Source organism: Triturus cristatus, chromosome 3_2 (assembly GCF_964204655.1).
Source record: "Triturus cristatus chromosome 3_2, aTriCri1.1, whole genome shotgun sequence".
NCBI classification, from domain to species: domain Eukaryota; kingdom Metazoa; phylum Chordata; class Amphibia; order Caudata; family Salamandridae; genus Triturus; species Triturus cristatus.
Genome location: NC_140584.1, coordinates 195132346 through 196078349, shown reverse-complemented (window position 1 = coordinate 196078349; position 946004 = coordinate 195132346). Strand labels below are relative to the sequence as shown.

Sequence of the window (946004 nt, the reverse complement as noted above, 5' to 3'; positions counted from 1 at the left end):
TCCGCAGATGTGTCACGAGCGTCCAACCACCATCCTGTCGGGAACGGGACCGGCCGTCAGGGAGCCGGCGGTCGCGCCAGACAGATTACGATCCGACCACCGAGGGGGCGGTCAGAAAAATGCTTGTTTTAGTATTGAGGCTGCTTGTGCTGTGGCCCACAAATGGGCTGCAGCACAAGCCTCACTGCAGAGAGGCATGTTTGTAAACATCCCTGCCCCATGAGACATGCACCATGGAGTGCCTGCCACATGGTGCAGGGATGTTTCGGGGTGCACCATAGGTGCCCCCTAGAACCCATCGCTGAGGGCCAGGGGGAAAGGGGGACCTGCTAGGGGCCCCTAAAGTACCTTTTCTCCTTCCTTTTCATGGCCGGCAGACCACCATGAAATGGCAGGTGAAAGGGGCATTGTAATCCCTATAGTGGTGCCTGAGCAGGCACCGCCACTATTGTGGGGATTGCAGTCCCTCTGATGGTCGATTGCTGTGGGTGTGCTTCGGTCGGATGCATGGCAGATGGTCTCACTCCCATTCCTCCATCCGCCCAGCATCCTAATGCGGCGGGCGGTCCTGCAGGGGCCGATGGCAGTGGGACCGCCACTGAGTGCCTGGCGGTGATGGTCCCACCCCATCATAATCAGGCCCTACGATACTGGAAGAGAATTTGGAACACACTGATCTCCATGCACCAGCTCGCTGCCTGATAGGCCTTTTAGTCGCCTTACGCAGAACAAAAGTGTGAAATAGATTTTTGGGACGGTTGCTGCTGTTGGCGAAGAGAGCCATCACCATTTGTTCCTCCACAGTGCCACTGTTGAATCGATGGTGTAGAGTAGTGCAGAGCAGAGTAAATTCTAGTAATTTGTAAATGGGCTAAAAAATAAGCCATTCTCGAGGGGACAGTGAGTACCACATGCCAAGTGGGTCGAATATATTAAAACACTCTACACAACACCAAGAATGGGCAACTACCCACCACTAGCTAGTCAAGTCATCAACGTGAGAATGATAACTCTTTTCCTGAATAGGTTACCATAATGGGCACAACAAGAGCAGTAACATCGATAGGAGAAAATGGGGCGCTAGGTCCCAATGGCTTTCTTGAATCCCTGGTTACAGTAGATATTGAATTTTGGACAGAATGGTTAACCCCACTGCATGAAGCATCATTCCAGTAAACAAAAATCCCACAATCCATGTGAGAGTCCATTAGTCACCCTATCTATAAGAGGGAGGATAGGCTGGTCCTGGCTAAGTACATACTAAAAGCCTTATTGGATGTTGAAGCACAAGCCTTTGCAAGAATACTTTAAGTGAACTAGAGGACTGTGTGGACAAAAACAATATCATACCTTTTTACCAAACATAATTTAGACAGAGGTGTACCACCATTCATAACATCATTGCACTGTCATATATGACTTATAAGTCCGACTTGCCTGCTGGGAACCCATTGTTTCCTTGTTCTCAGTGGCTTTTAATGCAGTTGATTGCCGCATACTATGGGTAAATTAATTAAATGGGTTTATCTCCTTTCCCTGATTAAAGCCATTCATTTACTATATTTAGAGCCTTGGGTGAAGATGAAAGACTCAGAACGAACTGTCGGAAAGTATAAACACCAACAGGGGACTTATTGGCCCAATGTTATTTAATAAGTATACTCAAGATTTAGGCGAGGCCTTGTTGAAAGCTATTTCCTTTCCTCCCAGGATTCGTCAGCATAAAGTCCAGAGCCTTCAATACTCTGATGATCTGATAATCTATGTCCAGACACTATGAGCTGTATTCAGATGAGTGCAGTCCCAAGGTGAGCTAGCAGAAGCAGCAAAAATCCAAACAGTCATCCAGTGAAAACATTTCTTATGCTTTTATTAATTTCTTAAATGGTTTTCATCACTCCATTGACAAACTCAGTTCATTCATTTATTATGCAAATCATTCGCCTCCTATTTATATCTACGAAGGATTCATTTTAATTCTGAGAGGAAATGTGGAGAACTGGATTGTTTTGTGATTAAATCAATGTATTGAAGCTTTTTATTGGTTTTGGTTTGATTTTTGTTTGTATTGTTGATCATATTGTGCTCCTGATGAAGGACCGGGGTGGTCTAAAATGCATTGGGTCGTAAAAGCAATGTGGTAATCTGATAAAATGTTCTAAGAGATTGACTGATGGATTAAAATGTGAGATTAAGTGAACCCAGCCCACTGTGCATGCTGATTCAACATAAACCAGCACATTCGAGGAAAGATTAGTTTATTGTTTAAAAAAAAAAAGTAAGTTAAAGAGGTAAACTAGACAAAGTCACGAGAATAAAGCTAGTTCTGTGTTTTGGGGAAATTGGCATAGTGGCAGAGTTCAAAGAAGAACTGTATATGCAGCATATGTGAGCAGGCAGTCAGAGAGATGCACATCAGCTCTTCTTCTCTCCTGGTAAATGGCTCAGCAAGTTCCTTTGGTGATCGGCATTGGCAAAGTCCTCCCTCCTCCCACCCTCTATAATTTCTGGAGTCACCCCAGGTCCTCTTGTTCTTACTTTTTACAAGGCCCTGAGGCTCCCTCTAGCTCTCACTCCCATCCTTGCTAGGCCTCCTCGGACTTGTTGATGGATGCAGGAATACACAACTTCCTCAGCTGAGCTTAGAGCACACCTGGTACTTGCTCTCAACTTGGAAGTGGCCCTTGGAGGAGCAGTATGACTGCCAGTGCTTGGGTATTAGCCACTTGGTGGTGTCTATGTGGTCAATGCATATTTACTTGAGACTGTAGAGGTTCCAGAGTTCAAAACTCTGAACCATAAATAACAAACAAAAGCGTGATTTATCTACATTGGGTTTCCAAATAACATGTAGGTGAACTTACATTTGAATAAATCTACATGTGTAAGTTTACTCTTACACTTTTGAGTAATTATACTACTTTGGACTATTCTCCATTTACAAGTGTAAAGAAATCCAAAAGTGTAGACTTACATGTCTCCACCCCTATTCCAGAGGATGGAGCCAAATTTATGAGTGTAAAGTTACACAGTAGTATAAGGACGCCCAAGAGTGGACAAAGAAATACAGATTAAAATGGTAGGAACTGATGAAAAAGTCCTTAATAATATCCAGACTGGCGCTATTTGTACGGCCGATTCCTGGAAAGTGAATCTGAGTTTCCTCAGGCGCAATCTCCATGTACTGCATTATCTTAATTGTTTTTCTTTTTTTTTTTTAAATAGTTGCCATTTGCTTTTAAATCATAACAAAGCATATGAGCACAGTATAATTAGGCACCTTCATAGTACAACATTTGCTTCAAATGCCCATGCAAGGCTCCAATATCAAATCTAATGTTTGATAGCATGTACTTGCATTATGGTTGCACAATGGTGCACTAAGGATGTAATCGACCATGCATCCAAATACGACATTTCATCATAAACGCTAAAACAATGAACTAGAATTAGGCATCTATTGAATAGGAACAAGATAGATTTTCTGTTTGCATGACTATCAATAGACATAATCACATTTGGAAGGCCATTGGGTGGAATTGTGGTCGCTCATCTCATTTGCTCAACCGCCATCCTTATCTCCACAGTTCCCTGTTTTATGAATGTTTCAACATTCAGTGGTTTGTCGCTCCTATAAAAAAGGTTAAAATGTTCGTCCATGTATCTGCAATAGTTTTTTTTTGTGGTCCTCTACTTTCCTCTGCTCTAAGAAGCACACCCACAGCAATCGGCCAGTGCTCCACATATCTCTTCCACCTTCTATGGAACAAGCTTTTAGGGGATCTCCACTGCATTGCAATGACACAATTAGCCAGTACCAGAGCAAGATCTAGACACCTAGTGTTCACTTTCGTAGCTTTCAGCTTAGGGTAAAAACCCAGAAAACACATATCTAACTCTAAGAGGCCTGTTTGTATCAGAGTGCGTTCCAGTTTTGACAAAGTAGGTAAGTCTGCCTGAGTTCGGTAGGACATACATGACCAGCTCTGGATGGCACTGTTCTAATCCTATGCTTAAAAACTTTGATAGAAAAGCAGACATTTGAGGTGAGCAGATCTAGAGTGTCGCTGGTGTTGAGAGTGCTCTATACAGGAGCTGTTTTCCACCTAAACTTGAGAACTATACTATAGAACTACTATATATATATATATATATATATATATATATATATATATATATAGGGCCTTTGGGTAAGCTCTGTTCTGCCATTGGTCTGTCTGATTGTCTGCTTCCATCCACAACGGCATACTGCATGGGATAATGGTTCAGTCCAGATCAGTCATTGTTTATCTTGCCACTTGAATGATGCGTTTTGTGATCACATGTGTACATTCACCTGAGGAGGAATACACCTCCGTGTCAGGGCTGGTTGGCCAACCCTTTTGTTTTCAATTTTCTCCTTGTTTAATTCAACTTTCATTTCTTTCCTTCTTTTTTTATTTTTATGTTTCTTAAGTGGATACTACAGCTGTCCAGGCAGGGCTAAAGGATCACTTGCTTGCTGTATATTCCATCTGTAAATGCGCCACATAAGAGGCGGCTAAACAAGACCATTTTGGAATGTTGTTGTCCATAGTATATCATTGTTTTACCATTCCAAGATGGCCTACAATTCGTTTCTAAATGTGGCGGCCATGCTGGAACTTTAAAATAACAATAGACTATTTAAAATACCTCTGAAAGATGGACACTCGGTGCTATGATTAGTTTACTTATTGCAAGCACATGCCCACCATTTTTAGACAGTAGTAGGATTTCTTTTTTATACTTGTATTTTGTTAATTAATTTTGCATATGTGTGTGTTTTATTACAATTGTGTCAGCGGGTGAATGCAAGTATGAGTCAGTGAGTGGATGGATGAATGAACGCATTAGAGAAAAGATGAGTGCCAGAGTGCATGAATGATGACTTATTGAGTGCCAGACTGTATAATCTTTATTGTAGGCTATCTGAAATCTTTGGTGAGAACCAGGGCCTGCCTGGAATATTAGTTATTTCAGGGGGAGGAGGTACTCATAGTTTTAAGGTATGTCTCTTATGTGTTCTCTATTTTTAGCACAGAAACGTACTTATTGTACCTGCCATATTTTATTTGTAATCTTTTATGGCTATGGACTGTAAATTATTTTAATGTACTTTTTTATGGGATGTGTATATACATTGTGACTTTTATGGTTTTCACATTGTAAAACCGAATAAAGTTTTATGAAATGAAATGAAATGAGTGCCTAAAAAACATCCATGAGAGAAAAGACACTTTCATTCAAAGGCCAGACCCATTGGCATTGCCAATACTTTCTTGACACATTATAGGGCATTTTGTGACAATTTGGCAGTAAATTATCTGTCACAATGCTTTACAGCTACACCGCTTCCCTCCTTTACATTTGGAGTGATCAAGAACTCACTCCAAAATGATTTCCCTTGCTCTGCTTGAGCACCTACATATCAGAGAAGCATCCAGCTTGCCTGGAGAAAGTTCAGACCCAGGATCCTAAAAGATAACAGCAGGAAGAGGAAATGAAGATAAAAGCCTTGCCACTCATCCAAGGAGCAGCAATTTCTGGCATATGATCTTACATACTCGTTCCTGTGCTCTTAACAAACAATAATTGTGTAGTGAGCAATTAGGCAATGGATATAATTAACAAGCAGTCATGCTGCAAATTACAGCCTGTCTAAACTTGTGCACCAAATGTGTTGGCTGCACGTGACCACGAGCTTGTATTGGAAACGTGAGAGGCATGACAAATTCTTATTCTATAGGTCACACCACCATACACCTGGGCCAGCTCGGGTACAGCTGCACCTGGCGCTGGCCTTGGAGGGCGCCATGTGTAGAAATAAACGGGTTTAACATGCACCTGCTGCAGAGTTCCTCGTGTTTCTAGCAAGTTTTCAGGCAACAATAAAAGTGTCACAAAAACTCTGGTGATTAATGTTCCTGCTGGAGAGAGAGTTTTGTCTAGTGGCAGTGTCCACTCATAATAAAGTAGCACATAGGGTTAATATGCCCACTGCGAAGACCGTGTACCACCCAAATCACCGAAATGTATTTTATGTTAATTGCTGACTAGATTACTACTCTCATTACAGGTATCCTTTTGTTACTTGCAATTCATAAGTTACAACACTAATAGAGCACAGTGAGCTATGAGCTGCATACAAACAGCATGGTGGAGGTTAGAGCGTTTTGTTGTTTCCCCCCAGTCTTTCATTATCATAATGTTGATAAAAAGGGTGAATCTGGGTATTAGTAAAGTGAACCACTGTGGTAAGTTTTAAATCCTGAGTTTGTGCTTCTCCAGTCTTAAAATATACTGCTGACTAGTATCAGTGACATGTGATTCCTACACCTTGTAATCCTCATTGTCTTTTGTAACATTTCTTACTGACTGATTAACACACGTATGATTCATTGGTTCTGTATAATGTGTGTGTGCTATAAAATACTCTGACACACTACACTGGTATCAGCAATGCTATCAAAGAAATGGAATGCATATGCGAGAAGGGCTATGGAGAGATGAGGCGCACCGGTGGAGTATGGTAGTATGGGAATTCATGGAGAAGTAGGATTTGAGAGGGGGGTGGGCGCTAACAAAGACTGTAGCACTGGATGCCACCAGCGCGAAAGCAGGTGCTGCATACAAGGGTGACAGTGATTGTCAGGTGTGGTTCCCAAAGATCAGTGTGGTGTACCTAAATAGCCCATCGACGAGCATGGGGAGGACTGGGCATAGTAAGGTTAGGTTAAGTGCTGCTGCAGTGATACGTGTGTAACCTGCATATTTTGGATTCTTATGCCTGCAAGGTTCATGCATAAATGTGGGGTAACTTTAGGGTCATTTACAGTGGCGGCCACCGCACAAAAAAAGTGGGCTGGGTGGGGGATGAGGGGGGAGGACAGGACAGGAAATTGAGAGAAAAAATAATAATTTTTAAAACTTACCCATTGCTGCCCCGACGCAAACGGCCGCCTCGGTGCTTAACTCCCGGAGTCTCTGGAAAGGCACAGGCTCCCCACAAAATCCGGACAGCCTGGTCTGCCGCTCAGACACTGCCTCGGAGCCTGCGACTTTTCTCTACCACGGCTGTGAACACAGCTGCGTTGGAGAAACAGAAGTGTGCATGTCTGTTTGGCCGGCCTAAAGCAGCCGGCCAAACTTACATGCGCTCCTATAAGTGTCTGCCACTTCTGCCTGTCATTGCCTAGCCCCCACACATGCACCGTCAGCTGGAGCCCATCACAGAAAAATATAATTATATTGTTGTTTTAATATCATTTTATTTTTCTGTCACTAACTCTGACCAGTGGGGCAAAACTCCTCCGCCATTACGCAGGAGCCGCCCCTGGTTATTTTATTTCATGTTAGGTATTTGATATGGTTTGAACAGAACTCCAGAACTCTTTATGCAGAACATTTTAATGGGGGCTGGCACATCTCAAACCTGTAGTGTTGTACATACAACAGTATTTTGTCTGCGTGTGGGTAAATCTATTTAAAGTCCGATTCACCATATAGAGATGCAAAATAGCAACATGTTATTGGGACATTCCTCAGACTGGAAGGTATGGAGCGAGAGGCCGTGGACAATTATCATTCTACCTGTTTCACTGCTCCACTCTCCAATAATAGAAGTAGTAAATGAGATTTAAAGAAAAAACGAAGAAAACCACACACACGATGACAAGTATAGAGTTTAAATTCAGGGTTATCTTGAAAAGAGGAATAAATAGGAAGTGCAGAGCTATTACGCTTCTCATTTTCATTCACAAGTAACTCTATGAATCCAGTTTTATTTTCAGTGTATTCTAGTATTTGCAGCCTATTTATCTAATTGTAAATTCAGAACTATGTGTCACAGAATACAGAGATAAGACCTGGACTGTCTAAGTTATGTTTGTTCGAAATAGGAAAGTGTTAGACTTCCCTATTTCTGGGGTGGTCGTCCCACAAACATTATGCCTTCCTCATCCATTTTTGCTGATCTCTTTTTTGCTGGCCTTAGGAGTCTGTGCATTTTACCAGTGCTAACCAGTGGTAAAGTGCATGTGTTCACTCCTTAAAACATGATTACATTGGCTCATACCCAAATGGCATATTTTATTTACATATAAGTCCCTAATGAAGTTGAGCTACATGTACTTAGGGGCTGAACATTAATTGTTACTGAGGAGCCTACAGCACTCGTTGTGCCACCCACTTAAGAAGTTCTTTCAAACATGTCTCAAGTCAGCTGTTGCAGCCTTTGTGTGCAGGTTTTTAAACTGCCATGTCGACCTGGAAAAAGAAACCTTTTGCCAGGCTCGAACCTTCCTTTTTAATACATGTAAATCATCCCTAGAGTAAACCCTGAACAGCTCACAGGGCAGGGTCAATGTATTGAAAATGTTGGGCATGTAAATTAAAGTTGTGCATGTCCTGGTAGTGAAAAACCTTTAAATTCGTTGTTCACTACAGCAAGACCTACCTCTACCATAGGATAACATTGGAGATACCTTGTTACATTTAATAAGCTGAAATTTCCAAATGAGAGCATGTAACTAGTTTATGATTGGTGTCTTTGTAATTTAAAATCCGCCTTCACCATGACAGAGGATTTTTCATTACAATTTCAATTATGTAAATTCCACTTTTAGAAAATTAGCATTTTCTTGCCTTAGCTATTTAGTGCCTATAGCCTGACACTGGGTCACGACTGTGTGTAGCTGACAGGTGGGCTTTGTTTATTCTTTCTAGACAGCCACACACAATAGAGAGCTTAGGTGTGCCTGGTTGGACCATCACTGGTAGGATGGGAGCGATGGGCTGGGCACAGCCAAACTTACACTTGAATAGGCTGTGTCATGCCTCCACACAAAGGCCTGCATACCCCATTTAGTTAGTCTACAGCCAGGACAGGGAAGGCAGGATGCCTGGGGACTTTAAAAGAAATTTGTAGAAGCTTCTAGCACCTCCCAGAAGAAGGGTACCAGGTATAAATACTGGACCTCAGGCACCACCTCTTCAGTACACTTCTGGACCTATGGATACTCTGCCAGGAAGAAGGACTGCTGTGTTGCTGAAACGACTGCCACTCTACTGGACTGCTGCTCTGAGGAACTGCTGCCCTGCTGTGCTGACCTGCTGGCTGCTGCCCTCCTGCCGGTGTGTGAAGGTCTTGAACCCAGAACCCCAGCTAGTTGGCTGGCCTCCTGATCTGAAGTCTCAGGGACACAACAGGGTTACTACAACCTAGCACTTTGCCATCTTTGAGCGTATTCTGCCAAATGGTGCCACCCCAGTCCTGGACCCTTGAAAGTGTGACTAAGATGCTCCTCCAGCCTCTGTGGACTCAGCGGAACCGATGCATCTCCTCTGCTGAGTGGCACAACCAAGAGCAAAATGCTGCATTGCCGCTGCTGAGTTGATCAGACCATCACAAAGACCCACATCGCCTTTGCAGCCCGCAGCCTCTTTGGAATCACAGCTGTCCAATGCAATGGCTCTCGCATCCCTCATCAACTGTAGCCTCAACGGCAATGCTCCTCGGAACCCATCGACCCCCCGACTGCATGACGCACGACGCATCCTCAATGCCAGTCTTCGCAGCACAAGCCCTTGTTGACGATGACGCAAAAACTCTCATCGCAGCCTTGCCACCCCTCAGAACCGATGCATCGCTTCAGCTGTGCGACTCATCTTTGACGCGGCTTATTGCAACGCTCAGCAAACCAGGATTTAAGGTACTCTGTTCAGAGGGCCTAACTGGGTCCCTGTTGTCGGCATATGGTGCATCGCGGTCAGCCTGAACTTGTGACTTTGTCCGGGCCTGGCGCAACCAGATATTCACAGTTGCCGCTTTGTGCTTTTTGGCACTGCAACATGGCATAGGTCTGGTTCCAATGTTTGTATTTTTGCCGTTTTGTTCTTGTTTTACTTATTACAAATTACTCTATTTTTCTAAAACTTTTTTGTGCTTCGTTTTCTCTGTATTACTGTTTGAAGTGTTGCACAAATAGTTTACATATTGCCTCTGAGTTAAGTCTGACTACTCTGTACCAGGCAACCCAAATGTTGAGCACTGGCCAATTTGGGTTTACTGGTGACTTCACCCTAAGAATAATTGTAGTTGCTGTTTGAGAAGTGTTTCACCCTCCGCAACCATTAACCCCATATTTTACAGGAAGCATGAATTTGGGAAATACTAATATATGGTTTAAAGTGATCTAAGTACACTCCTTAGTCTTCTCGTAATAAAAACATGAAATGCAAAGAGCTGTGTTTTGTACTGTTGCCATAATCCCCCACTCTGCCTCCTTCCTTCCTTCCCTCCTTTGAAAAAAACAGAGGCATATTGAGCAAGGTCTATTGAGGCCTGCCCTTCTTTACTCTTCATGACATAGATATTTTGAAACTGTGATTTTGAACTCAAAAGTGGTGAGAAACATAGTCTTTTTTGTTTTTTTAAAATTTATTTTTATTAAAGTTTTAGTAGAAAATAAACAAACATTACAAACAATAATAACAAAGCATAGACACAGTCCAAACGTAAGCAGCCTCCTACAGCAAATCATATACATACATTCAAAGCATATGTCATAAAATAAGTCAAGCAGTAATAGGTACAGAGTATTTAGAATGAAAACAAAAGATTGGTCCCACCAACTAAACAAGCCATAGCACCCTATCCTGCGTGTCGCCATTTAATGGAGAAAGAGAAAGTGGGCAAGGGCGAGCAATACATAACATAGGTTGTACAGACCTGTCGGATCCTAAGGGTTGGAAGTAGCCACCGACGGGGGTGCGTTATCTCCATTCTCAGACATAGCAGGGGGCGGTTTCTGGGCAAGATATAGGGCCCAGAAGTTTTTAGGCCTGTTACGGGGCGGCAACAACTCGCTGTAATTTTCGGTTTGAGTACAACAGTAGAGCATATCTCTAGTCCACTGAGACAGAGTCGGTGTTGGGCCTCAAAGCCAACAGACCGCTACACATCTCTTCGCAAGGAGCAGCGCCATATCAACAAGGCGTCTATGTTTCTTGGGGAGTGGTTGTGAATAGCCCATTAGGGCTGGGAGCGGGTCAGGGGACAGAGACATGTCCGTAATGCGATTAATTTCCAAGAATATATCACCCCAGTAGTGGGCAATTCCCGGGCAGGTCCAGGCCACATGCAGAAAATCAGCTGTAGACTCTCCGCATCTATCACACTGGGGGCTGTCACGTAGACCAAAGCGGTGTAAACGCTCCGGGGTGTGATAAACCCGGTTGAGGAATTTAAAGTGGACCAGTCTATGGTGCCCATTAAGTGAGATTCGTTTGGTGCTCAGGCAACAGTATCGGCACTTATCATCGGTCAGGTCTATCTGTAGATCCCGTTGCCATGCCAACCGTGGTGTCGCATATGCACCGTCTCTAGCAGTTAGCGTGGAGTGGTAAATTCTAGTAACCAATTTAGCCGATGACTGAGCTTTGATAATGGCGGTCAATATCAGGATCTCTGGAGGTTCCGCCATGTCCTCTCCCAATATTTCCCTAAGGGCGTGTCTGACTCTGTGAAATTGAAATAACGCCAGGGGAGTACAGACTGTGTCCCCCTCAGAGACATCCCTCAAGGAACGGGCAGTACCGTCCTCAAAGAGGTCCCCCATGGTATGTATATTGAGTGACTGCAGCGCAAGGAGAACCCCTCTGTCCCTGCATGGCGCCAGCCAGCTGCACCAGTCCAATCGGGCTAATAGGGCATACAGAATATTACTGGCATGAGCAGCCAATATATGGTGCCAAGTGTGTACGACCGAATTAAGAGAGTCCATTATGCCCGTACGCCTGTCTCGAGGCGAAAACAGCAAGGCGGGCAGAGGCCTGGGATCAGCGACGATAGTCTCAATCATGAAGTGGGGTATGTCCGAAGGTCCGTGTATCCAATAATGTGCATGTGAGGATTGGGCGGTTCTATTGTACAATTCCAAGTCTGGAGCACTAAGGCCTCCCATCGCATATGGTAGCGTCAATATCCTCCAGGCAACACGTGGTTGCTTGCCCCTCCATGCCAGGCGCACCAATAGAGAGTGAAGACGACTAAAGAATGCCTTGGACAGAACCATGGGAATGTTCATGAATAGGAAGAGAAATCGCGGTAGAACTATCATTTTCAGGAGTGCCACTCTGCCCATCAGAGAGACCGGGAGGGCAATCCATCTGTCCACATCATCCTCCAGTTTGGAGATGGCAACTCCATAATTTTCCCGCAGAACAACCTCCAAGTCAGTGTGTAGCCGGATACCCAAGTATCGTACCACCTCTGTGGACCATAAAAGGCGGTATTTTGGCTCAAAGCAGACCGTGGCCGGAGTAAGAGGGAACATAATGGACTTGTTCCAGTTGACCCCTATGCCTGAAAGAGAACCAAAGAGGACCACCTCCCTTAACACCAGAGCAAGGTGGGTTTCAGGCTCCCTAACATAGATTAGCGTATCATCCGCATATGTTGATACAATTAGGTGATAATTTGGGAATCGTATGCCCCTGTGGCCGTGGTACTCACGAAGTGCACAAGCCAGGGGTTCTGCCGTCAGGGCATACAATATTGGTGAGAGAGGGCATCCTTGCCTCGTGCCTCTAGAAATATGTATGGGATCGGTAAGTAGGGACCCAATCCGAATGCGCGCCGTGGGGGAGAAGTTGAGTGTCGCAAGTAATTGCAGGAAAACCGGCCCCACTCCCATATGGCTCAGGACATGTCGCATGAAAGGCCACTCAACAGAGTCGAAGGCCTTCTCCATGTCCAAAAACACCGCGACCGCCGGGACCTCCGAGCGGGTATGTTGTAAAGCAGCGAAGACAGTTCGCAGGTTATAGGTTAAGTTACGGCTGGGAACAAAGCCAGCCTGCTTAGGTGCCACCAGGGTGGTGACCAGTGGGCTAAGGTGATTGGCAAGTATCTTCGCAAAGATCTTAGCATCCACGTTCATGAGGGACAACGGACGGTACGAAGCACACTCCTCTGGTCGCTTCCCAGGTTTGAGCATGGCCACCAGTATCGCCTCTCGCATAGTTGGAGGCATACTGCCTGAGGTGCATATATCCTCAAACAGTGTGAGTAAGTGGGGAAGTAGGAGATCTTGGAATGCCTTATAGAAGGCCACTGTGAGACCGTCACTTCCCGGAGCACTACCGGCCCTCATCTCCGAGAGGGCTAGCAGCACCTCTCCACGTTCGATTGGCCTCATCAGGAACTCGCGGTGCCAGTCGGACAACCAGGGGAGTTTAATATGCGACAGGTAGTCCTCTATACGTTCATCAGAGCAGTGACCGCGGGAAGAGTAGAGACCAGCATAGTATTCCCGAAATTGCTCCTCTACCTGATCCTCCGTAAGCGGAGGGTCACCTTGCTGTAACCTAATATCTGGAATTGCGGTTCTGGCCCTCCGCTGCTGCAGAATCTGTGCCAGCACCCTACCAGGCCTCTCCCCTCGCCATAGCTACGGGCAGTGGCATATTTCCCGAGGTGTTTTATCTCTGCGTCAGCTTCCTTATGGTATTCTCGTAGAGTTTGCGCCAGGGCCCGGTCGAATTCCTCACTATGTACTGTTCCACGAGAGGATTCAAGGTCCTTCAGTTTTCGCTCTAAAGCAGTCAGTCTAGTGCGTATCGACTTTAGGACCCCCGCATGCTTGGATATGGTCACCCCCCTAATATATGCCTTAAAGGCTTCCCAAACAGTCAGAAAGGAGTCCACTGAACCTATGTTCGTCTTGAAAAAGGCCTCAATGGACGTTGCGATCTCCTCCTTAAAAACAGAATCAAGAAGGGAGTATGGGGGAAAGCGCCATGCAAATGGAGGGATGCGTTTCTTTGGGGAGGCCAGCGTGAGAAGCAATGGAGAATGATCGGAGTAGGTGCGGGGGAGGATCGTGCATGCCCGAATTTGGTGAGTCAATTGTTGTGAGGCAAACCAGTAGTCTATTCTCGTATGTATGTTGTGGGGAGCAGAATAGTGTGTGTATTCACCCTGCTGAGTGTGTCTACGGCGCCATACATCATGCACGTCCAACTTCTTCAAGGACATCTCTACCAATCTGGCAGAGGCCGAAGGATGTCTATCTGGGCCATCGGAGCTATCCAGAGCTGGGTGTATGACAAAATTAAAATCCCCGCCCCACAGGATATTGTCCAAAGCGTATGGTTGGGACATCGCCGTTAAGTTAGCGTAAAAATCAGGGTGGTCATAGTTAGGGCCATATACATTGAAAATGAAAAGTTCAAGCTCCTTACCACAGCATTTAGACAGAACAAATCTACCGTCTCTGTCCGTATCCAGGGGCGTCAATGAGATCGCTGCCCTCGGATTCACCCACGTCATGACCCCCCTGGCGTGCGATGTGTAACCCGCAGCATGTATATTACCCACCAACCCTTTGGTACGTAGTATGGGACTATCCGGGTGAAGGTGGGTCTCCTGCAGGAGGGCCACATCCACCTTGTGCCTATTCAAGTAGCTTAATATTTTGCGAACCTTACGGAAATCATTAAGGCCGCGGACGTTCCAGGTCAACAAAACCAGCGAGTCTAGGGTGCCATCGCAATGAAACTTAGGTATGTCAGTCATATACGGTAAGACAATAAGGAAAGGACGAGGAGGGTACAATCCAGACCGTGTCATGCCATAACAACAAAACAAATAAAAAAGCAAGGAAAATAGGACCATAAACATCCCCATCACAAACCCGCCCCCCTAATCGTACCCAATCACATATACAGCATCCAAAAGTGAACATCAGCCCTCCCGGGGCAGTGAAGCCCATGCCAACATTCCACAATAGCAAACCTCTCAACAGTGCAAGAGTCAGACCCTTCCCGCCCCCCTCCCACGCCTGCCCAACCCCAACTAGGCTGCGGAACCAACCCACCCACCCAATGAAAAGAAACCCCACCCAAATCCAAACATCCAAAAACATCCCAGGTGTAATACACGCGGGGGGGATGTAGCCCACTCAAAAGAAAAAGGTGTGTGATCAATTAGATAACTGCTCCACACCCCGCCATAAAGAAAACTTGCAGCTGTGATTAGATGCAGAAGAGCGTATTTCCCCCGTGGTCTAAAGGGGAGCGACAAAAGCAAGTCGTATTTCTAATGCCAATCCAACAATGAACACATAGCAATAAATATAAAGGAGAACAGTCATGACCCCCAATAAGAAGACATCGAAGGACTGAAACAAATTATTGAATAAGAGAAGCTGCCTGTCTCCCCCAAGTTGCAAAGGCGAGGACCCCCCACCTCACAGCCATGAGGGTAAAATGACCCAGCAGCATACAAAGCCACAGACATGCCGGCCCAGCCGAACCCCCGCACAGGCCCACAAACATGGCGAAAAGAGGGGGGACAACACGCAACCATAAATGTCAACAGTTCCTGACGCCAGGAGCCGGTCAGCCCTGCTCATCCAAGGGACCCCCGGACGCATCATCCAGGAGCTGCCGATTCGGCGGTGTTCGCGTCTCCCTTGTCCATTCCTTCAAGGCCTTCTGCAGAACCTTCGGATCAGTAAATATATGAGAGTGGTCCTGCCGATTCACTCTTAGCTTAGCAGGATAGAGCATGGCGTAATCCGCACCCAGCCCCCGAAGCTGTCTCTTCATGGGAGCGAACAAGCGCCTCGCCTCCTGAACTTTAGCAGTAAAGTCTGGGAAAAGTGAGATCGTCGACCCCTCGAATTGAAGCGGTTGTTTCTCGCGGGCAAGTTTAAGAGCAGCATCACGGTCCCTATAATTTAGGAGTTTAGCTATGATTGGCCTGGGAGAGGCACCCGGGGCCGGCCTAGGGCCAAGAGAGCGGTGCGCCCTCTCAACCACGAACATGTTTGAAAAGGAGGAATCACCCAATAATGTTTTCAGAAGAGTTCCATGCTCCCTGTGGGTGCCGACTCCGGCAAGCCCGTAATGCGGAGATTGCAGCGTCGTGAGCGGGCCTCCAGGTCTTCTGTCTTGTCCTGGAGGAGCTGCACCACCCTGCCCAGCTGCTTGTGTTGCGCATCAAGGGCAGTCTGCGCCTCCTCGGTCTCCGTCAGTCCAGCTGCTCTGCATGTTTGTCCAATCTTTCGGCCATGCGGTCCATTATGCAAGTCAGTGCGTCCATTTTGGCGCCTAAAGAGGTTATCCCACCTTGGAGGTTCTTTTCCATGGAGAGTAAGAGGATGCGAATATCCTGGTGTTGCTCGTCCGGGTTCTGGACCCGGTCTCCGACATCTCCCTCCGTTGCGGATCCACCAGGCTTGGGTCGCCTAGGGTCAAATGACAATTTAGATTGCGATTTATCCGTGCGTCCCATCGTGTCGTCATGTAGGGCACGGCGCCCTAAGGGGTACCAACCAGAGCAGGGCGTTGAAAGCAGCGATCTCGTCACAGTCGCCAGGCCTCTCACCGCCCACCGCAGGCCCTCAGTATCCTCCTAGACAAGGGCATACCACAGCTGCGATCCAGACACTGACCCAGGATGCCAACACTGCACAGGACCCGCAGCGTGTGCGTTGCACGAGAGCTGGCACCAACCACCTCCAAGGATAAAGCCAACCGTCCGAACCAAACAGAGGAGCGAAGGGCTACCCCCAGCGGATCCGCCCCACTCAGCAGAGGCCAGGGTGCAAGGGGAACTCACAGCTCAGTTGACATATCGCAGCCGGTCAACATTAATTGCCCGTGGGGCACCGCGGGGGAGAACCGCGCACTTCGGGGAAGCGACTTAATGGTAGGGGACACCAGCAATAACAGTCCTCTCCCCTGGGAACCAGCCACTCATCCACAGCAGGGGGCCTAGGTCGGATGCTCCCCGTGCACACGAGAACAGGCCAGCCCCAGGGGCCGGCCGGACAGCCGAGGTGCAGATCAGCTTATACTGCCAGGGGGGGCCGCCGCCACCCGTAACATCATCAGGGCACTGCGAGCAGAAGAGGCAAGTCCACGCAGCCAGATCCAGAGTCCGCTCACCAGGTTCCCCACAGGCACTCCACAGTACGTGCAAGCAATGGCATGGGGCTCCCCCACCCCTCGGCAGCACAGCGACAGGGCGGTTCCCAGGAGGGGACACAGCGCAAGCCAAATCAGTCTGCTTTCGATGGCAAGGGGGGACAAGGAGCAGGCCGCGCACCTCCCCCAGCACAGAACAGCGGCCTCTTCCTAAGCAACCCGTCGGGGGTCGCAAGGCCCAGCAAGCCGGCCGATGCATGGGGCAGGCCCCGTGTCGCAAGGCCCGGGGCGCCCCCGACCGCCCCAAACCTCCAGCAGGACAGTGAAGCGCCGGACGGGAACAGGGCACAGGCCGCCCGACACCATCAACCGGATCTCCTCGCTTAGGAAGCCCAGCTCCCCAAGGGCAGCTCATGCGTAGGTGCGCAACCGGGGGGAAAGCACCAAACCCCCCGGGCTCCGAGGCTCCAGGCGTCCCTCCACTCACCGAGCGCTGCCAAAACGGATCTTTTCCACCAAGTCCACGAGGCGCCGTTCGCTCTGCAGCAGCGCCTCCTTCACCGCGGTTGCTCTGGTTCCCCTCTCGCTCCGGAAGGCCAGGGTTCGCTAATCCGTCGATCTCAGCCTCCAGCAGGCCATGCACGCCGCGGGCACCGGCAGCACCAGGCCCCAGCCGGTGGTAGCACCAATGGCCGGGCACCAGATCTCACCAGACGAACCCCTCGTCAGCCGGCCCCGCAAAGCCGTAGAATCCAGGCGCCGCCTCCACCGCATCGGCAGCCCCGCCGCGGGAGTTCACAGCGCCCGCCTCAGCGCGGCCCCGGCACCCAGGGCCCGAACCGCCCAGCGCCGATGGAGGCCCGCTCTCCGCACAGGGGGCAGCTAGAGAGTCAGCGACCAGCTCCACCTCCGCCACACAACCTCGGGAGTCAGGGGGTCCCAGTGTAGCGCTGCAGCCACGTCACAGGTGCAGGATAATTTTCGGTTTGTAAGGCGGGTTATCGGAGCTCTCGGCTCAAGCGGCCATCTTGGTCGCGAGCTAGCTCCGCACCCGAGAAACATAGTTTTAATGTTAAATTCTTTCATTTAGTACATCGTTAGTGTTTTCTCAATAAGGGTTAATCACTGTCCTATTGTTTGTCGGAGGAGTTGGTCTCAAATAAATGCCAAAAAGGGTCAGTGGGACATACGTCTTTGTCTCCAGTGACCCTGGTAAAAGACAATGCGGATGCTGTCCAGCATCTGTGCACCCCACTACAAACCAGTAGGGTAACACAAAATGGTGAGGCCCCCCTGCAAAAGGTGATGAGGGGCCCCAGAGTCGCATATCTCATGGATATTCATTGGCCTTGGGCTGAATGGGCTCCCCTTGAATGATTGGGACCCCTATGAAGAGAGGGCCTCTCTGTACCGCAGAGGCAGCATGGGCCTACGTTACACCCATGCTACAAACCCAAGAACGCACATCTTCACAGGGCGTGGCATCCCTGGATGCTATGAATTCATCATAGCAAGGCAGCTACCAAAATGTAGACCTGCCAACCGTAGAACACCTTCCACAGTGTTATCCTGTATCATATTTGAAGGAAGGGTGAAGGAATTGGAATTATTCCAGCTAGTGAGCGCAGAACTTAATGGGAAGGTGACAGGATATTTGAAATGGTTCTCCAACCCTCTTCCCTGGAATATGTTAATGAAAGGGATCAAATGAAGCAGTTTACAGCACTATATTTTGAAATATATTGATTTGACAGGGCCACTGTTAAGAAAAATAGTCCTTTTGCATGATACATTTATGTTTCTGGAGATTACTCACAGCACAAGAGATGATTCTCACCACACTGGTGGTTACCTACATCTGTATATAACGAACAAGGTACAAGCAACTCAGACATGGCATTGCAAAAGAAAGTAATGTATTAACTGAATGACAAGCTGGAAATATTCAAGGAGATTTTGAGTGATTTCATCAAGAAATAGATGGTGGAGAATATAATAGAATAAGGTGGATGAAAAAGATAAAGCACTGAGGAAGAGCGCGTGATTACACAGACTAGAGGGGAAAAGTTTACTTGAGATAAGCCGGACAGGGCTGGCTACACAGACTGAGCTCATTAAACGGGCATAATCTTTAATTATTATCTTTTAACTTATTTTGCTACATGTACTTTTATTTTTTATTTTCTTATTTGTTTTCATTCTCTCCAATTATTTCCATATTTTCAATTTCATTGGAAGATTATACCTATTATATCAACCTAGATGTGTAATGCTGCTGGATATAAAACCTGAAAATCTAGGACTCAGAATGCCTATATAATTAAAAAGGATAATGTTTGGAGTTTTGCTAGACTTGGCATGTTTTGGCGTGTTTCCCCTGTCTTTTGGCTTTCTGACCTCCTAGTTTTGACTCTGTTTTTGCTGGTTTAGTGTCTCTGCGCACTTTCTCACTGCTGTTCAGTGTTAAAGTGCAAGTGCTCCTGTCGTAAATTGTTGTTATGGATTGGTGATTCCATGATTGGTTATTGGTTAGTCAGTCCCTAGTACAGTGCACTGTGTGTGCCCAAGGCCTGTAAATCAAATGCTGCTATAGGCTTGCAGCACTGGTTGTGCCACCCACCCAAGCAGTCCTTCAAAGGTAACTCAGACCTGCCACTGCAGTGTTTGTGTGCAGTCTAGTACTGCCATGTTGACTAGGCAAGTGCACCCACTTGCCAGGCCCTAACTTCCCTTTTCTTACATGTGAGTTACCCCTAAGGTAGGCCCAAGGTACCCCTGTGGGCAGAGTGCAGTGTATGTAAAAGGTAGGTCATGCCCTGGTGTGTGTGGCATGTCCTGATAATGAAATACTGCCAATTTCGTTTTTCACTATTGCAAGGCTACCTGTTCTCATAGGATAAAATGGGAGTTGCTTATAACATCTTATAAACATAACTACCACTGGGAACAAGGTAGGAAAATAAAGTTTATTATGCCTGAACTCAGAATGTTAAAATACATCTTTCAGTGAGGGTGATTTTTACATTCTGTGTTTGAAAATACCACTTTTAGAAAGTAGGTATTTTCTTGTTTAGCCATCCAGTGTGCCTCTGCTAGGTTTGTGGATTGACTGTCTGGCTTTGGAGTGGCAGGGACTGGGGATGTGTAGTGGCTGCAGAGAGTCTAGATGGGTCAGGGCTGGGCTGAATAGGCCTGGACTGCATTTAGAGTAGGGAGAGGAGATTTCCTTCCAACTGAATAGGGCCTGGTCTGCCTCTGACAATGCTGTCTCCACCGCCTGCCAGGAAGCTGCACCAGGGATGACATAACTAGTTCTGGCTGGGCCAAGACACTCTCTGCCTCCAGAGAACAAGGGATTTTGGGTTATAAAAAGTGGGGCCCAAACCACTAAACTTTAGAACTCACAGGAATCGAGGAACCTGCCAAGAATAAGAGCTTGAAGAGCTGCCAGGTGGAGAACTGCCCCTTTGCTGTGTTGTTGGGCTGGCCTGCAGTTGCTGCCTCTGCCTTGGGCAGTGAAAGGACTGGGCTGAACTTTCTTTACTTGTGCTGAGTATCTCCAAGGGCTTGAAATAGAGCTTGCCTCCTGTTCTAGAGTCACAGGGACAGCAAAGACTTCACCAACCTCTGGGTACTGCTTCTGGAACTGCTGTTTGAGTTGCCACAGAGAAGGGAAATGCAACTGACTCTGTCATCGACTCTGTCGCTGGTCATCGACTCTGTCGCTGGTTCTGTGTCCTGATGGCACCGCAGAAGGCACCGTCCGCATCTCACACCGCAACCCTGGTCTCACCGACGATAACAACCTACGCTGCTGCCACCAAGCCTCTGCTTGCACCGTGAGCTGTGGGCACTGCACTCCACACCATCTCGCTTCACTTCGCCACCCTGGTCTCACCGACGCTGTCGCTGCTGCTGACTTCTACACCCAACGCCAGCTCCTGTTAACCGGCTCTGTCGCTTGCTCCACAACCTGCCAGCACCGCATCGAGCTCCGCCTCGCCCTGCAGCGTAAGCCTTGGTCTCATCGACGCTGTGTCACTGAGCCACTGCCAGCACCGCATCAAGAGGGCACCGCACCTTGCACCGCTTCCATTTTGCAACGCAACCGCAACGGTTGCCACGATCAGCTCACACCAACATGCCAGCCACAACGAGAAAGGTACTGTTACCAAATCTGTCCACGCTCTTGCTGGCCCGTACAGACGCGGTTGGCTGGAACTGTTAGACTCTGTTGTTTTCAGCGCTGTGGTAACCCCGCAGGGCCGGCTCTAGGGCGGTGTGATCGGTGCCACAGCACCGGGTGTTGACTTAGGATTTTTTGAAAATATATATTGTCATTTTAGAAGCCCCTGCTGCCACGTTCCTGGCCTCCAGCAATTTTCAGACATCCATTAAAATTTCAAGATAACTCCGTTGATTACTCGTCTTTCTGGAAAGAGAATGGAAGTTTATCTGGGAAGTTTTGACTCGTCCTAAGGTAGATTAGAGGGTTAAAATGCCTGCTGCTAAGAACGTGTATTATGCAGATAACGTAAATAATCAGTGTGTTACTGCTTCTGTAAGAAAGCTCCTTTTGTAACTTGTGGTTTATAAGTCAAAATCCTAATATAGAGCATTTTGCTATTAACTGTCATCAAAGAGCTGCATGCAAACTGCAAGATACATCTTAAAGCCACACTTTTTTTGCCCAGTCTTTCATTAGTTTCATTAGCCTAATCTTGTGAAAAGGGTTCATTTGGGTAGAAAACAATTCTTATTATTAAAGAGAACCCCTAACAATGATGTTATGTTTTAAATTCAGAATTTGTGCTTTTCCAGAATAAGGACTCAAACTATATTGCCTACCAGTATAGATGACATGTCACTCCTACACTACACCTTGTAGTCCTGTCTGATGTCACATTTCCTATACACTTATTTACACTTGTATGATTGTCTCTGTGCAATGTGTGTGGGATGTAAAGTGCTGCAACACCTTACACTGGTATGAGGTGCGCTACAAAACTAAATGAATCTGAGAGACAGAGGTTATGGAGAATTGAAGGGCACTGTTAAAGGGTGCTAGTGAGGAAATCCGTGGCAGAGGTGATCATTGGGGGGGACGCCACCAGACATTGTCGCACAGGGCGCCACCAGCGCTAAAGCCAGCCCTGTAACCCCAGACGGAGCTACGGACTTGTACAAACTGTGTTGTTGAGGTATTTCTGCAATTTTAAGGATATCTTGCAAAGTAATATTTCTAAAGTACTGTGTGTTGGATTTTTTTTAATCGTTTTTGGTCTTGTTTTGGATATAAAAAAATATTGGATATTTTTCTAAACTGGTGTGGTGTTCTTTTGTAGTGCTTTCACTGTATTACTGTTGGTTATGTGAAAATGCTTTACACACTGCCTCTATGATAAGCCTGAATGCTTGTGCCAAGCTACCAAAGGGGTGAGCAGGTTTTTTTTAGGAGTGTAACTCCCTCATCCTGACTAGAAGGAAGTGTCCCTACTTGGACAAAGGTGCAAACCCTTGCCACCTACAGACCCCCATTTCTTTCAGTTTAAAAAGAAAGTTTATTTTGAAGAAATGCAACAAAACATACATAATTAATAAAGACTACAATGTGCTTATTAACAATAAATGAGTTAATGGCTTAATAAACATTCAGAAAAATCCAAACAGTTGCATGTGTGAAAAGGGTACACAAACTATTAACAGAGGGAAAATCAAAGGGAAAGTATATAGTAGTGATATAATTATATATCTAGTAAATGAGTAGGAGAGCTTAATACAATATAAAGAAATATGAGCATTTTAAGGAGTAATGGCTGCAAAGTAGGTGTAAATAAAGGAAGATAAAATAGTCAGACTGTTCGTTCATGGAGGTTTGGGGACTTCTTCCAGCAATGGACGGTGTTGGGTACATTTTCAAGTGGAAGCATCTAAGAAAATAGTGATAGGGGACCATATATGTTCTCTTTTGATGAGTAGGGATAGAGAAGAAATGTATGCATGATCAAGTTGATGGTTGTATCAAACACTATACCACAAAGCTTGAAAAGACAGTTGTATGGATTGTTTCCAATTTTTGGTAATTTGTTGGAATGCAATTGCAATTAGTAAATCCACAATGCTTGTATTACATGTGATGGTTTGCCAATGTTCGGAGAGTGTGCCTAAGAAAATGTTCAAAGGAGAAAAGGGAAGATGAGTGTGAAAGATTGTATTGATTTGAGATCATATTTTCAACCAAAATTGATGGGTATAGGAACAGGAAAGGAGCATGTGAAATAAATCTTCATTGAAAGCATTAAATGAACAACAATTTGGGGCGACTGCAGGTGTAAACTTATGCAAAGATGTTGGAGTAAACATGAGCCTATTGTATAAAAAGGAAAGTGTTGTACTTGCCGATCTTACGAATTTTGTGCCATAATTTATCCCAAAACATAGTGGGCCATGAAGTGTGAAAATCGCGTTCCCACTGTAGTTCAATATTGGTTTTATTTCTATGTTCTGGGAGTTTGGTGAGGAATTTATAGATAGAGGAAGCACTTGATTGGGCACTTAATATGGGAAGAATATTACGTTGAGATGATAAGGGGGGAGTGAGATCGAAGATTGAAAGGACAAAGAAAGGAGTACCGAGTGAATCAATGCCTTAAATTTATTAGAATATGAATTTGGAAGGCCGTAGAGTGATTGTGCATCAGGAAAAGTAAGAAAGGTATCATGTGAATAAAGTTGGTGAACCCAAAGCAAACCTTTGTCTCGCCAAGTCTTCCAGAATATAGGATTGTTGTTAATTGTTATAAAGCGATTATGCCAAATCGAAGACTTAAGAAAGCGGTCAATATCAGAGAGGTGTGAAGTAAATATTGATTGAAATAGTTTAAGAGAAGTTTTATGTATAGGTGAGGATAAAAAGTGTGTCTTGTGGGTGAACGTAAGAGTGTCTTTGATTGAGAAAGGAGAAAGAAAGGAGAGCTCGACATCTTTTCATAGTGGAGATGTATCTGAAGTTGACTGATTTAAACATTTGGAGAGCTGTTTAAGAAGACATTTGGAGAGCTGTTTAAGAAGACAGGCCTTATGATAAGCCTGAAAATCAGGGAAATTAACTCCACCGTGAGATTTATTACGTTTAAGCATACCAAGGGACATACGTATTTTTTTTTATCCCGCAAAAAAACAGATAAAATAGAGTAATAAAAAAAAAAATATGAGGGAATAGTAAGTGGGATAGCAGGAATAATAAAGAGAATAACAGGAACAAACATCATTTTGATAGTGTCAAGTCTTTCCCACCAGGATAAATATAGAGGATACCATTTAGAAATAGAATTGGATAGCCTGGTAAGAACTTGAGTCATATTCAGTGATAAAGTTAGTTTGATAGAGGGAGCAAACCATAGACCTAAATATTTGATTTTTTTGGGAGTTCCATGCAAATTTAGTGGAAAGAAAGTCTTGTCTAAAACATAAACATTGAGAAGAAGGATTTCACATTTATATGGGTTTCATTTATAACCACAATGTGAAGAAAAGGCAGTAAACTCTGCAGTGATGGCTAGAAGCGAAATCTTTGGCTTTGATAGATATAGCAAGATATAATCTGCATAGACACTCATTTTAATATGGGTTTTACCATTTTGGAAACTATGAATATTTGGGTTTTGTTTAATTTTAGCAAGAAAAAGTTCCAATGGAAAAATAAAAAGAAGTGGGGAGAGAGGGCATCCCTGGCGGACACCCCTGTGCAAAGTGAAATAGTTGGAAATAGAACCCCTTAGCAAAAATAGAAGCTTTGGGTGATGTATATATTAAAGAAATATAAGAAATAAATTTAGGTCCAAAACCAGCAGAGTGTATGAAAAATAAAAAAACAGTCCATGCAATCAAAAGCTTTCTCCGCATCAAGCGAGATAGCCACGACTGAATGAGGATATCTGTTTGATTTATGTAAAATGTTAAAGAAAGTCCTAGTATTATCAAAGATGGATCTGCCTTTAATGAAGCCAGATTGTTCTGAACAAATGATAGATGATAAAAATGACTCTAATCTAAAAGTGAGTATTTAGGCAACTAGTTTATAATCGAAATTAACTAAAGAGTTAGTTTTTACAAAAATGAGGATCTCTTCCATCTTTAGGGATTAAGCAAATAAGAGGCCCCAGAAGAGTACCATTAGAGGCATTAGAAGAAAGGAAAAATGCAAATAGAGAGTGGAGTTGCGGTAGAAGCAATTTGGAAAAGTGGGAATAAACTTCTACGGGGAACTCATCTGGACCAGGTGCCTTCCCTGTTTTAATGAGATTTAGAGTATGGGAAATATCCTGAACAGAGATGTCTTTTTCCAGGGGTGAAAAGTCAAAATCAGTGGGGAGATGCTTTTGTGTCGAATCAAGATACTTCTGCACTTCAGTAGAATCTGGGGTAACATCAGGGGTATAAAGAGAGATATAATATTTTCTGAATTCCTCTAAAATATCTAGATTTTTAGTCGCTTTGGATGAATCAGAGTTTAGGATATAGTTAATGTTTGTACGGTCTTTCCTGACCTTAAGATATGAGACAAGAAGTTTGCCAGCTTTATTCTATCCACCATAGTAGCGAGCACTACCTCTAAGAAGATAGGAGCTGGCATTTTCAGTAGATAGTTTGTTATATTAAAACTTTTCTGCGATAAGGTTATTAAGATCAGCTTTAGAATTGGTGGCAGTGTAGAGTGTTTCTAACAACGTAATATTTTTAAGAATTTCAAGAGCCTTTTGGGAATGTAGTTTTTCTTTTTGAAAACAGATTTTATTTGTCAAAATAGCACATATGATGCAGACCTCTGAATCCCAGAGACAGCTGCTGCATGGAAGATACAAAAATTGACTTTGACTATTTTGCATATTTAAGGACAAGGGAATATGAAAGGCAATACAAATAAAATCAATCCCTGCAAACAACCAACCTCCTCCCCCCCTCCCTCCCCACCCCCAGCGCACCGTCTCCTTATTCCGGAACAACATATCACTGACCCAGACTGCCATTGACCTACACAAGAGCTCAACATCCACAATATCATTTTCTGTTGAGGAATTGCGAGCAACACATAAGGAAGTGCAGGGAACGGGAGAGGCCAACAGGTTACTCTGGGTCTCGGCTCCCGGCCCCCCCACGGCGGCTCCAGCTCCAGGCCTCAATAATCCGCCCAGCGCCTCCAGATCTTATAGTGCTTCTGGGGGCACCCTCTAGCGTCGAAGATGGGGATATCGAGGCCCATACAAAAGTCCAGACCATTCTTCCAAATCGAGACCAAGGGGGCCACCACCGCCTTCCAGGCTTTAGCTATATCTCTCTTTGCTAAGGTAAAGCCTAGGAGCATGAGATGTCGCTTATAGATGTTACCCCCGATCCCTTCCATCACATGAAGGAGGACAAGATTCAGTGAATGAGGGAGCTCCCACCCCAGAACTTCAGAAAAACATGCCAGAACCCCCCTCCAGAATTGTGCTAGCGCTGTACAGTGCCATATAGTGTGTAGCAGGGTCCCCTCTTCGTGCCCGCAACAGAGACACACCGGGGAACCCACCAAGCCCGCCCTCCAGAACCTAACCCTGGTAAAATAAACCCGGTGGAGGTATTAAATTGAATAAGCCTCAGGCTCACCACAATGGCTGCCCCTCGCGAGGAAGCCAAAGCTTCTATCCAGTCCTCTTCTTCCATGCGACCCACTTTGCCAATCCCAGGCCTCCCTCAGACGTTGCAATGAGGGGGAACAGTGCGTAACCAGGGACGGATACATTTTAGAGATCTTATGATCTAGGAGGTCCCCCATAAATATCTGAGCTTCTACTGGGCTAAACTCCGGCAACGAATCCAGACCCTCCAAGCTGGGAGAGACAGCATGCCTAAATTGCAAATATTTAAAGAACTGAGTCTTTGGCATCTGGAAATCCGTCTGGATGTCATGAAAGGATTTCAAAATCGTGCCCCACATAACGTCCCCCAGAGTAGATATCCCAGTGTTGTCCCAATCGCGAAACCGGGAGAGACTTAGCGGCCGTTGTGCCATAATGGGTCTCCCGAGTCAATCTATTCCACCAGCCCATCTTCCGCAATGCCTGCCTCCAAAGCTGAAAAACAATTTGCGTGACAGATGGTAGGAGACGCCTCAATGAAGCAGAATAAAGAATAGTGTGTAAGGACTGGTCACCCATGCAGCGCCGCTCCACGGTGTATGCTGGGTCTGCCCTGTCTCCATACCACCACTCGTTTAAGACAAGTAGATGCGATGCAACATAAGACCAAATATCGGAGGTTGTCAACCCCCCACAATATGTAGATAGGAAGCACTTCCGGACCACCACCCTCAATGCCCCACCATCCCAATGGAACTGACCCAAGACAGAATTCACCGGCCGGAACCACCGTGGGGGAATCGGATAGGGATGATTTTGTAATTGATACAGTAGTCGCGGGAGCGACACCATCTTAAAAACGGCTGACTGGCCGTAGATGGACAGGGGCATGTGGGACCAAGTCTTAATATTCTCGTGCACATGCTCCCATACAGGTGCAAGATTTCGCTCCCAAGCCGTGGTGGGAGAATCAGACAAATACACCCCCAAATATTTAATGCCCCCCTGCACCACCTGTACCGACGATGCCCAAGAACCGAGCTCGCCCGACCTCCCAACACCTACTGGGTGGACTTCCGAGGGTTCATATATAGACCCGACGTTTCCCCAAAGAGCTGCATGATACGCAACAACCGAGGGCCCGTTCATTCCAGGTTGGTAAGGAAAAACAAAACATCGTCAGCGTAAAGGGCGATGCGATCCGACAGTCCATGCGCCCATTCAAAACCAGACACCTGAGCGTCCATCCGTACCCAAGCCGCCACGGGTTTCATTGCTAGAGCGAAATGATATGGGGATAGCGGACACCCCTGCCTGGTGCCCCGCCCAATAGAGAATGCAGAAGAAACGAAGCCCGCCACTCGCACCGAGGCTGCCAAGTCAGTGTATAACAGGGTTAGGTAGGACAGGAAAAGCGGTCTGAAATTCAGCCGCTGCAGGAGCGCAAAAAATAGACCCAACTCAAAGAATCAAACACCCTGTCCATATCTGCCAGCAGAGGCGCTGCCCGTTCCCCCAGTCCCTGGACCGTCGTGACCGCCACATGTGCCCACCTAATATTATGGCGGGTTGCACGCTGGGGCATGAACCCAGCCTTGTCCGGATGTACCAGCAAGGCTATATGGGGGCGGAGGCGGTTTGCCAATGCCTTAGCTAATATCTTGGCCTCCACGTTCAGGAGGGAGATAGGGCGATACGAGGCGTGGTGTTCCGGCGGTCAACTGGGCTTATGAAAAACCACTATCTCCGCATGTCTCCAGTCACTGGGCAGACACCCCTGGTCCCTGGCCTCCTCCACCACCCTGCGGTAGTGGGGCCCCAACTGCAGAATTTTTTTTTTTTTAAATTCGCACGGAAAGCCATTAGGGTCTGGAGCCTTGCCAGAATTTAGAACTCCCAGGGCCGCCCCCAGTTCTTCTTCAGTAAGGGAACCTTCTAGTTCTTCCCTAACTTAATCTGAGAGTGCTTTCGGCGGAAGATCGTCCAAGAAACGATCAATGACTTCCGCTGGGAGGCATTCCGTGGGGGCATATAACTGAGCATAAAACTACGTGCCATAGCCAGACACAGGTAGCCCATCCGATCCCACAACACCCGGGAGGGCCTGGGGGCGAAGCAAACCCTGACACAATCGATGCAGCATTTTACCAGATTTGTTGCCCCATTGGTAGATCCTACTACGAGTAGCTAGCCTCATTGAAGAGGATATGAGAATATTCCTGCTGCGCTAGCAGTAACTGATGTCGAGCCAGCTGCCCATCCACTTCCCCGCCGTGCGCCTCCAGCTCAAGAATAGTAGCTTCCGCACGAACCAGGGCCTCTCTACGCAGCCTTCGGTCCGCAGCACAAAATGACATGTCCAACCCCCGAATGGTGGGTTTCAAGGCCTCCCAAAGAGTCCCAGCCCCCGAGACCGAACCCAAATTAATGGCCAGATATTGATCAATGGCATCCTCCATTCGTTCCCTGTAATCCTCCTTCTGAAGGTTTCAGACTGATAAGCGCCATCGGAATGGCCCACAGGCTCCCCCGGCTCGTATAGTAAGTGCCACCCGAGAGTGGTCGGAAAGTCCCCGCGGGAGAATGTCCGGACTCCACCACTCTGCTGTCAAAGACCCGTGGAATAAACAAATAATCTAGGTGGGAAAAGGAACCATGGACTGCCAAAAGATACGTATAACCCTGTGTACTACCATGCATCCTGCGCCAGGGGTCGACCCAATCAAGACTCATCACTAAGGAGTGCAATTTAGTAGGGTGGCGGGCCTCAGGTAGAGCCCCCGACCTCCATCTGTCTCTGGCCACATCCATCACATTGTTCCAATCCCCTCCCACAACCGCAAGGCCCTCGAGTATATCCGCCCACAGGGTCATGTATTAAGATAGCAACCCCTCTGGAACCACTCACAAACCCAGAATGAAAGACCTGTGTAAATCCAAAGCGCTGGAAATATAATGCCTTAGTCCCCATGAGGTGGATATCCTGCAACAACACTACATCTGCGCAGGCACTCTTGGCCGACTTCAGAATAGCCCCCCGTTTGATCTTGTCGAGTGCTCCTCTAACATTCCAGCTAAGGACTCTAATAAGACCACAGACATTCCTACTCCGTGCAGGTCCTATACAGTACAATGGCAGCATCAATAATCTTCCGCATAATGCAACAGAGTCCAGAACACAGGTAGACAGTGCAGCAACCACACAACCCCCCCCCAAACACAACCCAGCAACTCCCCCCTACCCTGTACCTCCAGAATGGTGAAGTACCTGTGGCGGCAGGCAGAGCAGGCTGACCCCAACAGGAGGTCCCACCCCTCACCCGCCAACGGATCCCCAAGTCACAGCCCAATGTCTATTGGCCTCCTCTCCTTCCGTGGAGCCCCACGGAGAGACTGGCCATCATACACGCTTCTCCGGTCTATGAAAAATACTCAAGTTCGGAAAGTTGCATGGTCATCCTGGTGTCAGTCCGCTGAAACGCATGGCCGAGAAACGGACCCCTCCCAGGCCATGGCACCTGCAGACTGTAAGCGATGCCTGGACTTGGAACGTCTTCTCCCTCTTCCCCTTGGCCTGTGCTGATTCCGGGCAGGCCCACCTGAAGAGGAGTCAGATTCCCTTCCCGGGGGAGAGTGAGGACGTAGTCGCACAGTTTCATCTGTCCAGTGGAACACCTCCTCCTGTGTGTCAAAGAAGTGGGTGTGGGACCGGTATACCACACGCAGGCTGGCCGGATAAAGTAAAGCATAAGGGAGCTTGAGGTCAAGGAGGCGGGCCTTGGCAGCTAGGAACGACTGCCGCCGCTGCTGCACTAGCTTAATATAGTCCGGAAAGATTAAGATGCGTGAGTTGTTGAATAGCAACGGTTCCTTAGCTCAGGATGATGTCCCTGTTGTGGTAATTGAGGAACTTGGCGATGACAGGCCACGGACGGACACCCGGGGGGGGGGGGGGGGCTTCTGCATCAGGGCTCCATGTGCACGTTCCACCAAAAAGCAAGGCGATAGTTCCCCAGCGGGGAGACAGCCCTCAAGTCAGTCCATAAGATACCGCTCCTTATTCCCCTTTTCGCAGTCCTCCGGGAAACCAACAAAGCGCAGGTTGTTGCGTCGCGCCCTCCCCTCCGCATGTTCCAATCTCGATGCCAGGCCCCATTGTGTAGTCTTGAGTGACGATACCTTCAGTTGCAGTGTGGCGACCACATCCTCTATGCCCGAGATACGTGTCTCTGTAATGCGGGCTACCGCATTCCTCAGGTCCTGGCGCAGAAGCATTACATCTGAGCCGACCGCCCCGATCTTGGCTTCCAGGGCATCTCTGGATTGGGTAATGGCGGCCATGAGGGCCGCGTTGTCTGGTACAGCATTTTGAGACCCCCCGGGCAGCGCCGCCGGAGCCCCTTGGCCCATGAATTTGTCCATAGTGCTCTGTTTAGTGGAGCCGCTGCCAGGCTTATCTCTGGTCATAGCTGCCCAGTCACTGCCACGACCCCGGACGGAAAACCTCCAGGAGGTGGATATGCAGCCATTCCGACAGAGGTCGGGGTCTCACTCCTGATGGTGTCCAGTTGGAGGCAGGCCGCCCCCCAAACCTCTTTCCGTCTGGCCGGCTCAGCAGAGCCCCTCGGAGGCACCCCCGATACGTGCACCCCCAATGGCCCGACACGACCGCTGAACCCCTGGTGGAGCTACCCCCGGGGAGATCAAAAATGGGGGGGTAAGAGGGGGAGAGAGAGGGAATGCCGGGGCCCCAACAATGGACTCAAGGGCGCTGACCCCAGTGACGCTCCCCATCGCGACCCGACTCAGCTGCCGAAGTCCCCAATACTCCTCACAGGCCATGCTAATATCAAGATAATTGCCCCCAACTAGATCCCTTGTGCTGTCCGGCCGACAGCCGGCCGAAATGACTGGATAGTCTGTGGGGGCTGGAGGGGCTGGAGGAGGGTACTCAGTGGACCACTCCAACCTCGTGGACATGCCGGTGGGCCACCACTCTGGGTCTTCCCCCTCCTAATGCCGCTCACACCGGATCTCCATGCTGCGGCAGGGGTGAAGGCTCCCCCCCGCGCGGCCCGACAAGACCACCGGACCCCCAGTGGGCTCAAACACTCAGAGGAGGAGGGGAGATGAGGGAGCAAGAGGCGCAGGCCGCCGTCGGGCCACCCTCCCAGGCAGCGCAGCAGTACTCACGTGCTGGATGCCTAGTTAGGAGAAACTCCGGCGGTCTGGGGGGCCCCCTCTCTGCCAGGTACCGCTCAGGCCGCTGCTGGGGTGGAGCTGCAGCACCAAGATGGTGGCCAGCCGGGCGTATTCCGCACTCCCAATACTTAGCACCGTGACCCGATCAGGCCATCGACAGTGTTTGCACCCCCGCAGGGGACCACCAATGTTTCAGGGCAAGCCCCACACAGCAAGTCTCATCTGAGGCCCACACAACCGCCCGTGCAGGGTGCGCTCCCTCTGTTACCGCGGCGGCCAGGTAATGCGGCAGGAAACCTAAGCGACACCGTGGCTCAGGATGAGGCCGCGTCGCACGTAGGCCGCCGCTGCCGCCGATCACCGCACCTCCGCCTGTGAGCCTCCGGCGGCTCCCAAAATTGGCTGCGGGGGTAGTCCTCAGCAGTCATTGAAGGCGGGGCAGCCCAGGGACCAAGTATAATGCCGAAGAGGCAGGATAAGTAATGGATTAAGGTGTGGCTGGATGGAGCGCGCTTAGCTCACGTCCGCCATGCTGGCCTACCTTGTTTTTTCTTTTTAGCGACATAAGAGATAATAAAGTCTCTGGCAGAAGCTTAAAAAGCATCCCATACCACAACGAAAGATGAAACAGACGATAAATTACGATTAAAGAAATCAGTAATAAAGGTCTCAAAAGAGGAAGTAAAAATCTGATCAATTAATAAAGAGGTATTAATTCGCCACCTTTTGTTGGTCACATTAACAGGGAGTAACTCCAGATCTAAGATTACTGGGGCATGGTCAGAAATCAATATAGAACCAATGTCTGCTTGTATTATGTGTTGTGTGAGTGATTTAGAGACAAAAAATTGTCTACGCATGATTGGGAAAGGTGAGTAGGTGAGAAAAAGGTGTATTCACGAATTTGCGGGTTGCAGAATCTCCAAGAGTCAACAAGAGACCTATGGGGAATTAAAGTATTGAAATGTTGGTGCATTGGAGAGGGGATGAAGGTTGCCTTGGAGGAATGGTCTATGTATGGGTCGGCAACTAAGTTACAATCTGCACCAAAAATAACATATGGTGTAGGAGTAGACATTAAAAGAGTGAAAATGTGAGGCCAAAAATTATTGTCAGGCTTAGTAGGATCATATACATTAAACAAAGAAATGGGAACATTATTAACCCTAAGGTGAACAATTAACCAATGTCCTTCAGCGTCTGAGTCCTCAGATAGAAGGGAAATGTTAAGTTTCTAGTGACAAAGAAACAATGTCCCATTCTTCTTGCTTGTACTGGGAAAGGAAAAGACAATCCCCACCCATAGACGTTTAAGTTTTAAAACTTCTGAAGTAATTAAATGAGATTCTTGTAAGAAAACAATATCCGCCTTTAGATTAGTTAAATGGGTAAGAACCCTCTGTCTTTTGATAGGCGTACCCAAACCTTTGACATTCCAGGAAATAACACTGAGCGCCATTTATCAAAAAATATAAGGAAATGAGAAAAATGCATAAAACTTTAAAGCAAACATGAACATAGTTAAAAATCTGCAATAATCAGAATAACCAACGACAAGGCGCTCAAATAGATATAAGAGAAGATATGAAATGGAAGAAAATGTAATGAACGGAGAGAAGTAAAGGATAGAAAGGGGAGGAAAGGAAGGAAAAAAGAGAGAGAGAGAAAAAGAAAAGATATAGAAAAAAATACCTAAAGAGCAATGAAACATACCAAAGGCTCAAACATGAATGGAGGGTGTTGAGACCACAAAGAGAAGGTGAACAGCCAGCAAAACAACTCCGGGAGAAATCACAAGGGGGAAAGTGTTTGAGACAAGACTATACAGTGGAGGGTGGAAACAGGAGAGACTGACACCTGGAAAAAGGAAACACAAGGAAAAAGACAATTAATGAAGTGCTGTCCTGAAAAGGAAATGGAAACAGTGTAAAATTACAGTTGGCACAGGAAAAAGGTGGTATTTTCAAGTAGAAGACAATCTTGCGAACTCCATAGATTCCTCTCTGCAATTGTCAAGAAAACGCTGAAGTAAAGCTGTATCCTCGTAGGTGGTTGTTTTATTTGTATAAGTCACTTTAAAGAGGCAAGGATGGATTAAACCAAATCTGTCATTTAAATCACATAGCGCTAGTCTCATTGCTAGAAAACTTTTCAGTTTGTCTGCTGTGACTTTGTCGTAGTCTTGTGAGAAAAACAGCTGGGAGCCTTGCCAGGAAATTTGACGTTTAAATTTGACTGCCTGCAAAACTTTCAACAAATCCGTATATTCTATGAAGTAGAGTATTACGCCCCTTGGTTTACGTTGAGGTGACGAAGTATGTGGAGGACGACCAAGTCTGTGTGCTCTATTTATATTAAATAAAGGAGAATTCGGAAATTCCAGTACCTGTGGAAGAAAAGACTGGATGAAAGATATTGGATTGGAACCTTCCAACCTTCAGCTAAACCATAGATTCGTAGGTTATTGCGGTACTACGATTTTCGAGGTTTTCCACTTGTTTTTGGAGTTGGAGGATTTCTGTTTTCATAGGAGGAATCTGCTGTGAAGAGGCTTGTAAAGATTCGACTTTACATTCAACTGAAGTAATCTTGTTTTGAAGAGTAGACCATTTATCCTCTAGCCCTCGTAGACAAGTGTTTGTCTCCTCCATATATGGCTTGAGAGCCCGTATTTCATCCAGAAGTAACTCCAAGGAAGCTGGTGGAGGAGAAGTGGTTGACGAAGGAGAGTCTTATTTGACTTGCTTAGTAGAGGACAGCACTAACGTAGTAGTTGGTTTAGACGCATTTTTGCCGCTTACTACAGGTGAAAGAGAACTAGAAGTAGGTGCAAACGTAGATGCACAGGTAGACGACTCTGCACGACGGGGCATTGTGGTTGGTGTTAAGTTCTCCATGTCGCTTTGTAATCCTGTGAAGGGGTTCGAGGTAGGCACTGCAGTAGACTTAGGACATAGAGTAGAAATAGACGATGAAGCACTGCCTCAACCAGATTTGATTCTCCCCATAGACATGTATATTCAAACAACAAAGTGCAGTCTGTGCGATGAAATGCAAAGAAATGGACGCAAAACAACATTATGAGGTATAGAAAATACCACCAATTGAAATTCCGATAGTCTTATGTGCTGCTATTAACTGCTTCAGTGACGTAGTACAACCAGCTGAGGTCCTAGCAATTCTAATGAAGAACTTTAGCTGTTGCAGTAAAATGCAGACAATGTACATTTGAAAAATATGAAACCTGCGACCTTGGAGGAAAATTATGCTGAGAGGATATGTAGTAACAGACTTGTAGAACATCCTGGTATACTTTGCTCTTCATAAAATGACTGTTTGTGAGGAGCCAGTCCTGAAAGGAAAACACTCTGAAGTAAACAAAATGGCGTTCGCGGTCCAGTCACGGAACCCGTCACAGGTTTATGATAAAAAGCGTGAGAATGCGAGCTTACCATGCTTAACAAAAGGCATCCTTAGATGCAAGAATGTTTCAGCCAGCAAGTCCTGTACTCAAAACAGGCGCCGGAAAGCATCCACCGGAAGGGAAATTCAAAATCCTCGGATTGCAACACGGAGCAGTGTCAACCAGTCACCATCTTCATCGGCGTCCAACTACGCACTCCCTCCCCAGAGACCCCCATTTCTAACAGGTTTATTATATTCCAAAAAAGAAACATCAAAGAGAAAGTGTATTTACTTAAAAAAGCGTATGTTTTCCGCACATTTGTGTGACAGAACTCTTGAAATAGTGTAAAACAGGTCTCTCTAACCAGTCCATGTAGCTCTTAGACACCTTCAGAGTAGCTCAGAGTTCATTTAAAAATAAGAACCGGGTCGTTTAAAGTTATGGGAAGGCTGTGTTTATTTTACATTTTTGTCATCAGGCTGCAGATAGCAGGGCCTGTTAATGAGCAGTGCTCAGTCAGATTTATGACCCAGCCTGGGGCACAGAGGTGAAGAAGGTATGCACTGAGGTATTTAGTACTTAAATAAAAGTTCTTGCCAACTCAATATTGGAGGTGAGAACAAAATTATGTTTCTGAATGCTTTTAAATGGCAGAAAATAAAAATTAAATGTTACCTCAATTATTAAGTTAATTCTTCATTTGAATTTTCTCCCACTTTAAAGTGTTGCACAAACAGCAGACCTCTTGCTCTCAGTGACCAGTAAACACTCTGCCATATTTATTACTGAAAAATACGATCATTTTATAAATGGGACAAATGTATAGTGAAGAAAAATATTTCTATGAAACATTAACTCTTAATGTTTTTCTACACTTTCAATTAAGCCAATTACGCCTTAATATTTTAGGAAACACATTTCTTCACTTTAAATTCCTCCCATTTAAACAAATGGCTGTATTTTTCTGTTCTAAATATAGCACCATGTCTACAGGCCACAGAGAGCAAGATGCTTGCTATTTGCAAATGTGACACTTGGATAAGGGAGACAATTTAAATGATGAGTTTTATGGAATCTATATAAACACAAAGTTAACTCCAGTTTAATTTGTGCCTATTTTGAAGTGTTGCATTTACACACAGCAGGCATCTTGCTTCCAGTAGCTGGTATGCATGGTGCCATATTTATAACTGAAAAATTAAGCCATCATTTTAAATGGGGGACATTTAAAGTACAGAAAAATTCTCCATATTGTGAACATTTTTGCAGAACATTTTTCTGCACTTTAAATTTCTCCCATTTAAAAAAAAAAATGGTTGTATGTTTGTTACACATATAACAGTATCACATATGGACAAAGTTATGTCCTTCGCCACAAGTGCATATGACACAGGCTCTCAGTCACGCATACATATGTATCCCATTCATACGCACACATGTATATACATCCCCAAAGACCACGCTCTCACTAACACACATGGCAGCCCTGTCTGTCATAGTGCCCCTAGTCAAAGTATTTTGTTCAAACCATAGTATCTGGCTATATAGACATTAGGCTTAAAGTCAATGAAGATAGATATGCGGATGTCTGCTAACAATGTGCAAGTTGCTTAGCCTTCAGTAGCTCACAATGATTTTCACTGATCCGCAGTAGCTCTCACTTGAGAAAATTTGGAGTCCCCATGACAAATGTAATTGTACATGAAACACCTATACCATCCTGGATACTCTGAACATTGAACCTGGTTGAAAAACACTATTTTATTTAATTGCAAAGCAACGTCATATCATTTGATTTATATTTAAAGCTAGGTAGAACATCACAAAATGTGCATACTTTATTGGCCTAGGATGGTGGAATATGTGAAATTTATATCTGTCATGCTATTGGCACTGTTCTACCACTTCTATTTTTTGGGGTATAAAACTCAAACCATTTAAATATGCACAGGTTTGTTTATTCTATGAGTGTAATAAAGTAGAATGACTGTCTGCTACACATCCAGTTCTTGTTTCTACAGAAAACAACTGTAATTGAAGACTCCACTGGTTGTCCACTCACTCTCTTTTCTTTCAATAATCAGATCCCTATGTTACAGCACATGGTTTACCTTTACTTTCCATGGTTGGCTAGCAGCTTCCTATGCCTTGAAATACAGTTAACACAAGGAGATGACGGAGGGAGTGCTGAAACATTTCAGTCACAGATCTGGGTGGAATCCATCATCGTTCTTTAGCTCACTTCACCACCCCAGTTCAGACCCAGCCATATGCAAATCAGTCGTGACCCTGTTCCTCATGGGAACAGTCCAGCCCAACTGCCAAGCCAGGTCTTCTCTGGACCGGAAACAAGCATCCTGAGACCAGTTACGGGGTAACACCCCTCATCAGCCAGGCTAGCTTGAATCCAGTGGCAAAGTGAGCAAGGGACCATGTCTGGGCATCCCCTGCGAACTTAGGAGGAACAAAGCAAACACAAGGCGATGACGGACAGAGCGCTGAAACTTTTTAGACACTCACCACCAGTGGCAAATCTGGGTTGAACACATCATCGTTTTTCAGCTCACTTCGCCACCCCAGTTCAAACCCAGCCATATGCAAATCAATCTTGACCCCGTTCCTCATGGGAAAAGCCCAGCCCGAACTGCCAAGCCAGGTCTTCCCTAGACCGGAAACAAGCATCCTGGGCCTGGTTTCGGGGTAACACCCCTCATCAGCCAGGCTAGCTGGAATCCAGTGGCAAAGTGAGCAAGGGACCCACGTCTGGGCATACCCTGCCTGACTGGGGGTGAGTGTCTGAAACGTTTCAGCGCTCTGTACGTCATATCCTTGTGTTTGCTCTGTTCTCCCTAAGTTGGCAGGGTATGCCCAGACATGGGTCCCTTGCTCACTTTCAGAAACTGGTCCCAGGATGCTTGTTTACGGTCCAGGGAAGACCTGGCTTGGCCGTTGGGCTGGACTGTTCCCATGAGGAACAGGGTCAAAACTGATTTGCATATGGCTGGGTCTAAACTGGGGTGGCGAAGTGAGCTAAAGAAGGATGATGGATTCAACCCAGATCTGTAACTGGGGGTGAGTGTCTGAAAAGTTTCAGCGCTCCGTCCATCATCTCCTTGTGTTTGCTTTGAAATACAGTTTAGCAAAGTCATCGTACCAAAGCCTAGAAACACTCCATGGAGGGCTTAATTTGTAAAACGATAAGTGCCAGGGTCTTCCGCAGAAGGCCCACCCTCTACCAGCGCTGCCCATCACAGTATCAACACAACTATTGACCATCACACTAATACAAGTGTGACAATTCAGACTGTTCAAGGTCTCCAAACAATAGGAATGGTTTAGCAACAAGTATTAGTTGTTTTAAATGCATATTGAAATAATAATCAACTGTTGTTCTGTTCATCTTTAAACTACACAAGCAATGCCACCATATGGCAGCTGTCATAAGTGCCAGTGCTGAGCACCAGAAACCACCAGCTCAAATTAAGCGCTGACTCCGTGGAAAGATTTTCAGCTCACATACTGCACCCCACGTGACACTATGAACCATTCGCAAATTGAAGAACCAGGTGGATTGTATGAATTGCTAATGTAAAGTCTTCATCCAGTATTTGCATACATTAAGGAATCATTTGAATAACCCAGACGAGTAGTTTGAGGTTTTTGCAGTAGAGGTGTACTGCTGAAACAATAGCTCAAATATATCTCTTGTTAGGGATACATATCTAAGGTAGCAAGAGGAAACTATTCACAAAACAGGCAGTAAATGGACAGAACAACTTTTTAGCAGGGCTGGAGGGAAAACAATTGAGCGGGGTGGGGGGCAGGTGGCTGGGAGCTTTGCCCCCCCCCCCCCGAGTCTTCAGGTGAGTGGTGCAGGCTGAGGAGCCTACTGAACATGGGTTGGTTGGAAGGAAGAGGGGGGAGAGGCTAAGGGGTTCCAGTGTTAAAGCCAGTTAGGACGTGGTCTCTTTCTAGGTGGGTATAGCCTGGCCACCGGACATAGTGACTGGCTGGGCACTATTTAGAGCAGGGCCTGTGATTTTCGTGGTTGTATGATCTCCTGGGAAGTTTCAGTAGCGAAGAGGTATTTCAGGAAGGACTTTATTTCCAACAAGAAGGTTGAGGTTCTCGAAGAATTGAGGGCGTTGCATGAGACAGGTAGGGTTGACCTATTGAAACAGGTGCTCTGGAGCAGGCCTAGGTGCCTCGGCCCTTGCATCTGGCGACCCGTGCCTCGAGTGGGAGGGAGGATGCGTTACTGGTTAGCTTGCCAAACGAGGCAAACATCTTAAAGGATCTCACTGTGAAGGGGGAACAAGGGAGCGATGCTGGGCAGCATGAGGGACAAACGCAGGGCCTTCACATGTCCCAGACAACTGAATGGGTGGACTTCCTGCTGGCTGGGAAAAGACCGGATGGCTCCAGTGACCACGTGGCAATTGAGGGTGCTTAACATGAGTATACAGTGTCAGTGATTTAGGCGACCTGCCAGGAGCCACTGCAGTGGAGCGTGGGGGCGGGTCGTGGTCACGTGCATGCCGGTGATGCGTTCCTCCAGAGACAGCGGACTGCTGCAGAGCTGTGGTTCAAAAGAGGCAGTCAGGTAGAGGATCGCAAATACCACTACGAGTGCGGACGCAATCGGCACCACTCAGCATTTGGTATTCCCTGCGGAGATGAGGAGTGTAGCCAATGTAAGGGAGCACGTGTATGACCTCACAAGAGAGGCAAAGGGGACAGGCAAACTGAATAGGGGACAAAATCAGGAAGTGTTGGAGCAGGTAGGAGGGGGCCAGATGAAGGGAGGAGTCAATCAGGTCTTGCTGAGGAAGATGGGATAGGCAAGAGAAAGATGCTGGTCATGAGGTACCAGACAGGTCACCGAAATAAAGGTGGGTTTGGTTGCCAGACCAGGAGTTGGAGGAACAGCACAGAGGGTTTTCCAGACAACTTGTCAGTGGTATAGCGGCAGAGGTAGTTGGTTGGCCTTGGCATGATGACAGCGACAGCATGCCGGGACAGTCCCATGAGGTTGCTTTCTCGGGCATAAAGAGAAAGCTCGGTATCGCGTGGCTGGCCTGGTGGCAGCGATGGACTTACAGGGCGGGCTTTGGGCTGCCAACTTACCCAAGCCTGCATAGTTCAAAAATCGGGATTTTGATGCTTTGGATGACAGTGGTGTAGGTGATGGCGAAAGGCCGAGCACCAGTAATGGGCAGAGTGGGAGTGGGTCTGGGAGGACTCTGTTGGATGACACAGAATTGGATTATGATGAGAAAGTTGAGGAAATTGATGATGGTGAAACTGTGGATAGTCAAGTGGAGGGCACTCATAAATGATTATGAGTGGCACTGGTGAGACGGGATGGACACCTGAACAAAAGGTGGGGGGTCCTAACAGGGAGAGAGTGGTGCTTTACAGGACGGTGCAGGACAACGGAAGAGACCACTGCAGTTGGCCAGGAAGAGCGTCACGGTGCAGTGGTTTTGGAGTCAGCCCGATCCTGCTGGCAGGTAAGAGACAAGTAGCACAGGCAGACAGAGCAGTGCACTCTGTGGATGTGAGAGGGGTGAAGACAGAGAGAATGGAGGTCTCTAATGGAAAGGTAAATATGTGGTGGAACATGGGACGGATTCGGAGGACAGCAGGATGAACAAGTAAGCGAACGCGTTGGTAAGTAGGAAGGTAACAAAAGGGAGGGGGAAAAGAGCACAGACACAGTGGAGAAGAGTCAGAAGGAGTCTGGGGTCCAGGATAAGAGCAAAATCAAATAAATTATACACAAGAAACTCCCTTATATGGGGATTCCAAAGCCATTGGGAGCTTATCTGATGGTGCTGACGAAGGAGAAGATTTGGAAAGGTGAATATATGGAGGTTTTTAAGATGTAACATAGGGAGGAGCAAGCTAAGGCAGGGTTAAAAGAGGAAGAATATGAGCAGGCAAGGCGGCCCAGAGTGCCGGTGACCATTGAGGACCAGACAGCGGCATTATTTTTCCTCAAAACTCTTTTTTTATTGAGTCAGCAGATAAAGTAATCACATACATTGCAAAGCAGTGAAAGCATACATTAATCAATATATTGGTTTCCAAGCAGGTGACTACTATATAGTGTTTATAAACCAATAAAGTAAGCCATTCGGATCTGTAAATGACAGTCCCTAGCATTCGTAACATCTGTGTCTTATACTGCATTTCAAAACACTGGTCATGCCCATCAAGCCCCTCCATGGACAACATAGCTGGTGTAACAATGTGGCTGTCCTGTGATATATCTCTATATGGTTTCAACTTCCACATGTTGTGGTGGAGGTGGTTTCAATAGCAGACCCCTAAAATCTGCCCATTGTTTCCATATTCTAAAGTGTTTCCGAGGGCTCCCTCGCGCTTTAAAGATAGGCTGCTCCTGACCCATGCACCAGTCGAGGCCTGCCCTCCAAGCGCCCAATTTAGGAGGAGCCGGATCCTTCCATGCCCTTGCTTTGTCCCTTTTTCCTAGGTGTAACCCCAAGAACAGTAAGTGCCTTTTGTAGATATTACCCCCAATTTCGTCTGTGATATGCAGAAGCACAAGCTTAGAAGAGAGAGATATGTCCCAGCCTAGAACTTCAGATAAACAACGAGTAACCCCCATCTAAAACCTGCCTAGTGCTGCACAACTCCAAGTTGTATGTCGTAATGTACCCTCCTCGCTGCCACATTGTAGGCACATAGGGGAATCTATCAGCTCCGCCCTCCAAAATCGAAATCTAGTAAAATATGCACAATGTAAATACTTAAATTGGATAAGTCTGAGACGGGATGCAATTGCAGCGCGTCTCGGGGATTCCAGGGCCTCTCTCTCCAATCGTCGCTGTCTAGGGAACACAAGTCTGTCTGCCATTTCTCCCAGAGTGGATCTAAAGACGTGGAAAGGTTTGTCACCAATGTACGGTAGATCTTTGCGGTTTTATGGTCACCCAAATCTCCCATAAAACTTTCGCCTCAATAGGGTTAAATTAGGGAAGGGAGTCTAGGTGTGTAATATATGGGGATAAGGCATGTCTCAAATGCAAGTATTTATAGAATTGTGTATGCGGCATGGCATATTCATGTCTGAGCTCCTGGAAGGATCCCATCGTGGTGCCATGCATAACATTTCTCAACATGGATATACCTATAGCATCCCATTGTTTAAACTCTACTAATGCAGATACTTGTGGCATAAGGCCGCTCTGCCAGAGGGGGGTCTTCCCCGTCAGCCGCCTCCTTCACCCCATCTAACGCAGTGAATCTGTCCACACTCCGAAAATTACCTGTGTAGCAGGTGGCAGGTTCCGTAGCCGTCGCCGCGCAGAAAGCAGTCTGTGTGGCAACACGTCCCCCATCAGCTCAGCCATCTCTCTACCGGATAGGCCGGGTCATTGCCAATCCCATACCACCAGTCGTTCAAGACCAAGATGTGGGATGCTGCATGATACGATTGAATATAAGGGGTTGCTATACCTCCACTGTAGGTTGATTGAAAGCATGTTTAAAGTGGTAGTCTAGCGGCCTGATCATGCCACAGAAAGTGGCTCAACCTGGAGTTAAACTGTCGGGACCAGGAGATTGCTATCTGAAAAGGGTGGTTCTGCAGTTGATAGAGAAGGTGAGGGAGAGACACCATTTTGAATATTGCTGACCTACCCAGTATGGAAAGGGGCATACGCACCCAAGACTCCATCTCTGTCTGATTGCCCATCCAGATGGGGGCAATGTTCTTATCCCACGACACCGCTTGAGTGTCTGTGATGTAAACCCGGAGGTATTTCAGTCCGGTTGTGGCCAGTGTTATTTCTGTTGTCCAGGTGCCCATTTCTGAACCACCACGGAGGGCCAGAGTATTGATTTCTTAGCGTTCATATATAGGCCAGTATGCTGGCCGAAAATCTGTATAATGCGCAGAATACGCGGTCCCGTGCAATGTGGATCCATAAGGAAAAACAGGACATCGTTCGCATAAAGAGTGATCCGATCTGAAAACCCGCGCGGCCATTCGAAGGCCCTTACCTGTGCATCGATTCTAACCCATGAGGCTAGCGGTTCCATAGCTAAGGCAAATAGATACGGGGAGAGGGGGCACCCCTGCCGGGTGCCGCAGCTTATAGAGAAGGGATCCGATAACGCACCGGCTACTCTAACCAACGCCGAGAGGTCAGTATATAATAGTTTAATATAGAACATGAGTCGTGGGCCTATATTCAAGCGCTGTAAAAGAGTAAACAGATAGGTCCATCCCAGCGAGTCAAATGCTCTGTCTATGTCGGCCAATAGGCCCTCCAGGTGATCAATTGAGGTTTTTGGTTGGGGTATGATGGGCCGAGGGAGGCACATTGGGCAAAGAATTTACATTCAGCAAATGACTTACCTGATGTGGTTTGGGCTATATTGACAAAAGATGTAAGTGAAGGTCAGTTGGAGGGACCGTTTCCGGACTGGCCTTTGCAGAACTTTATAATTTCACCAATTGGGGTGATCCTTAAGAAAGAAAAAGGTGAGTACATAGTGGAAGAGCTGGCTAAGGTGTCATATGCAAGACCACTGGAATTATGCAGCAGAGGAGCACCAAATTATGGGTTAAGGTTGACTAAATTATGCGGCAAGAAAAGGCAAAATATGCGTCATATTGTGGTACATTTTTTTATATTATTACTTAATTTTTTGTAATTTTTACACATGGTTATAATGTCTGGGAAAAGATTTCACCTCATTTATACTGGTTTAACAACCAAATACATAAATAAGCAACTGGAAGATAACCAGTTGCAATTTGTAGAGTGTCTTCCAACACGCATGAGCACATATTGCCATGGTTTTAGTAACTTTTGATTCCTTTGAGCTAGAAACAAAATGTTTTTGTTAAAATCTGCAGATTATGCAGCAGATGTTGGATTATGTGGCAAATCCAACGAAGCCTTAATTATGTGAAAAAAGCCATTGTGGCAGAATCACATAATTCCACTGGCCCTGATCATATGCTCCCATTGACATTTCTTTTAATTAATCGCTCAGGCAGTTGCAGTAGCTTACATAGCAAATTTGGATATTAAGTTTACTTTTCGGTTACTGCCAGTGCGCTGAATTATTTTGAACTATTGGAAATCCAGTTCCAAGGGCATTTCTTTGTAGACAAAGCACTGCCTATGGGGTGTTTAGTTTCCTGTACCCTTTTGAGAGGTTCAGTTCCTTTCTGCAATGGGCATTTGAGCATTACTCAGGGTGTAGGACAGTGACGCATTACCTGGACAACTTTTTAATGGTGGGGTTACCGGATATAGCTGTGTGCGTGAACATGCTGGATACTTTTCAGAAGGTGATAGTGGGTATTGGCAGTTCCTTGGCACTAGAGAAGACTGTTGGCCCACAGAAAGGTTTGTCACATTTGAGCATTGAGATTGATTTTGAAATCATGGAGGCTAGGCAGCCCATGGAAAAGCCAGAAGTAGCGCTGCACAGCCGTGGCCGCTGCAGGTAAGAGTGGTGGGGCGGTGGGGCCGGCTGGGGGAGGTTTCAAGAGATGACCACAAGGGAAAATTAAATAAATAGTTAATTTCCCCCCGTGGTCGTCTCCCAAAATCCCCCCCAGCCGGCCCCACCGCTCCTACCTGCAGTGCCGCGGCTGGTGCTGCAGCCTCTAGATGACATGTTGATAAAGAGAAAGGCTACAGTGAGAGAGATTCAAGTTTTGTTGCATCACCTAAACTCTGCGTGCAAAGTGGTGAAAGCCGGGCAAACTTTTTGCAGGAGACTGGGTTTTGCTTTCATGGGAAAACAATTACAGCACAATATAGTTTTAATTACCAGCAGGCATTGTTGCAGGGATTCTGCTGATACACAGAACTATGCGAAGAACCCCAGGACCTCAGTGAATTGTGGTGTACCAGAAACTCACCTCAGAACCCAGAACCCAGTATCCGGCTAGCATAAGTGTCCCATTCGTTATCCGAGATTTAGCTCGGCGGTCCCAATGTGTAGACAACCCAGAACAAGCGACTCAGTACATACTCAGGAATGGTGGGAATCGGAAATACCTGTTCGTATATTATTCTCACATCAGTCCACAACAGTAATCAACAGAGACACGTTGTAAATAAAAGGGATTTATTTTTATAGACCACGTGTCCTAAGATGCAGTACTTTGGCTAATACAAGCAGACAAATGATTAATATCAAAACCAGCAACATAGTTACAATACCATAGAATATAAAAGGGGTGATCATATTATAATGACAGTGGATACTACCACCTTCCCTTTACTAAGAAGCTAATATTATTATTATGCTAATAGAAGGTCTCTTAGGCTTGAATAGGAGACCCCATACCTCAAAGATCAGCTTAGTGAAATCACATCACAGGAGCATCAGGAGTCTTCTCGCAGGAAGGCTCGTCTTCGGTCTGAATAATAAACATGATGTCTGTGATATTAAAAGCACTAATTTTCAGGCATTTGCAGCTGCGCGTGTGTTATGGCTAAATAGTGGGCCGATCAACCTAGAGTGAAAAACATGCATTGTGTAATAACCCAGACTGTTTGTCACACCATGTACAGACCAAGGTCGCTGCGCAGAGCCTGGGATAGTAACAACAGATCGCGCTTGTGTGAAGCAAGTCTCGAGTCAGCAGTTTGTTTTAAGAAATAACATGTAAACGCAGTGCCGTGTGCAAAAGCAAAAAGATGGCTTTCTAACATCTAACGTGGGTATGCTAACTTAACAATGCCTGTACGTATTCAGAGAGAACTCACTACACGCCCCCTTGATCGAAGCACTATTTAGTAGGCAAGAAAAGAGAGAACGCAGAGTTCAGTTTCGTCAGAGCAGAACAAGGCGTAACCAATCCAAAGGTTCAGAATGAGTTAAAGTCCGAAACGAAAAAATTGAAAAGCAAAAAGGGGAAACTGTGGTGTCCGGAAAAAAAATATAATCAATAAAAAAAAACTCAAAACAACCATCAGGGAGAGAGCAAAAAGAAAAATGTAAATGCCTCGGCAGGGTGCTGTCCAGGAGCGACAGGCGCCAAGGACGATAGTGCAGTCAATCCATGAATGTATAGGCAGCATATGTGGCAACCGCTTCCAACAAAAAATCATTCGCAGGGCCAGCGAAAGTCTCAGCCATCCAATCCATCAACGAGAAGGAACACACGTGTTCGTCAAACAGCGGAGCTTCCAGCACGACCAGAGGGCATCCGGAATGTTCCTCCAAATAGCTCATAGCCAAGAAGTTGTAGGCAGCTGTAGAGATGTCCCAATTACCCAGGATCCCATGTGCCGCTCCGCAAGCCATTATCCGGACACCAGAACAGGTCAACTCGTGAGACACTAAGGGCCTCATTAGTCGATCGAAATCCGGCACCGGAGACACCAGGCTGGTCAAGCACAAATCCAAAGGCCATTCAAAGGGACAATCCAGGCAGTGAAGCACAGGCTGCACGCAGGTGAAGTAGCAATACCGGAAAGATAATCCATATGCCAGGCTTAACGTCGCCAATGGCAGAGTTCCATAAAAGTCAAGCATCCTATCCCGAAGAAGATGCAGGCGGGACAGGTGCACGTGTGGCACAGAAGGAGCAGCCATTCCGTAGTATGAAAAGGAAAAGCAGCACACCCGCCACTAGTGCCAGAAGCAGCGGAACACCTCCAAAGATGCTCGAGAAAAGTGAATGAAAAAAGCCCGGAACCACACCAAAAATAGTTTGGAAAGAGGTCACGAGACCCGAGCCCACAAGTTTAAAAAAATGAGCCAGGCCGGTCGTGGACGAGGCATTGAAAATAGTTTGGATCAAAGAGCCGAAATGCAGGGGGAGGTCAGTATTCAGAAGCGCCTGTACCTCAGTGCGCGTATTAGCAACGTGAAGGTCGAATGTTTCACGTGAGGAAGTCAAAGACACCTCTTTTTGGGACAATAGGGCTCTTATTCTGCTCAACTTGTTGAACTCTGCTTTCAAGGTTGGAATCGAAGGCCAGATGGAAGCATCCAGCCGCCCATGCGGGGGTGGAAAGAGAACATTATTGCAGCAGACCACTTTCTGCGAGACAGTTACAATATACGGGATTCCCACTAACATCCCACAGCAAGCTTCACTATTCAAAATCAAATAACTACCGTTAGCAAGCAGTGTGAAAGAAGGCGTAATCACAGGCACTGGGACACCCCGTAAGATGCATGCTAAGTTCGGTGCTTGTACATTGCATGCGCCGTGTAATTGAATGTGCCTACATACCAAGGAATGGTCAGGTGACGTGGTACATTCCTCGCCCTTCAAATAAACCTCAGTCCCGTCCCTAGTACATCTATACGTAAAGGGGAGGGACCAAACCTCATGTATGAAAGCGGTGCCCAGCGGTTCATATCTACCCAAAGCATAATGTTTCATACAAGACGTAAACTTAAAAAGTGCAAACGGGAGAGTTATCAATCCGTGGATTAACCACGTAGCTGAATTGATCTCCGCTACAGAAAAAGGCAATGGTTCTAATTTTTCAATATGTAACAATGAAAATGTAGCATCCTTCATGGACATAAATCGCTGCTTGTCAGTAAGGTTAAAGGGAAGGAATAACGATGTAGTGTTAAGATAGTCCCAAGGGACTCTCCCTGCCTTTAAAGTCTGCAATGTCCATGCAAACTGCATAACAGAACGCAACTGGTTTTGACCATGATATAACACAGACATATCATCATGCACAATATCAACAACTGATGAAACAATATTATCTAATGTATAAATCCTAGAAGAGAGAGTGCTAATGCTATTATCTATAACGGCCAAAACCTTCTCCATGTTTGCTTGGTCAATAGCTCGCAATCTGGAAGCCGCCTCAATCTGTGACAACTTCCAGACTTCGTTGTAAATAGCATACGCCCACCTCTTGGTTCTGCCACCCACAGGACCCTTAACAAAATCATTCAAATCTATTTTGTCATGTAATTGTGATAAATGAACTTTGACAGACGCCAAAGTGGAATGTTGCAGCCAAGATTGACATAACTTGCCCACAGAGTATGTAGTTACAGTATGTGACGACTCAAACCGAGGGTCTACGCGTTCCTGAGTATACCCCGGTTGCAGCCCCAGAAAACGTCGTTGACAGATATCTGAACTGCTTTGCCAAATTAACCAACCCTCACTATTAACTTTCGAAATATTGAAAGATGTATTTGAAACTAAGGATTGCAAAGCAGCAAGGGACAGATCTGTGTGGTTATTCCAATTGGGATAAGCGCCCAGATCTGGCACAGAAGGTGACTTTAATTGTTTAGAAGTAGCCAATCCAAAACAGGTGGTTTGGAAGATGGATGAATTTAAAAATAAAATATGATTTGGTATAAGACAGGCACGATGTAAAGCCTCTGTACCCTGTACCTGCCACGGCTTGGAACCCCAAACCGACTTTAGATCAATAGTAGCCTTCCATACATCATAACCTTTGATTGACAACTCGTCCATAAAGGACTTAGAATAAAGTAGCTTCGTGTGTGTCAGTCTAACCTTTGCGGCAGACTCAGGCAGCACCTTAAAATAAAACGCTGCCGGGTTGGAAACACTGAAATCGGTAAAATATGAATACTTGTTAATTAGTGTTTGTGAACTTCCGAATTCGGGAGTAGGACAGTGTTCCCATTGGGTATAATTTACAAAATTTCTAAATGTATTAGCTTTATGCAGGAAATGATTGCCATAATGTTGAAAACAATACTGTTCCGCATAATTAGCCGCATTTTCATATAAATCTTCAGCATCAAAAGCGGCATAATATTTTAAATCAGAAAACAGTGATTCAATGGCGTGTACATCCCAATCATCAGAACGTATGTTCTGCCTAACCACATCACCCATAGAAACACGAAATACATTAGGTACATTAATGACCTCTGTAGGCCCATGAATTTGGAATTTAACAGCATCCCATGCGATTCCATCCAAGACGGGCCAGGCAGTAATATTCACAAAAGTCTGGTCCCTCTTCATGATGTGGGACGAGGAGTGGGGGGCCAAAGTTCCATTGATAAGTCTAATTGTCGATCTCTCACTCAGATAGTGGCCATCCACAAGACGGAAAAAAACTATCACAAATCCAATGGACATAAACAAAAAAACACTGAAAAGCAACAGCCAAATGTATGTCCAAGGGGCAATCAAAAAATGTCTCTTAAACCAGCTGAAAAAAACTGCAATGTTCGATGGGGGGCTTGAGGGCAATGAGTTAGTGTCAAAGGAGAAACGGGACTGGCCAAGTGCCGTAGATTGTAAAACAGGCGAGGGACCACGTGTAGGATAAGCATACTCAGTTTCTTCGGGCAAACCACCTGCCGATGGCATCAACAAGGGATCAGTAACCGTTTGCATCTCGATGGCAACATCAGGCAAGGTGTTAGAAGCAAGAGTCAACATTGAATTTCTTTGCATCGTCTGGCATGAAACTGCTGGAGTCATGCTAAGAAGTATCGGCCACTCGCTGAAGTTTGACATTGTCAATAGAGATGTACCTGTTTTCTTTTCGACCAGGAAGTGGAGGTAAAATGACTGTTCTTGTACCCTGCACTCCAAGCACTGGAACTGGTGCACGATAAGAGGGGCCGAACTCCTTCTTGTTCTCCACCTTCTCACGGACCAGATCTCCAACTCGGGGTAGCCAGCCGACTACCGGAACCTGAACTTCAACTTCAGATGTGGAGGGCAAGTGTTCCTTCGATAGAGTGTCTCTGGCTTCTTGTAGAGTCTGTAAAACAGCACAGTGATCATCTACGTCAAAGGGTGCGGTCGACGCCGCCATGTCTAGACCATCAAGGTCTGGTACAAACATTCTGATTCCGAAGAGCATCATGTACGGGGTCCGCCCACCCAGAGACCTTCTAGGGAGATTATTAAGTGCACGTTGGACGTTATACAAATGGGCTAGCCAGTTTCGGCCTGTGCCTAAAACACGGGCTGTCAATGATTGCTTTAAGTCACGGTTCATTCGCTCCACCACACTATTACCCTCAGGTCGGTAGGGGGACGAAAATTTGACTAGGACCCCCAAATTTCTCATAGCCTCCTTGTAAGCCTTAGAGGCAAACGCAGGGCCCTGATCAGAATGGAAGGTACCACACGCAAAAGTTCCCACAAAGACACGCAAATCTCTGATGACAGTCCGCGAGTCAGCACTCCTTTGTGGCCATACCCACAGAAAACGTGTGCACGAATCCACTGCAACCAAGATGTACTTGTACGCAGTATCAGAAGAAAAAGGACCGCAGTGATCCAAATAAACACAACCAAATGGTTTATTGGATATGTACAACTGTGTTTGTGATGGGCGCGCAACAGTAGAAGGTTTAATCTGTTGGCAAATGTCACAATCGAGAACATAAGCGCGCGCTTGTTTATATAAACCGAACCACCAGTAACGTTGTTGTAGCAGAGATATAGTGGCTGACACTCCGGCGTGGGCTGACGCCAACCCCTCATGAGCAGCCAGAATCAGTGCGGGTCTGCAGTCCGCGTTGGGAATAATTCTGTCACCAACGTCGTTAATCCTCACTAATGGGACATTATCAGGACTTAAATGGTAAATGTAACGAGAAGGAAAACCCTTCGGGTAATCGCCTCCCTTTTCTGTAGCAGCAATAGCTGCCAAGATGTCATCATCAATCTTACTCTTTGATCTGGTTACTGCTGCCACTAAGTATGTAGCCACTGCTGTTTTTGCTGCCTCGTCAGCCAAGCTGTTGCCGACAGCATGGACACCAAGTCGTTGGTGACCAAGAGTGTGAATTACATTCACGAGTGGGAGACGTTCTTTAAAGTCCGCCACTCGAACCCAAAGCGTTTTATGCTTAATTGTGCCACCTTTTGTGTCTCGATAATCATTCTGAGACCAGAAGTGTAAATTGTCATTATAGGATTGGACACAGTAAAAAGAATCACTCACTATTAGAGTAGTGACTCGGGGATCAGCAAACTCCAGTGCAAGCACTAGAGCCCGAAGCTCCGCCAATTGCGCGGTACAATCGCCCAATGACTGCGTATGCACCGCATCAGATTGGAATTCACCATTTACGAAAGTACCTACGACAATTGCGCAAGCCGCTGAGTAGGCGTGCTTTGATCCAATTGCGGGCTGCGCAGACCCGTCAGTGTATATGACACAATGGTATTCTTCGAGCGGGCGCAAAGACAGAGGAGCCGGATGAACGAATTCATACTGCAAGAACTCTTGAGTCTGTAATGAGGCATCAAAGATGTAGGTGACGTCTGGCGACGTCAGTGTTGTGGCCCATTGTATCCACCGGGGATGCAAAGCTTTAGAATTTGGTACACTTGCCTTTGTCACCGCTTCTAAGGCGGGATAGGGTGTTACAACCAGAATCTGTTTCCCATGTGACAGTGCGCGTTCTTTAAGGATCGCCATCTGTACAGCAGTCAGAACTTTTTCGACCGCGGAAAAACGTAATTCAGCAGAGGTGTACAAGTGGGATTTGTACGCAATGGGGACTGTATCGCCCTCATTAAACGTCAAATACGTGAAACCCACGGCGCCTGGCACTATTCTTATTACCAGGTTGGTGCGGTTATCACGTGTCAGCAAATATTGTGAAGCAAGAAGGTCAGCCTGTAAAGACTGTAAAATTTTAGAATGTTCCAGCTGCCAGCTAGACTTCGAAAATGTGGGTTGTACCAAGGCGTAAAGCGGCTTGATACGCTGGGCATAATCAGGAATGTAGGTACGGCCGAAATTCAGAAAGCCCAGCAGAGATTGTAATTTCTTTAGTGTCGTTGGCGCACTCAAACATGCGCACTTCTCCAGAAAGTGGGGAGCTAACCCCTTTCCTTCATTATTGAGCTCGTAGCCCAAAAACAACACTGTATATTCCGCGATGTGAGACTTCGCAAAATTGAATTTGTAGCCATAGTCAGCAAAACTCACTACAATATTGTCGACTCGAGACAGATGCGGCAACAGCTCGTCATCCGTGAGGTAGATATCGTCAACATAGGAGTATGCCTCGGGGTCTATTCTTTCTAAGAGAGAAACCACGCGAGCGGAAAAGACGCCAGGGCTATTTTTGTAGCCCATGGCTAATCTCGTAAACTGTTTTTGTTTACCGCCCGAAGTAAACGCTGTCCACTGGCTACTCAGTGTGGACAGGTTATGGCTAAAAAAGCCATTGGAAATGTCAAGTGTCGTTTTAAACCGTTTACGCACGAGACTGTCGACTAGAGCCGAGCTATGTGTATTTTGTACTGCGCAGGTCCGGCAATGAGAGTTTAGGTGCCGGTAATCCAAAACTAAACGGTACGAGCCGTCAGGCTTCGTTACAGTGAATAAAGGGTTATTCATAGGGGACACACATGTTTCAATTACACCCTGATATTCCAATTGTTCAAGGATCGCCGCGACGTGAGGTCTAGCTTCACGACGCATGGGATATTGGGGCTGTGGCTGGGGCATAGACCGCAATGGAATCTCATGGCAGGGGGACAACCGGTCCCAACCCACCTGAGTACGATACACCGCTGGCGCAAGTGCCAGCGCCCACTCACCAGCGTACATTTCAGCTTGGTCCTTAGGCACCGTGTGCGCAAAGGACGGGAGGATTTTCTCCTCCCCTCTAGGAGCTTCCAAAATGAAGGCCGGGGGCCAATCTGCCTCCGCTAGGAGGATATCATAGGTGGTGGTCAGATTATCCCAAAAAATCCCTTTTATAGTACGTTGTATGTCACCCTCTATTAATAAGACTATTTCAAAAAGTCTATCAGGGGGAGCCACTCTGGTGTCAGCTGTTTCAACAGTAACCAACACATCAGTTGCTGTCGCCGCCAGAAATGGACGCAGTGCTTGACGGACTATGGTAATTTCTGCCGCGCTGTCCAGTAGCGTCAGCGCCCATGTCCGGTTCTGAAGCTGTGTCCGCACTATCTGAGGCATATTTTGCCGTCAGAGCCGCCACTTTCTTCTTCTGAAACGGGGGTCTTTGTCGAGCAAACTCGTCCTGCTTGCCTTTACCCTCAGTCTGTCGGGGTTGGTCACGCTGTTGTGGAGCACCCCGACCTTTGCCACCGCCTCCGCCACCAGACTGTGTAGCCGATGTGTCCTGTGAAGAACGAGGAGAGCGCGGTTCAGAAACCTGAAATCTATCAGGAGACTTAATAGTAGCACGATCTCGCAGATCATAAGTGCGTTCACTACTTGACTGAACGGGAGAGGCAGGCCGAGAGCCCTGTTTCTGCTGCTGCTTCCCCTGTTGTTTAGTCCGCCAAGGTTGTTTTGGAAAAATTGGCCGACCATCCTTACCAAAAGTTTCTGCCTTACCCTGCTGCTTAGAATCGGGATTTTTGATCACAGGCTTAACTCCTAAAGAGCTACGACCCAAATCACGATATGCTTCTGCAATTATTTTAGCAAATTCCTGCGGCTTGTCCTCTTCAGCAACTTTCTTCAGTTCATTACGAACCTGAAAGTGCAACGCATCACCCTTAAGGTTTCCCATTATCATGGTAGCCACCAGGCCAAAATCTCCGAGGAGCCGCATCCCCAATTCTATCGCAGACTCCGCTCCATGGTCCTCTTGAACCTGTTTAATGATGGAGGGCAGCTGTAACATAGACGGAGTGCCGAAGCACTGCGCGTACGTCGCAGCAAAAATCTTACCCCAGGATACACAATCATCTATATGGGGAACTAAGTCTTTAGGCAAACTAATGGTGAGGATCCTGTGTTTTTCCACAGGAGTTGTATGCGGATAAACCGCCTCTATTTGGTCAAATTTTTCAGCAAGCCAAAAAGGATAATCATCCCTTGTGAGGGGGCGCTTGCCGACAACAGAATTGACCATAACAGGACTAATGACCACCGCGTGACGATCACTAGGTTGTCCCGCACTAACAGGCGCCCCCGCCTGTACAGTGCGCGACACATACTGCACTAACGCCCTATATACCGTTATAAGGGCAGTGTGTAGTACACGCAATTCATCCACCGTCACCGTGAGGTAACGGGGATGAGGCGTAAATCCGGCTAGTACCGGCCAAGTGGCCCCCGCAATTGATAAAGGGCCCATTCTCGGCGGTATAACCACATGGGGGAGGGCGCCATTAAACCAAATCTGATGTTGCCAAGCAGATATTGGTATCTCCTGTGTCCTATAAGGTGCATAGGCGGCAGGCACGGCAGTGGCAGTGTAAGAATGAAATGTATTATCATTACCACTGACTGCCGGAATCGTCACCCAAGAGTAGAACAACTCAAAGGGGTGAGCCGCATCGGCTCCCACCACAAAGATGACGTCCATGCCCGCGTCCGGCACCCCATACTGCGTCAAGTGACGTTTCAGGGCCGCACGGCTATGCGCCGCAATATTAATTGCCATAAGGACAAGCTATACTTCAAGTATTCAGTAGCACAAGGGTCCAATAACCTTTTTAATGATCAAGCTTGAAGGAACCTATATCAATAGAAGTAGGTAGGTTTAAAATCCGTCAGACTTGTTATCCGGAAACAAGAATGAGGGTGCTGTGGACTAAATGTAAGCACTACTAAGGCGTTTCAACTCATAGACCAAACGTTAGGTGCGCCATGTTGCAGGGATTCTGCTGATACACAGAACTATGCGAAGAACCCCAGGACCTCAGTGAATTGTGGTGTACCAGAAACTCACCTCAGAACCCAGAACCCAGTATCCGGCTAGCATAAGTGTCCCATTCGTTATCCGAGATTTAGCTCGGCGGTCCCAATGTGTAGACAACCCAGAACAAGCGACTCAGTACATACTCAGGAATGGTGGGAATCGGAAATACCTGTTCGTATATTATTCTCACATCAGTCCACAACAGTAATCAACAGAGACACGTTGTAAATAAAAGGGATTTATTTTTATAGACCACGTGTCCTAAGATGCAGTACTTTGGCTAATACAAGCAGACAAATGATTAATATCAAAACCAGCAACATAGTTACAATACCATAGAATATAAAAGGGGTGATCATATTATAATGACAGTGGATACTACCACCTTCCCTTTACTAAGAAGCTAATATTATTATTATGCTAATAGAAGGTCTCTTAGGCTTGAATAGGGGACCCCATACCTCAAAGATCAGCTTAGTGAAATCACATCACAGGAGCATCAGGAGTCTTCTCGCAGGAAGGCTCGTCTTCGGTCTGAATAATAAACATGATGTCTGTGATATTAAAAGCACTAATTTTCAGGCATTTGCAGCTGCGCGTGTGTTATGGCTAAATAGTGGGCCGATCAACCTAGAGTGAAAAACATGCATTGTGTAATAACCCAGACTGTTTGTCACACCATGTACAGACCAAGGTCGCTGCGCAGAGCCTGGGATAGTAACAACAGATCGCGCTTGTGTGAAGCAAGTCTCGAGTCAGCAGTTTGTTTTAAGAAATAACATGTAAACGCAGTGCCGTGTGCAAAAGCAAAAAGATGGCTTTCTAACATCTAACGTGGGTATGCTAACTTAACAATGCCTGTACGTATTCAGAGAGAACTCACTACAGCATCAAGGCGGATATAAGAGTATAGAATGTTGTCCAGACATATTTAATAGTGTACCTCTTAGACTCATGGAGGAAGGAGAATGGTGATTTTTTTTGATGCAGCAGCTGGAGTGGCTCTTGGCTTAATTTGGCAGGGGGAATGGTGTATGGAGGCGTGACCATAAGGTTGGACCCATGTGAACAAAGAAAGCACCTTATAATGTTGACAACAAAGCAATTGTAGAATGGGAATAGGCTGTCTGCACGGGACTCAAAGGATCTTCAATTGTTCATTTTTTTGGACTAGAATGTTTGATGCATAATGTAATGTTTTGGATGAGCAACGTCCCCAGACTTGACATAAACATTGTGGATGCCTTGTCTCGTTCGCAGTTAAGGAGATTCTGTGGGCTCGCACAGGAGGCAGACAGGTAGTAAAACATACATGCCAGTGGAGCTCTGGGAATTAGGCAGTGCAGATTGCTAAGTCTGGTGGAAGCATGATTGCCACCATCAAGGAGGGGCACCTATCAGCAAGCTTGAATTGAATTTACAAATTGAGGAACATGCACAAGGGATGGAAAGGTTGTTTGGTTTGATAGATAAAGGGTTGTCTCCCATGTCCATAGCAGGAAAACTGTCGGTAGAGGCGCTTTATGGGAAGATGTGTTGGGGGTGCAAGCCATCAGTGGTGAATTGGGTAGAAGGGTACTAGAAGGGCGGACCAGGAAGGGTGGGGTGAGAGAAAGTTTATGCAGTCCAATCATGCTTGCTTTGTTGAAGAGGATCGTTCCAGGGTTGGGAGCTGTGTAAAACTGAGGATGAAGCTAGACTGGTTGCAGGAGTCATGGTTTGGTTATTCTTTGGGGCATTCCGTATTTCTGAGTTATTAGGGGGCAGAAGTGGCGTATGTTTACATGTTAGGGATAGCAGGGATTGAGTAGAATGGCTGGAAGTAAGGATCAAAAAAGGTAAAACATATCAATGAGGAGAAGGGAAGAGGGTGGTCATGCAGAGATAACCAGCGCAGGAGGTTTGTCCGGTGGAAGCTTGGGGGGCTATAAAAGGAAAAATTTGTCTGGTGTGTTTTTTTATTCAGGTACAGGAGATGGATTCCAGTTGATAAGTGCACACGTTTTAGCAATGCTGAGCGTTGAGAGTACTGAACCTGCCGGTGAATGAGTTTTAAACACACTCATTTACAATGGACGCTGACACATAGGGCTGTGGGGCGGGAAGGATTAAGGACATTGGGAATTAGATCAAACAGTTTTAAGTGGTATGTTTGCGCTGAGTAAGCGTTGTATTAAGATGTTACTGTGGATAACATATGTTTTTTGTTGTTTGTAGGATGTGTAGTAGGACCTTAGAGAGATTTCATCTCAGTCTGGATATTTGGTCACAGCTTTATAAAGTGTGCAGAACGGCAGGTTTTCGCAGCAGCGATATGGTAGTCAGTTGAGCTTTGACTATTTGATGGTCCAGACAAAATGGTGTGGAAAAGGGGGCATGCATTAGAGCGAACTGTTAAATACATTCAATATTTTGCACAAATATTTAGGGTGTACTGGTGTACTCATACTTAAATCAGATGAGAATGACCTTGTGAAAATGAAGGATCTGAGATTGCTTAAAGTGATCAAGAAGGACTTAAAGGAAATACAACATTATTGGTCAGGAACAAGGTTAATGTTTACTGAGCTGATGGCTAGACGGGAGTGGTGAGGTGCCCCAAAACAGAGTGCCATTGACAAAGCACACAGGAAAATTAACAAAGAGTTACAGCATTTTTGCTGGGAGCAAAGAATCTTAGAGCGGGCTGTTCATGCGGATGTTGGGTGTCAGGCAAAACCGTTTTGTAGGCATGAAGGAGTGCACTTGTCAGAGGTGGCCATGGAGTTTTATTTGTTGTAGTTACCAAATGGTTTGGGAAGCTTATTAGAAGAGAAGTTTAAATATGGAGTTGCAGTTGATAGTTGAAAGGGGGAGCTTTACAAGTCCTAAGTAGGATTTTTCTGGGTGGCATGTTACAATATAGGTAGGCTTTCCAGTTTTCAGTTTCTATTTTTGGTAAATTCTGGTGGGGTTTTTTCAAAACCTTAATAAAACAGTGGTTATCAGTGGGTACACATTTTCATGCCATTAAAAACAACAGAAACAGTGTTTTTCCGGTGTTTATGGAATTTTAATTTAATTTTAATTATTGCTTGCTTTCTGCACTGATAGTGCATGTGTATAGATATCGTGTGCAAAGAGTATGCAAGGTCCAAATATATTTTTACTGCACCAGAATTCACTACAAAGTCAATAGCATTCTTCACTAACTCTGAAGATTGTAAAGATGATGTCAGCATACCATCTAGCAAGTGACAAGGATCTCTTACAGGAAAGCACATCAGCTCCGGTATTGATTTTGACAGACCATCATACAACGTTTTCACATACATAGCTGAATTACTGCAAATACAAACAATATCACTCCGATCTTTATTGAACTTGGCAGGAACTTTTTCAGCAGCATTCCAAGTGACACTGCGTTCCATGTTTACCAAACGTCTGGTGTCATGTTTTCACCACTATCTCAGATGCTTGGTAACAACTTTCTTTTCACATATACCTGTCACTACATCTTGCATTGAATGTTTAATGCTTGGGGTGTTTGGCAATTCACTTACAGTCAATACTGACTCACTAGAAAATGGGGCTGATGTATCAAATGATTTCACTCATTCTCTGTCTGAGGGTAAATGTGATGGTACATATTAGGAAAGATTCTTATGAAACCAGCCATTTTATTTATCCATGAAATCAAATGTAACCAAAATATCAAATATGATTTTGATATTTCCCTATTCTCGAAAGTTTATAAAATAAGTAAATAATACCTAAAACATGCTGTTAAACACTGCATCTTTAGACAAAAGACCACAAAACTGAAAACAGCAGAAGGAAGACGGGACAATGTTTTGGTGACATCCCTAAACAACAAAACTCAAGCAGAATAATGTTAGCCCGGTCTTTCTTGATGCTGCCTTGTTTAACAAAGTTACATTGTATAGGCCCCTTCAGGATGAAATAACAATGTCTTTTTCACTCATCTTTTCCTTTCTTTGAATGGCACTTAGCTTGTGGTTGCAAAGGTGTTTTTCAATGTTTATATGTTTACAGCAGTGATGGCTAGTTTCCTTTTGGCGGGGTTTTATCAGTTACTATAGGTTTAAACCTAAAATCAGATAGCCTAATTATAGGTAAGATTTAACTGCGCTATGGGTAGATCAGGAGTGGAGGTCACTGAATTTACAGGTTTTTAGAGGTAAAGAGGTTACGTTGGCCAGAAGGTTATGAGACAGACCAAGAGTTAATTATGGCACTGTCGGGGATATGTGAGATGAACAAGAAGGAGAAATCTGGGTGAGGTAGTCATTCAGGAATATGATGTATTAGCGAGGTCTACATTTATTTTGTGATGCACACCTGTGTCATTAAAACAGCCTTTTTCGCACAGTTTTGGCAGCAGTGATGAATTGGTACGCACTGCCTCAATAGCATTATTGATGTCATGTCGCTGAGAAGTTGTCGCCACATTGGGCAATTGGGTCACTTCTCTAGTCTGCCTCTGACTCTCACAGGTAGTGAGGTCGAATGGCCAGAAAATGGGAGGGATAAAAAAACAAGGACGAAGAGGAATGAGGAGAACATTTAGGAGGATAGCTCCTTTAGTAGGCCACATGTAATTACTAGGGTTATTAGAAATAAAGCACCTCACCAGGAAAAATCCATCTCTGGAGCCTCCTTTCCATGTGCTGCTGCAGTCCTAAAACTTCACATTTACAAAATGCGTGTCACAGACATTGGTACATACTACTAGTGTAAAAACTGAAAACTGAGATGAATGGGCTGTGTGTGAGATTTGTAGCCCTGCACCATGGTCTGCACTATCACTTTTTTCTGCTTTCTTTATAGATGGGGAATCGACTACCTTTTCTGTATCCTTTAGTGACATGGTAAATCTCCAAACTGTGTACGATGATAATTAGTGACCAGTTGCCCATTCCAGTTTCGGAGCTGCCACGCCTTTCAAACTCAACTTCCAGTAACTCTAAAGCACTTGCAATAACTACTGATTGGCAGTTAGGGCATTGATGTATACATTTAAAAGAACATTTATTTCACAATGTGTTTAAAGCAAATGCTCATTTGTATCTTGGAGAAATTCACAATTCAAGGATCGCTGACTTTACTATAATTATATGCTTTTTTTCCAAATAGTATAAAAATACTGCAAACTGTTCTAGAAGTAAAACTGAATACATACCAATAATTTTTTTTTTGTTGTAAATTATTTGTAAAAATATCTGTAAAACTCCCCAAATTAATTGTAAAACTCCCAAATAAATAAGAAATACGTGTGGCAATTTTCTCACCATACATGCTTACTATTATACTATTAGTTGAACACTCAAAAATACTCCTTTCGTTTCTGTAGCTAGAGAGCTGCTGGCAGCAGTAGCCTTTGTACCAGTTTAACAATTAGAACTCTTATCAGAAACATATTTGCAAATATGTTACAATGTTGACCTCCAGAGCTGATCCCTAGACACCTAACATGTTAAAGCACTGTATAAATGTTCAGTGCTTCCAGTGCCGTTATACCAAAATCAAATGGGGACCACATAACATCTTGGTCAACTGAAAACATTTGCAATGCAACCAGTTCAAGTTAGATCCTTAAGAAAGAATGGAATCCACATACCTGACCTCGTGAGTGAATACATGCTGACTATCTGTATCATAGATACCTGGATGAGAGATGGGGCTCCAGCCATTCGATGCACTGCCATTTCAAACGGATACCTAACACTTAACAGAAAACAACCTAATTGCAGGAGTGGTGAAGTACTAGACGTGTTATACAAATTTTATCTAGCAACCACTTGATCATACACACTCAACACCAGAATGTTAATCTCTACTTAAACGCGTTTCACAAGTTCCGACTGTCACCACCTTATTTCTCCTAATCTACTGATCTCCTCTACACAACTTTTGCAGATGCCTCCTGGACTCCATCTTGGACATCACAATTGATCATCCTAATATATGTTTCCTAGGTGACCTCAAAACAAGGTTTTATAAACTGGACCCAAACTAGACCTGGTTTACTGAGTACCACTGAAACTCTTGATTACCACTAGCTTGTCACCAGGCTATATATGAGGCAGGCCATGACTATGATGCTGTATTTGGCTGTAAGCACTCTTCAAAAGGCGCCGCCATGAACACAAGCACCTAAGTTCATCTTCTCTACCAGACCATGGAAGAATTTCAAAATCAACACGTTCCAGAAAGAATTGTTAGTGTTTCGACCACTCAGTCCTTTGATATCAGTAAACCAATTTCTTCAATGGCATGCTGAATCTTTCGACAAAGTAGCCCCCATTAAAGCCTCCACACACCAGCAAACTTGTAAGAATCCAAATACAAACCTACAAAAAAAGAAAATCAGAATTCTACAATCGCAGTGAAGAAAAACACATAATGACTGAGAAAGATTAAACATAGAACAGACGTACAAAATCTGCAGCACTTTGATAAAAGGTTTAGGTAATCTCACTACTCTCAGCTCAACCACCAACCTGACCAAAGAACTGTTCAATATTATCACTGAAATCCAAAAACCAGACAGCATCCTATATCGCACCAGTCATTCAAATGCACTGTGGAACCCTCCTTCAGACATGTGACTATAAAAGTCAAGGATCTTTAGAGCCATTCCCTAACAAAGTCAGTTAGCAGCCACATTACTCTGTCAACCAGGCCAAATCATGACAACAATATCATGCAACCAAAACTTTGCTCCTTGAATCTACTATCCATAAAAGACACATAGAAGCTAATAGTCTCAATCATCATCATTGGATCCCCTGCTGACCCCTGACCCTGAGTATATTCAAGAACATTCTCAAAGTTGTCTCTGCAGCCATAGCAGCTAGAGCAATAATTAACAAATCACTGTCATCCGGAGAATTCCAGGAGCGAATTAAAATGTCTCACATCAAACCAATTATGAGGAGGCAAGGACAACAGCACTAGGCCCAGAGGATCCAACAAATTAGGCATTAATCCAATGTTCCATTTCTAGGAAAACACTTGAAATAGCAGTATTCATTCAGATCTCAGATTCCAACAAGATAAACACCTTACTATTCAACCAGTAAAGAGAACAGGCAGATGCACTGAATCAGCAATAATTGAAATATGGGATGACCTCAAGAACAGGGTGGAATGCAATAGCCACACTCCTACTGGACCTCTCAGCAGCCTTTGATACTGTACAGCATCACTTGTAATTAAAAGAGCATATAATGCATGTATATAAAGTTTGTCCCTAAAATTGAGTCACATCTCACAGATAGAACACAAATTGTTTCTCCCTCTCCTCATCAATCAGCGCTATCCTCACAATATGAAGGTTTTCTAGAAGACTCAACAATGCCCCCTCTTATTTAGTATAGATTTGGTATCACTCCCTGAGCTGATAAACTGCTTTAAACTCATGGCTTTCAACCAGGCTGATCCACACAAGTTATACTTAAACTGGATAACTCACCAGAGCTTGAACCATTTGGATTTACCAAAAGCCTGTAGGCAGTTAAGAATTGGCTGCAATAAAACCACCTGAAATCCACCTGAAACTGATAATTTAATCTGTGGTATAGGGAAAGAAAACCACCTGAAATAATTCTTTCTAAAATGGAGATCTTCACTTATGGACTATGGAACTTGTACAATCCAACCACACCCTGGCAAAGGAGATTGAAAAGGCTCCTACCATTTGACACACGTAAGGAACTTTTGGTTAATTATTGCCTTTAAATTCTAACTCAAAATACAGGTCAGCAATAGCACAAAAGTACCTTCGCACTGTGAGAACATTGTATTGGATTTTTCCATACCTGACTACCCTCATAGGGACTCCAAAGAGATGGGTGTGGCGAAGCGGCCAGAGCCGATGACTCAGGAGCAGAGGGCTCAAAGTTCGATCCCCGGTGCCAGCAGCAGCTCAGCATTATGAGACTCTGGGCAATAGCTCACTTAATCTCCCCGACGGCCCCCAGTACCTGGATACCCTTAGGGGTGGTAAGATAGCGCTTTACAAATGTGGAATTTATTTATTTATTTAAGCCTCAACAGCTCTAGCCCTATCATATTTAGACTAATCTAATGGGTTATTCATTAAGATGACAAAGTTCCTACTCCCCAGCCTTCACCTTATCCAGAATGCTTTGGCCTTAGAAGGTCTTATCTTGAACAGACGTAACCACATCCCCGTTGCCCTTTAAAGCCCAGCACCCATTACCACTTGCAAGAAGAATATCTTTCAGAACTCATGGTATTGCTCATGAGACAAGCCATAACACTGAACCAATTTTTTTCAAACCCAAATTCAAACAGTACACTGAAAAAGGAACTTTAATCCCAGACTTGCAACGGCATTAAACTTATCTCTTTTCGGAGGGAAAGAATTGTTCTTCCTCGGTACAATCCAAGAAACCCACTAAAGAAAATAAGGACGATCATCGACCACCTAGAATTCAGAAAAGCAATACAAACTTGGCTGGTTCCTGACTAAATAGTTAGATGTATATCAAATGGGTCCAAATGATTCAGAAAGATTCATCAATGACAGTGAACCACAGTGCCACTGTATAGACCAGAATTGTATTGTTGGGCTCCTGAGTTTCATCACAACTGCGTTCAGCCCAGTGTAGTGTTATAACAATGGATGGCAGCACCAACAACAAACCTGCCATAATAATAATATCAAGGTATAGTTGGTACCTACATGCACGGCTGTTTCTTACACCACCCATACCTATGCACTATTGAAGACCTACACAACAGTATTACCCTGCTTCCAAACCTCACTCATGCCATCAAATCATTTCCCCTCCATAAAGGTACCTCAAATAAAAACTTTTTTTATCATGTACCCAAAGGGATACCAGAATACAGATGAAAATCAGAATGCTTCATGCCCTTGCCTGGGCTATGAAGCGATATCTAAATTATTCATGTGGTGCAGTTAATCACTTAGTAATCGAGAAAGTACTCCAAAGGGGCGATTCTCAAACATTTTGCGCTGGGTTAGCCTCACAAAATTGTCGGTAACCAGCACAAAATATTCTTTTCTCTTTTACGTTGCAGTGCAAAACTTGTTTTGCACTGGAAACGGCCCTAAAAGTAATGCAAAGCAGCACAAAGCACTGCTTTGCATTACTTTGCATCTAGGGGGAGTTACATCGGTGGTACATGGGCATTTTTCCATGCAACCAACCATGTCTTTTGATGCAAAACCCAATCCACAAACAATAGTAGACAGGGATAAGTGCGAAAAGTTAATGCCATTTGAAAGAAGGTGTTGAATGGAAAAATGTTTTTATTTCTCCTTTCTTTTCCAACTTTGCATGTGTGCTGCACTGTGCAGCACACATACAGAGAGGCCGAATCCGATCTGGGTCGGAAGGGCACCGAACGCGAACCGGATGGAAAAACTACGAGCCTTACGCGTGTTTTCCGCCCGACTCGTACAGCTGTACGAGCGAGCCAGTACGATGCGAGCTACATGAAATTCACCGACCGAGTCGTTTCCGGGTCCAAGCCACTCCGTACGTCTTGGTCGTAAGCTAACCGTGGCGTGCAATGGATGCGATTCACAACCGAGCCAGTACGATACACGCGTCGAACAGCCTGTGCGAGCCGGAGTGTCCAGCTCGCAAATCCTCCCGGAGTCAGACTTCGGGGGTCTGCGTCGGACCCCCCCGACACCCGCAGCCATACGACTCGCACACAGGGGGACACATGGGTCTCCCCCACAGAGGCATGTCGGCGTGGATGGCACCGACGCGTACCCACTGTAGGGGGCGTTCTTGTTCGAGACATACCCATTCAGTCAATGGGAGCGCATGTACGCGTCGTACAACTGGCTCCCATTGACTTCTATGGGAGTCCGACCGAACCGAGTCCAACAGCATACGTGCGCATCGTACTCGCTCGGTCGGACTGTAGGGGTCCGGCTCGGTCGGAAAATAATCCGGATCCGACTCGGTCGGAGTGCGTTCCGACCCGGATCAGAATCTGCCCCAGAGTAGGAAAAGTTTTAACGTTTGTCTAACAGTACGCAGACATAATATCGATGTCTAAATATCGATATACCATTATATCGATGTTAAAATATCGATATGACAGAATATCGACCATCAAGAATATTGTCGACCATAATATCGACATGCAGGTAAGAAATATTGTTTTAATTAATATCGATGTTAGTAATATTGTTAGTACAAATATCGTTGTTAATATCAATTTTTTTTCTGTGTGTGTTTTGTATGTTAGTATATGTGTTAAAAGTATAGCTTATTTTTGTAATGTATGTTTGAATATTTTACAAGTAATTTATTGTATGTTAATTAATTTTTACGTATTTTAGTTCCGTAGCGGGTTATGGTTTTATAGGGGAATAGGGTGGGAAGTAATTTAAGTATAATATATTTATTAATAATTTTTTAGAAGTTATTAATATTTTTTAAAACATAAATATTGCGTTTTTGTTCTGTAGCGGGTCGTGGGTTTATAGGGGAATAGGGTGGGAAGTAATTTAATTATAATTCATTAATACATAATTGTATTAATTAATATTTATGTAATTAATATTTTATATTGTTAATTGTGATTTTTTTATTAATTAGTTATTAATTGGATATTAATTATTAATAAATAATTGGTAAATATGTTAATTGTGTAATTTGTTTATGAGTTGGTTGTGGGTTTATAGGGGAATAGGGTGGGAAGTAATTTAATTTTAATTAATTAATTAATAATTTTAATAATTAATATTTATGTAATTAATATTGTATATTGTTAATTGTGTTAAACATGTTATTAATTAGTTATTAATTGGATATTCATTATTAAGAAATAATTGGCAAATATTTTAATTGTGTAATTTTTTTAGGAGTTGGTTGTGGGTTGATAGGGGAGTCGGGTGGGAAGTAATTTATTTTTAATAACATTTTTATTATTTTTTTATATACAATATTTATTTAAAGTTATTTTATAGTGTTAATTGTGTGAAGTAATTTTTTTAACTGTTTTTAATTTGCTTGTTAATTGTTATTAGTTAATTAATTAATGGTTAAATAATTATGTTAATTGTGTAATATTTTACAATATTGGTGGTGAAGTTTATAGGGGAATATAGTGGGAGGTAAATTATTTTTGAAAAATTAATTATTTGTTAATTAATGTGAATTATTTTCCAGGAGTGGGAATACTAAATTATTCACCTCCGCTACACAACACTTTCCCTACTGTTACACTTGGTGGAGTGGGAATAGTAAATTATTCCCACCCGCTATCCAACACTTTCCCTACTGTTGCACTCCCTGGAGTGGGAGTAGTAATTTGTACCCACCCGCTATCCAACATTTTCCCTAATGTTGCACTCACTGGAGTGGGAATAGTAAATTATTCCCCTCCGCTATCCAACACTTTCCCTACTGTTGCATTTGCGGTAGTGGGAATAGTAAATTATTCCCCTCCGCTATCCAACACTTTCCCTACTGTTGCACTTTCTGTAGTGGGAATAGTAATTTTATCCCCTACGCTATCCAACATTTCCCTACTTTTATAGTTAATGTAGTGTAAAATATATTTTTAAAATACATATTAATTTTATTATTTTGATTTATTATATATATATTTTATTTTTATATTTATATTACAGATATATGTATATGTATATATGTATTTACAATGTTTCTTATGTTTCTAATATTTTATAATTAAATGAAATAATTATTTATTAATATTATTAAGTTAATATATAAAAAAATATATACTTTTTTTTATATTACATTTATCATTTATCACTTTTAACATTTTTTAATAATTCTAACTATGGTGCCGATAAGGCTGGCGGGCGGACTCTTGTCCGCCCGCCACCCTAGCGGTGCTAGGACCGGCCGCCAGTGGTGCGGCGGTCCCGCACCGGCATCCTGTATTCCCAGCATGGTGGCGGGCGGTGCTCACAGCACCGCCCTGCCACAATGCTGGGAATGCACATCGTGCATTGGCATGCACAGGGTGACAGGCACCGCGCAGCGCCTGCCACTCTGTCCGTGCCAATGCAGGGGGGTACCATAGGTACCCCCAATGTGCCCCCCCATGCCCCCAACATCCTGGGGGCCTGTAACGGGCCCCCAACTGCAAAATCCGCATGCCTTTCCGTGGCAGCAACGCCACCACGGAAAGGCTGCTTTCCGCTCCCATGGTAATATGGATGGCGGTGTCTAGCAGACACCGCCACCATATTCAACCCTTTTCTGCCCGGTCGACTCGTCGACCAGGCGGAAAAGCGGCGGACTTTCCGTCCGCCGCGGTACCCCCGCCATCATGATATGGTTGGGGGAAATGGGAGGCGGACTGGGGATGATGTCAGGCGGATCGTCACCACCATGCGGCCGGTGGCGATCCGCCCGACAACATAATAGACCCCAAAGTTCTTATTAATTATATTTATGATTTAATTATTTTTATATTATTTTTAAGACATTTAAAAAAAATGATATTTTAAACAACGATATTTTAAACAATGATATTTTGGTTTCGATACTTTTGTACTTACCATTGTAGAGGTAGGCTGTCGATATTCTGTCCATCGGTATTGTGGACTCGATATTCCTGTAGCTCGATATTCTGTCCGTCGATATTCTGTCAGTGATCCTGTCTAAGCATATCATTTGGTACTCAACGGGTACCCTTCCAGTACAAAACTTAAGGTAGACTCAAGATCAAGAATAACTTTATTTGGTTCAAAGAATTGACCATAAAAGTACATACAAAAAGAAATTAAGAAAATTTCACATTAAACTTGTTCATCAATATATCATGTGACTCAAATACTACATACTGTGCTTTTTTCTTTTTTTTTATAGTTCAAGGTTAAAATTATTAAAAAGGTCAAACAGTCATTTCATTTACATTTCATACCGTTTCCTTATTAAAAATGCAATTCTAATAAAATGTAATACTGCCGCACAAGTAACTTCAGAGGACAGAGATCGCAGGAGATCGAAACCTTCCTGGTAATTGCGGGGGCAACTTTCTCTTAATCCCTTCGCTGCTTGGCCTTTTCCCCCCGTGCTAAGCCTTTTTTTGGCTATTTGGGGTAGTGCGCGCTTAGGCCCCTGTAACTTTTTGACCACATAACGTATCCATGCCAAATTTGCGTCCTTTTCTTCCAACATCATGGGGATTGTAATGGTATCCAGGGTTTGTGGCTTCCCCTGGCGGGGTCCCAGAAATTAGCCAAAATACAGCTAAAATTTTGTTTTTTGGGGATAAATTGGAAAAAAGGGCTGCAAATGAAAGCGTCTCGGTTTTTCCCTGCAAATGGTATCAAAAAAGGGTTTGTGGGGCTGAAATCACCATTTTCCCAGCTTTTAGGCAATGACAGACTTTTGTCAGAAAACCAACATTTTATACACAGTTTTGGCATTTTTCTGGGACATAGCCTATTTTTGCTAATTTTTGTGCTTTCAACCTCCTTCCAGTTAATGGGAGAAATGGGTATCAAAGCAATAATGGATCCTGAAAAGCTATACATTTTAGAAAAGTAGACAACATTCTGAATTCAGCAAGGGGTCCATCAAGGTTTCTTTATCGAAACTAACAGTTAAATATAGGAAAAATTGAAAATTAGTTGAAAAAAGCAGCCTTTTGTGTCAACGTTTTCACTTGTAACTTCTTCTAATTATGACAGCTCTTTGAAAGCAATATACGGTTACATCCGCTGGACCTTTCTGGTTGTGGGGATATATAGGACTTGTAGGTTCACTAAGAACCTGACGACCCCAGAGTCAAAAACTGAGCAGCAATTTGCAATGGCTTTTTATTATGTACCGGGTATATATCAATTATTGAGGGAAAATGTATACATGGAAAAATTGGTATGAAAGACACCTATGTATTTCTGAAATGGGAACAAATTATAGAGTTTAGAAACAGTAGATATTTGCACATTTTTGAAATTGGGAATACTCATACTAGCATGAGAATTATCGGTCATTTTTCAAAATGACTTATTTTTTACACTGAGGTGCCGATTACGATCCGGTAAAAATTTTCCCCGTACGACTCGTATCCGGTCTTTTTACCGTACGAATCGTACAAGTGCCGTACAAACTGCCAATCACGATTCGCATGGTAAAAAGTCCATACGAACCGCATTGGGAATTATTCCCCACACGTCCTCGGGTCGGAAAATGTGTCCGACACGTCCTCGGACGATTTACCGTACAAATGTGAAAAGTGAAGTCTGACCGAGGAATCACGATCCATCCCGTGCGTCCGATGTTACAACCGTATGGAAAAAACACCGTCCGCACCGAACTCCCATAGCAACCATGGAGACATGTGCCCGCATACGCGCCCAACACTCCCCCCAGCCCCCTAACGTCCGAGACGTACCCCCCGTGTATGTACACCCCCACCCGTGTATGTACACCCCTGTACGTGTCGTACCCCCGTGTATGTACACCCCTGTACGTGTCGTACCCCCCATGTATGTACACCCCTGTACGTGTCCTACCCCCCCGCATGTACACCCCTGTACGTGTCCTACCCCCCCTGCATGTACACCCCTGTACGTGTCGTACACCCCGTGTATGTACACCCGTGTACGTGTCGTACCCCCCGTGTATGTACACCCCTGTACGTGTCCTACCCCCCCTGCATGTACACCCCTGTACGTGTCTTACCCCCGTGTATGTACACCCCTATACGTGTCGTACCCCCGTGTATGTACACCCCTGTACGTGTCGTACCCCCCGTGTATGTACACCCCTGTACGTGTCTTGTACGTGTCGTACCCCCGTATATGTACACCCCTGTACGTGTCGTACCCCCGTGTATGTACACCCCTGTATGTGTCGTACCCCCCGTGTATGTACACCCCTGTACGTGTCCTACCCCCCCTGCATGTACACCCCTGTACGTGTCCTACCCCCCCTGCATGTACACCCCTGTACGTGTCGTACCCCCCGTGTATGTACACCCCTGTACGTGTCATACCCCCGTGTATGTACACCCCTGTACGTGTCGTACCCCCCGTGTATGTACACCCCTGTACGTGTCCTACCCCCCCTGCATGTACACCCCTGTACGTGTCCTACCCCCCCCTGCATGTACACCCCTGTACGTGTCGTACACCCCGTGTATGTACACCCGTGTACGTGTCGTACCCCCCGTGTATGTACACCCTTGTATGTGTCCTACCCTCCCTGCATGTACACCCCTGTACGTGTCATACACCCCGTGTATGTACACCCCTGTACGTGTCGTACCCCCGTGTATGTACACCCCTGTACGTGTCGTACCCCCACCCGTGTATGTGCACCCCTGTACATCAGAGTCTTACCCCCACCCGTGTATGTACACCCGTGTACGTCAGAGTCGCACCCCCACCACAACCTCCTAAGTACGGTGCGCACCCCAGGCCCCAACATCACAACCGCATGTACGAGTCGTACCAAGCCACACACAAGGACAGCACTGTACAACAAAATGGCCCATGTACACCCCGTACACACGCTAAAAACGCACGTACACAACCAGGACAAAACAAAACGACACAAGAATACACCATTCGAATGGCACAAAGCCACTAAACATGTCCAACAACCACTAAAACAACACATTCACTGACCTGCAACTGCCAAAAACAAACAGAGGCCCAAAACACCACCACTCCTTATAACACACCCACCCAAACTTCAAACACAGCCACACCCACCAATGGACCAATAAAAAGGGCCCACACACACAAACCATGAGCCTTTGCAACAGACTCACTGCTGCCAGACCCCACAGACAACCCACAGCACCATACTACAAGCTTTACCACACCTTACACTTGCACACCTTCACACAACCACCTTCACAAACACCCCCTCATCACATTCACACACACACACACCTGCACAACCACACCCACACACCCACAACCATCCACACATCCCCCCATCCACCCCCACACCCCTCACCATGCCCACTAACAAGAATCCAAAGTTCAGTAACCGAGAGTTGGAGGTCCTTGCCGATGAAATCCTCAGAGTCGAGCCACACCTCTTTGGAACATTGGTCAGACAGACCAGCATGTCAGAAAAAAACGCCATGTGGCAGACCATCGTCGATGCTGTGAATGCTGTTGCGGACACCAGAAGGAACAAGCAGGAATGCCAAGCCAGGTGGTACGACTTGCGGAGGAGGGTCCGAGCCAAGATGACGGACGAACACAACCAGGCCAACGTCACTGGAGGAGGGCCGTCCCGCAGACCCGTACACTACCATCCCTGGGAGGAGAGGGTGATGGCCATACTGCCGGTGGAGGCAGTCGAAGGATTAGGAGGACTCCGAGACCCGGGTGAGTACACAAACAACGCACCTCACATGGGGGGAACGTCATCCACAACCAAACTCACAAACAGGCACGCAACCACCCCAAGCTATCGCATGACTTAACCACACTCCATGAACACACACATGCCACTGGCGCCACCATGCCCCATGCACCCAGCTGGACAATGTCAAGTCACAGGCCACAGAAGACACCCACACATGACACGATAAGCCAGATGGCGGGAGGGTGGGCCACAAAAATCACATAGTGCAACTCAGAAGCAGACAACAATGCCCTCTGCCCATATGGCCTAGGTCACAGCCAGACAAACACTGTGTCCCCACACAGGAAAGACTCGCCAGCAAATGGCGGACGCCTTGCATTAACACATGGGGGTGAAGGCACGTTTTTGCACATGACAGCAGCTAATGAACAGCCAACACTGTGAAAGAGTGGCAGCACACACCACCACAGCAGCAGCGCTGACACAGACACTACACCCAATGGGTGCCTGGAGATCAGAAACAAACTCACATCAACAAGCCAAGGGCCATTCAAAGATCTGCTAACAGTGTGTGCCCAGGAAGCTGGGCTGAGGTGACAGAGGGTGACACACAGAGGGAGGGAGAGGGGAACAGAGAGGGAGGGAGACACAGGGAGACGGACAGAGGGAGGAGGCTGACACACAGAGGGAGGGACAGGGGGACAGAGAGGGAGGGAGACACGGGAAGACGGACAGAGGGAGGAGGTTGACACACAGAGGGAGGGACAGGGGGACAGAGAGGGAGGGAGAGGGGGACAGAGAGGGAGAGAGACACAGGGAGACGGACAGAGGGAGGAGGCTGACACACAGAGGGAGGGACAGGGGGACAGAGAGGGAGGGAGACAAGGGAAGACGGACAGAGGGAGGAGGCTGACACACAGAGGGAGGGACAGGGGGACAGAGAAGGAGGGAGACACGGGAAGACGGACAGAGGGAGGAGGCTGACACACAGAAGGAGGGACAGGGGGACAGAGAGGGAGGGAGAGGGGGACAGAGAGGGAGGGAGACACAGGGAGACGGACAGAGGGAGGAGGCTGACACACAGAGGGAGGGACAGGGGGACAGAGAGGGAGGGAGACACGGGAAGACGGACAGAGGGAGGAGGCTGACACACAGAGGGAGGGACAGGGGGACAGAGAGGGAGGGAGAGGGGGACAGAGAGGGAGGGAGACACAGGGAGACGGACAGAGGGAGGAGGCTGACACACAGAGGGAGGGACAGGGGGACAGAGAGGGAGGGAGACACGGGAAGACGGACAGAGGGAGGAGGCTGACACACAGAGGGAGGGACAGGGGGACAGAGAGAGAGGGAGAGGGGGACAGAGAGGGAGGGAGACACAGGGAGACGGACAGAGGGAGGAGGCTGACACACAGAGGGAGGGACAGGGGGACAGAGAGGGAGGGAGACACGGGAAGACGGACAGAGGGAGGAGGCTGACACACAGAGGGAGGGACAGGGGGACAGAGAGGGAGGGAGAGGGGGACACAGAGGGAGGGAGACACAGGGAGAGCAAATCAGCCTTGTGGTGTGTGGGAATGTCTGCTCGTCAGCAGGTGGACTGCGTGCATGTAGACAAGGGTGGCCAGTGCCAGCACCCCCCTCTCCTCCATGGCAAAACACAGGGCCATGTCACAACCTGTGCACGAGCACAACAACAGCTACCTGCATTATCTAAGTGTGTGGAACCACTCCATATGCCCACGTACAGTGCAACACGGAAGGCGCCAATGCATGGCTCGCCACACCTGCCCACTCCACTGCTGACTGCAGTCACACTTGACGCAGCAAGTAAGACTGTGCCACACATAGTTAAAGGTGCCAAAGTGGTGCCCAAGGGACACACCCATGCACAAGTGCACTGTGAGTGGAATGCAAGACAGATCCTAATTCCCACAGGCAATGTTCCAACTTTGAAACTGATGAAACATGGATGTTGCATGGACCAAAATTAACATTGTCTCTCTCACACACAGGTCAACCTCGTGGTTCACCCCCCAACACTGGGGGGAAGACTCACAGGACCCGGCTCTGTGGGAGGCCGATCCCACCGGCAGCGACGACTCTCACCACTCTGTGGACGACCCCGACCAACCTGGCCCCTCTGGTGTCCAACGACCTGCAGCACCTGCGTCAGGTACAACGGGGACAACCACCACCCCCACTCCTGCCACATCCCAGGAGACACCCAGGATCCCTGCCCCACCACCACAAAGCAGCCAGGCTGGCCAGGAGGGACACGGTGTCCCGGGCACCCAGGAGGAGGCAGGCGACAACGCCAATGCCACCCCTCAGGGGTCCCGGAGACCCGATGTGCCCACAAGGGCAGGCCAGGTGCAAGTGGGCAGGGGTGGTGGGAGTGGAGGACGGCGGAGGCGCCAGCCTGACCAGTTGGCTGGGGAACCAGTATATTCCCATGTCCGTAACATCCTGGACACATACCGGCAGGACACCACGGGCATGGCCCAGGTTGTGTCCACCCTCAATGAGATGAAGGGGACCCTCGAATAGATAAAGACCCAGCAGGCCCAGCAACATGCCTGTCTACTGCAACACCAACGGAGGATGGAGGACAGACAGGCTGAGCTCGTGACGGTGTTCCAGGGGATTCACAATACACTCCGTCGTATGGCCGACAACATGGGCAACCCTCCCTGTGCCAGAAGGCGTAGAACATCACCACCCACAGGGAGGGACCAGGAGGAGGAGGAAACATCCGATGGAGCATCCCAAACATCGTCGCGGCCTGCTTCTGAGGGTCCCCGCAGGAGGCCGGGTCGTCCACGGAAAGGACCGTGAGGGTCGGCACTACATCACCATCTCCCAGGACACCTGGCCTGGCACCTGGCCCACTGGAGCAACAGCATCACAGCATCAAGAGACATTCTCTGCCACATGGCCTTGCTGGTCACTGTCTGACCAATGTTGACAAAGACTGTGGCATGGACTCTGAGGATTTCCAATGGCAAGGACACCAACTCCCCTACTGAACTTTGGATTCCAAACTCCCGGAAAGCCCCTCACGTCATACCTCCCCCGACCCCCCCACAAAAATAAAAAGTCACACCATGAAGAGAAGATGCCTGCTGGTTGCATTATTACCTTACATGTGTCTTGTAAAGTCTAAACATGCCTGAGTTCTCTTTTGACTTCAACCATCCACACCCTGGGGCCTGAGTCTGGCACAGGACACACGGGTCACAGTGTATTAGGCAAGACAGACATGGAGCACCATAGACACCCGTGATGGGCCCAACCAGCTGAGGGGGTGGCCGCACAACCGTGCTGACAGACACATTGAGTACAGCAACAGTCATGCGCAGAGGTCAGGGATCCTGTCCAGTGTCCTGGGGGGCACCCAGGTATGTGTAGACAGGTGGCAGAACCATGTCCTGCAAGCTTGAGTCCGGTGGATGCAGAGAATGGGGGCCTGCCCAACGTTGGATGCATGGGGATGGCACATGTCACAATACCCACACAGTCATGGACATCATGCACAATACACACTCTCATCCCACACACACAGCTTGCATCTTGCTACTCGACACATAGACACATAGCCACTATCACGGAAAACCATGCCAGGCATGCCGGATGCACCGTGGCAACACACCAGCATTGACTGAGAAGAGGCACCTTGGAGGCATAGGGACACCTCTATTAGTCATGCATTCCGGAATGCAGAGGCAACTTGAAGTACACATGAACACTTCATGTGGAGTAACATGTGGGTCCAACACTGGCACCCCCCTTCTGCAGCACAAATGCGTGATAGCCATGGAACTGGCACACAATTGTCGGCTAACAGCTAAACACCCACAGCTGCTCACGGAGAGACTGCCATACACCATAGATCCGCTGATGTAGAAGTCCCACACCATGTCAAGCCAATGCAAACCGTATGTGTCCGAGGGCAGTGTTACACACATTGATGCCATCATCACAATCCACTATCCCATCACTGATGACTGTCAACAAGTCAGACCATCTATTCAGGTGTACACAGCTGCATGTCATGTGTACCATGGTGATGCAACATGTCTGCAGAGGAACCAAACATCCACAGGGGCAGTGTGCATACATCGTGAACAACTGCCACACCCAATACACCCCTGATGCATCCCTTACCCTAAGGAGACTTCCAAACGTGTCCGTGCCTGTAACGCTGAGTCAGCACACGATGACGTGTCCATGAGGAATAGCAGTGCCACAACAATGCAAGCAGCAGACGGCATGCGCAAGTACCTGGGGAAGAGAGACACACAAGAAGTCAGCCACAAAAAGCACAGCCACTTGCATGTGCATTTACTCGACACATGTATGGATGACAACATGCTAGGTCACAATTATGACTGGCGAAATACAACCATCACTGGCACCATCACTCCAGTGACACATCCACACACACCTCTGACTCACGTGGCATACATGCAGATGGACACTCACATCGCAACACATGCCACACGGGGACCAATGCGTGCACACTCAGACACTGGTACTCACCACTAAGCAAAGAAGTCGCGTATGAGCCGAGTCCAGATGTACTCTTGCGGCTCCACATCCTCCACATCACTAGCCCCATTGCCAAGCCCTTCGTCCTCCACGGGTGGATGCTCCTCGTCATCTTGATCCAGGATGAGTGGCACAGCTTTCTCAACTGCCATGTTGTGCAGCATGCAGCAGACCATGAAGATTTTGCAGACCTTCGCAGGGGCATATGGGAGGGCGCCGCCGGTCTTGTGTAGGCACCTGAATCTGCTCTTCAGCAGGCCAAATGTCCTCTCTATCACTCGCCTTGTCCGGCCATGGGCGGTGTTGTAGCGGAGCTGGGCCGGCGTGATGGGGTTGCGGAGAGGTGTGATCAGCCATGGCATGTTGGGATAGCCAGCGTCCCCTACATGGGAAGCACATGGACATCGTTAGAACTGGAGAAGCGGTCGTGCCGGTGGTCTACGCAAAATACAGGACAGACGGACTGTACCCACCAACAACACATGCTCGTTCGTTGCGCAGCTGTGTCATCATTTCAGGCACCCTGCTACGCCTCATGATGTAGGCATCGTGTGCTGATCCTGGAAAACGAGCACAGACATGTGAAATCACCATGTTGGACAGACACACCACAAGGGCATTGATGGAGTGGTAGTGCTTGCGATTCCGGTACGCTACCTCCTGTGCCTGTGGTGGTACCAAAGCAACATGTGTCCCATCTATGGACCCAATGACATGGGGCATCCCTCCCAGGGCATAGAATCCACGCTTGACCCCAGTCAACATTTCAGGGGTTGGGAAATGGATGAAGTCATCCAGGTGAATCAACATGGCCTCTAAGAAATCATGCAGCACACTGCAGAACATGCTCTGGGACATGCCACCAACATGAGCTATGGTATTTTGAAAGGTACCCGTGGCTAGAAAATGTAGGGCTGCCATTACCTTCAGCTTGGGTGTCAGTGCCGTAGGATACCTGTGCAGCGGTTGCAGGTGTGGTGCCAGTCTCGCCGTCAACTCCAGAATCAACCGTTGGAGGAAGCGGTAGCACCGGATACGATCATTCTCCCGCATGGCAGCCAAGTCCGGAATTGCTCGGGCAAGAGGCGGCGCTCTGCAGTAATTTGGAAGTGACAAGGAAGAGTGAGTGCACCACAACAACAAATAATTTGTACTGAGCACATGTTAATCTGTCTATACACATATGCTACATACGGAGTCAGGTATGTGCCACATGCCCTGGACACGTATGGCTGCCAGGTGACACTCCTACCAAGAGCCAGCTACACACGGAGATTGAGAACCTCCACATGCCATGGCATGGGATTAGCTGTGTCCCAGTGCAAGTGAACAGCCAGACGCAAGACAGGAGTGACATACACCCACACATCAGCAGAAGTAGGATGCCGATTGCAGAGACTGGTAGCGGAACACTAGAGCCACAGGTCACATGACATTACACTAGGACAACCCACACACCTTGCCATGAAGGTGCACATGTCATGACTCACCACACATTCATAGAGAGGATGCAGACATGTCCTAGTTACGCTACTGCGTGTCCCATGCATACATACGCACCTCACATCCGATACCACATGTGGCATGGTGTGCGGAACAGTGTGCAATGTCAATCTACACACAGACACATGTTGGTTGCTGCAACAGCTACAGCTTTTGAGGGTGCTCCAACATCAACCTAATGGGAAACCCCCACACATATATGACATAGTCACATCGTGCACCGTGGTTAGTGACAACTCAGGTGTGGTAACCCCTGTACCGGGCATCAGGGGACACTTCCGTGTGTTGGTGTCCGTGCCATGCCAGTGTCGGTCATCCCAAGTGTGCAGTACGACATGCACACATGTCCAAGGAGTCAAGGGCATGCCTGGCACACATTGCACCGTCACACATAACATCTGTACAGATCTCATCATACATCTGGTGCCTTCTCGACTCAGGAGTAATGTGCCACATCACAGCCTGTCACACCTGTGCCCCACACATGTAGTACTGCACAGACAATGCCTTGATGTCCATCCATGGACAAGTATGTCCGCCCTATTCCTTCCTGTGTGCTGCCTGTCACCACTGTGATGTGTGAAAACCGCCGTACTGCTGCTATGAGGGCCTGTGTACGTTCCCATATCACTATGGGAGTGCTGCCGTATGTGTACCCATAGTGAAAGTGAGTGTACAGGCGTGTGTACGGTCCGTACCACTATGGGTGTCCTCGCGTATGCGTACTCGTACTGGTACGCCCGTACACACGCCTGTACGTTCACTATCACTATGGGTGTCCTCGCGTATGCGTACTCGTAGTGATAGTGAGCGTACAGGCGTGTGTACGGTCCGTACCACTATGGGTGTCCTCGCGTATGCGTACTCGTACTGGTACGGCCCGTACACACGCCTGTACGTTCACTATCACTATGGGTGTCCTCGCGTATGCGTACTCGTAGTGATAGTGAGCGTACAGGCGTGTGTACGGTCCGTACCACTATGGGTGTTCTCGCGTATGCGTACTCGTACTGGTACGGCCCGTACACACGCCTGTACGCTCACTATCACTACGAGTACGCATACGCGAGGACACCCATAGTGATAGTGAACGTACAGGCGTGTGTACGGGCCGTACCAGTACGAGTACGCATACGCGAGGACACCCATAGTGGTACGGACCGTACACACGCCTGTACGCTCACTTTCACTATGGGTGTTCTCGCGTATGCGTACCCATAGTGAAAGTGAGCGTACGCACGCGTGTACGGGCCGTACCACTATGGGTGTCCTCGCGTATGCGTACTCGTACTGCCCGTACACACGCCTGTACGCACACTATCACTACGAGTACGCGTATGCGAGGAAACCCATAGTGATAGTGAATGTACACACGCGTGTACGGGCCGTTGCTATGCATTTGGGGTGCCCTAGGGGCCCGGAACGCACCGTACCTGTGGGTGAAGCTCAATTTTACATAGGGGACACATGAGGGACAAGTATTAAGGCCTACATGCATGCAGGTTGTCATGGAGACCAAGTTTCAAGTTTGAATTTGTTCTGGAAGGTGCACAGCAGAAGTCAGTTGGAATGAATCTACTTTGTTGCAATGTGTTTGTGGGGTTGACATCATGCTGAAGAAAAAAACACAATGAGAACCCACTGACTGTGCTAGGTTTGAAGGGATTGGAGCAAACACAGGATGCAAATGTGAGTGACCAATCACTCTGTACTCCTGTGCATGAAACAGGCCAGCAAGGCAGATATAAGGCAGCAAGGTCCCATGAGGGAGCACTTGCCTGCACATATTTCCTATCTAACACACTGCTGCTGCTCGTGATTCCCTGGAACCATGTCAAGGTCTGTGGAGAGGTCACAGCCATTCACCCTGGAGGAGAACCTGGCATTGCTGGATGTGATCCTCCCACAGTACTCCCTGCTGTATGGGCGACCAGGGTATCAGGTGAGTGCAGAGCTACTAGCACAGACTGTGTCCCTTCTTTTGTGACAGTGACTTCTGCCATTGTGTCCAGGTGTGACACACATGCTATGTACTGTAGTGGGGGTCCCAGGGGGGGGAATGCCTGATGTCTCCCAGCAGTGCCCAGAGGCAGGAGGGGTGTGTGCAGAGTCCTCCCAGCAGTGCCCAGAGACAGGAGGGGTGTGTGCAGAGTCCTCCCAGCAGTGCCCAGAGACAGGAGGGGTGGGTGCAGAGTCCTCCCAGCAGTGCCCAGAGACAGGAGGGGTGGGTGCCTATCACTCCCAGCAGTGCCCAGACATAGGAGGGGTGTGTGCAGAGTCCTCCCAGCAGTGCCCAGAGACAGGAGGGGTGGGTGCAGAGTCCTCCCAGCAGTGCCCAGAGACAGGAGGGGTGGGTGCCTATCACTCCCAGCAGTGCCCAGACATAGGAGGGGTGTGTGCAGAGTCCTCCCAGCAGTGCCCAGAGACAGGAGGGGTGGGTGCAGAGTCCTCCCAGCAGTGCCCAGAGACAGGAGGGGTGGGTGCCTATCACTCCCAGCAGTGCCCAGACATAGGAGGGGTGTGTGCAGAGTCCTCCCAGCAGTGCCCAGAGACAGGAGGGGTGGGTGCAGAGTCCTCCCAGCAGTGCCCAGAGACAGGAGGGGTGGGTGCCTATCACTCCCAGCAGTGCCCAGACATAGGAGGGGTGGGTGCAGAGTCCTCCCAGCAGTGCCCAGAAACAGGAGGGGTGGGTGTGATGCACAGTGTGAGCCTTGATAATTGATTGTGTATTTGCCCTCATTCCACCTGTGTACTTTCACTGGCACGTACTGCTTTTGCCCTTTCCCTGAGGAGTATGTCCCTATGGCAAAGGTGCAATGCGTTGGCTGCATGACATCCCTTGTTGTAACCAGCTAATTTGTTTCCTTTTGTGTCTCTGTGACATGTTGCAGGTGTATTGATGTAGTGTCACTTGTTCATCCTCACAGGTAGGCGCCTCTGCCAAGGAGCAGATCTGGCTGACCGCCGTCAGTGCCGTGAGGGGTGCGGATGGTCGGAGGCGGAGCCTGTCCCAGGTGAGGAAACGCTGGCAGGATATCCGGTGCTGGACGCGGAGGATCGCACGGGTCCTGCTGGGGGACTCACCTGAGAGCCATAAGAACCGCGGGCGCCGCCGTCTCTCCCACATCCACAAGCTTGGCTGGCGGTGGTATTTCCAGACTTGGACAGGCGCTTACAGGAGATGCAGCAGCAGGAAGGGGGTAGGTACATGTGTGTTTGTTGTGTTTCACCAGCATTTGTAAGTGCACTGTTCCATGGATGCACTGCCAGGGTTTAATGGTGCTGTGCAGATCCTGTTACCCACAGTATTGCAGTGCTCTCCTGCCTCCCTTCCCCTCCTTGCAATGTTTTCCCTGGTCTGTGTGACGTCACTCCGTCACAAGGTTATGTAGCCTGGCACCTTCTCCGCGTGTACAATGCCTGCAGCATCATGTGTGGGGGTGGTGTGTAACATGTTTTGGGACCTTGCCTGTGCCCTGTCCAGTTCTGGTCTTGTGGGTTCCATGTCAGTTGGCACTAATGCTGAGTCCAGACATGGGAGTTAGTCTCTCAAGTGTGAGGCCTTACAGCACGCATGTCCTATGTGGTGGCCTGTGACATGATGTGCATGAGTGTGCGGTACGCATAGTGCGGGGATGGTAGCGTGTGTTGCAGTCCTTCCCATTCAGGAGCATGGAGTTGTGTGGCCACCACTGTCCCCAGGGGCATATTTTCCTAGGTATCATGTGTGTAGTCCGAATATGTTGACAATCTCTGTGTCTACAGCATAGGTTGTGCTCTGTGCCATTGTCCCCTGGCCAAATGTATATTGACGTGAAATGTAGTACAAGTGTCGACTGTACAGCCTGACCTGATTTTACTTGTTCATACTCACGGTGGACATTGCCTGTGTGTCTTGTTACAATCATCTGATGATGCCCATTTGTACATGATTATTTGGACAGGCGCACCTTGGGTATTTTGTGTGCAACCTTGATTTGTTGCATCCCATGTGTATTTCACCCAGACTAAGGGATGTAAGTGCTTCCTGTGTCTCCAAATAATAGTCTCATGTAGGGGGTGGGTGGTGCGGGCATGGCCTTCATGTCACAACCTGATATCTCCTTGCTAGGACTGGCCAGTGTGTGATGTTGGTCTGGACATGCACTCAAGGTGCAGTGGGCCAGTCATGGTGGGCATGTTTTCAGTTTAACCTATGCTGCATGTGCCTCTTGTTCCTGGATATGGTCCACGCTCATCCCTATTTCCTGCCACGCTGTGTGGTGCAGATGCAGTGCTGGATTGTCCCCAGGGCCGTGCTCCTCAGTCAAAATTCAATTCCCTCTCATTTGCTATTGTGTCAGGTTCTCCATAGTTTTTCGGTGGCATGGTGGGTCAAAAAACTGTGTCTTGCATGCCCTACATATGTACCTTGTTTTGTAGATGTAACTCTTCTTTTGTTTCAGGCTATGCACTGTGACCTATGTAGATTGGACTCATGTGACATATGTATACAGGTGTATGATTAATTTCTGTCTCTTCACCCTGCCCACAGCATCGTCGGGTGTTACGGAGGGAGACATGGGCACAGAAGGAGCAGAGGGACCGAGCACCAGTGCCAGCGGTGACATCGGGGCTGGCACATCAAGTGGGACAGAGGCGGAGGAGAGTGAACCCGGGGACCTGTCGACTGGCACAACAGAGTATGAAGCTGACGGGTCCGAGGATGATCTCTCCGAGTGGGCGGCGGCTGCACCAGCAGCTGACAGCGGCACTACATCTCGCCCCGCCCCCTCCATTGCCATCAGCCGCCTCCCACTTGCTCGTGTCCCTTCCCAGCGTGCCCGGTCACCACATGTCTCCTTCCTGCCAGGCACCGCACCCCCTGCCCCTGTCTCCACTGCTGCCGCCAATGCCGAGTCTGTGGACATCCAGCGGAAGTTGCAGGTTGGTCAGGCTGCGATCCTTAATGTCCTCCATGGCCACAGCCAAGTGCTGCACAACATGGAGGCATACTTGGAGGGCATTCATTCATCGCAGGCTGACCAACGCAGCTTGCTGAGGTCGATAGACTCGACACTGACTGCAGCAGTGGGTCTCCTGCAGCGCTACGTCCCACCCCCTACCCCTGCCCCATCCACACTTCCCACTCCCATGCCTGTCCCACGTACACCCAGACGTCAGCATGCACCCACCACAACACACACAGGCACCACACCAGCAGGGAAGGTCCACCGCACACCTCCTGACACGCACACACAGGGTGAAGTAGGCACACCCACTGGGTCGGGGGGCAAACGTGTGACACGCAGCCAGAGTGGGAGTCCGCATTCCACCCAATCCACTCCCTCCAAATCCCCTCCCCTCAGCTCTCCTGGCCACATCTCCCCCAAAGACTCCTTCATGGCCGCTCTGTCCCTGAGCCCCACAGTGACACCACCACGCAAGCGGTCAAGGAAGTCCTCGGTCAGGGTGGTTGATTCTCCCCCCCTGTCTACACCCTCCCCCAGTGGCGCTGCGACCCATCCCTCTGACCCCCCTCCCTCCTTGGGGCCTGTGGTTCCTTCGGGTGCAGGGGATTCCCTGGAGGACCTTGCTAAGGTGTGCAGCGAGATCCTGGCCTCCGCCTTTGGCCCTGCCCCACCCCCTGTGGTGGAGTCCTCCATCCCTGCACCCACGACGCCTACCCTTCACCCTCCTGTCCCTGCGGTGCCTGTTTCTTCCCCCCCCCACATGATGCCCTCACCCCTGTGGAAGACGACGGAATGTAACTGTGCAGGCAAGCTAGGGGACACGCATCCCACTGTGTCCCCCGTTCCAGCTGTGACTTCTGGACTGCCCAATGGGCTTTGTAAATATTGAACTTTCTACGAACATACAAATTTTGATCATGCTGATTAAAGCCATTTTTGTTTCCTTTGAACACTACTGCTTTTTTGATATTGCCGTTGGTGGGGCTGCTACATGATTTTGGGTGGTGATCATGTGTTGGTTGTGTGGGAAATGTAGTTGTGTGCTGGTCATAGGGGGGACCCTGGGATCTGTGTGCCATCACACGGTGTTAGCTAGGTTTCTGTGTTCATGTATGCAGTTGCTGCATGGTGAAATTGTCCAAAGGTGTATTCCTTCCTCTGTGTACCCTGACATCTTCCCTTCAGGGTGTTCCCAATATTTAGCGCAGAGCTGTGTGTACATTAGCTGGGTGTGTGACGGACTCCTTCTACTTTGCACATGCATGCTGAGCGATGTCTCCACCTGCATCATTCGTGGCATTCTTGGTAGTCATTGTACTTGTGTATGTGGACTATTGCCATGACTTCATGTGTACATGTTTTCTTTTCTGCGCTATGCATGCGTATACTCCCAGCCTCGCACACATGTGGTACATGTACTGCAGGGTCTTTGTGCACCTGACTGAAATGTGTGGGCATGGTATCTGTGGCTACTCCACCCTTTGCGTTTCATGGGCACTGCTGTGAGTGTTCGGCACACACCCCTCCTGACTCTGGGCACTGCTGGGAGGACTCTGCACACACCCCTCCTGACTCTGGGCACTGCTGGGAGGACTCTGCACACACCCCTCCTGCCTCTGGGCACTGCTGGGAGTGATAGGCACACACCCCTCCTGTCTCTGGGCACTGCTGGGAGTGATAGGCACCCACCCCTCCTGTCTCTGGGCACTGCTGGGAGTGATAGGCACCCACCCCTCCTGTCTCTGGGCACTGCTGGGAGGACTCTGCACACACCCCTCCTGACTCTGGGCACTGCTGGGAGGACTCTGCACACACCCCTCCTGCCTCTGGGCACTGCTGTGAGTGTTCGGCACACACCCCTCCTGACTCTGGGCACTGCTGGGAGGACTCTGCACCCACCCCTCCTATGTCTGGGCACTGCTGGGAGGACTCTGCACCCACCCCTCCTGTCTCTGGGCACTGCTGGGAGGACTCTGCACCCACCCCTCCTATGTCTGGGCACTGCTGGGAGTGATAGGCACCCACCCCTCCTGTCTCTGGCAACTGCTGGGAGGACTCTGCACACACCCCTCCTGTCTCTGGGCACTGCTGGGAGGACTCTGCACCCACCCCTCCTGTCTCTGGGCACTGCTGGGAGGACTCTGCACACACCCCTCCTGTCTCTGGGCACTGCTGGGAGGACTCTGCACACACCCCTCCTATGTCTTGGCACTGCTGGGAGGACTCTGCACACACCCCTCCTGTCTCTGGGCACTGCTGGGAGGACTCTGCACCCACCCCTCCTGTCTCTGGGCACTGCTGGGAGGACTCTGCACCCACCCCTCCTATGTCTGGGCACTGCTGGGAGTGATAGGCACCCACCCCTCCTGTCTCTGGGCACTGCTGGGAGGACTCTGCACACACCCCTCCTATGTCTTGGAACTGCTGGGAGGACTCTGCACACACCCCTCCTGTCTCTGGGCACTGCTGGGAGGACTCTGCACCCACCCCTCCTGTCTCTGGGCTCTGCTGGGAGGACTCTGCACACACCCCTCCTGTCTCTGGGCACTGCTGGGAGGACTCTGCACACACCCCTCCTATGTCTTGGCACTGCTGGGAGGACTCTGCACACACCCCTCCTGTCTCTGGGCACTGCTGGGAGGACTCTGCACCCACCCCTCCTGTCTCTGGGCACTGCTGGGAGGACTCTGCACCCACCCCTCCTGTCTCTGGGCACTGCTGGGAGTGATAGGCACCCACCCCTCCTGTCTCTGGGCACTGCTGGGAGGACTCTGCACCCACCCCTCCTATGTCTGGGCACTGCTGGGAGGACTCTGCACACACCCCTCCTGTCTCTGGGCACTGCTGGGAGGACTCTGCACACACCCCTCCTGTGTCTGGGCACTGCTGGGAGGACTCTGCACCCACCCCTTCTGTCTCTGGGCACTGCTGGGCGGACTCTGCACCCACCCCTCCTATGTCTGGGCACTGCTGGGAGGACTCTGCACACACCCCTCCTGTCTCTGGGCACTGCTGGGAGGACTCTGCACACACCCCTCCTATTTAACAATATGTACGCTTTGTCCATACACGTGTGTGGGTTCGCTCCATGGGGGAACGGGTCGTACTTACACTGTTGGGGTGGGGGTACGCTCCATACGTCCGCGGGTGAGGGTACGTGTCGTACTTACACTGTTGGGGTGGAGGGTACGCTCCATGCATACGCGGGTGGGGGGACGTGTCGCTCGTACTATGTTGGCATGGGGGGTACGCTCCTTGCATACGCGGGTGGGGGGACGTGTCGTACTTACACTGTTGGGGTGGGGGGTACGCTCCATACGTACGCGTGTGAGGGTACGGGTCGTACATACACTGTTGGGGTGGGGGTACGCTCCATACGTACGCGTGTGAGGGTACGGGTCGTACATACACTGTTGGGGTGGGGGTACGCTCCATACGTACGCGGGTGAGGGTACGGGTCGTACTTACACTGTTGGCATGGGGGGTACGCTCCTTGCATATGCGGGTGGGGGGACGTGTCGTACTTACACTGTTGGGGTGGGGGTACGCACCATACATACGCGGGTGAGGGTACGGGTCGTACTTACACTGTTGGGGTGGGGGTACGCTCCATACGTACGCGTGTGAGGGTACGGGTCGTACTTACACTGTTGGGGTGGGGGTACGCTCCATACGTATGCGGGTGAGGGTACGTGTCGTACTTACACTGTTGGCATGGGGGGTACGCTCCATGCATACGAGGTGGGGGTACGTGTCGTAGATACATGGTTGGGGTGGGGGTACGATCCATGCGTCCGCGTGTGAGGGTACGGGTCGTACTTACACTGTTGGGGTGGGGGGTACGCTCCATGCATACGGGGTGGGGGTACGGTCCGTACATATCCGTCCCCACGCTATGTGATGCTTGTGCGGCCCGTACCCAGGCCTTTGCCACGTGGGTACGAGCCGTCCCGCCATTGTTGGGGTGACGTAGGTGTGGGCATGGTACGACTCGTACCCACGCTCTTAAGGCGTGGGTACGGGACGTACCTGTCTGGTTGTGTTGCCGGTTCGCGTCGTCAAGAACTTCCGTTGTGGCAGTCGCAGGCTTAGCTGGACACGCCCCCACCCCCTCGTAGTGACCAGGGCCTGAGGGTCAGGTATGTCCAGGGCATGTGTGCTGTGTGACTATGGTGGGGGTTTTGTGGCCTGCCCTGGACCTGCCACCCCCCCCCCCCTTTCCCCCCTCCCTTTGTTGTTCTGACCTTCTGCGGCGTCTGCGTCGTAACCTGTAGAGGAGGTCGACTGCTATGAGGGCCGGGATGACACGTAGGTTCGGGTCCATGTCTGTCCGTCGCGTACGGGTACTCCTTGTTCGCGTCGTCCTGTCTGTCCGTCACGTACTGGTACTCCTTGTTCGCGTCGTCCTGTCTGTCCGTCGCGTACTGGTACTCCTTGTTCGCGTCGTCCTGATTTCCCGGCAGTTTTTGGCAGCCGGAAAATATTCACAGTGCGGGATGACGTCGGTGCGAATCGTAGTTCCTGGTTCGTGAATGGCAGGCTGCGTGCGTCCCGACGTCAGGTCGGCGCTTTCCCGGATCGCATTTGTATGTTTATTTTCATCGGTCGGGGTTTTGTACGATTCGTACGGAAATGGTGTTTCCGTGCGAATCGTAATTCCATGTTGGTATATTTTGACGACCGGGTACGCGTCGGACGGAGAATATGCTCCGTCCGACGGTTCGTACCCGGTTTTTACAGGATCGTAATCGGCACCAGAGTCTTTCATTTGGAAGGCAGAAATGCATCGAAAGTCAATAGGTAATAACAGTTGCTTTACACATTTGAATTACCCTAAGTCTCCCAATAAAAATGGTACCACACGAAAACGGGACACCAGGGGGCGCCTTACCAACATGGCCGCTTAACGGAGCGGCTCCGAGTGCCCGGTCCCTTCCGCTTCTGACCGATCCGCTCCCAGACGCCCTGGCCGGGAGCAGAGGGGCGCATTTTACAGCAGAGCAGCCCCGCAGCCTGGGGGCAAACTTTGACGCGCTCCGGTCCTTCCCGAGCGCCGTCAGCCGTGACTGAAGCGGGTCGGGGACGTGGACGCGGAGCACCTGGTGCGAGGTCCGGGTGTGAGGGCTGCGGGAGCCCGCGGCGCCCACGAGGTCTCCAGGCCCCGGGCCTCCGGGGGCAGCAACTTCTCCAACCCCGCCCCCCCCCCTCCTCGTTGCCGGCCGAAGCTCTCTGGATCCCTCTTGCCAGTTGGGGTGTGGAGCTGCCTCGGGGGGGCGGCCTGATGCCTGGTGAAGGCCGGTGACCGCGGCGGCATCGGCGCGGACGACGACACCGTGGAGGCGGTGTGGGGGCTTCTGTGGTAGCTCCAGGTTGGGAGTCGGCGGTTCTTGGCTGCCTCCCCCTCCTCCACCCTCCCACTGGATGCAGCCCCTCCTGGATTGCACGTCTGGCTCTGTGTGGCGGCGTTGTGGAGCCTGGGGCCGTCCCTGAGTGTCGGGCCGCGATCGGCGGTCGGGGAGCCCGGTTCCCTCATCTCTCCTCCCTCCATCCTCCCCCCCACCGGGCCCGTGGGCCCGCCCTGCAGTGCTGACTCTCTGGTGTGGAGTGAAGAGGTGCGGAGCCCTGCGGGCGGTGACCGCATCGGCTGCGGGCGGAGTGCGGTAGTGGCGTGTCGCTTTGGACCCCGACGAGCCGCGGAGCGGCGGCGGTCCCTGGCGGGGGCTCGGCTGTCATTTCGGGCGGCGCCCCGGGAGGCGACTTGCGGGGCCTGGATTTGCCGGCCGCCCGGGTGAGTGGACGCTTTCTCTGCCTTTCCTCCTCCTGCCGCCCTGGCCCTCGGTCCCCCTGGACTTGCCGGGATCCTCTGCGGGGCCCACCAGTGGGCGCGGGTGCCCCCCACGGACTGCCTGAGGCTATCATGGGCAAGGACAGGGCCTCCAAGCCGGCGCCGGCGGCCACTCAAACCAAAATTGACCAATTCACGTCCTCGGGGAGGGGGCCCGGCTCGACGGGGGAGGCGGCGTCGGCCACGGATCTGGCGGCCATCCTGCAGGCCATCCATGCATCCCGTTCCTCCCTGGAGGGCATGGTGGGTGAGGTCAAGGTGGACGTTGCCCTTCTCCGACAGGATCTGCGCAATGCTACTGCCCGCATTTCGGAGGCCGAATCACGAATCTCGACGGCGGAGGACGACATCCGTCAACTGCAGGATCAGGTTCGAGAGCTCACCACCCACTCTAGGGAGCTCCACCGCCGGGCCGAGGATGCGGAAAACCGGGCGCGTCGTGGTAACCTCCGCTTGGTGGGATTTCTGGAGGGGGCTGAGTCGGGCCGGGCCGACGACTTCTTGGAGGGCTGGTTCCGATCCTGGATGCCGGCGGACAGCCTCTCGGCCTGGTTTGTTATTGAGAGGGCCCACCGCTCCTTGGCCCCGAGGCCTCCGGGTGCACCACCCCGCCCCTTCATTCTTAAGATCCTCAACTTCAGGGACAGGGAGGCCATTCTCCGCGAGGCCAGGCGGGCCGACTCTCTCCACTTTCAAAATCATAAAATCATGGTCTTTCCGGATTACACTCGGGAGGTACAGGAGCAGCGGCGATCCTATGTGGAGGTGAAAACGAGGATGCGATCCCTGGGTCTCCAATACCAGCTACAGTTCCCGGCCCGCCTTCGGGTCATCTTTCAGAACAAGGCCATCTTCTTTGAGACGCCCCGGGCCGCATGGACCTGGCTGACGGAGGAACATCCGCTGCGTCGCCCTGAAGGGGACTCATCACCGGGTGGTCGCAGGGGACTGACTACATCCAGGCCGTCCAGGACCCGCCGTCGGAGGCGCACCGTGCCCCGAGGCCGTGCGGAGGGTGAGGTGGTGGTCACCCGCTCCATGGGACGGCCACGTCGGGCCTCTGGAGCCTCCCCTGCCTCTTCGGTCGCCCCTTCCAGCCCTGTTGCTGCGGACCGCCGGGCTGGATCCCCGGGGCGGTCGGGCTCTGTGGCCTCTCCCGCTGGACCAGTGGACACCTCAGACCTCTCTTGCAGTCCAGTTATTTGACTCGCTCTTGCTGCAGGTGGTTTATTTGATGGTCGGGGGTCTGGGGGTGGTTTACCGGGCTGCCAATGTTGGGACTTGAACTTCTGTGCTCCATTTTAGAGATAGCTCTCGGCCAGGGCGGGGGATTTGGTCACCATCCGGATATTTGGGGGTCCACTAGGTGCTCAAGCCCGAGCGTTTTAGCTTGGTTGTTGTACTTTACAGTTCGGGCGACAGATGCTTCCGTTCTCGAAGTATAGGGTGGGGGGTGGGGGGTTGGGGTGGTTTGGGGTTGTTTCTTTCTCCTATGGAGGATTTTGTTGGTTGGAGAGATCCTTCTCCGTGTTTTCGTTTTATGGCATCATCGCATTTCTGCCCTTCCTGCTGGCCTGCCTTCCCGGGATCTCCCCCCTGGGGGTGCCCCTGTGCCTGCGCCCCCCCCACGGCCGCCCTGCTGGGCTCATGCTCCGGGGGCGTCCCTCCTCTGCTTACACTAGACGCTTCGCTCTGGGGTGATGGCTGACACTAACATACCCAAGGCCGCCATGCGCATTTTGTCTTGGAACGTCAATGGTCTTTTGGACCGCTTTAAGCGCACGGTGGTCCTCAAATACGCGCAGCGTCTGGGGATTGATGTCCTTCTTTTGCAGGAGACCCACCTTCTTGGCAACAACTGTCCCTTTCTTCCTCGCTACGGGTACGACAGGGTGTGGCACTCCGGCTTCGTGAGGGGTTCCCGGGGAGTGGCTATCCTGCTTTGGCGGACTTTTCCCTTCGTTCTTGCCCAGGTTCACTCCGAGTCCCAGGGCATGGCGGTTGCGGTTTCTGGGGCCCTTGAGGGGCGTCCCCTGACCTTTGTCTCCTTGTATGCGGCCCCCTCCCAGTTGCAGCCCGCCCTCTCACACGCGGCACACTTGCTTCCCATGCTCCCGGCGGGCGCGCTTGTCTTGGGGGGGGATTTCAACGCGGTATATACGCCTAGTGCTGATGCGACTGGCCCGGTCTCCCTTGCCAGGGCAACCCGGTCGAAGCTACTATCGGGCTGGACTGAGGCTCAGGGTTTGTGCGATGTGTGGAGGGTCTGGCACCCGCGAGCCCGCCAGTACACCCACACCTCAGAGGCGCACCATTCGCACGCCCGGATTGATTTAATCTTTGTCCCGTCTACTGAGTGCGTGGGGGTGCAGGACGTCCGCATTCTTCCCAGGGGCCTCTCGGACCATTCTCCGCTGCTTCTGGCCCTCGGCCCACCTCCCTTCTCCACCCGCCCTGTGTGGCGCCTGAACGCTTGGTTCCTCCAGGATAAGGCCTTCCGAAAGTTGGTTGGCACCGAGATCTCTAATTACTATCACCATAATGTGGGATCTGTCTCCTCCGCGGCCGTCCTCTGGGAGGCTGGGAAGGCGACTGTCAGGGGAGCGGCTAAGGGCCTAGTGCAGCAACAGCGCCGGAAGCATCTCCAGCGACTTACGGAGTGCGAGGCGCAGGCCCTGGAGCTCGAGCGTGATCCGGAGGCCCTGGGGGACGCCGGGCGGGCGCGACGACTGGCCTTCCTACGGGACGAAATTCGCTTGCACTCCCTGGAGGCGGCAAAAACTTTATGGCGCTCATCGGTCGCACGGGTGTATGGGTGGGGAGACAAGAACGGTGCTCTTCTTCACCGGTTGGCCACGTACCCCCGGTCCAGCAGGATTATTCCGGCGATCGCGGGCCCCTCCGGTGAGATTCACACAGCCTCCGTGGTGGTGGCCCAATCCTTTGCTGACTATTATTCCACGCTGTACCGTGCTCGGGAGCCCGAGGTCCCCCTTGGGGAGCTGTTGGGATCAGGTGGTGCGGAGCTGCAGTGCTTGGGGTGGGAGGCTAGGGAGACCCTCGACTCGCCCGTGACCCTACAAGAAATTGACGACGCCATCAGTCACCTGGCTCCCGGGAAAACTCCGGGTCCAGACGGCTTCCCACAGGAGTACTACGCCCACTACCGTGAGACCCTTGCTCCGCAGCTTTTGGACCTTTATGCGGAAGTGATAGAGGGGGGCGCATTCCCTCCGGAGACGGACACGGCCACGATAGTCGTTCTCCCTAAGACGCAGCCTCCGTCGCGGTCCTGCTCAGGCTACGGCCGATCTCTCTCATCAACACTGAGATCAAAATCTACGCTACCATCTTGGCGCAGCAGCTGCGTCCTTACCTCGACTCGCTGATCCACCCGGATCAGTGTGGGTTTATGCCGAACCGGGGAACTCGACACTGCTTGCGGCGCCTGCATCTCGCCATGGCCCACCGCGAGCGCCTCTCTCCGTATCTGGCTTTGTTGTTGGTCGACTTTGAAAAAGCCTTTGACTCGGTGGGGTGGGTCTACTTGGACGAGGTGTTGGAAAGGATGGCGTTCGGTCCTCAATTCCGCGCCATGGTCCGGATCTTGTACGCGGCTCCACGGGCCAGGGTGTTGGTGAATGGGGCTCTCTCTCGCCCGTTTTCTATCGGGAGAGGGACGCGTCAGGGCTGCCCGCTCTCGCCCCTCCTCTTTGCCTTGGCGATGGAGCCTTTGGCTGTCCTGGTCTGCTCCGACCCTGCGCTTCGTGGGTGGGACTGGCCGGGCATGGTCCCTGATAAAATAGCTCTGTATGCCGACTACGTCCTCCTTTACCTCTCCGACCCCGCCACATCGGGCCCTATTGTGCGTGGGATTCTTCGCCGGTTTGGTCGGGCGTCGGGTCTCCGTCGCAACCCCAGGAAATCGGTCTTAGTTCCGCTGCACCCGGCCAGGGATTGCTTCGACTGGCAGTCCGATATTCCCCTCCGGAGGCTATCTTTCAAATACCTGGGTATCTGGATCACCCTTCTACCGGAGCTCTGCTGGGCCCTTAACGTGGCTCCTGTGGTCAACAAGGCCAGATCTGACCTGGCGAGATGGAACTCGCTCCCATTAAATCCGTTGGGGAGGATTGCCCTCTATAAGATGATGATCCTTCCCAAATTCTTCTACATGCTGCAAAACACGCCCTGCTCTTTCCCTCGTCCGTGGTTCCGGGACTTGGACAGTATGGCGACCAAGTTCCTATGGGGTGGCGGTAGGGCCCGTCTGGCCCTCGGCCTGTGCCGGATTCCATCACATGACGGAGGTATGAGTATGACCGACCTCTACTTATACTACCTTGCGACTCGGCTCCTGGTGGTCCATGATTGGTTCTCGGGCGGCTGGGGCGACCCTGCCTACAGGCTGGAGGTACAGATACTGGGGTTCTCCTCCATTCAAAACATGCTCTACGGGGCGTGGCTTCCGCGATCGCTTCCGGATGTTGTGCGGGCCCCCTTTTTGGCCTGGCGCGCGGCTCTATGGCATACCCGGTGGTCGGGGAAACTGACCCGTGTTACGCCACTCTGGCATGGGACCTGGCTGCAAGAGGTTGCGGGCCTGGAGGGCTTTCGAGCGTGGGACCTCCTTGGGATCTCCTGCTTAGGCGATTTGTGGCGGGGGAGTCGTATGTGCTCCTTCCAGGAGCTTCAGGCTCGCTTCTCGTTGTGCCCCTCACAGTTTTACAAATATCTTCAGCTGCGCCACGCGGTTCGGTCCCATGTCCCGCTGGATACGCAGATCCCTGACCACAGCCCGCCGGAAGCGAAGGTGATGTTGGGGTTTCTGGGTAGGGGGGGTATCTCCCGCATTTATCGGGCCCTGGTCAACAACACCCCAACGGACTGCGAGGTCACAAAGGCGCGCTGGGAGGCCTGGGTGGGGCCACTGGATGAGGCCGACTGGAGGGACGCCCTTATGGCACCTCGGTTGATCACCTCCTCGGCCAAATTGCGGCTCATCCAACTGTACTATTTGCACACTGCCTATCTGACCCCGGAACGCCTTCACCGTGCGGGTCTCTCCCCAGACGCTTCATGCGCGCGATGCGGTACGAACCCGGCGGACTTCTTCCACATGGTGTGGACCTGCCCGCGCCTGGGACCCTATTGGGGCGAGATTGAGGCTGAACTCACTGAAATACTGGGGTGGGAGGTTCCCCATGACCCCCGAATGGCTCTGCTGGGGATAACGGATGATCTGGACGGTTCCCGTCATGAGAAATTTTTCCTCACTACGGCTTTGGTGGTAGCGAAGCGCGATATTGCTGCCGCCTGGAAGCGGTCTGACCCCCCCCTATGTGCTGTGTGGAGGAGGGGGGTGGACTGGTGCGCGACGCAGGAACGCACGCTGTACTCGGCGCGGGGCTGCCCCAAGAAGTTTCGCAGAGTGTGGGGGAAGTGGCTGTGGGGTATAATTTAAGGGTGTCAATGCGGGTGGGGGAGCGACGTGGTTGGGGAGGGGGCGGGGGGTTGTGCTGCTGATGGTCACTAAATGTATCCAATGTCTTTTGATGCCAGTTTGTTTGGACGGTTGTCCATGTATTTTTGTTTGTTCATTTGCAAAAATAAAAATTTGCTTATCAAAAAAAAAAAAATGGTACCGCACTTGTGAGGGTTGGCCTAGTGCTCGCGACAGGAAACGGCGCAAACGCAACGTGGACACACCTCAGTTTCGCAGTGAAAAATGACCCTTTTTTGGCAAAGTGCCTAGCTGTAGCTTTTGAACCATAGCTCTGCCGGCACCTAGGGAAACCTAGCAAACCTATACATTTTTTAAAACTAGACACCCAGGGGAATCCAGGATGGGGTGACTTGACTGCCTCTCACCAGGTTCTGTTACCCAGAATCCCTTACAAACCAACAAAATTGTCAAAAAAAACACATTTTGCCCACATTTCTGTGCTGGAAAGCTCTGGAATCTGTGTGGATCCTCAAATTTCCACCCACTCCGCGTTCCTCAAAGTCTTCCGAGAAAAATGGTACCTCACTTGTGTGGGTCGGCCTAGTGCCCGCGTCAGGAAACGGCGCAAAACGCAACGCGGACACACCTCAATTTCGCAGTGAAAAATGATCCTTTTTTGGCAAAGTGTCTAGTTGTAGTTTTTTAAACAATAGCTCTGCCGGCGCCTAGGGAAACCTAGCAAACCTATCATGATTGAAAAATAGACACCGAGGGGAATCCAGGATGGGGTGACTTGACTGCCTCTCACCAGGTTCTGTTACCCAGAATCCCTTGCAAACCTAAAAAATTGTTTAAAAAACCCACATTTTCCCCACATTTCAGTGGTGGAAAGTTCTGGAATCCACGTGGATCCACAAATTTCCACCCAACCCGCGTTCCCCAAAGTCTTCCGAGAAAAATGGTACTTGACTTGTGTGGGTCGGCCTAGTGCTCGCAACAGGAAACGGCGCAAAACGCAACACGGACACACCTCCGTTTCGCATTGAAAAATTACCCTTTTTTGGCAAAGTGCCTAGCTGTAGTTTTTGAACCATAGCTCTCCCGGCACCTAGGGAAACCTAGAAAACCTATACATTTTTGAAAACTAGACACCCAGGGGAATCCAGGATGGGGTGACTTGACTGCCTCTCACCAGGTTCTGTTACCCAGAATCCCTTGCAAACCTAAAAAATTGTCAAATAAAACACATTTTTCCCACATTTCTGTGGTGGAAAGTTCTGGAATCTGCGTGGATCCACAAATTTCCACCCATCCCGCGTTCCCCAAAGTCTTCCGAAAAAAATGGTACCTCACTTGTGTGGGTCGGCCTAGTGCCCACGACAGGAAACGGCACAAAACACAACGTGGACACAGCTCAATTTTGCAGTGAAAAATTACCCTTTTTTGGCAAAGTGCGTATCTGTAGTTTTTGTACCCTAGCTCTGCCGGCACCTTGGGAAACCTACCAAACCCACACATTTCTGAAAACTAGACACCCGGGGGATTCCAGGGAGGTATGGCTTGCGTGGATCCCCCAACGTTTCCTTACCCAGAATCCCCTTCAAACCTCAATTTTAGCTGAAACAAATCACTTTTTCCACACATTTTTGTGTGGGAAAGATGTGGCATTACCGGGCTGACTCAAATTTCCTACCACCCAGTGTTCACACGGGTCTCCCGATAAAAAGGGTGCCTCACACGTGTGGGAGGCACAAGTACCCGTGACAGGCAAGGGCCCAAAACGTAGTGCGGCGACATCAAAATTGCCTATCTCAAAGGACTATAGGAAATTTGTGTCAGCCCGGTGATGCCACAACTTTTCCTCTCAAAAGTGTGTGAAAAAAGTTTTGGGCCCTTGCCTGTCACGGGTACTTGGGCCTCCCAGACGAGTGAGGCACTGTTTTTATCGGGAGATCCGGGGGAACATTAGGTAGTAGGAAATTTTTGTCAGCCCGATGATGCCACAATTTTCCCACACAAAAATGTGTGAAAAAAGTGATTTTTTTCAGCTAAATTGTGGGTTGAAGGGCATTCTGGGTAAGGAAACGTTGGGGGATTTTGGATAGTGGGCTTCTGCCCCTCTGGGGGGACAGATTGGGGGCTACTGCCCCCATCTGCCCCGGTGGGGGGGGGGGCAGAAAGGCTGTAATGGTGGCGGGGGGATGGAGGCATTGGCGTGCCCATTTAAAAAATAAAAGGCTGTCATGGTGGTGGGGGCATTGGTGTACCCATTTCGGGCTGCCACCACCCTAAATAAAATTGCGTGAAAAAAATCCCTGGTGTCTAGTGGGCTTTTTGCCCTCCCATGGGGGCAGATTAGGGGCCAATGCCCCATCTGCCCCCATGGGGGGGCAGAAAGACTGTAATAATTGCAGAGGTGGGCAATAATTGCGGAGTATGGGCATGCCCGTTTTGGGCAGTCCCCACCTTTTTTTTCTCTCAAAATATTTCCCGGGTGTCTAGTGGGCTTTCTGCCCCCCCCGAAGGGGGGGGGCAGAAACACTTGTGTCATTGCGGGAGGGGTGGGGGCATGGGCATGCCCGTTTTGGCCATCCTCCACCCTTATTTTTATTTCCCAAAAATTCCCTGGTGTCTAGTGGACTTTTTGCCCCCCCTGGGTGCAGATTGGGGGCTACTGCCCCCATCTGCCCCCCAGGGGGGCAAAAAGGTTAACTAATGCCAACATTATTTTGGGGGAGCAAAGGCCCTTGCCCAAGGGTCCGCTCCCCCCTCCCTGGTGTCTAGTGGGTGGGTCACTGCTTGGGGATCGCCCTCCTGTGGTGATCCCCAAGCAGGGATCCACTGAGGAGGGGTACCATTGGAAAGGGGAGATTCTCCCCTTTCCAACGATACCTCTCCCGTCTTTCTACGTGCTCAGGGGGCTGAGATAGCCCCCTGAGCACGTAGAAAGTGAAACTGAAATGAGCCTCTTGGCTCATTTCAGTTTTGGTTTCACGGTAATGACGTCGGCGCAACGTGTGCGCCGATCGTCATTACAGGGAAAGCAGGAGGGGGGGGGGACTTCGGGAGCTGGGGAAGCTGTTCCCCAGCTCCCGAGGCTCTTTCAGCAAGAAAGGCAATCCCTCTGGTGCCCGCACCAGAGGGATTGCCATTGCATGTTTCAAGACGAGCTGGACTCGTCATGAGCACACGAGCACTGTGTGCCATGACGAGTCCAGCTCGTCATGAGCATGCAAGGGGTTAAAAATCGAATAAGGAAACGTGACCTTGGCTCTTTGTAAAGTGCACAAAAAAGAATGAAGTGCAGAGTGCTTTGTTGTGTTAAACCGTCACAGGGGCAAGAAGTGAGGTTATTGCACCAACCAGCCTGTTTGGGAAAGGCCACTAAAAAGTGCAATGTGCAAAGCCGAAACCTAGTCAGTAAAAATGTGTGCTGTGAATTTGTGGTAAAGGACAAATAAAAATGTTGTTGAAAGAGGTGCTGATCTTGGTGGGGGTGCGCCCATAGTTGCTGTCTGAGATTGTTATGCTCAGCAAAATATGCGTTTTTTATGATGAGTTTCATATTTGTGTCAATGCTCGATGGATTATCATAGTAATGCCCTAGGCCTATTTCATTAAATTTTCGTTTCACGTAGTAAAGCCATGGAATGGCCTCAGCATTATCTAGCATCATACAATCCTTAATGATCGCTCTGGTGAGATTTCAATTTTCTGACAACCAGACTTTGGCCCAAAGGATCAATGGGGCAATGTTAATCACATCTGAGATGAAACCCATCCCTACCTCGCTGTGACAGAAAGCTGAAGATGCACTTTTTGGGATCATCAATATTCTTTTCAAAAACTTATTTTCGAGTATTTGCAGTGGAGTACTTTTGTGGACTCCCCTTACTCCTGCCCCGTAGGTAACAATAGACAAGCATTTTGCTTTATATAAGGTGATCAATTCCATAATTGGTTTGTGGTCTAGCTTGCATGCAAAGCAAAAAAGGCCTTTCACAGCGCGGTTAGTATTCAGCACCCTGGATGTGATAAGAGGGTCCCAGTTCAGTTTATTATTGAAAACATTCCCCAAGTAAGTGAAATTAGAGACCTTATCAATTGTCTAGCCCTTTACAGAAAATGTCCTAGATTTGGTGTGTCTTGGACCACAGACCATAACATAAGATTTACTTAAATTAACTTTTAGGTCCAAGGCGGACATAAAATCAGTAAAAACATTCAAGGGACTCTAAGCTATTTGCAGTTAAAGCCATTAAAACCGTGTCGTCCGCATATGACAACAACGGGACCGAGTAGCCACCAATTTTTGGAAAGTCTAAATTCTGTTCTATCAGGGCTGATTCTAGACCATTTGTATACACAAGGAAGAGAAAGGGGGCCAATATGCACCCCTGTCGAACTCCTTCAGAGGAAACGATGGATTTTGTCCTCTCTCCCCCTGGACCATATCGCATGGCTACTGTAGTGGATGCATGCAGCCTACGCAGGAGAGTGATGAGAGGTTCCTCGAAACCTATTTATCCCATCATGGACCACAGTTTGCCCCTGTTGACTGTATCTAAGGCGCTGGACAAGTCCATGAAGGCACGGTGGATTGATCCCTTCCTAGCCTTCATGTACTTGCCCATAATCAAGGCCAAATTGAGACACTGTTCATTTGTCCCCATGTCTCTCCTAAATCCATATTGGGTTTGTGATATTAGCCCAGATTAATCTGCCGAAGATTCCAGTCGTGCTAAAATGACCCTCCCCATCACCTTGACCGTAGCATCAATCAAGGAGATGGGCCTATAGCAGGCTGAGTCTTCCTTGTTACCCTTTTTGTACATGGGTACCACTATGGCCTCCTTCCATGAGGTTGGAATGGGGCCAATGATCGCCGCTCTAAAAACATTTGTTAGGAGGGGTGACCATAGTTGTATATTGCTCTTAAAAAAATCAAGAGGTACCCCATCCGCCCTGCAGCTTTGAGTTGTGTACCTTTCATAAGGGCATCCTCAACCTCTCTTACAGTTAGGGAAGAGCTCAGGTGGTATGCAGTCACTGGATTTAATGGGATGTCTAGACTTAATTCCTGGGTAGTGATGCCCTTAGGTTTAAGTATGTTTGTAAAGTGCGATTCCCATGCTTGCCATGGTATAAGTGAACCCATCCCCCTTGAATCCATTGAGAATAAGGAGCGGTTTATTACCTCCTAAAAGCTCCTCGAGTCTTTTAGCGCGCTTGCTCTCTCTAAGTCCGCCCAGGCCAGCTTTCTCAGTTCGTTCTTCCGCTGAGCCACTGCGCTCTTGTAAGCCTGTCTTGCACTCTTAATTAAAGTTTTGTCTCTGGGGCTTATGTGTAGTGCCTTTTTAAAATCCTTCTGGGCCCTTGTGCACTCTGAGTTAAACCATTTTGTCCCACTAGGTTCCCTTGATATTGTTGGCTTTGTCAGGTTTTGGGCCACATTCCTACAAATTCTCTTGAACACCTGTATTACCATTTCTAGGGGGAGTCATGGTCTAAACATTGCAGTATGAAGCTTAGGTTTGCTTTAACGATGCTCTCCTCAAATTGGGAAGGATTTATCTTGTTCCATTTTATTCTCACCCCTTTATTTCGATTATACTGGAGGGGGCGACCATCACCTTTCTCCTCTTGGGCAATTACGTATAAGGCAGCAGTGAGGGGGTTATGATCGCTAGCGTTGTTAGGCTCCACATTTGGAGCTATCCACCTGGAAGAAAAAATTTCTGGATATCAGCATGAAGTCAATAACACATCCGCTCCCTCTGCCCATGAATTTAGGATATTGGTTTATTTTGTTACTGACTAAGGTGTCAACAAAAAGTAAATCATTCACAATAATTACTTCATTTAAAGCATCTCCCTGAGGTGTGTGTATAAAATGCATTAGGGGTTGACCCCCGGTGTCTGTTAACCCGCATGCTCCATTTGTGCTATGCTGACATATGGAGCAATTAAAATCCCCCACCCAATAGATATACAGGGGCTGCCACTTCCCCGCGATCTTGTCAATTTCCTCTTTAAGATTTACAATAATGTCGCTACCATTTGAGTAAAAAACATTATAGTACCAATTAATTGAAAGTGTCTTGACCTGAATCAAATTAGAAATTAAAATCAATTGATACCAGGGTGAGTCTTTAACGGAATTTGCTTTGATTGACCCGTATTTAAGGGATATCAATGTCGCTAATCCTCCTTTCGCTCCCTCTGCTGGTGAGGCAATAGCATGGACATTAAGGGAACAAAGCCATCTAGTTTGATATTCTTCCTGGCCCATGTTTCCTGGGTACAGATGATATCAAAAGTGTTTATATATTCTAGCCACATTTCGTCTTCTAGTTTCAAGCGGATACCTGCAATGTTCCAGGAGAGAATTCGGAAAGGGAAAGTTATGTGATCTTGTACCTGGGTTCTTCCTTTTGCTAACAATCGAGAGGTTTAAACCGGAGCCCTGCATCCCTGGACAGTATGATGTTGAAGGACTAGATGAATCGATCACAGTCTCCCCCTCCTCAATGCTAGTGGGAGTATCAGGTAGTTTATATATAGTGTAATCCGAATTTTTTCCCTAGGTTGTTACCTTCAATTATAACCTCTCGGGAATTACCTTCATTTATAACCCCTCTGGTAGACTCAGGAACGCACCCTAGCATTATGGCACTAAATCTGTGTGCCTGACTCACGGCTGTGAAAATCAGCACCAGCGCTAGAGGGAGGGGAGGAGAGAGACATATCTCTGTAGGTATGGCGCTGTCCTGCTCCCTCACTGTCACGTAACGTAGCGCAGCGCAGCATTTCTGGCTGCTGCACTGCATTCCGTGATTCTTTTGAGTATCTGGGCTTAAGTCTCACAAGAAGTATGTCTTGTAAATGAAGTAAGGCCCTTGTAGGTAATTAGTCCAGTAGCCAGTGGAGTAGATATAAGAAGAGGTTTATTAAGACTCAGTTACAGTCAGTACCAGGTAACTGGTAAGATGGTAATTAAGCTGTTGAGTAAGCTCCTAAATACACCCCACTAGGGGCAGCATCCTTGCTGCTCAGTCTACTCTCTCCAACTGCTCTATCATCCAAGAACAAGCACACTCCACATTCTCGTGACCTCACACACTGGCTGAGCAGCAAGGAGCAGAGCAGGAGGGAAGAATGCATTGCAGAATACTCACGGTACAACAGTATGAAAAGCGCTATATAAATGCAGCTGTAATTCAAAAGAGTTACAGTGACACTTTCCTATTCATAATAGCTAACACAACAAAAACTCTTACTACCTGTAGATTTCTGGCTCAACTGGTTTATGGCCTCTAGAGATACAAATTCCTTTTCATGAGAAGGAATCACTTTTAGTCAGGCCACCTTAATTTTATTCCAAGGCAAATTAAGTGGCACAAAAGATGTATCTTTTGGCAAAACTGATAATGTCAATACCTATACCAACAAAACCTAATACCAATTGTAAAAATACTTTATTAAAAATATTCAACATTTTTTTTTTAACAAAGGAGTTTAAGCTGCAGGGGGGCTACCATTACACCCTGAATTGAGAACGTCTATATTTCAGTCCCACTGAAGATGCAGAATTATATTTGTAGTCACCACACTTTCTTGCCTTTTGGTAATCCTGTGGATAGGGTGACCAACCGTCCATAATTTTCACGGACTGTCCGTAAATTTGCCCTAAAGTCCGTTGTCCATGACAGAAGTCTTAACAGTCGCGGGCGGCATTTGTCTGTAACTTTAGCCTCTCCACTTAATGACCAAAGTTAATTCCCACAATTGTGATTTACCAGCTAAAGGGACAGAGTCTCCTGTGCTGCATTCTGGAGGGAGGGGCAGATGGCTAAAAACCAAAGAAGCCTTCTTGCCAGAGTGTGTGCTTCCCCAAAGAAATGCAAATGTGTACAATTAGCAAATGTAAAGGTTGATTTGGAGATGGTATTGTTTTAAATTGATGGAGTCACTTCCCACTTCCTGATAACAGGCCTTATCTGGTAGGCGCGAGCCCATTACTTTAAGATGGCTTTGAATTGCCGTGAGCCCTGTATTCACAAGGGTCTAACATTGGAGTAATATTCACAGGTAAAAAAAGATTTTCCTCAAGACCGCGCTTCTTGTCTTCTGCCCATCCTCAGAAGCTCTCTCTCTCTGATAGACAATAAGAAAGGGTGTTTTGAAAAGTTATGGGTTATCACTGCAAGGCTCAGTATATTTTGTGCGAAATGCCCAGACACATCATCTCAGGACTCCACCATTCTCTTGTCTTAAAGGGCCATGTAGTGTAGAGAACAAACTGTTCTCTTTGCCCAGTCCTTTCTAAAATATTTGATGATGTTGGCTGGGGTTTTGAGATCTATTGTGACATCCTTCACGATGGCCCGTTTAAGACTTACAAAGTGATATGCATCAAGGGATCACTGCATCAGTTCAGATGGCACAGTATGTTGCATGCATGGCCTTTCCTCTGTGTGTGTGAAGATCTCTGCAAATGTTCATTGTCTATGACTATATCTCTACTTATATACATCTGGATCTGCTATGATCTCTAAGGATCGGAATGCCAACATTTGTAACCCAAAAGTTAGTTTCACAGCACTTAGTTTATCTTTCTGATTCTTTGTGTTATGCAAGAATATATATGTTTTTTGCAATCTACAACACACACTCATGTGCTTTAGAGAATTAATGCTTCCAGTTTTGTTTTTGATGCTAGTTTTTATTGTTATAATATGGCTAAGAGAAAAAAAATCACATTTTCTAATAGATGGCAACGTGTCAGGAAATAAGTAGAGATTGGCGAGTCCCATTTCTGGAAATACGGGTTAATGACAAACTGATACGGGAAAAATCATTATAATTAGGGCTCCCGGTTTTATGTTTTTTTTTTTTTTTACATTTCCGTCTGTATTTATCCATATTTATTTTTTGCTATTTTTTTCTGTATTTATCCATATTTATTTTTGTTTTTGTGGAAAAACGAAGCTGAAATTAGTATATTACCACATTTATTTAACCGGTAAATATGCACTCATGTTTGAATGTCAACTAGGTTTTGATGCTGTAAACACCCGTAGAAGATAAATCAATGCACTTATATGAAAATATGCAAATTTCAGTATCAATCCTACTGCTGTTAGAGCCTCTGTAAAGCCTGTCTTTTTTTAGCCCCCTTACCTATCAATCCACACAGCTATTGGTCTGGCAGTCATGGCAGACAGTATTTAGAATTACTCAAAAAGCAACCCAATTTCCATTTTTATCCACATTTAAAAATAAATACGGATATGAAAATTAATGTTTTCTGTCTGTATTTATCTGTAAAAATCAGTAAAAACGGAAAACAGGGAGCCTTAATTATAATTGACAATATTTGTAAATGGCATTGTAGGAGCCTGCATTGATAGCCTGCAGATCTTTGGTGCAATCTTGCTCGTTCGTGCCCACCAAATTCCTTGCCTAAAGGAGAGGAAGATATGATGGCAACTATCTGAACAATAGTAATGGAAGAAACATGGGATGATATGATAAAGGTATGAATTGTATATCTATTTTATTTATGTTGCACTAATTATAGAATGTATACCTTTAGCGAGGAACTTCCTGTGACATCACCAGGATCAAAAGTCACATGGCATAACTGCCAGGAAGACATTAAAAGCCATATGATGTTACTTCCTGTGATGTCACTGGGGTCAAGGGGCAGGTGTCATCACTTGCGCTACCGCTGGTATTTTGGTGAATCGACATCCATGGCACTAGGTAACATCTGTATATTACTGAAATCTATAATTTGTAAGCATTTTTTTTTATATTTAACCCAAATTTATATATGCATTTAGTGGCAGCCTATATTAAACTTTGTGCACTGCTCATTTGAAATAATGACTTAAACATTCACAGTGCTTTCAGGGATCTCCTAGCGCAAAAAAATACAGAAGTCACTTTTCCCTACTACACCAAACAAGATTGAATTCTGTAGACCTCTAGTTGCACATTTATACATCTGCAGTGAGTGCATTAACCAATAGAGGTGTCATAACATACAATAGAACATTTTCTACTGATTAGTTTAACTTTTATTTATTTTTCAGTTAAGATGCACATTATTTTATGTGTAGTTACCTGACGGTGAGAGTGTTAGAAAATAGTCAGCGGCGACCAGCACAGGTAAACGTGGTGGGCGGGGGGTGGTACAGAATGTGCCACCTGAATGTAGCATACAGAGAAGAAATCACATAAAGACCATAGTGAATATATAGTTAAATGTAGAAAATAGTAAATAAATGGATTGATAAAATTGTGGGGTAGGGCCTCTCCTTCAATGTGTCTGTAAAACTGACCTTTTGTCCTGAGTTTGTGTCCTGAATTTTGACTCTTTGTCCTGAATTTTTTACAGCCCTGTCCCGAATTTGCCTCCATGTTAGTTGGTAACCCTACCTGTGGAATATTATTGCCCATAATGATTTCACACACAGCTCGGCAACAGCATCCTAAGAGGGACTGAAACCTGGACGGTTCTTATACAGGAGCCCCCTGGGAGTGACGGTGGCCTCCTGAAGCAAGAACTCCTTTGTTTTCATACAAAAAACATTTTTAATCAGTTATTAGGATTTGTTTGTATGGGCAATCCAGTTTGCCAACGATGAAAAAGTGGTGAAATCGATACATCGGTACATCTTTTGCTACTTAAGTACCCTTGAAGGCCAGAAGGGGGTGTGGTATTCTAAAAAATAAAGGGGACTTTGGTTAAACAAGATTCCTTGTCTCCAGAACAAATTTAATGTATTTTTCTCTAGATACTATAAGCTGGTTGGGCAGGGAATCTATGGGTGGCGACTTGGGGCCTTATTGTGTTAATTATCCTCAGCTGTTACTTCTCCATTATCTTCAATGGAGCGATAACCCGTATACGAGTGTACCTTTTCTATTGAGCGACCCTAATTTCCTTTTAACATACATTCCTGTTTTATTGCATTACATTAAGTGATATGTAAAGCATATGGTATAGATTTTCCAACTATAAATGTAATTTTTGAAAGTGCATATTTTTAGGTCCAAACTATCAAGGAGACAGTTGTTTGGAGGAACTGACCTGCATAATTTATGAGGATATCGAGAGCTTTATTTGATGGATGGGGGAAAGGAGGTGTTAAGAAATTAACTGCCAGCCTGCCCTTCACCCACTAGAAAAGAACCGGTGAGACAGAGGATATTTGTTTAGGCACAAAACAAAATATTCAATTTGTAAAAAATCTTGAAAATAATAGATCTTCCAGGCTCATCTTTCACATAAAAAATACATAAATATTACATTTAAGGCAAACATAGCAGGCTCCCCTCATTTTTCCTTAAAGCCACACACAAAGAAGGTAAATCAATTTCATTCTGTGGGTAGTGAAAACATCTAGTTGATCAGAATGTCTCTAAAAATGGCACCTGCTCTTGTGCTTGTCAGGTGAGAAGTCTTAATTTGTGTAATGTGTCTGCTGGAAAGGCAAAAGCATTGTGCAGAAACTATGACACTTGTGCAACAAATGTCATGCCAATAATGCTGAAACCGAGTGCTACCCACACATAAGGCTAATACTAACCATGAATGGTGTGATTGTTTCCTTGTATTGAGGATTCTAAGCTCCATTGAACATTTCATGCGAAAATACAAAAACATATGGTAAACCTGAAAACAGGTGCAGCGAAATAATGCAAAGCGAGTGACAGGTCTGATGCCAGAGGCACAGAATAAACACATGAGATGCTAAGAGCTATCCCTACTAATTATTCTAGGAACGAAACAGGTATAGATTCAGATAGAAATGCAAAATAGGAAAAAGCATATAAGAGGAGTAGAAGAACGAAAAAAGAAATATTTTGTTTGGTTTACGAATTTTTTATTCTGAGATCTTTCTTGCAGTACACTGGAGGCCACCGTGCAGATGGAGCTGACAGCCTGTCTCACCTTTGCCTGTTGGACATTAGCCGTGCCAGTCGTGAGTCCAATCTCTGGCTTCAATGTATACTCACTATACATAGATGTCAGGACACCCTAGAGTGGCAGGTGGGTCTTGGCTGTTCCTACTGATTTTCATTTGGTGTGGGCAAACAATGTACTGTAAAGCGCCTGGAATAATTACAACTGGCTGACATTTATTAAAGCATTCAAACCATCACTTGTTAGTTTTCCAAAGTCACTCTCTATGAGACACTACAAACGTCCTATTAGGGATTTAAAAATGGATAACTAATAGCTGGTGGTAGTTTAACACCCAAAAAACGAATGCTTATAATTTTCTCCTTTCGGCTCAAATGCGGACACCCCTCCAGTTCCCAGTCCCACAGTGCGAGATCAGTGCCAAATGATGACTGTGCATGTGCCTTTAATTTCTTTAAAAAAAAAAAAGGATTCAAAGGGATTTAAAACCTCAGTCAAGGATTTTTGGTGCCTAGGGGGACATTCCCCTTGGGGGGAGTGCTACTCAAGTTCACGCCACGTTCTGGTCCAGAGAACGATACCCCAGGAGCACCTTCCAACTTACAAGTAGAAGAGCTATTTTAAATATTTGCAACTCAGTAGTGCATGGGCCACAACTAGTTTTTGATTCATGTGCCTTTAATCCCATACAGAAAGTCGAAAACTTCATTTTTATCCGTCAGCTTATACCGCCCAATGTTAGGAGATATGGTTGGATCATCCAGTGGTCAGCTCAAAGCTAAATTATATTAATTTTTTAGTACAAGTCACATCCTAAGAATGCCATGATGAGATTTCTCCAGATTTAAATACGCCAAGGGTGCCAACGTGGTAGGTGTTCTCTCCGACCATAAAAACATATGAAGCGCTAAAGTCTAAATGGATCCATCTGAACTGAACAAATCATCTCAAAACCAAACTGCTCTGGCTAAACCCACACAGTTGCCAATCCAAGTAATATTAAGTACCTGGGACTTTTTAAAATAGGTGGTTTAGCTACAGAAAGCCAAAATATAGACTTAGGGCTTCAGTAAAGAAACCATAGTCCCAAAGATAAGCACAGCCTTCATTAACTTCCACATGAAACCTGAAACAAATGTAATTTTTTCTAGTTTATTCACAGACGCACGTCTGGTGAAATTGACATCAGATCTGCAGCAGCCTTCCTGCAAATCAGGAAGAACAGCACATCTATTGGAGGTGCATTACCACACACTAGAACAAGAACTGACTTGTTACTGGCCTCATTGTAAATAATTCTGAATCACAGACCTCTGCTCTTGCTTGCTGTGCAGAATGTTGTTGCTCTGTAGCTAGGTTTGTGTCCTATACATACTTTTACCTACACACATTCAGCTCTTTAAAAGGCAACATCAACAAATGTGTATATGTATAATCCTTGGATTTACAGATGCACCTGTCAGAGCCTGGTTTTAGGGTCACTTCTAAAGGCAGATGGTGATTTGATGCTAAAGGCTCAGCATTTTTCAATGTAGATCTACCTGGAGAAGAGCTGCAAAATGCTTGTAAAGCTGTACCGTTCCCTTCTTCTTGACCGGTTCCTCATCTCTCTAGATCAGGATAGGATATCCTGATATCAGATACAAGAATTAACAGAATTTTTAAATATGTGAAGTGGGATCTCGAATATTTACTCAGGGTCTTAGGCTGACGAACTCAATGATAGATTGGAAATTTGCCATCTCACTGATGTTTTTACTGGCTCCCGATTCATCAGCAAAGTTTATCCTGGTGTGTAGGCTCACTTTCTCTCCCATCGATACACTATAAGGAGGCATCAGCTGTGTCTGTTACAAGATTTATAAATGTAGTAAATGGACAAGTAATCGAGTTTATGTCCCTTCATATATCGTACCATAATATAATCAACAAACGTCTTCATCTTAGAATTGTTGAGCATTTTTAATCTTTATTCAGGTCATCTTTAGGAAACACATTTGACAATGCCTTACTGTGATGACATCTGTACAAACGTTGGTTATGTCTAGTGCAGGCACAAAGATGAGAGTGCTGAGATGGAGGTGAGGTCTGATTTCAGAAGGTGTTTTCGTTTCATCTGTTTGAAGAGTCAGCTGATATCCATGATCATAGTCTTTTAAACCTACATGCTTTAGGGACAATCTTCTTTCCATTTCAGTGGTTGAAGATACGCTATGATCCTTGTACCTTTAGTCACTAAATGTGTTTCACTACTGATGTGATTCTAAACATCTAAACAATCCTATATCATCACCTCTAATTAACGAACTAAATTTGGATCACTGTGCCCTATGGAATTGTAGACTCCTTGAAGGTCTGTCCGTGCTGTCAAAGATCCCTTAAAAACAGTACTACGGAAGGGTGCATCTTATTATATTGAGGTCAACGACATCGACCTACAAAAATATCACATCTACTACATTGCCTACCTCATCATCATAAACAAAAGTATATCTTATATATTGCAATGTAGTGGTTTGGTGGATGTAGCGGATCAATATTTTTGTCATGTGATTTAATGCTTGAGATCCAGCGAGGATTTAAAGATGGGAAATTACAAGAATTGTCGGAGGATAACAGACTGCTGGATCCTCCTCAGTTGTACGCCCATCTAGGAAAAGGAGCCAAGAGGGTTTTAGTGGGAACTAGTTAATGAAGATTACAGGGAAATCTCTCTGCTCGTTATGCCAGATTCATCTAGGTCATTTTTTTTTTTCAACCAATTTTATTGAGTTTTGTATGTAACAACAAACAGCACCATTCAGAGCTACATACGCATCATCAGAATAGGGAGAAAAACACATCTTAGTGACATCAAGGCTACAGAAGGAAATCACTAAAAGCATATCCACGTGTGCCTGAAGAGAGGACCACAACATCTCAACCATGGAGTACCCCGACCCATTTGCCCCACATACGGCGAAATTTCTCAGAACACCCCCTGGCTACATATAGAGGCCGCTCCTGCGCAGCGCACCAATCCACCCCCTGGCGCCAGCGCCCTAGAGTGGGAGGAGCATTGTCCAACCAATGCACAGCAATGTCCCTCTTGGCGACCACCAGTGCTGTGTTAAGGAAGAGCTTCTCAGCCCTAGAGCCGTCCAATCCGTCAGTGACTCCCAGCAGAACATGTATGGGATCGAGAGGCACCTCCCACCCCAGGACCCCCGTCAGGTCTTGGGTTAACAATTCCCAATCTCTCTGGATCGCAGAGCATGACCAAACCATATGGTAGAAATTGGCGTGGGGGTGGGCACAACGGGGGCAGTGGGCGTCAGGCCGAAGCCCAGCACGGTGAAGGCGCACGTCATCTAGGTCATTTACACTTGTGTTGGAAATGGCCAAGTGATTTATGGGCATCAGAAAGTAGAATCAATTTTCTCTCTTTGGAGATTGCTTCCTTGCTAATGTGCAAGCCAGTCATATTCTAAATCCACCTCTTCATATTTCCTAGTGTGTAAGGCTACTTGTGTGAGAAACTGGACCCTTGCATTCACGCATGTGGACTGCAGTCTGCTAAATCTGAAATTGTGAGTTGTCCCCAAAACAAGCAGCAAAGCAGAACAAATCTTAGGCTTGTTGCCCAGTCCTCGCAGTGATAGAATGTGCTTCGTTTTGAAGCTGGTTCTGACTTTGATTTGTCTCAGGACAACAATTAAAATGTATCTAATAAATGAAATACACCAGACAATACTTTACGGGAAATTACCTTTACAACGCGCACTGAGCCACACTTGCCGTTTTACCGCTATCATAACAACGATTGCCTGAACCACGCATCTGCCTTAACCACGCATATGGGTGGTTAAGACAGATACCGGTCTAGTGTCCGGATGGGCGAGGAGAGGAAGAGGAAGCATTGGAACAAGAATCTCCGGACGCGGACAAGTGAGTGGGGCTGGGGCGTGGGGTCGGTTTTAGGGCTCCGAGCGGTGGGGGGGTCAGGATAGTTTTTGGAAGGGGTCAGGGTTTTAGGGCTTAGGGTGGGGTAGTTTTAAGGGCTAGGGACGGGTTTGGGGGGTTGTTTCTAGCGGTGGGGGTCGGTTTTAGGGTTCAGGGTGGGTGAGTCGGGCAGTCTTTTTAAAAGGGGGCAAGGTTTTAGGGCTCAGGGTGGGTGGAGGGGGTGGGGTCGTTTTAAGGGCTGGGTTTGGTGGCGAGTTTTTAGGGGTGTGGGTCGGCTTTAGGGCTCAGGGCAGAGGGAGTCGGGGTAGTTCTTTTAAAGGGGGTTGGGTTTTAGGCCCCAGGGCGGGGCAAGAGGTAGGGGTTACAGGTCCCATATTTTATTTTAAGTATGTCACCTTGGTAAATTTGAGACACTTTGTGAAAAAAAAAATATTGTTCATACTAAGTCCAAACTGGATTCTAGAAACTGCATCTAAGCAGGGTGGGTAAATTCTCCATGGCGACCTATACTTATGAAGGAATCTCAACACAGAACGAGGATCAGGCAAATCCAAGGTCTATGCACATTCACAGGAATACCTGCAGTTTTGCTTCAATTATTGCAACCAAATTTTAAAATTAAGTCATCATCTAAATGTACTGTCCATTCAAAAAAACTGAAATAATCCCAACACATGCGGCCCTTTGGTATTTATAGGAGCTGCTAATAAGTAATTATATGATTACACGAATAAAAAATCCTCGGACACTTTGAGATTGGATTAATCCTGATTAGATTCAATGACACCATTAAAGAAGTATGTGCTTTAATTATACACAGGGAAGCACATGCTGCTTGGAATTCGAGAGGTGTGTGACACTCTAGAAACTTAGAATCCAGGCAGTGAGTATTCTCCTGGGCCTTCTGAATGGTATTTGCAGGTAGTGTGAGTAATCAGTGAACTGCTCTTTGTTTGTGGCTCTCCAATCATTCTCATCTGAGGCAATTGTGCTCGAAGAAAGAGTTTTCAGCCGTCAGCAGTTTATTAGGTCTTTGTGCTATCAGATGCAAGAATTAGCAGAATGTTTAAATATATGAAGTGGGATCTCAAATCTTTACTCGTGGTCTTAGTCTGATGAACTGAATGACAGATTGGAAATTTGCCATCTCACTGATGCTTTTAATGGCTCCTGACTTATCAACAAAGTTTATCCTGGTGTGTAGTCTCACTTTCTCTCCCATCAATGCACTCCAAGGAGGCATCAGCCGTGTTAGTGACAAGATTTATAAATGTAGTAAATGAACAAGTAATCGAGTTTATGTCCCTTCCTATATTGTACCATAATATAATCAAAAAACCTCTTCATCGTAGAATGGTTGAGAATTTTAAAGATGTATTCATGTCATCTTTGGGGAACACATTTGACAATGCCTTGCTGTGATGAAGCCTGTGCAAAGGTTGGCTATGTTCAGTGCAGGCACAAAGATGAGAGCGCTGAGATGGAGGTGAGGTCTGATTCCAGAACCACTACATTGCAAGTTAAGTCTAGATAAATAGTCTTCGAGTTAAGAGTTATAATATATACTTTTGGTGATGATGTAGGCTTGTAAGCGTGATACACGATGATGGATATAAAACAGTTGTTGTTTTTTGCACATTGACTGGTTTGAAACCCACTTTCACTTTGCCATGCCATCGATACACTAACATGTAGCTGATATACTAACCAGTTGCATCATAAAAATGTTCTGTTGAAGGAAGTCTCAAAAACACCTGCCATATTGCTATTTCGGAAGCAGAATGCGTTTTCTAACTCCCTCCCGTTGAATATAAATACAAGGACGGAAGCCTACAAGGGACAGCAGGCGTCCACTTTTGCATTTGCATTCACTGCATTTTGGCCTTTTTTTTTTTTAAAGCACCGCCTTTCCTTATTGGACATGTACTGCATTTTAAATAAAAATTCACATGCACATATAAAAAGTCACATATAGACGCCCCAGCGGTATCACTGTGGTACGCCCGGTTGTGGAGGATTCTTTCCTTGGAACGCTTGGCTGATATCTTTAGGGATAATTATAAAGGGTTCGAACTCAGTTGGGGGCCGTTGGTTGCTTTTCTGTCCCGGGGACTACCCTCTGCTGTCTGTCCTCCTTTGGTGCGGGCTATGCACCTTTTCCAAATATAGGTGGTCCCGGGGCCTGGTTGGGACGATGCGGCCCTTAAAACACAACTCTGGGGGTCCTGGGCTTCTCACATCACGCTGCGACAATGAGGCTTTCCTTTAGGTTTCTTGTTATATAAGCTTACCACCACCGGGATGGGGGGCGTTATTTTGTGGGGGGTCAGAGGGGGTTTGGGGGATGGGTGCTGGATTGAAGAACCTCCTTAGGGTTATGTTCTCTTACAATTAGCACCGATCACTTTGTTCGGGGGTGTGGTATGAACTGGGGCGGTTCGAAGCTGAACTCACCTTAGCTAATTGTTATGCAACCTTGGAGCCTGCACGCCCCTGAAATGTACTACTGTCTGTATTGCTGTTCTGCTTGATGCTTAATAAAAAGAAACTTAAAAAAAAAAAAAAGTCACATGCATTGAATGACATTTGAGTGGTGAGTGGGGAGCTCATAGTGGTCCGCTACCCCTGATGCGCCCCTAATGCTGGCAGCTGACATTCACAAGGTTGAAAACCATTGATACATTGCATACCGACTCCCCATGGCAGGGGATACCTGTCACGTGCCCTGTTTCCTTTGTAAATTGTTACGGGTCGCAGAGTATATTTTGTGAGCCAGAAATACATTTCTGACTCACAATGTGGACTTGTACATTGCAAACTGCATTTTTGTGTCATAAAACCTGTGGTTTTGCAAATTACTGGCACTATACCCCTACAAAATGCTCACATTTTCAGAATCGTAAACTTCAAACATTAGGCCAGATGTACAAAACCTTTTTGCGGTCGCAAATTGGCCAAATCGCAGAATCGGCAAGTTTACGAATGCAAACAAGCATTTTGGTATGCATGAATCCCAAACTGCGATTCGCAATTTGGAATCCCAAATACATATCGATTTGGTATTTGGAAGGGGCTTGTTTAGGAAGTCCCTCTCAAATATTGAATCTGAATGGGATGTATTAATGTTTAGCATCCGAATCAGGTTGCAAAATGTTAATATTTTACAGACCTCTTGAAGGAGGTGGTAACCCATACGTAAATGAGAAAGGGTCACCATGGGACCCCTTCCCCTTTGAAAATGTTAAAATAAATATTTTTAAAAGCAGGCAGTGGTCCAAGGGACCAAGCGACCGCTGCCTGCTCTTAAAAAATGAAACTTGAACGTTTCATTTTCTTTTTTGAAACACATCCAATTTTCCTTTAGGAAAAAGGGGCTGCATAAAAAAAAAAGATTGCTTTATTGAAAAGCAATCACAGACATGGTGGTCTGCTGACTCCAACAGGTCAATATCGCTGTGATGGGCATCATTCCTAATTGTTCGCAAACTGCCACCTACCTTATAAATATTCATGGGGGAAGTCGATTTGCGACCCACTAGGAATCGCAATTTAAAGGCATTCAATTGACTTGGAGCTTTTATGAGTAAAATTAAAACAAATGAATTTAGGAAAACATCTAATGTCAATCTTTGTTAATCAGCACTGAGAAATTGTAACACAGATCAGGATTGGTTTGTAAGGTCTGACATCTTGAAAGATCACTTGTAAATGGAGGTAACAAATAAATAGGTTTCCGAGCGCCCATTCTTTTGCTTCAGTAAATTAATGACCTGTAAAGATATCTGCATCAGGGGCGTAACAAAGGCCCCCGCAGCCCCCGCGGTGCGGGGGAGGCCCTGAGCTCCAGGGGGCCCCATCAGCCCAGTACCCTGTTAGCAGAGCTCCTGAGTGTGGTCGGGGGGCCCCCTTCATGCACTTTGCAGGTGGGCCATCTCAAGGTTCGTTACGCCACTGATCTGCATATCTTCACGATAAGGACATTGGATACGCTTATCCTTTTGTGTTTATAATGAAAACCTCAGTGGACTAGCCAAATTGTTGTCTGCTGTGGACAGGATCCCTCAAAGAATATTCTAAAGATTAATGAGGAAATGTCCAAATTAATAGTATGCTTGCACAAAGTACAAAAGCAAAAACGATACCGTTTTTATTACATGTACAAACACGCCCAATTCCAACTCCTCACACACACATTTAAGGCACTCATGCCTCACCTACCTGCGCCGTCGCATTTCCTTCACCAACCACCAAGACACCTCCACTCCCCAAATTTCCTACAGAACCTGATCAGGAATACTCATGTTCTCTTTCTTCGCTCTTAAACCATGGAACAGCCTCCCACTCCACATCATAGCCTCCTCCCCTCTTCTTGAAATCTGCAAGAAGATGAAGACCTGGTTTTTCAATGAACCAGCCTGTCATAGGCAGACACACTTGCTGAGCACCAGGATACCCTCGCAGGTGATAGTGCACTTTACAAATACACATAACATAACATAGCATAACATAGTAGAACATAGCACAGTAGAACATAGCATAGCAGAACATAACATAGAAGACGCAAAACATTCCATAGCAGAACATAGCATAGCAGAACATAACATAGCATAGCAGAACATAGCATATCAGAAAATAGCATAGAAGAACATAGCATAGCAGAACATAGCATAGCAGAACATAACATAGCAAAACTACTACTTTGTGGGGCATTTATTTGGTATCCTATGGAAGCAGGAAGTCCATAGAGAGCATTGAAAGAACATTCTGGAAAGGAAACTTAAATTAACAGAATTTTCGCCCAAATGTTATGGTTGATATCAGAATCACTCTGATTGGTAACAAAGTTGAATTTGAATCCATAATTCATGTGATCACTGGATTTGCTGAGATTGCAAATAATCTGATTGATGTTTGTTGTAGGAACAAACATTAGCTAAATATAAAGACTATTTAACTACCTAGACTATTTGGAATTACTACAACTAATCTGCAACTCTCCCTGCTCAAGAACAATCCAGATGCACAAAGCCAAAACAAACAAAACAAACTTGAGAATACTAAGGCCTTACAGCAATAGAAAATGTTAAGTTAGTCTAATTGAAAGTGGTATCCTTACTTGATTGCTACTCCCATATATATTTCCTAGACACTAAGGGGGTGAGGTACCCTGTCATCAAAATGGCAGTTCGCCTGCCATAGTTAGTGTCAAGAGTACCGTTGGCATTCTTTTGATTGAACTGATTTGGCTTCGTCGATGGAAAGCTTCCTCCAAAGGCCCAATGGAGTAAGGGCCGCTAAAGGATGGACATCACACTGGAAGGGCAACGTGTTTTTTTTTTTCTGTCATTCTCTCATTGCCGGGGAAAACCTGGCAATGGGGGACAGAAAAAAAAAATAATGACCTTCACCCAAAGGGAAAAAACTCTCTGAGTGTAGTGTGTCATTATTTTTTTGTTGTCCAAAATAAAAGCTGGCTTTTGAAAAAAAAAACGTTTGCTAAAGTTTGGTGGACATCTGTCCGAACCAACCTTTTCGTATCTTGCCAATAACTGCCATGATGGCTGTTCCTATCAGAGATGGCTGCTGGGCCAGCAGAGATCTCTGTATTTGGCAAACTCTAGTTTGTCAGGCATGTAGATATAATGTTCTCCTCCATCCTGATGGACAGAGCGGCATCCGCCAAACTCAAGATCTGGTCCTAGATTAATATCAGATGCCGACTTTTTATTCTGACTTGAAATAGTAAAAATAGATGGGACATCATACAGTTCTATCTGTGTTGCAGAAAGTTTGAAACATTTGTGTTCTTAAAGAACATAAGAAGAGATACCTTGATTGTTCTATGAGGAAATCAGACATAAGAATAGGATTGGATTGCTAGTGAAAACTACAATTTGAAAAGGTCCTTTGATTCTACACTTTGCAAACTTGCATAGGAATATAGAACTCGAATTTTGGATCTATGACGGCTGAAAGCAATACTTATTCAGAACATTAACTGCCCATACTGAAGGTGCAGGACATAGATCATCATAACTGGATACATTGGAACCAGGTGAGTTTCGTAGTTTCAAGACTGAGGGATGAGAAACAGAATAATCAAGGAGAGATCACTAGAAGAGGCCTTGCTGTTGACATGCACAACTCTGACATACAAGGTTGAGAGGTCCTCATCACTAGATGCAACCCTATGCCAACTTCCTCCTATAACTTCCTCCTCCTTTGCAGACCACCATCTAGCAATGCAACATTCCTAGACACATTTCTATTCATTGTTTCAAACCTTATAACACTGCACTCCAACCTATGCGACCTAAACATTTGGTTTGACAATCCCAATATGCCCCATCAAAAAACTATCATCACTGGTCTAGACACACTGAACCTACATCAGATCATTCACAGACCCACACACATCTCTTTACACATCCTAGATGTTATTTTTGCAAATCCAGAACTAGTTACCTTTCAAAGGCTTACTTCAGTCACATGGTCAGACCACCATTTGCTAGCTTTACAACATGATAAACTACAAAGCAACACGCCTAAGACCACCTTACATGCACCCACCTATCGACCTTGGAGCAAACTTAATTTTGAATACTTAGAAGACACAACTAACATCCAACACAGATCTCCACATAATAAATTCCGTTCAAAGAATTTATGACTGGCTACAGGAGGCTTTTGATGTCCTAATACCGCTAAGAATGACATAACAGGACAAAAGAAAACAAGCACCTTGAAGAAATGCAGAACTAAATGAGATAAAACAACCAATTAGAAAGCTGCAACACTCCTGGCTTAGTACAAACAGCAATCAAGACAAAACTCACCTACCGAAACTTAACAAAAAAAGCTAAAATTCTTTTACTATTAAGACATAATTCAAAATGTGAATTCTGCAAATAAAGAATTTATGAAATTCTCAACAAATTTTGCAAACCTAAATGCACAGAAGGAACTCATCCCATTACTCAAGAATTCACTAAGAAACTGGCAAATCATTACACAACCAAAGCAGACATGTTGAACTCTTATTTAAAATAAAAGGAAATCACCAGCACCAACCCATTTCAAAAATTCCCCTCCAAGAGTAGGCTAACCCAGCCTCTACAATGCATTCCTTTCAACAAATATCACAAAGTGAATTTATGGATCTGGTCAAAGCAAGCAGGCCTGCTGGCTGCCCTTCTGACCCATATCCACCACAAATCTTCAAAAACATGCTTTTAACTACCTCCGCTCCTGCACCAGTAAGAAGACTCTTAACTAATTCTTTAACTTTGGGAAACTTTCCTGGAGACCCAAAAAAGGCATGCAAACATCCATCATCAAAGAAAACACATTTGGACCCGCATGACCCCGACAATTAGAGAACAATTACAAATGGGCCTTTCCTGGACAAACTGATAGAAAGAGCTGCATTCCCCCAGATGTCACAATTCATTGAAGATGACTCCATACTTCCAGACTACCAAACAGGATAGCGCCCTGGAAGAGGCATAGAATCTGCCCTCATCGCCATCTGGGATTACCTTAAAAACACAATAGACCAGAAAGGGGTCTCTTCTTTACTTCTCTTGGACCCCTCAGATGCCTTTGACACAGTTGGCCATGACACTCTAATACAAAGACTCTACAAAGCCGGCATAGAGGGGACTGCTCTCGACTGGATCACATCCTACCTTCAAAACAGAACTAATGTCATCTATACTCCCCCTTTCTCATCCAAACCATACTTTACAAAAATAGTCCCTCAAGACTCTATCCTCTCACCGATGCTTTTCAACATCTACAAGAAGTCAGTACCAGCAATAATCAATGGATTTCACCTAACATACTATAACTATGCAGATGACATGCATATAATCAAATTATAAGTGTTTATATACATGGCGCTAAGCTGTACATCAGTGTTTGAGTATGGTGGTTATGTAGGAAAGAGCCAAGTCTTGAGTAGTCTTCTGAAGACAAGATAGTTATCTGTGGATCATATGTTGGTAATTTTTTGGCCTGCCACCCACTAAAGTTCAAACTGCCCCGATGACGAACTCCCTTAAATCAGCCAGCCCCTTCCTCACGTTCACTTTTAGTGTTCTCCTATGAATATTTTGAAGTTGCACAGACAGCAGGCAAGGTCACTAGAAAGTGGAACAATGTCAAGGGCAGCCAAACTCTGGTTCCAAGTGCAAAGAGCGCAAAGTGTGTCAGAGTACGAAGAGCAAAGATGGCAGCTTTCAGCCTCTCAGCATAGATTGGAATGCAATAATGAGATGACCAGAAGCAGATGCAGTTTTGACCTGCCACTTCTTGAAGTGCAAGATGGATCGTGATCAAGGCACCATGTTGACTCGTTTTGACATTTCCTTTCCACCAGTGCAAGGAAGGAGACAAGCACGGCCTGCCTCTGCACCCGGATCCCTCTTTGGTTGAAATGGGCCTTGAGCAGTTGCCTCTTTTCCCTCAGCAGCTCTTTGCAAGTGCTTAACAAGTGCGGCAGATCTTATGTGTCTTTGCCACATAAACGGCAGGCAGTTGAGGTAGCCTCCCTCTGCCAGTGGGGGAGGTCCAGAGCAAATGGCAGTAGCCCAGATTATATTTCAGAAATTGCTCCTTGATATTTTTTTTTGTTTAAATCTCTTTATTAGTATTTTTCTTTTTAACATGACTATCATCACAAATTCGTACAAAAATATTTAGATGTTCATATCAGAAATACAAATCCCATGTACTGAATAGCATTATCCATCCCGGTAGTATATAATCAACACTAATGCGCCATTCACTTTTACCAACAGTTATATCGTTCATGAGCTTCTGTTCTAGTGCCTCTGCGTGCTATTGCCCACTTTTTTTTTAGCAATATCACTATTGGTAAATTGGTAACATTACTATCCACTTCTTACTCTTAACACATCTTAACTGAGCAGTTATGACAGGATCTGGCATATGCGCACCACATACATGTAAATCTTTGCCATTCAGGCCTTTTCGTCAATTCGCTGCATATGAGGAGAGAGGGTTTGAATGATGATAGAGTGCAATTAATGGTCCTCGGTGAATACCAATAAGTCGCATTTTCAAGAATAAACATTACAAACTGAAACTTAAAACATAAAAAGAACTTCCGCCATCCTTTAAATACAAACAATATCAATTATGCATGATTGAGTACGAAGGTGCATTATCGGTAAATTTCCACCTATCCATGTTTCTAATGCGTAGTTGAAATAGTGCACATATCAGGACATACTAGCTTGCCAACAGAGAGGACCTTTGTGCCTGAGAACAGGTGTGGTGCAGGGGTCTATCCGTGACGGGCAGGGGTAGTGCGCCATATATTCACTCTGCATATTTTGAATTAGGTCAGCTCCACCCAACCGGGAAACGGGGGATTGAAGGGTTTATCCCTGAGTATCTGTTGGGGCGGTATCAACTGTGATGGAGTTGCCCGTCTGTAAAGCAGTGAGCAATGTATCCCAGCTCTGCGCAATGGGAAATTTACGAAGCCCGCTGTCTCTTCTCTATGTAGTGCTGTGCTTTCCGCCTGCACCCATATTATAAGTGAGCGCTTCCAGCTAAGTATCTCTGGTGGGACTGCAGCTTTCCATTTTTTAGTTATGCGGCGTTTTGCAGTAATGAGGCCCAGATCTCAGAACTTCGAGGTGACTTTAGTTTTTTGGGATCTAGTATAAAACCCGAGAAGGCAGACTTCCCATGACAATGGTAGCGCCGTGTTTGTGCATGAAGCTAGAATCGTGACCACTTCTTGCCAAAAACACTGAAGGGATGCGCAGGCCCACAACATATGAAGCAGGTCTGCATCTGATTGTTGACAGCGTGGACATGGAGAGGTGACGATGCGGAGGTATCTATTTATCATGTCTGGCAAAAGATATGCCCTCTGTGTAATATATGTTTAAATAAGCTTGAACCTCGAGTTCCTTGGTATGTTCCTAGCGCCCGCTTATATGGCCTCCCATTCCTTGTCCGTCCAAGGTCGGCCCCTATCCGCCTCCTATCTTGGTCTAAGCCGGTGCATCGGCCTCAGCGTGTGTGTGAGGAGTGCCTCCACCAACCAATTTACCACATGTGACCCGGCTCCCATTACGTGTAGATATTGTACTAACAGATGTGTCGGTGGCTCAATTGCCAAATCTCCCCAGGCAGTTGACAAAGCCTTAAAGAGGGAGGTGTGTAAGAGAAATTGACCTGCTGGCAATTAGTTGTCTTTAGCTAGATTCTCGAATGTTAATAATGCGCCGTCCCGATATAAGTCGCCCAATGTGTCAAGTTCTGCTGCATGCCAGGTCACCAGAGCTGTCTCCGAGGTACCCAGTCTACCCCTTGGTGTACCCATGAGCGGTAAAATCGGGGTGTATGGAAGTGTCTTGCGGGTAAGATATAAACTTTTTTTATAACATTTATGGGCTAATCCCAAATGCAACTGCGGTGGCCATGGAATTGGGCAATGGGATGGAACAAGTGGCAAATTTGGGAGTGAATTCAGGGCTGATGCATGGTCGCCGTGTCTTCTAGTCTCTTTCCGCTCAACCACTTCGTTGGCCGTTGAAGGTGGGCAGCTAAATAGTACAGTTCCATATTAGGGACCGACAGCCCTCCCTGAATAATGGGGCACACAACTTCCACAATGTAAACGCGCGGTCTCCCTCTATTCCATATCAATCCCGGAATAGTCGCTCCAGGTCTCGAAAAGTTTTAGGTGGGACATAGAGTGGGAGATTTGAAAAATAATAGAGCAGTTTGGGGAGAACAATCATTTTCAGTAAGATGATGCGGCTCATTACATTTAACGGAAGAATTGTATTTGAGCACGTATGGCTGATGTCGCTCTCGTTAAATTACCTTCCATCAAGTCTTCAGGTAATCGATATATAAAAACGAATGTGGTGGGATACCATGTGAGTGATGTGCCAGTTAGAGATACGTCCACCTCTGGTGTGTTAGCGCTGAATGAATAGATCCCTGATTTGGCCCAGTTAACCCGGAGTCCTGGCTTCTCCTCAAAGGTTTTAAGTATGTCCGCAATGGACGTCAGGATTGAAGTAATATCACAGAGATATAATAACAAATCATCAGCATACAGAGAGACAGCGTGTAGCTCATCTCCCAACCGTATCCCCCACTCCTCACCATCTCTCCGGAGCAACATTGCTTAAGGCTCCATAGCTAGGGAGAACAGTAGCGGAGATAGTGGGCACCCTTGACGTGTTCCCCGACTCACTCTGATGCAATCCGAGATTAACCGGCCAGTACGGACCCGAACAGTGGGCCGCTGGTACAATAAAAGAACCATGTTCAAGTAGTGTTCCCCTAGTTCATATTTACCCAGCACAGCCACCAGATAAGGCCATTCCAATGAATCAAAGGCCTTCTCCAAATCCAATACCAGGCAGCCCGAACGAGGCCAGGCCTGCATGGCGTATTGTTGCACTCTAAAATAAAAAATCTGCGTATATTAAGGGAAGTGCAACGCGCAGGAACAAAACCATTCTGGTCGGGGTGCACCAACGTTTTTACGAGAGGCGAGAGGCGCCTAGCTAATAGTGAGGCAAACATTTTATAATCTGTATTAAGGAACACTAATGGGCGATAGGAGCCTTAGAAATCGGGATTCTTATCAGGTTTGAGGAGGGAGACCAACAGGGCCTCATTCTGCATAGCAGTGAGGGGAGAGTCATCAAGCGCTGTTTCGTATACTTTTAGCAGTTGTGGTACCAAAATGTGTGTATGCCTTATAGAATTATAGTATTCAGTCGGCAGGCCGTCCAGCCCTGGTGACTTCCCATTAGACAGGGAAAAAATACTGTCTCGAAGTTCCTCTGAGTGGAGAGGGGCGTTTAGTTCTTCGCTTTGTGAGCGCGTGAGCCGCGGCAGATCTAGACCGTCCAGATATGTCTGGTTCTCTAGGGGTGTGACTTGCACGTGCAACTTATACAGATCCCGATAGTGCGACACAAACGCACTATGTATGTCCCGCTGTGTATACGTAGTTTCCTTGGTTGACTTCCTCACCGATGCTATGGGTGCCGACGACTCATTCTGACGGATGAGCCATGATAGCAGTTTGCCTGCTTTATCGCCCATATTATGGGTCCTTGCCCAATGTGCAGCATAATTCAGGCATCTCAATCGCTCTAGTAGTCATGCATGTACCTCCCGGAAGCGACCCACCTGTCCCTGAGTGTCATCTATGTCTGCCTGTTCCGCAGCAGTTAGCCTACGTTCTAAAGTAGTGAGTTCCTTTTCCAGCTGCATGCGCATACCGGCCTGCGTCCCCAGACAATGTCCTCTAACAACCACCTTAAGGGCGTCCCATTCCACTAACAGTGACGTGGCTGTACCTGCATTATCCTCAAAATATTGTACCACAGTAGTGGCCAATAAGTCCCGAAAGGGCGCATCCAGGAGGACATCTGGCTGAAGGCGCCAGATCGGGATTGGTGGTGACTCATCCTCCCACTGTATCTCTATGGTATGCGGATTATGGTCAGAGTGTGTACGCCCCATGTAGGTGGAGTCTGAAACGCATGGTAAAAAGTCACTTGAAACCATGAAGCGGTCTAGGCGTACATGTAGTCTGTGGGACCCGGAGTAGTAGGAATACACCCTATCTAGTGGGTTCCTGTGCAGCCATGCATCGGGGAAGCGCCACTGTAGTACCCAGTGCCCCAACGCTTTCGCGGCTGTGTGAGTGGCGGCACCAGGCAAGGGAGGGAAGGACCGGTCCAGGAAAACGTCCAGTACACAGTTATAGTCTCCACCTAGGATCATAGAGAGATCGTGCCATGTGGATAATTTCTTCGATAAAAGATCTAGGAAAGCTGCCTGCTCAGTGTTGGGTGCATAGAGTGATGCCAATACTACCGGTTTCCCATCAAGTACCCCTTTAACTATAACATATCTGCCCTCCTCGTCCACCAATGCATCTACCACCTTAAATGGAGTACCCGGTCTCACCCACACTAGGACCCCCCACGCATATGCAGAATTGCCTGTCACATACAGTTGCCTGCTCCAATGCCTGCAGAGTCGTGCAACTTCTGTTTAAGTTAAATGTGTCTCCTGGAGGAACGCTATTAGTATGTGATGGCGTTTCAGGTAGGAGTATATGTGAAAGCGGCATTCCGGGCTGTGGATGCGACGAACTTTCCATGTGCCTATTCTAATTGGTGCCATAACCAGTTGGTGTCAGGGGTGCATCTAGGCTTGTCCAGCCGAGTGCCGGGGGAGGGTGGCAGTAGGTGCATAGAGACCACTCTAGTGTGTGCTTCACTGCGCAGCCCTACCATACAACAATCATACCCCTGCAGAAATTCCTCCTTGATGGTTCTGTAGCAAGTGCACTGTAGCTATTTGGTGACATCCAGACATGAGTCTGTCTGAGAAGACATCTTTGTCTTCTACTAGCAAAATGAGTTTTATTGATTTCCATACTGATTCTTTGGCTAGTGGAGTCTTTCCAGACCTGGGTCAGTGCGGTATTTTTCAGGGATTTTTAAGGATAAGCTCAGGCGGTAATGTGTCCCTCTGTTGCAGCTCCTGCCATAGTAGTAGGTTAGAGTGCAGGGGGCTGCCTTCCTGTTTTGCTCCAGCAGATTATAAGCGCTCCTGGCTTGGCCAGAGACTGTTGCTGCAGACCAAACTCCAGCCGGATCTATGCTGGCGAGGTGTAGTTTGGAAGGCTGAAGATGATTCTGTGCGCTTTGACTAGGGTACTGTCTAATATGTTGTCATCCCTGCCACTCAGGAGTTTGCAGGCGTATGACATAGTTGGTAAAAGTTTGGCTTGCACTACCTGGAGAAGGGGGGCCACTGTTGGGCCCATCAGTTTTGGTTTTAAATTCTTAATGCATTACTGACAAAACAAACCCTTTCCTTTTAATTGCATCCTTCTGAGGTGCAAATTAACCCACTTTGTTGACAGTTACCCCTAAATATTTGTATTCTTTTGCTATCTGGATTAGTTTCTTAGCCCAGTAGCAGACAGGTGTCCTTTTCTTGTTGTCATTGATCGTCATAGTCTGTGCTTTGCCAAAGTTGGCGTTCAAGCCATCCTCATCAGAGTATTCCTGTATTGTGTTGAGTAGGTGTTGTAGGCCTAACCAGGACCACATCATCGACATAGAGGAAGCTGAACAATGCCATGCCCCTTAGCCTAAGGGCACTGGAGTTGCAAGCATTGAGTGCCTGCATAAGGTCAACCATAAAAAGGTTGAATAAAATGGGAGCCAGGATGCACCCCAGCTTCAGCCCTATGCCTGTTGGTATTCGTCATGAGAGGTGCGTTCTAGCACCTAACTTCACCTGCACCCACGTATCCTTGTGGAGCATTATTAGCAAGTCCAGCAGTTTATGAGGAATGCCCAGCAGGCCAGCTTACTTTATAGCCTGCCCCAATCTACATGGTGGAAGGCTGCTTGATTGAGTGGTATTATTGCATTCTCAGATGCCCAAGACGTGAGTTCCTCTAGCAACGTCTCTGCAAAGTATTTTGCCTAGTTGTCGATGAGGGCAACCAAGCAATAGTTTTTTGCCAAGGACTTTCTGCGAGAAAGTTTTGGGCGATTGTAGGTGTTCTCCAAGAGGCCTCTGTGGCGTCACATGCCGAAGGTATTTCAGAGTAGATGAACTCTATTGACAATGGATCGGTGTATCTAGATATGTGTATTTCTTTGTACAAACAGGTATAATAATTATATGCCAAATGTATGACCATGTCATTTTGCGAGTCGCAAATTGCGCTCAATTACGAGTCGCGGTTTGCGACTCCCAAAATGACATGTACCACAGTGTCAGAGACACTGTTTGCGATTCTCAAGGGGTTGAAAATTGCATGTCTCATCAATATTCATGAGGCATTTGCAATTTGCGACCCCATTGAGAATGGGTGGCCCTCCCAGGTATGGTGGCCTGCTGGGCTCAGCAGACCTTCATGTCTGGGACTGCTTTTAAATAAAGCAGTCTTTTTTTTTTAATGCAGTCCGTTTTCCTTAAATGAAAACGGGATGCATAAAAAAAAAAGAAACATTTTCGTTTCATGTTTTTATGGGCAGGCAGTGGGAACATTTTTTACCCTGCATTTGCAAAGGGGAAGGGGTCCCCAGGGGACCCCTTCCCATTTGCAAGTGCATTACCACCCTCATGAAGAGGGCGGTAATTTGCAAGTGTTTTGTGACCTCAATTGCGGTCGCACAATATTCTTACATAGGGTAGAAAGTCGCTATTAGGAAGGGACGCGTTTGGCATGCCCCTTCCTAATAGCGACTCGCAATTCCTAATTAGCGAGTCGCAAATAAATTGCGACTCGCTAATTAGGAATTGAACATGGCCCTGTAACATTTTTCATGCGCTAAAGGGTTGCAATATAGGGTCGTGCATCTGGCCCTATGTTTTTAAAAATATATAGATATACTTAGGTCTACTTAACAAATGTATATATTACTTATAGTTTTATATATATATATTATTCTATGCTTAAAATATATATAGGTCACCGCATAGTTTTCAGATAATTTATTTAAATGGATCCTTATGGGCCTCTGTTTTATTTATCTATCACAATATGTAAATATTATCATATTTTTTTCTCTACAAATGCTTCACTATTGGAATATCATGGAAAAAATAAATTGAAAAAACAAAAGTTTAAAAAAAATGCACAAATAAATTAGCTTAAAGAACAGCAGGACTTGAAACTCTGAGTTTATAAAATACAACTTTAAATCTCGATATATTATCTTCCTTGTACATGTATACCCTCTCAATGTACTTATGTATCTATATATTTGTTACTTTACTCCTACTGTAGAATAAAACGAAAAAAAACGAAAAAAACTGTCTCTCTCCAATGTACTACTTTATGTCTCATCCTATACCTATCATATCCTCTACCTCCAATCTCTAACTCATCCCAAACCTCATTCTACTACTATAATCTCCCAAACAACCCTTTCTAAATTCTTCCCTGTGTATCTATCCTTTGACTCATCCCAAACCTCATTTTACTTCCATGATCTCCCTAATCCATTTCTAAAGACTCTTCCCTCCTTTATCTCTCCTTTTACCTTTCCCACCCTCACCTTACTACTATGATCTCCCAAATAACACTTTCTAGACTCTACCCTCTTCTATCCCGCCACTATCCTATTCAAATAACAGACTTGCATGCCCACCGTACAAATTAACTCATATTTCCCTATATTAATCCACCACTAATCCTTTTTGGACTCCAGAGTAGCATGCTGCTCACCAAAAAGCGCTTTAATACCTCATCAGGGGTAGTAAGAGATAAATAAATACAATTACAATACAATACATGTAGAGATGAGGCTTGCTGCTTTGTGGCTCCATTCTATCTGGTTCTATGGAGACAATGGGATCCCATCTTCACCATGGTTTGGGACCTGCATGTCTCGCTTACTAAGCAAAGAAATCAGAGAGGTGGGCGAAGGGAAGAGAGGGCAGGGAGGATGATGATGTCTGAGGAAACGGGCCTTCTTTTCCTGATCTCTCTTCCCTGCCCATTCCTCAGCCATAGCCTTGGCAACAGCTTGTCAGCCGTGACACCACTGTTAGCCACCTGTTCAAGGCCTCATTTTATGTCTGACAAGAGAGGAGAGATGTTGTTAGTCTCTTCGTGATGAGGAGGTGGATGTATGTATCCCATCAACTCCTACCTTAACCTATGTCACTGCTCCTCAATTCCCATATGGGTATGCCAACACTCTCAGCCATTTTGGCACAAGCACTAATAAATTAACATAAGTTAAGAAATCGCTATGTCACTTTTGATTTTTTTTGTGCAATATTTGGCCTGCTCTTTGGCAAGCCCGGGATTTCTGTCATAATGCATCTATGCTTCTGTGTGCCTGCTAAATACCCAAACTCTAGCTACTTCTACTTCGAAGGCAAAACTGCGACACTATGGTGGGGAGAGCAGTGTCTGAGCTGTTGGACTTGGCAGCAGTATAGCCACACTGCCACACGGAAGTGCAGACATACTCTGAGCAAAGTGTACCTCAGTCCCACATTGTATATTAATTTCATGGGTGGGGGGCTAGAGAAGGACTCGCCTGGACATATACCAGAGTATATAAGCTTACTCCAGCTAATGCCCTAGTGCTGGAAAAAATTAGGCAGTGGGAGCAAGTAAAATGTTGAGGCTAAAAGGGCTTCTGAGATTCCCCTGGTGACATCTTGGACTATAACACTAGCCTCTAGTCTTCATTCCCTTCTGAGCCATGCCTGAAAGAACATCTCAGAAACGGTGGGGACAAGTATGCAGAGGTGTAGCTTCAGGGGGAGGGGGTGGGGGGCTTGAGGGGCTACACCCCCTAATAAATGTATTTTATGATGAATAGTTGGGTGTAGGTGCTTTCAGTCGGGAATGGTGATGTGCCTGTCAGATTTAACCTGGATTTTTGCATGCACACACTGACAAACACACACACTAGCTCTCATCTCTGTTTTGAAAGTCCTCAGAATGTTGGTTATTTTACAAAATATTGTGTTTCCTTCACTTAGTACTCCTATCAATCTGCATTCCTTTCCATTTCCCCTTATGTTCCTCTCATGCAGCCTGCTTGTCGTATAATTTATTTTAAAATTATATGCCAGCGTGATTGATGGGAAATCTGAAGCTTACCGCCCCAATATTACTGACCAAGCTACCCCCCTGCAAGTATGTCGCCAATGGTGCCCATCCAGTTGTGGGCCACCTTTGTGAAACGCACTATATAGTAGAACACATGTTAGTAGTAATTCCACCCTAAAGCTTTACATGGGGGCAAGGCCCATCTGTCAATTCAGATGCTGACAACAACCACTGGGGAATGAAATGAGGACCTGTTCAAAAAGGGAGGAGCAGAGATAACCTAAAGTAGAGCTGATAGAAACCATTAAAACACTAGCCAACTCTAAAGCAATGCCACACACAACAGAGCCACAACTAAGCACCATATATCATATCCTAGCACAGTGAAAAGTGAAAAAGTCTGGCAATGAAGGGTCCTGTGGAGGCCCTGAGACAAGAAAATCCCCTGAGTTATTTCCATCACTTTTTGAAATAACTAAGCAGATAATACAAGCCATGCTCTTCTTAAGCAAATCATATAGGGGATAACGGATAGAGGTTTCTTTTCACTAATACTGAAAACAGTATTAGTGAAAAAAAACACACAGGGAACAGAAAATATTTTACAACAAAGAAATAATAAACAGAACAAACGACCGAAACAACTCAAAAATTGACAACACAAATAACTCAAACTGATAAAACCACACAAACAACACAGCCTTAATCCAGGATATATTTGTTGCTATACCTTGATCAAACCACATTCCTTATACTTCTACTCCTCATGTTTACATGAACACCATCACTCTGTCTACCTCCACCTTCCTGAAGCCTGGAAGTCGAAATTTGTAAACCTTTATCCGACGCAAGGTAATTCATGTTAGTGCTCACAACACTGTCCTTATCATCAGGATTAACCATCCGAGCAGAACCACTCTCCACTTGAGTACAGACCTCGTTGTCAAACAAAAAACCATCCACACAACCTCCTCCCACACCATTTACCCCCTGGAATACTAAAGTCAAAACATACGTCAACACCTAGAGCAGACAACACCTTTGCAACATTCCTCTAGCTCCAGTATTTCCATCTTCCAACCTGAAGAGCTTGTTTAGAGACTTGAATTGCTGTGCTTTTTGGGTAAACTTTTGAACCTCCCAACTTTGCACCTAAACGTCGCCCATAATCTGACCAAATTTCCAAAATGGAAATCAACATCTTTGGCCATCTTTAATTCAGCGCAGTGAGTTTACTTCTGATCTGCAGCTATTTGGCCCATTGACTAACCTTCCTCATACCATGAAGATAATCAAGATTACCTGTGCTCTCTAATACCCAAGCAGGAGATGTCGACGGCCGCTCAACAACACAAAGGGAGCATCCCCTGTAGTATAATGTAGCATGTTGTGATAACTCCACAATCTATTTTCAACCACAGTTCGAACATCCTACCCGAACATTTAGCCAACGGAATGGTCTCCTTTATAAGTCTGTTCGCCCTCTCTACCATCCCATTACCTTGGGGACAACACAATGCAATGGTAAGATGTTTAATACACAGTGAAGAAAGAACACTTCTCATCAACTTAGATTTAAATTGTACCCCATTATCAGTAACCAAAAATGTAGGAATCCCTTCCGCATGAAGCAGGGATCACACAACTGCAATCAGAGCTATAGTGTTGAGCTCCCTCAGGAAATTGTGAAATACCCATTTAGAATGATAGTCCATAAAGCCAGGGCATACCCCATGTTCTCATTAAGAGAATGCATAGGACCAATAAAGTTTAACCCCTGCATTCGCAAGGTTTGGCAGGGAATTCCACAGTAGAAAAAGGGGTATTACATTTGCACAAAGACGTGTCAGCATTGTTATAACCTCCACAACTCAGACCGCTGACGGATTGGGTCCCGTCCCGGATTTTGAACATGCGGAATCGGGATTTTGACTTTTCTCCTTATCATTGGATAACCTTTTGACTCGGTGCTATATTAAAAAGGCGGGACCAGTGATTGCCATTTGTCTGACATATACCTGTACCCTAATCAACATATTCTCTATCTCAAGAATTGATGTTGACTGATGCTCTAGAAATTTCCAGAAAACAAACTTACACCGATTTACTGTTTTTTACGCCCTGAAGAAGTCCCAAGTTGGACGAAACGCGTCGGCTGCTTTGGCTGTTCTTAAATGTCACTTTAACAAATGAACAATAAAGAAGAACTTTTGAAAAAGAAAACATATTATGTACATGGACTAATTTGATATTACTTACATTTGTGGAAGTGGTGCACCTTTTGCTGTTTATTTCTCATTTTGCCCCAGTATCTGGGGAAGTATTGTGTCAGCGGGTACTACTCAAGAGCGCACACACAGGGTGAATTTGAATTATCACCAACTAATTTAATGGGTTAATTGACAATCCGGTGCTGTCCTAGAGGGATACCGCTGGCTTTGCTCCTTCTTGCCAATCAGAGCTATAGTGTTGAGCTCCCTCAAGAAATTGTGAAATACCCATTTAGAATGATAGTCCATAAAGCCAGGGCATACCCCATGTTCTCATTAAGAGAATGCATAGGACCAATAAAGTTTAACCCCTGCATTCGCAAGGTTTGGCAGGGAATTCCACAGTAGAAAAAGGAGTATTACATTTGCACAAAGACGTGTCAGCATTGTTATAACCTCCACAACTCAAGACAAAGAAATCTACCTCTGCATCTATTCCTGGCAACCAATAAAATTACCTCAGTTTCTTCTTTGAACCAGTTAAACCTACATGACCCTGGTGAGCAACTTTAACTAGTCTACTCCTTAATTTTATTGGCTGAATCGGCTAATTTTAGTAAAATATCGAATCGCCTTCAATAGTAAACTCATCTTTAACTTGCATTTACCTTATCTCGAACATCTTTATCCTTCAGCCAACTAATGTATTTTTTTAACAACACTTGACAACTATCCTTCTTTCCCAGACTCAATCATTCTTCCTGAGAAACTACACCATCAGCAGTCATGACTTCATCAACATAGCCTAAAATACACTCAACATCATCAAGCAAATTACTCATAACCACACTCAGTAGGCCAATGTGACAGAAAATCCGCCCTGCAATTCTTTCCACCAGTAATGTCTCACCCGGAAATTGAACTCCTGCATTTTAGACAACAACCTCACTTGTCTGGGACTGGATGAGTCGAAATTCTCATAATTCAAAAGATACACCCAGGGTTTATGATCCGTAACAAAAGAAAACTCTCTACCCCACCAATAAGTGGAAATTGATTAGTTTCCCACACATGCTAATGCCTCCCTTTTGTTGGCAGTATAATTCTTGTTTGCAGACGAGAGGCATCTTGAGGCAAACACCACTGTATTCTCCTTACCATCAACTATTTTACTGAGCACAGCACCCAGACCCACACCATTTACATTAACCGTGACAATAGATTTGCCAGTATTATTGAGGACTTGCAAACCTGGGGCAGTTATAATTAGATCTTTCAACAAATAAAGGTCAAGAGGCATATGAATCAAACGATTTTGTATTCGCAAACGCTGCGATTCGCAAAATAACAGCGTTTGCGAATACAAAATCTCAAAACGCGATGTATGAGCCATTTTCGCATCGCATCATTAAGGAATCACAAATTTTGTGATTTCTTAATTTTGCGTAAGCATTTAAGGAATCGCAAATTGCGATTCCTTAAATGCTATGTAACAAGCACCCAAGTTGTGCGATTTCTCCTTAAGAAATCGCAAATTACCACCAACGTCAAGTTGGTGGTAATTTGCGATTTCTTTGTAAAATGCACTTTTTGGCATTTTTCAAAGTGCCATGTGGCGCAGATACATGCCCTTAGGGCATGTATGTGCGCCATATGCGCACACATGCTCAATTCAGGGGTGCATCTGGGTGTCCTTTTGACACCCTTGCACCCTTGAAATTATTCTTAATTTGCGATTCTCTAATTGCGAATCGCAAATTGAGAATTACTTCCCATTCATTCCTATGGGCCTCCTGGCCCATAGGAATGAATGGGAAGGTATTCCTTAATTGAGATTTCGCAATTTGCTAATCGCAATTAAGGAATAACTAGAAATCACAAAATATTTGCGAATTTTTAAATACATCCCGTTTTGCGATTCTCAAATAGCGATTCTCAAATAATCGCTATTTGAGAATCGCAATAACGGATTTTGAAACATATGCCCCAAGCTCTCTTCTTCCCCCAACAATGCTTAACACTACCTCTCAAAGGTTTCCTTAAGGGTTTAGTTTGGTATGCAAAGATTTCCACAAAACATGAATAATATTCATACAGTCCAGTAACTGATCTTCATTGATCCATATCTTTACGTACTGGTGCATTCTTAATAGGTTCCAATTAATTAGATTTAGGACATATGCTTTCAAAAGAGATATGATGGCCCAAATATTCTACGTCTCTCAACAAAAATGGACACTTTTGTTATGAAACACGATGATGCAATGACCTCTTAAAGTAGCTAAACCTTTCTCAAGAGTGAGTAAATACTCTTCTTCATTATCAGAATAAGTTAAAATGTCATTAAGCATATTTCCTACGATTTGAAACATACATTTCTGGACGACAGAAGCAGCCGAGGCAAGGCTGAACGACATGTGGAGAAATTGAAATTGATCCAAATGGGGTATCAAAGTCAATCAAAGGATGGGCTTTGCACATTTCAATATAATGATATGCTACCCTCAGAAAACACGTTGGCACCTCCGATCCGAGTCAACATCTCTTCTATTTTAGGTAGAAGAAAGCAGTCAATCTTGATTTGCCTATTCAAAGACCTCAGTCAACACAAAGGTGCCGATTCCGATCCGTTAAAAATAATTTGCGTACGACCCGTATCCGTATTTTTTTACGTACGAGTTGTACAAGTACCGTACAAACGGCCAAGTACGATTCGTCCGTGAAAAATAACTACGAATAGCATCGGGAAAAGTGTACGAGAGTGCGTCGGAAAGTTTTCACGTCCGAATATCGTCGGGAAAAGTGTACGAAAGTGAGCCGGACAGTTTCACGTGCAAATGGTAAAACACAAGTCCGAGCGCGCAAGTACGATCCCGACCGTCCGTCAGAATACACAATCGCATGTAAAAAGGCCCGTACGGAGCCAACGCAGTAGCACACATGTACACGGGTAAACTCATGCCCGTGTACGAGCCGTACAGCCCCCCCACCCCCAAATATGTCAGCACCGTACACCACCCTGTCCGCACTGCACCCCAGGCCCGCAACTGTACACGCCGTACCCCCCCCATGTACGCACAGCACCCCCTCATGTACGCGCCGTACCACCGCATGTACGCACTGTTCCCCAGGGCCGCATGTACGCACTGTACCCCCAGCTCCCCCACCGCATGTACGCACCGTACCCCACCACCGCATGTACGCACTGTACCCCTAGCCCCCCACCACATGTACGCGCCGTACCCCAGCACCGCATGTACGCACTGTACCCCCAGCCCCCCCACCGCATGTACGCACCGTACCCCAGCACCGCATTCAGGCACTGTACCCCCAGCCCCCCCACAGCATGTATGCACCGTACCCCAGCACCGCATGTACGCACTGTACCCCCAGCCCCCCATCGCATGTACGCACCGTACCCCAGCACCACAAGCAGGCACTGTACCCCCAGCCCCCCCACCACATGTACGCACCGTACCCCTGCACCGCATGTACGCGCCGCACACCAACACCGTACCCCAGCACCCTCATCCAGCATCGCGTATGTACGGATCGTACCTACGCGAAAAAGACTCATACAGAACCAGGACACTGTAAAACAGCACAAGGAGGGTCAAATCGACTCGCACAACACAAAACACGTCTACACGACAAAATACATCTCAATGACTGACCTGCCACATCCAAACAGGCCAACAGAGGCCGCAAACAGAACCACCTCTTATAACACACCCACCAAAATTCAAACACAGCCACACCCAAAAATAGACCAATAAAAAGGGCCCACACACACAAACCATGAGCCTTTGCAACAGACCTACTGCTGACAGAGCCCACACACAAACAACCCCACATAACTCATACCTTCGATACACCTTCACTCACACACCTTCACACAACCACCTCCACAAACATCCCCCTCTTCACATTCACACCCACATACCCACAACCATCCACACCCACACCCACACCCCACACCATGCCCACAGACAAGAATCCAAAGTTCGCAACGGCGGAGCTGGACCTCCTTGTCAACAAAGTCATCAGAGTCGAGCCACAGCTGTTTGGAACATTGGTCAGACAGACCAGCATAGCTCAAAAATCCGCCATGTGGCAGAGGATTGTTGATAAGGTGAATGCTGTTGCGCCTATCCGAAGGACCAGGCATGAACGCCAAGCCAGGTGGTACGCTCTGCGCAGGGCGGTCAAGAGGAAAATGAATGAAGAACATGCCCAGACCAACATCACTGGAGGTGGGCCGCCCCGCAGACCCGTACACTACCATCCCTGGGAGGAGAAGGTGATGGCCATGCTACCGCCGGTGGGACTACACGGAGTCGAAGGAGTTGCAGAGCCTGATGAGTACACAAACAACTCACATAACATGGGGGGAATGGCATCCACACCCCAACCACAACAAATGCACGCACCTACCCCCAAGCACTCACCGCACACAACCACACTCAAAAACCATGCCCATGCCACTAACGTCACCATTCACCCTTCACAAATCAAGGCAAGGCAATGTCCAAGGCTACAACAACCACAAACACAAGACTGGATGTCCGGGAGGCTGGGAGGGTGGGCCCCACACAACACATTGTGAAAATGAGACGCAGACAACAATGTCCTCAGCCCATATGGCATAGGTACATACCCATGCACAATGCACAGGGACTGGCAAAGTACTGACAAGGTAGCTGACACTGGACCCTGCTGTATGCAGCACAAGGCCCTCCTGGGACCACTGTACACTCAAACACCAACTCCACAAGCACAGGTATCGAGCACAGGAACTCACATACACTGTCATGCCAGCATGCACCATGAGGGGACACACACATCACCTGGGAGACCCAATTACAACTCACACTACACACAACAGCACGCCCGGTCACACCCCCCCCCCCTAACACAAGCACACACCCCCGGGGCAGGCAACAGATACACACACTCCCACAATGGACATGTGACACAACAAGACCAATCCAGAGCCAAGTAAGCATCAGAGCCAACTATCTACAGGTCACACACTCAGGAGAACATCCCAATCTGTCCCCCGCAACATACCCATCCCCAAGTGGACACTGAGAGGAATGCTAGGGACATACAACTACCTGGGGGAACTGTGTCAACTTGAATATGTATGAAACATGGATGTGGCATGAAACAGCATTAACATTGTCTCTCTCTCACACACAGGGCAACGTCGACGATCTCCCCCCAACACTGGGGGGGAAGAATCACAGTCCCAGGCACCGCGTGAAGACGATCCCACCGGCAGCGACGACTCTCACCACTCCGTGGATGACCCCGACCAACCTGGCCCCTCTGGTGTTCAAGCCCCTGCAGCACCTGCGTCAGGTACACCTGTGCCAACCCCCACCCCCATTCCTGCCACATCCCAGGAGACACCCAGGAGCCCTGCTCGCACTGAACAACACAGCCAGTCTGACCAGGAGGGACAAGGTTCTGCGGGCACCCAGGAGGAGGCAGACAACCCTGCAAATGCCATCGCTCAGGGGTCCCGTAGACTCGATGTGCCCACAACGGCAGGCCAGGCTCGTGTGGGCAGGGGTGGTGGAAGTGGAGGCAGGCGGAGGCGTGAACCTGACCAGCCAGCTCAGGACCCCGGTATGTCACACATATACGCAACATCCTGGACTCATACCGGCATGACTCCAGAGGCATGGACCAGGTCGTGTCCAGACTTTCCGGGATGCAGGGGACCCTCGATGAGATCAAGAACCTTCAGGTCGAGCATCATGCCAGTCATCAACAACACCAAGGACGGATGGAGGCAAGACTGGCTGAGCTCCTGGCGGTGCACAGGGACGTGAGCCAATCACTCCGTCAGATCGCCCAAAGTCTGGAAAACCCTCCCTGTGCCACCAGGCGTAGACCAGCACCAGACACAGAGAGGGAGGAGGAGGAGGAGTATTCATCTGACGGAGTGTCCCTAGCATTGTCAAGGCCTGCATCTGAGGGTCCCCGGAGGAAGGTGGGTCGTTCACGGAAAAGACCGTGAGAGTCAGCGGACCATCCCCATCTCCCAGGTCACCTGGCTTGGCACCTGGCCCTCTGGCGCAACAGCAGCACCTCACCCAATGACATTCTCTGCCACATGGACTTGCTGGTCACAGTCTGACCAATGATGACCAACACTGTGGTCTGGACTCTGATGACTCCAACTGACAAGGATGCCATCTCCCCCTGTGAACTTTGGATTCTATTCCCCCGGTAGAGCACCTTAGCACATCTACCAAAAGACTCACCCCACCAAAAATAAATTCATATTGTTCTGCACATGAGATGTTGCTGTCATTTTGCATTATTCTACGACATATGTGTGTGGAAATGTCTAACTATGCCTGAGTGTTGAACCAACTCCAGCCATCCATACCCTGGGAACAGAGTCTGGTACAGGACACACATGGGTCACAAGGTATCATTCAATGTAGGCATGGAGCACAACACTCACCTGTGATGGCCTCTGGCTGCTGAGGGGTGCTTACTAAACTGTGCGGACAGACCTATTTGGGAGATCATCATCAAGGCGTAGAGGTCAAGGCCCATGTGGAGGTACCCGGGGAGGGAGTCCCAGGTATGTGTGGCCAGGTGGGAGAACAATATCCTGTATGCTGGAGTACGGTGGATGTGAAGAACGGTGGCCAGGGCAAGGTTGGATGCACGGAGAAGGACCAACGGAAATCTAGGATGACAGACGTACAAGGTTGGTTTGGGGTCGGGGTTGTGGACTGCCTCCTGAGTGTCGGTGGGGAGTGTGGAGGTCATCCTGCAGCAGACAGTGATCCATTGCAGCTATCTATGGTGGACGGTGAGGTGGCTGGGGCACAGGGTGTAGAAGCTGAGGTGTGCAGATGCCCCCTGGAAGTGGACCAGTTTCCTTGGAGTTTGGATGTACTTGCTCCGTAGAGGGCAGGGCAGTATATGAGACGGATGTTGTCATGGACCTGGGGGATGATCTGTCGTAACTTGGAGTGGATCTATCTGTGGATCATGTGCATAATGCAGAGGGTGTTGCAGCATGAGGTACAGATGCTGTGGACTAGCATGGAATATGTGAGAGAGCCAAACATGATGCACACCATCTTGTGTGTATGGCCACTGGGTGCTTGTGCAGGGCCCGCAGCAGCAGGCGCCATCTCCCTGAAAAATGCCCCATTTTGCACACAAAGACTAGGATGTCAGAAGGACAACTGCAACAGGCGCGTGTGTAAAGTAAGGAGTGTCCAGTCTCAAAAGGCACACCCAGAGACAATGCATGCACAATCACCAAAGAGCCAGTACACCGGATCAGGAAACTGAAGGGCGACCTGCGCACAGGAGACACACCCTCAGCAGCTGGTGATGGCCCATTGTGTGGTCGACCTTGCTAAAAAACATACACGACCATGTACTTCATGCCCAATAGAGAGCCTAATCCATGAGCAACTGCATGCATGTCGCTAAACTACACATGGACTCCTATGCATTATCTACAGCAAGTAGGCCAGAGATGCCGCATGCCAAGTGGCAAGAGACCTGCATTGACAGAGATGAGGCACCTTGGAGTGTGACGAACACCTTTATTACTCAGCCTCACACTAATGGAATTGCATCCATTGGAACAGAATCACAGGTCATTCGGCTGACCATGTGTGACCTACACTGGACACCCCCTGCAACACACAGATGTGGTAAATCCTACTGAGCTGGCACACAAGTGAAGGGGTTGAGCCTCACACCCCTTGCTGCAGACGGAGAGTCTACAATTCCCCATTGAGCCTCACATGGGGATGTCCCACACCATGTCCACCATTAGCATCCCGTATGTTCCTGAGGGACGTTATACACACATTGATGCCTTCATCAGAATCCACAATCCATGACAGATGACTGTCAGGAAGGGTGACTATCAATTCATGGGAGCCATGCAACACGTCACGTGGACCATGGTGAGTCGACATGTATGCATGGTAACACAACATGCACAGGAGCAGTCCCCACATATCACAAACACGTACCCCCCACAAAACGCCTTGCTGCACTCCTTACCCAAAATGACTTTTCACCATGTCTGTGCATGTAACTCTGATCCAGCACACGTTGCAATACTCATGAGGAATAGCAGGAGTACAATGATGACATGAGCAGACGACAGCCGCAGGAACCTGGGGAGGACAGACACACAACAAGTCAGCGAAGAGCTAGTAATCCGCAGACATGTACATGCACTCTACAGGATTGATGTTGTCACCATGCTAATAATAAGAACACACCTCCAAGTCACTTAGCACACAGTCAGCTCGACACACACATTGCAACACATGCCACACAAGGCTCTAAGCGTGCACACTCAGACACAATGACTCACCATCATGAGAAGATGTTGCGGATAAGCTGACTCTGGATGTCCTCATCCTCATCCTCAATTGCCCCGTGCCCAAGCCCTTCATCCTCCACGGGTGGATGATCTTGCTCATCCGGATCCAGGATGAGTGGCACGGCCTTCTCCACTGCCATGTTGTGCAGCATGCAGCACACAAGGAAGATTTTGCAGACCTTCACCGGGGCATATGGGAGGGACCCGCCGGTTTTGTGGAGGCACCGGAATCTGCTCTTCAGGAGTCCAAACGTCCTCTCAATCACGCGCCTCGTCTGCCCATGGGTGTCGTTGTACCGGTGTTCTGCGGCTGTTCTGGGGTTGCGGAGAGGCGTCATCAGCCATGGCAATTTGGGATAGCCAGCGTCCCCTACATGGAAACATCATGGACAGAAGTGGCTCAGGAGAAGCAGTAAGATATTAAGATACCGCTAAATACAGGACTAACAGAGTATACCCACCAACAAGACATGCACGTTCGTTGCGCAGCTGCAGCATCATTTCAGGCACCCTGCTACGCCTCATGATGTAGGCATTGTGGGCCCGATTCACAGAACTAACTTAAGACAAAATCCTAAACTTACCACCATTTTGGTATTCACAGAAGGCACTTACTCATTTCGGTATTCACAGAAGTTAGGAGTCCTAACTTTAGGACTCCTAAATGCCTTCTGTGAATACCGAAAGTCTTAAAATTAGGATTTTTCTCAGTTTAGTAGTAGTATAGTTAGGACTCCTAACTTTAGGACTCCTAAATGCCTTCTGTGAATACCGAAAGTCTTAAAATTAGGATTTTTCTCAATTTAGTAGTCCTAAGTTTAGGACTCCTAACTTCTGTGAATACCGAAATGAGTAAGTGCCTTCTGTGAATACCAAAATGAGTAAGTGCCTTCTGTGAATACCAAAATGGTAGTAAGTTTAGGATTTTGTCTTAAGTTAGTTCTGTGAATCGGGCCCCGTGTGCTGATCCTGGAAAACAGGCACAGACATAGGATATCATCATGTTAGCAAGACATACCACAAGGGCATTGATGGAGTGGTAATGTTTGCGGTTACGGAAGGCTACCTCCTGTGCCTGTGGTGGTACCAAAGCCACATGTGTCCCATCAATGGCCCCAATGACATGGGGCATCCCTCCCAGGGCATAGAACTCACCCTTGACACCTGTCAACTGCTCACGAGTTGGAAAATGTATGAATTCATCCAGGTGTAACAACATGGCCTCTAACACATCATGCAGGACACGGCTGAACATTGTCTGGTACATGCCACCTACATCAGCTATGGTCAATTGAAACATACCCGTGGCAAAGAAATGTAGGCCTGCCATCACCTTTATCTTGGCTGTCAGTGCAGTAGGATACCTGTGTAGCGGTTGGAGGTGTGGTGCCAGCCTTGTGGTCAAGTTGTCAATCAACGGTTGGGAGAAGCGGTAGCGGCGTATACAGTCACGTTCCCTCATGGCAGCCAAGTCTGACATTGGTCGGGGGAGAGGCGGTGCCCTGCAGAAGTTTGGAAGGAATAACGAAGCTTGAGTACAGAACTACACCACTGTCAATGAACTGAGCACATGTTCAACAGCTAATACACATATGCTACATACAGAGTCTGTACTGTGCAATGCATCCAGGACACGTATGCCAGCCAGGTGACACCCCTACCAACAGTCAGCTACACACGTGGGTGCGCAAGGTCAACATGACATGCCATGGAACTAGCTGTGGGCCAGTGTAAGTGAACAGGCAGACGCATTACAGGAGTGACAGACATCCACATATGTGCATAAGAAGGATGTTTTATCATACAGACCGGTTGCGGGACACTAGAGGCACAGGTCACATGTCCTTGAAATAGGACAGTCCACACACCTTGCCATGAAGGGGTACATGTCAGGAATGATCACACATACATTGAGACTACGCAGATATGTCCTTGTTTCGCAAGTCCATGTGCGATGCATACATACACCCATTACGTCTGATTCCACATGTGGCCTGGTGTGCGTAATAGTGTGCCATGCCCATCGACACACACACACATGTTGGATGCAGCAACTGCAGATGCATGTCACGGAACAACTACAGCAAGCTCATGGTAACACATGACACACACATGACATAGTCACATCGTGTAACGCCGGTAGTTACATGTCAGGTGTCATTATCCGTGTCCCTGGCATCAGGGGACAGTTGCGGGTGTAGGTGACTGTGCCATGCCAGTGATGCAGTGCTCGACTGTCCCCAGAGAGTAGCTCCTCTGTATCAATTGATATCAAGTAATTTGCTGTTGTGTCATGCTCCCCATTGTTTCCCAGTGGCATAGTGGGTAAACCAACTGTGTGGTGCAGGGCCTACATATGTTTGTAGTATTGTAGATGTCACTCATGTTGCTGTTCATGCTATGCGCTGTGTCCTATGTAGTTTGGACTCATGTGTCATATGTATACAGGTGTCTGATCATTTCCTGTCTCTTCACCTTGCCCACAGCATCGTCGGGGGAAACCGAGGGAGACACTGGCACGGACGTGGGGGAGGAATCCAGCACAGGGGCCACCAGTGCTGGGGAGTCTGGCGCAGCAAGTGGCACAGAGGCCGAGGGGAGTTAGGCGGAGGACCTGTCCAGTTCCAACACCGACTATGACGCTGCCGGGTCTGAGGCAGAGCTCCCAGAGGGGACGGAGACTGCTCCCAGAGCTGAAAGCAGCACTCCATCTCTCGCTGCACCCTCCATTCCCATCATCGCCCTCCCACTTGCTCGGGCCCCTTGTGTCCGTGCTAGGCGACAACAGGTGCGTGAGAGATGGCAAGGAGGTGTATTTAAAAGGTGAAGGGTGCACTTCCACTCCGGATCATTCTGTGGTGTGTAGGCACATTCAATTGCATGGTGCTTGTCATATGCACGCTCATGATTTAGCTTGTATTCTGAAAGGGATTAGTGTGCCAGTTATGACCCCGTCTTGTACGCTGCTTGCTAACCGTAATTATGTGCTATTCAATGATGAAGCTTGCTGTGGGATGCTTCCGGGAATTCCTCACATCGTGACTGTATCACTACGAGTGGTTTTCTGTAATTACGTCCTTTTCCCACCCCCGCATGGCTGGCTCGATGTATCCATCTGGCCTACCATTCCAACCTTGAAAGCTGAGTTCAACAAGATGAGCAGAATAAGGGCTCTATTGTCTCAAAAACAAGTCGTGTTGACTTCATCCCGAGAAACATTTGTCCTTCACGTAGCTCACACGCGCACAGAGGTGCAAGCGCTTTTGAACACTGATCTCCCACTACATATTTGGGACTCGGATTCAGACTATCTTTCATGCCTCGTCAACAAGTGGCCTGGATGTGTTTTTTCAAAATTGTGGGCTCCGGCCTCGTGACCTCCTTCTAAACTCTGTTTGGTGTGATCCACGCATTTCATCATTCGATTTTTTCTAGCGTCTTCGGAGGTCTCCCTTTGCTTCTCGCCCTCGTAGCTGGGGTGCTATTATTGATCTGCGTACTACGCTGTGGCTTCACAACTTGCGTTACAAGACAGCATGCACCGGCTGCTCCATCTTCGTAAACAGATGCTTGAATTCTACGGCACTCTGCCGCTGGCGACCTTAAGCAGTGCCTATGGATTGTCCTTCCGGTTTCCCTTCTTTACCTGCATGCAACCTGTCTTTCATTGCCTAGATTGTCCATTCGAATGGGCTCTGGATTTGTGCCTGTCTAACTCGGTGTCTCCTGACCCGGATTATGATCGACTGATGAGCCCCTTAGTGGCTCATGAGTTGGACTGTTCTGGCGTCAGGATTATGGCCTGTGCTGCAGCACATGGAGTCCTAGGGAATTGGGACATCGGAACGGCTGCAACTGAATTCTTATCCAGAAGTTATCTTGATGTCCCCACCTGTTGTCCACAAATGGTGCTGGATGCCCCGATTGTTGAGGAACACGTGTGTTCTTTCCCCCTGCTGAACTGGATGGCAGATAATTTTGCGGAACGTTCTAATGATTTCCTCTTGGAAACTGTTGCAACTTATTGTGCTTATACCTTGATGGATTGACTTTAGCCCTGCTCATTTCATGGTGCATCCATCGATGTTATATTTTTTCCCCTTTTACATGGTTAATTTCCCTGCAACATCGTTCATAATTGACATTTCTTTTCTGACTTTTTCGCTTCCCTTCTATGGACTTCCAGGTCATGCCCTTGGTTCCGTTCTATCAAACTTCAACTCTGCGTTCTCGAATTTGCGCCCCTAGTGGTTAGTGGTACGAACAAGGGGGGGGTATAGTGATGATTCCTATCTCCCTATGTACAATGCTAAGTTGGCACCACCGCGTTAATTGTTAGTAAGCCATCTTGCCAATTTTGCTGCTTTTGCACGCAACACTGTAGTTGCGTGTTATTAATTTTAAAATGCCTACTCGAGTTTGCTTCACATGAGGACTGTCTGTTGTTTGACATCCTTCACAGTGAGCAGCGAGCTTGTACTGTACATTGTGTACACAAACAGTCTGGGTGACTACACGGTGCATGTTGTTGTGTGCAGGTTGATCGTCCCACTATTTAGCCATTACATGCACGCAGCTGCAGATACCTGATAGACGAGTGCTTGCCATATTGCAGTGCAGCATGTTTTAGTTTCATTGTGATGGAGGACTTTCGCAGGAGATGAGACTAGATGATCCTGTGATGTGATTCCACTGAGCTGATCTGTACGGTGGGGGGGTCCCCCATTCAAGCCTAGAGACCTTCTATTAGTCGAATGATACTACTATTGGTTTACTGGCGACAGGAAGGTTGCTGTTTCCACTGTCATTTTCTTATAATTGCTCCTTTCATTGTCTATGATATTGCAACAATGCTGATGCTTCTGAACTTAACCATTTGTCTGCTTATGTTAGCCACAGTACTGCATCTTAGGACGCGAGGTTCATTGAATGAACTCTTTCAACTTTCCCGTGTCTGTGTCTATTCTGTTGTGGACTGATCTGAGAATAATGACGAACAGGTATGTCTGATTCCCACCATTCCTGAGAATATTGTCAGTCGCTTGTTCTGGGTTGTCTATACATTGGGACCGCCGATCTCAACCTCGGCTAACGAATGGGACACTAAGCTAGTCGGATAAGGGGTTCTGGGTTCTGAGGGGAGTTTGTGGTACACCACACATGTCTTCTTCGTGCCAGGCACCGCACTCCTGCCCCTGTCTCCCCTGCTGCCATCAATGCAAAGTCTGTGGACATTCAGCACCAGTTGCAGGTTGGTCAGACATCGCTGCTGCGTGTCCTCCATGGCCACACCAGACTGCTGACACGGATGGTTTCGTACATGGAGGGCATGTCATCAGCGATGTCTGACCAACGGATGTTGCTGAGGTCCATGGACTCATCACTGACGGCAGCAGTGGGTCTCCTGCAGCGCTCCGTGTCCCCCCTACCCCGGCACCATCCGCACTTCCCACTCCCATGCCTGTCCCATACACACCCAGACGTCCCCATGCACGCACCCCACCAGACACAGGCAGCACACCACCAGGGAAGGCCAAGCGCACACCTCCTGTCACGCACACACAGGGGGAGAAGGCACAGGCACTGGGTTGGGGGGCAAACAGCAGCCACGCTGTCACAGTAGGAGTCCGCAGTCCTCACGACCCACTATCTCCAAAACCACTCCCCTTGGCTCTCCTGCCCAACAGTCGGACAGAGAGTCCTTCATGGCCAGTCCGTCCCTCAGCCCCAGTGTGACACCACCCCGCAAGCGTTTGAGGGATTCCCCGGGCAGGGTAGTTGAGTCCCCCCCCCTGTCCACACCCTCCCCCAGTTGCGCTGCGACCCATCCCTCCGCCCCCCCCCTCCTTGGGGCCTGTGGTTCCTTCGGGTGCAGGGGAGACACTGGAAGAGCTTGCGGCCGTGTGCAGCGCCATACTGACCTCCTCCTTTGGCGCTGCCCCACCCCCTGTGGTGGAGTCGTCTGTCCCTGCACCCACGACACCTACCCGTGCCCCTCCTGTCCCTGCGGTGCCTGGTTCTTCCCCCCCACATGATGCCCCCCTTCTGTGGGTTATATGGTACAGTGAACTGTGCAAGCAAGCTAGGGGAGACGCGTCCCAACGTGTCTTCCCCCAGGACTTCGCATCTGGCATGGCCTATGGGCTTGTTGAATAGTGTACTGTAGCTACTTTTCTTCGAAATGCTGAATGTGGTTTTTTGTTTTTCGTTTGCACACTATTGCTTTTCTGGTATTGCTGTTGGTGCTGCTGCTCCCTGAGTTGGGGTGGTGATAATGTGTTGGGTGTCTGGGAAATGTTGTAGTGTTCTGCTCATGGGGTGGACCCTGGTATCTGCATGCCGTCACAAGGTGTCTGCATATATTCGTAGGTCATGTTAGCTCTTACTGCATGGTGACATTGTCCCAAGGTGTGTTCCTTCCTTTGTGGCACCTGACATCTTCCCTGCAGGGTGTTTCCCAATTGTTGTGCTGAGCTGTGTCAACATTTCCTCGGTGTGTGACACATCCCTTCGACTTTGGCCATGCATGCTCTGCAATGTCTCCACCTGCATCGTTTGTGGCATCCTTGCTGGACACTGTACTTGTGTAACTTGTGTATGGAGTATATTGACATGACTTCATGTGGACATTTTCCCTTTTCTGCACTATGCATGTGTGTACTCCCTGCCTCACACACATGTGTTACATGTTCTGCAGGGTATTTGGGCACCTGACTGACAATTGTGGGCATTGTATCTGTGTGTACTCCACCCTTTTCCTTCCATGGGAGGCTACAACTTGTTGGCTGCCCCGGCATCTGTACATTCCTATCATTCCTGGAATGTGGGTGACAGTGTGTGTTCCCTTAGACTCTCTTAGTTTAGTGGTGTTTGACATGAGGATACAGTCTTGTTGCATGATCTCAGTGTGTGTATTGTGCTGCCTCCGCCAGGGGTGGGTATGCATGTGTAATTTGTCATCACACCCACATGTGGTGTGTCATGCAGTGGGGGAAGGACATCCATCCTCATGGGAGTGGGACACTGCTGTCAGTGATGTGTTGTCATGGCACTCTCAACATTGTCGCACATTGTGGATGCCTTCATGCACCCATGGAGTTTTGCTCATCGGAGGGTTATGTACACACCCCCATGTCTCTGTCCACTGCTGGGGGTCCTCTACACCCACCCCTCATTTGTCTGGGTACTGCTGGGAGTGATAGGCACCCACCCCTCATATGTCTGGGCACTGCTGGGAGTGATAGGCACCCACCCCTCATATGTCTGGCCACTGCTGGGAGTGATAGGCACACACCCCTCATATGTCTGGCCACTGCTGGGTGGTCCTCTACACCCACCCCTCATTTGTCTGGGCACTTCTGGGAGTGATAGGCACCTACCCCTCATATGTCTGGGCACTGCTGGGAGTGATAGGCACCCACCCCTCATATGTCTGGGCACTGCTGGGAGTGATAGGCACACACCCCTATGTATCTGTCCACTGTCGTGGTACGAGCCGTACCCACACGCTGATGGCCTGGGTACGGCCCATAACCCTACATCACCCCAACTTTGGGGGTGCGGCCCGTACCCATGCCTTTGGGACGTGGGTACAGACCGTACCGCCATTGTTGGTGTGACGTAGGGGTAGGCGTGGCATGTGCCGTACCCATGCGCTGATGGCCTGGGTACGGCCCGTACCCCTACGGCACCCCAACTTTGAGGGTGCGGCCCGTATCCATGCCTTTGGGACGTGGGTACGGGCCGTCCTGCCATTGTTGGTGTGACGTAGGGGTAGGCATGGTATGTGCCGTACCCACGCGCTGATGGCCTGGGTATGGCCCGTACCCCTACGGCACCCCAACTTTGGGGGTGCGGCCCGTATCCATGCCATTGGGGCGTGGGTACGGGCCGTACCGCCATTGTTGGTGTGACGTAGGGGTAGGCGTGGTACGGTCCGTACCCACGCTCTGGGGGGCGTGGGTACGTCCCGTACCACCATTGTGGTGGTGACGGGTACGCGTCCACGTCCATTTCCGTTGTGACGGGACGTGGGATTGGTGGACACGCCCCCCCAAAGTGACCAGACCATGGAGGTAATTAATGTGCAGGATGTTTTAGTAATTTGTGGGGTGTGGGTTCTATTTCCTGCCCCTTGCACACACACACACCCCCCCTTTGCCCCTGGGGATTGTTCTGACCTTCTGCGGCGTCTGCGTCGGTTTCTGTACATGAGGTGGTAGGCTATGAGGGCCGGGATGACGCGTAGGTTGGGGTCCATCGCTGTCCGTCGCGTACCGGGGCTCCTTGTTCGCGTCGTCCTCAATTTCCCGGCAGTTTTTGGCTCCCGTAAAAACTGCTGCGTGCGGAGTGACGTCGGCACGAATCGTACTTGCTGGTCCGTAGAACGCTGCCTGACTTCGTCCGGACGTCGCGTATGCGCCATCCAGAATCAGATTTGTATGTATTTTTTTGCTGGTCGGTGTTTTTTACGACTCGTACGGAAATGGTATTTCTGTGCGAATCGTACTTGCGAGTTTGTAAGGTGTTTTTCCTGGGTACGAGTCGGACGGAAAAAACGCTCCGTACGACCATTCGTACCCGGGTTTTACAGGATCGGAATCGACCCCAAAGTATCAATTCCCAAGATTTCCTCTTGGCTACCACTGTCGGAGAAAGCCAAAGTGAGGAATCAATTGATTCTATAACCCCTTCTTTTCTTAGACCATCTTATCCAAGCGTGTTTTAATTCAGCTCTGATACTTAAAGGCACACTGTGCACCTTGTGTACCACTGGATTGCTCATAGTTTCAGAATTGGCTTGTGCTCAAAATGTTTAATGGAACCCAATCGATCCTTGGGCACAGACTCATTTTTGCACAGTAACCAATCTAAGGAAAAAATCCCAGGATCAACCAGATCAACTAGAAACGTGGGATGTTCAGCACAGACCTCAAAACCATAACAAATGCTCCTTGATCATTGATAAATACTTGAAACGGAAGAACTAGAATCAGCAGTGACCACAATCTCCACCTTGGCTATGATCACATTACAAATGGGGTCGCCCTTTTTAGTGTACAAGTCATGCGAGTTCACCAATTGAAAGAATAACTATTTACAGCAACAACTTAATCGGTTCTTGGTTCTTCATATTGTTGTGCATTGACAAATTAAACCTTCTGGGCACTCTTGGATACCTTAGCAAAATGCCCAACTTTTCTGCATTTCACACGTTTACCAACATTTTTGGAGTTGGCTAAATGACTTTTGGTTCTGCGCCTGAAGCAAGTTCCTTAAGGGAGAGGATTACTTTTGTCCCATTTCTTGTCAGAGGACTGTGAATTTGCAAGCATCATATTAACCCTCTCTGATTCACATGACAGTTTAAATCTACCCAGTTGTTTAGAAACCATAATTGGTCTCTGAATGCCTCCAGCAATGTTAAATGTTTCTTCCATTGTAGGGTTTCTGCACCACAGTAGGTGCTCTTGTATTCTGTTGTTAAAAAAATCACTACCAAGTGATTTCTTAGATAATTGTCCAAAATGTCATCAAATTCACAGGTCGATGGCAAAATGACTAATTCCACCAAAAGCAATCAATTAGGTTGCTGTCATCCTGTGAAAAACGTGTAGCTCTCGACAATAATGCTTAAATTACCCTTATAATAAGTTTCAAGTCTATTGACAGCCTCAGTAAACTCATCCCATACAAACAGTACAGGAGCTATCTGTGGTGGGAGATGGTCAAATATATTCTGCTGCATGGCACTTAAAAAATCGTAAAGAATACTCTCCTTTCTACTATTTTTATCCAGCTTTATCCCTAAATGATCATCAATATCATGGACCACAACGTCCATTTGTTCACATTATCGGTCTTTGGCATCTATGACTCCAGTCATTGACGCGAGGGAACGTCGCAGAGCAGTTGGTGCCCTTTCCACCTTACCTGTAGCCTCTCAGCTGTTCGCCTGGGCTCCTTTCGCCGCCACATCACAGCGCGGCCCCACAGCGGGGAACTACCGCTCCCAGGTGCCCCAGCGGCTGGTGACGCAAAGCACGCGCCCGGAGGCGCTTAAAACTCTGTTGCTCCCTCGGTGGAGCGGGGAAGCCAGTCATTGACGCGAGGGAACGTCGCAGAGCAGTTGGTGCCCTTTCCACCTTACCTGTAGCCTCTCAGCTGTTCGCCTGGGCTCCTTTCGCCGCCACATCACAGCGCGGCCCCACAGCGGGGAACTACTGCTCCCAGGTGCCCCAGCGGCTGGTGACGCAAAGCACGCGCCCGGAGGCGCTTAAAACTCTGTTGCTCCCTCGGTGGAGCGGGGAAGCCAGTCATTGACGCGAGGGAACGTCGCAGAGCAGTTGGTGCCCTTTCCACCTTACCTGTAACCTCTCAGCTGTTCGCCTGGGCTCCTTTCGCCGCCACATCACAGCGCGGCCCCACAGCGGGGAACTACCGCTCCCAGGTGCCCCAGCGGCTGGTGACGCAAAGCACGCGCCCGGAGGCGCTTAAAACTCTGTTGCTCCCTCGGTGGAGCGGGGAAGCCAGTCATTGACGCGAGGGAACGTCGCAGAGCAGTTGGTGCCCTTTCCACCTTACCTGTAGCCTCTCAGCTGTTCGCCTGGGCTCCTTTCGCCGCCACATCACAGCGCGGCCCCACAGCGGGGAACTACCGCTCCCAGGTGCCCCAGCGGCTGGTGACGCAAAGCACGCGCCCGGAGGCGCTTAAAACTCTGTTGCTCCCTCCGCGTCGCGGGACGCGCGCGGGCGGACGCCGGGCTAAGCCCGGGCAAAGGGCGGGCCCTCTGTGGCCCTCAGAGGACCGAGTGAGGCCGGGACGGGCCCCCCCACTAAACTGTAAGACTTTATAGGATTGTATTTTAATGTTTGTTTAATAAGTCTCATTAGGCATCATTATATATGTTGGCGCTGCCACATCTGTGAAAAGTTTAATTTATGTTTTAGGCCCTCCCAGGGTTATAACAAAATATGGCTAAAGCGAGTGCAGGAGGTAAATTAGCGACTATTTCAACACTGGATAACTACCTAGTTAAAGTCGTCACTAAAATCAACAGCGATAGATGTAAATCACTGGGTCAGGGTTCAAACTCATTGATTACTGGTCCTTTGTTAAATGATACAGATATTGCACTCTCTACCTCACCCCACGTTACAAACTGTGTAAATGAAAAGAAAGATTTAGCACACTTGGATGATCACTTCCCTAGCGAACAGGAACCACATGAAGTGAATAGAGATGTAGCAACTGACGTTAATGAGATTGTAGAAGACTCTCCGGACCGGCCATCCCAGAGAGCGTTAAGATCCTGTAAACGGACTCATCTTAAACAGGGTTCCACACGAAGTAATCATAAAAAGACGGGTCCTGTCCCAATAATTCAGGCCACTAAGGAACCAGTCACCACTAACCATCTTATGGCCAAGCTAGATCCCGATCAACTTGATTCCTTGTTAGGCCTCGTAGAGTCTAAAATCTTGAAAATTGTTGAACCCCTAGTTACCAAAATTGGCGAACTATCTGTTGAGATTGAAGGCCTACGTAATCTTTTGGCAAATAAGACCATTTCCTCTGTAAATCCGACTAAAGTCGCAGAGGGCCTACCAGTTCCTGTTGATATTACGAGGTCCCCAAAGGATACTCTAAACAGTATAGCCCCTTTGGTAGCTGTTCCACCAGTAAATGAGAAGAATATATTACCTTCTGGCAGCTGCTTAAGCGATAATAATGCAATAGCAAGTACCTACTTGGGAGGTGCAAAACCAGATCTTCCCCCTGACTGCGCCCCTTTTGTTATTGTGCTAAAAAATGTTCCCCCATTGAAGGACGTTACTCAGAACTCTTCTTTTGAAACCCATGAATCTCTTAAAAATAAATCAGTCTCGTGGCTAAATAAGAATTATGGTTTTCCAGCACATCTATCTCATCTGATTTTAACCACGAGAAGAGTTTCCTGGGTTGGGCGATCACGTAAGACTGTAAAGGGGGATTGTGTAATAATAAACTTTAGTAATCCCCATATAGTGCATAACATCTTATCAAAAGCCACCCTGCTCCCTCACACTGGCGAGGGTATTACCCTGCATTCACTGGGCTATTTCTATAAAGAACAGAAAAATTTACCCCACAGTGCTCCATGGGAGTTTAGAGCAAGTCATCCTGAAAGCCAGTTTTCTCAAGGTTTTGCCATCTCAAATCGCTTTCAGGCTCTGAGTAATTTAGACTCTAATGATTGACTGTACCCTGATGGAGGCACTTTAAGTCTTAGCTTGGAAAATTTAACCGTTGTGGAGGGAGAGGTTATGGCATCAGGTGATTCTGTACCAGCCACATGTGGAGAGACCACTCAAAATGATACGTCCGCATTGGGGAATGTTAATGATGATAGAGTGGATGCGACTGTCAGAGCCTCTCAAATGCCTCTTGGCACAAGTGTCCTTAGTTGGAATATAGCTGGACTAAATAATAAAATCCACGACCCTACCTGGAGGGACACTCTATTAGGCCATGAAATCATCGGCCTACAAGAAACTTGGGACACTGAAAATACCTTTATACTGGATGGATTTTGTGCTTTTTGGTCACCAGCAGTGGCCTCCAATAGGGGAAGGGCTAAAGGTGGTCTTTTGACCCTTATTGCACTAACCATTGATGGCAAATACAGTATAGTGGAAACGGGTTCGCCTTACTGTTTAGCAGTTGAAATTCATTCTAATTTAAATGGGATCTGGCTTATAGTAAATTTTTATAATTCATTTCTTCAGAATATGCCTAATGAACATTTACGCAGTCTATTTGATTTTTTACAAACGTATAATGAATTTTGTAAAAATCCGTATTCGGTTATTGTGCTTGGTGATTTTAATGTTCATCCATGTTTTAAAAATTGTTTTATATGGGACAGTTTAGGTCCACAAGATCAAGGTAATTTACACTTTGAACACACACCACAGGGGACTTTTTTAGATGAGCTTCTAGTGGGGAATCATTTGGTTTATCCCGTAAATGACATAAATGAAACCCCGACCTTTAAAGGAAGTGGAATAGGATCCACTATTGACTACATTTTTGTTACATCCAACTTAGCTGGTAATGTAAGTCATTATAAGGTTAATTGGTCTACTCTTAGTGACCACAATCCCGTCCAGTTAATTCTTACTGATGATCTTAAAAAAGGAATAGCGGATAAACCTATTGTCAGTATACTGGACATAAGGCCAACAGACCAAATGCGACGCCTGAAATGGTGTCAGTTGGTCCCAGAGGACTTCACCAAAAATTTGTGGGAGACGGTCGGGGATGAAATACTTCTATGTTCACAGGACGGGATTTGTAGTGATGCGGTCTTGACAGCTTATGAAAAAATCTGCTGTCAGGTGAACAGTGATCTTAAAAAAGTATGCAAGGATAAACCCAAAGTTGAGGAGAAATGGTTTGATCACAGCTGCTCATCCTCCCAACGGAAGCTTATGTTAGCTCTTAAAGCGGTTCCACCTGACAGAGCGGAAATTGCCATTTGCAGGAAGGCCTACAAAATGGCTCAGAAGAAACGTAAAACCGAAATTAGGGAAAATGCATGGAATGACCTCCTGTCTACTGATGTCATTAATAATAGTGCGAAATTTTGGTCCATTGTAAATAAACCTTTTTTTAAAGGTAAAAGTCACACCGAGCTTGAATGCGGCATCCAAGAGGATGTTTGGTATGCCCATTTTAAACAGGTGTATGATGGAGATGGTTTAAGGGCGGGGCCCTCACTTAACTTCGATAATTATACGTTGACCTTCACAGAATTAGAGGTGACAAATGCTATTTTACAGATGACAAGTAATAAGGCGCCGGGACCCGATGGAGTCCCGGCTGACCTTTTCAAATCAGATATTAAACTTTGGTCTAAAATTCTTTTTAATGTTTTTATAAATGCTTGCCAAAAGGGCCTCCCATCAACATGGGCAAAATCAGTCATCGTCCCTATTTTTAAAAAAGGGGACAGAGGCGACCCGAGCTGTTATCGACCAATTTCTCTCATAGACTCCTCAGTGAAAGTCTTGGGGAGGGTTGTTCTCGCCCAACTAAACGGTTGGCTAGAGGAATCTGGAAAACTCTCTATGGTCCAGTATGGTTTTAGGAAAGGGATGGGTACCACAGACCAATGTTTAAACCTACAACTCTTAATTGGTAAATACACGGTGGCCAAAAAAGGAACCCTGTTGGTTGCCTTTATGGATTTGTCCTCGGCCTTTGACCGTGTAAATAGATCAAAACTATGGCCTATGCTCCTAGAACTTGGTGTTGATAAAGAGATTGTTCATTTTTTGGCGGACCTACATAGAGAGTTAATAGCCACAGTTCGTTATGATCAAAAGGGAAATTGTACCAAAGATATACCCATTTCTTATGGGGTCAGGCAGGGGTGCATTTTGGCACCTCTCCTTTTTACTTTATATATAAACGATTTGGACAACACCCTTGTCGCCTCATGTAAAGATATCCCCCGAGCAGGGAAATATTCGGTCCCTGCCCTTTTATATGCTGACGATGCTGCTTTAATCGCCAGAACGGGAGTGGGCCTTCAGCGACTGTTAAATTCCTTCGCTGATTTTATGAAGGATTTGGACCTATCTGTTAATTTTGTTAAATCTCACGTCATGGTCATTGGCCCTAAATCTGCCAAATCTAAAACCTTTTTATGTGGGGGTCATCAATTATCGAGGGTCTCTTCTTTTCCTTATTTGGGTGTCCTCTTTGATGATCGAGATTCTGGGGTAACCCAAATACAGGCAAAAAAGATTGTGTTTTCAAGAGCTACAGTAGGAGTCCTGGGTTTTGCGAGAAAACTGGGAGCCAGACCATTGAAGGCTCTTATTCAGGTGTACAAGGCTAAGTGTCTCTCTATAGCCTTGTACGGAGCTGAGGTCTGGGGCATTAACAACGCTAAGAGCATTCAGACTGTTGAGGACAGATTTCTAAAAAATCTCCTCTCAGTACCGATTTGTACTGCTAATTATATTGTCCATCAGGAGCTAGGCATTGGTTATCTTGAAGACAGCATTGCCCTGGCCCCGATGCTGAAATGGATTAGCATCTGGCTTAACCCGGATTTACACTTGAATCACACCATTTTAAGAGATTGTCTCTCGCTCGATCATGGTTTGTATATACCATGGTTGAAATACATTTGGACCCTGGCTAAAAAACTCGGGAGACCAGAGCTGTATTTTTCTCCCGAGACCTTGGTAAAAGGCGACATCATCTGGTGCAAAGAAAGTTATAGTTGCATATCCACTTTGGCAAGGGAAGAGAAGGAGTTGGTCAAGGGTTCCGTTAGGAGCCACCAGCTCTGTAAAACAACACCACTTATGGAACCTTATCTTGAATGTGTAACAAACCCAAATCATCGTTTTCTTTTAACCAGATTTAGATTGAACCAACTATACTCACTGATCGGAGCTAAGAAAGACTGGAAAAGGGCATTGGACCCTGGCCCTTGCTCCTGTGATAACTTTTCCCCCCAGGACATTATACACCTTTTTTTCTTCTGTGAGCACTTTATTGACACCAGGAAACGTTTTTTAATCCCAATCTTAAAAGATAAAGGCTTTGTTCAAGTGAGACCTGCTTTTTTGTATTTACAGCTTTTAAATAATGTCTGGGAAACTTTTAACATTGCAAGTTTTTTAACTGTGGTAATTCGTACCTTGAGGAAATGAACTGTACCCTTTTGAATGTTGGTAATTTATTAATAATGAAATCTCTGTTTTTAACATGTATTTATTGTAGTATGCTTTTATGGTTTGCACTAAAACCGAATAAAGACTTTATGACTGACTGACTGACTGACTGACTGACTGACTCCACCCTCTCCAGGCTGTTCTCCTACTTTTCTGACCAATTCTACTTGTTATAGTGGTAATTCAAAATCTCTACTGTTAGCCATCTCCCTAGACTGTCCCCCAAGTCACTGTCAGTAGCCCTCATGCATTCTCTTTATATATGACCAGCAATTGGCATTATTAATTCCCTAATCAGCTGGCCCAATAATTTCCTTGGTAACAACATTAAGATCTTCTCATTCCCATTTTCTGCCCCCTTTATTTTACGACTGACTGTCTCTCCAGCATCTGGCACTGGTTGATGTTGTGTAACATAACATTTCACTAAGACACAGTTGGAGTTATCGACTTCCTCTCTTCCTCAGCTCCAAAAAGAAATCTGCTCCATGTTCGTCACATCTATCATCACACTAACCTAGAAGTCCAGTTAAGCAGTGAGAGATGTCCTTCTTTATTCATGTTTATAAGCGCCATTTCAGTTCCTCTTCATCTTAGCAATATCCACAAGATTCACATCCAATCCTCCTCTTATTCAATTTAAACCCTTATATTGCATCAATCTCCATCAAACGTGGTTACTGCTGTAGTTTACGCGTAGATTTTGCTTTTTTTGTCTTTAAAAAAATGGCCAAGGTTAAAAAACAACATGATTTTTTCCCTTGAGCCACCCACACCCAAGTAGCTACTTAATAAGGCGGCAATATATACATTGGAAATTCTGTCATAATGACTAATGCTTCTCATTCCAGACTGGGAAAAGACGTAGTTCACACATGAGGTCAAACATTATTACAAACTGCCACTTGGACAGTAACAGCATCTCACAGGTATGAAAAAGAATTAGTCAAACCACATGGGCCACATAACACAGGGCCACAACACTCTTCCAGAACCAGTCACAATCACCCAGAGATCACTCTGACACACACAACTCCAGCTTTCCTAATCTAGTCTAGGGTTAGACCGTAACTGCATCTTCCATGGGCACCTGCACTACTTGGCACCTGGTCTAGCTTGAGACTGTCCATCATCCTGGAGCCTCCGGGAGCTACTATATAGTAACCCGTTGTGTCCTCCTTTCAGACACACCACACACATGGAAAGATAATTTTGGGTAGGAAAAAAACTTTCTCATTTGCAGCACATTGTTGGACTTGAGATGCTTGGGGAATGATAGTACGAAAAGGTGAATAACCCTCCTGCCTTTGTACCTATCCTTCTACAATATGCTAGGACTAAGTGTATAAAACAATAAAATATTAGGAGAGACACAATAGTTGGAAACAAGGTTCCCAACAATCCTGACATCCAGGATGGCAGCAATGACAGCCACCTACTAAACCAATTATCTGGGGGACCTCCTTCAGCGGCCATTTTCATCTGTAGAGTGCATAAAGTCTGTGTAGTCTCTGACAAAGTTCCATTGTCCGCATCATTTGCTGGCATAAAAGTACAGCATGCATGTCCAATTTTGGCACATAGCCCTCCTTCCATGGCCATCATAAGGTCAAGTACAGAGCGGTGCTGCATTATCATAATTCTTATAGCATGCAGCTCTTCTTTTATGGCATTAAATACATCCTTTGTAGTATTGATGCACTTGAGCAATTCTCATTGAGTTATCTGCAGCCATCGAGTAGTTGCCTTAGCCTGAACAAACGGCAGAATACTTCCAAAGAAGAACTGTGCATTGCTGAACAATTGGTACTCTTGGGGAATATCGTTCCAGATATTGGTAACATACTACTCTGCAGTTCTTTTCCTTCGATGATGGCGTAACATAGTCTCATGGGGTGCTCATGTAAGCTTGCTAGATTGATTCCAGGAATTACCCAGACAGGGGTGTGCAAGCATGGCTGCGCCCAGTTTTATAGTAACTGAGCATACAGTAATTCTCCACATTGGCAATAGCAGTCCATGAGGTTGGACATGCCCCTTTGTGTGTCAGTGTTATCTATTGTGGTTCTGCAACCATTATTGCATCCTACATTAATGATGCCGTTTCCTCTGACACATAAAGAAACAGAAGTTAGTCTCATGACTGTCTGAGGACTTACTGTACTATTTATCCAAGTGCAACGTGCCAATTCCGTTCCAGATATGCACACATTTCTTTACTGCATCCTGACTAACATCAGTACCATTACATAAAGATATGACACTACAGGAAAATTTGATTTCAGAATGTCATTGATCATGGGCAAAAACACTGACTCTAAATCCTGGCCTACAAACGCAATCTAGAGGTAAAGGATTTACTAAATAACTATTACACTCAGTAGGCAGGCGTGTTACTCCTAAAAATCCCTAAATCTAAGACCATCTGAACCCATTCTATGGTAGTAGAACAACCTGTTTTCTTCGTGCGTGACATTTCATCCTTAATGTTCTGTCTAGCTGTGAGAATACATAAAAATTCAGTCATATTTTGTGGAATTGACTAGAAAGCATGCAACTTTGACAAGTGTTAAATCCATTTGGGTCTTAATTCTACACAAGTAGAGATACAAGAGACATAAAGCTGTGCTTGGGAGTACTTCTTTAGTCGAATGTAGCCTATCTGATCCTGTGGCATGAGGAATTAGAGAGCAGACAAAAGAGGATTCATGGTACTTTTTAAATCTATGTCTGACATATGTTGATGCCTAATAATCTTGTATGAACATTATGGGGCACATTAACATGAATAGAGAGTTCTCTTCGGATGTGTACAATGTTAGAACTAGAATCTCCCCTACTCTCTCACAAACAAAATTCATGATCATTAATAGGAACTACTGGACCCCTGCCAGACTATTTAAGCTTAAAATTAGTCCAGTCCCCACAATGCTGGAACTGCAACTCACAAACAGGTGACTTATCACACATGCTCCTATTGTGCCCTATGTTACAACACTTTTGGAACAAAGTCTTCAAATACATCACCCAGACATTCAGCATCTCACCAGTTAAAGAGTTATCATATATTTTAGCAGGATTCCTGGACCCAGACCTATCAGGAGAGGATGACCGCTTTCTGCTTGACTTAAGGCTAACTTTGGCGTATAAAATAGTCCTGTGTAACTGGATGAGTTTTGGGAAAATTTGATTAAAAAAATGGCAAGAAAGGCTAACTTTTTAAAGAGGTGCGGACAATATTGCCATAAATACCTCCCCTTGGAAACCTAAACACAGAAAGATATGGAATTTGCTTGACTCTGCATCTATAGTTTTTAAACCTCCTGAAATATCAGTCCCAAAAGTGATTACCACCATTCTAATTGCAGACCCTTTAGGAAAATATAAGCATCCCAACTAGGGATGAGTAATGGTTACCTATCAGAATAAGGCTGAATCGATGAACGCTCTAATGCTGGTTTATAGATGTGCCCCTTGACTCAGAGTTTATTCTTTCTCTCTTATTCTTACTCCCTCCCTTTACTTTACCTTATTTCATTAGTATTTATTTAATTACTTTTATCGTTTTCCTTCTCTCTTGATTCTATTCACACTGAAAGGAGGATAAAGGATATCCATCAGGATTGTTAAGTCTATGATACATGCTTCTACTAATGATATACTGGTACACTTAAACCTCGATCCCATCGATCACTATTTAGACACATGTAACAGACCTAAAGTACACTAGTCCGCAACTGTCAAACCAATATGAGCACTCAGGCATGACTATGTATTTTGTAATTGCTAACTCTTGTGTGATAATTGTATTTTGGCTAGCTTATCTACCAAACATATGTATTCTTGCCAATCCGGCTGGCCATTTCATTCATCGTCACTGTACCACTTGTAAATTATCTCACCTAATACATTTATCCACTGTGGCATTTGATGAATCGCTGTATTTTGTATTCCTTTACTCTGCGTCTTTTTTTATTTGTTTTGTGTTTGAAAAAAAACAATAAAAGTTATTGAAATCAAAAAAGAGCTATAAAATACATTGCCATATATAACAACAATAGAAAAGATAGCATTAAGAGTAACCCCGGGCAGAGCCCTCCGCTCCGCCCACGCAGTGTGCAGAGATTTGCCTACTCTGCGTTCCACAGAGAAAGTGGAGTAGGCAAACCTCCGCACACTCTGTGGCGGAGCGGAGTTGGCCAGCCCCTGCCTCCCACCCCTCCATTAACAATTGATTAAAACTTCAATAAAGAGACTTTAAAGTAAATAAAAACCACTTACCTTGGCTGCGGCGTCCCCGGGCTGCCCTCCTCCTCTTCATCGCCGTCTCTGGGAAAACTGCGCATGTGTGTATTTTATAGGATGACAATCTTCCTCCCCCCCTCTTTTTCCATTTACATTGTCTATGATGCTTAGTGTGATACTGGATTCAGACAAATATCGGCGTGATGATACCAAGGTTTTCTGCCATCTACCTTGAAATGTGACAAATCATTTTTTTTTAGGCAAATTAGACTGCAAATACTGGGTTCCATGTCAAGAGAACGCTGTCAAATAATGACTGTCTGGATGAAGAGGGATGCTAAAACAGGCATTCTTCAAATCAATAACAGAGATATGTTTAGCCTACTGAGGAATATTTGTCAAAATGATGGAAGAGTCAGGAACAATGGGGAATTCTGGTACCACTAAATTATTCGGGAGGTGCAGGTCTTGAACCATATGTTAAGTATTACCCTTGGAATTCCGAACTGGGTAAATCGGGGTGTTACAAGGAGACACTCCAGGGTAAATTACTCTTTGCTCCAACCTGTATAGTAGGGGTGATACCCTCATCTGCTTTTTTAAAAAGAGGATACAGCCTCATTTTAGGTAAAATATCACTGTCTTTTAATGTAATTCTGAACAGGGCTGCAGTATGTATAAGGCCTACATTATTGGGGCCCTTAGTCCACAAGGTGCCTGGCACTTGTGACAGAGCTGCTTCCCTAACAGAATCAAAAGCTCTACCTGGTGTAGGCAACCTTACTTCCATCACTGTTCTCAATGGTATGTCATCCTGAAAGTCTACAAATGTTTTCTTGGAATCATCATCAACAAGCAGTTTGTCATTTTAATATCTCTCACATTTTTCCTCGCTCAATGAATATAACACATGCCCATGAGACATAGTTATGGCCACTGGCTATCAGAGCGCCATAAGTTGGTCTTACGCCGAAAGCCTCCATTAGTAATATTAGTTCAGTATCAGGCATCCAAGAGATTTTTCCTTGTTGGCGGATAACGAATTCTTTAGGCAACTAAACCTCCCTTCCTAATAACTCTGGTGTCTCTGTTATTATTGTATACTCTGCTGTGCATATCAACAGGTCATGCTTTGATATGATCTCCAGTAGAGGATTCTACTGTTACTGCCATGATCTTGGAACGTGGAACTCCAGGGGTAGAACAAATCATTGGACCATCAGACTCAAAATGAATGGTCACATTTTAACTTTGCCATAAGATCTCTCCCTAGTAAATTAGCCGGGGCAGCTGGAGAACACAGTAAAGAGCCATAAATGTATCTCCCTCCTACTTAGATCTCCACTGATTTAGTAAATGGAACCCTTATTACTTCTCCAGAGAATCCCTGTGTGTCCACTGATCTGTTAGAAATTGGAAAGTCTCTATCTATATTACAGGATCGAGTTGCTACTGAAACTATGAGGAATGCATATCTCTTGTTATTGATAGCTACCGTCACAGTGGATTCCTCATCTGTCCTGTGCATCACTTACAATACTAGATACATATAATTACTCTGTGGGCACCATGATTGTGTATATCCTCCTACAGAATTAATCTGGAAAGGATTTCCTCCTCTCACAATTACACCTTCCTGTCAGCTTTGAGGTGGAGTCACCATTAGGGGTTTTTAGTCATTTGGCTGTCGCAGCACTTTTTGTGCTTGAGGCATTACTGTTTGCTGTGCAATTTGGAGTGGCGTTTGAGGCACATATATGATTTGTGTGTTTGACTGTGGCTGTACTGCTGTGTTTTCTGGCTGATTATAAACTCCTATCCTTCCATTTTACTCATCCAATCTATTAGTTCTGCAGTCTCTAATAAAATGTCAATGTCTCTGACAATAATGACATACTTGATTCATCCTCCAGGAACCTATCCTACCTCTTCTTCTTCCTCCTCGTCTTTCTCTATTTTTTCCTTGTGCCCTTACATTATCATGTTGCTGTGGTTGCTGAATGGTCCTTGGGACAGATCCCCGCCATCTGAGTGGTGGCTGCTACTACAGCTCCTTCCCTGACCCTTTTTCTGCCAACGTTTGCTGTACTAACGTTGATGCTTCTTTCTTTGTTACCTGCTGCTTGTTTCTGTCTTTCTCCTGCTTTTTCTTACAAACATGGATTATATGTAATTGTATTTCTGTCCAGGGTTTGGCTTCTAATGCCACTATGATATCTAGGTTATCCTGTACATCAGAGGGTAACCCTTTTTTCACTATGTTGTAAAATAACAGGGCATTTCCTCTTGTTAAGTCCCAACCCTGACCTACTTTTTGGGTCCATTTTTCTTCATTCTACTAAGAAACTGAGTAGGGTCCTCATTTGTCTGGCCTGTAGGATACATTGTTCTCAGCTGATCTCAAACTACTGTTATAACCAAGTTATAGGGGATCCATCATTTCTAGTCTCAGTGAAGGTAACATTTCTCACTGCAGCTTTTGAAAGACAGCGTCAAACCTCTAATCCATTTTCCTGCTCCCTCTGTAAGTGGTGGCAGCAATTTCATGAGATTCCCCTTGTCCATTTGTGGCCAAGGAACATAATGAGGTGCCCCAAGATACTTGAGGGGCATCTGATGTATTGGAATGGCAGAATGTTGGGGCTTGTCCTGTCTGGCATATTTCTGCCAAACGCGCAAGCATTTCTGCATGTAGGGATAATCTCCCTGACCATAAAGAATGCAATACTCAGCATTCACCATATCGCGTGGATCAAAGGACCCTTCTTGTGGCCATGGACTCATCTGTGGAGCTAACCTTTCAGTCCAATCTGTCAAATTATCCAGATATGGCACAACACTGCCAACTATTCACTCCTTTGGCAACTATCTCGCTAGGGGTGCAAAACTGACTGAACACTCATTTGCTGCAGTGGTCTATCATGTAGTGTTAATCCTAACGTAGCCTCACAAGATTCCATTCTGGGGTCTGGCTGGCCATGTGTTCACTGAAACACAACCACTCAAGATCTGTCGCTCGGAGTTTCCTAACTCTGGAAAACATATCCTGCTCTCCTTCTCTAGCATCAAAGTGACTAAGCAATCCCCTTGCACCATTTGTGTGATCCAAATCGATAAGGGGTCTTTCTTGAATGTTAGCATCATAAGGAGATTTCCTAGCTTTTGAGGGTTGAAGTATTTCACCCAGACTATCTACACGCCTATGTATAGATTCTATTCGATTTGTCTTCCTCCTAAAATTTTACTGAATCTGTTCTGAAAGGTTAACATAATACCCTTCTTTCCCTACTTCTCCCACATCTTTTCTACCCTCACTTTGTGATAGCCATTCTTGAAAACTTTCCAGTGAAACTATTATGTTACCCTTCTCCGACGGCCAGGGTGGTAAACTACCTTAAGACCTATCTCTTACTTGGGATACTGCCCATCACGCCATTCTAGCAGCCCTACACACATAATCACTCCATTTAGCATCATCAGCATCTCTTTGCTGTGGCTAGACATTCGCTCCCTAACTACCCTTCCTGTTGTGTCTCTTCTCTGCAACAAGTTTGATGTTTCTGAGGAAACAAGTGACTGGTCATCACTATCTTGTGGGCTAAGCTCTTCATCTCTATCCTACTGGGGAGAGGCTCCATGTCATTGCAGAGTAAACTGTGTTTCTAGTTGCCCTGAAAACTGGGAGTCACTCTCCCTTACTTGCTGTCTAGTAGTGCTCGTATGTTTAGGTTTAGACAACTGAGGGGCGACATTAGGAATTACTTTTGGGGATTGTGAAGGGGTCTCAACTTCGGGGTTCTCAAATCCCACAGCGGCTTCCTGTAGCTGCAACAGTGAATAAATACCAGGTGCTTTGGCAGACATACTCATAGGATCATACGAGGGTGGGGAATAGACTGGGTATCTTGGTATCAACTTTTGAGGAGCCCTTAGGCTTCTCACAAAAGACTCGCCATGAGGCTATGGTAGCTTCTTGCTTCTGTAGTTTAGCTCCTACATATTTACTTCTATAATGTATAATAATATACTCTACTATTTTATCATTAAATATCTCTTCCTTTGGCCAGGGATACGTGACACTTTCTACTGATGTTTTTGTTGTTGCACTGTGTTTTCACATTTCATATATCTCATAACAGAGGTCGTATTATGGAACATACACAGTCATGATTTGCATTTCGTTTATGCTTACACCCATGGAAGCTCTTGGTGTGATATGATGTTCTGTTTCAGTAATGCTAGTCAAAAGACCTCGGGTGTTCACATATATAATGCATCATTTTATCATGTGACATACCATTTATAATACTCATCAGCCTAGATGTTTTTCACTTTCTCACATCATATCCTGTTCATCTTGTTCCACTGCATCATTTTGTGGTTGCCGCTGATGGGTGAGGTCAACATGGCATTCTAATATTGTTTGTTGCGTTGCTCCTGTTAGCATGTAACACTTTGGACAATGGTGCTTAATGTCACGGTTATGACTATGCTTGTAAAGAAAAATTGTTTTATTGAGCTGTGCATGATTCATCTGGAAGCTCATGGAGTACCAATTGCCGCATAATTTTTCCAGTTTTTTTATTCATATTTAATCAAAAGTAAAAATCACAATACACAACAATAAGGCAGAAGAACAGTTGCAGTCAGAAATACTTTCAAATAATTAGTGATCAAAATAATGTAATTGGGTTATGTTAGATGGAGGCACAGTAGAAGCAATATTTCCTCAGCCAGAAACATCAACGTTAGCTAGTGCCCTTACAAGACTATACATTTTCTCTAGTTATCTAGATCACCCCTCAGTCTGGAGTGCAAATATGCACATTTCGGTTGACCTCAGCCATTGTTTTAATGTTCTCATAACATATATTAAAAATGGAGCCTCTGTTTTGCTTCCAGAGGATTACAATACTTTTTGTTTTAGCTAGGAGTAGACAAAGTGCCATTATTATTGCAATTTTAACCAATCATTAATGTCTAGGAATTCAATTAAAGGAATAAAGGAGCAAAATACCCTACCTTTTAAAAACCCAAATACTTTAGGAAAAACCTTCAACTAAAGTTCAACTTTTTGAATGGTTTCAATACCACAGTGGTACCACAGTGTATCTCAACTGATATCATCATCCTGGTTCTGACCAGTTACAAGTATGGAAGATTGTTTTGTATCCCCATTGAGAGGCAACTAGTAATGCTCAATACAGTATTCCGGTCTGTGGATTTTTGGAACATGCTGGTTCAAATCTTTCTTTTTTTGCTGGTAACTCACACATTCAATATATTTACCAATGGGCTTTCCACAATAATGCCAAGCTGTATTTGTGGATGTAGATATTAAGTTTAAAATGGAGTCATCGGGTCTTTTTTTATTATTATTATTAATATTTAGTTACATACAATGATAAACTACATCTTAAGTAACAGCAACCTACAGAGGCTCAATTATTCATCATTTTACTCTGGCAGCATTGTACCAATTATGCAATAATCATTGAAAGGTAGTCAAAAAGAACAATTAACTCCCAGATATCTATTAGTACCCCCCATAGGCACCATGTCTCCTCTAATCATAACACTACCCATCAGGTTAACCAGTTTTAAATATTGCGTTTAGCGCAACTGCCAGCGGTAGGGCATTCTCATGTGTTTCCCACCAGCCTTCCGTCCCCATGATCCATTGACTCCCACTTCTCACTCTCCCGACATGCCTCTCAACTTCTCACTAAATGTGTAGCATTCAGGCCAACATTTAAGCTATATCCTCATCCTTCATCTGAGATTGTCTAAATGGATCTCATATGTATCTTTAGATCGGGAAGTGGTGGTGGTGGACGACGACGCTTCAGCGTACGCTTCAAGTTGTTTATTGCAGTATGTCATTGCCTGTAACCATTGTTTACATTTTGGGTTTCAGCCCCTTCCTCAGTAGCAGGCTACCAAACACTTGGCCAGCAGTGGTGCCAATGCAAGGAGTGTTGTAATGGATCGTAGTGATTCTGTCAATCCAGCCTTGCAGGGCCACTCTGGGTTCTAATGAGATATGACAAATAAGCATTTGCTTCAGTGTGGTAATCATCTCATTCCAATATGCCTGAGCCCCTGAGCAAGACCACGCCAGGTGTAGGAAGTTTGTCTCTGGTGCTCCACACATTATAAACTTAGAGTTTACTCCGAGCCCAAATTGGTGCAGCATTTGTGGGGTAGAATATATGCCCTGTGCAAAAATCTTGAAATGGTTAATCCACAGTCTACTGCTGGAAGATGTCATGTTTGTTTGTGTACAGCAACATTTCCAGTCTTTAGGGGGGATTTCCATCCCCATTTCAATCTACCAGGCCCTCCTTGTTGACTTCTTCCTTTCTGGCAGATTATCGAGTGCATCTCAGTAGGAGTCATCACAACTTCAGTAGTGATTGCCAAATACCAAATACATCACCTCTAAGTCACTCTTAATATATCCATGTATGTTGCACATTTGAACCATTCAAGATATGTTGAAATTAAAAAAATGTCTACAAATGTTTGCCAAGAAAGAGAAAACTATGCAGCTTTTCACAGTGTCAGAAATCTGAACATAATGTTTGTGCAAAAATAATTATAAAGTTTAGAGAAGGCAGACAGTGGAAATGTGTCTCCACATACTGCCAAATCTGATGTATATATGTAATGGGGTTGTGTAACTTCTATTCTAAAACTAGGAATAGTCTTAGTAGCCAGTGAAATAAATGTATGTCAGGGAATAGGTAGCTGAATGTTGTAGTAGTTTTCACAAGAGAATACCCAATACAAACGTACCCTGGCAAAGAAAGAAACATTCAGTACTTTGGTGGACTAAGGGTGCAGTGAGTGTATTGTTTAGAGTCTGACAGTTATTCCATCACTGCAAGGTTAGAATGTTATAGCTTGTATTTTTCATCACTTAGGCAGTGGAATCTGGAGTTTTTTCAAGGGTAAAATAAAATGAGTAACAACATTATGGTCTAACTGTTCTAATCAGCACATCAAATGTGCCACTGTAAACATTAGAACATGCTTACCATTCCTATATGTCATTCTATACAATGAACATTGCAAGGCTATAATTTAGAAAATCACCTGGCAAAAGTGAATGTATGGAAACACTTGTTGGGAAATCTAGACATTCTAGTGTAACAGTGGAACGAAGGTGGCAGAATACAGTATACAGCAACACAACATATTCATATTCATATTTAATCAAAAGTAAAAATCACAATACACAACAATAAGGCAGAAGAACAGTTGCAGTCAGAAATACTTTCAAATAATTAGTGATCAAAATAATGTAATTGGGTTATGTTAGATGGAGTCACAGTAGAAGCAATATTTCCTCAGCCAGAAACATCAACGTTAGCTAGTGCCCTTACAAGACTATACATTTTCTCTAGTTATCTAGATCACCCCTCAGTCTGGAGTGCAAATATGCACATTTCGGTTGACCTCAGCCATTGTTTTAATGTTCTCATAACATATATTAAAAATGGAGCCTCTGTTTTGCTTCCAGAGGATTACAATACTTTTTGTTTTAGCTAGGAGTAGACAAAGTGCCATTATTATTGCAATTTTAACCAATCATTAATGTCTAGGAATTCAATTAAAGGAATAAAGGAGCAAAATACCCTACCTTTTAAAAACCCAAATACTTTAGGAAAAACCTTCAACTAAAGTTCAAAGAAAGCAGGTTGGGTCTAATATTTATTTCAAACTTGTAGGTAACAAAATACTCATTTCTCAATGCAACACATTTCATTGTTTTACTTTTTTGTCCTCATATTACCTACTACAAGCAATCGCTCTCCTGATCGCCACAGACCCAAATGCTTGTATCAGGGGTCTGTTCTCACCGATATTTACGCTGGATAATTCCCAGTGCCTCACACCACGAAGTGACCAAGAGGTTTAATCATTGGACTTCATGTTCTTCTGTTAGTGTCCAATAGATTCCCCATTAGTGCGGGGGACTTGATTACAGCATAAAGTATATTTAAGGATACTTGCCATAATTCCTCCAGCTCTTTGGTTGACAGGTATCGTTCCCAGACTAGATACGTGGGGGCTCATATTCTCTTCAGCTGCTGTAACTAGGTACCAAATCCACAGAGCTACCTCCTTCTTCCTTGGTCTCGGATCCTGTAGGTCACTCTCCATGGGATTTTCTCCTTGGGTTGATGACTGTTGTCCCCTGATCCAGGCAGATACTTAATAGAACTTAAACCTGGAGAGTCCGCCATCAGTTAAATCTCTCCATATCTCCCATGATTGGCATATACCCCTCTCCACCATCTCCTCCATTGTGTTATTCCACAGTTTTCAGGGATATTGTCAGGCTGTCCGATAAGCACTCCGGAGTTAAGGGGAATCCCATACTGGTGCCCACTTGCTATAGTAAGGAACACCTAACAGGGACCGACACTGACACCACATGTTCACTGCGGCTTTCAAAACTTTCAACCTAATTTTCTTGAAGAATTTTGGAGCCCCGAATTTATACATGAAACCCTCCTCCGATATATTAGCCAACAGAGCACTAAACATACAGCCCACTAAAGTATTATCTGGCCAGAGCAGGAGCATTCTTCTATTCTTCATCTGATATGTCCAGCAGTAAAGTCGAAAGTCCGGTAGCCCAAGCCTGTCACTTCCCAACCTTATTTTCAGCTTCTTCCAAGAAAGCCTAACCCCTTTTCTAGCCCAGATAAAGGAGGTGATTCTGCCTTTAATATAAGCTAAGCTCTCCCGAATCTGATGGCAGAGGTGGGCGTGTTTGGGAGGCTATCTGGCTATGAGATAAATGAAAGTAAAACAGAGGTGATGCCATGGAATCAGGCTGAGGGTGGTATAAGATCTACAAAGGAATTGAGATAACTAGGGTTAACAATATTACAGGACATAGAGGAAATCCCCAGGGCGAACCTTGTGAAAGTTTTTAAGGAGGTAGAAAAGATTTGTATGGGCTGGTCAACCTGGTCAAGATGTCTTTCATGCCCACGTTCTCCTATTTGTTCGATAATATCGCACTAGGATTTGATTAAAAAAAATCTTTCAAGAATGCAACACATTTCATTGTGATGTAGACGTCTTTTCTGTTTCCACCTCTGAGTAAATTTAACACAGTATTCACAATTTAAAGTTGAATTTATTTCAAGTGTGTGCCATTTTTGAGGAAACAATATGGCTTCTAGTAATGTTTTATGGACAATTTAGTTAGGAGATTCATGTTCATTCCATTTCTGCAGCATAATAAATGCTGCATGGAGATTGTATTGTATGAATTAACTCATGAAAATATATTATTAAAGCATCTCCTTTAATAATATTGTTGCAATGTGAACATGATAAACCTGGATAGATTCCCTTTTTGGATGGCAATAATGTTGCTTGTGTATCAGAGTAATGAAAATGTTCTGGACATTGCAACCTCTATTATAAAATATTTCAGTCTCTACACTATTTAAAGATACTAGTTGTCAATGTTTCAAGACAAATCCTATGTTGTTGAGAAGATACTAATGAAGGGGATATTATCAGTTTTAATCCTTCACTGCAGCTGTAATAATGGGACGTTTTAGATCTTCTTAATTCTGACAGTACTTCTGAATATTGCTACTGCTTAAACTTTTTGAATGGTTTCAATACCACAGTGTATCTCAACTGATATCATCATCCTGGTTCTGACCAGTTACAAGTATGGAAGATTGTTTTGTATCCCCATTGAGAGGCAACTAGTAATGCTCAATACAGTATTCCGGTCTGTGGATTTTTGGAACATGCTGGTTCAAATCTTTCTTTTTTTGCTGGTAACTCACACATTCAATATATTTACCAATGGGCTTTCCACAATAATGCCACGCTGTATTTGTGGATGTAGATATTAAGTTTAAAATGGAGTCATCAGGTCTTTTTTATTATTATTATTAATATTTAGTTTCATACAATGATAAACTACATCTTAAGTAACAGCAACCTACAGAGGCTCAATTAGTCATCATTTTACTCTGACAGCATTGTACCAATTATGCAATAATCATTGAAAGGTAGTCAAAAAGAACAATTAACTCCCAGATATCTATTAGTACCCCCCATAGGGACCATGTCTCCTCTAATCATAACACTACCCATCAGGTTAACCAGTTTTAAATATTACGTGTAGCTCAACTGCCAGCGGTAGGGCATTCTCATGTGTTTCCCACCAGCCTTCCGTCCCCATGATCCATTGACTCCCACTTCTCATTCTCCCGACATGGCTCTCAACTTCTCACTAAATGTGTAGCATTCAGGCCAACATTTCAGTATCCTCATCCTTCATCTGAGATTGTATTAGATACGGTCTAAATGGATCTCATATGTTTCTTTAGATCGGGAAGTGGTGGTGGTGGACGACGACGCTTCAGCGTACCCTTCAAGTTGTTTATTGCAGTATGTCATTGCCTGTAACCATTGTTTACATTTTGGGTTTCAGCCCCTTCCTCAGTAGCAGGCTACCAAACACTTGGCCAGCAGCGGTGCCAATGCAAGGAGTGTTGTAATGGATCGTAATGATTCTGTCAATCCAGCCTAGCAGGGCCACTCTGGGTTCTAATGAGATATGACAAATAAGCATTTGCTTCAGTGTGGTAATCGTCTCATTCCAATATGCCTGAACCCCTGAGCAAGACCACGCCAGGTGTAGGAAGTTTGTCTCTGGTGCTCCACACATTATAAACTTAGAGTTTACTCCGAGCCCGAATTGTTGCCGGATTTTTTTTGGGGTAGGATATATGCCCTGCGCAAAAATCTTGAAATGGTTACTCCACAGTCTACTGCTGGATGATGTCATGTTTGTTTGTGTACAGCAACATTTCCAGTCTTTAGGGGGGATTTCCATCCCCATTTCAATCTACCAGGCCCTCCTTGATGACTTCTCCCTTTCTGGCAGATTATCGAGTGCATGTCAGTAGGAGTCATCACAACTTCAGTAGTGATTGCCAATTACCAAATACATCACCTCTAAGCCACTGTTAATATATCAATGTATGTTGCACATTTGAACAATTCAAGATATATTGAAATTAAAAAAACGTCTACAAGTGTTTGCCAATAAAGAGAAAGTTATGCAGCTTTTCACAGTGCCAGAAATCTTAACATAATGTTTGGGCAAAAATAATTATAAAGTCTAGAGAAGGCAGACAGTGGAAATGTGTCTCCGCATACTGCCAAATCTGATGTATATATGTAATGGGGTTGTGTAACTTCTATTCCAAAACTAGGAATAGTGGTAGTAGCCAGTGAAATAAATGTATGTCAGGGAATAGGTAGCTGAATATTGTAGTAGTTTTCACAAGAGAATACCCCATACAAACGTACCCTGCAAAGAAAGAAACATTCAGTACTTTGGTGGACTAAGGGTGCAGTGAGTGTATTGTTTAGAGTCTGACAGTTATTCCATCAATGCAAGGTGAGAATGTTATAGCTTGTATTTTTCATCACTTAGGCAGTGAAATCTGGAGTTTTTTCAAGGGTAAAATAAAATGAGTAACAACATTATGGTCTAACTGTTCTAATCAGCACATCAAATGTGCCACTGTAAACATTAGAACATGCTTACACGCTTTTTTCCCCTCTCCTCGGCCGCAACAAACGCTCCATCTGCTCTTAAACTAGGACTTAGCCGAGTGGCAGAGTGGATGCAGGCGAACCTCCTGAAATTGAACGGAGATAAGACGGAGGTGCTCATTCTGGGCAAGCAAAAGCATCTCTGGAGGGGGCGTGGTCTGGCCACGCAGGAAGTTGGCCGCCTGACGAGTGAGCTCCGCCGCGGGATGGGCTCTTAACGGAAATATTTTACCCCTTACCGGCTTTGGAGTCCTCTTCACGTGCCCTGTGCTTGCCGGAAGGTGGGGGGCACGATTTGAGCGTGTTCCAGGGATGTGACGGCGCAGTCTTCCTGGTGTTAATCGTCTCGACGAGATTGTGTGGCGCTGCTTGCCTGACGCAGCCCGCCTGACGTGCTTCCTTCGGCTGCCTCATCCTCCCCCTGAAGCCGCGCCTCTGCTACCCATGGAGTGCGCCTGCCCCCTCATGAGGCCGCGCCTTTGTTGCTGTTGAGGAGCACTCGCTTCCTTACGAGGTCGAGCTCTTGTGGATGTCGAGCGCCCGCCTCCTCATGAGGCCGCGCCTTCGCTGCTGCTGTCAAGCGCCTTCCTCATGAAGTCCCGCCCTTGCTATTACTGCTGAATACCTGCCTCCTCATGTAGCCGCTCCTCCTTCAATTTTGTCTGCTTTATTTTCCTCAGCAATATTACCTCACAGGAGCCATGGTTCTTGTTGTGCTGCTGGTCTGCTACTGGTAGGATTAACTCCTTTTATAATCTTATTGTGGCGCTTTTTGTCATTCACCTCAGCCAGTCATTTTGCGCCACACCCTCTGCAAAGTTAACGATTTTCCTGCAAGAACAAGTCGCGATTTGTCACTCAAAACTGATCTTTCAAATTTAATTTTTTCACCCTTTTATGAGTGGCCTCACCTTTGTGATAGTTGTAGCTTCGCACCCTTCGACTGGTGCTGCCTGGAAATGACTCTTTTAACGCAACTTGGGTGACGCATATAATAGCATGTTTTAATTCAATGTCATTATAGTGCTTTAGTCAATCTTTTCAGTCAGGTTGTGTACTCTTTGCTTTGATATGGCTCATGATTTCCCTGTTCATTCTGCAAATACAACTGTGGTTATTAATGTCATAAGTGCGCATATGTTGTTTCATCTTATCTCAGTTCTATTTATGCGCCTTTGAGCATGGCGACAGTTACACTATCTTCATCAATGCTTTAACCCTTTGCTTGTGGTTTTGGGGATAACTAAGCAGGGATTTCCCCTTCATGTGATGTACTTTTACATTTTAGTGTCTGGAATTGTTGTATTTTTGTGTTTATATACAAGAATTGTCTACCAGCAAGACGCCTTCACGCATTTTCAAAGTTTCTGTCAAATATTCTCCTCAAATGCCTGCCCCTAGGCAAGGAAATAAGTCTTCTAAGCCACTTCTTTTTGCAGAAGCTCTTAAGCAGACCATTAACATGCCAACGAAAGGTACTGCCTCCTCTCCTCCCGCCTTACCCTCGGCTTCGACCTCTAATGGGGGGCAGACATCGGCGGCAACTCTGCAACGTATTTTACTCGAAATATCTGAGGTTAGCCGTCGATTAGATGACATGAACCTCACAATTACATCATTAGCTGAGGAGACTAAATCAATTAAAGCAGAATTCACCAGCTTTCATGCGAAGATTGAATCTCTTGACTCCAGAGTTCAGACGGTGGAGAACCGCTTGGACTCCCTTCCAAACAAAGACCGAGACCTCCTATTCTTCCGTAGCAAACTTATTGATTTGGAGGACAGAAGCAGGAGGGATAATGTTCGTTTCTTTGGTTTTCCAGAGCGTATTGAAGGGCAGAGTTCCAGTGCATTTCTGTGTCGTATACTTCCTCAGATGACTGGTATTTCTTTTACCCCACCTCTGGAGATACAGCGGGCTCATAGAATTGGTCCTCCACGTGGTGATCCTGCCGCGCGCCCACGGCCGATCATTGCTTGTTTTCTCCGACATGACCAAACTAGACAACTACTATCTGCTGCTCGACTTCAAGGTTCCTTCTCTTTTGAAGGCCATCGCATTCATATGGCAGCCGATTTCTCCAAGGAAACCAATGAGCGGCGGAAGGCCTTTCTCTCCATGCGACCTCAATTACGTCAGTTAGATATCAAATATGGTCTATTTGAACCTGCACGTTTTCGTGTTACCAAAGATGGAGTCTCTAAGGACTTTTTTGATCCAGAACATCTTCAGCAATTTTTGGACTGCCTTCAACCTCAAGATATGGAGGTTCTCACTGCATCCTCACAGCCAATCCCATCCCAATCACTCCCTAAATCTTCTACTTCAATGTCAGAACGTAACAGGCGCCCTCCCAGTAGCCCTAGACCTCGGGGCAGGGACCTCGAACGACTTCATCGCTCACAAGAAGATAGGAAGTCTGCAATACAATCGGTTTCGGCAGCCACATTCCCACAAGACTTACAAAGAGACAAGTCCCGCTCTCCTCTTAAAACCCCTTCAGATGCGGACTGAATAATACTTCCTCCTGTGGAAATAGTTACTTCCTGACCTATTGGCAGTTAATGGTAGACTCCTGGTCCTTGCGAGTCTTGTTTCTATTGTTAATTCATTATTATATTTTTGACATATTTTGCTGTTCTTATAATATTTGATTGCCTTTTTTCACCTCTTTCTCACTAGCTTCTTATCTTATTTCTTTTCCTTTTCACTTTGCCTTCTGCTATTTCTCTGCCTTATAATGCTATTCTTTTTTCTCCCTGCATTTATTACTCTCCATGTTACAATTTTATTGCATATTCCTAACTGGTTTTGCAGTTACTCGGGTGCCTTGGCGCCTAATTGTTTGATTATAGTTGTATTATTTTATTTGCTCGTATGCATATTGGTATAGGCTTTTTGATATGTGTATGATATGTCTTATGCACTTAGGCTACCTCACATTTAATTATTGTAAGATTTCTCCTCTTATGTAATGTCGCTTCTCAATCTCTATTTGGCTTTCTCTACCTTCTTCTGTTCTCTTTTATATTGCTCTTTTGGGTTTCCCTTCTATATTATTAATGCATTCCTAACTGTTTCTCTCTTTCTGTGGGGTCTTTTCCCGCGGCGGCGCTCTAGTGCGCCCAGACCCGCGGGTAACAGTTTACGGTTTCTTGTTCTTTACTCGCTACTATTTAATATTCTATAGTGTCTTTATTACTGTACTATTTTCTAAATTTTATCTCCTTTCGTCTTTATCTCTTTTATTGTTTCCTTTATGCATTTCATCTAGATTAGAAGTACTGCTTCCACCTATTTTCTTTCTGTTTCCCCTTCCTTTTGTCATTTCTTTTCCCTTTTTCTTTGTCTGGTTCAACACGTTGTTTTGTGCTTCATTTTCCTCTTTCTGATTTTTGCTCTATTCTACTATGGCACAGGCACATTCTCTTAATGCGATCACTTGGAATGTACATGGCCTCACCCATTACATAAAGCGGAAGAAAGTACTCTCCTATCTCCAGACCAAACATGTAGATGTGGCCCTGCTTCAAGAGACCCATTTGGATGCTCTAGAATCAGATAAACTTTGTAGAGACTGGGTGGGCAAGGTTATCCATAGTAGCGTTCAACAAGACGATTCCTCAGATACAGGCCCCCTCCGCAAATGTGGAGTAGCAATCCTCCTTCGCAAATCCCTCCCGGTCACTGTCTCTAAAACATGGTCAGATGTAAATGGCCGTTATGTATTTGCCAAACTTAAAATAGGAGAGTCTTACATTTGTGTAGGGTCTGTTTATGCTCCTACGGGTACCAAAAAAACATTCTTTCTTCAATTATCCCGTTTGCTGCTTGAAATTAATGCATCGCAATATCTGATTGGCGGAGACTGGAATGTAACGCAAGATTCCATTCTAGACAAAACTGGTCCATTAGATAGGGGCAATGCGTCAGACAGGGCCTTGTTGGGGGACATCATATCAGATATTGGACTGGTTGACCATTGGCGTTTCAGCCATCCAAAGGATAAGGAATATACTTTCTTTTCATCGGCCCATGGTACATTTTCTCGTCTTGATTACTTCCTCATTTCACATAGCACAGTACAATTCGTTACAGACTCCTGCATCCTGGAAGCGGCCTTGTCTGATCACTCTCCGGTTCTCCTCTCCCTTGATCTGGGTCTTTCTCGGCCTGGACGTAAACCATGGCGAATGAATATCCAACGCCACAGGACTCCTACTGGTAAGTCCCAACTGCAATCTCACCTTCAAAATTATCTTTCTACTAATCAGGGGTCTGTCACTTCCAGCAGGACTCTCTGGGCTGCGGCGAAGGCTACTTTGAGGGGGCAATTAATGCGTGATGCAGCAATTGCTAATAAACAAAATGCAAAGAGACAAAGTGAGCTCGAATCTGACATACAAACTTATTCTCGCTTATACACCATATCTCCGTCTCTACAAAATCTTAAATTACTCGAGCAAGCTCGAATGGCCTTAAATAGCCTTTTTACATCTAAAGCAGAATACGCTTTACAGAAAATGAAAGGTCGACATTACGAGCAAGGGGAAAAGGCGGGAAGGTTATTAGCCGCGCAGCTGCGTCAGAGGGAGGCGTCTATGGCCATTCCGGCCATTAGATCTGCGCAAGGACACCTGTGCACAAAACCTCAAGACATTGTTAATGAGTTCGCCTCCTTTTACGAATCTCTTTACACTTCCGATAATAGAATGGATTCGGATAAAATGACAGCATTTCTTGCAAAAGTGCATCTTCCTTCTCTTTCGGCGGAGGGCAGAGCCATCCTCGAGGTGAAATAACCAGAGATGAGGTTTCTAGTGCGATTACTGCCCTGCCTTACCACAAGGCCCCTGGAGAAGATGGATTTCCCCCTGAATTTTATCGCTGGGCAGGTCACAATATTATTGATACCCTGCATGCCGCATTCCAGGAGGCGGACAGTACATCTTCACTAGGACCCCTTTCTAACAAGGCTATTATTGTTGTGCTTCCAAAGCCAGGTAAAGACCCCCAGCTCTGCAGTAGCTATCGCCCCATTTCTCTATTGAACTCTGATATTAAAATCTTGGCCAGCATTCTTGCTTCGCGTTTGCGTAAAGTCTTGCCTTCCTTGATACACCATTCTCAAGTAGGCTTTGTACCGGGTCGTTCCTCCCGGAACCATCTGCGTTCTCTGGCCCATGCACTATGGTCGGCTCAACATCTTAAGGACGATGCGTTAGCCCTTTCACTTGACACAGAAAAAGCGTTCGACCGCATCGAATGGAACTATCTCTTCAAGGTGATGGATAGATTTGGTTTAGGTACGAAATTTATTGATGAGGTACGCTTATTATACGATCACCCTTCTGCTCAGGTAAATTGTGGTGGGTTTCTATCAGACACCTTTACGATTAAGAGAGGGACACGCCAAGGATGTCCACTATCCCCCCTTCTGTTTCTTCTGGCTATGGAGCCTCTGGCCGCTACCATTCGTCAATCTGATGAGGTCTCTGGTGTCCCCCTTCCAATTGGACATTCTAAAATATACCTGTATGCTGATGATATTCTACTCACCCTTACTCGTCTTCCCCGGTCGATTCCTTCTCTTCTTCACATTATTAATGATTTCTCCTCTTTTTCAGGTTATAAGATTAATTGGGACAAGAGTGAGGCTTTACCCATCTCTAACGGTACCACAAAAGCAGCCATTTTTGGATTTCCTTTTCATTGGCAGTCTTCACGCCTTAAATACTTGGGTGTCCTCGTTAATAAAGGATTGCAAGACATGGTTGCGGATAATTTATCTCCTCTTATATCCCAAATGCAACGGGATTTTGACAAATGGAAGGCTTTGGGTCTTTCTCTTTGGGGCAGAACTCAGGCGGTTAAAATGGTTACCCTTCCGAGATTTATATACATTCTAGGTATGCTTCCTCTGCAGATCCCTTTATCTTTACTTCGATCAGTAGATGCCCAGATTAAAACTTTTATTTGGGGTACTATGAAGCCTCGCCTTGCTATCACTAAGTTAAAGGCTCACCAGTTATCTGGCGGAATTGGCCTTCCATCTATTGAACACTACTCTTTGGCGTTACATATTTCCCAAATCTCATATTTTTTACCTGGCATCAAAGATTTACCACAATGGGTTCAAATAGAAAGACATCTCCTATCCTCAGAATCAAACCTCTCTCCTCTGTATGGTAGTGGCTCTAGTCGTTTTGACCCAAAAAACCCGATATTATCTGCCATGCATAAATCCTGGCAGAGAAGTCATAGATTATTAGGCTCAAACTCAAGAATCCATGCTAAGGCTCCCCTATGGAATAACTCGGGGATCCGTATTAATGGTCGTATGTTATCCTGGCCTGAATGGCGAGCTGCAGGTATTCTCTATCCAGATCAACTTCTGCATGATGGGGATTTTAAGTCATTCTCTCAGCTTAGGGTAGAATTTGATCTTCCCCTTCATCATTCTTCCAAATATCTTCAACTTCAACAATGTTTGAAGACCCATATGGGAACATCACCATGGCTCCTGCAAGATTCCCCTATATTATCCTATTTGCACATTTGGGGGAAACTTAAGGGTGTTACTTCTGGTATATACAACATTTTTTCATCTCATCTTTTTTCTAAATCTCTTTCACATGATCTCCAGCGTAAATGGCAATCTCGCCTCTCAATTTCCTTTTCCGATACTGAATGGGATTTGATTCTAGAGAATTTAAATAAGGGAGCCCGTGAATCAAGGCTCAAATTTTGTCTTTTCAAAATTCTGCATGATTGGCACTGGTCTCCTGTCAAACTACACCAAGCTGGCCTTCTCTCTCATTCTAATTGTTGGAGATGCTCCAATTCAGGTTGTGATATTACTCATATCATTTGTGAATGTCCTAGTATCCAATCCTATTGGACTTTTATCGGTGTTACCTTGAATTCCACTATGCCCCTAAAATTGCCACTTACATCTACTAACATTCTCCTGCATTCCCCAAAGCTCACGAAGCCACAACTCCGCCTTTTTCATACTTCAATTGCTACTGCCAAAATATGTATACTGCGTCATTGGAAATCAACTTTACCTCCTTCACAGGAGGATTGGTTGGTGGCAATGATGCAAACTGCCTCCCATGAACGTACAATCTATAACCTTCAGGATCAAACTGACACTTTTCTTCGAATCTGGTCTCCATTTCTTAAATCAAATGCTGCTGATTCTCCGGCCTCCACTTCTACCCAAACACATTAATCAGCTTTCACTTTTTCTGTCCTTTGTTTTTCTCTTCTCTTTGTTCCCCCCCAATCCTTTGCTTCCTCCGTTGTGGTATTCTTCTGCTTTTATTCAATTACCTTTTCTTTGTTTTATTTCTTTATATTTCCAGCACTCTTTATTCTTCTAGGTCTTTCTCCTCTTTTTTCCCTATAGCTCACTTTTATTACATGTCATTCTGTGTTTTGATCTCATTGTTGCATTAACTAGTATTTATCTATTTAAACGCATATTTATATCGTATTTATTTATTAATATCTTATTCCATGATTCCTTTTAACATGAATTTATTTTCTTTTATTTATTATTGCATATGCTCTAATGTATTCGCCTTATAAAACTCAATAAAAAATTTCAACACAAAAAAAAAAAAAAAAAAAAAGCATCTCTGGAGCCCTGCACACTGGCCGTCAGAAATGGGCCCACCACCCCTTCCAGTGACCCAGGTTCGCAATCTTGGCTTTGTCCTGGATGATTCGCTTTCATGCAACATCAAGTGAATAAGGTGGCAGCCACTTGCTTCTCCATCCTGGGGTGGCTCCGAAAAATTTTATGGATGCTCCCAGTATGGACTAGACGCTCGGTGGTCCAGGCTTTAATCACCTCTCGCCTGGACGACGGCAATGTGCTTTACCTAGGAGTTACCCGAGAGCTTCAGAAGAGACTTCAGCTTGTACAGAATTCAGCCGCTCGCCTCCTCTGTAAGGTCCCGTGGAGATCTCCTATTTCCCCTTTTCTTAGAAACCTTCGCTGGCTCCGTATCGTTAACCGTGTCAAATTTAAGGCCCTTTGCTTTCTGCATAAAATCAAGCAAGGGTCGGCCCCAGGTTACCTTAAAGCCCTTGTCCAACAATACTCTCCATCTCGCCCCCTCAGGTCATCTGCTCATGGCAACTTTCTGATTACGCGCTTCAAACTGATGAGAATGGGCGGATGCTCTTTCTCTTGCGTTGCCCCCAGGTTGTGGAACTCTCTCCCGGCTACGCTGAAACTTGAACCATCTCTGTTAAAATTTCGCAAAGACCTTAAAATCTGGCTCTTCTCTCACTAACCACTGCAATGCGTAATCATTAACTCTATTGGCGCCGGGAGACCCCGTGTGGGTAGCTGCGCGCCCTATAAATTCAATTACAAGTACAAATACAAATTACCATTCGTATATGTCATTCTACACAATGAAAATTGCAAGGCTATAATTTAGAAAATCACCTGGCAAAAGTGAATATATGGAAACACTTGTTGGGAAATCTAGACATTCTAGTGTAACAGTGGAACGAAGGTGGCAGAATACAGTATACAGCAACACAACAAGATGATGGACAAAATGCTGAATATTGTCAGACATTCAATCCCAGTCACAGATTTGGATTAAATCCATCATTTCTTTGCTCACCATCCCACTCCAGCTTGTCCCGGCCATCTGCAAATCAGTCTTGACTATGTTTCTCATGGGAACATTCTAGTCCGAACTGCCAGGCCGGGTACTCTCTGGACCAGATACCAAGCATCCTGGGACCGATTTCAGGGTATCACCCCTTATCTGCCAGGCTAGCTTGAATCCAGTGGCATAGCAAGCACGGGACCCATGTCTGGGCATATCCTCTCCACTTTGGATGACTATAGCAACACAAAAAGATGATGGACAAGATGGGGAACATTGTCAAACATTCAAACCTTGTCACAGATCTGGGTTAAATCTGTCGTTTCTTTGCTTGCTATGCCACCACAGTTTGGACCCAGGCATATGCAAATCAGTCTTGATCTTGCTCCCCATAAAAACAGCCGAGCCTAAACTGCCAGATCAGGTCCTCCCTGGACCGGAAAACAAGCATCCTGGCACCGGTTTTGGGCTCACTATGCCATTGGATTCAAGCTAGCTTGGCAGATGATGGTTGATACACCGAAACCCAAGATGCTTATTTCCAGTTCAGGGAGGACCTGGCCTGGCAGGTCTGGCTGGACATTCCCATTGGGACAGGGTCAAGACTGATTTGCATATGGCTGGGTCCAAACTCGAAGGGCATGGTGGGCATAAAAACAATAGATTTTGACCCAGATCTCTGTACTGGGGGTAAATGTTTGACAATGTTCAGCCATCTGCCCATCATCTTTTTGTGTTGCTAGAATACAGTATGTAATAAAACATCTTAAGTGAAATATGGAGGTTATAACACACTGACATAACTGAAAAATAAAAATGTAATTAGCAGTCAGTGATGCCTGCTGTAGATTAATCCATTCAGCCCTGTCTATACCATCATTATTGGGTGTAGAAGCGTAAAAATGGTTAACATATAATGTAAAGAGTATCATATAATCTTCTGGTAATTCTAAACCATTAACATCTTTCAGGAAGCTTTTCTGTATCCTGAATGTATGTCAGAAAAGCTTGATTCACAGTTTGGAGACAATTTTTAACAGGTGTTTTCTTTTTTTTCATTTTGCACACACATCACAACTATCTTTCGTATTAGACCATTATGTGACATTATCATCAAATTATTGGGGTAACAGGCAGAAGATTTCTTAAGCCGCTAAAGGAAAGTATGGACATATCTATCCAGAGATTAACCATTTTTCTCACTGTAAATTCTTCATGAGTTATTTGCTTTGGGGACATCAACAGTGTGTATTTGTCATTTGTTGCATTCACTGTGGAAATTGATCTGTTTGCAAAGAAGTAAAGTACCCAGAGGACCAACCTGATCTGCTGTACTTACCAGAGGTCCTTCTTCCAACAACCAATGTAATGGTTATGGGATTCCTACTGGAATAGTAATCAAGACCAATCCCAACCTGATTAAACCACCCCATTTCTTTGGGGTGCATCACTCAAAATCCTGTACTGGGACCAAATTATAGGTTGAGTCTCATTGACTTCATATATTAAGATGAAGTCAATTATAAGGTTCCATGGCTCTCTGTGTGATCAGGGCATCTTTAAGGAACATTACAATGCAAATATATGCATACATATGTAATGTTTCTTGCATATAGTTTTCTAATGTTTCTTTTTACAACTTTAAAGTAAATGACATAAAGGCTGAAACTGAATATATATATTTTTACAGCATTTTAATGTCTCCATCAATTATTATAACTGTAACTTAAATATTTTCAGTGTCTTTTTACCTAATCCTTCTTGCTGCTTCTCCTGTGGAACCCCCCGCCATTGTCCCTTGTATCAAAGACTGGCTACCACATCTCACTGCCTTGAACTGTACCTCTCACATCATTGACTCAGCAAAATCCTTAGGTATCATCATGGACAATACACTAACACAGAACTCTTATAACTATCCAAGGGAGGGAACTAGAGGCTACGGGGTCTTCAGGGTGAGCTGGCCTCCAAACTTACTATATACACATTGTAGAAGCTACCCTGAAGTAATGGTCACTTACGTCATGTAAACGAATCCCTACCAGCACTATACAGATAGAGTGCTAGGCATCTCAAAAAATGTTAAGGACTGTCCTCACACAACTCCATGTGTCATGCTTTATCACAGGCAGTCCTTGCTCTCTAAATACCCGGTTTGATAGAGAGCGGGCATACACCTGAAGATAGGGAGGCACGTCTAATCATTTCAGTGGGGGCCTGTGCGAAAAGTGAGTTAAAAACCAATGCATTACTCCAAATCACATTTAATCATAGGGTATTACTTGGTTTTAAAAGCTGGAGAGTGGGGACTAGGGGAACTATTACCCCATCACCACTATTATAGTCAACACGTTTCTAACATTGGCTCTAATAAGTCTGCGGCATTCTTCAGGACAAAATCGGGATCCTATCTTGTGAATTTGGTCTCAGATATTGCCATTATCTTAGGGCGACCTATGTCAACCTCTAACCTAACGCTGGTGTTCTCAGATACCCCAATGTAGGGTCCTTAATGCCCCATAGGATGAGGGTTCAGGCACCCCTGTAGTCACACTTGCCTCAAGGCACATCCCTTGCCGTACACCTATGAACGTCCACTCCTACCCACTACTTAAACCACAAAACTTTAACAAAAGGAAAACCTACAACCAAGCCTTTTCCGGATTTACCCCCAAAATCTGGAACTCTCTCTCTCCCAAGATAAGATGCAAACCATCCACATCTATTTTCATGGAAGAAGTAAATACTACTATCCAACAAATTACTCCCACACTGAAGAAATACCTCCCTCTCTTCATAAGCAACCCTTTCTTGGTTGTTTGTTGTTGCCTCTTGCCATGCTTTCGGACTTTGCTCATGCCCGTATTTATGATTGATCATGTATTCCTACCACTCTTCTCACTATTTGCTTATGTAAATTTTGCCCTCATGACTTATGCTTTGTATATTGCCCACCATTTTGTTTTGTATCATACCTTCCTTCGTTATTCTTGTAAACTGCCCTGTCACCCAAAAGGTTCTTAATAATGCTATATAAAACTCTAAATAAATAAATGGAATAAATAAATGAAATAAATAAATAATACATTTTTAACTGTGGTCGACAATCACATACTGATCAATTCTCATTTCAATAACCAAAAATGTTGTTTTACGTTCCTTATTTGCCCTATTGATACCCTGGAGTCACTCATTCAAATTTGATTGACAATCAAAACCTTCCAATCATTAATAACAAAGAAAGCTTGAAGCAAAAAGTAAAATCTCTCAATTCATTTGTAACTCAATGACACCACCTACTGGCAGTTTATTAAAATAAAATCTTAGTATATTTACTCCTGTACAGCATTATGCACATTCTATAGAAATGCATGCTAAATTTTATTTAAGTAAGTGCTTATACTCTGTCGATTCGACAAATGGTCATTTGTACTCGTTCGATTACTATAAAACAGAATGCCTGTGATATCTGAATTATCAAAGGCCTCTTACTCAAAAATCCTTTGTTATAAAAATGTTTTACATATTTGATGCCAAATTTCCGATGGCCATATGTATAAAATCTGGGGAAGTGTTAGTAAAGAAGATATTTCTGAGTGTTTGTTTTTATGAGACGAAAAATGTAATTTAACTAGAATATTACCCAATTTGATGGCTTTCTAAAAATTATTTGCGGCGATTTCGGAACAGCTAGCTCATGGGTTTGTGTTAAAAGGGACCAGGATTTCATGAAAGTCTTCCTAATTTGCCATCACTCAGTGCTGTATTGAGTGATCAGTCTCATTTCATTCTGCATATTTTTACCTTTAAACTGAATATACTGTTTAGTTTGTTTTGTTTCTCCTAAATGTGTTCCATGAGGTTCATCTTACGGCCTCTACTCACATGTGAACCCACCCGAGAGAGCTCCACCCGGCCACCACTTCGGTCCCTCCATAACTTCAATGGCACAATCTATGATAAAATAGTTTGCGCCAATAGAAGTCCGTCCACAGATACCGTATTCCTGAAGATAGATTCTGAATCCAAGCAGAACAAATTCATGTTACATTCTTTTCCTCCTATCTCCTTACAAGAAACATCTTCACTAATATCACAGATTAAAAGTGGCAGCCCAGATGATATCAGCCCAGCTAGGATTATGCCTGTCCTAACTGAACAGCTCTGCCCCACGATCGAAAGGTTGGTGAATCTCTCCCTTGGCTCAGGTACTGTCCCAAGAGAGTGGAAACGAGCTCTGGTTAGACCTATTAGGAAAAATACTACCATCCCATGGTCCGAACTAGCCAATCTTAGGCCCATATCCCTTTTACCTTTTCTAGGGAAATTGATTGAAAAACATGTGAATCACCATCTGTCCAATTACATAGAACTCGCTGGCGGCCTGGACTATTCTCAGTCAGGGTTCAGGCCGAAACATAGCACTGAGTCCACCCTTCTGTCTGTCACAGATGATCTTCATATGTACCAGGACAAGGGTTTTTCAGTAATCCTGGTCCTTTTGGATCTATCAGCAGCGTTCGACACCGTGTCACATACCATTCTTATTGACCGGTTGGCGAACGCTGGCATCAAGGATAAAGCCATTGGCTGGCTAAAGAGCTTTTTATCCGATCGTTCCCAGAGAGTCATCATGGACACGTATCGCTCAGCGGAGGTTGAGATCTCAAAAGGGGTGCCACAGGGCTCTTCCTTAAGCCCAACACTTTTTAATATCTATGTGGCACCCCTGGCAAGAGTGATGCGTAGCTACGGTTTCATCCCAGTATCATATGCTGATGATACTCAGCTCCTCTTCCCTTTTAAGACTCTCTCCGCTGAAGTAAAAGGCTCTTTCTCTGCAGGCATGAAGGCGGTGGCACATTGGATGTCCTCCAATTATCTTCAGTGTAATGTCAGTAAAACTGAAGTAATGCTATTTGGCGAAGCCAAAATATCATGGACCCCTGATTGGTGGCCACCCGATCTGGGAGTAGTTCCTGAACCCAAACAGGTTGTGAAGAATTTAGGGAATAGCCTAGATCAGGACCTACTGTTTGGTCAGCATGTCAACTATATTTCAGGAATATGTTTCCATACTATTAGCCTGTTACGAAAAGTTTTTCCTTTACTACCTGACTCCTTTAGGAGAACCCTGGTTCAAACTTTGGTTTTAAGCCACATTGACTACTGTAATGGCCTGTTGCTTTCTGCCAACGAAGGCGTGCTGGCTAAGCTTCAGGTCATTCAGAATACGGCGGCTCGCCTTGTCCTTAACGCTCCGCCGAGAACTGCTTCCAAACCTCTGTTGGAGCAATTACACTGGCTTTCAATCTGCCAGAGATCAAAATTCAAGATATGCTGCTTGATTCATAAATGTCTCAATGGACAAGGGCCAATTTATCTTCAAAATAAATTTGTTCCCTATGTTCCAATTCGTCCGCTTAGGTCCAGCAACAGTCTTCTTTTGGTGATCCCCCGTGCAAAAAAATCTAGACATGGGAGTAAAACACTATCAATCACGGGTCCTACACTGTGGAATAGACTTCCCCTCTCTCTGAGACAGTGTAAAGAACACCTCACTTTCAGGAAACTCCTGAAAACTGTACTGTTTAAAAATAAGATCTAGCTCCTTTTCATTCCTCTGTTTTACCGGCTCCTTAAAGCGCAGAGACACTCCTTTCGGAGTTGATTCCAGCGCTATACAAACCTGCAAATAAATAAATAAATAAATGGCCTGGCTGGGTATGGTGTAGGGAAAGAAGACCTCTGTTTCCCCTGATGAAATAGAAAGGAGACCTGCCCCGGAAGTAACCCCGGCATCCGGGTCAGCTTCCTTGCTCCCAATGTTTCATTATGTCACAAGGAGTGACCTCGTAACAAGTTGGCCACCGCAGCACCACAAGGTGAGCCGCAGGGCAGGAGGCCTCCATCTAGTGAAGCGTGTCATGGTCCCACAAGTGCCACAATAAAGGTCCCCAATGTGGCATTCCGGAGCCTCTGCACCCCCTCTCTCCGCCCCCTCCAACCCCTCAAGAAGCTGCTATCACCAGTCAGTGGCAGATGTTGGATCTGGTGAGTTTGTTCTGTCTTTTGTCTTTGCAGGGCATTTTTTAAAAACTTTTAGGGGATCCTGCAGCTCTCAGAGAAATATATTACCCATCATCTGTAAGTGTTTTAAAGTTCTGGAAGGGCCTGGAGATAGTACTTGAATTGCAGTTTTTCGAAAAGCCTTGTATGAGTTTTTTGACACTGATATTCTGTCTGTATTTGCTTCAACAATCACTTAGGGATATTTTCATGCTGCGTTTGTTGGTATAAGTGTAAAATTCAATGGGGAAAACACCGGATTATTTCCCTGTTTTTAGGTCTCGCCTAGCGGTGCAGCGCATGCGCTGCTCGCTTTGCGAGGCATGCAGTATACACTATATGTGAGGGAAGCCCCGCCCACTTTTTCTTGGGTTTGTGGCTTTCTCCTTTCTGAATGCTGCCTTCTGATTGGTTTAGAGGCTGCTAGTCCCACCTTATGACGCCATGTCGCCTTCCATGGCTATTGGCCCCTTTACGGCGTGTTTCCTGAGCACTACTTTGTCCCCGTGCCACCCCTCCCGCTCTCCGTGGCTTTCTCTCCCGCCCCCCACTCCCGTTGTTCGTGCCTTAACCACGCCTTCTTCAACAAGAGCACCTTTCGATGGTACAAATGCGACGTGCTTTCAATGCTATTAATTAAATGATACTGGTACTGTCTTTCACGGATTTACGTGATACATCCCTCCTGCTGTGTGTGCCTTCTCTTCCGCCCCCCCTACTCCCGTTGTTCGTGCCCTAATCACGCCCTCTTCAACAAGAGCACCTTCCGATGGTACAAACGTGATGTGCTGTCAATCCTCTTATTAATTAAATGATACCGATACTGTCTTTCACGGATTTACGTGATAAATATATTCTAGACTCACGTTTTCAGTTTTCCCTTTCGCAACAAAAAGGTTTTGTTACGGTTATGCCACGATGAGCGAGGCTTTTTCTTTTCAATCTTTATTGAACATACCCACTTATGGTTACCAAGCATGTGATTTTATGCCCATAATGTATGGCCGATTTGTTCATTCAAATATGGCATTGTCACAGCCCCTTGATATACCTGTCTTACGCTACATGCACGAGCACTCGGGTCGGGCAGGAAATTTGCGTACGTCACTGATGACGCTAGGGCGTCCCCAGCGGCGGATTGGTCCCGCAATTAGCAATTGTGGCGTGGGATTACGGTTTAAATGGGCAGGACATATACTTGCCAAGTTGGAACTATGTCGGAATGATAATCGACAGAAGACTACATGCCCATGACTTATCAAGGTAAGCGGGCATAATAGTTAGATTGGCCAGGGCTTTTGCAGCACGTTTTATTAATCTGATTTTGGTTTTGGGCACGTCGGTCTTTAATTATGATTTTCAGGTACCACTGTATCCTTATAAACGATTAAGGTCGCTTTTATCAGGGGAGCACTTTCAACAGAATTATTAACGGGACAACTATGTGGCACTCACGATAATTTTGCCAACACTACATGTTATGTTTTCGTTATCATTTGGGTGGCAGTGTGGGCCCCGGATGGACTAGCAGGCTGTGGGGCTTGCCAAATATGGGGGAATACGATTGTTTTAATTCGAACTTCGTTTTTACTCGACAAACTCCACTGGGCTATATCACTTATATCAGACGTATTACCATGTCGTCTAATGCTATAAGTGGGGCATTTGCTATAGATTTGTGACACCCTGAGTGTACCAAAATGATCGACGCTTAGTACCATTTTGGGGTGCCCCATAGTTGATGAGGCCCTGACATGTCACAGTGATGTGACTGATTCATGTGACACTAAATCCAATCTGAGTACCATTAATGAAGGGAAAGACAGACACAGACATTGTCTTGGGTAATGAACTGTGCTATAAAACTTTAAGTGTACAGAGTTTGGGGGTTCTCCCTGCTCCCCCACCACAACGCATGCACAATATCATCAATAAATTGCATCAGCATCAGAAAAGTAAAAATAGGTTTCAAGATTTTCAATATCAAGCGCGTAATTCAAAGCAGTTCCAATCTCTTATATACATGTCCACATGCCTCTAATAAGTGCAAAACCTAACAATATGGGGAAACCCTGTGCAAGGCAATATCTTAAAACTCAGAAGAAGATGCATTTAGGAACACTGGGGCCAACAGGGCACGTGGAAAAAGGTGGGACTGAGGAGAGAGAAACATGGATTGCCATACTTACGGTTCATTGAGTTAGGCGCTGCCGCCCACGTTCGGTGTGACCATTTATTCCCATACCTGGCGTGTCATGCTGTTTGGTGCTTACTTTCCCTTCATGTTAAAGAACAGTATATGTTTGAGCACCCACGCTAATATGCTGCATAGCTGAATACATATATGATACCAATAGCGAGACCGATTGCCATTGCCAATGCTTGCTCTATTTGTCTTGGAATGGGATTTCTGGCTAGATTGAATAAAATACTGTTCAGAGGGCAACTTTGTCCTCGTCCTGTCGATGCCCTGCTTGAGCTTGTCGACGCAGGCCATGAAACCACCTCTGACAGGCCTGGCCGTGATGATAGCTTGTAAGCCTCATCTGTAGGCGTGGCCTCCTTTACTTCTTCCATTGAAAGAGCGTTGTGACCAACTACATGCTCCTCAGTGTGCTGGACTTGAAACTTCTCCACATGCCTGCTCGGTCCCAGATGTCTGGATAGTTGGTCAGCCAGGTCCTTTATCGCACCTCAAGTTCAATGGCCCTAGAACTAGGGGTGCGGGAGGTGCTGCAGCCCCCACCCCCCATAAAACTTGAGAGAGTTTTGATGGACAGTGAACAATAAAGAGATGTTTTTGTGCAGGAAGGAGCACCTTCCTGCACAAAAACAATCCTGAGAGGCATATTCCTCTTTCTATGCGTACTGCATTCTGCAGCACACATAGAAGAAGAAACAATGAGGAGAAATAAAGATATTTCTCCTTGTTAAACCTCCCCTTGGGAAGACATACCTTCTTGACGCTTTCCTAGGTCTACCAGTCCTGGTAAGTCTGGGAATGCGTAAAAAAGTATGGAAGTTGTGTGGGAACGCCTACGCAACGCCCATGAAACGCCCTCCCAGGGCAGAGTAGGACAACGCAGCGATTTGCGCTGCGTTGCCTTACTCCAGATTTATGGAGCTGCTCAGGGCCATGCAAAGTGGCCTCGCATGGCCTCATAAATGTTACTTACATTATGAGTCACGCATGTACTACCTTGTTTGGTGCAAACACGAGGGAAACCGGGCCATAAATAGGCCTTTGAGCATTATTAGATGAAAATAAGGCACAGCTTGCAGTAACAATGTTACTAAGTTTTTGAAACATTTATAGCTATGCATTGCTCCTCTGCATTTTACTGGTGGAAATATTACATCGTTTTTGCTTGCTGTGATGCAGTATTACCATGTACAGTAAACATGCGTCACAAAATCTAGCTTCCTTCTAAACTTATAGTGCACGCCAACAGAGTACCGACTGAAATTGGGTTTCCACACAAGGACACGTAGGCCAAAAATACATTATGCAGTGATTTTAGGGAGTTTGCTGTTGTTAATTTTAAATGAAAATAAGATATAATTCAAGCATATAAAATATCAGTCACACAGAGTAAAATGAATCTGTAATTGTTAGATAATGTGCACATTTGTACTTCCCATGTTGTTGGAATATTTTGAAATAAGCAAACTAAGCAAATATGTTTTTACACGTATAGAGTCAACGTTTACACACTAACCTTCTCATTTTACGTTGTCTGGTACCCACACAAGAGTTGGGTTAAAGTTTTAAAATGCACTCACTTTACAGTCAATGAACTGAAAGGTAAGCAAAGATTTTCATGTAAGAATTAGCTACACTTAAAAATTACGCCTTGCAGCCACTGGAGAGAGCCCCCTACCTATAAGTTACACAGACTGCACTTTCGTCAGATACTATTTAACAATAGAATCCTAAACTATTGCTCTGCAATTTGAATTATTACAAGACGTAGGTAGTATTCGCCGCACTATCGATAATACTAGAAGTGCCCTGTCTGTTCAGCACACAGAAAACTCTTAACTTGAAAGAAAAATCTATGCTGGAAAACACAGCAATGGAGCAGGTGGTATGGTAACAGAAGAGTCTTTCTGCAGTAACAGCCTTACAAAATGGGGTAAAATCAGTCAGTCGTGTTATGTTCATTTGCATTGTTTTCGTGCTGCAGCGATAAGATTTTTACCAGAATACAAAATCACATTCTTGATTAATGGTGTAATTTTAAGGAATTTTACGTAACAAGCGTAACATGAAATTCTGGAAATTACATGAGATTATGCCAGAATAATCAAAATGTTGCCTGGATCTAGTTGAGTCAGCCTTGTCTCTGTGGGTTTTGTGGGCAGGGGAGCAGTCGGAACAGAGTCAGAGTTGGAACTGCTGGAGCCTCACCAAGTGCCACACGTCTCGCGTTAGAATAACGCATTTCCGGTAATTTTCGCGCATTACCGCAATGTCTGCGATTGTCCCGCAAAAGAAATGTACCTGAACCTGTTCAGTTTCTCTCGCTTTACTGGGAAGACCATCAAAGCTGAGCTTGTTTTTTAAAGGCCACAAGATGGCACTAATGTACAATGGGAGGTATAGGAATCTCAACATAGTATGATGTGGAAATATCCTGCTATCACAGAAATTCATATGCAAGCCAAACTGACTTCAGAGATTTGAAGACCAAAACACACAACCACACACCTGCCTAAGTAATATAAAAAAAGCAACCCTTGCTCAAACTGTAGTATCACACAGATGTCGATGTCCAGTCGCAAAGCGAACCTTCTAAATACATGCCAAAAACGGGGTCAGTCTAAACTACAGTAAAAGAGGGGCCTAATTGGAGAACTGTGCAGGGAGAAGATTGGCGCTAGGGCCCTGCTCACATCCTGTAGTCGGCCTGGTGGCAGAGAGCCTGGACCAATTGATCATGATCTGATCATGCCATTAATTTGATTGGTTGCCAGTCAGGGAGGAGCAGACTGGCTAAGGCAGGGAATCTCTGTTTAAGTTGTTCCTCTGTCACCCGCCCAGCAACAGGTGTCTGTGCCTGCTACTACTAAGTGTGAGTGACACTGTCTGCGAGAAAGTGTAACACATAGTCGTTGAATGTCACTCATAATTACACTGAAATTATGAAAATGTCACAAAGAAGTAATCTAAAACCTTGGCAGCTCTGAATCGAGGTGAATGGAGTCTCACTTACTTAAAGGTCTTCACTGGGAGCTGGAGGCAAGGCATTCCTAAAGCTCCCTGTTTCACAAAATAAACCTGTCCATGGCACAGGGCCGTTTATAAAGCTCTCTGTTTCACACAATTACCCTTCCATTGCACAGAACCATTTCTAAAGATCTCTGTATCAACCAGTGGGGGGACATACCAAGTTAGGCAGTATGCAAGTGTCATCATGGCCTGTGACATCACAGCACATGACATCATGGAGTGTGACATCGCATGAGGCCACTGGTGGCCGGTAATATTTGAAAGTGGTGGGCGTAAATGTTTGGTATAACGTTCATGTAGTGAGTGACGCGGGCAAGCTTAATGGACAAATGTAAGGTCCAGGCTGGATTCTCCTCCTGAAGAAAAAACAGAAAAAAGATCTACCCACCTTCAACCACCTCTTCTCTTTCCTCTTCAACACCGTCTTTTCACTCTTCTCTGAATGCACTTCCTTGCATCTCCCTCACTTTACCACTTCCAAACATACACTGCACTCACTCTCATTTAAGCAATTAATTTTACTTTTGCTTTTGCCCTGTAAATATTTTGCCATCTGTGCACCCCCTTCACACACATTTTCACAAAATTGCAATTGCAACTGGAATACATGACCATTGCTCTGTGTGTTCTGCAGAGAGGCCGCCCCACTTTGGCTTCAGGGTCAGCATCAGAGCTCTCAACCAAAGCCTCTCATAAACACCTGTACAGCTCAAAGTATGCACGGAAAAAAATACAGAAAGAAACACAACATGATTAAATACTATACTTAACTCTCGAGGGAGGAAAGATTAAGTAAAACTTGAAATAAGAGAGGAACTAAATCGCTGACATGCATTGCCTTAACATTTTTAACACTCATTGGTCATTAATCAATTCATGTTTTTGGCATTAATGTTGTTAGGGGCATGAAGATTGGGCCAGTTTTAATTTCATACAGTAGATAACAGTCTATTGTAAACACATATCTTGTCTTTGCCCTTGACTCTGATATTTGTATCAACTTCACAAGGGAACAAAAACACTGGCCTGCTCGTCTTTTGCATCCATTTCACGGGGCAACAAATGCTGTAGCTCCACTTCTAACGGAGCAAGCAAAATGCAGCCAGGGCCTGGGGTGTCACAGGGGGTGATTAGCATGACGAGGGGTCTCAGAACAAAATACATAATAGAAGGTTAGCATTCAAACACTTACCATTACCGAGGACAAGGCACCAAAACACACGTGTACCAGTGCTTGCATCCACTCCTACATGTGACGAATGGGAAAGGGTGGGATCTATGCCTGTGAATGACGGACGGCTTCTCTCACGCAGGGAGGGAGACTCCAATGCCCCAAACTATGACACTGAGAGCATCACTGGCCTATAGCAAATGCTGCCATAGACTACAATGGCAATAATTCGTTATGAAGGGCTTTAGAACAGTAAGCCATGTATCATACCCACCAGTTGAGAAATTGGATTTACTGCCTGGCTCCTGTCTCCTGATTCAGAGCAAGGAGGGGCAGGCAGCCTGGGACACACAGCCCAGACTTAAATACTTCGATTTATTTAGAGATACGATTGTATCTATAAATAAATTGATCTATTTAATATTTGTTCAGGAATGTGAAGGAAATTATGCCGGGGGTGGGGGGGTGCAGCCCCAGAGCCCTAATTGAGAATCCGCCCCTGCATGTGGCATCACAGGAAGTGGCAGCACAACTCATGACTTCTCAGGAAGTGACATCACCAGAAGTGACATCAGATCCTAAGACCTCACACATATGTTTAGCAGGTCTATTGTGAGTACATTTGAGTGCATTATATTATTTAACAAATACAATTTTGTGTCGGATTTGTACCAAAAAGGTGATGCAACCCTGACCCAAAATCTGAGCCTCAAATTACAATTTTTTGTTTTTAACTCTGCCACAAAGAAATTGGCAACAAGGAGAAACGTGGCATGAAATCTGTTATGCGCAATTTGTTGCAAAGCCTACATTTTAAAATATCTTATAGGGTTACGGCACCTGCTGCATAGATCTTTGTGTGCCCAGTAAATCTCGGAGTAATAATAATGGTAAGATAACTTTTGAGGTTAATGCACTTCCTGGATAGATCTGTGTTTTGACTGGTTCCAGTTTTGAATCAAGGTAGCATAGAGGGTTAATATGTCTCCTGCAAAGCACATCATTTGATACACAGATGAGGGATTTTTATTTTATATAGATGGGAAAGTGGGTTACTGCTTTTAACACAGGGATCATTTTGTTACATGCAGTTTATAAATTGTAATCCTTCTAATATAGCACAGTTAGCTATGCAGAACATTTGACTCCTTCACCTTGAAAGCCTCGCAGTCTTATAAGACACATCCTATACATTGATTTACACACATATGATTTATTGTCAATGTATAATGTGTACGTATGATGTAAAGCACTCTGAAACCCTGGATTGAGATGAGAAGCGCTATAAAAGAAATAAAACAAAATAGCGGTATTTAAACTGTTATTTGTGTACATACTAGGACAGACCAACACATCTGACATTCTTACAGTGCATACATGTGTCAAAAGCATGCCGCTCTTAAGTACCTGTGAAGTAATAACAAGCTGTGAACCTTTGTTTCACCTTCATAACATTTGCAGCTAGGTGTGAGGTTCCAGATAGCTCCCAGCCAGGATACTTAATGAAAAGGTGTCTTGATGGCCCCTTAACATTAGCCTTTGTTTTGGGTTCTGCTGGAATTTAAAATACCAAAGCCCCTTGCCAGCACTTTGATGGTCTGAATGAAAGGAGACAACATGCAGGTGCTGCTGAATGTGTCCTGGTGTCTGAAAATTACCCTGGGACATCTACTCAAATGTACCCTCAACCTGTGCCCTGGGCCTATCCATGGCATGGTATCATTTCTAAAGCTCTCTATATGACACAATGCCCCACCCATGTCATGGGATCATTTCTAAAGCTCTCTGTATCACACAGTTACCTATCCATCACATAGGATCATTTCTAAAGCTCTCTGTATCAGACAGTCACCCATTCAGGGCCAGACTGGCCTTAACAGGCACTAGGTGTTTCCCTGGTGGGCCGCCAGGGTGGGGGCCGGTTTGGGCCCCAGGGGGCTGTTTTTGTGACCAGGGAGCATCAATATTGGCCCTCTGTAACAAAATCGTCCGTAACCGGCCCTAGCAAACAGCTCGTGTGCCCCCTCAATACCCCCAGGAGACTGGCCAAGCAGTTTTCCAGGGTCGGTATAGGTTTCCAGTCCGGCCCTGGACCCATCCATGGCACGGGATAATTTCTAAAGCTCTCTGTATCACATATTGACCCATCCAATGCACTGGATAATTTCTAAAGCTCTCTGTATCACACAGTGACCCATCAATGGCACGGGATAATTTGTAAAGCTCTCTGTATCACACAGTGGCCTGTCCATGGCACTGGATCAACTTCCCTTCAACTCAAGCTTCACTCCTGCTGCCACAGAAGGACTCCTCAATCCTTATCGGCGACGTTCATGACCATCTCTTCTTCAGAAAAATTTGTATTGGCCGGCGATCATCCTCTGCACTGACAGCAAACGCCTGGAACTTATTAGAGAAAATAATACTACTGCACAGCCATATTGAACAGAAAAGAATGTTGAAGACGTGGCTGTTCACAAACACATGAGCTCTGCCCTCGTAAAGCCCTGCCAAGTATATAGTCCATACCTGGACAGTGAAACTCTCTCTGTCTAACACCTTTGTGCATCACTTAACTGCTGAGGGCAGCAAGCTCACTGTAAGAACAGCTCTGAACCCCAGTATGACATACAGCACTTTACACACAGGCCACACTTTCAACTCCATGCACAGCTAATGGGGTAGTGTCTTGTCCTATCCTCTAGAAAGTGCTTTGGGGGATCAATAGGCATGTGAAGCACTACAACAATGCTCCAATATAATACAAGATAGTGCACTGATAGCAGATCCTTGCTCCTGGGTAAATATAGTCTAGGTTCTCAGTAGTACCTAAGCACACTTTTCTGTGAGGGTTTGTAAAAAAATCCCCATAAGTCGATAGAGTATAAACGGAGAAACTACCTTAGAAATATGTTAGGTGTTTGTTCAAGGCAACAATTTGTCATAAAAAACAGAAGCACAAGAAAGACCAAAAAGAAAAAAAATATTCAATCAGTCCCTTTATAGAACACTACCTCTGGATAAACATGCTTATTTGTTTTTCCACATAGACCTATACATATAGATCGTTGTGTCATGCTCTTAACCTGATCTAACCAATTGGGTTTGAATCCTGTAAGCAGGCAACAATGCTTAGAAAAATGAACATTAATTAAGCTCTTTAAATCTGTAAACTACACTAATTAATTTATATATGATACAATGATACGTAATACTTATACAGATTGTATTTTGGGTGGGTGACTATGCAACTCAAGGAACAATCACAACCCTTGTCAGGGTTAACTAAGTTACAAAATTAACCTAAGCTCAACACCCTGGTAGCTATGGCACAATGCAGACAGGCTTAACTTAGGGCAATATTTTAAGTATTTATGCAGTACTAGAACCGAAGTACAGTCACAATGCAAAACAATAATAATCACAAACCAAATTAGAAATGTAGAGTAAAATGTATTAAATAAAATGACACCAAAATAAAAAAAATCCAATAAGTGAAACCAGAGATAAAATATGTAAAGTTTTCAGTAAAAATAGCACCAAGAAACATGAAGTGCTTATGATAGTCAATGGGCGTGGTATACTGGGACCTAGGCGCTGCTTGATGCTAACCGTAATGGAGTGTGATTTGGATACACCAACCAGGTTCATCCTGGTGAAAGATTATATCCTCTGACTTTAGTCCTTTAAGTCCCAATCACCACAGGACTACACTTCTAAGGCCTGCCAAGACCTCAGAGGAGAAACCAAAAGACTCACGCCGTTTGAGGCAGGGGCGAAACAGCAAGGCCCAGTCCAGGTCCAGTTGCCAATGGTCAGCTGGTTTGTTGCAGTAAAAGGCCTCTTGTAGCTTGGTGTCCATGTAGCTTTAACAGGCAGTCGTCAGGCTTTCTGGCCATTGGAGTCCACTTCTTTGTACAGGGTACAAGAGGGAGCAGGTCCAGTCCTTTAGGGCCTCCTCTCAGATCAGAGACACCAGTTCCAGTCCTCTTTTGTTCTTCCTCAAGTACAGGAGTGTTCTGAAGTGGGTGCGTGGAAATGCCTCATTTATGCCTGACAGAAGCTAGTGAGTGGGAATGACTCCTGGGCACTCCATAACCAATGTGGTAAAAGTTTCCAGGGCCAACCCTACCCACTTTGAGTATTTTCAAGATGGTGGAAGTCTTTGGCCACACTAATGTTTAGCTCTGGTGCTGTGTGTGGGGAGCGTATTAAGTTAACCCTCATGTCCTCACACATTTACCAGTAAAATCCAGTTTGAAGCAGTCATTGTACTCCCAATAGATTCAGAGATAGAAGTCTGGTATGACAAAGCAGTGTTTTCCAGCAACCAGACAGTGGATACACAATTAGTGTTTTGGTATCCTGCTTTCGGCTTTGGAAGTGTGCCTAAAATATTAACTGTAAAACCCCAGCAGACCTGTGGCACATGATTTGACAGTGTGCAATCAAACTAAGGCCCACTGTGATTGGAGCCTGCCTGGCTGGTGGGGACAAAGAAAAGGCCCTGCCAAGGTGTCAGGTAACATTTGCCAGTGACGGGGAGGCCTATTTGAAGTGCTCCTCAAGTGTTATATATAAACCCCAGCAGGATTTGACACTGTAATGACTAAAAAGAAGCCCACAGCTCTAACCTGCATATTCTGTCAGGTTCACATGGGTCCTCTCAGCCCATTCAATTCAGCCTATTTTTTGCTATCGGGAGGCATTACATACCCAGTCACACCTATTCAAATGCTAATTAGTGGCTGGTAGAAGTGGGAGAGCAAATGCTAGTGCACCCAGGGGCTCTAGGGAGGGAAAAGGTTACATTTGAAGCCTACCTTTTCCTTAATATTCATCAAAAATTGAACTTCCCCATTGAATTATATTTTTAATGAGTATTAAAAATTGCTGGTTGCTTTTTTCAGCAAACCTCTCGGAGCTGGCCCTCCTCAGGCAGCCCTGCCAACCCGAGGCCATGCATTCAGAATTGGACCCATGTGTATTAAGGTCTTTACTATTTGCATATTTAGAGCCTGTAAGTATTTTTTATAGGTAATATTTTATTTTGTCTTTTTGGGTACGGATATCTGTCATAAATTGATTTTGAATTTCTATTTTTAGATTTAGTGTTGCTCTTTGAATGTGTTTTGTTGTTGTTTATTTTTCGGAAATATGTCATCAGCTGTGCCAGTCACTACTGGGGCTTTGACCCCATGATTTCAGACACTGCATAGGGTTTGTAACCAAGTACTGCTGGCTCTATATGTGCTCATTGCCAGAGGACTTCTGTCCTGCCAGGAGGAACTACCATTTCACTGCCAGCTTTTCTGTGTTCAAAAGACACTTAGATGATGGACGGAATGCAGAGCAAATAAAACATTCACCCCCCAGTCAAGAGATCTGGGTTACATCCATTGTGCTTTTGCTCACAATGCCACCCCAGTTTAGATCCAGCCATATGCAAGTCAGTCTTGACCCTGTTCCTCATGAGAACAGTCCAGCCCGAACTGCCAAGCCAGGTCCTCCCTGGACATGAAACAAGAATCCTGGGACCAGTTTTGGGGCATCATCCCTCATCAGCCAGGCTAATTTGAATCCAGTGACGCAGTGAGCCCAGGACCCAGGCCTGGGCATACCTGGTGCACTTAGGGCAAGAAATCAAAAGACACACAGATGATGGACGGAATGCAGAGCAAATCACACATTCACCCCCAGTCAAGAAATCTGGGTTAAATCCATTGTTCTTTTGCTCACCATGCCACCCCAGTTTAGACTCAGCCATATGCAAATCAGTCTTGACCCTGTTCCACATGGGAACAGTCTCGCATGAACTGCCAAGCCAGGGTCTTCCTGGCCCGAAAACAAGCATCCTGGGACCGGTATTGGGGCATCACCACTCATCAGCCAGGCTAGCTTGAATCCAGTGCACAGTGAGCCTGGGACCCACATCTGGCATACACGGAGCACTTAGGGCGAGAAAGCAAAAGACACACAGATGATGGCCAGAATGTAGAGCAAATCAAACATTCACCCCCAGTCAAGAGATCTGGGTTAAATCCATTGTTCTTTTGCTCATCATGCCACCCCTGTTTAGACCCAGCCATATGCAAATCAATCTCAACCCCGTTCCTCATGGGAACAGTCCAGCCCGAACTGCCAAGCCAGGTTCTCCCTGGACCAGAAACAAGCATCCTGGGACCAGTTTTGGAGCTTCACCCCTCATCAGCCAGGCTAGCTTGAATCCAGTAAAAGACACACAATTGATGGACGGAATGCAGAACAAATCAAAACATTCACCCCCAGTCAAGAGATCTGGGTTAAATCCATCATTCTTTTGCTCACCATGCCACCCCAGTTTAGACCTGGCTATATGCAAATCAGTCTTGACCCTGTGCCTCATGGGAACAGTCCAGCCCGAACTGCCAAGCCAGGTCCTCCCTGGACCAGAAACAAGCATCCTAGGACCGGTTTCGGGGTTTCACCCCTCTTCAGCCAGGATAGCTTGATTCCAGTGGCACAGTGAGCCCAGGACTCACGTCTGAGCATACCTGGCGCACGTAGGGCGAGAAAGCAAAAGACACACAATTGATGGACGGAATGCAGAACAAATCAAAACATTCACCACTAGTCAAGAGTTCTGGGTTAAATCCATCATTCTTTTGCTCACCATGCCACCCCAGTTTAGACCTGGCTATATGCAAATCAGTCTTGACCCTGTGCCTCATGGGAACAGTCCAGCCCGAACTGCCAAGCCAGGTCCTCCCTGGACCAGAAACAAGTATCCTAGGACCGGTTTCGGGGTTTCACCCCTCTACAGCCAGGATAGCTTGATTGCAGTGGCACAGTGAGCCCAGGACTCACGTCTGAGCATACCTGGCGCACTTAGGGCTTATGGCTGGGTTCAAACTGGAATGGCATGGTGAGCAAAAAAACTATGGATTTAGGCCTAGATCCTGTCCATCAACTGTTGTTTTTGCATTTGTCACACCGAGTGGGACGGGTTTGCTCAGACGTGAGTCCCGTGTTCTCCATGCCACTGGAATCAAGCTATCCTGGCTGAAGAGGGGTGAAACCCCGAAACCGGTCCTAGGATTCTTGTTTCCAGTCCAGGGAGGACCTGGCTTGGCAGTTCGGGCTGGACTATTCCCATGAGGCACAGGGTCAAGACTGATTTGCATAAGGCTGGGTTCAAACTGGAATGGCATGGTGAGCAAGAAAACGATGAATTTAGGCCCAGATCTCCTTACTGGGGTGAATGTATGACATTGTTCTGCATTCTGTCCATCAACTGTTGTTTTTGCATTTGTCACCCCGAGTGGGACGGGTATGCTCAGATGTGAGTCCCGTGCTCTCCATGCCACTGGAATCAAGCTATCCTGGCTGAAGAGTGGTGAAACCCCAAAACTGGTCCTAGGATGCTTGTTTCCAGTCTAGGGAGGACCTGGCTTGGCAGTTCGGGCCATGAGGCACAGGGTCAAGGCTGATTTGCATATGGCTGGGTTCAAACTGGAATGGCATGGTGAGCAAAAAAACGATGGATTTAGGCCCAGATCTCTGTACTGGGGTGAATGTATGACATTGTTCTGCATTCTGTCCATCAACTGTTGTTTTTGCATTTGTCATTCGAGTGGGACGGGTATAATCAGACATGAGTCCCGTGCTCTCAATGCCACTGGAATCACGCTATCCTGGCTGAAGAGGGGTGAAACCCCGAAACCTGTCCTAGGATGCTTGTTTCCAGTCGGGAACAGTCCAGCCCAAACTGCCAAGCCAGGTCCTCCCAGAATCAGCCAGGCTAGCTTGAATCCATTGACACAGTGAGCCCGGGACCCACGTCTGGGCATACCCAGGGCATGGCGAGGAAGCAAAAGACACAAAGATGATGGATGGAATGCAGAGCAAATCAAACACTATTTCAGCATTCCGTCCATCATCTGTTCTTTTTGAATTTGGGAAGGGCTTGCCCAGACATGGGTCCTGTGCTCACTATGCGACCAGATTCAAGCTAGCCTGGCTGATGATGGGTGTTACCCCGAAACCGGCCCCAGGATGCTTGTTTCTGGTCCAGGGAAGACCTGGCCTGACAGTTCGAGCTGGACTGTTCCCATGGGGATCAGGGTCAAGACTGATTTACATATGGCTGGGGCTAAACTGGAATGGTGTGGAGTGCATAAAACAATGGATTGAACCCAGATCTGTGTGTGAGGGTGAATGTTTGATTAATTCAGCATTCCGTCCATCATCTGTTCTTTTGAATTTGACTCCCTAAGTGGGAAGAGTATGCCCAGACGTGGATCCTGTGCTCGCTACGCCACCAGATTCAAGCTAGCCTGGATGATGAGGGGTTTTACCCTGAAGCTAGTCCCAGGATGCTTGTTTCTGGTCCAAGGAAGACCTGGCCTGGCAGATCTGGCTGGACTTCTATGTGGAACAGAGTCAAGACTGATTTTCATATGGCTGGGGCTAAACTGGAATGGTGTGGTGTGCAAAAAAACAATGGATTCAACCCAGATCTGTGAGTGAGGGTGAATGTTTGATTAATTCAGCATTCCGTCCATTATCTGTTCTTTTGCAATTGTCGCCCTAAATGGGAAGGGTATGCCCAGATGTGGGTCCAGGATGCTTGTTGCTGGTCTAGGGAAGACCTGGCCTGGCAGTTCGGGCTGGACTGTTCCCATGGGGAACAGGGTAACACTGATTTGCATATGGCTTGATCTAATTTGGAATGGTGTGGCGTGCAAACAAAAAGATAGATTTAACTCAGATCTGTGACTGAGGGTAAATGTTTGATTAATTCAGCATTAAGCCCATCATCTGTTCTTTTAGCTTTGCTGTGTTGGCCTCGTGCCTGGTGGTTGCTGGGCTGCAGGAGGGACTGCCACTTTGCAACCTGACCTAAATGTGCTGACTTGCTGCTTGCTGCTTCTTTTGTGTCCCCCAAGTATTCTCCAATGGCTTGATGGCTTGCCCCCTGTTTTCCAATCTCAAGGCCATCAAAGATTGTGCTTGAGCATCTCAGTTGTGAGACTCTGTATCTTGTAAGTCCAGCAGCAATGTGCTACTTAAGGAACCATGATCTTTGGTACTTTGCTTCACATTCCAAATCCAGCGTGTGTTGAGCGCTTCCTGGTGCCCCCAGTTTACAAGGATTAGTTGGGCCGATTCACAGAACTAATCTGAGACAAAATCCTAAACGTACTACTTTTGGTATTCACAGAAGGCATTTAGTAGTAGTGAAGTTAGGATTTTGTCTTAAGTTTGACTTCAGACAGACTTAAGACAGACTTAAGACATACCTAAGACAGACTTAAGACAAACTTAAGACAAACTTAGGACAGACTTAAGACAGACTTAAGACAGAGTTAAAGACCCTCAGTGTCTTGAGCACCCTATAAACTGCCAAGAGCCAGTGAGTGTCGAGCTCTTCTTACTTTCAGAGACTGGCATATGTTTTCACGTCCCAGCGCTGAGGGAAGCCCAGCGGTTGTGGCCTTGCCTGGTTTCCGTGATGGATGGAGCCGTGTAACAGCAGCTATGAAGGGAATTCTCCAGTGCAGTACCCCAGCAAGAGGACCGTGATGTAAAACTCTTTGGCGAGAGGTGCCTTCCCGGGGCATCATCTCCCTGCCTTCAAACCTCACTGCCTGGCCGTTGGAAACCCCCGTGAGGCCCCTCCACTGTGAGAGACGTAGTGATCAAGGCTCGCAAGCTGTGCTGCCGAGGAGAGGACGCCGCTTTTGAGGGCCATGTCAGAGGCTCGCCCGAGTGACAGTACGGGCTACCTCACCTGGGGATAGGAAAACACCCGGCCTGGAGATCATTGCTTTTCTGCGGCCTGATATGCTGCAGAGCCTGCCCTGAGTAATTGAGGACAGTCAGCCCAGCCGGAACCTCGAGGCAAACCAGGAACAAGCATTTGCAATGCAATAGGTCTTGCATTTTAGAAACTTTGACCTATTGGTATTGTAAACGAAAATGCCTTTTATTATTGCATGTTTTTTAAACACACAAATACAACGCATTGTCATTTTCAATGCCAATAGCTCAAAATCTCGCAATTGCGAGACCTATTGCATTGGGAGGGGCTGTGTTTGTTGCACACAACGTTATACCTCAAAATGCACCTTTGGTTTTACATGCTTGCATTTTTCCTCAGGAAACACCTTTAACCCTAACAAGAATTCGCTTTAAAAAAAACTTTAAACAAAGAAACATATTTTCATGTTTGCATCATCAAAAATAAACAAATGTGTGTGTAATGCAGAAAAATAGCCCTTTAAGGCCTTTTAAGATTCTGGAATAATTACCGAAAAATGTAAGCTCTTGCTGTCTCAAACTTGCATTCATAAAAACTATTATATTTTTGGACTGTGTGTAATTTTTACTATGGGAGGGTGATCTGTTGTGTAAACCACAATCATTGAGCTAAAAGTATCTAGAAGCATTTCTTGTTTTACTTGCTGACTGCTTTTTCTCACGTTAGACTTGGTTGGAACAGACATCTCTTGTGGGACTAATGAAACTGCCAGTCGCTTTTTTGGATGTCTCGGTGCTGGAAGGACAAACTTTGTTACTGATATCTTGCAAGCTTTTGTAAATAAATGTTTACCCTGCGTATCTTTGTCTTATGACTGAATGGACCCTGGCTAGTAGCAAGAGAAACAGGAAATATTTTTTACTGGTAAACAAATGGTAAAAATGGAGCTCAGGAGATAAAAACTATTTTGACAGTCCCAATTTTCACACAGGTGCCCATCCCCGTGTACCACCTATAAAACCTGTAGTTTGTTTATGCCGAAAAAAACTAGGCAGCTTTGTCCATGCCTAATTTCACGTTAATAAAGGTCATGCCCCTTTAGACGAGCCTTGTATAAAGACAGGTCCACGGCCGCTATTAAAATGAAAGTGCGGTATGCAGCGATTTGACCCAAAAAAGTATTTTTTTTGTCAAGTTGACAAACAAATGCTTTTTTTGAATAAGCGCCCGGTGAAAGCGCGCATGGCACGCTGAATGTTGCAGGAAAGCATGTAGTGCCTGCAGTAGGAGAAACGCATTAAAGAAAATAGTGCTCACAGACTAAATAAGATGTATCGTGTAACAACCAAAGTAAAAGGGCAGTTCTTATGGGAGGTTACAAATTAAGACAAGGCGGTACTAAGGAGGGATTATCAAGCCTATAAATGAATCAGAAGCCAGCATTTACCAAGGTCAATGACACAAGCCAATGACAAATATGGGCGGAGAGTGGGCGGGGCTTCAAATCCATACTCCAATACAGCATGCTTCTCAGAGCTGCGCTTGCACTGTCCGGGCTTAACCTAAAAAGATATTGTGATGCCGCCTTCAGACCCGTGTGGCATCACTCCTTGTCACTGATTCCAGCAAACTTGTGGGGCCCAGTTCGCTCAGCCCCCTGTCAAGCGTTACTTTTGGCCCCTGTACCTAACAGATTGGGAAGGCTGCACTAAAACAGTATCCCCTTGGGAGTATTGCACTATCTCTCTCTGATGGGGACATTTCATCTGTCTGATGGTAACTCTACAGTACTGAAATTTGCAGAAACTACTAAATCTTTGCATACTGTGCTTACTTTATGCATTCACTGTGGTTACCTACATCCATTTAATGTGATACTTATTTAAGTTGTATACCTTGAAAAGTCCTTATGTATCTCATATGGATTTAAAGTGATATTTGTTAAAACATATGATTGTTATAGTTTTGGTTCTGTTTTGTGCAGAAGAACAAGGACTAGCCGAAAAGATGCCTAATTTGAAAAGCATATAATGTATTTATGTTGTTTTGGTCCTAATTTGGAGTCTCTTCTGTCGTATATTCATTGTATTGCTGTGTAAGTGTGTTGCACAAGCGCTTTATACATTGCCTCTGATGATCTGCCTGCCTACTCTGGACCAAGCTACCAGAAGGTGAGCACAGGTTATCTTGGTGTCCATCTTACGTGCCCGGACTAGAGTGGTGGGTTCTGCCCGGCTTAGGTGCATATCCTAGTCAACCGGAATCCCCATTTCTAACAGCCACAGTAAAGTAAAGTAATTTGTTAATAAAGCCAAACAGAGCAGAAAGACATGCATGGTTTAGAAGGTTTTACTCTAAAGAACCATGAGATTGAAAACTGCCACTTGGAAAAGATTTTCCTGTAGCAATAGGTTTTCACACTTTTAAAATGTAATTTCAACGTCAACCTGCACTTCAAGACTTTGGTGCTGATGCTATACATAGCTGAAGGCCAAAACAAGTGTCAGCTTCCTAACAGCTTACATAGTGTGGGCCTGATTTAGTTTGATGGACAGTGTCAGTACCGTTGCCATGAGAGAGTTATTTACATCCACCATGGCAAAGGTACTCTGCCCACCAAATTTAGAGATGTCAGCTGGCCCAGCAGACATCTTTCTCATTTATAGGTACTCCTGATATGGCGGTTCCTGAAATGCATTGAAAGTTTGCCATATGGTTCCATAAACATGATGCTGCCACACAGCACACTTTCATTTTATTATTTTTTATTTTCAAAAACAAAATTCCAAAGCGGGATTTTGTTGTTGAAAAAAGAAAAGAAAGGAACCCTGTGCATGGGAGTTTTCTTCCATTGCGTGGGGTGGGTGGAAGTCATTGAAACGTTTTTACATTTACGCACCGCCACGTTTTGGGTAGCGGTTTTTAAAAGTAAAAACTAGCCATGTGTCCACCCAGTCTAAATTGGGCAGGTGGTCACATGGTCAAATATCCACCACCGCTACTCTGTCAGACTGTCGGAGGAGTATGTAGAAGTCCAAGATGGAGTAGTGCTCGTTGTTTGCATAGTGAAGATCCACCCATCTGTAAATCAGGCGGGAGGACCTTCAGTTTGTCAGAAAGGGTACTCCGTCTCCTTTGCAACAGAGTACCCTCGCTGTTAAACTCTAAACAAGGCCTTATGTTCTTAAGGATTAGACCTACACTAAGCCTGTATTGCTAAATGCAGTATATTGATGTCTTACTTACAAACTTTCAACACCCATGAAAAAATCTGCATCAGATTAAAATTGTTTTGCCAGAGCAAATCTTTTTTTTTCAAGAAATAGGCGGTAATGTGTATTTAAGAATATACTCAACGTATGTCTTTCCACTCTTTGTGAAGTATGGAATTTAATTGATTGTATCAGTCTACTTTTCTGCTATGTCATCTACTAATCTGTTTCTGTCAAGTGAGGAAGCTATTACGCAGTATCAGCGTGCATGGATGCCATTGGCCCTTATGCAAGCAAGGATAATGTTGCCTTTTACTGATGTTGTGGTAGTGAATTCACCAATTATCAGTGTTCAATTAACCCCTTTGCTCTGGGCCCGTGTGCAACTGCACCTGTTGTACTAAGTGTAGCTATGTCCCTGTGTACATGAAATTAATGAATGGATAGCTGTAATTGAATACTTCTGAAATCAATTGCTTAATAGTCATATTTTATGCTTCACTTTTGATGGAGTTTTTAATGTTGTTTTCAATTTGATTTTACGCAGTAATAGAAGTATATATATTTTTTTTTTTTTATGAATCACGATGAGAAGTCACACTCCACACTGCTGAGCAAATGTATCTTTTAGTTTCTAATATTAAACACATTTCTCACTTCTTTTTTAAAGAGTCAGGGCCACACTAAAACGATTAAAATCAACTTGGAGGCTTGGATCAGTGGTCTGTTAGAATTGAAGCAAAAAGAACAAATGATGGACGGAATGCTGAACAATGTCAAACTCTCACCCCAGTACAGAGATCTGGGACTAAATCCATCGTTTTTTTGTTCACTACACCACCGCAGTTTGGACCCCTCCCAGGCATATGCAACTCAGTCTTGACCCTGCTCCTCATGGGAACAGTCCAGCCCGAACTGCCAAGCCAGGTCCTCTCTGGACCAGAAACAAGCATCCTGGGACCGGTTTGGGTATCAGCCCTCAGATTTCCTACCCGGTGCGGAGCATGAGCATTTAAATCGTTCCGATAGCAGGAGTCGGGGCTGTCAATGAGGGGAGATCTGTTCAGACGGCCGTGGCCAGTGAGAGGCTTACTTGTGCATTACTGTTGAGGAGGAGATTGCAGCCAAACAGAAAGTGGCTGATGCTTTATCATTGGAAATGGAGGAGACAAACCCAATCGAGTGGGTTAGGGAATACATGCCAGTGGCAAATGTGTACATATTTGTTATAAACTCAAGCGACTGCCACAATCTGAACTTTCCTAGATTGCGATATGTAGAACGCTGCTGCAATGTCTATGACTGTTGATCATATGCAAAGGTTTTAATGCGCTGTTTTACTGAGTTTATATGTTTTCACAGAAATACAACCTGGAGTGGGTGGGGGGGACAACAAGATAAGTCTTGGCACTGCACATAATATAATGTTACTTTCTTTCCAAATTAAATCATATACTTACTGAACTACCATCACTGAAATAATTGAATTTATGCTGAAAGCTAATTTTCCCAACTAAACAAGCTTTTAGCGTTTGCTCATTATTCAGACAGCCTATAATATATTTATTAGGAAGGAGTGTTGATAACCTATTTTGGCGTTATTACAGTTTTACTCTCCTTCCCTAAATTAACAATGAGCAGGCTAGACCACAGTGACTTTATGACTTGCGCTCAGATCATGAATGATAACACAGTGACGGTTTAATTTCTAGTTTGAGCAGGTTGCATTTTATACATTGTAACAATCACATGAAAATTCAATCGAAATGATTAATTTGCACATGGCAAGTTGGCGCTACCATGTATAAAGTCAGGCAGGCCTGTTGTTTATGGTTAGTGGTGGCCGACATCGTAACCCTGGCGATGGACGCTGAAACGTGTTGATGTACTTTTCCCTGCTGAAGATAAAATAAAGCTATTTTCTACACTGCCTGAGTGCCGTGCTCTTTCTGTTATTTGTAGGGGACAGGCTGCATTGTTCAAGCACTGGGCGTAGCGCTTTACACGAGCACCACTGATTGATCTATCTATCTATCTATCTATCTATCTATCTATCTATCTATCTATCTATCTATCTATCTATCTATCTATCTATCTATCTATCTATCTATCTATCTATCTATCTATCTATCTATCTATCTATCTATCTATCTATCTATCTCTATATATAACCTACCGGCTGTTGTCAGTAGGTAGTTATAGTTAGGACCTAGTTTCCATAGGAAAAACATGTTTGTCTTTTCCGAATAACTATTGCGCTGTTTGACAAATCTTCATGAAATGTTCAAAACTAGTTTGCCACTCACTTCAGCCGGTGTCTTGAAAGTTTCGTGGTGATTCATCAAGCGGGGGCCATGAAAAAGGGGGGTTCCAAAATGCCTTTTCATCATGCAATTTCACATAGGGATTTTAGAAACAACTACAGCCTGAGCTGCTGAACGGAAATACACCAAATTTGGCAGAAAGCTAGCTCTAGGTCAGAAAGAGCGCTTTCGGTGATTTGGTGTAAATCCATTCAGTATTTTTTGAGCTATTAAAGGAAAAACAAATTTGTATATCTAGGGGCAACAGAACCTCTGTAAATTGAACAGATCTCATGCTGAGATCTGATTGGCTGCCAACACTTCAACCAGGAAGTGTTTGCCAGGGATTTTGTGACTCGGACTCAGCCAAGTCCCAAAAAAGTCAGAAATAAAGAAAAGGGGGCAGGTTAGAATACCCTGACCCCTTAGTCCTGGTGCTAGAGTCCCCTAGGGACACTGCCAGGACCAAAATGCTTAGGCAGTCTCCCGCACTTCTTTGTATTTCAGCCCCTGGGTGGACCAGGACCCGGGAGCATATTTAAATATGTATTATGGGGAGGGAGGTGCATGCAGCCTGGTCCTCATGGTCGATGTGGGCCCCGGGGACTGCCACCTCCCCCGGGGCCAGGCTAAAGTGCAAATATGAGAGGGGGATGCACAGCCCCCCTCTATAGGCCTTTTACTACCCTGGGGATCGCCACCTCCTCGGGCCAGGCTGATTGAAGATAAAGGGGGAGAAGAAATGCATGGCCCCCTGCCGGGCCATTTACGGCCACAGGAACCACCACCTCCATGGGGCTTGGCCATATTTTGAAAGGGGAGGAGGGCTCCGTTGCTCTGCCCGGGCCATTTATGGCCCAAGGGACCACCACCTCCCTGGAGCAGGCCCTAGAATAACAAAAGTGGAGGGCCACATGGCCCGATTCTGGCATTATTAATGGGCCTGGGGACCACCACCCCACAGGGCTGGCTCCCTTTACCCCGAGGTGCCCACCCTCGGGACATAGCTTTTGCTCCCGCCAAGCAAAAGCAAACAGCAAGTCTGCTCCCAGCGGGTGGGAGCAGGAAAACTGCTCCCACTCACTAGGAGCTGACTTTTTATCTGTTTTCCTGCCCACTGTTAAGCAGGCAGGAAAACAGACAAAAGGATTTCTCCCACATCGTGGGAGCAGCATTCATTTTTGGCTGCTCCGTGCATGTGGGAGCAATACCGGCTTCCTCTGGAGGCGAAGAGCGGGCAGGGACCGCCGGGGTATTGAGCCCCCCTGTGGTCCCCAACACTGTACACTGGGTGCCCTGGGTGGGACCAGAGCACCCAGCATCAAGTGACCAGGCCCCTGGGGATGGAGTCCTTGGGGCTGAAATTGGCCCAGGAAGGGGGGCTGCACAGTCCCCCTTCCCCATCAATTCATCATAGATCTATTGGAGTGCAATCTGTCGTGACTTTAATGAGTGGGCTCTTTCTTGGCCTTTCCTGGTGAAAGCAGAGTCCATGGTTCTCCCTTTGAATTACTCCAAGTGTGCAAATGTGCAAAATTTCCTGGAAGCATCTCTCTTTTGGCCCGCCCCTTCCACCTTAGTAGTATGCAAAGGTCTTCCCGCCTTTTGCCAGTATGATGGGCAGCTTACCAAAAAGTCCTCCAGTGTGTTTCCTGCCACTTTTGGTGACGCCTTCTAGATACCGAAGAATATTAGGATATCTCCACCAAACAAAGAAGCACTTACTTTATATAGTTAAGAGGAAGTACCCTTGTTGGTGGAGATTCACCTCTTTGTAGTCTCGTCATCTTCTCTTTAGTAGAAATCATGTTATAATTTTCTGGAAGAAGTTGCATGAGGACAATCACATTGTTGAAACTGTCAGTCAGACACCCACTCACACTCCCATACAGCCACTCTCACATCCACTGAAAGACCCACACAGCCACCCATGCAGTCACCCACACACCCACAAAACCACTCATACACCCACTCACAGATACACACAGCCACTCACACACCCACAAAACCACTCAAACACCCACTTACTGGCCCTACAATCACTCACAGACCCATACAGCCACTCACTGTATGGGTCTGTGATGAAGGATGAAGTATAATGGACAACACGCCAATCTGATTACAAAGTCACACCCATCGTCCCATAAGGCTTCCGTGATACCGCGCAGTCCGTCCACATGGTTGATCCAGATCAATGGTGTGATGCAAGAAGACCCCCCAATCCCCACCCCTCTCCCTTTCGAAACTCCCCCAACAGAACCCCCCACCCCAACCACTCTCCCAAGCATGTCGCCAGCCTCTAAGTTGTTAAAGAGGGCAAAGATGCCTCCCATACCACCTGTCAGACTCCCCATCCCACAGGGTGCAGCAGTGAGTGGATCAAAAGCACAGGGGGAAGCTGCCTATCATGGTCCCAGTGTCCTCCCCTCACCCTGTACTCCCACAGGCAGGAAGGGTCTCTCAAGGGCCCCGTGCCATGTCCCTCTCCTCAAGAGCCTCTTTGTCTTCTGCAGTTGGATGTCTGAAAAGCTCCAGGAGTGCCACCCATGCCCGGGACATTTCTTGTGATTTCTCACTTCCATTATGCTGAGCCAAACGTAATCTATAGTTCCCTTCACTTTCTGCCCATTTCACCATCTGCCCATTCCAGCGCACTAGACTAGGCCCCTGCCTTGCCTTCCAGTGGGAAGTAATTTCTCGCTTAGCCAAGACCAACCCCAGGTCAATGAACCGGCTGGTGACCTTAGTCTTGGCAGTGTGCGGGAACCAATGCAACAAGCAGACCCATGGTGTCACCGTTAGCTCCCTCTCCGTCACAGTTAGCAGAGCAGTCGTCACCTCCCGCCAGAAGCCTCCCACCTGCAGGCAGTCCCAGAACATGTGGAGAAAATTCACCCCATCTTGGTCAGAACGGGGGCAAGTGGCCGACCCCCCAAAATACTCAGCAATTTTATTAGGCGTGAGGTATGCCCTATGGAAAACATAGAATTGGATGAGCTGGAAGCGCGCGTTTCGAGAACATTTCCATGGCCGCTCTAAGATCGCCTCCCAAGGTTTTTCTGCAATGGGTTCCCCCAGATTCGCCTCCCAGTCGCAACGCCATCAGGGGTTGGCGCATATCGCAAGTGATCCGACGGTAAAAGCAGGTCACCGCTTTAAAAGTACCCGCCACCATCACTACATATTGACAAGTGAGAGACGTATCCAGTTCCAACTGTCCCTTCTGCCAGTGCTTCCTGATAGCCGCAGTCAGAGCAGCAAGCAAGAGGAAGTCCCCCCGCGGGAGATCATGGTGCTCCCTGAGGTCGTTAAAAGGGAGAAGATTACCATCCTCATAAAGATCACCTATTGCCGTAACTCCTGCCTCTTCCCAGACCAACAAACGGCTCCAATCTCCCGCGTGAGGCAACACCTCACACATCCGCAGCGGGATCTCAGGCGCATAAGGGGTCACAACATGCGTCCTCCTGGCTAGGCGCGCCCAGCATTGTCGTACCGTCCCCAAATCTGGCTGCACTGAGGCGCCTCTCATCGGGGCTCGTAGCAGCACACAGGACAAAAGGTGCCAACTCGGATCCGACCCACCCTGGTCTTCCAGACGCCTAATATGACCCACCACCCACTTCGTAAACCATTGAAGCTGCACGGCATGGTAATAGGCCTCCAGGTCTGGCAACGCAAGGCCCCCCTCTGACCTGGGCCTCTGCAGGGTGGTTAACGCCACCCTACGTCTCCCAGCTCCCCAGATGAATCCTGTAATCAAAGTGTTCAGCTGTGCGAAGAGCTTACTGGATCCAAACTGGGAGGGTCCCAAAATAATAGAGAAACCTGGGCAAAATGACCATCTTCACCAAGGCGACCCAGCTGGCCACCGATAATGGAAGAGTCCCCCAGAAATCAAAACAGGTTTTCGCTCCGCACATTGCCCGCCCCACGTTGCACTCCAAAAGATCGTCGGGAGCATGATAGATCTGAGTCCCCAAGTATGGCAAGCACCGGCATTCCCACGGGACATCCCCTGGACGAACCATCCCATCAGGCCTGGTAGGAAATAGACATGACATGGTCCAATTCACCCGGAGGCCCACCACCCTCCCCAAGGTCTCCAGCAAGTCCCTCGCTCCTCGTAGGGCTTCTCCAGCGTCCGGCAAGAACATGAGAAGATCGTCTGCATACAATGCTATGTGTTGCACTCGTCCCTCCACTAATAGCCCTGGAAAATACCGTCCTGACCTGGCGTGAGCAGCCATGGGCTCCATCGCCAGGGCAAATAATAAAGGGGACAACGGGCACCCCTGCCTCGTCCCCCGAGCGACCGCACAGGCAGCAGAAATCAAGCCTCCTGTCCTCACCCTAGCAGTAGAAGCACTGTATAGCAGCGCCGTCCACAGTACAAAGCATTCCCCCAGTCCGCACTCTCGCAATACATTAAAAAGGTAAGGCCACTCCAGACTATCGAAGGCCTTTTCGATATCGACCGCAAAAATGCAGGCCTCCTCCTTGTCATTGGAGTCGGGCCCCAAGATCCGCATAAGTCTGCGTACATTCATCGCAGTATTGCGGGAGGGAATGAATCCGGCTTGGTCCGCAGGTATCAGTTTCGTCATATGGGGCATCAAACGACTGGCCAAGATGCGGCTTAAGATCTTGTAGTCAAGATTGAGCATCGCTAAGGGTCTATACGAGGAACGGTCCCAAGCAGGTTTGCCCGGCTTGAGAAGGGGAACTATGAGGGCTTCACGCGTGGAGGTAGGGAGGGCACCCTCCCGACACGCCGTGTTATAAAGCGCCACCAAACAGGGAGCTAGAACATCCGTGTAGGCTGCGTAAAATTCAACGGGGAGCCCATCAGTGCCCGGCGTTTTGTCCCTGGCCATGTGCTTTATGGCGCTGCGTACCTCGCCCGCTTCAATGTACCGACCCAGAGCCTCAGCGTCTTCAGCCTCAAGCTGTGGCAACTCCGCCTTTGGCAGAAATTCCTCATCCCCCGGGATCCCGGGACCCACCCTGCTCTGGCACAACTCGGTATAATACTGTAAGAAATAATGATTAATATGCTTTTGGGTGCGAAATGCCTCATCACCTTGCCCCCTCAGTTCCGTTATCAGGGTCCCCCTACGCACCAGATTGGCCAGCCAAACTAGCAATGTCCCCGCCTTATCACGTTCCACGTGCGCCTTATCTATGTAGGCCTTGTAGTCAAAGCAGCACAATCTCTCGATTTGAACTGCTAGCGCCTTCCGAGCCTCAAGCAACTCTGCTTGCCTGTCCGGATGCGCCGGGCGCTCCTTCTTCAAATCGCGCACCCGCTGTTCTGCCTAATGTACATCTTGCAGCAACACTCTGCGCGCTCCCACTACCTCACCTATACAGCGCCCCCGAACTACCGACTTAAAAGCGTCCCATTCGACCACCAGAGACGATGCCGTGTTGGCATTAAGTCAAAAATAATCGTCAATGGCCGACCCAATAGTAGCACGAAACACTGGATCCTCTAACGTGTCAGGTCGGAGTCACCACGTGGGAATGGCAGGGCAATCCCACAGCCAATGTAAGATTGTCAGCAGTGGGTTATGATCAGATGATGTCCTAGCTAAGTACTCACTATGTACTATCGCCCCGTGAACATCTGGGGAGCTAAGGATTGAGTCCAGCCAAACATGGTAACGATGAGAAATAAGAATTGTCCCTGTCAACCGGGTGGTGCGCCCTCCAGTTATCAGTCAACCCCCACTGTTGCTGCCAGTCTTGCTGCACCCTAGCCAGTCGATGTATCGGGGAATCAGCGAGAGGGGGATGAGAGCGATCTAGGGAGACATCTGTGATGCAATTAAAGTGTCCACCCAGGAGTACCGAGCCAGTCAACAAGGGAGCCAACTTCCCAGAAAGGTGTGCAAAAAGGAAGCCTGATCCGTGTTTGGTGCATAGACACTCCCTAGAACAATGTCCCTGCCATCCAGTCGCCCCGTCACCACAACATATCTACCATCAGGGTCAATCACCTGTCCAGTACTTTGAAACGGAACCCCCGCCCGAACTCAAACCAACGCGCCCCGTGCATATGCCGAATATGTGGTACAGAACACCTGTCCCCGCCACCTCCGTTGTAGTGCCAGCCCTTCCTGCTTATTTAAGTGTGTTTCCTGCAACAGTGCTATCTGCACCCCACGCCGTCGAAGATAAGCATGAATCTTGTGACGGCGAGCCATAGTGTGCATCCCCTTAATGTTCCAAGATAGACATTTAATAGCTACTGCGGTAGCCTCGACATGGTAAAGAAAATGCTGCGTGTCCTACCTCCCACTGCGACATGCTTGGCCCCACCCTCCCCTCCCCCTACCCCAGTACCCCAACTCCCCCAACTCCCACGCCCCAGGATAGGTTCCCTGAAACTAGCCCCCATCCAAACTAGAAGAACCATCAACCTTGCCAACATGGATAGTAAGACGTGTGCCGACCCAAAGGGACCCAAAGTCCCCTCAGCACTCCCCCGCCAAGTGTGAAAGAACCAGCAACAGTGCTCTGGGAGCCCCAATAATGACGTTCAAGTAAGGCCAACTCCCCTTTGCGCACTTTACAAATCCCCTCCAACAGTCAAACCTGGGCTGCAGTACAAGTGCGTCCTTCCCCGCCATCCAAACCCAGCTCAGCCAAACAAGTCCACCGTCTGTGGAGTTACCACTGGAAGTTCCGGTTCGGAATCCCCATTCGTGCTGCCAGCCGGAGAAGACCCAGAGCCCTCCAGCACTCGGTTAGAAGAAGCAGAAGCTGGGCTGGTACCACCCTGACTGATCGCTACCACCGCCTGCACAGCTCTGGCTCGTTCAAGTCGACGGTCCAGCAGCGGTAGAGCCCTCGACGGATTTGCAGCATCAGGGGATCGTCTCTCCGCAGCGCTAGCTGGCGAACTCCGCTCCGACCTTGCCTGTCGTGTCTCCAGCCTGCGCCACGCGTCCTGCGGGGTGGTGAAACAGAGGGTGCTGGGAAGAGCATTGCATAGGGAATGTGGAGTTGACGCAATTTCCACTTGAGAGCAACGAAGGAGGCGCGCTGTTTCTGAACCTCTCGGGTGTAATCCGGAAAGAGCATCACCCTGGAGTTATCAATTTGTAGATGTTGCTTCTCTCAAGCTTGCTGCAATAGGTGATCTCTGTCCCGGTAGTGCAGCAATCTCGCCACCATCGGTCTCGGGGGTGCTCCTGGCTTAGGAGGCCTAGCCGGTACCCTGTGTGCTCTATCGAGGGCAAAAAACGGGGACAGCCCCTCCGGAGCAACCTCCGACCGGAGCCAGCCTTCCAAGTACCAGACTGCATCATCCCCTTCTGCACGTTCTGGAACTCCCACTATGCGGAGGTTATTCCTGCGAGAGCGCCCTTAGCTGTCCTCTGCTCTCAACTCCAGTATCCGCACCCTGTTCTCCATCTGCATCAAGGAATGCTGCAAGTTGGTCACCTTGTTTGAGACCTCCTCCAATGTCCTCTCGGTCGCTTTCACCCGCTCTTTCAACTTCCTATGATCATCCTTTAGCAAAGCAAGGTCCACTCCAATAGTGTCTATCTTTGTTTCGAGGGTCTCCCGGGAAGCTGTGATGGCCTGCATTATATCCGCCAAAGTAGGGCCTCTCGGAGTCTCCACACCGGGGTTGCGCATCGCGACTTCCTCGTCCTCAGGCCGGTGCCCCCCATCTTCATTCTGGAGGACAGCGAACCCCCGTCACCTTGATGTTCAGCCCATCTCGGGCGCTCACCCAGGTCCACACCAGTCACCACCAGCCGCGAAATACCGTCCACCCCAGCAGCGCCGAAGCTTTGCAGCCAACCTGGTCGGCAAAGCAGATGCAGCAGAGTAAGCCCCAGGAAAAGCGCGGATGAGCAGGGCAGCTACACTGGAGTCAAACAGGTCAGGTGAGTCCAGGAACCTGCCCCCCCACCTCCCTAGTCAGAGCTAGGAGGATAGAAGGGGGTAGCACCGGGCAGCCAGTGCAACACAGGGGACAGCCAGCTACTCGCGAAGGTCCTTAGGCCCTCCGTGCCTCCAAAAGTCACCCTCGGTGCAGTAGCGTGCCACAGGGATCCAGCGGCCCACGGGTAGAGCCCCAGAGCCTCCACTCTAAGCAACTATTGCCTGCCCACTGGCGAAGAACACGAGGCAGCGAGGGCAGGACCTCCGGCAGCTCCTCCAATGTCCACCATCACGGCCAGAGCTGACAACTCCTGCACGTGGGCCCGCACTCATACGGCCTGCCACTCCCAAGGGCCTGTCAAGGGAGGCAATCTGAGGGGGCAGCAGTGCACCGGATCAATAACGAGCAGCACCGGAGGGCCCACAGCCGAGCTCTGCCGCCCGCAGCAGGGTCCAGCATCAAAGGGGGCACCGGGCCGGACAGTCAATCACCACCGTTAAGGCCACCGTGCCGCCGCAGGAGCCGCCCAGCAGGCACACACCACTCCACAATGGACCCACCAGCGCACCGGTCCGCAGCAGGAGGCAAGCAGCGGGTCCGCTCTGCCAGCCTTTCAGTAGCACCCTCCCATCTGCTGCACCATCAGGTAGGCCGCTCCTCTGTGTGCAGTCCGGGCCGCCATCTTAGGTCCAGGCAGCAGCGCCTGATCACGGCACTCCACTCACCCCGCTCTCTGCGGGATCGTTCAAGCTGCCACCATCCACCGCTGCAGGGCCAGCACCAAGGCCCTGTGACGCTCCTCAAGTCGATGCACAGCCCTCAACGTGCAGCAGGCTACAGTGGTCTCACCGGCAGGTCGCGGCCGCCATCTTGGGCTGCCATGGGCAGAAACACAGCAGGGAAAATAAGTAAGCCCCTCTCCATCGCCGGGTCACCCACGCCGTCAAGGGAGTGCCCACCAGGCCACCAGGTACGCCCAGTCCGGATGAGGGGTTAGGGGCCCCTGTAATATCGCAGAATCTGTGCAAACGGAGGGAGGCCACGGAGGAGCTCCGAGATCTTCGACCGTCTACATCGGCGTCAGGCCACGTCCCCCCTCATAAATCCACTCATGCACCCACTCACACACCCTCAAAACTACTCACACACCCACGCGTACACCCATACAGTTAGTCACACACCCAGTCACTGACTCATACAGCTACTCATACATCCACTTACAGACCCATACAGCCACTCACACACCTACTCACAGACCCATACAGCCACACACAAACTCACTCACATACCTAAACATCCACTCACAAACTAACTCACAGACCCATACAGCCACTCACACACTTACGTTGGGCATGACTTGTATATACCGAGCAATGATAACAAGTTCAATGGACAAACCTGGGGTCCAGGGTAGGGGTAGGCAGAATTTGCGTAGTCACGTTACGCAAAGTTCTGCGAAACGGTAAAAAATCTCTGCGAGCTACGCAGAATTCCACGAGCACGCGGAATTGCTTGTTCCGCCCGTTCGCGATGCGTTTTTCCTATCCGGGGACTCTGTTTGCGTGCTCGGGGGGAAATATCTTGCGAACTTACCCATGTGGTCGCCAATTGGCACGGCCATCTTGTTTTAATTGTCCCGCCTGCTCGCGATGCGTGTGTCCTGTTCACGACCGTGGATGTCCGATGGCGCATCCGAATGATGTGTTCGCGATCGCACACTCTCGAGGGTTTGCGCGGCCAGCTCAGAAAACTCGTTGCCGAACGCAGGGATCTCTGTAAGGAGCTACCGCGTGCGCAAACATGCATTTTGAAAGGGCGAACAAAGAAAAGATTCCGATACGCCGCGGATCGTGGAATTTCCAGGCCTAGTCCAGGGTAAGTCCCTCTCCCAAGAAAGAAATGAAAAAAAGATTGGCAAATGATGCATTTTAAAGCAAATGAATGTAGCGATAAAGCAAGGCTTATAAAGCAGTGGGAACATAGGGTCTTGAAATATTAAACATATTAAAAAGTGCCCCATATCTTCCTGCATTAATATTTTCAACAGTTACAGTAATGTGTAAATTGTACAGCATGACAACTTTAGCCCTTTAAAATGTATGCTTGCCCAGTGTGTTGCACTGCATGCAGCATTGACTTTGGAAAAATATGCTCTAACCAGACTTTGAGAAGTACCCACAGCTGCTGGCTGCAACCTGTCATATAGAAATATGAGCAGACAGGTCTTTAAGTGGGATGGAAAAAGTGGGGGCTCTCTATAAAGGAACATGTCAAATAAATTTCTGTAATTCCCATAGTGTGCCGGTATTTTGGTTCTCTTTGAGAAGTAATTGTATCCAGATAAATGACACAACAACTGACAAACACCTAAAGCCTGTCAGTACGATTGGCTTTGTCAATAGGTGTTAGCTGTTTAAGATAAATGAGTAACAAAAATTTGTTATAAAAAATTAACAATGGAAATGTTTAAATTCTGAAACTGTGATTCGGTGAATTAAATAGCATTGAGGCCTGTGGAAGGAGTTTTGGCCTTGAGTGATTTGTGTTAGATATGTATCCTCTTTTTTCTGCATATGTTGTCCATCTACACATCTTCAACCACCTCTCATTCCTCTTCAGCACCCTCTTTTCACTCTTACCTGAATGCACTTGCTCACATCTTTGTCACTTCACCACCTCCAAACATACACTGCACTCCCTCAAATTCAAGCACTTTAATTTCTATTACTTTTGCCTTGCACATATTTTGACATCTGTGTACCCCCTTCACAGACATATCCACAGAATTTCAGTTGCAAATGGAATACATAAACATTGTTCTGTGTGCTATGCAGAGAGCCCAACCCACTGACACGCACGTTTTGTAGCTTCAGCCTTAGCGCCTGCACACTCAATCAAAGCCCCTTATAAACACCTGGCATGACTCAAGCCTCAAAGTATGCACAGAAAAAAATACAAATAAACAACAGAATTATAAAATAGCTAACTCTTGGGGAATGCAAGATTAAGTAAAGTGTGTGAAATAAGAGAGGAACTAAATCGCTGAAATGCATTCCCTGAACTTTTTGTCATTCATTGTTTAGAAGTCAATCCATGTTTTTGGCATCAGTCTTAACTTAGGGGCATGAGGACACGGCCAGTTTTAATGTCATACATCAGAAAACTGTCCACTGTGAGCACAGATTTCTCGCCTTGCTTGACTCAGATATTTGGATCAACTTCGCAAGGGAACAAGAACCCTGCTCGTTATTTGGATCCATTTAGCGGGGAACAAATACTGGGTGTGAGTGAGAAAAACGTATATTTAATAAAGAGACATATGCACAATTGCTTTCACTGAAGTTGTAATTATGCAAGGATCTATAATTGACAGTAACCTCTATGCAGAGTCATGTCAGCACACCTAAAGAACTTTCAGAATAAATCCAAAGCAAAAAGTGCACATGGAAGTGGGAAAATATGTTCTTAATTGAACATCAGTTCGAATCTGTCTGAAGGTGGCGCTGTTACTTTCAACAATATCAATGCAATTGAGAATGCCTGCTGAAAATTATAAAGAGACATGCAAGCACGGGTATAAGACAAAATAGAAAAAATAAGAGGTTGCTACTACAGATGGCTAAAAAATGTAGTCGTATCCAAAGTAGCACTGGCATATGTCATTGTAAGAAAGGCTCAGCAATATATGATTCTAAGGGCCAGATGTACAAACATCCGGAGCACTGATTTTTTTATTGTGATCCTCTCCGAATCACAATTGGGAAATTGATATTCCTAATGTAGGAAACTCTTTTGAGTTTCATTAGTGATTCCTAGTGTGTCACAAAAATACCTACATCATGCATATTAATGAGATAGGTTGCAATTTCCGACGTACTAGGAATTGCAGCCATCACAGGGATGGTGGTGTGGTGGGATCAACAGACAACCACGTATGTGACTGATTTTAAAGAAAGCAATCTTTTTTAAGCTGTCCATTGTCCTTAAGGGATAACGGAATACATTTAAAAGAAGAAAAAATGTAACTATGAGACCACTGCCTGCTGATAAAAAATATTTTTTTAACATTCTCTTTGCGATTGGGTTACCACCAGTTTAAAACTGGTGCTAAAATATTACTGTTTTATAACTGGATTTCAGTTGCAAAACAGTAATACATGCCATACCAAAATGGTATTTGGCATGGAAGCCCCAAACATGCACCTTCCAAATTGCAAATGAAGAATGTGATTTGGTAACAAGTTACTGAATCACACTGTGTACTTTGTACATATAAAAAAGCATTTTTTCGGTCGCAACTGGACTGGAAAAAAGCTTTGTACGTCTGGCCCTATGAAACTAATTAGGGCCACAGTTATAAAAACCGAATTAATATGTAAATTAACAAATTTGCATAGTCCAACAGCCTTTAGGATAGGCTTCAAATGAGGCTTCCCCATGACTCACCTTTACCAAGCAACTACTCCACATCACAGTCACTGACGGGCAGTTGAGTCTTCAAGGAAAAAGTGAAGATGAACTGCGATAAAATTAACTGTTAGCACGTTTGTGTTTTGAGGTGCTAATGCAACAAGTACAGGGGGAAGCTCAACTCATCACGCAGGACTTAAGCAAGTGGTGCGCTGTCACAATAAATTCCACTTTTCCCCTTGAACCAGTGCTGCAGCCCCTATTTATAGGAATGAAGGGCTGTGCAAAGACAGGCCAGTCATTTGTACTTAGTTGCCCATCAGAGCTGGCTGAATGTTCGTGCTTACATTGATGGGCAGGCAGTGGTGGCTAGTGTCAGGGCAAAGTGGCGGGGTAGGCAGGGGGCAAGCAGATAATGAGAAAATAAAAAAAAATCCAAATAAACAATAAGAACTTACCAGTCACCCGCTGCATCACTGCCCTTCTGCTCCTCTCCAGGTCCACATCAGCACAGGCTTCCAGACTCCCCTGCGGCCAATCCAGACATTGCTCTCATGCTGCTGAAGCATAAGAGCAGCGTCAGGATTGATCTGAGCTTCCTGGATTCGCATTCTCAGAGAGACTGGAAAGCCTGTGCCTGCTGTCTCCAACCCGGCAACGCAGATCGGGTTGGAGCTATTTCAGTGCGCATGTCGGTTTTGCCGCCTTAAGACGGAAGAACAAATCTACATGCACACGGACAGCAGTCCCCACCACTCCCCCACCATGACTGACCCCCCGATGGCCAAGGCCACAAGACTTGGCCCTTAGAACTTGAAAAATAAAATGATAATAAAACTGTTTTATTATCGTTTTATTTTTCAAGTTTTGAGCCTGCTGGCAGGGGAAGCACCGCTGTGAGCAGTCAATGCAAGTATCTGTATCACAGTAAGCCAAGCCAATTCTGCAGATTGGCGGGGCGGGTCTCAAAGCAGAAGCCACCATGCAATCAAGATTGACTGGTACTCTTTCAATTGTCCAATCAGAGCATATCTGGACACCAATGGTCCAGATATGCCTACCTTTTAAACTACTTTATGCCCAACCCAAGCTCCTCTTTAAATGCTAATTTCAGAAAAACTGATGAACAGATTTACATCAAATCACAAAAGTACACTTTCTGACTAAAGTTCTAACTTTTTTCCAAATTTGGTGTAATTCCATTCAGCCATTTTTTCAGTGTTAGTGAGCAAAGTTTCCGATGGGAATTAACATTGGAAGTTGCACTTTTGGGGACAAAATGTGTTTTGGGACCCCCATTTTTCTTTTCTCCCCTTTGATCAATTGCCACAAACTTTACATCATCTGCCAATGTAGATGAATAAATAGGTCTAGAAAATTTGTGGAGATTTGTCAGACAGGCGCAAAGTTAAGAAGGGGCAAATAGAGGAATTTGAATTTTTGGTGACTCTAACCATAACTACAAAGTGGCTGCCACCACTCGGTAACGTAAAATATATATATATAAATAAACAAAGTATTAAAAACACCATTCCACCGTACAATTCATTAAATAATAATTCCTCATCAAATTGCCGCTGGTATCAATCTTTTACTCAAGCTCACATCTCAATTATAAAAACTCACTATACCAAAACAAATTAGTTGAGTATACATAGACTGGAGAAAAATAGTTGCTGGAATCCATTGATTAAAAGTTAACAAAATGGACTCCTAAAAACGTTCCGTGGGAATTTTATAAAATGTATGAAAAGAATAAAATGCAGTGTACACAGGGGTGGCAATCCATCACAAGTGCAAACTCTGCAGCCATGAAACAATTTACCCATGTTAGGAAGAGCCGCCAGGTAATGTATGATGTTCGGCCTAAAAGTAAATCCTAGAACTAGTCAAAATGAAACTATGTAGCTGATTAGGTACCAGACCGAGGTATGTCTGTATCCCCTCTGGTGATAAAAGTAAATAGTAGGCCGCAACTGCTGGTTTGAGAACTTCTATATCTTTCCATTCTCTTTTAAGTGTTTGCTTAAACTGGCACTTTTAATACACATTAGACAAAATATCTACATGGTATCTGGGCAATATAGGACTAGCAAGTAACTATTAGAGTTAATGTGTGGAAATCATGGGCTCGTTAATTGGTAAGACACCAATAAAAAAGGGTTACATGTAAGGTTTGGGACATTTCTTCAAAAGTTATTTAGGGAAGCAGCAGGGAGAACATCAGGGGATCTTGATCAAAGTATTAGGTAGGGTAGAGTGAGCAGCTATTCCCAAATCAAGGTGGCATTGGAAGAGTAGGGATTTAGGATCTCTCTCAAAGACACTATACAATGGGTTAGATCTGGTGGAGGGGGTATGGAGTGCCAGTCTCTAAGGCCACTCCTTACTGCTTAACCAATGCTATTATAGTAGTCTTCCTCACTATCTACACCTATGACCATTCTTTGTGCATTCTGCCTAAAGTGATTTAACAACGCTGATAAACATTGCTGTGTTACCTTAGTTATAGTTGGAAGTTCAGCTAAGTAAATACATTATAAATGCTTATCTTGCCAGCTTTTGTTTGTTTTGAAAGTGATCCTTTCCTGACTGTAGAAATGTTTTTGAAAAGCAACATTGACTTTTCAATTAGCTGTATTTGTAATCTATTTTTTTGCTTTCTAAGAATATCCATATCACAGCAGTCCAAATGACAAACAACTGCATTTCACTTGTAATTATTTACATTAGAAAGTTCACAGGAAGAAACAGATGCTTCAGGCAGGTGGTTGCAGCTGTGTAGTTATAGTTAGGTCAGATTTTCCATAAGAAGAGTGATTTTTGTTTTGCTAATAACTTTGTCCCCTTTAAAAAAAAAGTTCACCAACCTCGGCATTCATGGAAAGTTTTCAGCTGGTCTGTTAAGTGGGGGCCAAGAAAAAGGTGGGTTCCCATGCATTTTACATAGACCTTTTGTATTGGATGTAGCACCCAAACAACCAACCGGATTTGGATGACATTTGCCAGGATTAGAGATTATGGTGTGCAGATTATCCTTTTTGGGGTTAGAGTTAAGTAGGATATGTATTTTATAATTTATAAGGGCATAAATCTTAGTGATATCTATTGTTGTGGTAGTTTTACGGTAATTTCTTGAAACTAATGTGGTACATGCTAATGGCTAGGCATTATTTAATTGACTAATGACTGCCTTTACAAATGTTAAAGGCACCCATGTTGTTTTTGGTGCAAGTTGGCTGCTCTGTGGGTTAGGGTGCAAAATGCAGGTAAGTAGCAGGTTATAAAATGTTCCCTACCTATCATCACTGAGTATAAGTGGTAATAGGTAGGGAATATTAATTATAATGTTTTAAACTTTAAAAAAAATATTGTGGAGTACCGTCGCACTACCACAGTACCAAACATTTAAAAAAAAAAAAAAATATGTTTAAAGAAAAACAATTGAATACACTATATTTTCTAAGTTAGTGTCCTGCAGTGTATTTTCTAATTTTTGCATATTTAAAAAACATTTTTTTTAATTATGGTGGAGCGTGCAGATTGCGCTAAAATACTGTACAAGTTAAAAAATGAAAGGAAAAAGTTACATTTGTTAAAAAAAACAAGTACTTACTAGCTAACAGCGTGCCACACCATAAACCTTTTTACAGTATATAGAAAAATAAACGTTATTTTCTTTACCTATTAACACTTTAATTAAGTGCTAATAGGTAGGGAAAAATAAGGATACCTACTAGTTACCTATATATAAGGCCCTAACCCAAAATACAGCTAAAGTGTGGGAAAAATTATATACTGCTTTCCCATCGCCTTGTATCATGATATACCGCAAGAGTACAGCCGTATACTGTGGCACAATGTATCATTAACACCCAGATTTATTATTGTATTGGGTTATCCTTTCGTTATGAATGGTGTTGCATGGACAACGCAATACTTAAGAGAGTTTTAAAAAACAACGCAAAACCAACATGCATGGTCCTGCATTATTTGGTAAAGCTGGAGAAACACAAGGCAACACAAATCACTGTCTAGCGTTACTTTTCAGCCATATTCTACATTACTACCAAATTTCATATACATCCAAAAGACCACTTCATTCCACAGCACTCCACTGTACGTATCCCCACTCTACGGTATTACACTAAGTACCACTCTACTATACACCACTGCACTCTATGCCACCCCACTCTACACCACTATCATATACGCTATTCCACTCTATGCCACTATAATGTACGCCACTCCACCATATGCCACTACGCTCTATGCTCTTCCACTCTATGCCACTCCACTGTATGGTATTCCACTCTACCCCACTGCTGAGTACGTCACTCCTATATACACCACTCTAGTGCACGCCACTCCACTGTACACCACTCTACTCTACGGTATTCCATTGTACGCCACTACAGTGCAACTCCACTCTGCGCCACTCCACTGTATGGTATTCCACTCTACCCCACTCCACTGTACACCACTCCAGTCTATGCCATTTCACAGTACGCCACTCCAATCTACGCTATTCCACTGCATGACACCCCACTGTTCTCTATTCCACTGTATACTACTTGACTGGACGCTACTCCACTCTATGCCATTACAGTGTGCGATACTCCGCTCTACACCACTCCATTGTACGCTATTGCTTTGGACTCCAGTCCACTCTACGCCACTCCACTGTATGCTATTCCACTCTATCATACTCTATTGTACACCACTTCAGTTTATGCCAGTCCACTCTATGCCACTCTATGCCACTCCATTGTATGCTACTCCACGCTACGTTATCCCGCTGTATGCTAATCCGCTGTTCTACACTCTACGATATTACACTGCACTGAATGTCATGCACTCTATGCTATTCCAGTGTATGCAACTCCATTCTACGATATTCCACTGTTGACTATTTCACTGTATGTCACTCCACTGGACAGTACTCCACTCTGTGCCACTCCAGTGGACGCTACTCCACTGTACACTACTCCATTGTACACTACTCCATTGGACAACACTCCACTCTACCCCATGCCATTGTATTATATTCCACTCTACCCACTCCAGTGTATGCCATCCCAGTATCTGGTACTCCACTCCACTGGACAGTAATGCATGATACCCTAATCCACCCTACGCCACTACATTCTGCACTATTCTACTGTATGCCACTGCACTCTGCAACAGTCCACTATACGGTATCCCACAGTATGACACTCCAGTGTACGCTATTCCATTGCATGCCACTCCACTGACCTCTACTTTACGCTATTACACTGCAACTCCAAGTATGCCACTCCACTATATGTTATTCCACTCTAACCCACTCCACTGTACACCACTGCAGTCTACGCCACTCCACTCTATGCTATTACACTGTACACAACTCCACTCTAAGCCACTCCACTGTATGTTATTCCACTCAACATCACTGCACTCTACGCGACTGCGGTCTATGCCACTCCACTGTACACTACTCTACTATATGCTATTCCACTCTATGCCACTGCACTGAATGCCACTCCACTCAACGCTATTCCAGTGTATGCTACTCCACTCTATGCCACTCCACTGTTCACTTTTTCACTGTATGTCACTCCACTGGATGGTACTCCACTGTACGCCACTCCAGTGCATGCTACTCCACGCCCCACTCCATTCTAAGCTATACTATTGGACAACACTCCAATGTGTGTTACTGCACTATATGCTATTCCACTCTATGCCACGCCACTGTACACTGCTCTACTCTATGCTATTCCACTGTCTGCCACTGCACTCTACAGCAGTCCACTGTATGCTATTCCACAGTATGCCATTCCACTCTAAACTACTACTTCACTCTGCACCAATCCAGTGTACGCCACTCTACCCTACCCCAGTATATTGTACGGTACTCCATTGTATGCCATTCCACTGTATGTCACTCCACTGTATGCTATTCCACTCTACCCCACTCAACTGAACGCCACTACAGTCTATGTCACTCCAGTGTATGCTACTTCTTTTTACACCACTCCAGGGTACGCCACTCCACTCTATAACACTCAATTCTATGCTATTCTATTTGATGCCATTCAAGTCTATAGAACTCCACTGTATACTATTACACTCTATCCCACTACACTGTACGCCGCTCCAGTCTATGCCACTACACTGTACGCCTGTGCATTCTACACTACTCCACTGTACACTATTTCACTCTATACTACTGCACTGTATGACACTCCACTCTATGATATTTAACTGCATAACGCATCACTCTATGACACTTTACTCTACACCATGCTACCCCCACTGCAGTGTTTTCTGCTCTACTATGCTCCACTCTACTACACGTTATCCCTTGCATGCTACTGAATCATATATGCTATATGCCGCTCCAGTGTCCAACACTCTACTCCACTGTATGCAAATCCACTCTACAAGACTGTACTATACTCTATGTCACTCTATAACACTCTACTCTGGTGTATGCCCATCCACTGTAGGCCACTGTGGTACACTGTATGACTCAAGACACCACTCCACTGCTCTCTATGACTGCCATGACATGCCATTCAACTGCATGACACTCTCCTCCAATGTACTCCACTCTATGCCACTCCTCTTTCAAAACTCTACTCCACTCTATGACAGTCTACGACACCCTGCTCTACTATACCACCTTCAAATTACTAAAAGTTTTGAACCTCTGAACCCAGTGATGTCTCCTCACTTGCCACACTACAATAACTATAACTCACATCTTCTCCATGCACCGGTTATACCCTTCTGCATTACATCACTTATACCAGGTGAAATCATAGCATTCATAACAACACCTATGACATCTCAAATTACATCATTTGTGAGAACATAGTGCATGGTAGAGTGCCGAGTTATAGCTGTAGTGTGGCAAGTGAGGTGAAATCACCGGATACGGAGGTGCGTGACATAGTAATTTGAAGGTGGCGCATAAATAAAAAATTTAGGTTATAACTATAATTTCAGAATTTCTAATGTTTGTGTAGTTTAAATTGGGTTTGTATAGAACGAATAAATAATGTTTTCCTAATTTTAATCTATCACTTAACTTTGTTTTTTTCACATATATATATATAATATGTTACCCAATGGGTGTTGGCACTGGGCCGTTATAGATAGGTCAGTGTTTTGAAAGTAAATGCTTTTTGTGTTGCTAATAACTTGGCACCATTTGACAAATCTTTGATAACCTTTCCAAAACAAGTGCTCTATATTGTCTAGTTTATGCATGGAAGGTTTCGGAGGGATCCGTCAAGAGGGGGCTGAGAAAAAAAGGGGGTGCCAAAATGCAAAATCCCATGCATTTTCCATAGACTTCTTGAAGAAGCACTACTGCAAAAACTGCTGAATTACATCAAATTTGGCAGGAAGCTAGATCTTAGTCCACAGATTGTGCTGTTTGTGATTTGGTGTAAATCTGTTCAGTATTTTTTTTTGGGAGAAATTAAGGATAGAAAATATTTGTATATCTGAATGGTTGACTCCTCAAGAGTCTCTGGAGAGTCTTGTGGGATTGCCAATTTAAGAATAGAGTGGAGCTTCGTTCTCATTGGGCCAATTTGAGTGCTCTGATTGGCTGCCAGCAAATGAGTAAAATTTTGCTGGCAGCCATTACTGGACTCTGGGACTAATTCCCTGTCTCAAAGCCCACCTCCTGAGCCTTAAAAAGGCCCTGGGGACCCCATCCCCAGGCCCGCAACTTAAATTAAAAGGGATGAAGCTGCGCAGCCTCGCTCCCTGAGCCTTCAATGGCCCCAGGGACTCCATCCCCGGGGCTGGGTCACTTACTGTGTCGCTGGGAGCTCACCCCCGGAACACAGGTATTTCCCTGCCCACATTACAGGGGGCAGGGAAACGTGTGTTTACTCCCCTCTGGCTGGAGAATTTTTAAATCTCCTGCCAAAAGTGAGCAGACACTAAGGGGTCGATAACTATGTGGTTCGGTAGGTTCCGACCATCTGATGGAGCCTTCCGAACTGCATTATAATGTACCGGTCGGATTCTTTTCAGACGCCTCATTATAGTGGAGGTGGTTGGAAAGGAATCTGGCCAGTCATTTCCGCTGGCTTCCGACGGGCTGGGAGAGCCCCACCCCCCCCCAGTCAGAATGTGGTCAATAATTTCAAGGGTGGTCCTTTCTGCCCTTGAGATTACGATGATGGTTTCTGAAAGGGTTTCCATGCCGGCATGTCCGACATGGAAACCATGCCAGAAAGCAACTTTGGGGGCCCCCAGTAGGGCCCCCTCTGGTGCACAGCCTCCAGTTGGAGGCTGAGGGGGCGTTGATCCCTGCACCTTGTGGCAGGCACCTTGAGGTCTGTCATAAGAGCAGCTGTTGACAATTAAGTGCCAGTGCCGAGCACAGGAAACCACCTGCTCAAATTAAGCACTGAATTGGTGTTTCTCCTACTGACCTGTGCAGCCATCCTGTAACTCTTGAGTGCGGCCTTAGGAGCTACCGGTAGGGGGCCGGAGTGCAATGTGCGCCGCAGCAGGTACTGACACTGCAATATTGTGTGAGTTATACGGAAACAAATTAAATAAAAAACCAAAGCTGGCATTTTTCGTTATTTTTTTTTGATAACCAATTTTATTACATTTTAAAACAGGAAGAATACAGCACTGATCATTTAATTCCAAGCTTGATACATTGATTGGGCGTCGCATATGATGGTATACGAAACACACTGTGACCTGCACCAGTCCACATTATCATGCACAATGATGAAATCACCCTATACCACCTGACCCAACCATTTGCTCCACACCCACCCATGTTTGGCTGAATATCCCCTGGCTTCGTACAGTGGCCTTTCCTGCGCCGTGCACCAGTCTACGCCTTTGCGCCATTTGACTACACTGGGTGGGACGGGGTTTATCCATGCACCGGAAATGTCTCGCTTTGCCATCATGATTGCAGTTCCCCAGAAAAGCTTGTCCACTCTGGTCCCGTCTAGACCGCCCATAACTCCCAGGATCAGATGCAGGGGACTATGCAGCACCTCCCACCTCAGGATGTCAGTCAGCTGTGATATCAGTGTCTCCCAATATGGAGTGAGATGATGACATGTTCACATCATGTGGTAAAAGTCTGCCGGTTCCGAGTCACAGCGCGTGCAGGATGGAGTGGCCCTTAGACCCGCCTGGTTGAGGCGACTGGGGGTGAGATATGCACATTGAAGGTAGAACAGTTGGACCATATGGAGTTTAGCCAAAGTAGTAATGGTTTTAGCGGCCATCAATGCGTCCCGCCAGTCTGCATCCTCCAGCGGGCACAGCCATACCTCCCATCGGTGTCTAAGAGAATCAAATGTGGTTGGACTATTATTGGTCAGGGAGCTATAGATCCTCGATACCCTATCCTTCCCCAGATTACCCATCATGATTTGGGCATCCATCGGACTAAACTCCAGAAGCGTTGTGCCTGCTGGCACATGTGGGGTGAGAGCGTGGCGTAATTGCAGGTACTTGTAAAATTGTGGCGTGTGGAGGGAGTAGCAGGTCAATAGGTCTTGGAAGGAACGCAAGTGATCCCCATTCCATACGTCTCCCAACTGTGATATGCCAATGAGGTCCCATTTCCTGAAGACTTCTAATGTCCCTACCTGCCTAAGCCAGGCGCCGTGCCAGAGGGGTGTCTGCTGCGTTAGTCTGGTGTCCCAATGGATGTGGCGCAAGGCGGAGCGCCAAGCGAGCAAGACCCCCGGGTCACCGTGGGTAGTGTAGCAAGGTATTGGGTCTCCGTACAACATTGCCTGGATCTGTGACAGCCCCAGCTCCCCCAGCTCTACCCCGTAGGCCTGGTCAGACCATACGCCGTTGAACCAGTCGGGCAGAACCAGTAGGCGAGTTGCCAAGTAGTATAAGTAGAGATTGGTCATGCCCAAAGCTCAGTCGAAAGGCGGTATTTGGCAGTGGGCAAGGGCCACTCGCGGTCTTGTATCACCCCACAGGAACTTTGTGGCCAGACTGTCCAGTTCCCTGAACCAGTTTTCGCGGATGATGGAATGGGGTGTTCTGGATGATAAACAGGAAGCGGGGGAGAATCATCACTTTGAACAGGGCTATTCTTCCCTAGGGGTTGAGCGGAAGAGTCACCCATTCGCAGAGGTCTTCTTCAGCTTTCTTGACTAGCGGGGCGATGTTGAGCGACCACGCCAAGTCTGGGAGCAGCGCCACCCAAATACCCAGGTATGTAAATGATTGACGTCGTATGGGAATGGTGGACTGCCAGTCAATGCACTCCCTTGACATGTGAAGGAGCACTCAAGTTAATTTGGTGGGGTTGAGGCGCAGGCCTGATGCCTGCTCAAAAATGCAGAGGCTCTGGAGACATCTAGGTCCTGAACGTGCCAGGACGTCGCCCGCATAAAGAGCGATCTTGTCCTCGTGAGAGCCCCTCCATCTCCATCCCTGGATTTGTTCCTCTGCGTAGATGAGGCAGGCAAGCGGCTCCATCGCCAAGGTGAAGAGGAGGGGTGAGAGGGGCAACCCTGCCTCATCCCTCTTCTGATCGGAAACGCCTCTGATAGGGCTCCGTTGATGAGTACCCGTGCCATGGGTCTGAAGTATAGAGCTCGGACTAGATGGCGGAAGTGATGGCCTAAGCCCATTGCGCTTAGTACGCCTTCCAGGTAGTGCCAATCAACCGTATCCAATGTCTTTTCGAAGTTGATTAGCAGGAGTGCTAAGTAGAGGGAGGGTAAATGGCGGTTTGCCAGGGCTAATTAAAGACGTTGAAGGCAGTGTCTCATGCTGCGCAATGGCATAAAGCCTCACTGGTCTGGGTGAACAAGCTTACAAAGGGCTAGTCTCAGTCGCTGGGCTAGGATTGTGGCGTATATTTTAACCTCTGTATTTATGAGAGAAATTGGACAGGAGGGTGAGGGGGGTTGCGTTTTATGGATGACAACCATGGTTGCTGCAATTGTTTTGGGTGGGAATGCCCCAGTCTCCGTTACTTCAGTGAAAAGGTCGTGAATGTGGGGTGTTAGTATGTCTCAGTATGAGGCGTAATACTTTTGTGGGAAGCCATCTGGTCCGGGCGTCTTCCCTGCAGAGACCAGGGAGATGGCTGTTCCTATTTCCTCCCGCGTGATCGGGAGGTCTAGACTGGCCACTTCTGCTTCAGGGAGCCGGGGGAGTTGGATCGCCCCCAGCCCAGTCAATGCAGGAGCTGGGGTTTCGGACCGGTCAGCTGAGTAAAGCCGGGAATAGTAGTCGGCGAAGGCTTGGGCTATAGAAGTTGGCGCATGGTGATTTACTCCCGATGAATCTTGGATCTCGGAGTCTATGCAGTTTGCCGGGGGTACAATGCCAGTCAATGGAGCATCTTTCCGTTTTTGTCACCCCAGCCATATACGCGGGCAATCGAGGACTTCTGAACCAGTTTTGCTGAGTCCAGTGAGATTTGTTTGATTTCATCTCTCAGTAGAGCAAGCTGTCTCTCCTCCCTCTCATCCGCCGCCTCGGCTGAGGCCCTCTCCAGATGAGTCACCTGGGCTTCCAGTAGGGTGAGTCAGTTGTCCTGCACCAGTCGTATTGCCTTAAGTTGCCCCTTGGCAAATCCACGAATGGTGGCCTTACCGATATCCCAGAGAGTGCCCAGGGAGGGGACCGTGTTTTGATTAGTGAGGAAGTATTGTCGGAGTTCGTCTCTGACCGCCTTACGGAATTCGCCATCCTGGAGGAACCAGGCATTCAGCCTCCAGATGGGGCGCAATGTGTCCGCAGGGCCTCCTAGTTGGAGGAGAAGTGACGAATGATCCGAGATACCCCGGGGGAGGATGTTAACGTCTGAGATGCTCCGGCACTCAGGGGCGGGAATGAAGACAATGTCAATACACACGTGTGTGTGGTGTGCCACGGAGGTGTGGGTATAGTGAGTAGTTCTGGGATTACACAAACTCCAGACGTTGCATACACCCAGGTTGGTCGCCCAGTCTATCAATCTTTTTGCGTTTAGGGTCCTACTTGAGAAAGATGCACCTGTGATGTCTAAGTCTGGCTGCATGAATACATTAAAATTGCCCCCAATCAACACCAAACCCAGGGGTAGGAAGGAGGTGATGTTGCTAACTGTTTTCGAGGTGGATGCCAGGGTTCCTGGTGGCACGTATATTGACACTACGTTGATAATGGCTCCTCCCAGTGTCCCGGTCAGGGCAACGATGCAACCCTGGGGGTCCTTAGTTACTTTGGCGGGCACAAAGGGAAGAGCGCACCTAAGAAGGACTGCTACCCGCCGCGAGCCACTCGAAAAGCCCGAGTGCCAGGCTCTGTCAAACCCGTACCTCGTGAGGAAGGGACAGTGGTTACCCATAAGGTGTTTCTCTTTGAGCAATAGGACGTCGGGAAGACGTCTGTGGGCATATCACAGGACTGCTGTGTGTTTAACTCTGTCCAGGAGGCCGTTAACATTCCAGGACAGGATTCAAAGGGGCTCCCCCTATATGGTGTAAGTGTCACGATCGGCATATTGAGAGCCAGGAGACACGTCACGCCTCTGCCCCGGAGGGCCAGGTTGGTCAGCGGGCAGGTGTGCGATGAGGTCTAGTTGTCTGGTGTAAAGATCATGTGTTTGTTTAGTGTGAAGGATTGAGTGCTGCAGATGTCTAATGAAGGTGAACCCGAAATAGGGACAATTGTTCCGAACCCTTACCCCCACCCTCCCCCCACCCTCTGCTTCTGGAACTGAAGCATCTGTCACCCTAGTAACATTGGTATGAACAATGCTAAACTGTTGAGCTTAGTATGGAAGCTGCGTGGTGGACCCCTCCATTTATCAGGATATATACAGCTCATTGACTGAGACCGGCTAGGCACATCAACTCCGTATGACAGTTCGGCCTGGCTTCCGTGGTAGGTTCATCTCAGCCCTGGCCAGATTCAGGACTGCTTGTCTTTAGATCATCGGGCTTCGGGAAAGGTCAGTGTCTGTGGACCCAGCATCTAAAAGTGTGGGGGGGCCTACCTCGGTAGATGGCCTCTATGTGAATTGACCCGGCTGCAGGGCCTGAAGGGCTGACGGTTTCCTGGGTTATGTTTAACTGCGGTTGGCGAGGCAGAAGTACCTCTCCCAGCGTCTCGAGCCCTGCCGTACACCTTCTCCGGGACCTAAGGCATGTAGGCGGTGCAATGCCGGATCGGGACCCAGGCGGGGATGTCATCACCCGAGATCCAAAGAGGCGTTCCTCAGTCAATCAGATCCAGGCCGACTCTGGTGATTCAAAGAAGTGGGTTTTGTCAAGGAAGATGACTGGGAGACGGGCAGGGAAAAGCAGTCTATACTGAAGATTGAGGGCATGTAACTTCTGTTTGACCTCTGTGTAGGCGCGCCTCTGGGCCTGAACTTCTCTGGTGTAGTCTGGAAAGATCATTATATTGTGTCCTTTGTAAGTCAGGGTTCCCTGGGATCAGGCTGCCCGCAGGATACGGGCTCTGTTCTTGAAATTAGGGATTCCAGTGCTGATAGGAGGGTGGGGAGCGCCCAGCGGAGGCTTGGGTGCCAGCGATTGATGTGCCTGCTCCACCGTGAATCATGCCGACAGTGCATCATCTGAGCAAACACAAGGAGATGATGGACGGACCACTTAAACTTTTCAGACACTCACCCCCAGTCACAGTTCTGGGTTGAATCCATCATCGGTCTTTAGCTCACTTTGCCACCCCAGTTCAGACACAGCTATATGCAAATCAGTCTTGACCCTGTGCCTCATGGAACAGTCCAGCCCGAACTGCCAAGCCATGCCTTCCCTGGACCGGAAACAAGCATCATGGGACCGGTTTCGGGCTAAAAGCCCTCATCAGCCAGGCTAGCTTGAATCCAGTGGCAAAGTGAGTAAGGGACCCATGTCTGGCATACCCTGCCAACATAGGGCGAACAAAGCAAACACAAGGAGACAGTGCATCATCTGACATCCACATCTTGATCCAATTCTTTATGAGGGTCACCGCTTGGCCACGCTCAGCCGCCTCCGGGAAGCCCACTAGTCAAAGATTGTTGCGCCTCGATCGGTTTTCTGCATCTTCAGCCCTTTAATGCAGCTCCTTCATGTGGGATCAGAGTTGGGTGTCCTGCTCCTTCAACTGCTGTGCATCGTCCTCGACCATGGAGAGACAGGGTTCAGCTTCTGATATGCGGACAGTGGCATTACGGAGGTCCTGCCATATGAGATTCATATCAACTTGTAGAGAACAACAACTTGGTCTCGTCCCAATCCGGATTCCGCAGCAACCACAGCACCGAAACCGCCCTCATCGCGGCCACCGACGACATCAGGGCCCTGCTGGACATTGGCAAAACTGCGGCCCTCATCCTCCTGGACCTCTAGGCCGCCTTCAACACCGTCTGCCACCACACTCTACGCACACGCCTCTACAACGCAGGGATCCACGACAAAGCCCTGGACTGGATCACGTCCTTCCTCACTGACAGAACCCAGAGAGTCTGCCTCCCTCCATTAAGATCCGAAGCCACCAAGATCACCTGCAGCGTACCCCAAGGATCATCCCTCAGCCCGACGTCTACATGACACAGCTCACCAACATCGTCCGATCACACGACCTCAACATCATCTCATAAGCCGACGACACCCAGCTGATCCTCTCCCTCACCAAAGACCCCGCCACCACCAAAACCAACCTCCATGAAGGAATAAAGGACGTCGCCGAATGGATGAAGAACAGTCGCCTGAAACTGAACTCGGACAAGATGGAGGTCCTCATCCTAGGCTCCACCCCCTCCGCCTGGGACGACTCCTGGTGGCCAGCCTCGTTGGGAACTGCGCCGACACCCACGTACCACGCACGCAACCTGAGGTTCATCCTGGACTCATCTCTGTCAATGACCCAGCAAGTCAACGCCGTCTCCTCCTCCTGCTTCAACACCCTCCGTATGCTCCGCAAGATCTACAGATGGATCCCCGCCGGAACCAGAAGGACGGTCACCAGGCCCTCGTCACCAGCAGGCTGAACAATGGCAACGCCCTCTACGCGGGAACCACGGCCAAACTCCAGAAGAGACTCCTACGCATACAGAACGCCTCCGCACGCATCATCCTCGACATCCCCCGCCACAGCCACATCACCGCTCACCTGAGGGACCTACACTGGCTCCCTGTCAACAAGTGGATCAATTTCAAGCTCCTCACCCACGCTCACAAAGCACTCCACGACGCCGGACCAGCATACCTCAACAAGCGACCCACCTTCTACACCCCTAACCGCCAGCTCCGCTCCGCTGACCTCGCCACCGCTCGACACATCCACCGAACAACCACTGGTGGCAGACCCTTCTCCCACCTCGCTGCCAAGACATGGAACACCCTCCCCATCCACCTACGACAGACCCAGGACCTGCTGACCTTCAGGAGACTCCTCAAGATCTGGCTGTTCGATCAGTAGCAGCCCCGACCCGCTCAGCGCCTTGAGTGGTGAGTAGCGCGCTTTACAAATGTCTGATTGATTGATTGTAGTTCACCTATCTTATTTTCAACCGAGGCCTGTGAAGAGTGTATGGCCTGGAGGATAGCGTCAAGATCCCCCTCTGGGAGAGACGGTTTATCAGTGGTGCCTTCAGTGGGTCCGGACCCATTTGTAGTCTATTGGTCCATTCTGGTTGCGTCGCTGTTGGCTTTGTTCCTCTGTCTTTACCCAAAGTGAGTGGGAGTGAGGGGTAACAACTCTCCAGGCAGACCACTGTTCGGGGACGGAAGGCCAGCCACTGGCGCTACCCCTATCAGGCATGGGGATGGATACCTGTATCCCTTCGGGTAAGGAGGCGTACAGTCGGGTGGGCCTTTCGAATGGAGGCTCTCTTGATTTCATCACAGGGTGGCAGGCCTGGGCCTTGAGACCTGGGGTTTCCAGGCGTGATGCACATGCCTCTGGGAGAGGGGCTCCTGGTGAGTGACTCACGCATTTCCTCTTTTCTGTGATGATTCTATCATGGGCGCTGAGGGGGAGGCAGCCGTGTCACTGTGGCATCTCGGGTCCACTTCTGCGGCCCAGTTCGTGCCTTAGCAATATAGGGTATTTGTTTGTCTTGCGTGGTGAATAGGATGGTACCCAGCTAGGACTGGCGTCTCTCCGGGGGGCCAATTACATCACGCTCTCAGGAGGCAGGTCCGGATTGCTGTGTCTGATGTTGTCTCTCTTTTCCGTCGAGCTTGGTTTGGTCCCATCGGGGGAGGACTTCAGTCACCGGTTTGGCACTGTTGCGGGCGGGGACCGAGAGCCTCTCAGTTTATTGCTTTGCCTCTACTGCTGGATGTTCTGGGAACTCTTCCCCAGTGGGCCTTGGCCCGTCGCCAGTTCAGGGTCCTGCGTCGCCACCCTGGGGGAGGTGTGCCGGAGGCGGTCAGTGCTGCTGGTCTCTCTTCAAGGCCACCACCTCAGGGCGCATTGCATCTGCCTCCCTCGGGTGGGTGGACTTCAGGGTAGTGCACTCAGGGCCCCCACTTCTCCCCCCGGCCAGCCCTGGGTCAGGGGGGCAGGGCCCACGCTTCAGTTCGCGAGTGTCACTAGGATGGATTGCAGGTATGGTCCGGTGAGTTTGCTCACCCCTGTGGCAGTAGGGACTTGTATTAGGCATTGTGCCACGATCGCTCCCAGCCCGGTCACTCACTAGTGGACAATGGTGGATCGGAGGGGTTCCAGAGTCTCACCTCCCTTTGTGCAGGTTCAGTGTCACTCCTGGGGTGGGGTCCCTTGTAGCTCGTTGCTGTTGCTTGGGGCCGGGGCTGGCTCTGTAGCCATGCCAGCCTGTCCCCTTGTGGTCTCTGCTTTAGACCCCCTTCAAGGCTGCTCACAATGGCAGGTGGGGAGGGGGCCCTCCTCGGGGCCCCGGGTGCAAGCCTGGGGTGGTCACAAGGCAGTCTGTATGCCTGGCCCTCACAATGATGCAGTGTCTCTGAGGCTGATTAAGGATTCTCGGCGATCCCCCAGACTCAGCGCCTCACCTCCTCTGCCTCTTGCAGCCAGTCCTGGGGCGCTCACTCATCGCTTGAGTCTGGTGATGAGAGGTGGCTCCCAGGGCTCCTCTGTCATCTTGCGGCCTCTGCCTAAAAGAGTCTTCCCAGGGTACTGCCCACGTATGTTGCTGCAGTTCAGGATTCCAGGGAAGACAGCTTCCCGCTGTGGTGGCCACTGGAGGCCATGGTCCTCTGCTCCCCCCAGGTGTCTTCAGTTTTAGGTGGGGGAGGGGGACCGCCGCGGCCCCCGGCCTGGTCCAATGCTGGTCTCAGAGGGGGCACGGAGCCCTCCCAGGGCCGCGCAGACTCCCTGCCAGGGTGGGTCACCCAGCAGCCCCCTCACGGCTCCGGCTTCTCGCTGCTCTCGCCTCTCGTAGCCAGCCCCGGAGCGGTGATTACAGGTGCGGGAGTGGCTCCCAGGGCCCGTAGGCATCCCATCCCTTCAGCTCGTGCCGGACCCTCCGAGCGGGGCACTGGGCACTTCTCTGCTGACACACAGGGCCTCCAAAGGCCTACTCCGTAACTAAGCTTGTCTCCTCGCTGGCTGGGGCTCCGGATCAGCCATCTTGATTTGGCTTGCCACCATCACCACATAGCTGGTCCGTCTCAGAGCCGCCGCTCCGCAGGGTCTGTATATCACGCCGGCCCACTGCCAATTTCGGTAGACTGGTATCGGCAGCAGGGATTACAGGATTTGCGCCGATGGGCCAGTGGATTCAGAGCGGATGATGGAGGGGTCCGGAACAAGTGCGACCGCCATCTTGACGCTCCAAGCACCGCCCAGCATTTTTCGTTATTAATGATTTGTAGGGTGTACATTGAATGTGGGTTTGGTAGGTGTATGGTTAGTGTTGCCCATGCCGATAAGAGCGGTGGGGCCAGGTGGGGGGAGGGATTTCGACGGATGATGACGAGGGAAAATTATTTATTTAATTTTGTCTCGTCATCGTCTGTTGAAATCCTTCCCCACCCAGCCCCACCGCTCTTACCTGTACGGGCCACTGCTGGTCTTAGCACAATCTCTACATTTTGCACAGAGGTTTAGTTTAAGGACAAACAAAGGCCCTCATTTACAAGAGGCCTGCGCTGCCGTCGCTTCACTTTTACTGATGCTCCCGCGGCGCAAGCCACTCAATCATATCTACGAGGCTATGAAAACCACCCTGCGTGGCTTTTCATGGCCCTGTAGATATGGTGTAAGGCAACACCGCGCAGTTCTCTGCGTTGCCTCACACTGCCTCATAGAGGCATGCCATGGGCATTGTGATGGGTGTTCCCACCCAACGTCCATGGCTTTTGACACATTCCCAGATTTACAACATAGTGTAAATCTGGGAAGGTGTCAAAAACGTGCACTTCATCAGTGGTGGCGTAACAGTTGTTGTTGTGCAGGAAGGTATGCCTTCCTGCACAAAAACATCCTGATTTCAATGCAGGCACCCTTGTGCCATGGTGCAATTGTGCCTGTGTTGGCTTGGTAGCCATTTGTGCGCCAGCACGGTGTAAGAGGACAGGAATGTGTTGTATCGCATAGATACAGCGCATTCCTGCCCTTTTCTTTTGATGCAGGACAACACATCAATGTGACATGCAATGCTGCCCTGCGTCAAATGCTTGTAAATGTGGCCCATAGTGTAGTGGTTAGAACAAAGGTTAGGGTTTAAGGCTGGAATTATGATTCGCTTCATACTTTGATTTCTATTTAAGGTTAGAGCGTTGGTTTGGGTTGTTGGTTGGATTAGTGAGAGGTTTGCAGCTTTGCTCTGTGTTTAGCAAAAGACACACAAATGATGGGCAGAATGCGGAATAAATCAAACATTCGCCCCCAGCCAAGAGATCTGGGTTAAAGCCATCGCTCTTTTGCTCACCATGACACACCAGTTTAGACCCAAACCAACCTTGACCCTGCTCCTCATTGGAACAGTCCAGCCTCATCTACTAAGACAGGTCCTCCCTGGACCAGACACAAGCATCCTGGGACTGGCTTCGGGGTGATGTCATTTGAGATGTTATCAGTGATGTCTTCAAGGATGTCATTGAAAATGTCATGAGCAATTTAATATGTGAGGGCAGTGCAGGGGGCTCACAAGTTATAGTCAGCTTAAAATTGTATTTTAATGGACATTTTCACCTAACTATAATGTCACTCTAACCTTTTTTCAAGTGAATTGCAATTGTTTTTTATAACATAATATAAGATATTGGCATACCTAACCATAACGTTACTTTAACCTTGTTTTTTTCAATGAATTTCTACGTTTTTGTAACATAAATAAAGGAATTATTACCAGACCTAACTATGACATCACAATAACGTTTTATTTTTTTCAGGTAATTCATAAAGTTGTTTTGTATAAATATAAGTTTTGTTAACAATTTATTTTATTGCATTTTTATAAAACAAAATAATGCACTTACATCACAAAAAAGAACATACAATGTGGTACAATCTAGCTTAAGCTGTGGTGCTGGGCATTTTCCATTAGCATACAAATATATGTCACATAAGGCTGCTTATAGCAAGGTTATAAAATAACCCCTCGTATACAGAGCCATGGAGGCATTAGCGCCAACAAGTGGATGGTGGTCATTGTTTATCAGTATCCTGGGATTTAAACTGCTTCAGTAAGTCGTCCCGCACCATTGCTGTGGGTCTTCTACGAAGACCACAATATTCTGCCCTACGCAACAAATAGCTTTTGGCTGTGCCCCAGTATATAACTTCCTCCTTCCAGAATGAGTTGAGGGGGGCTCTAGAGGATTTCCAATATCTCATATTTTGTCGTTTAGCTAGAAGGAGTGCCAGGTCTCCAAACCTTGCCCCTGTCTTGAAGGTCTTAGCCCCAGGAAACAGGCCCAAGAGGCAGTGTTTGGCAGTATCCCACTGAGTAACGTCTTTGAGTGCTGAAAGTGTGTCTTTTATGTTACCCCAAAAAGATGTCAGTGAGGGACGTGCCCATGGCATATGTAGCAAGTCTGTAGTAGCTGCCTGTCATCTAGGGCAAGTAGGTGATGCTGTGGGGAAGATCTCATGAAGTTTCAAGGGTTTCAAATATGCCCTATGTAATAGTGAAAATTCAGCGCCAGGATACCCTTGGGTGAATGTGCGCTTTACAAATACACATGATATGTAATGAATAAATTTGAAATGGGAATTGCGGGATATTACACTTGGGTATTCGAGGAGAAATTGCCTTTCCTTATCATGTAAATCGCGATTCAGATCTCCTTCTCACTGAGCCCATAAATGACCTAAAGAGGTATGTAAATGGGTATGGAGCAAGCTGTAGAGTCACCTGACTAGATACCTACCAGTACCCATTTCATAAACCGCTTGAATCAGTGTATACGTTTCTGGTTCAGATCCAGCTTGTGCCCAGTTCCTGCAGATATAGCTTAGTATGTTGGCGTGAGTCAGGAAAAGGGAATTTGTGAGTCCATAGAATTGAGTAAAGTCATGTTGGGTCATCAATGCTCTCTCATCAAATAGATCCCCTGCTGTTGTGATCCCCTCATTCTCCCAGGGTGTCAGTCTAATCAATGTGAGCGTTCCCACCAGAGTAGGCAGGCCCCTCAGTTATAAATTATTATGGGCGTAATATGGAGGTAAGTCAATATATCAGAGAGTGCTTCTCCAGTATGTTATTGCATTATTAAGCAATAGTGAGAGGCAAGGGATCACACAACGCTACACCCGGCAGTAACATTCTATGCAGCTCACCCAATCGCGACATATGCAGAGTATAGCCAATTTCATCCAAATGGAAGCCCGCTAATTAGTAGGCCAGCCATTATAACTGTCCTGTCAAGCAATAGGCTTTGAAGTCTGGAGCAACCATCCCCCCTCTCCAGGCAGTGACTGCATTTTGTATAGACCAACACTATATCTCCCATGGCCCATTTTAGGTCAATCAGTGAAGTATTCAGTGTTTTAAAATTAGCCGCTGGGACCACGACAGGCAGGTTGACAAAGAAGTACAATAGCCGGGGTAGCATTGCCATTTTAGATAATGCAATATGGCCTGCTACTGATAAAGGCATTGTAACCCAGAATTGTATTTGGGATTTCAGCAGATTTCCATCAATTAGATCTACAGTGTATCTATAGATTTGGATGGCAAGGTATCGGAACATCTGGTGCGCTACTGGTATGGTCTGTGTGCCCCGAAGCAGTGTGTCATGGGGCACAGTGCCTTGGAACGAGAATGCAAGTTTTTTCGCATGATTGACAGAGGGACCAGATAGGTCTCAGAACGACCACAATAAGCTAGATATAGGTGTTAAGTCTACTACCAGGTCATGAGCATACACTATCATGTCATCTGCATGCATGGAAACTACATGGCTCTGAGGCCCTTGTGGAATGCCCGAGGCACTAGCCATTTGCCTAAGTCGTTGTGCCAGGCATTCCATTGCCAAACCAAATAAGAGAAGCGAAAGTGGGCAGCATTGCCTGGCCCCGCGGGAGACTGAGTATGGTGCTGAAATATATCTCCCTGTTCTCGCTCACACCGTGGGGTTAGCGTATAGTTGTTTGACCCAGAGGATGAAAGTGGGAGAAATATTACATTTAACCAGTGTGGAGAATATGTGATCCCTTACCAAGGTATCAAATGCCTGCTGGAGATCTAGCGAGAGACAGCCCGCGGCTGGCTAATGTTGTTAACAACCGCATAACCTGCTCGTCATATATTAAGTAGGTGCTCTGGCGCGAAACAAATCAACATTGGTCGATATGAATCAACTCAGGGAGCAAGGGGAGAAGTTGGTTCACCAACACTTTTCTCAAAATTTTATATTCCATGGCTAGAAGAGAGAGAGGTCTATAGGAAGAGAGATTCTCTGGGTTACGGACAGGTTTAAGTAAGGAGGTGACCAGTGCTTGACATGCGGTAGGTGGCAATGAGTCCTCTTCGAGGGAGGTATTAGAAAGTCGTTCCAATTGTAGGATTACCTGGGAGGCAAATGAGGCATAGAGTTCAATGGGTATACCACCTATTCCAGGCGTCTTGTTACATGCCATGTCCCTAATGGCATGGTGTAAGTCACCTGGTGACAGAGGAGCCCCCAACTCTTCCCTATGAATAGCTGAGACTTGTGGTAATCTCAAATCCTGAGGGCGGCATCAATGATGCTAGCAGACTGAGAGGGTCTCTATAAAGTCCTGCATAGTACTCGCAGAAGGCCTCATTTATATCCAACTGAGAGGTGCAACAAATAGGCAATGTCACAGGCTGAATCATACTGGCCAAGAGTGCACCAGCTTTATCCCCTTCTGCATGTAATTTCTGTGTATAGCCATTATAATCTATGACCCTCTGGTGTTCCAGGAGCTCTGAGTATTTGATGTATGTGTCTTGTAATTCATCTGCGCGTGTATCATCATGAACAACTGTATGTTCAAGCTGCCCTGGCTGTGTTTCGGTATTTAGAAGATCTCGCAGAACAGACTGTCGCACCCAGTGACAGTTGCAATGGACACCCTCCTGATCACAACCTTAAACACCTCCCATTCTATTAATGGGGAGGATACAGAGCCCGGTTTGTCTACAAAGTACCTATCGATGGTGGTAGCTAAGATGTCCTTAAAGACGATGTCTTCTAAAAGGAGAGTTGCTGGCGCCATGTGGGAACAGGGGGGGGACCCGGCCCCAAGCTATATATAATTCAAGAGGATTATGATCCGACAGTGTTTTTACCCAGGTAGGTGGCAATCATAATCTTCGCTTGCAATCGTGGAGGGCAAAGGATACGATCTAGACAGGCGTGTAATTTATGAGCTGGAGAATAAAAAGAATATTCCTACATACCTGCGTTTTCGGCTCGCCATACATCAGTCAAAGACCAACCGGTCATCCAGTCATGCAAGGCTCTGGCTTGATCGACCGAGCTAGGACTCCGTAGAGGAGAGTGGGAGAAATCCAAATCAATATCTATGACCACATTGAAATGTCGCCCGATTAACCACAGGAGGCCTGACCATTCACCCAGCACAGAGGACAGGGGCGACAGGAAGACATCCTGGTCTGTATTTGGGGCATAAGCACTACCTTCAGCATCCAGTAACCCTCTGACAAAAACATAGCAAACATTTTTGTCCATTTTTGTGTCGCCGGCTTCAAACGGTACTCCAGCCATCAATCAAACAGTTGCCCCATGGGCAAAGGCTAGATATGATGCAGAATAATTGTCCCCTCCATTTCATCCGGAGTTTAACTGCTTTGGAAGTGGAAAGTTGCGTTTCTTGCAAATAAACTATATTAGCCCTGGGGCGGTGTAATTGGGAAAGGATTCTGGGATGTTTGTGAACAGACTCCTAATCCCGCACCCCTGATATTCCAAGTCAAAATCTTGTAATGATGTACGACACTAGACATTGAGACAAAAAATAAATAGGTACAGTATTTAGATAATCCCCAGAGTACGAATATTTTATAACAGGAGACAAATGAACGAAAAGAAAAGAAAGGAACAATCTCCAAGTGCAAGGTACAGCAAATAAAGATAGTTCTAACAAATCTGCAAAAACATAATAACAAGTTAATAACGTGTGCAACTGCTTTGGGGGGAGGGGGAAGGAGGGGGGGGGGGTTGGGAGGTAGGCCACCTAGACCCGGTGCGAGACAGGGAACCTCGCGTCCGTGCCTCAAAAACAACCATGCTAAGCTAATATCATAGGAGGTAAGCGTTGCACAGAGCTGTTGAGAAAATATGCCTGTGTGGGGAGGAGCAAAGGGGGATAACAAATCCTCTGTAGTCAATATGATACCACGGAGAGCAATGCAAGGGGGAGCCCACAGCCACGTGTGCAGCGAAAAAAACAGACATTTAGGAAACACAGAGAAATAACTGTCTTGAATAGAATAACGTAAATCAGAGTTCGCATAAGAGGAGACGGAGAAATACCTCATGTGATAAAACCATTACAGGGATTCTCTCAGTGTGCACCCAGATCTACGGGGGAGGGGCACTCCTCGAAGGCAAGGTCCATCACCAGGGCTCATCAGAGGATGGTCGTCTGACCTTCCAATGAAGACTGGTGACAATGGAAGCAAGATCAGGCTTAAATCGCATTTTCTGCTGTTTGTGGTGTCATGGAAGGGAAAAAAGCCATGCTGGCATTGGAGTCAGCATTTGAAGCGGCACTCGCTGAAGAACTCGATGGGAGCAGCTGCTGTGGGGTTCGAATAGTAGACATTGTTGCAAGCATGGCCCATCTGCCCTCCAGGGCTTGCTGTGGGAAGGGGACCGCTCAAGATGTCATGATCGTGGGGGCTTCACGTCGACGCCGCTGAGGAGGCCCACGCGTCCCCTTGGATGGGAGCTCCGATGGAGGAGGGCAATGCACATTAGGGTAATGCTCCTCCAACCAGTCCCACACAGCCTCTGGGGTGTCAAAAACAGGGTGTGTTGGTCATGGACAACCCTCAACCAGGCCGGGAACATCAATGCATAGGTGAGTCCCTCTGTCTTAGGTTGTTTTTTGCCAACCAGGAAGGACACCCGCCAGCGTTGGACTGCGATGCTGTAATCCGGAAAGAGAGACACATTGGTGTTGTCCATAATTATTGGTGCACTCTCTCTGGCCTTCTGTAGAACCCTCTGAAATTGAGAATGTTCGCAACTATAGTTCTCGGAGCTGTCCCCAGGGGAGGCTGATGTGCCGGCACCCTATGTGCCCTTTCCACTGTAAACAAGGCAGAGAGTCCCTGCCGGGCAACTTCTGTCTTCAACCATTGTTCAATAAACAATGTGGAGTTGGACTCCTCAGCCCCCTCAGGCATTCCAAAGATGCGCACTTATTGCGGTGTGCCCGGCTTTTGGCATCCTCTGCTCTGTCCTGTAGGATGGTTAGTTTTTGACTGAGGACATCTATAGTGGTAGACTGTGCTGCCTGTTGGGGGGTTAGCGTAGTTAAGGTTGTTTCAGCAGACTTAACCCTATCTGACTCCATACAGTGATCATCTCTTAGCAGGCCTAAGTCTGTCACTAGTGTACCAATGCAGTGCTCAATGGACACTCTGGAATCACGCATTTCTTGAAGGATGATGTCCAGTTTATCAGGAGGAGGGCCCAGCATCGTATATGGGATACAATCTTCCAGCGTTTGGGTTGAGGAGTTTAGGTTGAAGAGCCATCATAAAGGCTATGTTGAGATGTCCCCTGGCCTGGCTGTGACGATAAAGTAGATTTGGTGTGACCTATGGCCAATGACAGTATGCTCGTTGGAAAACAAAAGGACCCCATAGGGAGGGGTCTGAGCTATAATAGATTGTGTCCACTGTGTGTCAGATGTATTTGCTAGTGAATAGCCCCCAGTTATCAGCAAGCCCCACTCGAGGTGAAGTAGAAAGCTGCACACACTACATATTATGGAACAGTTATTGGTGACAGGCAATATAGGAGGGCACTTCTGGGCAGCTGGAGAAGATCCCCACAAAGTCGATGGTCCACCCGAGGGAGTGGTGTGGTAGGAGGGCTTGGAGGGGGGGTCTAGATAGGCCCAAAATTACGGCAGTCTTACGGGCTCAGGTCGGGAGAGACCTCAAGCACGGCAATACCCAGATTTCTTTATGAATAGGAGTAAGCTCCTCGGCAGGGACGTTTTCAGCAAGGAGCATGAAGGTGCAGGAGAGGTCCGAGGTTGGGGAGGGCCACACAGCACCATGCATCTTAACCCCGTGGGCACTCTAGGTCAGGCTCACCTGGATATTCTGGGCCGCTAAGTTTGGGCCGCTATCGGCAAGAGCGCCCCAAGTAGCACCACCACTCAGGCAGGGGGGAAGGTGGTCCACGGGTTCAATCTGCCACCTCCAGCACTGCAACGGCTTTCAGTGAACCCATCGCCGAGTGAGGCGAATCACTCGGGACGGCTCCAGGCCACACCCACAATGGATGCTGCATATGGGCTCCCGGGGGTATGCTAGGTGGCATGACAGTCTAGGGCAGCTTGAGGGGGGAAAAACTAAAAAGGCCTTCTATGTGCGGTGCCGCTTGTGGTCTCCGATTAGCGCTGGGCAGGGGGTCTTGAGGGCAGAAATTTTTTTCTATACCTAACTATAACTTCAACCTTTTTTTTTTCAGTGAATTTCTATTTTTTTAATGGTCAGTACGATCTTGTTACAAGTAACAGGTCCACATATTGTCTCCTTAATGGGAACCAAGTACCCCACTGCAGCACTTTACTCTCAGTGTAGCAAAGTAGAGCAGTCTAAGGCCTACTCGGGGAGAGGGAAGGGCTAGCAATCCCTAATCACTGGCATGGAACAACAACATTCAATAAGTTATTGTCTAGTCAGTGTATTTTGTTTGGAAAAAGGAAAGGTAGATTCATTACACATGCACACTAGTAATTACAAATATGTACATCTGGTAGATGGAAAAACCTTTAGCGACACCCTCAAATCACATTTGACCTCCTAGTGGGTCATAACACCCGTAATAACAATATCTCGACAGATATCAGATGCAATATCACAGTAAAAAGGGGTGTCATTTTATATAAGGGAGGCCTAATTGATTTGTCAAAGGTCAGCACAATGTATAAAAGGCAGGCCTCTTGGCATTGTCAAGGGGTTACTACATTATTAGCATCAGTACCTACCTGTTAGGATTCATCATTAAAACCAATGAAGTCAATAATCCCAATAAAATACAGTCATTATGAATATAAACATTTCAATGTTTATCACTAGTGCCCTAAGTCGCTATAACTGGTGCCCCCACCATGCACAGTCTTGTCATCAACAGTGTAATTTCAGATGTTGCAGTCATGCTATCAATAATGCCATAGATTAGGTCTTGAGTGATGTAATATATGGGGTAATTAGCAGTGCAATGGGAATGCACAAGTTATAGGTACTTTAGGGCACATGTTATAGGTACTTGAGATAAATATAACTAGTGAATTTCAGTGTTGTTTTAAGTTTAAAATGTTACATTGTCGTTGAAGTTTTCACCTAACTGTAATGTTACTCGAACCTTTTGATAGTACCAATACTGTCATTTTAATCTTTGTTTTTTTCTGTGAATTTCCCAATTTTTTTTTACGTAAAGTAATATTTAATTACCATATGTACAGCCAACCCCACGCTATACACAACCTTCGTCCATGCACAGCTTGGTGTTTGCCTCCGGGTCTGGCTTGCTTCCAGGCCCTGCATCCAACCTCCCCGCAGGCAGTGCCCTATAATCTAATTTATATTTTAGTAATTCACACAATGTGCAATGTTTAATAACAATGTTTTTATAAAACTGTTTAATAAAGTTTTGATTTTAAAAAGTAGAATCAACATGTAATTTGGGCTTTTTAGGTCTCGCCTGCGAACGCAGCGCGAAGCGCTGCTGTAGCAAGCGAGATCTATTGTTGCTGACTTGCCTCGGAAGTGGGACAGGAGATGTGCACGCGCAGGCTTTTGGCGGATTTGAGTTGGTGTACGCGCCTACAGCCACGCGGCGTGCACATCTCCTGTCCCCCTTCCCTCGCAAGCCAGCATGCAGTTTCACTTTCGTCAACACGCACGTCCTAGGCAGCCTCATGCTATTTAATATTTTTTTAGGTCTCGCCGCCGCTGCCGACCCGGCTGCCTAACGCGAGCGCACACACCTCGTTGCTGACTTGCTCCACGGAGACGGCTTGTTGATCTTGGCACTGCGTGAATAACCTGGTGAGTTGATCACAAAGCAGTTGATCACAAAGCATAGTGCTGACCGTTACGTTTTTGAATGTTTGATCACCAGCCTTTGAAAACTGGGCGCAAGTTTAAAGAACTACTCTGTCTAACACGCAGTCAATACCATTTATATAACCCATGCAAAAGTTGCACACACGCGGCGGGGGTTATTCACAATTTGAGGCAAGCTGCGAGTAGAAATAATAGACGGCGTGCGAGTTATTTGGAGGGCCAGCGCGTCACAACGTGGGAGGCCTACAACGTCTTTAAATTGGAGTTCTTTTCCAACTACTTGGAGCTGTGTGGTAGGTTTCAGATATAGCACCCTGGGTATTTTGGCAGAATATTGTCTAGGGGCTGCAGACAGAACCCATCGGCTGTCTCCGACTCTCTGGGATGCTGCTCCTCCCAGCCCTCGCCTCTACGCTGCTGCCTTACCTTTGAACATCAACTGATGTGCCGTCTCTGCACGATTTTACCCCCGGGGTCGTCAGTGAAGGGCGATGTTCTTGAGTGATCGGCACACTAGGGCTTGTGCACCACAGACGAGCTACGCTGGCGTTTCTCGTGATGTACTCAGTGTCACAGCCTCGTCCCGGTGCGTCAATCCTGTGCCTTCCAGGCCGCTCACGCCCCCTCGAAAACCTCCGCATTGGGGCACTGTCAGCCCACAGACGCTCCAGTATGCCCCGATACAGATCACAATCGGGCAAGTCTCAGTAGGTCTGCTCCGATAATTACGTCCGTCCGGCGCTCTCCGCTACTTTATTTTCCGTAGCGCCCCCTCCTGCACTTTGTAGGCTGTGTTGTCAGGACTGTACCTTGCGTAGTCGGGCCAAACTTTTGCCCGATTCACTTAGTTTCTCGATTGGGTCACTCCAGACAGGCTCCAGTACAATTTCCGAAGGTCACAGAGGTATTCTCTATGGATAAATATGGGAATTTTGGCTTCAACGTGCGTGTTTGGTCGGAGCTGCTCTACTACGCAGGTCATCTTACTCAGCGGTTGGCCACGCCCCCTCTCATGCAGTCTTAATTAAAAGACAGAGATTGGTTTTGGAAGGAAAGCATTAGACTGGCTAAAGTATTTTCTGAGTGATCGCACCAGCACGGTGCAGTGAGAGTCCTTTGTCTCACCAACCATAGTCTTGGATTAGGGAGTGCCACAGGGATCTGTATTAGGTCCCACTCTTTTTAATATTTATGTGGCAACACTAGCACGAGTGATAAAATCCTATGGGTTTGAGGTCATCTCCTATGCAGATGGCACTCGGCTTGTCATCACTATGGGACCTAATCCAGAATCCACCAAGGAGCGGTTCTGAGACTGTATGAATGACATTGCCACATGGATGCAGCAAAACTGTCTGCAGCTTAACACAAGCAAGACCGAGATCGTTCTATGTGGTAAAGCCCACTCGGTATGGTCGGATGACTGGTGGCCGAATAGCCTGGGTGTAGTCCCAACTCCGAAGGTTGTGGGCAGAAACCTGGGCATCATGGTGGGTGAGGATCTTTCCATCAAAGAACATATTAACGACATCACTGGCGCTTGCTTTGGATAAAGCGCATGCTCAGAAAACTATCTGCGTGGCTACCACTTCAGTCAAGAGAATCCTTAGTCCAAGCTTTGATAATTAGTTGCCTCGACTATGGAAATTCGCTAATGGCTTCTATGAAACAAGCATTTGCAATGCATTAGGTCTCGCATTTACGCGAGTTTGAGCTATTGACATTGCAAATAACAATGCCTATTGGCATTGTCATTTACAATGCCAATAGCTTTAACTCGTGTAACTGCGAGACCTATTGCATTGCAAATGCTTGTTTTAATATAGTTATTATAATTGCATTTTGTGGGCTAAAAAATGTTAAGAGAAAGACTCAGATTTGTTTTTAGATAAAACAAACATGACTCTGAATCTTTGTTTTAACATTTTTAAGCTCACAAAATGCAATCATCAAAACAACTACAAGAGAACCTTACACTCCAGCTGAAGAGCATGGAGCTCAGGCTAGGACTGATTTACAAAAACATATGGTAAATTCTCCTAGGGTCATTGAATTACTGATCCAGGAGACTTACTGTTTATTTTAAATGTTGCTGGGGTCTGCTGCACACCCTGCAGACCTCCACAAACATTAAAAACATGCTTGGTGGTGCCCCTGCATCTTCTAGAGACATTATCAAGTTAAATAATAAATGTAAATAGCCCTCACAAGACATTGTAGGGCACTCCTTTAAGTAGCAGTGAATAATAAACGAGCGGCCCCTGACGATTATTTATTATTCACAAAAAAAAAAAATATCGTTGTGGTTGTCCCGATGCCCACCCGGGACACCCACATGCAGCCCCAGACATGTCCCCTTGAGGCAGCCAGCCATTTTTAACTTTTTGGTGGGTGCCCACCTTGGACACCCATCATGTAGAGGTTGTTGAGGACTGCGGGAGAGTGGGTGGGTTTTTGCGGGTGGGGTTTTGAAGTACAAGAGACCACGCTTGATTTTTTAAAATTGTACCGCAAATCCGCAGGTGCCTGCCCTGCCCCCTTATATCTTTCTTTTAAAAACATTTTTGATAGCACTAGATGGCCGCTGCCCCATCGCTGGCAGCCAATCAGATCACATCTTGAGATCTTTTGACTCTACGGATCCTTTGTGGTGAGAAATATGCAAGGTTTTTGCGCCTTAATATCTTAAAAACTGTTGAAGGATTTACACCAAATCATAACAAGCACGCTTTCTGGACCAAATATCTAGCTTTCTGCCAAATTTAGTGTAATTCCATTCAGCACTTTTTGTGGTATCTCTGTTCAATTTTCCAATGGAAAAATGAATGGAGATAACTCGTTTTGGGACCCCGCCTTTTCTTCGCCCCGCTTGACGGATCACCCCAACACTTTCGAGGAAGGAGCTGAGGTGGATGAGACTTTTTTTTAATGTTTCGTGAAGATTCATCAAATGATAACAGTTAAAAAGGCTAAGTTTACGAAGGCTAAGGTAACTATAACTTGTGCCCCCTCCATGCAGTTTTCTCAACAGTATCACAGCAAATGTTGCAATGATAATATCAATGGTGTCATAGAAGACATCATGAGTTATGTAGTATCAGGGGTAATTAGCAGTGGTTGGCGCGAGTTATTGTTCCTTAGGGCACGAGTTATAGTTACTTGAGACAACTATAACTGGTGAATGTCAGTGATTTTGTACATTTTAATATGACATACATGGGGGCTCAATGCACAAAGACCTTTCCAACCAAATACTTGCAATTTCTGCTGAGAATAGCTTCATTTACGCCTATCAGGAATTCACTGAAAGAATCCAGATAGATGTACATTCTTTGACTGCTGAGCATACCTCCACTACAAGGCCGTAGAAACCTGTAGCAGCAGGGCTTTAAGTGGGCCGGGTCCTGCCGGTGCTCAGCACCGGCAGTTCTAAAAATCAGGTTCACAGACGGGTCCCTTTCGGGCTCTCCATTTTTGCCCTCACTCTCAGGGTGAAAAAAGCAGCACCGCCCTTCACTGCTTTGAAGTAACTTCAAAGAGACTCGTTATAGTTCTTTCATAGTGTCATCATTTCAGAATGGAAGCATTTTCAATACTATATACAACAAAGTCATAGTTATTGCTAATTTTTATCTTATGCAACTAGCAACCATTGGCAAAGCCAATAGTCCTGGCTTGTTGTATGTGTAATGTTACCTGCTGTATTATATAGCTGTATGCAATAATAGAAACAGCAAAATACCAGACAGGCGGCACACTATGTACAGTACCGATTCTTAGCTTAGGTGTTTTTAAGACACACCCTTAATTACATTGGCCACGCCCCTTTGAGAGACCCCCCCCAGTTTTTTCATCCAACTTAAAGCCCTTTGTAGCAGTAATCCCTGATGAAAAAAGGGTACCAAGTGCACGAATCAAGGTATGGTTTGCCTTGAAAGTCTGTAAACACCCACAAACTTGTGAGTGTGTTGGTATTCACAAACTCTGATCCAACCCTTTCCCACCTTAAAAATGGTCAGAGTTTTACTCTAGCAAATGGCTGGAGTAACACCCATTCCAGTAAGATAAGCGGAATGGGTCAGCTCTCAATTTTGAAAGATTGCAGAGGTAGCAGTTTCACCAACAGGAAAAAGTTTTACTTCCATGGTGAAAAATAAATAAAAGAAAATGTGCTATGGCGTATTGTAATGCATTTCACAAAGACATAATAGGGGAGAGGATGTAGACTTCGGCTAGAACGGTCGACTTCGAAGCTGGGGAACCGGGTTCAAGTCTCAGCATCAATGCTCAACATCCTGTGATTCTGGGCAAATCACGTAATCCCCCCGTGCCTAACAAAAAACATGAATGTGCCAATCTGTAACGAAACTTGTGCTCATGTAAATGTTAATGTTAATGTTAAAATGCGTTTATATAGCGCTCGGCTACTCTAAAAGAGTGTCCCGGCGCTTTCCACATACAGCTGCAGTGTATAACAACATAACAAGAAAAACAAGAGCCCCGCAAAAGAAAGAAAAGAAAATCCACCTAAACAGAAAGATTAAAAAGCCAAGTCTTCAAATTCTTTCTGAATTGAAGCAAGTTGGGAGTACTACGAAGTACCAGTGGAAGCGAGTTCCACAGCTGGGAGGCCTTGAAGCTGAAAGAGCGCCCCCCAATCCGAGCCTTCTTCACGCGTGGAACCACAGCCATGAAAAGGGATTCCGAACGCAGTGAGCGGGCGGGGCGGTAAAAAGCCAATCTCTTCTGCAGATATCCTGCGCCTGAACCAAACAGAGCCTTATGTACCAGCGTCAAGGATTTGAACATAATCCGCTTTCGGATCGGGAGCCAGTGCAGCGTCTGCAGAAGGCCAGAAGCCCGCGCGCGTCTATGCAAACCAAAGATTGCGCGCGCTGCAGAGTTCTGTATCACCTGCAGACGCTGGACCAAGTAGTCTGGAAGACCCAGGAAGAGGGCATTGGCATAGTCTAGCCTGGATCCAATAAGCGCCTGCACCGTGATCCGTCTATGCTCCGCAGATAGTAGTGGTAAAAACTTGCGGAGCATTTTCAGAACACCGCTCTGATACCTGATATCTTCGGGTCTAGCTCGCGCTACATAAAACTAAAAAAAAAAGCTACAAAAAATTGTACATTCCCTACAATTTTAATACTGGGGAATGAGATTTCACAGAACATGTCACAAGGCATTCTCAGTTGAGCCCCTGGCTCAGCTCTCCCGACGGACAAGTATAAAAGGTTGTGAATTTCCAAAAGTATTAAATCTGCACCCGATTGGGAGAGTGTAGGGTCAGCGATCAGGTTGGATAGTCCTTTCATGGCATGGCTTGCAGTATAATTTGAGGCCAAGGGAAATTGATCCAGGCCAGGGGACCTGAACACAAGCCTACCAAAATATAATGAAAATATACCAGAAGACAGGAAAGTATGATCAAAAAAAGAACTTCCTAAAAAGCTACTGGTTGTAAATAAATATGCATACATCTATAGGTACAACTCACACGATATATAGGGTAGCACTATTAGGAGAGAGAGAAATATGTAAAATAGAAAACGAAAAAGAATAAGAAAAGGGCACAACAGAGTTGTGGACGAAAACCCTCACTCACCCGAGGGTGACATGCTTCATCATTGGGTTCCTCCAACACATGGGGACCGCAAGGTACCCCATGTGGGCTACGACTTACCCAAGAGGGAAGGAGCAGGAGTGCAGCACACGTGTTGGATCTACCAACTCAAAATGGCAAGGAGGGGCAGAGTGCAAAAAATAATAAACTAAAAGGTGAGTTAAAAACTACCTACATAGGGGCAACAACTTTCTATGTGGTAGTAATTAAAAAGCAAGTGAAAAATAGGGTTATGAATATATACCCTATCTAGTGGTCAACATGTTTCTGCCCTAGCAACAATCAAGTTCCGGGTATTCATCAGGACCTATATCTATCAGTCACTCTGCTAGTTAAAGTGCATAAAAAGAATGATGATGCAAGGGTGGCATCTAAGCCTCGATACTTGACCAAAAATCCATCAGTGTCAGTGGTCAGAAGGCCCTGTAAAACAAATGGACAAGGACACATGTTACCAGTATAGGTGCCCATTCATCAATCCATGTCATCACCCTTACTTCTGTGCCCAATAAGGTAAAAGCTCTTACCTCAACGAAAAAAATATTAATCCAACTCAACCTTCTACAGAGTCTCTCACCTCATCGGTTTCTCTAGTAGGGGTTAAAAATTGGATTTTAAAGGCTCAGTTTAGACGTATATGGTCAAACAAAAATTGCAAACACCCAGAGAATAAACCAAGTTTAAAAACATCTAACATACAGGCCTCAGGTATGTATGCCCATAGGTACAAAGATGGGCCTTCGGCCAGTTCTCTTCATGCATAGGTTTGTTTAACCGGCGTACACATGTTGCTTAGGCCCACTTTAGCCATTTGATGTCATGCACTGGGTGTTGCAGCAATTTACCTCATGACGTGCACATCCGCCTACAGTACAGAGCCAGGGCTTGGGAGCTAATACGTTGTCAATGTTATTTATCTTTACATCCTTTATTTTTTCTTTAAGTTGTTTTAGTCATCTTTGTGTGGCTTCCCGTTACAGAAATTCAAGCCATTATTGCATTTTCTTTGCACCAGTAAGAATCATGTGATGTGCTTTAAAATTAAAAAGGGTTTTATACTTGGTTTAAGCATACCTGGTTGCTTGGATACTGTTCTATTACATCTAGGTATGATGCTTACTTTTTATTGTATTTTATATTTTGTATATTGCAAGCTACTGCCGCGTTTAGAAGGCAGTTTTCATTTTTTTCTTTTTTTGACACAAGCTTGCAATAAAAAATAAATATCCCACTTACTTCACAAAGCCGGACCTATTGCTTTGCCAATTCTTGTTAGCAGTGAAAGGAGCAATAGTTTTCTTTAAAGGGTAGACCGGCTTTGTATTTGTGCTTTGAACGTTCTTTTAATATTTGTATCTGCAGTCAGTCTAGATTTCAATTCATCCTATCTCACTGAAGTTATGGAATCACCTTCATCACACAGGAGAAGACAGAATAATTCAAAGTTAATCATTAATGAGTTACACATTTCATAATTTTTTTTAACGTTTCACAGGCAATGAGTTTCAACCTTACTTAGCATTTTTATATTTGTTTTCCAATCTGGTATAATTGCCTTTTCTCGTTGGACTTTACTGTGTGATTTGCTTTTTACTTTTAAATTGCACACTTTTGTTATTGATGCCCTATCTTGGGCACAATGTTGTTCTAGCTGTGCTGTTTGTTACTTACTGGAATATTTGAAGACACAGGCCACCAGAGTGATGGGCCATGGAGCAGTTTGTAGATCGCAAGGGGCTTGTAAATAAGCCCCTTTATGCCTTGGGCCCATAGGTCTTGAATTAAAAAACATATAGGTGATGAAGGTGAAAGAGCCTAACTGCAACATTACTTCCAGCGGTGCGGCTGGTTGCCAGGCATTACTTGACTGAATGAACTTTCAAACACTCGCTTCCTTTGGCGATTAGTTAACCCTAGAAGCAGGCTCGGATGTCACCGGTACACCCTGCAGTTGACGGTTCTATTTTTGTATTTCATTATCCTTGTTTGCAAACGTGATCGTTTCGTTTTGATTAACAGTGCGGGCGATTAAAACCGTTATTAAAGCAGCCCGGCTCGTATTAGGAAGGGGCGCGCGCTCATTTACCCTAATCCGTTTTCACGCGATTGTATGACGGCGCTACAGCGTAATTTGCACTTCTCTAATTCGAATCTAAACACGCATTGGCATAGCGAATAGGTTTCGCCTTTAGGACCTTATAAGAGGTTAGCCAGAGATTTTGGTTTTGCCTTTGTTTTTAAGCTATGTTGTAGAGCAGTGTGGCTGCTGTGTAGCATGTTAAAAAATTATAATGTAGAAGACTGGCCATGTTATTTTGTAGGCACGTGCATGCATTACCATGTGAAATGACGCATGCGCCTTTTTTTACTACAACATGCGCCTTTTTTGACTACTTTTGTGATTCAAAAAGGAATGCAATAGCTCTCGATTTGCTTGAGTTAGAGCTATTGGCATTTTAAATGATAATGTGTTTTACCTATGTATTATGGCGTGTATGTATGTGGTTTGTAGTGGAATTATGTGAGTTGGATTGGTATTGTTAATTAAGGAATTGTGTGGCGTGGAATTGTGTGATGTGGAGTGGATTTGTGTAGTGGAATTATCTGGCTTGGTACATATTTGAAATATGTGGATAGTAATGTGGTATTGATCGTATTGGAATTATGTGGAGTGGGACAGGGTGTGATGGCGTGTAATTATGTGGAATGGTATTTTGTGTAGTGGAGTTTAAATATGTGCTGTACTGTTGAATTCTGTAGCATGGTGTGCAATTATGTGGTTTAGATTGGATGTATGTGGTGTTATGTAATTGTGTTGTTGAGTTGAATATTGGGTTTGTTGGTGAATTAAGTGGTGTGGAATGGAAATGTGTGGAGTTGAATTGTGTGGCATGGAACTGTGTGATGTTGAGTGAAAGAGCAATGTGATATAGAGATAAGGGAAGGAAGGGAAGAAAGGGGGAAGGAATTAAGAGAAGGAAGGAAGGAAAGATGAGAGGATGTGAGGAAGGAAGGAAGGGATGGAGTGAGTGAGGGAGAGAAAGATAAAACAAAGATAGGGTTTAGGAACCAAGGTGGGGGTATAGGATTAAGGAGTGATGAGAGGGATTAAAAAGGGCAAGAAAGAGGAAATGAGGTAATGACAAAAGATAGTGAGGTGGAGAGGAAGGATAGGCAGATGGGACAGTAGTAGTAAATTGGAAGGAAGGGTTTGAGGGAAGCAGGAACTTAGGAAGAGGGAAGAGATGGTTGAAGTAATGAAGAGTGGGAAAAGGAATTGGTTAGGAACGAAGGAAGGTAAGGAAGGTAGGAATGAAGGAAAGAGGTTAGAGGGATTGAGGAGGCCAATAAGGAAGTGAGGAACGAGGGAATAAGGAGGAGAGAGAAAAAGGAAGGGTGGGTCTGAAGGAATTATACAGGGGGGATGGGTGGAAGAAATCTTGAACGAGAATTAAAGAAGGTAGGAGGTTAGTGTTGGTTTGAGGGAAGGAGATCAACAACTATATGCTAGTCATAGGATCAGCACTTATTTATTCGGGTTAGGCTGCTAACTGTGCAAGCAATGAAAACAAGCACTAGCAAAGCCAACTGGTCCGGACTTTGCAAGCTGGAGTGATGATCATTTATTTTATTGCAAGCATATGCTACAAAAAAAGAAAAAAAATGCATCCACTAAGACAGGCAGGCCGTTTGATTGTAATAATACAATTTCAGACAGTTTTAATAAAGTACAGGTGCTTCCTAGAAGGCAGTTACACTTGGAACAGTTTAAAGAAAACCGTTTTAGTTTTAATGCACATTGGAGGATAATATGATTATTTGGGGCACAAAGGAAACACACTATTGGAATTCAATTACTGTCTTGATGCTCCAGCCAAATGCCTGACACACGTGTCAAAGCGCCTGATGTCAAAAGTGTGGCATTCGACCAGTGGGACGCTGCATGCAGGAACTTATAGAAGGAAAAACACAAATGTACTACAGGACCTCAAAGCGTTGTTAATTAGGAGCTGACAAACATCACAAGTGGCCACCTCGAAACTGTGCGCTTCCCACTGCTTGCCACCCTGATGCTAGGGTTCACAGATAAGGGTAAGTCTAAAAGCAGAAAATAGGTTAAGCAAACTAGGGGTTGGGCGCCGACCAGGGGGATGGGATGAGATGAGATATTAACTCGGGCTCTACTGGGGTAAGCTGTGTGTAGGAGAGTAGGGTCTGCTTCCTATGGTCACCCCCACTTTTTGCTTTTGCTTCATTGGTTTTCGACTTAGATGTGGCTGTGGGCCTGCTAATCAGACCCACAGCCCAGCTGTTCTCTCTCTCAATTCATACTATGTACTTTAGGTACATAACCCAATTGGTAAGGATCACCTTATAGGGCCCTGTACAGTGTACCTTAGGTACCCAGGGCATGGGTGTACCCTAGGCCTACCAGGGGCTGCAGCATGTATTATGCCACCCCTGGATGGCCTCCCATCATGACACAACTGGCAGATCACTCAGCTGGGGCAAGGTCATGTAATCACCCCTTGCTTAGGTATAGTATTCCTATACCTACCTTATATATAGACACATGGGTAACCTTTCAGCCACTCCTATGGCAGGCCTTAACAATCCTGAAGGCACAGTGCTTGGTAATATGTGAGATGGTGCTCTAACATGAGCTGAGACTGTCTGCAGCTTTCGGAACCATGTCCTTATAGCTGTTCTATGATATCGCCTACCATATACTCTTAAAGTGCCTTATAATCCTTGCGGTTATGGTAACTATGGTTTGGCTTTATCAAAACATGTCGTGTAAGGTGTCTAACACTTTGGAATACTACCCCCACACCATTTCTGGCGATGAGGATAGTATTCCCCCCTTCTAGAGGGAGAAGACATGTTAAAAACCTACTACCCGGTTAAAGTTAACCAGAGCCCCAGCATCACAAAATGGATGCTGCTGCCACGGACACAAGTCTGACCTCCTGCTGCTGGGAGTCCTTCCAGCGAGGGAGGCTTGGACAATAGGTTTCCTGCCTTGGGAGGTGCTAGCACCACCCTAGACAGGGCTTAGTGTATTGGGGCAGGGAGGGATGAAAGAAACGAGACACTGCCTGGGGCACACAAGGTGTCCCATGCATAGTCCGGTTCAAACAGGTGCTGGGACACTCCAGCCCCAGTCCTGGCACGAAACTGGACAAAGGGAAGGGGGTGTAACCACCCCCCTCCCTGGTCCCACCCATAGGAGGGACCTAGCAGGTAACCCAGCCCCCCAGATTAGTATAAGAGTGGGAGCTGAGTCCCTAGGACTTTGGATTATCCTGAACTGAAACTAGACACGAAACTCTGGACCTTCGACATTCGACGACAAGAAGACTGAAGAATCTCCCTTGTGACCAAGGAGTGGCCACCCGGTGCAAACAGGCACCAACAAGCGATCTGCCGTTTGCTTTGCCCAAGTTCTACGAGGAACCGACTGCAGAGCCCGACCAGTGCCTTGACCTCCAGACTTCTCTGACCCTGATCCACATCCACAGCCAAGCTGAGATACATGGAGGTGACGAGAGACGTGGGACCGGCTACCTGGGAAAATTGGCGAGTAGCTTCCAGCGCAGCTTCTGAGGCATCCTTGAAGTTGTGCTCTGGGGATTGAGAAGCCCCAACCCCGAGCACCATCTGCACCGAAGATCAGCCCTTCACACACCACGAGTTCTGCGTGGGGCCCTTCTGCATTTTCCTGCATGATGCGTCTGTCCGGTTGCTTGCCCATTGGCTAGTAGCCTCAGTGACGACGAACCCTTGAATTTTCACTGCTGGTTTGGCTCCTCCAGACTGGCTCTTGCTTTCCTGTGAAAGAGAAGCACCTCAGACCTCCCTGGTCTGCACCTGAAGTGAATTTCCTATTCTGCATGGGTTGCCTTTGCCAAGGCTTGTTGACTCCAATCGGGACGTCGACTCCGCCAGCAGCAAGATCCTTTGTGGGACAATTTGTACTCTGATTCTGGTTGTCCACGACACCTCCTGGTCCATGCAGCTGCAGAGACAAGCTTCAAGACATCACCTGTGTTCTGCACGACATCGCCTGGTTCCATCCTGGTTCCACACGGTCACTGGCTAGTGACCCAGACTTTGTCCCCTCTGCTTGCAGGTGTTCTTCCTTCAAGATCCATCCTTGGATCCACCGGACATCTTCCTCCTGGCCGCCTGCCAGCATCTGTTCTTCAGGCATCCATAGGATCCAGCGACGACACCTGACACATCTTCACACCTATGCACCCATCTCCTGTGGGTGTCGTAACGTGAGTACTCCGGTGCTCCAGTGGATATTGACTATCCAAGTGTCTAAGTCTTTAGTTGCTTCCTCCTAGTTACTTCGGAAGTGTCCTTATTCTTCCTATTTCTAACTGCTACCTTCCCATTGACTTTAATGTAACCCGCGTGTGTGTTTCCACACTGCACACGCTTCCCGTGGGCCTCCCACTTCCTAACTATTGGTAGGATAGTGTAGCCCCAGCGATTCCCTAGGCCCTAGGCCTAATCCCTGTTCGTGACGTGGTACTTATACCACTTTTTTAGTATATGGTTCGCGTGGCCCCTGGGCCTAACTGTATTTTTCCTGTGTAACTTAACGTATGCTACTTAAGAAATTGTTGTGCTTAGACCTCTGAACTCATAAAGAGTGCTGAGGGTATATGTTAGCATAAATACATTCTAATTTTATATATACCTGGTGTGGTGTCCTTTCATTTGGTATTCAAGGGGTTGTAATGGTATAACAGCTGGCTTCACATGCCATATAGAGTTTAGCCTAAGACTGCTCTTGTCCATGCTACCACTAGGATAGCTGGTCTATAAGGTTGACTTTACAACCAATCACCATAAGGGTTGTTTGGACTGATACAAGGTGTACACTAGAACTAGTGACATCATATATCAGGCCAACTTCTCAGATTGGTGAGCAGCGGTTGGGATCTGAGCTTGCTGTTGTGATACCATTATAATCTTGAGATACCAAATTGAAAGATCACATTAGGTACTGTAAGGTACATATAAAACAAAATCTTAGAATACTTAAGTTCTACTGAACTTAGTTGTTGTAGGTTGAAGGGCCTAGCACACCCTGACTACAACTACTAGAGAGGTTTTAGTAGATACAACTAGTGTAGGTAGGTGCACACACCACACCCTCACTTGATCATGTCTCTGAGAGGAAATCAAGATGATTCTCTCTCAGGAGGGGGATATCCTAGAAAGATACCCTCTAGATATGATACCCTAACTTTTCAGGAGATGAGACAATTGTGTACCTCCAGAAAGTTAAAACAGGGTTCCAACCCTACCCTCATTTATCTAGTGGAGATCTTAGAAGAGTATGATGCTCAGAGAGCCTCCCAGGATGGTACCTTGGGTACAAATGAGGGTCTGCCCTCTACAGAAGACTCCCCTCACAATACTGATCAAGATGAGTCAGAAGGGACTTCAGGAGATGAGGTAGACAGCCAGGTCCAAGTTGGAAGACTTAGTCAGGCTAACTTAAGCCTACATGGGAGTCAGAATGGGGTCCCCCCATTCAGACCCTCAAGTGGACTTAACCAGAGAAATAGGAGAGGAAGATCCCCTTCAAGGCAATCTATCCACTCCCATGTCTCTAATGGCTCCAATGCCTCTTCTCACAGGGGAATGACTTCTCCACAGAGAAAAGAGCATAAGGCCAGAATGAGGGAAGTCAATCTGAGGATTGAAAGGGAAGAACTTGTCCTTGCCAAAGAGAGACTTGCTCTGGCCAGAGAGCAAAAGTTAAGTGGGTTAGAACCCACTGGTGGCAGCACTATCCCTAAGGATAGAGACAGGACCTATGACAATAGAAACCTGAGCAAGATTGTCCCTCCCTACAAGTGTGGGGATGACATCCACAAATGGATAACTGCTTTGGAGAGGGCTTGCAAAGTACAGCAGGTACCCCAAAGTCAGTGGGCAGCTATCTTGTGGCTCTCCTTCTCTGAGAAAGGTAGAGACAAGCTCCTCACAGTTAGTGATGAGGATGCTGACAATTACACTGTCCTGAAGAGTGCTCTGATTGATGGGTTTGGCCTAACCACTGAACAATACAGGTTGTTGTTCAGGGATACCCAGAAGACACAGACTCAGGACTTAACTGACTTTGTAGATTGTGCCACTAAGGCTTTGGAAGGCTGGTTATTGGGTAGTAAGGTTAAGGACTATACAGGATTGTATAATTTGATCATGAGAGAACAAATCCTTAACAACTGTCAAAACCAGCTGCTGCATCAACACTTGATTGACTCTGACCTAACTTCTCCCAAAGAATTGGGAAAGAAGGCAGATAGGTGGGTCAGGACTAGAGTTAAGCAGAAAAACCAGAACCAGGGCGGTGATCAGAAAAAGGCAGACCAGAAGGGTAATGAGCAAAAAGCAAAAGACCAGAAGTCTTGACCAGGCCCCCAAAAGGCTCAGGGGGAGGGTGGTCCCAAAAAGGATAAAAAGAAAGATGGCCAAAAGAAACCTTGGTGTAAGTATTGTAAGTCCAATTCCCATTGGTATAGTGAATGCACCAAAAAGGACAAGCCCCCAGCCACCATTGCCCCTAAGGCAACTGTACCCCCTAGTCCAGCTGTAAGTGGTGGTTCCCAGCAAAAGGGTGTAATAGGGTTAACCCTGGGAACTGAAGTGGATTCTGGCCTAGTCAGAATACCAACTCAGGCTGTTCTGATCTGTGATGGAGACATAGCTTTGTCCTCTACTGTGAGCCCCAGTAACCTGGGCAAGTACAGACAGACTCCTTTAATCAACCATAGGATGGCTCAGGCCTACAGGGACACAGGTGCTAGTGTCACAATGGTGACTCCTGCCTTCGTGGACCCTGGACAGATCATGCTAGGTGAAAATTACCTAGTGACCAACGCTAGCAATGCCACTACCTCTCATAGTTTGGCAATTGTTAACTTCTCCTGGGGAGGGGTAACTGGCCTCAAGAAAGTTGTGGTAAGTTCAGACCTTCCTGTAGAGTGTCTGTTGGGAAATGACCTTGAAACTTCAGTTTGGGCTGAAGTGGAGTATAGGACCCATGCAGAAATGCTGGGAATAGATGCACATGTCCTTGCTGTGACTAGGTCACAGGCAAAAAAATGTAACACTGAACAAGTGCTGGATCCTGAGACAATGGACCAGACACAACCCAAGAGAAAGAGCAGTAGGGTTAAGGCTGTGCCTTCCCCCTGCCTCAGGTAGAGAATCAGCCCTCACAGGAGGAGGATTCTGAGAGCCCTGAAGGATCTGTCCTAGAATAACTGGAACCTGACCAGGTTGAGTTTCTTGGGACAGGGGGACATTCAAGGGCAGATCTGAGGCAGGCACAATTAGACTGTCCTTCTCTTGAACCCCTCAGACAGCAGGCTGCTGCTGAGGCTGCAGGGAATGCTCAAGGTACCCATAAAGTGTATTGGGATGAAGGGCTACTGTACTCAGAGGCTAAAGACCCCAAGCCTGGTGCTTCTAGGAAGTTGGTCATACCATTGAGTTTCAGAGGCTTCCTTCTTACCTTGGCCCATGATATTCCCCTTGCAGGACACTTAGGCCAGAATAAGACTTGGGACAAACTTGTCCCTCACTTTCACTGGCCTCACATGTCAGAAGATACCAAGGAGTTTTGTCGCTCCTGTGTCACCTGCCAAGCCAGTGGCAAATCAGGTGGCACCACAAAGGCCCCCTAATACCACTACCAGTGGTGGGGGTTCCCTTTGAGAGAGTGGGGATAGACATTGTTGGACCAATGGACCCCCAAACAACATCTGGGCACAGATTCATACTGGTGATAGTGGACCATGCCACCAGGTACCCAGAAGCTATACCCCTGAGGACCAAAACAGTTCCTGTTGTGGCAAGGGCCCTACTTGGAGTGTTCTCCAGAGTGGGGTTTCCAAAGGAGGTTGTCTCTGACAGAGGTGCCAACTTCATGTCAGGATATTTGACTGCAATGTGGAAGGAGTGTGGTGTTAACTACAAATTCACTACTCCCTATCACCCACAATGCAATGGGCTTGTGGAAAGGTTCAACAAGACCCTAAAAGGGATGATAAAAGGGTTACCAGACAAGCTTAGGCGAAGATGGGACATCCTTTTACTCTGCCTTCTGTTTGCTTACAGAGAGGTCCCACAAAAGGGAGTTGGCTACAGCCCTTTTGAACTTTTGTTTGGGCATCCTGTGAGGGGACCCCTATGTCTAGTAAGGGAAGGATGGGAGAGACCTCTCAGACAACCCAAGCTTGATATAGTGGATTATGTGCTTGGCCTCCGCTCAAGGATGGCAGAGTACATGAAGAAGGCTTCTAAAAACCTTGAGGCAAGCCAAGAACTCCAAAAAGCTTGGCATGACCAAAAGGCTGTGCTGACAGTGTACCAGCCAGGACAGAAAGTGTGGGCGTTGGAGCCAGTGGCCCCAGCAGCACTCCAGGACAAATGGTCTGGACCCCACACTATTGTTGAACAGAAGGGAGAAGTCACCTACTTGGTGGCCATTGGGACTCCCAGAAGCCCCCATAGGGTGCTTCATGTCAACAGGTTAAAGGCATATGTTGACAGGGCAGACATGGGCTTGCTCATGGCTACAGATGAGGGGCAGAAGGAAGAGAGTGACCCTCTCCCAGACCTGCTGACTCAGAACCCTGATGATGGTTCCGTTGATGGTGTGGTCTTTTCTGACAGCCTCACTAACCATCAGCAACAGGACTGCAGACAAGTTCTACAGGCCTATAGACATATGTTCTCTCTGACCCCAAGTCAGACAAAATGGTGCACCCATGAGGTGGACACTGGTGACATTCTGCTTGTGAAGAGTAAAATCTACAGGCAACCTGACCATGTCAGGGACTTCATAAAGATTGAGGTACAAAAGATGTTGGAGATGGGAGTCATTGAACCTTCAGAGAGCCCTTGGGCTAGTCCTGTAGTTCTTGTGCCAAAACCTCACACCCAAGATGGTAAGAGAGAGATGAGGTTTTGCGTAGATTACAGAGGTCTCAATGCTGTCACTAGGACAGATGCCCACCCAATACCTAGGGCAGATGAGCTCATTGACAGATTGGCAGCTGCCAAGTTTCTGAGTACATTTGACCTGACAGCAGGCTACTGGCAAATCAGACTAGCTGAGAGTGCAAAGGCCAAAACTGCTTTCTCAACCCCAGGAGGACATTATAAATTTGTGGTAATGCCCTTTGGCTTGAAGAATGCACCTGCCACTTTCCAAAGGTTGGTGAATCAAGTCCTTACAGGCCTGGATGACTACTGTGCAGCTTATCTTGATGATATTGCTGTCTTTAGCTCCACCTGGGAGGATCACCTGGTCCACCTGAGGAATGTTTTAGAGGCCCTGCAAAAGGCAGGCCTCACTATCAAGGCCACTAAGTGCCAGATAGGGCAGAGCAAGGTTGTGTACCTGGGCCACCTAGTAGGTGGGGGTCAGGTTCAACCACTGGAGAGCAAGATCCAGACCATAAAGGACTGGACTCCTCCAATCACCCAGACACAGGTAAGAGCTTTCTTGGGCCTGTCTGGGAACTACAGAAAGTTTGTTAATAACTATGGGTCCATTGTGACACCACTTAATGACTTGACCTCCAAGAAAATGCCAAAGAAAGTTCAGTGGACAGTAAGCTGTCAGAAGGCATTTGATGACCTGAAGCAGACCATGTGCACTGCACCTATTCTGAAAATTCCAGATTACTCCAAAGAATTCATTGTCCAAACAGATGCTTCTGAGTTGGGTGTGGGAGCTGTTCTTTCACAACTGAATATAGATGGTCAAGACCAGCCCATTGCTTTTATTAGTAGAAGGCTGACCCCTAGAGAGAAACGTTGGTCAGCTATTGAGAAGGAGGCCTTTGCTGTGGTTTGGGCCCTGAAGAAGCTGAGGCCATACCTGTTTGGCACTCACTTCAAGATTCAGACAGACCATAAGCCCCTCTTGTGGCTAAATCAGATGAAGGGTGAGAATCCCAAACTTCTTAGGTGGTCCATTTCCCTACAGGGGATGGACTTCACAGTGGAACATAGACCTGGGACTGACCATGCCAATGCAGATGGACTCTCCAGATATTTCCACTTTGAACATGAAGACTCAACTGGTCAAGGTTAGTTTAATATCCCTAAGTTTGGGGGGGGGGGGTTGTGTAGGAGAGTAGGGTCTGCTTCCTATGGTCACCCCCACGTTTTGCTTTTGCTTCACTGGTTTTCGACTTAGATGTGGCTGTGGGCCTGCTAATCAGACCCACAACCCAGCTGTTCTCTCTCTAAATTCGTACTATGTACTTTAGGTACATAACCCAATTGGTAAGGATCACCTTATAGGGCCCTGTACAGTGTACCTTAGGTACCCAGGGCATGGGTGTACCCTAGGTCTACCAGGGGCCGCAGCATGTATTATGCCACCCCTGGCTGGCCTCCCATCATGACACAACTGGCTGATCACTCAGCTGGAGCAAGGTCGTGTAATCACCCCTTGCTTAGGTATAGTATTCCTATACCTACCTTATATATAGACACATGGGTAACCTTTCAGCCACTCCTATGGCAGGCCTTAACAATCCTGAAGGCAGAGTGCTTGGTAACTTGTGAGATGGTGCTCTAGCATGAGCTGAGCCTGTCTGCAGCTTTCGGAACCATGTCCTTATAGCTGTTCTATGATATTGCCTACCATATACTCTTAAAGTGCCTTGTAATCCTCGTGGTTATGGTAACTATGGTTTGGCTTTATCAAAACATGTCGTGTAAGGTGTCTAACACTTTGGAATACTACCCCTACACCATTTCTGGCGATGAGAATAGTATTCCCCCCTTCTAGAGGGAGAAGACATGTTAAAAACCTACTACCCGGTTAAAGTTAACCAGAGCCCCAGCATCACAAAATGGATGCTGCTGCCATGGACACAAGTCTGACCTCCTGCTGCTGGGAGTCCTTCCAGCGAGGGAGGCTTGGACAATAGGTTTCCTGCCTTCGGAGGTGCTAGCACCACCCTAGACAGGGCTTAGTGTATTGTATAAGAGTGGGAGCTGAGTCCCTATGACTTTGGACTATCCTGAACTGAAACTAGACACGAAACTCTGGACCTTCGACATTCGACGACAAGAAGACTGAAGAATCCCTCTTGTGGCCAAGGAGTGGCCACCCTGTGCAAACAGGCACCAACAAGCGATCTGCCGTTTGCTTTGCCCAAGTTCTACGAGGAACCGACTGCAGAGCCTAACCAGTGCCTTGATCTCCAGACTTCTCCGACCCTGATCCACATCCACAGCCAATCTGAGATCCGTGGAGGCGACGAGAGACGTGGGACCGGCTACCTGGGAAAATTGGCAAGTAGCTTCCAGCGCAGCTTCTGAGGCATCCTCGAAGTTGTGCTCTGGGGATTGAGAAGCCCCAATCCCGAGCACCATCTGCACCGAAGATCAGCCCTTCACACTCCACGAGTTCTGCGTGGGGCCCTTCTGCATTTTCCTGCTCGACGCATCTGTCCGTTTGCTTGCCCATTCGCTAGTAGCCTTGGTGATGATGAACCCTTGACTTTTCACTGCTGGTTTGCCTCCTCTAGACTAGCCCTTGCTTCTCTGTGAAAGAGAAGCACCTCAGACCTTCCTGGTCTGCACCTGAAGTGAATTTCCCATTCCGCGTGGGTTGCCTTTGCCAGGGCTTGTTGACTCCAATTGGGACGTCGACTCCGCCAGCAGCAAGATCCTTTATGGGACAGCTTGTACCCTTATTCTGGTTGTCCTCGACGCCTCCTGGTCCACGCAGCTGCAGAGACAAGCTTCAAGACATCACCTGTGTTCTGCACGACATCTCCTGGTTCCTTCCTGGTTCCACACGGTCACTGGCTAGTGGCCCAGACTTTGTCCCCTCCGCTTGCAGGTGTTCTTCCTTCAAGATCCATCCTTGGATCCACCGGACATCTTCCTCCTGGCCGCCTGCCAGCATCTGTTCTTCAGGCATCCATAGGATCCAGCGACGACACCCGACACATCTTCACACCTATGCACCCGACTCCTGTGGTTGAGGTAACGCGAGTACTCCAGTGCTCCAGTGGATATTGACTATCCAAGTGTCTAAGTCTTTAGTTGCTTCCTCCTAGTTACTTCGGAAGTGTCTTATTCTTCCTATTTCTAACTGCTACCTTCCCATTGACTTTAATGTAACCCGCGTGTGTGTTTCCACACTGCACACGCTTCCCGTGGGCCTCCCACTTCCTAACTATTGGTCGGGTAGTGTAGCCCCAGCGATTCCCTAGGTCCTAGGCCTACTCCCTGTTCGTGACGTGGTACTTATACCACTTTCTTAGTATATGGTTTGCGTGGCCCCTGGGCCTAACTGTTTTTTTCCTGTGTAACTTAACGTATGCTACTTAAGAAATTGTTGTGCTTAGACCTCTGAACTCATAAAGAGTGCTGAGGGTATATGTTAGAATAAATACATTCTAATTTTATATATACCTGGTGTGGTGTCCTTTCATTTGGTATTCAAGGGGTTGTAATGTTATAACAGCTGGCTTCACATGCCATACAGAGTTTAGCCTAAGACTGCTCTGTCCATGCTACCACTAGGATAGCTGGTCTATAAGGTTGACTTTACAACCAATCACCATAAGGTTTGTTTGGACTGATACAAGGTGTACACTAGAACTAGTGACATCATATATCAGGCCAACTTCTCACACTGTTCTCAAAAAGACCCGCCAAAACGAGAGAGTGGAAGGGACAGGGGAGCCCTCCGCAATGAAATGTGAGCAAAATATCACGAGGCGTTGTCATGGAAAAGGTGCCTTTGGTGCACCAAAAACACACAGAAGGGCGCACGTTGTCATACAAGATATGGCACACACCTGAACCACATGAAACAATTAAAACGCAAGAGCAGACATTTGTGTTGACAGTGCAATGAGAAAAATTGGTTTGTACGGATTCGAGACTCAAACATGGTGGTGACGTGTTGCAGTGACAATATTCAAACCCAATAGAAGATCGTCTCCACTTTTAAGGATCGCGCACTTTTCAAATTAATTGGGGTTTCTGCAAAGACAACATGGGTTTGAAACAGACTGAATACACTCAGAAGATTATTCCATTCAGTGTTAGCCCACAACCAAGGGAAGACAAGCATTGGCCGCGCGCGCGCCTCGCGCTCAAAGTTAAACAAGCATTTAAAATGAATGCTGCTCTTGGAGGGAGAGGTTATGGTTTAGCGGTGAGAGCTGCTGACTCGGGAGCTGAGGACCAGTGTTCGAGCCTTGTTGTCGGCTCAACATACACAATTATTAGCAAATACTTTATATTAACAAGAAAAAAAATTATACGTGTGTGCTTGGCTTGAAGTGCGGGAATTACAAATAAACGGACGCAATTATTAGCAAATACAAAAATCATACGTGCGCGCGCTTGCCTTGAAGTACGGGAAACACACAAAGTCTGTCAATATCAGCGCTCAAAAAAAAATGAAGCTGACGAGGAGGGAGTGGGAGGGGGTAGGGGAGGGGATTCACGCGCTGTAGAAAGCCAGATGGCAGCTGTGCACGTCGCGCGCGCTTGTGCGCGTAACAGCAAGCTGGTGGCCGGTAAAAGCCTGTGGGTAGCACTTTGAAAACCCCCTTACTAAAAGTCGAGCAATCAGCGCATGCGCTGCTCTAGGCTCGATCTAAAAATGCATCTTCTGTCTTTGCATTAGCTGCATAACGATCTCATCAGATTGGTGAACGCTTAGCTTATGTCCCCATTGCTCTCTGAAGGCAAACACCATAGGCATCACTGCAGCCCCTCACCTTGTGGCTATGGTGCTAACAAGTTAACAAGCATGGGCAAGGCAAATAGGCCTGACTCATGACTGAAAAAACATACATGACCTATTGGTGTTGTCAATACTTGCTCACGTCCGTGGTGTAATAAGTCCACCCACCAAACATACCACACGGGATTTCTCTGTTGATCGACTAAATTCCTTTTTCACAGTTAAAGCTACATAATAATACTTCACAAGCCCAATGAAGTAGTATTGGTCGCTGCCTCCTAAAGGGCACGTACCCAAGAGAGAGAGAAAGAGTGATCGTCACAAAAGGCCTAATTTTCAAGCCCATTGCGCCGCCGGTGCGTCACTGTTTTTAACGCACCGACTGCGCAGTGTGCCTGCCCATATTTACAAGGCCACGTAAAGTCATTCTGCGTGACTTTTCATGGCCTTGTAAATATGGGCCCCTTTCACACATTACTCTGTGTGTAAGGGTCGCTCCATGCGTTTTCCTTTTCCATCAGCCTTTCGGGCAAGCAATCATTCGAAGGCATATTACTCAACCGCCCGCCTGGGTCCAGATCCAAATTCCTCAACAACCTTAATAGTTTAATCGAGGCCACAGCCGGAGCTCCACATTTTACCATACTGGGAGACTTCAATTTCCATCTTGAATCCACCTGTGACCCTGATACCATGGCGCTAACTAACGATCTATTAGCAGTCGACCTCCAGCAAACTGTCAAACAGCCTACACACAAAGCGGGCCACACCCTTGATGGGATATTCACCAGTAATCCACGCATTTTGGTCTCAGATGTGATCCCTCTTATCTGGACAGATCACTCAGCAGTCTGCTTCTCCAAAAAACTTAAATCCCTTCCATCCTCTATCGTATCATCTTCCCCTATCTCCTTCAGAGACTGGAAAAACATCAATACATCTCATCTTGTTTCTATGCTATCCGACAGCATCTTCACCACTGAACCGGATCTGTCACTTGCCTCCAATAACTATCTCAACAGCCTAAACATGGCTTGTCACAAATTAGCACCTTTAAAAACCTCCTATCGTACTAGAAAGCTCCCCTCGGCCCCTTGGTTCACGGAATCCCTACGTCTTCAAAGACAACACTGCAGAAATTCAGAAAGACATTGGCGCTGCTACTACAACCCCACCGACAAAATCGCATACAAAAGCGCCCTCTCCAAATATAAAGATCTTATCATCTCAGAAAAAAACACTTATTACACCTCCCAAATCAATCAGGCCAAAAATTCTGCAAGGGAACTCTTTCAGGTGGTCACTCAACTTTCTAACCCCCCCACCCCTCGCCCTGATGTATCTCAAGCCATCTGCAACTCCATTGCCAATTTCTTTGAAGACAAAGTCACCTCCATTTCCTCAGCCTTTACCCATTCTCCCTCCACTACCGTTACTAATCAACCGCCGCCCACTAATGAGTCAAGGAGGAACAAGTTCGACGACTAATTTCTGGCACTAAATCTGGATCACCCTCTGATCCTTGTCCTCCTGCCATTCTCAATCTTATCCCAGAAGCCATTTCCCCCTCTTTGACGAACATCTGTAATGCTATGTTTACCTCCGGCATATATCCCTCAGTTTGGAAAGAGGCTATCATTAAGCCTCTCCTCAAAAAACCTACTCTTGATCCCCTCCTCCTGGCTAGTTACCGACCCATCGCATGTCTACCTTTCCCAGCTAAAATAATCGAAAAAACTATGAACATACAACTTTCCACATTCATAGATAAAAACAACTTATTGGATGAAACCCAATTTGGGTTTAGACAGGGTCATGGAACCGAAACCGCTTTAATAAAAGCGGCAGACGATGACATTGGACTAAGGAGGCGCGGCAGTATTAATACTACTAGATCTTTCTGCAGCCTTCGACACGGTCGATCATGCCACCCTGATCGACCGTGTCTCAGTAATGGGCATTCAGAATAAGGCCAAAGACCTCATCGCCTCCTTCCTAGCTGACCGCTCATATACAGTAAAAATGGGCAATTTCACCTCCCATACCTTCACCCTTCCCTGTGGAGTACCACAGGGCTCCTCGCTAAGTCCGACACTGTTTAACATTTATGTTTCTGACTTAGCGAGGGTGATAAGGTCGTACGGCATCGCCCTCACGACCTACGCCGACGACATCCAATTGGTACTATCTGTACACAACGATGGTGCATCAGTTGCTGCAAACTTCCAAGAGGGAATGCTGGCAATCAGTTCCTGGATGTCATCAAACTGTCTCAAATTAAATTCTGACAAAACAGAGGTGATGACATTCGGGAAACTGGAACCTACTTGGTCCCCTCAATGGTGGCCGACTGAGATGGGAGTTCTACCAGAACCTGTCACTAAGGTTCGTAACTTTGGAGTTACGTTTGACAATAAATTGACCTTTCATCATCATGTCAACTCCGTGGTCTCCTCATCCTTCTTCGTCCTGAAAAAGATCAAAAAACTTCTGCCTTACCTTCCCACCTCAGCTGGAAAAACCTTAATTAGCACTTTGGTTTTTTCCAAAACAGACTATTGCAACGCCCTCCTTCTGAACGCCCAGGAAAAAGTCTTTAACAAGTTACAGCTAGTTCACAATGCCTCAGCCAGAATTTTACTAGGCATTCCTAAATTTACTTCCATCTCCCCCTATATCCATCAACTGCACTGGCTCCCAGTCAGGAGCCGTACAAAGTTTAAGGCTTTGTGCATTGCCTATAAAGCCATTAACAACTTAGACCCACAGTTTCTCAAAGATGCCCTCTGCCCTCTTGAAAATCCAAGAACGCTTCGTTCCTCCTTTTCTCATCTGCTTAAAGTTCCACGAACAAAAAAGGCCAACTGGGGTGACAGATGCTTCACGATTTCCACAGCCAAACTTTGGAATGCACTTCCCCTTTACATCAAAACGGCCCCAACGCTCATCAGCTTTAGGAAGAAATTAAAAACCTGTTTTTTTTCACAATAATTTTTCTGTCATGGCTATCGTTCTGTATACTGAGCGCCGAGACACCCCTGGGTAGTTGCGCGCTATAAAAATCGCAAAAAACATAAACATAAACATAAACATAAAACGTTGCTGTGGGTGTTCAATGGAACCTGACATACTCCCAGATTTACTAAGTTTTGTAAAGCTGGGAATGTGACAGAATCCTACGCCTCCCCAGGGGAGGCATAGGAGTGCTGCAACGAGGAGAAATTCTTTAATTTCTCCTAATTCTTTCCTCTTTCCATGTGTGCTGCATAGAAAGAGGAAAATGCCATTAATTATCGTTTATGTACAGGAAGGTGTCCCTTCCTGCACAAAGCAATCATCCCTGCAACGCAAGCACATTTGCAACATGATGCAAGGGTGCCTGCGCAGCTCACGGCGGCCAATTGTGTGCCAGCGCAGGAGAAAGCACATAAATGTGTAATATTGTTGTTCATATGACGCATCCCTGTGCTTTTTAAATGACACAGCTTGGCGCATCAAAAAGGCTTGCGGCGCCGCACTGCGTCATTTATTTGTAGATGAGGCCCAAAGTTTTTTTACTGATGCTAAGAGCCAAAGATCCTTACTAGTATTGGGTGGCATAATAAGAGAACAGACAGAGTAATCATGAATAATAGTCTTTCACAACATCCAAACTACGCTATGTGAAGAATCAGTTGGATGGTGGAAAGTGGCACACCATGGCATGTATGCACAGAACCATAGGCGTCTACCAAAAGTGAAGGGAAGATGGACGGAGAGGGAGAATAGTAGATAGACTTCTGCCTCTTATGAGTAACCTCAAACCAAGTGGCACAAAATGTATCCAGGAGAGAAAACAACGCCTTCAGAACTTGAACTGACTACTACATTCATATATGGAGAGATTATATGTTGATGTGATATTCTCTTGTTAGCATCAGCACGTAACCATTAATCGAGAAGTCGAATACTGTTATACTTATCTATTTCATTTTTTGTGCCTGCACATGATGTTTTGTAATATTGAGTTCAATGATTAAAAACCTATATATTAAGTTGTTAAAAATATGTCTTTTCAATATGGCCACCGTGTCTTATCACCTTCGGATAATAATGCCCAATTTATATCTTCTACCTTTAATTATTAAACTATTTAACTATTGCTTGATGACAGACGTGTAGTATGGCCACCAAGCAGGCATTGACATTCTTGGACATATCAGTGCAGTTACACAGTATGACCCAGTGCTCACCTTCTCCTATTTAAACTGAATTCCCACAATATGGCCTCCACTGAGGTCTGTAACATGAATCCCATTTAGGATCTCACACCAGGTTGTGCAGCATGATATTCCCGCTTTGCGCTTACTATGCTTTGAAATTGCATATATTTTTACCCTAGTAAGTCCATGCCCAATTATTGATCTGGTTGTGAAGCGTTCGTTACATTTGAGGTCTTTTGAACATTGGGGACCTAGTTTACAAGGCCCCTGCGCCATCAGAGTGTCACTTTGTGCGACACTTCGGTGGCGCTATGTCCTGCTCCATATTTACACACATTGATGTGTTGCGGTGGAACGCCCACTGCGACACCCTCCCCTTTCACGCTAAGCATAGCGTGAAAGGGGGCCTTATTTACAAGGCAGCGTTAAGCCATGTTAAGTGGCTTAATGCTGCCTTGTAAATAAGGCGAAGCCTCTATCGCCACAGGAACGTCATAATAAGTGATGCCCCCTATTTACAAGGGAGGTGTGAATAGGGGGCAGCGCCAGAATTAAGACCAGCGAAAACCTGGTCTTACCCTGGCGCAACGAGGAGAAATGTTTAATTTCTTCTCATTTTTGCTGTTTTCATGTGTGCTGCGTTCTGCAGCACACATGAAAACAGTAAAAGGCCAATGATTGTTTATGTACAGGAAGGTCCTCCTTCCTGCACATAAACAATCATTTTAAAAAAATGCTGTTTTGCAACTTTTATGTGTGCTGCATTAAGCACAAAACAGCATTTCAAGATTGTTTATGAGCAGGTAGGGGGACCTTCCTGTACATAAACAATCTTCCCCTGCATGCAGACACCTTTGCACTATGGTGCAAGGGTGCCTGCGTTGGCGCTAGGCTGTTAGGTGTAGCGCCAGCGCAGGGGGAAACGCAGGGCTGCACCATATTCTTGTAAATATGGTGCAGCCAAGAGTTTCTGAAGTGGCGGAGTGAGGCGTTAAGCCAGGAAGGCTAACGCTTCACTCCGCCACTTCCCTTGTGAATAAGCCCCTATGTGTGCTACATTCTGAAGCACACATAGAAGAAGCAAAACACCATTAATGATTGTTGTTGTGCAGGAAGGTGCCCCATGGTGCAAGGTTGTCTGTGTTGGTGAACAGCTGTTGTTTGTGTGCCGGCGCAGGGGTGAGTACATGAATGCACCGTATTCTTGTAAACACAGCGCATTCCTGCACTTAGGCAATGACGCAGCTCAGCGCAGCAAATTTGCTTGCGGCACCAAACTGCGGCATTGTCTTGTAAATATGCCCGAGTTCTTCCATGTTGTTTTTCGTTCTTAATTTTAGCTGTTGTCAAAAACCTCTATCCTTTCCCTGTTAGTTTATAGAGAAACATGGGTTTTTATGAAGCTTTGAGCATGTGAACCATGAAAATCCAAGAAAGTCTTGTTAAACCTACTATTCAGGCCAGATTCCTCTCGCCTTTTGAAGTTTACAACTGACTTTTGCCTCTTTTTTAAAATAAACATTTATATATTGGATACATCAGACTTCCTATTGTTTGAAGCCTCTGGAATAAATATGTCGTGTTCGACCATCAGTCTTTCTACACAGAAGTTGTTTCTTCTGTCATGAGTGATTAGGTGGCTATCTACATTGCCCGACTGTTTTTTAATGAAATGATAACACGCACCCGTTGATTTAAATGCAGGAATCTCCGATGACACATATAGATCAGAAGAACACGCAGGTAAGCATCTGTACATTCCACAGTTTCACCTTTGGCACAATAATCTGTAATTACGTCATCCCTCGTGCAATACACGTTTTGTCACATTTAAAATTCAACACCTACCTGAGGTCCTTCGAGATCTGCTCGACAGAAGCAGTACACAGACATCTTTATTCTTTCTATAGGCAGATGCACCAAAAACAACGTAAATTGACACAAATGAATTCCGCAAAACCAGCAATTGATTTTACATTAAAGTTCCCACAAAATATTTAAAAAACATTCTTTCAAATTTCACGAATGATTTCAAATGGCTCCATCACTGTTTTCTAAATGGGGAAGCAAAACATTAGCTCTAAATAAGAATAATAAATCGTTTGAAGAAAAAAACCAAAGGACGTAAGAAAAACTAGAGTATAATTAGCAAACACACTCATAAACTAATAAAGATGAATTCTTGAAGAGTCCCAGTTCACTGAATAAATACATTTGCCCCCATTCATTTGTACCGCTTTGATTAATCAGTCCACATGGCACCCAGGTGGACCTGTACCCTTCACCTCCACAGGGCTTTGTGCATCCTGGGATCAAGAAAGATGTCAAGAACACACACACACACACACACGCACGCGCGCGCGCGCGCCCACACGCATGCGCACACACACACACTCACTTTAAAGGGCCTGAAACCAAAATCTACTTAGCCGCATTTGTAGAATCAATGTCCTTACTTCTGTCAAGGGTTACTTTTCTTACTATAGTCTATCTTGCAGTGGCTCCCGCATTAATGAGCATAGGAGACATAAATAAGCATTGGCATAGCCAATAGGTCTCGCCTTTGGGACTTTATAAGTTTTTGGCTAGAGCTATTGGCTTTGCCAATGTGTTTAATTTAGTTGGAGCCAAAGAAACGGAAAACTGATAGGGTATAAAAATATAAGCTGCCTCTAACTGAATTGTACTCTAAATGTTGCCCTTTGAAACAAAAATAGGACGAAAAGCTAAAATAAACAATGGAAAACAAACGAGAGGCAAGCAAGAACTAAACTCTGAGCAGTAACCACTTTGGTTGCAGAATATAACCACCTAGAGGAAAGCCTATTTCCAAATATTGTATGAACATCTGGACTCCACCTGGTAGTATGTGGCGATAGAGTAGATACTGCTGCTCTCGCAGAGCAGCGTCCTCGGGGAGCATAAAGTTATTTTCGGAGCTGGAAAATGAAAGGATTTCAGACTTGTGCTGCACTGAGAACAATGAAAATAGGCATGTGCGTCTGGAAGAAAGGTGCATCTGGTTCACTTGAGGGCACTAGGAAATAATAATGACATAATTAAACAACCAACATCAACTGCTGCAACCAGAAGCTGACTGAACAGAACGTTCACACATAGGCTAAACCGCATGCCTCGGTTTTTAACCCTTACTGTTTGCAGGTTATTTTTATGCACCAAAAGCCTGTGTCACTGCCAGCAGGCTTGTTATCTGTTGGCAATTGTCTCTCGACCTTGGATTTTGGTGTAGGGTGGGCCATGATAGAGTGGGGCCTTTCATGGTTTTAAATCACAGTTAGTGGGATGGGTGCAGCTTATTTAGTCACCGTAGCAATATGTTATGTTATGTTATGTTAACCCAACTTGTATAGCGCAACAGCTGCCTCAACAAAGAGGCGTCCCGGCGCTGACTGCAACAAGACATATAGGTTAAAGCCTAAGCCGGAGGAAAGAGATGGGTTTTGATAGACTTCCGAAACGTCAGATAGTTGTCAAGACAGCGGAACTGGAAGGGAAGGGAGTTCCAAAGCTTAGCTGCTAAGCTGCGAAATGACCGCCCCCCGGCACAAACACGTTTCACCCGAGGGACGATAACCAGGCATTGTCCCATGGAGCGCAGATGGCGCATGGGTGTGTATGGCACTAGCAGATTGGCCAGAAAACCCGGGGAAGAGTACTTCAGAATTTTAAAGGCCAGGCAAAGGGCCTTGAATTCAATACGCTTGGCCATACACAGCCAATGTAACCGTCGAATGGCACCAGTTGTCGGGCAGCTTCTAGGGAGCCCAAGCAGGGCTCTGGCTGCTGCATTTTGGACCCTTTGCAAACGCATGACCTCTGCCTTATTTACCCCCGGGTAGAGCGAACTGGCATAGTCCAGCCTTGACAGGATAGCCGCTTGGACAATCATTTGTCGGGTGGATGGGTCAAAGTACCCCAGCCGGGGTTTCAGTCCCCGGAGTAAGCCGAAACATTTGCCAGTCACTTTCTTGGTGTGGTCCTGAAAGCTGAGGGTCGAGTCCATCCACACCTCTAGATTTTTCACCACCTACTTACGGGTGGGTGCACTCCCAAGGATATTCGGACACCATTGCTCACTCCAGAGCTCAACATCTTTCCCCACCAGTAACACCTCAGATGTATTGGTGTTAAGCTGGAGACAGTTGGCGGTCATCCACTCCGCGACTGCCGCCAGACCTTTCTTGAATTTGGGAGCATCCCACATAGAGTCGTAGGAGAGAACCACCACCAACTGCATGTCGTCAGAGTAGGAGACAATGGTGAGACCCAGTCCCTGGCCACCGCAGCCAATGGTTGAACATACAGATTGAATAATATAGGACTCAGTGCCGGGCCCTGTGGCACACCCTGTCCGATAGACTGGACACGTGAAAGAAAAGGCGGGGTGGACACCTGGAATGTTCTCTCAGAAAGGAAAGATCTAAACCACTCTAGCGCTGAGCCAGCGATACCGGCCTCCTCCAGACGATGTAGAAGAATCTGGTGGGAGACCGTATCGAACGTGGCACTAAGATCTAACAATATCAGTGCTGCGGTGTTCCCAGCATCCAGAATGGTCTGCAGATGTTCGGTCACCGCAAGGAGAGCTGTCTCCGTGCTATGACCTAGGCGGAAACCATTCTGCGAGAGATCAAGGACATCGTGGTTGTCCAAGAAAGCCATAAGGGTGGTATTAATATGTGCCTCAGCAATCTTAGCCGCCCAGGGTAAGCGAGATATTGGACGGAAGTTTTCCAATTTGGCTGGTCCCAATGAAGGTTTTTTAAGTAGGGGGACCACCATTGCCACAGCCTAGGAACCACAGAAGTGGAGAGAGAAGTATTAATCACCTGGCACAAAGGTGCCAAGAGCACAGCAGAGAGTCCATGAACTGGTCTGGCTTAAGAGGGTCTGCAGGAGAATCAGATTTAACTTTACTGCATAGCAGACGAAGCTCATCCTGTGAGACCAAAGGAAAGGCTGTAAGAATATGGGTAGTGGGGGCGGGGGGTGTATGGGACTGAGACAGGCAGAAACTAAAAGGAAGGACTTATATATGGTTTCCACTTTTTTGACAAAAATAGTAGCAAGGTCCTCACAATGCTGCTTAGACCTGATCACAGAAGCCGGAGGGGTTTTCCTTAGTTTAAGATCATTAAGTATTTTGAAAATACACTTAGCTGGATTGCTGCTTGACTTAATTTCATTAGCAAAGTAGGTAGCCCGCTCATATTGTATAGCCCGATGGTAGCTGTTAATGGCGGCTTGATAGCATCTCTTGGCTGCCAGGTCGTAATCCCTTGTCCAATCCCGCTCCAATTATTTACAGGTTTTACGCAATAAAAGGACAAAGACCCATAAGTGCACAGCAGGGACCGTTACGAGGACATTGTTCAAGTACAAACAGTGCTGTGACGAAATGCTTGTGGCATGCAGTGCTTTATAAAAATGTGAAGGGACCCGTAATCCACCAGTTTTGCAAGCCCCACTCTTTCAAGCATATTGTGGTAGGAGGGTGTAAGGAAACGGCAAAAAACTCTCAGTGTACTAAAAGCACGCTGTACAAAGAGTCCTTACAAGACACTCAGGATGAGCAGAGCAGGGGCTTCGCTGCCCCATAGATAGGCAACACTATCACTCAGGCTAGGCTAGTATTACAAATGGTCTGTGTCAAATTGATACCTATATTGCGCTCCCTAATGCCTATCCTAATCGCCGACCATTAACTAATCAGTGTCAACATTAAAGCTATTATGCATCTGGCCACAAATCTTGCTTTCAGTACACAAATACTACTCTAGGACCCCTTGATATCGCTGAAGAAACAAAACAGCAAGGCTCTCACCGGACTGTTGTGGCTCCCGCTGCCCTAAACTGGTGAGCATGCGCACGTGCTCCGTCTTCCCAAAATGAATACTGAAAAGGAAGCCTATGGACAGAGGAGGAGGCCTAAACATGGCTTTCCTGACTCTCTCACTCTCTCTCTCCACCTCCCACCGCCTCCAATGCCGCTTCCTTACCCAGGTTCTGTGTCAGGAGGATGGTGTAGGGCGGGCTGTCCTGTTGAGGAGCATCACTCTGGCACGCGCACCACCGCAACAGCAGGACGAGCAGCCACAGTACCTGGTACGGCCAAGCCATTGCCAGTCCTCCACCGGTGGGACAATGCAGCTCGGGTGAAAATAACGGCCGTCCAAATTGAGCGACATTGCCAGTGGCATCTGTAACTCTCCCTACCAACTACTGCTCCACAGAATAGACAGAGTAAAGCAGCAGCATTTTTTGGCATACTTTTGGTGCGAATGCGTACGATGTAAGGCATAGCGCATGTGAGTCAAAAAATGAGTGCGAATTGACCCACCAATCATACGACAAACAAGCATTTAAAATGCAATAGGAGTGGTATTTACGCAAGATCTATTGCATTTTAAACAGAATTGCGGGCGTCCAAGAAGGTACGAATGGGAGGGGGGTGGGTCGTGGACCGAAAAGTGAAGGACTGCGGGAGGGAACGGGGGGAGGCAGGAAAACAAAACAATTTTTTAAGTAAAGGGGCCGATAGCCATGGAAGGAGAAAAATTACGACATGGCCGTCAGGAGACAGGACCAACAGGCCGAAAACCAATCAGAATGCAGCATTTAGGATTTCAGCCAATCAAAATGGTGGGCGGAAAGTGGGCGGAGCTTCCCCCGCTATTCCGTTTACTGCATGCCTTGCAAAGCGAGCAATGCATGCGCTGCAACGCTTGGCGAGACCTAAAAAAGGACATCACACCATCCACTTTAAATAGGATGGGCGGTGTAGTGCCCTTCCTTCGAGGGCCCCTACTTAGACAATCAGAGGAAGTTGTCATCGACAAACACAATTATTATAACGATTTCTGGCTTAAGAGGGTTAGAGAGGGATAGAGAGGGATGCTTTTCACTTTATACACTTGTGGTTTTATATTAAATATTTGTGTGTATATTAATGCATTTTTGTCTATTTAACAGCAAAAGAAACAGCTGGGCATATTTTTTTTTACCTGGGAGTTTCTAATCCACACCACCTCATTGAGTAAACCTTTGTCTTCCCTGCCTCGTTATCCTGAAAGTGAAGTGCTAAAGAGGTGTACTTGGTGCTCGGTTTGTGTCCAACTGTAAGATGGCCCCATAACCTCAGAGTGAATAAAAAACTCTCCATGTGTCACAATTGGATCCCATTAACTCCCTGGGACAACCTTGGACTAGTTCCCACATGTCCACATGAATTGCAGCAAAGGTGCATTGACATTGCCCCAGGAGAAACCAGTCCTGCTAAAGACCATCTCTCCCAATGCACCTTGCTGTGGAACTACAAACTCCAACACCTGCAATGTCATTTGCCCCTGAGAAAACAGCAATAGCATGCCATGCCCCGTGCAGTAGCAGCTGTGGATTCCCTACTCTGGAAATGGCTGCTGCATCCAAACGTAATGCTTCAGAGGTATACGGAGTTGGCTAGTGCATATTGTAGTAAACAAACAAATGTCGAGCCACTGTGGTGTGCTCCATGCCTCTCCCCATAAGTGATTGCCATATGTATTGTTTTGACTATGGCTTCACTTTCCCCATAGCTGCTGCCTCTCCATTCTAATGGGTGATGGTAGAGGTGGGTGGCATCTAGGCTGTGATACTCTGGTTAATCCAGTGCACAAGTATGGTGCTGTTCGGGGCAAACGCAGTATAGTGATCCTGCTTGGTGGCGAGCCAACTACTCCCATCAAGCTGAATTTACTGCACATAAACCAAGTACATGAAGGGCACTTTGCTGCACATGCGCCCTATGGGTCGATGCACAAAGGGGCCTGAAAGTGGGAGTGGCTTTGGAAGGAGAGCAACTACAAGACGCTATTGTGGAGTTGTTCAAATGAGGTTAAAGGTAGAGAGTGAGTGTCTGTAAGCACTAATTGGTACATAGGAAGGGGGCTGACACTGTTCACCAGTCTATCTTCTATTTGGTAACACTATAAACACAACTGTTTGCACATGTGGTATAGTGCTCAGTGATCTGTGTGGGGGTCGGTTGGTGGGCAGCCTGGCTCACTAAAGCCCACCTCAAATTTTGAGCAGCCTCCTCACAAAAAGCAGACCATCGAGGCTCACAAAAGAAGCAAGAGAACTCAGGTTAGGAATGATCGCTGAAACCTTATGTCTAGTGTAAGGCTTGTCAACCATTAAATAATTATACATTATGGGGTATATTTATCAAATTATCAGGCAATGTAGCAAATCACCTTGCTGCACTTTGTGATAGGGAAAGGGCAGGAAAGCGCCATACTTAACAATATAATGCGCATTCTTGTAATTTCCCAGTGCTGGCGCACAAAGTGCTGCCTAGTGCCAGCGCAGGGACCCTTGCAACATGGTGAAAGGTAGCCTGCTTTATAAGCAGGAATGATTTTGAGCAGGAAGGGGCATCTTCCGGCACAAAACAATCCTGTGAGGCATTTTCCTCCAGCACACATAGAAAGAGGAAGTAACAAGGAGAAATATAGATATTTCTCCTTGTTACACCTCTCCTAGCGAGGCGTAGCATTTTGACGCATTCCCAGTTTTACCACTGATGGTAAATCTGTGAATGCACCAAAATCAGTGGGGTGGATGCGTGGGAACACCCACGCTCCACCCATAAAACGCCTTCCCAGAGCACAGCAACACAACGCAGCGGTGGCCTTGCGTGGCTTGATAAATCTAACTTATGAGTTGCGTCAGTCTTGTGCCCCGTTGTGTGGCGCAACCCTTTAATAAATATGCCCCTATGTCTCCAGGTATAGCCTCGCGAAAAGAATGAGGGGACCTCTTAATGAAAGCCCATGTGGTGGAAAGGCAGAACATCCTAAATACACTCGCCCAAGCCTCACAGCGGAGCAGGGACTCAGGCAATGGACGTAAGTGAGGGGCTGAAAATAGGGGTTACTCTTCTCCATATACGGTCAGCGGTGGCCAGCACAGATAAGCACAGTGGGGCGGGGCGGGGCGCGGCTCGGCGCGGTTGGAGGAGGAAGCCAACAGATGACGGAATAGGTGTTATTTATTTATTTAACTATACCTATTCCGTCGTCTGTCGACTTCCCGATGCTCGCACCCTCCCCTCCCCCGCCCCGCCTCTCTGCCCCACGGAACTCCCTCCACGGGCTGCGCTGGCTCCCACACTGCCCTGCCCCCACCCCACCACGTTTGCCTGTGCCAGCCGCTGTTGTATACGGTGTGCTTCACATGCACCTGGATTTTAAGCCGCAGTGTCCAGCAGTGCCCTGTTAGCATCAAGAAACTACTGCATCAGGGATTGTGCGTGAGAAAACATCAGTCCAACTCTTAGAGCACGTATTACAGCACTTAATAACCCCGTTTGTCGGAGGATTACAATTTTATCGTTTTTTGTGTTCAGTACATTTCCGTTTCTCATCCCTGTTTCAGAGGTCAGGCAGCTTGAGCCAATAATATGTCAGCTCGGTATGCTTAATAGGAACAGAAAGTGTGTCCTTGCCTGTTTTGTACAAAAGACTGCTTGTGTGAGAGTGTCTCCATGTGACATTCATCAAACACAGGCTAACTCGTGAGAGCTTTGCAGTGGGTTTTTCTTTCCTTTATCTCAAGAATAATATAAATTCCACAGCCGGTTTTTGTCAAGTTTCTGGCTGCATAGTTTCAAATTGTGAAAACCCAACTGGAAACTTCCTCAACCGAGACAAAACACCCAAAAATCAGTTTGGAGTTTTACTCAGTAAAGTGGGAAAACTAGGCTTGAACAAATGTCCTTTAAGAGCAAACTAACATCACATTCAGCTAAAGGTGCAGCCGTGCGCGTGCATATCTGCATTTCATATGTATGCATTGTTTTTTTCTAATGCACGACCATGACTGGCAGCAAATGAGCACTGTATTCAGTAGGATTTGAAGGCAGGTGGAGCTATTCCGAGTTTGCTATTTTCTGAGCTGCAAAGTTTTTGGCCCTTGCAAAATATTGTAAACACATTTTTAATACATCGTCACAATTATACAAAACTTTCCAAGAGTGCGTCAGTGCTTAATTTGTAAAAAAAAATGAGTGCCAGGGCCCTCGTCAGGATTTCACCACACCTTGCACCTCCCATTGCCGCTGCCGGTGCTGCCAATGACAAAACCTACACAACTACTAATTATCACACGGCTTCAAGTGTGACAGTTCGAGGCCCCCAGAGTTATAAAAATGGCTTGGGAAACAGGTATTAGTTGTTTTAATGCATACTGAATGAATAACTAACTGTTGTTCTGCTCACCTCTAACTTACGCAAACAGCACCACCATGTGGCAACTGACAGCTGTCATAAGTGCCGGTCCTGAGCACCGGAAACCACTGGCTCAAATTAAGCACTGGATTGTCTATAGACGAGGTTGAACAACTTGGCCACCACTTGTACATAGCATGGTGCGTGGCAGTTGTTTCAGAGTTACTGAGCAAGGGGAAGGAATGTAACATTCTAGACTGTACCATGAGTGGGGTTAAGGGGAGAGGGAGCAGGATTCCTGTTGCTGGTCCAGAGACCCGAGAAGGTGCCAGGGTCCCTGTTGGTGGTTGATGATGGTGTGTTCTTTAAGGAGGGAGTGGCTAGATCTTATCTGAACTAAACTTGTCGTTGCAAGACTGACATGCTTAGGGTTGTTATTTCAGATCCTAGGTGCATAGAAGACAGGGCACATGTTTATTTTTCCCCTCTTGGGTTCCGAAAATCTAAGGACTGTTAGAAAATGGAGGCCTTTGCGATGAAGGCCATCGAAAATTAGAGCGATGTGGAAATTATGATATGAACTGCCGGTGACTAATAATTTGCCGCAGTGCAGGTGTAAGGATGGGGTGGTTAGAAAAAAGTGTATGAATCAGGAAAAACATAGCAGTATTTCAACCAATCATGTAATTGTTTGGCCTCATCTGAAATAGTCTACATTGTACTGAAGCTGCATCTCTAAAAAAGAGAAACATTAATTGATGGTGATCTAGAAACTGGCTCTCACTACAAATTGTGCTAAGTGTAAACCACACGTCTTATGAAGATAGGCTCAATCTCTGTAAAGTCAGGAGTGAAAGGGTTGAAAGAGGATGCTGCTGAGATATATTTCCTAGGGAACATAAATAGTATAGGAGGCAAACATTCTGAAGTTAAAAACTTCTTATCGAAACATGGACTCAAACCACACTACTGTAACAAGTGAGTAGAAAAAGAAGAAAGTATAATTTCCTGGAAAAGTTACTGAATGCATGGAAAACCCTATTGAGTCATGGATGCAAATGCAGTAGCACAGTCATTATTCTAAGAGATATAAAAGTTCTTTACAGAGGGTTTAGGAAAAGGTACATTGGTTCATCACATAGCTGGTATACCACTTTACAGTTCATATTTACAATCACGTAGGTTGTGGAAATGACTATTGTACATATGTACATCATCAAATGGAGATTATGATTAACCACGTCATTTGAGAGATATATATATATATGGATGTATATATATATATGTGTGTGTGTTGATGCTCTAATTAACTAATGAAGTGGGTACATGGGAAAGATCGGGCCATCCTGATTCTTGGTAAGATCTTGTGAATCTTCATAAGACTTAGTCCAAGTCTAATGAACAATCCGGCGCTAGACACGGATTTCAGGTTAAATGTCATGGGTTTATTAAAAAATATAATCATTACTGAAAGCAAAAAGTAATTAGATAGTTAAGCATGAAATAGCTCAATCAAATTCGTTAAAGTCAGATTTTGCGAGAGGACTAACATAAAGTCAGTCTATGAAGCACACCTGAAGCCAGGACCGAATATAAAGCAAATAAACAGACTGACATAGATTCTGCCCACTTAGAAAGACCATAAAGAGTTTGTGTGAAAGATGTGCCTAGAAGCATGGGTTAGCAGAGTGGAAGAATGATTGAACACTGGGCTGGAGGTAAGGTAGCAGGTTTAGGACACCACCTACAACTGTGTCAAATTACTAAAAAAACATCAGAAGAGAACCATTTTCAGAGTATGAGGAGTGCTCGGGCTCTCAAAATTCTATTTTACTTGAAGCTCTGAATTTCCACCCAACATTCCCCTGATTGAGAAGTATGTGGGATGATCAGCACAACCTTGGCCAAAAATGATTGACATCCACTGCGTATAACTTGTGGAACTGTCCATTGAGAGTGCATCTAAAGCTGGGTTTTGTACAGTCGGGCTCAGGCAAAGGAAAACTTGCTAAGTATGGTGACCCCCTAATTCTGAAAAAGCATTACCTGTAATTATGCAACCATACAGCATATAGATAGTTATGTCATTAATGTGGATGGTTTCCACTAAGAGTTCTAACTGAAATCAGGTAAGCAACGGTTGTGAAGCTCGAGTTGTCTATGATGTCACTTTGAACCCAGAGGTGAAAAATGCCATGTGATTGACAGCTAACTATGTACAATATTATGTAATGTATGGCTACTCTAAAGTCCCTTCCTCTTTTCAGCTCATCCAGTAGATCAGTCGCCCCGGGCTGGAGGATTCGTGCGGGAACCATACATAATAACACTGTCTGATCTTCCTCAGGGGACCTTCCCCTCGCAGGAATATAAAAATAATATGCACCCGGTACCCTGCCAAAAGCCACCTCCCTTGCCCAAAGATTGACTAAAGTGGCATCACACTACCCTTCTCACCACTCTTATCAGTACCCTCCCCTCCCCAAGTAGAAAAATAAATAATGGTGTCTTGGTTCTCCGCTTCAGCTTCTAGCGCCGGGACGCTTTGTCGGGTAAATGTGCGCTCCATAAGCTTGACTTGATTTGATTGATTGATTAATTGAATGATTGATTGATTGGTATGTCCGAAGAAGCTTCAGACGGGGGATTTGCCTCTGTTTAAGAATAGACTATCAGAGGGCTACTGGACCCAGACTGCAACCTCAGGCTGGACCAAGCCTCATTCTCTGACATGAAACCCGATACATTTCCAGATACAACCATTCCTCCAACACTCCTTCAATGGCCCTCATTACTAACCCCTCTGAGCTCATTCTCAGCCTCTATAGTTGCAAATTCGAATGGGGGGGAACACGCAATAAATATTGGAAAACATACCCCTTACATATCTGGGCACAGCATGCGGGCACGCCAGAATACTGGAAATATTCTAGCCACGTATACTAGGTTTTACAATCTTCAGAGCCAATTGGTGGAGAGATAACAGTTTTAACGTACACTTTTTTCTCACGAGAGTGCCACATTCCTGTCTACCAAAGGTATGGCACAAGTGCAGTGGATACACCAGTGTGTTCACCAAAATCATTATCCTTATTTGAATGTACATAAAAATGAATAACTCTTATGTGTAATTTACAGAGTTTTTACAGCCTTGAAAAAGCCTCAAGCCCCCGCACCAGAGGAGGAGAATCACATGTTGGCTGCCTATAGCTTTTACAAAATAGTGCATTTGAATAAATAAAGGATTTTGAAAAAGAAAAATGTGTTTTCTCTGACTTTGACATAGATGATTAACTGCGTAATAAACGTGAAGATGTATCAGTATAAATACATAAAGGGTGTAAAGCATTCATACAGTTACACAAGTCCAGTTGTCGAGTAGTAGGCCCACACTCCCCCTAAATGCACAATCCATATCACTTAACAGGCATAGATAGTGAATCAATACTGTAGGGCCTTCTCAGATTACAAGTTCATAATAACACTTACCTGAACCACTTGCTTGAAGGTCCTCAGCACAGAAAACTAAACTTTATATGTCAACTAGAAGGAAGAGGAAGTCAGCCATCTTGGAGGGCTAGGAAAGATAGAATGACCAGAAGGTAATGTAAAGTTGCATTGCCTGCATTGACATAGCAACATCATTCAAGGAAACCAAGCGACCGTACGTAAAGGCAGCAGAAGCCCAAGGCAGGCTAATGCGCTCTGCTGATCAAAGAAAGCCATGGCTGACATCAAAGAATTAAAAAACAAGGATTGGCAAAGCTAATAGGTTTTACCTATGCGAGATCTATTGGCTTTGTCAATGTATTTTTTAAATGTTGCACAGCAGTGCTAGCTTAAAGTAAAAAAAAAGTTATATGACATGGCCAGACTGTGTCATAGTGCTTTTTTTTCTTTAAGCTATTCATATACAAACAAATTAAAATTGTTATTTTCCCTATATTTAATATGCAGTTTATATTCTTCAACAAATGCCTGTTGCACTTACCAGCATGTCAAAGAGTAGCTAGCTAGAACACTGAGCATGGAGAGGCTGTGGCGTTATGGCCAGAGCTGCTGACCTTGGAGCTGGGGAACCAGGTTTGAGTCTTGGCGCCAGCTCAACATCCTGTGATTCTGGGCAAATCACTTAGGGCCTGATTATTACTTTTGGCGCAGTGGGAGTGGGCGGTATCCCACCACCACACTCCCGCTGCACCAACGCTGTGGTCAGGCCGCCTGCCAGATTAGGAGTTTCCTCCTGTCTGACAGGCTTTTTTTGGTGTTTCCACAGCGGTGCCTCTAAAAATGGGCACAGCAATGGGAATGCCAAAAACAGTTTGTGCAAGGCATGGACAGTTAAGCCCATGCCGAGCATGAATTGGTGTGCATGCACAAAGGGGGGCAAATGTTGTGTCCCCCTGTGTGCATCTAGATGGCATGAGGCACCAGGTGGCCCTGTAGGGACGCCTTTGTTTCCTCTCTGCTATCCTTTTATTGGAGGGAAACAGCCATGAAAACCGCGGCAGAGAGGAAACTTGTAATATGCTTGGCGGAACCACAGTGGTCCTGCCAAGCATATTGTGGCGTCAGGACTGCTGCGCCATCGCCAGTGAACGGTGGTTCCCTGGCATCATCGGCAGTCCCTTGGCGGTCGGACCGCCCAAGTCATGATAGGGCCGTTGGACTACCGGTGCAGCAGTGGGTGGACTGCCACCGTTGTGCCACCATGAGCCTGGCGGTCCTTGGACCGCCAGACTCGTAATCAGGCCCTTAAAATCCCCGTGCCTGTAAAAATTAATGTGTGTAATGTAACTGGAGCTCATTTATAGTGGTCCAAGTCCTACGAGTTGACTTTGCGCTATATAAAACAAGCTATGATGGCGGTAGGAGGGAGGCAACTAGATACGGGTGAGGATGGGGCATGCAAGGATGGGAGCGAGGTGGTGGGATAGACAGGCCAGCAAAGAACGGGGAAGGGGTTTGCAGGGAAGGGGAATGCAGTGACGGAAGTGAGGTGGTGGTAAGGATGGGCAAGCAAAGAACAGAATGTGGACACTGGAAAAGTAGAAAGAAATGTAAGTATATTACAAGTGCATGGCCAGTGGAAGGACACAGGCCACTGGAAACAGTACTTGGTCCAAACTACACAGCGAGGACAAAGACGTGAAGCAGAGCAGGAAGCTGGAGGCAGGAGAAGGCACAGACCAAGAGGAAGAAAGGAAACAAGAGTGAAATGGGACCCAACCAATGGTAAGTAGAGCTAAGTAATGGGTGGGTTCTAAGTCCCTTTTAAGATAGTTTTGTTTAGTTACAAGAGATTTCGCAAGCACTGTGAAGGCGAAACCTAAAAAAGAGCAGCACACTTAGAATCAAAAGCTGACCGTAAACAGGATATCATGCCTGGCTGCACCACCACATGAAGCTTAAGAAAGAAATTAAGTGGCATGGCACTTTGCAGCTGCTGGGCACTCGCTTGTACAGCAGTCCATGCATGCTGGAAGCTTAGACTTGGAAGTTGGTGAGCAAGTCACCTTTTATTGACCCAGATTTCTAGAGATTTAGGGGTCTATTTACTAAATTCTCATGCAACTCAGCACAGAAGCCAAAAAAAGAAGATAGAGAGCATAGATATGGCACTCTCCTCCTCTCTCCGTATCGCTGGCTCACAATCAGGCTGCCGAGCACCACAAACACACCTTTGCACCATAGTGCAAAGGTGTCTGTGTGAGTCTAGTATAGGCTTTGTACCAGGAGGGTACTCTTCCAGTACAAAATACAATACTTAGGCTAACTTTAAACAGTTTCCTCCTTGGTACTTCTGCTGTTGAGTGCAGCACCCAGGCAAAGTCAGAAAAGTTGTGTTGCGCTACTCTCAAGTGAACTTGAAAACAAGTTTTGCGCTGGAAGGTAAATTGAAAAAAAAAGATTTTGTATTACTTTGCATCACTTTTGTGACGCAAACTTGATGAAAAATCCTAGTAAATAAACCCCTTAGATTTTCACAACAATAATGATGTCTGGAAGAAGTGTAGGTAAAATCAGTTCCAACCTGGTCACAAGAGATACAATTGGGGTGTAGGCAACTCCGAAGTGGGGGAGCAGGAGGATGTAAGTGGGAGTAGCACAAGGCGAGAGCAAAAAAAATTAACACATGCAGTCCCTTGGAGAGTTGCAGTGCTGAAAGCAAATGAAACAATAACCAGTTTCCTGAATGTAAGCAGAGGAAAGATACAATGAATCTTTTCAAAAACACACCCGTAAAGAAGCTGTGTGCCAGGGAAGGGACAAACACAAGAAGAGGAAAGAATGCCATCAAGTAAGATGCAAGCAAATAAAAATGACAATAAAGCAAACCAATTGTGAGCAATGGGCTGGTTCTAAACCCACTGTAAGTTTCTGCTATGGTCAACAAGAGGTCTTTCGAACAACAGACAGCTAAAAGGTGTAAGCAGGCGAGACCTCATAAATACAAAGGAAAATATAGTACCTAATTAGAGTGCATCTGCTTTATTAAATACATTTAGGGGACATTATTGAAAAGTGTAAAGCTTGTCCCCTTAACCAATCTTACATCATCAACAGTAATCAGCAATATATGCTCCAGAATGACCCCATGTTTGATGACGTCTGGTTGGGTTGCCAAAATCTAGTGTGACATAATTTAGTGGGTTCTCCTGACTTATAGCCTCCCCATTACTTCGATCCATCCAGAGTGAATATTTAGGTACACCTACTTTTTCATGTCACATACACATGCCGCTTGCAGAATTGTTGGCTGTGGACAATGCTTGTTCATATTGCCAATCACTTTCTCATCACCCCATGGAAAGTAAAAATGTGAAAAGACATAGCAGAAGCAGAGCAGATTAATATCAAAACTCAGGTCAATGTTCTTGATCTGAAAATAAATCCCTCTTTTACATAATCCCTGATGTAAGCTGTAGTTATCATTCACAGGCGGCCACAGAATGTGAGTTTAAAGTGTATTTACATAGGATAAGAACAGGTACAGTAAGGACAGCACAAAGAGCTTTAAAACATCCTGTGGCGGAGGGATAACTGTTTGAGGTGTCAGTATTTTTAATCATGTTGTGCCCCATCGTAACTCACAGTTTGTCTTAAAACATTTTTTAAATAAAAGTGGCATGCGAATTTGTAAACAGTTATGGGCAATTATCAGCCGACATTGCCTAATTTAAGGTTAATAAAGCTGATAACAGCCCCTGCCCATCACTGGACACCGTACCTGAAGACTCCCAGCTTGTTTTTCTGTTTCATAATCCCGGATAAAAAAATTCTGTTGCGTCACTTCCGCAGCTACGTTAGTGCCCCAGCCAAGTATGTTGCTTGTATATATTGAGAGGCTGTTGTTATTTTCTATATTCAGGCCGAGTTGATTTACCCACACACCTTTCCACCCACCCACCCATACGCACAAACTCAACAGGTCAATACACAGTTATTCCTGTGGGGCCCTTTGTCACAGGGACATGTGAGGGATAACTGGAGAACAGGCCTCATCTGATACTTTGGAATGCCAGATTATGGGTTCATCTTTGAGTAGCCAATGGAGGCTGCAGACAATGCTTTGGACTTCAATCAGTCAATCAATCAATCAATCAATCAATCAGGGTTGGTAAAGCGCAACTACTCACCCGCGAGGGTCTCAAGGCGCAGGGGGACATGGGTGTGTTGGCCTTTGGGCGAGGACGCCACTCCAAAAGGGAGGAGCTAATCCTACTTTAGTCCCACCTTAGACAAGTGGCAGGACTCTCCAGGGCCCAAACGTGAGACAGTTCAGCTCCCTAGACCCCAGACTCCGAGGTATAAAAGCAATTTTTATTGGTGAAACCTAGCATGCAGTCACGGAGACCACCACGGACGCAAACTTGGTCACCCAGCCACGAATGTAAAGCATGTCCATCTATTATGTGTATCTTGTCGGAAGTTTGATAACTCACATCTGTTCACATCACCCTGAAACACGTGTCCCTGCTTCCCTCCCCTGCGCTGAGCTGAGATGGAAACCCCCTGGGACGAGTGGAGGTGTCCTTGTCCCCAAACAGGGACCAGAACAAAACCTCATGATGATGCAGTCCCAGCGTTAGGGAGCATGCGGGCTGGCAGGTCCAAAGATGGGTGGGATGTAGAATAGAGACAATGTGAGAAGGAGAGAGAAAACAATTAGAAATATCGGTAAAGAGAGAGAGGGAATGAGAGTCAGAGAGAGAGAGACAACGCAGAGAGCATGAGTAAGTCCATTCGGTATTGACCAGGTTCCCAGATGGCTGCTGTTTTACCTGCAACAAACGGAATCAGTTTCTCCTGTAGCCAACAATGAGCCTGAGCGCGGCTGCTCTACACTTCTGTGCTATATTAAAGACCCAACTTGGATGCTCAGTCAGTCATGTTATTGTGGAAAGGAAGATGTAGTTTATGGGCCAGATAAACCATTAGGAAGCGTTTATGTATATGGTAAGGACGGGCATTTGGGTTGGGACTAGCTGTGGACTCACCTATGATACACATACAATTCCACCATATGCACGTCAACTGTACGCTACGTGTTCCTGTCCTGTAAGGGTTGGGGACGAAGATAGGCACCCAGCAAGGTAGGCACCTGGTGATGGTGATAATGAATAAGGGTAACATGTGGTTTTGGGCAGGGCATGTCAAGCTGCAGTGAATCCACTCCCGCACCCCAAAGAGTTGATTGTATCTGCCACTGTCACCCGCCAATTCTATTTTGGGATTTTCTATTCTAGCCATTTGGAGATTGTTTGTTCCTTTTCCCCTTCTTGATCAGGCCAGCATTTCCCTTCCTGGCCACCGTAGCCTTGTGTCTGGATAGGTGTTGGCTGGCTAATTTAAAATTCCAAAGACTTTATCATCAAGTCATGCCATCATCCTTCGGAAGCATGTGATAATGTGCTTATTAGGGTTTACTCTAGTCTGCCTGCTTCAGTTTCCCCTTGATTGGTGCAGCTACCCTGTGCATTATGCCAGCCGATAGGTAGCAAAATTAGAGAGATTTAGCACTTTATCAGGGCATAGATCAGAAAATGAGCCTGATGTAGTCTCTCGCGCAGTGACTCGGGAAGCTAAGTAACCAAATCGGTTGGAGAGCCGGTCATTTCTTGTATAGCCTGTTCAGTTAACACACAAGGTGGCAGAATATCAGCTCTTAAGATCTGTTAAATAGTAGCAAGGTAAGCATAAAAACTAAATTCGACAAGTTTTTTACGCAATAATTGAGTTGGTGTGATTTCAGTTGGCAGGGTTTACAGCATTAGTTGTGATATTTGTTCTGCAATTTAACATCTTTTGGTGAAGAATAATTATTCTTGTCGAGAGTTGTCATCTTTTAATCATTACTGTATAAATTGTGTGTGTACAAAGGCAATTGTAACGCAAGTTCTGCTCCATCCCCACACTGACAAACTTTATACCAAAAAGCTCATGAGGCGGGAACCTTCCATCCGGAATTGGACTCGGCAACCATAGTGATCATCCTGAAGACGGGTGACCGTGAACCTGCTTGTGAGGACTTTGCTCTATTTTCCAGATCAACACAGATCTTAAAATCCTGACTGAACTCCTTACTCAGATCATTGAGGATCTGGTCCACACGAACCAATGTGGCTTTATGCTGGGCTGCAGTACCTGCCACCGTATCTACCAAATACATTTACCCTTAGCCCGGACAATTATGTTCCGGGATCACTGAGCCCTGCTACTTCTTGATTTCGAGAAAGCATTTGATACGATTGACTGAACCTACCTGGAGGGGGTGGTGGAGCGCATGGGATTCGTACCTCGGTATCGCTTCCTCGTGCAACTCCTGTATACGTGGCCATTGGTCTGGGTCAAAATGAATAGGGTACTATCAGAGGCCTTTCCTATCAGCAGAAGGACCCATCAGGGCTGGCCCTCGCCCCCCCTCTATTCGGTAGGGACCCTGGACAATGCAAACTGGTGTGAGGCATGTATGGCACCCTGGGAATTAGCCATATCCTCATCGTCTTCGACGGATCCAACTCCATTACCTCCATGGTACCTATCTCACACTCTGGTGCCTATGGCACACAGGCCACATAGGGGTTCCAGCCTGTTCACAATGTGAATGGCCCTCTGCCAACTTCTTCCACATGGTGTGGCGATGCCCTGTGATAACACACTCCTGGAGCCGAATCAGGGGTACCTCTCCTGAGTCTTAGGACACACTATAGACCTGATGCCCAAGTCTGCTATTCTAGGAATTATAGAGGACGTAGGGGACACATAGGGGTAGAAAAGGCTGGTGGGGATAGTCGTAATTGGGAGAACCCACAACCCCCACGCTGGCTGCCTGCAGAAGAGGGATGGACTGGTGCGCACAACAAGAAAAGCCAATTTACGAGAAAAGGGGCTGCCCACAAAATCACCTTAAAATATAGGTCAAATGGTGGGAATATTATGGGCTGGGGCTCCCGTAGATGGTGGATCAAGGACGTGTAACAGATTTATCTATCGCTTATCTGGTATTGAAATTTACGATTGGGGGTAGGTGCCCCAAGTTGTATTATGATTTTATACCATGTAAAAACATTAAATCAAATCGGTAATCAAAAAACAAATGGTGCACATAGTTGAACAAGCATTGGCAATGCTAATACTTCTGGCTTTAAAGGAATGTTGTATGGTAATGTGAAGCATTACAAGTAAATAGCATGGGAATAGATATGTATTTGTGTGGAAGCAAAGAACTGTAGAATACTATTGGCATAGGTTAAAAGATCAGGTGACAGTTATACTGTCAAACCAGACCTAAAGATCTATGTAGGTTAATGACTGCCCTCCTCCAATCTGTGTTGCTGTCAGAGAAAAACAACATCAATCCAGTTATCTAAGACACTTTAATAGCATTGCAATGCCATGGGCATGCCCATATGTGTCCCTGTGCGAGCATAGGCAGCTGGACAAATTACTAAAATTATCACAACTGCGTGGAGGACAAGCACTTTTATTTTTGGAAACACACAACTTCTGCCAAATCAAACAATGTACTCTTGGCTCCCAAAATGTGAGCGGAACCAAAGTTCTCTCTAGTGATGCTCACAAAACTGTCTGGTGACAGCTGCACAGTCAAACCAGACCATAAAAAGTAGGTCAAACTTTTCTTATTATATTTGTTCGACCCTTCTTGCTGCTACTTTAACTTTAGCAAGGTACCCATCATGCAATGTTTGCCTCGAGTATCCAAATCCAAAATGACCAAGAAATCAACAAAGAACAGGCAGGAGTTTTGAAAACAGGAAGAGGAAGTTGCCACTGTGACTTGGTGCAGTGACGCAATCTCAGGCATTATGCGTCACAAGTATTGTGTGAAATGCAGATATTATGAAAGATTACCCTGGGCTTCACAACCCTGCACCCCCAAGCAAAATGTGCACTGGGTTGGTAATAGTATGAAGGATCGATTTAGTAAAAGATCAGACAAAAGGAGTCTCTGTATAGGATGCAAAAGTATAGAACATCTTGCTCCTCCACTGAAGAGGGGCATCTTCATTAATTTAATTCCCAGAGATCTCAATTCCACCCCTTATCCTATGAATAGTTTATTCAAATGTGCCACATGTATACCGGGCTTGCCCACAATCTCAATGATTTCAACATTTTCATTGCTTTCTTCCTTGCCAAGCCTTATGCTTGTCCCCCATTTTGGGAAACCGGTGTGTGTCTTATAGTTGATTATTAACAATTTTCTGCCAATTTAAAAAGCTTTTTGCTGGGGGCATTGGGTGTCATAGCCCTCTAGGAGCACTCAGATATTGTTGCTCACTTTTCCTTATATATTTTGTCCTTATATGTATCATTCATAGTACTTTTGTACAGGTTATGGTATGTGTACCTTATCACACTTTTTTATGTAATGTAATCCATTTTTTCTGCCTCTCCCTAGTCCTAGGAGTCCCATGTGCCCTAAAAGGACACCGGATATCAATTTCGATTTTGGCAGACATTGTCTTTGCCATTTTCTTCAGTCTTAATTGGGCACAAAGCCATGCTAAATATTTAAATGAATTTAATCAAATGTTAACAGCTTCCATCTAGCTCTCATGGAAGTCCCTGGTGGGGTTCCAGATGTTAGTTTCTATTTGTTAGAAATTATTTTGACGATTATTTTGACATTTTCTACCACGTGGATTGAGCCACCTCGCCCATAATTATTATATCTTATGATTTTAAAATCCACATTTGCCAGTTTTATCACATCGCCCATAATTTTTATATCTAATGATTTTAATACACATTTACCAGTTTTTTAATCCACAGCTGCCAGTGCCAATGGGGTCTCAGAAAGCCGCATGGACATTGGAGAGGCACCAGAGATTTATTATTTCTTTCTCTTGAACAGCAGTCTCTGTGTTTTTTCCCCAGTGGTGTTATCCAGCCGTTCTTTAAAACTAATTGTGTAATATCAGCTTTTCATTGATGTTTGCCTGGTGCCTGATCTAACAATTACTTTACACCAAGATATTATTGTTACATATTTTGATGACTTACACTGCATGCACTAGAATTGCCTACTCTCTGACTGATTTTCTTCTAATTTTTTATTGCCTAAAGGTGGATGAGGCTGAGATGGAGAGAGGTCTGTGAATTAGCTGACACAAGAGCCCTCTGTTAATCGAACAGAAGTTAGAAAAATCGCCCCTGAGAAGGATGCTCCTGTCAAGAAAGCATCCAGTGAAGAGACGTGTGTCACCAATGCTGGAAAGAGCGCTGGCATCAAACTAATTTTAGTCTGGCAGTGTGTGCAATGTGGTGTACCTGCTGCACCATTTTCTGGGCAGGGAGACTTCGGAATCATGGCTGGAACACCAACTGTGCCACCCCTCGATAACCAAAGCAGTTATCTCGCAGTGCTGCAGCATGGCTGCTTACTCTGAAACCTTACACCCCCTGCTTATGTCGACTCTCAAATATTGTACTTTTCTTTTTTCATGCAAAAGATCTTCTCTTCTGCAACAAACCTCTATGGGGCTTCCGCTCTATGGTTTAGCCCTACCGCCAAAACAGGCAATGATGGAATGCAGTTACAGCATTTGCGTGCTGTATTACTTTGACTTATTAGTATAATTCAACTGGGTGTGTCCTCCCTATTTTGCATTCCAGCCTAGGCATTTAACTTGGGCTGCTAAAGAATGGTTGAACTAAGTCAACATAGCTGTCATTTTCTTTCCATGACATATGTGCCACGCCTATGTCCATGGGATGGATGATTGCAGTATCTGTTTCTCTTGCTCTCTCAACCGTTCCATAAGTTTCCAAACCCATCCATTAAATGATTTCCTAAATCTCTTACTCCAGTTGTGAGGTATATTATGCTGTAATCTATTTCCACCATCAACAGATTTCAGACTTTGTGGGGGATATGCAGGGTAAGTAATGCTAAATCTCTCTGAAGGAGGTCCAAAACACAAAGCCACCCAAACCATCCTCTCCACCTTGCCCATGGGACATCCTGAAAGTTTTCACAGGTAGGCCAGCTAAAATGTACTATTCTTTTTTTTTGGCATGTGTTTATTAGCATTTTCTTAATTGCAGTACAAAAACAGCATGGGTCTCCAGAGCACATGATTTCTTTCATTGTTACATCGACAGTGTCATGCAATAGCAGTAGTATACAGGCAAACAGCAATTGAATTTGCGTAAAGCCAGTCTGGCACCCCTCCCCCTGTCCCCACCCACCATCCCACCTTGAGGCATCACTGAGAGTCAGTAAGCGTGAGACCATAATACTTTAACCCGGCTTCCATATTTTCCGGAACTTTGTGGGACAGCCCCGTGCTATGTATGTTGTTTTCTCTACCAGCATATACAAGTCCATTCCCCTCTTCCAGTCATCCAGTGAGGGACTCAGTGTAGCCCCCCATGCCTGTGCCAGGTCGCGTTTAGCCACCACTAATCCTAATTGAAGCAATATTAACTTTGGTCTGGGGAGGTCAATCTCTGTGTGTACGCCCAGCAGAATAAACAGGGGATTCTGGGGCATCGTCTCCTCTAAGATAGCTTCCAGCTCTTTTAACAGGGTTACCCAATACGTCTGTGTGCGGACACTCTTATATCGTGTGAAAGAATGTGCCCTTGGTTATGTGGCATCACAGGCAATTGGGTGCCTCCTCCCTCCCTATGCGGTGCAGTTGAACTCTATGGTAATATGCTCTGTACTTTGAATCAGTCTAAGGTGGGACTTGAGGGCCACCTCCCGGGGGTGCATCAACGCTATTTCCCAATCCAAGTCCTCAATCTCACCTAAGTCTGCTTCCCATTTCACTTTCAACTTTTGCAGGGAGTCTGACTTGTTGTTAATTTTGGTTTTATATTTCCAGGAAACTACCTTTTCCCCAATCTCACCCATCAGGAGTCGTCCCTCTAACGGGGCATATTGGGGAATGTCACCTGCGTCTATGCGCTGTGCTCTCCACGCATGCGTCAGCTGGAAATATTTATAATGTTGCGTCTGGCTCATATAGAAGTCTTTCTGGAGGAAGGAAAATGTCACCAACTCCTTATGGTATATTATGTCTTTAAGTTGTGAGATACCCAGCAAATCCCACTTCCCTAAACCTCTCAGTTTCGCAATTTCTTCAAGCCGGCTCCCCACCCAAAGTGGGGTTTCCCTGGTCACCCGATCATTCCACTTCATCTGTCGTTCCGCCTTCTTCCAGGCCGCGACCACGATCCGTGTGGCTGTTAGGAGCTTTGCGGTGCCCTTCCCTCCATAGAGGTAGTGTGTGTGTGGGCGCCCAACAAATTGCGTGCGCTCCAGTGCATATGTGGGGTGATCTCTCTCCATATGTTCCCATTAATTTACGATAATTAAGTGGGCCACCCAATAATATGCCCGAAGATCGGGCAGGGAAATGCCACCATTATATTGGTTGTGCTGCAATGTCGCCAGCGATATCCTTGGAGGTCTACCATCCTAGAGAAATGTCCGCAGTGTGTCATCGATTTTAGTGAAAACCTCATCTGGTATCTGCTGATATGTGTTTTGCAGAACATATAAAAACTTCGGGAGCACTATCATTTTATAAAGCGCCGCCCTGCCTAGCAACGTCAACGGCAAAGATTTCCACATTTCCACATCTGAGCAAAACTCCCCGAGCACCCTGTAAAGATTGCGGTCCAGCACCACTACTGAATCCATCGTGACATAAATCCCCAGATATTTTATGCCATCGGGGGCTATCTGAAGCTGGCTAGGGTGATCGCTGTACCCTCCCTCCCGGCCCACTGGATAAAGGCATGTGCGCCGTAATCTTCACAACTAGCCATGATAGTAGGGAGCGTCGTTTCAGGGTTTGTAACATACAGTAGTATGTCGTTGCCATACAAGGAGATGCGCTCGTCAAAAGCCTCGCTCCTACCACCCCCGGAAACCCATTATACACGGATGCGCTTGAATAACATAGGCGAGGGGTTGCAGCACCAGTGCAAAAAGGAGATGGGACAAGGGACATCCCTGTCCAGTACCCCTTCCTATTGGGAATTCCCACGACACCACACCGTTAATGTACAATTCTTTTTACAACATGCACCCTATTTGAGGATTAACTTGCCAAAATAATTCTGACTTTGGTGTTGGTTTATAATAATCCATACCATTCCTATATCTTATATAACTTTGATACATTTAATGTTTGGGCTAGTGTTGTATTAGAAAAGCATGGGTTCCTTAATTTGGTAAACGGCTATGTCTTGGTAGACTATATTGACTTATGGTGGCCTCTGTTTTGGATTCATCACTGACTCTGTCTTCTTTCATGTTGCAGAATGTTAATGCTGGTCCACCTTCTACGCTCAAATATTGTTTCCTGTGGCGTCTTCTCTGTTTAGGCCTGTTAGGTGTCAGGTTAGTCCTTGGATGAAAACCTAAAGTCTGCTCACAGATATGGATGGGGTTGACCAATGTCCCTGCTCATTTTCGGAAGAGAGAGAAGTTTAAGTGTGTGGGTGGTGGCGTAATGTGTCATGCATTTTATGGGTTATACTTATTATGGGTGACTTTATAGGCGAGAGCAGTACACAGCAAGTACTAATTGAAGGGGGCTCAAGTGACAAATTATGCAAGAGGGTATGGGCATAGTTCAATTTACCACACTAATTACAGAAGGGTGGTGGTCCACATTGGGGGTTGTCTGGAAAGGGATCTCTATTAAGGAAAGCTAGAGAGGGGACAATGGAACTTCTTTGGTCTTTGTGATGGGCCAGACTTGGGCCTAGGCTGGTAGGTAGTTTGACCTTCTGTAGTTTATCCAGGATGCTACTGATTAATACACAGTAAATCTAATCACTAAGCTAATAAAGGAAGAGATAATTATGCATAGGACATATCCATATTTAAAAAAATAGCCCCCACGACCTCTGCAATAGATTCACTCTCTTTTGAAACTCTAAAAAACAAAACGATCTACTCATTCCCTGACTCATAACACTCTCTTCACCTGCCAAAGGTGCACCACACCCATAGAGGCTAAACAACTGAAACTATTTACCCCTTTCCCAGCTCATCCCACCCACCCATTCCAAAACAAGCCCACACCCTCCTGAATCAAAACATCCTTCTATATTGTCCAGCTTTTTTGTATTTTGTCCTGGACTCTAGCCAGGGCCTTCAGGAGCTCCCTGACATAATGGAGGATGACCTTGATTGATGTGGGGGTGAGAGAGGGTCTATTTTTTATCATAGGGTACCCCAGGCCCGTTCTGTCCACACCTGAGGTATGAGACCCTTGTCCTTGCCCTGCCAGCCTAATTTGTAGGCTGTGTTAAATTGACCGGAGGGTCCTGTCTTACTATATAACAAATGCCCTGGGCCATCCTTGTCACTCAGCCAGTATGAACCCCTACGTAGGCCCTGCCAGCCTAATCTGTAGGCTTTTTGTTAAGTTAACCAAAGTTCTGCACCAATCTTTACTGAACAGCAGGCTCTAGGCTTGTCTGACCAAGAATCACAGCCAGCTTTTCTCAGCGAGGCCTCCTGCTCCAAACTAAAGAGCATCCACCCTACCCGTGTGCGAAGTTCACTGGCGCAGAGTTCACTGTCTCTCTATTCTGTTGACATATAGCACATCACATCCTGGGTCTGTACATGAGAATAGAGAAGTTCCCACCGCAGCCGCGTGATGAATGTGGCAACCCAGACACATATATCTAGATATATACATATATGTTTTATTCCTTCGCATTACATATTTTCTGCTTGCCCTATGCAATTTACGATGAGCACTTGGCCTGAGAAAATAACCTTTCACCTAGTCTACGTTCCGCATTTAGTAGGATAGACACAACACGTCTGATAAAATTTGCTGACCATGCTTTAAGTGACTGACGTAGGTAGAAGTGGCGTGAGATGACGTTACTGTAGGCGCTTCTCATAGCCTTAAACAGTATAAAAAGGGAGCTCACACATTTTTCGGTGGACTACCCCACCCGTCTGTGAGTAGATGGCAGGCGGGTGTGGGTGCTCCCCAAGAGCTCTTGTTTTTTGTTTTTAAGATACAATTTAACTTGCCAATATATTTGCTGTATATGCTATGTATGCTATTTTTGTCTCTAAATTGGTGTTTTCTTATTGAGAATTTAATGCTTATATTACACTTTCAAGGCTGTTTTCTTTTAGGTAGGTACGTGAGTATTCTCAGTATTTTAGATCAAGTGTGTTTTGCATTCTGAGAACATTTTCCTTGAGTTATACTGTTTTTCATAGTGCATTTGTAAATTTGTCCTCGAGGTTAAGTGTCACTCTCTCTCTTAAACAGTTCAATGCTTTCATGCAAAAACGCTGTCTGATTTATGTGACTCTCTGAGAATGCGAAGTAACAAAATCTTGTATTTTTATGCCTTTCTATTGAAGTTTATTGAAGTTGCATCTTCTAAATAAATCTGTTAAACTTTTTGGCTTAGTTTCCATGGTTCACATGTCTGTTTCCTTCATTTTTAGAGCGCGCGTTCCCAGACACCCCGCCTCAAATTAAGGTGCCCCTTTTGCCCAATCACTCCTTCGATCATTCGGTGAAGGTCCCCCGTGCCCCATAAGTAAAAACGCTCCCTCGAACAGGGGCAAAGGGTTCATAGCAGGCTGCTGTGGGGGAGTAGAGGTGGTGTGGCTCCATTGCCTGCAAGTGGGAGGTGTTTGGAGCTGATGCCTTTTCCTCTACCTCAAGGTACGCCAGCCAACAGAAGACTGCGGCAATTGGCTTGATTTTCATGTGCTACAGCAAAGCAGCTGTCACCCACCAGGCATCGCACCTTGGATTTTCCTCCTGGCCTCTGGCGGGTGCAGAAGTGTGGTCTTAGCAGAGAAGAAAAAGACACTGTATTGTAGTGCCTAATGCAAGCATGTGGTTATATAGTCACACTACATGCATACTCTTTTATCCATGGTCACTGGAATTGTGTGATATGCCTTCCTGTGATTTATTTGGCATAAGTGCTGTTTCTCAATACTTGTCATTAATCCACCACCAGCTGAATAATTTAAAAAAAAGATTTAGTTAAACAGATGAAAATGTTTTAAAAAACCTTTATCCGACAGATTTGGTGCCTGTTTATAAAAATGGCAAACTGCAAAATTATACTGCCACAGAAAACGATGAAAACTGAATTTATCTAGCACAAGTTATTTAAAGTTTTCACCTAATATTTTTAAATCAGCAAATCGGACCACGTGCCTTTTGGACAACAAGTGCCACTTGATAACATTTCCAGTAGCCTTGCCCTTCCCCTACCCAACAACCAACCCACATCACACCATTCCCCTAATTCATTATTAGTGCCTCATTTATTCAGGGTACACTATTAGAGATCAGACCACCCAAAGAGAGAGAAGAACGGCCCATCTGTATCACCACCTACAGCAGTGCATCCAACCAAGTGAGCAAAATTATAAATAAACACTGGTGCACACTTAATGGTGGTACTCTACAATTTCCCAAACCTATGTTCTCACATAGAAGGGGGCGCAGCCTACGTGACATACTGATTCACACACAACCACGCCTAACAAAAGAGAGAAAAGATACCCAAGGTTTCCTGACTCCAACAACAGGATATCACCCCTGTGGCAGCTGTAGCGTGTGTCACCTTACCAGAAAAACCAAATTGATCACTTTCAACGACAAGACGACCTGGGAGTTGCGACATTTCACCAATTGCAACTCCCAATAGGTAGTGTATATGATCACATGCCTATGTAATTTTCATTACATAGGAATGACCACAAGGAAAATATAAACAAGAATCTGTGAACATCAGGGCAACCTCAGATGTGGCCGGGCAACAACAAAAATGTCAGTACACTACATGGAACAGAAGCATACTGTAAGGGATCTCCAATGGGTTATCCTAGAAAGTCTAAATCAAGAATCATTCCTTTTTTAAAAGAGCAACAACGGGACTTTAGACTCAAGACACATTTGTGGGGTCTCAACGAAAACATCCCTTGGGGTCCGCTTACGTGACCAAGTCGACATGCCACAGAACTGTATGGAAGTGGCAGTTAGTATTATGACCCAAGAATGATCATCACAAATCCGATGCAAACATTCCCCTCATATGACATCAAATATGTACGAGGACATTATGAATGCTCCCCTATATATCAATATCAGCGATGTAATAACAGCAGCCATTATCCTCAACACAACCGCACCTCTTTTTTTACAACTATAAATTACCCTCTCCCTCTATATGAAAAAACAAAAAAATAACGCCTTTTCTTGAAAAGTAAGAATATTTCTCAAAGTAAATGATCTCCTTCATCTTTACTCCATACTTCGGCCAATTCCTTTTCCCCCGTTTGTAAATAGCATTGGGATCATCCTGACAAAATACTCCTATTATTTCTATTGTTTCACCTTTCTCTCTACATCCTTGACACAAGTTTCCATAAACTTCCTAACCGAGCTACACATACGGCAAAGTTCAGGAAGTAGTTCCTTTCCAGGCTGCCATTTTGGGAGGTCAGTGCACTTGTCTCTTGCGCACATGAGGACGCCAAAGTCAGACTGACTACCGCATACTAATACAGGACCAAAACCGCACACTGGCATCTTCGGAGCCACGAGTGGGTGCAGGTCCCTAAGTAAGGGAGTAGCCTTGACGGAGTGAGTATAAAATAGCTCTTTTCCTCATTTCGCTTTCTCCTCGAAAACTTTACAACGAGCGGATGTTGTCTTTCTCCTCATTTTACACTGTCAGTGACATCTACAACAGATGGGATCATATTACTTCTCTTTCCATTTCTACTTATCGTGTGACTACAGGCGTTCCCTCATTTCTGGACTTATGATGCTTTATTAGGGCTATCAACATGTTCGTTTTGGTAGTAGTAGTAAAGTTAGGACTCCTAACTTTACTACTACTAAACTGAGACAAAATCCTAACTTTAAGACTTTCGGTATTCACAAAAGGCATTGGGAATCCTAACTTTAGTACTACTAAATGCCTTTTGTGAATACCGAAAGTCGTAAAGTTAGGGTTTTGTCTCAGTTTAGTAGTAGTAAAGTTAGGAGTCCTAACTTTACTACTACTAAATGCCTTCTGTGAATACCAAAAGTAGTAAGTTTAGGATTTTATCTCAGATTTGTTCTGTGAATCGGCCCCCATGTATTTAATTACGTACTAACAGGAGTGGTATCAAGGAGCATATGTACTTTTCCTTGATCCTGAAGAAGAGCCTTGGGGTAGGGCTAGAAACATGTCGACTAGTGAGACTCCAGGACATTATCCCTTTTGAGTCTCCAATTTCCCAATTTGTTACCAATACCAGATAGAGGTCAAATAAAGAGTATTTTTTCCTGCTACCCAGGTGTTTTTTAATCTCTAACAAATAACCTCCCCACTCCTATCTCTCTCATTTGGTTTAGCTAAAACTTACAGTGCTCCCACTTCGTCGTAGGTCGTGGCATGCCCCGTCCCACAGCGGGATGGGAAGAACCCAACGATGAAGCATGTCACCAAGGTGTAGCCCTGGTGGGTGAGGGTTATTTTAAGAAATGTTTTCTACCTTCTAGAATTCTTGAAGGGGAATCAAATTCAACGTCTAAAGACGGAGTGACTCTTTAAGTCTTGTTTTTCTCTTCAGAACACCCGAGCAAGACTTCAAAAAACCAGGACACAACATGGACACTCTTAAAACTAGGACTCTACACACTTTAGAATACCAAAATACAACATAAACAAAGCTCAACACTCATTTGCCAAGTAAAGGGGAATATTTATTGCAGCAACTTCCAATATATCAAATGACAGTAATGCACATGCAAAATAAATGCATAAAGTGAATGTATATACACAAGAATAAATGCATAGAAAGATGACTGCACGGACACAGGAATAAGTAATTAGAACTTGGAATACTTCACCGGCTGTCTGTTTAGCATCATCCTTGCCAGCACGACTCGGGAACCCGTTGATAGTCCATGAAATTTCCTAGAACTAAATTATGCAAATTATGCACAGTTACTTCTTGCATGTCATGTGAAACATTGGTACTGTTTTGTAAGCAAATTGCTTGTTTGACTACAGAATACTGAACATTTGTGTTACCATCTTTTTCGCTATGGCATCATAAATTGCACTTCACTAATGAAGTTGGAAATTAATTGTTTCCATTTGTAGCTCAGTCATATTTATTTTATATGGTTAATAAAAACCATAAAAGTACACTACAAACATCTTATACAGCAAATTTAAAACATATAAAAAGGTCATATTAGAATAATCTTAGGCACCATAAAAATTCGGCAAGAAAACGGCCCTCAGCCTTTTGATTGTTTTAAAATAAGCATATGCAAAAATTCATAAAAAAATCACTCTAGAACACAACTGACAACCAATTAAAAAACATTGAATCGCAAGTTTCATAAAATAGTACTCTTCAATAAAAAAGACATCCAATTTAAAACACATTTCATCGCGGTTATAGGGTAACTAAAACATTACATGACATAGAGGCCCCTCTTTTCCATTCCCTAACGGCCGCAACTAAAAAACTAGCAATATTAAAACTTTCCTGTGTATTGTTCAGCTACTGTAAGTATACTAATGCAGGCCTTACCTGCATGAAACCTTTATACTTTAAAATAGGCACTAAAAAACGTTTGCAAATGTGAAAAAAGTGGTCGCAAAACATGGTAAAGTGCAAAGTGTCTTCAGTAGAGAAATTATCACATGCACAATGGCCCAAATCTTTCACATTTCTCCATCCCTGAGGTTCTGCCAATATAAAGTGCAAAAGGTTAAGTTTAAATCTGATTAAAAGAAAGCTTTGTTATGACATTTAGATACGGTTCTATCGTTGGAGCTGTTTTCGTAAAAGATAGGCACGTACCGTGGGTTTCAGTAGCTCTTTGGCCTCTCTTTCAGCTTGCATCATATTAAAATAATGTTTTTTAACCCAAAGTAGGTCCTCTTTCCTAAGATTGTTTGGAGAATCAAAAAGTTCTGGACGCCCTAATTTCTTTGTTAAGTTCTTCACATAACCTAACCACGGGATGTTACTCTGTCCAAGGATAAGCAATCTCGGCCATCTCACGGTTCACCACCAATTCTGAGTTAATCCAGATCGTTATCCAGCTCAGGAGCGGCACCAATCCTATCAGGTCTGAAACAAAGCCTATACCTAGTTCTTGATAAATAATAACAGAGGGTATGGATTGCGGGACCGAGAGCAGATTTCTGAGAAACTTGTTTTCCACTATTTGTAATTCCCCAGCCTCCTTGTAGCCCCAGATTTCAGACCCATACTTAGAGATGGCAATACATTTAGCTCTGTAAATAATGAGCATGGTTCAATTAGCCTGGCCCCGAGCCTGCGCGCAAAATCAAGAACCGCTACTGCTATTGCTACCATAGCGTTCCTTTTTGCGTTCTTTTGCAATACCCATGAGCCCCTCTCGTCAAACAGTACCCCTAAGTACGTGAATGTGGTCACCCTTTTTATTTCAGTTCCTTCACAGAGATACGTTTTTGACTTTTCTGGTCTAAGGCCCATAGTCATAGTATGGGATTTGGGGAAGTTAACACTTAGGTCCAAGGATCTCATAAAATCAGCAAAGGAGTTTTAGAGACTCTAGAGCCCACCCGCTGTGCGTGCTAATAAGACTGCATTGTCTGCATATAAGAGAGCGGGGATTGACCGGTCCCCCACTCGAGGGATATCTTTACAGGCTGTACACAGAGCGGTGTTAAGATTATTTATATGTAGAGTACAAGGGGAGCTAGAATACAGCCTTGTCTAACTCCTCTTCCAATGCGAATGTGCTGGGTATGGTTGAGAGATCCCTGTGCAGATCTGACAAAAACTTTACTATGCACCGGTCCATTCCCATTTCGATTAATAAGACCCATAATTTCGATCTGTTTACTCGGTCAAATGCCGAGGACAGGTCCATAAAGGCCAGATGTAGTGTCCCGGTCTTAGCAGCTGTGTATTTCCCAACTAACAGCTGCAGATTTAAACACTTTTCCGTTGTACTCCTAACCTTCCTGAAACCGTACTGCAAATTTGATAGCACACGACTGTCTTCAAGCCACTCTGTTAATTTACTAAGGATCACTCTCCCCAATACTTTAACAACTGTATAGATCAGTGATATGGGCCTGTAACATCGCGGATCTCCTCTCTGCCCCTTCTTAAACACAGGTATAATAATAGATTGGGACCAAGACCGCGGCAGACCATGCTGACATGCCACATTAAATACATGAGCTATTATTTTAGACCAAAGTGTCACGTTCAGCTTGCAAAGGTCAGCCGAAATGCCTTCCGGACCGAGAGATTTATTACTAGTCATCTGCATTACCTCCTCCCCTACTTCCTCTTCGATAAAAACCAGGCTGTATGTACCCAAATTCATTATAGGGGGACATGGGGTTCCAACATCATCCTGATCATCTTATAAATGTTAAAAAAAAGTGAACCATTGGTCCTTAGGTATGTTACATTCAAGAGGGGAGTTACTGATCGCAGTAAAAAAAGGTTTATTTACAATCTCCCAGAGCCTAGCACTGTTCTTGAGGACGTCCACAGAGAGTAAATCATTCCAGGCTTTTTGTTTGATATCGGCTTTATGCTTTTCTATCACAAGCTTGTATGTTTTTCTAAGAACATATATTTGGGGTTTATCTTAGGTGTTTACTTTAGGGCATTGAAAAGCTTTTGGTGGACTTCAGTGCATTTGTGATCAAACCACCTCTCACCTCCTGACTTAAAATCCCTCCTTGGATGTCTGAGAGCTCTAGCCACCTGTTTGCAGATCCTTTCAAAGGCTGTAAGGGTTTCTTCCCCCTTCTTAGTATTATCCTGACAAAGACCAATATCCTCCCTTGACATTTCATATAGATCATTAACAAATAGGTCCGGGACTACCTTGCTCCATTTCAGCCTGCGGCCCTGGTCTTTCAGCTTTAGAGATTTACTAATAGTAGCCTCCCCAGATTTTCCAACTACACCGGTACCCCCACACAATACAAGGTGTATAGTGTTATGGTAGCTAAAATGTGACCACTGTGCGGTGTAGGATACCACCTGGGATAACAGGCCTGAGGTAATAAAGATAGAATCAATTGTGAAATTCAATCCTCTCCCCTTAAAGGTGGGGATCCTGGACTCTCCTGGGTTTATATTTGGTTGTGATAGGTCAAATTCAGCCAAAAGGCCCTCAAGAAACCCACCTTGCTGCGTATGCTCAAAATGCAGGCTTGAACAATTTTCGGGGCCCAGAATATCAGTGACATAACAATTCATTGTGCACAAATGTGTATTAAAATCGCCTAAGATTATTACTGAATAAAAAGAGGATTGCTTCTCCCTATAGGAGTCTAGAAAACATTTTAAATGACATAAATGTTCATTCATAAAAATACTTTCAAAAGAATTCTAAATATTAACAATAAGTAATTTTGTTGCATGGACAGACGTTATTTCAATCACTAAACAGTTACAGGAGCGAGTCCAATATGCAATGGGTGCCTGAAAGCTTAAGGGAAATTAAGGTTATTAAACCCCCTTTTGCTCTACCTGCTGGGGAAGGCCGTGTGGGTCACAGTAGGTTGTACACCCATACACCCAAAAGGTGTTTTCCATTTCCCATGTTCCTTGTAGGCCCACCACGTGATACTCACTTGAAATATCAGATCACCTGGGACCCTTTCTTTTGTTTCTCAGTCCCGCTATGTTCCAGCTAAGAACCCTTAGATGTTTCTTTACTACCTCCTCGTTCCTTTTAATGTGGCAAGGGGTGGCAGTTCTTGACTTACCCGTGCTCTGGTTCAGGTGTGGAGGGGATGATGCCAGTCAATCATTGTTATCCAGCTGGCTCAGGGGAAAGAATGTATTTGTAGTTTTAGGTCTGTTTTCTCCTATCCACCCCCATTTAACTCTCCTGGTCTTGCGGGTGGTCTTGGGGGTGGTAGAGGAATCAGCCAAAAGAGGGAGCCCATCCCTGTTTCTTGATATATTAGCCGGTCTCCCTCTTGAGGGCTCCAGGACTAATCTCCACAAATCGCTAGGGCCTGTGACCTAGGTACCCTCTGTCGGGGGATAGAAAAATCCAAGAGGCCGTGCTTTAATACCCCCTGGGCCATGGTTTAGACCTCCCTGAAACAACTTCCCAGTCATATCAATCTGGTCAAAATGAATGATAATGCAGTCGCCATCTCCTGATTTTTCCCTCCAGACTACCCACCCTTCTGATAATATGGGTGTACGCTAGAGCCCCATTTCGTGACAGTTGTTTACACCAAAATGTTGTTTTACGCATGAGCTCTTCAGTAGATTCAATGGTTTTATCTTTAAGCGGAGGTACTCTTGTTAATACTGCTACCAGAGGAGTAGTTTCAGGGGGTAGATGTAACCTACATCTATTAGCAATCCTATGTGTGGGTATTTTACCATGCCCAGTATGGAGTTGATTTTCTGAAGGAAGATGTACTCCCACATAATTGGTATTTGTGTCTACCAACCTAAAACCTAGAACTTTGTCAGCCTTAACCTTATCCTGGTTGGCTGAGCCAGGGTGTGGAGTGCTCTCACCTTCCTGACTCACACCCCCCCCTTTTCTAATATGGGTGGTGTTTGACAAAATATGTGCATCAAATGTATTTTTAATCACACCCCTAGTGTTCAAATTCAACAATTGAGTCTCTATTCGTGCTATTTCCCCCCCCCCCCCCACTGTCTTGACAAATTTACAGATATCGTCCAGGAGTGTTGCAAAAAGTGGTTCCATGCGCGACTCAAAAAGGTCACCCACGATTTGTCTCACAGCAGGATGTAATAAATTATCAAAGTCCAGGATCCCTCCCAGGTCCTGGCACAATGGAGGTTCAACAGTGACTGTGCCGGTTTTTGTGCCTCTCTTTCTCCCTTTTTTTAATGAGGGCCATAATAAGGTGAGGTGGAACAGCCCCAACCAGATTTACCCCCTCCACTGTCGTTGACCCCCATGATGGATCCTGTGAGCCCTGCAATGGATCCTGCAGGCCCAGCGTAAGAACAACCTGCTCCGTGTTGGTAACTGCTGCCTCACATAGAGTTATGTTCAATGAAGCAGCAGCTGGTAACATGCTCGAATCTACTTGCTCAGACCCCAGACCCAACTGTTCCTCAGCATTTTGAATCTCCTCTGTCAGAGCACCCACAGACTTGTTAAGTACGAGATAATGGAGGCACAGCTCCGTGTACTTTAGATTTTGCCTTGACCAGGTCTGACCTGCAAGGTTGTTCACGCTTACCCATGAAGGCTTCTGTATGATGGACGAAAGAGGGGTGGTCCAGCCCAGCCCAGCGTCAGGCGCTGACGGGCGCAGACGAGCCCGCCGGAGCATGTCCAGTGCTGTGGGAGCCCCAAGCCGGCTTTAAGCACCTCCTGGTGTTAATGCAGTTGACGTCAGTGGCAGAGGCCGCGAAAGCAAGCTGGTAGTTGCGGTCCCTCACTCTCCTTCTGTCAGGTCAGACGGGCTTCCTCCTATTTGTAGCATTTACTTGAACAGTCATTATGAAAAGGAGCACTCTTTTCAAGTTATTGGTAGTCAAAAGCCCCATTTTACCACCTAAATAAAGACCCATTTCTAGTATAAAACCTAGGCCATTAACTTTATCCACTAGTAAAATGAATATCCTTACAATTGGAAAAGGGTTATTGCTTTTAACTTCTTTCCTTTAAGTATGGCTTGCTTGCACTTTACCAGTAGGTACTATTCAGGTGTCCCCAGTAGGCTACCCTGGGTAGTGGAGGTTAGTTTGTCATGAATTTGCTGAAGCATCTTTAGTTCTTTATAATTCACTCCCTCTGGGGGTGGATGAATTCATCCACATGACGCCATTCCCCTTTGAGTGCTCTTCTCTTGGCTTCTGTCAGGATGAGGTCCATCTTGGTGACTTCCTCAACAAAGCGCAATGATATTGACGGCGGGATTACTTGGCTCATGACAAAATTGAGATACTCTTCTGCTGGCGATGTCGTCTGTCTCCCAGTGGTTATTGGTTGTCTTTACATGTACTCAGTGGGGTTGTTGTCCTTTCCCGGCTTGTGACTGAATGTATATGAGTAGTCTTGCAGGTGGATTCCCCATCTTCAGTCCGCAGTGCAATCTTGGCAGTGGAGTTCCCGAAGATGGTCAGTATTGCTTGGCGGTTGGTCATGATGTTGATGTGTTTGCCAGAGAAGGAAATGGAATATTGCTCGCATGCCCACACTACCACCAGGCTGTCCTTTTCAGCTTGCCAGTATGACGTCTTAACGTCTGAGAGACTGTGACTGGATTAAGACACAATTTGCCAACTATCATCACCTCTACAATATTGTGCCAGGGTGGCTCTCAGTTCCACTGGGCTGGCTTCTAATTTGAGTTCAATGCACAACGATGGATTGAACTAGGACATGTTGGTAGTGCTGCTGAGTCTCTTTTTTATTTCCAGAAAGGCTTGTTCACATGTGGAGGTCCACCCAAATTTGTACCCTTTTTTGGTGAACTCTCACAGTGCATTGCTGATGGTGGCATAGTCCTTTATGTATCTGATGTAGTAGGTAGCCATTACTACGATAGACCTGATGTTACTGGCATCTTTGGCAGCAGGTGTGTCATTGAGCGCTTTGACTTTGTCCAGGTCTGGTCACATTCCTTTATGTGAAAATATGTGGGTGTAGGATGTGCGTTATTTTCAATTGCGGTTGATGTAATGATTATAACGAACGTTGTTGATGTAATGAAAATAAGAGAGAGGGGATAATAGATTGAGGTGAGGCTTCGTTTTCATCTTATGCCAGACCTAGGTCTGGAAGCTTCTAAGGGGGGGAGGCGGGGGGTGGGGTGAGTTTGGGGGAAAGGAAGGGGGGCACAGGAAGGGTGGGGTACATGGTTGGGCTTGGAAGGTGCAAAAGGGGGAACAAATCAAGCAAGGTAAATGAAAATAAAGGAGAAAAAAGAAGAACAATGAATTTTAAAGATGGTCAATTTAGATGGTGGTCTCTAATAAATTGGTATGGATAAAATACAGGTTTGTTCGGTAAATGTTGGAGGGTTGATTAATAGAAAAAAAAGAGGCAGGGTATATGGACTGGAATCCAGAAATTATATGTTTACAGGAGACCCATATTTCATGGGGCAATAAAAAATACCTGCAGATAAGGCGTCACGAAATGATAATATGTTCATCACAAACGACAACGATAAGAGGAGTTGCAATATTTATGCGGCATAATATAGGATGTGTGAAGCGCACACTGGTGGATAAATGGGCCAGATGGGCCATCGCTACATTAGAAACAGGGGTTACAATAGTAACTGTTTATGGTTCAAACCAAGACGGTCCCAGAATTTGGCGAGACCTTGAGGTTGAGCTGGCAGCCTGGCAAACTCCATTAATAATATGTGGAGACTTTAATATACACCATGGGATTTTACGACAGGATAGATTCCAATACAAAGTCAGGAAACCACAGGTCCACCGGGCCTTAAAAGCGTGTCAAGAAACACATGGGCTGTCGGATGCTTGGGTGCATAAAAACACTAAAGATCCAGGATACACATACTATTCACATCCACACCAAGAATATGTACGTTTAGATTACTTTATGGTTTCTACTATGACATTGGAAAGAATGGTAATAAGTAAACTACCCCAAATCTTCTACGACAACGATCCACTGCTATTGGAAAAAGACTGGCAAGATTTAAAGGGAAGGAAAGTACGACAATGGTCATTTGATCGCGAACTGTTACTAGAAGAGGCATTTAGATGTCATATTAAAAGATGGGCTAGAGAAAGTTTTAATATGAATAGGTATAGTGCCCCAAGGATTATTGTATGGGATGCTTTCAAGACAGGACTACGGTGGGAAGTGATAAATTATGAAGGATATCAGAGGAAAAAACTACGAAGTATGGTTAATGCATTAATGACCAATTTGGGCCAATTAGAGACAATACACACCAAACTGATCGCACAGGCGGGGCTGGAGGTATGAAGAGAACTGTGGATTAAAATAGCAATTACCAAAGCAGAAATAAATAAACTTTTTTAGGTACAAGTTGCTCAGACATACCAGGCATATCAGAAGGAAATGTATGAATATGGGGAAATTATTTGCTCTCCGTACCAGGCAGAGATTGACTAGAAACAATATAACAAAAATATAGAGTAGTGAAGGTCAATATGAGACTACTATGGATAACATTATAGGTTTTTTTATAGCAATTCTATCAAAAACTATATCAATCTGATTTGACTGATCTATCTCAATTGCTAATAGAGGTAAGGGACATAGGAATGAGTAAGATTGAGGAAAAAATGAAATTAGAATTGGAAGAGGAATTTACATTGGAAGAAATAACAATTGCAATAGCTTCTCTATCTTCTGGAAAGGCCTTGGGACCGGATAAAATCCTGATTGAAATTTTTAAGATTCTTCAGCCAGAACTGGCTCCACTACTACATGATTTATTCCTGGATGTACAGTACCGGGGAATCCCACCTACTTCCTGGCAGGAAATAGATATAATAATTTTCCCCAAAAAGGGGAAACCAGCAGAGCTACCAGGCTCGTATCACCCCATTGCATTAATAAATTCTGATGAAAAGATCTATTCAAAAGTTTTAGCAAATAGGCCGCAGAAAGTTATAGCCAAATTTGTTTCACCATGGCAGCATGGCTTCATTCCAGGCCGAGGAACTACTAACCATATTAGACCGGTGATATCGTAACTGGATATTGCAGAGGCCAAGGGGGAAAATATGTCAGTCATTTTTTTAGATGCCGAAAAGGCTTTTGACCGCGTGGCCTGGCAATATCTATGGGATGCGCTACTGGAGCGAGGGTTTGGCCCGCAAATTATTACAGCTATTCGTGCGATGTATTATAGACCTATAGCCAAACTACAAATTAAGGGAGATACATCAGGAGCTATAAAGGTAGCTAGGGGGACAAGACAAGGCTGCCCATGCTCCCCAATTCTCTTTGCCATCTATTTCGACCCAGAATTAAACCAATAATAACTAATGGCTATGAAACTAAAATATTGGCTTATGCGGACGACATTGCCATCACTACATCTGAGCCAGTGGTAGCAATTAAAGAAATTGAAAGGATGGCGGGGGAATTCGGGAGTAGGTCAGGATATCTACTGAATAAGGGCAAGACACAGATAATCTGCTCAAAGCAATACAATATTCAAGACCAACGTCAAGTTGAATTAGCAGTATATCTGGGGGTTAAGATAGGAGCCAATTTGGATAAGATATGGCCAAACAATCTTGATCAAATGCTGGATGAAATAGGTATGGATCTAAGGTGGATAGATAAAATTCAACTAACAATAGTTGGTAGGATTAATGCACTAAAAATGAAAATATTTCCAAAAATATTATACCTATTCTGTTCTATCCTCCTGGAACTGCCGGCTACAGCTAGCCAGAAAATGGAGGCAATATTCTCAAACTTTGTGTGGCAGTATCAGAAAATTAGACGATCCTTAAAGCTTCTAACACTTACACAAGACAGAGGTGGTTGGGCCGCCCCTAATTTGTTATTTTATTACTGGGCAGTGACTTTGCAACAGATGAGACCTCTCCTAACGGGTAGCTCTAGGAGAGAAAATGATCTACCCTCAATTTATCACCTAGCTATAGGCAATGAAGCCTCGGGTTTATTTCTAAAGAAAAAAGAACATAGCTATTTAAAAAAAAAAAAAACAGATTCAAGTGCATAAAAGCTGTTTGGAGGGTGTGGACAAAAAACAGTAAAATATTGAAAGTCCCAAGGTATAATAGATGCACCTCTTTATGGGGGTCATCATTGTTTCCAGTAGGATTAGATGATGGTATGGCGAGAGGGTGGGAAAGGGCAGGTGTTGATAAAATTGGCCATCTGTATAATGAAAAATTAGAGATAATACTCTTCTCGGAATTGGTTAAACAAAAGGGGGTAGATGAACAATCCCAATTCAAATATATTCAAATTTGGAGCTGTTTGAAGACATTGGCCCAAGGGACTTTTAATCATGGTACTATACCAGTACTAGATATGGCTTACCAGGGGAAAGCGCGGATTCGGGACTACTATAATATCTTGATGGAAACTCTTCATGATGATATGGAAAAAAACCTAGACTAAATGGGCAGAAAAACTTGGAGATGAAGAAATAGATCTAGATAAATCATTGGAATTGTCAAAAAAAATAATTCTTTCAGCAAATCTTAAATCCCAACACTATAAAACCATATTTAACTTATATTATACTCCCGCGAAGCTCTTTAATTGGGGTAAGCGTAAAAACAATAGATGCCCTAGGTGTCAAACTAGTCCAGCAGATATAATACATATGTTTTCCACATGCAGTAAATTGGCACCTCTAAAAACTGGTATGGAAGAATTTTAGTTACAAACAATCAATAAGAAAATAAACTTAACCTCGCCATTAATGTTATTTGGATATGATAATCGACTCTGTTTATCTTCATCTCAAATAGATTTTCTATTTATAACAGTGGCAGTAGCAAGATTACTGATTGCTACAGCCTGGACGGATACTGAACCACCTGTGTATTTAGCATGGTTCTATCGACTTTTGAATATATATATATATATAATCAGGAAATGGCATTATATGAGAATAAGGGGCGACGAGCTATGGAGAAAGGCTATAAAATCTGGGCTCCTATGATCTGTTGGCTTGAAGATAGGAGGTAAAGAGGCATTATAGAGAGCTCCTGCAAAAAACGGTGCAGAATAATGTAAATATTGGGAATATAATATGATTATTGAATATGGAAAGATGGACTACTGTATTGTGAATGTTTTTTTTTTTTTCACTTTTCCATTGTTTAACTCTCTTCTGGGAACACCAATAAGGATCAAAAAGATATGTATATGATCAAAATATGAAATGTCAAATAATTGGTATTTGAGATGTATTTATTTTTTACCTTGCATAATAAAATATAAATAAAAAAGAAAAAGAAAATATGTGTCCATATAACCTTATTTGTGTTTTGTGAAATTTGCATTATGTTGTGTTCAGTGTTAGATTTGCTCTCCTTAGCACCTTTACTTACTTGCTCTAGGGCATGGTTGTGTTCCTCTGAGGTGGTTCCAACAACTACCATATCGTCACAGTAGGTCAGTGCATTTATGACTCTGCAAATAGCTTCTTGGAATATCTTTGCTGCTGAGGATACACCAAAGCTGAGACCTTTATAGTGAAATAGACCCAGAAAAGTGTAGAATCTCATGATGAATCACAAGTCTTCATGAAGTTCCAGATGGTGGGATCTCTTTTTGAGGTCCAGCTTAGTGAATATTCACACCCAATTTAGGAGTGTGATCACGTCTGCAAGGTGTAGTCCTGGGTGTTGGTTACGCTGTAAGGCTGTGCTTTACAGTCTCATACCAATGCACAGTTGTACTTTCCATTCGGTGTTGCATTTTGAGATCACTACCAGTGGTGATTACCAAGGTGTTGGGCCATGTGATTTCTCGATGATGTCTGCTGCCAAGAGCTCTTGCAGTTCATCAGCTGCCTTCTCAAGGTGGAATGGTGTTTTCGGGCAGTGCTGGGCCACTGTTTAGTTACTAATAATACATAGGATCTGCACGTTTAGACAACATAAACTAAGAGATAGGTGTCCAGACTGATTCCAGACAATCCCAAAGTATATGTTAGCCTTTAGCACAGCTAGCTCAGAGTGTCACCATAAGCCCCCTAACTTTACCAAGGAGCGAATAGTTTCTGGGAACTATCGAACATGAAAACTCTTGATCCTTCAGGGATCGTAGAAACAGTGTACTACTTTTTGCTCAGTCACTCGTGCTCCCTTGGTCTCAGAGAGATACACAGTATAAATGGTGGGGACGTTTTCAATAAGCATTTATTGAACCAGTGTCATTCTAGTATAAAACATGTTTGCTGCAACAATCATTAGACAGAAACAGATATATAGGATTACAAGTACCGACAGCGTAAATAAAAGGTGGAATTCTACCATGGTGCTAAAACAGTAAATACATGCAGGCATATCGATACATGGCAGTAATCAAGCAGTCTCCTAAGATGCAAACCCTATCTAAGTGTACCTATGTGTACCTAGCATGTATGTGGGTGTAAGGCCAAGAATCCCATAGGAAAGAGCCAAACCAGTTACCTGATGGGAGAGAACAAAGGACCCCATCTTGGTCTTAAGTTAAACGCTCCACAAAGGATGTCAGACCACTGAGTGATGGAGCTTCCACGTACAGGTACCCCAGTGTCTTGTGTCAGAGTGGAAGCTTCTCCTCCGCTTACCCAGCGAAGATGTGGTCCTTGTATACCCAAGGGGTAGCCTCAGGGGTTCTACTTAGATATGTAATGGCATGCCATTATGTATACTGGACCTGCACCCCAAGGATGAGGATAGCTATGACTTTTGTACAGAGTTATTTCACAGAAGATGGAAATCCTACTATGTACGTCCTGGGCAGGGGATTAAGATATGATACTAGGAATCCTCATGCATAATAAAGGAGGACAGTTTCGGAGAAAACTGATGGACAATTTATTCAGCACATAACTAGGTAAAAGGTCAGTGCCAGAACTGGTATGCAGAGCAAGGTAGGATGAATGTAGGTAAAAGGTTGTTTAGCTACCTAGACCTATATTGGGGTACATTGGGTCTTATAACACAACTGGCTTCATGCTTTCTTTTATGTGCAAATGTATAGTGAAGACTCTCATCTTTCACAGTCCGGTGAAGAGCTTTGGGTGTTTGCATGCAATGAGTGCCATGTCCTGCACCATGTAGAGGATGGCTATGAACTTAAACTGCTCCCCTGTCAGCAGGCAGAGGAGGCAAGCTTCCAGAATCGGTTCATCCTTCGCAGTGCTTGACTAGGTGACATAGCCGTGTGATGAAGTCACCCATCGCTCTCAATTTTCCTGGGAGGCTAGGTTAAAGGTGTACCAATTGTAGTCCACATCATTGTTTGGTAGTAATTTGGGCTCAAGAGATTACCCTACTTTTTGGTACGGGTTAGTTGGGCTGGTGTCAGCTCATTTATGATAATGTGCATTTATTTGCAGTTCTTTATTTCTTTCTCCCAATGTCTCATTAACGTTATTGAAGTCCTACAGTCATTCCAGCCCTCTTGATTCCATGCTGCCTCTGAACATCAGATCAGCTGGTCAGGAGGCATGGCGTATGGTGCTGATCGTCTTTCTAATTTTGTGTCTGTCGATATGACAATGGCTGCCATCTGCTTCTCGCTGTTGTTTTTTCTTGTGTGTGCTGCCCACTTCAAAATGGCTGTACTGTTGTCTTGTTTAGACGGTGCCTGTGCTCAAGATGGGATCTTGTCCTGTCTGAGTCGGCTGCCTGTTCTCAAGATCGTTGCTTCATTGTTATCCAATGGTGATACTTGACTCGAAGGTGGTGCTCAAAATGGCAACTTCACTTATTCTCAAATCAGGACACCTGACTACAAGATGGCATCTGATCGGGCTGCTTTATTAAAGGTTTCTTTCTGCTATTTGCCTTTTTTTTTATATTTAGACTGTGTGCTGGATCTGGGGTGTGTGGCGCATGCTTTGCGCTGCGTTCTTTTTCTTCCTGAGACCTTGGGGATGATAGAGTGCCATGTGGTTTTGAAAATTGTAGGGGTGCATCATAATCATGTATAGTCCGCACCTACATATGTATCTTATGTTATATTAACAGATGATCATTAGAGAAGTAAATGTAATAATAAAATGTGAATGTAACGTTAGAAATGTAATTTGTGTTGGTTGAAAGAGTTCATGGGTTTCAAAATGTAACTGTCTAGAGTAGAGTGCCTAGTAAACCAACTCGTGTGAAATGTAATGTATTAGATTTAAACGTGCACAATATTAAAGTCTGCACCTGTAGGATTGATTACTTATACATTGAATGTAATGAAATATAGTGCTTACAAATGCAATGTGTATTAATGTGTGTAGTTTTGATATATAGAGGCCTAATTGAATGTCTATGCTTCCCTATGAGAAGGCCTACTCGCATTTCTAATGTTAGCTGAATTGTGCAGGCCGAAATGTATTTTCCTTGGGAAGGCTCTCATTTGGAAAGTCAGCAAGAATGATGTGCGTGCAAGGATTTTAGTTTCTCAAGCTTCTGTTGCAGGTGCAAGGACATCGTCCTCGTTAGCAAAGACTAACCTTTTGTTTTAGGAGTTAGGTATGGAGGAGAGTTGCTACAAAAGTCTCCAGGAATGCCGATAATGAGAAGCTGATACTTTCGGTGCTGAGAGAGCCTGGGACTCGAGGACATTTCGACCGTTATTGGATGACGTACAGGTTTCAGTGGAAAATCCCCTCCAGGAGGTGTCCAGCCAGAAGAGGTGGAACGAAGGCGTGTCTTCTATGTTGTGCATTTTGTATTAGGGACAGTGCCCCGAGGGATGAGTTGGGAGATGGGACAGTGAGGCGTTAGAGTACAGGTGTAAGGAATCGTTACAGAGGGAGAAGACTTAGAATGATAATAATAATAATAATACTGAAGCTTGTAGAGCGCGACAGCTACCCCAAACAGGGGTGTCCCGGATGCTGTAGATTTGGCTACTGAACCCTTCAACGTGAGTGTACTTCTTAGGAAGTCTTCACGAGCTGACACCTTTTTCTGATCTTGCCTTGGGAAATGCTATGTAGGGATGTCACTTTAGTGGTAGAGTAGGGACAGACTAATCAACTTCTTTGTAGGTATCCATGAAAACTGATTTAGATATCGGAGCAGTTATCCTTTGCTTGATAATTTTAGAATTAATTATTCTTTTTATGCCTCATCGAGTTAGATGGCTGCGTAGACTAAATTTTGTTATCAGTTCCCATGTATTTTTTTAACCTCGTCATGAGGTGCTTGTATGTTCAGTTATTTTTGGCTTTGTAATAAACCCCTAAAACTTAACTCAGAGTTAGTGATTCTTCAGTATCGGATTTGATCGATTATCTGAATGAATTAGTTCTCTCCCCTTTACACTTCGCAGCAGGTAAAAAGATCCAGTCGGCCGGGTATTCTTAAAGTGGTAAGAGATGGTAAGATAAGATAAGAATCCGGCGTTATCAGGGAGGGGCAGCGATTTCTCCCTGTGTCCCCCTTCCTTCTCGTTTTTGTCTGGAAGGTGGGTCGTGGCTGTTTGTTAGTACAGTCATGTTTGCTGTCTCAGCAGAATTGCATGTCACAAAGCACTCCCACGGGCTGTTCCACATATCACTTTCAATTTTTTTGTGTGCCTCCAAGTATGTCCCTTGAAGCATGAAGGCCCTGTATCCCAGCCTTCTTCACCAGTTGCCATGTCTCATTACAGAAAGAGACATGCGGGTAAAGATTCAAATTGGTTTATTTGATATTGTTCCAGCTTTTTACAGTGGCCTATTTTTGCAGGGATGGTCTCCCACCGGTCCTAGGATGCTTGCTTCCGGTCCAGGGAAGAGATGGCTTGGCAGTCCAGGCTGGACTGTTCCCATGAGGTACAGGGTCAAGACTGATTTGCATATGGCCATGTCTGAACTAGGGTGGCGTGGTGAGCAAAATAACGATGGATTAAACCCAGATCTGTGACTGGGGGTGATTGTTTTGCCAATGTGCAACATTCCGTCCATCATCTTGTGTGTTTTGCGGTTCGCCCTATGTGGGAAGGGTATGCCCAGACGTAGGTCCCGTGCTCACTGCGCCACTGGAGTCAAGCTATCCTGGCTGAAGAGGGGTGAAACCCCGAAACCGGTCCTAGGATGCTTGATTCCGGTCCGGGGAAGACATGGCTTAGCAGTTCGGACTGGACTTTTCCGATGAGGCACAGGGTCAAGACTGATTTGCATATGGCCATGTCTGAACTGGGGTGGCGTGGTGAGCAAAATAACGATGGATTAAACCCAGATCTGTGACTGGGGGTGATTGTTTTGCCAATGTGCAACATTCCATCCATCATCTCGTGTGTTTTGCGGCCCACCAGTTTTGCCATGTCCTCCTTCCAATCCCCTCGGTCTTGTCCTGCGCACTTCCTGTCCTTCGTGTCCTCCTCAGAAGTCAAGTGCCACAATCGTCTGGAGCGTTGACCCATTCAGGACTCTCTTTCTTGTGGCGCACAACAGTAACATGACTCTCTGCAGTCGGGTGCGGTGAGTGAGTGCACCCACCTACTGAGTTATGTATGGGGATACCCATGGGACCTGTTTCTACCCTTTCACATCGTGACCTAAATTATAGAATGCCCCTTTAAGATACTGCTGGTGCTATATGTGCACCAGTGCTATTTGTGTTACAGAATATCGCAATTAAAACCGCACCTGGGCTTAAAGAACTTTAAAAATGAAATTTACGCTGGCTGCCATACAGATATTCAGAGACTTTGGAATGAGCGTGTGCCTGATGTGAGAGGGGCCCATGACAGGGGCCTACATCCAACCTGCACTGCCAAGACAGCCCCCCCCCCTCTGAATGGTAACAAAAGAAACCTCAGAATGGTTTCAGTCTTTTTAGTCCTCATCAGACTGGTGCAGTTTGAGTCCAGGGACCAATTTCTGTGCCTACTGTCAAACACATCATATCTAACAAAAACACATCAGTGTAATGCTTGAATTTATCACAGTCATTGACATATTATTACTCATATTACATCATATTACTCAGGCCACATTTCAGTCCATCATTTATTTCCCAGAATGCCTCTCGGAATAGAGATTGGTCAAAGCGCGACATGAGTGATTCCATTTCAACCTGCTGCTCAAGGACATCTATAGGGCATGCGCACTACAATGTAAAGCGTTAATTTATGATCATTGTGAAAATTTACATAATATGCAGAACTGCACACCCATAGCCTCCCTTTGCTTTGACAAGTGAGTTCATATTTTTTTCTCATTATGACCTAGTCTTCCTCCTTTAGTCTCTAGCGCCAGGCAACTATCGATTAAATAAAGATGCAGCTTTTCCAATTTGGGAAAATTACAGTATGGTTTTCGTACCTAGAATAAATGTTTTCTATTAGCCAAGCGAACAATGTTCTAATTGGGTTTGATACTAAATCATTTCAACTGAGATTGTGTTAATGGCAATCATCTAAAACCGCAAGTAGATTAAACGTGTTTTGCAGTGATTAGGAAATGCTTTGTTTCATATGCATGATTATTATTAGAGGAACAGCAATCTACTTACAGTCACAAACACACACATTATTCTTTATTCTCCCAATATTGAAAATCAGTGAAAGCCATCTTTCATCCAATTCTATGTTGTAGCAGAGATAAGAATAAAAATATAACTATGTTTCTGAAGCTTTAATAATTACACATAATGAATCAGTTTATAACTGGGGTGTTTTTTTTCTATTATGAAATGTATTGGATCGGATTTACCAATATTGCAACTGACAACAATATTTCCTTTTATATTCGATAAGGTTGATTATGGTGCGGTCTTTGTGAAACCGTGTACAACACATCAGCATGGTTGCAGTGTAATCTTTTTGGAATGTTACACAACCCTTTAAAGCTGTCCTTGTGTGCTGCGTGCAACTCCTTAACTGCACGTTTGTCTGGTCATTGCAAAACTTTAACGACCCCCACCGACTGGCTAAAGTGTGGCCTTTGACCTGACAGAAGAGGGTGTTTGTCATTTCCACAAACTATGGCCTTTCTGAAATCAAAAACGAGATGTTTATTCTGGCAATGAGCAGTCGCCACAGATTTTCTTATGAAATCATAAAGGCACCTTGAGTCTGGTCAATATATGCATGGCTTATGTGAAAAAAATGCAACACAAAAAGGTGAGCAACAAAACGATGGATGTAGGCCCAGATCTCTGTATTAGGATGAATTTATGACATTGTTCTGTATTCTGTCCATCAACTGTTGTTTTTGCATTTGTCACCCCGAGTGGGACGGGTATGCTCAGACGTGAGTCCCGTGCTCTCCATGCCACTGGAATCAAGCTATCCTGGCTGAAGAGCGGTGAAACCCCGAAACCGGTCATAGGATGCTTGTTTCCAGTCTAGGGAGGACCTGGCTTGGCAGTTCGGGCTGGACTGTTCCCATGAGGCACAGGGTCAAGACTGATTTGCATAAGGCAGGGTTCAAACTGGAATGGCATGGTGAGCAAAAAAACGATGGATTTAGGCCCAGATCTCCGTACTGGGGTGAATGTATGACATTGTTCTGCATTCTGTCCATCAACTGTTGTTTATGTGAAAAAACACATTTATTCTTGAACTTTACCCCGCTTTGTAAAATCAAATAAGTCACTTACCTTCAGTAATGCTTTTTCCGGTGGACTTTCTGTCTAATCACATGTTCTCCACCTTGTGTTTCCTCGCTTTGTGAATCACCCTAGGTACCAAATAGGATCTGAAATCTCTTGCAAAAGATCCTGCATGCTGGGAGGTGAACCATCGACCTCTGTCTATGTCACTGTTCTATCCGCGGACATGATGACACAAAGCTGCACATAGGTGGCAAATCTTGTCATGACTTCAATTCCTTCCTGCTTTTATTCCATGTCCTAAGATGGTGAGTGTAGCTGACACGATTGAGTTTGAACTGCCAGTGTGGAAAAACTAATTTGGGACCTTTTTACTCCCAACAGTCCAATCCACAGAACGGTGGATCAGGCAGTGAAGTACCTGCATTTAAATAGAGTATCCACAAGAAAGAATGTTATTGAAAATACATAACTTATTCTTCTGATAGATACTTCCAATCACAGATTTATTGTCTTGTGAATCAGTACCAAAGCAATGCCCTCCCCAAGAAGGTGGGTCGGCAGAGTGGAAGTCCTGAAGGACACAGTAAGCAAAATTACACTCCCTGACTTCTTTCGCTTCTGGCCCCCGAGAACGGAGGACAGAGGACCTGGAGACTCTCAGTTGAACCATATTGGCCCGGACACCTGCAGGGCTTGAACTTGGAGCCCTCCCCTCTCCTCCCCCACCATCCTGGACAAAGCCCGGGCTCTGAGGTGCCCTACGGGGACTTTGGTTGTGGGCTCCCTGCAACAGGGACTGAGGGGTAGGGGGGGTGACTGCTCATGTTGCCAGGGGTGAGGACGCACTGTCAAACAGGTCATGGATTGCCCCCCGCCCCACATCTGTATTTCTCCTCTGGCCTGCCAATTTGACCTAGCGCACTGATAGTTGGATCTCTGGCGTGGGGGTCCCTGCTGGAAATCTAGACCCCGGGACATACCACTTGCCGTTGGTCGGGCCGGCATCTCAGGATCATTATGCGGTGGTGGGACCCCTCACTCAGATACAACCAAGGATTGACAAGTACGCAACTCCCAGGCCCCTGCGACCCCACGAGATACGGCAGACACTCTTCCACCCCCACAGTCGAGGGCCAACTGAGCACAAGTAACATTCTCCTGGCTTTTCAGGCCTCCCGATCCGCCTTGGAATTCAGGATACGGTAAGTTGACATTGATGTAGCACTTTACGCCAGGATGTCCGTAATGTAGCGGACCATGTGGTGGGCACAGAAGGGCACATATTGACTTGGAGGACTCTGTCTCAACACTAAAAGTAGAGGTTGCTCGCCTAACCACGGCATCTTGTAATGTAGAGATCGAGGCAGAAGATGCAGAAAATAGGGCCGGTGTGGCAATCTTTGGTTTGTGGGGTTCCCCAAGGGGTCGGCTTCAGCAGAGTTTTGGGAGAAATAGATTCTGTCATAGGTCCCTGAGGGGTGCTTGTCCTCGTGCTTTGTGGTGGAACATGCCCATAAATTGTTGGCAGCGGCTCCTCCACCAGGAGCACCCCACGATGAATAATAGCGAAAATCTTATACGCATTGCAGAGAAAGGGCCCCCACAAATTTCCACTCAGTCCGGATTCTGGTCTTCCCCGATTACACTCACCTTGGGCAGCGTCAGCACCGGTCCTTTGAAGCTGGGAAACAGAAACTGCAAGCGATGAATCTGCACCACATGCTCCTATCCCTGCCCTTCTCCAAGTTGTTCATGCCTCCAAATCCTTCTTCTTTGATATCCCCAAGGTGGCGTGGAAGTGGACCATGGAGACAAGGCCCTTGTGGCGTTCTTCGCCACTCCCAAGAAAACCACCACTAGCAGAACCCATGCCGTAGCCGAGGATATATTATCATGAACAAGGGGACCCCAGTATTCCGACCAAGGGTAATCTATACACAAAAAACAATGGTACACAATAGGCCACAAGGGTCCTGGGTTAGCTTAGGCCATCACTATTTAAATGAGCGCTAGTCAGTTAACCAAAATTAGCCCACGGGGGACTCGTTAGGCAATCTATGCAGGGACGCACGGTTGAAGTGACATAACATTTATTAACAGCATAAATGAAATATCAATTGTAGTTATTCAAGTGAAATTGTTCTAGTGCTCACAAAAGAATATAGTGAAGGTGCGTGAAGTGATGGGTGCTGGTGACATAAAAATTACATCGCATTGACACCAGTAGGCTAAACTCTGAAAGGAATTTGTGCAATGAAGGAGTTTTTGTTGTAAAGGGTCGAAGGCATTTCTATCTCATTAAATCGAGATCATCATCAGGACGAAGAGTGTAAGCAAGAAGAATTTATGAAGAGGAGAAAAGGATATCAACCAGTGGTCCCGAGTAGCGATAATTACATTATGTACATACAATTCCCATCCTGAAAATGAAATGGTAGCTGGAAAGGATGGGCTCTATAAGAAAAGTGACTACAGGTACACTTAATGTCAAGGACAGCGAAGGGCAAGAGGGGAGTAGCCTGAGAGGGCTGCGTCCCAGGAGGATGTCGCTGCGCCAGGAAATATAGACAGTAAAAAGAGGCGCTAGGAGCTCACAAGTAGCAGGCAAGGGGATGTGTCTGAAGGTACAGTTAATGCCAAGGACAGCAAGGAACATGCGGGGAGCAGCCAGAGAGAGCCACGTCCCAGACATTTGCCACTGCGACAGAAAATAATAAGACTGTAAAATGATGTGGCGCTAGGTACTCACGAATAGTAGGCAATTGGAGGAAGTGAAGGATGAGGCTCTAGTAGGGAACATCTGTGGCGAGTATAAGCGCAAGGCAAAGTCACGCAGTCGAGGAACCCACAGGAAGGGGAGCAACAAGGAGGACCACGGGTGCCAGAGCAGGTAGTGGGGTTAGCCACTGGGTGTGTGCAGAGGTCAGCGGAATGGCCTTGGTAAATGCAGCAGGCAGGCTGGGAGATCTCCTGCCTCTTCCAACACTGCTTTTTACTCTTCATGGGATGCTGTAGGAGGGGCAGCAGGTGTGGATATATCTGACCTGCTTGTGGTCTTGGAGGTCCCAGCATTTGTTTCCTAAGACAGGGGGAAAGTACTGAGGCCTGGCCCTACGGGGGCTTCTTTGTTGCACATTGGACTCTACTGTTCACCTGTGTCAGCAGCACTGTATCCTTCTCTCTATGTACCTCCGGTGGGGTGACGTGGTATGTTTGCCCCAAGAGGAGCTTTTCTTCCGTTTGTAATTATGTTTTGGAGGCTACAGATGCTTCTGGGGGGGGGAAGTATGAGCTGGAGAGGGAGGTATGGGGGATTGTTTTAGCTGTGCATTATTTTTTAGTTCAGGAGAGCTGCGACCTCTTGTCTTTTCCTTTTTGTTGGAGGTGTGCTTGGTGCTCACCCAAGCCTCTATGCTACTTTTATGCCACGACAGCTCTTAAATTAATGACATGGGATGTCAATGGTTTTAACGACCCCATTATACGTAGTGCAGTCCTGGGGTTTGCAAAGCACCTCACACCATATATTCTCCTGTTGCAGGAGGCTTCCCTCCTGGGTACTCATTGCCCCTTTTTGGCCCGTTATGGGTATGACAGAGTGTATCACACTGGTCACACTAAGCGTTCCCGTGGGGTGGCTGTCCTAATCCATAAGTGCCTTCCCATAGTGGTTACTGGCAGCACATCAGACCCTCAGGGCAGGTACATCACGGTTGAGGGGATGATCAATGGTCAGGCATACAATCTGCTAGGTGTCTACGTTCCTCCCCAGCTACCTGGTCTGACACTGGATGTAGTACAAAAGGTATTGGTGGTACTTCCTGAGGTGTCAGCATCGTAGGTAAGGACTTCAACATGTTGATGCAAACCGCTGTTGACCGTTCGAGGGCTTTGGCTGGCCCTGCACCCTAAACCACCCGCCTAGTGGATTGGGTATCTGGCCTAGGGTTGTGTGATGTCTGGCACACCTGGCACCCTCATACACAAGCATACACTCACACCTCTGCAGCCCACAAAACTACTCATGCATAGATTTTATCTTTATGCCAGCCACAGATATGCTTCTTACCGCCGGAGCAGGAATCCTTACCAGTGGTATCTCCGACCATAATCCCATTACCATCCAACTCGGCCAAGAGGCTCAATGGGAGCACCCAATTTGGCGCCTTAACACTTGGTGCTTAATGGCCCGGCTGCAGCTGAGTTCCTGACACAGGACTAAACGCTTTCCTGAAGATAAATGTTGGATCAGTGGAAGCCCTCGCGGTACTCTGAGCCCCTGGCAAGGCGTTCATGAAGGGTATAGCCCATGCGCACTTCCATAATCAGATCCACCAGCGGCTGTCACAGATTGAGGGGCTTGAACTTCACATTATGCAGGCAGAGGCGTCATCGGCTGCGGATACCACGAACCCCTATCAGCTTGCCCTGGATCGGCCCTCGTTGCATCAGTTGTGACTTGATGAGGTGCGACAATGCTGAATAGCCTTTCAGAGCAGAGTGTACAGTTCGGGGACAGCTCAAGCAAGCTTTATACTGGTTTGCTTCTCACAACTTAGGGTAATTCTTAGTGTCCAGATCCCAGGCCAAAGTTTAATTACGGAGACCTGTGGTACTGCAGCTTCTTTTGTAGACTACTATAGTGCATTATATACACACCACCCGAGAACCCAGTGCGAGTACTCCTCCCCTTGTTCACAGACTTACCTCTAGGTTTGCTTGTGGCAGCAGATGCAGCTGCACTAGATGAACCCCTTACCCAGGTCTATTCTGCCTTTTCGGGTATGAATCCGGGCAAGATGCTGAGACCTGATGGTTTCCCCGCTGAATATTATAACAGACATTGGATATCACTGCTGCATCACTATTGACCGTTCCTGGCAGAACGGAACAAAGCCACCATTGTGGTCCTTCTTAAGTCATGCCAACCTCACGAGTCTTGGTATTCAACCGACTGATCTACCTTATTAACATTGAACTTGAGATCTACCCCAAGGTACTGACTAATAGATGCCTCTATGTCGTTCCCACGCTTGTCTACCTGGACCAATGCGGGTTTAGGCCACATTGGGGAACCCGTCATTGCATCCAGAGGGTGCAGGCAGCTGTAGCATATTGTCACGTGTTGCCCAGTTCCAATGCCTTTCTCCTAATAGAGTTTGAGAAAGCTTTTGATTCCATTGATTGGGACTTTCTCTGGGACCTACTAGTTCATCTTGGTTTTGGATCCTAGTTTATTACATTTGTAGAAACTATGCATACGGGAGCCACGGCTAGAATTTGAGTGAACAGGGCCCTTTCTTGACTCAGCAGGAACTAGACTGTTGTGTTCCTTGCCCCCCCTTCTGTTTGCCCTTGCGATAGAGCCGCTGGTGATGTGGGTTCGCTGTGATGGGCATATACAGAGTTTCTGGTGTGAGAGGGATGCGGAGGAAGACCCCGTCGCGCTGTATGCCACCGTAGCCGTCCTCTACCTACACTACATAATGGTGTGTGGACCTCGGGCACCGGTCATATTTGAGCTATACGGCCTGGAATCCGGACTGCAAATTAATCACTCGTAATCCCTGCTGTTTCCACTGATGGCCTCCTTTCAGTATCATGGCTGGTGGGCCCTTATACCTATCCGTTGGCTGAGTTTTCTCTACCTCTGCATCCATTTCTCACCCTTACCCACCCTGGCATGCCCATTGAACCTGACGCCCTTGGTGGCTTGTATGCAGAAGGATCTTGATCACTGGTCTTCCTTGCCCCTTTATCTCATAGGGAGGATCGTATTGTTCAAAATGATGGCCCTACCCCATTCTTATTACAAAATTTCCCTCACAGCATTCACATATCGTGGTTTTGCTCCGTTCAGATCACAGTACGTCCCTTTCTGTGAAACCACTGGGTTCCACATATAGCATTTTGGCAAATGTGTGCAATCCACCTTCGATGGGGGTCTGGCAGTGGCTGACATACAACTTTATTACTGGGCCTCACAATTGTTGGTCCTTAATGACTGGCTTAATGGAGGGCGTGAGGACTCGGCATACCACGTGGAACTTTTGCTTATGACGTGGGAGACGATCATGGACTGTTTATATGGGTGGCCGGTCCCCGATCCTTGCCGGATCTCACTCGGGTGATCTTGGGGTCTGGCAGCTGGCTACAAAATGGACTGCACTGGGGTGGAGGGTCACGCTACAAATTCCTCTCTGAGGGCCACATTGTTCAACATGTGGCGAACCTGGAGGGGTTTGGGAGGTGGGATTTGATTGGCATATCCCATCTAGGTGATGTGTGGCAGGTCTCTGCTATGCACCCCTTCTCCAATCTACAGGCTGACTATAACTTACACTCCTCCCAGTTTTTTAGTTTTTTGCAGATCCGCCATGCCTTGTCGTTTCATCTGCCCGCTCTGGTAGAGGTCCATGAGTTTAGCCCCATGGAGGTCAAAGTTCTCATGTCACCACAGGGTCTCCCTGATCTACCATTCCCTGGTCATCAATTACCCAGATTTATTCACAACGATCTGCACTCATTGGGAATCCTGGCTGAGTATATTGGAAGATAGGGAGTGGTGAGAGGCGCTTCTGGCCCGCGGGAGTTAGCAATTTTCTACCGGCTACGTATGATTCAAGTGAATGTTCTACACACTACTTACCTGACGCCATTGCTGCTTTAGAGAGTGGGTAGGCTACCAATGCCCGCTTTCTATAGATGTGGAGGGGACAATGCAGATCTCTATCATGTAATTTTATGCCCTATCATTCATGAATACTGGTCCAACCTCCTGGGGGTTTTATCTGCTGTGCTGGATAGGCTGATCGATTGCTCGCATCAGATCGCAGACCTGGGTTTACTAGAAGATCTGGGTGGGATGAGGTCAGAGTGCTATCTGGTGGGTCGAGTATTCATTCTGTTGAGGAACAAGATATCACCTGGCACTAGGTCTTAATGAATGCCCTGAACTTGCAAGCTTGGCAGTGAGCCATGGACTGGTGCTCTAAAATGGAAGAGCCAGTGTATGTAGCACGGGGCTACCCACAGAAACATTGCAAGATATGGGGTATTTGGTGGGAGCACTTTGGGCTCTTGGGAGTGTAATGTGTATCCTTCAATTTTTTAATGACCGGAGGTCGTCGCTAATTGCTACTTGCTGCACTAGGCCTGTTTTGTTTTATTGTATGTTTTATGTCTTTAAAAACCCAATAAAAATACTTTATGAAAAAAAAGGTGAGGTATCACAAGGTGAGGAATCTGCATTTAGGAATATCCATCAGAAACAATCAATCTTTTAGTCTGAGCAATGTGTGACTTTTGTGACATTATAAACCACCTTTCCTCTGGGAATTATTAAGCATTTTTGTGAAAAAAAACAAGGGCATAGTGTAGCCTTTATGAACTTAAAAAAACACCATCCTATTCTGGCCAATGTGCAGTCACTCTTGTGCTTTTATGAAATCATAAACCCCTCTTCAGGTTGGTCAGTGTATGGCCTTTGTGAGATCATAACACATCTTTAGCGTTTTGAGGAATAATATGTTAGTCGGAACCATGTGTGAGCTTTGTGAAATAAGAAACCACATTTATAATGGTAATTGTTGAGCTTTTTGGGAGATTATAAACAGTATAAACAACAACTTCATTCTAGTCAAAGTGTGATTTCTGTGAAATCACAAACAACCAGTTCAGGCTAGTCAATAGGTGGTCTTTGTGAAACCATAACCATTTATTTAATGCACTGTGAACCTTTTAGTGAAGTCAAAAACACCCCCTCAGTGGCATTTATAAAAACACAAACGATCCCTCCAGCCATCTCAAAGAGAGTGTGGCCTTTATGAAATCTCTTTCTCCTTTTTTATCCCTTCTCAGCCTTTCTCTCTTGCTCTAATTTAAAACCTCAAAATAAAAAACAAGTCCATGTCTAAAATGTGCCCACCACCTCCAACTGCACACAATTTAAGCACTCCAAACAACCCCTTCATCTTGTTCAGTGTGACTCCTTTGTGAAATGACAACCAACCCTTCATTATGTTTCTGTCTTACCCAAATGAATAGGAACTGCATTTCACCTTCATCCTCTGGGTCAAGTTGTTTGGTGTTTGAAGACATCAACGTTTTTCTTGTATCTTGCTGGTGAGAGTGATCAGTAGGATTTTACACTGGTGATGTAGGGGCTCTTCTTACTATGCATGCAATGTGTCATCTGCTTTCCTATGCGTGGGCAGGTGGCGTTTTGCCCTACATTCACAGGCTGTATTGGAGTGATGTCATTTGACAAGGATCACATGGTTCACATACTTTAAATGGAAACATCTAGTTCACTCAGCTGGTGCTGTAGACTCCATCGTGGTTTCTCACTCACATGCTGTTGATGGTGCTCCTCAGCCTGTATGTTCAGATTAGAGGTGGTGAGTGCCTGGATGACAGATTTGAGGAAGAGACTTTGTAGCATTTTAAGAATCACAAAACAGCACCCTAATTTACTTGTTTAGTCATGGAAAGTTGATGGTTGTTAGGATTTTCTTCTATTTGCATGATCAACTCCAAAGTTTTGGAGGGATGCTGCTGGTTCTTATGATAATGCACTGAGGGGCATATTTATGTAGCTTTCATGTAGCGCAGCAATCCACCTTGCTATGCGGCGTGAAAGGCTTGGAATGCACCCTATGTAACATAATACAATGCATTCTTGTCCCTTCCTTGCGCTGGTGCATTTTTGGCTACCTAGTGCCAAAGCTGGCACCCTTGCACCATGGTGCAAGGGTGCCTGCGTTGTAAGCAGGATGGTTTTTGCGCTGGAAGGGGCAGCTTCCTACTCAAAAACTATCTCCTGAGGCATTTACCTCTTTCTATGTGTGCTGCAGAATGCAGCACATGTAGAAAGAGGAAACAACAAGGAGAAATAAAGACATTTCTCCTCTTTATGCCTCACCTGAGAAGGCATAGCATTTTAACACATTTCCAGGTTTACCACTGATGATAAATCTGGGAATACAGCGAAATCCATGGGTGGATGCATGGGAACATCCATGCTCCACCCATGGAACATGTCCCTGGGGCTGAGGAATGCAACGCAGCGATTTATGCTGCATTATAATGGATTTATCAAGCCATGCAAGCCCCACGATGTGGCCTTGCGTTGCTTGATAAAACAAACTTAGGAGGTGTCGCTCTTGCTCTCGATTGCGGGGTGTATGGAAGATGCAACTCCTACATAAATATGCCCCAGAGTATTGCCAACCAGACCTCAGTGCCAGTGCACCGACCCTCAAGACGTGTATGTCTGATTGGCTCACAAACAATTGGCATAAGTTAACTTACTTATAACACCTTAGTATATAGTACCAGGGGTACCCAGGGCATGAAATCTAAAGTGTTCCATTTGGACTGTAGCACTTATTGTGCCATCACAAATGTGACAAGAGAAAGCATGACTTTCAGCTTGCCATTGCTGGCTGGCAAAGCAGTTTTCAAACTGCTAACTCGACTTTGCCATTTAAAGAAATGACAAAATCCAGACCTTACTTTTTAAATGTATATAAGTTTACATTTTCTTTTTCTTTTTTTTATTTTGAAGATTTTATGCAAGGAACAATCACATTTCAAAATCCACAACATTGTATAGGTGGGGACCAGAACCAGCACATAAATCAGATAAGGTGAATTGACAGGGCAGCGTTCTACAAAAACAAAAAAACAAAAAAGGGAAAACAGGAGCCTCAGGCCCTACGAACCCAAATAGAGATAACAATAGAGCAGACCCCAGTAATGAGTGTTAATCAAAGAGGATTGTGACACACAATATACCCTATCTTACAGACTCTTCAATCCATTCTGCAATTGGCGCCCACATTTTTATCCCCTTTACTCTCTTTCTAAATCCCTTTGTCTTATAGATTGCAGATTCCATATTAAAGGTCGCCAGAAGTCTGGCCCTCCAAACAAAAAATGACGGGGGGTCAGAGGAGATCCAGTCTTTCGTAATACAAGCGCGCAGGATCGCCTTACAGATAAACAGAAAGGAAGTTATAGACTTCGATCTTATTTCCACTTCAGCTTCTGTTTTAATTCCTATCAATACCATCTCCCCAGTAATGCAAACTGGTGATCCCACTACTACTGCCAAAACGGATTGAATTGAAGATAGGAGATCCACCAATTTTGAGCACGAGTGGAACATGTGGACAGCATCTGCAGCTGGAGTACCACACCTATTGCATTTAGTTCCTGCTCCTGTACCCCATTTAGCTATCTTATCCGGTGTATAATATAAATCATAAATAGTAATATAATGTTGTGCACGCATCCTACCAGTCATTAATATTTCATTTGCCAAGGCAATAGAAGTATTTAACGCAATTCTCTCTATATTTAACTTCCTTCCCCACCTTTCCTGACAATACTGTAAGTCGTCTGGCAATAACTTTATTAAACTAGAATAGAAGAAGCCAATAGGCATACTTTTCCCCAACTGTTCTATTAAGGGAATTTTTCTAAATTGGTGCATACCACCTGGAGCTAATGTATTACAAAAGCTACGAATTTGCAAGTATTTAAAGAAATCATATTTTGATAAGCCATATTGTAGTTTTAGCTCTGTAAAAGATCAAATTTGGCCATCTGGACAGAGATCTCCTAAGCGGGAGATCCCCTTCTGCGTCCACCTAGTAATAGTATAGTCTTGAAAGATTGGAGGAAGTATACCTACAGCCTCAAAAGGAATATAGGCATTTATTTTCGGAAGACCTGGATGCCACTTAACTCGCCTCCAGATAGCAAAGGCAGCCTTATAAGATTTAAACTTGTTTTTTTTTTATAATAGCTGGGTTCAGCAAATTTTACCAAGCAGCAATTTGCCTTTTCACCCAATCCAAATTCGTAGATTGATGGATTGTGGCAGGGCAACAGCTTAGCCCTTTCTCCAACAACCAGAGGAGAAATAAATTTCAACGCTGCCGCCCAGTAATAAAACAAAAAATACGGAATCCCCCAGCCTCCCACAGTTCTAGGGAGCACCATCTTTTTGTATGCCCTTCTAGGCCTTTTATGGTCCCATAAAAATCTAGAGCTAATGTTCTCAAGCCTTTTAAAGAATATAGCTGGAAATTCAAGTGGAATGGTTCTCAACAGGTATAAAAGTTTGGGCAGCACCAGCATCTTTAAAACGTTTGACCTTCCATGCAGTGACAGATGAAGATTGTTTATTCTCTCTAACGTAACCTTAACTCTATCTAATACTGGGTTCAAGTTAATTTCAGGAATTTTATTGACGGGTGAACACAACTTGATTCCCAAGTAGGTAGCTTCCGAGAGGGTGGAAATGCCATCAGGAGGGTTACCCCCACACATAAAATCTGATTTTTAGTTAGGTTTAGTTTATAGCCAGACATTAACCCATACTGCAAGGCAAGGTGTTCAGTTGTTGATGGAGCAGAAGGAATCTCAGTAGTGAGAATAACAATATTGTCTGCATATGCCAACGCTCTATACTTAATGTCACCCACTTCCACAGGTTTAATGTCATTGGACTGATTTAATTTAGACAAAAAAAAATCAATGTATAAAGCAAATAATAAAGGTGAGCTGGGACAGCCTTGCTGCGTTCCGCGGCTAATTATGAAAGATTCTGACTCTCTACCCGACAAGCGTATACACGCCGTGGGTAATTGATACAGTGACTTGATAGCTTGAAGTATACCCGGACCAAATCTCTTCAAACGCATTACCTTCCAAAGAAAAGGCCACGACACCCTGCCGAATGCCTTCTCGGCATCCAACAGGATGATTCCGATAGGGGTCTTTGTAACTTCTGCCCAGTCCATCAATGCTATCACACGACGGACGTGATCAGTTGTGTCACGGCCAGGGATGAACCCATGCTGAAGTGGTGAAACGAGGGTGGAAATAATACTCGACAGACAAACAGCTAGAACTTTGGAGTAAATGTTGCTGTCAGCTTTGATTAATAAAATAGGTCTGTACGAGGAAGGTAACACAGGAGGTTTGTCTTTTTTAAGAAATACTGTGATTATTGATTTCTGCCAAGACGGAGGGGGTAATGCATTTTGAGTACTTAAAAACGTTGCCAGCAATTCGTCTTTTAGAGCCGAGAAGAAGGTTCTAAAGAATTCCAGGGGGATCCCATCTGGGCCCACCGCCTTACCTACCTGCCTCCATTTCCTCAATAGAAATATCGGCCTCTAGCTCTTCTTTTTGTTCTGGAGTTAGTTTTAGGATCTCATTATCTCCCCAGAACCCAACAAATTTGCCTTCTATATCAGTAACATCTTCATTTAGGTATGGCTGAGTATAAAAATTATTAAAGATCTCCAAGACTTTAGCGGGTTCTGAATGGATTTGCCCGAGTTCATCCTGGATTGCATCCACCCTCCTAGCAACCTCCTTCTGCCTTAGTCTTTTAGCAAGTATGCGACCCGAATTTTCTCCCACATCATATAAGTCTGAACGATGAACCGCAACTTGGGCCGCTAACTTGGTAGCGAAGTTTTGATAGACCCTCATTTTTGGAACAGCCAGATCTTTTGCTATCTGATCATAGTCCTGAGTAGTAGTAAGAGCCGCTATAAACTTAACTTCGCCCTCAAATGTCCAGGTTTTTTTAGAGGGTCTATACAGTGTTTCTAGCTTTAATTACAGAATAATAGGATTGTGGTCAGATATTATTTTTGGTTGAATGTCAATCCTAGCGTTTGTCAATAATTTTAAGGCAGTAAAAAAATAATCCAATCGAACATGTTTCTGATGAGGGGCGGAGAAAAATGAAGGGCCAGGGTCATTAGATCTTTTCACCCACCAGACATCTACTAGACCAAAATCATTAAGGAGACCCTTGGTAGCCTTGAAGACCCTAGTCTTTTTCCCCTTACACTCCATGTTACTACTAATGTTTTCATCTCCTCGCAGATGTAAGTTAAAATTCCCACATAGGATTACAGGAGAAGGCCACGAGGCCAATTCAATACTGATGTCATTCTGCATATCGGGGGTCGTCGGAATTAGGCCCATACAATGAGCAAAGAGTAAAAAGAAGGCCATCTGTCCTCATCTCGATGACAGCCCACCGGCCAAATTAATCAGTCTTAACACGTTTACATTCCCCCCACCCGTATTTTTTAAAAATAGCAACACCTTTTGTATTCGACCCTTGCCGTGTGCAACACGATAGCTCAAAACCGAGATCTTTAAGGCAGACCCTGTTTTTCCATGCAATATGTGTTTCTTGAATACATAGCAATTCTACCCTCATTGTTTTAAGAATCTGAGCCATCATCCCTCTCTTTTTTTGTTATTCAACCCACAAACATTCCACAAGCAAATGGCAAATTTACCCATCTTTAATCAAATCTTGTTTTATCAGAGCTGTCAAACGAGAGACATACCGCCCCCAAGTATTGGTGTAATTAAAGCTTACTTCCACCAGAAACTCTGCAAGGATAAATATAGCTAAGAAAAGTTTACTGAACCATACCTTGCCTTGCGCAATTATGCTTCCCTCCACCATACTGCTTTATTCCCTCTGTTCCTTGCCCCACAGCCCACCCCACTCCCTACCCCCCCACCTTCCCCTGAACCCACCCAGCAGAGGCCAAGGGACTGAATAGTCCCTCTTAGAGATGGATAGAGAGGAATAAGCGCTCCCCCACTCCCCTATCTCCCTGCGGATATACCGAACTAAGTTTATCAAAGAGGAAGCTTTCGCTGATCTCACTAGTCTCACTGCAGCAAGTTAACCTTTACAGTGCTCCCAAAAATTCCTTCGCAGCTATCTTGGAAGTAAAAAATGAGGTTTTATCTTTAGCTATGACCTTGAGCTTAGCGGGATTTAGTAGATAAGCTTGCGCCCCTTTTGCTTGCAGTGGCAGGATTAATTGGCGAAGATGCCATCTAAGTTGTACTGTGGCCTAACAGTAGTGAGGGGACATAAAAAACTCACAACCTTTAGCTCTCCGCTTACCGTTAGGCCGTGCTAGGTCATATAAGCGCTCGCGAAGTAGAAAATTGTTCAAACAAATCAGAATTTCCCTAGGTTTGGCCACTGCTCCTCTAGAACCAGCCCCCAACTGTAAGGGGAATCTATGGACCCTTTGTAGCTCAAGCTCCCATTTCCAATTAGTTAGCTCAGGGAAAGCATCAGTACATAATTCGATCACGAACTGCCGAATGTCATTCCCTTCCATCCCCTCGGGGACACCAAGTATACGCAGGTTATTTCTTCTTGACCTGTTTTCAATGTCAGTTAACTTCCAGTTTATGTCATTGTGTGTCGATTGAAGGACAGACACATCAGCCTTCTGAGCTACCATCACATCCTCTAATGAGGAGATTCTTCCTTCAGCTTCTCCTATTCTGGCTGATAGCTCAGAACAGGATTTAGCCACGCGTTGCACAGTATTTTGCAGTTTGCGCACTGCCCCCTGGACCCGCAAGCCCTCCGCCTTTGTCTCCTCTCGGTGTGACATGATGGCATGATATATTGTCGTCAATGTAACGGCATTATCAACCTCTTCAGAGCTAAGATTCGGGTCTGTGGTAGTGCTGTTTGGCAGAGTGGATTGTACTGCTGTGTAGGAGTCTGTATAAGATTCTAAGATTGGTGATCCATCATTAATTATAGCTTGCCCTAGCAAGAGATTATTAGGACTAGACAAGTCTTGCGCCTTTCGCACCGTGTTACCCCCCTCTTGTAATGATATATTAGTCTCCTCCTCGAAAGGTGCAGAACTCGCGCCGCTTCTGTCATCCGCCCAATCAAGATCCAGACTTTCCCCCTCTGAGACAACTGAGACATCTGACATAGAGTAAAATTTCCCCCCAGAGGCACAAGAGTCCGCCTCTATGACAGTTTCTGCTAAAGGGGGCTGATTATCAATCACTGAGTCACCAGCTTCTGAAGCAGCTAAGCCGTAGAGTAGATCGTGTGGATTGTTGAGCTGTAGCTCTGTATTATTCTTGACGACAAGGTTTAGAGGATCGTTAGAAGATAAGGCAGAGGGAAGAGTCTCTAAGCAGTTCGCTGCCGTTTTCGGTGTACTTACTATACCGACAGGTGTTTCCTTGCTCTTGCTAATCGGGATCGGCAGGGTCTGAGCTTGATTCGAATTTGTACTGGAGCCATGCTTCTTCTTTTTAAAAATCCCCGCAATTGCCATTCTTGAACCAGAGCCAGCGACATCCCTCACAACCGCATCCTGACTGACCAAGGAATCGAGTAGCTCTTTAGAACCGGACTCGCTAGTGGATCGGGTGCTCTTCTGTGCGCTACAGTCAGATGGCAGTGCACCAGTCGGGTCCTGATTCAAAGTTAGTTGCGCTGCACTCGATTGCAGCGGCCGCTGCACGCGTCTTTGGACCTTTGGGAGGCGCGCTGAAGTTAGTGTTTTTGGGCCCCATTCTCGAGGAGTCACTGTTCCGGTCCTGGGCTTTACGATCACTCTGAGCCCAGAGACCGTTAGCCGTGAGCCTGCTCTCTTCCCCCAGCCACCGGAGACCAGTTACAAAACCACCGCCACCACCACCAGCGCAGAGACGGTAACCGCCAAACCCAGCAGTAAGTAGACCAACTCGGCGTTTGTAGGGGGTAGTAGCAAGTATCTGTAGCAGCCACAGCATAGCAGACTCCTTACTGCAGGACAAGGAGATTAGTAACAGTAGCGGTAATAGCACGCTTGCAGCTCCCCTTGTCTATCTTCACTCGAGATCGATTCAATTCAGCTCACGGTTTCCAGTAATCCGCTTTCAGCCAGCAGCTTTAGCCGTCTTCACCGCCTTCACCTCCTTCACCGCGCTAGCTTCTTCACGACCCACATTAGCTTCCTCACAGAAAACATCAGGGAAAACAGCAAGGCACCCAGAGCCAGCCCAGTGAGCAGGGAAGGGAGTCCTGGGGAGCGCTGCAGTCCGTCTCACTCGGACACAGACGCGTCCGCCATCTTGCCTCTGACGATCATTAACAGGGTTCACAACAGCCTTCCAGTAGCATAAGTTTACATTTTCTAACAGTAAAAACCCCAAATGATCATTTTTGCTGTAGAAAGACTAGCAGGATCATTGTCGAGTACAGGGTTACACGCTGACAACTCAGCTGTCCTAACTTCTGAATGGGGCTAATAAAGTTGGTGCTTCAAGGTATCAAAGGAATCATTGTAGTAAACTCAACTCGATGCCCAAGTAGAAATTAATGTACCTTTTAAATAAATGGCAACTTTAGAAAGTTGCCACTCTGTTGCCCAAAGTTTTCCAGCGACCTTTTACAGTTGCTGGCCACAACACAGCCCTCTGGGAGGTGTGAATGAATCTCAGGTAGGAAAAGGGACTGCTTTTGGAACAGGTGCTACCTCTACATGGCAGAAAGGCCAAACAAGGTGTGAGACCAAAAGGTGAGCTTCAAAGGAGAAACTGCGTTTGAAGGACAAATGGTAGACACACACAAAGTTAGTTTTGGAGACAGAGAGGATGAACCAGTTGCCAAACCAGTTTTTCCATGGACGTGTAGCTCTTAGGTAGCCACAGCTCTAGGGTGCGCTACCAAACTCCACACACTGAGAGAGGGGTTCTCCCTTATTGGGAGTGGGCAGAATATTGTATTCTGAGATAGCTAGATGTCACACTTTGCAAAAGTCTCCATCAGGTAGCCCATTCGCTAGTAGTCACCTCATCCCCTGAGGGCAGTTTCTGGGTATAAAAGTGGTACCCTGGCACCAAGACCTCAGATCACATATGCCCTGGAGAGAAGACCGAACAAGGACTGCCCTGCTGTTCCCTAGAGTTGGCAAAGAGAGGCTGCACCAAAGACTTGACTGTACCTGCTGCTCCTGGTTTTACAAAGAGAAGACTGTACCTGTGGTGCCCTGCTCAAAGAAAAGTTGTCCCAGAGCCCCAGACCGAAGAAGTGACTCCAAGAGTCAGTTGGCTGACTTTCTGTTACAGCTACAGGGCCAAAAACACTGAAGTAGCCTGTCTTGGTGAGTTAGCATCCAAAATTGCTTTACTGCTGCTAACCGTTAAAGCGCAGCCCAGGAGACCAAGTCTCGATGCTCAAATGCTGCACCTGAGTCTACTCAACCTGCGAGAGTCGGAGTGCAGTTTTGTCACCCAAGACAAACAGCAGTCTGAGTTGAAGGGACCAGCTGGTTTTGCTGTGACAACTGTTTTTTGGATGAACTTTACCCGGGTTTTGAGGTACATCGACCCCTGTGGCCAAAGTTGTCCCACTATTACCGTGGACAGAGGAGTAGCCCCAGAAAGATCCCCCATCACAGGATCAGGATCCTCTAGCATCTTCAGCATCCTGTACCCCTTGAATCGGGAGCATTCTATTGAAGTCTGTGTCAGTTTGCCCATAGAACCTGGAACTGGACGCAAGACTGCTTTGATAGCAAGGTAACTGTCCTACGAAGTTTTATTGGCCCCTGTTACTTGCTTTGCCAGAGTTGATTGCCCAAAGTGGGCCGGAGTAACCTAACTCAACTAGAAAACCTTTTAAAAGTAACCTCAAAACACAGTATTTGCCAATGCTTGTTTGTGATTTGAGTGAAAAGCAGTGATTTACTATCTGCTTAATAATTTATATCTCTGGAACTGTTATGTGCCCAAGTTAGGTCCATTCTCTGTATACTGCTCTGAGAACAAGAGTGCCCGAGTGAATGAGCAAAAAGGTTCTAGATCTTTTATCACGATCCCTGAGGGTCAGGGTTGTCTTGTTCAGTGGTTGCCAGAAACCATTCACTCCCTGTTTAGATTAGGGGAGCTTAGGGTGGCACCGTGAGCTAGCTGATCTCTAGGCCAACACATACTATGGGGGTGCATGGCATCAGTCTAGGTACCTCACCCAAAGTCTATGTTGTCCACAAACGCACAGATCCTACAAATTAGTGGGAACTACACAACAGAACCCTTAAGTGGATTTTGTTAAATTTGGTGCTTAATAATTCATAATAAGATCTTTTTTCATAAATTGGTGTCTGATTTAATCTGTGTCATGTTTCTTTCTCATTCAGCTGTTTTCGTACTACTAAATGTTTTGCACTTGTTCCTTTGTGAAAGCCTGACAGCTCGAAGCCACAGCTACCTAGGGTTGAGCTAAGGTTTTGCAGATCAGCCTTACTGGACCCAAGACAATTTTGTGAGTTTATTACATGGTGAGGTCGCACATCCACACTATAAAGTAGACCGCTATCCCCACAATGGTCCATGGAAATCCAGAGATTTCTGGCTGAGTTTGAGGGAGCCATATATAGATAAGACCATATATTGGTCAACTTTCTGCACAACCGGACCTCAGTCTTGTTGCTGTTAAGCTGGAGATAACTGACTTTTAATCAAGCTGCTACAGATACCATGCAGAATGAGAAACAAGAGGAATTGGAAGAGACAAAAACTATATACTAAATCAACCTGGCTGGAGGCAAGCCAGACTTTTTCTAGTTGACCAAAAGGCTTACATTTTGCGAATGAGTGGCTGTAAACAACAGACCTTTGGAGAGCTGAGAAGGAGAGCTAGTCTTTAATAGCCAGTCTTGCAGATATGGATAAATCTCTATGGACCATCATCTCAGGTGCATCCCTTTAACAGCCATTATTTTTGTATACACCCTTGGTGCTGATGACAGGCAAAGAGGAAGCACTTTCAACTGATAAAATGTTCCCTCTCAAAAACTGCATGCAGGAAAGGACAATCGGAATATGAAAATAGGCATCTTAATGTCTAAAGATATCAATCCAGCCTGCTCCTGCAGTGCCACAAGTACCTGATGCAGTCTACATTTTAAACTTCTCGGGCCAGATGTAGGACTCATTTTTGCGTCCGCAAACGGGAGATCCTCTTGTTTGCAACCACAAAAAAGGGTAATGTCATGTACAAATGCTATTTTGTGAGTCACTGACTCACAAAATAGCATTTGTGACTCCCGCCATTAGGAAGGGGCGTCACTTCCTAATAGCGAGTCACCATGCCATGTACAATTGTTTTGTGACCGCATTTGCGGCCGCAAAACACTCACAGTTTACCACCTACTTCAAGCAGGTGGTAAACAACTCGCAAACGGGAAAGGATCACCAGGGGACCCCTTCCCCTTTTTGAGTATGTGGGAAAATATTATTAGGAGCAGGCAGTGGTCCCAGGGACCACTGACTGCCCTTAAAAAAATATAACTGAAACGTTTCATTTTTCTTTTTTAAATGCAGCCCGTTTTCCATTAAGGAAAACAGGCTGCAGTTAAAAAAAAACTGCTTTATTTAAAAGCAGCCCCAGACATGGTGGTCTGCTGACCCCAGCAGGCCACCATACCTGGAAGTGCTAGTTATTCCTAATGGGGTCGCAAATTGCGACAGCCTCATCAATATTCATGAGGCATGCAATTTGTGACCCTATTAGGAATCGCTAACACTGTCTGAGACACTGTTATACATTCCAATTTGCGAGTCGCAAATTGCGTGTCACAAATGCGGCGCAATTTACGAGTCTCAAATTGGAGGGTCGTACATCTGGCCCCTCCTTCTTTGTTAAATTGTTTAAAAACCGAAGATTCAATATGAGTCTCGCCCTCTGCCTTTCTTCAGGATCAGAAAGTAACAGGATTATCTGAGAAGGAAGAACTAGTTCTAAATGTTGTAAGTCAGAACATCAATAGGAAAAATATAATATGACATACGTATATCATAGCCCAAGTATCGTTTGTAAAAATAGTGATTCATTGAATGTAGATTTTCTATTATTAACGCCAATGGGACATTTGTTTTTGCTAACAAAATTTAGGACATTATATTTTTGTCACGTACACACTATTTTGTAACACTATACTAGGCCATGATATTCCGGCACCATATCATTTTAAAAATGCCTTAGTTTAGTGAAGAAGCCACCTCTTAAATCAAGAGGTGTGTGTGGGGTTAGAGAAGGGAACAATGAGAAGCTATAGGTGAAGGTCTTTCCAGAGCATGTAATCAGGAAGCAGACCCTCAGTATTACCGATAATGTGTAAACAGGTAGCATAAAGACTGTGTCAAAAGTTCATGCGGTCAAGGATATATTAAATGTAGTAAACCAGGTGGGAACTAAGATTGATTCCTGCCCAATAAAGACCGTTAGCCAGATGACAGTCAAACAATCGATTTGCTGCTAGATCTATCTATAAGTACACTACCTTACTTTTGGTCTACTTCCAGTGGAGCATTTGTATTAAGGAACCAACTCTACCTAGTGTTAGGTTTGTTGATATGAATTTATCTTCTATAATTTATTGAAACTCACCATCTCATCACATTTTCACAGGGTGGCGTGCATGGTGTTCCGGCATGGGATTACAGACGGGTTTATAGACCGGTTTCGGTGCACTCTTTTTTGTTATTCTCTCAGCACTTCATTATCTTCACACTGATTTAATCATTGCTGTCACTTTCGACTTATTAAACACTGGTTTAGTGAACTCTTTGCACTAAGTTTGTATCGGTTTCTTCTTAACATGTTTCTTGCATTTGTAAAGAATTTTCTTGTATTTTTGATCTTGATGTACTTCGTATGATTTTACATGCTTGAAAAAGTCACTTTGAGACAAAGCACGTGTACGCTGTTGTCTGTACTCACGACTGACTGTTCCAAACTGAATGTACAGAGGATCAAAGAACCTCTCTTTCTTCAATACATTTTTACACTTGCAATGGAACTACGAATCTCTGATCCATGACCTTTCAAATAAATAGACTCTTATTGAGTGCTGTTGTGTCTTCTGAAGTTTAATATACTAAGGATCTTTCAGACCTTTGTGATTTGGCCCCTCTGGTAGTAGGGTGTGGTACATCATTCTAGAACCAACCCCAAATATTTTGTGAGTGTTATTCATGTTACTCATGTTATTATCTATCTTCAGAGGTGCGATTGTAATTCCACTACTACCAATCTGTAATTCGTATACCTCGTTCACATGTGTTGCAAGTCTCTGCCCTTAGCTAGTTGTTGCCAGGTCACTCTTCTTCTGGCCTTCAAGCACAGGCTGTAACCTATGTCCTCAGAGCACTGCTGAATGAGGGGATGAAGTAAGTCTAAATCCCAATCCATAGCAGGAACAGTCACCTTCACAGATGCAATAGGTCCAATGATGTTGGTGGCCATAGTGTGACTTATATTTTTGTTTTAAGGGAGGATCACTATTTCGATTAAATTCGCTTTGATGCATACTACAAAGACTCACAACAAACAGCCAGGATCACCCAGGAGTGTGTGTAATTTTAAATTATGTATGTTTTGACAAATGGATGGGTTTTAAACAATAGGATTATTGAAGGATTTTTCCCCACCGCTGGAGGAGCCGATTAAAGACAGCGACGCAGGTCACACTCCCTGTTCATAGATTTAAATTTAACAATGGATACTCACATATTTAGATCAACAGCAAAATGTTTAATATCTAAGGGTTCTTAGGATTTCTCCGCAATAGCTTTCTATGTCCCCATGACTTTCGAGACTCCCCAGTCACAGGGGAAGAATTTCACAACTGTAGACAGGAAAAATGTCCAGCTGTAACTGACCCTTTGATTTTCTTTCAGGTGGTTACAGCTTCCTCTCCTCTGTTCACAGTAATATCTACATTCGCTTGACAATGAGAAAAGTCTCGGAGGGTCAAGCAGGTTGCACAAGCAGGACCCAGAATCCTGTACCTTGGAGATAAGAAAACGGCTAGCACCACTTGCCACAAAGGAGGTTTTAGGTCCAAGGGATTAAACACAGTTTGCTTTCAGGCAGACAGGAATTCCTTGGAATCGCAAGAATGTTAGTTTTGTATTACTTCTTCTTCTGTCGCGGAAAGGGTGATGACCTCAAAGTGAATCATAAAAAAATCCCAGGCTGTCTCCTCATAAGTTTTTTTTTAGCAATTCATGTTCTAGGGCATGCTCCCATGTAAAATCTCTCTGATAAGTGCCTTTCATCACAGAAACCAAAAATAGCAGAATCTGTGTTCTCCTGCGGTTGCTTCTCAAATCTCAGAAATTCATCCTAAGAAGACCAATTTATTCCCACTAAGCATCACAGGAATTCTCTCTCTTCGAGGTCCTCATCTGCTCCAGCACTAATTTGACATTTTTCAAAAACATCTGGGGCTACTCCCAAATTAAAAGAACAGTGTGCTGTAAAAGCTATTCACAATTAATTGTGATATAGAAAATGTGAAGCTCAATTTAGTGTTACCTTCTAGCACTTTGTATTTCATTCCCTTATGATAGCTGCTGCTCGGTATCCTGTCCCTTATGTACAATGTATGTGCAAGCAAAAGGAGGTCAATCAGGAAAGTGAATTTCCTTGAATCCAACACCACTGATGAACACGGGCAGACTAAGCTTAATGTTTCACAAATTATGTGGGCACTGAAATGTAACCAGCTGATGGCCTTTTCATAATGTAGACCTTCCCACTGCGGAAGAAAAACACCCTTCTCCATGACAACCTTGCCAACTGACAGCCCATCATCCATCTACCTTTTACTTGCAAGATCTTCAAAAAAGCAGAACTGAAGTAACAATGCAATTCTAAAAACATATTTTAGCCATCTGGGGGAAATTTCCATTACCTATAATGCACACTATACAAATGTGCCACACCTTCGCACACATAGGCATAGCCATTTTAGACTAAAATGTGTTGTGCTTTAAACAGTGCACATTTAACTGAAGCATAAAAAAAGAGGCTTCAGCCACTGTAGAAGTTAAATATGAGAATGCTCTGGGCCTTTTCTTCCAATTTACTCTGGTCAATAGAACTTTTTAGCAGCCTGAGAGGAAAAGGAGTTAGCAACAGATTTAAATCTTAAAGTACAGTGTGACCATTAGGACCACACAATAAAAGTCTGAATCAGTAACTTGAAGTCCGAAGGTTTATTACAAACTCAAAGCCAGACTAATATAAATCAATCACAAGAACATACTATAAAAGTACAGGGTTATCAAAGGAAGACCAAAACATTGGTCCTCAACAGCAAGGAGCATATAAGAATTTCTGTGGCAGCAATGCAAAAACATAAGGAATATGAATTGTTGACTAGAAGAATGGTTTCGATTCTTTCTCCCCATACATGGAAAAGATTCACAAGATCTACTAAACCCTACACTAAAGTAAGGATAGGGGAAACCCTACTGAATTAAGGAAGCAAGAAGATGTCAGCATCAAAACCTCTGTAGAAGTTCAATAGGTAAGGAGTCACGTATAGCATGAAGCCACATAATCAGAGGTGACAAGAGAGGTCTGCACCTCTTCAAGTCTAACTGGAATCTGATAAAACCCAAGATGGGTTCACTAATTAAAATGCACCAAGAACATTCGAGAAATGTGACCTCCTACACATCATACTTGTTTTCCAGTTCCCAAGAAAGAACTTGGCGCCTTAAACACACTCCCATATTCCAGTTTCTGCTCCCTTTACCTGGTAACACTCCCTTGGTTCTTCATTAAACTTATTTGACCTTCCCAGTTCTTTCTCGCTTCACTAGCTCTGAAATAAAATGTGCTTTTTACTAACTAATGAATTTGGTCTGCAACTGCAGAGGAGAAAAACATGCAGAAAACAACTTTCATGTTAGTATTAAATGTTTCGAAGATAAGCTTAAGGCCCACAATCACGCTAACTTTACAGTTTTCTTTCAATACATATTAATTCTACAACCTACATATATTCCAATAAATTATACTGTACTCTTATATGTGGCAGAATAAACTAATACATGTATTATTAGCCAAAAACGACAACTGGTCACAATTTATAAAGGAATCTTAGAATGAATCATATTCGTGTTCAAACTAATCCCTGGCAAATTTAGGACTCCTAAATGCCTTCTGTGAATACCGAAAGTCTTAAAATTAGGATTTTTCTCAGTTTAGTAGTAGTATAGTTAGGACTCCTAACTTTAGGACTCCTAAATGCCTTCTGTGAAAACCGAAAGTCTTAAAATTAGGATTTTTCTCAATTTAGTAGTCCTAAATTTAGGACTCCTAACTTTAGGACTCCTAAATGCCTTCTGTGAATACCGAAAGCCTTAAAATTAGGATTTTTCTCAGTTTAGTAGTAGTATAGTTAGGACTCCTAACTTCAGGACTCCTAAATGCCTTCTGTGAATACCGAAAGTCTTAAAATTAGGATTTTTCTCAATTTAGTAGTCCTAAATTTAGGACTCCTAACTTTAGGACGCCTAAATGCCTTCTGTGAATACCGAAAGCCTTAAAATTAGGATTTTTCTCAGTTTAGTAGTAGTATAGTTAGGACTCCTAACTTTAGGACTCCTAAATGCCTTCTGTGAATACCGAAAGCCTTAAAATTAGGATTTTTCTCAGTTTAGTAGTTGTAAAGTTAGGAGTCCTAACCTTAGGACTCCTAAACTGAGAAAAATCCTAATCTTAAAACTTTCGGTATTCACAGAAGACATTTAGGAGTCCTAAAGTTAGGACTCCTAACTTCTGTGAATACCGAAGTGAGTAAGTGTCTTCTGTGAATACCAAAATGAGTAAGTGCCTTCTGTGAATACCAAAATGGTAGTAAGTTTAGGATTTTGTCTTAAGTTAGTTCTGTGAATCGGGCCCATACTTTCTATTCCTAGCCACTGAATTATATTGTTTCTGCAAATCACTGCTCTGGAGTTGGTTTGCGTCATTCAATCTTTTATCTTCCTAACAATTTTTGTCTTTTTCTTTCTAGCAATGTCCTTTTTTCCCCCGAGTACCTAGCCTTTGAGGTCACTCAGGGGTCAGCATCACAATTTAAGCAGTCATGCTCAAAAACTATTCAGATGGGATGTTGTGCAGCAGTTCTGGTGGGACTACGCACTGGTGTACCGAAAGTTGAGGGGGCCCCCCTTCAAGGTACACAAAGGGGCCCCCACTCTGTATTTAATATGGCGCTCAAAGGCCTGAGTACTGTGCTGAGGGGGCCCCCTGCAGCTCGGGCCCCCCCCCGCACCGTGGAGACTGCAGGAGCCTGTGTTACGCCCCTGGCACTACCTCTATTGGAACAGTTCCAAAGATGATTTGCAAATGGTTGGTCCTGGCCAGTTCATGCAAAGTGAGAAAAATCATGATGGAATGAATTATATCAAGCATTTATTCAATCAATTTGTTTAGATGTTTCAGTGAGGGGTGACCTAAGTGCAACAGGCATGCAGAGTAGTGGGTTCCGTTTCTCACTGTGCCTTAGGATTACAGCTGCTGCTCACTAATGATACCTACCAAAAGTGGTACAAAAGGGGGTGGTGATGGACAGAGCATCAGAACCAATCAAACACTCACACCCAGTCAACAGATCTGGGTTTGATCCATCACCGTTCTTTAGCCCACTCTGCCACCCCAGTTCAGACATGGCCATATGCAAATCAGTCTGACCCTGTGCCTCATGGGAACAGTCCAGCTCGAACTGCCAAGCCATGCATTCCCTGGACCGGAAACAAGCTTCCTAGGACCGGTTTCTGGCATTTCAGCCGTCTTCAGCCAGGCTTGCTTGAATCCAGTGGCAAAGTGAGCAAGGGACTCACGTCTGAGCATACCCTGCCAACTTATGGCGAGCAAAGCGGTACAAAAGAGGGAGGTGATGGACGGAGCATCAGAACCAATCAAACACTCACACCCAGTCAGCAGATCTGGGTTTGATCCATCACCGTTCTTTAGCCCACTCTGCAACCCCACTCAGACATGGCCATATGCAAATCAGTCTGACCCTGTGCCTCATGGGAACAATCCAGCCCGAACTGCCAAGCCATGCCTTCCCTGGACTGGAAACAAGCTTCCTAGGACCGGTTTCTGGCATTTCAGCCGTCTTCAGCCAGGCTTGCTTGAATCCAGTGGCAAAGTGAGCAAGGGACTCACGTCTGAGCATACCCTGCCAACTTATGGCGAACACAGCGGTACAAAAGGGGGTGGTGATGGATGGAGCATCAGAACCAATCAAACACTCACACCCAGTCAACAGATCTGGGTTTTGCATATGGCTGGGTTCAAACTGGAATGGCATGGTGAGCAAAAAAACGATGGATTTAGGCCCAGATCTCTGTACTGGGGTGAATGTATGACATTGTTCTGCATTCTGTCCATCAACTGTTGTTTTTGCATTTGTCACCCCGAGTGGGACGGGTATGCTCAGACGTGAGTCCCGTGCTCTCCATGCCACTGGAATCAAGCTATCTTGGCTGAAGAGGGGTGAAACCCCGAAACCGGTCCTAGGATGCTTGGTTCCAGTCCAGGGAAGACCTGGCTTGGCAGTTCGGGCTGGACTGTTCCCATGAGGCACAGGGTCAAGACTGATTTGCATATGGCTGGGTTCAAACTGGAATGGCATGGTGAGCAAAAAAACGATGGATTTAGGCCCAGATCTCTGTACTGGGGTGAATGTATGACATTGTTCTGCATTCTGTCCATCAACTGTTGTTTTTGCATTTGTCACCCCGAGTGGGACGGGTATGCTCAGACGTGAGTCCCGTGCTCTCCATGCCACTGGAATCAAGCTATTTTGGCTGAAGAGGGGTGAAACCCCGAAACCGGTCCTAGGATGCTTGGTTCCAGTCCAGGGAAGACCTAGCTTGGTAGTTCGGGCTGGACTGTTCCTTTGAGGCACAGTGTCAATACTGTTTTGCATATGGCTGGGTTCAAACTGGAATGGCATGGTGAGCAAAAAAACAATGTATTTAGGCCCAGATCACTGTACTGGGGTGAATGTATGACATTGTTCTGCATTCTGTCCATCAACTGTTGTTTTTGCATTTGTCACCCCGAGTGGGACGGGTATGCTCAGACGTGAGTCCCGTGCTCTCCATGCCACTGGAATCAAGCTATCTTGGCTGAAGAGGGGTGAAACCCCGAAACCGGTCCTAGGATGCTTGGTTCCAGTCCAGGGAAGACCTGGCTTGGCAGTTCGGGCTGGACTGTTCCCATGAGGCACAGGGTCAAGACTGATTTGCATATGGCTGGGTTCAAACTGGAATGGCATGGTGAGCAAAAAAACGATGGATTTAGGCCCAGATCTCTGTACTGGGGTGAATGTATGACATTGTTCTGCATTCTGTCCATCAACTGTTGTTTTTGCATTTGTCAGCCCGAGTGGGACGGGTATGCTCAGACGTGAGTCCCGTGCTCTCCATGCCACTGGAATCAAGCTATCTTGGCTGAAGAGGGGTGAAACCCCGAAACCGGTCCTAGGATGCTTGGTTCCAGTCCAGGGAAGACCTGGCTTGGCAGTTCGGGCTGGACTGTTCCCATGAGGCACAGGGTCAAGACTGATTTGCATATGGCTGGGTTCAAACTGGAATGGCATGGTGAGCAAAAAAACGATGGATTTAGGCCCAGATCTCTGTACTGGGGTGAATGTATGACATTGTTCTGCATTCTGTCCATCAACTGTTGTTTTTGCATTTGTCACCCCGAGTGGGACGGGTATGCTCAGACGTGAGTCCCGTGCTCTCCATGCCACTGGAATCAAGCTATTTTGGCTGAAGAGGGGTGAAACCCCGAAACCGGTCCTAGGATGCTTGGTTCCAGTCCAGGGAAGACCTAGCTTGGTAGTTCGGGCTGGACTGTTCCTTTGAGGCACAGTGTCAATACTGTTTTGCATATGGCTGGGTTCAAACTGGAATGGCATGGTGAGCAAAAAAACAATGTATTTAGGCCCAGATCACTGTACTGGGGTGAATGTATGACATTGTTCTGCATTCTGTCCATCAACTGTTGTTTTTGCATTTGTCACCCCGAGTGGGACGGGTATGCTCAGACGTGAGTCCCGTGCTCTCCATGCCACTGGAATCAAGCTATCTTGGCTGAAGAGGGGTGAAACCCTGAAACCGGTCCTAGGATGCTTGGTTCCAGTCCAGGGAAGACCTGGCTTGGCAGTTCGGGCTGGACTGTTCCCATGAGGCACAGGGTCAAGACTGATTTGCATATGGCTGGGTTCAAACTGGAATGGCATGGTGAGTAAAAAAACAATGGATTTAGGCCCAGATCTCTGTACTGGGGTGAATGTATGACATTGTTCTGCATTCTATCCATCAACTGTTGTTTTTGCATTTGTCACCCCGAGTGGGACGGGTATGCTCAGACGTGAGTCCCGTGCTCTCCATGCCACTGGAATCAAGCTATCTTGGCTGAAGAGGGGTGAAACCCCGAAACCGGTCCTAGGATGCTTGGTTCCAGTCCAGGGAAGACCTGGCTTGGCAGTTCGGGCTGGACTGTTCCCATGAGGCACAGGGTCAAGACTGATTTGCATATGGCTGGGTTCAAACTGAAATGGCATGGTGAGCAAAATAACGATGGATTTAGGCCCAGACCTCTGTACTGGGGTGAATGTATGACATTGTTCTGCATTCTGTCCATCAACTGTTTTTGCATTTGTCACCCCGAGTGGGACGGGTATGCTCAGACGTGAGTCCCGTGCTCTCCATGCCACTGGAATCAAGCTATTTCGGCTGAAGAGGGGTGAAACCCCGAAACCGGTCCTAGGATGCTTGGTTCCAGTCCAGGGAAGACCTGGCTTGGCAGTTCGGGCTGGACTGTTCCCATGAGGCACAGGGTCAAGACTGATTTGCGTATGGCTGGGTTCAAACTGGAATGGCATGGTGAGCAAAAAAACGATGGATTTAGGCCCAGATCTCTGTACTGGGGTGAATGTATGACATTGTTCTGCATTCCGTCGATCAACTGTTGTTTTTGGATTTGTCACCCCGAGTGGGACGGGTATGCTCAGACGTGAGTCCCGTGCTCTCCATGCCATTGGAATCAAGCTATCTTGGCTGAAGAGGGGTGGAACCCCGAAACCGGTCCTAGGATGCTTGGTTCCAGTCCAGGGAAGACCTGGCTTGGCAGTTCGGGCTGGACTGTTCCCATGAGGCACAGGGTCAAGACTGATTTGCATATGGCTGGGTTCAAACTGGAATGGCATGGTGAGCAAAAAAACGATGGATTTAGGCCCAGATCTCTGTACTGGGGTGAATGTATGACATTGTTCTGCATTCTGTCCATCAACTGTTGTTTTTGCATTTGTCACCCCGAGTGGGACGGGTATGCTCAGACGTGAGTCCCGTGCTCTCCATGCCACTGGAATCAAGCTATCTTGGCTGAAGAGGGGTGAAACCCCGAAACCGGTCCTAGGATGCTTGGTTCCAGTCCAGGGAAGACCTGGCTTGGCAGTTCGGGCTGGACTGTTCCCATGAGGCACAGGGTCAAGACTGATTTGCATATGGCTGGGTTCAAACTGGAATGGCATGGTGAGCAAAAAAACAATGGATTTAGGCCCAGATCTCTGTACTGGGGTGAATGTATGACATTGTTCTGCATTCTGTCCATCAACTGTTGTTTTTGCATTTGTCACCCCGAGTGGGACGGGTATGCTGAGACGTGAGTCCCGTGCTCTCCATTCCACTGGAATCAAGCTATCTTGGCTGAAGAGGGGTGAAACCCCGAAACCGGTCCTAGGATGCTTGGTTCCAGTCCAGGGAAGACCTGGCTTGGCAGTTCGGGCTGGACTGTTCCCATGAGGCACAGGGTCAAGACTGATTTGCATATGGCTGGGTTCAAACTGGAATGGCATGGTGAGCAAAAACACGATGGATTTAGGCCCAGATCTCTGTACTGGGGTGAATGTATGACATTGTTCTGCATTCTGTCCATCAACTGTTGTTTTTGCATTTGTCACCCCGAGTGGGACGGGTATGCTCAGACGTGAGTCCCGTGCTCTCCATGCCACTGGAATCAAGCTATCTTGGCTGAAGAGGGGTGAAACCCCGAAACCGGTCCTAGGATGCTTGGTTCCAGTCCAGGGAAGACCTGTCTTGGCAGTTCGGGCTGGACTGTTCCCAGGAGGCACAGGGTCAAGACTGATTTGCATATGGCTGGGTTCAAACTGGAATGGCATGGTGAGCAAAAAAACGATGGATTTAGGCCCAGATCTCTGTACTGGGGTGAATGTATGACATTGTTCTTCATTCTGTCCATCAATTGTTGGTTTTGCACCTACCAAAAGTGAACCAGCCTGGTGTTGCTCGTGTTGTGATCTGCCATAGCAGTTTGGGACAGAATGTTCCCACTGGAGCAAGGCCCAAGCTAATTACCCTAAAGTTGGTTCCTCTCTGTACCCCTGCAATGAGCAAGATATTGGGCTATAATGCGACCCAGAGAAATTGACCCGTAACTGAGACTAATTCAAGCATCCAATATAATCTCTTTTTCTCGCCGCCACTTAAAGTGCAGTTGCAGTCGAGAGATGCCAGTTCGATACCCATAAAAGAAATTGCACCACCCATTTCCATGCCTATATGTAAAACATTTTCTGTGGTGCCAGGCTGTGGCTGAGATATTTAAAACTTAAAAAATGTGCAGAGGGAATACTAGCAATTAGAAAGGAATCAAGGCCTGCTAAAATATAGTGACAAAACGAGTTATTATGTATTAGCTGAAAGCTTCCAACCTTGAAGAACTTCCTACAACTGTTCACATAAAAACAGCACAATGGTGTGCCTTCGTTATTGGAGAAAAAAGTAGAAAAGCAGGGCAGATTTTCTCAATTAATACTTATGTGAATCAAAAAAGACATTTAGAAAGTGATGTGGAATCCTGACCCTTTGTCCTTCTATTATTCCCCATAATCTATATGAAACATTTATTCTATCAATACCTAGTCAGTTATTTTGTCAAAAGACACAGTTTGAACATACCTCACTTGCCATCAACAGAGCTCTGCAGTTGAATTCACTATTGTCTCTAAAATACGCATTGCCCCAAAAGAACAAGTTACTTACCTTCGGTAACGCTTTTTCTGGTGGGTACAGTATCTGCCTGTGGATTCCTCACCTTGTGAATATCCCCTGCGCCAGCAACATTCGGAAACTTTTGTAGCAGTCCACGCCGATGGGGTTGAAGACGACGCCACAGAGACACGGCTCCGCTCACAACTCCGCTGACGTCATCGGCTCCAGAAGAAGACCTCGTCGGCGTGATGACGTCAGTTCCGCCCTTTTTTCCGTGCCTTCGAGGCACACGGACGGACTGACAGCAATATATACACAGTATACACAGTACATAATATATGAAGCAACACACACAGTGTGGAGAATAAACAGGAAGGCAAATGAAATAACACAATGCCCTTGACAGTAATAAATATAACTTGAAACACCATCATATACTAAAGGTATACAAGGGTGGACAACGGGGAGGTAGGTGGGTCAGTGAGGAATCCACAGGCAGATACTGTATCCACCAGAAAAAGCGTTACCGAAGGTAAGTAACTTGTTCTTCTGATGGATACATCTGACAGTGGATTCCTCACCTTGTGAATAGATTCCCACAGCAGTCCCACTCCCGGAGGAGGGTGTCCACCCCTTTATACCAGAAAGTCCTGAAGGACGGAACGAGCAAAGTGTCTGTCCCTCCTCACCTCGGTGTCCAAGCAATAATGTTTTGCAAAGGTGTGAAGGGATGCCTAAGTTGCCGCCCTACAAATGTCCTCCACAGGAACGCCCCTAGACAAAGCAGAAGTGGAAGACTTTGCTCTAGTGGAATGAGCCCTTAAACCCTCTGGAGGTTCCTTACCAGCCAGGGAGTAGCATATCTTGATGCACAAGACAATCCATCTGGAAAGGGTGCACTTGTGCACCGCTTGACCTTTCCTGCAGCCAACAAAGCCCACGAAGAGCTGGTCATCAACTCTGAAGTCCTTAGTCCTTTCCAGGTAGAAGCTCACCGCCCTCTTAGGGTCCAAGCGGTGAAGTCTCTCCTCCTCCTTGGAAGGGTGAGGGGGAGGATAGAAGGAAGGAAGGGTAATGGACTGCCCCAGATGGAAGGGAGATACCACCTTAGGCAGAAATGCAGCCCTGGTCCTGAGTACCATTCTTTCAGCATGAATGGTCAAAAACGGGGGTTTTGAACTTAGAGCTTGAAGCTCACTTACCCTCCTTGCTGAGGCGATTGCAATGAGAAAGACCGTCTTAAAAGACAACAGTCTCAAGGGACACTTGTGTAAGGGCTCGAAGGGAGAACCCATCAGATAAGTCAAGACAAGGTTTAAGTCCCATTGAGGCACAATAAAGGGAGTAGGAGGAAACCTGTTTGTGAGGCCCTTGAGAAAACGAAGAACAATAGGTGATTTGAATAAAGACGGCTGATCCGGCAAGCAAAGGAAAGCCGACAAAGCCGATAAGTATCCTTTTACAGTAGCCACAGCAAAGCCTTGCTGAGCAAGAGAAAGGGCAAACTGTAGAATGTTAGACAGACGACCCTTCAAAGGATCAATTGACTTCTCTCCACACCAGAGAACAAATTTAGACCACCTATATGAATATATAGATTTGGTGGAATGACGTCTGGCAGACAAAATTACATCTACCACATCAGGTGGGAGAGAAAAAGAATTCAGGTTGCCCCGTTCAATCTCCAGGCATAAAGGTGTAAGCTCTGGAGGTGGGGGTGTAGAACCTGCCCCTCCGACTGCGAGAGGAGGTCTGCCCTGAGAGGGAGACGGAGCGGAGGGCACAAGGAGAGGTGGAGAAAATCTGAATACCACACCCTTCTTGGCCAATCCGGGGCGACCAATATGACTTGGGCCCGGTCTTGGCGAATCTTCCTCAGAACCCGAGGAATCAAGGGTATGGGAGGAAACGCGTAAAGGAGTCGAGAGCCCCAACTCAACTGAAACGCGTCCCCCAACGCTCCTTGCATCGGATACTGGAGACTGCAGAATGACGGGCAGTGAGCATTCTCGTGAGTGGCGAACAGGTCCACCCGAGGAGTCCCCCACGTCCGAAAGACGTGACGAACCACCTCCGGATGGAGCCTCCACTCGTGGTCGGCGGAGAACTGCCGACTGAGACTGTCCGCACGTACGTTTAGAACCCCAGCCAGATGATTTGCCATCAGACAAATCTGATGGCCCTGAGCCCAGGACCATAGACGCAGAGCCTTTCTGCAGAGACAAAGAGACCCCACTCCTCCCTGTTTGTTGACATACCACATCGCTGTAGTGTTGTCCGTCAGGACTTGAACAGACTGACCGCGAAGGGAAGGGAGGAAGGCCTTGAGTGCCAAACGAATCGCCCGCAATTCCAAAAGGTTGATGTGAAGCAACCTTTCCTCCGGAGACCAAAGACCCTTGATCTCCAGATCCCCCAGATGAGCACCCCACCATAAAGTGGATGCATCCGTAATCACTGTGGCCACCGATGGAGGTAGATGAAAGGGCTTTCCTTGAGACAGATTGCCCTCCACGCTCCACCAAGACAGATCCGCCGCAGCTTCTCTGGAGATCCTCACAGACTCCCTGAGATCTCCTTTGTGCTGATACCACTGCCTGCGGAGGCACCACTGGAGCGCCCTCATATGCCAGCGTGCATGGTTGACCAACAGAATGCAGGAAGCAAACAGACCGAGCAGGCGAAGAACCTTCAGAACTGGAACGACCGCTCCATTGTAAAACAAAGGAATCATTTCCTATCTGTCGAGAATCCTTTGAGGAGGAGGGAATGCTCGACACACAGTAGTTTCCAGTACCGCACCTATGAACAGGTTGCGCTGAGAGGGCACCAGGTGAGATTTGGGCACGTTTATCGAGAAACCCAATTTGTACAACAGCTGAGTTGTATCCTGCAGATGATGTAGCACCTTCTCTGGCGACTCCGCTTTTATAAGCCAGTTGTCCAGATAGGGGAAAACCGAGATCTCCGACCTTCTGAGATGGGCTGCCACCACTGCCATCACCGTCGTGGAGACTCGGGGTGCAGTAGTAAGACCAAACGGAAGGACCGCAAACTGATAATGTTGCGATCCTACCGTAAACCGGAGATACTTCCTGTGCGACTTCAGGATGGGGATGTGGAAATACGCATCCTGCAAGTCGATCGACACCATCCAGTCCTCCTGATTCAGCGCTTGAAGAACCTGCGCAAGGGAGAGCATCTTGAACTTCTCTTGTTTTAGAAAAAGATTCAAGATTCTGAGGTCCAATATCGGACGCAATCTGCCATCCTTTTTCGGAATCAGGAAATACCGGGAGTAGCATCCCTGACCCCTCTCCTGCTCTGGAACCACCTCTATCGCACCTTTTTGAAACAACTTCAGGACTTCCTCCTGCAGGAGAAGACGGTGGTCCTCCGAGCAAGCCCCTTGACAAGAAGGGTAATTTGGAGGGAATTCCCGAAAGGGAAGGGCGTACCCATTTTCTACAAGATCCAGAACCCAGAGATCTGTAGTTACAGATTCCCAATCTTGTATAAAATGGGTAAGCCGGCCCCCCACAGGACCAGCATGATCCAGAATGGCGGATCTAGGGCTGCTTTGCGGTGGTGGGAGGGGCTGAGGAGGAGGAAGAAGAGGAGGAGAGTTGACGGCCACGTGAGCGACCCCTTTTTCTACCTCTGTAACCATTGGACACAGAGCTTTGCTGCTGTTGCTGCTGCTGCTGCTGGGTCTGTCTGTAAGGACGAAAGGACGCCCTTCCGAAGCCTCTGTATCTTTTAAAAGACCCCCTTGACTGGGTTTGAAGGCCCAAAGACCTAGCGGTAGCCTTGCTCTCCTTAAAGCGTTCAAGAGCAGCATCAGCCTTCTTACCAAACAAACCAGACCCATTAAATGGCAGGTCCAACAAAGTCGACTGCACATCCAGGGAGAACTCAGAAGTCTTCAGCCACGAACTCCTCCTGGTGGCAACAGAAGACCCCATGACTCTCGCCACTGAGTCTGCCGTGTCCAGCCCACTTTGTATCACTTGGCGTGCTGCCGCCTGGGCATCAGTCAAAACTTCATTGAAGCCGGCTCTATCCTCCTCAGAAAGATTTGGCGCCAATTTCTTCGCCGAGCCCATGAGCGCATGGATATAGCGTCCCAACAGGCAAGTCGCATTCGTCGACTTAAGGGCCATGCTGGCCGATGAAAAGACCTTCTTGGCCGACTGGTCTACCTTTTTAGCTTCTCTGTCCCCCGGAACCTGAGGGAAAGCACCCTTGGATTACCCGAACAAGCCGCCTGAACCACCAGGCTCTTGGGCGATGGGTGTGACGTTAAAAACTCGGGATCCCCTGGAGCCGCCCTATACCTTCTTGCGACCGTCTTAGACACTGCAGGAGCAGAAAAAGGCTTACGCCATACCTCCAGAACAGGGTCAATAATGGCCTCATTAAAGGGCAACAAAGGCTCCGAAACTGTAGTGGTCGAATGCAGCACCTCAGTCAGAATATTTGATCTGAACTCCGTTGTTGGCAACTGAAGATCTAGCAGCTCCGCAGCCTTCCTGATGACCGCATGATACGGAGCCACATCTTTTGAGGGTTCATCTGAAGGAGGAGTGATTTCCCACTCAGGAGACAAATCCAGTCCACTAGCCTCCTTAAGCTCCTCATACACCTCATCAGACTCAACCAGCTCTCCCTCTTCAGCCTCTTCCAAAAGGTATCTCCTTTCATCCACCACTCTCTGTGCTTCCCTTCTGGATCGAATCCACACAAGCGGAGTCGGCGGCGCCGTGATCGAATCAGACGGCGCCGGCACCGGCGTCGAGCGTGGAGCAGCCGGCGTCGAACGAGGTCAAGCCGGCGCCGGTGAGGATGGAAGCGGCGTCGACGTCTTCGCCACCGGTAGATGCCAAGACGGCGTCGCTGGAAAAAACGGCATGAAAGGGGCCTGCGGATAGACCTGCGGCACCCCCAAATTAAACGCCATTGGACCCATCAGAGCCGCAGGTGCACCAGTGGTGTACATGGCTCTCGCGAACACCCCATACATCGCATTCAGATAATGCGAGGGGTCCTGACCTGGCCCAGGAAATGCAGGGTACTGGTCAGGCATCAACGGACTCGGGCCAACCGGCGCCGACGGTGGAACAAGCGGCGTCGCAGGCTCACCCGGGACTTGAAGATCCTCAACCGGGGCCGGAGACGGAGCCGGAGCCGGAGATAGAGCCGGAGATGGAGCCAGAGATGGAACCGGCGTCGGGGATGGCATCGGAACCGGAGATGTAGCCGGAGCCGGCGAAGTCACTGGAGAAGAAGGACCAGTAGAATCCGGGACAGGTGAAGGAGACACGGATTTCTTTCGGCGTCGAGCCGGCGACTTCGACTTCGGAGCCGAACTCTTATCAGAATGATGATGAGAAGAATGTCTCCTCTTCTTCTTATGCTTCTTGGTTCGCGAAGTCGACTTCGACGCCGACCTCGACCTCGATCGTGACCTCGATCTTGACTTCCTTCTTCCTCTCTTTTCTTTTTTCATCTTAGCGATGAAAAGCTCCGCCTCCCTTTCTTTTAGAGCTTTGGAGCTCATCTTGCGACAGCAATAGCAACCATCCACATCGTGGTCGGAAGAGAGACACCAAACACAGTCTTCATGTGGATCTGTAATCGACATGTGTTTGCCACATTCCCGATAGGGCTTAAAACCCGACTTCTTCGACGACATCTTCTTCGAAGAGAAACAGGGAAAACCCAGAAGAAAAACAAAGAAACAGTAAAGCAACCAACAGCAATTCCCGAAATCCGTTGGCGTCGACGGCGCGGAAAAAAGGGAACTGACGTCATCATGCCGACGAGGTCTTCTTATGGAGCCGGTGACGTCAGCGGAGTCGCGAGCGGAGCCGTGTCTCTGTGACGTCGTCTTCGACCCCATCGGCGTGGACTGCTACAAAAGTTTCCGAATGTTGCTGGCGCAGGGGATATTCACAAAGTGAGGAATCCACTGGCAGATGTATCCATCAGAAACGAAATACATTAATGCTTTACAAGCCGGGTTACAGGTTGGTTGTGGTTAAAGAATGATAATATCAGTCTGTATAAAAATAATAATTTATTTACATGTAAAATTATGTGCAGTTTTTAGTCACACGATACGAAGAATTAACATTACAATAGTAAAAAAAAAAAGAATACTTCTTAACAGATACTAAAAAATAAAAGAATTGTCTTATTATAAAGAATCTAGTTCAAAATACTTTATTTTCAAATGGGGGGTATAATGTTTAACTTGACAGAATGACATTAAAATGTTTAACAACAAATCTGCACATATCTGATTAATTTGTAGACATCCTTAGGTTCATGGTGGGATCTACAATAATTGAAGTTTCAACAGTAATGAAAAATATATTGGTGTTCTAATAAATAGCTTTAGCGTTATATGAATTCTACATAGAAAATAGGAAGCATAATATAATTGTGGCATTAGCTGTTCAAGGTGTACACAGACCCCAACTAATTCTTTTTACTATACATTTTACTCTGGAACCAACGTTTTCATGACGGCTAATTTCTTCATTTGCTCCAGGCGTGTTTGAACCTTTGCTCCTAGTTTATTATTTTGTGACAAGAAACTCGATTCTGCTTGTTGTTCTCTTGAATCCCTGCAAGAAATAAAGAAGTCACTTTAATGCAACTGAAATATATAAAAAACATCATCATGCATTTTTTTTTTAGTAATTTGGATAGATGAATACAGACTTATATAAACAAACATACATAGGTTTTACAATGCCTGGTTTAAAGCATTGCAGTTTCTCATAACCTGGGAAACTGCACAAAACCCTTTGTTTTTCCTCTCACTATTTTTCAGTTGTAGAGCTTGTGCTGATATTGTAGTAGCCCCCCAAAAAATAAGCCAACCCCATAATTTAGTTTTCTACCGTGCAGCCTAAATCTATTAGAATAGTAATTCGTAATGTCACTAGCTAGTGTCCTTCAAGATTTTATGAGTTTTAAAATGTTTTGCATTATGTTTTTAGTTGCAAACATTATTATGTTGCAGGGATTCTGCAGAGTCACAGAACTATGTAGGAACTGAATCATTCTACCACCTGAGTACACATGAGCCCGGGGACTGACTAGCTATAGGGGGTCATTCCGCCATACCCCCGGGAACACTGCAGAAGCCAGCACTGAAATAGCTTTGAGAAGAGAAAGCAGGTGTGCAAGAGAAAACATGGCTTCAACTCACATATTAAGCAGTTTTATTTATAAGCAAATAAAATGCGATAGGGCTATGTTGGAGCTGGTAAAAAACAAAAAGGTAATATTGCCCCTTGTGGTTATAAATTCCAGGTACATAAAACTGCTGTCCTCAGATACAGACAGCACAGTTTTTTCCCCTGACTACATAATACTTGTGGTGACCATATTTTACAAGTTGTCGGATGTGTGTTTTAGCAACTTGATGGCATACTCGGCCACATTCATCAGAACTCAAATTCCTGTTTCAGGGGTTTAAAACAATTCTGAGTCTCAAAAACTGTGTTGTTAAAAAATACCAAGAAGGAAATGTACATGATTTACACGATCCAATAGGTAACATTTGAGAACAATATGAGACCATGTGTCATCTGCAGAGGGAAAAAGTGAGGTACTTTGATGGACAACACTACCTTATGCTAAATTACTGCAAAGCTTAAAGAACCTCGCCCGTTTAAAAAACAAAATCCTTAAAAAATGTGCTTCCAAACTTGCATGGATAGTATCCAGCATTATGTAGTTGCACACATATATATCATGTCAAGGTTTTTGGAGGAAACTGTAGACTTTTAAAAACAGGAAGCTTGAACTATAGGTACAAACAATGGTCCAGGAGAAAAAGCCCAGCATGCTAAGACATTTAGGGCCCTATTACGATGCGGTCGGAAATGGCTCTGACCGTTGGTCAGAGCCCTTGCAATCGCATCGTAATATGCTGGTCAGTTCCTTTCCAAACGCCTCATTACGATGAAGGTGGTTGGAAAAGAATTCAAACGACGGTCATTCCGACCGGCTCACAGAGCTTGTCCGCCAGTCAGAATGTGGCCAGTAATCCCAAGGGCGGCTCTTTCCACCCGTAGGATTACGATGTTGGGTTTCGGCAACCTTTCCGTGCTGGTCTTTCTGACACAGAAGGGCTGTCGGAACTCAACTTGCGGGGGCCCCCAGCAGGGCACTTTTGGGTGTATTGCCTCCATTTGGAGGCCAAAGGGGCTGATCCCTGCACCCCGTGTCAGGCACCTTGAGGTGCCTGCCATGAGGGGCAGGGATGATCTGGACCTTCTATTCTACAGTGGGAGCATGCATTCCGGCAGGAATACATGCTCCCATAGTAAAGTATAGGAATGCGACCGATCAGTGTTCGGTTGCATTCTAATCAGTTGGTCGAGACCGCCGACCGGGTGTCGGTCGGTCCCTTGAAACTCCGCCCAACATCGTAATGAGGCCCTTAGACTTGTCAGTTTATGCCACGATAACCGACATGTACTTCTAAACAAATCTAATCAAGATTCATTATAATTACTTGGATTAGTTTCTAATCTCATTAAATTCATTTCCATGCAATACATGCAGCCAATGAAAGAAAGCTTAAAATTACATTACACGAGCACCTTGTTTGTAATGGCTATGAATAATCAAACAGATTTAAAACACAAAAATATCTCAAAAGTAACAGGCCTTACAATGGTGGTAGTAAGAAATTATTCACCGCCTTCTGACAATGTTACACACAATCCTCTTTGTTATGGAAATGTTTATTTTACAGTTTGTACCTGAAATATCCTAGTAGTTAAGCAGCGGAATGTAGTACCCTTACCTGACTGGAGCAGTACATGTGTGGGATATTCACTTGTAATGCCACCTTGTGATACAAGCTATTGAAAACCCAAGGCACAACTTTTAAATATTGTATGATAGACGCAACCAGTTATTCAAAGGATTACACAAAAAGATGTGACTAAGCAGTGATAGAGGGCCCGATTTAATTCTTGGGGGTAAGGATACTCCGTCGCAACAGCGATAGAGTATCCTTACTGGCAACAATGTGGTCCGCATTCCCCATTTACATGCGGACGAACCTTCGAGTTAATTACGGCAGAGACTTCTCTGTCTCCACTGTGATTAATCCCCTCCGACGGCTCTGGGGAGTAAAGGCCTGTGGAGAAATGACTACTAGGCAGTCATTTATAAATTTGGCAGACAGAGTAGTCATGGTTTGGCAGATTTAAAGTCCTCCAAGATGCCAATAGTGACTACTCTGTCCGCCAAAAATTAAATAGGGCCCAGAGTTGTTAACTGCCTTATGATCTTACAGTGCTAACTAACAACTTCATACTTTTAAAAGTATGGCAGGATTGCTAATTTTGCCTGCTCAACAAACACTGGAGGCCAGTGTCAGCCAATCTCAGGTTAGTGCCAGACAGCTGTTATATTTACTAAACTGCTATTGGCAGGAAAGAACAAGCTATGTACCTTCGGTGACGCCTTATCTGATGGCGACTCTATTCAGCTGGAGAGTCCTTACCTTAGAATAATCCCTTGGTATTAGACTGTACCCGGAACTGTTCAAGCAGTAATCCTGAACGCTGGTAGGTGGTGTAATTTGGCTCTGCATCAGCATCGTCTGCGCCAGAAGTAACGTGTAAGGTGCCTATATAGATGCAACACCAGCGCTCTGACGTTAGTTTCTATTCATGACTTTCTACACCAGAAGCACGGAGACTTCCACTGTAATCAGTTCGCAGAGTGGGGAGGAAGGGAGGACTCATAAGAAGTCTACAGCTAGAGTCTCTACCAGATAAGGCATTACCAAATGTAAGTAACTCTTTCATCTGAGACTTCTAGCCGCACATTTCTTACCTTAGAACACATAACCAACCAATTCCTCCCAGAGGTAGGTCTGCAAACAGATTCAGACCAAAAAGTCCAGCAGTGCAGAATGGGCAAAATGCCCGTTGCCACAGACCTGATCATCCAGGGAATAGTGCTTGGTGAACGTATGCAAGGATGCCCAAATTGCTGCCTGGTAGCTAGATATCCAGACCAGGGACTCCATGAGCTAACGCAGTGGTTGCAGCCCTGGCCAGTGCATAGCAGTTCTTTATACAGAGCATTATCCATCATGAGATAGTCCGTTTCTACACTGCCTTCCCTTTGTTAGCCCGCATGTATCCTACAAAGAGTTGATTGTCCATTGTCTCTTGTGTGCGGTCAATGTGGAATGACAATGCCCTGTTTGGGTGCAGACGGTGGAGTCTCTCCTCTTCTTTGGATGGGTAAGGAGGAGCAAAGAAGGTAGGCAAGGTGATTTCTTGGCCTACATGAAAGGGAGTTACAACCTTCGGTGGGACGGAGGTATGAGTCTGCAGAACCAGCTTGTCTGGGAAATAGGTGTTATAAGGATATTGCACAGATAGGGCATGCATCTCACTGTACCTCCTGGTTGATGTTATGACCACTAGAAAAGCTGTTTACAGAGTCAATAAGCGAAGTAAACTGTTATGTAATGGCGTAAAGGGAGAAAACATGAGGAAGGTAAGGGCGAGGTTAAGATCCCAATGAGGCATAATGAATGGCTTGGGGAGAAACATATGTTGTAGCCCTTTCAGGAATCTCGTCACAACAGGTGACTTGAACAAAGAGGGTTGGTCCAGCAACCACAAAAATGCAGAAATGGCAGACAAGTAACCTTTAACAGGGCCCAGACCAGAACACTGCTGGGACAAAGAAAGAACAAACAGTAGAACCTGTGATAAGTGGGTCAAACTGTCTGGATGCACACTACGCCACAAACTTATCCCAACCGTAGGCGTATACCAGCTTGGGAGGCAAGTCGAAAGCTTTCATCTGCAGTTGCTCAATCTCCACGCATGAAGACAGAGGGTGCTCAGGTTCCGGTGCAGAATCCTCTCCTGCTGCTGCAACAGAAGATCCTCTTAAATTCAACATGGTAAACAACATGGAGGAAGGGGAGTCAGCCCAATTTACTAAAAGGTTGCCAACGACTAAACCAAGGGCAAACGCTCCTCTGTCAGGTATCCGCGGAAGCGGGCTGACTCCCCTTCCTCCATTTTGTTTACCCCGCTGCCTTAATTAAGGTGGATAGGAAGGGTGATGTCCCTATTCGGGATTCCCCTTTGACCCTATTACCTCTTCTGATTCTGGAGGCTATTTTTGGATGACGCATCACACGGGGATTCGTCATCACACACCATAGGTCCTGAAGAAGTGTCGCTCGTACCTGGAGCATTTATGACACGAAACATGTCGACCTGATACACTCCATTTTTGCAACCTTGGTACCTCAAGCCCTGTTGGTGGCATCACTGTTTTTACTGAGACCCAGCTCTAATACTGAATAAAAATATTTTTTCTATAGACCTGGAGCCTTTTTTATCACTCATTCACGTTACTACACACATAATACTGATTGCCCATATACACCCTTCTCATACGGCGTTTTACAGATCAAAAGAACTCCGCCAAAGTAGCCACCAGGCCCGTTGGACATTGCAGCGCCGGTCCGACGAGGAGCGCCCTATGATGAAGCATGACACCCCTAAAAAGGTGTGTGAGGGCAACATGATCTGAAATTCAGATCTCCCAGCGACATAGAGTGTAAGGCATGCAGTGATATCTTGCACGTATATGCCACATGTACTATAAGAGAGGAACTGGTTACCCTTAAAATGTCTCACACCCTCTCAATAGCACCTTTGGCCAAAAGACACTTCCTGATGAAGCAAGGAGCGATGATACTCCGTCAGCCTGTCATATGTTGGTGGCATGGGTGGAGGGATTTCCAGAAAAGGGATAGAGTAGCCCTTCTGGATAAACTGTAAAATCCACTTGTTGGAAGTTATTGACTTCAGTATAGGAGGTGATGGCAGATCCTGCCTCCCACTGGGTGCTCTTGATGGAAAGATGGAGGCTGAGGCTGCCGGGGGTTGGTGGACTGACCCAACTTTTGGCTGGTGGTCCTATCTGGTCTGTGGGAACTGTGTCCATGGCCAAGAAGAACAAGTTATTTACCTTCGGTAGCGCTTTTTCTGGTGGATACAGTATCTGCCTGTGGATTCCTCACCTTGTGAATATCCCCTGCGCCAGCAACATTCGGAAACTTTTGTAGCAGTCCACGCCGATGGGGTCGAAGACGACGTCACAGAGACACGGCTCCGCTCGCGACTCCGCTGACGTCACCGGCTCCATAAGAAGACCTCGTTGGCGTGATGACGTCAGCTCCGCTCTTTTTTCCGTGCCTTCGAGGCACACGGACGGACTGACAGCAATATATACACAGTATACACAGTACATAATATACAAAGGAACACACACAGTGTGGAGAATAAGTAGAAAGGCAAAAGAAACAACACAATGCCTTTTACAGTAATAAACATAACTTGAAACACCATCATATACTAAAGGTATACAAGGGTGGACAACGGGGAGGCGGGTGGGTCAGTGAGGAATCCACAGGCAGATACTGTATCTACCAGAAAAAGTGTTACCGAAGGTAAGTAACTTGTTCTTCTGATGGATACATCTGCCAGTGGATTCCTCACCTTGTGAATAGATTCCCACAGCAGTCCCACTCCCGGAGGAGGGTGTCCACCCTTCTATACCAGAAAGTCCTGAAGGACGGAATGAGCAAAGTGTCCGTCCCTCCTCACCTCGGTGTCCAAGCAATAATGTTTTGCAAAGGTGTGAAGGGAGGCCCAAGTTACCGCCCTACAAATGTCCTCCACAGGAACGCCCCTAGACAAAGCAGAAGTGGAAGACTTTGCTCTAGTGGAATGAGCCCTTAAACCCTCTGGAGGTTCCTTACCAGCCAGGGAGTAGCATATCTTGATGCACAAGACAATCCATCTGGAAAGGGTGCGCTTGTGCACCGCTCTGCCCTTCCTGCAGCCAACAAAGCCCATGAAGAGCTGGTCATCAACTATGAAGTCCTTAGTCCTGTCCAGGTAGAAGCTCACCGCCCTCTTAGGGTCCAAGCGGTGAAGTCTCTCCTCTTCCTTGGAAGGGTGAGGGGGAGGATAGAAGGAAGGAAGGGTAATGGACTGCCCCAGATGGAAGGGAGTTACCACCTTAGGCAGAAATGCAGCCCTGGTCCTGAGTACCATTCTTTCAGCATGAATGGTCAAAAACGGGGGTTTTGAACTTAGAGCTTGAAGCTCACTTACCCTTCTTGCCGAGGTGATTGCAATGAGAAAGACCGTCTTAAAAGACAACAGTCTCAAGGGACACTTGTGTAAGGGCTCGAAAGGAGAACCCAACAGATAAGTCAAGACAAGGTTTAAGTCCCACTGAGGCACAATAAAGGGAGTAGGGGGAAACCTGTTCGTGAGGCCCTTAAGAAAACGAAGAACAATAGCTGATTTGAATAATGACGGCTGATCCAGCAAGCAAAGGAAAGCCGACAAAGCCGATAAGTATCCTTTTACAGTAGCCACAGCAAAGCCTTGCTGAGCAAGAGAAAGGGCAAACTGTAGAATGTTAGATAGACGAGCCTTCAAAGGATCAATTGACTTCTCTCCACACCAGAGAACAAATTTAGACCACCTATATGAATATATAGATTTGGTGGAATGACGTCTGGCAGACAAAATTACATCTACCACATCAGGTGGGAGAGAAAAAGAATTCAGGTTGCCCCGTTCAATCTCCAGGCATGAAGGTGTAAGCTCTGGAGGTGGGGGTGTAGAACCTGCCCCTCCGATTGCGAGAAGAGGTCTGCCCTCAGAGGGAGACGGTGCGGAGGGCACGAGGAGAGGTGGAGAAGATCTGAATACCACACCCTTCTTGGCCAATCTGGGGCGATCAATATAACTTGGGCCCGGTCTTGGCGAATCTTCCTCAGAACCCGAGGAATCAAGGGAATGGGAGGAAACGCGTAAAGGAGTCGTGAGCCCCAACTCAACTGAAACGCGTCCCCCAACGCTCCTGCATCGGATACTTGTGACTGCAGAATGACGGGCAGTGAGCATTCTCGTGAGTGGCGAACAGGTCCACCCGAGGAGTTCCCCACATTCGAAAGACGTGACGAACCACCTCCGGATGGAGCCTCCACTCGTGGTCGGCGGAGAACTGCCGACTGAGACTGTCCGCACGTACGTTTAGAACCCCGGCCAGATGATTTGCCATCAGAAAAATCTGATGGTCCTGAGCCCAGGACCATAGAAGCAGAGCCTCTCTGCAGAGACAATGCGACCCCACTCCTCCCTGTTTGTTGATATACCACATCGCGGTAGTGTTGTCCGTCAGGACTTGAACAGACTGACCGCGAAGGGAAGGGAGGAAGGCCTTGAGCGCCAAACGTATCGCCTGCAATTCCAGAAGGTTGATGTGAAGCAAACTTTCCTCTGGAGACCAAAGACCCTTGATCTCCAGATCCCCCAGATGAGCACCCCACCCTAAAGTGGATGCATCCGTAATCACTGTGGCCACCGATGGAGGTAGATGGAAGGGCTTTCCTTGGGACAGATTGCCCTCCACGCTCCGCCAAGACAGATCCGCCGCAGCTTCTCTGGAGATCCTCACAGACTCCCTGAGATCTCCCCTGTGCTGATACCACTGCCTGCGGAGGCACCACTGGAGCGCCCTCATGTGCCAGTGTGCATGGTTGACCAACAGAATGCAGGAAGCAAACAGGCCGAGCAGGCGAAGGACTTTCAGAACTGGAACGACCGCTCCATTGTAAAACAAAGGAATCAATTCCTGTATGTCGAGAATCCTTTGAGGAGGAGGGAATGCTCGACACACAGTAGTGTCCAGTACTGCACCTATGAACAGGTTGCGCTGAGAGGGCACCAGGTGAGATTTGGGCAGGTTTATCGAGAAACCCAATTTGTACAACAGCTGAGTTGTATCCTGCAGATGATGTAGCACCTTCTCTGGCGACTCCGCTTTTATCAGCCAGTCATCCAGATAGGGGAAAACCGAGATCCCCGATCTTCTGAGATGGGCTGCCACCACTGCCATCACCTTCGTGATGACTCGGGGTGCAGTAGTAAGACCAAACGGAAGGACCGCAAACTGATAATGTTGCGATCCTACCTTAAACCGGAGATACTTCCTGTGCGACTTCAGGATGGGGATGTGAAAATACGCATCCTGCAAGTTGATCGACACCATCCAGTCCTCCTGATTCAGCGCTTGAAGAACCTGAGCAAGGGTGAGCATCTTGAACTTCTCCTGTTTTAGAAAAAGATTCAAGATTCTGAGGTCCAATATCGGACGCAATCTGCCGTCCTTTTTCGGAATCAGGAAATACCGGGAGCAGCATCCCTGACCCCTCTCCTTCTCTGGAACCACCTCTATCGCACCTTTTTGAAACAACTTCAGGACTTCCTCCTGCAGGAGAAGACGGTGGTCCTCCGAGCAAGCCCCTTGACAAGGAGGGTAATTTGGAGGGAATTCCCGAAAGGGAAGGGCGTACCCATTTTTCTACAAGATCCAGAACCCAGAGATCTGTAGTTACAGATTCCCAATCATGCAGAAAATGGGTAAGCCGGCCCCCCACAGGACCAGCATGATCCAGAATGGCGGATGAAGGGCTGTTTTGCGGTGGTGGGAGGGGCCGAGGAGGAGGAAGAGGAGGAGGAGAGCTGACGGCCACGTGAGCGACCCCTGATTCTACCTCTGTAACCTTTGGACACAGAGCTTTGCTGCTGTTGCTGCTGCAGCTGCTGGGTCTGTCTGTATGAACGAATGGATGCCCTTCCGAAGCCTCTGTATTTTTTAAAAGACCCCCTTGACTGGGTTTGAAGGTCCAAAGACCTGGCGGTAGCCTTGCTCTCCTTAAAGCGTTCAAGAGCAGCATCAGCCTTCTTACCAAACAAACCAGACCCATCAAATGGCAGGTCCAACAAAGTCGACTGCACATCCAGGGAGAACTCAGAAGTCTTCAGCCACGCACTCCTCCTGGTGGCAACAGAAGACCCCATGACTCTTGCTACTGAGTCTGCTGTGTCCAGCCCACTTTGTATTACTTGGCGTGCTGCCGCCTGGGCATCAGTCAAAACTTAATTGAAGCCAGCTCTATCCTCCTCAGAAAGCTTTGGCGCCAATTTCTTCGCCGAGTCCATGAGCGCATGGATATAGCGTCCCAACAGGCAAGTCGCATTCGTCGACTTAAGGGCCAAGCTGGCCGATGAAAAGACCTTCTTGGCCGACTGGTCTACCTTTTCAGCTTCTCTGTCCCCCGGAACCTGAGGGAAAGCACCCTTGGATTTACCCGAACAAGCTGCCTGAACCACTAGGCTCTCGGGCGATGGGTGCGACGTTAAAAACTCGGGATCCCCTGGAGCCGTCCTATACCTTCTTGCAACCGTCTTAGAGACTGCAGGAGCAGAAAAAGGCTTACGCCATACCTCCAGAACAGGGTCAATAATGGCCTCATTAAAGGGCAACAAAGGCTCCGAAACTGTAGTGGGCGAATGCAGCACCTCAGTCAGAATATTCGATCAGAACTCCGTAGTTGGCAACTGAAGATCTAGGAGCTCCACAGCCTTCCTGATAACCGCATGATACGGAGCCACATCTTTTGAGGGTTCATCTGAAGGTGGAGTGATTTCCCACTCAGGAGACAAATCCAGTCCACTAGCCTCCTTAAGCTCCTCATACACCTCATCAGACTCAACCAGCTCTCCCTCTTCAGCTTCCTCCAAAAGGTACCTCCTTTCATCCACCACTCTCTGTGCTTCCCTTCTGGATCGAATCCGCACAAGCGGCGTCGGCGGCGCCGTGATCGAATCCGACGGCGCCGGCACCGGCGTCTAGCGTGGATCCGCAGGAGCAGCCGGCGTCGAACGAGGTCGAGCCGGCGCCGATGGAAGCGGCGTCGACGTCCTCGGCGCCGGTAGATGCCAAGACGGCGTCGCTGGAAAAAACGGCATGAAAGGGGCCTGCGGATAGACCTGCGGCACCCCCAAATTAAACGCCATTGGATCCATCAGACCCGCAGGTGCACCAGTGGTGTACATGGCTCTCGCAAACACCCCATACATCGCATTCAAATATTGCGAGGGGTCCTGACCTGGCACAGGGAATGCAGGGTACTGGTCAGGCATCACCGGACTCGGGCCAACCGGCACCGACGGTGGAACAAGCGGCGTCGCAGGCTCACCCGGGACTTGAAGATCCTCAACCAGGGCCGGAGCCGGAGATAGAGCCGGAGATGGAGCCAGAGATGGAACCGGCGTCGGGGATGGCATCGCCGGCGAAGTCACTGGAGAAGAAGGACCAGGAGAATCTGGGACCGGTGAAGGAGACACAGATTCCTTTTGGCGTCGAGCCGGCGACTTCGACTTCGGAGCCGAACTCTTATCAGAATGATGATGAGAAGAATGCCTCCTCTTCTTCTTATGCTTCTTGGTTCGCGAAGCATGCCCCGTAGTCGACTTCGACGCCGACCTCGACCTCGATCGTGACCTCGATCTTGACTTCCTTCTTCCTCTCTTTTCTTTTTTCATCTTAGCGATGAAAAGCTTTGCCTCCCTTTCTTTTAGAGCTTTGGAGCTCATCTTGCGACAGCAAGAGCAACCATCCACATCGTGGTCGGAAGAGAGACACCAAACACAGTCTTCATGTGGATATGTAATCGACATGTGTTTGCCACATTCCCGACAGGGCTTGAAACCCGACTTCTTCGTCGACATCTTCTTCGAAGAGAAACAGGGAAAACCCAGAAGAAAAACAAAGTAACAGTAAAGCTACCAACAGCAATTCCCAAAATCCGTTGGCGTCGACGGCGCGGAAAAAAGGGAACTGACGTCATCACGCCGACGAGGTCTTCTTATGGAGCCGGTGACGTCAGCGGAGTCGCGAGCGGAGCCGTGTCTCTGTGACGTCGTCTTCGACCCATCGGCGTGGACTGCTACAAAAGTTTCCGAATGTTGCTGGCGCAGGGGATATTCACAAGGTGAGGAATCCACTGGCAGATGTATCCATCAGAAAGGGCATCCAGCCCTGTTGACATTGGTGGCTGGGTAAGAAAGGATGTGGTTGGTAGACCCAACCATAGCCACAGAGGGGATGAAAAGTGGACTGGGGTTGACGAGGAGCCTTGGGTAGGCGTAAGGACCTGGCTGTAGCTCTGTTATCCCTAAAGCAGTCTAGCGCTGAGTCGACAGCACTGTAGTGGGTGTGTCAGACTTGATCAGAAGTACCTGCGATTCCACAGAAGCAGGATGACGCTAAGTTCCCAATGCCCATTCACTGGTACCGTCACTAGGTAGAAACTAGTAACGCCACCAGTAAGGGGGAAATGGGAGTGGGACAAAGAAGAGACTGCTTCAGGATGGTGTGAACCCTCTGAACTAGGAACCTTCACTGGGGAACTTCTTCTATGCCGCCACCAGTATCGCTCCCAGAAAGAGGAATCACCTAGTGCACAGAGGGAATAGAATACAATAAAGCAACTTGCACTAACAGTTTCTAACAATATCTAAAAGTGGCCTAACTCCTACCAATAACTCCTGAAGACAGTGCCTCTCTTCTATGTTATAACATTTTTACATGAAACATTAGATGCTTTTGCTGAGTCAATAGCACAAAATTGGTGTAAGTTCAAGTCTTTAGTGGTTTTCTGTAAATGCAGAAGCAGAGTTCGCTTACTAGCAGATACAAATGCCTCTTGAAGAAGAGCGTGCAAAAAGGAAGAAGGGAAGGGAAAAACAGGGAGGAAAAGATAGGAAAGCTCGCTCGAGGGAGGAAGAGGCAAGTAACTCTGTTCGCTATGCTGGTAGCTCTTACTGACTTTAGGAGAATGCGCTGTCCAACTTCTACGCCGTTTGCAGCAAATAATGGAACAGCTCACCAACTGGCAACCCAAATTTGCGGATACACTTCCGCACTGACTAGTGTGTGTAGTAATCAGGAGACCACACTGGAGTGATGATGTCAACGTAGGTGTATTCAGGTATCAGGTAAGCAGGTACACAGGTAGAATAAGTCCAACAGCAAATGTGACAGTCCATATCAGAAGCACCACCGGGAGCAGCCTGCTTGCTGCTCAGCCCCATCCATCCAACTGTCACTCCTTCGCCAGTCACCCACACATTCCACTCATAGCCCACACACCAAACATTCTATTCAGAACACTCACACAGGCTGAGCAGCCAGGGACAGGGAAAAAAGGGAGAGGCAATCCATAACACCAGGATAGTACATACCTCTTCCCTAATGGACAAAAGATAGATGTAACGTAAATAAAACATAAAAGATAAAAACAGCATATAACTATAAACTTTAAAAATTACAGCAAGAATATATAGTTCACAACACAGGTATGAGGAAAAAACAACATTGCACAGGGAATAGATCTAATAAAGATGAATCTAGAGTCCAGACCCAGGGATGGCAAGAAACACACATCACTAGAGGGAAAGGAACAAAAGACTATGGAGAAAGACGGATAAACAACAATACCCATCCCCCTCCTCTAATGAAAAAAAATGAGATGATGTAAAAATGTAATATCTCCATGTAAGGAGTAGAGCCAATGTCCTGCCCCAAACTAAAATAAGGGACACCAAAATGTAAAATCATTATGTATTGAGGACAAAAGGGACTACACCCAATGTCCTGCCCCCACTAGTAGCTAAAGGACAACCTGTGAAATAAAACGTGAAAGCTGTCCAATGTGAGGAGGGAAGCAAGGAGAAAACCCTGAAACAAAACCTGTGCAGCGCAATGCGTCTTATGCACACAGGGACCCACCCCTGCAACAAATCAAAGAGACCACCCTCGCATAAGGGTACAATGTAAATATAGCGTAAAATGGGACTTAAAAACCAAACATGTGTGAAAGGGAAAAAACAAAACCCAATCACCAACCCCAGAATGAGGTCCCTAAATGTAGATATGAGAGAATGACCCATAAACCCACCCCTGTGTAGAGGTGCATAAATTGTAAGGAAGTGCCTAAAATCCCAAACCATCCCTCCCGGAAGGGACATTAAACTACCTAAAAATGCAACAAATTAGGTGTAGGTTCCATAAACATGTAAAGGTAAAACACAAAAGAAACAAGTGAAATGAAAAACCTTAGAAAATGTAAAGAGGTGTGCCGTCCTCCTATCATAACAATGAGTCACTGTTCATGTTGTAAAGACGTCCAAAATAGAAAGCACTATGAAGTAACCATACTGTCACGTATAGTCTGACCATGAAAAGAATGTGGGTCCAATGTAGAAAACAGAACCTCAAAACGCCGTACTTCACCCAGATGGCGTAAACACCAGAAAAACATCAGAGTCCATAAAATGGAGAATCCATGAGAGGTTTGCCACATGAAGCGAAAAGTACAACACGTTATAACTGATCTTGATCACATCATCGTAGCACGGAGTTGTTCCCAGACTCCGTCCGGTTTCTTCAAAACTTTATTGCACCAAGACTGAACAGCGGGGTTTGCAAAGCGTGCAGAATTGATGGTGATAACTGGAGGAAACGTCGTAGATCACCAAGCTGAAATATGACAATCTCAAAATGGCGGCACGCACTTAGACGCCGCGCCGGATGGCTCCCAGCATAGCCGTGCACTAAATACGTCTATAGGCATCACCAGAGCAGAAACAAGCATCACGGAGGATCGCACCGAGCTGAACACGTCACAAAACAGGTAAGTGTGCGCTACAATTTGAAATGTACAAGAAGCAGTTAAACTGGTGCTGGCTCCAACATGGCTCAAAATATGTCATAAATGATAGAGATAAAAGGGGCTCACCTCCATTTTTTTAACGAACACAGTGATTGAACAGGCAGTACCTCGACAAACAGTAGAAGACAAAAAATGTGCCTCACCAGATTCAAACGCTACTGTTAGAGAAAACGTACTAGGGAGCTTGTAGAGGCATCCTGAAGGTAGAGCCTTATCAAAATAAAACGTTACACCTCTCTTTACCCCGTTGAGCACGAGAGACACCACACCTGTACAGTACCTAATAACTGTTTAGACTTGTTCACCATCTGCCAGGCACTGGAAGAAAACACACCCAGCAACGTGTAAAAAATGATCCACAAGACCATGTGTTGCTGTTTGTGGACAAGCATGTCTCAGTGCAGGTCAGCTCCACCGCAGCCAGTAATCAGGCAGCCCCTGTGGTTTTGCAAGCGCAGCTCGAAACATGACTCTTGGCAAGAGCTGGTGCAAGACCCAGCGTGTAGGGAGGTCAGTTCCAATGCAGGCATCGATCAAACACACAATCTGGGCAGCGTCATTGTAGTGAAGGTCTGTTGCAACGCAGGCAGTTATCAGACACACACTCTGCGCAATATCAATGAAGCAAAGTAATTGGCTTACTGTACATGAAGGCTCAGTCTGCGCAACATCACTGTAGTGTGTGAAGAGTCTTAGCGTACTTGTAGGTTGACTCTGTGCAGCATTCATGACGCATCTTGTTGTAGTAGCCTCTGGAGATGGAGTCCAGCATGCTTGTGTGGGGGCTGTCCGATGTGATGGACACCGGTGGGGCTGCACTTCGTGCTGTTGCTGTACCTTTTTCACATTTTGTCTTAGTAGCTTAATGTCTTTAGAGTGACACTGTTGTGTGTCCTCTTGTTTTTTCAGTCTTGTACCTGTTGCTTGTGTTAGTCAGCTTCTCCATGTAGTGGCTCCATCCCAGCTTGATATAGGAAGCATCTTGAAGTATTTCTTGTCGTCTTGAACCACTGTAGAGCTTGGGGACGTCCTCAACTTGTCGCCAAAAATACGTGTAATAATCAGGAGACCACACTGGAGTGAGGATGTCAACGTAGGTTTATTCAGGTATCAGGTAAGCAGGTACACAGGTAGAGTAAGTCCAACAGCAAATGTGAAAGTCCATATCATAATCCCCACCGGGAGCAGCCTGCTAGCTGCTCAGCCCCATCCATCCAACTGCCACTCCTCCGCCAGTCACCCACACATTCCACTCATAGCCCACACACCAAACATTCTATTCAGTACACTCACACAGGCTGAGCAGCCAGGGACAGGGAAAAAAGGGAGAGGCAATCCATAACACCAGGATACTACAGAGTCCAACCGCAACTACTCTTCAGGAGTTGTGGGTCTTTGAAATGCTGAAAAGCGGAATTCCTCAACTCGATAAAGGAACTCAGCTATAGCGGCTGAGACCGCCTCCCAGCGCGCACTCCTCTTCAGCCAGTCATTTCAAGTCATGTGAAAACTAGGGCTAATACGGCGGCCATCTTGAAATGGCACAATCCCCGAGAAACCTACAGATCACACCAGAGATTTATCATTTGAGGCTTAACTCGAATTCTTCTTCGGTTTTCTGGACCCTCCCTGAATTACAGAGACTACATTAGCCAAATTCCTGACAGGGTGCCGCGGAAGGTTGCAGTCTTGCAGACGACGCTGCTCTGGTGTTGTAGTGGAGTGTTGTAGCAGGTTGCTGAGTTTGTAGGGGGATAGGATGGGAAGTTATTTAAGTAATAAATAATAATTAAATAATAATTTAAAGTAAGTATGTGATATTATTCTTGTGCATAGTGATGTTCCAATTTATTTTAGTTTTATTTTATTTGTGATTGCTAGGTTTGTAGGGGTATAGGATGGGAAGTTAAGTAAGAATTAAATATAATTTGCTAATATTTATTAATATTTTATTTGATAAATAGTTCTGTATATAGTGTAATAATGATATATTTTATTTATATTTTAGGTGTGGGCTGCTGAGTTTGTGGGGGTATAGGGTGGGAAGTTTATTAAGTAATAATTTTTTAACAAACAATTGTTAATTTATTGTTTGATTATTAACTATGTACATTGTGTAGGGTGGAAGGTTAATTAAGTAATATGTTAAATAATCATTTTTAAATTCATAATGATCAAATTGTTTATTAATTATGTAAATCTTTAATTGTTTTCTAAAATTATTATATATTGAGATTGTTTTAAATATATTATTAGGGCCATTCAAATAAGTAATGTGTTTGAAGTGAAGTACTTTCTCTACTGATGTACAGACTCGAGTGGGAATAGTCAATTTAATCAATCCGAAGTCCAACACTTTCCTTACTGTTGCATAGACTGGATTGGAAATAGCAAATGTAGCCCCTCCAAAATCCAATGCTTTCCCTACTGTTGTATAGGCTAGAGTGGGAATGGTAAATCTTCTCCCATCTGAAATCCAGAGCCTTCCCTACTGTTGCAGACTGGAGTGAGAATAGCAAAATTACCCCTCTTAAGTCCAAAGCTTTTCCTACTGTTGCAGAAACTGGAGTGGGAATAGTAAATTTAACCCCTCCGAAAGGCAATGCTTTCACAACCAGAGCACAGACGAAGTGCGGATAGTACATTTTACCCCTTAGAATTCAAGCGCTTTGCCTACTGTTGTACAGACTAAAGTGGAAAATATTAATTTAAAAGCACTGAAGTCCAATCCTTTCCCTACTGTTGAACAGACTGATGTGGGAATAGTAAATGTAATTTCTCCGAAGTCCAACACTTTCCCTACTCTTTAATGTATTTTTAGTAAATGTGTTTTTTTGGGGTTTTAAATGTGCAATATTTAATTTATTGTCCAAATTAATTAATATATGTTTGTTATTTAATTGTTTATATTTTTGTATTATATATATATATATATATATATATATATATATGCGCACACACACACACACATATATATACACATATATATCTATATGCGCACAAGCACACACGTATATATGTATAGGCAAGCAGCAGTCTTACGCCAGCCAAACTGACATGCGCACTTAGGTTTTTCCAACCCAGCTGTACTGCACAGCCGGGTTAGAGAAGCAGCACAGACACCCTGTGCAAGCGTTAGTTCAGCCTGTTCAGGCCAATCCCCACGCTGCTCCCATGCTTGAGAGCAGTGCGGGATTGGATAGGGAGTATGTGATGCTGGCTCAGGGCCTGCTGGGACCAGGAACTGGAAGCACAGGATTGTGAGGCGGCCGACAGCACCAGGTACGTTTTTTACATGTTTTTATTATTAAACCCTCCCTTCCCGCTCCCCCGCATGCACCCCCACCCCTCCTCCACCTGCCTCACCACTCTTTATCTGTGTCGGCCGCCACTGTTGCCATTGCTTTCCCATACTGTACCTTAAAGGCCAAGGCAATTTGTGGATGGTTACATTGCCCCATTTGTGTTCCCATTAGGTTCTTTCCCTAAAGTTCAAGTAGTCCCTTTGCTAGAATAGAGCCAAGTATACTCTTTGCTGACACAACCTTTTATTTGGTAATGTATTACTTTTTTGTTTAGTATGTGCTTACTAGTTGGATGTATTAGTCTTGTTTAAAGAAACACTTCTATTCACTAATAGCCCTTGCATGTTCTTTTGTTTTACTTTGCTTTCATGATAAAATGCTGATGTTTTTAAAAAAAATTTAAGTCTGGCGTTAGCCAACACCTTTAGATTGCACTAAAATTATATTAATAATATACTTACTTATAAAGACTTTCAGCCAACCCTCTTCTTCAATTGGTCTGTTATTGTGTCATACAGGTTTCAATTCCTCTAAAGAGAGTATACAGCAAGGAGTCATGGATTATCCCACTTCAGCCATTTGCTAACTTCCCTGTGAATGATGCCATTAGACCCTTTCACAAGGAGTTCATCCACACACTAAGGGGCTGATTCCGATCCGGGTCGGAAAGCCCTCCGACCGAGCCGCATCCGGAGTGTTTTCCGACCGAGTCCTGCATTCCGACCGAGCGAGTACAATGTGTCCGTATGCTGTCGAACTCGGTTCGGTCGGACTCCCATAGAAGTTAATGGGAGCCGGTCGTACGATACGTACATGGGCTCCCATTGACTGAATGGGTACGTCGCGGACAGGTGCGCCCCCTACAGTGAGTGTGCGTCAGTGCCAACTGCACCGTACATGCCTGTGTTGCGAAGACCCATGGGTCTCCCCCTGTGTCCGAGTCATAGGGCTGCGGGTGACAGGGGGTCCGACGCGGACCCCCAAAGGCAACCACCCGGACGATTTGCGAGCCGGACACTCCGGCTCGCACAGGCTGTCCGACGCGTGCATCGTACTGGCTCGGTCGTGAATCGCATCCATTGCACGCCACGGTTAGCTTACGACCGAGACGTACGGAGCTGTTTGGACCCGGAAACGAGTCGGTCGGTGAATTTCATGTAGCTCGCATCATACTTGCTCGCTCATACAGCTGTACGAGTCAGGGCGGAAAACACGCATACGGAACATAGTTTTTCCAGACGGATCGCGTTCGGTGCCCTTCCGACCCGGATCAGAATCGGCTCCTAAGTAGTTCCTTTCACTGCCATGGACTACTATGGTATTGTGAGACCCAAACATTGTTTTTTGCTTAAGCCATTGTTTTTATTTTAAGAGTGAGGCGAACCCGGTGACTTCCCTAGTATTAAAGTTTCACCAAACCATGACAAAACAAGCATTGACAAAGCCAAAAGGCTGTAGCCAAAGCCAGACCTATTTGCTTCGCCGCTGCTTGTTTTTTATGTATTAAGGATGTGTGAGCACATAGACTGTCTTAAAGGTGCAACAACAATACTGGCCCTTTTTCAAAGTATCTACTATGTAATATTTCACTGTGTATGCCTTTAAGGTTTGCCATCTCAAATCAAACTTCCTTTTGTGCATTCTTTTCATAACACTCTTCAATAAGGGTACCGGTTAACTCTCCTGCTGCAGCCTATCCAGGAAACAGGCTCTACTCCTGGCTCCCAATTTGTTGGAGCCCAGAGTGTTGCTTCATTATGGGATTTTCCATCCAAGATAGCTGGGTAGCAGCATACAAACAATTGCCTCAACTATTACCAAACAATTTCCCTAACCAAAAGTCAAACCTATCAGCAATGCCAAGTTACTTATCTTTGGTAACATATTATCTGGTAGACACACAGTCGAGTCACAGATTTCTTAACTTTGAATTCTCCCCAGGCATCAGACTGGATCGGGAAATTTTTCAGCAGTACCTCCGCTCACCAGGGGGGCGGCAACGTATGACTCCATGATGACGTCCAGTCTGGTCATGACGTCAGAGGAGTCATATAAGTTCCTCTGATAGAGACATCTAGCTGCAGATTCCTTAAATTTGAATTAAAATACCATAAGTATACCCACTAGTAGAGTCTGCGAACTAATCCCACAAAAGCTCTCCAAAAGAACCTGTCGGTTGTAACCAACAACTGACCAAATATAGGAATAGAAGAAAAAGAGCCTGGGATTTTATTAAAAACCGTGGCAATACCACAAGCAATATAAATAAAAAACATTGCAGGCACAAAAGAACCGAGCATTAAGGGAAACAGGATAAAACCCTGAGCAAGAACAGCTGACAACAGTCCGACATTAGTAAATAGCCCCCAAGGAGAAGGAAAACTCCTAGATCAGAAGGGCCAAGGACAAAACAAATGCCATGCATCTGCATTCTCTACATCAATAAAGAAATTTTGGGTGAAGACCTGTCCCAATAAGTCCAGAAAGAAGGACTTCCAGAACTCATTCCCATTAAAACCAAGATGAATAATGATAGTAAAGATGTAAAGATGGCATCCAACAGATTTTAATCTGCTAAAGGTATTGATTAATTATGCCAGAACTATATAACCTCGATTCACGCATACATGTAGAACCCAATTAATAACATATACCCATACACACAAATATGTATATATGCTAAGATATATGTATGAGGTATAGCACCCCAATATTTACAGTGAAAAGGAAAGCAATCGCATCCCACAATAAAATCTTTCCTTTTTTATTTTTCTTTCAAGAAAAAATATCCTTCTTTATATATATATGTATATATATATATATACACATATATATACTGGCGGTCGCCAGTAGGTAGTTATAGTTAGGACCTATTAGCCATTGGAAATCTGCAACATTCTATTTGGAATAACTTTGGCGCCGGTTGACGAATCTTCCTGAAATTTTCAAAACTCGTGGCCCGCTCCGGTACGCTCCTATCCTGAAAGTCTCTGGGTGATTCATCAAGCGGGGGCCGAGAAAAAAGGGGGTCCCAAAACGTGTTTTCCCCATGCAATTTTCCATAGGGACCTTTTGTTGCAGCTACAGCCCGAACTGCTTAACGAAATTACACCAAATTTGGCAGAAAGGTAGACCTTGGTTCAGAGTCGTGCCTTTTGCTTAAATGGTGTACATACGTTCAGTAGTTCCTGAGAAAATCAAAATCAAAATCACATATATATTTGGGCGGAGCCTAACCACACATCTCATCGTGAGATCTGATTGGCTGACAGCACTTCATCCAAGAAGTGTTGGCAGCCATCTTGGGACCAATATACATGATAGCACCTCATTAAAAAGCATTGCAGTTAATAAAAGGTTTAAGACTTTAGTTACATTATAAATCATTTGTTGATGGTACCATACTCATTTTAGGAATTGTGGTTTGTTCTAAGGTGATTTTACCATGTGAAAAAGCCTTCTGCTGGGATATCATGAATCATGTTTGAGAGAAAAATATTTCCTCATGCTTTTCCCACAGAGGAAGGTGATCTATAAGCTAAACTGAGAGCATATTTTCTGTAAATTCACATTATCTTTCTCAGTCATGTGAGAATGAAGTCTGACATTCTCAGTAAAACATGTCCATCCAACAAGGGCAGAGACCGTCAGTTGATTCCTTTGTGTTCTACTGCAGCTTCCCAGAGTGTTCTAAAGAACAACTAGAGCGCTAACAGTCCTACTTATGAGAAACGTATGGCACACCTGATGCCATCTTGATTGGAATAAAGTGGCAACTCTTAAAACATTTAATTTAAAAAGGAACAAAATGTGGGGGTTCATTTTGCCATAGAAAGTATGATTAGTGCTGCAGAAAGAAAAATTAGGGCACATTTTGAGTGACTTCTCAAACCCACTTCTATATCATTAAAAAATTCTGTTATGCAGACTGAAACATGCACTTTCAATACCAGCAGCAGACTTCCCTGGTGAGCAGTAGCTTTACTACAGTGATCTAAAGAGCAACTAGAGTGCTAATATTCTGAATTTATGGCAAATGTGTGACACATCTGAATGCCTTCTTGATGGAATTAAAGTAAAAAACTGAAAGTATTCCTACTGAGGAGACTGTAGTAAATGAGGAAATTAGGAAACTTCATAACAAATAAGTCTCCCAAGATGGCCACCAGAGACAAAAGAGCCCAAATGTAGCACAAATATCACCCAGATGTAGCCCAAGTATAGCCCGATGACAGAATGTCCCAGAGTGTTCTAAAGAACAACTAGAGCGCTAACAGTCTTACTTATTACAAAAGTATGGCACACCTGAAGCCATCTTGATTGGAATAAAGTGGTAACACTTAAAACATTTAATTCGCAAAGGAACAAAATGAGGGGGTTCATTTTCTCATAGAAATTATGATTAGTGCTGCAGAAAGAAAAATTAGGGCACATTTTGAATTCTCAAATCCTCTTCTATTTCATGAAAAAAATCGTGTTTTTCAAACTTTCATGTACGTAACATGCATATATGTATATGTATGCATGCATTTATATTTGTATTTATATAGATATGCAGATTATATATATGTTTATATATGTATGTATATATATATTCAATGAAAAAACCATAGGTTTCACACATGTTATAGTTAGCTGGACATTTCACTCGTAAAAAACCATTGAACTTCCCCCGTTATAGTTAGTTCAGCTAACTATAACTTGCGCGACCGCAATCCACTGATGATGACGTCGCATATTACATCACTGTATTCACTAAGATACTGTTAATAAGTCAGTTATACAATTAATTTTACAAAAAAAAACATCCATTTAGACACTTATTTACCCATTTATTCTTTCATTAACCTTTAGATATACATATTTAAAAAATATTTTTTTTTCAGAAAGACATATTCACTGGATGATGTCATCAGTAATGTCATCAGTGATGTCATTTGAGATGTCATCAGTGATGTCATGAGTGATGTCACTGACCATGTCATGAGTGATGTAATATGCGACGTCATCAGCAGTGGATTGCGGTCGCGCGAGTTATAGTTAGCTGAACTAACTATAACGGGGGAATTTCAATGGTTTTTTACGAGTGAAATGTCCAGCTAACTATAAAATGTGTGAAACCTATGGTTTTTTCAGTGAATTTGCAAGGTTTTTTAAATGCTAATTCCTAACTATAACGTGTGTGAAACCTATGGTTTTTTTAGTGAATTTGTAAGGTTTTTTAAATGCTAATTTATGTATGTATTATTATATTTTTTATATATTTATTTTACAATGAACTACCTAGGTATATAGTTATACATTGACTGTATCCTTTAATATGGAATGGCCCAGCTCTTTTATTTTGAATTTGGATAAAGTTGAACAGCATAGTTAATATCTTCTATAAACTTATAAACAGTTTAAAATGTTTTTTTTTTTAAGGGTATTTCACCATGCGCGCACCATGCGTGCACCGTGCGCTCACCCCGCGATTTTTGAAAAAAAATCAAATGTTTTTTTCACCCTTCGGGGTCCTTCAGGGACCCCCTGACAAAGGCTAGGGGGTCAGGAACTCTCTACCCTGCCCCCTTTTCACGTTCTCCACCTTTCTTTTTCACCGCCACACACAAAATGGCGTCCGACACTTCCTGATTTCGACCGATTCGAATGTTGACAGACATCTAACCACCAATCAGAATTACGCTCGCGCACGGCACCGTGCGCGCATATAGATATTTATGTACTTTTAACTGCAATTTTCTCAGGAACTACTGAACAGATTGACACCATATATGCAAAAGGCACATGCCTGACCTGAGGACTACCTCTTTGCCAAATTTCAAGTAATTCTGTTCAGCCGTTCGGGCTGTACCTTCGACTAAAGGTCCTATGGGAAAATGCATGGGGAAAACGCGTTTTGGCACCCCCCTTTTTTCTCAGCCCCCGCTTGACGAATCACCCCGAGACTTTCAGGGTAGGAGCTGAGCGGAGCGCCCCATTAGTTTTGAAAATCTTGCGAGGATTCGTCAACCGGCGCCAAAGTTATTCAAAATAGAATTTTCAGATTTCCTATGAGAACTCGGTCCTAACTATAACTATCTACTGGCGACCGCCAGTAGATAATTCACTAAAAAAAACATAGGTTTCAGGGGCGTTATAGTTAGCTGGACTTTTCACTCGTACAAAACCATTGAAATTCCCCCGTTATAGTTAGTTCAGCTAACTATAACTCGCGCGCCCGCAATGCACTGCTGATGACGTCACATATTACATCACTCATGACATGGTCAGTGACATCACTCATGACATCACTGATGACATCTCAAATGACATCACTGATGACATCTTCCAGTGAATGTGTGTTTTTCTGAAAATTACATATGTTTTATATAGGTATATCTCAAGGTCGACGAAAGAATAAATGGGTATATAAGTGTCTAAATGGATGATTTGTTTTTGAAAAATTGATTGTATAACTGATTAAGTGTATCTTAGTGAATACATGGCTTAGTGAGTAATGTTTAAATGTGTAAATATCTGTATCAGTCTCTCACTTTGTGTATAAGTGGCTGCATGGGTTGGTGAGTAGCTACATGAGTGTCTATATAGGTTATTAGTAGGTTTTTTGAGTATCAGTATGAGTGTCTGAGTGTCTGTATGGTTCGCTGGGGGGTATTACGTAGTGCATAGGTGCATGAATGAGTGACTCACTGTTTGTATGTGTTGAAGACAGCATGTGTGCAGGACTGTATGGGTGGATGAGTGTGTGCATGGGTGTGTTAGTGAGTGATAGACTGTCTCAATAGTGTCTTTATGAGTAACTACATATGTTTTAAACTAGTATATGTAACTATTGGTGTATATAAGTGAGTATATGTGAGAGTGAGAGATTGAAAGAGTTCCTGTATGAATAAGTATGTGTTTCTATAAGTGATTGTTTAAAAGACTAAGTATGTGTAAGTTTCTGTAGAAGTAAGTGTGGTGGTGTGTGTATAACTGTATATGCAAGTAAATGTATGTTTGATTCTTTATTAGCATGAGTGACTATGTGTGTGAGTAACTCTATGGATGAGTGGCGTTGTGTAACAGGATGTATAGGTGTGTGAGTACATATGATGAGTGAGTACATGTATGAGTGACTGTATAGGACTGTTGGTGAATGAGTGGATGTGTATGTGGATCTTAGAATTACTGAATAGGTTGTTGTAACTGGTATTGGTATGTACATTGTTTTGAATATTGTAGTTTCTATTTTTGAATGTGTGTATCAAAGGTTATATTAGGGGAAGAGGAGGTCTGCCACTCTATCACAAGGATGATGTCATCAGTGATGTCATTAGTGATGTCATTTGAGATGTCATCAGTAATGTCATGAGTGATGTCACTGACCATGTCATGAGTGATGTAATATGTGACGTCATCAGCAGTGCATTGCGGGCGCGCGAGTTATAGTTAGCGGAACTAACTATAACGGGGGAATTTCAATGGTTTTGTACGAGTGAAAAGTCCAGCTAACTATAACGCCCCTGAAACCTATGGTTTTTTCAGTGAATTTCTAAGGTTTTTTAAATGCTAATTCCTAACTATAACGTGCCTGAAACCTATGGTTTTTTTAGTGAATTTCAAAGGTTTTTTAAATGCTAATTTCTAACTATGCCTAAAGAGAGAGGACATGTGAAGAAAGAAGAAAAAACGCACAGAAAGAAAAAAAAGAAATGCAGAAAGAAGCAACAGAAGTCCTCAAAGACGAAGAAAAGTGCAGGAAGAAGGATAACGTGCAGAAAGAACAAACAGAAGAGCAGAAAGAAGCCTTGTTGCAAAATCATCCTGTACCCTCAACTTTTTCAGACGGATACTGGTGGTAACTGAGTCTGACTAACCAGTCCTAGAGCCAGTGCTATGTTAAAAGACACTCAGAATACAGTGAAAACACCTACATACACTAGGGAACACTATGCGTTGGGGTCCCCCTGTGATCAGCATGACCTCCTCTGTAAGCCCCTAGTATATAATAGGGCAGGGGATTAAAACTACCTCTTAAAACACGCCACAGGGCGTGTTTGCACACGTCACCTCAGGCCCCGTCCCCTCACTTCCCCACTGTGTAAACACGCCCTGTGGCCGTTTTAAGTTGGGAGATTAAGTCCCCTTGAATCCTGAGGGTCCCTAGGGTCCAACTAGACCACTAGGTACCTCCAGTAAGCGTCACAGAGCTGCGTTGCAGAGAGATGTGAAAAGGGGCACGGCCTAGACCACCTCTCTGCAACACAGCGGTGTGGTGCTTACTGGAAGCACCTGGTGGGCTAGTTGGCCCCCAGGGTCCCTCAGGATTGAAGGGGAATTATTTCCCCAACTTAAAACGCGCCACAGGGCTTGTTTGCACACGTTAACTCAGGCCCCGTCCCCTCCCTTCACCACTGTGTAAACACGCCCTGTGGCCGTTTTTAGTTGGGAGATTAAGTTCATTTGAATCCTGAGGGTCCCTAGGGTCCAACTAGCCCACTAGGTACCTCCAGTATGCGCCACAGAGCTGCGTTGCAGAGAGGTGTAAAAAGTGGCCTGGACCACCTCTCTGCAACGCAGCTCAGTGGCGCTTACTGGAAGCACCTGGTGGGCTAGTTAGCCCCCAGGGGCCCTCAGGATTGAAGGGGAATTATTTCCCCAACTTAAAACGCGCCACAGGGCTTGTTTGCACACGTTAACTCAGGCCCCGTCCCCTCCCTTCACCACTGTGTAAACACACCCTGTGGCCATTTTTAGTTGGGAGATTAAGTTAATTTGAATCCTGAGGGTCCCTAGGGTCCAACTAGCCCACTAGGTACCTCCAGTATGCGGCACAGAGCTGTGTTGCAGAGAGGTGTAAAAAGTGGCACGGCCTGGACCACCTCTCTGCAACGCAGCTCAGTGGCGCTTACTGGAAGCACCTGGTGGGCTAGTTAGCCCCCAGGGGCCCTCAGGATTGAAGGGGAATTATTTCCCCAACTTAAAACGCGCCAGAGGGCGTGTTTGCACACATCACCTCAGGCCCCGTCCCCTTCCTTCCCCACTGTGTAAACATGCCCTGTGGCCGTTTTTTAAGTTGGGAGATTAAGTCCCCTTGAATCCTGAGGATCCCTAGGGGCAAAATAACCCACTAGGTACGTCCAGTAAGCGCCATTGCAGAGAGGTGTAAAAAGGGGCACGGCCTGCACCACCTCTCTGCAACGCAGAGCATTGGCACTTACTGGAAGCACCTGGTGGGCTAGTTGGCCCCCAGGGTCCCTCAGGATTGAAAGGGAATTATTTCCCCAACTTAAAACGCGCCACAGGGCGTGTTTGCACACGTCACCTCAGGCCCGTCCCCTCCCTTCACCACTGTGTAAACGCGCCCTGTGGCCGTTCTAAGTTGAGAGATTAAGTCCCCTTGAATCCTAAGGGTCCCTAGGGTCAAACTAGCCCACTAGGTACCTCCAGTAAGCGCCACAGAGCTGCGTTGCATAGAGGTGTAAAAAGGGGCGTGGCCTCAGAACACCTGTCTGCAACGCAGCTCCCTGGCGCACACTGGAGATACCTGTTGGGCTAGTTGGTCCTCAGGGACCCTCAGTATTGAAGGGGAATTAATTCCCCAACTTACAACTGTCCAGGGGGCGGGTTTGCAGAGTGCTGCAAGGAGGGGGCGTGGCCTCCAACGTGATGCCGGTCTTTTATTTATTTTATTTTTTTAAGAAGGAGGGCTGTGTGGCCCCCCTTCTTTTTCTAATTTACTGGCCCTGGGGACCCCACCCCCCAGGGCCTGCACCCTAACTTTTTTTGTTGAAAAAAATAAATTTGGCCCTCCCAAGGCCTTAATCGGCCCCGGGGGACCCCAACCCCCGGGTCATGGCCTTTTTTTAATTCAAATTCTTTAGGAGGGGGCTGCGTTGCCCCCCTCCTCAGGCCACTTATAGCTCCGGGGACCCCATACCCCGGGACCGGCCTTTGTTTTTTATTATTTTAAAAATATATATATTTATAGAAACACCTAGGACATGCTGGACAAACCGTATGTACCTATCACCATGACGATTTGCGTGATATTCATTAAAAGGCGACTATGCATAGAATGAATCCACATGGAATGTATTTACACCGCTAGTGAAGCTCTGACGTGTCTGACGCCCTACCGTGCCTAATCCCGGCGCCCCCGCCGGTGGATACTCTCCAAGTAGACACCCTTGTCGTTTGTTTATACAAACATGGGTAGCTATTGACGGGCACATTTAATATACACGCACACCAAGCCATTCAAAGGGGATTCGACAAAAATTTGACCAAACTATGCAAGAAACCCCCCTCACGGTTAATAAAAAACACATCCACCGCCGGATGTGTAATACTTTTTATTTTACTCTCTGGAAAGGAGACGAACCTCACTTGAGAGTCACAGCGTGCTCCTGGCTGAGCCCAATGCTGTGTTACACCCACCAGTGCCCGCCGATTGCCTCACACCTCTGTGTTGTATTCCACCAGCTCGTGCGTATGCTATGACACTCTCTAGCCCATGTGCACTGTAACAGCACCCCGGGAATATGTCATGCCACACTTGCCTTCGCACGGGTTATATTGCCCCATCTAACGTGCCTTCCTCGATGTGTATGTTATAACGCACAGCGCTATGCCATACATATTACAATCTGGGATCCATATCTTTGTCACAGTGCATATGCAACGTTACACTCCCCAGCACATATTTTATATTACAACTTTAGAGACTAGTTATGTTACACAACACTGCCCTGTGCATATTACACTCCAAGGTGCATATCGCATAGCACGCGCTAGTGCCTGTGCTATCTCGCGCTCTCCAATGAATCTGTCATTGCGCACAATGTATTGCATATTATATTTCATGCCCCGGTTCATCTTATATCACACTTTTTGGTGCATAGTTTATACCATATACTACATCTAGTTTTCATTTTCAATCGTGCTCTCAGGACTATGTTCCATATAACACTGCGTCCAACTACCCTTTTCACGGGCATTACATTTTGCGATGGGGGTGGAGAGTCAGGGGGTGTTTCTGCCAAGTGAGCCCGGAGTCACAGTCACAAACGTCCTCTTCTTCCTGAATAAAAGTGAGATTATGCTGCATACTTGTTCATATTTTAAGTAGTTCGCACAGAAACACATTTTAAAAACAATAAAGTTCCCAATACCCACCTTCTCTGAACAGTTAGCTTGCTGCCCCATCCACCTCCTCCCTATCCTCTGTTGTCTGAATCCATGGACTAGCCTCCTCCCTCCTGCCATGCATGGTCTGATGTGCTGCCACTGCCCTATATTTAGCATGATGTACCAGTCCACTCCTCCTGCCCTCCATTGCCCAATTCTATGGCCCATCATTGACCTCCTGCTTAACCTCTGTGCTTAGCTTGCTGCCCCTATTCTCCTTCCCCCTGCCCTCCGATGTCTTTGTGCATGCCCCTGCTCCATCCTTTTTGCCCACTATGTTCCATGGACCTGCCACTCCTATCAACTCTGAGTGTTCTGTTGAGCTGCCACTCCCCTCCCACCTGCCTAGCATTGTCAGATGACTGTAACCTGTCCCTGCCACTTCCACCCTGCCTGTCCACATGTAATGCCCCTATCCCCTTCCTCCTGTCCTCCATGGTCCATTTTACAGCCACACCCTTTTGCCCTCCCTGATCTGTTGTGCTGCAACTGCTCCTCCTGCCTGCCCCGCGCGGTCTGTTGTGAGGCCCCTTCCCCTGAACTCTCTTGTCTGTGCCCAGGTCCTGACCCTCCCTTCTATCCTCCATGGTCCTTTGTGCATGCCCCTGCACCCTCCTTCTTGCCCATCATAGCCATTGTGCTGCCACTAACCCTCCTGCTTGCCATGCATGGTCTTCTGTGCGGCCATGGCCCCTCCCACCTTCCCTGTGTGGTCAGCTAGCTGCCCCTGACCCCCTCCCACCTTTCCTCCATGGTCTGTGTGTATGCCACCATAGTCTCATTGTTGCTTTCCTCCATGGTGTGTCTTGTTTCTAGTGCCCATCCTGCCTGACCTCCATGGCCATCTTGCTGCTCCTGCCCTGCCACCTTGCCCCAGCCCTCTGTTTCCATGTGCAGACCCCCTATTCCCTCCCTCCTGGCTTGTCTGTTCCATTGTAATGCCCCTGATCCGTCCCTCCTGCCCTTTATGGTCTGTTATGCTGCAGCTTTCTCTCCTGTCTGTCCATTATGGTCAGCTAGCTACCATTGCCTCTTTCCCATCTGTTCTCTGTTGTCCATGTGCATGGTCCTGTCCCCCCCTATTGCTTTCTATGGATTGTTGTGCTGCACTCCCGTCCCGCATGCGCTGTGTGGTGTATTGTGCTGCAGCAAACCCTGATGCCTGCCCTGTAGGGTCAGTTTGGTGCACCTCTCCATGTCCCTCCTGTCCTCTGTTATACGAGTCCATGTCCCTACCCCAATTCCTCCTGCCTACCATGATTCAATGTACCATACTTGCGAACATTTTGAACTTGGTAAGAGGGAGATTTTGAAAAAAAACTGGGGTTTTGATTTTCCCCTTTGAGTTACATTGAAAAAGAGGAGATTGTAGACAGGAGACAGCTCAAATAAAGCCCATTTGAGCTTAAAAACATTGGACATGTATGGTTGTACTACCATTGCCTCTTCCTTCTGCCCACAATGGTCTATTATATTGCCACAGCCTCTCTTGCCAGTCCTGTATTGTTGGTTTGTTGCCCCTGCCCCCCTTTCCACTGCCCTCCATAGTCTGTTGTGCTGCCACTGCCCTTCCTGCCTGCCCAGTGTGGTCAAATTGATGCCTCTGCACTCTCCTACCTGCCTTCAATTTTCAGAGTCCGTGCCCCTGGCCTCTGCCTCTCAACAGTCTCCCAATGAACAACTAGATTGCTAACATTCTATATTTATTACAAAAGTGTGGAACGCCTGACGTCATCTTGATGTAATCAAAACTGTAATACCTAGAGTATTTCCTTTAGAAATTACATATATGAGAGGGTCTTATTTGCATCAAAATTATGGTTAGTGCTCTAAAAAACTAAAATGAGGACATATTTTCTGAGTTTTCAAATAGCGACAAAGAACTTTTAAATCATTTGTAATCTTTATGTTTTTTTATCCAGTTGACCACTTGATTAAATGTTGCACCTTGGCGAGAGGATGTGGTGTTACTTCCAGAGCTGCAGACTTTCCAACTGGGGAACCAGGTTGGAGTTTCTGCTTCAGCTCAACATTCTGTGATTGTGGCCAAATCACTTAATCTCCCCATGTCTACAACCAAAATGAATTTGATCTTGTGTGATGTAACCAATGCTCATGAAAAGCATTCCAATACCTGACACAAAAAATAAGTGTTTTGCACACTTCTGTCATTGGGCTACATGTGGGCTACATCTGGGTGATATTTGTGCTGCATTTAGGCTCCTTTGTGTCTGGTGGCCATCTTGGGAGATTTATTTGTTATGAAGTTTCCTAATTTCCTCATTTACTGCCGTCTCCTCAGTAGGAAATGCTTTCAGTTTTTTTACTTTGATTCCATTAAGAAGGTATTCAGATATGTCACACATTTGCCATAAATTCTGAATGTTAGCACTCTAGTTGCTCATTAGATCACTGTAGTAAAGCTACTGCTCACCACGGAAGTCTGCTGCTGGTATTAAAAGTGCATGTTTCAGTCTGCATATCAGAATTTTTTTATGAAATAGAAGAGGATTTGAGAAGTCACTCAAAATGTGCCCTAATTTTTCTTTCTTCAGCACTAATCATAATTTCTATGGCAAAATGAACCCCCTCATTGTGTTCCTTTTTAAATTAAATGTTTTAAGTGTTACCAGTTTATTCCAATCAAGATGGCTTCAGGTGTGCCATACTTTTGTCATAAGTAAGACAGTAAGCGCGCTAGTTGTTCTTAAGAACATTCTGGGACATTCTGTCATTAGGCTATACTTGGGCTACATCTGGGTGATATTTGGGCTACATTTGGGCTCTTTTGTCTCTGGTGGCCATCTTGGGAGATTTATTTGTTATGAAGTTTCCTAATTTCCTCATTTACTGCAGTCCCCTCAGTAGGAAATACTTTCAGTTTTTTACTTGGTTCCATCAAGAAGGCATTCAGATGTGTCACACATTTGCCATAAATTCTGAATGTTAGCACTCTAGTTGCTCATTAGATCACTGTAGTAAAGCTACTGCTCACCAGGGAAGTCTGCTGCTGGTATTCAAAGTGCATGTTTCAGTCTGCATGTCAGAATTTTTTTATGACATAGAAGAGGATTTGAGAAGTCAAAATGTGCCCTAATTTTTCTTTCTGCAGCACTAATCATAATTTCTATGGCAAAATGAATCCCCTCATTGTGTTCCTTTGTAAATTAAATGTTTTAAGTGTTACCACTTTATTCCATTCAAGATGGCTTCAGGTGTGCCATACTTTTGTCATAAGTAAGACTGTTAGCGCTCTAGTTGTTCGTTAGAACACTCTGGGACATTCTGTCATTGGGCTATACTTGTGCTACATCTGGGTGATATTTGGGCTACATTTGGGCTCTTTTGTCTCTGGTGGCCATTTTAGGAGACTTATTTGTTATGATTTTTCCTAATTTCCTCATTTACTACATCCTCAGTAGGAAATACTTTCAGTTTTTTACTTTGATTCCATCAAGAAGGCATTCAGATGTGTCACAAATTTGCCATAAATTCAGAATGTTAGCACTCTAGTTGCTTATTAGATCACTGTAGTAAAACTGCTGCTCACCAGGGAAGTCTGCTGCTGGTATTGAAAGTGCATATTTCAGTCTGCATGTCAGAATTTTTTAATGAAATAGAAGAGGATTTGAGAAGTCACTCAAAATGTGCCCTAATTTTTCTTTCTGCAGCACTAATCATACTTTCTATGGCAAAATGAACTCCCTCATTTTGTTCCTTTTAAAATTAAATGTTTTAAGTGTTACCACTTTATTCCATTCAAGATGGCTTCAGGTGTGCCATACGTTTGTCATAAATAGGACTGTTAGCGCTCTAGTTGTTCTTTAGAACACTCTGGGAAGCTGCAGTAGAACACAAAGGAATCAACTGACAGTCTCTGCCCTTGTTGGATGTACATGTTTTACAGAGAATGTCAGACTTCATTCTCACATGACTGAGAAAGATAATGTGAATTTACAGAAAATATGCTCTCAGTTAGCTTATAGATCACCTTCCAAACCTCTGTGGGAAAAGCATGAGAAAATAGTTTTCTCTCAAACATGATTCATGATATCACAGCAGAAGGCTTTTTCACATGGTAAAATCACCTTAGAACACACCACAATTCCTAAAATGAGTATGGTACCATCAACAAATGATTTATAATGTAACTAAAGTCTTAAAACCTTCTATTAACTGCAATGCTTTTTAATGAGGTGCTATCATGTATATTGGTCCCAAGATGGCTGCCAACACTTCTTGGGTGAAGTGCTGACAGCCAATCAGATCTCACGATGAGATGTGTGGTTAGGCTCCGCCCAGATATATATGTGATTTTACTTTTGATTTTCTCAGGAACTACTGAACGGATTTACACCATTTAAGCAAAAGGCACATGCCTGACCTGAGGACTACCTCTTTGCCATATTTCAAGTAATTCTGTTCAGCCTTTCGGGCTGTACCTTCGACTAAGGGTCCTATGGGAAAATGCATGGGGAAAACGAGTTTTGGGACCCCCCTTTTTTCTCAGCCCCCGCTTGACGAATCACCGCGAGACTTTCAGGGTAGGAGCTGAGCGGAGCGCCCCATTAGTTTTGAAAAGTTCACGAAGATAAGTCAACCGGCGCCAAAGTTATTCAAAATATAATTTTCAGATTTCCTATGGGAACTCGGTCCTAACTATAACTACCTACTGGTGACCGCCAGTAGATAATATATACACATACATATATAAATGCATATGCATATATATATGTGCATATGTGTGTGTGTAGAGAGGTAGAGGTGTAGAGGTAGAGGTGTAGAGGAGAGGTAGAGGGTAGTAGAGAGAGAGGTAGAGAGGTCGAGAGAAGAGGATGAGTAATAGAGAGTAGAGAGTGAGTAGTAGAGAGTAGTAGAGAGAGTAGCAGAGTGAGTAGTAGAGAGTAGTAGAGTGAGTAGTAGAGAGTGAGTAGTAGAGAGTGAGTAGTAGAGAGTAGTAGACAGTGAGTAGTAGAGAGTAGTAGAGAGTGGGTAGTAGAGAGTAGTAGAGAGTGAGTAGTAGAGAGTGAGTAGCAGAGAGAGACCAGTAGAGAGTAGAAGAGAAATAGTAGTAGAGTGAGTAGTAGAGAGTAGTAGAGAGAGAGTAGTAGAGTGAGTAGTAGAGAGTGAGTAGTAGAGAGTAGTAGAGAGTGAGTAGTAGAGAGAGAGAGTAGTAGAGAGTGAGTAGTAGAGAGTAGTAGAGAGTGAGTAGTGGGGAGTAGTAGGGAGTAGTAGGGAGTAGTAGAGAGTGAGTAGTAGAGAGTGAGTAGTAGAGGGTAGTGGAGTAGTGGAGAGCGAGTAGTAGAGAGTAGTAGAGAGTGAGCAGTAGAGTGAGTAGTAGGGAGTAGTAGACAGTGAGTAGTAGAGAGTGAGTAGTAGGTAGAGAGTAGTAGAGAGTGAGTAGTAGAGTGAGTAGTAGAGAGGGAGTAGTAGAGTAGTAGAGAGTGAGTAGTAGAGAGTGAGTAGTAGAGGGTAGTGGAGTAGTGGAGAGTGAGTAGTAGAGAGTAGTAGAGAGTGAGTAGTAGAGTGAGTAGTAGAGAGCAAGTAGTAGAGAGTGTAGTAGAGAGAGAGTAGTATAGAGTAGTAGAGAGTGAATAGTAGAGAGAATAGTAGAGAGAGAGTAGTAGAGAGAGTAGAAGAGAGTAGTAGAGAGTTAGTAGTAGAGAGTAGTAGAGAGCGAGTAGTAGAGACTAAGTAGTGGAGAGTGAGTAGTAGAGAGTAGTAGAGCGAGTAGCAGAGAGTGAGTAGTAGAGAGTAGTAGAGAGTGAGTAGTAGTGAGAGAGTAGTAGAGAGTGAGTAGTAGAGAGTGAGTAGTAGAGAGTGAGTAGTAGAGAGTAGTAGAGTGAGTAGTAGAGAGTGAGTAGGAGAGAGTAGTAGAGAGTGAGTAGTAGAGTAGTAGAGAGTGAGTTGTAGAGAGTAGTAGAGAGTAGTAGAATAGTAGAGAGTGAGTATTACAGAGGGAGTAGTAGAGAGAGTAGTAGAGAGTAGTAGAGTAGTAGAGAGCGAGTAGTAGAGAGTGCATAGTAGAGAGTAGTAGAGAGTGAGTAGTAGCGAGAGAGTAGGAGAGAGTGAGTAGTAGAGATTGAGTAGTAGAGAATAGTAGAGTGAGTAGTAGAGAGTGAGTAGGAGAGAGTAGTAGAGTGAGTAGTAGAGTAGTAGAGAGTGAGTAGTAGAGAGAGTAGTAGAGAGTAGTAGAATAGTAGAGAGTGAGTAGTACAGAGTGAGTAGTAGAGAGTGAGTAGTAGAGAGTGAATAGTAGAGAGTGAGTAGTAGAGAGTGAGTAGTAGAGAGAGAGTAGTAGAGAGTGAATAGTAGGGAGTGAGTAGTAGAGAGTGAGTAGTAGAGAGAGAGTAGTAGAGAGTGAGTAGTAGAGAGTAGTAGAGAGTGAGTAGTAGCGAGAGAGTAGTAGAGAGTGAGTAGTGAGTAGTAGAGAGTAGTAGAGAGTGAGTAGTAGAGTAGTAGAGTAGTAGAGAGTGAGTAGTAGAGAGCGAGTAGTAGAGAGTGAGTAGTAGAGAGTGAATAGTAGAGAGTGAGTAGTAGAGAGTGAGTAGTAGAGAGTGAGTAGTAGAGAGAGAGTAGTAGAGACTGAGTAGTAGAGAGTAGTAGAGAGTGAGTAGTAGCGAGAGAGTAGTAGAGAGTGAGTAGTGAGTAGTAGAGAGTGTTAGAGTGAGTAGTAGAGAGTGAGTTGGAGAGAGTAGTAGAGAGTGAGTAGTAGAGAGTGAGTAGTAGTAGAGAGTAGTAGAGTAGTAGAGAGTGAGTAGTAGAGAGTAGTAGAGAGAGAGTAGTAGAGTGAGTAGTAAAGAGTGAGTAGTAGAGAGTAGTAGAGAGTGAGTAGTAGAGAGAGAGTAGTAGAGAGTGAGTAGTAGAGAGTAGTAGAGTGAGTAGTAGAGAGTAGTAGAGAGTGAGTAGTAGAGAGTAGTAGTAGAGAGTAGTAGAGAGTGAGTAGTAGAGAGTGAGTAGTAGAGAGTAGTAGCGAGTGAGTAGTAGAGAGTCAGTAGTTTAATTTAAAAGGAACACAATGAGGGGGTTCATTTTGCCTTAGAAATTATGATTAGTGCTGAAAAAAGATAAATTAGGGCACATTTTGATTGAATCTCAAATCCTCTTCTATTTCATAAAAAAAACTTATGACATGCAGTCTGAAGCATGCACTTTCAATACCAGTAGCAGACTTCCCTGGTGAGCAGTAGCTTTATTACAGTGATCGAAAAGCAACTAGAGTGCTAACATTCCAAATTTATGGCAAATGTGTGACACATCTGAATGCCTTCTTGATGGAATTAAAGTAAAAAACTGAAAGTATTTCCTACTGAGGAGACTGCAGTAAATGAGGAAATTAGGAAACTTCATAACAAATAAGTGTCCCAAGATGGCCACCAGAGACAAAAGAGCCCAAATGTAGCACAAATATCACCCAGATGTAGCCCAAGTATAGCCCAATGACAGAATGTCCCAGAGTGTTCTAAAGAACAACTAGAGCGCTAACAGTCTTACTTATGACAAAAGTATGGCACACCTGAAGCCATCTTGATTGGAATAAAGTGGTAACATTTAAAACATTTAATTTGCAAAGGAACAAAATGAGGGGGTTCATTTTGCCATAGAAATTATGATTAATGCTACAGAAAGAAAAATTAGGACACATTTTGACTTCTCAAATCCTCTTCTATTTTATTAAAAAATTCTGACATGCAGACTGAAACATGCACATTGAATACCAGCAGCAGACTTCCCTGGTGAGCAGCAGCTTTACTACAGTGATCTAATGAGCAACAAGAGTGCTACCATTCAGAATTTATGGCATATGTGTGATACATCTGAATGGCTTCTTGATGGAACCAAAGTAAACAAGCATTGACAATGCAATAGGTCTCGCCCTTGTTTAAGTTAAAGCAATTCTGTTTGTAATTAGGTGGCTTTTTAGCTTTGCTTGTATTAGTGTTTTTCAAACTTTCATGTACATAACATGCATATGTAAGCATATGTGTATATGTATGAATGCATTTATATTTGTATTTATATAGATATACAGATTATATATACGTTTATATGTATGCATATATATACACATACATATATATAAATGCATATGCATATATATATATATATATATATATATATGTGCATATGTGTGCGTGTAGAGAGAGGCAGAGAGAGGTAGAGAGGTAGAGGTGTAGAGGTAGGGGTGTAGAGGTAGAGAGGTAGAGGTAGCAAGGTAGAGAGGTAGAGGTAGAAAGGTAGAGAGTAGTAGAGAGAGAGGTAGAGTGAGGTAGAGAGCAGAGAGTGAGTAATAGTGAGTAGTAGAGAGTAGTAGAGAGAGTAGCAGAGAGTGAGTAGGAGAGTGAGTAGTAGAGTGAGTAGTAGAGAGTAGTAGAGAGTGAGTAGTAGAGAGTGAGTAGTAGAGAGTGAGTAGTAGAGAGTGAGTAGTAGAGAGTGAGTAGTAGAGTGAGTAGTAGAGAGTAGTAGAGAGTGAGTAGTAGAGAGTGAGTAGCAGAGAGTGAGGAGTAGAGAGTAGTAGAGAGTGAGTAGTAGAGAGTAGTAGAGAGTGAGTAGTAGAGAGTGAGTAGTAGAGAGTAGTAGAGAGTAGTAGAGAGTAGTAGAGTGAGTAGTAGAGAGTAGTAGAGAGTGAGTAGTAGAGAGTGAGTAGTAGAGAGTAGTAGAGAGTAGTAGAGAGTGAGTATTAGAGAGTGAGTAGTAGAGAGAGAGAGAGTAGTAGAGAGTGAGTAGTAGAGTGAGTAGTAGAGAGTAGTAGAGAGAGAGTGGCAGGGAGTGAGTAGTAGTGAGTAGTAGTGAGTAGTAGAGAGTGAGTAGCAGAGAGAGACCAGTAGAGAGTAGAAGAGAAATAGTAGTAGAGTGAGTAGTAGAGAGTAGTAGAGTGAGTAGTAGAGAGTGAGTAGTAGAGAGTAGTAGAGAGTGAGTAGTAGAGAGAGAGTAGTAGAGAGTGAGTAGTAGAGAGAGAGTAGTAGAGAGTGAGTAGTGGGGAGTAGTAGGGAGTAGTAGGGAGTAGTAGAGAGTGAGTAGTAGAGAGTGAGTAGTAGAGAGTGAGTAGTAGAGGGTAGTGGAGTAGTGGAGAGCGAGTAGTAGAGAGTAGTAGAGAGTGAGCAGTAGAGTGAGTAGTAGGGAGTAGTAGACAGTGAGTAGTAGAGTGAGTAGTAGAGAGGGAGTAGTAGAGTGAGTAGTAGAGAGCAAGTAGTAGAGAGTGTGTAGTAGAGAGTGAGTAGTATAGAGTAGTAGAGAGTGAATAGTAGAGAGAATAGTAGAGAGAGAGTAGTAGAGAGAGTAGAAGAGAGTAGTAGAGAGTTAGTAGTAGAGAGTAGTAGAGAGTAGTAGAGAGCGAGTAGTAGAGACTGAGTAGTGGAGAGTGAGTAGTAGAGAGTAGTAGAGCGAGTAGTAGAGAGTGAGTAGTAGAGAGTAGTAGAGAGTGAGTAGTAGTGAGAGAGTAGTAGAGAGTGAGTAGTAGAGAGTGAGTAGTAGAGAGTGAGTAGTAGAGAGTAGTAGAGAGTGAGTAGTAGTGAGAGAGTAGTAGAGAGTGAGTAGTAGAGAGTGAGTAGTAGAGAGTGAGTAGTAGAGAGTAGTAGAGTGAGTAGTAGAGAGTGAGTAGGAGAGAGTAGTAGAGAGTGAGTAGTAGAGTAGTAGAGAGTGAGTTGTAGAGAGTAGTAGAGAGTAGTAGAATAGTAGAGAGTGAGTAGTACAGAGTGAGTAGTAGAGAGAGTAGTAGAGAGTAGTAGAGTAGTAGAGAGTAGTAGAGAGCGAGTAGTAGAGAGTGCGTAGTAGAGAGTAGTAGAGAGTGAGTAGTAGCGAGAGAGTAGGAGAGAGTGAGTAGTAGAGAGTGAGTAGTAGAGAGTAGTAGAGTGAGTAGTAGAGTGAGTAGTAGAGAGTGAGTAGGAGAGAGTAGTAGAGTGAGTAGTAGAGTAGTAGAGAGTGAGTAGTAGAGAGAGTAGTAGAGAGTAGTAGAATAGTAGAGAGTGAGTAGTACAGAGTGAGTAGTAGAGAGTGAGTAGTAGAGAGTGAATAGTAGAGAGTGAATAGTAGAGAGTGAGTAGTAGAGAGTGAGTAGTAGAGAGTGAGTAGTAGAGAGTGAGTAGTAGAGAGTGAGTAGTAGAGAGTGAGTAGTAGAGAGTGAGTAGTAGAGAGAGAGTAGTAGAGAGAGAGTAGTATAGAGAGTGAGTAGTAGAGAGTAGTAGAGAGTGAGTAGTAGCGAGAGAGTAGTAGAGAGTGAGTAGTGAGTAGTAGAGAGTAGTAGAGAGTGAGTAGTAGAGTAGTAGAGAGTGAGTAGTAGAGAGCGAGTAGTAGAGAGTGAGTAGTAGAGAGAGTAGTAGAGAGTAGTAGAGTAGTAGAGAGTAGTAGAGAGCGAGTAGTAGAGAGAGTAGTAGAGAGTAGTAGAGTAGTAGAGAGTAGTAGAGAGCGAGTAGTAGAGAGTGCGTAGTAGAGAGTAGTAGAGAGTGAGTAGTAGCGAGAGAGTAGGAGAGAGTGAGTAGTAGAGAGTGAGAAGTAGAGAGTAGTAGAGAGTGAGAAGTAGAGAGTAGTAGAGTGAGTAGTAGAGAGTGAGTAGGAGAGAGTAGTAGAGTGAGTAGTAGAGTAGTAGAGAGTGAGTAGTAGAGAGAGTAGTAGAGAGTAGTAGAATAGTTGAGAGTGAGTAGTACAGAGTGAGTAGTAGAGAGTGAGTAGTAGAGAGTGAGTAGTAGAGAGTGAGTAGTAGAGAGTGAATAGTAGAGAGTGAGTAGTAGAGAGTGAGTAGTAGAGAGAGAGTAGTAGAGAGTGAATAGTAGAGAGTGAGTAGTAGAGAGTGAGTAGTAGAGAGTGAGTAGTAGAGAGTAGTAGAGAGTGAGTAGTAGCGAGAGAGTAGTAGAGAGTGAGTAGTGAGTAGTAGAGAGTAGTAGAGAGTGAGTAGTAGAGTAGTAGAGTAGTAGAGAGTGAGTAGTAGAGAGTGAGTAGTAGAGAGTGAGTAGTAGAGAGAGAGTAGTAGAGACTGAGTAGTAGAGAGTAGTAGAGAGTGAGTAGTAGCGAGAGAGTAGTAGAGAGTGAGTAGTAGAGAGTGAGTAGTAGAGTGAGTAGTAGAGAGTGAGTAGTAGAGAGTAGTAGAGAGTGAGTAGTAGCGAGAGAGTAGTAGAGAGTGAGTAGTAGAGTGAGTAGTAGAGTGAGTAGTAGAGAGAGAGTAGTAGAGAGTGAGTAGTAGAGAGTAGTAGAGAGTGAGTAGTGGGGAGTAGTAGGGAGTAGTAGGGAGTAGTAGAGAGTGAGTAGTAGAGAGTGAGTAGTAGAGAGTGAGTAGTAGAGGGTAGTGGAGTAGTGGAGAGCGAGTAGTAGAGAGTAGTAGAGAGTGAGCAGTAGAGTGAGTAGTAGGGAGTAGTAGACAGTGAGTAGTAGAGAGTGAGTAGTAGGTAGAGAGTAGTAGAGAGTGAGTAGTAGAGTGAGTAGTAGAGAGGGAGTAGTAGAGTAGTAGAGAGTGAGTAGTAGAGAGTGAGTAGTAGAGGGTAGTGGAGTAGTGGAGAGTGAGTAGTAGAGAGTAGTAGAGAGTGAGTAGTAGCGAGAGAGTAGTAGAGAGTGAGTAGTGAGTAGTAGAGAGTAGTAGAGAGTGAGTAGTAGAGTAGTAGAGAGTGAGTAGTAGAGAGCGAGTAGTAGAGAGTGAGTAGTAGAGAGAGTAGTAGAGAGTAGTAGAGTAGTAGAGAGTAGTAGAGAGCGAGTAGTAGAGAGAGTAGTAGAGAGTAGTAGAGTAGTAGAGAGTAGTAGAGAGCGAGTAGTAGAGAGTGCGTAGTAGAGAGTAGTAGAGAGTGAGTAGTAGCGAGAGAGTAGGAGAGAGTGAGTAGTAGAGAGTGAGAAGTAGAGAGTAGTAGAGTGAGTAGTAGAGAGTGAGTAGGAGAGAGTAGTAGAGTGAGTAGTAGAGTAGTAGAGAGTGAGTAGTAGAGAGAGTAGTAGAGAGTAGTAGAATAGTTGAGAGTGAGTAGTACAGAGTGAGTAGTACAGAGTGAGTAGTAGAGAGTGAATAGTAGAGAGTGAGTAGTAGAGAGTGAGTAGTAGAGAGAGAGTAGTAGAGAGTGAATAGTAGAGAGTGAGTAGTAGAGAGTGAGTAGTAGAGAGTGAGTAGTAGAGAGAGAGTAGTAGAGAGTGAGTAGTAGAGAGTGAGTAGTAGCGAGAGAGTAGTAGAGAGTGAGTAGTGAGTAGTAGAGAGTAGTAGAGAGTGAGTAGTAGAGTAGTAGAGTAGTAGAGAGTGAGTAGTAGAGAGTGAGTAGTAGAGAGTGAGTAGTAGAGAGAGAGTAGTAGAGAGAGAGTAGTAGAGAGAGAGTAGTAGAGACTGAGTAGTAGAGAGTAGTAGAGAGTGAGTAGTAGCGAGAGAGTAGTAGAGAGTGAGTAGTACAGTGAGTAGTAGAGAGTGAGTAGTAGAGAGTAGTAGAGAGTGAGTAGTAGCGAGAGAGTAGTAGAGAGTGAGTAGTAGAGTGAGTAGTAGAGTGAGTAGTAGAGAGAGAGTAGTAGAGAGTGAGTAGTAGAGAGTAGTAGAGAGTGAGTAGTGGGGAGTAGTAGGGAGTAGTAGGGAGTAGTAGAGAGTGAGTAGTAGAGAGTGAGTAGTAGAGGGTAGTGGAGTAGTGGAGAGCGAGTAGTAGAGAGTAGTAGAGAGTGAGCAGTAGAGTGAGTAGTAGGGAGTAGTAGACAGTGAGTAGTAGAGAGTGAGTAGTAGGTAGAGAGTAGTAGAGAGTGAGTAGTAGAGTGAGTAGTAGAGAGGGAGTAGTAGAGTAGTAGAGAGTGAGTAGTAGAGAGTGAGTAGTAGAGGGTAGTGGAGTAGTGGAGAGTGAGTAGTAGAGAGTAGTAGAGAGTGAGTAGTAGAGTGAGTAGTAGAGAGCAAGTAGTAGAGAGTGTGTAGTAGAGAGTGAGTAGTATAGAGTAGTAGAGAGTGAATAGTAGAGAGAATAGTAGAGAGAGAGTAGTAGAGAGAGTAGAAGAGAGTAGTAGAGAGTTAGTAGTAGAGAATAGTAGAGAGTAGTAGAGAGCGAGTAGTAGAGACTGAGTAGTGGAGAGTAAGTAGTAGAGAGTAGTAGAGCGAGTAGAAGAGAGTGAGTAGTAGAGAGTAGTAGAGAGTGAGTAGTAGTGAGAGAGTAGTAGAGAGTGAGTAGTAGAGAGTGAGTAGTAGAGAGTGAGTAGTAGAGAGTAGTAGAGTGAGTAGTAGAGAGTGAGTAGGAGAGAGTAGTAGAGAGTGAGTAGTAGAGTAGTAGAGAGTGAGTTGTAGAGAGTAGTAGAGAGTAGTAGAATAGTAGAGAGTGAGTAGTACAGAGTGAGTAGTAGAGAGAGTAGTAGAGAGTAGTAGAGTAGTAGAGAGTAGTAGAGAGCGAGTAGTAGAGAGTGCGTAGTAGAGAGTAGTAGAGAGTGAGTAGTAGCGAGAGAGTAGGAGAGAGTGAGTAGTAGAGAGTGAGTAGTAGAGAGTAGTAGAGTGAGTAGTAGAGAGTGAGTAGGAGAGAGTAGTAGAGTGAGTAGTAGAGTAGAAGAGAGTGAGTAGTAGAGAGAGTAGTAGAGAGTAGTAGAATAGTAGAGAGTTAGTACAGAGTGAGTAGTAGAGAGTGAGTAGTAGAGAGTGAATAGTAGAGAGTGAGTAGTAGAGAGTGAGTAGTAGAGAGTGAGTAGTAGAGAGAGAGTAGTAGAGAGTGAATAGTAGAGAGTGAGTAGTAGAGAGTGAGTAGTAGAGAGAGAGTAGTAGAGAGTGAGTAGTAGAGAGTAGTAGAGAGTGAGTAGTAGCGAGAGAGTAGTAGAGAGTGAGTAGTGAGTAGTAGAGAGTAGTAGAGAGTGAGTAGTAGAGTAGTAGAGTAGTAGAGAGTGAGTAGTAGAGAGCGAGTAGTAGAGAGTGAGTAGTAGAGAGTGAATAGTAGAGAGTGAGTAGTAGAGAGTGAGTAGTAGAGAGAGAGTAGTAGAGACTGAGTAGTAGAGAGTAGTAGAGTGAGTAGTAGCGAGAGAGTAGTAGAGAGTGAGTAGTGAGTAGTAGAGAGTAGTAGAGTGAGTAGTAGAGAGTGAGTTGGAGAGAGTAGTAGAGAGTGAGTAGTAGAGAGTGAGTAGTAGTAGAGAGTAGTAGAGTAGTAGAGAGTGAGTAGTAGAGAGTGAGTAGTAGAGAGCGTGTAGTAGAGAGAGAGTAGTAGAGAGTAGTAGAGACTGAGTAGTAGAGTAGTAGAACGTGAGTGGTAGAGAGTAGTAGAGAGTAGTAGAGTGAGTAGTAGAGAGTAGTAGAGAGTGAGTAGTAGAGAGTAGTAGTAGAGAGTAGTAGAGAGTGAGTAGTAGAGAGTAGTAGCGAGTGAGTAGTAGAGAGTCAGTAGTTTAATTTAAAAGGAACACAATGAGGGGGTTCATTTTGCCTTAGAAATTATGATTAGTGCTGAAAAAAGATAAATTAGGGCACATTTTGATTGAATCTCAAATCCTCTTCTATTTCATAAAAAAAACTTATGACATGCAGACTGAAGCATGCACTTTCAATACCAGTAGCAGACTTCCCTGGTGAGCAGTAGCTTTATTACAGTGATCGAAAAGCAACTAGAGTGCTAACATTCCACATTTATGGCAAATGTGTGACACATCTGAATGCCTTCTTGATGGAATTAAAGTAAAAAAACTGAAAGTATTTCCTACTGAGGAGACTGCAGTAAATGAGGAAATTAGGAAACTTCATAACAAATAAGTGTCCCAAGATGGGCACCAGAGACAAAAGAGCCCAAATGTAGCACAAATATCACCCAGATGTAGCCCAAGTATAGCCCAATGACAGAATGTCCCAGAGTGTTCTAAAGAACAACTAGAGCGCTAACAGTCTTACTTATGACAAAAGTATGGCACACCTGAAGCCATCTTGATTGGAATAAAGTGGTAACATTTAAAACATTTAATTTGCAAAGGAACAAAATGAGGGGGTTCATTTTGCCAAAGAAATTATGATTAATGCTACAGAAAGAAAAATTAGGACACATTTTGACTTCTCAAATCCTCTTCTATTTTATTAAAAAATTCTGACATGCAGACTGAAACATGCACATTGAATACCAGCAGCAGACTTCCGTGGTGAGCAGCAGCTTTACTACAGTGATCTAATGAGCAACAAGAGTGCTACCATTCAGAATTTATGGCATATGTGTGATACATCTGAATGGCTTCTTGATGGAACCAAAGTAAACAAGCATTGACAATGCAATAGGTCTCGCCCTTGTTTAAGTTAAAGCAATTCTGTTTGTAATTAGGTGGCTTTTTAGCTTTGCTTGTATTAGTGTTTTTCAAACTTTCATGTACATAACATGCATATGTAAGCATATGTGTATATGTATGAATGCATTTATATTTGTATTTATATAGATATACAGATTATATATACGTTTATATGTATGCATATATATATATATATATATATATATGTGCATATGTGTGCGTGTAGAGAGAGGCAGAGAGAGGTAGAGAGGTAGAGGTGTAGAGGTAGGGGTGTAGAGGTAGAGAGGTAGAGGTAGCAAGGTAGAGAGGTAGAGGTAGACAGGTAGAGAGTAGTAGAGAGAGAGGTAGAGTGAGGTAGAGAGCAGAGAGTGAGTAATAGTGAGTAGTAGAGAGTAGTAGAGAGAGTAGCAGAGAGTGAGTAGTAGAGTGAGTAGTAGAGTAGTAGAGAGTAGTAGAGAGTGAGTAGTAGAGAGTGAGTAGCAGAGAGTGAGGAGTAGAGAGTAGTAGAGAGTGAGTAGTAGAGAGTAGTAGAGAGTGGGTAGTAGAGAGTGAGTAGTAGAGAGTAGTAGAGTGAGTAGTAGAGAGTAGTAGAGAGTGAGTAGTAGAGAGTGAGTAGTAGAGAGTAGTAGAGAGTGAGTATTAGAGAGTGAGTAGTAGAGAGAGAGAGAGTAGTAGAGAGTGAGTAGTAGAGTGAGTAGTAGAGAGTAGTAGAGAGAGAGTGGCAGGGAGTGAGTAGTAGTGAGTCGTAGTGAGTAGTAGAGAGTGAGTAGTAGAGACTGAGTAGTAGAGTGAGTAGTAGAGTGAGTAGTAGAGAGAGAGTAGTAGAGACTAGTAGTAGAGAGAGTAGTAGAGAGTGAGTAGTAGAGAGTGAGTAGTAGAGAGTGAGTAGTAGAGAGTGAGTAGTAGAGAGTGAGCAGCAGAGAGAGAGTAGTAGAGAGTAGTAGAGTAGTAGAGGGTGAGTAGTAGAGAGTGAGTAGTAGAGAGTAGTGGAGTAGGAGAGAGTGAGTAGTAGAGAGTAGTAGAGAGTGAGTAGTAGAGAATAGTAGAGAGCGAGTAGTAGAGAGCAAGTAGTAGAGTGTGTAGTAGAGAGTTAGTAGTAGAGAGTAGTAGAGCGTGAGTAGTAGAGAGAGTAGTAGAGAGTGAGAAGTAGAGAGAGTAGTAGAGAGTAGTAGAGTAGTAGAGAGTGAGTAATAGAGTGAGTAGTAGAGAGTAGTTGAGAGCGAGTAGTAGAGAGTGAGTGGCAGATAGTAGTAGAGAGTGAGTAGTAGAGAGTGAGTAGTCGAGTGAGTAGTAGAGAGCGAGTAGTAGAGAGCGAGTAGTAGAGAGTGAGTAGTAGAGAGTAGTAGAGTGAGTAGTAGAGAGTAGTAGAGCGTGAGTAGTAGAGAGCGAGTAGTGGAGAGCGAGTAGTGGAGAGTGATTAGTGGAGAGTGAGTAGCAGAGAGTAGTAGAGAGCGAGTAGTAGAGAGTGAGTAGTAGAGAGTGAGTAGTAGCGAGTGATAGTAGAGAGTGAGTAGTAGAGAGTGAGTAGTAGAGAGAGAGTAGTAGAGAGAGAGTAGTAGAGAGTAGTAGAGAGTGAGTAGTAGAGATTGAGTAGTAGAGAGTGAGTAGTAGAGAGTGTAGTAGAGCGTAGTAGAGAGTGAGTAGTAGAGATCGAGTAGTGGAGAGTGGTAGAGAGTGAGTAGTAGAGAGCAGTAGAGTGAGTAGAAGAGAGTCAGTAGTAGAGAGAGAGTAGTAGAGAGTAGTAGAGAGTGACTAGTAGAGTAGTAGAGTGAGTAGTAGAGAGTGAGTAGTAGAGAGTAGTAGAGTGAGTAGTAGAGAGTGAGTAGTAGAGAGTGAGTAGTAGAGAGTAGTAGCGAGTGAGTAGTAGCGAATGAGTAGTAGAGAGTGAGTAGTAGAGAGTGAGTAGTAGAGAGTGAGTAGTAGAGAGAGAGTAGCAGAGAGTAGTAGAGAGTGAATAGTAGAGAGTGAGTAGTAGAGAGTGAGTAGTAGAGAGTGAGTAGTAGAGTAGTACAGAGTGAGCAGTAGAGAGTGAGTAGTGTAGAGTAGTAGTGAGAGAGTAGTAGAGAGTGAGTAGTAGAGAGTAGTAGAGAGTGAGTAGTAGAGTAGTAGAGAGTAGTCAGCCAGTGTCAGTCAGTCAGTGTCAGTGTCAGTGTCAGTCAGTCAGTGTCAGTGTCAGTCAGTGTCAGTCAGTCAGTCAGTCAGTGTCAGTCAGTGTCAATATGTCAGTGTCAGTCAGTCAGTGTCAGTCAGTGAGTGTCAGCTAGAGCAGCTCTGCTGACCTGGTGCTCTGGCTCTAAAGCAGCTCTGTTGACCTGGTTCTCTCCCTCTAAAGCAGCTCTGCTGACCTGGTTTCTCTGGCTCTAAAGCAGGTCTGCTGACCTGGTTCTCTGGCTCTAGAGCAGCTCTGCTGACCTGGTTCTTAGGCTCTAGAGCAGCTCTGCTGACATGGTTCTATGGCTCTAAAGCAGCTCTGCTGACTTGGTTCTCTGGCTCTAGAGCAGCTCTGCTGACCTGGTTCTCTGGCTCAAAAGCAGCTCTGCTGACCTGGTTCTCTGGCTCTAAAGCAGCTCTGCTGACCTGGTTCTCTGGCTCTAGAGCAGCTCTGCTGACCTGGTTCTCTGGCTCTAAAGCAGCTCTGTTGACCTGGTTCTCTCCCTCTAAAGCAGTTCAGCTTACTTGGTTTCTCTGGCTCTAAAGCAGGTCTGCTGACCTGGTTCTCTGGCTCTAGAGCAGTTCTGCTGACCTAGTTCTTAGGCTACAGAGCAGCTCTGCTGATCTGGTTCTCTGGCTCTACAACATCTCTGCTGACCTGGTTCTCTGGCTCTAAAGCAGCTGTGCTGACCCGGTTCTATGGCTCTAAAGCAGTTCTGCTGACATGGTTCTCTGGCTGTAGAGCAACTCTGCTGACCTGGTTCTCTCCCTCTAGGGCAGCTCTGCTGACCTGGTTCTCTCCCTCTAAAGCAGCTCTACTGACCTGGTTTCTAAGTCTCTACAGTAGCTCTGCTAACCTGGTTCTCTGGCTCTAGAGCAGCTCTGCTGACCTGGTTCTTAGGCTCTACAGCAGCTCTGCTGACATGGTTCTCTGGCTCTAAAGCAGCTCTGCTGACCTGGTTCTATGGCTCTAAAGCAGCTCTGCTGACTTGGTTCTCTGGCTCTAGAGCAGCTCTGCTGACCTGGTTCTCTGGCTCAAAAGTAGCTCTGCTGACCTGGTTCTCTGGCTCTAAAGCAGCTCTGCTGACCTGGTTCTCTGGCTCTAGAGCAGCTCTGCTGACCTGGTTCTCTGCCTCTAGAGCAGCTCTGCTGACCTGGTTCTCTGGTTCTAAAGCAGCTCTGCTGACCTGGTTCTTTGGCTCTAGAGCAGCTCTGCTGACCTGGTTCTCTGGCTCTAAAGCAGCTCTGCTGACCTGGTTCTCTCCCTCTAGAGCAGCTCTGCTGACCTGGTTCTATGGCTCTAAAGCAGCTCTGCTGACAAGGTTCTCTGGCTCTAGAGCAGCTCTGCTGACCTGGTTCTCTGGCTCTAAATCAGTTCTGCTGACCTGGTTCTCTCCCTCTAAAGCAACTCTGCTGACCTCGTTTCTCTGGCTCTACAGCAGCTCTGCTGACCTGGGTCTCTGGTTCTAGAGCAGCTCTGCTGACCTGCTTCTTAGGCTCAAGAGCAGCTCTGCTGACCTGGTTCTCTGGCTCTACAATGGATCTGCTGACCTGGTTTCTTTGGCTCTACAGCACCTCTGCTGACCTGGTTCTCTGCACTCATGATGCACGCACCCGACTTCGCGAAAATATATTTAAAAACAATATAAGTTTATTATAAGTACAAATATGTTATTTTTATGACTATCTTAGATAATCTCTTGCCCTTATATGTATATTAAAGACACATACATATAATTTTGGAACATCCATTTTTTTTGCGGGAGTCACGCACCCAGCGCGCCCCAGCACGTATATGACATCACGCGGGAACCGCCACCGCACAAGCATCTCCTCCCGTAATGCGCATGTGTCACGAATGCGCGGAAACAGTTGTTACGGACTGGTCGCATACCAATCGCGCACATCACGTAATATTAAATGTATATGATGAAACTGAAAAACACGCAGCCGTCGCACACCGTGCGCGGATCCTTCACAACTTTTCTAAAATAGCGTCTAGAATCTGCGCACCCACCGTGATGTGTACGCTATGAGTGCGCGACTCCGAAAAAAATTTGGAACATTTTTTAAAAAAAAGAAAATAATATAAATATATTAAAATAAAAAATGAAAACAAAAAAAATTATCAATATTTCAGGTAGAATTTTTTTTGTGCCAATTTTCAGAAAAATATATAATGTTATTTAATGAATACATTTTTTATAAATAAACAGTTAAATAACTGTAAAAAATCAGTACAAAAAATAGGTATAACTACTATCACACTTAAAAAGTAGCATTTAAAAAACCTTTGAAATTCACTGAAAAAAAACATAGGTTTCAGAGATGTTATAGTTAGAAATTAGCATTTAAAAAAGCTTTGAAATTCACTGAAAAAACCATAGGTTTCAGAGACGTTATAGTTAGAAATTAGCATTTAAAAACCTTAGAAATTCACAGAAAAAACATAGGTTTCAGGGGTGTTATAGTTAGCTGGCCATTTCACTCGTACAAAACCATAGAAATTCCTCCGTTATAGTTAGTTCTGCTAACTATAACTCGCGTGCCCGAAATGCACTGCTGATGATGTCACATATTGCATCATTCATGACATGGTCAGTGACATCACTGATGACATCACTGATGACATCACTGATGACATCATCCACGTGACAATCTGATACACCTCATCATACACTAGTATAACCTTTCATCACTCACTGTAAAATACAGAGTACCATATTTGAAACCATTGACACACCAATACCAGTTACTACATACCCACTCACTGATTCCCAAGTCTACACACACAACTACCCATTCAACAACAGAATCATTTATACATGCAGTCACTAATTAATAGAACACTATCAAATGCACTTATACACATATATAGACATTGACACATCAGCAGCCATCTTAGTCGGTTATGCAGTCATCCTACTCACTCATGAAAAAAATTAATCACACTTACATTTACTCATACAATTATCCAACACCACCTCATTTATTCAAACACATAGTAACTCATAGTTATTATGTTAAAAAATCACCATTACAATTATACACTCATTCATATAGTTACTCTCACAATCACTGACTCTTACACATACTTATTTATATACACCAACTCACATACAATGCCTTTTATTTTTTTACTTTGTTGAAGATGTACAACTAAAACATATATTCGCTCACCAACACACAAATAAATACACTCAGTCACCCAAACAACTGTTTCCACATGCACTCTTAAACCTATACACCTAGTCAATCAACCATTAACACATCTATGCATAGAGTTACACACACTCCATCCAACAACACACAAACGCAGTGTCCCATACAAATACTCACCCAACTAATCAATAACTAATATACACACTCATATAGTTAGTGACCAACTGATGCAGCATGTTATACAACAACAGAAACAGTGATGCACACATTCACATAGTTTAGTTACTAATCCATGTATTAAGTGAGACACTTTTAATTACTCACTTAAACAGACAGTCAGACAGCTACTAAATCCTCCATCCAGACAGTTATATATCCACTCAATCTTCAATACAGATTGGTATATATATAATACATATTTAAATTTCAAACTAAACTACATTCACTGGATGATGTCATCAGTGATGTCAGCAGTGATATCATTTGAGATGTCATCAGTGATGTCACTGACCATGTCATGAATGATGCAATATGTGACATCATCAGCAGTGCATTGTGGGCGCGCGAGTTATAGTTAGCAGAACTAACAATAACGGAGGAATTTCTATGGTTTTGTATGAGTGAAATGGCCAGTTAACTATAACACCCCTGAAACCTATGTTTTTTTCTGTGAATTTCTAAGGTTTTTAAATGCTAATTTCTAACTATAACGTCTCTGAAACCTATGTTTTTTTCAGTGAATTGCAAAGCTTTTTTAAATGCTCATTTCTAACTATAACATCTCTGAAACCTATAGTTTTTTCAGTGAATATATATATATATATATATATATATATATATATATATATATATATTATCTACTGGCGGTCGCCAGTAGATAGTTATAGTTAGGACCGAGTTTCCATAGGAAATCTGAAAATTCTATTTTGAATAACTTTGGCGCTGGTTGACGAATCCTCGCGAAATTTTCAAAACTAATGGGGCGCTCCGCTCAACTCCTACCCTGAAAGTCTCGGGGTGATTCGTCAAGCGGGGGCTGAGAAAAAAGGGGGGTCCCAAAACGCGTTTTCCCCATGCATTTTTCCATAGGACCTTTAGTCGCATCTACAGCCCGAACGGCTGAACAGAATTACGTGAAATTTGGCAGAGAGGTAGCCATAAGGTCAAGGAAGTGCCTTTTGCAGGTCTAGTGTAAATCTGTTCAGTATTTCCTGAGCAAATAGCATTTAAAAGCATATCAATATCTATACGCGCGCACCGTGCGCGCACTGTGCGCGCACCCTGACGTGCGCGAGCGCAATTCTGATTGGTTGTTAGATGTCGGTAAACATTCGAATCGGTCGAAAACAGGAAGTGTCGGCCGCCATTTTGTCTCTCGCAGTCTGAGGGGGTGAAAAACAAAGGTGGAGAATGTGAAAAGGGGGCAGGGTGGACAGTTCCTGACCCCCTAGCCTTTGCCAGGGGGTCACAGAAGGACCCCCTAGGGTGAAAAAACATTTTTATTTTTTTTAAAAATTTCGCGGGGTGCGCGCACGGTGCGCGCACGCCGGACAGTGGGTGCTCGGCGCACCGAGTGCCCACAGAGCGAGCACGGTGCGCGAAGTGCACGGTGCGCGCACGGTGCAAACCCTAAAAAATGATTTTTTTTTTTATATATACATAACTTAGCATTTAAAAAACCGTACAAATTCACTTAAAAAACCATAGGTTTCACACACGTTATAGTTAGGAATTAGCATTTAAAAAACCTTGCAAATTCACTTAAAAAACCATAGGTTTCACACATGTTATAGTTAGCTGTACATTTCGCTCGTAAAAAACCAATGAAATTCCCCCGTTATAGTTAGTGCAGGCAACTATAACTTACGCGACCGCAATCCTCTGCTGATGACGTCAGATATTACATCACTGATGACATATGTGTCTTTCTGAAAAATAAATATTTGTAATATATGTATAGCTAAAGAATAATGGAAGAAGACATGGGTAAATAAGTGTCTAAATACAGTGATGTAATATCTGACGTCATCTGCAGAGGATTTCGGTCGCGTGAGTTATAGTTGGCTGAACAGAATTACTTGAAATTTGGCAAAGAGGTAGTCCTCAGGTCAGGGATGTGCCTTTTGCATATATGGTGTCAATCTGTTCAGTAGTTCATGAGAAAATTGCAGTTAAAAGTACATAAATATCCATAGCCGGTGCCGTGCGCAAGCGTAATTCTGATTGGTGGTTACATGTCAGTCAACATTCGAATCGGTCGAAATCAGGAAGTGTTGTCCGCCATTTTGTGTGTGACAGTGAAAAAGAAAGGTGGAGAACTTGAAAAGGGGGCAGGATACAGAGTTCCTGACTCCCTAGCTTTTGTCAGGGGGTCCCTGAAGGACCATGAAGGGTGAAAAAAACATTTAATTTTTTTTTTTAAAAATCGCGAGGTGCGCACATGGTGCGCGCACGGCAGAAAAAAATAGAATTAAAAATCAAATTTAAGTGTTTAGATGTTAGGTGGCTCTAAAAAGAGGCGTTGTGTTAATAGAGGGACAGAGGAACAGAAAAATGGCAAAAATTATAGGGTGCCGCACGTGTGCTGCTGTATCTTGCTCTCTATTAGGGGAATGCTGGTGTCCCCATAAGAGAGAAGAGCATTGCACGCATTGCACCGTATATGCACCCTCTCAAACAGAGGGTGTATATCCAGAGGAACAGAAGCAGGTGAAGCTGCCGCCGCAGATGAAGTGCTCGGCTGAGCTGCCGATGATGTGCTCGGCTGAGCTGCTGCGGATGTGCTCGGCTGAGCTGGTGGAGGGTTTTCTCTAGCAGCTCGAGCATAAGCCACAGGATGTACATCTCTAACGTGCCTGATCATAGTGAAGATACTAAAAGAGTATTTATTTTTAGGATCTCCTCTTGATAAGACACGATCACAAAGAGTGCAGGTGACTTGGAGCATTCACCTTCTTCTGCCCCACTGGATATGTAAAAAATTGCCATCTTTCTGTTTCTCGGTCTCACAAGGGTCTCCTGCTCACTCCCATAAAATGACTGCTGCTCTGCCATTCTCAAGTACTGGAGTACTGGAAAAGCTGCTCAGCTCCTTCTCCCAGGGAATCAGAAGTAATAATGAGGGGAGTGGGTGTGGTGTTGGAAGTTTCTGGAACTGAAACTACTATAAACCAATGAAAAGTGTTGTTTCTTAATCACATGACCTGAAACTACTATAAACCAATGAAAAGTGTTGTTTCTAAATCTCATGACTTGCAGTGCGCGCACGGAGCACGCACGCATGCGCGTACGCAGCGTGTAAGCGCACGGAGCACGCGCGCATGCGCAACTCTATCCAAATTTAAAAAAAAAAAAAAAACTGAGCCATTCCATATTACAGGATAAAGTTAATCTATAACTATATATATATAGGTAGCTTATTGTAAAATAAATATTTAAAAAATATAATAATACATTCATAAATTAGCATTTAAAAAACCTTGCAGATTCACTTAAAAAACCATAGGTTTCACACACGTTATAGTTAGGAATTAGCATTTAAAAAACATTTGAAATTCACAAAAAAAAACTATAGGTTTCACACACATTATAGTTAGGAATTAGCAGCATTTAAAAATAACTTGCAAATTCACTGAAAAAACCATAAGTTTCACACACGTTATAGTTGGGAATTAGCATTTAAAAAACCTTGCAAATTCACTGAAAAAACCATAGGTTTCACACATGTTATAGTTAGCTGGACATTTCACTCGTAAAAAACCAATGAAATTCCCCCGTTATAGTTAGTTCAGCTAACTATAACTCGCGCGCCCGCAATCCACCGCTGATGACGTCACATATTACATCACTCATGACATGGTCAGTGACATCACTCATGACATCACTGATGACATCTCAAATGACATCACTGATGACATCACTGATGACGTCATCCATGTGATAAATTACCACATCTTCTCACACCCTAATATAACCTTTGATACACCGACTCAAAATTTCAGAGTTCCATTCTCAAAACCATACATACTCCAATACCAATAACTACATACCCGCTTATTAACTGTTAGGTCTACATACACCTCCACTCATTCACCTGTACAGTCACTCATACTTACAGTCACTCCATACAAGACTATCATATGCATTTATACAGCTATAAAGACACTCACACACCACCAATCATCCATAGAGGTACTCTCACACCTAGTCAGTCATGCAAATAATTGCACTCCCATTTACTCACCTATGCGGTTATACAAACTCAAGTTCACTTAATCATAAAAATAGTACCACATTCTTACGCTCTTATAGAATCATTGATACAAGCACACACTCATCCATCAGTCACTCTCACAATCACACACTCTCACATCTACCCACTTATATACTCTTACACGCATATATACTGCCTTTCACATGTGTAGTTAGTCACAAATGTACCACTGAGATATACATTAAATCCCTAACACACCCATACATACACTCACTCAACCATACAGTCCATCACAGATGCACTCTTAAAACCATGCACCCATAGAATCACCCACTCACACATCTATGCATAGAGTCACACACACCCTACCCACACAAACACTCAGGAACCCATAAAGATACTGAGACAAGCAATCAATAACTTATATAGACACTCATATAGGTATTCACAAAACCATGCAGCCACTTATACACCAACATACAGAAACATACAGACATTTACACAGTTTAGTCACTAGTCTGCAGTAAGATACATTTAATGACTCACTTATAGAGTTAGTTACGCACCACAGAAAATCATCCATTTACACACCTGTACACCCACTCATTCTTCAACAGGCCTTTCCCTATATATATTAAACATATTAAAATTGTTCGGAAACACATACTCAATGGATGATGTCATCAGTGATATCATCAGTGATGTCATTTGAGAGGTCATCAGTGATGTCATGAGTGATGTCACTGACCATGTCATGAGTGATGTAATATGTGACGTCATCAGCAGTGGATTGCGGGCGCGCGAGTTATAGTTAGCTGAACTAACTATAACGGGGGAATTTCATTGGTTTTTTACGAGTGAAATGTCCAGCTAACTATAACATGTGTGAAACCTATGGTTTTTTCAGTGAATATATATATATATATATATACACAAACAATATCCAAGCATGTGTAACACATATGCACACACACACACACTTATGTATACCCTGTATACACAATAGATAAACAGAACTGAAAAACCAACTGCAAAACAATATATGATATATCATTGAAAAGAATATTGCACCATCAATAAAACAACGTGGGTGACTTGAATAAAGATTATGCAGTCAGACAAAAGTTTCTTAAAAAAACTTAAAAACTTGATACCATGATCTCTCAAGGGCTGAAAAGTACAGAGAATAACAGATGCACACTAGAGAAAGAACACATGTCCTCAATGAGAGAGGCAACATCTAATATCCAGACAGAATAATGCTATGAACGTTGCAGGAAAAAAAGAGAAGAGCTTTTAAGAAAGCCTAAAATTCTCCTACTATGTAAGTCGTGGCCGAAAACAGCCTGAAGGTAAAGTCTTTTCAGACACTGCCTCTTAGATAACTTTGGACACAGAGTTCACATAACCATCATGTTCCAAAACTGAACACAGGAATTACATATACCCTCCAATAAAGGAGGAAACCAAGAGTGTGAGTATTCGAGCTCACCAGCACAACACTTCAATAAAGTGAAGCACCCAAAATGAACATGCACTCCGCTTAAGCAGCAAAAAAGGACTGCGCTGATTATCCTGACAAGGAAGATCAGAGAATATGCAAAAACAGATATACACCCTATGTCTCCTAACCGGCATAACAATATGTATCTATAAGAAATAATGAAAGACAGAATCCATTCAAATTCAGCACTCCGAACTGCTTCAAAGAAGCATGTGAACAGATAAGCTTCCCAACCAGAAGCCACTTCTCTTCCAATAAACCTCTTGAGCGTAAAGATCCTCCTCAGAGGTAAAAGAAAAAAGGGGCACAACCATCCTTTATTTATTCACAATAAAGATGGTATTGAAACAAAAACATCTGCCCCTTGCAGGAACAACATCTGCTGCACCAAAAGTGAACATGACTATGCCTTAATAAGTCTTAACTGATAAAGAAAGAGCTTGCATCGTCTATACAATCAAGAGTATAGGCCAAATAGCATATAAACAAAGAATGAGGAATTTCAACTCTGTATTCTTTCGCCTGTCATGGAGGCATCTTAATGCTGCATATGCCTGAGCCCCAAAGAGATGGGCACCATTCAAACGGCATGCCGACCAAAGTCGACTGCAGCCTCCGAAAAACCTGAAGCTGCCAACCAAGCACGAAGTCGTAGCGCCACTGCAGATGCAATAGCTCGTCCTACAGAATCTGTAGTGTCCATGCCACACCTAATTGAAAGCTTAGCTGCCTGTTGACCATTTCTTATCAAGCCACCAATCTTAGAACGTAGGTTATCCAGGAGAGAATGCAACATATTCTGCAAAGAATCCCACAGAGCATGGGAAAAACGCCCCAGCACACAAGACATGTCGGTGTATCTCAGAGCAGAGCTGGCAGAAGCAAAGATGTGTTTGCCACATGTATCTTCACTCCTAGAATCCTTATTCACTGGAGTCTCAGGTGCAGAATGCACATCATGTGAAGATGTTGCAGCCTGAACCACCAGGCTATGAGTGAAAGCATGTCTCCAGAGGCAAAATGGGTCCCCAGGTGCAGGCAAATGTCTGCAAGCGATATTCCAATCCACTGAGAACCCTGACTCAGGTTTGGCCCAAGTTTCTAATAAAATATCAGACAGGGCTTCACTGTATGGAAGAACAGGCTCTTCCCCCGTCTGTCCTTGGTAAAGGACGTCAATTAGAGGGTCGGTAGACCGCTGCGACATAGGTAGCGACAAGTCCAAAACTGTAGCCACTCTCCTTAGCATATCAATGATAGAGGAACTCGCCACACTAGGGGGAGAAAGTAACCCCGAATCTGGTGAAGATTGTAGCTCACTGGGCTCTCCAAGAGCAGATATCCATCTGAGATGTAAAGGTATCAGAACTGGGCTGCAAAAGCCCTGTCCCACCGACACAAGGTGACTTCCAGAAGTCTACCGCTGAGAAGTAACCAACAACAGCACATTCCCCTCAGTCTGTACTGTTGACTCCGCATTCGATGCTGTACAACACCAAGAAGGCGACGCCTCGACATTGGTAGGCGAAGGAGAGAACATTTCAACCGGCTCTGCCGAGGTCAGTGTAGGAGTCGGCTGATCGAGAACAGGCAATGTAGATGGAGATACTGAAGGACTGTATACCTGTGCCGAAGTAGAGCTGGCTAACGCAGGTCAGCGCTGACCCAACTACTCTGATGGCCCAACCGTCCCTGAGCTCGTACCCTCCAATGGCACCCCACTCACTTCCTTGGGGCCCGAAGGCACTCCAGAAGGAGATGGTGTCCCAAAGATGAGGTGTGAAGAGTTTATAATACTCCGTCATCTGAGTCATCGACACCCAGTTCCCAGAAAGATGGAGGAGATGCGGTGAGGAGTCGCATAAGGGCTCCTCAACCGTTGAGTGGGAGGAGCCGTGGGAGAAAGAGTCTACACATGGAGACATTGGGGGATGCTGCTTCCTACATTTTGACATTTCTGGAGATCGACGTCCTCTGGACCAGCTCCAACTTCTAGACCAATCCCGCGAACGGACCTCCTTCTGGGATGACGAAGACCAAGAAGCCTCTGAAGATCATGACATACGCACAGCCAGCAACTTCATACGGTGCTCTTTAAGCACCTTCGGGTTCAGCTTTTGGCAGGAGCCTCAATCTTCGGTGTCTGGTGTTCACCCAAATGTGGGACTGTAACCGACATTTGCCGACTACAGGACTTACAAGGCTTAAAGCATGACGACAAAAAACTGTTAAAGTAGGCCAAAAACAGCCCGAGGAACCGAACTGCAGCACGGAAAATAACAAAACGGATGTCTGAGTGCCAGAGGGGACTTATATGACTTCACTGATGTCATGACCAGAGTTGACATCATCACTGAATCGTACGGCATAGTCCCCTCGGTGCGCGGAGGTACTGCTGCAAATTTACGGATCCAGTCTGACGCTCGAGGAGAATTCAAAGTTAAGGTATCTGCGGCTAGATGTCTCTAACAGATATGTTATCATAATGTAAATCAGCAGTTAGTGCTTCAAGATGAACTGAAAATGTACATGTACTGGTCATAGATCAATTCCATTCATGAGAACGCTCTTAGGTCCTGATCACAATGAAAAAAATAGTTGTGGTTGAAGGTGCATACATTTTCTGAGTTAGATATTTCGGAATGGGAAATAACACATATATAGCATGTTATTCCCCATTCAGAGCTGTCCAAACATCACCTGCTTCAATTCGAGGGAGCAAACAAGCGATTTGAGAACACATTGTAATCCTGTCTAGGCACCAATGAAGGATCCTACAACATTTTATAGAATACACTTGATATTAATAATTAATATTAGGATACACGTGAAATTGAGTACACGTACCTCAGACTTTGTTCCGTTGGCAAATTGTCAAGAAGTGTAAATTCAGCTTTCAACATTTCGGGGGTAAGGAATACTTTCAAAGTTTCATCTTGTCCATCCCTGAATTGAGGAAAACACAGTTCAATTAGTGTTTTCAAACACTAAAACGTTTAGTTTCTGATCTGGACCCAACATGCGCCAATTAAGAACATTACACTAATGGTTACTTATCGTGCACATACCAGAAATGGAAACAAACTAGATTTCTTAAACTATCTATTGCACTTCTGAAAAGATGCCCCAAGGCTTTTTTTGTGCGTTTGAATATAACAAATTCATAAGCTCATAGGACAAGAAGATCTCTTCTTCTTCTGTGGCCTTGCACAGAGGTGAGGACTTACTCTGCTTGACAGTGAGGGTGTAATTTTTCACGTACCTAGCCGTATCCACTAACAACTGTTTTTTTTGTTTTCATATCTTCTTAAAGCACACTAAAGCCTTAAAATGATTGCACATTTACAAAAGTTTAAATACTGTCATCCTGTGTTGTACAATGTACATTTAGCCTCACTGTTGTTGTAAACATAGCCTCGTTCTAAAGTTAGCACAACGAATCAAGAACTGAGGATTTAGCGAAGTCAGCCTTTTTACCAAAGCTTGTTGTATCTCTTTCTTATGGTCTCCCATTCTTACCATGAGAAGAGCCTGCAGTGACGGCTCCTCCGCAATGGCGGAAGAGCGTCGCCTCACTCACTGCAGATGAAAAATAAAACGATAAAAAAAGGATTTTATTATCGTTTTATTTTTCTCTGACAACTGATGCTGCCGAGTCAAGGGCACGGCAGGCTGGGCATCCTGAGTGACAGCTAGCAGGGGGAGAAGGAGTTGTTGGACACTGTAAGTGTGCATGATGATTTGGTCAGCCGTCTTAGCCTGGGCAAACCGTCATGCGCACTTCGATTTCTCCAACCAGGCTGTATTGTACAGCCGGGTGGAAAAAAAGGTAAAGGCTACCACTCACTTAATGGGCACCTAAACAGGCTGCTCAGACCAATCCTGGCGCTGCTCTCATGCTGAGAGCAACATCTGGATTGGGTAGGAGTGGCTAATGGACTTCCTCATACTTCTTCACCGAGGCGGCTAACAGCGGGACAGTGAGGTGAGTTTTTTTTAAAATTAATATTATTTGCCGCCCCACGCTACCCCACTAGTTTATTTTGGCAGCAGTCACCCCTGAAAGCCTGGCACCTGCTTGTACCAATCTAAAGTTTGTGTTTCATCATGTGCCATTTTCTCCACTTAATGTATTGATAAAAACGGTATAACTGTAGCACCGAAATGTACAGAATTTAATCTTCTATGAGTTGTCTGATTTTTACACAACAGATGAAAATATGAAGATGAAGAAATATAAGTAGATTTATCTGAAAGCGAAGGAACTAATAGTTGCCCCACAGGTATGTTTTTCAAGTGTAATGATCCGTAAGTTTTCCACGAATGAACAAGTGGTAATGGGCTAACTTGTACAAATAACAATTTAATAAAGCAGAAAGATGTATAATGGTGCCACTCCGGGTAACGCAAAAACAACAGTTGATGGACAGAATGCAGAACAATGTCATACATTCACCCCAGTACAGAGATCTGGGCCTAAATCCATCGTTTTTTTGCTCACCATGCCATTCCAGTTTGAACCTAGCCATATGCAAATCAGTCTTGACCCTGTGCCTCATGGGAACAGTCCAGCCCAAACTGCCAAGCCAGGTCCTCCCTGGACTGGGAACAAGAATCCTAGGACCGGTTTCAGGGTTTCACCCCTCTTCAGCCACGATAGCTTTATTCCAGTGGCATGGAGAGCACAGGACTCACGTCTGAGCATACCCGTCCCACTCGGGTGACAAATGCAGAAACAATAGTTGATGGACAGAATAAAGAACAATGTCATACATTCACCACAGTACAGAGATCTGGGCCTAAATCCATCGATTATTTGCTCACCATGCCATTCCAGTTCGAACCTAGCCATATGCAAATCAGAACAATGGATTTAACCCAGATCTTTTGAATGGGGGAGAATGTCTGCATTGTCAGCATTCCATCCATCATTTGTTTGCTGTAACACTTTTCGCCCTAAGTGGGATGGGTATGTCCAGACGTGGGTCCTTTGCTCACTGTGCTACTGGATTCAAGCTAGCCTGGCTGAAGAAGGGTGACATACCCTGAAACCGATCCCAGGATGCTTGTTTCCGGTCCAGGGAGGACCTGGCCTGGCAGTTCGGTCAGGACTGTTCTCATGGGGCACAGGGTCAAGACTGATTTGCATATGGCTGGGTCCACACTGGGGTGACGTAGTGGGCAAAAGAACGATGGATTTAACCCAGATATTTTGAATGGGGGAGAATGTCTGCATTGTCAGCATTCCGTCCATCATTTGTTTGCTGTAACACTCCGGGTAACAAGCACCCCACTACCTTGGGTGCAGAAAACACAGGAGACCAAAAAGTGACCTGTGAAATTAATGTCCAACAAGATGTACCCTGGCACTCAATATTTAGATTTCAAATATATGACATTGTTTGGTCAAAACTAGTACGACTAGAGTCTACTTTTAACACAGGAACACACCAGAGATTTACTGATCCAAATGCTCATTGGTTAATGTATTCCATACGAAATTAAAAATTATTTAAAAGCGTTTTTAGACAATATTTCTCAAGACTGGAAACACTAGAATTCAATCAATCAGTCAGTCAGGGGTTTACATAGCGCGCTACTCACCCATGAGGGTCTCAAGGCACTGGGGTGGAGGGGGGGAGCTCCGGATCAGTCGAAGAGCCAGGTCTTGAGGTCCTTCCTGAAGGTGTGCAGGGTTGGAGAGTGTCGGATGTTCAAGGGGAGCCCGTTCCAGGTCTTGGCTGCATTGTGGGAGAAGGCTCTCTCACCTGTTCCACTTCTGCGGATGCGGGGGACCTTTGCCAGGGTTGGTCGGAGGAGCGGAGGTTCCTCTTGGGTACGTGGAAGGATAGTCTCTCGTTGAGGTATTTGGGTCCGATGTTGTTGAGGGATTTGTAGGCGTGGGTGAGGAGTTTGAAGGTGTCTCTCGACTCGACAGGGAGCCAGTGGAGGTCTCGTAGGTGTTGGGTCATGTGTTCGTGGCGTGGGGTTCCGAGGACGAGACTGGAGGCGGCATTTTGGATGGTCTGGAGACTGTGTAGGAGGGATCTGTTGCTTCCGGCGTAAAGGGCGTTGCCGTAGTCCATTTTGCTGGTTATTAGTGCGTGGGTGAGGGTCTTTCCACAGTCGGGGGGATCCATTTGAAGGTCTTTCGGAGGATGAGCATGCACTTGAAGCTGGTGGAAGCGACGTTGTTGACCTGGCAGTTCATGGAGAGGGAAGAGTCGAGGATGATGCTGAGGTTGTATGCGTGGTCTGTAGGGGTGGGTGGATTTCCGAGGGCGGAGGGCCACCAGGTGTTGTCCCAGGCGGAGTTGCAGGGTCCGAGGATGAGGACCTTGGTCTTCTTTGAGTTGAACTTAAGGCAGCGGTCGTTCATCCAGATTGACACGTTCTTCATTCCCTCTTGGAAGCAGCTTCTGGTGTTTCCGGGATTCTTCGTGAGTGAAAGGATGAGCTGGGTGTCGCCTGCGTAGGATACAATGCTAAGCCCATGCTGTCTGACGACGGCAGCGAGGGGGGCCATGTAGATGTTGAGGAGTGTGGGGCTTAGTGATTAGCCTTGGGGCACTCCGCAGATGATGTCGGTGGGTTCGAATAGGAAAGGAGGGAGTCTGATCCTCTGGGTTCTGCCGGAGAGAAAGGATCAGATCCAGTCAAGGGCGGCTGCTTGTATCCCGGCATCATGAAGTCTGGCTGCGAGTGTGCAATGGGAGACGGTGTAGAATGAAGATGAGGGCCGCGGTGTGTCCTTGGTCGAGTAGCAGGCGGATGTAGTCTGTGGCGGCAAGGAGGGCAGTCTCGGTGCTGTGATTGCTGCGGAATCCGGAATGGGAGGCGTCTAGGATGGAGTTCTCTGCGATGAAGGTGGTGAGCTGGGTGTTCACGAGTCTCTCGGTGACTTTGGCTGCGAAAGGGAGGAGAGAGTATTTACAAAACAGGTTTCTCAAATTGCAATAGCGTGATCCAGTCCTTGTAACAGAACATGAGAACAACCAACACGTGTTTCTTCACATCCGTGACTTCTTCAAGGCTCTAAAAAATATTGACATATCACATGTGAAACGGACTTACTCGGGTCCATGACGACAGACGTTTTTTCTTAATAGTACGGGGCTTATCACAGCTCTACAAGATAGTCGTGTACTACAGATATGGCTTGTCGCTGAAGTGTTCGCCACCAACGCTCATGACATGGATTTACATTAGTTCGACAGTGTTCATCTACGACTCTGAAATTTGGGTCACTACCTGTTTATTATTGAACTCTTTCTGGTACAAGATGTGAATATTTCATCATGAAGGCCCCATTAATTATTTATACGCATACTGGTTCAGGTTATGCAAGACTTCTCCGACGTAATCTGGAACCTTCAGAACCTACATAGAATCTGAATTTACAATTCTACTGCGTGAACACATTGGCGAACTGTCATCATCCCGTAGCATACCAATATTTTTAGAGCCTTGAGGCTGGGGTCAAATTCCTGACTTAGATCATTTGTTTAGGGCCAAGCTATTAAACCTGCATCTGGGCATCCCTCTAGTGGTCTAACTCACTTATGTGCTACAGTTGTGTGTGTGTCAGGCTACTTTTTAGCAAATGTCTTATTTTTGTCCACATTAACTTACAAATTGAAGCACTGAGTTTGGATTGTCACAGAAACTTCTGGTGGTAAATGGAGTGGGAATATGCCACTAAAATGAAACTGTTCTAAAGAAGTTACCATTCTGAAGAACAAGTTACTTACCTTCGGTAACGCTTTTTCTTGTGGATACAGTATCTGCCTGTGTATTCCTCACCTTATGAATATCCCCTCTGCGCCAGCATTCCGGAAATTTTTTCGTAGCTCTCTGCGCCGACGAGGTCGTCACAAATACACTCAGTGTATAAAGAAAGAAGAAAGCTTGCACTTCAAACAAGACAATAGTAAATAAACAGAGGTAACAAAGTCTTGAGTACACATAATATGTCAAAAAACTAAAACCTCCGATTTTATGGTATGAAAAGGGTGGACAACGGGGAAGTGGGTGGATCTGTGAGGAATCCACAGGCAGATACTGTATCCACCAGAAAAAGCGTTACCGAAGGTAAGTAACTTGTTCTTCTGATGGATACATCTGCCTGTGGATTCCTCACCTTATGAATAGAATCCCACAGCAGTACCTCTCCCGGAGGTTGGTGTCCACCCTTCTATACCAAAAAGTCCTGTAAAACAGAATGCGCAAAATGGCCATCCCTCCTCACTTCGGAATCTAAGCAGTAATGCTTTGCGAAAGTGTCGAGGGAGGCCCAAGTTGCGGCCTTACAGATGTCCGAAACAGGAACACCTCTAGACAATGCAGAAGTAGACGATTTAGACCTGGTGGAATGAGCTCTAATGCCTACAGGAGGCTCCTTACCAGCCAGGGAGTAGCATATCTTGATGCACAAAGTGCGCTTGTGCACCGCCTTGCCCTTCATATGACCAGCATATCCAACAAAGAGCTGGTCATCCTGACGGAAGTCCTTTCTTCTGTCCAAATAGAAGCTAATCGCCTTTTTTGGATCTAAACGATGAAGTCTCTCCTCCTCCTTGGAAGGGTGAGGGGGAGGATAGAAAGAAGGAAGGGTAATGGAGTGACCTAGTTGGAAGGGAGTCACCACCATAGGCAGAAAAGCAGCCCTGGTCCCATCCTTTCAGCATATTTGGTCAGAAAAGGCGGCTTTGAACTCAAAGCCTGGAGTTCACTCACCCTCCTGGCCGAGGTGATAGCTCCCAGGAAGACCGTTTTAAAAGTTAAAAATCTTAAAGGACAACTATGCATCGGTTCGAATGACGAACCCATTAAAAAAGTAAACACCAAATTCAAGTCCCACTGACTGGGACATAATAAAAGGAATGGGAGGAAACATGTTTGTCAGCCCATTAATAAATCTTAAGACTATAGGAGACTTAAATAAAGAAGGCTGATCAGGTAAACACAAAAAAGCCGACAAATACCCTTTTACAATGGCCACAGCAAAACACTGCTGGGCCAAATGAAGAGCAAAACAAAGAACGTCAGATAGATGAGCTTTTAAGGGATCAATAGATTGCTCTCCGCACCACTTAGCAAATTTAGGCCACCTGTATGAATAGACAGACTTAGTGGAGTGTCGCCTGGCCGATAATATAATGTCCACCACGTCAGGTGGGAGAGAAAAAGAATTCAAGTTGCCCCGTTCAATCTCCAGGCATGAAGGTGCAGGCTCTGGAGGTGGGGGTGTAGAACTTTCCCCACCATCTGAGAGAGGAGGTCTGCCCTGAGAGGGAGACGGAGCGGAGGGTGCGACGAGAAGCGAAGAAGGTCTGTGGACCACACCCCTCTTGGCCAATCCTGGGCGATCAATATGACTTGGGCCCGGTCTTGGCAAATCTTCCTCAGAATCCAAGGAATCAAGGGTATGGGAGGAAACGTGTAAAGGAGTTGTGAGCCCCAACTAAACTAAAACACGCCCCCCAACGCTCCCTGCCCCGGAAACTGAAGACTGCAGAATGACGGGCAGTGCGCGTTCTCGTGAGTGGCAAACAGGTCCATCCGAGGAGTCCCCCACATCTGGAAGATGTATCGGACTACCTCTGGATGAAGCCTCCACTCGTGGTCGACAGAGAACTGCCGACTGAGACTGTCCGCACACACGTTCAGCACCACGGCCAGATGATTTGCCATCAAGCAAATCCGATGGCCCTGAGCCCAGGACCAGAGTCGCAACGCCTCTCTGTAGAGACGGTACGACCTCACTCCTCCCTGCTTGTTGACATACCACATCGTTGCAGTATTGTCCGTCAGGACTTGAACCGACTGACCGCGAAGGAAAGGGAGTAAGGCCTTGAGCGCTAAACGTATCGCCCGCAATTCCAAAAGGTTGATGTGAAACAACCTTTCTTCTGGAGATCAAAGACCCTTGATCTCTAGATCCCCCAGATGTGCTCCCCATCCTAGGGTAGAGGCATCCGTTATCACTGTGGCCAACGATGGAGGAAGATGGAAGGCTTTCCTTGAGACAGATTGCCCTCCACGCTCCACCACGACAGATCCGCTGCAGCTTCTCTGGAGATCCTCACAGACTCCCTGAGATCTCCGTTGTACTGATACCACTGCCTGCGGAGACACCACTGGAGCGCCCTCATGTGCCAGCGTGCATGGTTGACCAACAGGATGCAGGAAGCGAAGAGACCGAGCAGGCAAAGGACCTTCAGAACTGGAACAACCGCTCCATTGTAAAACAAGGGAATCATTTCCTGTATGCCGAGAATCCTTTGTGAAGGAGGGAACGCTCGACACACAGTGGTATCCAGTACCGTCCCTATGAACAGGTTGCACTGTGAGGGCACCAGGTGAGACTTGGGTACATTTATTGAAAAACCCAATTTGTACAACAGCTGGGTTGTTACTTGCAGATGACGACACACCATCTCTGGAGACTCTGCCTTCAGAAGCCAGTCGTCTAGGTATGGGAAAACCGGAATCCCCAACCTTCTGAGATGAGCTGCCACCACTGCCATCACCTTGGTGAAGACTCGAGGTGCAGTAGTAAGACCAAACGGAAGAAACGCAAACTGGTAATGTTGCGACCCAACCGTGAAACGAAGATACTTCCTGTGTGACTTCAGGATCGGGATGTGGAAATACACATCCTGCAAGTCGATGGACACCATCCAGTCCTCTTGTTGCAGCGCCTGAAGAACCTGCGCTAGAGTGAGCATCTTGAACCTCTCCTGTTTGAGAAATAGATTCAAGATTCTGAGGTCCAGGATAGGACGTACCCTGCCATCCTTCTTGGGAATCAGGAAATACCGGGAGTAGCATCCCTGACCCCTTTCCTGCTCCGGAACCACCTCTATCGCACCTTTTTGTAATAGGGCCATAACTTCCTTCTGAAGGAGAAGCAAATGATCCTCCATGCAAAACCCTTGGCAAGGAGGGTAAGGAGGAGGGAATTCCCTGAAGGGAAGGGCGTACCCATTTTCCACAAGATCTAGAACCCAAAGGTCTAAAATTATTAATTTCCAGTCTTGTAGAAAATGGGTAAGCCGACCTCCCACAGGACCCACATGATCCAGGATGGCAGATCAAGGGCTGCTTTCCTGCATTACCGGGTGGGGGAGGGGAGGTAGAAGAGGAGGAGGAAGAGGGATGTTGTCCAGCTCCACGAAGGCGACCTCTGCCTTTACCTCTGTAGGATTTATACAGAGGGTGTTGCTGCTGTTGTTGTTGCTGAGGCTGACGGGAACGAAAGGAAGACTTCCCAAAACCACGGTATCTTCTGTAACCATGCCCTCTTGACTGAGACTGCAAACAAAGAGATTTTGCTGTGGCTTTACTGTCTTTAAATCTCTGCAAGGCCAAGTCAGCTTTTTCCCCAAAGAGCTTAGAAGCGTCAATGGTAAGGTCCAAAAGGGCAGCTTGCACATCAGGTGAGAATCCTGACGATCTTAACCAAGCATGCCTCCTAGTGGCAACAGACGAACCCATTACCCTTGCTACCGCATCTGCAGTGTCCAGACCCGACTTAATTACTTGGTGAGCAGCAGCCTGAGTCCATCAAGACCTCACTTAAATTGCTCCGATCCTCTTCAGACAGCTTAGGGAGAATCTGCTTGGCAGAGTCCATAAGGGCGTGGATATATCTGCCCAATAGACAAGTTGCATTTGTGGACTTTAATGCCATACTGCCGAAGAAAAAACTTTCTTTGCCGACTGCTCAAGCTTTTTTGAGTCTCTATCAGCCGGTGCTTGAGGGAAAGAGCCAACCGATTGCTTCGAACAAGATGCTTGAACTACCAGACTTTGAGGTGACGAGTGAGAAGACAGGAAATCAGGGTACCCTGGTGCCGGTCTATATCTTCTAGAAATAGATCTAGAAACTGCAGGAGCAGAAAGAGGATTACTCCAGACTTCTAATATCGGCTCCGTCAGGGCATCATTGAATAGTAAAAGAGGTTCTACCACAGCAGAAGGAGAATGAAGCACCTCTGTTAAAAGATTAGGCTTATATTCAGCCATAGGAAGCTGTAGGTCCAACAGTTCAGCTGCCTTCTTGATGACAACATGATAAGGAGCTACATCCTTCGAAGGAGAAGCCTTCTGTAAAGCAAAGTCCCCTTCCGAAGACACATCCAAACCACTTGCTTCACACAAATCTTCCAATAAGTCCTCAGACTCATAAATTTCCCCTTCCTCTATGTCACCAGCCCGATATTGCTCCTCTTCAATCAGCCTTTGAGCTTCCCTTCTCGAACACATCCTCGGCTGGAGCGTCGGCGGCGCCATCCGCAGCGTCGACGGCTCCGGCAACGGTGTAGAAGGATGCTCCATGACAGGGACCCGCATCGAACGAACCCTGGAAGAGGGGACGCCAGACGGAGACGGAGACTGCTCAAGCGGCGTCGACACCCTCGGTGCCGGAAACTGCCATGACGGCGCCATCGGCATGTAAGGCATAAAGGGGGCCGGAGGATAATGCTGAGGCACGCCCAAATTAAATGCCAAAGGGCCCATGGGACCCGAAGGTGCTCCAGAGGGGCATGTGGCTCTGGTAAAAATACCATACATCGCATTCATGAAGTGCGACGGATCCGTACCCGGAGCCGGGAACAAAGGAAACTGCGCCGGTTGGACTTCCTTACGAGGAGTCTCTGGAGTCGGATCCACTGGAGTCACAGGCGGAGCCATAGGAGCAGCAGGAGCAGCAGGAGACTCTTCCTCTACTGGAATCGAATCCCCATCCGAAGCCGGAGAATCAACCGGAGCCGGAGACAGCACCGGAGAACCCAAATCAGGAGACCGGCCTGGTGAAGCCTGTGGAGACTCAGAAGGTGAAGGAGAAATAACATCCTTGGTACGATGTCGAGGAGCAGGAGAAGGTGACTTCGAAGCTCGAGACTTGGACGAGCGACGTCGAGACCCAGGTCTCTTCTTCTTGTGCCTTCTTTTACGACCTCTTTTCTCCTTTCTCACCTTGGACATGTAGAGCTTGGCCTCTCTTTCCTTCAGCGCCTTAGGGTTCATTTTTCTGCTGGATGAACAACCTTCGACGTCGTGATCACTAGAAAGGCACCAGAGACATTCATCATGTGGGTCAGTATTTGACGTGTGACCTCCGCTTTCCTTGCAGGGCTTGAAACCCGACTTCCTAGGAACAGACATAGTCGAAACAATAACAAATAAAGTCTTGAAACAAAGTAGCAGCTGAAAGGCAGGAGAGTCCCAGAAAATCCGTTAGCTTGTAGCGCGGAAAAAAAGGAACTGACATCATCACGCCGACATGGTCTTCTTATGGCTCCGGTGACGTCATGCGGAGCCGCGTGCGAAACCATGTTGCTGTGACGACCTCGTCGGTGCAGAGAGCTACGAAACATTTCTGGAATGCTGGCGCAGAGGGGATATTCATACGGTGAGGAATCCACAGGCAGATGTATCCATTAGAAGACACCACTAAGAAGAATGTTAGTTAGAACAAATCTTATGCATAGGTAATTATAAAGAAACTATCAATACCATTACAGATAAGGATCTTCAGATATGAGCACCGTCAGATAATCCCTAACAGTTGTCACAAGTCGTCCATGGAAAGATGGCTGGCAAAACTCAGAACTTTAGGTGATGAAGCTGTAGGTGGATCAAAGTGTGTTCAATCACACTAAATACAAAGCCTTCCCTTCCAATACTTATAAAGATGCCGGATGTCTGGGATCCACCATAACATACAGCATGGCACCAATCCGTCCATGCCCAAACAATTTCACCCTCAAGGAGCCAAAAAGACTGCTGAGGCCTATGAGCAAAAGACTGTCTTTCCCTTGGCTGAAGCAGTTGAAAGACCAGCAGACTGATCAACTGTTCCTAGCTGAGAAATCAGTGATCTTAGTATAAGATCAATCTGAACCAACCTTTACCCATCTGGGTCATTATCATCTGAAATATCCTGAATCTGTTTTGACCATTTGAATGATCATAAAAAGAGGAAAGGTATAAACCACACTGTATATTCAGGAGATCTCAAAGAACACTCCCTCATTGAGAATGCCAGTGTGTATGTCGGTGTCTGGTGAGTTGCAAAGAGAGCCCCCTGTTAATACTCCCACAGCTCAAAACAAATGATTACTCCATCCAACAAAGAATCTGTTCATGCGAAGAACAGAGAAGTCTGCTTAAAGCACCCACGTAATCACTGCTTTACCCCGCCAAATGATCTACCTGAACTTTGATGTTCCTGGGGGTTGTCAAGTGCCACAGCATGATTAATTTTCTGAAAAAGCCCAAGGAACCAACTCTACCATCCTTTTTCATACAGTGCACTTCATTCAGTGGTATTGCCTGTCTTTGTTAGTTAAAGATATGCCATTAAAGACAATCTAGTCATAATGAGAACCAACAAATCAGTATGGTGATGCCTCTCAGTTTCAAACCAAAGGCAGTTCCTCCAGTAGCACCCAATACTCTGTCAGTGAGGCATCTGTAATCAGGTTGTTGCCATGTGTCCATCAGACAACATTCTCACAACGATTCTGATTTGCATTAAACAATTTGTAAGCCAGCCCTGAGCACTGTCTACAGTAAATGCTTCCTCAGAATATTTTCTATCATTTCTCACTGATGAGATCTTAGGAAAATTATCCATAAAACATTCTTAAGAATGTGATTAACTGCACCTACTAAGCAAATCTGTATTATAAAATTAACATCTCTGAAAAGTAGGCCATTGAAAAACGATTACGGCTACAGAAAAGAAAGATGCCACAATTCTACTAACTGAATAAATGATGAAACTGAAAAACAGCAGTTTTTTAAAATGTTGACCCTACGGTTAGTTAAAGCACTACATATAATGGACAAAGTTTTCAGTTATATGATGCTTTGAAATCGCCTCCTTGCTGACCTACAGCTTAATAACAATCACTTCTAGTACATGTTCTAATGTCGCAGGCAGTCATTAAAAGAAATAACCATGAGGGGACTTATTTGCGACTGGAAATAATTTACAAGAGGTGGCAAGTAGGCATCACCCTGAATTCAGCTGTTGCACCCCAAAAATATAAATCCCTCCTACTAGCCAGGAAAAGGACAAAGAGATCAACAGGCAATCCCCTTACATCTACAGAGTGGTGACAAAAGAGTCCACCCCAGTTTCATGAAACATGGAGGATGTACCAAAGGAAACCCAGCCGTACAGAGTGAGGAGTACACATAAACCGAGCTAAAAAGAGGACAGAAAGGAAGGGGGACTTCCAAGACAAAGTTGAAAAAGTGCAAATGGTCCAGCTGTGCAGGTGGTTGAGGAATTCTTTCTTCATACCAAGCCTCTGTCATGCGTGAAACAATGTATAAAAATAGCTGAAAGTTTGTCTTGTTTTCAGTAGTAAAGCATTAAGGGACTCATTTGGATGTTGGTCGGAGTTTCCTCTGACCGGCATCCCTGCAGTTTTGAGACCAACCGAACTCGGGTCAGCGGTTTAAAACCGCAATTACAATGCAACCACACATGATGTGGTTGCAGACTCCAATTTCCCTATGGGAGCTTGTGAGGCAGTCGGAAACCGGCCGCAGCACAAGCTTCCATAGAGAAATGGGAGTCACTATAGCTCCTCATGGTGCATGCCACATGGTGCAGGAATTTACTGGGGGTACCTATGGTGCCCCCTCGGCCCCTAACCGGAGGCCGCTAAAGAAGGAGGGCCCTGCTAGGGGCCCTCAAAGTCAATTTCCGACAGACTTTCCATGTTAGAAAGCCTGACACGGAAAGCCTGTTGGAAACCGACATCATAATTCTGATGGCAGAAACGCTGTCCGTATGGGATCATGTTAGAAGTTCTGACTGGCCGGCGGGCTCCTTGAGCCCATCGAAAGCCAGCCGGATTGACTGACCAGTTTGAATTCCGACAGCCGTCATTTTAAGATGGCAGTCGGAATTCAAACCAGGGATGTCGGTCCATTAGCCTCTGATGAGCAGTCAGAGGCTTACCGACCAATATCCTGATTAGGGCCTAAGTGTTTAACTTTCATGAAAATTGATTTTCATTGCACTTACAGCATTTTTTACTCTAATTCAATCACCAAAGTGAATATAACTAAGACCTTCATTACGAGTGGCCCTTCAATTCCGAAGGGCCCAGTACCACAGTTATTGGGCCCATCAGAATTATACTACTGCCGAGTGGTGTTCTATCTGCATACTTCACTTGCTGTAGGTAACTGAAGTCATATGGCTGAAATCGGGCAAACATGCAGAAAATGGCATGGTAAGTATGAGTTTCACAAGTTACTCCACAAAAAAGTATAAACTTCATTATTTACACACCACGGAAATGACCAAGATGCTGGTAACAGTAGTTATCATGGGCGCGGGGGTGTAGTCCTGGGATTAGAATGGCTACTCATGACAAGGGCTTTGTTTTTTGGCCAGGCTATATGTATGATCATTTTCCTAACTTTTTTGGTGTTTTTAAAAATGTTTTATAGCTAAACTTTGTGCTTTGTTAGAAAGGTATTAGAAAAAAATTGTATTTCATGTTTAGCATGGATAAAGCACTGCAAATCGTAATGAGCACTTTGTAAATGGATTACAAAGAAAATCAATGAATATGACAGCTTCAAAGACGTAGTAGTAGAAGCTTGGATTGTCAAGAATAAATAATGTGTACAGCTTAAGCTTTGTTTTAAACTTTTTATCAGGGGTTCTTTTACCTTCATACTTTTGTCAGCCTGGTGTGACATACCATCAGAGGGAAGTATGCCAATACACCTATCAATGTCAGAAACTATCTGGTTTCAATACAGGAATGTATTATCTGTCACCTGCGCTAGACTCTCTCGAGAAATGGGAACGCTTTAATCAGCAAGTGTTCTTCAGTGAATTAAGAAACTGAAAATTAACTAGTGAATGTAGTGACGTTCATGTTTTCCGAATAACCAATTTTGCGTGTACTTCAGGGTTACTGACAGTGCTTGCCTTAAAACTGTCTTTGGTGATGGATCGCTTTGGAGGAAGTGGAGATTGCGCCTGTCAGCACTCCAGAGTGACGGCTTTAAGTCAGAAGTTATGGTCAAGGACTATGTCCTCCTGAGGATGGGGATCTCTTTCTTCCAGCTCAAGTCACAGATTGTCTTAAATAATACTTATTTGCCAACCCTACTGCATCATTCATGTTACTGGACGTCTTAGGGTTTACATATTCCACACACGCCTAACGGTAGAAAAGGATGCTATATCTGAATATAATCCTCACCATCTCAAATCTTCATCATTTCGTGCACATGACTACAGATGCAGTGTTCTGAAGCTGTCAACACACACGCTGTATGACTATTTATATAGCTAGTAACTTCCAATAAAAATGAAATGTATAGTGCAGGGAAAGGGAACTTACTTTGCGGATATTACATTTTCCTTATCTAGATCAGGCAGTCTGACTAGTAAAGAAGGTCCATCTTCAGGCAGCAGGTCATCATGGAAGGCATCATCCCTATGGAATTAAAAAGAGAATTATTCATATCTTCTTTATTAAGAAGACCAAAGCAAATAAGAGAGAGGGCAATGCTTTTCTTGCATTTTTCAAGTAACATCTAACCCTGAGAAGAGTGGGATGGGAGGTGGGGAGGGGAGGGAAAAGGGATTCTTGGTGAAAACCCTTAATAGTTTACAAGCTGTTACAAAGTAGTAAGCTTGTCTATAAAAAACAAACAACAACAAAAACACAAAAACACACATCCTCTAGTGTGTAATTCACCAGAAACAATTAAGGGCCGATTTAAATATAGGCAGCGGACGGGCTGGCTGTCCTTCGCCAGGGTGACGGGGAATTTACTCTATCGCCCTGGCACAGGTCCCGACAGGCAAACTGAGAAATGTCCATTGGGCGGTCACAAGGTTCCAGAAAGGCCTCCATTCAATTCTGAACCTTTTGGGGAATCGCTTCTGTCTGTAAGCAGAATCCCCCAAGCCCAAATGAACAAAGCACCGTGCCACTATGCCAACCAACAGAGAGAACTGTTTGCATTAAGCTCAAATTGGCAAATTGCTATAAGGCAATTGAATTAAAGCATTACACTCTTCATACTGCAGGCGAACCCAAATAAGTACAATGTGGTCGTTTAATTCTGTGGGTGGAGTTTTGTCTGCTTCTCATAGCAAGTGCCTTTTTTTCCGTAGCCCAGCTACACAATTTACTGTCCTACCCACATATACAAACTACGTTTCGTGCTCCTTCACTGACTAAGTGGTTGTTATGACTATTTATTACTCACTGAAATGTGTACTTGCCCTTTTCACAAAAAGACAACTAAACTAAATGGAATTACATATTTCAATCATCAGGCAATCACCATGGAATGGTATTGTCCTAAGTGTATTATATTTTTACCATTCTCATATGGCCAAAATGTTGATTTAAATTGTGGTGGCTATACTGCAACTTTAAAGCAAGAATATACTATGTACTATACCATTGCATGATAGCCACCTATTTATATGTTTAATTTTGTTACTCCAAGCATTTGCCCTCTATACCTATGTTGGTTTGTGTGTGTGTTTTATTGTGGTTGAGTAAGTGGATGAATGAAAGAATGAGTCAAAAGGTGGGTGAATGGGTGCATGAGTGCAAGGATAAGCGACAGAGTGCATGTATGGTGACATATTAAGTGCATAAACCCATCAATGACTGATGAGGCGCTTTCATTTATTAGCAAGACCTGTTGGCATTTCCAATGCGTGCTTCTTTTTGTGACAAAGCTCTGTCAAGCTGGCGTCAGGCCAGACCTAAAAATAAAGTGAAACGGCTCCTGTGGTGAATTCCAAGGCACAGTAGGAATTCAATAGGGAAGTGTCAGCTTCCTGCAGCTAGCACCAAATAATGATGATACATGCCACACCTGACTTGGTGCTCATAGTCTATTTAAAGAATGAAAATATTCCAGAATATTCCATGGGATGTGCTAGAGGTTTGCACGAGAGGTGGATACTAATTATGACACCAAAGGTACAGGTCATGTATGAAGGTGTGCAGGGTGGAAAGGGTTGTCAGTGTATCCAGTCAAATAGGGGAGAGATAGCAGCTGAAAACTGGGCTGTGGAAAAAAACACAGGCTGAGGGAAAGGGAACTACAGTTCCAACTGTGGACAAGCGGTGTTGGATGGGAAGGTTTTAAGTACGATTTGGGATGAAGAAAAGTAAAAGGGTAAAAGAAGAGAGCAACCTTTCAGATGTGATGAACTGCAATATAACTGGCTGAATTTCCAAAGGGCTTTTTCACTCTCCAAGCTCTTGTCGCTGAAATGAAAATATACGTTGCTGTAACTCAACTCAACACACCGATGTGTCTTTACTCCCATACACTAGCGCCTGTCTGTTTTAGGGAGCGGAGGCCATCTAGTAATAAACAGAAAATGTCCGCGGTCGATAAACGTGCTGTTTGCATTTGCTTAGAAGGGGACAGGACTTGTGTCTTTCCCCCTAAAAGCATTTGGTTGAAGCACAGCAGGATCCAGAAGAACTTCTGACCGAGTTGTAGCATTTGTAAAGCCCAAACAAACCCACAGACCAGACTGGCTCTTGGTGCTGACACCAAACTCATCTGTAGACCCAACACTGTTAACATCACGAAAATCTTTGAAAGACTAGGAGTTCCAAGAGTTGCTCCTTAAACTGAATGCGAATGAATTTCTACTCTGGCCTCCTCAGAAAAAGGGCAAATATGCCTCCTTTTGTTTTAATCATCACTTAGGGGAATTAGAAGATTATTCAAAGGTGACTGAAAGGCCCAGCCTTGGCGATATCGAATTACTCTGCTAATAAGGTAAGTGGGAAGCCTGTGTGATATTCGCTTGTTTAGTAATTAGAAGTCCTTTCATTTTATTCTGCTGGCACTGGAAACCAGATAAGTGATCAACATCTATTTCTGCGGTCCCTCGACTCAGGTTGCAGAACAAATGAACCATTCATATTCTCCCACTTTATGAAGTTGATCTAATTGGCATTTTGAAATCCATGCTTAAAGTTAATTAGCTTCGTCGTTGCAGGAGGTCACAGCAGCTTTATCACTTTGGGCAGAAGGAGTTAAGTGTAGCAAGGCAGCGGGAGTCCGCAAAGATAATACAGTGAAAAAGAGGCTTTCAATAACGCTTTGACCAGGACATTTTTTTTTTGCCTGCCCGAGTCAACAAAATATTTTACGCCAGAATTCGGATTTAGACCCAGCAAGGGAACATCAACTTTGGAAGATGCTAGGAAAAAAGATGCGCTGAGGACAATCCCCTTTTCTTCTCAGAAAGCTATACTCTATCCTGCATTGAGGTTTACTCGGTTAAAAGGAAATCCTGTCTTTACTGGTCTGAAGACATTCAGCCCAATTCACAAAGGTATAGCTGGTCAGAAACACAGTGGCGGCTGCTACCAAGTAGCAAGGGTAAGGCGCAGGGGCAGCTCCTCCATGTGGCCGGAGGAGCGTCGCCCCACTGCTTTCTCGCATTGCGAGAAGTAGAAACATAAAATGGTATTTTAAATACCATTTATGTTTCTACTTCTTGCACTGCGAGAAAGCAGAAGGGTTTGGTTGGGAGCGGGCAGGTGGGCTGTCCTGCTCTAAGGCAGGGGAGGAGTGGCTTGCCCACTCTGAGGGCGCTGACTGTTTGGTCGGCCCCAGAGTTTGGCGCACTCTGCATTTTCTCCATGTAGGCTGCATGCAGCCTACACGGGGAAAATGGCCTCCCCATAGATGCCTATGTAGTCGGCGTCCCAGCCAATCACAGCGCTGCCATTGTTGTGATTGGCTTAGGGAGGGGAGGGAGGCTGCCTGCTTCCTGTGAGGAGCAGAGAGAGAAGGAGACTCGATGCAACGCAGGACCGGGCGGCAAAGGTAAGTTAAACTTTTTTTTATTATTATTATGAATTAAACCTCCCCCCCACATGACACCCTCCCTGCGTGACCCCCCACCCCCACCCGCGAGTCATGCTGGACGCGACTGATGGGGCATGGGCAGAGGTGGGGGGGTGGGGTTGGGGAATACAAATATACATTTTTAAAAACGTACCTTGCTGCCGGACTGCTGCCTTAGCCTACGTCATCCTCTTCTGTTCCTGCTTGAAGCAGGAAGCACAAACAGGCTCGCCTAGCCATACAGCGTTGTGATTGGTCTGAGCTCTGTGGTTCGGTGCTCAGACAGACAGTGGGAGCCGGTGCATGTTCCACACCAGGCCGTGTATTACAGCCTGGTGGGGAACATGCAAAGGGATCATGACTGTTTGCCAGCCCAAGATGGCCGGCCAAACCGTCATGCGCACTTGAGTACCCCAACCACTCCTCCCCTTGCTGGCTGTGACACAGTCAAGCCCCGCCCTGACACCTGAAAAATAAAATGTAATAGCATAGTGCTATTATCAGATTATTTTTCCTTTGTCCACTGCTCAAAATGCAGTGGGGCGACGCTCCTCCACATTAGCAGAGGAGCCGCGGCCACGGAAACATATACTTACGGCCAAAACTAGAGGGCTTTACCCCTGTAAGGTACTCAAAAGATAATACCTTCCCGCTATATATAACTTACTCCACATAAATTAATACTATAACAGGCTGTCCGGGCCGGCTTTAGCACCGGTGGCGCCCTGTGCGAGAATCTTTTATGGTGCCCCCCAATGGCCCTGTTCTCCAAAGATTCCCTCTCTACTACCATGCAATAGTGCCCTTCATCTTTCCATAGCTCCTCTTTCACATGAATTTCATTTGTTTTATAGCACTACTTATACCAGTGTAGGGTGTCAGAGAACTTTACATCACACACATTATACGGAAACTGAGAAAGGCAAGAGGTGAGATCTATTGGCTTTGTCAATGGATGTTCTTATGTAGTGCTCACACAGCCAGGACACATCCTCAGAGCACTAATAAAACATATCATGATCACAAACTCTGAGATCTCTGAATGAATATAAAACTGACCTTGCGTCTCATGATACACTATTTTAAATGTATAAGAAATATTTGCATTTGATTTGAAATATAATCGCTGATTTTAACTTTATGAGTGCCAAGCATAGGATAGTTGGAAAAGCATTCATAGTTTAGTAGACCTATCTATGCATTTCTAAATTTATATTTTATCGCATGCCAGGTGTTAGACCTGACACCATTGGCTGATATTCCCCCAAACATTTTGCTTTCACCACCTCCTGTTGTGCTGAATTTGCTTTTGTTGGCTTTAGGACTCTGCATTTTACCACTTCTAACCAGTCCTAAAGGGCTTGTACTCTTTCCGTAGAACATCATACAACTGGCTTACACCTGATTGGCACATTTAATTTACTTGTACGTCTCTAGTAAAGTGGTACTACATGAACCCAGGTTCAGTAAATAGTTAATTGCCACCATAGGCCTGCAGCCCTCATTGTGTGCCACCCAATTAAGTAGCCTTTTTAAATATGTCCCAGTCCTGCCATTGAAACCTGAGTGCACTTCTTGGGCTGACTATTGTGTTGTGTGGAAAAGTGTGGCCACCTCTGCGATAGGTGCAATGCACATAGATGTGCCATCCCTGGCGTATAGGCAGTGTGAACGGGCGAACGATCTCTGCCATAGTTGTTGTGTGGAAACATGCACTTCAACTGGTATTCCTGCAGGCTAAATTATATGCAGAGATTCTGGGCCCTGCTACAGCTACTCTGTGAGTCCATCAAATTTACAAATTGAGGCTAGAGTTGGGCACACAGCATTTTGATGGTTTGATACTCCACCTGATTGTGTGTTCAGCCCCTCCGCTCTCACCAATATATGTATGCATATATTTACAGCTATGTAACAAAGAAAAAAAGCATAATGACGAATACATTCTGTATCTATTAGATCTCAGAAATGTTACTACTGTTTCATAAACAGCCAAAGGCTGTCGGATGACACACAGTTACCAGACTTTCAGAAAGTGGACAAAATTACAAAAAGATTTTCTGGTTAATATTTGCTTGTAAAATCAAGAAAGCGCTCAGTGCTCTTGCACTCCAACGAGCAACATGCTTATAGTCTTAGAAAGGACAAATAAGGCAAAATACTTATCTTGACTTTAGTGTGGATCTATTCAGTTACAACTCATTCTGGCAGGCTTTTCCTTACAAAGTCAATTAAATAAGCATTCAAAACTTGATAAATGAGGTGGAAGGGGAAGAAGACAGATGTATTGGCCGGAGCCCCCATATCGAGCATAAACAATACAGCAACATTTATGGTCATTTGCCAATTCTTACTTCCAGACATGAAGATGGACTGATATTGTTCTGTAATTTATGGATATTGTTCAGTACATTAGTCTACTTTTTCTCTGGTTCAATTGTATATATTGATGTTATGTGTTTATCTGATCACTGAATATGTAATTGTGGTCTACAGCCCTGAAGAAGTTCCTCGCTGTGGGAGCGAAACACATTGGATGTCTTCGCTCATTAATAATTAAGGATAGATGTGCAATAAATAACTTTTCTACAGGGATTCAATCACCTGACTTCTCATTGACTCAAGGACAGTTAGAAAACATTGAAGATACATTTGCTATACTGTTTATATGTATTTATCTCAGCTATGACATGGATGTTATCACTCTGTTTTGTAAAATTGGTTGTAAAACTGTCTACAAAATAAATGACTCCCGCATATCGATATGAAGCACTACAGAAATGTATGAAAACCCTCATTACAACGGACAGGCTCTGTAAAGGTACTACATGGAAACACCGGCTGCACATAATGGGAACGAGAGTTAACAATAACTCATGAAAGTAAATTGGAGCTGTTTCTGGTGTTTATTTTGCTGTTTCCTTACGTTTATTTTCATTAAAGAGCTATAGATGCAGACAGGCTCTGAAAAACAGCAGAGCAGTAAATGAAATAAGTGAAAATAAACATGCATGAAAGTGTGTTTCACATATGGCGCAGTCCCGCATCAAAGGGCAGCTGCTGGGCCCTCTCAAAAATTTAAGTTTGGAAAAAAAAATCTTTAAGGGGTGAAGGTGAGAGAAGCACATGGAAATGATAGAGCAAAACAGAGTGGGGCTGGTGAGAGAGACACACAGGGGCAAGAGAGAGAGAGCGAGCGAGCAGCATGGAGCGCAGGGAGGGTGAAGCACACAGACGAAAGTGAAACATGGTAGGAGGGGGGTGGGAGTGGGGGAACCACACAAGGGAGAAAACTGGAAAGCATATGCATTTTTGAGTGCTTACGCAAAAAGAAACAAGAGACAGCAGCAGGGAGGGTAGAAAATCTGATAGACAAGAGAAAGCAACACTAAGCAGGAGAGGACGAGAGACACAAACAAGTGAGATAGCTGGAAAACACATGCTTTTTGGTGGATTACTTAGGCAAAAAGAGAAAAGTAGTTCCTTAAAAGTTAGCAGTGTAAGGACACGAGTAAAGAGACTATGCTCCAGAGGAGGGACAAACACAATATGGACAAACCGAGCCATAGAATAAGAAGCAAGCAAAAGAGATAGCTAATGAAGCTAACAGATGGTAATCAATGGCTAGCTTTAAACCCACTGCAAGATGTTGCTAAGCTGACAATAGTTCTTTTGCAATCAGACAGCTGTGATGTCTAGAAGGCTTGACCTAAAGGGGGAAAAAAGTAGCTAAGCAAAAGAAAAACATAGAGGGATGTCATAAGATACAGAATATAGAACAGAAGGGACAGAACTAGACAAGTAGAACTGAAAATACTGCAGTGTAAGCATTGGCAAATCCAATAGGTCTAGGCAGTGTAGCCATTTAGCTTTACTGCAATTGCACACCCATCTATGGGGCCCATCTTGGAACAGGTTTTAAAATATTACAACATATTTTAAAAGATGGGTACTCCAGATGTGTACGCATTCCCAATGGCTTTCTTTGAATGCATAATGCATTTGCATAATGTTTAAATAAATACCGTTAAGCAATGTACACTGTGGGTGGGCGTCCACCCTTGGTGACCATCTTTGAATGCATTTTGGTTTTATTTTATTAAATTCCATTCAAAGATGGACATCATTGATGTATATGCAACCACGGTGGCCAACAATGAATGAGATTTATTACAAATAAAAGAAAACATTTTAATAGATGTTTAACCATCATGCAGAAATGCACACTCGCACAGCCAACTTGAAATGGTCAAAAAACAGTTTGCGAAGGGTTGGCTATGGGCACGTTTTCGATAAACCTGAGGATTTGGACACAGTAAGTAATAAGCATTTGCAATGCAATAGGTCTAGCATTTCTTAAAGTTAGAGCTGTTGGCGTTGAAAATAACAATGTTTTTACTTTTGTTTTTTTATTTGAAGTGGAGTTATTATATAAAATAAAAGCATGCGGCCGCTAGAATAGCGTGCTGTGCTGCCAAAACATTTAAATGAAAAAGTGCAAGCAAAGCAGCACTGTTGCAGAAAAGCATGTCGTGTCTGCAGTAGGAGAAACCAATAAAGAAAATAGTGCTTACAGACTAAATAAAACCTACAGTGTAACAACCGAAGTAAAAGGGCCAGTCCTCATGGGAGGATACAAATGAAGACGAGGCGGTACTAAGAAGGGTCTAACAAGCCTATTAACGAATCAGAAGCCAGCATTTACGAAGGACAATGACACAAGCCAATGACAAATATGGGTGGAGAGTGGGCGGGGCTTCTATTCCATACTCAAATCCAGCATGCTCGCAGAGTAGCACATGCACTGCCCAGGCTTGACCTAAAAAACCAGGGCCTTAGCTATTAGTTGTGCAGCAAGAACAGTGGCACCCGGACACCGGGTTTTGGGAAGGGTGAGTGGCCCACCCAATTATGGCTGTCGAGTAACCAAGGCTCCCATGCTCCAATACTATATCTATAGCATTCTTACTCACCATTGTCTGCACAACATAAGGTTACACGCTTAATTAAAATGTGATCTTATCCCAAAACGGTGTATTTTCTTTCGTTTTTCAAGCTGGCCACTTTAATTACCTGCACTTCCGTGAATGCAAAATGATTTGCACCAAAAAACATGCATTGTGTTATCCCTTAAAATTTGTAAATATCTTTATTCTTGTGCCCAAACTTTTGTTTTCAATTTACACAATACTCCCTTTTAATTTGAACCACTATGAATAAGTAAAATGTTGTGTTTACTGGACCACTTGCAATATAGCGTAAATCATGAAAGAATTTGAAGTCTAAGCACAAACATTTTTTGCGAGTCAGATGAAACTCGGGTCATCTCAATACTTTAACAGTGTTTATAACGATAAAGACAGCAGCATGAATATGTCATCTGTAACTTCTTGCATTGCAGTATTAATCAACCATTGAGCTTGGCGATGCTAACCTCGTCATTCAACTGGTTCCCACTCTGTTTATTTACAGAACGAATCGAGAAGCACATTTCCCATCTTTCAGTAAAGAAGTCTGAAAAGTGTTTTTGTTAAGAAATGTATGTTTTAAATATATAACATTAATGATTCCTATTTGAAATACGTAATTCTTCCTTAAGGCAGTGGAGAATAGCATGTACTCGTGTAAAATATCATACTATCGTTTGAATACTTATAATGGGGCCAGGTGCAATGTGAGTGAAGAAGTAATTCTTTGCTTTTTAAGCGTTCTACTTCCTTTATTTGACCAACCAAAAGAAATATACAGAGATCATGAGCTGTGTGGATCACACACAGGGGAGGCATGAGTGAGTAAACACAGCACTACATCATGCAGCCACAACAGAAGTTGCAAAGTAAACAAACAACAAATGGCTCTGGTCAAATGGAGAGCCACCGAGTACAGTTATCTGGTGCTCCTTGAGGGAAGATAAATATCTGCTGAGGAGGAGAGCAGTTGATTCTTTTTACGATGCTTAAGTTGGCAAGCTTCATCTGTTAAACTAATGTTCACAGCACATGCATGAGATCCTCTACTGCCCCCATTGCCAGAATGAGCAGTGCCCTCTTGGACGCCATGACGGTGAAAGTCCCGGAGAACTTTTACAGCGGACAAAAGGAGTGCGCACACAGCTGCTGCAGACAGCAACACAGACCAGGGAAGCAAGCCAGGTGCTGCTATTAAACTCACGCTGCCCCATACCGCCATCTTGATAGCTGGCCAGAGAGCGGCCCCAGCACCTAAAAAACATAATATTGAAAAAATAGAGCTTGACGAGCCTTGCTAGAGAAAAGAAAGTCGCGGCTCGCCAAACACTGTTTTTTTAATATTGTAAGTTATTCGTAAGCAGCGCAGCACGCCGCGCTGCTTATGAAAAGTGTATACAATTGCAAAAATAGAGTTTGGCCAGTTGGGCAACAGAAAAGAAAAGCGCGACAGCAATGAGGAGCAAGCTGTCCAGGTGACTTAACATTTTTTTTTTTTAAATAATAAAATAAAAAGAAGAACGGAAGGCGCCCGGGCGCTAAAGGTAAAGCGTGGCTTAAATAATACAATTATAAGGATTTAGTTGAAAGAAAAATAAGAGCACACAGCCCCTATAGTTATAACGTGCCGTGCTGACAAAACATTTAAATGAAGGTGCAAGCAAAGCGGCACAGATGAACAAGTTACTTACCTTCGGTAACGCTTTTTCTGGTGGATACAGTATCTGCCTGTGGATTCCTCACCTTGTGAATATCCCCTGAGCCAGCATTCCACATAACTTTTTTCCCCAGCTCTCTATGCCGACGTGGACGACGTCATAATGCATCGGCTCCGCTCGCGACTCCGTATGACGTCACCGGAGCCATAAGAGAGCCACGTCGGCGTGATGAAGTCAGTTCCACCCATTTTTTCCGTGCCTCCGAGGCGCACAGGTGGACCAACGACAGATTCAAAGTATACACAGTATACAATATACAATCAAATATAAAAAGAACATATACAAAAGGATAGCTAAATAAAACAAGCATTTCCTACCAATGTACAGAAAGCATAACAGCATCTCAAACAAGACATCTTTTAAGGCATACAAAGGTGGACAACGGGGAGGCGGGTGGGCCAGTGAGGAATCCACAGGCAGATACTGTATCCACCAGAAAAAGCATTACCGAAGGTAAGTAACTTGTTCTTCTCATGGATACATCTGCCAGCGGATTCCTCACCTTGTGAATAGATTCCCACAGCAGTCCCCACTCCCGGAGGAGGGTGTCCACCTTCCTATACCAAAAAGTCTTGCAAGACAGAGCGCGCGAAGTGGCCCTCCCTCCTCATCTGAGTCCAAGCAATAATGCTTTGCGAAAGTATGGAGGGAGGCCCAAGTCGGGGCTTTACAAATATCTGCCACAGGAACACCCCTGGCCAAAGCAGATATAGATGATCTAGCTATAGTTGAATGAGCTCTAATACCCTCAGGAGGAAGCTTACCAGCCAGGGCATAGCAGATCTTGATGGCAAGGATGATCCATCTCGATAAAGTGCGCTTGTGCACCGCTCTTCCTTTAGAATGTCCAACATAACCCACGAAGAGCTGATCGTCCAGACGAAAGTCCTTCGTTCTATCCAAGTAAAAGCTGACAGCTCTTTTTGGGTCCAGACGATGAAGCCTTTCCTCCTCTTTGGAAGGATGAGGAGGTGGATAAAAAACAGGGAGAGTAATAGACTGCCCCAAATGAAACGGAGTAACTACTTTAGGCAAGAAAGCAGCCCTGGTCCTAAGAACCATCCTTTCAGCATGTAATGTTAAAAAAGGGGGCTTAGAACTAAGAGCTTGAAGCTCACTCACCCTCCTTGCCGAGGTTATGGCTACAAGAAAGACCACCTTAAAGGACAACAGCCTCAGAGGACAACTATGAAGAGGCTCAAACGGGGACCCCATCAGAAAAGTTAAGACAAGATTAAGGTCCCACTGTGGCATTACAAAAGGAGTAGGAGGAAACTTGTTTGTAAGGCCTTTGATAAACCTTAGTACAATCGGAGATTTAAATAATGACGGTTGATCAGGAGGATAGAAAAGCCGATAAGGCCGATAGATAGGCCTTGACCGTGGCCACAGCACAGCCCTGTTGAGCCAAGGAAAGAGCAAACTGAAGCACATCAGAAAGATGGGCTTTTAAAGGGTTAATGGATCTCTCTCCACACCATTTAACAAACTTAGACCACCTATATGAGTAAATGGACTTGGTGGAGTGTTGCCTGGCCGATAAAATAACATCCACCACATCTGGAGGGAGAGAGAAGGAATTCAGGTTGCCCCGTTCAATCTCCAGGCATGAAGGTGTAAGCTCTGGAGCTGGGGGTGTAGAACCTGCCCCTCCGACTGCGAGAGGAGGTCTACCCTCAGAGGGAGACGGAGCGGAGGGCACGAGGAGAGGTGGAGAAGATCTGTATACCACACCCTTCTTGGCCAATCCGGGGCGACAAAAATAACTTGGGCCCGGTCTTGGCGAATCTTCCTCAGAATCCGAGGAATCAAGGGTATGGGAGGAAACGCGTAAAGGAGTCGTGAGCCCCAACTCAACTGAAACGCGTCCCCCAACGCCCCCTGCATCGGAAACTGGAGACTGAAGAATGACGGGCAGTGCGCGTTCTCGTGGGTGGCAAACAGGTCCACCCGAGGGGTTCCCCACGTCCGAAAGACATAACGAACCACCTCCGGATGGAGCCGCCACTCGTGGTCGGCGGAGAACTGCCGACTGAGACTGTCCGCACGTACGTTCAGCACCCCAGCCAGATGATTTGCCATCAGACAAATCTGATGGTCCTGAGCCCAGGACCATAGACGCAGGGCCTCTCTGCAGAGACAATGCGACCCCACTCCTCCCTGCTTGTTGACATACCACATCGCGGTAGTGTTGTCCGTCAGGACTTGAACAGACTGACCGCGAAGGGAAGGGAGGAAGGCCTTGAGTGCCAAACAAATCGCCCGCAGAAGGTTGATGTGAAGCAACCTTTCCTCTGGAGACCAAAGACCCTTGATCTCCAGAACACCCAGATGAGTGCCCCACCCCAGGGTGGAGGCATCCGTTATCACTGTGGCCACCAATGGAGGTAGATGGAAGGGCTTTCCTTGAGACAGATTGCCCTCCACGCTCCACCAAGATAGATCCGCTGCAGCTTCTCTGGAGATCCTGATCGACTCCCTGAGATCTCCGTTGTGCTGATACCACTTCCTGCGGAGGCACCACTGGAGCGCCCTCATGTGCCAGCATGCATGGTTGACCAACAGAATGCAGGAGGCGAACAGACTGAGCAGGCGAAGGACCTTCAGAACTGGAACAACCGCTCCATTGCGGAATAAAGGGACCATTTCCTGAATGTCGAGAATTCTTTGAGGAGGAGAAAATGCTCGACACACAGTAGTGTCCAGTACCGCCCCTATGAACAGGTTGCGTTGCGAGGGCACCAGGTGAGATTTGGGTACATTGATCGAAAAACCCAAGTCGAATAACAGCTGAGATGTTACCTGCAGATGATTCTGCACCATCTCTGGGGACTCTGCCTTCAGAAGCCAGTCGTCCAGGTAGGGGAAAACTGGAATCCCCAACCTCCTGAGATGAGCAGCCACCACTGCCATCACCTTCGTGAAGACTCGAGGTGCGGTAGTAAGACCAAACGGGAGGACCGCAAACTGCTAATGTTGCGACCCAACCGTAAAACGGAGATACTTCCTGTGCGATTTCAGGATTGGAACATGGAAGTACGCGTCCTGCAAGTCGAGCGACACCATCCAGTCTCCTTGCTGCAATGCTTGAAGAACCTGAGCAAGGGTCAGCATCTTGAATTTCTCCTGTTTCAGGTAAAAATTCAAGACCAGAATCGGACGCAATCTGCCGTCCTTCTTGGGAATCAGGAAATACCGGGAGTAGCATCCCTGACCCCTTGCCTGCTCCGGAACCACCTCTATCGCACCTTTTTGAAGCAAAGCTAGAACCTCCTTCTGCAGAAGAAGCAGATGGTCTTCCGAGCAGTAACCCTGGCAAGGAGGGTAAGGGGGAGGAAACTCCCGAAAGGGAAGGGCGTACCCAGTCTCCACGAGGTTCAAAACCCAAAGGTCAGTTGTAACAGATTTACAACCTCGCAGAGAGTGGGACACCCGACCCCCCACAGGTCTTACATGATCCAGGATGGGGGATCTAGGGCTGCTTCCCTGATGCTTCATTGGGAGCAGAGGAGGCAGAAGATGAAGATGGGTTGCGTCCAGAACCCCTCCGTCCTCTTTGTCTTCCTCTATACGACCTATAGAGGGGATTCTGCTGCTGCTGTTGCTGCTGCTGCTGAGGCTGCCAGAAAGAGCGAAATGAAGATCTGCCAAAGCCTCTGAAGTTTTTAAAACCAAATCCTTTAGCAGGAGCCTGCAAACCTAAAGATTTTGTCGCTACCCTGCTCTCTTTAAATCTTTGCAAGGCGGAATCAGTCTTCTCGCCAAAGTGTTTTTGTCCGTCAAAGGGCAAATCCACCAAAGTGGCCTGAAGGACTGGGTTATTCTTAAGACCCAGCGGTGCCAGAGGACAACACCTGAAACCTTCGTGGGTTACCTGTTCTGGCGTACAAAACACAGAGACACGGGACACTTCCAGTGACGTCAAAGGTCAGCGTTTATTTACTGCAGGGATACAGAAATCACAAGAAGTACACAACGTGTGGGTTCTCGGAGACTGCTTCGAATTGCAAAAGTGGATCGCTCCTTTTATACACGTTTTTGCCATTGCACTTCATGACAAACAAAGGTTACAACTCAGTTCCCACAATAAACTTCAAAAGAGTCGCGTTCATGTTTCAGGAGGCCGGAACATAATTACAGCAGCATTGCCGGTTCCCAACTGTAAAAACATATCATCTCCACAGTTAAACACATTCCATTCTGACTGTAAACACATTAAAAGAAGGGACAAAAACAGATGCAAAGAAAGAACAAGGATGCATGACAGATTAGAAAAGAGTGTTGGGAGTAATAACGGAAACTTGATTACAGGATCAAAGACCTCGTGTCTAATGCATGCACGACTGAAACAATAGACTAGCACGATAAGATGAGCCTCGAGCGGGGCCATCTGCCTTCGCCGTGTCATTTCCCTCATCATAAAAGTCACCCTCAAAGAAACACATGTCCTTCGTGTAAGCTTGAGAGTCCCAGGGTCACAGAGCGGACAAAGTCCGTTCGCTGGCTACTTGAGGGCAAGAAACAAAATGGATGCCGCATCTAAAATGGAACCCGAGGGTTCGGATGGACAAACCCAAAAATGAGATGAACCATACGTGGTTGCGTAGCGAAACTGCGTACACCCACTAAACTCGTCATTTGCGGTTCGTAGACACCAAACTCATCCATATTCGTTTTTCAAGCTGGCCACTTTAATTACCTGCACTTCCGTGAATGCAAAATGATTTGCACCAAAAAACATGCATTGTGTTATCCCTTAAAATTTGTAAATATCTTTATTCTTGTGCCCAAACTTTTGTTTTCAATTTACACAATACTCCCTTTTAATTTGAACCACTATGAATAAGTAAAATGTTGTGTTTACTGGACCACTTGCAATATAGCGTAAATCATGAAAGAATTTGAAGTCTAAGCACAAACATTTTTTGCGAGTCAGATGAAACTCGGGTCATCTCAATACTTTAACAGTGTTTATAACGATAAAGACAGCAGCATGAATATGTCATCTGTAACTTCTTGCATTGCAGTATTAATCAACCATTGAGCTTGGCGATGCTAACCTCGTCATTCAACTGGTTCCCACTCTGTTTATTTACAGAACGAATCGAGAAGCACATTTCCCATCTTTCAGTAAAGAAGTCTGAAAAGTGTTTTTGTTAAGAAATGTATGTTTTAAATATATAACATTAATGATTCCTATTTGAAATACGTAATTCTTCCTTAAGGCAGTGGAGAATAGCATGTACTCGTGTAAAATATCATACTATCGTTTGCATACTTATAATGGGGCCAGGTGCAATGTGAGTGAAGAAGTAATTCTTTGCTTTTTAAGCGTTCTACTTCCTTTATTTGACCAACCAAAAGAAATATACAGAGATCATGAGCTGTGTGGATCACACACAGGGGAGGCATGAGTGAGTAAACACAGCACTACATCATGCAGCCACAACAGAAGTTGCAAAGTAAACAAACAACAAATGGCTCTGGTCAAATGGAGAGCCACCGAGTACAGTTATCTGGTGCTCCTTGAGGGAAGATAAATATCTGCTGAGGAAGAGAGCAGTTGATTCTTTTTACGATGCTTAAGTTGGCAAGCTTCATCTGTTAAACTAATGTTCACAGCACATGCATGAGATCCTCTACTGCCCCCATTGCCAGAATGAGCAGTGCCCTCTTGGACGCCATGACGGTGAAAGTCCCGGAGAACTTTTACAGCGGACAAAAGGAGTGCGCACACAGCTGCTGCAGACAGCAACACAGACCAGGGAAGCAAGCCAGGTGCTGCTATTAAACTCACGCTGCCCCATACCGCCATCTTGATAGCTGGCCAGAGAGCGGCCCCAGCACCTAAAAAACATAATATTGAAAAAATAGAGCTTGACGAGCCTTGCTAGAGAAAAGAAAGTCGCGGCTCGCCAAACACTGTTTTTTTAATATTGTAAGTTATTCGTAAGCAGCGCAGCACGCCGCGCTGCTTATGAAAAGTGTATACAATTGCAAAAATAGAGTTTGGCCAGTTGGGCAACAGAATAGAAAAGCGCGACAGCAATGAGGAGCAAGCTGTCCAGGTGACTTAACATTTTTTTTTTTTAAATAATAAAATAAAAAGAAGAACGGAAGGCGCCCGGGCGCTAAAGGTAAAGCGTGGCTTAAATAATACAATTATAAGGATTTAGTTGAAAGAAAAATAAGAGCACACAGCCCCTATAGTTATAACGTGCCGTGCTGACAAAACATTTAAATGAAGGTACAAGCAAAGCGGCACAGATGAACAAGTTACTTACCTTCGGTAACGCTTTTTCTGGTGGATACAGTATCTGCCTGTGGATTCCTCACCTTGTGAATATCCCCTGAGCCAGCATTCCACATAAATTTTTTCCCCAGCTCTCTATGCCGACGTGGACGACGTCATAATGCATCAGCTCCGCTCGCGACTCTGTATGACGTCACCGGAGCCATAAGAGAGCCACGTCGGCGTGATGACGTCAGTTCCACCCATTTTTTCCGTGCCTCCGAGGCCCACAGGTGGACCAACGACAGATTCAAAGTATACACAGTATACAATATACAATCAAATATAAAAAGAACATATACAAAAGGATAGCTAAATAAAACAAGCATTTCCTACCAATGTACAGAAAGCATAACAGCATCTCAAACAAGACATCTTTTAAGGCATACAAAGGTGGACAACGGGGAGGCGGGTGGGCCAGTGAGGAATCCACAGGCAGATACTGTATCCACCAGAAAAAGCATTACCGAAGGTAAGTAACTTGTTCTTCTCATGGATACATCTGCCAGCGGATTCCTCACCTTGTGAATAGATTCCCACAGCAGTCCCCACTCCCGGAGGAGGGTGTCCACCTTCCTATACCAAAAAGTCTTGCAAGACAGAGCGCGCGAAGTGGCCCTCCCTCCTCATCTGAGTCCAAGCAATAATGCTTTGCGAAAGTATGGAGGGAGGCCCAAGTCGCGGCTTTACAAATATCTGCCACAGGAACACCCCTGGCCAAAGCAGATATAGATGATCTAGCTATAGTTGAATGAGCTCTAATACCCTCAGGAGGAAGCTTACCAGCCAGGGCATAGCATATCTTGATGGCAAGGATGATCCATCTCGATAAAGTGCGCTTGTGCACCGCTCTTCCTTTAGAATGTCCAACATAACCCACGAAGAGCTGATCGTCCAGACGAAAGTCCTTCGTTCTATCCAAGTAAAAGCTGACAGCTCTTTTTGGGTCCAGACGATGAAGCCTTTCCTCCTCTTTGGAAGGATGAGGAGGTGGATAAAAAACAGGGAGAGTAATAGACTGCCCCAAATGAAACGGAGTAACTACTTTAGGCAAGAAAGCAGCCCTGGTCCTAAGAACCATCCTTTCAGCATGTAATGTTAAAAAAGGGGGCTTAGAACTAAGAGCTTGAAGCTCACTCACCCTCCTTGCCGAGGTTATGGCTACAAGAAAGACCACCTTAAAGGACAACAGCCTCAGAGGACAACTATGAAGAGGCTCAAACGGGGACCCCATCAGAAAAGTTAAGACAAGATTAAGGTCCCACTGTGGCATTACAAAAGGAGTAGGAGGAAACTTGTTTGTAAGGCCTTTGATAAACCTTAGTACAATCGGAGATTTAAATAATGACGGTTGATCAGGAAGATAGAAAAGCCGATAAGGCCGATAGATAGGCCTTGACCGTGGCCACAGCACAGCCCTGTTGAGCCAAAGAAAGAGCAAACTGAAGCACATCAGAAAGATGGGCTTTTAAAGGGTTAATGGATCTCTCTCCACACCATTTAACAAACTTAGACCACCTATATGAGTAAATGGACTTGGTGGAGTGTTGCCTGGCCGATAAAATAACATCCACCACATCTGGAGGGAGAGAGAAGGAATTCAGGTTGCCCCATTCAATCTCCAGGCATGAAGGTGTAAGCTCTGGAGCTGGGGGTGTAGAACCTGCCCCTCCGACTGCGAGAGGAGGTCTACCCTCAGAGGGAGACGTAGCGGAGGGCACGAGGAGAGGTGGAGAAGATCTGTATACCACACCCTTCTTGGCCAATCCGGGGCGACAAAAATAACTTGGGCCCGGTCTTGGCGAATCTTCCTCAGAATCCGAGGAATCAAGGGTATGGGAGGAAACGCGTAAAGGAGTCGTGAGCCCCAACTCAACTGAAACGCGTCCCCCAACGCCCCCTGCATCGGAAACTGGAGACTGAAGAATGACGGGCAGTGCGCGTTCTCGTGGGTGGCAAACAGGTCCACCCGAGGGGTTCCCCACGTCCGAAAGACATAACGAACCACCTCCGGATGGAGCCGCCACTCGTGGTCGGCGGAGAACTGCCGACTGAGACTGTCCGCACGTACGTTCAGCACCCCAGCCAGATGATTTGCCATCAGACAAATCTGATGGTCCTGAGCCCAGGACCATAGACGCAGGGCCTCTCTGCAGAGACAATGCGACCCCACTCCTCCCTGCTTGTTGACATACCACATCGCGGTAGTGTTGTCCGTCAGGACTTGAACAGACTGACCGCGAAGGGAAGGGAGGAAGGCCTTGAGTGCCAAACAAATCGCCCGCAATTCCAGAAGGTTGATGTGAAGCAACCTTTCCTCTGGAGACCAAAGACCCTTGATCTCCAGAACACCCAGATGAGTGCCCCACCCCAGGGTGGAGGCATCCGTTATCACTGTGGCCACCAATGGAGGTAGATGGAAGGGCTTTCCTTGATACAGATTGCCCTCCACGCTCCACCAAGATAGATCCGCTGCAGCTTCTCTGGAGATCCTGATCGACTCCCTGAGATCTCCGTTGTGCTGATACCACTTCCTGCGGAGGCACCACTGGAGCGCCCTCATGTGCCAGCATGCATGGTTGACCAACAGAATGCAGGAGGCGAACAGACTGAGCAGGCGAAGGACCTTCAGAACTGGAACAACCGCTCCATTGTGGAATAAAGGGACCATTTCCTGAATGTCGAGAATTCTTTGAGGAGGAGAAAATGCTCGACACACAGTAGTGTCCAGTACCGCCCCTATGAACAGGTTGCGTTGCAAGGGCACCAGGTGAGATTTGGGTACATTGATCGAAAAACCCAAGTCGAATAACAGCTGAGATGTTACCTGCAGATGATTCTGCACCATCTCTGGGGACTCTGCCTTCAGAAGCCAGTCGTCCAGGTAGGGGAAAACTGGAATCCCCAACCTCCTGAGATGAGCAGCCACCACTGCCATCACCTTCGTGAAGACTCGAGGTGCGGTAGTAAGACCAAACGGGAGGACCGCAAACTGCTAATGTTGCGACCCAACCGTAAAACGGAGATACTTCCTGTGCGATTTCAGGATTGGAACATGGAAGTACGCGTCCTGCAAGTCGAGCGACACCATCCAGTCTCCTTGCTGCAATGCTTGAAGAACCTGAGCAAGGGTCAGCATCTTGAATTTCTCCTGTTTCAGGTAAAAATTCAAGACCAGAATCGGACGCAATCTGCCGTCCTTCTTGGGAATCAGGAAATACCGGGAGTAGCATCCCTGACCCCTTGCCTGCTCCGGAACCACCTCTATCGCACCTTTTTGAAGCAAAGCTAGAACCTCCTTCTGCAGAAGAAGCAGATGGTCTTCCGAGCAGTAACCCTGGCAAGGAGGGTAAGGGGGAGGAAACTCCCGAAAGGGAAGGGCGTACCCAGTCTCCACGAGGTTCAAAACCCAAAGGTCAGTTGTAACAGATTTACAACCTCGCAGAGAGTGGGACACCCGACCCCCCACAGGTCTTACATGATCCAGGATGGGGGATCTAGGGCTGCTTCCCTGATGCTTCATTGGGAGCAGAGGAGGCAGAAGATGAAGATGGGTTGCGTCCAGAACCCCTCCGTCCTCTTTGTCTTCCTCTATACGACCTATAGAGGGGATTCTGCTGCTGCTGTTGCTGCTGCTGCTGAGGCTGCCAGAAAGAGCGAAATGAAGATCTGCCAAAGCCTCTGAAGTTTTTAAAACCAAATCCTTTAGCAGGAGCCTGCAAACCTAAAGATTTTGTCGCTACCCTGCTCTCTTTAAATCTTTGCAAGGCGGAATCAGTCTTCTCGCCAAAGTGTTTTTGTCCGTCAAAGGGCAAATCCACCAAAGTGGCCTGAAGGACTGGGTTATTCTTAAGACCCAGCGGTGCCAGGGGACAACACCTGAAACCTTCGTGGGTTACCTGTTCTGGCGTACAAAACACAGAGACACGGGACACTTCCAGTGACGTCAAAGGTCAGCGTTTATTTACTGCAGGGATACAGAAATCACAAGAAGTACACAACGTGTAGGTTCTCGGAGACTGCTTCGAATTGCAAAAGTGGATCGCTCCTTTTATACACGTTTTTGCCATTGCACTTCATGACAAACAAAGGTTACAACTCAGTTCCCACAATAAACTTCAAAAGAGTCGCGTTCATGTTTCAGGAGGCCGGAACATAATTACAGCAGCATTGCCGGTTCCCAACTGTAAAAACATATCATCTCCACAGTTAAACACATTCCATTCTGACTGTAAACACATTAAAATAAGGGACAAAAACAGATGCAAAGAAAGAACAAGGATGCATGACAGATTAGAAAAGAGTGTTGGGAGTAATAACGGAAACTTGATTACAGGATCAAAGACCTCGTGTCTAATGCATGCACGACTGAAACAATAGACTAGCACGATAAGATGAGCCTCGAGCGGGGCCATCTGCCTTCGCTGTGTCATTTCCTTCATCATAAAAGTCACCCTCAAAGAAACACATGTCCTTCGTGTAAGCTTGAGAGTCCCAGGGTCACAGAGCGGACAAAGTCCGTTCGCTGGCTACTTGAGGGCAAGAAACAAAATGGATGCTGCATCTAAAATGGAACCCGAGGGTTCGGATGGACAAACCCAAAAATGAGACGAACCATACGTGGTTGCGTAGCGAAACTGCGTACACCCACTAAAGTCGTCATTTGCGGTTCGTAGACACCAAACTCATCCATATTCGACAACACTCAAAAAGTGTCGTTCCGTCTCGCACGGAACCTCAGACGCTCCTTTTGCCCTCATGTAGGCAAGCACTAGTCAAGATCAGAATCGATTTCAATATTCATCAGATCGTTCAGCTGCTGCTGGAACATCATTCTATCCATTAATGTCTCCTTGGTAACAGATGGCCGTCTTATACACGTTGTAGCACAAAGGCCACATAAGGCAGGACCACACTGCACACAAAGACAACACGTGAATAGAAACGTTACAACAACCCCTACGATCATCAGAATCTTCCAACCCCAAGTTGACATCAAACCCCAAAACCATCCTAGAAGTGTCCAATTACCTTCGTCCACGTGTATGGACTCGGAAATCTTGTGCAACTTTGAGATGGCTTGGTAGACAGTTGGAGCATTGTCAGGAATAAAAATGCAACAGCTCGAATGGATAACTTTACACACACTACCTCTATCTGCAAGAACAACATCTAGAACCATTCGGTTCTGCAACGTCATGAGTCTATCCGCCTGAAGTTCAGCTGTTAAATTACCAAGGGCACTCGCAGTAATATTAGCAGTCGACTCGACTACACGGGTCAACTGTCTTAGGTTCCTACTATTAACCATAGGACCCCAAAACGGCAAGAAACCCTTAAAGAAGTCTCCTGCTTCTTGACCAGCAGTATCCTCTTTGCTAATAACGCCTCTCACAATTCTAGTCTTGTGATAGTCTGAGGCAACTGTAAAAGTCGGTGGTAAAAGATTCGCAATATAACAGGTACCCGAAAAATCACGGGGTAACCATGTATATGCGCGTTCATAACATACGAAATAAGTGCCCTTAGCAGTCAGAAAAACAGGGGAAGAGAGCATCGGTAGGACATACGTGTCAGTACAAGCACTGTTCCCAAGTTGTGCTCTCGGATTTCGACCCAAACCTTTCAAGCAGAAATTACCGAGGTGGGGTACGATCCATATTGGAGACGAGCTCTTAAGCTGTCTATCACCCACTGACGTACTATACTCAGCCTCACTCAGATCCTTATAGGCTTGCACCTCTTCATCTGGGATAAGCGATGCATCAAAAACATCTCTATCTAAATCCGCAATCGCTATCGCCAAAGGCTTGTGGTACGGACCAGGACCAAAGTTGACAGAGCGTGGCTCTCGACTGGGGTAGGAATCTAGTGCACTACGAAACATAGTTTGGAATGCTCGAGCTGAACCCTGGGAACTATAAGGAAGGACCAAATACGGAATACCCCTATCCATGGTATGTGGCATTAACCCACACACCCAACAGTTGGTAGTATTCATCACCAACTGATGCTGATGTAGGAGTTGAACGAAAGAGTTATTCATAAATTCCGCACGTCTAACCTGTTCGTGTTGAGGCAGAGGATGAAAAGAATGTGGAGAAACAGTGGTAGTGGGGCTTAGTTTAGGAGAAAGAGTAGGTGAAACAGAAGGCAATAACAACTGTATTCCAAAATACACTCCGCCCACCAATAACAGAGACACAGTCAGAAACAGTAGGAATACCTGAAACAGAAAACATTTCGTTCGTACACTCTTATGCAATTCTGATCTCTGCGCCGACATCCTTTCTACTTCCAACAGCTTAGAGAATGCCATCCTCTACAAACCGTCCGTGACGTACTTGACGCACTTCGTTCTGAGTAGCGATTATCAACTCCCAGGAGATCCCAGGAATCGACAAAAGTAACTGACCTAGTGTCAGGAACCTGCTAAACAGAAAGGAGTACCCGCACGGCCCTACGGTAACCCGGATGGTAGGGTTTCTCAAAACGTTCAGTTTTAATACAAATCTCTTAGCAGTGAAAAGCACATAAAAACTCAAAAAGAAATGATGTAATTGTCCATAATGTTCATAGCACCAGAAAAGGGAAAAAAACTATATAAAACTAATTTTTATTAGTCCTTGCTACGTGGACGAAGAAAGTATCGACTTCTTCCAGGTCGAGTCTGCTCTACAAACAATTGTTCAGCTGGCGCAACAGTGTTCGATGAAGGGGACGACGATTCAGACCTTGGGTTCTCTGCTACTGATGACTCCACAAGTGTGTTTGGCAGCGACAAATTGTCTCCTACAAGTTGAGCATCACTAAACGGCACAAAGCTAAAAGGGGTCTCAGTTTCCGTTGCCGCAATCCCAGTTCTCACCCAACCGTCTGTTGGTGAGGGGATCGGTACCTTTTTCGTGTGGCCGGCGTGAACCCAGTTCTTCCTGCCTTCTAATCAAACCGCAGTCCTCGTTGTTAACAAGACTTGAAAGGGTCCCACGAATCTTGGCTCCAAATTACGTTTTCGACCAAAATTTCGGGTAACGACCCAATCGCCTGGCCGGAGCTGGTGTCCAGGACCCTCTGTCTGCGCCGGTAGAGCTTCAAAAACCTGTTGGTGAATTAACCTCAATTTAGTGGTCAAGTCATGAAGATAATCAATTAGCATTGGATACTCAAGACTATCAAAGGCCTTAGGTCTCGGGACTCCCCAAACGTTAGCAGGGCGGCCGAACACAATCTCATATGGGCTGAGCCCTACTCGAGAGTGTACAGTCGCTCTGGTTGATAGGAGAGCCAGAGGCAAGGCAGTCGTAGCTTGTATCTTTGCAAGTTTCAGCTTCAGGGTACCATTGTACCCTTCAACTAAACCCGCTGCCTGGGGATGATTAGCGCTATGGAATTTCTGTCGAATTCCAAGGCCCTTACACACACTCTGCATCACACTTCCCACTAACTCACTTCCATTATCCGACCACACAATCCGTGGCATTCCATACCGAGGAAAGTATTCCTTCAACAGAATTTTCGCTGTGGACAGGGCAGTGTTATCCTTAAGAGGATAAGCCTCAATCCATCTGGAGAATGCACAAACTACAACTAAAACATACTTCAGATTATTGCATCTCTCCATATGGATAAAGTCCAGTTGGATAACCTCAAAGGGACAAACAGGGGGAGCAAAATGACCAGGTGGAGTGGGGGTGCCCTTGCCAGGATTGTGCATCAAACACACCATGCAATTCTTAACCACTCTCTCAGCACACTTAGTAATACCCTAATTCTTCCATACAGGGGACAAGAACTTGCATATCCCTTTTGCACTAATATGTGACAACCCGTGAGCCATCGTCACGACAGCTAATACATACGCATCTGGTAACATCCACCTCTGACGTTCCGTCAAGTCAACCCAACATCCATGCATATCCAACTTTCCCGTACTTTCTTTCCACTTGGTCTTTTCAGCTTCTGTGGCCTCGTTCTGAATTGCTTTCACACTCTCAACAGTGTCTTCACACATACCAGTTTCCGTCGGCCATCTCGCTGAACTTGTCACATACATTCGGGTTGTAAGATTCTTAGCCGTTTCCTTAGCAATCTCATCCGCAAATGCATTACCACGACCAACATCATCCGTCACTTTCCGATGCGCACTACATTTAACAATCGCCACCTGTTTAGGCAATGTAAGTGCATCCAAAAGATCATTCACGAGCTGCCCGTGCTGGATCTTCGTACCATGCGGTGTCATAAATCCTCTTTCTCTCCACAGTCTTCCAAAACTGTGCGCAACGCCGAATGCGTACTGACTGTCGGTAAACATATTCACTCGCTTTCCCTCAGACAAAACACATGCCCTTGTCAATGCAATCAACTCTGCCGCTTGTGCTGAATTCTGATTCAATCTCGCAGTTTCCACAACCGTGCTCAACGTCACTACAGCATACGCAGTCGTCACATCGCCATTCGCCAATTTAGAACAAGAACCATCAACATACAAGGTGCCATCGGGATCTGTCAATGGTGTGTTTTTCAGGTCCACACGACCTTTTGTTTCTTCCTCAGTTCGTAAATAACAATCATGTGGTGGTACATCATCTGATTCCATATTAGTCGGCAACAATGTCGCCGGATTCAGTACATTACAACGCTTGATCTGTATATGACTTGCCAAAAGGGTCAGCTCATACCCAGACAACCTTGCACTCGTCAGATGTTGAGTTTTTGTACGATTCAAAAGAGTGTCAACTGCATGCGGAACCATCACTATGGCATATTATCCATGACAAGACCTGCGGATTGTCGAATAGACGCCGCAGCTGCCGCCGTCGCCCTCAAGCAACTCGGCAACGCTCTAGCTACCGGGTCTAAGGTCGAGGAAAAATATGCACACGGGCGCTGCTTGCCACCAAATTGTTGCGTTAAAACACTCAACGCACAACCTTCCCTCTCGTGGACGTATAGTGTAAATGGCTTGCTGTAATCAGGAGTACCTAACACAGGAGCCGAACACAACGCATCACGAAGTTCAGAAAATCTTTTCTGACATTCTTCCGTCCATGGCAAAGGAGTCGAAACGTCCTTGCACGTGAGAGCTATCAATGGCTTCGCTAACAGTGAAAAATTTGGAATCCACTGTCTGCAGTATGACGTGATACCTAGAAAGGCACGCACATCTCTCTGAGTCGTCGGCACAGTCATTCAAGCAATTGCTGCGATTCTTTCAGGGGTCAACCTTCTTCCCGCCTTTGACAATAAGTGACCTAGGTAGGTCACTTCTTGACAACAATATTGTAATTTAGAAGGTGACACTTTGTGATGTAAGTCATATAAATGCTGTAACAGTGACATAGTAGTAGTCTTGCAAATTTGTTCAGTGTCTGCAGCTACCAACAGATCGTCAACGTACTGAATCAAGGCCGCACCAGTTGGCAGCACAAATGCGTCAAGTTGACTCTTAAGAGCTTGGCTGTAGATCGACGGACTCTCACAGTAGCCTTGAGGAGCACGTTTGAACCGGAAGCTACGACCACCTAATGAAAAACCGAACAAATCTCGACTTTCCTCAGCAATCGGAATGCTAAAGAACGCATTCTTCAGATCGATTACTGAGAACCATGATGCCGAGGCTGGAATCAGAGTCAGTAAAGCTGTAATGTCGGGCACCATAGGAAACTGTGGGACAACAATCTTATTTACCTCCCGTAAGTCAATGACTAGACGATACACAGGAGGCTTGGAGGGATCAGTTCGCTTCAAAATAGGCAACACAGGACTATTACACACGTTACCTCGTGTTTCCTCAATAACATCTTTGTCGATCAAATCGTAAATGATCGCTAATAGTGCCCGTTCACCATCAAGGGAGATACGATACTGGGGTATGCGCGGTAATCGCGCATTGAATTTTAATTGAACAACATAAGGTGGTATATCCAGCAGGCCCACATCATTGGGACCTGTCGCCCACAAAGAAGCCGGAAGAGAACTCAATTCCGGTGGGAGCTTATCGATCGACAGATACATAGGGGAGGTCACTCTCTGACCCAATGTAAGCTCCACTCCCGTAGGAGAGCAGTACAAAGTCGCATGTAACCGTTTCAACAAGTCCAAGCCCAAAAGATTCTCACCACAGCCTGTAGTCAAAATCAAAGGAGCTTCTAACTCATGAGACCCAATCGTAAGGGGCAAGGGACTAGAAACTGGATTGCGAACGGGGGCGCCAGAGAATCCAACGGAAACATTCGTTAAGCCAGACAAAGGCGCGCCAGGGAGTTTCGAATGCATGATAGAACTTTTCGCTGCACCAGTGTCCAACAGAAAAGGCTCAACGACGCCCAATGTGGCAACTGCAACATAAGGCCCTCTCTGATCAACCGGAACTGATACTTCTCCCTTACTCTGTCCATGGCTGTCCTAGTAAATACCATCCGCATCAACATCATGCTCGACATAATAATCATCCACATGATACTGTGCAGATCTACCAGACGAGAGATCGCGTCGATCGAAACAATTCTGCGAGTCTGAGGAAGTGGCAAGACGCTCGGCCTGATTCTGAGTAACGCCGCGACCTCTACCACGTGAAGCTTGTTGAGGACCACTACGACCTCCTCGAGCCGACACACCATTGTTCCTGTCACGTAGAACTGGACAATTAAACTTCAAATGGCCCTCCCCTCGACAATATGCACATTGATTATACCCCAACACAAAGCGAGGTGCGGGAGAGTCATTGCGCACCTGCGATCTAGAAAACTGCGATTGTGATCGATATGGCTGTTGCGAGTCATTATAATTCGAGCGCGGAGGATACGCTTGCTGCAATAAGACCTTAGTTTTAAGATCCTTTGTTTTCTTATCTGCGCGTTCGCTTTCTTCCTTCTCTCTGTTTACGTAGTATTGGGCCGTAGCCAATATTTGAGCAGTGGTAGAAACAGCCCATGAACTCTCAGAATTCTTCAACTTGTTGCTGAGTTCAGGCAACAAGTTCGATACAAATTTATCAACAAACAATCGCTGACCACCCTCCGAACTCATGTCCTGACCACTATGATCAACAAACGCCTCCTCAAATCTCGTAAAGAAGTCGGAGACGCTCTCATCCCTCTTTTGCTTGCACGCGGACAACTTGTCCCAATTAACGCGTATTGCTGGCATAAGTGTTTTCATAAGAGTAATTATCCTCTGGGGCAAGTCCACAATAAGCTGTTCTGGTTTAGCCCCACCAACTTGCTGGGCGTCTGCCGCCGCAAGAGCAACCCAGTCACCGCCTAACTCAGCCGCGTGATTCTCATGACGGATTTTCGCCCAAATCGGTTGAGGCACTACATTGCCAAACAACATGTCAATATCGGCAAGATTCATAACAGTAGCATCCACTAGTTGGGACAACTCCTTATAATAACCCGCCGGATTTTTACGAGGATCGGGCAAGGTTTGCTTTACCTGCAAAACTTCCGATCGCTTCCAAGGGAGGTGTATCCAAACTCTCTGAAAACGTCCTGGGACAGCAGGATTAGCATTAGGATCACCAGGCATCCATACTGGGGGAACTTCCCGCATAGGATACTGACCAGGTTTTGCCATCCACTCTTCAGTCTCGTCTTTAAACAATGCTCGAGGTTGCACTGTACATCGAAAGGATAACAGGCGTTCTAGAGCACCTCGAACCTTATCACCTACAATCATACCAGTTGTAAATTGATGCTGGAGCTCAGAAACCTCAGCCGGTAGACCACATCATGATCCCACTCTTCCCTCAACGATTTACACATTTCCTCAAACACGAATCGTTGTGTGGGCGCATTAAACTGGGAAAATGTCTCAAACACTATACGCGAAGTGTACTTAACAGGATTGCGAATCCATTTACGTGCCATTGTTACCAACGACTCACGTTCCCTACCATCAGGAATCTGGCTACGCCTCTGGGCAACATCAGAAAGAGTCGATCCAAGTATTGGCCCAAAAAGCGGAGAATAAAGAGTAGCAACAGCATTTAGGAGACGACTACGAACAGAAGGAGAAGAAGAAGGAGGTACAGGAGTAACAACAGCAGGAGTGGAGATAGTAGAAGTGGACGCGGTACCAGGAGTAGCGGGAACGACAGGCTGAGGAGGGACTGGAAACGGGGCAGTAGGAAGAAAAGCCGGTAAAGGAGGATGAACATTTTGCGGCACAAGAAGATTCGGGAGAGCGGGAGGAACGACGGGCTGTCCAGCAGCCGCCAAAACAGCAGGTTGAGGAATAGGAGGAATCATAGGACCCACAGTGTCTGGAGCATAGGGAGGTGGTGATTTCAACAAATAAGACAATAGAGAATCTTCTATCACTTCCTCTCCCGTCGTATCAGATTTAGACGGTAACACCGGATAACACTTATCCACCGCCATATGATGAAGTCGAGCACTAACTTCCTGCTCCTTCTCATCTTTATCTCGCTGATACTGTTCTGCATTTCGCATCACCGTAATAACACCTTCTCTCTTATTTTTCTTACTCTGCTTGATTTCTTTCTGCTTGGCCTCTTTGCGCCATAACCGGAAGGAATCAAACATGGCTGGCCTAGCCTTCCTTTTAAACAGTTTAGCTTCAAGATTATCTAAGACGGCAGTTTCGAAACTACCATGTGATGGCCAACTAAGAACACCATCATTTTTAGTGTAACAAACCCAATATTCATTATATACGATAGGACCTACGCCATGGCGACTATAGAGCTCGTAAATTGGAGTTCCAACCGGAGGTATCGGGCATGAATCCTCCAGCCGGGAATCCGTGCTGCAACGTTTAAGAAAACCAAACAAAGTACTACGGCCAGGCATCGTGCACACTAACCGAGTTTACAAACTTCAAGGGCTATCGAATTATGATGTCCTCGCACAAAAATGCGAGACCCTCGGTTTTTGGCAATTGCAATCGTCAAATAAAACCCAACAACTAAGAACCACAAATGCAATGGAACCATGCAAACAACAAAGGAACACTGGGAGCAACCCACCAATACTTAACTGAAAGAGCAATGGCGTCACCAGGAAGGCCCGTCTATCGTCTCGCCGTACAAAGGACTACGCCAGGCGCCAAAACAGGTCGACAGTCAGGGCATCAGTCCGTCGCAGCCGTCAGGAGGCGGGGATCTTCGCGGGAAAAGACTTCGGGCCACTTATTTCGACAACTGGATCGATGAAGCGGGGTGCACCTTCCCTCGGAGATTTCACACGAAGTTCCTCACGATCGTCGGGCTTTGGACCGGTACCGCTGATGTCGCCCCAGGTTGGGCGCCAACTGAAGGACTGGGTTATTCTTAAGACCCAGCGGTGCCAGGGGACAACACCTGAAACCTTCGTGGGTTACCTGTTCTGGCGTACAAAACACAGAGACACGGGACACTTCCAGTGACGTCAAAGGTCAGCGTTTATTTACTGCAGGGATACAGAAATCACAAGAAGTACACAACGTGTAGGTTCTCGGAGACTGCTTCGAATTGCAAAAGTGGATCGCTCCTTTTATACACGTTTTTGCCATTGCACTTCATGACAAACAAAGGTTACAACTCAGTTCCCACAATAAACTTCAAAAGAGTCGCGTTCATGTTTCAGGAGGCCGGAACATAATTACAGCAGCATTGCCGGTTCCCAACTGTAAAAACATATCATCTCCACAGTTAAACACATTCCATTCTGACTGTAAACACATTAAAAGAAGGGACAAAAACAGATGCAAAGAAAGAACAAGGATGCATGACAGATTAGAAAAGAGTGTTGGGAGTAATAACGGAAACTTGATTACAGGATCAAAGACCTCGTGTCTAATGCATGCACGACTGAAACAATAGACTAGCACGATAAGATGAGCCTCGAGTGGGGCCATCTGCCTTCGCCGTGTCATTTCCCTCATCATAAAAGTCACCCTCAAAGAAACACATGTCCTTCGTGTAAGCTTGAGAGTCCCAGGGTCACAGAGCGGACAAAGTCCGTTCGCTGGCTACTTGAGGGCAAGAAACAAAATGGATGCCGCGTCTAAAATGGAACCCGAGGGTTCGGATGGACAAACCCAAAAATGAGACGAACCATACGTGGTTGCGTAGCGAAACTGCGTACACCCACTAAACTCGTCATTTGCGGTTCGTAGACACCAAACTCATCCATATTCGACAACACTCAAAAAGTGTCGTTCCGTCTCGCACGGAACCTCAGGCCTGAACATCTGTAGAAAAGCCAGAGGAACGAAGCCACGCTTCGCTTGCCTCCTAGTGGCTATCGACGACCCCATTATCCTTGCCACGGAATCAGCCGTATCCAGTCCCAACTGAATCCCACCTGCCTTGCAGCAGCCTGAGTGTCAGTGACCACTTCCATAAAAGATGCCTTATCCCCTTCTGGCAACTTAGGGGCCAAAGATTTAATTGAGTCCATAAGAGCATGAACATAGCGCCCTAGTAAACATGTGGCATTAGTGGATTTAAGCGCCATGCTCCCTGAAGAAAAGGCCTTTTTAGCCGCCTGATCAGCCTTTTTAGACTCCCTATCCGCAGGAGTCTGAGGAAATGCGCCTGAAGCATGCTTCGAGCATGAAGCCTGTACCACAAGACTTTCTGGAGAAGGGTGGGAAGATAGAAAACCTGGATCCCCAGGAGTCACCCTATATCTCCTTGCCACCTGTCTGGAGACTGCCGGTGAAGAGAGTGGCTTACGCCAGACGTCCATAACTGGCTCCAAGATAGCCTCATTAAAAGGTAACAAGGGTTCACTGGTCGAGGTAGGCGAATGTAGTACCTCCGTCAGAAGGTTAGGTTTATACTCAGCAGAGGGCAACTGCAAGTCCAGCAACTCTGCGGCCTTCTTTATTACTAGATGATAAGGAGCCAGCTCCTGCGGTGGAGAGGATCTAGTAGAAGAATGCTCCCACTCCGGAGTTGTATCAAGACCACTAGCCTCTTGAATCCCTTCAAAGTCGTCAGAAGATGTATCCACCTCACCTTCTTCCACTTCCTCCCTATAACGCTCCTCTTCCAAGACTCTCTGGGCCTCTCTCATTGAGCGGATCCGAGGAACCGGCGCCGGCGGCGCTGTACGCGGAGTCGGTGGAACCGAACGTGGAGCCGGAAGTGTCGAAGTCGGCGGCGCCGGAGTCGGAGTCGACGGCGCCGGACGCGGAGCCGAGGGAGTCGGCAACGGTGTTGAGGAAGGCTCCGAAGAAGGTCGATCCAATCGAAGCTGAGATGGATCCCCAGACAGCGCCAGAAACTGCCACGAAGGCGCCATCAGCAGAAAGGGCATAAACAGGGCCTGAGCATAATGCTGCGGTACTCCCAAAGTGTACGCCATAGGACCCACGGGACCAGAAGGTGCGCCGGATGGAAAGGCAGCCCGATGAAAAATCCCATACATAGCATTTAGAAAATGCGTTGAATCCGCACCCGGAGTCGGGAACTGCGGATAAGGGAATGATCCCGGATCCGGCTGAGGAGTACCTGGAACCAGAGCCGAAAGGTCCTCCACAGGAGCCACAGGATCAGCCGGCTCTGGAGAAGGCTCCCTTTCCTGTTCTTGCTCGACCTCAGAGGCAGAAAACTCCACTGGCGCCGGTGACTGCGCCGGTGACTGCGCCGGGGACCGCGCCGGAGTCCGCTTCGGCGAAGGTGATCTCTCTGGAGACTTCCTAGGAGATGGAGAAGGAGACACAGCCTTACTTTGACGTCGAGGTGAAGTCGATCTCGACGCCTTGCTCTTCGAAGTCCGGTGCGGAGAGGAATGCTTCCTTTTCTTATGGTGTTTCTTCGACTTCGAAGAATGCGAAGTCGACGACTCCGGCCTCGATCTCTCCTTCTTCCTACCTCTCTTCTCCTTCTTAGCCTTGGCCATGAAGAGCTTCGCCTCTCTCTCCTTCAAGGCCTTGGGATTCATTATTCTGCAGCTGGAACAGTCTTCCACGTCGTGGTCAGAAGAAAGGCACCACAAACAATCTTCATGGGGGTCTGTCATCGACATGTGGCCCCCACATTCCCTACAAGGTTTGAAACCTGACTTCCTAGTCGAAGACATGGCAAATTTACCAACAGTAACTCACTACACGACTACAAAGTAGCAGGAGAGTGCTGGAAAACCGTTGCGCGTCGACGGCGCGGAAAAAAGGGAACTGACGTCGTCACGCCGACGTGGCTCTCTTATGGCTCCGGTGACGTCATACGGAGTCGCAAGCGGAGCCGATGCATTATGACGTCATCCACGTCGGCGTAGAGAGCTAGGGAAAAAAGATCAGTGGAATGCTGGCGCAGGGGATATTCACAAGGTGAGGAATCCACTGGCAGATGTATCCATCAGAAGCAGGAAAGCATGTTGTGCCTCCAGTAGGAGAAAACATTAAAGAAATAGTACTTACAGACCTAAAACGTCATACTGTGTAACAACCGTAAAAGGGCCAGTCCTCATGGGAGGATACAAATGAAGACAAGGCAGTACTAAGGAGGAACTAACAGGCCTATTAACGAATCAGAAGCCAGCATTTACAAAGGACAATGACATAAGCCAAAGGCAAATAGGGGCGGAGAGTGGGCGGGTCTTCTATTCTATACGCCAACAGCACATGCGCTGCCCAGGCTCGACCTAAAAACGATCACTTTTAATAAATACCCCGCTAGCATTAACTAAATCTGAAAGGTGAAACGCTTTTACATGCTAAAATGTACACTTTTTTTCAATTTTGAAGAGATCATAATTTTTTAAAATAATTGTTTAGAGCAGGGATCACATGTCAAATGGGTCGATGGCTCTGCTTAGGCTGCTTGAGCCAAGCCAGATCACTTGGACGGCGGTTCTCCCTGTTCACATCTTGGCTCGCCCACCTCCAATCTCAGATGTGAAGATGGACTCATTTTACAAAGGCAGCAGTGTTTTGTATTCTTTGCAGTTCAGTTAGGTGGCCTTCCGGACAGTCTCCATGTAGGCCACCACCCTTTTCCACCCAGAAGATAATCTGGGCTCCTGCATGTACCTTATGGGACTCTGAGTAGGAAGCGTAGAAACGTGCACAGTAGACGGGAGCTTAGACAGTTCTTCATGAGACCATCAAATTGTATCCACCTCAAAGACGAAGCCCAGATCAGATGCCACCTGCAAACTTCAAGGGGACACAAAGGAGGGGAGACGCAGAGTAAGGGGGCGAGAATAGGTTGAAAGCTACTAGTAGCCACCCACAAAAATCTGAGTAAGATAACTCAGCATTTCACCATTAATATTAACAAAGAGGAGGCCTCAAAAAGGAATGAGCACTTCTGAAAAAGGTGAAATAAAGAAGGGCTTAAAAACCACATCTGAGGCTCAGCCAAAATATGACTGGAGCCAGGTCCGAATCAGGTGGAAAGAGTCAGTCGATGAAGGCCGGGCACGTATTTCAACCATAAAAATGGAGAATTGGTAACAAAAGGAACAGGACATAAAAGTAACAACAAGGAACCTGGTGTTGGTATAAAACAAAGCTCCTGGGCCAAGTAATGAGTATGGGCACATTCTGAAAGTCTGTGCACAAGTGGCGTTTCTGGGACTTTTCTCATGTATGCGGGCAAGTGATTTCACAGCATGGCTAGGGTGTAACAGCACATCTCGTACTACCCTTTGGTTCAGGCATGGTCAAGAGGGGTCTGAAGGTTAATCGAACCCAGGAGAGGAGCATCCAGTCCTTCAGTCCATCTTTGCTTGGCTTCCACAGAAGGGGGTACTTCACCCTTGGTGGGTAGGACTGCTGCCAGAGGCTCTTGACTGAGGAAGGCCAGGACAGAGGGTAGGGACCAGAGAGAAAGTCAACAGGCAAAACAAAATTAGGGGCCCTGCAGAGATTTACAGAAACCCCACACATCGCAACTGGGATGGGGAGGAGAAAGATGAACACTGCTCGAGCATCTCCCAATACACAGCAACTAGCCCACCTGCAGCTTGGTGCCCAGGGAGAGAGGGCACACAGAGGCCTGTGGAGTGAGGGTGGCATGTTATTCAAGGTTTCAACTCACTGCAGTGCACCTCAGAAGTACTTACAAACCACAGCCTTGACTTCAAATCATTTGAACAGACAAGGGTCGGGTACTTCCTGTCCGGCGAGGGCACTCACCACAGTTGTATAATCTCCTCGGTTTCAAAGCAGATCGCAGGAATCTGGTTATTGTTATAGCACAGAAAAGATACAATTGGGGTTGAATTAGTGTAACCAGAAGACAGTTTCAACACACAATGTTTACTATTTTTTTTTTTTTAAATACTCAAAAACGCTGGCTTAGAGAAGTCTTGGCTGACCAGCCCATTCACTAAAGTACACGATTTTAGACGCTGGTGTAAGAACAAAACATGGTGCAAGAAAGACAATGGCTGAAGTGAGCTGACTAAGTGCCCATGCTGGAGTGGGCAGAACCAACATGAGAATGACAACTGAACAGACCAATGGACGAAGAAGGCTGACAAAGTTCGGCTATGCATGCATGTATGTATATTTTATGTTTTATTATTGTATGAGGGCAATATTAAAGTTAAAACTGCTGCCTATGCCTGACTGAAGGCGGCAAGGGACCCATCTAATGGATGCGCGGGTAAACAGTGTAAACCCCGTTCACTGTGTTCCATGTCATATTCGGGCTTCGCAGTGCTTGCTTTTATGAAACCTCCAAAAAGACCGTCAACCACAAACTGAGACAGGTAATGCAAAAGGAAAGCTGCCACATGATATAACCTCCCACATAAGAGCGCTTGGTGAAGCACATGGACACCTAAGCTCGCAGCGCTACGTTCCGGCAAGGGACCTGGCTTGAAACCGTGATGGGGCCCAAAGAAAGCAGCTAGAAGTGAACGCTGCCACCATCAGTGACTGAGAAGCAAACGAGGCACAGTCGAGATGCATATATTAAAGAGCACGCTAAGAATAGGCCGAAGTGTGTCCATGAGGCACTGCGGCCACTTCAGGAAGGAAGCCGCTGGGAGCTTCGGACAAAGGCTCGGGCCGAGAATTATTAATAACCGATGCTTTGAAGCTGTACCGTGCTTCGGATCAGAGGCAGGGTCGGGGAACAAGTGCCTTCAGACCCCAGGCCTGCCGGTGACCTGGGCTACCAATGCAGTGCAGTAACCAGCGCCACAAACCCCAAACAAGCGCTACATGTGAAGCCATCTGGAATTGGCAGGCTGATGACAGTTCTATTAAAAAAAACATTAATAAAAAAAGCGTACTGCAAGCATAGAATACACAGATGAAAAGAGAAGCATGCCGCCATCCAAACATTACAGCTATAAGCGTGCCATTAATCATTCAAAGAAAAAGTAAGTTTGCCTTTGTATTACGGCAACCCGAAGACCTTGTTTAAACACAAAAGGATCACTTAAAATAAACCCAACAAAAAAAATGCATGGTTGTAGTGGGTGCTCGGCGCACCAGCTGTTTCTGTTTGCATTCCTCGCACAGTGTTGTGCCGTGTGTAGCAACGCATGGCCGTCCGTGCCGATGGAGGGGAGGTGTGTTTACCTCTCTTCTGCAAGGGGCTGCTATGAGGTGAGGAGGGGGAGCTTGCTGCGCAGAGTGCAGCATGGGGAGACATGAGTGGCGCGCGCCTGCTCTCCCCGGGGCCATGGCGACAGCGGCGGAAGGTGGGGGGACGGGATCTTCCGCGTGCGGGGTGGGCTTCCCTTCGTGCCCGCACCGGTCTCGGTTTGCTTGGGGCTAGGGGGGCGAGAGACACGGATGTGCACTGAAGGTGCAAACGGGACACGGAAATGGGTGGCAGGAAAGTCTCACCCACAAGTTGGAACTCGTTCCTGCAGCTACGGAAATCGACATGAGAGGTTTTTTAATTTTTTTATTATAAATGTTTGGGAAACAGCCGTGCCAATGTGCAACGTCTCTTAGGGATTCTCTGATGGAAACTGCAGATTACAACGGCTTGGTCGGAAGACAGCCACGCAGAGTGGGTGGGGCCTAAGGGAGACCAACCCCACTTCCAAAGAAGCCAGACAAGAAAACCAACGACTATAGATCTCGCAAGAAAGCAGCGCATGCGCTGCGTCGCAGGCGAGACCCAAAAAGGAGGTATAGGCAGCCCTATCTATCACAAAGATAGAGTGGCTAAAGTGGCCGTAAATCAATTGTGGCCACATTCCTAAACATCGAGAATGATCATTCATTAGCTGGGTTAAGTACCTATTATGTTTTCCTTTGGGTTTTTGTGCTAACCTTGATTGCTCCCCCTGTAAATGTGACAGCGCTCAGGCCAATCTTTAAGACATTTTTATTTTTCTGTGGGTACTACATGCAATATACAAAGTTCTTTTTACTCCCCTTTTTTAAGAAATCTTTTAATGGTGATAATGGAGAAGCGTACAGAACTCTGCTTGAATTGGGCAATGATGAATTAATTATTTATGCAGGGGCTTTTTTGAAAACTGCTGTCCGAGCTCGTAATTCGATGAACATCGCATGATTGTATTTCAATATTTTTGTAACTTTTACCATTTTATGCAGTATTTCTCTGCTGGGTTTTTGTATGTTTTATTGATTATACTATTTGCCTTTTATGGATATGTTTTATCCGAATAAAGTTACAAAATGAAAAAATTGTCAAAAAACATTTTAAGATGGCAACCAGACATAGCTAGGCAGCTGGCTAAAAATTAAGGAGTTTGCTGGGTGACAAGAGAACACAGATGGGGACTGGGGAACAGGAGGGAGTAAAAAGAAAGGCATCAGGTGAAGAAGAGAGGAAGAGGAAGCAAAGAGAGAAAGAGAGAGTGAGAGAGAAAATAGCTAATATGCACTGCAATGTTAGGGTTGACGTCAGCTTTGGAAGGATATTTGAACATATCAAACACTGTGAAACCTAAATGCTCCTGGGTGGGGCAAACACAAGAATAGGGAGTAAAGAGATTGAATCAGGAGGAGGCAAGAGAGGTAGATAATAACTCCATCCAATCATAGGCAAAGGCCTGACCAAAGTCAACTCTATGTATATGTAATATATTAGAAGCAATAGGTCTTCCTAAAGCTGTCTATATCCAGGAACTATAGCAACACAAAAAGATGATGAACGGAATGCTGAACATTGTCAAACATTCTCCCCTAGTACAGAGATCTGGGCCTAAATCCATCGTTCTTTTGCTCACCAAGCCATTCCAATTTGGACCCAGCCATTTGCAAATCAGTCTTGTCCCTGCTCCCCATGGGAACAGTCCGACCCGAACCTCCAGGCTAGGTCCTCCCTCGACCAGAGACAAGCATCCCGGGACCCGTTTAGGGATATCACCCCTCTTCAGCCAGGCTAGCTTGAGTCCAATGGCATAGTGAGCACAGGACCCACATCTGGGTATACTCACCCACTTGGGGTGACTAAAGCAACACAAAAAGATGATAGACGGAATACTGAAAATTGTCAAACATTCACCCCTGGTGCAGAGATCTGGGCCTAAATCCACGTTTTTTTTGCTACCATGCCATTCCAGTTTGGACCCAGCCATATGCAAATCAGTCTTGACCCTGCTCCCCATGGGAACAGTCCGACCCGAACCTCCAGGCTAGGTCCTCCCTCGACCAGAGACAAGCATCCTGGGACCCGTTTAGGGATATCACCCCTCTTCAGCCAGGCTAGCTTCAATCCAATGGCATAGTGGGCACAGGACCCACATCTGGGTATACTCACCAACTTGGGGTGACTATAGCAACACAAAAAGATGATAGACGGAAGGCTGAACATTGTCAAACTTTCACCCCTGGTACAGAGATCTGGGCCTAAATCCACGTTTATTTTGCTACCATGCCATTCCAGTTTGGACCCAGCCATATTCAAATCAGTCTTGACCCTGCTCCCCATGGGAACAATCCAGCCCGAACTGCCAGGCCAGGTCCTCCCTGGCCAAGAAAAAAAGCATCCTGGGGCCTGCTGATGAGGGGTGATACCCCAAAACCAGTCCCAGGATGCTTGAAGTTGATGGCACCTATGTCTTCAATATTATTTTGACAGAGGATGTTTGAAAGAGTATCAGCCTGAATAGAAAATTTACCCAAGAGTATGGCGTGGTTGGATAGTGTTAATACAAATTGAGCTAGATCTGGGATGTCTGATTGGAAGGTGGACCTGGTTTTCCTAGGTGGGTGATAGACTACTGCCAAAACCAAGAAGAAGGAAAGGGAGTTGAGGCCTTCAAAAGATTAGAATGTGGGGTCCTCAAGTAATCTGAAGTGAAGGGACTTGTGATAGGCTAACATAAACCGGCCCCCCCCCGGCCTAGCCTCCACTTAGCTAGTAGAATATTATGGCTCGGTAGGAGGTGACTGGCTATGTCGGCAGAGGATGAGTCAGTGAACCAAGTTTCAGTGACAGCTAAGAAATGGAAATCATTGACAGTGATAAGGTTGTTGATGTTTTAGGGGTTTTTAAGCAGCGGATCTGGCATTTCTGAGGGCAACCAGTAAGCACTGTGAAGGTGGTGGTTAGTGAGAATAGTCCACGGGGCTAAGGATAGGTTACTTGTGGGATAGATGGCTGCCCCCCATTGTGGTGTACTGATAGGTTTGTGGACTGAGGAGTAGGTGGAGGTGGGGATACTCTGATGTAAGGGGGATGAGTGTCTGGAAGGCTTGTTTGCATTGTATGGGATGTGGTGTTAGGAGCCTGGGGTGAGGGGTAAGGAGGCTGAGCAATAAAGTACTCTTGTGAGATCAGACGGGATTGGGGAGACAAGATGATGGGAGAAGATTGTAAGTCATGGCACTACATGAGCAATGAGGGATGTGTAAGTATCGGAGGCAATGGAGAAGGGGACTGTGGCACTTCTGTGAAGTCTGTAAGGTGAAAGCTGCTGCTCGTATTTAAAGATTTGAATATGGAGTCGAAGGGCAGCATATTAGATTGTGAGGCCTGAATCATATTCTTACTGTTATTATAGATGTTTATGGTTATATAGGAGGTGTGGGTGAGCCAGGATCACATGCTTCCTGCCCCGGCGGCCTCAACCCTCTGGTTATATTGAGAAAATAGCTGGTAAAGGTCGCAGCCCAAGCTGCAATGTTGGGCATGAACAAAAGAAGTTCAGTGCTTGTATTTTTGTTACTGTGTTGAGGTAGATGTTGGCAATGAAGGTCTTGCGGTACTCTATGAGAGTATAGATTTTAATCTTTTTTTACTTTGTTTTTGGAGGTGATGGTTGGATGTTGTGACTCTCATAGCTAGAGGGGCCATGGTGCCGAAGTGGGGATCCCCTAACAGAGGAAGCTATGATAGGGTGTGGTAAATAATTTAATTACCGGAACTTAATTTGATGCGGAAAATCTATAACAATAGCTCAGTAAAATAAGAGGCAGAATCCGTGGTATTAGAGGTTCGGAACGGGCTTTATTCCAGAATCAATTTAAATTGGCGCTCCATATTCCATCACCACGAAGGTTCAGGAAGTGAAGACGTTACTTTATTGACAAGTAATCATTTTTATACAATAGGCATTACAGTGAAGCAAATGCAGGAGGCGTAACAATTGATAGTAAAGATAAAACATACATGCATAGCTAGAGTGGGTGTAACTGGGCGTAACTAAAGAACGTCATCAGGTATGATGTCATAATAGGGTGGTTCCATGAAAGAATTTCGCAATGTCAGCAGAAATACTTGGCAGAAATGCGCGCGCAGCAGCATGACGTGTGATTGACGTGCAACTAGGGGGTGAAGGGGACTTGACATTTAGCTCTACATGTGGCGACAGAAGTCTGGAGGGTCAAGTCAACCTAATCCCAAATCATATCTAACATCCTATGTTTAGAGAACTATGTTATCCAAAAGAGAGGTCTCTTAGAGTAGAATCTTATTCTATACTGACTATACTGACTATACTGACTGTTAGTGCGTGTACAAGCGTCTAAGTGTCTACACTAGATGCGAGGGCCGAAATCTTCCATAGTAACAGGGCTATGAATCACTTGAAAAAATGACAGAGAAGCCGGGCCTTTTGCTCGGTAGCTGGAAGAATGTTTACTTAAACTACTAGACAGGAATGCATTGGGTAGGGAGCGGAGCAGATAATCTCGAAGGTGAAATACAGTTTTTGGCAGGCAACAGGCTGATGTCAGGCACCGTTAGCTGCGCAGAGAATGAGGACAAAGTTCATGGATACAGATGCGAGCTCAGACTGGAGCTTTCAGAGGCAGAAGGCAGGAAAAGCTTGATGGCAGAATCAGGGCCTACTTGCCTGGACTGTAAAATGGCATAAGTGAACCATATAAAGCCGGTGGCCTTTCATACTTAGGAATGGAATATCCAGCCCATTCATGGCGGATCTGAAAGAGGACATGTTGGCGGTGGACGCACATGTGTTTGCGTCTTCATAACTGGAACTGGAGGGAACATACATGTACTTGTGATTTATACATGAAACCGTTGGGGTCCAAGATAGGGGACATAACTGACCAGAAAAATCCATATTTCCACATTCCCTCCTTGTCCCCTACTTGCCCGTCAAGAGATATCAATCTTCATTAATCCATCGATCTGTTCATATAGCATCATTTGTTCTTCTTTCTTCTTCCGTGATGAATGAAATCTTGGTGGTGGAATACACGATGTGGCACACAGACCACAGATCGCTGGTCCACATTGTAGACATAGACAGCAACTGAATAGTATGAGAAAGCCAATACCTAGGAAGGATAGGACCTTCCATCCAAAGGTAGATAATACACTCCAAAACCAACCGGACCAAGTCCAGGTGCCTGGATTCTGGTGTATCTGGCTTACAATCTTATGAAGGCGAGTTATGGCTTTATATACAGATGGCGAATTTTCTGGTATGAAAATGCAACAACTTGATCCGATGACCCTACAAGCTCCGCCCCTATCGGCCAGGATGACGTCAAGGACAAGACGATTTTGAAGCACAACAATCCGCATAGCAGACTGCTCTTCTGTTAAATTGCCTAAGGCGGAAATAGTTTCATTCACTACTGCTTCAAGGGTTCTTGTTAATCTACGTATCAGCTTACTATTGGTAACTGTACCTATATAGGGAAAGAGACCTTTATTGAAATCTGTGTATTTTTCCCATGCTGTCTCAGTGTAATCGACTATTGGGAGATCTCTCCTTTCTCTATTGTGTACTAAATGAGTATTTCTGTGATAATCAGGAGGAGCTAGGAAAACAGGTGGCAAAAGGAATCCGATGTAGCAGGTACCATCCCAATCTAGTGGCAAACGTATGTATGCCGTCTGACCACATATGAAGTAGGAATGGCGGGAAGCTCTAAATGTAGACTTGCCTTGATCACTAAATTCTATTACAGTGGTGCATCTACTATGGCCCATATGTATGGAACCATTCTTTCTTACACATAATTCACCTTTAACTGGAAATACTGACATGGCGGGCAAAATTGGAGTAGCTTCGGATTCGACATTCAGGATCATGAGATTAAGCGTAAAATTACCTAATCCATACACTTCATTTTCTAGATCAGTTCCTGTTCTTTTGGGAAGTCCCTCCTTGTTGGGGTGGCAGACTTTGAGTAAAACTAAGTTCAGATTTCCCCATACCCAGTTATTCTGGTAAACTGCAGAATTCGAATCTAGGGAATTAATTAAACTAAACCATGCTCCACAGGAGCCGTTGTGTGTGAACGGGTATGGAAAGAGAGGTAGAATTCCTTTATAGTTCTGATAGGGAGGGAGTCGGCCACATATCCAACAATTTGTAGCATTGCTAACCTGATGGGAATGATGTAACATACTAATAAAAGTGTTATTGCGCAGCGCAAATCTATAAGACAATTCATGCGGAGGTAATTCACTAAAAGAATGTTCAGCAGTAATATTGTAAACATGTCTAAAAATAGGATAATATATGTGCAACAATATACTTGCAGTAATTATTAAAAGACTTAAGAAAAACAAAATTAATAACGTCACTGTGCAATGACTACGCAGTGATTTACAGTACGCATGTCGTTTCAATTTTATCCTTCTGTTTCTTTCTCTATACAGGTCTAAGGGATACATGTCAGAGACAAATTCGACCGATTCACCTTGGAGAGGACTTAAACAATCAAATTGCCTGACTTGTTAGACCTAAGTTTTAGTTTGTATTGTTCATGGTTATTCAGTTCAACCAAAGGAAGTTTTGAGTCACTCGGGGAAGACACGCAAGGTGTGTCGTTTACGTCTGACGGTAGTCCATGAAATTTCTTGATATGACTTGAATGTATCCAGCCTTTTCGTCCTTCGATCTTTACGGCTGTCCTCGTCGTTAGCAATACGAGTTGAGGCGACTTCCACCTAGGATCCAGCTGAGACTTCCGATCAAAGTTCCTCACTAGAACTAAATCCCCTGGAATTACGTCATGGGGTTTCACCTCGGTGTTGTCGGGAAAGGCTGCAGCTACCTGTGAACGACAAGATTGTAGTGCAGACATCAAGGAAGCCAAGTAATCTGTCAGCATATTACAGTCAATATCAGTTATTTTGCGTGGTATAGGCGTCCCCCACATATTTGGTGGTCTACCGAAGATCACTTCATAAGGGGATAGCCCTGTTCGAGAGTGTGCTACCATTCTCATGTAAAAAAGTGCAACGGGTAAGGCTACTACCCAGTCGACACCTTTCTCTCTGCATATTTTGGACAATCTAATTTTCAGGGTCTGGTTATGTCTTTCCACGAGACCTGCTGCCTCGGGGTGTCGGACACAGTGAAATTTCCACTGATAGCCTAACAAAAGTGAAACGTGTTTCATTAATTCGGATGCGAACGGCTGGCCGTTATCTGAGTAGACAACACGTGGTAAACCGTACCGTGGGAAGAATTCTCGAACTAACTGTTTGGCAGTAGTCGGGGCAGTGTAATCTGAAACCGGGTATGCCTCTGTCCAACGGGAAAGAGCACAGACAACTACGAGAACATATTTGAATCCTCGACATCGTTCCATCTGGATATAATCCATCTGGAGGACTTCAAAAGGGTGATCAGGAGGCTGAAATCCACCCTGTTCTACGGGAATGCTTTTACCTGGGTTAAACTGACAACAGATCATACAGGTACGAACTTTTTGTTTAGCTGCTGCTCGTAAATGTTTGTTGAACCAAATGTGTTGAATGCTGTCTAGCATAGCTTTTTCTCCTAGATGTGCTGGACTATGTACAGTGTTAATAACGACTTGGACCATTGAATCAGGAAGGAACCACACAGATTTTTCCTTCGTCATCCATCCTTGATCCGTTTGGATCCCTCCTAATTCAGTCCATTTCTTTATTTCGTCTGGTGTAGCATGTGTCTGTATGTCGATTACATCAAGAGCGGGATCCTTAACCATCATGCAATGTGTTGGTGTCGGGACTATTGTCTTTGTCATGTCGGATGTTTGAGTTTGAGCAGTCTGTTTAGCTGTTCTGTCAGCTAGATCATTGCCTTGAGAAATGATATCAGTAACTTTCGTATGAGCTTTACATTTCATAATTGATATTGCAGTGGGTAGATGTATTGCATCTAATAAGGCATGAATAAGGGGTCCGTGCTGAATGTGGGCACCGTGAGAAGTTAAATAACCTCTCTCTCGCCACAGCACGCCGAAATCATGTACAACTCCGAATGCATAACGTGAATCAGTGTATATGTTGACTTTTTTATTTGTTGCTTGAATACAGGCTTGTGTCAGAGCGATGAGCTCTGCTGCTTGAGCGGACAAGGTATTTATGCAATTTGTTTCAATGATTTCAGTGTCTGTTGTGACTGCGTAAGCGGCCACTAGCTCTCCTGTACCTGTTCTCATACATGAACCATCTACATACAACGTCAGGTCTGGGTCTGACAATGGGACGTCTGTCAAATCTTGTCTGGGTTTCGTCGTGATAGTGATAACTTCAATACAATCATGTGCTAGTGGGTCTGTTCCATTTACAGGTAACAGTGTGGCAGGATTCAATGTACTACAACGTCTGATTTCTATATGTGGCTGAAACAATGTTAATTCGTAACCAGTGAGTCGTGCTATAGTCAAGTGTTGTGTTTGTGTGCGGTTCAAGAGAACCTCTACTGCATGTGGTACTTGTACTGTCAATGGATGCCCTAATACTATGGCATCGCTTTGTCTGATTGCTAAAGCTGTTGCTGCCACTGATTTCAGGCACGCAGGCAAAGCCTGAGCTACGGGATCTAATGTACTAGAAAAATAAGCACATGGTTTGTGTGATCCTGCTTGTTCCTGTGTGAGTACTGACAAGGCAGTACCTTCGCGTTCTGTAACGAAGAGTGTAAACTGTTTATTGTAACATGGTGTTGCTAAAACAGGTGCTTGGCATAAGGCTTTCTTTAGGCTTCCAAAAGCTTGTGTATGTTCCTGAGTCCAAGGGAGAACAGTCGATGTGGCTGCCTCCTGTGTTGTCAATTGAATGAGGGGTTTTGCTAGAAATGCATACTGAGGGATCCACTGCCTACAATATGAAGTGAGGCCTATGAAAGCCCGCACCTCCTTTTGTGTCTTGGGTATCGGCATATTTGCAATTAGCTGGATGCGATCTGGTGTAAGCTGCCTTCCCTCCTTGGACAGCGAGTGACCAAGGTAAACAACTCGCTGGACACAGAATTGCAGCTTAGAAGGGGACACCTTGTGCCCCTTTTCGGCCAAAAATTGTAATACCGTCAGTGAGGCTTTCTCACATTCAGGTTCGCTTCTAGCGGTGATCAGCAGATCATCGACATATTGAAGCAGGGCAGTGTTGACTGGCATGTAGATACTGTCGAGTTCTCGTTTCAGTGCTTGGCTATAAATGCTGGGGCTTTCTGTAAATCCTTGAGGTGCGCGTGTGAATTTAAAGCTTCGTCCATTTAAACTAAATCCGAACAAGTATTGGCTTTCCGGATCTATTGGGACGCTGAAGAAGGCATTCTTGAGATCAATTACAGTAAAGAATGTTGCTTCGGAATCAATGGCTGTCAGTAATGAAGAAATGTCTGGGACTACGGGGTATTGTGGTACTATGCATTTATTTAATTCGCGCAGATCAATAACCAATCGATATACTGGCGGGGCTGTTGGATCGGTTCGTTTAAGAATCGGAATTATCGGGGAATTACATACATTGGAGTCAGTTTCCACAACCACTCCTTGGGTAATAAGCTCGTCAATGATTTGTAGTAAAGCCACTACAGCATCTGGGGGTAACTTGTATTGTCGCATTCGTGGAAGTACCACTCCTGCCTTTAGTGTGACTCGATATGGTGTAATGTTCATGCAACCAACATCTGTAGGGCCTTGCGCCCATAAATGTGTCGGTAAAGTCTGTAGTCGGTGATCCATGTCTCGGGACACGTAGTGCCCTTTGAAATCACGTAAAAATAATCTTACTCCTTCTGGAGAACAACATATAATAGCTCCTAGAGCTTTCAAAGTTTTTATTCCTAACAAGTTTTCTGGACATGATTTAGTAAGTAATAAATCTGTAGTTCGTGTCAAGGGACCGATCGTAAGTGGAAGAGGCTGTGTTACTTCGTTAATGATAGGTTTTCCTGAAAAACCAAGGGAAATATTCTGTGAGCCTGAGAGGGGTGCCCCTGGAACTTCACTACGTTTTATTGTTGTTCGGCTTGCCCCTGTATCGAGTAAGAATTTTCTATCTTGACCTAACAGTTCACTGTGTACATAAGGTCCTTCTTGATCTACAGGGACCTCAATAAGGGGTAAGCCAACTTCCCTCTCTAGGCTGTTTCATGAGTATCGTTGATAATCAGGATAGTCATACTGTGCGGTCTGATACATCTGTCGGGTCGTTGTTTGTGTGGCAGCAATAGGCTGCGGTGGTGGAGCTGGCATAGACTGTTGCGGAGCTGGCATGGACTGTGCATGCTGCGGAGTTCCTTGTTGATTCTGATCCTGTCTAAGTGGTCTTGGTCTTTCTTTTGTGTTACCTATGGCGATATTATGTTTTAAAATGGGACAATCGTGTACATAATGACCTGGCTGTTTACAATAGTTGCACGTCCCTTTAACAGGACCTGTTGAAACACTGGACTGTGTTATACCCTTCTTATGACCGTCAGCTGGAACTGTCTGGGAAACTAGCATTTTCATTTTCGTGTCTTTCATGCGTCTATGTTCATGTTCTTGTTCTTCTCTAATTCTATTGTGATGGTACTGTAGCATTTGTAACATTTGTGACGGAGTGTTACCTTGCCAGGTACTCTCGAACTTCAATACCCTATTCTTAACTTGGGGCAAGGCATTTTCAACTAACTTTGTCACAAACAGATGTGGATACGACTCGCTACTTGCTTTTATTCCACTATTTATACCAAAACATTTCTCAAATCGGGAATAGAAATCACTAGTGTCTTCATCTGATTTCTGTTTACAGGCTGAGATTGCACCCCAGTCTTCCTTTTTCGTAGTTAATAAACGTGGCAGTACCTGTACTAGTAAACCTGGTAGTGCTTTGATCTTGTCCCCGAGCCCTGAACCTGGACCTCAAGCTTTTTCTTCGTTTTCTAATGCTGTCCAATCTATCTTCTGGTCTCCCACCTCCCAATCCTTTTCCTTGAGTTTTTCGTAAATGCCCGCAGGCATTAATACCTTCAATATTGTCATAATGTCGGGGTAGGTATATTCTCCCATGAGTAACATATCTTTAATTTCACGGTGGAAACCCGCTGGGTCTTTGTCATGACTGGGTACCACTTTCTTCATTTCTAATAGTTCTATTTTGGATATGGGTGTGTATACAAACACACGTTTAAACTCATTGTCATCACCCTTTATCGGGTGCACTTCGCGTAAGGGATTCTGTCTATCCATGTAATACGTCGTTCTTTCCTTGATGGGCAGTGAGACATGTTCAGGACATACAAAAAGGATGTACTGCTTTCTGGATTCTAGTATTTCTCTAATTAACTTAGTACCGGAACCTCTCCATTTATTCGTGAGTAATTCAGTCAATATATCAGGTAAGGGACCAGGATCGGAGTGTTGGCTTTTATATAATATAAGGAGTTGTTGAATCATATAGATACCAGCTAAACGCTGTTCATCTGGGGCGAGGTTCAAAAACGTATGTGCTAGTGTATCATCACCATATTTTCCAGGACTATCAACCCAGTGAACGGCTGACCTGGCTAATTCTTGTTCGTCCATAGAATCGAGTATATGATAACCCCTTCGTTCTCGGAGTAATTTGTCAGCGGCTTGGAATGAATGTTCGGGGGACCTTATATTTATTATAGGAGTTTGGAATTTTTCTGTTATTATCTGGACGTATCGGACATATCGGATCAGTAAAGCATCTAGTATTATTGCAAGATCTTCCTCTACCTACATAGGCCATTGTTTCTAACTGTCCTGTGGGCAGTTCTAATTCTTCCTCGTCCTCGATTTGTTCTGGTTCGTCTACTGCTAATCTTTCCTCGTGTATTCGTTCTATTTCTTTGCGGATCTTTCGGCTCATAGCTACTATGCATGATCGTTTATCATGTCTCCCCTCTGATATATTCTTACCCCATGTGGTAAGAATCTGCATTTCTTCCGGATTTACCCCTGGTTGATCTTGATTTCTGATCACACAGTTTATGAGGAAACGTAACAGTTCCCCCTGTATTTCCACCTTTTGGTACTCCATGGCTCTGTTAATACTCTCAGGGTCTCGCCCTGACTGAACAAAGTGATATATATTTTCTAAATGTGCAGTCATTCCTGGTAGCTTCCCTAAGTATATTGCAGCTCGTCGGATACGTAATGATGCCAGCATCATTTCGTCCCCTTTTCCGGGCACAGGGTCATATCTACAGTCTATTAGAAGTTCCTTGAGCGTGTTGGGAGTTACTAGTTTGGGTGTACGTTGGTGGGCTAATTCTTGAAAGGAAAGTTTATTTGTTCTCGGTGGCGTAGAAAAAATGCTTGATGTACCTCCGGTAGCACCACCTGGGGTGCTGGATGTGAAAGGATTCGTTGAACGGGATATAGCAACCATAGGTGTGGATGCGGATGTAGAAACAGATGTGCTTGCCGGAACTTGTGTCGGAGTTTGCTGTTGCAGAGGTACAGACGAAGGAGGGTCTTGGCGTTGAACCCCCTCGGCAGGCGGTCTATGTGGCGCAGCATTAGCATACGCGGGAGCTGCGTCGTCTAAATAAGAGGAAAGAAAAACATCTTCTGCGGTTCTGGGATGCCCTTTGGGATGTGCTTTTATCGGAAACAATGGGGGTGGCAAGTCTCTTGGTATCTCCGGGGTAGCCTTAGGTAGTCCTTCGGCCAGAAGAGGATACATACCATTCACAAGGGCATTTCTTTGTCTGTCTGTTTGTTCTGACTTTACTCGAGTACCTTCTTCAATTAATACACTTTCTCGAACTTTATTTGAATTTTCCTTACTTTTCTCTTCCTGTCTGAGCGCTTTTTCTGTACGTCTATATGATTCTTTACGCCATAATTCAATGGCATCTTTCTGTGACTGTCTAGCTTTCTTTTTCCACAATTCTTCTTCTACTTTCATAATGCAATCTGCATCCCAGGTCCCAGCTGCGGGCCACCTCTGACTTTCTGGTAATTCCTTGGTGTAGTCTACCCATAGATCAAGAAATAATATGGCGTCTAGGCCATGTTTATGATACATGAAGTACCCTGGAGTGTCCCTAGGAGGAATGGGAACAGCTTCTTCGAGTACCCCTTTTCTGGTTTTGATCTGTCTTAATTTCGAAAAGAGCGGCATATTGGGAACTGATCTGATACCTAATTTTGAACACGTTTAATACCATAAAACACAATAATGAACAGTCATTCACACCACAATATACAGAACGTATTTTAAAACATTTTAACATTTAACATTTAAATAAAATAGACAATGATGGCCATTTAGGGAACTAGTCACTAAGCATAATACTCGATACTAACTAGGTAAATCTGAATCATATACTAGACATACTTGATATACTGCTAAACAGTACAGATACACTGCTGAAACAGTGCAGACCGGATTTGTGTACCCAAACCCGTCTTGACCGGCACAACCTATGTGCACGTCAGAACGCCTCCCCGATAATGGTACTCACCGGGTAGCTCGGAACGGAAGGCCTCGGAACTGAACTGAACTTGAACCGGACTGGACTCGACTCGGAACTTCGGAAACTTCGGAAAACTGGTGGGCCTCTGTATACCTCGGATCTTGCTCTCTCAGCTAGGCTCTGGTCGGGATACTTCGCACTTCTCACCGCCTCGTCTGGGTGTTGATCGCAGCCTCAGTTACCCCCGCTCGGCAGGAGGGAGATACAGGAAATCCTGTGGGTACGCGTTGTTGTCCGTCCAGCTGTGACAGGAGACCGGGCCTGCAACGCACCGCCGGCGCGTGAGATGAGAAAGTGTCCCTGTTCGGGCGCCATTTATGTGGTAAATAATTTAATTACCGGAACTTAATTTGATGCGGAAAATCTATAACAATAGCTCAGTAAAATAAGAGGCAGAATCCGTGGTATTAGAGGTTCGGAACGGGCTTTATTCCAGAATCAATTTAAATTGGCGCTCCATATTCCATCACCACGAAGGTTCAGGAAGTGAAGACGTTACTTTATTGACAAGTAATCATTTTTATACAATAGGCATTACAGTGAAGCAAATGCAGGAGGCGTAACAATTGATAGTAAAGATAAAACATACATGCGTAGCTAGAGTGGGTGTAACTGGGCGTAACTAAAGAACGTCATCAGGTATGATGTCATAATAGGGTGGTTCCATGAAAGAATTTCGCAATGTCAGCAGAAATACTTGGCAGAAATGCGCGCGCAGCAGCATGACGTGTGATTGACGTGCAACTAGGGGGTGAAGGGGACTTGACATTTAGCTCTACATGTGGCGACAGAAGTCTGGAGGGTCAAGTCAACCTAATCCCAAATCATATCTAACATCCTATGTTTAGAGAACTATGTTATCCAAAAGAGAGGTCTCTTAGAGTAGAATCTTATTCTATACTGACTATACTGACTATACTGACTGTTAGTGCGTGTACAAGCGTCTAAGTGTCTACACTAGATGCGAGGGCCGAAATCTTCCATAGTAACAGGGCTATGAATCACTTGAAAAAATGACAGAGAAGCCGGGCCTTTTGCTCGGTAGCTGGAAGAATGTTTACTTAAACTACTAGACAGGAATGCATTGGGTAGGGAGCGGAGCAGATAATCTCGAAGGTGAAATACAGTTTTTGGCAGGCAACAGGCTGATGTCAGGCACCGTTAGCTGCGCAGAGAATGAGGACAAAGTTCATGGATACAGATGCGAGCTCAGACTGGAGCTTTCAGAGGCAGAAGGCAAGAAAAGCTTGATGGCAGAATCAGGGCCTACTTGCCTGGACTGTAAAATGGCATAAGTGAACCATATAAAGCCGGTGGCCTTTCATACTTAGGAATGGAATATCCAGCCCATTCATGGCGGATCTGAAAGAGGACATGTTGGCGGTGGACGCACATGTGTTTGCGTCTTCATAACTGGAACTGGAGGGAACATACATGTACTTGTGATTTATACATGAAACCGTTGGGGTCCAAGATAGGGGACATAACTGACCAGAAAAATCCATATTTCCACAAGGGTGAGGGGTGAGAGGGATGGGGTTCACGGAGATTGAGTCAAATACTACACCTTTGAGTTACTCATTAAGGTCTATGACGTAGAGGAGGGACCATCTGCCCATAGAGGATCATTGGGATGGTGCAATGAGGAAATCAGTCAATGTAAATGAGGCCACACAGATCAGAAGTTGGGTTCAACAAAGTGTTAGCAAGGTGATCAATTTAATCTATGATGCGGTTACATATTGTGAACTTAGTTATGGCAGATATAGACCCAAACGTAACATTACATTGTGCTGCAATGTGGAGACATTGCATAAAGTGGGGTAGGAGGCGGAAGTTTACCATCGTCAATATGATGAAAGGATACTCTGTGCAATTTAGTGTAGATATGTAACAAACCCTGTTAAAGCATGTTGCTAAAATAATGAAGTCCTTTATGCTGGTGGGCTGTGCATGTCCCACATCTATATCAGTTGCATATCATGCTGTGAGGAGGCTGTCATTTGTCTGAGTCCATGGTATGGCAGCGATGAAGGTGTCGATCGTCTGTGTCAGTGGCAAGTTGGGGTATATGTGAGCTGAAAAGGGCCAGTGCTGTGGCAATGAAGGACCCAACTTACTGCTGAGACTGGTGTTGTATGGGATGGACTGTGGAAGGGAGGCAGCCGGCGGGCCAGTGGGGGTCAAGTCATAAGAGCTTCATTCCATGTATCAGCTGGGCAATTGGTACAACGGTGCACCCAAGATCTCAAAGTATACTCTCTTTTCTTTCTTTTACATCATGAACTCTGAGCAATATAGTAGTACCATAGACTGAGTGTGAGAGAAACATCTGAGTGACAGTAAATCAGAGGGATCGAGCAACGCCAGAAAAGCTGGCAGATGTTTGATCCCAAGGCCAGTCCATGAGCTTCTTAGGGCAACTGACTAAATGAGAAGCAAAACCATAGGTGACAATATCAGTAAAGAACAAATAGCAATATTCTACAACCAAGTACCATTGAGAAAGAAACTACACTGTTTATATCATTCCAATCTCCAGCTTATTATGAAATGTGTAGGCAAAACGCACTGATGGATGTGAACCCAGAATTACAGATACAACACGAAACAACACTTCAATGGCATGGATTATCCGCCCAGTTATACCTTCTGGCCCATAAATGAGGAATAACTACATAGATCCAGGTTTGTGCACGGATTCACACGTCTTTCCTCAATTCGAGGCCCTCTAACCTGCATACATTTCGCCAAGCATATCCGAGAGAATGGGGAATGAAATCTGAAGTGCTGCGTCCCCACTCTAGCCAGAAGCCAGATTCACCCCATAATTGGCGTTTACAGCTAAACCGGGGTTACTGCATGCTTTGATAATGACGGCCTCTTAGTTAAAGGACCAGCACTGCTCTAATAAAACAAACATGATATAAACCACTACTCAAACACGTGGATCATAATAATGCACACAGTCTGACAAGAGCTACTCTTCAACGGTAAAGTACAGAGAATATCAATGTTAAGTCTCCTTTTGAAATGCTTATGCAAGTTGTTCAACAAGGGAAGCAAAGGAAGCCATGTTATGATTTCAAAGGTCATAAAACACGTGTTTGTCAAATATTAACAAGTAGAAGAACGTAAGAATGCGCAGAAAGCTTCTGAATCCCGGTCTTCACAATCAGGATGTTATTACTCCTTATTTTGTGCTCGACACCCTCCTCTGAAGTAAATTAGGAAGGAGTTTTGATTGATTGGTTTAGCCGCATACACTTCTGGGTTCTAAACTTGGCTTTGACACAATCAAATATTGATTTGATGTAGGGCAAATCACCTTCTCTCACTGTGCCTCAAATCTCATCTGTAACCTATTGTAAATACGTTTGCTGTAAAAAAAAAAAAAAAAAAAAAAAAGAAAAAAAAAAGATTCATGCATGGCATTTCCTCTCATCTCCTTCGCATCCTGTTTTTGTAATCTAATACTCATGATTAAAATCTTCCTGCTGTAATAAAAATGTTCTCTCGAAATTGCCCTGCAAATCCTTTGAACTGTACCTATACAAAATCAAGCATTTGCAATACATAAATAAATCCAAACTGAATTTACCATATTGTAGTTCTCTTAGGTATACCATGGAATGGAGTACTTTTCACAATAGCTTTTGAATTAGGCAAGGATTTCGTAATATATTTTGGATATGACAATGTTTTGTATTTGAAACACTGTTCAAAAGTTGGATGGTCAAAGAAGAGGTTTTCCAGTGTTTTTTTAGCCAAAAGAAGAGCAATTCTGGCTGATTTTATGATATGTTTGATGAGGGCTGTCCTATAAGGGGGTGGATAAACCCAAAGCATAAATACAAATTTGAAGCTATCCTCAAGGTAACAATGGCTTGTATTAAGTCAGACTGCTGCCAAAACGTTTTGAGTCTTTTTGGTGGGAACAATGCAGTTCTGGCTGATTATGCTGTATATTCAATGTGTGTTCTGAAAGTGAGGTACAAGTTAATCCAAAAGCCTACAGATTTATCTTCTTGTGCCAAATTTGGCGCCTCTATAGATAGTTCCTATATCTAGTGAGAGCAGTCTTGGAAGTGGGAGGGATCTGAGGGGCACGACGTGCCCTTATTTTCTTAATTTTAGAAAAACAGTTCACCTACTTTTTGTGAAGCGGCAACCATCCCGGGATGGTTAAATCTGGCAGGTGAAATCCTTCAGATGAAGTTTAAGGCAGGGAGTCTCCTTTGCTGCTAAACCGAGAGAGGGGAAGACAGCTAAACAAGCCATCTTGCCAGGGTGCCTTCTTCCCTGATAGAAATGTAAATGTGCGCAACTGGTCAATCTGCAAATGTAAAGGGTGCTTGGAAGCCAGTATTGTTTTTAATTGATGAAATCCCTTGTTGCTTTGTGATGACACACATGTAATCTTTTTGAGAGGTATTGTAAGGGAGCTACCAGCTAAGCTGTGAAGTGTGTGCTTTTAAAAGACAGTTATAAAATAAAATTGCTTCCTGATGACACATATGTTTTTTAAGAGGTATTGTACTGGAACACAAGCGGCTAAGCTGTGAAGTGTGTGCTTTTAAAAGACAGTTATGAAAAAAAGTCCACTATGTACAGATTGGGTATTACTAAAAATCTATATTTTGGAAGCACTTTTTTTTTTATCTTAAAACCTTTTGTTAATTTTGTAGCAGCTTATCCTATACTGTGTGTAATACAAATTTAAAATATGACTTACATGTGCACTATGCTTTTTGTCACAGACTGGGGCCTTGTAGCACTAAACATACACAGGTCACCATTCTCCACTTCCCCAACCAGGATTCAGTTCTGTGGCTCTCTTGTGCAGAGCATTAACTAGAAGAATTGTCATAATGTGCAATAGTTTGTTTCCCAATATTAACATAATTTGCACTTTAACTTTCATTTAACCTGTGAGTTATTTTATATGTAGTTACCAGAAGGTGAAAGACCGAAAAAAGTTACAGAATATTTTAATTGTTAAGCCACGCCTTTGACCCCACCTCCACACTCACTCACCCCGCGCGCAGCATCACAGTTCCCATACTTTTTTTAATGCATTTAGACTACTGAGTCAGAGTTGAATTTTGGCAGGTTTTCTCTGGTATAAAGATTAAATAATGTCTTTTAGACCTAATTTGACAAAGTGTGACGGCTTCCATTTTATACCGTTGTTACACAGTTGTAAGCAGCAGTGGCCCGTGCAGGTAAGAGCGGTGGGGCGGAGGGGCCGGGTCAGGGGGGCTTTTCAACAGACGATGATGAGGGAAAATTAATTATTTATTTAATTTTCTCTCATCATCACACCCACCCTTCCCCACCGAACCACTGCTCTTACCTGCACAGGCCACGGCTGGTTGTAAGAGCTATGAAATTACCAAATGAGGCAATTCTTATATAGGCTGTACATTATCCCCATATTGGTGAATGAAAAAACTTCACCTTTTCATCAAGACTCGCAGTAGCTGCAAGTACAAGTTGAACAACTTAGGGCCAGTATGGATCTTTGCGTACTCCACAAGTGAGTGGTGGAGGGGGCAGTAAGAAGCGTTGATTCCCATTCTCATCAGTGGACTGCAGTTGCTGTCATAGGAGAACTTTACCATAGTATCACAGGCAGGTTTCCAAGAACCTTAATGAAGCACCGATGGTCAACTGGGTCGAAAGCCACTGAGAAGTCTAGAATGATCAGAAGGCAGCCCTCTCCATTAATCAACACACAGTGAATGTAAATAATTTTGATAGTCGTGGTTTTTGGTCAGCAGTGTATGTGTGAACCAGACTGATAGTTTGTCAGAAAATTGTATTTTCTATGAACATCAATAGTTAGGATTATATACATTCTTCAATGTCTTTTTCAAATCATGGGAATTTTGTTATCAGTTTATAGTTAGTAAAATGATTTCACACTAATTGTAGCTTCCTTAACACTGATGTGGACTGTCCCATTTTTAGAATAGAACAAAAAGATTTCATTTCTCATAACTGAAAACATTGCGAGTATTTACAAACAGGCTTAATTCAGAGAGAAAGTGCCATGAAAACAGGCACTGCAAAAAACCGATAGGTCTGGCTTTTTTGTCTGAAAGTGCTGTTTGACGGGTTGGCAAGTTTGTTGAGAGAGTGGCTGTGTGAGTAGGTGAATGTGATAATGAGTCAATGCTACACCCAATCAGTTACCCACTCATCCATCTATCCACTCAGGCACCTCCTCCTCACACATGCCTATAAAGCTCTCCATGACGCAGGACCAGTATATCTGACCCACCGCCTCTCATTCCACGTAACCTGGCCACGTCCTACGGATCCACAAGACTAGAGCTGGAGGAAGATCCTTCTCCAACTCGCCGCCAAGACCTGGAGCACTCTGCCTCTCCACCTCAGGGAATACCCGTTGCTAACCCAATTCAGGAAGGATCTCAAGACCTGACTCTGCAACTGAAACCCGGTGCCCAGGCAGATCAGCAGCCCTCTTCCCGCCCCACCACCCTCCAGTCAGCGACTTCAGACCCTTACGGGTGAGTAGCAGCGCTTTACAAACCCCTGATTGATTGATTCACTCACCTATTCATTCTTCCAAATACTTACTCATGAATCCATACATTCATCAACCCTAGCAAGGATTCTTGAGTTACTCACTGACCAAACCACGTACAAAAATGACCAGAAAAAACATGTCCACAGATAAAAGGCCCTACCCATTGGCTTTGGCAATACCTGTTAACATTTGGGCGGACCGAAGGATACGTCTTTGGACAATTGGCAAATAGCAGGATGGAGAATAACAAATTTTTCCAAACACTGTTGCTTAAAATAAACATCAGAAAAAGAAGCAGGAGTAGGAAACGCTCCTCTACAGAGCCTGCTTAAATAAAATGAACTTCATTCCCATCTACGTTTCTCTTTACTGCTTGTTTTTCTGATTCAAAGGAAGTGAATCTATCAAAGATTCAAAGCTGGAAAAAAAAATTCTTTATAAAGGATCGTATTACTGAATATCAAACCGAAGAACATCACCATACAAGGATATCGTGGATAGAATATCGAAGGACAAATTATCGAAAGGTAGGTACATATAGGGAAGTATAGAGTTACTGCTAACTCCACATCTACATACTTTGAACATACATATATGTATATATATATATATATATATATATATGTATATATATATATATATGTATATATATATATCCAAGAAACTTCCCAAATGTGCAGTCGCGCACAGCAGCAGGAACGGATAACTCCAATCGCCAATGCTTACAAATTGTCTTTATTAGATATTAAATACGTGCTTAGTCCATGACGCGTTTCGAGCCACTCGGCCCTTGCTCACATGACCACGTACGTGCATGACAGAGCATTTAAAGGAAAATCACCAACCAACACCTGATTACAATCTTATGGAATTCCTATAGAAACTGAAAAAATACTATTACGTACCAGAAACTTTTATTGAAACGCAATGTCATTTCCAAAACAAACTCATTTGCAAACATTTGTTAAAGAACTCAATAGGCGTATAATGCTAATGTATGTACTCAAATTGCCAGAGAATGAACCAACACCGTGTGAATACATGAAAATCAAGTAATCCAAAGCTTAGGTCCAACCTATTTGTCTGTAATTGAAGATAATGAAATTGTGTGGTGTATTGCTGGTCACAAAAACATTCACATTATGACATTTCAAACTTTATAAAACCACCTATAAACAAATTGTTGTATTACTAATGACTAGGAGTTAATAATCATAAAAGGCACTGAGAGTACTATCTTGCTCAGAACCTTAGTACTTGGTCCAAATACCCATATGAACAACGTCTGTTGTCACTCCACAATTTCATAAATTATTAAACAACTGTATATACGTTGGGTGGTACATTCGTGTTTGTCGACTTAAGTGCCACTCTAGAATAAGTTGATTATAATAATTGTATCTGACACTTGATCTGTTTGCAAATGAGTAACATGATTGGGATGCCTAGTTGTATAAGTGCTCAGTGCTAAGAAACAGTGCAAATTGAGTTGAAAGTGCAAGTGAAATTAAAAACATTTGTCTAAATATCAGCCAATTAAGTCACCTTCTCATGGATGGAGAGGGACTGAGAAATACTTGACAGTGATGTAAGGTGTGGATACCTAAGGCTGATAACTGACATGAGGGATCCCCCTTAAAAAGAACCCACAGTATGTTCTATTGAACGTACAGAACATTAAATGAGTTTCTGGATGTACTATATTAAAGAAACAAGGACAGTGTCATCTATACATATTGCATATATGTAAGTCAAACCTCAGATTTGTAGGCAGTTTTATCATTACAGATGTTGTTAAGGTGGATCAGACTATAGCCTATATAGATGATAGGTAGATTCATGTGGCTCAAACAAAAAGTATCCAAAATGAAAGTTTTTTGTCATACAATGTCAAAAGCATAACAACTATATAATTCCATCACCCCGTAAACTAGCCAGATATTGGTTAAAGAAAATTATGCATGTCATCACCTGTGTTCAGACGTTGAGGATATTTAGTGTCAAGATCGATAATGTAACGTGATTCCAATTGTCGTAATCGCTTTTCGCGATTTCCTCCTCTTTTGTTGCTAGGTACGGAATCAAGGACACAGTAATTGAGACAATTCAGATTATTAGCATGTTCAATTTTGAAATGTCTGGCAACTGGATAGGCAGGATCGGAATTAACTATAGCTCGCAAATGCTGAAGAATGCGAACATGTACCGGCAACTGTCCACAAGTGCATTATAACATGTAGACTGCGTACTCCGTTCGAAAGGTAAAGTGCCCTTTTATTGGGTAACTTTCCGTTGAAAAAGCAGTTGTATAACTAGTAGTAGTTTTCCCAAATTTACAGGCGCGGCAGGAACTGCACCTGTAGAATCCCATTTTAGGAGATAACCAACTGCTTTTAGTTGTTAGCTCGGGACTAGATTTTACTAAGTCATTATACATAGAATGGGCTTAGCGGAAAGTGATGGTGGGCCTAATGGGGAGTACCTGCTTAAGAGTAGCATCGGTCAGAACAATGGGCCATTGCTTGTTAATGATGGTCTTAATATCGTTGGTCTGTTTACTATATGTAGTAATGAGCCTACATGTGACTTTGTTGCATTCTGAATCATCTGTTGGGTTTTCTAGAGGTGTGCTCAATGGATGAACAATATTGCTTAGTAATGATAATCTTTCTTTACTGTTAGCCTTATCTTTAGCTGATTTGAGTTTTCCTGGATTATAACCTCTTTCTAAAAACCTCAGAGTGGCATCATTTTGATGGTGAATCAAATCACTAGGGTTGCTACAGGCTCGGCGTATACGTAAATATTCGCCGTAAGGTAGACTAGTAATAGTGTGGGCAGGATGGAAGCTTTTAGCATGTAAAATGCTATTGCCTGCTGAGGGCTTGCGATACAGACATGTCTCTATGCGATTGTTCTCAATATAAACTTTGATGTCAAGAAAATTACAGTCTGAATTGTCTATGTTGGCAGTAAAATGTCAATTTCTGGTGTTTATGTTAATTCTGCCAACAAAATCCTCAGCTTCCTCATGCGTACCATGCCAGATGACAAAAATGTCGTCGATGTAACGCCACCATCTAACGACATGTTTGCTCCACATTTCCCCATGCTCTTTTTGTAGGACATGCTCCTCCCACCAGCCCACGTGTAAACACGCGTAGCTATGGGAGAAGCATGCCCCCATCGCAACTCCTTGTAGTTGTTGGAATAATACACCATCAAAAGTGAATACATTGTTGAAAAGGCACCAGCGTATCATAGATATCAACATCTTATTGTGTGAATAAAATTCTATAGGTCTTTTGTTAAGATAATATTCTATGGCTTGAATTCCATCCGTATGCCTAATACTAGTATACAACGCAGCAATGTCCAACGTTATGAAACAATATTCAGATGACCAAATCTGATTATTGAGCTTACACAAAAAGTCTTTACTATCACGTAAATAAGTAGGTAGTTTGATTACAAAATCCTGTAAATAATAATCAATATAACGTGAAGTGTTTTCAAAGGTACTTTTGTTGGCAGAGATAATTGGTCTACCATGTACAGGATTTATGCCTTTATGTACTTTTGGTATGAAGTAAATTGTTGGAAGAACAGGGTATGCGTTGTAGAGGAAATTGAATTCATCTTTGCTGATCATGTTGTCTCTTTTCCATATCGTGAGATCATCTTTATAGTTTTTATTGATTTTGATGAATTCGATTGTGTTGGCTCTTCGATAGCATTCTTCATCGTTTAAGTGTAGATAGGCTTCTAGTTTGTATTCTTTCTTGCCCCACAGCACTATATTACCTCCTTTATCACTTTTATTGATGATGATTTCGTGATTGGTGTTCAGTTTTTTCATCAATTGGAAATATGCACGTGGTTGATGTTTAAATTAAGCTCCATTGGTCTTTTGCTTGTTTCGTGCTCTATGGATTTTCTTTAATTCATCCGTAATCCGATCAGGATGGAGAATAACACATACTTTGAACATACATATATGTATATATATATATATATATATATATATATTCAGTGAAAAAACCATGGGTTTCACACACGTTATAGTTAGGAATTAGCATTTAAAAAACCTTGCAAATTCAGTGAAAAAACCATAGGTTTCACACACGTTATAGTTAGCTGGACATTTCACTCGTAAAAAACCAATGAAATTCCCCCGTTATAGTTAGTTTAGCTAACTATAACTCGCGCACCCGCAATCCACTGCTGATGGCGTCACATATTACATCACTCATGACATGGTCAGTGACATCACTCATGACATCACTGATGACATCTCAAATGACATCACTGATGACATCATCCAGTGAATGTGTATTTTTCTGAAAATTAAATATGTTTTATATATGTATATCTCACAGACGATGGAAGAATAAATGGGTATATAAGTGTCTAAATGGATGATTTGTTTTTGAAAAATTGATTGTATAACTGACTGATTAAGTGTATCTTAGTGAATATATGGCTTACTGAGTAATGTTTAAATATGTAATTATCTGTATCAGTCTCTCACTTTGTGTATAAGTGGCTGCATGGGTTGGTGAGTAGCTACATGGGTGTTTATATAGGATATTAGGTGGTTTTTTGAGTATCAGTCTGAGTGTCTGCATGGTTCGGTGGGGGGTATTACGTAGTGCATAGGTGCATGAATGAGTGACTCACTGTTTGTATGTGTTGAAGACATCATGTGTACAGGACTGTATAGGTGGATGAGTGTGTGTATGGGTGTGTTAGTGAGTGAATGACTGTCTCAATAGTGTCTTAACGAGTAACTACATATGTTTTAAACTAGTATATGTGACTATTGGTGTATATAAGTGAGTATATGTGAGAGTGACAGATTGAAAGAGTTCCTGTATGAATAAGTATGTGTTTCTATAAGTGATTGTATAAAAGACTAAGTATGTGTAAGTTTCCGTAGAAGTAAGTGTGGTGGTGTGTGTATAACTGTATATGCAAATAAATCTATGTTTGATTCTTTATTTTCATGAGTGAGTATGTGTGTCAGTAACTCTGTGGATGAGTGGCATTGTGTAGCAGGATGTATAGGTGTATGAGTACATATGATGAGTGAGTACATGTATGAGTGACTGTACAGGACTGTTCGTGAATGAGTGGATGAGTGGATGTGTATGTGGATCTTAGAATTACTCAAGAGGTTGTTGTAACTGGTATTGGTATGTCCATTTTTTTGAAAATTTTTGTCTCTATTTTTGAATGTGTGTTTCAAAGGTTATATTAGGGTGAGAGGAGGTCTGCCACTCTGTCACAAGGATGATGTCATCAGTGATGTCATTTGAGATGTCATCAGTGATGTCATGAGTAATGTCACTGACCATGTCATGAGTGATGTAATATGTGACGTCATCAGCAGTGGATTGCGGGTGCGCGAGTTATAGTTAGCTAAACTAACTATAACGGGGGAATTTCATTGGTTTTTTACGAGTGAAATGCCCAGCTAACTATAACGTGTGTGAAACCTATGGTTTTTTCACTGAATTTGCAAGGTTTTTTAAATGCTAATTCCTAACTATAACGTGTGTGAAACCCATGGTTTTTTCACTGAATTTGCAAGGTTTTTTAAATGCTAATTCCTAACTATAAAGTGTGTGAAACCCATGGTTTTTTCACTGAATTTGCAAGGTTTTTTAAATGCTAATTCCTAACTATAACGTGTGTGAAACCCATGGTTTTTTCAGTGAATTTGTATGGTTTTTTAAAGGCTAATTCTTACCTATAACGTGTGTGAAACCCATGGTTTTTTCAGTGATTTTGTATGGTTTTTTAAATACAAATTCTTATATTAAACGTGTGATTTTTTTTTTTTTTTGCAAGGTTTTTTACCTCTTTTTATTTTTACTTTATATTCTCTTTAAACACTATGCTTAAATGTTAAAAATTCTGCAATATATTATTTTTTCTCATTTTTTTTTTACCAAACAGGTAAGATATATTAGTATAACATAGTGATTCTTTTTTTTTACGTGCGCGTACGGTAAGCTTACGGTAAGCGTACGTTTTGCGTAATGTACGTAATATTTCTACACTTTTTGCGTATGGTTATGCAATTTACGTAGACGTGCGTACTGCGTACGCGGCGCGTAAGCGCATACGTTACACGCGTACGTTACGCGGAAGTGTTGGGGCGTGCCTGTTATGCGCATGCGCGCGTGCGCGTGTCTTTTATACGCGCATGCGTACTTTTACCGTAAGCGCACCGTAAGCGCTCCGTAAGCGCTCCGTAAGCGTAACGTACGCGCATGGTGGGTCATGTGATCAAGAAACAAAACTTTTGATTGGTTTAAAGTACTTTCAGTTCTAGAACTCTCCTACACCACACCCATTCCCCTCATTTCTGGTTGTGATCCCTTAGGAGAAGGAGCTGAGTTGTCTTTGGGATACGATGGCAGACCAGCACTCCTCTTCTGAGAGTGAGGCTAGCAGCACCACCATCAGGCAGAGAAGGAGGAAACAGAAGAGCTCTTTTATATGGGAGTATTTTACGTTTCCTGAGGGCCAGAAAAAAGTAAATGCTGCTTTAGTGACTTGCAAGCTTTGCCAGCGTGTACTTTCTAGAGGTAATCCTAACAAGAAATATTCCTTTGGGAATCACACTATGTTAAGACACCTTGAGGATGTACACCCTAGGACACATGCTCGACATACTGGAGGAAACCCTTCAGTAAGTCGACCAAGCACATCCACAGCAGCTCAGCCGAGTCCATCTTCGGCAGCTCAGCTGAGCCCTTCATCTGTGGGGGGAGATTCACCTTTTTCTGGTCCTCTGGAAACTAGCCATCGATTTGCGAGGGTTACAATGCGGTGCTCAAATTGCCATGGTCTAATTGTTCGTGGGGAGACCAGTGTTCCCCTAATTAACAACAGAATAGACCAGCACATTTGTCCTACCAGCTAATATTCCCATTCTTCCTTTCCTCTGTCCCTGCATGAACACAACGGCTCTTTTAAGAGCCAACCTTACCTCTCAACTTTTTCTAATTTTTTCTTAAAAACTTTTTTTTTTTTTTTACCGTACGCGTACGATAAGCGAATTTTTTTTTTTTTTTTTGTTTAAAAACATTAAAAAACAATTACCACATTACAAGGTCCTTGTGGGATTAATAACGAAATACTGAAAATCTGTTTGAGGAGAAGTGGAAAAAAGGGACCATCAAATTTCTGACTTACCTCACCCACCCAAAAATTTAATTATCAATTTAAATTTTATTGAAATTGCTTGAAAAAATGGTTTTATTTTTCAAAAATTTTCTTTCTCAATCTGAAAAAAAAGAAAAAAGTATTAATATTTAATAAAACATTTTATAATACAGTACACGTATTTACATATTTTCCAAAAACAATTTTTTGCCATTTTTTTGCTGTTTTCAGAATATATTGCATTTCACTATAAATCGTGAAAGCAATTGCATTCATCACTTAACAGCGGGCAAAAAAAAAATAACAATCTCAAAGATTGTTTTAAAAAAGCCCAGAATCTCTTCTCACTTAAACATAACATTATAGAAATGCAAAATATTCAAAAAAAATATCATCTAATAACAATAACTATTTCTAAAAAATACCGTCTGACAATTTTGTTACAGAAGCATAATCACAAAAATAATATATCTCAAATAACTCCACAACACATCTGGTTACCTTTCCTTTAGGCCAAATGATAATTTTAAAATTCTTTTTTGATTAAATTTCCAATGGCAATCCAATAAAATTCCAAAATTTAAATTGTACAGATGTTACCGATTCTCTCTAAAATGTTGGATTCCGAAAGATTAATTAGGAATTAAATAAGTCCACAATACAATTGGTTACCTTTCCTTTAGGCCAAATGGTAATTTTAAAAATCTTTTTTGATTAAATTTCCAATGGTAATCCAATAAAATTCCAAAATTTAAATTGTACAGATGTTACCGATTCTCTCTAAAATTTTGGTTTCCGAAAGATTAATTAGGAATTAAATAAGTCCACAATACAATTGGTTACCTTTCTTTAGGCCAAATGGTAATTTTAAAAATCTTTTTATTTGAAAATTCCAATGGTAATCCAATAAAATGGTAAAATTGTTTTGTACAGATGTTGCCAATTCTCTCTAAAATTTAGGTTTCAGGAAGATTAGATAGGAATTTGCTAAAGCAAAAGGCAAACGTTGCTTAAAAACCAATTGACAATCATTACACATTGTCCAGCCTTTTTTACATTTTAGATAAACTGTGTAATGACCAGAAGTTACAGTAGGTCCATCATGGAAAATTATTGCAACTGTTACAAAAGTTTTTCCTGAAATTGATAATTGCTGTCCTGTAAACTTCTTTATTAAAGTATCCAATTTTGAACCATCAGCTCTACATCGTTGCATCATTAAAATTACATACTGTCCGTATTTCTTTAAAATTAACGTTGAAAACATGTCAGATTTACACTCACCGCATTCCATGCTATGATTAGCATCTTTAACTAATTTAGCAAAAGTGACTGTTTTACTCTCTGGCAATGTTAAATAAATAAACCTTTCAGAATCAACATTAGAGCCACATGTATTGAAACAGTTTTCACAACTATGTTCCCATTTATAAGAGAGACCAAACATATTTTCAATTTGTACCCCTTCTTCTTCCAGTACCTGAAGAAAATACATCAAGAATTCCTGTGCGTCTTGCTGTACATTTTGAGAAAACTGTGTACATCCTGAACATACATCTAAAAGTTTTCTAATTTCAGTAGCACTTTCTATTTTAGTTTTATCATTACTCAGCTTTTCGAAAAGGAGACTCAACTCAGAACAGAATCTTTTTCTCTGATTTACTATTAGCTGCTCTTGCAAACTTTCAAGATAAAATACAACATTCAGCACTACATTAGCGTAGCAGTTGACACCAGAGCTATTTTCAAAATGACAACCAACAACCTCTTCAACATTTTCCTTTTTCTTTTTGCTTGCAATTACATCACTCTTCTTTTTTTTTCTCCTCTCTACATCCTCATTACAGATATTCTCAATTCTCCTTTTTCGAGAAACAACACGTTTTTCCAACACAGGATACTGACCTAAATGAGGAGCATAGGTTCTTCTTAATCTATTATACTCCTTTACACAATTTGCATCAGCACTAACTTTTGAGTCATCAAAGTCTATCATAAATAAACCAGATTATGTTTTCACTCGTGACAAAGCAACATAAGCCATACCTTCTTTGAACACAGTTGAACCAATGTTCACAAAAGCACAATCTACAGTCAATCCTTGAGACTTGTGAATAGTTACAGCATATGCTAGAGAAAACGGAAACTGCTTCCTACGTACATATAAGTCTTTCACAAGCATGAAACGAACTGTACAACGACAAATGTCTATAACTTCTTCTATCTGATCAAATTTTATTTTTAAACATTCAATTCCATCTTTTTTCTGGTAATTAATAAAACCCACAACTCTTCCCATAGCTCCATTCACTAAACCTTTTTCAACATCCAAATTTCTCCTTAAAAATACTCTACAGTTCATGCAAACATATAGATTTTTTTCTAATCCAGCAGTTTTGGAAATGTTCTTCTCTAGTGAATCCAATTTATTTTTCAGTTTGCCTGTTAATGTAATAGTAATTCTTTCATGCTGAATTTTGTCCACTGCTTCCAATTTCCTAATCTCTTCCTTTTCCAATTTCAAAAGTTCCTCATTGAATATTGAGCATTCACGTAGAGTTGGCATTAAGCAGATTACACTTTTCTTTTCTGCAATGTTCTTGTATATTTTCTCTGCAACTATTTCTTCCTTTGGGAATAAATTATGTAGCAACCGACTCTGTAATGCTTTCGTGCCAGCTTCAGTGAGTAGTCCAATTCTGATATCTTTCAGAATACTTCCATATTCTTCATCGTTTGCTTGCCTCATATTAGTAGTAAGTTCCTTGTACTCAAAGAAGGACCAAATATTTGCATTACCAATGCTTCCCAATGACTTCTTTGTGTCTTCATGTGTCACAGTATTAAACACTGGTTGTCCTTTAACTGGAGTAAGCTGTAGAAGATCCCCAAAAACTATGACATGTTTTCCACCAAATAACACGTCATAGTCTCTCCTTAGAATTTGCTGCATTCTTAAATGCACAAAGGCAAGCATTAAGTTTGATACCATGCTCACCTCATCAATAATGAGAACTTGCATCTTCTTCAATACTCTTGAAACTTCCAAGCATGCTTCTCCAGTTAGCTTGTGGTATTGTATTTTGTTCTCATGCTCCACTGGTAACATTAGCAAACGATGTAAGGTGATTCCTTTTATGTTATATGCTGCTAACCCAGTTGGAGCAGTAACCACACAAGACAAAGTTGAATCCGTTTTTTGCTGTAGGTAGCTTCTGATGACTTTTATTAAGAAACTTTTTCCAGTTCCAGCTTGTTCGCTTACATACATCCTGATTGGTTGAAATGATGTGCATAAGCACTCTTTTTTTTCATGTAGTAATCCGTGATCAATTTTGTTTCTGATCTCTTCATAAATTTGTTGCTGCTCTTCATTCAGTTGTCTTTCCAAATTTGGTAAGTCTATTAATTCTTCTTGAGCTTGATTCATAGCCGTTTCCACTTCAGTCATAGCTATTGCAGCTTCATTTTCTACGATCGGTTGTCCTAGGGGATCTTGACTGAGTGTTCCAGAACTTTGGCTGTCTTGAGAACTGTCTCTAGCTACTTCAGCTGCAATTGTAGTTTCCTGTTCAATTTCTTCATTTAACATTTGGACATAAGTTATTAAAGTACTGCATTCTATGCTGTCTTTGCAAGCATTAAAGGAATCTTCATAGCTTTGAAATTCTCCCAGTAGTTCGTCCTCTGAACGCCATGGTTTAAACAGCTGTAAAAGAGCCAAGTAGTAAAATTCCTTTTTGTCAGTAGTGTCGCAACTCAGCTTCCTGTGATTTATCAAACTTCCTTTTGTTTGCTTCACCAAACATCCTTCCTCACCAATGACTTTATATTTTCCATTGTTGATGTCTTCTGTGGCTTTCCGTGAATAAATGTAGTTCTGCAGCCCTTCATAGAGACACATGTTCTCAAGATGATGACTTCTCTTTGGGTAATATGTGTCCAACATGTTTGATTTCAAAATATCTGTACTTTCTGGGTCATTCTCGGCCAAATATTCAATTTCTCCAACAGATTTCAGTACCCGATTTCTCATTGCTGCAAGGCCTAAACTTGCCCAAATTATTCTTCTTGATTTCGAGTAGAGACTTGCAGAAGATAACCTATCTGAACATTCGTAGGATCCAATTTCTCGATGCGATAACATCTTTAAACTGAAACTGTACAGCTTCTTACTGACAGTCTTCTCGTGAGAAATCTCTTCCCACATTTCTTTCAATTCAGTTTTTTCTGATTTAGTAATGTAAGACGTTACATATCGAGCAACAGCAATGGAATTGTCAGCTACATACTGTATATCCATGTTAGCATTCCACATGGATAAAATGACTGGGTTGTAGTCATTTATATTTTTTGATTCTTCTTTTCTTTTTAGGTTGTAGGTATTCTTAGGTGATTTTCTTGTAATAGTATGTCTCACAGCTGACATAAAACTGTTTACTCTTCCTTTTGAAAGAACAGGTCTAGGAAATCCAAATCGACATTTAGTGTAGAATTTATCTTTGCTCTTGTATTTCCGTCGACAGTATTTTCCTCACCGATGACTTTGGAAACGTAAAACTTGCTCCTTTAACTTTTTCTCTTCTGGCTTTTTGGTATAGCACATGTTGCATATTCTTCAATGAAAGATAACACTGCTTCATCAGTATCTGTTCCAAACTTTGGGGCATCCTTGATCCACAACAGCATATGAATATGAGGAGCACCTCTTGCTTGGTACTCTTTTCTCCAAAAGAAATCCACAACTTCTCCAAGAGGTGGATTTTTTTTATTGCAGATGAAGCACATCATGGCCTCAAATCTATGATTGAAATATCTGCAAACATTAACCGGATCCAATGAGCACAGTTCTCCTGCTGTCTTGTATTCGATGTTTTTAATGTTTGAATTTGCCTCTCGTAGAAAATCCAGTAAATCATCCCAAGCGTACTCGGCACAGCTTAGGGTAAGGAACCATGTTGGAGTTCCTAAATTCCGTAACATGCATTTTAATTCACCATGGCGTCGGTACCAATATTCATTTGTCCCACGCTGACAAGCCATCAGATTGATCAGTTGTGTTTCCAAATGATCATCTCGGTGCTGCACTTTCTCCATAAAATCCTTAGCAGACACATTTTGTAAATGTACTCCACTTTTTAAAATGTGATTTACTGCATAAGATAATGCAGACAAGTCGCTTTCAAATAAAAGATGGAACAAATAAGGAATACTTTGACGAAATCTTGGATCTTCTGCATATAGTCTTGTAGTCCGATACTCAGAAGCTGGAATCTGTTCTGGACGTTCATCGGATCGTCCTCCTTTTCCTGTAGGAAACAGCTGGGGAAAACATCGAGCTTCCAAGCTCTCCTCCCATACACTCACGGGAGTTCCTTTTGCTTTCTTCATCTGAAACAGATCAATAGTGTCTCCCATAACTTCTTTTGAATGAAGAGGATGTATGCTAAAATGTTCATAAATTTATTCTTCCTTTGACTTGTCCACTTTTTCAATTTGTCCAGTTGGTGTTTCTGTGTCTTCTTGTAAATCTTCTTCTTCTTCTTCTATATAAATTGATTCATACCATTTGTTATTCCTTTTCAAATACAAATTTGCTCTTTGTACTTTCCGTACATCTACCAGCTCCTGCCAAATCTTCTTATTCTTTGTAGGTACACCATTAACCAGAATTACTAATGGTTCAGTTTCCAAAGTATCTGCATCAATAGTTTCCATATTTTTTTCAAATCCAAGGGCAAATACACCACTCTTCCTTTTAAACCTCTCAGTAAATCTGAAGGAGGTAATTTACCAGTTTTGGGCGCCATACGTACTATGGTCTGGAACGGATGAACACATTGAATGAGTATAGACTCATATGTATTTAATTCAGAAAGTTCGGCAGGAATAGCATCCAATTCTAAATTATTATGTACAGCTCTGGTCGGCATTACTCACTGCAACCTCAAACACCACTCGGTTGTGAATACTATGCATGATTCTACAGGATAAGCAGCTGGGTGTGTGCTAAGAGTCTGCTTCTGCAGAAAAATAGCTGCCCCTTTCCTACTAACGCCAATCTAAAATTACCAGAGTAATACGCAATAAATCTCTGTCAACAATTCCTCTTTGCACACAGAGTCATGGTTAGAAATTAGGCAGAAAACGAAATTTCTTTGCCAATTTGAAAGCACACTTACTACTCTTTTTTTGGCAAGTGATAAGTACTTTTACTGTCTGACACATTTTCAATCCACTTTTCAGAATCTGAAAACAGCACATGTCCAAACAGCTTTTTGAGACCAGGAACATGTGTAACCTGGGTGAATGACTACACTCCAGCAAGGGCAACCAGCCATAGTGATGTTGAATGTATTTGCATTACTCACTGCAACCTCAAACCCCATTCGGTTGTGAATACTATGCATGATTCTACAGGGTAAGCAGCTGGGTGTGTGCAAAGAGTCTGCTTCTGCAGAAAAATAGCTGCCCCTTTCCTACTAATGCAAATCTAAAATTACCAGAGTAATACGCAATAAATCTCTGACAACAATTCCTCTTTGCACACAGAGTCATCTTCTGATTCTATGCAGAAAACAGTATTCCTCATTTATACCAGTACACCTTAATTTATGGTGAAAACATAGTCCATAATATTTTACATGTTCCTTACATTTAAATTTCTCCCAAAACACAAAATGATAAACATAACTTCAACAAAAGGAATTCCAATTCTATTATTCATTTCTTAATTTACCACATACATCCCTTCTCAAACTCATAACTCACCTTTAAAATTAGTTAGTTGTGAAAGAAATGTGGCACTCAAACAGCAGATTATCAGAGCCAGGATCTCTGTTCTGTACACCTCTCTCCTCTCAGCAGAACCAGATAATGGCAATGTTTCCCTCTCTTTTTCCACACATATACATGTTAATTTCAAATCTCAGTGCTGCCCCCTTTTTTTCAAATGTAATCACACATTTCTATTGGTTGAAAACCAACCCTTTTCCAAAAGTACCCTTCCCCCAACTTGACTTCTGCCTAGTACCCTTCCCCCAACTTGACTTCTGCCTGCTACCATAGCAACAGCTCATGGAACACTGCTGTGTGGAGTCAGGTCAGAAGTTCACCACACAATGTTTCATTTTCAAAGTGCAAGAGTGCTTGACTTTTCAAACCTAACAGCAAATCCATAGTAATGTTCTTTGGTAACACATTTTTCTGTACCAATACAAAACATGCTTCTATAAATTTACACATACAGCCTAGTTTTTAGTGTAGAATGGTGTGAAACAGCCAATGAGTTCTTTTTATTTTAAAAAAATATGTATGCCTCCATTTCCAAACTGTCTTTCATTTCTTTTTCCCATTCTACTGAAATACACCTCCTGAGTGCATCCAGATCTCCTTTGAAGATGTTCACAGTGTGGATTGTAGGGCACAGCTATGTCTTCTGGAGTGAAAAGTATGCAGAGAAAACAGGTATGGTGAGAGACCTTGCTTTGCCAAATGTAGACATTAAATGGATTGGTCAGAGAGGGTTAAAGTGGCACCAATTGATGCCATTGGTGAAATCCTTCATGCAAATCCAACACCCTGACCTCATAATAGTGCATTGTGGTGGCAATGACCTAGGCACTTTGACTGGGGTAGGTCTGGAAATGCTTATGAAGGAGACCTTTGCACAACTGTTTTCACTTTTCCCTAAAACTGCATTTGCGTATTCTAACATATGCCAAAGGCAAAAATGGAACTGGTCCAATCATTTTTGTCCACAGATTGACAAAGCAAGAAAGCACGTCAACAAATCTGTTTCTGCTTTCCTCCGAGACTATGGTATGGGTTCCATTTACCACAACAACTTGCGTTACAACATGCAAGACATTTATAGAGGAGATGGTGTACACTTCACTGATGAAGGGAACAGAGTCTTCCTCTTGAACCTTAGACTCTGCATCGGTACTTACTTGTAGGTACCACTAAAAAATCACTTCATAAACACAACGGCTCTTTTTAGAGCCCCCTAATATCTAAACGCTTACCGTACGCGTACCCCGCGATTTTTTTTTAAAATTAATAAATGTTTTTTTCGTACTTTTGTTTCCTTCTTTGACCCCCTTTCAAATGTTAGGGGGTCTTTAACTCTCTTCCTTGCCCCCTTTTCACGTTATCTCCCTTTTTTTTTCTGTGTGAAACACACGAAATGGCGGCCGACACTTCCTGATTTCGTCTGATTCTAATGTTTACAGTCATGTGACAACCAATCAGATTGGAGCTCGCGCACGGCACCGTACGCGTACGGTAAGCTTACGGTAAGCGCACGGAGCGCGCTTACAGATATATATATTGATTTAAATGCTATTTTCTCAGGAACTACTGAACAGATTTACACCAGACCTACAAAAGGCACATCCTTGACCTGCGGACTACCTCTCTGCCAAATTACAAGTAATTCTGTTCAGCCGTTCGGGCTGTAGCTGTGTCTAAAGGTCCTATGGAAAAATGCATGGGGAAAACGCGTTTTGGGACCCCCCTTTTTTCTCAGCCCCCGCTTGACGAATCACCCCGAGACTTTCAGGGTAGGAGCGGAGCGTAGCGCCCCATTAGTTTTGAAAATTTCGCGAGGATTCGTCAACCGGTGCCAAAGTTATTCAAAATAGAATTTTGAGATTTCCTATGGAAACACGGTCCTAACTATAACTACCTACTGGCGACCGCCAGTAGGTAATACATATATATATATATATATATATATATATATTCACTTAAAAAACCATAGATTTCACACATGTTATAGTTAGCTAGACATTTCACTTGTGAAAAACCATTGAAATTCCCCCGTTATAGTTAGTGCAGGCAACTATAACTCACGCGACCGCAATCCTCTGCTGATGACGTCAGATATTACATCACTGTATTTAGACACTTATTTACCCATGTCTTCTTCCATTAATTTTTAGCTATACATATATTACAAATATTTTTTTTTCAGAAAGACACATATGTCATCAGTGATGTAATATCTGACGTCATCAGCAGAGGATTGCAGTCGCGTGAGTTATAGTTGCCTGCACTAACTATAACAGGGGGAATTTCAATGGTTTTTCACAAGTGAAATGTCCAGCTAACTATAACATGTGTGAAACCTATGGTTTTTTAAGTGAATTTGCAAGGTTTTTTAAATGCTAATTCCTAACTATAACGTGTGTGAAACCTATGGTTTTTTCAGTGAATTTGTACGGTTTTTTAAATGCTAAGTTATGTATTTATTATTTTTTTTTTAAGGTTTTACACCGTGCGCGTATCGTACGTGCACGGTGCGCTTCGCGGACCGCGCGCCCACGTTACGCAGTCCGCGGAATTTTTCCATTTATACCGTACGCGCACGCTACGCGTACTCCGCGATTTTTCGCAAAAAAATTAAAGGAAATTTTGGCCCTTGGGGGTCCTTCTGGGACCCCCTGACAAAGGCTAGGGGGTCAGGAACTGTCCACCCTGCCCCCTTTTCACGTTCTCCACCTTTGTTTTTCACCCCCACAGACTGCGAGAGACAAAATGGCGGCCAACACTTCCTGGTTTCGACCGATTCGAATGTTTACTAAGATTTAACAACCAATCAGAATCGTGCTCGCGCACGGCAGCGTGCGCTTGCGGTAAGTTTTACCGTACGCGCACGGTGTGCGCATATATATATGCTTTTAAATGCTATTTTCTCAGGAAATACTGAACAGATTTACACCAGACCTGCAAAAGGCACATCCCTGACCTGAGGACTACCTCTCTGCCAAATTTCAAGTAATTCTGTTCAGCCGTTCGGGTTGTAGCTTGGACTAAAGGTCCTATGGAAAAATGCATGGGGAAAACACGTTTTGGGACCGCCCTTTTTCTCAACCCCCGCTTGACGAATCCCCCCGAGACTTTCAGGGAAGGAGCGGAGCGGAGCGCCCCACCTATTTTGAAAATTTCGCGAGGATTCGTCAATCGGCGCCAAAGTTATTCCAAATAGAATGTTGCGGATTTCCTATGGAAACACGATCCCAACTATAACTATCTACCGCCAGTAGATAATATATATATATATATATATATAAAATATACAAGGGCTGCTGCCAGTGGTGGCTCGTGACTGCACGAGGAGTTCAGATTCACCATTATCTAACTCACCGCCTGGTAAACTTGCCTTCAGGGGTTGAAACGTATGCGGGGACCTAAGGAAGTTTTCTGGACTTCTATGAAAATCGGGCACACAGCGCCTTGCCCTGCATGACACCTGCCCACATGGACTTACCATCTTGTTTCTCCACGCAACACCTTCCCAGTAATGATGTATCCTGGGTGATGTAGTGCCTACAGCGCTGCATCAGGTGGGCGTTCACGTGATTGGGGATGGTGTTTGTTCCCGCCTATGAGAGGATTGCAGGAGCATTTTAAAGTGGGGATGTGACTGTGTTCTTGATTAAGCAGTGGCGTCTGAGGAAGGCCTCATGGCCGAAATGCATTATGCCTACATGCTGTTCAAATTAAAACCTCCAACCGGATCCCCCGTGTGGCCTCTTCCTCTTTGCTTGCTGGAGGGATTTTGTGCATTTGTTCGCGTCGACCAGAGACACGTTTAATAGGCCCCGTTTCACAAGCTGACTGGTCGCCATTTCTGGCTTCTGCATCTGCAGCTTCTTTCCGTCCAAGGTATTGGAACGGCGCCAGCCCACCCCAGAGAGCGAGTTCAACAAGGGCTGCTGCCAGTGGTGGCTCGTGACTGCACGAGGAGTTCAGATTCACCATAATCTAACTCACGGCCTGGTAAACTTGCCTTTAGGGGTTGAAAGTTATGCAGGGACCTAAGGAGGTTTTTGGGACTGCTATGAAAATCGGGCACACAGTGCCTTGCCCTGCATGACACCTGCCCACATGGACTTACCATCTTGTTTCTCCACACAACACCTCCCTATGAGAGGACTGTAGGAGCATTTTAAGGCGGGGATGTGACTGTGTTCTTGATTAAGCAGTGGCGTCTGAGGAAGGCCTCACGGCCGAAATGCATTATGCCTACATGCTGTTCAAATTAAAACCTCCAATCGGATCTCCCGTGTGGCCTCTTCCGCTTTGCTTGCTGGAGGGATTTTGTGTGTGTGTGTGTGTGTGTGTGTATGTATATATATATATATATATATATATATATATATATATATATATATATATAATCCGCTCCAACACTCTCTCCCATTTGGAAAGAAGTACTAGCACTCGCGGGCTTCAGGTTCCGCAACCTAGTTTTTAATTCAAATTACGGCATTGCCAAAACAAAACAAACGTGTTTCAGGGTTTCCCTTCCTCAGTGTTTACACTTTGCACTGAGAGGCGCCATTTTTAGATGTTACGAACATGCAAACAAACAACGTTCTATCATCTACCAAAAATACACAAAGACAAGACGAAGCCACCAGGAAGGCCGATAGTATGATCCATAGGGAGCCTCACAGAAAACCTATCTACGTTTGTGGATTATTTTTTATTCCAATCAGTTGTACAATTATCCTCGTACATCAAGGATACAAAAGATTTCATTACTCGTATTGAGACTTTGACATGGGAACCTTCCTTTTATTTGATAGTACTCGACATCACAAGTCTATATACCTGTATCAATCATGAACATGGACTAAAGGCAGTGGAGTTCTTTTTGAACAAGAGACCACTTACATTTCTGGAACATAACACCATGTTGATCGAACTAATTGAATTTTGCCTTTCCAATAACATCTTTTTATTCCAGGGGGATCTATATAGACAGATCTCAGGAACCGCGATGGGCACCTGCTTCGCCCCCAGCTATGCAAATCTATCCGTGGGCTGGTGGGAGGAGCAGGTGGCCTGGTCTCCAGACAACGAGATATGGACTAAGGATGTGGTTACTTGGTATAGGTATATTGACGACCTCTTCCTAATATGGAGGGGGTCTTTTGACAGAGCAGAAGCATACATCGAACATCTTAACAACAATAATGTTAACTTAAAATTTACGGGTGAGATTAGTTCACTGGGAGTGAACTACCTTGACCTCAGAGTGGAGATTTTAGAGGATAAAATTTCAACTAGCCTATACCGCAAACCAACTATGGGCAACAGCACGTTGCACGCTACAAGCAGTCACCCAATTAAATTAAAAAACAGCATACCGTATGGAGAATTCCTGCGGTTAAAAAGGAACTGCTCCAGGAAATGCGATTTCGACATAGCAGCTAGAAATAGCCTAGAAAGGTTCATAGCAAGAGGGTATGACTTGGATCTTTTAGAGAGTATTTTAGCTAAAGTCAATACCATCAAAAGAGAGAATTTGATAAAAACCACACAAAAAAATCTTAAAGCAAAGAAACTTGATGAGGGCAAATTTCGGGTGATCACAAATCACTCGGAGGATGCCGACTCAATAAGAAGAATTCTACGTCGGAATTGGCATGTCTCAAAAACAGACATGATTATTGGGATGGATATCCCACCAATTCCACAGATAACCTTCAGAAAAGCCAGGTCAATAAAAGATAGATTGGTTCATAGTCATCTAGATCCAATTCCAATCAAGAAAGGAACATTGAGTGAAATGAAAGATTTTTACCCATGCGGAAAGTGCAAGGCTTGCGCTTCCAGCAAAAGAGTACTAACATATGAGATCAAAGGAGTAAAAAAACGTCAAACTATTAATAAGTTTATGTCATGTCAAAATAGCCATACTGTCTATTGTCTAGTGTGCCCTTGTGGCCTAAGATATATTGGTAGCACCATACACAGTGTCAAAGTAAGAGTGCTGGAACACATGCGCGCAATAGCAAACAGGGATATAAGTTATCCTGTTGCAAAACACTTTGCGATTAAACATCAAGGCAATAGAGACCAGTTACAGTACTTTAGCTTAGATCACGTGCCCTTTAACATCAGAGGGGGGGACAGGGTAGCAAAACTGAGGTGATTAGAGTCCCGCTATAAAATTGATTTACAAACGAAGACTCCAAACGGATTAAATAGTGGGGAGGAATTGACCTCACACCTAGGGACCTAGGAAAATTATCCATTTGTTACTGATATTTTGTAAGAACTGTTTGCCTGTAAGAATTGATTCTGTATATACAATTTCTATATATTTTTCTTTGATAATGTTTTTTCCGTTATTTCTTTTGTAAACTATCAAATTATCCATTTCGAGAAGCCGGTACACGGCTTGATTATGCCTAACAGAAGAGAGCAAACTAAAGGACTTTGGGCAGAACCAATAAAGGTTCTGCACCACGCCGATACACAGCAAAAATAATCGAAGAGAGCATCATATGTATTGCGAACACTTGGTTTTACAAATTGCGATAGACATCACAATTATTTATGTGTTTATAGCAAACATAATGTGTAGATAATTTTGATGACCAAGTAGAATCAATATGATTCAATGAATTTTGTAATGATCGTATTTACGATCTTTACTGATGAATTTATAACAATCAGGCATACTCTAAGATGGCGCCCAACAATTCTGTGGTGCACTTGTCCTTTGTTTGTTTGTTTGCATGTTCGTAACATCTAAAAATGGCGCCTCTCAGTGCAAAGTGTAAACACTGAGGAAGGGAAACCCCGAAACGCGTTTGTTTTGTTTTGAAAACGCCGTAATTTGAATTAAAAACTAGGTTGCGGAACCTGAAGCCCACGAGTGCTAGTATTTCTTTCCAAACAGGAGAGAGTGTTGGAGCGGACATTTAAACACGGGCACCACCGTGCAAGAGCACCCGCCACATGAGTGATCCGACTTGTAAAGGTGCAGCGGAGCAGGAAATATATATATATATATATGTATATATATATATATATATATATATATATATATATATATATATATATATATATTAGCTACTGGCAGTCGCCAGTAGGTAGTCATAGTTAGGACCTATTTTCCATAGGAAATCCGCAACATTCTATTTGGAATAACGTTTGCGCCGATTGACGAATCTTCGTGAAATTTTCCAAACTTTTGGCCAGCTCTGGTCCGCTCCTATCCTGAAAATTTCACGGTGATTCGTCAAGCGGGGGCCGAGAAAAAAGGGGGGTCCCAAAACGTGTTTTCCCCATGCATTTTCCCATAGGACCTGTTGACGCAGCTACAGCCCAAACTGCTGAACGGAATTGCACCAAATTTGGCAAAGAGGTAGTCCTCAGTTCAGACTCGTGCCTTTTGCTTAAATGGTGTAAATCCGTTCAGTAGTTCCTGGGAAAATTAGAGTTAAAAAGATAGATATATCTGGGCGGAGCCTAACTACACATCTCATCGTGAGATCTGATTGGCTGTCAGTACTTCATCCAAGAAGTGTTGGCAGCCATCTTGGGACCAATATACATGAGAGCACCTCATTAAAAAGCATTGCAGTTAACAGAAGGTTTTTAGGCTTTAGTTACATTATAAATCATTTGTTGATGGTACCATACTCATTTTAGGAACTGTGGTGTGTTCTAAGGTGATTTTACCATGTGAAAAAGCCTTCTGCTGTGATATCATGAATCATGTTTGAGAGAAAACTATTTTCTCATGCTTTTCCCACAGAGGTTTGGAAGCTGATCTATAAGCTAAACTGAGAGCATATTTTCTGTAAATTCACATTATCTTTCTCAGTCATGTGAGAATGAAGTCTGACATGCTCAGTAAAACATGTACATCCAACAAGGGCAGAGACTGTCAGTTGATTTCTTTGTGTTCTACTGCAGCTTCCCAGAGTATTCTAAAGAACAACTAGAGCGCTAACAGTCCTACTTATGACAAACGTATTGCACACCTGAAGCCATCTTGATTGGAATAAAGTGGTAACTCTTAAAACATTTAATTTAAAAAGGAACAACATGAGGGGGTTTATTTTGCCATAGAAAGTATGATTAGTGCTGCAGAAAGAAAAATTAGGGCACCTTTTGAGTGACTTCTCAAATCCTCTTCCATTTCATAAAATAATTCTGACATGCAGACTGAAACATGCACTTTGAATACCAGCAGCAGACTTCCCTGGTGAGCAGTAGCTTTACTACAGTGATCTAATGAGCAACCAGAGTGCTAACATTCAGAATTTATGGCAAATGTGTGACACATCTGAATGTCTTCTTGATGGAACCAAAGTTAAAAACGGAAAGTATTTCCTACTGAGGAGACTGCAGTAAATGAGGAAATTAGGAAACTTCATAACAACTAAATCTCCCAAGATGGCCACCAGAGACAAAAGAGCCCAAATGTAGCCCAAATATCACCCAGATGTAGCCCAAGTATAGCCCAATGACAGAATGTCCCAGAGTGTTCTAACGAACAACTAGAGCGCTAACAGTCTTACTTATGACAAAAGTATGGCACACCTGAAGCCATCTTGAATGGAATGAATGGTTACACTTAAACATTTAATTTTCAAAGGAACAACATGAGGGGGTTCATTTTGCCATAGAAATTATGATTAGTGCTGCAGAAAGAAAAAATAGGGCCCATTTTGACTTCTCAAATCCTCTTCTATTTCATAAAAACATTCTGACATGCAGACTGAAACATGCACTTTGAATACCAGCAGCAGACTTCCCTGGTGAGCAGTAGCTTTACTACAGTGATCTAATGAGCAACTAGAGTGCTATCATTCAGAATTTATGGCAAATGTGTAACACATCTGAATGCCTTCTTGATGGAACCAAAGTAAAAAACTGAAAGTATTTCCTACTGAGGAGACTGCAGTAAATGAGGAAATTAGGAAACTTCATAACAAATAAATCTCCCAAGATGGCCACCAGAGACAAAAGAGCCCAAATGTAGCCCAAATATCACCCAGATGTAGCCCAAGTATAGCCCAATGACATAATGTCCCAGAGTGTTCTTAGGAACAACTAGAGCGCTTACTGTCTTACTTATGACAAAAGTATGGCACACCGGAAGCCATCTTGATTGGAATAAACTGGTAACACTTAAAACATTTAATTTAAAAAGGAACACAATGAGGGGGTTCATTTTGCCATAGAAATTATGATTAGTGCTGCAGAATAAAAAATTAGGGCACATTTTCACTTGCAAATCCTCTTCTATTTCATAAACAAATTCTGACATGCAGACAGAAACATGCACTTTGAATACCAGCAGCAGACTTCCCTGGTGAGCAGTAGCTTTACTACAGTGATCTAATGAGCAACTAGAGTGCTAACATTCAGAATTTATGTCAACTGTGTGACACATCTGAATGGCTTCTTGATGGAACCAAAGTAAAAAACAGAAAGTATTTCCTACTGAGGAGACTGCAGTAAATGAGGAAATTAGGAAACTTCATAACAAATAAATCTCCCAAGATGGCCACCAGAGACAAAAGAGCCCAAATATCACCCAGATGTAGCCCAAGTATAGCCCAATGACAGAATGTCTCAGAGTGTTCTAACGAACAACTAGAGCGCTGACTGTCTTACTTATGACAAAAGTATGGCACACCTGAAGCCATCTTGATTGGAATAAAGTGGTAACACTTGAAACATTTAATTTACAAAGGAACAAAAGGAGGGGGTTCATTTTGCCATAGAAATTATGATTAGAGCTGAAGAAAGAAAAATTAGGGCCCATTTTGAGTGACTTCTCAAATCCTCTTCTATTTCATTAAACAATTCTGATATGCAGACTGAAACATGCCCTTTTAATACTAGCAGCAGACTTCTGTGGTGAGCAGTAGCTTTACTACAGTATCTAATGAGCAACTAGAGTGCTAACATTCAGAATTTATGGGAAATGTGCGACATATCTGAATACCTTTTTGATGGAATCTAAGTAAAAAACTGAAAGCATTTCCTACTGAGGAGACTGCAGTAAATGAGGATATTAGGAAACTTCATAACAAATAAATCTCCCAAGATGGCCACCAGACACAAAAGAGCCTAAATGCAGCACAAATATCACCCAGGTGTAGCCCACATGTAGCCCAATGACAGAAGTGTGCAAAACACTTATTTTTTGTGTATTTTCAGTTTTATATAGTGCAGACTTGTCAGGTATTGGAGTGCTTTACATGAGCATTGGTTACATCATACAAGATCAAATTCATTTTGGTTGTAGACACTGGGAGATTAAGTGATTTGAAGCACAGAATGTTGAGCTGAAGCAGAAACTCCAACCTGGTTCCCCAGTTGCAAAGTCTGCAGCTCTGGAAGTAACACCACATCCTCTCCCCTAAGTGCAACATTTAATCAAGTGGTCAACTGGATAAAAAAACATAAAGATTACAAATAATTTAAAAGTTCTTTGTCGCTATTTGAAAACTCAGAAAATATGTCCTCATTTTAGTTTTTTAGAGCACTAACCATAATTTCGATGCAAATAAGACCCTCTCATATATGTAATTTCTAAAGGAAATGCTCTAGGTATTACAGTTTTGAATACATCAAGATGACGTCAGGCGTTCCACACTTTTGTAATAAATATAGAATGTTAGCAATCTAGTTGTTCATTGGGATACTGTTGAGAGACAGAGGCCAGGGGCACGGACTCTGAAAATTGAAAGCAGGTAGGAGAGTGCAGAGGCAACAATTTGACCACACTGGGCAGGCAGGAAGGGCAGTGGCAGCACAACAGACTATGGAGGGCAGTGGAAAGGGGGGCAGGGGCAACAAACCAACAATACAGGACTGGCAAGTGAGGCTGTGGCAATATAATAGACCATTGTGGGCAGAATGAAGAGGCAGTGGTAGTACAACCATACATGCCAACAGACCCGTTTCAGCCAGGAAACGTCCAATGTTTTTAGGCTCAAATGGCCTTTATTTGATCTGTCTCCTGTCTACAATCTCCTCTTTTACAATGTAACTCAAAGGGGAAAATCAATACCCCAGTTTTTTCAAAATCTCCCTCTTACCAAGTTCAAAATGTTTGCAAGTATGGTACATTGGATCATGGTAGGCAGGAGGAATTGGGGTAGGGACATGGACTCGGATAACAGAGGACAGGAGGGACATGGAGAGGTGCACCAAACTGACCCTACAGGGCAGGCATCAGGGTTTGCAGCAGCACAATACACCACACAGGGCATGCGGGACGGGAGTGCAGCACAACAATCCATAGAAAGCAATAGGGAGGGGACAGGACCATGCACATGGACAACAGAGAACAGAGGGGAAAGAGGTAATGGTAGCTAGCTGACCATAATGGACAGACAGGAGAGAAAGCTGCAGCATAACAGACCATAAAGGGCAGGAGGGACGGATCAGGGGCATTACAATGGAACAGACAAGCCAGGAGGGAGGGAATAGGGGTCTGCACATGGAAACAGAGGGCTGGGGGCAATGGGGCAGGGCAGGAGCAGCAAGATGACCATGGAGGTCAGGCAGGATGGGCACTAGAAACAAGACACACCATGGAGAGCAACAGTGAGACTATGATGGCATACACACAGACCATGGAGGGAAGGTGGGAGGGGGTCAGGGGCAGATAGCTGACCACACAGGGAAGGTGGGAGGGGCCATGGCAGCACAGAAGACCATGCATGGCAAGCAGGAGGGTTAGTGGCAGCACAATGGCTATGATGGGCAAGAAGGAGGGTGCAGGGGCATGCACAAAGGACCATGGAGGATAGAAGGGAGGGTCAGGACCTGGGCACAGACAAGAGAGTTCAGGGGAAGGGGCCTCACAACAGACCGCGCGGGCCAGGCAGGAGGAGCAGTTGCAGCACAACAGACCAGGGAGGGCAGAAGGGTGTGGCAGTAAAATGGACCATGGAGAACAGGAGGAAGGGGATAGGGGCATGGCATGTGGACAGGCAGGGTGGAGGTGGCAGGGACAGTTTACAGTAATCTGACAATGCTAGGCAGGTGGGAGGGGAGTGGCAGCTCAACAGAACACTCCGAGTAGATAGGAGTGGCAGGTCCATGGAACATGGTGGGCAAAAAGGATGGAGCAGGGGCATGCACAAAGACATCGGAGAGCAGGGGGAAGGAGAATAGGGGCAGCAAACTAAGCACAGAGGCTAAACAGGAGGTCAATGATGGCCCATATAATTGTGCAATGGAGGGCAGGAGGAGTGGACTGGTACATCATGCTAAATGGAGGGCAGTGGCAGCACATCAGACCATGCATGGCAGGAGGGAGGAGTCTAGTTCATGGATTCAGACAACAGAGGATAGGGAGGAGGTGGATGGAGCAGCAAGCAAGCTCTGTTCAGAGAAGGTGGGTATTAGGAACTTTATTGTTTTTAAAATGTGTGTCTGTGCGAACTACTTAAAATATGAACAAGTATGCAGCATAATCTCACTTTTATTCAGGAAGAAGAGGACGTTTGTGACTGTGACTCCGGGCTCACTTGGCAGAAACACCCCCTGACCCTCCACCCCCCATCGCAAAATGTAATGCCCGTGAAAAGGTAGGTGGACGCAGTGTTATATAGAACATAGTCCTGAGAGCACGATTGAAAATGAAAACTAGATATAGTATATGGTATAAACTATGCACCAAAAAGTGTGATATAAGATGAACCGGGCGTGAAATATAATATGCAATACATTGTGCGCAATGACAGATTCATTGGAGAGTGTGAGATAGCACAGGCACTAGCGCGTGCTATGGGATATGTGCCTTGGAGTGTAATATGCACAGGGCAATGTTGTGTAACCTAACTAGTCTCTAAAGTTGTAATATAAAATATGTGCTGGGGAGTGTAACGTTGCATATGCACTGTGACAAAGATATGGATCCCAGATTGTAATATGTATGGCATAGAGCTGTGCGTTATAACATAGGCATCGAGGAAGGCACGTTAGATGGGGCAATATAACCCGTGCGAAGGCAAGTGTGGCATGACATATTCACGGGGTGGTGTTACAGTGCACATGGGCTAGAGAGTGTCATAGCACACACTAGCTGGTGGAATACAACACAGAGGTGTGTGGCACTCGGGCACTGGTGGGTGTAACACAGCATTGGGCTCAGCCAGGAGCACGCTGTGACTCTCAAGTGAGGTTCGTCTCCTTTCCAGAGAGTAAAATTAAAAGTATTACACATCCTTCGGTGGATGTGTGTTTTATTAACCATGAGGGGGGTTTCTTGCATAGTTTGGTCGAATTTTTGTCGAATCCCCTTTGAATGGCTTGGTGTGCATGTGTATTAAATGTGCCCGTCAATAGCTACCCATGTTTGTATAAATAAACAACAAGGGTGTCTACTTGGAGAGTACCCACTGGCGGGGGCACCGGGATTAGTCACGGTAGGGCGTCAGACACGTCAGAGCTTCACTAGCGGTGTAAATACATTCCACGTGGATTCATTGTATGCATAGTCGCCTTTTAATGAATATCACGCAAATCGTCATGGTGATAGGTACATACGGTTTGTCCAGCTTGTCCTCGGTGTTTCTATAAATATATTTAAAAAAAATAATAAAAAACGAAGGCCGGCTCCGGGGGATGGTGTCCCTGGGGCCATAAGTGGCCTGAGGAGGGGGGCAACGCAGCTCCCCTCCTAAAGAATGAAAAAAAAAAAGGCCATGACCCGGGGGTTGGGGTTCCCAGGGCCGATTAAGGCCTTGGGAGGGGGGCCGCACGGCCCACTTCCAAATTAATTTTTTTCAACAAAAAAAATTAGGGTGAAGGCCCTGGGGGATGGCGTCCCCAGGGTCAATAAATTAGAAAAAGAAGGGGGGCCACACAGCCCTCCTTCTTAAAAAAATTAAATAAATAAAAGATCGGCATCGAGCCGGAGGCCACGCCCCCTCCTTGCAGCACTCTGCCAACGCGCCCCCTGGCCAGTTGTAAGTTGGAGAATTAATTCCCCTTCAATACTGAGGGTCCCTGAGGGCCAACTAGCCCAACAGGTATCTCCAGTATGCGCCAGGGAGCTGCGTTGCAGACAGGTGTTCTGAGGCCACGCCCCTTTTTACACCTCTATGCAACGCAGCTCTGTGGCGCTTACTGGAGGTACCTAGTGGGCTAGTTTGACCCTAGGGACCCTTAGGATTCAAGGGGACTTAATTTCTCAACTTAGAACGGCCACAGGGGGCGTTTACACAGTGGTGAAGGGAGGGTACGGAGCCTGAGGTGACGTGTGCAAACACGCCCTGTGGCGCGTTTTAAGTTGGGGAAATAATTCCCTTTCAATCCTGAGGGACCCTGGGGGCCAACTAGCCCACCAGGTGCTTCCAGTAAGCGCCACTGCTCTGCTGCTCCCTGCAAGTAGTTCATAATGACCATGGTGCTACACCGAACTCAGTGGCAAGGTTAAAGAACAAATTTAACCCATCAGCCTGGAAATATTCCCGAGTTTTACGGAGAAAGCACTAGAGGATTGGATGAGAAATGGGATAAAATTGTGCTAGAATAGGAACTATTTTGAGGAAACGGATAAGCGAGCAAACGGGATGCTGAACCTGTAGGATGGGTGATGGCAAATATAGAACCAGGGAATTGAGATCATGCTTCTCAAATTACGTTACAGATAGCAGAAAAGGGAAATCGCAAGTATGAGAGACCCATAATTAAATATGTCATAATGAAAACAGTCTAGAGTCAAGGGGACGGTACTTTTATTCTGAAGTTAAAAAATGTACCAACGAGATGACTCTAGAACCAGAATCAAGTAGCTTGTGATCCCATGTGCATCATGGAAGTGGGTTACAACGAGAGGGCAAAATATGTGACCTTTTCTAGAAAACAATGTCAAGTCAAGAAGTAGGCATCCTGGGTGTGCAGTTGTTCATGTTCCTTCTCTGATTAAAGGTTTGACACAACAGCACTTTACTAAAGGAAATGTGTTAACATTTTACATATTCTCCACTGCTTGTCTTAACCCACAGTAAGTACTGATGTCATAACCTCCACACTGGATGAAAGCAAACACAACACACTTCCAAGCACACATCATACAAGATGGAGTGTGCTACCCACGCTGGCAGGCTCTTCAGTGCCCCCCCAGAGTGGTAATAAGCGCTATATAAATATTGCAATACAATTGCTGGTGTAACCCATAATATGTACCATGCAGGGCCGGCTTTAGAGCTGGTGGCACCCGGAGCCACAATCTTTTTTGGAGCCCCTACGGCCCATGACCGCCTCCTCAAATTCTCTCACTAGCACCGGGCAAAAGTGCCCCTCAGCTCTCCAATCATAAGTTATTGCTAAACACACCGCCCACCCTGAGGTCGGCGCCCCCTCCACAGTTCAGCCCCTAGTGCAGCCGCACCGGTTGCACTGCCCTAAAGCCGGCCCTGGAACCATGTTTCTTTATTGGAGTCAGAATCTACCACATTCAAGCTGAATACACGACACATAACCAGCACTAATGTACACTATAAGCTTATTTCACTTCTCAGTACCTTTGTCTTAACATTATTTATTCATGTTTTACAATAAAGGAAGCAGATCAAGCCAAAATATGCGGTCCAGAGTTATAATAACGAATAGTTCTCAAACAATGACGCACACAAGAATTTTACAATGAGCAGAGAAGCCTGCTACAATACTGAAACAAATAATACAAACGTCTCCCCTCGCCCAAATGTGACAAGAATGGTGTAACAATTAATCCAATAAGTGTTCTGCGAAGAAGACAAGATATCCATAGCCCTGCTTTTGTTTGATTTATGGAAGCAGTAAAACTGAAAACTAATATATAGGATATGAGGTAATTAAGATTATTCAAGTCTTCCTGTCATGAATTGCATATCTGAATTCTTTGGTGGTAGCTGCTGAAAAGAGAGTATTCTTAATAAATAGGATCAAATATACCTGATTCCAGCTGTCTCACCTTGACTAAATGTCACTGGGAGATGCTCCAGATGACCAGTGAAAGGGAAAACATAGAATGTGAGTTTAGACTGATGATGTCCTGTTGGCTACAGGTTACTAACAGAATTGCTGAACTGACCAGAAAGATGGCACTGACAGATGTCTTTGCCTAATGCCCCGGAAGAAAACATTCAACCAACCTGATAATTGTGCAGGTTTTGTCTCAGGTATTGCCTACAAAAGTATATTAATGAATTGGAAATCCCCAGTAGGCCCCCAGTAATTAATCTGGTTGTTGACCTTGGTAAATGGACAACTATAGAGTTCAAATGATGTTTCAATGTGACATGGATGAATGACTGAATGTCACCAACGAAGCCTGGTTGCACCCACCAGCTGAAATGTATCTTACAAGAGGCAAGGGATATATTTTGCTTGCGATTACAAAATGGACTGTTGTGAGTAACTTGAGAAGGTTGAAGGGATTGAGAAGATTCTGTAATCGTAAAAGTGAGATATGAGAGGATCCTTAGTAATAAGGTGCCCGAGCACTAATGGCTAAATCCCTTCAAACTGATTTTCTTCAGACGCACCAAAGAAAGCTCCTAGAACAGATGTCGAACCATAAGCAGAGAAGCCAGCCTCTCCACTTGCAGATCTCAGCAGCAGCATTGTTAACTTAACTGCAAGTGAGGAGAAAAAAACGAAATTGCAAATTGGTATTCAATCTAATAAATCACACAAACAATAGAAAGCCTTCCAAATGACAGAACCCAATCGCCTATCAATCAAGATATTTAAATAAGTCGTGAACTGTTGAGCACCAGCGTCACTATCCTGTCTGAATTTTGAACAAATCACTAGAATTTCCAATGCCATTGCAGACCTTGATTATTGTTCTACTCTGCGAAAAAGGGAAAAATGGAAACTTAAAAACTTACAGACCAATAAGGTAGATCAACACAGAAGCAAGGATATGCATATAAACAACATTGAGCAGTCTGCAGGAACGGTTGGAAGAAGAAGTCATGACACCATTTTATGGAGGATTCCAAGGACTGCCTACAATAGATCTTGCTACACACTGAATCACCGGATAATAAAATCCGCACTTGAAAGAAAACTCTTTGACATTCCTGTATTGCGGATCCAAATTCAGCATTAATGACAAACAAATGTTCTGGAGCAAACCCAATGCAACCTGGATTAATGAGCCCATTTCATCCAACCACTATATCAGAGGTACGATGCAGGCAGCATCTGCTCATTATTTATATGGCAAATGCTGCGACATTTAACTCAAAGAGATGGGGCTTCGTTGAGGCAGAAGTCAGAAAACGTGCAATCCATAAGGATACCTTCCAGGCCCATGCCAACGATGGCAAGAAGGAAAAATCTGAGTAATCCAATAAATCATCTGACATAATGTTTTTGAATTTTTACGAAAAATCATTTAATCCACAGTTTCTCAGTAGCTTTCGTCTAGATTCTGTCACTTGACTGGAGAAAGCTCAACCTCCTAGCCTGGCTTTCGTATGCGATAAGGTACTGATTATCAGATTGCAGTGATCTAGAACATATAGGAGGACTAATCTTGTCACGCATGAAAACTGGGACCTTCATGTTCAGTGCATGATGGACTACACAGGAGGGCTTGAAAGAGTGACGCTTTCTAGACAGGTGGCCAATGTAAGATGTTAGGTGCTGGAGTTACAGGAGCCCATTTTAATCACAAAGTATACAAGCTTCTGCATTCTCTAATTTCAGACACTTATCCAGAAGGTACCCAGGCAGACCCAAGTAAGCAGTGTTTGTATAAATTAATTTTTATACGACTGCGTCCAAGCTGTGGTGGTATGGTGTGCAAAATAACGATGGACTGGGATGCAGCCCTGAGTAATTACCAGTGACTGAAATTAATTCAAGCATTCCATCACTTTTTTGTATACTCTAAAGAGAGAGGGCACAGAGCATCCACCTTCATAAAAAGGGTACCTGCAAGATGGGTTGCAATTGGGAAGATGCCCACTTCAAAGTCCACCATCGCAGCTGTATCACACCACTCTGTCAGTTGATATAATAGATAGTGACCGTGTTGTCCAACTGAATTTTAATGGTGCCTCTGCAATAGAAGGGAGGAAAGCCTTCAGAACGAGGCAAATGAGGGCCAAAAGCTGCAACACATTAATGTGCCGACGCTGCTTCGATGCGAACCACAGACACCTAGCAGTGATATTACCAAGATGAGAACTCCTGCCCAACGAGGAGGTATCCATAACTAGTCGCTGTTGAATCCGAAGAGGTGAATGGATGGCCCAGCATATGATTGGAGGGGCACATACACCAGTACATATCTAGAAAAGCTGTAAATCTACACCCCAGCACCACTGAAGGGTCCACGTATAACATATAGTGTGGGCATCAGGCATAACAGGTGTAAAACTTGCAACATTGGGGTCGGTGCAAGCACCAATGAAATCCCAATTGTTTGCAATTCTCTGAAGAGAAGGAAAAGCCTTCATAAAGTTTGTCTAGTGCTGCACTTATGAAGGCAGGGCCAGACTGGCCGTAGTGGGACCGGGCGTTTTCCCGGTAGGCCAGAAGGGTGGGGGCTTGTTTTCAAGTGGTGGGGTCTGGTTATGCTACTGGGGGCGGGTATTGCTACAGTGCTGCAATATCGTCCCCCTGTAACAAAAGCAGAAGCAGTGCTGCTTCTTGCTAGGAACCCCCCCCACCCATTACCTTCCCCCAGCCGGTCCGGCAGAATTGCCAGGGCTGGTTTGTGTTCCTAGTCCTGCCCTGTATGAAGGTCATCCTCTGCATGGGGTTGAGGGAGTAGCCAAGAACTGCAGATGGGTAATGATTTGCCGAAGAAGTTCCGTAACCAATGCAGGTGAGTCTGTCTTCAACAACCAGTCACCAAATATGGATGCACATGGACTCCCAACCTCCATAGTGAAGTCCCCACTACCACCACCACCTTAGCAGTGCAGGTGTAAGACCAAATATTAGAACTGCAAACTGATTGTGCTGAGACACCACAGTTAAATGTAGGAAACACCTGTAAACAATGAAGATTGTCAGATGAAAGTAGGTGTAGTGAAGGTGCAAGGACATCTGACATCATGCATTGAGGGCCAACAGGCCTTGACTCAGGAACAGCAGTTTGAACTCATTATGTAAAATTAACAGATTTAAGAAGTGAAGGTCCACAATCGGCTGTCCTTCTTAGGGAACAAAAAGTCTTTTCACAAATCACATCACTTCTATGGCCCCTTTAGGCAGGGCAAGAATGTTCACCTCTGAGGTTGAGGCATGTGTCATAGTGCAAATCCTGGTGAAAGGAGGGCAGTCTGGAGGGCAAGACAGGAAGCCCTTATGGACCACCCAGTGATCCATTGTAATCCTCTTCCAATTGGTGGCAAAATGGGAGACCCCCTAACTCCCCTAACACAAGCTTGTGGTGTAGTTGGGGGGGGGGGGGGGAATCAAAAAGATTTTCAAGCAGCAGAGCCAGCACAATATGCCAGGGTCTGGTGCTGTTGCTGATGCTAGTGTCTCTTAGACTCACACTAAACAAGTGACATATGTGTTGTGGTGGATCAGTTGTGAATGCTGTCATTGACTGGACTGCTGGGCCCTGGAGCATCCCAAAAATGTTTTATATTACTGGTGGTACTCCTTCGCTGGGAGGCCAGGCCAACAAGAAGAATGATGTTGCGTGACTGTTTTGAATCACTTCAGAAAGCAGTTGTCCTTCTCACAGAAGATCTGTTTGCCATCAATGGGCATGTGCATTATGGTCCCCTCAAAATCTCTAGAGACCCTGCGGTGAACATTAAAGCATTTCAGCACGCAGCAACAACCATGGTCATGGATTTAGCCACTGTATCAGTAGAATCCAGGATGCACTCCACGATTTATTTAGATGCATCTAGTCCATCGCTGAATAGATCTAAAAATAGCTTTTTTATGTGGTCAGGAAGACCGATGACAGTCAATTTCACTAGCCTCCATAGAATCAGTATGTAGAAGTCAAGAACGCTGTGACATTAGCAGTGCAAAGAGCTAGGCTGTCAGATGCAAATATGTTTCTCCATACAGTTATGCTCTTAGAGTTTTACTGTAGGTGCCTTCAAAAAGGCATTAGTGTTCAGTTCAGTGAAACAGGCTTTGCACAGTGGGAGGCAACAACAAAAACCTTTGCTCTAAAGGCGCTGGTCTGTATAGTCATGCAATTTGCCTTCGTACCACTAGACCCAAGAAGAGTTTCTCCCAGAAAGCAAACAGCATCAGCAAGAGAATTAAACAGCAATAGCAGTTCTGAGACTGCAGAGAACTGGGGTGGCAGAGTGGGCTAAAGAACGGTGATGGATTAAACCCAGATCAGTTGACTGGGGGTGAGTGCTTGCAATGTTCAGCACTCCGTCCATCATTTCCCTTGGTTTTTGCTTTGCTCGCCATAAGTTGGCAGGGTATGCTCAGACGTGAGTCCCTTGCTCACTTTGCCACTGGATTCAAGCAAGCCTGGCTGAAGACGGCTGAAATGCCAGAAACTGGTCCTAGGAAGCTTGTTTCCGGTCCAGGGAATACATGGCTTGGCAGTTCGGGCTGGACTGTTCCCATGAGGCACAGGGTCAGACTGATTTGCATATGGCCATGTCTGAACTGGGGTGGCAGAGTGGGCTAAAGAACGGTGATGGATTAAACCCAGATCAGTTGACTGGGGGTGAGTGCTTGCAATGTGCAGCACTCCGTCCATCATTTCCTTTGGTTTTTGCTTTGCAGAGGAATGCAGCAGGATTTCAGTTAAAATGTGAAAATGGGAAGGGGCAAGGACAATTCCAAGGCCTCTGAAGCTTTTTGTACTGCTGAAGTGAAGAACAGACTTTGTCTGAAGGAAGCACTTTGGAGTACTGGATGTCCCCTTCTGGAGAAGTATCAAGGTCTCTAACAATTTTAGGTCCAGGAAAAGGCCAGAATCTATATTGACCAGACTAAGGAGGTTGCTAGCGTCTGAGTATCATCCTAGGCATAACAAAAGGATTGTATTCCAATCATAAAATGTCTCCATCTGGGCAAACCTTTGGGCTAAAAAAGCTGCTCTTCTGCAGGTTTGTCACCACAACAGGCACAAACCTTATCTCTCATCTTGCATACTGTCTTCCATCTGTGAAGTTGGAACGATACGGATATCTGATTCAAGGGCAATGCTAGTGAAGGTGCAGAAGGTGATGCATTGAGTTCTGCAGAAGCAGTGCTGAGACGGGAGTTTGTGGAGGCCTGAATCAGGTGGCGTCAGGGCTGGCAGAGTTGATATATCCTTGTGGAGTGGACCAGAAGGAAGAGGAGCAATCTCGAATGATGCCAGGAGTGGGAATGTTTCCACCAGGAAGAAGATGACCTCTCCTTCCTATGACATTATATGTATTTTTATGGGAAACGTCCTTTGGAGACAATTGCCTTTCAGGGGAAGTGTTGAAAAGAACAGGGACCGCTCTGTGGTGTCTCTGCAGACATTGGACAGGAATTACTTGGCCTACCATTCCCCAATGACCTTGGGATGCATCGAGGAGCAGGAGTTACAAAGTGATGGATAGTAGTCTGATCCAAGACATCACATGCTAATCTGACAAAGACCTACAAATCTGACAAAAATATATTTTTATGGCCTTTACTGCAGTGTTTAAAACTCCAAAATCATAGGAGGAGAAATTTTAACAAATTGCTGCTGAAAGCTGAAGATTTCTGTTAGTGAAGCGCTCAGGGTGTGCTCCATGAATCACCAAAAACTGGAGCTGACACTAGTGTGTTAATTGGTACCTGCCGTATCCTGATTTCAATTGTCAATTATAAAGTGGTCTGTATGGGGAAAGTGTGGCCCTTGACTTCCACAGCTATAGTGTAAAAGCAGGAATAGAAAAAAACTCCTCTAATGAGTAAGTTTCAGTTATGCATTTAGTGCATTCATTTATACATATCTCATTGAAGAATATGAATCAATTTAGCAGTATAGGATACTACTTATACAAGGTACTCCTAATCTTTTTTAAATGACCATGGCATCGTAGCTCTGCAGGAAACATGGGAGGAGCAGAGTTGTCTGATCCCGGAATTTATTGAGAATTGGAAGCCAGGCGCGAGAGCGCATACGTTTGCCAGATCAGAGAGCTGTCCACATATACTTCAGTTAAACTCCAAGGGAACATCAACCAGATCACACTTCAAGAGAGCTGGCTGCAAGTAATCAAAGTCAAGAACTGAAGATTACAGCATCCTCGCTTGTTGATCAATGTTTGTCAGTTCAAATGTAAGGGAGAAGAGATCAAAACTACCATGCCTGATTTTGACCCTGTGTGACTTGACCAGGGACCACCCGTAAGATGATTGTATGATAACCGGGGACTTCAATACAAACCTCTTTCAAAACCATAATGGGGACAGCAATGAGCTCATCCTAGGGACCCCCATGAAAATTGAGGAACAAATCAGGCCGAGGGGCTGTCCAAGCTGCCCATTAAGGGAGTTCCTGGTTCAGCAACTTAACTGTGGGCTTCAAAGTATTTAACGGAAGAGTCCCATAAGATAGTCCTTCAAACTGTTCAAGAACCAATGGAAAAACCTGCTCTCACCTTGATTACAGTATATGTAACATAGACATGCTACATGCAACCCTTAGTAGAAAGTTTCGCGCACAGAGAGCGACCACCATCCTCAATCTTTTAATATAAACTCCAACTTGTCCTACCATGACTCTGCAAGCACCACGTGTAAAGGAATATACACAGAGAACCTCAAGGGCCTTAAATGGAGAGACGCCGTTAGTGGCAACATAAAGGTCAAATGAATCAAATTAGTTGAGGAGATGAGCTCAAGCAATGTGCCACCAATCATTGCATGGACAAACCTTACTGCCCCTCTCCTCGCCATGTTTCTAAGCTCAACTCGATGGCTCTGCCCTATTAATCCAGCTATCGTCTCATCCACAATTCGGCATTTTAGGAAAGCCCGCAATATGGTAATGAGGGGGGCTCAGAAGGACCCCGGATCAAAGGAGTTAATTGATGTATTTCAGAAAGCGCAGAAAAATGACAGGCAAGCAATTCTTCCAGATAAGCTAAGAATTTTTTTTTTTTTATTGTTTATTGATCAGCTTGTAACAAACAAAGACAAGCCCCCCCTGGTGAGGGACCAAGGCAAATATTAGTATACAGGAGTAGTACAAGCATTTTTCAGAATCAATAAACCAGCACTTTGCCCACAGACCAAAACGCTTCAGCTGTATCGGTGTGTAGTATAACTGGTGTAAATATTTAAAGTGGATGATGCGGAGATTACAATTTGCCATCAAGTGGCCAGTCAGGGTACAGAAGAACCTATACACCTCCAGCAACAAGGTATTCCCTAGCACTGTAGAGATAGTCTCTGCGCATTGGAATAACATACACTATAGATTTGACATAGGACTAAGGTCAGTATGTCTCTAGCGAGTATATTAAACTTAATTACTTGTGTGTGCCAGCTAACTCAGAGGTCACTAGAAACTTCTCGAATATACAAGAAGGGATTAGTCTCTGACAACCCCATAAACATGACAACTTTGTTTCCCTTTAGAATCGGAACAGTCTCAGAATCGTGGAAACAATAGATAACAGTTTCACTCAGTCAATCGTGCATGCTTCGTTTCTACAGAGTTGCACAGAAATAGAGAGACAGGCGTTTCAATAAAAGGGTTTATTGAACAGTCCTATTTCTCATGCAAGAGATATGAATTGCTACAATCGTAAGACAGACTACGAAGTACAATATGTACGAGGTTAGCAGTAGGATAAAATAATACTGCAATAGCATGGTTTGCAGCTATGACATATATTAATCAAAATACATACATAAATAACATAATGCTAAAATGTGATACTCATCTGATGCTTCTAAATTGTTCTACCCCAGTTTACCTAACCTAAGTGCAGTACGAGGTTTGAAGTAGGTGCTATTTCTAAAGTATAGCTAGCTATATTTTAGATTAGCCAAGAGTTGCCAAAAGTTTCTCTACGCTCTAGTCAGCTCCATACCTGAGAATGAGAGAGGTTGGAATCTCTTTTCTGGACTCGATAGTCTAACCCCCAGCAAGGGAAGTCAGAGAGCACTGGAGCTGAATTCTCTGCGAGGAGGATGGCAGCGTCAGGTCAGTGCATCAGGCTGGAACTCGATCTCCTTCCGAACTTGCCGTGGCGAACCGCATAGTCTGGGTTGGATCGAATCCTCCAGGAACCGCCATTTGCCAGGGCAAGTGCTGGTACATTTATACCTAGAAGTTGTCTAGGAATGCCAGTATTGACGTAAAAGTCGGGCAGAGGAACGTCATGAATGAAACCCTAAGGAATAGATATTCATGCATACTTGATGAGTTCTTGGAGAAATCAATATTCAAGCTGAGGGAAATTCCTAAAGGCTTAAGGGTCTGGTTTTCCAAGAATTCGTTGTGACGTGGATAGACGGATGTAGGTGGCCATGCCTGGAGTTGGTTTGTACGGACAGTGTCTAAATAAGGGCCAGATTTCTAGGTCCAAATAAGGGCAATGTGAATTGTACCTATATAAGGGCATACATCAGGAAACCTATATACGGAATCTAAATCTGCACACAACAGCCCCACCACCCATTTATTATATGAAGGGGAGTCAAGAGGTTCCCTTTCCCTAAGGGATGCATTGTACAATTTCGTGATCAGGCCACTGCGCTCCTCCCCTGTTATCACCGCCCGCAGTGCCAACAGCGTCTTGGGTTCAGATGGGCCCGAGCCTCTTTAAAACCATGTTACTGTAGCGCTTAGAGGCGGCGACCACACCACTCTGGTCACCGATGCTCCGCTGTTCTGATCTGTGGTTTTTGATGCGGTGATGCTGCGAATTTAGAGCAGATAATTGGCGGATTTATGACCAGCTGGACAGAGCTGCACTAAGGCGCAGCCATCTTGTCAAGCGCCCTCTAGCACCCTCTAATCTAAGAAATGTAAAACACTTTTGGGTAACCCTCTTATGTGAGAGCAAGAAACCTAACTCTAGGAATTTTTTGGGCCTTGGTAAACAGACAGTTAAATGGATTGAGCAGGCTTAGCTGTCCGAATATTACCGAACCAAAATGGGTAACCTTTCTCTCCAGTTACTTACTGGCAAGTGGGGGCCTTCAAAGTCCAGAAATAACTAACAACCTTGTCTCAGTTCAAGATCAAGACTGCTCACCCGCCCTGACATGGATAAAGCCGTCCTGACGAAATGGCTGGTCCATGTAATATCGAAGGCCAGAATGGAAGGGGCTCCCAGGCCCAACCGTCTCCCCCAAGCCCTCTCCAAACAGGACATTCGGTTCTGGGCTTGAAGGTTGTGCTCCCTGAGGACCTCTACAATACCCGAGTCATGGCGCTGGGCAATAATCAATCCAATCCACAAAGGGGTTTTAGATTGGACCTGAGCAATTACAGATTAATTGTGCTTCTCAACAATGAAGCAAAATTGTGTGCCAATTTGCTCTTGGAAGACCTCTGACTATGGGTGGAGTCAAAGAGGCTTATCCCAAAGAATCTAATGTAATTCATTTCAAATTCCGGCATGTTGTCAATTTTGCTGTTTCGTTGACTTCAAAGCAGCATTTGATCGTGTACCAAGATGGGCACTCTGGGCCAAACAAATGAAATGGGGAATCCTTCCGAAGCTCCTGGAGTCAATTATTCAGCTGCACTACAACACTTGGATTTGCATCAAACTAGGAGATGGAGCTTGTGTATCAAGAAAAATCCCAACAATGCAGGGTGTAAAGCAGTGTGTGTGTGCTGCCCCCCCTACTTTTTATTCTGTTTTTCACCCACTGCCTTGATTCCTTCAGCTGTCACCTCCCCCAAGTTAGGTGGTGAACAGAACAGCTATTTGTTATATGCCAATAATCTTGCTCTGTTCAGTTTTAAAAGTTAGGCTACAACGACTGCTAAATGAGCTACATACCTATACAGCAGCCAACACCTTGGAAGTCAATCTGAAGAAAACCAAGGTAGTGACTTTTGGAAGGAAAAATTACCAAGGCAGTGGCTGGTTTTATAAGGGCAATAGGATGACAGTGGATCGATCATATAAGTATTTGGGGGTGCTCATAGATGCAAGAGGCTTACGTGCACAGCACCAAAAGGAAGTTGAAGCAAAGGCTCTGGCCCTTCAGGTGACTTTATCAAACCTTTCTTTTTTTTTTTATTTTTTTATTTTTTGGAAAACCTTTATTGACATTGCAAATAAAGACAAGTATGGGCCTACAACCCTCGGGGCCGGCCGCTAAGCAGTGAAAATAACAGCAAACAGATTTTAATCACATGTAGCACCTCGGGAAGCAGATTTTCCATGCTAGTATTCTCTTGTCCACCGAATAGCCCAAGAGGGGAACCAGGATATAAAAGGTTTTCATTTTACAATAAGGGATAGAAGGATCAGGTGCCAATCAAGTTCTCAGCAGCGAAAAAAGGCAAGCAGAATATTGAACGTCAACAATAAATGGCAAGCTATCAAGTCAATGGCGCAGAAACAGAAGGTTCAGGATGTGGAGGAATATCACGAGCCGTTTGCGCCTGCAGTCTCCTGCCCTAGGACCCAGAAAACCCCACTGAAATGAGGCACGACTGAAAAAACAATGATTGGCCACGAAGGACACCTACCGCACTGACCCCAGAAAAAGACAAAGAAGAATAAGAAAAGAAAAAGGAGGCCATAGAAACAAAGTAAAGGACTAAAGAAGCCCCTCCCCCACCCCCCCACCCTGCACCTCTTCAGATGACTACGGCCCCCCCCCCCGCAGCGTGCCTGTCGCCCCAGAACCAGACCCGAAATATAGAAGAAACAGAGAAAAAGGGGAAAGAGAGGAAACCCCCCCTAACAGAAAAGGGGAGAGAGTAATAATAAACTGGAGGAGGGCCTTCAACCATGCCCCCGGCTTCTCCCTCCCGCACAATATATTCCTCCCCAGCGCAAACAGTAAACAGCAAAAAGTCGGCCATATCTAAGAGAAATGGGGAGCATTATGCACTGGCTACACTATTAGTTACGTCGTGAAAGCACACAACCCCCCAGCCCGCCCGCATATTAATTGACCACCTCGGAAGGATCAGCCTTATCCTTGGCCACTCTTTGCGAATCCACCAGTGCATACCCATCGACCCACCATCATGTCCAAAGTTACAAGGAAGAGGAGCGTCCAGAGAAGACTAGGAAGGGACACACACATGTGGGGAGGACGTTTCGAAACATCAGCACAGTCATCGTCATGGAAGATCACCTTTCCCAGTACTGCCCCAGGGCCCGTGCCGCACACAAGGTCCAGGAAGGAGAAATCGGCCAGAGCAGGCGATCGTTGCGTGAAGATTGCCTGGGTCGCCGGAGGCCGCGCATGGGACAAAGTCACCACCGTCTGCTCAAGTCCAAAACCTCCGGAACAGACCGACCCCACAGCCAGCCGACCACACGCTGCCACAGTGTCCAAAGTTTCCATCCGTCCCTTATCCACAGAGGCGGTCACGGTACTTTCCTCCTGTGGAAGGTGAGACAGAGCCTTATGTACCTGGGGACAGGCAGACCGCAACTTTTCCGACGCTGACGCAATACCATCCAGCTTCCTCCCCAATACCAGGACGCCGTGGACCAGGGTGGAATGAAGGGCTCCGAGAGCATCTAGAAGGTCACCGTACCCCAGCACGGTCCCCCGCGCTCGCTCCGCCACGCTCCTTTGCGCCACACACTCCCAATCTTGCTGTGACCCAGTGTACAGGATGACAGAGTCCATCCCATCAAGATGGCCGCAGGGCAGGGCCATCCCAGATGGGGACCGGGTCTCAGGCACGGGCGCAGCAAGTTCCATATCCCTGCAAACAAAGGTCCGGAGGCAGGCAAAATGTGTATACAGTGTGCGGCCACAGGTAACAGTCGTTCTCCCCCTGGGCCAGTGTCCGCGAAAACCGGGAGCAGCCCGCACAAATCGGGACGAGCCACAGGCCGCGTCCGATCAGTTCACTGGCGAGGGTCCAGGCGATCACCGATAAACCCCTGGAATCGTCACCCCGGGTATGCACCCGTCACGCTATTCTCGGTGATAGGAGCGACTACTGCGAGATTCAGGCCAATATTCGCGCCGCTTCGGCAGTCCGACTCCACCCGGTCACCAATGGCCGCTGTTGTTAAACTGCCGCCCGGCCATGTTGTCCACCCGAGGTCCCGGCTCCAGGGCTGCACAGGCCGCAAACTTCAAATGAGCATTTCTCGGGCGGTACCGCCGCTGGAAGCTTCAGGATCACACGATCGGTTGCCGCTCTCGACCACCAACACGGGCATGTAGCGCAGGCTGAGGATCACATGCAGGATATCTGTGCGGGATGTGGAGGTTCACGGAGCCGGGAGCCTACGCTGCCGTCCCGGTCGCCATCTTGGCTCCTCCTCTTATCAAACCTTTCTAAATAGTTTCTGGGGCCTAACCTATAACCATTGCTGGAAGTTATAAGGGCCAAAATCTCCCCTTCGCTGTCCCATGGCAGTGAATGGTCATTGGGCAAAAATAGCAGCTTATTAAACAAACTGATTGCAAGAAAATACAAAAGTGTTCTTCACCTGCCAAGTCCTCATCTCCCACCCAGGTTAGGCAGGAACTGGGCCTACTTGACCAGCGGGCAGTCAGTGCTGGTGCCTATCTCAATTTGTGTCATAAACTACGGGCGGCGAGGGGTGGCTGTCTGGAAGCTCTGTTGTGGGCTGAAATTAGTGCCAGCAGCTCAAGCCTAGCTCATCACCAGTTCCTTGAGGGCAGTCAACACCTCCTGGATGTGAATGATCTTTGGGCTTCCAACCCGAGCCAACAAGCCTTCAAGTTGGTTAGCAAAAAATGTGTCCGCCTTTGGTCATTCCACTCTGACAGGGCCACCCTTCACAAGCGTATGCACGCTTGGGCGGTCATTAATTCCTATAAACCAGCAATCCCTGCATCCTACCTTGCGTGTACATACTGCAACCATCTGAAAGCAGGATTTATGGCTTTTAGTATGGGGGAATGGTTGTTTATGAAACATCTTGCCAGTTGGCGCCGGCCCCTGGAAGGGACGATCTGTAAAGGCTGTGGGCAATGCAAGGAATCCTTTGAACATGTTGTGTGCTTTTGTCCTGCATTGTTTTCAGCGTTATGCAACACTGTCGGGCGGTTCTTTAAAATGAATATCTTGCTTTATTGTCACTAATTTGAGCTGCTGCATAAACACTTTTTGTGACAAAATGTTGGTCCAGCTTACAGTAGCAGCTGCTACTAAACAGGTATGGGAGCGCGGGGGAGTGGAGGGAGGGGGGAGGGAAATAAAAATACATTTAAAAAACCCACTTACCAGGATGCTGCCCGCAGACGCTTTTCCAACGCCGTCTCGTCCTCTTCCTGACTTCTGTGGAAGCAGGAAGCACCCAGGCTCCCCAAGGCCAATCACAATACAGTATTGCAGCGTTGTGATTGGTGAGCACCCAGGCTCCCCCGAGCCAGTGGTTCGGCGCTCACACAGGCAATGGGACCCTGGGCGTGTTCTCCACCCAGGCTGTAATGCAGCCTGGGTGTATAACATGGAAAGTGCGCATGAATGTTTGGCCGGCCTCAGAGGGCGGCCAAACATTCATTCACACTTATGAGGGTGCCACCACTCCTCCCCTGTCTCTAAATAGCCCAGCCCTGCCCTGCCCTCAAACAACGGAGCCAGTATGTTAAAATCAAATTATAATAATGTTAAGTTATCGATCAAATATTTGCTTATTATGTTAAGAGAGTGCTAATCCTTTACTTCTTTATTTTGACATGTTGTAAAGCAATGACTTGGCCTAGTAAAAGGAAGAAAGAGAACTATGTAGGGTAAGAGCAAACTACTCTGTGCAGGAAGATGACGTAAATAGAAGTGCTTGACACCAAAAGGCACCTGGTCAGAGAATGGCATAATTGAGATGTACCTAAACATGTACATTCAGCAAAAGCAAAATAAGTAACTGTGAATTTCTACATTCTTATAAAAGAGTAATCGAAGAACAAGTTACTTACCTTCGGTAATGCATTATCTGATAGAGACTCTTTCTAGCTGCAGATTCCTTACCTTTGAATTTCCCAGGCATCCGGCTGGATCCGGAAACTTTTGCAGAGCAATACCCCTTGCACGCTCTGTTGGGTGGCTCCATTCGGCTTCGCGTGAGTTTTTGGTGTCGTTAGTGTCGGTTATGACATTGCAGTACCTATATAGGTGCCACCCAGGCGCGTGGACGTCAGTACTTTTAATTTTTTCCATGCCAGAAGCGCAGAGCCACGAAGTAACTGATGTAGTCATGTGCAAAATTTGGGCCCTGAAAAGGGGAACAACCCTAGCCCTACAACATTAGTTTGCAAAGTGGGGAGGCATGGGTGGGGCTGTAAGAAATCTGCAGCTAGATAGAGTCTCTACCAGATAATGCGTTACATAAGGGAACTAACTTGTTCATCTGATAGAGACTTCTAGCTGCAGATTCCTCACCTTTGAATTAGATACCCAAGCCAACCCATCCCAGCGGTGGGTTGCGGACCAATACCTCAAACTAAGAAGTTCTGCAGGACCGAACGGGCAAAATGCCCGTCCCTGTGAACCGGACTGTCCAGGCAGCAGTGTTTGGAAAACATGTGCAAAGATGCCCACGTTGCCGCCTGACAGATGTCATAGACTGGGAAACCCAGAGCCAAGACCGTAGTCACAGCCATTCCCCTGGTGGAATGGGTTCTTAATCCCTCAGGGGGCTGCTTCTTTGCCAGGGCATAGCAGATCTAGCAGAGAACGACCCAACAAGAGATGGTCTTTTTCTGCACTGCCCTTCCCTTCTTAGCTCCCACGTAACCCATAAAGACTTGGCCGTCCACCAGGAACTCTTTTGTGGGGTCAAGGTAGAATGACATTGCTCTTTATGGATCCAGTGGGTGGAGATGCTTTTCCTCTTTAGAGGGATGCCGGGGAGCAAAGAAGGTGGGCAACGTGATGTATTGAGCCAGATGGAATGGGGTCAGAACCATTGGTAAAAAGGAAGCCCTGGTGCCAAGCACCACTTTGTAAGGAAAATACATCAGATAGGGAGGTGTGCAAGATAACACCTGCAACTCACTCACCCTCTGGGCAGATGTAATCGCCACTAAAAAGGCTGGTTTGATGGTCAACAGCCGGAGGGGACAGTTATGTAAAGGCTCGAAGGGAGCACACATTAGGTAGGTGAAGACCAAATTAAGGTCCCACTGTGCCATAACAAAAGGGGGTGGGTGGAAACAAGTGAGTCAGCCCTTTTAGAAACCTAGGGGGTGGGTGGAAACAAGTGAGTCAGCCCTTTTAGAAACCTATGTACAATAGGAGACGTAAAGTGAGAGGGCTGGTCTGGCAGAGGCAAAAAAGCAGACAGAGCAGAGAAGTAACCCTTGAGAGTTCCCACGGCAGAGCCCTGCTGGGAAATGATCATAATGAATAAAAGGACAGTGGAAAGAGAAGCAAAAAGAGGGTCAATAGACCTTTCTGTACAGTATAATACTGATTTCTGTCAACGGCAGGCATATACTTTCTTAGTGGAGGGCCGCCAGGCCATCCAAAATAACGTTACATACTTCGGGAGGAAGGTCAAAAGCCATCAACTGCCTCTGCTCAATTTACACGCATGACGGCGCAGAGTTGACCGGTTCGGGTGGAGAACCCTCCCCTGCTGCTGTGATAGAAGATCCTCCCAAAGGGGAAGGCTAATCGGAGGATCGAGGCTCCTCTACAGCAGCTCTGGATAGCAGACTCTCCTTGCCCAGTCTGGTGCCACAAGGATGACTTGGGTCTGGTCGTTCCTGATCTTCTTCAGAACCCTGGGCAGCAGTGGTATGGGTAGTAAGGCGTACAGCAGGCCTGTGCTCCACTAGCAACGAAAGGCGTCACAGGGCGATAGCCACCTTGGAAACTCCAGCGCGCAGTACTGCTGACACTGCGCTTCTCTTTGGAGACAAACAAGTCTAATCAAGGTTCTCCCCGCTGCTGAAAGAGACCTTGCGCCACCTCCGACTGGAGATGCCATTCGTGCTCCGCTAGGCATCAACAGCTGTGTTTGTTTGCCCTGACATTCAGAGAACCTGCCTGGTTTTGAACCACCAGGGTTATGCCCTGCTGTTCCAGCCATGTCCAGAGATGCAGGGCCTCCCTACACAGGGTCCATGACCTCGCTCCACCATGCTTGTTGCAGTACCACATGGCGGTGGTGTTGTCTGAGAACACCTGCACCAACTTCCCCTTGACAGAGGGAAGAAATGCTTTCAATGCCAATCGAATTGCTCGGAGCTCCAGCAAATTCATGTGGAGCCTGACTTTGCTGGAGACCAGAGTCCCCTGATCTCCACCTCTCCCTGATGGCCGCCACATCCCAGAAAAGATGCATCTGTCATGACTGTGAGATCTAGTTGGGGAAGGGAGAGGGGTGTGTTGTTGACATAATCGCGGTTCGTCAGCCACCATTGCAGATCTTTTGCAGTTCCTTCTGAGATCTGAACCACATTGGTGAGATTTCCAGGATGCTGTGCCCACTTGAACTTCAAGTCCCACTGCATAGCCCACATACCCCACCTGGCATGCTTTACCAACAGAATGCAGGAGGCCATGAGGCCCAACAGCCTCCCTCAGAGTCAGTCTCACTGAAATCCAGGATAGAGGCTGAAACATCGGTATCATAACCTGAATATCCTGGAATTGCTGCTCGGGAGGATAGACTCGAAACTGTACTGTGTCCAGAAAAGCTCAGTTGAAAGGGAGCGTCTGAGAAGGAGTCAGGTGTGACTTCAGCACGTTTATAGAGAACCCCAGCAAATGCAGGAGGTTCGCCGTAGTCTGAAGGTGGGATACGACAGCCTGGGGCGTGGACGCCTTCAACAGACAGTCGTCGAGGTAGGGGAAGACTGACACCCCTAACCTGCGCAGATGAGTTGCGACCACCGTCATCACCTTGGTGAACATTTGAGGGGCAGTGTTAAGGCTGGAGGGGAGCAAAGTAAACTGAAAGTGCTCATGGCCTACTTTGGAACGCAGGTAACGCCTGTGCCCCGGGAAGATAGGGATGTGAAAATACGCATTCTACAGGTCCAACACTACCATCCAGTCTTCTGGGTCTAGGGCAGACAAGACCTGAGCTACAGTGAGCATCTTGAATTTCTCCTTCTTGAGGAAAAGATTGATGCTACAAAGATCTATAATGGGCCGCAACCCTTTGTTCTTCTTCGGAATCAGAAAGTAGCGGGAATAGCAGCCACTGCCTACTTCTGAAACCGGAACCCTTTCTATAGCTCCCTTGGCCAAGAGAGCTGTAACTTCCTCCTGGAGCAATTTTAAATGATCCTCCGTCAGCCCTTCCTGATTTGGCAGAATGGGAGGAGGAAAAGAAAGGAAAGGCAGAGACTAGCCCTCCTGAATAATCTGCAAGACCCACTTGTCCATTTTTATGGACCTCCAGTGGGGGAGATGATGGATTCTCCTGCCAACTGGAGAGGTGTGGTCTTGCAGAGTCAGTCTTGGCATGCTTGGAGGGTGCGGCTGCAGAGGGCAGGGTGGCCAACGACTTCTGGCTTCCATTTCTAGGCTGGAATGAACCACGTCCCCGCCCGGCTTTGGAAGCCTGCACAGGACGGTGGCTGGGATAGGGCTGACATGGCTGGAAAACCCTTCCATTGCCACGAAAGGGGCAAAAGGTATACTGGCTATGAGGAGTGGAAGAGAGGCCCAAGGATCTGGCCGTAGCTCAAGAGTCCTTGAACCTCACTAGGGCCGAATCTTCCTTTTTCCCAAAAAGGAGGGTTTCAACAAAGGGAATGTCCATCAGATTTGCCTGAACATCACCCGAGAAGCCAGTTGTCCTAAGCCAGGCGTGGCGTCTCAAAGCCACTAACGTGGAAATCAATCTACCCAGTGAATCCGTCGCATCAAGGCCACACCTTATAGTGAATTTTGCTTCATATCTCCCATCCTTAACTGCCTGAGAGAGCACAGCCCGGGCCTCCTCCAGGACTTTTTAGGAGCACTTGCGCAACCGTCTCCTAAAGGAAGTGGGAGAAACGGCCCAATAAGCACAATGTATTCACAGACCAAAATGCCAGGCTGGAGGAAGAAAACAATTTCTTTCCTAATGAATCCAGCCTCTTGGATTCCCTATCCAGAGGAGCGGAAGGGAATGCGCCCTGTGATGTGGAGGTCTGAACCACCAAGCTTTCTGGCGTGGGGTGTTGGCTGAGGAACTGTGGGTTGCCTGCAGCACGGCGATGGCGGCGTTCAATTGTCCTATTCACAGGAGCCCCTGTACTAGGCTTGGACCATGTACCTAGAAAGACATCAGTAAGCGCTTCATTAAAGGGCAAAAGGGGTTCTGAAGTGCAAGCCCCATGCTGAAGACCTGCAGTCGGGAGACTAACTCTGACCGCCACTGAGGGCAACTCCAGTCGAAGGACCTCGGCTGCCCTCTTAAACACTATGGCATAGGATGACCCCTCCTCTGTAGCCACAGTTGGCAGAGAGAGCATGACAGTATCTGGAGCTGTGTCCAGTCCACTGGCTTCCCCAAGTTCCCCATACCAGCCCAACTGCTCTGCAGAGTCGTCCTGATGTTCTAGAGGGTCCAAAGACCCCTCCTATTCCTCTCCCGAGCTTAACACATCCACAAAGTGCTCAGGCGACAACATAGAACACCTGTGTTCAATCGACGTTGGAATAGGCGTTGATAAATGTTGTTCCGACTATGTGTCTTTGGGGATAGGCATCGGGGGCGCCACAGGCACCGACTTTGGGTCCGACGCTGGAGGAGGTTGTGGTGGCACGACAGGCGTCAACTCAGATCCATTATCGTATCCCTGAGGCCCCACTGGTGCCGTGGCCAGAGCCGACAGCGTAGAATCAGACAGGGCCCCTTCTTACCCCGCCGGGCCCTACGGTTTACCAGTTGGGTCACCTGCTCAAATACGTGGCGCATGGCCTCGTAAAACTCCTTGATATGAGAGGGGGTCGCTACGGCTCCTGGAAAAGGAGGGAGGTGCAGAGTCAACCCTGGTTTCCTCACCTTCTTTGTCGAAGGACAGTTGAGGTGAAGATGAAGTCCACTTGGACTTCTTCTTCTTGTGCCTTATCCCCGAGTGTCCAGACTACCTGGAGTGGGACGAAGAGGACTTTGGGCTCTGAGAAGGGTCCCGCAACCTCCTCTTCCTCGATTGGGACCGGGACCTCTGCGGAGTCTCGCTTGACGGGTCAGCTGTCAAGGCCACAAGGAGCGTCAAAGCCCGCTCCCGTAAAGTCTTAGGAGCCATGGCTCGACAGTCTGATCACGACTTCAGATTGTGGTTGCGCTTCAGACACCAGAGGCAGACGAGGTGAGGATCGGTGATCGACATCGTGTGGAGACCGTCCCTGCATGGCTTAAATCCTGTCTTCCTCGATGACATCCTTCGCACACAATGGAAAAAGTCTTGGAAGTCGACAAAAAGTTGAGAAAAAACCTGTCATAAAGCGACAGAGGGGTAGCTCTTCCAGGATCTGCCCTTAACTGGCGCGGAAAGAAAAGAACTGACGTCCGCGCACCTGGATGGTACCTACTTAGGTACTGCGATGTCATAACTGATGCTAACGATGCCGAAGAGGCCACGCGGAGTCGAACTGAGCCACCAGATGGCGAGCGCAAGGTGTATTGCTCAGCAAAAGTTTCCAGATTCAGGCTGATGCCTGGAAAATTCAAAGGTAAGGAATCTGCAGCTAGAATACTGAATCAGATACTGTAATTCAACTAGGGAGCTTAAAAAGGGAGCAAAGAAGTAGCGGATTACTATGATTAGGAGTTAGGTGGAATTCTATGGGGAGATTCCCAGCGGCCAGAATTACACCAACAGGTCATTTTCTCTGCATGAATTTCCACCCATTACATATTAAACCCCCTCAGAATGAGGAATAAATGCGCAGACAGGAAATTACCATGCGAAATTCCTCATATTATTCTTTATTCTGATGGTTTTATCACTCACATATTTACTGTGTAATCTGAGCAGGTGGTAAATGAGTGTGGGTCTTTTGTGTGGGGCGCAGGTAGAGGGAGAGGCGTAGGGAAGGAAGGAGAGGGAAGAAGAAGATTGGTTCTAGTAGAGGGAAGCATTGATTGCCCCCGTGTGAGATCAGGCTTGGCTGCTGTTGCAGCCAAAGTCTCATGCAGTTTTACCGGATGGAATTATCAACTGGTAAATATTGGGTCCAGCGTTCTTACACCTGGGAAAATCAGGTGCAGAAAAGCGGGCCAGTGGTGATCAGTGAAGTGGAATTCCATATAGTGACTTCTCTCTACCTGCTTCGTCGACGGACAGTTGAGGTGAAGATGAAGTTCACTTGGACTTCTTCTTATTGTGCCTCTTCCCCGAGTGTCCCGACTACCTCGAGTGGGACGAAGAGGACTTTGGGCTCTAAGAGTGGTCCGGCGACCTCCTCTTCCTCGATTGGGACCAGGACCTCTGAGGAGTCTCGCTTGACGGTGTTGGCTTTCGGGCCACAAGGAGCTTCAAAGACTGCTCCTGTAAAGTCTTAGGAGCCATGGCCTGACAGTCCGAGCACTACTTCGGATTGTGTTTGCGTTTGAGACACCAGAGGCAGACGAGGTGAGGATCAGTGACCGACATCGTGTGGAGACAGGCCCTGCGTGGCTTAAATCCTGGAAAAAGTCTTGGAAGTCGACAAAAAGATGAGAAAAAGCCTGTCAAAAAGCGACAGAGGGGTAGCTCTTCCAGGATCGGCGCTTAACTGGTGCAAAAAGAAAGGAACTGACGTCCGCGCACCGGGATGGCACCTATATAGGTACCGCAACCTCATAACTGAAGCTAACGATGCTCGACGACGCCACGTGGAGTCAAATTGAGCCACTGAAAGGCACTCACAAGATGTATTGCTCAGCAAAAGTTTCCGGATCCAGCCTGATGCTTGGGAAATTCAAAGTTAAGAAATCTGCAGCTAGAAGTCTCTATGAGATACTGTAATTCAACTAGGGAGTTTGTAAAAGGAGTGAAGAAGTAGCGGATTAAGGCTTTGATTAGGAGTTAAGTGGAATTCTATATGGGGATTCCCAGCAGTCAGAATTACGGCAAAAGGTCATTATCTCTGCATGAAATTCCACCCATTACATACTAAACCCCCTCAGAATGGGGAATAAATGTGCAGACAGGAAATTACAATGCAGATTTCCTCATATTATTCTTTATTCTGATGGTTTTATCACTCACAGTTACTGTGTAATCTGAGAAGGTGGTAAATGTGTGTGGGTCTTTTGTGTCAGGCACAGGTGGAGGGAGAGGCGTAGGGACGAAGGAGAGGGAAGAAGATTAGTTCTAGCAGAAGGAAGCATTGATTGCCTTCTGTGTGCGAGTGGAAAAGTTAGGGTGGAGCAGGAGATCAGGCTTGGGTGCTGGTGCAGCCAAAGCCTCATGCAGTTTTACCAGATAGAATTATCAGCTGGTAAATATTGGGTCCAGCATTCTTACACCTGGGAAAATCAGGTGCAGAACAGAGAGCCAGTGATGATCAGGGAAGTGGAGTTCCATATAGTAACTCCTCTCTACCTGCTTCGTCAACGGACAGTTGAGGTGAAGATGAAGTTCACTTGGACTTCTTCCTATTGTGCCTCTTCCCCGAGTGTCCCGACTACCTCGAGTGGGACGAAGAGGACTTTGGGCTCTGAGAGCGGTACCATGACCTCCTCTTCCTCAATTGGGACTGGCACCTCTGCGGAATCTCGCTTGACAGTGTCGGGCCACAAGAAGCTTCAAAGCCCGCTCCCATAAAGTCTTAGGAGTCATGGCCCGAAAGTCCGAGCATGACTTCAGATGATGGTTGCGCTTAAGACACCAGAGGCAGACGAGGTTAGTATCGGTGACCGACATCGTGCGGAGACGGGCCCCACATGGCTTAAATCCTGTCTTCCTCTATGACATCCTTCGCACACGATGGAAAATGTCTTGGAAGTCAGAATTACGGCAACAGGTCATTATCTCTGAAATTCCACCCATTACATAATAAAACTCCTCAGAATGTGGAATAAATGTGCAGACAGGAAATTACCATGCAGAATTCCTCCTATTATTCTTTATTCTGATGGCTTTATCACACACATTTACTGTGTAATCTGAGCAGGTGGTAAATGTGTGGTAAATGAGTAAACAATTATGAAGTCCTAAAGAAGGGCATCGGAATGCCAAGAAAGGGATCATGTAGGTATCAGGCCCAACAGTTCTCAGAGCGGGGAGGATGGGTGGTTCGTTAAAGAATCTGCGGCTATATCCATAACTACTAGATAAGGCGTTACCTAAAGTAAGTAACTTGTTCATCTGATAGAGACATCTAGCGACAGATTATTTATCTTAGAATTAGATACCCAAGCAACAACATCCTTGGAGCTGGGTCTGCAAACTGAACTGAGAAAAAGATCCCTGAATAGGACTAGCCAGTCCATAATGAGAAAAAGTAATCAGGCTGTCTAAAGAATTATAGGTGAAGCAAAGAAGACGCTCCACTAGAAGGACTGTGGGAAGCCTGAATGAGAAACATGTGGATAACCTACCCACAGCAGAGAGATAATGCTAAAGGACCAAGTACATCAGCCCATACGACTGAATTAGAGCACCAGCTCCTTGTCATGGAAAGTAGAACGAGATCTAACCCCATCCAGTGACACAGATGAAAGGGAAACTTAGTGCAAATCCACAATAAAGAGAGAGAGAGACTTCTCTACAATGCTGAACAACAGCATTGCAAGAGGAACAACAACAACGTTCGGTAGAGGTTCCTCTCAGGCGGAGAAAACCCTCCTAGAGAGAAGACAACCTTCTGTGACTCTGTAACGTAGAAGCCCAGAGGAGACAGGAAAAGAAAATACATAAGCAACGACCAGATAAAGATCTAACTTGAGCCTCAAGAGAAGCGCAGTGACAAAAGCAGATATGTACTCGCTATGGAAGGCGTGCAGCACAACCTTACTTGCAATATATATCTGTATATACGTAAACACATATATTACAACCATAGAAATATATATAAATGTGGATATATACGCCTACACACAAGTCTTTCAGAATACACCAAAAGTATTATCATCCCCATCGGGAAAGCAACCCCCAGGCCACCCTCAGGAAGCAGTGTAGGAACAAGGAACCCCTGTAGAATAGAGGCATCCATCGAAAGATACATATAAATACTAACTTACATTGGTAATAGACCAAAGATGCGATAGCAAGAGTGACAATTACAGATATACAGATAGTAACGCAAACACAAGGAGATGATGGACGGAGTGCTGAAACTTTTCAAACACTCACCCCCTGTCACAGATCTGGGTTGAATCCATCATCATTGTTTAGCTCACTTTGCCACCCCAGTTCAGACACAGCTATATGCAAATCAGTCTTGACCCTGTGCCTCTTGGGAACAGTTCAGCCCAAACTGCCAAGCCATGTCTTCCCTGCACCGGAAACAAGCATCCTGTGACTGGTTTCAGGCTACCAGCCCTCATTAGCCAGGCTAGCTTGAATCCAGTGGCAAAGTGAGCAAGGGACCCACGTCTGGGCATACCCTGTCAACTTAGGGTGAACAAAGCAAACACAAGGAGATGATGGATAGTACAGATAGTAACACCAAGCTGGGAAATCAGCAACATAAGAGGAGAGAAGGAGTGGAGGAGCACCACCCACCCCCAGAAAATAATAGCAACCACCCATGAACCAACACTACTCCCTAATGAGGCTACCATGAGGCGACTAACAAGAAATCGAAAGAAAACAGCAGGTTTGAAAACTTCAGCCATGAAGGGATTGAAGACCACCACCGGGGTCCATCCAAAAGTATAGTCTACATAAAGGCTAACACACATAAGGCCCAGACAGATAACAATTTCCATCCAGCAGGCAGAGATATCAGGCAGCAAGAACTGCCTGACACTCCTGGAGAAAAGATGGAGCATCACAACTGTGAAGGGCTCAAGCCCCACGCAATGGAAACACCAAAAACAATGGATGGCAGTGCATACAAGCATGACAAGAAATGAGGTCAGTTAAGAAATGTCTCAAATGACACAATGCATTCCTGACTAAAAAAAGGGAGATAGGGAGGACAGAAGAAAAAAATCCTCCAAGCAGACGGAATTCACAAAATAAGGTGGAATTGGTATAATGAAGAGGAACATTCAGGAAAAGAATAGTAAGGGAGACCCCAGCCTCCTTAGAAAACAATCCTCAAAAAGATGGAACCATAATGTGGAAGGGGCACATGTTCCCGAGGAAAACCTAAGATAACAATTTGCACAACAAGAGGGGTGAGATGGCGACATCTGAAGAACAACCAATACTGTAAGAAAATGCAATGGCTGTAATCAGAATTGATAAATAAATAATGTCTATAGGAAAAAAGGGAATAAGGCATTCCAGAAGGCAACAAGAAATAACATTCTCACTTGGGATGAAGCAGGGAAAAGACAGCAAGGACGGTGGCTCAGGACCAAGGTCACTTTGCGGTAGTGGTAGTTCTGACAATTGCATTAGATAAGCCTTTTATACCCAGTGCATCCATGAGTTATAGCCAGCAAGGACCTTGAGAGATCAGTGGCAGGAAACCTTCTTGCCAATGCGTAGTGAAAGCTGAACAACAAGAAGTGCCAACGCACCAGAAAAGAATTAGGCCCGAGCAAAAATTATACCCAGGCCAAGCATCCTGCTCCTTGTTCCATTAACCCCCTATATGGAAAGGAGGACACCATTAAAGGGAATAAATACCCCATGTATGTAAAAGATAATCCTTATGATGGTCGCAGGGGGTCATGGGGGAGGTTTATATCGAGCTGGTGCACTGCGGAGGTCACAAACCCTTCGTGTTCAGACACAGATAAACAAAACCCCTACAAGGGATACTAAACACCAGAAGTAGATCTTGAAATTCCTTCAAGGCATACCGAGGATGGTCCCAGAGAACAGGGAAGAAGGCAACAGTGCATCCACATAACCCAAGCAAAATACCCTCAATAGAATAAGCACTCAGGTGGGAAGGCTGTAAAAACATGCATACATAAGTTCACAAAATAACATAAGCCCAGATAACTAGAAACGTAATCTGTCACCAATAGAATAAGAAGAATTAATCAATCAGTATTTGTTAAGAATGACTACTCACCCGTGAGGGTCTCAAGGTGCTGGGGGGGGAGAGAGGGGTGGCTGCAGGTCCAATTGGGCAGGTTCAGTCGAAGAGCCAAGTCTTGAGATCCTTCCTGAATTCGGTCAGCGACGGGGATAGCCTGAGGTGGAGAAGCAGGTTGTTCCGGGTTTTGGCTGCGAGGTAGAAAAAGGATCTTCCTTCAGTCCTGGTCTTGTGGATACGAGGGATGGTGGTAAGAACCAGTTGGGCGGAGCGGAGGTGTCTGGTGGGTATGTGCAATGAGAGGCGGTGGTTCAGGATGAGGACTTCATTTTTGTCCAAATTGAGCTTGAAGCAGCGGTCTCTAATCCAGGTAGTGACAGCCTTCACCCCGTTGTGGAAGTTGTTTCTGGTGATTGAGGGCTTGTAAAAGAATAAAACTACCTGCAGCAAGCAGACACACCTCACCAGGTATCGCCCTTGAAAAGGGGGCTTCAAAAGAAAAGTCAATGGGCTCCGCCCTGTCAATGGCTCATATGTGAATGAAAAAAGGGCACTTCCCCAAAAAACTTACTATAAGAGTACTAGGAAAGCAGTTGGCCGAGTTAAGAATTTGCTCCACCCCGACTATCTCCAAATTTCCGGAAATCAGAGTCAGCATGCACGCCGAATGAACAGGTGCCATCAAAAGGTATATAAATCAAGGTAGCCTGAACAGCCCCTGAAAAGCCCAAGGTGAGCAACCAGCCATGTCAATATAGTGCTACTGAAGAAGCCATAGCCTGACCTAGAGAATCAGTGGTGTCAATACCACAACAAATTATTAGTTTAGCCTCTTGTTGCCCATCCTGTACCAATGGGACAAGATTGATCTGGGTCTCTTCTGGAAGGAAGGGCAGCAGGTGCACCAATGAGTCCCACAATGCATGGGAGAAGCTTCAAGAACACAAGAAGAATTGAAAGGTCGCAGTGCAGAACTGGTTGGGAACAAATATGCCTGCCACAAGAGTCTAATTTTCTGGCCTTTCTCTCTGGAGAGACAGCAGGGAATGTATCCACATTTTGGGTGGCCAAAGCAGCCTTAACCAAAAAGGATGATTAGTTTCATGTCTAAGAAGACATGTCAGATATCCATGGGCCAGTGAGAAACAGAACGATCCACAGTAGTCCCCGTTTAGGGCTTAGCCTAGGCCCCAACAGAATACCAACAAAAGCATCAGCTCTGCTCCTGATTGGCCTCGATACAGGACGGCAAGTAAAGGGTCTGTTGTCATTTCCACAGAAGGAATTGTCACATCCAAAACGACAAAGGGGCATATGCATCAACCAAACTAATACCGATTCCTTAATAGCGAAAAATAAGGAATCGCCATTAAGGAATCGGTAATTGGCATGCATCAACAGATTCGGTGAAATTTAGCGATTCCTTAAAAATCGCTAAATTTACCGATTCCTTAATAGCGGGGCACGCAAACGGCCCCACTAGCAAATAGCGAGTTCGGTAATACCGATTTGGCAAATAGCGAGTTCGGTAATACCGAATTAGCAATTACCTAATCGGTAATAGCGAAATCGCAAATTGCCGCGTCGCTCCGGGAACAGGCTGATGACATCACCAACCAGGAAATACTGCTGCCCCACCCACATAGCCTCGACAGAGGAGCAGACAGGAGCAGGACAGGCTGTGCAGAGTGAGGCCACACAGATTCTGCCATTCACAGCACACATCCATCATGTCGCAGGAAGTGCCATCCAGCGCTGAATCTGCACGCAAGCGCAAGAAGAAGTTCTCAGACAGGGAGCTGGAGTACCTCATCGAGGGAGTGTCCAGCAAACACGACCGCCTCTTTGGCAAGCTGTCCCTCAAGGTGCCTGAGACCGAGAAGCGGCGCATCTGGCAGCGCATCCGTGAGAGGGTCAATGCGGTTGGCGTCACTAGCCGCAGCATCGACGACCTTAAAAAAAGGTGGTATGACCTCCGGAAGCGCGCAAAAGAGAGGATTGCTGAGAGGCTCCGGGAGGCAAGAAGGACTGGAGGCGGAACAAGCACTGCACCATCCAACACAGCCCTGGAGGACCTTGTGGAAGGGACGATAGAGCGGGAAGCCGTCGTGGGGGTGATCCAGATGGACACGTCCGGCGCAGCCACAAGTGCCCAAGGTAAGATGCATGCCTGTGCCACACCCAGCATAGCGTAAATCCATACCCATGCCCCCAGCCCAATCTCACTGTGTCTGCAGCTCTGGCACAGACAGTTCCACACATGACACTACTGCATCTTGGGAGTTGTAGTCTAGTCAGCCCAGAGTGCAGGTACAGGCGTAAATCCTCACACAACACATATTTTGTACATGGCTGTAGACTGTTCATTTGTTGGACCACAGAGGGACATTGATGGGTACAACACTATGTAGGTGTAATCATCCCACTAATCATGCACTGTTTCACACACAGATGCATCACCTGGGGACTCTGACGACAGCGACCAGCTGATCATATCTGAGACACCCGTGGAGTCAGACCAGGAGACTGCGCAGGATGCGCACGCACCGCCAACACCTGCCACCCCACCAGCACCAGTCTCCCTGCAGGTGGACCTTGGGCACTTCTGCGGTGATGTTGCCAAGTCACTGGGACACATCACCACTGCTGTGGAACAACTTCAGAGCAGCACATGCAGTGCTGCAGCATTGGGAGGGGATGACACCAGTGAGGCTGCCTCCAGTGTCAGCAGCGTGTCACTGGCAGAGGCCAGCACCAGGCGCCGAAGTTCGCGTGCCTCCACGGGGACAGGCCGTGGTGAGGGTTTGGATGCACCTGAGCGGAGGCTTGGTGTACGTGGCAAGCGCCACTAGAAATTTGGACATGCTGCAGGTCCATGGTGGAGCAACCATGGCCATCCAATTATTCTGTTTGCACAGGCCTGACTTTAAGGAACCTTTTATTTACATTTATGCAATCGGAGCATGATTCACAATGCTAGTTCTGTTGCACAATCCTCAGTGCTACTGTGCATTAAACAGTTGCACCCAACACCAACTTGTAATGTCTCATTTTACCCAGGGTCAAAAATGATTTTGCGTTATGTCTGTCCGCCTCCTATGGCCCTCTGCTGTGTTTGGGATGTGTGCCGGTCGTCGTTGGGCGGGTGGTTGGTCAGCCTGGGGGTCGTCATCCCTGTCCACCTCCATGGGTATCCCCCTTCTGGTGGCAATGTTGTGCAGCATTGCACATACAGCAATTATTCGACAGCATGTGTCTGGTTGGTATAGCATTGCGCCGCCAGTCTTGTGGAGGATACGGAAAGCGGCTCTTGAGAATCCCAAAAGTCCGCTCTATCACATTCCTCGTGCTGATGTGTGCAGCGTTGTGGCGATGTTCCTGCGGGGTTGCTGGATTTAGGTATGGGGTTAGTATGTATTCCCGCAGGGCGTAAGCACTGTCACCTAGAAGATAGAAGCATAGACTTAGCATTGGTGATGTACATACATGTGTGGTGTTGGTGTGGGGAAGCGTAGTTCTACTTACCTAACAGGAGTCCCTCTCCAAATTCGCCATTGAGTAGTCGCCTGTGCATTCCACTGTTGCGGAAGATGTATGAGTCGTGTGTGCTCCCTGGGAATTGTGCCACTAGGTCCATTATGATGTTGTTGGCATCGCACACAACCTGCACGTTGATCGAGTGGTATGACTTGCGGTTCCTGAAAAGGTACTCATTTGCTGACGGAGGGCATATGGCGATATGCGTGCAGTCGATGCATCCAATCACATGTGGGAATTGTGCCACCTGGTAGAATGCCTGTTTGGTGCGGTCCAACTGCTGTGGGGTTGTGGGGAAGCTGATGTGTGTGTGTAGCATTGTCAGCATGGCAGCAACCACAGACAAACAGAGTGAGGGTTCATGGCAGAGATTTGTTGTCCACAAGGCTTAAACCCTGAGGACATAAGAAGTAGTTTTTAAAGGCACATTACTCTATTCGCCAGATAATCGAGGTAGAAAAAAAAAACAGTCTGAGGAACCGCTGATTGGATCCACGTTGTAAGCGCAGAAAATATGAAACTGGCATCAGGGGAGGGCTTATATGGACTCTGTCAACGTCACATCCAGAAGATGAAGTTGCTATGGGGATAATTCTAAGATAAGGAATCTTGTCAAGAATTCCTGTCATACAAGGGAAACACGCCCTTATGTAAACAGGAGAGCTGTTACATAACTCAAGGGAAACACGCCCTTATGTAAACAGGAGAGCTGTTACATAACTCAAGGGAAACACGCCCTTATGTAAACAGGAGAGCTGTTACATAACTCAAGGAAAACACGCCCTATAAAGGGAGGAACCGGGAGGTACAAGGCTGTCGGATATTGTGTTTACACCGACGTACCTGCTTCGTGAAGAGCAGTGTTCCGGAGTGGTGCTCCAGTAAGGCAAGAACGGAGGTAGGTCGAGTCGTTACTCCCTGGGCCGTGTCTTGCCCCATCGTCACCTGTGAAGGACCCGGAAGCTCTACCGGTCAACCATTGAGCTTCGCTTTTTGACTCGGCTGAGTCCAAGCGCAGTGGCGCTTTTGCTGGTTGGAGTCGTAACTCCCAGCCCGACCAGAGACACAGGGACTGCCAGCTGTAACGCACACCAGGAGGTGTTTGCCGCGTTACAGACTCGGAAGTCCACAGGATCGATCGAGCGGCTGCTCTCGGTTCAGTCTTCTTGCTTGTGATTGGGGTATCGGTGACGCATCACCAGGAGGTGACTCCGCGTCCCGGTGCAGTCTGAGGAAGAGGTTGAGCGGCTGCTCCCTTCAGGTAGAGACCCCGGCTGGGTGTTTCCCTGACTCCTCGATTCTCCCCAACACTCTTCGTGCCCCTCACAGCCTACCGATTGGCATTGTCGGCCATTTCATTTCTGCCCTCTGTTGGCATACGCCGGGATCGGCGTATATGCAGAGGACGGTTAGGACCATCCGTGCTGTGGGCTGGTAACGTACTTAGCCTGGAGGATTCCAGTGACTATAACTTTTGTTTGTTCTTTGTATTTTATTTGCCTTCATTAAAAGAACTAACCCTTCACAAGTGGTTGCGTCCTCATTGTCGTGTCTGTTAAACGATCCTGAGACGTTCAGGGCGTTACAAAATATCCGACCTTAATAACACTAACTGTCTCCCGGTCGATAACAGACATGGCAACACTTGATGATGTGCTGGCTGCTTTAGCGGCCATGCAAGTTGAAGTGGCTGCCTCTAGGCAAGAAACAGCCGATGTAAAAGCCAGACTGGATGCTATCCAATTGGACCCGCTCACGCCCAGCACCTCCCTCACGAACCAGACCCCTGCGGTAGTAGTGGAAATGCCGGTAGCAATCCCCTTGGCAACACCAGAGAGGTACAGTGGGGATCCTAACACAGTGCAGGTATTCCTCACACAAGTGGCGCTACATTTATCGTGCAAACCAAAGGCGTTCCCCACGAGTCAGGCTCGTGTGGCTTTCCTTATATCCTATTTGGCTGGAAACGCGGCACAATGGGCCGTACCTCTGGTGAGCAGGGACGACCCCCTCTTATGTGATTGGGGTGCTTTTCGCGAGGAATTCCTGAAGGTATTCGACAGAAGGGCTGACTCGTACACGGCGGACCGTGAAATGCTTGAGTTGAGACAGGGATCCAACGACCTGGTGCAGTATCTCAACGCGTTCCGAAGGCTGGTTGCGGAAACCAAGTGGCCTGTTGCTAAACAGACGGCGCTCTTCCATCAAGGGCTGTGCGATGAGCTCAAGGACGCCGTGGCTCATATTGACCCTCAACCCAAGACATGTGAGGGCCTTATCAACCTGGTATTACGGCTGGAACATAGGCTAAGTGAAAGAAAGGGGGATCATGGGAGAAAAGGAAAATCCCTTCCATCCTATGTGACGGTGGGAAGTCCTGAAACTTCCACCGCATCCAAGGGAGAACCCATGGACATCAGCGCAATACGAGCGAGCCTCACAGCCACGGAGAAAGAGTCACGCCGTAAACAAGGATTGTGCCTATATTGTGGCAAAAAAGGCCACTACGTACGTGAATGCCCTGCCAAACCGAAGACGTCACGTTATCGGGCCAACCGGTCGGTAACAGCCGTGGTGGACATACCGGCGGAAAACTAGAGGACTCCAAGACCAGAGAAGGGGCATCTCGGAGTCACTCATCCATCCCTTCACTTTCCAACTCGGTCACTAAGGGACAACGACACCTGTTTATCACGGTGCACGTGGGAGTGCATGACCAGTGGATACCCGTTGTGGCCATGGTGGATTCAGGGGCCACTGGCATGTTTATGGACCACAACGAGGCATGCAGGCTAGGGCTAGTGCTTCTTCCCAAAGCATTACCCGAAGACGTCTATGCGGTAGACGGAAGGCGATTGGTGACGGGGCCCATCGGACAGCACACGGGGGTCCTTCCGATGAGATATGGGAGGAACCATTTGGAACAAATCGATTTTAACATCATCCGAGCGCCCCAATATGGCGTCATATTGGGATTGCCGTGGCTACAGAAACACAACCCCTTTGTGGATTGGCCAACACATCGCATCGAAATGACGTCACCGTATTGCATCCTGCATTGTGGAATAAGAACGGAATCCCTTGACGCAGATGAGAGCGGGAGTCAGACGGTGGCTACAGCGGCAGAAAAAGATGTGGCTCTCCCCCAGGCTTATCACAGTTTTGAGGATGTATTTGATGAGGTGAAGGCGGAAGTGCTACCACCACATAGACAGTTTGACTGCCAGATCGACCTGGTGCCAGGGGCCAGCGTTCCCAGCGGCAGGCTGTATGCCCTGACGGAGCCTGAAAACATGCATCTCCGGGGGTACCTGGATAAACTCCTCAAGCTAGGATTCATTCGCCCGTCCAAGTCTCCGGCCGCCTCGCCACTCTTCTTCATCCCGAAGGCTAATGGGGAGCTGAGAGCCTGTGTGGACTTTAGGGCATTGAATGCGATAACCATAAAAAATCGGTACCCCTTGCCTCTCATCAGTGTACTTCTGGAACAGGTCAAGAAAGCTCGTATCTACACCAAGTTGGATTTGAAAGGGGCATATCATCTGGTGCGCATGAGGGACGGAGACGAGTGGAAGACCGCCTTTAAGACCAGGTTCGGCCTTTTTGAGTACCTCGTCATGCCGTTCGGTCTGTGCAACGCCCCGGCAGCCTTTCAGTACTTTTTGAATGAGGTATTCAGAGAGGAGTTGGATATCTACGTGGTCGTATATATCGACGACATCCTCATCTATTCGTCCAGTGTGGAGGAGCACGTACACCACGTCAAAGCTGTGCTCCAAAAGCTGAGGGAAAACATGCTGTTTTGTAAACTCAGCAAGTGTGACTTCCACGTCACATCCGTGGAATTCCTCGGAGTGATGCTGAGTCCAGAGGGACAGGAGATGGCAGAACGAAAGATCAAGGCGGTGAAAGAATGGCCGGTGCCCCAAAGCGTGAAGGACGTCCAAAGTTTCATTGGCTTCGCCAACTTTTACAGGCGGTTTATAGATGGATTTTCAGGAGTGGTGGCCCCAATCACACAGCTACTGAGGAAGTCCAAGGAGTTTGTCTGGTCCCCTGAAGCAAACAAAGCCTTTGAGGCCCTGAAAAGCGCCTTTGGTAAGGCGCCGGTGTTGGCTCACCCCGATCCGGATCTCCCCTACGTGGTGGAAGCGGACGCGTCGGATGTGGCGCTGGGGGCTATCTTGTCCCAACACAACCACGACACAGGGGTGCTTCATCCCATTGCGTACATGTCCCGCAAACTCAACGACGCCGAACGCAACTACCATATTGCGGAGAAGGAGCTTCTCGCAATCAAGGACGCCTTCACCGAATGGAGGCATTGGTTGATGGGGGCAAGACATGTGGTATCGGTGTACACGGACCATCGGAACCTACAGTTCATGACGGCCACTAGACACCTTTCTCCCAGGCAGCTGCGGTGGATGATCTTCTTTGCGGGGTTCAACTTCCGCATCACATATCGGCCGGGGACGGAAAACCGGAAGGCGGACGCCCTGTCCCGTCAATCTGCAGTTAAGGAACCATTGCCTGCAACCAAGCGTTCCATCATTTCCCCGAGGATGGTATTGGGGGTTATCCAACCGGATACTTTCCTGAGGGGAATAAAGAGAGGGATCAGGTCATTCGCATGGCGGAGGTGGCTCCTCAGTCACAGAGAATGGCAGCTGAAGGACGGGATACCCCTGAAGGGCAGGTGCCTATTGATACCCACGCCTAGGCTAAGGAAACAAGCATTCATCTGGTGCCATGACTCTCCATGCGCAGGTCATTTGGGCTTTGAAAAAACGGTGGCTAGCATGGGACGGCATTTCTGGTGGCCAACCATGAGAGTGGATGTCAGGAGGTGGGGACAGGAGTGTCCTACGTGTGCTACCATGAAGGCCGACCATGGCCGAACCCAAGGGCTCTTACATCCACTTCCGACCCCGGATAGACCATGGGATAGCATATCACTGGACTTCGTGGTGGGCCTACCGGTAGACCAGGGGATGACGGCAATACTGGTGGTGGTGGATTACTTGACGAAAATGGGGCACTTCATCCCCTGCAAGAGAGTCCCTACGGCCGGGGAATTGGCGTCACTACTCCTAAAGAATGTGGTACGACTGCATGGATTACCTGGGGTGATCGTGTCGGACCGGGGGTCGCAGTTTACTGCGCAATTCTGGAAGACTTGGTGCACTGCGCTGCATGTTAAGACCGCCCTGTCCACCAGCTACCACCCTCAAACGGACGGCCAAACCGAGCGCCTGAACCAAACGCTCAAACAGTATCTGCGATGTTTTGTGGACCAGGGCAGGGAAGAATGGGTCGACTTGCTATGGGTTGCAGAGATAGCCTATAACAACGCCACTCACAGCTCCACACAGTCATCTCCGTTCTATAGCAACTATGGCCAACATCCCAGGTTCTTGCCATTTCTACATCCGTTCAGAGAGGACAGGATTCCCGCCACAGCGGACAGGGTGGCACACATAAAAGACACGTTGATGCGCTCAAGGGCTGTCCTAATAGAGGCCAAGAGAAGATACAAGGCTGCGGCAGATAGGAAGAGAAGGCCCGGGCCACTGTACCGCACTGGAGACTACGTCTGGATATCCACAAGAAACATGAGGTTTCGAAAGAACAGTGTGTTCCATCCCAAGTACATGGGCCCCTATCGAATTACCAAGTGTATGGGTCCCGTGAACGTGAAGGTGTGCTTGCCCCAGTCATTGCGGATACACCCTGTCTTTCATGTATCATTGCTCAAACCAGCACCCTCCAAGCCGTCTGGGACACCTAGGCCGGTATGCGTGGAGTCGGAGGTGGAGTATGAAGTGTCGGGCATACGGGCGTCCAAATGGCGCAGGGGGAAGCTGTGGTACCTGGTTGCGTGGAAAGGCTATGGCCCGGAGGAGCATTCATGGGAACCGGCTGAAGGGGTTCATGCTCCGCGCTTGGTCTCCTTGTTCCATCGGCGTTTTCCTGCCAGCGCTGGACCCGTGGGGAGCCGCTGAGAGGGAGGATGTACTGTCAAGAATTCCTGTCATACAAGGGAAACACGCCCTTATGTAAACAGGAGAGCTGTTACATAACTCAAGGGAAACACGCCCTTATGTAAACAGGAGAGCTGTTACATAACTCAAGGGAAACACGCCCTTATGTAAACAGGAGAGCTGTTACATAACTCAAGGGAAACACGCCCTTATGTAAACAGGAGAGCTGTTACATAACTCAAGGAAAACACGCCCTATAAAGGGAGGAACCGGGAGGTACAAGGCTGTCGGATATTGTGTTTACACCGACGTACCTGCTTCGTGAAGAGCAGTGTTCCGGAGTGGTGCTCCAGTAAGGCAAGAACGGAGGTAGGTCGAGTCGTTACTCCCTGGGCCGTGTCTTGCCCCATCGTCACCTGTGAAGGACCCGGAAGCTCTACCGGTCAACCATTGAGCTTCGCTTTTTGACTCGGCTGAGTCCAAGCGCAGTGGCGCTTTTGCTGGTTGGAGTCGTAACTCCCAGCCCGACCAGAGACACAGGGACTGCCAGCTGTAACGCACACCAGGAGGTGTTTGCCGCGTTACAGACTCGGAAGTCCACAGGATCGATCGAGCGGCTGCTCTCGGTTCAGTCTTCTTGCTTGTGATTGGGGTATCGGTAACGCATCACCAGGAGGTGACTCCGCGTCCCGGTGCAGTCTGAGGAAGAGGTTGAGCGGCTGCTCCCTTCAGGTAGAGACCCCGGCTGGGTGTTTCCCTGACTCCTCGATTCTCCCCAACACTCTTCGTGCCCCTCACAGCCTACCGATTGGCATTGTCGGCCATTTCATTTCTGCCCTCTGTTGGCATACGCCGGGATCGGCGTATATGCAGAGGACGGTTAGGACCATCCGTGCTGTGGGCTGGTAACGTACTTAGCCTGGAGGATTCCAGTGACTATAACTTTTGTTTGTTCTTTGTATTTTATTTGCCTTCATTAAAAGAACTAACCCTTCACAAGTGGTTGCGTCCTCATTGTCGTGTCTGTTAAACGATCCTGAGACGTTCAGGGCGTTACAAATCTGCAGCTAGATGACTCTATCAGATATTACAGTAGATGCTTAAAAAGGGCCAGAGATAGTATCCATCTTACATGGGTTTGTAGAGCATTCCAGATTTTAGAGGCATTACATGAGAAGGTTCTGGCATGTGTGGTTTTATTCTTGTACCTGAGGACTGCTGGCCTGAGGTTCCCATGAGCAAATACATTTTTTTAGCTTCTAACCCACTTAGGGCCACGTGTAACCTTGCATATCTCTAAATAATTGAAGAGTTTGTGACTACTTAATCACATTTTCTTACATACCAAAGCCATTTTGTGATTCAGAAAGGTTTTACATAATCACAAAATGGGTTTAGAAACCTATGGTGAATCGCATTTTGGAAGCAACGTGTTTTTGGCGCTCCTTCTTAATTGTATCATGTAACGATGGTTGTGACAGTAATTCCAGTCACAAACCATTGATTAGTTACCAACTCCAAAGTTGGGGTGGTAACAAACAAGTTACTTACCTTCTGTAATGCATTATCTGGTAGAAACTCTATCTAGCTGACGCCTGGGAAACTCATATGTAAGGAATCTGCAGCTAGAAGTCTCTATCAGACTGATTTATAAAGGGAAATGTTTCGCATTGCACCCTTTGCCCTTTGAGACCCCTGGTGATACCTCAATGGGGAGTGGTCAGTGGCCCACAACCATCTCTCACTGGAGGTTTTTCCAAAATGGAAAACGTTTTTTTTTTTTTTTAAACAGCACCTGTTCCTTAAAGGATGTTAGGCTGCTTTTAAAAAAAGAAGAAAAAAAACCACATTTCGTAATCCAATCACAGGAATAGTCATCTGCTGTCCCTTGCAGGCCACCTTCCCTGTATTTGTCCATGTCAAGGAGGGTCCTCGTAGACAGAAAGCATTAAATGTCAAAACTATAATGAACATGCTAACATACTCTGAGTAATGAAACTTCCTAAAAAAATGTAAGATGGATAGATAACATTTTTCTATGTACAGCAAATGAAGTGTCTGTCTCACAAAAAACACAGTACAATCCCTTTTTTGTGTTAGTCACTAGGAGTATTAGCACAAGCAACAAAAACAACACTTTATTTATTTTTTATACATTTCTTCATTGTGATTTTTATAATACACGAAAGTAATTTTAATAACGTATAATGTACCCCACAATGTACCTCATAAACACAATAATAAATAAGATCCCAATAAGGAATAATAAGGTCATAAGAAAGGAAGAAACAAGAGAGGAAAGAAAGAGAAGGGATAAATGAATAAACAAATAAATATGGAACAAAAGAATCCTCGCGTTCAACCAACACAGTTTAAGCAATACCTAGGTTAACCCGCCCCCACATAAAAAGCAATCCTCTTAAACAAACATATAGTACCACAAGCCCTAAAATGAAAGCACTCCAAATACCATCCTAGTTTAATCTGAAAAAAGAAAGTAGTAGTCACATGCCAAAGGAAAATAGACAATGATCACAAAGCCTAGGAAAAAGGACCCTAAACCTCATCAAAATCATGTATTTGATCATAAACCCTGTATATTGGCGTTTATATGTAGCTAATCTACAAAGTTCAGCTATCCACTCTTGATGCATGGGCACCAGTGCAGTACGCCAATGCCTTAAAATACAGATCTTGGCCACCATAAGAGCCATTGACATCAATCCATGCCAATGGGAAGTCGTATTATACAAATCAACAAAGTCATGTAAGAGAGCCATTTTGTCTGACTCCTCAAAAGAAATAAAACTAGTTGAAGTTAGCATTTCCTATATAAAACACCAATATGAATCTAATGCAAGGCATGACCAAAGCATGTGGCGCACATCACATGCTGCACTACAGCACCTCCAGCATGCTGCATTGGGAGCTAGATGAGCGTTATACAAGGAGAGTATACCAATTGTGCAGAATTTTAAAATAAGCAAACTTCAAGCGTGCTTCTCTGAGCGAGCGAGCGATCGTGATACTCCAACATTTTCTTCCAGTTGCCCTCGAAGTACTCCACTTCTAACCTCTCCTGCCAATAGGATTTAGCCACAAGACAAGTTTCATGTGAGAATAAATTGTCAATAGGTATTTGATAAATATTAGACATACCACCCTTAGAAAGGCCCCCACACTCTGAGATAGTCCACGACTGGCAAGGTTGAGAGATATATCGCATCTCGCCCTAATTTACCTCTCCAGCAATGCCACACTTGCCAATACTTCCAAAGCTGCTACTGGGGAAGGGAAAACTCTGATTTTAATGACTTAAAGGAATTAATCGAGTCCCCATCAAGGAGGTCTCCAATTGTTTTAATTCACCATTCTTCCCACAAAGCCCATCTAAACGGTTTTTGATCTACAATGATTCCCTCATTATTTCAAAGCGGTGTGTCCTTGTGAACTGTACTATTCACTCTCAAAATCAGTGCAAATCCCTCCTAGCAGCACACATAACCCTAAAAGCCGGAGGACAGAGTGGGGTTGCTAAGACATAAGAATTGTACAAGATACCTAAGCCCCCAGGAGCATTAACTGTATTCTGCTCCCACATCACCCAATCTGGTTGATCAGTAACAGGAACCAACAGGTAAGCCAGTTGCAATACTTTTTGAGCCAAATAGTAAAGACGCATATCAGGGAACAGAAGACCACCTGACATGGAATCTGCATGTAACCTTGACGATTTAAGTCGCAGTTACTTGCCTGCCCAGATAAACCTCTTAATACTCCTATTTATGGTGTGACGGGTACAAGCAGGAATAATTAGGGGCAGCATACCAAAGACATAGTTGAATCTAGGAGCAGTCACTGACTTAATCATCTATACCCTACCCTAGAAAAAGACCTGTAAGGTGGACCATCTCACAAAGTCCTGTTCCATCTTAATAATCAAAGGCTGAATATTATCAACAACATATCATACAAACCTCTGTTTACAGCAGACCCAAATACTTCAAAACTGAGGCCTTTCATATGAGACCAAAGTTGCCTTGCATGGTTCTCTGATTCCTACAGGTGAGTGACATTTGGACCAATGTATCATATCCGGAGAAAATCGAAAACAGTCTTGATTAAAGCCATGAGTTGGGGAACAGAGGAGGCAGGATCACTCAAAGTCAACAAGATATAATCCGCGTATAATAAGATCTTTCAAGCACCAACAGGTGTTTCTACTCCCTGAAGAAGGGGAGACTGATGTATTGCCACCGTCAATGGCTCAAATGCTAAAAGGAACAAAGGTGACAGTGGGCAGCCCTAATGCATGCCTCGTAAAATTTGAGAGGGCTTTGATAAGTGACCTCCACAATCAATCTGCACTGAAGGGGCTGAGAATAGACACTGAATTTGGGCAAAAAAACTGTTCCTATTCCTACCCTGCTTAAGGTAAGACAAAGATATCCCCATTCAACCCGGTCAAAAGCCTTTTCGGCATGCAAATAAAGCAGCAGCTTGTCATCTGGGTCATTCTGAACTTGCCATATTACATTTGACAAGAAACCGATATGATTTTGAGAACAACAACTTGGTACTAATCCCACTTGAGAGCTATGTATCAGGCTAGAAAGAACTTTCTTGAGGCAAGTTGCAAGGACCTTAACGAGTATCTTCATGTCTGTATTAGGAAGCAAAATAGGATGATAACTCGCACAATTTGTAGGATCTTTCTCAGGCTTCAAGATTAGGGTGATGATCGCTCTATTAAACTCTAGTAGAATGGCAGCATCACCCTCTAGCTCCTTATGAAGCCTATAGCGAAGCAGAACCAACATTCTATGTTTATCTTACAAAAATCAATCTGGAAAACAACATCTCCCGGGGCTTTATTATTTGATGTACTCTTGATAGCCTCTGAGATCTCCTCCTTTGTGATCTCTCCCTTCAGAAGCTGCCTAATCTCCTCAGACAAGAAAGGCAAATGGAGATCCTGAAACAAAATGTGTTCAGAAGCAGCATCAAGAGGGACCTCTAAACTATAAAGTGCTAAGAAGAGGATTGTGAACGTTTCTGTGATATGCACTGGGTGTAGGATTCAACCATGAGTTTCGCTATGAATCGCTGGAGTGGGCCTCTCGCTGACGCAACTGAGCTACAAGAATCCTGCCTACCTTTTCACCTTGTTAATACTGACGCAACTTCAAACAAAGGAGGGCATATTCTGCTTGTGTAGTGAAATGCAAATTAAGATCATAATTTGCTTGTTCCAATTGACCTAAGGAAACCGTTGTGGGATCCCCACATATGACTCACTAAGATCACGTACTACCCTCTCCAAACAAGATTGTGTATCATTAATTTCTCGCTTGCGAATCGCTAAATCTCACATAAGCATACCTCTCAAAGTGATCTTCCCTGTTGCCCATAAAATCTGCGTTGATTTTGTAGAGGATTTATTATCTAGTAAGAATTTACGTAAATGGCCAATATGTTTTTGTTTACTCTCCGGGTTACGGTACTGGGAGACATTCAGTCTTCAACACTTTGATGCTGGGGGCACGTGTCCTAAAATCAATTCCAAAACTTTTAGGGCATGGTCAGAGATTCCCCCAGGTACAATACTACAATCACTCAGGAAGGCTAACGCGGCATGGGACTTTAAAAAGAAATCGACCAGAGAACAAGTTCCATGGACAAAGGAGATACATGCATACTCCCTATCCCTAGGGTGTAACAACTGCCAAGGGTTCTTCAAACCATGCTCACTCACTACACCATTCAACATTGCTCTATCCCGTGCGTTAGCTCTATCCATTGGGCCAGAATGATCTAAATGGGGATCCAGAGCTCTATTCTAGTCTCCCCCATAATTGCCATGGTGGAACCAAACTCAGTGAATAGTCTGGTTAGCCTACACTGACCCCACAATCAAAATCTGATCCCTACTTTTAGATTTTATGAAGACGATGGATCCATCAATGTTTTCAAGACAGTACCCAGTACAGCTTTATGAACGAGAATGGCAACTCCACACCTTTTCAAAGAATACCGGGAATCGGAAAAGGAGGAGGGCAGTATACTGTTACTAATAACATGACCTACCCAATCTCTCCTTAATTTAATAGATTTCAGATGTGAAATATGGGTTCTTGCAATATGGCTATGTCTGGAAATTTTGATGCAATGCAAGACAGAACCTTTTTTCTCTTAATGAAGTGGGTTAGGGCATTAACGTTAAGGAACAGTGTGCACAAACGGTTGGCTCTTGACACCCTGATGCAGGGGGTTTGTGAGTATTTGCATGGATGAGTGAGAGGGTGTGTGACAAGTTGTATGGATATGTGAATAGGTATGCAAATGGTTTTGTGGGTGTGTGAGTGAGTGTATGAGAACCTGGCGGTGTGAGTGGGTGTGTGAGTGGTGCTGTGAATTATGTCATTTGAGATGTCATCAGTGATGTCACTGACCATGTCATGAGTTATGTAATATGTGAGGTCATAAACAGTGCATCACAGGAGCGTAAATTATAGTTAGCTCAGGTAACTGTAACTGCTGAATTTCTATGTTTTTTTAGCGAGAGAGAGAGAGAGAGAGAGAGAGTGTGTGTGTGTGTGTGTGTATATATATATATTTAAAAAGGCAAGAATGTAATAGATTTAAACAAAACAAAAACGAGAAAAGAGGGACTCCAAATACAAAATGAAGAAAAAGAATTTAAACAGGCAGATAAACTTCCCAACCCATTACCACCCCAATACCATCTATCAGAAATGCATGAACAACCGATTCATTTATTTATTGCTTTGTAAAGCGCTGGCTTGTGAAGCGTGGATACTTTCAAAGCAAAAGAGACTTAGCTATTTAAGCACTTATTCGAATAGGTCAAAACAAGACAAACTAAAAAGTAAAAACATTTAATTTTTACCTGTGTGGCACACGGGTGCTTGTGAGCAATGAAACCATTGACAAGGTTGATAGAGCCACTGGTGTGAACTTTTTCCAGTTCATAATCCCTTTAATAACTTCCTGGAAAAGTGAAATATTAACTGTAAGTGCTCAAGGAGATCAAAGAATACTCATTATTCTTTTATCAGAAAAAGGGTGCCCCCAAATTTATACATGAGGTTCAGGAAAGGAGAAAAAACAACAGACATCAGTAATGACTCTTCCTGCTTAATCTACATTCATCAATGGAATTAATCCAATAGAGAATGACCCAGAAACATTTGTTCACATTTTTATTTTATTTTGCATGATTTACTTATTTTCTGACAATTTTTCTTATTTTTATAAATTTCATTTTTACAGAAACGTTTTTTATATATAAATATAGTACTTAACTAGTACTAGTACTAACTCACACATAGATTCCACAAACAATACTACAATAAATACAAAATCAAAACAGTACAATACACAATTGAATATTTGACCACCCCATTTGCCAATCTCTGGCTCTCACTCATACATCACACCCATGCCCACTCCATATACACCGGTCCTTTAGACCACCCAGTACAATACTCTTCAACAGCAACTAAGGAGACCATTCTTCTTTAACCTTCCATTGATGTGATTTGAACTGAGTTTTTCAAACAAAATTGGTCAACGCACGTTTTGATGGGATACAGGTACTTTCAACCACCTTCTTCAGGACCTATTACTCTTGAGTTTCTTTTTTAGCCCAATTAAAAAAGTGGGGTAACCTCTAATGAAATAAAGAATATATATGTGTAAGGGTCACACCCACATTTTCAATTGATCTATTGGTTTAAAAATTCCTAAAAACAAATGCTTCAACTAAACATCACAGCAGCACCAGTAACTTCACCGTGTTTAGAAGAGATGAAAAAAGTTGTTTTTACCTTAAGTGTTAGGAAAGTGAAAGGGTAAAGCTACTGATACCATACAGATCCCGCAGTGCACTAAGCTCTAGAGTGCCAGAGAGCGAGAGGCAAACAGCGAGAAGTTGCAGTTGAAGATCAAAGTTACAATGACCCCCAAAGGAAAGAAGAAGCTCACAGTGAACAGAGCAGATACAGACAAAGCTAATCAGAGTTCAAGTTTGAGTCCGGGTTCGAGGTCAAGTCAAAGTTCCTTGGACAGTAAAGAAACTCTGACAAAGACTGTTGCTGAGAGAGAAAGAGTTGAGGAAGATATTCCACGGAAGAGAACATGCAAAAGAAAACACCATTGAACCAGAAGAAACGTTTGATACAAATAGATTCTGAAACTAGTGGAATGAGTCACCAGTGGCCTAGCAATTATTGAGAAAGAGTTCCAAATAGAAAATATGCCTCGCCTGAATGGGTGTTCTGAGTTTCAAAAGAAGATGAAACAGTGTTGGATGACCATACGTTTGTGAATCACTGCCAGCACAAGTTTGAGAGTGAAAAAAACTGACTTCGAAACAGAAGAGTCCCATTGAATTGGATAAAGAGACTTTTTGAGATAACGTTTTTAAGACTGCTGTTTCTTGGACAACACCACCAAGCTATTTACAATAACATGTTTATTGTAGAACAACCGTTATACAAGTTCATATAGCGCAATGTCAGACAGGGCTCTCCCTGCATTCTAGAATCTTTCATCGTAGTTAGCCCCACCATAGAGATCGCCCACTTAGAACGTCTCATGCCATAGAGAGCAAAATACAACACAGTCGAACAGAGATAACTGAAACCTGAAACATATTTGAAATGAACTTTTTAAATAAACAGTTGAAAAGAAAACTGAGAAGACTAAGTTGAATTTTTGTTTTGATTATTGTTTTTATTAAAAAAGAAGAAACATAGTATAGTTTTATTGTTGATCTATGAACTGTTTCACCACAATAAGAGTTTTTGTCGCAATAGAAGATGGTGTCAATAATAATAATATAAGTGTAACTGTTGTTGTGCTTACTGACTCCTGTGGTATATGCTTCACATGGTGGTAGAAATGCTAATGTTTATTTACTAATAAAAGAAATGAGGTAAAATATGATGTACCAGCACATAGAGAAAACTTAGTAAGTGTATTTAAGGATAATGTGCATACTAAAATGATTAGAGAATATGTGGATGTAAAGAAAGTTAGTGGGTCTTAGATGTGTGCCTACCTTCTTACATCAGCTAGGGAAGGCTCTACTAGCATACTGCTTCCTATTTCTTATTCACTGTTGTGTAACATGTATATAGATTCTTTTTAACCATGAGGAGTTTCTTTCTCCATATTTGAAATAGTTTAATGTGCTTTTAGAAGATTTGGCTATTAGAGAAGACAGCAGAGAAATTAAATATAGTACATTTTTGAGAGAGTTTGCACAAAACAAGTATGTTCCTAACACTGATCAAAGTTATGTGTGTCTGTTGGGTAGCGAGGAGCATACTTTTATTAGAAAATACAAGGAGGGAGGAGTAAAGGTAGTGAGAATTGGGAAAAACAGAATGTTGCATTAGAAGAGATGAATGAGTAAGAGGAATTTAGATTGTCAGTTTATATCCTAGATTGAGAATAGGATAAAAGGTGAGCTATGTATGATAAGGCATAGTTCTTTTAAGGGAAGTACGGTAGTATTTGTGGAAGAAAGTGGTGTGATATAACTGATGGAGTTAGTGGAGATTATTTGCTTGGTGGAGAACCTATTCTAAGGGGAATTTAGTATGTCTGTGGGAAAACTGCTTATTTCAATTTGCCTAGAAAATGGATTGGTTTTGCATGCAAACGCAGAAATAAGTGCATCATATGCAATAATGTGGCTGAATCGGAAAGGGGATGGAGAGCATCATAGCATCTCCACATAAAGGGAAGCATTAGAAGAGTGCAGTCCCCTTACAGCACATAACTAGAAAGCGTATTACCTTCCACGTTGGCCTCATTAACCCCTTCGCTGCTAGGCCTTTTCCCCCTCTGTTCTAAGCCTTTTTTTGGCAATTCGGGGTAGTTCGCGCTTAGGCCCCTGTAACTTTTTGACTACATAAGGTATCCACGCCAAATTTACGTCCTTTTTTTCAAACATCATGGGGATTCCAAAGGTACCCAGGATTTGGGGATTCCCCTGGAGGGGACTCAGAAATTAGCCAAAATACAGCAACATTTTGTTTTTCTGGGAAAAAATGCGAAAAAAGGGCTACAGATGAAAGCGTCTGTTTTTTTCCCTGCAAAGGGCATCAAAAAAGAAGTTGTGGTGCTGAAATCACCATCTTCCCAGCTTTCAGGGACAAGCAGACTTTTGGCAGAAAACCAAAATATTTTACACAGTTTTGGCATTTTTCTGGGATATTGCCTATTTTTGCTATTTTTTGTGCTTTCAACCTCCTTCCAGTTAATGGTAGAAATGGGTAAGCAATAATGGATCCAGGAAAGCTATACATTTTGGAAAAGTAGACAAAATTCTGAATTCAGCAAGGGGTCATTTGTGTAGATCCTTCAAGGTTTCTTTATAGAAACTAACAGTTAAATATAGGAAAAACTTGAAAATTAGTTGAAGAAAACAGCCTTTTGTGTCAATGTTTTCACATGTAAATTCTTCTAATTATGACACCTCTTTGAAAGCAATATATCGTTACATCCGCTGAACCTTCCTGGTTGTGGGGATATATAGGACTTGTAGGTTCACCAAGAACCCGACGAACCAAGAGCCAAAAACTGAGCAGCGACTTGCAATGTTTTTTTATTATGTACCGGGTATATAGCAATTATTCTGAGAAAATGTGTACATGGAAAAATGGGTATGAAAGACACCTATGTATTTCTGAAATGGGAACAAAATATAGAGTTTAGAAACAGTAGATATTTGCACATTTCCGAAATTGGGAATACTCATACTAGCATGAGAATTATCAATCATTTTTCAAAATTACTTCTTTTTTGCACATTGTCTTTCATTTGGTAGGCAGAAATGCATCGAAAAGTCAATAGGTAATACCAGTTGCTTTACAAATCTGAATTACCCTAAGTCTCCCGATAAAAATGGTATCTCACTTGTGTGGGTAGGCTTAGTGCCCACGACAGGAAACGGCTCACAACGCAACGTGAACACACCACATTTTCACAATGAAAAATTACCCTTTTTTTGCAAAGTGCCTAGCTGTAGTTTTTTAACCCTAGCTCTGCCAGCACCTAGGGAAACCTAGCAAACCTATACATTTTTGAAAACTAGACACCCAGGGAAATCCAGGATGGGGTGACTTGACCGGCTCACACCAGGTTCTGTTACCCAGAATTCCTTGCAAACCTAAAAAATTGTTCAAGAAACACATTTTCCTCACATTTCTGTGGTGGAAAGTTCTGGAATCTGCGTGGATCCACAAATTTCCCCCCACACTGCATTCCCCAAAATCTTCCGAGAAAAATGGTACCTCACTTTCGTGAGTAGGCCTAGTGCCCGCGACAGGAAACGGTGCAAAATCCAACGTGAACACACCTCAATTTCACAGTGGAAAAATGACCCTTTTTTGGCAAAGTGCCTAGCTGTAGTTTTTTAACCCTAGCTCTGCCAGCACCTAGGGAAACCTACCAAACCCACACATTTCTGAAAAGTAGACACCCAGGGGATTCCAGGGTGGTATGACTTGAGTGGATCTCCCAACGTTTCCTTACCCAGAATCCCCTGCATACCTCAAATTTAGCTGAAGAAAAATCACTTTTTCCACACATTTCTGTGTGGGAAAGTTGTGGCATCACCGGGCTCACACAAATTTCCTACCACCCAGCATTCCCCCGGGTCTTCCGATAAAAACGGTGCCTCACTTGTGTGGGAGCCCCAAGTACCCGCGCCAGGCAAGGGCCCAAAACGTATTGAGGCGACATCAAAATTGCCTATCTCAAAACGACTTGGTTTTGCAAGGGGGGTCAACTGGGTTTTTGACCCGGTGCTCAGCAGCCACCTAGGGAAACCTACCAAACCCACACATTTCTGAAAACTAGACACCGGGGGGATTCCAGGGAGGTATGGCTTGCATGGATCCCCCAACGGTTCCTTACCCAAAATCCCCTACAAACCTCAAATTTAGCTGAAAAATATCACATTTTTAACACTTTTTTGTGTGGGAAAGTTGTGGCATCACATTTCTGTGGTGAAAAGTTCTGGAATCTGCGTGGATCCACAAATTTTCACCCACTCCGCGTTCCCCAAAGTCTTACGGGAAAAATGGTACCTCACTTGTGTGGGTAGGCATAGTGCCCGCGACAGGAAACGGTGCAAAACGCAACATGGACACACCACAATTTCGCAGTGATAAATTACCCTTTTTTGGCAAAGTGCCTAGCTGTAGTTTTTGAACCACAGCTCTGCCGGCACCTAGGGAAACCAAGCAAACCTATACATTTTTGAAAACTAGACAGGCAGGGGAATCTAGGATGGGGTGACTTGACTGCATCTCACCAGGTTCTGTTACCCAGAATCCCTTGTAAACCTAGAAAATTGTCAAAAAACCCACTTTTTCCTCACATTTCTGTGGTGGAAAGTTCTGGAGCCTGCATGGATCCACAAATTTCCACCCACCCTGCGTTCCCCAAAGTATTCCGAGAAAAATGGTACCTCACTTGTGTGGGTAGGCATAGTGTCCGCAACAGGAAACGGAGCAAAACGCAACATGGACACACCACAATATCACAGTGAAAAATGAGCCTTTTTTGGCAAAGTGCCTAGCTGTAGTTTTTGAACCATAGCTCTGCCGGCACCTAGGGAAACCAAGCAAACCTATACATTTTTGAAAACTAGACAGGCAGGGGAATCTAGGATGGGGTGACTTGACTGCATCTCACCAGGTTCTGTTAACCAGAATCCCTTGTAAACCTAAACAATTGTAAAAAAAACCCCATATTTTCCGCACATTTCTGTGGTGGAAAGTTCTGGAATCTGCGTGGATCCACAAATTTCCCCCCACCCTGCGTTCCCCAAAATGTTCCGAGAAAAATGGTACCTCACTTTCGTGGGTAGGCCTAGTGCCCGCGACAGGAAATGGTGCAAAATCCAACGTGAACACACCTCAATTTCACAGTGGACCCTTTTTTAGCAAAGTGCCTAGCTGTAGCTTTTTAACCCTAGCTCTGCCAGCACCTAGGTAAACCTACCAAACCCACACATTTCTGAAAACTAGACACCCAGGGGATTCCAGGGTGGTATGACTTGTGTGGATCCCCCAACGTTTCCTTACCCAGAATCCCCTGCATACCTCAAATTTAGCTGAAAAAAATCACTTTTTCCACACATTTTTGTGTGGGAAAGTTGTGGCATCACCGGGCTCACACAAATTTCCTACCACCCAGCATTCCCCCGGGTCTTCCGATAAAAACGGTGCCTCACTCGTGTGGGAGCCCCAAGTACCCGCGCCAGGCAAGGGCCCAAAACGTATTGAGGCGACATCAAAAGTTGTGTCAGCCCGGTGATGCCACAACTTTCCCACAGAACAATGTGTGAAAAAAGTGATTTTTTCAGCTAAATTTGAGGTTTGCAGGGGATTCTGGGTAAGGAAACATTGGGGGATCCACGCAAGCCATACCTCCCTGGAATCCCTCTGGTGTCTAGTTTTCAGAAATGTGTGTGTTTGGTAGGTTTCCCTAGCTGGCCGCAGAGCACGGGGCCAAAAACCCAGGTGACTCCCCCTTGTAAAATCAGGTTGTATTGTGATAGGCAATTTTGATGTCGCCTCACTACGTTTTGGGCCCTTGCCTGTTGTGGGTACTTGGGCCTCCCACACGAGTTAGGCACCATTTTTATTGGGAGACCCGCGGTAATGCTGGGTGGTAGGAAATTTGTGTCAGCCCGGTGATGCCACAACTTTCCCACACAAAAATGTGTGAAAAAAGTGATTTTTTTCAGCTACATCTGAGGTTTGCAGGGGATTTTGGGTAAGAAAACTTTGGGGATCCACACAAGCCACACCTCCCTGGAATCCCCCGGGTGTCTAGTTTTCAGAAATGTGTGGGTTTGGTAGGTTTCCCTAGATGGCCGCCAAGCCCAGGGCCAAAAACTTATGAGACCCCCCTTGCAAAACCAGGTTATTTTGTGATAGGAAATTTTGATGTCGCCTCAATAGGTTTTAGGCCCTTGCCTGTCGCGGGTACTTGACCCACCCACGTGAGTGAGTTATCATTTTTATCGGGAGACCTGGGGGAATGCTGGGTGGGAGGAAATTCGTGGATCTGCGTAGATCACAGAACTTTCCCACACAGAAATTTGAGAAAAAAGGGATTTTTTCAGCTAAATTTGAGGTTTGCAGGGGGTTCTGGGTAGGAAAACCATGGGGGACCCACACAAGCCATACCTCGCTGGACTTCCCTGGGTGTCTAGTTTTCAGAAATGTGTGGGTTTGGTAGGTTTCCCTAGATGGCCGCCAAGCCCGGGGCCAAAAACTCATGGAACCCCCCCTTGCAAACCAGGTTGTTTGCTTGCCTGTCGCGGGCACTAGGCCTACCCACACAAGTGAGGTACCATTTTTCTCGGAAGACTTTGGGGAACGCGGGGTTTGTGTAATTTTGTGGATCTACGCAGATTCCAGAACTTTCCACCACAGAAATATGAGGAAAATGTTTTTTTTTTTTACACAGTTTTAGGTTTGCAAGGAATTGTGGGTAACAGAACCTGATGAGAGCCAGTCAAGTCACCCCATCCTGAATTCCTCTAGGTGTCTAGTTTTCAAAAATGTACAGGTTTGCTAGGTTTCCCTACGTGTCAGCTGCGCTAGGGCCCAAAATCCACAGGTAGGGACATTGCTAAAACAAAGTCGGAGCCTAGTGGACTTTCTGCCGCCCTGGGGGGAATCGAGGAGGGAGGTTCGTCTCGATATGACCCCAAGGGGGGCAGAAAGACTGTGGCTATTTTTTGTGGGTGTGGGGGCATTGGTATGACCATTTGGGCAGCCCCCACGCATAAAAAAGCCTGCGTAATCACTGGCGCCTTGTGGGCTTTCTACCCCCCCCCCCAAGGGGCAGATCAGGGGCCACTGCCCCCATCTGCCCTCCCGGGGGGCATAAAGACTGGAATTTCTCTGGGGGGGGGGGGGGGGGTGAGGGTATTGTCATGCCCATTTTGGGCAGCCCCTACCCCTACACTAATAAAACAAAAAAACTGATGGTTTCTAGTGGGCTTTCTGTGCCCCCGGGGGGGGGGGGGGGCAGTTTGGGGGCTATAGCTCCCATCTGCCTCCCGGGGGGGCAGAAAGAATGTCATTTTTTGGGAGGGGGGGTGGGGGCCTTGGCGTGCCTGTTTCGGGCAGCCCGCACCCTAAAAACAATTGTGCAAAAAAAAATCCCTGGTGTTTAGTGGGCTTTCTGCCCCTCCGGGGGGGCAGATTGGGGGCAGAAAGGCTGTAATGGTGGTGGGGGGTGGGGGCATTGGCGTGCCCATTTCGGGGAGCCCCCACCCTAACTAAAACTGTGCAAAGAAAATCCCTGGCGTCAAGTGGGCTTTCCGCCCCCCCGAAGGGGCAGATTAGGGATCAATGCCCCATCTGCCCCCGCGGGGGCAGAAAGGCTGTAATGGTGGTGGGTGGGTGGGTGGGGGCATTGGCGTGCCAATTTTGGGCATCTCCCAGGCTAAAAAAATGTTTTCAAAAAACAAATCCCTGGTGTTTAGTGGGCTTTCTGCCCCCCAGGGGGGGCAGAAAGACTGTAATGATTGCGTGGGGTGGGGGCATGCCTGTTTTGGGCAGCCCCACTCTTATTTTGATATTCTAAAAAAATCTCTGGTGTCTAGTGGGCTAATGCCCCCATCTGCCCCCCGGGGGGGGCAAAAAGACTAAATTATGCCAAAATGAGATGGGGGAGCAAAGGCGCTTGCCCAAGGGACCGCTCCCCCCTCCCTGGTGTCTAGTTGGGGGATCACCCTCCTGAGATTCTCCCCTTCCCAATGATACCTCTCCCGTCTTTTTACATGTTCAGCCCCCTGAGCACGTAGAAAGGGAAACTGAAATGAGCCTTTTGGCTCATTTCAGTTTCGGTTTCACTGAAATGACGTCAGCGCGACTTGAGTGGCGATTGTCATTTCAGGGAAACCAGGGGGGGGGGGGCGAGCTTCCCCAGCTCCCGAGGCTCTTTTGGCATGGAGCCGTCATGAGCACACGCCCACCGTGCATCATGACGGCTCCAGGCCGTCATGAGCACGGAAAGGGTTAATTTTATTGAAGCTAAACCTCATCTGGATTAAAGGCAGTAAGAGGTTTAAATTGTGCAAGCCCAATACTATCAACAGGATAATCAGACAGCCTTTTCAAGTGGCATATTTGAGTGGAATTCAAAGAAACGAATGACTCCACCTCTGTGAGAGGTTCTGGATATACTTTCCAACCTGCGAAACATACTTGTTGATGGTAGGTCTATATCTGTTTGAACCAGCGGTATTAAAAAGGCAGCCTTCTATGGATTTTTAACCTAATATTTTCATATGAGGGCAATTTATAATTTTAGTCTTGAAGATGGTGGTAGTAACAATTTCCACAGAAACTCATCAACGCATTTGTTGTGTCAAGTTGAGGAACAGATGAACACATTAGAAAAGAATTGGTTTGTCATCATGTGTTGGCTTGATTGATTCCTACAAATTAGCCCAAATCAATGACAGATGTCATTGTCATTGTCAATAGGATTTTTTATTAAAAAACTTGTGATATGTATCTTTAGTTGACTGTGTAGCATTCTGCTCATTCAGGATTGGGGTTATGAATGTTTTCTGTGTGAGTGTCCATGTGTGGAGCTAATGAATGACCAGTGGTCCCAAAGGGATTTACTTTTGACTTGACAGTCTTTCACGGAGCCCTGTCCCTTTGGTCTGTGGGGCCTCTCTTATTGCATTTACCTACATTCCTAAGCAGGCCAAACTTGGTCCTGTGCCTGGCCTGTGCTCCATTGTGGTCGACCTGAACTTGTGACTTTGTCCCGGTCTAGTGCGATCATATACCCGCAGTTGGCACTTTGGCCTTTTTGGTGATACTTTTATCTAAATCTTTAAAATTGCATATCTCCAGGTCTACGGTTTGCACTTTTGTCGTTTTGGTCACAAATAATTTATTATAATGTAACCTATTTTTCTAAATTCATGTGAGAATTTTCTTGTGTTTTGTTTTCACTTTATTACTGTTTAAGTGCTGCTTAAATACTTTACGTATTGATTCTAAGTTAAACCTGACTGCTAGAGGGTGGAGCACAGGTTAATTTAGTGACATTTTTGTGGTGCACCCTGAAAATGATTGGGGCTGTTGCTCGAGTAGGGTTTCACCCCACCCCAACCACCAACCCAATTTCTAACAAGGATCAGGTCTACACCCAGAGGAGAATGGTAGAGGAACATTCTCAATAGCAACTAAAGATGATGATGATGTCTGTTAACTTATGGATGATTAATAAAGTTTTACTAGTTTATTTTAGTGATTATTAAAAAATAATCACAGGGGAGGAAACTGTCAAAGCTTTTTCTAAATGTGCAATTCGGGGTGACAAAATATTTCTGAATACTAATGATTTTTATGTTGAATTATTAATGTTGCACTTGAAACGATTTTATCTAGAGGTTTAGAAGTGTGTTTGCTAATGTAGTTTAACAATGCCACATTTCTGCAGGGATATCATTTTATTAATATGGATGTTGTTTTGCTGCTCTGTTCCTCTTGCTGCTTCTCATTACTCCTCCCAAACAATGCTTCCTTGCATGTCTTCTTTCCCCACAGTCTTCGCAGAGCACAGAATACCGTGACACAACTGGTTATTTTCCTTTGAAAGCATGTATATTGAGTGAAACTTTCTTTGTGTAATGAATGTATCATTGTGAAGGATACTCCCACTGGAAGTTCCGATGTAAGTTTGCTAACATACACTAGTGTATGAGCCTATGTTTGAAAGTGTTTCACCTTGAGTTGTGCATACCCAGACTGCTCTGATGCTGTGGAAGCTGATGGAGTTTTCCTTAGAAACGGGTTAGTGTTACATTTTTGTTACGACAATCTAAATTCTGATTTCCTCAATATGTTATCACTAGTTGTGCCATGCTGAATTTACAATTTTTCTAATTACTTATTAATAAAACATGTATAAAAACCCCTGGTTTTCAGGATGAGGCAGCTACTTTAATGATTGCTCACAGAACTCTGTCATTAGAAAGAGCCTTTCCTTTTATGATTTTTTGTTGCTTATTCAGAGTAAGAATAATTCTGATTTCTGACTATGTACTGTGTTTCTGAGTCTATATGGCATATAATTTGCACTTCTCTGTAATGACTATTTTGAGATTTTGTAAAAAAAAAAAACCTTAAACTTTTTTAATGATCTAGAACCTAGTTATTAAGTGGCCCCAGTTGCTTTTCTAAGTAGATTTGTGGCGCCTGATGTCAAGGAGGGTGGTGAATCTTATTGCAAGATCAAGGATGGAGAAGCGGAGCCATCAGAGGTAAATTTTGGGGTGATCAAACTATTAGGATGCAATAAAACATTGGCTCCCACAATAACTCCACACTACCAGGTCTCTTCTACATACTTTTTCTCTTGCCTTAAAATCACTGTCAACCTTTATCTCCACACCCACTCCTATGCTCATGAACAAACTCGATTTACACATCATCAACAAAAATCATGAATGACAATACGATCTGTCGGAAAACGTTATCGGGTACTTTAAGACAGTTGAACTTCAACCGAAGAAAGGTTCTGTCAGGCACACAACTTTATTAGTTGGACGGCTTACACATGGTAAGGAAGAGTCAGCAACTGAATGATGCTAACCATCAGCCCACTGTATATATATCCACCGCCCTCTTCAAATGTACACCTGCCTTCCACGAGCAGCCCATTCAGACTACGAAAGGCATTATCTGAAATAGACACCAGCGTTACACAGGCATGTCACACTTGTGTTTATTCCATTACAACAGCGTGGTATGAAATGGAACAAGGGACACAAGCGTAACAAGGGCAGCATGTCACGCTCGTGCACATAACACGATCCTCAACTTAAATGGTTCGAAACAGAACTATTGTTCTTTAAAGTGAAACATACCTCCAAACTTTTAATTCCATCTTTGGGGCATGCGAAGTTCAAACTACATTGGTGCTTCTAATAACAGGTATAACACCAGAAAATAGAGGCCTAAATATTGCCTCACAAAAATACTGACTCCTAAATATTGGTTACAAGAATATCACTGGAGTTAATAATAGAACATCTACACACAATGGAACAATATTTAAGTAAATAATATTATGTCAGATAATATTTTAACAATTGATATTGTGACATACAACCCTCATTAAAGCAAGCAGGGCTGTATCTTCAGAACCTAGAGTGGGCATCATCTTTTCGAAAGGCCTGAATATGACTTTGACAGTGTGGGAGCTGGCCGACTTGCCAGCGCCCCGCTCCCACACTGTCAAAGCTGTCTGCACACCAGCCGCCAGACTACGAGCTTCCGCGTGGTCTGGGAGGCGGTGCTTTGGCGGTCCCACGATGGTGCAGTTCCAAGGCTGAACTGCAGCGTGGAGGGAGCGCCAAAGACCATTCAGGGGTGCATACAACGAGGGGGGCACAACATGTGCCCCTCAGCATGCTCCCTCATGTACAGGGGCACCAGGGGGCCATGTAGGGCCCATTAGCTTTCCTTACCGCCACACTTTTCGTGGCAGGTGCCATGAAAAGTGTGGAGGTCTGGTAAGTTGAAATATGCTTGGCAGTGCCGCAGCGGCACCACCACCATATTGCTGCCACAGACCGCAGCACCACTGCCAAGGGATCACGGATCCCGGCGGTTGTGGTGATCCTGTGGCAGTGCGGCTGCTGAACTCATAATGCGGTTGTTGGACCGCCAGTGCAGCAGTTCCCGCCACGCCACCATGAGTTTGGCGGTCCAATGGACTGCCATACTCATAATCATTCCCTAAGTCTTTACTCCCTCATCTTCGGTTAATGAGGCATAAAATATTGCAGAACTAGGCCCCTGTAGGAGTTTGTTTGCTCCAAATCTCCTAGCACCCCTCAAGACCATATGGCGCTGCAGGGTGTATTAGTTTAGTGGAGCTATGGACCCCTACATAACTACTAAGTTTCACATAGTAAGTAGCGCGTCTACGGGCGAACGCGGCTATTGTATTTTTTTAAATATGTAGACTATTCTGGTGATTGTTTTTAAAGTTTTATAGCTTCAAATCTAACCTACTTGCACTTTCTTTGGCGCCTTGTACTTTTGCTCATCAGTCCCCGGTCCGCTGCGGCATTTCTTGCCGATTGTGCGGAGGGACGCGGCTCCTCCTCTCTGGTTCCCCACACTTCTGGCAAGGGGTTGATCAGCTGACACGGCTGACATTACTTATTTGGCATGTGTGAGCAGACGCGCAGAACGGAGTAAGTAGCCCTTTTCCGGGCCACAGCACAAGCCACAATTGGAAAAAGCATGTTTCCTTCACGGCGGTCTGATCGTAATATGGTCGGTGGAGCCGCTGACTACACGTCGGCGGGCTCCATCCCTCAACGACGGCAGACGGACAGTCGGACGCACGTCTGACTGCCATCATAATGGGGGCCAGCCATAGTCTTTATAATTTAACTGGTAACTTGACATACCTGGAACATCAATATAAAACAAAGTGACATGCCTGGAAAATCATAGGAACATCAATATAAAACAAAGTGACATGCCTGGAAAATCATAGGCACATCAATATAAAATAAAGTGACAAACCTAGGAAATCAATCTAAAACTTAGGGCCAGATGTATGTAGGCACCATTTTGTGATTCCCTAATTGTGAATCCTTGCCATTCATAAGTAGGAAATCTCAAAACGGCATGTATGAAAGCGTGTTGAACACTTTCTGCGATTCCTAGGGCGTTGCAAATGACCTACCTCATGAATATTAATGAGGTAGGTCACAAATTGTGACGCCCCTAGGAATCTCTAAAATCACAGGGATGGTGGCTTGCTGGGGTCAACAGACCACCATGTCCGTAATTGCTTTTAAATAAAGCACACTTTTTTTTTTAAATGCAGCCCGTTTTCCTTAAAGGAAAAAGGTTGCATTTAAAAAAGAAAAATTAAAAGTTCTTTTTATTTCCTAAGAGTAGGCAGTGGTTCGTGGGACCACTGCCTGCTCTGATAAAACTTTTCCGATGCCATTCCCAAAGAGGGAATAGTCCCATGGGGACCCCTTTCCTATTTGCAAATTGGTTACCACCTACTTGAAGTATGTGGTAAAAATGCAAATAAATGTTTTGCGACTGCATTCACATTCACAAAACATTCATACATACCATTAGGATTCGGTATTTGGATGGAACGCCCAAAATAAGCCCCTTCCAAATAGCGAATCGCAAACCCATTTTGCGATTCTTTAATGGGTTACCGAATCTGAAAATAGGGTTTAATACATGTGAAAAGCAATTGTTTGCTTTTGGCCCGTTTGCAAACACAAAAATGTTTGATACATGTGGGCCATAGTCCTTAAAATTAACAGGTAACTTGAAATGTCTAGCTTTTCCACTGCTAGATGTGAAATCGGAAGTGACGGAGGAATGATTATTCCCCACATTCTCAACACTGTTGTCACCGATGTCCTCCTACATGTTTTGAGCTGAAAAATATTCACCACTCAAATCCGTACCACAAGCATTCATACTCACACCAGTAGAACTGTTCAAATTAGTGTCAAACCAGCTATCCTCACAAGAAAATTGCACACCAATGAGCAAAAAAAATATTCGATTCATGAATCACACAAATTGCACAGGCTCCAAAAACTTAGACTCATCTTTCTGAACATAAAAACGTTTTTTAATCCGAACCCACTCACCCACTTTAACGTTCTTATCCACACCACCCCTCACTCAATCACAATATTCTTTCGTACGCTCTTGTACTCTACTCACACGTTCCTGCACCTCTCTGATAGAACAAGAGATTCTGCCTGCCAAATTAAACCAAACTGGTGTGAGGCGAGTATTAGGTTCACACTCTCCCAACAAATCGAACAGGTAAATTCCAGTTGTAGAATGTGTAGTATACAAGCAAGTCCAAACTTTTTCCCTTAAATAATCTTTAACATTTAAGTATGAAACTAATATTGTCTCAATGCCCGCCTTTAAAAATCTATTACTATGTTCCACCAAACCATTTGTAAAAGGAAAAAACAAAGGAGTTTTCTGCTGAGTAAATCCATGCAATTTTAGAAATGCAAACATTTATTCAGAAACTAACTGTGTACCATTATCCAATGCTAGATTTCTTATAGAAAACATCCTTCAGAAAATCAATTACATTATCAGTGTTTTGAACACCAACACATTTGTATAAAATCAAGTTATAAAAATAATCAGAACAATTAAATACCCGGAGGTAATGTGTATGTTACGTCCATGATACGGAATACACCCCAAGCTTAGGTAGATAATAGAAGAAGAGTTTATTCCTCATAGAACATGAAGCCAGCACAGGGGTCCCTTTGGCGACACACCAGAGAATGACAACAGACACTGTCCAGTCTGGAATGTCCCACAGGCACACTGAATCAAAATATTCTAGTCGCCCAGACAACCAATGACCCTATCCACTGACTAATACAGATCATACTAGCTAAATATTAATAAATAATAAAGATAACATAAAAGTGGGATAAAAGGGTCTGCAAAATCAACAGCTAACTTGTACCAAGGACTATCAGGTAATGGATTCATTACAATAACATGATTAGATTTCCAATATTTATCCGACAACAAACATTGTTGATATTTATTAACAAAGCTCTCAACCTGAGAATCCATGTAAGGTCACCAAAAGAATTTCTTCCAACGTTTCATAGTCCCGGTAATGCCAGGGTGACCACAATGGGTAATACCCATAGTTTTCTCTCTTGAAGACACAGGAGGAGTTAGCAGCATACCATTGTCTTCAGTCAACTCAGCAGCAATTTGCTGATAAGGTCAAATAGATTTGTCCAAAAATCTGATACAAGGTCAACCCTCAACCATGAACTTTTTGACCTACTGTAAGACAGCATCTTTTCGGATTTCTAAAACCCATTCTCCTTCAGAAATAACTCCTACATATGCTTCAAGAACATCAACCACTGCCACAAAACATTCATCCTTATTATCATGTATGAAATCAATACTCTTCGGTACAGGAAGACGAGAGAGACAATCAGCCAGAACATTCTTCCCACCAGGAATGCACTTAAAATCAAAAGAAAACTCCTGAAACTGTGCCAATAGCCTGACCAATCTTGTTGAAGCTTCACCTGTATCAATGACATCTAACATGTAAACCAATGACTTGTGGTCAGCAATAATAAGTCATGTGTTGCCCCACAGAAATGTTCTAAATCTCTCCATAGCCCACGCACACGCTAAAGCCTCACATTCAGTAGTGCTGTAATGCAACTCAGCACCTTTCATAGGGCGAGAGATACATCCTACAGTGTACTTTTTGTCACCATGCAAAGGAGTAAGGACAGCACAAATACCTATCAACAATAACATTGCACTTGTAATTCACATTAAAAGGTTTCCAACAAGGTGCACTAACTATTAACTAATGCACTTTCTGAAAAGCCTCATCCTTCTCTTTGCTCCACTCAAATGTCACTCTCTTCTGCAACGACTTTCTCATAGGTTCCACTATTAGTGCTTAACCTTGTACAAAATGATTATAATATTCACTGAGACCCAAGAAAGATATCAGTGAATCCTTCTCCATGAGTTGGGGCACAGATTTAATTGCTTAAAAATAGATTAGGCATTAGGGTGATGAAGCAACCACATCCACACTGCAAACGCTCAGTCATACATAAGGCAAAAATAATGAAAATGGCTCCAGGTATGTTACAAGTAACATCAATAAAGTATTTACACCCATGAGGGGATTAGAGAATGTCATAGCTCACCTACCTAGTTCTGCTCTATCAGTTCTATGCAGAGATCAAATTGGGCTTTTATTCTGGAAGTGCAAATTATGACCTTGCACCTACAATGAGTCTCTCACATGCTCTGATGGGCGTCAGGGGGTCGATCTGGGCAGAGACATGGAAGTGTCCAAGCAAAGGCAGCATGAACAGTGGAGCTTACTCTACCCTCTAAATTCTTAAGCAGAAAAGATTGTGGGGCTGAGAGCATTCTTAGATAGAGGTGGGTTTCAGTCTGGGGATCCTCGGAATGCAAAGTTCTGCGTTTTAGCACCTGGCAGCTCTAGGTTATTGCTAGGAGACTGTAACAGTGTAGTAATCAATTAATTATTCTTTACACAACATATACACTAGATTTGACAATTAAATAATAACATGTTGATGAAAAACATCACAGAAACATAGAAAACAAAGAATTATCAGCACCGTAAAAGCATGCTTGATTAGCTAGAAACAGTAGGATTAATCAAATAATAATATCAACATGATGTTATGTAGACTAATGAGAAGTTAAGAATTTTTATTGATTTCAATTGCAGAGGGCTTTCCTAAACTAGACATTGGTGTAAATCAATGTTGATAAGGGTTGCATGCTTGAAACTTTCAGTATAAGTACCGAACATCATAAAGAACATATATTGATAAAAACAATTTTCTTTTAATGATTTTTAGAATTAATTTACATGTTGATACTTTTGAAATTCTTCTTAGTAGGCCATATTTAGGATAGCTCATTCTTAATATAATAATCATTGACAAAACTATTATTATTTCTTAATATGAAATGCTTGATTTACTTTATTATGTTTTGAATAGTTATTGATAAGCTGATTCACTAAAAGAAGATGATTTTAATGCATTGAAATTCTCTTGCTTAGGCTGCATTATTTAATGGCCTAGCGAAAGGAACTTTGACATGTTTCTTTCAAATGTTGCTTTAACTGTTCCTGCCTAAAGTAACAATTTGACTATGAATGAAGCCTTATTCCTTGTGTGTGTGTGTGTGTGTTTCTGTGTGTGTGTGAATTGGTGGGAACCGATCCTTGGACTGTACCCACGAAGGAGCTACAAATACATTTCTCTTTTTGTAACTAGCCTGTGAGAATGGCAAAGACTGGTTTCTCATTACTAGCTTGGTAAACAATGCTGGAGTAGAAAATGGTAACTGACAATGGGAAAATGACCACACAATGGACAGACCACTGTGGTCCAATCGCTAATAATACAACTGCATCATCTATACTATAAAGAAGATCTCCTATAAGGAGGAGATGTGGAAATGAGGATTAGATTGGTGACGCAGATTGAAGAGCTCCTTTACTTTTTGGCTCTTTTTGCTCAACGACTTGGGATGCTTTTTCAGTAGCTACTGTAATTGCTGATCGACTTGGACTCCTTTCCTTGCAGACAACCTGAACTCAATGCTCTGATTTTTCTTTTACAATTAACTTGCTTACTAAACTCTTTTGGATTGATTTAGTGAGATACTGATTTTTGTTCTTTCCCCATGTTCATGAACATTTCCCTAGAGGACTTTAACTTGACCCTTTCACCCTTTCCTGAATGAGGGTTTTTCGCCTTTTAACCATCCTCCTGACGAACAAGTTACTTACCTTCGGTAACGCTTTTTCTGGTGGATACAGTATCTGCCTGTGGATTCCTCACCTTGTGAATATCCCCTGCGCCAGCATTCCACGGAACTTTTTTCCCCCAGCTCTCTACGCCGACGTGGACGTCATAATGTTTTGGCTCCGCTCGCGACTCCGTATGACATCACCGGAGCCATAAGAGAGCCACGTCGGTGTGATGACGTCAGTTCCACCCATTTTTTCAGTGCCTCCGAGGCGAACAGGTGGACCGACAACAGATTCAAAGTATACACAGTATACAACATTCGAACAAATATACATAGTACATATATAAAAAAGGAAAGCTAAGAAACAAAAGCATTTCCTAAAAGTGTACCAGAAAAACAACATGTCAAACAAGGCATCCTTTAAGGTATACAAAGGTGGACAATGGGGAGGCGGGTGGGCCAGTGAGGAATCCACAGGCAGATACTGTATCCACCAGAAAAAGCGTTACCGAAGGTAAGTAACTGTTCTTCTGATGGATACATCTGCCAGTGGATTCCTCACCTTGTGAATAGATTCCCACAGCAGTCCCACTCCCGGAGGAGGGTGTCCACCTTCCTTTACCAAAAAGTCTTGCAAGACAGAGCGCGCAAAGTGGCCCTCCCTCCTCATCTCAGAGTCTAAGCAATAATGCTTTGCGAAGGTATGGAGGGATGCCCAAGTCGCGGCTTTACAAATGTCTGCCACAGGAACACCCCTGGCCAAAGCAGAGGTAGAAGACTTAGCTCTAGTTGAATGAGCCCTTATACCCTCTGGAGGAACCTTACCAGCAAGGGCGTAGCAGATTTTGATGGCCAAGATGATCCATCTGGACAGAGTGCGCTTGTGTACAACTTTTCCTTTAGAATGTCCAACATAGCCCACGAAGAGCTGATCGTCTAAACGAAAGTCTTTCGTTCTGTCCAAGTAAAAGCTCACAGCTCTTTTTGGGTCCAGACGATGAAGTCTTTCCTCCTCCTTGGAGGGATGAGGAGGTGGATAAAAAACAGGGAGAGTAATAGACTGCCCCAGATGAAAGAGAGTAACTACCGTAGGTAGCAAAGCAGCCCTGGTCCTGAATACCATCCTTTCAGCATGCAAGGATAAAAACGGGGGTTTTGAACTAAGAGCTTGAAGCTCACTCACACTCCTTGCCGAGGTTATGGCTACAAGAAAGACCGTCTTAAAAGACAACAGCCTCAAAGGGCAACTATGAAGGGGCTCAAAAGGGGACCCCATCAAGAAAGTTAAGACAAGATTAAGGTCCCAATGTGGCATTACAAAAGGAGTAGGTGGGAACCTATTAGTAAGACCTTTGATAAATCTTAAAACAATAGGAGATTTAAATAAAGACGGCTGATCTGGAAGACACAGAAAAGCCGATAAGGCCGATAGATAGCCCTTAACCGTGGCCACAGCACAGCCCTGCTGAGCCAAGGAAAGAGCAAACTGAAGCACATTGGAAAGATGGGCCTTTAAAGGGTCAATGGATCTCTCCCCACACCACTTTACAAACTTAGACCACCTGTAGGAGTAAATGGACTTGGTGGAGTGTCGCCTGGCGGATAAAATAACATCCACCACATCAGGCAGGAGAGAGAAGGAATTCAGGTTGCCCCGTTCAATCTCCAGGCATGAAGGTTTAAGCTCTGGAGGTGGGGGTGTAGAACCTGCCCCTCCGACTGCGAGAGGAGGTCTGCCCTCAGAGGGAGACGGAGCGGAGGGCATGAGGAGAGGTGGAGAAGATCTGTGTACCACACCCTTCTTGGCCAATCCAGGGCGACCAAAATAACTTGGGCCCGGTCTTGGCGAATCTTCCTCAGAACCCGAGGAATCAAAGGTATGGGAGGAAACGCGTAAAGGAGTTGTGAGCCCCAACTCAACTGAAACGCGTCCCCCAACGCCCCCTGCATCGGAAACTGGAGACTGCAGAATGACGGGCAATGCGCATTCTCGTGAGTGGCAAACAGGTCCACCCGAGGTGTCCCCCACGTCCGAAAGACGTGACGGACCACCTCCGGATGGAGCCTCCACTGGTGGTCGGCGGAGAACTGCCGACTGAGACTGTCCGCAGGAACGTTTAGCACCCCGGCCAGATGATTTGCCATCAAGCAAATCCGATGATCCTGAACCCAGGACCAAAGTCGTAACGCCTCCCTGCAGAGACGAAACGACCTACTCCTCCCTGCTTGTTGACATACCACCTCGCGGTAGTGTTGTCCGTCAGGACCTGAACCAACTGACCGCGAAGGGAAGGAAGGAAGGAAGGCCTTGAGCGCCAAACGAATCGCCCGCAATTCCAGAAGGTTGATGTGAAGCAACCTTTCCTCTGGAGACCAAAGACCTTTGATTTCCAGATCCCCCAGATGCGCACCCCATCCCAAAGTGGATGCATCCGTTATCACTGTGGCCACCAATGGAGGTAGATGAAAGGGCTTTCCTTGAGACAGATTGCCCTCCGCGCTCCTCCAAGATAGATCCACTGCAGCTTCTCTGGAGATCCTGATCGACTCCCTGAGATCTCCTTTGTGCTGATACCACTGCCTGCGGAGGCACCACTGGAGCGCCCTCATGTGCCAGCGTGCATGGTTGACCAACAGAATGCAAGAGGCGAACAGACCAAGCAGACGAAGGACCTTCAGAACTGGAACAACCGCTCCATTTTGGAATAAAGGGATCATCTCCTGAATGTCGAGAATTCTTTGAGGAGGAGGAAATGCTCGACACACAGTAGCATCCAGTACCGCCCCTATGAACAGGTTGCGTTGAGAGGGCACCAGGTGAGATTTGGGCACATTGATTGAAAAACCCAAGTCGAATAACAGCTGAGATGTTACCTGCAGATGATTCTGCACCATCTCCGGGGTCTTCGCTTTCAGAAGCCAGTCGTCCAGGTATGGAAAAACTGGAATCCCCGACCTCCTGAGATGAGCAGCCACCACTGCCATCACCTTCGTGAAGACTCGAGGTGCGGTAGTAAGACCAAACGGGAGGACCGCAAACTGGTAGTGTTATGACCCAACTGTAAAATGGAGATACTTCCTGTGCGACTTTAGGATTGGGATGTGGAAATACGCATCCTGCAAGTCGATCGACACCATCCAGTCTCCTTGCTGCAACGCTTGAAGAACCTGCGCAAGGGTCAGCATCTTGAATTTCTCCTGTTTCAGGTAAAAATTCAAGACTCTGAGGTCCAGGATTGGACGCAATCTGCCGTCCTTCTTGGGAATCAGAAAATACCGGGAGTAGCACCCCTGACCCATTTCCTGCTCCAGAACCACCTCTATTGCACCTTTTTGTAGCAATGCAAGAACCTCCTTCTGCAAAAGAAGCAGATGGTCCTCTGAGCAAAAACCTTGGCAAGGAGGGTAAAGGGGAGGAAACTCCCGAAAGGGAAGGGCATACCCAGTCTCCACGAGGTTTAAAACCCAAAGGTCGGTCGTAACAGATTTCCAACCTCGCAGAAAGTGGGACACCCGACCCCCCACAGGTCTCACATGATCCAGGATGGGGGATCTAGGGCTGCTTCCCTGAAGCTTCATTGGGTGCAGAGGAGGCAGATGATGAAGATGGGTTGCGGCCAGAACCTCTCCGTCCCCTTTGCCTTCCTCTATACGATCTATAGAGGGGATTCTGCTGCTGTTGTTACTGCTGCTGCTGAGGTTGCCGGAAGGAACGAAATGAGGATCTCCCAAAGCCTCTAAATTTCTTAAGACCAAATCCCTTAGCAGGAGTCTGTAGCCCCAAAGATTTCGCCGTAACTCTGCTATCTTTAAATCTTTGCAAGGCAGAATCAGCCTTCTCGCCAAAAAGTTTTTCTCCATCAAAAGGCAAGTCTACCAAAGTGACTTGAACATCAGTAGAGAAGCCAGAAGAACGAAGCCACGCTTGCCTCCTAGTGGCTATCGAAGACCCCATTACCCTTGCCACAGAATCAGCCGTGTCCAGTCCCGACTGAATCACCTGCCTTGCAGCAGCCTGAGTGTCAGTGACCACCTCCATAAAAGAAGCTTTCTCTCCTTCTGGCAACTTAGGGGCTAATAATTTCATAGAGTCCATCAGTGCATGAACATAGCGCCCTAGTAAACAAGTGGCATTAGTAGATTTAAGCGCCATGCTCCCTGAAGAAAAGACCTTTCTGACTGCTTGATCAGTCTTTTTAGAATCCCTATCCGCAGGAGTCTGAGGGAAGGTGCCTGAAGAATACTTCCAACATGAAGCTTGCACCACAAGTCTTTCTGGAGAAGGGTGGGAAGAAAGAAAGCTTGGATCCCCCGGAGCCACCCTATACCTTCTTGCCACCTGTCTGAAGACTGCAGGCGAAGAGAGTGGCTTACGCCAAACATCCATTACAGGCTCTAAGATACCCTCATTAAAAGGCAACAAGGGTTCAACATTCGAAGTTGGTGAATGCAGGACTTCAGTCAGGAGGTTTGGCTTATATTCAGCAGAGGGTAACTGCAAGTCCAGCAACTCTGCGGCCTTCTTGATAACTGAATGATAGGGGGCCAATTCTTGTGGTGGCGAAGACCTGGTCGAAGAATGCTCCCACTCCGGAGTGGTATCAAGACCACTAGCATCCTGAATGCCTTCAAAGTCATCAGAAGATGCGTCCACCTCACCTTCTTCCACTTCCTCCCTATAACGCTCCTCTTCCAAGACTCTCTGGGCTTCTCTCCTTGAACGGATCCGAGGAACCGGCGTCGGCGACACCGTACGCGGAGTCAGTGGAACCGAACGTGGAGTCGGCAGCGCCAGAGTTGGCGGCGCCGGAGTCGGAGCCGAAGGAGTCGGAAACGGCGTAGAGGAAGGCTCCGAAGAAGGCCGCTCCAGCCGAAGTCGAGATGGATCACCAGACGGTGCCGGAAACTGCCATCGGCAAAAAGGGCAGAAACGGGGCCTGAGCATAATGCTGCGGCACTCCCAAGGTGTATGCCATAGGACCCACGGGACCAGATGGTGCACCGGATGGGAAGGCAGCCCGATGAAAAATCCCACACATCGCATTAAGGAAATGCGTTGAATCCGCACCCGGCGCCGGGAACTGCGGATAAGGGATTGATTCTGAATCCGGTCGAGGAGTACCCGGACCAGGAGCCGAAGTGTCCTCAGCAGGTGCCGCAGGATCAGCTGGTCCTGGAGAAAGCTCTTTCTCTTGTTCCTGCTCAGCGTCAGAAGCAGAAGACTCCACTGGCGCCGGTGACTGCGCAGTCTCCGGCGCCAGAGACTGCGCCGGAGACTGCGCCTGGGACCGAGCCGGGGACCACGCCGGAGTCCGCTTCGGCGAAGGCGACCTCTCTGGAGACCTCCTAGGAGATGGAGAAGGAGATACAACATCCTTACTTCGACGTCGAGGCGACGGCGATCTTGAAGTCTTACTCCTCGAAGACCGGCGCTGAGAGCTATGCTTCCTCTTATTGTGTTTCTTCGACTTCGAAGAGTGCGAAGTCAACGACTCCGGCCTCGATTTCTGATTCTTCCTACCTCTTCTTTCCTTCTTTGCTTTGGCCATGAAGAGTTTCGCCTCTCTCTCCTTCAGGGCCTTGGGGTTCATTCTTCTGCAGCTGGAACAGTCCTCCACATCTTGGTCAGAAGAAAGACACCACAAACAATCCTTATGGGGGTCAGTCATCGATATGTGGCCCCCACATTCCCTACAAGGTTTGAAATCAGACTTCCTCGTCGAAGACATGGTAAATCCAAAAACAATAACCACTACAAGACTACAAAGTAGCAGGAGAGTGCTGGAAAACCGTTACGCGTCGACGGCGCGGAAAAAAGGGAACTGACGTCATCACGCCGACGTGGCTCTCTTATGGCTCCGGTGACGTCATACGGAGTCGCGAGCGGAGCCGAAGCATTATGACGTCCACGTCGGCGTAGAGAGCTGGAGGAAAAAAGTTCAGTGGAATGCTGGCACAGGGGATATTCACAAGGTGAGGAATCCACTGGCAGATGTATCCATCAGAATTCATTAGTAGTGGACATCTATAAAGCTTAACCCATCCTCCGAAATTCTTTGACTAAATGTGTGGTTTTATACTATGTGTTATTGGCATTCTAACTAAGCTACTTAAAATGTTGATTGGGTGCACTGATTTTGGATCATTAAAACAATAACAGCATTTTCTAAATTGCCTGCGTCTGTTATTGTGTTCTGATGTTGTTTCTTTGAACTGTGTCATTAGTTTGATTCTAAATGTGTAATAGATGTAGTCATAGATTTTTTTCAGAACATCAAGTCCTGTTGCTTTTATTCTGTGTAACAACATGAGAGCTTTTGGTTTGTATCATTTTGGTCAGCGTAAACTTCTTCAGGAGGTTGGGTCTTCCAATTGCAATACTTTATATTTACAGTATGGTTCTGAGAGTAATTTATTTGAATCTAATTTCGAACTTGCGAGGTGGCCACAACAATTGTCCTCATTGAGTGGCTAACTGTGGTTTGGACATCCTGAAGTCTCACCCCTCCCTTTGACAAAAATGATTCATCAGAGGACCAATGCCTCTATGGGTATAGTGCAAAATCTCTGTTCAGTAGAAATTCATAAAAAGCTAGTTTAATGGGTCCAGTGCGGAAGCTGAAGTAGAGAAAAAGGTTCTGAAACATCAATACTCATGGGGAAATCTATAGTGGAGTAAGTTGTGTCCCTCTGCTAATCGGGAGAAAATGAAACCCCTTTTTCAAAACATTTAAATGGCCTAGACTTTTAGTAAAGAGGGCATTATGAGTGATGGGGAGTAATTATTAGGTTCAGGGTCTAGCAAAGGTCAAATTTTGCAGTCCACTTTAAAGGCTTGGGGACCCACACAATATCTCACTGGGGCAGAATATCACACAGAGCACTTTCTAAACCAACACTTGCTTTAAATTAGTATTTTCGACAGAAACAATAATGGCAAACAACGTTTTACACAGAAAAAACGGCTCCATGGCTCTGGCACAGTGGAATCTTGATAAAACTTGACATTGTACGGTTATAGGCTTTCTATTCCATATTAGTCTTATATGTATACGTATAATGTATGCAGAAATGTAATGTGCACAAAACTGGGTAACACAGTGCTTGATGCGGGGGAGGGGTTCAATCAGGTACTGGGACCAGGATAGAGCAAATAAAATCATATCTAAGCAAGGTATTATCTTGCATCCTGAGCATACATCTTGCATCCTGAGCATACAGAGTAGATAGTTAAGGATGCCAGGTATTTCAAAAGCACTCAAAACTATAACCGCACACTTAGAAGCGCAGATACTCTACTTCTGGACCCGCCAAAATTCAAATAAGAAAAATCATACTTGCGCTCATTCACAGGAAAAGCTCCTAGAATCTGGAACTCCATTCCACCGGAAATTCATGCAAACCCATCAACAGCTTCCTTCAAGAAAAGTGTAAAGCCCTTACTACTAGAAAGGCACCTTGGCCACTTAATTTAATAAGGAGTATAGCAATCACTAGTCCCCTGATCGTCAAGGATGTCATTGCAAAATATCAATGGTTAAAAACAAGGCACAAATGAGAAACATAAAGCACCAGCTTTGTAAGAAGCAGCTCCCCAACCCAACGATCCACTGGCAACTACTGGTAAACGCTAGGAAATGTGTTACCTAAAGATAGCATGGAGACAACACACAGACAGATATTTGTACAGGTATAGCAAACAATCCACGGCACAAAGACTATACAAGGCTATAAAACCACCATCAGCAACAACCTAGGAACGGGAGTAACTATATAGTGATCTTGGCAAATAGGTATAACAAAAGTATAGACAAAAACCTGAAACACAATATTTACAAACTCCCTTGTACAAGTGAACATTCTCTGTGTAACTGTTCTATAGAATTCTGATATCCTAGGGTCGTGTACACACTATGTAAAACTCGCAATAAATATATAAATACCAAATAAATAAAAAGCATTGGAAATGCCAATAGGTTTGGCATTGGCAAGCTAGTGTGCTGGTTGTTTTATATTTTTATTTTTAGTGAAAAGTATAAGCCACAAAATAATTAATAGATAGCCTGCTGACATCTAAAAATGGCAGCCATATGCTTACAATAAATATTTTCAATTTAAAAAAAAAAGAAAATCCCTTTCTCGTTTTAATGGACATCACAGGAAAATATGATTCTTATTAGACTAATACGAAGGTACTACTGGCTTTGAATTACTCAGTAGAAGGCAGAGTTTAAACACACAATAAGGACTAGAAGAAAAATAAAAAAATAAAAGCATGACCCAGAAGAAATTTTTACGAAGGTCTTTTCTTTTTACGTGGATGTGCACATGTGATCAGGAAAAATGCTATCACTAGCAGTGCAAAAGTGACAGTGGCTGAAATGGGCTGACCCATTATCCCATGCGGTATGCAGCAGTGTGTGGAAGCAAAATAGGAACAGACAAATGGTTGAATAAGAATCCCTTCCATATATCTATATAGGTAAGTTTGAAAAAAAAAGATTATTTCACGTATTTTTCATTACATGAGGCTAAAGAGATAGGGATGTCTCAAGGCCAGATCTAAAAAGACATTCAAATACAACTCACTAAAATCCTGTTGGGCCATGTTTCGAACTTAGAGGCTACATTCAGTGGCGTAGCATGGGCGAGGCCATGGGGCGGTTGACCTGGGCTCGAAATTCTTAGGGGCACAACATTTTCAAAGAAACGCATTTGTACAGCTAATTTTTCTTTTTTTTTTTTTTAGTTGCACCAGGAAGTTTGTAATAGATACCGACTCACCAAAGAATTCAAACTAGGGCGCTATGGTGTGCCCTGCGGATGGCTTCAGTAGTGTACCAGTCAGTCGCGATGATGTCAGCCACAGGGCGCCACTGCAGGAGAAAGGGGAAGCACGTGAAGAGGGAGAGAGAGACTCACAGGTCAGAGTGCCGTAGGAGAGGAAGACTCCGGGGTAGGTGATATCCAGAGCAAGGTGGTGTTTTTACCGGTGAAAATAAGAACCGAGGAAGAGGGGAGCAACGCAACTGGTGACGGAGTTACGGCCAAATCGTCCTAGAGATCCTGGGACACAAGAGGATGCTGAAGACCTCAACGCCATGGCTCAGGACGATCGTGGCCGAAGGCAAGTCCTGGGAAGTCTTGGGGGCATCTTTGGGTGGTGGGCAGGGCTATGCTCATGGTACGGGCATGTGTGAAGCCCAGTACCAAGACTCTTGACTAAAGAGCCTCCATATCGACTTTCATAGGGGAGCGGGACAGATACGGATACCCCCACCAATATCACAAAGTGGTAATGGTCCATGGGTTAAGGGGCCCAATTATTGCTGGCAACCCATGCTACACCCTAGTTACAATAGCAATCATTGGAAATATGGCCAAACAAAAACTGGTAAGTGTGCATATGTATTGGTGATTTGTTACTGTTCGCCTACAGCTGTGTCTTTAAAATGCTTTAAAAGGTATAAATATGTAATGTTTCTATAACAATCCTAAGTTTATACATATTGTTCCTTGATAAATGTAAACTTGGGACACTATTTTTAATTGCAAATCTTTCTTATGCTTTTTGGGCTACGTTCACCCAACATAAAATCGTAAACATATAATATGATAAACAAAAGAGAGTTTTGAGCATGATATTTATGTAAATCAGTTCATCTTTAATGATTATCTCCCAGAAACATCCTACTAAGAAATAACATCTTGTAGGAAATTATTAGATTCACAGTCACAAACGTTTGGTGCAGAAATTCAAATTGCACAGCATTGCTTGGGGATTTTCTTTTTTTACAAAAACTTAATTGACAACTTGAGTTGATTTGGCAATGGTGCAAATAATGCCTAATTTGACCGAATATGCAAAATCCCAGCATCACCACACACACGCCTTCAAGAAGATAGATCAAATTGTACAGACAAAATTAGTGTGTAGAAGAGTGGATATAAGCAGCAAGAAACATCATACAACGCATCTTTAAATGTGTGCTTTAAAAGGATCTGTGATGGTGGGTGCTAACATGTTTTCTATACCCCAATCAATGCCTAAAAGTAATATTGCAAATCTACATGCTTAAGAAGCCACCAACGAGAAATGTATAGGGACAAAAAGTACCTCTCTGTTAAGAAATTTCTTCTGTGTTGCTGTTGGATTAGACCACCCAGTACCTGCAATGTTGACAGTATACTTTGGAAGAGGACAAAGGTGATATTCCATATCTATTTCTGGATACGGAAGTGGCTTCTTAAAATTTAGTAAGCCTGGAGCTGGATTCTGAAACGAGATAACAGTTCATAATATTTTTTGGGACAAACAGATTTGTATATTAAAAAGGAAGAGCATATCTTTCACAATTCTGTTTTACTATGAGGAGAATGCATAATGGGCACTGCATAGTTACAGCACAAAAAATAATACTTACTTAAGCGGGTGAGGGAGTATCCATTTAATAATGTTTTCGTAAGGAATGTGGGGCAGTCCTAAGTAATCTTTTATGGATAATATGAAAAGGAGCATTTAGTTAAATATGAAGTCCCTGCTTGCACAGAAGCTGATGGGTACCTCCACAAAACTAAACCACGCTTCTAAAATAAAACACTTTTTTTACTTCTAAATCACGTCAAAAAAGAAATAGTCCCAAAAGAGTTTGATAACAAAATATTTTTATGTTACGACAGTGTGAAAATATAATTGCTATATGGGTACAGGATTAAGAGTTTGGGGTAAAGGGTAAAAGATTTGGCGCATCGGGTGAAGGTTTGGGGTTAAGGGGTAATGAGATAAGGGTTATGAGGTTTAGGGTTTAAGTGTGTAGAAGGTAAGGGTATGGGCTAGGAGTAGAGGGTTTGGGGTACATGGTTAAAGATCTAGGGTACAGGGTTAAGGATCTGGGGTACAGGGTTAAGAATTTTGGGTATAGGGTTAGGGATTCAAATACTTATGAGTTAACGTTTTCTGGGGCACAAGGTTATGAGTCAGAGATTACAGGTATAGGAAATAGGGATAATAATAAAGGGTTAAGGGTTACAGTATTATTGGTTTGGGGTATAGAGCTAAACGTTTAGGGATTAAGTTGTAAGAGGCTAAAGAATTAAGTGTACAGGGAGACCCCAAGATGCAAAAGGCCTTTCCTTGCAAGCATAGAGCAGACCAGTGGCAACTGGACCTGGCCTGACACTGCTGTTTGCCTCTATCTGACATCCTGTTAGTTACTAAGTGTCTCTTCTGAAGTCCTGCGGGTCTTTAGAAGTGTATTCCTGTGGTATATTGGGACTTCAGGGACAAGATCAGAAAGTCAAAACTTTGACCAGGACAAACCTGGTTGGTGTATCCGACTCGAGCTTCATTGTGGTCAGCCTCAAATTGTTCCCTAGGTCCTGGTTTACCTGCGAACAGTGACTATCATAACAGCATTGTGCTTTTTGGTGCGATTTCTACTTAAAACTTTAAACATTAATATCTCTGGTTCCCCTTATTGGATTTTTTGCATTTTGGTGCAATTGTGTTTATTAAATGTTACTATAATTCTGTTTAGGAGTTTAGCATTTTGACTTTATTACTAGTTTGGTACCTCATAAATAGCTAACGCATAGCCCTCAGTTAATCTTTGTTTGGTCTGTGCTGTGGGTATAAGGGGATTGAGGTCAGGTTAAATTAATGCATTGGATGGTTCACCCTCACATAGACTTTGATTGTTGCTTGAGGCAGGTGGTCACCTACCCCCAAATAATAATAATCCAATTTCTAACATTCATGCTCAGCAGTGGGATGATTCAGGATATGAGATTTGCAAAATCACACTGTGATTTATGTTGAAATAAAAAATCTTTTTTTTTTTTTGAAAACCTTTATTTCAAAATTCTGGACACAGCTATTCAGCCGACAGCCCGAAGGTTCGGCAGCATTGAGAGTTAGATACAGCGATGTGTCCCCAATACAGTTCAAAGAGTAATGCAAAGGTCCATTTTTAAATAAACACAGAAAAAACTCACAACAAACCCCAGCAAGGCAGAACATTAAAAGCCCATGGCGAAAGCCCCCAGGGGAGGCCGGACCCCACTCATCTACTAGTTACAAGACTGCGTACGGAGGAAGAAGGGGGACAGCAGAGGCCCAAAACGGTTCCTAAAACCAAACTGTGCTGGAAAGTAGGTCAGGGGGAAAGCTGTTCCTCGGGAGGTTCCAGATCCGGGGCAAGACATATTCCCCCCCTGTATTGGTTCCACCGCCCCCAGATGGCATGCCACTTCCGGGGGCGACCTCTAGAGCAGTAGACCGTCTTCTCCCTAAACATGCTCCAGTCCATGTTCTCCTTCCACGCGGTCAATGTAGGGGGTCCCGAGGAGCCCCACAATCGCGCGATGTCCCTTTTAGCTACCATGTTACCCAGAGTCACCCATTGGGTCTGCGCCTCATCGAGGTCAGTGGGCCCCCAGACGTTCAGGAGGCAACACCGCGCCTCCGGCTGTACCGCAGTGCCCGTCACCTCCCCCATAACTGCATGGACTCTCCTCCAGAACTCCACAATGACACCACATTCCCAAATGATGTGCAGGAAAGTACCCACCATACCACATCCCCTTCTGCACAGGCCGTCCTCCGAGAATCCCATGTGGACCAGCCTTGGCCCCGTCACATACACCCGGTGCAGTATTTTAAGCTGCACCAGCCGCAGACGCGACGGGATCGCAACCTCCTTAGGAGAAGAAACCGCTGACTGCCAGTCCTCATTATCCAACTCAAGGCCATCCCTAGTCCACTGTTCTCTCAGCCCCAAAAGCATATCTGCCCGGACGTTAATCAACTTCTTATATATGAGCGAGATCGTGCTCTCGGGCATATGACCATCAAGGACTCGGTCCTCAAGGGGAGAGGACTCCGGCACCTTCTCACCCTCCACGAGGACTGATCGGAGGGCGTGACTCAGCTGGATATACCTGAAATACTCTGAGGGCCCTAGCTCATACTCAGTCTGCAACTCCTCGAAGGACTTCACCCTCCCCTTATGCAGCACATCTCCCACCTTGGATATACCTATCAGGTCCCACTTATCAAAGCCCTTCGTATGCCAGAGTCTTCCCAATCTCTCCGATTCAAACAATGGGGTAGCGGGGGTGAGCCTATCCTTCCAGCCCAACGAATCAGTCGCCATCTTCCATACACGCACCGCCACACCTGTGGGCCCCGTGAGGGACGAGTCTAAGGACCGCGAATACAACGCCCTGTAGTAGTTGCCACCACGCAGCAGCCACCTATCCAGGGCATACCCAGGGCTGAGGGCAGGGCCATAAAACCCATGGTTGATCGCGCTCAGCTGCGTGGCCCAATAGTACCGTCGGATGTCTGGGAGCGCAATGCCCCCATCGTACCATGGGAGCGTCAACTTTGAAATAGCTATTCGCGGCCGCCCATCCCACAGCAACGTTCGTTGAAGGCCTTCGACCTCCCGAAAGTATTTGGCCGGTACCCAGTCCAAGGTGTTCTGGAGGGCATAGAGGAAGCGGGGAAGAGACATCATTTTGAACAGGGCCGCACGCCCAACAAGGGAAAGGGGCAGCCTCCGCCAACCTTCAACATCTCGCCTCAAGCGCGCCAAGGGAGGGAGCAGATTCCTCTCATAGCGCACAGCAGGATCCATGGATATAAAAATCCCCAAATACACGAAACCCTGCTGGGCAACCTGTATCGAACATGTTCTAGGGATCGGCGGGACCTCGCCACTAAGAACGTACAAGTACGATTTGCCCCAATTAATCACAAGCCCCGAGTTCCTACCGAACGATGCGAGTACGTCACAGACCACTATAAGTGACTTCTTAGGTGAGGCAAGATACAGTAGGATATCATCGGCATAAAGCGAAATACGGTCCTCGTGATCAGGCGACCACCGAAGGCCCCGTATATCCGGGTGCCAACGTATCCACGCAGCCAACGGTTCAAGGGCGAGGGCGAACAACAGAGGCGACAGGGGGCAACCCTGCCGAGTACCCCTACCAAGCTGAAACGGAGTAGATGCCCGACCATTCACCACAACGTTCGCTAGTGGCCCCTCGTACAGCAACCGAACCCAACTCACAAAACCGCGACCGAAACCAAACTTGGCCAGCACGGCCCATAAGTATGCCCACTCCACCGTGTCAAAGGCCATCGTGGCATCAAGAGATGCCACAATAGCCGGTTCACGCAGCGTGCCCGCCCTGGCGATGACGCCATGAAGACGCCTAAGGTTTAATGCTGTGTTTCGGTGCGGGATGAAGCCAGATTGATCCGGGTGGACCAAATCGCCGAGCACCCTACTCAAACGGGTAGCCAGGAGTTTGGCCAGAATTTTCGGCTCAGCGTTGAGGAGTGAAATGGGCCGATAGGAGGTGCACCTATCTCGGGGTTTACCCTCTTTATGTATTACCACGATCGACGCCAGCCGCTGATCCAACAGAAGGATCCCATCCCCCCGCGCCTCCAAAAACATGGCGCGCAGGTGAGGGGCGACCCTATCCGGGAACAGTTTGTACAGGTCGATCGGCAGTCCATTCGGTCCAGAGGCCTTACCCGAGTTTAACGCGCGAATCGCCCCCGCCACCTCGTCAACCGTTATGTCACCATCCAAATCGTCCCCATCTATGTCAGAGAGGCAGGGCAACTCGATATCACGGAGGAGCTCAGACGAGTCCTCGGGCGGCCTGTCCGACACAGAGGAATAAACCCTACGAAAATACTCCGCGAAACACTTCACAATCCCCTCAGGTTCCACAATCGCCTCTCCCCACTCTCCCGTCAACTCTGGCACCACCCTATTGACCCGTTCTTTCCTGTCCAACCACGCCAGGAGTTTCCCTGCCTTATCACCAACGTCATACAGGCGGCCCTGTTGTTCCCTACTGAGGGTCTTAGCGGCGTTCGTAACCAGGTCCCTATACTCCGCCTGCTTCAAGCAAAGCTCATGCAGTGAGGACTCTGTAACCTCCTCCTCCATAGCCCCCTCAAGGGCCGCGATCTCCTCCTCCACTTGCCGCACCTCGCCATCCCTCAGATTCTTGGCAGCCACTACCAGGGAGAGGGCTTCCCCCCGAAGCACGGTCTTAAAGGCTTCCCACAGCGACACCGCCGAGTCCACAGTTCCCAGATTGTCCTTAAAGTAATTATCCACCTTCTTTACCAGGGCGCTGCGCATCTTGGGGTCTCGGAAATACCATGGGTTGATGGGGGCCACCCTCCCTCCTCCCTCCCGACCTAGATCCAGCCGGATCCACACCGGCGAGTGGTCAGAGATACCGCGTGCCATGTGCCTCGCCTCGGATATCAACGAGGCATGTGCGGCCAGAGTGAGCAGGTAATCAATCCTGGAGAGGCTACCATGCGCCCCGGAGTGAAACGTGTATTGACTCTGTGTGGGGTGCCGGAGCCTCCAGCAGTCTATCAGACCGAACGTATCCAGGAAGTCTGGAAGCCATTTCTGAGCCCCCCCTGTGTCCCTGGGCGGGTATCTATCCAACAGTCCGGAGCCCACAGCGTTGAAATCCCCTCCCACTACCAGCATTCCCCCCGGGAGAGTCAGCAAAGCCCTGCCCAGTTCAGCAAGTGTGGAGGCCTGCAGGGCTGGCGGGACATAAACCGAAACCAAAACCAAAGTCCTTCCTTCCCACCGCCCCGCCACCGCCACAAACCTCCCCCTATCGTCAACAATGGTGGAGTCCACCACAAAAGGCAACGATGCTCTAACAAGGATGCCCGCACCCCTGGACCCAGAAGAGAATCCCGAGTGTGCAATGAATTTATACCCCTTCCTATTCAAGGCATAGCACATATTACCTATGAGATGCGTCTCCTGCAGCAGGACAACATCTGGCATTGAGCGTTTCAAAAATTGCAAAACAATCCCCCTCTTGATGCGATCCCCCAAACCATTAACATTCCAGCTTATAACACTTAAGCCCCTACCCCCCATCCTCAAACGGAAAGAGGCCCACTCCACACCCGAGGAGCCACCATGGAACAGCCCTGAGGATAATCATCATGCCTTGCAGAAATAAACCCCCCAACATCAAACTCAAAATCCCCAAAACTCCCCCCACCCTGCACCCCTGCTGCAGCTTACAAAGCCCCCCCCAACTTGCAGTGTGCCTGTCGCCCTACAAAAACAAAAAATCTACAAAAAGTACCCTAAGGGAGGAAAAGAGCACCCCTCGTCCTCCCGCAACCCTCCACAGTTACTGCACTCTGTTCAAATCTTCAAGTATGGTCAAATCAAGTCAGGCCGGCTCTGAGATATCAGCCCTGTCCATCCCGGCCACTGTCTCCTTGCTCGGCTGTGTCATCCCCCGTCCGTCGCCGGGGCAAAGCGTCCAGCCATTCGTCGGCCATAACAGGAGAGTCAAAAAAGAATGTCCGATCTTCATGCACCACCCGTAGTCTGGCAGGGAAAAGCATGGCATACTTCAGATCCAGTTCCCGAAGTCTCCGCTTCACCCCCAGGAAGCTCTGTCTCTGTCTCTGCACCTGCTGGGTGAAGTCCGGATAAAAATTCACCGACGCATTCTGGAAGGGGACTGGGCCCATCACCCTCGAAGCTTGCAGGATAGCGTCCCGATCTCGAAAATGAAAGAGCCGGGCGACAATCGGCCGCGGCGGGGCACCCGCCTTAGGCCGCCCGCCCGGCACCCTATGGGCCCTTTCCACCGCAAAAAACTTTCCAAGGCCCTTAGGCTTCAGATGATTGAGGACCAAATCCTCCACAAGCAGGTCCGCCGAAGCCTCATCCGAGGACTCCGGGACCCCGATGACGCGCACATTGTTGCGCCTGGCCCGGCTCTCGAAGTCCTCCAGCCGGCGGGCGGCGAGGTCACTCTCGGCCCTCAGCTTCCGAACCTCGGTCTGCAGATCCGCAACATCATCAGTGAGGCCCGTGGTCTTGTGGTCCAGGTTCTTAACGCGCTCGTTCGTCTTGCCCAGGTCCGAGCGAATCAGATTGACATCTACCAGGATGGCATCCACCTTATGCGCCAGGGCCTCGAACTGTCTCCCCATCGAGGTCTGCATCCCGTCGAGCGCGCCCATGACATCCTGTAGGGAGAGCTCCGGTGTCCCAGGCGAGTCCTCCTTCTGGGCATCCGGCGCCTGGCTCGATCCACTCGGCGATGCTTTCAGGAGGGCGTAGCGGTCCATACTGTTGACTTGGGAATACGTTCCCCGCCTGGTGGACTTAGTCTTCGGCCGATCCCCTTCTGCTTTGCCCGACATAATGGACTCCGGGCAGTCCAGTGCAGTTAAGACTGTTCCCTCTCAGAGAGAGGGATAAGTAGTGGGCAGGTCTGCCTTGTGCTGCCAGAGTAGCCCGCCGAGCGTCCCTGGGGTAATAAAGCCACCCAGAGCTCTACAGTGTCCGAGCAGACAAAGGGAACGAAATCGAAAGTGAAAGTGCGAGGACCTCCGTCCGACAGTTCACACCTCGCCAGGCCGTTGTTGATCAACTAGGAGTCGGGCATCCTGCCAACTCTAGCCCCTGGCATCCCCGGGAGTTAGGCCGCAATCTTCCGCCAGTCGTAAGTCCGGTTCCCGATGGGCGATCCGACCGTGGGTAGCATCAATCGCCTCCCTGACAACTCAACAACACGGTGCCATGCATACCATCAGGATTAGAGACAGGATAGTCGACGGAGGGCGCGAGGGTCTCGGGAGCTCTAAGCTCACGCGGCCATCTTGGTCAAGCGCTAGGCTCCTCCCCCCCAAAAAAAAAAAAAAATTTTTTTTTAATTGACAGCAAAAATTGGCTTTCTGGATTTCTAATTGGCTTTTCATTTTAATTCGGTCATTTTTGTTTTTTTCCTAAATTCATTCTTGCCCTCAATTTTTGGACTTTTGGTTTTTGGAACATGGAGTTGGATTTGACTCACACATTAATAGTTTTGGAATGGTAGAGCTGAGGAGCACATGCAAGCAAACGCGACTCAAGCTGAACAAGACGTCAATTATCATAGTGCTCCTGCGAGGAAATCAGTTAGCTACAGTGCACTTCAAAGGAGAATGAAGATGAGGTTGAAGATGGAAAGGAGGAGGACACCGAGGAAGCACGAGTGCCAGAGGTACCCCAAGGAGCAGCATCGCCTTTGTTCTCATAGCAAGAGGGGGAGTGTCCTCCCATGCTTTGTGTACATTAGAGCTAGAGGACACACAAAAAGAGAGATCCTTGAAATTGCAACTGGCCACTATAGCAGTGGATGAAACGAAACTGACCATGGCCTACCCTTGGAGGAGCAAATGCCATGCTGGCTCATGAGAGGAGCAAGTGATAAATAAACTTGAGGTCAATAAAGGACCATTGAAGGCGCGCCACGCCAGGGACAGGCAAACCGGCGGAAGGGGAGCACCGGAGGCCGGGTCTCCCCTGACATCAACGGCGACCGGCCCGCCCAGCGGTGACGATGTTGGCCTGGCGCGGCGCCATTTCAGCACGGGAGACACACTGGGCGCAGTGGCGATGCGCCGAAGAGCAATCTGGCAAGTAGTGGCACTGGGGGCAGTCTGAGACATAGAGGGACGCTGGCAGCAGAAGGCAGGTGACACATCCACGGCGCGGCCCCCGAGAGGGGAAAACCCCCTGCATCTCCCGGAGTGGAGTTTGGCCTTGCAGCAGATGACGCGGGCCTTGCCTGAGACTTGAGACCTGACGCTGCAGACACGGGCGGAGCGAGGTGTGCGCCAACTCACCTGGTAAGGAGGCACCTGGGGATCTGAGGCCTGCACGATACCGAGACAGAAAGAAGGCTGACACCCCCGCAGGCCGCACGTCGCGGGCCATCATGGGGGGGAAGGGCCAGCGTGGAGGAGCGCAGGCCATGCTCGACAAATATGCCTTTCAGAAAGACCGGACTGCCTCCCCCCCCCCTGACAAGGCCAAAGAGATCACCCTGGCAGATGTTATGGCCACACTGACCCAGATGCAAACCTCTATTGGCACGATCTCCACAGACGTGACGCTGCTGAGGGCTGACGTCGCCAAAATCAACACAAGGCTGTCCGAGGTCGAAACGACTACCGCAACCCTCACTAAAGACGCGACCGAGAGCAGAAAACGCATACAGTCGCTGGAGCGGGTCCGAAAACAACTTATGGACAAGCTGGATGACCAGGAGGGCAGGTCGAGACGGAACAACGTCCGCGTCGTGGGTGTGCCTGAGAGTGAGCGGGGGCCAGCGCTCGACCTCTTCGTGGAAAAGCTTATCACGGAACAACTGCAGCCGCGTGGACTTTCAAAATTTTTCTCGGTCGAAAGGGCGCACCGGGTGCCTGGGGGGAGGCCGAGGCCTGGGGCCCCCCCGCGCCCGATCCTGGCCCGTATCTTTAACTTCCGAGATAGAGACGCTATCCTCCAGGCGGCGCGTGCCGCCCCCCGCTACGGGTTGACAACTGCACGGTAACCCTCTATCCGGACTACACTGCGACAGTGTCGCGGCAACGCCGAGACTTCATCGTGGTCAAAGCGGAGCTGCGCGCTCGAGAACTTAAATACGCGATGCTTTACCCGGCAAAGCTCCGGGTGGAGGCGGAGGGGCGCACGTGGTTCTTTGCCACGCCGACGGAGGCCACGGAGTGGCTGGAGGGCTGGCGCCCAGCGGAGGCATCGGGCCGGGCGGGGCGCACCCATCGAAGCCATTCGGCCTCCCCTGAAAAATCTGGAGGACCCTAGACCGCAGGAGACAGTCACCACACAACGTAGCTGTGGCCGCCACGGCCTGAACGAACTTCGGCAGCTGAAAGAAGGTGGATTCCCCATGGGTTTGGACACTCATTGTAGACTCGGACAATAAAGGGGTGTCGCAGTCATAGTCTACGAACTTTGCAACATGCTGCTGACCGGTTTCCTAAAGGGACACACATGTGGTGCGGGGATCGGACGAGGGGCACTGGGCAGCCATTCCCCAGCATGCAAGTAGACAGTTATGGGAATCAAGCACTCTGCTAAGTTGGGGTGGCGGGTAGTTTTAAATCCGCTGGGCAGGGAGGCAGGGAGGAGGGAGGGGGGACAGGGACATCTTGGGAATGTTGGTTTGTGTTCTGTTCTAGGTTTAGCTACCACACATTGGCACACTTTGCAACTCAGACCGGTTAGAGATCCAGGGGGAGATGCGCGGGGACTACTACTTGCCACCACCATACATGACGAGGGAATCACATAATACCGCCCAAGAGGCTACCGTTAGCTCCACAGGGGAACAAGCACGGCGACACAGTCCCACACTTACATTTCTATCGTGGAACGTGAACGGGCTGGGAGATAAGATTAAACGTGGGCTTGTCTTACAGTATCTCAAGCGCAAGGGGCCGGCAGTGGCACTCCTACAAGAAACGCATCTGGCAGGCTCGACCGCGAGAGCACTGGACAGATGGGGTTTTAAGATGGCGATACATTCTGAGTTCACGTCTGGGTCCCGCGGGGTCGGCATATTGGTAAACAAGCGCTTTCCACTGATTTTAGTTGACTCCCGTAGGGAGGAACAGGGCCGATTCGCGGCGCTTACCTGCCAATGGGAGGGTAAAGTGTATAATTTGGTAACTGTGTACATCCCGCCAACACTCCACCAGGATACGCTCCGGGCATTGGGGGAATTCCTGCTGACATTACCACCGGGGGAACTCATTATGGGCGGGGATTTCAACGCAACTATGAACCCGCTACTGGACAGGTCATCTTTTAGAGACCGCGGTGGCGCAACCCCCAAACTGCGAGAATTCACGGAGGCACTCGGCCTCATAGACACCAGGAGGGCTCAATGTCCTGAAGACCGACAATACATCTTTCACTCGGGGGCTCACAACACCCTTTCCCGCATAGACTATATCTTCGCGTCACCCATGGGGTTTAGGGGCATGACTGACGTTTCCCATCTGCCCAGGGGCATCTCGGACCATTCTCCGGTAGTGATCACATTTACACTTTCTACCCCACGTAACCGCAGGATATTCCCAATTTATCTGGGATACCTCAAAATCCCCAAAATTCGCAAAGCCCTTCAGGTGACGACCAAACATTATTTCGCTGAAAACAAGGACCCAGAGATAGGCCCTGCGACACTGTGGGAGGCGTACAAAACAGTCCTTCGTGGATAAGCAATCTCCATGATTACAGACTATAAGAGGACCCAGCAGCTTGAGGTGCATAGGCTCGAGCAGGGGGTGGCAGAGGCGGAGGCTAACCAAGCCACGCACACCGACGACGACACTGCACATAGTGCCCATATGGCGCGGCAGGAATATCGCTCCTATCTTTTAGAAGCCGCACGAGCCAAACAGACGGCTGCACGACATACGGTTTACGAACTGGGAGACAAGGCGGGCAAACTGTTGGCCTGGCTTGAGAGGCGGGAACGGGCCGCGCGCTGGGTGGCGCGGATCAGGCTGGATTCGGGAGACTACACGTCTGAGCCGCGGCAAATCGTAGAGGCCCTGGCGGCTCACTACAAGATGGTATATACGCCGGAGGCCTCGTCCACGGTGGCGGAAAATGAGGCCTTCCTCCGGGACATCGCGATGCCGCAACTGGCCCCGTCGGAAGTAGAGGCCCTAGAGGCAGACCTGAAGGCAGAAGAGCTCTCGTTGGCAATACTCGCCCTCCGTGCCGGGAAGGCTATGGGCCCAAATGGAATTCCGGTAGAATTCTATAAATTGAACGCTGCCCACGTAGTCCCGCATCTACTGGCCATGTACAATGAAAGCCTGTCGACAGGGATACTCCCCCCGGACCAGAGAGTGGCTACCATAGTGGCAATTCCGAAACCTACTAAGCCAGCGCATGAGTGCGCCTCCTATCGCCCAATCTCATTGCTGAATGCGGAGGCAAAAATTCTGGCAAAGGTGCTGGCGACAAGACTGCAGCCCTACCTCACAACCCTAATACACCCGGACCAATCGGGATTTATGCCACGCCGGAATACCGCCTTAAATCTACGGCGGCTCCACGGAATTCTTGCGCGCCGCACCTCGATAGAGGAGGACGCAGCCATCCTCTCGCTGGATGCACGAATGGCGTTTGACCGGGTGGAATGGCCGTTCCTCTTCGCTGTCCTTCGCCACGTAGGATTTGGCCCCAAGATGTGCGCATGGATTCAGCTTCTGTATACCGAGCCACTGGCACAGGTGGTGGTCAATGGCCATATCTCAGACCCCTTTCCGTTGGGGCGGGGGACGCGACAGGGCTGCCCTCTTTCCCCGCTCCTTTTTGCTTTGGCCCTGGAGCCACTTGCGGCATGGCTGCGGCAGGACCCGGTGATCCGGGGACTAAGGTGGACAATGGGGTGGGAGGATCGCATTTCCCTCTACGCTGACGACATCCTGTTGTACTTAGCCTCCCCAGCCCGCTCGATCGCTTGTCTCCTGGATATCTGTGCGTCGTACGGGAGGGTATCGGGCTACGAGATTAACTGGGAAAAGTCCATTGTCTACATGCTCCACGGCTCCCCGCCTCGGCTCCCGCGGGGTTGTGCAATTCGGGTGGTGACGGACGGGTTCAAATATCTGGGAATCTATGTGACAGCTGATAGGGAACGCTTTATAGCTGAAAATCTAACGAAGCCACTGCTTCGGTTTCGAAGCGATGTCAAACATTGGCGCTCCTTGCCCTTGACATTGCTAGGAAGGGCCGCCCTCTTCAAAATGATGGCTCTCCCTAGATTTCTGTATATACTTCAGAATACTCCCTTCCCGGTGCCCCCAACATACTTCGCCGCCGTCAATGCGGAAGTCACCAGCCTGCTATGGGAGGACAGGACGCCGCGGATAGCACTCCACAAGCTCACCAGGGGGTGGTATGACGGTGGGATAGCCCTCCCAGACATACGACTGTACTATTGGGCATCGCAGCTTACGGTGATAAACCAGTGGTTGCATGTGCCAGGGGAAGACCCGGCATATCGTATGGATCGGCACCTGCTGGGGGCTGAGGGGGTCATGGGGGTGCTCTACAACCACAAAAGGGGCCGATACCCCCCAGGCCCCACGACGCACACCCTCCAGCTATGGTTCGCGGCGCAGCAGGCTCTGGGCTGGGCTGGGAAAATAACCCAAGCTACTCCGTTGTGGGAGGCAAAACAGTTGGGGGTACTACGCACCACAAAGGGGTTCCATCAATGGGACCTAATTGGCATCTCCAGGGTGGGTGACCTTTGGAGGAAGGGAGAAATGGTCACATTTACACAACTGCAAGCAGATTTCGACCTAGCTGCCACTGAAGGGTTCAGGTACATGCAAATCCGCCACGTACTCCAGGCGGCGGTCCCGCCTGGGACCCGACTTCCGGAGTCGTCGCCGCTGGAGGACCGGCTCCTCACAGAACACCTGACTCAGAGGGCGACCTCCCTAACGTACCGAAAACTGATAAACAACCGGCCAGATCCTTTCGAGGCTCTTAAAAATCGATGGGAGGCTGAACTGGGGGAGTTTGACGAAACGGACTGGCAGGCGGCGCTTTCCTCCCCTAGGGAGGTGGGCGTCTCATCCAGACTGCGACTGGTCCAACTTAAAATTCTGCACCGCACATACTACACTCATACACTCCTGTTTAAACTTAACCGAACCGACTCCCCGCTATGTCTTAGGCAGTGTGGGATGGAGGGAACCCTCATACATACCCTGTGGGAATGCCCGGCCATAACTCAGTACTGGAAGGGTATTCTGCGCACACTCTCCCAAGTGACCAAGGTCCCGACACTCCCGGAGCCGCGGAGGTGTCTCCTCAACGTCTGGGAACCGACTGATCTCCACAGGACTGGGACTTATGTTGGCGAAGCGCAATATAGCTCAACGATGGGGCTCTAGCCAAGCTCCAACCCTCGCTCAATGGTCCCGAGATATGGACTCCACAATGGTGGTCGAAAAAACTGTCTATATTCACAGAGGCTGCCCCAAAAAATGGACCCAGGTCTGGGGTGGGTGGAATGCCTATAGAGGGAATATATGTGAACCCCCGAGCGACACCTCAGACTCAGACTTAAGTGATCACGATTAGACGATACGTACTTGGTCGACGCAATGTGATAAAAACTGTATTGCGAAGCCAGAAGGCGCTCACTCATTTTCAAAATGTCATAAATGTTTCCTTACACTCGCACTGGACAATTACTCTACTGAACCTGATGCCAATGTGTACTGTTTTGTGTTTAAATTTCAATAAAAATATTTACAAAAAAAAAAATAAAGGACCATTGAGTCTAGTGATTTTATTCATTTACTTATTCAGTGTTTTTTATAGCGTGAACATGACCCAAAGAAATGAGTGTCAGAGTGCTTTACAGTTAGATTGCGATACATTTTCAGATAAAATTCCTTTTTTTTTACACCTTCTACCGGGAATATGAGACTTAACCCCGTTGCATGTTTTAGAAATTACAATAGCACACACTTGATAGTAATAGACAACTATAATACAAATCGCATAACCCTTGTTTACAAACCACAACCAATACTGAGCATTACTAGGAATAAACAATGGTGATGTATTGTATTACAAGTACAGTAGAAGACCAGAACGACAATGAATCGGTCACGGAACCTGATGTCAGACATATGAATTGACTTTATTTGTTATGTTTCCATTGTTATGGGAGGAATTTCCTAATCAGAAAGGACTTACTCCCCTTCTTCAATCGAGTAGCGTGGGTAATCCTTCTGATATTCGTCAGGAGTTCCAAATCCTAGGTGCAGCCCCTGTGAACGCTCTATCATATGATCTCTTCTTCCGGAAGAAAACTGGTTTCAGTTAAAAAAAATCTACTACCTCCAGACAATGTAATTTTCTGGGCAAGGTAACGAGGAGTTGATTAGTGAATAGCCTTGTGTGTTATACATGCAATTTTGTAGCTGTATTCTCGCCTCAAACGGTAACCAATTGAGAGCTTTCAGGTGAGGAGTGATATGATCAATTTCATTGAGACAAGCTTTAAGGGGAGCAGTTGAAATCTTAGGAAGACCAGATAAAGTTGAGTGATAAATGGCCTCTAAGTCCAGTGTTCATGCTGACAGATCGAATGAAGTGCCTAGGAGAGGTAAAAGAGTCCACATTCCCATAGACCTGGTACCTTGTTTGTGGTGGGGATGACATAGATAAGGGGTTTATAGCATATGAGGTGGCCCCAAGTACGCATAGGGTCCCAGAGGAGGACTGGGACACCAGTCTGTGGAAGCACATGCCAATTGCTAGGAGGGATATTCTGTTGGCCCAAGAGGTAGCTGACCAGAAGAAGTATGTCACCATGAAGGAATTCCTTATTGGTAAGTCTGTTTGGACCCTAGAGAGGTATCGGCTGAAGTTCATCGATAGCCAGAACCTGTCATGGGTGGATTTTGTGGATTCTACTAGCAAGGCACTGGATGGTTGGGTGAAGGGAGGCAAAATGAAAGATCATGAGTGGCAGTCTATTTGGCTATGATGGAGCACATTTAAAGTAATTGTTTTACAGGGCTGTGCCAGGAACCAATAGACACCTAGCTCACTGTGCTCAGAGAGCTTGTGAAGGAACGCTGACCTCTGGAAAAGCACCAGACTGAAAGAAGTTACCTCTGAGTGACCACAGGAAGGGTGGTTTAGACTCTCCTCCACTGAAGGAAAGGAAGACCAGGATAATACAGAGAAGGTCCTAAAAGGGAGGCAAAAGAGTTTTTTAGGGGAAAGATTCCCAGACCTCTTCAGAGCACAGGAGCAGAGGTCCTGAGGGGCAGAAGCCAAGGGCATCCTTTCACCCACCCATGTGTTATGACTGTCTTCAGTCAGGGCACAAGACAGGGTACTCCATGTCCAAGAAGCCCCTCACAGGGGTGGCTAATGTAACCACAGAGGGGTGGGGTTATTCCGAGGAGGAGAGGGTAGAGCTTTCCCTAGTATCCCTTAGCCAGGATGTGGCTCCAGAATGTAAGCTGGCGATCTCTGAGGGTGCTACACACCATTTCCAGGAGGTCACTGTCACTGCTCTGCTGGATACCTGTGCCAGCCAGACCATGGTGTAGGCAAGGCTGATTTCACCAGAACAGTATCTGCCAGGTCAGACCTGTAGAATCACACAGGCCCATGAGTAGGACTATACCCGTCCTATGGCCATGGTATCCTTAGGATGGTAGGGTGTACCTGCACAGAGGAGGGCCATTGTGAGTCTCTAGATGCCCATTAACTGCATCCTTGGCAATCGTGAAATCCTCAAGGTCTCTGGATATCCCAAACCACAGACACGGTGAAAATTCTCCAAAGCTTTCAGGGAGAAATTAAAAAAGATTGAGCTTTCTCTCACCTGTAGATTCGATCTTTCCACTAGAGACTCTATACAACAAATCTGAAAAATATTGGATGTCTTTTGAAGAGCTAACTGAAACCAATGAGAAAAGCACTGTCTCTACCATCAGGACATCCCCTCCACTTTGGTTACCTGATATTAGCCACAACTGTGTTAGACATAGCTTCATCCCTCATCCCGTACATTACTCATCTAATCAAGTTGTAGTTCTTGAATGACGGCCTCAAAAAACAAAAAAGGACTACACACCCTTCTTCTCAAAAAACAGATTCTGACTTTGATGATCATAACTACTTCCACCCCATACCAAACCTTCCTTTCCTAGCTAAAATGCTTGATAGTCGTGAAACTGAACAACCTGAAAACACATAAATGTAAACATCCTGCTCAGTGGCTACCATTCAGGCTTCATGTAGTTTCATGTAGTGGATGATATACTAAGAATCCTGGACAATAGAGCATCCTTCCTCCCCTGCTTTGATAGACCTTTCCTCTGCTTTTGACACAGTCAATCACTCACTCCTTCTAAAATTGTTGATGAATGGAACAGCCTTGACTAGGCATGAGTCTAATCTCACAGCTCTCACAGCAAGTAGAATTGTCAAACTTTCTCCAGCCCCTCACCTTTTCATCAAGGAGTGCCCCAAGGCATGGACTCTCTCAGCTATCCTTTGAGCAACGAGCATCCTCAAGTTGACCTGTACAATTCACAAAGCACTGCATGTGAAGGCACCAAACTAACTGGCACAAAAACTAGTCATTTTAGGAGGCTCCGGTTCTCCAAAACTACAGACTCTCTAAGACTTGAAATCCTCTTATTCAAAATGCTATAACCCTGCAGCAAGCCTTTTTGGGAAAGGTTTCCAGAATCTGGAACAACATCCCTCCTGCCATTAGGATGAATCTCAATCATACGAACTTCGAGAGACTTTGGCGGTAACATCTCAAGCAGTGACTGGGTTGAACTATCCTTAAAAATGTCTCTTAACACAGTAGAACAATGTTTTCTAACCTATGACCAATTCTGTTTTTTCCTTAGAAGTTTCCTACTGTTTTATCATGATTACATTATGTTGGACTTGGCCCTTTTTTGCAGGGTCATCCCTGAACTTTTTGCCTTCCTCCTATATTTTTTCTGACTTGTTGTCGGCTATTTTATGACTCTGGGCACTTTACCACTGCTGACCAGTGCTAAAGTGCAAATGCTCTCCCTATGGTAAATTAATGTATGATTTGGGATTCCATGAGTGGTTGGTTTGGTTTACTTGTCAGACCCTAGTACAGTGCACCAGGAGTGCCCAGGGCTTGTAAATCCAAATGCTGCTGGTGGGCTTGCAGCACTCGTTGTGCCACCCACAGAAGCAGCCTGTAAACATGTAGCTAAGGTCTGCCATTGCAGAGCCTGCGTGCAGTCTGGTACTGTCATGCTGACTGGGAAAGTGCACCCACTTGCCAGTCCCTAAACCTTCCCTAATCTTCATATCAGACACCCCTATGGTAGACCAAAGGGCAGGGTGCATTGTAAGAATAAGGTAGGACATGCCCTGGTGTGTGTGGCATGTTCTAATAGTGAATTACAGCCATTTTCGTTTTTCACTATTGCAAGGCTACCTGTTCTCCATAGGCCAGAATGGGCAGTTTGGTTATTACATTTTATAATCCTAACTGACTCAGGCAACATGGTGGAAATTCGAATTTAGTATGCATGAACTCAGAATGATAAAATACATCTTTTAGTGAAGTTGGTTTTAACATTCTGTGTTTGAAAATGCCACTTTTAGAAAGTAGGCATTTTCTTGTCTAACCATTCAAACCTGCCTCTGCTAGACTGTGTATTCCCTGTCTGGAGTTTGAGTGACAGGGCTGGGGAATTCCCGGAGACAGGTTGAGTCCGCCCAGTGGTGAATAGAGAGATCTGCATCTAGATGGGAGGGAGGAGTTGCACCTGGGACCTGAATAGGACAGTGCCTGCCCCCCACAGTGCTGGCTCCACCCCCTGTGGTGCGTCTGATGTCTCTGCCCTGCACTGTGAAAGGAGAGAAGGAATCATGTCAACAAAGTGCTCCAGGGCTGTGCTTTCCCTCCACAATGCTGGCTCCACCTCCTGTGGGGCGTCTAATGTTTCTGCCCTGTACTGTGAAAGGAAAGGAGAAGTCTGGTAAACAGAGTGCTCAGGAACTGGTTTGGACTGGGCAAAGGCCCCTCTGCCTTCAGAGGACAAAGGATTTCTGGGTATAAATATTGGGACCCTGATCCCAAGAATTTAGATCACTTTGGGAAAACAAGAAGAACCTCTGCTGAGGGAGGAACCAGAAGAAGCTGAGGAGGATACTATCCCTGAACCTGGGGGATTTGCCTGTAGTGGTTGCCTTACTGCCAAAGAGAGGAGAAAGGAACTTTGTGTGTACTTTTGCTCAACTTGTGAAGGATCTCCAAGGGCTTGGAAAAGAGCTTGCCTCCTGCTGAAGTCTCAGGAACAACAGACTTCACCCCCCAGCTCCCTAGAGTTCTTTGGAAGTGCCTGCTGCTGTTGTTGGGCCTTCTGAGGGACTGCGTGTTGCAAGGAGCTGGAAGCGCGACTCAAGAAGGAGAAGCGTGCCACCGTCGGAGCTGTTGTCGTCTCATCTCGTAAAGTGTGTCGCCGCTGCAGCATCGCATCGAGCGGAAGCCTCTCGCATCATCCAGGAAGTGTCTCGCAACGACGAAGAAGCGTGTCGCCATCGCAGCCATCGTAGTTGTCGCATTGCACCGCATCAAGAAAAGTGCCTCGCCTCCACGGAGGAGCGTGCCGCCGTCGGAACTGCTGTCGTCGCATTGCGTAAAGGGGTGTCGCCGCTGCAACATCGCATCGAGCGGAAGCGTCTCGCAACGTCGGAGAAGAGTGTCGCTGCCAAGGCCGCTGTCCTCGCATCACGTAATGTGTGTCGCCACTGCAGCTGAAGCATCAAATCGAGTCTTCTCGCAACATCGGAGAAGCATGCCGCATCTGGAAGATCTTCACGTCTTTATTTCTTTGCAACAAAAACTTCATTGCATCAACATCGTTGCAACACTTTCGTTGCCTTGTGTGTCGCATCTAAAAGGTACATTGACGTATAGTGTCGCATCTAAGAACTTAAGAGAACTAAGCAAAATTCTACCATCTTAAGTAACAGTATTGTGTATTTTTGTCGTTTATGGTCTTGTGGTAAATCTATATAAAGAATACTTATTTTTGAACTAAAACCTGTGTGGTGTCCATCTGTAGTGTTGTCACTTGATTACTGTATGTGTTCACAAATGCTTTACACACTGCCTCTGAGATTAGCCTGTCTGCTCATGCCAAGCTACCAAGGGGGTGAGCAGGGGTTCTTTTAGGAATGTACCCCTTTACCCTGACTAGAGGAGAGGGTCCCTATTTGTCACAAGTGCATACCTGTGCCAACTAGAGACCCCCAAGTCTAACACATTATATCTCTAATTTCTATATAAAGTATTCTGCTGCCCTTTTAGGTTACATTTGTGCTATATAAAACTGCAGATAAATAAATAATTATGAGCACATAATTTGGTCCCTAATTGCCACATTATTCCAGGGGCCATTATTCGTTGTCTGATATTTCGCTGCCTTTCCCCCAACTCCTATAAAGTAATATTGAGCTTCCAGGAAAACACAATTTTCTTTGGTATCCTCTCCCCACTGGCTCTCTTTCAATGGAATCCCTAATCGAGGCTGGGTTGTTCTATATAGTGTAAATCCCTGTGCAAACAAATAAATCCAAAATGGTCAAAGGTCTATAGCCACAACAAATGCGCTCCAAGTTTAGCTCTTTTCCCTTGAGAAGAAATATTCATAAAACACTTTTTTTTCAGCAAAACAATGAACAACAAGGATCCTTAGCAAATTCTGAAACCTGGATGTCATGTCATCAATTAAATACATTTAAACAATGCAATAAAAATTGATCAAAATATTTAATCTGATGAATGTCACAAATACCTATACTGCATTGAGTATTACAAATATAGAAGCACTCCCTCATGGAAAAGTAATATTGAATTTTTTTTTAATGATACCTAGTAAAGATATAATTTTGATTGAAACTTTTTAAGAATCTGACACTTAAATGAAAACCTTTTTCTCTCAAGGTTCTGCCAAACTGTATCAATTTTACAAGTATTTTGTAGCATGCTTTTGGCCTATTGTCCAAAAAACATTAGAAATATAAAATGCAACCAGGAACATTATTCTCTGTTTATATTAAAATGTCTGTACTTCTACTTACGAAAATGTGAAGTGGATTGTATCCTCTGGGATGAATTAAGGCTTCAGGCGGTGCAAGTGTTATGTTGATGGAGCCTGTTTCCCTGCCATCCAATTCACACTTGAGAAAATCGTTAAGTTCTATGTTTGACTTTGGGAGGGGTTCTGTTGAAATAAGTTCATCCTTTATAACAAGTAAAAAAAAAATAAGAAAACAGATTTTAGTGTTTTGTCAGGCTACATCACATTTTATGTATTCAATAACATTACTGTTAGAGATGTTACCTCAGCACCACTCCTAAGGACGCGGCATGGTCTTTGAGATTTCTGGAACGATGCCACATCCTGTAAACTAATTTTCTGATATCCCATCAATTTGTAATGCTGAGGAACCTGATAAATAGAGACATTTTGTTTTATTAAATGTGCATATTCCCAAAATTGCAGAATAGACTGTGTTGTCTGAGGTGATACTTATTAACCGCAAATTCCATTTTAAAAATGTTTGGCTAATAGACTTTAAAACAGGGCTGCAGATCTTCTAGGAATTCTTTAATGACAACCTAGGCAGTTTAGAAAATCCTTATACAGAACATCTAATAAGACTAACTGCTACCCCCTACGAAATCATACATTTTACTAAAAAATCAAGGACATTTTCATTTTTACAATAACATGATGATCACTGTCTTTTCCCAATGATTCTAGTACATTTTAAAGGGTCGATGACCACTACACAGGGAATTGCTAAATGGGTTTGCAAAGTTTAAGACAGCCCATCAATCTGAGCATGCCTGCTAAAGTTGGTATAGATCAAAATCCAATTCCACTTGGTACCCTCTCTAGAGGACCAAGGGACTAAACACATTGTCAGAGTTATCTAAGAGAGGGTGAATGTATGCCACATCATTATTTGAAATTTCAGTTGAAATATAACTATTAAAAGATCATAGGAGTCTGGAGTAGTCCTCAGTCTTTCATGTTGATACTTTGAACAAATATACTGGTTTTCCTGATTCTATGGGGATTCTGGATTGATCATGTCACATAAATCATTATGGTCTCAATATTGTCTGAATGGTATTCCATCATACAACTAGATAAGTAATATCAACTAAGACGTCTCTCCAATTAGGAATACTCCCAGCTGCAAACATACTTGCAATCAATGTTTACCTTTGACTATTAACTGTATAATTAAAGACTCCTTTCCCAATCTACAGCATTATACACCACCTGCATAATACATTATATACAACTGGGTATAAATACTGGACCTCGGACACCACCACTTCAGTACACTTCTGGACTTTCCTGTTTTCAGTTTCTATTTTTAGCAAATTCTGGTGGGGTTTTTTCAGTGATTTCAATACCTTAAAAAAACAGTGGTTATACATTTATGCGCCATTAAAAACAACCGAAACAGTGTTTTTCCAGTGTACATGGAATGTTTTGCTTTTCTTATTGCTTACTTACTGCACTGATAGTGTATGCTATATAAATAGTGTACGTACAGTGTATATGAGGTCCAAATACATTTTCACAAATCAAACTTATTGTTTTACATATACAATACTTCTTCAGTGAGTCTTTGGTCATGCACGCTCACTCTTTCCTTCCCATGTAAACATTTATCTGTGAAAAAGCCCTCTCAACATTGGCACTTGTGACAGGCAACACCAAAACAGCCAGTACACAATTTGCAATCTCTGGACACTGACATAGCTTTCCATGCCAATACTGCTGCACCTGAAGGTTGTGATTCTCTGGGACAGGTTCTGCAACATATGCGTTGAACTAGGCGCACATGTCCTCAGAGGTATTGAAGCCGTCAAATATGAAGCAGCACTTTTGAAAGTCCAGAGAAAATTCCCCTTTATGAAAGGGATCTAGAACTTGTTATGTTATGTTAGTTGGTTTATAAAGTGCTCAACTCACCCTGGGGCATCTCGGCGCTGACTAGAAGGATAGGGTCCTGCGAGGGGAGCATTGAAGAAGCTGGAGAAAAGATTTAAAACAGAAAGGCTTTCAGCTGTTTTCTAAAGAGGCCGTAGCTAGGGATTGATCGCAAAGCCTGGGGGAGCTGGTTCCAATATCTTGGGGAAAGATATGAGAAGGCTCTGCCGCCAGTCCGAGTGAGACGAAATCGAGGAACCCAGCGAGTCTCCTAGAGGGACAGTATTTGAGAAGTTTTCTTTGTAGGTAGAGAGGACGTCTGTTACTCAGGGCATTATAGGTTAGGCAACAGATTCTGAAAAAGGATCTCTTTTTCACAGATAGCCAGATAACTTGTGCAGAGTACCACAGTGAGGTCTCATTAACTTTAGATGCCATAGTTGGTGAAGGGATATCTCTGTGAATTATTGCAAGCCATTTCTCATGCATTGTTTAAAATACAATTTCCTGAATTGCTCCTCAACATTTCTTTGCTTACCAAGTGGCAAGCATTCTAACATGGAACGTGTTGCAGTGCTTATGTCACTGGGTGTCGCCCAGCCTACTCTCATGGAGATGTTTCACATCTACACCAATTATGCTGAACACTTGGTAGACAAGGGTGTTTTCAGACTATAGTTTTTTTTATGTACACTACAGTAGTCATGTTTTCCTGTAAAAATCTAAGATTACAGTAGAGGGCACTTTTTCACATTACTATCAATATGCGACCGAATATCCTCACATTTCCTGCCTTTGGCATCATCACTCAATGGTTGCCACATGGATAATGTAGCATTCATGGCATCTAGGACTGAGAACCACAGTTGGGATGACTCTTTCTTTGATGCCACACAAAGCACAAAATGAGAAATATTTGCAATTTAGTTCCCCTCGCATAACAAAACAATGCACCCGAATGGACTACAAAGTCAATAGCATTATACATTAACTCTGAAGATTATAAAGATGCTTTCAGCATTCCATCTAGGAAGTGGCAAGAATCTCTTACAGGGGAGCACTACAGCTTAGGCATCTCTTTTTTCCAGATCATCACACAACATTTTAACTTATGTAGCTGAATCACTGCAAATGCAAACAATATCACTCCAATCTTCATTGAACTGGGTAAGAATGTTTTGCAGCAGCTTTCCAAGTGACACTGCATTCCATGTTGTCCAAAAGTCTGGTGTCATGTTTTCACCACTATGCCAGATGCTTGGTGATAGCACTCTTTTCATATATACCTGTCACTACACCTTGCATTGAATGTTTAAAGCCTGGGGTGCTTGGCAATTCAGCTACCATCAATAATGACTCCATAAAAAAGGGGGCTGATGTATCAAGGGGTTTTACCTATTCACTGTGGGTAAATGTGATAGTGCATATTGAGAGAAATTCTTACGAAACCAGCCATTTTACCTATCAGTAAAAGAATCAAACGTAGCAAAAATATCAAATATGATTTTGATATTTCCTGATTCTCTACAGTTTAGAAAATAATTGAACAAGACCTAAAACATGCTTCTTAACCCTGCATCTTTAGAGCAAAGGCCACAAAACTAAAGAAATCAAAAGGAAGAAGAAACAATATTTTAGTGACCTCCCTAAACAACAACGCTCAAGCAGAATAATGTTAGCCCAGTCTTTCTTGCTGCTACCTTCTATCACAAAGTTACATTGTATTGGCCCCATCAGGAAGAAATAAAAATGACTCTTTCACTCTCCTTTTCCTTTGTTTGAATGGCATTTAGTTTGTGGTTGTGCAGGTGTTTTTTCAGTGTTTATATGTTTACACTGGTGAGGGCTATTTCCCTTTCGGTGGGGTTTTATCAGTTAATATAGGTTTAAACCTAAAACAGGATAGCCTATCTGTAAGTCAAAAGAGTATGCAGTTGCTAACATGAGAGGAAGAGGTCAGAAAAAAGCCTGAAGTGTCAGATAGGCGAATCTGATTCCTCAGAGTCAAAAGCCCTCACACACCCAAATGGGTGTCATACTTCATCATCGGGCAGCTCCTCATTGGCCCAGCGCTGCATTGGCCAACGGGCCCTGCGAGGGGGCTCTTTGCAGGAATTCTTTTTTTTTGTTGCTGATGTGAAGTGTGATGTGCAGTGTTGGGTGTCATAGTGTGAGTAGACTGGTGTAATATGAGATTACCAATAACTAATAACTAAGGGATGCCCAAAGCCAATACAATATGTCCCTTTGTTATTGTTAAAAAGAATGAATGGCTAGAAATGGATACCATGGTCCAAACTAGCTCCATACGTGATAATTAAAAGAAGGGCGACATGTTTCTTGCCTTTTTAATGTCAAAGCTGATCAAGGCAATTCATTAGGACCAAGGCCCTAATCTACTTGTGGTTAGGTCGGTAACAAGTACATGATATGTACACCAGGCCCAACAGTGATCACACTAGTATGTGGTATACCTTCAGGGTTAAATCACAACCATATGAGTGGAAGTACTATTCTTCAACAGTAAGTAGCAGAGGAAAACTCTCACTGGCATCAAGCAACGGTTTGTCAAGAGTGTGATTTGTGAACAACTTACCTCAATCTCTGCCACCACAGACCTCCTACGGGTAGGTAATTTGCAAATCTCCTCTGTTGTGCAGTGCAACTCCGAGTAGAACTGGAGCGTTGCCGCTACTGCGTGGACTGTAACCACCACAAAGGCCAGCATTGTATCGCAGCCCGTCACCACTTCGGAAATGCCTGTGCGCTATGCATCCTAGGTGCAGGTGCTCACATCTCTGGACGGCAGCCTGGGTGATGATGCTGGAATCTAGATTGCAGCTCCTTGGAACCGATGCATAGCCCCAAGTTTCAAGGTACTCTGTTCAACTGGCCTAACTGTGTCCCTGTAGCCAGCCCATGCACCATTGGGGTAGGCCTGAACTTGGGACTTTGTCCTGCCCTGGCGCGACCAGATAACCACAGTTAGCGCTTTACGCCTTTTTGTGCTATTTTCACTAAAATCTTTCAAATTGAATTTCTCTGGTTCTACTAATTGGAAATTTTGTTTGTTTTATTTATTAAAAATTACTCTATTTTTCAAACTTTGTTGTGGGCTCCTTTTGTGGTTTGTTTTCACTGTGCTACTATTTATAGTGCTGCACAAATACTTTACACATTACCTCTGAATTAAGCCTGACTGCTCTGTGATAAGCAACTTGAGGGTAGAGCACAGGTTAATTTAGGGTTTGCTTGCGACCTCACCCTGAGAAGAGTTGTGGTTGCCGCTGTGGTTGCTGCTTGAGCAGGGTTCCTCCTCTCAACCAGTAACCTAATTTCTTACTAATGTTAAAGCTCAAAACTTTTAATCTGCATTTTTTCTTGATGCTTTAAAGAGAATGAAGAAGCCCAGCACAAAACCTACAGAAGCAAAGCCTGTGCACGGACCCTTATTGTCACTCCTTGTCTTCAACCTAACTTGGTAGTCAGGGACACACATGATCCCGATCTCTTTATGCCACAATACAATGTCCCCGAGTAATTACCAGTGGCTGAAATTAATTCAGGAATTCAATCCATTACTTTTTTGTATACTTTAATGTCACCCAAAGTGGGACAGGTATACCCAGACGTGGGTCCTGTACATACTGTGTCACTAGACCCAATCACCAACTGGCTGATGAGCCCCAACTAGGGTGAAACCTGTCCTGGGCTGCATGTGTTCCAGTTCAGGGAGGATCTAGCTTGGCAGTTCAAGCTGGACTGTTGCCATTGGAGAAAGGTCAAGACTGATTTGCATACAGCTGGGCTAAAACTGAGATTGCATGGTGGGCAAAATAAAGATGGATTGAGATGCGGCCCTGAATAATTTCCAGTGACTGAGACTAATTCAATCATTCCATCCATCTCTTTTTTGTATACTTTAATAATACAGTTAGCGTCATCAATGAAGTTGAATCTGATATACTAAAGAAAATAAAAGCATCTCATTCTGCACCATGGTTCTCATCAGAATTAACTGAAGAAAGATAGGTCATCCAGACTTGAAAAGAAGATGGAACAACGACTCGAAGAAGTTTAAAAATCTACAAATTGCGAGAGGGCAAGACATGCACATGGTTAGTAAAGAACAAGTTCCTTACTTTAGAATCCTCCCCAGGCGTGAAACTGGATACAGATTTTTTTTTTCATAGCACGTCCGTACGCCAGCACAAGGTGTTACGTGACTCCGTATCGATGTCATCCACCAGATGTGACGTCAATGGAGTTCATATAAGCCCCTCGTCAACGAGCCAATGTCAGTTTCTTCTGTGACTATTTTCTGCACTCGAAACTCAGAGCCACAAACTGAAACTGCCTATTGAACAGTGTGCTTAAACAAAAGACACTCATGTGGCAAATAAATATCAGATCCCTAACCAAAGAATTCAGTATATGAATATCTCAATACAAAAATTGAGATGAGAAAGAATTCCTATGTCCAGTATCACTAGATTCTCCTTTTCTACTTTTCTCTTTTTTTTTTTTTCAAAAGCTGAAGACACAACAATTGAAACCAAACAGAACCCAGTTCGATGAGCGGGGAGGATCATTAAGGAATCTGCGGGTTAGATCATGTGTTACCGAAGGAAAGTAACTTGTTCATCTGACAGACATCTATTAGCAGATTCCTTACTTTAGAGTCAAATGCCAAAGCCATACCAACTCCGGAGGAGTGTCTGTGAAGTGTAACTACGATAAGTCTCTTACTAAGACTAACCAAGTCCAGAAGAAAAGAATAGACCGGACATTTATGGTAATGTAGGTGGAGCAGAAACATACCTAAAGCTGCAGGACATTTAAACCATGAGATTAATCTACCCATGTCAGTAAGACAAAACAGCTTTGGAAGCTCTCACCTCACAATAACTGTGGGCATAACCACAGTAACAAAAATTATAAGACAATAAAATCATGGGCAAGGTACTACCCATGGCAAAAAGACTTTAACCACAACCATCTACCTATATACTCAAGTCCAAACAGCATGTTCAAACCTGGGAACCCAGAACAGCTGGCCCTGCCACTGAACAACACCTATAACCCATAGAAGGTCAGGACCACTCTGTAAACTACACAGAAAAAGTCCATCATCCATGGAGTAAACAAATGTTTATATAAAAACAAAGTCAAAGGCAACATTGGCCACTGTTGGCATAGAAGAAACCCTTCCATAGAAAAAAGAACTAGAAATGTATAAGGATATTTAGAATAAGGAAAAAATAACTAGAGCTGTGCAAGGACTAACCCAGATATGAGGATCCAGCCAGGGCACCTCCTACCTCCTTGGGGCCAGAGGTAGCACCAGAAGGAGACTGATGCCCAAAAACCTTTTGGGTGGAAAAATAATATTCCAACATTTGGGCTAGAGTCACCCCGGCTCTAGGATATTTAGGGATGCACGGGGTAGACTCCTGTAAACGCTCCTCAACCGACGGTTGGGAGACAGCGCCAGACTTATGTTTTGAACGTCAAAGGAGGCGACTCCTCACCCAACTGACTCCTCGACCGGTCCCTAGACTTCAGTGAAGATTGACGATGACACGGGTTTTTCTGAAAAGCGCGCTTCCAGTTGTTTCAGACAGTGCTCTTTTAGTGCATTTGGTCGAAGAGACTGGCAGGAACCGCAGTCCTCGGAGTCATAATGTTCTCAGAGGCACCACAAACAGACAGTATGCGGATCTGTGAGTGACATTTGTCTTTCACAACACGACCCCAAAGAAGCTATGGGGAATTGTCAAGGAGGCTCTTTACTTTCCTCCCACAACATGCTCCACCTGTACTCAAAAGAATAATTTCACCACCTAGTTATTTCTCAGAAAGATACATTTGATGCTTGAGAGATCATTTATAAATGCTCTGTTCCTAAATGAGCACAGTCTGAAGTTGGCTATACTTTACCAAAAATAGGAGAACAACTGGGGGCACTTCATGGTTGCCAAGTGGGATCATAGTCGAGGGTTCCTACCCCCAGATCATTAGCAGAACCAGAACGCTTTCTTGAGGATGTTACTAAGCTGCAAGTATTTCTGATGCAAGTACTTTTACATTTCACTTGTCGTCCTAGGGCCTTTCCTACCAATCAGGCAAGTGTAGCATTTATGATCTCCTGTCTAGCAGGGGACACCGCACAATCAGCAGACCCTTAGTGTGAAGAGACGTTCGACTTTTATATGATTTGGGGGAATTCCATAAAGAATTCCAGAAGGTATCTGATCGCAGGGCCATGAGATTATCCACAGATAGAGAGTTGCTGGAATTAAAGCAGGGAACAAAGGAACTTGTGGTATATTTGAATACCTTTCAAAGTTTAGTGTCAGTGACACAGTGGCCGGAAGAAAAAAGAGCAGCCTTATTCCATCAGGGATTATGAGGCAAACTCAAAGACGTGTTGGTACAGATAGACCCACTACCTGTACTGATTTAATCAAATTAATCTGACTTCTTGTTTGGACTAGCACATGAGGGAACGCAAAGGGGATAGAAAAAGAATCGATTGGCCAACGCCTTGATTCAAGAGGAATAGAAGAATGGGGGGGAAGATAACTCTACTGAACCCATGGAAATAGGTACAGTCAGAGCCTAGCTTACCCAAGAACAATGAGAACAGCGGAGAAGGAACCGACTTTGCCTGTATTGCAGCAGGAGAGGTCATTCTGTAAAGGACTGTTTAATGAAACTGAAGAATCTGATCTGACTGGGTGGTCCGAAGTGCCCGCCACCAGCACCAGGAAGAAATCAGAAAACTAGCTAGCTCAATGGTGGTGGAAGGGAACACCTTGAGCTTCACTAATATCCCTTCATTGAGTTAGATAGATGCACAAAATAGAGAACACTTCTTTCCTAGCATACAATTGAAAAAACAGAAGGGATGGCAACGTCTTCAAGCCATGAATCAGGGGCAACAGGGATCTTTATGGCCAAGACTGTGGTTTAAAATTCACATTGTTAGAAAAGAAGAACCCAGAAATTGTTTTGGCCCTAGATTCGAGGGATCTTGTCTCTGGCCCCAATAGATGCCATACAGAACACCTTCCAGTTAGAGGTGGAGAGTTACACTCAGAACCATTACGGTTTGACATTATAAAAGCCCCTCAATGGATTGATATTTGGATTGTCTTGGTTAAAACAGCACAATCCTAATATCAACAACAATTCAGTTCTTCCCAAACAATACTGCGAATACCAAGATGTGCTCAGTGAAAAGCAAGCAGACATCTTGCCCTTCCATTGACCATGTGACTGCAAAATAGATTTGGTTCCAGGGGCAGTAGTAACATGTGGGAGGATTTATGTGCTCAAAGAGCCGAAAAACGGACATTTAAAACAATATATCGATAAAAATACCTAGCCAACAGGTTTATATGTCCATCCAAATCACCGGCCTCTTCGCCTCTGTTCTTTATACCCAAAGCAAATGGCGAGAGGAGAACGAGCATAGACTTCAGAGCCCCTAACAATATTACAGTAAAAACATTGTTACCTTTTACCTTTAATACCAGTTCTTCTAGACCAGGTAAAGAAGGCAGAGATATATACTAAGTTCGACTTTAAAGGGGCTTATCATTAGGTAAAAATGAGGATAGGAGATGAATGGAAGATAGCTTGCCGTACACGTTACGGTCTCTTTTCAATACTTCCTGAATTAAGCACTAAGGGAATACCTGGATGTGTTTGTGGTGGAATACATAGATGATATCTTGATATATTCACAGAATACCGCCGCTCATGGGCACCATGTATGTTTGGTGTTGCAATCACTGAGCGAGAATGGATTATATTGTAAGCTCTGCAAGTGGGAGTTTAACGTTCCAAAAGTAGAATTCCTAGGAGTTATGTTGTCTTCCGTGGGTCAAGAAATGGACGAGCGTAATATTCAAGTAGTGAAAGAGTGGCTCAAACCTGTGAATGTGAGGGACATCCTATGGTTTTTGCTAACTTTTACTGGAGGTTCAATAATCAGTTCTCTAAGACGGTAGACCCCATAACCAGGCTTTTGCTAAAAAATACCCCTTTTTGTATGGTCAGAAGAGGCAGAACAGTCTTTCAGACAGTTGAAGCATGCATTCACCACAGTACCCATTTTATCCCATCCCAATGCAGAAAACCCTTATATAGTGGAAGCTGATGCATCTGAAGTGGCTATAGTAGCCATTTTATCTCAGCCAAACGACGAATCAGGAAAACTGCATCCAGTAGCCTTTATACCACGAAAACCTAATAAGGCAGAATCTCATTACTCCATCAATGAGACAGAGCTATTGGCCATAAAAGACGCTTTTAGTGAGTGGTGTCACTATTTGATGGGGTCCAAACACATCATCACTGTATGCTCGGATCACCGTAATATACATTTCATGATATCTGCTAGAATATTATTACCTAGACAATTAAGGTGGATGTTATTCTTTGCTGAGTACAATTTTAAAGCAACTTACAGGCCAGGCACTGAGAATCCTAAGGCAGACACTCTTAACAGACAAGAAACAATCACTGGGCCCACAAAACAGAAAACTCAGCCTGTTCTGAGCCCAACTCAAGTAATATGCACAATACAAACAGAATGCTTGCTACGAAAAATAGCACAACAGTACCTACTGCTACTTGGAAACAGTGGCTTAAGAATCATCTCAAAGGGAAGTTAGAAAAGGGACTTCCTATGTGCAGGACTCAATTGTTGCTTCGTTCCAAAAACCAACGAAAGGAAGTTCTTTAATGGCATCAAGATGCGACCAGTGCAGGACATACCAGGGTAGAAAAAACACTTGACTGAGAGTAACGACAATTCTGGTGGCCTACAGTAAGGAAGGATGTGCAACAAATGATTCAGGAATGCGCAAATTGCACACAGGCAAAGACAGACCACAGGAAACCACAAGGACTGTTACAGCCATTGCCTACTCCAGATGTACCTTGGGTGTCTACATCATTAGACTTCATGGTAGGGTTGTCAAAAGATCAAGGATACACAGTAATCTTGGTGGTCTTTGATAACCTTACAAAATTAGGACATTTCACAGAATGTACTTAAGTACCTATCACTGGCAAACTAGCACAGTTATTGCTAACTCACATGGGTTACAAAAAACTATCAAGTCCAACAGGGAAACACAATTTACAGCACATTTCTGCAAGTTGTGATGTACAGCCTTACACATAGCATCTGCCAAATCGACAAGCTTTCATTCCCAAACCTATGGCCAGACCGAAAGACTGAACCAAATCTTAAAACAGTATTTACACTGTTGTGTAGAAAAAAATACTGATTCCTGGGTGGGACTGTTATGGGTGGCAGAAGTAGCTTATAACAGCATGAAACACAGCTCAACTACAATTTCCCCTTACTACAACATGTATGGTTTCCATCCACATTTTAAAGCCTTGATACATCCCTCCTAAAGCCCCACCCTACCAGAACCCCAGAAGAGAGTGACACATATGCAACAAACCTTAAAAAAGCTCAGGGGAACATATAAGAGGCCAGGGTATGCTATAAAAAGACAGCAGACAAGCATCCTAGAACAGGGACCACATATCACAAAGGAGATATAATACGGTTGTCCGCAAGAAATCTCAGATTTTGGAGATACAGCATTTTAAACCCAGATTCATTGGACCTTACAAGATCAAGACGTGCTTAAATCCGGTAAACTAGCCCTACTCAAGCTACTCAGAATTCATCTAGTCTTTCACATCTCATTAATAAAAACGTCTTGAGTCAAAGTTAAAAAGACATTGGCTCCTGTTTAGGTGGATAATGAAGCTGAATATAAGGTCAGAAAAATGCTGAATTCCAAGTAAAGAGGGACAAGGATATGGTATCTTGTTTCATGGAAGGGATATGGAGTGAAGGAAAATTTGTTGGAACCCGCCACAGGCATACATGCTCTATGGCTTATACGTTCTTATTATGCTAGAAGTCCTGGGAAACCTGGCTCCTATTAGCATTTCCCAGGAGAGGGATATACTGTTACACGCAAAACAAGGCGTAAGGATTCCAAAGCTGTCAACACTATCACGGTTAAGCATAGGCCAACCACTCCAAACATTTCGGTACCTTCACTGAGCATATAAAAAAAAATAATATATAGGATGTGGCTATTTTGTTTTGTGTTCCCGCTGGGTGGTGGGGAACATAGAAAGAGATAAGAAGATGTGTATTCATAGAGCGGTGCGTTCTAGACTGATTAAGACAATGTGGGAGAGGTAGGGAACTACAGCTTCCATGAATGCTGCCAGGTATCAGGCTATACTGGGGAGATGATTGATGGCATGGACCTTGAACCGGAAATACTATAAATACAGCTTTCGCTTTAGTAGCGGTGCAGATTATATATTCCATGTGACCTGTCCGGTCTGGTGCAGGAGCCTCAACCCGCTGATCGGGGTGGTAAGGGTACTCTGCACCAGCCCTTTTGTTCTATTCATTTCTGCTGTATTGAGTGTCCAGGTGATGGCACGTTCTCATTGAGTGTCCGGTCACAGAAGTATTTGTAGTTACAGCGTTCAAACGCCGTCTTGGGTTACTAAAGGCATCTTGGGAGTCACGTGAGCTCGTTCTGCGGTCTAACATTTTGCATATTGTACATCATGGAATCTCCTTAGCTTGGTATTTCTACGGATTGTGCACTACTGGCTTATTTGCTGTACGCCACTCCTGTCATTCAAATATATATTCACTCTTGAGGAGAAAAGAGACTTGCTGGCAATATCCCAGCATATCGTAAAGAATATGTTTATTGGCTACCATTGGTGAGGAGACATTGATTGCATGTGAACTCAGCACATCATGGAGATAAATAACGGCTGTCTTTATGTAAAAGGCAAAACCATGTAAATGAGGAAAATTAGCACAGCTCATTACAGATGCTTATGATGTTCATTATTTGCTATTCTTAACAGGGGTGCCTGTGCGTCCTGGGGGGTGGTTTGGCCCCTGTGAGGCAAGGCATATTATTATTTTCGGTTGGTGTCTCATATCTACTAAAAGAAACCTAGGCTAGGAGGAACTTGTAATAGTTGAGTAAAGTTCTCTTTATATTACATCATCCTACTGAGTAGGAGCATAGAAGCATATTGAACTGACATATATTGCATCTCTGAATCCAAACTGAAGATTATTTTCTTTTACAGGTAACAGATGGTAACAAGGTATAGCTTGCTACAAGGTGGTTGTTTGGTCAGAGCAATAGGATATGTTTTTAGCATTAAAGGTCTCCTTCCCTGTTGTTCCCTTCCCTCACTTGATCACCTTAACCTTCTGTGCTGTAATAGCAATCAGAATTAAGGCTGTCAGGAGGTAGACCTATTGAGCAACGAGCCAACCCTGAGGGATTTGATTGTGAAAGCATTACAGATGTTGACAGACCAGCTAATAAATTATGCACATGTTAATAAGGTAACAGTGGAAATCAAGAAACCATCTGTTTTAGCTTACCTACGTTTGAGGCCGTCCCATACCTTGGAGGATTAGTTGATCACTACTCATGGAGAGCTCCCTCTTGTTTAGTTTCAGAGCTAGTACTGTTTGTGAATCTGTCATATTTCCTGTTAGGGCATTTTAAAGCGACCACTGCCTGTTCTGGCCCATTTGATGGCATGTCTCCCCAGTCCCGGTCACATTTTTGTTGTTGCAAGTTCTATCCTAAATATACCAGACAATTTTTTGGGGGGGAATTCTGTTTATTGATTTGCAAACAATGCAGAGGTTACAACATACAGTAACCATGAATCTCCTTCCATGCCCCCAAGAGAAACCTCCGCTCCGCTGACCTCGCCCTGGCTGAAATCCCCCACATCCGCAGAGCCAGAACGGGAGGCAGATCCTTCTCCTACATCGCGGCCAAGACCTGTAACGAACTACCCCTCAGCATCAAATGAAGCCTGACACTGCAAGCCTTCAGAAAGGCCCTCAAACCTGGCTCTTCCTATGACCTCACAGCTGCCCTCATTCCCCTCACCCCCAGCACCTTGAGAAGGTAGTGAGCTGTTCTTGGCAATAAGCTGCATCCTTTAGCCAGTCAGTAGCAAGCGGCAGTGGACGCCGACCCCTTCTCATCGCAACCCTGCGCTTAGCAAGCAGAAGGAGAAGCACTGTCAGCACTTCTTGAACATATACCAGCAGTGCAACACAAGGACAGCTCTCAAGGGGTTGTCCTTTGATATCATCAAGCATAGCAAATATTTCAGCCCAATAGTCAGAGATTCCTGGCCAGTTCCAGGCCAGGTGAATGAAACAAGCAGTTGGGAAGGCGCAACGTGTATATCTCGGGTCTGTATTCAGGTCCATCTTGAAGAATTTCTCAGGAGTATGATACAGTCGATGGATGAAATTAAAATGAATGAGACGAAGGTGGTAGTTTGGGGAGAGCACCGTGCCTGGGGGCAGCAGTAGCACCACACGTGCCAGTGGGAGGGGGTGTAATGTCAGTATACCATTCGCTCTTACTCATAGGAATGTGCATGGGCACTGTATTCAGCATTCCAGTGTATAATCTAGCTATGAGCTTGCTTGCAGGGAGATGGAGTACTAAAGACGCTTCGAGCACCTAAAATGTGGGCAGGGTATCTGGAACTGGGCGTGAATCACCTGAGTCGCAGCCCTTAATTGGTAGTACGTAAATGTGTCCAACAAGTTAGTGTCGTCAACTTGTAGAACTATCTGTGGTGAGAGAAATGTGCAGTCAGGTTAGAACGCACCCATGGATGTAAGATGCAGCTTACGCAGTCTAGTGCATGTGACAGGAACACGCTTGATAGGGAAAGAGGGATGACCAATATGCAGTACAGATGGAGCAAAGAGATATTCAATGTGGGGCCTATGCTGGAGCTCGCACCAAGCCCATACTCTACATGCCACAGTATTGATCCACGCACGTAGGTGCCTAGGGGGCAGGAATCTCACCATCTGGAGAGGGTAGGGCGCTGCGTGATCAGTTTGAGGGGCTGTGATGGCAAGGAATTGAATGAGGAAAAGCCAATAATGGGTGCTTGGGCTCTAAAATAATACAAGTCCATGTCAGGAGCACTTAAGCCGCCCTGCTCAAAGGGGAGTGTCATGATCTCCCAAGCAATGTGTGGCTGGCAACCAGCCCAAGCCAATGAAACAAGAAGCGCTCTGAGCTGTTGATGAAAGTGGAGGGGCAAGGGAAGCAGTAAATTAATAAATAGGTAGAGGAATTTAAGGAGAATGATCATTTTCACTATAGCTAAGCGGCCAGTCAGGGACATGGGAAGTCGCTTCCAGCCCTCAACTCTGTAGTCCAACCATGTAAGCAGCAGGCAACAGTTGTACCTCCAGAATTTATCAATACTGCTGCCCACAACCCAAGATATGTGATGGGGCCATCCGGCCACGCAAGAGGAAATTCCGAAGTGACTGGAGACACCTCGTCTGTCAAGGGGGAATCAATTGATTTTGTCCAGTTGATCTAGATACCCGACAACCCACCAAACCTGGTGAATTCTCTGATGAGAGGATTCAGATTTAAATGCAAGTCCCTGACATGTGAAGTAACATCATCCGCATATAGTGATACTAAGATTCTGTGAGGAGTAAATGCGTGAGCATGATGCTGGCGGAGCCAGGCCACAAACGGCTCCATAGCAATCTTGAGTGATGGGTGCTCCTCGTCACTGCAAAAGGGTCTGAGATTCTGCAGTTGACCTGCAGGTGGGCCGCTGGTTGGGAGTCGAGCAGACCAATCAGTTTGATGAAGGTGGGGGTCAATCCTAGGTGTGTCAGCAAGGTGAATAGGTATGGCCATTTGAGAGAATCGATCGCCTTTGCGGCATCTAAGAAAAATGCTGCAGCTCGCAAAGCTGGGTCAATGTTGTGAAGTATTGCAAAGAAAGTGCATAGGTTATGTTAGGTGGACCTGCCAGGTATGCAACCCGCCAGATCGAGTCTCACAGCTGCTGGTAATAAGGGGAGGAGGCATGAGGCAATAAGCTTGGCAAGGATCTTGTAGTCCGTATTTAACATGGATAGCGGGCAATATGAATCGCAGCGGCATGGATCCTTACCAGGTTTAAGAATTGTTACAATGAGGGCCTTGCGCTGGGAGGGAGGCAGGACATCAGAGGAGAGAGATTCTGCATACCCAGCTAGCAGATTTGGGGCAGGCAGGGGAGCATAGTCTTTATAGAATGCAGCTGTGAGGCCATCAGGGCCAGGCGCCCTGTCTGCAAGCATAGCGCTGATTACTCTGATAACCTCTTCAGTTGTTAAAGGCTCATCCAAATATTGCCTGTGATCTTCTTCAAGCCTTAAAAGTTGGATTGAGTCTAGGCAGACCCAAAGGTGAAATGGAGACTTGTTGAGTATGGTAAAGGGATTAAACGATACCCACCATATCCCCTTGGACAGCCTTGGTACCAGTGTGTACATGAGAGCAGAAATCATTTATCTCAGTAATGTAATAGTTCGTCCAGGTCCTGCAAAGCAGCTGAGCGAGAGACTTGCCCAGTCTGTAACCCTCCCCAAAGTGTTTGGCTCACACCTCCCTACTGAGGTAGTGGGTTTCCCACTATGCAGCCTCCTAATAGTCAGATAGCTTGGCTGCGAGTTTGGAGACATTGTGATAATTAAAAAACTGCAGTTCAAATTCTCTAATTTCTCACTCTAACCACGCTAAATCACCTCACAGGGCACGGAGGATGCCAGCCTGCTTGGTAATGCATACTCCCCTGATGACCACCTTGAAAGCCTCCCTCCCCGAGGTAAGCCCTCGATATTTTGGCATTATTGTTATGGTCAAAATACTCCACCACTGCAGCTCTGATGTCCTCCTGGAACACCCAATCTCTCAGGGCGCCAGGAGGGACTTTCCAAGTGAAAGTACGAGGGGGGAACCACTAATCTAGTCGTGACCACGAAGCGTGTGCCGTGGTGATGCAAGTACAATCCATTTGGTCGGCGGGGTGGAAGACCCAAAGGTCAGTCAGATCAAAATCATCCATGATGAGTCCCAGCTGAGCTGCTGCACGTGGGTGAGGATGTCTGGAATCAATAGATCTATCCATCTCAGGATTAAGAGCTACATTAAAATCATCTCCCAATAGAATCGCTCCAGGGCCCAGTGTTTCAGCCAGCTGCCATACTTCAGCAAAGAACTGGGGATCATCTGTATTAGGGGTGTAGATGAAAAGAAGTCTGTCTGGGTGGTCTTGTAGAACATCAAAAAGTAGAACAAATCTGACCTGGGTGTCGCATATAACACTGCACATGCACCATGGCAGCCCCTTTCTAATAAGGATCGCTACTCCATGGCTGTAGTTGGAGTAAGTGGCTACGTGTCTTTCCCCAACCCATCCGGACCACAGTCCCCTCTGTGAGGTGGAGCTCCTGCAAAAGGCACATATCTATGGAGTGTCTCTGTAAATATGCAAAGACCTGCTGTGCCCTGCAGCAGTCGTTAAGGCTGTGTATATTCTAGTTTACATCTTTAATTGGGCACATGATGGTGTAGTCTGAAGATGCATAAGCAATAAGCGCCAGCCTACAGATCGTGTGTGGTGGTTATAATGGGTTCGGATGGAGTGACAGTCAGAAAGATAGTAACACAAATAATTAGTAGCCAATTTGGCAAAATTTAACCTCCATATTAAACAGACTCTCTGCCCACCCACTTTGTCCTCCAATTAGCCCTAATCCCCAACATTCCAGGAATCCCCAAAAGCAATGAAATTGTCCATTTCTGAGAATCCTCCCATGGAGGCAGGCTAGGAGACTAGCCCCCTCCCCAATTACAAGGAGCTGGATGGCTGGAGAGATTAACAGGAAGCCTTCACAGACCCCCCAACGAAAGGCTTCCCTCTAGATATTATCCACGGCTGAAAGGAAAAATCCAGTTGACATCTCAGTGCAGTGTCTATAGGCCCGGTTGCTGCACGTCACACCAGCGCAGCTCCACAAGCTGGGCGCAGGAGAGCTCCCTCAGATAACCCCAGGCACGACAGTCCATCGTATGTGATGCACCAAAGTATGGCGCCTGACTTTCCCCGGCCAGTGAGACAATCAAGCCTCAGTCAGTTTCACTGAGGCATGCCTCCTCCTGCTCGCAGTCTCTCATGGGGGAACAGTCTGCCCATAGCATGAAAATAAGAGTTTTTCTGGCATGGAGCTTTGTAGGATATAAGAGTGAGTAGTGAGCCTTGGTGCATTGAAGGGCGCGCTTGATCGGTAGGAAGTCTCTTTGCACCGCTTGCACTCCCACCGTGAAATCTGGAAAAATAGAAATCGCAGTTTCCTTGTAATTTAAGGGTTTCCTCTCTCTTGCAAGACACAGAGCTGTGTCTCTGTTGCGATACTTCAACATTTGGGTGATATTGGGCTGAGGCATAGTGCTGGGATTTGGTCTAGGGCCAAGAGACAGGTGAGCCCTTTCTACTATGAGCATGGAAGAACAAACAGTGTGCGCAGCATGTCCTCTACAAAGTCCTCCATTCTACGCATTGCTGTAGATTCCGGCACACCAATAATCCGTATATTGTTCCGACTGGAGTGAGCTTCTAGATTTTCATTCTTATTTCATATCACCTCTAGAAACCTTCCCATGCGCAGTAGCATTTTCCTGTCCACGGAACGTAGATCTTCAGCGCCGGATGTGCACCGCTCCAGTTGATCGAGGCAATAATCATGTTTCTCCTTCAGTCTGTCGAACCTGTCAGCCAGAAGATCTATCTTGGTATCAATTGTTATTAAACTCTGCTTCAAGTCTAAGAACATGGTGCAGATGTCAAGGTCTGCTGATATGCCTTCCACCCTCCTGCGGCAACCCCTTTGCCTCTCCAGCAGGTGGTTCAATAGCATGTGTATGACGATGGCTATCAAAGGAACGTTTAGACTGTATGGTATCGCCTTTCCCCATCCTCTCAAGTAGGACTCATCAGCAGTGGTCTAGTAGGTGCAGCAGAGCAGATGCTGGCAATGCGGAAGGAGGTGCCAGCCACACGTCAATGCCTAGGGGTTCGGGCTGATCACTGACTGACAACTCAATCACGATGACATATCCGGTAGATTCCCAGCAATATTAGGACCCCGTCACACCCTGAGTAGGGAGGGGGGTATGAGCAGGTCAGGGAATAGTCCAAGTGAGGGTTTACAGATCCCAACAGCTGTGATAGTGCCAAGCTTTGCAGAATCAAGTGGGTCACATGTGTATTTATGTCAAAACACTCCCGGTTGTTTCAGACCCCACCACATCCTGACCCAGGGGGGCACAAGCAGGTCTGTCAGTGGCCCTCTGCAATACTGAAACTGGGGCAACAGATGTAGGGTTCACTCAACGTACGGAAGGCACATTCAAGTCAAGGAAGGATGGACATTAGGCTTACATGTCTTGGTCACCTCCATTCAGTGTCTGTGGAGGGAGGCAGTTGATCCAAGTCACAAGTCAACATTCAACCAGGCTCAATGGACCCGGGCGGCTGCGGCAGCACAGAGGCCGAGATTCAGGCCACGGGCCGATCCCCACAACTGTCCTGGTGAAGCAATTCCACAGCCTGTCGCAGCACACACTTATGGGGCGGCAATGTAGTTCTGGGAATTCCGATGCACCTAGGTTGGTAGGATAATTAATGGATAATCAACTCCAGCCGGCAGAGCCTCAGGTGAGTGCGATTATCAAGACATGCAAAGTACAACACTATAGAATATTTTTGTATTACCTTCAACAGCTGTCAAATGGTGAATGCTGTTTTCATGTAGGGTCTGTTTTTAGGTCGGGCATTAAAGACCTCTTGTATATACTTTAGTATATACTTATATGTGTATGTACTTTGTGGGCTCTGGAGATCAGCCCTAGGACTTGTCTACTTATGCTTAGGGACTTATTTTCTGTTCAACTGCTTCTATTTAACTGTCTTGATAGAAAACGACCAGTAGAGGTCAGTAAAATATCAGAATTGGTTTCTGCTTACAGACTTTCTTTTTTTTAATTTTTCTGGCAACTGTCTCTATTTAACTTTCTTGATAGAAAACAACCAGCAGAGGTCAGTAAAATACCAGAATCACTTTAGCATTCTCTAGATTCTAGTCCATAGAAACTGTCTTCCACGAGCACCCGTAGATAATAATATCTTTTTCAAATCTTGTATTTTCAGTGATATGACCACCGAAGGCCCTGATTTTATAGTAAAAACAGAGCTTTAGACTATCCCATTTTCCGTTGAAAGGCAATATTTCTCTCCATGTGTTCCCATACCTGGTGTGTTACACAGTGTGGTGCTTACTTTACCTCCATGTTAAAGAACAGTAGATGTTTCAGCACACAGGCTGCATAGCTAAATACATGTAAGGTCCCAAAGGCGAGACCGATTGCATTGCAAATGCTCGTTTAAATTAGCTGTTTGTTCCCGAAGCACAATGCACTTTGATTGATTATCCACGTATGAGATAGGTGTTGTCATGATGTAATGCATTATAATATTCATACCTATATATTTTCTCATGCGTTTTAATTGTGTTGTACGCACTTATAAGGATGATTTATGCTTCTGAATAATGGATTAAAATAAATAAATACAAAAATAGAGTAGCTGTGTTTTACAACACCTCTATGATGAACACGTCGTTTTTTTAGTAGGCCTAACATAAGGCTTTCCCATATCCTTAACAAACTCAAGTCTGATACCTCCAAGTATAGGTCCTGCTCGAGGGTGAACCTCTCAGCCAATAACAAGATTTCTTTGGGAAGGCAAATTAAACATATATATCGTTTAAACACCTGAGGTTACATTTATGTGGCTGTCTACCCCAAAGATAGAGGGCTGGTGACCACATATTTGAAGAAATATTAGAGGTGACATCAGTTATACGCAGGGAGAGGCCAGAACATCTTTCCAATTTAAGTATCTGGCATGGTTTTACTGGAAGGATGCGGTGGCCACACTAATTGAAGTAATTGCACAGCCCACAAATCCTTTTAAAACCTGCTACTAATTGTAGTTGACAAAAGTACAACCTGGTTTGTTTCCATGACTGAACTTTGTCTTACCAGGAAATACAAACAAGTATTGGCAAAGGCAATAGGTCTCGCTTCTGCAAGAGCTATTGGCTTTGGCAATGTGTTTTAGCCATGTTGTACACCAACGTGGCTGCTGCTGAGCATGGCTAAAAGCTAGTGGCGTAGAGGAGAGTGATGTGAAGTTTCGTAGAGTGGAATGATGCAGAGTGGAGTAGAGTTTTGTGGAGTAGAGTATTGTGGCATAAAGTGTTGTGTATTAGAGTCACGTAGAGTGACGTACTGTAGATTGGACTAGTGTAGAGTGTGTCGACGTTCAGGGTTGCAGAATATGTAGGTGGAGAGTGCAGTGGCGTGGAGTGCAGCGGCATAGAATGCAGTGGTGCATATTAGAGTGTTGCATAGTAGAGTGCAGTGGCGTAGAGTACAGTGGCGCAGGGTGAAGTGGTGCAGAGTACAGCTGCATTGAGTGCAGTGGTGCAGAGTAGAGTGGCACAGAGTGAAGTGGTGTATGGTGGTGCAGAGTAGAGTGGCACAGTGTAGAATATAGTGCCGTATAGTGCAGTTGCGTAGAGTGCAGTGGCGTGGAGTGGAGTGCTGCAGAGTGCAGTGGCATGGAGTGGAGTAATGCAGAGTGAAGTGGCATATAGTGAATTTGCATTGAAAGCAGCAGTGCAGAGTAGAATGACGTAGAGTTCAGTGGTATAGAGTGCATTGCTGCAAAGCAGAGTGTCGTACAGTGCAGTGTTGTAGAGTGCATTGGTGTAGAGTGCAGTGTATGTAGAGTGGACTGGTGTAGAGTGCATTGGCGTCGTGTTGCAGAGTATGGTTACATAGATTGCAGAGGTGTTAAGCGCAGAGGCATAACATTCAGTGGTGTACAATGTAGCATCGTAGAATGAAGTGGCATAGATTTAAAAAAAAACTTTTTTTTTAAACAGATTTTTATTGAATTTTAGTAAACATACAGTCAAATCTGTGGTCTTCAGGATGCACAAGTGAGCAAATCAACATACAGTACTATAGCTAACATGACAAGCACGGCACAAAGTCATACTCAGCCCCTACCCAGTAATCGTGATGCAGCTCAGTCCATCAGCATGTTTGACCCAGTCCAAAGAGGCAAAGCTGCAAAAAGAACTCCTGATCCCCTCCCTCCCCTCCCCTCCCATACCCAAAACACCCCCAACATCGTCCCCCCCTCCCAACCACCCACCCAAGCATGTCACCAGATACTGCAGCATCCAGAAGGCAAACAAATCTCCCACACCACCTATCAGTCTCCCTACCTCAGAGATCGGGGGCTGCGTGGGGATCAGAGACACAGGGGGAAGCCTCCTATCATACTTGCAGGGGGGGCAGTGCACATTGCACTCCCACAGGTGGACAAGGTCGTTCAAGGGGCCCGTTCCACATCCCTCCCATCAAGGGTATCCTCCTCCTCCAAAGCCGGATGCTTGACCAGTTCCAGGAGTGCTACCCATGCCCGGGTCATTTCCAATGATTTCTCAATCCCATCACGCTGAGCCATACAGAGCCTATAGTTCCCCTCGCTTTCTGCCCATTTCACCAGCTCTTTATTCCAGCGCACTAGACTTTCCAGTGGGAAGTAAGATCTCTCTTAGCCAAGACCAACCCTAGGTCAATGAACCTGCTGGTAACCTTAGTTTTGGCAGTGTGGGGGAACCAATGTAACAGGCAGACCCCTGGAGTCACAGCTATCGTCCTCTCCGTCACAGCCAGCAGAACAGCCATCACCCCTCTCCAGAAGTCTCCCACCCACGGGCATTCCCAAAACATGTGGAGAAAACTCACCCCAACCGGGGCACACCGGGGACAAGTGGTCTCCACCCCAAAGTATTCAGCAATTTTACCAGGTGTGAGGTAGGCCCTATGAAAAACATAGAATTGAATGAGCTGAAAGCACGCATTCCGAGAACATTTCCATGGCCGCTCCACGATCATCTCCCATGGTTTGTCTGCAATGGGCTCCCCCAGATCCGCCTCCCATTTGATCACGGGTGATCCGGCGATAGAGACAGGTAACTGCCTTAAAGGTACCCGCGGCCATCACCACATATTGGCAAGCAAGAGACGTATCTGGCTCCAAGAGTCCCCTTTCCCAGGACCGTCTGATAGCCGCTGTCAAGGCCGCGTGGAAGAGAAAATCCCCTCGCCGGAGATCATGCCGCTCCCTAAGGTCATTAAACGGGAGTAGGTTACCGTCTTCATAGAGGTCACCGATCGCCGTAACCCCTGACTCCTCCCAGGCCAGTAACTGACTCCAATCCCCCCCATGGGGCAACACCTCACACATCCACAGCGTGATATCGGGCGCATACGGAGTCTTGACGTATGCCCTCCTGGCCCGACGTGTCCAGCACTTGCTCACCGCGCGTAATTTCGGCTGCAGTAAGGCACCTCGCAACGGGGCCCGTAGCAGCACACAGGACAAGTGACGCCAGCTCGGATCCGACCCATCCTGTTCCTCCGGGTGCCGAATATGACCCGCCGCCCACTTCGTAAACCATTGAATCTGCGCAGCATGATAATAGGCCTCCAATTCTGGCAACGCGAGGCGTCCCTCCTCCCTGGGCCTCGTCCCTCCTCCCAGGGCCTCTGGAGAGTGGACAGAGCTACCCTCCGCCTCCCGGCTCCCCAAATAAATCCCATGATCAAAGTGTTAAGCTGAGCAAAAAGTTTTCCCGGGATCCAAACAGGAAGCGTTCCAAAATAATAGAGGAACCGGGGCAATATGACCATCTTCACCAATGCAACCCTGCCCGCAATTGAAAGGGGAAGAGTCCCCCAAAAAGCAAAGCAGCCCCTCGCTCCGCTCACCGCTCACCCCACGTTACCTTACAAAAGGTCTCCTGGATCATGATAGATTTGAGTCCCCAAGTACGGCAAACATCTGCTTTCCCACAGAACATCGCCTGCCCTTGGACGGTCTTCCCGGTCAAGCCTAATCGGAAACAAGCACGACTTTGTCCAATTCACCCGGAGTCCCGCCACCCTTCTCAAGGTCTCCAGTAGAGCCCTCGCGCCCCGTAATGCGGCTCCTGTGTCCGACAGGAAAATGAGGAGATCGTCCACATATAGTGCTATATGCTGCATTCGCCCCTCCACCAAAAATCCTGGGAAATACTGCCCCGCCCGAGCGTGGGCAGCCATGGGCTCCATCGCCAGGGCAAATAATAAAGGGCACCCCTGCCTCGTCCCCTGAGCCACTGTGCAGGCAGCAGAAATCAGGCTCCCGTCCTCACTGTGGCAGTGGAAGCACTGTAGAGTAGCTCAGTCGATTGTACAAAACAGTCGCCCAAACCGAATTCCCGCAGGACGTTAAAAAGATAGGGCCACTCCAGGCTATCAAAGGCCTTTTCGATATCGACCGCAAAAATGTAGGCTTCTTCAATGCTATCAGAGTCGGACCCAAAAATACGCATAAGGCGGCGCACATTCATCACGGTATTCCTAGAAGGAATAAATCCAGCCTGATCCATATGAATCAGGGCCGTCATATGGGGCATCAAATGACTAGTATAATTCAGTATAATATTGTAGGAAACCCTTTTGAGAGTACAGCACCTCATCCCCCTGGTCTCTCAATTCCACTATCATTGTCCCCCGGCGTGCCGGATTGGCCAACCAGGTCAGTAATGCCCCTTATCACGCTCCACATGCACCTTATCCGTGTAAGCCTTAAAATCAAAGCATCGCAACCTCTCTATTTGCACTGCCAGTTCTTCTTGAGCTTCAATCAACCCCTCCTGGCGGTCCGGACGCTCCGGGCACTCCCTCTCTGAATCGCGCACCTTCTGTTCTGCCTTAAACACCTCCTGCAGCAGCCCTTTGCCCACTCCTACTACCTCCCCTATGCAGCGCCCCCTGATTACCGACTTAAAGGCATCCCATTCGACCATCAGAGAAGATGCCGTATTAACGTTCACCTTAAAGTAGTCATCGATGACCGACCCAATATTAGAACGGAACACTTGGTCCTCTAGAGTGTCAGGTTGGAGCCGCCAAGTGGGGATGGCAGCGCGATCCCGCAACCAGTTCAGAATTGTGAAGAGTGGATTATGATCAGACGCTGTCCTAGCTAAATACTCACTATGTGCCATCCCCCCGTGGACATCCGGGAAGCAAGGATCGAATCTAACCGCACATGCAGGTCTTGCAACGATGAAAAATAAGAATAGTCCCTGTCAAACGGGTGGAGCGCCCTCCAACCCCCACTGGTACTGCCAACCCCGCCGCACCGCAGCTAGCCTATGGATCGGGGAATCTGCAAGCGGGGGATGGGAACGGTCTAGGGAGACATCTGTGATGCAATTGAAGTCTCCACCCAGGAGGACTGAACCAGTCAATAAGGGAGCCAACTTCCCGAGAGGTGCACAAAAAAGGAAGCCTGATCTGTGTTGGGGGCGTATATACTCCCTAACACAATGTCCCTGCCATCAAGGCGCACCGCCACCACAACATAGCGTCCGTCAGGGTCAATAACCTGTCCAGTGCTCTGAAATGGTGCCCCGCCCGGACCCAGACCAGTGCACCTCGTGCATAAGCTGAATATGTGGTACAGAACACCTGTCCCCTCCACCTTCGCTGCAAGGCCAAGCCCTCCTGTTTATTCAAGTGTGTTTCCTGTAACAGTGCGATCTGCACCCTACGCCTCCTAAGGTAAGCATGTATTTTGTGACGGCGAGTCATGGTATGCATCCCCTAATGTTCCAAGAGAGGCATTTAAGACCTACGGTGGTAGCCATGACGCAGTGAAGAGAATGTTACTACCCCTACCCCCCATGGTGACATGATTGGTCCCTCCCTCTCCCCACCTCCCTGCACCCCAACGCCCCAACTCCCACTCCCCAGGATAGGTACCCTGAAACTAGCCCCCATCCAAACTGAAAGAACCATCAACGGTGCCAAAATGGGTAGTGAGACGCGTGCTCATCCCATGGGACCCAAAGCCCCCCCGGCACTCCCCCCGCCCAGTGTTAATGAGCCTGCAAGAGCCCCCTGGGGACCCCTGTAACAGTGAGCCATTGGTGCCAACTTTCCTCTCCCCTCAAGGCAGACCCCCCCAACAATTAAACCTAGACTGTATCGCAAGGGTGTCTCCACCCGCCATCAAATTCCAGCTTCAGCCGAATAAATCCACCGTCTGTGGTGTGATCTCCGGTAATTCAGTCCCAGAGTCTCCATTTGTGCTTCCAGTCGGAGATTACCCAGAACCCTCCAGCGCTCGGCTGGAGGACGCAGAAGCCGGACTAGTTCCACACTGGCTGATCGCCAGCACTGCCTGTACAGCTCGGTCTCGTTCCATCCGACGATCTAGGGGTGTGAGAGTCCGTGACGGACTTATAGCCTCAGGAGATCTACTCTCTGCCTTGTTCGCTGGCGAAGTCCACTCCGATCTCGCCTGCCTGGCTACGCATCCTGTGGAGTAGTGAAAAAGAGTGTGCTGGAACCATCCACCACCCACAGCTGCGCCGGGAAGAGCACTGCATACGTAATATGGAGTTGTCGCAATTTCTGCTTGAGAGCAACGAAGGAAGCACGTTGCCTCTGAACTTCCCTTGTGTAGTCCGGGAAAGCATCACCCTGGAGTTGTCGATTTGCAAATGTTGCTTCTCTCAGATCGCTGCAGGAGGTGGTCTCTGTCTCTGTAGCAAACGTGCCACCTTCGGCCTCTGGGGCGCTCCCGGTTTAGGAGGTCTAGCCGGGACTCTGTGGGCTCTTTCAAGGGCAAAAAATAGAGATAGCCCCTCCGGGGCCACCTCCGAGCAGAGCCAGCCCTCCAAGTAGTCGACAGCATCATCCCCTTCCGCACGTTCTGGAATCCCCACTGAGCGGATATTATTTCTGTGAGAGCGCCCTTCGCTGTCTTCCGCCCGGAGCTCCAGGACCCGGACCCTGCCCTCCATCTCCTTCAGGGAGTGTTGCAAAGCGGGCACCCTATCTGGTAACTCCTCCAATGTCATCTCAGTCACTTTCACCCGCTCCTTCAGCTTCTTATGATCGTCCTTGAGCAACGCGAGATCCACCCCAATAGTGTCTATCTTTGTTTCGAGGGCCTCTCGGGATGCAGTGATGGCCTGCATTATGTCCACCAGAGTAGGGCCGCCAGGAGCCTCTGTTCCAGAGCGTTGCGTTTTGACTTCCTCTTCGTCAGACTAATGCCCCCCGTCTTCCACCTGGAGGGCAGTGAACCCCCTTGTCCTCGACATACGGCCCATCACAGTCGCCTGTCCTAAGTCACGCCAACCACCACAAGCCACAAACCGCTGCCAGTCCCGCCGGCGCCCAAGTGATGTCGCCGATTTGCCCAGCAGGATGGCCCGGGCAAAGAACGCCCCCCGTGGAAATCTGCACTCTAGACCGCCGTCCTCAGCCTCAGGGTTGAACAGGCCAGTAGCGTCCAGGGGTCAGCCTCCGTCTCTCTCCGGCCGCCGTCAGGGGGCTGAGCGATGATGGTGTCACCCACAGAATGCAACCCGGGGGCCAGTCAGTGACACGTGCAGGCTCTCCAGCTCCCCGCACCTCCACACAGCCGCTCGATGCAGTAGTGAATCTCGGGTATCCAGCAACACACACAGGCAGCCCCAGGCCCCAGCCGCCACATGGACTCCCCCTGCGGGTGCCTCACCCACATGCAAGTGGTCACCACAGGTCAGGCGACTCCGCAGGAACAGCCAGGACAGGACCTCCAGCTGCACGTCCGCAGCTCGCCCCCACAATCAGGGCAGGCAGCCCCCGCGGATGGAGCCCACACCAATCAGCCACCCCATGCAGGGCCGGTCCACCAATACAGTCCGGGGGGGGAAAGATGCCCCAGGCGAGGTCAGTGCCAGTTAACTTGCGACCTGGTTCTGCCGCCCCTCAGCGTCGTCCACACAGCGGGGGGGCCCAGTCACACTCCGCCGCCAGTGCCCAGTGTTTCCGCAAGGGGCCCACTAGCACCCCAGGCCCCCACAGGAGTCAGTCAGCAGTGCGCAACTCCGCAGGATCCCAAGGCCAGGCTCCAGCCTACTTACGCCGCAGTCAGTCTGGTCCGCAATGTCAGCATCCAGCCACCATCTCAGGGTCAGGCTAGCATGGCAGGACGCAGGTCACCGATCTCCCTGCGCCCCTCTCTGCCACCAAAGCCTCCGCCCGCCACCACACCAGGGTCAAAGGCAGGACACCCCACCACTCCACGGCGGCGCCTCCTGGCTCACCAGTCTCTGCAATGCACGGCGGTGTCTTTCCTAGGTAGAGGCCGCCATGTTAGGTCACTGCGGCTAGCTCCGATGCTGGCATTATATTCTTGCCTAGGCAACTCCGCAGGAACAGCCAGGACAGGACCTCCAACGCACGTCTGCCGCTCGCCTCCACCAGCAGGACAGGCAGGACAGGCAGCCCCCGCAGATGGAGCCCACACCAATCAGCCACCTTCATGCAGGGCCGGTCCACCAACACTGTCCGGGGGAGGAGGGAAGATACCTCAGGCGAGTCCAATGCCAGATAACTCGCGACCTGGTTCTGCCACCCCTCAGCGTTGTCCATACAGCGGGGGGGCCAGTCACACCCCGCCGCCAGTGCCCAGTGTTTCCGCAAGGGGGCCACAAGTGCCTCAGGACCCCACAGGAGTCAGCAACAGCGCACAGCTCAGACAGCGAGCCCGCTACGCAGGATCCTTAAGGCCGGGCTCCCGCCTAATTTTGCCGTAGTGAGTCCGGTCCATGATGTCAGCGTCCAGCCGCCATCTTAGGGTCAGGGCAGCGTGGCAGGTCGTGGGTCTCCGCTCTCCCTGTGCTCCTCTCTGCCGCCAAGGCCGCCACCCGCTGCCACACAGGGTCAGAGGCAGGACCCCCCGCCACTCCACAGCGGCGCCTCCCGGCTCACCAGTCGCTGCAGTGCATGTCGATGCATTCTCTAGATTGCGGCTGCCATTTTAGGTTGCTGCGGCCGGCGCCGATGCGGGAACAATATTCTCGCCCTACTCCGCTGACCAGGCAGTCACGTCGTCGGGAAGGACTCCAGGCAAGGCACCAGGTATTCCCCAGCAGGATTGGGGGTGTGTGGTCCCCCTAGATTCACAGGATGAATGACAGCGGAGGGAGGCCACGGAGGAGCTCCGAGGTCCACTTCCAGCTACATCGGCGTCAGGCCACGCCCCCCCCCATGAAGTGGCATAGATTAGAGTGGTGTAGAGTGCAGTGGTGTTGAATGCAGTAGTGCAGGTCAGAGTGGCATAGAGTAGAGTGGCACAGGGTGCAGTTTCATAGAGTGGAGGCTGAATAGAGTGGCATAGAGTGGTGCAGAGTAGAATATAGTGCTGCAAAGTAAGGTGGCATATAGTGCAGTGGCGAACAGTGGAGTGCTGCAGAGTGCAGAGGCATAGAGTGGAGTGATGCAGAATTGAGTGGCATAGAATTAATTGGCATAGAATGCAGTAGTGCACCGCAGAGTGGTGTAGAGTTTAGTGGCATAGAGTGCAGTGTTGCAGAGAGTTGTAGAGTGTAGTGGTCTAGAGTGGCATTGAGTGCAGTGGCATAGAGTGGTGTTGAGTAGAGTGGCATAGAATGAAGTGGCATTGAGTAAAGAGTAGAGTTCACTAGTAAAGAGTGCAGTGGTAAAGAGTGCAGTGGCGTGGAGTGGAGTAGAGTAGATTGGTGTAGAGTGCATTGGTATACAATGTTGCAGAGTATAGTGACCGATTTCAGTGGCCCAGAGTGCAGCGGCATAGAATTCAGTGGCCTACAATGCAGTGTTGTAGAATGCAGTGGCATAGATTAAAGTGGTGCATAGTAGAGTGAAGTAGCATAGAATGCAGTGGTGTAGAGTGGAACAGAGTGCAGTGGCATAGAGTGGTGCAGAGTAGAGTGGTGTAGGGTGGTGCAGTGGCATGGAATTCTGCAGCATACAATGCATCATCATACAATGCAGCATCATAGAATGTAGCTGTATAGATTAGAGTGGTGCATAGTAGAGTGTAGTTGTGCAGAACGGAGTGGTGTAGAGTTGAGTGGTATAGCGCAGAATGGTGTAAAGTGGTACAGAGTGGTGTAGAGTGCAGTGGCACACAGTGCAGTGACAGTCGCACCGGCATAAGTTGAGGGCGGGGTCGAGTGGAGATAAATTAAAAGTTAAGAAAATTAAACTTACCTTCGCTACCGGTCCCGCGTCCCGTCTCCTGTCTCTGCGCGCTACAGGAAGCAGGCAGCCTCCCTCTCCTCCCCTAAGCCAATCACAACACTGCGATGGCAGCATTGTGATTGGCTAGGACACCAACCCCACAGGTGTCTATGGGAGGCCATTTTCTCTATGTAGGCTGTATGCAGCCTACTTAGAGAAAATGCAGAGAATGCATGACTGGTTTGGTTGGCCCTGGGGCTGACCAAATAGTCAGCGCCCACAACAGTGGGCAAGCTACTCCTCCCCTGCCTAGAGCAGGAACTCCCACCCGCCTGCCCCCAACCAAACCCTGCCTTCTGCTTCCTCGCAGTGCGAGAAGCAGAAACATAATATGGTATTTAAAATACCATTTTATGTTTCTGCTTCTTGCACTGCAAGAAAGCAGTGGTACGATGCTCCTCGGCCCAAGTGGAGGAGCCACCCCTGTGCAGTGATGCAGAGTAGAGTGGCATAGAGTGCATTTTCTTAGAGCACAGTAGTGCACAGTGGAGTAGCGTAGAGTTCAGTGGTGGAGAGTGCAGTGTTGCAGAGCAGAGTGTCGTAGAGTTCAGTGGTCTAGAGTGGTGTGGAGTAGAGCGGTGTAGAGTACAGTCACGTGAAGACGAGTGCAGTGGCGTAGAGCGCAGTGGTACAGAGCGCATTGGAGTAGAGCGCAGTGGCGTAGAGCGCAGTGGCGTAGAGTGGTCCAGAGTAGACTACAATACAGTGCAGTGGCATAGAGGGGAGTGACGCAGAGTGGAGTAGAGTGCAGTGGCATAGAGTAGATAGTTTCAGAGTAGAGGGAAGCGGGGTAGAGTGGAGTTGTGCAGGGTAGAGTGCAGTGGTGTAGAGTGGCATAGAGTAATGTGGTGTAGAGAGCAGTGGTGCCGAGTAGATTAGAGAGGCGTACAGTGGATTGTCATAGAGTCCTGGGGCACAGAGTTGAGTGTTACAGAGTAAAGTGCTTTGGCATAGAATGCAGTTTTGCAGAGTGGTGTAGAGTAGCTTGGAGGGTTGTTGTACAGAGTAGATTGGACTGGCGTAGACTGGAGTGGTGTAGAGTGCAGCGTGAAGAGTGGTGTAGAGTGCAGCGACGCAGAGTGGAGTGGAGTGGGGTAAAGTGGAATGGTGTAGAGTATGTATGGTGTAGTAGCACACTGCCATTACAGACAACACATTTCAATTGAAATGACCATTACATTTGCACAGACATACAGTTTTACTAATAAAACAAATCAGCGCACAAACGATAATGTACCTAAAGGGCATCACGTAGTGTATTGATTTGTTTTGATCATATTAAAGGATTTGTTTACAAACACACCACAGAATTAACAAAAAAATGCTTAATTTGTGCATTAGTCATTCTGAAATATCTGAAATGCTTGCACAATTCATTTAAATGTTGTGTGCTAAAACAAAATACTTTCCTACCCCCAAGAGCCAGCAAGTTTGTCACATAAATCCTCTCACTTTGAAGTCAGAGAAAGAAAAGTAAACACCAAGCTCCCTGGAAGACAGAGCCTGACATTTGACTTCTGTGTTTGAATTTACAGAAAATATGACAAGATAAGAACAAGATTTACAGGCCTGTTTACCTAAAGGAGCACTTGTGGAAGGATACAAGGGGAGATGGTGTGAAAAGGCTTTGCTCCTTAGCAGGGACAAACTCACCCTAGACAGCATAAAACAAATAAAGCCAACAAAGAGAAAGCCAGAAAATGTGAGTTCCAAACCACAAAGCCAATGGTAAATATGGAGCGGAATACCTTCTGTGGGAAGTTTACTGAATGTGCTGCACTATCTGGTAGGCTTCCTCCTATAAAATAATATTTAAAGTTGGTAAAAAACTAAAGACATTTCTTAAATTCTCTATGTGTGTACATTGTGCAAACAGAGGCCAGGTTGTGTGGGCTGCACTAAAACATTTGCTGGGAATTCGAAGATGGAGGTCAAGTATCAAGCTGTGTCTTCTGACAAATTGCTGCTGATTCGTAAACTAGTGTGTACTTTTATTTCTCTGACTGCAAACTGAAAGGATTTTCTTTAAGTGACATAGGCGATAATCTTGCTTGGGTACATGTGATCAGTATTTTTGCAACACAAAGTAAATACCCGTAACTAACTATACACATATTTCAAAATATATCAGAATTAGGAAAGAACAAAATAAGTACATCTTTTTGTAATTCTGAAGTGTGATTGAATTAAAGATTGTAATATAATAGGATCAAAACAAATCAATACACTTGATTTGGTGATGAATTAATGATAACAATGTGCTGAAACTGGATTTCAAAATGCAACAACGACTACATACCACACCCTAACCGTTCTTCTGCTGAATGGGAATGGCACATTTGCTACACTTGTTTCTTTGTATGACACTTGGATGTTTCACACCCCCTGTGATTTCAGTGATATAACACTGATAGAAGCACCCCCACTCTGAAAATTGTTCCAGTACCACTGCAAGCCACTGGTTGTGCCAGCAAAATATTGTTTATCTAACTATTCAAAGTAAATACTCTTATGCCTCATTTATGAATGCCATCTTATATTGTGGAACTAGGGCAAACACCATCTTGCATAAGGATCGGAATTACAAGGTGTTCAATAAACTTCACACTCTATGGACTCGCCTTTCAATTTAAGGAGGTCAGCCACACTGTGCAGAATTGATTCATCCAGAAGGACCTGATTATGTGCTTCTCTCAAACATACTCCAGTGAGGGCTGAGATCTTTGAACTCTTGGAGCTCATGAACACTACCATTTCGAAGCCCAGCAAGCTTTGCACCTGGTTTTCTATAGCATACATTGTTTCTGATTCCATGTCAGGTATCAACATAGGGATCTCATTAGGCCATGCACTGTCTTAACCACGTTATGTACTAGATCATTTGCTACAGTGTGATTTATAAGGAAAAAGGGTTGAACCGTATACAATACGTTCCCAAAAGGGACCTAGCAATAATAGGCATTGAAGCCGACATTTTCCAAATTTGTGTAAAAGGGTTCATACATTTCTAAGCAAAAGGCATAAAAATGGCTCTCATTTTATGGTTGGTCTTGAAGTGCGCCCGTCATTTTGCAATGCCGTGTTAGGTATTTTTAGGTTCATTATATTATTAAGCAGATGTGCTGTTGATGTTATCTAACAAACAAGAATAGTGTCATATGCTTGGGAAGAGATGAGCTATTCAAGCCTGCCTCAAGTCAAGTTGGAAGCATTCTTTTTCTAGATGTATAGGAAGCCAATTGTACAAGTCTTAGGGCTCACTTTGGGGATGTCTCTCCTTCAATGACAAAAGAAGCTTCCCTTTTGTATTTACTTGATATATGCCAATAATCAGTTTAGATATTTTATATTGTGAACCCGAGACTTAGAATCTACAGACTATTACACTGCAAGTATATAGTATGATGGTTTTTATTAAAAAAAAAATTTCAAATTTATTTAAAAATGTTACATTCAGTGCTGCTAAGAATTTTGCAGTCACCATCAATTAGTGAAATTCATATAATTATCAACCATAAAAACACATATTCAGCAATTATAATCACAATTACATACGATTGAAATTAACACTCAATAAATCATTTAAATCAATTAAACAGAACAAAATTGCAAGTATAAAAACAGCAAATATGATTTGTGTCCTCTTGTCGACGCGTTTCGGTGCAATATCTAATATGTAACACCTTCTTCAGGACCAACACATTAAAACAGCTCACAATATCGATTAAAAACAATCTATAAAAAAGGGAGGATAAATACAATTAGTGTTCATAGTACTGTTTCCTTATCTTTGGTTCACAATATTGGATTCATAGGTATCACGTTAAGCCCGTACAGAAGAATCTATTACGAACCATGTTTAGAATAAGAATACGGGAACCTATGTTATAAATTAATTCTCATTGGAGGAATATACATAGTTGTCCACCCACAGGATATAATAGGGGGTCGTTTTGATCCCACCGGCATGATATGGGGGGTCTCATGAATTGTGTATACTCAATCGTGTAGTATTACGCTTAAGGCTGTTGTACACATTTCTTCTCATGTAGGAAGAATTTCAATGGAAAGGCCCGTGTTGGAATCAAATTCAGTGATTATACTTACACTGAAATGGGGCTTCAACTCCAATATCATTGACGGCCATAGGAGAGTGTGTCAATTCACTGCATCCTATACAGCAAGACAAATATATAGTCTAAATACTAGTCATAGTTAAATTTCTATGTTTGTACTCACTGTCGGGTTATTAAGTTGTGTTTTTTTCTTTTTATGTTAATAGGGAGTACACTTACCCAGGTTGTTGCTCAAATGATTAATATCGACGAATCCTCAATACTATCTTCATGTTTGTACTTGTGCTTTTGATTATTGGTTCAAAAAGCTGTGTTCAGATACAAAGTAAATAGGTAGATATTAATCCCCTATGTGTTTTAATTGAGAAATATTTTGAGACCAAGACTATTAATTAAACTCACCATTTGAACTTTAGTAGAGTATTAATTAATCATTAACTCTTCATTCAAACTCCATATGTTGCGTTTGTTTCACTTTGTATCTCGCAATCACTATGGTTCTTGGCTTTTAATTAAATTCAAGCTCAGGCCAGTACCTAAGGTTAAAAACGAAAATACGTGCTCTTAGATTATATGACCTTAATGTTTTATGTATTCAAAACAGCTGTTGTATATACAAAGAGGCATTAAATTTTAGTCAGCCACCTTGTTGTGTTCATCGAGTGGTTACATGACTGTTCACTCGCTTACACCTTCTACCTAGGGTATAAGGCTTTAATTTTTAAGAGATTACACCATGATATGCTTATTCGAGGAAATGTTTTAACTATGGAGTGCTAATTAAGGGTCTTTAAGATGTATGTTACAAAGACAGATTGACCATAGTTTTGTTGATTACGCACTTCATTTCACTCGACTGCGTGTGTGAGCACACCGCAGCCATTCTATCTTTACCATAGATTTTACTAACCACGATGTGCATTCTATATTATTCTTTAAGTTCAGCACATCAAGACAAAACCACTGACGCGCACAGTTCTATCCTACCCCTTCTCGGTGTGCCCTATTCGAAGTTTATATCTAATATTAGTGCGTGGTCCTCCGATGCGAGTTTACATAAGAGGACTACGTGTTAAATCGCCGTATCTTATGGGTATACTGCCACTTTAACTCGGCACGACATGTCAAAATATCAAGACTAGCATTACAACTTACGAGAATCTTATGTACTATACTGTAGCAGATTATTAACAAATAGGTTTCTAAATTCTGAACTACTGAGTACTGCGTTGTCAAAAGAACGATACGCTACCATTATAAAACAAAGCCAGTCCGGCATATTCTTACCTCGTTGTACCGCGTAGCCTTGCGTCTCACGGGGTTTCCAGATGGTGTTTGTATAAAAAGCAACGTCATTTCCTCTTTATTTATACCATACGTTAGTTAATTACGTACGTTTGTCTACGTGGGGGCCATTTTGGTAGTTTTTTCGTTATACATTGAATAACGCGTGCTTTATTTATTTCTCGGTAAGAACACAGAGGAACAGGGGAAAGTATTATGGTTTAGACATTTATCCTCTCAGTTCTTTGTTGAAACACTTTATGCCTTTTGTTATCCCCCTACAGGGGTTCTCGTTCTTGACTATATTAGTTTATTGTATTCGTAAAACTATGATGTTTAACTGTGATATTCCACGCGGGAAACATACATCTATCAATCATTAAGCAATAGATTTCTTGGAAATGGTCTACAGAGACTACTGTATTCATTAATACAAATAGCACCTATTTCTCTCCACAAGTAGTGTATAAGCCTTACTTTGACTCTGCTATTACTATTTATTACGGCTCTGTATATTTATGAATAATCTAAAAGTTAGAGAGTTACAGTTAATGCTACTTTATTACGGACAATATATACGGTATGTACTCTGGTTAACCAGTGTTATCTAATAATTCTTTCCCATTCCTCTCTGTTGTTCAAACCCTGATAGTACGTTTTAAATTTAGACATATAGAATTGTTCCCTCTGTTTTCTTTTTTTGTCAATGTCTCCACCTCTTTTTGAGATTCTCATCTTTTCGAGGATGAACCATTTTAGATCATCTTCCTTGTGTCTCATTTCTTGCCAATGATCAACCAATGGCGCATTCTTTTTGCCATTCCTTATGGCTGATCTATGTTCTGTTAGGCGAAGTCTCATCTCTCTGCTTGTTTCGCCTATGTATCCCTTCTGACAGGGACATACAAGGAGATATACCACATTTTTGGTTCGGCAATTGACCATTTCGTTTATCCAGTGTGTTATACCATTTAGTACTACTTTCTGTTCCTTGATGATCAATTTGCAATGTGTACAATAGCTGCACGGAAAATTTCCTTTCAATATTGTTCCATCTTGGATGTTTGTTTGTACACTCTTACTAGGTTCTCTATATGTTTTTACTAGGTGGTTTCGGATGGTTTTATTCCTTCTGTATGAAAACAGGGGTTTGTTGAATGGGCTCTTCCCTGGTTTGTTCAACAGATACCAATTCTTGTTAATCAAATTCTTTAGTTTGTGGCTCAGCCCATTGAAATTACTAACCATTACTATTCCTGGGTCTTTTTTGTTTTTATCAATGGTTTCAAAGATGCTTTCACGATTGTAGTATCTGGCTCTCTTGTGGGCATCCTTGACGAGCCTTTTGGGGTATCCTCTTTGTAAAAGTTTTTGTTGTAAGGATAATGCGTGATGTTCAAAGTCCCTGTTGTCACTACAATTACGTTTTATCCTTAAAAACTGACTAAAAGAAATACTGTCCTTTTGACACTTAGGATGATAACTTGTGTGGTGTAAAAGCGTATTTCTATCAGACGGCTTAGTATAAAGCTCCACACTGAGTTTATCATCTTTTATTTTAATGGTGATGTCAAGGAAGGCAACTGACTCTTTGCTTCTATTGGAAGTAAACTTTAAGTTGACATCACCACAGTTAAGCCAGTCAAGAAAAGAAACCAAATCATCCTCGTCTCCCTTCCAAATAAAAAACACGTCGTCTATAAATCTAGACCACTGTTTTATATTTTCAAAATAGGGGGTGACTTCGTTGTAAATATGCCGATCTTCAAATTTACCTACATAAAGGCAAGCCAGACTGGGAGCACAGGTGGCTCCCATGCTGGTGCCTTTGATTTGACAATAGAGATCATTCGTGAATAAAAAGATGTTATTCATGAGTATGATTTCAGTACATTCAACAATAAAGGTTTCCAGAGGCGAAAGATCATTTCCTTCTTGGCAGAGTATCTCTTTGATCATTTCAACTGTGTCACTTTGGGGTATGTTTGTGTATAAGGACTCAATGTCCAAACACACCAACCACTCATTGTTTCTATTGAAGTTAAGTCCTTCTATTTTCGAGATCATGTCTTTTGTGTCCTTTATATATGACGGTAATTTTTTTACTGAAGGACTAATGAACTTATCGACATATTTACTTAGTGGTTCCGTGATTGAGTTAATACCCGACACTATCGGTCGCATGGGTGGATCCATAATGCTTTTGTGAACCTTTGGAAGCCCATACAAGGCTGGTATGAGTGGATGATCATTTTGTAGAAATCTAAACTCATCTTCACATATTATATCGTCATCTCTGGCTAACCTCAGTAGGTTGCGGACCTTTACTTTTAATTTATTCCATTCTTCTATACTAGATTTCCTGTAGTGTAATGGAACATCCAATAGATTCTGCATCCTTCTGTTGTAATCGGCTGTATCAAGTACAACGATGCTTCCCCCCTTATCTCCCGGTTTAATGGTGATGGATTCACAATCCTGGAGGTTTCTGAGTGCAGTTATTTGATTTTGGGTTAAATTCCTCTCTGTCCATTCTTTCTTTTCGAACATTGCTTCTAAACCTTTGGTTACTACCTTTTCGAAAGTATCAACTTCCTGTCCCACCATACCAATTGTTGGTGTCCAGGTTGATAGGGGTTTCAATCCTGATTTGTTTTGAGTAGGCCTCAATTCCTTATCCTCAAAGAATTTTTTAATTCTAATTTTCCTAAAAAGATCCCGTACATCTTTTTCCATTGTGTATTTACAAGCTTGTGTACAGGGTGCAAAGCCTAAACCTTTTTCTAATGTGGTAATTTCTTCGGCTGTGAGTACCCTACTGGAGAGATTAATGATGGCTGCTTTTAGGGGATCTGTGCTTACTCCCAATCTTTCTGGCTGCGAGTTCGCATATATGGTCTCCTTTGGCCCATTTCCCTTAGTTGGTTTCCAGACCGACCCCTCCCTCTCGCCCTGAACGTTTGGGGGTGTCTCCGTTGTTGCTGTCCTAAAAAAACCGGGTAATCCCTACTAGTACCTGCTGTCTCTTCTCTGGGATCATTTCTAGATCTTGTATCAGCTCCTCTTTCTCCCTCGGAGTCTGAGCTGTTATAAGAGGTATCAGAGAATGTGACAGTTTTTAAAAAAAAGTTATTTTTGTTATACGGATTGTTTCTTGGTGTATATCCTGTTGGTTTCGGAAGATCATAGTAATCTTTTTGTAGGTAAGGGTATACTACTTCAGTATTGTATTTGGCAATGTCCTTACGTAATTTATTTGATTTTTTGTTTATTAAGTAATCCCTGTAGCCAGTAATATCATCCTGAATTTCTTCTAATTTCCGTTTAGCGTCTTCCAGGGCAGTACTTTCTTTTAGTTGTTTTTCTAAGGTGTCTATTTCTTCCCTCTCTATTATAATTATTTCTTGCGCTGTTTCTATTATTAACAGCATCCAATCGCGACTACAGCGATTTGCTATTAGGGTCCAGTTTTCTTTAAATTTTCCATTTTTAACAAAGAGACCGGGTTCATTCTTAATTTGTAGCCCCTTTGGGATAATGCCCTTTTTACAGTATTCTATTATAAAATCAGAATGAAGTTCAGTGCGGATCATTTTTTTCTTTAGATTCCACAAGTTATTCCATTTCTCATCGTCATTTTTTGATAAGGTTACAGTATTAATTGTTTTCGAAGTACCATTTATTATCTTATTAAATTGGTCTTCAGAGAACCCGAATGTACGGAGAGTCTCCATTGCACTCACAAAAGTGACTCTCCAGCTACAAGAGCTGTAATCATAGATACAAAAAAGGAGAGAGTTTCCCAGGTGTACCAAAAGGGACCGGGTATGTAAGTTTTAACAAAAGAAGCTTCCCTTTTGTATTTACTTGATATATGCCAATAATCAGTTTAGATATTTTATATTGTGAACCCGAGACTTAGAATCTACAGACTATTACACTGCAAGTATATAGTATGATGGTTTTTATTAAAAAAAAAAATTCAAATTTATTTAAAAATGTTACATTCAGTGCTGCTAAGAATTTTGCAGTCACCATCAATTAGTGAAATTCATATAATTATCAACCATAAAAACACATATTCAGCAATTATAATCACAATTACATACGATTGAAATTAACACTCAATAAATCATTTAAATCAATTAAACAGAACAAAATTGCAAGTATAAAAACAGCAAATATGATTTGTGTCCTCTTGTCGACGCGTTTCGGTGCAATATCTAATATGTAACACCTTCTTCAGGACCAACACATTAAAACAGCTCACAATATCGATTAAAAACAATCTATAAAAACAATCTATAAAAAAGGGAGGATAAATACAATTAGTGTTCATAGTACTGTTTCCTTATCTTTGGTTCACAATATTGGATTCATAGGTATCACGTTAAGCCCGTACAGAAGAATCTATTACGAACCATGTTTAGAATAAGAATACGGGAACCTATGTTATAAATTAATTCTCATTGGAGGAATATACATAGTTGTCCACCCACAGGATATAATAGGGGGTCGTTTTGATCCCACCGGCATGATATGGGGGGGTCTCATGAATTGTGTATACTCAATCGTGTAGTATTACGCTTAAGGCTGTTGTACACATTTCTTCTCATGTAGGAAGAATTTCAATGGAAAGGCCCATGTTGGAATCAAATTCAGTGATTATACTTACACTGAAATGGGGCTTCAACTCCAATATCATTGACGGCCATAGGAGAGTGTGTCAATTCACTGCATCCTATACAGCAAGACAAATATATAGTCTAAATACTAGTCATAGTTAAATTTCTATGTTTGTACTCACTGTCGGGTTATTAAGTTGTGTTTTTTTCTTTTTATGTTAATAGGGAGTACACTTACCCAGGTTGTTGCTCAAATGATTAATATCGACGAATCCTCAATACTATCTTCATGTTATCCTGTGGGTGGACAACTATGTATATTCCTCCAATGAGAATTAATTTATAACATAGGTTCCCGTATTCTTATTCTAAACATGGTTCGTAATAGATTCTTCTGTACGGGCTTAACGTGATACCTATGAATCCAATATTGTGAGCCAAAGATAAGGAAACAGTACTATGAACACTAATTGTATTTATCCTCCCTTTTTTATAGATTGTTTTTAATCGATATTGTGAGCTGTTTTAATGTGTTGGTCCTGAAGAAGGTGTTACATATTAGATATTGCACCGAAACGCGTCGACAAGAGGACACAAATCATATTTGCTGTTTTTATACTTGCAATTTTGTTCTGTTTAATTGATTTAAATGATTTATTGAGTGTTAATTTCAATCGTATGTAATTGTGATTATAATTGCTGAATATGTGTTTTTATGGTTGATAATTATATGAATTTCACTAATTGATGGTGACTGCTAAATTCTTAGCAGCACTGAATGTAACATTTTTAAATAAATTTGAAATTTTTTTTTTAATAAAAACCATCATACTATATACTTGCAGTGTAATAGTCTGTAGATTCTAAGTCTCGGGTTCACAATATAAAATATCTAAACTGATTATTGGCATATATCAAGTAAATACAAAAGGGAAGCTTCTTTTGTTAAAACTTACATACCCGGTCCCTTTTGGTACACCTGGGAAACTCTCTCCTTTTTTGTATCTATGATTACAGCTCTTGTAGCTGGAGAGTCACTTTTGTGAGTGCAATGGAGACTCTCCGTACATTCGGGTTCTCTGAAGACCAATTTCATAAGATAATAAATGGTACTTCGAAAACACTTAATACTGTAACCTTATCAAAAAATGACGATGAGAAATGGAATAACTTGTGGAATCTAAAAAAAAAAATGATCCGCACTGAACTTCATTCTGATTTTATAATAGAATACTGTAAAAAGGGCATTATCCCAAAGGGGCTACAAATTAAGAATGAACCCGGCCTCTTTGTTAAAAATGAAAAATTTAAAGAAAACTGGACCCTAATAGCAAATCGCTGTAGTCGCGATTGGATGCTGTTAATAATAGTAACAGCGCAAGAAATAATTATAATAGAGAGGGAAGAAATAGACACCTTAGAAAAACAACTAAAAGAAAGTACTGCCCTGGAAGACGCTAAACGGAAATTAGAAGAAATTCAGGATGATATTACTGGCTACAGGGATTACTTAATAAACAAAAAATCAAATAAATTACGTAAGGACATTGCCAAATACAATACTGAAGTAGTATACCCTTACCTACAAAAAGATTACTATGATCTTCCGAAACCAACAGGATATACACCAAGAAACAATCCGTATAACAAAAATAACTTTTTTAAAAAAACTGTCACATTCTCTGATACCTCTTATAACAGCTCAGACTCCGAGGGAGAAAGAGGAGCTGATACAAGATCTAGAAATGATCCCAGAGAAGAGACAGCAGGTACTAGTAGGGATTACCCGTTTTTTTTAGGACAGCAACAACGGAGACACCCCCAAACGTTCAGGGCGAGAGGGAGGGGTCGGTCTGGAAACCAACTAAGGGAAATGGGCCAAAGGAGACCATATATGCGAACTCGCAGCCAGAAAGATTGGGAGTAAGCACAGATCCCCTAAAAGCAGCCATCATTAATCTCCCCAGTAGGGTACTCACAGCCGAAGAAATTACCACATTAGAAAAAGGTTTAGGCTTTGCACCCTGTACACAAGCTTGTAAATACACAATGGAAAAAGATGTACGGGATCTTTTTAGGAAAATTAGAATTAAAAAATTCTTTGAGGATAAGGAATTGAGGCCTACTCAAAACAAATCAGGATTGAAACCCCTATCAACCTGGACACCAACAATTGGTATGGTGGGACAGGAAGTTGATACTTTCGAAAAGGTAGTAACCAAAGGTTTAGAAGCAATGTTCGAAAAGAAAGAATGGACAGAGAGGAATTTAACCCAAAATCAAATAACTGCACTCAGAAACCTCCAGGATTGTGAATCCATCACCATTAAACCGGGAGATAAGGGGGGAAGCATCGTTGTACTTGATACAGCCGATTACAACAGAAGGATGCAGAATCTATTGGATGTTCCATTACACTACAGGAAATCTAGTATAGAAGAATGGAATAAATTAAAAGTAAAGGTCCGCAACCTACTGAGGTTAGCCAGAGATGACGATATAATATGTGAAGATGAGTTTAGATTTCTACAAAATGATCATCCACTCATACCAGCCTTGTATGGGCTTCCAAAGGTTCACAAAAGCATTATGGATCCACCCATGCGACCGATAGTGTCGGGTATTAACTCAATCACGGAACCACTAAGTAAATATGTCGATAAGTTCATTAGTCCTTTAGTAAAAAAATTACCGTCATATATAAAGGACACAAAAGACATGATCTCGAAAATAGAAGGACTTAACTTCAATAGAAACAATGAGTGGTTGGTGTGTTTGGACATTGAGTCCTTATACACAAACATACCCCAAAGTGACACAGTTGAAATGATCAAAGAGATACTCTGCCAAGAAGGAAATGATCTTTCGCCTCTGGAAACCTTTATTGTTGAATGTACTGAAATCATACTCATGAATAACATCTTTTTATTCACGAATGATCTCTATTGTCAAATCAAAGGCACCAGCATGGGAGCCACCTGTGCTCCCAGTCTGGCTTGCCTTTATGTAGGTAAATTTGAAGATCGGCATATTTACAACGAAGTCACCCCCTATTTTGAAAATATAAAACAGTGGTCTAGATTTATAGACGACGTGTTTTTTATTTGGAAGGGAGACGAGGATGATTTGGTTTCTTTTCTTGACTGGCTTAACTGTGGTGATGTCAACTTAAAGTTTACTTCCAATAGAAGCAAAGAGTCAGTTGCCTTCCTTGACATCACCATTAAAATAAAAGATGATAAACTCAGTGTGGAGCTTTATACTAAGCCGTCTGATAGAAATACGCTTTTACACCACACAAGTTATCATCCTAAGTGTCAAAAGGACAGTATTCCTTTTAGTCAGTTTTTAAGGATAAAACGTAATTGTAGTGACAACAGGGACTTTGAACATCACGCATTATCCTTACAACAAAAACTTTTACAAAGAGGATACCCCAAAAGGCTCGTCAAGGATGCCCACAAGAGAGCCAGATACTACAATCGTGAAAGCATCTTTGAAACCATTGATAAAAACAAAAAAGACCCAGGAATAGTAATGGTTAGTAATTTCAATGGGCTGAGCCACAAACTAAAGAATTTGATTAACAAGAATTGGTATCTGTTGAACAAACCAGGGAAGAGCCCATTCAACAAACCCCTGTTTTCATACAGAAGGAATAAAACCATCCGAAACCACCTAGTAAAAACATATAGAGAACCTAGTAAGAATGTACAAACAAACATCCAAGATGGAACAATATTGAAAGGAAATTTTCCGTGCAGCTATTGTACACATTGCAAATTGATCATCAAGGAACAGAAAGTAGTACTAAATGGTATAACACACTGGATAAACGAAATGGTCAATTGCCGAACCAAAAATGTGGTATATCTCCTTGTATGTCCCTGTCAGAAGGGATACATAGGCGAAACAAGCAGAGAGATGAGACTTCGCCTAACAGAACATAGATCAGCCATAAGGAATGGCAAAAAGAATGCGCCATTGGTTGATCATTGGCAAGAAATGAGACACAAGGAAGATGATCTAAAATGGTTCATCCTCGAAAAGATGAGAATCTCAAAAAGAGGTGGAGACATTGACAAAAAAAGAAAACAGAGGGAACAATTCTATATGTCTAAATTTAAAACGTACTATCAGGGTTTGAACAACAGAGAGGAATGGGAAAGAATTATTAGATAACACTGGTTAACCAGAGTACATACCGTATATATTGTCCGTAATAAAGTAGCATTAACTGTAACTCTCTAACTTTTAGATTATTCATAAATATACAGAGCCGTAATAAATAGTAATAGCAGAGTCAAAGTAAGGCTTATACACTACTTGTGGAGAGAAATAGGTGCTATTTGTATTAATGAATACAGTAGTCTCTGTAGACCATTTCCAAGAAATCTATTGCTTAATGATTGATAGATGTATGTTTCCCGCGTGGAATATCACAGTTAAACATCATAGTTTTACGAATACAATAAACTAATATAGTCAAGAACGAGAACCCCTGTAGGGGGATAACAAAAGGCATAAAGTGTTTCAACAAAGAACTGAGAGGATAAATGTCTAAACCATAATACTTTCCCCTGTTCCTCTGTGTTCTTACCGAGAAATAAATAAAGCACGCGTTATTCAATGTATAACGAAAAAACTACCAAAATGGCCCCCACGTAGACAAACGTACGTAATTAACTAACGTATGGTATAAATAAAGAGGAAATGACGTTGCTTTTTATACAAACACCATCTGGAAACCCCGTGAGACGCAAGGCTACGCGGTACAACGAGGTAAGAATATGCCGGACTGGCTTTGTTTTATAATGGTAGCGTATCGTTCTTTTGACAACGCAGTACTCAGTAGTTCAGAATTTAGAAACCTATTTGTTAATAATCTGCTACAGTATAGTACATAAGATTCTCGTAAGTTGTAATGCTAGTCTTGATATTTTGACATGTCGTGCCGAGTTAAAGTGGCAGTATACCCATAAGATACGGCGATTTAACACGTAGTCCTCTTATGTAAACTCGCATCGGAGGACCACGCACTAATATTAGATATAAACTTCGAATAGGGCACACCGAGAAGGGGTAGGATAGAACTGTGCGCGTCAGTGGTTTTGTCTTGATGTGCTGAACTTAAAGAATAATATAGAATGCACATCGTGGTTAGTAAAATCTATGGTAAAGATAGAATGGCTGCGGTGTGCTCACACACGCAGTCGAGTGAAATGAAGTGCGTAATCAACAAAACTATGGTCAATCTGTCTTTGTAACATACATCTTAAAGACCCTTAATTAGCACTCCATAGTTAAAACATTTCCTCGAATAAGCATATCATGGTGTAATCTCTTAAAAATTAAAGCCTTATACCCTAGGTAGAAGGTGTAAGCGAGTGAACAGTCATGTAACCACTCGATGAACACAACAAGGTGGCTGACTAAAATTTAATGCCTCTTTGTATATACAACAGCTGTTTTGAATACATAAAACATTAAGGTCATATAATCTAAGAGCACGTATTTTCGTTTTTAACCTTAGGTACTGGCCTGAGCTTGAATTTAATTAAAAGCCAAGAACCATAGTGATTGCGAGATACAAAGTGAAACAAACGCAACATATGGAGTTTGAATGAAGAGTTAATGATTAATTAATACTCTACTAAAGTTCAAATGGTGAGTTTAATTAATAGTCTTGGTCTCAAAATATTTCTCAATTAAAACACATAGGGGATTAATATCTACCTATTTACTTTGTATCTGAACACAGCTTTTTGAACCAATAATCAAAAGCACAAGTACAAACATGAAGATAGTATTGAGGATTCGTCGATATTAATCATTTGAGCAACAACCTGGGTAAGTGTACTCCCTATTAACATAAAAAGAAAAAAACACAACTTAATAACCCGACAGTGAGTACAAACATAGAAATTTAACTATGACTAGTATTTAGACTATATATTTGTCTTGCTGTATAGGATGCAGTGAATTGACACACTCTCCTATGGCCGTCAATGATATTGGAGTTGAAGCCCCATTTCAGTGTAAGTATAATCACTGAATTTGATTCCAACACGGGCCTTTCCATTGAAATTCTTCCTACATGAGAAGAAATGTGTACAACAGCCTTAAGCGTAATACTACACGATTGAGTATACACAATTCATGAGACCCCCCATATCATGCCGGTGGGATCAAAACGACCCCCTATTATATCCTGTGGGTGGACAACTATGTATATTCCTCCAATGAGAATTAATTTATAACATAGGTTCCCGTATTCTTATTCTAAACATGGTTCGTAATAGATTCTTCTGTACGGGCTTAACGTGATACCTATGAATCCAATATTGTGAACCAAAGATAAGGAAACAGTACTATGAACACCAATTGTATTTATCCTCCCTTTTTTATAGATTGTTTTTAATCGATATTGTGAGCTGTTTTAATGTGTTGGTCCTGAAGAAGGTGTTACATATTAGATATTGCACCGAAACGCGTCGACAAGAGGACACAAATCATATTTGCTGTTTTTATACTTGCAATTTTGTTCTGTTTAATTGATTTAAATGATTTATTGAGTGTTAATTTCAATCGTATGTAATTGTGATTATAATTGCTGAATATGTGTTTTTATGGTTGATAATTATATGAATTTCACTAATTGATGGTGACTGCAAAATTCTTAGCAGCACTGAATGTAACATTTTTAAATAAATTTGAATTTTTTTTTTTAATAAAAACCATCATACTATATACTTGCAGTGTAATAGTCTGTAGATTCTAAGTCTCGGGTTCACAATATAAAATATCTAAACTGATTATTGGCATATATCAAGTAAATACAAAAGGGAAGCTTCTTTTGTTAAAACTTACATACCCGGTCCCTTTTGGTACACCTGGGAAACTCTCTCCTTTTTTGTATCTCCTTCAATGACAGCCTTTCTAAATTCGAAAATGTTTATATAACTAGGGGCCTGACTTAAAGTTTGGTAGAGGAGTACTCCATACAAAATGTGATGGATATCTTGTAGGCCTTATTACAAGACTATTATATATTAATGCATCTGTAGTAATGCAGATAGGATATCTGTTTGTGATGGAATATAAATCAGGCAGTCAAGCAGAAAGGTAGATACACACATTAATTGTGAAAGGGGTAGCAGCTCATGTTAGTGTATGGCTCTCTAGACCATATAAAACATCTTAAATCTAATCTTCTAACTAAACGTTGGTGGACAGATCTGAATACCCTTGGGGAATTTGTGACATCGGTTGTGGGACTTATGACAAAAGGATTAATGTAATTTGTATACTTACTCTGTTACTCAAGAGGCTCTTTCGCATTAGCAAATTTGTGAGCATCCACCCACAGTGTGTGTGCATCAGAAGCTGCTTCAAATACTTTTAATTTAGAGCTATATGTAAGTATGAGGTATTTGTATCAGTTTGTATTAAGTTAAAATGAAAGTGCTTTCTAATTGTTTAAGAAAAACTATGTTTGCACTGATATGGGAAAATATAGTCCTGGAACCCACATGTTGAGATGGAGCTGATGCAAGGAAGGAGTGTTGTGGGAGTCATAAGAGGGAGTCAACCAAAAAAACACAAGTATTGGAAAAAACAATAGTTCTGAGTTTAATGCGCAAGCATATGGGTGTGTAGGCATGCGCAAATGTGCACAGACTGTTTGTGCTATGTCACTATGCAAACTGACAGTTTTTGTACCTCGTATGTCTGTGCAGTTCTTTTATTCCATAAGCTTGGGGATTAATAAACAGCATGCATATAGGAAGCAGTATGCACATACACCAGATCGGTTTAAAAAAAATAATACTTTTTTTATACATTGCTAAGTCATAATGTTATAAGAAAACAACAAAAGAGTGTAATGAAAACAGAACGTATGAGTCTGAGTAATACAAACTATAATAACACTGTGAATCAATCTTGAGTGTTTAGTGAACCCTCACTCATCAACATAGTTGATGACATGCTTCATCATGGGGTTCTGCTGGAGGTACCTTGTGTACCACCAGTGTGCTACGACGCTGTGTTTAAGGCGGAGCAACAGAGAAAGACTAAAAATGTTCGTCGGAATCAGTGTAAGTGAACGTGAAAATAAATGGTTAAAATGTCAAGATCCATCCAACAATCAATTTAATTAGGATGGGGCTTAAACCGTTAAAAACAGTGGCGGATGTATACTCTTGACTATTAATGAGTCCGGAACATCCAATAGTGGTCAACGTGGTCGACATGTTTCAGCTTATTGTGTCTGATTTACCAAGCTTTCATCAGGACCTAACCAGGAATGCACCAGGGCGGTATAGGCTTACTAAAGCCCACCCTAACCTCAGGTGTTTTTGGGAACCGATACACTCACGGTTTCAGTTGCGTTCCTTCCGTATTCTCGAAAGGATACCTGTATGGGAGTAATCACATAAAGTGCAACACATCAATCAATGACTCTTAATTATGTGGTACTTTATATAAACAACAGATTGAAGTCAGTGTTAAACGTGGGACAGGATGTCGATTCGAATACGTCATGCCCACTGACTATATTAGTGTTAAGAATACTTGAAAACATGCTAAATGCATATATACCCTCTTTAGGGAAACTACTCCAATCGATACAATGGCCGACGAGTATTACAAGATAAACAAAACCAGTAGATTGCAAAAATAGGCACTAATAACCAAATGAAAAAATACGGCACTCACATGTAAAAAAGCAATGCTGTACTCCTTAGGCAGACAGTGGGTGGCGGGACTACAGGACAACTGTTAGGGATAAACGGGAAAGATATAGATATAAATAACCCGAAACCCAAATCGGTCCATCCCGTAAGTTTACGCGGCAGGCCAAAAGGAGTAGGAAAAAGCCCATCCTTGGTACTTACATCTTCCAAGTCACCTGCCTGGCGCGTACACCTAAATGAAACCACCTCGCCTGGAGTCAGCGTTTGGTACGATCATCGCGGTAAAAATAGGCGAGATCTCACCATTAACCGGAAATCCGGTTTGTGTGAAAGTGAAAGAAACAGACAACAGACTCAAGGAAAGACTAGAGCGCTGAATGTTTCAAAATTTAGAAAATTCAAAACTTTATGCGTCGATAGACTGATGAACAAATACATCATAATCACAGACTAGGGAAATTGACTCAGAATGTGATACTTGTAAGTGATCGATCTCGCATATAATGACCAAAACGAATCATGTAAAGTATTAAAATTGGAAACTAGACCCTAGTTAGGCTGGAATTATTTAGTGCCCTAGTCTGTGATTATGATGTATTTGTTCATCAGTCTATCGACGCATAAAGTTTTGAATTTTCTAAATTTTGAAACATTCAGCGCTCTAGTCTTTCCTTGAGTCTGTTGTCTGTTTCTTTCACTTTCACACAAACCGGATTTCCGGTTAATGGTGAGATCTCGCCTATTTTTACCGCGATGATCGTACCAAACGCTGACTCCAGGCGAGGTGGTTTCATTTAGGTGTACGCGCCAGGCAGGTGACTTGGAAGATGTAAGTACCAAGGATGGGCTTTTTCCTACTCCTTTTGGCCTGCCGCGTAAACTTACGGGATGGACCGATTTGGGTTTCGGGTTATTTATATCTCTATCTTTCCCGTTTATCCCTAACAGTTGTCCTGTAGTCCCGCCACCCACTGTCTGCCTAAGGAGTACAGCATTGCTTTTTTACATGTGAGTGCCGTATTTTTTCATTTGGTTATTAGTGCCTATTTTTGCAATCTACTGGTTTTGTTTATCTTGTAATACTCGTCGGCCATTGTATCGATTGGAGTAGTTTCCCTAAAGAGGGTATATATGCATTTAGCATGTTTTCAAGTATTCTTAACACTAATATAGTCAGTGGGCATGACGTATTCGAATCGACATCCTGTCCCACGTTTAACACTGACTTCAATCTGTTGTTTATATAAAGTACCACATAATTAAGAGTCATTGATTGATGTGTTGCACTTTATGTGATTACTCCCATACAGGTATCCTTTCGAGAATACGGAAGGAACGCAACTGAAACCGTGAGTGTATCGGTTCCCAAAAACACCTGAGGTTAGGGTGGGCTTTAGTAAGCCTATACCGCCCTGGTGCATTCCTGGTTAGGTCCTGATGAAAGCTTGGTAAATCAGACACAATAAGCTGAAACATGTCGACCACGTTGACCACTATTGGATGTTCCTGACTCATTAATAGTCAAGAGTATACATCCGCCACTGTTTTTAACGGTTTAAGCCCCATCCTAATTAAATTGATTGTTGGATGGATCTTGACATTTTAACCATTTATTTTCACGTTCACTTACACTGATTCCGACGAACATTTTTAGTCTTTCTCTGTTGCTCCGCCTTAAACACAGCGTCGTAGCACACTGGTGGTACACAAGGTACCTCCAGCAGAACCCCATGATGAAGCATGTCATCAACTATGTTGATGAGTGAGGGTTCACTAAACATTCAAGATTGATTCACAGTGTTATTATAGTTTGTATTACTCAGACTCATACGTTCTGTTTTCATTACACTCTTTTGTTGTTTTCTTATGATTGATTTAGGGGGACTAAGAGTGTGTCTTGACCCTCTCTCTCTTGTTGTTCGAAAATAAGTCATAATGTTGTCATATAAGTGCAATGTAGGAAATAAAATGAATGAGCTTAAACCGCGTGTTACCAGATACTGTTCGAGTCAGAGCGCACACTCTCACCCATGCCTCGTCTGACATAGTTCTATCCAAAGTCAATTTACTAAGCCTCCCGTACTCGCAAATACACATAATTTTGGTAATAAAACGAATAAACAACATCACTGTTAATCTTACTAGCAGAATCGCAGAATAAGTTCTAAAAATGTAATGGCTTATTGACGACGGCAGTGAATGCTTAGAACCAAAATGGTCCAAAATCAAAGCTTTGGTTAAAGCAATTTAGAGGGAATGTTTAGCATATTTAGATAATTAAACTAATTTCACTAGAAAAGGGGTGTAATCAGTGCCGTCTTAACGCATGGGCACACTGGGCATTTGCCTGGGGGCCCCATGAGCATAGGGGCCCCATGCAGACCAGAATTTAACACACATTTTCCGTTAAACAGTTTTATTCCTGTTAGTGGTTGTGTAGGCGGGGCCCAGTGCACTGTTTTGCCAGGGGCCCATAATGCAGGAAACATTGTTTACAATGCATGCCATCCATCGCATGCCATTACAACGCAAGTCGTTAGAATGACGCGTTGTTACATCGCCCGCCATTACAAGGCAAGCCGTTACAACGACTTACTGTAGGGGGCAGAAGGTGTTGGATTTGTTGGATTTTCAATCCAACACCTTCCTTACTGTTGCACAGACTGGAGTTGTAATAGTAAATTACACTATTCCAAACACCAGCAGCCCTCCTACAGCAAGTCGTTGTAACCACTTGTGTTGTGATGCCATGTGATGTAACAAGGCGTCGTTGTAACGACATGCGTTGTAATGGCATGCTTTGAAAACGCATGCGTTGTAACAAGTGCTATTCTTTCAGGTACAATCTGGCTGTCAGGTTTTGAATCCTTAGATGATGCTTATTAGGCCTGCCCGTGTGCATTATACTGCCATACCTGTATTTATGAACTTAGTTCCAGCCTATGGCTAGATTGTAGGAAGTGGGTCGTGTGCCATAGACTGTAAAGAAAATACAGAGGAGTCCCGCTTTATAGGATGAGATATTCTGTGAGTGTGAGCTTACAAGTCCTTTTGGTGGCAGTGATTTGGCAAATTCTATATGTCCGAGACACCAAATATCAAAATCGGACTATTACAAATCATATATTTCCAGCTCAGCAAAATGCAAGTAACGACATTGAGGAGGAGAATCTTTAGCCCAACTGAACCACATGGAATTTTATTCTGGAAAAAATGAAATGGGGACAGAAATGATTACTGTTGGGGCAGGGAAGGTGAATTGATCAGTGTGAACTCATAGTTGTGGGCTTAAAGATCTACATCAGATAGAAATAAGCACATACAGGTCTTTAGTTAGGCTAACAGTGAGCGGTGAACTCACTACAGTCTGTCACCGCTACAGTAAAGCTGCTGCACCAGCATATGCGCAGTAGAAGACGAAGCACAGTTCACAGGTCATTTAGAGTTCCCCATGACTAGACCAAAGCCACAATAAAACTTCAATTTGGCAATACTACTGCTGAAAAGTGAGGAGGTGAGGAATAAAGTGTTGTTATTGGGGATCAACACAGACTAGGGCGGGCTGCTCAGTTTGGCGAGTAAGGACAGAATGAACCATGCGACTAGGGAATTGTGAGGAAGAACAAAGCAGAGCTTGGAAAGGACACAGAGTGCAACAGGGAAAGAAAAGAGAAGAGAGACCAGAGGGGACAGACAGAGTTGAGAAGTTGTAGTAGGCTAGCAGAAAAGACAAACCGGACCAGGACTGGGACAAGCGGCAACTGTATCTGGACCCATCATCTAATTATATTCATTAAATGGTGGAGGAAAAGAGCATAGAGAAAGGGGGCGTGGAAGTAGTTACATGGCAAGTTGTCCCCATGTGAAATCAATCACATAAAGGGGTAGGTAAGCAGAGGAAAAGATGCAAGGTGAAAGCCATACTTCATGAGAAGTAACGAGTTCACCAAATCTATTGATTTTCTAACAAGGCAACACAATGTAGCACAAACTGTTAAACATCCACCTATTATATTTTTAGCATAGAAAATTAAATTTTGAAGTGGTTTACACCTCTATCACATGTATGAAGGATACATTATGGGACTTAGTTGTTTAAAGAAATAGAAGTGAAAAACAACCACAAGGAAGGATGCTGATAATAACCTTCAGGTCGTAGAATGGAAGAACTTGTTTTACTGGAACATCTGCAGGTCTCACAGGAACCAATCCAAGGGCATCGGGAGCCTAAAACACAAATATTTAAAAAAAATATCTCAGCTTTTTTTTTAATGGGAAACCTAGGTGGATGCGAGGTTTAAATAGCACCAGAGAGCCAAGATTTCTCAAATGAATTTTCATGTTACATTTTGTTTCACAAATATGTCCACTGGAAAACGTGGAGCACAACACAGCATATACAAACGGTACATTTTCACGAATTAATTGAGAGCAGACCGATTATAATACTAAAATATTGCACATAATATGCAATTACATCCACCATTATTAAACAGCATATTGAAAACTGAAGTTGAATTTATAACCATGCAACAGAATGTCTAAGTTCTGGAAGAATTAGGTATATTCGAAAAATAGAGGTGCAGCTTTAATATGCTCTTCCCATAACTAGTTGTGATTCGACATAAAATGTCCATGAATAGCCCAGAATAGTAATCATTACACCCACTGTAATTGTGACAAAGCAATACCTACGCACCACCGACTGGTAATAGACCTCAAGGGCCCCTAGCACCTCCCCGTCACCCAGCCCTTTGTCTCTCAACACCCAGACCTTAACTGCACCTCACTGCAGCCTTCAGCCCCTAATTTAAAGCTTTCCAAGAAAAAAACATTCACAGGTTACCCTAATCTACCGTGCATGCATAATGGTGCTTCACCTTGTTGAATGAAGCTTCACAGGGCCAATCCCTGTCATAGCAGCTTGCTGTGTGGTGTCACACCTGCCCACATCTGTTTCCTATAGCCTCAAGACACTTTTAACGCATGTTGCATAACATAACCATGCAGTATAGGCTCCTGTGGGCCATTATATTAGCTTCATGCATTATGATATTGTGCTTGTCATGCTCACCTACTAATGTTTGTGTTCTGATAGTTGCTTATTTTTCAAGTCTATGTACTAAAGTTCTTTTAACATGCATGAGAAAAAAATAACACATTGATCTCAGGGGTACCCCATACTTTCTCATGAAGCAAGTCCTTGCATCTCATGTTTTTTCACAGCATACGATTTGGAACAAAGGGTTTTATTATTCTGCTAATAAGCATAAATCAACATCTCCATGCAGGGAAGCTGATCCGAAAACATGCTAGCTCACAGCAGTGGGCAGGTCACTGGCACATGTGGGCTGTTCCAGCGCATGTTGTGCTCATCCTGGCTAAGTTATCCTGGAATGGTAATGCACTTCTCATTATGGCAAGCCCCTAACCTGGGTGCTTCTATATTTATATGATGTTGGGCATATTGATTTTATTTACTTTGCCATTGCTTTGCTTATACTCATGCCATGGCTATATTTGCTATAACTAGGCTGCAGATTTTCTGCATAAGGGTAGTGCATAATAAAATCTGAAGATAAAATATTAAATGTGTGTACTTATTCTGCAACCCAAGAAGGTGAAACCCACAAATACCCTGTTGAGCACTTAGCAAGTTTGATTGCATAATCCCCTTGTGGCCCTTTGTGTGACATAGCCCAAAGGAGGAAAGGTGGGACTGATCTCCTTTCTGTTTTCTCTGCAGGGTCCATAGGCTATTATCACAGCAGACTCTGGGGACGACTAAGATCTGACAGGTATGACCACAATCCTGCCATGTGTTACTCGCTTCCCAAGGACATCAGACATGATCAGTGAAGTTGCTTGTAACTATTGGTCTTGCTCTTGCAGCTGGAGTGCCCAATGCAGGTTCAGGAGTGCTAGATCAAGGCTATGTTTTCAGGATTTGCACATAAGAATAATTGACATACAATGAACTAAAAAGGAAACTATTTCCCTAATCAATGGTTATCCTACGAAGTCCAGTGTGGAATCAGATCTCATTGAACACTGTGTCTTAAAAGAACACAAAACAACGCAACATGTAAAGATTACAAACAACTAATGAAAGTATGGTGGAGGAGGAGCAGGTTTCAATACCCTTGAAGAGATGATTTTTTATGTAATTGTATGACTGCAGCTGCAATTCCTAGTCTGCGTTGTTTCTCCGTACTGCTACCTTCTAATCAGATTGGACAGACAATAACCCTGGGACCTTGCATATCCATTAGCATTAAAGAAGTTCCAAAGACAATGGATTGTATGGAGAGTGAAAGATGTCTTGCTTCCACCTACTTGAGTTGCAACGCTGTTTCCCTAACCTTTTTATGTGAGTAGTTGGGAGGTATTCCTAACTTAGTTGTTACATATGCTTGAATATTCAGGCGACACACTAGCTCTTGAAAAAGACACTGCAAATTGGGCTACAGTTCTTTCACCAAATCTTTGACAACACAACTTCAAGCTCATAGTATATTCAAGGGCATGGTTCCATCTCAAGCATGTGCAACTGCAGGATATTCTTTTTGTTGTTCTGTTCTTTTTGCAAAAGCATTTCAGCAAATGTATTACAGAGGCTTGATATTTTTGTTTTATTTGTGCAGTTTTATATAGCTCAAATTTGGCCCAAGGGCTGTAGACCCCTAGTGAGAGTACACCAGAAGCATACGTTTTACATTAAAGCTACATGTTACACAATTTGTTTAGGCATAGGGAGGTTAAGCGATTTGCCCTGAATCACAGCATGTTGAGTAGATGCCGGATTTGAGCCTCGATCTGCAGTTCTGAAGTCGGAAACTCTAGCTAATTTGCCACATCTCCTCCCTAGTGATCCAAGCATGATCCAAGTATACACCTTATTGGCCGCCTTCTCTAAAGAAGGTATAAACTGGCGCCAAGATGAGGGCACGCTGAAGCCATTTTTTGCCCAACACCTGAGCAGATCAAAAGTCAAGGGGTCAATCCAGATCAGAAGGTTACCTAGGCAACAAGTGTCTATTGTTAGTGAGGCATGTGGAGTGACAATAGAGCCAGAGGCCCATCACAGCCCAATTTTGTCCTTCTTTTACAATCACTTTTGTAACTTAATGATGGGCTCTTTGCTATGCCACTGTGTATCAAAGTGTTATTATGCTGAACAAAAAGGTACACTTGGTGTGCAAATCTACAGTAGTAGCTCTCAAATTTCAAATCAAGATGGAGTAAAAAAAAATACAAGTTGAAATACTGAAAAAAAATGCGTTTCTTACACCTGATTCTAAAGGAAGTGAGTTATTAGAGGAGAATGAATTAAACCTTTCTTTTCGTCTATATCTAGAAAGCCCACAGAGAAGAGGGTGATGAGGTCATTTTTCAGTTAGATGAAACTCACAGTCAGGGGATTCACAGTAAAAGTATCACTGTCAGCTCTCAACATGGATAGAATAAAGGTCAAGATCAAATACCACACACCTGTGTACAAGATGGGCAAGGAAGTAAAGGGGAGGGCATGTATGCACTTGTAATCCATGTATGCTTGACTTGGGCACTGTTACCTGGAAACTGTATGAGCTTCTACAACATCAATCCCAGTATATCTGGCATGCTACTGTCTGACACTTGCTTTCTTGGAAAAAACATGTTTGATTGACCTCTGCAGTTTCAGCCAGGATAGACTGATTCCAGTGGATTTAGGCCCAGATCTCTGTAATGGGGAGAATGTATGACATTGTTCTGCATTCTGTCCATCAACTGTTGTTTTTGCATTTGTCACCCCGAGTGAGACGGGTATGCCCAGACATGGGTCCCGTGCTCGCCATGCCACTGGAATCAACCTATCCTGGCTGATGAGGGGTGAAACCCCGAAACCGGTCCTAGGATGCTTATTTCCAGTCCAGAGAGGACCTAGCTTGGCAGTTCAGGCTGGACTGTTCCCATGAGGCACAGGGTCAAGACTGATTTGCATATGGCTGGGTTCAAACTGGAATGGCATGGTGAGCAAAACAATGACGGATTTAGGCACAGATCTCTGTACTGGGGTGAATGTATGACATTGTTCTGCATTCCGTCCATCAACTGTTGTTTTTGCATTTGTCACCCCGAGTGGGACGGGTATGCCCAGACGTCGGTCCCGTGCTCGCCATGCCACTGGAATCAAGCTATTCTGGCTGAAGAGGGGTGAAACCCCGAAACTGGTCCTAGGATGCTTGTTTCCAGTCCAGAGAGAACCGAGCTTCGGAGTTCGGGCTGGACTGTTCCCATGAGGCACAGGGTCAAGACTGATTTGCATATGGCTGGGTTCAAACTGGAATGGCATTGTGAGCAAAAAAACAATGGATTTAGGCCCAGATCTCTGTACTGGGGTGAATGTATGACATTGTTCTGCATTCTGTCTATCAACTGTTGTTTTTGCATTTGTCACTCACCAAATAGTGGCATGCTTCATCATCGGTGCCTATTCACACCCTGGTAGGGTAGTATCTCCAGGGCAAACTCAACCAGAAGGAAGTTCTTATATAAAGTAGTTCTCTGGCTAAAGCATGAATCTAGATCGGTAAGAGAAACTAAAAGTGCATCATGGTGTACCCGAAGAGGATTCCTTTTTATTAATAGGGATAACGAGTACAGGGTTATAATTGAGCATTAGTATATTAATTGCCCTGGTTTTGCCAACATGTTTCGGCCACCGCCAAGATCCCATCTGGGTCTGAGGCTTTTGTCAGGGCTGTGTGTATATCCCTGCTAGCCTATACATGCATTTCATGCACATTTATGAGGCATAAGAATCTCAGCTGAGGAGGGACCTTCTAATTCAGAGGCACCTACACAAAATGAAAGGGAAAATACAAAAGAAGTAAAGCTAAGCAATTTAATCACAAGCATTTATTTCTGGGAAGAGGAGGGTGGGTGTTCACTAACGTGTAGTTTGCAGGAGGACATTAAGTACCCCATTAACAAACAGCTGGTACCCAGGTTTAAAGCTAAACAAGGGGGGCAAACTGTATTCATCATAGCCAGTCCAATCCTTGCTTTTGCAAGCAAAGTTATTTATTCGGATTATGAAAGATCCAGTTTAAAAATTAATGGAAGATTGACCCCTATTAAAGCCTATACTCATCATAGCTAGTCCAATCCTTGCTTGTGCACGCAAAGTTATTTTTCAGATCATGAAAGATCCAATCTAAAAATTAATGGAAGATTGACTCCCATTACAGACTGCAAACCAAATCCAATGATTGTAACATTATAAAACTGCTCATGTGCCATTGGATGTAACCCAGAAATGTCGTCCTGCGTGCACATGCACAAATTCATTCACACCTCTTACCCTATTGAAGGATGTTTCTGGGGTCATGCCTGTCTGGCGGAAGGAACCGTCCTATAGTCAAACTATAGTCAAACTGATACAAAAAGACATTTAAAGATTAAGCCTGGGCAAAGCACTACGCTACGCTCGCGTAGTTTGCAAAGTTTGCGCTACTTCGCACTACGTGAATTGCACGTAGCACAGTGTAAACACGCGTAGCGTAGTGCAGCGGTCATTTTTTGCTTGCTCGCGGTCCTCAACGTCAAGTTGGCGACCGCGAGCAAGCAAAATGACATCCCGGCGAGACTTTTTCCTTGTTCCCGATCAGCAACATCAAGTTGCCGATCGCGAGCGTGGAAAATAAACCTCCCGGCGAGCTTCTCAACGTGGGGAGGTCAGGTTTCTCATTGCAAGAGGTCGTGTATGCTCGCGACCGCTCGCAATGAGAAACTACCAGTCCGTGTTGAGAAAGCTGCCGCTTGAGTAGAAATCTACTCGAGCGGCAGAAAACGACTGCTTGCACTGTGCAAGATGCAGTTTGCACTGATTGCACAGTGCGGACAAGCATCCGGCACTGTGCAATCAGTGCGAACAGCATCTTGCACAGTGCACTATGCAGTTTGTGTAGCTCGCGTAGTGCGAAGTGCACTTCGCGTAGCTACGCGTAGCGCTACTTCGCAAACTACGCCCAGGGTTATTTAAGATAATGAATGTCGCTAATCAATGTCATATAAGAGTTTCAAAATCACTACCTTACATAATTCAATCCACATGTCTTTACGTGTTCATTTCAGAAGTGCCTAGGACCGCCTTATTCTCAAGGTGCACTAGAATGGATTAGTAAGTATTGTTTTGAAGTAAGGCATATTTGCGCACCTCATGCACGGCCCACTTGTCGGTGTGAGAAAATCACTGCAATCATGTTGTCGCCCATAAAAAACATAAGCGCAATATGCGCAATGGTCTAGGTATTGTTAAGTTTCAAAGCCCCCGCCAAGATTTGTGTTTTTTAGAACGGCTAAGTCAAGGAAGAACAATATCATTTGTAAGTGCCCAAAGTGAACTTTAATTGTGCCCTCATAATATTACAGAGAGCCCCATGGTGCTAACAATGGATACGAAGTTAAAGATACGCTGCGTGTTGTGTACCTTCTTCGTATTTATGGGTGATGATCAGTACGACTAGTCTTGGTGTAGTTTTCACTTTTTATAACTCCCACCATGTGTCCTGTGTACTAAAATACAAAGTCGGGAAAAGAATGAGTTTAACAGAAAAGCCTAAAGAACCCTTTTGTTTGCTCCCATAATGTTTGTAATGGCAAGGTGGGGGTGTCAGATGTCGCAAAAAGCACTTCCTGCATCAAGAAATTGGTGCCGCTACTGTCACCTATGCACATAGCTCAGACCACTGCCAAACAAACTCGTGTTTGTGTCAGAGGGTTTTAAAGGGGAGGTGGCCATCAATCAGGGTGTATGCACTGACATATCCCTGCCTGCGACCATCATTCTGACAAAATTGTTCATGCCAATATTGGTTTTTTCACATAGGTAACCACGCGAACAATCAGACTTCACCTTCCAGCAGCCCGATTATCATAAACAGGGATACGTCATTGTATGTATGGGTTTATCTTTTAGCGGCTAGCAGAATCCCAATTCCTTCCAATAGTAAAGAAACCTCTGCAATCTGTTGACAGTGATACTTAATATTGGTCAGCTCTGCTTCCCATGCCTATATTCTTTTTCAGGCAGCCTCGCGAAACATCGGACTACATTTCCCATCATCCCGATGGTCGCAGCAGGGATAAGTCAGTGCTTGCGCCCTGATTGTTGACCACCCCCCCTTTAAAAACGTTTGACACGAACACGAGTTCGTTCGGTGGTTGTCTGAGCAGCGTGCATAGGTGACACTAGTGGCACCGATCCCTTGATGCAGTAAGTGATTTTCGCGATCTCTGACTCCCATAGGGCCCTTACAAACATTACGGGGATCAAACAAAAGGGTTCTTTAGGCTCTTCTGTAAGACTCATTCTTCTCACAACTATGGGGCTTATTACGATTACTTAATGTCTTCGGTCTCCGACCGACACCGTCTCAGTCTCGGGACAGACCGATCTCAGGTCAGCGATTCCGACCGCCTGATTACGATGCGACCGAAAACTGTTCGGTTGGATTCTCACTGTTCTCTATGGGAGCTTGTGAGGCTCCTATGGAGAAATGGGTGTGTGTCTGTGTAAAACCTTGCACCCTGTGGCAGGCACCCCATGGTGCCTGCCACACAGTGCAGGGTTTTACAGGGGGGTACCCTAGGTACCCCCTCGACCACCAACCGTAGGCCACAAAGGCAAGAGGGCCCTGCTAAGCTCCCAAAGTCGCTTTCTGACAGCCTTTCCGTGTCGGAGAGGTGGGCAAGGAGAGGCTGTCGGAAACCGGCATCGTGATCCAGACAGCGGAAACGCCACCCATAGGGGATTATGGTGAGGTTCTGACAGACAGGAATACTCCGAGAGCCGGTCAGAACCGAGTTGGAATGACCGGCCAGTTTACGTTCTGACCGCTGACATCGTAATCGGGAGATTAGACCGCAAACAGACCGAGTCAGTCGGGAAGTCTCCGACGTGGTCATAAAGCTTCCGACTAGCAGTCGGAGGCTTTCCAACCAACAGCGTTACTGGCCCCTATCTGTATTTTAATACATACAACCCTTGGTGAGGGCTTTAAAAAGTAAAAACTACACTAACACTGGACATACTGAGCATCGCCCATACATGCAATGAAGGTACATGCAGCGTAGGTTTATCTCCACGTCCACTGGTACCACCACAGGGATTTTAGTAATGTTATGAGGGCACAATTAAGGGTCACTTTGTACACTTACAAATGATATTGTTCTTCCTTTACTTAGGCATTCTAAGAAAACAAGAATACTGGCGGGGGCTTTGAAACTTAACAATAACCAAACCAGTGAAATCAAGTATAACGGTTATGTTTTCCATGTGCAAATACATGATTGCAGTGATTTTCTTGCACTGACAAGCGGGCCATGAGGTGCGCAAACATGCCTTACCTCAGAGCAATACCACCTAATCCGTTCTACCGCACCTTGAGAATAAGATAGTCCTAGGAGCTTCTGAAAGGAACAGATAAAGACATGTGGATTGAATTATGTGTGGTAGTGATTTTGAAATTCTTGTGTGACATTGATTTACGGACATTCATTATCCTAAATGTCTTTTTGTAAGTGTTTGACTATAGGACGGTGTTAGAAATGGGGGTTTCAAGTTGGCAATGGCTTTCTTCTAGTCAGGATAAGGGGTAGCTTGGCATGAGCAGTCAGGCTTTATCTCAGAGGTAGTGTGTGAAGCATTTGCACATAACATACAGTAATACAGTGAAAACACTACAAAAGGGCACCACCCCAATTTTACAAAAGTAACCAATATTTTATCTGTGCAAACAAGACCAAAACAATAAAAGACCAACATACAGTAATCAAAAATATGCAGAGAATGACTTTAAAATGCAGTTCCTTAAATCCGGTAGCTCCATCTGAGGCTAGCACGGTGCTAAAAACAACAGAATCTAACAGTTCCGGCCGACCGCATCAGTGCGGACCGGCGTCAGTGTCAGGAGACTTGTAAGCAGTCCCTTTGGTTCCGGCCGATTGTGTCGGTGCAGGCCAGTAGCGGCAACCATCTCGGTTACGATGTGAAGCGTAACGGTGCGGTGTGCGGTGTCCTCAAGTCGCGGTACAGGCAGCGGCTAAGTGACGGTCGTCCAGCAGCATCGGTGAGGCCAGGACTGAGGTGCGAAGCGTGGCGGTGCTCGTTGCAGTCCTGACAGGTCATGGTGCAAGAGGCAGTGCCAGTTGATGCAAGCTGACGTTGGTGGGCCCAGGTAGCGATGTGGGAAGGGGAGGTGAGTCATGTGACTTACGAGCAGTGCCCCTAATCCACAGTGCAGTCACGGGTGTCGCCATCAGCATGCAGTGACATCGTCGGTGAGGCCAAGGCGGCAGAGTGAAGTGAGGTGGTGCAGAGTGCAGAGTGCAGTGCCCACAGGTCGCGGTGCAAGCAGTTGCTCGATGGTGGCGGCAGTCGTCGTCGTCTGTAGGACCAGGGTTGCAGTGCGAAGTGCGGCGGTGCCTTCAATGGTGCCCTCAGGACATGGTGTCAGTGACGGTGTCTTCTGCTTTCCCCCTCAGTTCCAGAGGCGGTACCCAGAGGTAATTGAAGTCTTTGCTGTCCCTGAGACTTCGTGAACAGGAGGCAAGCTCTATTGCAAGCCCTTGGAGATAGTCAGCAACAAGTGAAGAAAGTCCAGTTCAGTCCTTTCACTGCCCAAGGCAGAAGCAGCAACTGCAGGCCAACCCAGCAAAGCAACAACACAGCAAAGGGACAGTACTCCTCCTGGCAGTTCTCCCAGCTCTTCTTCTTGGCAGGTCCCTTAATCCAAGCGAATTCTAAAGTTCTGGGGTCTGGGCCCCAATATTTATACTCAGTTTATCTTCTTTCTTTTGGGCAGAGAGTGTCTGTGCTCAGCCCAAACCAGTTTGCTCCTCTCTGGGTCCAGCTTCCTAGCAGGATGTGGAGACAGTATTGCCCAAGGCAGACCGGCCCATTCAGGTGCAAGGGATCTCCTCCCACTACTCTAAATGCAGCCCAGATCTATTAAGCCCATCCCTGACTCACCCAGGAAAGGTAGGACACACCTCAACCCCCCAGTGGCTGTCTGAAAGAGAACGCACATCCCCAGTCCCTGTCACTCCAAAGCCAGACAGTCAATCCACAACTCAGCAGAAGCACACAGGATGGCTAAGAAAGAAAATACCTATTTTCTAAAAGTGGAATTTTCAAACACAGAACATAAAATCATCTTTCCTAACATATGCATTTCTACACTCAGAGTTCTGGCTTACTAAACTCCATTTCTCTATCTTGTCCCAAAGATAATATATAAGATGTTATAAGTAAACTCCCATTCTATCCAATGGTACAGATAGCCTTTCAATAGTGAAAAATGAAATACACTGTATTTCACTGTCAGGATATGTCACCAATACCAGTACATGTCCTACCTTTCACATACACTCCACCCTGCCCATAGGGGTGACTTACATGTAATAGAAGGGAAGGGTAGGGCTTGGCAAGTGGATGCACTTGCCAAGTCGACATGACAGTAAAAACTGTGCGCAGACACTGTAGTGGCAGGTCTGAGAACCCTTTGAACGGTGTCCCATGAGGGTGGCACTATCAGTGCTGCAGGCCCACTAGCAGCATTTGATTTATAGGCCCTGGCACTCTCAGTGCACTTTATTACCAATCAGGCAAACACCAACCCATAATACAATTTACAATAGGAGCACTTGCACTCTAATACTGGACAGCAGTGAGAAAGTGCGCAGAAACACTAAACCAGCAAAAACAGAGTCATAACCGGGAGGTCAGAGAGCAAAAAGACAGGTGAAACACGCCATAAGATGCCAGGTCAAACAGACAGTGCCTTCTGACAGACATGCATGACTTCTGAAACATCCTTTAGTAGGGTAAGAGGTGTGAATTCTTGGGAACACGAGTCAGGTATGAATTTGTGCATGTGCACGTATGTGCTTGATAACTTTTCTAGGTTCTGCCCCATGGCACATGAGCACTTTTATAATGTTACAATCATTGGATTTGGTTTGCATTCTGTAATGGGAGTCAATCTTCCATTAATTTTTAGATTGGATCTTTCATGATCTGAAAAAATAACTTTGCATGCACAAGCAAGGATTGGACTAGCTATGATGAGTATGGGCTGCCCCCCTTTTTGAGCTTTAAACCCGGGTACTGGTTCTTTGTTAATTGATAATAGGGTACTAAATGTTCTCCATGCAAACTACATGTTTGTGAACGCACCCCCGCTTTCCCGAAAAAAATCCCCTTCTGATTTAAATGCTTAACTTCACTTCTTTTGTATTTTTCCATTCATTTTGTGTAGATAACTCTGAATTAGAAGGTCCCTGCTCAGGTGAGAGCATTATGTCTCATAAATGTGCATGGAATGCATGTATAGGTCGGCAGCCCGGAGGAAGGCCCCAGAACCGGATGGGATCTTGGCGAGGGCCGAAACATGTTAACAAAACCAGGGGCAATTGCGATACTAATGCTCAATTAAAACCCTGCATCTGTTTTTAAATCATCTCCATGGGACCCTATTAATCAAAAGGAATTCTCTTTGGGTACACCATGAGACATTTGCAGCTTCTCTTACCAATTTGGATCCCTGCTTTATCCAGATTGATACTTAACATAAGAACTCCCTTCTGGTTGAGCCCGCCCTGGTGGTACTATCCTAACAGGGTGTGGATAGGCACCGATGATGAAGCATGCCACTATTTAGTGGGTGAGGCATCTATTCCAAAATCTTTGGATGTCTTAGTAGGACCTTCAAGTGTTTGTTCTTTTCTCTTTTTCTTCGCCTAATTGCCCTTTTGTGTATGGGAGAACGCAACTACGTTTGGTTTCTCTTGCTCTACCTCTGTGATAACAAGTAATTGACTCTGCCCCAGCAGAACATCCCTTTCAGAGGTACCAATCCAGTTTAAGATGGCCAGGACTCAGGAAAGCCTGAAGTACTGTGGGCAGGTGCCTTACTTGCACATCTGCAGCAACACAATACAAGGGCAGCAGGTGCCCCTCACAGCTTCAAGTATGAGCCTCCATGAAGTAGCTACATTTCAATGCTTTCCCCTAAAAGCAAGGGGAACCATAGAAATGTGTCCATTCATGGAATATGTAAACTGGGAGACAAAGTATGGGCAGGTTAGTGTGCATGTCATCATTAGAGGTGGTGAAGCGCTTAAAGGCAGGTAGCTTCAACATACGGAGGACAGAGAGTTGGTACCATTAACAAATTCAAAAATATCAACGAGCATACGTACCTCCTTTGATGGAGGACTGGAATTATACTGTTGTGTATCACAATCAATCAATCAATCAATCAATCAATCAATCAGGGAATTGTAAGCACGTTACTCACCCGTGAGGGTCTCAAGGCGCTGGGGGGGGGGTGTCCGCAGATCTGTTTAGCCGAAGAGCCAGGTGTTGAGGGTCTTCCTGAAGGTGTTCAGGGAGGGGGCACGTCTAATGTCTGCCGGTAGCTCGTTTCAGGTCTTGGCTGCAATGTGAGAGAAGGATCTTCTGCCTGCTCTGGCTCTGTGAATGCAGGCGGTTTCGGCCAGTGCGAGGTTGGAAGATCTGTGGTTTCTTTTGGGTACGTGGAAGTTGATTCTGTTGTTGAGGTATTTGGGTCCGTTGTTGTGTAGGCATTTGTGGGCGTGAGTGAGGATTTTGAAAGTGACTCTTTTCTCCACGGGGAGCCAGTGGAGACTTCGTAGGTGTTGACTGATGTGTTCGTGTCCGGGCATGCCGAGGACGAGTCTGGCGGCGGTGTTCTGTATTGTCTGGAGTTTGCGGAGTAGGGACTTGTTGATGCCGGGTTAGAGTGCGTTCCCATGCTCCAGTCTGCTGGTGATGAGTGTGTGGGTGACTGTCTTCCTTGACTCAGGGGGGGGTTTCACTTGAAGGTCTTGCGGAGGATGCGGAGGGTGTTGAAGCAGCTGGAGGTGACGGCGTTGACCTGTCGGTTCATGGTCGAGTATGATGCCGAGGTTCTTGGCGTGGTCTGACGGGGTAGGTGGGCTTCCGAGGGCGGTCAGCCACCAGGTGCTGTCCCATGCAGAGGGGGTGGTACCGAGGTCTGTCTTCTCGGCATTGAGCTTCAGGCAGCTGTTGGTCATCCAGACTGCGACGTCTTGCATTCCTTTCTGGAAGTTGAGTTTGGCAGTGGTGGGGTCTTTGGTGAGGGAGAGGATGAGCTGGGTGTCGTCGGCGTTGGACGATGGCTGCGAGGGGGCCATGTAGATGTTGAAGAGGGTGGGGCTCAGGGATGAACCCTGTGGGACTCCGCATGTGATTTTCGTGGGGTCAGAGAGGAAGGGTAGGAGTCTGATCCTTTGGCTTCTTCCGGTAAGGAATGATCGGATCCAGTCCAGGGCTGTTCCTTGTATGCCTGCGTTGTGTAGTCTAGCAATTAGTGTGCGGTGGGAGACGGTGTCGAAGGTCACTGATAGGTCGAGTAGGATGAGGGCTGCGGAGCGGCCTTGGTCCAGGAGGGTGCGGATGTCATCTGTGGCGGCGAGTACGGCAGTCTCTGTGCTGTGGTTGCTTGGAATCCGGATTGGGATGGGTCAAGGACTGCGTTCTCTTCAATGAATCGTGTCAGTTTGCTGTTGACTGTTTTCTCTATAACTTTGACTGTGAAGGGGAGAAGCGAGATGGGCCGATAGTTCTTGAGGTCGGTGGGGTCAGCTGTGGGCTTCTTGAGCAGAGGTCTGACGTCTGCACGCTTCCCGTCATCTGGGAAGGTGCCTGTTTTGAAGGTGGTGTTGATGGTGTGTTGTAGTTCAGGTGCGATAGCGACCGCGGCTCTGTGGTAGATATGAGGGGGCAGGGGTCGGTGGGGGCCCCCGAGTGGATGCTTTTCATGGTCAAGGAGGTGTCTCCGGCCGTGATCGGTGTCCAGTTGGAGATGGTGGGCTGGCTGGTGTTTCTGGGGGGCGGGGGGCGGGCGTCTGTGGCACCTGGTGGATGGTCGATGAAGTTGTCGTAAAGGTTTTTGATCTTGAGGTGGAAATAGGTTCCAAGATTGTCGCAGAGGTCTTGGGATGGGGTGATGTCTGTGGCTTCGCTGCGTGGATTGGTAAATTCTTGAATGACACTGAAAAATTCCTTGGAGTTGGTGGAGTTGGCCAGGAATTTGTTGTGGATAAAGTTCCTCTTGGTGGCTCTGATCTGGTTATGGTAGCCCGTCATGGAGTCCTTGTAGGTGGTGTGGTTTTCGGTTGTCTTGGTGTTTCTCCAGTTCTTCTCCGGGCGTCTGCAGGTGGGTCTATCTTCTTGGAGAGTAGTGGTGAACCAGGCAGCTTTCCTGGGGCGTTGTCTGTCGGCGTTACGTAGCGGGCGAGCACGTCTGCGCAGTAGGAGATCCAGGTGTGGAGTTCTCTGACTGCGTCGTTTGCGTCAGGTGCCCAGGTGTGGTTGTCTTGGGTGAGGGTGGAGTTAAGTTGCTTGTCGGTAACCTAGCTCCCGTTCCTTTGTGGTGGGCGTGGGGCTGGTTTGGGTGCCTTGGGTTTGTTGATGGCAAAGTGTATGCAGTGTTGGTCGGTCCATGGCGGCTGCGTTGTGTGGCTGAATTGGACGCTGTTTCCTGCCGCGAAGATGGGGTCGAGGGTGTGTCCTGCTCTGTGGGTCGGTGTATTGACGAGTTGTTTAAGTCCGATGCTGGCGAGGTTGTCACAAAGGATAGTGGAGTTGGGGTCGCTAGGGTTGTCAAGGTGGAAGTTCAGGTCTCCAATGAGTATGTAGTTTGTTGAGACGATGGCGTGGGGCGCGATGAAGTCGGTGATGGTGGTGGCGAAGGGTGTTTGGGGGCCGGGGGGTCTGTAGACGAGGGTTCCTCAGAGTGTGGCTTTGGGGGTGGTCTGGATCTGGAAGTGCAGGTGTTCGGAGAAGGGGAAGGTTTCGCAGGAGGTTGTGAGGTGGAGGGTGCTCTTGTGGGTGATATCACAACTAGTAGTAATCAATGATTCGGTAATGATTGGATATTTGGAGATTGCGATCACCCAATATATTGCCCAAAATAAACACACCACCCTACAGATATGGGGACTGGGGGAGATCTTGTATGACACATCGATACCAAAGGGGATACTGGAGTTGACCCGAGCTCCCTTGACTTGCTGGAACAATGTCCTTAAATATATTAAAGAGCACAAAACCATTACGAAGGAAACCTCCCTGTAGTATGGATCCTGGCTACCCCAAAGTCTCTAGGCTGAGGGGATTCGGGAGTTGGAACCTCAACCGCATTTCCAAAATAGAAGGCATGTGGTCCAATAATTACATGAAGTCCTTCAAAGAATTAGCTGCAGAATTGCATTTACACAAAACTCAATTCTTCTGTTATTTACAGCTCTGGCATGCTTTGGCATACCACACTTCTGTCCTACAACTTGTGCCAGAATTTATCCCTCTTGGGTCAAAATCACAATGGAAGGCCTGGGTGAAAAAAAGGGATCTCCTGCATTTACCGATCACTGGTCCTCAATGCACCAGCCCTGTACACACAACTCAAGGCCCACTGGCACCAAGACATTAGCCCCAGGAAGCTAATATGACTGCCAGGTGTATAGCTACTCACAAAGGGTATGCAGTTCCTCAAGGCGGTCAAAGTGAAAAAGAGGGAGGAGGAAGGGGATCCTCATTGTCAGAACTAGCTTGCTGGGTGTGTGAGGGCTCTAGTTCCGACAAGGAGGATCCCCTTCCTCCTACCTCTATATCACTTTGTCCGCCTTGAGGAACTGCATACCCTTTGTGAGTAGAGTTTGACTGGGCATGTATGCTGGACCTCGTTAATAAGCCCTAGTAGTCCCTTCTTTTGCTAATGGTATATCTATATCTGCCAGGGTCCACCTAATACAATTAAAATACTTCCACCAAATGTATTATGACCCAAATAAACATTGGTGTATAGGGCACAAACCTACAATCACTGCCTGAGATGCACTATGGAAGGCGTTGGCTTCTTCCACATGGTTTAGAGCTCCCTCTCATACCATATACTGGACTAGGATACACAACAGAATGAGTAAAATTGCAGGCTATACACTCACCCTGAACCCTAAACATGCTATGCTGGGTATTGAGGAATCTGGATAGACTGGATGGGCCTCAAGCACTTTAATATAATTGCTTACTGCTGGCAAAACAAGAGATTGCACTATGCTGGATCACACCCAACCACCCCAACACTCACAGAATGGTCAAAGGGAATTGAGGCATATGCAGCCGTTGAAGAGTCAGTGTATATAGCTTTTATATATGTCCACGACAGTACCATGCAATATGGTATGCATGGAGGGATCACACTGACTAATGTCAACATCTCCTGCTGTGGATTAATTGAATTTACCTACCCTACATACTGCTAAATGTAATATGTGATGACGTGTTGACCTATATGTGGATGTTTTCTACTGATTTTTGTTTTGTTGCAAAACTACATAAAAAGATTTCTGAGAAAAAGAATATCAACAAGCAACTCAACTGTGATCTTACAAGAAAAACAACACTGCATGATCATCTGCTCTGGACTATGTAAAATCAGAGACGTTTTAAGGCATGGGCAAAGTGGGCAATTGCCCAGAGCCCCCATCTTCCAAGGAGCCACTGGGAAAGTGAACTAACTTTCCTACTCCAATCTGTCTGTTTCTCCATCGCAACCTTTAAGGTATTTATCAATATTGCTTGACATCATGGGGTCTGAATTTGCAGAAAACGGGCAATAAAATACAAAATTGTTGCGAACAGGGGCCCCATAGAGTATGTCTTGATCAGTGCCCACAAAACCATTAAAACGACACTGTTTAAGGAAGTCATGCATTAACTTCCTTTCAAATTAGGCTTCTATTTGCCGAGTTCAAGAAATACTTTCTCTGAAATCTGTTCCTGGTTTACCTACCAATTCGTCTTGACCTTTTGAAGGCAGGAAAGTTGGGAATGCAAAAGGTAATATCTTTGACACGGGAAGTTGAAACCGGAGCGAGCAGGTATCATCTTCTTTCTCGGGTGCAGAGATGATTTTTTTCAAACATTCTTCTGTCAAGGGGAAAACATGATTTTTACTATATTTCTGTATTTTGTCAAACGCAGTTGCAAACTACCAAAATGACAAACAGCAGTAAATCTCATGTTTTTATTTTGTAAATTTTTTTTGAGTTTTATATAGCGCGAACTTGACCCGAATCGGTTATCAGAGCGCTTTACATAGCACCAGTTGCGTTACATTAAGACATTCATTTTTGTTAGACACGGGCGATTAAGTGATTTGCCCAGAATCACAGGATGTTCAGCGTCATTGCCGAGACTCGAACCCAGTTCCCCAGATTCGAGGTCGATTAAGCACTTAATGGGAGAAATTTCAGGTTACATGAATTAACTTTACACACTGCATGCGCATAAAACAGGCACTCGGCTCTACCATGAGCCAGCGAGGCACTGTAGGATGCGGCTCCAGGACATTCAGAGATTCAAACCAACAGAGCATTAACAACAACAACATCAAGAACATAAGATCCTTTAAAGTGCTGGCATTTTGGGTAACAACTATAGGGGCAAAGGACCCCTAATATGCAATTACAAACCAGAAGAGAGGGCCGATCGGCCAACAAAATAGAACTTAATAGGAACACACAGTGCAGGGAAACTACTTACAAATGGAAAGATCAAAGGCAGGAGCTCAAGTTAGAAGGTTTTTGGTCCGCGTATAAATAACCAGACAATCATAAGTCAGCATCAATCAGGAAAGTAAAAAAGTGGAGAACGTCAGAGGGTAATAGGTTAGGGAGAATTGAATCATGCACTGAGAAAAATACAAATTTCTGCTGAAGTGGTTCATTGAACATATATATTGTTCAAATTTGTTGCTTGCATGTTAACAGAGTTCATCTTCATTGTGTTCATTCACCAACTTGATATAAAATTCTTCTTCAACAGATACAAGGAAATACAGTCAAGCCAAATTATTCCTTAACCAATGCAAAGAAATACAGCCAAGCCAACACGTGTTTCACGAAAAACATTCCCTTCTTCACGGCTTTCAAAATACACTAACAATTCTATGTGTCATACGTTCCTGCACATAGTACATCGCTTCCAATGATAAATTCTCCTTGCGGGATATTTCACAATAATTGATACAGGCTGTAGTCACCCTCTGGTGGTCGCGAAACACATGTTGGCTTGACTGTATGTCCTTGTATCCGTTGCAGAAGAATTTTATATCAAGTTGATGAATGAACACAATGAAGATGAACTCTGTGAACATGCAAGCAACACATTTGAACAATAAATATGTTCAGTTAACAACTTCAGTAGAAATTTGTATTTTTCTCAGTGCATGATTCAATTTATGACACTCCCTGAAAGGAAAAGGGGGAACAGAGAAGTAGAGCTGGACAATTTTTCTCTTTTTCCCTTTGTTTGAATAAAAAGGTTAGGGAGAATGATGGTGAGTGAAATAAAACAAAAACGAGTGGAGAGATAACGGATAGGTTATGATGATACAAGGTGCAAAGCAAACGAATTATGGAGTACATTCCCGAAATACAGTGCAGATGTTAAGGGCAACTACATGGTTTAGAATAGATACTCAGACTGGAGGATATTAAGGACCAGAATTAAAGTGCCTTTGAAACAGGAGGAGTCATGGAAGTCATTTAGGCTTACTCCATACAACCAGTGACACTGCCTTTGCCACCCCTGGCTTCAAAGGTGGCAAAATCAGTGCCTAATACACAGATTGGCTCACCCTTATGAGCATCAGGGGATCTACCCTGTTTTCTGTCTATATTTGACTATGCTAACAGTAAATAATAGTATATTATTTACCATTAGTGTAATACAAAAATTAAACAGCAGGAGCTGGAATGGAACATTCACTGGCAGCTGAAATTAGAATAAAATGCTTTAAAATATATGCTCTGTCTGTGCTCACAGGTTAGAGTGTTTGAGTGAGTGAGTAAGTGAAAGTGAGTATGTGACAGTCAGGGACTGGTAGTGAGAATCAGTGAGATCGAATGCCAGTTAATATGAGTGGGTCAGAGTGCATGCGAATGAGGGAGTTAGAGTAAGACTGAGTGCAAGTGAGTATACTAAGTAGAAAATAAGAGGGAATCAGAGTACGAATGAGACTAAGTGTGCATGAGTGAGAACAAGTGCGTAAGAGTGAGTACAAAAGAGAGAGTGAGAATGAATATGTGAGTGCACATGAGTGAGAATGATTAAGAAAAACCAAGAGATAATGTGTCAGTAGGTGAACGTGAGTGTGAGAAAAAATGTGGTGTTATGCTTCCACATCTGCCTTTGGCATGCTGAAGGTCATTTTTGGCTTGTAGAGGCAGCCATGGGACAATGCTGGTGTTGGCATAATGGAGGCAATTCTTAGCATGACAGGCACCTGTGACAAAATACTGGCACTGGTATGCTTGCGGTAATATTTAGCATGGGGTATCCATGCAAAAAGTAGCACACTTGAGGTACTTCTCGGCATAAGGACACCTATGGTAAAATAGTGGCATTGTAATGCTAAATGTAATTCATGGCATATGGGGCACCTGTGGAAAAATGCTAGTGTTGGCATACTTCAAAACACCACATCATTCTTGGTATAGGGGGTACTTGTGGCACAATGCTGGCATTAGAACATTGGAGGAAATTATTGGCCTAAGGGAGGACAACCATGGCATCTAGGAGAGGGCAATCATGACAAAATGCTCACCCTGATCTACCGAACGTAAATTTTACATAAGGAGTGACACTGTATATTGATGGCATTAGGGGCAACATTCTGGCACTGGTGTATTGTATGTAATGTTTGGCATAAGGGAGCACCTGTGTCATTTGGAGGGCACCCATGCCAAAATGCTGGCCCTAGCACAATAGAGGTCATGTTTGACATACTTTGGCACCTATAGCACATTTTGAAAAAAGGGTGTCAACTCCTGGGGAGGTTGAGGTTTCATTGGTGCCACAACATAAAAGGGTTTGAATATTTAACGAGTGTTCTTTCAGAGCCAAGGGATTTAGCAAATGAATGCAAAAATTCTGTACTAAAATGTACTACTTGACCCCATTTTGACCTCCCCTCCCCCCCCCAGATTTCACTAGAAAAGGTCTGCCACGCTTGCTTTACTTGCTCCAGTTAGGGGAACTATTGTACTACATCCCATCACTTTCAAAGATCATGTCAGCACCCTGATGAAGGTGTATCTTAAAAAAAAGATGTTTGTGTTGTGTTAATCATGCAATTATTACGGAACTTCAGCGGTGTGAATTATTGTGATGTCATCCAGGTCAAAGTCATGTGACATCAGTTCCTAAGAAGAGTCAGTGTCAAAAGTCATATCATGTCACTTCCTGTGATGTCATTAAGGTGAAAGGATGTTGGTAAGATTCCTAGGTACTGGCTGATCAGACCCCGAATACCGCATCCATTTCAATGAAATTGAGAGAAAAGTGATGCATTTTTAGGCATGTTGTTGATATCTGCAGGGCATTCTAGATGAACACATTACTTACATTTGGTAATGCCTTATCTGGTAGATACGCAATCTAGCTACAGATTCTCTGCCTTTTAAATTATCTCCAAATGTCAGATTGGATCCAGAAATGTTTTGTCAAGCAGTACCTCTGTGCGCCGGTCAGGCAACAGCAGAAAACATGGAATAGCAGAAAGATAGCCCTGCTGGGCAAGAGAAAGAATAAAGAGAAGAACCTGAAAAACTAGGGGGGGGGGGGGGGGGGCCGAGATGGAACGATTTGTCTTTTTGTACACCACGCCACAAATTTTCCCCAATGGTAGGTGTATACCGTCCTGGTGGAGGGACACCTGGCTGCCAAGATAATGCTGCAGACTCCAGGAGGAAGGTCTAAAGTTGTCAACTGTCTCAGATCAATCGGCAAGCAAGAAGGTGAAGAGTGGACAGGTTTGAGTGTGGGGGACCCTCCCCTGCTGCTGCGATAGAAGATCCTCCCGAAGGGTTAGCCTGATCAGAGGAACGATGGCCATACTCAACAGCTCAGAATACCAGACTCTCTGTGCCCAGTCCAGAGCAACAAGGATGACTTGGGCTTGGTAGTTCATGATCTTCTTGACAACTATGGGCAGGAGTGGTATGGGCGGAAAGGCGTACCGGATGCCTGAGCTCCACTCGAGACGAAAAGAGTCTAGGAGCGAGAGCTGCCTTGGAAACTCCAGTGGGCCGAACTGCTGACAAGGCACGCTCTCATTGGTGACTAACAAATCTAACCATGGCTCCCTCCAAAGCAGAAAGAGACCGTGCACCACCTCCTGATGGCGAAGCCATTTATGTTACTTAAGGCATCTTCGGCTGAGTTTGTTTGCCCTGGCGTTCCGAGAGCCCACCAGGTAGTGAACTACCAGGGATATGCCCTGACGTTCCAGCCATGTCCAGAGACGCAAGGCCTCTTGACAAAGGGTCCAAGACCCCACCCTGCCCTGTTTGTTGCAGTACCACATGGTGGAGGTGTTGTCTGTGAACGCCTGTACTAACCTTCCCTTGATGGAGGGTGGAAAGGCTTTCAATGCCAGCCAGAACACCCAGAGCTCCAACAGGTTGATGTACAGTTTAGATTCCACTGGAGACCAGAGGCCTCTGATCTTCACCTCTCCTAATTTGCCGCCCCCTCTCAGAAGTGATGCATTTGTCACTAATGTCAGACCTGGTTGGGAAAGGGCGAGGGGTCTACTGTTCACACAATCCTGAATTGCTAACCACCACTGCAGATGATGTGCTGTTCCCTCCACGATCTGGACCATGCTGGAGAGATTCCACCTGTAGGAAAGTAGGATCTGCTTTTATGGTTACCCCCACTTTTTGCCGGGTGCTAAGCTGTTACTGACTAGTCTGACTGGGATCCTGCTAATCAGGACCCCAGTCTACCTGCGTTCTCCCTTAAATTGTTGTGGTTAGTACTTAGGTACATTCCATATTGGATACCGGGGTACACTTATCAGTCCCTAGTATATGGTACTAAGGTACCCAGGGCATAGGTACCCTGGAGGTCCCCCATGGGCTGAAGCATGCATTATGCCACCCATGGGACACCATTCAAAATGGAACTACAGAGCTTCCAGTGCAGCACGTGTAAGCTGGTTTCCTATATCTAGGGTCACTACACTTAAAACCTATAAGTCACCCCTAAGGCAGGCCTTTGCAATCCTGAAGGCAGGGTGCTTGGTTCTAAGTGAGAGGGTGCCCCTGAATGAGCAGGACACCCCTGCAGCCCATGGAGTCCATTCTCCCGGGTTGTCAGTGAAACAGCCATATACTTTATAGAGGGGCACAGAGTAATTACGCAATGACCATCTTGAAACTGGCTGCAATGAATCCTATCATGTTTGGTATAAAACATGTTGGAATCATACCCCCACACCATAAACAGTGTGGGGGTATGGTTCCGAACACCGTAAACAGTGTGGGGGTATGATTCCGAGCACTGGTAGAGCCCTCCGTTAGGCTCTCAGTGTTCCCGGTGCCAACCTTCTAGACCCGGACAGCACAAAATGGTTGCTGCCGACCAGAGACACATTTCTGCCCTCCTGCTGCTGAGCCAAGCTTGAGCAGAGGAAGGCAGAACAATAGGCATCCTGTCACAGGAAGGTGTGACCACCTCCCACACAGGATTTAGTGTATTGGGACCGGGTGGGTGCGCTTGCCAGCGCCACTAAGTCTGCATGAGGGGCACATTTGGTGTCCCTGTGCATAGTCCAGTTCAAACCAGTCCTGGGAGCCGTTGGCTCCTGCTCTGGTGCGGAAAAGGACAAAGAACATGGGAGTAACCTCCCCCCTGTCCAGACACTCCACTGGTAGGGTACCCTGAATTGTCCCAACCCTTTCCTAAGGGTACTTAAGGGCTTACCTGTGGGTGGGTCCCTAGATTCATTGTGGGACAAGATTCAGATCAGACACCACTTCTTCTTCCACCATCTGGGCACTCTGGACTTCGTTTGGGCTAGACTTCGTCTACCTTCCAGTCTGCTGCAACATCTGTTGCTGTGCACCATACAGGAACCTTCCAGGGCCTGTGGGCATCAAAGACACCTGAAGGGATCTCCCTTGGAAATAAAGGAGTCTGTCTTGACCCGAGTCGTTGTTCTTATACCACTTTCTTAATATATGGTTTAGTCTCCCTCCACCCCCCCCCTCCCCCCCCCCCCCCCCCCGGGGTCCACTGTGTATTTCATGCTATTTACTGTATTTCTATGCAAAGTATTGTGTGCATTGTGCTAATCTCCGTGTAGGAGATATCTAAACGTGTTAAAGAGTATTCTATAATAAATGCATATTTCTATAAATATCTTGTGTGGTTCTTTTTTCACTTAATCTATACTATAAGATTGCATTCTGGTAAAACAAGCTGCTTTGCACTCCTTCTGAACTAAGCCTGAAGGCTGCTCTCCACAGGTACCACTTAGAGAGCGTCTAAGGTTGTCTAAGACCTCTTAAATCACCATAAGGGTTGTCTGGACTGGTGCAAGGTGCCTACTTACATTAGTGGACATCATATACCAGGCCAGCTTCTCACACTACTGATGCAACACTCACTGGAACTTCAGGTCCCACAACAGAGCCTGCATATGCCAGTTGGCATGTGTCCCAAGCGGTCTGAACGAAATCCTGGGTGGAGGCTGAAACATCAGTATCATAGCCTGTACATCTTGAACTCGCCATTTGGGAAGATATGCCTGAAACTACAACTCCTCCAAAACAGTTCAGCTAAAAGGGAGTGTCTGAGATGAAGTCAAGTGTGCCTTCAGTACGTTGACAGTGAAACCCAGCAAATGCAGGAATTCCGCCGTAGTCTGGAGGTGGGAGACAACAGCCTGTGGCGGGCTTGCCTTCAACAGGCAGTCATTGAGATAGGGGACAACTGGCACCCCTTATCTCCGCAGAAGAGATGCAACCACCATCATCACCTTAGTGAACACCCGTGGGGTACTGGTACAGCCAAAAGAGAGCACAATGAACTGAAAGTGCTCATGTCCCACCGTGAACCACAGATAACGCCTGTGGGAAGCAGAACAAGAATGCGGAAATATGCGTCCAGCAAGTCGAACTGAACCAATAAGTCTACCCGCGACCAGGGCAGATAAAACCTGAGGAAGTGGGAGCATTTTGAATTTCTCCTTCTTGAGGAAGAAATTGAGAGGGCGCAAGTGTAGGATTGGACAAAGGCCTCCGTCTTTTTTGGGCACCAGAAAGTAGCGGGATTAGCAACCAAAACCTACTTCTGGTGTTGCCACCCTCTCTATGGCTCCTTTGGCCAAGAGAGACATCACTTCTTGGCAGATAAGGAATAGGTGGTCCTCTGTTAACCTGCCGCAAGTAGGTGACTGGGGGGATAGTCACGAAGGGGAGGGAGTAGCCCCTTCGGACGATCTGCAAAACCCGATGGTCTGATATGACAGACTGCCAGTGGGGCAGGTGATGGTGAAGCCTGCACTCCACTGGGTGCACATGATGGTAAGAGGGCAGACTATAAGGGTTTAAAGGCTGCAGCTGCCAGAGGAGTGGTGGACTGTCCTAACCTTTGGCTGCCTGACCCACAAGGTCTGTGGGTACCATGTCCTCGGCCACAAAGAGTCTGTGAAGCTTGCGTGCCATAGTGGCTGTGAGGGAATGGACGGGACTGGAAGCTCCTTCCATGGCCACGAAAAGAACGAAAGGCAGATTAGAGGTGACAAAGGGCTCCGGCTCCTGGAAACTTGGGGAGACGTGGAGACAGCCCAGGTGCTGGCTCTACCGTGGAGCCAGGCCTCAAATGTCGATGCTCCTTCCATTTAATCAGCCAACAGATGAGGAGAAGCCAAAGATCTCTTCGACTTCTTCTTCTTTTTGTGACTTACCTGAATGGCCCAACTCCGTGACTGCTCCAGGGACCTTCCTCTCGACTGGGATCGATACAGTCGCTGCGTCGCGAGTTGAGCTGCCAGGAGCTTGAGGGAACGCTCCCTTATGGCCTTTGGTTTCAGGGAGCAGCAAACAGAGCAGGCCTTAGGATCGTGGTCACACTTGAGGCACCAAAGGTATACAAGAAACTGGTCAGTCACCGACATTGAGCAGTGACAGGTGCTGCAGCGCTTAAAGCCAGCCTTTCAAGAACATATCTCTGCCACACCAGGAGGAAAACCTCAAAAAGACCAGACCAGACAAAAAGCCAGAAAACGTTTGTAAAAAATGGACTAGGCGGTCGCTCTGGGTCTGTGCTGACTGGAGCAGAAAGAAGAGAACTGGCGTCAGCTCGCTGGGGTGGCCACTAGATCGGGATCGTGCACGCCACTTCCGATGTGGACGACACAATGCGGAGCTGAACAATGTCACTTAACGGCACGCAGGGGTAGTACTCGAGAAAAAGTTTTCGGATACAGTCTGATGCTTGGAGATAATTCAAAAGCTAAGTAATCTGTGGCTAGAAGTCTCCATCAGATATGATGAACTTCTGGGATCCATGCAATCCACACCACACTGGATTCCTTCTGTCACTCCCCCGCTCTTCAGTTAGTACCTGCGGATTTAGCGCTGGAACGCCCCGTCTCTGGGGCAGCCATGCGCTCTACAAATCTGATAAATTAACATTTCCCAAGGTCTCTGGATTTCAGAAATGCCCCTGGTAGGTAGAGTTCCCTGGTATCTGGTAGAAACTGTCCCAAATACTACAGTTCTCCCTCAAGGGAAATAAAAAAGAACTAGATTTTTTAGGGGTATGTTAGATGTCGGAAGGACACATACAAGACACACTATCCTACAATTCCCTGGGCCTCTAGCTTTCAAAAATGCCAAGAACAACCAGACCCGAAAGACAGCTAAGAAACCCCAAAATACTCTGCAAATATGAAACTATGGTGAAAATAATAAGTATTTCCAGAATTTTCAGGGAATGTCAAAGAACACCCCGCATAGCATTCCCACAGTTATCCTAATATAAATGCTACCCCTCATGTGTAGGTGGGCCAATCGCCCAGCATAGAAAATGCCCAATTTCTTGATTTTGGCATGTCCTCAAAGTTTCTTGGTGAAAAACCTTCCTTTGAGAATGGTGGCAGTTACAGTATTGTGTCTAGGGTTGGATAGATTCCATAACATACTCACGCACATTTCTGAAAAATAGACATCTTGGGGAGGACAGAATGGTGTGGCTTGCGTGGATCCAACAATTAATTTTAACCTAGAATGCCTTGCAAACGTATGAGTGAAAAAACACACATGTATGTGACAGAAAAATCCGGAACTCACAGCCATTGTCAAATGTCCTTCTATTCTGGTTTCCTATACTTTTCTCAATAAAAAACACACATTTGTGGGTGAGCTTATTGTACCAGAGAAGATCAAGACAAAGCTATGACAATGTAAAATGGATTTTGTGTTAGCATGGTACAGTGTTGGTTCAATCCTGTCAAGTGCAAATGGTCCTCCCGACAAATCTTAAGTACCATTTTTATCAGCACTGGATTATAGGACTTTTGCCATTGGCTGGATGTTCCCAATTTATCTGTCATGCAAACATAAGTAAATCCTACTATTCAGAACCATGGCATTCTAGGTAGGAACATGTACTTGGATCCAGACAATCAACACCACCAAGGAATTCCCTGTGCCTCTAGTTTTCAGAAATGCCTGTGATGTTAGGATTGCCTGGGCGATAGCAGACCCCAGGTCAAAACAATACACTCATCCCCAATTCCCAATGAAAAAATAGATTAACTTTTTTTAGCCATGGTTTTGATGTTCATAGGGTAAGCACTTGAATCTAGCACGACAACGGTATAGGCAAGGGGGTGCGGCTTAATGTCATGACAGCTCCCCACTTTTAAAGAATCTATCTCTGGTGCCCTGCTCGCTGGTAGGAGGACTGGGGGTAAACCTGTCATTTGCCCCATAAGAGAGCAGAAAGATGGTCTGAGCTGAAGGGGTTGGAGGTGTGAACAGACGTCACACAACGGCCTGTATCCCACACGATTAATTAATTATAAATGTATCAATGGTGTCTAGCAGGTCTTCAGTCACACTAGGTGGTCATATTCCCTCATCTGCTTTGGCAGTAGCCATATACACTGCCTGGGCCTTGGGGGTTGTGGGGTGCCCCCCAATGTCAGAATGGGCCAGTCACCCACCTCATTCCGATTCCATCCATATTATATTATACCTGATGTCTAGTGGGCTTTCAGTCCCCTGGAGTAGTCAGATTAGGGGTAAACAGAGAAGGACTGCATGAGCAGGATGGTGCGTCCCGATGCTATAATGGGTAACTTCCACCAACCCTTTTATTATTCATGAATACATCTTTGGTGTCTAGTGAGCCTTCTGCCCTCCTGAGCAGGTCAAAGTGAGGGTACACTCATACATTGTACCCACAGAAAGACTGTCTGGACCTTTTGGTGGGGAGGTAGAGACTGCTGCTAGTACTGGATGAACCTCACCCAATTTGTTTTGTTAAATCTATTCCTTATGCCTAGAGGGATTTCTGCCTGGTGCAGCCAAACTATGGGCATACGCTCCTCTGTCTAGTAGGGGGCAGAAAGACTGTATGAGACCCAGGTTCGGGTAGTGTGGTCCAATGTCATGATAGACAGGCCCACCACCCGACTGTTTATTCATAAATAAATCTCTGATGTCCAGTAGGTTTTTGCCCCAAAGGGTGCATAGGTTGGGTCTATATGCTCCAATTTGCCCCCTAAGAGGGCAAAATTATTGATTTAGTCCTCAGTTGTGGGGAGAGATATGCCCTGTGAGTTGTGGGACTCTTCACCCATCAAACATTATCTGGTGATTTAGTGGATGAATCCCTCCCAGTGGATGCCCCTCCTGTAGAGATCCACAAGCAGGGATCCTCTATGAAAAGGTTCCACTAGAAGAGGGAGAGTCTCCCGTTTCCAATGCTAAGTCTTGTTTAAATCAGTGCTCAGGGGGCTGAGCAGTGCCTCCAAGCACATGTTGAAGATAATGCTGTTCCCAAGTAGCCCAAAGTGGGGACTTACAAAAGGAAACTCGAGCACCTGAGAGTTTTCCAGTTATAGATCCCTAGATAAGATGGTCTCGTCCACAGCACTTTCATAGCAGTCAAGGGTAGCGCAGCACTAGCACTAACCAATGTTGTAAAAAAGAATAAGGACTTTTTTATGTGGATGGTAGGAAACAATCTCTCTCTTGGATTGTCATGGAGATTTAAGTTGGAGAAAAACTGTGATATTCCCAATTTTCAAACTACTAATGCATTCGCTTCACCTCTATCACAGGATAATGTTTATTGTTTTTTTCTCTGAGGAAGGAATTTACATCAAAACCTTTATCCCTCTCCACTATTGACAGAATGTCTCAGTTTAAAATGAAACATCCAGTTTTTGATCACCCAAAATCCTTGTTTGTACCCAATTCCTAATCTTTTCTTACACTACATACGATATGCGAGTAGATGCTGGGTGGTGGATGTTCATTTTCCCTACATACCTACTCACCACTTGCTTGTATGGGTTTTAAATTCGCAAAAAAATGTAAATAGGTGACTATGATTGCATTTAGTATGGTAAGGGTAAGAATTTATATTGGCAGAAACTGATTCCACGTCTTACACATCTTTGCAACGAAAGATGGCCTTCGGGTACCTGTAGGAACTGTATCTTTAGTCCAAAGTCCACAAAAGGACTCATTTTAGGAGCTCATTAGAGACGGGTAACAGGAGTTAATGGCCCCATCGGAATTATGAGATCCACTGGAACACTGCAGATCTCTTAACTTTCCCCTGGAGAGTTCAGCTGCTAAAAGCTGCCATATTCTCCAGATGAAAGTTTGAACCAAAATGAGGAATTATCAGTGTAATTTGACCACGAATTACTGATTTCCTGGTAATTCTTCATTTGTTAGTGGACCAGCAGGGTCCAACTCTAAATGGGTGGATTTTCCTCATCCCAGGAGTTACCTGTACCCCAGTTATCGAGAACGGTGGAATGCTGGGGCCTTCAGTGTGAGGCAGTCGCGGCCGGCATGGCTCGTATTAATAATAAAAAAAAAGAATTTAAACGTACCTCTCCGGCGGCTGGGTCCCGTGTTTTCTCTGCTCCTGCTCACAGGAAGCAGAGGCAGTCAGCCAGGTTCCCTCCCCTAAGCCAATCACAACGCTGCAAGCAGCGCTGTGATTGGTCGGGACGCTGCCCAGCCAGCGGCTTATGGGCATACCATGTTCTCCATGCAGGCTGCAATGCAGCCTGCATGGTGAAGGGCAGAGTCCGCATTACTGGTTTGGGAGGCCCCAGGGGGCCGACCAAACAGTCTTTGCACACTCAGGAGTTGACACAAACACCACAACTCCCCTGCCCTGCTCGCAAAGAGAAAAGAGTGGGGTGAAGCTCCTCCGCCTTAGTGGCAGAGCCGCCCCTGGGTGAGTCCTGTGATTGCTGGAGGTTATCCAACAGCACTAATTCAGTGCTCTTTCCAAGAGCTTGCGAGGAGATGTTACTGCTATTACAACAGCTTTGAAAACAGGACTTAAAAATCACACTACAAACTCACTGGCACTGGGGTCTCAAAATCTACCAATTTATTTAGTTTTTAATGTAATCAGATGTTTTAACAAAGTGTATAAAACCAACAGCAGGCGTATTTACCTGATATGTGTTGTCCATCTTCGTTCTGTGCTTTAATGTATTCAATTACTTTTCTTAATGAACGTAATCTCAGATTTACACGACACCTAATCAAGATCTAGGGATAAAATGAATAATATGTTCATGACAAAAGTAGTTTATTTTATTTGACATTCGTGGATATTTCAAATATTCTGCATTTCCATGATGTTTAATAACTGTGGTGCCAGAGTTGTAGGGCCTGATTTACAAAAGTAGGGCTGTAAAGCAGTCAGTGTTTTTGTACAAGAACTGCATTGCGACATCACGTTCATTTTGCACTGCACAGAAATCCATTCACAGTGTGTCACAAAAACTGAAGCCTTATTAATATTTATGAGGCAGGAGTCCTTTTGAAAGTTTCTGCAAATGGAGGGATGGGGGCCTACAAGGGAAAGCAGACATCCAACCCTGTATTCACCGAATGACAAGTCACCTTCAAGACCTGGCTTTTCAACTGATCCAGAGCTGCACAACCCTCCCCCCCCCCTCCCCCCCGCCCACCCCAAGTGCCTTGAGACCCTCACGGGTGAGAAGCGCGCTTTATATACCCCTGATTGATTGATTGATTGATTGACAAGTTCTTTTAATGCAGTTCCTGCCACTTAAAGGGACAAGGGCTGCTTTCAGAAATGAGTTGCCATTCAGTGAATGGAGCTGGAAGGGGTATGCAGAGTTCTCCAATAATGCCTGCAGCCACCATTCACAATATGAAACATGCCCCTTGTGGTCACCTTCCACTCTCCGAATACATTACCATCTCCCTTTCAAAGTCTATCAATGGTTTGTAACTACAAATGCGGTTGCAACGCATTGATACACTTCCTAGCAAATCACAAAGATTGGGATTCATGATGGGTCCCGATGTGCACTTTGTGACCAGCATTTTTGTTGCAACACCTGTAATTTCGAGAATTGCCTGATTTGCCACCTCAAAAATGCTTCATACTTTGGGCTTGTGGTTTCATTTGACGGATTCGCACATGGAAAACCTCTTAACTATTGTCTTTGAGGGTGATCAGAAAAATCGTAGGTTGCTTCCTCTTTGTGAGAACTTGCTTCATAGCAAAAACACTCAGAAAGAGTTCCATGTGCACAAAAACAAAAAGGGCATAGAATGTGGGGCTCTAGTATCTTCTCTGAATCCACCAATTACCTGCCTAGGTCAGCACACTAAGATTGAACGGAGTTTCCTCTGTGACTTACCATTGGTTCCTTTCCTCCAGTAGTGCCCAGGCCCGCAGAGGCGGGGAGCACTCCAGTTCTGGATAGGTGCTACTAAGGACAATTCAGCCCCATATGCCCCACTTGGCAGAACCTCAGAATTTCCTGTCTATTGTTAGACTAGTCCTTCCCAATAGTAGCTGACAGATCAAGCTCATAAAACCGTGAATGAGCTGTCAACCCAGACGCAGATGTATATGTCTTTTGGAAGCACTGAGCCAATCTCAGGCAGTATATAGTTCATATTACCAAATTGGTATAATGGTTGTAGGTATCCAAGATATAACATTAGTGCTGACATTTCAGCTCATTTTACCTATATGGCACACTTTCCTTTAAAAAGTTAACAGAATTGCTAATGTAATGTGCTTTACGTGTTTCTTTTTGGACTGAATCCCAAGTACAGGATTCTTTTTACAATATAGTGTACAATTCATGTATTTCCAGTGGTTCCTCAATCATATGTGTCTGATTATTCACACATTTTCAAATGTACAGTGTACACAATACCATGACAAACGAATGTATTTTGTGTCAAATTCAAACAATTAAGATCATGCCAACAATTAAGTACACTTGGGATCATTTTTGGCAAGTGACACAAATCTGAAACTACAATATGTAATCTGTTCACATATGTAAACTAAACGCAATCAGAATGGATTTTTACAAGGAGTCCTTCTCTAAAACATTCATCAAGCATTTTTCAAACTGTGCAGATTAATGTATTTTTTTTAAATGTTATCATCTGGCCTACACACCCAGATGTTTTGGGGTGTTCTTGGTCCTAAGGTAGAAACAAGTTTTATATTTCCTTAAGTCCCTTGGAGATCATTATATGCTTTCCAAAAAGAGGTTTGGGTCACCATTGACAGAGACTTGGGTGGCGTAAATAACTTTTGGGACCTGGACAGTTTTTGAAGTTTTCATCAGTACAACAGCTAATCAGAGTTAAGAATTTTAGGACTCAAGGATGATGCAAGCGTTGAAGTGCGCACAAAATGAGTCTGAATAAAGAGACACCTGTGTTCCAACATTGGGGAACCTTCAGGAATTAATGACTTTGCCAACATGTTACGAAACAATTCGAGATACAGTCCAAATGCCAGCCTAGGTTTTTTCCATCAGTCCATTTAATTGCAATTGTGCATCAGGATATTTCTCGATAGTTCTAGTTTTCTAGATCTCCTTGAACATTAAAGTAAATATACTTAGTATTTTTTTTATACTCTTTGGGTTGAAACCATGAGAAATAAAAACGATCGAACACATGAGTACACTCACTGAATGATAAATGTATTACCTTAATTCATACAAACCTTTCGAGCAGCTTGCTGAAACCTTCTGAGGGCTCTTTGTCTCTTGGCCCATAAACTATTAACGTAGACATCAAATTTTGGCTCAAAACTTGGTAACTGTTTCCAATACAAAATACAATGACATCCTAGAGTTATTACACGAAATATAAAAGCTTACCAGTGAATATATTGAATAAAGCATACATTATAATAAACAACAAAGCTGATTAAGAGTAGTTCATGATAGTTGCGAACCTAAGTTTAAGACATAGTGTTATTTTAAACTGACGTCTACAACAAAGTAAAAACTTTGGAATATCAACATGAAGTTGGGCAAATTAAGGTAAGTGTCAGGATAATGAAAATTCAACACAAACCTCGAATGCCCAGCCTCCCTTATGCCCGAAACACATTAATCACATGTTTATAGCAGTTACCACCCTCTCCTTGACAAGAAGACTTACAGCAGACAGACTCAACAAGCAGAACCACAAGGAAGAATTCAAAATGTGGATAATGCTTCTCATTTCTTCACTGTTGATTCACAGCAGCCAATGAAACGAAAGTAAAATAAACACTACAATACCCATGAACATCTCAATGTCACATGATCAACCATAGAGTATCCCCAATATCTAAGCTCTGACTGAGGTGACAGTGTCCTCTTTCTTTGTGCGATCATCTAACAGTTAAGTCCGTAAACCAAACTTGATCTTGAAAAACCATCCTTGTGGTAAACAAACTTCTTCCCTGAAGAGACAACTTCCAGCCCAACGGGGCTCAATCTCAGAACCTGGTTCTTGAACCAACGAGTCACAAAATCCTCCTTTGGAATTTTGACTACCTTACATCGATGCGTATTTTTAATTTTTGTTTTACAGAGTTTTATATAGCGCAAACTTGACCCGAATCGGGTATCAGAGCGCATTACATAGCACCAGTTGTATTACATGAGGACACATTCATTTTTGTTAGGCACGGGGAGATTAAGTGATTTGTTTGGAATCACAGGATGTTCAGCGTCATTGCAGAGACTCAAACCCAATACCCCAGATTTGAGGTCGACTGCCCTAGCAGTTAGACCAACTCCTCTCCGTAACATCAAGCTCCACTTGTTATCAGTACCTGAAAGTGTAAAGGATAAACCATAACACCATTCTCCAAATCTGATATATCATTATAATCAGAAAGGGAAGGGAAGAAACCTAAGAAATCATAATGCAGTATGAACGAACTATGCAAAATTATAATGCAAGAACAATGCAGATATACATAGTGTTTAGGTGGGATAATCCTCACCTCCGTGTCCTTAATAGAATTGAAAATTCTTGTCACGACTGTTTGCAAGTGTTTAAGTCTATGTCAGGATGGGAGTGTCCGATTATGCTTCTTTAAAGCTTAGAAACCACGACAGAAGCTACATCCACAATAGGCTTATAATAGAAAGACTTGAAAGTGGTCTCAGTTGACCAGTCAGCTGCCTTCATAATATCTATGAGGCTGACACCTAAAGAAAAATCCATAGCTCCTCTGGCTGAGTGGGCTTCAAACTTTGATACACCAATGCCCGCCTCGTCCATGAGCCAACGCACCCATCTTGACAAGGTGGCAGGAGTCACAGGGCGAAAAGGCTTTTGTAATGCAATTAACAATTGATCCTTCATGTCTGAACGAAACTCAGCTGTATTCACCTCATAGTCTTTTAAACATTGCACAACGCACAGCTTGGGGTTATTAGGAAAAGCTGGGTAAAATATCCAAAAGGTATCACACTTAGTTCGCTGGGTGATAGTAAAAGTTACACCCTCTGGGGTGAACCTACGTCCCGCTAAGCCTAACGCTCGGACATCCGAGACACGTTTGCATGACACCAGACAAAGCAGCACAGTCAACTTGACTGACAGCTGTTTCCTAGACAGATATTTATTGGAAGCCCAGGATTCCAGGAATCTCAGGACGGTAAACACACTCCACATTTTTGAGTATTTAGGGCAAGGGGGCTTGACCATCCGGATACCCCTGAGCAGTTTACATACCAAAGGATGCTCTCCAACCGGTTAGCTTTCCACTGCCACATGCCCTGCTGAGATGGCTGACGGGAAATTGTTTACAGTAATATAAGCTAAGCATGATGCCGCAATTGAGGCCAAGAAGTTTGCAATCAGGGAGACATGCGCTTTAGCGGGATCCACTTCCCGTTGAGAGCACCAGCTACACCATAGTTTCCAAGCTGATGAGTATCGCTTGTGGGTGTTAGCTGAGCAGGCTTCACTAATAACTTTGTCAGCGTCTCGTGAAAGGCCTGGGGCTTTCCATCTGTTCCTGAAACCCACCAGGCTACCAGAGTGAGTTGTCCCGAATCTATCAATGGATGAGGGGCCTTTTGAGGATCCAGCAACAGGTTCCACCTCTGTGGAAGAAGGAGAGGTGCTGCACATAACATTTCCAGGAGCACTGGAAATCACGCCTTGACCCTCCAGAGCAGAGTGATCAGAATTAGCTCTGAGTGTTAACGTCGGACTCTGGGAATCATCATAAACAGAGGGAAGGCATAGCACAGAGATGTTGGCCAATATTGTAGGATTGCATCCGTGGCGAACGCCTCCGGATCTGGGCGCCAGCTGTGAACAGCTGGGAGTTGTCTGTTGAGACAAGATGCGAACAGGTCCAACATGCAAGGACCCCAAAGGTGGTTCAGTGACTGGAAGAACCGGGGATGGAGTCTCCAGTCGCTGAAGTCCCTCAGATGACAGGAGTGCCAGTTGGCCACCTCGTTGTTGCGGTCCATTGAAATTCTGTGTTTCAGGCAAAAAAGGCAAAAATCCTTGGCGATTTCCGCCAGATTCCGGGATCTCGTCTCCCCTACTTTGTTAACGTAGCGTACCGCTGACACATTGTCCATGCAGAGGAAGGTACAACAATTCGTCTTCCGAGGAGAAAGACAGCGAATCGCGAAGGAGCCCACTAGCAGCTCCAGACAATTGATATGCAATGAAAGCTCCTCCTGTGACCAGCGGCCGCCAGTGGACATCTGGCCGCAACAGGCTTCCCAACCCCACTGGCTGGCATCGGATTCTATCACTATTTCCGGAGAGGGTCTGAAGAGGGCTCTCCCATTCCAAGCCTTCATGTGGTCTAGCCACCACAACATGTCCCACCTCGCCTCCTCTGTGAGGGGAATCTGTTCCGCATATACGATGCCTTTCTGGAGATACTGAATCTTTAGCCCTTGAAGAGCTTGGTAGTGAAGGGGACCGGGGAAGATCGCCTGAATCGACGATACAAGCAGCCCGACTACCTGGGCTACAGATCTCAATGATACATTCTGTTTGTTCAAAATCAATCTCAACTCTCTCTTGATTTACCTGATTTTCTGAACTGGAAGACAAAGTTGGCAACTCATTGAGTGGATCTAAAAACCTAGAAATTCGATAGATTGGGCTGGAGAAAGAATCGATTTCTGAGGATTCACAATGAATTCCAGACTCTGTAAGAGATCGATCGCCCATTTGAGGTTTGTTACAACTAGCTGAGGACAGCGGTCTTTGAAGATTATGTCATCCAGATAAACTATTAGACGGACACCTCATGCTCTCAATGATTCCACAACTGGGCAAAGGAGTTTCGTGAAGCACCATGGTGCTGACGAAAGGCCGAAGGGGAGGACTTTGTACTCAAAACAAATTCCTTGCCAGAGGAACTGCAGAAAACGACGATGTGGTGCGTAGCTGGGAACTGATAGCTACGCATCTTTTAGGTCCAAACGAACCATCCAATCCCCTTCTTGAAGGAGATCGCGCAAAAGATGGATGCCCTCCATCTTGAAGTGACGATATACTACCCATCCATTAAAATCCTTTAAATTTAAGACTAGTCTGGATACATCCCCCTTCTTCTCCACAAGGAAGATTTTGCTGGTAAAACCTCGGGGGTGATGGTCTGTTACCACTATGGCTCTTTTCTTTAAAAGAGAGTCTATCTCATTGGAGATAAAGTCCTGCTCTTGTTGGGAGAAATGCATTTGAGAATTGGGAGAGTCTTGACTGGGTGAGCTGTAAAGTTCTATCTTGTATCCTTGTATTGTCTCTAGGATTTTGCAGAAATGACTGTATCCTGCCACCCAGAATTACCTCAGAACATGGAATCAGTCTCACCTAAATTACGGGTACCCTGTTGTCCACCCTGATTTCCTCCAAATCTGCGCTTTCGGAATCTATTCTTGGTACGTCATGTTGGGTAGAAGGAGGAGTTAGTATTGTAATTGGAGTCTTGGTAACCTCCTTGCTGTTGGTGGTATTGGCCACGAGGGGCGCCTTGGTTGTAGCCCCGGCAAAACGACCGCCCATGGTATCGTCCGCCCCTGCCCAAAACCGGTCAGAACGCCCGTTTGAAAGAGCCCTGAGCTTTGTCTAACCCACTGAAGGTGGCGACGAATTTTGTAAGTTCTTTAAGAAAAGGCTGGCCGAAAAGGAGGCTCAGAGGAGGAAAGTTCCGCTAATTTGGGGTCCAACTTCAGTAAAATTGAGCAACGCCTCTCACTGGACATAGCGCAGTTCGCATTTCCTAATTGGCATACTGCCCTCTGAGCCCAACCAATCAATTCTTCCGGGTCAATGGCTAGTGCAGATTCTTTGACCCTGAAGTCCAGCTCCAATCTCTCCGTCAAGGGGCCTGTCATGTCTAAACGTTTGTCCTGACATGATCTCCGTGCCCGGTCATTGCCTTTTTTAGGGTCTTTGGAATACTTCTTCAGATATGTTAACATCGAGGGATCAACCTCAGGAGTCTCCGGCACTTTACCTAGCAGGTCTGGTCTAAGGCATTCTGATCTTAGGTGTGCCCTTACGTCCTTGTCGAAGGCCTGCCGAATATGGGATTGGACATATTCTACCACTTCCTGAGGCGGAAGCCAGGCAGAAGTATTGGGATGAACTATTTCTGCAGACTCGAAAGTATGGAGCTTGGGCTGGGAGGGTGTCTCTGCATGACATTCCCTCTTTGATCTCTTGGAGGGTCTGGGAGCCTCTTCTTGCTCGGACACATGGTCAGAGGAGGTATCCTCATCATCATCTTGGGGCATCTCCGTGACCGAAGCTTCATGAGCTGGGGGACTGTAGTCATGGTCACTAGTCTTGGCTAGTTTAGCAAAATCCGCCTCATGGGGGTTTCTGACCCCTTTCCCACTGGATATGGGGCGGCTGTCTGAGCTGGGTACCCAGCCCTGTTGTTGAGCATAGTTGCGTAGATGGCGTTTCAATGGCTCTATGGCCCTCACCAAGGCGCTGTTAACTGAGCGTTGCATTCCTGCATCAATGCCTCAACGAGGTCTTGCTCCATGGACCCAGAGGGTTCCTCCTCATAGTATTCTGACATACTGGAACACAGAAGTGTAGTAATTACCCCACAGGAGGACTGCTTGACCCTTACACCATGGTTAAATTATTGTCAGGCAAAGATGTAAAAGTCTTGAGGTTAAGACCAATCACGGGGAGTGGCACAACCCAAGGCAAGCCAGGCAAAAACAAGTACTGCCCAATGTTTCAAATGTGGAGGGGGGCTTGCCAACCACTCTAGGCAAAGCCTATGCAAAATTGTACAGCCCTACACCAGCAGCAGGTGTCGGGCATCACCGGGAGCCTGTATGAGCACTCGGGGGTTTAAGAGCAGAAAAGCGCTGCTCCCGCAGTCGATTTAAGCCCAAAAGTGAGACTTAAGCAGGAAAAGATGACCGTCACACATGCGCGATGCAGGCCGCTCAATTCAATAGAAAGAGGACTGCGCATCAGCCGATGAGCGTCCTTGCTACCTTTTCTTCCCGCTCCACTTATTTAGAGACCCGGCGCGAAGCGCTCGGTCTGGAAGGCAGAGCGCTCCCAATCACTCGCCACACGCAGAGAAAGCAGAAGAAAAAATAGCGATATGCCAAATCAAACCAAGTACTAATCTGACCAGATACGATCAACTGAACAATATCAATGTACAATATCACTACAATAATCACCATATAATTATCAAAACCTCAATATATACCATAAACTATGGCAAGTTAATTAACAAGCAATCAAAGTAATGGGAAGGCACTTAACTGGCTGGGGAGGAGCAAAGAAAGAGGACACTGTCACCTCAGTCAGAGCTTATATATAGGGGATACTATATGGTTGATCATGTGACATTGAGATGTTAATGGGTATTGCAGTGTTTATTTTACTTTCATTTCATTGGCTGCTGTGAATAAACAGTGAAGAAATGAGAAGCATAATCGGAGCCTCCTGTCCTGACATAGAATCAGGCTTGAGTGACCCAAGATTAAAACTCCTCCCAAACACCACCTACATAGGGCAGACACACAAAGGCAGGCTCACTTATAGCAGACACGCATATAGAAGGCCCATAAACACACCACATAGACACACACACCCTCACACTGAGGAGATACGTGCCGACCAACCAGGCACCGAAGAGGTAGATAGAGACACCATGTTAGGCACACACAGCAAGCACGCACACACAGAAGACACAAACAAACCTAGGATAGACATTCAACCTTGACCAACAACAGTGCCCACTCACCTGCCGGGTCCAAGGCATTAGGCAGCAAACAATGCTCTGGGCCACAAGATACAGGGCATCAGGGGAGATAGGAATGAGTTCTATAGATTGACTCAAGGGTGTGTGCCCACTGGATCAAGAGGCTATAGGCTCAGGGAGGAGTATTAGTCCTCACTGATCATGAAGATGTTGAGCCTACATAGGAAGTCTGGAAAAGTTACTATAAGCCCTACCACACTTAACTGAGAGGCCACTTAGCATATGGAATAGCAGGAGTTAAGCATTAAGCAAGGTGGCTTCCTGCACCTCAGGCAGCATTATAGTGTACATGGGCACCACCAACATTGGTTGGGGTCCAGTCCCAGGAAAACGGATGGGTCTTTTCAGCACAGCTGCATCCTAGCTAGCTTCTATTCCATACAGATAGCCTTCCTGGAAGTGGCCACGGGGTTGAGTCCCCCAACTCTGCTACCTTCTTCTGCTTGCTTTAGGGCTAGATCTGGCCTTTTGTGGCTGTTGGACTTGCCCCTTTTTACAGGGCCATCCCTGAACTTTTTGCCTACCTCCTGTATTTTCTCTGACCTGTTTTTGTTGGTTTTATTACTCTGGGCACTTTACCACTGCTGATCAGTGCTAAAGTGCATATGCTCTCCCCATTGTAAATTGATGTATGGATTAGTGACTCCATGATTGTCTTATTTGATTTACTGTCAGACCCTAGTACAGTGAACCGCATGTGCCCAGGGCATGTAAATCAAATGCTGCTGGTGGGCTTGCAGCACTGGCTCTGCCACCCACCGGAGCAGCTTGTAAACTATGGCTCAGGCCTGCCATTACAGATGTCCACTTGGTAAGTGCACCCACTTGCCAGTCCCTAAACCTTACCTTTTCTACATGTTAGTCACCCCTAAGGTAGGACCAAGGTACCCCCATGGGCAGGGTGCATTGTATGTAAAAGGTAGGACATGCCCTGATGTGTGTGGCATGTCCTGATAGTGAATTACAGCCATTTTCGTTTTTCACTATTGCAAGGCTACCTGCTCCCATAGGCCAGAATGGGCAGTTTGATTATAACATCTTATAATCCTAACTGACTAAGGGAACATGGTAGAAATTTGAGTTTAGTATGCCTGAACTCAGAATGATAAAATACATCTTTTAGTGAAGTTGGTTTTAACATTCTGTGTTTGAAAATACCACTTTTAGAAAGTAGGTATTTTCTTACCTAACCATCCAGCCTGCCTCTGCTAGCTTGTGTATTGTATGTCTGGTTTGTGAGTGACAGGGGCTGAGGAGACTACAGGAGACAGGGTGAGTCAGCACAGGGCTGAATAGACCTATCTGCATGTAGAGTGGTGGGAGGAGTAGCACCTGGGTCTGAATAGGGCTGAGCCTGCCTTCTACAATGCTTGCTCCACCTCCTGTGGTGTGTGTGAGGACCCTGACCCACACTGACAAAGGCAGAAGGTGTACACTGGCAGAATGCACCCATAACTGGTTTGAACTAGGTACAGGACCCTCTGCCTTCAGAGGACAAAGGATTTTGCAGTATAAATATGGGGACCCAGACCCCAGGACTTTAGATCACTTCTGGAACAACAAGACAAACCTCTGCCAAGGAGAAGAACCAAGGAAGATGTAGGAGTTGGACTGCCCCCCTGCCAGTGTGCTGTGTTGCTGGGTTGGCCTACAGTGGTGTCTTCAGTGCCAAGGAGAGGAGAAGGAACTTTCAAAGGACTTTCATCATCTTGCAGGATATAACTCCAAGGGCTTGAACTTGTGCTTGCCTCCTGCTGAAGTCTCAGGGACAAAAGACTTCACCACCAGCTCCCCTCTGAATTTCCTTGCTGGGAATTCTTTCTGCAGAAGCCTGCGTGTCGCTGGGAGCTGGAAGCGTAACTCAATGAGGAAGAAGCGTGTCGCAGTCGCTGCTGTTGCATCGCCGGAGAAGCGGGTCGCCATCGCAGAGGTCACCGCCGCATCACCAGAGAAGCGTGCCTTCGTCGAAGCTGTTACCCGATGCATCACCGGAGAAGTGTGTTGCCGCCGCAGAGGACGCCGTCGCATCACCGGAGAAGCTTGTCGCAGGGCCTGTCGCTGCTCCAAAGTTGCAGAGTTCGCCGCACGGCCGCCAGGCGTGCACGCATCGTCTTCACATCGTCGCATCAAGGGCGCCATCTTATCGCATCGCACCGGATTGTCGCAGCGCATCGAGGCACCATCTTGTCGCATCGTAACCGGAACGCAGTACGAGAATCAACGCATCGCCTCCTCTCCGGTAAAGACCAAGACGCATCCCCTACTCTGCGCAAGCATTGAGGCGTGACGCATGGTCTCCCCCGAAGCAAGGAACCGACGCATCTCCACCACTGCGAACATTTTGTTTGTTTCGAGTTACGCATCCAGGTACTTTTGTGAGAACTGTGTCGCATTTATCATCAACTTGAACTAAGTGACTTTCACCATCTTTAAGTCTATTTTGAGTACAGTATTGTGGTTTTTTGTCATTTGTGGCCTTGTGTTAAGTCTATTTAAGAATACTTATTTTTATAAAACCTGTGTGGTGTCCATCTGTAGTGTTTTCACTGTATTACTCTATGTGTTCACAAATGCTTAACACACTGCCTCTGAGATAAGCCTGTCTGCTCGTGCCAAGCTATCAAGGGGGTGAGCAGGGGTTATCCAGTAATGTAATCCCCTTTCCCTGACTTAGAAGCAAGGGTCCCTATTTGGTCAAAGGTACCTACCTCGGCCAACTAGAGACCCCCAGTTCTAACAGTGCCCAACAGACTCTTCTGCTGCCATCACGGCTCTCACTCATTATTTCAGCAGAAGAGACATCAAGATGACGACACAGCACTGAGAAAAACTGCTCATCTCTGGAAGGCCAGCAATGAGAACCTGTGGTGATGGAAGGGAGTTTCTGTGGGTGACTTTAATGAGACCTGTTTTCTCAATTACACACAGCATTCGCACCTTGGGCTCAGGCTTGTGCACAAAGAATTAAAATGGTGCTATATTTAGATAAGACCCCACCATACCTACCCCAGTGTCTAGGAGGATGCTGAGTAAGACAGGAGAAGTATTAGGGCATTTGAAGGAGCAATTGTTCACGGACCCATTCTTTCCCAACTACTCCTGAGTCTCTTAATCAGAAGAAAAGGCCAGGCTGGTGATACACAATGAATGTAAACGGTTCTTGCCCAAGAAATAAATCTTGCTGAAGGATGGCCCCCAGGTGACAATCATAAGTGTGGGGAGTCATAGGCAGCTTTCTGGTCAAAAGGAGAGTACTGCAAATACAGCTGATTCTTTTTTCAACAGTGATACCAAAAATACAAATTGATCTGCGGCATACGGATTATTTTAAAACCAACACCCTAGTAGTATTTCATTTACCTCATTAACTTTTAGTGGAGATGTTTCGACATACAGGACATAGTGACAAAGCTGTAAGTAAGAACATCAATTAACAAAAAGGGTCACCTGAAATGACTCACAGTTAAAAAACAAAAAATGACTTTGTCCATTTGTATGTGATGGAGTCTGTAGTAAACCCCTGCCGCATGGTTGATATTAGGGACCAGTAACATCTGAGTGTTCTATCAGTAAGAGGAGATGTTGTTCAGACTCTCTTCGGTGGTACAGATGTAATTAGCAGATCTGATACTAAAAGAGAGTGTAATAGGGAGCCAAGATCATGAAGGATATGATTCAGTAGTTGGCATAGGTTTAAATGAAGGAACAGTGAGATCACGGAGGACTTGTGATCTGAAAGACAGCTTAGTTTTTAGTAGTTGATTGTTTAGGAAGGGTTTGGGTGCAGGACTGCTGAGAGACTTAAAGGTTAAGATCAATAAATTAAAGAACACTGATGAAGGGACATAAGAACATTTATTTGGTGCTAGAAAGGGACAAGGGTTTGCGGGATGGAGAGGTTGAATAGGGTGTGAGCATAAAGGATGAGCGGTTTGTTAAAGAACTGGGAACCGTAAAGGAGGAGACCACTCAGGAGGCTGTGACAGGAATTAAGTTTATTAAGGAAAGAAAGTTGATGAAGCAAGGAACATGAAGTAATGGAACATCTTGAGGATATTATGTAGTTTGTCGTTAGTCACTGCTGCAGTTGCAGCTATAAAAAGGTGAGGTCTGGAGCCATTGTTGAGGAGGGCTTAGTTTGAAGGAATGGTGCACAGTGAGAAGAGAGTTAGGAAAAAAAGGGATGAATGAAAAATGATAGTATTGGAGGCAGCTGAGGAGGAAAGCAGATAACACCTCTCTTGGCTGTGATGGGCTAAGCATAAGGTTGCAATCTGCCATTAAGTCAAACATTTAGTGTTGACAATTATAGATTTGAGAATGTTGGTAGTTAGTGAGAGGGGAAAGTAATGTACATTTAGATATTGTCAGCATATAGCCCTCCACTAGTACAATGGCAAGAGTGGGCATCAACATGGCTTCCTAGTGTTGCTGAGGGTTAAGCAGCTGCACTTTTTGAAGCAGGTCTTTTCCTCGCCTAAGGATTTGTTTTATATTTCAACTTTGTCGTTATATCATACAACCAGGCTTCTAGCATTGCTGAGGAACTGGGTCCATTATTCTGTAAAAACTTTTATGAAATATATAATACCTGGTGGGCCGCCATGCATGACAGCCAGGTCAGCATTTTATTTCTTAGACAAACCCATGAAGTATGGGATTATTTCTGAAAAAGAAAATGTTCCAGATGCACTGGGAGGAACATTTCTGATTCCTTTATTGAAAAGATCGACCCTTTGAACGAATTGCAGTAGGGGTCCTTATGGCAGATGGGCCACTGGCTGCAGGTTTCTGATAGTGGAGTCAGCTGAAGTTCCGCTGTTGGAAAATCCATGTAAATGAGATGGGTGGAGTTTTTTTCCGAGCTGGACACCCACCACTTTACAGCAGATGTCCTGCTTCTGCCAGACCCTAAATGACCCTCTGTGTCTCTTACGATGCTGGTACATTTATTATGATTTTTTTTACTAAACCTCATCTCAAGGCTCCTTCTCCAGTTCCCTTCTCTCACAACACCCACAACACCTGGGTTTTTAGGTATTTAACTCGTTGCTAACACAGATTCAAAAAGGACTATGTTTTTATTTTTTATTTTAAGCAGCACGTGATTCAAACACTCGTTGTTCCTGTAAATATACGAACAAAGATACAAATTCTAAATTAATCGTTCTGTCCCAAATTTCTCTAAATAAATTAAATATCCCTTACTGAAAAGCTATTCTATACCTGTGTTGAGTTGTACATGTGAAATTTACAAGGAGGTTGCCATAACAAACTTAGAGGGGACAGACAGGATGATAGTACCCTAATGTGAGACTTATTAGCCAAGATTTTCCATAACAACTCCAGCACAGAATGAGTGAAGATTGTTCTGGGCAAATCCCTCTATGGACCCCTTAAAATATCTGTAACTGAGAAGGATGTCCACCCTCTTACGTTGCCTCTTTAGGTTTTCAGGACTGTCCAAACTGTGGTTCTTTGTAATACAACTGGGAATCTGGGTCTACGTATCCTTCAGTTTCCTTTACGTGAGATGGTGCCTCAGAAAATGTTCTCTTTTTGAAAATTTTCTAAATAAGGCTTCTACTTCCCGAAAAATATCTGAAATCTCCAAAGAGGTCACTGTTAAGAGGAAAAGAAGACTCCATATGGCATTCATTCTCATGTGGTTGATTGTTCAACATAGGGCACATATAAAGGCCCCCACCATTCTATTGTGTGTTAAACAATGGAAAGAAGTCCAGTTCATAGGAGTTCATACTCTTAAATACTGTCCCTTTGCGATTAAATCAATTTTAATTTCTGAGAGGACATTTCTGGCACTTGTAAACTCTGCAGCTGATGGAATGATGCATGGCTTGGAAGCGTAATATCTGCTACTTCTGCTTTTCCATACTATTTTACTCCTTTGTAATCAGTGGGAAGGAAATCCATAACTTTGTCTTGGATAGCAATATTCCCCTCACACCACTTTCCTTTGCGGTCTCTCTATGTTAGACACTTATGCCCCTTTTCGGCCCCATCTTTCTGAAACACTCCATCTGCATATCTCACAACTAATCGCTTTCCTCTTCAGCACCCTCTTTTCAATTTCTCATTTCCTTCGCTTCCGCATACCCACACAGCCACTAACTTGTAAGAACTGCCTTTTCTTTTTCCTTCAGACCTGACAATATTTTGACGGCTGTGTCCGTCCATCACACATTTTTGTATAGAATCAAAATTCCAATTGGCACAGGTGACAGTTGCTCCCTGGGAGGAGTCCAATGACTGGATGAACATTTATTTTAAACTCCTTTATTACCCACTGATGGGCACTGCGAGAAATTTAAATCACAATGCCTAGCATATAAGGCCCTACAGGGTAAAGGACCACTGTATTTGAGGACACACCTCAAAAGGTATATGCCAGCCAGAAATTTAAGGTCAGCTTGTTCACAACTACTGTTAATTCCAAGCTATAAGCAGGATCGCTGGGGGGGCAGAAGCTTCCAGTTAAGGACAGCGAAGACCTGGAACCGTCTACCGATCCCGATAAAGAACAGCACGTCGCTCATGTCATTTAGAAGACTGTTGAAAACATGGTTATTCGCCAACTGAATTGTTAGAATCACCAGGGCCTGCCAAACTTCAGCGCTCCTGCCAATTCCAGCGCCAAGACGCCCTTGGGCATACGTGCGCTTTACAAGTCTATAAATCAAATCAAATCAGAAACTCACACTGCCTTGACCCAGAACTCCAGAGTTCTCAATCCTGCCACCTTCATAAACACCCAGAAACAACCTGAACTCACACAGACACCTAGAGCTCAGTTCTCAGGAAGCACTATACAAGAGTAATATGCTGCATGAAAAAACTACAGACACACAACATCCGGGGAAAAGCTAATATACTTACGTCATGCAAGATTAAGCAAAACATGTGAAATGTAAACAGGGCCTGAATCGCTGACGTGGATTACCGTTAGGTTTTTAAGGTCATAGTTCAGAAAACGATCACTGTTTTTACCTGTAAGCTTAAAGACCTGAACTTAGGGCCCAAAATGCTGGGTCTGAGATCGTAAGGGACACACCCCACTTAAAGCCATGAGTATTCATTGTTCCAAGTAGGTGATTAACACCCTTACAAATATTACCCTGAGCCAAAACACAGTATTAAAAATATGAACGACAGCTAAAGCTTACACTACACACTTGTTCTTTTTAAACTCTGTATAAAATTATCTAGAGGTTCAACCAATATTAAAAAAGGCAAACATATACTGTGCAAAAGCCATCAAATCATTTAGAAAAAAGTGTACTACATCCATGAGCAAAGATTCTGAGAAAATAAATAGGGAGAGAGAAAAAAGGTTTTCAGATTCTTCACGGATAAAAGCGCATAAAAACTCAGAAAGATTTTCGAAGCGCTGAATACAGGCCACAGCTTACCTGACCCAAAGGGCGAAGTATTCGTTTTAAACTTGCTTCCGTTTTGGTTCTTTTGAATTCTCTCTCCAGAATGGGGTCGCCACGTTTTACCTGTTTTAAAATGAAATAAACATTTCATGTAGTTTGTTTTCAGTAACTATAATTTTAAAAAGGAATTAAAAGTGATGTTAGTCTTTGACGTTGTATTTATTTGATTTTATGGACTTAAAAAACAAATTATGAAATATACTTGAAGATGAAGTAAACATTTAAAGAGGTGCAGTAGAAAATATCCCAGATTATGTTGATAAAACAACATTGGTTGAAAACTAGAGCAAGCTATAACTGGGTCGGCTCTCTCGTGTAAACTATCTCTAAAAAAATAAATTATTATTAATAGCAGCAGATGACCATGATCCAAGAACACAAATCACTTGGAAATTACATGTGGATTTTTAAAGACAAGGCCAATGTTAGAACGAGAAAGGTGGTTTCTGTCCTGCAACCTTCTTATCTTGCTCCTGACAATACCAGGCCTCAATTACCCATCAATAGTGATGGATATGGTGCTCTACCATCACTAAGGTGATAGCCATGGGGATACATTTATGTTTTCATATTTTTAAGCTGATGATATATTTTCTGACATCAAAAAACAAGGTGATCCCAATCCACAGTTTTTCGGCCATCATGCCACCCCAGTTCAGACCCAGCCATATGCAAATCAGCCTTGACCCTGCTCCTCATGGGAACAGTCCAGACTGAACTGCCAGGTCAGGTCCTCCCTGAACCGGATTACAAGCAACCCAGGACAGGTTTCACCCTTGTTATGGGCTCATCAGCCAGGTAAAGCTTGATTCCAGTAGCATAGTGAGAACGGTACCCACCTCTGGACATACCCCTCACACTTAGGGCATCTAAAAACAAAGTGATGGATGGAATGCTTGAATTAATCTCAGCCGAGTAATTTCCAGTGGCTGAGATTAATTCAAACATTCCATCCATCACTTATTGTATACTTTAGCATATATTTTCCAACAGCATTAATTTCTGTGATTAGTAAATAACTGTCCTTTTCAAGACTGCATCCTGGATGAAAGCCATGCCCTCCCTGCCTGTTTTGTACAGTTTTACATTCACTATATCTACAATCCATTACATTACATTTTAGCTCTACTTCCCAAACATGCCATATCCTGTTGAAACAAACATGAATTGGCAAAGACAATAGGGCCCTCCTATGAGAGTGCTATTGGCATGATCAATGTATTTTAGCCATGTTTGTACAGCAGCACGGCAGCTGTTCAGCTTGGCAAAAGGTAAGTGAAAAAAGCCATAGCGCAGCCAGCACAGGCCATTTATAGCCTTTCTTTTAAAAAGGTGTGTAACTTAGATGATTCCTGCCTTGAAAGGTGTGCAACCTAACTGTTTACCTTCTCGAAATTTGTATAACAAGGGCGATGTACTCAAAAGGTCGGCCTCTTGCCATGAGCAAGCTACGTGGCCTTAGGAAACAGGCCACGTAGTAATTACAATAATTATGGAAGATATTCAGAATCTACCAACAGCCTCATTTTGAGTCTCCTGAAAATCCTGATGGGGTTGTCAACAGGTGTTACCCACCCCATCGAGATCCAAAGTAACTCCATGGTGGAACTCCTAGGTGGAAAATGGGTTACGATCATTGGGACTGGTGAAGTGTTCTCAATCTCCAAAGGAATTCCCCATTTCTTGGGTTGATTTGGGGCCTTGCTTTGGATGGTAAAACCCTCCAGTCTCCATAACCCCTGCGGTCCTAAATGAGGGGAGGAGCCCCAACGCAGGGTAAACTAGAAGCATAGATAAATAATCAATGATAACAGAAATCCCCCTCCCTCAAGCCTATTTGCCTACCCACTGGGTCACCTCCAGAACCAAAAACCTTTGGCTTCACTCGGACTGTCTCTCATCTTTTACTGCCCTTTGTAAAAAAGAAGACTTTCTGATTTTTTACTTTTTTGCTGCACACTCCTTTTAAATATACTGTGCATTTGGCTCCTTCTCTTGTCATGGTCTTAAGAGACTCTTTTGAGCAGGTTTCCTACTCCTTATGACCCAACTGAACAAATGCACATCACTCACATGTATTCGCTCTAGAATTACATTTGCATTGTGAAGAAATAAAAAATGTATTAAAATAAGAATAGTAGAGTTCAACCTTTACAAGCTCTTCCCCTCTGGCTCGCTCCTCGAGAATTTCCATTTTTTGAGATATTGATATTGGATCATTTCCAAGATTCACTTGCCTATGTGAAAAAAGTTACAGTTCAGTCAATGTGATCCAGAGGACAGTTCAAAAATATTGCTGAGAGAGTATCCAGATCTATCCAGATAGATTAAGGAAAATGGAAAATACGAAATGCATTTTAGAATCTGTAAAAGTTAAATATATATAGTTATCTATGCACTTCAGCTTGTAAGCCAAAGACATTGATGTGCCCTTATAATATGTATTAACTACAGAGTTACACCTTAGTTCATCATTTACATTTAAAGGAAGTTGAATGTCCATAAGAAAATGCTAAGGGCCTCATTATGAGTGTTCTGGATTTGGTGGCAATAATGTGATACTTTCAGAGGTACCGATGCTAGGGATGCCGGGAACTCTATGGGAGTTTACCAATGGGACCCTGAGATTCCAGTGAGAAATGAAGAATAACAAGGGAAATCAGGACTCCACTGGTATTTCCTCATTCTCGCTCGAACGATTTTGACTACTTTTCAGCAGCTGGAGTCCCCAGGAGAAAGTCAAAATTGTAACTCACAGGGACTGGTAATTCCCTTTACCGGCCCTAGAAGAAGCCTATGGGGCATGAATATCTTATTGGAAGAACAATAGATGTGTGTTGCCCACTTTTATATGAGCTTCAGCGCCCATCAGAGGCTCGGGAGCAGACCTATCTTACCATAACTCGCCTGTGGACCTTATCCTAGAAGGGGGATGAATGTGGTAAAATACCCCCATTAATGGGCGACACCAATATTTATAGTCACAATCCTTGCTATGCCAGCCTCCTCAGTATGGGCCCATGCATGAACTGGAGTCTCTGCTGAGGGCCTGCATCTGTCAGCTGGTGGGAGCACTGGAGTGGCATTGATCGGATTTCAGCTCCTTAACCCCGGAGGATTGAGGCTGGTGTCTGGCGTGGGCTGCGGCGACGATCTGACAGTAGCAGAGCGGAGTTGAGGAGAAGTGTGTGCAGCTGCCGTACCTGGGACCCCATGTCAGTGGGGCGCGCAGCGGAGGCAACACTCGGCTTGCGTCTGACGCTGGGAGGGAGAGTTCTCCTTCAGAGGACCACGCGGCGAAGTGCTGGACTGCAGTGGGCCAGCTCTGATGGATTTAGCCTGCCAGACGGAGGCAGCTTCGAGGGGACAGAGCAGCAGGAGTCTCTCCAAAGGGAGACTCCTGAGACTGTTTTGGGCCTAGTGACAATGCAGGCAGGGAATGAAGAGCTTGCTTTATTACCCCTATGGGGGGAAAGACCCCGAGCTATTGAATAGCTGAGCTGCCCTGGTACTTTAGAACCCCCCCCTTTCTCTCCCCCTTGGGTAAGAGAAAGTGCTGGAAGGGGCCGGACCGGGCCCGGGTGACCTGAGGTGCGAAGGGCCTTGCAGGGTCGTGGCAGAGCTGTCACGGCCTCGCAGCCCGCCACTGTCGGTGAGTCGGGTCCCATCCCTAGGTGACGGAGGTGGCCACTTGGACTTCGGGCTGCGGGCAGTGAACTGGTGGGCCCCTGCGACTACTTAAGCATTAATAGTGTCTGGTGGGAACTGAGCACTGCATCCTGCTGTTTGGCCAAACCTGGGGCTGTGGGGGGATAGCCCAACAGGAGGATGGTTTGCCAGCAAAATGTGAAGAGGAGTACCCAGGACAAGGAGGTGGTCGTCGCTGGGTCGGATGCACCTGAGAAAGGTGGGGTCAGTGCCTCACTGGCTGTGCACACTGCGGCTATCCTGCGAACTGTCAAAGACATGAAGATTTCCTTGGAAACCCAAAAAAGCTGCAGTGGTGGGCGAGGTGGGGTTGCTGAGAGACGATCATAGGAAACTAATAGAAGGGTCAAAGATTCTGAGGATCAACTGGGCGTTGTTCTGCTGTAGATAAAAGAACTTACTAAGAGATGCTCGGCCATGGAGAAGGAGGTGAGACAATTGGCCGTCCAGCCGTCCGGTTAAAGGAACAACAGGCGGCCCAGTGTGGCTACACCAACCAAAGAACTGGTGAAGGCTGCTCAAGAGCAAACTGTCAAGAAAGTCCAGAGTTGCAGCAGCTCAGAACAAACTGAGACTAAACTAGAGACAGACGATGACCACCTGCCCTTGGTGACACCAATGACGTTTGACCACATGGGGTTGGAAAGGCTTTCACCAGTGACAAGGTCTGGCAAGAACATCAACGGCTCTTGGGTGAGGGAGTTTTGGTGGTTACAGGGGGCTTCTTGCTATGAACTAAAGACTGCCTAAGTGGGGCATTGAACAATGGATGGCCCTACACCATACACCGGGGGCTCCCGCCCAGCTAGAGTAGCATAAGTTTGTTTAATATCGTTTTTGTTTGGGGTTTATACATACTATGAGTTGGGGGGATTAGTTTTATGATCACTACACAATAAGGTAGGGTGATGAGAGTTAGGATCAGGGGTGCTCCACAACACTTTAACACACCATGGGCCGGAGGAGTTTGTAGATCATTCATATACAGGGAAAATGTCTCTTATGGGGGTGGGAAGCACATGCTCACCATGACTGAGATTCAAGCACTGGCGCTACTGACCTGGAATGTTAACGGCTTGGTAACAAGGCCAAGAGTAGTATGATACTCAGCGCTCTTCATAGATATGAACCTGACATTGTGTATCTGCGGGAGGCACACCTTATTGGTGAACAGCACTGTAGCATGGGAAGGGGGAGGTATACGCCGATAGGATATGCACAGTATCCTCAGGCTCGAGAGGGGTGATGATTCTGATTAGGAAGGCATTACAGTTTCATGTGCAATGCACATGGGCAGACACAATGGTGTTACACTGCGGCCCTGGGAGAATATGTGGGAGACAGTGTTATAGTGTTATTGATCAATGACTATGCACCCCTCGGCCTTCAGCAAGCAACATTACAACATGTGGGTGCTGTTCTATTGGAAGACCACTGGCCGTGGTAGGTGGAGACTTCAATTTGGTACTAAATACACATTTGGACAGGATGAGATCCAGGGCAGAAGGGGAAGCCACCATAGGGAAATTGAAAGGATTCATGTGGGTCCTGGGATTATATATAATCAAAAAATGGGGCCACTGTTCCAGTAGTGGGGTACAAAATGTTACCCATTCGCTGCATGGGGGAGAGAAAAGACGAGAAAGAGAAGATAAGAAGAATGTAGGGCCTCCTAGGTCTAGGTACCTACTAAAGAGAGGGGAGAGCTAGTCTTGCCTCATGTTGCCCTCACACCCCCCGAAGGATGTCATGCTTCATCAACGGGCGTTTGCTCCTCGTCGGGCCGGCGCTGCATAGAGTACTCACCCCACATGCCCACAGTCATCTGACAGCTGTTCTCAAAAGATCTCCGCCAAAGCGACCCTTTGGGGGACCCGTAGGGCATTGCAGCGCCGGCCCGACGAGGAGCAAAAACCCCATGATGAAGCATGACATCCTTCAGGGTGTGTGAGGGCAATAAGAGACAAGACTTGCTCTTGCCTCAGAACAGTGGGTTCTAGACTTAGGATCACTCTTTTGCTTGTTTTCTTCCTTTTTTCCTTTTGGTGAGTGGGTGACGTTTGGCACCCCTACCTTCGGAACAGTGACCCCCCCCCCCCCCCCCCTTTTTGATTTGACGACTCGATTTAGAAGCACGGGCAATGGACCATAATTAGCTCCTGGTCCCCGTTCCTTTTTGTTGATATTGTTTTAATTCAACATCAGTTTACTGACCATTTATTAATCTGCTCACTTTTAAATATTTTGACACCAAAAAACAGATCTTTTCTCCGATTTCCTTTTTTATCGAAATAAAGCCTTTTTGACTTTATTAGCTTTCGACAATTATTCTCTGTAAAGCATTTTTTTGTGGCTGTTCCTGACTTTCCTTCAAACATCTGCTTGCCATGAAATTCCTCTGTGGAACATGTTTTTGTATTTGCATGCATCTCTGTCTGGATCAATATTTTTATTCTCATCATTTGTGAACACGGTAGGTATTGTTTCACCGATTCCGAGTGAAAACTTCCATTGTGCAATATTTATTTTCTCTGAAATCAAAAGTAGAAGACATATACAAATTTGCAGTCATACCATCTGCGTTTGTTATTATCTTCATTCTTTCATCCTAGTGGAGTAGGAGTTCTGAAAGGAAGACACGTCAAAGAAAATATTCTGCTGTTTTGTCATCTACTACATTATAGTGATGGAATCCAGGCATGAGCAGTGGTGGGGGCCCACAACGTGTAAAACACATTGATAAACCATTGTGGAAATTTACGGAAAAAAATTAGTTTTCATCATTGATACTGTTGATGCTTATGCTGCTAACAGCACCTGGGATTTTTTTCTGGCACTCAATGTCAAAACAAATATCAGTTAAGCGGTATATGAAGGTATTAATTCTGTGGAACCTTAAGACACTGTGTCCATTAAGTGGGACTTAATTGAAATGGATCTTCTTTAGAGAGCTTTAGAATAATTGTAACAATTTGATTTAGGAGCATTTAAGCATTTTCTTAGTTTACTATGTAATTTTTGTGACGATTTATCAGTTGATGTAGTGGGCTGGTATTTCCTCTGATGCCATTTGATAAACTGATTAGTTTTCAGGTCTGAGAAAACAGACAAGCTTTGGCAACGCAATAGGTCTTGCTGTATAGTGGAGTTTAGTGGTTTAGATAGGAGTGAAGAGTAGTGTTATGAAGTTGGTTAAAATGTTGTGAAGTGTTGTGGAGGGAGTATAGTGTTTTTTTGATAAGCTAGTATTTTCTGGATTTCTAGAAGGCATATAGGTATGGAGGCAGGTATTACACTCAGTCTATTGTTATCCTTCTTATAGCAGCAATACACAAGAAATGATAAACTTAATTTCCCAGGATCTCTACACATCACAACATTAAACCACCAACCCAGTTCATGTATGCAACACCAAGGAACTCCACACCAGCCCAATATTTATATTTATATCAAAGTTAGAAATAGTTACATTTACAATAAAACTCCCATTATAACAGGAAGTGTTTGGCAATTTAGAACCTTAAACATGCTGTACAAATGTAGGCAACTTTACAATAAAAATAGTTTGGCCATTCTGGCAGATTTTGTGAAGTTTCAGAGAGATTGGCCAACAGCGCCAAATGTTAAATGAGGCTAAGGTCCAGCTCAAATAACATTTTCCACATAAGTTTCATGGGAAGCTGAAGTCAGAACATATAGTGATGTGGGTAGTTTTGGAATCATAAAATGCATGATCACCAGTTTTGAGAAATGCTGTTAACAATAATGTATCTACTGAGCATGTGTGGAATAAAGAGATAATTGTAGGTTATCCTGAGGTTCTAAGATCTGTGGATCCAGAAAACATATTTTACATCCTGAGATGCTGGTTTAGAGCACTTGAACTCCACCACCATATATTTGTTAACATTTTCAAATCCTTTTTGATCCAAAATGCTATATTTGGCACAGTGGTGGCAGGGTTTGGCACCAGGATAAGCTAACCCATGCTTGCTCCCCCTCTTTGCATCATCTGTATACTGGATGGCACACACTGTTAATGGTAGTAGGCTATGTGCTGTGTGTACACACATGCATTTAACATAACCATTGCCAAAAATGTGTCAATGGCGTTAAATGTCCGAATGGTACATATTATTCATATTTGCAGGTAAATTGTTTCTATCACACACCTGCACTTTGCTGTGTTATGTACACAATACCCATTCAACAAACAAAGGAAGGAGGTAATAACTAGTTAGTCCTCCTAATCCCCATTCCTTGCCATTCCTCCATCCTATCTCAAAAGACTGACTTATGCATGGGTTATGCATTGGGAGGCTTTACAAATCTGAGAACCTTACCCTATGGAGACCGAGAGGAATACTAATATGGTTCCAACTTCCATGTTCATATGTGATGGAGAAAAAAGACGACCACGGCCTTTTGAGGAATTCCATTCCAAGTAACATAAAAAGAGATAAAGGTGTCCTTTCAACAAACTAGAATAAGCTAATTTTTCTAGAAATGTTCTTGACTTACTGCAAAGGACTATTAACTAGATCACCAAGTAAAAGTTGTGATACATAAGAAAATATGTAGTAAAAATGTATGCAGGGATACATGGACCTATATCTAAACTGATAAATTTGTAACCATAGTGGTTTAACTTACATGTTTCTTAAGAAAAGAGAAACTATACATTAATACCAAAACAGCTGTTGGACTACTTTGTTCCTTACCATTTCAACTGGTTTGCCTCTTCTTTTTTGACATTTTGGTGTACCATTTGTTCAAATGCAGCTTCTTTCATTTGTCTTGCTCTCGGTCCTTCACTTGATTGTATCAGCCCTGCATAAGGGAATTAGGGATTAGTTCAGAATAATTTGTGAAACAAAATTACAACTGGTCAAATTGCTTGAGTGAAATCAAATTGCTTGAGTGAAATGTTTTTTTCACACTATTTTACAAATGTTCAGCATGCTAAAACATATGTGTTATATCACACTGCCTATGCATACTTACTGGTATTAGGAAGAAATCCTGCACTGCTTCTCATAAACAGGGCATGCATTCACAAGGCCAATGAATTTGGCTTCATGTGCAGCTTTCTACAGCAAGTTTCAACTAGATACAGCACCATGACTGATTTAGCCATTGTGTGATACATTAAAACCTTTCAGGCCAAGGTATAGCTGTGGTTGACCGTGGTTCTTACATGCTGGCTGGCATTTGCAAGAGCTAGGGAGTCGTGGTATTGAGAATAAGGATGAAACATTTGTCGGATCAGAGTCCATCGTAATAAAAAGTTCTGACAAAGTCAATCAGTTTACTTTGTTTGCCATGGTGTCATGAAGGGTACCATGAACAGATAGGAAGCTTGATAAAAATGATATATTCATTGCTAGAAAGCAGAACAACACATGCCCTAGCAATCGCTCTAATACCTGACAGCAATTGACTCAAGCTCAGAGCGTCACCAGAAAATGCTGAAATCAACATCCCAACATAACAGACGGCACAAAGGTGCCCCACAACACAGTAAATATCACTGCATAACACACATCCACCCTTTGCCCACAGCCAAAACTACAACAACTCAAAGGACTATGGATAAATGAAAACAAAATAAAAAAAATGAATAAAACATAATCATACAAATATCTGGTAAGACGCTGCAGGTAAAGACGTGAGATGCTTGTATCTGGTCCAGGGAGGACCTGGACTGACAGTTCGTGCTGGACTGTTTCTATGGGGAGCAGGGTTAGGACTTATTTGCATATGACTGGGTCCAAACTAGGGGGGCGTGGTGAGCAAAAAACAAAGGATTACACTCAGATCTGTAACTTGGGATGAATGTTTTATTTGTTCAGCATTTCATTCATCATCTATTCTTTTTGCTTTGGTTACCCTAAGTGGGAAGGATATTCCCAGATGTGGGTCTTGTGCTCACTGTGCCACTGCATTTTAGCTAGCCTGGCTGATGAGGGGTGATACCTCAAATCTTGTCCCAGGATGCTCGTTTCCGATCCAGGGAGGACCTGGCCTGGCAGTTTGGGCTGGACTGTTCCCATGGGGAGCAGGGTCTAGACTGATTTGCTTATGACTGGGTCCAAACTGGGGTGGCATGGTGAGCAAAAAAACGATGGACTAAACCCATATCTGTGACTGGGGGGTGAATGTTTGAATTGTTCAGCACTCCATCCATCTTCTGTTTTTTTTGCAGGTAAAGACGTAGTTGCCGGTAACAAAGATTATTCCTCCACAATGGAGTAAAAAAAAAAAATCAGAAGAGGAATCACCCTCTCCACTTGGTCCAGGAACCACAGTAGAAGACACAGAAGGCACAACCACCCTACTGCAACTTCCTGTGTCCCTCCAAACCTCACAGCTGACACCTCCAACAACATCACCGAGCCACCAGCCCTTCTTTATTTCTGTTTTGTCAATTTTATTGGGTGAAAATTCCTCACTACGCATCTTACTCAAAGCAGCCCTTCTCTTGCTCCACCATTTACCATTCTCCACCAAAATAGCATGCTTGGAATCACTCACAACTCTTGTAAAAGGATAAACTTTGATTTATTCTTGTCCACACCAACTGGCCTTCTGATACTCAAAAAATTTCCCATTTTAAAACAAACATCCTTCACTCTCTTAAGTTAATCATATCTTGACTTACTTTTGGTTTGTGCCAACTACACCCTGATCTGAATATCTTGCGGATATATAACTTCAGAATACACCCATGTACTGTCCAACACCATTCTCAGACATAACTCATTAGATGAGTGTTTTCCTCACAATAAGACAAATGGAGCTACATCCGTTGTGGAGTGGGGTGAATTATGTTAACTCCATAATCTCTCACAAACCAACTTTTCATTTAATAACTGCACCACATGTTTATGATCGGTTACCAATGAGAACTTTCTTCACCACAGTATTTTGTATAGTGCTGGCTTCCCAAACACATGCCTTTCTCTCAATAGTGCTGTAATTTCCTTATGACCGCGAGAGGAATCTTGACGCAAACACATTTGGGTTCTAACTTCCCCTAACAAACTGACTCAGGACTAATCCACCCAACTGCCATCAACAGCAACAGTGGAAACAACATAATCACACAAAGGATGAAGAGCTGGAGCTCTGACAATTAAACTTTACAGATCTTCAAAAGAAGATTTCATCCTCCTACTTAAATTTAAATCCACTTTTCAACAGTTATCTCAACTGTGCTGTTTGTACTGCAAAACAGTCAATAAAACAAGAGTAATACTCACACAAACCAAGAAAGAATCTCAGTTGATTTTTATCCTCTGGGGATTTGCAATCTTATATATCCTCAACCAAACTCAGTTTAGGTTTGTTCCTTTCTCCTGAGATGCTAAGACCAAGGTATTCAATCTTTTTCACAAGAAATTGACATTTGCTTTTCTTGACAGTAAAATCTTTGTCTTTTAAAATGCTGAATACCTTTGCAAAACTAGTAAATGGCCAGGTCTTGTAAAATGTTGAATACCTTTCCAAATGGCCAGCTTGGACTGTGTAAATATGAGGATGTCATTTTGGTAAGCTATCACACTTGTCATATTCCCAAACAAATTGTACATTCGTTTTTGAAAAACTGATCTCTCCTAGGCCGGTCCAAATGTCATACGAAGAAACCTGAATGCACCAAATGGGGTGTTAAAAGTAGTGAGATACTTAGAATCTTCACAGAGCTCAACTTGGTGTTATGTAGATCATACATCTAGCATTGAGAACTCTTTTGCTTCATCTAACCAAGATAACATTTCTTGGATCTTCGTGAGAGGGAAACAGTCAACCAAAATGTTCTTGTTCAAGGATCTGAGATATACACAAAATCTCAAATCCCCGTTCTTTTCTTTGCCACCACTATAAGGGAGATCCACTGCAATGAGCCAATGGGCTCTAGGACACCATCTTTGCATAACAGGTTCAAATGCTCTCTAAACTCATTTCTGATGCTCAACTGAACATTTCTAACCTTACTGACCAGACGAAAAGTCTGATCTTTAAACACAATTCTTTGTTAAAATCCTTTTACCAAGCCTAGTCTATCTTAAAAATAAAATGTGACTTCACTTGAAAATAACCAACCTCTACTAAGGAAGTGGGGCAAGCTATACCTTGTCTCCGTCCCATCCCAAACTCGCTTTGATCCTTCCACCCTAAAATATTGTAACCTTTATTAGCCACATGGACATTTGTAAAGATCTCTCTATCTTTATGTACAATGTTGGATTGAAATAACCCAATATGTCAAAACAGAAAACACCAAATGCCACACTGCGAATGTCAAGAGGCAAGAGATGAACATGACTCTACTACTTGAAATACAACGCATCGGTGACAAAGGTAACTAGTGACCCAGAATACACAGTGACTTCAGTACATCACCAATATATATGGTACATACCTGATCACCCCCTTTACAATATCTTTGGAGTTCACCATTTTTATAGCTAAAACTACCCTACTTTCAGTTTCTACTAACTCATCTCATAGATCAGAGGACATACCTTGTTCAGTAACTGATACAACCTTTTGCAAAGCTTTACATACTCTTGCAAAGTGATCCATTGTTTTCACTTTAAAAAAGGTTTACTAACAGCAAGACAACATTTGGCATTGGTTAAATGGGTCTTGGACCCACAACGAAAACACGTTATTAACATTGATACTACCTTTATCAATTTTCCTCTTCTTGTAAAGTGGTCAAGATTCAGGTTTAGATTTAGAGAACACAGTATAGACAGAATTAACCTCAGTGGTGTGTTTGAACCATGATAGATCTTTTGGTACCCCGGTAATTTCCAGAGTGTTAGAAAGACTAGGGTTTCTGCAGCATAGCATTTTTTCTTGTAATCTCCTGTCATAAGAGTTGATCAAAATTTGGTCCCGTAAATAAATATAAAAATTTCTATCAAAAGCACAAATGGAAGCCAAAATCCAAAGTTCTGCCAAAAATCTGTCAGTTGGTTCATGCGCTTGTTGCCACACTTAAAAAACCTGTGCCGTTCCACTATAATGCTAATGTCTTCCAAGAACTATCTTTACAGTCTGTTCACTGCTTCTATCCTTTCACCTTATTCACCCAAACAGTTGTAAAGAATTGCTTGTTTTATAATACGATCACATTTAACACCATCAATTGCAATTTACATAGCTGTCAAAAGTTTTAAACCATTGCTTTCACTTAATGTTTTGTATTCCAGGTTCAGGGAGAAAAGCAGTAGGCAAAATTGCATTGTGTCCCCATAATATGAATGCAAAAACTTGGGAACACAGCTGAAAGCCTCTAAAGTACATTTGACCCCCACTGCTCATGGGGCAATTTACTCCAATAAGCTCTAGGGAGACTACAGCCAATCACCACTGAAGAGCCAAAACGCCACGCAATGAGCACAACGTTAAAGAAAAGCAGTTGTAGACTCCCAAAAACAAGTGAACATCACTGTTCCAGAAGATGTTTAATCCAATAATCTTTGCTCAGCATCGAGGAGTGATAGAGTCATCCAATGTGCACACTAATGAGCAGTTTCCTATTGGCTACAATGGTTTCTCAGGGGCTAGATCACAGTGGGATGCCTCCTCAAAATATTAGGATACAAGTGAAATCGGCTCCTGGGTACGTGCTGTGTGCCCAGCCGGCATGCTCTGTTAGTTCAGTGCACACTATGGTGCATGGTTCTCCATGCCTCAGATTGTGACGAGATAACGCACTGTTCTTCTTGCATTAGGCTATGCACGCGAGAGCTATAGCTCACAGTTCTTTGTGCCTCATGCTCTGTTAACAGTGCTAAACTATGGTGCACGCTGCGGAGCAGAGAAGAGCGCGCAAGGAAAAACAGTCACGTAGGCCAAGATTAAAAATTCAATTTGCAATAAAACCAAAGTCACAGGTGTGATCAAAAGCAAGGGCAGAAAGGAAAGCTGACTGACTGCTTCTGGCCGAGTCGCAGTCAAAGAAGGTTCTGTTCCAGACACCAGATTTGGTTCATCCTTGTCACCAAATCGTACTGTGACAGGTGGGAGGAACAGACAGGAAGGTTGATTAAAATGATTTATTTGTTTGTTGCTAAAATGTTGAACAGCAGTGGTCGTGCTCTAGTGATCGCTCCAATCCCAGCCAGCAACTGACTTGAACTCAGAGCGTCAACAGGAAACGCTTAAAACAGCATTTAAACATAACAGACAGAACAAAGGTGCCATAAAAAACAGTAAATAGCACCACATAACACGGTTTAAAAAAAAAAAAAACATTGTTGGGGGAGCTGCCAGTTTCTTACTAATATAGAAATAAACTGGAAAAAAACAAAAAGTATTGTTTTGTCTCAAAAAGCACACCTTGCCATTGTAGTACCTGGCACTTAAGGGACATACTTTCTGTGCAGCAATGCTCCTTGCGAAAGAGAAGGAGGATGCCTGTGGAATCAGTCTATGGCTGAAGTGGGCTGACCCTTTGTTCTATGCCTTATACTGTGGTGGGCGAAGAAAAATATGACAGACACAATAACAGTCTAATGACTGAAGAACGCTGACTGGAAGCTTCTATCATTAAGTATATTATACACACATTGGTACTAAAACCTAAAGGTCTTGGCTAACAAAAAACATCATTTGGAATACGAATATTTGGAAACATAATATTAAAACATTAAGAAATCACTTGGAACATAAAGTGCTTTGAGGAGTCTCCTGTTGATCTTAAGTGGATGATTTTTAGAGTGCTAGGTTTCAACTCTTCATAATATCTCATTAATAACTGGGTGTTAAAGTCGTCTTCAAATGAAAAACCTAGAACAATTAACAGCAGTTTAGGTTTCGAGAGACCTTCCATATCCACAGCCTACACATTTAGGTTACTCTGATCAATTATGTTTGGTATGAGGTACAAGTGTTTGGTTTTAAACTATGCTGAAATCAAAGTAAATACACATAGATGGCGCCTGCTAATATTTATTCTATTAGATGAAGGCTCTTTTGTTACATTACCTTCTCTCAGATCTTTTGCCTTCATCTTTCCAGGTTGTTGATTTAAAACCGTAGCCACAGCATAGGGACTTGACAAATTTGCTGGGAATATCAGGTTTTGGTACTCTATCTCCTGTTGGTCAAAACCGAAAGATGTATTTAAATATATGCCATGACGCTGGCCGCAGCACAGGATGTACCACTAAACAATTACTTGAAATTAGATGTGCATACCTTTACTTTCTGATGAGCAGTTTGCTGTAACAGCTGCAAATGTCTTTTTTTGCGAGATACATTCAGCACTGATTTTTCAGAAACACTCCTTGTCTTGCTTGGACGCATGCGCTCCTTCGCAAAATCCTCTTTTCTGTGAGATATACAAAGCACTATTACGCATAGTCAAATCAAATCCGCTTTATTCGATTTATGATACAATAAAAATCATAAAAGCACAATTTTAAGAAGAGAAAAACGCATTGTAACATTGAGGACAGCGGTGTTTCTTCGGTTTATACTGGAACCGACGTCATTGGACAAATATACAATCTTTAAAAAGTTATGGTGCATCATTTAATGATGGAGTGCTTAAAAGGAGTCGATGGAGGGCAGGGGGATTTTGACAGGCGCCAGGTTTCCTGTTTGGAACTGTGGCAGACCCCAAAGAAACAAGCATTGTCAAAACCAATAGGTCAGGCGTTGGTTGTCAGTCATTTTTTTGGCTTTTTCAGTGATTTTTTGGCATGGTTTGGTAAAATGTAATTGCTAGAAGAGCTTCTGTGCCCATGCAAATACTAACATTTTAGCCCATAGCAAAAATGTATTTATTGGTCTCAAAAGGCACCCGTTGTCATAGCAGTCTTTGACTCAAATGAACTACTTAGTGTCTGGATGTGCTCCTTCTGAAAGAGCAGAATGCTGTCACTTACAGTGGTGTTAAGAAAAATGAAATCCCTCCAACTTTGAACCTTGTGCCATGTGCCATGAACCATGTGCCAAATAGCTGTGACTGAGCGAATAAGACAAGAGAACCTCACAGTTATTCCTACCTCTGAGGGAATTCAGAAATTCTTCGTATCTTTTCTTCCTTTTCTCTACCCTTCATTCAGTTTTTTGTCCTTCCGTCTCTCTATCCTTTCTGTATTTGTTCATTCTTTTATCATTCTGTTCCCATCGATGTATACTTTTGCCTTTTCCATCGATCCATTCTTCCTTATCTCCATATTTCTTTCTTTTATCCAACTTTCTTCTTTCCATTCTTCTTTTTGTTAGACTGTCAATCCATCATCCGTCCTTCCTCCCTTCTTGCCTTATCCCATCTATTTCTCCATTCATCCTTCTCTCTATCCAGCCTACCATCTTACGTTCTTTCTTTCCTTCCATTCATCACTCTATATTTTATGTCCAACCATTCATCCTTGTCTCCATCCATCCAGGAACTATACTCCTTTCAATTCATCCCTGCATCCCTCTATCAACTGTCCATCTTTCTTTACATCCATCCCTCCATGTCCCTCTCCATCCATTGCTGCATTAATGCATTCATTCAACCTCTTTCCATCCTTCCCACCGTCTCCCCTTCTCTGCAGTTCTCCCTCCCATTCTTCCACTGCTAGAGGTCGTATACATGATATGAGTTTCGTGCAGATCAGAGTCTCCAATCAAAGTCAAAGGAGACATAGACAATGCCTTAAAAGTTTCCTATTACACACAACTATCCAATGGCCTCCAACCCCTGCTCAAGTTGCTAAAGCTGGGACTAACAATGCCCTGAGTCCCATGAATCATTCAGCCAGTCCTTGAGTTTGGGCAAAAACACTTTTCATAAAGATTTGTTAAGCAATGTATAGGGCTTCATTACCAGATGGGCAGATATCCTCATAGCATTCCTACTCCGCCCCATGGCGTTCAAGACATCAGAGGCATTGGTAACTCTGAAGCAGAAATACTCCTTATTAGGGGATATGGGTGATTACCATATGGGAAATGGTGTTTTCACATTGATTACTGCATACTTTATAACAGCAGGAGATTTTTTGCTGCAACAGCTGGGATCCCAAGATGAAATTGCCCTGTGTTAAGGTGTACCTGCATATTTTATGACCCCTTTGGGGAATGGCAAATCTAGCTACTGGCCCCAGAGGGGTTACTTAGCAATTTGCGATGAGGGCATTGGTGGTAAAAGCAAAACTACAAAACCTCTGGTTGAATGTGTCACGCATGGCTTCAATGAGATGCAATCTAGTCCTTATTCTGACATGCTGATAGTTTGTTCCTGATAACGAAAAACAGGACTTCTGCTTTAGCAGCCCCACACTCTGTAGTATCAACTCATTGGGCATCAGTATTTTAAAGATGCAGGAATACTGTGAAATCACGAGACAACCTTCATAAATAGGGAATAACATTGGGGATCGGTCTTTCTGGACTTATACCTTTATGTTATTCTTCACTTTTTTGGTATGTTTTCTGCCAGGCATTTCCTCTGCACTAAGCAAGTTGAATGTCAAGGTGAAACACTTGGCAGCTGTGGTTCCTGAAAAACGCCTAAGTCCCGATTTAACAATAATTCTAGTTACCACCAGAATATGGAATTACCTACACACTGAATCTTTGTGATGGTGAAGAAATAGTTCAAGTTTTTCTCCTTTTTCCATCTCTACATATTTAACAAAAAAGTTATCTTAATAAAGACAAAGGTTTTAAGTGAATTCTAGTATATTCGATATTCTGACCTACAAATAAGTTTTGTGTTGATGATGTTGACAATTTAACTTATTTTGATTTCCTGGAAATAAATGCATTTTGCAGCAAAGTGGATACAAACATATTGTGCTACACACCTTTGTTACAATTATTTCACTCTGCGGATCAACTAACACACTTTTCCATTAGCCAGTTCTTCCATTTATGTGCAGGAGATTGGTTACACACAATTCTTATATGTAATGGGACATAAGGATTAGATAATATTGTCAACCAGTGCAATGACACTGCTACTGACACACACACGACCATTTATAGCAAACGTCCATCACTAAGAACATTTGAAAGGAATTGATTTCTTTGCAATAATACCACCAATGAAAAGGGCAGGTGCTATATCATCATGGTGCTGGAGATAAATTCAATGTGTGAAGAGTAATGCCTATATACTTCTCTCGCGTAACCAATTGCACAGCTGTCAATTTCACTTGTCACATGGTATGCCTTATAGTTCTATTCACAAACATTGTTCATAAATAAATGTTAAGAATTGCACTTTTTAAACTGACTCAAAAAATGTAGAATTTGTTCACAATTTTTTCAAAACATATTCACAGGAAGAGCCTCCTCGCAAACACTTCCTGTTTGGTACACTATGGGGTTGGTCTGTTTTAGCTTTTTAGTCTGGCCCTGCCTATTACTGTGAGTCTACAGCTATTATACCGCCTTAACTGTGGTCCCTGAGGCTTCATCTAGGTGCCAGCTTCCCCGTGGCTGCGTACCATTAGCAATGGCAACTACAAGATGATGGAATGTTTGAATTAATCTCAATCACTGGCAATCATTCAGGTCGCATTCCAGTCCAACATTTTTTACCTACTGTGCCACTCTAGACAAAGAACCACTTTATGCAAATCGCTAACGACCCTTACACCTCATGGGAACAGGTGAATTGCTAGGGAAGGCTTCCTCCTGAAGAGACCACAAGCAACCCCAGACCACTTTTAACCTATTTTAACTCAGCTTGAGTCCTATGTCACAGTGAGCACGAGACCCACGTCTGGTCATATCCATTGCACTCAGTGCATCAGCAACAAGATGATGGATCTAATTCTTGAAATAATCACAGCCACAGGAAATCGCTTAGAGCCGCATTTCAGCCCATCATTTTTCACACACTATGCCACTCTAGTCAAAGACCTGCCTTATGCAAATCAGTTCCGACTCTGCTCCTCATGGGAATAGCTCAACCCAAAGTGCTAGGCGAGGACCCCTCTGAATGGACCACATGCAACCCCAGACAGGTTTTGACTTGCTTAGGTTGCATGAGTGAGGTATAGCTTGAATCCTATAGTACTGTTAGCACAGGGCAAATGCATGAGTATACCATTCGCACTTAGGGCACCAACTGCAACAACAAGTTTCAAACATTTCACCCATTAACTTTTTTGTATACTTTTGTGCGACACCGTAAGTGAGACAGGTATGCCTAGACATGAGACACATGCTCATCGTGCCACTGGAACCAAGCTAGACAGGACTGGCAAACCACAATCGGGACGAAACCGGTTTTGGGTTGCCTGAATTCTGGTTCAGGGAGGACCTGACCTGGCAGTTAGGGATGGACTGTTCCTATTGGAGCAGCAGCAAGACTGATCTGCATATACCTGGGTCAAAATTGAGGTGGCATGGTGTGCAAAATAACAATGGACTAAGATGCAGGCCTGAGTAATTTTCCAGTGGTGATTAATTTAAGTATTCTGTTCATCATTTTTTAGTATACTGTACTGCAACGGGCATGCCCAGATGTTGGTCCCATGCACCTTGTGCCACTGGAACCCATCTGCACCCGACTGACGAGCCCCAATCAGTGCGAAACCCGGCATGGGTTGCTTGTAATCCTGGTCATGTAGGACCTGGCATGGCATTTTAGTCTGGATTGTTCCTATTGGAGTAGGGTTAAGACTGATTTGCATATGGCTGGGTCCAAACCGAGGTGTCATGGTGTGCAAAATAAAGATAGACTGAAATGCTGCCTTGTTAATGGCTAAGATATTTCAAGCATTCAATCCATCACGTTTTTGTATACTTCAGTGCCATTAGCAATGGGCATGGCTGGTGCATTAAGTACTTCCTGCATTATACAGATTTTCTCTCCAGTTGATTTCCCTTAGGCCCATAATCCACAATCCATCACTGCCACTGGATTTTGAGTTGTAAAAAAGTAAATATAAATATAGAAAAATGAAATTGAATGACAAAATGAGGGACGGTCTACAGTAAAGACACACTCTCCATGCGACAAAGTCATGTATGGAGTGGAGGATTCCGATGCACCTTCACATCTGAGAGTCACCTTTGGCTAGTGGCAGTCATATGGAGATGTTCATTCAGCTGAACAGAGTTGTTTATTAATTTCAGCAGCTGCAGAACATTCGAAAGTTCCTTCTTGCCCTCACTATAAACCTCAAGAGTATTTAGCCTTCATTAATGTGATGAATAGCATGCACAGCTAAAACCACAAATTTGATCAATTATTTCTTTGTTATTAGAAATCCTTGTATTCACTCCCACTTTCTGAAGTGTAATTTTAATAAAAGCTTTACATCATCAATTAGATAAATATACAATTCAATATGTGCAGAAAAAATGCTCAAATATCGATTAATACAGGGGCACCTATTTTTCAACCATCTCAATTGTAATGCATTTTTTAATGTGTAGTACTTTGATAAGTTTTAAGTACTGTTTATACAAACTACTGTGTCCCTGTTAACCTTTAAATCTAAACACTATCATGTGATTTAAAACTGCATACAGAAATGCATCACACATTGTATACTCAATAATTAGGTAAAAATTTACTTTGAGATTTGAATTGAATATGTTCCTGTTTAATCCCAGGGTATCATTTTGTTCCTTCAATCACATTGTCCTTATGAATTAATAGAATTCGATGCTGCTTTGTGATACATTTGTATCAAATTGGTTCATAAATCTCTTGAAGACACCTGCCTAGAGATGGCAGAGATGGAGGCTAGTTGGACACTTTTGAGAAAATTGGATCACTACTTGTTTAGAAAATCTCAGTGTATTAAATACTAAACAAATGTTCTTTATTTCAGAAGGAGACTTGTAATTTTTTGTCTCCTATTACTTTGAGCTTGCATTTTATTGCTTCTTTTTTGGCTAAAAGTGTAAGAAATGTACTTTATTTCTTATCAATTTTATGTGGACATATTCTGAAAATTCTTCAGGGTCACTTTTTCAAAGTATTTTTGTCTTTCCTGAGATAATCACCATCTATCTAAACAGCTCTTCTCAAAAATCTAACCGTTCCTAAAATGTAAGGTAAAGTTCTTGATTTATGAAACGTTTCAAACAGTTTTTAAACCAACTATCAAAGATTTTCTGCCTCTAAAGAAAGGAGGGATTCCTTACAAGGTGTTTGTGGTGAAATTACAGTAAAGTTCACATTATTAAGGCATGCTAAACATTTCACTATGAACTACAGATGTTAAACTGGTGAACAATTGGCAGGCATCTTTGGAAAATGCCAACAAGAATAATAATATGTAAATTTACTACTTGATAACAGATACCTTGCTCCTAGCTGAGGTCGCTGCCATCTGAGCAATCAAAATGTCCACCTCCTCCGGATCCCGTATGTTGTACATCTTATTCCTCCACATAATCTTAAGCAACGCAGGGAATTTTATCTGAACTTTAGCCCCATTTCTCTGTAGATCGTTTATCTTTGTACCCAGCTCCAATTGTTTCTGCGCCATTCATTTACCGATATCCGACCTCACTTGATACGTGATATCCTCATACCTCAGAGGTTTCTGTCTTAACAAACGATTTAAGATTAGTTCTTTGAGTGCATAGGTGAGGGAGTTGATGAGGATTTTCCTAGGAGCCTTTCTGTTAGCTGTTAGTTTAAACGGTTCAGTGTGGACTCTTTGGATCTCCTTATCGAGGTCTACATCCTGTTTGTCTGACAAGAGCCCTTCTCGTAGTAACTTACAGACAAAACGCTTGATAACCCCTTTCTCTGTACCTTCTGGAATATTTAATAATCTTAAGTTATTTTGCCTTGAATGATTTTCCAATCTTTCGAGGTCATCTTGCAGGGACTTTTTCTGCATCTTCAAGGTTTTAATGTCGCGAGAGTGAACATTCACTTTTACTGACAGCTCTTTTACATTCTGCTCAAGGATTGAAGTATGTTCAGTAAGGCAATTCAGCTTTTCCTCTAACACTGCACACTTATCCTGTATGCTTTTCTGATTGACTTCTGAAATCTTGAATTTCTTCTGGATATCTGATCTTAGATCCAGAATAATTTGTCCAAGGGGCCTTGTTTTTCTTATCTGACATGTGAATTTGCCTCCAGGGCTTGTGGTCTTATTTTATCTGAGGCTTTTGTGATACAAGGCCCCTCACTTTGTCCTGCTCCCTCCTGTTCCCCCTCCTCTAAGTTTGTCAGTGGGGTAATGTGATTACTAATAAAATTAGGGGACTCTTTAGGCCTTATTGAAGTTTCCAGGTCTCTGCCCATCCCCCTTCACCTCCCTGCATCTGCACAGCAGTTTTAGCCTGCTCCATAATTTTAAAGTAGGAGTTAAGCGAAGGTGTGGGATTAGGAAAGACAGAGCTTTCTTTTAGCCAGCAGCGTCTTGGTCTTCCGGAACTCTTTAACACCTTTTTAAGGGGGACAACAGAAACCACTTAATTTGTAAACAACTCTTTAGCCCTTGGACTCTTAACTTTCCTCTCAGGTGAAGACCTCAGTTTATTCTATTTTTAATTGATAATGGAGGATGTACTTTAGAAGGAGAGGGCTCTTCTGTTGCAGTTTCAGAGCTCTGATGACACCTTTATCACAATTACTCTCGCTCTTCTAGCCCCCTCTGAGCTCCGCAAAGTAACTGGAAGTACCTGAGAGGAAGCTACCTCTTCCATCGACATTTGTTGCCCCTCTAAATTGCCAGCGTTCTTCATGCTTGTTCTCCCATCAGACTTCCTGGGGATGGGGTGTACCAGGAAAACACCACACTCCTCCAAGTCCGTGGTGCCCCCACTTCTCCTCCGCAAAGCCAACAGCGGCTCACTTTAGCTGCACCTGTGCTGACTCTGCTTAAGCCCACCCAGGGGCCGGCATGGGCTGCAGCAAACTGAGAGTGCTGCAGGAAAGTTGACGCCTGGCACCACCATGAGTCTTCAGCGCTGCAGACGCCCGAGCCCATCCGTGTACTGGACTTTGGCCACCTGTCAGCTACCACAAGCCCAATGCAGCCCTGATTCGTCCCGATGTGGTGCTTGGCTTGAATAATATGTCCTAATCTCCCTATCGGGCGAAGAATTTACATTCCCAGCAAAATACAGAGGATCTTTGACTCTTCACCCAACTCTTGGCTGAAACCTTAACGTTTTTACAAGCACTGATCTTCCACGACGTTGCACCTGATGTCTATGCGTCTTGGTTCGAAATACCAAACGCATCCCCAGCAGTGTTCACCTCATCGTTTACTTGACTGCCAACCATCGACTTTGCTGAGAACCCTTGAGCACCTTGGAATCCCCCCGGCCTCTTGTAGTTCACCTACAGGTCGCCCAGCCTCTCCATCCATTGGACCTTATCCTTGAGTTACTCTCCCCAAGGCTTTGGGGTTGAAGTTTACCTACTCATTTCAGGAGTACTGGCTGTCCATTTTGTTTGTTTGTCCTGTAGAAGACCCGCGTTGACATCTTTAATTAATGCAGATTGTCAGGGTCGAAACGTCGACAGCTTTTTGTCCATGCATTAGGTCCCCTAACGGATTACTTTATGTAATTCACTTAACAAGCTAGGGCGACCTCCATTATCTAATGTGGAAATTGGACCTTGTTTTTGAATATCTCTCTGTGTAATTAATTGCACAGTATTCGTTCACATTCTTGTATAATACACAAATGTTGTCACTTTGTCACTTTACTCACCATGACACTATAATCACGTCCACTTGTGCCGTTTTCTAATTAAGTTATCGGACAGCCTCTTTGTCATGATAATAGATTTTGTCTAATTTTTAAAAAAATCTTTTGCAAATATGAAGTTAAATATCTCTTCCAATAAGATTAATTTGTTTATCATCATTATATATTTCTCTGTGTTCAAGTGCACGTCATTTCAATTGCATTGTATATTGAAAAACCACAAAGAAATTGTTTGACCCGACAGAACCAATTGTTACCTTATCATATATGCCCAGGTTCTGAGGGATACTGGGTTACCCCATTGCTTTAGATATTGGCCTGAGTTCTTGGGCAGATCTTAGAGCAGGATTAGGTTTGGTGGAATGGGAAGTATTGAGGGCATGTACCAACGGCCAGCTAATAAGATTTCAATATTATCAGCTACGTTCATGGTGGGCAACTCAAGAGTGGGCAGAAGAGGAGGAGGAACCATGGCTTGAGCAGGTGATGCAGAACTGCCCCTTAAAAAAGAAAGTTTTGTTGTGGTACTGGGACTTTCTTGAGGTCGAAGACAAAAACATGCTGGACATAGCCACAATTTGGGAAGGAGAAATCGTGGTAGGAAACATAAGGAGATTATGGCAAGTATCCTTTTCCACATTATATGCTGTTGTGAAATCTGCCTAACTCAAGAGAAATCATTTGTTCACAACACACAGGGTCTACTGGTCAGCAAGTAAGCTTTTGAGATTAACCGGGGGAGAAATCGGATGTCCGAAGTGTAGGTCTCCAAGGGCAGATGATATACATATGTTCATGCAATGCCCGGTGTTCGCCCGATTTTGTAATTCGGTATGTTATTTAATCACCAAGGTGATTGGACATCAGATAGCGGTAAGCCCTCAACATATTTTTTGGGATCAGTCCGGAAGCAGGGTTTGGGGAAAACTCCCCTATAACAAAATGTGTTTTTTATGTGACTTTGCTAGCAAGACAAGAGATATGTAGACTTTAGAAATCGGCCAATGGTCCACTCTGTTACAAATATCAAGCAAATATGCCAGATGGATATAGCGTGTGACCCCTGATGTCTAGAGAGGGTCTGGAAACACTTTGTAAATTGGCGTGTAACAAGCGGGTCCAATGATTAAGCTAAGTTTGCTGGATCCCTCTGTTTCTCTCGCAAGATTAACTTTAACTCAGAGTTGGTAAAATTCAATTCTGAGGGGAAAGGAATTATCAACTTAACCACTACGTCACCACCCCTTTGTCTGACAATCGTTAAAAATGCAGACATCAAGGATCTTGAGAACAAAATACACGTCAAGCTACAATGAGAAATAGGTGGAACTTAATGTGTTATGTGTCTCAAAAACTAAATGTATGCATTTATCTGTCAAGAGATGGTCTACAGAAATAAGAACTAATCTGAAACAAGCTGTAAGAAAATCTTCAACACAGCATGGATTAAATTGTATATACCATATCTTTTAAGTATTACTTTTCTAGTCACTGTTGTATGTATATTGGTTATAGCTGTACATTATGTTTGCGCCTGTACTGTCATCAGAACAAAAAATGTAAGATACTACTCGCCAATTACATGTTTTATGTTAAAGCAGCATTAGGTAAACATTAGATTTAAAGGGTGATACTTGCATTACACACTCCACTCCGTTCTTATGTAGATTTAAAATATTTGGCATTAAAGTTGCTAAACTCCCTTTAAATAAAACCTCAACACAACGCAAGCATAATATTGTATAAGGTATGTATTCATTTGAGATAAATAAGAAAAAAACAATAATTATAACATACTTAAGTGCTAGATGAGGTGATGATGTCCCCGTAAAAACACATGTAAATGGCTTAGAATTAAACTGAGAAATCAATAACTGTAATTGCATGTGAGCCGTTCCGTATTCAAAGGGTGTAAATTGGACAGTGACTTCCACCACTCCTTTGGCAGGAATTATCCCTGTAAAGAAATAAGCAATACAATGAAATCTTCATGCCACATGATGGAAAAGTGACTTACTTAAAAGTATAGTTCTGCATTGTAGGAATCTTTATTAAAGTCATAAACAGTAGACTATATAATATAAATGTAGAAATATAATATAAATATAAAAATAGAATATGCCCTATGGTATCTTCACCTTTACCATGTATTCTCCTCTTTGTGTTATGTCCCCTGCTGCTCAGTCAGAGTGTCTTTGATGTAATTAGACTGCTGGTGTGTGAATGATTTGAGAGAGTGCCAGATGAATGCGTGGGATGAGCAGCAAGGATGCTGCTCCCAGTGGGACTTCCTCCATACCTACTTTAACTGTAACCTGTGACTCCTACCTTAAGAATAACCGGATCCTGTTTCACCTAAACTACTGGCTACACTGCATCTTCATTTACCACATGTCCATTTATGTGCTGGGTTTCCAGAATGATTACCACACATAAACCATATATTTAAATACTGGCAATTTGGCTACATTTGCTAGCTGGCGAAAAGGAGAAGAATAGGCAGACAATATAGTATATAATGCTAGGTTATCAATTGGTTAATACGGTGTAATCAGGTAGACCAAATGTTTATTCAACCAGGGCTATTGCTGCATGCATGAAAAACATTACTGTTAGTGATATCTGCAAAGTGGCTACATGGAAATCCATCCATACATTCCGAAGTCGCCCCTGTTTATATTCAGATGCAAAAACAGACACCACAGTAGGCTAAAAGTCTCTGAAGTATTTGACATTATCTTTTGTAAGATTAATACATTTTTTGCCATTGATGGTCATGGAGCTGGGGCTTATTTGAAATATATATATACTATTTAATGACTATCAATGAAGACCTTACACTGCAGAAGGAAACACTATTTTCGATTGTAGGAATCTTATTTGAAATCATAAACACCCCACTCACTTTTTTTCATGGTCACAAAGATGTACTGCAGTATGCATTCAGTAAAAAGACTTACAGAATATTGAGGCTGCTGGCTCCTGAAAGGAGCCGTGTATGTTGGAGCCGTTTAAGTTTTTAAAAGCGTCTAGGTTTTCTGCATATCCGGCTACATGCTGCCTCATTTTCTACAAGCCTTCTTTTTATTGCCATAGGCAGTAAAGTTAGGGTTTATACTGTACTACGCATTTAACATTCAGCATTAGGACTGAATAATGTGGTCCTATATTATCCATTGAGGGATTCAAGCAGCACAATAAACCATAAGGCCGAAGGCTGAGTAGCTTGTAATGTCACCAGAAGCCAAATATGGCAATATAGGGCCATACTTAATGTCACCAGTGATGTGTTATTATATTACATGTATACTCTGGGGTTAATACCTTAAATGGCAGTTTTGTTTTCAAAGTGAGGCTAACAATGTCTGACTGGAATTATAATGTTTAGGTTTTATTGAACTTCCTTGACAAAACTCTTAATTAAAACAATAGGCAATGGTGAAGGTCTTTTACGCAAAGCTAATCCCAACTGTACTTGAGGCTTTGTGTTTTTTTTGTCAATATCTGGACTTTTTGATCATACTGACCTTTAGGTCTTGGACTGCAGCCATGTCTTTGTGCTTAACCCAATAAACAAAGGGGGTTCAGGCTCTAAATCAGTAAGGCCGAGACCTATTCAAATCAAAAACACCAAAGAGCCAGTACTGATACACAATTCTAACATTATTGACAGCGCATTGAATCGAAACAATGCAACCAACGACCTCTTTTTACGTATGAATTAATCAAAATTTATTCAGAACATCACATGTATGAAACAAAATTTAAACAAAATCAATCTGTTTAAAACTTCTTCAGCCACCTCATTCCTCACTCACACAACGAACAATTTTGAAGCATCCTTCACCCACAACGTCTTGTCTTCCATACACCAATCTCTCGAACACTCTAAAAAAAACTCTAAGACACCCCTCAATTCAACTTCACACACATTCCAGCATCCCAAAACCCCTACCCACAATTCAATAGCATATAATCAAAAAGCATCTATTCATAAAAGAAAAGCCAACCATGAAACAATTAACAAATTAGACAAATCAACACAACTCTTTTTAATGACTTGAATATTAGATTGGCCACACAAAAGGTCAACACGTTTCGAACCCCTCCAAATATGGGTACTCCTCAGGACCAGAAAGCTAAATCCATGCTGCGAGATCAGCCGATCTCTGCTTAAAAGTCTTCAAAAAGACTTGCCAAGCAACCATTTTGTGGCGGCCGGTCGACGACCGACAGCCGTTGTGTCATGGGCCTGTGGTGAGTCCTAAGTTGCACTTTTCTATTTTTCTGTCCGCAAGCAACTGGTAATTAGATGTTAAGGTTCGTGTACTCCTTCGTTCACAATTTCTTAACGACTAATCTTTTCCTCCTCAGTATGCACCTGAGGAGGAAAAGATTTGTCATTAAGAACCTTTTGTGTGGCCAATCTAATATTCAAGTCATTAAAAAGAATTGTGTTGATTTGTCCAATTTGTTAATTGTTTTTTGGTTGGCTTTTGTTTTATGAATAGATGCTTTTTGATTATATACTATTGAATTGTGGGTAGGGGTTTTGGGATGCTGTAATGTGTGTGAAGTTGAATTGAGGGGAGTCTGAGAGTTTTTTTGAGAGTGTTCGAGAGATTTGTGAATGGAAGACAAGAGGTTGTGGGTGAAGGATGCTTCAAAAGTGTTTGTTGTGTGAGTGGGGAATGAGGTGGCTGAAGAAGTTTTAAACAGATTGATTTTGTTTAAATTTTGTTTCATTCATGTGAAGTTGTGAATAAATTTTGATTAATTCATGCGTAAAAAGAGGTCGTTGGTTGCATTGTTTCAATTCAATGCGCTGTCAATAATGTTAGAATTATGTATCAATACTGGCTCTCTGGTGTTTTTGATTTGTGCTTAACCCAGCATTGATGACCAACTCACTGAACATGCATAGCGGGAGTTAGGCGCAGGGTCTGGTCCTACAGAGCTCAACCTTCAATGGTTGCCCAACGGGGGCTGCTCACAGCCTCTGTGTGCAGCCGAGATTAGCCAAGAAGTACACTAACTTGAGGAACAAGCAACCACCAATACGTTTTTTGGAGGGCTCTCGTACTGAATTAGCTTGTAGTTTTTTAAAGAACCTTTTTTATGTTTTTTGGTATGCTTTATAATGGTACCCTTTTTCACTGTAAAGATCTTTTTGTAAGTGACTTTATTTTCTGACCTAAATAGAAGTCTTTATGGTTCTTCTTAAGTTGTTGATTCACTGCTGTTGAGATTACCCATTGGCTTTGTTCACTCAAACAAATAATTTTCTTGCAGGAGATGCAAAATGCTGCAATATTTTTTTTATTCAGACATCAGTTTTCCCTCGACTGGGCTAAGTAACATCTTCCTCTTGCTGTGCTTGCCTAAATCATAGTACATGTGCATGGAGAATTCAATGAGATGCATTGCTCTGAGATTTTTATCTTCCCTGCCATCCCAAAGGAGTATATGATTAGATGCCCTTTTTGTACTGCCTAGTTTCAAAGTGTTGAAGTTATTATCTTGCAGGCATTCATTTTCTATTCACCTGTAGGATGTGTGAAAATCTGCCGGGCTAAAGAGTACATGTGTGGCTGCTCACTTTGTCACAAAACTTTGTCAGCTTCTTCACCTTCCTTATGCTACTGGTCAGAAGATCCTGGCTTTATGAAGAGCCTCGCAGATCTTACCAGATGATATATTGCAAGACTAATAAAAATCCACTGATCCATGCTTCCAAACAAACCAACTTTTTGGTATGGAGTGTAGTAAAGTCACAAGTTGTACACAGCAGAACAAGTTTATCAGCAAGGTTGCGAGTAGATTATTTTCTTCAGTTTTTCTAGTTCTTCCCTGCACCCTTTCTTTGAAAGCACAATTGTTACTAAGCTAGTGCTTTTTTAGTTGTGTTTTCCCCCCTATAAAAAAAATAAAACGTAAGGATGTTTTAGAATAAGAGTGTTTTAAAAACAATATAAAGTGGTTTAAAGAACAATACAAACATATGTTATTTCTAATGTCTGTATCTACACTCTTTTGTCAATGTATGTTTTCTTGGTATTACACAGTGGCGGACCCCACTGTGTAGTTATGGTTGAGAAGAACTTTCCATTGAAAAGGCATTTTGTGATTTGCCAATAACTTTTGACTGACCCTGTGGATGGATATATACAAAATTTGGTAAATCAAATGCTTATCTAGCTAAGCTTAACATGCCAAGTTTTATGATAATTTGTGAAGGGGAAAAATTGTATGTAAGGATTTACAGCAAACTGAGCTTGGCAATGGATCTGTACTCAGAAAGAGTGCCTTTGGGGGTTTGGTGTAAATCTGTTGAGTAATTTTTTAGATATCAGCATATAAAAAACAATTCGAGAGGGCATCAAAGAGTTAACACTATGGTACATGTCTGGGTTATCGCGACTCCTGACAGTCACATTAATATTTTTTTGTTTTGTTTTAACAAATCTGATTGGTGGATAATGGCACATTTTTTTTCCTCCATCTTAAAACTGCACTGAATCGCAACTTTCATAATGCAGAAGACAAAATCCAAAGCCATTATGGGTGGCACCCTCACAGGTACCTCGTCCAATGAGAGCATGGGAGAGAACCTAAAAGCATGGAAACAAGTTTTTTTTAAAAGAAAAAATACAAAAAAAGCGTGTGATTTGGTACTCGGCAGGATATCGCGCTTTCACGAGCAGCAATTTTCAGTATCGGATTAGACTGCCATTTTCCGGAATATTGCAAGTCACATGTGACTAGCGATTATACAAAGAGTGAAGAAAAATGTAGTGCAGAGAGATGGGGATGTACGGTGAATATGCACATAGAGCAGGTTGGGCACAGGGCATGGCCGCAGGAAGTGCACAGTAAGACATGGACACTGACGGTGGGTAGGCGACAGGGCCTGGCAACACCCCACTGCTCATGGCCACTAATCATGAATAGCAGGAGTAATCCACCCACAGTGGGTTGAATGCTGGGCCTGGTCACAGGGGTTGTGGGCAGGGACTGGCATCATGCCAGGCCCTGCAGCATAGGGGAAACCCTTACTGCATCTGGCCAAAGACCAGGCACACCGGGGATAGCTCCCAAGGCAGGTTTGTAGCAGTGCCTAGCTGCAGGTCAGACCCTGCGCCCATACCCTGTGGTGCACAGCTAGCTACCAACATACACGACACAATCCATACCTTGTGCCAGTGGCCATGCTCAAAATACCAATTTCCAAACAGTATACAAATAAAGGAAAGACCATAAATGGAACAACATAGCAGGCAGCGCAGGTTATGGAGTGTGCTGTGTGACCTGGTAACCATAACTGGAGTTTTCAGGTATTTATCACATCTGAGCCAGAACAATACCTCAGTTTTTAATTGTGTTTTAGTGGTCTTCGGTTAGGTCCTGTAGCAAACTTTCTGAGGGGTAGCCAGGCACTTCTCCCAAACCACCAGGGGTATCCAAGTACCCGGCAGCAAAGTTGGGAACTGGGATTAGCAAACCCTGTGGGCGACCAACATGGGTCTGCTTCTCATAGGTTCACAGACTATGCATGGGGTCCAACAAGGGTCTAACACTATTGCAAAATCAGCATATTTAAAAAATGTTATTCACAAAGAAGTTGCTTTGGGTTCCTGTAACAGTGTCCACGTCCTGCAATGGCTGTCGTAACGTTTTTCTCCAGGTTGCGGGCAGACAATCAGATCATTCTGGGGTCATCCGGGTGTGGATCTGCAGAACTAAAATGGATGATTGGAAAAAACTGCCTCATCCAATGAGATGTGAATTTTATTTTTATTTTACAGAATTTAAATCTGCAGAGGGACACACACTGTGGATTAATGGTCCATATATCTCTGCAATGTAACCAATTGAATAACACCAAAAACCTTTTAAACACTAATTTCTCAAAAATTAAGAACGGATTTACACAAACCAAATTAAGGTACTTTCTTGAGTGAGGTTCTTCTCTGATGCCAAGCTTGGTGTAATTCAGTTCAGGTCTTTTTATGCAATGTAGAGAAAGAAAACCTTGGTGAATTAAAACAGGAATGGTCAATTTTTTGACCCTGCCTTTTATTTGGTCCCTACTTGACAGATCTGTATGAAACTAGTCAGGCTGAACCCACATTGGATAGTCCTTCATTGTACTCGGCACTAGTGTGGATTCTTTCACAAGCTAGTTGACTGGTTTTCCGACTCCCTCTCAAGGCCAGTAGAGGTTGGGTTTGATATGGATTCTTTTGGACCAGATTCCCATGAACTTCTGTGTACTGGTCCTGTTGTGAGTGGCGCCAGAATCGGCACTTGAGGCTGAACAAATGGACACCCTCCAAGTGGTGTTAGGCCTGGGTGGTCTGCCATGGAGGACCTTGGGGTGCTGTTGTCAGGAGGATCCAGGTCAGAAGACCACCAGGGACTGCAGAGGAGGCCAGATACAGACCATTACAGTAAAGCTGCTGCTGCTAAGAAGGAGAAAACATTAGCGTGAGAATCTATGGAAGGCAACAAGCAGTCCCTTAGCCAAAGAGCCCGGAATTCTGGGTACCAGGAGACCCTAGAAGTATACCCCTGCCACCAAGAGCACAGAGAAGAAAACTGTGTTGAAATTTGCCCAACGGGTCCGAGATAACTTAAGAAGAATCAGCTACTCGTGACCTTTCAAGCAGCGGGGACTTCATCCCGAGCAGTTTGGAACATTGCTGCTTACAGGTGGGGTTTTGGCAAGAGCGTTACACCCCTCCCTTATTCCTGGGCCTTTACAATAGGATCCTGCATGAGTAGGGGGCTTCAAAATACGAGTAGCTTCTCCACTCCTGCCCCTGCCTGAGGAGAGAGATGAAGACAGACAGCAAACCACAACACACCTATTTCTCCATTTTACCGTAGACATGAGCATGCCAGGCCAGTGGGGTAAGCTTCTAGGTGATGTAGTTCTTGAACACTAAGTGGTCATTACAAGTGAAGTGCACAGCTGTCTTACTGAGCGATAGGAGCACCCACTGTAGCAACATCCGAAGGCTCCTTCTAAAGACAGGAAAAGATTTTAAAAAATTAAGATCTACTGCCCAAGGTAAGGCCACAATGAAAGGGAAGGCCTAGTGAAAAAGAGCAGCCCAAAAGCCACTGGAGCTGGGATGTGTACATTTTGGTCGGTGGGTAAATATTTGAGAGCAAATGTAAAGAGATGGATCACTCACCTATAACAGAATTTGCAACTGATTCACAATACATGCCCCTCCTTTGATGAAAAGAATATCACATTGTCAGGGAGTAAATGTTTTCCATGATTCAAAACTTCCTGTAAACCTAGTATCTGTATGAAGTTGTGGGGTTGAGGCTCAGAAGACTAAGAGAGAACTCACACTGGAAAGATGTAAAAAAGAGGCCTATAGATAAGCCCACCTTTCTTGACCTTTCTTTCATTTCAGGAATGTCTGAACTGTTTCTGGCAAATGAGTAAACACTTAGAAATCCTGGCCATAGAACAGAATTTAAAACACTGGAACATAATGAATGAAAGAATCAAACGGAGAACACATTGAATAAAAAAACAGTAGGGATAAGCCTCCTTTGCCAGTGATAACAAGAAGTCAGCAAGACTCTCTCCAAAGGCAGCTTCACGCCTGTACTACGGAAGGATGGCCGAGTGCAAATACTCTATTTAAACATATGGTCAGTAAACAGGCTGAACTACGGCCATGAGAATGAATTAATCACAGATAGCCATTGTTCGTCCACAGACATGCAAACACAGCAAGATAGATTGTCATCGAAGGCAATGTGAAATTGCAATTAAACCGACTCTTTTCTTTCGGTGATTGGTGCAGTTACAGATCAGCAGCTCGCTGAAGTGATTAAAATATTTCTATATGAGCAACATTATAATCAAAGTATCACATGTAAAGAATTATTTTTAGTTCCTTCCTGAGCTTTAAGAGATTGGGCTGGGCTCTTTGATGTTTGGGCAGAGAACTCCACCATTTGGAGGCGGAGTAGGAGAATCTTCTTCCTCCCCAATGGACTATTTTTATTTTAGACACAAACACCTTCCTAGCATTGCTAGACTGTGTGGTATGAGAAAGAAAGTCCCTTTTAAATACATCTTGCAGGAAGCGAGGGTTGACCTGCTGCAGGGTTTTATGGACCCAGCATAAGGCCTTGAACCTTATTCACGCCTTAATAGGAAGCTAATGCAGTTCGTTAATGGCTTTAGAGTCTGAGCAACATTTTGGAAGACCCATCAGTGCTCTGGCTGCTGCATTTTGAAGTGTCTGTAATTTATTAAAAAGACGTTTGAGAGCCTACATATAAAGCATTGCAATAATCTATTTTACAGATGACTAGGGTCAAGATGACTGTTTTCCTTAACTCCAATAGGAAAAAAGGGAGATTAAAAAAAAAGAAATTTAACATGAGAAATCAGGAGGATGCTACCTGCTTTGAGGAGTCAATGAAAGCTAATTTAGTATCAAGAGTGACCCTCAAATTTCTTGCCTTCTGTACTGGGAGTGGAATGGGCCCGGGATTGAGTGTCCACCAGGACGTGTTCCAGAAGGAGGAGTTGTTACCAAATAGCAACACCTCTATTTTTTTGGGATTAAGCTTTATATTGTTCTTCTGCATCCAGTTGGCAATGCTACCCATACAGGTTTTGAAATGTTTGGCCACTTTTTCAGGCTCCGAGCAAACAGATACCACTATTTGGGTTTCATCACCATACGAGAATACTAAGAATCCACAGAATCGAATAAGCTCAATTACTGGAGTAATGTAGGCATTAAACATGGTTGGACTAAATGAAGATCCCTGAGGTACCCCGCAGGGAAGCGTAATGGGAGGGGGGAGGTAAAATCCTCAAAGGCCTATATTTGCTCTCTATTTGACAGAAAAAACCTGATCAATTTGAGAGTTGTCCCTTTGATGCCTAACCTTTCAAGACAGTTGACCAAAGAGGAGTGGTCAACCATATCAAATGCGCCCGACAGATCCAACAGGATCAAGGCCGCATTGACACCTCTATCTACAATGACTCTGATCTCTTCGATGGCTGCCAATAAGGCAGATTCTGTGCAGTGATTAGGTTTTAAGACATGCTGTGCAGGGTCAAGAAAATTCGTAATTTCAAAGAAGGTAGTGATTTCCTGATTCATGGCCTTTTCTAAGATCTTAGTAGGAAGGGGAAGGTGCAAGATAGGAGGGTTAATTTAAAAGGGGCAAAATGGATGTCTTTTTCCAGGCATCTGAGAAGCAGACAGACTCAAGAATCGTATTTAACAACAGGAAAGGAGGAGCAGAGATGGTTTCCGAAACCGAATTAAGTACCTGTGGAGGGCATGGGTCTGCAGGAGCTCCTGATTTAGTGGTTTTGATGAAAGTAGTAACATTCTCTTCAGTAAGTGGAGTGAAAGTGCTCAGTACCAAGGGGCAGTCAGTTAATTTATCCCCCATGTGTTCCTCTTCCGTTACGGTCTTGAAGGACAAATTTGTATTGTCCAGTATAGTCTAAAAATTCGGACAGTTTTTACTCACCATAGTAAAAAAAAATAATAAGCTGTTTGATCACAAGCTTTTGGTTGGAGGTAACCACATTCTTGTTGCCAAAGGAGGATAATGATTTAACTGTATTAAATAGCTCCTTAGTGGAGTTTTCAGCTGCTCTGATTTTGTTTGTAACAAATTTGGTTTTAGTTGCCTGTATCAGTGTTTTATACTCTTTTATCATATTTTTGTGCATCATGTTTTCCTCAGGGCCATAATTGTTCCTCCGGAGTTGTACTTAGTGCAGGTATTTCCTTTTAGATTCTCTGAGCTCTTGAGAATACAATGATGCTGAAAGCGAGGACTGATGATTTAGCCTTATTTTTAAATATAGGTAAATATAGGAATAGGTACTTGGAGTTACAAGATCTGGTGTCCCATTAGTCCCCCTATACTCACATCCACAAAAATGTTGGCTTTTACACCGGCCCTAGAAGGCCAATCCTTCCACAAATGTTGGGAGGGAGACTGCAAAATGATCTCTGATATGCATAACACCACAACCTCCAAGACCTTATTGTAATGTAAAACATAATTTAGCATACCAGAGTCTGAGAGACTCTGTTATGCCTAGATTTGGCACTGAATGACACACCTTGTTTCAAGCTGGAGCCACCAGGGCCAAGACACCTCTCAAACTCTTGTACCCAAAAACTAATAGGCACCAGTGGAACAATTTTGAGTCTTTATAAGCTCCTAGTAACCACGATACCCAAGAGACTTGGAGTCACAACAGGGAGTTGAAAAGCATTCTGGGAATATAGATGGCTCCAAAGCATTGGGGCAGACTGAGCAGGGATATACAGTCCCCTTCTATCTCAACATTGGGGTGGGAATACATTACAAACTCTGGTACGGATGGCATAACAACCCCCACAAACTACACCACGTATACCTCAACACTTCCTCTAGGTGTTGAAGAAGGTGCTGGGCACTGGTTGAAGCACTACACATATTTTGGGACTGTATGGCTCTACTGAGAGGACGTCTCCAAACTGTTACAAAGGTTATTGAACTACCCAATCCCCACTACCAAGAGGTGAAGCTCCTGGACCTTAAACCCCTAGATTTGAGAATGATGACCAACAACGAATGGCATGTGTCTTCAGTGCCTGGGATCCGCAAAACTGACAATTGCCCACAGCTAGAAAAAACACTTAAAGTCCAGCTCTCAACCAGTGGTATCATAGGCTGTGTACTATTCTCTCTATAGAACGTTGGACGAGTAATATGCAAGGAGTTCCTCTATTGTTTGATGTTAAATGGAAACCGTTGCACATGCAATAGAGCAATGGGCCTCCTAGCTTAGCCCTTCCACCATGGTGGAGAGACTTTTTCACTGATATGGGTAGGCATGTTTCCACTATCTTTACTGATTGAGATACTCCTGTAGGGGAATGTTAGACCTGGCATCCACGGCAAGGTTTTACCTAACTTTTTGCCTTGTGACCTCCTGTTTTGACTGTTTTGCTGACTTCTTTTTTGCTGGTTTTAGGACTCTGAGCACTTTACCACTGCTAACTAGTACTAACGTTCATGTGAATTATACTTAAAATATGGTAAAATTGGTATATATTCACAATTGGCATATTTGATTTACTTATGAGTCTCTAATAAAGTGCACTACATGTGCCCAGGTACTAGAAATCATATGCTACTAGTGGGCCTGCAGTACTGTTAGAGCCACTCACCTAAGTAGCACTTTACACATGCCTCAGGGCTGCCACTGCAGAGCCTGTGTGTGCAGTTTTAAACTGCAATGTCAACCTGGCAAGTTAACCTACTTGCCAGGCCAAACCTTCATTTTTGTTACATATAAGGTCACTCCAAATGTAGGCCTTGGACAGCCCATGGGCAGGGTGCAGTGTATTTAAAAAGTAGGACATGTACTTTTACGTTTTTTATGCCCTGGTAGTGAAATACTCTGAAATTCACTAAGCAAGGCCTATCTCTGCACTGGGATTGCCTTATTACATTTTATAAGTGTAGTTTCCAATTAGGAAGAGATGGGACTACCACATTTGGTGTTTCTGGACTCACAATTTAAAAACACAACTTATGGTGAAGTTTGTGTCTTCAATAGAATCCAGATTTTCTGCCCAGCAGGCTGTGAAAAATCAAAATTGTTTAACTATAATAGAGCAAGGCCATAGTCTTCAAGTGAGCTGTTGCTTACCTCCCACAATTTAGATCCTAATAGGAAAACAGGTTCTGTGAGAAATGCCCGGCTTACCCTTGGTAACTTAGCAGAAGTAGCAACAACTTCCTCAGACAAAATTGCATCTGGTACGCCAACCACCAAAGCACCATTATAGGTAGGAAATAAGCAAATTTATATTCACAGACTAAAACAGTGCAAAGGAATAAAAATTAATATACAAATTAGTTAAAACTGGTGTAATGATAAAAAGCTATTGAAAATGAATTGGGATGATTTCTGAACGAAAATATTTAGAAGTAAAACTAGACAGAACAACAAGTGGGATGTGGTTTTAAAAATGGCAAATAAAGGACAGCAATACATTTCTTTCTCACAATGGAATAGTTTAAGAAATAGAAACAATAGGTGCTAAGTTGTAGCAGCAAATGTTCTTGTTTAAAAAGTAGCTGGGAAAAATATATCCAAACGTTCACTCTTTTTCAGATGCCATTATGTGGTTTCCAGTTGCAGTGATGCCCACAACTTCAAAGAAAGAAACACAATATCTTCCCTGGTGCTCAAAAAGTCCCCACAGTATCAGCAACATTATTTAAAAAAAGAAAGAAACTTTTTATTGGAGTTTTAGCCAAAACAAGAGCCAAGTCTGGTACAAAACATACAAAATAGTACAAACAAGTCATCGTCCGCACGCCACAACTCCACTTTGAGCATTTTGCATATACACCAGAAATACAGTGAGCCACAGCACCGTTAACCATGATAGCTTAGAAACCCTTAGGCCATGAGGCCAGTAAGCCCCCCTTTTAAGTCTCAACATGGTATGGCCTCAAAGAAGCACAACTCATTGCCTATAGACCAGGGCCAAGACAGGCAAAATTCAATATTTATCCCACTGTGGTACGCCCAGTCCTTCCAAACTTTTAGGCGGTCCAAGCCCATACAAATATCCAATCACCAACCTGAACAGCAGAGAACAGATTCATGTGGTGAAAAGCCTTTTCACTACTTCCAGCCAGGTTCACAGCCAAATGTCCAGTTACCACTGGTTTTCTGATTTCTTCGAGGGGAAAGCAGAGGCCTCCCTTTTCTGAGCCTATGTCCCAGGCTCAGGAAAAACGTTAATTTAGTCTTCTAAGTACCCTCCAAGTCCAGAGATTCAGGTAAAAGCAGGAGACCCATTTCCACAGTCATTAAGGGTAATGGGAGTTCTTGTAAGCAGGCAGTTTTCTCTCTTCTCAGTCCTGTTCATCTCTCTCCCTTGATAGCGGTGTGCAGAATCTTTCAGCAAGTGACTCAACTGATGGTTGGTAATATTTCCTGAGGCAAATCACGTTAAAGCTCCCACATGTTCTACACCTGCCATTACTGCACTGTGGAGCAGTTCCTGTCCACCATTGCTGCTTTACTGAGAAAGACAACAATGCTTTATTTCTCCAAGTTCTCAAAATTGCATAACTGATTTTAAGAAAATTCAAACTCTACTCTCTCCTGATTCCTGCCAATGCCAGCCCACTCTGACACCGGAGGATCAAAGAAAAATCGCATCTATTCTTGGCCATGTGCTCCCAACCTCTCTGTTAAGAGGCTCTTCCATGTTTACCATGGCCCTTTTTCTCAATTACATAGAACCTATTGACAGACAGAACCAATTCTGGACAGACTAGTAGGACTGTGACAAGGGAATTCTTTTTGGTGGAGAGCTAGTCAACTCTCATGAGAGGAAATGAGGTTGAAAAACAGCAATTAACATGTGAGCTACAGGAGGCTCAACTGAAGGGAATGGATTGTGTCACCATTTCAGACTTGAAAACATGTAGGCAGGAATGTGCTAACCAAAGTCACTTTTATAGCGAAGACTTTAAAATGTGTATGTTGTTGACTTTTTAATCATTTTTACCTATATGATTCAAAAATTAGATCTGATCTTTTTACTAACAAGGGGTAGTGAACAAGTTGTTTTTTAAATAAAGAGTGTCACTTTTAAAAGATTGGAGCTATTTGCACAAATATGGCTCTCGGGCTATTAGGCTGCAGGTAGGACTTTACAAACATACATGCTAAGCAGCTGTACCCGACATTTAAATCACCTTCAACATAGGGTGACCAGACGTCCCCGTTTTCCCAGGACGGTCCCCGTTTTTGGGGAAGTGTCCCCGTGTCCCGACACTTTTCTCCAAGTGACTCAAATGTCCCTGTTTTCAAACAGTGTCCAGGTTAAACACAGAAATGTCCCTGTTTTTCATTGTTCCGGTTGAGCATGCACGCGCACGCTCTCTTTGCACTGTTTAGGGCATGTGTTGTCACTGAGGTGAGCGCTGTAGCAAGAAGGGAAATCCTTTGAAGAGAGACATTTTACACGCAGCGCCACCTACGTCATCGTGCCAGCCAAAGTTTCTACTTTGGATAAAACAATATTTCTTCGTCCTGTAGCTTGTATTCATAGCCATGCAAACTTTTCAGTAGCCCTTATGCATACCGTGCAAGGATTAATGCATTGCTCATTGCATGTTTTATTCCTAACCAATTGATGCATGCTCTGTGTTCTCCATATCAAAGCTATGACTTGATCTTTTGACTGACATTTCAGATCACGGCAAACTGTTTAGCTGGAAAGGACTTAAAGGAGCACCTATAGAAACGAGCATTGATAAAGCTAGTAAATCTGGTATTTGCTAGCCTGTGATGTTTTATTGATTTTTGGCAAATATATGCTATAGTTCTTAAAAGTGTAAATGTAATAAAAAGTACTAATGCTGCTGTGTAAAGGAGAGGGTTGCCAATAAAAGACCGCAGATTTGTTGTCTGTAATGCTTCATCTCGGTCTGTGAAGGGACCTGTCATTGTAGTCCTTTTTCTATGTCTATGACAGCTGTCAAATAGCCCTACTTTTATGTCGATGGTTACTGCAAACTGTAGTCCTACTTCTATGTCTATGACCTGTCCCCGTTTTTTGTTTTGAGAATCTGGTCACCCTACTTCAACACTGACATACAGATTGGTGACTGTCATTTTAAATGCTCAATTCGCATTGAATCCAAGAATGTGTGTGCCTGGGTATTCGTAGTAGAGCATGAGCCTAGCTAAGCGCAGCAGGCTGCGTAACATAGGCAGGAGCCGAGGGATAAGAGTCATTATAGTTTATAATGAGTCGTAATATTTGGGGATATTGTTTCGAAATATAATGCTCCTTGAACAGCTGAGGTTTTAAATGTCCTGGCTTCTTGTGTGGCGGTGTCCACATGGTATTTTCTCAGACAGATACGCGCAAAGCGATGGTTTCTGGTGGGCTTGTATGTGATGCAGTTGATCTTGAAGACAATGTGGGTCTGGATGGAGAACGAGAACAATTGCTTTAGAGTTGGGTAGATAAGTCTGAGGTCTCTGATGATAAGTGCTACAGTCTTTAGCATGCCTTTCAGTTGGCCACTCAACATGTGTAAAGAGACTGTAAAGCAGGACATTGCTTCACTCAGGGTTGCAAGAGTAATAACGCTTGGATTGCTATTAAGTAAGTTTCAGGAAGACAGGCTTTCACTTAATTCCGGATTGAAAGCTTCTCTAAGCGGTATTGGTTTTATTTGTGTTCTTGAAGGTGAAGTCGGTGTTGGGGGTCATTTTGTGTTAAATGTCAACTAGAGGGTGAAACTGTCCAAGTTTATTTCAATGACCAGTATTTATTTTGCAATTGTTTTTTAACATCCCTATTGTTTTTAAATCAATATGTAAAAAGAAATTAAAGAGATAGAAAGGGAAAACACACAGCATCATCAGTGGCATCACTTTATTGTAAAGTTCATGATTTGTTTTTTAACAAATATACATCATTTATCACTAGAGGAGTAATTCCACCACAGTCCCCAAATGTTGTTGTATTTTCCACGGCAACCCCATGATGTATATTAAATACAAATTATTCTGCTTTGGCACAGCAGTCCATTCCATGAGTGCAATCTACCAAGGAGGGGCCATAGTCGATCTTCAATTGTGAGCAAAATCCCGCTTTGGGATGAGTAGGCCAGTGGCCTGCCTGCCCCCCTCAATCATCGATCCAACCCCCAATAGTATCATTTTAGGCTCTGCTGTGATCTGCCATCCAATGAGGTGAGGGTGCTGCATGTGCGTGCCCAGTATTGCTCTATAATTTGGCATTCCCACACCATATGATAGACGGCGCCCAGCCCAATCTTACATCTGAGATAGTGGGGATCAAGGCCGTGTTTTATTTTACTTGATCTGGTGGCGCTGTATTATAGTCAGGGGGCCCATCTTTCCCTCAGTGCCAGCATGGGGTCTGGGCTATTGTTCAGGAATATGCAGTACATTTTAGAAGATGTCCTTCTCGCCAAGTTCTGAATTTGTATTTCTCACCTCGAGTGGGTTGTAATCTGGTAGGGCCTTCAATTGTTTGATGCTGATGGAGAACAGCCAGGCTGAGTTTTAGATCGGCACTAGACAGCCAGTTCTGAATGGGGTTTCAGGAACTGAACGTTGAGTCTTTTAGGTGCTTTACCTTTTCTTTTTAAAATGAATGATATGTGGACTGAAATGCTAGACTGATATGTGGCGCTTGTTTCTTAAATAAGAGTGGAGAACGTACTCTCAGCAGTTTCTCATTTGGAATTTCTTATTTTCTGCTATCGCATTCTGGCCTTGACTTACAAAAAGGTCGAGTATGCCAATTCACTGTAATAATAAGGGAGCATTTCAGCTACTCAAGCAGTTTGAAACAGATTAGAAGGCCCTAACTGTCCATTAGTTAATATTCCCGTTGCCCAGCGTTTAAAAATAAAATCAAGGGATGCAATGAAAGAAATGACATTTCTCCACTTGAAAAGTGAGTAAAAGAGCGAGAAGGCAGTCCGTTAAGCAGCTTGCATACTACTTTACTTTGAAATTCAAACAAGGGGAAGAGGTATTGCTGAAAAATGTGAAAATAGCTAATCGTAGCGAGAGAACAGAAATGTTTAGCAAACACACAATACCTCAGTTTATAGTGGGATACAGGGCTGAAGATGAGGGAAGGTAATAGGCTGAACATGTATACAGATGCAAAAGCATTACAGACAAATTAGTCTATGTCTTTAAATGTATTTCCACAGTTATCTTGAACATGTAAGCAGGGGTCTACATTGGTAACTGGATGTTTGCAAAATATATCTTTATCCCTGAAAGGCTATTTTGACCCTCATTACGAGTGTCCTCTAAATTCCGATGGGGTCAGCAACAGCAGTAACTGGCACCATCGAGAGTATGAAATGTGCATGACACCTGTATCTATTTACCTCCACCCAGATATTTTGGCTGCTGAGAACAGATGTTGGTGCACATGCCACCCACCCCTGCCTCTGTACACCGTACCTCAATGTCTGCACCCGGAGTGAAAAAGGACAGAACATTGCACACCGACAAGTGCACATTTGGCTTACTCAAAGGCAGATTCCGATGTCTACACAAGAGTAGTCGTGCGCTGCAGTACAATCTAGAGACCTAATAAAAAACCACAGCATGTTATTGCTTTCATCACGTCAATGAGGAAAACTCTAAACCTCAAGCAAATGATATGGGGACCTTCTGATTCCACCAGACACATGCTGGGTGTCACCTACTCCCCTCCTGTAAAGGCCTTAGCAACCAGCATCTCCCCAGTAATCTGACGCGACCATCATGCCATTGCCTTCCAGAGCAATCTTTCAGCCGGTAGAAAAAACTCAAATGCAACCCACAAAAGTAAAAACACATAAGAAGTGTAAGAAACTAGACCTACCTTCATTGAAAGCCTACATCATAAAATCCCCAAAAAGCAAGTGACTGCTGAATGTATTTGCCTTTGCAACTTGCTTTCTGCTAGGTGGGACAACCCAATACCATTAAAGCCCTCAAGCAAGCCCACCCTCAAGAAAACGGTGACACAGAATGTGACAAGATCACGAAAATGAGAAAAGGGATATGCATCAAATAACAGAGTGGAAATCTTGTTCCATGCCCTAAAGAAGACTACGGTGGTCACAATGTTGAGAGTGAGAGAGTGGTCTCAATCAGAGACCTCAAAGGGACTGGGTCTGCTGCATCAGTCTCCACTGCAAGGTGAAGCAGACAAGGAATGGGATTATATTAATAATACGCAAAGTGTGCCTAGGTACAGAGATAGGAGAGTTCCCGACATGGAGCCTCAAAACCCCCACGATAAAATGGCAGTGTCCATGTTTCCTAGTCTGGATTTGTTTGCCCGACCAAGCCAGACTGATTAGGTGTGTATGAATCTGGAGGAAAAAGGATTTGGTGATTGCCTGTTACTTGTTTATGAACGAATAGAGCAATTTGGAAAGTATTACCATCTTAATGAGTCCTTTGTGGACAGCTAGTGAGAGTCGTAGAGATATCCACCAACTTATCTGCTTGGTGATATTATGGACCATTACTATATAATTTTCTTTAATGACAATATGCATCTTGTGATGTGAGTCGGTTCACCAGTTTAAAGGCAACTCCAACACAAATCTAACTGCTCCATCAGTGAGTGGGAACATCTGTGACTTACTCCAGTTTGTATTAATTCCAGACATAGCCCCTAACCTGATTTACTTTCAAAGGATCTAACTGAGACAGACCCTAGGGTTTCTGACGCATAGAGTCATACTGTCTGCCTATAAGGATAAAAAAATGTCCCAACCTGTGTATCGGATGGTGCGGTCCGAACAGTGCAAACTGAACCAATCAGCAAGCTGTTCCAAAGCGAGCTCAAATTATATTGGGCATAGTGGACTCCCTGTCTTGTGCCTCTAGAGATGCCAATGGGGGGGAAACAAACTTCCATTCACTCAAACTCTTGCTGTAGGGAAGATTAAATGTTTTTAATAAAGTCTATGAGCGTCTGAGGCAAACCCATTCTAAGCCATATAGTTAAGAGGTACTCTCATTTCAGGGAGCCAAATGCCTAAGAAGTACCTAAAATCACAGTGACCACATCCAAATCTGGGTGTAAATCATTCATAAGGGCAAAGAGAGTATGCAAGTTGTGGGCTGTTGACTGGCAAAGGATGCATCGGACAGATCTGGCCGTACCAAATCTCTCACCAATAAGCTCAGCCAACTGGAGATGAACTTTACCTGTATTTTGGCATCACAGCTGAGTAAGGACAACAGTCAGTAAGATCCGCATTGTTGTTCAAGTTTGCCAGGTTTGCGCAACATTACAATTATTGCTTTGTGCAGTGTAGAAAAAAAGCATGCGCTTCTTGTGTGCCTCTTTGAATTATTCAAGTGGGCTGCCAATAGTCCCGCACATAATCACTAGAACTCAGCGATCAGCCCATCTGAGCCTGGGGTTTGTATGTGGGAAGTCTGTGGACTACCTCCTTTATTTAGTCTAAAGTAAATGGTGCTCGAGGAACTGGTATTTTCCATCTCCAAGCCAGCCTATAGCCGTGTCATCTAAGTATTCTTCTATGTGGGACTCAGAATCGGATCCCCTAGGAGTGTATAACTTAGCTCTAAAGACCTGCAGGATCTGGGAAGTGTCTTGATAGCATGTTCCATTCTCATTCTCTATGTCTGTGACATTAATGGCTGCCCATGGGAGTTTTACAGGTGTTGTTGAAGAATACATTTAGGGCCAGATGTATGACCCTTCAAATTTGCGCCTCGCAAATTGCATTATTTTGCGACTCGCAATGTGGAATTTACAACAGTGTCTCAGACACTGTTTGCGATTCCTAATGGGGTCGCAAATTGCTTGGCTCGTTAATATTCATGAGGTAGGTGCAATTGCGACCCAATTGGGAATGGCTAGCACTGCCAGGGATGGTGGCCCGCTGGGGTCAGCAGACCAGCATGTCTGCGATTGCTTTCTAAATAAAGCAGTTTAAAAAAAAAAAAAAATGAATCACGTTTTACTTACAGGAAAATGGGATGCATTTAAAATAGAAAAATGAAATGTTTCGGTCTCATTTTTTAAGAGCAGGCAGTGGTCCATTGGGCCACTACCTGCTCTTAAAAAATGTTTTCACTGTCAGTCACAAATGGGAAGGGTGGTCTACCACCCACAAAGGCTTACCACCCTTTTGAAATGAGTCGATAATAGGCTACTGACTTGCAAAATAGGGTTTGTACATAGGGCAGACCTATTTTGCGGTTGCAAACGTGCCGATTCTCCGTTACGTACATTTGGTCCTTAATTTAGCAGTGGCAAAAAAGAATGGTTACAAAAGTTTCTTTACACATTAATGGGATGGGCGAAGGAGATCAATTGGGTACATGACACCCATTTAAACTGAGGTTTTTATGAGTAATATACAAATACTTCAAAGAGACATTACTGCATGAAACAATCAAATCAAAAGCAAATAAATCTTTATTGGGATAAAAATATCCATAAGACAATCACACAGATACAATTTACAAATGAAACAATCATGTCTCACTAAAGACTTTTTTATCTAGAGAGAATCTGGAATCAATATTGTCATCTCATTGGGGGGGTTTGCCAAATGTACTAACAGAACAGTATTTGACTTTGCCATTCCATTATTGAAACCTGCAAACAGCATTAAATGCTGCATGGAGCATTAGAAATCTTAAGACAAACAATTAGATCACAAATAACAAGATAGATGTTTTTGAAACTTTAAAATAATAGCTAGGAAGACATTAAAAACTATTCAGAGAAGTAAGAACCACTGTACCTGAAGTTGGTTGAACAGTAAAAGCTTGATGAGGTTGAATAAAAGTGATGCAGAATTCAAAATCTATTGGACAGCTGCACTGTAAAGGGATGACATATTTCTTGCTGAAGAAAGCAAAAAGAAAAAAGCACAAGTTCTTTACTCCATATTACTGTTTAAAAATAGAAATACATATAGTTGTAAAAAGGATAGCTCTATCCAGAGTATGTAGGATCATCAAGAGTCTCATTCACAAAGTTATATTAGGCTGGAAATGTATGGTTATCGATGAAATACCTCATTAATGCCTAGCAGAAGTTCACAAAAGATTTTTGTGAAGTACCTCTGTTAGAAAATGACCCTCTCTAAAGGGTCACCGCAAACTTTTTACCTTCTTCCTCCTCTTTTTCTGACCTTCTTTTTGTTGGTTTTAGGACTCAGGGCACTTTAGCACCGCTGACCAGTGCTAAAGTGCTTGTGCTCTCTTCTCTAAATGGTATAACTGTTTGGCATATTTGCTTTACGTGTAAATCCCTTGTAAAGTGGTATACCAAATACCCAGGACCTGTAAATTAAGTAGTGAGTCTGGAGCACTGATTGTGCCACCCACAGAAGTAGCTTTTCAACCCTGTCTCAGGCCTGCTACTGCAGGGCCTGGATCTGCAGTTACTGCCACTTCAACATGGTATTTAAAAATACTTGCCAAGCTTGAAACTCCCCTTTTGTTACAAATAAATCACCCCGACGGTAATTCTTGATCAGAGAAGAGTATTTTCTTCATGTTTCATATGTCTGGAATGATAATGATGAATACTTTTTACTAGTAAAGTAGGATTTAGCCTTACTATTTTATAACTGATACTTTTAGAATGTGCTTATAACCCTGTGTGCTTCGTAGCCCGTCTCCAATAAATGCCCCAACTACACTTTGTGCATTCCCTCTAGACAGCCACAACACAGAAAGGACCGGTTTGTCTGAGTACCGATCTACATACATCTACATTCTTATAGCCTTGCCTGGGCATGATGGAAGGGAAGGCCTAACACTTCACTTGAACAGGCTGTGCTCTGACCCCACACAAAGGACTGATTACCGCCCCACAGATGGGCAGACAGGACTGGTTTGAAAGGGATACTTGTGCACTTCAGAGAGCTGCTTTGAAGTCACCCTCCACATCACCGGCATTTTTGGGTATACATACCGGGTCTCTGACACCACAAAATCAGACACTTTTGGACCCTGAACTGAACCTCTGTCAGAAGGACTTCTGTGCTGCTTAAAGGAATCGTCTTTGGACTGCAGACTTAGAAGGCCTGCTTTTCTCTTGTGTTGCTGTTCCGTGTATTGCTCTCTGACTCAGCTGAAGGAGAGCTGGACTCTGCCTTCACTCCACGTGATCTCCAAGGGCTTGTCTGCTTGCCTCCAGTTGCTTTTTGGACTCAGAGATATCAAAGTCTCTACCCCTGCTTCGGTGCCTCGTTCACTGGAAGTGGCCCAGATACTTGCAACACGGATTTCGAAGTTTCTCCTGTCTGCGTGTAGCAGAATAGGGTCATCGGCATGGTTGTTGGAGTAAAATCGATGCATTTTATCGGAACCAGCACTTTGCCTCCTGAGATCGACGCATCGTACAGTGTATCGCCGCAGCTGTAGCTTGGTGATATTGGTGCATCCTCTCAACTGTGTGATAGAATCCGGCACATCGCTTGACACTTCTTGACTGGCACCTGTCTTCGGAATGACGCATCACCTTCACTGCATTGAGAAGATCGATTCATTTTGCTACTTGCGACCAGGATAGGTACTTTGTTTACCTGGGTCTGCGTGGACCCTGAAGCAGGCTGGTGGTGGTGCTCCATCACAGTGCACCCAGACTTTGCCCTAGTCCAGCACTACCTAAATTAACCTTTTTAGTGTTACTTTCTTCTAAGCGCTTTAATGCATTTATTCATTTCAAATTTAATATCTTAACTTTTATACAATGGATTTTTGTTGTTGTGGTCTTGTTTTGTTCAGAATATAATGATCTATTTTTCTAAACTTGTATGGAGTCTGTTTGTGGTGTATTCATTATGTTACTATGTGTATGTTGCACAAATACTTTACACATTGCCTCTTTAGATAAGCCTGTCTGAGGGTGGGCACAGGTTATATTTTAGTGTGTGTCTAGCTTACTCTGACTAGCGTTGTTGTTCTAGCCTGGCCTGGGTACATACCTCAGCAAACCAGGAATCCAATTTTTAACAACCAGTAAATATATTTCCTACTGGGGAGAAATGCACATCAGGACATCCCACTCAAGGGGTAAGAAGTTAGTGTTGCAAGCAGGAGGACTACGGAGGAGAGAGCTTCAGATTTTCTGACTATCACGCTGGCAATATTAATTAATATATGCAAAGGGCCGGTGGAAAAGAAAGGAGTGCAGATTGTGTGGGTTACTTAAAACAGTATTTTGTAAAATAACCATGTATTACGACCTTCAAAAATAGAGACAAGAGTGTATGTGTGAGTGGGTTTTAATCTGAGTGAGAATTTAAAAATCCCAGGTGAAATCCGACACACATCTTATCACACCCGACCGAAAGCTTCTGTATCCATCCGTTTATGAAATACTACATTCATTAGGGGGGTGTAACACCCCAAACACCTCCCCTCAAGCTACGCCCCTGGTTGCAAGTCATTGTTTGCCATGTAAGTTGCTGAACGCTCACATTCATTTATGTTTATGGGCATTCACGTCTCTGATCTGACCCCTCTCCGCCCTGGAAACGGTCATAAAGTTACTTGAGCCAAGGGATGGTAGCACATAACTTCTGAATGGGAAGAGGGACATATCACCCATGAATTTGGTGGGGGTGCAAAGGATCAGCGCACTCATGCAAAACATTTTACCCCTACAGAGAAAGAAATGTGTGAACAGTGGGCACCAATCCTCCAGTGCCGAAATCTACTATATGTACAATATAACACAAGGGGAAAGAGAGCATAGAGAAGATGTCACATGACATTCCTAGTAGTATGCCTGAATCCTGGAGTTATTCTGAGAATGTCTGTGAACAGAAAAAAACGTATAGGTAGACAAAGTTGGAATTGTAACTCTCTGGCCTTACTGCTTTTTCCGCAAATTGGGCCCATACAGTTTTGCAAATTCATCAGTTCTGTTGAACTATCAAATTCAGCATATGCAATCCCCAGTTCATGGCCACCCATCGTTTTGCTAGAATTAGCTCCACTGCTACAAACTTGTGTCCGGAAGGGTGAAGCTTCTTGACCAGACTCAGCAAGCACATCTGGGGGTGTAGTGCACGGAGTTTGATATCACGGATCTCATGTCGTGCACTACATATATCCAAAATTGCTGGGCCGGGCCACAGTACCAGATCATGTGCAGAAAATCTGTGTCCGACATCCCACATCTCAAACATCTTGTCACCACTCTCAACCCATACGTGAACAGTCTGGCACGTATACAATACATTTGCTGTAAATAGTTTAAATGGATCATTCGTAGGCTGCAGATTGAGTTTAGCATCGCTGTTAGTGTAGAACCAGTCTTCCAGCGTTAAAGGAGGGTCAGGAAGGCATTTCATTGATCTAACACCTTGTTTGGTAGCGACAATCTATCCCCCTGAGCTGCATTGTAGAGTCTAGTGACCAAATGGCAGCGTGTGGGGAAAGGGAGTAAAGTCTGTAGGACGCACAGCATGGAGGGCACTTCCGGAAATGAAGGAAATAATTCACTAATAGCAGCACAGAGGCAGTAGTATGTGAATGTAAAAAGTAGTGTTGCATTTTGTATGTATGTCAGGTCTGAGGGATCGATACATTTCCCCTCAGGGTATATATAATTGCTTGTCTCAATCCCTACCTGTTTAAATAGAGCAAGTGCATCTGCCTATTGAGTAACTGAAAGGGCTTGGTGATGACCAAGGAGAAGTGCAGGAGCATATAGGGGAAGTTTAAGGGTTCTCGCACCAAGAGCCTGCCAGACCGAAGGTATGTAGTGTATTGTGTTGATTTCTGTTTGCAGTACATCCGTGTGCTTATGTGTCAAAATACATTTAAAACCCCCAGATGGGATGTGCATGCGTGTGGATTGTACCAATAATGTGCGTATTGCACTTGAACACAAAGACAATCTAAATATTGATCTGGCGCACTGAAGCCCCCTGCATATATGTCAATGTCATTGTGTTTCAATCAATGCAGGGTTATTTGCCCACCCATGGAAGCGTTATTATGTTTGTGCATATCATTTGGAAAATGACCTTGGGGAGCACAATGGGTATATTGCTAAATAGGTATAGAAACTGTGGGAGTATGATCATTTTCATTATTGCTACATGGTCGGTAAGGGATATTGGCAACCTGGACTGTTATGTTGGGTCCTAGGCCCTCATGCTCGGCGGCAATGACGGAGACAGACACATAGCTGGGGTAGTGGGTTAACTGGCCACGAGCACGTGCGCTCGGCCCTTTTATTATCCTAGTCACCTGACCCAGTGACGTAGGTGGTGGGTGGGTGTAGAGTGTATTACACACATGTGAACACTAGAACGTGTCCATGCTAGGACACTACATTCCTCCCAATTGTTAATAACAAAAATCCAGAGTCAATGTTCAACCTAGGGGAGAAAGAAATATATACATAGATGTAATACATTGACCAAACTTCTGCAGATTCGCTCACGCTTCAGCTGCTTGGATTCACAGACGATGTTCTTCCTGTCGCGGACGATGTTCTTCCTGTCGCGGACGATCACCAGTTCACTGTGGCACCAGCCTGGGTGCTCGATGGATCCAGTCTGTTAACGGCTCTGCCTTGAAGTTGTTCTCACAGTCTTTTCGTCGCTTTACTTTCACGGCGACAAACGCAGTTGGAATTCTTGTGGTTCACCGCTAGATGTTGCCGTTCATCTTTTAGTCCAGTCCTATTCTTCATCGGTGGCGTGTATTCTGTTTTGGCAAAAGACGGGTCGTTCGCAAGACACCCCTCTCACCAGGGTGCCCCTCTCACAGGTGTTCCCCTGCCACGGGATATCCCTGAGGCCCTCTTCATCAGATCTATCCTGGGTTGAGTGTCCTGTATCGTGTTACTCCCATGCCGATAAGCGGGTGCGGAGGAGACGACAAGTTTCACCTCAGATTCCACAGTCAGACCTGGAGGGTAGATGTTGGCTCCTGTCTTTGCGCGCGACGTCTTCATCCTCCTGGGACCTTTGCTGAAGGGCGGCTGATGACCATCTCTCGTCGCGGGGACACTGTCTCTCACTGGCATCCCTGAGGCCTTTGCCCCTGAGTCACCACGGCTGGCATTGACCAGTGTCCGCATGACCCCAAAGGTGAATGTTCCGAACGGTCCGGCCTGCTCACCTCTGCAGATCCCAGGTGTGCTGAAAGCATCGTAAGCATATGATCTTCTCTCCGTGCCACGGGTGTTCTTCAGGACATGCGCTCCATGTTCTGACGCTTGTCACCTTCCTTGTCTCTGAGGTGTGAGAAGTCTTGCCACACTCTTCTCTCTTTCCTCTATTTCTTTCTCCGTGAGGGTGTCATGTCACTCTGACTTCTCCTTTTGTTGCAGTGGCAACCGTGTCACTCAGATCTCTTTCTTTCCCCTTTTCTTTTAGTGGCAGACGTGCCACTCCGATGTCATCTTCCTTCTTTTTTGTAATGGCAAATGTGCCACTCCAATATCTTCTTCCCTTCGCTTCACGACCTACTCTGGACAATTTCTGTTCTCCTCTTGGTCTGGCCAGGATTCTCCATGCAGCGCGCGCACTCTGCACGTGTTGCCCCTGGTCTTGTCCTCGTCCGAGAACACTCTCTCCCTCTTCCTCAGCATTCCGAGTTAGGGTCGTGACCTTCTCTTCATCTTCTCCTTTTCACCAGTTACTTTGGTTGAAGTTCGTGGGGCCATACTCTTGGTCCGCTTCGTTCTTCTCCTTTTCACCAGTTACTTTGGTTCTTCTTGAACTTCTTGGACCACTTGACGGTCCGCGCTGCCGATCACTGGCAGGATATCTTCGGTCTTGTCGTCAGACCTCTTGCTCTGTAGCTTCACTGACCCGTGCGTCGGTCACCTCCTTTTGCAACCCCTGGCGGGTTGGCTTCTGTGGTGCGACCATTTGGCAGGTCGGCTTGGCCTTTGTGGTGCGACCATTTGGCTGGTCGGCTTGCCCTTTGTGGTGCGACCATTTGGCTGGTCGGCTTGACCTTTGTGGTGCGACCATTTGGCTGGTCGGCTTGACGAGGTGTGTCACGTCGTGTGACTACCTGTGTTCGCTGCCTTGTCAGGCGCTGGTGCACGCTCATCTTCGTACCGTCGTGGTACCTCTTCAGTGTAGCGTTGCTCCTTGTTCCGTGTGATTTCTTGATGTGGTGGCTTCTCGTCGCCACTGGGTGTTCCTCTGCATCCTTGCCCACCAGTGTCGGATACTTGCTGCGCCCATCCTCTTCAGTGGGTTCCTCTCCTGTAGGCGCTGCAGTATACCTTCCGCGTCCGGGGTACCTCTGCGCTGAGTCCTTTAGTTCGCTCGAGGGTTCGCTCCACTTGATGCGGCGACAGCGCAGTCCTCGCTGGGGTGGATGTGGCTTGACACCGTTCTCCTTTCTTCCTCCTTGTCGCTGTGGGATGGCGCTGCATCCCTGTGGCACACTGTCTCTTCTCCCTTGCGCTTCTGTCGCGTTCCTGCGCATTCCTGTGCACCTCCGTCGCGTTCCCGTGCGCTCACCATCGCGCATCAGTCAGACCTTGCGGTACGTGCCTTGCTGCCTCTTCTTCCTTGCGCTGCGATCCGTCGGTCTCCTGTGGCTGCTGGATTCCCTTGGCTTGTTGCATGCTTGTTTGTTTCTCTGTTGTTGCAGTACCACAAGTGGCCGCTAGATGGCAGTGTTGCTTTCCTCCATGCAGCAGCACCCTTCTTGGCTGCCAGAGCTTTTCTCCATGTTCTCTTTCCTTTGCAGGCTTCACCGGCTGTGTAGGAGAGCTGGAGCCAGGCAGACCAGTGGAGTCTAGATGGGGCCGGAGCTGCAGCAGATCAGTGGAGTGCAGGACAGCAGGTAAGTCTCTTTTACTTTAGTTTATTGAGAGGCAGGGGGGGGCACAGGCATTTACAGTGTGCTGCATAGGTCAAGGCATTACTCTGTCTGTGTGGAGTTGGGGGACTCTTGTCACTGCGGGTGGGCTCCGCTTTATTTATTCAGCTGCCCTGTGGGCCTTTACTTTTGTTTTCTTCAGTCCGTGCCGGGGAGGGGCGCGCACCGGCTTCCCCCTGCCCCTGATTGTTTTTCTCTCCGCTCCCGCTCTGCAGCAGTCCCACAGTTATCGCGCTGCACCGTAGAAGGGGATAAGAGCTAGCGCTGTTGCGGAGACGTGCCGCCTCCATGCTTGGGCAGTCTCCGATGTTGGGGGATGTCATAGCGGACATCAGCCGGGTCTCGAGCCAGCGCTATTCCCCCTGCTGCGTCTCTTCTCATCGCGCCGCTTTTACGGGCACTATTTCAGGTTCTGGGTCAGCCTCGCGCGTGTGGTGCCGGCGCTGGTCTCCCCATGCCCCTCCCGCCCGCGGCAGCCTCCTTCAGCTCGCTTGCTGCGCGGGCGGTGGGCGGCGGAGACAGGGGGCGCTCTTGCTCTCACATCGATCTCGCCCCCTCCCCGCAGCCGGTCTCTTCACTTCGCGGGCTGCGCGGGGAGGGGGTGCTGGTACCTCGCTCTTCTCTGGCCGCGGGGTGAGCACCCGCTGGCTTCCTCACGCGGCTCCTCACCTTCGGCCGGCGGGCCTCTTCGTCCACGCGGGTGGGCTCCGCGTGGTTGCCGCCATTTGCCTGGTCACGGCCGATGCGGGTGGGCTCCGCTCGGCTTGCCTTCCTCTCCGGGCACCTCGGGGCACAGCGGCGGGGTCGACGGGGTCGGGGTGGGCACCCGACCTCCGCCTGCAGAATCACGGGGTCGCGGCTGATGCGGGTGGGCTCCGATCGGTCCGCTTGTCTTCGGGGCACTTCCCCCCCACCAGGGTCACAGTGGCGGGCGCCTGAGGTGCGGGGTGGGCTCCCGGTCGCCTCGGGGCATGCTGGGGGCTCCGCCTCGCCCTGCCGGCTTCTCGGCGGGTCGCGCCTTCTCACAGGGGGTGGGGGGTGTCCTCACTGGGGGCACTCCTCTCCCCCTCACGATCAGCTGGGCTGCTGCTGCACGCTGGGGCTTACAACCCTCGTCGCCATGGTTATGTTGGGTCCTAGGCCCTCATGCTCGGCGGCAATGACGGAGACAGACACATAGCTGGGGTAGTGGGTTAACTGGCTCGGCCCTTTTATTATCCTAGTCACCTGACCCAGTGACGTAGGTGGTGGGTGGGTGTAGAGTGTATTACACACATGTGAACACTAGAACGTGTCCATGCTAGGACACTACACTGGACTATCTTGCCTCATGACCTTCCATTTTTGCTATCGCCCTGCCATAGTTCTCTCTGAGCACCAGTTCTGGGTCTCTATGTATCCATACCCCCAGGTACTACATAGGATCTGTGCTCCATTCCAGTGGATATTCTAAGGTATCGCGCTAGATGTCAATTGTAGTATCACTGACTTCCCCCAAATTATGCTCAGGCCAGAGTATATTTTAAACTGAATATACTCCCTGAGATGTGGCGCTAAGTGTCTTGTGGGATTACAAACAGAGAATCAGGTCATCAGCATATAGTAATATGCCAATCGGTCTCTGTCGAGATTGTAGAGTGGTTTCTGTGTGCCTCTGTGAGTTCACGCATGCAAGCAGCTCAAGGGCCAAGATTGGGCACCCCTGTCGCGTGCCCCGGTTTATGTGCAGCAGGTCCAATGTGTGCCGATTTATGTGCACTCTGGCTACCGGGGCTGTGCACAGTAAGCACACCCATTTCAGAAAGTTTCCTGGTACACCAGTTCGGCTTAAGATAGTGAACATTTAAGTCCATTCAATAGAATTGAAGGGTTCAGCTGATTCAGTAGAGCAAATATCGTGCGTAAATTGTGCATTGTGTTGCGACTCAGGATCAAGGCCTCTTGGTCTATGAGAACCATATTTGTCATTAAGGGCCGGAGTCTGCCAGCCAGGATTCTCACTAAAACGTTTGCATGACATTGATGAGCAAGAGGGCAATATGACTCACAATACTCTGGCTGTTTATCAGGCTTTAGGAGCGCTATTATAAGGGCTTGACGGAGAGCTGGGGGGAGGATCTGCTCACTGTAAGCCTCTGCATAGAGCACCTGATATAGAATTCACTCGTTAGGCCATCCTGTCCCGGTGCTTTGACATTTGGGAGTGACCAGATATCCACACAACATCCACCACCTCTATGGGTTGCGTCAGATATTCCCGTTCTCCCAGTGATAGCCACGCCAGTGCTATGCCATTGAGAGAGGTAGCTATCTCCATCACCATGGACATCTTGTGGGATATATAAAGGCTTGTGTAGAAGACAGAGCAGGCATATAGGACTGCCGGTGTACCATAGTGATCCATCCCATCCCAGTTCGTGATTTGTACAACGTGGTTTTGTCGCCAGGTGGGTTTTAACCTATTGGCCAGAGTGAGACCTGGTCGCACTCCCTCCACGTATGCTCTAGCCACGTGCTGGCAGGAGATGTAGCACAGTTTCCGCTCCGCCGTGTCATTATAATTTGTTCTAAACAATTGCCCGGGGTGGCAGCGCGTGCATTCATATCCTCTTTCTAGCGCCTGCAATATTTGTTCAATTTTGTGCAGTTGTGTGCATATGTCTTGGAGTATTCCTGCATTTGTACTTATACAGATCCCTGGTATTGTGACATGTTAGACCTGGCATCATTGGCATGAGTCTCTCCTCCATTTTTTTCTGTTTGCCTCCTCTGTTTACGATGTTTTTGCTGGAATATTGCTTTGGGCACTGTGCCACTGCTGATCAGTGCCACAGTGCAAGTGCTCCCTATGTTAAATTGTTACATTGATTGGTGTTACCATGATTGGCTGGTTGACTTACTGTTCAGACCCTCGTCTAGTGCACTGCGTGTGCCAAGGGCATGTAAGTTAACTACTGCTGGTGGGCTTGCAGCACGGGTTGTGCCACCCCCAGAATCAGCGTGTAAAATGTGTCTCAGGCCTGCCATCGCAGAGCCTGTGTGCAGTCCCTGACTGCCATGTCGACTTGGCAAGGAAACCTACTTGCCAGTCTCTAAAACCTTCACTTTGCCACATTTCAGACACCTCTATGGTAGGCCCTAGGGCTGGGTGCATTGTGGGTAAAAGGTAGGTCATGCCCTGATGTGTGTGGCATGACCTAATAGTGAATTACAGCCATTTTCGTTTTTCACTATTGAAGGGCTACCTGCCTCCAATAGGCCAGACTGGGCAGACTGATTATTAACTCCATTATAATCTATCTGACTCAGGGAGCATAGTAGCAGGTCGAGTTTAGTATCCCTGAACTCAGAATTTAATAACACACCCTTTAGGATGGATGGTTTTTAAATTCTGTGTTTGAAAATAGCCCTTTTAGAAAGTGGCTATTTTCTTGTTCAACTATCCACCGGTCTCTGCTGGTTTGGTGTGTGTGTCAGGGGCTGGGTGGCTCCAGAGGTCTGAATGAGTCAGTGTGGGGTGAATGAGGCATCTACACTTAGAGTGGGGGAAGAGTAGTACCTGATAGCCTGCCCTGCCTGACACAATGCTGGCTCCACCTCCTGCCGGGCGACTGATAGCCCTGCTCCTGCCAGTGACAATACTGGCTCCGCCTCCTGCTGGGCGGCTGAGGACCCTGCCCTGCTCAGTGAATGGGCCAGGTGCCTCTGCCTGGCAACACCCACAACAAACCCAGGATGGGGGGAATTTCCCTGCTTGGACAAAGGGAACAAAGCAGAAAAGAGGTATAAGAGAAGGACCCCTGAACCAAGAACTCAGATCACTTCTGACAAGGAAACCTCTACCAAGGACAAGAAGCCTGCTGGTCTAAGGACTTGCCTCCCCCTTCTGCCAGTGTGCTGTTTGCTGGGGGGAACCTGAAGCTGCTTCTTTATTTTTGCCAAGGAACAAGGAGAGAGGAACTTGGTGTGTACTCTCAAAAGCTTGCTAGAAAATCTCCAAGGGCTGGAAGAGTGCGAGCCTCCTGTTGAAGTCACAGGGCCAAAGGACTTCACCCTCTACTGAATTGCTGGTCGCTGGAAAGTGTTATTTCCAGTACACAGGGGAAAATCTGCAGTCTCGACGCCGCCGCCGCCGAATCCAGCTCGACATTGTGAGTAACGGCTCCAGTGTTCCGAGCCTTCGACGCCGGCCGCTGGGCCCGATCGACGCCAGTAGCGATGCCAGGAGTAGTGAGTATCGGCTCCAGCTCCGAGTGACCCCGTCTTGACGCCGGTATCGACGCCAGGGAGTAGTGAGTATCGGCTCCAGCTCCAAGCGACCCTGTCTCGACGCCGCTGCTGATCTCATCGACTCGACGCCCTTCTCGACGCCGTGAGCGCTGCTCCGGCCCTCGACGCCGCTGCGGATCGACCCGACTCCGAGGCACGATCGACGCCGACCTCGACGCCGACATCTCGACACCGTGGATCATCGTTTTCTTCATTTCCAAAAGGTACTGTGTTTGTGGGGTCTGTTGCAACTCCAGGCTCGACGTAGCGCTCCTCGCGGTCGACGCCGAACCTTGGGAATCTCGTAAACTCGACGTCGTATGAATCCTGTGGGGGTTACATTGTTGCCAAGAACTGTGTTTCAGAAGAATACTTACTTTTGTTGCTAAAGACTTATTTCCTAAGAAGAAACTTTACTTCAACTATTATTTTTCCTTCCAAAGAGTATTTATTAAGACTGTGGTATATTTTTGTCGTTATTTGGTCTTGTGCTAAACCTTATATAAAAATACTTATTTTTATAATAACTTCTGTGTCGTGTCCATCTGTAGTGTATTCACCTTATTACTGTATGTGGTCATAAATGCTTAACACATTGCCTCTGAGATAGGCCTGACTGCTCTGCCAAGCTACCAAGGGGGTGAGCAGGGCTTATCTGAGTGTGTAATCCCCTTTCCCTGACTAGAGTTGGTTGGTCCCTATTTGTCAGAAGTGCATACCTCTGCCAACTAGAGACCGCCGGTTCTAACATGACCTTAAAGACCTCCAAGAGGGTATCTACCCCATTGGTGGAATCCTTCTTTGTATAAACGTAATGAACAAGTTACTTACCTTCGGTAACGCTTTTTCTGGTGGATAAAGTATCTGCCTATGGATTCCTCACCTTGTGAATATCCCCTGCGCCAGCAACATTCGGAAACTTTTGTAGCAGTCCACGCCGATGGGGTCGACGACGACGTCACAGAGACACGGCTCCGCTCGCGACTTCGCTGACGTCACCGGCTCCATAAGAAGACCTCGTCGGCGTGATGACGTCAGTTCCGCCCCTTTTTTCCGTGCCTTCGAGGCACACGGACGGACTGACAGCAATATATACATATACAATATACACAGTACATGATATGCAAATCAACACACATAGTGTGGAAAATAAATAGCAAGGCACAAGAAAAAACATAATGCCCTTGACAGTAACAAAACACATTTTGAAATACCATCAACAGAATTGTAGGTATAGAAGGATGGACAACGGGGAGGCGGGTGGGTCAGTGAGGAATCCACAGGCAGATACTGTATCCACCAGAAAAAGTGTTACCGAAGGTAAGTAACTTGTTCTTCTGCTGGATACATCTGCCAGTGGATTCCTCACCTTGTGAATAGATTCCACAGCAGTCCCCACTCCCGGAGGAGGGTGTCCACCCTTCTATACCAGAAAGTCCTGAAGGACGGATCGCGCAAAATGTCCGTCCCTCCTCACCTCGGTGTCTAAGCAATAATGTTTTGCGAAGGTGTGGAGGGAGGCCCAAGTTACCACCCTACAAATGTCCTCCACCGGAACACCCCTAGTTAAGGCAGATGTGGAAGACTTTGCTCTGGTAGAATGAGCCCTCAAACCCTCCGGAGGCTCCTTACCAGCTAGGGAGTAGCATATCTTGATGCACAAGACAATCCACCTGGAAAGGGTGCGCTTGTGCACCGCTCGACCTTTCCTGCAGCCAGCAAAGCCCACAAAGAGCTGGTCATCAATCCTGGAGTCCCTTGTCCTGTCCAGGTAGAAGCTCACCGCCCTCTTAGGGTTCAAGCGGTGAAGTCTCTCCTCCTCCTTGGAAGGGTGAGGGGGAGGATAGAAAGAAGGAAGGGTAATGGACTGCCCCAAATGGAAGGGAGTTGCCACCTTAGGCAAAAACGCAGCCCTGGTCCGGAGTATCATTCGTTCAGCATGAATGGTCAAGAATGGGGGTATTGAACTTAGAGCTTGAAGCTCACTTACCCTCCTTGCCGAGGTGATTGCAACGAGGAAAACTGTCTTAAAGGACAACAGCCTCAAGGGACACTTGTGTAAGGGCTCGAAGGGAGAACCCATAAGATAGGTTAGTACAAGGTTTAAGTCCCATTGAGGCACAATAAAGGGAGTAGGAGGAAACTTGTTTGTAAGGCCCTTTATAAAACGAAGAACAATAGGTGACTTGAACAGCGACGGCTGATCCGGCAAACAAAGGAAAGCCGATAGAGCCGATAAATATCCTTTCACAGTAGCCACAGCAAAGCCTTGCTGAGCAAGAGAAAGGGCAAACTGTAGAATATTAGACAGACGAGCCTTCAAGGGATCAATGGACCTCTCTCCACACCAGAGAACAAATTTAGACCACCTATATGAATAAATAGATTTGGTGGAGTGTCGCCTGGCCGATAAAATAACATCCACCACATCCGGCGGGAGATTGCAAGAATTCAGGTTGCCCCGTTCAATCTCCAGGCATGAAGGTGTAAGCTCTGGAGGTGGGGGTGTAGAACCTGCCCCTCCGACTGCGAGAGGAGGTCTGCCCTCAGAGGGAGACGGAGCGGAGGGCACGAGGAGAGGTGGAGAAGATCCGTGTACCACACCCTTCTTGGCCAATCCGGGGCGATCAACATGACTTGGGCCCGGTCTTGGCGAATCTTCCTCAGAACCCGAGGAATTCAGGGTATGGGAGGAAACACGTAAAGGAGTCGTGAGCCCCAACTCAGCTGAAACGCGTCCCCCAACACTCCCTGCATAGGATACTGGAGACTGTAGAACACCGGACAGTGCGCGTTCTCGCGGGTGGCAAATAGATCCACCCGAGGAGTTCCCCACGTCCGAAAGACGTGACGAACCACCTCCGGATGGAGCCTCCACTCGTGGTCGGCGGAGAACTGCCGACTGAGACTGTCCGCACGCACGTTCAGCACCCCGGCCAGATGATTTGCCATCAGACAAATCTGATGGTCCTGAGCCCAGGACCATAGACGCAGGGCCTCTCTGCAGAGACAAAAAGACCCCACTCCTCCCTGTTTGTTTATATACCACATCGCGGTAGTGTTGTCCGTCAGGACCTGAACAGACTGACCGCGAAGGGAAGGGAGGAAGACCTTGAGCGCCAAACGTATCGCCCGCAATTCCAGAAGGTTGATGTGAAGCAACCTTTCCTCTGGAGACCAAAGACCCTTGATCTCCAGATCCCCCAGATGAGCACCCCACCCTAAGGTGGATGCATCCGTTATCACTGTGGCCACCGATGGAGGAAGATGAAAGGGCTTTCCTTGAGACAGATTGCCCTCCATGCCCCACCAAGATAGATCCGCTGCAGCTTCTCTGGAGATCCTCACAGACTCCCTGAGATCTCCCTTGTGCTGATACCACTGCTTGCGGAGGCACCACTGGAGCGCCCTCATGCGCCAGCGTGCATGATTGACCAACAGAATGCAAGAAGCAAACAGACCGAGCAGGCGAAGGACCTTCAGAACCGGAACAACCGCTCCGTTGTAAAATAAAGGAATCATTTCCTGAATGTCGAGAATCCTTTGAGGAGGAGGGAATGCTCGACAAACAGTAGTGTCCAGTACCGCACCTATGAACAGGTTGCGCTGAGAGGGCACCAGGTGAGATTTGGGCACGTTTATCGAAAAACCCAAGTTGTACAACAGTTGAGTTGTATCCCGCAGATGATGCAGCACCTTCTCTGGAGACTCCGCTTTGATCAGCCAGTCGTCCAGATAGGGGAAAACTGAGATCCCTGACCTTCTGAGATGGGCTGCCACCACTGCCATCACCTTCGTGAAGACCCGAGGTGCAGAAGTAAGACCAAACGGGAGGACCGCAAACTGATAATGTTGCGACCCTACCGTGAAACGGAGATGCTTTCTGTGCGACTTCAGGATTGGGATGTGAAAATACGCATCCTGCAAGTCGATGGACACCATCCAGTCCTCCTGATTCAGCGCTTGAAGAACCTGAGCAAGGGTGAGCATCTTGAACTTCTCTTGTTTTAGATAAAGATTCAAGATTCTGAGGTCCAATATCGGCCGTAACCTGCCGTCCTTTTTCGGAATCAGGAAATACCGGGAGTAGCATCCCTGACCCCTCTCCTGCTCTGGAACCACCTTTATCGCACCTTTCTGAAACAACTTCAGGACTTACTCCTGCAGGAGAAGACGGTGGTCCTCCGAGCAAGCCCCTTGGCAAGGAGGGTAATTTGGAGGGAATTCCCGAAAGGGAAGGGTACCCATTTTCTACAAGATCTAGAACCCAGAGATCTGTAGTTACAGATTCCCAATCTTGTAGAAAATAGGTAACAGGACCAGCATGATCCGGAATGGCGGATCTAGGGCTGTTTTGCGGTGGTGGGAGGGGCTGAGGAAGAGGAGGAGGAGAGCTGACGGCCACGTGTGCGACCCCTGATTCTTCCTCTGTAACCTCTCGACGAGGAACCTTGCTGCTGCTGCTGTTGCTGCTGCTGAGTCTGCCTATAGGTTCGAAAAGATGTTCTTCCAAAACCTCTGTACCTCTTAAAAGACCCTCTCGACTGAGACTGGAGTCCCAAAGATTTAGCAGTTGCCTTGCTCTCTTTGAATCTTTCCAGAGCAGCATCTGCCTTTTTCCCAAACAGTCCAGACCCATCAAACGGTAGATCCAATAGGGTTGATTGCACATCTTGAGAGAACTCCGAAGTTCTCAACCAAGCACTTCTCCTAGTTGCAACCGATGACCCCATGATCCTTGCAACAGAATCTGCAGTGTCCAGCCCACTTTGGATCACTTGCCGCGCAGCCGCCTGAGCATCAGCCAAGATGTCGTTAAAACCAGATCTATCCTCATCAGGTAGTTTCGGCGCCAGTTTCTTAGCCGAATCCATCAGCACGTGTACATAGCGTCCCAAAAGACATGTGGCGTTAGTCGATTTCAAGGCCATGCTGGCTGATGAAGACACCTTCTTTGCCGACTGGTCCAGTCTTTTTGCCTCTCTGTCACCAGGGACCTGTGGAAAGGCTCCTTTAGACTTCCCAGAACAAGCCGCCTGAATTACCAAGCTCTCAGGCGATGGATGAGACGACAAAAATTCTGGATCACCTGGGGCCGCTCTGTATCCCCTAGCGATAGTCTTAGACACCGCAGGAGCAGAAAAGGGTTTGCGCCACACCTCCAACACAGGTTCTGCAATGGCCTCATTAAATGGAAGCAAAGGCTCTGACAACGCTGTGGGAGAATGCAAGACTTCAGTCAAGATGTTTGACTTAAACTCCTTTGTTGGAAGTTGGAGATCAAGTAACTCCGCAGCTCTCGTTATGACTGTATGGTAGGGTGCAACATCCTTGGATGGCTCATCTGATGGCGGATTAATCTCCCACTCAGGAGACAGGTCCAAACCACTAGCTTCCTTAAGCTCGTAAAAAACCTCATCCGACTCCACCAATTCTCCATCCTCTGCTTCCTCCTGAAGGTATCTCTGCTCCTCAATAATCCTTTGAGTCTCCCTTCTGGAGCGAATTCGAATCCTCGGCGTCGGCGGCGCCGTAATCGACTCCGACGGTGCCGGCGTCGACCGTGGATCCGGCGGAGCCATCGGCGTCGAACGAGGTCGAGCCAGAGCCGGCGAGGATGGAAGCGGCGTCGACGTTCTCGGAGCCGGAGGATTCCAAGACGGCGTCTCTGGATAAAATGGATAGAAAGGGGCCTGAGGATATATTTGCGGCACCCCTAAGTTAAATGCCAAAGGACCCGTCGGACCCGCAGGTGCACCAGGGACATACATGGCACGAGCAAATACCCCATACATTGCATTTAAGTAATGTGATGGGTCTTGACCTGGCCCAGGGAAAGCAGGATACTGGCCAGGCCCCACCGGACTCGGGCCAACCGGCGCCGACTGTGGAATCAACGGCGTCGCAGGCTCACCCGGGACTTGAAGATCTTCCGGAGATGGAGCCGGAGACGGAACCGGAGCCGGGGATGGAACCGGCATCGGAGTCCGGGCTGGAACTGGCGAAGCCGGAGACAAAGAGACCACCGGAGATGAAGGACCAGCAGGCGAACCCGGCACAGGAGATGGAGAAACAGAGTCCCTTCGACGCCGAGCAGGTGACTTCGGCTTCGGCGCCGTGCTCTTATCTGAATGGTGCCGAGAGGAGTGTCTTCTCTTTTTCTTGTGCTTCTTAGCTCGAGAAGCATGCCCCCGAAGTCGACGTTGACGCCGACCTCGACTTCGATCGAGACCTCGATCTCGATCTCGATCTCGATCTCCTTCTCCCTCTCTTGTCCCTCTTCATTCTGGCAATAAAGAGCTTTGCCTCCCGTTCCTTCAGAGCCTTCATACTCATCTTTCGGCAGCTGGTACAGCCATCCACATCGTGGTCCGAGGATAAACACCACACACAGTCCTCATGTGGGTCAGTGATGGACATATGCTTGCCACACTCCCGGCAAGGCTTAAACCCAGACTTCTTCGTCAACATCTTCAAAGAAGACAGGAAAAACAACGAAAATACACAAAGTATCAATGCCGCTAACAACAGCGATTCCCGAAATCCGTTGGCTTCGACGGCGCGGAAAAAAGGGAACTGACGTCATCACGCCGACGAGGTCTTCTTATGGAGTCGGTGACGTCAGCGGAGTCGCGAGCGGAGCCGTGTCTCTGTGATGTCGTCGTCGACCCCATCGGCGTGGACTGCTACAAAAGTTTCCGAATGTTGCTGGCGCAGGGGATATTCACAAGGTGAGGAATCCACTGGCAGATGTATCCATCAGAAATATTGTATAGGAAACCTCAATAAGACTGGTGCCCTGTTAACCCCTACAATGCTAATATAACAGCCCTGCAGGGATTCGATGTGATCATAGTAAATGTTTTTTTGTACTCATTTAGGATTGTGAGTTTTGTCCTTCCCTCCTTTTTCATACTTTCTGAAAAACTTAATAAAATATATTTAAAAATATAAAGGACCTCCAGACTTGGCTGTTTAGGAAAGCATTCTTCCATCCCTGTGGACAATGTAATCTGAGCATTTAAGATAGACTAGATATCAACCAGCCGGGCCGAGGTGCCTTGACATTCAAATCAGCTGACAAGTTTGAATGTAAGCATTGACAAAGGCAATAGATCCGGTTTTAATGTGACATTAGAGGTAAAAAAGCCATTCAGAAGTGTATTTCAATGCAACAGCACATTAAAGTCGGACTAGGGACTTTTGTCAATCATGGTAGTGGTGGGGGTGTCGCACTGGTAGCAGAGGCAGTATTTGCGGTTAAAGTGGTTGGGTTGGTGGTTGCATGTGTGGTTGTGTGCCACTGGAGGTGTGATGGTGTGGAGTGGAAATGGTGGTGTTATATTGGTGGCACTGGTGTAGTATTGCTTATGGTTTTAGTGCATTGGTGCTGCTGCAGGCATTGCTGATGGTATTAGTGGTGGCGGTATTAATTTGTTGAAGCATTTGTGCTGGTATTGGTTGAGTGGTAATGTTTGTAGTGGCAATGGTAGTGATGTATTGGTAGGAGTGGTAATATGGTAGTGATGTATTGGTAGGAGTGGTAATATGGTAGTGGTAGGGGTGATGTTATTGGTAGTACTGGTTGTAGTAGAATAGATGGTGGTGACATTGATGTGTTGGTGGTATTGGTGGTTAGTATATCATTGTTGGTGGTATTGGAGATATTGTTGTTGTGGTAGTAGTGTTAACTGTTCAGTATTGAGGCAGAAATGACAGTTTTGTAGAATTGGTGGTAGAGAGTTATTGGCAGTGGTGTTGATAATGGTGTATTATTGATGGTGGTGGTAGTATTGGTGGTAATATCAGTGTTGCTGGGGTGATATTGTTGGTGTTCTTGGTGGTGTTATTTCTTTTATTGTTGTTGGTAGTACTGGTATTATTTCAGTGATGGTAATATTTAGTGCTAGGACAGGGTCTACTCAGGAGAGGTAGTTTGGGGCTAATAATCGTCATTCACTGGCAGACAACAACAATCCTCCATACGGATTTGTGATCATTTCTCTGTCGTAGTGGTATCTGTTTCCAAATGTATTTTTGCTGCACGGGCGATTAAGCTAAAATCATTACCAAAAACGACTAGAAATAAGATGTAGAGGAATGCCATTTTTAATGTATTCATTATTTTAATTATTTATGTATCTAATTTTATTATTTTTTATATTTATATGCAAATTTGACTTATTGATTCAAATGGTAATGCATGCTCCTTTTATGCTGTGATTATTGTGATGATGAACTGATGTTGTTTTATTGTTTTTTATGTATTCTGACAATGAAACTTGCTTTTGATCTGTCAATAAACGTTGAACTTTGAACACTCAATAAACTATTGTCTAGTCAGTGCCTGTTCATTTAAAAATGGAAATTACTTGTATTACAAACACCCTATAATCACAATATCACACCTATGCCTGGTGCAAGATCACAAAATAAGAGGGCGTCATTAGACATAAGGCAGGCCTACTGGCTTTGTGTGGTTATCACCACATTAATACCAGCAATCAAATGTTATACTTCGTATTGAAAAGAACTCATCATAAGGGGTTCATCATCAATGAAGCATTTCAACACAAGCAGCCATAAACATGAATGCCAAAGATTTTCTTTACTGTCAAGAGGCCATAAAATGCAGCCTCAGGGTAAACCACACGGGGTGCCCACACTGTACAGCTGAAGAAAAAAGCCTCCAGTTCTAGAAGAGCTTAATAATAAGTATAAAACCTCTCCCAGGGCAATCCTTTCATTATGCCCTGAGAGGTAGGGCACATTTTAAGAGCAATGCAAGTGGGGCTGCTGCACCTCCTGCAGCCACCCACAACACTCTTTCAAGACATTGGTGGTATCCGTGCCATTTGGGGCCACCATAAGGAGAATATCAAACCTTGGGTCCCCTTGCAGGGCATTAGAGGGAGCTCCTAGACCCAATCGTGAATATCAAGTCAGCGGGAAGCTGCTCTTACTTTGAAGCTTGGCACTGCGGTATTTTTCCTTTTTATATTTTTAATGCAGGCAGCCATTAACAAAGGAATAAACTGATTGATTCCTCTGTAAGGTCCACTGTTGCAGCGTTTGGTAAAAATATTATAAACTAATCTAAAACTAGAGCAAGCTCGATGACGCAGGCCAGTTCGAACATTGATCAAACAAACAGCAAAATCTGTAAATGTCAGATGTAGGCTACATTTTTAATATTCAGATAGCCCAATAAATCTCCAATGGCTCACAGCGACAGACTCTCTGTAAACAAGCAACGTGTTGAAAATGTTACAGTGTAGAATCTCCGGTAAATGGTTACCCTGCATATCAACATCTCTACAGTAATTTAGAGGTCGTATAGGGTAAAATGGGCATAACCACAACCAGCGTAACAGGAACTGAAAATATTATTGCCAGGTAGAAAATAATTCAAATTGCTTTCATTTAATACATTCGGCAAAGATTTACATGATATGTGAAATGCAAAGTTGTGCTGAAATCGTGTGCAAACTGTGGCGAAAGCAAAACATAGCTCAATCTTTTACTGCTGCACGTGAATGAACACCCTGTGAAATACCAATCACCATGCAGCAGTACGATACCGGTAAACGTTGGGCAAGCAGATGTTTGGCAAGCAGAGTCTTGTGTGAGGTTTTAACTTGAGGCAAAACCTCTAGGACAAATATCTGTGCACTGCCAGTCTCCCAAGTTCTACCTGGGCAATATGTGTAAAGCCATGGAAATTACAAGCATTGTGCATGGAAAAAGCATATGATTTTCCTTTTGCCCAGTGCTTGTGCCCCATTTTAACCAGTGTTAGGATTCTGGGTACAGTCAAGTTGAGCTACTTTGTGTGACTTTAGTCTGGCTTTGCTTGGAATCCCCTTTTGGATGTTGCGCTGTTCCACTTTGCGGAAATTATCAGAGTGTGGAATTTAGAGATAATGCCTTATCATGACTGTAGTAGGACTGGCCATGTACTCGCTCAATGCAAATCAATGTTACCAAGTTGTGCTAGTCTCTGACATCTAAAGTTTCACTCTCATGTCTGACTTCGATGTGAGAATTCTCGAATAGCTTGCGTGGTCCTAAAAGTTTACATTTTTATATCAAGTTGATGTCGAGTAAATACTATCCCACGATTTCAGTGTATGCTCCTGTATGCCCTTTGCTTCAGTTTCTTCACATGGTCTCCATTGGAGTCATGAGCATGAAAACATATATTTGCATGGGTACATTTGTGCATTTAGCTTTATGCACGTGGATGCCTTTGCCAAATGTCCTTGTGATTCATTGATTGTTTTACTTTTTGTTAATAATAATAATAGAATCCCTTTATTCGATACTTAAGTTATTAAGATCATAAAAGTACAAAGTGCACAATATAAAATATAGATTAAAAAATACAGATTTCATAATGCAAATGGTAGCAGTAATTTGGTAAAAACATTAGACTTAAGAGCAAGGTAAAAATGCGTGATTCATAATTCATAAAACAAAGTGATCCAGCCTGCTAGCCTTCCATGAAAGTAAATTTGAGGCCACAGTCAAACATACTAATTCGTTAGGAAATGATTATAAAAAATACAGAGCTGGGCGACATTGAGTAAAATGATGTTTGCGCATAAGCGGCCAAATAAATCTTTTGAGGTGCGTCTTATACGATTTACAGAAAAAGAGAATATGTAAATTTGATTGGGAGGAGGAGCCATCGCACGTTCAGGGCTGGAGGTCAGCTATAGAGTAGATGCCAGCTAGATAAGAAAACATGCACGGAATGAGGTTCAGACGATACCTTGCTAGAATAAATCTATTACGTGAATTGGTCACAAAAGATAAATATCCCAGGGCGCCTTCCTGTTCAATTGGGCTCTCTAAATATAATTTTACAAACGCTTTTGAGTAGTTTAATTTATAACGCTCTATGATTTCTTTTTTTATACTGTAATACAGGTTGAAGGGGATGTAAATAGTCGACCTAAATCGAGAGAGATGAGGCTATTTTTAATGTATAATAACCACAGGATCCTTAACGCGTGTTGCAAGGTGAGACAGTCTTCTATTAGTCTCTGTGTAAGGTTTACTGAAGCTCTTCTCCAGATGGAGTGCCACAACAATATGGGTGCAAACCTAATTATGTCATCAATATAAGGGACATCCAGCTCGGCATGGCATAAAAAATTAGAACAGCTGGCTGGGAGGCCAATGTGTCTTTTCCATATGGAATTTTCGATAGTCTGGAGGGAGTGGGCATTAGTGTATCCCCATATTCCTGCCCCGTAAGTTGCCACTGATATTGATCATCTCGAGGGGCTTTGCACCCAGTTTCTTTGTAAAAGAATGAAGTGCTATTATACTTTTTCCAGTGCTAAGCCCCCAGTTGGGATCATGTTGGACCAGGATAGTTGTCTCTCAAAGGTTATTCCGAGATACGAGAAGGTGCCTGTGTGGGCTAGTTCACGACCTTCTATGTAAAACTGCGGGGCCCTCCTCCAATGACTTTGCCTCATTCGTTTTTAGGTCTAAACTACTCATGTAGTTTACATAAATTGTTACATAGTTGTTGTAGGGCTCGACCGGTACGGTCAATCAGAACAGCATCGTCTGCATATAGCAGAATTGGGGTGCGCACGTTCTTGATCGATGGGACTTGCAGATTCATGAGCAAAGATTTCTTTCACAGGGGTTTTGACATAATACAACGCAAACCGATTTAGTGATGCGTCAGTGTCAACTTTTAGCACAAAAATGCTTGTGTTGAAGTAGATTGATGTTGCTGGTTGCGCTGCGTAGCAAAAGAAATCATTATAATTAAAAAGTAAATCTGGGACTTAATTCTTTAGTTCATAATAGGTAACACATTTTCTTCTTCTATGAATACATTTATGTGTCACTAGGAATTGGGAAGCTGCAACTGTCACAGATTCCTGTAAGTATTGGATTAGTACATTCCCATGTGTGGATTTGTACGAGTATGTGTGTATATTAAGAAATGACCTAGTTTCTAAGTGTTCAAAGCGTTTACTTCATTGACAGGAAAACACTTAGTGAATGAGTCATGTGAAATATGAAAGAAAATGTCCTCCCTCTGAGAAATGTTCAAATGTTTACGTTTTAGTTATTCTAAATGTAGTTCTAAACCAGTGGGAAGAAATACATTCATTACATATTTAGGATATTTAGTATACTTTATATATTTACATAGTTTGCGGCGCTGATCTTATAGACGGGTAGCACAATTTTGTACATGATATAAACTTAGAAGTGGTGTTGTTTAGGGGCATTCAGTGTTTCATTCGAGCACGGGGTGGGCGCTGGAATTTATTTTTACGGCACCATCGCTTAATTTACTTCACTGGTCTGTGACCCAGATCAAGAAAGAGAAATTTAAAAAAAAGAAAAAAGGAGAAGGGAGAGATGGATAGTAAAACGGTGACAAAGGAAGAAAACAGAGAACCAAAAGAACGTGCAAGAATGAGATAACGAGGCAGGAAGCATAGGGTAGTGGAAGAAAGTGGTATGAGGTGGCCTCAACACTAGGCAGTCTTGGTAATCTGGGTCCCTGCATTCTATATATAAACACTGGGAAAAAAATCTCAAAATGACATTATTGTTAGGTGAAAATGTAGTTAAAATGTTACTTTATGAAATCTAAAAACCTCTAAAATTCACCAGTTATAGATACCTCAAGGAACTATAAAACGCACCCGCACCAAGCACGGTGTTGTCATCACTGAAGTCCTTTCTGGTGCCATCAGCGATGTTATCAATGATATGATCGACCATACCCTGAGTGATGTAATATGTCAGACCATAAGCAGTGCATGGCAAGGCTGGGAGTTATAGTTCCTTGAGGTAACTAAAACTGGTTAATTTCTGTGGTTTTTAGAGTTTAAAAAGTAAAATTTTAACTGAAATCTTCAGTTAACTATATTTCACTTTAACCTTTATTTATTTCAGTGAATTTCTAGTTTTTTTTCTAACAAAGTAATATTTATTACCACACGTAGGTAGGCCTCCCCCGCACACAGCCTTTGGCTGTGTGGGGGGTGAGAGGCAGCCATGCCCTCCGCCGAACACCCAATGGGTGGCCAATCAGACGCATGGAATCATCCAGGGGTGGCCAACTCACCACGGTCGCACAACAGACTACGCAGAGCCACCCACTTTTATTTTTTCTGTCCCACACTAATGTTGCAGTAATTTTGCAGCACTAGCAAAAACTTCTGTGCTGAGTATTGCAAGTCTGTGGGGATATGGAAATTGTTTTTTTACTTTGCCCCTAGGGATGGAGGGGGCCTTCTGGGACCCCTCCATGCTGGCCAGGGGGTCAGAGTGCCCCTACCCTGCCTCCTTATATGTTGTTTTGGTCTTTTTGTCAGGACATGAGGACCAAGTCCCTGAGTTCTAAAATAGTGACCTCAACATTTCTCTTCATTTTAGAGCTGCCAATCACAGCCCTCAGTCACTCTGGACTGGCCTCGGTCCTGCGAATTCAGCTAATCAGCATGCTTCATGTGTCATTTAGCACCATGGCACTCCAACGGTTCTACATCTGTAGTACTGTGCAGCTAGATATCTATACATTTTGAAGCCTTTTTTTTCTAAAACGGATGACCAGATTAACACCAAGTCACAAAAAGCACACTTTCTGGGTAAAAAACTAGCGTTCTGCCAATTTTGGTGTAATTCTGTTTTGACTGTAGCATTTTCATAAGTTTGTTTGGGAAACTGCATGAGGAAAAGTGTTTTGGGACATCCCACACACTTTTTTCTCGACCGCTGCTGGGTGGATCACCCCAAAACTTTCCAGGAAAGAGCCGAGGTGGATTAATTGTTTTGTGAAAAGTTTTGTGAAAATTCATCAAACAGCTTATAACCAAAATTCACGCCGATGTGTGGGGCGGTGATAGAGAAATGTATGTATTGGGAAATGCAGGATACTATATTGCTATCTAGAATACACTTCACAATGGGTAACCTACCACCCTATTATAATGGTGTGGTTGTAGCCTAGTCCTCCTGCCCGAAAGTATATTCAATATTTTTCTTGTGGACCCTCACACACTCGATTGATGTTATGCTACTTCATCAGGTCCCATCCATGTGCCTAAAAACCAGTGTGGGCTCAACTTTGTTCCATGGAGCATTTTGGAAAATATTCTAATCCTAATGAGGAATATAAATAGTAAAAATATCTAGTGGTCACCGTGGTTTCCCTTTATTTTGGGTGCCGCTGGTGCGACTCAAATAAGAATGAGTTACTTGAGTGAATTAAGTGGAGGGTTTCTACCCTATACCCTCAGACTAAATCGACATTAATCAGCCCTTCCTCATGGCTCACACAGGGTCCCTAACTTTCATCAGGACTGACTGTTAATCCATATTTCCTATTACGTGTCAAAGTCACTGTTTTGTCAAGAAGTCAGGCCTATCACACACCATTTGTCACAACACAAGACAGAAAAGACATCAACAGGTGAGGCTGGCCTACTTGCCTGTGCCCCAAATGGAGAGCCGTTTATTGGTGCCATCCTAGGTGTATACTAACACTGTATATGGGCTGGTGGGACACATCTCTGTAGTCACACTCACTCCAAGGGTTGCGTATTACAGGTAGCCCACACTGCCACCAAACACCTGGGTCGCCAAACACATATACTGTAAATATTTTTAAAAATTAAGCATTCTGGGTATAATACAAGCCTAACATATATTTATATGTAACATGGTAATTGTCTCATTGCTGTTTCATGACGGTATTGCTTGAAAAGCAATATGAACCGACTTACATACACTGAATACTTGTTAATTAGGTTAAATCTCAAAACCTAACATGTAGTGGCAAAGCTAATATGTCTGGTGTTCGCCAACGGAATTTTGCTTGTTCCGTTTTTTTATCTTGGTTTTTACAAAACTTTATTAGTGGGAATGCTACCGAGCCTTCGTCAATCTAAAACAAGCATTGGCATAGCCAATAGGTCTCACCTTTGGGATCTTATAAGAAAAATTAAAGGCATTGTTTTTTAAATAAATAAAAGAATGCCAATAGCTTCAACTGTCGCTAATGTGAGACCCATTAAGCAACCTTTAATCCAGCTGAGGCATTCCGAGCGGTATGTGCGTGCTGGTTTAATACATTTTTTTAAAGTGTTGCGGGAGTGCCAGTCGGGAGGAAAGTATTTGTGATGCGCTTTTTAATTAAAGAAAAAAAAGTCTTGGTAATGGCAAACTACTTTAGCTCCTCCCCCCGCTCCACTAATTTAAATTAAACCACAACAACAGCAACAAAAAACGCATGCGCCTGTGTTTGGGGATCGCACCGAACAAAACAATAAGTGTGGCCGCCTTTAATCCAATTGAGGTGTGCCGCGTGGTATGTGCCATACTGGTTAAACAAATACAGATACTGATAAGCAGATACTTGCAACAGCAGGCAGGAGAAAAGCATTTTGTGCCACCCGGTATTAGAAGGCAGCGAGTGGGGTGCACACACTGCAAAGAATGTAAGGAATGCAGCTGGCACACTACGGGCCGCTGCTCGCTCCTGCAAGCAAAACGCTGAGGGAGTGAACATTTGCTAAAGAGGTGAGACATGCGCCCGCCCTCAGCCATTTTCAGGCTACGAAAAATAAATAACACAGGCAAAAACCAACCTAATGCGTGGGGGATGTGCTAGCCAGACAGAGAACTTTGGAGTGCTCACAAGAAGCCTCCCATGGAGCAGCGTATGCGCGCTGCGCTAGGCTCGACCTAAAAATAAAAGAACAAACATTGGCAATAAGCAAAAATACATTTTGGGCCTGAAAAAGAAATAATTGCAATAGTACTCCCTGGCACTGAATGGAACTACTTTGTATGTGGATGTGGTCCTTGTGAAAGTGCATAAAGTAAAGTTAGTCAATGGTTTAAAAGAGGGCTGAACCACTGCCTCACTCTGTTTATGCCGTAGTGGGTGGAAGAAAAATGAGAAAAATGACTGGAGAGGAGTGGCTGAAAGACCCCAGAAGTAAGTATATTATACATATATGTTTAGTAAAAGACATTGGCTAGCACCAGACCTAAAAATAGGCAGAATTTACAATCTGTCATCTAATCCTCCACTAACATCAGTGGTGTAGTATGTGCAATGTATCAGCAAGCAACCTTAGAAGGGTAGTTCTTTATGCATCACAGATAAGCTTGGTTTGGCCACAGATGTCAATTGAATCACAGTTACCACCAAGGAAACCTTTAAAGCATCCTGGATCCAGGGTGTTTGTCTGCTGCTCTTCTCTGGACTCCAACCTATATACTGCACTGAATGCAAGATTGCCTTTTGCTAGTGTAGCACCCTTCACTACAGGGCATTTTTTATGACCATATTCAAGGTGGTTTAAACTGCATTATAAAGATCACCCAAAGATGGTAGTTGTCTGCATGCATGAAAGCGTCTAATTTTACTCTTTCTTCCAAAACACATACATAGATGCTGCAACATGCTAGCTGTGACTGGGTTTGAACACTCGTTGTTATGCGCACTAAACATTGAAACCTGTATAGACCACACTTCAGTCAAACACTTTATATTCATCCGTACACTCCCATGTAATTCTTAAGCGCACTATTTTTCACTCCTTTTGTATCAAATGTATGCATAGATACGGTCAAAGCCCACGGATAGAGCGGAAGTCTAACCCTCATGCACAACCTCTACACAGTGTATATGCAAGCAACGAATTAGCGGGGAGCACGTTCCCATTGATTGGCAAGCAACCTACAAGAAAATAGATTTCGCTGCTTGGTTACCTGTATGAAGCTGCATATTATTTAAATTTATGAGGCAACCTCGTCATTTTAAATCAGGGGTCTCCAACCTTTTACGTAAGAAGAGTTACTTATGCTCAATGAAAATCATCCCAAACTATTAATATCATTAGTGTTGTAATAATGATCAGACAAGATTAAATTGGTGGCTCCCCATTTCAAATTACTGGCAGTCCTCACCTCAGGGCAGGGATGCCAGAAATGATCTCTCCAGTGCATCAGCCAGGTTTGGTACAAGCAGTGTAAAAAAGACTGTCAATGTGGATTTCTTTTACATGGGTCATACATAGCAGGCATAGCTATAAACCCTGGCACCATGGTCAAGGTCATAATATTAGTAACACGTTTCACCCAGTGCTACATGATTCATCACAGAAATATCAGCTTTAAATATATTTTGGTAATTCAACCATTTTTCTCCAAACACGGTTTTGAGGTCTGAAAAAACTGACATTTTTGTCTTAGAAGCACACTTTTTTTATTTTGTATACATCTATTAATTCAGCCAAGCAAAAGCATCACATTTCGCAAACTGGACTGCACACAGGAGAGCTACTTCCAGGTAGCTGGAGAGCTACCAGTAGCTCACGAGCTGCTCGTTGGAGAAGCCTGTTTTAAATGCTGCTAATAGCTTCTTTTCAGGGTTATGAGGATCTTGTCTCTCAGAGTTCCCATGCACAAAATGGAGTTGGAAACAGGGATAGAAGTAAGATGTCCACATTGAGAAGTCTGTCAAACACAAGAAAAGCAGCCTGTATATTGGGGATCCCGTAGCCCCAGAGTCACTATATAACAGTCAGACATCTTGGTGCTAACATGCGTCAATTGATGAGTTTATCTTTTCTGCATATCATATTCGACAGCCTCTGAGGTACAAGCACCATAAGCTTCTCCCGCTTTCCCAGTGCTTAGATATTTGAATCATAATTTTAACAAAACATAGTTGCCACGGGCTTCCATTACTGACCTTTGTCCAAGTTGAACATCAGATAAATTTATGTGTGATGGAAAGTCCACAACATTCATAGCTGGGTAGGCGTGCATCGGGACAATTAACGTGTCGTCTCCCTGGGAACAAGAACATTGGGAAAACATTTAGATTAATTACACAACGTGTGCCTCATTTTCTGAAATGTAAGAATGGTCTCTTAGATGCTGCACTATGAGTTTCCCCTCCATGCATTTTAATGCACATTAAGCAGTGGATTCCTGTCAGTGCTAGACACTGAAAACAGATTTTCATAAGAATGATTTGTATAGTTTGCTTTTATATTGTGGACAATATTTCCATGCGTTGATTAAAATTTTGCATTTTAGTGCCGGTTAAGCGAAAACCTTTTTTTTTTTTTTAAATTAATGTATTTATTGCCTTGCATAGCGTCCACTCGAACCTGCTGGGTTTCAGCATGGTGAAGATGTATATCCTAAAGCCAGAATCAGCCCTATACCGACCGTGGTAGCATAAACATTTCCACTAAACCGATACGGGTTGTAATGCACTTCACAACAGTCGTGACTTTGACAACAGCATGAGACAGACAGACATTTGTTGTAACCTTTACCCTGGATAATGAGGAGTAGTAAACAGTACAGACACAACTGATGCAAACACAAGGAATAGAAGAGGGGGCGGCGCACAAAAGATAGTATGGGACCGTTGAACCTTCCTTTAACATTTGTCATAAATCATCAGGATTAGTCAAAGTTGCAAACAAGCATTGAAGTATAGTTGAAAAAAGATTTGGGAAGAGATGCATGAAAAGTGAAGAGTTTGGGACTCGGGAGGGGTGCGGCGGAGGGACAAAAATGTAGACTAAAAGGGCTAACAACGGGGGGCAAAGGTGAAGTGTGACATCGAAAGACACCAAGTTTAAACACGATTTGCACAACAAATAGGTCCTTCATTACTATGCATCTATTCATAGTACAAATACATATACACCCACCCAGGGTGTCTCTTTATTTGGCCATTCATTCAAGGTGTCTTGCTTTGCAGTAAGCAAACCCATGTTCAAGAATATTTTCACACTTTTGTCTGCATTTATGTGTTCCAAGAGCCAAAAGTACTATTCTGGAGGACAGGGTTAAGTGCCATCCTGCCATAGAGAGGATTCTGGGGACCTCCCTGCAGAATGTTTGATGTACTCCATATTGGAAAACCACCATTCCAGAGGCACCTCAGGCAGTTGGGCGGTTGACTTTACTTCATGTGCCATAGTCTAACCCTAGTATAAAATAACTAGCTCAGAAAATAAGATAGAATTAATCTAGATGTTGAAAAGATTGTTGTCTCTCTAAAGGCCGCCTTCGCGTCATCATTTCCTCATCAGTGTGCTCCCCACACCAGCCTCCCCAGGCACTCCACCTCACTCCAAGTTCATCACTCTTATAACCGAGCAGACGGCATTGGAGGAGGTGAGCTTGGTCATATCCACCCCCTAGACCTCGTTCTTGGTTCGTTAGGCGGCCACGTCTAATTGCAATGAAGACTGATTGTTCAACGGTTTCTCAAACTGGTCAGTGGAATGAATTACAAGCAATAGACAATATTTTCCAGATCTGGGAGAACTTTTAACCGACCAATTAAGTGATTATCAACTTTGCTTCTACGAAGCTGAAGTTAAAGAGTGTACCATTCATTTATTTTTTATTGCAGTCTAGATTTAGAAAGAACGGAATACATCATATATATGTATATACATATGCTTAGAGGTTATATTGGTCAGAGAAGTATAACTGTACCCATTTCCTGAAATCTCATATAACATGGTACAGGAAAGAGCAAGGAGGGGAGAGAGGAAAGAAAGAAGAGAAAAATAAAAAGAAGAACCTGGGGATCGGGTAGTAGTCAATGGATAGATCACGTAAACAAATCCTGTAAAGTACCTTAGGGTGGATTAATCTAAGTTGATTTTGGACCATAAGAGACAAAAAGATGTTTTATTAAGCTGGCCATCCTCCTTTTTTAATGGGATCCAGGAGCGTGCCTCGACTGCAAATATTTATGGAACTGGCTCAGGTGCACCAAACATTCTGTCTGTAGATCTACAACTGGCTTTAAGTGACCAACGCGCCATAAAGGACATCTAGTGGATAAGTGCCCAAACTTGGTTGATGGATCCATCCCCTGGCCGACAGTCGGTCATTCATTTCAAGTAGATCTGACCCCTAACAAAGGGCCTCATTATGATGGCGGAAGGACTTTAGCCCGTCCGCCATCGTCACGGGGATTGGGACCAGCCGCCTATATGGCGGCGGTCCCGCAAGTGCAAGTACAATCCGACCGCCACTATGGCGGTCGCATTGTGCATGCTTACCATTGCGGCAAATGGTAAAAATGCAAGTTTTGCATTCCCTGCACTACGTGGCAGGCATCACACGGTACCTGCCACATGGTGCAGGGAAATGTTAGGGGGCACCATAGGTGTCCCCCCCAAGTGCAAAACCAAAGTGTCCCTGGTGAAGGGGGGCCTGCAACAGGTCCCCAAAGTACATCCCTGCCAGCCTGTGAATGGCGGTTGAACCGCCATACACAGGCTGGCAGAGATGCAGCATCCTAATCTAGCCGGTGGTGCCACCATTTTGTGGATGCGGAGTGGGTCCAACAGGCAATCATAACGATTGCCTGTGTCGGACCCGTAGTGGACGGACCTCCCGTACGCCAGCAATCTGCCCATCATCCTTATCAGGCAGGCGGAGAATGGCCGCGCGATGACGGTGAATCCGCCGGTGGCAGATTCACTGGTATCGTAATGACCTCCAAAGTTTCAACTTGCATTAGCATTTAACTAAACACACCTCCTCCTCCAATGGAGGTTATAAGAGTGATGAATTACAATCAGGTCTATGTGTATTGTTTGGTCCTTCTTACAATGCATATAAAGGTTAACTAGTCATGATGAAAGCATACTTACCTTTAATGATTATTTAACTTTTCCAGTAGCAACTGATTTCTCTTCATATTCCTTAAATCTTGTCATCTTCAACTTCTATGTTCAGGCAAGAGATTTTTTTTCAGCTTGGCAGTAGGTGGTGCCATAGCTACTCAGCATATGTGGCACAGGACACTTCTAGGCAACTGCATCATGGGTATAACAGGCACCTCCACGTCTTGAATAATTAAGAACATTTGAGGTACTCACACGAGAAAGGAGGGCAGTACGATCAATTTACGGCGGAGTATGCGGTCATCAGAAATGTGTTAATTAAAAAATGTACGCCTTTAATAAATACCTTTCCTTGTAAATCTGTCAAGCTTTTATGAATAATCTAGCAATCCTTACATGTGGAAAAACATTTTTTTTCTGGGCAACATAAAGAAGAATCACCAGGCAGCGAAGCAAACAGTCGAAGAGTGTCTACTGAGTTTAGAGGAAAATGGGTAGCAACTGCTGACACTGCCCCAGGAACATCTATTGTACAGGTGCCAATCACAGAAAAGCCTCAAAGTGGAAGTAGGCTTTCTTCGAATAATATTTAAAAAGTTACATAAAGAACAGCATTATGATCAGTGACAGATTCTTACCTTAGAATGTATGCGGATGCAATCGTAGTAATATCGCCATTCATCGGGGCAAAAGTCAACTGTAACATTAACGGATAAGCCGGGCACAAGTCGTTGCTGTTAAAGGATGCATGAATAGAAATTAAAACGAAATTAGTGACTAAGCAGAAATAAACTACAAATATGAAATAAACAAAAGAAGTTCACATATGATGTTGAACACTTACTGTTTTATTGTATTTGATTTGAAAGTATTTTGTCTGGGGTGGTATGATATGCATATTCATCACTTCAGTGGAAATATTTATCAGTTTCTGAAAAAACATGAAACATTTTAAAATCAATTTTCAGGTAAAACAATATATTATTTTCATTCTTTTTTTTTTTTTTAAACCTTTATTGTGCATAAAAACCGAAAAAATCAATACAAACATGGGCCTACAACCATCAATGACATCAAGGAAGCGACAGGCCCCTTGGGGCTCAGCCGAATTAACAGAATACTGAATGCACCTCAGAGATTATCAGGATACATAAGTTTTATAAATATAAACAACAAAAATAAAATAGAACAAAAACCAAGGCGGAAACCATCGAAAAGAAGGCGTCTAACCACAGCCGGGGGACCACACGATACCTAATCCACCCTCGGGTGGTCAGTGATTTCATTCTTTTTTTTTAATGTAGAGAGCAGTGGCATAGAGTGGAAAGATGTACAGTAAAGTGGCATAGGGTAGAGTAGAGTGGCTTAAAGTGAAGCTGCCACATAGCAAAACTTACCTGCGGAGAACCACGCCATTACCGCCACCGCCAAGAGTCAAGGGGTGCCATTACCGCGCTAGCAAGCGCCAACAAGCACCATCTTCCGCGTCGCCGCCCCGGGACTCCAACTCCCGGCAGCCCCAGCGGCGGCGCGACGAGCTGACGCAGCGCCAGCGCCAGGAGGCGCCTTCAAATCGCCCAGAGGCCGGCGGAGCGGGGGGAAGCTGCCACATAGCAAAACTTACCTGCGGAGAACCACGCAATTACCGCCACCGCCACCGCCAAGAGTCAAGGGGTGCCATTACCGCGCCAGCAAGCGCCAACAAGCACCATCTTCCGCGTCGCCGCCCCGGGACTCCAACTCCCGGCAGCCCCAGCGGCGGCGCGACGAGCTGACGCAGCGCCAGCGCCAGGAGGCGCCTACAAATCGCCCAGAGGCCCGCTTCGCGGGACGCGCCGGGCGAAGCCCGGGCAAAGGGCGGGCCGTCTGTGGCCGTCCGGGGCTGACCGCGGCTGGGCCACCTCCCTTGATTTTTATTTCAGGTATTTCGTCGATATCCTTATAAAAGGGGTACTTTGGATATATTGACCGTAAGGTGGTTGTTAAGAATGGGGAAATCCACGCGGATGGCCACTCTGGCTGTGAAATCGAAAGCCCCATCCAAGACCCCTTTGCAAAGTTTGACAGCAATTGATAGGATGCTGCAAAAAACAATTGGGGTAGTCGCCAATGCTATTGAGAACACCGAGAGGCGGCTATCACTACCCCCTAGCTTATGTTTGCTAACGCAACAGCATCAGGACACTGGGGATCACTCTAACACCGCGCTGAGTATGCCATTATCACAAGAATCCATCTTAATGGCCTCATATGCGGACTTTCCGGTTAAGGACTCGAATTGTGTTATAATTTCGCAAGCTACACCTCCTGATGATTTTATGACTCGGGAAAATAGGTTGTCTCTTACCCCTAGATTAGGACTAGATGAGGGACAACCTAATATAAATAATGTGCCTGATCACAGGGAGGAGTCAATTGTTTGTGAAAACAAAGATATAAACACTGTGGTTTCAATACATGGTGCTATTTCCCCTCCGGGGACACAAGGGAACAGTTCAACAGTAAAAGCTGTGCAGAATGCACGCAAGAAAGGGAAACCAAAGGGCAAAAATAAGAAAACTGCACCAATACCCCTACAAGAAAATGGGGATAAAAGAAAGTCAATAAGTAGTATTGAATCCCTTAACCAAGATGATAAGTCCACCTTACAAGAAGGAATTACATTGAATGATCTGGTAGACTTCATGATAAAAATTGAGCAGGTAATGAAGTCTTTGATATTGCCAGTAGTAGGAAGATTAAAAACCCTTGTTGATAAAATGGAGGGCTTAGAAAAGCAAGGGGCAGGTACTTTAGAATCACTGGAACATCTTAGTACACTAATTAGACCTAAAGTTGTATCTAATATCAATAAAACAGATAATGCTGTTATTAATGTTTCGCATTCATTAGTACCTGCAATTCTACCTGGAAGGTGCGAGAAGGATGATGCACCCCTTATCCTATCTACGGGTGCAAATATGTTAAATGGAATGGATTCTGGTGGTAAAAGAATTGAAAAAGAGAAAGGTAAGGGACATGATGAGAAGGAGGGAATGGCAGATTCAAAAGTCTATAATCGAAATAAGGATGTAAACGATTATGACAAGGATAAAAGAATATATATTGACCTCCCTCCACAGTCAATTCCCTATACCGTAGTGTTGACAGGGGTACCAGAGTTGAGCAATGGAAAGGCAGAAAACTATCAGGAACTCAAGAATAAGGTAATTCATTGGCTGAATTATAATAGGCCATTGCCTGGACAAACACGTGTAGAAATTCTAAATGTTAGGAGAGTACACTGGATTGGACAGAGGCATAAAGATATTCAAGGAGATTGTATTATCGTGAACTTGAGGGACAGAAGAGCAGTGAGTTTTATTCGTCATTGGGAACCTAACTATAATACTGGCAGAATTCAAACTCTAGATCTAACCTACTTTTATCCATTAATGGATCCAAGGAGAGATAATACCTGGTATCACGGGGAACATAGGTTCAGACATAGAGGTAATGTTAGCCCAAATTTCAAAATCCCTTTAGCAAATAGATTTCAGAACTTGCAGGGGCTAGAAGACATTGACTGACTCAAGGGAGACAATAGACCCACTGATTTGAATACTAGCGAAAGTAGCAAGTTAAAGGACCAAGGGCCTCGGAATACCATCACCGAATTAGAGATAGCTAAGGTGGTCCTTATTAGCGAGAGCCCACAAATCGAGGTACTTTGTGGTGGGGAAGCATCTCTTAATAGTAACAATGATTTAGTGGATGATCAATTTAGTGGGGAGGTTTGGTCCTTTCTGAGTTGGAATATCGCAGGTCTGAGATCCAAATTCGGTAATGAAAATTGGGAAAAACTGGTAGGCAATTTTGATGTTATTAGCCTCCAGGAAACATGGATAACTGAACCCATACACATTAATGGATTTAAAACATATTTTTCCCCAGCAGTAAGCTCAACTCATGGTAGGGCTAAAGGAGGTTTGTGTACTTACGTTTCGAATCTGCTAGTAGGAATTAAAACTGAGTTAGTTTTTAATAATGTGTATTATCACATTATAAGGATCACAGTTAATAAGGGGTTTTCCATAGTATTGATTAATTTTTATGATAACATCCAAGGAGAAGACCCAATGGATGTCTTCAGATTATTAGGTAGTAATATCACCTCAGCAATTGGGAGGAGGACAGAGGACACCTGCATTATTTGGGTAGGAGATTTTAACTGTCAATTATGCAGGAGTGCAGAGAGTGGGCTATGTGGGGTAAAATTAGATAGAAACATTGGCTTTAGTCATTTTGAACATCCTGGACGAGGGGATTATCTAAATGAATTAATATTTGAAAATGATTTGGACTTTGTAAATAGGATGATTAGTCCAGAAATCCCCTTTTTACCAACGTTCAATGGCAGAGGGGCAAATACAACTATTGATTATGCCCTAATGACCTCTAGACATAGGGATATGATACGGAATTATAGAATTCTGGATTGCCCGCTTAGTGATCATTTTCCTTTAAGCTTCGATATAACTATGAGACTCAAGAAATATCATGGTAGGGTCAAATCTAAAGTGATAATAGATAATATTACTATGGCCCGTAAAAATGGTTATGCTTTAAAGTGGACAAAAATTTGCCCCGTAGATTTCCAGGAGAAACTAATAAAAAGTATGCTGCCCCAATTTTATGTATGTACAGATGAGAAGGCCAATGATTCTGATTTCATTAATAATTTTTTATTGATTATTGCCCAAATAAGGAAGTTATTGTGGGTTGGTACTAGTGGTGGGAATACAAGGCAGAAGAGGTGGTTTGATTCAGAATGCACCAAGGCTTACAGAAGTCTAAAGCGCGCTATACATGCTACGGAGAAAGATACTGATTTAATTAGGAATCGTAGGAATGTCTATAAGCAGACCCTTAAAAACAGGAAAAATGCTTTAAAGCTGGAAGCATGGGATGCTTTATGTGACGCCTCGCTAAGTAAAGACTCTGCCTTATTCTGGAAAGCTGTTAATGCCCCTTTTTAAAATTTTAGCCACACGGACCCACTAGACGTGGCAATTACTGAGAGCGAATGGGCTGAATATTTTGCCAAGTTGTATTCCATTGTACAGGACAACATGGAAAGTACCAACGATAACACCCAATTGAGAGACTGTACACAGAGCAGTAGCCAACTTGAACTTGAAATAACAATAACAGAGGTGCAGAAATGTATTGATGCATGTCTGGCGGGGAAAGCACCTGGCCCTGACGGAGTCCCTGTTGATTTATTTAAAAACAACAGGGAACTATGGGCCCCAATCCTCACACGCTTGTTTAACGCCACTCTGAAAAAAGGCCTCCTCCCATCGTGGTGTGAATCTCTGATAGTCCCAATTTTTAAAAAGGGTGACCGTGAAAACTGTAAGTGTTACCGCCCAATATCACTCCTGGATTCTACTATTAAAATTCTAGGAAGGGTAATTTTAGATAAGTTACATGTATGGGCTAATGAAGCTAATATTCTAAGTGACCTGCAGTATGGCTTTAGGAAAGGTCTCGGTACCATTGAACAGTGTTTGAATTTGCATATTTTAATTGAAAAATACACCAAAGTTAAAGAGGGACGAATGTTTTTAACTTTTGTGGATCTTACTTCTGCATTCGACTCTGTAACACATTGTAAACTTTGGGTAGTTATGAGTAAACTGGGTGTGGATAAACATATTATTAACTTCCTGAGAGATCTTTATGCAGGAGCATCGGCCAGAGTAAGATATGGAAAAAATGGCGAATGCACTAGATCCTTTGCAATCAAAAGGGGTGTACGACAGGGCTGTGTCCTGGCGCAGTTCCTTTTTACACTCTATATCAACAATGTGGAAAAGACATTGATAACTGAGTGTAGGGACGTGCCAATGGTAGGGAAAAGATCAATCCCTATTCTGCTATATGCAGACGACGCGGTCCTGATGGCTAGAACACCGCAGGCCATGCAAAGAGTAGTTACATCCTTTTTCGATTTTATGAATCAGCTTGATCTAAGTATAAATTGTTCTAAGACATTCACCATGCACTGTGGGCCGGGTGCACAGAGGAAGAAAAAAGCAATTTATATTGGAACTACCTCAGTAGAGGACACTTTAACATTTCCCTACTTAGGGGTCTTAATTGATAGTTCCGGGTTATGGAACAATACAATTAAGACAAGGAAATTGTTGTACTGTAAATATATCATGGCTTTAAAAAATTTTAGTCGAAAAATAGGGAGGAAACCAATTAAGGAAATGTTGACTGTTTACAAAGCAACCTGTGTAGCTATTGTCACTTATGGGGCAGGCCTATGGGGATATGCAAATGTCAGCACTTTACAAGTGGTTGAAAATAACTTTATGAAATATCTCCTAGGGGTCCCACAGAGTGTTTCGACATATGTTTGCCATGTAGAACTTGGGGAACCATATTTAGAAGATATAATAAAAACTGCACCAGTTCTATTATGGCACAGAATATGGACCGCAGATGAATCTGGTTTAAATCGAATGATCATGGAAAATGCGATGGGTCTAGAGAAGTGTGGAAAAATCAGATGGCTGAATTATATTAATAATTTTCTCACGCGACTAGGGCTGGGGGACTATTACACAGACCCGCCCACTCTTTGTAATATATCTAGGAAATGTTTAAAAGATAGATGTATGACCTATTTGCAAGAGACCAGAACTAGAATAGAGTTCAAGAAAACTACGGTGGTAGCTCATGAGCAAATTGTAATCTGCAATAGCTTACAGCCATATTTAAAGCTACTAATGAGTGACTATGAAAGGTTTTTATTAATACGTTTTAGATTTAATTTACTATTTAGATCACTCAGCTTTCCAGTTATGAATAATTGGTCAAAAATTCTGAATAAATGTCCCTGTGATGATCTATCAGTGCAATCTGATATGCATATACTTTTCTTTTGTAAATTTTATACCAGACCTAGACAAATGTTTGTTGTTCCTTTGCTAAAAATGATGGAAATTAATCGTTGTCGCCCTGCTTTTTTAGCTGTACAGAAATTGGATAACATTTTAACAGTCGTATTTATTTCCTCATTCCTTAAAAATGTTTTTAAATTACGGAAAACAATTGAGATCTGAACTTACTCGGTTTTTCCTATGTTTGGTTCCTATAATTGTCATTTTAATATATGTGTAATTTTGTGTTTGTACTTTTATGGTTATTTTGTTTTAATAACCGAATAAAGATCAACTTGACTTGGCTTAAAGTGGAGAAGAGTGTTGTAGTGTGGAGTGGTGTAAAGTGGAGTGGTGAGAGTGGTACAGACTGTAAAGAAGTGTCATATAGTGTAGTAGAGTGTTGTAAAGAGGAGTGGAGCAGAGTGGTGTGGAGTGGAGTAGAATTAAATGGAGCAGCGCAGAATGGAGTAGAGTGTTGCAGAGTGGAGGGGCGTAGAGTGGCACAGAGTGGAGTAGAGTGTCGTAGAGTTAAGTGCCATAGAGTGGAGTAGAGTGGCATAGAGTGGAGTAAAGTGTTGTACAGTGGAGAGGCATAGAGTGGAGTAAAGTGGCATGGAGGGACGTAGAGTGGAGTGGCATAGAGTGTAGTAGAGTTTAATGGAGTAGTATGTTGGTGAGTGGAATGGCATAGGGTGGAGTGGCCTTGAGGATCGTAGAGTGGAGAGTCAGAGAGTCGCATTTCGTTGAAATGACCGATGGGCTCTGAGATGCCCCTCACCCCAGTCCACGCTGGCTTTCTCCGCCCAAACTGCCCACGGTCCACTGCAGGCCTTTTATTTTTTTGGGCGCAGTTTTCTATAGCACCAACTCGACCCAAAGGTATGGGGGAACTCTCCATGATCACCAGTTACATTACACAAGGTCACATTTTGTATTTATAGATTTATTTTTAGGCATGAAGAGATTAATTGATTTGCCCAGAATCACAGGATGCCTCTGGCTCAATATTTGATGCACACGAAGCAAGGCAAAATGTGTGGGATGTGCGGGTTTAGAAACATTGTATGCGTTTATGACTGTGCTTTTATAGACCTGGGGGCATGCGATCGCTTTACAGTGGAGTTTAGAAGTTACATGGTTGAATTTATACAAATAGTGTTTCTCAGCAGTTGCAGAACGAGTAAAATGAATCACTGTGGGTTAAGTAATTGTCGACTAGTGGGAATATAAAAGTCAGTGATGAAGCAAACCAAGAACAAGAATCCTCTGGTATAATTCAAGTGTCTACCTGTCTCTTTCTCTTCTTCTCTAACTATCGTCAGGTGGGGTTAGCTAAACAGACGGGACATAACGTCTCAACATACTGAAGCTCAAGCTGCACTTGATACAACTTTGCTAACCCTGTAACAGAACCGCCAATATGTTCATGCATAAAAATTTAATAAAACATGTTGAAATAAATAAATAAAACATTCAATGCAGTGCTCTACTTCAAGGCAAAAATGTCAGGTTCAGGGGAATAATGCATATAATTATTAAGTAGGAAAGCTTACAGAGCCGACAATAACAGCATGGTTCAAGGGGAAGGCAGGAGTGAAGAACAAGCATTGGCAAAGCAAATAGGTGACGTCTACGAGAGAGCTTTTGGCTTTGTCTATTTTTTTTTTAGCAAAGTCTTACAGCAGAGCAGCTCCTGTGCAGCATTACTGAAAGTTAAATAATAAACTGCTATAACGGTCATATCAATGTGCTTTTTTTTTACATTCAGTAATGCTGCACAACGTCTGCACTACTGCAAAACATGGCTAAAAAAATCAATAACAAAGCCAACAGCTCTCTCGCAGGCGAGACCTATTGGCTTTGCCAGTGCTTGTTTATATTTGTGCCGGTTTAGTCCAAAGTACAAATTATTCTTGCACCTACTTTTTTGCTTGCTCTTCACACTAGCTTTAAGAATGAAATGGTAAAAACTTGGTAACAATGTGTGCCTAACAGGGAAAAAGTGGGTATAAACATTCACCATATAAGCCCAAATATAAACTCGGGCACGCTAACTTGGAACATACTCAACATAAACGTTATTAGTACGAGGAGGTTTTTGCGCTCACCTTTGGCACTGTCTCTAAATGATTGTTTAAATACTAAAGTCAGTACTTGACCTTTTCTACAAATGGAAAAGCTATCCGTTCCAACCCATGCCAATGACTATTTGCTGCCGCATACTTTATAGAAAAAAAACATTGAAAGATGGTCATGTGTGTGTGAATGTGTGTGTGTGTGTGTGTGTGTGAATGTGTGTGTATGCAAACATACAAAGGCAGGGATCTCAGAATGTTTTGTGTAAAAATATTTCTAAAGCACACATCTGCTGAGGCATCTTATCGCTAAAAGCAATGCTGACACTGGTCAGTATAAAGAGTTACATGGGCCTAGGGGCAAAGAACCAAGTTTTGAGCGGTTTCCTAAAAGAGAGCCTGTTCAGTTGAGACCTGAGGGAGGAAGGCAGGGTATTCCAAAGTATGCCCGCCAAGTGGGAGAGGCTTCTGTCACCCCTCTTAGCCTTCCTCACCCTGGGAATAACAACCAGCCAAGCGTTAGAAGATCTCAGATCGCGTAGAGGGACATACCAGACAAAAGATATCTGGAAGTCCTGAGGCCCGAGTCCATGCAATGCCTTATGGACCATACACAATGCCTTATATTTGATTCTCTCTTGAACTGGCAACCAATGGAGATCCTTAATGCTATGTGATATGGGATCGGATTTTGGGATTTTCAACAGCAAACGAGCTGCAGCATTCTGCAGAGACTGAAGTTTTGATTGCAGTCGTTTATCTATTCCTAGATAGAGAGCATTGCAGTAATATATCTTGGAAAAAATAAAGGCAACTATTACTGTTTTTTGCAAATCGAGTGGGATAAAAGGGAAAATCTTTTTTAGGATATTTAGAAAATAAAAACATCAGGATGTGATATGGTTGATCTGTTCTGAAAAACAGAGTGGTTATCATACAGTACACCAAGATGTTTCACTTTGTTGACTGGGGCTGGACAAGGACCAGAATTGTCAGGCCACCAAGAGTCGTTCCAGAATGTAAGATCGTTCCCAAACAATATCACCTTCGTTTTCCCCGTGTTTGGCTTTAAATAGTTCTCATGCATGCGACTGGTGATATGTGCCAGACAGCTGTTAAATTGTCCGGCCACAGCATTTGCATCAGATGTAATAGATAATATTATCTGCGTATCATCCCCGTAGGATATGGCAGAGAAACCATGAAACTGAATAAGTCTAGCCAAAGGGGTGACGTAGATGTTAAATAACGTAGGGAATAATGACGATCCGTGAGGTACCCCATATGGGAGGGAAAACAAATCAGAGGTGTACCCTCCAAATGTCACTGTCTGTCCTCTATGTGAAAGAATATAAGAGAGTAAAGTTGGGACAACACCTTTTATTCCTACTGTCTCTAGCCGCTTGACTAGCACCTGAAGATTAACCATGTCAAATGGGGCCGAGAGATCAAGTAGGATATGACCAGCTCTCCCTCCCGTTTCCACCAGCATGTGAAACTCCTCGGTTGCCATGACCAATGCAGATTCTGTAGAGTGCTGCGGTCGAAAGCCATGTTGGGATGGATCGAAAAGATCGCTGGACTCCAAAACGTCCATCAGATCTTCATTCATGGCCTTTTCCAGAATTTTGGGTGGGAGCGGCAGACAAGATATAGGCCGATAGTTTTTGACCTCTGCAGGGTCTTGGGACGTTTTTAAAAAAATTGGATGTATCCATGGATTTTTCCATGCTGCTGGGAAATTCCCTGAAATCAGCTCCTTGTTTAGAAGTTGGTCAAGACAAACAGCAATGGTATCTGGGACCATATGTAATACAAAAGGCGGACAGTAGGGGAGCCTGATTTGGGGTTTTCAAGTATTCTGATAACTCTGCCGACAGTTAAAGAGGGAAAGCTATCCAGTTCATTTCTTGTGTTGTCTGAGTTGTCGACAATCCGTTAAGGAGAGCAGGAAGCTGAAAGAGGCTCATGGACAGAGAGTTCTTTGTAGACAGTGTTTACATTAGACTGAAAGAACTTAGCAATTTTATCACAAAGTAATCATTCATAACAAAACTCATTCCAAGATGGTTACTTATGACCATTGGCAGGTAGAAGAGGGCAGTGGGAAGTAGGGAGAGAGATAGTAGAGGGATAGATAGAGTGGCAGGCGAGAAGGTAAGAAACAGGGAGAGACAGTGGGTTGCAGTAAGGGGAGGGCCAGAGACTACACTTGTACATCCTTGATTCACAGATACAAGAGAGAGCAAGGGCAGCAAACAGAGAGAGTTAGGGAATTAAAATAGTCCTTCATGTACTACAGTACAATCCATTGTTGGTGGAAGGACACAGAAATACAGTGTATAGCCTTTAGTGATACATCCAGGTCAGTGGGTTTATCAACGGTGTGATTGAAAATGTCTTAAGCTAGTGACTAAAAGATGCACAACCAAGTAGGCCACTCGAGAAATGTCCCTCATATCCGCCTCTGTAGATGCTGAATCTGGACACCAAAATATTGAGTAAAGTGATAGCAATCTGTCTCTTCTGTGTTATTTGTAAGGTGGCCCAACCAGAATAGTGTGGGTTTCTACCTGGAAGGAGCATGATGCTGAACTTGAGACACCTTTGCTCTGTACAAATTTTGCAGACACTAACCAAGATAAATGTGGAGTTGCGTTATTGATGGACAGTTTTTGTTTATAGCTCCGGAACAGTGTAAAATCGCTGTGATACTAATGAGGTGGATTAAGCTCCTGCATACAGCACCTAAAGCTAGAGTCATGACAGGAGGTGTAAACCCCGAACAATTGACCTTAAACAGAGGTACAAGACATTGCAGCCAACTTTTACCACTCTAGTTGCCTTGACAATGGAGTCTGTGGAGGCCACATTTCAAAGCCAGATGTGTAGAATGGGAATAGAAATTAGTGGGAGTGCATATGTGATATCCCCTTTTTTGGATTATACACTGATATATCTGCTGGATTCAACTGCATCAACCCTGCAATTTCTTCACCTGATTTCGTGTTGTGCAGAATTATCTGTGGTGATTACAAAGTGAAGTAAATCATTACTATTCCATGTGGTCGAAAAGGTGAACATGGTACTTAGCACACTTCCTCATGTGGGATTGGACAGGCAAAATTACATGCTCAGGTATCTGAGCATGTAGAACAGACAAGGTGACACAACCACTGTGGAACGCAATATTGACTGGTTCATGGAATAACTACTCAATACTGCTATGTGGCAGGGCGATCCTGCCTCTTTCCATAGTAGGTAGAGTCCCACTGGCTCAACTGAGCATGCTGAGTAGTTGCCTGTACTTGTTACATGGAATGATGAGCCATGTACAATATTTAAAGAACTGAGAGGACTATGATGGGGACACTGTGGTCAGGTACGGGTCTGGAGTCAGATTGAGTAACTTGAAGCGTCCATACAACCAGGGTGGATTAGCCCTACCTGATCTGTAATTTTATTAACTTGTTTCCCAATTACAATAGATAGTAAAATGGTGAGAGGAAAGGCCAACGGCAAGAAAACGTTTCTATGTGGGTTGGAGGAGACAATAACACCTCAAGATATTTGTCTTGCAGTAGTAAATCATGTGACAGAATCCCCTTACCTGATGAAACAGATGCACCATGGTTGGAATTATTATAGATGTAGGACTGGAGGGGTGGGGGTTCTGCAACAACCTTTGGCTGCAGGGACAAATGGGTTGATTTTGAGGTAGACCTTGAGCAGACATGCAATAAATAATCTATACAGAGCCTTGCAGGCAGATTGCATTAATACTCAAACTCCTGTCAAAGCATATAGAGGGAAAGTGGTTCTTATAATGTTATATTGCATTTGTAAAGCGTGCAGTTACTCAGGAGTATCCCGCCGCTGAGCGCAACTGGGGAACCCATCCTGGCTTTCCCTGTGAGATGATCCCTACTGGGAATCTCCAAGGTGAAGACAAGCATCCCCGGTGCTGATGGGGCCGTAAGTGGAGATTAAGCAAGCTATTGCCCAGAGTTGCTGAGTGGGATCCATGATTAGAGTAGGCACCGAGAGAATTATCGAGTCCGCTGACCTTGGCCCAAGACCCTGCCGCATCGGGAATTGAACCGTGGTCCTGGGCCGACTTCTGCTTACGGGTCTGCCGCCTCTAACCAGTGAGCCACACCAATCCAGTAAGCCACACCAATCCACATAATGATATACAGACTACCCAAATTAAATAGGCAGAAGGTTGCTGTAGGTCCATATGAGAGTTGGATCGAGTCTTCTGCCTCATATACCACTTGATTTAAGCTTACTCAATTCAAGTTTTGCGTAGGATGTACTTGACCCCAAAAGCTCACATTACTTGTATCCAAATAGGGAAGATCGGTGCTCAAGGTGCACATGAGAATTTACTGGTTGTACACACTGGGTCTGGACCCGCAGAGGAATACATTGTTATTGTGAAGAGGTAATGTTGTACAGGTAACAGCGGTGGGGCGGGGTGGGGTGATTCGACAGACGACGAGGTCACTCCTGGTTGAAAGCGAGAAGTGTACAGGGCTCTATAGCGGAAAACACATTTGGCAAGCATTGGCAAAGCCAATAGATCTTGCTTTTGAAACCTACTGGCCCTGTCAGTGCCTTTAGTTCATGCTGTATGGCATCTGCAAAAATGCCAATGGTGGACAGCATGAACGAAAGGAAAAAATAAAAGGCGCAATTAAGTAGCCATGGGGACGCCTTGTCATATTGCATGCATGCATATGCATCATCATGCAAGCACACATGAGTGACCATGCATGTGCATGTCTTCAATATGCCACATGTGCCTCTTTTTTTATTTGCCAATCCAAAATAGATCTTTGAATAAATGAAAAAATGAAGTAACCATTTTTTTAAAGCATAAACAAATGTAAAAAATGTAAATAATTTTTTTTACTTGGGGTTAACAGAGGAATGGGTGGGGACAGGAAGCAATGGGAAGTGGGTGGGCGAGAATAAAAGCATAACACCAGGGAGAGAAACATGAGAAGCAGAAGAGAAGTACACAAGGGAAAGAGAAACATAGCTCAAAGGGAGAGAGAAAGGGAACCACATGGGTAGAGAGAGCAACACGGAGCGTGGGGTGGAGGGAGAGACACAAGGAAGAAACTGGAAAAACACAAGCACTTTCCTGGAGAGTTCAAGCAAAAAGAAGAAAGTAGTTCCATACAAATAAGCAGTAGAAGAACATAAGTAAAGAGGATAAGCTCCAGGGGAGGGATGAACACAAGAAGGACAAGGCAAGCCATTGACTGAGAAGCAAGCAAATGATAGTGGCAATAAAGCCAACCAATGGTAAGCAACGGGCAGAAGTTGAGATCACTGTAAGTTCTCGAAAACCTGACAATAGGTCTTTTACAGCTAGACAGCTCTGCTCTTTGGTAGGCCTGACCAAAAAACTGTTTGTTAGGATTCATGAGAGGCAAAGAAATAAATGATACACAAGTTTCATATTTTGTGCTTAGTGGTGGCTGAAGAATATTTGCCATAAATTGGCAGAAAGCAGAGCAATCACCAAGGACAAATGAATTAGAGACATGCTCGAATGGTCATAGGCCAAAGAGCTACATATTATTAAAACCTAAAATTACTGTAAGGTAGACAAAGATTTAGACACATGGAAACAATTAATACCTTCACCAGATGTCCTACCACCATAACAAAAGGGGGTCTGGGGATAAGCATATTGTGTTACATATCTTTCTGCAATAGTTACTATTGTGCAGATGTTGTTAATGTTAATTGAAAATGGGAGGTGGCACCTCGCAGCAAGAATATGGGAAAGCTCTGCATTTCTGTAAAGAGCATGTTGTGAATGGACTGCATTGTTTGTTACTGCAAGCAGTAATTTACTTTCTTACATAAAAAGTTGTAACAGCAATAAAATAATAAGCCAGTCATTGATGTGGGCTCATTCGAAGTCCACCCTAAGAATTTGGCAATAATAGGTCTTTTGACAACAGAGGGGTTTGAGGGTAAATCTAGACACGGGTATTGAACCTGAGTGTCTGTACTGACTGCCTACCAGTCATTGAACTCTAGAATGCACTAGCTGAATATTGTGAATTCCATCCATATATGCTTAGCAACTTAAGTCCTTTCTCGGCTTACCCATGTATTTTTGTCTCAATACACTTAATTAATTCATACATTTTGGCCATGGAAGGAGAATCAGTGTAGGCATGGTGTTTAAAACAGGGCTGTGCAGCTCTATCTATTTTTAGGTCGTGCCTAGGCAGCGCATGCTCCGTCTGGAAGACATGCTGTATTCAGTATGTGGGCTTTTATTCTACCCCTCGGTGCTGATTGGTTAAGGAGAGTGTCACTCACAAAAGCTTGCTTCTCAATTATGTATTTGCCTTCTTTGTCCCACTTTCTCATGTCTCGCTTCTCCCCTGGAGTATTGGCCTATTATGGGTATCCTGTCACAAAAGGATTTTTCCCTTTGTGCTTGAGCACTCTTTGGACAATTGCAGCTCAGCTGCCCAGAGCAGTCGGTCACGAGGCACAGAGAGGCGAGCTAGGTGGGCAGGCACTTTTTTTTAATGTAGAAAAAGCACTTCTTCTAAGTGATTGTGTTTCCTCGTTGTGTCAGCGCTGCGCTCGTTTGACTTACAATGCACTTTCTCTTTCCCAAAACTAATTGTTTGTGTTGCTATAATTTGAGGTGCGTTGAGTGTTACCATTTTGTGACTTCAGGAACTTTCAAGAAATGTTACGGTGAAATGGAATTCCATTCACAGTGTTTATTTCTGAGCACAGTTGCTTAGTTAGAGCTTTGGACGCCCGGGGCGATCCCTCAGTCTGCCGTCCAGTGGCGGTAGGAGCAGGGGGACGAAAGACGATGATGGGAGAGCGGGTGTGTGTGACATACGAGAATGAGCGGGGCCGTTTAGCGACGCCAATGAGAATAAAGAAAAAAACAAAACTTACCTTGGCTCGCAAGGTAAGTTTTGTTTTTTCTTTATTCTCCGCCACCCCTCCTCCTCAACAGCTAATCCACTGTCTGAGCACGGCGGCTGCTTCATGTCCGTTGCACCATCCAGGCAGTCCTTTTGTTGGCGCATTCATGATGAAAAGATGAAGAAGCTGGAAACGTTTGGCACATTCTCTTTATAAGTACAACATGTTAGTAACTGGTTAGTCGCTTAGACCTATGTAGCGCTTTAGATCTCAAAGCGCCTTGGTGGGCACAGCAGTTAGAACTCATGGAATATGGGGTTCAACTCAGAAGGAAGGGGGTGGGTTTGAGTGCACGTCAGTCGCGATTGAACTCTTATGATGAGGTGCAGTCTTTCTCTTTCCTCGCCCCTTATAGCAGAACTCTTTCTCCCCAGCTTGTTTCCAGTGTCACTGTGTGGGCAGGGCTGTGAATGAGATATCCACGGTTAGCACTCAGTCTTCTCTGGCACCCTCGGCCGACCCTGGCGGAGTCCAACCCGAGTGGCCGGAACGCGGTGCAACGCTCTGCTCCTTTCCTGGTGCACAGAGCCAGCGCCTCCACGCGGTCATAAAAACACAGCGGTCAGTGTTGCTGAACCACCCTTTTATAGCAGACAAAAGGCTGGGCCTGATAAAAGGAGTGTCTGTGTCCTGTGAAGGGGTGTACCTTCACGAACCACATACACCCTTTGGAGCTTTATCCAGGGTGACCTCTACAGATAAATTGGGGTGGGGGTTTTTGTCGGCAGAGATGGAGCCAGTTTGAATTCGCACAGAGACAGGAGGTAAACACCCCAGCCCTGTATTTATATGTGGGCAGTGAATTATTAATATACAGCAGAGCTACCTGCTATGTCGCAGCAGGCACCCTGCCCCCTCTCCTCTGTGAAACGGTAACAATATGGTATGTTACACAGATCTAAATAGCACACTGCTGAAGTTAGAGTGGCCTTGCAGTGCTGTTCTAGTGTGGGCACCTTCACTCCCTGTTCTCCTGCTTACCACAACTGCCAGCCTGTTTTTTGGGTGGGCTCATCAGCAGTGTTGTGAGTGTAATTAATTAGGTGGATTTCAAGCACTTGTTTCATTGTGTAACTTTCAAAAGTGTTTGCAGGGCTGGAATAGGAAACAATAGCAACAGTGAGATAAATAACCGCCGTGGTGTCTTGGTGTGTGTGGGATGTTCACCAAGTCATGTACTAACTGGGAGGACTGTTAGTCCTATGTGTATTATTCAAACTGGAGTATGTGTCTTCGGCAATGCCCCCTATAAAAACCCGCATCCATACATACATTCACAATGAGACATGCATATGAAGACAGCTCTTCACACTGCTACTATAAGAGAGACTACAATGCAGCAGGCAAGGAAAGGCGCTAATTTGTTAAAGATAGAGATCCGTAAAATATTTAAGAAAGTCCTCTAAATTTGAACACTCTTTCTAAACCGTTATGTCGGTTAGGGTTTTTTTTAGATAGTGCGTGCAATTAGGATGTGATTATTCACACTAAAATCCCTAGGGTCTGAATTAGAGGCACAGGTTGCCGTTGGCCTGTGTCTCGTGTTGCACAGTCTTTCTTCACGAAGTTAACCCCGAAGTATCTATATCTTTATGATACTATCATGCAAAAACTACTGTGGGCAAGCTTACCAGTGATTTGTTACACGGGCGTCTTAAGCTAAACGCTGTGCCATTTTGAATCCTATATGAAAACTGCCTCTTTATGCGTCTATAACCATCTCGCCCCTTCTTTCTCACACACTGTTTCTGCTACTCTGTCTAAAGTTAATTCAGTGCTTCAGGCACAAACTACCTATCCCTCTAAATCTTACTTTCTTTCTATTCTATACAGCTCTCACACCTATCTATTCACTATGCCACTACACACATAGAATACACACCACTCAATTCAACAACTAATAAGTCCAATTTAACCCACATAATTCCATTATAAACAACATATACCCACTCCACAGCAAACAAAAAAAACAAGTAAAAAACATTGCCATATACATCGCTAATATGGAGTCATTTACAATTGACACAGGGTCACCTACATTTCTGGTAAACATGTGAAGACACTGTTACTGCATTGTCTCTAATTTGTCTTCATGCTGGTTCCCAAACAGCACCCTCCCCTTCTCCTCATCAGAGCCACTTTGAACAATGTGTAATATTTCAATAACTGGACACCTGGGGAATCCAGTGTGTGGTGACATGCATGGCTCTCACCAGGTTTCTTTGGACCCAGAATACCTTGCAAATGTCAATGGTTGACTAAAAAAAAAAAAGATTTTCCTCACATTTCGGTGATAGAAAGTTCTATAATTTGCTGGAATACACAAACTTCCTTCCACCCAGCTTTCTCCCAAGTTTCCAGATAAAAATGGTACCTCACTTGAGTGGATAGGCCTAGTGCCCATGACAGGAAACAGTCCAAAACCCAACGTGGATACATCACATTTGTCCACTCAAAACTTCCTCTTTTTTTCGCTAAGTGGAGAGCTGTGGATTGTGGGCCCTAAGTCAGCTGGCACCTAGGGAAATCTAGCAGACTTGCACATTTTAGAAAACTAGACACCTGGGGGAATCTAGAGTGGGGTGACTTCTGTGGCTAAAACCAGTTTCTTTCCCCAGAATACCTTGCAAATCTCAAACTTTGTCTAAAAAAACACATTTTCTTCACGTTTCTAAGATGGAAAGTTCTGGAATCTGTTAAGACCAGCAAACTTCCTTCCACCCAGCATTCCCCCAAGTGTTTCAATAAAAATAGCACCTCTCTTGTGTGGATAGACCTAGTACCCACAACAGGAAACAGTCCAAAACCCAACATGGATACATCACATTTTTCCACTCAAAACTGACCCTTTTTTAATGTAAAGTGGGTAGCCATGGATTTTGGGCTCTAGTTCAGCTAAAACCTAGAGAAACCTAACCAACCTGCACATCTTTGAAAGCTAGACAACCAAGGGAGCATAGGAGTGTATGACCAGCATGGCTCTCACTAGGTAATTTTACCCCCCAAGCCTTTGCAAACATCAAACTTTGGTAAAAGAAAAACACACAATGTCCTCACATTTCTGTGATGGAAAGCTCTGGAATCTGAGGGAGCTACATATTTCCTACTACCCCAAGTTCCCACTTGTCCCCCGCTAAGAAAGGTACCCTATTTGTGTGGGTGGGCCATGAGACCACAACACAAAAGGCATTAAAGCACTATGTTGAGAGATAGGCAATTGCGGTAGCTGGGGTATTTGGGGTCGTGCTATGGCACCACCCATGCAAATCTTTAAACCACAGTCATTTTTTGAAACTAGACAACTAGAGGATTCGAGGGTGGTATGCCTTGTGTGGATCTCATGAGGGTTTCTTATCCACAATGCCCTGCAAACCTCAAATTAAGCCTGAAATGACACATTTTCCTTACATTTCTGTGATGGATACTTCAGAAATCTGCAGCAATCTACAAAAATCCTACCACTCAGCATTACCCCACTTATGCCAATATAAACCGTGCATCACTTGTGTGGCTGGGACTAGTTGTCGAGATAGGAACGGATCAAATCAAGGCCAATAGGAGTCTCCCTTCACACCGAAACCCAGCCCACGATGTGGTACAATTAATGTTTAGGCGAGGGACAGAGACAAGTGACCTGATTTTAGAAAGGCCTTAACTCTATGACAAAATTTAGCATGACTAAGCTAAAGCCTAAGGCGGAAACAGATCTGGAAAAAGATTTAGATGAAGGGAGCTGAAAAAAGCTTCTGGGATATGCCTACAGTGTTTCGAGAAATGCCTTTATCAAAAGTATGCAGTCCAATTATTTACGTACAGCATACCTGATCCCCAAAAAAGATAAATCAGACCTATCTGTAAAACACATCAAAGTTACCCAGGTTCATGCACGCAGATGCAAGGTTGTTTCACATGGTTTATAAATGTCCCATCAACTGTGTCAAATAACTCCTCACCATTTAGAAACCATGTGTCTGTAATTTCACTGAAGTTCTTAATAGATTACATGGGTTTCACAGAAAGAAGAATATTGTCTATGCCACTAGATTTCATATTGTTGTATTTTAGTAGACAACATTCTCCTGGACTAACTGGACCATTTTTGTGAGCTAGATCTGCATCATTTTTCTACACAACAAAGTGCATTTGGAGTTAATGGACTTTGTTCTTTTGAATATTTTACTTTTTTATGGAAAATAATTTCTTCACAAATGCTGTGTTGTCATGGTCTCGTGTGTAGCTCACACGTTTGCGAATCCCATGATCAGATACAGGGCGATGAATATGGCTTTGAGACCAAGCTTGCAGAAATGGTAAAGAAATATAATTTTATGGTTAAGATACATTGATGGCCTGCAGCAGAAAAGATATGCATGTTAGGCAAGGATGTTCGCTGGACTAATTTGGGATAAACCCTATAATAGATAGAATATGTTGCACTCTACGAGTATGTAAAAGCTATTAATATATTTATTCCACATAGCCTCTTGCCTCAGTTAGAGTACTGGATTATGGGAGTTATGTTTTTTTAAGTTTTTGATAAAAAAAGGGGGATCTCTGAACTAAGGGGGTATGTTAGCCTCCTTAACAAAACTGATAATATGTATTTTAACAAGAACTATAGTTTGGAGAGAGTAGAATATTCGATCTTATGTTTGTTAAACAAAGGTGTCTGCATAGCAAATTATTTCAGAAGCTCCTTGCGACTAAATCAGATTTACATGCTCAAAATTGTCAGTCAATCAAATTAATTGCTAGCATTCCGCATGACGATACGATAAGGAACAGACTGAACTGTTTGGAAGAATCAGAATTGTCAGGAGGTTGCTAAAATGGAAAAAAGATTTTCTGCTAGAGGATACGATCCTACCACCACCTGCAAAGCAATATCAAAGACCCTCTTGCAAAATAATACTTTGCTTGTACCCGGAGGGAAACAACAAAAACTAGATGGTCAGCACAGGCTTATTGCCAAATATACAAGTCATAGTTATATTATGTCCAACATTCTGAACAAGCATTGGAATATACTTTGTGCAGATTTGATTTGCAAGGTCAATTCAATAGATAACATATTTACTCAGAGCCACTTTGGAAATAAGAAGCAGACCAATTGGTTATACAATAAGGTGATAGTCTTCTACTCATGCAGAGAATGTAAATCTGTGATATATGAATGAATAGATGAAAATTGATTGAGAATCAACACTGTAACACAATATTTGGGATGAGATCCTTGAATAAATGTCAAACAGATCTTGTGGTTTATGTATTGCTGTGTCCTTGTAATTTAATCTATAACCATGGCTATACATACACTAAGGTTCTGGAGCAAATTACGTATATCTGACCAATCTAAGATAGCCACTGTCTAAAAGAGATCATCCTCTGCGATTTTATGTGGGCTTACAAAATAAGGAAACCGCTGAAGGCTTTGGCAGATGAATTGAACATCAAGAACCATAACGTGGCATCTCTTCTAACCCACTCTAAGAAAGAATTATCAATAACGGGGAGGTCTGAATCAAAAGAAAGGGATCTATGATATTTAGGAGCTAAGCCCTCAGTAGAAGACCTATGTGAGACTTGAGTAACTAATGCCACCTTTTCTTATCTAAATAATCTCACAAATCCCAAAATTCCCCACACCCTCTTCAAATTCAGAGTGGGAATACACCCACTTCATGTGCACCCTGCTGTGTTGGGCTCTTTGAAGAATAAGGAGGGTTTGTGCAGATGTGGACTTAAGAGACACTGTATAAAGGTCCATGTACTTTTAGACTGTCGATATTTTTTAAAACTTTGCAACAGAAAATTTTAAAGCCAATTCAAAAAATATATAATATTAGGTAGAGTTTGATGGCATTTCGTTTTATATTTATAAATGGAATTTCTTGATGTAACCTGTGCTTTTGCCAGATTTGTATTGTCTATAAATGACAGGCTACCATACCAGTCATAGCTAAATTATTTGTTTAATCTAAGCATGTTGTGCCTGATATATTTTATTATATTGTTATGATGTGATATACATGTTTATACATTGTATGTGACTACATGATCAATTTGAACTATTTATTAGTTATTGTTTAAGAGACAGGATCTCAACAAAAACTATTTTCACTACTAAAACTGCTACTAACCTATAATGGAGGCATGATTAAAATAATAAGAGTTGGGATTTTTTTATATAGTAAAACTTTTATTAGGTTTTCATATACCACGCCTGGCTCTCAAAAGAGAAATACAAAAGACATATTTCCTTTCACAAAACACATCCCCCCTCAATGACCTTACAGGAATCCTGTCCCAAGCTGACGTGGTCGCCCCTGTCTGCCTCATCCAACCAGATCATAGTAAGCCCACCATTTGCTCCAAACCATGTCATACATCAGGCGTCAGCCATGTGCTTTTTAAATAGTTTCTTCCTATTTATCACACAGTCCATGCCCTTCCTCCAGCTCATGAATGAGGGAGCGTTGGGGTGTTTCCAGTGCTTGGCAATGTCATGTTTGGCCCTAACCGTAGAAAGGACCCTATTTTACCTGGGAATGCTGGGAAGCCAATAGATTGCTCGAGATGAGCTTTTCCTTAATAGCACACAGCAGGGGAATTCATGATAGACTGGAGGGCTTTTGATAAGCACTTGGAAGGCAAGAAGGAGCTTGGCCAGTTTAGGTTTATTGCATTAAGATACGAGCCACGGTCCGGCAACCATACTCACTGGTATTTATAGCTATTACTGCTTTTAACTGGGATTCAGGCCAGGTGCCAGGCCCCTTTCCTAATCACTTTTTTTACCGAAATTTGAAATATTTGTTGTGTTGAAATTCACAGATGTTTGATTCGCCTTGGAGTATGCATCGAGGTTGCTGGAAAGTCACTGAAGACCTACACCAGAGTGATTGAGTAGTACTACTTCATCTGCATATTGTAAGGATGTCACACTCTGACCACCGATGTTAGGAGGGTGGGACTGTACTTGATCTACCATAGTACTCAAAGTACAAATAAATGAATTAAAGAGAGTGGGGGCGAGCATGCATCCTTGTTTTAGTCCTTTGTACGTGATCACTTTTGCGTAGAGGGCGTGATTTTAACCCAGCTTTATTCAGACCCAAGTATTGGTGTAAAGCAGTTGGATGACATGGAGCAAACTGGCCGAAATGTTCCAAGAGACAGATTTCTGCCAGAGCAGATTCCGATTGACGTGATTGAATGCCCTGGTGAAGTCGATAAAATAAGTGTAATGTAGAAGTCTCCTTTTAATTGACTTGTCCACTAGAAGTGCCAAGCAAACCAAATTATTAGTTATTAGTTTCTCCTTAAATCCAGTTTGATTGAATCGTAACAGTTTTTCCTTGGATTCCCAGGCTTCTAAATCAGGCAGTAATACACTTTTTAAAGACCTTTGATTCTACTTCCAGCAATGCTATTAAATAATAGCTGTTAAGGTTTGAGTACTCTCCTTTTAAGGTCTCGCAAGACAGCACATGCGCTATCTCTTCGAGTATTGTTGTTTAAGTAAATCAGTGTTTCAGTCAATCAGTGGGCTTCAGCCCCCCCTAGGCTTACCATTTATTTGCTCCAATGTCGCTCTCGTATCCTTCTTTACCATTCATCTATGGCATCCATGCATCATGCCTCTTCTTGTGTTTGATGCAAAAACAACAGTTGATGCAAAGAATGCAGAACAATGTCATTCATTCACCCTAGTACAGAGATCCGGGCCTAAATCCATCGTTTTATTGCTCACCATGCCATTCCGGTTTGAACCCAGCCATATGCAAATCAGTCTTGACCCTGTGCCTCATGGGAACAGTCCAGCCCGAACTGCCAAGCCAGGTCCTCCCTGGACTGGAACCAAGCATCCTAGGACCGGTTTCGGGGTTTCACCCCTCTTCAGCCAGGATAACTTCATTCCAGTGGCATGGAGAGCACGGGACTCACGTCTGAGCATACCCGTCTTCTTGTGTTTGGCCCCAGCCGTGGCCCATGCAGATAAAAGCGGTGGGGCGGTGAGGCTGTGTTGGGGGGGCTTTGACAGACGACCACGAGGGAAAATGAAATAAAGAATTAATTTTCCCTCGTCATCGTCTGTCGAAATCCCCCTCCACCTGGCCCCACCACCCCACCGATCCTACCTGCACTGACCGCGGCTGTTTGGCCCTCCCCAGCGCATGAGGCATGTACCTGTGTTCCTTCTCTGCTCCCATTTTAGGAGCTACTTGTGTCTTTGTCTTGGAGCACATCACTTCGTCTTCTCCCACCCACTTCATCCCTGTTGCTTCTTTCCCTCCACAAATTGTGCTGCAATGTGTGTCTTACTTTAACCCCCTCCTCACCCGCCAACTGTTTTTGTGTTTCTTTATTCCCCCTGCACGTGCCTGGCACCATTTCTGGACAGGAAACCAAAGACAAAATTTGTTTCTTGTTTTAATGGCTACATGTGCTCTTAAGTTAAATTACATCACTGCAGACAAGCTACTGCTGTCATGGTCTAGCAGAAGGAATTGAATACCTTTATTTCTGCCCCTCATGCTGATGCACATTTAAAATACACAAGAACAACTAGAGAGTAAGGAAAACGTTTACTTGTCCTTTTCCCTGGGTAGTATGCAAATAAACAAAGTGGACAAGTCCTTTAGTAGGTTTCAGGTCATTGTTCTTGACCTCCACCTTCGAACAAAGAGGGCAAACAACTGAAAGTTGTTTTAGGAAACCCCTCACCCACCTACCTAGTAGGTGGCATGCTTCATCATCGGGGCCCAGCTGGATCACCGAGTGCAACCCAGCTGTGCTTCAACGCCTGAATTACAGCCGAGCTGGTTGTTTGTGTGAGAAAAGTGAAGTGCTATGTGAAGTGCAGTTATGTGATAAAAATGTCTCTAGGAATACCCCTTATAAAAGTTTTAATGGAAGGGTCCTAGGACATGGGTAAAAACATAGTCGGGATCAGCGTGAGGTTTTAAAATGTACCTCTGTAACCCTTAAAGATTTAGGTCTACTAGTTTCAGCCTTCAGATATGTTCAAGAGGCTTTCATCAGGACCATTAAGTTGTGTGGCCAAAATGAAGGGCCACAGTAGTGCAAATATCAGCACATACCCTAAAGTGTGCTGTGAGTGTGGTGGGATCTTGTTACTTACAGATCCTCAGTAGGGAGTACTTTGACTCTGTATGAAAATTGTCTCATGGATCCGATCGATCAATGCTAAACCCCATTTTGACCGTTTGTCTGGGGATATTTGATCGTTCTGACCTACGTTGTCGATCGGGTCCCGCCGTTTGCAAATCCAAGAGGCAATTTTCATACAGAGTCAAAGTACTCCCTACTGAGGATCTGTAAGTGCCGCTGAGCTCTTTGCCAGGGCCGGTTTTCGGACGATTTTGTTACAGGGCCGATTTTGCAGCTATGCAGCAAAATCGGCCCTGTAACAAAAACGGCTCCAGGGGCCCAAAACCAGCCCCCACCCGTGTGGCGCACTGGGGGATTGCCTGGTGCCCGCTACGGCCAGTCCGGCCCTGGTAGTGAGCATTTTGTGCATTTTGTGCTTCTTTTAAAATAGCCGAAGTATAGCCCAAACTATAAGTTGTTGGTCAGGGCGCTCCCAGCTGCTATTTTAGGTTTGGTGACTTGGTGGCTTGGAGCAGTGCAGCGTACCTTTAAGTGTTTGGCAGTTAGTGTACGTTAGGTTTGTGATAGTTAGCAGCGTTAGTCTTACACATTAGCATGTGATAGATTAGTGTGGTGCCTTATATGGTTTAATTAAAGATGGAGATTACCGCGTTCTTGAGGCCGTACGGCTCCTCGGCGAGGCAGGACACACTGAATTGCTGTAGCCAGAGGCTGTGGGAGGTGCACGCCCCCCACAGTGCACTTCCGCTGGGGTGGCGGCCGCCGTCGAGGCCTGCACGTCCCTGAAGCAAGCTCGGATGTGGGAGGTGAGAGCAAGGGGTCGCTCCTATACCAAGAGAGCGGCCCGATTGATGCTGGCAAGCCGAAGAATTGCAAAGGAAGGAATTGGGCCTCTTTGGGGGCAAGCAAGAGGAATGCAGCGAGTGGTGGAAGGAATTAGATTATGATGAGGAAAGCCTTGAAGAGGGCGAAGTAAGAGAAGATGATGACGGGGACATGGGGGGCAGAGTAGCATGTCTCGTAGTATGTTACATCGGGCGATGGAGCATGCGGAAAGGATAGCCAAGTCGGCTCGGAACATGACCCACATGGCAAGGCAGACTGCAGCAACACGGGCACCCTCTTTAAAACCAGGTAAAGCACAGGGGATTGGTGGAAAGCCAGAAATGATCTCCGTAGGGATGGAGGGGAGGATATAAAGGTAGGAAGCGGGTAGATTGAGGAACAGCAAATACGTATTGGATATAGGTCTGGGCGCAGAAGATAAGGGTAAGATTGCCACAATAAAAACGGAGGATAATAAAACTCCGGGTAAGTCTGATAAAGGGGAGGAAGCCGCCACAGTGCGCAAGGATAAAGTCAAAAGTAAGGAGTTGAAAATTAAAAAAATACCTTACATGGGGGGTGACCAAGCCGCTGGGTGCGCATTTAATGTTGGCAACGAAAGATCGCATTTGGAAGGGAGAGTATGCTGAAATGCTCAAGCTGTTGCACAGGGAAGTGTGCGCGAAAGAGGGTTCAAAAGAAGACAAATATGAGTTGCCCAAGAGGCCACGGGTTCCACTGATGGTAGAAAACATTTTTAATTTACGCAAGTGTTTACTGAGAGAAGTACCCAGAATGCTGTGTGGCTCTTTTCAAATATATGGACGTGATTTGGAAGTCCCAGATCACAGCGGGGATACGCGTGGGCTCAGTATGATGAGGAATTTAGGGCGCGTATGACCTGTGATCCAGAAGCAAAATGGGGGGAGTTAGACACAGATCTTTGGCAACACACGATGGGGGCTTCCAGGGCAGTGAAAACCATTTTCACAGCCAGTGGTCTTCTGATAGTCTACCGGCCCTTTCAGGGGAAGCCCACCCAGGGAGGGGTGGGAGGAACAGGTAGAGGACAGACCAGTTTGGGAGGGTCCTGCTGGGACTTTAACAAGGGGTTGTGCACTCAGGAATTTTGTAAATGTAGACACCAGTGCTCGAAATGCGGGGGTTGGCACGTGTTGGTTAATTGCTGGGGGGTGGGGTTTGGGACACCAACAGGGAGGTTAGCAATGGCAGTAAGGGGGAGGTAGCACAGGAGGGCAGCACGTACAGCATTTCACAGGCGCGCGGGGAGGGGCTCAGGGGCTAGGCCAAAGAGCTTGTACACCTGTTAGGGTGGACAAGTTGGAAGCAGCCTTACAGAGTTAAGACAACCAGAAGGCTGTAGAGGTTTTGAGGGAGGGTTTCCGATGGGGTTTTAGATTAGGGTATGGAGGACAAAGATGCAGAAGATGTGCTGAAAATTTGCAGTCAACAAAAGAACATGATAAATTAATTCAGGAGAAATTGGACAAAGAGGTGCGCAAAGGTAGGATGGCGGGCCCCTTCATGGACTGGCCTTTTGAGAATTTGATTGTTTCACCGATTGGGGTGGTTCCAAAGAAGTTACAGGGACAGTTCTGTCTTATTCAACAATTGTCATGGCCGGAAGGGAGCTCAGTAAATGATTTTATTGATGAGAAAGAGGCTGCTGTTTCATATTTGTCAGATGACGTGGTCATGTCACTGGTGGTGACGGCAGGTGCAATGGCAGAAATGGCAAAATGAGACATAAAATCAGCTTTCCGTTTGCTTCCAGTCCATCCAGATGATTGGGATCTTTGGGATATCCATTTCAATGGAAGATAGTACGTGGACAAAGCATTACCGATGGGCTGCTCTATGTCATGCGCATTATTTGAGTGCTTTAGCACATTTCTCCAGTGGCTGTTTTCGAAGCGCACAGGTCACCGGTTGGTGATGCGTTATCTGGATGATTTCTTTTTTGTGGCCACCCCAGGCGCCACGGAGTGCCATGTGGCTCTGGAAAGCTTCAAAGAGCTGATGAGGGATTTAGCTGGGCCTTTGGCACCTTTGAAGACAATGGGGCCCAGCACGGCTCTTTCCTTTTAGGGTATAGAAATCGATTCCAGGACAATGCAGGCGCGCTTACCAGAAGAGAAAAAATTAAGGATGTTGGAGCTGCTTAAGGAAATGCTAGCTCAGGACAAGGTCACGGTCAAAGAGATTCAAGTACTGCTTGCTGGGTCATCTTAATTCTGCCTGTAGAGTGGTGAGAGTTGGGAGGACTTTTTGTAGAAGGCTAGGTAAGGCACTTACGGGACAAAGACCACCACATCATGATGTGAGACTTTCAGCGGGTATAAGGGAAGACCTGAGAATGTGGAGAGTCTTTTTGAAGGACTTTAATGGCATTCCACTGACAAGGGAGGGGGGTTTAGTATGGGATGTACACATTTTTTCAGACACGGCCGGCAGTAAGGGTTTTGGTCTTTTCCGGCAAGGGAGATGGTGTGCTGAGCAGTGGCCAGCAGACTGGGTGGGGGGTGTAGGAGTATTGCATTTTTGGAATTCTTTCTGCTGGTAGTAGCGGTGACATTGTGGGGGGAACAGCTGGCACACAAGAAAGTGACTTTCAGAATTAATAACATGGCAGTACTGGAGATCATGAACCATCAGTCAGCCAGGGACGAACAAGTTTTGAAACTGTTGAGAGTGTTTGTTTTAGGCTGTTTGTGCCATGACATAGCATTCAGAGTTTTGCACATGCCAGGAGTGGACAATGACATAGCGGATGCTTTGTCTCGTTCACAGTGGGTGAGATTCCGTGGGCTAGCCAAGGACGCCGACAGGACCCCGACGCCCATGCCGCAGCAGTTGTGGTACGTAGGCAACACAGGAGCTACAACTGGAGGTAGGGTCGCTGGCTCCATCTACAAGGATAGCATACAGTTTAGCATGGGAAGAATATTTGCTCTCTGGAGCCCAAAGGCGTTCTAAGTTGGAGCATAGACAAGAGGATATTGTTCAATCCATCCTAGATATGATCAACAGAATTTTATCTCGAGTTACAATCAAGGGGAAACTGGCCGGAATAGCCTTTGTGGGCAATTTTATAGGGCTATGCACCATCTGCGGAGGAACCAGGCACGCGGATGCTGGAAGGTTGGGCCAGGGAACAGGGTCAGTCAAAGCGGGCTAGGAAGCCAATTTCTTGGTCTTGGCACGTGCTGGGTAGAGTTTTACAGACATTGCCTCAGGTTTGCTCAGATGAATTTGAGTTGTGTTTATTTTCCACAGTGATGGTGTGGATGTTTTTTGGGGCGTTTTGGGTATCTGAATTGCTGGGGGACAGAAGGGGTGAGAGGATTATCTGGGAGGATGTGGTGCCGCGGAATGACAGGGTTTGCATCTGGCTACGGAAGTCAAAAACGGACCAGAGGGTTTTGAGTAAATGGGTGTCCCTGCAGGCTTCTTTCCCTTGGAGCACTTGTCCTTGGATGTGGGAGGCAAAATGGAGGGAGGTTTCCAAGAGGAACGAGGGTTTCGGTTTTGTCCACGAAAAGGGGAGCAGGGTTACTGCTTTTAAGCTGTTGGCGGTGTTGCGGAAGGCATTGAGAGATTTAGGAATTGATGGTGCAGGTTTTGGGACACATTCCTTTAGAAATGGAGCAGCATCTGAAGCAAATAACAGGGGTGGGGGCAGGGGGACATCATGCAGCTCGGGAGATGGCCATCTGATTGTTACAAGCGCTATTTGCGCAGTGCGAAGTGGGGTGCTAACGCGGTTGTTTCTATTTGTTAAGTTCACGCAGTTACAGGTTTAGTGGCTGCCCCCCTCTCCAGGGAGATGACCATTAGGATAGTGGGGCATTCTTCATGAAGTGGGCCAAGATCCAAGCACGCAAGAGTTATTTTGGAGAGAAGTTAGGATTTATTAAAAAGCATTTCTATGTGTTTTGGAGGTGGAAATGGGGCATGCTATGTAAGGAGCTTATTCACTGCTTGAATGGTTTGTTGAGGGCAGGCAGGTGTCCAGATATTTTGGTCCTTCAGTTAGGTGAAAACGATTTCATTAAAGAAAAAGGGATAGTCTTAACGAGGAGCATGAAACGGGACCTGGCCCTTATCAAGAAGCAGTGGTCTGGGTGTTTAGTCATTTGGACAATTTGTCTCCTGCAGGGTGTGGCGGGTGCAGTTAATACTGGGGCTGTAGACAAAGCCAGGAGGAAGCTAAACACAGAGATGGTGCGTTTTTGGCAGAGAACTGGATTTTGGCAGGATCAAGCATAGGGAAATTCGATTTGACACAGCTGAGTTTTTTTTAGAGGGGATGGGGTGCACCTTTCGCGACTGGGCATTGATCTGTATCTCTTGGAAATTAGGGAAGTTTTAACCAGTACTCTGAATGTTCAGAAACACTGAAACAGTTAGCCCCTATGAGGCAGGGAAGGCAGAAAAAAGGAGAGGCGGCATAGCATGCTCTTCTCCCTCTTTTTCCTGGGTGGCGGGGTTTTTAAAAGTTGGCCAGGGTTGGCAGAAGCTTTTGGTTAAGTGTTGGAAGTTTGTGAGCAGGGGCATGGAAAGGGTAGGCAGGTAGACTAAGTTTTAGAGTAGACGTTGGTTAGTTAGGGTTGCAGAAAGGCAGGTAAGAGATGTGGGTTTCACTGGAGGGCATTAATTTTCTGCCGGTTCCGCTGCCGTCTGCTATAAGAGTTTTCAAGCTGGGCCAGTATGCTATTTCCTTAAGCTGATTTATTGTCTGTGGAACAAAATCATCTGTGGAGCACCATGGGTGCCGTCTCACAGTATTAATAAGCTCATTTTCCCAGGTCCTGAGGATAACCCGCAAAATATTATTGGGTTTGAAACGCGTAGACCCCGTAGTTGTGCCCAAATAATTATTAATAATAAATGAATGGTGTCAGGCTAACAAACAATGCATTATTAATTGATTTTTAGGTCGTATAACCTGAACACCGTACTGTTTGGCCAACATTCCCTGGGATAGTATTATATTCTTTCTCAATTGTGTTACTTCCTTAAACTTTCCCTTGGTTTTCTCTAACTTTCTTCTTCTTTCTTTGAGTTTTTGAGGGAATTTGAGCACGCTCAAATAAGGTGTATTTAGTATATTTTGTTGTCCAATATAATGTTTGTGTCATTATGAAATTGTAAATATTGTTTTTGTAAGGTCCACTCAATGTTTTGTTTTGATATAATGATGCATTACTTAACATATTTTTGAAAAAGAAAAAGAAAGATTGAATATCAAAAGAAATAAATTGATTTCAAAGTAATATTGTTTCAATCACTATGAGTGACACGTGTGATTGTTTGAAATAATTTATTGAATGATATCAGTATTGGCACTAGTGTGGTGTTACGGTTTATATTGGCCCAGCCTTACTGATTAAGGGTCAGAACCCTTTATTGATTGCATATAATAGATATATGTCATTTTAACTGGGCCAAGGTGAAAACAAGGTGATGATTTATATTTTGATTGCTTTCATTTGATGTGTAGAGAATGAGTTCTCTGAGAAATGTTTATGTTGGGAGTATGGGATGTCATTGTATGAACTTTATTTGACTCTGAGATCTAGTACAAAACAAACAATTTAATTATGTTAACAAACAAGCCTTTCAAGGCCCTGACTTATTTTGTTAATAAATTACAATATGTTTCAAGCTGTTTTGGGCCTGCTAATGTGATGTAGTTGATTGATCTTTACATTATTACTGCATTATAACAATGGAATGCTGAGAGCCCCGTTGAAGACAGTGGAGTAGCTTCTTGCTTATAATGGCTGGTATAAGCCTGGAGCTCCAACATTCTGATGTTTGTATTCAGGTTTCTCTCCTTTTAATATAGAACATTCTACCCTCAGTGGGTGGAATGTTCTAATAGCCTTATAGCCCTTCTGAATTTGACTATGCCAGTTGTCAAAGGCCCTCTTCCTTGTTATAGGCCGGAACCGCTAACTCCAGTTCAGGGCACTTAACAACTGCTTTAGCCCTCGACAGCGGGCTATGAGGCTTGATTAGAACATTGAATTGTTGGAAGCTCCACTGAAGACCATGCAGTGGCTCAGGGATTATAATGGCTGGTATAAGTCTTCTGAGTCAACATTAAAATGTTTGACTTTCTGTTACCTTTAATTTGGAGGATTCTGCCATCAGTGGGTGGAATGTTCTAATAGCCTTATAGTCTTTCTGCCTCAAGCTATAGCAGTTGTTAAAGGTCCTCTGCCTCGTTATAGGCCCTCAGGGTATAACATTTGGCAGCTGTGTATTAGCCTATTATAGACCGGTTGAGTAACTAATAACAAATGTTTTCAATGTTATGCAAAAGAGAAAATATGGCAAAATGGCAATATTATGGCGAAAAATGTACCATGTCACACGAGCTATGTACAATTCTGTTTGTTTTAAGGCAGACAAGAAGCCTATGGCATTCAGAGGTGGAGATCTTTGTTCTACGCATTTATTTTAAGAAAATATTTATTTTTTCCCATTAACTCACCACAACTAGCTGGTGGTGCTCCTTTAATTCATAACCTCCAAAATGCACCACACTTGGCTCAGCTTGTATGACATTGTTCCTTAATATTTTGGTGTATATTTCTGCAAAGGCAACACATGAAGTTAGTCAATACAAATCTATTGGAGAAAATGGCAACCATCAATAAAAAGGCAAAAATAGACATAGTGTTCATTTTTTCTTAAATGTGCCAGAAATTTAGCAACCAAATAATACCAGTCACAACACCCTTCTTTGAAAAAATAAATATGAATCATCTTTTGCAATCTAATTGTATATTCGTTCTTTCATCTACTGAACTGTATCTACTCTGAAACTATAAGTCAAATGAACTGCTTATGCTTATTTTACACAATTTATTGGCATTATTGGAATTTACCTGCTAGGAAGCATATTAATCAGCAAATATACTCCCCCGAAAGTCAGGTCAAACTTTACTGAATACCTTGTAGGGTAAGCAGCCGTTTAGTACAATAACAACTTTATTAATGGTTTGATTATACATAACAGTGTTTACCTTTCAGCAGACGTTTGGTAACATAACATGGATTTTTCAAATAAGTCTCATGTTTCATGTGAATTCAATTAGTGGGTATATGACCTATCTTAATGACTGTGAGCAATGACAAATCTAAGAACTACATTTTAGACTGCTGCGTCTTGGAGTACTTACTGAACAAAGTGTGTTAAAAAAATTAACCCAAAAGCGAAGGCACCTGACGATAAATCCTTAATGTCAACCCTTCTATGCAGAGCATATGTTGTTACTGGACTCTTTGGGAAAAAGAGGCTTGGTGGTAACTTAACAAATTTATTTATTTATTTATTTATTTAATGCCATTTATAGAGCGCGTACAATTACCCTTAGGCGTCTCGGCGCTGAAATTGCATAGAGGTTTCGCCCTGGAACAGAAATGCGGAGATGGAAATCACTGATTGAACAGCCAAGTCTTCAGGTTTTTTCTGAACTGAAGGAGAGTGGAACTAGTTCTTATGTGGATAGGCAGAGTGTTCCAGAGTTTAGGGGCCGCAGTTGAAAAGCGGCGATCGCCCCAGGAGGTTGTTCGACTGCGTTGTATCACCAGTTGCTTAAGAGAGGTGGATCTGAGCATTCTCGGGGGGTTGTAGAGGATCAGTTGCTCTCTAAGGAATCTGGGTCCTAGTTCCTGGAGCGATTTGAAGACAATACACAGCGCTTTAAATTTGACCCGGTTGTGAATGGACAACCAGTGGTATTGTTTAAGCGTGTCCGAGATGGGAGCAAATCTGGGTTTTTTTGAGAGCACTCGGGCGGCGGCATTCTGACTCTGTTCTGGGCATTGAGCAGCAGACCGTTACAGTAATCCAAAGATGACAACACTAGTGAGGAAACCAGTGTTTTTGCTGCTGATTCTGGCAAGTAAGGAGTGATTTTTCCTACCATTCTCAACTTAAAGTGAGCATTGGCAGCCACCTTATTCGCATGGGCCATAAAGTTGAGCTGGTTGTCAAAAGTGACACCCAAGTTTCTAACCTTGGCCGTAGGGCAGGGAGGAGTGCCCATGGCCGCTGGCCACCAAGTTGCCGACCAGGCTGGGGAGAGATTGCCGAAGATAACCACCTCCGTTTTCTCGGAATTGAGTTTCAGGCAATTTCTTGCCATCCACTCGCCTATGGCAATCATCCCATCTTGAAATCTCTCCGCCATTTCCTGTCCGTCTCCCTTTATGGCCAGAACCAACTGAGTGTCGTCTGCGTATGAGGTCAGGCCCATCCCGTGTGCTTTGATGACACTAGCAAGGTCCGACACATATATATTAAATAGTGTCGGGCTCAGGGATGAGCCTTGAGGGACCCCACACGGTAACGACAGGTCGGCCGACTGGAAGGAACCCATTGTAACCGCCTGAGTTCTGTTGGTCAGGAACGAGGCCAGAAGGTCTCTGGCGGTGGACTGAATGCCCATCCTCTCGACACGGTCGACCAAGATCTTGTGGTCAACCGTGTCGAAAGCAGCCGACAAGTCAAGGAGGACTAATACAGCAGTACCTCCTTGGTCACGAATGATTCTTATGTCGTCAGCTGCTTTGATGAGGGCGGTTTCCGTGCCGTGGTATTTGCGGAAGCCGAACTGGGTATCATCCAGCAGGTGGTTGTTCTCGATATAGGCTGATAACTGCTGGTTCATAGCCTTTTCTATGACCTTTGCTAGAAAAGGGAGACTAGCAATGGGACGGTAGTTCTTAAGTTCACTTTTATCTAGCCCAGGTTTTTTTAGCAGAGGTTTAATGAGTGTGTTTTTCAGGGAGTCGGGGTAGGTACCGGATGCTAGAATAATGTTACAGAGGGAGGTTATGATAGGGACGACTGTATCTGGTACTGTGGCTAATACAGCAGAGGGGCAAGGATCCAAGGCTGATCCTGCTTTAATCGTGTTAAAAATGCTCATAACTTGATCAGTGGTGAGGGCATTAAAAGAGGTCATGGTAGTACTAGTTGGATTAATCAAAGAGGTGATCAAAGAGGTGGAAGCACTACTATGAGCCTGATCCAGATTAAATGCTTGATAAATGTCATTGACTTTAGTGAAGAAAAAGTCTGACAAGGCATCACATAATGTTTGTGAAGGGGGTGGATTGAGATCTGGAGCATTTCCCGCAAGGGTTTTTGCAACATTATAAAGCTGTTTGCTAGAGTTTTTAGCAGCTTCTATATGGCGAGTGTAATAATCCTTTTTGGCAGTTATAATCATTAATTTATAAGTAGCAAGGGCCTTCTTATAAATGTCCTTGCTTTCGGTGTCATAACTTCTACGCCATTGTCGTTCCTTGTTCCTGGTGAGTTGTTTTTGGTCTTTTAATTCTTTCGTGTACCACTGAGCTTTAGGCGTGTTTCTGTTTTTAGAAATTGATTTGGTAGGTGCCAACTGAGTAGAAGCTTCACCCAGCCATTTTTGGAATTGATTGGTAGCGGTCGCTGGATCGGTGGATAGTTCCGGGGTTGACGCATTGAGAAGCGACATTAAATCGCTAGGGTCAATATCCTTCCAAACTCTAAATGTGCCTTCTGTTGCAGGGTTCACTGTTTTCCTATGCGGGCCTTTGATGGTTAGTTCGCTAAAAATGACAGAATGATCTGTCCAGGTCATAGGGAGAACAGAGGTGACGGACAGTCCTTCCACATTTGTGAAAATTCCATCCAGCGTGTGGCCTGCCTGGTGGGTGGGGGTAGTCACCAGCTGTTTAAGGCCCATCAAGTCAAGATCAGATATGAGGGTTGTGGTGTCCCTGTCACTGAGAAGCTCTAGGTGAAAATTAAAATCACCTAGTAATGTGGTGGATACTTCTGTTGCTATAGATTCAGTGATATTGGTAAGATTTGCGAGAAACGCAGATCTGGTGCCAGGGGGTCTGTATACCAAAGTTCCCTTAAAATTGAACGTGGGGGCCATTTTGATATCAAAATGCATGGCTTCGCATGCTTTAATGGGTATAGGTACACAACGGGTTTGGTATTGGTCTCTTACAATAATGGCTATTCCACCACCTTTTCCCTTGGGCCTGTCGTGCCGATAGGCACTGTAGCCTGGAGGAACTGCCGTAACATAGTCAGGCGCAGAAGCTTCGTCAGACCATGTTTCTGTAATATAAAGTACATCTAAATTAAAATCGCTAATCAGATCGGCTATGTCCTGGCAGTGCTTGCTCAGTGATCGCGCATTAACAAGAGCCATGGAAATATGTGTGTCTACCTCCGTAGCTCGACTTTTGCTATGCGGCGTGGGGGTAACGAGCAAGGGCGAAGAATTGCAGTGTGGGGACCGTGCATGAGATGCCGATAATGTGGGCATGACATCAAATTTGGTGCATAGTGGAGCGTATGAGGGGCACAGCTCCCTGAGCTCGCTGCGAGAGTAAGAAATGCGAGAAACAGGGGTCGTGGCCCTGGGCCCGGTCCCGGCGCGGACGGGCGCAGACGGGCCCGCCTTTGGCGCGCCTTCGGCGCGCCGCCGGCGCGCCCGCTGCGCCCGCCCGCTGCGCGGACGGGCGATGGTTTTGCTTATGTACATAATACAATCCAATAGGGAAATCAATTCTTTGGAGATACTCATTACGTTTCTAAACTTTCAATTAACCCAGAATCAACAGCCTGTCCATGCGGATATCAACTGATCCGGTGATTTAAAAATTAGACTCCTTTGAGAGCCCAATCTACAAAGGTTCTTCTCGATCGCCATTTTGGAGGTGCATGGAGGAGGCAAGTGGTTAGTAGCTAAACTAGGTGTTAACATCCCCATAGGCAGTATTGATGGCACAGTCTGCAAGGTTCCCAATGTCTTTTCAAGTATAAATAGGCTTTCATGTTTTCAGTTTCTATTTTTGGTAAATTCTGGTGGGGTTTTTCCATTTTTTTCAATACCTTAAAAACAGTGGTTATCAGTGGTTACACATTTTCACGCCTTTAAAAACAACAGAAACACTGTTTTTCCGGTGTTAATGGAATTTTAATTTATTTTTAATTATTGCTTGCTTTCTGCACTGATAGTGCATGTGTATAGGTAGCCTATGCACAGGGTATATGATGTCCAAATACATTTTTACTGCACCCGAATGGACTACAAAGTCAATAGCATTCTTCATTAACTCTGAAGATTGTAAAGATGCTTTCAGCATACCATCTTGCAAGTGACCAGGATCTCTTACAGGGAAGCACTTCAGCTCAGGTATCGATTTTGACAGGCCATCATACAACTTTTTCATATACGTAGCTGAATTACTGCAAATACAAACAATATCACTCCAATCTTTATTAAACTTGGAAGGAACGTTTTTCAGCAGCATTCCAAGTGACACTGTGTTCCATGTTTACTAAACGCCTGGTGTCATGTTTTTCATCACCATCTCAGATGCTTGGTGACCACATTCTTTTCACATATACCTGTCACTACATCTTGCATTGAATTTTTAGAGACTGGGGTGTTTGGTAATTCACTTACAATCAATACTGACTCACTAGAAAAGGGGACTGATGTATCAAAGAGTTTCACCCATTCCTTGTCTGTGGGTTAATGTGATGGTATATATTGGGAAAGATTCTTATGAAACCAGCCATTTTACCTATCAGTGAAATCAAATGTAACCAACACTTCAAATATGATTTTGATATTTCCCAATTCTCTACAGTTTATAAAATAACTAAGTAAGACCTAAAACATGCTTCTAAACATCTTTAGACCAAAGACCACAAAACTGAAAAAAGCAGAAGGAAGAAGAGACAATGTTTTAGCGACATCCCTAAACAACAAAACTAAAGCAGAATAACGTTAGCCCAGTCTTTCTTGATGCTACCTTGTATAACAAAGTTACAATGTATTGACCCCTTCAGGAAGAAATAAAAATGACGTTCACTCATCTTTTCCTTTCTATGAATGGCACTTAGTTTGTGGTTGCAGAGGTGTGTTTTCAGTGTTTATATGTTTACACCGGTGATGGCTATTTTCCTTTCGGTGGGGTTTTATCAGGTATTGTAGGTTTAAACCTAAAACCAGATAGCCTAAGTATAAGTGATGGTATCAGAAAAGCACAGGGGCTTAACAGAGGCCCCTGCATCCCCCGCAGTGCGGGGGGGCCCCGATCTGCAGGGGGCCCCCTCAGTACAGTACTCTGGCCTGAGCGCTCTGGATTAAATCCAGAGCAGGGCCCCTCCGTGTACATTGGGGGGCCTTAAACTTTCATTACGCCACTGGAAAAACAGCTGAGGGTTCAAGAATGAATGCACTCAAACAAAGCACTCACACACTGCAATAAGGTGAGCCAACACTACTTTAAGATCCTGCAACAATGGGGCATAAGGTTTTTGAAAAAATTTGTTAATTAGAGGCACTTAAAAAACAAATTTGGCCATGGTGTCTGCACAATCAACATAAGAGGCCTATGTAATAGACGCTAGACCAAAGAGATCACGTCTGGCCTTTCCAGTGATGAAGCATACCCCTGAAGCAGGCATGCTGCATGTTGGTGTGCTCACCACCATTGAGGGTCAAGGATAAGGGTTGTGCTATCACTGGGCTGGTGTCTTCTGGTTCACAAGTTCGTTGACAGAGTGATAGCAGTCAAAGGGTTAGTGTTCCCTATGGGTTCGTGTTGCACTGAACCAACCAACTGTCTATGTACCAGGGGTAGCAAAGGAGGCAAAGTGGATTCGTGGAGATGATTCAAGGGCCTCCATCCAAGAGTATCTGAATTGATCTCTTTCCTTTCATAGTGTTTCAACTATTTGATCAAATGCAGCTCGGCCCAAGATCAGCATGGAATTTCGGTGGTTTAACTGTAGATTTGCATTGGCATCAGTGATGCCAGTATTAGTCTCTTTGATACCCTAGCTGTGCTTGATCAGCTGAAATGGTAGTCTCCGTGGATTCATTGTCCAGTCCAGTAAGAGAGTTTTGAAGTCTCCGGGTTCTAGTACTGTTTGGTCGTTCATGACTGCCGGTTTAAGGTCATATTTAATGTCTCATTGTTGCTGTTTGGGACGTAGTATCAGGATTTTACTTCTTTATGCTTTTGTGTGAGAAGTGTGATGCAAAATAGATGGAGTCATTCTCTAATATGAATGGCCCACTCTTCTTTTTAGCCATTTGAAATGTTAGGCATATGTTAGGCATGTGTTTTCATGCCATAGGAGACAAGCAATTATTGGTGTGGATGGAATATCATGGATCTTTGCCCATATCCTATACATCATATGAAATTCCATTCATTCTCAAAAAGAGATATCCAGAAGTTTCAGCAGGGTGTGTGAAAGGAAACACATTATATCTTCTCACTTTTTCAGGGACTACATGGTGTAGGGTATAATGTAGATTTTCCACAGCCTGCTGAACAGAAAATCTGGATTTTATGAAGGACACGGAGGCTAAGATTATGCAATCTCCTTTTATTGCCAGCTCACAGCAGCAACAATTAACAAGAATTTAGAAGTTTCAGAACATTCTAAACATCTATAAAGTTCAGCTAGAGGCAGCCACCTTTCTTCTTTTACTTTGCGCTGCGAACGAGATAAACTTTAATCTAAACAAATTCCTGAAGAATACGTCCAGTAGAAGAAAGCTTCCAGGTCCAAACATTGTTACTCTGAAAGAAAGTAAAGAATACGTTACTCTACCCGGGTGGGTATCAGTGGTGGGATAATCCTAGCCTCCGTGTCTTTCATAAAATCCAGATTTTCTGTTCAGCAGGCTGTGGAAAATCTACATTTTATGTCACGACACGGAGACCAAGATTATGCAAGTTCAAAGTGCATTCAATACATTATCAATTACATTAGACATTGGTTTAAAATAACAGCTTTTAAACATGCTCTCATTAGACCAGTCGGCTGCCCTTAGAATTTCCTGTAAACCCCCTCCCAAAATGAAAGCTTTGGAGGCTGAGGCGCCTCTAAGTGAATGTGCGCCAAAAATAGAGATGTCCACACCCCCTTCAATCATAACACATTTTACCCATCTAGCTAGGGTAGAGGAGGAAACGGCTTTGTGAGGTCTTTTATGAGAAATTAATAGTTGAGCGATGCCATTTCTTAGATTAAGGGCTCTCCTTTCATATTCTTTCAAGCATTGCACTACACACAGTCTTGGGTTGCCAGAAAAATAAGGATAGAAGATAGTAGAGGAAAGGGTTTTGGTTCTTCTTTTAATATAGAAACACACTCCCTCAGGCTGGTAAGCTTTACTGATGATATCTAAAGCCCTAACGTCAGATGTACGTCTAAATGAAACCAGACCTAGGAGGGTTGTGAGCTTGTAAGAGTTTTTTAAGGGACAGATATTGATTATCACCCCAGTTCTCTAGAATTTGATGGATCAGTCTAACATCCCAAAGAGAGTTGTACTTAGGTATGGGAGGTTTGAGTACCCTAATGCTTCTCCTAATCTTCCCTGTCAAAGCCTTTTGGCCGATGGGTAATCCATCTATCAGGCAATGACCTGCAGAAATGGCTGATCTATAAATGTTTATTGTCCTATAAGACAAACCTGACTCAAATAATTCTGTTAGGTAATTTATTACATGGACTACATCAGTTGAAATGGGATTAATACCCCATTGAACACACCAACTAATCCATTTGTTCCATGCCAGTTTATATGCTTTTCTCGTGCCAGGTGCCCATGGCTCAGATATGAGTCTGAAAGCATTTGACGAAAGGCCAGAGATTTCCCATTGTCTACGGAAATCTCCCATGCCATCAGTGTGAGGGATCCTTCTTCTATCAGAGGATGTCTTTCTCCTTGAGGGCCTAGGACTAGGGTCTCAAAATCAGGTATTAGTAAGGGGAAATCTATTGACATTTCCTGAATTACAGGGTACCACGCCTGGGATCTCCAAAGTGGAGTTACCACTACTACTGTTTCCTTGAATCTGCGTGTTTGTAGGAGGAACCTAGGAAGCATAACAAATGGAGGAAAGCCATATGGCCTTAAACCTCTCCAGTCTTGAAGGAAGGAGTCCACCCCAGCTGCTTGAGGGTCTGGCTTCCAGCTGAAAAAATGTGTCAGTTGAGTGTTCAATCTGTCCGCAAAGAGGTCTATGCTGAAAGGACCCCATGTGTGTTGGATGTGTAGGAATATCTCCCTGTTTAGTCTATAGTTGCTGGAGTCTCTGAGGTACCTGGAGAACCAGTCTGCAACTCCGTTGCTCAAGCCAGGAATATGTTGTGCTACAACTGAAATTCCTTTGCTCAAACAATAACCCCAAAAGTCCTTTGCTAGGTCCGCTAAATCCTTAGAATGTGGTCCTCCGACCTTGGTCACATATTGGACTGCTGAAATGTTGTCCATGCAAAGCATTACACAACATTTCATCTTTTCTTGAGTGAAACTGCAGACTGCAAATGAGCCCGCCAAGAGTTCCACGCATTTGATGGGCAGGTTCCTGGTTTGACCAACGTTCCTCTGTGGAATAGTTTCCGCATCTCGCTCCCCAACCCTCTAGGCTTTCATCCGAATCTATCACCAATTTGGGTTCCTCTCCGAAGATTGCCCTCCCGTTCTATGCTTGAGCGTTCTTGAGCCACCATTCTAATTCCTCCTTTGAGTCCTGATCTAGGGATAAGGTTTGAGAGTAAGATTGGTTTATGCGAAGGTATCTCTTTTTAAGTGTTTGGAGGGCTCGATAGTAGAATAGTCCCGGGAATATGGCTTGGATGGTTGAGGATAGCAGACCCAGGATTCTTGCTAGACACTTTAAAGTAATAATCTTTTCTGATAAAACCCTTTTTATTTCTTTGCGTAATTATTTTAGCTTTTCTTTGGGTAAGCGTAATTCTGTGTGCAGTGTGTCTACAATAAAGCCCAGGGACTGAGTATCTTGTGCCGGAGTTAGACAAGACTTTTTTAGGTTTATTGCAAATCCTAGATTCTCCAAGATCTCTATTGCCCATTGAGTGTGAAGGGATATAATGGCCTTGGATTGACCCATTATTGAGATGTCGTCTAGGTATATAATTAACCTTACTCCTTTTGCCCTGAGCCAGGCCGCTACTGGACGGAGTACCTTTGTGAAGCACCAAGGTGCTGAGGATAGTCCGAACGGGAGACTGGAGAATTCCCAGACTTCGTTTATCCATGTGAAGCGAAGGTATTTTTGATGTGGGGGCCAGATGGGGATAGTAAGGTAGGCGTCCTTAAGGTCTAGTCTTGTTAGCCAGTCCCCTTTCCTTAGGATGTCTCTTAATGGGTATATTCCCTCAATTTTGAAATGACGATAGGCCGCACATTCGTTTAAGTCTTTGAGATTTATGACTGGTCTCATTTCTTTGTTCTTTTTCTCCACTAGGAATATGTTGCTGATAAAGCCAACCCTTTGATCTGTTGCCTATCTAATGGCACCTTTGGCCAATAGGCCTTGTACTTCTTTTGTTACTAATTTTGAGTGTTCTTGAGAAAAACTGATTTCTCTTGGGATTTTGTTTTGAAAGGGGATGTCTGTGAATTCTATCCGGTATCCCCTGACTGTTTGTAGCACCCAAGGATCCTGAGTCACAAGGTTCCAATTTCCACAAAATTGGGCTAATCTCCCTCCCACCTTTATAGGGGAATCTGAAAGGTCTTTCATATGACTTACCTGATGAAAGGTTTTTTTTTGTCTCCTGTCGCCTCTAGAGTTCCGGAAGCGGCCTCTCTGTCTTTGGGGATAGGTGTTGGTATATGAGCCATAGGATGGTTGGAAGGACCAATTGCCTCATGGCATGTAGGGTCTTAATGAAGATATACCTCGACCGGGGAACCAACCCATTGTTCGCCCGGGCCTTGCAAAAACTCTATCGTTGAACACCTTTCTTATTTCTTTTTGTGACTTATGTATGGAGCTGAAGATCCCCACATATTTGGCCATTTCCTTTATGAATTAATCGCCAAAATCTTTAGTGGCTAGTTCAATTAATTTTGGATCTAATTTAAAAAGATGCTCTTCCGTCTCTCATTTGAAAGAGCCGTATTTGCATTGCCAAGGAGGCAAACAGCTTTCTGAGTCCATTCTCGTAATTCTTTTGGGTCAACCTGAATATCGTTCAGGTAAGCCGTCTCGGCCATCTCGAAGATTTTGGTGAGGGGACCAATAATGTAAAGGAGTCTGTCCTGGCAGGATTTCAAGCCTCTATCCAGGTCTCTTGTATGGTCTTTGTCTCTCTTGCTAATGAATGATACGACCTTCTGGGTCGAGTTCGGGTGTTTTGGTTATGTTATCAGGAAGTGATGGCCGAGGGCATTCGGACCGTAAACGAGATCTTACATCCTTAGGTACCTCTCCTCTCAACCAGAAGGTGATGTATTTAGCCACATATAGCGAAGGGGTCCATTCGGGTGACAGGGGATGTTTTATCAGGAGGGGATCGAACATATTGTCCCCAAGTAGGTCAAGGATCCCCATCTTAGACCCAGAGGCCAATGATGCCTCATCAGACGTCCCTTTTTTGACCCATGGGAGTGTTTTCATAATCGAACTCTGAAGAGCAGGACAAAACTAGTTCTGGTTCATAAGTCTGGTCCTCATCAGACTCACTGTCAATAGAGACAACCGGGCCGTCATGCCTATTCACAGTGTCGAACACACTGAGTCCATCACCGGCATCATCCGGTAGACCCTCAATGACTCCTTTACTTTTCTTGGATTGTTTATGAGGGTGTTCACCCGATGACCTTCTTTTCTGGGACATAAGGGGGGCGTGGAGCATTGATGAAGGCACGGTAAGCGGTTTTAAAATTAATTATGTGTCGTGTACGTGCCGGCGGGATAGAGCCGGTCACATAGCATTGAGGCAAGGAAAAGCTTAAGAAGCAGAGCGCGCGGGGCTGTGCTAGTACAAGCAAGGCTCCGGCGCGTCTTTTAAATCTGGGCCGGTTTGTGGTGACAGGTCGGAATGAAGATGTGTAGAAGTGTAGAAAAAACCGAGAATAAGTCACTAGTAAGGGAAGGCATGAGGAGGGAGCTTAAGGTGACAGCCTGGGAGGGGAGAACAGTTATAAAAAAGTGGGTGAAAGGGCAGAGTATGACATCTTTGGGTTAAGAGATCAGTATCATTTTGGCATTAGCAGAAAGAAGGTGCAAATGATCTATCTATGTAAATACATCAACGAAGTAGTATAAATAGTACGTAGTTTAAATATTTATCATCTTAATAATAATTATAAATACATTTCAGAAGAAGGTAGAGACTACTTATCTGGTGAGCAGCAGCAATAAAAGAAGGAAGACGGCTGCCTGTAGCTAAACTTTATAGATGTTTAGAATGTTCTGAAAGTTCTAAATTCTTGTTAATTGTTGCTGCTGTGAGCTGGCAATAAAAGGAGATTGCATAATATTGGCCTCCGTGTCGTGCCATAAAATCTCATCTGGTCATGTCTTTTAGATCTACGATCTAAGTTTTCAGAAACCAAATGTCTCATCCTCAGTCAGGAGTGTTGTCAGGCCTGCTTTCCACATTGTCCATCCTTTTTTAACCATTTCCATTCATTGATGAAAGGTGCCAACTTAGACATGACCTCATTACTCACCACAATTTAACTGACACCTGGTGATTACTTAACCCTGCTGATGGAAAATATAGTTATCTTTCCTGTCTCCTCGAGGCCTTATCACAAATAGATTAGTTGTTGCAAAACCCGCTCTCACCAAATTTCTTACGATGTGATGTTCTTGGGGTAGGATTATCCGGGGTTCACTATTACACTTAGCTTTGCAATTCGAACATGATGAATTAGGGTGACTGCATGTAGTGATACAGAAGACAAGAAATTATTGCATTTCTACAAACAAAAAATGTGAGAGAAAAAAAAGAATCCACACCATCTGCACGGATATTATTGGCAGTAGGCAACACAACTTGGAGTGGGTTCTTAATGATGGAATCAGTACTGGCCAAATCAAAATCTAAAACTGAACAACTGAGACTAGTGATACCGATCAGGGACTTTGCACTGCACTATAACGTTGGACCATCCCTTAACCTGAACCGACAACTGCCAAAAGGATGCTCCTTGCCTTTTTTACAGACAAGGTAGAATGAGTGCTAATGAAACAAAGTCATTAACACTATGAAAATGGGGAGAAAGTCGGAAGACTACTAGTTGTACCAAGGCACCAAAAATAATCACAGGCCTATTTCTCAGCAACCCGCACCACAGAGGGACATCTATCAGCCCACCCTGTAGACATAGTTGAGGGAAATGCCCCTTACTATGAGACTCTGTATAGCTCAGAAACAATGGATACCAGACCACTGGCAAAAGCATTCCAAAGTAATCTGAACCTAAGAAGACTATTCCCTAAGAGTACTGTCTTGTTAGAATGTGAGTTGACTAAGGAAGAAAAAGCTGGAGTCTTATCCCCTTTCCCAGTACGAAGATCACCTATGGAAGATGGGTTCCCTGGGGAATTTTACAAGACAGGGAAAGCACTCTTGTTACTCTTGTTGTATGAAGCGTTTAAAGACGCAAAATGGATCCAGCGCTTTGGGCTCGATATCCAACAATGCCATCATATCCACATATCAACAAAGAAAGCAAGGATTCCCAGAGCTGCACCAGTTACCGATCAACATCTCAGGTAAATGTTGATTATAGAGATCCTAGCAAAAATTCTTGAAACCAGGTTACTTAGGGTTATACCTTCCTGTAAGGACGGTCTTATCTTGTGCCATTTGTCAAGACACCATCTTAGAGCTTTAGCCCATCAACCTTGACAGACAAAACTTGATTCTACAGAATGCATTGCCCACTTGCTCAGTGTTGAGAAAGCATTTGATTAAGTGGAGTGGAGACACATCTTAGAACCCTAGAGAGATGGATTGGGAGAAAACGTCATATCTAACATGCATTGGGTTTAAGGTGTCGCAATGGATTCCTATCCTAGACGATCAAAATAAGGTGTTGCACTAGGCAGGGATGGAAAGGAAACAACCAGACACTCTTATGACCAAAACCTTCTGCATAGAAACACTCAGTCAGCTACCTGGTAAACATATATCTGTTACAGAGGAGTGTGGGCAGTCTGACGAGAAAGATTGAGGCTCCAAGGGAATCTATATATGCAGTCGATACATTCACTGCTCCAGACAAAATTCCACACTTACATTAGAAGAAACAGTGCACCTTTCAAAATCAGCAAAAGCCTCATTGGTCTACACTGGCTCAATGTGGAAGAACTCAAGGATTCCAGTCCTCTTCTCCAGTACCAAGGTGGATGCCTCCACCCCTGCCACTCTAATGGGTAAGGTCCCCAACTTGTTCTTCACTGCCATCATTTAAAAAACTTTTTTTTTTTTAGAGTTTATATAGCGCAAACTAGACCCGAAGATATCAGCTATCAGAGCGCTGTACATGAGCACCAGTTTCGTTACAGATAGACACATTCTTTTTGGTTTTTTTGTTAGTTTGGTCTCAATGTCATTTACCAGTAACTCCATGAAGACCTATTCCTCAGCAGCCATAGTGGCTTCTACATTGTTACAGAAGTGAACATGGCAATTCTGACCGGGGCCAATCCTGTGCTCATAATCACAACTTGAGGAAAGTTATGGCACATCAGCCAGCCCCATCGGTATTCTCCCCAAGTAGAGTGACACTGTCTTCACTCCATCGTTAGCTGCCAGGGCTCCTTCTTCTGTTTTTTTTAGATGCATGCAGCCTACATCATGGAGTCTCTAAAACATCAAGCGAGGAAGTTTCAACACTGTTATTTCCCACCAACCAATGGCTCTGATCTGCCCCTACTCCTTGCAGGGGAACTAGCACAGGTTCTGCTTCTCAAAAGGTGTTGCTGATATGAAGAAGACCCCTTAAGGTCAGTTTCGGTGGGCTCTCAAAACAACATAGCGCATTCCTCCGGGAGAAGCATCTCACCCATAGTTCACTCTACCATGCTTAGAAGAAGAACATTTAATGAAAGCATAAATTCTTAGGTGTTGAGGAGCTGGTTTTGGTCCATGACACCTGCGAAGGTGTCATTGAAGTGGGCACTGGCATAAGGGGGAGCAATGACTGGCTGCACTAGCAACAGTCCCCTCTGTGTATCACTCTGGTATTTAATGTAGTAGGGAAGCAATTATCAGTTCCAGAACTACAAAAGGGCTGCGTCCTATTAGAGTTGATAGTAGGAGAGTGCTAATATAGAAGTAATGCTCAGTTTGGTTAGTGAAATCTCTAGCAAGTACCAAAAGCTTGTCTCAGTATAAGGCAGTAGAATTTAGAGTTCCTCTAGACAGCTACACAATACACATAAGATTGCACACTTGTTTATTACATTTGTAGCTTTCTGAGAGACATTTTACTTTTTCCACCTAATGATGGTAAGAGGGTACTCATTTTTTAATTAATAAATAAAATGTTCTGGTACCTACCAGTAAGGTTAAAGAGATTATTTAATAAAATACTGTTGGACTTGGCCCTTTTTGCAGGGTCATCCCTGAACTTTGTGCCTTCCTCCTAGCCTTTTTTTCTGACATGGTGTTGGTGGTTTTAAGACTCTGGGCACTTTAGCACTGCTGTTCAGTGTAAAGTGTGCGTGCTCTCTGTGGTAAATATAGTAAAGATAGGTCTACACCTGTTTGGCATATTTAATTTAACGGTCAGTCCCTTGTAAAGTGGTATTTCAAATACCCGGGGCTGGTAAATTAAAAGCTACTGGTGGGCTTGCGGCGCTGATTGCACCACCCACCAAAGTAGCCTTTCAAACTTATCTCAGGCCTCTGCCATTGTAGGGCCTGTGCGCGCAGTGTTACTGTCACTGTAACGTGGCACCTAAAGTGTGTGCCATGTCTGTGACCCCCTTTTACTGCATGTCGGTCACCCCTAAGGAAGGCCCTAGCTAGCCCTATTGGCAGGGTGCATTGTAGATAAAAGGTAGGACATGTACTTTAAGTGTGTGACATGTCCTGGTAGTGCAAACTGCCATTTTGGTTTCTCACTACTGTGAGGCTGCCCTCCCATAGGAATGCATTGGGGATTCCCTGATAAGTGTTTCAGGGGTAATTCCTGATATGAGAGGAGCATCATGGTTAAGTTTGGTATATTTGGAATAGTGATAATAAATGCTATGCAATGGTGTGCGCAGATTTATTATAACTATTTTAGAAATGCCACTTTTAGAAGTTGGCATTTCTGTGGGCTATGTGTCTGCCTGCCTGATGGGGATTGCATGTCTGGCTTTGGAGTAACAGGGGCTGGTGAGGTGTGTGGCTCCAGGTAGGGCAGGGTGAGTCAGCACAAGGCTGAATGGGACATCTGCATTTGGAGAAGTGGGCGGAGTAGTCCCCTGACCCTGAATAGGTCTGTGCCTGCCTATGTGAATGCTGGCTCCGCCCTCCTGTAGTGCGTCTGATGACAGAGCCCCGACCTGATAAAGGAGAAGAGGAGCCCTGTAAGCAAAGTGCTCCACACTCCCCAGAACCAGTTAGGACTGGTTCCCCCCAAGCCCTGTGCCAGGGCAAACAAAGAAAAATGTTGGTATAAATATTGGTGCTGTGACCCCATGAAAAGGGTGTGCTTTGTGCTTCCTTGGTACCTGTTGCTGCTGGGCCCCAGGAGAAACCACCACGAGGGACTGCCTCCCTGCTGGAAGGCCCTGTGCTGGTCTGCCTGGGCCCAGCTTTGTCTCTGGAACCTTGAGGACTCTAGGGCCTTGTGAACGCTTTACTTTTATTCTGAAGAGGAGCGCCGGTGCCGTGCAGCATGTTGCTGCAGTGTCTACAGAGGGAATCCAGGCAGAGGGATTCCCCCCATGCTGCTGGTGGAGGTGCGGGAACCCACTCCACATCGCCGAGGTGCAGCGGGGACCTGCCCCGTCTTGTGGGTATTTTTTGCGACAGAGCTGGAGCCCACCCCACCCTGCCGGTACCTGGTGAAGCGGGAGCCCACCCCGCATTTCGGTGCGCTTTTGCGGGAGCCTACCCCGCATTTGATATCTATTTTTCGGCGGGAGCCCACCCTGCACTTTGCCCCGCATAGAAGAAGCCGCTGCTCCAAGAACGACCTGGAAGCCAGCCGGCCGTGCCTGGTTGTAGGCAGGGCAAAGCGAAAGCAGCCGCCCATTGCAGCACAGCTACAGAGGAAGAGGCAGCGTGACGCACGTAGGGCTTCCGTGTTGGTGAGGAGAGCCCCACGGGTCATGCCCGTCAAGATGAGACACCGCCAAAACCTTCCCAGCGAGGGAGGAGTCCAGAAGGGGACTGGAGCCTCGCAGGCTCCATTCCGAAGTCCCAAAGGAGGCTGCCGTGAGCAGTGACGGAGAGCCCCGGTGAGTGGGGCTCCCAGTGAGCAGTGCTGAGGCCAATTCCTTTCCAGCTGACCCGCCCGTTGGCAGCCAGCCACAACCAAGGGGGCATCTCTTTGTGGCCCCCGGAGGAGCCTGGTGATTGGGGCTCCTTCAGGCACGGTAAGTGCCGAAGCCACATTTTTACAGCTGCCCTGCCGGACAGTAGGCAGCTGCAATGTTGGAAGCCATTTTATTTTAGAGTCATAGAGGGGACCCAGGAGGCACAGTGGTACCAGTTCTTCTTTGTGCCAAACCCAGCTGCCCTGCGAGAGTGTGGGCAGCTGCAACGTTTGGGGGCCATTTCTTTCATTAAGGAGGGGATGAGTTGCACCCCGCGCCCCAGCGCATCTGCGCCCTGTCTTTTCGCTGCCAAGGCAGCCAGGGGGCCATTTGAAAGGCCTCATTTCTATCCCGGACTTTGCGGGACATAGGGCATTTGAGCCCCAGTAGAAGGCCAGTGGGCCTGGGGTCAATTGTAGGTTGGTAGGGCGCAAGGTCCTAATGTGATTTATGTGATACCTATGACCTAAGGTGTTTATGCTGCTGTTTATGCCTGATCTAATGTGATTTATGCATCATGTGTTTATGTTGCTAAGGTGATATAATGCTAAGTACAGTATTTTACCAGTAGTTACTAGTTGTGATATTATTTCTACTGCTTGTGCTTGTGATGGTTCTGACAGTGGCCCGATTGGCCCTGTCCTGTGTATATAGTCCCCTGTAAATATTGCCTAGTGCCAGTTGGCACAGTGTACATTGTGTGATTATGATCTAATGTGTTTCGGATAATACAAAGGCTATTTGTGTATATAACTATGTGTGGAGTTCCTTTTGTAGTGTGCCTCGTGTGTTGCTGCTGTGTGTGTGTGTTGCGCAAACGCTTTACACATTGCCTCTGGGATAGGCCTGACTGCTCGTGCCAAGCTACCAAGGGGGTGAGCAGGGGTTATCTTCAGCGTGTAACTCCCTTTCCCTGACTAGAGTGGTGGTTTCTGCTTGACTTAGGCACAAGCTCTAGCCAACCAGAAATTCCATTTCTAACAGATACATTATAATGTGAACGCTGCAGTGCTGAATAATCTTACTTTATAGAAGCTTGAAGACAATAAATACTGGTCAGGGTTGTCTTCCTCTATTAGACTGGCTTTTTACAAAATGTAATTCTAGAGGCAGGTCATTTTTGCTCAGAGAACATGGCTCTAGCATAAGCTTCATTTTTAACAGGTGACAAAAAAGAGCATGGTCTGTCCTAAATGAAAGGCCTCCCCGTTGGGCTTCTGTAACTGTACAAGGAGCACGGACAGAGTGACAAATGGTATTTACGGAAAAAGGAACCAATTAAATCACCCAAAAGTTAAGTATGTTTTTAATAAAGCCACCCCCAACATTAAACCCACTCCATCCCATGTGAGGATTTCCTCAAGTTCCATTTTGGAAGGTCCTCTACATTTTAATTATCTGCGCCTTCAGAAGATGCTCCTTTGGCAGTGGAAGAAACATCCCTTTTATGGGATGCTTTTTCCCGCCAATACCGACAGATCCAAGAATGAAATGTGAAATAAATCACAACGCACCCTAGTGTACGCACCCAACAAGTCATGCTTATTTTCCAACAGGTATTTAGTAAACCAATCAGCTTCAAAAAAGACTTACTGGAGTCTAGCAGATGATTAGGCACATTTCCTTTTTTAGGTTCCTCCACTAGGCTTTTCAAAAGGAGAGATGGAACCTTCTTAAATCTGCCTTCATGGTTGCTGAACGCAAGCGGAATAGTCTGCGCGACCTCCATTTTCACAGAACAATCTTTATCTCAGCTGCAGGCACTGCATCCCTTTACCCTAAAATAAAATAAACATTTATAATGAAGATGCCATTATTATAAAAGAGTGGCATGTCATAAAAGAACAAACCTATTCCCTAGAAGAGACACACTAGGTAGCTTTGTAAATAAGAATTGTGCTTTAGGTTTTACATTCCATGTAACTGTATGCATTAAACAGTATATATTACATAATAAAATGCATTTTTTACCCTCTATACCATATTGAAAGTAGTGTCTGGTGATGAAGGCAAGCCAGCAGGGGTATTGCGACCTCAGCTTGCACCTGGAAAGCGCTTAAACAAAATTTCGCTTGGCTCATTTTAGAAAGGTAGCATGTGGAATGGATGTTGTCCAAAGTGGGTACATTTGTAGTAAATATGTATGTATATGGTATTTCTATAGTGTGAACCTAGCCAAAAGCACAGTACAAGACAAGCCTAACGTCAACAAGAAATAGGAGCGGAAGAGGGGTTGTGGATGGTTAATGCATTGTAATGCCGAATTCTTTAAAGAGGTCAGTGTTTAACTCTTTCCTAAATTGGAGCGGCGTTGGGGTAGGTCCTGAATGATAATGGAATGTTGTCCCAGATACTGGGTGCATAGATGGAAAGATCCTGCTGTCTTCCTTTTTTATTTCTTAGTCTGATGTCCTGGTTGCGGGTGTGCCGAGAGCCACCAGAGATGGTGAGCTTGTCTGCAAAATTAGCAGAGTAATGATCGTGAGGACTAGTGTTTTTCGAAATGTATATATTAGGTTCAGTTCTTTTTAGTATGATGAGAATTTATACATATGTGTAGGTTGGAGCTTATAGAGAACAGGAAATGTATTGCCTCATGTTGTTTTTTCCCCCCAAATATATGCATGAACTCGTTTCACGGAAACCTAGCTTCGAAGCAACTAGAGTGCTTGACTTTATTATCAAAAAGTGAGAATGGACATAACAAAGTGGAGAGATTTGTCCCCCAAGCATTTAATGAAATATTTATCAAAGTCTTTGGATTTCGTCATAAAAGGGAAATGTGAAGCGTCTGAAATAGGTTGCAAAGGCCCTGAGGAGGGGTGTGAAATAATTTTGTAAAATGTTTTGCTTGATATCCTTAGGCTGATCACCCCACTTGTCACCACTATAACCATTTCCATGGAGTGTGCTACCAACTGCAGGCGGTTTGGTGCAAGGTGAGAGGCATGCTTAGGAGAACTTTTCAAGAGTAACTTTCTAGAGAGAACGGTGGAGATAGAAACTGCAGACAAAGAAACCAAAACAGATGGCCTGCCAAACTAACAGAAATAAAGAAGGGAATCAGGGATGTATGGCTATCATGGATGTTATCTATGTGGAAAAAGCTTGAAGCAGAGATTCCTCATGCAATGTTCATGGGTGAGTCAAATGAACAAAGTCAAAACGAAAGCAAGTTGCCTGGGGAGACTTTCTCCTGTGCCACAGCAGCATGCGAGAGTCCTATCGGCTCTGGAGTTTTCACCCACGATTATTCGAGGCGTAGAGTCATTAGGAATTGCAGGAGGTGGAATTACAACTGGAGTTATCGGTGCAGGTGAAATTTCACTACTCGCAATGAGGGCCTCTATGGGAAAATGTTTTAATATGTAAAAGGAAAGAAAATTATTATTCCATCTGTATATTTCATTAAGTTTAGCGGGATGGCGAATTCTCAGAAAAAAAAGTTTTCTGTATTTAACAGTTAAAGGTGGAATAATGTAATGCCTCCCACCTAACACTCAAATCATCCATCCATTCAGAGGGGAGAAAAAACCTATCATAGTATTTCATAATATTTGGGAATTACTTTCACAGAATATTGATGATCATATACTGCAGGGATTAAAGCATGTTGAAGCTTCTTCAGTTCCCTACAGACAGTCTCTAGCTCCATCACTGCCCTAATGTTGCTATATAGTAAAAAGGTCACCCATTACTCTGTTCTTGCAGACAATTCAAGTTCTTTAAAAAGTCAAAATTATGGAATGCACCCGTAACTGCAATGAAGAATTTTGTGGATTTGCCCAGGTCGAATTGCATATAGGTACCCATGGAAACTTTAGTTACACTGGTATATCCCATCATACGTGTGCAATATTCCTCATTGACTTTCATCTTTCTTTTTGAAGAATTTTGGTTCTCTAAATTTAGTTAAAAAGCCTGTCCAATATTTAAATGTGAAATTGAGAAATCACTCCTGAGTGAAGAGGAATTGAAGCAAGTGTAATGTGCACACCCCGTACTACAGATGATACTTAGAATGGGTGAACCAGTTTCCAGAAAGCAGTTTCATATTTTTTGGAGACAATTACATGGATTTCTATATACCCTACAGAAGAGTTTAATCTAGACTCCAACTTGAGGAAGAAGGATACCGGAAGTTGAAATAGAAATAGTATCTTTTGTAGAATTATCTTTACAATGATGCAAGTTTCGTTTGGGGTTTTATAACCTTGTAATGTCAGATTATTTTGAGGAACAGTTAGCGCTCACTAAATATACTAGATTGCTTGTATTTGTATATCATGAGTGACTGGGAACCAAACAGATTAATACATCAAGTGTATTTCCTAGTATTTGCAAATGTGTTGTGTGAGGAGGAGCCCATCGAGCGGTACGCGCCAGTCAGGCAAGGGTTAATTTACCCGAACTCGTCTTCCCCGCAGGAACGCCCACTGAAGGAAGCGGTCCAATGGGAAGAGTCCTGGGAACTTAGAAGGACGGACCCGGCAGCGAAGGGGGAGTCTCCGGAAGACGCCGAAGAAGAAGAAGACGGCGAACAACGGACCAACGGAGACCCGCCGGAGAATCAGGAGACGAGGACATCGGGAACAGGAGCATCTCAGGACCGTGACGGCATCGGCCCCAGCCTGGAGGGAGAAGACGAAGCGGTAGCAGAACCGGAGCAGTAGTCGGAGGACTGGTGAACGCCCCCGGAGGACGCCTGCATGCCGCCGTAACTCTGGAGAGTTACGGCTTCAGCGGTACGTGTAAGGGGACTGGGAGGATAGGAGGGGCGGGGAGGGAGTTGCTGCCCTTCTTGTATGCCGTGTCAATCTTTACCGAATAGAGAGGGGCACGAATAGACCACATCCACGAGCACTTCCCTGACTCCACTCTGTAAAGCACTTGAGACCGGGGGACATAGCTTAGTAAACGGTGCAGCCTAGAAAGCACTCGCCACCTGAAGCAAGGGGCGAGCGTATGATTCTGATACTTTTCTGTTCCATATACCTATTCTTACGGCCTACACTGAATAGACGGGCATTTCACCATATCCTGAGCCTGAGCACTGGGTGTGTCAACCCCTTTTTTCCTTTTACTTTACCCTTAGTGGTGGTAATCATTCTTACCCCCTCAACAGTCATACTTACCGCCTGTTGTCTCTTCTCTTTCCATGGTACCCGGGGAGAGACACCAATAACCTGGAGAGGACCCCATTGACAGACAAGACGGCGGCATCAATCACGAACCACCTACCACGAAGCCCACCTGTGTTTACTTATTTATTTTCTATCCTATATCTCTAATAAATACGCCATCATAGATCCATGCATAAGACCTCCTCGATTCTTTTTCCGCCCATCCCTCTCACATCTGGTGTCAGAAGTGGGATCCGGGAAAATGGAGGCTGCCTTTCAGAAAATGGCGGAAGGACAAGAGAAGCTAGGGCGTATAATGGAGAAATTCCTGGCTGTGGCAGAAGAGGATAGGGAAAAACTGCATCAAACACTATCGACACAAAGCCAAGCCCAGGAAAGCGTGATAGGAAAATTGGCAGACACTCTGAGTCAACCACGAGGACATACCGGACTTCCATCAGTTGTCCTGCAGAAATATGTCGAGGGAGAGGACCCCGATTTTTTCTTTTCCAATTTCGAGCGAATGGCCAGAGCGGCAGGATGGTCCTTAGAGAAATGGGGACAATACCTTGGTCCTCTCCTCTCAGGTGAATTACAAGCGGCGTATCAGGCCGTTAACCCTCAAGGACTTACCCCATATGATGAAGTGAAGAGGAATATCCTGGAAAGACTGGGGATAGATGACGACACCTATCGGCCAAGATTAAGACAGATCAAGGAGGGGCCACAAGAAACCCCCAGGGCTCTGGCCTACCGTGTCAGGGACATGAAAGATAGGTGGTTAAAACCTCTGACGGCAACCAAAGAAGAGATTATGGAAAAAATCTATCTAGAGCAGTATTTAGCTTCTTTGTATCCCCATGTACAAAAATGGGTACGCCAGCATACCGGATTAACTCTGGAAAGGGCTACTGATATAGCTAGTGCCTTCAATAGGGCCCAAGAATTACAGAAAACGCGAGACGATCACTATTGGAAACGGACAGGACCTCACCTTATCCGACCATCCCGACAGGCCACTGCTAAAGCAGAAACGGTCACCCTTTTGCCTAGCCCCCTCCCAGTACCCGTCAGAGCTACTCCACCATCGGGGCCCCAGTGTTATAACTGTGGGGCCTTCGGCCATATAGCTAGGGTATGCCCCCAGAAAGAATAACCCATGGAGGTTGGCCTAACACGTAACTACTACTGTAGTCCTTCTGACTCTCGCCCTCCCTATCACAGAGAGGTTCTAGTTAATGGTGAAAAGAGACAGGCTTTGGTTGATACGGGATGCCTACAAAGTGTCATACGACCCCAGGCCATACCCGGAGGGGTTGCCCACACCTCAGGCCACGTCAATATACAATGTGTACACGGGGACACCCAACAGTATCCCGCCACTGAAGTGCGGATACAACACGAGCCGTCCATAGAGGCCCACTCCCTCCGGGTAGGTTTGGTGCCTAGACTACCTGAAACCTTAGTGTTAGGAAACGACTACCCTCATATGTCAAAACTAGTAAGAGAGACCTGGACAGAAGGGGAGGAGTGGAGGAGTACAGCCCCCTTTGCACGAGTACCAGAACAGGGTTTTCCTGCCGGCAAACCAAAGAAAAGCGGAAAACAGAAGAAGCGAGAAAAAAGGGACTGGACAAGAGTAGCACTAACCCATAAGACCGAAATACCCATTTGGCAATATGATCGGGGTTTCTTTTCTGCCCAAAGAGAAGATCCCACCCTACGAGAGGCCTGGAACAAAGCCCTGGAAAAAGAAGACCTAAACCAAGTAGGTCCCCAGTTCATAGTCCAGAAGGGATTACTGTATAGGGTAGGGGGAAGAAACATGCCCCATCAGCTGTTGGTTCCCCGCCAGTACAGAGAAAAGGTGCTGTTCCTGGCACATAGCCATCTCTTGGGGGGACATTTCGGAGAGGAAAAGACAGAAAAAACCATCTTAGAGAAATTTTACTGGCCAGGTATTTATCAAGAAGTACGTCGATATTGTAAAGAATGTCCCATATGTCAAAAGAATAGTAGGACTCTGCCCCCAAAAGTCCCTTTACACCCTTTGCCCCTAATCCAAGAACCTTTCTCACGAGTAGGGATGGATATTATAGGTCCCTTACTTCCATCCCGCAGTGGTTGTAGATTCGTGTTGGTATTGGTGGACTATGCCACCCGCTTCCCCGAGGCCGTGGCCCTACGCCAACCGAATGCAGTCCAAATCGCCAAAGCAATGATAACCATCTTTTCCAGGGTGGGATTCCCGAGAGAAATCATCACTGACCAAGGGACTCCGTTCATATCGCGTCTAATGAAGCAAGTATGTCTATTGTTAAACATTAAACAAATAAGAACAGCAGCCTATCACCCCCAAACGCATGGGTTAGTAGAAAGATATAATGCTACCTTGAAAACAACCTTAAAAAAACTCTTGGAACTTGAGACCCGACGATGGGAGGGCATGCTTCCACTACCTCTCTTTGCTATTCGGTGTAAAGCCATGAGAAGCACGGGTTACTCCCCTTTTGAATTATTGTATGGGCGCCAACCTCGCACCCTGTTGGATATGCTAAAAGAGGAATGGGAAGAAGAGCCAGAGGGAGTGAAGCCCCTACCGGAATATGTCCTCAATCTAAAAACCCATTTGGGACAAATCCGTAGTATTGTCTCCGCCCATATGGAACAAGCCCAAGCTGCACAATCGGCCCAATACGATAAAAAAGCTAAGGACCGTAGTTTGGAGGTAAACGATTTTGCTTTGTTAATGATCCCTTCGTCCGACCACAAATTGTTAGGACAATGGCAGGGTCCCTATCGAGTTATAGAAAAGGTCACTCCAGTCCCCTACCGACTGGAACTGGATCCCAAAAGAAAGGAGCACACTCAGATATACCATATAAACCTAATAAAAAAGTGGGAAGGAGCCCTTCCTGTTCTAATAGGGACATCTAATAGTCCTCCCTATTTATTTCACCAAAGCATCGACCCTGACCTACCAGAAAACCAAAGACAAGACCTAGAGGCCCACCTAAAACCCTTAAGTGAAGTGTTTTCCCTAGAGCCCGGGAAAACCACCTTAATCGAACATGCCATTAACACCCCCTCTAACAAGAAAGTAAAACTAAAACCATACCGCCTCCCTGAATCACGACGACAAGCCATAGAACAGGAAGTCCAAAACATGCTACGGATGGGTATCATTAAACCCTCTAATAGCGAGTGGAACTCACCAGTAGTCTTGGTGCCTAAGCCGGATGGGTCCATCAGGTTCTGCATCGACTTTCGGGAGGTCAACAAGATTTCCCAATTTGACTCCTACCCTCTCCCAAGAGTCGATGAGATGGTAGAACGACTGGGTACGGCGCGCTATATCAGCACCCTGGACCTATGTAAGGGGTATTGGCAAGTGCCCCTGAAACCCCAGGACCGGGAAAAAACTGCTTTTTCCACCCCTAGTGGGTTATACCAATTCACAGTATTACCTTTCAGGTTACACGGGGCCCCTGCCACCTTTCAGAGATTAATGAATCAGGTGTTAAGACCATATGCTGATTTTGCAGCAGCTTACATCGATGACATTGTCATTCATAGTTCCTCTTGGGAAGAACATCTGTCCCACCTCAGTATTGTAATACAAGCCTTGAGAAACAGTGGTCTAACCATAAATCCAGCCAAAAGCAAATTAGAAGCCCGCTCGGTGAAATATCTGGGGTATATCTTGGGGGAAGGATATATAAAACCACAAGAAGAAAAGATAGCCGCCATCACATCAATTCCATTTCCCCGGACAAAGAAAGAGTTAAGAGCATTCCTTGGAGTACTAGGGTACTACAGACGGTTCATACCCAACTTTTCACAACTGGCCTCGCCCCTAACCGATCTCCTGAGAAAGGAGACAAAAACCGAACAAGAATTGAAACAGCCCTCACCTACCCTTACTAAGGCTTTCAGGCAGTTAAAAGACACCCTTACATCGCGACCGGTCCTACTCAGCCCTGACTATTCCCGGCCTTTTATTTTGCAGACAGACGCCTCAGATACGGGATTAGGCGCTGTGTTATCCCAGGTAGACCCCCAGGGGCATGAACGACCTGTCCTATATATAAGCAGAAAACTGTTTCCACGAGAAAAAAGATACGCTGTTATCGAAAAGGAAGCCCTAGCCATTAAATGGGCTGTGGACTCCCTCAGGTATTATTTGGAGGGTCGGGAATTTACCCTTTTTACGGACCACGCCCCCTTAGAATGGTTGTCCAGGAACAAAGGACATAACAACAGACTATTGAGATGGTTCCTTGCACTCCAACCATACCGTTTTCTGACCCAGCACAGGAAAGGAAAAGAGCAAACAAATGCTGATTATCTATCCCGATATCCACTTGATCCTTTTCTTGCTGGCAAGAAAGTTAGGGAAGGGGGATGTGAGGAGGAGCCCATCGAGCGGTACGCGCCAGTCAGGCAAGGGTTAATTTACCCGAACTCGTCTTCCCCGCAGGAACGCCCACTGAAGGAAGCGGTCCAATGGGAAGAGTCCTGGGGACTTAGAAGGACGGACCCGGCAGCGAAGGGGGAGTCTCCGGAAGACGCCGAAGAAGACGGCGAACAACGGACCAACGGAGACCCGCCGGAGAATCCGGAGACGAGGACATCGGGAACAGGAGCATCTCAGGACCGTGACGGCATCGGCTCCAGCCTGGAGGGAGAAGACGAAGCGGTAGCAGAACCGGAGCAGTGGCCGGAGGACTGGTGGACGCCCCCGGAGGACGCCTGCATGCCGCCGTAACTCTGGAGAGTTACGGCTTCAGCGGTATGTGTAAGGGGACTGGGAGGATAGGAGGGGCGGGGAGGGAGTTGCTGCCCTTCTTGTATGCCGTGTCAATCGTTACCGAATAGAGAGGGGCACGAATAGACCACATCCACGAGCACTTCCCTGACTCCACTCTGTAAAGCACTTGAGACCGGGGGACATAGCTTAGTAAACGGTGCAGCCTAGAAAGCACTCGCCACCTGAAGCAAGGGGCGAGCGTATGATTCTGATACTTTTCTGTTCCATATACCTGTTCTTACGGCCTACACTGAATAGACGGGCATTTCACCATATCCTGAGCCTGAGCACTGGGTGTGTCAACCCCTTTTTTCCTTTTACTTTACCATTGGTGGTGGTAATCATTCTTACCCCCTCAACAGTCATACTTACCGCCTGTTGTCTCTTCTCTTTCCATGGTACCCGGGGAGCGACACCAATAACCTGGAGAGGACCCCATTGACAGACAAGACGGCGGCATCAATCACGAACCACCTACCACGAAGCCCACCTGTGTTTACTTATTTATTTTCCATCCTATATCTCTAATAAATACGCCATCATAGATCCACGCATAAGACCTCCTCGATTCTTTTTCCGCCCATCCCTCTCACATGTTGTTATTAGCATGTCTCTTTGTAGCTCACTAACGAATTCTGTATGTTAATTCTTCCAGTCCTTTCTGGTAAAAGTAGGAGAAATCAATAGATGCAACGGTTTCACCTTTTGTGCATAGTGTGGTAAATGTGTTCGACAGGAATCCCATTAATACCTGCAGTTTTTAAGATGTCTAGGAGGCTCGAGCATCTCACATTCCGCCAAGAACCAGACATTACTCTTTGCTTCACTGGATAATTCATATCCAAATATTATATTCAGAATACACATTTCAGATTACCTAATGTTCAGCTTGTAGCCTGTCTCAGCAAGCACAGGGACTATTCTGTCAGCATGCATGTGTTTATGTAAATCATAATTTGTTATGAAAATGTCATCAACAACTGAGACTACACTCAAATTAAACTGAAGTAATTCAATTGTTCTTGTAGAGGCTACGCCTAGGCTATTCCCATACGCCTACGTTAATTCTGCAAAACAAGACTGTATTCCACATAGTGAGAAGGCTGTAAAATGATATGATTCTGGCGCTACAAACATTTTCTATATCTAATGTGGTCTTGTATTTCTTGTGTGGTAGTTGCATCATTATTGCAGTGCTATGCACACTCTATACTGCATATCCTTTACAATGCAAGTTAAAATTGCCTAATACAGTTCTCCTAGACTTATTAGGCTTCACAATTGGGTAGACAAGGGTATTCGCCATTGACGGGCAGAGGATAATGCTTCCCTAATACTGTAATTATTCATAATTCTGCAGAGGATTTTTGAGTCTCTGGCTTTAATGAATATTGTTTCCAAACCTGCCATTCATCCGTTAAAGGAATATACAATACTCTTTCAGGGTTAGAGTGCTGCATAAATTATGCAAAAAAGAAGCAGAGAACTCAGGGTAGTTCCCAAGTTTAGGTGGAGAGCAGCTCCTGTATACAACTCCTGTGACAATCTGAATCTGCTCACCTCAAATGTCTGTTTTTCTAGCAACGTTTTTAAGCATAGGTTTAGCACAGTGCTATCCACACCGAGCTAGAAAGGGACAAAGTCTTTTGCCATTTCTACAGCAAAATCTTTAAGCATAGGATTAGCACAATACCATCCAAGCCGAGCTGTAAAATGATAAAAGCCTTTTTCCACTCCAGGCACAGTATTACAGATTTGGATTGGTAAAATAACATCATAGCCAACCTGGAATGAATAAAGGCAACCCCTAGGTCAAGCTAGGCGAGCCTTACGTCTCCTGAGACTTCCATACAGTAGGGAGGGATTCCAATGACCTCATTTAAAGCTTTACTTTTGGAGGTCATATTAGGATTGAAATCTGCTAACTGATCAGATCCAGACCTTTTTTTGTGCTGGGATACCAAATAGCTTTAGGGCCAGATTACAGATTTTTTTTCTTTGCCGAAATTCAGACTAGCGTGTCTGGTTCAAGATTACTAAAGACATCACTCAAATTTGGGGGGAAATCTGTGCCAAACTTTCTTTATTCTGTATACATTTACATACACCACTTTGTGGGGGAACCCTAAATTTCCACCTAGTTTCCATAATCCCATCGCTAAAGCTTGGTATAACTATCAGTTTAAAATGGTTAGGCAGATCTTAGATCTTAATGGGCGTTGTTATTTTCCACACTACAAATGGTAAAAGTTAAATGTTTTTGATTTTGCACTATTACAATGAATACATTTATTGGAAAATAAACCAGCTGATATTGAATGCTTCGGTACAGTATAAATCAAGATATATTCTCGTTCTTCTAATACAAGAAGTCTCCCTTTGTGTATTATGACAATTTAAATCCTAGTGAACCAGTGTTTCTTATAATATGGCCTTCAAGTCTGGGCACCTATGAAGATCTTCTTTCAATCTTAGAAGAGACTCTAACAAAGCTAAATTCTTAAGGTGAATATGCTTAGACCTCACTATGTATTCTTCAAATAGCCCCCATAAAACCACCTGGTAAGCTTCCCAAATCACAAGCGTATGAGCAGTGTCTAGATTATTTTGAAAATACTCATCTGTTTGCATCTGGAAATAATTAACAAAATGTACTAGTGACAGCAGTGAACACTCAAAAGACCAGCACCATATGTTACAGCTATCCTCATGAAATTATTTCAATCAGACCCTGAATATTGAATCATATGCATGGTGTTTAGGCTCTTTTATACCCTCCATATTCCTAATGAGGATAGATCAATAGACTAAAAATTTGTCAATACATGATGAATATTACAATTATCCTAAGAAAATGTGAATCCTGGGTCATCTTTATTTCTAGACCACCATACATCTACTAAAATTAAGTTCTTATAATATTGTAAACTTCCTTTTGCCGGATACAAAGGCTCTGGCTGCCCAGCAGCATATACTGTTGTTGCATGTCTCTAATACACAATTGTTCATTGATTTCCTTAGTCATATTGATGTGCCACTGAGAATTGTTTATTGCCCATAAGGTACTTCCAGGGACACCTGTAAATTTTACTGTAAAAACACTTTCACTCTGTTAACGTCAGTTTCTTGCAGTGTTATATTAGCTCCTGATTCTTCTAAACTGCTAAGAACAGATCTGTAAATCTCTTCACATATTTCCTGGAATTAAACATTAGCTTTCTTATTGGCAAAAGGGACACACTTTTTCACAGATCAAGGCTCCAACTTATATCCGAGGCTTCCATTTTGTTAATTTTCTATTTGCTACCCCCTATGCTGCCACCAACACACCTACAATATACACCCATGCCTACTATTATCCGCTCCTACTAACTTAGTGCTCTCATTCTATCTGCTCTGAGCACTTTAGCTCTGTAGAATGAGGGTCTTGGCGCCTGCCTATTTGTATCAGACACTAAAACTCAGCACACATCCCTCCCTTCATTTTCCATATCGCTTTTTTGATCATTTTACTATTCTGTTCTCAGTTTTGTTGTATCTTATTTCACCTCACAGACAGCCATTGTTGAGGACCTATTGTGATCTGACATTTCAGGTTTTTGGGAGTACTCTTGCTGCTTATGGACCAGAAAAAGAGGCCTGTGAATGTCACCCATCAGCACTTTCAACATTACGGATCTTGTAGGAAGGCAGAAACCTGAACTGCCTTGAATTTATCAGCTTATTATTTGACTTTCTGCCGCCACAGTATGCTTTATATATAAAGGCAAACTAGAATCAGTAAAAGGGTTTACAGGTTTCTGTCAGGATCCTTTCCACAGTATTGTAGGAAAGGAAATTTACTAAAATCTACTCAGCCTGCCTGGATGGTTTTTTCAGACTAATGCTGGTTCACGATGTACCCTCTGTAAGTCTTTGACAAAATATATGTCCCGGATGATGTTAGCAGAGAAAGATAGAGCTATTACTGATCCTTTCAAGTCAGTGGATTCTGGTACACTATAATTCTGAGACTGTTTCTCCTTGAGTGGTTCTCTCATCGCACTAAGGCCATTTCAACATCATTCTTGTGTGATTTGGAGATGCTTGCAGTGTTTTCCTTACCCTTTGATTCCACTGGGCTGGGCTAGCTTTAGTTATTACATCCTGTAGTATTGTGATCCTGTTATCTCGCTGGCATAGTATCATGTAAATGGGCATCAATCTTTTTCTGATGAAGCATCAGTTTTTGAGTATTAATCGCATTACCCATTACATGTTGGAAATTGCCTCTGTGACATCTTTTATGCAAAAACTTTGCTCCGTCATCAAAGCAAGTTTCATTTTTTCATTGGCCCTCTTTTCTTGCTTCGGACTTCAAGGCTTGTCAATAGACAACTCACCCTCCCCTCTTTCTTGGCCTGGCCTGAGTCCTGTGCTTGTGTCTGTAGGCCTGACAGAACTATGGTCAGAGGTTCATCATTACTAAGGAACTGTTCTGATTCTAATTCAGACTCCCAATCGGAATCTTCGTTCAGGAAGTCATCAGTGAGGTTTTCAGGTTTGAATCCTCAACTAGGATTTTCTGCTAGCACAGCTTCCTTGACCATAGGGGCACCCAACATCCTGTTAGTGACCAATATTCCAGATATAACAGTCAGGATTGTTGGAGAGTCACTTAGACTGAAGCATTCTGCCAAAGAGTCACATGTGACAATAGTCACTAGATTCAGGGAAGTACATTGCAGTTGCGCCGGTGCCTTCAACCCCATTGTACTCATAATATTGGGTGAGTTCTGGTACCAAGAGAGGTAGGCCAAGGGAATTCCAAATTGGCGTCACTGATATCATTGATATGGGAGCACGTAATTAAAAGAATTACAAACAGGGTCCCTTTCACGATGGGAAGGAGATCAGAGGATACCCACACTTCCATAAACTGAAATGAGAAGCAGAAGCCACTGAATGGCTAGAAAAAGGATTGTTGGAATCAAAATGTTTTAGCTGAGTTTTTCATGCATTGTATGGCTTAAGTTAGCATTCGTGGCACCATTTTATATTCAGCCGTCATTTTGGGACATGATCGAAACTAACTTGTGTCTTGCTCTCTCTCTGCCCCAGCTGAAAGCAGCTGCGATAGTTTTTGTTTCTCCAAGGTTGAGCCTCGCTGTGCTAATGAATAAACTGTTTTTGTCAGTACATACCTTTCCCATTAGATAGGCCTGTTTCCACCCTTAGAGCGGTGGGCACAGGCAGAGTGACCGTGGCGTTGAGATAGCATGTACCCGGTCTCAGGACCTAAACCCATCCTTCTGTATTTCCTTTATTCACCAGCTACCAACTGGAAATTTCCAATCTGGGCGTATCTTCATTGGTTTTGAATTGTACATTATGTATCGCCATGCTTACTGAAGTCAGTTCCTCTGCAGCAATCCAAGGAGGCTGATCAAACCGGTCTCCATTCAAGTGTACCTGAATAAAATATCTTTGCTTTGTATTCTCTAATGTCTGACTGACTCTTCATTTGTGTGGAAGGCTGAGAGGTGGTCGCGAATGACCCGGGTTAGCCTAATCGGGACCAGATGGCGCCCAAATAGGGACTCTATCAGGTGACCCATCCTCGCCCATGGACGGGTGAGGGGGTCGGGCCACGTCCGGTCGTATGGGTGGACCAGGGATCTCTGCACGAGAGTCTTGAACTGGCAGCTGCCCCGTCTGTCTGACATCAGAGGGCCAAACTGATCAGAATTACTTTGATTACCCTCCGGGCAAACAGTATTATCATGATAACTATGATACGGATGAGGTGACAGGGATCTCTTACAGTTAGTACAGCCAGGGATAGAGTGAGGGACCAGTTCAGATACCTGTGGGTTAACGTGGTCTGTACGTTAGTGCGGATGTGCATGGTTCGACTAAGGAGTTTTTGGTGGATACAGGTGCAATGAACATCTCTACATCCCATTCCTTGGTCCCTGGGGCGGCTCTGTCTGGCCATAATAATGTTTCTTGGGTTGACTCTTGGTCCTTTCACTGTGGATTCGCCATTTCAGCTGACGTTCAATTGTGAAGAGAATTTGATGGGTCTGGTTGTATTGAAGAAATTGCATGCCACAATTTATTGCTTCCAGGAGGGTGACTACATGACAATTGGTCCGAGTATTGTGTGTGCTACGCAGTTCCTATCTAAAGATGCGCCTCTCCCTGCTGAATTTAAAGATGTGCCACTCACACTGTGGGCAACGGGCGACACAGATGTGGGCTTGTTGCAGATATCACCCATTTCAATTCGTGTCAAGGAAGGTGCTATTTTAGCCTGCATTCCTCAGTATAAGTTACCGCAAGCAGGTGAACGAGCTTTGATTCAAATTGTGCAAGACTTGATCAAGAAAGGAGTGGTTGAGGAGATGTCTGCTAATGTTTGTAACAGCCCTATTCTTCCAATCTTCAAACGGACGCTTTCAGGTCCTTCTGAGTATCACGAAGATGTTGACTGTTTTGTGATTGATTTGGATAAAGTTAACAAAATAGCGATTCCTCAGTTTCCGGTGGTCCCCGACATTACGACTCTATTGACGATGATTCCATCTTCTGCTAAATTCTTTTCTGTCATTGACTTGAACAATGCCTTTTTCAGCATCTCAATTCATCCTGATAGCAGGTACCTGATCGGGTTCACCCTAGCTGGTAGAAGCTTTAGATTCTGTTGCGCTCCTCAAGGCTATACAGAGAGTCGGAGTATCTACAGTCAGGCATTGAAAGGTCAGTTGGATTCTTTGTCGCTCCCCACAGGCAATGTATTACTCCAATATGTTGAAGACCTGCTCATCGCCTCACACACAGAACAAGGTTACAGAGACAGTACAGTTAAATTGTTGCTTCATCTAGTTGACCATGGTCATAAGGTATCCCTTTCCAAATTTCAGTATTGTTGACAGGAGGTCACATACTTGGGTCACCTACTGTCATAGGAGGGTAGGAGATTGACCCCTGAGCGCATCAGTACCATTGTTAAAATGTCTGTCTGGCAAACTCAGAAAGACGTGTGCTTTCATAGGTATCACTGCCTATTGCAGGCAGTGGATACCTGGCTACTCACTGCTTATTAAGCCCTTGCTTGCCCTAACACTAAAAGATGTGCATGAGCCCCTAAAAAACTACGCTTTGCTCAGCTCCAGTGCTTGGTACCCCGAACTATGCAAAATGCTTTGTGTTGTATGTCCATGACCTCGGTGGTTGTGTGCTTTCTGTTTTAACTAACAAATTCGGGGATAAGCAACGACTGTGTGCTTATTTCTCTACTGTACTTGACCCTGTTGCCCGAGCCCTCTCGAGCTGTCTAAGAGCAGTCTCAGCCGTGGCCGTCTCAATAAAACAATCGGCTAGACTCGTACTTGATACTGACCTCAAAGTTATGGTACCCCATGCTGTGGATACACTTTTGAATAAGACAAAGATGCAGCACCTCACCACGGCACGTCTGACCGGTTATGAGCTGATGCTCTTTCAAAAGCACATTACGATCAAACGGTGTGCCACTCCAGCCACGTTACTACCCCTCCGGTCTGAGAATGAGGAAATTGACATACATGATTGCATTTTTCGGACGGAGGAATAGACGGAGGGATGGGTAGACCTGAATGATAATCCCTTATCTGAACCCCAAGGGGAACTATAAGTCAATGGCTCTTTTGTCAAATTACCAGAAGGCATCACCACTGCAGCATACGCAATTACGACGCTGCACACAGTAGTTATGACCTCACGAGTTCCCTATCAGTCCGCCCAGGCAGCTGAGCTAGTCGCCCTTATTCGAGCCTCTGAGTTGAGTGAGGGAGTGGTTGTTAATATTTATATAGACAGCCAGTTCGCCTTTGGGGTCGCTCATAATTTTGGGCGGTTCTGGGCAGAGAGAGGGTTCCTTACTTCCCATGGGACACGCATTCAGCATGGTCCTCTCATATATAGGCTTCTGTCCGCCCTGACGCTCCCTAAGACATTGGCGATTGTGAAGTGCAGCGCTCATAAGAAGGTTACTGACAAGGTGGGTGAGGGGAATGCTTTTGCAGATCAGACAGCTAAGGAGACAGACTGCACTAAGATGAAAAGGATGCTTGTAGCATGTCCCGCTAGGTGGGTACCCGAGTTCTCCATGTTTGAGGATACACTCGAGAATGTTAAAAAAATCCAGAGTGAGGCCACGATGGAGAAATTAGCGGTGTGGCAAGAGAGTACAGCAAATTTGGATGATGAGGGATGTTGGATTGGTAAGTCAGGAAAGCAGAGATGGATGTTGCCAGATGCATATGTTATTCCTTTAGTGACGATGGCACTTGGCCCAGCTCACATCAGTACTAAGGGCATTTGCAAGTTGTCAGACCCGTATGGCAGAATGACAATATCTCCAAGACAGCTGCCCATTTGGTAAAATACTGCATGGTGTGCATGATGCACAATCCTGGCAAGGGTACCCCTGCACCACCTGGTAATTTTGCACCCCCCACTTTCCCATTTGAGGTCCTCCAAATGGATTTTATTGAAATAGACAGGGTAATTAATTTGTAGTATGTGTTTGTGGTTGTATGTGTATTCAGTAAATGGGTTGAGGTCTACCCCACTAAGGAAAATACAGCCATTGCGAATGCAAAGATACTCCTGAAGGAGTTCTTTCCTTGCTTCGGCTTTCCCCATTTGATCTGGAGTGATAACGGAGGTCATTTCAATGCCAGGGTTATCCAGCTAGTTTGTGAGGGACTACACATCAGACAGACGTTCCATGCTGTGAATCACCCCCAGTCAGCAGGTTTGGTTGAGAAGTACAACGGTACTCTTAAACTGGAATTGGTAAAGATTCAGGAGACTACAGGATGCAGTGGCCAGATGCTTTACCATTAGCCCTTTTGTCCACAAAAACAACAGCACATTCTAGGACAGGATTGTCACCTTAGGAAGTTGTGTTCGGACGCCAGGCGACTGCGTACATTTTCAGAAATTGAGTAGCCTTTGTTGACGGATTACCTATGTGAGTTAAGTAAAATTCTGTGTTCTATTCATCAACAGATACGTGAGAGTTTGCCACTTGTACCCGAGGGGCCCGGGTATGATATTCAGCCTGGTGAATACGTTTTGGTGAGGAATTTTCAGCGGAAAAAGAGTTTGGAGCCCCGCTGGAAGGGACCAATCCAGGTCCTCCTTGCCCCCCGCACCACCATCAAGGTCGCCAGCCGAAAGCACTGGATTCATACGCATCATTGCCACAGAGTACCTCTGCCCTTACCCTACAACCAGTGGGTGAAAAAGGGTATCGGGGACTCAGAGTGGGAACAGGTCCCACGATTTGTCACCTTTTCTAATGCCAAGCTCACGTGGACCCAAACGGATGCCGTAAACAATGAGGTGCTAAATGCGTCAGTGCCCCCCGGAGATCAGGGCCATTCAGGAGCCCCTTTCCATTGACCCTTCTATGCCGGAGCCCCTTTTTACTGACCCCTCTGTACCTGGAGTCACCATGTACAATTTGCTCCCTCGAGTGAAGAACAGTGCACCAAAGGAGAAGTCAGATTAGTAGGGATGGACTGCGCAAATCAAGGTGTACTTTGCCTATAGTACCAACAGTGTCAGTTCAGGGTGAGGTGAGATTGGTGCATTATTCGGATATTGGTCAGGATAGATCAAGGATGCTCCCTTGGAGTGGAGTACATTATCCTGGACGACGTGGGATTCATTGAGAGCTCTGACTGAGCAGCTCCACCGTTGGTGCCCAAGAGCACCAACGTTGTTGAACAATAGTAGTCTACCAGTGAGGCTCAGATGGAGACTGGGAACACTTGCCCCCCTTTTGTCATCGGTCTTCCTGCATTCCCTTTTCTTTGTTTCACAATGTATTAGTTTAGTCGGCCCATTTTTGAGGAAGAACAGCCACTTGCACCTCCACGTCCAGAGCGGGGCATCAATAGTTGTTATTGCACTAATCATTGTATTAGGGATATCCTATTTTCTGGACGAGAAGTATCCTGTGCATTCCTTGGTTGGTACAACACCAATTCCTCCCGAACACGTTTGTCACTTTGACCCCTTACAAAGGAGAGTACCGAAAGTCTTATGAGGATAATGTATTTATACAAATGTTGCATCAGGCTCATGAGGTGTCTAATACAACTAATTGTTGGGTGTATGGACTACTTCCCTCAGTGACTCATAAAAGTGATAACTCGTTGTCCATGCTACTGCCATACATTAGCAGTTGTGAGGATTGGTTTGCGTTGCTCAGTATGGTACGTTCCCATTCCCAATTAGTTACTCTGGATAGGACACCTGCTGATTCTCACACTATGGTGCATAATGTACATTTTCAGCACAGAATTCCCCCCGGCGGTTTGACAGGTAAAGAGCCATTTGGTAGATTGTTCTTAAGTTCCTGTATGCATGCATACAAGGGGGTGAAGAATGGAACTTGGTCTCGAATGGAAATAGCTGATTTCCTGGGGTTTAACACATCAGAATATTTCCAGTCTTTCCAGGCTCGTAATGTTACTGAGGATAAGCCAATACCGGTGTCAGTGGTCAACACAACAGCTAGTTTCTGTGACCAGGGGACCGGGAGGATAAAGGTGGGGGAGAGAAGATGCAATTCCACATATAGGTTAAGAACGACTGCTAGTCTGCCCTTAATACTACCCCCTAATGTCTATTTTGTTTGTGGATCCCAAGGTTATATCTGGCTCCCGGAGGGATGGTCAGGCAGGAGTTCTCTCTTTTCTCCTTCCCCCTGTGTATATAGCTCCATTGAATTACCTCAAAGACCTTCGGCTGCAGCGTCGGAGTGTACACTTGCTCCGAGTCAAAAGGATTGTGGACACAGATGATATATGGTCAGACAGATACCACTTTGCAACAGTTTGAAGATGCCATGAAGGGTATCATACCTTTTGGGGCCCCATGCCCAATAGCCTTCACATTCGTCGGCTCTCAAGAATTGTAGAAGGGGTTATTAATACAACAGCAGGGGTACTGACCAATATCACTATCACTGCTGAGCTCCAGGCTACAAGGCTTGTCAACTTACAAAAATAGGATGGTGTTAGACGTCATCCTTGCTGATCGGGGAGGGGACAGTCACATTATTGGCTGTACCTGCTGTGTGTATATCCCAGACCAAGCCCCCAATGAATATGCTGTCATACAGAAGTTGCATAGGCTTTCATCTGACATACACCAAGAAAATAGTACTTGGGCACTCTCAGGATGGTTCTGAGGTATATTCACATCCTAGGGTTGGAAGATTCTTATCTTTCTGGTTGCAATTACTGGTATTATCTTCACATGTTGTCTTTGCATACACTGCCTCCCTGCTTGTTGCGCTTATTGTGTAAATACTCTGATGCCCAAGCCAAAGATATCAGTCCATGACACTAATGCTACAATCATGATGATGACAGATATTAATGACCTTATGTTGATTGTTGAAGGCATCTTTGAATATTGAAAATCCACATATCAGCTTGTAGTGGTAGCTCTTATTTTCTGAAAGATGTTATTTGTTTCCAGGTAGTAATAAAATGATTTAGCGCCTGCTAAAAGGAGGGTCTGTTGGAATCAAAATGTTTTAGCTGAATTTTCCATGCATTGTATGTCTTAAGTTAGCATTCACCATTTTTTATTCAGCCGCCATTTTGAGCCATGATCGAAACTAACTTCTGTCTCACTCTCTCTCTGCCCCAGCTGAAAGCAGCTGTGATAGTTTTTGTTTCTCCAAGGTTGAGCCTCGCTGTGCTAATGAATAAGCTGTTTTTGTCAGTACATACCTTTCCCATTAGATAGGCCTGCTCCCACCCTTAGAGCGGCGGGCACAGGCAGAGTGACCTTGGCGCTGAGATAGCATGTACCCGTTCTCAGGACCTAACCCCATCCTTCTGTATCTCCTTTGTTCACCAGCTACCAACTGGAAATTTCCAGTCTGGGTATGTCTTTTTTGGTTCTGAATTGCACATCGATGACCAGTTGTCAATGAAGCAACAAGTGGTTAAGGTTGCCTCCACCTGCTTTGCCATTCTCAAGTGGCTTAGGAAAATCCTCTGGATGCTTCCTTTGTCTACGCAAAAAACTGTCATCCAGGCCCTAGTAGCCTCCAGACTAGACTATAGCAATGTACTTTATCTGGGGACTAGGAAGTGCTTCACAAGTTGCAAGTGGTCCAGAACTCCGCAGCTTGACTGCTTTGCAAACTACCCAAAACAACTTCTATCTCAGCCTCACTTCGTGAACTTCGCTGGCTGAGAATCGACAATCGCGCTAAATTCAAAGCACAAATTCTGGCTTAGCCCCTCACTATCTCTGTGCTTTGATGCACCACTACCACCCCCCACGTCTATTACGATCTTCTAACCAATACAAATTCCAAATTCCCAGGATAAAACGAGCCAGAATGGGAGGACGATCATTTGCTTATCTGGCTCCTTCCCTCTGGAAATCTCTTCCCACACACTTACGTGTCGAACAACACTACCTCAAATTTCGTTAAGGCCTCAAAACCTGGCTTTTTAATCAGTAGAACCTTGTAATTCTTTCTTAGCGTCCAGCCTTTACCTCTTGTCCATCACGTTTACAGGCACCGGGAAACCTCCGGGTAGCTGCACGCCATATATACACATTTAATTATTAATAATAATAATAATGTATCACCATGCTTGCTGAAGTCAGTCCCTCTGCAGTAATCCAATGAGGCTGGTCAGACCGGACTCCACTCAAGTGTACCTGAATAAAATATATTTGGTTTGTATTCTCTGTCTGACTGACTCGTCATTTGTGTGGAAGGCTGAGAGGTGGTCGCGAGTGACCCGGGTGACCCTAATAGGGTCACTTCCTTCAGGATGCTGAGTGCTGGAAGATCTTGTATGAGGGAGAAGACTTTATAAGGTTTGAATAAGCCAGACATAGATTTGCAATAGGGGTAGGGCAATTTACGACATTTTCTAGAGTGACAACGGCTGTACAACTCACATAGGCAGGGTGCCCGCGATGTCTGCCCAAATCCAACACCATGACAACTATCACTAAACTTACACAGAGAGGGAGACCAATTTCCAATATCTTTGGGAGATTCATCCAGAAAACAGAGCACTGTAACAGATGCAGAGTGGAATGGAATATTGATTTACCACACATCAGTGACCGAATCCAAGATTTTGTCTTACTCAGTTTAAAATTCTACACCTTACCATGTTAGCTAACATATGCTGAATAAAATATAGCCGAACAGATCACACAAGAATGACTGAGGTGCCACCATGATGGCACTGACTTCCTCTATGACATGGTCATACTCGGTTGTGGGGAAATTTTGGGAACTAGTAGTGGCTTCCCAAAGAGGAGAATCGCAAAATGAAATAGCATACTCTAATACATTGTATTCTGGGTCTACAACCTTAAACGAAAAAAGCAAAAAATCACTATAGATTTGGATCCCTGTGTTACTGCGCGCTAAAAGGAGAATAATTACATGCTGGTTATAACCATCTGTTCCCTCCCTCAATATGTGAAGAAACATGAGAAAGACTATGTAGTGTTCACATAGTTTAATCAACATCTTTATGTACTTTGCATTTTGCGATTCCATGTGTAAAAGCACCTGTGGGGTTTTGTTTTATGTACTCTAGGTTCCACTCTAGAATGCAGTGTCCACCAGGTTCCTAAGAATGTTGGGAGGAAGTCAGTTGGGAGCTGTGTCTTGTCTGGAGCAGCTTGGTTGATCTTCAGCACTTATATTATTCAATAAATCTATTCTATCTACAATGAAGTTGACACTTATTACATGTGGCGACAAGAGGACAGCAGACACCTCGGACAGGCAGAACTCACACTACAACACAGTGCATCATGATTGAAGTAAAGTGCATCAGGAAAAAAAGTATTAACCTCTGGCCCTACGGTGACCACTGGAAGCATCTGGTGAGTGGCTTTCAAAACGGCAACACTGGTAGGTGCGGGTGAGTTTATTATCAGATGAGGCTGGCTAGTTGTGGCGAAATAGTGCACAGCATCAGGAGAAGGCTGCAACGCCACACGCATGGAAAAAAAACTCTAGCGCCCATAGAAAGAAGCAGAATACCGGCGCCCATCTCAGTTTGTTGTGAGGCTGCAGTGTTAGCACATGCCTGCATGGGAAACAAACAGCTTCACCGCCCCTAAAAACAAGGGGCCCGATTCACAAAAGTAATCTGAGCCAAAATCCTAACTTTACGACTTTGGGTATTCACAAAGGGCATTTAGGAGTAGTAAAGTTAGGAATCCTAACTACTCCTAAATGCCCTTTGTGAATACCGAAAGTCAGGTTTTTGTCTCATTTAAACTTAAGTTTTGGTCTTCTTAAAAACCCACCATACTGCAACTCTTGGCACATAAGACATTGCATCTTCCCATGCGATGTAGAAGTGCTCTAGAATAGTATGATATATGGAGTATGCGCAGCTGAATCAATTGGAAGCGGGCTTGTATAGCCATCTCTCTGGGGCTCTGTATTTCCTCCACCCAGTCGTCCTCCTCTATAAGCCCAATGTCTCCCTCTCACGCTTGCTACAGCTTCTGCAGAGGGTCAGAGTAGCTATTTATTAATTTCTTGTAGGTCAACAAGACAACTTTGTCCGTCATGGGGCCCACGATCATCACCGATCTTCCAAAGGTGATGAGACAAACCACCAGAGAGGGGCCGGTGACCCCAACGTGGCTAAATGGGAAACAGAGGTGAAAAGGTGGTCTGAGTACGAGAGCTTATAACTGCATGTGAAGGCCAGAAGGGAACACAGATTTAGCAAGATGGGGATTTCACTGACAAATGCACAGCAGAAGATAACCATGAGGAATAAGAATACTGATACAGAACATAAGATCAGAAAGTGAATCCTTATTAACAGTTGTAACTTCTGAGTAAGGAATAAGGAAAGAAACCAACTCTAGTAACAGAGAGGCAAGAGGGATTCTTCCACAGCAACACTCCTCCTTCCCATTCTTCATGGCTTCTTCTCCTCTCTGCTTCTTCCCATTCCCAATCTGCGATGGTGACGAGCCCAATGACAGGCTACATTGACAGCACAATGGGCCTGACGATACCAGTGGTACTGGAATAATTATTATCAGAGGGTGGGGTGAAGGGGCAGGTGCTGTCATCAATGTACATCAGTGAGTTCATAGTGCATCGCACAACAAACAAGTGTACCAAAGTTATTCAGCAAGAGATTGATAAGGGAGTAGTATGTAGATGGTGATGCATTTTGGAGCACCCAGTCACAAATATATTGCTACAGGATGGTATGGAAGTGCATTGTCATAATACAGACAGCACACTTTTCATTGAAAACGCCACTATATTTTAACAAATGTATAGTTTTACTTATAAAATGATATATCAGCGTAAATGATAATGTGTGGAAATTTAATTTCAGTGAATATTTATCATTTGTGCATCACCAAGTAGTGTCTTGATTTGTTTTGATCCAATTAAAATATTTGGGCCCGATTCACAGAACTAACTTAATACAAAATCCTAAACTTACTACCATTTTGGTATTCACAGAAGGCACTTACTCATTTTGGTATTCACAGAAGGCACTTACCAAAATGAGTAAGTGCCTTCTGTGAATACGAAAATGAGTAAATGGTAGTAAATTTAGGATTTTGTCTTTAGTTAGTTCTGTGAATCGGGCCCAATGTTTCTATCACACTTCAGAATTACAAAAAACATGCTTTATTTTTGCTTTCCTTACTGTTGGATATATTCTAAAATACATGTGCAGTTCATTTACAGGTATTTAGATTTTGTTGTATGTTAGTAAATAAATTACATTCTACAGCCTTTCCTTTCACACTTCCTGTCTGCAGCAAGTGCCACATATTTCACTTTACAAAATCCTTTGACTTTACAGTCAGAGAAAGTAAACACCACTCTCCATGTTAAGAGAATAAGCAGAAGTTTTGTCACAAGACAGACCCTGATATTTGATCTCTGTCTTTGAACACAGCAAATGAGACAAAATAAAAATAAATGCATTTTTATTGCTCATTCAAATTTTGAAGTCCATCATTTTTATTTGGGCAGGGTGTTAGAACACCTCTCACCTCCACCCCTGCCTATGGACGATATACCATAATTGATAGTTAAAGTGGTTATGTTAAACTGATAATTTAACACTTCAAGACAAGAAGAGTAGAGATGAAGGAGTTGTAGTGTAAAGTAGTGAGTAATGAGATGAAGCAAATAGAACAAATGGAAATATATCCAATGCAAAATATTTGCACAATGGTTTTGTGAATTTATGATCGACAATTCCTGGTACAAAACAAAATATGGTTTTCAAAAATAAATATTGGGCTTCTAAAAGTACTTTCTCTGGAGAAAAACACGCTTGACGAAGTTTATAAATACTGACTTTAGCTCGTAGGGTGAAACTGCAAATTGCTAAGTGGCTAGTATGAAGACTTGTTGCTGTGAAGTGCTGGGCAACAGCTCAAAACATAAAACTCTCAGGAGAATCCATGGGAGACACTAGAGTATGAAGCAAACAACAGACAAAGCAGTCCTGAAAGTTAAGTAATGCATTCAGTAGTTGTTTCAACTTGAACTCTAACACTGTGACACTGTTATTCTGTGCCCAGTGCATGTGCTATGAGCCTTAAAACAAGCTGAAACTAGTTTAAAATCAGGTGGAGAAGTACACCCATGGCATGGAAAGTTAAATGGCACTTGTGTACTTCAGCACCTATTGTGTCATTCACTACAGTGGCAGTGAAAACATGGCTTCACGCTTACCATGTGTAGGAGGACAGCACCAGCTTGAACCCTTTTGCCTGACCTGTCAAAATCACCCTTTTGATAGGTAGGAAAACCTGATTTTATACATTAATTAAGTCCAGGGGCTGCTCCTCCGCTAAGGTGGAGGAGCATCGCCCCACCGCTCTGTGAGCATGGGAAAAAAGGCAAAATAAAATGATAATAACGCATTGTTATCATTTAGTTAGGGGCGGGCTGGGCTGTGTCAGTGGAACAGGCAGAGGAAAGGTGGCACTCTGTAAGTGTGCATGACGGTTTGGCCGGCCGTCTTGCACCGGCCAAACAGTCATGCGCACTTTGCATGTTATCCACCCAGGCTTTATTACAGCCTAGGTGGAGAACATGCCCAGGCTCCCAGTCCCTCTCTGAGAGCCGAACCACAGCGCTCAGACCAATCACAATGCTGCTATCAGCAGTGTCCTGATTGGCTAGGGGAGTCTGGATGCCTGGGTGCTTCCTGTTCCTGCCCTGGAGTCCTGGAAGCTGGCGAAAAGGACCAAGAGCGGCGGCACTCAGGTAAGTGATTTTTTTTCCTTTTCATTCCCTCCCCCCGCAACCCGCCCCCACCACCGTTAAGTAGCAGCCACTATAGAATAAGTCACCCCTGAGTGCACCTTGCTGCCCACAAGGTAGTAGGCATAATGTTTATGGCATATGCATATGACAGATGCAACATCTGCAACATTGAAAACTGCATGTTCCCCAGTAATTAGGCACAAACAATATTGTCACTGGTTAGGTTGAAAGTGGCACATAAGGAAAATCAAAGTATAGATCATGAACTTTAATCTATAACTTCTGACGTGTACCAGCAAGAGACTCCATTCAAAGATTTATTTTTTATATTTAATAAAAGTCCAGCTGAACAGTAAAGTCAGATTTTTCTTAGCTATATGGGAAATGTAACTTTTAGGAAGTTACATTTACCCTACCTGAATCTGCTGGAGACTAAGCTGCAATTAATTCACCAACCAGTGCCTAGCTTTTACATGGAATGGATTAGGAAGGAAAGAGTTGTGAAAACTGCTCCTAGAGCAGAAACAATGGCCTGGGAGTGGGGAAGTGTTTTCTTCCCTTGGCAGGAGGACCAGTTGGGGTTGGCCTAGTAATTAATTAACTTAAAGAGGTCGGTCCTGTCACAAGTAAATGTTAGGTGACACTTGGAAAGCCTCATCTATTGCCCTCCCACAATCAGGCTGGCACAAAACCAAATGGGAGGAAAGATAACCACAGAACCCAGTTTGAGTGACCACAGAGGAGGGGACTGCTCATTACTATGACCACACTTCTGGATGGGCACACAGGCTCTGAACAAGGGGAGAAGTGTTTCCCCCTTTTGAATTTTGAGAGGGGGCACTGTCGCATTGTTTGCAGCAAGGCAAACATGAAATACTGAAAAAGTGGGTAGGGTTGCCCCAGGGAACTTTTACCCCATTAGTTTGGCTGACCTCGTGTGGTGTTGCCACAAGCTGCAAGAGGCCTTTTCCTCAAAATGCCCAGTTGACCAGCGACAAGTGGACCTGTACTGGACTTTGCAGTTGGCCTCTGCCGGACCCCTGAGAATGTCGAAGGGTCAAATTATGAGTCTGGCAGTCTGAGGGCCACCAGACCAGTGGTGGCGTTACGGTGGCAGTCCAGCCACAGCCGCACCGGCGATCCGAACGCCCTGTTACGAGTTGGGCAGTCGGAGCGCCCTGGGACTCCGCCAGGGAACCATCGTTCCCTATAGGTGGCGTAGCGGTCAGAGGCAGCAATCCGCTTGCCGGGACCGCAGCAGTTGAGCCAAGCATATTACGAGTTTCCTCTCCGCCGGCAGACATGGAGGTTTCTAATCCATGTCAACACTGGTGGAGAGGAAACAAAGGGGTCCCTAGAGGGCCCCGTGTGCCTCCTCCGCTTGTGCATGCACACAGGGGGGCATAACAGAATTCCTTTTCAGTCCATGCCATGCAGGAACCTTGTGAGGTGTTCCCATTGCCACCTTGGCCTTTGAAAGAGGCACTGGCCTTGGAATGCCACGCCGCCCGCCTGACTACAAATTACTTGTAACTCGGCAGGCGGAGGAGAGTCTAGGCGGTGCGGGGGTGGGAAGGTAGAGTACCAGCTGCCCCTGCACCACTGAAACTCATAATCAGCCCCTAAGTGTGCTCCACTGAGGTCCTGGGGGCCTTCATAGTGTACTTCCTCCTCTGGTTGTTAGGGCACCAAAACAAAGTTTGGAAATTGACCAAACGTTTCCTCTAGAGATTCAAGGGGATCTGCAGGAAAAAGTATTCGACCAGCAGTACCACGCGTCAGATTGAACTTCATCTTTGTCCCACTCAAGGCTCCCAGCACCTCTGAAAAAATGACTAAGTACCATTCTTTGTTGGGCCTTGCAACGTTTTCAGCGAAAAATGTGCAAAGCTCCAGCAGGACCAAACTACTTCAAGTATTCTGCCTACAGTTCCACTACGGTGGCTACAATTTCTTCTCAAAAAGTGACAAGTACTTTTCTGTGTTGTGACTTGTTGGCTTCCAGACTTTCACCGAGACTAATCCACTAGTTGTATTTGACTAGCGCTCTATTGTGGTTGGCCCCTTTCTACCACTTTCATAGACCATCACTGGTGCTTTGTGCATTTTGATGCTATTTTTACTTAAATCTTTAGACATTTATATTCCCACAACCTCTTCTGGGATTTTGGTTGTTTTGGTCTAATTTGACTCATAAAAGTTCTCTTTATTTTAAAACTGGTTGTGAAGTTTTATTGTGTTTTGTGTGACTTTTTCTACAATGGATGCACATGGAGTAAATATTTCATACACTGCCTCTGATTTAAGTCTGACTACTTTGTTTCACATTAGCAAGAATTGAGCACAGATTTTATAGTGGTTGGTGCACCAAAACACAATCAAGCATGCATTTACTTGTGGAGTTTGCAGGACAGAGTGTGAGAGAGGACAGTAATGACAGCAGTCAGAACTCAGATGCTTTAGTGTAAGCAGGATTTCCTGATCATAGTCTTAACCCATGCAGTTCACAGGATGGATGATCAAGTTATCAGAACAATAAGGCATATGCAATTCTAGTATGAGTTTTGAAGTTCAGTGCAAGTTTTACTGAAAGAAAATAAATCTAGGCAGCATAAATACATTGAGGAGTTCTAAAGGTTGCCAAGGAGGAGATCTCCATAAATGAGATCCCCAAACTAGATCCAGGCCTTCGTGACACCTTGGTTCAGTCACAATATTTCATTTAACAAGCACATATAATCTGAAAGTAGCCCCGTTTGTTCAGTTCAATTTAACAAATTCAGCTAAAGGGGCCACCTTCTGCGTAGTGTGTATGTGCCTCTAACTTCAGAGTGCTGCATGGATGTAAGAGCAGCAAGGTGCTGCAGAATCCAGGATGAGCCAGATTCAGGGAGTCTTTGGAGGAAGCAGAGTATTGTATTTCCTTCAGGCAGGAACAATGAGGTAAGTGGTTATCCTTGAGCATGACATAGATGCCTGCTGCATACTTATTGGTGCAGCTTTCATGAGCCTAGATGTAAATTAAGACTGGACATTTCCTGAGTAGCTTGTTCGTTCAACTTCATTGAGTTTACTTGGAGCAAGGGGTTTGTTGTGTGGCCATCAGTCTGAGGATTTTGCTCTGCAAAGCCCAGATTGGTTTGTAGGGTAGAGCCATTACCCACTTGAAAGGGCCACTTGATTGAGTGGGTATGTCCCCAGAAGAAAGGACAAGACCACTTATGGGCCTCAGGGCTGAATGGAGTGGCACAAAACCTGGTCATGCGGCATGCATGTAGATTTCCTACAGCTCACATTGTTAGGAGCATAACTTCATGAGATGCAGAGAGGCAGTGAGTATGGAAAGGAGTCACTGGCCCTGGCCTTGAAGCTTCTTTAAGTAGATTGTAAGTGGCTGCAAGTTAGCACTGCAGCACTACTGATCAAGATGCCCGAGTTCACGGCCCGTTCACTGCTGAGGGAGCCAGGCCTGTTTAAAAAGGCTTACAATATTTCATGACTTTGTTAACATTTCTTTTTTTTCCCCGGTGTGACAGTGATGCATGTAAATATCCTACTAGAGTGTGGTACCCAGTAATCTGTGAATCAGTGTATCCTGTACAGGTTATTGTCTTAGCAATCCACTGGACAAGGTATTACGCCGAATGTTGGAAATTAATACATAGGTGGGGATAGCAGGACTAGACTAACTATCTAAAAGCAATGATTTTTAAAAAGGAAATATCAGATCTACAAAAGTAGCATCCCATTGGAGTCATAGACTTACGAGCTATTGGTTTGGGGGACTACATAGTGATTTGATAGTGTGATAAGGCATTTGGCCAATGCAGAGGAATATTGAGGTGCAGAGGAAGGAAAGGTAGAACTAATGAAATTGGGATCTGTATTATAGTGGTAAGCACAAATGACAATTGATCAAGTGGATGACAGTGTATTCCTTCAGAGCACACCTCGAGAAGTTCACAGACAGATCAGCAAGTGTCCTGGGACCCAGTAAACAATGCATAGCTATAATATGTGGAGGAGTGTGGCTCAATGGTTAGAGCGGCAGACCCTGAAGCAGAGTTCTGGCCAGGGACCAGGGTTCAAATCCCGCCTCGGCAGGGCTCGGGCTCAATTTCCTCGGACCTGTCTATTCTCGCCTCGGTGCCTATTCTAATCACGGGCCCCACGCTGCAACTCTGGGCAATAGCTTGCTTAGCCTCCACACCGGCCCAAACAGCGCTAAGGATGCCTGGCTTCACCCTGGGGGTGCCCAGGAGTGGACACTTCACAGGGAAAGCCAGGAGGGGTTCCACAGCGTTATGAGTATCAGCGCCAGGAAACCGCAAAGGCGACACCGCAAGGTGGCCGTCTGGTGACAGTGCGCTCTATAAGTACCTTGACATTTACATTTACAATATGAAGTGACACATAAGAACTTAATCAGCCCTGGCAAAGCCAATACATTTTATCATATATTTTGTGATAGGCATGAGACAAGTCTTGGATTAGTCTTGCCCTAGTCAGTGAAAGAGGTTGGATGATCGATGTGAAACTGGATCTCCACTGATGTGGGTACAGTGTTTTTAATCAAAATAAGGTATCCATTTAGGTCTTCATACAGATGTTACAGTGTGCAGCATCACAAATTTGTGACTATAGGAAACGACTGATTTGGGGAGTCACATTACAACTCAATGTGACTAGAATTAATAGCATACAGCAATTGTGCCGGGAGATGCAATGGAGTTCATCATAAATACTGCACTGTGTGAAATATTGTAACTCTAAAACTCTGTTCCTTGAGAAGCAATATCCATTAAGAAAGGTGAGCAATTGGAAAAGGTTAAGCATATGTTCAAGGTCATAACACAGGACCCCGCAGCCCCCGCATTGCGGGGGGGGTGCGAGCTTCAGGGGCCCCCACACTCAGCGGAGCTAGCAAGCAAGCCTAAATGTGGTGCACACGGCCTCCAGTCCTAAATTAAATGGTGCGCGCAGAGCACGCTAGTGATGCCACATGGAATCGTAATTATGTCCGCTGACGGCTCTCAGCCAGCCTGACTTCATGATTGTGCGCAAATGCTATAACGTCAAAGTCAGATTAAGCCATACTGGCGCCGCAGGGGTGACGTCACGTCCTGCTGCGGAAGACGGGGAGTTTATTTTGGAAGGGACACTGGAGGGGCTATTTAAAAGGGCAACACGCACCGGCGCCACAATCATGGCACTCGCAGAAGTGCCTTTTGCTCGTCTCGGGCGGGCCGTCAAAAATCACCTGCATGGAAATCGATGATTGCCGAGCATCAGGTCACGGAGCCAGTGACCGCGTTTGCAGCGGCCGCCCAGGACAGACTTCTGTCACTGGACTGCAGACTCACCAAGGACTGTGGGTCTCGCTATCCTGGGAGGACTCAGCTGCACTGTCAGCATAATTCAACCAAGATCAGTCCTGCCAAAACCACGCGTGATAGTGCTGCCTAGACTTCGGCCGACAGCATCCACGTGACATGCCGTAATGTGATACCAATAATCACCAAGTTCTTGTGTCCGATTCCTGACAGCCTGTCGGCAGAAAGTCGGGTGGCTGTTATGTCTGTATTTTGCCGCAGCTGAATGACCTCACGGCTACCTGTGCCTGGCCTCCCAGTTTAATTGGTGCTGAAAGGAATCAAAACCCTAATTTAGATTTAGGGCCTAATTATTCAGTTTTATCTGTCACGTGCCCACACACTGTGAAATATTATGTAAAGACAGAAAAACGGTATAATGCTGTTTAAACGTGCATGTTAAAGTTGCACAACTGTATCTGGAAATAACCTGCAGCCTGCTATCAAAAAAAGGTCTCAATGTAGTTTGGTTTAAGTGTTTTTCCCTCTTCATTGTATTCGAGCTGAGAACGTCCTGCCTACGATATTTTAACAGGAAATTCAGAGCAGCAAGAATGTTTTCAATTGTAGTCTGTTAGTTTGGCATAAGAAGTCACAAACAACAGGAAAGAGCTGTTCTGTAAATAAATATATGTAATCTGGGTGGGACATAATGGAAAAGCAGGAAGCTTTTTCTATTGTGAACATTGTATTGAATATGGATCTAGGCCAAAATTAGTATTATAGGAAGTAGACTTGAAGTGTATGTTAGTTGAGACTGACTTGTGCTTCGCTCATAGCACATCACTCTCCCAGCTGAATTAGCCTGGCATGTACAATAAACCTTTTTGTACTCCCTTTTGTTGCAGATGTGGTGATTAAATGATTTGCACTGCTTAAAGGATTTTTTCCCGACATCGTGGCAGAGCCAGCCAAGAGATCCCCTTTGCTCCTGCCTGCCGCTGGGGAGGTTCCCCTTCGGGGCCCCTTCGGGCAACTAATTTAGTCGTGCACAATTTGAGGAGGATGACAGACGCCCGTTGATACGAAAGATCTGTTTTTTGGACGACAGGGGTACCGGTCTGGGGGACGTCTGCAGCGGCCATATAAGGTAGGAAAAAAGGGCGATCGTCTAATCCTTGTGTATTGATCCACAACTGTTACAAACGGAGATGTGTATTTAGTTAATCCTGGCAGACCTTTGTTTAGAAATCGTCAGAGAGAGAGAATTAAATGTGTTTTGTTGATCCTGACAGACCTTTTGTTTAGGAATCGTCAGAGAAATAGAGGTTTATTTAGTTAAACTTGCAGACTGTTTTTCTTTCCCTTTGGGAATTATTAGAGAAATAGGAATTATCTAAGAGGTTTATCCTGACAGTTTGAATTTGGAAAACGTCAGAGAAAGAGGAAAAGTTGACATTTTGTATTTATATGTTATGTGAGTTGTTTTTCTAAATATATATGTATATATAAATATAATGTAGATTTGTGATTGTTATATCATATGTAATAGATTATAAATTCTCTTGCATTATCAGAGGTACCAACTGTTTTTTAGTGTGAACTACATTAGGACAGGAGCCTTTAAGAATAGTAAAAGATTTTTAGTAGATTTAAAGGAAAATTGTGAGGTCATGCCTTTCTTTACGAAATCTTCCAAGGGGAGGCAGGGAGACAAAGGGACTCCTTTAGGCCATATGATTTCCACATTTCCAGGAGACTCTGACAGAATAAAAAGACATTGTCAGGAATGGGCAGAAGGCACAAAGACTTCCCTGGTTCCATGGCCAACAGATGGCTCTTTTGAGAATACAGTGATAGCCCATGTAATATCATATATCTTAGGACCATATAAAGGAGATAAGAGAACAAAAAGATTAGCATCATTGGACATGTGGAAGATATTCAGTCAGGATTCCCATGTAGAAGCCATAGCGCCACCCCCAACATATTCTGAGACAATTAAAGGGCCCTTATGCCGTCAGGGTATGTATCCATCATTGTCAGTGGAAGATAAGAAATCCACTACCTCAATAGACTCCGTGGACACTGATGTTCCAGCTTTAGGCTATAAAGATCCGATATTAATTCCTTTGACTGACATAAACAAAGTTACACCAAAGTTTTGATGACTTATTAAAAATGGGGGAGGTTGATTTTGCTCAAACAATTAATAAAGACCCTCTTAAACCTGAAAAAGTATATGAGGGAACAGTGTCCTTAACAGGAGACATTTCAGTAAAATTAAGACAAGACAACAATGGAAAATTGCTGGAACAAAAGTCAAAAGATATATTAGAATGGGCTAGCAAGATTCCTCAAAACTAAAGTGAGGGAAATGGATATTATACTAGTACCCCACAGGTGAAGTTTGATTTAGGGGCACGATCAAAAATATATCAGGAAGAGGATAAGGGTTATCGTGCCATGACCACCACTTTAAAGGGAATACAGAATACAATTAAGAGATTACGTCTTATTGCTGATGACTGTTTAAATATATGTAATTCCATATCATTTAAACCAGATGCAAAGCCAGTTGTAAGGGACAGAGGATATGATCTAGAAATCAAGAATGTGACAGGAGAGGATGAGAAAGATTAGGAAGTAATAAACTCAGTGGAGAGTGAAACTAGAAGAGTTCTTGACCGGGAACGCATGGAATTGTGGCAAGAGGCTGAGAACAGAAATGCTGAAATAAATAGAAGAAGATTAGAGGAACAAAGTGCTTTTAGAGAACAATTAAGAGGAGAGCAGGTGTTTCCCAGTAGTACAACAAGATCTGGGCGTCCATTTCGCCCAGAGGGTATGATAGAGTTAGGACAAAGTTACCCTCCAGCTGAAGTAAGATCCCTTCGTGTATGAAATATGCAGGGAATGACAAGTTTTATACAGAGAAAAGAAAGGAAAGGAAACAGTGACTGGACACCCAATGAAAATAGTAGCAAAGGGAGAAAATAGTTGGTATAATGTTGTCCCATTTACTAATAACCTTGCAGGATTGATGACACAAACTATGTCTCCAGGACAATCCTGTGCAGACTACATAACAATGATGAAGAAAAAGTGGGAAGCAGATGTAGGACCTGTAGACATGGGAGGTAGTTGTAGATTATTCTACAATGTTTTAAAACAGGGGCTACCAGGAGATATACAAGACCATTTAGATCAGGTTGTGGCTTTAGATGTAAAACCCTGGGCAGAAATACAAGCACATATTATACATTTTTGTAGAAAAAAGGAAGAAAAGGAAAGGAGGAATAAAGACCAAAGTGACAGAGCCCAAGCTAAACTGGTGATTCAAAGAATACAGAAAAATGAGAAGGAAAAGACAGGAAAAGAAATGACTGTGCAGGTTCCTGTTGCAAACAGGGAGCAAGGGAGGGGTCAAAGAGAGGGGAGACAGATGCAAGGAAGAAGACATTTTAAATGCCATTACTGCGGTAATATTGGACATTTTATTGCTGAATGCTGCTTTAAGAAGAGTGATGAAGCACAGGGAGGGATAGGAATAGGGAGAGGAAGGGGAAGACAAAATGTGAACATGTCAGGGCCAGCGCCTCAATATGGTCCATATCAGTATGCCCCCATCCTCAACAACAAATAACTCCACTACCACAGGTTTATATGTCACAACAGCAATTTGCTAACGTACCTATTCAAGGGCCACCAGCACCTGTTGTGCAGGCAGGAGGCCAGCATCAGGTGCAGACTCCTGCACTGGTGAGCACAAGGGGGAGTGATTGTTCAAGGTGGAAACCCCTTTTATCATACAGCCTGATGGGACGCACCAGGGAATCCCAATAGTACTGTGGTAGCTAGGACTATAGACCCAGAGGAAGAACCAATGGTAGAAATGATTAGAATGGGAAGGAGGTATGCTTTTTTGGTTGATACAGGGGCAACAGAATCTTGCCTCTCAGAAGGAAATGTTCCATTGTCCTCTGCCACTATGGATACGCAGGGCTTCTCTGGTGAAGTACCGCGCATTCCATACACAACACATGTGCCCATAGAGGTGGCAGGAGTGCGAACGCTGGAGCGTTTCCTTTATTCTCCAAATTCAACAGCAAATTTATTAGGAAGGGATATCATGTCTAAATTAAACATGACAATAAGATTTTCCTCTGATGGGTCCATGACATGTGAAATACCAGGGCAAGCGAAATGTGGGATACATTTACTAAGAATACCAGAGGAAAATGTGGTTGGAAGGGCAGAGTCAGTGCATTATAAATTGCTAGCAGATGCAGTACTTACGGTTCTGAGGACAGAGGAAATACTTTTAGGGAGATGGATGGAATTACCACCAAGACTAATTTTCAGGAGACAAGCTGGTGGTGATGAACTAGGACAGGTGAATACCCTTTATCTTGAGTGCATGGAAATATCCAGAAGGTGGGGCGCTCTGGTGGCATCAGATAATGATGGAGAATTTGGAAGGTCCTGATTTTTCTTATGCCTGGTCTGAGACCGCGGGACATTTCTGATTCAGAACTCTTTTCAGACGATCCCACCAGGACTGAGATAGTTTATACACACACTGCACCCTTGTTAGTACGTGTTTACCGTGCACAGACCATGTTACCAGTTGTGCCATCCCCCTCCAATGATATTGAAGCACTTGCAGCAGCCCCACCTTGTCTCTGGACATCAGCTCCAGATGAGGTAGGACTGATACTATCTGCAGAACCATTTAAGATAAAGTTGAAGCCAGGTGCACAATTGCTACGTATTAAACAGTATCCACTGTCTAAAGAAGCAAAATAAGGTATTAGAGGGACAAAACAAAGACTGAGGGATCAGGGAGTCATGTATTCCTGTCCATCGCCTTGTAATACAGCAATTTATCCTGTGAAAAAATCTCCAGGTAATACTTGGAGGATGGTTCAGGATTTTCACCCCCTTAATGCCATAGTATTAGCAGAGTACCCCATAGTGCCAGACCCATCTGTGATATTGACTAATATACCAAGTAACAGCAAATAGTTTTCTGTGGTGGATTTAAAGAATGCTTTTTTAGCATACCTTTACATCCTGACAGTCATTATTTGACCGCCTTCAATTTTGATGGTGAACAAATCCAGTACTCTTGACTCCCACAAGGCCATTTTGAGTCTCCATCTGTGTTTAGAGTATTGAGAGATGATTTGTTAAATTTCCAGCCAGACAGTACAGTTTTGCAATATGTAGATGATTTAATAATATGCAGTAAAACAGAATCTGAATGTGCTCTGGACACTGTCAATCTCCTAACGCTACTTGCTACTAAGGGATGCAAAGTGGACAGGAAAAAATTATAGTTTGTGCAAAAAAAAAGTGCTGTATTTTGGCCAATTGTTATCCGCAGAAGACAAAAAGATAGCAGGTTCTAAAATACAAACTATACGTGATCAGCCTCAGCCCAAGACAGTAAAAGACATGCAGAAATTTCTAGGCCTTTGTAATTTTGTACGTCAGTGGGTATTTGATTATGCTACCATCCTACAACCACTATTATATGCAATGAAGCAAGCTAAAACTGAAAACACAGGCATACAGTGGAGTGATGACAGTGTAAGTGCATTTCAGACATTGAAAGAAGCAATTGCTTCAGCCCCAGTGCTAGCAAATCCAGACTATACAAATACTTTTTTTCTGTTTTCTGCTGCCACAGAGGATTCCATGATATCAGTCCTTACTCAAAAATACCCAATGGGTCATAAACCCGTCGCCTATTTTAGTGGACTATTAGATCCAGTAATGAAAGGCCACTTTCCTTGTGAGCGAGTGCTTGCAACAGCAGCTTTTGCAGTAGAAAAGAGTAGTACTATTACAGCAGGATGCGCTGTAACATTGTATGTTGAGCACTCTCCATTTGCTGTGCTGCAGAAAAGTAAAAGTACACTGACCACTCAAAGAGCAACAGGTTATGAAGTAATACTGTCAAACCCTTCTATCTGCATTGAGCGAGTACATTCAGTCAATCCTGCAACTAATTTAGTGCACCCACTAGAGCCCACTGATCATGACTCTAGTGCAACATTGGAGGAGGACGATCACCTGGCACATGAGGACCCCTTGTCTGATGGCCGACAATTGTTTCTTGATGGTTCCTCATGGATAGACCAGGAGACAGGTGAAAGACGTGCAGCTGTTGTTGAGGCTATTGGTACACCTACTGATTATACCTTACACACATTGCACCTCTTACCCTTGCCATCCCAAGACTCAGCCCAAGTGGCTGAATTAAAAGCATTGATAACGGCCCTACGGGCTTATCAGGGTCAGCCAGTAACAATATACACTGATTTAGCATATGTAGCTTCCCCAGTTCACTCAGGGCTGAAGAGATGGGAAATGCGAGGATTTCTTAAATCTGATGGGACACCAGTAGCGCACCAACATCTTTTAGCTGACCTTATTGCTGCATTACAAATACCATGTCATTTAGCAGTGGTTGGTGTCTAAGGGAAATGAAGCTGCAGATACAGCAGCAAAGGAAGCTAGTTTATATGCAATGAAAACACGCAGTATGCACACTTTAGATACAGATGATGAGGTTAAGATACAACACTATGAGACTATTTCTACAGAGGCATTATTAGACATTCAAAATTCAGAGCCACAACATGAGAAAGATCTCTGGAAATCAAGGGGGGGGGGGGGGGAGTGACTGGATTACCAGATCTTCTTTATATATCAGCAACTTCAGGTAAAGTTATAATGCCTCAGTCATTACTTATAACAGCCCTTCGACAACTTCATTTACCAACACACAATTCTAAAAGAGTAATGATGGATTAATTAAATAAAAGCTGGTTTATCCCTAATCTAGGACCATTAGTTGATGTATTTCTACCTTCATGTCATATGTGTTATCAGTACTCTAATAAGAGGTCACCAAAAATGCCTTCATCCTCCATTCGAAGACCAATAGGTCCTTTCATAGAGTTACACATAGATTTTGTAGATATGATACAAAAATGTAATGGATATAGGTATTTGTTAGTAGTGGTGTGTCCATTTTCGCGATTGATTGAAGCAGGACCCTGCTCCAGGTGTTATGCTGACCAGGCAGCCAAATTCCTGGTGAGAGAGGTCATACCTAGGTGGGGGGTTCCGGCGGCGATACGCAGCAATAATGGAAAACACTTTGCAAACACAGTATTTCAGCAAATTACTACACTATTAGGAGTGGAACACCAGTTTACCTCAGTTTACCACCCAGAGAGTAATGAATTGTTGAGAGGATGAATGGCTTATTGAAAAGCAAAGTGTCAAAAATGTGTGAGACACTGATAAAGAAGTGGCTTTAGTGCCTTCCCCTTGCTCTGTATGCATTGAGAAATGCCCCTTCAAAAGATCATCATTTGACCCCTCACCAAGTCGTAACAGGTAGGCATTCTAATTTTTCTTTTAAACAAAATCAAATGATTCGTTCAGATACTAAGTCTGCATCAGTAAGTGTTTGGCAAGAAATGAATGCATACATGTCTGCCTTAACAAAAGCTGTACAGGTTTATTCTAAACAGGTTCAGCTGCAACAGGCCAACAGTACTGCACCACCCCTGCCCTTGTCTATCGGTTCCTGGGTCTTTGTGCGCAACTTTGTGAGAACATGGAAGGATCCCAAGTTTCTAGGCCCCTACCAAGTAACACAGAGCATGCCAACAGCAGTAAAAGTGGAAGGGATGCGGAACTGGGTGCACGTAATGGACATTATTCAATTTTTGGCCTCACTCCCACAAGGAGTGGAGGAGGCAATGGTCCAAGAACAAATTATACAATGAAGGGACAGCTAAATGATATTTTTCATAGTATAATAATGAGTTCAGTGGTTATGATTATTACTCTGATAATTTGCTATTGTATTATGTGTTATGTAGATGCAAAAGATCCCACCCATAGGGAAGAAGTATTACGCTTTCTTAGAGCTGTTTTCAATGAAACAGATATACATCCTCTGCATGATTCTCTACTTGATAATTTGTGGTACAAAAGCATGCATGATATAGGTACCAATGCACAAAATGATAGTTGTTATGTATGTTCTCTTATTCCCCATGCCATAGAAACACCACCTTTAGGGTATCCTAACGAAGTGCCTGTTAATATGACAAAGTGTTTATTGCATCTTTTTTTGTGTAGGATAAAAGCACAGTTACAGCCAACACATGTTAGTCCTATGACAGCCAGAGTTAATACAACCAGATTTGATACAACCCCTGAAATGTTGCACATTTTGACAGATAAAACAGAGATAATGAAAGAGATATCCAGAATGAAAGGAGCATGGCAGAAATATAGTTATGTAAATTGGGAGGAAGCCGTATTGGAACGAGATATTCTAGGGAGATCTAATCCACCATCCACCTGTAATAATTATTCTGCCAAACCACTGCCCACAGATTGCGCAGCCAGGCCAGTATTAAGTATTGAAGCATCAGTATTTGCCAATAATAAATGGTTTACTGGAGCTAGGTTTTCATGTAGGGCCATATCTTTATGGAATGGCACAGAAACAAAAAATCATTTGAGATTTGATGATACAGAGATATACATGGACTGGAACTAAATGTCATCCTAAGCTGGCTGTGAAACTAATGAGATTTTCTCTTTGCTTTCAGGGAAATGGAATTGTTAAAGTGAGACGGAATCTCAATTGCAGTTCAACTATTTACAATTCCGATATGCAGGGCGGTACCTCCAGCCTTATGGATTTTTTTCTGGCAGTGTGGAGCTCGAATATACACTCAATTACCCCTCGACTGGAGCGGGATCTGCTCTCTGGTGACTTTGCATACTCCATCTATGGTAATACCAGCAAAAGAAAACCAAAATTTGCATTTGCATTCCATGAGTAAAGCATCAATTTTGCTGCATCATCACAGAAGAAAAAGGATGGCTGAGTACTTTGGAACTTCAGTGTGGCAGGATGTGCCCAAAGAGTATAGGTCGTTCAATGACGCCCAAATATTTTTGGGAAGTCTGATACCTATGTTTCAAGCAAAAGCGACTGCTCGTTGGGTTCAGATCACCCGCTGGGAGCTGATGAAAGCCATAAATGCTACTGAAGATGGCTTTAATGCAATTAAAGAAGAGCTGTGTTCAATCAGACTTATGGTGATGGAAAACAGATATGTATTTAGACTTAATGACAGCAATCGAAGGAGGAGTATGTTGGATATTGGATAGGTATTTATAGAGCGCAAACGTTCGCTCCAAAGGGAGCATCTTGGCGCTGTAAAACCTGGGACCAGATCACTGGAAAGGTGGTGGGGGACTAAATGGCTGCTTTAGTCCAGTCATCAGAGAGACTAAAAATCCACGTTTTGAGGAGCTTCCTAAACGGCTTCTCATGCGTCTGAAGTCTAAGATGCCTTGGCATACTGTTCCAGGCTCTAATAGCCAGGGTACTGAGTGTTTTTCCGCCTTTGGACTTCAGGTTGAATTTAGAGGGGGTCATGAGGTTTTCTTGAGAGGATCTGAGAGTGCGACCCGGGGTGTAGTGAGGGAAGCGTCTCGACAGGTAGACTGGGCCGGATTTGTTGAAGGCTCGGAAGGCTACAACGAGAATTTTAAAGAGTATTCTCTTGTGCAAGGGGAGCCAATGAAGGAATCTGAGGGCAGTGGAGATAGAAGATTTGCGTGGGAGTTTTAAGACAAGACGCGCGGCAGTGTGCAGGACACTTTGCAGTTTCAGTCGGGTGGACTTTTTGGTCCCTGCCAGGAGGCCGTTACAATAGTCCACTCGAGAGAGTATGAGGGCTACCACAATGGTCTTTCTGGAATCGAGCGGGAGGAAGTCAAAGAACTTTCGCATGGATTTTATAATGCCGAAGCATTTACCTGCTACAGTTGCGACGTGGGAATCGAAAGAAAGATCGGAATCGAAAATAACTCCGAGGTTTCTGGCCGATGAAACTGTCTGAGGTGGTGCAGCAGAGTTATCAGGCCACCACAGGGCGGGACTGAAAGATGCATTCTTTCCAATGGGCAAGATCTCGGTTTTATTCGAGTTGCAGCGGAGATGGTTGGCGTCCATCCATTGAAAGACCGCTGTGAGGCAGCGCTTGAGATTAAGTTCGGCCGAGTTGGAATTGTCGTCGAGAGGGATGACAAGGTGAGTATCGTCAGCATAAGACGTGACAGTTATGCCAAACGATTCTATAAGTGAAAGTAGGGGGATGAGATATATATTGAATAGGAGGGGACTAAGAATGGAGCCCTGGGGAACTCCACAGGAGATCTTTTTCTCTTTCGATTGGAAAGGACCCAGTGAGACGGTTTGAGATCTGTCACTGAGGAAGGAACTGATCCAGGCAAGGGCCGAGTTTGTGACGCCGATGTCCATAAGTCTGTTGAGCAGAATGGAGTGGGAAATAGTATCGAATGCCGCCGTGAGGTCAAGAAGGATCAGTATGGCCTTCTTCCTCTGATCTTGTAGGTTTTTGATGGTATCGGTCAGCTCGATCAGGGCGGTCTCGGTAGAATGTCTAGACCGGAAACCGGATTGCTGGGGGTGAAGTAGGTTGTGGGCATCAAGGAAGGACTTGAGCTCTTTATGGACTAACTGTTCTGTTATTTTGCCCAGCGCAGGTAGCAGGGTGATGGGACGAAGGTTAGTTAAGTCAGGGGGGGGTTTGTTTGCCTTTTTCATAAGAGGTTTAACCACACCCTTTTTCCAAGCGAGAGGGACAGAGCCAGATTTGAGGGAGAGGTTGACTATTTCATTAATGATGGGGTTGATTTCATCAATGATGGTGTGGAGGATCTTGGGGGGACAAGGGTCAGAAGGGGAGCCCGATTTGCATGAAAGGATCGCTTCTCTGGTCTGAGTTAGGGTCACCGGGGTGAAAGGTTTAAGGCTGTTTGCGGTCGGGCGAGATTTGTCTAGCTCCGAGATTGAGTACACCGGAGGGGAAGGGGGGAAGTTTGTGTGGATAGAGCTGATTTTTTCCTCAAAGTAGTCGGAGATCTTATCACACAGTTCTTGGGACGGGGGGATCTCTGGTTGAAGAGCTTTTGGTTTGGTGAAAGATTGTAAAAAACTTAATTCAGTATGCTGTACTTTCATACCGGCAAAGGATGAAGATGAAGGAAATCTAACTCAGGCCATATTGACTTTGCATAATTTGCATGCACAGATGAAGAAAGAGGGGGGTGCTCCAGATGAGTGGTTCACTGGCTGGTTTGATTGGGTGCCATCCTGGATGTCGGGGTTGTCTAAGGCCTTGTTGCCTACAATAGTTCTGTTGCTATTGATGTGCCTAGTATTTCAGATTATCTTAGCATGTTGCAAGAGGGTTACAGCTAAAGTGGGAGGTATGTTCCCTATAGGGAGAAATAAAGAGATGCAAAATATAGAAGAAGTGCACAGGGGTAGTGAAGAAGTAGTCGAAGAATCGACTAGAGTGGGGAATGAAAGGAATCAAATCCCTAATTTAGATTTAGGACCTAATTATTCAGTTTTATCTGTCACGTGCTCACACACTGTGAAATAATATGTACAGATAAAAAAAATGGTATAATGCTGTTTAAACATGCATGTTAAAGTTGCAAAATTGTATCTGGAAATAACCTACAGCCTGCTTTCAAAAAAAGGTCTCAATGCGGTTTGGTTTAAGTGTTTTTTCCTCTTCATTGTATTCGAGCTGAGAACGTCCTGCCTAGGATATTTTAACAGGAAATTCAGAGCAGCAAGAATGTTTTCCATTGTAGTCTGTTAGTTTGGCATGAGAAGTCACAAACAACAGAAAAGAGCTGTTCTTTAAATAAATGTATGTAATCTGGGTGGGACATAATGGAAAAGCAGGAAGCTTTTTCTATTGTGAACATTGTATTGAATATGGATCTAGGCCAAAATTAGTATTATAAGAAGTAGACTTGAAGTGTATGTTAGTTGAGATTGACTTGTGCTTTGCTCATAGCACATCACTCTCCCAGCTGAATTAGCCTGGCATGTATAATAAGCCTTTTTGTACTCCCTTTTGTTGCAGATGTGGTGATTAAATGATTTGCACTGCTTAAAGGATTTTTTCCCGGCAGTGCCACAGTACCAGTCTCTTCGGCGACCATTCATTCATTGGGTGATCGGATCTATATCAGAGGCTGCACTGCAGCGCATTAATTTGACCTGAATGTCTCCCTCCCTCTGGTGTATGCCAGCATGCTGCAAGACTCTGTCCCGGCCAGCTTGCCTCTCTCAGGTCTGTGTGATTATTGTTGTATATTTAAATATAATATTTTTTTACACTGTGAGCCTCAGCCTATAACTCACTGCTCACCTCAGGATGTGGTGGCGCCCCGGTGGCTGGGCTCAGCTGACAGACTCAGTCACTGTATTGTTTAATATTAGCAGTCGAGATCCGCAGTTGCGCATCTCAACTGGTAGATTGAGTGCACAATTTTGTTTTCAGCAGACCCTTTAGTGTTTTTTCAATGTTCGACGAACCTCTAGGTGTTTCTGGTTATTAAATGATGTAACCTAGGGGTATTTTACGAGAAGGCTATTTCAGTTGCAGCAAATGTTCGAACACATGCTTGCCTTCATTATAGCTTCATGAATTTGCCATCTGGGACACGTTGAGGAGTTGCTCGTACTGCAAGGTTTTCCATTTGCATGGCCTTAACTGGTTTCACTGGTTAACTACTGAAGCTAGGTTTTTATCTTGCATATTGTTAGAAATGGGATTTCTGGTTGGCTGAGGCTTGCGCCAATGCCAGGCAGAAACCACCACTCTAGTCAGGGCTGGGGAGTTACACGCCAAAGACAACCCCTGTTCACCCCCTTGGTAGCTTGGCACGAGCAGTCAGGCTTATCTCTGAGGCAATGTGTAAAGCGTTTGCGCGCGCACCCAGCAACAACACCCAAGGCCCACCACAAATGGAACTCCACACAAGGTATTATAAAAATAGCCTTTGTATTATAGCAGAACACATTAGATAATAAATACACACTTTACAGTGTGCCACTGGCACGGGGAGAATTTACAAGGGAATTATTTACAGGGGACAGGGCCTCATGGACCACTGTCAGGAATAAGCACTTGTAGAACTTAGCACAAAAATATAAAATTACTGTAGCACAAAAATAACATGTATAGCACACAACCAGTAACTACTGATATCAGGTAAGTACCACCCACGCAACCCTAACCACCTTAGAAAAATACTGCGCAGGGAATCAGGACCTCACTAGTACCACCTGTACTAGGAGAAAAGCAACCACCTAAGTATCACAATACCTGTAGGGGTAAACGCACCTTACACATGAGGCATCACATTCAGAGGTGTAGAACAAGGGACACACATGATGCATAAAATACATTCAGCGGTGTAAAGCAAAGCACATGACGCATAAACACATTCAGAGGTGCAGGAAGGAAAACACATGATGCATAAAAACACATTCAGAGGTATAAAGCAATGGCACATGACGCATAAAAACACATTCAGAGGTGCAGGTTGGAACAACAGCGCAAAACTCCACATGAGCCACCACCTGTGGCAGTCCCTGGGCCAACTGGCCTTGTAGGGGCTAGGACGCCCTTGTCCCAGTAAAGCTGCGCAAGCCAAAACGTAATTATCCCAACCTAAACGTTGCAGCTGCCCACTAAGTGCTGGGCAGCTGTGAAACGGAGCGTGGGCACCACTGTGCCCTTTTACCACAACTCACAGTCGCGAGGGGGGGGGGGCCCTCTGGGCTCTAAGAACAGGCAATGCCCCCTGAGCCTCGCAGGCTCTAGACAAATACTGGGCCACTCGTGGGAGCCTCACCGGACTCGGTAAAATACTGCCACCACGTTGGAGCGCCACGCGCTCAGCAACCACAATGTCCCCCACGTTGGAGTCCTTCTCCTGGACTCAGAAAGAATAATGCCCCCAGGAACGTTGGAGTCACACTGGACTCTGACGCACAATGGTCCCAACCGTTGGCGCAACTCGCGCTGGTAGCAACTCTGTCCCTCAAGCGTTGCCGCTGCCCCCTGTCAGGCGGGGCAGCGGGAGGGAAGAATGAGCACTATGCCCGCAGTGCTCGAGTTCCACACGAGGACGGCCCCGGACGATACGCCCCACCACACCCCCAGCCACCCAAGCTGAGCCGTACTCACCGGCTCACAGGCAGACAGCACAGGGAGGCGGGGTGGGCTCCCGGTCCTCCTCTCGATGGGGGCACTTCTTCTCACGGCGTCACTTCTCCCCTCCTACGAGGGCACCGGCGCGCAGGGTCGGCTCCTGCCTGCTCCGGGGCCCAAATACAGCCGCGAGTCTCGGGAAGGAGGCGGGGTAGGCTCCCGCCCTCCTAGTTTCGTTTCCGGTTGTCCCAGCGTCCCGCCCTCGGCCTGCCTGACTTCCTGCAAGCCCGGCCGCGGCGGTGATCTCCAACCTTGGTCCACAGAGGGGTAGGCTCCCTCGGTAGAGATGATATTCGGCGGGGTGGGCACCCGTCGTAAGTATAACCAAATAAGCGGGGTGGGCACCCGCAAATTAAATAATTAAATGAGCGGGGTGGGCACCCACTATCAGGATCAGAGCGCTCACAGCGCTATGCAGCAAACCAGCGCTCCCAGCGCTCTAGAGCCCATAAAAGCGCTCCCAGGCGCTGCGGGTCAAGAAGGTCCAGCAGAGAGTCCTTAAAGCGCAGGGGGGGGCAAAGGCTGGGCCCAGAGCCAGCTCACAGGGCCCTCCAGCAGGGAGGCAGTCCCCAGTGGCGGTCTCTCCTGGCGCCCAGCAGCAGCAGGCCCCCTCCAGATGATCCTGCAAGAGAACAAATTGTAAGGGGACACAGCCCCTTTTTATACAGTACAAGTCTTTGTCTGCAAGGTGCAGGGAAGGGGCGAACCAGTTACATCTGGTTCCTGAGCACTTTGTTTTGCTCAGCCCCTCTCCCTATTCACTGGCAGGCCAGGGTCATCAGACGCACCACAGGGGCCGGAGCCAGCAGTGTGTGGGGAAAGCCCTGTCCTATTCAGGACCCAGGTATACTCCTCCCCAGCCATCAGTATGCTAAACTCCCATTCACCACTGGGTGACTCCTCCTGACTCTGGGGATTTCCCTAGTCCGTCACATGACCTCCACCAGCCAAATCGCCAGACAAGCCACACATTTCATACTGCACATTGAAGGGCCCACTTCTAGAAGTGGCACTTCCAAACTAGGTACATGCACGCCGCACACATCATCGCGCAGCATTCAATCACACGAGTCCGCACATACCAAACTCGGGCCTGCACACCCCACGCATCAGGAACTACCAGGACACATACATTCCCCCATGCATTCCTATGGGAGGGCAGGCCAACCTCAACACACGCACGCACTTTTACCCTGGGACACAGCGGTAAAGTGCGCAGAAACCAAAAACCATTACACCAAGTCACCAATAAAAAGCAAAAAGTCTCGAGGGTGAACCTGCCAGAAGGGCCAAGTCCAACACAACCCCCTTCCAGCCAAAACGCAGGGTGGACCAATCACCACCGTGATGGTCTTCCCTGCTTGGGGCGATAAAACACGGACGCAGGCCCGCAACGGCAGGGACACTCTCCGGTCTTATGCCACTCTGAACTCACATGGTTTCCTCTGAAAAAACTTGGCGGACCAACTGGGCTACCCCCCGGGTACTCCTCAGCTGTCCGTGGCCAGGACCAGGCCCTAGACCACCTAGGCGCCACTGGTCCTTGCCTAACCACAGAGTGGGGGGTAGTAACCCCTGGCACATAGTGACCATTTTCCACTCTACCCCTCATCAGGGCAGTTCTAAACTGCCACTGATCCTCCAGCCTAGGGTCCGTACCCTCAGGCTGACCAAAAGTCACGGGTGAGGCTCTCCTCCCCCTACCTCTTCTCCTAGGGTTCCGCCCTCTCTTCCTCTGAGAGGCGACCCCGTAACATAACTCACCAACCAGCTCAGGGCCCCTCCCTGAGAACTGGTCTCCCAACCTAGGGTTTAACCCCTCAGGTTGCACCGGGGTCAGGGGTGGGCTCTCCCACCCTCTGCACCCCCTTCCAGAGTCCTGCTCCCTACCAACTGGGGCGGTACCTCTGGAAGGAGAACCGGTCAGGACACTTGTTACAGTAGTCCTACCCTTCAGGTCAGGCTGCTCCTGAACCTGGCCTCCCAACCTCTGGTCTAAAACCTTCGGTGGACTAATTGCCTGGCACTCCAGGACTTCTGGGGACTTACACACCATCCCCCTGAGGCTGACACATGACCCATGTGTCGTGTGACTGTCTGTCTGGCGCAGATCTCCCGTCCCCTGTCCACCTGACAGGGCGTGAAGATTCCCCAGAACAGAAGTGGCGCCACCCTGGTCCCCCCAAGAAGATCGAGCCCAACTGGCTAGTCCCTGGTCCACTGGTGCATCCACTGGAAAACTCATCCCCCAATCACTCCTCAGGCTGGACTTCCGTCCCCTCCCTACTGGAGCGGGACTGCCTGACACCAGAACCACTGGAGCTCTATTTACAGAGACTCCAGGTTCGCCATACACTAGGCGATCCTCCTCAAGTGGCCTAACAGGACAGCCTAGGCCCCCAACCTGGTGTTCCCTGAAGAAACCATCCAGGCCCTGAGACTGGGTTTCGGGCCTATGGGGACTCAAAGTCACCCACTCAGTCCTACTCCACTGAGATAGGCCGCGAGTCCCTACACCCCTCTCACTACTCTGGGACCTAGCTGGGCTACTCTGAGCCTCTTCCCCAATACTGGACGGGAAGATACCTGAGCCACTACTATTGGACGTACTCTCCCATGCTTCATCAGAACCTTGGGCACTTTCCCAACGGTCTGCTTCTACTACCAATGGCCATATATCAGAAAACCCACACTCCAACAGGTGTTGGCGCAACTCCGGCACACAACAACTGAGCAGGTGCTCTTTTAGAATCAGATCAAACATTTCGGAATAATCAGGTTCCGTGTTAACCGTCACCCAATTAGTCAGTGCCTCCTCACATTCTCCTGAAAAATCATCCCAAGTCTGGTGAGACAGTTTCTTACTGCTCCTAAACTTTAACCTGTACTCCTCCTCTCTGGAACAAGGTACCATACTTGGGGAACTGGGAATGGGACGTCCTGCACTGGACTCTATCTCGCTGCCACCACTGGACTCTACCTTCCCTGGGGAATCCAGACAACTACAACTGCGCTCCGGGGACAACTTACCCTCCAGAGCTAATTTCTCCCTGGCGAAGGCCCTCTCAGCCTCCGCCATCCTCTCCTGCGCTAAGACCCTCTCGGCCTCCAGCTTGGCATGCTCTAACCTGAGCTTCTCCATGGCCAGCTGATGCTCCCTTTCTTCCCTCCTATCCACCCACTCCTCTGGGGACAGGGAAAGGGATTGGGTGCTGCTCCTGACACTGGACCCAGCAAGGGACTCCCTATCTATGGGGTCTTCACTGTCTACTGGCGTCCCTGTCAGGTAACCTTCCTCTTCTCCAGATTCCTCCAGGCTCCCCTCAGACCCCCTACCCTCTTGGCGTGCGGCCCGGGCCCTATCTTCCTCACTGCGCTCCCGTTCCCACTCATCCTTTTGCCATAGGATCAGGTTGTCCCTCAGTTTGGACTGGGTATCTGACTCACCCACCTCTATGTCTCTCTCTTCACAGAATCTGACCAACTGTATCTAAACAGACCACAGAAATTAAAAGCAGGCTCCATTTTGGCGGACGTTCTCGAGAAGAGTTTAACACAAGGAACCTGGGGCTTGAGCTAAAACAATTCACAAAGGATGCAGCAAGCTCTCTATCCCAGAGAACTCACACTCACTGTCAAGTGCCACACACCACTCATCCACACACAACCCTCCCCTCGGACTGGTAAGGCAGTTTCTACCACCCCTGATTCCTCAACCTGACCACCACGTGACACAGGTACCAACTCTGGGCGCAGGGCGGGGGACAAATGTACTGGACACTATTACGCTGCCACCACTGGATCCCACCCTCTGGTGAATCCAAAAAACACAATGCAGTTGGGGGGGATGATCTACCCTCCCGAGCTAGGGACACCTAACTCACAGTGCACAAAAACACATTTCCAAAGAAATGACAATTAAAAACAAACTTAGAACAATAATCCCTATACCATGTGATTTATCTAAATGCAGAGTTTTGTAGTGCGGCCAGTTGCCGCTGCGGTACAGCGCAAACGCAAGTCCAAATCCCACCGCTGATCACCAATGTTAGAAATGGGATTTCTGGTTGGCTGAGGCTTGCGCCAAAGCCAGGCAGAAACCACCACTCTAGTCAGGGCTGGGGAGTTACACGCCAAAGACAACCCCTGTTCACCCCCTTGGTAGCTTGGCACGAGCAGTCAGGCTTATCTCTGAGGCAATGTGTAAAGCGTTTGCGCGCGCACCCAGCAACAACACCCAAGGCCCACCACAAAAGGAACTCCACACAAGGTATTATAAAAATAGCCTTTGTATTATAGCAGAACACATTAGATAATAAATACACACTTTACAGTGTGCCACTGGCACGGGGAGAATTTACAAGGGAATTATTTACAGGGGACAGGGCCTCATGGACCACTGTCAGGAATAAGCACTTGTAGAACTTAGCACAAAAATATAAAATTACTGTAGCACAAAAATAACATGTATAGCACACAACCAGTAACTACTGGTATCAGGTAAGTACCACCCACGCAACCCTAACCACCTTAGGAAAATACTGCGCAGGGAATCAGGACCTCACTAGTACCACCTGTACTAGGAGAAAAGCAACCACCTAAGTATCACAATACCTGTAGGGGTAAACGCACCTTACACATGAGGCATCACATTCAGAGGTGTAGAACAAGGGACACACATGATGCATAAAATACATTCAGCGGTGTAAAGCAAAGCACATGACGCATAAACACATTCAGAGGTGCAGGAAGGAAAACACATGATGCATAAAAACACATTCAGAGGTATAAAGCAATGGCACATGACGCATAAAAACACATTCAGAGGTGCAGGTTGGAACAACAGCGCAAAACTCCACATGAGCCACCACCTGTGGCAGTCCCTGGGCCAACTGGCCTTGTAGGGGCTAGGACGCCCTTGTCCCAGTAAAGCTGCGCAAGCCAAAACGTAATTATCCCAACCTAAACGTTGCAGCTGCCCACTAAGTGCTGGGCAGCTGTGAAACGGAGCGTGGGCACCACTGTGCCCTTTTACCACAACTCACAGTCGCGAGGGGGGGGGGCCCTCTGGGCTCTTAGAACAGGCAATGCCCCCTGAGCCTCGCAGGCTCTAGACAAATACTGGGCCACTCGTGGGAGCCTCACCAGACTCGGTAAAATACTGCCACCACGTTGGAGCGCCACGCGCTCAGCAACCACAATGTCCCCCACGTTGGAGTCCTTCTCCTGGACTCAGAAAGAATAATGCCCCCAGGAACGTTGGAGTCACACTGGACTCTGACGCACAATGGTCCCAACCGTTGGCGCAACTCGCGCTGGTAGCAACTCTGTCCCTCAAGTGTTGCCGCTGCCCCCTGTCAGGCGGGGCAGCGGGAGGGAAGAATGAGCACTATGCCCGCAGTGCTCGAGTTCCACACGAGGACGGCCCCGGACGATGCGCCCCACCACACCCCCAGCCACCCAAGCTGAGCCGTACTCACCGGCTCACAGGCAGACAGCACACGGAGGCGGGGTGGGCTCCCGGTCCTCCTCTCGATGGGGGCACTTCTTCTCACGGCGTCACTTCTCCCCTCCTACGAGGGCACCGGCGCGCAGGGTCGGCTCCTGCCTGCTCCGGGGCCCAAATACAGCCGCGAGTCTCGGGAAGGAGGCGGGGTAGGCTCCCGCCCTCCTAGTTTCGTTTCCGGTTGTCCCAGCGTCCCGCCCTCGGCCTGCCTGACTTCCTGCAAGCCCGGCCGCGGCGGTGATCTCCAACCTCGGTCCACAGAGGGGTAGGCTCCCTCGGTAGAGATGATATTCGGCGGGGTGGGCACCCGTCGTAAGTATAACCAAATAAGCGGGGTGGGCACCCGCAAATTAAATAATTAAATGAGCGGGGTGGGCACCCGCTATCAGGATCAGAGCGCTCACAGCGCTATGCAGCAAACCAGCGCTCCCAGCGCTCTAGAGCCCATAAAAGCGCTCCCAGGCGCTGCGGGTCAAGAAGGTCCAGCAGAGAGTCCTTAAAGCGCAGGGGTGGGGCAAAGGCTGGGCCCAGAGCCAGCTCACAGGGCCCTCCAGCAGGGAGGCAGTCCCCAGTGGCGGTCTCTCCTGGCGCCCAGTAGCAGCAGGCCCCCTCCAGATGATCCTGCAAGAGAACAAATTGTTAGGGGACACAGCCCCTTTTTAGGTCTCGTCTGAGACAGCGCTTTAGCGCTGCTCTGGCGAGACTTATAGTAAGCGAGTTTTGGAAGTGCAAACAGTGGCTTTTCAGGCCTCCAAATACAGCGCATGTGCCCCGGGCGCGCGCACCATTTGGCAGCCTGAAAAGCACTGCCTGATCACTTGCTTTGATGTCCTCAGTGAGCCGCGCGGCCACTGAGGACATCAAAGTGCACACCATTTGCCACCCCCTTCTTGTTTCCTTTGATCCCTATCTTTCCCTTTCTCAGTCTCACCCTCTCCCTGCCTTTTACAACTGCGGCCCGCAGCACTGTGCCACTCCCTGCCTTGATATCTTTTTTTTTACCATAGTCCTGTTTTCGGGTTACGTAAAATGCAGCCACATCATTTTAAAAATGCATCACGCCTACACATTTACCCCCAACACGCCCCCCTCTGCACTGTTAAAGTCTCTCATCTCATTGACCAGCCCCTGCCAGTCGCTCTCTGTCCTATTAGAATTCATGGCTGAATAAAGCATCGGAGCTCTTGTTCGTAATTAGGTTTGGGTTGAGGAGGGCTTGTTGTCGTCACCGGAGAGCAGCGCGCGCAGCACTTGGAGCAGAGGGCCGGCTCTCCGGACTGTGCAGGGCATTACCTCATTCCCTATGAGTAATGCATATGTGCAACGCTGAGATCAAGAGCCGCCGAGTCCGCTGCTTATTGGACCTGCCGTGGGCTCCCATCCCCCGGATGAACTAGTTATTTCTAACTGCTGTAAAGAAGAGGAGTTATTATTACCCAACGTGACAGTACTCACTCTGTCCGCCTTAGAAGGATGAACGTCTGAGCTGCCCTGTCGGTATTCAAAATCATGGTATAGACTGCACCAGATGTCAGCAGCAAGTACTGAACCTCCTGCGCTATCTTGCTATGCCAGGAGTACACCCATGAGACAGGTGGTGAGGTGAGTAAATGGAACAAAAAGCTACATGCCACCCTACAGCCCACCGCAAACACATTTCACTCTCTTTGTACAGGAAAAATACACAGGACCCAGTAATAGAATGTGTGTATACACTTACATTTGGGTTTAAGATTTATTGCATATTATACATGCCAATAGAGTAAGATTCTGTAATGGGAATGTTAGGGTATGAGCAGATCATGGCAAAATGTAAAAAGAAGCAAAAATATGAAAAATCACAGAAAATATTTAGTGGCACTTTGGCGTAGGTATCATGCATTAAATCAGACAGCTACATGTGTATAAATGACTTAATCCTTAAAGTTGGATGTGGGAAGGAGCTTGGATGCACACCAGTCTGCTTACAACATTAAAAGAAACTCCCGGTTTTTGCACAGCTCATGCAGTTGAGGGGGAGGGGTGGTGGGGTCCAAAGCCTGGGTTAGTGGGCTGCCTTCTCATCAGAGTCAACATTACGTTTTCAGGTTATCCGCTGTCCCGAGCCCCGAAGGAGGAACCAGGGCAGTGGTGTCAAATTTAATTCACCCGTGTGCTTGCCTAAGAGCTAAGACCCTAGCGAGAACCACTTTGAAGTGTTCGTAAATCCCAGTTACAGACAGGCGCGCAACACCCATTGGACTCAAAGGGCTTCAGCCCCCCCGCCCCCGTCGTGTGTGGCAGCCCGGGATGAGACAGCTTCCCGGCGCACACACAGCCGCACCCGAGCACTTCACAGGTCTTTAAAAGACCAATTTGTATGTTCATGAGGCCTCGCTGTTGTTTCACCCCTTCTAAGAGCCCCTGCAGTTCCACTTTGCCTATGGCTTAAAAGATTCAGCCGCCCCCGAAATTTTTTCTTAGCACCCCGAAATTTGGCTCTAGTTGCGACTCTGGTTACAGATAATGGGCTCTGCATGCTTTGATCTGCCCCACTCCACATGAGTTATCCACTATGTGACAGCAAGCGGTTTTACCCCACGCTTTACCACTGTGAAAAATCATCAGCCGCCACTGCCTGTGGGATGATAGCATCCTATTGGGGGATATCTATTCCACTTTGTCTCTCATGCTTGAACAACCTCTTCTACCCGACCCCCTGATTGCTTTGCTAGGGTACGTTAGGCCATTACCATTAGGATTACATTGTTTTACATCTATTGCCTTACTCCTAGTGAAACAGCAGATCTCGCTTCACAGGGTTGCTTACACTCTCCGAGCTGTGTGTCAGCCTAGCTGAAAGATCTGTCCTATTGTGATATTATCTCTGAATTGTACGCTTCCCTGCAACTAGTTACTTCCAGGCCCAAAGATATCTGGCAACCCCTGTAGGACGACTTGTTGTCCATTGATAATTCGGCAGATGATAAAATGGAAAGTTAAACACTCGTTATCTGTCACCTGCTGTATAAGGCACTCTCCTGTTGTGCTCCGAAGTGCCCCGATGCGCTATGTCTGCTTTTGAAGTGTAACCTGTGTATCATTTGTTCGCCTTGCCCTTGTATTTACCTGCATCATTTTCTTGCCTAGTAAATTTGTGGTGCCACACATGCATTATTCTTTTATATTTGAGTTCTGGATTCATTGAATGTATTTTTTGTATAAAACGACACATAAAGTTTAAAAAGAAAACAATAAAAGTATTAGAAAAGGGATGAAAGCTCATGTCAGCTATTTCATTCTTAGCAGCTAAGCAGATGTATTTTTTATTCAAACAAATTAATCTCTGCAGTCTATCATTAAGAAGTAGAAGTTACATAATCGAAAGTATCTATTTATGAAGTGAACTTTATTTTTTCAGTCGATTAATATTCATGGAAATATGCAAAGCAACTAGATTGTATATCAGTTTTTAATTAATTCACAAATCGGGCTCTATTTGGCACTGGAAATTTCAAGCAAACCCTAAAGTAACATACTGACGTCTACAGTTCCTAGTGCTCCTATCCAACGTTCCATAAAGCGATGTATAAGCCTGCTTTGCCAGACACAGACATACATTTCCACATTGGAATGTTGGATGCAGCACTGAAGGTACAGCGGTAGAGGGTCAATAATTACTGGTTTTGGCCTCCTTAATCATTTCAATATTTGCCTTCCTGTTACATTGCCGCATTCTACCCCATTGCCTGTAATATTACCCTTTGTCTCGGGCTATGCCAGTCTTAAAAGTGCCCTAGATGGAGGCGCTTGCCTACAGCTCAAGTCAGAAACTCTGGGCCTTTAAGGGCCTTAGAGCCCTCGGCAGCAAACTATATGCTACCGAAGAGCCCAGTTATCCCACCTCCAGACAGAACACAAAACACCAAGCATCTCTCAGCTGGGGTAGTAATGTTCCTGCCTTTACATATAAATCCACTGTGCCCCTATGTGCGCAGACTATTTCGCTACTCCCATACTGATAGGCAATGAACTTTCCAGTGCCAACGATTCAAGGGTCGGCAAAGTGCTTGGCAAGGATAGCAGCAAGCCGTGTCAAGGTCTCATCATAGCCTGCGTAGAGAAACCATACAGGACATTTTACAAGACTTTTTAAAAAGGGAGATCACACAATGCAGCTGCAATGTAGTCATAAAATTAAGACTCTGAAAGAAAGAAGGGCAACTACATTAGGCACAGACTATAAACATTCTGGCTCCTCTTAGTAATGTTAAAGATCACTATAAACTTCCGTATCACACAGCTCTTATGCCCATGTATCTTCTTACCCATTTCTTAATCATAACATATAACTTGAACTCCATACCTTTTCTTGACTTTCCTTCACAACATTTTTTTTTGTAATCCAGGCCTTCCATATGCATCTTTACACACTGGGTGCTAGGAATGCTAGCCTCACTCTTACCAGTGGGGGACAGGATGTGGCCTAACGGCCAGAGTTGCCGCATTTGGAGCTGTGGAACCAGGCTCGAGTCTAGGTATGGGCTCAAAATCCAGTGAGTCTGGGCAAATCCCTTAATCTCTCCATGCCTACCAAAAAACAAGCATTTGCAATGCAACAGGTCAAGCATTTACGCAAGTTTGAGCTATTGGCATTGTAAATGACAATGCCTTTTATTTATGTTTTTGTTTTTGAAACATAAATAAAAAGCATTGTCATTTACAATGCCAATAGCTTAAACTCGCATAAATACGAGACCTATTGCATTGCAAATGCTTGTTATACAGTACAAGTCTTTGTCTGCAAGGTGCAGGGAAGGGGCGAACCAGTTACATCTGGTTCCTGAGCACTTTGTTTTGCTCAGCCCCTCTCCCTATTCACTGGCAGGCCAGGGTCATCAGACGCACCACAGGGGCCGGAGCCAGCAGTGTGTGGGGAAAGCCCTGTCCTATTCAGGACCCAGGTATACTCCTCCCCAGCCATCAGTATGCTAAACTCCCATTCACCACTGGGTGACTCCTCCTGACTCTGGGGATTTCCCTAGTCCGTCACATGACCTCCACCAGCCAATCGCCAGACAAGCCACACATTTCATACTGCACACTGAAGTGCCCACTTCTAGAAGTGGCACTTCCACACTAGGTACATGCACGCCACACACATCATCGCGCAGCATTCAATCACACGAGTCCGCACATACCAAACTCGGGCCTGCACACCCCACGCATCAGGAACTACCAGGACACATACATTCCCCCATGCATTCCTATGGGAGGGCAGGCCAACCTCAACACACGCACGCACTTTTACCCTGGGACACAGCGGTAAAGTGCGCAGAAACCAAAAACCATTACACCAAGTCACCAATAAAAAGCAAAAAGTCTCGGGGGTGAACCTGCCAGAAGGGCCAAGTCCAACACATATTAATCAAAAATTCACAGACAAGCACAAAAATACTAATTAGTGATTTACTTGCGAGGAAGTGTCACTTTTTTGTCAGTAGAAAGTCACTTATACACACACTGAAAGCACCAAAATGTCACACATAAGCAGTCTGATAACTTGCCACCTATGCTTGTCATAAGAATTAAACTCTCACTGCAGTGTTTGGTTTATTGTCTGCTTGCTACAGACTAGTAAGTGCTATTAGTACCTTCTCAAATCCTTATTTAATTTAATTTTACTTTTAGCGCATCATGATCATGTGCCAAGGTAAACTGGGCACTATATTTCTAGTGCTTTGCGCAGTTTTAAGATATTCTTAGTATTTCTCGTTGCTCAAATGGGTGTAATTTCTGATATTTATGCTTCTCTTACCTTCGTCTTCATTGCTTGATTTTACTCGCGAGAAAGTGTCACTCGTAGTCATTGAATGTCACTCATAACTACACTCAAATTATGAAAATGTCACACATAAGCAATCTGAAATCTTGGCAGCTATGCTTCTTCATTAATTAAATGGCCCGGCCCCAGCCTCTTAATTAATCATTGGTGTGCAGCACAGGCCCAGGCCTCGGCCGGCAGGGCCTCTGGACTCTTCATTAATTAAATGTTGGGTGCACTGTGCAGTTGTCTTGGCATCTGCGCAGTCTTCAGGGTGGGGCATAGAATGTGGGGCTGGTGACCAATGCCACTGTCATGTGCATTGCAATTAAAAGTGCCCGTGACCTGACCAGTGGCGAGGTGAGGCATCCTAGGACCCAGGCCAGCCAGAGACTAGCGAAAACTTTGAAGGACCGTGCGGCCGGGCATAATTTAATTATTACTAGCCCCTGCCTGGCTAGCCTTGCCCCCTTCTGCTGCCCGCTCGCACCTGCCTGCTCTGAAGCTGCAGGCCAGGCCTCGGGTAAGTCTGTCCAAGGCAGGAGTGGTGGTGGTGGTGCGTGGGTGGTGATGGCGGCGAGGAGTCTTAGTGATGAGCCCTTGCTGTGGTGGTTGTGAATGGGCACAGTGGTTACAGGACCATAGCTACATGGAGGAGCCGCTCTCCACCATCGGTGTTGCCTACTCCGATGCACCCCAAAGCTCTTGTGCATCTGGACCGGGTCTCTAGTGCTCTGCTCTTGCACTCGACTCTCCTGAATGTGTCCAGCGTGGGCCCGCCCACCGGCGATGTTCAGAGGCTTGAAGAAGGAATAGGGTCTCAAACTCAGATGTCTGTGGCCCCCCTTCCCCGGTCCAGAGGGGGCGGGGTGTCGATAATCACCCTCCAGTGTTATTTTTCGTCTCTTTGTAGTTTGCTGGCATTATTTTTCTTCCATCAGCTTTGTTCCTATTTTCAAAGGCTTCGAGTGGTTGCCGAGGGGTGTATATGTGGAGTCTGTTTCAAACCCCCCCCCCCCCCGTCCAATGTCAGTTGTGAGCACCCCGGCCTCTCCTTCCACGCAGAGTGGTTGCACGCCGTTTGTTACACAATATAATACTCTGGTTCGAGGGGAGAGGGTTTGACTGGGTTGGCTGCTCCTCACGTGCAGTATATTTACCAGCTGTGCATATCAAGCAGACCCAGGCCTTGCCACTGAGGAGCTGGCATTGTGTTCTGTGTTTCATGTTTGTCTTCGGGTTTTTCACCCTCTGAAGGAGACTGAACAAAAGGGGTTTTCTTAGTTTCATCTCCTTTCCACTGGTACAGTGAAGGCTCTAACAAAGGGCCTCTGGGCAGTTCTCCTCAACAGAACTCTGATCTTCACGACTAAGTCTCCAGAGAGGGGAGTGCCGTGACCCTCTTGGTGGCACTGGAAGGGAGGACCTTCGGTGGGGCAGATAATGCCACTGACGCCCTGTACACACCCTCTCAAGCTGGGACATTACTTTTGATCTTCTTTGATTAAAAGGGCTGCTGGTGAGGGTTGTAAGCTTGCACATTGTTTTTCTTTCTCTTGCTTCCACTCGCAAAATACATGGATATTGAAAAGTAACATTAGAACAACCCCACGTCAAGCAACTAGTGCATTGATTACACTTTAAATTGTCTACAAACTAAAATCTAACCTCCAAGAGATAGTAATTTCAAACGACAATCAGTTATCTTTTTACAACTGAGTTTTCTAGTAGGCAAGAGAACGCATTGGATTAATTGATCTAATGAAGAGAAAGGCCTGTATCCCCTCAATTCTCAAGTTTTAATGCCTGCTAGTGGGCCTTTTCGTAGATTAAAGTTTGCCAAAATAAGCTAGTAATAAAGGATGGGTAAAATAATTTTATATGGAGTGGTACTAAAAACCACACACACAGTTGTGATGTACCACAATCTGTTGTTGATTAAGTATCAAATTCTTCTGTCTCATACCACAGAAATTCTAATACTTATAGCTTGCATCCCCTACACACCCAAATGGCAGCTTTCAATTTTATAAGGCCAGATGTACACTGCCTAGCCCTACTTCGCAAAAATACCCTGTTTCATCATTAAGGCAAGAGATGATCACTCTTCTGCCAGCAACAAGAATACAGAAAGTGTAGCGACAAGGTAGAAATAACAGAGCAGTCAGTTCACATGACTTAAAGAAGGGATAAGCCGCATACATATGGTTGCGGAGGCTAGGTAAAATCCGATAAGAGTGTGTCCCTTACATGGGTGCGCCACGGTGTCTCTGGAAATTTACTGTATGGGTCTGGCATATTCCACTAATGTCAGTTTCTTGGGTTCCTCAACTAAACAATGCTCTACTGCAGTCATGGGCTGCTGCATAGCAAAAGACAAAATGGCTTTCAAGTACTAGGCTAAGTGTACTCCCGGACACATGCTAAACAACGAAGCGAACAGAGTTTCACATGAATGTAGTACAGGGTCAGCAAGCTTTGGCAAAGCCAATATGTTCTCCCATACAAGATCTATTGGTCTAGTCATCTCTTTTTTTATAGACACGTTACACAGCAGCCAGAGCTGCTATGCAACATGGATAAAAAAAGCACTATGACACACCCAACATTGACCGCATGAGTGTTTTTTTCCTTTAAGCCATGTTGCACAGTAGGCCACACTAATGTGCAATATGTGAAAAAACAGCACAGGGGTGTGGGGGTAAGCAACACATGAGGGCAGGGGGTGGGGACACCAGACAGTGCCATACACTCTTACAGTGGTCAAAAGTGAAAAAGTACCTGGAGCTGCACGCAACCAGTGGAAGGACAAGGGCCGCAAACAGGAGGCCGTGCTAGGCCCTTGCTCCACGGCAGGGGCAAAAGCCCTGGGAAGAATGCAAGAGGAGGTGAGCACTCAGCAGGAGGCATGACAAGTAAAAAGCAAGGAAACTAGAGTAATGGGTGGGCTCTGAGCCAGTGAATTTTTTTTTTTCAATTCGTTTTTTTCATAGCAATACCTTTCACTGACACAAAACCTAAAAATTCAACTGTTCAGTTATAAGCCAACTCCAGTGCACGTTGAGTGCACTACCACTGGTGCTATCAACTAATCGCTTAACGGGATTTCTCTAAATTTGAATGATTTGGATCCTTTCACTTCCAAAGAAAAATGATCAAGTGCAGTTTTTCTGACACTGAACAATAAACTATACTTTTAATGACTATTAGTAAGGTCGCTGTGATTTTACTTCTGCATAAGAATTTTAACTAGGTTGGCATTCTAATATGTTTAAGGATTATTTTAATCTATGGATCATTCACTGAATACAGAAGAAAGAACTACATCGGCGTGAGAACACTTGTTTCTTTGATGTATTTCTGCGTAGAGAGTGGGCCACAAACTGCAAGGACAAACTAAAAAAGAGGCACAAAGTGACAGCAGTGCTGCATTGTGATTACTTGAACCAGCAAATCAGTTTTTTTTTTTTGTTTTTTTTTTTTTAAACCGTTTATTACAAGTCTTAAAAGTATACAAGTATGGGCCCACAACCTTCCGGCCGGCCGCTAGCAATGGTAGGAACATACGACATACATTTATGGAACACGTGGTATTACAGGAGGAGCAGTTCTCAGTAATTAACAATGTCAAACGCCACATCATCCAGGCCCCAGTATACGGTTTCATTTTAAATTAAGAACAACAAAAATAAAAACCACACCCACAAGGCAACCCACAATCAAAAATAGCAGCACGTGCTCCCCTAGAGGGGGGATCCCAACTATACACAGAAATATAAAGAGGGGGAAGAGAACAGAGCGAGGACTGGGGGAACCCAATGCCCGGCAGCGGGGGAATGAGGCGGCTAAGGGGACGGGGCTGGCGAGGCATCAGGCAGCAGCGGAGGTGCACAGATACCCCCTCGGTAGGCGTTCCAGGGGCCCCATACTTTCACCCACGTCCCAGGCTTACCCCTCGCCACATACACCACCTTTTCTCGAAACATGCACCAGTCCATGTGCTCTTTCCAGGCCGAGACCGTCGGGGGCCTCTGGGACCCCCACAGTTGAGCAATATCACGCTTGGCTATCATGTATCCCAGAGTCACCCACCACGTCTGCGGCGCCGAGTAATCAGTCGGTTCCCACACATTCAACAGGCATCTTCTCGCTTCAGGCAACAGCGCCACATGCGTAACCAGTCGCAGCACCTCATGTACACCACGCCAGAACCCTTCCACCTCCGGGCACTCCCACAAAATATGCAGAAAGGTCCCCAAAGCACCACACCCACGCTTACACAACCCATCTCCAGCATAGCCCATACGCAGAAGCTTTGGCCCCGTCATGTAGACCCGGTGGAGTATCTTGAGCTGGACGAAGCGAAGGCGAGCCGGTATGGCCACCTCCTTCGGGGAGGCCACCGCGGAGGTCCAGTCCTCGTCGTCCAACTCCAGCCCGTCGGCAACCCAAGCCGCACGAAGGGCAGTCAACAGGCCCGAGCGGTCGTTTATGAGCTTCTTGTATATAAGTGAGATCGTGCTGTCCGGGACGTGCCCATCCAGCATTCTATCCTCCAGGGGGGAATATTCCGGGATGGAGGCAACGTCCGAGAAGACGGAGCCCAGCGCATGACGGACCTGCAAATACCGAAAGTATTCACTGCCCTGCAACTGAAATTCCGTCTGCAGCATATCGAACGTTTTAAATCCTCCCCTCGTCCAAAGATCCCCCACTTTACTGATACCTATTATGTCCCACTTCTCGAAGCCCTTAGAGGTCCACAAGGAACCTAACCGCTCAGACGCGTATAGTGGTGATGCCCGGGTCAAACGGTCCTTCCACCCCATAGCTGCATTGGCCGCGTGCCAGACTTGCACCATGACACGCGTGGGGCCCGTCAGACGAGCGTCGGGCGCGCTAGAGTAGAGCGCTCGATTGTAGTCGCCACCTGGCAGGAGCATCTTGTCCATTTCAAATGCCGGGTTTAAGGCGGGCCCGTAGAGGCCATGGTTAATGGCAGCGAGCTGGGAGGCCCAATAGTACCGTTTAATATCCGGGAGGGCAATCCCCCCGTCAAACCATGGGAGCGTCAGCTTAGCCAGAGCAATGCGCGGCCTCCCGTCCCAGAACAGGCGGCGTTGCAGACTCTCCACCTCTCGGAAGTAGCGCGCCGGGACCAAGTCCATAGTGTTCTGCAAAGCGTACAGAAAACGCGGCAGAGACATCATCTTGAACAATGCCGCCCGGCCGAGCGGCGAAAGCGGCAGGCGCCGCCAGCGTGCGACATCTACCCACAGACGCTGGAGGGGGGGAAGCAGATTCCGTTCATACCGGGCCTCCGGGTCCAGAGTAATGAAGACACCCAGGTACCGAAATCCCTGCGGGGCAATCTGGATCGGACAGCCCCGCGGGAGAATAGGAGCTTCCCCAGAGAGAACATACACACACGATTTAGCCCAGTTGATGACGAGACCGGAGTTACGACCAAACAAGCGTAAAACATCAACTAGCACTATAAGTGATTTACGTGGGGAGGCTAGGTACAGAAGGATGTCATCAGCGTATAGGGATACGCGGTCCTCATACTCAGGGGTCCAACGGAGACCACGGATGGAAGGCTCCCACCGCAGCCACTCCGCCAGGGGCTCCAAGGCAAACGCAAAAAGGAGCGGCGACAAGGGACAGCCCTGTCGCGTGCCCCGGCCCAGCTCAAACGGGGCCGATACTCTTCCGTTCACGACCACCTGCGCCAATGGGCCCGCATACAACAATTTGACCCAACTGATGAATCCTGGGCCAAATCCAAACTTCGCAAGCATCGCCCAGATGTATGGCCACTCAAGCGTGTCAAACGCCATGGTGGCATCTAAGGACGCCAAAATGGCCGGTTCCCGTATAAATGGGACGCGCGCAAGCACCCCATGCAAACGCCGCAGATTAAGGGCTGTATTGCGATGGGGAATAAAGCCAGACTGGTCCTGATGAACCAGATCTCCCACCACACCGACCAGCCGATTGGCGAGTACCTTAGCGAGAATTTTAGGCTCCGCATTCAGTAATGAGATAGGCCGATAAGAAGTAACCCGATCCCGAGGTCTCCCTTCCTTGTGGATCACCACGATTGTAGCCAGACGCTGGTCAAGCGGGAGGGAGCCCAGCGAGTGGGCCGCAAGGAACATTGCGCGGAGGTGAGGCGCCAATGTATCCGGTCGCAGCTTATACAGCTCGATAGGGATACCGTTCGGGCCCATGGCTTTGCCAGAAGCGACCGAGCGTATGGCGAGGGCGATTTCGTCGGAGGTGGGAGCGGCGTCCAGCAACACCCTGTCCTCCCCGGACAGGGAAGGCAGCGCGATATCCCTGAGCAGGGCACGGGAATCCTCTTCCGAGCAAGAAGAGACCGGGGAATACACCTCGCGGAAATACTCCGCGAAACAGGAGACAATTTCTTCTGGCTCAGTTACACACACACCATTCGGTTTCTCAATCAGCGGGACCACACGATTCGCTCTCTCCTTTTTATCCAACCACGCTATCAGTTTACCAGCCTTATCACCCACATCATACAATCGCCCCTGTTGCTCTCTACTAAGGCCCCTGGCCGCCTCCGTAACGAGGGCCCTATAAGCCGCCTGTTTGAGCTGGAGGACGTGTAGTGCAGCATCCGTCACCCCATCTTCTAGATTACCCTCCAGCTCAGCTATTTCAGCCTCCACCCGGGTCACCTCCTCCCGCTCGCGCCTCCGGGCGTGGGAAATAAGGGATAGGGCCTCCCCTCTAAGTACTGTTTTGAAGGCCTCCCACAGGGAGATAGCTGAAGGCACTGACCCCACATTCTCCTCAAAATAGCGCTGGAGGGATTTAATCAAGTCAGCGCGAATGGTGGGGTCGCGCAGGTACCAGGAATTGATTGGGACCACCCTGCTCTCAGCCCTCGGAAAGACATCAAAATGCAACAATAGCGGGGAGTGGTCCGAGATACCCCGTGCCAAATGGCGCACCTCCCCCACCCTCCCGACATGGGCCGCCGGGACAAGGACATAATCAAGCCGTGAGAGACTACCATGGGCCCCCGAGTGGAAAGTGTATTGCAGCTGCGTGGGATGTTTTAAACGCCAGCAGTCCACCAATCCCAGTGTATCCAAGAGGCCGGATAGCCACGCCTGTGCCCGGGGGAGGTCCCTAGGGGGGTGACGATCCACAGTCCCAGAAACCACCGCGTTGAAATCCCCCCCCACCACCAGAAGCCCCCCCGGAAGGCCAAGGAGGAGGCGCCCCAGATCTGCAAAGGTGGTCGACTGCAACCCCGGTGGGACGTACACTGAAACAAAGACAACCACTTTGCCCTCCATTCTCCCCACAAAGACAGTGTAACGTCCCCTGTCATCGTGGAGCACCTCATCAATTTCTAACGGGAGCGAGTTCTTTACCATCATACCCACACCCCTCGAGCCTGATGTGAAACCCGAGTGGGCCACGAGGCGGTAGCCACGCCGATTCATGGCGCAGAAGGAATTGCCAATAAGGTGTGTCTCCTGCAGGAAGACCACATCAGGCGAGAGTCGCTTCAGATACTGTAGGACCACACCTCGTTTGATCCTGTCCCCCAGTCCATTGACGTTCCAAGACAACAAAGTTAATTCCCTACCCCCCATCATACACAGAAACCATCATTCGTCCCCCCGAGAGCACAGTAGAACCAACACAAAAAAAGGGTTGCCTTGTGATAATAACGAACAACACCCCATCCCTGCCCACCCACCCCAACAAAACTCCCCCCTCCCTGCACCCCTGCATGAGCCCAGACAGCCCCCCCAACGTGCAGTGTGCCTGTCGCCCCATAGATAGTTAAACTAACTAGACCCCCAGAGGAGGAGGGAGAACCCCCAAGAGACCCCACACAACCTCCATAGGAGGGGAACTTAAGCAATCCGACGTATAGTCAGAAGTGGCATCATTTTTGTCCCGAGCGAGGCCTAATATTAGTCCCACAGTCTTGATCCGGCGAGCCCTCTCCCCCGGCCGCTCCCCCCCCGCCACCCCGATCCCGATCTCCAGACAGAGTATCCAGCCAGTCTCCGGCTGCTTCGGGACGATCAAAAAAGTGTGTGCGACCTTCCACCTCCACTCGCAGCTTAGCTGGGAAAAGCATGGCGTATTTGAGATTTAGGTCCCGAAGACGGCGCTTGACACCAAGGAAGCTCAGTCTCTGCTTCTGGGCCGCAGGGGTGAAATCAGGATAGAAATTAATGTCCATATTGTCAAGTCTAATCGGTCCCTGTAGTCTGGAGGATTGCAGGATAGCGTCTCTGTCCCGAAAATTAAAAATCCGGGCGATGAGAGGTCTCGGAGCGGCTCCGACCTTAGGCCTTCCCCCGGGAACCCTGTGGGCCCTCTCCACAGCAAAGAATTTACTCAGCCCCCGTGGCTGGAGATGAGTAACAATCAGGTCTTCCACGAAAAGGTCCGCCGCCGCTTCCTCACGTCCCTCAGGCACCCCGATGATACGGATGTTGTTCCTCCGGGCCCGACTCTCGGAATCCTCCAGGCGACGATCCATCAGCGCACTCGCCCGAGCAAGCCGACGCACCTCCGTTTGCAGGGCCGCCACATCTGTCGTAAGCCCCGATGCGGTGTGGGCCAAAGAATCGACTCGGTCGTTGGTCTTGGAGAGATCGGCCCTTATCAGGCCAACATCTACGAGGACCGAGTCGATCTTCTGCGCCAGTGTGTCAAAACGCTGGCCCACAGAGGCCTTCATCTCGGCGATGGCGCCCATGACATCCCGCAGAGTCAGATCCGTGGGCAGATCGGGGGCATCAGTAGGGCCCTCAGGGGACCTGCGTGGCACCTCCGGAGATCCCTTCTGGAGGGTATAGCGATCCATGCTGTTGGACTGATGGGCTGCGCCACGCCGGGTCGATTTTACCTTTGCCCGATCGCCATCTTGTTTCGTGGCCATGGTCCCAGTCTCCCGATCGCACCAGCCACGTCGTGAAGGGCGGGCAAGCCGGTCCACGGGCTCCGGGGGGGTGCCACCCCAGATCTGCGGGGCGGATCACAGCCGGCAGGCAGGCCGGGCCCCCCAGCGAGGCCACACCAACACACGAAGCCCCGCGACCCAACCTCGCATAGACAGCAAGGAGGGTGCGAAAGCGAAAGTGAAAGTGTGGGTTACGCGAGCCACCAAGCCCTGTCCGCCGCTGTTATTCACTTCGTCACTGGATCGCCCCACAACGCAAGTCCGGGGTTCGGCCAGGAGAAGGCCGCAAACCTCAATCGGTGCTAAAGTCGGTGTCCGAGGTCCGATTTGGAAGCGGAAAACGGGCGCCACCTCAGCTCGGGCTCACCAACACAGTCCCCTCATCTGGGACAGGATATGATCAGGATAGTCATAGGAGGTCGCGGAGGTCCTCGGGAGCCTCGCACCGACGCGGCCATCTTGGTTGCGCGCTAGGCTCCTCCCCCCCAGCAAATCAGTTTTGTTTTGCTAGACACTGCAACAACTAAGTGTATTAGATTGTAAGTCTGAACACTTCTGTGTGAGCTGAGGTTTTGCTCTAGAATGCTGCTTGAAGCAGTAATGGGCAAAAACCTTTGAGATAAAAGATTAACAGAATGTGTGAAACTGACCTTTAGTAAAATTGGAATGCAGGTACCACACTTCAAGGACTGAGTTAGCCTCTGCACCATATTTCCCACATGACAACTGCCATTTGAACTTGGGAAGCCCATAAGAAAAAGAAATTCTATCCTGATGAAGTGCTGTAGAAAATATCAACAGTAATGAAGCCCTTTATATTTGAATTTCAATACGAGTGCCCTTTAAACATTCAGCACTGCTATTGGTCTATTTGAACGATTTATTACATTGCATCCCTCCAGTCTCTAGCGAACATTAACAAGTATTGGCAAATTCAATCGGTCTCAGCAATGCAAGAGCTATTGGCTTTTCAATGTGATTCAGCATTGCATGTCCAGATGGTAAGTGATCCCCAGGAAGATGCAGCACACAAGCGGCCACAGCCGATGCGCTGTTTCTCCTTTCTGTAGCCATGGGCATACATGAACAAGACATCCCAAATTGAATTTATAATTCGAAAGAGAAAAACACAATATGAAACACGTCAATTCTCTTTTACGAGTGCTGCCAAAATAACCTAATAAAATCATGATACTTATTTTGTTCACCTCTCAAGAACAGAGGATAGCACCTGCCTTAGTACAATTTATATTTGTGATTTGCATGTTACACACATGCCTACTGCAGGCACTCAACCCACTGAGCTGTCCGACTGGCCAGAAGTATCACGGCCAACAATCAAAATGCCCAGATTCAAATTCAGGAATCCTTTTTAAATCCATTCCCTCTTCCTACTCCGTGGTGTTTGGTGGGTCACTGTTTTGTCTATTTGGTTTGACATTAACATGGTGTAGCCCGACCATACCTCCCTTTCAGTCAGTGAATTGGATTTACAATGACCACCTACATTTCAAGGCCACTGCAGAAAAGTGGTAAACCAGCTTATTATGCCACTATACTGTTATCACTGGGTCACGTGGTCAGATCCTTGCAGGGCCTTTGGCTGTTCTGAGGTTGATAACATTAATCATGTTAGTTTGTGTAACAGTAACGAGCAGTACTTTGATATGTCAGCCTTAAAGTTTTATATAATAGTATTGTATTCTTTTTTTACCATGCTTAAATGTTGGAGGGTTTAAATCAAAATATACTAGATTTCTGGGTAGTAAGGCAAAGTTGTAGGTGGTGGACCGAGCCGCCGGGGTATGGGGGGGGGGGCTCCATGTGCTTAGCAGGGGGGGCCCTCAAGTTTCGTTAGGCCACTGCATATGTTCTGTGCCATTAAACCACTAACCAAGATTTCACACTTGGATATGAACTTCATTCAGTCACATAATATTCCAAGAGTAGTTCATCACACCACAATGAATCTGCAAATGTGTTTCATAGCTATCATTAATGTCAGTAAAGTGACCTCCAAGATAAGGCAGTTAGAAGTAAAACACTGTTATGAGACAGAGAACCACTAATAAGTGACAGAGAACGGCAGCTAGCAGGAGAGCTAACACAGGAGGCCTAGTGACCATGAATATGACACAGACAGGCCCTAGAGTGTGTATGAGAAATTATGAATATTTTAAGCTGAATTACCCAGGAACGGCTTGCTATTATGGCCCTCCAGGGTCTGCCCTGCTTCATTGTATCTACTACACCAACATTGATTAATAAACTAGTGTTCACTATTAGTATAGCAGAAAGATACCACCCGAGTCTAGCAGCAGTCTGAGCCAGGCACTGACATCCGTGCCAGGGCTGGTGCAGGCACAGCACCTTCTTCAGCCATCAGAGAGACTGTCTGGGGCTGGTGAAGTCCCATTCCTGACCGCACCGGCTCCAGCTTCCAGGTTGCCTGAATACTGAAGCAATGGTATCAGAGGAGCCGAAGTAGCACCTGCAAAGGTAGCTGAATGTAGTACAAAAATATATGAAATACAATCTGTGTGTGTGCGTGAGACAGTATGTACGGGTGTGAGAATGAGTGTGTGAGTTAGAATGACTGTTGTGTGAGTGAAAGTGTGAAAGTGTGTGAGTATTTGAGTGAGAGGGAATGTAAGCATTTGAGTAAGACAGTGTGAGAGTGAGAGATAGCGAGTGGCAGTAGAAGAGAAAGTGAATGAAACAGTGATACAGAGAGTGAGACAGTATGCAAAACAGTGAGTGTCAGAGTGAATGAGAGTGATTAGGAGTCATTGAGTAAGACAATGTGAACATCTATGTGGTACAGTTTGTAAGACAGTGAGTGAGACAGTTTGAGTCATTGAGTGACACAGTTTGACCATGTGAGTGTGACAGTGAGTGAGTGTGAAGAACACTGAGTGAGACTGGAAGACAGTAAGAGAGACAGTGAACGAGACAGTGTGAGCATGTCAGTCAGACTGAAACAGTGGCTGTCAGTCCTAAAGACAGTACATGAGAGCGTATGTGAGCATGTGAATGTAGTTTATGCTTGGGAGTCTGCCACTGGTACTGAAGTCCTGGGGGTAATTCTTGGCTTACAGCAGCACCCATGGTAGCATGCTGGTGCAGTCTTACTGGAGTTCATTTCTGGCATAAAGGACGGGGCAGCCATGGCAAATTCTAATTCCTGGCATACTAGAAGTAATTCTTTGTTTATAGGTTTTTCATGGCATGGTGATGGCATATTGGGGATAATCATTGGCATACAGGAGGATAACTAAGACAAATGGGAAAAGGGGGCTGGCAATTATGATAAAATGCTTGATATACTGGGAGGTAATTTTTGAAATGTGTCACAGATGGTATATGGACGGCATCAAAGACAAAACCCTGGCCTTGGCAAAATTGTAGTAATTCTTGCCATAAAGGGGGCACTGATGGCATAAGGAGGGCATCAATGACAAAATGCTGGCCCTGACAAACTGGAGATAATTAACGACATATGGTAGGCACCAATAAAACCTATTGGAAGAAAGAAAAAACTCAACTTAAATGCATCACGCTTCACTGACCCTTCATTAAAGTTCTTTGAATATTTAATCATTATATTTTTAAAATATATGGCTTATCATAAAATGTATGTTAAGATTGTGTTTTAAGATGCACTATTTGACCCCATTTTAAAAAAACGGTGGAAAACCCCTCTTCCCAGTCACCTTCCGTGCGCAGAACAAAATGGGCAATAGAATGAGGTTAAGACATCAATATTAGTTAATATTAGGAACTGTGACTTCAGAAAAAATTTGTACCAATATTTGGTCCTTCAGGTAAGGATGGTTGAGTGGGTGGAAGTGGACTGGGGTGTATGTCAGAATGCAAATTCAGAACATGGTGCTGATGAATCCTGTGACCAAGGAAGTGAGAAAGACCGTCAATGTGTGTTATGTAAGCATCGAACTCATAAGACATTCAAAAGTATGGATATGAGTGATCAGCAATATTTTGAGGCAGAATAACAAGCAACATATTGATCTTTATGACTAATGATGTTGCAAGGCCCTGTGACACACATATATCAGGTTGGCTTTTCAATAGAAGTTAGGGTGAACAGCAATATTATGAAGTCTAGTAGTCACCAATACATTAGGCTGCGTGACAGAATACATTAAAAAGCCACCAATTTTACAAAGCACAGTAACTCATAACAACATAAGGAGGTACAGAAACAAACAAATCATTATGTAGACACTACAGAGTTGAGAAACCAGAACTAGTAGGTGGTTGCCCGTAATATACGTTAGGTAGTGATCAGTAACTTTATGAAGTAGAGTGAACAATGATGGGCACATTGAGAATTAGCAATCCATGTGTCAATCTGATAAGCCATATAGCACACACATTCCAAGAATATTATGAGGCTGTGTGAACATTTTTATGAAGCTGGCTGGGTAACAATCAATAGTAGGCCCACTGGTTCAAGTAGGCCACTTTCCAGCAACATAAGAGATGGAAGGTGAGTAACATTAGGAGGTGGACTGATAGTTGTGAGGTAGAGTGAACAGTAACATTATGCGGCTACATGCTCTGCAGTTTTAATGAACAATAACATATAGTGAGTAAAAAATATGACGAAGAGTGGCCGGCAAAATTATGAGCTGGAAAGAACACATTAACATCGGTATACTAGAGGAGCAAGCAAAAAGTTTGACAACAGAAAAATATCAAGCAAGGAGCACAAAAGTTACACATTACACAGCATGACTAGAGAATAGATTAGATGCCATGAGGAGTAACATATGAGGGACAGAGAGAATAAACAAAGCGGACATCAAAATAAGGAGTAAAGGAACCAAAAGTATTTAAGACAACGTGAGTTTCAATACATGACGAGTGGTCAGCAACATATTGGGAAAAGTGACAAACAGACACGGCTTGCATGATATGCGTGGGGAGGCATGGGGAGGGGGTCACGCGGGGGTGTTAAAAAATACATTTTAAAAAACTTTACTTACCGGGTCCCGCACCGCCTCCGCTCCTGGTCGGTCCCGCGCTACGTTTTCCTACTGCAGGAAGCAGGCATCCTCCCTCCCCTAAGCCAATCACAACGCTTCAATCGCAGCATTGTTATTGGTGCGGACAGCGCCCAGCCAGGCGCCTGTCGGGAGGCCATTTTCTCTATGTAGGCTGCATGCAGCCTACATAGAGAAAATGTTGAGTGGGCATGACTGGTTTGGTCAGCCCCAGAGGGCCGACCAAGCAGTTAGGGCACACAACAGTGGGCAAACCACTCCTCCCCGACTCACCCACCTGCCCGCCCCTAACCAGGCATACCCCTCCGCCTGCCCCTAACCAGACATACCCTGCCTTCTGCTTTCTCGCAGCGCTAGAAGCAGAAACATAAAATGGTATGTAAAATACAATTTTATGTTTTTGCTTCTCGCACTGCGAGAAAGCAGTGCGGCGACGCTTCTCCGCCCTTATGGAGGAGCCGCCCCTGGTGACAAATAACATATAAAGGAGGGAGAGTGTCAAGCAGTAGGAGATAGTTCTTCGCCTCCCATTGTATTATAAAGAGATTATGACAGTCTAAGAAAGCAATATTGAAGATCCAGACCACTATCCATTGTTTCTTATGTCAAGCTCACGGATGCCTACCTTAGGTAGAGCTGTGTTATATTAAAAAATGTGTGAAATATAACAATAAATAAATAGTGATCAAGTATGAAAGACCTCCTCTTGTCTCCCATGGTAGTCACCAAACGTATTGCATTACGGTACAGCGGAAACGTTTGTCTGTGATATTCCCTTATTCAGTGGAATGAATGAAAGGTGCCAGACAAAGTACCAAAGCAGGGAGAGAACGGAAGGGCAAAACAGTAATAAAATAAACTGAAGTGTTCTACAGGCTGGAAATCATATTTTTTGTGTAAGCGGCAGGTCCTGGAGATCTACCATTGACATTTACTCTGGTTTTGAGGGCTGAAAGGCACAGGCATGAGGGCAGGCAAGGACCATCATTGCTGCCAAATTTGATTATTTTTTGTAGGAAGGCCACAGTGGGCCCGGATTGTATCTTGATTTCCCTGGTTTCTCACAGATTGTATCTGGTATGCGTATTTCACAAATGTTTTGAACATTTTGAAAATCCACAGCATACTTTGACCATTTTCAAAATTGTCTGTAGGTTTTTGCCTAAATTTCCAGGCAGAGCAAAAGTCTGCTAAAGCATCAGAATATAAAGAGTTATGACCTTGGCGAGAAGACTAGCCCACAGTAGCAGCCATAACCATAGGCTAGCAATGCGGCTGGTACGGTGAACTGCATCTCCAATGTGCTACTCAGCCTGTACAAGTAATTTGCCAAACTGCATTCACTCTTGTGACCTAGTGGTGGTGATGATTTATCCCCTATGACTGACTTGTGAGCTTGACACCTTAAGAGTCAAAAGTCACAAAGTCGCAGGAGGCAAGGTGCAGACCGGTGCAAACATCCAAAGAAATGTATCAAGGGGACAGAGATCATGACATCAGGACAGACGGACGGAATAGCTGAGGAGAAATGTTGATGCGTTCGAAAGAGAACCTGAATATTTCAATTATCATGGCATTTACAACAGATCATTGGTTCTTTACACAAATATAAGTCTATATACAGAAAGAGGTCACAATAATTTAACCCAGATACCAAACGGCTTCTCTCCTCCAACCCAGTACCATAGGATACAACAAATGAATGTCCATAACTGGTGCTTCTCCAGGACTAGACATAAATATAGAATCTTTTTTAGGAAGCACCACAAAGAATCAACAAGTAGACACTTTTCACATAAGTCTGTTATTGAATTAATCCAAACTGAAGTGTTGTTAAGTTGTCAATTATTCTTCCAATTTCACTGATATAAAGAACTTTATCAAACATGTCTATCAAGTTGTATAGCATTTGCTACGTGCCAAAAAACACACAAAAAACATAAACAAAAGTAGAAAAATAAAGATTGAATATATGCACATGCTTAGACAATCATTATGTCAATTACATAACTATGTGTATTTGAGTAAATCCATGTTATAACTTCCTGCATATATCAATAAAAATCTGTCAAAAACATATTAGAGAGATATAGTGCCTTTTTTTGTAATAAACGCTATGGTCCACACCTGTGGACAGTGCTTAAAATGAACATATAGGCTTATTGGTACTCTTGATGCCAGAGCACCTGTTTGCTAATGAGAAGTGCCAGTACTCTCCCATTAAAAGTCTTGAACCTCCTGCTGAGAAGTTCAGTTATTGTCCGAGTCAAATTAAAGAAGGGAAGGTACTCACTCCTGCCCATTTATAACACTACATGGGGGAAGTGACTCCAGTTATGGTATAGTAGGTACGTAAGATAAGTCGATTGGCAGTGCCCCATCAAAAACATAAAAATGAACCATAACTCACCAGGAGCTCCTGAAAATTGCACCTTAGCCTCGCAAGACTCCTCTACCTCTCTCGTCGTAGGGATAATATGCTCCCTCAAAAAGAAAGGACTTGAGGGGGGCACAGTAACAGCACCTTAGGTAGGAAAGTGTGTAAGTAACCGGGAGCATCTCCAGGACCACAATACATTTTTCAGAAGGAACGCATATTCATAAATATCTTCATTCAGGTGGGGAAGCTGGAGGTACTGAAAGATACATTTACTCTTTGTGTTTGAACAAGAGTGGCATTAAAAGGAAATTGCAGTAAAGCAATTCAACAACGCTTGGAAAGGATGAAGTAGTAAAAGCAGTGGTCAGTGGATAGGAAAATTAAGATGCTAAACCAACCCACGGTTTTCTAAAATCTAAATCCTTTACTATGCTGCTTGTTACAGTCATAGCTGACGTGAAGTAGACTAGATGTTTGTTTCCTCCACGTAAAGCAAACCTCCAACACTTGGCGTTTGCACAGACTAAGAGCATTCAATATGACGACCTGAGAAATGCATTCCTACTACCACTTCAATTTCGGAGACTTTTGTGAAGTAAAGCAGGTGCTAGAGCCCAACAAGATATTTGCTAATCTTGGAGCAGTCAACGTGTGAATCAGCCACACAGAGAAGAAGCATTGGCAAAGCCAGTAAATCTGGTGTTAGCTGCCAGTCTTTTGACAATCTCAATGCCTGTTTTTTTTTTTTTATTGTTTTTGCAAATGGGATTGTTGGGGACGCTGCTGGGCCCTCAAACATCTTATTTTTGTTTAAATGGCTAAAAGCAAAACTATACTTTTGGTGTCAAAAAGCACATATTGCCACGGTAGTCTCTGGCACTGAAAATTATTAATTTGTGTTTGGATGTGCTTCTTTTGAAAGGGCAGAATGCCATCGCTCACAGTGAAGTTATCCAATGGCTCAAGTGAGCCGCCCATTACCCCATGCTGTATGTTGTAGTGGATAGAATGTGAATCTCACAATAACAGACCAATGGATGAAGAAGGCTGGCTGTAACCTATTAAAAGTAAGTATATTATAATGTGAAAGGTGGCACAATGTCATGCTGTTCATGTATACTGTACATTATCACATTATCAAGTGTTTTTATTGGTTCTTGTTGTTTAAAGAAATACAACCTATAAAAAAAAAGAGTTGTTAAAAAAGGGTTTTATTAAAATCAAAAGGTCTTGGCTAATGCCAGACCCAAAAAAGTGGACTTACAGAAGGAACTGAGGCACTAGACTTGACCAGGCAAGGTACATATCAAGGTAGGTCATAATAACGGTACCGGGGTTGTGGTCAACTGGATGTTACTTGTATTGAAAGGAGTCTTCAGGGCATCCTAAAATACCATTCTGGAAGTGCAGCCAGCATCCTCCAGGAAGGAACCGATGAATCTAGGACCCGCACCTGAAAGTTCTGCTACCACGATAATAAATCCCAAGGTCTTCGATTGGGGTCTCCAGAATGCTAAAATGTACTCAATGAACCATAGTACATATATTCCAATATATACAATTTTTAGAACATGTTGAAGAGTTGTATTATTCTGGATTTATTTAATGAGTAATTCATAGGAATTATGCCAGTAAGTTAATTATAAAGAAATTACAGGTGGGGCTTTAACTGGGCTGCAAAAAGTGTGGGGTCCATAATAAGGATGCTTTATTTGTAATTAAGGCTTGGCTTAAGCATTTCAACGACATTTCTGCAATCCTTACAGTGTGCCAACCAACCTGCATTTTGGTGCAAGATTAAATAAAACATGGGAAATATAAACAGGAAATAAATCGTTGATATGGTTTACCTTAACGTTTTTTACATTCATTTTTCAGAAATTGGTCAGTGTTATCTGCCAGTAAAGTTAAGGGGATGAATATAGGGAGTAATAGGGTTCCCATATCAATGTCTGGTTTTAATTACTGGGTATAAAACCCTGAGGGACCGGGCCCCATTAAAGCTCGAATTACAGGTTGAAACTTATCCCCATGAATGATGGTTTTGAAAATACTACTGTTTGTTGAATAAAAGCTGCCACGCGTGATTATGTAGGTAATGCTCAGCTCCTACAATATACTCACTTAAGGTATCACTATTTTTTGTTATCTCCTGTACGCTTTATGGCAAATGTAGCAATGGATGGCGATCCACATTTACAGTCTGTGTCATCACCAAGGTGAGTTACTGTTGACACAGATATCTGTCAAAGTGTTCATAGTGCAGATGAACTGACACAATATGGTGTGATGTAGTTAAACTCATGGCCACCATCTGACTGGAGGTGAAGAAGTGTAAGAAAAAGGAAAAACAAACAAGGTAGCAGGACTTTTCTATTTACCTACCCAAGATCTGCAGCAACATTTGCATATCCATAATGACGGTCTAAAAGTTGCTCTAATTTAGGAAAGAGTTGAAGACACAACTCTTTAAAGAACACTGCAACAGAATACACTAAACATCCAATATACAGCTACCTCAGTCATCACTCGTTGACGTTATGCTTGCCTTTGACCCAGTTCAGAGCTCCACTGCCTTCCTGGTTGTGTGCCCACTACAGATACTATATACATAGATACAGATATTAGTTAAGCAGTGTGACAAATCCAAAGAGATGATAATATGAATCTAAGGATGGAAACAGACAGCTCCAGACACCAAAGTTCGGGATACTATGTAACCACCGCATACAGCACTAATAAGCTACATTGTAGTAGACTGTTCTGCTGCGGTTATCATAGCTAGAGATGGATACAATACTCTAGGAGACAATTCTGGAGGAATATTAACAAAATAACAAACTAACAATGTATTAAATACTACGAAGGAATTTAGATTCTTGAAGAAGCAGTTTCTGTGCTGAATAATCGGGGCGCCTGTTTGTATCTCAGTAGCTCATGACCTCGTCGACAATAAGGCCTCTTGTCCACTATGAGACCACATGTATTTTCTCTATGGTAAGAGTGTAAGTCATTCTGAAGGGACAAGAGACTGTAAATTATTCAGAATGCCTTCCCACCTTGAAGACCTCCATTGCCTCCCCCCACAGAAGCGCATATATATATTTTTTTTTAAACTCTGTGTCTGGCATTTAAGTCTTTAACCAACACAGGTCCTCTTTTTATGCCACATAGTCAAGTCCTACACGTCGACCAGATCTGTCATTCAGAATCTGCCAAAAATTCAAAGATTTCGAAAAGCGAGGTAAGGTGGCTGTTCCTTTGTATATCTTACCCCCAAGGTCTGGAACTCCTTAACCCATCATATTGGACTCTCTCTAAACAAAGGCAACTGTCACTATAGGGTCTTCCAGCGGTGGGAAGCCTCTAGGGGTAGCCATGCACTTTATAAACCAATACATTACAAATTACAGAGACAGTTTGCTCAGATGGACTGCTCCCAATCTAGATGCCTCCTCGTATAATGTTGGTCCCTATGGGTTTCGTCAGCACCCATATCATTTACTAGTGCTCATCTCAAACTTAACCTGTTCAAAAAAAGCAGTTCTCATAGATGCTCCAGTGACCCCCTAAATTTGAACAATCTTGGCCATCACCCCTTTCCTCACTTGCCACTGCTTGCCTTGTTAAAAGCCCTAGAATTCACTGGTCATTTATGCCTTAACTTTCGACTACATTTCAAATACTGTTTTTCTCATCCGTGTTCCAGCTTCGCTGGTGGAGGAAAATATAACCTCAGAAGAATGAGTCTGATTTTCGCATAAGCAATTAAGCTCTAGTTTCTTCTAGACGTGAGCGATGGAATGGCATCTTCTCTGATTTAAAGGCTTTATATTTTAATACCAACGAAGGCGGTTCTTCTCTCAAGAGTTTAACCGATTTTGGCCTCAGATTTGCGCATACTTGTGACCACGCACTGTTTTGCGCATATTTGTGACCACGCATGGCATTCACTTGCATAATTTACATGCATGCTAAACCCTTTACCATGCATGACGCTATCTACATAGGTATATCCATGTTCAACGCATGTATCACCCTTTTTAGGGTATTTTTCACAACTAGTTTTGACTCACCGGATGCATCAGAGCACAGCAAAACACGCAGCATGTAAGTAAGGACAGTCACATGTTCCATGCATATGTTTTAAATGTTTTGTATGTCCTTTATGTTGTGTGTTTTCTTTTTCAGATTTCAACAAATAAGTGGGTCCGTAGGTACAGTGCTTCCACTACAGACACAGCACACCTTAGCGTGTGTGCTAATATCTCACAAACGTGGCAACCTCCACGTTTGTAGCCACCTCACCGATTTTTTTACATTGTGGTCCTGTAGAAAGCCTTATGATTACCGTAATAGGCTGAAACATGTTTGCCTACATCAAAGGGCTATTGAAGTACCATTTTTATCTTCACGATATCCTGGCTTAGTTTTAACTATGTCCTAAGACCCTTTAATTAAAGTTTTTTTGTTTGGGCATTTCTTAGAGACATTTTTAACCTCAGTCCCTTCTGAGCACCCACCTCACTGAATCACAAAAAAACCCGCTCCGCTGTAGTCAGGCGTTGTAGCACAGCTGGGTTGCATTCGGCAGACCAGCTGGGACCCCAATGATGAGCCACCAACTAGGTTGGTGGGTGAGGGGTCTTCTTACAGACCAATTGGGGGTTTTGCACTCTGCTACATCATATTGAGTCAACATAAGTGGTAAACACTTATTTGTGGGTCCGTCCATGTTGTTTCCTACTCAGATAAATCGGAACACAAAATTTCAATTTTTATTTAGTTACTCTGCCCTTTTCCGCATGGCTCAAAGTTCGATGCGGTCTTTGCGCTGACATAATAACTTTGTTGGGTACACTGTTAACCAATACAAGGGCATTTTGCGTCTGGACATTTCCAGATTCATACATTTGAACCTTACAAAGTATGTTACTCCTGATTCAGATATATGTCAGGGGAAATTTGACTTCCAACCTTAACTTCTACATTTTATTAGGGCATTGGAAGACATTTGTTTTACCTGGTCCCCCCATCGCTTCAGCAGGGGTGTGGAATTTAATAAAATATCTACTTGTCCATGGGGCAGGTTGCTTCATAAATGTACTTGTCCTGTAACGAAATCCACTTGTCCCTTTTGTGCCATGTAATGCGGCGACAAATAATGGCAGCAATCTTAATATATAGGAGCTCTAAAATAGCCTCTCTGATTATGCAAGGGCTCCTTCCAAAGTAGGGTTTGAATACTAGCAATTCCCTTATGTTGCGACGTTTCCGCAGATCTACATACTGTGGCTGAAAGTAATGGTAAGCAATAGTTCGAGGGATGGAATGCTCTTTTGAGTCAGTGTAAACCTACTAACTTGCATGTTTTAAAGGTTTTCACCAACTCTTTTCCAATCTTTTCCCATACTGAGAAAGGTTGGAAATTTACTCCAGACAATGGCAGACATAAAACTTCTACCAGGGTTGGGAAAAAAGGTGTTGGAGCGAAAGTGAACTTGCAAACACTCAGATTTTCATGAGCAAATCTACACCTGCATATTTGCTCATGCTAAAAAGCAGTTCACAAATATTTTCTAGGAGTACTATTTCCTGGCCTACTTCTGTAAAGTCTTGTGAATTCACGACAGCCGTATTGCAAGGACATGTGTTCACTTTTGAGACTGTATTTAAGTTTGGTGTTAACCATGACCTTCTTTGTCTTTCTGTCTTTCAGCTAGCTTTATTGTGAGTGACAGGTTCTGTTCTTTCACAAGGAGCATATCGACACAGTCGTTTTGTTCAGTGCCAGGAACTACTGCGTCAATGTGTGCTTTTTGAGTCCAAGAACTATTTTTGCTTTTACCAATGTTTGTTATAATGGTGAGGGTCCGGCAGCTCCCATACCAATAAGGTTTTTCAAAAGCCATGCCAAAAAAAAGTCACGCATTGACAAAACCAAAAGGCACAACAATTTCAGACCTACTGGCTTTACCAATGCTTGTTTATTTTTAGGTTTGCCATAATATTATTAAAACTGGTTACCCTGATTTTACATTATAAATATTTTTGGGATATACTAGCATACATCAACACATTTCACTAAATGATGCTGCAGAAAAATGGTACCAAAAACTTTACAATAGTTTAGCGAAATGTTTTTGCATTTTTTTAATGAACATTTTATGTTAAAAAGCAAAGAATCATCAATGTTGCTTTCATGCTTCTGCAAATATTTGCATCAAATCAGAGAGCATTCTGGGAGCATTATACATAGCCTCATATTGCTAAACATTGAAAACGTGTGTGCACCTTTTTATACTGGAACCAGTCAGTAGTGCAGTCAGAGCTCACAACATTTACTTGGAGCACACACCCTAATAATAAAGGCTTTGAATTAATGAACCATAAATACAAGTGTGAACAGCATTAACACACGGACACAAATATTACATTAACTTCAGGTAGTTCCCTTTCCTGATCCATAATGTGGTACTGTAAACTGGCAGCCAAAGGGTTTGTGCTGCAGGGGGTTGCGCGCGTCCGGCTTTAGGAATTCCACATCCCTGCTCCAGTATACAAATATATGAGAGAAGTGATATGACATTTAATTCTTTAAAAGGATAAGTGAAAGCAATTCTATGTCAGGACAGGAGGCTCCGATTATGCTTTCTCATTTCTTTATTAGAAATGCCCAGCAGCCAATCAGAACCGTTTGTGAAACGAAAAAACTACAGTACCCATGAGCACCAGGGTACCACGTGACCAACCATAGAGTCTCTCATATAAAAGATACAATAGGAGAAAGTACGTCCTCTTTCTTTGCTGCTCCGCAGCCAGTTAAGTGCCTTTTTCTTATTACTCTTGATACATTGTTGCATTATTCTCTGTGCGATACCGCTTTGACGCGCTCGCTTGCTAGTCTTTATTTGTGCATGGATACATTGTTGCGCGCTGTCTCACGCGGTTTCTAGGTCTCCGCTTGTCGCGCGGTGCACATTCAGGGAGCGTGGTCTCACCTCCCCAGGCGAGACGCTCGTTCGAGCGTCGGTGTCCTTCTTTTGGTGGAGTGGGAGTTAAGGGGCTGAGGAGCTCGCGCTAGCGCGCGTGCTTCTCTGTTTACACTAAATCTGAGGCGGCCGTTACCGCGCATGCGCGGCGGCCATTTTGTTTGTTTATATTCGTGTTTTTCACACGGACCTTGTCAGAATCGGTTGTTCTTCACACCGCTGCCCACTGCCTCAGTTTACCTTCAGCCCCATCGACGCCCTTTGCTGTTTTAAGGCTTGGGGCTGTACAATAACGCATAGGCACTGCCTAGAGTGACTGTCAGCAAGCCCTCCCTCCACAATTAATTTATTTATTTATTGGGTCAGGTTTTTTCTGCCCTTATCAGTGGCTTGCTGTGGGGTTTTCACTCCCCCTGAATTGTGCCTTTGGCATACATATATATATTGACATTCGAGTGTCATTTTGTGGGCATTAATTTCACTTTACTGTGACAAAAGGTAAAATGGAGGAGTATTTTGATGACGATGATTACTCCTTTGAGGATGACAGCTCTAGTTTCCTAGAGCAGGATTTAGTAGAGGCTCTGGACCAAGGAGTTCAGCACTCCGTTAATAAAGCTCTGGTCCACGCTATCAATCCTCTGAAGCGTCATTTGACGCACTATGCCAAGCAACAGGGTTGGTTGCCTTCTTCACGTTCTTCTAAGTCCCCAGTAAATCCGCATAGGTCGGATTTTAAACGTTTGGCTAAATCTCTAGCCTCAGAAAAGGCTTCCTCCATGCCATCGGTAGGCGCTTCTACCTCTGCTGGCTGCCTGACTGACACTGAAGGTCCTCCTTCCTCCTCTTCGGACCAGGATGTTCCTCCACCACGCAAGAAGTCTCATAAGGAGCACTACGTGGACGCTCCTACTCACCCTCAGGTCCTAACCTTTGAACCTTCGGAACTTTATCACCCCCATTCGTCTTCCTGGCTTCCTTCTCCTGCGGTAGCGGACTATGTCCAGGCGCACATCCGGCAACCCTTTGAAAAGGATGTTAGGGCTCGTCTCCGCTCTGAATGCCCTCGCCCGGATCTCGCTGATCACCTGGCAGACACTCCTGAAATTGATCCCACAATGCTTTCCTATTTGAAAAAATTTGCAAAGGATCCAAAAAAGGGTCTAGACAGATCCTGGCGTTCCTGTCAGGATAAAATGCTGGATTTATTGGGACCCCTCACCAAGATTCTTGATCTTGGCTTTCAGGCCAAGGAAGCTGCTTCCCTTGTGGATCCGGATGACCTCATAGAATGGGCTCAGAGGGCTATTTGCCAGTTAGGCAATGCAAATTGTGCAATTTCGAGTGAGCGCCGCCGCTCTATTCTTCTAAAAATTGATCCAAAATTGGCGGAGCTCTCTACTTCCGAATCTGGTCCGGTGGCACAAGGTCTTTTATTCGGCCAACCGTTTCTTAAGGAACTGACAAAGTTTGTTGCGACCTTCAGCGGTTTGGATAAAGCTCAAGCTTCCATCAAGCGTGCACTTCGTCCGGTTTTTGCCAGGGCCGGACGACATAGGGGACGCTCGTTCGGCCGTGGCTCCCATAATCCCTCCCAGAGGGGTTATCAGTCCCAGAGAGGCGGTGGTCAGGAGTCCGGCTACAACTCCCGCTCAAACTTCTATCCTTCCCGCAAAGGGAGAGGTCAATTCCGGAAAGGCCGTTCCGGTGGCAACCAAGGGGCCTATCACGACTCTAACACCTCAGGTGAGTGTGATTCCTTTTTCCGAGGTGGTTCTGGGGGGCAGAATACGTTTTTTTCTCCAGAACTGGCGTCAAATCTCCAACGATGCTTGGGTTCTGCAAACTGTTCAAGGTTTCAAAATAGAATTCTATCAGACCCAACATCAATCCCTCCCCCCAACGCCTCTACATTTTTCTCTTCAAGACCAAAAGTTTATCGCGGCGGAGATAGAATCCCTTCTCGCCAAAGGGGCAATTATTCCAACTGTTCCCCACCCACAAGGGTTCATCAGCAATGTTTTCTTGGTTCAGAAAAAAGGGGGTGGCAATTGTCTGGTCCTCAACTTGAAAGATTTCAACGGCAGTGTCGTTTACAGACACTTCAAAATGGAAGGGATCCATCTTTTGCGCGATCTTCTTCGCGAAGGGGACTGGATGGTTTGGCTCGACCTCAAGGATGCGTATCTTTCGATTCCCATTTTCGAGCCTCATCGTCGGTTTCTTCAATTCAGTTGGCAGGGGATTTGGTACGAATACACGGTTCTCCCTTTCGGCCTCTCGTCAGCACCCTGGTGCTTCACGAAACTTCTGAGGCCCGTAGTGGAATGTCTGCGTGCTCGGGGTGTCCGCTTGATAATATATCTCGACGACATTCTTCTCATGGCGGACAATCCCCTCACAGTCTTAACACACCTGGAGTGGTCTATCGACCTTTTACAATCCCTGGGTTTTCTAGTCAATCCGCAGAAGTCTATCTTGAACCCTACACAGGTGATCGAGTTTCTAGGTTTCCAAGTGAATTCCCTATCCTGTCAACTTTTATTACCACACCAAAAGATTTGGTACATCAAGAGGGAATTGAGGTCTGTTCTTTCCAGACAGACTGTGTCGTTGAGATCGTTAGCACGTGTTGTCGGTCTATTGGCGTCCTCCATTCAGGCGATATTCCCAGGTCCTCTGCACTACAGAGCACTTCAAAGGTTGAAGATTCGTCATCTCCAAAAAGGTCTTCGTTATTCAGATCTGATTCCTCTTTCCGAGGATGCGAAGAGCGAGATGCAATGGTGGTTAGACCACATGGAGGCCTGGAATGGACGAGCCCTGTTCGGCTCCGCTCCGGATCTGGTGATAGAATCCGATGCCAGTCTTTGGGGTTGGGGAGCCCGGTGCGGTCCCATCTCGACCGGGGGTCGATGGTCCCCCCAGGAACTGTCTCTTCACATCAACTGTCTAGAGCTTCTGGCGGGTTCCTTTGCGATTCGGTGTTTCTCTCCTCTTCAGACCAATTGCTGTATCCTTCTCCGCATGGACAACGTTTCAGCGGTCCGGTATGTCAACAAGTTGGGGGGAACACGATCCAAGATTTTGGCGGAGATCGCCAAGGATTTTTGGCACTTCTGTCTTCAACAGAAGATCACAGTTATTGCCGAATATCTTCCCAGTTGCCGCAATCAGATTGCGGACTGGAACTCTCGCCATCTTCGCGACTTCAGCGATTGGCGCCTTCACCCGCGCATTTTTCGCATTCTCCGTCGGACTTGGGGTCAATGTCACCTGGATCTGTTTGCGTCTCGCCTAAATACTCAACTCCCTCTATTCTTCAGCTGGAGGCCGGATCCGAAGGCCCTGGCCACGGATGCATTTCTTCAGACTTGGCCGTCCACTCTGTGTTACGCTTTTCCCCCGTTCATGATGATTCCCAGGGTTCTGGCCTACGCGAAACGTTTTCAAACAGAGCTAATTCTCATTGCTCCGCTGTGGAGAGCTCAAGCATGGTTCCCGGTTCTTCTGGAGATGTGTTGTGCGGTCCCGTTCCTTCTCCCCCAGAAGTGGAATCTGTTGTTTGATCCCCTAGGCGATCCGCATCCCCTTGTTCTATCCGGCAATCTCCTTCTGTTGGCGTGCCGAGTTTCGGGGATCGCTGGTCGCTCCCAGGCCTTTCATGCGACGCTTCCAAATTCATCAGTGACGCCTGGTCTCCCAGTACTCACAAACGATATAGAGCCTCATGGAAACGTTGGTGTGACTGGTGTGTTCAGCGGGAAGTTGATCCCGCTTCAGCAGATGTGGCTATGATTATTAATTTTCTAGCTTCTCTCGCTTCCTCTGGTTTGGCTTATCGCACGGTCAACAACTTCCGTTCCGCCATCTCTGCGGCTCACGTTCCCATCAATGGTAAACCGGCGGGTGAACATCCCTTAATTTCCAAATTGCTTAAGGGCATTCATTTGGCGAATCCTCCGTGTCCTAAATATGTCTCGCTTTGGGATGTCTCCATTGTTTTGAGATTTTTGGAGGCATGGCCTTCTAATTCATTACTTTCTCGCAAGCAACTCTCTGCCAAATTGACTATGCTGTTATGTCTCGTTTCTTGCAAACGAGTTTCTGATGTGCGTGCGTTAGACTTAGCAGGTCGCAGATTTACACCTGAGGGTGTCACTTTTCTAATTTCTAAACGCACCAAGACTGCTACCTCTTCGGTTACCTATCCTTCTTTTCCTCATCATCCCAACCTTTGAGTTGTTCAATGTGTCAAGGATTACGAGGTATGTACTGCCCCTTTACGTTCTGATACACAGGGTCAACTACTTATTGCCTTGCAGAAACCTTTTCGTCCTGTTACTCCTGCTACTTTAGCTCGCTGGGTTAGATGGCTCTTGTCTGAGGCTGGAATTGATGTTTCCATTTTTGGTGCTCATTCGGCTCGCGGGGCCATGGCCTCTAAAGCGTTCTCGATGGGTGTTTCATTACTGGACAGCATGAAAACCGCAGATTGGTCTTCTGATTCTATGTTCAAAACTTTTTATTACAAACCTATCGAACATATTGCTTCTGTAGTGGTGGATCAGCTTTGAACAAGCATAATCGGAGCCTCCTGTCCTGACATAGAATTAAAAATTTGCAAACATTCGTGACAAGAATTTTCAATTCTATTAAGGACAAGGAGGCGAGGATTATCCCACCCAAAGTCATGTTTGATTCTCATGTTTCTCATTGTCACAGTTGTATTTGATTTATGCCAATGCATTGGTTTTCTCTCTTTTTACCCTTCCCTTTTATTGCCTTCACTCTCTTTATCGGATGAGTATTACGGCTGTACTTTCTTTTCAGGTTCTGACCCGAAATAGTGACTCTGCTGTTTATCCTGCTAACTCCGCTTGGATGGTCTGCTGCCTCCTCTGTTCGGCGATTGCTGTGTTTCTAGCGTCAGGATGATCACCGGCTGCGGCTGATGGACTCTGTTACCTGGCATTCTTCGTTTTCCATTGGACTTCCTGTTTTCTGTGAACTGTTCCTCACCAAAGAAAGAGGACGTACTTTCTCCTATTGTATCTTTTATATGAGAGACTCTATGGTTGGTCACGTGGTACCCTGGTGCTCATGGGTACTGTAGTTTTTTCGTTTCACAAACGGTTCTGATTGGCTGCTGGGCATTTCTAATAAAGAAATGAGAAAGCATAATCCTCGCCTCCTTGTCCTTAATAGAATTGAAAATTCTTGTCACGAATGTTTGCAAATTTTTAACTTTCAGCTAGAACATACTTTTAGGACTTTAATCGAGGGCACGTGATTAGACGAAAAGCACTTAGGCGGAGGGAGGGTGCGCTGTTGGCTTAGACTGAGGAACAACGAGAAAGTACTTTTCCACGGAAAAAGACTGTGGAAACACAAACAGTAAATATATGCATAAATGCCAGAGGCACCCACAGAGAAACAAAAGGACGTAAACGTAAAGCTACAAAACACGTAGGGTACATGTCTCAAGAGAAGTCACAGAAATAGCAGACTGCTGGCATGGGGTGCTTCGATGTCCTCATCTATGTATCGCGAAGTGCCTTAAAAGGAATAGGGTGTAATTCTATTATTTTCTAACACGGTGATGAATGTTCAATTGTCATAATGCGATTGGTTTGCTGTTTATGCTTTATATCAAAGGTGTCCAACATAGGATCAGGAGGTCTAGGTCTAAGCCAGTTGCACAGGGAAAATACCGGCTATGTAAGTAGGTGCATTTAGATTTACTGTGTGAAAATATCTCTCTAGTGGGCATCGTGTGAAAATCTGGCATGGAGATGCCCCGTTTGGACCTATAATGAACCCCCGTCATAGAAAGTTCACATATGCGTGTGTCTGTCATAACAGATAATGTTTTGGGTATACAATTGCCACATATTCTAGTGTTGTTTGGGAATTTGGATGTGTACATTTGGTATTACAAAGCGGGAAAAAATGTAACCCATCTGTTCTAAATTCATAAAAAATTGGTTCGGCATTATTTAGCGGTATCACTGTACTTAATTGTTAGCAGTTTAATAGTGTAATATTTGACATCCGGGTTTTGTAAGTGCACACATTTAAACTAATGAAATGTCACAACTATTGGACGTACAGGTCTGCATAACAACAAAGTAAACGCATGCCAATCCCAGCCTTCATAAAAGAGGCTTGATAAAATAAAGTAGGAAGAGCTGAGTGCACCACTCACGGCTGTGGAATTACGGCAGGTTTGCATCAAACTACAAGAAATATTATTTGGCAAAATAAGCAATTCTAACAGAACCGCACACCCGCCCCACAAAATAAAACGGGTCCTTGGCATCTTTGTATGAATATTACACAGCAACACAAATGAGAAGTTTCACGGTAGGGAGCAGGGATTGGTAGCACGCTAGAAGAGTGAACCGCGGGTTACAGCCCCTTCGTGGGACACCGGTGGCCATACCCATAACGCCCCTGTTTGCACCGTAAGTTCCTGCAACCTAAGTGCCTTACCCCGGCGCGAAACTCTTTCGGACTCCTGCTGTCGGGGGCCAGAGACTCCCCTATGTTCCTCTACGCCGGTCCCAAGGACGCGGACGAGTAGCCATGACAACGAGGGCACCTTAAACACAGAAGAAGGACCCAAGGCAAATCTCCAGCATGCTCCTCCCAATGAAAGCGTCTTTATGGCCGCCATCTTTGAACTGGGGTCTGATAACTCTCGAGTCATATCTTCGCCTGCAGAACTGGCAAAGCAGCATTTTTATAGTTTTCAAACGTTATTCAAACTCTCCAAAACCTAATCTCCCCATAAAGTATTGCAAAAGTAACACATTTCAAAACCGGTCTCGCTTTCTGAATAGATTTCATGTGCTGTTTCCATACCTTTTTTGGTATGTTTATGAATAAACGACTTATGGTGCTTTTGTACTGTTTTCGGTTTATTGAACGGGAATGAGCACCACTACAGGTTGGAGCAAGAAGCTACGTTCTTATTGCTCTTCCATTCCTACATTTTAGAGGATCACAAAATATACTAAACAATATTTTTTTCAGTTCATTCTGGCAATTATTAGGAGAGCTGCCACGTTTTCATTGTGTTTATGTGTGTCTGTGTCTTTGGAAGAAAGTGACCCGATTAGGGTTACCCGGATCACTCGTGACCATCTCTCGCCTTCCACAAAACGAAGAGTCGGTCAGGCAGTAGAGAATGCAAACCAAATATTTTATTAGTGTAGCGCTGCAGCGGAGCCCAGTCTGACCAGCCTCTTGAGATGGCTGCCGAGGGACTGACTCTCCCCAACATGAAATAAGATATCCCAAGTCAAAAAGGAAGATCATCCTGGAGTCATTCTGAAGTCATCTGATGGCTTCAGCCAGGCTATTCCTGCAATTATCTGGGGAAGTCATCCGAAGCTATCCTGAAGTATGCCTATAGGGCAGAATATTTAAACGAGATGACTCCTCGAGTCATCAGAGAAACTATTCTAGGATTAGCTCCTGATTACTTCAGTGGAAAACATGTGATGATCTTGTACTACTGCAGGGTTATCCCATGATGATTTCAGGATTAGGCTGGATAACTCCAGGATAGGTTCCTGATTATTTCAGTGAAAAGCATGTGATGATATTGTACTACTCCAGGATGATCCCATGATGTTTTCAGGATTAGGCTGGGTTACTCCAGGATGATCTTATGAGTACTTCAGAATAGGGCTGCATTATTAAAGAATCCTCTTGTGATGACTTCAGAATGAGGCTGCATTACTCAAGGGTAATCCAAGGATAACTTTAGAATGGGACTGGGACCGTACTAGTTCATGATTTCATGATGGGGATGTCTTACCTTAGGTTGGGTTCTGGCTGTATTACTGCATGGCGGTTTCAATATGCAGATGTATTATTCTAGGAAGATCTTGAGTACTAATACTTGTTTGACATATGCAGGATGTTAAGAAATAAACAAATGTATTAGTTTGTTAGCAGAGCAAATAATTGTTACAAAACAAGCATTGGCAAAGCCAATAGGTTTTCTTTTTTGACCAAATGGCTTGCCAATATCTTCTGCCAATGTCCTGCAGTATCAGTTAAAATAAACAAGCAGTGGCAATGCTAAAAGGTCTGACCTTTGCAAGAGCTATTGTCTTTACCAATATGTTTCAGCCATATTGTACACCAGCGCGGCTGCTGTTCGGCTTGGCTAAAAGTTAGTGGGGTAAAGCAGATTGACGTGTGATGAAGTGGTGTAGATTATAGCGGCAGAGTGTCATTGAGTGTTGTAGAATGGAGTGGCGTTGAGAGTGTTGCGTAGAGTGGTGTAGAGCAGAGTAAATTGCTGTATAGTGGAGTGGCATAAACTGGAGTATTGTAGGAGAGTGGAATGGTAGAGTGGAGTACAGTCTTGTAGAGTTGAGCGTCAGAGTGGAGCGGAGTAGTGTGTTGTAGAATAGAGTGGAGTAAAGTGGCATCGAGGGAGTTACGATGAGCATTGTTGAGTGGTGTTGGAGGGTGGCAGAGCATGGAGTAGGGGAGAGTAGCATAGAGTGGAGTTTAATGGAGTAGAGCATCACAGTGTGGAGTATCGTAGCTTATAGTGGTGCAAAGTGGAGTAGCCTAGAGTGAAGTTGTGTAAAGAACAGTGGTGCAGCATAAATTGGCGTAGAGTGCACTGGTTGAGTAAAGTGGTGTTGTGTGCATTGGCACAGATTAGAGGGACGTAGAGTGCCGAGTAGATTTGCAGTGGTGTAGAGTAGATTATTTCAGAGAAGAGGGCCATAGAGTGGAGTGGTGCAGGGTAGATTGTAGAGGTGTATGTAGGAAGGTGGAATCTGACTATATGGTTGCCCCTACTTTTGGCCTGGTGTTCTGCTGGTTTATGACTTAGTTGGACTGGGACCCTGCTATTCAGGGCCCCTTTCTCTCTTTTTTCTCTGTAAGATGGTTTCCATGTACATTAGGTACATTTCTAATTGGATTCTGGAGTGCCTTATAAGGCCCTAGTATATAGTATACTATGTACCTAGGGCATAGGTACCTCAGAGGCCTACCAGGGGCTGAAGCATGTATTATGCCACCCCTGGGAAGCACTCCAAAATGGCACCACAAGTCTGCTACTGCAGCCTGGGTAAGGGTGTGCCTGCACCCCTTACAGTGGTATAGGCTACCTATATCACTACCATTGCACACACATATAAAACCAAACCTATAAGTCACTCCTATGGCAGGCCTTGACAATCCTGAAGGCAGAGTGCTTGGTTTTTATATGAGAGGGTGCCCCTGCATGAGCAGAGCCCCTCTACACCGTTCGGAGTATCTCCTCTGATGCTGTTTGTGGTGCAGCCTTACCATATACTCTTAAGTGCATTATAACCTCATGGTAAATGCTAACTTTGGGATGGCTGCACGGAAACATGTCGTGTTTGGTGTCAAATGCTTTGGAATACTACCCCCCGCCAGTTCTGGTGGCGGGGGTAGCATTCCACCCTTCTAGAGGGAGAGACATGTTCACACTGGTCTAACCCGGTAGGACTTTCTAGAGCCCTGGATCACTAAATGGATGCCTCTGCCACAGACATGGGTCTGGCCTCCTGCTGCTGACCGAAACTCCAGCAGGGAAGGCCTGGACAATAGGTTTCCTGTCCCAGGGAGGTGTGACCACCTCCCCTAACAGGCTGATGTGTATTGGGGCTGGGCGGGAGCACTCTCTGGTGCTTTGAAGTCCTGCACTGGGGGCACAGTCCAGTTCAAACCGGTTGCAGGGGCTACCTGCCCCTGCTCTGGCACGAAACTGGACAAAGGAAATGGGTGTAACCACCCCTCTTTCCAAACCCTCCCATAGGTGGGTCCCTAGAGTATGTCCAACCCCCAAACTTAGTATAAGTATGGGAACCCAGTCCTTGCGACTTTAGATTACCCTGGACGAAACTCTGCAACATATATCTTGGACCTTCGACTTTCTACTTCAACTAGAAGATGGAAGAAATCTTCCTTGGGGTCAAGGAGTGACTCCCCTGCTTGGCAGGCACCAAAGAAGCAACTTCGGTGAAGCTCCCGCTGGACACCGAAGCCTTTGCATCACCAGAGGCGGATTTCCAGACTTCCCCGAGGCTACCCTGAGTTCACAGCAAAACTGAGGCCTGTGGCTATCGTGGGTGACGTGGAACTGTGACCCCTGGACACCGTGAACTTTTACAGCAACACTATTTTCCTGGTCTTTCTCGAAGTTGTGCTTTGGGCTCCAAGTAGCCCCAGCCTTGGGCACCTCCTGCACTGAAGATTGCCTGCCTCCACTCCACGAGTGATCCATGGGCATCTTTCAAGTGTGACCGCTTGAGGCTCCTTCGCGGTCGCTAGCCCATTGGATAGTAGGTCCCCATGAAGGCAACTCCTCTTCTGATTGGGCTTTCCTGGTTTGCTCTAGACGTGCCCTGACTTACCCTTGCTGGGTGAGTCCCCCAGACCTTGCTGGTCTGCACTGCAGTCCTTTTTCTAATTTACAGTGACTTGCCGTTACCAAGGCTTGTTGGGTCCAATCTGGTCGCTGACACAGCAGCACTCGACAGACTTTATAGGACAGCTCGAATCCAGCTCCTGGTTGTCATCAGCGCCTCCTGGACCTCGTGGCTGAAGAGTCAAGACACCCATCAGCTCACCTGAAGCACCCGACATCTCTGGGCATTGGTCCATCCTGCCCTCGGTCACTGGCAAGTGACCCAGACTCTGCTTTCAGGTTCCTTCCATCCTAGATCCAGGCTTAGATCTCTTTGGACACTTCTCCTCTTCACGGCAGCAGCTCTTCTTCGCCAGCTTCCATTGAAATCGACGACGCGACCCGACACCAAAAGACACCTATGCACCCTGCTTCCCTGGGTGAGGTAACACGAGTACTCCAGTGCTCCCGTGGGTGCTAGCCCTAGAACTTTCTTAGTCCAAAAGGGCTTGGTCCTAACTTGATTCTAAGTGTCCCTAATCTTTAAATTTCCAACCGCGACATTGCCCATAGAAGCTAACGGGAACCCGCGGTTGTGTTTACACACTGCACACGGCCCCCGTGGGTCCCCTGTGTCACTACCTTGGGTGGTTCCTTGGGGTCCCAGCGATTCTACAGGCTCTAGGCCTTGTGTCTAGTTCAGTCGTGGTTCTTATACCACTTTATTGGTATATGGTTTGGTACGCCCCTAGGGCCCAAACGTGTATTTGTGTTATTACTGTTGATTGCTAGCTTGTAACTTAAGTACTTTGAACTCCAGTCTCATAAAGAAACTAGAGGGGTGTGTTTTATCCTAAATACATATATTTTAAATATATTCCTGGTGTGGTTGTCCTTTCATTTGATCATTCAAGAGATTATAGACTGGTAAAACAAGCTGCTTTACATTCCTTCAAGACTTAGCCTGAAGGCTGCTCTCCATAGTTACCACTATTGTAGCTTTCAATAAAGGTTGTCTTTAACCTATTCACCATAAGGGGTTGTTTGAACTGATACAAGGTGCCCACTATAATTAGTGGATTTGGGAAAAAGGGGGTGGTGATGGACAGAGTTTCTGAATGATGCAGAATACTCTTACCAAGTCAAGAGATCATGGTTTTAATCCATCACCGTTTTTTAGCTCACTGCACCATCCCAGCTCAGAACCTGGCTACATGCAAATTAGTCTGTACCTGTCCCAGTGCATGATGGGAACAGGGCAAACCAAACTACCAAGCCAATTCTTATACTGGGAAGGAAACAAGCTTCCGGGGACCGGTTTCTGGCATCACAGCCTTCGTCAGCCCGGCTTGCCTGAATCCTGATGGTGCAATGAGCAAGGGACTCACGTCTGAGCATACCCTCCCACACTGAGTGTGGATAAAATCGATTTGGGAAAAAGGGGGTGGTGATGGACAGAGTTTCTGAATGATGCAGAATACTCTTACCAAGTCAAGAGATCATGGTTTTAATCCATCACCGTTTTTTAGCTCACTGCACCATCCCAGCTCAGAACCTGGCTACATGCAAATTAGTCTGTACCTGTCCCAGTGCATGATGGGAACAGGGCAAACCAAACTACCAAGCCAATTCTTATACTGGGAAGGAAACAAGCTTCCGGGGACCGGTTTCTGGCATCACAGCCTTCGTCAGCCCGGCTTGCCTGAATCCTGATGGTGCAATGAGCAAGGGACTCACGTCTGAGCATACCCTCCCACACTGAGTGTGGATAAAATCGATTTGGGAAAAAGGGGGTGGTGATGGACAGAGTTTCTGAATGATGCAGAATACTCTTACCAAGTCAAGAGATCATGGTTTTAATCCATCACCGTTTTTTAGCTCACTGCACCATCCCAGCTCAGAACCTGGCTACATGCAAATTAGTCTGTACCTGTCCCAGTGCATGATGGGAACAGGGCAAACCAAACTACCAAGCCAATTCTTATACTGGGAAGGAAACAAGCTTCCGGGGACCGGTTTCTGGCATCACAGCCTTCGTCAGCCCGGCTTGCCTGAATCCTGATGGTGCAATGAGCAAGGGACTCACGTCTGAGCATACCCTCCCACACTGAGTGTGGATAAAATCGATTTGGGAAAAAGGGGGTGGTGATGGACAGAGTTTCTGAATGATGCAGAATACTCTTACCAAGTCAAGAGATCATGGTTTTAATCCATCACCGTTTTTTAGCTCACTGCACCATCCCAGCTCAGAACCTGGCTACATGCAAATTAGTCTGTACCTGTCCCAGTGCATGATGGGAACAGGGCAAACCAAACTACCAAGCCAATTCTTATACTGGGAAGGAAACAAGCTTCCGGGGACCGGTTTCTGGCATCACAGCCTTCGTCAGCCCGGCTTGCCTGAATCCTGATGGTGCAATGAGCAAGGGACTCACGTCTGAGCATACCCTCCCACACTGAGTGTGGATAAAATCGATTTGGGAAAAAGGGGGTGGTGATGGACAGAGTTTCTGAATGATGCAGAATACTCTTACCAAGTCAAGAGATCATGGTTTTAATCCATCACCGTTTTTTAGCTCACTGCACCATCCCAGCTCAGAACCTGGCTACATGCAAATTAGTCTGTACCTGTCCCAGTGCATGATGGGAACAGGGCAAACCAAACTACCAAGCCAATTCTTATACTGGGAAGGAAACAAGCTTCCGGGGACCGGTTTCTGGCATCACAGCCTTCGTCAGCCCGGCTTGCCTGAATCCTGATGGTGCAATGAGCAAGGGACTCACGTCTGAGCATACCCTCCCACACTGAGTGTGGATAAAATCGATTTGGGAAAAAGGGGGTGGTGATGGACAGAGTTTCTGAATGATGCAGAATACTCTTACCAAGTCAAGAGATCATGGTTTTAATCCATCACCGTTTTTTAGCTCACTGCACCATCCCAGCTCAGAACCTGGCTACATGCAAATTAGTCTGTACCTGTCCCAGTGCATGATGGGAACAGGGCAAACCAAACTACCAAGCCAATTCTTATACTGGGAAGGAAACAAGCTTCCGGGGACCGGTTTCTGGCATCACAGCCTTCGTATAATTAGTGGACAGCATATATCAGGCCAACTTCTCACAGTGTAGAACAGAGTGGCGTAGAGTGCAGTGGTGCAAAATAGAGTAGAGTGGCATGGAGCTCTGCAGAGTGTAGTGGTGTAGAGTGCAGTGAGACAGAGTGCAGTGAGACAGAGTGCAATAGTGTAGAGTGGCATAGCGTGCAGTGACTTAAGGAGTCGTGGCATTGAGGTCAGTGGCGGAGAGTGCAGTCTTGCAGAGCAGACTGTCCGAGTGCAGTAATGTGGAGTGCAGCAGCACAGAGTAGAATAGTGGTGCAGAATAGAGTGGTCCAGCTTACAGTGCAGTGGCGTAGAGTCCAGTGACAGAGTGCAGTATTGCAGAGTAGACTGTGGTAGAGTGCAGTTGAATACAGTGGAGTGGCATAGAATACATTGGCATGGAGTCCAGTGGCCTAGAATGGTGATTAGAAGGGCGTTGAGAGCAGTGGTAGCAGATCAGTGGTATTATAGAGTGGTGGCGTAGGGTGGTGTTGTCGAGTAGAGTGGTGAAACGTAGAGTGTTGTGGAGGGGCAAAGAGTAGAGTGAAGTGGAGAGGCATAGAGTTGTAGAGCAAACTTAGTCTAACATCATTCTGAGAATGGTAAATAGAGGAAGATGAAAGAGTGTAATAGTAACAACTGTAAGATATAGCACTTAAAAGAAGGAAGTATAGTATACAAAAATGATTTATACTTTGGTGATAGCAGACCTTTATTGTAAGAAAAATCACCTTATGGTACCCTAACTTCACTGCAAAATCATTTGCAATGTGAACAGTGCCCTTGACACTAATAGGACTCCCTGCCACCAAATGTGATTTCAATACAAGGCAAGGAGCTGCCTGACTCATAGCTTTTAAGTCTGGAATTATATCTATATCTATATCTATATATATATCTATAACTATATATATATATATACACACAGACATATACATACACACACACATATAGCGCTTTTCCTATGGAAGCATGATCCTAACTATAACAGCCTACTGGCAACTGCTCCAAGACCACCTAAGGGCGCTTATGCATATAGCACTTGTCCATATTCCATATTGTGTCTCAATGGATTTCAAGGTACACAGTTCGAAATTTGGATGAGTTCACTATCCTCCCATATTTGCTGTGAATCGCTGTTCAGTTGGTTGCCTTATCTAGTGCTATATGCATTAATATACGTTGATATCTATTTCGAAGCACACTATGGAAACGAAAAACTCATGCAGCAACGAAGGGCAGGCAATGACATTGGCCCACAATAGACCAATTCCCTTCCTCCTACCATTTGTCTGTGACCAATGAAAATCAAGTTGTGAAATTTTAAAGAGCTAACATGATAGCGCTGTCCTATTTCAAACTTATGGGCAAGCAAGAAGAAGGCTCAATGCCAAAATGCGTCCTTGCAATAAAGTTACATTAAACGGACCCCGAGAGTGCAGCAGTTTCATTGAAACAGGAGCAGCATATTTATATACACACACACACATGCACGCACTCACGCAGACATGCACGCACGCACCCACGCACACACACACACCCACACACACACACCCGTGCTTTCAAAGGAAAAGGGTTTTTGACTTGCCTATAACTTTGGCGTAGTTTGACGAATCTTCATGAAATTTTCCCCCAAAAAGTGCTCCAGTAATTCTTGTTGCACTTGGAAAGTTTCAGGGGGGGGACTGAAAAAGGGTGCGTTTGCTATGTTAATACCCAGAGGAACCTGTCAATACTACTACAGCCCAAATCACTGAATGGAGTTACACCAAATATGGCAGAAAGGTAGATGTTATGCAGATTGTGCTTTTTGTTATTTGGTGCAAATCCGTTCAGGAGTTTTGAGAAATTTAAGAAGAACATTTTAGTGACATCTCTGGTCACTGATATTTCGCAAAAAAAAGACGAGCTCGAGCAGGGAAATGCACAACTCCGATTGGCTGCCAACACTTCAACTAGGAAGTGTTGGCAGCCATCCTGGGACTCCACTTCACCAAGTCCAAAGGGACAAAAGTGAAAATAAAGAAAAGGGGGTAGGATAGGAATACCCTGACTCCCCAGCCATGGTCTTGGGGTCCATGTGTTTCTGCGAAATCGTGATATTTGCAGTGGATGGGCCAGGACTGGGGGATATCATAAATATAGGGCTTATCAAAGTCCCAGTGACCGCCACCTCCCCGGAGCACTTTTTATTATCTATGCGGGTGGAGCCCCGTGGACCGCCAAACCATAGCAAACAGTGCTCCGCTTTCAGCAAGCAAGAGCAGAAAATGCTCTCGCCTGCTGAAAGCGGAGCATGTCTGTGTCCTTGCCTGCTGTCAAGCGAGCAGGGAAACAGACACATTGATTTGAGATCCAGGGAGCTGCATGTTCACAGCTCCCTTGGTCCCAAAGCAATGCCGGCTTCTGTAAGAGGTGGGGAGGCGTCAAGGACCGCGCGGGCCTTCGGGTTCCCCTCGTGACCCCCATGGGTGCCCTGGGTTGGATTAGGGCACCAAGCCTAGAAGCTAGGCGCTGGGGATGGGGTAGCCCAGGACAAAATCGGCCCTCAAGGGAAGGAGGCCGTGCAGCTCCCTCCCTCCCTAAAATGCCTGGCCATAGGTGATGGGGACCCAGGGGACAAAATCGACCCAAGGGAAAGTGGGCTTTGCAGCCCCCCCTTCCCCGCCCCATTTCTCCACCACTCTGCAAACACGCCTCCTGGTGCACTGCTTCTTGGGGGATGAAGTACCCTTAGCTGGTTACTTAGGGGACAACAAGACCTCCTGTTACTAAGAGAAGAAGTACACTTTAGTCACAAGGCCCTCAGGGGGCATGGAGACATCATTTCTCCACCAGCAGTGTGCCAACAGGCGAGTTTGCAGAGTGGTGGAGAAAGGGGACATGGCCACCGAAAACCTCTCAGCAAACAAACTATGTGGGACTTACTGGAGGGAACAGGAGGAGGAGTTGGACCCTAAGGACGTCTTTGGGGGCCAACTACCCCTCCTGTTACCTCCAATAAGTCCCACACAGTGGGATTGCTAAGAGTTCTTCAGAGGCCAAGCCCCTTTTCTCCACCACTCCACAAACGCGGCTCTTGCCACACTACTTGTTGGGAGAAGAAGTTCTATTTACTCCTGAGGGACCTTTGGGTGCCAAGAAGCCCTCCTGGTACCTCCTGTAAGTCCTACACAGCAGGATTCCTTAGAGCTTGTCGGAGGCCCATCCCCCTTTCTCCACCACTCTGCAAATTCCATTACTACTCAAAAAAACATAGAAATTCACTGAAAAAACCTAAGGTTACATGGGCAGTAAAGTTAGGAAAAGGAATTAAAAAAACCCTTAGTAATTCACAGGAAAAAACAAAGGTTATAGGGACGTTATAGTTAGGCTCAGGTTTCACTTGTACAAAACCAGTGAAATTCAGCAGTTATAGTTAGCTGCACGAACTATAACTCGAACCCCGCAATGACCCACTTATGACCTCACATATTACATCATTCATGACATGGTCAGTGACATCACTGATGGCATTTCAAATAACAGCGCTGATGACATCATCCCCTTAATCACTTACGCACCCACTCACACACCTATAGAACCTTTCATACACCCAATCCCACATGACAATACACAAACCCATTCAAGGACCCATATCACCACCTACACACCAACTCCCTAATTCAAAAATCAACACACACATCCACTCACCCATACAGCCACTGACTCACCAACTCTTTTATCAATTCAGGCAGTCACACACACCTACACAGACACCCATACAGGTCCTCAGGGGGAACAACCTTTACAACGCAACTATTACAACGCACTACACTTACAACGCATTTTTTACAACGCAACATCCACTACAACGCATTCCATTACATCGCATGACACTACAACGCATTTTTAAAAACTACCTTTACAACGCATTCCATTACATCGCATACTACCTTTACAACGCATACCATTACAACGCATAATATTACATTAAAACCCCTACACTATCCAACACTTACCCTACTGTTGCACCCCCTGGAGTTAGAATAGCAATTTTTACCCCTATACTATCCAACACTTACCCTACTGTTGCACCCCCTGGAGTTAGAATAGTAATTTTTACCCCTATACTATCCAACACTTACCCTACTGTTGCACCCCCTGGAGTTAGAATAGTAATTTTTACCCCTATACTATCCAACACTTACCCTACTGTTGCACCCCCTGGAGTTAGAATAGTAATTTTTACCCCTATACTATCCAACACTTACCCTACTGTTGCACCCCCTGGAGTTAGAATAGTAATTTTTACCCCCATACTATCCAACACTTACCCTACTGTTGCACCCCCTGGAGTTAGAATAGTAATTTTTACCCCTATACTATCCAACACTTACCCCACTGTTGCACCCCCTGGAGTTAGAATAGTAATTTTTACCTCTATACTATCCAACACTTACCCTACTGTTGCACCCCCTGGAGTAAGAATAGTAATTTTTACCCCTATACTATCCAACACTTACCCTACTGTTGCACCCCCTGGAGTAAGAATAGTAATTTTTACCCCTATACTATCCAATACTTACCTTAAATGCAATTTAATATTATGCGTTGTAATGGTATGCGTTGTAAAGGTAGTATGCGATGTAATGGAATGCGTTGTAAAGGTAGTTTTTAAAAATGCGTTGTAGTGTCATGCGATGTAATGGAATGCGTTGTAGTGGATGTTGCGTTGTAAAAAATGCGTTGTAAGTGCATGCGTTGTAAAAGTGTGCGTTGTAACGACATACATCCGTCCTCAGACAACGAATCAATCACACATACAGCCACTCACGTACCCACTCACCAACCCATACAGCCACTTAGACACAACGTGTCACTCACCCATACATTCACTGAGACACCTAATCGCTGACTTACACAGTCAATTACACGCCCACAGAATCATCCCTACAGGCACTCATACACCCAGTGATTCACCAACACACCATGCTATATATATATATATTTAACACTCAAACGTTATATAAACACTCACAGTCACTGCATGATGGCATCAGTGATGTCACTTGGGATGTCTGAGTGGTGGAATGAGTAAGTAAATGGTTGTGAGAGTGTTTGTACAAGTGAGTAAATGGGTGTGTGTGGTTTTGTGAGTACTGGTATGGGTCTGTGAGTGGTTGTGTGAGTGGGCGTACAAGAGGTTGTATGAGGGTGTGTGAGGGGTTCTGTGGATGATGTCATCAGTGATGTAATTTCAGATGTCAGTGATGTCACTGACAATGTCATCAGTGATGTAATATGTGAGGTCATAAGCATTGCATTGTGGGGGTGCAGGTTAAAGTTAGCTCAGCTAACTATAACTGCCAAATTTCACTTGTTTTGTACGAGTGAAACCTAAGCCTGCCTATACCGCCCGCTAACCTTTGTTTTTTTCAGTGCTTAGCTAGAGAGGTTTTCAGCCAACCCTCTTCATTAATAGTTCTATTATTGTGTCATTCTCATTTTTCATCCATCCACTGCAGCGTACAGCTTGGGACAGGACTGTGGGCCAGCCCACTACAGCTATTGGCTAACTTTACTGCGGGTGATGGCCTTCTTCCCCTTCACAAGAAGTAAATCCACACGCAAAGTAGTGCCCTTAAGAATCAGTGACCACTATGACAAAGTATCCTTGTTGCAGGGATTCTGCTTTTGCACAGAACTATGCGCAGGAGACCAGGACCTCAGAGAATTGTGGTGTACCAGAAAACTCCCCTCAGAACCCAGAACCCCTTATCCGACTAGCTTAGTGTCCCATTCGTTAACCTAGATCTAGCTAGGTGGTCCCAATGTATAGACAAACCAGAACAAGCGACTTAGATGTTTCTCAGGAGTGGTGGGAATCCAAAATACCTGTTTGTATCTATTTGTTAGAACACAACATAATAATACAGACACGGTAAAGTTTAAAGAGTTTATTTTATAAACCTCGCGTCCTAAGATGCAGTACTTTGGCTAACACTAGCAGACTAACAGTACAGATCAAAACCATAAGCATTATTACAATACCATATAAAATGAAAGGAGCAATCATACTAATAATGACAGTGGTATACAGCCACACTCCTTTCACTAGAATCTAATACATTATTATTATTAGACTATTAGAAGGTCTCTTAGGCTAACAAGGGGGACCCCATACCGTATAGATCAGCTTAGTAGAATCACATCAAAGGATCAGCTCTCGCATGCATCAGCTCTTCTGTTCAAATGAATGTAAAACCAAACTGTTCTGCAATATTAAAGACGCTTGTCCTTCAGATATTGGCAGCTGTATACATGATATGTCTAACAAGTGGTACGATCAATCTAAACACAACACTCTGTACCTTCTAGTGACCCAGACGCGTTCTTTGCATGATGTACAGATCAAGGGCACATTTCACGGTTAAGAATGTGAAACAACAGTTTGTTATCCTGTAAGGCAAAGTCGAGTCAGCATTTTTAAAATCAAAAACACATAACAACAGTGTCGTGTGCAGCGCAGCAGAAACGACAAGTTTGCTTGCTAACCATGATCTCGTTTATGCTAACTTAGTGTTGTAAATAGGGCGTGGCTTAATCCATCTCACACCCCCCCATGATCGGAGCACTAACCAATAGGGATACACTTATCAAGAACGCAGAGTTCAAGTGATTCAGAACGGAACCAAGGGCATGAACTATAAGTCCATATAAGGTAAGTGTAAAGTCCGAGAATAAAAAAATGTTCGTTTAAAAAATGAAAAATGATGTGTTAAAAAATAAGCAAAACTATCATAGAAAATTAACAATCCTGGATGCACCCTGCATTGACAATGTCAATCAGTCAATCCATGAAGGTATATGCACCGTAAGTTGCAACTGCTTCCAAGAGGAAATCATTGGAGCGTTCCGCAAAAGTTTCTGCCATCCAATTTAGCAAGGGAAAGGAACACACATGTTCATCAAGTATCGGAGCATCTAGCACCATGATAGGACAACTGTCAGTCTCCTCAATATGACTCCTTTCAAGGAATTCAATAGCTGCCTCTCCGATATCCCAGTTTCCAAGGACTCCGTGTGCAGCACCCAAAGCCATAAACCTGACACCAGAACAATCAAATTCATGAGCCACTAAGGGACACATTAGTTCATCAAAATCCGGGTCAGGTGACGCCAAGTTTGACAGGCACATGTCCAGAGCCCATTGGAAGGGACAATCTAGGCAATGAAAAACAGGTTGCACACACGTAAAAAAGGGAAACCGGAAAGACAATCCATACTTGACGCTTAATACCGCCAGTGGTAAGGTGCCGTAGAAATCAAGCATCCGGTTACGAAGATGGAGCAAGCGCAGCATTCTTTCTTGCAACTCCCGGTGTGCAGCCATACCGAAGTGCGCAAATCAACAAGAGGATCCCAGCCACCAAAGCGAGGAGCAAGGGGAACCCTCCGAAGACATAATAGAATGTAAAAATGCGGGGATCACACCAAAAACAGTCTGGAAAGATGTCACGAGGCCCGAGCCCACAATTTAAAAAAAATGAACAAGGCCAGTCGTAGACGAAGCATTAAAGATAGTTTGTATCAAGGTTCCAAAATGGAGGGGGAGGTCGGTATTTAAAAGAGCTTGTACCTCAGTGCGTGTGTTCGCCACATTAAGAAGAAATGTTTCACGGGACAAAGTCAACACAACCTCTTTTTTAGACAAAAGAGCCCTTATTCTGCTCAGCCTATTGAACTCTGCGTTCAAGGTTGGAATCGCTGGCCAGATGGATATATCCAGTCGGCCTTGCGGGGGTGGGAAAAGGACGTTATTACAGCAAACCGCGTTTTGCAAAACAGTGACTATGTAAGGAATACCCACTAGCATCCCACAGCAAGCTTCACTATTTAAAAGCAAATAACTACCGTTGGCAAGCAGCTTAAAAGAAGGCGTTATAACTGGCATTGGAATCCCCTTTAGGACACAAGCTAAATTAGGAGCGTGTATATTGCAAGCGCCATGTAATTGTATATGTCTACACACCACAGAGTGATCAGGAGCGGAAGTGCATTCTTCACCTTTTAAGTAAACCTCCTTGCCATCCCTTACACATCTGTAAGTGAACGGAAGCGACCAAACTTCGTGTAGGAAAGCATCACCAAGTTGCTCATATCTGGCAATGGCATAATGCTTCATGCACGAACTAAATTTGAACAAACTGAACGGTAAAGTGACTAATCTGTGAATAAGCCACACGGCCGAATTTAACTCAGCTACAGAAAAAGGTAAAGGTTCTAATTTTTCAATGTGCAGCAATGCATAAGTTGCATCTTTCATGGACATGAACTGTTGTTTTTCTGTCAAATTAAACGGAAGGAACAATGATGAAATATTCATGTAATCCCAAGGGACTTTCCCTGCCTTTAACGTTTGTAATGTCCATGCAAACTGCGTAATTGAACGCAACTGATTTTGACCATGATACAACACAGACACATCATCTTGCACAATGTCTACAACAGAAGAAACAATATTATCTAAAGTATAAATTCTAGAAGACAAAGTATTAATACTGTTATCTATCACAGCCAATACTTTTTCCATATTGGCCTGGTCAATAGCACGTAATCTAGAAGCAGCCTCAATTTGCGACAATTTCCAAATTTCATTGTAAATAGCATAAACCCATCGTTTAGATCTACCATTTACAGGACCCTTAATAAAATCATTCAAATCTATTTTTTCATTTAAGCGTGACAAATGAAGCTTAACTGAAGTTAACGTGGAATGTTGCAGCCATGACTGACATAACTTACCTACAGAGTAGGTAGTCACCGTGTGTGAAGATGTGAAACGAGGGCCAACCCTAAGTTGTGTCTACCCTGGAGCCAAATCTAGAAACCGACGTTGACAGGAATCTGAGCTTGTTTGCCACACCAACCAACCCTCAGGATTCAATGTTGAAATATTGAAGGTGCCATTGGAAACAAGGGACTGCAACATAGTAAGGGACAGATCTGAGTGATTTTCCCAACCAGGATAAGCACCCAGATCAGGGATCGAGGGGGAAATAAATTTTTTAGATATAGCCAATCCAAAACAGGTGGTCTGAAAAATAGACGAATTCAAAAATAAGATATGGTTTGGGATAAGACAGGCACGATGCAAAGCTTCTGTTCCTTGTACTTGCCACGGTTTAGTTCCCCAAACCAATTTAAGATCGATAGTAGCTTTCCATACGTCATAACCTCCAATAGCCAATTCATCCATAAAGGATTTGGAATATAATAATTTTGTGTGTGTCAGTCTGACCTTAGAAGTGGGTTCCACCGCCACCTTAAAATAAAAAGAATCAGGGTTTGACACACTAAAATCCGAAAAGTATGTGAATTTTTTCAATAAAGTGGCAGAGCTGCCGGGCATAGGGACAGGACAATGTTCCCATTGAGTGAAATTAACAACATTTTGAAAAGTATTTGCTCTGTGTAGAAAATGTGTGCCATAATGTTGAAAACAAAATTGCTCATCGTAGTTTGCAGTATTTAAATACAGATCTTCAGCATCAAATGCAGCATAATATTTTAAATCAGAAAACAGTGCTTCTATTGCTTGTACATCCCAATCATCTGAGCGGATGTTTTGTTTAACTACATCACCCATAGAAACACGAAAAACAGTTGGCACATTAATAACCTCGGTGGGACCATGAATTTGAAAGTTCACCGCATCCCAAGCAATCCCATCACGTACAGGCCAGGCGGTGATGTTCACAAACGTCTGGTCTCTTTTCATGATGTGTGATGAGGAATGGGGGGCCAAAGTTCCATCAATTAATTGAATTGTAGAACGCTCATTCAGGTAGTGTCCATTGATAAGTCTAAAAAACACTACCACAAAGCCAATTGTCATGAATAAAAAAATACAAATTAGCACCAACCAGATGTAAGTCCAAGGTGCAACCAAAAAATGTCTCTTGAACCAGGCAAAAAATATTGAAATTTTGGAAGGGACAGTGGAAGTCAATGATTCAGTTTCAAAGGAAGAATGTGACTGGGTAAGTGTTGTCGTATTTAATAGGGGCAAAGCGACTTCTGTAGGATAAGCATACTCCGGATCACCAGGCAAACCACCAGCAGAAGGTGGCACAGGCAGGTCTGAAACTGTAAGCATCTCAATGGAAACCTCAGGCATGATGATAGAGGGTGGCAACACAACAGAGTTTCTCAGCATTGAAGGGCAGGAAACCGAAGGTGTCATACTATGGAGAATCGGCCACCCTGTGTAGCTTGACATTTTCAATTGAAATGTACCTGTTTTCCTTGTGACCAGGAAGTGGTGGTAAAACAACTGTACGTGTACCCAATACTCCAAGCACCGGGACTGGTGCACGATAAGAGGGGCCAAACTCCTTCTTGTTCTCCACCTTCTCACGGACCAGGTCACCAACCCGAGGCAGCCAGCCGACCACCGGAATCAGGAGCGCTTCTTCAGATGTAGAGGGCACGTGTTCCTTTGCTAGAGTGTCTCTTGCTTCTTGTAGATTCTGTAATACAGCACAGTGGTCATCTAGGTCAAAAGGCGCAGCAGCCACCGCCATGTCTAGACCATCAAGGTCCGGAACAAACATTCTCACTCCAAAGAGCATCATGTATAGGGTCCACCCAACCAGAGACCTTCTAGGGAGGTTATTAAGTGCACGTTGGACGTCATACAAGTGGGCAAGCCAGTTCCGGCCTGTACCTAACACCTTGGCTGTCAACGATTGCTTTAGGTCACGGTTCATCCGTTCCACAACACTATTGCCCTCAGGCCGGTATGGAGACGAAAATTTGACTTGGACCCCCAAACTTCTCATTGCCTCTTTGTACGCCTTAGAGGCGAACGCCGGGCCCTGATCAGAGTGAAGGGTACCACACGCAAAACTCCCTATAAAGACACGCAATGCTTTGATGACAGTCCTGGCATCAGCACTCCTTTGTGGCCACACCCACAGAAAACGTGTGCACGAATCCACTGCAACCAAGATGTACTTGTACGCAGTATCAGAGGTAAAAGGACCGCAGTGATCTAAATAAACACACGCAAGTGGTTGATTAGATATATGCAGCTGCGTTGGAGGTGGACGCGCAACAGAAGAAGGTTTGATCTGCTGGCAAATGTCACAATTAAGTACATAAGCCCGCGCTTGTTTATACAAACCGTACCACCAGTAACGTTGCTGTAAAAGAGACACAGTTGCTGACACTCCAGCATGCGCAGACGCAACACCTTCGTGGGCAGCTGTTATCAAATTTGGTCTGCAGTCCGCGTTGGGAATCAATCTATCACCAACGTCGTTAATCCTTACTAATGGGACGTTATCAGGACTTAAGTGATAATGGTATCGAGAAGGGAAACCTCTAGGGAAGTTTGTCCCTGTCTCAGAGGCAGCAATAGCTGCCAAGATGTCGGCATCTATTTTAGATTTTGATCTTGTAACTGCTGCTACTAAATATGTCGCCACTGCTGTTTTAGCTGCCTCGTCAGCCAAACTGTTACCGACAGCATGGACACCAACTCGTTGGTGACCAAGAGTGTGAATTACATTTACAAGTGGCAGACTCCCTTTAAGTTCCGCCACTCGAGCCCAAAGCGTTTTATGCTTCACTGCGCTACCTTTGGAATCACGAAAACCATTCATAATCCAAAAAAGCAAATTGTCGTTGTAAGATTGAACACAATAGTAAGAATCACTCACTATAAGAGTAGTGACTCTGTGATCAGCAAACTCAAGTGCAAGCACTAGAGCACGAAGCTCCGCCAACTGCGCGGTACAATCACCCAATGACTGCGTATGCACTGCATCAGATTGGAACTCTCCATTCACGAAAGTACCCACCACAATTGCGCAAGCCGCTGAATAAGCGTGCCTTGATCCAGTTGCGGGTTGCGCCGATCCGTCAGTGTATATGACACAATGGTATTCCTCGATGGGGCGCAATGACAGAGGAGCAGGATGAACAAATTCATACTCCAAACTCTCTTGAGTCTGCAACGCCGCGTCAAAGATGTATTCGACGTCAGGCGAGGCTAAGGAGGTCGCCCATTGTATCCACCTCGGATGCAAAGCCTTAGAATTTGGTACACTAGCTTTAGTGACTGCTTCTAGAGCAGGAAATGGTGTTACCACCAGCATGCGCTTGCCCTGTGATAGCGCTCGTTCTTTCAGGATCGCCATCTGAACTGCTGTCAAGACTTTTTCAACAGTGGAAAATCGCAGCTCAGCCGAAGTGTACAGATGAGATTTGTAAGCAATGGGGACTGTGTCGCCCTCATTGAACGTTAAGTACGTGAAACCTTCCGCGCCTGGAACAATTCTAATGACCAGGTTGGTGTGGTTGTCACGAGTTTTTAGATATTTAGCTGTAAGAAGATCAGTTTGCAAAGTATACAATGCCAACGAGTGCTCTGGCAGCCAGCAAGATCTGGTAAAAGTTGGTTGTATCAAGGCATAAAGCGTCTTGATACGCTGGGCATAATCAGGAATGTAGGATCGACCGAAATTCAGAAAACCCAGCAAGGATTGTAGTTTTTTCAGTGTCGTAGGGATACGAAGGTTTGCGCATTTCTCAAGGAATTGCGGTGCCAAGCCTCGACCTTCATTATTGAGTTCGTACCCCAAGAACAACACTGTAAATTCTGCAATGTGGGACTTCTTAAAGTTAAACTTGTAACCGAAGTCCGCAAACATAGTCACTATGTTATCCACACGAGCAAGGTGTGGAAGCAACTCGTCGTCAGTCAGATAGATGTCATCAACATACGAGTATGCTTCCGGGTCTACCATCTCCAAGAGAGAGACCACGCGAGCGGCAAAAACTCCAGGGCTGTTTTTATAGCCCATCGGGAGCCTTTTGAACAATTTTTGTTTGCCACCCGAGGTAAAAGCTGTCCACTCATAACTAAGAGGGGCCAGGTTATGGCAATAAAAGCCATTTGATAAGTCAAGCGTAGTTTTGAAACGTTTTCTCACAAGACTATCTACGAGAGCCGAACTATGAGTATTTTGTACCGCACACGTCCGGCAATGCGAGTTTAAATGCCGGTAATCCAAAACTAGGCGGTACGACCCGTCAGGCTTCGTTACAGTGAGTAAAGGATTATTCATGGGTGACACACATGTCTCAATCACTCCTTGATATTCCAATTGTTCAAGGATGGACGCGACGTGAGGTCTTGCCTCGCGACGCATGGGATATTGGGGTTGAGGCTGGGGATCGGTTCGCAATGGAATCTCGTGATTGGGAGAACATTTGTCCCAACCAACCTGATTACGATATAACGCAGGCGCAACCACCTGCGCCCACTCCCCGGTTAACCTAGTAGACTCCTCCGTGGGCACTGCGTGCCCAAAGGAAGGAAGTATAACTTCCTCTCCCCTAGGGGCGTCCAAAATGAAAGCCGGAGGCCAATCTTTCTCCGCCAAAAGAATATCATATGTGGTGGTAAGATTATCCCAAAAAAACACTTTAATTTTGCGTTGTATGTCACCCTCAATATTAAGGACTATTTCAAATAATCTTTCCGGGGGGGCTACGAGAGTATCAGCAGTTTCAACTGTCACATAAATATCAGTTGCTGTTGCCTCCAGAAACGGACGCAATGCTTCCCGCACTACTGTAACTTCCGCCGCGCTGTCTAGCAGCGTTAGTGCCCATGTCAGGTTCCGAAGCTGTGTCCTGACCATCTGAGGCATATCTCGCCGAGATAGCAGCAACTTTCTTTTTCTGAAACGGTGGACGTGGTCTGGCAGCGTCTTCCTGCTTGCCTTTACCGTCAGTCTGGCGGGGCTGGTCTCGACCTTGAGCACCCCGTCCTCTCCCACGGTCTCCACCACCAGAGTGCGAAGTCGATGTTTCCTGTGAAGAACGAGGAGAGCGTTGTTCAGAAACCTGAAATCTATCAGGTGACTTAATACGAGTACGATCACGCAAATCATAAGTGCATTCACTATACGACTGCACGGGTGAGGCAGGACGAGAAACCTGTTTCTGTTGCTGCTTCTCTTGTTTTTTGGCTCGCCAACTTTGTTTAGGAAAGTTGGGCTTTTCGTCTTTTGTAGACGAACTCACCTTAGTTAGCTGCACTACATCAGGAATTTTGATGGTGGGCTTCACGCCTAAGGCACTACGTCCAACCATCCTATAGGCTTTCGCAATAATTTTGGCGAACTCCCTTGGCTTATCGGCATCAGCCACAAGCTCCAGCATATTACCAACTTGGAACTGCATGGCATCTCTTTTTAGGTTGCCCATTACCATGGAACAAACCACATCGAAACTGTCGACAAGCCGTAATCCCAACTCAATAGCTGCCTCCGCACCATGACTTTCTTGAACTTTCTTGATGACGGAGGGTAGTACAGCCATAGACGGAGTGCCGTAGCACTTCGAATATGTCGCAGCAAAGACCTTGCCCCAATTGTCACAATCAACAGGTTCAGGGACCAGGTCCTTCGGCAAAGTAATGGTGAGTATCCTCTGCTTATCCACAGGTGTAGTGTTTGGAAACACGGCTTCTAATTGATCAAATTTTTCCGCAAGCCAGTAAGGAAATTCATCCTTACTGAGGGGGCGCTTGCCGACGACCGCGTTAACCATAACAGGGCTAATCACCACCGCGTGATGGTGATCCGCCCCGTGTCCAGCAACCGCAGGTGCTCCCACCTGAACTGTGCGTCACACATACTGCACTAAAGCCCTATGGACCGTAATCAGGGCTGTGTGTAGTGTTCGTAAATCACCCACTCCCACCGTCATGTAGCGTGGGTGTGGAGTATATCCGGCCAGTACCGGCCATGTGGCCCCTGCAATTGACAACGGGTCCATTCTCGCCGATACGACCTCATGGGGGAGGGCGCCATTAAACCAAATTGTATGCTGCCAGGCAGAAATAGGAATTTCCAGAGTCCGATATGGGGAATAAACCGCAGGTACAGCCGAGGCTGTATATTCGTGGAACAAATTATCGTCCGTATCCACCTCCTCAAAGGTCACCCATGAGTAAAACAACTCATATGGGTAGGTGGTATCAGCACTGACCACAAAGACTACGGCCATCCCGTCATCTGGTACCCCATACGCCCTCAAATGAGCGCGCAGAGGAACCCTACTATGAGCGGGAATATTAACCGCCATAAGGACACCTTAAAGAGTAACAACGATATTCACAGTAGCACTTGGGCTCAAAAATATAACCTTTTTAATTTTCAAGCTTGATAGAACCTTTAGTCTAAACCTAGGTAGGTTAAACCGTCACTCAAGTTTTCCGGAAACGAGAGTGAGGGTAGTTGTGGACTAAACACTAGTACTACTAAAGCTTCTCAGATCTTAAGACCAAACGTTAGGTGCGCCATGTTGCAGGGATTCTGCTTTTGCAAGGAACTATGCGCAGGAGACCAGGACCTCAGAGAATTGTGGTGTACCAGAAAACTCCCCTCAGAACCCAGAACCCCTTATCCGACTAGCTTAGTGTCCCATTCGTTAACCTAGATCTAGCTAGGTGGTCCCAATGTATAGACAAACCAGAACAAGCGACTTAGATATTTCTCAGGAGTGGTGGGAATCCAAAATACCTGTTCGTATCTATTTGTTAGTCCACAACATAATAATACAGACACGGTAAAGTTTAAAGAGTTTATTTTATAAACCTCGCGCCCTAAGATGCAGTACTTTGGCTAACACTAGCAGACTAACAGTACAGATCAAAACCATAAGCATTATTACAATACCATATAAAATGAAAGGAGCAATCATACTAATAATGACAGTGGTATACAGCCACACTCCTTTCACTAGAATCTAATACATTATTATTATTAGACTATTAGAAGGTCTCTTAGGCTAACAGGGGGGACCCCATACCGTATAGATCAGCTTAGTAGAATCACATCAAAGGATCAGCTCTCGCATGCATCAGCTCTTCTGTTCGAATGAATGTAAAACCAAACTGTTCTGCAATATTAAAGACGCTTGTCCTTCAGATATTGGCAACTGTATGCATGATATGTCTAACAAGTGGTACGATCAATCTAAACACAACACTCTGTACCTTCTAGTGACCCAGACGCGTTCTTTGCATGATGTACAGACCAAGGGCACATTTCACGGTTAAGAATGTGAAACAACAGTTTGTTATCCTGTAAGGCAAAGTCGAGTCAGCATTTCTAAAATGAATAACACATAACAACAGTGTCGTGTGCAGCGCAGCAGAAACGACAAGCATGCTTGCTAACCATGATCTCGTTTATGCTAACTTAGTGTTGTAAATAGGGCGTGGCTTAATCCATCTCACATCCTTTTGAGATAAAAAATATCTTTGCTTTTAGATAAAAAAATGTAATATTGTTGCGTGGTTCCCCATCAATAAAGTTTTTCAAAAACTGAGAAAACAAACCATAACAAAGCCAAAAGGCCTTCTAGCTTTGCCATTGTTTGTTTTATACTCTAGAACATTCAAACCCAGTCAAGATCACAAAACGTACTCAAACAGCTAAATACATGTCAATATTTTAAGATCAAAATGAAGGGGATGGCAGTCAGGCAGTGATGGTAGGTCTGGCAAGCTTTTAAAAAAAATCCATTTCAATAAATGGCGCAAGTGCAAGACCACACGCGCTTCTGCCTGGCCTGTCACTTTGTAGCCTCACTGCTGAGCAGTAGCATCATCCTAAGAGAGTGGTTCTACGTTTTGCGGTCTATCCTGGCTGGACGAGGGAGTCAACTTGGAATTGTTTTCAGCTGCTGTGTTCACTGTTTGGAGAAGACTGCATGCTGCGGTTTGCCAGGAGTCTGAGTGAGAGCTGGACTGGGCAGCTGAATCCTTAACAAACAGTTCTAGGTGATACCAGTACTCCACACACATTTTAAAGGCGTCTCCACAGTGAATAAGCCATCGTTGTACTAATGTACCAGAACTGGATTACAGTGTGCAAAAACTCTGTCAAATGGAGGTGTAGGGAACCACAGAAACAGAGGTGGAAACCATGAAAGGTAGTTGGAAGATTGAAAAACAGATAAAAGGGAGAGGTAGGAAGGAGGAGATATTGGAGGAGATATTGGAGTGGTGGCCAAAGACAGATAGGGTACAGAAGGAACAAGAAAAGTGAAGAGAGCTGTTAATACCAGAAATTGGAGTGCGAGAAAGAAGGATGAGAATTAAAAGTGGAAAGGGAATGGAATAGAAAAGGCAGACAAGGAGAATTAAGCATGTTAAAGGAGAGAAAGGAAAGTGGGCAAGAAAGACAGAAAGGTGAAAAGTAGTTTGGGAGGGGAGAGTTGTGAGAAAGCATATACAGGGCAGAGCAAGAAAGACTGGATGATAGTAAAGGAGCATGGTGAAATGGGAAGGAAGAAAAGAACATAGTGCAGGAGACAAATAAAGGCTTTCTGCCTCTGCTTTATAATATACATGTCTAGAAATAAAATATATAAAGTTCAGGGAGGACAGGCCTGTATCATTGCTGGGATTCACCTGATGCACAGCTCTGCTGTCCAGACACACAATAGTGATTCCATTCACAGTGACAGGGTTTTCTGCCATAAATAATATGTTTTACCTTATTAGTTAATTCAGGAAAGGACGTTTGCATATTTTTTCTCCTGAGCCTATTAACTAGTAAGGTAAAATACATAATATGACAGACGAATGGCTGTGGAATGGGGAGGTTACTGGTGGATTAATGCTCTTTACATTCTTGGCAAAGATTTTATGTGGGGGGGGGGCATTTTCTGCTAAAAGCCCGGAAGGCACCTTTGAAAAGAATCCTCTGAAGTCGTCTGCCTCATGTAATTAGCTATCCAAGCGCACTTCGTCATATCCCAGTCTGACCAGCCTCTTGAGATGGCTGCCG

The 946004-nt window shown here is 45.1% G+C and overlaps 1 protein-coding gene and 2 long non-coding RNA genes across 3 annotated transcripts; 1 reads left to right on the top strand and 2 right to left on the bottom strand.

Annotated features, from left to right (window-relative positions):
- Window positions 1-357989: 357989 nt before the first annotated feature.
- Window positions 357990-921241, bottom strand: CFAP221 (cilia and flagella associated protein 221). The gene is made up of 24 exons (XM_085646788.1): window positions 921126-921241; window positions 834830-835014; window positions 816375-816475; window positions 784739-784825; window positions 784533-784628; window positions 780975-781075; window positions 751876-751979; window positions 731290-731449; window positions 721045-721177; window positions 720832-720943; window positions 714552-714660; window positions 708272-708359; window positions 706096-706185; window positions 692099-692194; window positions 689538-689634; window positions 676818-676954; window positions 660076-660156; window positions 607448-607555; window positions 607185-607346; window positions 586763-586921; window positions 558138-558238; window positions 430529-430624; window positions 415983-416081; window positions 357990-358412 (listed from the first exon to the last, which is right to left on the bottom strand). The coding sequence occupies exons 2-24, from the start codon at window positions 834963-834965 to the stop codon at window positions 358286-358288; spliced, it is 2580 nt and encodes an 859-aa protein (XP_085502914.1). The 5' UTR covers window positions 834966-835014; window positions 921126-921241; the 3' UTR covers window positions 357990-358285.
- Window positions 641372-641737, bottom strand: LOC146857002 (uncharacterized). The gene is made up of 3 exons (XR_014979527.1): window positions 641724-641737; window positions 641541-641629; window positions 641372-641418 (listed from the first exon to the last, which is right to left on the bottom strand). It is a non-coding gene; the product is annotated as an uncharacterized LOC146857002 (long non-coding RNA).
- LOC146857001 (uncharacterized) lies at window positions 652884-653249 on the top strand. Its single transcript, XR_014979526.1, has 3 exons — window positions 652884-652897; window positions 652992-653080; window positions 653203-653249. It is a non-coding gene; the product is annotated as an uncharacterized LOC146857001 (long non-coding RNA).
- Window positions 921242-946004: the final 24763 nt, after the last annotated feature.

Excerpts from the sequence above, each read along its gene's own strand:
- CFAP221 (XM_085646788.1), bottom strand. The coding sequence starts at position 834,965 with ATGGAGGTCGCGCAGACTATTCCGCTTGCGTTCAGCAACCATGAAGGC. Across the intron at positions 660,157-676,817 it reads CAAAAGGTCAAGACGAATTG|GCTCCCGATGCCCTTGGATT; the intron begins GTAGGTAAACCA and ends TTTGTGTTTTAG. Across the intron at positions 358,413-415,982 it reads CCAACGGAACAAAGTCTGAG|GGATTCAAGAGAACAACAAG; the intron begins GTACGTGTACTC and ends TATTTCTTGCAG.